Source organism: Balaenoptera physalus (genome assembly GCF_965194825.1).
Source record: "Balaenoptera physalus genome assembly, chromosome: 5".
Lineage (NCBI taxonomy): Eukaryota > Metazoa > Chordata > Mammalia > Artiodactyla > Balaenopteridae > Balaenoptera > Balaenoptera physalus.
The window spans coordinates 26,533,489-27,628,004 of NC_138884.1; the positions used below are offsets into that span (position 1 = coordinate 26,533,489).

A 1,094,516-nucleotide genomic window follows, 5' to 3' on the forward strand; every position below is an offset into this window, starting at 1 on the left:
ACCTGGGCCCAGCGTTCCGTACAATGATGGAATGTACATAAACGTGCCCAGCATGGTGCTTGACGAATGGTAAGTGCCTAAGAACTGTAGATCTCACTTCCATTCCATTCAGTTCAAAACAAATGTATCGTCTTATGATAAAATTCAGTGAAATCAGATCCAATATAACCACGCTTATAAAATTCTGATTTAACAGCATTAGCTGGTCATATCAGGATTATGGAAAGGACTTCACTGCACTTTATTGCATCTTGGGGAATTTTTAAAATAATATCATTAAATTTGCTCTCAGTGTGAGGGTTTTAAAAAGACTTGCTGCAGCGAATATAATTTGATTACATCTTAGGGCTAGAAAAATCTTCCAAAGGAGAACACCTGATTCAGTCACTCACTTACCCACTAACTCATTCATTCATTCACAAACATTTAATAAACTTCCACTCAAAAATATGCTCAATTTCGAGGACCTCAGATATTAATGAATTGATTGTGTTACTGGAGGCCTTGTTTTTCAATTCAGTGGGACGAACAGGCACTGGATTGCGATGGGGTCTGTCCGAAGGGTTTTTGCCTTCCAGGAGCTGCGGAGCAGCAGGAAGAGGGGAGGCTGTGTCAGCCCAGAGGAGCCCTCCCGGCTTGGGAAGCAGGGTGAGGAGTGAGCAAATGAATGCCTTCCTAGGAAATGGGAAGCTCCACAGGAACTTGGAGGGAGGGGCTTTGGTAACCAGGCTGCGCAGACTGATGCCTGTTGGTGTGGCTCTGCGCCACTAGGTGGCGGGCTGGAGTGAGGCAGGTGAGCATGAGGGGACAGGTGCATTCTGCGACAAGCCTGGGCTAGCTCACGAAGGGCATCCCAACCGAGCCAAGGAGCTTCAGCTTTCTTCTCTGGGTGATGCAGACTCAGGGAAAGGTTGCACACAGGAGAAGCCCCTGGCGGGGCGGGAAGGGTGCACCTAGAGGCGGGAGGCTGGGGAAGGGTCCCTGCAAGCCCCCATCTCCTCCCCGCTTGCTCAGTTTTGTGCATCCGGGAGCACCCGCTCTGCAGACGCCACCTATTCTCTCCCCGAATGAATCACCTACAGTTCAAAATAGGCAAATATTTTGCAAATCTCTGGTGAAAATAAATTAAATCAACACTAATTTTGAGGCATTCTAAAAATGTTCAAATGGGGTGTATAAATCGGGCCTCTTATATTTAGGAAGCTGAAGAATGCAAAAGCAGAGCCATGTTAATGAGCAGTGAATTAATTTTACGTAGGGAAAAAATAACTTACCTCCCTTTGACATTTTTTTCTTTTTAGAAAGTACAAAACCTGGTATAATTGAGTTATTCTTTTCCCATGTATCTAAATTGCAGGCGAAAATATTGTGCAATTAATCTTTTCAATTTTGTGAGCCTATGATATTAACAGAAATTTAATTTCATCTATTGAATGAACCGCCCCACTGGGGGTTTGTTATTGTATTCATTTCCATTCAAGAAACCTTTGTTGAGGACCAGGTAGAATCAGGTACTCTCCAGGTGTTTCCACATCTGTCCCACTTAGTCCTCACATCTCTCAAGGCAGTGCCATTGTGGCCACTTATATGGAAGAGGCGGCTTGAGGTGCTGCCTGGAGGGCCCAAGTTCTCAGCGCTGGTAAGTGACCGAGCTGAGCATTTAATCCGCTACTGGCTGACTCCAGAGCCCTTGATTTTTCTAGAACTGCACCGCCTTGCCCTGCATACACAGAGATGTAATGCACAGAGGGGAGAATGTTCATGTCATCTGAACTATTAAATTGGGGAAGTTCAGATCCCTGAGTTCTAGAATATGCTGGAAGAACGTGGGGTGGGGGTTAGAAAAGGAAGAGCACAGTCAGCTTGTGGCAAAGCTTGGGGTATGATTCATTTCCTGGGGCTGCTATAACAAAGTACCACGAACTGGGTGGCTTAAAACAAGAGAAATATGTCCTCTCTTAGTTCTAGAGGCCAGAAGTGTGAAATCAAGGTGCTCGCAGGGCTACACTCTCTCTGGAGGCCCAGGGAAGGTCTCTTCCAGGCCTCCCTCTAGCTCTGGTGCTGATTAGCAATCCTTGGCATTCCTTGGCTCTTAAATGCATCACTATAATCTCTGCTTCCTTCATCACATGGCATTTTCCTTGTATCTCTGTGCCTCTTCTTTTTTTTTTTGAATTTATTTTATTTATTTATTTATTTTGGCTGTATTGGGTCTTTGCTGCTGCGCGGGCTTTCTCTAGTTGCGGCGAGCGGGGGCTATTCTTTGTTGCAGTGCACGGGCTTCTCATTGCGGTGGCTTCTCTTGTTGCAGAGCACGGGCTCTAGGCGCCCGGGCTTCAGGGGTTGTGGCTCACAGGTTCTAGAGTGGAGGAAATAGGGTCTTTGCCGATGCAAGCAAATTAAGAAAAGGTCATGTTAGATTAGGGTGGGCCCTAATGTGACATGATGGGTGTCCTTATAAGAAGAGGCACAGAGGGTTTCCCTGGTGGCGCAGTGGTTAAGAATCCACCTGCCAATGCAGCGAACACGGGTTCGAGCCCTGGTCCGGAAAGATCCCACATGCCGCGGAGCAACTAAGCCCATGTGCCACAACTACTGAGCCTGCGCTCTAAAGCCTGTGAGCCACAACTACGGAGCCCGGGTGCCTAGAGCCCGTGCTCTGCAACAAGAGAAGCCACCGCAATGAGAAGCCCGTGCACCACAACGAAGAGTAGCCCCCGCTCGCCCAACTAGGGAAAGCCTGTGTGCAGCAACGAAGACCCAACACAGCCAATAAAGAAATAAATAAATAAAAATGAGGTCACATTCCAAGGCACCAGGGGTTAGGACTTCAACATATATTTTGAGGGGACTCCATTCAAATCATATCAGCGTTGGTAATTTCTTTTTCTGGCAGGCCTCCTTAGGACACACTTCTGCGTGCTCCCAGCTGCCCACTAACGCCAGTGCATCCCCAGAACGCTGACCCAGGCAACGCCAGGGGCCCCAGGACCACCCTAACTGTGCAACCCGCAGAGAGGATCGTGACAAGGACTTCCTGTCCGGACAGCAGAGCTACCGCAAATTCTCATCCATTGCCTTGTCTTACTTCAGTACCATCCTGCGAGGCGGGGGTCAGCATCCCTATCTGCAGATAAGCAAGCTGCATCTCAGAGAGGGGCTAGTTGTCCTCTTCACCCCACACCCATGGGACCCAGCATAATGCCCAGCCTCCCGATCTCGGGCCATGTGTCCATCTGTCCACCCATTCCCCCCTAGGTGTGGTCAGCACCTCAAAGCTTTAGGGTCTGGGACTCCCCACCACCAGGCCCCAGGGGCACATGTTGTCCATCACTGTTTTCATCAGATTCTGGAAGAATTAGAACAGCTAGGACCCTGCACTGAATTTTCCATTAAAAAATGTACTCAATTTACTGACCAGCCCTTCATTCTAAGATTATGCAATTTCTTCTTTTTTTGGCATTAACAGAGTGTTTCTTTTATGACACGATGGTGATAATAAGTGATCCTGTCAGTAGAAGTCCTTACTTGACAAAAGGAACAGCTGGTGACATTGCTGGCCCTTGAGTTTCCGTGGAAGATGTCTCTGGTTCACGAGATCCTGCCCCAGCTGGCCCCGGACTCCTTTCCACTGTACAATCACCCAACAGTTGTGGTGCGCAGTGCACAGGCCGGGCGCTACCTATCTCGCCATCCCAGAAGTGTCAGGAGCTCAGAACGAGTCAGGGGCTATTTATAGATGAGCACAGTTTTCTTTAAAAAGCTCTGCCGCAGCTGGCTCCTCCACAGTTCCCCACACGCCCGGAAAACGACCTGGTGGGCCTTCCCCTTCGCCAGGACCTGGTGGCCAGAAAGAGAGCACAATGTGGATACCCACCCTCCTCCCAAGCAAGGCCACCAGGTGGCTCACCTGGCAGAAGGTGGGCAGACCCTCTGGGTCGGGGGTGGGATTGGCCCTCCCTGATGACGCCCACCCCCAGGGACTACTGCCGGGCACCTGCCCTGTGTGCCTGCCGCAAACACAGCTTACCTGATCTGCACGCAGCAGGGTACCCTAGAAGCAGCCCATGTCACGTCGTCCAAAGCCAGGCTAGGCAACTTGGCAGCTGAGTGAGCCCAGGAAACTCACTTAACCTCTCTGAACCTTGCTGTCTCTTCCGTGAAATGGTAATGAGAGTGACTACTTCCCAGGGATCATATGAAGAGTACATGTGACAAGGGAAAACACTAGCACATAGAAAGCCCTGCTTACGTGTTAGGCACTGCTATGATGACCAGTCTCTGAGTACATATCATCCCCATTTTGCAGATGAGGAAACAGGTTCCGAGAGGTTCTGCATCACTAGGAAGTAGGAGAGAGAAGGTGCTACCTCGCAGGCTGTCTGGGAAGTCCTCCAGCAGAGACGCACCCCCTCCCTACGCCCCTCCTTCCCTTCGTTCACCATTTCAGCAGACATCCCTGGTTTGGGAAGGAGGGAAAGTACATGGGTTTGAAAACCAGGCAGACAGCGTTCGGATCACGGTTCCTGCGCTCCTGGCACGACTGAGCCTCTGCTCCTCCCTGCCCTGGGGGTCCCGGCACAGTGGGGAGGCCTGCGGTCCAGGGCTGCCTGGGCTTGGGGTGAGTCTGGCCCATTCTGGGGCTCAGTCTGGGGAGCCGCTTGTCCTCAGACATAAACCACATTTTCCATTGTCAGTTTCCTTGGTCACAAGGCTGCTATTTTGATGTCCCTTCTGCCCCTTTTTGTGTCTGCCATTTAATTGGTTCCAAACCTGGCAAACAGGTGATTTATTGGCCCCTGGTATTCCACTCCCTCCTAAACCTACAACCAACAGGCATGGACTTAACCTGCCCAGAACAAAACTGGGCCTCCGGAGCCTGTCCTCCCTCCCTGCCTGGAGGGCACCTCAGCTGCGAACCTCACCATGACCCTGGAATTCAGCCTTGCGTCATTCTCCCTCCGCTTCCCATCTCAGCTGCAGCCTCTCTCCCCCAGGCGGCTCCCCTCATCTGGAGCACCTGGATGGAAAGGGCTGATCAGCCCTCGCCCCTGCCCTCAGGCCGCAGACTGCCCAAGGCTTCCTGTCACTCCGGCCCTGCAGGCTGGGCTCTGGCACACCAACTGTCCCAGGCGCGGCCCTCCTCTGGGTGTTCCGGAGGCGCCTCCAGCTTTAGCTCAGCACAGATCCCCCTACAGACACCCTCCCACAGCCCTTTGCCCAGCTTCTTTCCCAGCACATCACACGCCCTTTCCTTAGGCTAAGGAGGTGGCTGATGGGAGTGGAAAAGAGCTTGGACTCCCAAATCTTCGAGACCTGGCTCAGCTCCCAGCTCTGAGCCAGCTGCACAGTTTTAAGCTGAATGGGGAGACTGGCAGCTGGTGTCAGATCCTGCTGCAGGGTAAGTGGTAGCCCTCCAAAAAGATACATTCGTGCCAAACCCTGAAACCTGTGAAGGAGGTCTGTGAGATGTAATTAAGTTATGGATCTTGGGGTGAGGTCGTTACAACAGGAAGGAGAGGGAGATCTGAGACCCGGGGAGAATGCCATGTGACGAGGAGGCAGAGACCCAGGTGATGGGCCTACAAGCCCCAGGGAAAGAGCAGTTGTGTCCGTGCGTGTCACCGTCCACCCCTCCTTTTGGATGAGATCTCTCTGTCCCACATTCGCGGCAGCCCTGCCATACCATCCTGGTGAAAAATGACCCGGCCACACACAGATGAGGGGCTGCCTGAAACAGATGATGACAAGGTCGTGCTGGAGTGCCAGGCACAGCCCCCAACAAATAAAACCTGGCAGCAAGACTCTGGCCTGATGCTCGGCTGAGCTTCGTGATTCACGTCTGACAGGTACACAGCAAGAGCCACCATCCACCCCCCACCAGGGCGCTCCTCACCCCACGTCAGGGCAGCGGGTGGGACGCAGGACGCGCTGGGCTTGGAGCCTGAAGACTTGCCATTTTAGGGAGGGCCATGATGTGGCCGGGTGTGTGCGGAGTATTCCCTACAATGAGGAGGCACACATCCTGCACCCCCCCACCCCGCAGCTGCACTGGACACATAGAGAAACTGAGGCATGGGAGGGAAAGTACATCTCTTAATGACCCACGGCTCGAAAGGGAAATCCAAGCATGCCCCGTTTCCACACTCTTTGTACAATGCTCTGTTGCCTCCCTCTGACAACCACGTTGATTTCACCCAGGCTCAGTTTCTTCATCTGTGAAATGGGGAGGCTGAGCCTGTGTTATAAGGTCATTCTGAGAAGAGCAAGTTTAAATGGAAAGAAACCCACAAGACCAGTTTGGAGGCTCAAAATCATTACACAAATGTTAGATGTTATTGCCATGTCTCTCACAGGAGGCAGAAGAGGGTGGGAGATTGCACGCTCTGGTCAAAATCCTGACCTCACCACATACTGGTGAAGACCGCGGGCAAGTTACATGTCCTCCCTGGGCCTCCATTTCCTCATCTGTAAAATGGGCCTAACGAGGGCACCTTCTGTGGCTTGTGGCTTGTGCCTTGGTGCAGACTGGCTGAGATGATACGAAGGTTTTCGAATTTACTTGACCCCTGGCGAGTCCTCCAGAAATGTCATTACAGTATTCTTACTGTCACCTTGGGGACCTCTGGGGTTTACAAACCTCCTTGTCCAAATGGAGCAAAACTCGGGTGAGGAACAAATTCAGCTCCCTCAATTTGCAGCGTCTGAAATGCACAAAGCTCAGAAAGTAAGGTTCAGAAAGGTTAAGTAACCAGTCTGAGGCCACACAGCATCAGCAGCAGAGCTGTGTTGACTCCAAGCCTGTCTGACTCAGAGCCCCGTGCCCAAATGCTTCTGATGTGTGCCAACAGAACATCCAGTTCCAAACCTTTGCGCCACAGGCCACTTTGCTGCACAGCTCCTGTGGGTGACTGACTGTCCGATGTGTATATCTCCGGACACATAGCAGGTTGCATTCCGCTAACAGGAAACTACGATTCACATTAGCTACTGTCAATTAGGCACCTACTCTGCCTAATTGATGGTAGTAGCTCCTTTACTTGCTTTAATACATATAACATCATGAAAAAACCCATGGCACAATTTTCTTTGTTCATCCAATATCCATCATCCCGTTCTTCTTTACTCACAGAACCCCAATTTTGTTTGGGGTGCCTGAAAAAACAACCTTCCCAGAATCCTTTACAGCTAGTGTGAGACAGAGGTAAAAATTGCTGAGGGGTTGGGAGGGGTCTTCCAGAAAGCTTTTTAAAAGGGACCAACTTCAGATCCTTTGTCCCTTCCTCCTTTCTCCTTGTGATATGAACAGGCACACAGAGTTGCAGCAGCCATTTTGTCACCATGAGGCAACAAGCAGGAGGACAAAGGTTGCCCACCCATCATGCAAAGTGGAAAAGTGGAAAGAGTAAGGGTGCCTGGTGGCATAGCTGAGCCTCCTCCCCAGCCCTAGACAGCACCCCGGGCCTCTTGTTGCTGGAATGAATAAACCTCTTTACGATTGGTTGGTAGGCAGTGGAAGGAAGGCCTTTGGCTATATGCTGTCCTCTGGAGTGGGTCCTTGTTAATCTCCATGTAGCCGTCCCTGTCCCTTACCCCCCTAAGTTTCCTCTACCTTAGCTGCCAGGTACTGCGTCTGCTGTGTGTGGCCAGACATTCCCTCATCTTTCAGGGCATCTGGTTGGCCAGTGGCCTTGCGTTGGTCCCCTCTGCCACTGCCCTTGGCAGGCTCCTAACCCCAAGCTTCTTGCTCTCCCTGGCCCACTCGGCATGTCCCTTGTCGAGGTGCAGAGAAACTTCTGGGTCCTACCGACCATGTAGTGAGGGGCCGTGCTTATGCCTCCCCTCTGAGGTTTCTGTCCGTGTGGAGGGAGCTCCCTAGTGAGGCGCACCTGGCCTCTCCCTGCCCTGCTACCCTCCCCCTGCCCCCAGGAAGGAGGAGGGGCCATCTCTTGGGTTACAGTGAGTACTAGCCCCTCCCCTGACCATCTCTGTCCGCCATAAGAGGCCCAGAGGAAGCCTGTGTTTGGCTCCGCTCCTCTGGGTGCGAGATTTTCAGTGGACGTGCCATGCGCGGCACTGTGCACGTCTGGGTAGGTAACGTTGATGCAGGATAGGTGACGCCATTGCGCCAGACACCTTCCAAGCCATGCCTTCCAATACCACATAGGTTAGGAAGGTGCTATTCAGTTCTTCACTCTTATAGGCTGAATTGTGTCCCCCAAATTCATAAGTCCAAGTCCTAACTCCTATCACCTCAGAATGTGACTGTATTTGGAGAGAGGATCTTTGAAGAGGTCATTAAGGTAATGAGGTCATTGGGGTAGGTCCTTATCCAATCTGACTGGGGTTTTTATAAGAGGAGATTAGGACACAGACACAGGCAGAGGGACAACCACATGAGGACACAAGGAGAAGACGGCTGGGCTCCAAGCCCTCACGCTTCCCCACGGCATCTGCCCCTGCAGCCCTTCCAGGAATGCCCGCCCCTGTGCTGTGTTCCTGGGCCCCGTGTTTGCCGAGGCATGACGGGGCACTGTGTGTAGGCAGGCTCGCTCGCGGATGCAGACCGGGCATTGAGTTCTGTGCAAGCGCAGGCCCAGCGGCCAGCTGGTGGGACGTGTCAGCAGTGGCTCTACCATGAATGGAGGCGCTAGGTGACCCCTGGGTGCACAGGTTTCTGATGCCAGAGGAGGGTCACTGATGAGTCAGTCATCACAGGGTGATGCTCTCGTGTGTATGTCATTGCCACCGTGGGTTCCTGTCCCACCTCTGGACTTAGATGTCGTGGACCGAACTCGGTTTGGAAAAGAATTTCCAGACACAAGGCAGAATGTAAAGAAGATAGAATTTATTAGAGGGAAGGGTCGCTGCCAGAACAGCAAGCTGACTTCCTAGTAGCCTGAGAGAGTTGAGCCCGAACATGGGCTATTGATCAGTTTCTATAGCCAGAAAACAAAGGAATGGTCCGAGGTGAAAATTTCGTTTACTGATTGGTCAAGGCACATATACCTTCCTTCTGTAGGGTGGGAGTGGGACAGGGCAGATGCCTTTCCTTATTTGGGACAGGTCCCGTTGCCCAGGTGGGCGTCACCCAGGTGGGTGTCACCCAGGTGGGCTCAGGAATTTCGTAACCATCGCAACATGGCGGGGAGGGCGATTAAGAGTCCGGTAGGGGGTGTAACGCTGAAAGTTTTTCAGGCAGGGTCGTCCTTTGTCCTTGAAGCACCATCGTCCTTGGAGCCCCACACTAGATGCCACCAAGGTGACACAGCACGGGCAAGAACAGCCAGGACTGCAGAGACTGGAGCAACTTATTTGTTCATCGAACTTTCACTGAGGAAGGACCGCGTGCCAAGCAGAGGTCCAGGAGCTGCGTGTCTGGAGCAGAGATGGACCCTCATTTCCCCTTTCACCTGCTGCGAGCATCTGCGGTGCACTGCACACAACCAGAGGGACGGACCTCAGCTGTAGAAGTACAGCCGGATCTCGGTCATGAGCTGCCCCTCCAAGATCTCCATTCCCAAGAAATCTCCAAGATCAGCCTTCCACGCTGGCTCTGCGGTAGCCTCGGGCATAAACATGTAGTTATCAGAATTGGGGGCCTGGTCCATATCACCATTCACGTGGTACTCCATGAACTCCTGGATCTCGTGTACTGTTCCATTACTCTGCAGAGGCAGGAATGAGAAAACAGTATTATTGTCGAGTACAATGTCTCCTGGACGTCATCTTCATGATGGCAAGCAGGCTCACAGTATAACAGAGAAGAGCTAGATCGGGACTCCATGTTCGATCTGTTTCTTTGACTTTAACCTTTGCGATTTGTTGCTTTTGTTATTGTAATCATACACAATGGCCTGCCTCAGGGAACCCAGCCCCTCTGCCTGAAGGTTAAACTAAAGTGCCTCTGTTCAGCTCGCAAGAAGACAATCTGACCCCGCCCACCTGTGGACGGCTGCAAGAAAGAAGAAATTAACACATCCCCTCATGGAGGCTGGCCATTCCAGAGGATATTTGCAAATCTTATGGCCGTTTTACTTCACTTCCTCATCTCCTCCCCCTGTCTGTGCTATAAAAGAAACTGGCATCCAAACCCTGATAAGATGGTTTTTCAGAGACACTAGTCTGTCATCTTCTCGGTCTGCCAGCTTTCCGGATAAAGTCGTCTTCCTTGCCTCAACACCTCGTCCCCGATTCACTGGCCTGTTGTGCTGCGAGCAGAGTGAGATTGGACTCAGTGACAAGGTGACAACAGCGCCTCTATTCGGACACCAATAGGCTTGGTTCCAACAGCCTGGAACCAAGAGGGAACAAAAGTAACCTCCTCAGAGCCTAAGTGACAGTTATGAGGTCACTCGATGAAGCTCAGGCACTTGGTTTGGAGAAAAGCCCTCTGGACCCACGCAGGGCCTGTGTGGCGTCAGATTCCTTCCCTGCCCAGGAGCAGACCCCAAAGGAGGAGGGGGACAGAGACTGCACAACAGGCTCCTGAGACCACAGCACGTATCACGGCTGCAAAAGGTCCTCACCGGCCACCCCCAGTCATCCTGGAGGCTGGCAGCGGCCAACCTCCTCCTTCCAGGCGGTCCCCCAGCCAGTACATCACGGACATTTGTCAGGCTGACTGGTGCTGTCCAGATGTCGCGTGCCAGGGCCTCGACTCACTCGCTCATCCAATTCTTCTGACCCCTGTGGGCAGGGATCATTGCCCCATCTCACAACCGAGACACACGAGACTTGGAGATACGACCTCACTTGCCCAAGATCCCACACCTAGGAAGGGCACAAGCCAGGACTCAGATTCAGTTCCAAATCCACATTCTTTACTCGCTTCATTATGTTAGGACTTTGGGTTAGGATACCATGGGATAGCCTAGGCTCGGAGCCTCGGACACACGGATTTGGATTATACACCTGGGTGTGGTCTAAGCTAAGACACAGCGATGCATTTGTATCCGGCCTGGCCCTGTCTGGCGGCAGAAGATGAAGAAGCGACACTTCTGTACCATTTTGGGGATTTCTGTAGGGCTGTTGTGAGGTCATGGAAGGAAGAGGAGGCATGGCAGGAGGGCCCTGCTCAGCTCCTTGGAGGTGGAGAGAAAAGAATCCTTTTCCTTAGTCCGTGTGCATTGGTCAGCTGATAACAATTTGTCCCATTACAGCTGATGCTAATTTTGTTCGCTTGACTCAGGGGCTATCTGCCAGATTCCTCGACTGAAAAGTTACTAATTTTCCAATTATCCTTAATAGGGTCTTGGAGGGATTTACTGAGAGATGTGCGTAAACCACCACATTTCGTGTGAATACTCCTCCTGTCTACTTCATTTCCCTTTACTTGTAGGTGACTTTGCAAAGTGAAGGTTCACCTTTGTTCAGGCTTTTGTGAGTGAATGTTCTGTAAATTTCCATTTCATTCCACAGTCATGTCACAGTTATTCTCTTGTTTATTGCTTTTTGCATCTCCAGGAAAAGAAAATAGGAGTCCTAGAGTGTATATGCAAGTATCCTCAAATGCTATAATATAATCAGTACAAATGAGAAATGAAATCATTTCAAGGAAATAGAGGTTTGCTGCTGCAAAAGAAAACCTTCACAGTCTTTCATCTTGTCCTTCTCACTTCTTGAGTTGATCTGCATCTTTCACTTTAGATCAGTAATCATTCTAGATATTTAAAATGAAATAAGATATTGTTGCCCATATCTTAAAATCAGATATCCATTCCTTATTTTTTTTTTTTTTTTTTTTTTAGTTTTTATTTATTTATTTATGGCTGTGTTGGGTCTTTGTTTCTGTGCGAGGGCTTTCTCTAGTTGCGGCAAGTCGGGGCCACTCTTCATCGCGGTGCACGGGCCTCTCACTGTCGCGGCCTCTCTAGTTGCGGAGCACAGGCTCCAGACGCGCAGGCTCAGTAGTTGTGGCTCACGGGCCCAGTTGCTCCGCGGCATGTGGGATCTTCCCAGACCAGGGCTCGAACCCATGTCCCCTGCATTGGCAGGCAGATTCTCAACCACTGCGCTACCAGGGAAGCCCCATTCCTTATTTTTGATTGAGTAGTAATTGGAAGTAGAATTAAGGATCTGCAAATTAGAAATGCTTCCTAAGTGTTTTAAAGGGTTTGTCAGGAAACACTATTTGGTGAAATAATTTTCTATAACTTACAATGTCCTATCTTCTCTACTGAACACAGGACTGAATGGGAAATTGTAGAATCCCTGGGATGAGTCATATTCATTTTTTTAATAAACAGGTCTTGCTGTCTCTAAGCTGAACCTGGTCACCTTTTTGGGACAAAGGAAAGAGCCCTGAGATGTGAAGAAAAGGAGACAACAGTCACACCCAGGTAGGTGGGAATGAATAAAGCAGATAGCACAGGGGTGATGTCCAAAGGTGAAGGAGGAAGCTAGGCTTTAAAATGTTGTTTGGGAAGCTCCGCTTCAATGGAAATTATTTTGAGAAGCCTAGGTTTGTCTCTTGCTGTCACAGGGGTACCTCTCCTGCTCCACTCGTACCATGCTCCGAAATCCTCTAAGGATTTTCCTTTTGCTCCAGTGACCTTCCATGGCAATCAGAGTGAGAGCAAAGGCCTCCCCATGGCCAGTGAGGGTCTGTATGTTCTGACGCTTCTTCCATTGCTTATGCGGGCCTGGGAAAATCTGTGCACATGCAGAGTTCTCTTATGGAATTTATGTGAGTTTCTCCTCCCTTATCTCTGGAGGCACTTGTCTCCTAGAGACACCTACACATTCCACTACAACACTGGGAACGTGAGATTCAAGTCTATGTAGAGCAGGTTTCCCCATGGACCAGACCCTGTACTAGGTCCTCAGAAATGAACCTGGGAGCCTCACAGCGTTTACCCTGGCCTCACGATAGAATAACCTGGGTCACTTCATTAAGATAGCATTGATCTTGGGCCCCGCGAAAGACTAATTGACAGACTCTGTGGGGGTGGGACACAGGGGATGGCAGTTCTAAAAAATCCATGAATGATCCCAAAGGGGAGTCAAGGCTGAAAATGACTTTGGTGAACATTGCTCATCAGAATTTCCTGTCTCTACAAATCACTCACGGATCCCTTTAAAAACAGACACTGGGGCCCCCACTCGGATATCATGACTCTCCAAGTCTGGGATGAAGGTCATGAATTTGCAGTTTGAGCGGCCACTGAAGTTGCTTCCCCCAGACCTCATTTCCAGCAGCATTAATCTAGAGAAATCAAGAATAGCGCCTGAGTGCCGTATACACAACCACCCTATCTGAACACAAACACTGCTTGTTCCCAGTGAAGACCACTGACAACTTCTGAAAAGATGACATTCTCTGCTCACCACTCGCAAATTGAGCGGAGACTAGAGGAAGCAGTGGGGTCTGAACAAGACTATTATGCGGAAACAACATTTATTCGTTCTTGAAAGGAATGTGTCATGAGGACCTACTGCACGCTCACAGGTATGAGAGGACACACTGTGTTCAAGACACTGTGCCAAGATCCTCACGTTATGAGAGGTGATTGTAATCTTCTGGGAACTGGTATTCTATGTTCATCTTTCCCAGGAGGATTTAGATGTCGGGCTTGCCTTCCTGGGAGTAGAGATTATCGTCTCTTCTCTTTCATTATCCAGATGATAAAGATAAAATCCTCCCACCAAATTTCATGTCCTTTGCTCTCCTTTTGTGAGTCTGAGCATCAGAAGTTGTGAATGCCAGATCCATTCACGAGTGTGGCAGAGTCTCCAGGAACTCTGGTCTCTGAGCTGCTCTGAAAAGGATGACAAGGGAATGCGGGCAGAGCCATGGCAGGACTTTGTTTTTTGGTTGTTTAAGTGGTCATTTTAAACGGAATCTGAATTGACATTTCCTATTCAGCTCTGCAAGTGTGATTTTGTACCAGGGCCTATATTCTGGATGGAAATTCTGGAGCGGCAGAGCTGTGTCCGCAATGTTAAGCCTGAAGTATGTGACGGGCATCTGCGGCATCAGATGGGCTGCTCGAGAGGTGGGACTGAGGGGTGCCTTTTGCGTTTATATTACTCAGGGCGATTCTGGGTGGCCAGTGCCTGATTCCAGACTGCTCTTGGGTCATATGCATTGTTAGAAGTACTAGATTCAAGTCCTTATGAGTTGCCCTGCGTTCCCTGTGTGTGCCTGTGTGAAAGTTTGGGTTAAAGAAAAGGCAAAAAAGGGAAGGGTGGTCAAAAACCCAGGGGTGGATGTCCCTGGTGGTCTAGTGGTTAAGACTCCTCGCTTCCACTGTAGGGGCCTGGGTTCGATCCCTGGTCGGGGAAGTTCCACGTGCCGTGCGGTGCGGCCAAAACAACAAACAGAACAACAACACACAACCCCCTGGGGATCACAGCACAGGGCAGAGGGAGAACTGGTCTGTGCTACACACTGTGGTACCAGCTTGCCTGGAATGCGAACTGAGGTGTGTGGGCTTCATCAAAATGGGATTCAAGACTGGTGACCTTGAGCCCCTGGCCGGTGAAGGCAGGAGCCTGTGACTGGGTGTTTTGGCCCTGGGAGGGGCTGGGGTGTGCCACAAGTCCTCTGTGCCCTGCTCAGCGCGTGGTGGCAGACTCTGACAGCGCAGGCACTGTGGTGTTGCTATCAGGGGGGAAGTCTGGTCAAGTGAGGGCCTAGCTGTGCTGGTGTGCTGCTGACATGAGTGAGTGTGGGCAGGGAGAGGTGGGGAGCGGCTTCACATCGAGCCCTCAGGCCGCGCTGCACCCGAGTGAGTTGTTTAGGGACTAGATGTGGAAAGTGCTCAAAATGAAATGGGGCGCTGGTGTTAAAATATTAATTTATGCACATTCCAGTTTTCCGGGGTTAATTTGAGCGTACCTCTATTCAGTTCCAGCAGCCTCAAATCAAAGGCGGTTAGCAGCAATTTATCTGCAGAAACTAGGGGAGAGGCTTTTCTAGAGAAGACACCCAATCAAAGCAAGGATAATAGTTGATGGTATCTTAACCAGTCATCTTGGTGTTGGAAAGCCTCATTGGCTTTGTGTGGCTGACTGTTCTTAATTTATTTTCTCAGATTAATGTGCCTTGACTCTGGATTAAGTTTTGCTTCAATAGGCCACCAAAGCATGAGAGTCACCTCAGCCTAATGGCCTCCTTGTTTAATTACTTTAACACTGGAGATGCAGTAGGTGGGGTATTATACTTTTCATCCATTTGCAAGGTAATTTAGCAACTGTCCACCTAATGTAGAAATGCACAGCCATGTTGGTGCAACAATTTCATGTCCCAGAACCACCCAGATAAGCCACATGTGTAGAAATCAAAGATCCACATTCTGTGATAGCAGGAGAAAAATACGTGCAACCATGTACATGCATAACTAGGGAGTGTTTCAGTAAAGCCATTTTATTCATAATTACCATGGAATATGATGATGTGTGTTTGGGAATGCGGGAAATCCATTTCTACTTGTGTGAAAGTATCACCTTCATATGTCATTGGTTAAGGAAAGCAATTTGATTGACAGAAAGTTTGATTTCACAATATGTATGTCAATATTGAACCATGTATGTAATATTTTACTGTTTGTATACATGAGGATGTGTATTATACAATCTCAAATGTAGTTTCTTACACTTGGAAATTGCATAGCAACGAGGATATACTTGGAACTGATGATTTTACATCTGGAGATAAAATTTTATTGCTTCTGGGGGGTGGTTAATGAATGGACATTTTTACTTGATTTTATTGTTTAAATATTTTATAATTTTGTATTTTATAATGTTTATTATTTCATAATTAGATTTGTTCCTATGCCTAGTAGTTTTCTATCACTGCTATAACATATGACCACACCATTAGTAGTTTCAAAAACACTCTACACTTCATAAGTTAGAAATCCAGTGGTCTTGGCTGGTCTTTCTGTTTAGGGTCTTACAAGGTCAAATATCAGGGTTTCATGAGGCATAGGATCTTGTCTGCAGCTTCCAGGGGAGAATCCACTTCCAGGACCATTCAGGTGCTAGGCAGAATACATTTCATTCTTGGTGGTTTCCATGTCACCCCTCTATGGTCACACTTACATCCGGTGTCCCTAAAGGAGAGAAGGAATATTGTGTCATTGCTTTACTCATTTGCTTCTCTAATCCTTTCCTGTGTGTTCAGTTGAAGGGATCTTCGCAAGTATTTTATGTAAGTAAGGTTATTACCTCAAGGTCTCAAACTAGAAACTGTTCACAATTAGGTTATGATTTGAATGCAAATCATAGAATTAGTGAATAGGAGAAAAAATTAGTGACCCTCAATCCACCCACTGCAACTACCATCACCTCACCTCCATCCCTTGACTCCATCATTCTCTATTCTTCATGTGACTTCAATCTCTCCACCTGTGTGACCTTTAGATATCTCTAGAACTAATTCTTCCCCTTCTAGGCTTCTTTATTGCCCTCCCACGTCCATCCTGTGCATTTTAGACCTCCATCCCCATGAAAACTCTCTCCCCCAGGATGCCAGGCTCTCAGCCCAACCTTCCTTCCCTTTATTGCTCCCAAGCCTTTTATCCTTCGTATCCTCCTTCTCCCTTGCCCTTTATCCCCCCCTCATTCCAATGACTTCAGCCCATATCTCGTGTCCTGTATGTCTAATGCCCTCAGATGATCCAGTCATCAGTTATCAAATGTCCTTAGTTTCCTCATGACCCTGCAGCCATTTCCCCCAACCCTATAATTCCCAACTCTGCAATTTCCTCTGCAATTTTCTGGAATAGTTTGAGAAGAATAGGTGTTAACTCTTCTCTAAATGTTTGGCAGATTCATTTGTGACACCGTCTGCTCCTGGACTTTCGTTTGTTGGAAGTTTTTCTTTTTTTTTAAAAATAACTCATTCAATTTCATTATTGGTAATTCGCCTAATTATATTTTCTATATTTCTTCCTCTTTCAGTCTTGGGAGATTGTACATTTCTAAGAATTTGTCCATTTCTTCGAGGGTGTCCATTTTATTAGCATATACTTGTTCATAGTAGTCTCATTCTCATTGGTACTTCTCGGTGTCAGTTGTAACTTCCCCTTTTTCGCATCTGATTTTATTGATTTGGGTCCTCTCTGTTTTTTGTTTTTTTTTAATGAGTCTGGCTAAATTTATTTACCTTTCCAAAGAACCAGCTCTTAGTTTCATTGATCTTTTCTACTGATTTTTAGTCTCTATTTTATTTATTTCTGTTCTAATATTTATGATTTTTTAAAAAAATATTTTTTACTAACTTTGAGCTTTGTTCTTTTTCTAGCTCCTTTGGGTGTAAGGTTAGGTTGTATAGTTGAGATTTTTCTTGTTTCCTATGATAAGTTTGTTTCACTGTAAACTTCCCCTTTAGAACTGCTTTTGCTGCATCCTGTAGATTTGGATTGTTGTGTTTTCATTTTCATTTGTCTCCAGGTACTTTTTTATTTCCTCTTTGTTTCTTCAGTGATCCATTTGTTGTTTAGTAGCATATTGTTTAGCCTCTACGAGTTTGTGGGGTTTTTTGCAATTATTTTCTTATAGTCAATTTGTAGTCTCATAGCACTGTGTTTGGAAAATATACTTGATATGATTCCAATTTTCTTAAATTTCCTGAGGGTTGTTTTGAGGCCTAGCATGTGATCTATCCTGGAGAAATTTCCATGTGCACTTGAAATGGAAGTGTATTCTGATGCTTTTGGATAGAATGTGCCCCCCCCCCATATATATATATCTCCATCCATCTGGTCTAATGTGTCATTTAAGGCCAGAGTTTCCTTATTGATTTTCTGTCTGGATGACCTGTTCATTGTTATAAGTGGGGTTTTAAAGTTCCCTACTTTTATTGTGTTACTGTCAATTTCTCCCTGTATGTCAATTAATATTTGCTTTATGTATTTATGTGCTCCTATGTTGGGTGTATAAATACTTACCATTGTTATATCTTCTTCTTGGATTGATCCCTTGATCATTATGTAGTGTCCTTCTTTTTCTCTTGTAACAGTCCTTATTTTAAACTCTAATTTGTCTGGGAGTTCCCTGGTGGTCCAGCGGTTAGGACTCGGCTTTCATTGCCAGCCCAGGTTCAGTCCCTGACTGGGGAACTAAGATCCCACAAACTGCACGGCCAAAAAAAAAAAGGCAATTTTAAAAATCACTAAAAGGTTAAAAACATTGGTATGTGGAGCATGAAACACTTATTGGGGTATACTAAAAGATTCGAAAAACTGAAAATGGAACTACTGTATGACCCAGTGATTCCACTCCTGGGTAGATATCCAAAAATACCCCAAACACTCTTGCAAAAAGATACACGCACCCCAGTGTTCATAGCAGCACTATTTACAATTGCCATGATATAAGAGCAGCCTCAGTGTCCAGCAACCGATGAATGGATAAAGAACAGGTGGTATGTGTATATATATATATAAAAAAAAATATTACTCAGCTATGAAAACATAAAATTTTGCCATTTGCAGCAACATGGATGGACTTGGAGGACATTATGCTAAGTGAAATAAGTCAGACAGAGAAAGGAAAATACTGTATGATATCACTTATATGTGGAATCTAAAAATGCAACAAACTAGTGAATATAACAACAACAAAGAAATCAGATTCACAGATACAGAGAACAAACTAGTGGTGACCAGTGGGGAGGTGGGAGGGGTACTATAGGGGTTGGGGAGGGGGAGGTAGAAACTCTTGGTTGTAGGACAGGCTCAAGGATGTATTGTACAACATGGGGGAAATAGCCAATATTTTATAATGAATGTAAATGGAAAGTAACCTTTAAAAATTGCATTAAAAATTTTTTTTAAATAAAATAAATAAAAATTTTAAAAGATTCAATATTCTCAAAGAATATTTGAAAAATGGATATGCATGTCTCTAATTTTTACCTCAGTGAATGCACTTTAAAGATGTGAGAAATTATAAATACGTGACGGTGGTGGGGGGAGAACAAACTGTGGCACCACAGTTCATAACACACACACATAGACACACATGCAATCAACAAAAGATTCTGATCTGTTGATTCAGTTATAAGGTGCTTTATTAACATAGATCATGACTTCCTTTGTGAATCATCAAATATGCATCCATGGCATCATTTTCAAAGGCTTCTGTCCATTCCCAACACAAAATGTTAATCCACCCTCCACTGCTGCCTTTGGTTTGTTTTCAGAGATTTGTTCTCAATCTGTGCTGAAAACAACTCCGTGCTCTGAATCTCTTGGGGTATGGAGTCTCAGCTCCCCTGAGGACAGGTGGTCACGCCCTGCTCCCGAGTACTCCTGCTGGGCAGGTGGGCCCTGAGAGGAGAGGGGGCTAAAGGACCTGAGGACTAAGGGTATCTTTGGGTAGATTTCTACGGGCCACCCCTCACACAACCCACCATGTGATTCCCACCAACCCAGCAGCATGTCCCCTAGGCAACAGCAAGGCCACACCTATGCCAGAAGGAGCTCAGCCCCTAGGAATCAGGCCCAGGGAACCTGCACTTCTGGAAGTTCTTACCCCAAACCTTCACGCTACTCAGTGGTCTCAGGTGTGCTATGCCAGAGAGCTCTAGCTCAGTGCTACTGAATACGGGTCTGACAGAGTAATATTGGCCCCAACAAAAAGCTTGTTAAAGATGTCATTTCATGAGCCTTACAGGAGAATCATAATTAAGAGTGGGGCCTGGGTTCCCCCCAAATTTGTAAGCACTTTAAAGCTTTGGAAGAAATGTTTGCTCCGTGGCTCCCATGCAGTTTCTCATTAGTATTACATGATGAGTATTTAGCAATAACCTCACCTGTGCCCTCCCACAGAGTCTGTTGATCTGGGTGGGAGCATCTGCGTTGTTTTAACTCCAGGTGATTCTAAGGTTAGGCCCGGTTTAAGCACGAGGGCTGCTTGGGTACCTTGATGAGAGTTGCTTCCAGTCTTTGGTCCTTTTGCCTTTGGGGAGGCATCGGTGTCTGCTCTACATGGGGTTGGAAGGAGTGGGGTCAGTGTAGCCCACTTGCTCTAGGCTGTAGCAGAGTTTCTGGGCATCTGTGTGAGGGGAGAGCACGTGTAGACAGGAAAGAAAAAGCTCACAGTTTGGTCTCCACGCAGGAGCTCATTGTTCCTGAATCTCTCTTTTCCTAAAGGTTGGCATTTCAGCGTTTCAAGGTCTTTTGCCTGCGGGTATGGTGGGAACAGGTGAAGGAGCTGTGCTGATGCCGTTGAAGGCATATTCTCAAGATGCTGATGTGATTCCTCAACGTGATATCAATGAGAAAATGACCAAGAGCAGGAGGAAGAAGAGGACGAAATGGCAGTTTCTCAGGTAAATGTCCTGTCCTGGGTCAGAGGCTGTGTCTGCTTTTCCTCCTGAAATGTCATGGATTGAGAACCTGCAAACCTTTCATTTTCTACTTCTGATGTTCCTCCCTAGCAAGGTTGTTTTCAACTACCTGTTTTTTCCTTCTTATGATAGTCATAGTCAGCTCTTCAGAATATTTCTCCCCTGTTTTCCAGAGCCTTTTCCCCATTGTCTGCATCCAGGCTCCCTATAGAGCACAGAGAATTCTCACCATGAATTAATGACCTTCAACTATCGAAATTCCTATTCCTTTTGTGAAAGATCAGCATGGGAAGGCATTAGTATCCAAAATTCCCTATGGGATAATTTCAGATGTTGAGATATTAGTGAAGAAGGGGAAATGGAATGATTAATGTACATCTGAACGCAACATCAACTTATCACAGCAGGATTAAGAAAATGCACTTTTAAGTAGGATGGCATTAGTGGTCCAGATAACTCAAAGTTCTGAAAAAAAAAGTAATTAGGAGAGATTTGCTCTGTATATTGATAAGAAAGACTATTTAAATACAATATTAGAGTCAGAGAACATGGTAGGTACATGTAGACTGAAATTTGCTTAAAACTGACATTTTTTTCATGACAGATTCAGATTATGATTTTCTTATGTATTTTGCCCAGAATACCACAGAGTGATAATGTTTTGTGTGCTTCAGTCACCTGATAATCATTTGTCCCATTACACCTGATGTTCACTGGTTCAGGTGCTTTCTGCAAGATTCCTCCTCTATGAAGTTTATATGTTTTATCTTTAGTAAGGGTTTTGGTGTGATTCGCTGAGAAATGTGCATAAACCATCATGGTAAACCTGCAAACTCCCATTTCTTTTTAGTTTTCCTCTGCTTGTAGTTTGCTTTAGAAAGTGAACATTGCCACCTTTGTTTATTAAAGATATTGGCTTTTCAAGTGGAGTCTGTAATCAGTCAAGGCTTGCTCTTGTAAGTTTCCATGATACTCCACACTCATGCAACAGACATACGGTTCACTTCTTTGCATTTTCCAAAAAGTTTACAAGGACCATATTATTAATGTATGCTCAGTTGTGTTAAATTTCTGAAATATAGCCCAACTCAAATGATAAATATTTTCAAAGACATCAAAGATTCAGAACCCCTCGCTCTAACTTCTTTTATATCATTGTGTCTCCCCTAGTGTATTTATAAAATGCAAATTGTATCATCCACAAATAGATTCATAAGATATATCCAGTTAAAAGTAATTCGTATTAATTCTTCTTTAAAAGTTTGGTAGAATTCACCAGTGAAGCTGTCTAGTCTTGGTACTTTTTTGTTGGCAGGTTTTTGAGAACTCCTTAACAATAGTCAGTCTCCTTAACAGTAATTTGGTCTGTTCAGATTGTTTTCTTTCTTCATTATTCAGTCTTTTTATTTAGTACTTTAAAATTTTTTCCTTGGCCCACTGATTCTTAATTTTGTTTAATTTCCATATATTTGTAAATTTTCCAGACTCTGTCCTGTTGTTCATTTCTGGTTTCTTACCATTGTGGTTGAAAAATACTATGTAAGTGAAGTAAGTCAGAAAGAGAAAGGCAAATACTGTATGATATTACTTCTATGTGGAATCTAAAATATGACACAAATGAACCTATCTGTGAAACAGAAACAGAATCACAGACATAGATGACTGACTGGTGGTTGCCAAGGGGGAGGGGTTTGTGGGACAGATGGAGTGGGAGGTTGGATTTAGCAGATGTAAGATTTTATATATAGAATAGATAAAACAACAAGGTCCTACTGTATAGCACAGAGAACTATATTCAGTATTGTATGATAAACCATAATGGAAAAGAATATTTAAAAATATAAAAATATTTTAAAAAGAATGTGTGTATATATATATATATATACATACATACATATATATATATATATATATATATATATATATATATAACTGAATCACTAAAAAAAAATGCTTAGTATGATATCAGCCTTCTTAAATTTGTTAAGACTTGTTTAGTGACCCATCACATGCTCTGTCCTGGAGAATGTTCAATGTGCAGTAGAGAAGAATATGTATTCTGCTGCTGTTGGATGGGCTGTTCTGTTTTTGTCTGTTAAGTCCATTTGGTCTAATGTATTATTCAAGTTCAATACTTCCTGATTGATTTTCTTTCTGGATGATCTATTCATTGTTGAATGGTGGGTATTAAGGATCCCTACACCTTTTTTGTATTGTCTGTTTCTCTCTTCAATCTGTTAGTATTTGCTTAATACATTAAGGTCCTCCACTGTTGGGTGCATATTTATTTGAGTGTTGTCTTCTTGATGAATTGACATCATTATATAATGACCTTAAATTTTTTATTGTTGCAGCTTTTGCCTTAAAGTCTATTTTGTCTGGTATTTTGTCTAGTATAACTCTAGCTTCCACTGCTTTCTTTTGGTTTCCACTTGTATGGAATATCTTGTTCTAAAGCTTCACTCTGAGCCTAATTTGTGTTTTTAACACTGAAGTGAATCTCTGATAGGCAGCATATAGTTTGATCTTGTAATTTTTTTTTCTAATTTTTATGGAGTATAGTTGATTTACAATGTTGTGTTAGTTTCAGGTATACAGCAAAGTGAATCATTTATTCATATACATATATCCACTTTTTTTTTAGATTCTTTTCCCATATAGGCTGATCTTGTATTTTTATCTATCTAGCCACTCTATGACTTTTGACCAGAGAATTTAATATATCTATGTTTATAATAATTATTGATAGGTAAGGACTTACCAAGGCCATCTTATTGTTTCCTGGATGCTTTGTTGTTTCTTGTTCCTTTTTTCCTCTTTCGTTGCCTTTCTTTGTGAATTAGTGATACTCTGTAGTGGTATGTGATGATTTCCTTCTCTTTATATTTTCTGAATCTACTATAGGTTTTTGCTTTGTGGTTCCATGAGGCTCACAGAAAATGTCTTATAGATACAACAGTCTATTTTATGTTGATAACAATTTAACTTCCATCAGACACAAAAAATCTACTCTTTTACTCCTGTCTGTGAATTTTTGTATATGGTATTACAATTTACCTCTTTGAATATTGTTTATGCATTAAAATTTTTATACCTGCAATTATTTTAATAATCTCATCCTTTAACCTTTATACTAAATTTAACTGGTTAACACACCACCATATCACACTATTAAAGTATTCTTACCTTAACTGTATACTTACATTTACAACTCTATGGTGTATTTTCATGTTTTCATGGTATTATTTAGTGTCCTTTTATTTTAGCTTGAGGAACTCTTTTAGAATTTCTCCTAAGACAGGTCTAGTGATGATGAACTCCCTCAGCTTTTGTTTTATGAAAATAGTTTTTTATCTCTTCATTTAAGGACAATTATGGTGGATAGGATATGCTTGGTTGGCAGTTTTTCTTTTCTTTTCTTTTTTATTGAGCAATTTGAATATATCATCCCACTCTCTCCTGGCCTGTGAGGTTTCTGCTGCGAAATCAACTTTTAATCTTATGAGGGTTCTCTTGTAAGTTATAAGCTTCTCTCCTCTAGCTGCGTTTAAGATTCCTTGTTTTTGAGAGTTGACAGTTTTACTCTAACATGTTTTGGAGAAGAATTTTTTTTTTTTTTTTTGAGTTAAGTTCGTCTGGTGCCCTATGAGCTTCATGAACTTGGATATCCAAATCTCTCCCGAGATTTGGAAAGGTCGCAGCCACTATTTATTTAAAAAAGCCTTCTGTCTCTGTCTTTTCCTTTTAAGACTCCATAATTCACAGAATGTTTCTTTTGTTGGTATCTATAGATCACATAGTCATTCTTCAACTCTTTTTATCTTTGCCCTCCTCTGAGTGTATATATTCAACTTACTGTCTTCTAACTCACAGAAAATTTCTTCTGCTTGATCTGTTTGTTTATTTTCAAATTTATCCATTTATCTTTGGCTGCATTGGGTCTTCGCTGCTGCGCGCGGGCTTTTCTCTAGTTGCGGCGAGCGGGGGCTACTCTTCATTGGGGTGTGCGGGCTTCTCATTGTGGTGGCTTCTCTTGCTGTGGAGCATGGGCTCCAGGTGCGCGGGCTTCAGTAGTTGTGGCTCGTGGGCTCTAGAGCACAGGCTCAGCAGTTGTGGCACACGGGCTTAGTTGCTCCGCGGCATGTGGGATCTTCCCGGACCAGGGCTTGAACCCGTGTCCCCTGCATTGGCAGGCGGATTCTTAACCACTGCACCACCAGGGAAGCCCTCTTGATCTGTTTAGATATTGATGATGCTTATTGTGTTTCTTTTATTTTTCTTGTAATATATTGAACATATAATATTATTTGAATTTAAGGTGTACAGCATGGTGATTTAATACATTTACATATTATACTATGATTGCCATTGTAGCAGTAATTATCACCGCTATCATGTCACATAATCATTATTTCTTTATTGTGTTTGGAAAAATTAAGATCTTGTCTATTAGCAAGTTTGATCATAATACGATACCATTGTTTATGTTCACTATACATCAGATCTTTAAGAATTATTTACTATTAGTTAATGTTTGTACCCTTAAACAACATCTCTCCTATTCCCCACACCTCAGGCCCTGGTAACCAACATTCTACTCTTTGTTTTTATGAGTTTGGCTTTTTTTTTAAATTTTATTTTACATATAAATGATATCACATAGTATTTGTCTTTCTCTTTTTGACTTATCTCAGCATAATTTACCCAAGGTACATCAATGTAAAAAATGGTAGAACTTCCTTCTTTCTAATGGCTGAATAATATTCATTGTGTGTATGTATATATAGGTATAGCTATCACATCTTTCTTATCCATTCATCTGTTGATTATAACCTAGGTTGATTCCATATCTTGGCTATTGTGGATAATGCTGCAGTAAATATGGGGGTGCATATATCTTTTCAAATTAGTGCTTTTATTTTCTTTGGATAAATACCAGAAAGTGGAATTGCTGAATCATATAATAGATCTATTTTTACTTTTTTGAGAAACCTTCATATTGTTTTCCATAGTGGCTGCAAAAATTATATCCCCACTAACATTTCACTTGTTCCCATTTGTCCACATCCTTGCCAATGCTTATCTCTTGCCTTTTTGACGATAGCCATTCTGACAGGTGTGAGAAAATAACTTATTGTGGTTTTGATTTGCATTATACTGATGATTAGTCATGTGGAGCACATTTTCATATGACTATTGGCCATCTGTATGCCTTTTTTGGAAAAAAAAATTATTTCCTTTACCCATCCGTACTTTGGATTATATGTTTTCTTGTGGCATTTTATGAGTTTTTTAAAATGTATTTTGATTGTATGCCCCTTATCAAATATATGGTTTGCATTTTTTCCCATTTAGTAGGTTGACTTTTCATTTTGTTGATTGTTTATTTTGTTGCACAGAAGCTTTTAAGTTTGATTCATTCTTGGTTGTTGTTTTTTGCATTTGTTTTTTGTACTTTTAGTGTCATATCCAAAAAACAATCATCAAAACCAATGTGGAGACGTTTCTTATGTTCTCTTTTAGAACTTTTATGGTATTAAGTCTTAGGTTCAAATCTTTGATCCATCTTGCGTTAATTCTTGGGAGTGGTTTAAGACAAGAGTCCAATTTTTTTGCTTGTGTTTATCTAGGTTTTCCAGATTTTCAAACACCATTTATTGAAGACACTATTATTTCCTTGTGGTTGTTCTTGGCTACCTTGTCAAAAATTAGTTAACCTTATATGTAGGGGTTTATTTCTGGGCTCTCTATTCTGTCCCATTGGTCTGGGTGTCTATTTTGATGCCAGCACCATACTGTTTTAATTAATATAGATTGTAGTAGGGTTTGAGTTAGGAACTGTGATGTCTCTGGTTTTGTTCTTCTTTCTCAGGATTGTTTTGGCTATTTACTTCTTTTCTGGTTCCATAGAAAGTTTAGAATTGATTTTTCTATTTCTGTGGAGAATGCCATTGGATTTTTTTTTAACATCTTTATTGGAGTATAATTGTTTTACAATGCTGTGTTAGTTTCTGCTTTATAACAAAGTGAATCAGCTATACATAAACATATATCCCCATATCTCCTCCCTCTGGCATCTCCCTCCCACCCTCCCTATCCCACCCGTCTAGGTGGACACAAAGCACTGAGCTGATCTCCCTGTGCTATGTGGCTGCTTCCCACTAGCTATCTATTTTACATTTGGTAGTGTATATATGTCCATGCCCCACTCTTACTTCTTCCCAACTTACCCTTCCCCTCCCCATATCCTCAAGTCCATTCTCTACGTCTGTGTCTTTATTCCTGTCCTGCCCCTAGGTTCTTCAGAACCATTTTTTTTTTTAAGATTCCATATATATATGTTAGCATATGGTATTTGTTTTTCTCTTTCTGACTGTAGCTCTATTTACAATAGCCAGGACATGGAAGCAATCTAAGTGTCCATCGACAGATGACTGGATAAAGAAGATGTGGCACATACATACAATGGAATATTACTCAGCCATAAAAAGAACGAAATTGAGTTATTTGTAGTGAGGTGGATGGGCCATTGGATTTTTGAGAGAGATTTCTTTGAATCTACCAATGGCGGGCATTGAGATAAATGCTTTTTAATCTTAGAAATTCTCTGATCAATGAACATAGGATATCTTCCCATTTGTTAGTATCTTCAGTTTATTTTATCAATGTCTTATAGTGTTCATAAGTAGAGACTTTTCACCAACTTCGTTAACTTTTTTCCTAAGTATCTTATTTTTGATGTTATTGTAAATTGGTTTATTTTTTCAGATGTTTTAGTACTTGTGTATAGAAATACAACTGATGATGTATGTTGATTTTATATACTGCAATTTTACCTACTTTGTTGATTAGTTACAACATTTTGGGATTCCTTGGGATTTCTTATATACAAAATCATACCATCTTCAAATAATGAGAATTTTTGTTCTTCCTTTCTGATTTGGGTGCCTTTCTTTGTCTTTCCTGATTGCCCCAGCTAATACTTCCAGTACTATATTGAATAAGAGTGATTAAGTGGGTATCACTGTCTTGTTCTTGATCTTGGCAGAATAGCTTTTACCTTTTTACCGTCAAGTATGGTGTTAGTTGTGGGCTTGTTTTGTATGGCCTTAATTATGTGGAGGTGTGTTCCCCCTATACTCAATCTATTCAGAGTTTTTCATCATAAAAGAATTGCATTTTGTCCAATGCTTTTTTGGCATCTATTGAAATGATTATGATTTTTATTTTTACTCTATTAATGTGGTGTACCCCACATATCTATTTGTGTATGTTGAACCATTCTTACCTCTCAGTGATAAATCCCACTTGGTCCCAGTGTATAATCCTTTTAATGTATTGTTGACTTTGCTAATATTTTGTTCAGAATTTTTGCATCTATATTAATCAGTTTTATTGGCCTCTAGTTTTCTTGTAGAGTCACTGTCTGGCTTTGGTGTCATGGAAATGCTGGCCTCATAGAACAAGTTTAGAAGTATTCCTTTCTCTTCAACTTTTTGGAAGAGCTTGAGAATCACTGGTGTTAATTCTTCTTCATAGGTTTGATAGAATTCACCAATAAAGTCATCTGGTCCTTGAGTTTTCTGTGTTGGGAATTTTTTGATTGCTGATTCAATCCCTTGTTATTGGTCTGTTCAGATTTTCTATTTCTTCCTGATTCAGTCTTTGTAGGTAGTGAGTTTCTAGGAAGTATCAGTTTCTTCCTGAGTATCTAATTTGTTGGCATACAATTGTTCATAGTAGTCTCTTGTGATCCTATGTATTTCTGTAGTATCAGTTGTAGTGTCTGCTCTTTCATTTCTAATTTTGTGTCTTCTCTCTGTTTTCCTAGTCTAGCTAAAAGTTTGTGAATTTTATATTTTTGAAAATCCAGCTTTTAGTTTGTTGATCCCTTCTATTGATTTTCTTGTATATGTTTTATTTATTTCCACTCTAGTCTTTATGATATCCTTCCATCTGCCAACTTGGGAATAAATTTCTTCTTTTTCTACTTCCTTGAGGTGTAGAGTTAGATTATTTGAGAGCTTTCTAATTTCTTGTTGTATGCACTTATCACTATAAACTTTCCTCGATGAACTGCTTTTGCAGCAACCAATAGGTTTTGGTATGTTGTTTCCATTTTTGTTGGTTTTGAGATTTTTAAAAAATTTCCTTTGGCTTTCTTTTTTGACCTACTTTAGTTTTTGGAAGTGTGCTGTTTAGTTTTCACATATTTGTAGATTTTCCAGATACCGTCTTGTTGATTTCTAGTTTTCTATTATTGTGTTCAGATATTTGGTATAATTTTGATCTTCTTAAATTTGCTAAGACATGTTTGTGTCCTATCATATGATCTATCCTGGAGTATGTTCCATGTGCACTTGAGCATAAGTTGTTGGATGTAATGTTCTATATATGCCTGTGAAGTCCATTTGATGTAGTATATAGACCAGTGTTTTCTTGTTGATTTACTATATGCATGATCTATCCATCGCTGAGAGTGGAGTATTGAAGTCCCCTACTATTAATGTATTGTCTATTTTTCCCTTCAGATCTATATTTGCTTAATATATTTAGGTACTCTGATGTTGGCTGTGTATATATATTTTCAATTGTTATATCTTCTTGATTTATTGACCCTTGTATCATTATATAATGACCTTCTTTGTGTCTTGTCATTGTTTTTGGCTTAAAGTCTGTTTTGTCTGATATGAGTGTGGCTACCTCCACATTATTTGGCTTCTACTTGCATGGAATATAATCGTCCATCTCTTTACCTTGAGCCTATGTGTGTCTTTAAAGCTGAAATTAATGTCTTATATAAAGAATATAATTGGGTCTTATACATTTTTATCCAGCCAGCCACTCTATAGCTTTGATTTGTGAATTCAATCCATTTACATTTAGAGTGAGTTTTGATATGTAAGGACTTATTACTGACATCTTATTAATTGCTTTCTGATTGTTTTGTAACTCCATTGTTTCTTTTTCCCCTCTGTGTCTACCTTTGTAAATTGGTGCTTTACCATGTTGCTGTGTTTCCTTTCTTAATGTTTGTGATTCTACTAAAGATTTTTGCTTTGTGATTACCATGAGGCATTCATAAAACATCTCATAGTTTAAAAAGTCCATTGTATGCTAACAGAAACTTATCTTTGTATGCCTATAAAAGTTCCATTCTTTTATTCTTCTCCTGTTATATTTTTTATGTTACAATATACTTCATTTTATTCTGCATATTTGTTAAAAAGCTATTGTAACTATAGATTTTTCTATTGCATTTTTCATTTCATTTATTTCAGCTCCAGGATGTTTTTTGTTTTTGTTTTTACAACTTTTGTCTGTTATATTTTTCTTTTCTTCATGTTTTTTCTGATTTCATTGAATTTTTTTTCTGTCTTTCCTTGTAGGTCAGTAAGGTTTCTTATAACAGTGTTTTAAAATTATTTATTAGGTAGATTGCAGATTTCTAGGTCTTTGGGATTGATAACTGGAAGATTTTTGTAATCCTTTAGTGGTGTTAGATTACTTTGACTTTTTTTCTTAATGTTCCTGCAGTTATGTGCTGCAATCTTCACTTCTGAAGTAGCAGCCAACTGCTCCAGCTTTTACTAATTGTCTGCAGGAGAGAAACACCTTCTGTCAGCCCTCTAGAATTAGAGATCCTGAGGCTTTCTCAAACCTTTATGGATAAACCTGTTTCATGCTTCTTATTACATCTTTTGGCAGAATTCTTTTTTTGTCTTTTTTTTTTGGCTGCTATTCACAACTCGGGGGATCTTAGTTCCCTGACCAGGGAATGAACCCACAGCCTTAGCAGTGAAAGCAGAGAGTCCTAAGCATTGGACTGCCAGGGAATTCACATGGCAGAATTCTTAAGCTTATACGCCATCTTTTGATCTTGCAACACAATAGTCTGGGTGCTGACAGCCCTCTTTTATTCTCCTAAGGGTGTTGCTAATACAGAAATTTATGGTCTGTCTCTGGCCTGCAGATGTGAGCCAGCTTCCTGTGTGTTTTCTCAAGCTGTGTGCCAAAGCTTGCCCTCAGTACTTTAGTTGGGAGCACACATGCTGAACTGACCACAGTGTGAGGATTTGTATTGGTACAATTTACAGAGCACCAAGGGTGCCCATTGGCCAGTTGGGAGGATCTATGGGTGAGGCATCCCTATTGGCTCATGGATGGGCTTCTTGATGGAGTCTGTAATACAGCTAACAGACTCTGCAGCACATTAATGCCTTACCAGAATCCTATCTGCTACGTCTTCCCCACCCCCAGTCATGCAACTCATGATTCAGCACTCTGGAAGGGGCAAGAAAACAACAGGCCTTTTTGGCAGCACCCCACACAGTTGGAGAAGTTTCATGCTCACTCACATGCTTTCACTTGCCCCTGCAGGAGAAACCATGGGCCAGGAAGATCTCTCTTGACCCTAAGTTGTGCAATCTTAGTGGAGGCATGATGTCAGTAAAGTGAAACTATTCCCTTTACTTTGTCCAATGCATCCAAACTCATACATTTTTTTTTTTTTCTCCAACATTGTGCTAGTACTTCTCTACTAGAAACCTGGATATCCACAAAGACTCCTTTACTCATGAGTGATAGATTAAAATAGTATTTTCCAGGTGCCCCTGGGCTTTATCCAAGAGGAGCCAGTTAACACATGACCGCCAAGTCCAGAGCTGGGACTGAGGTCTCTACGCCTATGACCCTGTGCACAGATGGGTGAGATTCCCCCTGGCCCCCCTGATGTATGGTGCTGTATTCCACACCTCCCACAAAGACACTTGTCTGTGAATGAAGCCAAGGTGCTGTTGAAGGGGGACATGATGAGGCACATCTTATTCAACCCTAATGCTGATGGAACTCCTCCCTGAAATATATACGAGACAAACTGAGTAACTCAACCTGAGCTTCCTTTACTTTGCTTTTATCTTTTCATTGGTCTTGAGGCCTCAACCAGGAGGGCATCTGGAGTCTCCCTCACTAAGAGAAGAAATCCGAGAGAGAGAGAGAGAGAGAGAGAGAGAGAGAGATAGAGAGAGAGAAAGCTTCCCTGAGACAGATTCTCACATGGAAAAATGATTCAGTTCTTTGCCCCTCCTAATGGCATCCCATTCTCTATAAAATGACCCACACTTTCTTGACCCAGGTCGGAGTTTCTTAGACTTTGCCTCGCATCATTATTACTTGGAAAACTTTTAAAAATTCCCATGCCTAGGACTTAAAAGGATTCAGTAAAGTAGTATTTCTGGGCATCAGTATTTTTTAAAGATCACCATGTTATTCAAATTTGCTGTCAAAGTGAGAATAAGGACACTTGCCCTACATAGTAAAAAAAAAAAAAAAAAAAGTGCATGTGAGTCACCTGAAAATATTGTTAAAATGTTGTTTCTGTTTCAGGAGGCCTGAGTTATGCCTAAAAGTCTGAAATCTAAACACAATTCAGGGACATAGACTACACTGAGACTACTAAGGTCCCTTTTATACTCAAGTAAATAAAACTTGGTGACAAAAAAAAAAAAAAACCTTACAAGAGATGACTGGAAGTGAAAATATCTGTACAATATATCACATTGGGAGGATCTCATTATCATGAAGAAACTACCTAAATATCATTTCCCATGATTTTTAATAACCAAAATTTACAAGATGAAGACAATATCCTCTATTATGGTTTTAAGTAGGACTCTCCCTCGTAGACAAAACTTCTAGTTTCAGGAAAGCCTCAGCTTAAAAAATGCAGACTTTGCATCCCTACATAGGTGTCTATTCTAACCAGTTTCCCAAATTCCAGTCACTTGCACACTGAAGACAAATCAATGTTAATTAATAGCTTCCTACTGACATTATAACTTGATGTTTTCCAATGTGTTGACTCAGTTTCTTATTAATTTACTAATATTTTCCTTTATTTTTCTTTCAGTTCTACTGAGATATAATTGACATACAGTACTGTAGAAATGGTGGGTGTACAGCATAATGACATATCTTGTAAAAGGATTAGCAAACAATTTAAATTTTTAAAAATTTACTAAATACTTCATATGACACTTTGGTAACCTCCATTTAACACATAAGTTAAATTTACACAATTCATAACATTACATGAAATGGGCTGTGCAAGTCTCAATATTATTTGGTGTTCTGAAATTTGTACATAAACCACAGCTGGGGAAGTGCTAATTCATGAGACAAATTCTGCTCCTTTCTTCTGTCTTTTACTCCAGTAGTTGCCTCTGAGCCGTGTTAACCTGGAGGCTGAATCTTCCGTGCCTTGGGGCAGGGCGGGTCACTCCCCTCAGAGGAGGAGACCAGAAGGTCCTCCTGGAGAACATGGATTGGGACATGGGTCAGTATCACCCAGGTTCCTCTAAGAGGTGGAACATCTGACTTGTAGGAGAAGGCTTCTTAGGAGGATGAAATGAAAGGTGTTCTGAACCTGGGGCCCTCCCCGCATCCCTTGTCCCATCATGAAGACAATTCTGAGGGGTTGGTCTGGAACATGCATAGATGGTGGAGGTTGGGGGACAGTGCAGGCCTGGATTGGGCTCAGGTGAGGTGAGTTGGGTAGAGGCTGGGAGTCAATGCTTAGCATTGGGGCAGGTGTCCTTATGGTCATTTGGTGTGCCTGTGTGAATCCAAGTCCAGTTGTACTGGGAAGAGGATAAAGGCTGTGGATAATTCCACAGATCAGGTCTCTGAGTATCCTCAGAGGATAAAAAGGACCTGAGTCTTACTTTTATGGTGGGAGAGGGGAGGTTGGAGGGGAGGTTCTAGCAAAATTGGATGGAGACCCAGGCAGATCTCTTACCTGCTGCCTGAGTCTGGAGTCCCGGTCTCATGTACGTTTGACATTCTCTGGTCTGCACATTGAGTCTACTTCAGGACATTTGAGTTGTGCTCTGTGGTTGGTGACATGGTCCAGACCAAATGTCTTGGTGGCAAGCTGGGGAACATCATAGGAGAGGCTCCCAGGCCTGTTGTTTGTCAGCTTGGCAATGATGTTTGAGCATTGACCGATGTGCTTCGGTGTAGGTTGTGAGGTTTAATGATATCCTCATCCTGTCCTTTAACTGGTCCACAAGTGGAGAGCAAAGAGCTCAGTACAGAGCTCTTGATGTAAGGCTGTGCATGGCAGATGGCCCTCATGTCAAGTGTCTTGAGTGATGGATGACCTGTGAAAACAAGTTCCTTGACAAATTTTTTAGTGACTGTGTGCAAAGTAATTGGCTTGGAAGGATGTGTAATTGGCTTGGAAGGATGTGGGAGAAGACACCACAAATGTAAAGTATATTTGAATTGCCTCTCAATCAAGAGAAAAAAATAGAAGCAAACAAAAATATTTGGAACCTATGAAATTAAATTTCACTGTAAAAGAAAAATGATCATTTTACATATGAAGAGGCACCCAACCTCAATGATGGTCAGGGGGAAATAAATTACAAAGCCAATGCAATAATTTTTCTTCTATTATATAGAAAACGTAAAGTGCCTTTGTAGCGTCTCTTGTCAACATCAGTGGAAACAAGCCCTTTGATGTACTCTTGCAGGGAGTATACATGACTAATATCCCTTTTGAGGCAGTTTGTCTCCTCTTTTGCTTCTACACTTTCTGGACTTTAGGGGTTCTGTGGTGCTGATGTCTGTGTGATGATCTGGAGATCTGCTATGTCCTTCCACCTCTGGTCAATCTCCTTCAGGCATTGATAACTTGATTTCCTGAAGTAGAAGAAAAAAGGCAAAAAACATCATATACACATTGAAACAAGACAGTGGAATAGAAGGACGTGGAGTTCAAAAAGAAAAAAAAAACAACAAAACCACCAAATAGTTCTGTCTCATTACTTCAACCTCACGCTTCACCCCCAGACAAATCCCAACTCCTGGAAAACCACTATGCAGAGGGAGCTGTCCTCTGGAGGTGGGGAGACTGTAAGGAAGGAGGCTAGAGGTGGGAACCTTACCAGCAGGAGACCTGGAGATCAGGTAACTTTTCAGAGCTCTTCCGGCCCAAAGAGTCCACCATCCTTTGGGGGGATGGGGCTTCGTTAGGGGTAGGAGTGCCCACCTGGATCTGAAGATGGTGGTCCCACGCAGATGGGACCAGGCACTACAGGTCCAAGGAGGGCTCAGTTGCTGCACCACCCTTCCCAGGTCCCTCTGTCCCAGGTCAGTCCAGCCTTGGGACCCAAGCCTGCTCATATTCTAGGGATGGCACAGCAGCCCGGGTCACTGAGGCCTGAGGGGAACATACGAGGCATTTTTTTAAATTTAATTTTTATTTTATATTGCAATTTAGTTGATTTACAATATTGTGTTGTTTCAGGTGTTCAGCAGGTTGATTCAGTTGCACATAGACATATATATATTCTTTTTTCCTATTCTTCTCAATATAGGTTATTAAAGAGTGTTGGGTAGAGTTCCCTGTGCTAAACAGTAGGTCCTTGTTGATTATCAATTTCATATATATTCCGGCATATATGCTAATCCCACCTTCTCTTTCTGCTACCTTTCCCCTTTGGTAAACACATGTTTGTTTTCTAAGTCTATGAGCCGGATATTGTTTTATAAATTGATTCCTTTGTATCAGTGTTTGAATTAGACCTATAAGTGATATCATGTGCTATTCCTCTTTCCTTTCTGACTTACTCCACTTAGTATGATCACTTCTAAGTCCATCCGTGTTGCTGCAAGTGGCATTATTTCAATTTTTATGGCTGAGCAATATGCCATTGTCTATACGTACTCCATCATCTTTGTCCATTCATTGGTCTGTGAACATTTGCTTTGCTTCCATGTCTTGGCCATTGAAAACGCGGATGCTATGGCCGTTGGGGTAGGTGGGTGTTTCCGAATGCTGGTTTTCTCTGGGTATCTCCAAAGGAGTGGGATTGCTGGATCATCTGGTCTCTTTATTATTACTTTTTTAAGGAACCTCCATACTGTTGTTTATCGTGGCAGCTACCAGTTTCCTTTTCCACCAGCAGCGTAGGCAGGTTCCCTTTTCTCCACGCTCTCTCCGGCTCTTACTGTTTGTAGACTTTTTGGTGATGGCCACTGTGACTGGTCCGAGGTGATACCTCCTTGTAGTTTTGATATCCAGTTCTCTCATAAGTAGGGATGGTAAGCACCTTGACTTGTGCTTTTTTTTTTTTTTTTCTTTTATTGGTGTGTGTAGAAGTTACCTCTTTAAATTGGCTTCTTCGTAGAAGTTACCTCTTTAAATTGGCTTCTTCACAGTCGTCAGAGTTCTAAATTCTTTTTCCATTTCCTACCCAAGGACATTTCTTGAGGGCAGGTGTCATTTACAGCCCCCCAGGCTTTGTGAACATGAAGTGCTCATAAGCACTGGTTTTAAAGCTGTCGTTGCGGTATCGGCCACAAGGTGGCAGGATTTCTTCATCCCCAAAGCTGGTTATTCTCGCAACAAGAACCTGAGAGAAAGTTGTGTTTCTGGGTGTAAATTCGAGTGGTATGGGGCTGAACAATCAACCAAGGAGACTTCCCTGGCGGTCCAGTGGTTAACACTCTGATCTTCCAGTATAGGGGCTCGGGTTCAATTTCTGGTCTGGAAAATTGGATTGCCCATGCCACGTGGCCAAAAAAAAAAAAAGAAAAAGAAAAAAAGAGAAAGAGAAACAACCTAAGGAGTTGCGTCTCATTAATTCTTTGCCCTTACACTTCACCCCCGGGCAAATTCCAACCCCTGGGACACCATACTGCAGAGGGAGCTGTCCTCTGGAGGTGGGGAGACTGTAAGGAAGGAGACTAGAGGTGGGAAACTCACCAGCAGGAGACCTGGAGACCAGCTGACTTTTCAGAGCTCTTCCAGCCCAGAGAGCCCACCGTCCTTTGGGTGCCCTGGGCTTGGTTTAGGGGTAGGAGTGCCCACCTGGATCTGGAGATTGTGGTCCCCTGCAGTCGGGACCAGGCACTACAGGTCCAAGGAGGGCTCAATTGCTGCACCATCCTTCCCAGCTCCCTCTGTCCCAGGTCAGTCCATCCTTGGGACCCATGCTGGCTGAGAGTCTAGAGATGCGACACAAGCGCAGGTCACCGAGGCCTGAGAGGGACGTAGGAGGCATTTTGTTTTTTAATTTGTTTTATTTTATATTGGAGTGGATTGATTAACAATGTTGTGTTGTTTTAGGTGTTCAGCAAGTTGATTCAGTTTTACATAGAAATATATCTGGTTTTTTTTCCGATTCTTTTCCTATATAGTTTATTAAAGAGTGTTGGGTAGAGTTTCCTGTGGCATACAGTAGGTCTTTGTTGATTATCGATTTCACGTATATTATGGGGAACATGCTAAACATGCTATACTTCATTTGTCCCTTTCCACCACCTTTCCACTTTGGTATCCATACGTTTGTTTTCTAAGTCTGTGAGGCCGTGTATGTTTTGTAAATTGGTTCCTTTGTATTAATGTCTGGTTTCCACCTTTAAGTCACATCATGTGATATTTCTCTTTCCTTTCTGACTTACTTCACTTAGTATGATCACCCCTAAGTCTGCCCGTGTTGCTTCAACTGGCATTATTTCATTTTTTTTTTTTAACGGCTGAGTAACATTCCATTGTCCCGCACCTGGGCGTATAAACAGCGAAAACCAGAATTTGAAAAACTTTCACCCCAACATTCACTGTAGCACTATTTACAATAGCCAAGACATGGAATCAACCAAAATGTCCATCAACAGATGAATGGATAGAGAAGAACTGGTACATAGACACAATAGAATATTATTCAGCCATAAAAATGAAGGAAATCATGCCACTTGCAGCAATATGGATGGATCTCAGACGATCATACTAAGTGAAGTAAGTCAGACAGAGCAGGACAAATATCATATGATATCCCTTATAGGTGGACTCTAAAAAGTGATACCAATGAACTAATGTCAAGAGAGAAACAGACTCAAAGACTTTGAAAATTAACTTATGGTTACTAAAGAGGAAAGGTGGGGGAATGGGATAAATTACTAGTTTGGGATTAAATATACATACTAAGACATATAAAATAGATAATCAACCAGAACCTATGGTATAGCACAGAGAACTGCTCTCAACTCTCTGTAATAACCTATGTGGGAAAAGAATTAGAAGTTGAATAGACATATGTATATGTAGAAGTAAAGAAGTTGATGTTCACCTACAACAAACACAACACTGTAAATAAATGTTACTCCAATGACAATAAAAATTAAATTAAAATTTAAAAAAGGAAGAGATGAGACACAAGCTTTTGGGTGTCTGTTTTGGCATATGCAACTCTAATTTACAACTCAGGAACACGAATTCCGATGAAGCTGTGTTTCCCGGAGTAACCAGAGTAATAAGTGATACCAGTGAACTAATTTCAAAAAGAGAAACAGATGCAGAGACTCAGAAAACAAACTTACGGTTATCAAAGGGGAATAGTGGGGTGAAGGGATAATTTAGGAGGCTGGGAATAACATATACACACTAAAACAAACCAAATAGATAACCAACAGGGACCAACAGTATAGCTCAAGAAACTCCACTCAACACTCTGTAATAACCTGTATGAGAACAGAACTGAAAAATAACAGATATATGTACACATATAACTGAGTCAACTACACCTACAAAACATGTCAATAAACTTTACTCCAGTAAGAAATAAAAAAAATTAATAAAAAATAAGAAGCAATGATCACAAGCATATGGGTGTCTGTTCTGGCTAATTCCGGTCTAGTTTACAATGCACAGAGGAGTGCAACTAAGGTTCTGGTTGCCCCAATAACCAGGGTTGGGCATGAAGAAATCCGGCCACCTTGTGGTCATTTTCTGCAACAGCAAGTTAAAAATCAGGTCATTTGGGCAGTTAATACTCTCAAGGATTCCAGGGCTGTAAATGCCACCTTCCCTCAAGAAATGTCCTGTGGTAGCTAATGGAAAAAGAAGTTAAAGAGGGCAGCCTTTGAAGATGCCAATTCAAAAGGTAAGTTTTACTCTCACCATTTGAAAAAAAAAAAAAACACATGAAAAGATGTTCAACATTGTTAGTTATTAGAGATGTGCAAATCAAAACTACAAAGAGGTATCACCTTGCACCAGTTAGAATGGCCATCACCAAAAAGTCTACAAACTGTAAATGCTAGCGAGGGAGTGGAGAAAAGGGAACCCTCCTACACTGTTGGTGGGAATGCAAACCGGTCACAGCCACTAGGGAGAACAGTATGGCGGTTCCTTAACAAGCTAAAAATAGAGCTACCGTATGATCCGGCAGTCCCACTCCTGGGTGTGTATCAGGAGAAAACCAGAATTTGAAAAACATGCACCCCAACGTTCACTGCCACACTAGTTACAACAGCCAAGGCATGGAATCAACCAAAATGTCCATCGACAGATGAATCAATAAAGAAGAAGTGGTACATAGAGACAAATGAATATTATTCGCCATGAAAAAGAATGAAATAATGCCATAGCAGCAACGTGGATAGACCTAGAGACGATCACACTAAGTGAAGTAAGTCACACAGAGACAAAAAAATGTCACATGATATCACTTAGTGGTAGAATCAAATAAGTGATACCAAGGAACTACTTTGTAAAAGAGAAACAGACACAGATTTAGAAAAACAACTTATGGTTGCCAAAGGAGAATGTTGGGGGGAAGGGATAAATTAGGACGTTGAGATGTACGTAAACACACTAATACAAACGAAATAGCTAATCAACAGGGACCAACTTTATAGTTCAGGGAACTCTACTCGACACTCTTTAATAACCTATTGGGAACAGAATCAGGAAAAGAATAGATAAATGTATATGTATAACTGAATCAACTTGCTGTACACCTACAAATCACAACATTGTAATTAAACTTTACTCCAGGAAAGAAACAAAAATTAAATTAAAAAAAAAAAACAAGAAGCGATTATCACAGGCATTTGGGTGTATGTTCTGGTTAATTCCCCTGTAATTTACAACACACAGAGGAGTGCAACTAAGGCTCTGGTTGCCCCAGTAACCAGTGTTGGGCATGAAGAAATCCTTCCACCACCCTGTAGTCATTTTCTTTAACAGCAAGTTAAAAACCAGGTCATTTAGGCACTTCATATTCACAAGCACTCCGGGGCTATAAATGACACCTGCCCTCAAGAAATGTCCTGGGGTAGGTAATTGAAAAAGAAGTCAAAGAGGGCAGCCTTTCAACATGCTAATTTCAATAGGTAAATTTTACTCTCACCATTTAAAAAAAAAAAAAAAGCACGTGAAAATTTGTTCAACATAGCTAATTATTAGAGACACGCAAATCGAAATCTCAATGAGGTATCACCTCGCACCAGCCAGAATGGCCATCAACAAAAAGTCTACGAACTGTAAATGCTGGCAAGGGTGTGGAGAAAAGGCAAGCCTCCTACACTGTTGGTGGGACTGTAAACTGGTCAGAGCCACTGTGGAGAACAGTATGAAGGTTCCTTAACAAGCTAAAAATAGACCTAGCATATGACCTGGCAGTCCCACTCCTGGGCATATACCTGGAGAAAACCAGAATTCAAAAAACATGCACCCCAACGTTCACTGCCACACTAGTTACAACAGCCAAGGCATGGAAGCAACCAAAATGTCCATCGACAGATGAATCAATAAAGAAGTGTACATAGAGACTATAGAATATTACTCAGCCATAAAATAGACTGAAATAATGCCATTTGCAGCAACATAGTATAATCATCCCTAGGTCCATCTGTGTGAAGTAAGTCAGATAGAGAAAGACAAATATCATATGATATCACTTATAGGTGGAATCTAAAAATTAATACCAATGAGCTGATTTACAAAAGACAGACTCACAGACTTTGAAAACATATTTATGTTTACCAAAGAGGAAAGGTGGGGTAAAGGGATAAATTAGGTGGTTGGGATTAAATATACATACTAAGACAAATAAAATAGGTAATCAAAAAGAACTACTGTATAGCACAGGGAACTCTGCTCAACATTCTGTAATAACCTATGTGGGATAAGAATTCAAAAATGAATAGACATATGTATATGTAGAACTGAAGAAGTTGATGTTCACCTACAAGGAACACAACATTGTAAATCAACATTACTCCAACAAAAAATAAAAATTAAATTAAATTAAAATTAAAAAATAAGTAATGAGACGCAAGCTTTTGGGTGTTTGTTCTGGTATAGTTGACTCTAATTTACAACCCAGGAACGTGAATCCCACGAAAGCTCTGGTTGCCTGCGTAACCAGAGTTGGTCATGAAGAAATGCTGCCGCCTTGTGGCCATTTTCCATAACAGCAAGTTAAAAACCAGTGCTTCTGGGCATATAGCACTCACAAGTACTGTGGGGCTGTAAATGAACTTGCCCAGAAGAAATGTCTTGGGGCAGGCAATCGAAAATCAATTCAAAAGAGGACAGACTTTGAAGAAGCCAATTTCAACAGGTAAATATTACTCACACTGTAAAAAAAAAAAAGCACGTGCAAAGACGTTAAACATCACTAATTATGAGAGACATGTAAGTCAAAACTACAAGGAGGTATCACATTGCACCTGTCAGAATGGCCATCATCAAAAAGTCTGCAAACAAACAAACAAAAAAGTCTGCAAACAATGCTGGATAGGGAACCTCCTATGCTGTTGGTGGGAATGTAAACTGGTCACAGCCACTATGGAGGTTCCTTAACAAGCTAAAAATCGAGCTATCTATGATCCGGCAGTCCCACGCCTGGGCATATAGCCAGAGAAAACCAGAATTTGAAAAGACACTTGCTCCTCGACTTTCACTGCAACACTATTTACAATAGCCAAGACATGGAAGCAACGAAAATGTTCATCAACAGATGAATGGCTAAAGAAGAAGTGGCACATGGGCACAACAGAATATTATTCAGCCATAAAAAAATAATGAAATACTGCCATTTGCAGCAACACGGGTCAACCTAGAGATGATCATACTAAGTGAAGTAAGTCAGAGAAAGACAAATATCATATGATATCACTTATAGGTGGAACCTAGTAAGTGATAAAAAGTGAACTAATTTGCAAAAGAGAAGCAGACTCAAAGACTTAGAAAACAAACTTATAGTTAACAAAGCGGACTGGTGGGGGGAAGGAATAAATTAGGAGGTTGGGATTAACATATACACACTAATACAAATCAAATAGATAATCACCAGGGACTAACTGTATAGATCAGGGAACTCTGCTCAACACTCTGTAATATCCTATATGGGTACACAATCTGAAAAAGAATGGATATATGTATATGTATAACTGAATCAACTTGCTGTACTCCTACAAAACACAGCATTGTAAATAAACTTTACTCCAATAAAAATAAAAATTAAATATAAAAAAAAATAAGAAGTAATGAGACAAGTTTTGGGGTGTTTTTTTCTGGCACATTCCACTCTATTTTATAACCCAGGAACTCAAGTTTCACTGTGGTTCTTGTGCCCCAGGAACCAGAGTTGGGTATGAAGAAATCCTTCCACCTTGTGGCCATTTACTGTAAAGGCAAGTTTAAAACCAGTGCTTTTGGGCCCTTTAATATTCACAAAGACTTCAGGGTTGTAAATGACAGGTGCCCCCAATAAATGTCCTGGGGTAGGTAATGGAAAAACAATTCAAAACAGGGCAGACTTTCAAGAGGCCAATTTCATGAGGTAAATTTTACTCACACTGTTTTTTTTTTTAAAAAAAAGCACATGAAAAGATGTTCAACATCACTAATTATTAGAGACATGCAAATCAAAACTACAACGAGTTATCACCTCCCACCAGTCAGAATGGCCATCATCAAAAAGTCTACAAACAATAAATGCTGCAGAGGACCTGGAGAAAAGGGTACCTTCCTATGCTGTTAGTGGAATGTAACCTGGTAACAGCCACTATCAAGAAGAGTATGGAGGTTCCTTAAAAAACTAAAAATAGAGCTAGTATATGATCTGGCAGTCCCACTCCTGGGCGTATATCAGGAGAAAACCAGTATTCGAAAGGACACATGGTCCCCAACGTTCACTGCAGCACTATTTACAATAGCCAAGACGTGGAATCAACCAAAATGTCCATTGACAGATGAATGGCTAAAGAAGTGGTACATACAGACAACTGAATATTACTCAGCCATAAAAAAAGAATGAAATAATGCCATTTGCAGTAACGTGGATGGAACTAGAGATGATAATACTAAGTAAGTCAGATAGAGAAAGACAAATATCATACAATATCACTTTTATGTGGCATCTAAAAAAAAGATAGAAATGAACTAATTTACAAAACAGAAAGAGACTCACAGACTTCAAATATCCTTTAGGGAGAAAATTTTAAAAATCTATTACAGGTCATTAAATGTCAACCTGAAAAAAATAAGCAATAATTAACATTGTAAAGGTATTTATTCTCCTCAAATTAATCTGTACCAGGCATTAGCAAACTAAACCTGCAGATCACATCCAGCCCACCATCTTCTTTTGTAAACAAAATTTTATTGAATGGCAAAAAAAGAAACCCACGAGACATCACGTCACACCTGTCAAAATGGCTATTATCCAAAAGTCTACAAATAACAAATGTTATTGAGGATATGGAGAAAAGGGAACCCTAGTACACTGTTGGTAGGATTGTAAATTGGTACACCCACTATGAAAACAATATGGAGGTCCTGAAAAAACTAAAAGTAGAACTATCATATTTGCCAACAATTACACTGCTGGGTATTTGCCCAAAGAAAATGAAAACACCAATTTGACAGGATACATGCACCCCAGTGTTCATAGTAGCATTATTTCCAATTGCCACAATATGGAAGCAAACTAAATGTCTATCAACAGATGAATGGGTAAAGAAGATGTATACACAATAGACCATTACTCAGCCATTAAATAGAATCAAATTCTGCCACTTGCAACAACTTGGATGGGCCTAGAATGTATTATATCTAGTGAAATAAGTTAGAGACAAATGCTCTAGGTTCTCCCTTGTATGTGGAATCTAAGAAATGCAAGAAAGGAATGTATACAACAAAATAGGAATAGACTCAGAGAATAAATTAATGGTTACTGGTGGGGAGAGTGAAGGGGGGAGGGAATGATAGTAGTTTGTTTCTCTTAATCCAATACCCCTATGTAGAATATAAACAAATTAGGATATATTGTACAACCCAGGGAAATATATAGCCATTATTTTGTAATATCTTTAAATGGAGCATAATCTATAAAAATATTAAATCAATATGTTGTACCCCTGAGACTAATGTAATATTGTAAATCAACTATACTTCGATTTAAAAAATGCATACAGTGGCTGAGTGGATTAAAAAAAGATCAATTATATACTGTGTACAAGAGATTCATGTGAACTTTAAGGCCATACGTAGGATAAAACTGAATGACTGGAAAAAAGATATTTCATGCAAATAATAATTACCTGACTAGTCTATTATCAGGCAAAAAAGACTTTAAGTCAAACCTCTCACAGAAACAAAGGTTATCATAAAATGATAAAGTGATTAATTCATCAAGAAATTATGACTATTATAAATATGTATGTATCCAGCATTGGAGCCTCTAAACATATAAAGAAAATATTAACACATATAAAGGGGAAAATGTGCAGAAATGAAATAATGGTAAGAAATGTCAATACCCAACTTTCAACACTGTATAGATCATCCGGACAGATTATCAATCAGAAAACATTGAACTTGAACACACACTTGATAAGTGAACCTGACAGACATATATAATACATGCCACTCAACAGCAGCAAAATTTCCATTCTTCTTAAGTACACATAGAACATTTCCTAGGATAGATCAAATGTTAAGCCACAAAAGAAGTCTTCAAAAATCCAAGAAGATTGAAATCGTATCAAGTAACTTTTCCAACCACAACGGTATGAAGCTGAAATTCAATATTAGGAAGAATAATTGAAAATTCAGGAACACTTAGAAATTGAACATCAAGCTTCTGAAGAGCCAATGTATACAAGAATAAATCAAAAGGGAAATAAAAAACATAAAGCAAACAAAATTGGAAACACGAAGTACATAAACTTATGGAATACAGAAAAAACAATTCAGTTCAAAGAGTTGTATTTACAGTTATAAATGTATATATTTTAAAAAAGTTCTTGAGAGGGGATCAAGATAATAGAGTAGGAAGATACTGAGCTCACCTCCTCCCACGGACACACCCAAATTACAACTTACACAGAAATTACCTCTGTAATGACCTGAAGACTAGCAGAGAAAATTTTCCACAACTGAAGATATAAAGAAGGAGAAACCACAAGGCGGGTAGGAGGATTGGCAACACAGTCTAGTTAGAACCCACATCTCCAGCACAGTGACCCACAGTTGAAGATATCACAACTGCATAGGTCCTCCACAAGGAGGGCAAGGTCTGAGCCCTCCATTAGGCTGCTCAGCCCAGGGTTCCTGCATTGGGAAGAAAAGAACACAGCGGGTCTGGCTTTGAAAACCTGCAGGGCTTACTTTCAGGAGAGCTGAAGGCTAAAGGAAACCGAGACTTTGCTCTCAAAGGGCGCCCACGAAATCTCACATGTTCTTAGTCCCTGTGCGGTGCTGGTGGTTTGAAAGACACCTGGGTCAGACCTACTTGCTCATCTCGGAGAGCTTCTTGGAAAGGCAAGAGGCAGATGGGACTCTTGCTAGGGACTGAGACATTGGCAGGCAACATTTTAGAGTCTTCCCTCTAACTGATTAGTATCAAAGGGCTGCCCCATCAACCACCATGCCTACAGCACTTCTGCACCACCAGGCCTCACAACCAGACACACTGGGGGCCTACCCTGTCTACTTGTGCACCTGGAGCGCCACACAGCCACCCCTGAGGGAGGTGTGCCTTTCCTACCAGCGCCCACGGCAATCACATCATGCTGGGCCTCACGTCAGTTTAGGTCAATGTCCAACCCCGCCTGCCAGCTTGTCCACAGTAGTTGGCTCTGCCAGAACAGAAGGGTGTATGAAGCCCAGAGAGGGGACACCCCTGGAACATCTGGCTCTGCTGGCCACAGGAGAATGTGCTGCTGGGCCCTTTAGGCCATCTCCTGTATAAGGCCACTTCTCCAAGACCAGGAAAGGTAATGAACTGGAGCTAATGAATAGAAAGGCACCGAGAATTAGGAAACATAAGGAAATAGAGGAATATGTTACAAATGAAGTAACAAGACACAACATCAGAAGAACTAGATAAAACAGAGATAAGCATTCTATCCCCCCCACCAAAAAAAGTGTTCAAGGTAGTGATTCCAAAGATGCTCACTCAAGTCAGGAGAAGAATAGATGGACATAGTGAAAACTTCAACAAAAAAAACCCAAACAGCTGAAAAATAAAATAACTGAGATTAAAACACACACACACACACACACACACACACACACACTCACTCTAGAGGGAAGCAACATTAGATTATATAATACAGAAGAACAGATCAGTGATCTGGAAGATAGAGTAGTGAAAATCACCCAAGCTGAGTAGCAAGAAGAAAAAAGAATTAAGACAATAGGTAATGGGACCTCTGAGGCAACATCAAGAATGTTAACATGAGTATCATAGGGGTCCCAGAAAGAGAAGAAGAGAGAAAGGGGCAGAGAACTTATTAGAGGATATAATAACTGATAACTTTCCTAACTGGGGGAAGGAAACAGACATCCAGGTCCAGGAAACACAGAGTCCCAAACAAGATGAAGATAAACAGGTCCACATCCAAACATGTTATAGTTAAAGTATTAAAAATTAAAGATAAAGAAAGATCATAGAAGCAGTGAAATAAAAGCAACTAGTTATGTGCAAGGTATTCCTGTAAGACTATCTGCTGACTTTTCAGCAGACTTTGCAGACCAGGAAGGAATGACAGGATATATTCAACGGGCTAAAAGGAAAAAAGCCTACAAAAAGAATACTCTACCAGCAAGATTACAGTTCAGAATTGAAGGAGAGATCACGAGTTTCCTATACTTGGGACTTCCCTGGTGGTGCAGTGGTTAAGAATCCACCTGCCAATGCAGGGGACACAGGTTTGATCCCTGGTCCGGGAAGATCCCACATGCCATGGAGCAACTAAGCCCATGCACCACAACTACTGAGCCTGTGCTCGAGAGCCCACGAGCCACAACTACTGAAGCCTGCGAGCCACAACTACTGAAACCTGCGTGCCACAACTACTGAAGCCCACATACCTAGGACCTGTACTCCACAACAAAAGAAGCCACCGCAATGAGAAGCCCATGCACCGCAACGAAGAGTAGCCCCACTCGCTGCAACTAGAGAAAGCCTGCACACAGCAACGAAGAACCAAGGCAGCCATAAATAAATAAATAAATAAATATATATATATATTTTAAAAAGGTTTCCCAGACTAGCAAAAGCTAAATGAGTTCATCACTAATAAAGCAGCCTTATAAGAAATGTTGAAGGAATTTACTTAAGCTTAAAAGAAGTGTCACTAATTAGTAACAAGAAAACACACAAAAGTAAAAATCTCACTGAAAAAGTATACATATAGTAAGGGTAGTAGATCAAACACTTATTAAGCTTCTGTAAAGAATAAAAGACAAAAGTAGTGTTTTTTTTTAAAGAGAGAGGGTCCAAATAAATCAGCAATGAAAGAGATGAAGTTACAAGAGACACCACAGAAATACAAAGTATCATGAGATTACTACAAACAATTATACACCAATAAATTGGACAACCTAGAAGAAGTGGATAAATTCCCAGAAACATCAATCTTCCAAGACTGAATCAGAAATAAATAAAAAATCTAAACATAGCAATTACTAGAAATGAAATTGATTCAGTAATCGAAAAACTCCCACTAAACAGAAGTGCAGCACCAGGTGGCTTCACTCATAAATTCTACCAAACATTCAAAGGAAAGTTAACATCTATCCTTCTCAAACTGTCCCCCATAATTGAAGACGTATTGTTTCCAGACTTATTTTCTGAGGCCAGCATCACCCATAGATGAAAACCAGATAAAGACACTATCAAAAAAAGTAAATTACAGGTGCAAAGCCCTGATAAACATAGATGCAAAAATCCTCAACAAAATATTAGTAAACTGAATTCAACAATATATTAAAAGAACCATACACTATGATCAAATGGGATTTATCTTGCCAATGCAGGAACGATTCAATACATGCAAATCATTTAAGTGACAGACCAGATTAGCAGAACAAAGGATAAAATCACATGACCATCTTCATACCTCCAGCAAAAAGCATATGGCAAAATTCAACAAAATTCAAATTTTGATTTATGATAAAAACTCTCAGCAAAGTGGGTATAAAGGCAACATACATTTCTATAATAAAGGGCATGTATGACAAAATCAGAGCTAACATCATACTCAACGGCTAAAAGCTGAGAGAATTTCCTCTAAGAACAGGAGCATGCCAAGGAGCCCTCCTCTCACCACTTTTATTCAACACAGTATTAATAGTCCTGCCACAGCAAGAAGACAAAAATAAAGATAAAAAATGGGATCTAATTTGTCAAGGACGTAAAACTGTCACTGTTCGCAAATGACGTGATAATATGTAAAGAAAACCCTAAAGGTTTCACCAACAAATTAGGATAAATAAATTCAGTAAATTTGAAGTATATACAATTAATATACAGAAGTCTGTTATTTTTCCCTGCACTAATAACAAACTATCAGAGAAATTAAGGCAAAAACATTTATAATTATATTAAAAATAATAAAATGCCTAGGAATAAATTTAACCATGGAGGTGAAAGATTTATATACTGAAAATTATAAGACATTGATGAAGGAAATTGAAGATGACATAAATAAATGAAAAGATATCCCATGCTCTTGGATTGGAAGAATTAATCTTTTTATTTTTTTATTTTTTTTAATGTCTGAAACATTTATATTAACATATTTCCATACATATTTCCATACAAATACAAATATAAGATTTTTAGAAATTTCATGTAATGTCTGAAACATTTATATTAACATATTTCCATACATATTTCCATACAAATACAAATAAAAGATTTTTAGGAATTTCATGTAATGTCTGAAACATTTATATTAACATATTTCCATACAAATAACCCAATGAAAGTTTAGTATTAGTTGTTTTGTTTGTTTTTTTATACTGCAGGTTCTTATTAGGCATCAATTTTATACATATCAGTGTATACATGTCAATCCCAATCGCCCAATTCAGCACACCACCATCCCCACCTCACCGCAGTTTTCCCCCCTTGGTGTCCATATGTCCATTCTCTACATCTGTGTCTCAACTTCTGCCCTGCAAACTGGCTCATCTGTACCATTTTTCTAGGTTCCACATACATGCATTAATATATGATATTTGTTTTTCTCTTTCTGACTTACTTCACTCTGTATGACAGTCTCTAGATCCATCCACGTCTCAACAAATGACTCAATTTCGTTCCTTTTTATGGCTGAGTAATATTCCATTGTATATATGTACCACAACTTCTTTATCCATTCGTCTGTTGATGGGCATTTAGGTTGCTTCCATGACCTGGCTATTGTATATAGTGCTGCAATGAACATTCGGGTGCATGTGTCTTTTTGAATTACGGTTTTCGCTGGGTATATGCCCAGTAGTGGGATTGCTGGGTCATATGGTAATTCTATACTTAGTTTTTTAAGGAACCTCCATATTGTTCTCCATAGTGGCTGTATCAATTTACATTCCCACCAACAGTGCAAGAGGGTTCCCTTTTCTCCACACCCTCTCCAGCATTTGTTGTTTGTAGATTTTCTGATGATGCCCATTCTAACAGGAGTGAGGTGATACCTCATTGTAGTTTTGATTTGCATTTCTCTAATAATTAGTGATGTTGAGCAGCTTTTCATGTGCTTTGTGGCCGTCTGTATGTCTTCTTTGGAGAAATGTCTATTTAGGTCTTCTGCCCATTTTTGGATTGGGGTGTTTGTTTCTTTGATATTGAGCTGAATGAGCTGTTTATATATTTTGGAGATTAATCCTTTGTCCGTTGATTCATTTGCAAATATTTTCTCCCATTCTGAGGGTTGTCTTTTCGTCTTGTTTATGGTTTCCTTTGCTGTGCAAAAGCTTTGAAGTTTCATTAGGTCCCACTTGTTTATTTTTGTTTTTATTTCCATTACTCTAGGAGGTGGATCAAAAAAGATCTTGCTGTGATTTATGTCAAAGAGTGTTCTTCCTATGTTTTCCTCTAAGAGTTTTATAGTGTCCAGTCTTATATTTAGGTCTCTAATCCATTTTGAGTTTATTTTTGTGTATGGTGTTAGGGAGTATTCTAATTTCATTCTTTTACATGTAGCTGTCCAGTTTTCCCAGCACCACTTACTGATGAGACTGTCTTTTCTCCATTGTATATCTTTGCCTCCTTTGTCATAGATTAGTTGACCATAGGTGCGTGGGTTAATCTCTGGGCTTTCTATCTTGTTCCATTGATCTATGTTTCTGTTTTTGTGCCAGTACCATATTGTCTTGATTACTGTAGCTTTGTAGTATAGTCTGAAGTCAGGGAGTCTGATTCCTCCAGCTCCATTTTTTTGCCTCAAGACTGCTTTGGCTATTCGGGGTCTTTTGTGTCTCCATACAAATTTTAAGATGATTTGTTCTAGCTCTGTAAAAAATGCCATTGGTAATTTGATAGGGATTGCATTGAATCTGTAGATTGCTTTGGGTAGTATACTCATTTTCACAATGTTGATTCTTCCAATCCAAGAACATGGTATATCTCTCCATCTGTTGGTATCATCTTTAATTTCTTTCATCAGTGTCTTATAGTTTTCTGCATACAGGTCTTTTGTCTCCCTAGGTAGGTTTATTCCTAGGTATTTTATTCTTTTTGTTGCAATGGTAAATGGGAGTGTTTCCATAATTTCTCTTTCAGATTTTTCATCATTAGTGTATAGGAATGCAAGAGATTTCTGTGCATTAATTTTGTATCCTGCAACTTTACCATATTCATTAATTAGCTCTAGCAGTTTTCTGGTGGCAGTTTTAGGATTCTCTATGTATAGTATCGTGTCATCCGCAAACAGTGACAGTTTTACTTCCTCTTTTCCAATTTGTATTCCTTTTATTTCTTTTTCTTCTCTGATTGCCGTGGCTAGGACTTCCAGAACTATGTTGAATAATAGTGGTGAGAGTGGACATCCTTGTCTCGTTCCTGATCTTAGAGGAAATGCTTTCAGTTTTTCACCATTGAGAATGATGTTTGCTGTGGGTTTGTCATATATGGCCTTTATTATGTTGAGGTAGGTTCCCTCTATGCCCACTTTCTGGAGAGTTTTTATCATAAATGGGTGTTGAATTTTGTCAAAAGCTTTTTCTGCATCTATTGAGATGATCATATGGTTTTTATTCTTCAGTTTGTTAATATGGTGTATCACATTGATTGATTTGCGTATATTGAAGAATCCTTGCATCCCTGGGATAAATCCCACTTGATCGTGGTGTATGATCCTTTTAATGTGTTGTTGGATTCTGTTTGCTAGTATTTTGTTGAGGATTTTTGCATCTATATTCATCAGTGATATTGGTCTGTAATTTTCTTTTTTTGTAGTGTCTTTGTCTGGTTTTGGTATCAGGGTGATGGTGGCCTCATAGAATGAGTTTGGGAGTGTTCCTTCCTCTGCAATTTTTTGGAAGAGTTTGAGAAGGATGGGTGTTAGCTCTTCTCTAAATGTTTGATAGAATTCACCTGTGAAGCCATCTGGTCCTGGACTTTTGTTTGTTGGAAGATTTTTAATCACAGTTTCAATTTCATTACTTGTGATTGGTCTGTTCATATTTTCTGTTTCTTCCTGATTCAGTCTTGGAAGGTTATACCTTTCTAAGAATTTGTCCATTTCTTCCAGGTTGTCCATTTTATTGGCATAAAGTTGCTTATAGTAGTCTCTTAGGATGTTTTGTATTTCTGCAGTGTCTGTTGTAACTTCTCCTTTTTCATTTCTGATTTTATTGATTTGAGTCCTCTCCCTCTTTTTCTTGATGAGTCTGGCTAATGGCTTATCAATTTTGTTTATCTTCTCAAAGAACCAACTTTTAGTTTTATTGATCTTTGCTATTGTTTTCTTTGTTTCTATCTCATTTATTTCTGCTCTGATCTTTATGATTTCTTTCCTTCTGCTAACTTTGGGTTTTGTTTGTTCTTCTTTCTCTAGTTTCTTTAGGTGTAAGGTTAGATTGTTTACTTGAGATTTTTCTTGTTTTTTTAGGTAGGCTTGTATAGCTATAAACTTCCCTCTTAGAACCGCTTTTGCTGCATCCCATAGGTTTTGGGTCGTCGTGTTTTCATTGTCATTTGTCTCTAGGTATTTTTTTATTTCCTCTTTGATTTCTTCAGTGATCTTTTGGTTATTTAGTAACGTATTGTTTAGCCTCCATGTGTTTGTCTTTTTTACGTTTTTTTCCCTGTAATTCATTTCTAATCTCATAGCGTTGTGGTCAGAAAAGATGCTTGGTATGATTTCAATTTTCTTAAATTTACTGAGGTTTGATTTGTGACCCAAGATGTGATCTATCCTGGAGAATGTTCCGTGCGCACTTGAGAAGAATGTGTAATCTGCTGTTTTTGGATGGAATGTCCTATATATATCAATTAAATCTATCTGGTCTATTGTGTCATTTAAAGCTTCTGTTTCCTTATTTATTTTCATTTTGGATGATCTGTCCATTGGTGTAAGTGAAGTGTTAAAGTCCCCCACTATTATTGTGTTACTGTCGATTTCCTCTTTTATAGCTGTTAGCAGTTGCCTTATGTATTGAGGTGCTCCTATGTTGGGTGCATATATATTTATAATTGTTATATCTTCTTCTTGGATTGATCCCTGGATCATTATGTAGTGTCCTTCCTTGTCTCTTGTAACATTCTTTATTTTAAAGTCTATTTTATCTGATATGAGTATAGCTACTCCAGCTTTCTTTTGATTTCCATTTGCATGGAATATCTTTTTCCATCCCCTAACTTTCAGTCTGTATGTGTCCCTAGGTCTAAAGTGGGTCTCTTGTAGACAGCATATATATGGGTCCTGTTTTTGTATCCATTCAGCCAGTCTATGTCTTTTGGTTGGAGCGTTTAATCCATTCACGTTTAAGGTAATTATCGATATGTATGTTCCTATGACCATTTTCTTAATTGTTTTGGGTTTGTTTTTGTAGGTCCTTTTCTTCTCTTGTGTTTCCCACTTAGAGAAGTTCCTTTAGCATTTGTTGTAGAGCTGGTTTGGTGGTGCTGAATTCTCTTAGCTTTTGCTTGTCTGTAAAGCTTTTGATTTCTCCATCAAATCTAAATGAGATCCTTGCCGGGTAGAGTAATCTTGGTTGTAGGTTCTTCCCTTTCATCACTTTAAGTATATCATGCCACTCCCTTCTGGCTTGCAGAGTTTCTGCTGAGAAATCAGCTGTTAACCTTATGGGAGTTCCCTTGTATGTTATTTGTCGTTTTTCCCTTGCTGCTTTCAATAATTTTTCTTTGTCTTTAATTTTTGCCACTTTGATTACTATGTGTCTCGGCGTGTTTCTCCTTGGGTTTATTCTGTATGGGACTCTCTGCGCTTCCTGGACTTGGGTGGCTATCTCCTTTCCCATGTTAGGGAAGTTTTCGACTATAATCTCTTCAAATATTTTCTCTGGTCCTTTCTCTCTCTCTTCTCCTTCTGGGACCCCTATAATGCGAATGTTGTTGCGTTTAATGTTGTCCCAGAGGTCTCTTAGGCTGTCTTCATTTCTTTTCATTCTTTTTTCTTTAGTCTGTTCCGCAGCAGTGAATTCCACCATTCTGTCTTCCAGGTCACTTATCCGTTCTTCTGCCTCAGTTATTCTGCTATTGATTCCTTCTAGTGTTGTTTTCATTTCAGTTATTGTATTGGTCATTTCTGTTTGTTTGTTCTTTAATTCTTCTAGGTCTTTGTTAATCATTTCTTGCATCTTCTCAATCTTTGCCTCCATTCTTATTCCGAGGTCCTGGATCATCTTCACTATCATTATTCTGAATTCTTTCTCTGGAAGGTTGCCTATCTCCACTTCATTTAGTTGTTTTTCTGGGGTTTTTTCTTGTTCCTTCATCTGGTATATAGCCCTCTGCCTTTTCATCTTCTCTATCTTTCTGTAACTGTGGTTTTTGGTCCACAGGCTGCAGGATTGTAGTTTTTCTTGCTTCTGCTCTCTGCCCTCTCGAATTAATCTTTTTAAAATAGCCATATGACTCAAAGCAACCTATAGAGTTAAAGCGATCCCCATCAAAATACCCATGACATTTTTCCACAGAACTAGAACAGATAAGCCTAAAATAAATACAGAACCACAAAATATCCACATTGTCAAAGGAATCCTGAGAAAAAAAAACCAAAGCTAGAGATAGCATGCTCCCTGACTACAAAGCTACAATAATAACAAAAACAGACACATAGACCAATGGAATAGAATAGAGAGCCCAGAAAGGAACCCACACACTTATGGTGAATAAATCTACTACAGAGGAGGCAAGAATACTCACTAGAGAAAAGACAGTCTCTTCAATAAATGGTAAAACTGGACAGCTACATGTAAAATCATGAAATTAGAACATTTCCTCACACCATACACAAATATAAATTCAAAATGGATTAAGGATCTAAATGTAATAAACCAAACCATAAAACTCCTAAGAGAGAACATAGGCAGAACACAGTTAAATTGTAGCAATATATTTTTGGATCTGGCCTCTAAGGCAAAAGGAATAAAAGCAAAAGTAAATAAATGGGACCTAAATAAACTTAAGAGCTTTTGCACAGCAATGAAAACCATCAACAATATAAAAATTCAAAGTGCACAATGGAAAAAAATATTTGCAAATGATATGACTGACAAAGGGTTAATATCCAAAATATATAACTGGCTCATACAACTCAATATCAAAAAACAAATAAACAACACAATCAGTAATGGGCAGAAGACATGAACAGACATCTTTCCAAAGAAGACACATGGATGGTTAAAAAGCACATGAAAAGATGCTCAGCATCATTAACTATTAGAGAAGTTGAATTCAAAACAACAATGAGATATCAACCTCACACCTGTCAAAATAGTTGTTATCAAAATGTCTACAAATAAATTTTGGAGAGGATGTGGAGAAAAGTGAACCCCTGTACACTGTTGGTAGGATTGTCAACTGTAGGCACTATGGAAAATAGTATGGAGGGTCCTCAAAAAGCTAAAAATAGAACTACCATATGATCCATCAGTAACTCTCCTGGACACATATCTAGGAAAAAATAAAAACACTAATTCAAAAAGATACATAGACCCCAATGTTCATAGCAGCACTCTTGACAATGGCCAAGATATGAAAGCAACCCAAATGCCCATGAATAGACAAATGGATAAAGAAGATATGGTATATATGTACAGTGGAATATTAGACAGCCATAAAAAGAATGAAATTCTGCCATTTGCAGCAATATGGATGGACCTAGAGAATATTATGCTTAATGAAGTAAGTCAGAGAAAGACAAATACTGTGTGATATCATTTATATGTGGAATCTAAAAATAATACGAATGAATGTATATGCAAAACAGAAACAGACTCACAGATATATAAACAAACTAGTGGTTACCAGTGGGGGCACGTAAGGGGAGGGGCAAAGTAGGAGTATAGGATTAAGAGGTACAAACTATTATGTATAAAGTAGATAAGCAACAAAGATATATTGTATAGGACAGGGAATTATAGCCATTATCTGTAACAACTTTTAATCAAGTATAATCTGTAAAAAAAATACTGTATCACTATGCTGTACACCTGAAACTAACATTGTAAATAAACAGTAATTTTAAAAAATAAATTAAATAAAAATAATTGGGTAGAGGAGCTGAATACACATTTTTCAAAAAAAAAAAAAAAAAAATACAGATGGCCAAAAGGCACATGGAAACATGCTCAACATCACTAATCATCAGGGTAACGCAAATCAAAACCACAACAAGATATCACCTTACAGTTGTCAGAATGGCTATCATCAATATGACAACAATTAAGTGTTGCTGAGGATATGGAGAAAAAACTCACTTGCATTGTTGCTAAGAATGTAAATCAGTGCAGCCACTATTGAAAACATTATGGAGGGCTCTGAAAACTTAAAAAAAAATAAAGCTACCATATGATTTAGGAATTCCACTTTTGGTTATTTAACCAAAGAAAACAAAACCAAGCAAAAAACTAATTTAAAGAGATATATGCACATTGTTCATATGTTTTATATATATATATATGCACTATGTTCATTGCAATATAACTTACAATAGCCAATATATGGTAGCAACCTAAATGTTCAATGATAAATTGATAAAAAAGTGATATACATATATATACACACATATACATATTTATGTACACCTATACACACATAGATACACATATACATACACATATATAGATACATATATTGTTATATATATTACTCAGTCATAAAAAGATGAAATCTTGCCATTTGTGACCACATGAATGGACCTAGAGAGTATTATGTTAAGTGAAGTAAGTCACATAGAAAAAGACAAATACCACATGATCTCACTTATATGTGTAATCTAAAAACAAAAACACAACAAAACCAGTCTTACAGACACAGTTAAAAAATTGGTGGTTGCAAGAGGGGAGGTGAGTGGGTGTTGGACAAGACAGGTGAAGGGGCATAAGAAGTACAAAATTCCAGTTATAAAATAAAAATTGACAAGAATTTAATATACAGAACAAAGAGTATGGTTCATGATATTGCAATAACTGTGGATGGGGACAGACGGTTACTAAACTCATCATGGTGATTATTTTGTAATAAACTTAAATGCTGAATCATTATGTTGTACATCCGAAACTAACATACTATTGTATGTCAACTATTCTTCAATTAAAAAAAAAAAAAGAAAAGGAATGCATGCCTGACAGCATTTTAACTGAGCCATTTCTTGGGAGTGTGTTTGTAACAAACAGCCTTGAGGAGTGAGGTAATGTGTCTCCCTCAGACAAGCAGTAAGCTTGCCAACCTCTCATTTTAAAAGCAATGGAGTCCTCAAACTCAGTGGAGTTCATCAATGTAACACAACTGAGTACAAATAACACCCAACTGGATCCCTCTGTGTCATCCCTGTTGGAACAGGTGGGAGAGGGAGAACCAATACAATATTATGCTCACGCTTGCTGTGCCATAAGTAATAAAATCTTTTGTCTCTGAAAAAAAATCTCAACTAAAGAACCTAACTTTACAACAAAAGGAACTATAAAAAGAACAAACTAAGACCAATATTGGCAGAATGAAATAAATAATAAGGATTAGCAGTTATAAAACTAATAGAAGGACCTGCTGCATAGCACAGGGAACTCCACTCATTATTCTGTAATGACCTATATGGGAAAAGAATATTAAAAAGAGTAGATATATATATGTGTATAACTGATTCACTTTACTGTACACATGAAATTAACACAACATTGTAAATCAACTATACTCCAATAAATTTTTTTTAAAAAGTAATAAAGACCACATATATAGTAGAAAGATAATAATATTAAGGAGTTTTTTTGGAAAAAGATAAAACTGACAAACTGTTAGAATAACTAAGAAAAAGAGAGTATATATACATACATAATATATATATAAAACCATTACACTGATGCCACAGAAATACAAAGGACAATAAGAGACTACTAAGTATTAACAATCATATGCAAACAACTTGAATTACATACAAAAAAAATGGACAAACTCCTAGAAACATACAACCTACCAAGACTAAGTAGTTAAGAAATAGAACATCTGAATAGACCAGTAATGAGTAAAAAGAATGAAACAGTACTGAAAAACCTCTCAATAAATAAAATCCCAGGACCAGGTGGTTTTACTGGTGAATTATGCCAAATATTTAAAGAGAAATTAAAGCTAAGACTTCTTAAATACTTCCAAAAATTTAAAGAGGAGGGAACACTTTCAAACCATCTTATGAGGCATTACTCCAATATCAAAACTAGATGAGGGAACTAAGAGAAAAGTACGGATCAATATCCCTGAAAAACATAGATGAAATATACTCAAAATACTGGCAAACTAAGTTCAACAGCACATTAAAAGGATCATTCACCATGATCAAGTGGGATTTATGCCTGGATGCAGGATGGCTCAATATATGCAAATCAATAAATGTGTTACATCACGTTAAGAAAATAAAGGGAAAATATGGTCATATTAATAGATACAGAAAAATTATTTGACAAAATCCAACTTCATTTCATGAAAATTACTGTCAAGAAATTAGTTATAGAAGGAATATACCTCAACACATTAAAAGTCATATGACAAGCCAAAGCTAACAGTATATTGAATTATGAATCATGAAAGCATTTCTTCTAAGTTTTGGACCAAGACATGGTTACCTATTCTTGCCTTTTCTATTCAGCATAGTACTGGAATTCCTAACAAGAACAAGTAGGCAAGAAAAATAAAGAAAATAAATCCTAATCATAAAACTAAAGCTAAATTTTCTCTGTTTGCAGATGACATGTTTTTATATCTACAAAACCCTAAACATGCCACCTCCAAAAAACTGTTCAAACTAATAAATAAATAAAGCTGCAGGATACAAAATCAACATACAAAAATCATTTGTGTCTTTATACACTAACAACAGAAACTATCAGAAAAGGTTAAACAAGTCCCATTTACAATAGCACCCAAAAGAATAAAATACTTATGAATAAAGTTAACCAAGAATGTGAAAGACCCGTACGCTGAAAACTATAAAATATTGATGAAAGAATTTGAAGAAGATGCAAATAAATGGAAAGATCGCCCATGTTAATGGATTGAATAAATTAATATTGTTAAAATGTCCATACTACCCAAAGCAATCTACAGAGTTAATGCAATTTATGTCAAAATTCTGAAGACACTTTCCCCAGAAAATAGAAAAAGAAATCTTAAAATTCATATGGAACCTTAAAAGACTCAAAATATCCAAAGCAATCTTAAGCACAAAGAGCAAAGCTGAAGGCATCATGCTTCATAATTTCAAACCATACTACAAAAGCATAGTAATCAAAGCAGTATGGTAGCAGTATAAAAACAGACATATAGAACAACAGAACGAAATACAGACCTCAGAAATAAATCCACATATTTACAATCCATTGATCTTTGACAAAAGCGCCGGGAATATACAATGAAGAAATGATCCTCTCTTCGTAATTTAGTGGGAAACTGAATATTCACAAGCATAGGGAAGAAATTAGACCCATATCTCACACTATATACAAAAATTAATTCAAAGTGGTTTAGAGAATTAAATATAAGATCTGAAACTGTAAAATTAATAGAAGAAGATAAAGGGGAAAAAAAAACTTCTTGACAGTGGTATGTATGGGCAATGTAGTTTTGGATATGACCCCAAAAGCACAGGCAACAAAAGCAAAAAATAAATAACTAAAATTGAAAAATAGATTTCATTAAACTATAAAGGTTTGGACTTCCCTGGTGGCTCAGTGGTTAAGAATCCGCCTGCCACAAGGAAGCAACCTAAGTGTCCATCGACAGATGACTGGATGAAGAAGATGTGGCACATATATACAATGGAATATTACTCAGCCATAAAAAGAAACAAAATTGAGTTATTTGCAGTGAGGTGGATGGACCTAGAGTCTGTCATACAGAGTGAAGGAAGTCAGAAAGAGAAAAACAAATACCGTATGCTAACACATATATATGGAATCTAAAAAAATAAAAAAAAAAGCATTCTGAAGAACCTAGGGGCAGGACAGGAGTAAAGATGCAGATGTAGAGAATGGACTTCAGGACACGGGGAGGGGGAAGGGTAAGCCGGGACTAAGTGAGAGAGTGGCATGGACATATATACACTACCAAATGTAAAATAGATAGCTAGTGGGAAGCAGCTGCATAGCACAGGGAGATCAGCTCGGTGCTTTGTGTCCACCTAGAGGGGTGGGATAGGGAGGGGGGGAGGGAGGGAGATGCAAGAGGGAGGAGATATGGGAACATATGTATATGTATAGCTGATTCACTTTGTTATAAAGCAGAAACTAACACACCACTGTAAAGCAATTATACTCCAATAAAGATGTTAAAAAAAAAAATCCGCATGCCAATGCAGGGGACACGGGTTTGAGCACTGGGCTGGGGAGATCCCACATGCTACAGAGCAACTAAGCCCGTGCACCACAACTACTGAGCCTGCACTCTAAAGCCCGCGAGCCACAACTACTGAGCCCACACACCGCAACTACTGAAGCCTGTGTGCCTACAGCCCATGCTCCGCAACAAGAGAAGCCACCTCAATGAGAAGGCCCTGCTCGCTGCAACTAGAGAAAGCCCGGGCCCAGCAATGAAGACCCAACACAGCTGAAAATAAATAAAATAAAATAAATTAATTTTTTAAAAAAAGATTGCATAGTTTCCAGGGAAATTATTTTAAAAAAAACTAAAAAGGTTTGAACAGCAAAGGAAACAATTTACAGAGAGAAGAGTGTACCTACAAAATGGGAAGAAATATTTGAAAAAACATATCTAATATATAAAATACATAATATACTCAAACAACTGAGTAGAAAAAAAACAACAAATAACCTGATTTTATTTTCAATGACACTTTGCTTTGCTTTAATATTTGTCTTTTGCTGCCTTTGAAGTGAGCTCTTGATTACAAAATATCAAATGACAGTCAAAAATGCCAGCCACTGGCACAGGATGGAGAAGCCCACAAGTAAGGACACACAGCAGCAGGTGGCAAGAGGTGGGAAGTGATTGAAGCAGTGGTTACAAATGTTCACAAGAAGCTAAAACTATCCAACAGATTGTGCCCTAATGTTAGTACAGGTTAGACTAGTCACTACCTTGGTGCATGACCTCAGTATTTTTGGCTTCAGATTGTACACGGCAATACAGTTTCTTCCAGTTAAGAGTTCTTGGCTTGCACCAATGACAGGGTGGCTGGAGGGCACCGGGCCAGTCTATTAGTTTTTCAAAACGCTGTTGTAGACCTGAAAGATGTACTGGGAGACGTCAGGAGCTCTGCACTTCAGCGACAGCGTGTAACTGGGGTTTCCTGGCTGGGCTACAGAGCTTGGCCAAAATCCAAATGCCATTAGTGAGCTTCAGGGATTGATACAGAATGTCCTGCCTTTCCACATTCGTCTTGGCAATAGTATCAACGTTGTTGTTTTGCAACTTGTTGAAAACAGTGTCAGCATTTAAATGACATCCCTTAATCTGAAACTGAAGTTCATTTTCATTGGGAATATCCTTCCATGTTGCAAGGAAGACCTGGCACTCCATTTTGCTGTCTTCTACAAAAAAAGCACGTTGAGTGGGATGAGGCAGCTGAAGTAGAAGACATCAGTGTTGTTTTTCACAGCCACCTGCAGGTTGTTCAGAGGTACTATCTTCATGAATGGGCCCAAGGTGTTGAGAAGCAGGGAGCCATCAATGCTCTGGTTTGGCACCAGTGGTGTAGGGATGGTCAGAGGAGTGCTGGGGATGACACCAAACCTATTATTGTTAAACTGAATTGCAAAGTCTGTCATGTGCTGCAGAGATTTGTTGGTGAAGGTCATTTCCATATAGATGTGCCCTTGGAGGTGAGTAAATATTCCCGAAATCTCCAAGCCTTTAGCCTTTACTGCAGGCAGCCAGATAGCCTTTGGAGCCACATATCCACCAGGCGCCAAGCCTATCCTCATGGAGAGGTCAAATAGGTCATTCAGACCACTGCTGACCACAGCAGGAGTAGGTGAAGGAGCAGAGGTTGCAGGCACTGATGATGGGATGGATTGTCCCACCAGACTATCTAGCCCTCCACCCAGGAGATCCATCTTTTTGAATTATAGTTTTCTCCAGATATATGCCCAGGAGAGGGATGGCTGGATCATATGGCAACTATATTTTTAGTTTTTTGAGGAACCTCTATACTGTTTTCCATAGTGGCTGCACCAATTTACATTCCCACCAACTGTAGAAGGGTTCCCTTTTCTCCACACCCTCTCCAGCATTTATTATTTGTAGACTTTTTTAATGATGGCCATTCTGACCAGTTTAAGGTGATACCTCATTGCAGTTTTGATTTGCATTTATCTAATACTTAGTGATGGTGAGCATCTTTTCATGTGCCTTTTGGCCATCTGTATGTCTTCTTTGGAGAAATGTCTATTTAGGTCTTCTGCCCATGTTTTTGATTTTTTTCTTTTTTTTGTGTGATTGAGTTGTATGAGCTGTTTGTATATTTTGGAAATTAAGCCCTTGTTGGTTACATCATCTGCAAATAGTTTCTCCCATTCAGTAGGTTGTCTTTTCATTTTTTTTACGGTTTCCTTTGCTGTGCAAAAACTTGTGAGTTTGAATAGGCCCCATTTGTTTACTTTTGCTTTTATTTCTATTGCCTTGGGAGACTGACATAAGAAAATGTTGGTACGATTTATGTCAGAGAATGTTTTGCCTATGTTCTTTTCTACAAGTTTTATGGTGTTATGTGTTATATTTAAGTCTTTAAGCCATTTTGAGTTTATTTTTGTGCATGGTGTGAGGATGTGTTCTAACTTCAATGATTTACATGCAGCTGTTCAACATTCCCAACACCACTTACTGAAGAGACTGTCTTTTCTCCATTGTATATTCTTGCCTCCTTTGTCGAAGATTAATTGACCATTGGTGTGTGGGTTTATTTCTGGTCTCTGTTTCACTGATTCATATGTCTGTTTTTGTGCCAATACCATGCTGTTTTGATTACTGTAGCTTTTGTAGTATTGTCTGAAGTCTGGAAGGGTTATGCCTCCTGCTTTGTTCTTTTTCCTCAGGATTGCTTTCACAGTTCTGGATCATTTGTAATTCCATATAAATTTTAGAATTATTCTAGTTCTGTGGAAAATGTCATGGGTGATTTGATAGGGTTGGCATTAAATCTGTAGATTGCTTTGGGTACTATGGCCATTTTATCAATATTAATAATTCCAGTCCAATGGGATATCTTTCCATTTCTTTGACTCATCTTCACTTTCCTTTATTAATGTTTTATAGTTCTCAGCATACAAGTCTTTCACTATCTTGGTCAGGTTTATTCCTAAGTATTTTAGTTTTTTGGATGCCATTTTAAAAGGGATTGTTTTTTTCCATTCCCTTTCTGATATTTCATTTTTAATGTAAACACATGCAACTGATTTCTGTATGTTAATCGTGTATCCTGCTACCTTGCTGAATCTGTTTATCAGTTCTTGTAGCTCGTGTGTGGAGTCTTTAGGGTGTTCTATATATAGTATCACGCCATCTGCACATAATGACAATTTTACCTCTTCCCTCCCAATTTGGATACATTTTCTTTTTCTTATCTGATTGGTATGGATAGACTTCCAATATTATGTTGACTTAAAGTGGTGAGAGTGGGCATCCTTGTCTTTGTTCCAGAAGGCTAAGTGCTTTTCACCATTATGTATCAAATAGGCTATAGGTTTGTCGTAAACAGCTTTTATTATGTTGAGATATGTTCCCTCAATAGCCACTTTCGTAAGAGTTGCTTGTGAGCTCCCAGAGCTCATAGACGTGGCATCAAGAAGGAGGCTGCTATGGCAGCTCTGCCCCTCCCTTCACCTGCCCCTCAACTATGGTGTTTTGCTTCTATGGCCAGCCTGTGCTTCTTCTGCATACACCCCAGGTTGGGCCGGTACCACACTCCAGCCCCTTCAGGCTGTCTCCATGCAGCCAACCCCAGTCCTCTCCCCTGGTTTTTCCTCTGAAGCCCCAGTTTTAGCACCCAGCCCCACCCCACATACCAGTAGGCACACTTCTTGGGCTGGGGACTGCAGGTCCTCTGTGCAGGTCTCTGTTTTGTCTGCTGCAAACTGGCTGCTGTGCTCTCCTCCAAGCCTCTGAAGCTCCTTTTCTGCCCCAGCCAGTCTCCTCACTGGTGAAGGGGCTTCCCAGGGTGAGGGAACCTTTCTTCTTTCACAGCTTCCTCCCAGGGGTGCAGGTCCTGTTCTGTTTTCTTCTTTTTTTTCTTTCATCCTATCTCATTACATGGAAACCTTTCTTGCACTTCTGGGTGTCTGAGATCTTCTGCTAGTGTTCGGTAGGTATTCTGTGAGGACTGTTCCACACGTAGATTTTTCCTGACATATTCACTGGAGGAGATGAACACCGTGTCCTTCTATTCCGCCATCTTGATTCAATCTCTATATGATTTTTTTGCCTTTTTTCTTCTACTTCAGGAAATCAAATGATCAATGCCTGAAGGAGACTGACCAGAGGCCCAAGGACACAGGAAATATCAAGGTCATCACACAAACTTCAGCCCCACAGCACCCCTAAAACCCAGAACCTGAGGAAGCAAAAGAGGGGACAAACTGACTTAAAAAGGACATTAGTCATGTATACCACCTGCAAGAGTATATCAAGGGGCTTGTTTCCACTGATGTTGACAAGAGACGCTACAAAGGCACTTTAAGTTTCCAGTATAATGGGGGGAAAAAAAACTATTACAACATTGGCATTGTAATGTATTTTCCCTTAACCATCATAGAGGTTGTGTCCTCTTCATATGTAAAATGATCGTTTTTATTTCTTTTACTGTGAAATTTAATTTCATAGGTTCCAAATATTTTTATTTGGTTGCTTCTATTTTTTCTCTTGATTGAGAGGCAATTCAAATATACTTTATATTTGTGGTGTTTTCTCCCACATCCTTCCAAGCCAATTACTGTGCACACAATCACTAAAAAATTTGTCAAGGAACTTGTTTTCACAGGTCATCCATCACTCAAGACACTTGATATGAGGGCCATCTGCCATGCACAGCCTTATATCAAGAGCTCTGTACTGAGCTCTTTGCTCTCCACTTGTGGACCAGTTAAAGTTGACAGGATGAGGATATCATTAAACCTCACAACCTACACCAAAGCACATTGGTCAATGCTCAAACATCATTGCCAAGCTGACAGACAACAGGCCTGGGAGCTTCTCCTATGATGTTCCCCAGCTCGCCACCAAGACATTTGGTCTGGACCATGTCACCAACCACAGAGCACAACTCAAATGTCCTGAAGTAGACTCAATGTGCAGACCAGAGAATGTCAAACGTAAATGTGACCGGGACTCCAGACTCAGGCAGCAGGCAAGAGATCTGCCTGGGTCTCCATCCTGTTTTGCTAGAACCTCCCCTCTACCCTCCCCTCTCCCTCCACAAAAGTAAGACTCAGGTCCTTTTTATCCTCTGGGGATACTCAGAGACCTGATCTGTGGAATTATCCACAGCCTTTATCCTCTTCCCAGTACAACTGGACTTGGATTCACACAGGCACACCAAATGACCATAAGGACACCTGCCCCAATGCTAAGCATTGACTCCCAGCCTCTACCCAACTCACCTCACCTGAGCCCAATCCAGGCCTGCACTGTCCCCCAACCTCCACCATCTATGCATGTTCCAGACCAACCCCTCAGAATTGTCTTCATGATGGGACAAGGGATGCGGGGAGGCCTCCAGGTTCAGAACACCTTTCATTTCATCCTCCTAAGAAGCCTCCTCCTACAAGTCAGATGTTTCACCTCTTAGAGGAACCTGGGTGATACCTGTGTCCCAATCCATGTTCTCCAGGAGGACCTTCTGGTCTCCTCCTCTGAGGGGAGTGACCCGCCCTGCCCCAAGGCACGGAAGATTCAGCCTCCAGGTTAACAAGGCTCAGAGGCAACTACTGGAGTAAAAGACAGAAGAAAGGAGCAGAATTTGTCTCATGAATTAGCACTTCCCCAGCTGTGGTTTATGTACAAATTTCAGAACACGAAATAATATTGAGACTTGCACAGCCCATTTCATGTAATGTTATGAATTGTGTAAATTTAACTTATGTGTTAAATGGAGGTTACCAAACTGTCATATGAAGTATTTAGTAAATTTTTTAAAATTTAAAATGTTTGCTGATCCTTTTACAATATATGTCGTTATGCTGTACACCCACCATTTCTACAGTACTATATGTCAATAATATCTCAATAGAAAAAATATTTTTCTTTAAGAAAAATAAAGGAAAATATTGGTAAATTAATAAGAAACCAAGTCAACACATAGGAAAATATTGTTATAATATCAGTAGGAAGCTATTAATTAATTAACATTTACTTGTCTTCAGTGTGCAAGTGACTGGAATTTGGGAAACAGGATAAAATAGACACCTATGGGGATGAAAATTTCTTTGTTTTTTAAGCTGAGCCTTTCCTGAACCTAGAATTTTTGTCTCTGAGAGAGAGTTCTACTGAAAACCATAATAGAGGATATTGTCTTCATCTTATAAATTTTGGTTATTAAAAATCACTAGAAATGGTATTTGGTTAGTTTCTTCATGATAATGAGGTCCTCTCAATGTTATATATTGTACAGATACTTTCACTTCCAGTCATCTCTTGTACAGTTTTTTGGTTTTGTTTTGTCACCAAGTTTTATTTACTTGAGTGTAAAAGAGGATGTGAGTAGTCTCAGTGTAGTCTATGTCCTTAAATTGTGTCAGATTCAGACTCTTAGGCACAACTCAGGCCTCCTGAAACAAAAACTGCATTTTAACAATATTTTCAGGTGACTCACATGCACAATTTTTACTAAGTAGGGAAAGTATACTTATTCTCACTTTGACAGCAAATTTGAATAACATGGTGATCTTTTAAAAGTACTGATGCCCAAAAATACTGTTTTACTGAATAATTTTTAGTCCTGGGCATGGGAATTTTTTAATGTTTTCCAAGTAATAATGATGTGAGGCAAAGTCTGAGAACTCCTATAGGTGAAGAGCAAGGGAAACAGTTCCCTGACTTGTTCTGGTCTTTATCCAACATGGGAAGAAACTCTGACCTGGGTCAAGAAAGTGTGGGTGGTTTTATTAGAGAATGGGATTGTATTAGGAGGGGCAAAGAACTGAATCATTTTTCCATGTGAGAATCTGTCTCAGGGAAGCTTCTCTCTCTCTCTCTCTCTCTCTCTCTCTCCCTCTCTAGGATTTCTTCCCTTAGTGAGGAAGACTCCAGATGGCCTCCTGGTTGAGGTCTCAAGACCAGTGAAAACATAAAAGCAAAGTAAAGGAAGCTCAGGTTGAGTTACTCAATTTGACTTGAATATATTTCAGGGAGGAGTTCCATCAGCATTAGGGTTGAATAAGATGTGCCTCATGTCCCCTTTCAACAATAACTTGGCTTCATTCACAGACAAGTGTCTTTGTGGAAGGTGTGGAATACAGCACCATACATCAAGGGGACCAGGAGGAATCTCACCCATCTGTGCACAGGGTCATAGGCATAGAGACCTCAGTCCCAGCTCTGGACTTGGCGGTCATGTGTTAACTGGCTCCTCTTGGATAAAGCCCAGGGGCACCTGGAAAATACTATTTTAATCCATCACTCCTGAATATAAGAGGCTTTGTGGATATCCAGGTTCCTAGTAGAGAAGTACTAGCACAGTGTTGGAGGGAAAAAAAAAAAAAAAAAAAAAAAAATATATATATATATATATATATATATGAGTTTGGATACATTGGACAAAGTAAAGGGAATAGTTTCACTTTACCAACATCACGCCTCCACCAAGATTGCACAATTTAGGGCCAAGAGAGATCTTCCTGTCCCATGTTCTCCCCTTCAGGGGCAAGTGAAAGCATGTGAGTGAGCATGAAGCTTCTCCAACTGTGTGGGATGCTGCCAAAAAGGCCTGTTGTTTTCTTGCCCCTTCCAGAGTGCTGAGTCATGAGCTGCATGACTGGGGGTGGGGAAGACGTAGCAGATAGGATTCTGGTAAGGCATTAATGTGTTGCAGAGTCTGCTAGCTGTATTACAGACTCCATCAAGAAGCCCATCCATGAGCCAATAGGGATGCCTCACCCATAGATCCTCCCAACTGGCCAATGGGCACTCTTGGTGCTCTGTAAATTGTACCAACACAAATCCTCACACTGTGGTCAGTTCAGCATGTGTGCTCCCAACCAAGGCACCGAGGGCAAGATTTGGCACACAGCTTGAGAACACACACAGGAAGCTGGCTCACATCTGCAGGCCAGAGACAGACCATAAATTTCTGCATTAGCACCACCCTTAGGAGAAGAAAAGAGGGGCTGTCAGTACCCAGCCTATTGTGTTGCAAGATCAAAAGACAGCATATAAGCTCAAGAATTCTGCCAAAGATGTGAAAGGAACCGTGAAACAGGTTTATCCATAAAGGTCTGAGAAAGCCTCAGAATCTCTAGAGGGCTGACAGAAGGTGTTTCTCTCCTGAAGACAATTAATAAATGCTGGAGGAGGTGGCTGCTACTTCAGAAGTGAAAATAGCAGCACAAAACCCCAAGAATATTAAAAAAAAATCAAAGTAATCTAATGACATTAAATGATTGCCAGTCTTCCAGTTATCAATCCCAAAGACTTAGAAATCTACAATCTACCTAATAAATAATGAAAAAACACTGTTATAAGAAAGCTCAGTGAGCTACAAGGAAAGACAATTCAATGGAATCAGAAAAAACATGAAGAAAAGAAAAATACAACAGACAAAAATTGTAAGAAAGAACCAAAAAAATTCTGGAGCTGAAATGAATGAAACGAAAAAATGTAATAGAAAAATTTATAGCTATGACAGTGTTTTAACAAATGCAGATAAAATGAAGAATATCATGACATAAAAATATGAAAGGAGAAGAATAAAAGAATGAAACACTTATAGGCATACAAAGATAAGTTGCTATCAGCATAAAATGTACTGTTTTAACTATGAGATGTTTTATGTATGCCTCATGGTAACCACAAAGCAAAGATCTTTAGTAGAATCACAAACATTAAAAAATTAAACACAGCATACTGACATGGTAAACCACCAATTTACAAAGGTAGACAGACACAGAGGGGAAAAAGAAACAATGGAGTTACAAAACAATCAGAAAGTAATTAATAAGATGGCAGTAATAAGTCCATACATATCAAAAATCACTTTAAATGTAAATGGATTGAATTCACAAATCAAAGCCATAGAGTGGTTGGCTGGATAAGAAAAATATAAGGCCCAATTATATTCTGCATATAAGACACTCATTTCAGCTTTTTAAAAAAAAATTATTTGTTTATTTTTTGGCTGCGTTGGGTCTTCGTTGCTGTGCGCAGGCTTTCTCTAGTTGTGGTGAGCGGGGGCTACTCTTCATTGTAGTGCTCGGGCTTCTCACTGCAGTGGCTTCTCTTGTTGTGGAGCACGGGCTCCAGGTGCACGGGCTTCAATAGTTGTGGCGTACGGGCTTAGTTGCTCTGAGGCATGTGGGATCTTCCCGGACCAGGGCTCGAACCCGTGTCCCCTGCATTGGCAGACAGATTCTTAACCACTGTGCCACCAGGGAAGTCCCCTCATTTCCAGGGGAAATCCCCTAAGCTTTAAAGAGACACTTAGGGTCAAGGTAAAGAGATGGATGATTATATTCCATGCAAGTGGAAGCCAAATAATGTGGAGGTAGCCATACTTATATCAGACAAAACAGACTTTAAGCCAAAAACCATAACAAGACACAAGGAAGGTCATTATATAATGACACAAGGGTCGATACATCAAGAAGATATAACAATTGTAAATATACACACACCCAACATCAAAGCACCTAAATATATTAAGCAAACACAGATCTGAAGAAAGAAATAGACAATACAATAATAGTAGGGGACTTCAATACTCCCCTCTCAGCAATGGATAGATCATCCATAGAGTAAATCAACAAGAAAACACTGGTCTATATCTTACATCAAATGGACTTAACAGGCATATACAGAACATTCTATCCAACAACTTGTTCTCAGGTGCACATGAAACATACTCCGGAAAAGATCATATGATAGGACACAAACATGTCTTAGCAAATTTAAGAAGATCAAAATTATACCAAATATCTGAACACAATGATATAAAACTAGAAATCAACAAGAGCATATATGGAAAATCTAAAAATATGTGGAAACTAAACAGTACACTTCTGAAAAATCAGTGGGTCAAAAAAGAAAGCCAAAGAGAATTTTAAAAAAAATCTCAAAACCAATGAAAATGGAAACACAACATACCAAAACCTATCGGATGCTGCAAAAGCAGATCAAAGAGGAAACTTTATAGTGATGAGTGCATACGACAAGAAATTAGAAAGCTCTCAAACAATCTAACTCTACACCTCAAGGAAGTAGAAAAAGAAATTTATTCCAAAGTTGGCAGAGGTTAGGATATCATAAAGACTAGAGTGGAAATAAATAAAACATATACAAGAAAATCAATAGAAAGAATCAATAAACTAAAGGCTGGATTTTCAAAAACATAATATTTTCAAACTTTTAGCTAGACTAGGAGAATAGAAGACTCAAAATTAGAAATGAGAGAGGAGACATTACAACTCATACTACAGAAATACATAGGATGATAAGAGACTACTATGAACAACTGTATGCCAACAAATTAGATACTCAGGAAGAAACTGATACTTCCTAGAAACTCACTACCTACAAAGACTGAATCAGGAAGAAATAGAAAATCTGAATAACAATGTAAAGCTATTATACTCCAGTAAAGATGTTTAAAAAAAAAAAAAAGAAAATCCGAACAGACCAATGATAAGGGATTGAATCAGTAATCAAAAAAACTCCCAACACAGAAAACTCAAGGAACAGATGAATTTATTCGTGAATTCTACAAACCTATGAAGAATTAACACCAGTAATTCTCAAACTCTTCCAAAAAATGAAAGACTAAGGAATACTTCCAAACTTGTTCTATGAGGCGAGGATTTCCAGGACACCAAAGCCAGATAAAGACTCTACAAGAAAAGAAAACTGGAGGCCAATAAAACTGATTAATATAGATGCAAAAATTCTGAACAAAATATGAGCAAATCAAATTCAACAATACCTGAAAGGGATTATCCACTGGCACCAAGTGGGATTTATCATTGGGATATAAGAATGGTTCAACATACAGAAACAAATATGTGGGATACACCACATTAATAGAGTAAAAATAAAAATCACATGATCATTTCAGTAGATGCTGAAAAAGCACTGGACAAAATGCAATTCTTTTATGATTAAAAACTCTGAACAGATTGAGTATAGGGGGAACATACCTCCACATAATTAAGGCCATACATAACAAGCCCACAGTTAACATCATACTTGATGGTAATAAGGTAAAAGCTATTCTGCCAAGAACAAGAACAAGACAGTGATGTCCACTGAATCACTCTTATTCAATATAGTACTGGAAGTATTAGCTGGGGCAATCAGGCAAGACAAAGAAAGGCACCCAAATCAGAAAGGAAGAACAAAAATTCTCATTATTTGAAGATGGTATGATTTTGTATATAAAAAATCCAAAGGAATCCCAAAATGTTGTAACTAATCAACAAAGTAGGTAAAATTGCAGTATATAAAATCAACATACATCATCAGTTGTATTTCTACACACAAGTAGTAAAACATCTGAAAAAATAAACTATCTAATTTATAATAGCATCAAAAATAATAAGATACTTAGGAATAAATTTAGTAAAGTTGGTGAAAAGTCTCTACATTGAACACTACTAACTAATTTTTGACAAGGTAACCAAGAACAACCATGGGGAAATAATAGTGTCTTCCATAGATGGTGTTGGAAAACCTGGATAAATGTAAGCAAAAATAAAATTGGACCCCTATATAAAACAACTCACAATAATTAACTCAGGATGGATCAAAGACTTGAACCTAAGACTTGATACCATAAAAGTCCTAAAAGAAAATGTAAGAAACTCCTCCACATTGGTTCTGATGATGATGACTTTTTTTTTTTTTTTTTGGATATGACACTAAAAGCACAAACAACAAAATCAGAAATCAACAACTGAGAATAAATCAAACTTAAAAGCTTCTGTGCAACAAAATAAACAATCAACAAAATGAAAAGTCAACCTACCAAATGGGAAAAAATGCAAACTATATATTCAATAAAGGGGCATACAATCAAAATACATTTAAAAAAACTCATAAAATGCCACAAGATACCAAATAATCCAATGTACAGATGGGTAAAGGAAATAGTTTTTTTTTTTCCTAAAAAGACATACAAATGGCCAACAGACATATGAAAATGTGCTCAACATGAGTAATCATCAGTACAATGCAAATCAAAACCACAATAAGACATTATCTTACACCTGTTAGAATGGCTATCATCAAAAAGACAAGAGATAAGCATTGGTGAGGATGTGGACAAAAGGGAACATGGGAACTGTTAGCGGGGATATAATTTTTGCAGCCACTATGGAAAACAATATGAAGGTTTCTCAAAAAAGTAAAAATAGATCTATTATATGATTCAGCAATTCCACTTTCTGGTATTTATTCAAAGAAAATAAAAGCACTAACTTGAAAAGATATATGCACTCCCATATTTACTGCAACATTACCTACAATAGCCAAGATATGGAATCAACCTAGGTTCTTATCAACAGATGAATGGATAAGAAAGATGTGATATCTATATCTATATATTTATCTACATATACATACACAATGAATATTATTCAGCCATTAGAAAGAAGGAAATTCTACCATTTTCAACACTGATGGCCTTGGGTACATTATGCTGAGATAAATCAAAAAGAGAAAGACAAATACTACCTGATATGACTTATATGTAAAATCAAAAAAAAAAAAAAAGCCATACTCATAAGAATGTTGGTTATCAGGGGGCTGAGATGTGGGGAATAAGAGAGATGTTTAAGGGTACAAACTTTTAACTAATAGTAAATAATTCCTAAAGATCGATGCACAGTATAGTGAATATAAACAATGGTATTGTATTATAATCAAACTTACTAATAGACTAGATATTAATTTTTCCAACCACAATAAAGAAATAATGATTAGAAAATTGAAACAGTATCAAGCATCTTTTGTGACCACAACACTATGAGATTCGAAATCTATTTCAGGAAAAAAAATAAACTATAAAAAACAAAACACGTGGAGGCTAAACAATATGCTACTAAATAACCAAGAGATCACTGAAGAAATCAAAGAGGAAATCAGAAAATACCTAGAAACAAATAACAACGAAAACATGATGACCCAAAACCTATGGGATGCAGCAAAAGCAGTTCTAAGAGGGAAGTTTATAGCAATTCAATCCTACCTCAAGAAACAAGATAAATCTCAAATAAACAGCCTAACCTTACACCAAAAGCAACTAGAGAAAGAAGAACAAACAAAACCCAAAGCTAGTAGAAGGAAAGAAATCATAAAAATCAGAGCAGAAATAAATGAAACAGAAACAAAGAAAACAATAGCAAAGATCAATGAAACTAAAAGCTGGTTCCTGAGAAGATAAACAAAATTGATAAACCTTTAGCCAGACTCATCAAGAAAAAATGGGAGAGGACTCAAATCAATAAAATTAGAAATGAAAAAGGAGAAGTTACAACTGACACTGCAGAAATACAAAGGATCACAAGAGACTACTATAAGCAACTATATGCCAATAAAATGGACAACCTGGAAGAAATGAACAAATTCTTAGAAAGGTACAACCTTCCAAGACTGAATCAGGAAGAACAGGAAATATGAACAGACCAATCACAAGTAATGAAATTCAAATTGCAATTTAAAATTTTCCAGCAAACAAAAGTCCAGGACCAGATGGCTTCACAGGCAAATTCTATCAAATATTAAGAGAAGAGCTAACATCCATCCTTCTCAAACTCATCCAAAAAATTGCAGAGGGAGGAACACTACCAAGCTCATTCTACTAGGCCACCATCACCCTGATACCAAAACCAGACAAAGATATCACAAAGAAAGAAAACTACAGGCCAATATCACTGATGAATATAGGTGCAAAAATCCTCAACAAAATACTAGCAGACAGAATCCAACAGCACATTCAAAGGATCATACACCATGATCAAGTGGGATTTATCCCAGGGATGCAAGGATTCTTCAATATATGCAAATCAATCAATCTATGTGATAAACCATATTAACAAACTGAAGAATAAAAACCATATGATCATCTCAATAGGTGCAGAAAAAGCTTTTGACAAAATTCAACACCCATTTATGATAAAAAAACTCTCCAGAAAGTGGGCACAGAGGGAACCTACCTCAACATAATATAGGCCATATATGACAAACCCACAGCAAACATCATTCTCAATGGTGAAACACTGAAAGCATTTCCTCTTAGATCAGGAATAAGACAAGGATGTCCACTCTCCGCTATTATTCAACATAGTTTTGGAGGTCCTAGCAATCAGAGAAGAAAAAGAAATAAAAGGAACCCAAATTGGAAAAGAAGAAGTAAAACTGTCACTGTTTGCAGATGACATGATACTATACATAGAAAATCCTAAAGATGCCACCAGAAAACTAGTAGAGCTCATCAATGAATTTGGTAAAGTTGCAGGATACAAAATCAATACACAGAAATCTCTTGCATTCCTATACACTAACAATGAAAGATCAGAAACAGAAATTAAGGAAACAATCCCATTTACCATTGCAACAAAAAGAATAAAATAGCTAGGAATAAACCTACCTGAGGAGGCAAAAGACCTGTACTCAGAAAACTATAATATACTGATGAAAGAAATCAAAGATGACAAAAATAGATGGAGAGATATACCATGTTCTTGGATTGGAAGAATCAATATTGTGAAAATGACTATACCACCCAAAGCAATCTACAGATTCAATGTAATCCTTACCAAATTACCAATGGCATTTTCCACAGAATCAGAACAAAAAATTTTACAATTTGTATGGAAACACAAAAGACCCCAAGTAGCCAAAGCAATCTTTTCTTTTAATTAATTAATTAATTTATTTTTGGCTGTGTTGGGTCTTCGTTGCTGCATGTGGGCTTTTTCTAGTTGTGGCGAGCGGGGGCTACTCTTCATTGTGGTGTGCGGGCTTCTCATTGCGGTGGCTTCTCCTGCTTTGGAGCACGGGTTCTATGCACTCAGGCTTCAGTAGTTGTGGCTCAGGGGCTCTAGAGAGCAGGCTCAGTAGTTGTGGCACATGGGCTTAGTTGCTCCGCAGCATGTGGGATCTTCCCAGACCAGGGCTCGAACCCATATCCCCTGCACTGGCAGGTGGATTCTTAACCACTGTGCCACCAGGGAAGTCCCCACTGAAGCAATCTTGAGAAAGAAAAATGGAGCTGAAGGAATCAGGCTCCCTGACTTCAGATTATACTACAAAGTTACAGTAATCAAGACAGTATGGTACAGGCGCAAAAACAGAAATACAAATCAATGGAACAGGATAGAAAGCCCAGAGATAAACCCACACACCTATGGCCACCTAATCTGTGACAAAGCAGGCAAGAATATACAATGGAGAAGATAGCCCCTTCAATAAGGAGTGCTAGGAAAACTGGACAGCTACATGTAAAATAATGAAATTAGAACACTCCCTAACACCATACACAAAAATAAACTCAAAATGGATTAAAGACCTAAATGTAAGGGACTTCCCTGGTGGTCCAGTGGTTAAGACCCTGCATTCCCAATACAGGGGCCCTGGGTTCGATTACTGGTCAGGGAACTAGATCCTACATGCTGCAACTAAGAGACCGAATGTCTCAACTAAAGATCCCACATGCCTCAATGAAGATCCCTCATGCCATAATGAAGATCCCGCATGCAGCAACTAAGACCCAGTGCAGCCAAATTTAAAAAAAAAAAGAAAAAACCTAAATGTAAGGTCAGACACTATAAAACTCTTAGAGGAAAACATTGGCAGAACACTCTTTGACATAAATTGCAGCAAGATCTTTTTTGACCCACCTCATAGAGTAATGAAAATAAAAACAAAAATTAAAAAATGGGACCTAATGAAACTTAAAAGCTTTTGCACAGCAAAGGAAACCATAAACAAGATGAAAAGACAACCCTCAGAATGGGAGAAAATATTTGCAAAAGAAGAAACTGACAAGGGATTAATCTCCAAAACATACAAACAGCTCATGCGGCTCAATAGCAAAAAGCTAACAACCCAATCAAAAAATGGACGGAAGACCTAAATAGACATTTCTCCAAAGAAGACATACAGATGGCCAAGAGGCACATGAAAAGATGCTCAACTTCACTAATTATTAGAGAAATGCAAATCAAAACTACAATGAGGTATCACCTCACACGGGTCAGAATAGCCATCATCAAAAAACCTACAAACAGGGACTTTCCTGGTGGTTCGGTGGTTAAGACTCCACGCTCCCAATGCAGGGGGCCGGGTTCAATCCCTGGTCAAGGAACTAAGATCCCACATACCACAACTAAGCCCACGCAGCACAACTACTGAGCGCTCGTGCTCTAGAGCAGTGGTCCCCAACCTTTTCGGCACAAGGGAGTGGTTTTGTGGAAGATAATTTTTCCATGGACGGGGGGAGGGGGGAATGGTTCAGGTGGTAATGCGAGTGATGGGGAACAATGGGGAGTGGCAGATGAAACTTCGCTTGCTTGCCCGCTGCTCACCTCCTGCTGTGCAGCCTGGCTCCTAACAGGCCACGGATCAGTGCAGCCTGGGGGTTGGGGACCCCTGCTCTAGAGCCAGCGTGCTACAACTAGAGAGCCCACTCGCCGCAAAGAAGAGCCTGCATGCCACAAGGAAGACCCAGCACAGCCAAAACAAACAAACAAAATCTACAAACAATAAACTCTGGAGAGGGTGTGGAGAAAAGAGAATCCTCTCACACTGTTGGTGGGAATGTAAATTGATACAGCCACTATGCAAAAGAGTATGGAGGTTCCTTAAAGAACTAAAAATAGAACTACCATATGACCCAGCAATCCCACTCCTGGGCATATACCCAGAGAAAACTACAATTAAAAAAGATACATGCACCCCAACGTTCATTGCAGTACTATTTAAAGTAGCCAGGACATGGAAGCAACCTAAATGTCCATCAACAGAGGAATAGATAAAGAAGGCCTGGTACGTATATACAATGGAATATTACTCAGCCATAAGAAGGAATGAAATTGTGCCATTTGCAGAGACGTGAATGGACCCAGAGACTGTCATACAGAGTGAAGTAAGTCAGAAAGAGAAAAACAAATATGGTATATTAATACATATATGTGGAACCTAGAAAAATGGTACAGATGAACCAATTTGCAAAGCAGAAATGGAGACACAGACTTGGAGAACAAATGTATGGACACTACGGGGGAAAAAGGGGGGGTGGGATGAATAGGGAGATTGGGATTGACATATATACACTACTATGTATAAAATAGATAACTAATGAGAACCTACTGTATAGCACAGGGAACTCTACTCAATGCTCTGTGGTGACCTAAATGGGAAGGAAACCCATAAAAGAGGGGATATATGTATACGTATAGCTGATTCACTTTGCTGTACAGCAGAAACACAACATTGTAAAGCAACTATACTCCAATAAAAATTTTAAAAAAAGAAATGATGATTATGTGACATGATAGAGGTGATAAATATTGCTACAATGGCAATCATAGGATAATATGTAAATGTATCAAATCACCATGCTGTATGCCTTAAATTCAAATAATATTATGTGTTCAATATATTACAAGAAAAAAATGCAATAAGCATAAACAATATCAAAACAGATCAAGCAGAAGAAATTTTCCATGAGTTAGCAGACAGTAAGTTGAAAATATACACTCAGAGGAGAGCAAAGATAAAAAGAGTGAAGAATGACTATGTGATCTATAGATACCATCAAAAGAAACATCCTGTAAATTATGGAGTCTTAGAAGGAAAAGATATAGACAGAAGGCTTATTTAAATAAATAGTGGCTGAGACCTTTCCAAGTCAGGGAATAGATTTGGATATCCAGGTTCATGAAGCTCATAGGGTACCAGACAAACTTAACTCAAAATAAAAAAAATTCTTCTCCAAAACACATTATAGTAAAACTGTCAACTATCAAGAACAAAGAACCTTAAAAGCATCAGGAGGAGAGAGGCTTATAACTTACAAGAGAACCTTCATAAGATTAAAATTTGATTTCTCAGCAGAAACCTCACAGGCCAGGAGAGAGTGGGATGATATTTTCAAATTGCTCAATTAAAAAAACAAACAAACAAACAAAACCCTGCCAACCAAGAATATTCTATCCATCATAATTATCTTTCTTAAATGAAGAGATTAAAAACTCTTTTCAAAAAACAAAAGCTGAGGGAGTTCATCATCACTAGATCTGTCTTAGAAGAAACTGTAAAAGAGTTCGTCAAGCTAAAATAGAAGGACACTAAATAGGACCATGAAAACATATGAGGATACACAATAGACTTGTAAGTATATAGTTAGGTAAGAATACTTTAATAGTGTGATATGGCGGCGTGTTAACCAGTTAAATTTAGTATATAAAGGTTAAAGAATTAGATTATTAAAAATAACTGCAGCTATAATAATTTTAATGTGTAAATAGTATACAAAGAGGTAAATTGTAACACCATATACAAAAATTCACAGACGGGAGTAAAAGAGTAGATTTTTTGTATCTGATGGAAGTTAAATTGTTATCAACATAAAATAGACTGTTGTATCTATAAGACGTTTTCCGTGAGCCTCATGGAACCACAAAGCAAAAACCTACAGTAGATTCAGAAAATATAAAGAGAAGGAAATCATCACATACCACTACAGAGTATCACTAATTCACAAAGAAAGGCAGCAAAAGAGGAAAAAAGGAACAAGAAACAACAAAACATCCAGGAAACAATAAGATGGCCTTGGTAAGTCCTTACCTATCAATAATTATTATAAACATAGATATATTAAATTCTCTGGTCAAAAGTCATAGAGTGGCTAGATAGTTAAAAATACAAGATCAAACTGTATGCTGCCTATCAGAGACTCACTTCAGTGTTAAAAACACAAATTGGCTCAAAGTGAAGCTTTAGAAGAAGATATTCCATACATGTGGAAACCAAAAGAAAGCAGGGGTAGCTAGAGCTATAACAGAAAACATAGATTTTAAGCCAAAAGCTGCAACAAGAAAAAAAATAAGGTCATTATATAATGATAATGTTGTCAACTCATCAAGAAGACAACAATCATAAATAAATATGCACCCAACATTGGAGGGCCTTAATGTATTAAGCAAATACTAACAGATTTGAAGAGAGAAACAGACGGTACAAAAAAAAGTGTAGGGATTCTTAATACCCAACTTTCAACAATGAACTGGTCATCCAGAAAGAATATCAGTAAGGAAGTACTGACCTTGAATTATACATTAGACAAAATGGACTTAACAGACAAAAACAGAGCAATCCATCTAACAGCAGCAGAATACATATTCTTCTCTACTGCACATTGAACATTCTCCAGGACAGAGCATGTGATGGGTCACTAAACAAGCCTTAGCAAATTTAAGAAGACTGATATCATACTAAGTATATTTTTAGTGATTCAGTTACATATATATATATACACACACATACACATTCCTATTATTTTTATATTTTTAATATTCTTTTCCATTATGGTTTACCATACAATATTGAATATAGTTCTCTGTGCTCTACAGTTGGACCTTGTTGTTTTATCTATTCTATATATAAAATCTTACATCTGCTAAATCCAACCTCCCACTCCCTCTGTCCCACAAACCCCTCCCCCTTGGCAACCACCAGTCAGTTCTCTATGTCCGTGATTCTGTTTCTGTTTCATAGATAGGTTCATTTGTGTCATATTTTAGATTCCACATAAGTGATAACATATGTCTTTCTCTTTCTGATTTACTTCACTTACTAAGTATTTTTTTAACTACAATGGTAAGAAACCAGAAATGAACAACAGGACAGAGTCTGGAAAATATACAAATATGTGGAAATTAAACAACACGATCCTAAGGAATCAATGGGCCAAACAAAAAGTTAAAAAATACAAAATAAAAAGACTGGATCATGAAGAAATAAAACAATCGCGAACAGACAAAATTACTATTAAGGAGATTGAATCAGTTCTCAAAAACCTCCCAACAAAAAAATACCAGGGCTAGATGGCTTCACTGGTGAATTCTACCAAACTTTTAAAGAAGAATTAATACTAATTATTTTTAACTCGATAAATCTTATGAATCTATTTGTGGATGATACACTTTGCATTTTATAAATTCACTTGGGGAGACATACACTCAACGATATACAATAAGTTAGAGCTATTGGTTCTGAATCTTTGATGTCTGAAAATATTTATCATATGAGTTGGGCTATATTTCAGAAATTTAACACAACTGAGCATACATTAATAATATGGTCCTTGTAAACTTTTCTGAAAATACAAAGAAGTGATAAAGAACCGGTTGCATGAGTGTGGAGTATCACAGAAACTTACAAGAGCAAGGCTTGACTGATTACAGACTCCACTTGAAAAGCCAATGTCTTTAATAAACAAAGGTGACAATGTTTATTTTTCAAAGCAAACTACAAGCAAAGGAAAACTAAGAAGAAATTACATTTTCCAGATCTACCATGATGGCTTATGCACATTTCTCAGCAAATCACACCAAATCCTTACTAAAGATACAAGAAATATATGAGCTTCATCGCAAAGGAATCTTTCAGAAAGCACCTGAACCAGTGAACATCAGGTGTAATGGGACAAATGATTATCAGGTGACTGAAGCACACAAGACACATTATCACTGCTGTGGTATTCTAGGTGAAATACATAAGAAAAACATAATCTGAAACTAACATGAAAAAATGTCAGTTTTATGCAAATTTCAGTCCACATATACCTCCCATGCTTTCGGACTCTAACGCCGTATTTAAATAGTCTTTCTTATCAATATACAGAGCAAATCTCTCCTAATTACTTTTTTTTCAGAACTTTGAGTTATCTGGACCACTAATGCCATCCCAGTTAAAAGTGCATTTTCTTAATCCTGTTGTGATAAGTTGATGTTGCATTCAGATGTACATTAATCATTCCATTTCCCCTTCTTCACTAATATCTCAACATCAGGGAATTTTGGATACTAATGCCTTCCCATGTTGATCTTTCACAAAAGGAATAGGAATTTCGATAGTTGAAGGTCATTAATTCATGGTGAGAATTCTCTGTGCTCTATAGGGAGCCTGGATGCAGACAATGGGGAAAAGGCTCTGGAAAACAGGGGAGAAATATTCTGAAGAGCTGACTATGACTATCATAAGAAGGAAAAAACAGGTAGTTGAAAACAACCTTGCTAGGGAGGAACATCAGAAGTAGAAAATGAAAGGTTTGCAGGTTCTCAATCCATGACATTTCAGGAGGAAAAGCAGACACAGCCTCTGACCCAGGACAGGACATTTACCTGAGAAACTGCCATTTCGTCCTCTTCTTCCTCCTGCTCTTGGTCATTTTCTCATTGATATCACGTTGAGGAATCACATCAGCATCTTGAGAATATGCCTTCAACGGCATCAGCACAGCTCCTTCACCTGTTCCCACCATACCCGCAGGCAAAAGACCTTGAAACGCTGAAATGCCAACCTTTAGGAAAAGAGAGATTCAGGAACAATGAGCTCCTGCGTGGAGACCAAACTGTGAGCTTTTTCTTTCCTGTCTACACGTGCTCTCCCCTCACACAGATGCCCAGAAACTCTGCTACAGCCTAGAGCAAGTGGGCTACACTGACCCCACTCCTTCCAACCCCATGTAGAGCAGACACCGATGCCTCCCCAAAGGCAAAAGTACCAAAGACTGGAAGCAGCTCTCATCAAGGTACCCAAGCAGCCCTCGTGCTTAAACCGGGACTAACCTTAGAATGACCTAGAGTTAATACAACACAGATGCTCCCACCCAGATCAACAGACTCTGTGGGAGGGCACAGGTGATGTTATTGCTAAATACTCATCATGTAATACTAATGAGAAACTGCATGGGAGCCACGGAGCAAACTTTTCTTCCAAAGATTTAAAGTGCTTACAAATTTGGGGGGAACCCAGGCCCCACTCTTAATTATGATTCTCCTGTGAGGCTTATGAAATGGCATCTTTAACAAGCTTTTTGTTGGTGCCGATGTTACTCTGTCAGACCCGTATTCAGTAGCACTGAGCTAGAGCTCTCTGGCATAGCACACCTGAGACCACTGAGTAGCGTGAAGGTTTGGGGTAAGAACTTCCAGAAGTGCAGGTTCCCTGGGCCTGATTCCTAGGGGCTGAGCCCCTCCTGGCATAGGTGTGGCCTTGCTGTTGCCTAGGGGACATGCTGCTGGGTTGGTGGGAATCACATGGTGGGTTTAGTGTGAGGGGTGGCCCGTAGAAATCTACCCAAAGATACCCTTAGTCCTCAGGTCCTTTAGCCCCCTCTCCTCTCAGGGCCCACCTGCCCAGCAGGAGTACTCGGGAGCAGGGCGTGACCACCTGTCCTCAGGGGAGCTGAGACTCCATACCCCAAGAGATTCAGAGCACGGAGTTGTTTTCAGCACAGATTGAGAACAAATCTCTGAAAACAAACCAAGGGCAGCAGTGGAGGGTGGATTAACATTTTGTGTTGGGAATGGACAGAAGCCTTTGAAAATGATGCCATGAATGCATATTTGATGATTCACAAAGGACGCTGTGATCTATGTTAATAAAGCACCTTATAACTGAATCAACAGATCAGAATCTTTTGTTGATTGCATGTGTGTCTATGTGTGTGTGTTATAAACTGTGGTGCCACAGTTTGTTCTCCCCCCACCCCCGTCACGTATTTATACTTTCTCACATCTTTAAAGTGCATTCATTAAGGTAAAAATTAGAGAAATGCATATCTACTTTTCGAATCTTCTTTGAGAATACTGAATCTTTTAAAAACTTTATTTTATTTTAAAAAATTTTTAAATTTTTAATATAATTTTTAAAGGTTACTTTCCATTTATATTCATTATAAAATACTGGCTATTTTCCCCATGTTGTACAATACATCCTTGAGCCTGTCCTACACCCAAGAGTTTCTACCTCCCTCTCCCCAACCTCTACAGTGCCCCTCTCACCTCCCCACTGGTCACCACTAGTTTGTTCTCCGTATCTGTGAGGTTACTTCTTTTTTGTTATATTCACTAGTTTGTTGTATTTTTTAGATTCCACATATAAATGATATTATACAGTATTTTCCTTTCTCTGACTTATTTCACTTAGCATAATGTCCTCCAAGTCCATCCATGTTGCTGCAAATGGCAAAATTTTATTTTTTCATAGATGAGTAGCATGGTGTTGTGTATATAGTAAGCCCCTACATACAAACAAATTCTGTTCTGAGAGCACATTCGTAAGTCCAATTTGTTTGTAAGTCCAGCAAAGTTAGCCTAGGTACACAACTAACACAATAGCTATATAGTACTGTACTGTAATAGGTTTATAATACTTTTCACACAAACACATAAAAAACAACCACAAAAAATAAAACGTTTTTAATCTTACAGTACAGTACCTTGAAAAGTACAGTAGTACAGTACAACAGCTGGCACACAGGGGTTGGCATCAAGTGAAGAGGCAAGAAGACTTATGGACTGGAGGAGGGAGAGGAGGTGGGAGATAGTAGAACTGAAAGATCGTCAGCAACAGGAGACGGAGGGCAAACTGCAATTTCACTCACTCCTGACGTTGATGGCACAGGTTCTGGTTCCTTTCTGAAACCAGATGCACGTTCGCATCTTTGAAACTTGAAGGTTTGTACGTAGGGGACTTACTGTGTGTATGTGTGTGTGTATATATATATATATATATATATATATATATATATATATATACACACACACATATACACCACATCTTCTTTATCCATTCATCTGTTCATTGACACTGAGGTTGCTCTTATATCATGGCAATTGTAAATAGTGCTGCTATGAACACTGGGGTACATCTTTTTGAAACAGTGTTTGGGGGTATTTTTGGATATACACCCAGGAGTGGAATCACTGGGTAATACGGTAGTTCCATTTTTAGTTTTTCAAATCTTTTAGTATACCCCAATAAGTGTTTCATGCTCCACATACCAATGTCTTCAAGATTTTAGTGATTGTTAAAAGAGCCTTTTTTTTTTGGCTGCGAAGCTTGTGGGATCTTAGTTCCCCGACCAGGGATTGAACCCAGGCCACGGCAGTGAAAGCCGAGTCCTAACCACTGGACCGCTAGGGAACATCCAGACAAATTAGATTTAAAATAAGGACTGTTACAAGAGACAAAGAAGGACACTACATAATGATCAAGTGATCAATCCAAGAAGAAGATATAACAACTGTAAGCATTTATGCACCCAATATAGGAGCACATAAACACATAAAGCAAATATTAACTGACATAAAGAGAGAAATTGACAGTAACACAATAAAAGTAGGGAATTTTAAAACCCCACTTATAACAAAGAACAGGTCATCCAGACAGAAAATCAATAAGGAAACTCTGGCCTTAAATGACACTTTAGATCAGATAGATGGATATATACGTATATGGCACATTCCTTCCAAAAGCATCAGAATACACTTCCTTTTCAAGTGCATATGGAACTTTCTCCAGGATAGATCACATACTAGGCCTCAAAACAACCCTCAGTAAGTTTAAGAAAATTGAAATCATATCAAGTATATTTTCCAAACACAGTGCTATGAAACTACAAACTGACTATAAGAAAATAATTGCAAAAAAACCACAAACACGTGGAGGTTAAACAATATGCTACTAAACAACCAATGGATCACCGAAGAAATCAAAGAGGAAGAAAAAAAATACCTAGAGACAAATGAAAGTGAAAACACAATCCGTATCTACAGGATGCAACAAAAGCAGTCCTAAAGGAGAAGTTTACAGTGATACAAACTTATCATAGGAAACAAGAAAAATCTCAACTGTACCACCTAATCTTACACCCAAAGGAGCTAGAAAAAGAAGAACAAAGCTCAGTTAGTAAAAATTTTTTTAAAAACCATAAAGATTAGAAGAGAAATAAGTAAAATAGAGACCAAAAATCAATAGAGGGCTTCCCTGGTGCCGCAGTGGTTAAGAATCTGCCTGCCAGTGCAGGAGACACAGATTCGAGCCCTGGTCCGGGAAGATCCCACATGCTGCAGAGCAACTAAGCCCGTGTGCCACAACTACTAAGCCTACGCTCTAGAGCACATGAACCACAGCTACTGAGCCTGTACACCTAAAGCCCGTGCTCCACAACAAGAAAAGCCACCACAATGAGAAGCCCGCACATCGCAATGAAGAATAGCCCCCGCTAGGCACAACTAAAGAAAGCCCACGTGCAGCAACGAAGACCCAACACAGCCAAAAATAAAAATTAATTAATTAATTTAAAAAAAATGTTCGTGTCTATTAAAAAAAAAAATCGATAGAAAACACCAATGAAACTAAGAGCTGGTTCTTTGAAAAGATAAACAAAATTTGGCCAGACTCATCAAAAAGAACAAAAAAAGAGAGGGCCCAAATCAATAAAATCAGATATGAAAAAGGGGAAGGTACAACTGACACCACAGAAGTACCAGTGAGAATGTGACTGCTATGAACAATTATATGCTAATAAAATGGACAACCTAGAAGAAATGGACAAATTCCTAGAAATGTACAATCTCCCAAGACCGAATGAGGAAGAAATAGAAAATATAATTACCAGTAATCAAATTGAATCAGTTATAAAAAAAAAAAAAAAAAAGAACTTCCAATGAACAAAAGTCCAGGAGCAGATGGTGTCACAAATGAATTCTGCCAAACATTTAGAGTAGAGTTAACACCTATTCTTCTCAAACTATTCCAGAAAATTGCAGAGGAAATTGCAGAGTCAGGAATTATAGGGTTGGGGGAAATGGCTGCAGGGTCATGAGGAAACTAAGGACATTTGATAACTGATGACTGGATCATCTGAGGGCATTAGACATACAGGACACGAGATATGGGCTGAAGTCATTGGAATGAGGAGAGGATAAAGGGCAAGGGAGAAGGAGGATACGAAGGATAAAAGGCTTGGGAGCAATAAAGGGAAGGAAGGTGGGGCTGAGAGCCTGGCATCCTGGGGGAGAGAGTTTTCATGGGGGTGGAGGTCTAAAATGCACAGGATGGACGTGGGAGGGCAATAAAGAAGCCTAGAAGGGGAAGAATTAGTTCTAGAGATATCTAAACGTCACACAGGTGGAGAGATCGAGGTCACAATGAGGAACAGAGAATGATGGAGTCAAGGGATGGAGGTGGGGTGATGGTAGTTGCAGTGGGTGGATTGAAGGTCACTAATTTTTTCTCCTATTCACTAATTCCATGATTTGCATTCAAATAATAACCTAATTGTGAACAGTTTCTAGTTTGAGACCTTGAGGTAATAACCTTACTTACATAAAATACTTGCGAAGATCCCTTCAACTGAACACACAGGAAAGGATTAGAGAAGCAAATGAGTAAAGCAATGACACAATATTCCTTCTCTCCTTTAGGGACACCAGATGCAAGTGTGACCATGGAGGGGTCACACGGACACCACCAGAATGAAATGTATTCTGCCTAGCACCTGAATGGTCCTGGAGGTGGATTCTCCCCTGGAAGCTGCAGACAAGATCCTATGCCTCATGAAACCCTGATATTTGACCTTGTAAGACCTTAAACAGAAAGACCAGCCAAGACCCCTGGATTTCTAACTTTTGAAGTGTAGAGTGTTTTTGAAACTACTAATTGTGTGGTCATATGTTATAGCAGTGATAGAAAACTACTAGGCATAGGAACAAATTTAATTATGAATAAACATTATAAAATACGAAATTATAAAATATTTAAACAATAAAATCAAGTAAAAATGCCAATTCATTAGCCACCCCCCAGAAGCAATAAAATTTTAGCTCCAGATGTAACATCATCAGTTCCAAGTATATCCTCCTTGCTATGCAATTTCCATGTGTAAAAAACTACATTTGAGATTGTATAATACACATCTGCATGTACACCAACAGTAAAATATTATGTACATGGTTCAATATTGACATACATATTGTCAAATCAAAGTTTCTGTCAATCAAATTGCTTTCCTTAACCAATGACATATGAAGGTGATATTCTCACACAAGTAGAAATGGATTTCCCTCATTCCCAAACACACATCATGTTCCATGGTAATTATGAATAAAATGGCTTTACTGAAACACTCCCTAGTTATGCATGTACATGGTTGCACGTATTTTTCTCCTGCTATCACAGAATGTGGATCTTTGATTTCTACACATGTGGCTTATCTGGATGGTTCTGGGACATGAAATTGTTGCACCAATATGGCTGTGCATTTCTACATTAGGTGGACAGTTGCTAAATTACCTTGCAAATGGATGAAAAGCATAATAGCCCACCTACTGCATCTCCAGTGTTAAAGTAATTAAACAAGGAGGCCATTAGGCTGAGGTGACTCTCATGCTTTGGTGGCCTATTGAAGCAAAACTTAATCCAGAGTCAAGGCACATTAATCTGAGAAAATAAATTAAGAACAATCAACCGCACAGCCAACGAGGCTTTCCAACACCAAGATGACTGGTTAAGATACAATCAACTATTATCCTTGCTTTGATTGGGTGTCTTCTCTAGAAAAGCCTCTCCCCTAGTTTCTGCAGATAAATTGCTGCTAACCATCTTTGATTTGAGGCTGCTGGAACTGAATAGAGGCACGCTCAAATTAACCCCGGAAAACTGGAATGTGCATAAATTAATATTTTAAGACACAGCGCCCCATTTCATTTTGAGCACTTTCCTCATCTAGTCCCTAAACAACTCACTCGGGTGCAGCGCGGCCTGAGGGCTCCGTGTGAAGCCGCTCCCCACCTCTCCCTGGCCGCACTCACTCATGTCGGAAGCACACCAGCACAGCTAGGCCCTCACTTGACCAGACTTCCCCCCTGATAGCAACACCACAGTGCCTGCGCTGTCAGAGTCTGCCACCACGTGCTGAGCAGGGCACAGAGGACTTCTGGCACACCCCAGCCCCTCCCAGGGCCAAAACTAGTCACAGGCTCCTGCCTTCACCGGCCAGCGGCTCAAGGTCACCAGTCTTGAATCCCATTTTGATGAAGCCCACACACCTCAGTTCGCATTCCAGGCAAGCTGGTACCACATGTATAGCACAGACCAGTTCTCCCTCTGCCCTGTGCTGTGACCCCCAGGGGGTTGTGCTGTTGTTGTTGTTCTGTTTGTTGTTTTGGCCGCACCGCACGGCACGCGGAACTTCCCCGACCAGGGATCGAACCCAGGCCCCTACAGTGGAAGCGAGGAGTCTTAACCACTAGACCTCCAGGGACATCCACCCCTGGGTTTTTGACAACCCTTCCCTTTTTTGCCTTTTCTTTAACCCAAACTTTCACGCAGGCACACACAGGGAACGCAGGGAAACTCATAAGGACTTGAATCTAGTACTTCTAACAATGCATATGACCCAAGAGCAGTCTAGAATCAGGCACTGGCCACCCAGAATCACCCTGAGTAATATAAATGCAAAAGGCACCCATCAGTCCCACCTCTCGAGCAGCCCATCTGATGCCGCAGATTCGCGTTACATACTTCAGGCTTAACATTGCGGACACAGCTCTGCCGCTCCAGAATTTCCATCCAGAATATAGTCCCTCTTCCAAAATCACACTTGCAGAGCTGAATAGGAAATGTCAATTGAGATTCCATTTAAAATGACCACTTAAACACCCAAAAAACAAAGTCCTGCCATGGCTCTGCCCGCATTCCCTTGTCATCCTTTTCAGAGCAGCTCAGAGACCAGAGTTCCTGGAGACTCTGCCACACTCGTGAATGGATCTGGCATTCACAACGTCTGATGCTCAGACTCAGAAAAGGAGAGCAAAGGACTTGAAATTTGGTGGGTGGATTTTATCTTTATCATCTGGATAATGAAAGAGAAGAGACAAAGATAATTTCTACTCCCAGGAAGGCAAGCCCGACATCTAAATCCTCCTGGGAAAGATGAGCATAGAATACCCAGTTCCCAGAAGATTACAATCACCTCTCATAACGTGAGGATCTTGGCACAGTGTCTTGAACACAGTGCGTCCTCTCATACCTGTGAGCGTGCAGTAGGTCCTCAGGACACATTCCTTTCAAGAACGAATAAATGTTGTTTCCGCATAATAGTCTTGTTCAGACCCCACTGCTTCCTCTAGTCTCCGCTCAATTTGCGAGTGGTGAGCAGAGAATGTCATCTTTTCAGAAGTTGTCAGTGGTCTTCACTGGGAACAAGCAGTATCTGTGTTCAGATAGGGGTGGTTGTGTATACGGCACTCAGGTGCTGTTCTTGTTTTCTCTAGATTAATGCTGCTGGAAATGAGGTCTGGGGGAAGCAACTTCAGTGGTCACTCAAACTGCAAATTCATGACCTTCATCCAGACTTGGAGAGTCATAATATCTGAGTGGGGGGGCCCCAGTGTCTGTTTTTAAAGGGATCCGTAAGTGATTTGTAGAGACAGGGAATTCTGATGAGCAATGTTCACCAAAGTCATTTTCAGCCTTGACTCCCCTTTGGGATCATTCATGGATTTTTTAGAACTGCCATCCCCTGTGTCCCACCCCCATAGATTCTGTCAATTAGTCTTTGGTGGGGCCCAAGATCAATGCTATCTTAATGAAGTGGCCCAGGTTATTCTATCGTGAGGCCAGGGTAAACGCTGTGAGGCTCCCAGGTTCGTTTCTGAGGACCTAGTACAGGGTCTGGTCCATGGGGAAACCTGCTCTACATAGACTTGAATCTCACATTCCCAGTGTTTTAGTGGAATATGTAGGTCTCTCTAGGAGACAAGTGCCTCCAGAGATAAGGGAGGAGAAACTCCCATAAACTCCATAAGAGAACTCTGCATGTGCACAGATTTTCCCAGGCCCCCATAAGCAATGGAAGAAGCGTCAGAACATACAGACCCTCACTGGCCATGGGGAGGCCTTTGCTCTCACTCTGATTGCCATGGAAGATCACTGGAGCAAAAGGAAAATCTTTAGAGGATTTCGGAGCATGATACGAGTGGAGCAGGAGAGGTATCCCTGTGACAGCAAGAGACATAACCTAGGCTTCTCAAAATAATTTCCATTGAAGCAGAGCTTCCCAAACAACATTTTAAAGCCTAGCTTCCTCCTTCACCTTTGGACATCACCCCTGTGCTATCCGCTTTATTCATTCCCACCTACCTGGGTGTGACTGTTGTCTCCTTTTCTTCACATCTCAGGGCTCTTTCCTTTGTCCCAAAAAGGTGACCAGGTTCAGCTTAGAGACAGCAAGACCTGTTTATTAAAAAAATGAATATGACTCATCCCAGGGATTCTACAATTTCCAATCCAGTCCTGTGTTCAGCATAGAAGAGAGGACACTATAAGTTATAGAAAATTATTTCACCAAATAGTTTCCTGACAGCCCCTTTAAAACACTTAGGAAGCATTTCTAATTTCAGATCCTTAACTCTACTTCCAAGTACTACTCAATCAAAAATAAGGAACAGATATCCAACTTTAAGATGTGGGCAACAATATCTTATTTCATTTTAAATATCTACTGATAAAATGATCACTGATCTAGAGTGAAAGATGCAGATCAACTCAAGAAATGAGGACAAGATGAAACATCATGAAGATTTTTTTTTTCATCAACAAACCCCTATTTCCTCAAAATGATTTCATTATTCATTTATGCTGATTATACTATAGCATTTGAGGAGACTTGAATATATACTATAGGACTCATTTTCTTTTCCTGGAGATACAAAATGTAATAAACAATAACTGTGAAATGACAAAGGAATTAAAAGGAAATTTATGGAACATATACTAACAAAAGCCTGAACAAAGGTGAGAGCCTTCATTTTCCAAAGCAATCTACATGTAAAGGGAAATGAAGTAGACAGGGAGAGTATTCACATGAAATGCGATGGTTTAGGCACATCTCTGGGTAAATCCCTCCAAGACCCTATTAAGGATAATTGGAAAATTATTAACTTTTCAGTGGAGGAATCTGGCAGATAGCCCCTGAATCAAGTGAACAAAATTAACATCAGATAGAATGGGACAAATTGATATCAGCTGACCAACGCACACAGGACCCATCATTGCTGGGAGAGTCTGGCAAAAAAGAAGACAAACCAAAAAGCAAACCAAAAAACATGAATCTAATCATACGAACAGGGTTAAGCAATTTAAAACTACATATAACTCTCATGTCCTATACTCTTGTGTATTTTTAAAAATTATTTTATTTTATTTATTTAGTTTTTAATTTATTTTTGGCTGTGTTGGGTCTTCCTTGCTGCGCGTGGGCTTTCTCTAGTTGCGGCGAGCAGGGGTTACTCTTTGTTGCGGTGCGTGGCCTTCTAATTGCAGTGGCTTCTCTTGTTGCGGAGCACAGGTTCTAGGCACGCAGGCTTCAGTAGTTGTGGCACACAGGCTCAGTAGTTGTGGCTCGCAGGCTCTAGAGTGCAGGCTCAGTAATTGTGGCTCACAGGCCTAGTTGCTCCACGGCATGTGGGATCTTCCCAGACCAGGGCTCGAACCCGTGTCCCCTGCATTGGCAGGCAGATTCTCAACCACTGCGCCACCAGGGAAGCCCTATTATTGATGTTTTAAAAAATGTTTGCCTACATTAGAAGCTACCTATAGATGGCTGGAGGAATATAGAAAGGAAGGGTATCTTAGAAGTTCAGAGAGTTTTCATTGTTTTATATATATTTTCACTTTTTTTTCAAATATGGTAAAGTTTTAAGTTTATAAGTAAAAGCCAATCAGTTTTCCTAACTGGATGTATTTTTTATACTCCCATCAGCAATACATGGTAATTTTAATTCCTCCCCATTCTCACTAAAATTTGATGTTACCAATTTTTGTTTTATTTTTGTATTTAATTTAGGCATCTGGAAATTTGAGGTACAGTCCTATTATTGTTTCCCTGGTGTGTAGCATAAATAGATAAAGAAAATGTGATATATACAAATGAATATTTTTCAGCCTTTTAAAAAAAGCACATCCTTCCATTTGGGACAACATGAATGAACCTGAAGGACATTATGCTAAGTGGAACAAGCCAACACAGAAAGGAAGATACTGTATTATCTCAATTATACGTGGAATCTACTAAAGACCAACTCATAAGACAGAGCCGAATCTTGACTTTCTGGAACTTGCTGTGGGGGAGATGGGAGATGTTGGTGAAATGGTACACAAATTCAGTTATGCAGGATGAAGGAAGTCTGGCGCTCTAAGTACAGCCTGGTGAAACAGTCAGGTATAGGGTACATTATACTTGAGATTTGCTAAGAGAGTGTATTTGAAGTGTTCTCACCAGAAAAAGATGCAAATAACGAGATGACAGGTATGTTAACTAGCTTGAATGTGGTAATCATTTCACAACATACATGTTTATTTACATTTTTGAACTTGACCAAATACTGGATCTACAGGAATGGAAAGCAGGGTGCTGGATGGGATGGCTCACGAAGTGCAGGATTTAATGAGAAATTAAGACTCCAAACAGAAATTAAGACGACATTGTAAATCAGCTACACTTCAATTTTTAAAAAAAAACTCTAAAACATACAGGTCTTTGCTCTCACATAGCTGCTTTTGGGTTTCAGCAAAATGTGAGCATCTTCCGCTGAGACGTGAGAGAAGCAGCCCACCCAACACTGATCTCCTGTAACCTGTGCAGTGAGGTGGGGGGGGACCCAGGTTGGGGACTGGCCTGGACTCCGCCTCCTGCGGGGGTGGGTCTGGGCGGGGCTGGGGAAGCAGCCGGCTCCCCGCACTGCTCTGCCTGTCTCTGGGGTATTTCCCTCACTGTCTGTCCTAAGCCCGCCCAACAGAAACTTCACTTCCAGAGTTCATGTTCTTTTAACCCATTTAGTCACTTCCCTGCCTATTTTATAAAATAAAACAAAAAGCACTTTAACATAAACACAGTTTTCTGGGACAATTATACTAGAAACTATTTTATTCTTAACAAGTTCAAAGAAATGCAAGTCATCGTCATCATCATCAATATCATCATAACTTCTCCTGTCAGTTGATGGCCCTTCAAGGGGTGACGTCAGGACTCACACACAACAGAGAAAGGGAATTGGCCCAAATGAAGCCAAAGTCCCCTACAAAGCCCTCCTTTGGGCACCAGCCACACAATCCTGAATTCAAACATTTTAGCCATTTGTAATTATCATTTGGGTCAGGCTCTGTGAAAGAGTTCAGGTAACATCAGCCATTCACAACTATCTTCTCACATGTTTGCTTGTGCATTTCCTTAGAGTGGCCATGGGATAGAATTCTGACCAATGATATGGAGAGAGAAGATCAGGGGAGGATTGTGTTCCCCAAATCAAAAAGGAGTGGCTTTGAATCAAAACCTCTATGTCGGGGCTTCCCTGGTGGCGCAGTGGTTCAGAATCTGCCTGCCAATGCAGGGGACATGGGTTCGGGCCCTGGTCTGGGAAGATCCCACATGCCGCGGAGCAACTGGGCCCGTGAGCCACAATTGCTGAGCCTGCGCGTCTGGAGCCTGTGCTCCGCAACAAGAGAGGCCGCGATAGTTAGAGGCCCGTGCACTGCGATGAAGAGTGGCCCCCACTTGCCGCAACTAGAGAAAGCCCTCGCACAGAAACGAAGACCCAACACAGCCATAAATAAATAAATAAATAAATAAAATTAAAAAAAAAAAAACCAAAAAAACCTCTATGTCCTATCATATTCACATGGAACATGCTTTGAAGCTTGATAGTTGCGCAACCATATTGGAATTATGAGAGAACAAAAATGTGCATAATGCCTGCATGTAGACAATGCCAGAAAGAAGTGAAAAATGAAAAGGTACCTTATAAGTTTTCACAGCCGTTTTATCAGCTATGAGCATCTACCTGTTCCCTGTGTACGTAGCACCAAACATACATCTTCTTTTCTGTACATATGCATTAGTCCATTCTTGGTATAGCTGAAAATAAACTACCAGCTACAGAAAATGACACATTACTATATTTCATTTATACCAGTGTTAAATGTGAGCATAACTTGCTACTCAACTCCATCGTATCAATTACCCCAACTGAAAAAAAATCCTCCTTCCACTTCAGTCAAGATGGGTAAAAAGACAATATGGGCTGTGAAAAACTTGGGAACTTCTAGCCTAGAAACTAAATAAACCATTTGAAAAAGAAATGCTCACTGCCTCTGACTGGTGAACTTCTCACACAACTAAGTGATGGCTGGTACAGAACCCAGAACTCTTGACAAGGCCATCACTCTGTTAAGAGAAAGTGAGAAAGGTCCCTGCCACCCGTGGGTTAGCTGCCCTGGAAGGTCACTCTTTTTTTTTTTTTTTTTTTAAGGAATTCCTTTATTTTTATTATTTATTTATTTATTTATTTATTTTTGGCTGTGTTGGGTCTTCGTTTCTGTGCAAGGGCTTTCTCTAGTTGTGGCAAGCGGGGCCACTCTTCGTCGCGGCGCGCGGGCCTCTCACTATCGCGGCCTCTCTTGCTGCGGAGCACAAGCTCTAGACGTGCAGGCTCAGCAGTTGTGGCTCACGGGCCTAGTTGCTCCGCGGCATGTGGGATCTTCCCAGACCAGGGCTCGAACCCGTGTCCCCTGCATTGGCAGGCAGATTCTCAACCATTGAGCCACCAGGGAAGCCCAAAGGTCACTCTTTTAATGTAGATATAATTTATGTTGCACTTGAATCTTATGTGACCTCAAATTTGTCACTTAAATTTCTCATTGTTTTAGAAAGAAATTGAAAGTACACATCAGAAACTACCAGGGCCTGCATGGGTGACTGTAGGTGAGGAGAGCAGTGAGAACCCTGTGTCCATAACAAAGGCAAAGAAGGACGATGACTGTGATTCATATGTAGCAAGGACGACGATGAGGTTAAATAAAAAAACTGGAAATAATTAGGAAATTAGATTTTTTCTCCTAAAATCAGAGTGTCAGTTGTGCAACCAGAGAACAGGTATCCTCTCTCCACATGCAGAATTTATGCAATTCTACATTTAATCCATTTTCTGTCTCTTACCTCATGCTACAGCATTACTCAATTGGAATATTTTTCTCCTAATTATACAGTATCTACTATACATCCATCACTGTCATGTGTGTTTGTTCACTCCATACAAACGCCTAAACAGCCCCTTGACTTAGGAATTCTCCAGGTTTTCATCTGCTCGAATTGTCACAGTAAAGTGGATAATTTTGATAATGTCACTTATAAGAATTGGAAGAAACAATAACTGAAGAAAAGTTGTCTTACCGTTTCTCTCTAATTAAGAAGAAAGTAATGAACTATTAATTAAACAAAATCAACATAATATTCTCCCTGTGGAATTACCCTCATCTTCAAATTAATTTCTGAACACTAGTACATTTAATGAAAAGCATTCTTAAAGTGCCTGAGAATATCATAAAAGCAATGGTTCATGAGTTTTGGACAAATAAACATAAACTGGGTTTTTCATGATTAACAGGCAACTAAACAAGATAGGATCTGCATGGGGAGCATCTCAAACCATGACTCAGGAGATATGAAATAAATCAATTCAATGTAATGTAGACAAAATAAATTCACATTACAAATCTGTAAGCTTCCTTAGTCAGTAATTCATCCACAATTTTGAAATGACCAGTTGTGATCCAATATTTCTAAAGTATTTCTAACGCTATGTATACACACACACATTCCTACTTCTTAGTTTTCTTACTCCTAAATATATCTCCATATATTTACATATTGCAATCCGTGTATATCAAAACCATGAGAATCAGTTTGTGTTTTGTCTGCCGAGTAAAGAACCTTGTGCAAAGAAAAATACAGGGTAGCATTTTTATAAATATCATCTCAGGATTGCAAATGTATGGATTTTTATTATACTTGTGACTTTACTAAATTAACATTTTAAAAATAGAACTGTAACAGGGAAGAGCAAAATCTGACCCCCTGTTGGATCTATTTCTTTGACTTTAACCTTTGCTTTTTGTTGCTTTTGTTATTATAATCATACACAATGGCTTGCCTCAGGGAACCCTGCCCCTCTGCCTGAATGTTAAACTAAAATGCCTTTGTTCAGCTCACAGGGAGACAATCTGACCCTGCCCACCTGTGAATGGCTGAAGAAAAGAAGAAATTAAGGGACTTCCCTGGTGGCGCAGGGGTTAAGAATCTGCCTTCCAATGTAGGGGACACGGGTTCGAGCCCTGGTCCAGGAAGATCCCACATGCCGCAGAGCAACTAAGCCCGTGCGCCACAACTACTGACCCTGTGCTCTAGTGCCCGCAAGCCACAACTACTGAGCCTGCGTGCCACAACTACTGAAGCCCACGTGCCTAGAGCCCCTGCTCTGCAAAAAGAGAAGCCACCACGATGAGAAGCCCATGCACCGCAATGAAGAGCCAACTCAGTTTCAAGAAGAGGCACCTGGGTTATCCTCAGTCGAAGGCTGGGAAGCTTTTGCTCAGTTTAGACCTTGAGCGGCTTATCCTCAGTGAAAGGCACTGGGAAGACTCAGTTTAGATACTGAGTGGTTTATCATCAGTTTAAAGACTGGGAAGACTTTGCTCAGTTAAACACTGAGTAAGGTGGGACTGGACTGAGTAATTAGGGAGAAGACTGGCCTGTCATTTTTCCTTGAATTGGCTACCTTAATAGAGCTTGTCGAAATAAAACTGAAATCTTATGAGAGCTTCTGAGCTCCAAAGAAAGGACTCTTTCCTCCTGGCCGGCAACAGCTTTCTCAGGCTGAGGCAGGAGGTAGATGGGTCCCCCCAGGGTAAGCAATTGGGATTCATTCCCTGTGGACCTATACTCCAAGATGAGAATAGCAGGACAATTAAGAGGAGGCTGGGCCCTGCCCAGATAGAAAATAAGACACCACATATTTCTCATTCCTGAAGTCAAGGAAACCTTCCCAACTAGAATGCTCCTTGGAGATCAAAAAGGGACGGGGTGCCACCGCACAGTAAGTGATGCCAGCTACCCATAGGCCTCTTCGGTGGAATTCATCTTGGCTAAGAGATGCCTGCACACGCATGGGAGGATCCTGAGATATACCAAATATGGACTCTGAACCAGGCAAATCAAAATGATTGGTCAAAGGAAACCCAGAAGAAATGTCCCATGTATGTGATTTAAACGACCACGCGGGCGTGACTCTCTGAGTCCGCCTGTGTGTCTATCCACATGTACTCTACTCTTTTTTTTCTCCGAATAAACACTTTGTTTCACTCCTTTACGTCTTTGTGGGAATTCTTTTCTGCAAAGCAGCAGGGCCAGGGCCTTGTCGCTGACCACTGGTCCCTGGTGGTCTGGTGGCTAGGATTCAGAGCTCTCACTGCCACGACCTGACCTCAATCTCTGGCTGGGAGCCGAAATCCTGCTTTAAGCCACTGCAGGCTGAGGCCGCCTGAGATCAAGGCGACTGAAAAAGTTGCAGGAGCGGTGGAGGCAAGACCTCGTGCCGTGCATTTGTCCCTATAGGGAAACCCACTCATTTAATTAACAACCTGCTCAACTGGGGACATGAATAAGAACTGGTCATTCCATGATCTCAGCACCCGCGGCAGTCTTATATGCCGCTGGGAGAACCCGAGACACCTAAGAGGGGGCTGAAACAGCTCTGGGGCAAAACCTAGAGGAGTTAAGCTCTCAAGCAGCACGTTGGCCCACCGCACGATCCTCACGAGCAATTTTATTTTGACAAATCGACCTCAGAATGGGAAATAAAGCTTTCAAAACAACAAAAGAGGAACAACAGGTTGCCAGCCTCCAACAAATACACCAGCCAGGTTTATGTATGTACAAAAATACAAGTACTTACTTCATTGGAAATTAAAGGAAATCTCGCCCTAAAAACGAGGGGGCTCTTTTATTGTGTACACAGTTAATTTAAATTAAGTTTAAAAAGCCAGCTTGGTAAAAATATCTTTTCAGAATTCTGATTTTAAACAAAGGCCATCTAGGGGGGAACTTGCATTTCTCTTCCTATGTCTTTGAGATGTAAATGTTCTACCTGATCTTCCTAGGATGTGTGTGTGTGTAAATGTGTATGTACTTGTTTTGAAAACTTGACCTCTGCTATGCTACTTTTAAGAGTAAACTCTCTGGATTTTACTAAGGTGACATCCTCCTCCACTCTTATGGGGAAGCCTCTTGTGTCGTATTGGTTTGAATCACTATTAATATATATGTTTTATTAATGGCCATGAGGTAGGAGACTGATGGGCTCCAGGCTAGGCATTTACAACTAGCCTCCTATTTACACTTCCTGAGGAAGGAGGTAGGTGAGCCCTAGGCTAGATATTTACAACCAGCCTCCTGTTTGCACTTTGAGATAGAAATTACAACAGGAACAGGGTAAATAGCTGGACTTTGTTTCCTGTGGACACTTTAAGATAACAGTCACAGCAGGGACAGAGAGGGGCTAAACCCTGTTTGAGTAAAAGATAAAGAGGTCACGAGTTTCCCGTCCTTGGGGCGAGGGAGACACTGCACCTTGGGGGCTTCTTGGGGGTCAGAAAGGAGGGGGCACCACCCCAAAATAGGTGATGCCAAGGCCCCCCATAGGCCTGTGGGCTGGGATCCATCTGTGAAAAAAGTTGTGCACACGTGTTGGGGAGGTCCTAGGGCAGGTCAGGCGTGGAAAAAGAAACCAGATAATTGGCCAAAGGTGAACAAAGACCCAGAAGAACTGCCCTATAGAAATGATTCAACCACCTCTATACTGCATTCCTCCTCATTAGGGGGGATGCCCACACCCTTTCTCTCCGGGTGTGTATCTCTGCCTCGCTTCTGTCTTAACTAAACAAACTGTTTCTCTGTGTGCTCTCCCACTTGTTGCACCATGTCTCTAATAGTAAACTTCGTACCTGTTTCTACAGTTTTTGCCTCCTTGAGAAATGCATTTCTCAATGAGGGGTAAGAGCCAGGGGAACCTTGTTTCTAGCCTCTAGCCCCCGGTGCACTAGCGGCTAGGATTCCTGGTTTCCATCCAGACTGCCCAGGTCCAATTCCTGGGTAGGGAACTAAGATCTCGCTTCACGCCACCACTCACTGCCGTCTCCCGGAGATCAGCCAAGTGATGGATTCTTTTACATTGGAGAAACTAATAAATTGGTGAACCTAGAGCTCTCTCATGGTAAACAGCTGTTTTATTGATACCTATAAAAACAAAAATCAAAGTAAAGGTGGAAAAAAGAAACATATCTACTGGCTAATCTAAGAACTTCTTTATTTTAAAACAAAGAAAAACCAGTTTGGGAAGCTTAATTTGTGGTCTTTGCTTCCCCTCAATGGGTCTTACAGAGGCTAACAAAAGCATTAGAATAATTAATGTTAAGAGATTTTAAAAATTTGTAAGGAAAGTCTAGATAGTTTTTCCAACAAGAAAGAAATTTTTAAAAAGGGCTTATCTTAAATGAATAAAGAAATCTTTAGATGGTTATTAAAAATGGGATAAAATGGACATTTATGTGATTAAAACATAAGGTTTTGATATTACACTACGGTTAAATGGGCCAAAAGGGACTCCCTACTCGTCCTCAACATTAAAAGCCAAAGAGGTCCACTCTATTTACCTCAGCTTAAAAAAAAAAAAAAAAAAAAAAAAAAAAAAAAAAATATATATATATAAAATATAGATTATATTTATTTAATATATATTATATATTTTTTTATATATTAAATATATATATATTTAAAGGGCTGAAAAGATTTTTTTGCACTGAGATACCTAACCAGCAATTATTTGGGGCAACAGTTTGGCCAAACAGCCTGAGTTCCCTGGCTCAACCCCCCTTCTGGGGATCCCAGAGCTTTTATATTAAAATAGATAAAATGGACAGGGAACAAAAAGAAGAAAAACTTCTAGAACTCCTCCTATAAGATCAAAACTTGTTGATTGGATCCTAATGAAAGCTAAAGTTCAAGGTAAAGCAGTTGACAGAATTGAGATGAAAGTGTATAAAATTGGTATATTTAAATGGGCTTTATATAAGATGGTTACATCTCTTTTAATTATATTGTGGGGTAGGCATGTTTCACTGGGGAATGCTTCCCCTGTGTGGTATAAGACAAGGCATATAAATATGCACCTTGGAAAATATTAATTGAACATACTAAAGGAAACCAATAGGGTTACCTGAGCCATACAAATAAGTAAAAACTGGGAACTAACATTCAAGGGCTAAAAAAACAAAAATAGTGATTTTTCTTTGGGTTTAAACTTGTAAACTCAGTAAGAAGGTGTGGTGGCCCCCAAGCTGTAAGCTTATTCAGCTTTCTGCTTTCCGGAGAACTGCTTGTCTCTTTCTTGGTATGCACTCCTGACGCTGCGGTATTGAGCGTAAAAAAGGAAAATGGCTTGCAGCCAGTTTCGTTCCAGGTGCCTGCTCTGAATCTAAGAGCCCCTGGTTGTTCCCCAGAAGAAGGACGTGCTGCCCTGAGGGGGAAGTCTGTATCTCCAAAGAATGGCCCATAAGGCATGCTGACGCATAGATAGTGGTGCATAGATAGTGGTGCATAGATAGTGGTGCATAGATAGTGGCGCATAGATAGTGGCGACAGAATTATGTGGAAATACAAGGTTTACTGATTTGTTGTTTAGTATTCGTTCCGTACTAAACCTATATATACATTCATGCTCTTTGAATAAACTTGCCTTGCAACCATCAGTTGTCTTGGCCCTTCTGACCCCATACTGGTGCTTTTCAGTTCCTTACCCCTCACCGCCAGGAACTTCTAGCTTTCTGCAGCCGGTCTGCGGCAAGAAGGTCTTTGCTGAATGCCATATACAAGCCTTTGAAGGCATGATAAATTAAACTCTAAAGTTCTAGAACACAGAACTCGTAAACTTCAGTTAGAAACCTTCTCTCTGATATAATATATAGTTGGACAAATCGATCTTTTAGTACCCTTTAGGTGACAGACCTGTTCTTTAGGGAACTAAAAGCGACTGTCTCTCTTGCAAATCTCTACAAACCTGAAATGTACATACAGGCCACAAGGACCTGAGACTGAGCCTAGTTAGCCCAATCAGGCAAGGCCTGAAACCAAGAAAGAAAAAAAAAATGGCAAAAGTGTTGTCGAAAACCCGGCCTCTGTTCGCCAGTGCTGAATAGAAACACGGAGACACAGTTTCGGAGGAGTAGAAGAGAGTAGCTTTCTTACTTTTCCAGGCAAAGGGGGCCACAGCAGGCTAACACCCTCAAGACTGTGCCCCCCTTCCTGGGAAATAGGAAGGAGTCTTATAGTTTCAGGGTGGAAAATAGGGCTGTACATAAGAATTGGGGCTGATCTAGTCTTGCATTCTTCTTTCCTACTGGAGACAGTGAGATCATTAGGGCTGGGGTCAGGTGGTTCTGGAACAGGTTCTGGTGGTACTCGGGGTTATCATTCTGTGACCTTCTTTCTGGAATGAAAAATGCTCACAAAGGAAAGGAGTGTTAGGGAGTGCTGTCTTGAAGAAGTAAACATCAGCTGCATAGTACAACTTTAGCTAGCGGGCAATCATTTTCAGAGTGCAATCAAGCAAGTAAGAGAACGGGGGAAAAAAAACATCTATAGGAGACCAGTTGAATGGGTGGAAATAATGAGGGCTGAATAAGGGCTAACATAATGGGGGTGCCGCAACTAGTTTCTGCTACAAAAGTGGCAGTTTTAAAATTCAAACTGCTAAGAATGCTCCCTCAGCCAAACTTTACAAATAGTAAAGCCTTAGTCATCTGAGCAAGCAACTTTAATGTATTCCAACTGTTCTTTGTAAACTCGTATGTTTACATTGTAATACCTGATTCACAACTAAGTTTTGAAGCGAAGCCATGAGATCTCTAGTTTTGCCTATTTATATTATATGTCTTCTGTATACATTATACATATGAGATATCTCTACCTCTGGAAAGTATTATCAAAATTGAATTTATAAAGAGCTCTATTTAATTTAAAAGAAAGCACTTACAAATTAAATATAAAGAAATCGGCCAAAATGACTTTCAGGTTCACATGAATTGGGAAATATTCAATATTAACTTGATACCTGGTATTAAAGTTTGTTTGTTGAACTAATTAATATAGACATGTCTTTAGAGTCATCAACATTAACTATGACACTATTGTACCTAGGTTTAACAGAAGTCAAATAAGACTTATTATATCTGTTGCAAGGAAAATAACTTGATATGACGAGACTTTAGATGTAAAAGATATAAAAGCTTTGGGTAAACTCTTGACAAATAATTATATTTTATAAACGTCTACTTAAAATGACCTTTCCAGATATTTGGTAAAGTTCTAGAGCTGTGCTAATTTAAGATGCAAGTTTATTGAATAGCTAGACAATTTCCAAAAAAATAAGATACTGAGACATCAATTACTAAATAGAAAAACTAAAGATATTTAGGACTATTAATAAAAGTGTTTGATGCCACCCTGAGATGTTCTCCATAAAAAAAACAAATGTTTTTAGAAATTACCACTGGTATTTATGTACACCGTAATGAATGCTAATGTAAAAGACCATCGTAATTGCTTACTTCTTAACTTTCACTAGATATTAAGGTTTTTAAGAGTGAAGGACTCTGGACTTCCCTCGTGGCACAGTGGTTAAGAATCCGCTTGCCAATGCAGGGGACACAGGTTCGATCCCTGGCCCGGGAAGATCCCACATGCCACAGAGCAACTAAGCCCGTGCAACACAACTACTGAGCCTGCGCTCTGGAGCCCATGAGCCACAACTACTGAAGCCCGCGCACTCTAGGGCCCGCGTGCCACAACTACTGAGCCCGTGCACCTAGAGCCCATGCTATGCAACAAGAGAAGCCACTGCAATGAGAAGCCCGCACACCACAATGAAGAGTAGCCCCTGCTCGCCACAACTAGAGAAAGCCCGCACGCAGCAACGAAGACCCACGGCAGCCAAAAAAAAAAAAAAAAAGAAAAAGAAAAAAGGACAATAGATTTGAAAGATCCTCTTTCACAAAAGAGGGTATCAAAATGGCCAATAAGTGTATAATATGCTTATTTAAGAGTCATAAGATGTTATTACTCACGAGGGGAATTTAAATTTAAAAAAAAGAGTTGCGGATTCTAATTTAAACTCGTAATTAAAGCTAATAGGAATAAAACAAACATTTCAGTACACAGTAGGAAAACAGAATGTGTGTTTTTAGTTATGAGGAATGGAATTACATTTTATTGAAGAAAAAAATTCTGTGCATGGTCAGGATTAACTAAATTTAGATTGGAGTTAATTAAGTAAATGGATTTTGTTAAGTAAGCTAGTACAAGAATGGAAGCTAAACAAAGTTTCTTAGAGTTTTCCTTTTTGATAACAGATTACGTGAGGTTCTGTGGCCTTCAGTGATCTGTATTTTTTTTAAATCTTTTTGTGACTTTGGTTAAATGAATAAGTATTGTTTCATAGAGACCTATGATCTTGTGTTTTAAAACCTTTTTGATATTTTTAACAAACTTCCCAAATATCAAAATCTAACTAAGTCTCTTTTAGCCTCCAACTGACTGGGGGATGCTTTAAGGAGCATCCTGAGACAGCTCAGAGATGAATGTTACACTAAGTTTATTTGCTATGTTAACTTACTTCAAAACATTGTCAAGTGATTGGAGATGAACCTTAGGTTACAGTGTATGGATAGATGTTATTAATATAGCTATTCCAAAATTTATATGAAATTCCTAACATCTAATATAATGTTATCAGCCATAATTCTAGTTATTCTAAAATGTTATATGTCACAGAAATATCCAAGTTTCCTGATAATTGCACTGTACTCAAATCTTTAACCATGCTCTTTTAAGTTTTGTCCTTCATAGACAATCATTATTTTACACTGATGCTTCTACAAAATGAAGATTTTCAAGAAGACTCATAAAAAGAACTTTTAAACAAATATAAGTTTCTGATAGCCTTTAGATAATACCACTGATCTGGGTAACAAATGACAAAACTCTAATGGAAAACCTGATTACTTCATCCAGATCAAGAGGAATTAATTACATGGGACTGAACGAACTTTGCTTTCCAGAAAAACCTTTTCTCTTATGCTATGACCTACAAGTTGATAAAGCATACCTTTGTGAACAAAGATGAAACATTTATCTTTTTCTCTCTACTTGATCCTTCCAGAATTTGGCTTCTCCAGCTGGCTCTCCTGTGGACTTGATGGTTTATTATTGGGTTGGCCAAAAAGTTCGTTCGGCTAGTGAATACGTTGTCCAGTAAAGTTCTTTGTGAAAATGAAAAACGTGTCTTGGGACTTTCCTGGTGGTCCAGTGGGTAAGACTCCGAGCTCCCAAAGCAGGGGGCCCAGGTTCGATCCCTGGTCGGGAAACTAGATCCCGCATGCATGCCGCAACTAAGAGTCTGCATGCCGCAACTAAGAAGTCCGCATGCTGCAACTAAAAGATCCCATATGCTGCAACTAAAGATCCCACATGCCTCAACGAAGACCCCGTGGGCCGCAACTAAGACATGGCCCAGCCAAAATAAATAAATTAACTAATAAATTAAAAAAAAAAAAGAGCCTGGCACAAAGTAAGTGCTCAATGTTAAAAAAAAAAAAAGAAAAAAGTCTTTAAACTTAAAACCGAACGAACTTTTTGGCCAGCCCAATACCACTGGATTACAACTAGTTATACTAATCATTGTTTTAATTTGTTCTTTGTTTCCAAATTGTTTATGATTTGTCTCCCTGCTGCACTATGACCTTGTCAGTGTTACTACCTACGTTACTTATGCCCTGTCTATTTTGCTGTCTCTTACAGTACTCAATGTGTAACCAGGCCTCCAACAAAACTGATGGCTAAACATCTTGAGGAAATAAATCACATTTGTAACTCTACATAGAATAATTGTAGTAGTGTGATTCTAGGTACAGGAACAAGCAACAAGGGAAAATATCTCCTGGATCATAATAGACTAGTAAGACAAAGGATCCAGAGAATCTTTATCAACAGGGCCTAACCCAGAAATTAGCCCCTGGAGTGGCGTATCAACACGAATTTTCGCCTGATCTGGGATGAGCCTCCTAGCGCCATGGGACAAAAATTGGTCATGAAATGTCTCCCAAATGTTGGTCGAATTTCAGACCAAGAGGAGGAACTGATAAATGGAATACTGCCTCCCATATCAATAAACAAAAGATGTCAGTCATCAGCCACCTCAAGGTGAGCTGGTGAACCCTGAGGGAACTCAGGAAGGAAAAGAATACCTGCCATCCAGCAGCCATCAGACTGCAGCCACTCACAAAGGTGAGCCCTGAGGAATCTCAGGATGTGAAAACACAGGATATTGGCCCAGATAGCTGAGGTGCACATCAAAGGAATGATTTCAGTGAGCCGCCCAGACTCTTGCACCTTCCCATACATACAAAAGCGCTAAATTCCTTAACTTGACATATCTGTCTTTCTTTAACTAACAACAATCTTTTGACATTCAGACTACCTGCCCTTTGTCGCAAAACTCCTGTATATGCTGGCTCACGGAGCAGTTCTCTCAGGGTTACTTGACGTGCTGCCTCCCAGCTTGAAGTCCTAAAAATTCCTGCCAAATAAAAACGTTCAACTTTCAGGCTGTAAAAATATTTTTGAGTCGACAGGTGTGATTTCCAGGGCAGAGATGCTCTCCTGCCCCCGCTGTCTGTAGTGCCCGGCAGCCGAGGGGACCAAAAGGACCACCGGGTGTGAGGCGGCCCTGGCGCCCCCAGCCCTGCTCCACCCTGGAGCCCAGCAGCCCCGCAGCACCCCTCCTCCACCCAGCCCCACCTGCCGGCCGCCACAGCCGTGCTCCAGCTCCACGTCACTGCCCAAGGCCAGCTTGGCGGAGGCGGCAGCCAAGGCCCCAAACGCATCGGCGCCGGCGCAAGGGCAGCTGAACATGCCCCAGAAGCGGCGCCGCATCGCGCCGGCCTGCAGGCGCAGGGGGAATCGGGGTGAGGCGTCGGGGAGGGCGGCGCACACACACCGCCGCCTGCGACCTGCGACCTAGCCGCCACGGTGCGCTCCGCCACACCTCCGTGTGTCCCCCGCGCCAGCCACCGGCCCGGCGGCGTGCGCTCCGCCATTGGACGGCGGCCTCACGTGACGCGAGGCTTACGTCAGTGGGTTGGCCAATGAAGGCTCCGCGAGGGCCTCGAGGGGCGGGGCCGCCGGCTGCGGTCTTGTCGCCCTTGTCCCCAAGGTGAGCCGCCTCCGCGTTAGGTTTTCGCTTTCCGGGGGGCCCTCCGGGACCGTTGTCCGAGCCTGACGGTGGTACTGTGCTAGCTGTTGTAGAATAACTCTTCGTGGTCTAGCAGTTTCAATCCTTGCCACTGGGGGAGGTCAAGCATCAGCTTCCCCAGGGATTTTTTAAAACGCCGAATCCCGGTCCTGCCCCACACCCGTTGAATCAGAATCTGCCTTTTAACAAGACTCCCAGGAGACTGACCTACACCTCGTTCCGGAAAGCACAAAACGTAGAGATGCTTCGGCAGAGGGCGCTAGAGACCTGCAGACTCAGCAAGAAAGCGGGCTGGGGGGTGGGGCGGGGGAGGTGGAGGTTAAGGCTTCTCACAAATCAAATGGCCCAGATGGATACACGCTCATTGTAGGAAATTTAGAAAGCATAATTAGAAGAAAATGTCATCCGTAATCACCCGACTCAGGTAATCAGGATTACCATTACTTCCAATTTCCAATGCACTTAAATACTTTTAAAATGTTTTCGTTTAAGAAGTAGTACATTTCTTTGAAAATAAACTGCTATTGAGGTGTATAAAGGCCTACTTCCGCCCTCCAGGAAAGTCGTTGTTATTACAGAACTCTTCCTCTATGTATAGCTTTATATATAGCACACGTTAAAAAATAGTATATGTATGGGACTTTTCTTCTAAACATGATTTCACAGTGCGCATACTGTCCAGCAGCATTCTTTTTTTCCATTCAGTAAATGTTCATGTTAGTCCTTACTTGCCCTTCTCTCTCACAAGGTGGCTTTGTGGCTCTAATAAAAGCCAGGAAGGTTAGGGACTTCCCTGGCCAGTCCAGTGGTTAAGACTCCATGTACAGGGGGCACTGGTTCAATCCCTAGTTGAGGAACTAAGATCCCACATGCCTGCAGTGCAGTGTGGCCAAAAACAAAAAACAAAACAAAACAAAAACATGGTACAAATTGTCTCATTTTGCAGCTGAGAAAATGGAGGCTCAGAGAGGCACGGTGCCCCTGAACAAAGAGCTGTGTGAGATGATCCCCTCGGAAAGCTCTTATGTTACTTGGAACCTACAGGAAATTGAGTGGTGTTGCACTGGATCAACTCTTCGTGCTTTATAAGGAGTTTTCTTAGAACAAATGATGCCTCCGCCTAGCACGAGAGCATCTCAGAGCCACCTCCTCTGTCGGAGGAGGTTGTGTGTTTGTGTGTCTGTTTCCCTGTTAGCCTGCAAGCTCCTTGAGGGCAAGGACACATTTCTTTCTTCTCTAGGTCCCCAGTGCCCAGCACAGGGCCTTGTTCTGGTGATGATGGTTGAGTTGTTACCGTTTTTGGACACCCTACTGGGAAGTGATTTCTGTCTCCTGGACAAAAGCTCCTGTGTGCGTACATATCACCTGCTAGCAACCTTGTTAAAATGAAGATTCTGATTTAGGTCTGGAGCCGGATTGAGGTTCTGCATTTCTACCAGGCTCCCAGATGGTGCTATGCAGGCGTGGTGGGGTGGCGAGACCACACTGAGTAGCAAGACTGTAATTGACCGTTGCCCTCAGCATACTCACACAACTTGCAGCATACTTGCCTCCCTAACTGGGCTCCATCAGGCAGATGCCATGCATGCTTTCTCTTTGTTTCTGCCACAGTGCCCAATACTGTGACCAGCTCCTGTCCTTGCTACAAGTGTTTGAGTGAACAGACTATGATTTGATTATAAAAGATAAATAAAATTTAGAACTTACTAACAGCATTGTAACCGAAAGTGGGGTCCGGCTGCTTGCCACTCAAAAGCCAATAAAGAGGCAAGATTGGCGGAAAGGAAAGTTTGCTTTATTGCGGATGCTGGCAACAGTGGGTTGGGGGTGCTGTCCTCTGGAGGTGGGGAGACTGTAAGGAAGGAGGCCAGAGGTGGGAACCTTACCAGCAGGAGACATGGAGACCAGCTGAGTTTTCAAAGCTCTTCCAGCCCAGAGAGTCTGCCTGGATCTGGAGATTGTGGTCCCATGCAGAGGGCACCAGGCACTACAGGTCCAAGGAGGGCTTACTTGCTGGCACATCTTTCCCAGTACCCTCAGTCCCAGGACAATCCAGCCTTGGAACCCAAGCCTGCTCAGGCTCCAGGGATGTGACTTCAGCCCAGGTCACCGAGGTCTGTTGGGAACATAGTAGGCATTTCTTTTTTTTTTTTTTTTTAATTTAATTAATTGTTATTTTATATTGGAGTATAGTTGATTTACGATGTTGTGTTGTTTTAGGTGTTCAGCAACTTGATTCAGTTCTACATAGATGTATATCTGTTCTTTTTTGGATTCTTTTCCCATATATGGTATTACGAGTTTTGAGTAGAGTTCCCTGCGCTAGACAGTAGATCCTTGTTGATTATCTATTTTATATATATATTAGGGTGTATGTGCTAATCCCAGCCTTTGCATTTACCCCTTTCCTCTACCTTTCCCCTTTAGTAATCTTAGGTTTGTTTTCTAAGTCTGTGAGCCTGTTTCTGCTTTGTAAATTGGTTCCTTTGTATCAATTTTTGGATTCCACCTATAAGTGATATCATATATTTGTCTTTCCTTTCTGACTTACTTCACTTAATATGATCATCCCTAGGTCCATCCATGTTGCTGCAAGTGGCATTATTTCATTCTTTTTTATGGCTGAATAGTATTTCATTGTCTATATGTACCACATCTTCTTTATCTTTTCACCTGTCTGTGAGCACTTTGGTTGCTTCCATGTCTTGGTTATCGTAAATCCGGCTGCAGTGGACGTTGGGATGTGTGGGTCAGAGGAGAGCACTGGGCAGAGGAATCAGCAGGTGTAAAGGCCTAGAGCCAGGAAAACACTTGGCAAGTTTGAGGAACAGAAGGTCTGGCTGGAGGACAGGGAAGGGGGGAGAATGGACTGAATGATACTGGGGAGGTAGAGGGAGCCAGGCCAGTGTACATAGTTTGGATTTTATTCTAACTGCAATGGAAAGGGATTCCATAGAGCAATGGCATGAGCTGAGTCACTATTTTTTTAAATTAATTAATTTATTTATTTATGGCTGTGTTGGGTCTTCGTTTCTGTGCGAGGGCTTTCTCCAGTTGTGGCAAGCGGGGGCCACTCTTCATCGCGGTGCGCGGGCCTCTCACTATCGCGGCCTCTCTTGTTGCAGAGCACTGGCTCTAGGCGCGCGGGCTCAGTAGTTGTGGCTCACGGGCTTAGTTGCTCTGTGGCATGTGGGATCTTCCCAGACCAGGGCTCGAACCCGTGTCCCCTGCATTGGCAGGTGTATTCTTAACGACTGCGCCACCAGGGAAGCCCAGAGGGATTCTTAAAATGTGGATATTTTAGGCACAGGAAGGCAAGGAGGAAAATGACTTGTAATTGGCTTTTGGGTAGCCAATCCAGTGTCTGTCATTGTGGTCATCTGCGTTCCTAAAACGAGCCTGTGAAATAGGTGGGGCAATTTTTATTGTACTCATTTATAAAAGGGAAACAGCATTAAAGAGCACAAAGTTCAGAAGGCTTGAGTCTCAGTCTTTTGACCTCAAAAGGATGTGTTCTTCTTACTTACCTTTTATTATTCTGGGCCCCGCAAAAGGCTGAACCCAGTCACACGTGTCCTGGTGTGTCTCAATGTCCAGTGTCCAGTTATCACAGCTGAATGGGCACTGGAGGGAGATCAGTTCATCAGAACAGACTTCGGAATGGAAAGAAACCTTCTAAAAAATAAGAAAAAAATAAAATAATAAATAACGTCTTCTGTTATAGTCGGAAATATTGTTCCACTGAACAGAACGATAAGGTGGAGAGAGCGTGCGCCCCAGGGGATATGGAAGACAGTCCACTGGAGTGTGGGAAGGACATTGAGAATTTTGTGTTTGCATGAATGTAGATGATACAGATATAGACATAGAAGTTCAGCATTGCTAATATTTAATATGTGAATTGACACTAGGTATCGGACAGGCACATGCCTTACACATACGGAATCCAAGTATCCTGATTCTACAGTCTACACCATGGAGAGCTTAACAGCAGCACCCTTACTGTTCATTCACTGTCAGTGGATTGTGGCAATATGGGTTTACAAGTACCTGGTTAAGTGGGTTCACTAGTAATATTATCTTAAATAATAAACTCTTTACAATTCTTTGTAATGAGATAGTTTCAGTGAAATTCTCCTTAGAAGAACAATGCTTAATAATCATTACGTATATATATTCACATGGCATTGTAGCCAGAATATTACATTATGGATTATATGCAGTAAGTATTCAACATAGGTATATCACGTACATGAGTATGTATGTAATTACATACCACAGTGTTTTCTACTGTGAAAACTGAGACAAGTAACAGAAAGTACCTAGTACAATGCTTGCTGTATATATTAGAATAAACATTCAATTAATCAAGAAAAGCAACCGCAAGCTGGATGGGGTGTTTATTCACCTGGCTGGCTTCTTCCTAGAGGTTACATCAGGAGACATTCATTGCCTTGGGAAATTTTCCTTGGCTTAATGCTTTTCCTGGTCTTTATAGACTCAGAACCTGGATATTTTGTCAGCACATTATGAATAGCTCCACGTTTTAGGACAGATTCTTTTATTTATTTATTTATTTATTTTTAATGTATTTTTTGGCTGCGTTGGATCTTTGTTGTTGTATGCGGGCTTTCTCTAGTTGCGGTGAGCGTGGGCTACTCTTCGTTGCGGTGCGTGGGCTTATTGTGGTGGCTTCTCTTGTTGCAGAGCACGGGCTCCAGGCATGCGGGCTTCAGTAGTTATGGCGCACGGGCTCAGTGGTTGTGGCTCGCGGGCTCTAGAGCGCGGGCTCAGTAGTTGTGGCGCACGGGCTTAGTTGCTCCACGGCATGTGGGATCTTCCCGAACCAGGGCTCGAACCCGTGTCCCCTGCATTGGCAGGCGGATTCTTAGCCACTGCACCACCAGGGAAGTCCTAGGACAGATTCTTTACCCAAACTTACAAGACCAGAATCAAAACCAGAATCCTAATTAACCACAGAGAATGAAGACTCTGACTGACACACGGATTGAGGAGTTGTGCTAGCACGATCAGCATATTTTCTCCCTGAAGGCGGACTGACAATCAGAGGATTTCTTGGTGAGCAAGGAATCAGAACAAGGGGAGTTTTCACGTACATACATGTAATGTTTAATGCTCTCTGATAGATCCATCTCACAATAGGGATTAGTTTGCTAATGCGCCCAGGTAATTCAAGAAAGGCAATTACTTGGGCAGAATTAGGACAGGTAATGTGTTTGCCTCTGTGACACTTGTTTTTTGATATTGTAGGGGAGCAGAATTTGCCACCCCCTAACATGTCTCTTTGGCATATTCATTATTTTAAGTTGGCTATTTTCTAAGAAACAGCATACATGGGAAAAACTCTGAAAACCAAGTAGGAGTTACCCTTTTGTAAGAAATGCTCACATTTATGAGAGAAACCTCCATTTGTAAGGGTGTCTCCCTGGCTGTACCAGGAAGAGGAGGATGATCAAATCTCTAGAAACTCTCATGAATGGAGAAGGCAATGACTTAAATCTGCGAAAGAAACTTACCCTTGTTGATTGCGCTTCTCCCGGCAGCTCCGGAACCGACTCTCCCCATCCTCAATGCCCTCTTCTGTCTTTAGCTGAGGATTGTCTTTGAGGTGAGGGTTTCAGCCATTTATTTTGGCCAGTTACTCAGTTCCCCTGGGGGTCTCCCGTGTATACACGTTATTAAATTAGTTTGATTGATTTTTCTCCTGTTACTGGCTCATACCAATTTTATTCTTTAGACCAGCCAGAAGAACCTAGAAGGATAGAGGAAAATTTCTTTCTCCTTGACAGTATGTTAATAGTTAATAACGTTCTCTTTTTTAGTTTCTTTTTTTCTTTAACTTTTTATTATGGAGGTTCTGAAACATAGAAAAATATACAGTGTAAGATAATGAGCCCCCATGTGCCCATCACCTGTTTCAATCATTATCCACACATGGTCAGTCAGTCTGGTTTTATTTACATCCTCATCCACACCCCTTGCCCTCCTGTATTGGAATTTGAAGAAAATTCTTTTTTCTTTGGCCGTACCATGCGGCATGCTGAATTCTGGTTCCCTGACCAGGGATCAAACCCCTGCCCCCTGCAGTGGAAGCATGGAGTCTTAGCCACTGGACTGCCAGGGAAGTCCCTTGAAGAAAATTCTAAACATCCTGATTTCTTTTTCTTTTTTAAAAAATTAATTATTTATTTTTGGCTGTGTTGGGTCTTCGTTGCTGCACACAGGTTTTCTCTAGTTGCAGCGAGCGGAGGCTACTTTTCGTTGCGGTGCATGGGATTCTCATTGCGGTGGCTTCCCTTGTTGTGGAGCACGGGCTCTAGGTGCGTGGGCTTCAGTAGTTGTGGCTCGCGGGCCCTAGAGCGCAGGTTCAGTAGTTGTGGCACATGGGTTTAGTTGTTCCGCAGCATGTGGGATCTTCCTGGACCAGGGCTCGAACCCGTGTCCCCTGCATTGGCAGGTGGATTCTTAACCACTGCACCACCAGGGAAGTCCATCCTGATCGCTTTTAAAGATATTTTATTAAATGAAGTCCCGCTGGTTTGAGCGCCATTTTTCTTCTTTTTCTGGTGACTTTAGATAGCTCTGCTCTGATCTTAAAACAGCTCCCAGAGGGCTTCCCTGGTGGCACAGTGGTTACGAATCCGCCTGCCAATGCAGGGGACACAGGTTTGAGCCCTGGTCTGGGAAGATCCTACATGCCGTGGAGCAACTAAGCCCATGTGCCACAACTACTGAGCCTGCGCTCTAGAGCCCGTGCTCTAGAACCCGTGCTCTAGAGCCCCCATGCTACAACTACTGAAGCCCGCGCGCCTAGGGCCCATGCTCCGCAACAAGAGAAGCCACCGCAATGAGAAGCCCGCACATCGCAATGAAGAGTAGCCCCCGCTTAGGCACCTAGGGAAAGCCTGCGCGCAGCAACGAAGACCCAATGCAGTCAAAAATAAATTAAAAAAACAAACAAAAATAAAACGGCTCCCAGAGAGTGATTTTTAAGTTCTTGAGGGAAGCCTATGGTTCTGAGAACAATTACCATTATCATTAGGCAGGGTACATTCCACTTACTTTTATCTTTCTTAATTACTCAGGAATATCACTCTGAGCATCACTTACTGGGCTACACCGCAAAGCCGAAATGCCGGGCTTCTGTGCTCTGCCCAGGCGACGTGATCCCTATGCAGGGTCTCTGGGAGTGGGGTCCAAGAATCTGCATAGGTAACAGTTTCCCAGGTGATTCTGCCCCTGAGGTTGGAGAAGCACTGGCCGAGAACATTGTCAGAGATTGCTAAGGTACATAGGTTTCAAGCCATGGTGCTGAAAACCTGGAAGAGATTTTTAGAAAACCAGCTGCATTTCTCTGATACTTCCCCCTTCCCTGTGTCGCTGGCTGTCACACCTCATGGTTCAGAGGCTCTGAGGCTGGAATCTCGTGCTCCTCACTGGCTGTGTCAAGGCAGTTCTGCAGGGCAGAGTGCATGAACTTTGAAATAGCTACTGGCTGCTCAGAAGTCCCTTACTTTCAAGTTTCTGCCTGTGTCCCACATAGCTGTGGGTGCTATAAGTCTTACCTAGGTAAGTGGTGTTCCTGTAGGCACACACACACACAGGCAGCGTGCTAGATTCGCTTTTTTTTTTTAATTGAAGTATAGTTGATTTAAAATGTTGTGTTAGTTTCAGGTGTCCAGCAAAGCGATTCAAGCGTATATGTGTGTGTGTATATAAATATATACACACATATATATTTTCTTTTTCAGATTATTTTCCATTATAGCTTACTATAAGATATTGAATATAGTTCCCTGTGCTATACAGTAGGTCCTTGTTGTTTATCTATTTTATATACAGTATTGTGTATCTGCTAATCCCATACTCCTAACTTATCTCTCCCCCCAGCCCCCTGCCTTTCCCCTTTGGTAACCATAAGTTTGTTTTCTATGTCTGTGAGTCTGTTTCTGTTTTGGAAATAAGTTCATTTGTATCATTTTTTTAAGATTCCACATATAAGTGATATCATAAAATATTTGTCTTCCTCTGTCTGACTTACTTCACTTAGTATGATCATCTCTAGGTCCATCCATGTTGCTACAAATGGCATTATTTCATTCTCTTTTATGGCTGAGTAATATTCCATTGTATATATATATGTACCACATCTTCTTTATCCATGCATCTGTCGATGGACATTTAGGTTGTTTCCACGTCTTGGCTATTGTAAATAGTACTGCTATGAACATTGGGGTGCATGTATCTTTTCAAATTAGAGTTTTCTCTGGATATATGCCCAGGAGTGGGATTGCTGGATCATATGCTACTAGAGTGCTATATTTGGAATGGTTCTACTATATAACAACATTTTGAGAAATTACTCTAATATCTCAATTCTACTGGGATAAATTATAGGGTTGGCCAAAAAGTGCATTCGGGTTTTTCCATTCAATGTTATGGGAAAAACCCAAACCAACTTTTTGGCCAGCCCAATATTTTCCTTTTAGGGACCAGTTTCATTAGTTATGAGATAAACATTCATACTCCCCCCCAGTGTACATTCCACTCACATGGTAAGCTTGAATACGACTCTTTTTATTTCAAGCTACTTAAGATTTCCTTATTTTGGAGAAACTATATTCCTCTGCCCCAGTCAGGAGCTAGATTCTAGAGTTTAGAATAAGTTCAGGAAGCTGGTTGTCAGCGAAGGTATCTACGCACTTCCATTTACCTCTGTATAGTTCATGCATGTGGTTAAGTAGGATTTAACTTCCCCTGGTGATCCGTGACCCCTTCACCACCCCATGGGTGACTCATTTAAAAAAATAATAATAAATAAATAAAATGATGATAGGTCAGGGAAGTACAAGATAAGATTGATTTAGCACTAGTGAACTCATAACCCATGTTTTGCAGAAAACTGTGCTTTTAAAGAGCTACATGACCTAAAAATGTTTTTTTTTTTTTTTTTTTGGTTTGTTTTAAAAGAAAAACAAGCTTTGTTCAACTTAGTTGATTGCAAGTTCCAAAAGTGCTATTAGACCTTTTGAAATTTGGGCTTATTTAAAAAATAAAAAAGCCCTGGAAATTGTGTCTTCATTTGTCTATACAAAGTTCAACCTGATAATGGGAATAAATAGACATCAGCCCAGTTTTCACGTCTGTTTTCAAAATGTATCAAATCATCCTTTTGCTAAAGTTCTTTCTGATTCCTGTCAGAAACAGTATGAGAATAAATGCTCACCACAAGAGGGAGCTGGACCACAAAGAAACTAATGGGTTGTTTTGGAAACAAATAAAAACTGGGAGAGCGCAGGTGATTCAGGGTAAAACCATCAGGATTGGCAGAAGTGATGTTCACAAGTGATTATTCCATTCCTTTAGTTGTTCAGACCAAAGATCAGAGTCGTCCTTGATTCCTTACTTCCCAATGAATTAAGCCTGCCTTTCTCTTCTGATGCTTTGACATCTGGGGCCTTGCTGACCCTGGGCCACCAATTCCTTGAGACAGCAAACAACTCTTCCTTTCATATGCAGACCAACCAATCCAGAGCCCATCTTGCAACCGGCTTCTTTCAGGGCTCTTAAAAGAAGAGCCCAGGCCTCTTATCACCCCAAGGCCAGGTACCAGGTGACTAAAAGCAGCCCCTATAACCACAGAGCCCGTTGAAATTATTCAAGCTAATTCTAAACCTTCCTGCCTGTTGCTTCCCCCAGAAACCACAATCAAGCCTCTTGTCCCTGTTTTCGCCTGTTCCCTCTGCCTCCTGACCGACCCTGGCGCTTCCCTGCGTGGCCCCTGTGGCTTGGTGTCCCCTCCCCTTGGGAACTGTGAGTAATGAGCTCTCTTTTCCTTCCAGGGCACTGATCTGTTGGCCTCACTGTACCTGAGTTAATAATAAGACCAACACCTTGAAATTGCTACCCCACATCTCAGCAAATCCTACTGTCTCTGCCTTTATGGTGTAGCCCCAGTTCAAGCACTCCTCATCGCCATCGCCCCTGTGTCCCACCCACCATCATCTTGTTCTTCCTGTTTCCACCTGCCCACCACCCCACTCCCCGCCTCATTCCAGGCTATTCTGCACCCTGTGAACAGTCAAGGTGAGCCTGTCACACAAGTAACACAGGTCTTATCACTCTTCCCTTCAGAGCCCTCCAATTGAAAGCCTAACGGCAATTACGGTTTCAACAGCGTTTTTGGAACCTTCAGGAAACTAAGTTGGATAAAGCTGGTTTGTTTTTAAAAACACACAAAAGTGGTTTATGTCATCGGTTGACTTTCCATCCACTCTGAGTTAAAAACCCAGTCCTTAAAATGGCTTTGGGGGCCCCTATAGAATTGGGTTCCTGCTTGCCCTCTGAGCACAGCACCCGGCCGGCCCCTTCTCTTCACAGCCCTGGCCTCCACCCACCCCAGACCCCCCGATTTGCACTCCCTCCCTCAGTGCAGTCCCCCATCTAACCACCACACCCCTTGCCTTGTTCCATAGCACTTACCTGGCACTTACAGCCATTCCTGGTTCATGATCAGTGTCGCCATGAAAACGTAAGCTCCACAAGGCAGGGACTTTGTTTTCGTTCACTGCTGATTTGTTAATGGCTTAGAATAGTGACTGCTAGATGGTAAGAAATATGCGTTGATTGAATGAGCAAACCGAGAAAATGATTTTTTTTAAAACGACACTCCAGCTCAGTCATTCTTACATCAAGTATTTGGAGAATGCTTTGTATGCATCCAGAAAGACACACTTGCTAGCCCCGAAGCCTGTCATCTAAGGCGGAGGCCAGCAAGATGTTTCACTCATTAAACAATCGAGAATACAGTGTGGCCCGTGATGTCCGTGGGTGCAGAAAAGGGGGGGGGCCGGTGAGGGCAGGTCATGAAGAGTCAGGCCAGCTTCCCCTCCCCCCTCCACCCCCCACCCCCCAAAGATGGCATTCCAAAGCAGAAAGGACACAGTTAGTGAGTCTGCTCCATGGGTCAAGCACTCAATCTTTTTTTTTTAAGGTATCATTATTAATGTAAATTTACAAGTAAGGAAACTGAAACATAAAGAGGTTTTATCATACAGTTGGGAAATGGCAGAGCTGGGATTTCAATCTAAGATGATTACCAAAGCTCTTAAACATTACAACCTGCGGACTCCCATTCATTCAGTTTATTGAGTGCTTACTATGTGCCTAACGTTAAGGATCCATCAGTGAATGAAACAGACTAAATCCATGCCCACCTGGAGCTGACAGTCTAGAGGGAGGAGAAGGATAGTGAACAAACATAATGGATGATGAAATTATATAGTAAGTTAGAAGGTGAAAGTGGTCTGGAGGAAAAGAAAGGAGGGTAACGTGGTTTGGAGATGCTGCGGGGAGGAGGGTGCTGCCATTTAAGTGGACGGTCAAGGAAGGCATTCCAGCAAAGACTTGTAGGAGGCGAGGGAGGGAGCCATGTGGATCTGGGAGAAAGACACGCACAGGTGAGAGGGGAGCTGGAGCGAGCCTGGCATTTCTAAAGACAAGAAGGCAGTGAGAGTGACTGGAGGGGAAGGAAGAAGGTCAGGGAGGGAGGAGGGCTTGCAAAAGCTCGATCTTTACAATCCCCAAGCAACCCTGTGCAGCAGGCGTCATCCGCGTTTGCTAGAGAGCAGTCTAAAGCCCGCTGTCCTTCGGACAGTGGCAGAGCTGATGCAAGCCAGTCTGACTCCAGAGCCCAGGTCCTGTCCATCACATGACCCTCGCCGGTGCCCCCACAGAGAGGCAGTGAAACCTCATCACTGAGGGAGCTGCAAGAGGCGGGGCTGAGGAATGAGAGATAAGACGGGATGGAGAAGCTACGACTGGAATCAAGGCAGAGGGGGTGGAAGTTCTGGATCAGGGCAGAGGGTGATGAGAGCAAAACCATAGGAAGTTGGTCTGGATATTGACGCCGAAAGCTCAGCTTCTCTGTATACCGGTGCCGAATCAAACCTCAGAAACAGAGTTTTGGGTGAAGCAGAAAAGGATAGCTTTATTGCTTTGCCAGGCAAAGCGGGACACAGCAGGCTGCTGCCTCAGAAAACCATACGTCCCAACCTGGGAGGATGTGATGGGGAGTTTTATGGTGGTAGTTCAGGGGCGGGGTTGCTGACAAGATGAGGGTGTGTGCAGGGTCTCAGGTGGTCCGTCTCCTAATCTTGATGGGCTTCTCTGGTCCCTGTAATCTGGCCTCAGGTGGTTTCACGGCTGCTCCTCCCTTGATTAGCAACTGTTTGAATCTGCCCTTTGGAACTCAGGGAAGGTCATGGAGGCTGGAGTCTTGCCTACAAGAAACGGGGGACAAAAAGGCCTCCAGGCTCGGGAGCCCCACAGGGCCCCGCTCGGTTTCAGTATCGCATGGATTGGACCGAGGAGGGATGGGGCCTGGGAGATCAGTTGATTAGCTGGCTAAGCAAATGATCAAGGAAAAGGAAGACTCAGACTAAGGATATTAAGAGTTGGTTTTACCTTGTGGAGAGCATGAAGAAGTGAAGGGCTGGAGGAGAGAGCAGCTCCCGTAAGTGTGGTTAGGAGAGCGGCCTGGAGCCCAGCTTCCTGGCTTCATGCTTTGCCTCTGCCACTGCCTTGTGAGTTCTGTGACCGGGTTACCTAACTGCAAGTCAAGTTACTTAACCTGGGTATGCCTCAGTTCTTCCCTCTCTAAGATGGGGTGATAGCAGTACCTATATCACATGGCTGTTTGTGAGATAAATGAATAACCTAAACATTTAGAACTGCCTTTAAACCTGACCTAAATGTACCTTTGTAGAACCTCTCCCACACCAGCCACTGGAGAATTCTCTGAGTTGATTTGATTAATTAGAAAATCCATTTATGTATCTGAAGAGACTATTTCCTTTCTTCTCTGAAGAAAATAAGACAAAACCTGTGATGTAGAAGAGGCAGACACTGTGAGTGGTCAGCCTAACTCTCTTTTCTCCTTTCTTCCTTGCTGGGAGAATCCCAGCTTCGTTCAGGCCCTCCACCCTTCCCCACACAGCAGTAACCTTTCCTCAGGTAATCGTGGTGCCCCCATGGCCCTGCAAGGGATTGGTCTAGGTTTCCTCCATGGTAGAGACCATACAAGAGATTTTCCTTTTCACCCACTAGATGTTGCCAAATCTGGCTGTGATGTCTGCAACTGTGACACCCATGTTGTGACTGTGAGGTCACCTGGCCCCTAAGGGCAAACCGGACCTGCTAAGAATTGCAAAGCAGAAAGATAGAAAGTTGGTTAGAATTAACCAACTCCAGGGTCACTCAACACTTCTTGTTATGTGAGATAGTCAATCTTTATTGCTTCAGCTATATTGAGGCAGGTTTTTAGGCTTCTTGAAGCTGGAAGCATTCTGATACTTGCAATATAAGAATGATACTGATACTTGCAAAATCTGATACTTGCCAATAAAAATTTGGTAGCAATCTAGATGGAGCCATTCACTTTTTTCTATGTACATTATAAGAAGTGAAGCTCTAAATGCAAAACCATGGCTTTTGGTTTTCACAAAGAAACAAAACTTTAAGAGAAACACACACCAGTGTGTTGCATCATCTTTTTATATAAAAGGCAACAGCCGTTTTCTAAAATACTTTTGGGGCAAAACTTTCTAGTGGAACAACCCCAAACCAGTCAGATGCAGAAAATCCTTCTGAATGATTGTTATCTAATTCTAATTCTAGAAATGAATAATTTCTGAAATAATTTTAAGTCTAGTGTGAATTAGCAGGCTAAATGGTCTGGAACATTAAAACCCAAAGGCAGATATTTAGTAAGAAGTATATGTGGGACGAGTATTGAGACTAAAACAATTTGGTTTCAATCTTCCTCACAATCCCTTATGCTACAACACTTGAGCCTACATCCATCTTAATCCACAAAAAGTTGCCTGTTCGAGAACAAACGTATGGACACCAAGAGGGGAAAGGGAGGGTAGGATGAACTGGGAGATTGGGATTGACATATACACAATCTTGATACTATGTATAAAATAGATAATTAATGCGAACCTACTGTATAGCACAGGGAACTCTACTCAGTGCCCTGTGGTGACCTAAATGGGAAGGAAACCCAAAAAAGAGGGGATATATGTATACATATAGCTGATTCACTTCTCTGTACAGCAGAAACTAACACAACATTGTAAAGCAACTGTACCCCAGTAAAAACAAACAAAAAATGTTGCCTGATCTTTCACTTTTGAGAGTTGAGCTTCTTAGACTTGCCCCAGTTTTATTCAATTTTTAATCTCACACCCCTCTCCCACACAAGGAGGAAGAATATTAATATTGTGGGTTAGTGGGTGAAACGCTGCCTTAAAGCTCCAGCGTATGGATGTGTGTCTTCATTCCAAGTGGGGAAACTGATCTAGCCCGGTTTGGATTGAGTCATCTCACTTGCTTCAGTGGAAGGAAGTGTGATTAAGATCAAAGAATGGGCAACCGAGGGAGGTAAGATAAAGCAGGCGGGCTCATGGGCTGCTTCAGTTTGACACCCAGCTTACTGGAATTCACTTCTTTGGGACCATGGGTAGATGTCCCGCCCAGCTGATAGCAAAGTACTATTTTTTTACCCCCTTTGTCACTGGCCTTTGTGCTTTGGGAATGTTGTAGGGGAGAGTTTGGGAACATTGACAATGATTGGGCAGAAATAAGGGGTTTCTGGCTTCCTTGGCTCAAAGCTGTCCTAAGATCACCAAGATCTACCACAACATCTAACAACGTTCCTGTATCTTCAACCACAAGTTGAAGTTTCCCATTCTTCAGATATTTTCCCTGATCTTCTGATGTACGGTCAATATGCTTAACATGTATGGAGTCCATCAGATACGTTTGGCTGATGTTGCTAATTTTTCTGGACTCATGGGTGGACAGGGTGCCATGCCAAATACACAACAGGGTCCTCACCTTTCCATACCCCTCCCTCAAGTCTTACTATGATGCTTTGAAAATGGCAAAAGGTTAATACAGTAAGTCCCCCACATACGAACCTTCAAGTTGCGAACTTTCAAAGATGCGAACGTGCGTTTCATCAGCGTCAGGCGTGAGTGAAATTGCAGCTTGCCCTCCATCTCTTATTGCTGACGATCCTTCAGCTCTACCATCTCCCACCTCCTCTCCCTCCTCCAGTCAGTAACTCTTCTTGCCTGTTCACTCAATGCCAGCCCCTGTATGCTAGCTGTTGTACTGTACTACTGTACTTTTCAAGGTACTGTAAGATTAAAAATGTTTTCTTTGTTGTTTGCATTTGTTTTTTATGTATTATTTGTGTGAAAGTATTATAAACCTATTACCCTATTACAGTAAAGTACTATGTAGCCGATTGTGTTAGCTGGGTACCTAGGCTAACTCTGTTGGACTTACGAACAAAGTGGACTTACGAACGCACTCTCAGAATGGAACTCGTTCGTATGTAGGGGACATACTGTAACATTTTTAAACAACTTCAGATGTAAAGTTTGCTTAGTAATTTAAATATACAGGAAGACATGGCAGAGAAATACGTTACTGCCTTCCTGCCCCAGGCAACCAAAGGACGACAACGACAGGCGATTGTATATTTTGTTTAATACTTGCATTGTTTCTATAGCGCGATTATAGCAATCTTTAAATTTACTTTTCATTACAAATATTTGTCAAGTTTTGTTTCAGAAACATTTTTCCTACTCTCTTGCACATGCACCCAGACACACTACAAAAAACTCATTCATAACACAGTAAGGGCAAACATTATTCATGTAAACATCTTTCATTAATTTCCCATAATTTAAAAAAATCATAGAATTATAGATATTGAATAAGGCTCATAGATTTAGTTCAAATTCCACAAAAGACCAATCAAAGATGCTCGTTAACTGTGATGAGGTTAACTTTTGGTTGCAATAAATGCCAAAAGCATTCCCCTGGCTTCCAATCCTTAAACATACCTCACAACCTAATCAATGCATTTCAGGATAAAAAGAGAACACAGAAAACCCAGGAGGAAAAACTTTTGAAGTAGGGAGCTCAGAACCATGAACCCGACTTTCCTCTATGATAAGCAGACATCACGTAGTCCTTGTAGTTTCCCAGTACATGACTTGAGATGAATGACAGTCATCCAAAATGTAACCAAGTTGTATGTTAAGATACATTGGTGTGTGTGTACATATTGCTAGTATACACAGTGAAAATTTGTCATCATATTTATCATTTCATTATATCCAGGACTAAAGCGGAAAAAAAAAACCCCACTCAAGTTGAATATCATTATAAAGGAGTGTTCTAGTCAGAGTCAGGGGAGTTGGGAGGTATGTCCTATAGGGAGGTGATTGGTCTTGATGTTAACACGACTTCTAACAACGGTGTGTAAAGTCACAGACAGAGGAAGCAAGGATCTGCGTTATCCGAGGATGTCTCTCTCTGGTTGGAAGTTTGGTGCTTGGGTGCATAGTTTCCCAGAGCTGAGACGGGAAGTGTACTGTGCTGAGAAATGGGCCCCTTGCCAGCAGGACCCTCCTCCGTCCTCTCTCGAGGTGGAGGCCCAGAGGCAGGGACTGCTGGCAAAACCGTGAGGTCCCACCCGGGGGTCTGAACCCCAGCTCCACTGAGGGCAGCCTCCCTGACGTGTGTGACTAGGCAGTAAGGGAAGCGGTGGATGGCGGCCAGAAAACCCGGTTCCGAGGTTCCCATGGCCACGTCTGGCTTCTGATTCTGCTGCCCTGCAAAGAAATTGTGCTCCGGATAACTGCACCGGTGTCTCTAATGCCTCTGAGTCACTCACGGGCCCCCAAAGGCCCGGAGTGATGTCACTAAGGGTGGACATACCTCCACGAGCACCTAACTTCCACCAGGAAGCGGCTGAGGCACTGGGGAAGCCTACGAGCTCTCTCCACGTCAGGTGCAACAACGCGGGGAAGTTGCCATGAGTCAGAGTTTTTTGTAGGCTTTTTGATTTTGTAAAAATCAAAACTGATCTGCATTATATCTCAATAGACTCAGAGAATTCTCACCAAAAATGTTTGCAATTTGTTTAAATAGCACTGGAATAATTCAACTTCACTTAAATATATTCATTCTACCATGAAAATAGTTCATACAAACATCTATTTACATACAAACACGTTAAAATTTGTGAAAAGGGTTTCCATCCCTGTGGTTGTATGGCTTGAAATAGTTTTCATTGCTTTGAGTATGTCTGCACCCATTTGGCAAAATAAAACGATTACAATTTAGTATTTTAAAAATCAAAATGGATACTGAGGCTCCAAATTCCTGAAGGGAAAGATCAAAGACAAAAAAAAAAAACCAGTCTATCAAGGTACCTCAAGTAGATGTAAATTCAATATATTTTGTGAACCTTTGATCTGCGGCAAATAAACATTACGACTATCAGTCTTGCAACATGGTTTTGCTTGTTTTTCTAAAACGAAAGATGTCTGGATTCTAAATCACTACTCTTAAGACAGAAACTTGAGGCAACTGTTTTAAAACAAAGCACAACAGAAAACAATACCTTCCTGGAAGATCTTAAATGCATTTTGCAGTGAGTGATTTAAAATTTCATATAGTAAAGGAAATTTACTAAAGTGCCACATACGACTCACTGAGAAGACAACCCTTGAACTCACTGTTCACAGTTACTGCAATTTTACCCTTACAATTAAATGTTGTCAATGGTTACACTTGGCCTTTGCTTTGGCCTTTTCAGGTTGTTGGTGATAAGGAAATTGTTTTTCAAGTGTGAAGAACCCCCAGAAGGCAAATAAGTTTAAGGACAGCCCCAGACAGGTTCAAAGGGGTCTTGAACAACAAATTTCCTTCTCAGTTTCTCAGGCAGACCAGGGATGAAGCAGGTTAAAATAAGAATAGGTACTGCAAAACTCAAGTCTTCCTTGCCTGTAGCTTTTAAATCTCATCATTCCTTTGTGTCAGAAATTCAGTCCTTACGGTGGTTTTTTGTGAGTCCATTCAAATGCCCATTTGGGGACATACTCCTACAGATTAGTTCCTATTCCTAACTCTAACACAAGATAATATTTTGTCATAGAAAAGCTGCTAAGGAAAGATCTAGTCATGCAGGAGGTGGACTGAGACGGCTCTGAGTGAATCTGATGGGGACCACGGCATCAGGCACCCTCCTCGGCACTGACCCTTTTGGAGGAGAGCAGAAAGTTACTCCTTTATCCCCACCACCTGGACTCTTCCACATTTCTGTTACGATGCTGATGAAACTACTTGCTTCCTGACGTATTTCCTTCCACAGCGGACGTCAAGATTCAGTAGAAAAATACATCCCAAGGCTTCCCCCTCAGCTTTGGCTCAAACAGGGAACAAACCCTATTCCCTCACCAGTTAATTCCTCATGGGACCCCAACCCCCTTGACTGTTTTATCTACCTACAGAACACAGTGAATCTCAAGGCCCCCTCTGACCCCACCCTGTGACAAAGCCTTACATTTGGTGGGGGGTGGGGTGGGGGTGTGTGTCAGGGGGACGACAGGAGTAGCAGAAGCAGACGTGGACACAGAGTGATGGAGAGAGGTACTCGCAGAGGGAAAGACAGACAGACAGGGTCCAATGGGCCAGAGAGACTGGCAGGAGAGGAGGGAGAGAGGGAGCGGCCGGAGGGGTCAGCTGGCACGTTGTTACGTACAAACACCAGCCATTCTCACAGACAACAGAGAGAGAGAGAGGGGAAAGGGTAGGGCAGGAGAAAGAAGAGACAGAGAACAAGGGAGACAGGAGAGAGGACGTGGAGAGGCTCAGCTTGGATGTACTGCTTCCTCTGATTTGTCTGAACGTCACAGACAGACACACTGCCGGGCTCGAAACTCAGAGAGTTATTCACTATTTTATTTGAAAAATGGATTTGCTGGTTAGTCACTATTTCCAACTCTTCAGCCACTTTCGTCAAAAGAAAAGAAAAATTCCATTTGAATGGGGTAGCCCATTGGGACAGACATTACACCCCATGGCAGCCGGCAGCCTGAAGTCCTTGCTTTGGAGTCCTGGCGCCATCCTCCCCCCCGACCGCACTCCCTGGTCTGGCTCCACAACCCAACTCACTGGGGTTGATTAAAGCCATCTTTCTCCTGAAGACAGTCACTTACTTTGGGACGCGTTTGAATGAAAGCACCTATCAGAATACAAGTCCCAAGACTCTGCGCATCTGCCAGTTTATGGAACGGTCTGGTCTCTTTCTACAGAATAGAAGCGATCCTATCCTGGTGCCTTTTAATCTAAAAACTCTATTCGGTTCACTTCGTGGAAGATCTTCCTGGCAGCCTCAGAACTTCTCACGAGTGAACCAGCAGCTGAGCTCCCTGAAACCGTGGCCACCTAGCTGCACTGCTGGGGACAGGGGAGCTCTGGGAAGCCTGGACTTACCAAGGGAAAGGGCCACTTCTGTCACTGTCTTGAAGGCTGAATCCTGTGCCCAGGAGCTGCCAGAACTGAAAGCTGTGAGCAGCCCTGATGAAGCACTTTTGTTAAATTCTTCCCAAGAGCAATGTGTAACTGACATGAAATAGCAAACTTCCTCCTGCCTGTTTCTTTTCTCTTCTCCTGCTCCCAGCAAGCCTTCCCTACTAGCCAGAGCTACAGTGTGGAAGGCTTCAGCTTTCAAGACCAAACTGACTCGGCGACAGGTGCCCCAGCTGACAGCTGCAACTTGTAGCAACTGCTGCTTTCCAGACCTCCCAGCTCCTCAGCTGGGCATCTGAAGAGGACACAGCTACGGCATGTGGTGAGGGCACTTACAAAAACCCCAAACTCCCAGAATTCCCCCAGAGTAATCCCAGTCAGGTTACATACCTAATTAGCTAAACTAAAAAACAGGGGCTTTTCTCCTTATTTCTGCAGTTGTGATTACACATGGCTAGCAAAAATGGCTGAAATGCTATTGATACCGTTGCTTCTAAGCTATACAGGTGTTAGTCTTAATTCACAAGGCTGTGAAGCAGGTAAGTGCTTTGAAATTACAATGATGAAGAGTTTTAGCATTAAGGTTTGATTTGTACCTAGTGATCAGTACGTCTCTCTTAACAGTAGCGATTTAAAAAAAAAAAACAAACAAACCAAAAAAACCTTTTGAATTCTGTGTTATAATTCAAGTTTGCTATTTGACTTTTGAATTCAATGCACTGTGCCACAAGCCAGACTGCTCTGTTATGTACATTTAATGTGTACCCAAGGAGAAAAAAAATTACTAGCACTATTGAAGATATTGCAAAATTGCCACGTCTACTGCTTAGAAATACTAATTTCCCCCTCTTCTTTCTTAAAGTATATGTTACAACTCTTCCATAACTTAATGCAAACAAAGTAAATTCATTTCTTCTCACATCTTAAAGCAAAGATATCTTTGTTTACATGCGAGAATAATAATTCTATAATAATAGCCCGGCCCTAGGAGCCAGGTCTTTATATTAGGACATAGTAATGAAACAGTGATATAGAGAGAGCCAGAGAGACCTACACACTGGCACTGAAACGAAATCCATTTGGAAGTTTTCTCTTGTGAAAGATACCTAAGATAGAGAAGAGGACTAAGGGGTGAAGTGACTCAAAAAGTGGGGTTCTGTTCGCTAGGGGAAAAACAAAGCCATTCTATTGCAAGAACAGATCAAAGGTTAAAAGGCAAATGATACTACATTTAGAGAATAAAAATGTAGTAATTCTCTGTCCTCCATATGGCGCATATGCAAGTGTGATAACGCAATTTGCACCGGCCATAGAAATAAACCTCATGGAAAAGCCACTGACTAAAAATGACTGAAAAACCCCCTTTTTTCAGTCTAATCGTTTGGCATCTCTGAATGTGGTACAGATTTAGTCTTGAACCACCCGAGAACATCACGTTGTCTTCTGTCAAGTGCTCAACAGTACCTCTCAGGAGGGCGTTGTTGCTAGCTAATTTTAAACCTGGTATGAGTAATACAGTCAGACCTAGTTAGTATTCGAGAAAGTTGTAGCGAACGCAGAGTGAGAGGATGTGATGTCACAGCATGAGCAGTCCCTGGTTGTCCCGTTGTCGGATAAACGTAGTGCATAGATCCAAGTTTCTATTCCAGGTCTCTGAAGCCCGGAGCCAGGCCTTTCACTTCTGCTGGGTGGCCTGGAAGGCCTTCAGCTCCACCTGGTACCACTCGGGGGCTTCAGGCCCACTCTTCCCCGGGGGGCTGTGGTCGTAGCCATAGGCAACAGTGAGTTCCTCGTCGGCCTCCACGGCTCGGAGCGTGCGAATGCATTTGATGGGTCCAAAACGGGGGTGGACAAACCTAGACATCAAGATGCACATGGTCATTCCCGGGCCGGACCGGGAGGTCAGATGCAAAGGCTAGAAGGGCTGAGGCAGGAATCACCCGTGTGCTTGCTGTGCCCTGGACACCACCGGCAGGTCCTCAGCGTGCGGGCCACAGAGGAGCCGGCATCAGCTTCCCCTGGGAGGCTGGTGCTCACGGGGAGACTCCGGGCTTCCCCACCCAGACCTGGTGGTGGGATCTGCATTCTAACACCCCGCCCCCCTCCCCCTCCCCGGTGATCCCTATGTACGTTAAGGTTTAAAAAGCACGGCCCTATCTTCCTTTCTGAGCCTATTTGCCACTCTGTATTTGTAAATCAACAATCAGGATCTTCAACAAAAATCTGTCTTTAATGAGAAATCAGATCCAATGCGGCCTGTCAGCATTCCAGCTCCTCTGGCCTGTCGCCTCACATTACCTGCCTGTACCTCGGGGAAAGGCTTTGCCAGGGCGCTTCTGGAGTTGTAAGAAAGAGCCCTGTGGATTTGCAAAAGCAAAAAAACTCTGTTTTCCATCCTGTACCTATAGAGGAAGAGTTATTTTCTAGCATAAAAGTAAATGAAGATTTTTTTCCCAAGAGGGAAGCCCAGACCGCTCTGCCGTCCTGCTTCTTTCAGATTTCCCTCTGATGCCCCCTGTGATGGGAGAGGCCGGGCTAAAGCTAGGGTTATGCTCCTCTGCCAGAGGCTCCCGGCCTGGCTCACCTGCACGGCTGCCTGCAGGGGAGCGGGAGCTAAGTAAGTATTAAGAGACTCATCTCCTCTAACAGCTGCTGAAACCCAACAGGGACACCTGGAAGGCAGGCCAGAAAGAAAGTAACTTTGTTTTCCTATGCATCTGGTCAAATCCATTCATTTATAGTTACATTTTGAACAAAGGGCTTTGAAACACCAAAGGCGGAGGTTCCAGGCCCGAAGTCAGAGGTACAGGGCGCACGATGGCAAGCGCTTGGTGGGAGACGAGCGTGTCTGCAGTGTATGGGCATATTGTGTGGGGGGTAAAAAGGAACCACCACACTCTCACTCCAAGGGGGCCTCTATGCCCACCCCCTTTGGCTGTCCTGTTTCTTGGAAAGCACACTTGATTTGGGCCCGAAGACTTTGGTGTGAGTCCTGGCGCCACACATTATGACTGCCTCCTTCTGGAAAGCTCACCTCTGTGTCTCTGAATCTCACTTTCCTCACCTGCCAAATCATGATAACACCAGTAATCCTTATCCTCCAAGAGTCCTTGTGGTGACAAAATAGGGTCACGTAAATAAAGCACCACACACAGTGCCTGGCACAGCTGAAGACTCGTATCAGTTGTGACATGTGTAAGCAAGCACGTGGGTGTATGAGAGCACGCACGTGCACAGAAGTCTCAGACTGTGCTCCAGCACAGAGGACATCCCTGGATCAGGGATTTGGGAATTCCTTATTAAAATCACAACTCTTTGTCTCTAAATTAAAATCTTTCATTAAAAAATAGAACTCCTTACAATGGAATATTACTCGGCCATAAAAAAGAATGAAATAATGCCATTTGCAGCAACATGGATGGACCTAGAGATTGTCATACCAAGAGAAGTCAGTCAGACAAAGACAAATATCATATGATATCACTTACATGTGGAATCTTAAAAAAATGATACAAATGAATTTATTTACAAAACAGAAACAGACTCGCAGACATAGAAAACAAACTTACGGTTACCAAAGGGGAAAGGCGGGGAGAGGGGGAGGGATAAATTAGGAGTATGGGGTTAACAGATACACAATACTATATATAAAATAGATAAACAACAAGGACCTACTGCATAGCACAGGGAACTATATTCAATATCTTGTAATAACCTATAACGGAAAAGCATCTGAAAATGAATATATGTATATCCAAATCACTTTGCTGTACACCTGAAACTAACACAGTATTGTAAATCAGTGATACTTCAATAAAAAAAATACTCCTGAAATGGAGCTCTAGTTAACCTTCTGGTACACTGAAAAAAATCGCACAAGAAGCCTAAGATTTCTCTTATCGTCCTCTTGTATTTTCATTTTCTTGCTCATTATCGTTATTCTCAGGGAGTAGAAAATGGACAGATCGAAAAGACAGAACTCAATCTCAGGTGCTGATTCTTCAAAGCAGCCCTAAGGCACAATGGTTAAGAGCACTTCTCCACTTTGACAAGAGCCCTGCGTTTCTTGTCGCTGATCTGGAATCAGCAGTAATACTAGGGGCCCCACGAAGTTACTGGGAGGATTGAATGACAATGTGCACAGAAGGCTTTAGCACAGCACTGACCTAGAGGAAGTGCTCAGGAAACACTGGCTGCACGATTAGCCCTCAGACCAAACCTCTGGGCCACACTCTTCGGTCCCTTGTCGACAAGTAACCTATATTTACAACGAGAAAAGTAGTTCCTGCCTATCTGTCCATTTGGCACGCCGTACCAGACTACAGTTAAAACAGCTTATAGAAGTGCTGTTCTGTTTAAGTTACAGTGTGCATAACAGTACCAATGATTTTAGAAACAAATGAATGCCATGGATTGGTATCTGAATGTTCTATTTGATGATTATTCAGCTAGTCTCCCCATGACCCCAAATAACTAATCATTCACATTGGGCTTGGGAAAAAAAAAAACTCTGAGGAGGGACTTGATTTTGCACAAATGGTTCCTTCTCTTGTCTCCTGTGCTGTCTCCTTTTTGATGAGAAAAATCATGTTCTTGCCATGAAATCACAGGACTCATTTGTTTTAAGGGGCAGCCTCAGTAGCATTTGTTATCCTTAGTTACCACTGCTTTAAAGGGTTGTTGTTCAGCTGTGTGCAGCCTGCAACGATGCTTTGGCCTAATTCACACTGGCCGTGAAAGCCTTGGAGTTAATAACAGTGTCAGTTTCATTTCACATGACACATGTCCTTTGCCATTTCTACCCGCCCTTTAAACAGAAGTTGTAGCTTCAGTACTTGGTACTGGCTGCCAAAGAGAGCAAGTCAGTGCCAGAACAATTTTAAAGCCATCTCAGGGATGCAAGAAGGGACATTCAAATCCTGGCAATTTTCCTACAGATTAAATGCACATGATCAGATCCTGCTTATGTTAACAAGCTAGAGGACTAAGTGACAGCAAACTACAGCTGAGCAGAAAAGGCTGTACACAGCTGCCTAACTCCTAGACTCCTAGCCTGTCCTCAGGCTGAGTTAAGAACAGCAACAACATGGAATCTCAGCTGTATCCTTTAAGGCAGAGTCGGATATGCTTGCCTTTTGGAAGAGAGGGTTCAGGGGGCACATGAAGACTACTAAGATATTTGTAGGACTACTATGTGGAAGAGAGATTGACACTGTACACAAGAAAAAAAGGGAGGTAATTAGGGCCAAGGGCTGGATATTACAGGGAAACCCATCTGGGCTCAACAGAAGGAACTTTCTAATCCTCAGAGCCCAACAGCTAATTCCATGATATGTATTTGTCCAGACAGCCGCCTGTGTGGATAATGGTAAGGTTCTCATCAATGGAGGTTTCCAAGAGGTTCAGTGCACCGCTGGAAGGGGAGGTAGGATTATTTGATTTTTTTAAATAATGGTTTTGTTGAGATATAATTCACGTCTCATAAAATTCATCCATTTAAAGTGTACAATTCAGTGGTTTTCAGTTGTGCAACCATCGCCACTAATTTTGGAAGCTTTCATCAGCCTCAAAAGGAACCTCCACGCTCATTAGCCATCAACTTCTACTCTGCCCACCCCCGCCCCCAGCTCTAGGCAACGACTGATCTGCATTCTGTCTCTGCGGTTATAGTGGACTGTTCATATACATGGAAATCATACACTACATGCTCTTGTGACTGGCTTCTTTTTTAATATTTATTTATTTATTTTGGCTACACTGGGTCTTCGTTGCAGCACGCGGGATCTTCGTGGCGGCATGTGGGATCTTTAGTTGCAGCATGTGGGATCTTTAGTTGTGGCATGTGGGGTCTTTAGTTGCGCCATGCAGGCTCTTAGTTGCGGCACGCATGCGGGATCTAGTTCTCCCACCAGGGATCGAACCCAGGCCCCCTGCATTGGGAGCGTGGAGTCTTACCCACTGGACCACCAGGGAAGTCCCCATGACTGGCTTCTTGCACTTAGCATGTCTTCAAGGCTCATCCATGTTGTAGCATGTGTTCAGTATTTCATTCCTCTTGATTGTTAAATGATAGGGACTCTGATTTTACACGTTTTTTTCCAATACTGAGAGCTCACGTCCTAGGCTTAGGATCTTTTGGTTCTCCTTCCTCTCACATAATAAAAGGATTCCCTAATCTCCACTGTGCAGAGTCATTTCAATTTGTACTATTACTTCAAATGACACTACCCTTAATTTGCCAGAATGAGACAACTAAAGGACAAAAAAGCCACAAATAAAACAGCAACCACTAAGTACAGCCTTTCCACAGCATTTCTACTCTTTGAAGCACTTTTCCATTTCTGAGTTTCAAGTTATAACCATGAGGCCCCTGGCCAGAGGACCCTCGAATATTCTGAGGAAGCCACCTTCCTCGAGGCAGGATGACACCTTTGAGGTGCCCTCCTCATTCTCGGGGCCCCGAGGCACAGAGCTGCCCCAGCCACTGGCCGCGTGGTCTCCTACTCACATGTCGTAGATGCAGTTCGGAGTGAAGGAGTGATTTGCCTTGTGTCCCAAGGAGGCACAGTACTTGGATACACGGTTGTAGGGCTCAGGCACATCAATGACCGTCTCTTCATCGAGGGAGAGGGTGTTCCCATTAAGAGCCCAGTCCCTGCTGTCGACCTGCAGAAAACAAGAAAGCGAACATCAGAAAGGCCCTTCCTCCCAGGAGCTCAGAGGACGCCGGAGATATTAACTCATTTATCCTTAAACTTCACGGTTTGAGTGCCACATACAGGGAAAGAGCCTAAGGCATCCCTTGCACCGCGATGGTGCGAACCCCGCACACCGATGGTGCAAAAGGCGTATGTGGGCAGCGCCGGGCAGCTCAACTTGGCATTTATTGATTTTCCCCTATCTTATATGAAAAAAAGGATTTAAAGTCCCTTTACAGAAACACAAAAAAATAACCAGATGTCTTTTTTTTTTTTAACATCTTTATTGGCGTATAATTGCTTTACAATGGTGTGTTAGTTTCTGCTGTATAACAAAGTGAATCAGCTATACGTATACATATGTTCCCATATCTCTTCCCTCTTGCATCTCCCTCCCACCCTCCCTATCCCACCCCTCTAGGTGGTGACAAAGCACCGAGCTGATCTCCCTGTCCTATGCGGCTGTTTCCCACTAGCTATCTATTTTACGTTTAGTAGTGTATATATGTCAATGTCACTCTCTCACTTCGTCCCGGCTTCCCCTTCCCCTTCCCCGTGTCCTCAGGTCCATTCTCTGCGTCTGCATCTTTATTCCTGTCCTGCCCGTAGGTTCTTCAGAACCTTTTTTTTTTTTTTTTTAGATATGTGTTAGCATACGGTATTTGTTTTTCTCTTTTTGACTTACTTCACTCTGTATGACAGACTCTAGGTCCATCCACCTCACTGCAAATAACTCAGTTTCGTTTCTTTTCATGGCCGAGTAATATCCCATTGTATATATGTGCCACATCTTCTTTATCCATTCATCTGTCGATAGACACTTAGGTTGCCTCCATGTCCTGGCTATTGTAAATAGAGCTCCAATGAACGTTGTGGTACATGACTCTTCTTGAATTATGGTTTTCTCTGGGTATATGCCCAGTAGTGGGATTGCTGGGTCATATGGTAGTTCTATGTTTAGTTTTTTAAGGAACCTCCATACTGTTCTCCATAGTGGCTGTATCAATTTACCTTCACACCAAGAGTGCAAGAGGGTTCCCTTTTCTCCACACCCTCTCCAGCATTTATTGTTTGTAGATTTTTTTGATGATGGCCATTCTGACCAGTGTGAAGTGATACCTCATTGTAGTTTTGATTTGCATTTCTCTAATGATTAGTGATGTTGCATCCTTTCACGTGTTTGTTGGTGATCTGTATATCTTCTTTGGAGAAATGTCTATTTAGGTCTTCTGCCCACTTTTGGATTGGGTTGTTTGTTTGTTTTTTGAATAAATTTATTTATTTATTTATTCATTTATTTATTTTTGGCTGTGTTGCGTCTTCGTTGCTGCGCGCAGGCTTTCTCTAGTTGCGGCGTGAGTGGGGGCTACTCCTCACTGCGGTGTGCAGGTTTCTCATTGCGGTGGCTTCTCTTGTTGCAGAGCATGAGCTCTAGGCACGGAGGCTTCAGTAGTTGTGGCGCATGGGCTTAGTTGCTCCGCGGCATGTGGGATCCTCCCAGACCAGGGCTCGAACTCGTGTCCCCTGCATTGGCAGGCGGATTCTTAACCACTGTGCCACCAGGTAAGTCCTGGGTTGTTTGTTTTTTTGATATTGAGTTGCATGAGCTGCTTGTAAACTTTGGAGATTAATCCTTTGTCAGCTGCTTCATTTGCAAATATTTTCTCCCATTCTAAGGGTTGTCTTTTCGTCTTGTTTATGGTTTCCTTTGCTGTGCAAAAGCTTTTAAGTTTCATTAGGTCCCATTTGTTTATTTTTGTTTTTATTTCCATTTCTCTAGGAGGTGGGTCAAAAAGGATCTTGCTGTGATTGACGTCATAAGGTGTTCTGCCTATGTTTTCCTCTAAGAGTTTGATAGTGTCGGGCCTTACATTTATAAACAGATGTCCTGAATTAAAAGCAGGTGAGTGTTATGTCAACGAGTCAAAGATGGCCTCTGTGTATGGGCCCCTAGGTTGTTTATTTCTTCACTGCTGGCTGAGACCTGTTACCTTGAAAGCCCATCACCACCAACCTTAAATTTTGACATACCCCACCGTTCTTTTAAATAGCCCAAACAGAGCAGAGTTTTAACCATTCAGAGTTTGCTTCATCCACAAAACCTCACCCCACATCTGCTAGGAGTAGATAGATAAACCCAGGACCATAAAGACGCCAGACTGTAGCTGTCCTTTGGAGTTCTTTGGCCCAGAGACCCCTCCCAGGCTACACATCACCTAGACATGTCAACCCCCTCTCCGGTCCCTCTCTTTCCCAGGAGTTCCCTTGCCCTGCTCCCCTCTGGACCTTGGCCCCTGCGCCATAGCCTCTGAATGGCCTCATGCTGGGAGGACACCCCCCTCTCATGCAGCCCCGCCCAATCACCACCCAATATCTGTAAAGCATGTGTGCTGCTGCCTCTTATGGTCTTTTTCTTTAATCAGCCCTCAAATCCCTTGAACCTCTGCAGAGAGAAGGATGAAGCCAAAGAAAAATGAAAGTAAGAACATCAAACGGAACCAGAAACCTAAGGAATGCAAAACTGAGCGCCAGGAAAGTCCTACACCTTTGCTGCAGGTGGGCAATCGGTGTGACCAGCAGAGTCACGGACAACCAGCGCGCTCTCTCACCCACAGCAGGACTCGCTATCCTCTGTGCAAGCAGCAGGCATCCTTTCTCCCAACCAGTCCTGACCAACATGCCCCAGCATCTGTGCATGCCAGCAAGGACGGCGTTTTGGAACCAAAAAGGATCACACTTTCATTCAAAAACTGTTGATGCTCAGAGATATACCATCTCTCCCGTCTGTAAGCTACAATTATGCTTTTATTTGTATCTGATATTCATTCAACAGATATTGACTGAGCACCTACCATATGCTAGGCACTGTTCTAGGTGCAGGGGATACAGCAGTGATGAAAGTGAAAAAACCTTCATCGATGTTAATAGTCCAGACCTGTTATGTGATTTGATATATGACACTCAGTACCATCTTCCTTATGTTGCCACTAGCTGTGTATTTTTCTCATCTAAACTTCATGAAGGCAAGGAGGCTCCCTCATTCATTTATATAGTGAGTTTCAGCACAGAGACAGATTCTGCTGTTAGAAACCTTGCTTGAATTCTGCCAGTTACTATAGTTGTGACCTTAGGCAAATTGCTTAACCTCTCTCGGCTTCAGTTTCCTTAGATGTAAAACGTTTGAATAAATTATGTATCAATATCCCGAGCCACCGTCCATAGGCTGAATTTCTTGGACTTTCTGGATTGACCATCACAAGGGGACACTGCGAGGCATATCACAGCTCGGTTTGTGCACTGACATCTTTGTCTGGGCGGCTGCTTTGAATGTACAGTGCCTTGATTATTTCTCGGCCTTTCGCTTTTTATCATTCCATAGGAACAAATGAAAAATGAAGACGTGAAGGTGGGATGTGAGTGATCGGCTTAAGTCCCACCCAACTTCACACAAGTGAGACCGGGATGGACAGAGCCCTACCTGTGCTCAAAGCATCAAGCTTTCGCCCTTAAGCAGACACTTAAGGAAGCTAGTTGTGAAGTGAAGAAACAAAAACAAAAAAACATATATGAAATCTGAGAAGTGTATCAAAGATTGTGTCTTAACGGCAAGAGGTGACTCAACTCTTTGACTTTTAATTTTTAATTTTTTTTGGCAATAGAACCCTTCCAGGTAAGATGTAGGCTATTGTATGGCTTTTGCACAAACAGAAGTAGGGGCCCTTCCTGTAAAGCACCCCAGCCAAGGTCATAAATTAATTATTGACAGAGTCCGATTGGATCTCAGTTTTTCAGATACTGAGTGTAGTCCAATACAAAGCAATTACTGTCTCCCTGATGGCACCAGCCCACTTTCTATAAAATAGCTGTGGAACGTAAACAAAACAAAACAAAACAAAACATACCAAGGCTCAAAATAAAGAGGAAAATTGGGACTTCCCTGGCGGTCCAGTGGTTAAGACTCCGCATTTCCACTGCAGGGGGCGCGGGTTCAATCCCTGGTCGGGGAACTAAGATCCCACATGCCGGGCAGTGTGGCCAAATAAATAAATAAAAATAAATTAAAAAAAAAAAGACGAATAGACTTGATTTCACAACAATTAAAAAAAACAAAGAGGAAAATATCTGCTATAGACTGAATGTTAATGTCCCCCCTCCAAACATATGTTGAAATCTCATCCCCAATGTCAGGGTATCCGGAGTTGGGGTCTTTGGGAGGTGTTTAGGTCATGACAGCAGGCAGAGCCCTCATGAATGGGATTAGTGTCTTATAAAAGAGGCCCCAGAGAGCTCCCTCATCCCTCCTGCCATGTGAAGTTACAGCAAAAAGAGTGACATCTATGAACCAGGAAGCAGGCTCTCACCAGACACTGAATCTGCTGGCACCTTGATCTTGGACTTCCCAGCCTCCAGAACTGTGAGAAATCAAATTCTGTTGTTCATAAGCTACATAATCTACAGTGTCTTCGCTAAAGCAGTCTGAGGCTGGCTATAAGACAATATCCAAGCATTTTACAAAAAACCCTAGCTTTTTGCTCCTTTATATTCCTAGTGAATATTAAAGTAAAAGGACTAATGAGAAAATTAATAAGCGTGTTTGAAACAAAACACTTTAACCAATCACGCTGATTTTCCACTTCTACCCCGCTCACCTCTTGGTGTGTAATTCGGACTCCATTATAAAAAGACATAACAGTATTGGGTCCCACTGCTACCTTTGAAAACAGTCCTTCTCCAGCACTGGAAATGAGAGATTCCGCAACATAAACCCTAAACAGAAAAAAGGGGCAAATAATGATTTTTTTTTAGTTTGATATGTCGTCCCTTACATCAACCACCAAAATATCCTTAGAGCTACGGAATCCAAAATGTCAGTTCATAATAATCCAATGAGGAAGCAAGAAACAGTGAAACCACATATTTTGGCATTAGAAACTGGAGAACTGTTACTTATTTCTCTCACTGCTCTCTAATAAAGGGATTATTAGTATATATTCACAAGGTAACTCAGTATATAAGGTTTTAAAAAATTTGCCTGTTTTAATTAATGACAATTTCCACTGTCTTCCTAGACAAGGCAAACATTTCCCAAAGCTAATTAAAGCTATACCTAAGTTTCTCAGTGCCAAATAGGAGGGAAAGACTGTTTTAATGGAGCCCCAAGATGAATCTTTTACATGAAAGAGTGATAAATACTTAATAAAATATATCCAATAAGCACTTCCCAACAAAGGAGTTTATAGCAGATCAGCTCAAGGACCAAATCTGGCTGTGTCCATTTTTGTAAATAAAGTTTTATTGGGACACAGCCACACCTATTTGTTCAATATTATCTATGACTGCTTTAGCGTTACAAAGGCAGACTTAAGTAGTGGCCGTAGAGACCCACAAAGCCTAAAATACTGACCACATGGCCCTTTATAGGACAAATTTGCCAACCACTGGTTTATAAGAAAACAGCACTCATGATTACGGAACTGGATTTAGTAAGTAAGTACATGCCCCATCCACAGGATTTCAGTTCTTCTGGCCCCTGTGATGTAATGACTCTGGTGGAACTGGTCATCTGGGATTTTTGTTATGTAGATCTTCTGCTTATTTGATGGGCTGGAAGGCTGAATTATTGCTTTTACCTCTTGACTCTCTCCCTGGGACAGAATTATATGTCCTGCTGCTTGGCCGCATGACTGCCCTTCAGCTTGGGCTGAGGATACATCCCTGCCTGACTGACTTTGGTCTTGGCCATGTGATCTGCTTTGCGACTAGGCAGAAGTGACTGCAAAGCTAGGTCTTGGGTATTAAGAAGCATGGCAAGTTTCTGCCAGCTTCCTTGAGTTTCCATTCATCTCCACAAGAAGAAGGTGCCCCGGGGGGCTGTTGCTCCCTTAGCCTGAGTCTTGGAATGAAGGCATGTGAGGCAGACTCGAACCCAACTTGAAACCTGGAGTGTAGCCTAGGCCAGCTGAGCCGAGTTGAGCCCAATCAAAAGTGGCTGAACGTCAGCCAATCTACAGAAGCAGGAGCGTAAAAGAAAATGTTTGCTTTCATAAATCACTGATAGTCTGAGGGTATTGTTATGTGGCATCATCACAATGACAGTAACAAAAAATGACTGATGCATACGGTTATGGTACTGTTGTGTTTTGGGGGCTAACAAGAGACCAAACCTTTCTCCCTGCAAACAGGCCAGAGCCTCGCGTCAAGGAAGAGGCCATTCATTCATTGTGACATGGTGGTGTCAGCCCTGTCAGTTAAACCAGGGAAGAGGCCTTTTCTCAGATGGGGACGGAACAGAAACTGAATAGAAGCCACGCTTACAGAGTGAGGCCAAGAGAAAGCCAACTGCAGATGGCACTCTTACCCAGAGACAGGCCAGTCGCTGGGGAATAAGAACCCCAGGCAGGGGACCAGAGAAAACCATACCAGGAATCAAGAGCTTAGAGTTTAGATAGGGTATGAAATGGAGCAGGGCTTGACACTCTGGGAGGGAGTTTATAGAATCAGAAACTTGTAATTTATAAGCTGGGATGTTTTTATGCTTCTTGTATTTTCTTTGTTTCACTTCTGTCTTCCCTTAGTGAATAAAGAAATTACCTCACATTCCAGACCCCCCTCAGCTGGGCTAAGTAGAAAAGGAGGCATTTGGTCCCTGCCTCGGCTAGAGCTTTCAAGAGTGTGAAATGCTCCCTAGGGGCCAGCAGGGGCTAAGGCACAAACTGTGGCACCAGAGCCCCAAGAAAGGGGAAACTTGAGCAGGGCATAGCTGGCTGCCTGGCCCAACTGCTGTCTTTGTAGAAGCTTCATTCTGGGACTGACACACAAGCTGTTCTGTGCTTTATGGGTGGAAAATCTTCCTTACAGGGACAGATTCTATATGACAATAAAAATACTCTTCCTCAGAATATATGAATATTTTTTTCTGCTCAAGAACTCGGCCTGAGCAGAGGGTCACCGAGGAGCAATAATTCCTACCACGAGGGTTATTTAATCTCACGTAAATGGTGCCGTTTAAACCACATGGAAAAAATTACCTCTCTGATTCATATGGATCTGGAAGAAGAGCACTGGTAGAAATGCAAGATGAAGTTGACTTATCAAAGTGGTACACCGAACCTAAAAAGCAAACAAAAATCTCAGTACAAGGCCCAAAGTTAGGGAAGAGCATTCTCTCTATCCACAGGACCAGAAAGAGTTAAATAATGAAAAATGTTATTCAAGTTAGACCAACTAGAATGAAATTCTTCAATATAAATGGATAGTTTTTTTTAATGATAATAGGTTTTTATGATAAAGTTTACTGGAGCGGGTTAGGGAAAAAAAAAAAGAAAGTTTACTTATGCTGAGTAAATGTGCAAACATAATCAATTTCTTAGCTTCATTCTCCTTCATATTCATCATGAATCTCTTGGTGATTAAAATAACATTCATTATATTTAAGAGAATTTACGATTGTGAATAGATAAACCCCAACTCCTCATTTTGTTACCTAGTAAAAGATACACATATGGGTTTTATTTATTTTCCTGAATATCTAAGTGGAAAAAATACATACAGATAATCAGGAAAAAGTTAATCTAAAGAAATAATTTTTATATTACTCCTGAAATGCTTTCAGTTTATTCAAGAATATAATAATGAAGATGGATACCATGCTATACAGCATAATGTACTGTCTCTCTTTCATTCTACAAATATCTGGAATTACCTGGGTGTTCTACATCTAAGCATGAGCCACATCATTTGGTACAACTGATGTTACACCTCTAAGATCATTTATGATTGGAGAATCATAAGTATAACACATATTGCCATAACATCAAACATTCTTATAAGAGGGGATTAAAATCTGCTGTTTTGTTTGTTGAACTTTGTGATGTTGAATTGAGTTGCTAAAAGATATTTTTAGGTTATTACTGAATACAGCAATTGGATGCTTAGTAAATGGGAACGGTAACATGTGGTAATATTAGTTCTAATTAAAATATGTGATAGAGGGACTTCCTTGGTGGCGCAGTGGTTAAGAATCCGCCTGCCAATGCAGGGGACACGGGTTTGATCCCTGGTCCGGGAAGATCCCACATGCCGCAGAGCAACGAAGCCCATGCACCACAACTGCTGAGCCTGCGTGCTGCAACTACTGAAGCCCATGCGCCTAGAGCCCGTGCTCTGCAACAAGAGAAGCCACTGCAATGAGAAGCCTGAGCACCGCAACGAAGAGTAGCCCCCGCTCGCTGCAACTTGAGAAAGTCTGCATGCAGCAACGAAGACCCAACGCAGCCACAAATAAAAAAAAATTTTAAAAAGTTCAATGCCAAGAGAATATTGTGTAAAAAAAAAATACGTGATAGAATGAAATAGTTGCTGACTGGCTAGATAACATGCTTCCTATAGGCAGGTTTACACCAGTAATTACAGATTGCTGTGCAAGATATAAATGGATAGTTTTTAGATTTGTTCTGGAGTTTCGTTCTCAGGTCTTAATAAACAGCCATCAGAAGTATCTCTTAAAATCCCATTTTTGCTTTTGAATTTTCTTTATTCATATGGTTTAAAAGCTGCTTGTGTAATTACAATTTTTAATCAAGAAAAAGCTTTGTCATGAAAATTTGAGATCTCTCTGGTCAGATCAGATTGGATAATAGTTTTAAATTTTTCTTGTGGTTTTCTTCATACTAGACACGGTCTATAGAATCCAACCACCCACCCTTGGCAATTGTCTCTTTCACTAAAAATAAATTCAGCCTCACCAGAATTAAGGAGAACAGACTGCTTTTGATAAAGCATTAACAAAGTCATCTTATTTCTATTAAAGTGGTTCAGAAGCCAATTAGTAATTTATTCCAGAAACGAAGGTACACAACCGTCCTAGAATTAATGTTCGTTCTCTGCAAAGAATTAGCTTCAGAGAATCCTCCCAGAGCACAAGGAAGACATACGGTGTTCCACAGGCTAATAAGTAAAGAAACAACTTCTGGAACTGGAGGGCTTACTCCAGCAAAGTCAATTATCTTAGGTACTAAGGCATCACAAATTATTCCATTAAGCAATTCCTAAGTGGTTACCCATGGCTACCAGGTCCTCTTTCTGTTTCCTTTTTTTATACAATCAAAACCCAAATTAAGGGGCTTCCATGGTGGCACAGTGGTTAAGAATCCACCTGTCAATGCAAGGGACACAGGTTCGAGCCCTGGTCTGGGAAGATCCCACATGCCACGGAGCAACTAAGCCCATGTGCCACAACTACTGAGCCTGCGCTCTAGGGCCCGCGAGCCACAACTACTGAGCCTGAGTGCCACAACTACTGAAGCCCACGTGCCTGGAGCCCCTCCTCCGCAACAAGAGAAGCCACCGCGATGAGAAGCCCCCGCACCGCAACAAAGAGTAGCCCCCGCTCACCGCAACTAGAGAAAGCCCATGTGCAGCAACGAAGACCCAACGCAGCCAAAACTAAAATAAATAAGTAAAATAAAACCCAAATTAATGTCTCAAACTAAAAGTCAGAAAACAATCCAGATCAGTCGGTGTCTAACCAGGAAACAGACCATTTGAGTATTTCAGAGAGAGAGAATTTAATACAGGGAATTGGTTACACAGAGGGTGGAAGAGCTGGGAAGCCAAACAGGGCAGTGGAGAGCCCAGAAACTGGCAAGAGCAGGAGGCCAAGACCCTGAGCCACAGGGACAGAGGCAGAGGCATTCCTGGAGCTCTAGCGCTGCGGGAGTCCAGGGAAGCTGGACCCGTGGGGGACCGTCCTGCTGGGAGACGGAATCAGGAGACAGGCCACTGCTGGGGACTCTGCTGGGCACAGAGAGGGCTTCTCCCTGCTCCTGTCCCTCTCCGTGTCCCCAGCCTGTGGCCAAACCCAGACAGAAGCCAGAGGCACAAGAGCCTGGGAAATGCAGCCTGCAAGGGGCAGAAGGCCCCTGCAGTAAAGCAGGGCAGGGAAAGGCTGAGGAATGCATCTGGACCAGCACACAACCCATTAAAGGAAGTTAGTTCAAAAAAAGAAGAAAAAACCACTTTCAAACCAAACGTTTCTGTGGAATACACATTCTATTGTGCAGAAATTCTCCTGTGAATTCCCATCTCCCTTCCTTAGACTCATACTTTCCTCACAAATGTACTAAGTGCCAACCACACGTAAAGCATTGTGTTAGGGGCTGTGCAGATACAAGTGGGAGTCACATCTCCTCCTGCCCTCAAGGAGCTGATGCACCTTCTTCAACGCATACCGTCCCTCCCTCTACTCCCTTAGACAGGCCTGTGCTCCAGGCAAACAGAAGGCACCCTTTCCTTTTCCTCCTTTCCCCTATCGTTGGTACTATGACCTGTGACTAGAATTCATCCATTCACTTGACAAACGTTACTTCTAAAAGGTGAGCCAAGCTGTAAAGATGGAATAGGTAGGGACTTCCCTGGCGGTCCAGTGGTTGGGACTCCTCACTTTCACTGCTAGGGCCCAGGTTCAATCCCTGGTTGGGGAACTAAGATCCCACAAGCTACGCAGCCAAAAAAATAAAAACCAATAAAGACCTACTGTATAGCACAAGGAACTCTACTCAGTCCTCTGTAATGGCCTATATGGGAAAAGAATCTAAAAAAGAGTAGATATATGTATATGTATAACTGATTCACTTTGCTGTACACCTGAAACTAACACATTGTAAATCAACTGTACTCCAATAAAAATTTTTTTAAAAATCAAATTTAAAAAAATGGGAATTCTGATTTAATAGTCCCAAAGTGGGCCTGACAGCCTGCATTTCTAAGAAACATCCAGGTGATGCTGATAATTGCGTTTAAAAAAAAAAAAAGATGGACTAGACATTAGCCAGGGAATGGAATTCCTACGTAAAGAGGCAAAGAGATGAGAAGAAAAGAAATTCCAGGCAGAGGCACAAGGAGAAACTCAGCAAGAAGTAAGTGGAGACAGAGAAGCAGTTTGTGGATCCAAAAGCACAGAGAAAAAGGAGGAGAAGGCAGTTGTAGGAGGATTTTAGGTGAGATACTCGATTTCTGTTTCCCTCTTCCCCTCCCTCAACCACTGGACCAGAGGCCACATGACCCGAAAGCCCTAATCGGTCAGCCAGTCAGTGGTTCAATCACTGTAACTGGAAGAGGAAGGAGAGAGAAACAAAAGCAGAACGCAGAGTAAAGACTGTGCCTGGTTCCTCCCAGTCACCCAGAGCAGCTATGGTTCCTGACCCTTTTGAGACCCAAATTGTTCAACCTATCCTTAAAAGAACTGAGGCCTGCTGGAATCTCGCCAGTAAATCCACCCCCCTCCTTTTTTTGGCCTTAAGTTAGTTTGAAGAGGGTGTTTGTTATTTGCAACCAGGAGTTCTAAGAAAAATCATCATTCCCCTGAGAAGGATCACTCTCACTTCCCAAAATGTGTTTCGTACTTATACTAAGAGGAAGGTAATAACCACGGTAACTTTCCTGATGGGGGCTTTATGGTAGGTGCCACTATCTGTATTTTATAATGAAAAAACGGGTTCTGAAAGGATAACTAACCTGCCCAAAACCATAATACAGTAAATGTTGGCACTGAGACTCAAACGAGGTGACTCTTAAGTCCAAGACTCTTGCCACTAAAAATGCTGCCACTTCCAAATGCTGCCACTTTTAAAATCTGCATTAGCAAGTGGGATCCTCCCCTAGCTGGAGTCTCCTCACTTCTAAACATTATAACACTGTCTCCTTGTGGAAGGGATGTGAAGAGTGCAGATATTAGAGTTTGAGGTTCAAAGATTACTGTTACACTTAAAAAACCCTTCATTTTGGAATGATTTTAAATTTACAGAAAAGTTGCAAACATAGTACAGAGAGTTCCCAATGCCCCTCACTGCTTCTCCTAATGTTAATTTCTTGTGTTACATGGCACATTTGTCCAAATTAAGAAACCAACATAGCTGCGTTAGTATTGACTGAACTCCAGACTTTATTCAGATTTCACGAGTTTTTCCACGAATGTCCTTTTTCTGTTCCAGGATCCAATCCAGAATCCCATATTGCATTTAAAATGCCTCAATTTTTAACTTAAAAAAACAAAACCAGAGACATTTATAACAACCCAAGTTGGACCTAAATGTAAAGTGCTAGGCTTCCTATTTTTGGACCACCACCCTTTGGAGAATCTCCTTCCAATCCAAACAGCTAAATATTATTTAGGCCTATCAATGCCTAGATATATTATCTTTTCTTTTTTAAAAAAAAGATTTATTTATTTATTTGGCTGCGCCAGGTCTTAGTTGCAGCATGCAGGATCTTTAGTTGAGGCACTCAGGATCTTTAGTTGTGGCTCTCGGAATCTTTAGCTGCGGCATGTGGGATCTAGTTCCCGGACCAGGGATTGAACCCAGGCGCCCTGCATTGACAGTGTGGAGTCTTAACCACTAGACCGCCGGGGAAGTTCCTGTATTATCTTTTCTACTTTATTCTCCTTATACCTTAACTTGGATTGGAAATACATATATGCATATTTCAAGGAATCAGACCGATTTAGCTTTCTTAATATTGTGCCACTGAAAATACAAAATCTTGATTTTTTTCTTTGTATATGTTCCAGATTTTCTACAAGAAATAATTTTATACTCAGAAAAAAAGTTTGGTGTGCCATCCTGTACTTCTAAAAGGAAACAGGATTTTTTCTATCATTGATTCCAATAGGCTCATTCATGTATGGAATATGTCCTCCAAGAAGATGCTAGACTTTGAAGAGGGCCTGGGTGCCAATGTGCATTTATCGTTCCAAGTCAGAGCTCAGGCTGAATCAGCATTACAATCTGTACCAACTTGGAGATCTACCTAATTTGATTCTTTATCAGTTAAATCATTAAACTGTAAGTTTTTTTCCCGAGATATAATATTTAAAACTGATTAAATTACTGCTGTCATTTCTTCACTCCTTCTGTGCGTTAAAATTATACAGCTATGCCCTCGTCAGATGACTTTTTAGCATCTGCCACTAAAGTGCACGGTGTATATTACCCTGTCTCACTGATGTCCGCCTTGGCCATGTGACTTGCTTTGACCAATGAAAAGTGGGTGAAAGGGACTTTGTGTCAGTTCCAAGCTGAGGCTTTAAGAGGCATCGTAGGTGTCTGCTCATGCTCTGGCTTCCTGTGACCACCTGAGAAAACTGGCCCAGGCCACCACCACTGTCCCTTTAGACTGGGCCCAGAATTAAGACATAGAACAGACTCAGAGCTGACTAGAAGCCTCAGGTCCAGCCTGGTCTGGCCACGCCCCCCCTGGACCAGTTGAGTACAGTTGCTTAGCAGACCTGTGTTTGCTGTTGTGAACCACTGAGCTGCTGAGGTACCTGTTATGCAGCCAAGCTAAATACACCAGGACTAGACAAAGAAATTAACTTCTCTTAAGCTGCAACAACCCGTTTTGGAATTAGAGCAACCCGTCTGAAGCAGATTCAACTTACTTCCAGGCATCAGTTCAAAGTGAGGCCTTCCTTCTTCGGTGGACAGAAGAGTAGCCAGTTTCCCTTCTATCATCTCTCCATCAATGAATTTTCCATACAGGGCAGTCCTCTCATCAGGGTACACATACGCTATCTTCTCTCCAGTCATCTCCCCATCTTCATTTACTTCTCCTACAAGGCTGCCTCCATCCTGATGGGAGAAACCCAAAACCAGAAAATATTATATATAGTATTTATCTATATGACATGAGTTCAAGACATTTCTCTTGTGCACGGCCATTGTTAACAGCACTAATACGGTCATAACAGTTTCAGAACTCAGAGCTTTTCACATGAGCATGAAAAACATGATGCATCTCTCCCCTCCCCATCCAGTCCCCTATAAGTTATATGCACAGGGGGCATATAGCCCGATTTAGAGAGTCAAAGACGGAGTTGTACTTTATAATCCTTGGACAAGCTACTGATACTCTAACTTGGTTTGTTATCTAAGAAACATGTTGTATTTGTGATGTAAGTTACAATCATCGAAAGGAAATGTAACTAAGGATTATTTTGGGCCAATATCAAATGTGACGAGGATCTGTAGCAGGACAGTCTTACTATTCCTATGACTTCACTTCTCACATATTGAATTCTGGATTTCTGGTCTATTAAGAAAATCTTTAGTTCAAAGGTACTTAAGAATTAGTTCAGTATACATGAGTAATGAGAGTTATCTGCACTTTCTAAGGGATAAACAAAAGGACTTCTGGACACTGCCTTTCTGAGAATTCTATACCATCATTTTTTTTTGGAGTTAGAAGGAAAAGTGAAAAAAGATCAACTAAATTCTACTCCCTTCCCCATCACTTCTTTCTTCCCACTCGTCTTTATTTACTTCTCCCTTCTCCCTCCTTCCAGGAGAGGAGTCAGCTGTGCTTCTTCTTTAACTGTCATTTGCTTCATTCCAAAGGGTCATTAAATGCTTTAGGGCAGAGGCTATCGGAGAATTCTGTACCCTGGTACCAGCGCTAGGGATACAGTAGGTGATATAAATATTTTTAAAACTGAATTGGGATACTAAAACCAATAAATAATTTTAAAAAATCTAATCTAGGGTGCAAGAGATGTTTCCCTTTTTTTTTTTTTTCCCCATCCAGAAGGTCCTTATGGTATAACTGAAAATCTAAGACCTTCGTGGGTTTGACACAAGACTAGTAAGCCCATGACATCTTCTAAAAGCTTGGCTATTCCCCCAACTGAAAGGTTCTAGAAGCAGCTACTCAAAGTCAGTGACGTGGGACGACTTTTAAGTGATTCCAAATGCTGTTTACAGAGAGACAGCAGGAAGAAATACCACCAGGTACAGGATTTCTACAGTTCATCGTACTCCAATTGCTCTTTGGAGAAAAAAGGTTATCAATTAAAAAACGAATCACAGCACTTCCATAGAAAGAAAAATACTTGGAAGCATTTTTCACGGATAGAAAGTGCATTAGGGACGTATTATTGCCCTTTCTCCTCCCCGAGTTAATTCTTAATAACCCAGCCTGAACGGGGATGATACTTTTTGCAAGATCTGCCTTCAGGCTTTCAGGGACTGAGCTGAATGGTGTTAGAGTATTTATGCTTCTTATATGCCGTAACTAATGTAAGCCATCAACATGACAATTTCTTCAGAACAGGATTCTGTCCTTCTAGGATCTCACGTTTTTCTTCCCCCTTATGTGCTTTTAAACTTCCAGTTCTGGGGGCAAATGATTTTATTTGTCTAGAATGATAAAGCAGAGATTCTTCTTTTTTTTCCAAAAGGAGTTATGAGTTTTTAATTAAAAACTTTCCATCACTGTTTCAAGGTCAAATTTTGAAAGAAATAAACTGTCCTTAGAGTGAGCTTACAAATCCTGTAGGAAGGATCATTATTTTTGCCTCCCCTTGTTCCTGCTTTGACTTCATGTCACAAATACTTCCTTGTTGGCTGTGTCAGGGGTGCTGGGGAAGAAACTGCTCCTTTTTCTCCTCTGCTCAGTGGCTCCCCCTCATGGGAGGAGAAATCGTTCACTTGATTAGTGAGAAGGCAGGATCTGACACCCACTGACACCCAACTCTACTGGGTAGGGGTTAACAGCATAAAGCCGCTGCTCTCATGTGCTCTGCATTTTCGCTCACCTGTCCTGGGAACTGGCGGTGCCCACAGGCTGCACCTGCTCCCCCCTCTCATTCCTCTCCTCTCCTTGGGGAAGCTCCCCCAGGCAGCCCTACTCCCCAAGGGAAACCTGCAGCTTTCTAGCTGCTCTGTGGGCAGCTGGCCCATCCGTTTAGTTCAGAGGGGCAAGAGTAGAAGCCCACGCCACGTCTCCAGTCCAACTCCGCCATAATGAAACCAACATCCTGATCCCTGACACCTATGTCTATTTCTTAATTGATTCCCAATCCAGAGAACAGAGCAGTGGGGTGTGATTACCAGCCTCCCCCAGCCCCGACCCCAAATGCCAACAGATACTATATACAAAGTGCTATCAACCAAGTTGATTTTTAAAGCTTGTAACTCCCTAGTGCTTCTTCCTTCCTAAGGCAGAGTCTTCTCTTGGTGCTTTAAAAGACAGTGATTAAGGCTGAAGGCTAAAATGCAGCTGCACATTTTAGGTTTCAAAATGCAGCTACACGGAGCCAATCGGATCCATTCACCTTAGTTCATCGTTGATCCCTAGGGACTTAAATTGATCATAACAAGTAAAATGACAGGTAGTGTGAGAATCTGGTAATCCATTACCTCTTTCCTAGACCCACCCTCATGAGGAATTCCACTTTCCCAGACTTCAAGATTCACTGTCATATCGGCAGCTCCCCAGCACTGGGCAGCAGGAAGTTTATCCTGCCTACTGATGAAGCAACAAAAGTTTCAGGCTTCCTAACTGGTAAGTACCTCCATCTCATCTCCCTCTGTAACTGAAAGGACTTGTGAGCTACTGCAGATCCTACCAAGAGAATGTGTAAATGCTTTAGTAATTATTTTTAAAAATATTTTACAATAGTTTTTCTTATGCCTAGAGTATAACTTATTTTTTAGGAACAATAATGTGTAAATAGATTTAGCTGGGACTACTTTTCTTGTTATACATGTTTTTATTAATACTTTTAAATCATAAGAGGATATGGTTAAGAGTAAGGAAAAAAAACATATTTTGACTTAAGCTCTGGACAAAATAAAATATTAGGTAAAATATTTCCTCAGGTTTATTTTCTGAAACATTTTCTGGAAATTCACTACAAACAGATGGGGTATTTGAAATGCAAACAAAAATTACAGCATTAATTTCCAGCCATGGGTTTTGCCACATTTTTTTGCTCTAGTCAGCTCCAGAAAGATCATAAAATGTTATCAAATACTCAAAGGCAAGTTAATTTTAATCACCTTGATTTAAGCAAGATAAACCAGAAAGCAGGGAGTAGGATTGTAAAATCAAGTAACAATAGTGTAGTAAGTTCAAAAAGATGGGAAATTGCTGGATTAGTTCTTACATATGAGAAAGAATAACATTAATTGCAACAATGAGACATTCCACCATCTTTTTCTATATCCCAAAGGGATATTTTTAAAAAGCAATATATTTTTGTCTTTATTAGTGGTACAATCAAACCAGTCTGTCCCAGTTTGTTTTCATCATGACTAATCATTCCTTTCCAAAGCCACCCTGAGGAGGAATTCATAGTAGATCGGAGGACAACAATCTAAGTCAATAGTGAAACAGTGAGAGGATATCCCCCTAAGCTGTTGGCTTCAGCTACTGACTCTCAAGTTTCACAGCCTCACATTTTCTCAGATAGAGAATACATTTTGTTATTCATTGGGAAGACTCGAAGCATTGTCTTAAAACTTGTTACTTTCCAGCAAAACGAACAGTCGTGAGGCTTACTGGGTAATATATCCAGCACACTCCATGCCGAATGTTATCTTTATATTGTCCCTTGAAGATCAGTCTTCCATCTGTGTCGTACTCCTGGGCGGGTCCGTTCAGCTCTCCGTCTACATATGTGCCCTGGAGAACTCCTCCATCCTCATAAGTGTAAACTCCCTGGCCCTGTAGGGCGTCATCCACATAATATCCCTCCAGGGTGCTGTGAGAGAAGGGAGAACAAAAGAGAAGAGTGACTCAACTCTCTTAAAAAGAAAGGATCACATCACGCCCAGCTCTGTTCCGATGCTGGCCTGTATTCAGGGCATCCTCCTGAATTCTCCGAGACTGCTAGGAAAAATACTCCCAAGATATGGGTAGGGTTAGAAACAGAAAGGGAGATTTAATTCCTAATCTCCTGGTTCCTATTAATCCAATTTCTCTACTGGAGGAAATACAGAAGAAAGAAGCCACAGGTGGAAAAGAACAAGCCTCATCTAAGTATGTTTCCAAGGCTAGATGCCACCCAACACCGGGCAATAGAAATTCTGGTGTTACCCTTTCCACACATAAACCACTCATGTTTAATTTCCCTCAAGAGTGGTCCAGAATTCACTGGGAGTTCTCAAGGGTCTTTCAGATGGCTTGTATACAGTGGTCTCTAATAATACAAATGTGGTTTAGAACGTGTAGATGTCTGCCTATCTGTCTTAAGCCATCAATGCATTATTTATCAGTGACAACCATAATGGGTATCCAATCAAAAGTATTCCCATCCATCTCTTTGGAAGATATATGGGGATTTACTTGTGTGTGCGTGTGATCGTGGGAAATAGGGGCAAGTAAGGAAGATGGCCCGCTAAACCTTGCTGGTATCGTTAGCAGCCTGATAAAGTTTGAGACCCATCGTCCTAGAACAGAAGAAAGCTCACAAGGGGGCTCATGGTGATTTTACAAGAACCTTTTTCTCTCCTCATAAAACACTTTTGGAATTTCAATACATGTTTTCAGTGTCAGCCTCGCAAAGGCCGTTATGCAATGAAACTGACTTTATCCAAAAATTCCCTTCATGAACCGAAATCTGGAATGAAGGGAAAGACCAGCTCAAATTATTTTTTACAATTAAAAAGTAAGATGTTTAGCAACACAGACAGTTTGATTATTTTAACATGTGCAGATAACACTCATTCATTAATTCAACTAACAGACATTTACAGGGTGCCTTCAAGTAGTGGCGTCGTGTGAGGCTCTAGAAAGCACGATGAACAAGACAAACACAAAACCAGGAGACAGGTACTGGGGACAGGTGGGACCCAAAGGGGTCCATGGGGACAGAGATGGCTGCACCTGAGTCTGCCTGGAAAAGTGTTGTCTTGCTCTAATGAATGACAGAATGATCTGTAATTATTAAATGAAAAGCACAGTCTAAATAACGATAGCCTCTGATTACATTGTAATTATACTATTTGTAGTCTCCCAAGGAGATAAATCGTTCTCTTTCAGTTTTGTTTGTACTATCAATGATAAACAGGCCTAGTAAATTCATGAAGAGAAAAAGGTGCACTTTAGCACAGCCCTTGCATCAATAATCAAAATTCTGTGTCAGTGAGGTCGGAATTAAGGGGATTCGACTGTCATTAGACTCCTGCCATGAAAAAAAAAGAAACTTGGTGAAGGATTACTAATCAACTGACACAATGATGCAACAGACAGGGCAAAAAACTATTTAATCATCTATCTTCAGTTTGGGGATTGCCAGATAAAACAGAATATGCTCAGTTAAGTTTGAATTTCAGATAAACAACAAATAATTTTTGAGCATAAGTATGTCCCAAATATTGAACTGGATACAGTTTTTTACTAAAATATTTTTCGTTGCTTATCTGAGTCATTTTAACTGGGTGCCCTGGATTTTTATTTGCTAAACCTGGTGACCCTATTGACTTTGAATTCTCAGCAGCATTCAAAATGTTACTGTGTATGTTTGGGCAGAATTATCCCCTGACAGACTAGTCTGCCAATGTTTCTTAGGTTTATGATGAAATCTACAAGGCATGGGTCTCACGAATCGGTTAACTAGTCATGTGGGTTTGCACGTATTTCCCCCGGGTCACGTCCAGTAGCTTGTCCCACCCCTCCCTCACAGCAGAACCTACCCTTATTAGTATCATAATCCTAAGAACAAACTGCTCTTTCCCTTAGCTCAAGGAACATAAGATTCCCAAATGCACATTCTTAGGTATTGGAGAGCAAAACTTACTGCACTGTTTTCCAGCCCCTGCCTGAGGAAACAGCTTAGCTTCCTTGGTACATTTTTTTGGTAGCTTGGTTGGAATCTGATAACAAAAAGGGGGCATGTTATCACATGAACTGAGGTCTCCAGGGCAATAAAAAATGATAAGGCTTTGAAATCCTTTTATTTCAAAGGAAATAAAAGCTTCTTAGTCTGGTGTTAAAGGCACCACCTTTCTTTCTAACTTTTTCCTCCAGAGGAGGTTGGCAAACCATGGCCGGCTGCCTGCTTTTGTAAATACAGTTTTACTGGAACACAGCCATGAACATTCCTTTCCGTATCCTCTGTGGCTGCTTTCATATGACAACAGCAGAGTTGAATAGTTGCAACAGAGGCCGAATGTGGCCCAAGAAGCCTAAACTATTTACTACCTCACCCCAGGCAGAAAAAGTTTGCCGACTCCCGTTCTAGAATCCTCTGCTCACGTTAGTTTATTCACTGGCCCCAAGCACACATCTATGGATCTTAGCTCCTATACTACGTTTTCCCTGCCACTTCCCTTAAAACATATGTAACCAAACTTTTAAAATCCCTGAGGACACATTCAGGAAAAAAAAGTTACAGGTCTTACAGGTCACATTTCCCTTTTTTGAAATTCAAAACAAAAATGACTTTGGGAAAAGAATGAATATTCTCCAACCCCTGGTCTTTTTCTATTTCAGAAAGAAATCGACTATGAGAAAATGGCGCTATTTTGTAGCAACTCCATCATTAATATCTGGTCATATCTGGGAAGTAGCTCTGGAGGAGTAACTTTCTAATCTTTCTTGCTGAAGCTGGATTGGGAGCTATGCTGCGGAGGAAGGCGTGCTCGTCACTCGCCTCCCCAGAGCCTGCCCATCCCCCATATGGAGCCCCACTTCCCACAGAGTCTACCTTGACCTCTGCAACCACAGTCACCGAAGCCTAGTCATGGACTAGTACAGGCTTTGCCGTGTCTTTATCCATGATCAGCTTACGGGTCCTATTTCTCTAAATAGATTGTAAGCCCTTTACAGGAACAAATTAGGCATTATGTATTCCTCCCTAACATATAAACACGGCCTACCTTCCAGTGATATTTCCTAAATGAAACAGTGGAACTGGGATAATCTTGCTTTGAGAAGAGAAAATTGAGAAGGAACATAAGGATGTTAAGAGTATTTCTTAACATCCTCAAGTGCAGGGAGGATTCTTTATATGAAGTGTATGTGCATACAGTCTGCAAGTTCGGAAAGTTTCTTAAACGCTATGCTTTATTTCTCCATTTGTAAACTGCAGCTACTAATAGGGTTATTAAAAAGTACATGGGTTAATACATATGAAGTGCTTAGACGATGATCTGGGACATAATGATTGCTCGAATAAATAACGGCTATTATTATTAAGCATGCACTTTCATGTACATGATGGTGAGCTTTCTACTGAGAAACTTGGCTTAAAACAGCAGCATCAGGGACACAGTTACAAGACACTGGAATAGACAGTCAAAGAAACTGACAACACTGCTCTAAATCTACTTTAAAAAAAAAAACAAGTAAGGCCTTCTGTGGTGGCGCAGTGGTTAAGAATCCGCCTGCCAATGCAGGGGACACGGGTTCGAGCCCTGGCCCGGGAAGATCCCACATGCCGTGGAGCAACTAAGCCCGTGTGCCACAACTACTGAGCCTGTGCTCTAGAGCCTGTGAGCCACAACTACTGAGCCCTTGTGCCACAACTATTGAAGCCCACGCGCCTAGAGCCCATGCTCCGCAACAAGAGAAGCTACCCCAATGAGAAGCCCACACACCGCAATGAAGAGTAGCCCCTGCTTGCCGCAACTAGAGAAAGCCTGCGCACGGCAACAAAGATCCAACGTAGCCAAAAGTAAATAAATTATATATATATATATATATATATATATATATATATATATATATATATATATATATATATTACTTTAAAAAAAAACACAAGTAAGAAAGATCCCTCTCTGTCTGAGGGAAGGATGGAATAAATGCTTCTTTAAGTGAAAAAAGTAATATGTATTCATTGTAAAATGAACAAACAAACAAATCAAACACTACAAAGATGTAGAAACTCCTCCAGTACTCTTACCCAATTTGGCATTTACCATTTAAGACTTTTTTCCATTTATATATTAAGCATTTTCCCACCTGTGTGGTGGTTTTTTTTTTTTTAACAAAAATGGGATCATACCATACACAATGTTCTTGACTTGTATTTTCTTAAAATTTCTTTCAACATCTTGGCAGATTTTTTAGTATGTTAAGAAGCTGCAAAAATGGTTTGATTTTTCTGGTACCAGCATCTGAATCAAATAACTCGAAAACATGGAGAAAATTTAAAAATCAATTTTAATTAGATTTCTTTCTTTCCATATACACAAACCATTTTCATCTGTTTTATCAAAGCTCTTGTACTTAAATTTCCAGTATTAAATTAAATGAGAAAATCTAACTTACAAAGAAATGAAAACTTTTTATAATTGTTTACCTAGACTGATACAGCTGCAATCTATTCAACTATTTTCATTTTAAAATTCTCTTTAATGTCTGAATACACAAAAGTGTTCTTAGGAGACTAAACAGCTTTGGCTTTTCCTTCATATTTTGGACTCTAGAAGGTTTGGGGCTTTCCAGCTCCTGAGGCATAAACTGTGTTCCCTCCCCCACTGTGTTCCCTTTCTTTTGTCTGGTATAGAATCAAGAGGGAAATTTTAAATGAATGATAATTTTACTTTAAATTCCTGTCTCTAACCAAATTAAATTGTGACCCTTAGTATTAAAACATTGTCTTGAGAACTAGTTATATGACAATATATATTATCTTTTTTTAAAATTGAGACATTACTGACATATAACATTATACTACATATTATCTCTTAAAATCTTGAAAACTAAGTAAAGAAGAACATCAATAACAAACCCAAATCATCTGCTGGGGCTATATGCAACGAGAAACTTCAACTTCTTCCAAGATGTGACAAGCAAACTGAATGGAGCTCTGTAGTGCTTCCATGTAATCCAGTGCACTATCTTCAAAGTTTCTTATCCTTTAATAGAAGATCTATGAGTTGGTAGGTTCTGATTGTTATAAAGGCTCAAGATAACAGTAAAATATTTGAAGAGCAATTAGTGAAATTTAGTTTTGTTCTCTAAAAATAAACCCTGAGAAAACCCTGCTGGCCATTGTTATCAACGGATAATAACAGTAACAGCAGTAATAAAATATAATAGTAATAATGATAACAGTAATAATCTATCCTTGATCTTGAGGACATTATGCTAAGTGAAATGTCAGGCAAAGACAAATACTGTATGTCCCCACTAATATGTGGAATCTAAAAAAGCCTAACTCATAGAAAGAGAGTAGAGCAGTGGTTGCCAGGGGCTGGAGGATGGGGAAATGGGGAGATGTTGGTCAAAGGGTACAAACTTCCAGTTCAACTTGGCTTGAATCTCAGCTCCAGCTCTTACCAACGAGGTCACCTGGGGCAAGTTATTTCATCTCTCTATGCCTTAGTTTCTTCATAAGTACAACAAAAAAGGATTATAAAATCTACTTCACAGATTGTTGTGAAGGCTACATGTCCAGCGTTTGAGCAGACGGTAGGTGTTCAAAGTTATCCATCTCATTCCCTCTCCCTTTCTAATACATCACAAAAATCTTTGCCTCGATCAGAACTGTTCCTTAGAATACAGATGAATGTATTTGTTGAGCCTGGTTCCAACAAAAGCGATACAGAAGGGACTTTTGCCTTGTGTGGGAGGTTGGGATACATGAGTTCCAGCTCCAATTTCTCTAAAATGTGACCAAGCGCTTTCTGAAAACCAAACAAAAGAACTCCTGCATGGACCTGTCACCTGGAAAACATCAGCCTTCTCAGTGGCTCATCAGATGGGCAGCTTCTCTTAGGTTACCTGGTCAACGATCAACTACAAGGAGCCCGCTTAGCTGGATTCATTAGTGGAGCAAATCAACATCAGAAGATGACTTGGGCAGAGAAGGATGAAGTCATGGAGTAGCAAATAATATCTTGAAATCTAATTGGCATGTCAGGAGGAAGCATCAATAATGTAAAAAAAAAAAAAAAAAAACCTGAATGAATTCACTTATCTCTATCTCATAATCAGGCTAAAAACCACATGATGCCCTAATATCTCACAGCCCAAAGCCAATCTGCATTGAAATACCTCTTTTTTGTTACCATTCTAAGATTTCGAGAAGTCCTGCTAAATTGTCTTTACAGCCACAAATCTTGTCTGAGATGAGAACAATTCAGGAAGAAAATACATTAACATGAACATCCAGAATCTGGGATTAGTATAAAAAGTAGAGATGTGTAAATCAAAGTATTCTGCATACTAAACATTTTATAATACCCCACAGGACTCCAGCATCTCACTGGTGCCACAGGACTCCAGGGACCACACCGACAAAGCCTCAAGATTCCTTTCTCCTCGCTGCATAAATGCCTTTATCTCAGGACCAGAGCAGATGTTAGGAAGTCCCATTACCTAACCTTAGGACAATCTTCTTCTTTCCTTTAAAAAGGGGGGGGGGGCCTTCCCTGGTGGCACAGCAGTTAAGAATCCACCTGCCAATGCAGGGGACACGGGTTCGAGCCCTAGTCCAGGAAGATCCCACATGCCGCGGAGCAACTAAGCCCGTGAGCCGCAACTACTGAAGCCCGTGCTCCGCAGCAAGAGGAGCCACCGCAATGAGAAGCCCGTGCACCGCAACAAAGAGTAGGCCCCGCTCGCCGCAACTAGAGAAAGCCCGCGCGCAGCAACGAAGACCCAACGCAGCCAAAAATAAATAAATAAATAAATAAATTTATAAAAAACAAACAAAAAATAGATCTCAAAACTAGCGAACATACTGAAGCTTCTGAAGCTGACACAGTAGTAAAAAGGTAAAAATGTACATTTTGGCTATTTAAACTGGTTTAGAAATAGATAGCTAGTTCCTTATTTTACCTCGAGTATTCTCTGCCAACAGTGGGGGCAGAGAATAAGATGCTTAAATTCTCTGCCAACAGTGGTTTACCTCTGTGATCTGAGGATGGGGGTAAAAAAAAAAGGGGGGAGCATGTTCACTTTTTACATTTCTGTATTTTCTTGAAGTTCTTTTTTCTACCAAGCATTTGCTACCTGTGTAATTAAAAAAAAAAAAAAAAAATTCTGCTTCTGTTTTTCCAGGCCATCTTTCCTGGTGATCTGAATATTTTAAATTCTTATTCAGCTTTATCATATTCTATGTAAAGGGGAAAATTGATTCCAGAACTTTCTTGATATAAATTTTTATTTGTTTGAAACCTTCTCATAAACCACACACCCAGTCTATGGCATAGATTGTGGTGATAGTTTCATGAACGTATACTTAACTCAAAATTCATGAAGTTGTATATGTTAAATATGTACAGCTTTTTGTGTATGAATCATGTGTCTAGTTAAAAAAAAAAATCACAATCAGGTTTTATATAAGATTAGACTGCATCAGGCCAAATCTTCTGTCACTACACTAGAATTTTCCAAACACAGCCTCCCGTAACTGCAAATAAAGCCTTCGATGGGAACATAAGCGAGTACTACAGGTTTGAACAACTTCCAAAAACTCTACCATAAACCTTTTGTTTCCTCAATTGTTATTTCAGAACCTTGATGTCACCCTTTTGGGAGGAATTTTTCCAGACTAAAGCCTCCTGACTGGCAGTAAAAGTACTGAGTGCCCACTTCGTTTTACCCAATACATCAGACCCTAAAAATTGGTAGCAGTAATAGGGAGAAAAATTAATAAAGCAGTGTAAACTAAGGTGCTGCTTCATTAGAGGTGACTGACTTCTCCATGACCACTTCCTGCATCCCCCTTAGAAAGATCTAGTAGATTCCACAGCCTTTATTTCAGTCATAAGACTCACTCACTAACTTTTCCGCCAATCCTTTTAGCAGATGTCTCATAACATGATCATCATTGGGCTTACGAACAAAGGTGACAGGACCTTTTGAGAAACTGTCACCACACTGCTTCATCCCATGTCATAAAAGCAGTGATACTGACCTTCTCCCCTCAAGGTATCACCCCCATCTATCCGCAGAAGGCTAACAAGGGTAAACTTTTCGGGTCCTTGCTAACACCACCACTCTTTGAGTCTACCATTGGACCCAAGTCTCTCCAGGTGTTTGAGTGCTAGGTATAAAAACCAGTGAATTCGTGCCTCTAAAAGAAAAAAGAAAGGCAATGAATTTCTTTCTCTTCCATAGATAGTTACTGGCCTAGTGCTTCAGCCTCAGCCAGGGTTCCAGCTTTCCCCGGTCATGACTCCCATGCAGATCACTGCATTTGTACAGCACGCTGGGGGAACTGGATGAAGCTGGTCAGAGCCACACGTGACTGGCTTGACACAGGGAGGGAGGGAGGCAGGTGCTTGGGAAGTCTCAGGCCCCACTCAGCCCCGCAGGGCTCATTCCTGACACACTGGTTGGGAAGCCCAGCCTAGCCCTTCAGCTCGCTGAGTCTCAGGTCTGTGAAGCAAGCCCGTAACCAATACTAAATTCAACGAAGCCTGCTGGACTGTTTTCCCAGAGTCAGTCAATTACCGGGTATGACCTTCAAACTACGAGATTTAAAACATCAGCGTGCGCACGTGCGTGTGCGTGTGCACGTGTGTGTGAATTCTACCCTCTTTTTTGTCTCCCATCCTCATTCAGCAAGAATTTTTTTTTTTTCATACCAAATTAACAGAAAGTGCTATGAAGCATAGAAGATGGAACAGATACAGATCGTGCCCTCAAGGAAACCTCTCTCCTGTAGGGGGAATAAGACATTTATATAAATATATATTTGCTGAATGAATAAAAGAATAATTGCATGAGGTAAACAGTGACACTTTCCAGAAAAGAGTTATAAATAAACTTCTATGGAAGTGAGGCAGGAAAAGTCTCCTTCTGGACAGGTTAAAGGAATCGTGAGAGAAGAAAGCACTGATAACCAAATCGAGTAAGAGGCTGCTACGGGACTCAGTTACCCACCAGGGCAGAAGAAAGGAAGCAGAATATTCGACCATTAAACATGAATAGTTTGGAAGCCAATTTCTGCTAAAAAGAGGTGGGGTGTGGGGTTGAGGACAATGGGAAAGAGAAGGTTGGAATTAAAATAAAAATTTACAGAAGTTCTCTGATGGGTTTTTATTGCTTTCTTCACCCCTCCTTATATCAGATAATTGAGAGCCTGAGGACCTGTTAATATTTTTTAAAAGCGGCTCACTCCACCTACAGAAAAGGGTTCTGGGTTACAAGCCAGTCCCTGCAATCACCCTTCAACTATCAGCTCAGACGTTTTCTTTCCTGAAGGAATTCCAAGGTGTAAGGAAGCTTCAGCTTATCACCAGTGTCAAGAGTTTACAGTTAAGCGGTGCTGTGTCCCACAGAATCCTATAACCTGCTTTAGCTAAATCCATTTCTGAATTACCCAGTCAAGTGGTATGAAAAGAGCTAGTCCTTCCGTGGCTCTGAATTCCTCTAAATGCTGGAGAAATTCACACGGCCACTCTTCATTTCTGAAGCTGACACGGCTTAAAAGTCACTGTTGGAAAGCTGAGCCCATGCAACCGTATCTCTTCTTGAAAGAGAAAAGTCCTAGTTATTTCCACCTGTCTCAAGAGGGTGAGGCGCTTCTGCCTCACAGCGTTCTCATACAGGGGGTGAAAGCGAGGTAAAAGAACCCTGCTGTGAAAAATATTCTAACTAGTGGTAGAACATAGGAAATACTAGTTACGACATCAGCATTAAGGTATCACACACAATGTCCAGTCATCCCAAAGACAAGCATTTAGAACACTGTGAGTCTGGACCTGTACCCCCCTCCTATATCTACCCATCTTACTGCTTGGACCATGATGATGTGGCTTTGAAGAACTTTGCTAAATAGTCTCTTGACTAATCTCAGGAGGAGGAAGGAGAATATGCTGAGAAAACTATGAAGCTGCAGAACCAATGAGGTGGCTGAATCTTCTTTCAAAAGGAGATCAAGAAACTGGACCATGATGTCTGAGAGTGTGCTGAACACACAGTGAGTGTGCGTTACACTTGGAAAAGAGCGTGAATCAGTCACTACTGGAACTACACACAGTGGTCCCTGACAAAAACGATCCCCACTATGTGTGACTTTATGGAGACTCATTATCTGAACGAGGAGGTGAAATCCATCAAAGACCTGGGTGACCACCTAACCAACCTCTGCAAGATGGGGGTCCCTGAATGTGGCACGGCAGAGGCTCTCTTTGACAAGCACACCCTTAGAGGCAATGATGGCAGAGCTGGGTCTTAGGCCATAGCCATGGGGGTGTAACTAAGCAGGACGCTATGGGACCTTCCCGGGACAGACCCCTGCCCCATATCCTCTGCTGGAGCTCCTCTCTGAAGTACCCAGATAACAGGAGCTGATGCACATTTCCGGAGTTGTTTTGCAGATGCTAAAACCACCACCAAATGGAAGAAATTAACTACTTGAGGTCATACATGGTCATGACTATGTAGCCCACAGACCTACTGGTAATGTTAACCCCTGTGACACCGCCCTGTTCCCTCACCATCAACCAAGCAGAGAAATGTGTGCACGCTGATCACATACTCTGGGACTCCCCTCCCTCACCTGGTGTTTAAAAATGCTTTCCCGAAACCCATCTGGGAGTTGGGGTGTTTTGAGCACTAATTGCCCTGGGTTCATTGCTTGGCGCCTGCACTAAACGCTGCACTTTCCTTCACCACAGCCAGATGTCAGACTGGCTTTACTGCACACGGGTGAGCAGACCCAACTTTGGTTCGGTAACAGGGGGTGACTGACTTCCCTGGTCCCCAAAGCAGTACATGCATGTTGGGGTTACTCTGACTTTTTCTATAAACTGTACTAAAATATTCACTTAAATTCTCTCATTCATATCATTCCTCCAAATAAAGTGATTTGGTACCTACTCCCCACCCCCCAAAAAACAAAATAAAACAAAACCGTGAGTGCTACCTGCCATCAAAGAAGAAGAACTTCCCCCGTCCGTTCTTTTCTCCGTGAATGAAGTTGCCCTCAAATCTGTCCGTGGAGGAGTAGGTGACCGTGCAGAAGCCGTGCGGTAATCCATCATCATCCAGGTGCCCTGGAGAAAGGGAACCACAAGGCAAACCTTACCATCTTCCACGCTCACCCACCGTCATCCGTGCCCAGACGCTGCCAGCAAGTGCCCCGTGCAGCTCAAGAGTCCCTTCCCTGCCTGAGGAGAGAGCGAACACCAAGCTTTCTCTGCCCGCATCAGCACCATCAACTCCGCTCTTAGGTACACTTTAGAAAGGACGGGTCCACCATAGAGGGCCTTAGACACGTGTAAGGTTATGAACCAAAACCACGCTCAGATTTCACTGGGGACTGAGAGTTATTCTCAGTAATAACACCTGCAGTGTGAGTTTCAGTTGACCCAGTACCTCCCCACACGGTACTGCGCACGTTTGGAATTAACGCCCTCGAACTCTCACGCTTAACCGAAACATGGTTGAGATGGCACACTGTCTCGGCAATAAGTTATCTGGTTCTAGAACTAAGTATACAATACGATGTCACACATCATTATATAGTATGATGTGGGGCAGTGCTAGCTAGGTGCCCTCTGAAAAGGATGGAGCCACGTCTTCAAGACTGCCCTAAAATCTACACCTCACTGTACGAACACACGAACTGCGAGTCCCTCTAAGCTTAAACTTAGGCTTAACATTGAACTTAACTGCTTTACTTTCCAAAATCTTTCAGCTTTGAATGTTCAGTAATCACCTTGTCATACACCCTCGACCCACTGTGTTCAGAGGGTTTGCGCTTTAAATGTAGCTAGAAGTATCCACATGGCCATTTAAGCAGTGGCTTTGAACACCAGCAGCAATTATTACACTGTGATCTTTAAACCGCTGGTTCTTCTTGGGTCACCGATGGGTGTACTGTTATATTTACGTTTACAGTCAATGTTTAGGTTTTTTATTATTATCTACATATTTCACAAAACCCAGGAGTCACCTCACTGGTGTCTCCCCAGTCATTCTGGTGAACTAATTTTGCAGAGGCGGGTGAAAATGAAGGCAGCAGTTAATCTACTGGCTTTCTTCTGGGTTAATGACCTGAGTCATGGATGACAAAGGTATAAAAGCATTAAATACTGTGTGCAATGCAGGGACATTAAACACTTAAATGTGGCTTCCAGATGGCTCACAGACACAAAAGAAAGCACAAACCATATCACCACAATGAATGCTTTACTCTCCTAAAAGAATTTCTTCTGAAGTGATAAAAGAATATCGTCCCTTAGAAGATAGTTAAGTAAGCTCTCTTACAAAGAACGAAAAAGCTCTTTATTTGTATTATTGATTACATAAACATAAAATAAAAATGAACAAATGCACTGTTTTATTGCTACAACTGATTCTGCATAGAATGAATTACCCAGAATATATTGCATTAAAACATGGCTACTTAAATAAATCACAATCAATAAGGTTCCTTTCCTCTTAACCCAAATTTTTTTCTAACAAGGGCCAGGAAATTAATGGTTAGGAGGGAAGTAGGCCACAATTGCTTCCTTCCTGCTCAAAAACCAAAAACTGTACCTGACATAATTCAATGACACTTGAGTCATATAAAGTAATTTGGACAATTATTTTCTAAATATCTACTGATGGCGTTTCTCTCATTGAAATCAATTATATCTACTTTTTCTCCTTTCATTAAAAAAAAACACTCAGTGTATAGTTAAAAGCTTTCTTTTATGAAATGTTGCTCAGATCAAATTAAATTTAGCTATTTGCATTCCTACAAATTTAGTATTCCACTTCTGATTTAGGTATAACTATCAGAATAATCATTTTAGCCTTATATTGAGGTACTTACTAATTTATTGAAAACGCTTTCCCCATAGAAAACAGTTCACATATTTCAGAGTTTATAAAGTTAATGTTTGATAAAATCAGTTATTCTACTTTAGATCAAGAGAAATATTATGATAAACATGAACACTAAGGGGAAAAAAAATCCAATGTTAATTCATTTCCACCTTTGCTCAGTTGCAATAGTCCTATCCTATTTCTGAATAAAACACTGCAGGTGCACCCTCAGCAATGGCATTTAGATATTAGAGAAACTTGGAAGCATCACAGAACACACTAAAAGCACCTGAGGGACAGTACTGAACCCCATTGAGATGAAAGCAAAAAAATCAGCCCTGCTCCATGAAGGATGCTTATGCCCATGCCTCCTTCCACAGGCCAGTGAACAGAAGTCCCATCACCTTGTTAGGCTCTAGGGAGGGAGAACAGAGAAGCTGCTGAATGATGGCTGTTTCTCTGGTGACACTGTGTGTTTAGAAAGAAGGCTCAGACTTGTGACGATTCCCAGCCTTTCTAAAGGTGTTTAGGCTGCTTGCTGTGAGAAATCTCCCTCTATCAGATCACAGCAGAATCCTCTGGTTGGCTCATTTGTTTTGTTTTCTTCTCATCCTTCCAAAAGGAGGACGATGTGATCAATGACCAGGATGTGATCAATGACCAGGATCAATGAAAAGGAACTAAAAGTTAAGGCTTGTGATCATTCAAGACTTCCACCCTGAATATGTAACAGCCGGGGGTGGTGTTCCTAGCAGTAGAACTTTATGTTTAAAACAACAGCCACAACCAAAACAATAACAACAACTAAGGGACCGTCCAAGGAAAGAAACGTCAGGAAGAAAAGACATTAGGCTGGGACTTCCCTGGTGGCGCAGTGGTTAAGAATCCGCCTGCCAGTGCAGTGGACACGGGTTCGAGCCCTGGTCCAGGAAGATCCCACATGCCGCAGAACAACTAAGCCTGTGCATCACAACTACTGAGCCTGTGCTCTAGAGCCCGTGAGCCACAACTACTAAAGCCTGCGTGCCTAGAACCCATGCTCCGCAACAAGAGAAGCCACCGCAATGAGAAGCCCGTGCACCGCAACGAAGAGTAGCCCCTGCTCGCTGCAGCTAGAGAAAGCCCCCGCGCAGCAACGAAGAACCAATGCAGCCAAAAATAAATTAATTAATTTAAAAAAAGAAAAAAAAGAGAAGAGATTAGGTTGCTGAGACCTCATATCTCCTATCAATGTTAGTGCTAGAGGAGCTTCTGGTACAACTCTTGTTCCACTGCCATTTGGACAATAAGATCATGTAATATTTGTCTTGCCAGCAATAGTCAATTTAATGGAGAGGGAGACTGATACACAGAGAAGAAAAAAATCTGTATACCTACTACGCATCAGGCACTGGGTTATGTAATTTCCTGTTATTTAAATTAAACCTCACCACCATCCCTCAAATTCCAATCTTATAGATGAGGAAGCCACCGCTATGTGCCCAAGAAACACATTAACTGCTACCCTGAATGCGTTCATGGATGCCGAAGGCCCCTTCCCCCAATCCTCCAATCCCTTTTCTCTCTGGTCAAGGGCAAACTGGCTGAACACCCTTTCTTCCCTGCTGATGGTGGAAGAAGCGACCTCTACAGAGGGAGGTGTTCTCAGGTCCCAGGCAGAGAAGCAGAAGACGCCTTCGTAGTTAAGATAGTTCTCACAGAACCACCGGGATCTTCACCAGCATATCCTGGTGGCAAATGCCTGTCTCTTCCAAGTGTTATCCGATGCAAAGAGCAACACTAGTCCAGCTTGCTCTGATTGAGATCAATCTGTGCAATGCGCCAAGTCAGCCAGCAGCCTTCCGGGCCAATTCCCACTCAACAGAGGTTGAACGCCAACCCAAACAACAAGGAAAACCCACTTGAATGACTGCTCTGTGTTGGGAATGCGGTCCCAGCTCGTGTGCCATATATCTGTCTGCAGCACGGTTTTAAATATTGACTGAAGTTAGAGGAAGAGGGAATAAAACATAACCGTCTCACAAGTCTAGTTTTTCACTTTGTTCTAAAGATCATTATCTACTGAACAGAGAGAAAGTTCAATTTTTTCCCCTCGGGTTCCCTCGGAGCTTCTTCCTGAACCTGATGAGAGCCAGGCCTGTATTCTATGCAGTGACGGTACCTCTCAGCACAGGAAATTCCCTCTGGATCGGACACCTGGTTGCTTACTGCCTCAGGCTTATTCACAGGAGATCTGAGTGTGTGTGTATATATGTGTGTGTTTCCCTCAGAACCAGAGGCCCTTACATGCATTGTTGGTTTTGTATAATAGAACTACTTTAAAAAAAAAAAAAAAGTAATAATAATAAAAAGGCAAACTTACTCTGTTTAGTGCAAAGAATGTGCCCTCATGATGATACACTTAACGCTGGTGGTTAAAAACATAATTTGAGTTTTGAGAGTAATCCCTTGCAAGAGCTCAATTATTAGTTGTGAGGGTCTTAATTTTAATGTGAGGCCTACACATAGAGGGTGCTACCAGGACACCTAGCCTGTATTTTTCCTAAGTACAGTCTTATTAGAGACAGGCAGGATGAGATATTAGGGGGACTGTTAGAAATGCTCTTAATATTTGAGGGGTTTGGACAGTGAAACACGGAGATGCTTGTTTTCATTCTGGCTCCTTAGTTCTGGAGACTCTGCTATTTCCCATTTTTGAGGATTCTTCCTCGATGTCTCCTTTATGTTTCGAGGCCTTTCTGTTTTTTCCAACCCTCATAACCGCTACTGCAAAGAGCCTTTTAGGCGATCGCCTCACCCGCTCCCCACTGCCTGTTCATCCCATCCTCCCGCCCTCCCAGAGCAGGGCCTTCATCCTCTATTCCCAGCTCTAAAGAGCCTTCACATGGCCCACGGCCTCCAGGACGGAGTCCACGATCTCGGCCTGTGACGAGCCTCCTTTCCCTGTCTCACCCTCCACTTTTCTCCTCCCAGGCCCTCTGTTACAGCAGAACCCAGGGATTCGTCTCTGAATGTGCCTGCGTAATTGCACTCCTCTCTCTCTTTTTTTTTTTCCCTTTCTTTTTAATGTCTTTGTGCTCCTGGGTTAGTATTCAATTAGCTGAAATTCCTTGATGAGATTAATGAACCACACATAAGGGTGTCCCTTTCCTTGTAGGATGATACCAGTCTCCTTGAATTTTGCCAATCTAATTAGAGAAAACTTTTATCTCAACATTTTCATTTGTATTTATTTAATGAAGTTGTGTCTTTTCAAATGCTTATTGGTCATCTGTGCTTTTCTTGTGAATTATTGTTTCATTCCACACCTCTCTTTACTCCCAAAGTTCCCCTCTGGACTGGACTCCACTCCATGCCACCTCTTCCGGGAAATCCTCCCCCATCTATTTCCCCAAGCGAGATGCAATTTTTACTTCCTCTCAACCACCATCATTCATCGGTTTAGATGTGATATATTTATTTCAAATTATATTAGGGACCACACTGTATTCATCTTTGTGTCTACGGGTAGACAAAGAAATAGACTTAATGACGATTTCTATTCCCAAAGCTAAACAGCACTCCCTGAAGAAACAATGAGCCTCAAAGAGTTTTTTTTTTTTTCCCTCTAAGAGTTTTTTAAAAACCACAGCAGGAGCTCAGGTGATGTTTGCAGGCCTGCTGATGCCCAGGACTACCTTCCCAAGGCAGCACAGCCAGCAATGTACACAGACACTCCCTCCACCCACCTGCCCTCGGGGATTCATCCATCCTGAGCTTAGAACGCCACCCAAGCTACAGTTCCACCCGACAGAGAATCAAAATGTACATGAGGTGACAAAAGACTCAAGTCCTGAAGAGACCAATTTCTCCCCCAGAGTATGTTTCTAAGGAGGAAGAAAAAGAAGAAAAAGGGTATCTGTTGCAGAGGCTGTAAGTTAAATTCTCTTTCCCCAAACACATATTTCTGAAAGTCACCAAACTCTTTCAGAACCAACCTCTAAAGAGTGACATTGATAAAGAACGACACTGACGCAACATTTAACTGTTGCTTCCAAACTCAGTTGCCAACTATTTCATATATTTGACTGACTCATTTAAAAAAAAGAAATTTGTAGAGAGACGGTTTGGTATGGCACAGTGGGGTTCTGGAGGTCCAAGCCTATCTCCTACCTGGCTGAGTGTCCTCAAATTAGTTCTTAACTTCTCTAAGCCTCAGTTCCCTCCTTCGTAAAATTAGGATAATATTAGTACGCACGTGATAAGACTGAATGGATAATGTGTGTGTGAAACACTTAGCACAGAGCCTGCACATAGTAAGGACTAAACAATTACAGCAATGATAATTTCAGCTAAGACAAATAAACTACTGAGAGCACAGGCTCTGTATGTAGAGAGAGGTAGGTTAGTTGGTACTTCAACACCAAGATATTCAGATGGGCCTTTTACCAGTCCCCCATGCATGTGTTAGGTGTTAAGTAAAGACTATTACAGACAGCACTTAAAAGTCCAAGAATGGCTAAAGAAAAGCCTACTTTTACACATGCATGCTCTAGACACTGTGGGAGTTTGAGCCTTGGGTGCGTCTAAGGATTTTTAAAATTTCTGTGTTACTCTAATTGTTTACTGTTAGGTACAACTGAGTCACCATGTGTCCCGGATTGCCCCAGACATTCAAGGTTTAAGCCAGTTGTCCCAGCATAAGTATTAAACAGTGACCCTTCTCAAGAATGTTCTGATTTTAGACAATAATGCATATGGTCACCCTATATAACAGAACCTTCCTTGCTTATATGAAGAAATTTCTCTGCTTTCACCCATTGAGCAACCTCAAAAACAACATCGATGCATTTCTAAAGCTGCTTGTTCACATTCTGCAAGGAGCCTGGGACCGTGGACAACTGGGCCTTGTGTTTCCAAACAGCTTCAAAGGGGAAGATGGGTTAACCTCGGGAGCACTGCCTGTGATCAAGAGTTTGCATTAAATTTTTATGAGTAAAAGTAAACTTTGAAGACTGCGAGCCAGTCCTAACAATCTGAGAAGAGCATTTTTCAATTATCTTTCATAATATGAAGGCACACGTAGTCAATAATTTACATTTAAAGAAGGCTTCCAACTAACATCTTGGGCCCCAGTTAAGTCCCAGCATTGGCTTTACTCATTGGAGATAAACAGTTCAAGACACTGTGAAATTAAAACACCACCATGAACACTCCTTGAAGCTGGATAAAGAAATAAGAAGTTTCACTAGTTACATTAAGACAGTTAGCTTTTATAGAATTCAGAAATATTATTCTACTTAATCTATCCTTAAGAACTCGGGAGCACTACAAAAGGAGTCAATTATGTTGACATAAAAACTGATTTTTTTTTCTCCCAAAGTAGCAGTAAGTATGCATCCTCATGCATCTGTAAGGGTCCCCACTTTGTCTTTCTTTACCATTTCTGAGAGCTTGTTTATACAAATTAGATAGAAACCATATTCAACCAAAAGCTTAAAAAATATTTATCTAGATATCTGGTTAAAATATTCCGGAATAATATCACGCAACACTGCAAAACATCACGACGTACTGTGTACGGTAGAATCAAATAAATAAATACGCTAAAGAGTATTTTCCAGTATTCACTGTTACAAAATCATAACATCTCCTGATACAAACAACTAGATTGTATAACGTCCCCACCTCGCTTTTTAGAACCAGCAAAAAAAAAAAAAAAAAAAAAAGGTGGAGAAACTCAGCAAAACAAAGTGGCGAGAAAAGTCGGGGGAGGGGCGCTGGAAGCGAAGGGGCGGAGAAACACGACACCAAGGCGGTGATATCACCCACAGCCAACTGCATGGAATTCAGAAAGTTAAGTGTCACCCAGCAATTTCAGTCCGGGCTTGCGGCGCGCCTGCACAGCGTGGCGGCGGCGGCACCCGCCTGGGAAGCAGGAAGGGGGAAGGGCGGTTTGACTGAGTTCGCTCGGGGGCAGCAGAGGCCAGGGCCACCCGCCTCCCCGCCGGCGTGCGTTCAAGCCCCGGGTCGGGAGCGTTGTCCATGGCTCTGCAATGATTTCGTCGTTTCGGAGAAGCGACCGCCCGGACCGCGGCTGCCACGTGCCTGGTCCGGCCCCGTGCGCTGCGCCGGGGGACGGACCCGGACGCGGCCGCGGTCACCGCGGGTCGCAGCGGCGAGCGGAAGGAAAGGGCTGGCGTCCGGAGAGGGGCTCGGGCTTGCCAAAACCGGGCGGGGGGATTGCTCTACGGAGACGGCCGGCCGCGGGGGGCTGAACTCCTGCGCACCGCCACCTCCCATCCCCAAAAGGGGGAAGGCCGGAGTGCCCGGCAGGTTTCGCAACTCCGAAGGCGGATGCAGGCGGTGACCGCGCGGGATGGAGCAGCAGCGCTCTCCCGGAGACCCCGGCCCAGCCGAGCCCCGTTCCCGGCCTGCGCCCCGCCGCGCAGTGCGCGCTCCCGGCGGCGTGGCCGTGGCGGTCCGGCCCCTGCCCAAGCAGCGGGCCACCCGCGTAGGGGGCAGTGGCGGCCGCGGGGCCCGGCGCCGCGCCGGTCGCAGCCCGCCACTCCTTCCGCGTTCCGTGCCCTCGGCGCCTCCTCCCCGGGCCCCAGAGAAATGCCTGTACCTTCCACAGCCTCCTCCACCATCTCGTCGTCGCTATCCATGGCGGCTGGGGACCCTGCCCAGCTCGGGGCCGCGCAGCTGCCTCCCGTCCCTCCGGGTGCTCCCGGCGGCTGAGCGAGCGCTGGGGCTGAACCCTGCGAGTTTGGAGGAGGAGGAAGAGGAGGAGCAGTCGGGGCTGGCTCGCACTGCCTCCCCCTAGAGCCCTTTCAATTCCTTGGCCTTAAGCTGCTCCCGCAGCAGCCGTCCCTCCTCCTTCGCCCACTTGCCCCTCGCTTCCGAGGCTCCGGGGTGCCGCCGTGGCCGCCGCCGCCGCTGCAACTTTCTCCTGTAATACCCCCTCTTTGTTATCGAGCAGCTGATCCGCTGACATCACCCAGCGCCGGTGCGCTCCCTCCCTCGCTGATTGACAGTTCCCCGTCCCTTCCCAGAAGTGAGGCTCCTTAAAACGAAAGACGCTCGGGGTCCGCGCTGACGCTACGCCCCAGCCCACCAGCCCCCGGGCCCATCAGGGTTTATCTTTTGCTTCTGCGAGGCTTGGTGCGCTCCGAGCGCCAAGCCCGGTCCTGGGCGCCGCGGGCTCCTCGCGGGCACTTGGGACCTCCGGGTATCCGCCCTCTGGGGCTCAGAACTCCGACCTCCAACTGTGCCGGGGACCACTTGGAAGTCTTCGTGCAATGCCCGCCAGTCCCCCCTCGGGACAGCCTCCAAAGAGCAAGGCGAGCTAAGGCAGCGTTCCTAAAGCTCCAGCGCCTCAACTTCCTCTCGCCCTCGCCCCCACTTCACCCCGTTTGCCACCCGGAGCTGCACGAGTGCGGCACGCACTGGAGAGCAGGTGTCTCCGCGTTGCCGCATCACATCCGCGAGCAGGTTTCCCAAACTCAAGGGGGTGACATCCAGCCCAGATGCGGGTCTGCGGCTCCCACCCGTGCGCGCTGCGTCCCCACCCTCCTCGGGACCGTCAGGCGTCTCGGGTGATTCAGAAATTCAGCAGATCCAAATGGCAGCGGGCTCTTTATCAGGCAGGAAACAAGCGGCGCGGAAGGCCTGGCAGTTCCCTCCTCGCGCTTGTGGTAACAGAAAAGGAGCCACCGAGCGGAGCAACTGAGGAGGGACCCTCCGTCTGGCGCGCCTCCCCCCCTGTACGTGTGATGTCCCCAGCCGTCTCCCTGTTTCTCCAAGTGCCAGCCTTCCACAGATTCGGGCTCTTTAAGTGGAGAACATCACGGGGCACCCGCTTCCCAGCCCCGCCACTTAGCGTCATTATGGCGTTGCCTCTTACAGGTGGCGGCAAAGGGCGGCTGTAAATAGCTGGTTAAATGTATGCAAATGTACACAATGTGCCGTGGAATTACCGGGTGCCGCTTTGGGTGTCTGCCAAGAACAGCTACCGCACGGAGGGGGCGGGGGGGAGGATAGGAGGGAGCCGAGAAAGTTGTTCCATTTTGTTTTCTGAACCACGAATGAGACTTTGTGGATTTCAAAGTACTTCCAGTACCCGGGAGACCACGCCTTGCTTTTGGCTTTGTGCTTAAATGCCAGGTATTTTTATCGAGTATTGTGAGTTTCTTATTAAATTCAGTTTTTCCTCTGCGAAAAAAGAGAACAATGCCAGGGACATTTGTCCCATACACTGCCAGAAATTCCAACCCCTTCTGACTGTTTCAGAAAGAGAGGGAAGGGGCCTGGACCAGGAGTTAGGAAACTTGGGTCCTGGTGCTGCTCACCTGCCTAAGGGCCCTGGGAAGCCACTCCTCCCAGCCTGGATTCCTCCCCTAGGAGATTACAGGCTTCGGCTACATTGGTATCAGGCCCTCCAGCTTAGGCTAAATTGATCAGAGGTCCTTCCGGCTTAGTCGATACCTTTCTGAAGTCTTCTGGCTTAAATTTAACCTCCTTAAAGTCCTCCAGAGCAGATACCTGGGCTCCAAAGCTGCAAAGAGAAGGGGTTCCTGCAGTGGAAGATGAAAGCTCCACTTTGGATTACATCATTTTCAAACATGGCCCACAGAAACAGGATTTTATTTCTGATTTAAAAAAAAAAAAAAAAAAAAAAGCTTATGTACTGAGCTTGGTCACTCACTGGTTTTGAGTTATATGATATTTTTTCTCATTTTCCTCTTTTAAACATATCTCCTCTCTTACATATTACACTGATGCACAAAAACCCGCCAGATAATCATCTCCTCCAGTTCCCAGTTTATTTTCCAGGGCAAAAAAAAGATGCCAAGGGACTTCCCTGCTGACACAGTGGTTAAGAATCCGCCTGCCAATGCAGGGGACGCTGGTTCGAGCCCTGGTCCGGGAAGATCCCGCATGCCGCGGAGCAACTAAGCCTGTGCGCCACAACTGCGGTCTAGAGCCTGTGAGCCACAACTACTGAGCCCACGTGCCACAACTACTGAAGCCCCCGCGCCTGGAGCCCGTGCTCCACAACAAGAGAAGCCACCGCAATGAGAAGCCCGCGCACCACAACGAAGAGTAGCCCCCGCTCGCCGCAACTAGAGAAAGCCCACGCACAGCAACGAAGACCCAACACAGCCAAAAATAAATAAATAAATAAATAAATAAATTTATTAAAAAAAAAAAAGATGCTGAAAGCTAAAGAAAACACAAATAATTTATTTCTTTACTCAAAGGGGGCTGAGGCAGGGGCAGGGTAGATTGGAAGAAATCTCCCCTCAAAACACACAGGTGGAGTCACAGAGACACGAGTTCACGGTGGGTGGGTAAGTGCGAGGAGGGGAGATAATCATGTTACAAGTGTCCTGCCCTAACTTTAGGCTTAGAGGACGATGTCCAACTCTCCCCTTGGTGCTGTGAGGTTTTCCCAGCGTGAACACCTGGAACCCTGCACACAGCCCCCATCACTTCAGCAGACTTCCTCTGGACATAAGGGGTGGGGTGGGAAGCGACCAGGGTCTTCCTGCCAGAACCTTCCTCAGATTTGCACATAAGGGGGCTTCCCTGGTGGCGCAGTGGTTGAGAATCCGCCTGCCAATGCAGGGGACACGGGTTCGAGGCCTGGTCCGGGAAGATCCCACAGGCCGCGGAGCAATTAAACCTGTGCGCCACAACTACTGAGCCCGCGTGCTGCAATTCCTGAAGCCCACGCACCTAGAGCCCATGCTCTGCAACAAGGGAAGCCACCGCAGTGAGAAGCCCGCGCAACACAACGAAGAGTAGCCCCCACTTGCCGCAACTAGAGAAAGCCCGGTCGCAGCAACGAAGACCCAACGCAGCCAAAAATAAATAAATAAAAGAAATAAATTTTTTTAAAAAAGGTTTGCACATGAGGCGGGCAGCACCCGGGACACAGTCCCAGCCCCCTCCCCCCACCACTCGTGCCTGCTGGCTCTGGGCCCAAAGTTTAGGCAAAATGTTTTGATGACTCTCTTAAGAGCCATTTGCATTTTTGCACATCATTTTGTGTGTTTTCAATCCCCCTCTCTAGACTGACTGACTGATTCTTCTTTATAGCCCCAGAACCCAGCACAGAGCCTGGTACAGAAGGAAGGTGAAGCTTTGTCAGCGATGATTGTGCAGAGAGGAATATTCTGTTTTATATAAACAGTGCTGAGTCTTTCTCACACACTGTATCCTCTTCCCGTGTTTGACAAAATGCTTTGTTTCAGTTCGAATCTGAAGAGCGTTTTTGAGTTCTATTTTCCCACATCTACTGGCCCCAAATCTGCTTCCATTGCATTCTTTCCCACAGTTTTCTTCATTGAGAGCTCATTTCATAAACCCTCTTTCCACTTGGCTTCCCGCCAGTCTCCTCTGTCGTACTCTGTCCCCACCAGTGTGGTCATGGGCTAGAAAATCAATCATTGAGCTCTTAATCACAGTGTGGGGCGGCAGCAGCAGAGCTCAGCTCCTAACTCAGCAGATCCCAATGCACCAGAACAAGCCCTACCAGGGAGGAAAGGGGTGGCTCAGGACATCCGACAGCCAGGCTCTGGGGTGGGACTTGCTTCCATGCTCGCACCAAGGAGTGGCTCTTCTAAGCTGCCCTGCCTTGCTTCCTCTGCATCCAAGGATAAATCCCTCTCTTCTCACTCAGCTTGGGAAACAGAAGTCCCTCTTCCACTGCAGGAAGCAGTCAAAATACTGAGTTATTTTATTCATTTTACCACCCATGTCTTTCCCCAGAGAGGGCTGGTGCTTACTTACAAGACTGATAAAACTTTTGCAATAAATATATTTTCATAGGCATCATGTATTTTATGCATCTTTTTACACTGAGGGGGAAAAAATTCTGTCAATTCACCACTATGTGTGCTGGCAAATAGTGAAAAGCCTAGTGGATGTGGGACTCGTGTGGAATTCATTAGTCTGGCTGTCACTGAGCCCTCATCCTGTCCTGCTGGGAGGGGCTGGAGGGGCCCAGGCGGTCTTCAGGGTCTTCATGCTCCTACGAGGCAGAGCCTCTCCAGGTGTCCTGGTGGATCTATGACTGGTGTGCCCGCTCTGCTTTGATCTTTTGCTAATACTGCTGGCAGGGAGATGAGGGCAGAATGAGTGAAGGAACTCTTAAATAATCATCAATACTCATTTTGGCACTGCTCACCCCTTAACAAGACTTTTTCCCACCAAATCTGCCACTGTGATTGAGTTTTCACCCTATTTGTTTTGGTTCCTCCAAGGGCTAGCCATGCAACTGGTCAATTAAGCTCTCTGGACCTTCGTTTTCCCATCTGTAAATGAGGAGGTTGGGCTACCAAAATGCTAAGCTCAAACCTTCTCTGTCCACCTTTCCTGGGGAAAAGCTGAATAGAGCGTGAAGAGCTCCAGGGACAGGCACAGAAAAAGAAAGGGGAAGAAGCAGGGGCAACCCTGGCAAATGGAATATTCAAGCCCCCGTGTCATCTCAACTTAAGGGCACTGAGATCTGGGGGTGAAGGAGGAACTTTTATCTTGCTCTAGGAAGAGAAGCATGGGCCTTTCAGAAGAACCAAGGTTCTTGGCTTCTGAATCACTGAGTTGCTAATCAAGTGGCTCTAACTGTGTTAGTGACAACTGCAGAAACTGGAGGGAGGGGCGGGGAGGGCAGCACTGAGGAGAAGGGTGTGGGGGAAGAGATGTGGATGAAAGGGAAGCATTTACAGCATGTGGAGCACTGCGAAGAGCAACTGGCAACATCAAGGGCACCAAATAAAGGTCCGGGAGCAAAGGAAGAGATGGAGAAAATTCATTCTGCTGGAAATAGACACGACTGCAGTCATGAAGAGGACTCACGAATCCAGGGTGACCTGATTTGATTACAGCAACAGGAAGTGCAGGGGAGAGAGGGCAGAATGACCTGACCCGAGGAAGTGAATTAAATAATAGAGAAGACATCATAGTTGCCATGGCATTTAAATATCTTGCACCACATTAAGCTTATTTTTCTCTCTTTGGCTTGATTCTTGTTCTTGCAACATGTTAATGTCATGGCAGTATATCCTGTAAACTAAATTTAGCCCTTTGGGGGCATGGAGGAAGGGAAGACACAGCCCAGGTCTCCCTATTTGGGTCCACTCTGGACAAATATTCTTCCTCCGCAGTGTGCCTGCTTCTTTTGGTCTTTCCATTATGGGATATGAAAACCCTTGTCAGGCTTGGGTCTGGTGAAGCTGCTGAATGACATGATTCGAAAAAAAAAAAAGAAGAAGAAAGAAAAATTGGAAACGATTTCAAAGAGGTGATTGCTTTAGAAAGTACTTAAGAAAAATCAATAGGATGCAGGAATTTGAAAAATACAATGACCATCAAAACCAAATGTGTTTTCTTAAGTGTCAGTTTATTTTATTGCTTTTTTAAAAAATTATTTTACTGGGCTATAATTAAAGTTATTGGGTCCTGTAATCAGTCATGGGCAAATGCTAATATTGCAGGGGTGGGTACATTGTGTATCTTTTAACATTACTGTCCACAGAGTGAATGGAAGGGCATTTCCAGCTGTCTTGTTTATCACAAATGTCACAACATTCATGACGGCCGAGATCCTGACCTTCCTCAAATAAACTCGCATTAACCAGACCCCAGAGACTGATGGACATACCCAAATTATGACCAACAGACCAGAATACTCACGTTGCCATGCAAGATCAGTTTCTATAGATAAATGTACTTGAGAAGACAAATTCCATCCAGATGTTTGCTTAGCCTGGAGTTAGAATAAATGAAATTTGTTGTATGGTCCACAGAGGAATGCCCCTGACACAATGCCCTGAAAGAATGAGGCACCCACCCCCACCACCCATCCTTGCTTAGATGGCCCTGCCAGCTTCTGAGAGTTTGGGCTTCTGTTCTGTAGGCACTAGTCTCTTCAAACCAGTTTCTCCACACAGCATCCTATACACCTAACTAGGCAGATTTACACTTTTAAAGTCATAATCACATTCCGTATCTACCTTTCTGATATTGCAGTCAAGTCACTTTAATGGGAATTTGGGGTATTTCCAAATTCTTCGGTCACAAATTCTGTCACTGTCTTGGTCTACTCCCGCTGAATTCTAGTCCAATCCATCATACGTGCAAATTTTAGTCTAACTTTCTGAGGGTGACCTGGTTTCCAAATTCTTGGAGGAGCAGCTCATTTTGCTTCATGGGCTACCAACAGTGACCTAACCTTCCTTTGGCCACCATGCACTTTGAATAAAGAGATCAGGCTTATTAAGGTCCATAGGTCCTGTGATGTGATAGAGTTGCCCATCTTTTCCTGGGCACCCAACTCAAGGATATTTTTCCTCTTCTCTGCGTGAGAAGAGAGGCTGGCCGTTTGCTATGATGACTTAGGTTGTGAAATTTCACCTTGAGGATGCAGGTACTATCTACTCCAACATAGATGGAGAGCAGACAGGACTCTGATTCTGAACTCAATCCAGAAATGAAAATATTCACATGGCCTTGTTAACTCAAGTTACCAACAAGGACAGATTGACAGAGTGTTTCTGGAACCCGTGACATTGAAATGACATTCTTGACACATAGGTAGCCCCCACCCAGAGGGGCTTGTTGCTAAGCCACCCCTTCCCCAGATGGACTTTGTTGGGGACCTGCAGTCTTTTAAACGTAGAGTGTCCTTTCAGGTCATTTAAGGTCCTATTGATCCTCCTTGCTGAGTCCATAGATCAGTTCCTGGGAAAAAATGCTGTGGCCAACTTTGGAAATCTTTCAGCCCAATTTACAGAACCCAGCTCAGATGTTCCTGTGCTCAAGATAGAGGAACACAAAGAAGCAGCCCCGTGGCAGGACAGTGCAGGGCCTTGGAGAACAATGCTAGTTGAGCAGCCGTGTTATGCGGGCAGGTCTTCTACAAGCCCTGAGCAGCCTTTCCCAACCTGGCATCTGGGCAGTTCCTCAAGCATGGGCTGAGCATGGGTTTCCTACGGGTGTGGGCAGCCTAGTTACTGCTCAGCTGGGAAGACAGGGCACGTTCTCCATGCTGCCTATGCTTCCCCTCTCTGGACTGGCCTCCCCTGGGATTCCCTACCCATTCAGGTGTGGCAAAAGATTGTGATTTGAAGCAGGCTAGGTTCATTCTAAGTTGTATATAAGAAAGAGGGGCAAGTCCATTTTCTCTTACCTCCCACCAATCCTGTGTAAGATTTGGGTATTTTGCAATTAACTTTCCTATTTCAAAACAGTCCTTCTGAAAATGCTTATTGAAAAATTTTGGGTTATACAGTGGATGTGTCTCATTTATAGATTCATTTTTTTCCAAGGGCCTATTTCTCTTGTTACCATACTCTTCTAGTATTTGGAGAGCTCTATCTTGAATAGAAAGCAATTTGGTATCTATTATCTCATTAGTATCTCAAAGTAATCCTCAAGACCATGATGGTTTAAAGACTTGCCCAGGATCCCACATCAAAAACATGGCTGGGGGCTTCCCTGGTGGCGCAGTGGTTGAGAATCTGCCTGCCAATGCAGGGGACACGGGTTCGAGCCCTGGTCTGGGAAGATCCCACATGCCGCGGAGCAACTGGGCCCGTGAGCCACAACTACTGAGCCTGCGCGTCTGGAGCCTGTGCTCCGCAACAAGAGAGGCCGCGATAGTGAGAGGCCCGCGCACCGCGATGAAGAGTGGCCCCCACTCGCCGCAACTGGAGAAAGCCCTCGCACAGAAACGAAGACCCAACACAGCCAAAAATAAACATAATAAATAAATAATAAATAAAAATTAAAAAAAAAAAAAACATGGCTGAATGGAGCTCAAATCAAGGCCCATTGGGCCTTCACATACCACACATCTCATGCAGAGTGATGAGATCCTTTAGATGGTGGGCATAGGAGGGCAGGAGACAAGTGAGAAGAAAATGGTGCTTAGAGACAGTCTACTGTATCCCAGGACCTTGGTCCATGTGATTTCATTTAATCCTGAAAATGACCTTATAGGGTATTATCTCCCTTTATAGATGAGGAAACCTGAGACTATAAATTTAAATAACTCATCTGCAGTCATATCAGTAGTGGTATTGGGATTGGAGCCATAGCTGTCCAAACCCTGAAAAGCCACATACAGAGGAAAGGGAAATGACAGGACAGTGGTGGAGAAACAATTCTAGAAGCTGGCTGGGTAAAGGAAAAGTACTTGAGGAAGCCCTACATCAATTTCCATGGTGTCATGCAAAATGGAATTATGGGGGATGGAACCACAAGAGCATATATATATACATGGCTGGCCTCAGATTGCAGAGGAAACTTTGACTTTATCTCTGAAGGTATGCTCACCCCTCCCCCTCCCAGTTTTATTGAGATATAATTGACATACATCACTCTGTAAGTTTAAGGTGTACAGGATAGTGGTGTGACTGAGATATATTGTGAAATGATTACCACAATATGGTTAGTTGGCATACATCATCTCATATAGACACAATAAAAAGAAAAAGCAAAAACAATTTTTTGTTCTTGTGATGAGAACTCAGGATTTACTCTCTTAACTATATTCCTATAGATCATACAGCAGTGTTAACTGTAGTCACCACGGTGTACATGACATCCTTAGTACTTATTTACATGGTAACTGGAAGTTTGTACCTTTTGACCACCTTTGAAGGTATGCTTTTATGGGGGTGTCCCAGGTGACCTTCTCTTGTTTGAGATGACATACTACTTGGCCGCACGTTGTCTGGCTTGTTTTTCTGGTGATGGTGGCTGAGGTAGCGGGCAGAAGTTACGTTTGCTGCTGCACTAGGCACTCGGGGTGCCTAGTACAGTCTGGACACGTAGGTGTCTAGGAGCTGTGTGGGAGCTTGTTGCCAGGAGGTGTTCTCTGCCATTGAGGGACCAATCCAAACAAGCCCACCAGGAGCAGGTTGCTGAGAATAGCCATCTTGGGAGCAATTTATGTCTGACAGATGACTTTTGAGCTATGGACATGGAATAGGACAGAAAAAATATTTTTTGAAGAACTGCATTAAATTAAAAACAATCCAGTCTTTTCCTCGGGGGACCGGTGGGGGCGGGCAGTGCCACACGGCTTGCGGGATCTTAATTCCCTGACCAGGGATGGAACCTGGGGCCCTGGAAGTGAAAGCACCGAGTCCTAACCACTGGACTGCCAGGGAATGCCCCAAAACAATCCAGTCTTTTTTTTTTTTTTTTTTTAATTTATTTATTTTTGGCTGCATTGGGTCTTCGTTGCTGTGTGCGGGCTTTCTCTAGTTATGGCAAGCGGGGGTTGCTCAGCAGTTGTGGCTCACGGGCTCTAGAGCACAGGCTCAGTAGTTGTGGCTCACGGGCTTAGCTGCTCCGCGGCATGTGGGATCTTCCCGGACCAGGGCTCGAACCTGCGTCCCCTGCATTGGCAGGCGGATTCTTAACCACTGCACCACCAGGGAAGTCCCAACAATCCACTCTTAATCTATAATTTTAAACCACCATTTACTTTATTACTTTTAGAAGAAAAACACTACTTGTAGAGATATTAGAAAAGTAGAATATCAAAAAGAAGAAAGTAAAACTCGAAACCCTAACAACCAATAGTAACCTCTATCAACAATGTTGTATGGGATTTCCCTGGTGGCACAGTGGTTAAGAATCCTCCGGCCAATGCAGGGGACACGGGTTTGAGCCCTGGTCCAGGAAGATCCCACATGCCATGGAGCAACTAAGCCCATGTGCCACAACTACTGAGCCTGCGCTCTAGAGCCCGCGAGCCACAACTACTGAGCCCGCGTGCCACAACTACTGAAGCCCGTGTGCCTAGAGCCCGTGCTCCGCAACAAGAGAAGCCACCACAATAAGAAGCCCGCATACCCCAACGAAGAGTATCCCCTGCTCGCCGCAACTAGAGAAAGCCCACACGCAGCAACAAAGACCCAACGCAGCCAAAAATAAATAAATTAAAAAAATTTTTTTCATATTAGTTAACTATCCAATAGTATACTTGATTCTGTCTATCACAATTTAACATTTTTTTCATACTGTCATTCAAAATGGATTTGTGGGCAGTATTCTTAAAAGTAATAATAAAAATGTAAACAAAAATCTGTAATCTAGGAATTATGTCATGTATAGAAGTAAGTGGTCCTATGCTTTTGAGAACAGTAGATAATGTATTTGCATAGCACAATGACTGGAAAAACATAAGCTAAAATGTTAACGTTGTCTCAGGACAATGTGATCTCAAGTGCTTTAGTTTTTTTCTTTTTGTTCATTTAAAACAGTTTTCTTGGGACTTCCCTGGTGGTCCAGTGGTTAAGACTCCGCGCTGTCAGTGCAGGGATCCTGGACTCAATCTCTGGTTGGAGAACTAAGATCCCACATGCCACACAGCGCAGCCAAAAGATTTTAAAAAAAACCAAAAAACAGTTTTCTTATAATGACTATTGTTAACTTATATAATTATAAAAGGATATTTAAAAAAAAAAACCTACTAGCTGGAGACACGTTTCTTTACTTTTTAGGCTTTATTTTCTTTATGTGTAATATGGAAATTCTAATAATTTCTACTCCATAGATCGGTCATGAGGAGTCATCAAAGTAATGCAGGTAAAGCACTTTAAAGAATCCCAGACACATGGTACGTACACAGTACCTGTTGGCCACAATCATCCCTGCTGTCGTTAATTAAAACTTCGGCTTCTACTCTTGCCTTCTCATGGAGTAGGAGAGAGGCCTTTCAAGTCAGTTCACTGAAGACATTGCCCTGCTTAAAACCTCCCAGCGTTGCCCATGTACTTAGGATCAGATCTAAACAGTTTACCCTGGTTGCAAGGCCCTGTAGGATGTGGTCCCTGACCAGCTCTGCAAGCAACTCTCACATTACCCTCCTTCCTTCTCAGTTGCTACACTCCAGACACAATGACCCTTCTGTTCTTGGGATAAAATCAAGTTCTCTCCTACCTCAGGGCCTTTGCACTTCCTGTTCCCCTTACCTGGAATTCTTTTCCCTATAGCTTCTCATAGCTGGGTTTTGGTGTTAGTGTAAAAGTCCCTCCTCAGGGAGGCCTTCCTGGCCACCCAATCAAAAGGAGCTACCTGGGCACACCTCTCGGGTTTAATTCTTCCTCTGTTTCATTTTCATCATAGCGTTTGCGACAACATGTTGTTGTTTATGTGTATTATTCTGTTACCTCGTGTCAGTCACCCCACAGACCTTGTTTGTTCAGTCAGAATTTCCGCTGGAACACCTAGAACGGTGACCAGCTGGTTGTAACACTCAGTATATAGTTGCTGGATGATTTAATTAATTAAGGAAATTATCTTTGTCAAGTGAATGAACAGTTCAATCACTTCCCATCACCTTCTCCTCAGAGGGCTGGTGTTTTCCTAAAGAGCAAGAAGGCAGTCATATCACCTTATTTCTAACCCTCTCTGCCAGTTAGAAAACGGATGATACAAACATCAAAACCGTTTATTTCTTAGGATTCTCCCACATGTGGCCAGATGCATAGCTTTCCAATCCAGATTGAGACATTAAAAAAAAAAAGGGGGGCTGACTAGATTTCAAAAGAGAACCCTTGGAGGCTTTCACTCAGATACATGAGGCTGGGCAGGCAGTCCCCACTCTACAAAGAGGTGGTGTTCACCACGTTTCTCTGTGTATGCTGTTTGTTTCCAACACAGAATGCATTTTTTACTGGAAACAATGTTCCCAGACTAGCCCACAAAAGCCTATTTAACCTACCATGCTCAGTAGGAAAAAAAAAACAAAAAACCTTGAAAATCTAGGAAACAAAACAGGGAAAATGAATAAGAAATACAATTGAAATGTTTATCTTGAATACTAGTGCTTGAGGAAAGGCAGCTTCCAACAGAGGAGGATGGGGCAGTAGGGTGAAGGGTGTGGAAGATTCAGAGAGCAGGGGGGTGCCCAGCTGTCACGGCCATGCCTCACTCCTGCATCTGATGGACCGAGGCCGTTGACAAAAGCCACATCTCCTAGGCGCGGGCATGTCTGAGCCTGTCTGAGGGAGCATTCCTGCAGATCTGTGTGCCAACAGAGGGCAGGCAGGGCTGACACCAACTCTTCCACACGCTTAATTCTAGAGGCTAGAATCAACATGTGAGAATTCTTCCATAAGATCAAGCTCCAAGTATGTCATACTGGTGACCCATGAGCTTTCTCAGGAAATTTCTGCTTGAGTTATCTGCGTATAAACATGACAACACAGCTTAAAAAAGAATAGGTTCAGTTTTGGTTTCATCCTTGAAAATACCACAAGGTAATGTCAGTCATGTTTTCCCTGTATCTGATCTTTGTGCTGCCACTTTGAGGCCAAAGCTTTTATTGCCTAAAAGTTAAGCTTCAGAAAGCAGGAGAGTTCCTTTGATGGGAGCTTCTAAAATTTCTTGTATTATATTGCATAAGAAAGTGTTCCGTTTGGGAAAGACCCATTATCCTGAAACAACTCCAATCAACCCTAATTCTGGAAGTTTGTACAGAGCATCTCTAAGATAAAAACTTCACTCTCTGAAGTGGCTCAGTTTCATCAACTGTAAGATAAAAACAGTCACACTTCTTATATCACTGTTTTTGTCACCTCTATTATAAATACATAGACTCAATCATTGATTAGTTTATATTAATAGAAGCAGGGTCTTATCCCTGCTTATTTGATTTAAATCTCAGATGACTTAACTTAAAACCATTTTACATTTTACTTAATGTGCTTTGGTATTTACCTAATCATAGGTATCTGGCCTGCAATTTTACTTTAAACAAAATAATGACACTAGGCCATAAATATTGGCATCAGTAGTTGAGGAATTGCTTAGGTTTACTTTTCTAGGTTAAGTTCTTCCACGGAGGCTACTCTAGGGTCAGCAGCAGTAAGGCTTTGGGGTCAGATAGCCCAAGATCAAGTTCAAGTCCCATTCCTTTTTAGAGCTGTCTAATCTTCAGCAAATTTCTTAACCTTACTTGGTCACACCCGCCTTTTTTAAAAAAATGGAGATGACAATAAAATAAAGCTAGGGATGATAAACCCATTTTATGGTTATCGAGAGGATTAAATGAGACCATGCATGTAAAACCAAGCAATAGATGGTGGCCATTATTGTTGCTGTTATTATTATTTTAAAGTCTAGGTTGGTAATTGTATTCGTTTCCTAGGGTTTCTGGAACAAAGTACCATAAACTGAGTGGCTTAAAACAACAGAAATGTATTGTCTCACAATTCTAGAGGCTAAGTCCAAAATCAGGGTGTCAGCAGGGCCCACGCTCCCTCTGAAACCAGTAGGGGAATCCTTTGTCTTTTCCCAGCTTCTCGTGCTTGCCAGCAATCCTAGGCTTATAGGTGTATGTATCACTCCAGGCACATGGCATTTTCTCCATGTGTGTCTTTACATGGTCTTCCCGGCGTGCATGTCTATCTCTGTGTATTATTTTCCGCCTTTTATAAGGACCCGGCCACACTGGGTTACGGCCCACACTCATGACCTCATTTTAACTTGACTTCTGCAAAGATCCTGTTTCCAAATGATGTCACATTCTAAGGTCCTGGAATCCAGACTTCAGCATATCTTTTTTTTTTTTTTTTTGGTGGGGTGGGGGGTTGGAGACACAATTCAACTCATAACAGTAATAGAAGTTTTTAAAAAAAGCCTCCAGGGACTTCCATGGTGGCCCAGCAGTTAAGACTCTGTGCTTCCAATGCAGGGGGCCTGGGTTCGATTCCTGGTCAGGGAACTAGATCCCGCATGCCACGACTAAGACCCTGTGCAGCCAAATACATTAAAAAAAAAAAAAAATTCTCCAAAGTAAGAACTAGCGTCTCACATTTTGCTGTCTAAAATCTCTTCCCCACCACATGTTATTATCACTGAAATTTTGCTCATCAAGGATATTTAGATACAAAACATAAACTCTTAAGTTGGCTGTGTTTGTCAATAAACTTGAAAGCAAGGAATTTGCTTTGTTTAAAGGAGTCACTCTTTCCAGCGGGATTCTGTCAAGTACATGTTACCAGTGCCCTATCCACTCCCTTCTATCCAGACAGGCAAGAGCCAAACCCCATTCTCTCCTGGGTGGCAGCCAAGCCCCTCCCTGGGTCTTGATTTCAAATGGTCATTCAAATCCATCCTCACGGTCTCTGTTCTGCAACAGAAACCAGTGTCCCTGTTTTATGTGACATTTGGGATGTACTTGGCAATACCAGCTATGTGGCGATGCTATCAAGTTGCCCTTAGTGGGGTAAGGTAAGGGAAACTGTCATAAGTTCTTAGAGTTGGAAGGTATCTTAGCTATCATCTCATTCAGTGGTTCCCAAATCTGGCCGTGGGTAGGGATCACTCAGGGAAATTTTAAACTATAGCAATTCCTAGGCTTCATCTGAGAGATATTCAATCAGAGTGGCAGGGGAGAGCTGGACCTTAAGAACGTTCTCCAAAAAAACCAAAACAAACAAACAAACAAACAAAAAGCTCTCCAGATGAGGCCCAGAGAGGCTGACTGACTCCTCATGCGTGCTCAGTGTTTAGTAGTTGACTGACTCCTAGTTAAAGGCTGGTTCCACGCTCCAACTTTCTTCTCCGATGGTGCCAGGGCTTTAGCCCTGGTGAGGTTTGCAAGGTAAGCACAAAGACTCTCACTGCTGCTTGTTCCAGAGAGCCTTTCCAGGGCACAGCAGCTGTTGGAGGCGTTTGTGATTTATTCGTCGTGTAGCTTTGCAACTGGTTGTGCAGGCTGATATGTCTCCTTCTAAGGGTTCTGTCTTTTATGTTCTTTGTTCTGACATAATTTTTTTACATCACTGAGCCATGCTTCCACGTTTTAAAATATGAATGTAGTTTTTTGTTTTTTTTTTTTTTTTAAGGAGAACTAAAAGGATAGTTATAAAGAGCTGTCAACACCTTTCCATCAGAAACCACCCATGAGAGGTAGAGAGGTTGAAGAGAGCGGGGGCAGGGCAGAAAGAAAAACCGCAGGAAATCAGGTTCTCACAGAGGTGAGAGTTTGGGATACAGAAGAAGAGGGCAAGGAGAATGATTCAGCTCCGCGTGTTAGGACGCTGCCTGGCTCTCGGTGCAGCTTGGAATGAGTCAGCCGTCTCAGAGTTAAGCTGAATGTAGAAGAAAGTTAGGAGCCCGGGTGTTGGAGTCAAGCAGACCTGGGTTCACATTCAAGCTCATACTAATGTCTCTGAGCCTCAGTTTTCTCATCTGTAACATGGGGGCAGTAGCACCTCATAGGATGGGGGTGAGACTTGGGGCGTCTGACACCTGGTAGACAGTATACAAATGGCGGTGCTATGATCATGAAAGAGTTATGTTTGGGGGACTTGTGGGGACCTTTTTGTGTCTTGCTTGAGGCCTTCTGCGTATATCCTTGCCAGAGAGAACATACCACTTTAGCAAATCATGTGGTATGAATTGAACATGGCCCTACTTTGTTATCAGAGGGAGGAGGCCGTCTCTGGCCATCTGTCCCCCTTTCTGGTCTCTTGTTGATGGATCTGAACTAGCAACCTTTTACATTGCAAAAATGTGTCAATGCAGGAGAAGCAAGTTATGTTGGGAGGGGAGATCAAGAGGGAGGCCTCGAGTAGAAAAGTGTAGTTGGCTTTCGAGAGGACCTGAGGTGAGACCAGAGAGGGTAAGCCCCAGACACTAGGGTGTTGGGCAGACATGAGATTGAGGAGGCAACATCTACAAAGAAAGTAAGACAATAAATAGGAGCAGAGAAAGCGGAGACGACAAAGACAGGACAGGCTTCTGAACCTTAGAACTCCACCCAGGCCTACCTTGCTGGGTGGACTTCATTTTAAGCTTCGAATTCCTTTCTGGATGATGACTGGTCCACCTGAGTAGGATGCTCCTCCCCAGGTCCCAAGTTTTTCATCTCTAAGATGGACAAAACCCAAGGCTTCCCTCGTACATTGATTAGAACAAGTGAGGAGAGCTCAGAACAGCTATAAAATTCTTGATTGTATTCCTTGAGGGATACATTAAGAGACCCTCCTACACTGTTGGTGGGAATGTAAATTGGTGCAGCCACTATGGAAAACAGTGTGGAGGTTCCTTAAAAAACTAAAAATAGGGCTTCCCTGGTGGCACAGTGGTTCAGAATCCACCTGCCAATGCAGGGGACACGGGTTCGATCCCTGGTCCGGGAAGATCCCACATGCCATGGAGCAACAAAACCCGTGCGCCACAACTACTGAGCCTGTGTTCTAGAGCCTACGAGCCACAACTACTGAAGCCCGTGTGTCACAACGACTGAAGCCCGCACGCCTAAAGCCCGTGCTCCGCAACAAGAGAAGCCACCGCAATGAGAAGCCCGCACACTGCAACGAAGAGTAGCCCCCGCTCGCTGCAACTAGAGAAAACCTGCACACAGCAATGAAGACCTAACATAGCCAAAAATAAATAAAATAAATAAATTTATTTAAAAAAACAACTAAAAATAGAATTGCCATATGATCCAGCAACCCCACTCTTGGGCATATATCCAGAGAAAGCTCTAATGTGAAATGATACACGCACCCCAATGTTCATAGCAGGACTATTTACAATAGCCAAGACACGGAAGCAGCCTAAGTGTCCATCGACAGATGAATGGATAAAGAAGATATGGTGTATATATAATGGAATACTACTCAGCCATAAAAAAGAATGAAAAAATGCCATTCGCAGCAACATGGATGGACCTAGAGATTATCCTACTAAGTGAAGTAAGTCAGACAGAGACAAACACCATATCATATCCCTTATATGTGGAATCTAAAATATGACACAAATGAACTTATATATAAAACAGAAACAGATTCAGAGACATAGAGAACAAACTTATGGTTGCCAAAGGGGAAAGGGGGTGGAGGAGGGATACATTAGGAGTTTGGGGTTAGCAGATACAAACTACTATATATAAAATAGATAAACAACAAGGACCTACTGTATAGCACAGGGAATTATATTCAGTATCTTATAATAAACCATAATGGAAAAGAATATGAAAAAGAATATATATATATAATATATCTGAATCACTTTGCTGTACCTCAGAAACTAACACAACACTGTACATCAACTATACTTCAATTAAAAAAAAAGAGACCCTTGAGGGCACATTCCCTCTCCCCTAGGGCTTTGGAAGGGGCAGTCTCTAACCCTTGAAAGGACTCAGGCAGGTCTGTGGGAGCCAAAATGCATCAACCCTATTTCTAAACTTTCGTTCTCTTTGACTGTGGCTGAATTAGTTGAGTTGTATTAACACAGGGGTAAATGCTGAATTCTGTGTGAGTCCGCTCTTCATGCCTCAAAGACAATGCCCAGATGTTATTTTTATCCCAGATCTATCCTTGGCTTCTGAAGGTTTCTAAGCCCTTTGATATAGTGATTATCACTCAATCACTTAATACCTTAACAACAAAGTTTCTAGACAAAACAGCTATCCAGGTCATATCTTCTCTCTGAGCCTCAGTTTAATATGTAAAAGAAGGTCGTCTGAACAACAACTAAGGCTCCTTATTGTGATAAAATCCTACATCTCAAGAAGCAATGGCCCCAGGCAGTCCTCGGTGGGGATAATGCAGGGCACGTGGTTGGCTGTAACAAGCAGGCGAAAGTAGGATAAAATGTGTGTCGAGCGTTCTCTCAAAGGGGAAGAATTAAGCCATTCACTCTTCTTTTACCTTTCGTTTAACACACATGTATCGAGCAGTCAGAATGTATAAAGGGGGACTTTCCTGGTGGTGCAGTGGTTAAGAATCCCCCTGCCAATGCAGGGGACATGGGCTCGAGCCCTGGTCCAGGAAGATCCTACAGGCCGCGGAGCAACTAAGCCCGGGCGCCACAACTACTGAGCCTGCGCTCTAGAGCCCACATGCCACAACTACTGAAGCCCACGCGCCTATAGCCCGTGCTCCGCAACAAGAGAAGCCACCGCAATGAGAAGCCTGCGCACCACAATGAAGAGTAGCCCCCGCTCGCCGCAACTAGAGAAAGTCCGCGCGCAGCAACGAAGACCCAACACAGACAATAAATAAATAAATAAATACATAAAAATTTATTTTAAAAAAAAGAATGCATGAAGAAAGAGTGCAGAAAAGACAAGTTCTGAGGAAGCTCCCGATGGAAGGAGGTGGGGCGGAGCACAGACCTCTTAGAAGGGCTTGTGCTGGGGGAGAGATTGTCCAGGCGGTGACATGGGATGTAATCTTTACCCTCTGATTTAGAAAAACCCACCTAGTTTCTCTATAGGTACCTTTCATTTGTGAGGCAGTTAACCCTATTTTGGGCTCAAAACATTTGATCAGGGGAGCCACGGGATAAGAGAGAATCCTGAAAAAGCACCCTCCACAAACATCATCTGATATCACTTATATGTGGGATCTAAAATAATGATACAAATGAACTTACAAAACAGAAATAGACTCACAGACATAGAAAACAAACTTATGGTTACCAAAAGGGAAAGGATGGGGAGGGATAAATTAGGAGTTTGGGATTAGGAGATACAAACTACTATATGCATAAAATCGATAAACAACAAGGACCTTCTGTATAGCACAGTGAACTATATTCAATACCTTGTAATAAACTGTAGTGGAAAAGAATCTGAAAAAGAATATATACATAAATTATAAATATATAAATATACATATATTATAAAAATATACATATTATAAAGAATATTTTATATATATATATATCTGAATCCCTTTGCTGTACACCTGAAACTAACACAACATTGTAAATCAACTATACTTCAATTAAGAAAAAGGCACCCTCGCAACCGGTGCTCAGTCGTCTGCAGGTCAGCACAGCCTCGAACTGGCAGATCCAGGATGAGAAAGCAGGTTCCATGATGTGTTCTAAGTTCCTAAACTGGCCCACCAGGGAAAGGGCTGCCCTCACCAGAGAAGAGACTGGCGGTGAGAATGATGTTCCACACCCAACACTGGCCTCTGATCTGCCAGTAGAAGCGGCTGGACATGTAGCTAGAGATGCAGCAAGTCAGGGCATACAGGATGGCTGCTGAGTTAATGGCCCCAGGATGGTGCACACTGAACATGCCCAGCAGTGCCATGACCATAATGCCTGCAGGGTGGTAGTGGAAAGCCTGTGTTAGGTTTCACCCGACCTTCTTCTGGCAATTTCAGAGGAATCAGCCAGCCCGCTTTCTCCCAGACCCAGGGCTTCCATCCAAACAATATCCCCCAGTTCTGTTGTCTAGAAAACCCACAGTAGAATAACAATAGAATATACACATCCTTGCTAGAGCCATCCACCCCTTAGGTCTGCCCCTCACCTTGGACAGAAGAGAAGATCTGCAGATCTTTTTCTGAACAAACCACCTACTTAGTTCTACCCCTTGAGAGAAAACCCTGATTAATTTTTTATCACCTCACCAGTGCCAAGGGCCCCACACCAAGCACAGCACAGAGCAGACCACGATATGGAGGGAAGTGGAAGACATCTGTGTGGACAATTTTCCAGCCATTGTCACCTTGGTCAAAGTCATCACCAGAACCTCCAGAGGTTGGCTCTTCATCCAAGTCGTACCGAGCCAGGTCCTTTAGAAGCACACGCATGAGAATGACAGTCACAAAACCCACCAGTAAAAGCACAAGCACCATAGAATTGATGATGGACTACCAATGGATTTCCAGTGTTCGGGGAAAGAAACCGCCATCATCACCATGCACCTGTCACTCCAACGCTCACCTGACGTCTCAGACCAGTGCACGCTGCAGGTGTGGATGAGGCCTAGGAACTCATCAGGTCATAACCCCTCTAAACTGTGGGGCTTGACATCCCGCACTGAGACTCTGGCACATGTAATCCAGTCTCTGTGGAATTCTAGGTGGAAGTCTAAATGGGTCCAGAGTCCTGCCTTGTGGCTGTGAGGCAGGAAGCCACTCTCCTCCATGTAGCCCACAAAGCCACAGATTGGCAACTTGTCCACCACAAATTCAAAATAGTATAGTTCCTTTATGGCCTGGCGCAGCTGTTCCACCTACAAAGAGCAAGTCAGGAGTCAGACAAGGCTTCCCCAGGCATTGGATTAGAGCAGGGTTTCACCCTCAGCACTAATGACATTTGGGGCTGGATAATTCTTTGTTGTGAGGCTGTCCTATGCCTTGTAAGATGCTCCATCCCTGGCTTCTTACTAGATATCAGTAGCGTCCCCCCGTAGTGACAATCAAAAATATCTCCAGACATATCTCCAAATGTCTCTGAGAGACAAAAGCCCCCTGTTGAGGGACTTCCCCTGTGGTCCAGTGGCTAAGACTCCTTGCTCCCAATGCACGTGGCCCACTTTCAATCCCTGGTCAGGGAACTAGATCCTGCATGCCACAATTTAAGATCCTGCGAGCCGCAACTAAGACCCGGTGCAGCCAAATAAATAGATAAATATTAAAAAAAAAAAAAGAAAAGAAAAAGCCCCCTGTTGAGAACCACAGGTTAGACCCTAGTATGTTGAGATTCTCCGAAATGAGCAAGTATGACTTGACAGGATGAGGGCCTAGAAGAAGAGGGATAAGGTGTAGGAAGGTCTGCAGTAGACTAAGGAAAAGTGCCCTAAGATAGAAATTGCTGAAGAAAAAAGCATGACAGGGAAAATTCGGTAGAGTGTACAGGAGCCAGTTAAAAAAGCTGAGAGGTAGGAATGGAAAAAAATGACTACGTAGGAGTGATAGTTGGGACCTTATTACCAACAGAGAAGCTTCGAGTCGGGAGCCCTGGGTTCTGATATCAACTCTGCAATCCACTATCCATGTAATCTTGAAGTTACTTCTGAGCAAGTATGTTTCTTCCTCAACCAAATGCAAATAGTACTACCTGTCCTGCCTGCCACATGAGGTTGTAGTTAGAAACAAATCAGATCATTTCCCATAAAGGTGCTTTGAAAACCAAAAAAAAAAAAAGACACCCTACACCTCTCCCCACCCTCCCAATCAGAGGGACAAACCAAGGGCTGAAGTGGCCCAGTCTGCCTTCTTGTGGGTGTCAGTGCTGGGTTAGAAGCTCAGGTTATTCATGTGCATGAGCTAGGGAGTCTTTAAAATCCTAGCTTTTTCCCAATTTCGTCCTGAGTTTGGGAGGAGGTGGGTGAGACTGGCCTGAGGTACCTTAGGGCCATCTCTGCCTGTGGCTCTTTTCTCTTAAAAACTTCTTTTCTGGAGGTTGAAATGAATCTCCCCATCAGTCTGTGATGGGGGGAGGAGGGGTTATTATCTCTCATATTTCACAGACAGGAATAGTAAAGAATTCAAAGCTTGAGTAATGTTCCCAAGGTCATGTGGTGAATTAGTAACCGAGACAGGGAAAGGATTCAGGTTTCTGGTTCTTTCAGTTTTTTTGCCTCAGCATTAGATCTTGCTGTCTCTTTAAATCTCACATGTAGTTAGGATTAGGGTCTGTAGCTGTGTATTAGTTCCATCTTAACTTTGCTCATTAAAAAAAAAAGTGGGGCAACTCTTCCTTTCCTAAACTTCTACTGCAAATCTGCTTTGTGACTTTATTGGGCAAGACCTAAATGGTGGTCTAATTTTCCCCCAGCACAGCTGAATATCCTTGTTCTTTCGGCTATTGGTATTCTGCAGCAGCTGTCTGATGGAGATGGAGAGCTCCAACAAGGATGGGCCGGAACTCCAGCTGCTGGTAAGCAAGTGTTCACTATTTATAGCGAGAGGGGGGCTGCAAAATTTTTTCCTTCTGAGTCGTTTTGATGCAACCAACAGGAAGTGGGCTCTGATAGATGCTAAACTTGATGACATGAACGAGGTCTATTACAGCACTTCTCAAACTTGTCTGTGCATCAGTCACCCAGAGGGGAGGGGCTTGTTGAAACACAGACTCCTGGGTACCACTCCCAGAGTTTGTGAATCAGTAGATCTGGGATGGGGCTTGAGAAAGTGCATTTCTAACAAGTTTTTGGATAATGCTGACGCTGCGGGTTGGAGAACCACTGCTTTATTGTAATGGGTGGAGTGTCCGGGCAAGGACCATCGTATATGGTGGCAGATTGAACCCAAGAAAGGCACTGACATGCACCAAAAGACTCTTTCTGGTGATCTCACTGTCCTTGTCCAATCAAAATCAGTCACTTTTGAGCCGGCATTTCCAGGGCAAAGGTATTATTTTATAAATAAAGAAAATGGCATAAGATTTAAAGGATAGGGTTCATAAGAAATATGTGTGTGTATTACTTAATCAAAATTATTCCCTCCCCCCCCCCACCTCCTTTCTCCAGTGAAAAAAGTGTGACTTGTTAGGTCATTTTATCACATCGTGATGTGTGGAGTCAAGACTGGCAGATTTCACCTCCACTTTCAACTCCAGCCAGAGACAAACACGGGCCTTGCCGGCTGAGGTATCCACCTTTTTTCTTTTTTTTTTTTTTTGTTTTTTTTTGAGGTATCCACCTTTGATCGATGGCCAGGAAAAAGCAAGCAGACAAGTCCTGGGAGAACATGGCTGATCTGCTAAGTAGACCAAGACTTTGGCGTTGGCCTCTCAATTTCTGGTATGAGACGAGCCTGTTTAAGTTTCCTGCTTCTTTTTGAATGAATTTTGATATTTTATATGTTCCTCAAAAAGATCCATTTCATTCAGACTTTGAAAATAGGAATACCTGTTTGTACAAATGATTCTTTACAAGAATTTTAATTTCTTATACACAAATATCAAGTCATTATTATCATTATTTTACACCTGAAACTAATATGATGTTATATGTCAAATACATCTCAATAAATAAAGTTTAAAAAAAAAAGAATTATAGTTTCCTATATATGTGTGTTAATCCAGTTTCTAATTCCTAACTTTATTTGTATTTTTCCCCTTTTTCCTTGATTAGTCTAACTTAGTGGATTATTTATTATTGTAGCTGTTTTTTCTGTGATGAACCAGCTCTGGATTTCTTTATCAATATGAAGACCTGCAAAGGGTCTGAGATTTTATCCTATTTGCAAGCTAACAGGTTAGTTAGTCTGTTGGTAGAGCATGCAAGCCTCCCAGGTCCAAGACAGCTAGAGTATCAGCATTTTTGCCACTTCCCACAGGTCCTTGCCATGGAGGCCGCGTGATGCTTTCTCACGTAGTAGGTTGGAGGAGAGGAATCCGAATCCTAAGCTTAGCAAACTCAACTCTTTCATAAGGAAAGTAAGAATGCCTGCCCTTGGCTCCAGGTAGGGGCACCCTCTCTAGCTTCCCAAGCTGTTTGCTACACAAACCTCCTTGAAAAGATAGTCTAGAACAAAAGTAGTCAGTGTGTCTGCTCCTGAGATGTGGAGAAATGCAAGCCACCCATGGGAGCACTGTCTCCCAACAATCAATTCCACTGACTTTGTTTTCAACATCATCATATTCTGCTTTCATTTTAAATTCTATTTTCCTTAGATTTTAAAAATTATTCTTTTTTTAGTCTTCTTGAATAGTCACTTCCTTCATATTCATTCTTAAGCTAAAAAGGTTTTAAGATTATGACTTTTCCTCTGAATAAATCTTTGACTACATCTCATAGATGTTAATAAGTAGTGTTCTCTTGATCATTATTTGCTAAATTATCTAGCTTTTCTTTCTTTTTTCTTTTTTTTTTAAAAATAAATTTATTTATTTATTTATTTATTTTTGGCTGTGTTGGGTCTTCGTTTCTGTGCGAGGGCTTTCTCCAGTTGCGGCGAGCGGGGGCCACTCTTCATCGTGATGCACGGGCCTCTCACTATCGCGGCCTCTCTTGTTGTGGAGCACAGGCTCCAGATGCGCAGGCTCAGTAGTTGTGGCTTACGGGCCTAGTTGCTCCACGGCATGTGGGATCTTCCCAGACCAGGGCTCGAACCCATGTCCCCTGCATTGGCAGGCAGATTCTTAACCACTGCGCCACCAGGGAAGCCCTAGCTTTTCTTTCTTATTTAGGAGGTTCCAAGGGTTTGAACAAAATGAATCAATCATCTTTGGCTCTGCTACTCTCTCAGTTTACTCTGGAAGCTGTTGTCTTTTCCTCAAACTTTGTAGATTAAAGCCATAAAGCCCTTTTTAATAGGATCTATGTGACTTGTGTGCTAAACAAGTTTGCATTGCACTTTATTGCAGTTTAAGAGGAAATGGGATTTGGAAGATGAAGGTTCAAGCCTGACTCTGCCACTTCATATTGGTAACCCAATAAATGCCCATTTTGACTCTCACTTTTGTCCACAAATGTCAGGTTGAATTATATTATCTCTCATGTCCTTTTCAATTTATGACTCTAAGAGATTTGGAATTAGTTTCAATTACACTCTGAATGATTTCTAGGCTGACTTGTTAGTGGAAGCAACACGGCCAAGTGGAAAGCTCTCTGGCCTTAGAAACTGGAAAAGCTGCGTTCAACCCTTGCCATGGGCAGGAAATGCTTGATTCCTCACATGTTTTCTTGTGTGATGCGTTCAGAGGAAAGAAAATCGCATGGCCCTGGCAGCTCATTTCCTCCCATTTTTGTAGCAAGAAGCCAGCTCAGTTAGTCAGAGTTAACTAAGGAAGAAAGAGCCTGGGACTTCCCTGGTTGTGCGGTGGTTAAGAATCTGCCTGCCAATGCAGGGGATATGGGTTTGAGCCCTGGTCCGGGAAGATCCCACATGCCATGGAGCAGCTAAGCCTGTGCACCACAACTACTGAGCCTGCGCTCTAGAGCCCGCGAGCCGCAACTACTGAGCCCACGAGCCACACTACTGAGCCCGTGTGCCACAACTACTGAAGCTTGCATGCCTAGAGCCCATACTCTGCAACAAGAGAAGCCACCGCAGTGAGAAGCCCACACACTGCAAGGAAGAGTAACCCCTGCTCCCTGCAACTAGAGAAAGTCCGCGCACAGCAATGAAGACCCAACACAGACAAAAATAAATAAATAAAATAAATAAATTTTTTTTAAAAAAAGGGAGGAAGAGCCTGATGCTGGAGGCTGAGCCCGGGAGCTTCCCCGTTCTAACAAGGCTGTCTGTTTCACGGCTCAGGAAGCTCCATTACTACAGAATTACCTAGATGTTCCCGTGCTTATTTCTCTAAATGCACGTAGAGCGCTAAAGGCATGGAGCACCTCTCCTGGGACCTTTCCATGATGTGTCTGCCTCCCATGCTAAGTCCCACACACCTCTCTGGGGCACGATGGGACCTCAGAGACTCACGAACACTCGTTACTTCTATGCTTTTAAGTTTCCCCCTGATAAATCCTATTTTTAATTAACACCATGTGTGCTGTTAATATGTGTGTTCCTGTCCTTTTCGTACAACCCATACTGTTTTTTCTTTTTAATACATTTATTTATTTATTTATTTATTTTTGGCTGCGTTGGGTCTTTGCTGCCGCGTGGGCTTTCTCTAGTTGCAGCGAGCTGGGGCTACTCTTCCTTGCGGCGCACGGGCTTCTCATTGCGGTGGCTTCTCTTGTTGTGGAGCACGGGCTCTAGGCCATGGGCTTCAGTAGTTGTGGCACACGGGCTCAGTAATTGTGGCACACGGGCTTAGTTGCTCCGCGGCATGTGGGATCTTCCCGGACCAGGGCCCGAACCCGTGTCCCCTGCATTGGCAGGCGGATTCTTAACCACTGCACCACCAGGGAAGTACCCAACCAATACTGTTTGGTGAGCATCATACACTAAGTGCTTTACACACAGCATTTCATTTAATCCCCATAATGAGCTTGGCTGTCGGGTATATTATCCCCATTTTACAAACAGGGAAGCCTAGTGCTCAGAAAAGTTCAGCAATTTGCTGGAAGAGGCAGAGCTAGAGTTTGAATCAAATTGTTTGGTTTTCAGGCCTGTGCTTTTAACTCTAAAAGGGCTCCATTCACATCCTAGACATCACAGATTATTTTCCTGCAGCTGGCGCAAAAGGGTCTTATTAAAAAAACAACAGGGCTTCCCGGGTGGTGCAGTGGTTGAGAGTCTGCCTGCCAATGCAGGGGACACGGGTTCGAGCCCTGGTCTGGGAGGATCCCACATGCCGCGGAGCAGCTGGGCCCGTGAGCCACAACTACTGAGCCTGCGCGTCTGGAGCCTGTGCTCCACAACAAGAGAGGCCGCGATAGTGAGAGGCCCGCGCACCGCGATGAGGAGTGGCCCCCGCTTGCCACAACTAGAGAAAGCCCTCGTACGGAAACGAAGACCCAACACAGCCATGAATAAATAAATAAATAAATAAATAAAAATAAAAACAACAACAACAACAACAAAAACAGTATGTTAAGACACCTTTTTTAATAGATGAAGATAAAGGGTAAGGGATGCCTTTTCCAATTTGTCTAAAAGCACCATGTGGGCAACCAGCAGCTCTGATGTACGTGACTATGTCGTAAGAGGCAATTAACACACGGTGACGAAAATGTTTTTAGGTTTTTTTTTTTTTTTAAGGAAAGGTTCAATTCAAGACGCATTCAGCACTCTTGAGAATGCAAAGCCCAGTCTCAGAGGGAGGAGGGAAGGAAGGGCAGGGCTGGCGGTGGTGTTTCAGGAAGCCCAATACCTTGACCTCTGAGGTCCTAAGGCCAGAACATTCAAGGTAACCGCAGCTTCTCATTCTTTCCTTGCTGCTCTGTTGACACGATTTCCCAGATCTCATAGGAAAAGTATTGGGAGCTCTAGTGTCTGTGAGAGTTCCACAGCACTGCTGCTTAAAGAAAATAATTTGTTGTCCTACTGGTGACACGGTAGACGGTGACTAGGAACACCCGTTTTACAAAGGCAGATGGGAAAATCTTCATTTTTAGGAAATTCACTTTATTATGTTTCCTGAGCTAAAAATGACGTTTTGGATCCACAGTGCTACAGACCCACATGGGTCTGTAGAGATTCCCTACCTTCCTAACAGCATTTTGTTACAAAATACTCTTTAATTCTTTTCCATGAGGCTCAAATGTCCTACTTCGACATGCTATTTTCAGTTTTTGTGAGCAAAATACTCTTCTGAGACTTGCCAGCACTCACATTAACTCATTCCTTTCTTTTCTCCCGGCTCAGCAAATAACAGATTCTCTGGGGTCCGAGCAGGGTCTAGTCTTCTAGATTCTCCCTTGACTCGCCTATCATCTGGTTTAAACAGATTCTCACTTCAGGGGAGCCAGCAGTCCTCCAAGTGTCCCCGGAGGACTTGTGATAGCAAATATGTGTATATACTCTCAACACCCAGATATGTATAAGTATGCATCCTCGCTGGGCGATGTGCTAAAACAGTGAGGTGAATGGCCTCACTGGGCTTGTGAAGTAAAGCACAAGACCTTGCTGGTATACCTAAACGCAGATGCATGGAGGGCCACACAGAAACACATGCACGTCCATACAGAAATAGATACATTACCCAGAGACAGCAGAGGGAGGCACGGAGGACTTCCTATAAGAGGTATATGTCAGGGAGGAAGAAATTTTCCTCTACCCTTCTAGGTTCTTTTGGCTGGTCTGAGAATTAAATTGACATGAGATGGATGAACAGGAGAAAATCAAACAAAAGTTTAATAACATGCATACAAGGGAGAGACCCAGAAGTGAGTAACTCGCCAAAACGGCCGAAACCCTCACCTTAAAGACCATCCTCAGTTAAAGACAAAAGAGGATGTTGGGAGTAGTGGTTTGGGATCTCAAAGGGGGAGGAAGGCAATTGACATGGAGATGGAAAAGCAAATGTTTGGTGAACAAATGTTTGCTGGGCCCTGCAGAGATAACAAGACATGGGGAGGAATTTTAACAAACAGACCTTGCCAGGTTCCTCCCTGTCTGCACACCTAGTTCATACTAGAGTTACCTATGGCAAAAGCTCCCTTCCTGGAACTGGTCCTCTATCTCCGTCCTTTAGGCAGTTAGGGGGAAGATCAAAGGTTCTCCCTGAGTCTTTTGGGCCTTGATTGTTTTCAGCTCAAAATAATCCACATGCCAAAGAGATATTTTTGGGGTGGTGAATTTTGCTCTCCTACACCAACAAATACCTTCAATAGACTTTTGATTTCAAAGGATGCCAGGAACTGGGAGGAAGGTAAAATTGGCACAAACTCAAGAAGACAGCTGCCTTGATGAGAATAGGTTCACAGACAGCTCAAAGCAAAAGAATAGGGCCCTGGAATTTCATGTAAGTCTAGTTCCTAGCTTGGAATCTAGGAAAAAGAATAATTCTAACAATGTGACTTGCTGTGATTCTTCAGCACCGCCAAGAGAGGGGAGAATTTGATCTACACAGGGGTGTGCCTAGTAGGAAAGTGGTTTTATGTAAGTTGTATGGGTGACTTGTGTGAATGTCCTTTAAACCTATGTAGTTTCCTTTTTACTGATTCCAGGTTCTTCTATATTAGCCTTCTGATAACTACTTTGGCTCCGCGAGAGGTCTCTAACTACTGCTCAACTCAGCAGAATTGTAGTAATATACCAAAGATAGTTTCCCTTGGAGTTTTTTGGGTGCTTCCTAGAGAAATACTAAATCAGGTATGTCTCCCACTACAAAAATAAAAAGTATATCCTGGTGCATAAATTAGTCTCTTGAGAGTTGGGGTAATACAAATTCATTCAGTAGAATTTGAGCTAAGAAAATGGAGTTTATCTTTAACATCAGCCAAAATAGCACTTCCTAAAAGAATTTACACTAACCCTTCAAGAAGTAATCTCATAGCTTTCATTCATCCATTCATTCATTCACTCACTCATTTGACAAATATTTATTTAACACTTTATATATGCCAGGCCACCTTCTAGGTGGTAGGGATACATCAGAGAACAAAATACTCAAAACTCTCGTGGAGCTTATATTCTGGTGGAGTTAGTGCCTTGGGCTGTCCTTTTACGGAGCTTCACACAGCGTATTGTTACTCATTTGTGTGATCGTTTGATTCGGTTTTTTCCTCTTCTGTAAGGTCCATGAGGACTGGGTGAATTTTGCTGAGCATTGCACATTTGGCACTCACACAGTGCCGACTCGTAAAAGACACTCAATAAATATTTGTTGAATGAGTAAATTAGTAAATTCTCAAAGTTTCACAGCTGGACTCTGGGCCTCAAGCAACCGCTCCTAAACCCTTAGACCTTTAAGGAGTATGCATGCTTGGTAATGGCTAATGGGCATTGCTCTCTTGGCAGGAAGTGACAGAGCCAGGATTCAAATCCAGTCTTTCTGACTCAAAAGCCGATGTTTTATTCACTGTACCAGTGGTCTCAAACTGAGAAACCTATCCCGAAGGTATTCAGAGACATCTCAAAGGGAATGTAGGTGCAGGAGCTTTTAAGGGTATGGTTGATTTTATTTTCCAAAAATAGCTTAAACAATATCTCCACCCACATCCTTTTCTGGAACATTGCCACACCCCCATCAGAAGGGGGAGTCTGTGTATCTTCCCCTTGAACCTGGGTGGGCCTTTATGAACATCTCAACTAAAAGAATGGGCAGAAGTGATGCTACGTGACTTCTGAGATGAGGTCCACCTGGCTCATTCTCTCGCGATACTTGTTTTTGGGACCCAGCCACCGTGCTGTGAGGAGGCCCAGACCTCATGGAGGGGCCCACATGAAGAGGAACTGTGTCGGGGGTCCCAAGGCCACCCCCAGGTTTGATGATTCACTATGAGGTCTCACAGGACTCAGCATACAGTTGTGCTTGCGACTAAGATTTATTATATGAGAGGATACAGTGCCAAATCAGCAAAGGGAAAAGGTGTGCGGGGCAAAGTCAGGAGAAACAGGCACAAGTCTCTGGAGTCCTCTCCCTGTGGAGTCACGCAGGACGCGCTGAATTCCTGCAGCAACGAGCTGTGACCACACGTGTGAAATGGCATCTACACAGGAGGGCTAAGAGACAATGTGCCCAAGGTTTTTATGGTGGGCTGGTCATGTAGACACCCTCTGCCTAGCATGTCCCAAGATTCTAGACCCCCAGAAGGAGGCTGGTATTTACATTGCTTGTATAAACAATTGAAGCACAGAGAGCCACTCTTATCAGTTAGGGCACCCTCCCCAAATCCAAATTCCCAAATACTAGTCAAGGACCAGCCTTGCCAGTAGGTCTTTCTAAGGAGAACAGTCAGGCCCGCTGCACAGGATATGAAGCCTGCAGCCTCCGCCCCCCTGAGCTCCCAGCTGACAGCCATGGACAACTTGACATCCATGTGTTGTCTTGGAAACCCATCCCCCAGGCCTTAGCTAAGTCACGTGGAGCAGAGGCGAGCTTTCCCCTGGCAGCCCTGCCCAAGTTACAGGTTTGTGAGCAAAGTAAATGACTGTTCTTGGTTTAAGCTACCAAGTTTTGGGTAGTTTGTTATGCAGCAATAGATAGGGAATCATTTGCAGATTCGAATGCTCCATTTGTCCTCTTCTAAAATTGATCATCTTAAGAATCCAGCATCACGATAGATCCTTTCACAAAGGCCAGTCTTCACTGTACAATTAAGGTGTGTAGTCACCTTCCTGACTCTTACCAGGCTGCTTTGTCCTAGATTTACCTGTAAAGGGCCAGATAGCAGATATTTCAGAATCTGTGGGCCACATACTGTCTCTTTGAATGTTCGTCTGTGTGTGTGTGTGTGTGTTTTACAATCCTTTAAAAATGTAAAAACCATTCTTAGCTTGAGGGTTGTACAGAAACAAGATGGGCAGAATTTGGTCAGCACCAGCTGGCCTTAGTTTGTCAACCCCTGTCCTAGATAATTAAAAAAGCAAAAAATCACAAACAAATAAAACAAAACCTCCAGTGCAGCAAAGAAAGGGACAATTTGAAATAATGGTGTCAATACTGAAAAAGAGAATGGTTCAAATATTTGGTAACAAACACTTTTGCAAGCCAGGTGGTTTCTAATTTTTTGCTTTCAACTGTATTGAAGGAGACCTAATCGCATTTTTAGCTGGTAGATCATAAAAAATAATTCTAGATGTTAGATCGCTATGAGATTGTTGGTCTATAACTTGGAAGGCATTCAGAGAATTAAGTAAAATTGCAGTTACATAATTCATTCCATTTTCATGTCAACAATATTCTTCGGTGCTGTGTCTATAAAAAATAAAAATTGGGGCTTCCCTGGTGGTGCAGTGGTTGGGAGTCTGCCTGCCAATGCAGGGGACACGGGTTCGAGCCCTGGTCTGGGAAGATCCCACATGCCGCGGAGCAACTGGGCCCGTGAGCCACAATTACTGAGCCTGCGCGTCTGGAGCCTGTGCTCCGCAACAAGAGAGGCCGCGACAGTGAGAGGCCTGCGCACCGCGATGAAGAGTGGCCCCCGCTTGCCACAACTAGAGAAAGCCGTCGCACAGAAACGAAGACCCAACACAGCCATAAATTAAAAAAAAAAAAAAAAATTTGAAAAATAAAAATTGGAATAGAGTTCATATAGAAGCCTGTGTCATTCTAGCAATAAGTAATGTTAATTAAAAAAAAAGAACTAATTTTGAAAAGTCCCATCTTATTAAGAGCTACATTTCCAATAAAATTTCACTTTTCATCTTTAATAAATATATATATGTTGTTCAATTGTATACTACTAATAATTGTAATACTAACTTAATCCAAAATAAAAATTTTTTAAACTCAGAGCCTGTTACAGGAAATTTAAATAAATTTCAATTTCAACTTCTATACCTACATTTATGACAGATATGCAAAAGAGTGATCAATAAAATACTTGTAAGGATAAAATATATTACATTAGCATAAAATTCAATGGAGGAAATAGGATGGAAATAAAAGCTTAAGGAGAAAAAGGAGCAACGTAAAATTTCCAATTGTCAAGAAGAGCTTATTCTTGTATTTTTAAGAATTGGATGATGGTGACTCTCAAATTGCTGCCACTTTTAGATTCCACTTGATGTATTTAAAGGCGTGATACGACGGTTTTATTTTAAGATGTCAATATTTACAATACAGCAGAACAGTAGTTCTCCAAGTGTGGTTCCTGAGCCTTAGCACCTGGGATCACCAGGTAACTTTACAGAAATGCAAATTCCCAGGCCCCACCTGAAACTTATTGAATCAGAAACTCTGAGGACGGGCCCCAGCAATCTGTGTTTTCACCTGCCCTCCAGGTGATTCTGATGCCTACACAAGTGTGAGGACCACTGTGCCAACAGTTGCTGCCTTTGCCATTACTTAAACTTATAATAGAAAAATTTTAGTGTCAACTTAAAATGTGTGAGGTACTTCCCTGGTGGTCCAGTGGGTAAGACTCCGCACTCCCAATGCAGGGGGCCCGGGTTCGATCCCTGGTCGGGGAACTAGATCCCACATTCATGCTGCAACTAAGAGCTCACGTGCTGCAACTAAGAAGTCAGTGTGCCACAACTAAGAGTCTGCATGCCGCAACTAAGGCACTGTGGTGTCCTAAATGGGAGAGAAATCCAAAAGGGAGGGGATATATGTATATGCATGGCTGATTCATTTTGCTGTGTAGTAGAAGCTAATACAACATTGTAAAGCAACTATACTCCAATAAAAGTTAATTGAAAAAAAAAAGAAGTCTGCATGCCACAACTAAGAGCCCGCATGCTTCAACTAAAAGATTCCGTGTGCCACAAATATAATCCGGTGCAGCCAAAATAAATAAATAAATAAATATTTTTAAAAATTAAAAGACATAAAATGTGTGAGGGGACACACCGTCTTATAAAAAATTATTTGACGCATACACAAGCAAAAATGTTTGAGGACTACTACACCAGACCCTGCACCTCTTATATCTTTCAGCTAAAGAAAGTTTTCTCCTGAAGAGGAATTAGCGTCTCAGACAAGTACTGAGGATGGTTTCACATAGAAACTGGATAGGATTTGGACAGGCACAAGAGAGGAGAGCATGGCAGGCAGAGGTATGGAAAAGGCTCAGAGGTGGTCGAGCACAGGTGTGGGTGAGGGAAGAGTTGGGCTAGGCTGGAGCATGGGGTGTGGGGAGAGAGCAGTTGGAAATAAACCTGGAAAGACAAGATTGCAGTGATGCCAGGACTTTATTTTGAGCAGGAGAAAGATATGGTCAGAGATGTGCTTTTATGGAATGAGTCTTGCATAGATCAGGTGGGAGAGACTGGAGGCAGTGAGATCAGATGCTAGGGTGTCACCTTGGAGCCCATCTGCACCCCAGGAGGGTCACCACCCTCTCTTAGCTGGAACGGTCCTTGTCTGCCATCACTGAAAAGTGCAGATGATGCCCACTGGGGTATAATAAGTATATCTGGACTTTCTCCCTGGTTCCTGGCACAGAACTCCTCAAACCCTTGGAATTTCCTGAGTGACAGGAGTGTCTTTTGTTCTTCATAAGGAGCCCCTTTTTGAGCACATCTGAGTTTACGCTAATGAGGTGAAAAGGTGGGATCCCTAGATCCCCTCAGATGGGGCTGGTCACCAGAAAGACCAAGTGATTAGAAGGTTGGAACTTTCATCCCCACTCACAGGCTGGGAAGGGGACCGGGGGAAGTCGCAGATAAGCTCTATTAAAACTCTCAAACAATGAAATTTGATGAGCTTCTGGATTGGTGAATGCATCCATGTGCCAGGAAGGTGGTGCACGCTGGTCCCCAGGGACAGAAGTTTCTGTATTCAGAACCCTTCTGGACCTCACCCTATGTACCTCTTCATGCGGCTGTTCATCTGTATCCTTCATAAATATCCACTACAATAAACTGACAAATGTAAGTTAATGTTTTCTGAGTTCTGTGAGCTGCACTAGCAAATTACTGGAACCTGAGGAGGGGGTCGGGGGAACTTCCTATTCACAGCGAGTTGGTCAGAAGCACAGGTGACAACCTGGACTTGGGACTGGTGTCTGAAATGGGGACTGTGGGACTTCAGCCCTGAGCCCCGTGGGATACGAGGCCACCTCCAGGTAAGGAGTGTCAGCACTGAGTTCAATTTGTAGGACAGTCAATCAGTGTCCACTGAGAACTGGAGAGTGGCTTGGTGGTGCTGGAAAACACCCTCGACCACCCAGCGCAGGACAATGTTCACCCAACCCAGGGAGACCAGCAAACCCTAGGGACAGAGAGAGTCACGTTGTTCTGAGGCAGCTATGTCCGTCTGTTGCTTTGGGCTCATTTGAAGTCTTGGCCGTTCCCTAAGTCGGGAGCCCACCTCCTGAGATCAGTGAGAGGTGTGCAGAATGCCAGGAGTTGTTCAGACAGAAGGAATTTACAAACTCCTGGAGTACATTATTGTTATCTTTGTTTCCATTAAACCAAGGACTCACCGGGGAGAAAAGATATTACATCATCAAAGCACTCTCTCATTGGCTGCCCATTCCCCAAGGGGCAGGTTCTCTTTCCAGTTGCTTAGTTCTCCTAAGTATTATATGCAGCACAGAGGCATGTCCTGTCACTTCAGTTTCCAGATTCAATGCCTCTGATGTCATTAGGTTATGGCAAGAGAGTGAGATAACACAATGATGGTAAATTTTAGTTGACAGTGAGATGCACCTTAGAGTAAGCTGCTCTGAGCCTCATGTTTTCCCCTTTAAGGTTGCTTTCAACTTCGCATCACTACATTAATTCATAATGCAATATGCATGAGGAACGGGGATAATGAAATTGTGACACTAGCTCTTCTACTTAGTGTCTTACAAAATGGGATGTAAATGAATTGGTTCTGTCCGTGCATTTTATCACAAAGCTTTGATCTACAGTTCCTGAAAGGACTGCTGTCCATATGCTGATGAGTTTCAGGTGCCATCTCAGTTTTCATTATCTGTCTCATTTTTTGCAGATTAATAATTGAACCGATTTTTTTAAAAGTCATATATAATTATGTTGAAGAAAAGGAGGAAATTGTCACAATTTCTTTTCTCCAGACCTGAATTTGATGTTCCTTTTGGATGAGAAGAGTTAAAACGAATACCTCATTTTGGGGGGCAGTTAAAAAGCAACATAATTCTAAAGTGAAATTTCACTTAATCTATCACACAGTCCTAATCAGTTGATGAAAAAAAAAATGTCAAGAATAAAATTTCAAAGGGATTCTATTTAAAAATAGCCACTGGACATGTACCGTAATAAAACTTGTAATGGCCATTTTATTTTTCATTTCTGTGCTCATCTTTAGTGAAATTGATTGGTGGTGAATAGAACCAGAGTGATGGCCTGGGAGACAAAACTCCTTGGTTTCTGAAATAATAACAAGTAGCATCCTCTGGTGACTTAAGACTCTTTCTCAGGAACTTACAGCTCCCTCGAAACAGGCTTGCCCCATCCCAGGCACATTCCATTCATTCCCTCTGGGCTGGAGGGGCTGGCGGGGCTGGAGGTGGAGAATACTACCACACCAGCCACATTTCTCCTGGTCTTCCAGATACGGCGGTGAGGAAACCCTGGGAGGTGCCATAACTTTTCTGAGGATCCACAGTCCCTGATCAAGTGAAACTGAGGCCTGGGGACGCCTGGGGTCTCCTGGGAAGAGCCTGCCCATATACGTATAGCTCTTCCAGAGTTACACGCCCAGCAACTTCATGGTTCCAGAGTTAGGGAGGCTGCAGGGGAGCCAGACCTCCTAAAGCCTCTCAGTATCACACAACTCGGGAGGATCTGACCCAGGGTGTGCTTTTTTGTTTTTTTTTTTCCCCTCTCTCACACTAGTCTTTCTGGAACACAAATCAAATTCACTGCAATGATGTCCAAAGGAAATCTTCAATAAAACTGTGTTTTGTGAAGGGCTTTTCTGATTTCAGAGGGTGTTTGGGGTGATTTTTTACATCTGAATGTTAAGAACCAATAGAGTATTGTGGTTCAAAGCTCAGGCTTTGGAGCTATACTGGGTTGTGCTCCTGGATTCTGTGGCCTTGTTAATGGAAACTTTTTGAGCCTCAATTTACTTTTCTGTAAAATGGGTATACAAAATCTACATCAGAAACTTGGGGTATGGATTAAGTAAGTTTATATGTGTGTGTATACATATAAATAATATTTTATAGTACATATATATAATGCTTAGCGCAATGCCTAGCACATAGTAAACACTCGAAGTAATTAGATTTCTTCTTATTACCACTAATATTATAAATCTGATCCTTTGTTCACAAGTTCCAGATTGCTGAATCCTTTTCTCTATGCAAGATAACCCAACAAACTCTGAGCGAACTGGGGTAGAGAAAGAAGCACTTTTTTTTTCCTTTTCTTTTTTCAATAAATTTATTTATTTTTGGCTGTGTTGGGTCTTTGTTGCTGCGCGCGGGCTTTCTCTAGTTTCCGCGAGCGGGGGCTACTCTTCGTTGCTGTGCGTGGGTTTCTCGTTGCGGTTGCGGAGCACGGGCTCTAGGTGTGCGGGCTTCAGTAGTTGCAGCACGCGGGCTCAGTAGTTGTGGCTCACGGATTCTAGAGCGCAGGCTCAGTAGTTGTGGCGCACGGACTTAGTTGCTCCGCGGCACGTGGGATCTTTCCGGACCAGGGCTCGAACCCGTGTCCCCTGCATTGGCAGGCGGATTCTTAACCACTGCGCCACCAGGGAAGTCCGAAAGAAGTACTTTTGATCTCCTATTAAGGAGTCCCTCTCTTTCCTTGGTTCTGGGAGACTGGGTCCAGGCTGGGACAATTCCCTGGTGTCCCCAGCCCCACCCTGAGCAAGCTGAGGATTTTCTGTCAGGTACAAGTGTACGGAGGTCTGCAGAGTAGCCGTGGGATGGATGTCTCTTCCAAAGGGCTCTAACTGTTCTTATTTCCCCCCAAATTTCTGTCTTTTGCTGGAAATGGAAACAGTCTACCAGGCTAATCATTTTAGAGGACAGAGCATTTCCAATCCTTAAAAAAAAATCTTTCTAAAGAAGTGTCTCGGCTGGGGACAGAGTGGAGACTCAGATGGTCCTGGTGAGGACGGTGAGCCAATAGCCTTTTCTCCCATCAGGCTGTTCACAATCTCTGACTCCCCGAGGGCTGAGGAGCCTTCTGGAGAACACACGTCCTTACTGACCTTGAGGACGACTCACTGTAAAGGGCTGAACTGCCTTTCCAGAACTGCTTCCCACCCAGGCAGCACGACTTCATCCCCTGGGGGAGAAAAGGGCTTTGTGCCTGAAGTGAAAGGGCTTGTGACTAAGGCTTATGACATTCTGAGGCTCAAGGACCCTTGTGTTGTCAACCCTGTAACTGAATGTAACCAGGGACTGTTCTGGCTTCACAAGCGAGAGGAGGCTAGTCGTCCGCTCGGAGTTTCAGAGCCGGTCCAGCCCCAAGGATGCCCAGTGTGGCAGTGGCTCTGAGCAGCCACTAGCATGGAGGGGCTCTTCTGGGGTCAGGGTTGAGATCCCCTCTCAGCCAAGCTTACAACTTTAGGGACGTTATAAATACACACCCTGGGGATTCCCTAATACACTCAAGGGAGGGGAATTTGGATGTCAAGCTGGTGGAGGCTGTGAGTCATGGAGATTTGGATATTAATATTGATGAAATCCCATTTGCGGTCACAGACCAGTGAAGCCTGAGATATTCTGGCTACAGAGACAGAGAAACAATTTCCACAAGATGTACTTTTCAGGATTTAGCACTCGATTCTCTAATTAAACCATTTATTATCATTCACAAAAAAGCCAAAATCTGCTCAAGGTTTAAGCTGTGTCTTTGGGATGACCACTTGGTGGAAAATCTAATCCATCGCCTCATGCTACTTCTCCCCTTTCCATCCCCCATGAATGACAAACAACTTGCTTAACTCCATTGATTGATTTCACCAGATGTTTGGCATCGTGTAACAGAAGTCAGTCAAAATGGTGGAATTTTTTCACTTGTCGAATTGCTGTCTTGGTTCCTGAGGTGACTACACTATTCTCTAGCAGTAGTTTAGAACCTTTTAAAACAGTTTCTCCAAGTGATTTCCCACACACTCCTATGAAGGATATAATAAGGCCTTTACCTCAGGAGCTTCAAATGAGGAAAATGGTGTGATTCTAGGCAGCGATAGCTCTTGACGGTTTCTCCTACCTTGTGTGGGGTTGAGACAGACGCCTTTCTTTCCCTTCTGAGTCAAATGCAGTAAACACTGACCCAGTGAGAAGGCTTTGCTGATCAAACTAATAACGCAACGCTTTGAAAACATACTTCATTATAAGGAACTTCAGGGTATCTGTTATGATTTCAATCAGATGCCACTGGCTTTCCCACATCATAAAAGAGGAGTTACATGAAAATTGCACAATTTTGTTATAGGAAACTGCAGAGAAATTTCACCTTTCACCTGAAGCCCTAGGTCTGAGAATTTGCAACTATGATGCCGTGGTCAGAATATGGAGTTGATCACTCCTTCCTCCTTCCAGCAATTTCTCCACTCAGCTTCTAGGACCTTACACGCTTCTGTTTCTCCTCATCCTTCCCGACTTCTCTTCTCAGCTCTTAGCTGCATCCTCTGAACGCTGGTATGGCTTCCCTCGTTTTTCTTTCTTTTTTCTTTGGCCGTGCAATGCAGCATGCAGAATCTTAGTTCCCCATCCCCAGCCAGGGATCGAACCCACACACCCTGCCTTGGAAGCGCAGAGTCTTAACCGCTGGACGCCAGGGAAGTCCCATGGCTTCCCTCTTCTGTCTCCATCCCTCCCGGGGTTACATCACAGGCCCCGTGGCTTGCCATGCTGCCGCATCCTGGTACCTCCGTACTTATGGCTCAAGTCCTGCACTGCCCTGAGCTCCAGGCTTGTTCATCCAGCTGCCCGCCCAACATCTCCACTGAATATCAAGTAAGCCTCTCAGACCTGACGTGTCCAACACTGAGGTCCTAGACTCCTCTCCCTACTCTGTTCAACCCATATCTTCACCATCTCACTTAATGGCGATTACATCCTTACGGTTGCTCGGGTTAAAAGCGTGGAGTCATTGCAGCGAATTCAATGGTGTCTCCCAAAAAGATACAGCCACGTTCTAACTCCCAGTACCTGTGAATGTGACCTTATCTGGGGGAAAGGTCTTGGCAGAGGTACTTAAGGATCTTGAGATGAGGTCATGCTGAATTATCTGGGTGGGTCCTAAATCCAGTGACAAGTGTTCTTATGAGAGACAAAAGAGATGACGTAGACAGAAGAGATGGCCAAGTGAGGGTGGAGGCAGAGACTGGAGTCCTGCAGCCTCCACCTAGGGAATGCCTGGATCCCCAGAAACTGGGAGAGGCAAGGAGCAGAATAGTCCCAGAGCTTCTGGACTCAGGGCAGCCCTGGCAACTCCTTTGTTTCAGCCTTCTGGCCTTTAGAATTGTGACAGAATAAACGTGTGTCGTTTTAAGCTGCCAAGCTTGTGGTGTTGTGTTCCAGCAGGCACAGGAAACTAGTAGAGTCTTCTTTAACCTTTCACTTCCTTCTTCCTCTTGAGCCAGCCTCCCAGAAAATCCTGTCGGCCCTTTCCTCAAAATACACCCAGAATCTGACCACCTCTTACCACCTCCATTGCTGTCTACCTGGTCTGAGCTCTTAACACCTCTTACCTGGAATATGGCAATCCTACTAGTCTCCCTGGTTCTGCCCTTGACCTCCCCAACCCCAACCTGAGATCTTTTTAACACAGAAGTCAGATCGCGTAATTCCTCTAGCTGCCATCTCAGAGTAAGAGCCAAAGTCTTACTAACAGTGGGCTACCATGGCCTTCGTGATCTGGGATGACCTCTTTGATGTCTCTAACCTCATCTTAGACTACTTCGCCCTTGCTTACTCTGTTTCAGCCACTATGGCCCCTTTGCTCTTCCCTGTATGTACCAGTCATGCGTCTGCCTCAGGGCCTTTGCACTGACTTTTCCTTTTGTCTGGAACATTCTTCCCCCAGATACCTCCATGGCTAACTTCCTTAATTCAAGTCTTACTCATATATTTCCTCAGTGAAGTCTCCTCTGACAATTCTATTTAAAATAACAACCCTTACACATGTTTTATCCACCCTCTCCATACTCATATTGCCATCTAAATACTGTATATCTTTTTCTTTTATTTAGTTTTTTTTTTGCTTTTTCTTCTTTTAAATTGAATGAAAGATTCTTTAAATTCTATAGTGCTTTACAATTTTCAAAACTTTCACACATGATTTCATATCATCCCATAATAACCATTCCCCCACCCCTAAGTTGCCCTGCCCCCTTCCCTCTCCCCAGTGATAATCACGTTTGTTCTCTATATCTGTGAGTCTGCTTCTTTTTTGTTTTATTCACTAGTTTGTTGTTAAATACTATGTATCTTACTTGTTTATTTTATTTATGGTTTTTCTCCACCTGCTGGAAGGTAAGATCCCTATGGATAGGAAATTTGGGGGACCTTTTTTATTTGCTGTCAGCCTCTACATAGTAAATCATCAGTAGCTATTTGTTTAATGAATAATTACATAGTACATAGTAAATCATCAGTAGCTATTTGTTTAATGAATAATTGAAAATCAGACCACCTCGATGCAGTGGACTACAGGAATAAATGCCACAAGATGGCACATCCTCCCTCTCATCTTCTGGAGACCAAGAAGAGGGAGAGAATTCTATGCCACCAAAAGCTGCACTCTTAAGAAATATATTTACTTAAAAATTTTAATTGTGGGAAAATACACAAGTTACCATCTTAACCATTTTAAGTATACAGTCGAGGGGTTTTAAGTACATACACATTGTTGTACAACCATCTCCGCCATCCGTCTCCAGAACTCTTTTCATCTTGCATTCCAGAGAGAAGTTCACAGTTCCATAACCTCGAGAACCACAGAAGCCAGTCATGGGACTGCCTGAAACCAGCCTTGAAGGTTCTGACATGATCCAGGGATGACAAGAATGCAAGCACTGCATGCACCCTGACTCTTTTTTTTTTTTTTTTGGAGGGACTGGTTCTTTATTTCAAAAAGACATTAACAGTTTTCAGTATCAAAACAGTTACAGTATTGGTTTTTCTTTCTCCCAATCAGCCCCCGAAGAGACCACAACAAAGGAGAGTATATTCCAGCCAAGTAAGCTGTAGGATGCCCACCTAACAGACCTCACTGAAACCTCACCAAAAAGGGGGGATTGGGTAGGGAAAGAAACTTTAAAATATCAGCACACTGACAGCCCACAGCCTGTAGACAGCTCTCACAGCCGGATGGTACACCCTGATTCTTATCTACAGCCTTGCTTCTTTGACCACTACTGTAAGATTCCGTGCTACCCTCCCCAAGGGAGGACACAGTTTTGGGGCCACTAGCCTGCTGTGTCCCCCTTTGCCTGGCAAAGCAATAAACCTATTCTTTTCTACTTCACCCAACAACTCTGTCTCTGAGATTTACTTTGGTGTCAGTGTAGAGAGGCCATGTTCAGCAAAAATGCCTCCAGTTTTGTTCTTCTTTTTCAAGATTGTTTTGGCTATTTGGGGTTCATAACAACTTATAACAGAGAGTTACTATCTTTACTATCATTTTACAAATAAGGAATATGAGGCACAGGAGATAAAATTACTTTTCCAAGGGCACAGAACTCATAAATGGCAATGCTTGTTTTCAAATACAGGCAGCCTGATTCTAGGATTTATACTCAACTATTATAGTCTACTGCCTCCCAAGTCTTTAAAACAATCTTCACCTCTCTACCCTATCCATATATATATATATATATATAAAATCTCACCATTTGAAGAATCATCTTGCAAGCAGTTGCATCTTCCAGAAAGCATTTGCATCATAATGCTTGGGTTCTGGCTCTTTTTAAGAAGAACCTTGGGGACATCAGTTTCTCCTCTGGTGGGTTTATACAGATATACAGTGCTTTAAGCAAATAGGAAAGTGAAACTAGGAATATTCAAAACAAACAAAGTCAGAGGGTGGTTGTTTACATTACCAAAGGACTCTTTAATTTAGAAAGGAAACCAGTGTTGAGTGCCTATAAATAGCAGCTCCCTTGTGCAAATCAGTGCTTGTTTATTTGACCAAATGGTTGAGGTCAGAAACACTTCAAACTCAAATGTTAACAGGTCAGCATGACCCTTGGAAAATCATCAGAAATGATGGTAAGTTATCGCTAAAATGATGATGTAATCGGTGAGAAAAAAAATGTATTTACTTTGTCCTCCCAAATTATCTTCAAATGGCACTTTGGAAAACACATCTTTGACGTGAAGCTAAGCATAGTCATACACGCGGTTGCTATGTGGAACTGTCTGGCATTGCAACTCACACAGAATTTAAAATTGGAAGACTGTGTAGCTGTCAGCATTTTTACAAGATCAGGAGATGAAAAGTAAGTCTGTTTACAGACAGGCAGGCAGACCCGTAACTTCTCATTTACAAACAGCACACAGGCATCTTTTTATGTATGTGGTTTGTAAAAAAATAGCAACTTGATTTTCAATCTCAATAAAGGTTTAAGGGCTGTGGAAAGCACTTAAGTCTTAGTTATCATAAGCAGCCACTTACAATACGGTGTCAGTTTTCCAAATAATATTAAAGTCGACCATAAACAACATGGCTATTTGAGGAGAAAATGTAAACGCAATCTGAAATTTTGTATTTCACAGGGAAATCTTAATATTCAAAACAAAACTCAAGGTGACACCTGCAAAGGCTTTGGAGGTTATGTGGTTTATGTAACTTTTATAGACTTCATGGTTAAATACATCATTCCAGTTGATTTCTTTTTTTTTTTCCAGTTGATTTAACGGTAAGGAGAAAATTCAATTTCTTCATGAGAAAATCGCATACAGCAGCAGGTAACTAGATTTGTGTCAATCTTGACAGACTTACAATGAGACAATTCACTTCTGTCACCAGAGGGCACCAAAGCTCAAGTTGCTAAGAAAATTGCAAACCACTGGGTCACAGCTGTCGAGGGGCTAGAAACTCCTGAAAGGTCATTCTGGGGTCTCTAGACAAGATGTTACCTAATTATTTCAGAGGACTGAGAATACCTCCTATAAGGAACCACTTCCCTAGCTTGTTTTCATAGCTCAGTCTATTACTTATCAACTCTCCCAGCCAAGAGATTCTCAATACCAGCTCATTGACTCATCCATCTCATAGATATTTATTGAGCATGTACTATGTACTATGCCCTGGGGAGCAGTGGTGGACAAGAAAGGCCATCTCTGCCCTCTTGAACCCGTAGCCTAGAAGAGAAGACTGACTCTAAACAAACACTTACAATTCAGTGTGATGTGGGTGATGAAAAGGGCAGACAGGAGCTGTGGGAGCAGGGAGCAGGCAACCCCACCTTGTCTCTGAGGTCACCGAAGTGTACTCCTTTCCTGTTGCTTCTGTAACAAATTATCACAAACTGAGTGGCTTAAAACAACAGAAAGTCATTCTCTCGCAGTTCAGGAAGCCAGAAGCAGAAACTAGGTGCTGGTAGGGCCGCCCTCCCTCCCAGGGCTCTTGGGGAGAATCTGCTCCTATCTGTACCTCTTCTTGGGGCTCCAGGCATCCCTTGGTTTGTGGCGGCATCACCCCAATCTCTGCCTCTTGGGGCACATTACCGTCTCCTCTTCTCTGTGTATCTTCTCCTCTGTGTGTCTACATTATAAGGATCCACGTGATTGCATTTAGGGCCTGTTGTGGACTGAATGGTGTGCCCCTCAAATCCACGTGTTGAAGCCCTAACCCCAATGTGACCATATTTCCGTACATGGAGATAGAGCCTTTAAGGGAACAAGGTTAAATGAGGTCATAATGGTGAGGCCAATTCAATAGGACTGGCAGCCTTAAAAGAAGAGAAGGAGACATCAGATCTCCCTCTCTCTCCCCGCCGCCCCCCGAGGAAAGACCATGCGATGACAGTGAGAATTCAGCCATCTGCAAGCCAGGTAGAGAGGTCTCACCGGAAACCAACCCGGCCAGAATCTTGATCTTGGACTTCTAGCCTCCAGGACCATGAGAAAATAAATTTCTGCTGTTTAAGCCCCCCAGTCTGTGGAATCTTGTTATGGTAGCCCAATGCCCCGTCCCACCCTGAATGATCTAGGAAAATCCTGAGATCCTTAGCTTAACCACATCTTTTGCCATATAGGGTAAGAGTTACAGGTTCCAGGAATTAGGATGGGGAATAGCTTTTTTTATGTTTGGGGAGGGAAGGCACTATTCAACCCATCATTGAAGGCCTCATCACCTCCTGAGAAAGTGCCGTTTAAGCTGAGACTCGAGGCTCAGTAAGAGCTAGACTCGTTGGGGGAAGGAGAGGAGTATTGGAGGGCTGTCTCTGGGGTGAGCTGTGGGGAGCAAGGGAACAGGCAGAGAAGTGAGGGCCCTGGGAGCCATGTCTGAGGGTCTGCTTTTTATCTCAGGGGCCGTGGGAAATCTTAGAGGAATTCAGAGGAGGGGGAGCAGGTGCGGGACACAATCTGATGAACATCTTAGGTCAGTCAAAGCTGTTTGCAAGAGTGAAGACAGGAACCTGGGGGCCCAGTCAGGAGGGTTTTACTATACCACCCTAAGTAAGGGCTGGTGCCTGGGCCAGAAATGGCAGTGAGGAAGGAGAGACGGAGCTAGATGGACAGCTTTTTGGAATGGACAACTGGAAGACTTGACTACTGATTGGATGTGAGGAGTCAAGAGAGGGAGACTTCAAGAATAACACCTGAGTTCCTGGCAGTGGAGCAACCTGCCAGAGCCGTGAGTTGGGAGGAAGGAAGGATAATAATGAGTCCAGCTTGGGACGTGATGAGCTTGAGGGATTTGTAAGAGATAGATCTGAGGGGAGGTGCCCACTGGTCAGTCGGCTACCCGGAGCTCAGAAGAAAGATCTAGACTAGATGAAAAATCTTGAGCATCTTTAGACTTTAGATAGTAAATGACGTCTTGAGAGTAAACAAGTTCATCCAGGGAGAGCTTGAAGAGTGAAAAGAGCAGAGCGCCTCGGACAGAACGCTAGGAGTAAACACAAAACAAAACACATCATTTGTGGAGGGGTCTCGAAAGGAGACTGGAAAGGAGGGGAGAGAGAGAGGGAAGATAGGAGACCAAGAGAGCACTGGTGTCACAGGAAGTGAGAGAGCAGGGCGTCGTCTGCAGGGGCAGACGTTGCCTGGAGGTCAAGAAAGAACCAAAGTTTACTGCAAAAGAGTTTTATCTGGGTCAGTGGGGGTGAAAGCTGTTTTGGTGCCTTGGGAGCCTGAGGCCAGCTGGGGTGGGGTGAGCAAGGCGTGTGGATACAGAAAGCAGACAGGTCTTTCACGGAGACTAAGGAGACAGATTAGAAGTGCCGACTGAGGGAGAGTTTTGATTTTATTTTTTAAGATGAGAGAAAATGAGTATATTTAAATGCTGATGGGAAGAGTCTGTAGAAAAGGAGAGACTGAATATTGAAAGCGGAGCCAATCTGTTCCTGAGAAGGTGGTAGAGGAGGGATTCAGGGTCCAGGAGGATAGGATGGATGAGGGTAACCTGTCCGCTGTAACAAGAGAAAAGGCGGAAGGTGGAAGAAGGCGGGTGTGACGATTTGGTGGCACACGTTATAGATGCTCTTTTCTGGCGGCATCTACTTTTTTTCTGGAGGAAGCAATGTGTGGTGATCTGCTGAGGGTGCAGAGGAAGAGACAGGATTGCAGGTGGAGGTTTGCAGCAGTCACCCTGGAGATCAGGAGAGTTGAGTCAAGAAGGGTGGGGAAAAAAAAAGAAGATAAACAAGGCGGGGCTGCAGAGGTCAAATAGATGTTACCTGGGCAGTAATTAAGGAAGCTAGTTAGAAGAGTAAGAAATTACTGTTTTAGGTATGATTTCCGAGGAGGCGTGGATCTGGTGTTACAAGGTCAAGGGTATAACCATGAAGTGAAGACTGCTGGTTATCATGGTGGATCTTGAGGTCACCCAAGATGCTGACAGGTTTCAGAGTGGAGAGAGGAGCTTAGATCAAGAGCCAAAATCTTCACTGGAAGACAGGAGCCTGCGTGGAGTAGGGTTTTGAAGGTGAGAAATCCTGGAGCCAGGACTTTAGAAACAGTGCTCCTCTGACTGACAAAGGTCTACGGACCAGTCCAAGGATGGCCTGGGTTTTTTTTTCGAACTGTGATGAAAGCTAATTAAGATGCCTTCGTGAAAAAAATTGCCAAAAATAATCTGTCAACTGGTCCAGTCAATTGTGCAATAAATGAATGCAGCAGGGGTAAAAGAAATCCGCAAAACAGTCAATGGTTGTCTTCATAAAGACATTCCCTTAATACGTGTCAATGACTTCACTTCGTAGACATTTTTTTTCCATTATAAACTGGTTTGCAGTATCCATTCCTTGATTCCTTTTTCTAAGTGTGTTTAATCCAGAGTTGGGTAAATCTCTACTTTAAATGCCACAGTTAAGCCTCATAATTCATTTCTGTCTTAGTGGCAATGGAACAGAGCTGACCACTATACTCATCATAGTAGCTTTTAATATCCTTATTGAAGACAGCTATTAATTTCACACACTCTGCCTTCCTTTTTTCCAAGTTAAATCCTGCCTCTATTATCTCTTTCACAGTGTACATTTCTCTACCCCTTAATAATTTTATATGTAAGCCTGAAAATCCCCCTTTTAAAAAGCAACAGATTTGATAGAACCATGTATTTTTATTAAGAGCGTCTGAAGACAGGTTGGTACATGGACATTGGAGAGATTATGTCTAGGAAAATTTCTACCATAACAAGGGATTATTTTTTTGCAGATGTAATTTTTGCCATCCTGTGGGTAAGCCAGGGTCTCTGTCTGATCTTCAGCAGAATGAAACCAGCCCCAGAGGAGTCTCTTTTTACAAACATCTCTACTGGTTAGGAAGCTGCCATAGGTACAGCTATTGTATGCCATTAAGTGAGAATTTACAGTGTGCCAGGTTCTGGGCTAAATATCTTATATGCACGCCAATTTTTTTTTTTTTTTGGCCGCCCCATGGGGCTTGTGGGATTTAAGTTCCCTGACCAGGGACTGAACCTGGGCCATGGCAGTGAAAGCCTGGAATCCTAACCACTGGGAACTCCCAGTACACTACATTTTAACGTCACAAAGCCCCTATGAGCCCCTTGTATTATCTCTCTTTTATGGACAAGGAAATGGGCTTAGAGTTTAGGTATATGCCTGATGGGCACAAGTCAATAAAAAGCAAAACTTGAATTCAAAACAGATCAGTCTAAATCTAAAATCCATGCAGTTAACGTACTGTTTGCTGCTGTGATAAGAATGCAGGATGAATGTGCATGCGTGTGTGTGTGTGTGCGTGTGAGAGAGAGAGAGTTTGGCGTGTGTGTGTGTGTGTGTGTGTGTGAGAAAGAGAGAGAGAGAGAGTTTGGCAGTAGTAAAGATGTTGGGGGAGAGACAGGGCATATAGAATAAAGAGTGTGGCAAAAGGTTTGGGAACAAGTGAAGCAGAGAAGCGCCAGAACTGAGAAAAAAAATGTAAAGAAGCCCAGATATATATTTAATGGTGAAACTCCAAAATGAGGTGTCTGGGAAACCCTCACCCCTTCAAGAATATCCTTTTTCACTCTTTTACTCCGTGGAAATCAATAGGAACAGCCTAGAATCTAGGGGCAGCCTAGAATAAATTTTCTTAACAGTATTCTGGTCTCCTTATCTGTAATCATCTTTTCTTCTTGGGTGGGAGGACTATAATTGGAAGCCCGGCCTTCCCTTAGCCTTGGAGCAGACAGGTGACTCCAGTTACGAGAGTCACATGTTCTTCTCACTTTGGAACTTGACTCTGAGTTGCACCATCTCATCCCAGTGGCTGGTCCTCATCAGAATTTTCCAACCCTGTGGTTGCTATTTAGACCTTGATTTTAAATCTGGACTCTCAATTCCATTCCCTTGATCTATATGACTTTCCTTATGCCAGTACCACAGTCCTGATGATTGTTTCTTTGTAATAAGTTTTAAAATTGAGAACTCTGACTCATCCAACTTTGTTCCTATTTTTCAGGATTGCTTTGGTTATTCTGGTTATTCTTGCATTTCCATATGAATTTTAGGACCAGCTTGTCCATTCATTTCTGTACAAGAAGGCAGCTGAGATTTTGATAAAAATTGTATTGAGTCCGTAGATCAGTTTGGGGAGTGTTTCCATCTTAACGACGTTATCTTCCAATCCATGAACTCAGGAAGTTTTTCCATTTATTTAGGTCTTTTAAAATGTCTTTCAGTGCTGCTCTGTAGCTTGCAGTGCTTATGTTTCTTTTATTAAATTTATTCCTCAATATTTCCTTCTTTTTAAAGCTATTGTAAATGGAATTGTTTTCTTAATTTCACCTTTGGATTGTTCATTGTTAGTATATAGAAATACAATTGATTTTTGTATATTGATATTGTATCCTGACATCTTACTGAATTTGTTTATTAACTCTAATAGCTTTTTTTTTTTTAAAGTTTGTGTTTTTGGGTTTTTTAAAAAATTTATTTATTTTATTTATCTTTGGCTGTGTTGGGTCTTCGTTTCTGTGCGAGGGCTTTCTCTAGTTGCGGCAAGCGGGGGCCACTCTTCATTGCAATGTGTGGGCTTCTCACTGTCGCGGCCTCTCTTGTTGCGGGGCACAGGCTCCAGACGCGCAGGCTCAGTAATTGTGGCTCAAGGGCCCAGTTGCTCCGCGGCATGTGGGATCTTCGCGGACCAGGGCTCGAACCCGTGTTCCCTGCATTGGCAGGCAGACTCTCAACCACTGCGCCACCAGGGAAGCCCTCTAATAGTTTTTTTGATGGATTATTTAGGATTTACTATATAAAAGATTATGTCATCTGCAAAGAGGGATAGTTTTACTTCTTTTCCAACTTTTATCGCATTTTCTTGCCTAATTGCCCTGGCTAGAACCTACAGTACAGTGTTGAATAGAAGTGGCAAGAAGAAACATCCTTGCCTTGTTCCTGATCTTAGAGGGAAAGCATTTAGCTTTTCACCACTAAGTATAATGTTAGCTGTGGGTTTTCCATAGATTCCTTTTATTAGATTGAGGAAGTTCCCTTCTATTTCTAGTTGGAGGTTTTGTGTGTGTGTGTGTGTGTGTTTTTTTACCATGAAGGGATGTTAGAATTAACCACATGAAAAAGACCTGTGTTCTATCCATCCTTTCCCCACCCCATATATGGAGTAGATCCACTCTCGTTAGAGCAGAGTGACGGAATAGCACACAGATAGACATCATGTTGCTGGAGCTTTGATATACATCATATCATGTTGTACTTGCTAGGATTATCTTTGCATGTAAAAAAGAATACTGACCACAGTGGCTAAGCCAAAGAGTGGCTCATTTTTCTGATGTAACCATCTGGAGGTGGTCAGTCCAGGGCTTGTGTAGCTGCTCATGGATGTTGCCAAGGACCCAGGACCCTTCCAGCTTCCTATTCTAGCATCTTCAGACCTGGTGCTTGTCTTCTTCATTGAATGGCTGTTCCGCCTCCATGACCACATCTGTGTTCTATGCTGAACATAGAAGAAAACAGTGAAGGGCTATAAGGATGAACTAGATGAGTCTGTGCTTTTTCTCTTTTCTTTTTTTTTTTTTTTAGTTGTGAAAACAGTAGTGTTCCCAAGAAGCTCCATTCAGCAGATTTCTGCTTTTATCTCATTGATCAAAATGAGTCACAGGGTAATCTCTAGTTGCAAGGGAGGCTGGAGCGATGGATATTTTTAACTGGGTACATTGCTGCCTGGTTAAAAATTGAGGTTCCATTGGTAAGAAAGAATGGGAGTCAGGGAGAAAAAATAGGTGTCAAAGTCAAAAAAAGAAAGTACCATATAGCCAAGAAAAGTTCCTTCTTTCTTGGAATTTTGGAAAAATAGATTTGGAAATTTAGATTTTCTTCTAATGCTCTGTGTATTTTTCAGGTTTTTCATGGATAATTGCAGTTGTGTTTCTAAAGAGGACTGAATCTGTAGGTCCCTCATCATAGAGCTGGCTTGAAGGGCAGCCCTCTTGCGGTCACGTGGCAGAGAAGTTGCTCCCTCAGGCCACAAGCTGCTGTTCTCATCCTCCAGTCCAATGGTCTAAAGCAGGGGTCAGCAAACATTTTCCTAAAGGACCAGAGAGTAAATGTTGAAGGCTTTGTGGGTTACATGGTGTGGTAGACTGAACACTGAGAGGTCCACATCCTAGTCACCAGAATCTGTGACTATGTTACTTTCTATGGCAAAAGAGATTTAGCAGTTGTGATTAAATTAAGGATCTTGAGATGGGAGATTATCCTGGATTATCTGGGTGGACTCAATGAAGGGCCCTTATAAGGGGGATACAGAAGGGTCAGAGTCAGAGAGAGAGATGATAAAATGCTACCCTGCTTGTTTTGAATATGGCAGAGGGAACCATGAACCAGGGAATACAGATGACCTCTAGAAGCTGGAAAAGGCAAGGAAACAGATTCTCCTCGAAGGCCTCCAGAAGGAATGCTGTCCTGCCGACACCTTGATTTTAGGACTTCTGATTTTCAGAACTGTAAGAGAATAAATTTGTATGGTTTAAGCCACTCGTTTGTGGTCATTTGTTACAGAAGCAACAGGAAATGAATGCATAACAGTTTCTACCACAACTACTCGACGCTGCTGTTGTAGTAAAAGCAGCCATAGATAATATATAAATGAGTGGGCGTGTCTGTGCTCCAGTAAAACCTTATTTACAAAAACAGGCAGGCTGGATTTGGTCCATGGGCAACAGTTTTCTGACCTCTGGAATAGCCTCAGATATATACCACTATTCTATGTAATCTCTAATTTTGAGACATAGTCTGTCTCCATTTTCAAATTACAATACGTAATGTTCCAGTGAACATTCTTGTGGGCAGTTCATTGCGCCTATCTCAGATTACACGTCCAGAATAAATTCTAGAAATGTGATTCCTGGGTCAAAGTGTGTGTATCCTTTTCCCTAGGCTGACCTTTTGCAAAGCCACAATAATCCACACTCCCGGGGAAACACAGGACGGTCTACCACACGCTCAGAGGAGCCAATTCTTGGTAAGTAGATGTAGGGACTGGAGTAAAACACCAGGATAATGGCTCACGTTCATATTTTATACACAAATTTTAAAGCACTGGGGCAGGTGATTTATCTGGTAACCCTGAATTTAGACTGTTTAATGTGCAATTTTAAATATGGGCAACAGAAAATAAAATATAAATTCTTACTTCTGACACTTAAGCATGCTAATAAATGATTATAATCTTTACATTTTATTTGCCCCTGGAACTCAGTATGTTCTTAGTTGGCAACAGTACTTGGATTTGGTACTCTACGTGTTGGCCCATTGGGAATGAAAATGGCTGGGTGCATGTGACTTTCTCATCAATTGTTTAAATAGAGACGTTCAAGGACAGTATTTCTGGAATGTGCTCCTTTTTTAATATATATATATATATATATATATATATATTTATTTATTTATTTATTTATCTGGCTGCGTTGGGTCTTCGTTGCTGCACGTGGGCTTTCTCTTTTTGTGGCGAGTGGGGGCTACTTTTCCTTACCATGCGTGGGCTTCTCATTGTGGTGGCTTCTCTTGTTGCAGAGCATGGGCTCTAGGCACACGGGCTTCAGTAGTTGTGGCATGCGGGCTCAGTAGTTTTGGCTCGCAGGCTCTGGAGTGCAGGCTCAGTTGTTGTGGCACACGGGCTTAGTTGCTCCACGACATGTGGGATCTTCCCGGACCAGGACTTCAACCCGTGTCCCCTGAATTGGCAGGCAGATTCTTAACTACTGCGCCACCAGGGAAGTCCTGGAATGTGCTCTTGATCAACTTTTTTTTTTTTTTTTAAAGGTGGGTGGTTTTTTGTTTTGTTTTTTTTTAATTAATTAATTAATTTATTTTTGGCTGTGTTGGGTCTTCGTTTCTGTGCGAGGGCTTTCTCTAGTTGTGGCGAGCGGGGGCCACTCTTCATCGCGGTGCGCTGGCCTCTCACTATCGCGGCCTCTCTTGTTGCGGAGCACAGGCTCCAGACGCGCAGGCCCAGTAGTTGTGGCTCACGGGCCCAGTTGCTCCGTGGCGTGTGGGATCTTCCCAGACCAGGGCTCGAACCTGTGTCCCCTGCACTGGCAGGCAGATTCTCAACCACTGCGGCACCAGGGAAGCCCCAAGTTATTTTTATTTTGAGAAAATTTATCCTTGTATTCACAATCTTATTTCTGTCAGTCTCTACAGGAATTTGGAACTCCTGATTTGGGGTGGTAGCATACAGGGAAAATGATTAGTTGATTCATTCGTTGCTATTTGGAGGGAAGAAAAATCAATACCTCCTATTTTCCAGCAAAATCCATTGTTTTTCTGAGACTGTTCTTTGACTCTTTGGGTTTTAGCAAGAATCCTCCAATTGGGGGTTATATTCAGATTGGCCAAGAGTTTTTGTATGATTCTTGGGGGAACTCCACAGGCACAGTGTCAGGATCCTGTATTAGAATGAGATACAGTGTGTGTAGATGCCAGGTGCACACTAATAACAACTAACATTTGTTGAGGATGTAGCACATTCTGGATAGGGAAAATCATCCTGATTAACTCCGACACCATCTTTGGGATCTAGGCATTTCTATTATCTTACCAGTATTATTGTTGAGGAAACCGGGAGTAATAAGTAACTTGCCCTAGGCTAACAGTTAATAAATAAAGTTGCTGGGAGCGAATTCCCTGGCAGTCCAGTGGTTAGGACTCAGTGCTCTTACTGCCAGGTGCCCAGGTTCGATCCCTGGTAGGGGAACTAAGATCCTGCAAGCTGCACGGTACACCCTAAAAAAAAATAGAGTTGCTGGGGGTTGAACACAGGCAATTTGATTCCAAAGCCCACACTTTGCATTATGGATTATAATAAATAATCAATAGGTGCATTCTTCCTTTAATTTATCCAATCAGTCGATCAGTAGGTGTTTGTTCATTTATTGGGCTTAGTGTATATCAATAAGCAAAACAGATAAACTTTCTGTCTTATTAGAGATTACCTTCCAGTGGGGGCCAAGACATAAAAAACCAACAATTAGCATACTAAACATATTAAATAAGTCAATCAATCATAAAGTACGTTGGAAGGTATTAAGTACAATGAAAAAAAAGGAAATAGAGCAAAGGTAATGGGGGCCAGGAGTGGGTGTATGGGCTTCACTGAGAGGGTGGCGTTGAGCACAGATTCAAGGAAATGAGGGAGTTCTTTGGATTCCTATCCAACCCTTTCTTTCTATACTTGTGAACATTTCTCAGTGAAATTTAAACCAGAATAATATCTGCCACCGCTTATCTAGAGGGTGATATTGTATTTACTATACCATCTGTAGGCTCCTTGGAATTTTCATCCAGCAGAGGACTCAAACTTAGATTATCAAGTTACTGGAAAGTGTAACTAATAATGTATAGCTCAGCCTCAATTATTTGGACATTAGATGAAAGCAGAATTCCCCCCCCCCCCATACCAGTGTATCTGATTTACGTACGTATGTTGACTCAATTGCAAGGACATCTATAAAACTCAGGGGCAAGATACACATCACAGGCAACTGACATAGAGAACCAGGAGAGAAGCTACTGAAAAATAAAACCAAACACCTGTTTCCTCTCTGGCTTTGGTTGTCAGGCAAACATTTTCCAGTGAAAACAGCACAATACATGAGAAGTACTGAGGGTTGTTTGTTTTCGTTTTCACTTGAGATGCCTGGTGTCTTAACATAAAATATTTATTGAACTGCATTTGAGAAATATTTCGGTAGGTCACTTATCACAAAAGAAGAAGGAATTAAACTGCATCCACATACACATGTCTGGGCTGAGTATCCAGTTTGTTTCAATCCTTCACGGGATTGTAAATTCCGTGAGGCCGGAGTGTGTGCCTTGTCTTGGTGATGCTCGATACTTGTGTGTTGAATTAAAGGATGAGAAAAGGAAAGAGGAAGGCAAGAAAGAAGAAAGGGAAGGGAGGGAGGGAGTGAGGAAGGAAGGAAGGAAAGAAACCAAGGGAAGAAAAGAAAGAGTGGATTCTCTTTATTCAGGAGCCTTAGATATATACTGGGCAGTATTCGAATAGAGGATAGTAATGTAAGATTAGGCTGCAGAGACAAATCGTTTAACTTTTGTGCTGTATGTGTGTGCACTAATTGTTTTTTGACTATAACAATTGTGAAAGAGGCGTTTGTGCTTGCAAAGAGTGACACTAATTCACTCTTTGGCTGGTAGGCTGATGCCTATCTTTGGGAGGTGAAAATCAAGGCAGTGGCAAGAATTTTCATAAAGATTTTTTTTTTTCTGTACATCCATGTCAATCAATATTTGACCATATATGGATTTGGGCTGAGAAAAGATCCTTTTATTAGTAATTTCCAAATTGCAGAAATCAATCTAGTTGTTTATGTTGAGCACTTTTCAAAAATAGTACAGAACAGAAAAGAATCGAACGGACCAGAGTGCCTTGTGTGCTGTGAGGGTGAGTGTTGCATCACATATGTGTGTACTGGATGAAGAGGTAAAATGCATTTCTTGCTCTGAAAAGTGTTTATTTTTTATTTTTTTAATTTTTTACTTTTTGGCCACGCTGTGTAGCATGCAGGATCTTAGTTCCTCCACCAGGGATTGAACCCGTGCCCCCTGCAGTGGAAGCACAGAGTCTTAACCACTGGATCTCCAGGGAAGTCCCTGAAAAGTGTTTTAAAGAAAAGTTTGAAGTTCAAACTTTGAATCAATGAAGTGATTGGATTGGTATAACTACGATCTCCAGGTCAGGAGTAAGCCACTGAAATCCTTCTGAAGCTCAAATCATATTGAGTTTAGTAGAGAAGTATTGAGTGAACTTCTATCCTGGTTCAAATCCAACTTCTACCACTTCCTAACAGCCTGACTCTGGGCCTTTGTTTCCTTATGTGTCAGATGGAATAATAGTAGTATCTACTTTAGAAAGTTGTTTTGTGTATTAAAAATGAATTAATATATGTAAAGTGCTTAGAAAAGTGCCTGGCACGTGGTAAGGACTATATGAGTATCAGTGATTGTTATTGTTATTTTTGTTGCTGTTGTTGTTATGTGATGAGCCCTGTGGGAGAAAATACCCAGACAATGTGATATTTAACCCAAGACCAAGTATTAGTTTCAGCACATGCAATACTTCGTACCTATTTGAAGTCGAGTCTGGCTATCTGGCTTTTAAGCAGAAACATCCGACACCTTAGAAACCAACCATCTCCCTGGATGTTCTTCTATTGATACATAAGATCATATGTAGTAACTGGGGGGCATGTTTTATTTGAATACGCAGTGTTTTTTGTGTGTTTCTGTTTAAAAAAAATTTTTTTTAATTTTTAAAATTTGAATGCCCTAACCTCTTGTGGTAGAAACCAAATTTCTTTTAATATATTACATATATATGTACACACTCATGTGAAATATATGTACCTTGAGGGGATCTATTTATGTTCCATTGAGAGTCATTCCTTCCTATCAGGAATCTCACCTGCTGTTTTGTGCATTTGGTCAGATTCCTGACATGTTTTGTCTCCTGTTGTTTAGTAAAGGTGCTCTTTCTGGGATGTACTAAACCTGATGACTTTTTTGGAAGATTTTTTTCCTTTTGATTTAATATACTGAGAAAGAAATGGGAAGGTTAAGATCAATTTTAGGAGTGCTTTGGGTTGTGTATTAAATAGCCATTCATTCTGGAACACAAGGGTAGGATTGTAATAAAAGGTGATGGAACAGTAAAAAAAAAAAAAATTTACCCCAGTTCTTATCACTTCCTATTGGCTAAAGCCACTTGACAATTTATGTTATCTGTCTGATCCCTCGATGCATTTGACTTTTAAATCCCTGCTAAAGACTGAAGTGCCTAAAGCTTCCTCACTCTGTACCCAGTTGCTCGTAGCTTCAGATCTTTAAACTGAATTAACACATTATTACTTAACTGGGCTGCCCACTTTCCTCCACGTCTCCTGGCATTTTACCTGGATGCAGAGGACAGCAGTTGCTCTGCTGTAAGCATCTTATCCAGCTATCTTATGGATGTCACTCTAAAATGGAGAGAAAGGCTTCTATGAAGCACATATTTTTCCAGGCACAAAGACACACACATCCATCTAGGGGCCACACCAGACTCCTGGACTGAATTCCAGAACTCTTACGATGGCAGGTAGAGGAGGTGTGGGAATGTTCTGTGTCTATATTGCAGCCTAGAGTACAATAAAGTATATGTAAGTTGGTATATTATGGGCTTTAGCTCATTTTTAACAAGGTCTTGAATTTATATGGCACCATTCTCTAAAAGGCTAGCAATGTACACAAACTGGATCTAATTCATCACCACACCGATTCCTTTAGAGTAGATAGGTGGGAGTAGATAGGTGGGTGGCATAGAGTTGGGAAAGATGTAGCCATCAAATGGCTGCTCACATTAAAAATATCTAAGGTTAGATAGCTGAAAATGCCATAGGTTTCAACTATTCCACAAAAAGAGTACAGAGGTCTGACTTTTCTGGTTAATCTGATGGATGTAGGTAGCTCAGAGCTATATCATCTGGCCATCCCTATTGATAACATTTGCCATTTCACATAGGGCTGCATAAAGACTCCCGAGGTCTACAGTTCCCTCAACGGCCACTAGAGTCACTGAGAAAAAAAAAAATACTTCAGAAAACACAGCATGAATAATGGCAGCAAGAGAAGTTCCTGGTTATAGCCCACTCATATATTTTTGAAATGTAGGTCAGATTTAGAGGAAGTGAAAGAAACTTCCTGTTGAATTTTCGTTTATAGCATGTGTCTGGAAATCTCTAAATGTAATTTCTTGGTGTAAAGTAAACTGCAGAAATCTGGAATGTGTCAGTCTGCTTTATGTTTATTGAAGCCATTCTATTTGAAGCTGAAATGTAAAATTATATAGTGGAGTGAAGAGCTACAATTAGTTTAACAGACATGACCGTATTCCTCAATTGAAAAGCTGTCAAGACCTCAACAATCAGATACAAAAAAGATCCAGGAATGCTATAAAATCTTGTCTCCTAGGAAAGATTACATTTCCCTTTGGCTGCTACACATCGCTTTGAATATTGTACTATCTTCTACCCTCTTTTTTAAATTTTAAATTTTTAAAAAATTGAAATATGGTTGATTTACAATGGCATGTTAGTTTCAAGTGAACAGCAAAGTGATTCAGTTATACATATATATATATCTATTCTTTTTCAGATTCTTTTCCATTATAGGTTATTACAAGATATTGAATATAGTTCCCTGTGCTATACAGTAGGTCCTTGCTGTTCTACCCTCTTTTTTGTGGTTTAAAAAAAAAAAAAGCACTTCCCTAAAAGTCACAAATAATGGGTTTCTTTTCTTTTTTTTTTTTTTTAATTTTTGGCTAGGTCTTTGTTGCTGTGCGCCGGCTTTCTCTAGTTGTGGCGAGCAGGGGCTACTCTTCCTTGTGGTGTGCGGGCTTCTCATTGCCGGGACTTCTCATTGCGGTGTCTTCTCTTGTTGCAGAGCACGGGCTCGAGGCGTGCGGGCTTCAGTAGTTGCAGCACATGGACTCAGTAGGTGTGGCGCACGGACTTAGTTGCTCCGTGGCATGTGGGATCTTCCCGGACCAGGGCTCGAAGCCATGTCCCCTGTATTGGCAGGCAGATTCCTAACCACTGCACCACCAGGGAAGTCCATAAATAATGTTTTTATAAATTTGAACTGGTTAGAACAACTTAGATGTTCTCATGACCACAACCAAGCTCTCAAAATATAAAGGGTTTTGGTAAAACTAAAATTCTCATCACTATGGCAGACACCCCCATTTAACTTATCTATAGTCTACTTTGATTTTGGATTTTCCTTCTAAATTGAGATGAGGACTCTATTAGTTGTAAAAGGAATGCTACTTGATGACACTTGGTGTCACTTGTAGCAGACACTGTTGACGGCCTAGGCAACCAACGGCAGAAGCTGATTCTGTGGCTGTGTCCACCCTAATATGCTCTGTGAAGGTCACCCTATTTCCTATATGGGGGGATAGATCATCATTTTGCTGAGCCAGCCATGGTCATCCTATTCTCCTTGACAGTGAGAGCAGAGAGATGGAGTGAACCTGGGTCCTTCATGATATCACGAAACCATCAAACCCTGAAGCAACCTACATTGAGGCTTTTAAAAATGTGAGATAATTAATTTTTTTTAATGTGTAAGCCAAATTCAGTCAGGACTTTCTGTTACTTGGTTCCCCAGACACCCTAATATTGCTGCAAAGAAAGTTATCTCTGTAATGCTATTGGGGGTAGAGCCTCTGCTTCATGGGCTGAGCTAAGACTTTGCCTCTGAAAGACTAGAAAGACAGCATACTATTGAGCAAAGAGCCCTGGATTTAGGGTCAGAATAACCAGTTCTAAATCACACCTGTCATTTATTATTTGTGTGCACTCAGGCAGGTAATTTAGTCTGCCTGAGTCTCAGATTAACGATACCAACTCATGGGCTGATTATGAAGGTTAAATGAAACAATGTGTTTCACAGGCCATCAGATGGAATACCCTTGAGGGCCAATATTGTGTTGTGTTTATCTTTGTTATTCCTATCGCACACTGGCCAGCATATAGCAGCAAATACTTATACATCATCCACTCTGTGCCTGTGTTTTTCATGTATTAAGTATTTTTCATGTATTTTAAAGCTCATTTAATTGTATTAACTCATGTAATTGTCACAACAACACTATTCTTTTATTCCACTTTACAGATGAAGAAAGAGGCTCAGAGAGATTAAATAATTTGCCCAGGGTCATCCCCATAGGAAGTAGTAGAGACAGGATTCGAATCCAGGCAGTCTTTAAAGTCTAGGATCTCAACTACACAATATTCTACATAGTGAGGGCTTAGTATTTATTTAATGGCTGAATGGTACCTATGAAGTTCAGTGAATATTTATTGAACAGGTGGGATGTAGCAGTTGAATAACAATTTCTTTTTCTTAAGAAGAAATGTTATACTTCGATTTTTTTTCTCTTGGAGAAAAAAGTAGTTCTTCCAAGTTTAATGAGATTCTGTGACCATGGATTACTTTGGGGGGCATTTTTCCATCCATGTTAATGAATGTGGCCCCCAAGGCAGCCACCAGTAGGATCAGGCCTGAATATAAGGATTATTCAGCACCCTTTTATCACGTGACTCCCATGTATTAAACAACCTCCAAATCACATGACTCTGATTAAATCAGGCCCATTAAACATCCCAACCCCCATTAAATCAATCATCCTCCTTAAATCTCCTGACACCCATTATTCCAATCAAACTCCTTAGGTTTCCTGACCCCCCAAATCAATCTGCCTTCTTAACTCTCTAGACACTCATTAAGTCATTCTGCCTTCTTAATTCTCCTGAACCCCATTAAATCAATCGCCCTTCTTAATCCCCCAACCGCCCTTAAAACAATAAGCCCCCTTAAATCACGTGATTGCTTTGATTCAATCAGTGCCCTTAAATGGTGGAGCTACCAATGATTCAATCAGGCACATTGTATCGCGTGACTCCCATTGATTAAATCAGCTCACTTAAATATTGTTAACCCCTTTAAATCAATTGTTCTTCTTAAATCTCCTGACTTTCATTAAACCAACCGAACACCTTAGGTTTCCTGAGTCCCATTAAATCAATCTGCCTTAGTAAGTCTCCTGACACCCATTAAAGAGGATGATTACTTTAATTAGGGTCACCATATTTAAGAAGGCAGATTGAATCAATGGGGGCCCAGCCCAGGAGAGGTGCTGTTCTCCGTGGGGGGTGGGGGCAGGGTATCCCCGAGGGGTGGCCCTGGCATCCCCCTGGGGTACTCAGTTGTGTATATGCATTGTGTACACTAAGTTCTTTTGGGGAAACATAGTATGTCCACTGTTGTGTATATGTATTGTGTACCCAAAGTTCCTCTGTGGAAATAGTATGTACACTGTTGTGTATAATCATTGTGTACTCAAATTTTTTGTGGACACATAGTATGTATACAGTTGTGTATATGCATTGTGTACACAAATTCCTTTGCGAACACACATTATATACACAGTTGTGTATATATATTGTGTACACAAAGTTGCTTTGTGTACCCATATTCCATACACAGTTGCATACATAGGTGCTGTCCCCCCTGGGGAGGTGGTGTTTGGGCTGATTCAATCAGCCCCTTGGATAACGTTACTCCTATTGTTAAATCAGTACCCATAAATCGGGGGGGGTGCTGTCCCCTCTGGGACAGTCTCTGAAATGCAGAATACACTTAGTTTTGTCTATCATCTCCTCTCCCAAATGGTTAGTTAGAGCACATGCTTGGAAAATTCTGGCCACTAGAACATCCTGGTCACACACCCATGAGTTGCTGTAGCTAAAGTTTGGTTAGGTAGGTAAGTGTCTCATTTCTCTGCTGTGTCCCCATTCCCTGGGGCACTCCCATGCCTCGCTCACATCTTCAGCACCAGTGGTGCTCTGCTCACCACCCCCAAAGCCCCCTTCCCCCATTAAAATCTGTGGTCAACAAACTGTCCAGAAGTAAAGAATTCTAACAATGAAATCAAACACATAAATGACAAAAATCATGAATTGCACACCAAGTTATGTAGATGACTCGTAGCTTAATGAATATGTTCTTCCTCTGAAGACAGTGGATAGAAAGACATTTCTCAACTCCAAGAGGTCAAGCTGACAGGCCCGCAGGAAAGAGCTGGTTTGGGAAGGAAGCCTTCTCCAAAATGACAAGTGACATCTTAGAAGGAGACCACCTACTTGTATTTCCAACATTTAGTTGTCTCAATGACCCTATCACCTCTGAAGTAGGTGGCCTTCCTCCTTTCCTCTCCAGGCCTCCTTCTATCCTCCCAGGGAAGTCACAATTTCCATTATCTGCCTAAAGTCTAGTGTAGAATGTAGAAAGCCAGCTGTAGAACTGTTCTTTGTGGAAATATTGCTTTCAAATTCCTTCTATCCAGACTTCATACACCTTATAAATATAAACAGAACAAGAAATTTAGCAATTTTATAGAAAGAGGACCTAATAAACAAACTCTAAACTTAACACTGTCCAATAGAAATATAATGCAAGCCACAAATGTGAGCCACATACGTAATTTAAAATTTTCTGGTAACCACATTAAGTAGAAAGAAACAAGTGGAATTCATTTTACTTTTTTTATTATTATTATTATTTTAATTTATTTATTTAAATTACTTTTGGCTGTGTTGGGTCTTTGTTGTTGCGCGCTGGCTTTCTCTAGTTGCGGTTGAGCGGGGGCTACTCTTCGTTGCGGTGTGCGGGCTTTTCATTGCGGTGGCTTCTCTTGTTGCATAGCATTGGCTCTAGGTGCGTGGGCTTCAGTAGTTGTGGCTCACGGGCTCTAGAGCGCAGGCTCAGTAGTTGTGGTGCACGGGCTTAGTTGCTCCACGGCATGTGGGATTTTCCCCGACCAGGGCTCGAACCGGTGTCCCCTGCGTTAGCAGGCGGATTCTGAAGCGCTGCGCCACCAGGGAAGCCCGGAATTGATTTTAATAATATGTTATTTAACCCAGTGTTTTAAAAATACAACCATTGCAACAGGTAATCAACATAAAATTTTTGATGAGCTATTTTATATAATTTTTCATATTAAGTCTTTGAATCCAGTTTTACACTTATGACACATGTCAGCTCACACTAGCCATTTGTACTACACTAGCCACTAGTACTACATTTCCAGTACTCCACCCCACTAGCTACATGTGGCTATTGGCTACGGAATTGGACTGTGCCTTCATATCTTTTCACATATTCGTCTAATTTTTCTGAAAAGTTACATGTGTTTTTGCATGTATCTAACCAGTTGTTCAAACTCTCTTGGATTCTTTTCCCCTGAATTACTGTGTATATGAACACATCACATATATTTAAATGTGGCATGCATTATGCATATTTAAATATGTAATATATATTTATCTCTAAGACTGGTAGGACCTATATAAATAGCCTACCATTTATAAATCAATCTAATAATCTTCTGTTGTGTTACTATACTGACTGTATGGGCGTTCATCTATTGGACATCTGGGTAATTTACCACTTTTCTCTGTTACAAGTATTACTGCTATGAATGTCTCTTTTTTTTTTTTAGAGTGGAATTTGTTTTTTCTCTTTCTATCTTTGTCCTTTTTTTCCCTATTCTACTGTCTTTTTCAGGATTACAGAAAGTGAGATTGAGAAACCCTCTTTCCTCAGTTGGTCCAGGATCAACCAACTTTCCACTCTACAAGCGCTACCTGGGGGCATCTCTGTCTTCTGTGATAAATTAAAATCAGTTACCAACCCTGGGCCCAAAGCGGTTAATTCATCAATGTGTAAAGAAGAAACAAAGATGATGGGGGCGGGGGCTTGAAGGGTATAGAACAAACAGCTTCTTTCATAAAGGCTTTTGCAGGAGAGAAGCAAAGCCCCTTTCATTCTGAAGTGTAAGGAGAGAGGATGTAGTAGCAATAGATAGGAAACACAGGCATGAATATGGATATAGTTTTCCACACGGCCCCACCGACTTGAAGACAACAATGAAAAGGCTATTATGGCTCCTATTACAAAGGTGATGGGCTGGATATAATTAGGGATTAAATCTGAAATTCCCAGTACCTACTCAGCATCTTGGGAACTTGACAAGCTGCCATCACTCCAGGATCCCTGAGAGGGGCAGTGCGGCTGGCTTAATCAAAGAGGGCATCAGTGGGGCCTGCTCATAGCAAGTCACTTATCACAGCGCTAATGAACAGGGAGGCCTTCGAAGAGGGGAAGTGGAGCAGTGGTGTCACGTTCCCTTTGTTGTGTGCACATCAGCTGGCTTCTCCGCAGGGGCGGTGACTTGTCAGAAAGGAGACAAGTTGCTAGGTAACCAGGGAGTATGAGGGAAGCCCCCTCCCCCATCCCCAGGGAAGCAAAGTGCCAAGGGGGCTCCAAGAAGGATTTGTTGGTTAAAAAACAACCAAAAACAACTATAGCCTCAAACGTGGAAAGATTAACAGCTATCCTAAGGAGCAACAGGCTACTTTTTTTTTTTTTCCAGAAGGGGAAGGCTAATTGGAAGAAAATTACTGTGACCTGGGAGTCAAAGGAGAGGGAAGGAAAGGGAGGGGAAAAAGCCAGAGAGCACAGGGGGAACAAGTATTAAAAAGAGAGAGAGGGAGAAGATTGTGGGAAAGAAAGCATCTCCATCAACTCTGGAAATGACCTTATTACAGGACAGTATACTGGGGCCACCATGAACTCCAGGGCCCTTAGAGGGTTAAGATAGTCTGTGCAAAAAACAAGCTAAAAAGTATGGTCTCTGTACCAGCCATGTCTTATTTGGAAACTTGTTGGAACATGTCAAGCCCCGACCCAGGCCTACTGCTTTAGCAACTGTGTTCTTTTTTTTAAATATTTATTTATTTATTTATTTATTTATTTATGGCTGCATTGGGTCTTAGTTGCGGCGGCACTAGGGATCTTTCGTTGTCGTGCACGGGCTCTTTGTTGCAGTGCGCGGGCTTCTCTCTCTAGTTGTGGTGTGTGGGCTCGGTAGTTGCAGTGCACAGGCTCTCTAGTCGTGGCACACAGGCTCCAGAGTGCATGGGCTCTGTAGTTGCAGTGTGCAGGCTCTCTAGTTGTGGTGCGTGGGCTCAGTAGTTGTGGCTCACGTGGCTTAGTTGCCCTGTGGCATGTGGGATGTTAGTTCCCCTACCAGGGATTGAATCCGCATCCCCTGCATTGGAAGGCGGATTCTTAACCACTGGACCACCAGGGAAGTCCCAGCAACTGTACTTCTAACAAGCCCTCCATGTGATTCAGAAACATACTAGTTTGAGAGCCACTGCTGCAATGGAATGAGAAGTTTTTGGAGGCATGAGCAGGGGCATGTCAAAGCAAAGATTGCACCCTGCAAAGTTAAACAGGCAAGGAAAACTTCATTCAAGGCTATTGCAATAAGGGAGAGAGGCCAGAACTCAGTCTGAACTTAACTCCCCTGGATCAGAGGGTGGAAGGGTTTTTAAATGCTGGGGTGAGCTAGTGAAAAACTACTGGGCGGTGTTAGGGCACTGTCAAAGACCATCTGTGTTTGCTCATAAACCTCTCCTGTCTTTTTTTTTAATATATATAAATTTATTTATTTAATTTATTTATTATTTCTGGCTGCATTGGGTCTTCATTACTGCACACGGGCTTTCTCTAGTTGCAGCGAGCAGGGGCTACTCTTCATTGTGGTGCGCGGGCTTCTCATTGCGGTGGTTTCTCTTGTTGCAGAGCACAGGCTCTAGGTGTGTGGGCTTCAGTAGTTGCAGCACGCAGGCTCAGTAGTTGTGGCTTTTGGGCTCTAGAGTGAAGGCTCAGTAGTTGTGGCACACGGGCTTAGTTGTTCTGTGGCCTGTGGGATCTTCCTGGACCAGGGTTCGAACCCGTGTCCACTGCATTGGCAGGTGGATTCTTAACCACTGTGCCACCAGGGAAGTCCCTCTCCTGTCTTTATGGCAGAAGTTAGCTTTACAACTGGGAGCAAGGTGTTCTCTAATGTTAGGCTTCTACCCTCCCTCAGAGGCTGAGAGATAGAGAAGTTGTCTCCTCTGGTGATTACCTTTCAAAGAGATGGTCCACGGGTCCTAGAGAAGGACATTCCTAGAGCCATATTGAAGGTGACAGGGATGAAAGGCAGTTTATTCCAGAAGGAGACTTCTTCAGGGTGATGCAGCGGGGAGAAGGATGGAGTGGCATGGGATGGAGAAAAGCAGGTCGTGCGGAGTCTTTCCTCTCCATGCTGTTGCTGGTTTCATTTCTTTCATGGGAAACCAGACAAGGGCACACAGAGAGGGAGGGCACACAGAGAGGGAGGGCACACAGAGAGGGAGGGCACACAGAAAGGGAGGGCACACACAGAGAGGGAGGGCACACAGAGAGGGAGGGCACACAGAGAGGGAGGGCAGCTTGGGCTTGATTCGCCTGATTCTCTCAAAAGGTTTTCTGAAGAGCTGATAACATTCGCTTGGAACAAAGTGTCTGTGGTTAAGATAACAAGCCCACGGCTGTCCTAGTCAGCTTAAGCCAGGTCTTTACTGCTGCACCAACAATTGTAACTTCCCATAGGCCTACCTTTCAGGGACTTGGCCAAGATGAATTGCCTTCCAAGATGGATTTACTGGAAGGCTTCAATGCCTCTAACCGTGGGGTTCCTGCAGGGGGCGGAGTATGGCCACTCTTGTCTTTGAGCATTAGAAGTCCTGCCAGAAGGGCTGGCTTTCTTCCCACCTCCATTGTCTGCCGTGGCTGTGCTTCTTCCACATAACTGGTGACCGAGCATGCAGCACTGATCAAGGCTGAACTGTTCCAAAGGACGAAGAGGCTTTTGCTAGTGACCTTTTAGATAATCTGCCTCACTCCTCCCCTTTTTTCTTTTTCTCAGAATGGTAAGGAGACAGCTGTTCCTGGAAGCCTAGCCAAGGCCAGGCATGAGAGTGTGGCTAAGGCACCGTGGGAGGCTGTGTAGCTCCTGTATACCCAGTCCTGGTCACCACACATCCTACAGCACCATGGCTCAGCGGACCTGCCTCCTGCTCTGAACAAGGGGTGAGGCCACCAGGACCAAGGGCTCTGGTGCTTAAGGTTGGCTCAGCTGAAAGACACATGCACCCCAATGTTCTTGGCAGCACTATTCACAATAGCCAAGACATGGAAGCAACCTAAATGTCCATCAACAGATGACTGGATAAAGAAGATGTGGTACCTATATACAATGCAGTAATTACTCAGCCTCAAAAAGAATGAAATAATGCCATTTGCAGCAACATGGATGGACCTAGAGATTATCATACTAAGTGAAGTAGGTCAGAAAGAGAAAGACAAATACCATATGATCTCACTTATATGTGGAATCTAAAATATGACACAAATGAACTTATTTACAAAACAGAAACAGACTCACAGACATAGAGAACAGACTTGTGGTTGCCAAGGGAGAGGGGTGTGGGAGAAGGATGGAGTGGGAGTTTGGGATTAGCAGATGCAAACTATTATATATAGAATGGATAAACAATAAGGTCCTACTGTACAGCACAAGAAACTATATCCAATATCCTGTAAAAAACCATAATGGAAAAGGGAAAAAAATTGGCTCAGCTGAGTACCAACCAATGTCTGCCACAGCCCATGTCATTTGTAAGATGCTCCTGGGCCAACCAGATGGTGACATTTAATAAATTAAAAAGGTGAGAATTCCCTGGCAGTCCAGTGGTTAGGACTCTGGGTTTTCACTGCCAAGGGCCTGGGTTCAATCCCTGGTTGGGGAACTAAGATCCTATAAGCCTCACGGCATGGCCAAAATAAATAAATAAGCTATGAAAACATCCATCATTATCACTTTACCCTGTAATCACTAGCTCACTTGTATCCCTAGACTGTGGGCTTCTTAAGGCAGGGCTGAATCCCAATAAATGCCTGTGTCGATGTATGAGTAAAAGAACGAAGGGGAGTCCCCAGGACTCCTTTTGTCCACTCTGTGTTGCCTCTTACCATTCCTTTATTTTTCTGGGTTTTTTTTAAGAATTATTTTTTACTGAGGTAGAGTTGATTACAACATTATGTAAGTTTTAGGCGTAAAACACAGTGATTCACAATTTTAAAGGTTATGTTCTATTTATAGTTATAAAATATTGGCTATTTCCCCTGTGCTGTACAGAGTATCCTTGTAGCTTGTTTATTTTATACATAGTAGTTTGTGCCTCTTAATCCCTTATCCCTATGTTGCCTCTCCCCTCCCTCTCCCCAGTGGTAACCATTAGTTTGGTCTCTATATCTGTGAGTCTGTTTCTTGTTTGTTATATTCACTAGTTTGTTTTATTTTTTAGATTCCACATAAAAGTGATATATGATATTTGTTTTTCTCTTTCTCACTTACTTCACTTAGTATGATAATCTCTGGGTCCATCCATGTTGTTGCAAATGGCATTATTTCATCCTTTTTTATGGCTGAGTAGTATTCCGTTGTGTATATGTACAACATTTTCTTTATCCATTCATCTGTTGATGGACAATTAGGTTCCTTCCATATCTTGGCTACTGTAAATAGGGCTGCTTACCATCTTCCATTTCAACCATAAAAATCTTTTTGAGCTCCAGAGACCAAAAAAAAAACCCAACAACAACAACAAAGCTGTGCTTTTTTCACCATTCTTTAGAGTTTGAGAATTGTTACCAGAAGAACTATATGTAGACTGGCAATCTTGGTAACATTCATGGATATTAAATTAATAAAAAAACTAAGTTAACCAGAGAAGAACGTCATCTAGCACGTGGTAACACTTTTTGGTTGAACTGCTAATAACCCAATGAATCCAGAGGAAACACCTATTTGTGAAAATGATTTACAAAAATGGCCAAACCAACATTTTAGAGTATGAATTAGTCTAAGATAAAAGATTAATGCGACCACACCATAAATAATTCACCAAGGAAATTATTTAATGAGTGCTTACCGTGTGCATGGCAGGTACCTGACCAGACACAGAAATGCTAAGACCACATTTACCTCCTGCAGGTCTCTGCAAGCAAGATACCCTGATGATGAAGAAAGAAGCCCAGGGAGCCTGGAATTGTGCACATAAACATAACATTTCCAAGGCAAACGGTTTTAAGAGACCCATTTAAAAGACACTATTCTAAATAAATTTAAAACAAGAACAACAAAATTAAATGGTTCCCAGGAATACCCTGGCAGTCCAGTTAAGACTCCACGCCCAGAAGCCTCCTCGAGGCCCAAAAAACCCCACCCAACCAACCAAACAAACAAACCGCCCCCCGCCCCAAAATAAATTAAATGGTTCCCATTTTAAACTGTTGGTCCTGAAGAACAAAGTTATTTTCCTTGTGATATAAACTCTCAACACAGCAAAACCAAAGCATGATCTGGAGAAACTAGTTTTAGCCATAAGAGGAAAGGATTGGAAACAAACCAAGCCATATCCCTCCAAAGTGTCTTTATTCCATCTAATTTTAAGGAACGAGCCGGGATGCTCTTGTAAGTATTTGCATGCAAAGTAGGCTTGAAATTGGCCTTGTTTAAACAAGTGCTCCTAGCAAGGCCTCCCTCCGTCGCCCACCCTTGGCATCAGGGACCTGCCGGCCATAAAAGAGGCAGCCACGTGAGCGTTGCAGCTGAAAAGAAGCCTCTGAGTCGCTCAACTGTTTAAGTAATTAATGCAGTTCTCCCGCTAAGGTTAGAAATGAAAGGAGGGGGGAACGAATTTGTGAGCGATCCACCACTTTGGGTTCATTATGTGCTTGCAAAGAGAGATGCAGCGTCCCCACGCCCGCGTGCAGCTCTTCAAGCCTCTTGCGGAATCCTCCCTAATCCCAGGCATTCCCTGGAGCACAGCGAGGCCTTTGGCTGCAGAGCGGCTCTCAATGGGTCGATAACCACAGGAAAGACTCTATACATTTATTTACTTATTTTTATTTTTGGCTGTGTTGGGTCTTCGTTGCTGCACGTGGGCTTTCTCTAGTTGAGGCGAGCGAGGGCCGCTCTTCGTTGCAGTGCGCGGGCTTCTCATTGCTGTGGCTTCTTTTGTTGCGGAGCACAGGCTCTAGGTGTGTGGGCTTCAGTAGCTGTGGCACGCAGGCTCAGCAGTTGTGGCTCGTGGGCTCTAGAGCGCAGGCTCAGTAGTTGTGGCGCACGGGCTTAGTTACTCCGCAGCATGTGGGATCTTCCCGGACCAGGGTTCGAACCCATGTCCCCTGCATTGGCAGGTGGATTCTAAACCACTGCGCCACCAGGGAAGTCCCAGGGAAGCTGCTTTTGATCCTGGCATAAATCAGAAGGAAAAAAACAAAACAAAACAAAACAAAACAAAAGAACAAAACCCACACCTCCCACCACAGAACTTTAGTTATCTGAACTGGGATGTTTAAAAACTAAGCAAACCTTTGAGAGGTCTATAAAGTGACCCAAGGTGAAGGCAGAGGGCTCCCAACTCAAACAATTGCTTTTGCTGGAGGCAGAGTATTTGCCATAGTCTGACAGCCAGCCCCAGAGATCCAGGGAATGGGGAACAGCAAACGGGGACTGGGGAGGTGCATGAGCTGGCCAGGTGAGAGCCAGTGTCTTGTTGTGTGACAAATCCACCACTGTCACGTTCCTCCCCTCTCCCTTTCCCTCTCCCTTTACACCACTAGAGCCAGACCTTTGCAAAATTATGAAGAGAAATCTAGGTTCAGCATCCTAAACAAACCTCCCCCCTTATTATTATTTATATTTATTATTATTAATTTTTTTTCCCTGTGTTAGTCTGCTTGGGCTGCCATAACAACCGTACCACAGGCTGGGTGACTTAAACAACTGAGATGAATTTTCTCATGAACCTGGAGGCTTGAAGTTCAAGATCAAGATGCTGGCAGGGTTGGTTTCTGGTGAGGCCTTTCTTCCTGGCTTGCAGACAGCCACCTGCTCTTGTGTCCTCACATGGCCTCACCTCTGTGCCTGTCAACTCCTCCTGCCTCTTCCTCTTCTTATGAGGACACAAGTCCTATTGGATTAGGGCCCCACCCTTATGACCTCACTTAACCTAGTTGCCTACTTAGAGGGCCTATCTCCAAATTTAGTCACACTGCGTGGTTAGTGCTTCCACATATGGATTTGGGGGACGTACAATTCAGTCCATAGCACATCTCTTTCCTCTTCTTTTCACTTTAGCAGGCCTGTCCTTTTTACTTCTCTCCCCAAGACTCTTATCAAAATATTCACTCAGGAAAGGGCATAGTTGGCACTGCCCTAGGCATACGTGGGGGGCATGTAAAGAACTGGATGCTTGGGAGGTGCCCTTTGTTAGAGTCTCCTCAAGATGCCATGAGTGTAAAATAACTAGACTGCAGAGCAGAGTATGGATCCTGAGGAGTGCTGGAACTAAGTGGCTGCTACACTGTCGTTCTCCTTTTCACATTTAGCTTCTAGAAAAAGAGAGTCACACTTGTTTTATCCATTTTCTTATTCCCCTTCATCCCCTTCTTATTCCCCGCTTGGGTTCCACCACAGTTCTGAAATGATTTTATTGAGATGGCTAAAAAGTGCCTACCAAGCACCTCCTTGCATTACACTGTAAAGGAAAACCTGTTCCTGTGGTTCTCTATTTTCACACTTCTGACACAAGATGTGGGCTTATTCCCATGCTGACCAATTCTGCAACACCAGCTGGGTGTCCTACAATTTAGTTCAGTTCTGACACTCCCTACCTAGAGCTGGTATCAGATTCCACAGGTAAGGGCTCAGTCCCACAAGACTGTCCCCATCCCCAGATGCCAATCGCAAGTCCAGATTGTCACCTGTGCTTTTGGCCTACCAACTGTAAGTCGGAGGTTCCCACGATCTCCTCCTCCAGTTCCATTAATTTGCTAGAGCAGCTCACAGAACTCAGGAAAACAGTTTACTTACTAGGTTACCAGTTTATTATAAAAAGATATGTCAGGAGCAGCCAGATGGAAAAGATGCATAGGGCAAAGTATATAGGAAGGGGCATGGAGCCATTCTCCCTGCACCGCCATATGTTCACCAGCCCAGAAGGTCACCAACCTCCAATAGGTCTCCAATAGGTCACCAATAGCTCCAATGGCTCTGGAGCTATTTCAGGAACCAAGGCCAAAGACTAAATATTATAACAAAAGATGCTCTCATTCTCTTATCGCTTAGGAAATTCCAAGGGTTTTAGGAGCCCTATGCCAGAAGACCAAACGTATATTTGTTATTATAAGTCATGATGTCATATACAACTATGCACATTTCATTCATTAATTTAAGCATGCATTCAACTGAGCACTGCATTTAGTCACAACCCACTTTCCCCAAGTCTGCATCCCTGGGGCCTTGCAGACAAATGGATCTTTGGTTCTTGGATCATCTCCTTATTAGACTGGGTTGTGCGATTGTACATACAATTTCTCTCCTCTTATATTTGAATTAGAAAAGTGCTTTTCAGATTTTAAACACTGTGGTTTGCATGATGTCATTTTAACTTGGGTAATAACAGGAAAGTGAAACATTTGCTTTATTAGAATAATGCCATGCCTGTTGCAATTTTGTATTTTGGGGAAGGGGCAGAATTCCTCTTAGAGGTTGATGGCTCTTTTCTTTAGGAAAATACCTTGACAGGCCTTTTGGAAATAAAAGGTGGGACACCCGTGGTGGCAAGAGTTGTGAAAGGACAGCACCACTGAATGTGCGTTCCCTGTATGTGAATTTAAGAGCATTATCCCGGACGCTTGCAATAAAGGGAGGTTGGGGGACCAGATGTCCCAAAGAGGAAGCAAGGTAGAGAAGGGTCTCTGTAGAGAGAGGTGACCTGAACAAAACTGGCAGAGTCAGGACCCAAGGGGAAAACTGGTCCTTGAGAAATTCCTATTAAGGACTCTAAGACTTCATAGGTGATGTTCAGTTTTAAGTTATTTCTAGCCTTATGCTCTGCTATGTCTCCTCTTTTATCTGCGAATAGTTGGTAAACGTCTGTTACACATAACAACTTTGTGCTAGTGGGGCTTGGGGAACGAGAGTAACCGTGGCCACCATCAAGGGTCATGGTGAGGGACAGGACAGTGGAGAGAGAAGAGGAGAGAACAAGCTGGAGCCCCGCTCTCCAAGGTTTAAGCAAGAGAGGAGAGACCCAGATCCTTTAGAGGTCTTAGGGTGGGTCTTCAGTATCCACGTTGATAATCTACTCAAGAGTAATCCCTCATCTCCTCATTTCCATTGATCTTGTCCTCCAGCCTGTCTCAGCCACTCACTCTCATGGTCTTATCAATTGCTGCATCTCTTCCAAAAGTTTGATTGCAAGCATCCTAATCCCTGATTAGCCTTGCATACCCTTTCGGCTCACTCCCTGTAGCACCTCTGCTCAAAAAATGATCAAGCACACATGGATTTTTAACCCACTGGCTTTCCCATCTTTGCATTGCTATTCACCCTTTCATAACCTCACTTATCTCTTAACCCAGCCGAGAGTCTTTGGGTCATTCTTAAAATCATCTTCAGCTCTTCCTTCCATCACTTTTTCTTGGCAAGACTCCAGTGCTACTTAGATCCAACTCTCTGCCTATTCTCTGTCTACACCTGAAGAAAGCTGAAGGCTACTGGGAACAATCGCACGCTCTGCTGGTTGGTCTCTCTTTAACTTTATGAACTCAAACTTCAAGTGGGCTGTTATCAGTCTGGGTCCAATCAGGCAAAAAGAAACTAAGTGTTTAAAAGAGTGGGAATCTGATACAGGGAATTGGTTCTGTAAGTGATGGTCAGACTGAGAAGTCCAGATCGCCGGAGAGGCAACCCGAAGATTAGCAGTAGCATGGAGCTCTACCAGCCTTAGGTTGGAGACAAAGATGGAGACAGCATCACCAGGGCCCAGGACCAAAGTCACTGGGTGACAGGTGACCACGGTAGGAATGTTCAGAGAGAGCCAAGATGAGATGATATAGCCCGTGTGGATCAGTCCCCTGCAATAGTTTGTTCTCACTAAAATAGACGCTTATCCTGGATACAGATTTGCCTTCCCTGCTTGAGATACATCTGCCCAAACCACATGGGGCCGGACTCACAACTATTGCACATATGCACTTGTGGCTCCAGCATCATATAACTCTACTGCACCATGATATAACACGTGAGTACAGAAATCTGAGGTCTTGAAGAAGGCAAGAAACCCTTAAGAGGGCTGAGTAGGGGCTGGGTTGAGAATTACTTAGGTTATCAAACTAGGGTTAGTTTTCCCTCTGAGGGGACAGAAGAGCAGTCTGAGGACACGAAGGTGCTGGAGATCCATCGTTGTCAACTGACCACACAATCATTCCCCAGCTGAGGGCAACCCAGCCCTCAGCCTCTGGTCATGTTGGCCACTGTCAAACGGGAGCTGCCGTCTTTATTTTCTAATTAGGCATTTCTCTTGCCTTTCCTCCACAATTCTCCCTTGGGGAAGAGACGACCTCTTTGGGATTTCTTAATTCTCTATGAATTTCTTCTAAATGAGGTTCCATGTAGCCTGGCTTGGGGGCATTCCCAGATTCAACAGACCCTCTGGCCTAATCTTTCAACCTGGGGATGACTATGCCATCCCTACAGCCCCACAGGGTGTGTCGGGTAGATCCAGGTTGCCATCCAAGAGCTGTCTCCCTGGTAGACAGACCCCAGGGAAGGAGAGAGTTCTGTGGGCTCCGGGAGCACGCTGCATTTGGGGGTGTTCAAAAGAGGGAGATGAGGGGAAACTGCTTTTCAAAGGGAAGTAGACACTTGCTGATGTTCTAGTTAGTTCATGGGTTAGAGACCCCAAACCAGATCCATCAGGGTTACCATGTGAGCCCCAGGATGGGCCATTTTGCAATTACTTGGATTATTTCAGCTATGTTTATCCTTAACATCACACACTTGATGAAGTTCATGAGGTGAACGTCATGAGCACATTGTGACCTATGACTTTTCCCGTGACCTCTTGGGGCTAAAATTAAGCACAAAATTCTGCCCTCTCCTCAGGATGTTTAAACATTAGTGATTGGATCCTGTTATGGACTGAATTATATCCTCCCGCAAAGACATATTATTGAAGCCCTAATCCCCAGTACTTCAGAATGTGACTGTATTTGGAGATAGGACCTTTAAAGAGGCAATTAAAATAAAATGAGGCTGACTGTGGAAAACAGCATGGAGTTTCCTTAGAAAACTAGAAAAAGAAAAGATGGAAACTCTAATTCAAAAAGACACATGCACCCCAATGTTCATTGCAGCACTATTTACAATAGCCGAGACATGGAAGCAACCTAAGTGTCCATCAACAGAGGAATGGATAAAGAAGATGTGGTATATATATATATATATAATGGAATATTACTCAGTCACAGAAAAGAATGAAATAATGCCATTTGCAGCAACATGGATGGACCTAGAGATCATCACACTTAGTGAAGTTAGTCAGTCAGAGAAAGAAATAGTATATGATATCACTTATGCGGAACCTAAAAAAACAATACAAACGAATCTATATACAAAACAGATACAGACTCAACAGACAGAAAACAAACTTGTGGTTGCAAAAGGAGAATGTGAGGGGAGGGATAAATTAGGAGTATGGAATTGACAGATACAAACTATTATACATCCAATAGACGAGCAACAGGATTTACTGTATGGCACAGGGAACTATATTCAGTATTTTGTAATAACTTATAATGGAAAATGAATCTGACAAAAAAAATGTACCCAAATCACTTCGCTGAACACCTGAAATGAACACAATAGTGTAAATCACTATACTTCAATAATAAAAAAAAAAAGAATAGTAATGCACACACAGAATAAAATGAGACCGCTTTATGTGCTCTAGTCCAATCTGGCTTGTCTCCTTATAAGAAGAGGAGAGTAGGACACACGGAGAGACCTGGGATGCTCACACAGGGAAATGGCCATGTGAGGACACAGCAAGCCACAGAGAGAGGCCTCGGAAGGAAGCAAACTGTCCTCACCTTGGCCTTGGCCTTCCAGCCCCCAGAACTGTGATACTTTGTTATGGCAGCCAAGCGGACTAAGATAGGTCCTTTAGATCTGGGGGGCGGGGGTGGGGTCGTGGGAACGCTGTGATGGTCCACGGGTGGGAAGGGTCTGTGTGGGAAATGGCCCACCAGTTGCTCTGGGGACCGGCTGCAGGCCCCGACTCTGCACCACCCAGCCTGCCTGCTGCCCTTTCTCTTCAGGACACACTATTCCCTGATGTGGGTGGGACTCGTGCCCTGGTGTCAGAGTTGGAGAGAAAATAGAATCGAGATGTGGGTTAGCAGTAGGATGGGGAAGGAAGAAAAAAGCAAATTCATTTATAGTCTGTGGAGAGCCAACCAAGGATCCCGGTGGGAAACAGGGCCGGGCAGAAAGCTCCGCTTTCCTAAATAGAACTCTGTTTTGACACTCTCCCTGCAGCTGTTCCACCCCACGCTTGTGTGTCTCGCCAAGGGCGCCGGTGAAAAGCAGCAGGACTTCAGCCTCTCACGGCGCCACCTGGTGGCGCGCAGGGAGAGGTACAGTGGTTCTTGCGCCCACAGCCCGGTCTCCCCACAACCAGAGAAATGCCTTCTGTTCTTTAAGAGTAATAGAGGGGTGGGAAGCAGCCTCGGGGCGCAGGGAGATCAGCTCGGTGCTTTGGGACCACCTAGAGGGGTGGGATGGGGAAGGTGGGAGGGAGATGCAAGAGGGAGGGGATATGGGGACATATGTATCTGTATGACTGATTCACTTTGTTATAGATCAGAAACTAACACACCATGGTAAAGCAATTATACTCCAATAAAGATGTTAAAAAAAAAAAAAGAGTAATAGAGTTGTGGATACAAAGACTAGGGAAGAAAAGGATGGTGCAAAGAGCACTGGACTGGAGTGGAAAATGGACTCTGGCTTTGAATCTTATTAGCTGCACAATCTTGGGCACGTTAATGAATCTCTTTGTGCCTCAGTTTCTTCATGTAAAAAATATGGGTGACTAATACCAACAGGATTTTGTACGGACTCATTGTGATAAAGCCCCCCAGAACAGGAAAGTGGTGCCTCAGTGAATGCTCCATCCCTCCTTTTCTTCATTCCTCCTTGTATTCTGCCCCCCACTCCCCGCCCCGACACGATTTTGTAAATAATCAAAAGTTATTACTGCTGCAGGCACGGCCTTTTTCATTTTAGGGGAGGGGTTGAGGGAAGCGGGTCTGGAAGAACCTGAAACTGTGTGTTGGGAGAGCAGCAGGGAGTGGGTCCCGGGAGTCCCAGCTGAGACTGGGAGACCCCCAGGCTCTGCCCTCACAGGGATCAGAGTAGCTCAGACCTGTCCTTAGACCTGACCTTGACTTCTTGTTTCGGAAGAGGATCCTGCCTACCTGTGATAGGGGACGGGAGGTGGCTGGCTCCCATCACCTCAGGCATCCAGGCACTGGGGATTGTTTTGCATTATTTCTTTGTGAGATCTCCTCCAGGCCTAGGAATATTATAAATCCGTGAACTAAAGCAACATTGACAAGAACATCAGTCAAAAGCACCAATTATCTAAACATGCAGTGCAAAACAGGCTAACATCTTGCATATACAGAACATTTGCAATTTGGGTTAAAAAGTGAGAGGGAGGAGAAAGAAGAGCACTGCATGCTGAGAAAGGATTCCAGCATATTAAAGGTAACTAAACTATTTTCCCCACACATTAAAAATAATGATAATAAGTAAACCTGATGGTATCTCTCCTGCCAGCACTGGGGTATAGGGCATGTGTTTATATATGGCAGCTCTTGCAGATGCCGTGTTCTTTCCTAGAGGCTCCCTTTGCCTTCTCTAACACACTAGCCCTGAAATACATAATTCAGCCGGACAAGGGTCCCAGCCAGAGACCTGGAAAATATTCATCGCACATGAAAGAAGATTCAGGGACAGGCTCTTAAGCACTCTTGGGGCCCCGGAGTCTTAAGATCAATGACTTTGAGCGTCTTTGGTGTTCTGGGCTCCTACTTCTTGCCTTATCCAATGCACACACAGGTACCTCGAACTGAGCCCCCTCCTTTTATCCAGTTCCTCTCTCAGTAAATTGCACTAATGATTTCAATTAAAATCGTTAATCTACCTGGTTGCTCAAGTCAGAAACCAGAATGTGAGAATCCTTAACTCCTGCCTTCCCGCTGCCTCACCCCTGTATCAGACATATCAGCACACCGTGCCTGATGCCTTGACCTTATGTCTCTCCTGAATCCTCTGCCACACGCTCTACCTAGGCTGCACTGTGGTTGGCTGACTCCCTGTGGGGTATCTGTAATCTGCCATCTGAGGACCCCCAGCCATACTGTTGGTGTCCCGGGCTCCTGTCTGAAGTGCCACATGGCAGGGTTTGGGGTGATGTCAGGGGGCCAAATGATGCAAATGAGAAGGCTGAGTCATTAACCTGTAACAAGGGTGTTCCAGTGACTCTGGGGGTGACAAATTACCCCAAAGTTCAGGGGCTTAAAACAATCATTTAATTAGGCTTGTGTATTATGAGGGTCAGTAGGGCACAGTAAGACTGGCCTGTCTCTGTTCCTTGATGTCTGAAGCCTGAGCTGGGTGACTCATGGCTATGAGTGACCCTATGCTCGTGCAATAGAATCATCTGAAAGTATCTTCACTCCCAGGGCCGGCAGTGCATGCTGGCTGTTGACAGGGTCTGTGGTTGGAGCTATGCAGCAGAGCCCCTCCACCTGGGCTCTCTGTGTGGCCTGGGCTCATCCCAGCACAGTGGCTTTAGGGTCGTCAACTCCTTACAGGACCGCCAAGGACTCCAAGCACAGGTGCTCCAGTGAGCAAGGCAGAACCCGCATGGCTTTGTATGACCTAGCCTTGGAAGTCCTACAGCATCACTTCTGCTGTGTCCTCCTGGATACGAGTGAGTAATTCAGGCCAGTCCAGATTCACGATAGAGGATACAGTTCCCACCTCATGATGGGAGAAACTTGCAGATGTGTTTTAATGGGAGAATTTGAAGATATGTTTTAAAACTGCCACGGGGGAAACTTTGACCAGTGAGAGATGGGAGATAGAAGCTATATCCTCCTTCCTCTCTCCAGTGGACTGTTCTAAGGTGTAGCTACTCCAGCACCCCATCCAAAGATATCCTGGGGGGCTGGCTGGGTGCCTGTGTCTCATCACAGCTCCTCTGAAGCAGCGGTCTGGGTGGAAACGCACTGCTTCCCGTCATTCTGCCTTACTTCCCTTTCCCTCACTCTTGCTGCCCTGGTACCGTGCCGTCCAAGTAAAGCATCAGCATTTAAGCCTTGCCTCGGGCTTTGTTGCTTTCAAGGGCATGGGCTAAGATACGCACCACAACCAATCTGTCACCCAATCCCACTGATTTATTCTTTTAAGTATCTTTCTCATCCATTCACTTTTCTCCATCCACACCGACATTCCCCAAGGCTGGGCCACATCTTCTCTTGCCCAGACCACAATAGATCTTCCCAACAGATCGCATTAGATCTACACTAATAGTTCTCCCCCATCAGTCCACACTGAAGTCAGAGTGATCTTTTTGAAACAAATCTCATCACCAGACCTCCCAGCCTAAAACCCCTGCGTGGACTGGCCCTGGCTCACCAGATGCCACCCTCTCCCAGGTCTTTATGTCACAGCCAAGGCTAGACTTCTCTCGGCATCCTCTGAACCATGCCAGGGCCTTTCCCTATTCAGGCCTCTTTACTGCTGTTCCTCAGCCTGGAACATGCCCTTTTCTCCTGCCTATCCGCCCTCGACACACACACACCTGCATAGCACTCATCTGGCTCACACGTCATTATCAGTCCTCAGCTAAAATGGCACTTTCGTGAAGGCGCCTCTGGCCTCCCAGACTAGGTTAGTCCCCTGAGGCATGCTCCCGTGGCATCAGCGACCACGCACTTACAGCATTCATCACAGTGATGGTGAATTAATTAGCCTTGGGAAGCCCTGTTAATGCTTCTCCTCAAGCCTCTGTAAACTCCACCAGAGTGTGATGCTGTCATCTTGCTCAGCCCCGTATCCCAGTACTTAGCACAGAGCTTGGCGGATGGTAGGTGCTCGGCGCATTTGGGAATGAATCAATGAATGAATGAATGAACGGACAAATACTACTTACGTGTATTCTTGAGAATCTTCACATTCCTTCCTTTCCTTGCTTTAGATTTCCCTCTGTCGCTATGAAGCGGCACTCTCACTGCATGTGTGGGTGAAAGCCCCGTTCTCTGATGTTTTATCAGCCAGACTCTCTGCCTGATCCTGAGAATCTTTCCAGACTCTGCTCAGTTCTTTGACCTGCTCCTCTACAAAGAATCTATGTAAAGTACTTTGCAGAGTACTTTTAAATTTTACTAAACTATTCTAGAAGCCAGAGGTACACTGAAGGATCAAAGTCCAAGATGTGGTATTTGATTGCTCAGAATATTTACCAAAAGATGGAATCTCCTCTCTTGGTTGCTTGTCCATCAAATGGGACTTCTTTTGTCTTTTCTCACCTCTCACTCCTGACTACCTCCTGCAGGGATGCCAAATGTGACGTGTTGCGTCCTGTTTTGGACCGTTTCTCAATGGAATGTAAGTCTTTAGGGCAGAGTCTGTGTTTGGCTTGTGTCTAGTTTTGCGTGGGTCAGGACTAAGGGTTAAATTCTGGTCATTTTACATTTAAGCACCGGTGGGTTTTGTTCCTATCACAAGCTCTTGCTGGAAAGTGTCAATATGTTGATTTCTGAAAACCTGACATTTTTTTAGGGCATCCTTTAGAAGTGATTCTGGCAAACAGTTTCTGTTAACTGACTTGTTCCAGTTTTGCTGATGTGCATTCTCAGGGCCTCTGGAAAGCTGGAGGAGGAAGTTTAACTGAGCCGGGAGGCTGGCCCATGGTGACACTCCAGCTTCCTCCCAAGGTTGCTGAATCCCTGATTTCTGGTATCCCTGGGATTTACTCCCCCTAGTGGTTTGACGAAATATAACTTCTCTCGATGGAAAGGACAAAGTTTCAGCTACAACACTCCCAGCTCTGAATGTGTGGCTGGTCAGAATCTTTCGAATGCAAATCAAGGATGAAAAGAGATGATAAGCCAATGGGTCCTCTGAGAAGAGGATGGGAAATCGGCTCATGGAGGTGGGAGACGCAGAGGGCGGAGGAAGCTGTTTTGTCTAAAATTCTGGTCCCAGAAACTGCCAGAGACGGAAATCCCGAGGATGCTTTGCTAACGAACTCCCAGAAACAAAGGCGAGAACCAGACACAATCTAAGGTAAAGCAGGAGGGATAAGAAAGAAGAAAGAAAGGAAGAGAAAAGGAAAGTGAAAACCAGGCATCCAATATTTGAAATTCCTTATCCTCTTGCTAAGGTGGCAGAACAAAGCAGTCATAGGCCTTCACGCCTGGGTTCGTGTCACGCTAGGGTTTTCCTGTTTGGGGCTGATCCCGAGGTGACTGGCCGCTAGCATGTGGGACCCTGTGGCAGCTGACTACCGTGAGAGATGTCTTCCTCTTCCATTAGAGCGATAATATCCTGTTAATCTCAGAGTCTCTTCTTTCCAGTTTAAGAGTAGCAACCCCATGCTTGTGGCTTATCTGACTGCATGGGGATGGCTGGTGAATACAGACAAAACACAAGACCTGGATTATCTACAAAATACAAGCGTATCCCTCACCCATCACTCCTAAACAATGATAGACACAGGCTTTAGGGATATTAACTCGGGGACAGGCTTGTGAATTGGACGTGGCCAGTTACCCAGAAATATGTATACCATGTGTATGTATGTAGGTATGTGTATATATATATATATATATATATTATTTTTCAGATTCTTTTCCATTATAGGTTATTACAAGGTATTCAATATAGTTCCCTGTGCTATACAGTAGGTCCTTGTCATTTATCTGTTTTATATATAGTAGTGTGTGTCTGTTAATCCCAAGCTCCTAATTTATTTTGTTATATTTCTTCTTCTGCAGGACCTGACTGGGCCTTCGATCTGATAGATGGGTATCTTGTGAGTCATGTTGGCCCAGGCTGGGCTGTGAGGCAATTACCACGGTTTGGCGTGTCAGCCCCGTGGCGGATTTAGTGTCACATTTCAAAGGCCGAGCTGCTTTTAACTGTTTGTTCTTAATCTGCGACCTTTTGTGTTTTGTCATCAAGAGGGGGAATAGCTGCCCTTTCCTTTGCTTTAACAAGCCCTGGAGAGACAGGAGGGGAAGCCACAGTCCCCCCTTTTTCTGAAGTAGCCCAATCACACTGCACCCTCTGTACGCTAGATTTCTGTCCCGCCTACATAGGATAGGATGCCTAGTGAAGGAACCGGGCAACGCACGAGAGACGAACTAACATTTACGCCTTAAGGCCAAGACAAAGAGAAACGTCGTGTTTTAGTTCAGAGGAGGCGAGCTCTCTTCCTCTCGTGTGTAGAAATCTCAGTAAGTTTTCGGAGGCAGTAGCTGGCCGTGCTGATGTCACAAAATCCAAGAGATTTCTCAGTTAAATTCGTGTCTATTTCAAAAGCGCCTTTGGTGATTCTAAAGTGAGAACTGCCAAGTCTCGATGGACATCAAAACCAGTTAGCGGGCCAGTACTGGTGGACCTGATGAGGAATTAGCTGAGACACCGGCTCCAGCCAGACTGCTCTCTACTGAGAACTCGGAGCACCTCTTCTCCCCCACCTCAGCCTCGAGTTCTCTCCTGTGTCTGTCTTTTCCTCCTTCCTCCACCCAGGCACCCCCCCAAAGTCCTGCCGTGGAAATCTCCCTCCATTTCTCCCGGGCTGCACCCTGAGGCCCCCAGGATCCCGTCCCTCCCACCCTCACCTCTTCCCTCCTGCCACTGCAGAACCTTCCATACCCGTTCCTCTTCCTTCCCGGGCTCCAAGGACACCCACTTTGGCTTCCACCAGCTGGTTCATTCCCCCAACCGCACCCCGAGATGGTGTGTGATCGTTCCTCTTCGAGAAGCAGTGAGATGGAGTGACTAGACCAGCTTCCCAAAGCTCTCTGGGTCTCAGTGTCCTTACCTGTAAACTGAGAATAATTTACAACTTTAGAGCAGTGTTGTGTGAGTTATGTGAGCCTGTGGGTGCTTCACCAACGTGAAAGTGATGTTCAAAAACGGATCCTGAATGAGGCCTAGAAATCTGCGTGTTTATATCACCTCAGGTGATGGTGGCAGGTGGTGAGGACCACGCTGAGAAACACTGATTAAGACGGTGCTTCTCTACCTTGGCCGTGTACTAGAATCATCTGGGGAGTTTTTAAAAAGTTCAGGTGCCTGGGTCGAACCCGAGATCAATTAAATCAGAATTGCTTTTGGTGGGGAAAGCTAAGCGCCAGTATTTTTAATGACCCCCAGGTGATTCCAGTGTACAGCCAACGTTAAGCACAAAGGCTTTGGGAGCAGCAGGGCTGGGCTGTACTGACCTTGGGCCAGTCACTAACCACCGAGCCTCAGTTTCTCCATCTGAACAATGGGAATAAAACACGTGCTTCATTGTTGATTAGGCAGATTAGTTGAGACATTTCTGCATGGGGCCTGGCACAGTGCTCGAAACTTCCCTTCTGTTGAGTGGAATTGGGAGCTGGGGTGGTGGATATCAGAGCCCCCGTCAGACTGAGGCCCGTCCAGGGTGTCTCAGCCCTCTGGGCCCAGGGTCCTCCTGCCTCTTGCTGCTGTGGTCCCAGCAAGTATATATGAATCCAGCTCTGAGCATGGCCCACAGGGAACCTGGCTTCTCTCCATGGGGGGGTGGGCAGGGAGTTTTTGCCAACAGCCCTCTTTTAAAAGTGCTTCATTTCAAATACTATTCGGTTTAAAAAAATTTACTAATGATTAAACAGAAGAGGCAAATGAAGTGTTAGTTCCTCTTGCTGTTGTTCAACTACCAATATGCAGCATGTTACCTCACTTATGGGTTACAATTTTCTTAACCGTGAAGCCACCTGAGAACATGGCCACCATTTATAATGTTATTTTTGTGAGAATATGTGCCTTGAGGTCCAAACATTCAGTTTACAAATCCCCTTTGGAGACATGAGGGTAGAATGTGTGTGTGTGTGTGTGTGTGTGTGTGTGTGTGAGTGTGCGTATTTATGAGAATGTGAGTGTGTAGGAATGTGTGTGAATCTGTACATGAGTGTGTTTATGTACGTGTGCACGTGTGTGTGTGTGTGTGTGTGTGTAGGGCTGCGTGTGCTGGGGTTTGTCAATGAGGATTTCTAATTCCCCTCCCCGGTCTCTAGATTCTGCTTTACTTTATCCTCTCCCAAGCCTTATGTACACTTAAGACAACTCAGGTTCAGACCTATTACTGTCAAAAGCCGTTCTGAAGCAATTCAAGTGCTCGGTTTCCATTCTTCTGGGAAATTATAACGGCATCCTGTGATCATCGCTTCTTTGTACCTGGCCCTTCCCGACAAATAGATCTTGTCTGTTCTGCGTCCACCAGGCCTGAGGGCATGGAGGGGGCGGCAGAGAGACCTCGTGGACGCCCTTCCACGTGCCACGTTCTGTGCTGTTTGCTTCCCGCGTGTTATTTCATTAAGTCATCAGAGGGACCCTGTGTGGTTGGTCCTATTACTTCCCTTTGAGAAAACAGGTCAGGGGATGTTTAGCGACTCGCCAACACCATCCAGGGACGTGAGCCTAGATCACTAGCTGAAAGCTTGTGCTCTTCTCACTGCACTATCCTGGGGACTGATCTTTAGTTTCCTCTCCTTTCTGCTCCCCTTTTGTCTCTGCCTTTGAGCCTGGATGGGACATTCCTGATGTTGGATGACTGTCAGTTTCTGCCTGAGGCTTGGTGTAACCTACTGTAATCCTCTGCCCTGTGCCCCGCCCATCCCAGGGCAAAGGGCTCCCCAATGTAGGAAATGCCTGAGCACTCTGTAGCTTGATTTCCACACCCAGCGTCACAGAGCAAAGTGCTCCAGCTTCTGAAGGGGGAGAAAATGTTCTGCAGGACCGCTGCAATTCCCTGAATTTTTGCAACATGTAGGCTGGGGCATAATTTCTCAAGTTCGGTTAATCTGAGCTTTGTTTAAACAATTGCTGCGTTGTTAAGGTGTTTTCAATTGGTCAGGACTTCCAGCAAGAGAATGAAATAAACGCTAGGCACATGGAAACCCTTTTCTGGGCTAGTTTCAATCAGGAGTATTATGGTCCTTGATAATTGTGATCACTGACGGTTTCTGGGCATCCTCGGGCAGGCGGTGTGTTTTCTGTCTCTCTGCGGCCAGGCCTGTTGGCAGCAGAGACGGCTTGCCATAGTGCCAGTGGAAACCAGGACAATAAGCTGTCATTTTTTGGAGGGACAGGGATAGAACACAGAGGGTGAAGTCAGGGAATAATTGGGGGGGATGCAATTGGTCTGAGAGAACATGTCTATAGTTATATATATATATCTTTTCATCTACCAGCAAAATTATTCAGAAATAGTTACATTTAGAGTTTACATTTCACAACAACAGTTCTTTCACGTGGTTCTGGGTTGTTTTTATATTACTAAACTTTTCTCTGGTTTGCCTTATCCAGAGTATAATTTTGGTAACAAACACTGATGAACTAATAAGCTGAACTCTCACAAACTCTTGTAGTTTTTTTGAGTTTATATAGGGAATATAAACCTTTTAAAAACATTTTACTATAATTACCGATATGTTGTTTCTCCTCTTGTTTTTCTTACTAAAATATAAGGACTAGGACCCCCATACTGGAAGGGGAGATATAGAGAGAAGCTCAGATTTTTGTTAGTTTGTTAAATGCTATGGCAGTGTTTCAACTGTGGAGTCATCTGGAAGTTTTATCACCACAGAAGGTGATGAACATTTTGTTATCCAAAGTTCCATTGTTTTGTATCTTCCTAGAGGCAGAAACTACACCAGCTTTCAAGATCTACTGAAGCAGGTTACACGTGAACGCACAGGGTTTCAAAGTACACGAGGCACTTTTTGTTGTATCAACCATCTCTAAGGTTGGGGGATTGACTGGGATTGGCTGAGAGAAGTCAGTAGGGAAACTCAGGATTTGTCCAGAAAGTGGGAAGAAAGCAATTCAGTGGGAACCAAAGGTCACTCGAGTTGTGGGGGGGGGTTTTTTGTTCTTTTTTTTTTTAATTTTAATTTTTTGGCTGTACTGCACGGCATGTGGGATCTTAGTTCCCCGACCAGGGATTGAAACCGTGCCCCCTTCAGTGGAAGCACAGAATCCTAACCACTGGTCCGCCAGTGAATTCCCAGGGAGTTGTGTTTTTAAAACTAGTTCCCTAGTATGGACGTACCCAAGATTCTCAAAACAGCAGCTCTAAACACCCAACGGTTGTGGCCATCAGCCAGGAGCCCCATTCCCTTGCTCGCCTCTTCCTCACGCTATTTCTCTTTCTCGGAGCAGGTTTCTTACTTGGAGAGCCTCTGCCTGCCCACAGGCCCAGCCCAGACTTCTCCTTCGAGGCCCGTCATTTGGGGAGGTTATTTTAGTAGGTGGTTGATGTGGTTCAGGGTGAATGCCTCACAGTTTAGAATCCCTGCCGTGTACTGAAGGCCAAAACCATTCAATCAAATACACAAGAACGTTTTGGTGCTGTCCTGGGCTTCTAGGATGTGTCTTCTTACAGAGTCTTAGTCTTCAGTGGTTTCAGGAACACATGAGAACAGAGGCAACATGGAGAGACCAACAGGGCACTGGGAGCAGACCTGGTTTGCAACTATTTGTAAATTAATCTCTGATTCCTTATTGTTAAAAACAAAGCAACAGGCCCCAAATGGAGTCACTTATGCTAAGCCCCATGTCACCAAACCAGACATAACTTACAGTTTTGGAATCTTCCAGAAATGGAATCTTAAATCAGTCAATCAGGAATTGCTTGATCAGCAACTCTTAGGTAAACTGCCTGAGAGACTCCTGCCATTCTCTAAAGGAAAATAACCTTGCAATAACTAATTCACTTTTCGCCAAGTATAACTTCCTTGTTCCTGCTCCCTTCTGCCTATAAGTGTGTTTCATTTTGTACCACTCCTCAGAGCTCCTTTTTGTCTGCTAGGTTGGATGCTGCTTGATTCATGAATCACTGAATAAAGACCTTTAAAATGAACTCAGCTGGATTTTGTTTTTTAACACCATACATGTGTGGTTCTTTGAATTCTCCCTAAAATGTGGTACTGGTTCCCTCATTAATGAATTCAATAAAATCTTTGATGTGTTTTCATTTTATATTTGTATAAGAGACATGACTTTTACCTTTTAAAAAATATCTTTTAACATTAGGTACCTAATATGCTAAGTAGTTTTCTAGATACTTTATGTGTTTATTTAACAAACACACAGAACACACTTTTAGATACCGTGTGCTGTTTTAAGTGCTTTATAAACGTTAACTAAGTCAATCCTCAAAGCAGCCCTATTTCATCTAAACTTCCCTTCACCCATCATTAGCCCATCTTATCAAACTGAGGTTCAACTTCTGCCCAAAGGTGTGTCATCCTTAAGTGTCTGGGTTGGGAGCCCAGGAGCGGGCTTGTGTGGGCCCACGGGAAAGACTCACCAGCTTTCCCATGGGCACTGGGGCTCCCTCTAAGTGAGTTGAAGGGTGGGACAATGAAGGGACCCCGACTTTGTTTGGTGGGAAGCTGAGTCTTTAAAGAACAAAACAATTGTGTTAGGGGGAGGGGCTGTGATGAAGAGGTTCTGCAGAAGAAGCCACCAGCTGTGGAAAGACAGATCTACCTGGGCGGTGTGGGGCGTTGCTCTGGAATGGAGAGGCCCTGGGCCGGCATGGAGACCATGTGTGCTGTGTTTACTGTATAAAAACACTGGCCTACTTCTTTCCTCAAGGGCTCTCTTCCTTCTCAGAACATATACCCTAGTGTATTTTTTTTTTTTTAATCTGTGGTACAAACTTCCAGTTATAAGATAAATAAGTCCTGGGGGAGGTAACATACAGAATGATGACCATAGGTAACAATTCTGTACTGTATACTTGAAAGTTGCTAAGAAAGTATATCATAAAAGTTCTCAGCACAAGAAAAAAACTGTAATTATGTGAGGTGACGGGTGTTAACCTAAACTTACTGTGGTGCTCGTTTTGCAATATATACATCAAGTCATTATGTTTTACACCTGAAATGAAGACAATGCTATATGTCAATTATATCTCAACTAAAAAAATGTATGGTCACCACGATGATGGGAGAGTTGGGGTGACAGTGGGAGGAAGCCTGGCGGGGGGCTTAGGGCACTGTTGGAATCTGCTGGACACGGGTTCAAATCCTAGGTCTTCCATTTACTAGGGAATAAAGTTAGAATCGGCTTAAATTAGCATGTTAATCTCAGTGGGGTTAAATAAAACCTTCCACCGCCTCTCTTTTCCCACGGGCGGTGGGAAAGGTCTCATCAAGGCCTTGGAGCCAGGCAGGGGACTAAGGAGCCCAGACTTTGGAAGAGAAGGAGAGGGAATTGTTTTCGAATTGGCTGAGGTGGGTCAGCAGCAGGTGCTGAGGCTGGAGGGCTAAGCCCGCAGGTCGGAGCTCGAGGAGATCTGATGCACGTCGGGGAAGCGGCGCCCCATCCAGGTGAAGATCTTTGACTGACAGCCTGGGCCCGCCTGCCTCTCTGATTCCTGTTCCAGGGCAAAGGTCACACAGCCGCTTGAACCTCCGCCTTATAAGGAAGGTCGGCCTTGCCAAGTCGAAAGTGCCTCTGTTATCTTCTCCTCGGTTTCTGCGGATGGTCCCGTGAACCAGAACTTTCCGCATGAAAGATGGCCGGGAATTCGATCTTGCTGGCTGCTCTCTCTGTCCTCTCTGCCTGTCAGCAAAGTAAGCGTCCCGGGCTGCGTGCGGGTGTGTGTGTGTGTGTGCGTGTGCGTGTGCGTGTGCGTGTGTGGCAGAGGGAGGGAGGGAGCGTTCTGGGGTTTCTGCTCGCTTGCTGGTGGTCCGTGGGCTCTGCAGAGCACGCTGTGCTCAGGGTCATCGGCGCCCCCTTCCCTGGGGACAGGCAGAGGTGTGGAACGTTCCAGGGATTAGTTCTTCCAGTGGGGATGCGGTGGGCCTTCGAGCCCAGAGATTCTGCATCATCTGTGGTTACAACCCACAGCCCAGTTCGAGGGAGCGTTAGAAATGCGGTAACCTGGGGGAAGTGGGCTAGAAATATTAATCTGGAGTGTTGCAAAGGTAACATTGTACCGGCTTATAAATCATGGCTGTGATTTCTTGAACCGCGATCTTTTAATTACTGTGTGTTTCTTAAATAAGCTGGGTATGGCAGGTATGATTATCAGGTTAAAAAAAATCTGCAAAAATATGAGCTTCAGATTAAGTAATTCATTCTAAATTTTTAAAAAAAATTTTTTTAAACTTATATTCTCTCTTATCTTTTTTTATTTTTAAAGATTGATTGATTGATTGATTGCTATGTTAGGTCTTCGTTTCTGTGCGAGGGCTTTCTCTAGTTGCAGCAAGCGGGGGCCACTCTTCATCGCGGTTCGCGGGCCTCTCACTATCGTGGCCTCTCTTGTTGCGGAGCACAGGCTCCAGACGCGCAGGCTCAGTAGTTGTGGCGCACGGGCCTAGTTGCTCTGCGGCATGTGGGATCTTCCCAGACCAGGGCTCGAACCCGTGTCCCCTGCTTTAGCAGGCAGACTCTCAACTACTGCGCCACCAGGGAAGCCCCCATTCTAACTTTTAAAGTGCCTTCCCACTAGGATTATTCAATATCCTGATTGCCTGGTTAAATAGAGGCTTCTTCTCCTCTGGGGTCACTTTTGCTCAATTCATATTATCTTAGGCACATGCTTCCTTAACATGCAAGATGGGGAAAAGGGTCTGAGCCCTGGTGAGCAAGACTTCTTATCAAGAACAGGTATTTCTTTATTTTCCCAGTGTGCTTGTACCAGGAAACGGGGCAGAGTCACGGACTTCTCAGCCCCAAGCACGGAGGCACCACGGTTTAGGATAGATAGAGTCTGCACGCACACTCAATGGCAGACTTGCTAGCCAGTCTGTTTTGTGAATTTATGAAAACATTATACCTTAAGACACGTGTTTTGTGGTTTGATTTACTGTCTTTTCTGGAGTAAAGCGGGATGCTTATAGCCAACTAAAGCAGCACTTAGGTCTGAAACGCCTTGTGTTGACCCTCAACATGTAGGCAGTGTCCACCCCGTGTGTGCCCACGTCCTGGCCCTGCAGAGAGCACAGGGGCAGGTCCACGGATGGCCCCAGGCTGGCATAGCCTCTGCCATCCCCGCAGAGAGGTTCTGTTTGCTGGTGGGTGCAAGGGATGGTGTGAATTGCAGTCTGAAGTTAAGGCAGCTGAGTTGGGAAGGGGAGACTGGGCCAATGGTGGTTGGTGATGGATAGGGAAGAGAGAGAGAGGGAGGGAAGGGGTTGGCATTAAGAACCAGAATTCGCTGCTTTAGCGAAAGAGATGAGACGCCCTGTGCTGTAGTAGAAGAAACTCAAGGCTTGAAAACAGACTTGTATCTTCTGGTCCAGCCACTTACAAGCTGGGTGCCCTTGGCCGGGAAAATCTGTCCTTCAGTGTCCTCATCAAAGAGGGTTAAACAGGACACTGGGTAGGAAGTGCCCACCATGGTGCCTGGCCCAGGGTTGGCGTTCAGCACAGTCACTTCCAGACCTTGGCTGCTTCCCCACAGAGAGAAGCTTCTGGTGGATTGAGAGGCAGCCTTGCGGTGAAGAAGCCCAGCTGTGGCTGGGCTGAGAGTAGGGGGCAGGATGAAGGGTCTTGATTCACTTTCCCCAGCACACGTGTCCCCCTGGAGAGAGCAAAGGGAGAGGAAAGACAGGCAAGGCAAAAGGAGCTTATTCTCAGGTAGGTTTTAATCAACTCATAAGAAGGGAAATAAAATGGGAGCTCTCCAGAAAACGTGGTGAAATAGCCTTTCCACCCTCATGATGTTGCCCCAGTGATAACCACGGTCTCTCTCAGGCCCCTGACCTGAGACTCCTTGGAACTGGAGCTGATGCAACTGAGTTCTCCTTCCTGGGGCTGGAGGTGGGCGGGGTCTTCGATTTACTGAAGCTCATTCCTCACATTTGCTGCTGCTTCAGACAGATGCCGACCAGGTGCAATGAACAACCAGAAAAAGACAGCCCTGCAAAGCTTTCACTTATTCACCTTCATTTTGAAGCTCTAGGTTCTGGCACCATTGCCGATAGAAAAATCTAGGAGCACACATCTTTCATCGTTTCCATTTTATCATGAAAACAAGAAGCCTTGCCTGGTGTGTTCTCTGAGGTTGTGGAGCACGTTAGAAGCGGTGGTGACAGCAGGGTCCAGAATGGCCAAGTCCCAATTTTCCCCTCCATAGATAGACCTCCTCTTTGGCTCCAGCTGAGGCCGTGAGCCATTGGCCTCTCCAGCTTTATGCTGCCTTGAAAAGACTTAGCCCAGGGTCGGAAACCGTCAGTGCCTAATCCCACACTTACCTTCACTCTACTCTCCCAGGCTTCAGTGTTATGACGACAGTTTGAACGAGAAAGAGGCCAGTCCTAAGTGCTTACACACTTAGATGTTCAGCTGTAGCTTCTAAATCAGGACCAACACTTTATTTGCAGCAGAGGGGAATGAAGGGGAAGGAAAGTAGCCAGCTGTGAGAGGCTTACTCGACCAGGTTCAGTATTTACTGACTTCTTGTTGGAGGGGAGATAGTACCATGTTTCAGGAGGAAACACATGGCCCCTAATACTGTCACACAGTGAGAGACTGAAGCTGCAAACTTGGTGTGGGAAAGGAAATTATTTTTAAAACATTAGCAAGTAGGAAATGGATATTGAGGTACTAAAATAAGGGAGACCAGAACAGTGTTGGAGAGAAACTGTGAGCAACTGAAACTGGAAGAAATAATCTGAAGGGAAATAATAGACCCCAGAAGTTAATTACGGGGTAAAACGAGGGAGATAAGGACAGGAGGTGAGAACTATTTACAAAGGAGGAAGTGTGGGTGTGAAAGTGAAAGAGGGTCACAGAACTGATGATCAGAGGCAGGTGATCCCAGGCATTGGGGTTTCATAATCTAATGTATTTTCCGTGCAGCAAATGAAGAAGAAAGTCATAATCATTTCATAATAGGGAAGCTGAGTCCTGCAGGGAGCCATCAACCCCAAGTTTTCTTGTGACCCACCCCTTCCTGGCCCTCCTCATCTCCAGGCAACTACTGATCTGCTTTATGTCACTGTAGATTCACTCGCATTTCTGAGAATTTTATACAAATAAACTTATACAGTAATACTTTTTGGGGGGTCTTGCCTCTTTCATTTAGCATAATTTTTTTGTATAAAACATTTAATTTATTGGTCTTTTGGGGGAATTCGATGCATCACCAGTGTATTACAACTGAGCCATTAATCTTGTAGCTTCATCAGCATTGACTGGTTCGTTTTCACTGCTGAGGAATCAGCTGTTTCTGCAGAGGTTCAAGAGAAAGGCCTTTTGAGAAGTGTGCGAGTTCCTTTCGTATATCTACGAGAGCTTTATTCTCTCAGTTATCTTTTTCATCATTCACAATGTTTATCTTAAGATTAGTGGTAACTGGTTTTGCTTTATTTTTAACCTTAAAGCTTTTTTGGCTGGCTGTGGGGAATACATTCCTGGACTTCTGCCCTCTGAGTTTGTCCTTGGCTGTTGTCAGACCTCTGATACCCCTCGTGCAGCTGCTCAAGTTCCAGGTGACACCATCTGCACACACCTCATTCTGCATAATTATTCTGAGATTCATCCACGTTGTTTCATTTACTAATAGCTCATTCCTTTTCACTGTTGAATAGTATCCTGTTGTATGGACAAAGCACAAATTATTTATCCACTCACTTGTTGATAGACATTTGTGTTAGTCGGCGTTCTCCAGAGAAACAGAACCAATAGGATACACATACACACACACACGTACACACTCTCACATATCTATTTTAAGAAATTGGCTCATATAATAGTTGGGGCTGGGGAGTCTGACATTTGCAGGGTGGGATGCAAGGCTGGAAATTCTAACAAGAATTGATGTTGCAGTCTTGGGTCCAAAGGGAGGCAAAAATCTCTTCCTCTTTGGGGAACCTCAGACTTTTTTCTTAAGGCCTTCAACTGATTGGGTGAGGCCCACCCACAATATGGAGGGTCGTCTGCTTTACTCAGAGTCTACTGATGTAAATGTTGATCACCTCTAAAAGATACCTTCACAGCAACATCTAGACTGCTGTTTGACCAAACAGCTGGGCACCATGGCTAGCCTAGTTGACATATAATCTTAACCATCAGGGAGTTGTTCCTAATTTTTGGCTATTACAAATAAAGCTGTTGTAAACATTTGTGGACGGGTGTTTTTATGGACATATGATTTAATTTCTCATGGAAAAATTCTAGTTGTGGAATGCCTGAATCATATGGTCAATGTATGTCTAACTAAAAAATTCCTTCCAAATGGTTTTCCAAAGCAGTTGTATCATTTTACATTCCCACCAGCAGTGTATGAGAATTCCAGTTGATTTTGTATCTTCACTTGTCTGTCTGTCTTTTCTAGTTGGTATGATCTGTCTTTTTAATTTTAGACATTTTAATAGGTATGTAGTGTATCTAACTGTGGTTTAAATTTGCATGTTACTAATGAATAGTGATGTGCCACATGTTTAACGTTCATTCCTCTTTACTTGCAGGTTATTTCGCTTTGCAGGTAGGAAAGGCGCGATCAAAATACAAAGTTACACCCCCAGCAGTCTCTGGGTCACCAGAATTTGAGAGAATACTTCGTGCACAGTGAGTAATGCTTTTCCCTTCAGGGGTATGGATCTACCACATACACACAATTCCTAATTAGGGGAAAGATACGCAGAGAAGATATGCCATTATAACAAACCACTCTTCGTGGCCAAGGATCTTCTCATGATCCTTGAGGTTTGAAGTAGGCAGTGCATGGAGTTTCTACCCACCTATATTACAAATTCAGAGGATACATTTACAGAAAAGGCTGGGATCTTAGGGGGGACTGCTATATGTCTCTAAGTGTGGCAGTTTGGTCCAAGAGCCTGGAAGGGGCTCCCTGAGAGTTCAGTAGCCTCATGTTGAAATAGTTATGCTATCAGTTTTCTATCTGAAATCTTTACTTCTTCCTCTCCACTTCAAAACAGAGGTAGGTCAGTGTTATCGTCTGCCAACAACCCATTTCCTAAAATCAGAAACCTATAATAATGAGAAAACTTTCTATTTCATGTGTATTCATAGTTTTTTTTTTTTTTTAACATCTTGTGCTCCTTGCCTTTTCAGATCCACACAGAATGTTCCACTATAAACACCATGAATTTGCCTGATGCAAGATGCTAGGGCTACCTTTACATTTAATCCCCCAAACCTGGTGCTTTTAAAAACATTGCACATATCACCATTTATACATTGCTTGGTTCTTTTGTCAATACTTTGGGATTTTTCATCTTTGTTCATGAGTGAGGTTGGACTATAATTTTTCTTTTTTGTATGGTCCTTGCTCGTTTTGGTATCAAGATTATATTAGCCTCACAGAATGAATTAGAGTATTATTTTCTCAGAGTTTTAATAAGATTGGAAGAGTGTGTTCCTTCAAAGTTGTTAGAATTTGCCTATAAAATGATCTAGACCAGATGTTTTTCTTGTGAAAAAAATTTAAACTATGAGATTTGATTTCTTTAATGATTATGGAATTATTCAGGCTTTTTATTATGTCTTGAATTAGTTTGGGTCAGACATGGCCCTTGAACTGTGAACATTGGTCTGTTGTCCATCTAATTGCTCCAAGGAGGATGGCACACACTATTCCCTAGGCTTGAAAGTGTGATGAATACCACTGGTAGTACAAGAGATAATTTTAAGAGGTGCATAGACATGTTTAAACATTTTTTAAAATGTGGTAAGAATGTGTAACTTGAGCTCTACCCTGTTAACAAAATGTTGAGGGTATAATATATTACTGTTGACTAGAGGTACAATGTTGTACAACAGATCTCTAGGGCTTATTCATCTAACTTGGCTGAAACTTTATGCCCAAGGTATGATTTTATTTTATTTCTTTAATTAAAAAAATTATTTATTTATTTATTTATTTATTTATTTTGGGCCGCATTTGGTCTTTGTTGCTGTGCGCGGGCTTTCTCTAGTTGTAGTGAGCAGGGGCTACTATTCTTTGCAGTGCGCGGGCTTCTCATTGCAGTGGCTTCTCTTGTTGTGGAGCACGAGCTCTAGGTGCGAGGGCTTCAGTAGTTGTGGCATGCGGGCTCAGCAGTTGTGGCTCGCGGGCTCTAGAGTGCAGGCTCAGTAGTTGCGGCGCATGGGCTTAGTTGCTCCACGGCATGTGGGATCTTCCTGGGCCAGGACTGAAACCCGTGTCCCCCTGCATTGGCAGGTGGATTCTTAACCACTGTGCCACCAGGGAAGTCCCCCAAGGTATGATTTTAAATAACATTGGACCACATGATGAGAAAGTCATTTCCACTGTCTTTGAATCTTTATGTTATATCAAGTGGAAAGTATTGATTTGGTGCTGGTATGTCCCACATCCCAAAATATTTATTTTTATCAGGGTAATACATGTATGTAGTCTGAAAATAAAGTGAGGTTACAAGCCTTATAACAACAAATAATTCTCCTTATCTCCAATCCATCCCCAGAGACAGCCATTGGCACTCCTTTTGACTACTACTTTTGGTATTTATTTCCATATTTCTAAATACTATGTGTTCACTGCTGTTTATTGATTCACAAATTTTAGACATTACCAATTGACTTCCTTTTATGGCAGAAAAAATTTCATGCTCCTCTGTTTACTCTTTTCCTCACTTCATCCTTCCAGAAAAGTTATATCACTTTGTTGAGTTAAATCAATGTTTATGTTGTTGTGATTAAGTAAATAATGTTCAAAGCTGAATCAAGTAGTATACTATGGTTACATTTCCTTCTTGTGTAGTTTTTTGTTTTACACGGGGTTAATAATTGCCTCTTTGTTTGTTTGCTTAGTTTCATCTCCAAATCTTCAGCAGAACTGAAAATTTCCTCTCAGTACATTTAAATACATTAAGTAAGCTAGTAATACCACTTGTTTTTTTCCTAGAGTCATTTGTGCTTTAGTCTTCCATATTTTGTCTCCAATCTGGAGGTTGCACTTTAGATCTGTTACATAGCTGTCATCCCACAACTTCCTGTCACTATCCTAGGAATTTCCCTTATACCCTACTGATTTGGATCACCTGTTTCCTGGATTTCATATTATCCTATGTACTGGTTTTTCTCTCTCGTTTTGGTGGAGCACATCCTCCAGACACTTCCTGAGAGGAGGGGAATGGTAGGTCTTGACACTTCTGAATATGCCTTTATTTCTCTGTTAAAAATCCTTACCCTCAGAATTTCGAAAACATTGTTTTCATTATTATCTAATTTCCGCTGCTATGGTTGAGGTGTTCTGTGCTGTTCTGATGCTTTGTTTGGAAACTGTAGAAGCTTTAGGGGCTTCCCCTGATCGCTGGCCTGAGGTGTTACAGTGCTGTGCTTGCTCAGAGGCATTTTTCTTCACTATGCTGAACCCTAGAGGAGGTTTTTTCACAGCCTGAAAACTCATGCCCTTCTGTTCTAGAATATTTTAAAATATTGTTTACCCCTAAATTTTGTCTTCTTATTTTCTCTGTTCTTTCATTCTTTTTAAAAATATTTATTTATTTGGCTGTACCGGATCTTAGTTGCAGCATGTGGGATCTTCGATGTGGGATCTTCGTTGTGGCCTGTAGGATCTTTTATTTATTTAAAAATATTTATTTATTTATTTATTTATTTATTTGGTTGTGCTGGGTCTTAGTTGCGGCAGGTGGGCTCCTTAGTTGCAGCATGCAGGCTCCTTAGTTGTGGCATTTGAACTCTTAGTTGCAGCATGCATATGGGATCTAGTTCCCTGACCAGGGATCGAACCAGGGCCCCCTGCACTGGGAGTGGGAGTCTTAATGACTGGACCACCAGGGAAGTCCCTCATTCTTTTTTTTTTAAATAAATTTATTTAGTTATTTATTTTTGGCTGCGTTGGATCTTCGTTGCTGCACACGGGCTTTCTCTAGTTGCGGTGAGCGAGGGCTACTGTTCATTGCGGTGTGTGGGCTTCTCATTGCGGTGGCTTCTCTTGTTGCGGAGCACGGGCCCTAGGCGTGCAGGCTTCAGTAGCTGCAGCATGCAGGCTCAGTAGTTGTGGCTTATGGGCTCTAGGGCGCAGGCTCAGTAGTTGTGGCACATGGGCTTTGTTGCTCCGTGGCATGTGGGATCTTCCCGGACCAGGGCTCAAACCCCTGTCCCCTGCACTGGCAGACAGATTCTTAACCACTGAGCCATCAGGGAAGCCCTGTCCCTCATTCTTAAAATATATATTAGTCGTAAGTTCACCTCCTGGACTGATCCTTTAGTTTTCTTTTATCCTGAGTTTTTCATCTTCTTGGACTTTTGTTCTTTCGGGGAATTTCTTGAACTTCCAACTTTTTACTGATATTTAAAAAAATTCAAATATGAATTTAATTCCTAAGAATTAATTTTTATCCTTTGATTGTTCTTTAGTTCTTCTTGTTGCTGCTGCTGTTATATCATTCCTTTCTTGTTTCATAGATGCAGTTTATTCTCTTGTATCTGAGGATTTTAATGATTTTTTTTAAAAAAAATCTTCCTTTATCATTTCTGTTTCTTCCAAGTTCCTTCTTATTTTTCTGTTTTGGCCTTTGCCCTTAATTTTTATTTGTTATTCACCCGTTACGTATTTTTTGAGCACCTCTGTGTATTAGTTAGGAGATAGTAGTGAAGAACTCCGACAAAGATCCTTGCCCTCTTGAAGTTTACCTTATAGCCAAGGAAGACAGAAAATACACAATAAGCAGATAATACCATAAGAAAATAAGATATCGTGTAAGAGGGTGATGTTAAGCTATACAAGAAAAACAAGAGCATTATATAGGGACGTGGGGGTGGGTTGCTGGGGGGTGAGCTAGAGTGGGTTGCAGTTTAAACAGAGTGGTCAGTGTAGGCCACACTGTGAAGGTGGCACTTGAACAAAGACTTGAAGCAGGTGAAGGAGTTAGCCATGTGGCCATGTAGGGAAGACGCTCTTGAGATAGAGGAAATAGCCAATGCAAGGACTTTAAGTGGAATGTGACTGGTGGGTTAGCAAAGAGGTTAGTGTAGCTGAGAGAGGAAGCTGACAGAGCGTGGTAGGAGGGAAAGTCAGAAAGGTAATGGATGGCCAGACCAGGCAGGGCCTTGAAGGCCATTGTAAGGACTTTAGCTTTTTCTCTAAGTGAAATGGAAAGTCGTTACAGGGTTTTAAGCAGAGGAGTAACATGATCTTGTATTTTAAAAGGATCACTTTGTTTTGCAGAGAATAGACTGTCTGGGTGCATTGGTAGAAGCAGAAAATTCAGTTAGGAAGCTACTGCAAAAATACGGGTGAGGGATGATGGCGACTTGAACCAGGAAGATAGCAGATGACATATGAGATATGGCAGATTCTGGCTGTATTTTCAGGGTAGAGCCAAAAGGATTTCAACAAATAAGGAGTGTGCGAAGAGTCAGGAACAGCTTTCAGATTTTTGGCCTGAGCATCCCGAAGGATGGAATTGTGATTAACTGAGTCAGAGAGGGCTGCAGGAGGAGCAGTTTTGGGGGGAAGACCAGGAGATGTGACTTAACGCTACAGCTAAGGAGAGGCTTTAGACACTGTGCTCTACTAAGCTATTTGGATCGTTTGTTATTGCATCATAAACTGGCTAATACATTGTTGCTTACGCATCCAAGCAGAGATAGAGAGTAGACAGTTGGATATACCAATCCTCATTTTAGCAGGGAGATCTGGACTGGAAATATAAATTCAGGAGTCATTGGCACATGAAGATGATTTAAAGCCAGGACACTGGATGACATCTTTAAGGGCATGGGTATAGGTCAAAAAGAGGAGAGGACCAAGGACTGAACCTAGAGCCCTCCAGCCTGATGAGGCCAAGAAAACAAGGGTCCAGCAAAGAGATCTGAGCAAAAGAGACCCTAGGGGCTTTACTCAAATGTCAGGTCATTCTTGATTGGCTATCTGTGCAATTTAAGAAAGAGGCACTAGGGAGTGAACTGGGGGCTCTGTGTGCACAGACGGGGCTTACAGAGTAGGCAGCTTCACTGAAGGGTGCTGGATCAGGAGGCAACTTTCTTCTGGGGGGACCCCAGATGATGGCATCTGTAGGTCATCTTTATGGGACCGTTGACTTCCTCTAGGAAAAAACCCCTTAACTCCCCTGTGAGGGAGGAGGGAGTGAAGGGTGAGGGAGGAGGGTGGGTATATTAGGCCTGCCTTCTAGTAGTCTGACAGTGTGGTGGGTGAAGGAAGGAAGCGTCTTACACTGTGCAGTATGTGAATTCGCACTATGGTCAGTACAGAATTTTACCCTCACGCTCCATTGTTCTTGGAGCCCCCAGAGATTCTCTGTTTCAGTTTCTCCAGACAATAATCCTCCCATCTCCTCTGATGAAGGAGTAGGGTGGGGCTCAGAGGTGGAGCGGAGCCAAAGCCCTCCTTCTACAGTCTTTCAACGAATTCTTCTGTTTCAGCCTTTGGCCTCCAAGGGACCTGGGCCCCAGTTGCTGAGCCTCTTGGGTTCTGGGATAAGGATTGTCTCAGTCTTTTTTTTTATTTGCTGTGCCGCGTGGCTTGCGGTATCTTAGTTCCCCCACACGGGACTGAACCCGGGCCCTCGGCAGTGACAGTGCGGAGCGCTAACCACTGCGCCGCCAGGGAATTCCTTGTCTCAGTCTTCACTGGTTCTTCCTCCTACAGGCACGTAGCTTCAGCTCTCTGCACTCTGCCAACTCAGCTATTGTTCCCCTTGTGCTGGTTTTCCTTCAGAAATTTGCTACCATCTCTCTTCCACTGCTGTGTCTGCTCCCGTTCTCTCTGTTCTTGAAGACTTTCTATCTATTTTTTATTCCTTTACTGGCATTTTAGTGAGGTTTCAGGAGGGAGGAGAAACAAACACGGGTTCAATCTGCCATGTTTAGCAGGAAGTCCTTGGGATGTGTTCTCGACACCATCTGGACACCCATTTCCCTCCATTCAGCAGAGGAAGGGTCTCATGCTCAGAGTCTCCAGCAATCAATAGCATCTAATAAGAATCTGACAACTTTCTGTTTTCATGGCATTTATTTTTATACTTATCTTTTATTTAGAAAGTTATACTCTTACCTCACTACCGCAAGTGGGAACAATTTCATTTTTCCGAATTTGTGTGAGTCAAAAAGAAGTTGATTCATAGAAAAATAATAAGAGGTATATGGAGAAGCTAAATTTTTGACAGTAATATATTAATGTTTGGAGTTTAGGAGATACCATACTATTTATACAAATGATCACAGGAGGAAATTCTGCATCTTCTCACTTTGTCTTTCATGTTCTGAGACTTTGTTGGGGAGTGTTGGATTTCCAGCAGGCTAAATTCTTGGGTCACTTCTGGTTCTATGTTCGTTCACATAGTTTTCACAGATTTGATTTTCTTTCGAGTTACTGCTCTCTCCTTCCTTTTCTGCATCTGGACTCCTCTTGTCCTAGGAATAAAGCTGGATACCATTTCCAAATATTTCTCTTAAGTTGCTGTTTATAAGTATCCAAATCCAATTTCCTTGTTAAATGTGTTTTGTTTGATTAATCATGGCAGAACAGAGAGGGGTTAAAAAATAATAAGCAATATTAGGGTGGGGTGGGGGATTTGGAGCCATAAAATACCTTTAAGGTCACAGTATAGTTGTCCTGGGTTCTCTCTGAAGGGTGGGTGGGAATGGTCCTACTCCCTTCTCTGAATTTCTTCTTGGATATTCCAGGGCACTAGCCCAGTTGTTGCCTTAGGTTCTAAGGTTTAGGAAGAACTTGGCCAGATCAGAGAAGATTCATGGCTTGTGAAGCCATTTCGACTTTATCTGAGGTAGTTAGGGCAGGAGCCCCTGGGATAACCAGTTTATTCCAAAGCCTACTTGGCTACCTATTCTCTTTTTCAGGGAAGGCTCCCTTGAGCTCTGCAAATCCCCAAGAGGGAATGCACTTTCTTTTCTGGCTCTCCTGGACCAAAGCATTGAGCCCCTTTAGCCTCCCTTGAAGATCTTATGGCCTCATGAGTAACAGAAATGCTGCCTCTTCCCCTACTCTTTCTCCTGCTGCTTTGCCCTAAGCGTAGCCAAGAAACCCGGTGTTATGACTAATTCTTTCTTTGAGCGGAATTTGACATCTCATAGCAACCATTTCAAGGTCCCTCTGACCACCCCTGAAGTACCTGTTTCCTGTCTGAGGGTCGCCTCAAGTTGGATACTTACTTGTCAAGCAGCGATGATTATTATGGGGCCAGCTTACCCGAGTTACTAGCCCAGGGCCCCTTCTCTAGAGGCCCCATTCATTTCCTCCTCCCTTCCTCTAGGGAGGGCATTAGAGGTGACTCTTTCTAGAGTTTTGCAGTCTTTTGCCAGAATACACTCTTTGAAATTATGAAAATAGCAGCTATAATTTCACGGAGGGCCATTTCTTCATGGTATTGCTAAGCTTAGAAAATTCTATCTAGTCTAATTTGAGCACCTTGATCCCTTTAGATTAAAGGCTTTTATAAATTTAAAAAGTAGATCCAAGTAACAAATTGATCTTGTTGTAATTTAAACATATTTCCTCTGATTCTATCCTCACCAGAAGAGAAGAATAGCTGCTGATGACCTCACTCTTTTTCAGACACTTGAGGACCATTATTAAATGTCTTTCATCTTCTGTATTTTGAGGCTAGGTAGCAGAAATTCAGCTTTTTTTTTTCAATCATTAAACAATTTGGTTGTTCTCTTTAGACTAAAATTTTTCATATTCTTTCTAAACCTGGAGCCTAGAAATGTACATAGTATCCCAACAATGGTTCCATCAGTTCTGGGTGAGGTAGAAGAATTGCCTCTTACTTCTTTCTTGTATGTACTCTATTTGCTTAATGCTGAATTTTTAAGTTCCTGTTCCAGAATTAACCTGCCACAAGGCACAAGTAAACCCAGTCATCATGAATCTGAGAACTCTTTAGAAATGTTAGCCTTTTCTTACTCTACTAGAGTTCTTCTTTTTCTTCTTCCTTTTTTTTTTTTTTTGCCATTTTACTAACTCCTTATAGTCACTTTGAATCCTGAAATTTAGAAATTAAAACTGTTGACCATAATGCATGCCTAAAACCCATGGAGAAAAGGAAAATTCACAAATAGAGTAATTTTTCAAGTGTTCTGCAACACCAGGATTATAGTAATATGAGTCACCTACTTTTGTAGTAGGTACAAAAATGATAAATAATAGAGAGACAATAAACACATCTCCATTCTTATTACAAGGTACTGATCTTAGACATTAGCTGAAATCCCAAAATGTACTTTTTCACTGAGTTATAAAGGGCTTGGGTTCTCCAAGATGAGAGAATGACTAAATGATGATTTCTTCAAACTCCATCCTCCTCTAAAACCCACCTTGTATTAGTCAGCTGGGGCCACTGTAACAAAATGCCATAGACTGGGTGGCTTCAATGACAGATATTTATTTTTCACAGTTTTGGAGGCTGCAAGTCTAAGATCAAGGTTCTGGCTGATTCTATTTCTGGTGAGAGCTTTCTTCTCTTGGCTTAATGTGTCCTCACATGGCCTTTCCTTGGTGGAGGGGTGAGAGAGGGAGGGAGGGAGAGAGAGAGAGAGGGGAGAGGGAGGGAGGGAGAGAGAGAGAGAGGGAGAGGGAGGGAGAGAGAGTCAGAGTCAGTCAATCTGGCAGGTGTCAGAGAGCTCTCTGGTGTTTCTTCTTATAAGGGCACTAATCCTATTGGATCAGGGCTCCACACTTCTGATCTCATGTAACCTTAATCACTTCCTTACTCCAAATACAGCCTCACTGAGGGGTTAGGGCTTCAGCATGTAAGTTTTGGAGAGACAAACATTTAGTCCACACCACCACCAAACAGCTTCTGTCACACAAGCTGGGTGATTCTCAGGTAGTCAGGGGACGAGAGGCAGCTAGAATTTGGATGAGCTGCCAGCCTCACTGCCTCATCTCCCCATCCTGTTCCTTATCAGCAGTACCACTGAAGTGCTAGTTAGATTTCATGCCCTCCTGCCATTAGCAGCAGCCTCCCTCCCGTGTCCCAGAGGGTTACTTGACAAGGAACAATTTAGATAGTTACAGATCTGTATAAAAAGATTAGCTCCAGCAACCTCTCATCCCCAAGCCTTTTCTGAGCATATTAACCTGTTGCTCTGACCCCCCAGCCAGTGTAATAATCCAGAACACTTCTTAGGGTCAAAAGCCAGCAGACCAAGGCTAGGTCATCTGTTAATAGTGCAAATAGCTCATGGAGGTGTGCAACCTATTGGTGGTATTTCAGAACAAGTCACCAAAACAAAAGAAGAAAGAAAAAGGAGCAGCAAAAATCTTGAACGAGGGAAACCTCCTTTAAGTTGCCTTGTCTGCTTTTTATTTATTTATTTATTTATTTTATTTATTTTATTTATTTTATTTATTTATTTATGGCTGTGTTGGGTCTTCGTTTCTGTGCGAGGGCTTTTTTCTCTAGTTGCGGCGAGCGGGGGCCACTCTTCATCGCGGTGCGCGGGCCTCTCACCATCACGGCCTCTCTTGTTGCGGAGCACAGGCTCCAGATGCGCAGGCTCAGTAATTGTGGCTCACGGGCCTAGTTGCTCCGCGGCATGTGGGATCTTCCCAGACCAGGGCTTGAACCCGTGTCCCCCGCATTGGCAGGCAGACTCCCAACCACTGCGCCACCAGGGAAGCCCTGCTTTCTATTTTTAAAAGATGTCACACTCTAAGCATGGCATTAGAAGTGTCCTCTGGCTGTTCAGGTTTTCCTCTATGGGAAATGGTTCAGATTTTCTGTGAACACGATTGTCAGAAGCAAAGTTTCATGTTGAGTGTTTACGAGAAATCTATCAAATAGCAGAAATATTCAGAAGTGTTTTAGGCCAAAGATTTCCCAAGTGATGTGTATACTAAGAACTCTGCTGTGGGAGTGAGGAAAACATTGGAGCTCCTATTTATATTTACTCTTAAAATGTCATCTTTTAATCTCTATTTTGTGTTTGTTTTATAATGTATATGATACTCTTTTCCAGTCGAATGTATTAGCTGTGCTAGTGGATCAACCCCATACTCCCAGTGGTTTAATGTAATGGAAGTTCGCCGTTTGTCTTGCGCATGTCAAGTCCTACGTGGGTGCTCCTGGTTGGGTGGCCTTCCACATGGTCATTTAGGGACCAAGGCTTCTCCCACCTAAGGGTTCTGTCCCCATCCGGGTCCTCAGCGTTCTCTCCGTGCAACCAGTGCGTGGGGTGAAGGGAGCTTGGCACACCAGCTGCTTAGTCATCTGGCTCAGAAGCGACGTATTTCGTTTCACTTACTTTCCATTAGCAAGAAGTAGCCCCACTAAGATCCCAGGAGGCTGGGAAGTGTATCCCTGACTGGGCAACTACTGCACAGCGCCAACTTCACACCCTCCCTGTTGTCGGCCAGCCGCCTCTGCTATAGTAGGACATGTGGATATTTCTTATTGGGGTTATGCAATTAAAAAAAGTCAGAGACTAGGGTTTTAGGAACTGCCAGAATGCAATATGATTCTTTCTTTTCCAGTATGGGGTGAGCTTTATAGTACATACACTTAATGACGGAGACAGGGCCCAAGCAGTACTTAGTTTAGGACTACCTTCACTGCTCCCAGCCTTCGGGTCCAGACAGGGTTCTGCAGTGGTCACATGTCCTGAGCCCCCAGGCCCAGGCTCCTTTGGAGTTGGGGACGGACGATGGGGGCTTTCAGTGGCGTTAAGTATTCAATCTCCATGGGCTCCATTGGTCCATCTTCTAGGGTGACCAACTCTTTCCAGTTTGCCTGGGACTTTCCCAGTTTTAGCACTCCGATTTCTGTGTCCCAGGAAATCCCTCCATTCCAGGCAAACCCCAGATTGTCCTGGTTTAAAAAATCAAAGTCCCACGTTCTGAAAACCTGTTCAGTCCAGGGCAAACCAGGATGGCTGGCCACCCCACTGTTCTTCCAGTAAAGACTCTTTCTGTTATTACCCCTGGGTGGAACTTGAGGCCCATGATGACATCTGCCTATAACAAAAGAGAAGCTTCTCCCTCATCTTTTCTTGTTTTTGTTTTTTTTAAATTTTATTTATTTATTTGTTTGTTTGTTTATTTTTGGCTGTGTTGGGTCTTCGTTTCTTTGCGAGGGCTTTCTCTAGTTGTGGCAAGCGGGGGCCACTCTTCATCGCGGTGCGCGGGCCTCTCACTGTCGTGGCCTCTCTTGTTGCGGAGCACAGGCTCCAGACGCGCAGGCTCAGTAGCTGTGGCTCACGGGCCTAGTTGCTCCGCGGCATGTGGGATCTTCCCAGACCAGGGCTCGAACCCGTGTCCCCTGCATTGGCAGGCAGATTCTCAACCACTGCGCCACCAGGGAAGCCCTCTCCCTCATCTTTTTATGGGAAGCTTAAATATCAAAGAGCACAGGATTATAGTGGCAAGAGGGCTCTCACCAGGGAATGAGTAGACAGACTCATTTCCCCTCAGCGTGGACACGCAGGAAATGGGGCGTCCAGCAGTGGTCAGAACCAACGTTACCCCCTGTTCCCACGCAAAGGGGAACTGACACAGCTGCTGCCAGCTGATTTCTGTCCCGTAGGAGATTTTTCCTGAGGATCTTCTGTAATATAATCTGCCTTCATTTCCAAAAAGAGATCATCAATTATTTTCACTTTGGTTTTCCTGTCAAAGTGACTGTAATTAGTCACTGATAGGATTGTGAAGGACACATTTTCAGTGTTTGGTCCCCGTGAGTTAAACAATGTCTGTGGACAGCTCACTGTGAACAAGCTGTTCTGGAGCACATCCGGGCATGGACCACCTAACGGTGCTGTGGGATCTGCAGGGACCCAAAAGTGCTGGTGGTGGAAGGACATGGTCACGTGGTGGAGGAGGTGCAGGGGGTCAGACCGAGCAGCCAGAATGGGATTCCAGTTATTTTAAGGCCAAGCAACACCCGGTGTCTTCAGCAGGCAGCAGCAGGGAAGACCGTTAGCAATAGCAGGGCCCCAGGCTGGCTGTCAGAGAATTATCTTCAATCTCTGAAAGATGATAGTGGGACACATCTTCAGGGCTTAAGGCGGGTCGGTAAACAAGGGGCCAGGAGAAAAGTACAACCAGCGCAGCTGGGGCATGAGGTCAGGGTGAGACCAACAGTGACTAACGGCTTATAGGGGACAAAGAGTCTCATTTCTTAGGAGAGGAAGGTGCAGAGATACGGTGCTAAACTGCCCACATACACCAGGCTGTGCCCTCTGGGAGCACAAATGCAGTTACACTCACATCCCTGCCTGAGTCTCCGTGACTTCTAACCGCCCCTGCTCCCCCGGGACCTCGGCACCCCTTTCCCCCATCTTCTCAGTTACTTCCTGGGGCCCTCAGGGACGTGGGCAGGGACAGCCCTGCTGCCTAGCAATTGAAGGGAGGGGCCATGCCACTGCCCTGCTCCAGTCCTCCGGTCCTGTGAGTTCGGGTCCCTCCACAGGTTCTGGAGTCTTCCATGACTGCTCTCCGGCTGCTCTTTGGTCTGTGGTAGAGGGAGGTGAGGGCTGTGGCTCTCTGCAGCTGTTTGGCACTTCTGTCTGAGGCATAGCACTGCAGGCATCTGTAGTTTCACCAGTCCCTTCATGAAGACCGTCCTTCAGCTTTCAGCCTGGTCTCCACTCAGGTGTGAAACCGGTCCCCTGGCTTGGGCAGGGGTGGGAAAGACCCCAGAACATCCCTCCGTTTTCCTCATTTCCTCTTTCCTCACTCTTTCTTGCCCAGAGGCCTTCTTCCTCTTGCAAATGAGAGACACAAAAGCGCACCTGCATCTCAGTGTGTATGGACGGATGCCCACAGGGGCCACAGACCCAAGGTTCTGCCTGTGCGGCTCAGTTTGGGCTTGGCTGGGATGCCTTTATATAATATCATCTGCCCCACGTGCCTAGCCAAGGCTGCTAGTACAGTGGGGAGAAAAAACCTTCTAAATAGTTAGACTTTATGAAGAATAATATGGACTGGTTTTGAGGGTGATTTTTAAAAAATTTTTTATTTATTCTTTTTGCTGCGTTGGGTCTTCGTTGCTGCGCGCGGGCTTTCTCTAGTTACAGTGGGAGGGGGCTACTCTTCGTTGAGGTGCGGTGGCTTCTCTTGTTGTGGAGCACAGGCTCTAGGCACGTGGGCTTCAGTAGTTGCAGCACGCGGGCTCAGTAGTTGCAGCAGGGGCTCTAGGGCACGCAGGCTTTGGTAGTTTTGGCATGCGGGCTCAGTAGTTGTGGCTCGCGGGCTCTGGAGCACAGGCTCAGTATAGTTGTGGCTCATGGGCTTAGTTGTTCTCTGGCATGTGGGATCCTCCTGGACCAGGGACCGTGTCCCCTGCATTGGCAGGCGGATTCCCAACCACTGCGCCACCAGGGAAGTCCGAGGGTGATTTTTAAAAAAAATCTCATCATGGCTAATTTTGTGTCGTGTTGTGGAAAAACTTACCCCTTAAATTTTGGGATAATTTAAGGTGTTTTACAAGACTAGATAGAAGATGGGACAATTGTGTTTTGTTTCCAAAAAGGATAAAACTCATAGAAGAAGACAAAGGGGATCATGCCCTTGACATTGGGTGTGGAAAATAGAGCATACTTCTGCTCTTTTACTTCATGGAAAACAGGTCCATGGATTTAGCCGAGGAAAAGGAAATGTTTTTTAACATAGCTGTAATTATTCTGACGATTCACATTTGTAAAGCATCTTTTCACTTAACCTACCATAGGAACTCACAAACTTTAAATGACGTTAGTTAGTAAAAAAGCAACCATCAGAAGCAAAATAATGCCAAGGATAGGAAATGGCAGAAAGACAAAGCTCAGTTATTTCCCTAAGAATGAGAAAGTTGTGGCTACGGTTTGTGAGGGTATCAGTGTCAGGCTCTGGACAAGATATTCCTTAGGTCATTCCAGTGGCCTTTCAGGCCTTAAAGGCAACAGTAGAAAAAAATGAAGAGGAAAGCATTTGGCGTTCGTATTCTGCATTTCTGATGTGCCAGGGGTCTGATGATCGCTCTTCTGGCTCTTAGAGAGCTGAGTGGGTGACTTTACTGTCGTCATTGCCGACTCAGGGTTAGAAAGGTCCACTCATGCTTCTGACTCTGCACCAGCTGTGGTCTTTATATGAGCGCTGAGTTATGCAGTTAGTTAGGAAGCTTTTTTACCCAGCTTTAAGAGATGGCTGAATGATTAGCAGGGAGTTTTTTCTCATGTAGTTGAGTCAGAAACTAATAAGGTTGAGTTGACCCATCCACAATTTCCCGTAGATTGATGGAGAATGAGGAAAGAATTATGCTTTGTAATTAGGCTTTCTTCTTCTTTTTTTTGAGTTAGAGATTTTTTTTCAGATTTATTGAGGTATAATTGACAAATAAAATTGTAAGATATTTAAAGTGTACAACATGATGATTTGATAAACGTATGATTTGTGAAAGGATTTCCCCCACTGAGTTAATTAATACATCCCTTACCTTACATATTTACCCTTTACATATTTACTCTTTTTTTTTTTTTTTTTTGGTGAGGGCACTTAAGTTCTACTCTCTTAGCATATTTCAATTATACGATAAAGTGTTGTCAACTATAGTCACCATGTTATATATTAGATTCTCAGACCTCATTCCTTTAATAACTGAAAGTTTGTACCCTTTTATTAGGCTCTCCCTATTTTGCTCACCCTCAGACCATGACACCTACCATTCTACTCTCTGTTTCTGTGAGTTCACCTTTTTTTTTTTTTTTTAAAGATTCTACATGAAAGTGATACCATGCACTATTTGTCTTTCTTTATCTGGCTGATTTCACTTAGCATAAGGCCCTGCTGGTTCATCCAGTTTGTCACAAATGGCAGGATTTCCTTCTCTTTAAATGTTGAATAATATTTCATTACATATATGTATATCACATTTTCTTTATCCATTCATCCACAGTTGGATACTTAGGTTGTTTCCATATCTTGCCTACGTGAAGAACAGTGTAATCAAGATGAGAGTACAGATATCCCTTCAAGATGGTGATTTCATTTCCTTTGGATATATACACAGGAGTGGGATTCCTGGATCATACGGTGGTTCTAGTTTTAATTTTTTGAGGAACCTCCATACTGTTTTCCATAGCGGTCGCATCAGTCTACACTTCCGTCAGTGGTGTATAAGGTTCCCTTTTCTCCAACTTATTGCCAGCACTTGTTCCTTGTCTTTTTGATAATAGCCATTTTAACAAGTGTGAGGTGATATCTCACTGTGGTTTTGATTTGCATTCCGCTGATGATTAGAGACGTTGAGCACCTTTTCAGGTACCTGTTGATCATTTATGTCTTTGGAAAAATGTCTATTCAGGTTCTCTGCCCGTTTTTTAATTGGGTTATTTGGTTTTCTCTGCTATTGAGTTGTATGTGTTCTTTGTGTATTTGGGGTAGTAACCCCTTATCGAATGTGTGGTTTGCAAATATTTTTTCCCATTCCATAGATTGCCTTTTCATTTTGTTGGCAGTTTCCTTTGCTGTGAAGAAGCTTTTTAGTTTGATGTAGTCCCACTTGTTTATTTTTCTTTTTGTTGCCTTTGCTTTTAGTGCCAAATCCAAAAAATCATTGCCAAGGCCAATGTCAAGAATATTTTCCCCTATGTCTTCTTTTATGAGTTTTATGGTTTCAGGTCTTATGTTCAAGTCTTTAATCCATTTAGAGTTGATTTTTGTGTATGGTGTAAGACAGGGGTACAGTTTCATTCTTTTGCATTTGGCTGTCCAGTGTTCTCAACACCATTTACTGAAGAGACTATCCTTTCCCCATTGTATATTCTTGGCTCCTTTGTAAAAACTAATTTACCACATATGCATGGGTTTATTTCTGGCTCTCTATTCTGTTCCATTAATCTATGTGTCTGTTTTTATGCCAGTACTATACCGTTTTAATTACTACAGCTTTGTAATATAACTTGAAATCAGGAAATGCAATGCCTCCAGCTTTGTTCTTCTCTCTCAAGACTCCTTTAGCTATTCATGTTCTTTTTTTGGTTCCATATGAAATTTAGGATTTTTTTCTATTTCTGTGAAAAATGCCACTGGAATTTTGATAGGAATTGCATTGATTCTGTAGATTGCTTTGAGTATTATGGACATTTTAACAATCTTTTTTTTTTTTTTTAAATGGAAGTTTTTTGTTTGTTTACTTAAAGCCTGGATTATGTGAGATGTCAGGAAGCTACTGTTTCACTAAATTTATCATTTCAGCTTTTTGGTGAGACTTGCAGTTCTTTTTTTAAATTTTATTTATTTATGGCTGTGTCGGGTCTTCGTTTCTGCATGAGGGCTTTCTCTAGTTGCGGCAAGCGGGGGCCACTCTTCATCACAGTGTGCGGGCCTCTGACTATCGCGGCCTCTCTTGTTGCGGAGCACAGGCTCCAGACACGCAGGCTCAGTAATTGTGGCTCACGGGCCCAGTTGCTCCGCGGCATGTGGGATCTTCCCAGACCAGGGCTCGAACCCGTGTTCCCTGCATTGGCAGGCAGATTCTCAACCACCGCACCACTAGGGAAGCCCCATTTTAACAATCTTAATGCTTCCAATTCATGAGCATGGAATACCTTTTCATTTTTTTGTGTCTTCTTCAGTTTCTTTCATCAATGTTTTATAGTTTTCAGTTTACAGGTCTTTACCTCCCTGATTAAATTTATTCCCAAATATTTTATTCATTTTGATGCAGTTGTAAATGGGATTGTTTTCTTAATTTATCTTTCTGATAGTTCATTGTTGGTGTATACATACACAAATGACTTTGTACGTTGATTTTTTTTTTTAAATAAATTTATTTATTTATTTATTTATTTTTGGCTGCGTTGGGTCTTTGTTGTTGGGTCTTCGTTGCAGACCCCGTTGGGTCTTCGTGCAGGCTTTCGCTAGTTGTGGTGAGCGGGGGCTTCTCTTCACTGTGCTACACAGGCTTCTCATTGTGGTGGCTTCTCTTGTTTCGGAGCTCGGGCTCTAGGCGCACAGGTTTCAGTAGTTGCAGCACATGGGCTCAGTAGTTGTGGCTCGCGGGTTCTAGAGCACAGGTTCAGTAGTTGTGGGACACGGGCTTAGTTGCTCTGTGGCATGTGGGATCTTCCCGGACCAGGGCTCGAACCCGTGTTTCCTGCATTAGCAGGAGGATTCTTAACCACTGCACCACCAGGGAAGTTCTGTATGTTGATTTTGTATCCTGCAACTTTACTGAACTTATTAGTTCTAACAGTTTTTTGGTGGAATCTTTAGGGGTTTTTATATATAATATCATGTCATCTGCATCGACAAATTTACTTTTTCCTTTCTGATTTGGTTGCCTTTTATTTCTTTTTCTTGCTTAATTGCTAAGATTTCCAGTACTATGTTGAATAGGAGTGATGAGAGTAGGCACTCTTGTCTTGTTCCTGATTTTAGAGGAAAAGTTTTCAGCTTTTTATTGTTGAGTATGATGTTAACTGTGGGCTAGTCATATATGGCCTTTATTATGTTGAAGTGTGTTCCTTTTATACGCAGTTTATTGAGAGTTTTTATCATAAAGGATGTTGAAATTTGTCAAATGCATTCTCTGTATCTATGGAGATGGTCATGTGATTTTTATCCTTCATTTTGTCAATGTGGTGTATCACATTGATTGATTTGTGTATGTTGAATCATCCTCGCATCCCTGGGATGAATCCCACTCCGTCGTGGTGTATGATCCTTTTAATATATTGTTGAATTCAGTTTGCTAAAATTTTGTTGAGAATTTTTGCATCTATGTTCATCAGGGATATTGAACTATAATTTTCTTTTCTTGTAATGTCCTTTGGTATCACAGTAATGCTGTGATATCACAGTAATGGCTTTGGTATCACAGTAATGCTGGCCTCACAAAATGAATTTGAAAGTGTTCTCTCCTCTTGTATTTTTTGGAAGGATTTGAGAAGGAATGGTATTAATTGTTGTTTCAGTATTTGGTAGAACTCACCAGTTGTGGTCCTGGTCTTTTCTTTGTCAGGATGTTTTTGATTACTGATTCAATCTCCTTACTAGTAATTGGTCAATTCAGATTTTCTATTTCTTCATGTTTCAGACTTTGTAGGTTGTATATTTCTAGGAATTTATCCATTTCTTTTAGGTTGTCTATTTTGTTGGTATATAATTGGTCATAATAGTTTCTTATGATCCTTAGTATTTCTGTGTGATCAATTGCAATGTCTCCTCTTTCATTTCTGATTTTATTTATTTGAGTCTTCTTTTCTTTCTTCTTGGTCTAGCTAAAGTTTTGTAAATTTTGCTTACCTTTTCAAAAAATCGGTTTTTAGTTTCATTGATCTTTTGCCTTTTTAGTCTCTATTTCATATTTTTTCTGTAACCTTTGCTTTTTCCTTTCTTCTACTAAGTTTGGGCTCAGTTTGTTCTTCTTTTCCTAGTTCCTTGAAATGTAAATTTAGGTTGTTTATTTGAGATCTTTCTTTTTTTCTTAATGTAGGTGTTTGTCACTATAAACTTCCCTCTAGAACTGCTTTTGCTGTACTCCATAAGTTTTTGTATATTGTGTCTCCATTTTCATTTGTCTCAAGATATTTTTTGATTTCCCTTTTGATTTTTTTCTTTGACTCGTGTTCAAGAGCATGTTTTTAAATCTCCACATATATATGAATTTTCCAGTTTTCTTCTTGTAATTAATTTCTAGTTTCATACCATTGTGGTCAGAAAAGATGCTTGATATGATTTCAGTATTCTTAATTTTATTTATTTTTTGATCTATCCTATTCCATATGCACTTGAGAAGAAATGTCTGTTTTGCTGTTGTTAAATGGAATGTTCTGAATATGTCTGTTAGGTCTATGGTCTAATGTGTAGTTTAAGCCCAATGTTTCCTTATTGATTTTCCATCTGGATGATCTATTCATTGTTGAAAGTGGGATATTGAAGTCTCCTACTCTTATTGTATTGCTGTCTGTTTCTCCCTTCAGATCTGTTAATATTTGCTTTATATATTTAGGTGCTCTAATGTTGGGTGCATAAATATTTACACTTGTCATATCTTCTTGATGAATTGATCCCTTTATCATTATGTAATGACCATCTCTCTCTCTTGTTAAAGTGTTTGGCTTAAAGTCTATTTTATCTGAATCTCTTGTAGGCAACATATAGTTGGGTCTTATATTTTTTTATCCATTCAGCCACTCTGTGTTTTTTGATTGGAGACTTTAGTTCATTTACATTTAAAGTCATTACTGATAGGTGTGAACTTACTATTGACATCTTGTTAATTGTTTTCTGGCTGTTTTGTAATTCCTTTGTTCCTTTCTTGCTCTCTTCCTTTGTGATATGATGATTTTCTATAGTGCTATGCTTTGATTCCTTTTTCATTATCTTTTGTATATCTACTATAGACTTTTTTTTTTAGTTTTACTATAGACTTTTGCTTTGTGGTTACCAAGAAGCTTACATAAAACATCTTATATTTATAACAGTCCATCTTAAGCAGATAGCAACTTAACTTTGAATGCATTCAAAAGCTCTATATTTTTACATTTCTTCCCCATTTTATGTTTTTGATGCACAAATTTGTATTTTTTAATATTGTGTAGCTATTAACAAATTATTATTGTTTTGTTTTTAATACTCTTGTCTTTTAACCTTTATACTAGAGTTGTAAGTGATTTACCCACCATCACTGCAATATGAGAGAATTCTGAATTAAATTATATATTTACCTTTACTGGTGAGTTTTATACTTTCATATATTTTCATATTAGTAATTAGCATCCTTTCATTTCAAGTTGAGGACCTATAGTTTTTACATATGTCAGGATTTTTATTAATTTTTAAATAAAAATTTCAAAGGTTACTTTCCATTTACAGTTGTTACAAAATATTGGCTGTATGCCCCATGTTGTACAATACATCCTTGAGCCTATCTTACACCCAGTAGTTTGTACTTCCCACTCCCCCACTCCTCTATTGCCCCCTCCCCCACTGGTAATGACTAATTTGTTCTCTATATCTCTGAGACTGCTTCTTTTTTGTTATACTCACTAGTTTGTTGTAAATTTTTAGATTCCACATGTAAGTGATATCATACGGTATTTGTTTTTCTCTGAAGACCTCGCTTTAACATTTCTTATATCAAGTCTAGTGGTGATGAACTCGTTCAGATTTTGTTTCTAAAATTCTTTATCTCTTCAATTTTGAAGGACAACTTTTCAGGGTAGAGTATTCTTCATTGGCAGTTTTTTCTTTCAGCACTTTGAGTATATCTTCCCACTCCCTTCTGGCTTACAAAGTTCAAAATTGCTTCTTTGTTTGCTATGGTCCTGTGAGACTTGTGAATGCAAGCCTCATTGGCTATCAGAGCTAGGTGATTTGGAGGCCGGTCCCTCAGAGAGAAGCTGCAAAAGCTGGGGTGCCAGATGTGTGTACAGACTCCTTCCAGACAGATGCTGGCAATCTGGTTTTATCAATGGAGCAAATTGAAGGAAGTAGGCAAGAGAAGTGCCCATGAGCTCCCCTGGGCTCCAGAGAGGATCTCAGCTAGCCCTTGGATACGTGCTAAACTAGAAGCTGGGTCTCCAGGCATCAGCTTGTAAAGTATGGAGTCAAACCCTTTCTAGAGAAAGACTGGAGACAGGAGTTTTTGCCTGCTCCCTCTGCACTGAGCCCTGGAGGCTTAGCTGTACTGAGTGTTCGTGTGCTCTGTTAAGAATTGCTTCTTTGTTTGCTGTAGTCCTGTGGGTCTCATGGATGCAAGCCCCATTGGCTTGCAGAACTAGGTGTTTTGGGGACCCAGCCCTCAGGTGGAAGTCTTAAAAGTTGGGGTGCTAGATATGCAATCTAAACCCTTTGCTCCTCAGGGAGAAGCTGGGGGTTGAGGATTTTCTCCTGAATGTATGGTGCTATGCTAGGGGTGGTGTTTATGATGAGAGTGTGTCTCAGCTTCTCCTACTTATTTCAGTGTGGCTACTTTTTTTTTTTTTTTGGCCATGCCACACGGCTTGCAGGATCTCAATTCCCTGATCAGAGATTGAACCTGGGCCACGACAGTGAAAGTCTGGAATCCTAACCACTAGGCCACCAGGGAACTGCCAGTGTGGCTATTTTCTTATTCGCCTGATGTGTAGGAGTCATTCAGCTGGTTTCTGGATTTCTTTCAGAGGGAATTGCTCTGTGTGTATCTGTACATTCAGTGCATCTGTGGGAGGAGGGAGGTTTAAGAGCCTCCCATGTCACCATCTTGGTCACAAAAGAAAAGAAAACAAAACACTTTTTTTTTCCATTAAGAAAGAAAAAAGAAAAAAAAAGCGAAAAAAAGAAGAAAAAAAAGGAAGAATCATTCATGGTGACCTGGGTTAGAAGACTCAGCCTTCAAGAACCAGAATCAACTGTTTCTGGGTCAATTGCCTCATAACCTTACATACTTAAGCTTTACAGCTTAAGGAAGGATGTAGGGTCATTTCTAATCCTGTAGACTATGACGCTTCCACCAGGATCAACTCAAGACCTCGTTGCGAATTACATTAAAGTTTTTTTTCTGGTTGTGATATTGTCAGGAAAGAGCTCAGCCAACCTAACCAAGATCACTTGGGGGTGTAGCACAGGAAGGAAGATGAATATAGTTCATCTTTTTTCCTTTTGCTAGGTGCAGATGAACTAATTATAGTTCCCAGAGAAGCATTCCCTTTCGCTTAAAATAGTGTCAAATTTTCCATCCAAGTCTTCTATGAATAGAAGCTATTTGACTTGACATTAGGACAGAGCTTTGGAATCTGGAGATGACACAGACTACCTCTGTTTCTCTGCAAGGCATCCATCAGCTTGGGTTCTCAGTCTTTAGTTTTTTTTTCCTCCATAAAATGGGAATGAAATACGCTCATTCATTTATTTCAGGAGGCTTTAGGGGAATTATTTAAAAACCATTTTTAATGTGCTGAGTAGCTCAAATGGAAGGCAATAGATGCAAGGGAATTCTGGGGAAGAAATCCATTTAATATGAATTGAGTTATTTTCTGGGTTATTTAGATAAGATACAGAATGATCTTTAAGCTCGGAATCAGGACCATCTCCGGGCCTGTCTTTTGGAAAAGAGCTACACTTCATTTCTATTGCTGGCAACTTACACGTAGGAGAGTGATTCTTAGCCCTGCTCTGAGGTTTAAAAAAATGTTTGAGTCCCACCTTGAAAGACTAATTTTACCTGTAAGGACATTTATGCTCTTTAGGTTAATTCTTATAATTATTTTTGTAAGAAGAGGGTGGACATTTACCTATAGATGAAAACTCACTGCTTTGGTGTATAGTTTTTTTCATAAAATAACCCACGTCTTTATTTTCTTCCTGCAGACAAAACTGTGTGGAGTTTTACCCAATATTTATGATTACATTGTGGATGGCGGGATGGTATTTCAACCAAGGTAAGTTTAATGATGACTATGGTCCTTACAACTATTAAACAGCAGATACACAACCAGACATCTACTGATCCTGGAAGTCGTTTTAAACAAAATAAGCACTGTCTGTTTGCATCAAAGAACACTGTGCTGCAGATAGGCTAACTTTGGCATCATTGTAATTTAATTCAGTGATTTTTTAAAAACTTGGAACAAACTGTACGTGGGGGAATCCAGAATGAATATGACATGCGATTTTGTCTTCAAATCTAATACGCTAAATTCTAATTTATTTGCAGGAACAGAACACAGAATTAACAGTTCACCCTAATAATTATAGCTAATATTTATTGAATACTTACTTTGTGCCAGGTACAGTTCTTAAGTGTCATGCACGTATTATCTCAGATGTAGGATTTATCTTCCTCTGTGGCAGGATCTGTAATTCATTCCTGCTTTACAGGTGAGGAAACTGAAGTACAGAGAGGTTAAGTCGTTTGTCCAACTTAACATTCCCCAATGTAGGAGAAAAGTAGCTTTTGAGTACAGAGCAGGGTTTATAGGTATTTGACCCAACAACCCATGTACTTTTTGTTAAGAGTTTCCAAGGATGTAGTGCTGCTGCTACTGTATGTAGAAACTCTATAAACATCTGCTTTCCATTTGAATGGAGTATCCTTGGTGAGCTGAGGGCTTTACCCAAACTCTGCCCGCCCCTTTCACGGGAGCTCAGACTAGCATCAGCTACCTTATTTGGAGAAATTCAATCCCTTTTTCTTTCTGATAACTCTCCGTGGCCTCATTTGGGTTTGACACTTGATTGCTACGATTTAAATAACCCCAAATCTAGCTGGTTTTTAAAGGCAACCCTATCACCTCCCCTCTTGTAATTTTTACTGTCAACTGAGAAATTTCAGCTAAAATGTCCTCTAGAGAATGATTTAACTTTGTTCCAACTTACATTTTTATCCCTTAAGGGCAAGAATGAAGGCGGCAGGTCCTTGTCAGGTGAGACCACATTCACAACTAATAACAAAAGTGCCTTTTGTTAATGGGACTCGGCCTCTGCCACTTGAACCTTTGGATTTCACTGTGATGGGCTGAATGAGGCCGACCGCCTATCAAGAAAGGATTTCTTGGGTATCTTGTAATTTGCACTCTTTCTCATCCAGAGTAGGTTGCCTATTAACTGCCTTGAACAGTTCCCATTGGATTTGTGGGAGTAATGGATTAGATAGGGAGTTTCTAAACCGCAGCGTGCTCAGGATCTCTCCCCTTCCTCAGAGGCCAGGTGGACCTTCCACCCTTTCTCCTCCTGCTGTTTGCTGGGCCCCCTCATTCTCACCCTTCGGGGCCCAGCACAAGCGTCATTCCCTCACAGGGGCCTTCCCTGACCCTTCCTAAAGGCGACCTCCTCCAGTTCCTGGCAGCCCATCCTCCTTCATTTCCTTCACAGCACGTTCAAGTCTCTTTTTCTTCTTGTTTTCCCCTTTGTTGTCTGTCTTTGATGATAAACTCCATAAGGGCAGGGAGCTTATATCTTTTTCACAGCTAACTCCAATCCTTAGAATAATACCTGGTATATACTAGAAGCCAAAAAAAATGTTTATGACCTAATAAAATAATGAATTTCATTTTATCCAGCATATCAGAGTCCCACAGACAGACTTCTTGTGTTTATAAGAGGGCTCTGGCAATTTACATCTGTGAAGTGTCGAGGAAGACAGAGGGTCCCTAGTGTAGGGAAGATATTGAGAGTTTTCATTGGACTGGATGGCAGAACATAACCCCACATTTTACATTTCTTTTAGGTAAAATTTGTATTTAGTGAAATGCACAAATCTTAAGTGTACCATCCGATGAGTTTTGACAAGTGTATACACCTGTGTCACTCAAAGCCCTATCAAGATATGGAACATGACAACCACTCAGAAAGTTTCCTCCGGTCCTTCCCAGTCCCTTTCAGAGGCAGACAATGCTCTGATTTTTTTAAATCATAGTTTAGTTTTGTCCATTCTAGAACTTTCTATAATTGGAATCATAGTATGTACTCTTGCATAATGCTTCATTCACTCAGCAGAATATTTCTGAGATTCACCATGCTGTTTGTTGCAAATGGGGCTCCATGGTATGGTTATCACAGTTTGTTTATCCATTCTCCTGTGGATAGATTTCCAGGCTGTTTTCAGTGTTTGGCTATTATGAATAAAGCTGCAATGACCATTCTGTACAAGTCTTTTTATGGACATTTGCTTTCATTTCTCTTGGGTAAATACACAGGAAAGGAAGGAATTGCTGGGTCAAAAAGTAATGTTTAGTTTTATAAGACACTACCAGAACTTTTCCCAAAGTGGCTGTAACATTTTGCATTCCCACAAATAATGTATGAGATTCCAACACCCCCAATATTTTATGCTTCAGTCTTTTTAATATTTCGCCATTCTGGTGGGTGTGCAAGTGGTGTCATCTCATTGTGGTTTTAAATTGCAGTTTTGCTGATATTGAATGATGTTGAATAATGTTGAAAAAATTTTCATGTGCATATTGGTACATTTGTTTATCTCACTATGTGAATTTTCTATTCAAATATTTTGCCCATTCAAAACACTAAGTTGTTTTTCTTTCATTATTGAATTGCCAGAGTTCTGCACACAAGTCTTTTGTCAGATACACGTTCTGTGAGTATCGTCAACTTTCACACTGCATTTTGAGAGGCTGCCATCATGTTCTGTGTCTTTTCTATTTTTTTTCTCTGTAGTTTTTGATACTTAGACAAGTACACCAGACAAGTCTGGTGTACATATATGTCCGTCACCAGTATTTCTGGGGATACTCAGAAGCTGCTAAAAAAAAGGTAAGGAACACCCAAGAATTGTGTGTGTAGACAAAAAGTAGCAGGATGGAGCCTATATTAGCTTCCTGTTCCTGAGAGTAATACAGCACTTATGGCTATGACGGCAGAAGTGATCTATGTTGCCTGAGGCCAAGTCTCACCAGGCCCTACACAATTAGGTGTGAGACAGGAAATTGCAAGGATAAAACTGTACACTAAGTGTGCACTCTTTTGACCGCCACACTTTAAATCCTTGCAAACATTTTGCAGTATCTCCCAAAAGTTACCAAGGAAATAATCCCTCCCGGCCTTGATAATCCTTTGAATGTTCGAAAGGAGCCGCTTGACCTCTGTGGCTAGGCGTCCTCTTTAATTTATCTGACGAATCAAAATTTTCAAATGGCGAAAACATGGAAGTTCTGGGCAGTGTCCACAGTGAGAGTTCTGCCCCAGGCTCCCCAGGTTCATCCCTGTAGCCCAGTTTATTTATCACCTCTCTCTCTCTCACATCCGCCCGCAGGATCACTGGTTTCCGGTTGAGTCTGGGGCTTTTGGCCTTGTTGACTGTTCTAGGCACCCTGGGGATTGCAAGCAGCTTTCTGGATGAATACCTGGACTTCAGTGTTGCCAAGAAACTGAGGCACTTCTAATGTTCCCCCCTCCCTTTGCTCAAATGCTTGCAGAAGATGTTTCCACTCTAAAGGTTAGATGGTGCCACTTGTTCAATTAAAAGAAGTAAGTCTCCTTTTTTTGAAATGGCTTTGGAGAAACATCCCCTTTAGATTTTCCTGTTAGTTTAACAACTGAAGTTTGCTCTGAGGCGGGGGATCCGTAGCGTCAGTGGAAGTGTGTTGAGCCCTGGTTTTAGAAGCACATGCCAAAGTCATGACTGCTGGTGTAGGGAGAAAGCAGCCTGACCTGTCTGTGTCTAGGGCTTTCCGTGGACCACTGCCATCACTCACCTCTAAGACTGCTTCCCTCTTGATGGAAGGTTCCAGATAGATGCTGATAAGGCAGCTGAGCCCACTTCATTAGTTGCAGGAATGCAACAGTTGGTGAGGGAAGTCAGGCAAACACATCAAGTAGCCAGAGAAGAGAGTCATTAACTAACAGCACAAAACACATCTGGCTGTGAAAATGGACTTTGTAACAAACAAAGGAAAAAGAAAAAAAAAAGGGGTGTCATTTTCAAGAAACCATCCAGAGAAGAGTGCTCAGGGAATATGTTGCCCCTGGGCAGGGGAAGGAGGGTCATGGTCGTGGCTGGAGAGCCTAGGCTGGGTTCCACTGCACTTCCCATGCCACGTGGGGCTGGGGGCCTGCTGCTGTTGGACCCTGATGTGCAGTCACTGTCTGGCAAAAGGCAAATGACCTTTCTTCACTTTCTTCATCTGTAAAATGGGAATGAGTCTTCAGGGACCTTAGGAGAATGGAATTATGAGCATATATAACTTTTTAGCATCAGGAAAAGAGCTTTCTGTAATTTTTCTAAAGAAAGTGTGACAGCCTTGAATCTGGTGTAGGCATCTCCAAGAAACTTTTTATTGGGCCTTTTTTGGTGTATGGGTACAAAGGCAGTTACAGAGGCTATGAATAACAGAGAAAAATAAAGGCATTAAAACACTAGCGTTTCCAAAATAGTAGGGGAGAAGACACGACAACCTCTTGCATCCCAAATACCTGGGCTAAATACCCCAGAGTACACTGAGAACGACCAGTCTGGGAATGGGGTATCTGGATATCAGCCCAGTTCCCCCACTAACTGGCTCTTTGACTCCGGATAAGGCAGCTCACCGCAGAGGTCGTGCAGCAAAAGAAGTGAAGACTCCAGGGCCAGTCACACTAATCCTGTTCTACCGCTCGCTGGCTATGCTACCACAGCCGTGTAGCTCTCTGCCTCAGTTTTTTTCTCAGGTAAAATGGGACTAATATTTTAAAATGCTATGGTTCTATGGTTTTTTTACTTTTTAGTATTTCAGTCAGTTATAGTGACTCGTATTGTGACATTTTAATTGTTTTACACATTGAAGACAATAAAGGAAGAGAAAGTGCAATTTTTTTTTTTTTTCATGGAGAACTTAAATTTAATGTGTCCCGCCAGGGGGTAAAGTGCAAATTGTTGACCAGAAAGCATAATTACTGCAAACTCATTGTCCTTTGGAAATGGGAAAAAAACCACAACTTTCCAAATCTTACACTTGAGGATTTTTAAACAATTTCTATCTTGCATTTAAATTGGAACTATTTAAAGACGTAAACTATAAACACATACACACACACACACAAAAAGACACACACACAGAGTTGGTTAAACAACATGTGGAAAAAAGAAGATGGTCCCACCGGTATATCAAAGCTTTTTATCTTTAAAAATATCTGAACTATAGAATTTATTTCCTTTGTTCCAATTCTGTTGTCACCAAGGCAACCTCTTGACGATTTTAATTCCTGTAATTTGGTTACAGGGAGCAAATGTGTTGGCCAGGGAGACGTGGGTTTCTGATCTGACATACATATTTTTTTATATATTAGTAAACTGACTGATTTTACAGGGAGCAAACATGTTGGCCAGGGAGATGTGAGTTTCTGATCTGACATACATATTTTTTACATATTAGTAAATTGACTGATTTTATTTTTAGAAATCAGATTCCTTGCCTCAAAAAGTCAATGTTATAAACAAAAGGATGGAGAAGAACTTTTCTGCATTAAAAGATACCCTTAAGGGGCATAAAACCCAAATGGCAACGTGGGATCCTTGATCAAATCCTGGTTAGAAAAAAACAGCTATGGGAGACATTTGGGACGATTTGAATAAGGAGTGAGAATTAGATATTAAGGAATTAATTGTGTTAGGTGTGATAATGATGTTGTGTCTAGGAAAGAAAATGCCCTCTTTGGCAAGGTATGCTGGGAGGTTGAGGGGTAAAGTGACTGCGCGTGTATAGCTTACTTTGAAATGGTTCCACAAAATATATATGTGAAGTATATATGGTGAAGTGTTAACAAGTATCAAATCAAGTTGGTAAGTGTATAGTTATTCATTGTACTGTTCTTTTTATTTTTCTGATTGTTTGAAAATGATTGTCATACAAGTTTAAATATCTGAAGCAAAGTTAAAAGCTGAAGTCAGGTTCTCAGTAGCTCTGAAGATTTTTATGTTGAGTGCTGCATCCTTGACTTGGGATCTGAGGTAGGGATAGAGCCATAGCATTAGCTCTGGCCCAGCAGCTGTCCTAGACGTGGCAGGGACACTTGGGCCCCAAGTGCGTGAATGTTGCCCTAATTACCTCCGCCTGTTATGAAATGAAACAGGTGTCTGTAGTAACTTGTCCAGAGAACACCAGCATGGAAATATAATGTCCTTAGAACTTAAAATGAAAAATAAGTTAGAAAGATAAAGGACTGGTTACACAAACAAGCAGCCCTGCTCTCTTCCAAGGTATTTTTCCTTTCACACTTTTCTTTGCAGGATTGGAAGTAGAGGAGGTGTGGCCAAAAAAGTCATTAATAAGGAAAAATATCAGGTCATTTGTTTTTTATCCTTTTTCTCTATATACACCCTTCCTTGAAAAGAATGGTTAAAGACAGAAATAGTTCCCTTAATGCTTTCGAATGTTCCTTAACTTTCGGCAATAAAATACCTCCTTCTTACGGGGGAAAGTGCCTAGTGACTTGGAAAGATGTTTATTGTCCTTCTTTCCCCATTATACACATGCTGCGCTGGGACTTTATAAAGGTCAACACGATTATAAATAAGAAATCATTTTAAAGGAGAATGGTATTCCATCCATCCAGTGCAGTAAATAAAAATATGTGGTTTTGACTCATCAGGACAAGGAGTAGTACTCAGCCCTTCTCAGACTCCATGTTTTTATTCTGTTGTCAGCTTTCCCATCCCCACCCGCGAATCAGTTCATTTTTGATCTCATGTTACTAAGCCCATATCGCTGGGACAAAGCCCAGTGTCACATTGTTTTCGACATGGTGTTATTTGTCAGCTGGTCTGGAACCACAGCCCACCATGGGTAGGGCTGGCCTCTTCTTCCAGAGTCAAGTTCATTCTTTCTCTTGGTTTGTACATATTAAAACTCACCTTTGCTTTGGATCTATTTTTGATGATGATCTTATTCTATTCTTGTGGCCCCTTTTTCTGCTTCACCCAGACAGTTTTGAAACATGTTGCTTTACCATGCTTTTTAAAGTTTGATGGGAAGACTTAGGTCAGGTCTTCTAGAAGTGGAGTGGATTCACATGTGTGTGATTTGTCACCAAAGGGCTCCCAGGAGGGAAAACTGAGGGAGTGGGGGAAACAGGGCAGAAAAAGGCAGGAAGCCAAGTAAGGGGGCACCTTCTGGCAAAGTCCCAGCCTCTGCCTGATCCTTCAGGGGACCTTGGAACAGAAATGCTATCTCAGGGTTTGTCCAGGTAAGTTAAATGGGCTCTCACGCTCCTGCACCAGCAGGTCATGGGCTAACATCAGTCTGGAGGGATGTAAACTTCTAAGCACATTCAACTCTCTGTGGGTGGTGCTGGCCAAGCCAGGCTGTTCTCCAAAGAGACGCAGCCACACACGGGTGTGCGTGTGTGAGTGTGTGTGTGTGTGTGTGTGTGTGTGTGTGTGGCGACAGTGTTCATTACAGTGGGGCAAGGCCCATCGTTACTTTCCCCCCAGTAGATTCCTTGAGTTTTCTTCCTTTTTAAATAAGAAGTTTACTATAAGTTTCCAAGTTCTCTGAGTGAACCAGGTGGAATTTGAATTGTTATGGTTCCCAGTCTACAAATGGATCCAGTATATTCCTTTCATAGATGACTCTCTTCTTTTACCTTTGCCACATCTCCTGGAGTGCAAATTTAGAACATTTTAATAGCGTGGTGGAATTAAAAAGGCTGGGAATGATTGATCTCCACTGTTACTTAAATGTTTAAATAATGATATAAAAATTTTGAGACAAGAACTGCAGTTAATCAATTAAAACCCAGGCATAATCCATCTGCTTAACTAAGGCTGGAGCTCCAGTGACAGTTCTAAAATAAACTCAACTTTGGATTGGTTCAGATAATGATCTTTTATTTGTTTTTTTCTTTAAAAGTGGTATGTCAACATCACTTCATTTCTACATTTCAGAGTTCTGTACATTTCTTAAAAGGAATTAAGCAATGCTCAATGTACAAAGTAAAAACAGAAAACTAGAAAAATCTGAATCAAATGGAGGAAGTTGCCATAGGTCATACAGTACAAATTAGTAATATGATGTCATCTGAAGTGCAATACCACTGCTGGGATGATGAGTTAAGGAATGAAATAAAAATACTCTATTTTAAACAAACAGTATATATATATTTATATGTATATTTTTTACAGATAGTAGACCCAGTGATATCTGTCATATTGTAAAAACTTATTTACAAATAACTTTTTTTAGACATTACATATACATCAGCACCGTAGTAAAAAGAAAAACAAAACAAAACCACCTTGTTAAAATCTACCTATGTCGTTGGTCCCAGTACTGAGCATTTGGAGGAAGCTTTAAAAAGAGCATGGAGAGCCCCTCCCCCTCCGTCAGCCACCTCCAGTTTCTCATCATTTCTTATACATTTACTTCCTGTACCTTTCAGAAAAAGGTAATTATATATTCTGTGTCTTCTCATGTGTTTACTTTCTTTGTTTGTTTTTGGTTTTCATCTGTTTCCACCCAAGAGTTTCCCTGGCAGTGTCCCTCCCCACACAGGGAGTTCACAGTCAGCCTGCCACCCAGCACCTCTTCCCAGGGGTGGCCCACTTGTTCTCCATCCTGCCCCTGGCTGAGTAGGGCTATGACCTTGGTACCTGGCGAGCAAGTCAAGGGCAGTGTTTGCCTGCCTGCCGCCTCTCTCCACCCTCTGCCCCAGCTCTTCATTCGAACCCCCTTCCTTCCCAGGACCCGCCCCCAGTACAGCCAGTCCGGCTCCCGTGGCTGGGCTGGGGCTCTGGTGTGGCGAGTTAACACGTGAGTGCGCAGAAGGGAGCCTGCCTTTTGGACGCGGAGGGAGGGGGTGGCGGGAGGAAAGCTCACGCCATTCTCACTCACTTAGGACAATGGTTATGCCACGCGGCCTCCAAAACATGACAGTGGGAGGGGAGGAAAGGACGGATGAGATCAGCTTTACGACAGTGGAGGTTGTGGATCCCTTCAGACAGACTTCAGTTAGGGCAGATTTGAGTGAATTACAAAGAGAACGGCTGTACAGAACGTCAGGAGTGGATCACTTTGCCCGCAGGAAAGGAACCATATCTGCTTCCTTTTCGTTATCAAAACGTGCGAAGTGGAGCAATTGATTTTTCAGTTCCTCAACTTTCAGGGTTTGAGGTTTGTCTTTCTGGTGAGTAGGGATGAAGGGCCAGGCTGATTTTAGAGCCTCACCCCTAGGATTTTCCCAAAGGGAGCCAGAGCCAGCGATGTCCAGGCCAGTCCTCCCTGGTGTCCCAGAAGCATCGAGTGGCCCGCTCAGTTCCAGGCAGAGAAAGAAAACTCCAGTGTCACCGTTGCATTTCAGGCATTGTCTAAGTTCTTCTTGCACCTATTTTCCCTCTGCCCGGGCTCCCTAAAGACAAAAGCTTCGTTTCTTCTTGGCTAGTCTGCAAGGAGGAGCAAGGGAAGGCTGGGGTAGAGGCGAGGAGGAATAAGGGCAGGGACCGGGGAGAAAGGCGGCCGTGCTAGCGGACACACAGCGTCCAGCCTGGGCCTCTCCATCCTCGGCCTCCGGGAGTAGATGGGAACTGCCAAGATGTATCGGGTCCTATCGGGTCCTCAGGAGGCGCCAGCCCAACTCCGCAAAGTGACGGCCACCCCGGTCACCAGCAGAGGGCTGCCCGCCCAGGACTGCCAGGACCCTTCTCCACGCTCACCCTGTGAGGCAATGGCTCTAAAATTCCTGAGGGTCATTACAGGCAGGAGACAGGCCTGTAGGATCCTGTGTCATCTCACTGGTCTCTGCACCTACCCTCCAGACCCAATAGCATGTCTTGAAGCCTGACATCTCTTTGCAGCCGGAGTTCGGCGCGCTTCTGACGTGTGCTCTTGGCTTGTGCCACCACCCAGCAGGCTCCGTGGGACTCTCAGTCCCAGACTCTCTCTCCTTTGTGTCTCCAAAGCTACAGACTCTGGACCAGGGCCAGGAGGGGCTGACGGCCACCTCACGTCGGGCAGCAGTCTGTCTTGGCCAGAGCGGCTCTTGCTGGGCCGGACGATCACAGGGAGGGCCAAGCAGAGGGGCTACAGAAGCATCTTCCCCACCTGTCTCTGGTGCGTCCCCCTCTCTCGCAGCGGGATTCGCAGGGCGTCTGTCTTGATTGCTGTGTGAAAATCAGGTGAAATGAGGCCCCAGCGGGGCTGTGGATTGGCACCTGGATCTTCCTCTGTCAGCCGGCTGCAGTTTTGCTCAGATTACGCAGGTCAAATAAACAAAAAAACAAGGATGAGGCAACATCCTGTTTCTTTTTCACGGTTGAAGCTTTAACCACTAGGGTTGTGGCTGCCGGGGCCCCTCTTGACTAGGGGCTTCCGAACAATTCATCGAGCTCCTGCATCCACTCCTCCCCCGGCCCACCTTTGATGATGGCGTCCACGAGATCGGCACTGTCCGAGAGGCTGGGGAAGGACGCCCCAGCGGCGTCGCCACCGTAATTGTATGACATGTCCTGAGGGGGGTTCCGCTCGTAGCCCTGGCTCTGGCTGCTTGAGGCAAAACCGCCACTGGACATCTGCTGCTGTGCCGGGGGCTGGCTGAATGCTGGCATGCCGGGAACGCCCTGGCTTAGGCCAGACATGACCATGGGCCTGGCCTGGCTGGTGCCTTGCTGCCCCGGGAGCGGTGGCATCATCTGCCGACCCAGGGCAGCTGGGCTGAGGGTTCTCACCGTGCCAGTGTTCGCGTCCACCACCTGGCTCAGTCCCTGCGGGAAGTGTTGCTTGGTCAGCCTCGGCTGGCCAGCCTGCAGTGGGTAGCTGGCGCCGTTGTTGAATGATGCTAATTCTCCACTAGTCCTCCCGGGCATCCCCTGCAGGCTCCTCTGTTGCCAGCTCTGTGCTCCCTGCTGGACCGTTCCCATAATGCTTTGCAGCCTCGGCGGGCCCTGGGGCCTGGGCAAGGCCTGGCCGACCGGCCCCTTCATTTGCTGGTGCTGCTGGGTAATGGCCGAGTTCACCAGCATGCTCTGACCAAAACCACTCACCATCCCAACCCCTTGCCCCGAGGTGGGCTGCCTCGGCCCCTGGGCTTGGCTGTGTGTGATACTCGTGCCGCTTTGGTTTGGGTGCTGCAACATCTGGGTCATTCCTGTGCTCATATTGTACATTCCCGGTTGGCTGGCAGGTGGGGTGCTGTAAGGGGCCAGGCCCATCTCCGACTGGGCTGCTGTGGCCATTGTCCCTGGGTTCTGGGAGGGTCCCATTCCCATCATGCCTGCGTTCTGTGCCATCAACCGTGAAGTTCGCATGCTCTGGAGGGCCGCCTGGCTTCTCACGGCTGCGACGTCCTGGGGAGACCCTGCAGGGAGAAAAGGACAGACCCGTTCACTCATCTCTACAAGCAATGCATGGTAACAGGTTGCTGGACTTTTCTTTGGGACTGACAAAATTCTTTTAGATGAAAGGAGCTACTCGTAATAAATCCTTAAAAAAAACAGAGTATTATTTTTCTGACTGTAACATATGCTGATTGCAAAAAATTTGGAAAATAGTGAAAAGCATAAAGATGAAAATTAAAGTCATTCCCATCATCCAGAGAAGACCACTGCCAACTTACACTAATACATAAATAGACACATGAAAATTGGGACCATGCAGTACACAGGCTTTTGTAGTTGACTTTTCTATTTGATATACCCTGATATTATTTTTGTTCACATTTCAGAAACAAATCGTTTCTCACCCGTCTTGATATGATGCCATCCTCAACCAATAAGATACCATCTTTTTGGAGGTGAGAGGAAATTCACCTCCTGGGCTAAATTAGGCAGAAATGGCTGATCACTTTGCATATCCTATTTGTGAAGTGGAATATGGTTCAGTAGAGAATACTATCGATAAAGACCATTAGGCTAATTTCCCTTAAGACTTGAGTAGGATTTGAGAGGTTAAAGGCTATCACTTCTGCTAAGAAGCTATTTCGACAGATGGGACATTTCTTGGATCCACTCTGTAGACTTCCACATGCTCCAGATTCTCTGAATCATAATATGTCAGTGCGAACTGGCCAGCTTCCTGAGTTAGAAAAAGAAATCATCCTCCTACTTGCTACTTGGCAATGAACTTTATGCATTTCTCCACCAAAGGCCACTTCTTCAAATCAGCAATGACCACTAAGGCAGTTTTAATGATGCTGCTTAAAAGTTGACCAGAATATCAATGCCAAGTCACTCAACTCTAATTAGACATTTGAGTTAGTCCTTCTTTACATGTTTCCGGGAAATTTCTAAACCAGTGAAGAGAATAGAAATGTCACCCTTAGAACCCGTCAGTGTTGTCAAGGGCTAGAAGGTGCACAGAAATGGATTTTTCTCTGTCCCTGCTAATGATTAAGTCTATGAAAAAAAGAAAAGTAGTTTTTTTCCTGGACATTTAAAAAAGGCACAGCATGGGAGCCAATAGATACTATAAGCAAATTTGATCCTACCTGGAACCTGGATGAGAAACCAGGTGAGAATAGTGTAACCTTGTTAAGCCTGGCACCTTGGCAGATAACTGAAGTGTGTTTTTGTCTTCCTGATGGGGTTATTGATTTCTGGGCAGCAAATATGTCTCCATATTTTCTTTCTTTCTTTAAGAAAGAAAATTATGGGAATTTTGATTATGACAAGTTTTTGTGGCTTGAGATCAATATCATGCTGCATTGAAAAATGAAACGGTTACTGTGGGGAAACCAGAAAGACCTGGGGGAGATCCCTAGAAGCGTTTCAGTTTTTTGTTTTGAGCTTAATTGTATCTAAGTGGAATTTAAAAAAAAAGTTCCTGATTAAACACTGGATGGTGGTATATATTGCAACTTGCAATCTTGTTATGAAGCTCTGTGACCTTAACAACTAAATTTGTATTGACTACATGGCCAATCTGATCAACTGTGGTGAAATGGGTTATTGAGTTGCTTATAAAAAAATTTAAGGGAAAAATATTGCTGACTCAGAGATTGATTGGATAGACCCAAATTACATAAACAGGCTGCTGGAAACAGATGAAAGGACTTTCATATTTCGGACATTTTTGTTCTAACTTAGAATAAATATGTTGCGGGATTAGATATTGACTGGACTAATTTTGTGAATGAGAAATAGTTTCCTTTCTTTAGAGGGCAAAAATGCTGCAGTGCCTCTTAAGAAGTATTGAACCATTAATCCAAGCCAACCTTTAGTTTTACTTGGTGTCAATGACTACACTATCCAGATGTAATTCTTATTAAAAAAAAAAAAAGGACCTTTTAATATCAGCAGTCAGCACCATATTTTCAACTAAGAAAAACAAAAAACCTCATATTAATCTGGTTTTATGAACTTGGGTAATTTTAAATATACAAAGGAAAAAAATTCAAATGCCTTCAAAGAATTAACTTGTCTTTATCTGACAACTACATATGTTAAACAACAGACTACTTTTTCTTCTTTATTTTTGTCTAAAACAGATATTACTGTGAGATACTGTAGTCAAATTAATTTTCTTGTCTGTTGGTTAACACCACAACGTCAAAGAAAATTTTCCATATTCAAACAGAGACAGTAACATGCAATTTTTTCCCTAAAAGGGTCTGTGTTCTATTTTCACTCACAAGAAGTCTATATTTATGTAAAATAAGCTTTTCCCCTAGGCATGTAACATTGCCCAGAGACACAGAACTCAGTAAGAGAAAGTTCGTCTTTAAAACCTTTGAAAACTGTAGTGGTCAGTGGACCTGTAGGTCTCAGACAAGTTATTCCTAACAGAACTTCTCTCCAAGGACAATATTTTTTTATCTATCAATTTGCTATTTTCCCAGATACATAACATTATGATATCTAGGATGTCAGTAAAGTACATGAAAATACAGAAGAAAATTTTAAAAATTATCATATCAACCAGCTTAGGAACCCTAAAATGTCACTGGTTGTTTAGCCTAAGTGTAGCTAAGTTTTTTAGGTTGATTACCTGTGATTTGGGGTTTTAGAAAAGTTCAAAGAGTAGAACTTTTAAATTGGACCCAAAGCACTCAGAATAACTCATAACATAGAGGAGTTATTAAATTTTGGTGGGTCCCTGTATTCCAAAAAATAATACATGAGTTATGAACCTAGAAAACTCAAGGGACACAATACCAGGTTTATCAGACTTAATGGTTTAAATTAGTTCATAATATAAAGCACCAGTTCCCGAAGTATGGCCCTGGGCCAGTAGCAACAGCAACTCTGGGGAACCTGTTAGAGATGCAAATTCTCAGGCCCTGCTCCAGACCTACTGAATCAGAGACTCTGGGGGTGAGGGCGGGCTTCTGTTTTGAATCAGCTGTGCTGGTGATCTGATGCAGGCTCAAGTCTGAGAACCACAGGTACAAAAGAGGGCTCCGAGTCTGCGACAAAAACTACACATGTAACATGACTATTTCCCACTCCTCCGCACCACTGACCAAGTGAGAAACAGAATTCTTCAAAGAATATTGGCACTAATTTAGTGCACAGAACAATTCCCTTTGTCCTTCCCTGTGTCGAGTCCAAAGGGATCTGAAGTGATATAAATGTCCCAGGGATGGGAGGGGGTGATAGCGGCTCAAGCCCCAGGGGGTCCACAGGCAATCTTCAGGGAGATCTGGCCGTGAACATCAGCGGCTTTCAGACTCTTTAAGCCACAACTCACAGTACATACACATGTGGGTTTAGGACAGAAACAAAAGCTGCCTTAATTATGATACACTCCAATCATTCCTATTATTTCGTTAAAAAATGTCGGTTGTGGCCAATTATCTTCTCAACCTACTTGAGTGTTGCAACCCAAAGACTGAAAAAGGCTACCCTAGATCACAAAATTTTCACCCACCGTCTATGGAAAAGGGTAACACTTGTGAAATGATCCACAAAATTTGTATTTATTTATATATATGGCTATTTCTGTGCAAGGGGCTTCATAGCTTTTGGCAGATTGTCAAAGCGATAGGTAACATTTGGGAAGTTAGGATGCATTGATCTAGGTCTTCAGAAAGGACAGAGGACAGGAATTAGGATTTCTGCTGCTTCATGACCCCTGTGGCCCCCTGAAAACTCCTGTGGATGAGATTGGGAAGGGTCTTCAGACTCGCCCTCCACCCCATACAAGACCCACAGGGGCTCTCTCTGTTAGAGATGGAAGGGATTGATATTTGAGTGGACCTTCTACTTTACAGAGGAATGGCAACGCCGGACAAACAGTGCACCCATTGCTCCTGGGGCCCTGATTCAGGATTGGTGCAAAGGGCGGCAGGATCAAGAAAGTCCAATCAAACTCAAGTCCCTATTTGTCTTCTATGTTCGGCAGAGATCAGTGGTTGCCGAAAGCCAGATCCTTTTACTTCGGTTGCTGGAAGTGAGGGCTTTGGTCAGCTGACCTGCTGGGATTAGCTAGAAAGATGTGACACGGGATTCCCCCCGCTCCTCGCCATGGCCACTGAGATGACGATCTGGACTTAAACAGGGCTGATATTAGGTCAGTCGGCGCCTGGATGCCTTTGCTGGTCGTTAAACCCCCGAAATACTTCCGTACCTTTGGTAAAGAACGGCTGCTCCAGTCCCACTCCCACCGCCCCCCCGCCCCCGCCCCCGCCCCGGGCCCACCAGGACCTCTCTGGGGCCCAGCGACCCAAAGGTTAACGCCTGGGATTCTGATTGGTTGGCACCATCAGTTCTTAAAGATTTTTAATGTTACCTGGACACAAACACAGCAGCCGTGGCATTGTCACTGGCTCTACATTCACTTACACTTGCCCACTGGAAGGGATACAATGGCAGAGGTGTGCACCGGCCTCACCTTGAAACTGGGCGACCTGCTGCACTGGGTACGGGTTGCGGGGCCGCTGGAGGTGCTGCCGGGGTAGCTGTGGCGGCTGCAGCTGCTGAAACGATAGGACAAGGAGGGCCGGGGGGCGGGGCGGGAGGAGGCGCACAGTTAGATCTCCTGGCTCTTCTGAGGAAGGCGGTTTTCAAAAACTGAATTCTATGCTGAAGAGTAACACGCATACAGGTCAGGGCACAAGCGTGTAGCATCTGTGCCCCGTGCGATGGATTTTCACAAAGGAACACGCTCGTGGGTCGAGACGCAGAATGCTGCTAGAAGCCCCTCCTGCCCCTTCCCAGCCACTGCCCTTCACCTGACCCGTGGGCGCACTATCCCAGCCTAGCAACAGGTTAGTTGTATCTGCTTCTGTGCTTCAGAGAAGCGGCCTGAGACAATGTACTTGAGCCTGTTTTTTGGGGTCTGGCTTCTTGCATTCATCGCGTTTGGGAGCTCCATCCACGGTGATGCCTGCGGTGGGGTCCATTCATTCTCACTGTCGAGTAGCATTCCCCCCATAAGAACATCCCACGATGTCTCTGCCCATGCTACTCGGGGTGGCTGTTTAGGGAGCTTCTGGTTTTCGGCTGTCAGAGCCCCCCCTGCTGCAAACGTCCTCGGTGAACATCTGCGGCATTTCTGCTGTGTGGACTTGCTGGCTTATGAGGGAGGTATAGCCAGGGAAGCAGTTCTGACTTTGCTTTTCCGACATCAGCCTGCGTGCTTTCCTCAGCATGGTGGGTACCGAGCTCAAACGGACAAGCAGCTAACTTTTAATGACCTAAGGTAGATGCTTCGGGTATAGAAAGATGGGATTCTCAGGGCCTATAAAAAAAAAGGCTCATTTTATTCCCAGGAAGCCACCCTGCCTGCAAAATACATCTCCACAAGTCAAACATACAGCATTTACTGCCTTGAGGAAACCGCGTGGGATTCCACGTACACCAGGAGCCAGGAGGCCTGCGTTTTAGTTTTTCTTCTTCCAGTCACGGGGCTTTTGCACTGCCGGCATTGTTACCAATATACAGGGAAGGCTATTATGGTCATTATCATGCTGTATGTGAAAAGGGAGAGAAAATAAGAGTGAGGTGGAAAGAGCAAAGAAAGGGGTTTTCGTTCTGGGTCTGCCGTCAAGTAGCTGTGTGACCTTCGGCCTGTCATCTAACCTCCTCTGCAGCTGTGGAATATGCATCAAGCACCTTTCATCTGCAAGGCCTAGGAAAACAGACAACGAGGGCCCAGATCTTTACAGTGTTCATTATAAAAATAACACACATTGACCACTTCTTAACACATGTGTTTATTTCTATTTTTTCTCTTGTTTTTGTTCCTGGGCAGCTCTATAATTTTCTTTCTCTTTCTTTTTCTTGACAAGGCCAGCCAGCACTGGCAACCAAAGAAAAGAATGGCCTCTGTTCACCCCATCCTGTGGTGTTTTGCACGAAACCGTTGAAATGTATTAATTGTATAGACACGGCGTAGACAAGAAACCATGCTAATCTTTTAGGCAGCAATCTAAGAACATTACTGAGAGTAAGGGGAGCATTTAAAAGCTTCTCAGAAGCCAAACTTCCCATATTACATAAGAATTTAACGGTCCCACTTACAACTGGGCATCAGCCCTGGGGTAGCCTGGGGTGGATTGGCAGTCAGGAGTCAGGGGGCCCAGGTGCCAGTCCTGGCTCTGCCCCTCTCTAGCTCTGCGATCTCTGAAAAAAATCATGTAAGCTCCCTGGTCTCAGTCTCCTCGTGTGTAAAATAAAGGGACTTCATGATCCTCAATGTTTCTTTCAGATCCAAAATTCCAGATTCCGTTGAACCTTTGTGAATGGGTGGGATTTGACACACTCTGTGCTCTTGAGAATAACGCATTAAATGTTAATTCACACCTGCTTTCAACTTGCTCTGTTCTAAGTCCACTGAGAACCATTTGAAAGTTCCCAAAGATATGCAAGATATCCCCAGTCTTTCTGTTTTCCCTCACATGTCCTTTCCGGAAACCCAAGTGTTCCCAGTACGCTGTTGGCAAAATTGAAAGTGTTAGGATGCTTTCACTGCTGCTGCAGGGACCAAGAAAATCAGCTTGGCGTTGATGTGGCCACATTCAACCTCAAAAGTGTAGGCATCAATAAGCACTTTCCCCAGGTGCAGGTGAGATGCTACATCCCTCTGACTTACTTCTGGGCTAGTCCCACAGGATGGCTGGCACGTGTGGCTGCAGCTCTTACACTGCCTTCTGTGACACCAGGGTCAAGTGGCAGATCCACACCTTGTGCAGTTTCCAAAGGGTTTTACACTCATTACTCATGTTGAGCATCAGGAGGAAGGCTGGGAGATTAGGAAAACCTCATTTGGCAGATGAGAGAGGTTAGGTGGTTTTTCCAAAATCACACCATAAGCAAAGGATGTGACCCAGAGTGAACCGTTCTTTCCTTGGTCCCTCTTCAGCTCCCGGAACACACAGTCGTTAAGGAATTATACTCATTTTTTTTGCAGTTTCCCATTTCCTCATCTCTTCTGAGGAGCCCTATGTCTGTCTTTCTGTGTCCCGGGTTCTGAGGGGTCCCGCACTCTCTCACCTCATGGTCTGTGGGCACCATCCTGTGAAATCCATGCTCCCGGTCTCCTGCCTTCCCCCTCATTCCCGGAGTTGGCTGACCTTGCCAAGTGGGGACACCCCTGGGCTGGCACAGCTGAGTTTGGCCTGGTTACCCCGACTCCCCTTTGTGTCTTGGTCGCAGCACAGGCATCAAAGACCATCCCTCCAAGTATCAGGCACACCTGAAATTTCCTGGGATTGGCTGAGGGGCGGATCTGCAAAGCCCAGCTTCCCCTCGGCAGCTCCATTTATCCCTGTCTGAGAGATATGAGCATGGCTCCTTGTCACACACCTTACGCAGGGTGAGAGGGACAGAGGTTTGTTTGTACAAGAGCTGCCAGGCAGCTGACTGACCTCGGTAAAAAGGGAGATAATTACACAGCTGTTCAAGAACAAAAGCGAACAAGGGAACATAAGTACTGTGCTCAACGGTGTACAATTTTTCTATTTGGGGGATAACTGGTGTTACTTTGAACTGCTGCCCTTGGTTACTAAGGACCTCGACGCGTCTTGTGTCCTACACAACATCTCCTATAGATATGGTGGAGGGTGCTTAATACATTTCCAAAATTCTGATCCTATTAGGAACATTCTAGAAGGGTAATTGTGGGCCTTGAGCCTTAGATGACAGCCTCACGTCTCCTATAACAGAAGGGTGAGACGCGCTGGATAGGCCCCCACGGGAGGCATCCAGGGACCTCCTGGGGAAGTCCTCAGGCCTTTCCCGAGATAACACGAAATCGGGCATGGGCATCTCGAAAAACAAAACACACTGAAACTGAGAGGAGTAGCCCGCATGGAAGGCTTTCTTTCAAAGCTGGAGGAATTATATATGTCAAGGGTTGTCAAAGATGCCTCAGGCAAAGCTTTCTCTGTGTTAGGCCTTTAACTCAAACATTTCCTGAGCTGTGTTCAAAGCTGCTGGGAATTTTCTCAAGTTTGCACCCTTTCTGTGACCCCGAGTTCAGGTTTCCAGGTAGTTCTGTGGGCCCTATTATTCATCTATTGTTCCTGTTCCATTGTTCATGACCAATTGTGTAAGAATTCTTCTCAATCCCTCCTTCTGACACTTTCCTCCAAGAAGCAAAGTTCTCTGAATTATTTTCTTTTTTCTTCATGCTGGATATATCAGACTCTACGAAGAATGTGAGCCAGCCCCCTTCCACCCTTGCCCCCCATGCTGATTCTACAGACCCCGGTACCAGAAGCCAGAAGAAAAGAGCCAGACTTGAACTGAAGAACGGTCTCTGGCAAATGGGTCTTCAAATGGATGGCTGAAGCCTGTCTTTTCAGAACACACTCATTCATTCTAAGCAAAAGCCTAACGAACGGAAAGGTCTAAATTCTGCAGGTTCCTCTGTGATCTCAGGAAATGCCGGCTTGTGAATTTCTTGATGAAGGACACGAACCGAGACTCCCTCACAGACACCAGGCACCGAGTGAGTGTCTGCCGCACGAACGGATCCCACCGCGGGCGTGACTTACCTGCTCCGCCAGCATCTGCTGCCTCTGCTGCTCTATCAGCTGCGCCCGCTGGTCCAGGAGCATCTGCTTCATGAGGGCTGCCTGGGGCTGGCCGCCCAGGAAGCTGGGCCCCGCTGGACCGGCTCCGGAGACCATGCCGCCGGAGCCCGGGGGCACGGAGGACTGCATGGGGCCCGCGGCCCGGGGAAGCCCGACCGGATGCTGCTCCTGGAAAGACAGGAAGAGAAGAGAATGCAGCCACTCCACATGGGAAGGAAAGCCCAGGGGATAGGGGGAGGGGATAGGTCCCGCCTCAGGGACCTACGGATCCCCAGAGGCACACATTACATTTCCATAAAAAAAGAACCCAGTGGTCCTCAAACCTGGCCTCACCACAGGTGGGATTGCAGAGGCTACAGGGCGACAGTAATAGAGCACGGCTCTGGGAAAACCTGAGACCAGGTCCAGTCTGCTTCTGATGGGACTGGCTAAGGAACAAGAACCGCATTTTCAGCTAACAATCTGTGCTCCTCCGAAGGAAAGGGAATAAGCCCTCAGGTGCGGCTCATTTTAAGTCGGGAATGAGACATCCTCACCTTAACCTCTTCATCCTTACTGCCTGCCTGGCCAAAATGGGCTTCTTGGCTAGTAGGAGAGACATTTACAGAAGACTGCTGGAATGGATTCATCAGCAGATTGCTATTTGATGAAATTCTAATTAATTGTGACATTCGAAAGCTTTGACATGTGTAAAAAAAAAAAAATCCTGCTAGTGAGAATTGTTGATGGTGAGAATTAGGAGTGTGTGACCCGGACCAAAGATATGAAATCTCCCAACATCTTTAAAGATAGAATTGGGTCTCAGGTGTCTGGGATAACTTCAACGTGGGGGGTTGAATTGGGTCTCTTGATTCTATAATTACGTGTCAGTCAGTCAAATCAAATGATGGCAACTTTTAAGGACTGGCCCTTAAGGAACAGGAGGTAAAGTGGTAGAGAACTCCTCACACACAGCCCAAGTCACTACTCGGAGACTGTACTCAGAGGGCAAGTAACAGCCCGACGGTGTAGACCATTGGGGAAAAACAGCTGATGGGAAAAGGAGGTGTGTGACCGTAAGATGTAGTTCCTCGATGCTTTCTTTCCTGTTCATTCTATCAAGCACAGCTGGTAATGGCAAAGCACTGTCTGAACACTTCACAGAAAGGTTTCTTTTAATTCACTGAAGTTTCAAGTAATTAATCTGAACAAAGAGAAGCTGCTGTCTGAGAGGTACACAAGTTAAATGGGCATACGTGTAAGGACATACACAGTCATATCATGAGGCACAATTATGAGACTTAGATCATGAGAAACGAATGTGAATAAATCTACAGTATTTAAATTTTTGTATCCAGTTAAACTGGATTAAAAAAAATTTCCTCATTATAAAATCTAGATATTCATTCTTTTTTTCCACACTGGTTATTATTTCCAGTTATATGGGGTGAAGGAAATTAAGACTACACAGATGTATACAGGCAAGTGACTACCTTAAATGGATGTTTAGTAGTTATCAAATGTTATTTGCAATGGTATTTCCATCGTTATTAATGCATTCCTTCATTAATGCACGCAACTAGCCTGCTTTGTGAACAACATGAATTTTATCTGCCTCTTCTGAGCCATCCTAAATGAAAAACAGGGTGCAGTCAAACTGGATTTTAATATTTGTCCTCTTTTTGCTTTGCTACCTCTTCAGTGTTGGTACAGTCAATCACGTGGGCAGTTTCCTCTCAAAACAGAGAGTTGTGTTTGACACAACTCCTAGAGACGCAGCCCTGCATGGGAGCCCCCGTAGCCTGGGCTTCTTGGACCCCCCTCCCCGCTACTGTGTGGAGATCAGCCATCCACGTTCTTCTTTTCAGGTACACCGAAACCGCATCTTCACGTACTCTTCGTCCCTCCCATCAGCACCCAAACAAAACAAGCAAAACAAACAGAAAACCAAAAAAAACCCCATTACTCCTCTCATCTGGGAAACAATAGCTCAAGAAGTTTTGGTTAGTCAGTGCGGTGGCCCAGGTCACACAGTTAGTAAATGGAAGAACCAGAACTTGCAGAACTGGAGCACTGATTTTGAGTCTAAATTCAGTATTCCTTCCACAAGCATAGGCCTTTCCCAGACGATGGGTCCATGGTGCCAAGTGTGTGCCTAAGAATTGCCTGTAGACTAAATATATAATATGTCTCCCATAAATACACTGTGTTCTATTTTTCAAATTTAAGTGTGGTGTTACTGAAATTAAAACTTTCTGTCTTTGTGTATTTTCTCTGTACATAGACAATTATTAGGTAGAGAGCTATGAGATATTAATGTTAATAAAAAGACCTTATACTCAGCAATGCCTGGAACTTTATGCCACCAAAAAGTTTACTTTATGACTGACCCCTGCAGAGGTCAAGATATTTCACTCTTTCCTTTCCCCCCACCCCAAACTTGCTACCTGTTTTCCAAACCCTTCCTTCCAATGGGATGAAGCTGTTTCTTGCCACCTTTGGAGACAAATGGCTGATTGACTTAATACTTAAACAAACAAATTCACATGGAAGTGCAGACAGTCGACCAATCAGCGAAAATACAGATACACAGTTTTTTCTGTGTATTTCAGAATATTTGATATTTTCCGATTTTGATAATGAGGAGGGAGTTGGAAAGAAAATGAGACCCAAGGGAAGATCAAGTTCTCTTCGGCTTGGTTTTATGAGAGGACTGGTCTGGGCTGGCCCCGTTTATCTTTGTACACTTTGAGATATTCTTGTCCTGTGAAACTAGCCCTCAAGTACCTGGTGAGTTTGCCCAGGAGCCGTAAGTAGTGATGTGTTGCTCTCCCAGCCTTCTCTCCACCCAGAAAGAAAGGGAGAGGCAAATGAGGTGAGGATGTAGATTCACCTAAGCACATCTAGTCCCTGTCTTCCTAGACCAAAAAGAAATACAGGTCCCCCACTTTTCAAGAGTTCAATTTACGCCACTCCCCTTTTATGAAACACCTACACTAGTATCTGTTTTTGCTAACTGGAAGAAATCTGAAGAGGATTTTCGCTTTTACAAAAGAAGGTGAAAATCTAAGATAGCATTCAGTGTTTGTTTTGCAGAGAGCGTAGAGACAGCAGGCGCCTCCAGCAACAAGAGTGGCGCCACCAAGCGCCTTCCCCAGGAACTACACTCAGCATCTCAGCATCAAGCTGCCATAGCTTGGAACTGTGTGAGCACCTGTGCTCTATCTCTATTTATTTCGCACATTCTTAGCAAGATGTGTCCTAAGGTGCTTGCTTCTTCACTGTAAGCCATTTCGGCTTAGGAAAGGTTTCCTAGGAATGCTCTACTTTCAGATGGGGCAGGGTGTTGCTGAACTTCAAAAAGCACAGTGTGTAAAACCCTTCCCAAAGGGATAGTCTGGTTATTACCTCCCAGGATTGTCTACTTTCCCCAATGATTCCTTCTCAAAGATTTTGCCTTCAGGTTTCTCACCGAAGACCTGAAGACCGAGAGGCAGGAGGGCTATGTGCACTTTTAAAGGACTGCCCTCCCTAGGAAACATTTGTGAGCCTAAGTTGCTACACCTTTCCCAACCAGCTCTGCTGCATTCAACAGCGGGTGACACCCAGAGCCCCAGACTCAGATGTGTATGCCAAGTGTGAAGACGCGCCGAGTGACTCACCTTACAAATTGGGCTGGCTGAGGCCATTAGCTGATGCACATGACATGGTGGCTTTTAATCCCCAGTCTAAGAGGGCTTAATGAGCATTAGTCTGTCGAGTTTCAGAATTTCAAGCCCCCGCTCTTGTGTCTAAGGAGGACACACACTGTACATGCAATCAGAGAAAACCAGGCTGGGCTTTCGTCACCAGAAATGTAATGCCTTGAAGCCAAATGATGCAGTATTTTTAGTTTTAATTACTAGCTTGTTCTCCACTCCACCCCTTGCCCAACGACCTCCCTTGCCTTCTACCCAGAATCTTGATTCAGCCTCTTCCTCTCAGAAATCCAATTGACTACATAGATCTTCATGACTCCCCAAAGCTCTCACTCTTCCGTAAAATAAAGGGAGGGGGAAAAAAATATCAAAACCAATATTTTACATATCTTCTCTTCCAGGGAAAAGATCTTAGCAATTTCCTAAGGGCTGGAGATAGGTAAGAGGTGTAAAAAAACACCCTACTTCCCCCAAAGAGGCAGTTTTCACTTCAAAAAGCAGCTGTGGTAAAAATCTCTCAAGAGTAGCCAGCTGTTTATTTATAAATCTGTGCGTAAGGAAGCTTCATTTTCTCTTGCGTGTTTTCAAGAATATGCCTCGTGTTTGGGTGAGAGGGGCCGGGGTTGCTGGCGGTGGACCAAAGACGGCTGGCTCCTTGGAGGGGGGATTGCAAGAGGCTCCCGGCGGTGACTGGGACTGGGGTGCCGGGGCTTAGTGGAGAACGGGCTGGAGGACGCTCAGGGCTTCGGCCTTTTTTCAGGTGCTCTCGTCGGGGGAAAACAAGGAACAGCTGCTGTTCCTCCGCGGCCCCAGCAGATGGTGGTGTCAGCCCAGTCCTCGCCGCCAGCCCGCCCGCTCCGCCCGCGCGGCGTGTCCCCCCCGCCCCCCTCCCAGCCTGCAGATGGCTTAATCAGGACTCGCCTTCCTCCCCCAGCCGGTCCCCCCGGCCCCGCGCGTCTGGGCTAACGCTACGAGCGTGGAGCCGGGCAGTCAAGTGTTACCGCGTATAGCAGGTAGCCTGGCAACTGAGAGCATAATACCGAACAGATGGTGCTCGCACGGCGTGATGGACATCACACACGACAGCCTGAGACAATCCAGGAATTCCCTGGTGACTCGAGGCCCTCTTTACACAAAATGAGTTCTCTCTCCACTGCCGTGTATCTCTGGGGTTATCTCCCTCCTCTCTCCGACTGACACCGAACTGGTTTCTTATTACCGACCTTGCTGCCAGCCCGAGCGGAGGGAGATTTCACGTGTGGGTGGGGGAGGCCGTGGAAGGAAACGGAAGGGCCGGGAGATGGAGGAGGTGATGGGGGCGTTGGCGACCCGAGAGGGGAGGGACAGTGGCGTACCCCAGACCCAGGGGCGGACTGTCCGAGAGGGTCAGTGTTCCCCGTAACCCGGGCTGCACGAAGCCGGCGCCGTTGAGGGCCGCGCCGGGGGCGAGCCTGGGCTTAGTGTCTTTGCCATCGCATGGCTTACGAACAGCCTAAATGAAATTTAGGATTTTACTTAAAAAACCCCCTGGGGCGTAATTTAGCCTCTCGACTCGAGCCTATATGCTTACAAGTCCTTAGGGGACTCTAAGAAGCCAGGAGTGAGGCCCGTGCGCCCCTGCCGGGGCCGAAGATGCGTCTCCGCGCAGGCGTCCTTAACAAAGAAACCGACTAGGCGGTCTGGGCGCGGGCAGGGGCGGCGGAGGGCGGACGTGCGGCGGACGAGCCGCCACGGGGCCCCGAGATCCTCGGCCTGCGCGCTGCTCCGCAAGCTGGGAGGCCGCTGCGCGCTCCCCGGGGCGCGTTTCACCTCCCTCTCCCCGCCACGTCGTGTGGGCCGGTCGCCGGGAAGGAAGTGGGAGCAGGAGGGCACTGGGGGAGACAGGAGGGTGGTTCACGGTAGGAAGAAGTAAAATTAATACATAAACAAAAAGCATGCCCCAGAAGACAAACCTGTGCTTTTCACACACACTGAAGTGGATCGAGTAATTAAAAAAAAAAAAATCCAGCACCAATGGAATTTTGCCTAGATTCTATACATCAAGCCACTTCTATGTCCAACCTCTCACCACTGTCAGGGGTCTTCTCCTGCAAAGGTACTGTTCAAGTTTTAAGTTTCAGAAGGAGGAAGTCTTTTCAAAGGTGGAAGCTGACGTTTCACGCAGAACCTCACACTCGTTGGGAAGTTCAGTACATTCATGTCAGAGAATCCGACACCCACTGCAGAGCTGGCTGGAGGCATCCGGCCGTGACTCCCTGGGGCTCAGGGTGGTGAACTGGCTTCCTGAGGCTCAGGGGGGTGAACTGGCTTCCTGAGGCTCAGGGGGGTGAACTGGCTTCCTGAGGCTCAGGGGGCCATCTGACCTCTGGGTCTCGGTCCCCACCTCTTCAAACGGAAATCCTATCCATAGGACTCCTCCCTCGACAATGGCAACTTTGGAGATGAATGAGCTATAGAGAGAAAATGGCTAAGAGGGTGCTAAAACTTCCTCCACTTTAAGTGTGGGCTGTTGGGGAACCGTGAGGGCTCCATCAGGGGTTCTCAAAGCGTGGTTCCGGGACCAGCACCATTAGCATCACCTGGGAGCTTGTTAGAAATGCAAATTCTCAGGCTCTGCTCCAAGCCTCCTGAACCAGAGTCTTTGGGAGCAATTTAACATGCCCTTCGATAATTACCATGCCCCACGTTTGAGACTCACTGGGCAAATAATCCTGGTTTATGGGCGCTGACTGCAACCTGGGGTATCAGCGCTCTCTGTGATTAGATTGCAAACCCTGCACTTTCAAAAGCAAGTCCGAGTGCTGAGTTACTTAAGTTTCTATTGCCAATTCTTCTGCATTTGGAGCAGAACTCTCTAATTTTCAGAGGGCTGTGCAGGCAATGTAAACTCATGAATTCCGAAAGGAGCCTATGCCATGATTCTTCCAGAAAGGTCGGTGCTCCTGCAGCTCTGCTCTGGAGGCGGAGGTGCAGCCAAGAGCAAGGAAGGGGTGAAGCCAGTTAAACTCCCTCCCTTCCTCCGGGAGGAAGCATCAAACATCACTAGACTTCCTGTCTCCTGGTCTGCTATAAGGCAGGAAAGCTATGATTTGAAAAAGTCCCCTCTTCAAACAAGAAGAAGACCAGAAGCGACAATGGAAGAAAACAATTAACACTTATGGGGCACCTACTGTATGCAAAGCACTCAGCTCAGTGTTTTCTTCTGTGTACTTAAAACTCATTTTGCTGATTAAAAAGGATCCGAGTCTCTGAGAGGTTAAATAACTTGCCTGATGTCCCACAGCTGATGGTGGTCTTTGGGATTCTGACTTTTCCACTGACCAGAACATGCATCTGGTCTAAATTGAGCAGACCACCCAAGAGGACTCTGGAGTAATGAGAAATGGGAAGGGGTGGGGGGGGAGAGGAATGGGCACAGAATAAAAAGGTAGACACTCTACTGGGATCAAAGGATGAAGCTGAAAGAGCACAGAAATATACATCATTTTTTATATGTTGCCTGATACCCCAAATTAGGATGCCTCTGTGGTATCAACTTTGACATTTAAAGAAAGGGCATAAGATTAGACCATTCAACCAGAAATGGAAGGAAGAAACAAAATAAAATAAAACCTTAGAATTCTCTTTGAAGTTGATCAAGTGTCAGGGCAGAAACTTGGTTTCAGGATGGTGGCTCCTTTTACAGACTTTCTTTGTGCTTGTCCAGGATAATTTTTCAATGTGGGTTTGGAGAGTTGCTTGTAATAAATTCACTGCAGAGCCCCAATAGGCTCACCCCAAGATAATCTGCTTCTTCAGCAGATTATTGAAGAAATTTGGATTAAAAAAAGTGTTATATGATGTGTAGTGGCTGTGTTGCCAAGACAGTTGAGGTTTGAGGCAGTTTACCAATTTAGGAAGCTTATCACAGACAGGGCAGTAACTTGGGGCCCAGTGCTAAGCCTGCTAAATGGGTTCAGGAAAGTTCTTTGTTCGGCTTCTAAGAAGGAGCAGTTTACATTGGGGGAACCCAACAGGCTTGGGTAGAAACTCAGCTCCATCGAGGGTCCAGTGACTGGCACATACCACATAGCTTGTTATCACTATTATTGCTGTGACCTCTTGATTATGCAGCTTAGAAAGTCAGGGTGAAGGAAGTGCTATGGCTCTGGTTCTAGCTTAATTCCTAAGATAATGAAGTCTAACACTTTAAACTTGGTTTTCTTTCTAGATTCTCAGTGAGCAGGATGGCATTCCTATCCAGACCTTTGACTCTTTAACAAATGCATGTTTTGCTGACTTTGCCCCCGATCACGGGGAAAATTTAAAAATATTGTCTAAAAGTATTTTAAAAAGGCAACATTCATTTTTAACACTCACAGGCAACCACGTTAATATTCTGATGTGTCTCTGTGTTTCTTCTCAGCTCCCCACCCAGTGCAGGAATATATTTTCCATGCTCATGATCATGGTATATACATGATTGTACCACTATTTCTTACTAAGTAACACGGGAGAGGTAGAAAGTTCCAACTTTCCAAATGCTTATAAGCAGTCATCTTCTGGTAGGATATTACCTTATGGCAACATTCCTGCAAGGTCTTTAGGTTTCGTTATGTGGCTCCCAGCATCAGCACAGAGCTAGGTCCACGGTTGCAACAGAATAAATATCTGCTGAACTGAACTAATTGTCTATGATGAATTGGAGCTTAGACCAAGATCAGGTATGACCAGAGAGGAGGAAAAAAGATAACCTTCATAATGGATTGCTTCTCCAGGCTACCGGAGCTTCCGCTGAAGATGAAATAAAGGGTTAAAGTTGCTGGTCCAGAGTAAGATGGGAGAGTGCCATCAGCCACAGGAAGGTCAGTGTTTCAAGGACTTACTTGGAGGTAAAAACAACAAAAATACCATTTGTCCTTATCAGTGCTTTGAACATAGTTACCATAGGTTCCCCCAGTGGAAACACAACTTTGAGAGTTATGCTTTTCCTCTGCCTTTGATGTAAATTATAGAGTCCTTCTCATCCCTTTGTTGTGATTAATTCCACCACCAAAGCAACTCTAAATTGGTTAAAAGTTCATTAGTGTGCAACAATAGGAGCTTGATTAAATAAATTATGGTACATCCATACCATGAATACTAGGCAGCCAATAAAAATCAGGCCTTTTCAGATTATCTGATCAAATAAATAAAAAAAAAAAAGCTTACAATATACAGTGAAGAGGGGAAGAAAAAGCAGTTATTAGAACAGTAGCCACAGAACAATCATGTTAGGGGAGGACTTTAAGTGATTTTTATTTTCATACTCTTTCAAATTTTCTATTATGAACATATTACTTCAAATAAATATTAAGTCTCATGCTCTAAAAACCTAAAGTCTTTAAATGGACAAAAAAAGAAAGAAAAGAAAAAGGACCTATTTGCTTGGTTTCAAGGAGTCCACAGTTCTGATGTGGAGTAAGGATCCTTTAGGTCCTGAGCAGCTCATGGCATCTTTGAAGGGGAGGTGGCGCAAGCCGCACCCCTGGGCCTTCCACCAGGAAGCACCTGACTGTGCCTGGGGAGGGGACTGAAGGCTTCCCAGAGGAAGCGATGTCTTGGAATGGCTCAGGTAACCAAGAGGGGAAGGGGTTCCAGGGTGGAGGGACAGAATGATCAAAGACTTGAATACATCATACCCTGAAATTCCATTTCTAAGGACTCGTCTCCTGGACATATTCATAGCTCTGTGCAAAGATTTATCTTGAAGAGCGCGAATGGTTTTGAGTAGCAAAAAAAGAAACAACCTAAATGGCCAACATTTAGAGGATTCATTACACTATAATACAACCTCCCTGCCTCCCCGAAAAAACCCCAACACCTCATTAAGATTATTTAGGCTCAACTAGGAATGGAACGTAGCGAGTTTGAGAGGGGCTCCGGTTGTATCTGGGATCTGGACTATTTCCACCAGAGCCCATCTCACACTGCGGAGTGTGCAGCAGACATCCTTAACGGGGGTAGTTCTCCTGTCAAGACCTGGACATGGCATGAATGTGAACAAACTGGGTTTGGCTACAGATTCAGTAACTAGGCTAGCTTTTCGTTGCTTCAACAAAGAGCCCCCAAGTGCCAGAGAAGGCTCCGAGGGGACTGACGTCTTCCAAGAATCCTCTGATGCACCTGGCCGAGCGTCCCTTTGGGCCTCACCCTGCTCTCTGGGGTTTTTCTCCATTCTAGGCTCGAAACCACAGAGCAGGGCCAGAAGCAGCCCAGCCTTTCAAGTTTAAGAACTTGCGAGATGAGTGAAAACCGTTGTTGACCTGTATAGGCAGTCTCCTCCACAGGGCTGTAAGAAAACTCAGCGCAGGGGCTTGAGACCCGCCCCACAGATGTGAACACCGCATCTGCCCGCATCCAAGTGACCGCTGTCCCGACACGACTGCAAGTGGTTTGTCAGTGGCTCCGGGAACTCGGCTTTTTACCCATACGCCTGCTGCCTTTGTTTCTCCCTTGATTTAAAAATCGAGAGGGGGAAGAAGGAGTCTCAACTGTCTTCAGCCGAGCCGCTGGGAAAACTTTCCTCCCGAGCTACTGTTCCCCCATGCTGTACCTTTCTCTTTCATTGCCCCTTCCCCCCCGCCCCTTTCTGATGAAGTCATCACAGCCAAGACTGCATAACTGCTGCAGAGACCTATCTTGTGTTATACTGGGAGTCAGGCCAATGTTTCCGTTTACAGCCAAGAGCACCACCATGCTGCCAAATGGCGCTCTCTGCTGCAGCCACTACAAGACAGGAAGAAGGGAAGGAAGGCTTGGAGCTGGAGGGCTTGCTGTGCAGGGAGGATTGGGCACATCCTCCATGCTCTCCATCAGCCTTGGGAGGGTGGCTCAGGGATGCTCCATCTGAACGCCTGGGAAGAGCCACTTCCACAAAGTGGTCCCCCTGTTCCCCCGGCTCCCAGGAGACGCTGCCGGAGGGAGGGTCCGTGTCAGCCTGCTCTGCTGGTTTTCTCACGGTTGAACCTGTCTGTGGGCAAACCAGGTGTGATCCCGGCAAGGCTCTGGGGGAGGACAGCCCTCGCCACAGCCCTGAGGGCAGAGCTAAGCCAGCCGTCGTGGTGGGGTTACAGGAGGCCACGAGAAAGGAGAAAAAAGAGGAGGAACATTTAGAAATCTGGGGGTGGTGCTTTACACACTTAGAGATTTGGGCTGAGAACCAGGTTCTTAGACTAAGCAAGTCTAGGACAAGGGCTCACACTGGGGCAGGGAGGGCCGATGGGCAGGTGGCAACGGGGGGCCACTGACCCCTAGGCCTTACATCCACGATGGTCTTCCAGTTCAGATCATCAGATATATTCTTTTTTTTTTTTTTTTCTTTTGGGTGCTGCGTGCAGCATGTGAGATCTTACTTCCCAGATCAGGGATCCAACCTGTGCCCCCTGCAGTGGAAGCATGGAGTCTTAACCACTGGACCACCAGGGAAGTGCCCAAGATCCTTAGATATATTCTTCACACAAGGTTTTACAGGGGATCACTGAGAAACTCTGATATGATTGAAAGGTACCTCCTATTTTATGGCTTAAGCTGTGTCCTGTAACTAGATCACACTGCTCTAAGTCCATTATGAATTAATATTCTTCGTAAGTCCTGTGTTTATCTTGTGAATGATATAATTACACCAGACTGCATTTTTTTAAAATAAACATTGCTTTCTTTTTTAAAAAAAAAATCTTTAAAAAAAAAAAAAAGATACAAAAGACCCTGAATAGCCAAAGCAGTCTTGAGGGAAAAAAACGGAGCTGGAGGAATCAGACTCCCTGACTTCAGACTATATTACAAAGCTACAGTAATCAAGACAACATGGTACTGGCAAAAAAACAGAAATATAGATCAATGGAACAGGATAGAAAGCCCAGAGATAAACCCACGCACCTACGGTCAACTAATCTATGACAAAGGAGGCAAGGATGTACAATGGAGAAAAGACAGTCTCTTCAATAAGTGGTGCTGGGAAAACTGAACAGCTACATGTAAAAGAATGAAATTAGAACACTCCCTAACACCATACACAAAAATAAACTCAAAATGGATTCGAGACCTAAATGTAAGACCGGACACTATAAAACTGTTAGAGGAAAACATAGGAAGAACACTCTTTGACATAAATCACAGCAAGATCTTTTTTGATCCACCTCCTAGAGTAATGGAAATAAAAACAAAAATAAACAAATGGGACCTAATTAAACTTCAAAGCTTTTGCAAAGCAAAGGAAACTACAAACAAGATGAAAAGACAATCCTCAGAATGGGAGAAAATATTTGCAAACGAATCAACGGACAAAGGATTAATCTCCAAAATATATAAACAGCTCATGCAGCTCAATATTAAAAAAACAAACAACCCAATCCAAAAATGGCCAGAAGACCTAAATAGACATTTCTCCAAAGAAGACATACAGATGGCCAAGAGGCACATGAAAAGCTGCTCAACATCACTAATTATTAGAGAAATGCAAATCAAAACTACAATGAGGTATCACCTCACACCAGTTAGAACGGGCATCATCAGAAAATCTACAAACAACAAATGCTGGAGAGGGTGTGGAGAAAAGGGAACCCTCTTGCACTGCTGGTGGGAATGTAAATTGATACAGCCACTATGGAGAACAGTATGGAGGTTCCTTAAAAAACTAAAAATAGAATTACCATATGACCCAGTAATCCCACTACTGGGCATATACCCAGAGAAAACCATAATTCAAAAAGACACAGGGCTTCCCTGGTGGCGCAGTGGTTGAGAATCTGCCTGCTAATGCAGGGGACACAGGTTCGAGCCCTCATCGGGGAAGATCCCACATGCCGCGGAGCAACTAGGCCCGTGAGCCACAACTACTGATCCTGCGCGTCTGGAGCCTGTGCTCTGCAAGAAGAGAGGCCGTGATAGTGAGAGGCCCGTGCACCGCAATGAAGAGTGGCCCCCACTTGCCGCAACTAGAGAAAGCCTCCACACAGAAACGAAGACCCAACACAGCCAAAAATTAATTAATTAATTAATTAATTAAAAAAAAAAGATTAACATTTAAAAAAAAAGAAAGAAAAAAAGACACATGCACCCCAATGTTCATTGCAGCACTATTTACAATAGCCAGGTCATGGAAGCAACCTAAATGCCCATCGACAGACAAATGGATAAAGAAGATGTGGTACATATATACAATGGAATATTACTCAGCCATAAAAAGGAATGAAATTGGGTCATTTGTAGAGACGTGGATGGACCTAGAGACTGTCATACAGAGTGAAGTAAGTCAGAAAGAGAAAAACAAATATCGTATATTAATGCATATACGTGGAACCTAGAAAAATGGTACAGATGAACCGGTTTGCAGGGCAGAAATTGAAACACAGATGTAGAGAACAAATGTATGGACACCAAGGGGGGAAAGTGGTGGTGGGATGAATTGGGAGATTGGGATTGACATGTATACACTGATGTGTATAAAATGGATGACTAATAAGAACCTGCTGTATAAAAAAATAAATACAATTCAAAAATTAAAAAAAAAAAGAAGAAAACATATGAGATGCCTCTGCTGCTGTAAAAAAAAAAAAAAAAACACTTTATTGGCATTTCTTCCATTTGTAAATACACCTGGTGACTCCAAAAAACAAAAGTGGTCCAGGTCTTTTGTTAACTTTGAGAAGAGTTGGGGACAAACTGGGATAAAAATAGCCTTAGAAGAAGTATGGGCCTCAAAGGGAGTTTCCTCCATCACAGTGAACACAGCTACACACACACACACACACACACACCCACACACACATACAGAGTAACCTAGATAAAGGAACCTGGAAGCAATTAGAAACCATCCTTTCCACAGATCTTAAACTTTTCACTCATTTTACCAAAACTTCTCTCAGGTAGCATGATTCAACAGTGCTTGGCATATAGTAAGTGCTCATAAATGTTTGCAATCATTATCATCAATATTAATAATAATGAGGAATTAGAAACTTTAGGCAGGGCCTATATGTTCAGCTCATATTTTGTTCTTTCTTAATGGTCAGATCAGTTCCTCAGCCTTCCGGAGAAAAAAAATCCCTGTTCACAAATGACCACCTTTCGCTTAGGATAAAAATTAAGTTGGTAACTAAATATGGAACTAGACCCTGGAATGAGGGTGAAGTTTATGTGAAACTTTCATTTTTGTGAAGAATAAATCCACTCGTGTTGGCAACAGCAATAGAGGCCTTCTAAGATGGGGGTTATGGGCCACATATCTTTTGCCCCACATCCCCTCTAAAAGCCTAAGTATTTTTGCTTAAACATCTGGAAGGTATCATCAGTTTCCTATTCCTTTCTATCAGAGGCTAAAGCCTGGTCTAACCCCCTTACCATAATGTCATCACAAATGCCCACCCCTCCCCACTTTTCCCCAAATTTTCTTGTGTTAATTCTTCCTCTAGTTTAGCCAGCTTAATACCCCCTCTGCTCTGCTTCCCAGATCCGGTCACCTCCTTTACAACGTACACGTGATTCACGTACACCCTTCACCTAAACCCGCACGGCTCCTTTAAGAGCTTTCACAACTGCATCTTCTCTCCAAGTTGACTGCTCCCAGGAGGTTAAAATCGGAACAGGAGGATCAGGCTGACTGATGCTGGAGTAGGACAAGCAGATCTAACCTGTTGCTCGGGGTATTTATCAACCTGGGAAAGCTTCCCCAGCATTGAGGAGCCTATTTCTGGACTCCCTTTTGACCATTTCTCTAATACACGCTTAGTTTCTTTTACGTTGGTCCAACTAATTTACTTTACTTCCTCCTCTTTATCCTCCCCCTATCTTCATAGAGAATTTCTCAATCAGAAATGATGAAATCCTTCCAAGTCAACCAAACCTTTTCTGGAAGCTGAGATGCAGTATAAATGGCTGGAAGCCTTTATATACAGGGGTGGGGATGACGGAACTCTGAATTCAACTTTAAGTCTGTCTCACGTCCCCATCATGTGACACACAGGAAAAGCCAGCGAGAGTAAGATTTCCTTCTTTATTTACCTTAGGTTCTCAAGGCTTGATTTTTACTGAAGTTTACTTTTTATGTAAGGCCCAGTGAACACTACCTCTTAATTCATATTTAGAAGCATGTAAAACAGGCTGACAGGACCAATCTTTCATTCCTTTTTGGATATAGTCGTAGAGAATTTCCCAGCAAAGAAGGAAGCCACTGAGTCCCCATTAGCCAGTAAACATAAGCCCTCAGGAGTGGATGTCCATGTACAGTCTTCCCTGTGTATCTTCAGGGGGTACCAGGACCCCCCTGCGGATACCCAAATCCACGGATGCTCAAGTCCCTTATATAAAATGGCGTATTTGCATATAACCTATGCACACCCTCCCATATACTTTAAATCATCTCTAGATGACTTATAATACCTAATACAATGTAAATGCTATGTAAATAGTTGTAAATACAATGTAAGTACTATGTCAATAGTTGTCAGGCGCAGCAAATTCAGTTTTTGCTTTTTGGAACTTTCTGGAAGTTTTTTTCTGAATATTTCTGATCTGTGGTTGGTTGAATCCGCAGATTCGGAACCCATGGATTTGGAGGGCTGACTAAACAGAATGCTGAAAGATATCTCACAACATGGAGGGGCCATCCCCTGCCACAGGGCCCAGCCACGTCACCACGGAAATATCTGGGGCTGTTGCCAGGTCCCCCTCGCTCTCAGCATGTCCCAGAGGCTCACTGGGGACAGAGCCCCAATACATCTCGTAGTCAGATGCACAAACACCCTGGGTAGGAAGCTAGAGAGGTCTGGAATACTCTGATTCACTTTCTGCTAAGGGACTCAGATACAGAAGGGTGAGGAGGTCAGTAAGATATATTGCCAAGGCTGCTAAACTAACGGAAGTTCAGGGATCTGGTTCAAGAACTTGGAGCCTTATGCCTGTCATTGGACAGCATGGCACAACCCGGAGTGCCATTTTCAGTTCAATTTCCAGGTCTCAGAATTGATTAGTCCTAGAGAATCCTCGGCCACAGGTAAAACCAACAAACCAACCAACAAACCAACCAACAAAACAAAAAAGCAAACAACTGACTTGTTTAATCAAATACCAAAAATCCATGGGCATGGGTTGTGTTTACAACTTCACTTTGATTTTATGTGCAGTAGAATACTACAGTTCCATGGCCAAAATGGAAACCCACCCAGAAAACAAGCATACGCCGCAAACCCTCCACCCGTAGTTGGAGCTCTAGAACATCATGTGCGGAATGTATAATTTGCCATTAAAGTTTTCTTTCAATTCAGATATAAGATCCCAGTTTTTAAAAAGTTTTGATTGCTCCAGGAGTCCCCAGGGCCCTCCAGCACCCCAGCACAATGGCAGGTGTTATGGGTGGAATCTAAGAGAAGGGCAGCCGTGGCCTCGGTTCTGGAGGGATACTAAAGTCCCAGAGGAGAGACAAAGTTCCCCTTCATTGAAAAGCTCAAGGATGATCCCAGCCTGTGAAGGGTTAGACCGTGGCATGTGCCCTGGTTCCACAGGATTTCCATAAAGCCCTCCTGGTCAGACCTGGGATGGTCAATTACACAGTGGAAAGGGGGTGGAAGGGGGGACACGGGACACAGGGGTTCTAGGGATTGTTTGACCCAGGGCAAGTCACTGCACATCTCTGAGCTTCATATGCTCCTTTATAAAATGAGGACACCTGCTCAGGTGAGTTCTCAGGGTCTACCTGCCCTAAAATTCTCTGCGAGGAGCGTTATGGATAAGGGGGGACTTGACTGGGAGCCTCGATGTTAGTGCAGATTTGGATTTGAGGGAGCAGAGAAGGAGGGAGGAGTAGCCACGGGCCAGGAGGGAGGCGGCCGTACTCAGCCCCCAGCCGAGGTGTGTGCTGGCGCGTGCGGGAGAAGAGCCTCGAGGGGCAGGGTGGGTCTGACCACGGACAGGCCTGAGTGCGGCACAGACGTGTGACCCAACCAACAGCCAGGTGCCACAGGAGGCTCTTAGAGGAACTAAAATGATAAAAGCAGGTAAGGCAGAGATTAGAATGGGGCTGGATCAGAAGGAAGAAAGTGGGGAGGCAGGGTTGGGAGAAATCCACCCAGGACCTGAAGGGGAGGTGGCCGAGAGAGACTTTGTTACTGACAGTGGGAACTGAAGAGTAAAGAGTCAGATTTAACTGCAAGGTCTATTTCGGCAAGAATAAGAGTTCACACGCTCTTTGCTGAATGCAGATGTCTGGGGTCACTCCCTGGTCCACTGGCTCTCACCTCCTCCCGTTCACTCCCAAACCTTTTTCTCACTTGGCCCTCACGTGGCTACTGGAAATCTGGCAGAGATAGAGATCCCTGCTTAAAATTTGAGTGGCTGTATCAATTTACATTCCCACCAACAATGCATGAGGATTCCCTTTTCAGCATTTATTGTTTGTAGATTTTTTGATGATGGCCATTCTGACCGGTGTGAGGGAAATTGATAACAGCCACTATGGAGAACAGTATGGAGATTCCTTAAAAAACTGAAAACAGAACTACCATATGACCCAGCAATCCCACTATTGAGCATATACCCAGAGAAAACCATAATCCAAAAAGACACATGCACCCCAATATTCACTGCAGCGCTATTTACGATAGCCAGGACATGGAAGCAACCTAAATGTCCATCAACAGAGGAATGGATAAAGAAGATGTGGTACATATATACTATGGAATATTACTCAGCCATAAAAAGGAACAAAATTGGGTCATTTGTAGAGACATGGATGGACCTAGAGATTGTCATACAGAGTGAAGTCAGAAAGAGAAAAACAAATATCATATATTAACGCCTATATGTGGAATCTGAAAAAATTGGTATGGACGGTCTTATTTACAAAGCAGAAATAGAGACACAGACATAAGAGAACAAACATATGGATACCAAGGGGGAAAGTGGGAGGTGGGATGAACTGGGAGATTGGGATTGATATATATATACTATTGATACTATGTATAAAATAGATAACTGATGAGAACCTACTGTATAGCACAGGGAACTCTACTCAGTGCTCCGTGGTGACCTAAATGGGAAGAAAATCCAAAAAAGAGGGGATATATGTATACCTATAGCTGATTCACTTTGCTGTACAGTATACACTAACACAACATTGTAAAGCAACTGTACTCCAATAAAAATTTTAAAAAAGTATACAGGAGGATGTGTGTAGGTTATATGCAAAAAAAAAAAAAAACAAAAAAAACTGATGCAGCTCAATATTAAAAAAACAAACAACCCAATCCAAACATGGGCAGAAGACCTAAATAGACATTTCTCCAAAGAAGACATACAGATTGCCAAGAAGCACATGAAAGGATGCTCAACATCACTAATTATTAGAGAAATGAAAATCAAAACTACAGTGAGGTATCACCTCACACCAGTTAGAATGGGCATCATCAGAAAATCTACAAACAACAAATGCTGGAGAGGGTGTGGAGAAAAGGGAACCCTCTTGCACTGTTGGTGGGAATGTAAATTGATACAGCCACTATGGAGAACAGTATGGAGGTTCCTTAAAAAGCTGAAAATAGAATTACCATATGACCCAGCAATCCCACTCCTGGTCATATACCCAGAGAAAACCATAATTCAAAAAGGCACATGCACCCCAATGTTCATTGCAGCACTATTTACAATAGCCAGGTCATGGAAGCAACCTAAATGCCCATCAACAGACAAATGGATAAAGAAGAAGTGGTACACATATACAATGGAATATTACTCAGCCATAAAAAGGAACAAAATTGGGTCACTTGGTGAGACGTGGATGGATCGAGAGACTGTCATACAGAGTGAAGTAAGTCAGAAAGAGAAAAACAAATATCGTATATTAACGCATATATGTGGAACCTAGAAAAATGGTACAGATGAACCGGTCTGCAGGGCAGAAATTGAGACACAGATGTAGAGAACAAACGTATGGACAGCAAGGGGGGTAAGTGGTAGGTGTCGGGGGGTGGTGGTGTGATGAATTGGGAGATTGGGATTGACATGTATACACTGATGTGTATAAAACTGATGACGAATAAGAACCTGCTGTATAAAGAAATAAAAAAATAAAAAAATAAAAATCTATTAAAAAAAAAACAACAAAACTGAATATAAATAATTCCACAAGGAACATTCATTTCCTTGTTCTCCCGACTTTTTAAAAACTGACTTTATTTACATCTGAATTCAGTACAGGGTATTTTAAACATAGCACCTGGCTTTTAACCGGGAGTAGGATGGTAGGTGTACACCTTGAATATTTTCAAAGCCCTGACAATATATCCTGGGGATGAAAATGCCAAACAATAACAGGAAATATGCCCAAAACTACTTGGAGAAGAAGAAACCTTTTCATTTTTGTGCTTCCTTACCTGGTTCCCCCAACTTTCTATTTCCTGCTAAGTGTTTCACTTAACTTTTTTAAGAAGGTCTGATGAAGAATAATGAAAGTTAGAATAATAATGAAATAATAATAATGAAACTCAATTTCATTAACCCAGTTGGGTTAATTTCATTAACCCAATTAAAGCGTTTTAAGAATACAAGTAGAATTCATAACAAATATGATAACTAAGTATTTCCACCAAGGCCGTTAGTGGGTTTATGTCCTGTAATGGATTTTTTATTTTTATTTATTTTTTATTTTTTTGGCTGTGCCACACAGCTTGAGGGATATTAGTTCCCCAACCAGGGATCGAAACCAGGCCCCGGCAGTGAAAGCACTGAGTCCTAACCACTGGACCGCCAGGGAAGTCCCTCTAATGGATTTTTTTAAAAGTCAGCAAATCACTCTGAGTCTTCACGCTAAACCTTGTTTGCAACAGAAGTGGTGTGATATATTTTCATAAGATAGTTCATGTTGCATTTATTCCACTGATCTTTTAAAATTTATTTATTTATGTATGTATTTTAGGCTGTGTTGTGTCCTCGTTTCTGTGCGAGGGCTTTCTCCAGTTGCGGAAAGTGGGGGCCACTCTTCATCGCGGTGCACGGGCCTCTCACTATCGCGGCCTCTCTTGTTGCGGAGCACAGGCTCCAGACGCGCAGGCTCAGTAATCGTGGCTCACGGGCCCAGCCGCTCCGCGGCACGTGGGATCTTCCCAGACCAGGGCTCGAACCCGAGTGCCCTGCATTGGCAGGCAGATTCTCAACCACTGCGCCACCAGGGAAGCCCCTCCACTGATCTTTTAAATCTCAACTGGAGATGGGAGTAAAAATAATTTCTAATAAAATAGTTAATCCCTAAGAAACCAGTCAGGCCATTGCAAATTTATGATTGAAGAATACGTTGGTGGTTCCAGGTAAAAACATGCTTTATTATCAGCAACTTGGAAACTAGGTGTCTCCTCTGAACAAATGAAAAATCTCTCCTTGAAGATCTTCCTACCCGGTATTGAGACAACGTTGAGGAGAAGCAGGCCCTCTGGTCTGCGGCGCTCTGAAATCTCCACGGGGCTCTGGAAAACGGCCTGCTTCTACCTATTTGTTCTGTCTTCTAATCTGAGGGAGGGGCCGCAGATCTCCCCATCTGCCTCTCTTGCTCGCTGTCGCTGGGCCCCTCGTTGCCATGGTCTTTCCCACAGTGTCTGAAGGAACAAGATTCCTCTGACGCCTGACACTGGACCTCTGCGTGCAGCCAATTTGTTTTCCTTTCGCCCGCCCCTCCCCCTGCCCTCTCCCTTTCTATTATAGCGGATTCTTTCTGTGCATCCACCAAAAGTAATGTGTCAAACTATGATTATGTTTTCTTTCATTAAACAACTAGAAGAGAGACAGATTGCTTTCCTTCCTTTGACCAAGTAAAGGTAATAAAAGGCCCAGGGAAAGCAGAGGTGGGAGGGGCTTGCTGCGGTCTGCGGTCCTGGGCTAGGCCAGCTCTTGTCGGGGGTTCATCTGAAGGAATTCTGGGCCACCCGCTCCCAATTTTACTCAGTGGCCAAAGGCCAGCTGCAGCAGGCTCTCACGGTGTCTGCATTCTGAACAGCTGAGTCTGTGCAGCCGGCAGCCCTTTTGGCTTGCGTTCTGGGGAGAAGCGAAAGGGGTGGAAATAGAGGGAGGCCCTGCCCTCCAGATGTGCAGGGAAATCAGTAATTAAATATCGTTTCTGTAGGATGGGCTGCTTTCAAAGGGAGTTAGTAGGTGGGGGAAAAAAAAAATCCATTGAAACCCTTAAAGCTTACTACCAAATCCATACTATCTACACTGCTGAGAAAGGAAATATAACTTGGGAATTTGTGTGTGGAGCAGAAGGGTAGAGAGCTTAGGGAAACTTTCTCTCCTTTTAGACAGGGATTTTTCCTTCAAGTGTCTCTATCCCTTCAGAGGTAGAGAATGAATTTGGGGCGGAAGAACTTTAAAGATTCTGGTAGGATAGTTATTCCCTGCAGACATGATTTTACCGTGATACCCGTTAGGAGTAGCAGGAATGCACGTGTAGAGCTTGGAGGGCCTCTGACGAGGACTGGGAAGAGAGACTCACAGTAACACCGGTCTGTGGTGCCTCAGTTTCCCTCCACTCATGGGCTCCTCTCTAAGAGTGCCTCCAGCCCTTTAAATTGTCAGGGGGCTCATTGAGAAGGGAGTCCTTGGGAATTGAGACTCAGATCACTTGGGCCAACTTCCTAGGTTGGGGTTCCTGGTGCTGGTCACCACGAGTCTCTTTGTCGATTACTTGATCACTTTCCTTTGAGGGGCTCCGGAGAAACAGGACCACCCCTCAAAACAGAGGCACTAAAGCCTTCAATACCAGGAGGAGGGGCTAGAAGCCGAGAGGAATGGAAGTCAGGTCAAAAGCCACTGGAGAAAAGGACATCTGGGACTGAACTGCAAAATCAGACAAAATGCATCAATGCAAATGATTGCAGTTGAGGGAGGAAGATGCAATCGGAGAAGAAATCAGGCTGAGAAAAGTCCAAGAACAGACCCTGGCTGACAGACAACTCCATCTCTGTCCCCAAAAGCAGGATGAGGTTTGGTTTGGAGAAATTCTTATCCAAAGCTGTGCTTTCTGGTGCCTATACCTTTGGGGGTTAAAGCCTGAAAGCGCTATTGGGGTGACATTTCTTATTTTTCTTTTACTCCCAATGCAAGTAGCTTTGGAGAGCCAAGCAATTACAAGTGAGTGCTTCTGAGATTTTAGACAGTGGAAGGGCAGGGGAAAAATCAGGAGGGTCTTAGCCTGACCAGATATTTTGTCGACAGCCGTTTTCAAGGCCTGCAAGCTCACCCCAGCTTTGTGTTGCTGGCCTCAGAAGACAGCTTGTCTAGGGGGCCTCCCTTTGTGTGAGCGCCATTCAGAAGATCGTGTGTCACTGGCCAGCAGAGTATGGGCGTGATTTGTGGCTGCTTAAGCCCTTGAAGCCCCAGAGGGTACCTCCTCCTTCCCATCTGAGCCCTCCAAACTGTCATCAAAAAACCCCAACAGTTCTCAACAGAGCTCAAATGGAACAAATAATTTCTTCTTCAGGAAAGGTTAGGAATTTCTTCATATTGGGGAAAAACAAAGAATGGTTTATAAATGTACAGGTACTATATTTACAATGATATGATACACCCTGATTATATAAAATGAAAGCAAAGTTCATATTTGACCTGACACTTCTGCTTTTTGGGTATCTTTGCCTTAATACCAATTTTTAAAATATGAAACATATATTCATGCTAGAATACTCAAAAAAGGTTTCCACTAAGACAAGTGGCTACTCAAGCACCATGGGGCCAGGGTATAGCTTTGGTGGCTTTAACATAGATATTTGCATGTATTCCCTTCCTAATCTGTTTTCTCACAGTGAAAATCTGAATTTTTTTTTTTTTTGAGGCAAAAGCCCAGCCGCAGGAGCAGCTCGTAAACCTCACCACAGACATAGTACTCGTGGCAACAGGAGCTGTTTCCTTTGGCTTCTGAGCTCTGGTAACTGTCAAGGGTGGGGGGCACCGATCAGAGAAATCTGGAAAGACACGAGTCTGTCAGAACACGTGAAAGCACTTGACACGGAGGCCACATTCGTGTTGCACAATTTGCATGAACACTTCTGGACAAATTCTGTTTTCACATGCAATTCACAGACCTGCAGCGGCAGGGCTAATTGGTGAGGTTGCCACTCAAGTGTGGTACCGAACAGGGGCTCTCACTACACGGATGAATAATACAGAGTTTTGAGCAACTCGGTAATTATTTTACAGTTATTTTGCATCACCAGCATTCCATTACCTCTTTGTCCCATTCCCCCCACCAGAGTGGAGTTGAATAAGAGAATCCACCCCCCTCCCCCCAAAAAGTGAGACTCATGTTATTTGAAATCAGCTTAAGAATAGGAAAAGACATGGCAAGGAACAGCTATCATTTCATTAATACGGATGGATTATTCACGTCACTAGAGTGACAGTGAATCTGATTTTACCCTGAAGTGCCAATAGGATGCCAACCACAGCCGTGAAAAAAAACACAAGGAACTCTGGATGGAAGCCTGCTTTGGAATTCATCTGCGAGAATTCCAGTCCTCCAAGATAAGGTAGCTCATGGCCCACGTGATATTTCAGTGCTAAGTGGGAAGGAAGAGAGGGTTAAGATTGCCTGGGTGCACCCCCCGCACCCCCGATACGAGAAAGAGAAGGGAAGGTAACAATTCCCCAGCCCCTTCCTAGGTGGCATTAGAAGCTTGAGAAACTTAACCCGGGCGGGCCCTCTCCTGCGGTTTACTCTCCACCTCCAATAAAATCAATGGATTCCGAGGGAAGGAGAGGCCGTCCTGCTGGAGGGTCACTAGTTCTCCTTCTGCAGACCATCCAGCATTTGCTGCTTCTGCACTAAATGCAAAGCAGGCTGCCTGTAGAAATGGCCTTGGGTGCAGTTTTGGGCTTTCTTTCCCTTTGTTCCTCGGAGATATTAAGCCTTATATCCTCTTTGACTCTGAGTTACCGATGGGGCTGTGTCTAAATCACGTTGCGTCACGTGGTGAAATCTGACACACTGGGTTCCCCCTCCTCCATTGTTCACTCTGCCTGACCTCAGTGCAGAGCCTACCCTGGTGCAGCTGAGAAAAACAGACATTTAAAGAGGCAGTTAGGCTCTCTTTAGGCTCAATTCGCTTCTTTTTCTTTTTCACCTAAAAATGGTCTCAGACTACTGTAGTTTTTTTTTTTTTTTAAGAGTGCACTGAATGAATAAACTTTTTTTTTTTAAGTTTATTTATTTTATTTATTTATTTTTGGCTGCGTTGGATCTTCGTTGCTGCACGTGGGCTTCCCCTAGTTGCAGCAAGCAGGGGCTGCTCTTCGTTGCGGTGCGGGTGCGCGGGCTTCTCATTGTGGTGGCTTCTCTTGTTACAGAGCACGGGCTCTAGGTGCATGGGCTTCAGTAGTTGTGGCATGTGGGCTCAGTAGTTGTGGCTCGCAGGCTCTAGGGCGCAGGCTCAGTACTTGTGGCTCACAGGCTCTAGAGTGCAGGCTCAGTAGTTGTGGCACATGGGCTTAGCTGCTCCGTGGCATGTGGGAATCTTCCCGGACCAGGGCTTGAACCCATGTCCCTTGCATTGGCAGGTGGATTCTTAACCACTGTGCCACCATGGAAGCCCTGCTGTAGTTTGAATTTCAAAAGTCAGTGATACATTTTCATCCTAGCATTTCCCATCAGCCAATCTCATCACTACCACCACTACCCCCTATCATTTTTTTTTTTTTTTTTTAATGGAGGTGAGAGGAGGTTTGGGAAGAAGGGTTTCCGTTTTGCTTTCACATTTCTGATTTCAGCCTTCGTTGAAAATGGTTATCCTTTTGTGGGCAGTAGGAACAGAAGTGTCGCCTCCTGGTTGGGACGGCTAGCAAGTTGTGTCCTGTGATCCAGTCATCCTTTTTGCCATGTTAAAGACTTTCAGACCTGAAAATCAGCCCAAGCTTCAGGCTCTAAGTCTGGATCTGGCATGCAGTGTAGGCAAAGGACGAGCCTTAAGTGGAGGTAGGGTGGGTAGTTACCTGTAGGTATGATTTGCCAGATAACAAAATGCCTCTTAAAAATCTCTCTCCCAGGTCTCAATGTCAGTGTAACATTTTCACCTATGTGTTTAGCTTTTCTAGAAGATTGCTATGATACTTAACATATTACTGAGAGCGATGTATATATAACCCACACAGCCCCTAACTCTAGAGAGTTAGGTTCTAAGGGGTAACACACAGGACTGTAGGTTCAATGAACCCCGGGGAGCCAGGGGACAGGACCTTGTGCCTGGCAGGAGGGAAGGAAAGGACACGGAAATAAACCCAGCCCAGTTAGCCGTTTTGCCCCCAGCAAGTCACAGAGTTACAATGACATCTGTGACCTCTAATCCACAAAGGATCCATTCTTACTTTTTGTAGTGTCTACATGCAAGGTTATAGCCCCTTTGTTAAAGAAAGGTACACATTCAAGCAGAGACTTCCACGGAGCCCGCACGAGAAAGGAGGCCTGTACTGCATTTATTACTACTGTGCTCTGGGTCCAGCAGTAGAAATCAGAGGCTCACAATGAGTAGCCTGACTCTAAAACACAGACTTGGCTTCTCCCTTGCCCATGACTCAGAGATTCAAATTCTAACTCTCCTTGCAGGTAGGGATTGCAGCGATTTCTACAAAATGGTGCAGATGCCCATCTTTAGGTTCTCCCTAATATGTCGTATTTCATCAACTCTAAGACTCATAAACTTTAAGGCACACGTTATGTACTGCTAGAAAGAAAGAAAAAGAGTTACGTACGAAACTATGGCAGGTCATCAAGTGTAAGGTGCATCCTGATTTCAGAGATGTAAAAATGTGTATCTCAGGCTCAAGGGGAGATGGTATTTAGGCCCACTGGTTACGTGGGCCCAGGCTTGGGCCTAGGCTCCTGTACAACCAGTAGGACCAGAGCGGTGGTCACTCCTCCACCCACAAGTGGCGTCCACCCTGGACTTGGCCATGCTCTCTCTGTGCTCATGGCCCCATCTCTGAAAAGGGGTGAATGACGACACCCACCCCCATCCTGGTCTGTGGGAACGAGGGGGGAAAGTGGCCGCGGGTCACCGGAGCTTCGGCGGCCGGTGTTTCCCTCTCACGGTTTCATTCAGAGCAAGGCTGGGAACAAACACCTTCTGTATTTTTCTAAATGATAGTTAAAAAAAAAAATCTTTACCACAATGCATTGCACATATTTCTTCCAAGAGAGCATGTGTATAGATAAAAGGTAGCACGGCCACTCAAATAAACCCAGGGCTAGCACCGAAATCATTTTAGTTCGATTCTAGAAGAAAAACGCTAGGGGAAGGTAATAATTTTAAAAGAAAAAAATGAGCCCCTACACTGATAACCATAGTTCTTCATCCTGCTAATGCTATGGTCATCAGTGGCTTCCTTGTGGTGACAGCGGGACGAGCTAAAAGGAAGAAAGAAAATGGAACAGCAAAGTTTTTGCAGGCTGGAGTGATTTTTTTTTTGGACCTATCTGCTAGGTCAAGATAATAGGGTACAAGACAAACCTGAGGAATTTATTCTTCCTGTCTTCAAAAAAGACTTACTGCGGTCTTGAATCTTATTCAGGAAAGGGCTCAACTAGTAAAAAACAGATTTATAGAAGGAGTGGGTGCCACACGACTCAATTTCTATTTTCCTTCCTTCCTTCCCTCTTCCTCCCTTCATTTATTAATTGTGGTAATACTCCTTCGTTTATCATTTCAATCATTTAAAAATGTACAATGCAGTGGCTTTAAGTACAGTCACAACACTTGTAACCATCACACTATCTATTTCCAGAATTTTTTTAATCATCCCAAGGAGACTCTCTGTACCCATTAAACAGCCTTCCTTTCTTTGTTCTTCTCTGTTTACTTTTGCTACGATCATTTTCACTGCTATTATGGGTATTGATACAAATTTGGAAAGGAATGTGACAAAGGCAAAATGGGAAAAGTCCCGATCAAAAAGTTAAAGATGAGTTTTAGAAGCTGGTAAGAGAACTGTTATAAACAGGCCTTTACCAGGGTCTAAAACTTACTGTGAAAATAAATGCCGATTTTACAAAATGACTAAAGGGGAAAAATCTGTATTGGGGCAATTGCAGGCCTTTTAGGCTACTGACCTACACACTTCCCTGAGGCTGAGGTCAGAATTAATTATGTTTGCATGGCTCCTCAAGCCGAACAGATACTAAACCATCAAATCCTAGCCCTGTTCACTTCTGTCCGTCCATCGTCCGTCTCTCCTTCGTTTCACGTGTCCAGCTTTAGTGAGCAGGTGTGATACATGTACCAGACCCAGCGCTAGGCATTGTGGCTACAGAGACACACAGGCACTGGCCCACCCCCAAGTAACTCCTACATCAGAAGGGAGATGAATATGGAAACAAAGAATTATGTAATGAGCAAAACACAGATGAGGGAATGAATAATTCTGTCCTTGGACTGGGGTGTGGGCAGGAGGTGGGACTGAAAATCCTCGTCACCCAAGGCAAACAATATACCTCCTGTGTGATTGTACATTAATATTTGATACTATTACAGAGTTATAAATATGGATGTATAGACTATGTATAATATGTTCAACTATAATGTTAGTTGAAAAGCAGACTATAAAATAGCATATGCCCAATGACTGCTACTGTGTTAAAACTTAAACAAGTGTATAATGTGAAAAATATAAATATGTCGTGTTAGGTTGATGAATTTTGGGTGTTTTTTTTTAAAATTTAGAAATGTAAACATGCTCTTATATTAATATAACATTCATTTCCTTAAAATTGTTTTTCTTTTTGATTATAAATTTATCCACCATAGAAAAACTGGACAACCCAGAAAAATATAAAACAAGAAAGCAAAAGCATTGGTAATCTTTATCAAAAAATGGTAATCACTTGGTAATTTTCCTTCCAAAGTATTCAGTCAAATAAAATAAGGATCATATTATTTCATTGTACGGCTGTGTTATCATTTATTTAACCAACTCTCTACTGTTGGACATTTAAATCATTTTCAATTTTTCACCATTTTAATTCATGCTGAAATGAACACTCTTGTCCATAAACATTTGTGCATATCTCTGATTATTTCCTTGGGATAGCTTCCTAGAAGTACAAGTTCTGTGTCAAAGAGCATGAATATTTTTAAGGCTCCTGTTTTGGAACATATTCCCAAATGGCTTTCTGGAAAGATTTAACCTATTTACACTCGCATCGGGAATACGCAAAGGGTCTCTGTATTACATGTTACATTCAATTTTTTTAAATGACCAATTGCTCCAGTGCAATTATGATTCTACGTGTTTCCTTCCTAAGGAATACAATGGAAGATGCTGCAAATGAGATTAATTTATAGCATGTTGTCATCTCAGCTTTTCCCTCAGTTTCTTTTCCTCTACCCAAAGCCTGGGGAGTAGGCCTGGTCAGGCTTTGCTTTCCTTAATCAGCATGCCGACAGCAGATGCCTTCTGCCTGGCCTCTTCAGGGTGGTAGATGCCTGGGGGCCACAAACACTATTCCTGGGGGGCTGTCACCTGAGATTCTTCAGCTGTCTGCTCGGAGCCAAGGCCCCCGTGTATCAGAGTGAAAAGGCACGTCTTTATTCCTAGAGTTGGCTCGGCCAGCTGGCCAGCACCAATTCTTATGAATGACAGCCGGTTTGCTGTTCCATATTTCAACAGCCCTAAGCCAGGATAACACCTGTAGGCTCTGAGAATGAAAAGTGCCTGGAATGACACTGGAGAAAGGCTGCTTTTGTTATCTGGCTTGGACATCACACTACTTTAGCATCTTGGATCAAAGATAACTATGCCAATAATGAGGGCAACCCGTCAAGTTAGAATCTACTGCTCTGTTACAATTGCAATTGATTTGATTCAGGGTTTCAAATAACTTTTTTGGTTCCCCATACGTGGTTCACTACAATAATGAAAAAAAGAAAGAGAGAGAGTAAAGTTTTGTCTGTCAGTATTAGATAAACATCGATGCACATAAGAAAGAGACACTGGGTACTTCTGATGAAACTATTAGAGGCTAGGAAGTTCTGCCGAAATTTCTGGTTGTCGGAAGTTTAGGCAGTGCATCAGGATATGACAATAATTAAAATAGAAAAAAAAAAAAAACCTAAAAACTCTTAACTCTGTAATTTCCAATTCAATGTATTTAATGGACGTTGTGGGGTCCAACGCTGGTTGAGAACAGTTTTTGCAAGTTTGAAATTAAATTTCTCTTTCTTTAGAACTTATGTGGGGATACTCTCGGTGGTCTGAGAATAGACATAAGTGTGAGAATGGGAAATGGAAAGTTAACTTAAAAGTTATTTGTTCATCTACATAATTCATTAGAAAAGCTGCACATAAAAGAAGAAAAAGAAGCAGCTTTCTGTAGACTATTGAAGCATGTGGGTTGTCTGCGGAAGAATGTTCTTTGAACTTTCTAATCCCAATTTATTAGCTGTTTTAGTATGTTTTAAAAGTAACACTCCCCCACGGTGAAAAAGTTGATGATTTTGAAAAATATGATGTGTGTTGATAAAGGGTTATTCACTTTAAAGTCTACCATGGTGTTGAATGAAATGGATCTCTAATTTTGAGAAGATTTTTATTATGCCCCTCAATACAAACTAAAGCCAGAAGTATGTGGGTCTATGTAACAGGATCACGTTTGGCTGAAGAGAGAAAGATGGCCTTAAAAAGTCATCCCTCAGCATTCTCGTAGAGTAGCCCACAAACTATACCTGGGAGTAAAGCACTCCAAGCCTAGACCTCAGATAGACCCAGACGTACCAGCTAAGTTTGACCTCAAAGGGAAGCTGCCTTGGAGAAGGTGGGGTGCAAATTCAAGCTACTGGTAATAAAATATTCCTGGAGATGACTTGGATGCGTCCAAGAGGTTAGGCTGTGCTAAGCCAGGTTAGGTTCCTGCCCGCATGGACCAGCTCTTTGCTCACTGTACACCCCGTCCCCACCTGCAACTTTTCGTCTGGACTCCGTCAGTGTCTGACAGCTTGGCACCCGTGAAACAGTTGTGACTAGGAATATCTGCACACAATATTCTTGAGAACCAAAGTAATTTTGAGAACCAGGTAACTGAGAACCAAACAATTCCCTCAGGAAACATCCAGGTTTTTGCAAAGCCCAAATCCCCTGCCCTTCTCCCCAAGGTTTTTTTTTTTCAGGGGCAGGCTTTCTAGCTTTGCAGGACCTGATATGAATGTGTGACTAAGTTTCCTGCCAGTACGGCTCTACCATCAGCAGCTTGGAAGCAAATTCTCACGGCAAAGAGATACTCACAGTGGGACCAGAATGAAATCAGCTCCCCTATGTCCCCCTGCCCCTTGCACTCTAGTCTTAGACTCATGCCCCTGAGGATGGTGCTGCTATCTTGCTAGCCTGATGTCTGGGCCAGGGGGTCATCCTAGACTCTTCCTTTCCCCTCTCATTCTCCAGGTCTACTCCATTAAAGAATCTCGTAGCTTCTATCTCCTTTATATCATTCCACCTGCTACTTATTTGGTCCAGGTCATCACACTTCCCTTGGGTCACTCTGTGAGTCTCCTCATTGGTTTTCCATTTTTCTCTCTTGTTGCCCTCCAGCATACCCTCCAGCCACCCAGCCACGAGGCTAATGTCTCTGATGATGCTTGTCCTACTCTTCATCCCGCCCCCGGCCCTTAACTGCATGCAGGGTAAAAATCATATTCTTCAGCAGGGTGTGCTTCGCGACCTAGCTCTCCAGCCCCATCTGTTGACTGCCCCCATCCTACCCCGCAAGGCTAACTCTGGCCTTACCAAATTACTTTTATTTGGCTGAACGTGTCTTGCGCTCCCCTATCTGTTTCCTCTGTGCCAACCCCCCTCCTTTCATTCTTCACCTGGCTAACTCCTTCTCCTCATCCTTGAACGCTGAATTCTAATATCACACGCGAGAAGCATTGCCTGTCATCAGCTGGGCTGGTTGCTTCCTCTCTGAGCATCCAAAGCACCCTCTGCTTTTCCTCCGTTGGCCTCCTCATTGCCTGGATTAGGATCACACACTTACCTTCCGTCTCCCCTGTTAGGCTCTGAGTCCCTTGCCAGCCTTCATCTGTGTACTCACCTGCCTCTTGCAGCGCCCGTCACACGGTAGGGACTCAATGAGTGAGTGAATGAATGCATGACAGAAAATAGGTCTGTGATTAGCTCCTTCATAGAACCTTCTAAATTCCCTCTCGACCCCTCCTCAGGTCAACTCAGGATAATAACCTTTTTCTTTCGTCTCGGGAGAGAGCCGTCTGTCCTATCTAAACTATAGTTCTCAGCATCTACGGCAGAGAAGGTGTTTTCCTACCTGGCAGATGCCTGTGTACACATTACTGTATAAAAGAAAAGAACTGAGGAGGCACTGTAGGACCTAAATACATCTTCTAAGGGTTTTTTTGACAATATTTTAAGACGTGGCTACTCCAGCTGATGGTTATCTATCTGTGTGTGCAGAAGTGGCCAGAAAGACTGATGTGTTCCCAACTGTTCATTTGCTACCAGACACATAATTTGATCTGTGTCTGAAACCTCTACTTGTATGACCTGCTGTTGCCTTTTGAGGTTAAGTTCTTGACATAATGGTTACTTCAATTCTCCTTTATCCTCTCCTGCCATGTATGATTGCAGGATTAGGCTGGGGTGTTGTCAAACACTTCTTCTGGCCCTTTCTTGTTTTCCTCCTTTATTTTCCATCAGCAACTTTCCCAGGACAGGCTTTTCCACATTCTTACCTATGCCATCTGATGACTAGCTTGTCTCTTCCCCAAGTTCCTCTAGACAACTCATATTTCCTCGAGGCTTTCCCTAGACCATACTTAATTTTCATGAAGATTGACAGCCACTGACAAATATACCAACTGATATCCCTGTTTCCAAAATATCAATCACACATTCAAAGAATCACTGAGCTGGAAGGGACCTCTAGGCAGCGCAGCACCTGAACTTCTCTTGATGAGAATCTATAAGACATTTTGTTAGATGTTTGTCCATCCATCCATCTGTGAAAAATCACGGTGATTGATCGAGAGATTGGTTCTAAACTGAACCTAATGTATTTGGAGACAGATGTCCAACATATCACAGTCACCCAGAGGGAACCTTCTCGCCCATATGATTCCTCTTCTAAACTCTGATGTTCAAACTGACGTTTGAGGGGAAGAGAGAAATGTGTCCAGATAGAACTCTCAAGCTGGATAGTAGGGGGCACTGCAGTTATGACAGAAAGAGGAAAACCACAGCTGGAGAGCAGCCAAGTAATTCCTCTGGGGAAACAGTATCAAGAGGCTTGGGGACTACCATGTGCTGCCTTGAACATCAGCAGAAACAGAACACACTTGGATGAACAGGGAGATGCCCTGGGGGTCCCACCATACCTCCCACTCAGGGAGGGCCCAGTCTTCTTCCTCACCTTGAACCAGCAGCATTTCTGCCTAATTCTCTTTCTTTTTTTTTTTTTTTTTAAGATTTATTATTTACTTATTTATTTTATTTATTTTTGGCTGTGTCGGGTCTTAGTTGTGGTACGCGGGATCTTCGTTGAGGCATGCGGGATCTTTTGTTGCGGCACGCGGGCTTCTCTCTACTCTAGTTGTGGTGCGTGGGATCCAGAGCACGTGGGCTCTGTAGTTTGCGGCACATGGGCTCTAGTTGAGGCGCGCGAGCTCAGTAGTTGTGGTGCACGGGCTTAGTTGCCCTGAGGCATGTGGGATCTTAGTTCTCTGACCAGGGATCAAACCCGAGTCCCCTCCATTGTTAGGCGGATTCTTTACCACTGGACCACCAGGGAAGTCCCTCCCTAATTTTCTAGCTGCTCTTAGGCTGTAGCTCCTGTTCTAGGTGTGGGAAATCAAGCCTAGGTCTTGCCATAAATTACATTAGCACATAGGCAAATTGCCTTCTAGATTATAAAATGAATTAGGCGATGTCAGAGGCTATCTCTAGGATTATTGGACCATTTTATTTTGTGTTTTCTTTACCTATATTTGTACTTCCCATATTTTCATAAGAAGTATGCATTATTTTAATATTTGGGGAAAAGAAAAATGATGAAAGATAAAACTTTTTTTTTTTTTGCTTCTGTGGTGGTAGAAACACTGCTGATGTTGAAATGAATGAATGCATAACGTGAGACTGAATGAATAATGAAGCCTAGAGTCAAGGCAATAGCTCACTTTCGCACGGGGAGTAAAGGTGAACATGCTATTGATTTCTGGCAAAATTTTTGGACAAAAGATTAAACACTTAATTTGTGAAAATAAATTAAACAAAGAATCCACCTTCTGCATTATTTCTTGCTGTTGTTAATCCGTTAGAGTGGAGGCATGCTACGTATATAACGTACCTCAAACCAATGTGATATTTAACGGTGTCTCTCATGATGACTTTTGGACAAAACAGAAAAAGGGGCAGAGAATTCAAAGGTAGGTTGCTTGGAAGCTGATGGAAATTCTGGGCCCTACTGGTGCCCAGATGGTGTCAACCCAGAAGGAGTTCTCTAATGGGGAGCTATTAGGCATTGTCGTTGAGCTGGAACACAGGTATGATGATACAAACCTGAGGAGATGAGCTCAAAACTCTACCCGTGGAGTTTCTGAGATGCTGGAAACTTGAGTAGAAACTCAGATCAAACTTAACAGAGCTAACTGTGGCAATTAGGTGAAAAAAATCAGCTACACAAGTTCAGGATGGGAGGTAGGGCAGTGGGTTAAATAGAATGTGAGCTTTGGACAGTCTGCTGAGTTCAAATCCCAGGACTGTGGATAAATGACTTAACCTCACTCAGCCTCAGTGTAGATGGGAGAATTAAGGAAAGCAGTGATGGTACAATGATCCACAAGGTGCCTGGCTCATGGGCACAGGATGTGCTCAATAACCGGTAGCTGCTATTAGCACAATTATTAAACGTGGTCTGCGGAGTCTGTCGTATGCAGAACACGAAGGAGTTTCACTGCCCACAAGAGTAGTGAGAACTGACAAAGTGACGAGGCTGTAAAACAAGGGAAGTCGAAGTCATACCACCATAGCCCATACCGATCAGAAGCCCTCTGGATCATACTGTTCAGCTCAGGACACCATGTCTTAAGAGAGACATCAGGAGGCTGTAGGGTGTCCAGTTGTGTGACATGATAGGGAGAAATAGCTGAAGGCACTAGAATGATTTCGTAAGGAAAAACGAATCTGACATGGGTCACGATAACGCTCTTCTGATACTTGAAGTGTTCTTTTTTTTTTAATAGTGTATTTCTATTTATTTATTTATTTATTTACTTATTCTTGGCTGTATTGGGTCTTCATTTCTGTGCGAGGGCTTTCTCTAGTTGCGGCGAGCGGGGGCCACTCTTCATCGCGGTGCGCGGGCCTCTCACTATCGTGGCCTCTCTTGTTGCGGAGCACAGGCTCCAGACGCGCAGGCTCAGCAGTTGTGGCTCACGGGCCTAGTCGCTCCGCGGCATGTGGGATCTTCCCAGACCAGGGCTCGAACCCGTGTCCCCTCCATTAGCAGGCAGATTCTCAACCACTGCACCACCAGGGAAGCCCTGGAAGTGTTCTTATATAGGAGAGTCAAGTTACTCTGCTGTTCTAGAAGACAAAGCTCTGAAAATCTTCAGCAGAGTTTGCTTAACAAAAGGGAGAACTTTTCAACAGATGTGACAGAGGAACAGATTGCTTGGTGAGGCAGCAAGTTCTCGGTCACTGCAACTGTTCAGAGAGAGTGTGGGTGGGCATCCCTTAAGGGAGATGGAGAGGGTTTCACAACTGCTCCCTTTCTTCCCCTGCTTTCCTCCAGCAGTAACTGCCTCTACTGCTTCCCCCACACGGCTCCCTTTTGTCCCATTAATTACTACCAGGTAAATGGAGAGTCTCCCGATTCCCAACCTTTTCCACTAGGGCAGAGAAGGGACGTTCTCATGTCCAGATGCATATTCACCCCACAAGTGTTCATTGGTAGCCGACTGCAGGTCAGGACCTGTGCTACTTGACAAAGGCAACAAAGAATGGAGCCAGCATGCGCCCAGGGAGCACGCAGGCTGGTGAGAAAACAGACCCCGCAACAGATGCCCGGGAAGGGGTGAGGCCAAGTGCAGTGCTACAGATCAGCACAAGGGGCCCCGGAGGCACAAAGGCAGTTCAACTAACCCAGCCGGACTGGGGCAAAAAGGGTCAAGGAGGGTTTTCTGGGGGAGTAGACTCTGGAAGCGGTGCAGAGATTGGTCAAGGAAAGTAACAGAGGCAGCGGGAACAAAAGGAGCAAAGGGATGGAGGTAAGATACAACATCTCCTGTGTCGCTGGACTGGGAAGTACAGAGCATGGGACAGGAGGAAACTGGGCTGGAGAGTTGAGCCCAGACAGTCCCCCATGGGTTTCTCTTTATTTTTTTAAAATTTTTATTTATTTTTGGCTGAGTTGGGTCTTTGTTGCTGCACGCAGGCTTTCTCTAGTTGCAGCGAGCGGGGCTACTCTTCGTTGTGGTGCGCGGGCTTCTCATTGCGGTGGCTTCTCTTGTTGCGGAACACAGGTTCTAGGCGTGTGGGCTTCAGTTGTTGCAGTACGCGGGCTCAGTAGTTGTGGCTCACGGGCTCTAGAGCGCAGGCTCAGTAGTTGTGGCGCACGGGCTTAGTTGCTCCACGGCATGTGGGATCTTCCCAGACCAGGGATCAAACCCGTGTCCCCTGCATTGGCAGGTGGATTCTTAACCACTATGCCACCAGGGAAGCCCCCCCTGTGGGTTTCTAAGGGATCGCAAGCCACATGCACAAACTTGCACCACACGGGACTCTTCCTAAAGCTGCAGAGTCCCAGCTGGTCCCTGCCCTCTAGGAATTACTGTGCAATTGTTTGTTTCACTCCCTTAGGTCTGCTCTGCTCCCTGTGGGCAAAAGCCTTGTTTATCTCCTTCACTGTTATATTCCCAGTGCCTAGCCCAGTACCTGGCACATAGTAGGTGCCCAATAAATATGTTTTCACTGAAAGATTGGGAGAAGAAAGGATGCAACCTCACAGGATTGTTGTGAGGTTTCTCTACATTACTATGTATATCTTGTTTTGAGCAGCACCTGGCCCTAGTAAGTACTAATAAGAGAGAGTTGTTGTTATTATTATTACTGTTACTCATTAGTGTTTCTTGTTTTCCTGTCTGGTTGGCTTTGCAAGCCCACTGCTTAGTACCTTTGCTTTTGTGGCCACCCTTGCTGAATACATTTTGATGAGTAATGGTGTTTGCCAAACGATAAGAGCCCAAAAAGAAATCTTCAAAGTACAGAGAGTTACGGAAATATTCAGCATCATAAACCAGAAAATGACATGTGAAGGAGACAGTTGAGAGATTGGTTTCCTCCATGGGATCTTCAGGTCTATCTTTGCATTTCTTGGAGAGAAGGTGCACGTGTCAGACAAGGCTCCCCTGCCAGACTGATGGCTAAAATGTGTGCCCCCAAAGTGGCCTCTGGGTCAGAGGCAGGCGGAACACTGTGGGAATAGACAGGCTCTGTAGACCCCACTGACTCTAACAAACGTCTGAAGGGAGTCTGATCTGGTGGGCTGAGGGCAGGCGCGACCCCATAGCCTCCATAAGGAGGGCAGGAGTTGGGGGGCGGTGCTTATTTGGTGGTCCAAAGCCAAAATCCAGGCTTCCTCACGTTCCTCTGGCTTCTCTGGATGTAGCATCTTCCTGGTCTGTGGATGGCCCGGGATTGGCCGATCTTAGTTATAGGGAAACTGAGCAAGGGTGTTTGGTGTACTCTACTGCTTCTGAAGATTCACGGGAAACATAACTTTCTCTGAGAATCCAAGGCCTTATCCAGGAACAACAATTTAACTGTTTAGGGTCTGGTAAAAAGGTCAGTGCATCCCCTGTGGACAAGAATTTAACTCCAGAGGGGAAATTTTTCCTTTCACAGGTCTCCTATGAGCCCGGGAAAGAATTTAACATTCTTCTCCTTTCTCAAGTCTCAAAAGGATATGTTCCTTAAAGAAAATCCTGGATCTCTCTCCTCCCCTCAATGACTAAGGCCCTAGGCAAGGTTGTAGAAGAGTCTGGATTCTGTGAGAACATGTACGGCGCTGCCCTGAGTTGGTGGCTGTGTGGCCGTCTGTTTAACCAGGTACAAGTATGGGGCAAAGAGGCGCACGGAATTAAAACATACCTGGTATAGGTCCCTGTATCTGAGCTTCTGGTCGGATGTTGAATCAGGAGAGAAAATGAAGCCTGGTGTTCAAAGCTCAGGTAGGTGGAATAACTTGGACTGCCCAAGTCACCAAAATTACTTAATTAATCTAACTGAAAAAACCTGTTCAGTACTGGATTTAAAAAACTCATGTTGATGCTGCCCCTGTTTATTTGGCGGAGTGCTGGACTGAGAGGGTATATTTAGCCTCAGTGTGCTTTTGCAGGATCGCATCTTGCAGCTCAACAGGAAATATCCGGAGTCACCGCTAAAGATATCGCTGCATGTTCAGAAATTTACGAGCAGCTGTAAAAGTGGAGCTGTGGTGGTCAGAGGGCTGGAACAGGCTCCCTTTCAAATGAGAGAGGCTGCTGAATTAAACACTTGAATATACCAAGTTCATGGCAGGCAGAGTGCACCTGACAGGCTACAAATAGACAAAGTGGCAGCACTTCTGTTGCTAAAATGATACTGAACTGATACACTCCTTTTCGAAACCTACAAAGAAATGGGTGAGGGGGGAGACGGTGGGCTCTGAGATTCCCAAAAGAGGGTGAGAAACCATGCCAAAGTGAAGGAAGTAATTTCCTACCTTTGCCACTTTCCAAAAACAAATAGCTTCCCTAAGTAAACTGAAGCGGCAGTAATCAATATGTTATTTTTTAATAACGCAGGACAGAAATGGTAGCACCAAAAAGACGTTGCATACCTGGATTTGTAGTCCTGATGACAAGACATCCTGCCGACAAGCAAACCCTTTCCATCTTGGTCAGAAACCATTTACTTTTAAACATCATTTTGCCGGACTCCCTCATCAGCAACCCTACGTCCTGCTCACTAATGCCCGGCTGGAAGGGTCCCAACTTACTCGTGTCACATGCCTGGCAGAGCCACTTGCTTGAGTATGGACAAGGGTGAGTGTGTGTGATTGCGTGTCGGTGGATAGAACAGGCCACTACCCCTTCCAGAATGGCCAGTGGATCCAAACACAATTCGAGAACTTCATTCCTAGGACGTGGCCTCACCTCCCCAAGTCTCAATTTCTTTTTTTTTTTTTAATTTATTTTTATTGGAGAATAGTTGTTCTACAATGTTGTGTTAGTTTCTGCTGTACAGCAGAGTGAATCAGCTATACGTATACATATATCCCCTCTTTTTTGGATTTCCTTCCCATTTAGGTCACTACAGAGCACTGAGTAGAGTTCCCTGTGCTACACAGCAGGTTCCCAAGTCTCAATTTCTCTTTCCTAGAATGTGGAGCTAAAAAAGAGCGCCCTGATGACCTTCTGAGGTTGTCGTGGAGCTAGAACAAGCTCATGCAAGCGAGAGCATTGTGTGAATCTGAAAAGCTGCAAGCTTGACGGAGGATGCGTTTGCTGTTGTGACTGGGCATTCTACTGGAAAGGCAGGGAAGGAACAGCCGTATCTCATGTGATTAGAAAGTGCTGTGAACACAGACTGTGTTCTCTTGTGGGATGGCGCCATCTCAAGCAGGTACAGCAATGCCCACATCCCAGATCAGAGCAGCAGAGGGTACAGGATATTTCCTGCTTGCTCTCAACCTCGACTTGGTTCCTTGTCATAATCGCTGGCTCAACTCTTGTTTCAGTAGCTGTTCCTCTTCTGGGTGGCTCGCAAAGCCAGGGTTGGGCCTGGAGTCATTGGGAAGCAGGGACCGAAGCAGATGTGGGCCCAGCCTTGATGTGAATGGAGCTAGGTTATCCCCAGGGCCTCCCCTGGGACGGGTCCCCCAGGCTGGTTAGCTCCAGCTAGGAGGACGAGAGATGCCCATCTTCTCTTAGGCAGCCCCACTAACAGCTGCCGTTTAGCCATCACTTAACCGAGGTGATTAAAAAATATGCAGGGGTGTTGTCTAAATCTGGGAGGGAACATTAAAAACTGAAATTACTTGTTGTGTTAGGATGGTGGGATTATTAATGCTTCCCTTGCCTCTTTCCCGCACTATCTTTTCTTTTTCTTGGCTGCACCAGACAGCATGTGGGATCTTAGTTCCCTGACCAGGGATCGAACCTGCACCCTCTGCACTGGGAGCACAGAGTCTTAACCACTGGACGGCCAGAGAAGTCCCTTTCTCACACTCTCTTAATGTTGTTAGTCTTTAAAATAAAGAAGGAAAGGAACTGTAATTGGAGTTGTAACATTTTATAAAATGGCATCCGGTTACCCTGATTTTGCCTTTACTGGGCTTGAAAGTGCAAAGTTAAAGAAATGTCACGTAGGCTAAAGTATTTCAATGTAATGATTATATTTTCACCCTCTAAAATATTTTAAGGGTGGCCTCCTTCGCTTCAAGGTATTTTTTGGAGTATGCAGTAAATGGCAAAGGGAGTGAGAGGTTTAAAAATTGGAAATCATATCATAGCTTTTTAATTTGGAAAATGCTTTGACATCTACAATCTTTTCAATTAATGAAGGATGAACTGTTTATTGAGAACCTACTATGGGCTGAACATCGGGCAGAGTATTGTGTATTTCCTCTTCGTTCATCTTCGTCCCTATTCCCCTACCAAAAGGGATCATCACTGTTTGCTTTGTAAGGCACTCAGCAGTGACCTTGCTTCATGCATGATTTTTTTTTTTTTTTAAGCTGTAGGTGCCAAAATAGCGGCAGTGAGGGGAACTTCTAATAACTTGGGGTTCCTCCAATGAACAACAATAAACCATTACAAAATAAAGCCTGGCACCTTAGGGCAGACCTTAGCTGTTTTTTCAGGGGAAAACAATAGAAGGGGCAACTTCTCAGTCCCTCTGATTTTTCTGCACACCATTTCCTCTTGCTTGATTTCAGAAATCATTCACTCTATTTGACAAGGAGGTACATGGAGATAAGGTGAGGTGAAGGTTCTGGTTGCAGGGCACCCAGCAGAGGAGGAGCAGAATGGAGGAAACAACCAAGGTTTGCTGGTACACTGTCTCCCTGGACCCTGGCTCTATAACCGGTGGAGCTGGTGAGCTTCACAAGATTTTATGTGTGAGGCTGAGCTAGTTACTTACTTTCTGTACTTCAGTACAGTAAGTCCCCTACGTACGAACCTTCAAATTGCGAACTTTCAAAGATGCGAACGTGCGTTCCATCAACGTCAGTCGTGAGTGAAACTGCAGCTTGCCTTGCATCTCCTGTTGTTGACGATCCTTTAGCTCTACCGTCTCCCACCTCCTCTCCCTCCTCCAGTCAGTAACTCTTCTTGCCTGTTCACTCGATGCCAGCCCCTGTATGCCAGCTGTGGAACTGTACTACTGTACTTTTCAAGGTACTGTACCATACGATTAAAAATGTTTTATTTATTTTTTGTGTTTTTTTAATGTATTATTTGTGCGAAAAGTATTATAAACCTATTACAGTACAGTACTATGTAGCTGATTGTGTTAGTTGGGTGGTACCTAGGCTAACTTTGTTGGACTTACGAACAAACTGGACTTACGAACGTGCTCTTGGAACGGAACTCATTTGTATGTAGGGGACTTACTTATATACATATGAAACACTGGACGTAATGATACACAGTCCTCCCTCCCTCACAAAAATGTCTTGGGTACACATAACTAGTGTACACATCACCATGATTGCCCATTTCATTAGCATACAAATTTGGTCACTTACATAAACCAATTTATATCTCTTTGCCTCCCAAAGAAACAAACAGACAAGCAATAAGACATCAGTACCACAACTTTCCAGTTGATGCAGGTGATTAATTCTAACCAAAAAATTCCACTCTGGGTCAGGCCTACCATCCATCCATTCAGCTCAGCACTGAATCTCTTTTGGTGGCACCAAGGGACAAGTTGAGGGACATGTGAAGGAAGATGGCTGTCAATGTTGATGTCAACCTCAGATGGTTAAGGCCACGCACCAAACCGTTGAGTTTTCTCTAACATCCCTCACCATAGACCCATCATCCATGAAATTGGTTTAAGCCATTTTAAAAGTTATTTGTAATTCTGGCCTTACCACATCTTAAGTTAATGAAATTAGGGACTTCCCTGGTGGCACAGTGGGTAAGAATCCGCCTGCCAATGCAGGGGACACGGGTTTGATCTCTGGTCCGGGAAGATCCCACATGCCGCAGAGCAACTAAGCCCGTGGTGCCACAACTACTGAGCCTGCGCTCTAGAGCCCGTGAGCCACAACTACTGAGCCCGCATGCTGCAACTACTGAAGCCCATGTGCCTAGAGCCCATGCTCTGCAACAAGAGAAGGCACCGCAACGAGAAGCCCGTGCACTGCAATGAAGAGTAGCCCCCGCTTGCCACAACTAGAGAAAGCCTGCGCGCAGCAACAAAGACCCAATGCAGCCAAAAATAAATAAATAAATTAAAAAAAAAGTGATGCTTAAAAAAAAAGTTAATGAAACTCCATAAGCTTATGAAACCTGCCATGTAAATCAGTGATGCTTTTTTTTTTTTTTTCTTTTTGAATTTGCCTCTTTCAAACTTCAGGGTGGTCCTCCTGATTTGTCTTACTACATCAGGATTTGGTGAAAATGTCCGTGTTGGCATTCATCACACACTTGGTAATTTAAAAAAAAAATCTGATTACATACAGCTTCTCTCAGTCTTTCTGTATTGAGACAGAAGAATCCAAACTTGAACATTTATTCTCACATAGTATTTTTTAAACCAGTTTCTTAACATTGGTCTGAGTACCACAAGTCAGTCACAGATGGGCACGAGATGGCATGCAAAGCTGTGTGTGCACACGCTTGCTGTTCTCTTTGAGGTTCTCAAAGGCTTCTGTGACTCCAAAAAGCTTATGGACCACCACCGTTGATCACTTGGTTCCTTCCTGGAGCTTCTTTAGTTCTGGTTAGCTATTTCTTGAGATATAGTAGCCAGAATGGCATGTAAGATTCTAGATGAGGACTGTCAAAATTCTGAACAAGATTATTCTGTTATATATTTGTAATCGTTCACCAGATAATGTCTGTTATTTTGGTGGATTTTTCTGGCCGTAGTAGCTGCCCCTGTATCCATGTCTTCAGACAATGGTACAGAAGGACTCTCATGTGTGTTTTCTGAACAGAATTCCATACCTTGGGATATTATCCTACCATTAGTGCAACCTAATTTGGATTATTTTCCCTAGATACACTGCTTTCCGTTTCTCCACACTGAGTTTCATCTGCTGCTTATCTACTTCTCAGCTGTAGAACCAACAGATCTTCTGGAATTTATATAATGTGGGTTTGATTTTTGGTTGTGATAAAGTGTCCTCTGCAAACTTGCATATTCTCCTGTGTACTAAATCACTTTAAAATAAGTAACCAAGTCCATGTGGCAGAAAGAACTTACTGCCCCCCAAACATTGTGCTCCTGTGTCCATAGTGAAGAGTCACAACTGGGAAGGGGGCAGCCTGGCAGAGACCACAGTTTCCAGAATGCCTTGCGTTTAGCTAGGGCCAAATAACTGGTTCTGGCCAGTGGGATGTAATTGGAAGTGAATGGTGTCCCTCTGGCCAGAGTTGTTTAAGAATGGGGGTGCCTTCTCCATCACCTCCCTCCCTCCACTTGCCAACGGGATACAGAGGACTCTGGGAACTTGCTGAGGACAGAGGCCCAAGAGGGAACAAACTTGGGTTCCCGTGTCACCATGTGAAGAAGTGCTACCCTGGTGACCAAGGACACCCACATCAGACTGTTAGGTGAGAAATGAACATCTGTTTCTCCACTGAAATGTAGGGGGCTTGTTTATGACAGCAGATAATATTCAGATAGACCACCACTCAGACTATTTCCATCCATAGAAAGTTCCATCTCTCTCTCTCCTGTATTCAGAGGTGTCTATGTCATTTCCCCAACCACAAGAAAAAGGTCCTCCTGTAAAATCCTAGTGTCTAAAACATTGTAATAGGTTTTGTAAGATACCTTATCAAAGGTATTTTTTTAAAATAAATTTATTTATTTATTTTTAATTTTGGCTGTGTTGGGTCTTTGTTGCTGCGTGCGGGCTTTCTCTAGTTGTGGCGAGCGGGGGCTACTCTTCGATGCAGTGCTCGGGCTTCTCATTGCGGTGGCTTCCCCTGTCACGGAGCATGGGCTCCAGGCACGCGGGCTCAGCAGTTGCGGCTCTCGGGCTCCAGAGCACAGGCTCAGCAGCTCCGCGGCATGTGGGATCCTCCCGGACCAGGGATAGAACCTGTGTCCCCTGTATTGGCAGGCGGACTCCCAACCACTGCGCCACCAGGGACGCCCCAAAGGTATTTTTTTTGATAGTCTTACGCCACAGGTTTAAGTGATTTGCCTGAATCCAGGTTCTAGTAAAAGGTAACATATCTGAAAAGTATTTTTGATTCTTTGAAAACAAGTTGCTTTATAATTCCCACATGTCAGTATTTATTATTGCTCAGATTAATCTGGCCTTAACAATATAACAGTGAGGGCTCTGCCAGTCAAGTATAAACACCCAGTTGTATTTATATGTGTAAGTACCTCCTTATGAATGGTAAATAACACCAGATCCTTAAACTGTCCTACCAATGTTTATGAAATACAGCAATATCAGTGTGAATTCTGGTCCTACTCTTAGTACCATTATGAGGGAGAGAAGTGGCCTTGGTGGCCAAGGTGGAAACCAGCTCTGCTGTGGTGTGACTTGGTCCTGGTAGATGGATGGGTTTGGGTCGAGAAAATCAAGGCTGGAGAGCTACTGTGGTGCTTTTGGACCACCAAGCTGGACGTTCTCCCTTCAACAACCTCTTTCCTCTCAGGTCAACAGTGTGTTTGCCCCCGCTTTTCTCCCAGGTGGTAATATAGGACAAGAGGGTTTACATTCACCTGGCCTCTGTCAGCACTGACACAAGTGTCCATGACTATGGGGGTGGAAGAATGGGAGCCCCGGGTTGTGGTTAGGTCCAGTCCCGGCGGTGGCTGCTTTGGTAAGAGTGTGGTTTCAGGAAGAATATTCCAGTCTTTTTCCGAAGCTCACCTCCTGGTGAATTCACTAAAGGAATTCCAAGTCCCAGCAGAAGCAGAGGCCCAACCATTAGCAAAGGCTTGGAGAACTCCAAGGTTGGCAAAGAACCCTTGGGTTCTGAGGACTCGGCCAGGAGCTGGGGGCAGGTGGGGGGGGGTGCTGCAGAGCTGCATGGGGGCAGCCCTTCTCTCACAGGAGGGTGGGCACCTCCCTCACACTGGAGGGGCTCTGAGGCCCCTGAATCCTGATGTAGCAGCAGGTGAGGTAAGTTGAAACACACTCTCCGGAGGACATATCTCAGGAACATGGAACACAAAAAATGCTGCTTTCATTAAGTGTACTTTCCTGTGCACATTGTGCTGTAATCCATGGGAGGAGGCCATCTGCACGACAGTGACACTCTCTAGTTGACTGAAACGAGACTTTTCTAGGAAACCCATTTTGAGTGGTGTATCTTACACGGGGTGAATATATTAACAGTATAATCACCAGGAAAATTTACATGTATATATGATGCTTATCAACGGTCAAGAAAATCTGAGTGACGCTAAAGACCTTCCACGTCAAGGCTCCTTTTCTCAGGAGGATTCAGAGACATCCTGAGAAATAGTTTCATTATCTCTGAATATGAAGAAAGTAAATAATGGTACTGGGGAAAAAACCTTTGGACCCTTCTGGCTTCAACGGGCTTAGGGTGGAAGCTCTCAGAATCTAGCAGTTATTCCCACGGATGAGGAAGGAAAAGACCGTCCCCACTTTAGTACTTAACTCACTAAGGACTATCTGTTTGTGTCCCTGGTAACAAGCCCCTCCCGAGGTCCTAAGGGACCTGATATAGAGGGTGGAGGAAGAGAGACTGGTCATGGTTGGGATGAAGGATGGGATAGGATCCTGATGTCAGAGGGCCAGGCAGGCACTCAGTTGGAAAGTTGCTCTTTGTTCCTAAAAATGAAACGTCTGAGCCTCCTTTTTGGATTCTTCCTTGGGATGAAGCCAGCCAACTGCTGGCCTCTTTTTAGGATTAGCTCAATTGCCATCAGCCCAAAGGTGTACTCCCAAGACCCTCAAGATCTTCTGGCTCCTGGCAAAATGCTCCACAATAAAGTAAATGATGTAAGACTAAGTCTCTCTTGAAAGGATATGGCTGCAAATTTTGCTTTTGTAAAGCAAAATAGGCTCAGCAAAAAAAAAAAAAAAAAAAAAAGGCTCAGCAGAAAGGGTGAGTGGGCAGCACTAGGGGGAGAAAACTGGGTCGGAAAGGCTGCCCAGAGGTGGTGAAAGGACTAATGACTGGATATGCAGTGTGCTTTAGAAAATTCTCTAGGAGGGCTGGTGGCAAGGATGCCTCATAGAAAGACCTCCCATGAAGGATCCCTACCACACCTTCCTTCTAGAGAGTTCTCCATTCATGAAGTCTTCACCCAAAGTTACAGCTTCAGTTAATAAAATGACAGTGATGTATTATGCTGCATATCTAACAAACAGAAGGGCCGCAGCCCCTCTCCTTTAAAGAGGCTCTGTTTGGGGAAGGTTTTGGGCAGCCGTCATCTAGGCCAATTACACGCTGTGATGGGTCCAAGAATCACAGCCGTTTCTCAGAGCTCTTCTAAGATTGAGCCTCCTGTGATGGGCTGATAGGCCTGTGTATAAAGAGCTCTCACAATCCAAAGGGACCCTTTTTGCAGTGTCCGTCTTAACTATTCCATTGTGCAGCCAATTGAAGACTAAATGCATAAACAGAATGTCAAATAGTGAAGAAGACCTTCCCTTCCCTGGAAGAGGAAAAAGATTCTGTGAGCATTGGTGCCCATGCTCCAATACATTTTGCCCATCAGCAGACACTGGGAAGAAGATTCACTCAAACCCAAATCATTATGTCCTATATCAGTAGTTGGGGCTTTAGGATGTAAAATAATGAGCAAAATCACTAGTTAATCTACATATTGTGCCTCCAGAGTTCAGCTGTTGGAAATAATTTTCTGGTTGAGGAAACAGAAGAGGTAAAAGATTTCTCAGGGACTCCTTAGTTTTATTGGAGTCCAAATTTCCCAGCCTAGGCCAGAGTTTCTTCATTAGGTGGTCCAGAGAGACCCTGTGTACCAGAATCAGCTGTAGGTGCTTTGGAGATTCCAGACTTGGATCACAGAAATTGGGGGGGCCTGAGAATCTTCATTTTGAACAAGCTCACTCACCTGGTGATTCTTTTGCACATTGAGGTTTAGGAATCATTGCTATGTCTTTAACCTCCCCTTACTCTTTAAAACAAGCAAACAAACAAACAAAAGGACATTACAGTTCTTCAGGTATAGTTCCTGCTCAGCCAATTCACAGACATTTTAAAGAAGTTATTGTAACATTATTGGCCCTCTATTAACTTTTACATGTATTATAGCAGGCCTTAAAGAATAAGCTGTCCCAAAATGGAATGGGTTAGTGAATTTTCCATCACTGGAGGTGTTCAAGTAGAGGTTGGAAAACTACTTAGCAAGGATACTGTAGAAAGGATTCAGGTGTCAGTAGAAAGTCCCAGCCCTGAAGTAATGTATTACATGTCCTCCAGCTCTATAATCCTATGATAATATTATAACAAAATCAGCTTTAATATATCAAATACTACATTTTCAAAAGTCTAAGCATACACTCAGAGATTTTATTGGTAGCTTGTAAAAGCAGCAAGAAAACCAGTCTATAAATCTGAAGTCCAGAAGCTGAGGACAGAACCAACAACGAACTTGGGGATTCTTAGCTTTAATTCCAGCTCTGAAACTTATTGGCTGGCAGGGTGCTCATGATGACAAACAGATAAAGGGCAAAGAGTCCGTCATCTTCACAGTGGTCTACACATCCCAAGCATCCTGATATCTGATGTCACGGAAATGACTGCTGAGCCTTTTCACCCTTCATCTTGGTGTTCATCAGATCATAGACCTTAAATCCCTCCCAGTGCTTTAGGTTCTTCAACCCTAGAGAAGGCTATCACTAAAGGACCAGGGAATCACAATCCTCAAGAGGATAAATGCCTGCCCGTGCTGGTGGATGCAGCTGTTTTCTACCACCCTAGAGTTTATTCTTCGCTGTTCAGGAATGTGTATGTGTGCGTGGATCATTGCTACTACAGAAGAAGAACGCCGGCAGAGGTGGGGTGGAGGGTGGGTTACAGTTAGCATATTACCCAAAGGCTCAGTGTAATGGGAACAGAAGGTAGGCTTGTGCCAAACAGAATAAGAGGGGGACCCTGAAGTTCCCCAATTAATAACACCAGCAATTCATATTAAGCGCAGAGTGCCTTGGTGGAGTCGGAATGATTTGCTAAAACCATTTACAGGTATCCTCTTGACAAAATGACTGCCAAATCGCCCACCCTTCAATCCACGTTGTATGGATTGTACACAAGCACCTTGACAGATTTGGACCTCAGACTTGAAAAGAGCACCTTGAGGTGATGGCTAAGAAGAGAAATGTTCAACTTGATGAGAAATTACGACGACAGGACCACTGTGAAGTCACATGCATGGATTCTTTCCAATTGTGCCCTTTACTTCTGAAACACTTTTCAAGCTTTGGAATTTAAAACAAACGGAATCCAAAACCACACCTGGCCATCCTAGCACTGTGGTTGGTACATAGTAGGCGTTCAATCCATAGTTGTCAAAAGGATGAAAAGAGCGAGTGAATGAATGAATAAGTGAATGAATGAATAAGTGAACGAATGAATGGAGAGACAACAGTAGATTCCAAAAGTAATTAGGGCTCAATCCTGTAGCCCACTTCTAAGAATGACAGCCTTTTAGAAGATGCTGGTATTTTAGCTTCAGAGATTGCTAAGTATAATTTTGTGACGTACGAACAGGATTTAAATTCTGCTTTGTTCCTGAATGATCAAGACAAAAAGACTCCTTAGAAGGGAAAAGAGGCAAGGGAGGGGAGGACGGCAGGAGGAAAGTCATGCTTAAGAGCTAATTGAAGATTTCTACTAGTAATTTTTAAATCTTAGAGATGAATTGCCTAAGCCATGATAACTGAATTCAGTGCACATGTCGGTTGTAGGATGGCTTGAACTGTTACATGATATTTTATTGAGTCTTCACACTGCAAATTTGGGGGAAATTAAGCTGTTTGTAACTTACTTTGGAGGAAAGAGAAATAATGTGCATGTATATGTTAGCCAGGTCGATGACCTGTCTTTTGGTGCAATTTGATAGCTCCACCTGGGATAGGAGCCAAACTCTCTTTGGGGAAAGACTTACTTTTAGAATACCAGCAATCTCCAAATCCATAATGGCAAATTACACGGGTCTGAGAATAAGAGGAAAAGCCACCATGACTAGAATGAAAGGATAATGCAGGGGGGACTTGGGCTTCTCTGGGCTTCATGGTAGATGATTCTCTGGGTTTTATACTGCTCCTTCCTCGGCCCTGAGAACTCTTAATCCTATTTTCATTGCCCTAGTAAACCGGTAAATATTTACTCCTCCTAGACTGCAGTTACTCACACAATAAACAGGTAATAAACATTTTACTGCCCTAAGCAACCTTCTGCTAGGCAGGCAGCCAGAATAGAAAAGCCTGTGCAGAGAGTAACCCCCTACAGGATAAACTGCGGGGGGCCAAAGGATGTGAGTAACCCTTTTAATGTCCTACACCCTCTCTGGGCTCCAGGAGAGTGACGAGGAGCTGCTGGGGTGCATTAGCCGGCCCCAGGGGTCTGGATTCTTCTCTGCTTGATGCTAGTAGGGAAGATCTGATTTCACCAAAAGGGAATTTAGTTGCCATTTCAAAGCTCTGTCTAGCTAAATTAAGGATGAGGAATGAAACTGGAGTTTACAATCTCCCAGGTGAAACCATGGGCTGTGAGGCTGGAAAACCAAAGAAGGGACAGTTAGCAGCTGACTGAAGTAGTTATGGGAAGAGAATGATTCTGTTCAATTTCTGCTTGATCTCCAGTTTGCATGTTATTTTCCAACACATCCTGGTTTCATTGTGACTGTTTACATCCTCCCCCGATATCAAATCAAATAGTTGTTATCATGTGTTGACTCTGTGAAAGTCACGGTGGACATCCTTTGGCATCCTGTTTTTCCACTGTACGTAGGGTTCCCTCAAAAGCCCGTTACCTTCAGCTTAGTGGAGAGCATCTTATAGTTCCAACTGCTTAGGAAATATTTCAGTTTCCTTTAACCTTGAAGGTACAGCTTGCAGCTACTAGAAGACTCGGCACCTTTCCCCATCTCAGGGAAATAAGGGCAGAGCCAAAGAGAATATGAGAAGCTCTGTTTCTTCCTCTGCCATTTAACTTATTTATGGGAGATGAAAATCTTACTTACATAAATATTTTCCACCAAATAGCATGCCAAATGTGAATGTATTAACCCAAGGCAAAATGATAAACGGATCTGCATAAACAATTTTCCAATTCATCTAGGTTGAAAGAATGATTATTTCGTAAATCAACAGTTCTTTGATATCATTTGCAGTTAATTTATGGTATTTTGCTCTAATTTTATTTGGGAATATTCATTTTTGTTGTATTTTATGGCAGAAGTGTTGCGATTTGTCTAGCAAGAACTAAAACATGCTGATATGTCTAAAGAGATCTATTTGAGGTCAGATCGCATCCAGAGTGGCTGCTGTCTTGCCTACAGGACCCTAGAAACCCCACCCCCACTTCTGCTTTTGTTTTTCTTTTGAACCTTTCTTGAGAGGGTCAAGGAAGTGACTCAGCAGATAACAGATTAGAAAGCACTTTGAAGATGCACATTGATAGATGAAAGAAAAATAAAGAAGCTACTGGCCACTATTGGAAGAAGTGCAGGGTGAAGCCAGGCTACCAGCCATTCTGGCAGAGGTTTTCAAGTAGAGTCTTTCCCTGAACTGTGTTTGGGTGACTCTTACAAAAGCAGGATGGAAATACACCCAAAGCAGATATCTGCAAAGTGGAGCCCTTAAATCCCCAAACAAAAGGCACAAACACTGGATGGCAAAGCATAGGTATAGACAGAAGCAAAGGGGGAGAGATCACAGGTGGACCAAGGATCCAAGTCAAGGGGTTTGTGGAAAAAAGGGGTGGGGTGGCTAAAAAAGTGACTAACAAAGAGCAGGAAACCATCCTTCTGCTTGACCGGCATTAGACTGATATTCTGTGTCCTACTTTGGTTCTGGTATTTGCAAAATGACATGGAGAAAACTGACCAGCAACAGCCATGAGAGCAGCCATGAGAGCAACAGCCAGAGACCAGCAACAGCCATGACTCAAAGGATAGAAAAAGGGCTCTCAGAGTGAGATGAAAGGGATTGGGTTGTTTGTCCTGGAGCAAAAAAGGTTAAGGGGTGACAGAAACAGTACTCAAGTACAGGAAGGGTTTTGGAGGGGGACTGACCAGCTTCTCCACGTGCAGGGAGACTGATGAGCGGTAACAAGGGGCTTAAACAGAAAGTTGGGATAGCCTCATCCACCAGAGGCCAGACAGCAGAAGCAAGAAGAACTACAATCCTGCAGCCTGTGGAACGAAAACCACATTCACAGAAAGACAGACAAGATGAAAAGGCAGAGGACTGTGCACCAGATGAAGGAACAAGATAAAACTCCAGAAAAACAACTAAATGAAGTGGAGATAGGCAACCTTCCAGAAACAGAATTCAGAATAATGCTAGTGAAGATGAGCCAGGCCCTCGGAAAAAGAATGGAGGCAAAGATCGAGAAGATGCAAGAAATGTTTAACAAAGACCTAGAAGAATTAAAGAACAAATACCTAGAAGAATTAAAGAACAAGCAAACAGAGATGAACAATACAATAAGTGAAATGAAAAAGACACTAGAAGGAATCAATAGCAGAATAACTGAGGCAGAAGAACAGATAAGTGACCTGGAAAAAAGAATGGTGGAATTCACTGCCATGGATCAGAATAAAGAGAAAAGAATGAAAAGAAATGAAGACAGACTAAGAGACCTCTGGCACAACATTAAATGCACCAACATTCGCATTATAGGGGTCCCAGAAGGAGAAGAGAGAGAAAAAGACCCGAGAAAATATTTGAAGAGATTATAGTTGAAAACTTCCCTAACACGGGAAAGGAAATAGCCACCCAAGTCCAGGAAGCACAGAGAGTCCGAGGCAGGATAAACCCAAGGAGAAACACGCCGAGACACACAGTAATCAAATTGACAAAAATTAAAGACAAAGAAAAATTATTAAAAGTAACAAGGGAAAAACGACAAATAACATACAAGGGAACTCCCATAAGGTTAACAGCTGACTTCTCAGCAGAAACTCTACAAGCCAGAAGGGAGGGGCATGATATATTTAGAGTGATGAAAGGGAAGAACCTACAACCAAGATTACTCTACCTGGCAAGGATCTCATTCAGATTCGACAGAGAAATCAAAAGTTTTACAGACAAGCAAAAGCTAAGAGAATTCAGCACCACCAAACCAGCTCTACAACAAATGCTAAAGGAACTTCTCTAAGTGGGAAACACAAGCAAAGAAAAGGACCTACAAAAATAAACCCAAAACAATTAAGAAAATTGTTACCATTGATACCATTGATACAATTGATACCATTGTATCCTATGGTAATAGGATCATACACATCGATAATTACCTTAAACATGGATGGATTAAATGCTCCAACCAAAAGACACAGGCTTGCTGAATGGACACAAAAACAAGACCCATATATATGCTGTCTACCAGAGACCCACTTCAGACCTAGGGACACATACAGACTGAAAGTGAGGGGATGGAAAAAGATATTCCATGCAAATGGAAATCAAAAGAAAGCTGGAGTAGCAATACTCATATCAGATAAAATAGACTTTAAAATAAAGACTGTAACAAGAGACAAGGAGGGACACTACATAATGATCAAGGGATCAATCCAAGAAGAAGATGTAACAATTATAAATATATATGCACCCAACATAGGAGCACCTCGATACATAAGACAACTGCTAGCAGCTATAAAAGAGGAAATCGACAGTGACACAATAGTAGTGGGGGACTTTAACGCCTCACTTACACCAATGGACAGATCATCCAGACAGAAAATTAATAAGGAAACACAAGCTTTAAATGACACAATAGACCAGATAGATTTAATTGATCTTTATAGGACATTCCATCCAAAAACAGCAGATTACACTTTCTTCTCAAGTGCGCACGGAACATTCTCCAGGATAGATCACATCTTGGGTCACAAATCAAGCCTCAGTAAATTTAAGAAAATTGAAATCGGGCTTCCCTGGTGGCGCAGTGGTTGAGAATCCGCCTGCCAATGCAGGGGACACGGGTTCGAGCCCTGGTCCGGGAGGATCCCACATGCTGCGGAGCAACTAGGCCCGTGTGCCACAACTACTGAGCCTGTGCTCTGGAGCCCGTGAGCCACAACTGCTGAGCCTGCATGCCACAACTACTGAAGCCCATGCGCCTGGGGCCTGTGCTCTGCAACAAGAGAGGCCACTGCAATGAGAATCCCATGCACTGCAATGAAGAGTAGCCCCCACTCGCCGCAACTAGAGAAAAGCCCTCGCACAGCAATGAAGACCCAACGCAGTCAAAAATAAATAAATAAATAAAATTAAGAAAATTGAAATCATATCAAGCATCTTTTCCAACCACAACGCTATGAGAATAGAAATAAATTACAGGGGAAAAAATGTAAAAAACACAAACACATACAGGCTAAACAATACATTACTATATAACCAAGAGATCACTGAAGAAATCAAAGAGGAAATCAAAAAATACCTAGAGACAAATGACAATGAAAACACGATGATCCAAAACCTATGGGATGCAGCAAAAGCAGTTCTAAGAGGGAAGTTTATAGCAATACAATCCTACCTCAAGATACAAGAAAAGTCTCAAATAAACAATCTAACGTTACACCTAAAGGAACTAGAGAAAGAAGAACAAACAAAAACACAAAGTTAGTAGAAGTAAAGAAATCATACAGATCAGAGCAGAAATAAATGAAATAGAAACAAAGAAAACAATAGCAAAGATCAATAAAACTAAAAGCTGGTTCTTTGAGAAGATAAACGAAATTGATAAACCTTTAGCCAGACTCATCAAAAAAATGAGGGAGAGGACTCAAGTCAATAAAATTAGAAATGAAAAAGAAAAAAAAAATAAGAAAGTTGGAGCACATTCAGTTGCCTAGAAGGAAGAATTCAGGGAAAGGCAGGATAGTAAGTACTATATGCAGGCTAATATGGATCTTGGACTTAACATGTCCAGAACAGAATTTCTGTTCTTTTTTCACCCCGACTCCTGACACTCATGAAGTCTCCTCTATTTCAGTAGACAATACCAACACCAGCCCTGTTGGCCAAGGAAAAGTCCTAGGAATCATTCACATGTCCTTCTTTCCCTACCCACCCCAATCCAGTCCTTCAGCAGATCTTGTCAGCTCAACCTCCAGAACAATGTCTGAATTGGGCCACTTTTCAATCTGCACCACTACCTTCCCCATCCAAGCCATCAGCATCACTTGCTTGGACTCAAGCCAGGAGGATCCTTGTATCCTCCTTCAATCCATTCTCCATAGGGCTGCTTTTTAGAGCATAAATCAGACCATGTTGCTCCCCTGCTCAGCACCATCCAAAGACTTCCCATCACGCTTAGAATATAACCCATGCTCTTTACCATGGCCTTCAAGGCTCTGCATCACCTGGCTCCTGTCTACTGCCGGGGCCTCATCACCTCCTCCATCCCTGTCTCCCTGCTCCTCACTTTAGCCACACTGACTTCCTTGATGTTCCTGAACAAGCCAGCCTCGTTACATCTTTGCACCCGCTGCTTCCTCGGCCTGGAACACTCTTGTCTGACCTCTTCACTCAGCTGGCTCCTTTTTGTCAATCAGGCCTCAGCTCAAGTGTCACCTCTGCAGGCCTCCTCCAGCCACTAGCCATGCACAGTCTGAGAGTGGGGACTTTATCTTTTTCCCAGTGGTGTCCTCAAGCCTCAAACAGGTACCTGACACGTTGCAGGTAATGCAATAAATATTGGTTGAATAAAGGATAGGTTGATTATAAAAGGAGGTTGTTATATCCCAAGAGAGCTGGAGATGAGAAAAAGAAACTGCTGTGAATGGACGAGATGATCTTTTGGGCAGAGATTCACAGGGCTGTGTGTCTTTGAAGTGGGGAGGGGGCCTAGCCTACTCCACTGAGGTCCTAGAGAAGAGTGAAACCAGTGGGGCATAATCCTTACTAGGGTCAGGGAATTTTAGGAGCGTTTCCCTGAGCAAAGGAAAAAGCACTGAGGGCTGACCTCGGGTCTTGGAGGACAGTCACGGTGGAAGGAGAGAAGGATGGGGATGTAAGATCCGCTACCCCACTCAAAAACCACTGAGCTGGATCACCCGTTAGGAGGAATTGAGATGTCTGTTTCCTTTTTACTTCATAAAGAGTCATGAGAGGCTCAGCTGCTCCCTTACTCTTCCTGAAAGTGAGTCCACAGCTCTGTTTCCATAACATTTATAAGGCCCTAGTGATTTTAAGTTACCATAGGAAATGCTGTGAGTCATCGTAAATCTACGTCACATCGTCTACTTTTTTTAAAAAATTTTTATTGGAGTAGAGTCAATTTACAATGTTGTGTTAGTTTCTGCTGTACAGCAAAGTGAATCAGCTATATATATATGTATATATATATATATGTAAATATATCCACTCCTTTTTAGATTTTTTTTCCCATATAGGTCATTACAGAGTATTGAGTAGAGTTCCCTGCGTGATACCGTAGGTCCTTATTAGTTATCTATTTTATATATAGTAGTGTATATATGTCAACCCCAATCTCCCAATTTATCCCTCCGCATCTCTGATTCAGAATTGGACTAAGGAGGGATGGGAAGGACCATTGGAAGACATGGCTGCAAGATTTCTGTAGGCCTTGCATGCAATGACTTTCCATTGCCCCAGCCAGTTAGCCAGGGCTTTAAGATCAGGGTCAATAGTTTCAATTTTATTTTTGCCCTTAATGTCCCCGAAGAGCCGAGGGCAGCCTTTGACGGGGGTGGGCGGGGGAGGGGGAGCTGTGTAAATGTTAATGATTGATTGACTCATAGACCTCACAGAATGCAGACTCTCGCAGGTTTCTAGTAGGCTTTGCTGCCCTTCAGTTCAAAATCTCAAAGTGTTAAAATCAGGTGGCTGATAATAATCGAAGATAAGTAGATTTAGAATTTAATTTAAAGAATACTTTATGACACCCCCCCAAAAAAAAACCCCTCTAAGTGGTCACAATTTTAATTGTGTTTTTTAAGGCTTATAGCCCTGATTGTTTATATTTAACATTGTTTCTAAAATGTTTAAGAAAGGCCAGTGAAATCTCCTTAAATTTAGAAACACAAGTTACTATCTGCTGTCTATTTCAAGAAGTATTTCTTGGGCTATATCTGTATCCTGGGATTTGCTAGCGATACATAAGCATAGGATATGATGACAGACTGGAACATGGGCTGGATTCTTTATAAATCAATAACTGGAGGAGGGACGAGGGACTGTCTGCTTTGGTGATTTCATTTTTAGCCACAGCTGGCCGGATTGCTTATTGGAAAATAAAAGTCCTGGTAGATTGAGCTTGACAATAACCAGGCTTGACTACATTGGCCCCGTCTCCACTCTCTGCAATTCGAATGAGTGGAGGAGGGGAGGCCGACAGGGGAAGACTTCTCCCCTCCTCTGTCACAGATCCGTCTTAGTTTATTTTGGAGGGCACAAGCCATATGTCGCCCATGTAAAGTGCTGTTCTCTGTCAGCTCGTGGACTCTGCTGTCCTTGTGCCTCCAGGCCAGCCGAGGTGCTGCTGTTTCCGACTTCCAAGCTTCTTAAGAATCACATGAAAATCGAGAGCCAGGCTATCCAATGCAGTGCCACTAACTGCATTTAAGCAAAATTAAATAAAAAATTCAGTTTCTCAGTGGTACTAGCCACTTTTCGAGTGTTCATAACCACATGTGGCTAGTGGCGACTGCATGGGACCATGCAGATAAAGGACATTTTTATATCCCAGAAAGTTGTATCACATGTCCCTGATCCAGAAAACTCACTTGGTGCCAGGAGGCCCTTCCTTACTCTGTTCACAGCTACTGAAATCTTCACACCTTCGTGGTGGTGAAGGGAATTGGGTCTCTTAGAATTTGAGAATTTTCTGGGTGCCATGCGTCTATGTAAAATGCGGATACCACAAATCTGTGACAAAGCTCAAGGAACCTCAAACCAAGGACTCTGAACGAACCTCAGATTTCTCAGTGGAAGCCTACCCTGTGCTTTTATTCTACCAAACTGCGAAGGCACGTGGAACGTTTTACCCTGTGTTTGCTACCTTTTCATTGTTCATCACCTGTGATCACTGACAGAGATGCATTTCATCCTCTATGGGGCTCTGCATGTGTCTCCCTTTTCTGATGACGAAGAACTACAGAGGCTCTGAGGATTAACCTTTGCTTCTAGGGCAGTCATTGAAATCATAATTTCGATGCTCAGCAATCACTACAACTGGTTCCACTAACTTCTTACCCATAATGCCTTAGTCTCTGAATGCTGCTTGCATTGCATATTATGAATTCTAAGTTCTTAATTTACTTACTGCCCTCAAAATGTGTTGTACATCATCATCAAAAAAATAAAGTTGCAGAAGAAAACCTAGAAACACCCTAGGACTTCCCTGGTGGTGCAGTGGTTAAGAATCCGCCTGCCAATGCAGGGGACACGGGTTCGAGCCCTGGTCTGGGAAGATCCCACATGCCGCGGAGCAAATGGGCCCGTGAGCCACAGCTACTGAGCCTGCGCGACTGGAGCCTGTGCTCCGCAACAAGAGAGGCCGCAATAGTGAGAGACCCGCACACCGCGATGAAGAGTGGCCCCCGCTCGCCGCAACTAGAGAAAGCCCTCGCACAGAAACAAAGACCCAACACAGCCAAAAATAAAAAATAAAAAATAAAAAATAAAAAATCAGCCAAAACATTTTTTGGAAGAATTTAAGTGACTTGTAGGCCAACCTGGCATAGTGAAATTTAGAGTTCACGTGGACACAGAAACACGTGTTGGCTCTCATACCTCTGTAGAAAAGACTTGGACGGCTCTCCCCATCTTAACAGGCTCTCAGGAAGGGCAGTACACACGCTAAGTGGAGGTGAGCCTTCCTCACACCTCTTTCAGTCGGTCTGTACTGAATGGCCCAGCCCAGCCCAGGAGCACCTGTGGGCTGCCCTCTTTCATTGTGGAGGAGGTGGCCAGGGCCCAGTGGTGTGTGTGCCTGGAACCCACAGCATCTGGGGGAGAGGCTTCACTTTAAACAGAGGTCTCTGCTGTCAACCCCTCAGCTGTTCGTGGCTGGAACATGCAATTCTGAATCATTTCTTACCTAAAAGCAGTCTTCCCCTCCATCTTTCAGATGGGGATTTGCGACATCCCAAGGGCCTTACGGTTTTATTTGCTGCTCTTTCCTAGGCTCCAAATTTGGCTGTAGGCTGCCTATTTCCAGTGTCTGGGAACCTCAAGAAGGGAGCAATGCATAAAACCTCCAGCTAATACGAATCCTTCCCCAGGGCTTGGCATTTAGCTGCAGCTCCATCCGGTGGGGGGGGGGGGGCCGGGGGATGGGGGAAGGCACATGCAGCCTCCCTGAGTCCAGGGGCCTTAAAGACAATGTGGTCCTTATAAGCCCGTGTGTGCTCCGACCAGCTGTGGCACAGGACAATGGACACGTGTAGTCTGTTGTTCCTATGTAAATGCCACGTCCAGGGCAGTCTGCATCCGGCAGATGGCTAATTTCTCTGCTCTAACCTCATTTCTCCAGTGTTCCTGTGTTGGTGTGATGTCCTGCCCCTGGAGTCAGGTCCTAATGGCTGTCAAACGTTCAGAGACAAAAGTGGCGTCTACACATCATTCCTGCAAAGGCCGCGACTGGCTGGGAACTGCGGTGGCGGCGGCGGCAGCGGAGGCAGTGGCCGTAGCCCAAGCTGCGTGGTGGGCGGCACCCGCCAGTGCCGGGCTGCTCAGGGCTGGCTTTTCTGCGTCTAAGTGTCAAGTGGAACACTTTCCTTTGTTATCGCCTGCAGCCCCTGGACCCCAGCGTGCTGAAAGCCCTGTGTCTTTCCGCTGGGATCAATGGCCACTTCCTTAACTGCTCCTGGCTAGATCACACTGTCTCTTGGCATCCGTCTGATCGTGCAGATTTGGGCAGGGCCAGGAGAGGGCTCACTGGCCTCGTCACGGACTGGGGGGTGGCAGTGTGAACCCGTGGCCCCTCGGAAGCCCCGCTGCAGCGAGCAGACAGGTAATCCTCCTAGCCGGGGACCCTGCCCGTCAGCGATGCATGCGCATTCATCTTCAAATTATGTTGTGTGACAGCCTGGGCTGCTAAACACCATTTTAACATGCAGATTGACTCCTCCGAGCCTCTTCATTATGCATTTAGCGGTCTGTTTTCAGACTAAGCAGCATGTCAGAGAGGCCCGCCATCCTTTTTCCACCTGGGTGGAGGAGACAGCTCGCTGACTGTGGGGGGAGCCGTGGATATTAAAATGCATATGTTTACATTCCTGAGCATCTGCACACAACCGCTTTCCCTGATGCAAGAGAAGCCGGAGAAGAAAAGACAGGACCCTTGGTTCTGCCATCCTAGGGCAAAGGCCATGCAGAACAAGGAGCCTCTGTTGCAGAGAGGAACCAGCTAGGCTAGGCCAACGCGATGCCCGCCCGGCTGCCCACCAGCCCGCCTGGGTACATCCACACAAGGCCTCCTCTTATCGACACACAGACCCCCCCTCCCCTTTCTCACACACACAGCCTGAAGTATTTTAAGCAGCACACTTGCAATTTCCTGTTTCTAAAACCGTCCTGCATCTCCAACGGCATTCCAAAGGATCCTGGCAAGTGACAGGATGAACCGACTCAGTGTGCGCGAGCACAGGGTCCGGTTAGGTGGCTCCGGGGTTACCTAGGAGGCTTGGGGACCCCCTTGCCACCCCTTCCCTCTACTCTTCCTGGTGCGATTTACTTCCACTTGCTAAGGATACTTCCCTATGGCCCTAGGCTGCTACTGCATGAACACTGATGTTTTCCTGTGTGTGTGTGTGTGTGTGTGTGTGTGTGTGTGTGTGTGTGTGTGTGTGTGTGTGTGTGTGTGTGTGTGTGTGTGCGTATATCCTTTCTCAAGGACCTCTTTCCCTTCCTTAAAAAGGAATCACGTTTGCATTGCTTTGTAAAATCCTACCTGTTCCTATTTAGTCCCCTGGTGTGGTATTCTGGCCATTTTTCTAGGGCCTTACGCCTTCACCCGGCTATGCCCTGGCCAAGGCAGCGGCCCCCCCTTCTTTCACCTCCGATCAGCAGGGGCTTCCAAAACTGGGGATTAAGGGGCTCCCCTGCTTCCTTTCTTTGTTGCCACCAGAGAGAGATCCTGGACAGGCTTAGAAGGCTAGCTTGGACACAAAAGCTTACGAGCCCAGGGCTGACACCTGGCTTCCTAAACGACAGCCACACTGCCACACGCCTTCTTGGGGGACGGCGGGGGGGGGGGGATGGAACCCATTGTCTGAACTCCATCCTGCCCCTCAGCTTCTGGGTCCTCCCAGGCATTGCCAGATCCTGATATCAAGAGCACGGATGAAGTTTTGCTATTTACATGTTTAAAATATTAAGCAGCAGAGTTCATTTTAGTAGGGCTCTGGGCAGAAAATAAAACTGACAGCAGAGCCGTATTCCGAATTCCCTTGGAAAGGCTGTGAGTAGGAAGAAAATGGTTACCGATGCTTGCTCTGGGATCAGAGTGTTCCTGATGAGTGCCCTGGGCAGTAAATGTGGCTTTTTATTTTTGTACGGAATACGGTGATCCCCACTGACAAGAACAGGTTGCATGTGGTTGCTGGGCTGTTGCTCGGCTGGCGTCACACTGTACAGCATTGTTTGGAAAGACATCACCCAGCAAGAACAATATGGCTACCCGGCGCCTGAGGTGATGTGTAGAGAGATCTGTCCCCTTGTTGACATACCACCTCCCTATTTTTTTTTTTTTTTCTGTGATAAAACAAATGGATTTCCTGAATTTAAAATGCTACTGAGGGTTTTTGGTCCTGGAACTACTCTGAGTTTTAAGAAAGCCCCTTGACTGACAAATGAGCAGGTGCCAACTTGTGCTTTGCAAGCTTCTAACACCTGTGAGAAGGAGGGCTGTGAATTTCAATTTCCATAGTTACTTGCCACGTGGACCAGGGAAAGTCACTAAATCTTGAATTTTAAGTTGGTGGTGGTGCAATGGGTAAAATGCATGGTGTCCCCCACCAAATTCATATGTTGAGGTCCTAACCCCTAGGACCTCAGAATGTGACTGTGTTTGACACAGGGCCTTTAAAGAGGTAATTAAGGTTACATGAGACCATTAGGGTATGACCGGTATTCTTGTAAGAAAAGGAGTTAGGACACAGACACACACAGAGGGAAGATCTTGTGAAGACAGTGGAAGAAGACAGCCATCTACAAGTCAAGGAGAATGTCTCTCAGAAGAAATGAACCCTGCCAACACCTTGGACTTCCAGCCTCCAGAACCATGAGGAAATAAATTGTTTTGTTTGAGCCACTCAGTCTGTGGTCCACTGTTACTGCACCCCAAGCAAACTAACACAGGGGCGATGAGTACTAATGTACCTCAAGGATGTGAGAAACGATAGAAGGGGAAAAGGGGCATTTCACAGTATTTTGGGGATTTCAAGCATCATTTTAGCTGATCTATTTTAAGAAGCCCCGTAAATCTCAGCCCAGATGCTAATTTCACAGAGATTAGGTGGAAATTGGGTTGTTTTCCGTTGGCAAAATACCTGTAAAAGAGTGGCCGCTCCTTGGCTTCCTGTTCTTAAGGCAGAACTGACATCTTGAACCGAGAAAATGCTGTGAAGGACCTCGCTGGCCCTTCAAATAAATCTCTAGATTTTTGTTTGAACCAATCAATCGGTTCTCCAAGGTGTCAGCTGGTAACAAACACATCTGTCAATACGACAGTCTTGCGGTCCCTGGGCAGGCTGTGTTCCCAGCAGGAAGCACGGCTCAGCAGTTACTTATATTTGGAAAATGGATAACCGAGGATTATGTGTTTCAGGAGGTGAGGCTGAAGTGGGGTCCAGGTTAATGCTAGCACAGTTTCCACTGGAGAAAAGAGAGCACCGTATATTGATTTCACGGAAGTGATACGTGTTCCCAGCCTTGCTTCCCAATCCTGCTTCTCATCTGTCCGGGGCCATCCCCCGGCAGAGTCTGAACACCCTCTGCCTTCCAGAAGCGCCCCTGCCAACTGTTGCTGGAGGAAGTGCTGAATCACGAGAGCACGGTCGGAGCAAAAATAAATATTCTATGTCTGAGAGAAACATGGACATGACTTACTTGGGCTTGCTGAGTTTTCTCTCCCGGGCTGCAGGCGGCACTCCGCCGAGCCCTCCTCCCCATTCTGCATCCCCACTCAGGCCAGTATCCCACAGGGAGTTTCCTTACACTTCACTTACTCATTCTCAGCCGAACAGACACAAATGTTAATGTAATTCTGTGTCCCTTAATCAAATACAAGTCCCCTCCTGGAACAGGGAGATCTACAATTTAAAGGAACACTGGTTAAAGATCATCTGATATCTTTGTTTAATATTCTTTTTTGTTGAATTCACTGAGTGTAGCCTTTTCATATCATAAGACACCAGAACCAAGGAGGAAGCATCCCTTTCTAAATTGTTTTTCCTCTTCTCTGTATTACACCTCCTCTTCTTTCTTCCAAAATGCCATTTTCCAAGTCAGTAAGCTTATATAAATCCCAAGTCACACTACTTTTCTAAACTATTTTCAAGTCCCTTTTCTGGGATTTAATATCTCCTATGATAACCAAAAGTGGACACAGAATAGTACTAATGTTTTCTATGTTATTTTAAGTTTTCTATATTGTTTTTTCTTTTAACCCCCCCAAGCATCCTATTGGCTTTTTAAATTGCTGCTGGATACCAGACAGATATTTTCCCCAAGTTATCAGCCATGACTCTTAAATTATTTTACTATGAGTTCAGAGCCTATCAGAGATTATGAGAAGTTGAGATTATTTTCCCCAAAGTGCATTATTTGACACTTAACCAAAATGAATTTCATCTGCTTTCACACTACCCAATCCCCTAGTTTGCTTAGCTTTGCCTGAAGTGTTTCATAGCAGTCCTTAATTTTTTATTAACTGTGCCAATCCAAAGCTTCCTACTTAACTCTCTGCTTCAGAGCTTTTGCCCTCCACTCTCTTCACACTTTTGGAAATCAGTGCCTTTTAAAAGGTGTGGAATGAAGCACTATTTGGGTAGATGCTACGCTAAGGGATGCATAAAAGATCCCAACAAATTAATGACAGCACACCTGAAGGTGAGGCTCCAGAGTAAAATTCAACCTCAGGAAGCACCTTCATTCCTACGCTGAGAAGAAATGACGCTAAAATGTTTCCCCTTTCATTGGGATATTACATTAAAAACTCAGATAGGGGGACTTCCCTGGTGGTCCAGTGGTAAAGGATCCACCTTACAATGCAGAGGATGCGCGTTCGATCCCTGGTCAGGGAACTGAGATCCCCACATGCCGCGGGGCAACTAAGCCCACGGGCCACAGCTACTGAGCTCGCGCACCTCAACTAGAGAGCCCACATGCCGCAAGTAAGACCCAACGCAGCCTAAAATAAATAAAAAATAAATCTTAAAAAAACCCCAAAAACCTCAGATAGGAATCCCAGCAGGGAGCTAATTTTCCTGTAGAGCCACCCTCTCTTCTGTCTTCCTTTGTGGTGGCAGCCGGGGGCCTGACGACCACTTGTCTTCCTGTCCCTCTTCTTCACAGTGCTTACTTCTTTTAACTGAATAGAAACTAGGATCAGTGAGTTCACTAGATGCTCTTCCATGGTTATTTCCTGGTTTCTTTTCTCAGATATTAAGAGAACGATAAATATGTTGCATCTTGTCACCAATTCTTTGCTCCAAGTTGTCTCTAATCCTTTCCCCTACACAGCCGGAAGAGGGACTAATAAAATGAAATCCTCCAACTTCAAAATGACCATTAAGAATATTGCTCTTATACGGGACTTCCCTAGCGGTCCAGTGGGTAAGACTTTGCCTTCCAATGCAGGGGGTGCAGGTTCGACCCCTGGTTGGAGAGCTAAGGTCCCACATGCCTCGCGGCCAAAAAACCAAAACATAAAACAGAAGCGATATTGTAACAAAATTCAACAAAGACTTTAAAAAATGGTCCACATCAAAAAAATCTTTGGAAAAAAAAAAAGAATATTTCTCTTATGGAAACAACCAGAGTGTCCATCAATGGACAAATGGATAAAGATGTGGTATATGGAATATTGTTCAGCCATGAGAAAGAAGGAAATCTGGCTGTTTGCAACAACTCAGACAAACCCAGAGGGCATTATGCTAAGTGAAAGAAGTCAGACAGAGAAAGACAAATATTGTATGATCTCACTTATATGTGGAATCTAAAAAAGCTCAACTTGGAGAAACAGAGTAGAATGGTGGGCAGTGAGGAAATGGGGAGTTATTTGGTCAAAGGGTACAAACTTCCAGTTATAAAATTAACAAGTTCTGTGGATCTAACGAATAGCTTGGTGATTATAGGTAATAATGCTGTATTATATACTTGAAAGTTGCTAAGAGAGTAGATCTTAAACGTCCTCACCATAAAAGAGAAATGGTAATTACCTGAGGTGACAGCAGTGTTAGCTAATACTATGGTGGTAACCATTGTGCAATATATAAATGGATCAAATCAACACGTTGTACACCTTCAACTTACACAATGTTATCTGTCAATTATATCTCAATAAAGCTGGAAAAAAAAGAATGCGGCTGAGACTACTAGTTGCCTGTCAAGTATCCATTTCCCCCATTTTTAACTGGGCCCACTGCTATCCAGCTAAAAGACTATAATCCCCAATCTTTCTTGCAGATAAAAAGTGTCCAAGAAACTAAGTGATGCAAGTAAGTAAGATGTAAGTGAGTTTGGGTAGATCTTCTTGGAGATTTCCTTCAAAGAGGGCATGCTTTCTTCTGTTCCTGGAAGTTCTGCCTGGAACTCTCATGTGATGGCTGGAGCTCTAGAAGCCATTATAGACCATGAGGGTCACAAGTTAGGAATGGCAGAGTAGAGAGTTGGAAGAAGCCTGAGTTTTTGATGGCTTTGTGGAGCTGCCATACTAGCCCTGGACTGCATACTCCTGTACTTCCTGTATAAGAAAGAAAAATAAACTTTGCTATTTTTTAAGCCACTATTTCGGGAGTGGGGAGGTGAGGGTGGGGGTGGGGAACCTCTGTTTTTGCAGCTGTATCTAATTTTTACCAATTCAGAAAGAGTTGGCTTAGGTTTATTTCATATAACCAAGACCTTTTAATGCTAGAGAGTGGTCTTAGAGATCATCATGTAAAATCCTTTTAAATACAGCCAATTTATTTCATTTGTTGAGTCTACTATGTGAAAGTCAGTAGACTAAGTGCCATAGAGGAGGCAAAATGCTGTGAAATATGGTTTTCCCTTAAAGGAGCTTTCATCACACAATTGAAAATAGTATAAGGCAGAATATGTCAAACATCGTAAGACAGGAACGCACAGTGTACTGCAGAAACATTGGGAGAATTACAATTGATGAGAGGGCAGGATGAGTGGTCCTGAACCAGGGAAGGCTTCACAAAAGGTGTTTGAACTGAGCCTTGAAGAGGGGTAGCATTTCACAGCAAGGGTGGACAGAGGGAAATACAATCTAGACAGAGGGAGCCTTGTGAGCTAAGAAAGGTGAAGAGCAGGTGAATCCAGTCTGGGTGGGAATTGTTGGTGTTCTGGTGTGAGCAGATACAGGGGGGTATAAAGATGCAACAGGGGTAAGGCCTGGATGGGAACTTGGAATCTGAGTCTTGAATATCATGTAAGTTTTTATTTTAGTCTGTAAGTACTGGGAAGCCATCAAAGTTTTCTGCCCAGAGAAGTGATATATAATCAGTTTTTTAAGGGAGTCTTGGAAACAGGAAATATTGGAAATGAGAGAGGAGGTTACTCCAAAGATATTTTACAACCTCAACGAGGGCAATGTTGTTCAGAGAGGAAGGGGGCGATGCAAAGGGCATGGAAGGATCTGGGCCTGGGGGTTGACGCTGACTGAACGTGGGTGACTGAAAGGCTTTGAAGCTATTAACTCGACTTTGAGTAGGCCAAGCTTGAGGTGCCAGAATGATATTCTCAGGAGAAGTCCAGCCGACTGCGGGAAGGCAGGCACATGGGACATTCAGACCTTGTTTGGAAGCTCAAGTAGAAAACTAATTATTCAGACTCTCTCAACTAACACTCCCTGAAGAGGCTGGAGGCGGGCAGGGCACAGTGTGGGATGAATGGCCACCCACCTGGCCTGAGCCATTAGTTGACTCTACTCTAGTGACCAGTGGAGAGAGAGAACGTCCCATCTGGAATGAAGCAGAGGGCTCGGGGTACAGAAGGACACCTAGAAGGCCCGAGTCCCAGAGTGATGACTGAATACACACGTCAGCAGGTGATGGAGCAAGTGAAGCATGGGAAGAAAAGCAAACGGCAGGAAGGCCTCTGGAGAACTCACCATTTCATTTATGGTTTATGGGGTAGGTAGAGCAGGAAGAGGTCAATGAGGAAGACAAGAGCAAGTGGCCGGAGAGGCAGGAAGGGAATGAGGAACGCAGTGAAGACGGCTTCCTTACAGAAACCGCGCGGGCCGTTAGAGAGGGTCTGGGCCACGGACTCAGGTGAGCTTGGTGTGGAGCCCGGCTCCACCGTTTCATGCCTGGGTGACCTCAGGAAATTTAGGTGAACTCTGCAAATCTCAGTTTTATCACGTGTAAAACCGGGGCACTGAAAATACTAACTTCTCAAGGTGTGGTGAGAATTATAAAAAGCTTAGTAAGAGAATTATGGTAACAAGTTGAGGAATACAAGTCAAGGAAAACAAACTAATAATAATAAAGAAAACCTCAGCAATATATTATTCTCCACCTCCTTTTAAAATTATCACGGTAATTGTTGTTTTCTTGATGTGTAGATAAAACCACTTTTTAAATTGTGGAAAATATACACAACAAAATTCATCATTTGAACCATTTTTAAGTGTACAGGTCAGATCAGTGGCATTAGCACATTGACAATGTTGTGCGACTATCACCACTTTCCATTTCTAGAACATTTTTGTCATCCCAAATGGAAACTCGGTACCCATTAAACTACTGCTTACTCTCCGCAGTCACTGGGAACCACTATTCTACTTTCTGGCTCATGAATTTGCCTATGCTGGGTACCTCATATAAATGGAATTGCACAATATTTGTTCTTTTGTGTCTAACTTATTTCATGTAGTATCATGTTTTCAAAGTTTTCATCCATGTTGTGGCATATATAAGAATTTCATTGTTTTTTAAGGCTGAGTAATAATTCCATCGTATACCATTTGGATTATCCACTCATCTGTTGATGGACATTTGGGTTGTTACCATCTTTCGGCTATTGTGAATAATGCTGTATTTGAGTATTTTTTTAAATACAGCAAGTTCTTATTAGTTATCTATTTTATACATATTAGTGTATATATGTCAATGTACCTGGGTAATCTTAAATTAAAATCTTCTTAATCGGGGCTTCCCCGGTGGCACAGTGGTTGAGAGTCTGCCTGCCGATGCAGGGGACACGGGTTCGAGCCCTGGTCTGGGAAGATCCCACATGCCATGGAGCAACTGGGCCCGTGAGCCACACATACTGAGCCTGCGCATCTGGAGCCTGTGCTCCGCAACAAGAGAGGCCGCGATAGTGAGAGGCCCGCGCACCGCGATGAAGAGTGGCCCCCGCTTGCCGCAACTAGAGAAAGCCCTCGCGCAGAAACGAAGACCCAGCACAGTCATAAATCAATAAATAAATAAATTTAAAAATGGTCCACATCAAAAAAATCTTTAAAAAAAAAATCTTCTTAATCAGCTTTTGACTAAGTGCCCACAGCAACAGGGAGAAACCTGAAAATTTTTCTAGTGTCCCTCTTTTTTTGTTCTGGGATTTTGGCAAAGGAGGTTATGTCATTTTAAATCACCATATTGATGAACATTAAACAGAATTTTTGAATAGAAAACAAAGCTGACATCAAGACATTAAATCAAGCTTAAAGACAGTTCTGCTAGAAATTTTGCTTAAATTTCTTCTTAACTCTTAATATGTACTGAATTTCAAAAGTTTTGCAATAGAACTATCCTTATTGTTACATAAATCTTTAGTCTTATCCATTGTCCTCAAAGATAAAGGTATCCTTTAACCCAAACAGACTATGTCATTGACTTACAAAGTTACAGATAAATTTTCTCTAAAGTTGCATGATATAAGTAAGTGTTTCCTTCAGTGCATTTATTTATCTTTTAACACTATTAATTTCAAGATGAGAGTCAAGGCAACTTGCTCATAATACAGGGAAATTCACCTCTTGAAGGTAACCATTGAGCTGTTTGGCCACAAGGCACATTATTCCAAAACCAGTATTATTCCCAGAACCCTGAGCATATTTTACAGCGTTTCTGGTGCATTGTGTTCTAGCCACATGTTCTGTATTGCTTCTTCACCAACTTAAGCTGCTGTTAACAGCCAGCTCCCTGGATTGTTACAGAAGATGTTCCTTCCCACAGCAGCCACTGGAGACAGATGGCCACAGCGATAACGGAGGCTCTCTCTGCTGGAGAGTGCTGGATATGCTCTGGAAAGCTCTGAACTTAGAGCTTTTCAGTATTTGGGCCAATGCATGTTTTGGGCTAGAGAAGCATTAATACAGACAGTGCTACATAAGCTTTTGCTGCTTTGAACAAATGAATTCAATTCAGTCATTTATTGAGCACTTGCTAAGTTTCAGGCACCGTGACAAAGGCCAAGCATGCAATTCTCATGGAGATAAGGAGAGAGTAGAACAAAAACTGTCACATACAAAAGGATGAGACTCAGGCTAATAGTATATGAAATCTGAAAGCGACCTAAGAGGTCATCGACTCCAAGTCCTCCCTTAACAAGGAGCAAATGGTATCCTTTACAAAGAGCATATTTAAAACAGTATAGATGATTTTGGAACAGAGATTTAAGCTGATGTCTTAACGCCAATTCAGGTTTAAAATATTTAAGAAAGAAATTTTGTTTGACATTGATTTATTTATATCCTTTATAAACTAATATGCTCTGAATTACAAACATTCTACAATAAATACTCTCTCACAACTCTACAGAGTTTAAGTGAATTAACCAAGATCATACAAGCCTTTCTGTTCTGGTCTGTATTTTCAGATAGAAAGCATTAAAAATGTCACGTACTTTGTATGTGTAAGTCACCCAGATAGCAGTAAGACTAATGCAATGTACTCAGTGCCAGACTATGCCAAAAACTCTTCTTTTTCTGTTTACAAGATTTTTAGAAGCTATGCACACTATTAACATTTCTTTGGATGGTGGAATTGTTGCTCTGGTAGAACAGTTTTCTTTAAGAATGCTAATAAGGATGAGTGGCATTACCTCACTGGTAGAATCCATTCTTATTTATCCAAAGAAAGGATATGCATTTATTCACATAAAAGCTACCTCTTATACTGTATGCTCTTGGGTCACCCCTTCCACCAGCCCATCTGACCTAAACTTAAGAGTTATAGATTCATGGAAAAAGCGCTAACCGCACCTGCTCGTATCAGAGATGTGAACATGAAGACTCGGAGTGGTTGTGGGACCTCTCAGAAGAGGACCCTTACTGATGCTAGTTTCCCTATTCTCCCTTTTGGTATCAGTACCCCAATTGCCTCTTGGGGAGCCATCTCCACTAATGCTTGTGGAACCACCAGGAGGTGCCCTGTTCTCCTCTTACCAAGGTGTCTGCATATGATCCACTGGCCATACAGACACTCTCTCCCAAGTCTTTGAGACTCAAGCAGATGGATACAAAGATGGAAAACACCTGGAGCTGACTCATTCTGGCAGTGGCATCCTAAAAGCCTAAATACCACTTCCTGTTAAAAGACCCCCAGAGTTGCCCTTCTTCTTATGCTTTTCCATGGTTCTCCAGCATTCTGGAATCTGTGAGCTACCTAACAGCTTTCCAATCTTTTTTTTGGCTCTGGTTCACATGAGTTAATTTCTACTGCCTTCTATACCGGAGAATCCAACTTACATACTGAGTTCAGAAATGCTGATCTTCAGCTCCAGAGGGTATTATATACATTCTTCTACAATTTATTTATGTCTTATCAGTAAGCATCTACAGGTGCGTGTTTGCATGTTCCACCTATAGTGTCCACTGGTGGTGTACAACCAGTAATAGAAGACTATTACTATAGTTGTGTAGTGAGAATACATTACTTTTCTAATTAGAATGAAGAAGAAAAAACAAATAGCGCTGCACATCTTGGCTACTCATCTTTTAACATTAGCCAGAACTTCTTGTCAGAAAGTACTCATGTACCTAAGGCACAGTCCTACCTGGGTAATTGATGTTTGTGCCTATGAGCCCTGGGCTCTGTTATGATCCCAAAGTAACATGTAAATCATTACCAATAAAGATTACATCGTACTTCCTTCATTTAATGTAATGTATTTTTTGGGAAAATTAACAGCATTCATGATCCGTATTCAAGTTACTTCAATAAGATTAACCAGAACACCATGTTTCCTTCAGATGCCAGGTAACAGACAAAGGCATCACATATCTTTGGCCGAAGAATGATGCTCTACCTGGGAAGGCTGTCCTTCTCTCTGACTTGGTGTGTAGAACCACACCAAGGGTCACATGCAGAATGGTGAGGGGGCTAGCGAGCTGGCCGGATCAGCAAAATCAACCCAGACAACAAATGGGGTGGCCGGTGCCCTCACACCCAAGTTGACTGTGCGCTGAATGCCCGGGTGCCCTACTCGCCTCTCTCTGTTCCTGACCCTGCCTATATATGTCTATTCACAAGGCTTTGTGTAAGCATCCTGTCATTTCTTTTTTTTTTTTTAATAAATTTATTCATTTATTTATTGGCTGTGTTTGGTCTTCCTTGCTGCGTGCGGGCTTTCTCTAGTTGCGGCGAGCGGGGGCTACTCTTCGTTGTGGTGCGTGGGCTTCTCACTGCGGTGGCTTCTCTTGTTGCAGAGCACGGGCTCTAGGTGCACAGGCTTCAGTAGTTGTGGCACGTGGGCTCAGTGGTTGTGGCTCACGGGCTCTAGAGCGCAGGCTCAGTAGTTGTGGCACACGGGCTTAGTTGCTCTGTGCGTGTGGGATCTTCCCGGACCAGGGCTTGAACCCGTGTCCCCTGCATTGGCAGGCGGGTTCTTAACTACTGCGCCACCAGGGAAGCCCTATCCTATCATTTCTAACCACTTCCATCTCCATGTTGGCAATTCCTTGGCTCTATAATGTGAACCCCAATGACTTACTGAGATGGCCTCCAAATTTGTGCTTCTACTTGGTCTGAAAAGCTCTCTTCCAGTTTTCCAAAGGACCTATTGGAAAAATGCTAGCCTCTCTGCTCCCAGTGTTGTGGCAAAAATGTAGCTTGAGGGGGCACATCTGGATTCTATGCGGAAGGAGTACATCTGTATTCCGACTCTTGCTGCTGGCACCGCCAACAGCCTTTACTCCTCAGTGGAGCTGGCCAAGATTTCCTGTCTTCACGCTGCTTAATAGACTGGGGTCAGGTGCCAAGAGGTTGCCTGCCCAGAAGGCTTCTTTTCTGAAAGAAGGTAAGAATTGGTGGCAATAGATGATCTTATTTGCAAAGCAGAAATAGAGACACAGATGTAGAGAACAAATGTATGGGTACCAAGGGGGAAAGGGGAGGGGGTGGGAGGAATTGGGAGATTGGGATTGACATATATACACTATTGATACAATGTATAAAATAGATAACTAATGAGAACCTACTGTATAGCACAGGGAACTCTACTTAATGCTCTGTGGTGACCTAAATGGGAAGGAAAGCCAAAAAAGAAGGGACATATATACACGTATAACTGATTCATTTTGCTGTACAGTAGAAACTAACACAACATTGTAAAGTGACTATACTCCAAGAAAAATTAATTTTAAAAAAGAAAAGAAATAAACAGCATAAGCTAAAAAAAAATTGGTGGCAATGACACCTAGAAACTTCCAAATAGCTGAATTTTTCGAGGGAAAAAATCACTCTGCCTTACCAATGTAGTTACCTCTCTTAGAAAGTGACTGAGACTGAAGTTATATTGCTTCTTCCCCAGGGTTTAGAAAGGGCAGCTCCACAAAGTTAGGTGAGAAAGCACAGGGGAATCAATGGAAGTTCTGCTTCATACCTGTCAGGTATGTCAGTAATCCATCCTGAAATTCAGGAGAGCCTGAAAAACTTGTCTCAATTGAAATTTCATTAATAGTAGTAATTAAAAAAAGACTAACCCAGCAACAACCCTATCACAATGCTGAGTTTCAGAGACATTTTACTGAAGAGGAAAACAAGCAAGTAAATTTGGATGCCCCTTAAAATGTAGACTTCTGGCTGTCGTTTTGTAAAAACAAAAATATATAAGGATGTTGACTAAATTTGAATTCAGTTGAATGGGTCATGCTTTGTGTGTCATGCATCTTATACATGAAATGTCTTTGAATGCATTTTAGTGAGTGTTAAGGGTGAAATTAGAATGGTTTACAAATCGGAGGCAATTTCCTGTTAAATTGTCAAAGCTATTTTGTTCTAGGAGCTTCTCGGGAATGTTTAAGGCACTACAGTTCTTGTGTTCTCAAGAAACCGAAAAGTGGAAGAAAGATTCAAAGTCACAGTTTCCAGGAAGGAATGGACTCTATTTTATTTTCTCCATGCTACAGACTTCTAGGCGTCAGGTTGACAAATCTTCCTACCACAAAGATGCAGTGTCTTGAAAGCTGCGGGCCAGGAAGGAACTTCTGTCTTTTTAGCAGACCCTTTTGAATGAAGTTTCAAGCTGATACCACTTATGACATGTGGTAGTGTTGCTGTCGGGATGTAAAACGCTTCTGGAGGATCCTAAGTTACTCTAGGAGAGAGTGGTCCACTGTGTCCCCACGTTTGTAAGTGCACAGAAAGGCCCCCACAAATACATTCTCTCCTTCTGTCTTTCACAGGCAGACACACCCACTTCACGCACCTACCTACCTGCCCCCATCGTAAGTATGACTGTATCTTCTTCAGCACAGGTGTATACAGTGCCGGCATTTGGTAGGGTAAGATTTAGGTACCACTGGAAATCTCTTCCCTGAGATTGGAAACTAGTTTCTTTTGGGCAGGCAGTTTGAGGTGAGAGTTCATCAGACGTGGAAATGTAGGGGCTTTAGTTTTTTGTTCTAGAATGCCTTTTCTATAATTTTTTTTACAAACAAAGGATAAGATCCGTCTCTGACATTCAGTCAGATTTGTTACACATTATAATCCTTGGCTTACAGACATGATGGACTATTATGAAGCTTTAGGAAGTGCTGATATCTGCTAGGGCTTTAGAGAGAGGAAAAACTTTGAAAAAAGAAGATATTTTACGCTTCACATGTCTGACAAGGGTGTGTGCGGCCAATTTACAGCAGGGGCTTAATATATTTTTGATGAAAATTGCTGCAATGTGGCACACAGATTAAAGAGAAAACAGCTATTTTGTAATGACAGCAGTAGATTCTGAAATGAAGCCCAGCTGGCACAAAGATCCTACATGGATTTTAAGAGACGCTACCGTCTTCTCAGGCTTTTCAGAGGCAGTTAAAAGTCCTCCAGGCTAGAGGACCCTATCAGAGTTTTCTGTGGGTGTGAACTCTCTGGCTCCAACCTCTAGAGGAATTAGTCCCTTATGATGGAAAACCTAGTTATATGAATGTGTTAAAAAACAAACAAACCATCATGGATTTACAGGCCATGGTTTAGCTCACCCTTCCAGAAACTACAGCAACACTTCATATTAGAATAATGAGACTTAAGGCAGCGGCTAGTTCTATAATTCTCTATAGCAATTATAAAAAGGTTACTATATATATGTTTTAAAGTGATCACACATCAAAAGAGGGAGATAAATTAAGAATATGAGATTAACAGATACACACTACTATATAGAAAATAGATAAGTAACAAGGATTTACTGTATAACACAGGGAACAATATTCAATACCTTGTAATAACCTATAGTGAAAAATAATCTTAAAAAAATAACTGAATCACTTAGATGTATACCTGAAACTAACACACCATTATGAATCAACTATACTTCAATAAAAAAGGGATTAAAACATTAAAAAAAAAACAAATCAAAAGAAGGGTATTCACCAAAGCCAAGCATAATGCCTGGGACATAGCAAGAATGAATGACTAAATGAATAAATCTGAATGAATGAACGAATGAATGAATGGCGATTAGCACAAAGACTCAGTAGTTAGGTTTCACAGGTCTTATTTTACACCTGAGCACTGGACTTGGACCCAGAAAACCTTAGGTAGATTATTTAATTTCCCTTACACTCAATTTCCTCATCTGTAAAATGAGGCTAATAATTCACAGGATTGTTGAGATGCCTAAAAGTGTCATGTCCAAGGGCCCGGCCCCTGCATGTGTTCCAGATGAGACTGCTTACTGAAACTGAAGCTTTCAATCTGTTCTTGTAATTGAAGAAAATAATATCTATGTCATGTGAAACTTTACAGTTTACTTCAACTAAAGTTTGTATTATTCTCAAATCATAAAACCCACGATAGATATACACACATAGACGTGCTGATGTTTATAATTAGAGCCCAGTTAAGGGGTGGTGCTGGCCCTCTGGGCTATGAACATGTCAGCAGGATCATGGTGTGGGATCGGTCTTGGGGTCAGGAAAGCTGGGTGAGGGGCCATGGCTAGGCTCACTTAAAGCTAACAACTTCCTGTGGCGGTGAAGAGATAAATCTAGAATGTGACACTGGACAACTGACCCAGTTTCTTCAACAAGTCAAGGGGGTATAATAAAAACGAGGCAAGGGGATGTACTGCTCCAGTTTTATAAAAAGGAGACTTAAACCAAATACCCCATTCTTGGTGGCAAGGGGCACCCTCCCATTCTTGGCAGCAAGGGCACTGCTGGCTGGCCAGAGACTATGCGGAGAGGTAGAGATTGAATTCAGGTGGATTTGGAATTTGCTTTAAAAATACTTCAGCAGGAGGAACAAAAGAATAAATGAAATAAATGTGCTCCCCACCACCCCCGCCCCCCGCCAAGAAAGAGACTTAAAGATTTAACACCCAAATCCAGCGGGTGGACTCTGGATCACGACCAACCATAATAAAATTCAAAAATTCAAACAAACACACAAAAAACAACCAACCATAAAAGACATTTTTGAGACCATGTTCATATAGACCAAGCAATGACTAATAATTTTAAGTGTGATAATGACATTGTGGTCACCTAAGAAAATATTCATATTTTAGACATGAATATGTATATATACAATGTAGTGGCAAAGTGACCTCAGGTCTAGAATTTACTTTAAAATACTTCAGCACAGGGGACCTCCCTGGTGGTCCAGTGGTTAAGACTCTGTGCTTCCAGTGCAGGGGCTGCGGGTTCGGTCCCTGGTCGGGGAACTAAGATCCCACATGCTGCGTGGTACAGCCAAAAATAAAATAAAATAAATAAAATACTTGAGCACAAAGAAAGTGTGCAGGGATTAGTGAAGGAAGTGTGGCAATTTCTTGACAATTGAATTGGGGTGGCATATATGTGGGACTTCATTGTGGTAGTCCCTCAACTCTTGTTTCATTTAAAACTTTTCATAATGAAATACGAAAAAAATAATTTACCCTTTTTGGGACTTGGTGCCAAATATTTAAAGTGAGTGGTATGCATTAGGTCGATTCATATGAAATTGCCAGTTTTGTAGATCAGAAACCGTTGAACATCAGCAGCTTTATATGGTCCAACCGAACCCAATCCACAGACCCCCAAAGCACCTTTCATCTCTGACAGTCTATCCCTAATCCTAGACAGATCGAAACTCTGCACACAGCTCAGTATCCAAAGGTGTTGGAAATTACAGGGATGGGCAAAAAAGTTAGATAGTTTGCTAACCACCTTCAATAACTGCTTCTATTACAGCTGTATTGCATTTGTTAGTATTGAAAGGCACGGGCCCAACTAGACCCGGGATGAAGCTTTGGAATTTTCCTTAGTTCCATTACATGGAAAGAACTTACCTGCCTGCAGGAGCCTCTGCATCTACCTTTAAAATGTGGATAACAATGCTACTTTGCTCACAAATTAATTCAAGCTATAATGATGTGTTTAAAGGGGCCAGTTAAAAATTTCTCTTTTAGGGCTTCCCTGGTGGCTCAGTGGAGAATCTGCCTGCCAATGCAGGGGACACGGGTTCGAGCCCTTGTCTGGAAAGATCCCACATGCCGCAGAGCAGCTGGGCCCGTGAGCCACAACTACTGAGCCTGCGCGTCTGGAGCCTGTGCTCCGCAACAAGAGAGGCCGCGATAGTGAGAGGCCCGCGCACCGCGATGAAGAGTGGACCCCGCTCTCCGCGACTAGAGAAAGCCCTCGCACAGAAACGAAGACCCAACACAGCCAAAAATAAATAAATAAATAAATAAATAAATAAATAAATAAATAAATAAATAAAAATTAAAAAAAAGATTGGACTTTCTGCTGTGACAAATATCTAAACACACTAAAAAAAAAAAATTTCTCTTTTAAACCTCTCAGAAATACTAAACACAGGGTATGAACTATAAGTAAAAAACCAAAAATTTCCTTGCCTTTTGTACCATACATCTTCTTATCGTAAAGTGGAAGGGAAAGATAAAGTCAGCACAAAGGCCATAGTTATTACCTGCCTTAGCTTTTTATGGTTGGGCCTGCCAACCACTGGTCATGGTGTGCTTTCCTGATGTTATTTACCCCAAGTATCCCCCTAGTACAAGTTATCACATCACTCATAGTCTATGAGGTAAGACAGATGAGGGTCAGTCCCACCAAAATATTGCTTCTTCCAAGTGTAGAAAGTAGAAGCCCTCAGAGACTGACATTCTGCCGATTTCTAAATTTAGTCCAGGTCTCACCTCCAAAATTAAAGAAAATAACAAAACTACTTTTGGAAATGTACTTTAAAATAGGGAAAGTTATCCAATTTAACTAGGGTGTGTAAGTATTTCGTTTAAATCCTGATCCTCTACCAGGCCCATTTGTGACTTTCACCCACTAAATTTTGTAATTTTTTAATATCTAATAAATTTATCTCTTTATCTGAACTGGGCAGATTAAAGATAGCTGAATCTCTTGGCCTATAAGTCATTAGCTTAGGCAGTTAAAGTTTTGAGTTTCTTTCCCTGGCTTTCTTCTCTGTACCATGGATAATAAGAGCATTCTGACCCCAGCCAGCCTTACTGCAACCCTGCTCTCCAAGGTTTAAGGATTGGGTGAGAACATTCAAAAGCATGACCTTTAGTGTTCGTAGGTGGTAGGGTCATTTTTTTGTGTGTGAAGTAATAATTAAATGACCCACTGCTTCTAAAGTGAATCACTTCCATGAGTGATAACCATTTCTATTTGTTTGGGATCAACAATTCATCAAGTGATCCTTGCAAGGAAACCGCCGCCCTGGATTCTATACATCAACCTAATGCTACAAATTGTCTAATGATCAAGGTGGCTCTTCTACTTTCAAGGTTAAAGCAACTCAACTCAGAAAATAACTGGACAAATTTTCACAGATAAAGTGCGTGTGTGCGTGCGTGTGTGTGTGTGTTAAGGAAATAGATGGTTAATTTAAACCCTGGGCAGTGGGAGGGAAACTCAAAAATCCAAGGAAGGCAGTTAACTGAACTCTTTTTGTCCTCATATGACAATGTATTATCAGGTTCATGTTAGGAAACTGGAAATGAAGCTTATAAACTAGAAGTAGGATGAGACTGGGGCGGGGGAAGGGAAGGAAGACAGGAAAGAGTTTGAGTCTCATCTCTTCTCCAGGTTGAAGGGATCCACGTCTTCTGTTCTCTAGAAACAAAAGACTGGACTTCTGAATCAGGCAGTCCCCTGCTGCATCAAGTGAGGACCAAGCACAGCTACAGCTGATATCAATTGTGGTACTTTACAATTATTTTTCCAGAGGGAGGGCTCCCAGTAAGCCCTGTGACTCATATTTAAACAGAAGCAAATGTACTTCAATATTTACCCTCTCAAGTTTCAGGAGGAATAAGGGAAACAGGAGAAAAGGGGGAATATGAGACCAAATATTTATACTACCAAGGAAAACGTGTAAATCTTTGTATAAAACATAACTGCACTGTAAAAGATTGTATTACTTCTTCCACCATATTAAAGAACATATATTATTCTAGTATTAAATCTATGCCAAACATTATTTTCATTTTGGAAAAGAGTAGCCGGGCTAGTTCTTTCAGACTTTTAACAGCTCGTACTTTCTTTTTAAAATGTTACATGCACCACCCACAGTAAATATTCTTAAATGTTCCCTGGTGCAGGTTGATGAGTGCAGTGTTTTAACAGTCGTTAGAACTGGAAGAAGGCCATTCCTATGTCTAGGTTTGCTTAATGATCATCCGTGCCATCTTCCTTGAAAAGGCAGAGTCCCAGAGTACCCAGAGAAGAGTCACACAGAAGCCGACATGTGTGTGGTCCCAGTAAAGGCAAATTTATAAAGATGTGGCTCTTCCAGGGTCTCAACTCTAGTAGACGGGAATACCTACGTACTTAGTATTCGATTTGATGATGAGAATAAATAAAGATGAAAAGGAGAGCGAGGTACATAACTCACTGAAAATTATAAGGCTTCTGTTCTCAAAGTTTTATGGATCAGAGAAATATTTTAAAAAGAGAAGGAAAAAAAAAGTGCTGCACCTCTTCAGTTGGACCTTAGTAACAAAGGAGGCCTCCTTCACTGAAGACTGCACACATAAGACAAAGCAGAAAGAATCCCAAAGGCCTCTGATTTGTTTTCATTTGAAAACTCAAAGTCTGCTTTAATTTTTGAAAGGAATGGAAGATAATGACCCAAAATATGGTAGACTAGTTTTACAAACAGGCATTTGCCCAAAATGAATAATAATTTTGCATGATGAGTTGTAAACAGCACTGATTTCATTTATTTTGCAACCAGTAATCCTGTTGAGGAGAGACAGGGCTGGCAAATTGTTTGAATTATGTGCAATGTTTCTGGCCCTTATTTGGAAAGTTGGAGGAAATCCTGGCTGAGAGAAAAAATGAAATGGCATTTGGATGCTTGTAAAGAGCTGCATCCAGGTGGGAAGATTTATTTTCAGGGATCTGGTTTGGTGCTTATGGGGCTTCGGATGTGCCTAGGCCTGACTGACAGATCAAGTGGAATCTGCTTAGTTCTTAGAAATAAGCAGGCTTCTAAGGGACCTAGGAGCCCGCTATGGGATAGGCCAGTTTCCATGGCAAAGTCCACCTTTAGCACACGGCTCTGACCATCACCAGACCTCTCCCTGGGAGGGCACTGAGCACTTTCCTGAGGAGAGCTGCCAGATAAAATACAGGACACCCAGTTAAATTTGAATTTCAGACAAACAACTTATACAACTTATACAACTTATTTGTGTTTCAGACTAACACAAATACATGCTAAAAAATTTTTGTTTATCTGAAATTCAGATTTAACCGGGTCTTCCTGCTTTTTATTTGTTTTCTAAATCTGGCAACCCTACTCCCCAAATAAGGTACTTTGCCACAGGGCAGGGTTCAACAGCACTGCTTCTGGGAGTGTTGAAGCCAGAGTCGGGGGCAGGGGCAGGGGAGGGGGTGGAGGAGGGGCAGACGCCACAGGCTCAGGAACAGTGGACTTTCTTCCTTGGAAAGGAAGGCCGTGATCTGGCAGAGTGAAGACGGTGAACGTGAGGATAGATTTTGACTTGGGTCAGCATCCAAAGGAGGCCCAAGTGTACGGGAGCAGGAACAGGGTGTGTGTGTACACAAGTGGGCACACATGTCTGCTCATGTCCACATCTTTGGAAACTCCAGGCAGCAGCGATGCTTGGTAACAGGAGCAGAGCAGATAACTAAAGCTGGAAAGTTGTTCAGTGAGAAGAAAAGATGTGAAATAGGAAGGAGTACAGTCTTGTAAAGAGTTAATTCCCAAGTATAGGCAGGTTGCAGCTGGTCTAGGCTCCCCAGATGCCCAAGTGACCTGGGCAGAAGGGGGCCAGATGAACAGACAGACTGCCCTCTTCAGGATGGCGCTGGGTGTGTGGTTCAGGGTGTTGTGGTCTGGCTATTTATTTATTTTTTATAAATTTATTTCTTTATTTGTTTTTGTTTTTGGCTGTGTTGGGTCTTTGTTGCTGCGCACGGGCTTTCTCTAGTTGCAGCGAGCGGGGGCTACTCTTCGTGTGGCGCACGGGCTTCTCATTGTTGTGGCTTCTCTTGCTGGGGAGCACGGGCTCTAGGCGCACGGGCTTCAGTAGTTGTGGCACGTGGGCTCAATAGTTGTGGCGCACAGGCTTAGTTGCTCCGCGGCATGTGGGGTCTTCCCGGACCAGGGATCAAACCCGTGTCCCCTGCATTGGCAGGTAGATTCTTAACCACTGTGCCACCAGGGAAGCCCGGTCTAGCTATTTCTAAACACCAAGGCTCTCTTTTGCTAAACGACAAGTTTCAATCTTAGGTGTCAGATCAGCATCACACTACTTCCAAATCCCAGCTACCAGTGACGGGGAGAGCTCTAACTCTAGCCCACTGGGATCCAGCTGGTCCTGGATGGGGTGGGTAGAGCACAGGACAGAGAAGCCTCAAGATATCCTATAACTGGGAACATTTGGAATGAGCTGGTTGGTTCTTAGCTGACTAGAACCTCCTACTGGAAGATCACACAGTTGGCTCTCTGTATCTGAGGGATCCACATCTGTGGATTCAACCACCTTTGGATCTCTGTGGTTGGTTGAATCTGCAGATGCAGAACCTGGGGAAACGGAGGGCCAACAGTACCATGCCATTTTATAGAAGGGACTTGAGCATCCGAGGGCTTTGGCATCCGTGGGGGGTCTTGGAACCAGTCCCCCGTGGATACCGAGGGATGACTGTATACATCTTCTTTGTGAATCTTTCCCCGTGCATCTTTCCCCAGAGTGCCTGGATACAGCTGGGTCCGTGTCTGTCATAGTGTTTCTTTCTCTCTCCTTGATTCCCTATCTCTCCTATCCAGAGTTTACTGTTGAGTTTGTTCACTATTTTCCCATGAACAACTCACTTCTTTTTGCCCTCTGCTATGCCTGTCTTCCTCTCATTACCTTAGCTTTGGCTTACTGGTTTTCCTTTTGTTCATTCATTCTCTGAATAGTTTTCTATATTTCCCCTGACTCAAAATATTGGGATAATACAAATTGCAAAAAAATATATATTCTTTTAAAAGATCAAATTGAGTATAATTGTTTGTTATAGGACCAGAGTCTTCCAGGTGGGGCTGTCTTATAACCTCTGAGAGATGGATGGAGGTCAGAAGAGTGGGGTCCAGTTCCAGGTCTGCTGATGGTTCAGTGTGGGTCTCCAGTCAGTCAACCTCCATTCCTTCATTTTAAAAATGAGGATAATCATTCCTTCTTAACAGGACTGTTGAGAGTATTAAATAAAATGCATGTTTATACATTAAATATAAGCACTTGTAAAAGTGCTTTGGAAACTGAATAGCACTTTTCAAATGTAACGTATTATTATCTAAATGACAAAAATGTCTTATGCCTCATTGTACTCCATAGTAAGCAGTGTTAAATGAATATATATTATAGTGCTTAGAAATTATACAACTACCCTTCATAAATATTCCCCTCTCAAGTAGCCAGATTTGTGACTTTTCCAAGATGCTTAATAATATGAACTGGTGAATGCTCCATGAAGTTTAGGGACCAATTTAAAATGCAGTGCTGCCAGATAGTTTCCAAAAAAAAGTTTCCAAAAGAAATATTTTTTTTTCTTAAACCGTAGTTTACCATACTCCTTCAAATGTTATATAGCTTACCTTTTTTTTTTTTTTTGGAAAAAAATAAAGATTTTATAAAGCAAAACAAAATAAAAACAGAAGCCCTATTATGAAGTTCTAAGAGTTGTATGTTCTTTTTCCTAGGCATATCATCATAAAGAGAATTGTTGTCAGCAGGTGTTTGGGAGATGTGTAAGTTAATGACTGTGTTTTGCTATCAAAGCAGTGGAGAGGGCTAATTAGTGCTGGGAGTCTGGCTCTGGTGGAGGTTGAGATGTTTGGTGTATACGAGGTGGCAGCTGAATGTTACCAACGCTGCCAATGTGTCCACTGTGCCTCCTTTACTGCAGTTCCCCCAGAGCCATGATGGAAATAATAACTAACCCTCTAAGCACTTTACAGGTTATAAAGTACTTAGGTACATATGAGCACACACATATCATCCCATTACATCCTCTCTAAATTCCATGAGTAGGTCTTACTCCTCACAATTTCACAGAAGAGGAAACAGAGGCCAGCACCGAATACCTTGCCCAGGGTCACACAACTGGTGAGTCCAGAGCCAAATCTCAACTTGGGGCCTGGGCTCCAAATTCGACACTGGTTCCACTGCACCCAGGTCACGTGACGTAGGTACACAGGGCTTGTGGGGTTATGATAGAATCTCCATACGCAGTGTGCAGAAAAGTGTCGCAGAAAAAGCTGGGGATCAGGATACCTGACTTCCTGCCTCGGCCCTGGCCCAGAAGACCTGTGTGCCCAAGGGTATGTTTCCTCAACAACTTGGGCCTTTGCTTTCTCTTCTGACGAATGAGAGGTTTAGAGCAGCGCAGTCATTCTCAACTGTTTGTAGGGTCTTGGAGAGTTGGCAAGGACATGAAATTCAGCTATAGACTCTCCCCTCAGAAAAATGCACACACACACAAACACAATCTCGCTAACAATTTCAGGGCATTCATGGATCCCAAGAAGACTAGATGGCTTTTGGCTAGTTGATTTTTAAGGTCTGTTTGTGCTCTAGAATTCTGTAACATATCCTCTTTCTACAAACATAGTAATTTAGGTATGCATTATAGTCTCGTCTGTGTGTGTAAGTTTAAATGGTGCTACACGAACATGTTTACTTTTGTCCTGGAAAAATGTGTGCTTTTGGAAATCAAGTTTTACTGAGGTAAGGCCTGAGATTTGACTTAGGAAGAAGTGTGACTTTAGAAGTAGGGAATAATGGGTCTAGAACATTGTTGTTTAGTAATGATAAACAGCAATGTGTTTAAAAACGAATTTATTATAGACGTGAAGTTCATTTATTTCTCACTTACTCATTGACTAAGAGTGGTGTATTATTAGGGATACTCATTGATGATAACATAAGAATAGCAGTTGGACATTTCTTGTCTGAGAAATAATACCTTAAAATGGGTTAATTTAATCCAATTAGTTTTTAGATGGAAATTATTTAATTACTAATGACTTCTAGCTTGTCAAGTTCTGTTGGGTGTTCTCATAGTCTAACCCCAATTTAGCTAATCAGGACCCTCCTTTTAAAAATGCCACTTTGCAGTGATTTCAGAAACAGAAATAATTAAACACTCGAGTTACCCAGGAATAAACTTAATAAGAAATGAATAGGAACTATATGAAGAAAATTAGAGAATCATAAAAGAAGACTTGAATGAATGGAGATAAATTTCATATTCCTGAATGGAAATACTGTATATTGTGAAGAAGTCAATTCTTCCCAAATTATTCTATAGATTGAATATAATTCAAATCAACATTCCAGAGGAATTAATTTACGAATCTAATGAAAAATTTTTTATAGTTATTCTGGAAAAATAAACTGGGAGGGAGAGCTAAAGCAGCTAAAGAAGAGCAATGTGTGATATTATAACCTACTATAAAGTTAGAGTAATTGAAAACTGTGCTATTGAGGTAGGAACTGATGGGTCAATGGAAGAGAAATGATAGTTCAAGAGGAGAGCTTAGGAACTTATATGTTAAAAATATGGGGAGGCACTTCCCTGGTGGCGCAGTGGTTAAGAATCTTCTTGCCAATGCAGAGGACACAGGTTCGAGCCCTGGTCCCTGGAAGATCCCACATGCCACAGAGGAACTAAGCCCGTGCGCCACAACTACTGAGTCTGCGCTCTAGAGCCCGAGACACAACTACTGAGCCCGCACAACACAACTACTGAAGCCCGAGTGCCTAGAGCCTGTGCTCCGCAACAAAGAAAAGCCACCACAATGAGAAGCCCGTGCACTGCAACAAAGAGTAGCCCCTGCTCGCCGCAGCTAGAGAAAGCCCACGCGCAGCAACGAAGACCCAATGCAGCCATAAATAAATAAATAAACAAATTCATTTTAAAAGAAGCATTAAAAAAAAATATGGGGAAAAGAAAGACTATTAAATAGATAAGAGTTGGGAGAAAAATTTGAAGGTAGATCTGGACTCACAACTACACCAAAATACATGTTCTGGAAAGCATATAATTAACTGTAAAAGATGAACTCTAAAAAATGTTTAAAAAGTCAATATTTAATGATTTTGGCATTAGTCTAGGTATAAAAATAACTAGAAGTTACAAAAGAATAAGTTAATAGTTTTCCTTACATAAAAATTTTAAAACTTTAAAAAATAAGAGGCAGATTAAAAACTGGGATAAAATATTTGCAAAAAATGCAAATTTTAATATGTAAGTTTTTAAAAACAAGAACTATCTCATTTTAAAAATGAGGAACAGGCATGAATTGAAGACAGTTTATGAATGAAAAATACAATTTAGCCAATAACTCTTAGCAAAGATGTTTAATGTCACTAATGATTATACAAATGTAAATAAAAATATCAAAATATATTTTTTACTATTAAATTGCCAAAAATTTTTAATATTCATAATTCTTAAAGCTGGAAAGAGTATGGAGAGAGAGCTCACTCAGATGGCTGGTATATATTGATAAAATCTTTCTGAAAACCAATTACGCAACACATGTCAAGATCCTAAAAAGTTGTTAATAACTTCCAACACAGCAATTCTTCTTCTAGGAATCTATACTATAAAAATAATCAGAAATTCCACTGAAGATTTGTTTACAAGGATGTTCGTAAACAAAAAAGGTAAATAAATAATATGTTCAACAATCGGAGACGGATTAAATTTTAAATAATTTATGGTATAGTCATACCAGGGGAAATTATACAGGCATTAAAAATCATGTTTTATAAATAATGTTTAATGACAAAGAAAAAAATTCTCAATAAAATAAGCGAAAAAAGTAAGATGTAAAACTGAATGCTGCTTGATTTAATGCTGAATATATCAAAGCCTTATATTAGTCTTATGTGTGTAGAAATGACTAGAATGAATCGATTCAAATGATGTCAGAGAGACCATCTTGGATGGTACAATTATGCATGATTTTTAAAACACTTCATGTGTATATTTTTTAAAAATTTCTAAAATAAACATCTTTTTAGCATTAAAATACAATGTAAAAAGTAATTTGCTAAAATTCCCCACAATAATTTAGAAAGACAATATATGCTCAATGACAAATGAAACTAGATGTTTCATCAGCTGCTTCCATAGCTGTTTCTGCCACTTATTTGCTGTATGACCCTAAATAAGTCACTGATCTCTCTCTAAGCCTTGGTTTCTTCAGGCTAAAAATAGCTACCGACAAGACCTGCCATATGGAAAACTGCCTTGCCAACTGTAAACCACCACACACGTAGAAGCTATTATTACTAGTTGTGTGTGTGTGTGTGTGTGTGTGTGTGTGTGTGTGTGTGTGACTGAATTTAGAACTCCAACCTAAACGGACCTTGCGGATTAAAGCAAAAATGTACTAACCTATATCTGAGAAGCCTCGGTCGAGAAAAATCTTAAAATGAAATGTATATACTTGTGTCCTCATACACAGGAGCCATCTTTGGTCCCATGTACAAGCACATGCTGACCTGTAACTACTGGCTTCGTAGCCAGGCGAGGAATGATTGATCACTTCAAGGGTTATGGGTGGAGAAGATAAGAGAAGGATCCAACCCAGGAAGGGCTGAGCTCAGACTCCACAGGATACATCACCCTAAAACACCTGGCGCCTTCATGGCAGAAGTGATTTGGGGCGGAGCACACCTAGTGTTCGTCCTGCGGTACAGCAGGTGGAACAGAGTTCGTGGCCCACACTCCGCTCTCCTTTCGAGGTGAGAAACTTGGTATCAAATAAATTGGGAAATATATACAGAGGGTTGATTTTATTATTAGCTTGACAAAGGTGAAAAGGGCTCTGGGCATGAAGGATGCATTCCAAGTTTGATATTTTTTCTTAACAAACAAAACACATGACCCTGAATTTTAGCTTAGCAGTTTCCATGTTCGTGGTGAGGGTAGACAGCTCTGATTCACAGCTTGGGTTAGGAGACAGTCGGGATTGAAGGGCAGTAGGGGGAAACGTATGCTTCTCCACTCACGTCCAGCAATTCCTTTCCCTCACTTTCTCCTCTGTCCACGGGCACAAAGCTGAGGATAGCTACAACGTACAGTGTGTGGAGAGGGGCAAGTCGTCCATCTGTCACAGAGGCTGTGCAATTTTCCTGGCTTTTCAAGCTGTGTTCATAACGCAACGCTGAACTCTACTCATCCATCATTCATTCATCCAACTATCCATTCATGTATTTATTTATCCATCCATTCATTCTTCAAACAGCTGTGTGTGCCTGCAGGCCCCTCCCCCCTCCAATCTCTGGTGGCCTCAATATTTTCAATGAACATACATCAGGGTACAAGGGAAGGGTGTATATCACCGGCCTGTGGCCAACCGCTGTAGGCACCACACCACTTCTAAGCCCTGTTATTTGATTATCACTATCTTTATTGGCCACAGAGGGGAAGGGATATTATAGCTCTGTGGCTTTTGAGAGTTCGGTCCTTAGTGAACTGCCAAGCCTCAGCAGCAGCTCCCAGATCACAGTGCGGAGGATTTTTATGACCGCATCTCAGTTCTCACCAGAAAAGGCAAAAAGGAGGAAGCAGGTGACACGTCACAGAATACCCAGCAACGGAGAAGCCCAACAAAGCCAAATCCTAACCACCCCCCTCTTACCTCTGTGTTCTCTCCCTCCCACTTTCCCTGTCTCAACCCTCCCAATATCCCCTCCCAAACTGTACTCCAGAAGAATTTAAATTGGCTCAAGCTCAAAGAGAAGGAAACATAAAACTGACTATTCACTATATTCCGTGCCATGCTTTTTTTTTTGTCAGTATGGATTGCTGAGCCCACCCTGGTGTGAGCAACTCCTGAGCAGAGGGGGCGTGCATATGGGCGAAAGAAAGTGCGTGTGTGTGGGATGAGCCAGAGGCAAAGGCACAATGTGTGTGTGTGTGTGTGTGTGTGTGTGCGTGCGCGTGCGAGAGAGAGAGAGAGAGAGAGAGAGAGAAATAGAATGTCGGTGTGCGATTCCCCCCCTTTCTAACCATGGAGCCTGAGAGGCACTCCTCTCTCAGAGCAATTACTACAAATGATTTATGTGGCCGGTCAAGAGGGCCTGCCAGGGTTCTTATTTCATCTCCAGAAAAAGGAACTCTGCTGGAATGTTATCAGGGAGCTTGGGATTAAACTGACAGCTGCCTTTTGTTTTCCCTGTGAAAGAGCTTCTCCTTTGGACTCTGGCATTTGGCTTCTACACTGACAGCCAGAACTCAATGGAGGCAAAGACCAGCTAGAGAAGGGCCTCGCGGGAAGGGCAACATTTTTAAATGGGAGAGGCTTCTCTCTCTCCCTTCTGTATTTATCTTGAGAGGATGTGTTTGTAGCTGCTGATTTTAGGAGGCAGTCTGGCTCATGTGGATTGGAATATGGTTTATTTTTCGCTGTACAGAAATATCCACAGCACCAAACCTCTCTCCTCTGTTTCCAGTGCTCATTTAGCTGGAGAGAGGAAAACAAAGGTCCCTTCCAATTTAAGTTATTAAATGTGACACTGGTCCCTGTCCTCTGCTGGGGTGGAGCACGGTGACAGGGCCTGGGGTGTGACAGGTGATAGGGCATGAGGTGTAAAACAAGGCAGGACTCAAAGCACTCAAAGTACGTACAGGCAGGAAGATTCTACGGACAAAAAAAGACAGAAGCCGTATGTCTTCTCACCCTCTGGCTCCCAAACTTGAACAGACCACTGCAGTTTTCATAAAGCCTCAGTTGTGGCTTGGTTGGCCACAGTCCTCCCTCCTCTCACATTAGCTTCCCCACCTCCTCGACTCAACCTGGTTTATAAGGTCTTCACACGGCTTTGCTGGGTGAAGGGAGCAAAGGTGCAGTCAGTCATCGGGGCTGATTAAAGAAACACAGACACACACACACACACACACACACACACACACACACACACACACAGTGATGGTCCAATGACTGCATAATAAAGCTTTGTAGATAAATAATAGTAAATACAAATTAAGGAACCTCTCAAGACATCAAGAGAAGAGTGTGGTAAAAAGAGGTTGATGGGGGGTGGGGGGTGAGAGCTATAAAGGGAAGGGATATAAAGGAAGATTAAGGATTATAATAAAAGACATGGACTGTAAAATCATCTTTATAATCTTATATTCGCTGTGTTTTATATGCAGCCATTCTATGCTAAAAATACGCTTTTTGACTTGTGATCCCTAGATCTCATTTTTACTAAATGCTCTGCCAACAGGTACTCTGTAATGCTCAAAACAAACTTAATTTTTATCAAATAATATACATCTGTAGAGGTCTTCACAGCATATGCTAACAGCGTGGCGTGTTCGGAGATCAGACTGATATTAGGGATCACAGGGAACTAACATTTATGGAGGGCATATTATGTGTCTGGTAATGGTGCTATGTTTTCTTCTAAATATTTCCTCCTTTATTTTTCACTGCAAGTCTGTGAGGTAGGTATTTTTATTCTCACTTTACAAATAAGGTTATAGGTGCCAAGGGAGATTAAATAACTTGCTCAAGGATATACACCTAGTGTGGCAGACACTATTAGCTGCCCAGCTAATATTCCTTTTACTTTCTTCGTTAAAATACTGATTGTATTTGAGGAGGGACTTCCAAGCTTCCCTTGCAGCTGGGGTGGTTATGTAATGCAGTTCTGGCCAATGAGATGCACGGAGAGTATGCTGGGAATTTGTGATTGCCCCCCCGCCCCTTGTCCCTTTCTTCTTTTTCCTCAGCTTCCGGAGTGCAGGCGTCAGGCTGGTGGTAGAGATACTATCTTGTGACTTGAAATGACAAGTATGAGGATAAAAGCCACAGACGTGGGGTGGGAAGAGAGAAGGAGGTGGGAAATACCTGACATCACGGATCAGTTGCATTTCCTCTCATCTGGCTTCTTATTACATGAGGAAAATGAAACATCTTTTTTTTTTTTTTTTTTTTAATATTAACCTAGTGCTTCTTGCACATAGACAACTGTGATCCAAGGGGCAAAGCTAGCATTAGAACCTAAATCAAATCTCCCTAAGGACACTGGTCATATTATGATACTATGATAACACTATCATACTATGATACACCGTGTTTCCAGAGTGCCCACAGTCTAGAAAAGCCTAGGACAAGGGGATGGCTGGATTTCTTCAGTTCGTAAGGAGTCTCATAGCTTAGGTACTTCTAGTTCCTTAGGCTGCTCTGGAGTTTGGGCCCGGATCTCCCTAATCTTCCGTAAACCAGGGAAATCTGATTTATGTTACCTGGGATAGCTCTAAATCTCATTGCATTTCTTAAGAGTATTCTGACGCACACCCACATCACTATGGCCCCAACTGGAAATATTCCAGGATGTGGGCCTTGCCAAGTAACCCCGACAGTTTTATTTTGATGCATATAGAAACAGTGTATTCCTCAGAAACAAAGGGTCGCTCATGAATTGCGGTTAAGCATGGCAGATTGAATACATGTTTATTTCCACTCCTTTTCTACCATACCTCCTTACACTCCATAAAAATGACAAAAAAAGAGATTTTTTTTAAAGAGCAAAACTCTGCATAGAGCGGATAGGGAAGGAGCCAAAAGCAGATATGAGATGTCAACATAATTTTGGAAACTGGAAAGCAGATGAATGAGTGGTAACTAATTTAGCAGAGCAGAAAAAGCCGTAATCTAAACTTTCAATGGGGGAAGCTAAGGAGAAGGAAGCCAATGTATGTTAAGAACCTTAAAAAGCTCAGGAATTGGAGGCACCAGATATTTCTGATGATGGGGTGTAAATGGCGCTAAAAACAGGAGGGTTGGTTGAAAGTCTGTATAAGAAGCATGAGACTCTGAGACCCTTTTCCTACTGCACATGGCCATGCGACTATTTCTTCTCCAGCCTGAAAGGGTTGGTGGCTTCCTCTTTGAAGAAGCAGAAGCAGAGGGATCAGGTACTTGGACACAAAGCACAGTTGAAGGTGGGGTTGCTGTACTGGAAACAAGGTAATTAAGTGGAAACTTCCATGTCACTGGTGAGATAAGCTTCCCCAACTCCAAACCCTTCCTCCACTTGCCTTCAAGAACCCTGGCAGCATCATTAAAGAGTCTACAAATAACAAATGCTGGAGAGGGTGTGAGAAAACGGAACCCTCCTACGCTGTTAGTGAGACTGTAAGTTGGTGCAGCCACTGTGAGGAACGGTATGGAGGCTCCTCAGAAAACTAAAAACAGAGCTACCGTATGATCCAGCAATCCCACTCCTGGGCATATACCCAGACAAAACTATAATTCAAAAAGATACCTGCACCCCTATGTTCATAGCAGAACTATTCACAATAGCCAAGACATGGAAGCAACCTAAATGTCCATCAACAGATGAATGGATAAAGAAGATGTGGTACATATATACACAGTGGAATACTACTCAGCCATGAAAAAGAACTAATGCCATTTGCAGCAACATGGATGCAACTAGAGATTATCATACTACGTGAAGTAAGTCAGAAAGAGAAAGACAAATACCGTATGATATCACTTAAATGTGAAATCTAAAATATGGCACAAATGAATCTACCTACAAAAGAGAAACAGACTCATAGACACAGAGAACAGACTTGTGGTTGCCAAAGGGGAGGAGGAGGGAGAGGGATGGACTGGGGGTTTGGGGTTGGTTGATGTAAACTGTTACATTTAGAATGGATAAACAACAAGGTCCTAATGTATAGCACAGGGAACTATATTCAATATCTTGTGATAAACCGTAAAGGGAAAGAATATAAAAAAAGAATGTATATATGTGTATAACTGAGTCCCTTTGCTGTACAGCAGAAATTAACACAACATTGTAAATCAACTATACTTCAATAAAAATAAATAAATAAAAAATTTTTTTAAAAAAAAGGAACCCTGGCAGCCAGTCTTACATCTCCTAGACAGAAGGTCAGCATACTCTTCTCTAGGGAAATGAACCAGCCTAGGAGAAATGACTGATAGATCTTGGATGCCCCATGGCTGGGTTCCAGGCCAATCATCACCACTTGAAAGTCTTCACATATAAACATAGGACTCCCAGTTAGATTGTTAATACTTTCCTCATAACAATGAATATACAGGCAAGAATAACCACACATTTGAGGAGAACCTCTAACACAAAATCCAGACTCCAAATAAACAAATGAAAAAGAGAAAATAAAGGCAAAAAAGAGAACATTTAAAAAATTATTAATATATTCTCGGGAAAAATGCATTGAACCTATGAATTAAGAACAGGATGGTATGAGTATAAACATTTAGGAAATTAAAACAGAATTTCTATAAATTAAAAACATGGTAGCAGAAATAATATCAAAGTAAAGTGTGGAGAGGTAAGTTAAAAAAACTTTTGAAAAGTAAAACAAAAGTCAAAGAGATGGAAAACAGAAGAAAAAAGATAAGAAAATAGGGGCTCAGTCCAGAAGGTACAACATCCAAATAATAAGTCCAGAAAGGAAGAGGAGAAAACAGAGTGGAGGAAATTATCAATGAAATCATACAAGAAAATTTCCCAGAACTGAAGAACATGAGTTTCCATATTAAAAGGGCCTAGAAAATTTCCTGAACAATGAATACAAAGAGAGCCATAGTAAGGTACATCACTGTGAAATTTCAGAAAGCCAAGAATTTTTTAAAATGCTATAAGTGTCCAAAGAGTGGGAATTAGAATGGCAATGGGCATTTTGACAGTGATCTTGGAAGCCAGGAAAAAATGCATTAAGTGCTTCAAAATTCTTCCTGAGAGTTATTTATAGCCTAGAATCCTATATCCGGTCAGATACGAGAGAAGAATAAAACTATTTTCATATATGCAAGGCCTCAAAAATTTACCTCTCATGTAAATTCGTGAGTTCTTAGGCAGTGATTAGAGGATACATTCCACTAAAATGAGGACAAAGCCAAGCTAGAGAAGACTTGGGATCTATGAACACCGGAGCCAACATAGGAGCAAGGTGAAACGAAGGCGGGAGATGCCAGCTCTGCAGCAGCCTCAGCACCAATCCAAGTGGGGGCAGAAGGATGCAGACCTCCAAGAGGAATGACTCCATGAAGAAGTGGATTGATTCCCTGATGTTTACAAATGTATCAAGAGGAGATCTACACTGCTGATGAAGATTCTGTGAATGATTTAAGGACAGGAACATAAAAGAACTAAGCAAGCAAATAAAGCAATAGAGCCAATAACTGCAGGAAAAACAAGAGATGTACGAGATAAAAAGGTGATCAAAGTCCACCATTTGGCTCAGCTGTGAATGACATTTATCGAGCCATAACACACACACACACACAATACTGATTTCACCAAAAGTTGTGATATAATGGTCGTTAGGAAGAGTGAGGAAGATGGAGCATGTGTGAGAGGTTGAAGGAGTAAGCGAGATAAATCCATATTTTCCATGGTAAGGCGTCAACAGGTAATAACTAAAACACAATAATCAAGAGATAACTGTAGAAACATGTCATTTAAAAACACAGAGGTTCAGGACTTCCCTGGTGTGGCACAACGGTTAAGAATCCGCCTGCCAATGCAGGGGACATGGTTCGAGCCCTGGTCCGGGAAGATCCCACATGCCGCAGAGCAACTAAGCCCATGCACCACAACTACTGAGCCTGCGAGCCACAACTACTGAGCCTCTGTGCCACAACTACTGAAGCCCGAGTGTCTAGAGCCCGTGCTCCGCAACAAGAGACGCCACCACAATGAGAAGCCCGCGCACCGCGGTGAAGAGTAGCCCCCGCTCGCCGCAACTAGAGAAAGCCCGGGCGCAGCAACAAAGGCCCAACGCAGCAAAATTAATTAACTAATTAATTTTTAAAAGCAACACAGAGGTTCATACCAGCAGAAACAGCTAGAATATGTTAAAACTTTGGGGAACAGCCATCAGGAAGGGAAGAGGGGTCGGGTAGGGCTACTGCTTTCCATCATATCAGCTGTACAGAGCTATGTGACCTCTCAAATTATGAATCCATGTTATTGCGATAAAAACACTATTGAAAAACAAAAGAGCTGACTAGGTATCACGGAACACTTAAACACAATGAAGGTGACTGAGTGTGTCTAATTCCCTCAGGCTCTGGAAGCCATCCTGAGGGTTTTTCTTGTCCCAGGGGAACATTTCAATGCTAGTAGCACTGCTTCCTACAAACTGGTGCCTAAGCTTCTCTGAGTCCTGACTTGTGGGTGCTGTGTAGATATGACCACACTGCAATGAACTGTGGTTCAGATCATTTTCGGTATGGCTCTGAAAGCTGAAAGGTGGGTGGTGCAGCTCCCCCCTAGATTTGGCAAGCCAGAGTAATAATGTAGTGCGTGGGGGGCTCTCAGATTTGCTGGGAGTTTCCTGAGGACCTTTTGGATCCCAGCTGATCTGAACTCCACGACCCTCCATTGGACTGTTGCCAAATGAGGCCAGCAGCTGGCCTTCCCTCCCCCTCCAGTCAAGGGGTCGGGCCGGAAGTGAGGGAGGGATCTAGGGACTGCAAGACAAAGGGAGAACTTCTACAGAGAGTCTTCTATGTGATTCCTGTGGCTCTGTTATTGAAATGAAAGAGTATCATTAGGGTTTAGAGTCTAATGAGGCAGCATTAGATAAGCCAAAGAAAAGTCATTGCATGTAAAATATGATTACTTGGAGAAGAAATGCACTTGGATTTGGACCACATGAGAGCCAAAACCTAATTCTGATGAAGTGAGAATAAAATTCTGGCTATAAGCAAGGCAGATTGGAAAGCTGGAAAGCTCTACTTTTCAATGAAAGACAACGAGGTCTATTCTATAACTTTGTGCCCACTTAAGTGTCCATAAAATGGGTGGCTTGTAAATTCAGAAGTAAGGGACGGTAAAATCCCAAGGTGTACTGTGCTTGCTGAAAGAAAACTCTTTAAGGACTCAATCATTTATCTTAAAACAGGTAAATACAGCCTGTTGAGTAATAATAGGCAACATAATTATTGAGAGCTTATAAGGTGCTAGACTCTGTTTTAAACACTTTAAAATATTTGCTTATTTAATTCTCAAGACAGTTCTATGAGATGTGTACTATGATGTATGTATGAGAGGAAAGAAGTCTCCATTTTATAGAAGGGAAAATTAAGATACAAAGAAATTAAGTAACTAGCCCAAGATTACAGGTAGTAAGTGGCAGAGTGGAATTCAAATCCAGACTCTTAATTTACATCATCTCTAGAAATGGTAACATTGAATGATAATGATAAATAAATGCTAAAATGGTAGGAAAAGATATTTTGCATTAATGGTGCCTTCTTTACAGGTAATTTTTTTTTACAGGTCACATTCTCTTTATATGAATCCCAGCTCAAGCTGCCAGAATTCAACCAGGATATAAAGTTAAGTTTCACTTCAAAACTGCACTTTTCTCTAAAGATGAGTTTCAGAAATCAGTTCTGGGCTCCCTCCCTTGCCTACAATTCATCTTAGACTTCAGAGATAAACAGTAGCTTGAGCAGCAATACTGCACCAGTAAGGATGACATAATAAACAATACTTACAACATTTGAACCCCTGGGTCACTAGAAAAAAAAAACCCACTCTTTATCGAATGGTAGAAATATCACATCTGTGCATATATTCACCTCAGCCCCAATATAATTCTTTTAAGGCTGCCAAGCTCTGAGACCTAGAAATGGTGAGTCAATCGGGAGGGAGGGAAGAAAGGCGGGGGAGGGAGCAAATATAAAAATAGAGATGTTGATTGCATTGTTCCTAATTCCCTTTAGCTCAAACAGCCCCAGCCTGGGGAGTCAAGAGGACGTGCAGGCGGATGCAGACGGCCACATCAGTAACTTCACGCCACAACCAGACCAACAGCATCGAGGCTGTGGTGTGAGTTCAAAAACAAACAAGTGGAAAGTGCCCAGGGATAAAATGGGCTCAAATCGATGAGCGGCCGTGTCGCTGACCCTCTGGTAAAAGGCTGCCTTTTGTAAGAAGCCCCTGATTGGGGGGAATGGGGCCTGCAGACCGGGAGCCTCAGAGGCCAACTTACAGCGTTCAAACAGAGTATTGTTTTCTCCGGGGTATAAGGCTTACTGTGATTCCAGACATGTCGCCATGGCAGCAGTGGGGGAGGGAGGGAGAGAGGAAGGAACAGATGGGGGTCACCAAGGTCCTAATTCTCATGCAAGGGCCCCATGCTCTCCCCTTTCCCCTTAGGGGGTCCAGTGTGGAGCTGCGTCTTCTCTCACTACTGCACGGACGTCAGTGCAATTCCATTTAAGAGATCTTTTTGAGTGCCTACTATGTGTAGGTCTTTCAATTCTAATTAATATTAGCTCCCGTAAAAACACCCTACCTCTACTTGGTTATGGAAAACTGAAACGGGAAAAAGACCTAGTTTCCACACTCTCAAAGTTTATCTTTTCCTATTCCCAAACTTATAAGGAGACATAGATTAAAGATACACAGTCATATACATGGAATATAATGAATAAATGTATATGAATTTGATTGTGGTCCCCAAATGCTAACCTTATATTTCAATCAGAAAGAATGAGGTAGTCCTTCAGCACCCTTAGAGTTACCATGATGGTCTTCCTCTAGTTTCTTGACTGCATGTGACACTGCTAGGTCCATCTTCTCAAAACATACCTACCTACGTGATGTAACCCTGCCTACATTCAATGGTGATCCAAAATTATTAGCTTGGAATTCAGGATCTGCTATAGCTGGTCTCCATCCTACCTACTAATTTTCCTCTATCTCAAATGTTTCCATGTTCTTGGAAGGGCATAATAGGTAGAATGAATAAATAGGTGAATGAATACATAAAAAATAATAAAATAGGGAAGCAAACCTCACAAAACTCATTTCCATCTCGATCCTTTGGCTCATGCAGTTACCAGAGCTCCCCATCAACGTTATGTTTTCCTGGCTTTCATCCATCCAATTTCCACCGAGGTCTAGTTCATATCTCAAAGGGTCCTTAAACTTAACATGATCCAAATAAAACACGTGATCTCCATCCTCTGTATCTCAGTGACTGGAACCTTCACGATCAATCTAGTTCATAAGCCAGAAACCTAGCCTCCATCTGAGAGAAGCATCTTTCTCTCTCAGTCCCCATTTCAAAATATTGCCAAATCCTTCCACTGTCACCTCCTGAATACATCTCAACCCCATTCACTTCCCTTTGTCTCAATATCCAATAACTCCATCACTTCTATCAGTCTTCAAATGAGAGAACTTAAGTCTACTTGCTCTATCAGTTCTCCCCGTTGTGGTCAGAGGGATGTTTTCAAAATGCAAGTGTGATCATACCACGCTCTTGCTTAGCGCTCCTCAGTGGCTTTTATGGCTCTTAGGACAGTGGGTCGAATCCTTACAACGGGCCCTGAAGCAACATGACCCCGGCATATCTCCCAGCCTCGTGCCACCCCACTATCCTCTCTGTGGGGCCTCCAGGCAGCTCCACTTCTCGTCTTCTTGCTCCCAGCTTGGACTTCACTACTCTATCTCTCCTAGCTGGAATGCTCTGCCCTCCGTCACACTCCGCCCCACCTCATCTGCTGGTGCAGTGGTTCTCAAACTTCAGGGCACATCACAATCACCTGGAGGGCTGACCAAAACCCAGAATGCTGGGCCCCACTCCCAGTCTTTGATTCAGTGGGTCTGGGGTGGGACCCTTTCATCTGCAATTCTAACAAGTCTCCAGGTAATGCTTTTGCTGCTGGTTCTGGAACTACACCTTGAGAATCACTGCCCTAGTTACCTTCTACTGGTTTTCTAGATCTCTGAGAAGTCTTCCTTGTCTGTTTTGCCCTTCGCGAGGCTATACATGTTCATGGCCATCTATACATTTCCTTCCCAGCGCTGGCCTTCCTCCTGGGCTTTAATTATGTATCTGTGTGATCATCGCACTAATGTCTACCTTGGTATTAGACTCCTGTGCATGGGATTAGGGACCGTGTCTGTGTTGTTCAGCATCCTGTCCCCAGCGGCTGCTGAGTACCTGGCACATAGTGTGTACTCCACAAGTATTTGCTAAATGTAGACTAATCTCTTCTATGACGTTCCCTTTAGTTAACTGAGGTCATACTGCCGTTCCTTCTCGTGCTGGTTAATTTTATGTGTTGACTTGACTGGCCTAAGGGACTCCCGGATAGCTGATAAAACATTATTTCTGGGTGTGTCTGTGAAGGTGTTTCTGGAAGAGATCAGCATTTGAAACAGACTAAGTAAAGAAGATCCCTCTTACCAATGTGGGTGGGCATTATCCAGTCCATTGATGGTCAGAATAGAACAAAAAAGTGGAGAAGGGGCCAATTCACTTTCTTTACATTAGCTGGGACGTCCCTCTCTCCTGCCCTTAGACTTTGACCCTCCTGGTTCTCAGGTCTTAGATTTCGACTGGGACTTAGACCATCAGCCCCCACTGATTCTCAGGCCTTCAGACAGGGACTAAATTATACCACCAGCTTTCCTGGGTCTCCAGTCTGCAGATGGTAGATTGTGGGGCTTCTCGGACTCCATGATCATGTGAGCCAACTCCTATAATAAGTCACCTCTTATATATGTATCAAAATCTATATCCTCTTGATTGTTTTCTCTGGAGAACCCTAATATACTTCCTATGCATGACTATTTTACTTATAAGAAGCCCACCTCACTTCAGAGTTGATACACTCTAGAGCTTCCCTAGAGTAGGAAAATCATCAAATACTGTCGAATGATACCTGATACCAATGTCAGAAGCAGAGAAGCTGCTTTCAAAACATACTAATGCCTGTTGTGAGGCCCACTTTGAGATTGAATTAGGCAGATACCCAGATATACTGCATGAATGACAGCCATCAACGCCCACCAGGGCCTCCTCCAAAGCCAGAGAGAGACACCCTGCAAAGAAAGAGGCAGACTTGGTGTTTATGCAGTGCCCTTTGGTTTCCTGGCTAAGAGGCTCCTCCGGTCTGGGTTTCTTATCAGCAAAATGGGGATAATAATAGTACTTAAGCCTCATAAAATTGTTGGAATGATCAAATGGGATGTTATATGGAAAGAACTTAGTGTAGGGCTTAGAATGTAGCAAATACCCAAAACTGTTAGCTGTTATTATGGGTTGGTATTACAGCAGCCTTGGCAATCTGGGTCTTTTAGGACTAGTCTAATTTCAAATATTCTGTCCCAAGGTCACATTTCTTGACATTTTTGGTCCGGAAAACATGGTTGCACATATCTTCATATTCATATACTCTCTTGTATTTGACTGAATTCAGCAAACATGTATTAAGCGACTACTGTATGAGGTCATCTGGCTTGGCATCCATCAGAGGTATTTACAGATGAGTAACAATCTGACGGGGGAGAGAAACATAAATCACCCGCTAAAATGTAAGGCAGAATGAAATAAACACGAGATGAAGGCACCTATACAAGCGTACAGGTACGGAAAGGAAGGTCAGATCATTGCTGACTGAGGTGGTATCTGATTGGACCTGAAAAGCAGACAGGGATCCTGATGAGTAAAGAAGCAGAGCGTTTCGGGCCATTCGGGGCCAATGGAACATCATTAGCTGAGGCTCCGACACCCTGAGGTGCACGGCTCACTCAGGGGAAACAGAAAAGAACAGTGTGCCTGCAGAGATGAGAGACACAGTGAGAGGGAGAGAAAGCTGGAAAGATATTTGCAGTCAGAACATATATAATGTTGTTGTTTTTTTTAACTTTATTGAAGTATAGTTGATTTATAATGTGTTAATTTCTGCTATACAGCAAAGTGATTCAGTTATACCTACATACATATATGTGTGTGTCTGTGTATATATACATACACACATATATTCTTTTCCATTATGGTTTATCACAGGATATTGAATATAGTCCCCTGTCAGATTATATATAATCTTGGACATAATGCTAAGAAGCTAGTATTTTGTTCCATGGGTGACCTGGTTCCAACTGCCTCGTCTATATGACTCTTCCTTCATGTGTTACGTTTTTTCTCAGGTTTGGCTTAGGGTAGACCGGTGTGATGTCTACAATCCTCTGATTGGCTAGATTTGTAAGGTTAACCCTCCATTTGCCTTCTGGGGCATGTGGGGTATTTTCTTTCAATTGGGCTATACTGCCAACTGGTAAGTGGTCACGGGTAGCGATTATGACTTTATTTTCTAAACGCCCAAAGGTTCTCAGAGATATAATAAATTGTGAAAGCCAGATGAGCCCAAATATCTAGATATAATCAGGCAGCTTTCTTACAAATTCTTGACTCGGATTTCTCTCCACTCTAACCCTACCAAGATGCAAAGGCTTTCTTCAACTGGTTCTGAGTGTTTTACATTTTACATTTTGTCAAAATTGGGGGACACACAGAGTCCTCCTCTAGAGCTGTCTCCTCACGTGTTGAAGAACCTGTTCATTTTCTTCTGCTCTGACATGTCTGGCAAGATAGGACTTTGATGCCTTGGGCTTTCTCACTTGGTCAGTGGTACTGTGCTCAGCACTCCAATACTCAAACTTTCTCCCTCTCCTTCACCCCTAGCATAACAGAGAAATTGCCTTCTTTCCATCCGTATGACTGCCACACGAGAGGAAGGCGGGTATGATGAGTGCTGCCATGTCAGCATTGCGAATCTCCCACCTGCCATTTTTCTGATCAGGAAAACGTTTGTCAGACACTTCACCAACTTTGAAGAACTTGGCAATAAAGCAACTGTTATACAAACGGCACAGAGAGCTCTGGTTTCTTTGAAGGAGACTGCTTTCGAAGGAACACGATATTGCAAAAATATCGGCTTTGATCAAATATAACTTAAGGTTAAATGTGTTTTAAAGAAAAGAAAAAAACTTAAGAGGAACAAAAAGTACTTTCAAGACTGATGTTTAGCTATCCTATCACTCATTTTACTGGGAATTTACAAGAGAAAGTATTTCTTCCAAAGTCACAATTTTCTCCAGGTTATTTCTTCAAACATTTCTCCAGGTTCTTCAAACATTTACTCCAGATTTAGTTACTGGGAAAAAATTCCTCATACTTATCCTCCATTGCATTAAACCAAAAATCCAATCTCAAGTTGTTCTCATTCTCACTCTTCTTAAAATATTGGGATCATAGGTAGTTTTATATTCTACCTTATTTCATTTATTATATCTGGGCCACTTCCCCATGTTATTAAACACTCTTCTAAAATAACAGTTTTGAAATATTCTTTCAGTTGAATGTATCATAATTTATTTAATTAACTCCCTACTTTTGGTCATACAGTGCTTTTTTCTCAACTTTCACCACTATAAATAATGCTGTAGTGAACATCCTTATATATATAGAAGTAGCATTGCTGGTTCAGGGGATAGGAATACTTCTGAGGACTTCTCTGCATACCGCTTAACTGTTCTATGCCCCCTTCCCATGTGGAAAATGTTTGGTGACACTGCTTGAAGGTTCCTATGAGAAAACCCATTGTCAAATCAACTGGCAGCGACAACTTCTATTATCAAAGTGAATCTACTGTTATCATGATAGGAATGCATTATTTTGTATGCTTGCCTGGAGCTGATCACTGAGTTTCAGTTTCATCAATTAGATGTACTATCTATTGCAAAGGTTGTCAGACACATGTATTAGGCAATAAGATAATCTAAGTAAGCAGGGCCCAGCTGCCGGGCATGTCTTTCTACCACCAATCAGAACCGAAGAGTCAGGGAACCTGGTCTGGCCGTTAGAACCCACCCTTTCTGAGTTCAAAGCCTGACTCTGTACCCTGGTAGCTGGATAACTAAACCAGGCTCATTTTCCTCCTCCATGTAAGGAGGATAATAGATAATCCAAAAGTAAAGGATTCATTAAATAAATTATGATACATTCAACTGAAAGAATGTTGCAAATAATAGTGCCTAAATTCAAAAGAATGCATGAGGATTAAGTGGGATAAAACACTTATCACAGTACCAGATGAAGGGTAAGCATCCAGGAAGTACTTATGTTTCAAAATTATTAATTCCACGCTCACAATTACCTATGGAACTTCAATATTTGGAGAGTAGATGAAACCAGAAAGAAACTGTCTATATGGGATCCGAAGTTTCTAAATTTCACACAGCTTTCTTGGTCCTGTGTGTGGCTAAGGCAACTGAAAGTCAGATCGTCATCACGGTGGCAAACGAGGGAGTTGGGGCCCTAGAGACAGACGGCAAGGGCTGCGGCTGGGCCATGCCTCCCACTCTGTGCTTATCGCTGAGTTTCTAGTGTGAGTTCTGGGCCTCAGGCCTCCTGCCAGTCCCACTCCGGCTCTCTGGGCAACAGGTTTACTGGAGGAAGAATCAGGCCTCATGCTTCTGAGTCTCAGGAGTCCCCTTATTGGCCCCAGGCATACATGCAGGCAGGGCGTTTCTGCCAGGGTAAATGTTCTCCACACTTAAGCACAGCACCTGCTCCGTCAGAGGTAGGGCTTCCTCTGAATCCATTCCTTCGTTTTGCTGACCACAAACAAAAAGGAAGCAGCTGCAAAAGTACACACAGACATCAGGATTTCGGCAGGATGGCTGCCTGCGCTGGGGAGTGTGGACCCACTTCAGTGATCTGCTCCGTAGTCCAAGCCCTAATCAGGCAGGAAGCCAGGAGCCCTAATTTCAGTCCCAGTGAAGGAGTGGAGAAGAATCAATCAGAACTCTATCTGCTTTGCTTTTGAACTAAATCGATGCCATCACACCATCTTTACAGTGATGCAGGAAGCATAGCACTGATTCTGAAGAACAGAAGAAATGATCGTCTATTACCTCTCCCTGAAGTGCTCTGAAATCAGGCAGGGTGATGGGTGTGGGCATATTTGCCTTGATCCTTCCTATGTAGCTGCAGGTGTAGAACACATGGCAGGGAGGGAAAGAAACCGTAGTTTTTAAATGAATAAAATGGACCAAACATAGGGGAACACTTGGACATTTTGTAGTTTTGTCTTTGGGTGTTAAGGAACTCTTAATGCTGGCTTAGTCCTTCTTAGAACCCCCATCAATAAATAATTCCTCATCATTCAAGTCAGCCACATTTTAATAACTGTACCTTGTGATTCTATGAACATGACAGTCGTCAGGAAAAGATTAAGTTTCACGCCGCAGGTTACGTAATGAACCACTGGCAAAAGCAGAAAAGGAACCCAGAACTCTAGCTGGGAATCCTGAGATGAACTGGGACTGCTAAGGCCAGCCCTCCACCCCAAAGGCAGGGCCTTAACCATTTCACCCACCTTCTAACCCTGAACTCTTTCATAGACACACACACACAGAGTACCACTGGCCAGGGCAGCCCTGGCAGGTACAATTAAGATACCCAACCATGGCTGCCGCCGCCGAAGTCACACCTCTCTTGGGTCTTCAGCCTCATGTGTCTGCGTGTGAGGGCTGGCCTCCCCTGTCCTTGGTGTTTGGTGTAGGCGGCTCGTAAACCCATTGCCCAGGCAGGACCTTCACTCTACCCTGTGTTCAATCAATTAAACAATGAGACCATTAGATTGAGGTGATCTGATACCTTAGCAGCCTCTGTAAGCAAGCAAACAGATACCTAAGCCTGTGATGCCTCAAGGTTAAGAAATCAAAACCTAAGTACAACCAATCACAGCCAACCGGGCTTTCCCAAATAAGACAGAAGTAGAAGCTATAGCTAGTCAAATAATTTCCTTCTTTTGCCTCCGCCTTTTCTGTATAAAAGTCTCTCCCCAGCTCCTGTCGGTGCAGCCCACCTCACCACTTCTGGTTTGATGGTCTTGATTCGAATCCATTTCTCCTCAAATAAACTCTTAGACATTTTAATGTGCCTCAGTTTTAACACCTCCTTCACCCTGCTCTACTTCTTATTTTTCCACAGCATTTACAACATTTACAACTAACATACTATATAATTTACACTCATTTATTATGTTTAATGTCTGCTAGAACATAAGCTGCATAAGGGCAGGAATCTTTATCTTTTTCATACCCAGATATGTTTTAAGCACCTAGAAGAGTGGTTGGTACACAGCAGGGACTCGATAAACATTTGTTTAATGAATGAATGTTTATTTGCCATTAGAATCTAATTAGAATTTAGATCCTAGTTAAGCAATTGCTAAGTTCGCAGCCCAAGACCTGTTCATCTATTTGAAATATTTACCCCCAGCCTCCATCCTTCAGGCTCAAAGCTGCTCCTGGCGTCCACAAAGCACTGAGCTCTGACACTGCCAAACAATCACTGTCACTCGGTAAAACTGAGGAGGAAGTAAAGTATTTACCGAAGCAGAAACTGGGGGGCGGGGGGGGGTGTAGGGCAGAAGTCTGGGTTGTTTTCACTTAACTAACAGTGCCTGTTGACTTCCCACCCCCATCTTGGTATTTATTTCAGAAGCAAAACAAGCCACTGTAGGACTTTGATCTGTGATTCAAGAATATTCTGGGTTTTTGTTAAATCCGCAAATTGCTTATATTGCTACTAACTCAAACGAGAAAAGATTCTTGCTTAAATGGCTTTCCATCCTCAGAAGGTCTCACACCTTTGTTTTCAGTAAATGTTTGAGAATGATCTTGAAAGTATGCAAGAGAACAGACGATAAAAAATAAACGCATACTGAAGCTGGGTATCTTTCAGGTTCTCCCAGTAGCTGAGAGTTATAATTAGGGCAAATAGACAATTTTTTGCCCGAACCAGGAGAAGTGGCATCAACAGGACTTCTTGGGCAGATTCTAAATATGGTTATCTTAGGTATAATCAGCTTCTGTCACTACAGAGGATGGGAAAGGGCCAACAAAGATTAGTGCCTCTGAAAAGGTCAAAAGCATCGTGGTTTGCAACCCTCTCCGTTTGAATTCAAGGGTCAGTTGATCAAAATATTCATATCGCCAATTTACGCTAATTTCACTAGTTTGTAAGTATTAGGCAAGACTGTTCAATCAATGACCTAGCAAATTAATCTATTTCCCCCCATTAGTTTCTGACTCTTTAGCATGACAATATCAGATACCCTGTTGAAGCAAAGGCCCTTCAAGCTGTGCAACTGACGCGTTCTGATTCCTCCTCCGAGGCCCATCTGTCTCCTTACCACCCCTCCCAGCACGAAGCCCCCTCCTCCGCTCCAACCAGGCCCCTATTTTTCCGTTCTTTCAGTACAATCAGAATAAGTGAAAGAGGACCCTGATTTTCCAGAGGGACCAGGCAGTCTGAAAAGGTACGTCTTCAACATCATTAGCAGTTCATCTTCTAAAACCTCAGGGCAGCCCTTAGGCAGCCCCTCCTGCAATCCCCCTCCCCCCTCTCCCCGCCACCCCTCTCTTTTGGTGTCGGCTTATCAAATTAATGAAGCCTATCTAGACGGGAGGAAGTTGGGGTAGAAGACAGTGGCTTAAGAGTAATTCAATGCAAGCCCCTCCCTCCCTTAAAAAGAAATAATGGGGAAAAAAATCAGAATATCTTTCTCTTAGAATGAAAAGAGGAAAGGGGAATGCAGCTGGGGGTGGGGTAGGAGGTTGCCCCGATTGTCTCCGAGTTCCCTGAAGGAGGAGATGTCTATTTACTCTCCCCGACTGAACATTTGCATGTTAAAAAAGCGCAGTTCCTTTGTGGGCAGGATTTATCTGGGCCGCGTTTCCTACGTGACAGAGTAGAGTGTAGGATGAGGACGCCAGGTAAAGGATAAAGCAACTTCCCTCGACCTTCCCTCTCACCTTTCAATGACAGTCCCCTCTCTCACACAGAGGATCAGGGAGGCCAGGGTGAGATTTCTGCGACCCTGGGCAGCGGCTTGGCGGGCGGCAGAGGGCAGATCCCACCCTCCGGTCGCGGGCAGCGTGGGCTGCGGGCTCCGGGCGCAGGCTGTGCCATCAGCGCCTCGCCTGCCCTCAGATCCGGGGAGGAAGCATCTTTCAGCGCGAGGTACAAAACACATCGACATCCCTCATCACGTCACTGACCTAAATATAGACAATGACTTCAAGGGGAAAAAAAAGTTGCACATTCTTCTATACCTGCAAACGCTGCAGAGCTCTTCAAACAAGCCCTGGCAATGAGGAACAATAGATAACCAGTCAGATGTGAAGGGAGAAGCGGAGAGATGGGTGTCCTAGAACGATTGCTGTGATAAGGCCGTTAGAGTTGCTCAGCTCAACATCAATCCTCATTTGTAACCCGGGGTCCCGATATCGCTCTGGGAGTGGTTCTGTGTCCCTGGCAGTTGCTCCACCGGGAGCCTGCCAGAGGAAGGGGGCATGTGCCATGGGTCTGCCTGGCTAAGCGAGGCCGGTCTTTCCACTGTGTAAGGCAGGTCTCTGATTCAAAGAAAGAGGCCACTGGAATGAGAAGTGTTTCCTTCCCACTGGAGAAGAGCACGTGGTGTCAGTTTCTTTGTTGTTCTTGAGCAGCCTTCCCCAGAAGCCACTTTTAGCCATCCCCAATCCCAGCCCTCCATCCCAAGTTAATGCCCTCTTACACATCATTTTTTTTTTTTTTTACTTTTGGCCGCACCGCGTGGCAAACGGAACTTCCCCGACCAGGGATCGAACCCGTGCCTTCTGCATTGGAAGCGCGGAGTTCCAACCACTGGAACACCAGGGAAGCCTTTCCACATCATTTTAGGCAAAACCTTACTAAGGACTTGGGAAAGCTGGCGTGGACTAACTCACTTTTTACACCAGGAGGGGTGTCAGGAAAGATTACTTTTCCCTCACAGTATGAACCTGCATTGGGTAGAGTCTTTTAATGCCATGTTGATAAATAGTGCTTGCCTTTTTATTAACTTGGGGATTATTCACTGGCTGGGTGAACAGAAGGGCCATAGTAGAAGCTTTTATGAACACAAATCCCATAACTAGGGACCTTGGGAAAGATATCTGAACAAATGTTAAGTATGGATGGAATGGTGTCATCAGCAATTAGGACACAACTGTGGGCAATCAATCGCTAAGGAGAAGTCACGTGCCTCTCACATATTTCTACTGCTCTTTCTGTTCCCTCAGTCAACTTTCTGCATAAGAACAGCCTGCGTGGAGGCTCCCCAAGTGTCACATAATTGCCTGCTGTTAGAGAACCAGCAAGCCACTTCAGGCTTAAGCCGTCCACAACTCCGGTACTTCTGCTGAAACACAAACTGCTGCTCTTTTGTGTTAGCAAAGTGTCCACACGTGCAGCCATCAGTTTGTTTCTTCAGAGAACACATCCACGTGTTCTTGATAGGAACATATTACACCATCATAAAAAGAGCCGTATCCCTTGGAAAAATAATCATGGGAAATAATAAAACACATCTCATACAAGATAATATAAGGATGCTAGAGACACCACTACAAATGAAAAAAAATAAAAAACAGTGGAAGAATCCTCACAAGAGTTGAGAACAAAAACAAAGTAAACCAGAAGCTCTAATTTAAAACAGCAACGATGAAGAAAAGGTCTTGGCAACAGCAGACCTGTATGTGCCCAAGGTTAGTACAATCTCTGTGCATGATAGTCTGGGTACCAACATCTCTGTGGTTTCCCTAGCACAGTGAATACTCCGGTGCTCACTGCTCTTGTAAAAAATGAGGCTGAACCAGAGCAAGGAAAATAGGGAGCTACACGTTCTCAGAATGAAAGGCACCCGGAGGGTGATGGAAAAAAATGGCTCTGGATTTCAAATACCAGTTTTAGGTCACCACAACCAGAACAGGAATCTAGCTGTTTTATGATGTGTAACAGATTCCCAGCAATGTCCTTCAGGAACAAAGACTGACCGCTGATGGTTTCTAAAAAGGAACTGGGGATGGGGTTCAGGTGAAGGTGCTGGGAGATCCTGACACAGTAACAGGGAAGTCTTCAGAAAATTTGCCTCTACTGGGTTTTGGCTTCCTTACATAGACCCTTGGAAATACACTCTCTCGGATAAGTGCATGCAATTAAAAATTACCAAGGACTAGAGGGAAAAAAATAGATAATAATTTGGTCAAGAAGAAATATGCCCAGAGTCATTTTTTTCCAATCCAATATCTTTGTTAATTAAGCATTTTCCAACCTCTGCTGAGAATACTAATAGTAATCTAATACTATACTACTCATTACTAATAAAACATATTTATGAAATGGAAATATAATGTGCCTATTTCCAAACTGTGGTTATAAATGACTTACTCTAAGCCACAATTTAAAATGGTTTGAGAAATGAGTCTTTAATAAAGAATTGATGAGGACGATGACTGCTGATAATAGTTCTATTTGGTGAGATTACGTGGTTTGCTATGGCAATCTGAGCTGAGGTGATTGCCTCAAAAATTACTGCAAGTAACTAATATAGGGAAATTTAATTGATGATAAATATAGTGGTGGTATGTCAACTCTTGAAAAAGTGAGCATGTAATTGAAGAATCCAGCATCATCTTGTCTGCTGATTACGCTGCCATTACAGTGCTGTCAGAATGTTATTTGTCTGACATATCTGCACATAGTAGGGATATAAGAGGTGAGTGAATAAGCACCTATAATTATTCCTCAGTGTGGGATCCTATATGCAATTATAGTTAATCATAAACCCATTAACATTTAGGAAAAAACAATTATAGTATGGCTCAAGATAGAGCCATAATGGTGTTTGTAATCATCAGTAAAGTGGAGGTTCAGCGTGGTTAGAAAGCCTTGACACTAGGGCATGAGCATCTAGCCTGAGCTTTTTAAAGGGAGGGAAGAAAACAAACCACTGAAGCTCACTTCTTCGTTAATGATATTACTCCACCAATAGGTCAGGGTGTCTTGGCTTGAGCAAAGCATTGGATGTAACTTCTTTCACCATCCTTTTGAACAAAGAGAGTAAAGTATAGGAGCAGACCTGTAGAATATTGTATTCACATATAATCTTACTAAACACCAGGCACCATCTGAGACAGTGGAAAGCCACAAAAAACAAAACACTGTCTATCAAGGAGTTGAAAGTCTAGAGGGGCCAAAAAATGAACAAGCAGTTAAAGGCAACATAATCAGTGATAAATGTTGCAGTAATTGTGTGGAGCAGGTGCTTCATGGAGATGAAAGGTTGAAAGTGGGCCAGAGAAGGATTTGCAGAAGAGGCAGTTCTCTTTTTTTAAAAAAAGTTTATCTTAATTGTTGATGAATTATGGTCTTTATTTATAATGTCAAAATAAAACAAAACAGATGTTGGCTTCAAGGGTTAGTTGTGGGGTGGAAACCTCTGGTGTGCCCCCAGCTCCATGATCCCAACAGAGCTTAAGAGGTGATTCTTTTTACTTTTTACCAGAAATACTTTTATTTTTGTTTTTACTCTTCTTAACTCTGTTCATTTGTGCATGCATTTTTCTTTTTTCTATTTTCCTTCCAGTTTTATTGAGATATAATTGGTATATAGCACTGTATGAGATTATTATATAGCAGAATGACTTACATATATTGTGGAAATGGTTACCATAAAAAGTTTAGTTAACATCTGTCATCTCATATGGATACAAAAAAAGAAAAAAGAAAAAAGTTTTTTTCCTTGTGATGAGAACTCTTGGGATCTACTCTCTTAACTTTCAAATTACCATACAGCAGTGTGAAGTATAAGTCCTCATAATAATGCTATTTGCAGCAACATGGATGGACCTAGAGATTGTCATACTGAGTGAAGTAAGTCAGAGAAAGACAAATATCATATGATATCGCTTATATGTGGAATCTGAAAAAATGGTACAAATGACCTATTTACAAAACAGAAATAGAGTCACAGATGTAGAAAACAAACTTGTGCCTACCCAGAGGGAAAGGGGGGGAGGGATAAATTGGGAGATTGGAATTGACACATACACACTACTATATATAAAATAGATAACTAATAAGAACTTACTGTATAGCACGGGGAACTATACTCAACACTCTGTAATGACCTATATGGGAATAGAATCTAAAAAAGAGTGGATATATGTGTATGTGTAACTGATTCACTTTGCTGTACAGCAGAAACCAACACAACATTGTAAATCAACTATACTCCAATAAAAATTAATTTAAAAAATTTAAAAAATAAAAAAGAAATCTTTCTAAAAAAATGTATAGCCATTACGTTGTACGTTACATCGCTAGTTCTCATGTATCTTATAACTGGAAGTCTGTACCTTTTGACCACCTTCATCCAGTCCTGACCCCTGAGACCTCACATCCACCTCTGGTAACCACAAGTCTGTTCTAAGAGGTGATTCTTGAGTTAAGCCTTAAAGGAGGAGTAGAAGTTTATGAGTCAGAGAAAACATGGCCAAAGCCTCCCAGGCAGAGAACTAGCGTATGTGAAGACAGGAAGAACATGTGTGTTTGAGGAACTACAGCAGCGGGTCTCAGAGGATGTTTGGGGGGATGGGGATATTTGGAGGTGAGGCTGCCAAGGTTGACAGGGGGCAGATGATGGAGTTGGAGGATGTACCCTGGGGGGTCTAGACTCTCCTGCGTGGTGATGGACAACCACCCCTGCAGGAATTTTGCTCTCTGGTTACATTAGTGATTTGTATACTGGCATAATAAGCAGGAAGAATGACAACTACAAGGAAAAAGAATAAATCTTACCAGGCCACAAAAAGTAAGTATTAATACTTGAACACACAGATTCACAAACACTAATTTCTCTTGTACTGCATTAGGAAAATCTTGTCTAAATGTGGTTTATATGAAAAGATTTGAAAGTTTTAATTGATGCACGCACCTTTAGGTTGCGGACAAGGTGTGATCATTTTTACTGAACTCTGCGTTGGTCAAATGACATCTGGGGTTTTGTATACAGATCTGGGAATCTCATTTTTAAAAAGATAGCACATCAGAAAGAGGACAGGCTTGGTGACAAAGGGTCAGATAATCATGCTAATATAAGGAATAGTGGAAGGAACTGGGAATCCAAGTTGGGAAAAAGAAGATAGAGAAAAATGAAAGCTTTTTGTTAGTTCTCTAAAGGCTGCATAGGAAAAGAAGGGTAGGTTTACCCTGTGTCAACAGAAAAACAAGGTGGTGGTTATGTGGAGATAGATTGCAGCTGAATGCAAGGAAGGACTTTCAGATCATTCCATATCCAAAAAATGAAAATGGATGACAAGCCAGGACTCCACAGTTATCCTGACAAAGGAGAGTTTTAGAGGAGGTTCCTGCTCTTGGCCAGAGGCTGAGCTGGATGACCTTGACCAAAATTTTGATGCATAGATTCTGTAAAATGGCAATACACCCTGGCTCTCTCAGATATCTGTAATTTCAAAATAACTAATGATCCCATGCAATTTACATCTCTGGAAATCTAGTTCATGTTAGAATAATTACCAACTGTTTTTGCACATTGTGCCAGTTTTTGAGGAGGGTAAAAAAAATAAGACATGATCCTATCACCTCTCCTGTCCTCAGGGAGGCAACATGATTCTATGCACAGCCACTGACCTTTTATGAAACTGGGGCTTGGTCCCAACTTGTCACTAATTTGGCAGCAGAAATCATTCAGAAATAGTTTTATTAGCAATGGAGCTTATAATGGCACCTTGAAGATATGAAGGGCTCCCCTGAGTTATAGAAAACAAAACAATAAAAGTGATATTGAAAGAGTGTTTAGAGCATATCAGGCACTCCACATTCTGGCTGCTACGCAATAAGGAGACTATCAAAAAACAGAGAAGTTTTCTTTTCCAAATTTGTGCTGAGGACACAATCATGATCACCCAGATCCCTCAGAGACTAGGGGGAGGTTTCAACTTTCATAAGCAAGGGGCCATCGATGAGGTCATGGTGAGAAGGTTTCCAATTACTTGCTGCTAAACCAGTAGAAGTATCAATTTCATACACCAGAGATCCATTTCCACCTATTATTTATTATAAACTCCTCAGGGTAAAAATTAACTTGAGACTGCTGTTTTAAATTTTTTAATGATTTTTAAAAGCCCAAATGAAGGTCTTTGATTCCGTTGGGGGAAAAATAATCAACATTTAAAATCTTAAAATGAAAAATTTGAATTAACCAAACATTTTAAGATTTAATGACACAAGATTCCAAACCCAAACCCAAGGTCCTGATTAGAGCGTTTAGAATTATTGGCTTCCGTCTCACTGTGGTCAGTTTACAGGTATGATAAATACACTACTCCCTGCTTATTAATAAAGGCATGTTACATAACTTCTTCTATCACAGACCAAGAGGCTGTGGCCTTCCTGATTCCAGTGACCAAGGTGGCAACCAGAATAGTACTTCTCACCTGACAAAGGTACCAGATACATGTACACACTGGAGAGTAGCAGCCTTAGACCCGAGCCCAGGATCGCCCTCTCCTGTGTGTGGCCAAAGCCGAGATTCTGAGCATGTGGCCAAGAGACAAAAATCAATCAAACCGAACATGATATCCTGAGGAACAAAGGCCAGCACCATCCCGGGGAGTTGATTTCCCCACATATTTTAATCAGGATTGTTTTCCTCCAAATGTGCAGGAGGCTTGAGGGAGGAGTTGCATGTAGTTTACTGTCTGTACCTCTCATCCTCCTAGAGAGAGAAGAGACAGTAAATACAGCAGGAATTTTGCCTGGTACCTTTTTATGAAATCTACAGCCTCAAAAGGAAGGATGTGCAAAAGTTATTACTTAAAAATAATTTTTTTTTTAAAAAGAGAAGACCTTCAGATTAAAGTGAAACACATAGAAAAGCAGAGGTCCACGGGATCCCATAGTCTGTGTAAACGAATGATCTTAAAGGTTATGTGGCAGTAAGTTTAAGTATCTGATATTTGGGTGTATCATCCTTCTGTGACCAGCATGGGCTCTTCCTCTTAAATTTTAAATAATAACCTTGGAAGAAAGGAGACGCATCTCCCTTATTTCTAGTTAAGAAAAACAACAACAGGTCAGAGAGTATAACAGTAATTTATGATTTTGCTGGTGTATTATCATCCAGTAATAAGTGCAACTTGAAACTGCCAATTATCTCATAAGAGGGGTATTACCTTCCCGTTCTCAATGACTCCATCAATAAACGTAGGTTCAGCGCACTCACTCTTCTTCACATCACCAGCAGCTTTTTAGCCGCAGAAATGTGCCAGGGCAGCACAGAGGGGGAAAACCCCCAAATAATCAAGACACAAACACTCAAGTCAGCCCAGCCTCTGGCTCGGGAAGCCAGAGAGGGGCCGGAGGAAGGCAGAGAAGGCCAGGGGGGAGGGGAGCAGCGTGGAATCGCCTGGAGCGGTCGGTGGGTCACACACATGCGGTGCTCGGCAGCAAACTCAGTTTACAAAGAGACATCTGTTCCATTACTCCAATGCATTGTGGCTAATTACATCCTGGCCCGTCTGTGAAATGACAGCCACTTATTCTCCAGTGAACCGTAAAATCTGTACATGTTCGATTTGGGGAGTGAGAGCGGCGAGTGGAGGCTGGAGTGGGAGGCAAGGGGAGCAGCCGGGGGAAAGAGAAAAGAGGAGGAAACCCAAGAAATAAGGTTTTCTGGCAAGACGATCCCGGTGGAAAGAAGGCGAGGAGAAACGAGAGTGTTTCGACGCCCCAGGTTTAAGAGGGAAGAATTTGTTTTCGCGGCTGTTGCTTTTCCTTCCTCTTCAAGGACGGCAGGACCCAGGGTTGGTCGGGAGAGTCCTCCATCACCGTTGCCCCGGGTTGCGGCTTGGGGACAAACCCACTTGCCCTTCTGCTTGTGTCCCCAGGGGCAGACCCAAGAGACGCAGCTGGTCGGAAGCAGGGTGAGGCTGCTGATGGGGTCGGGCTGGGGGTCCTTCTAGAAGCTCTTTAGCAAAGTGAAGACCTGTATGCATTCTCACTCAGGGAACCTCCACCTGCACCCCCTGAGAGGGAAGGGTCTTTGATACACTGTGGGTGGGGCTCGGTTCCCTGAAGAGTGGGAAGAAATCTACAGCGAGGATTTTTAAGAGGAAAAATCAGTGAAAGAAGCTGGGGTGGGGGGAAAAGATGCTCCCTCGTGCTTTTGGTTGACGTAAAAAACTTTACCCTAACAAAGATCCCAAATCACTTGGGTAACTTGGTGACAGGTACAAGGGAAACAGAAATGGAAAATACAGCACGCTGCCATTTTGGAATTAGACTTCAATCCACTGTGGGTTTTAATAGGAAATTTACCTCCACTCCCACACGAAAGCTTTCTGCCAGAGGATTTACACGCTTCTTTGGGAATCTGTATTCAACAACTGATGATATGAGGGGTTTCTAGTGTGGTTAAACATCGATCTTTGCTTCCGCTTGGAACAATGCTATCTTCTGTGGATCACAGAGGCCGGCTTGAAAGACCTGGCAGTTCTCTGGAGGGGAGGGTCGCCCTATAGCCTCTGCTTGCTGCCACCACTAGACGCAGCCTGGTCCTACTCTTGTAAACCCAAATTGCCGCCCTGCTGCGAGGCCTGGGGGTTCCCGTGTGCCATCTGTGAAACAGTGCTCTTCAAGCTTGGAGGTGCACAGCCATCATGGGACTGTGGGGAAATGCAGATTTAATTCAGTAGGTCCTCAGTGGGGCCTGAGCTTCTGCATTTCCAAGAAGTTCCAAAGTGAAGCTGATGCTGCCAGCTTTCTGCAGAGCAGCAAAGCCCTAAGATTACTACCCTGCGCCCCCAAATTCTGTCGCAAAGCCCTAAAATTACTACCCCGCGCCCCCAAATTCTGCCTTGTTATTCCCGCATCTGGGAACGGTGGAATAAAGGAGAATTGCTTGAACGTGAAGCACTGCATAGAATTGCTCTGGGAATTTTACTAATTTTGAGTCAAAGTAATTTCAACAACTCTAGACTGACTACAGAGATCATGAAAGGGTGACCACCCTTTCCCGGGACAGAGGGGAGGGGAGTTAAGAATAGTTAGAGAGAGGGTTTGAAACACGAAGTAGGCCCTGATTTTCTGCTTACCCCCAGAAGTGAATATTGTTCAGGTCTCAAGGGAAAGGTCAGCTTAAAGGAGTCCTGGGCTTTTATTCACTTTCCACCAATACATTTCCGGTTGGATGAGGAAGCAAACCGCTCTGGCAAAGATTCCAGTTACAGGGACAGGGGAATGGGACAAGGGGAGCTCCCTTCTTCTGATACGTGTTCTCGCATAGTGATTTGGATTTAACGAAAGTTAACTAAAGTAAATGTTTTCATTAAGAGCGGGGGGCTGAGGGAGAGCGGTGACCCCTTCATCCCAGCTCAGAGATGGGCCCGTGTGTCCACAGCCTGTACAGGTACCCTTGGCTGTGTGCATGTGTGTATTTCTGTCCTGTGTTGGTAGTGAATGAGTTTTAGCTCAGGTGCCTCCGGACACCTTATATTATGCTGCAGATCTAAGTGTTCAATGAAAGTTGCTGATCAATTAAGACGCGTGAGTTCAGCTTTCATTTATTATTTGAGGTATCCTAACACTGATTTCATTTTGGTTCTTGCCATATTCCTTCCAGACTCTGAGCCTATAGGTTTCCGTGAACCAGAAAGCCTGTGGTTGGGTTTACAAGTCCATCCAGCAGTGGGTAAAACATACAGATACCAACGATAATATTACACATTCCCAGACTGAAAAAATAGTTTTTTAAGGTTGAAAGGAGGCTAGAAATGATCTAATTCGACCTCCCCATTTTACCAGTGGGGACTGTCCCCATTTTCACTCGATGACCTGTAGTCACTAAGGGAAAATGAGTGACTGGGTCGTGTCAGCTCCTGGACTTGAACCCAACCTTCTTAATTCTCATTGGGAGTTTTTTCTATCACATCCTGATGCCTCTCGCCCAAAGTTTAAGATAACTTTTCCAAAGAGGTCCTTCATTTCCTTTGTACAATAACAGAAGAATCCAATATTATTTTCATGAAGAAGGAATTTACTGTGGCTCAAAAGAAGCACAGATTATAAGTGAAATTCCACTTATGTAATAAAAGGGAATAACTTTATAATTCAGGGAACTGATATTCAGGAACATGTTTTTATGCTTATCCTTAAAGGTAAAGGAGCCCCGAGTGAGGGGGTCTGGGGGCTGTGCCAGAGGGTGCAGATGACACAGAACCTTATCAGGGAAGCCAGTGAAGGTGGTGGCTCATGTGGCCCTCGGCTCTCTAGGCCTGAAATGCCAGTAAGAAGATGTTAAGACTCATCATTCTGTCTCTGTACGTCTGTAACAGCTTCTATACAGAAACCACATTATAAAGTGCACCAAAATAGAACATACATAAATAAACAGATAAATACTAATAGGAGCAGGAAAGTGTTACAGAGACCAGACAAACATCTGCATTTCAGCCACTCAGTCAATTTGTCTGCTTTACACGCCTACTGTCTGCCAACTCGTCAGTAAAAGAAAAGAATCTAGAAAGGGCAGTTGAGAGAAATGCATCAATAACAATAAAAATCACAGAGCTATACAGTATAAGATTCCATGAGCAGGAATTAGGTTGGTGATAGGAAATACCCTCAGAGGGTTGTTATGAGAACTATTTCCAATGTAAAACAACGAGGACGATCAACTTTATTCAATTATCAACTTCTGCTGTCTTAAAGCCATGTTTAGGGGTGGTCAGATTACCAATTAAAAATGGAATACCACAGTTCCAGCAAGCAAGCCCCAGGGGTTTAGCCAAGTGCTGGAGCCCTCCTTTGATAGGCGGCTGGGGCCCTTCTCAGCTGCCTGAACCCATGCATTTCTCCAAAGGCCAAGGAATGCTGCAAAGCATGGGCAACTGTACTCTTGATGGAATACATCATTACTCCCACTTACAAACCAATACTGTTTTTATTATGATTCGACTATTTTCCCAAGAAGGTATGGCAAGCTTACAGATCACCTTTAATTTGCTGGAGAGTTACTAACCCCAGTACTAACCCCAAAACCATCCCTTTCCCAATCTCTTTTCCCACAAGAGCACAGTTCAGTTCTCTCAGATCGGGTAAGAGAAGGTACTTTTCCCACCATTTTTTATAATACATTATTTTATATAATAGTCATGTATATTATATTAATTATATGTATACTCCAACAATTATTTTATAATACTATTAGTTGTAAGGATAATAAAAACTATTTTGGCTGAATAAATAAAAACCATACTGTACCGCCTGCATTAGATGAAAAGGATGGAAGATGAGCTGGCTAAGAGATCTGTCCGTGCTAGATTATACTCCCAATAAGTGAACAGTCTAGACCAGCAGAGGCTGGGTTTGGGATGCATTTTCCTAGGTCATCATTACTGGGATAACACAAGGTGTTAGAAGCTGCCCTGTACATGCCACTCTACCAAATCTCCCTCAGTTAATAAAGGATGTCTTCTTTTGGTTCCAAAGCTAAGAGTGGTATTAGCATGTATGTGAATCTACTATTAATTTTCAACCAGGCACTAGATTTTTAACTTTTTTGGGGGGTGGTTACTTCTGAAAAAAATACTCCATTTCAGCAGTATTTACCTACCCTATAGGTATTCCCTCCTGTCTAGTATCATTTCATGTCTAATTTTGGGGAGGAATAGTATCCTCTAGATACTGTCCAATCCATCTTTTTCTTCACCCCTGAGCACTCCTGCTTTGTCCATTGAACTAGTTTGGGGAAACCAAGATGTCTTTCTTAGAAACAGGAATCCTAAGGTTAGAAAATGCATTTCTGAGAAAAAGAAATTCTGGAAGTGTTGCTGTTGAGGTCCCTGAATCAAAAACTTTTATTCTTGGTTCTTCTATGCATTTGCTTTTTGCATTCTTTCTCTTGTAAAATGGGTGAACTGTGTACATTTCCCGTAGGAAAATTGTGTTGTTATGTTTAGGACAAGATGCGGCTTTGCACATTCTAGCCCCTTTCACCCTGGAGCAGAAAACCCATTATTATTATTATTCACTAATTGCCACTTTCAAAGCCTCCCTGTAGAATCAAGATATGGTATGCACCTCCCTTTCTCGGCCTGAAATGGTGAGGTTAATGATGGTGCAGTGGCCTGTCTGGCACTTGACACAGTGTCAGTGACATAGCTCTAGATTTCTGAGGTCTTCGCTTCTGACCCATTGCTGACGTCACTTGAAAACATTCACCCTAGAACATTCAGGTGGGCTAAGTGCAAGCCTTAGCCACGTTCTCAATAAAGCGGAAAAGCTGTTTCAGGGAGCAGATTTCTGGGAGCCAGGTGGCTTGCACATCCGCAAGTCTGGCTTGAGGACACCATTTGCCATCAAGAACCTGCTGGCATAGTTTCTCGTCAGAGCAGCTTACTACCCCCCCCCCGCCACGCCCCTCCCCACTCCTCGTGGGCACCGAGCCATCTGATGCTCAGTTGGCACTGAAAGTTCATTGCTGTCCACCGTCACACAAATCAGATCCTACAAGAGCAAGGGGTCGAGGGCTTAAGCACTCTTGGGACACCTGCTTTACCAGGATGGGGGCTAAGAGTCAATCGCTTTCGGCATGTTACCCACACTTTCCAAACACAAACCATGATGACCTAGCTCAGCTTCCGCTACAGGGTACCCCAACGTAGCAGACGGCTCTGTTCTTTTTTAAAACGGAGGGCACTTCTGTTGACATGCCTTTTACACCTCCCTCAAGAGGAACTGAGCTTGGGAGCAGAGATGCAGCCCATGTGTACACCCAGCATGTGTTTTCTCGTTCCCACCCTACATTGTTTGTTGAAATAAATATGGAAATAAGGCTGAGCAAGACAGCCAAGCCAGCCAAACTGAAATAAATTCATCACTCATGGGCTCTCAAGGGAAGGAAACCATGCATTTTTTTCTAAATGATTATTTCTGAAGCACTGAAGGAATGGCTGTATCACTAATGAGGCCTGTACGCCATGACTGCTGATTATAAATGACCCGCAAAGAGCCAAGGAGACGGTGGGGATGAAGGGGAGACCGTGGGAAGGGGTGGGGGGGAGGGGCTGCTGCTGCGGGGCAGGCGGTGGACATGGTACCTGGAATCAACTCCCCCTGCTTTTCTGACCCAGCACTCACCACCCCCCAGCAGAGCACGTGACTTACTCTGAGCCAGCACAGGTGAATGGGAAGGTATCAAAAACCCCCAAAGACAGAAAAGCATCTTGTGTAGAAGTACTTAGGCCACTGCGAACATCTCTCTCCTCCTGTACGTGGAAGTCCTTGGCAGCACCTGGGATGCAGACAGCAACGACATACGATCCATGCTAAGCCACTAAACGGCGCCAAGGCCCCTGGGATCCCACCTTGGTCGCTGTGTACTGGGCATATAGGAAAAGAAGGTGCAGATATAAGTACAGTTCAAGGGATGGGATCTCTCCCCAGAGCAGCTGGTGAATTCCAAGCCAGGCTGACAACAATGGTCTTGCAGACTAGGCATCATAATGTTTGGACAGAGAAAGCCACGACAGATCCTGATAACGCTTCTCACAGCTTCGTGATTCAGTGGCACTATGACGTCATACGATGCACTTTAGGAAAATGCCCAGACGTCTCCTGGCATGACCTAATAAGAATCATTCAGACAGAAGAACCCGCTGTGCTGTGTTAGCGGCAGCAGCTAGAAGAAAAGGCCTGGCAAGGGATATTCTTGATAGACGCAGTGATCCAGTCTCCGAGGGCAAGGGCAGAATGATACGGCAACTGCTTTTTAAAATGGGTGTATTATTTAACCCAAGGAAATGCATTAATTATCCTTATATCCTTACGGAAAGGTAGAGGTGGAAAGGAGCTTCTGCTGCCTGTCAAACAAAGAAGCTGTGACAGGGCATGAGATATGTTTGCAACGTGTAGTAACGCCAGAGGTTCCCGAACTCACAGAGGATGGTTGCTCTGCCTGCCCTTTGCAGCCAGCATGCTCTCACGCGACACTGATGGAGCTGCAAGGCAGCTTCTCGTGGGTCACGTGTATCCTTCTGCACGTGGATTCCTGGACTGAGACTCGTGTGGTGAGAGTGAAGGCCTGCTCTTCAGCTCCTGATGCGATGAGCGCTCTAGCTGCACCAGGTTACCAGCAGCTTGTCTGCTACCGGGATTGCAAAATGAACTGAGGATGCTGGAAGAGACCCTCCATTTCCTCTATGTCCAAAAGGACAACAAGACTAGAAGCAAAAGATAAATGGCTTCAAGCATTATAAAGGCAGTCTGGTCCCCAGATTTGTCCAGGGGATGCTCATAAATTTGAGAGGAAAAAGGAGGAAACAAAGGACGAAGGATAACGTTCCGCTCCATTTACTTCTGCTTTTCAGCCTTGTTTGCTGGGGTAAGAAAGACACGTGCATTTTACTCCCTCTCTGCGGCTCTCCTGGGCAACAAAAAGCCACATGTTGGCAAAGAGAAGAGAAACACACGGAGGGTCCCAGCGTTCCTCTGCTTCATCTCGGGGCGGGGGGTGGGGGGGCGGGCGCGGGTGGGGCGTGAGTGCTATTCCCAGCCCTTTCTTTCTCTCTCATCTTCTCCGTGGATGGTTACAGAATAAACAGGGGTTCTCAAACAATCATAACAAAGAAAAGAATGAAAAGCCACCCTTTCCAAGATTCGGTCTCCTTGCTTTGCTGCTCCCTACAGAGGAGCAGAGAGAATCCTACCGGCCTCCCAGGGCTGACGCTCTAATGAATCTGACCCCTGGCTGCAGCTCTAAAAGGGTGCAGCAGTGTGTCAATGTAAACAGCTAAACCTAGTGTCATGTCAAGTGGTAACAAGGCCACTGCTGGTTTTTTACAAGCGCTGTGCACTTAGCAGATAAAAATGAGCATGCTATCGCCGGCCTCCACAAGTCACACTTATCAACAGTGAGAAGAAACAATGCTTTGTTCGATAGGTGTTGCTTGGTGCCAGTGACAGGAAGTCAAATTTCTTACGGGCTACCCATTAGCATGATGAAAGGGCGAGTAACAGCCCGCATTAACAAAATCTTTTTGCGTGTGTCCACGGTGAACAGTCCGGAACTCCTGATGGTCCCTCCAATTAAGAGAACTAATTACCCTCCACAATGCCACCTGGGCTTGAGACAACCAATGTCGGGAAAGGGCTTTGACAAACACATTTACTTGTCCAGGACCAAGTCCAGGGCCAGCAACCTCCATTCTTCCTGGTATCACAGTGGAGCCAGATGTACGAAAGATCAATAAAAGGTCCTGGGTTCAGAGCGGTCTGGGGGCAGTACCTGCAGACAAGGGATCCCCTGGGAGGCTGTGGGCTTCCAGCCATGGCAGCGGCAATGCACGCACGCCCAGTGTGGAGAGCAGCCCTGCAAGTGTGCCTCGACTGGGCTCAGGGTGAAGTTCTCCTTTGAAGAAAGCCAAGAGGTTTGAAAGATGTCAAACAAGGAAGGGGAGTTGAAAAGAAGGGAGAGTTGTTTTACTGATGCTCAGGTAGTTACTCTTTAATAGAAGAATTTTAAGCAGATCCACATATGCTGACATTATTATCCCTCGTTTCATGTACAAGGAAACGAAGAGTACAGAAAAGGTCAGTGACTGCATCACACATCCAAAAAAAGGAAGAGAACTTGCATTTCCTGAGTACCTACTGGGTATCAGTCATTTTCAGATACATTTTCTAGTTGAATCACTTCCACCATCCTAGGAGGTAGGACTTCCAGACACACTCACACAGAGACACACACACACACCCCTGAGGAAACTGAAGCTGAAGGATATCCACCAACTTGCTCAAAATCACTCTCCTAGGGCTGATTCACACTTTGATCCTTCTGACTTTAAAGCCCTTCTCATCCCACTCCAAGCTGCTCAAGGTCGTTTTGGCTCTGAGCCCGTGTGCAAGAAGCCAGGTGATCTGATTTTTAGAGTTATTCGAGTACTTATGAAAGTCACAGGGGCCTCTAGGAAGCTTTCTGTCTGTCTGTGGTCCTGTTCCATCAACGAGGCTTTAAGACAGTAAACAAGGAAAACAAGCATGGTTCCTTTTGTTAGTTGCAGATACTTTCTTCAACTCCTTCTCCCTCTAAAGGAAAGGTAGGAGTAAAACTATAACTCACGACCTCTGTTCTTCCCCGAAGCTCTATGTGTATCCATTTGATAATGGGGCTCTGGGAATTACCTAGTTTCCCCAACCCAACTCCTCAATTTACTGTAGAACTTAGCATTCAACAGAAGGAACATGCCTATCTTTTGCCCAGAGGTGAGTGTGGTACTAAGACACATCACCTTTCTGGATCACGTGGGTCACATTTAAAAACACACCAGATAATAACTTGCTATGTCACAATTTTAGATTTACTACCCAGTCCCAAGTACACAGAAGTAGAGCGTATGAACTAAAATGCCAACTTACTGGCAGGTCTTAATTACCCATGTTTAAAGACAAAGCAAAAATAAAAACAAAAACCTGTTCGTTAACATTCATGATAATTTAATCTAGCCCATATTTTTGGATCTTCCTCAGCTCATCAAGTCTTTTGTTGGAAAAAAATTTATAGACTCCCTATTCATAGATATAGGTAATTACATACAGCTTGGGTTTTTCTAGAAATTACTCCTAAACTAAAGTACCTTAATTCATTTGCATCTTCTAATGAAGTGGCTACTATCGTCAGTTTAAGATCCAGAACTATCCTGCTTGGTCTGGTCCTATCCTAGTCCTGATCCTGACTGTTCATGGAAGGAACGTCCCCTCATTTTCAGAGCCCTCACTCAAAGGCCTGATGAGGTGACCTCCAATGGGCGCCATTATGGCCATGGCGAAAACCCCACCCACCCAAGGAAAGAGCTCTGCCCACAGGGCCCCTGGGAGGTGCCATTTTCGTCTTCTATTGCACTGCACTGACATTTTAAAAATTATAATGACTCCATATCCCAAATGAGTCCTAAGAACATTCCGCATCAGCTAATTAATAAATCAATTGCTCTTGAGGATGGCGTTTATCAAATTCACAACTAATATGTGAGGTGGGTTAGGAGCAGCTGCTACACCGCTGGCTCTAGCAGGCACCACTCACGTAGGACCCAGCTTGTTCCCAAACCTTCGCCACTCTCTGGCTATAAGCTGACGTGCACCTTCAAGCAGCTGTGCATACTATTTGAGTCCACTGGGGCACAATTTCATCGACGGAGACAGCAACTTACAGATTAATGAGTGGTCGCTTGAAAGAATGAAGAACATGGGCATCCCTACTAATCAGACACTTGGTGTCCCATATGGTGATAGTAATTGAAACATCCTTCGGGTCACACTGTTGACCTAAGATTAAAATCAATTAGGTGCCACCATTTAAACATTGGTGGCATTCTAGTGTCTTTATCTTGTTCATTAGGCACAGATTTGATGTGGGAGTAACAGTACCAAGCTGGGCATACTCCTTGGTAAAGAGTAGACCCTTGGTAAACTCTTCAACCTCTTAAGACTGGATACTATTTCTAGCAGGCTTCAGAATCACTGTCAACACATCTGAACTTGGTCATGACCATTAGGCTGTCAGAGCAGCTTGTAATGCTCTTAATCCTCTACTTGGTACCTTATGAAATCTCCATTTCTCCATCACAGGCTGTACCCTCCCCATCATCCAGCCGCTGCTTTGCTTCACACGTTGTTAAGGGGCTGGAATTGACAGTGTGTGTGAGAGAAAGGAACTATGGGGAAACTGCCCAAGTGTGCAGGCCACCAGTAGCGGAATAACATGGAGTCGGATTAGAAGACAAGGCAGCAGAGAGACTGGGGACTTGGTGAGCAGAGAGGCAGAGCACCACCGCTCAGAGGCCAGAGGGCTGGAAAAAGCCTATCACTGGTTTAGTCTGAATCTGGCCCATACTATTCACCCTCCTTTCCTTCTTTATAGTGTCAACGTGGTTTTTGCAAGGTTTTTCTCCTGGAGGGGACTTTTTTTTTTTAGAAGAGATAATGGGTGTTGACTTCTCAGTCAAATAGTCACTAAAGCTTAATGGCTCCCAGAATTGAATTCTGAGGGCAGACATCAAAGAGAGAGCTCGTGTGTGTGTGTGTGTGTGTGTGTGTGTGTGTGTATCAGAAATGGCACACTGTCCAACAGAGAGGACACACCAAAGAAGTAAGAAGATGGAAGTAATATCTTTTTTGATCCACCTTCTAGAATAATGAAAATGAAAAATAAACAAATGGGACCTAATTAAACTTAAAAGCTTCTGTACAGCAAAGGAAACCAACAACAAAACGAAAAGATAACCCACAGAATAGGAGAAATATTTGCAAATGAAGCGACCAACAAGGGATTAATCTCCAAAATATACAAACAGCTCATGCAGCTCTACACCAGAAAAACAAATAACCCAATCAAAAAATTGGGCAGAAGATCTAAACAGACATTTGTCCAAAGAAGACATACAGATGGCCAAAAAGCACATGAAAAGATGCTCAACATCACTAATTATCAGAGAAATGCAAATCAAAACTACAATGAGGGGACTTCCCTGGTGGTCCAGTGGTTAAGAATCTGCCTTCCAATGCAGGGGACGTGGGTTTGATCCCTGGTCAGGAAACTAAGATCCCACATGCCGCAGGGCAGCTAAGCCTTCACGCCACAACTACTGAGCCAGTGCTCTCTGGAGCCCGTGTCCCACAACTAGAGAGAAGTCCGTGTGCCACACCGAAAGATCCCTCATGCCGCAACTAAGGTCCCTTGTGCCTCAACTAAGACCCGACTCAGCCAAATAAATAAATAAATATTTAAAAAAAAAAAACCTACAATGAGGTGTCACCTCACACTGGTCAGAATGGCCGTCATCAAAAAGTCTACAAACGATAAATGCTGGAGAGTGTGTGGAGAAAAGGGAACCCTCCTACACTGTTGGTGGGAATGTAAATTGGTACAACCACTATGGAGAACAGTATGGAAGTTCCTTAAAAAATTTAAAATAGAACTACCATATGATCCATCCAGCAATCCCACTCCTGGTCATATATCTGGAGAAAACCATAATCCGAAAGGATACATGCACCCCAGTGTTCATTGCAGCACTATTTACAATAGCCAAGACATGGAAGCAACTTAAATGTCCATCGACAGAGGAATGGATAAAGATGTGGTACATATAGACAATGGAATACTATTAAGCCATAAAAAAGAATGAAATAATGCCATTTGTAGCAATATGGATGGACCTAGAGATTATCATACCAAGTGAAGTAAGTCAGACAAAGAAAGACAAATATCATATGATATCACTCATATGTGGAATCTAATTTTTTAAAAAAGATACAAATGAACTTATTTATAAAACAGAAACAGACTTATGGATATTGAAAACAAACTTACAGTTACCAAAGGGGAAACATGGCGGGGGAGGGGGTAAATCAGGAGCTTAGGATGAACATACACACACTACTATATATAAGACAGATAACCAACAAGGACCTACTGTATGGCAAAGGGAACTCTACTCAATATTCTGTGATAACCTACATGAGAAAAGAATCTAAAAAAGAATGAATATATGTATATGTAAAACTGAATCACTTTGCTGGACACCTGAAACTAACACAACTCTGTAAATCAACTATACTCCAATAAAATTAAAACATAAAAAACAAAGAGGTTAAGAAGACGGAAGGGGAGAAGTGGGGAGGGTGAGAAAGGGAGAAGGAATTGGACATACGGCTGTATGAGACAGAGTACATACAGGGGTACGCCAACACAGAAATGGGAAAAGACATAAATTAAGAATGAGTGTCTTCTTTTTGAAGTATAGTTGATTTACAATGTTGTGTTAGTTTCAGGTGTACAGCAAAGCGATTCAGTTATACATACATATATATATATATGTTCTTTTTCAGATTCTTTTCCCTTATATGTTATTACAAAATATTGAGTATAGTTCCCTGTGCTATACAGTAGGTCCTTGTTGTTTGTCTATTTTATATATAGTAGTGTGTATATATGAATCCCAAACTCCTAATTTATCCCTCCTGCCTAGAGTGAGTGTCTTTATCCAAGGTCGAGGTGTCTGAATCAGGTCACATTGGCAGAAATACCTAGGTAGGAACTGAAGTTAGAAAAACTAAATAAGAGCAAAGAAATCACATTTTGCTGCATGGCAATTTCATTTCTGAAGACAGAGATGTCAGAAAGTTTCAATTTATGTCTATATCGTCTTCATGACTGCACCAAGATCTCACAGAGTAAGTGATATCAGCAATTAGACTGGCTTGAGACTGAAAGGAAGCAGGAAACCACTTTGACTACAATTTTACTTAACTCGGTGTTTTTGGATTTGAAATAGATGCTTATCTGAACGAAAGCATTCGTGATGTGATTTCTTATTTTCACATATGCTGTGATTTCTTATTTTCTCTTTTGTAGTCCCATTTATAAAAATCTATGGTAAGTGGTATATAATAGTTTCATTGACACCACCATCTCCTATGCCCAACATTATCATTCTAAAATACAAACTGAATAAATACATAGGTAGGTCATTTTGAAAGTGATATTTATTTGCTCAACAGATTGAATCTGGGCAGTAGTAAAATTACAGTTGGTTAAGTAAATCTTGAGTCAGAGTAAGGTTTATCAGGGTAATGCTGATCTTTAACCCTTAAGTCTAGAATATATCTTTAGGAGTGGGAGGAAATCCTAACATCCTTATAAACAGAGAATTCAGAGTCTGAAGTGCCCCAAGCAGACTTTTTTGCAGTTATTTGTGACAGCTTGACAGTGACAAAAAAAAAAAAAAATCAGGAGCTGAACTGGGAGATTGGGATTGACATATATACACTAATATGTATAAAATGGATAACTAATAAGAACCTGCTGTATAAAAAAATAAATAAAATAAAATTCAGAAATTAAAAAAAAAAAATCAGGAGCTGGAATGCTTTCTCCCCAACTTTGTGGCTGAATTTGTATGCAGTCTTCCCTGGATTATTTTGTGCCTTAATTTCCCTTCCTGCAGATTGCTGGAAGCTATAGATTATAAACTATAGCTAAGCTATAGATTATAACAAGCTAGCACTGCACCTTATTTTTATTTTACTAGCCAGATTCTCTCACCAAACTAAGCATCTCTGTCTATGAGGGGAAGAGTTTAAGAAATAAATGATCTATGAATAATAGTTGAAGTATTATTTTATATTCAAAGATGTACTTTAAAAGAGTCATTCGTTGATGACTTTTGGTGGCAGACAGAGCTTTTCTCTGGAGTTACAGTCCTTAAAACAGCTCCATTTTAAACATTTTTGCTTCTTCCCTATACTTAAAAATACCTTTTGCGTGGCTTTCTCAGGATATCCTGTAATTTAGAAAATCAAGGTGATTCATTTTGATATTTTGGAGGAAAACTCTGTGGTTTCCCCGTGAAGCTAGTGACCCATGTAACAGCTCTTTGAGAGCAAAAAGGCAGTGCGGAGGGGGCCCAAGACAGTATCCTGAGACTGGATGGATCTGCTTTTTCTCACATTATTCAATAAGATTTTTCACAGTTCACGCCTAGTATTTTCTGAATCTCGGCAGGCCAGCCATAGGGAAATGGAACTTCCCTCTCTCTTCTCTTTCTCAGTCTCCTTTCTCTATTGTTCAGGTTGTGTAAAATTAGAACATTAAAAAACCACACATACTGCCCTTTTCTTCTGGGTTAGCACAGGTCACGGTTAGTCCGGGTGAGTGTGGGAAGTTGGGAAGCTGAGGGCAGTGTGGAAAGAACACGACCATTCATTGATTCAATCTGTGGAGCAAATCATAAAAACATTTTTAAAGTGGTTCCTGCAAGAGTCCTAAGGAATTTCAGAACGCTTGTTTTAAATGTGTTTCCATGCATACCTGATCCTGTCATTTTCTCTCAAGGACTTCTGACAGCTCAGGTTATAAGGAAGTGTTTGGTAAGCTAGAACACGTTTTCTGGGCCTCTCTACGAAGCTTTCTAAATCTGATTTAAAGAGTTGGGAATGATTAAAAAACAAAAAAGTGCTGTGGCTAGCGCTAGCACGTGGACAGTACTGGTGAACTGTTCAAATTAAGCACAGAAAATAGAATCTTCAAAAATACTTTCCAACCATGCCTAGTCGCCCATCACCAAGCCCCCGGTAATGAAAGAAAACAGACTTCACCTGATTATTGTAACAACAGAATACACTGCTGCTTCTATTGTTGTGAAAGACTTGCTTGAAAAGGAAAGTTAATCTGGAGGAATGAATGAGCAAAGTGCCAAACCTAGGTTACAAAGCCCAGGGGCCCTCATAAGCAGAAACTTCTGTCTACGTGGGACTCAGGAAGAAACAGAATTGGGAATATTTGTTTGTTTGTTTGTTTGTTTGTATTTTTGATTTGGACAGAAGACTATTTTAGGGATCTCCAGTCTCATCCATTTGAGCTATTTTTCTCTTAAGCATGTGCGCTTAGTGAATTATATATTGTTAGCGACCCTGGGGTGTGCAATCCCATCTCTTTTAATACACTTTTCCATTCTGACAAGGAGCTTCAGTGGCTTGGAATAATCTCCTTCAATTGACAAAAGCAGCCCCCAATTTCTAAGTTTTTAAACCATTAGTGGCTGATCAGTTGCAACAAATATGCTGCCGCCGCCGCTGCTGCACCTAATGATTAAATTTTAAATATTCATGATGGATGGATGTCTGTGTGTGTGCACAGAAATGACACGTCGACGGCTGCTTCTCACCAGGGCACCGTTAAAGCTAAGCAGAAGCTGCATATGTCAGACATTTTCTGGTTAAATATTCCAGTCATTAAAAAAATTATTCTATAGATCCAGCAGCATTAGTGTGTGAGATACACACGTCTGCAAATATACAGTGTTGAAATGGGTAGACTCATTCCCTCAAAAATAGCCCTTTAATCATTAAAAAACAAAACAACAACAACAAAAAAACCGCTGCACACACCAGCAATTTTGATAGTGGTTATTTTGGGTCATTGTGATTTTTCAGTGATTTAAATTTTCTTATTTCTGCTTGTCTCTATTTTTCGAAAACATTTTCTACAATAAACACAAATTATTTTTGCAATAAGACAAAAGATAACTTAAAAATCCCATGCTAAGAAACATAACAACATTATAATAAAATTTTGACCGATTAAAAAAATTCTTCATGGAGAAATATGCACTTATAGGTTACAAAAATAAACACAAAAGAAGAGAAGAGAGTAAGTTTTGTCTAAGTTTTAGCTATGAAATAAGTGGGAAATAAGACCTAATTTACCTCTAAGAATAGAGAAAATGCAAGTCAATTTTTAGAGGAAATTCAATAGAGAGGATACAGCGATCTGAAGAGGGACACATTTTCTGGGATGAAATTAAATCAAATGTATTCTTTGGCCATTGTTTGTGGCTGAGACTATAAACAACAGAAAAATTAGCTGAACTGAAAAATGCCCGTGGTTTCAATCTGCTAGGATGAACCCCTGTTTCCTTCTTATGTCTCTCTTCTTCCTGTTCAGCAATATCTCTGCTCCCTTTTTACTGTTTTCCTTTTCTGGAAATCTTCCTCACATACATATTTAAACACCATTAAATCTCATTGTTTCTTGCACTGTACATGCATACCATCTTTTTCCAAATGGACACCCATTTGATAGCATAGATGACTACCCTGATCACGGGAAAAGGGAAAAATAATGAACAAACACAGGAATCGGAGACGACAAAACCAGACACGCTTGACCTGCTCTGTGTATGCGAGCAAATACTCAGGCTTGTCATTCTGTAATAGGATTCCATTAGCTCTCAGACCAGTGACTAACTGGTTAAAAGGAAAACTGTATCAACCGCTTGGCTCTGATTGGTCCCTAGAAACTTCCTGTAGAAAAGAATTAGAGCAAATACATTGAAAGGAGGGCCCAGATTCTGCGCCTACAAGAAACATGGGGGAAAAAAAAAGACAAGGTCTGACCTCACTGCTGATAGGTGGGTTAAACTGTATACCTGTGTCTGGCTCCCCCTAGTTAAGAGGTTTAACAAGGATTTTAATCAGAAGAAGAAGGAGAACCAGCAGGGATGGGAAACGGTGAAGGCAAAACCAGCGTCACTGCAAAGAGTAGTTTAAAATTTTGAGCCTGAAAATGACTTGCGTCCTAACAATACTGAGCTTGGTGGCAACAAAATCATCAAGTACAGACTAGTTACCAACCCAAATGAGATCCACTGTCACTTAACCGCTCAGCTTTTAATGTGTCATGTTTGTTCCATCCTATCAAAATACCCCTTTACAGTCCATTTGCAGTTCAGTTCGTTTCTTTGAAATTTTACATAAAATTCTGAAAAGTTATTTTTCTATAACTGTTAACATTTTAAATAGTATTTGTTATTTAGAGAAGTTATAGAGAAAACCATCTCATAGGAAAACACGGTTCAGGATACTTACTAGAAACAAAATTACATATGGACATTTTCACTATATAAAAAACCTCGTGTTCCATGACTTCTATGAGGTTTACAGGGGAACAGAACTCCTGGTTTTGTAGACCATATCTTTTCAGTTTGCTTAAAATTCTCACTTGACTAAAATCTAATTTATTTAGAATCACTGTTTTTTTCGTTTTTGTTTTCCTTCTAGACCCTGTGTATTTGTAGCTAGTTGACCTGTAGCTTGTATCAGAACAAAAGAAACAAGAGCGAGTAGTATTTTATGAAATCTAAGCTTCTATATGATTGTATGTAAAAGAAAAGTAAACATTTAAACAATGGCAAGAAAAAATCCTAAAAGCTGGTTTCAAGCCGTTATTACTGTCTTAGCCCTCTCTCCTCATCCAATTAACCTGACCATGCAAAATTACGATGACGGTATTTCCTGATTTGCTCAGGACCTCTCTGGCTTACAGCATTGTCCTGGTGACCCGTTTGGTGAGTGCCCCTTTTCACTCTCAAAAGTGTCCTGGTTTGGACGAAAAATTAGATGGAATTGCCCAGGGTTTTCCATGAGCCCACAAGATAAGCTAGGTTGTGTTGTCAACATCTAGCTTTGGTGCAAACCTCAACCACATACATTTTCTTTGCTTCCAAAAGGACTGTTGAGAATAAAGCTCTGGCTGTACATATATACCCATGTTAAGATAGACAGGACTATTCGCAAGATGAAAGGAAGTAAAGAGAGAGCATTCTACCAAAATGTAGAAAATGGTCGACCCTAGAAGATTACTCATCTTTTGAGAACCTCTTGCCAGAAAAGTGGCAAATTATGGTGGTTTTAGATGAAATTTCTTTGGATTTTTAACATTCACTCTTTGAATGACTTAAGTTCCAGAACTTTCTCTAATTACATTCTCCTTTCAGATACCGTCCTCTTAGGTGCCTTCTTTCTGAAGGTACCAATGGCTCTATAACCTTGCAGACTCCCCAGTGGGGTTCTGCTAGCTAACCAGAACCAGAAACTGAAGACCAACCTCTTCTCAGATACAGGGCATCACAGTTATGGCAATCCAACTTTTTGGGATGCTGTTTATGTATGGTCCAGGTCTGCTATTGGCTGGCATGTTTGGTTTCACAGACTTAATATGGACTCCTTTCTTCTTCTCCAGACCTTTCTGAGACTCCTCAAAAGAAAGACAACTTCCTTTCACTCTGAAAATCCGATTTATATTGCCAGTGCCCAAGGCTGTAAATGCCGGAGCTTGGGGAGAAATATGGAAGAAAAAGAGCAAGAAAGGGCAACCACATTGTTTTAGAGTATAGAGTACCTTCAGGCTTTTTCTCTTCTCAACTGTTGACAGCCAATATATAAATAGTTCATTATTCCCTTTTTCCATATAGAGGGCCCATGTTCATTCTGGGCAATATGGGGCTGATAGAATAACTGAACTAAGTTGGGTGGGCAGACTGGCCCAGGCCCTTATGCAGAAAGTGGATTTTGAGTGTGTGGCTTCAGGACTTCTCTTGAGAGTGCAAAGGAAAATAGGAGAGCATGGTCATGTTTGTAGACTGTGATCATTTCGGTCATGTTTGTTGACTCTGATCGTTTCGGCTTTCTCACGTTAAAACAATGGCTACTTGTGAACAGCTGATCATGCAAGGCGGGTGAAGGGCCGCTCCTGTGTGAAACTGACCTTACGATTTCTTGAGTGAATAGCTGAGGGGTCACTAATAGGAAGCAGAGAAGTGAAAGGCACCCTTCTAAGTCTGTATCCGGTCTCTCTCTAACAAAGAAAGGGGTTCTAACGGCCTGATGACCTCAGGACTTGAATTTTGAGTCGGGCTGGCAACATAGCAATCTTCACCCTGGTTCTACCAGCTACATCACAGGCTATACTAACTATACCAAGTAAGAGATTCATAGATTCACCACCTATGGGAATCAGGCTCAAAGGAGGTACAAGTTTTGGAATTATTGAAAACACATTTTGGGACACTTGTTGTATACTGCTAAAGATCATTTAATCAAGTATTTCATCCCTGTGTTATTGAACAAAGCTTGATGAAAACTTTGTAAGGCATAATTAGTCTTAGGGGGAAGTTTCAAGCTTTTTTTTTAACTTCTCTGCAAATCAACCTGTGCCCATGTGATAGTCACAGAGTAAACCATAAAAGATATAGAAACCATCCCGGGTCTAAAGATGTGTGAAACCTATCATCAATAGCTTCATTTTATTCCCAGTGTTCACAGAGATTCAGAGGCTATGTGTCTTTAGTTGAATGGCTCTTTTCCCGGTTCTGGACTGGTGGTGATCCGTTCCCGGAACTTCACCTTTGCCAAAGTGCATGAGAAGCATTCTGGTTAATTGTCTCTGCCTTTCGTATAGACTCGGCTATTGTGAAATAGAAAGAGCACATGAGGTTTGCCTCCTGGCTCTGCTCTTTATGAGTTGGATGATCTTGGCCAAGTCTTGAACCCTCTATGGGCCTCAGTTTCCTTACTTAGAAAATACTTGTCCTTGCAGGTCAGAATTAAGAGAAATAACGTATGTGAAAATAACCTGTAAGTGGGAACGCACAGTACACACATTATCACTGTCTTCTTGTGTTACAGATGAAGAATTGACGGCACCAAAAGACTAGGACAAAAAACTGACCAGAAGCACGAAGCAATTCCATTAGAGCCCTGCACTCAGCCAGCACCTATGCATCCAGGGCACGGTGCGCCCTCTCATTTCTGCTTCTACCTACGCACACAGACGAAGGACAGGCTTCTAATCCACTTCAAGTTTCATCAATTTCAAATGGTACCATCAAAAAAGCTGCTTCTTTCTTTATAATAACACTATGTTCCCCCTTTGAAAATGGTAAAGAATAAACCAACTAACCGTGCCAAGGATGCCCATATATTCCAGATCCAGAATACATAGTCTTTACATTCTCGAATAAACAGAGTGAAAGAGGAGCAGGTGGGGGCCTGCAGGTGTATTTGCTGAGTGTGATGAGGGAGCAAAGCTGGAAGGACACTCTGAGGATTATGGGGAAGGCCTGGAGGTCCCCAGGGGGTAGGGTTTTAAAGACCGGGTGACAGGAACACAAAAGGCTCTTCAGGAGGCAAATGATCTCCGATCACCTCTGCGCCGAGGAGAGCAGCGAAGCTGGTGATAAACCAGCCCCTCAGTGTTAACTCCCTTGCTAAGGTCTTTAGACACCCTAGTCAGAAAATCGGAGGATGTGAAAGGGGGAAGAAACTACAGTACCCCCCAAGGTTAAGGGAGCTGGACGTGGTTCAAATACCATCTCTGCCTGTTACCAGCTATGAGACCTTGGGTAAGTTCCTTATCCCTTCCATGTCCTCACTTAAAAATGGAGGAAAATAATCTCATGGGTTGTTTGAGAATTAACTCTGTTGTCTATAAAGCGTTCACCTCAGTGCCTGGCAAATAGTAAGTGTTCTAAAAATGTCAACTGTTTTTGCTACGAATTCAGCTTCTTCAGTTCCCAGCAAGAAAAGTGAGGGCCGGAGAGGTATAGTGGCTTGCCCAAATTCACAAGGTTCAGACTAATGGTAAAATATGGACTACACACCAAATCCTTTCACTGATGTTCCAATACATTTTCCTCCACATCCTACGTTGATTCTGATGTCCACTGTGCCCCAGGGACGGTCATCTGTTGATGGGCTCTGAGGGCCCTTCTAGGTCTATAGAATCAATGATGTTAAATGGCGGAGTAGCACACACAGCCATTTCTCAGTGTTCTGTGTTTCGCGGATGACCCCAGGCCGCAGATGATCCACTCAGTGCTGATTCGGGTTTGGTGGCAACAGCAGAGAGCAAAGCCATGGTCTCCAGTGCGGGGGATCTCTTGATCCAGGCTCAAGATCATCTCTCAGAGCCGAGTGCTGTTTAGGGATTGAGGCCGGCCCTTTGCTGCGGGACACGATGTCGGGCACTCTGGTCATCTAGGGCTCTCAGCACGGTCAGACCAATTCCACTGGAGGGATGACCTCCTCTGTTGATGGCCTCAGCCTGGTTCTGGAATCTGAACCTTAGATACCCGTCTTAAGGCTCACTCTGATCCTTCTCAATCTCCCCTCCCAGCTTCCCTCTATTTTCTAAATCATCTATGTGCTCTCACCCTGGAGAAAGGGAAATCAAGCTTGTTTAATCACTAACCTCTGTCTACTTTCAACTCCCAGTCAATGGACTTGGTCCTGAGGGTTACTCTGTGTCTTAAACTCTGTCTCTTATCCCTAGAGTTGGATCTGTTTAGATGTCTGAGGTTTCTAGAAGATTCACCAGAGGATGAATGGGGTGTCAATGGAGCAGTTGTCATATGGTAAGCAATCCTGTTCTCACCCTATTTGAATGTGAACTTCATCTTGTGCTACATGCTGGTGGATCATAAATCTCGGGGTCTGACACTTTTGTAGGTCTGAGGGAATGAAGCCGCCGCAAGATAAAAAATGTTTCATGCAAAGAGAGGAACCAATATCAGAATAAAAAGTTTATCAACGTATATGTTAGAGAAAAAAGAAACTGTCCAAATAAAATGGCTTCAGGGATGTGTACGGTTGAAGCAACTGTAAAAAAGCACCAACCCCTCTATCTTTCTCCCTGTTTTTCAACACATGTACTAGATTTATCACCCTAGTGGCATATCTACATGCATTGCATAATGTTCTTTGCTTCCTATTTCCAAAGGATTTCAGTTCTTCCAATTTAAAATCACCAGGGAATGTATAAGGAGTGAAAAATATTCCAAAAAGGTTGCTTGATAATCCTAAATGGAAAACCTGACATTGTTATGGGTCCCTTTACTCTATGAAATGCTTTTCTATACATTACCTCATCTTTATTATGGGCATCAAAGGTTTGATACTGTTTGGAGAGCATGAGACTAGTTCAGGTCTGTGGAGACTCTATTACAAACCCCTTCTTTCTAAGTTTTAATTTTCACAGGGCAGCAAAACAATTCATGAGTCTACAGGAGAACAAAATAAACTCATTATGAGGAAACCATTACAGGCTTCCTCATAAAAATTCCTTAGAAAAATTGTTCTGTTCCAAATGTCGGCTCTGGAAAACTCCCACTCCCCTTGAAAACTGAGAAGGTCTCACTTCTTTCAGGGCACCCGCCTCACACACTGACTCCTTCGCCTTTGTCTGGATGTGCATCCTTCCTTCGACTACAGGCACCTGCCTTTGCCAGTATCCCAGCTCATTCACGCTACACTGCAACCATCTATCTCCCCTCCTATGGACCACAAGCTCCTTGAGGGCAATGCCAGTGTTTTTTATCTCCCCTGTTCTTACAGAGTGAGGCACTTGGGAGGGATTCAGTATATATGGAATGAATGGAGAGAAAAGCCCATAGGGAACAGATAGATACCTTATGGAAAGTGTGAGCGTGAACTGGGTACCTGCCTGTGTAGTCAAAGAATATTCTGAAGCAAAAGGATGAACATAGCTTTTACAACTTATGAAGTCAAATGCAAATGGGGCAGACGAGAGCAGTCAGGAGAAACGTTCCCCTGTTGGAAAAAGGACAATTACGAGGGCCTGCAATGTAGGGAACCTGGATGGATACAAGCAGTGACTGACCTTAACTCTCTCTTCCAGCTTCCAGAAGTTCTCTGGATAGAAAGATACGAGGGAAGCAGAATGAGTAGGCAGTGCTCAGGGTCAAATGCCAGGTATCAGAAAGCAAATGAATGGCTTCATCCTGATGTCTTTATACCCAGGCATTTGAGGCTGGAGTAAAGCCTCTTGTCTAAGTTCCACGAAGTGCTGGAGTCTGAACTAAGGCTACACATAAGCCAGGAGAAGCTTGTACCTTTAAGAAAAGTGGCCATCTTTCACCTTTAAACTTTGTGATTCTGGGAAGAGTACTGGGGAGCGCTGGTGGCCCATCCCCTTCACCAAAAGAAAGTAAATCAACTATTATAATCTTTGCTATTATTGAAGAACATTACTTGTAACTCTCAGGAGACCGTGACTCATAAACTGCATCTATATGCTATTTTGTAAGAGTAACAGGTCTTCAAGAGAATAATATATATACACCAAGGGGAGGCAAAACTGTCTACGAGTACCCACGTGGTTCCAAATTTTCAATTCGAGTAGTGGAAATATGAAGGAAAATCCAAATAAGAAAAAGTCATGAAAATACGACAGAAAAAAAGATAATTAATTAGCACAGGCGTAATGAAGTTTTGTAATTTTAAACAATAAAGAGAACCCAAAGCAAACGGGAAACACAAATATCAGTGACATTAAACACCAAAAAGAAAGAGGAGTGGGAGTCGACTTAACCTCTGTGAGGGGTTTACTGCTGGCTGAGGCAGGAAGAGGTTTAAAGGAGATTAAGAAAGATAAACAGTAAGCAGTCTGTCGTGCAACTTTTTATTTGGCTGCATGTGTCCAACCAAGGGGAAGGTCTGCTCTTGAGCTAGTGGGCTCATGTGCAGCCAACAAAGCCAGGAGGACAGGCGAGGAGGGAGTGCTCGCTCTAGAACACGATGGAGGTTCCAGACCTCACTGCCCCCAGCCCTCCCCCATCCAGTGAGCATGAAAGGAAAATGGCCACCATCAGATGCCGATCTGATGGTCTTGGATCTTCTCCTTTGGTGTACAAAAAAAATCAATACCTTGATAATAATTTTTCTGGTCTGTTGTCTTGACTAAAATAGCCCTGTTTATTCTCAAAATCACAGAATTTCAGAGATCGGACATTACAGGTCACCAAGCCCACCCACCAAGTGGCCATCTGGCCTATCATCACCTCTAGTAACAAGGACCTCATTTCTTCCTGAAGCAGTTGTTACCATCCTCGAGCAGCTCTGATTATTAGCAAATTCTTCCTTAGATTGAGCTAAAATTTGTCTTTCTGAAATATCTACCTTTGGCCCCTGGGAGAGAATAAATCTAAACCATCTACAATATGAGAACCTTTCAAATATTAGAAAATGCTATTATGTACTACTCAAATCTTCTCTGCTACAGGCTAAATATACTTTGTTCTTTTAACCTTTCGTCATATGATTTTAAACTTTCTCACTATTGTTGCTACTTTTCTCTGAACTCAATCCAGTTTTTCTATCTCCTTCTTAAAGTATTCACTGGACATGTGTCACATAATGTGGTTTGACAAGCACCAGTCACAGTGAACCATCCCCACCTTTTCTGGGGCTACCATACGCTTCCACCAGGCAGCTGCAGACCAAAAGGAGTATTCACTACATGTGCTGAGCATCTATGATGGGACAGGCACGGTAAGCACTTTACACGCATTGAGTTAAATTCTGAAAATGAGCCTATGTGTAGGGGCTGCCATACTTCCTATTTTACACCTAAGGGCCCAAAGACAGAGAGAGGTTGAGTAACTTGTTTAAAGTCACACAGTAACTGGCAAGCCTTCCATTGATTCCTGATATACTTTATTTTGATAGATTCTGTCCAACTTTCCAAATTGTGAAGCTCTTTTTAGACCTCCATTCTTTCCTTCAATGTCCTGTATTCATCATTTCTCCCAGCCCATGCCATGTCCAACTCGATAAACGTGCCCTTTATAACTTTATCCAAGTCATTCATAAAATTTTGACCAGGACAGAACAATGGCTGTGCTGCCTAATGACTCTTGGTTCTTTTTTTTTTTTTTTTTTTTGCAGTGCCAGTGGAAATTATTCCATTTGGTCAAATGAGATTTTATTTAAAAAATGAATTCATTGTAAGCTCCTTGAATGCTTGTCACATATTTCTTTGCATCCCACACAGCTAGTTTAATACTCAGTAAAAATCGTTGAAAGAAGTACTGTATTCTGAAATACGAAGCCCGAGGAAAGGTTCAAGGGGGTGGCATATGTACTGCCTGCAGTTCTAGAGTAATAGGCAAACAGTTTCTCTACCACTGACTATTCTGTCATCATTCCAGCCTTGTTCTGTTGGCTATTCTGTGCTTTTCACAAGCCAGTAACAGTGGTGAACAAATCCAGGATATAGTGCTTTGGAGACAGGGGATCTAACGGGACACTGAGAATTTTAGAAGATGAACCACATTTACGATTGAATTTATCACACTGGATCAGAAGTCAGGTCATCTGTAATAAAGTCGTAATGAGAAGTTATCTGTCCACTGTGACAAGACTGGAATCTAGGAGCTAGAGTAAAAATAAAGAGAAGTTTGAGGCATACCCCTCACCTCTGAGGATGCCATCATGCATTATTCTTACCCCAACTCTCAAAGCATAATAGCACCACGATATCAGAGGGCAGCCCAAGACCTTACAAACCACCATCCATCTCAGCGTGCCATGGATCTGCTAATACGGTAGGCCAAATCATGTCCCCAGATCTGCACTCACAGGAAGAACTGCTCTGATTTTATCTTGAAAAGTCTTGTCTCCTGACACCAATGTTATCAGAGTTTCTACTCTATATTATATAAACTACCTTGAAGCACATTGGAATAAAGAGCCCTGAGAATAGTGTTAACTTCAAAAATAATAACAAGCAATTGGTACTTAATAAGTGTCAGGAACAGTGTTAACTGATTGACATGCACTCTCTCATTTAATGGTCACGACAACTTTATGAAAAATATACTAAAATGATTCCCGATTTACAGATAAGTAAACTGAGACAGAGAGATGTTAATTACCTTGTTTGTAATTAGCAGAGCCCTAAAGCTTGACTCCAGCATTGTTGAACACTTATCCTCTTAAATACACTGTGTGTTGGTCCAGGTCTTCCAAGAAGTAGACACCAAGACGGTATTAAAGGTTCCAAGATCTCTCTCTTTTTTTTTTTTTAAAGGGAAAACACTCGTGTGAGAGAAAATGGGAAGAGAGGCTGTCAGATCGCGCTGCGAGGCTACCCCAAGGGAAGGCGAGAGGGGGACGGTCAGCGAGTGGGTCTTAGCCCCGCAGTCTGGGAGCCCCCGAGTCAAAGTCAGAGGAGCCCCGGGTCGCCCTGGGCGGGGCTGCCTTAGTCCCCGGTTGGCTGGGAGCGAGCGGCCATGGCAGCGCGGCCTCTGCAGACACGCAGCGGTGGAGCCCGGAGAGCAGCGCCCAGAGTTCAAGGTCAGCCAGGCACAGGTTCACGGCTGCACGCTGCCTCCACAAGGCCTCCGGAGAGAGGCCCTCAGTCTGTTCTTAAGGTGTAAAATGGACGTCTCATCAGGAGGATTTTCCTTTGTCATCGAAGACGTTTCAACGCCCACGGCCTGAGTTGCTGGAATCACTAATTCTCAGGCCCAGAAGCGGAGGGTCGTTGCCGGTGGGAGTCTGAGCGGGTCCCCGGCGCCTGAGAAAGGAGGATGGAATCATTTCCTACCAGCATCAGGAACAGACTCACTTCAGGTTAATCCCTCTGCTTCCAAAGAATGTTCTTCTGCAGATGGTTTCATGGATTCTCTGAAAAGCATCTGGGAGAGGGGTTTCTCGTGGCCATATTCCAGAAAGTTCCCAAAGAGGATTTCCTACGTGTGGATCTCATGGAAACAAGCAGGGAATTTCCAGGGATAGCTCCTGGTTCAGCAGTGCTAACACACGGTCCTTTCATCTTCCCTTTCTCATAGTTTTCTCTGGTCCTAATCAAACCAACCATTGCTCTCCCACAAAATAAAGTGTGACAGATCCACTGCCTTTATTTTGTTGAAACCCGAGGAGAGCAGGGGTCCTTTGCTCCCTCTGGCCGCTGTCCTGCGCCCACCCCATCAGGACTGGGTCAGGTACCACTTCCTCCATCTTCTGAGCTCTGGCTCCAGCTCAGGCTATGCGCACAGATCACACACACAGGGCCTCCAATTACGCCTTGTGAATGTGCCTACACGTATATACCTACCTACACATACAGAAACACACAGAATATACATATATGTGTAAAAAACGGCCAGAACTAAAGATGAAGCCCCACTTATCCCTGGCAGACTTGGGAGCACCATGCAATTCATCTGCAGTGTTCCGGTCCTTGACCCCTTGACCTCTCTGTAGTGTTGCCTAGCGGCCACCCTCAGACCCCAGGACATCACCCCCGCCTGGCTGTCCTCATAACTCCCAGACTCCCAGCTACTGCTTTCTCTTTTCCTCCTTTTGTTCCCTCCTTACTCGCCTAATCCTTAAATACTGGTGCTCCCAAAGGCTTATCCTCGCCTGGTTCTGCTGTCCCTGTGTACTCTCTCACTGTAGGATTTCATGCACTCTCCCGTGCTAGAAACCTTAGGCAGCCTTGGCTCCTTACAGATCTTCCTCCTGTCCCTTCAACTTTGTCCTACCATCAAAATTCCAACCAACCTATCACAAAATAGCCTCCCCATCACTATTCCACTGGGTTAAGGGTACTAATATGTATGAATGTCTGTCCAATGCCACACAATCTGTCAGGTGTTTTACATATATATTATTTCACAAGCCTTACAACAGTCAAGCAAAAAAGATCCTATAAATTCCTATTACAGATAGGGAAGCTGAACTCAAAGAGTTTTAGTTCATAGCCTAAAATTTAAAGTTGGTTAAGAAGGGTCTTTACGTTGAATCAAGGTCTTAAACTCCAAAGGGCAGGCTCCCCCTTCAGCCCACCATCAGGCCCTTGCACACTTGCTTCTCCTGCCGGATGGGGCACTCCCTGCTTGGGGCACTCTGGGTGTGGACAGAATTACTTTTTCCAGAAATGAGTATGATCATGTCTCTTCCACAAGCCCCTGTTGATTGTACTCCAGGATTAAGTCCTTCCTAGCTCGTTTGGCCAGTGGTTACCAGGCTTGTCTGAACATTGGAATCACCTGGGGAGCTTTGACAAATAACTGATGCCTGCATCCCACCCCCAGAAACTGTGAGTTCACTGGTCTGGAATGTGGCCTGGTTTTGACATTTCATAAAATCCCAGGTCATTCTAATGGACAAGCAAGTTTGGAAACCACTAAGTTAGGCACCAATGTCCCTCCCATTTTGACTCTTTCCTATCTCTTCAGCAGATATGATCTCCCCAGCTCCAAACCCTACTGTGGATTAAACCATCCACTTCCCTGTCCTGGAGTCCTTTCTCTCTTTGACCAACTTCTACATCCTTTGATATTCAGCTCAAATGTGCCTTTGAGTTTCTCTGCCCTGACCACCCCATGCTGCCCTTTGTGTTTACTTCCTAATATCTGTGCCTTCTTCCACCTTCTGTGATATTATCAGGGCAAGCATTTTTCTTGTACACTGTACCACAAACTCTTGACATGTAAGGGGAATACATCCAGAAACACCCTTACATCCAAATTTGCAAATACTACTAGAGCAGATACATTTCCCCAGAAAATACAACCAACTATAACTGAATATTTCATTAGGGTCACACCTTCAGATGCATAGTGATTTGACCAATATGGGACCAAAGGAATTTTTACAGCTTTTAAAATAATATCTGCCACAAAAAAATAACTGCCCACCATAGGTGTCAGTGACATCACTATTATCGTAATGCCAGACATGAACTTAACCAAATTTGTAAAAATCTAAACAGTAGTGATGGATAATAACAAATTCTCATTTCATGAGCAGTACTTGGAGGTAGATGACAGGCAGGAACACAGAGAGGGAAAGAAAATTCAGACCCTGGGCCAGCCTGGGCCACTGTGGGCTCGTTCACAAACTCTGACTTGCTTACTCCTTGTACTGGTGTCAAATTAATACTCCAGTATAATTATTAATTACCTATACCATGGTTCTTTGGCTTTACTTGTGATGAATAAAAATCTTGAATGATAAATTTCTGAATACTGGAAGTCAACCACGTTCAGTTACTTTTGCCCTACAATTGCCATCAACATGTTTTGGGGCCAAGGGACAATGCTAGGTGGGGTTAAAGGACCCAAGGCCTCTCAAATTCCCTGCCTGATTACAAATAAAGCTAAGTATGGATAAAAAATACTTCTAGGAAATAGTAATACAAAGTTGCATCTTGATTTTTTTTTTTGCTATAAAACTTAACTTGATACTCATTTTCTTCCCTCCTAAATCATTCAGATATTTTATTCATAGAACAAAAAAAGAATTTGTGATATGGAGATAAATGATAAGTATCATTAGAATTTTCTCCAATTCCACAAAATATGTTTCTGCAAAATTTAAAATATCTTTTCCTCTTTAATTCTGCAAATAGTGCAATTTCAAATACAGCAACTATCCTCTCTTTGTCTAGCTAAATCTTCAATATTTATACTCAATAATCTACATAAGTTATCTTTCAGTATTCTAAAAAGTAATTTTTTTCTCCTTGGGGAATCAAAATTAACCTTCAATTTCGTTCCCTTCTGGGGAGTACAATACAGTGGAATGCTTCGTTCTGAAAGGGTTCAGGGGCCAGTATACAGCACGCAGATGGCACAAGGTGCAGGAGCAAGATGGGGCCAGGTGACCTTGAGGAGAAATCATTCCCAGTCTCTGCTTTTAGCTCCAAAACCATCATTCTTTTTGCCTTTCATATCTCTTGTCACTGAATTATGGAGCCCTTTGGCTTCTGGAAAAGCAGTTTTTTTTCATTCTCTAACTAAACACAATAATAAATTGAGTCCCTATCTTTGTTAGAGGTGGTCCAGGTCCGGCCTTCTCCCTTCTTTTCATCAACCTCTCTTCCAGCTGTTTGGCTCCTCCCAACTTACCACTCACCCTGCCCCCAAATGAACTGAGCGGCCTTCGTGACTGTGACTTAAACCCACTCCCCCCTAAGTCTTCCTCCTTCTCTCCAGTTTTGCCCTTTGACACAGGCATTGAGGGGCCCCTGCCCTGACCCCCAGCTTTAGAGGGCCCGATCAGGTCTTCCTCCAGCCACCCCTCCCTACCAGGGCAGGCAGTCAGCAGGGCCAAGGCGAGAGGAGCCCATGTCTTCCCTTCTAGACTGTGTTCTGGACACCTGGAGTCCCCACATTCCCTGCCCAGAGAGCTTTCCTAGCTCTTTGCTCTGGAAGGTGGACACACAGCTGTGTGCACTTCCAGGCCCCAAAAGTCGACAGAGCGAGTGTGCATGGGGGTGTGGGCTCGAAGTTCCCAGAAGTGTGGGAGGCCCCCGTGGTACAGCACAGAGCCAAGGATGGGAAGAGAACGAGATGGTCCAGGGAACCCACGCTGCAGAACCGATTCTGCATTCAAACCTGGCCTTCCCCGTTGCTATGAAATTACAGTTGTCAAAGTCAGACGATAGAACATATTTTACTTAACCGTTAGCTAGAACGAATACATATGAAGCATATGGTATGTAGGTCTACCTCTGTACTCTTGTCTTGGGCCCATAAATGTTAGGGGCAGGCCTCTTTCTCCTCACCCAACAATTCTCTTGCAGATCTTCTCCCATGCCAAAGTCCCATGCCATCTCAGCTGTGACGACTAAACAAAGTCTGGAACTTCAACGTGTTTATTTCCCTTCCTGCCGGCCAGGCCTTCTTCTTTGCACTATTCCTCTCCTCTTCAGATTCAGTCCCTGACGGCAAGACCCTGCAGTTCATTTGTAAACAGGGAAGAGACACTGTCGTGTGTCCCACTGAGAGGTTTTCACGAAGCCTGGGTCCTCCTGGGTCAGCCCCTTTCCAACATGGAACCCGCGTGCGATGGTAACCACAGACAGACGGGTGACCCCTTTTTTCTTTACAGATCTTCCTCCCTTCCTCAGTGTGTTATTTCATCCCCTTATTTCTAAAACGTGTTTCAGACACAGAGGGAGCGGCTGTGATGGAAGTCGGCCAAGTAAAGATGCGGGGCGGGGGAGCAGTGAGCAACTCCAGTTTGACGCTAATGATTTGTGTACAATTCAAGGTCAGAGAATGATATGCGAGGCTTGTGCACCCACCCACACAAGCACACACAATTTAATGCTTGATTATATCAGCATATAGCGCTAATACATCTCATGCGGCCTTGTTCACTTGCCTCTCCAATTAGAAGGAAACGCTGAGGGCAGGGGACCACATGTTAAGCTGCCTTTGTTCCCCATAACACCCACCACCTTATTAGGCTCATAATAGGCATTTGATAAATACGTTTTGTTAAAAGAAGCTTGTCTCCGTTAATGAAATAAGTGTGTTCTTGAAATGTTCTGAATCAAGTGAGTTTTTTGGTAAACAATTCCATTTTAGCGATACTGGGAAAGTTGCAACGCGAATACTAGGATACTAAGCGGATCACTATTCCATTTGGATTGTCATACATTTTTAAACTCTTGGGTCTAAACTGGGGAATCTTATTCTGGGGGGAGGAGGTGAGTGCCTATGAATCCCCTGTAATTGTATCCACGTTTGTTTGGGGAATGTGTATTTTTCTGGTGATACTGCTGTAGCTTTCATTGTATGTGCTACTTAAAAAAGAAAAAAAAAAAGTTAAAATCCATGAGCCTGGAAGGTACTCAGGAAGTTGGGCTAAGCTTCTAGGAAAATAATTCAGCAGCTTTGGTGCGCAGGAAACACTAATCAGAGCCAACATCTGCTGAGCCTCTGCTTCACGCCAAACATTTGACATTCACCATAGTTAATTTTCCCTGCAAGGTAGGCATCATCATCTCATTTTGCAGATGAGGAAACTGAAGAGACCTGCCCCAGGCACACAGTTATTCAACATCCAATGTGAGATGTGAATCAGGATCTGTTGGATTCCAAATTAGGAAGCTTTTCATGAAAACTGTCTGTCTCTCTCTGATGCCCTACCTAAAATAATGATAATAATAAATAAATTAACTTTGGGTAGATTATTATTATCCCCACTTCACAGATGGGAAAACTGAAGTTAAGAAAGATATATGAAATTCAAATATAGATGATACCTTGAGGAAGACTCCACAGCTGGTAAGCGAAGGGGCCAGTGCTCAAACTAAGGTCCGTCCACTTCCTGGGCCCACTACTCCTCACTGCCTTTCACAGCCCCCTGTGGGGATGGCCTGGCCTCCCCGTGCCTCTTACACAAAAATCATGTATAAGAGCCCCCATGACTCTTATACCAAAAAAATGGTTCCTGGTTTCAATATACCAGAATACTTTTTAACCAGAATTCTGGATACTGTTTCTCATACATGATGGTAGTTAGGGCTGTTTAGGAAAACGGTGGCTGGGCCCTCAATGGAGCAGCTGTAATGGTCCCTCTTCAAATTTCAAGGAATACTACCTCCACATTTATCAGCACCTCAGAGATAGTACTGTTGATACTGGATATAGATGGAAGGTTGGCCATAGGATCATTCAAGATTCATCTGATATTATGAATTCATTCCATTTAGCTACTCAGTTTGATATGAGGAGAGTAGATTAATATGTGAAAGTGCTGTTAGCTCTTTGAGAGAAAATAATATTGAAATTCAGGTTTAACTGGAAGGCAGTTTTGCACAGTAGTTAAGCAAAGCCTGGGCCCTGAATTCAAAGAGATCTGAGTTCAAATCTCCACTCTCCCCTTGACTAGCTACATGCCCTTAGAAAAAAAAAATCACTTGACCTTTCTAAGCCTCAGTCTTCTCACATATAAATGGAGATAATAATACGGTTATGACAAGCTTCGTGAAGATTAAATGAAGACACATAGGTAGGCTGTGTAGAACAATGCTTGAAACATTGTATTCACTAAAAAAAAAAAAAAAAAAAAGGTAGTATTTTGGTTTTTTGACTTCATGTCTAAAGAAATTGGATAAGGAATTTGTAAGACTTCTCCCTCAAAATCAAAACAGGATAAAGGATACAAATAAATTCTCCTTCTCCTTGAGTGATAGCACTGGTATTAAAAAGAAACTCAATCCTGACCAAAAAAAAAAAAAAGTTCAGAGGAAAAGATTCTAAAATAAGTCTTTTCCTGTGCATAGGTTTATCCAAATTTCCTTCCTAATTATATTTATTACTGTTGACATTTTATTACTTAAAATAATCTTGTGTGATCCAGAGAGAGTCACAGAAATGGGTGGGGCACGCTGAACTGTGCTATGGTCTTTCTGTACATGTCACTGTTAGAACTAATTACAGTGTATCTGTGGGTTGGTTCCACATCTGTGGAGTCAACCAACTGTGGATCAAAAATATTTGAAAAAAAATTCCAGAAGTTTCCCCAAAGCAAAAGAATTTGCCACGCAGCAACTGTTTACATAGCATTTACATTGTAGTAGGTATTATAAGTAACCTAGTGTTGATTTAAAGTATAAGAGAGGATGTGGGTAGGTTACACACAGATACTATGCCATTTTATGTAAGGAACTTGAGACATCCTCAGATTTTGGTATCCATGGGGGATACTGGAAACATTCCCCTTGGATGCCAAGGGATGACTGTATTTCAATCCCATGTTGGTGTGGGAAACATGGCAAAGTGAAGATAGATTGAAGAGCCTGATTGATACTTTCCAATTCTTGTTTCTACAGTAATTTAGTATATGTAAGACTAAAGTCTTTAAGAATACAGATTTTCAATCAGAAAAGAAATGGTGAGTGCTGGTAGCAGAGTGGAGATATATGACTGCACACAACAGTGGGAACTCCACTCTTCCCTCCCAGCTGACACGCAAGCCAATTAGATCCACCTAGCTGTTGATGCATGTTTTCAAGGACCCACAGAAGGCAGCTTTCTAAAAGCAATGCAATTTTTGTTTTAAATATGCAGTGTCCTTCGGTGAAAGTAACAAGGAGGTTGAGGTAAGTTTAGAATGCTGGAGACAAGAATTCTTTACCCAGAGACAAAGATGAAAGAGACCCAGGAAGCTGGATGAGAATAACGTAAAAGTGTCTGCCTGCATTGTTGCCAGTGTGCTTAAATGATGCTATAAAGTAGGAATTCTCGGACATTTTCAGATTGCTGCTCCATGACCAAAAGGCCTGCAGACCAGAAATATAGCAGTTCCACACCCAACCAAACCAAAACCACACCGGCCAAAACCACCTCCCAACCCCAGCTCCAACGAGACGCACACAATACTCATACAAAAGAAACATCTATCTGGAAGATGGGGATGGGGGGAAGGGGGGAGGGGAAGGGACATAGAACTAAGTGTTAAATCCATTTTACCGGTTATTACATTCCAGGGCAATAAAAGCCACTGCCTTGGCAAGGGTAGGAAAAAATGAGACCAGAATGTCAGACATGATCTTCAGATGGCTTTCTTGTTCCCATTTCATTCTGTGAGTGTCAACCTGAAGGCAAAATTGCATAATGTTTAAGAGCTCAGGTTTGGGTTCAAACAGAGTTTCTTTTAGTTCCTAGTTCCAATGCCGACTGTGTGACCTTGAAGAGGTTACTTAACTTCGTATGTCTGAGTTTCCAGGATATCTGAAGATGACATGCAATGATTCATGTTAAGTGCTTAGCACAGCACAGATCTTGGCACACAAAGCATTGCACGGATGGTAGCTATTAATACGCACCACCCTTTAGATCGGAGTTTCTCAACTGCGGTATTATTGACATTTTGAACTGGAGAATTCTTTGCTGTGGGAGCCTGTCCTGTGCACTGTAGGATGTTTAGCAGTGCCCCTGGTCTCTACCTACTAGAGGCCAGTAGCAGCCTCCCCTCCCCTAGTTGTGACAACCAAAAACGTCTCCAGATGTTGTCAACTGGCCACCGGGGCACGCGGAAACAAAATTATCCCTAGTTGACAACCACTGCTTTGAATCAATCCAGGTTCTAGAAGAGAAGATAACTCAGTTCTTCTCCTTGACATGTATACATTTTAAGTCCCAGCTTTAAAAAATTCATACTCTTATTTTGAAAGCTTAGTAATAAATCACACAACTATTGGGGGTCTTAGTTTCCTCACCTTGAGACCATTATTTCAAGATTCCCTTTTATTCTGACCTTGAAAATTCTATTCCTATCTCTTTCATTTCCCCAAGGACTTAAAAATGATTTCTCCTTATGCGGAAAGTTATACAAGTGCTACATCTTCAACCGGAAAAATCAGGAAATACAGATAAGCAAAAAAGAAAGCAGGGAAAAAGAGAAGAAATGCCATTTATTTATAATTCCAGCAGTTAAAACTAACTAGGTTTAACATCAGGATGAATGTGTTTTCAGATATTTTTCGAGTAAATATATGTGTGTATATACACAAATACACATGTACATATACACTCATGCAATGCACACATACATGCAACAGGTATTTCTTGTATGCTTGTCATTTTTCCCCAGTCATTAATTCTAGCTATCTCTAGATCTAGTGCTAGACGTTATATAGTTTTTCTCTTGTACAACTTCCCTCAAGAAGTGGTTCATCAACTCATGGTTTCAACTACCACCTGGGTGTAAATAAACCTAAAATCCACAGTTTTAGTCCTTTATTCCTCCACTGAAAATGGAATGTCCAACTGACAAGTATGCTAAATAGCGTTCAAACTATTCCCTTTGGACAACTCTCCCTTTACCTGTAACTGATGGCTCTCCGAAGTGAAATTTCACTCCTGTTTTCCTTATTTGTCCCAGCTCATGCCCATGGTCACTTTCACACCTCTTACTTTTTCTTTGGATCTATTTCCCGGGTCCTATCAGTCAGGTCCTGATTATTTTGTTCCAGGTGTGCTGTTTCCCAGCATCTCTCCTGCCAATCACTTGGATCAAGATAGTACCCTCCTCTTTTCAGAAACCTACAATGACTACCCATTGCTTCTTGTATCACAGGTTAGATCTCAGTAACGAGCTCCAAAGGGCTTCCTCACTGCCTCAGCCCCCTCCCAAGGCCCCATCTTTTGCTGCTCCTCAACTTATACTTTTTATTCCTTATCAGCTCTTGGCAGCCCACAATTCCCTGATTCCCTTTTCCTGAACAGTCCGTTAAAAGTAACGTACATCAAAGCACAGGGCTGATGTCTTTCAAAACAGAAGAAAAACTAGAACATGAATAAGTTTTCCTTCTGCTTATATTTCAGTTACTAGTTGTAGCTAATTATATATTACATTAATAGGGTGTATCTTTTGTACAGATTATTCATAAATGCTTGCTTTATTTTCGTTTCAAAAACACATTTTTCACCAGATTGGGTGGAATGTATTTACAATACTAGGAAGTCAACCCCACTGAATGATTTTCTTGTAGCAGTATTTCTCATCAAGGCACATGCATTTACTTAATCCAAAAGACGGCTAGTTTTCTCTATTAAAAGGTATACAAAAGAATAACCTTTGAATTTCATCACTGTAACTTGGACAACATGTCACTCTATTGAATATAAATAGGAATCTGTATGCTGTTATTACTTAAATTTTTTTTTTTTTTAAATCCAGCTTTTACTAGAGGATAAACTTCTTAAGGGCAGGGACCATGCCTTTTACATCCTTTGTGATGCTCACAGTAACGGAAATATAGCTTCGTTCTTGTGCAGTTGGTCCTCAGGAAATGTTGCTAGGTGATTCATATTTGAAGGGGAAATGGAAAGCAAAGCCCGAAGGACTTAAAGGATTTGCATGCACGCATCTTGCTGTGAATAATACAAATGTGGAGAGAGATGACTGAGTGGACAGCATGGGGGCACTGTGGGCTTTGGCCCCTGTAATATGCAATAATAGGAAGCTACAACGTGACTAACGGCAGCACCCAGGTCATAAGATGGAAGACGGAGGAAACGAAGGATGTGCTGGAGGAACTCCGAGGTGCCGTGGAACTGCAGCGTCAGCACGAAATGGCTTTCAGGGAGAAATACTTCAGTGGGAAACACAGCACAGAGGACGAGGGCAAGGATAGAAGCCATAGGATAGAAGCCCCAGGACAGAAACAATAAATGCCTTCAAGTGAAAAGATGAGGGAAAGAATTCTTAAAGCAGAAGCAAAAAAATCACATAACTAACAAGGTTGGGTTTAGTGTCAACGAGATAATAGCTCAGATGCTAGGTCTTCTAAAATTATATTTCCTGCTTTAAGTAAAAGCAAAGGCTTCTTCGCACTGGACCTCAGAATTCTACATTAATTCTCTGCCACAAGGCATATTTGATATTAGGACCGGGGCTGCAAAATAAAAAGAAGCAAATTTCTGGCGTGTTGGAGCCTATGATTTCCCGCCTCCTCCCTCCCCTCCCCTCCCCAACTCTGGACACCACGCCGACCCACATACCCACCAGATGGGTCCGCTCGTCTTTGCCAGCTCAGTTTTCCCCACCCTCAGCATCTCTGTGCCGACACCACTTAAGCACCTTATGAAATGTCAAAAGCCTTTCATGGTAATTATGGTGTCCACAAATATGTCCACAAATTTGTGACACTCCATTCAGAGGGGAGAACTAATTCCACTCCTCTAGAAGGTGACTGGACTTAATGATCTGCCTCAAAGAAATAGAATAATGAAGAGGCAAAGGTGTGTGACTTCAGTACTATGTCATACAATGTATGGTGCCTTCCTCCTGGCTTTCTCCTGAATCACTCACTCTGGGGAAGCCAGCTGCCATGTTCTGAGAACACTCAAGAAGCCCTGTGGAGAGATCCATGTAGTGAGGAACTGAGGCGTCCGGCCAGCTGCCATGTGAGGGAGTCCCCGGGGGGCAGATCCTCCAGCCCTCGTCCAGCCTTCAGATGACTGCGGTCCAGCTGACAATGGGACTGCGACCTTATAAGAGATCTTGAGCCACAGCCACCCAGCTAAGCTGCTCCTGGATTTCCTCAGGACTGCTTGTTCTTTTAAGCTGCTAGATTTCGGGTGTAATGTGTTACATATCGATAGAGAACTAATATAGTAAAATTTCCAATAGAGCTCTTATTTATTTTGGAGTTAAGTTTTATTTTTATTTTTTTTTAATTTATTTATTTATTTTTTACACCAACCAGGGGTTTAATAGAAATACAACCAGCATAGAAAAACTCAAAACTACGCATACACCAAAACCAGAATGCCAAGAGGTGGGGTCAAAGGCAGATTTCTGACCCTTTGGCTCAGCCAGCCCCCAAATAAAAACATCAACAAAGACAAACCAAGAAAATAAGAAGCAAAGATTCATGCTAAGCTGGAGTTAAGTTTTAAAAGTTTTACTAAAATGCCTGTTTTACTCTAACCAACTCCCCAGAGAGAGAGAGAGAGAGAGAGAGAGAGAGAGAAAGAAAGAAAAAAGCAGTTTTAGAGTAATAATAGTTTTCATTATTTTGGGAATACTTGTTTACCTGCTCCTAATACACAAGAAGGTTAGATGTTCTAAGTGTTCATTTGAATTAAATCCCATCTCCTTTTAAGCTACTGATTTTGACAAAGACCAATGATTTTTGCCATATAGTAAGATTCTAGAAATAATCAGGCCTCAAATAGTCTAAGAGACCTCTAAGGTAAGGGATGGGGAAGTAGCAAGATTTTCTCTTGAGGTGTTTTTGCTCACTTAACAGAAATGAACAAAAAGTATACATATTCATATTGTATGTTAAAATATGACAAGTGATTTTAATTTCAAACAGAGGTAATTGCAGGAGGAACAATCTTGTCGTGGCCAGGATGAAAGAAAACTCTTTTTATCAGCACTTAAAGCTTGCTAATAGCGGGTTTTTAAAAGAGAATATTAATACACTTTTGCCATTTTGTTTGCAGTCCCTGTCTACATGATTTTCATATATATGATAATATGTTTCTCCCAGAATCTTTCCATCTTTGTATGCCCAATACCTAGATATTTCAGGTATATAATCAATGTCTACTGAATGAATGAATGAATGAATGAATGAAGTTAGCTTAGAGGAAAACTGAAACACAGTTATACTCTCCTAGAGGATTAACAAGGTATGGATAGCTTATGGTATGATTAATGTTTTACATTTTAAAAAATGCATATAGTACATATAATGGGTCTGATACTATTCTAAATGCTATACATAAATTAAGACACAGAATCGTCACAACAATCCTATTATTACAGTCCCCATTTTCTAGATGGAAAAACTAAAGCTCAGAGAGAGCTTATGTAATCTGCCCAAGATCCTACAGGTAACGAAGACGTGAAGGCAGGATGTGAATATCCCTCCTAGCTCCAGAGTCCACGCTTGACCTGCCAGGGCAGCTCCCTAACTAATCTCACACGAGCTCACACCAGCCGGTTCTCAAGTCCAGAGAAGGTGCAGGTGGCCGGGCAAGAGAACTGTACCTGCTTTGTGGCGTTCGGGGGAATTGTGTTTATTCACGAGTTTCTCTCACTAGACCGCCAATTTAACACTCTGTCAACTGTCCAATTATTCACGTTTGCGTGGAGCTAAGTGGGTTCTTCTCCAGCTGCACACCTTTTTTTCTCAACATAATTAATGAAGCTCATCAAAACCCTAGAAAACAAGCCCAGAGCACCAGCCACTCTCATTGACATGTTAATAGGAGGTCAGGCGCTCCTGACCCACCGCAGGATGTTTATATGGCCCCAAGGCTGCTGCTCACGAATGTTATATGTTGACAATAGGGTTTGAATGAATAAGGGAAGCCCCCGGTAACAAACGGCTGTGGAAGTATCTGAAGGCCGTGGGCCACGCAGAGCAGGTGAATTCTAATGACAAGGACACAGAGCCTGCTGTGTGTGGCTCTCGGGATGTCGGGAGGGCAATGGGAGGCACCGGTCTATTCTGTCCAGTCTATTCTGTCCGGTTTAGGGTCACAGAGCTGTTAAGAAGTGACATAAAGAATCAGCGGCTCTGAAACAGCCAAAACATTTTCATCCTGCTTCACCTCTGGTCCTGTCGATCGCCTTTCTGATCACAGAGCAGACTTTTGCTATTGTTGTTTTAGACCTGCCCCGTCCAACACCTGGCCACCAGCCACGTGTGGCTATTGAACACCCAAAACGTGGCCTGTGCAAATTGAGTTGTGCTGTAAGTGTAAAAGACACACCCGATTTCAAAGACTTGGTATGAAGAAAACAATGTCAAATATCTCATTAATAATTTTTATATTCTTTGACATCATATTTTCATATATTGGGCTAAATAAAAATAGATTAAGGGGATTCCCTGGCGGTCCAGTGGTTAGAGCTCCCCGCTTCCACTGTAGGGGGCACGGGTTCGATCCCTGGTTGGGGAACGAAGATCCCATATGCTGTGTGTCACGGACAAAAAATAAAAATAAAAGCCTGGCTTAAATAGTCAATTCATTCGCTTTTTAAAAAATACATATATATATTAAAATTAATTTTATCTGTTTCTTTGGGCCTTTTGTAACGTGGCCAATAGAAATTTTAAAATTCCATGGTTTGTATTTGTGGTTTGTATGCTATTTCTATTGGCAGTTCCGCTCTAGAGTTTGGTACATCTACACCTGTCACAGCTCTGAGAGGCCAAATGATTTTCTCTGGGCTTTTCTGCCACAGCAAGGAAAATCTTAGTAAGAAGTGATATTGAAACTAGCATTGTCTGTCATGAAGGCTGCTCTACAGTCAGATGTGAACCACCCTGCATTCCAGGGCCTTTGGTCACCCTTCAACCTGATGGTTTCACATTCCAGGCCCCCCGGGGACAGCACAGCATGGCACCGCGTGGCACACGGTACTTGGATTCTTACTGCACTGACCTGAGAAACTGACTCTCTGCTCTGCGCTTAGTGGCTTTTAGGGAATGAGCAGGTGTACCAGAGCCCCAACCTGTGGTTATGCGGTTCATGAATAGAACAACAGTGTCCAGTGGAGGGTGCAAGGGGGCTGTCTTCACACCTGGGATGCGTATGGGGCTGCAGCTGCAGCCCATCTGCTCAGAGGGGGTGACCATTTCCCAATTCTCACCCCGGCCCTAGAAACACTAGCAGTGGCCTCAGGTGCACTGCTCTCTCCACCCAGAGATGACCTTTTTCCTTGCACCACTGTCTACCTTCAGCTTGGCACCGCAAGCATTCGCGGCCTAGGAAGCTCATGAATGTCCTTTGTATGAACTGGCTGGAGCCCAGTGCAGAAAAGAAGCCCAAATAAACTTTCAAATGTGTCGGATGCAAAAGCAATTAGGGAATGCAGGTATGTTGATAAAACGTCTTCTAGGAAATCATAATATTAATAAATGAGAGTTATCAGTTTGGATACTATATGGAGTCAATACTTACTCTTTAGTAAATGAAAATGTATAGATAAGCTGCATAAGCTCATGAATCATATTAACTAATCATGACAATGTATTAGAAATGTAACTAACTCATAAAAGGTATTTTGATTCTTTACGCACTGGGTCAGATGCAAACCATTTGGTGTCATAAAAAAGATGAATTCCATAGAAACTTGCTCAGAAACCAAGATATAATAGAATATCTTTGTATCGGAAAACAGCATTTTGTTTTTCAAAGAAAAGTCCAGAGTTGCTATGAGTAGTTAATGAATGATGATGTACTATGTTTGAAAGCTTGGAATCCCGCTCCTCTCATATTCTCGCATAATGGCTATCTTTAGACAGGACTTTCGAGTCATAGGTAAGATGTGACCAAGTAAATCCTTATGATAGAAATATTAAGCAAAAGGAACATATAATAGTCTATTACTACTCTAATGAAAACAACTATTTTCATAATAATATGAATTTATTGAAAACTAAACCCTTGTAAAAACAAAAAGTCCAACTACAAAACACAGGAGAAGCTATTTGTGGCTCAATTTAACACAAACTTTTAAAAAAGTGCTATGTGCTTGCTTCACCCTATTGCAGAGCGTGGAACCTGTACCTTAGCAAATGAGAAATACAAATCAGCAGAATAAGATAAATGATAACAACTGTTTGAGTTGCTTTTAAATACAAATAAGTTTTGATATTTAGATGTATATATGACATGCTTATCATCTTTCAGAAACTGTTATACTACCCTAATATTTAACCTTATGGTCATAAATATTTGATTCATTTCCCTTTCATCTCATCATATATTCAATCACCAAGTTCTGTTATTCCTTTCCTCTAAATGCTGCTGTGTCTGTTTTTCCTTAAAATTTAAATGCCACATCCAGATCGAGATTCTTACTGTCTCCTACTTCAAATAGTAGAAGGTCCGCTAGCTGTTCTCCCATGCCTTTCGCTTCACTGTTCTCCAAGGGTAACCTTCGCTCCAGACTGGCCAGAATCTGTATCATCTCTCAAGGAACAACCCCTTGCCTGCACCAGAATGTCTTTCTACCACCTTCCACGCATCCAACTCCTACTTATTCTTGGTCTGCCTCAAGGCTTATCTCCCCCTTGGAGGCTTCTCCTTTCTACTCCCGGCAGCCCTGACCCTCGCCTTCTCTCTGCCCATGAGCCTTAATGTAGAATTTAGTAAGATGGAACTTAACCACTTGTTGCCTTGTATTTACTTATTTCATAAGTCTCCTCATCTCCCCAACTAGACTGCATACTGCCAGACACTGTAGATGATACTATTTTGATATATCTTCTTAGTCTATATTTAGAATTCTAAGAATTTTAGGAGTGAATACACTTGGGGAGGGTTTGCCTGGTCAGGTTTCACAATCTTATACACTTGCGATAGACCCTTAGGCTAGTAGGCTCCTGTCAGGGTGAAAATAAAGCCAGATCTACTCTCTTACGTGTGAATGTACTGGATACCCAGTGGGAGCATTGGGCCGGGGCTTAGGGTTCAGTGAATGACTTTGCAAGGAAGGGAATCTAAGACTCAGGAAGTAGAATTAAACTGAGCATGTGGCCAAGGCAACACCTCCGCAAAGCCCAGGAACATCTGGGAAAGGTGCTTGGATGCCATTCTTGATGTAACAGCATCAGAAAACAGAACCCCAAGTTGTGACCCTACTGATGTGCCTGCCAGCAGTCTTGCCCTGAGGAAGATGTCCTAAAAGAGGTCCTCAGTAAGCCTTGTGCTTCCTTTAATGTGTGCCTTTTCCATATCATGGCACTCTCTACAGATCCCGAGAAAGCAGCTCGGCACACACAAGGCTGGGCCCTCAGCAGGTCCTGAAACAGAGGACTGAATATCCGACCCTCTCTCTGGGAGACAAAGGGAAATTCCACCCTTCACCATGGTGGCGGGGGGCATAGAGGATGAACTGCTTTGTCCTATTAAGAGAATCAACAGGAGTAATTCTATGATTTACAAAACATAACCAGGATCCACAGGATTTGATCTCTTAAAAAAATCACTCTATCCTAAAAAAGAAAAGGAAATCCAGGAAGCACAGAGTACCCTAACTTTTCCATCTTACTTCAAACGATACAAGTCGGAGACCTTGCAGAATTTATAGTTCCACGGACAATAATTTAAGCACATGCAAATACTGAGCAATGAAATAAACAGAGGTTGCTTTAACTGTAGTTCCAGAGTTACCTTATGTACTATTTCTCCAATAGAAAATGCTGGTGGATTGCTTATTAACATCCACTTTCCCAAGCCTCACCGTAGACCTACTGATTGTGCACCTTTGGCAGTGGAATCTGATCCCCTGTATCTTGAACGATTTCCCCAGGTGATTCTTAGGCCCACAAAAGTTTCAGAACCACTGTCTGACGGGTTGTAAGCTCCCTCAGTAAATAAGAATGTTCTCATCCCACAAAACCTTTAAAGAGTATTCTCATAGGGGGCTAATTAAAACCTCTTTCTTCCACAGTACTATTATAAAATGAATTCCTTTCCTAAAACTTTTCTTTTTCTGCTGTTTACTCTTAGCCTCATATTTCTAAGACTCTGACAGAATATCAATCAGGATTTTCAAAATATGCCAGTATGTGGATGCAAATGACCTATTATACCCATGAATTGGAACATTTCATTTATTATCTGGAATTTGGTAGTGCTTCTGCCCACAGGTTTCCCCTCACCTGGGAGGCCCTGGATTAAGTCAGTGATGAGGGTTCTGTCAATATTTTACCTTGCATCTGAGTTGCCAGATGCTATTGGCTTAGTCAGGGTCATGGAACTTAAATTGTTTCTATAGTCCTTGAAGTAAGTCAATATTTTCAAGATTCTAAAAACCACTCAATGGTTATAACCACCAGATCTTATTCTAAAATAGCATGATGGTCATGTTGACACTGCTGTCTTTCTGAACACATGTATTTGACATGTAAATTTTATGTCAAGAGAGCACTTTAGCATTCATGAAATCAGCTCTATTAAAGCCCAAAATGTTAGAAGCAATAATGTGAAATATGCTGTAACATATAAATTTCAATATCGGACAGTATTCGATATTCAGATAGAAAGATGTTGAAAGTCGCCAAGGAAGCCTCTGGTAGACTAACATCCACATTTGTCTTGGATTTTCCAACTCCCTGGTATAGTGACAATAAAGGAATAAAAATGACATAAGCATCCAAAAACAAAGAGGGTGGGAGATGGAAATAGCCATCCAGGGTGTCAACAAAATTCTGGAAGATGAAAATCAGATGGCTGAGTGGTAAACGACTGAGCTGTTTAGGGAAAGCTAAATCTAATCCGGCAGTGGGGGAAGCCAGAAATAAAGCAAGATGGGTCAAGTTAAAGGAGTCTGTAAAATCTCAGGAGTCAGAAGCACCTCTGAATGCCAGGGTGGGAGGTGTGGGGTGCACACAAAAGGAAAATTGGCTGAAGTTCTGTTTAATGAAGAGGTGGACCAGATACACAGCCCCAGACTGGAAGAAGGAGTTGGGAGAGGTGAAGCCACAAAACTCTGGAATCCTGCATCCCAGCCCTGGCTGAGGGTGGGCTGAGGAGCCATACAAAACAGGGAAATTAAGTGAAAGTCTACAAAGTATTTAGTGAGATACCCCTCACCATCACCACCACCTGCCGATTCCCTTCCTCTGCTCAGCTCCTGAAACCCGGCCTCTAGAGTTACAACTCTCTGTAACGAGGTTGAGGCAGTCTTTTCTGACTGGCCCTGGGGGGAAAAATCTGTAGACACTGGCCCAGGGAAGTGGCTGGTTTCTAGCTCAATCCCCCTACACTGAAGCTCCACATTCGACAAGCCCTATCTAAGCGCACAGAGCAACTAGTTAGCTTTATCGTGCCTCACCCTTTAAATAAACAAACATGTGAGAAACGCTTTCAATGTGAAAGAAAGAAAAATAAAATGAGCATACGGAAAATGGTGCTTAGGAGAAACAGAGACAAAGCAGGGAGTACAAGAAAACTTAATTTTAAAATGATAATTAATAGCTTTAGATCGAAAAAGTGTAAATCAGAGAACAAGGAAGAACTTATGGAAATTAAAAATGTGATAAATAAAATAAAATGTTAAATTTTAGAGTTGGAGCATAAAGTTAAGAAAATCTCACAGAATGTAGAATGAAAGGACAAAGATATGGAAAATTGAAAAGATATGAAAATTAGAGAACAATCCAGGATGTCTGATACATGACGAATAAAAGTTCCAGAAAGTTAAAAAAAGAGAAAAGGGAAGGGAGAAATGATCAAAGAAATAATACAAGAACATATCTTAAGGACACAGTTCCAAATTTAAAAAAAAAAAAGTCACAGTACCAGACATAGTGAATGAAAAAGGGCTAATATTAAAGCATATCAAAAAGAAATTTCAGGGATAAAAGAAGATTTGAAAAGCTCTCAGAGTGAAAAAACAGGTTACACATGTAGAGTGGGGGATCCAGATGTCACTGGATTTCTCAGCAGTATGAAAGCCACAGGATGGTGAAGAAATGCCTTTACAATTCGGATGGAATATGTTTTCTTGACTATAACTCTACATCTGGCAAACTATGAATCAAATGTTAGGATACAGACATTTTCAAAAATCATTTTCATAAAAACAGTCTCCTGTGCACCATTTCTTAAGAAGCTCTGAGGATGTGCTCCACCAATTTAAGGGACTAAGCCAAGAAAGAAGAGGAGGAGGGATCAAGAAAAACAGATAATGCAACACAGAAGGGGGTGAAATATTCCAAGAATGATGGTGAAGGGCAGTTGTATGACTTCAGTTAAGCAGCAGACCAAGAAAATGTAGGACAGAAGAATACTGGCACAAGAGCATATAGCCTTCAGGAGAGACACCGAAGGAAAGAAAGAAAGAGAGTGAGAGGGAGAGAGAGAGAAACAGAAAGAGAAAGAGGGAAGTAGGAGGTGGGAGGAGAGGGAGGGAAGGAGAGAAAGAGGGAGAGAGAGAAAAAAAGAAAATAATAAAAAATAGATTATTTGATGTACTTGATCATATTGAAAGTTCTACGGGGTCAGAAAGGTTGAGGATAGACTGAAAGTAGGTGCAGAGATAACACCAATTAAAAAAAGAGGCAGTTATAAATTCCAGGGAAAACAAAAAGTTATACAAGAAAGGAAATATAACCATAGTATACTATGTCGCTAAACTGTGAGGCACTATGCAAAAGTCAGCCATGTAAGTATGCAAGACTTTCAAAATCATAATTTGTGGGCTTCCCTGGTGGCACAGTGGTTGAGAATCTGCCTGCCAATGCAGGGGACACAGGTTCGAGCCCTGGTCTGGGAAGATCCCACATGCCGCGGAGCAACTGGGCCTGTGAGCCACGACTACTGAGCCTGCGTATCTGGAGCCTGTGCTCCGCAACAAGAGAGGCCGCGATAGTGAGAGGCCCGCGCACCGCGATGAAGAGTGGCCCCCGCTTGCCGCAACTAGAGAAAGCCCTCGCAGAGAAACGAAGACCCAACACAGCCAAAAATAAATAAATAAATAAATAAATAAATAAATTTAAAATCATAATTTGTGATATATCGAGTTCTACTGCGAGTATGGGAAGAGAAAAAGAGAGGCGGTGTGTGGAGAGGGTTGTTTGTGAGGAGGGCAGTGTAAGTGAGTTAAATCCTCGTCTTTTATAGAATCGAATAATTGAAATATTGAGGAACAGCAGTTTATGGAGATAAGAGAAAACAACTTCATGAATTGAAGCAACGGCCTTTGGGAAGCAGAAATTAGAATGGAGCGGAGGAAGCAGGCGGCTGCTCTTGCTCATGATAAGCCTTATAGTGCTATTTGATTTTCTGAACTAGGTCGTGTATTATTTGGATAAAATAAACGATACATAATTTAAAAAAACTAAACAAAGAGCCACCAAGTTTTTAAAGTTAAGAAAAATGTATCTTCAAAGAGATTTCCATGATGTCTGTGACTATTGGAGCTCTGGTCCTTCTGTGGAGATTTTTATGGCTCCAAAGCTTATAATAATATACCTCACAGGAGACCCAACAGATTTTGGTAAAATAAAATTAAAAGGGGAAAACATTCTGTAAAATATAAGCATATATGTACTCATTATGATAGACCCAGCCACACACAGAAAACACACATATGAAGAATAAAGTAGCAAAGTGTCTATGATTAATCTAGTCCTATGATTGCAACTAGTAAAAATTAACATCACATTTTGGAAATCATTCACTTTCCACTCTTCCCCGTAGGAATTATTCTTGGGCTCTGAGTATCCCTGTACCCTTCCTTGACCAGCAAGTAGTCATTTGCTTTTGCTTTACTTCTTTCATAGTTGCTCCATTGTTTTTTCGCTTGTCGGACACAGAGACAGAGTTTGCCATCCCAGCAATCTCATTGTTGTTCCACTGGTTCAAGATAACCACCTCCTATCAAAGGATTCTTTTTAGACTTGCCTTTCCAGTTCTTCTATTTGATCTCAATGGCAGCTCTGTGTTATTTGTGCTAACACTCTCCCCGTTGGAGCTGATTATCAACTGTAAACATATTTTTGGTCCAAACTTTGATCATTGCCATCAAATGACTTATGAAACATCCTTATGTTTAAGACACAGCGTTCTGTACTATACAAAAATTAGTAAAAACAGAGAGAGAGAGATTGAGAGAGAGGTCCTGTCCTTGAGAAACAAGATCAGGAAAAGATAATAGACACAACCAAAGTAAGTTCTGGTTATTTCATCACAGAAACACATATTTTAAAAATTAGAGAGCAATCCAGAAGGTTCAATACATGATGAAGAGAAGTTCCAGAAAGTGGAAAAGGAGAAAAGGGAAGGGAGAAATGATCAAAGAAATAATAACAAGAGCATAACTCAGAGAAGAGTTGAAAGCTTATAATGGTGGAAATTTTATTAATATTTTCATTGTCACTATTTTAGCTGATTTTCATACGAATTAAGAGAAGATCATAAGGAACGACAGGGGATGTGGAGAGAGAAAGGAAAAGAGAGTGAAGTGTGGGGAGAAGGGGTTTGAACTATCTCTTAGAGCAGGGATTCACAACTCATATATGTAAATGAATAGAAAGTAATGGTATCACCTCAATCCTACTGGCAAATTGGATAACTAAGGATTTTTTGAAAAAAAATCAGTAGAATGTAAACATTTAAAAAATAGGGTATTTTCCTTCCTTAAAAACATTTTTTTCCTAGTGGTAGAATTAAACATACATGTATGATGGAACATTAAAAAAACTAAGTAAAGTATAAAGAGGATTTCTCAAAAAGATACATGTACCACAATGTTCATTGCAGCACAATTTACAATAGCCAGGACATGGAAGCAACCTAAATGTCCATCAACAGATGAATGGATAAAGAAGATGTGGCACATATATACAGTGGAATACTACTCAGCCATAGAAAGGAACGAAACTGAGTTATTTGTAATGAGGTGGATGGACCTAGAGTCTGTCATACAGAGTGAAGTGAGTCAGAAAGAGAAAAACAAATAGCGTTATGCTAAAGCATATATATAGAATCTTAAAAAACCGTACTGATGAACCTAGTGGCAGGACAGGAATAAAGACGCAGACATAGAGAACGGACTTGAGGACACAGAGCGGGGAAAGGGAAGCTGGGACGAAGTGAGAGAGTAGAACTGACATATATACACTACCAAATGTAAAATAGATAGCTAGTGGGAAGCAGCTGCATAGCACAGGGAGGTCAGCTTGGTGCTTTGTGACCACCTACAGGGGTGCGATAGGGAGGGTGGAAGGGAGGCTCAAGAGGGAGGGGATATGGGGATATACGTATGCATATAGCTGATTCACTTTGTTGTACAGCAGAAACTAACACAACATTGTAAAGTAATTATACTCCAATAAAGATGAAAAGAAAAACACAATAAATAATACTCAAATAATTGAAAGAAAAGTATAAAGAGGAAAATAATAATTGCTCATAATTTTACCAACCAGAAATACCATTCTTAATATTTTGGTTATTCAGTATTTTTCTATACCTATTAAAAAACACCATTTGGATTGTGACATACAAGCTGTTATTTGATCTGCTCATTTCACTCATACTTTGAGCATTTCCATGTGATTAATCATTCATTAATAGCATGATTTTCATGTACATTATTCATTTTTCCAAAATGCTTATTTTGGTCCTAATTTTCACAATCATAAGTAAAACCATGAGCATAACCTTTGTACATAAATCTTTGTTCAATTCTCTAATTATAAGGAATAATATGTAAATTCTGAGAAGTGGAACTACCAGATAAAACATATTCAAAATTTTGAAATAAGTGGTGTTGGTTTTTTTTCTCTATTTTTGGCTCCCTCTTTCTCAAAACCTCCAGGAACAAAGTGAATTTCTATTTGTTCCTGAGAGAAATGGCGTTTGCTGCAAATGTCCCAAATAAGTAAATGTCTGTATAAGAAAATTATCTTGAAATAAATGTTCTAGTGTTATATTGGCTTCAGTGCTCGAGTTACTCATTAAAACTAAGTGTTCATCATGGTCCTTGTGGCCAACAAAGAGTAAAGTGAATTTTCACTAGCAACAGCAGACAACAAATTTGAACTATACCTATGTATAATTATACTTTATATCTTGCCTGTAATTCATGCTTGTATTTGTGCAATGTACTCCCGTAGAGTGCAATTAGCTATTCTGAGAGCTGTGTCAATACTTCTCCACAATCAGATAAAAGCATGAAATAAATGGTATGTTTGCAGAAAGATAGTCACATGTTTTTATATATGTATGTCGAAGCTTGTTTCAAACAGTGGTGAGTTAATATTTCATTAAAAAGCATGCTTTTGCTTGATGGTTCTTTATGAGGTTAAGAAATGATTATTCTAATAAGGAAGATTCTGTCCGTCCTGAAAGCACCTCGTGAGATGGAAGGAGGAGAGGAGGAGCCCACAGATTTAATCCAGAAAACCATCACTTTTGTTTCTTCATCACTTGACCGATCCCTTTCTCAACATGACCTCTGCAGCTCAAGGCTTTGGTTACTCATAGCCAGGCAAGCATAAGGACCTGAAATAAGCATCTTTAAAATTCATGTTCCAGCAAAGACAGGAGCTTCGCCCCAAGCTGGCAAATTTCAAGACATTGAAGTGAGGGTGGGGAGCGAGGCTGCCTTACATTGCACCCACATGTCTGCAGAGTTGGCACCACTGGTCTGGTTTGGAGGAAGGACTCTACCGTAGCTGGTGTGAAAAACAGCGGATGTAGAAGCACAAGATGCATTAAGATTAAGAGCAGACCATTCTGACAGCCTGCCATCTCATAAACCTCGGGGCTACAATAAACATCCTTGTGTATTGCCTATATTTTTGCCTGCTTCAGAACTTAATATTGAAATGTATAAAATGCTGCATTTTCTAATGGTATATAGAGTTTTAATGAAACCAATATAAGACATAAAAGTTCCCATTTCAATGACGTTTTTCTACCAGCTACTGATTGCCATTGATGTCAACCAAGCTACATTTTTATTTCTCCAGGCAGAATTTCTCTAGAGCTGGTCAGCAATGTGCAGACAAGAAACCACTATGAGGTTTTGAGGTTGGAAGTGCTGTGAAGGACAAGCATCAAGCCACAGAGCTCAGGCCTGTCTCTGCAGGCCAGCACCATCTCCAGCCCTGCAGCCTCCATCAGGCTTGGGGAGGTGGGGCGGGGGGCTGGTGGGGGGGCGCACACCTGGAGATGCAGATGCAAACAGTGCCTGGTGATGCAAGATCTGCCTGCCTTTCTTCCCAGCGCTCCCAATGCATCCCACTGTGGATGCATATCCAAGCACTAGTCTGGACCTGTTTGCACGAGGGCCCCTAAAGCAAAGACTTTCCTGCAAAGTCTCCAACTGCAATGCAAATGTGGGCATCCAGAGAGGACGGAGGCGCAGAATTGTGCCTACACAACTGACAGCAGTTGGCAATAAAATGATGGATGGCTCATGAATGCACCCATGTCGGGGTAAGATCAGTAGAACCTCGGATTTCCCCCCGCGCCCTGCCAGGCAGATGACGTGTTAAATTAAAGGAGCGCTGTCCGCTTGCTACACTGGTCAGGGTGAGGAGAGCCGATGCTTGTCAATGAGGGTCCACTCTCCAATGGTTGCCATTCATTTTTACCATGGATCCCTGAGAGCCCTACACCCCGATACCAGGATGTCATGAAGAAAGACAGTGGGAAAGAGGAGACTTTAATAGAGCACTAAGAGACGGTCATCATCAAATTCTCCCGAACCAGAGCTGAACGAATTGGAGAGGTTTTATTACACTCTCAGGTCACGAGGTTGAAACAGCTTCTAATGGTGCTAATACATCAACAAATGTTAAAACGTTACACGGTCCTACAAAAATCTATCCTCCACTTCCCTTTGCAAACACAGAAAACTCTCCCACCTTTGAACATCAAGAATCCAAATTTCCACGATTCATAATTCAGTGAGACAGGCCAAGGTTGTTCAGAACCTTCTAAGACGGTTGTAGAGATCCCTAAACGCTCTGGCCTTCCCGCCATCCCCAGTCCTGGACCGCATGACCCGGGAGAGAAGCTACAGGAGGAGAACCACATCCTGTCATGGGACCTCGACAGCCTGCTTCCTTCCTAGTGAGCATGTTATGTCATTTTCGCTTTCTTATCTTTTACCATGTCCAGAATAAAAGAAGTTCGATTCCCAGGCATTCAAATACAGGAAAGTATACTGTGCCGCCTTTCCCCATCTCTTAGGAAAACGAGGAAAAAACCCTCAAACAAACGTGGTAACTACGTGAGGATATGTAGGAAGGATTTCCACAGGTGATTAACCCCCTACCACTGAAGCACGGGGAGCGTCGCACGTCGACGGTCTGCCACGCACGCCGAGGGCCCCTCCAAGCGCGTCCCGCTTGCACACTTACCTGACCGTGGGATGGAAGCGCCGGGTAAGCCACGGGCTGATTCATCACTCCCTTCTGCTTGATGAGAAGCATGCGTTTCTGGCCCTCACTCAGGTGTGCCCTGGGGGCCTGGAGCTGTGGCAGCGGCTGCGGCGGCGGGGGTTGCTGCGGGGGCTGCTGCTGGATGTAGGGCATCAGCTGGCTTTTGCCGGGGTTGGCCATCGGGGGCGTCATCCTCTGACTCAAGTCTGCATTAAAATGGGTCAGAGGCTTAGTGTTGCCGTAAGTAAGAATACTGTGCTGTTTGTTTGAGGAGTTTGTCCCCAGGTTATTTGGCTGCTGATTGATCATATTCAGGTGATTCTGAGGGAGGTAGTTATTCATTGTCGTCTTCTGCAGGTTGTTGGCCATCGGAGGCACTATAGGATTTTGGTTGTTAAAGGCTTGGGGGTACATCATTGGGCTATTTGGTTTTTCCGCAGAGAAAGCTGCTCCGTAGGGGCTGGATGGAGGCCCTAAAGGAGACCAACTTGCGGTCTGATTTGAGTGCTGCTGCTTCTGCTGCATGAGCTTGGCCCTTTGCTGTTGCTGGGCTGCCATCTGCTTGAGCTGCTCGGCCGGAGACAGCTCAGAGCCGGGCACGGCACCAGGCCCCGACCCCGAACCAGCCACTGGCACGGCGGCCGGATTAAGGAGATAACCATTTCCAGGCCGAGGTGGAGCCTGGCCTGGGGTATGGGCTTGGTTTGGAGTTTGAGGGGACTGGACAGCACAGTTTGCTGGCGAGCTGGCAGGGTTGGGGGCCGCGGGAGTGCTGGCCACGGAAGGTAAACTGGTGGCCGTGGAGACAGTAGAAAAGGGAGGACCAGAAGAAGGAGGCCGGGCCTGGGGAGAGCCCATGGAGACGTGTGCAAAAGGAGAGTGAGATGGGTCACTCTTCACGCTGGAGCTCTCCTGGGAGACGGGGGTCTCCGTGGCCGGCTGCGAGAATTCTGGTTCCTTCTTCTCTTCAAAGTCTTCGTTGAACAGGTCCTGTATGTCATCTTCAGGAACCGTGTTGGCCAGTTCATCTATTAATTCCTGCCACTCCTGGTCATTCAGGTTAATGTCTGAGAACAGCTTGTTCTGATTCGAAAGAGACGTTTCTGATGTGTCTATGCAAGTAGGGTCGTCTAGAGGTTCTTGTTTGAGGTCCTTGCTCTGCAAGATGGTGAAGCTGTCCTCCAGGTCACTGCAACCGTTCACATGAATTTTAAGTTCTGGGAGTCTCCCATTCTTACTCAGATCTTCCAGAAGCCCAGGAGTGTGAGCCCCACTATTCTGCAAGGGCAAAGAAGGCTTCAGGTCAAGTTGGTGAAGAGGAGAAGCTGAAGGCAGTGGCATATTGTTGGGCAAATTGTTGATGGCTTCCATCCCTGTAGGAATGTCCTTTCGTATTCGCTTGCTGGTTGGAGAAAAACTCCCATCACAAGCACCATTCTGCTGGTCTCCATTAAGTGGTGATCGGGCTCCTTCCAACTTCCTTTTCACAGTCTCTTGGAGCTGGAAAAGAAACAGGAAAGAGAATGACTCAATCTCCAAGTCATGGTTTACTTACTCATTAAGCATGGTGGTACGCATCGCTATGAACTCATTTTTAAATGGTTTAGAACACATCAGAAAGATGTTATACTTCTAATTTCAAAATTGGCCAGGCTTCAATTCAAATTCTATGGGAAAAGGTTTTACCCAAAAGCAGAGCTCACATGGCTAAGAGATAGAAAGCAAACTAAAGACTGGAGGGTGGAACAAAAGAAAAGAAAGAGTTAAGGCAATAATTCTCCTATCGGAAAGCATCGTCTTATTATTATTTTTCAAATGAATGCTACGAGTGAGACTTGGACCAAAATGTGTCATGCTCGAGAAAGGTGCTAATATCTATCTTAAGTTCTTGTCACATCTGACTTGAGAACGTTAAGGAATTAAATCAACAATACTTTAAAGAACACTGAAAATCCTCTAAGATTATGGAATTTAACACATTTACTGAATAACACAGAAATGAAGATTAATGGTTAACATAACCAGAAACTTCTTTTTGGTTCTTATTTTACTTGACCTCCCAGCACCTCGTGACATAGTAGCCTGCTCTGTTCTAAAAGTATGCTTCCAAGGGTTTCCATGATACCACACTTTTCTGGATTTCCTTCGTTCTTTCCATCTGTGCTTTCTCAGTCTCTTATGTATTCTTCTTTCGCTCTCCTAAGTGATGGGATCCTTCATTGTTTGGTCTTAAGCTTCCTTCTGCTTCCAGGGCACAGTACATGTTGTTTTCTTTTCTTGGAATATACTCCTCCCCCTCCTCCTCCCCTTCCCCTGGTAATAGCTACTCATCTTCTAGGTTGTAGCTTAGACTTCACTTCCTCTAGGAAATCTTCTCTCACATCCCTTCACCCCAACTACAATAGGTACCTCCTTTGACCCACCTGCACTGGGTTGGAAATCCTGGAATACGTTTTTCCAAGCAACCTCTACTTCCCCATCATAGCTTCTACCATACTTTGGGGCAACTGCTTAAGTGTCTGTTTAGTGAGCTCCAAGAAGAGGGGCTACGGCTGACTTGCTTACTGTGTATCTGTGGGGCTGCAGGTAGTGTTCAGTTCAAGTTCACAGCAGTGGTTAATAGACAGTGGCAAAAATGAATGATTCTATTGTTTAATTCACAGGGGATGAAGGAGGTGAGCTTGGATCAGAGCAGGAGGCAACTCCATTGACATTAAAGAATGCTTGACTTTGAGCTCCTACATTCCTGGTAATGGAATCTCTCAACCTGGAGAGTGTTGTGTCCATTTAACTGGACTCCTTTTAAAAGCCCGGGGGCAACGCTTGGTGGATGATGACAAAGGGAAGGCAAACTGGGTTGGACAGAGGTTTCAGCAACTTTGCAGAGCTGGAGGCACAAGGCAGAGTGACCCGGGGAAGGAGGGAAGAGGCAGAAGAGCCCCACTTGGGCACTCTCCTATCCTTGCCAGAGGGGCTGCGTATCACAGGAGCAAGGGGGGGAGAGGAGCAGGATCCCCTCTGACCCCACACTCATGGAACTGGGAAGGCTCCCCAGGCGCCCCCTGTAGAATAAAACCCTTCCGGAGACAATCTGGGGGATTCTAAGACGTGCTACTTTATTGCCTTTCTCTCATAAGTAGAGAATTCCATTTTAAAAGGAAACAAAAGAGGTCCTTAAGTAAAAATCCAGTCTAACCCTTGCTCCTAAACTTTCTATTTTTAATCACCAAACATTCTGTAGTGGCTTGGTAGGTGTTCCTGAATTTCTGAAAACAAGGCCCCAACTGGGACACACTGGGATTTGACTTCAAACAAGATCTGGCTCAATCCATCATCTTAGGTAGAACCTGCTAGAAAATTACGTTATTTATTGAACAAACCAGGAAACCGTGGTTCTGATCGTAGATATGGCAGATACTTGAATGTAGCTCCAACACACAGTAGCAAGTTCAGATATGACAGCTTCAGGGCCTAAAGGAAGTAAAGCTCAGGGCCCTCTGCACCTCCTGCAGGGATGTTAACTTTAAAAAAACAGACACTTGTCTTAAAAATGAACCTGACTTTATTTTTAAAACTACAGGTCCATGATTCTGTTCTAGGCCATGAAATGGATGGGGCAGGATGGAGAAATAAAGGCAAATGCTCTGTTTGTTCCACTGGAATATAGTGGTGGCCGAGACCATGGAGACAGACAGGTCTGGCCGGGAACCCCAAGCCTCACCTCTTATCAGCAGAGCAGGCCTAGGTGGGTGAGTCAGAATAGGGCAGTAGCACAGGGAGATCAGGTGGGTGCTTTGTGACCACCTAGAGGGGTGGGATAGGGAGGGTGGGAGGGAGACGCAAGAGGGAGGAGATATGGGGATATATGTATACGTATAGCTGATTCACTTTGTTATACAGCAGAAACTATAGCTGATTCACTTTGTTATACAGCAGAAACTAACATAGCATTGTAAAGCAATTATATTCCAATAAAGATGTTAAAAAAAAAAAAAGAATAGTAACATAGAATAGTAATAGTAACAGTAACACAGAAACAGCCCTACTGGCCCTGGAGTTAGAAAGCCTGGCTTCAAACCCAAGAACCCCTACCTAAGAGTTCATACATATAAATATTGTCTGGTACTTCATAAATGTTAGCTACGATACCCTCCATTAGAAAGTGAGTTACATGAAGGCAGGGATTTTTCTGCTTTATTCCACTACTGGGCCCCTAGTAGCTCAAAGTAGATAATAAATACATGTTGAATGAATGAATCCTGGAAAACTTATTTAAACTCTCCTAAGCTTTGGATGCCTTATCTGTAAAATGGGTTAATAATATCTAGCTCTTATAGTTACTGTGCGGATGAACTTAAATGAAATAATATGGAAAGCACTTAGCTTCATGTCTGGTATCGTGTAAGCACCCACTAAGCCTTAGCTATTACTATTTTAAAAACACAATACAAATTTTTAAAAATGCAGTGATATCAATAGTCACAACTGCAGCTGAGATAGATTAGTTTCTGGATCTCTAAATAGGTAAAATGATAATACTTCTGTTCCCTAGCCTGCAAAAGCCTCACGTTTTCCAAGCACCTTGTAGAGCTTTTTAAATACGAACAACAAAAGATCAAATTTGCGATTCAAGCCTGAGTCCAAGTGCTAATGCATTTGCGTCCTAGATTGTAGAACAGCAGTGGATGGTTGGGGCTCAAATCAAATACATTTCCAGGATGCAACCTGAATGGAGCTGCTGAGTATTTCCTTTTCCTTCAGGGCCTAGAGTTCTCCATTGCTGGCCCCTTTAACCCAAATCTTGACATGTATTTCCCGTGCCAGCGTTGGGAATATAAGAAAGACCTCACGGAAGATACACTGAAACCATGTTATAGTTTTTAGTTGTGTCCAAAATAGCAGAGCCATCTAAGCATCCCTCCCGCGTCTCACCATCCTTTGCTTGTCTAACTCTCTCCTCATTTCCCGCTCGGGAGATAGATGGAGAGCGGGCAGGAGGAGACAGGACCTGCGGGCTGAGGAACTTGCAAGCACTCTGCTCAGTGCGCATGAGAACAGGGAAACGTCCTGGGGACTCCCCGTCCCCGCAAGGATTCGGGTCAGGGTCTCATCCCGAATAGCCTCATCTCAGGAAGTCCCTGGCCCTTCTGCCTCCCACAGCTGGAAGCCTCCTTAGTACGATTTGTGCTCCTGTGGAAGAATCACAGGAACTCTTGACCGAGCTTCAGCTTCCTTGTTCCGGTATGCTTGTATGATTACATATACATGTTTTCTCCCATTAAGGGACGCTGCGGTGCCAGGAGCTGAAGTTGCTGTTCATCCCCCGTCTAGTACAATGGGGGCCGCTCTCATGTGTCAGTTACTCTAAGGGAAACCATTCCTCCTCCTCCACAGTGGCTCCAGCACGAGTCTCTCGCCTACAGTGCGGCTTGATGGCTTGTGTTTCTGTCAAACTGTGTGTGTGTGTGTGAGAGAGAGACAGAGAGACAGAGAGAGACAGAGAGAGAGACAGAGAGAGAGACAGAGAGAGAAACTTAGAGGCAGGGAGATACAGAATGGGTTTGGGAGTGGTGATATGACACCCAGACCAGTAGTAATAAGAACAGCTGTGCCTCTGGGGTTATAAAGCACTTTTACACAGGATCGTATATTATCCTCATAACAAATCTTTGGGGCAGGTCGTGTGCTGGTCTGATGGTTCAACAGAGAAAAGGGTAGTGTTTTGGAGGAGGGGGAATGGGGAGGCTGGGTGACACCCAGGACAAGGAGGGACGTGGCTAAGATAGCTGGGCCTCTGCTGGCATTCCCAGCAGATTCTAGCGGGTCCCCTGGGCCAGTGTGTCCATGATGAAGATATTCTTTCTTCCTTTAGACTCTTAGCAGTACTAGTAAGTTAAAACAAAACAAAACAAAAAAAAACTCTCATTGACTTGTCCCAGACTTTGAATGAAATTGAGGAGGATCAGGGAGCTTGGGAATAAACATGATGATCCTACTATTAAAATAATGAAGATTTTAGGATAGAAGATATTGGGGGTAACTATCAGATTCCTGTCTCTTACTCCTAATGATTCTAAAAGGTGGGTAGGATTTATTAGAACCACTTACAGAGGAGAAACTTTAGGTACGGTGAGATTAAGCACTGTGTCCCGGATTACAGAGCTGGGGGTTGGGGGGAAGGGCGGGTGCTCAACCCGGATTCAAGTTCAGACTCAGTTGTGACTGCATGGCCCCCACTCCTGATTCACGCAGGCGGTGACGCACAGTCGTGCCTTCATCAATGGCCCTGGGCTCCCATGCTAATCGTGATAAAGTTCTTTCAGACTGTTTTCAGGACTCATCCTTGCTTGATTCCACCCTCTCCCCACCACCCCAAACCAGTTACACCTTGAGGACTATCCGTTCTCATCCTTAACGATTTTTATTCTCATCTTCCACCCCCAACGCCACTACCTTGGTTCAGATCATCAACACTGCTCCCGTGATTTCTGTAGCAGCTCCTGACTAGCCTCTCTGCTCCGGTCTTGCCTCTTCTCTAACCGATTCTCTGTGTTGTGGCTGTGATTTTCTTTATAAAATGTGGACCCATTCTTCACTTGCAGCGCCTCTGGGGCTGTCCGCTGTCGTCAGCATCATCTAAGTCTCACACACCGGCCCTGCACAACTGGGTCCTCAGTCCCTGCTCACCTCTCCAGACTCAGCTATCACCTCCAACTTCTTCCCCGCCACTGGCCCTCCAACACCAAGCAACTCTAAACCTTCAGTTATACTTAATGATTTGCCATACTCAGGATGCATGGTGTTTATTCTCTGTCTCTATGAGTCTTTGCATATGTTATACTCTCAGCCAACTTCTTCACCCAACCACTTCTATTCGTCCATCACCATTCAGTTTAGACATTACATTCTATACGGTCTCTCTTGACAGCCCCTACCCACACCTTCAAATCTTGGAGACCCTCTATGTGCTCCCACGGCATCCTCGTACACATCATACCATAACGGCTTGCCTTTTCCTTCATAAGATTGTACGAATGAATGAAAACTAAAAAGGTTTCTCAAATAACCACACTCAGTTTGTGTAACAAGATCCCTAAAGCAGGCATTTGAAAATGTTGGCCTGTAGGGTGTTTTAATGACCATTGAATAAATGTACAATTTATTTTGGTTATTTTAAAATGCTGGAGATGGCTCATAGGTTGTCCCTTCCTTAAGATTTTTGAGGACTCTAAGGGTCCAGAAAACCTATGTTGAGAAACAACTCAAGAGCATATGAAGAGCACCATGGAAAGGAAAAGTGAACCTGAAACCCAGAGACTTTATATAACATTCCCAAGGTCAAGTGTTTTGACATGCATGTGAACTCAAAATGCTGGATGTTTTCATAGTTGAATTGTAAATTTCCTTTCAAAGGTTTCAAGTGGTTTTCACCTGCCAAAGCACCCCCTCCAACCAAAAGTGTGAGTGAACTTCCTTCACCAAATATTAGAGACACAAGGATTTCCCAAGAATTAAAGATGCATTGGAATCTCAGCCTGCAGATGCTATAACTAATTTAGAGGCTCCAAGAGAACATTTTGGTCATTCTGATCTGCTCTGGTCAAAACCAGAAGATGATTTGGTTTAACCATATCAATTTTCATATGGTTATTTTCTTCTCATTCTACCAGCAGATAATAAGCATATGAACACACGGATAAACTTGACTTGCTTATTTAATGTATTTGACGAGTGACCCAGAATATTCATGTGTTAGATATTTTAATTAGTAGAACATGAATAGTGTGCAAAACATTTCCCGAAGTGTCTTCTAGATTTAAGCGTCCTTAGAAAGGATCTTTGGAGGTTTATTTAGAGGTTCAATCTTCTAGACCAGTGATTATCTGACTTTAAAGTGTCTTGAGAAGCTGTTAAAAATGCAGGTGTCTTGGTGCCACTTCCTCAGTTTGATTTAGTCGCCCAAGGTAGGGACCACATTGGGACACAGGTTGGCAGCACAGGCATCTAAAGGAATATAATAAAAACCTCCGATTTCTCTAAGGTAGTTGGTCTAGCATCCCCAGTTTTTAGAAATTCTGATCTAGAAGAACAATTCTGTCGGAGTCCTGAAATTCTGAAGTTGTTTGTTTGATTAAAAAAAAACACACACACACAAACCCAATGTCAATATCAAATATTCCTGAGTTGATTGGTGATACTCTGGGACAGCTCATAAACAGGACTAAGAAACAAAGCTCTAGATGGAGATATTTCGAAGCACAGAGGATCTTGAATACTGCAGGAGCTTGCTGGATTTCTACAAGACTTTACATGAAAACGTTTATTTTTTATATTTTTATATTTTCATTCCTCATGAACTGAGGGTGTGCTGTATGCCTGTGTGCCAGGTGCAAAGGAATGGATTCATTCCCAAAAACAGAGACCACACCAGAAACTGAACACATGTCAGCTATATAGTGACAAAAGTTGAGTATGTTTGTTTAAAGGGGATCTACATGAAGGGTAGAACAACACACACAAAAAAGAGATCTCTTATCACAACTCCTGAAATGCACCTTGTCAGCCTTATATACTCCTAAGGTCATTTTAGAGAGAAAACAACTTTATTACATAATAAAAGTCATATGAATTTAAATACACACACACACACACACATACACACACACACAATTTCCCTGAGAGCCAAGAGTTTAAAACCTCTGCTTGTGACCATCCCAGGATAGATATAGCTTCTCTGGACCTAGTCAGTAGGAAATGATGGGTCTCTGGAGGGGAGGTCAGTTAAAAACCTCTGTTCTTGGGACTTCCCTGGTGGTCCAGTGGTTAGGACTCAGCACTTTCACTGCCGTGGCCCCAGGTTCAATCCCTGGTCAGGGAACTAAGATCCCGCAAGCCTCGCGGCAGGGCCAAAAAAAAAAAAATCTCTCCTCTGAAATGCTCCAGGAAGAAAAGGATCATTGCAGAAGGGGCCTCGCCCTCCTGTAAAACATCTGAAACCTCAGCTACAGAGGCCCAAGGGAATGCTGGGGCACTGCTGAACCCCCAGCCCAAGGGGACAGGACCATGAGTTTATTTTTATAAATGACCATGATCTTTTTCCTTTTTGCTATGAGCCAGATTTAAAACTCTATTCCTAAGCAGTTTTAGGTATGTACACACAAGAGCGGTCATACCTCTTCTCAGTGTTTGGAACGTGGATGCCCACCCAATTCCAGCTGCGAGCTGCCAAGATAAGAGATTCTTTAAAAGCATTTTAAATCTTTTGTGCGTGGCTGAATTTTTAGGTACGCTTTTATCCTTCAGTTTTGCCTAAATGGGACCAACTTTATCCACAACAACACATTGAGAATGGATCGTAAAACAACAGGAGCAGAGGCAATCAAGGCCCTTGACACTGAGAAACACTAAGTCCCAAGATCTCCTCAAATTTCCATATTTCCAAATACATGAATGTTCATAGAGGCTTTTGGCTTTCTCTCAGTTGAATGAATAAAGTATATTTTCATCACAAGTCACATGAATTCTGTGTACTCTTTATATCTGAAGTAATGAGGTTTTTCACAAGCTCCATACATGTAGTCCAAACTGGGGTTTCAATGAATTTATTAACTACTCATTAAAACCGAGACTGTTATCTCTGCAAATGCCAAGGTTATATGACTTTCAAATCTCCTCACATAGTTATCAGTAGAAAGCTCTAAACTTCGAAGTTTTTATTAGAGACTTTGGTTCACTGCTTACTAAATATTTCAAGATTGGCATTTAATATTGTAATTGGCTGAGAGCTTATAATGTACCAGACATCAAGCTAAATGCTTTACCTGTATTACCTTGGTTAATCCTCACAATACCCCTATGACGAATGAGGAATGGGCTCAGAGAGGGTGGTCATTTGTCCCAGGACACACATCAGAGCCTTACTTGGTTCCATCTGCCTCTCAAATCTGCGTTCTCACCTACTGTGCTATTCTGCATCAGATGACTCCTGTTCTGATCAAACACGAGCAAACCTTGCTTAGAAATTCTGGGAAAGTGTTTCAGACACCTGCGTCGTGACGGCCTTAGGAGGATGTGTTCAGGTTTTTGAGTCAGACCTGCCTGATTCACAGAAAAGTGTTGTGTTCCTCTACAAGGAAGGATGTTACTCTGTAGATTTAGCATGTGTTTGAGAAGTGATGATAGCTGAAAACTTCAGGAGGGAGCAGATGTGTGCATCCCGGTGGCAGCTTCCTTTATTCAGTAGCTTTCTGTATGAAAAACTCCGCTGAGATCTGCAGTTGCCAGTTGCCATCGGAATACAACAGTCTGAACACTGAACTGCTCTGTCTTTTCAGATACATAAACACACACACACGCACACACATTACACTACATTTATTTTGAAGGACAAGAAACAATTTCCTTAGGAATATCTCCTACTAGATGTCACGCATACTTTATCTACTCAAACACGCCTGTATGCGTGACCCTGTATTACAATCTGAAATTCCTAATGGCATTTTATTTAGCGCTGTAAAGAAATGACAGCGAAGGAGGTCAGGGAAGAAGAAGGGAAAACCATAGGGAGGAAGAGGGCAAATGAAAAGATCAGATCTTATCTACATCCTTCACAGCTGGAGACTTACACCACAGCACAGACCAAAGAACAGGCATATTGGAAGGAAGCATGAGGTTTCAGTCTGTTTATTTTCTGAGAGGAGGGAGGCCCAGTACTTTTCTCTCCCTTGGGTAGGAATCAAGAATATTTTTATTTCACTGTTTACTCAACATGTCCCTTCTTTTTCAAGGAGAAATTCTCCTTTTTGTTTTTAGCCCTTTCCAGGAGTGCCTCCATGGCACTGAAGTCCCACACCAGTTTAAGGGACGCAAATAGCCCACTGCGCCTGCTCCTGACACAGCTGTTGAATAAAATCCCAGCACTTGTTATCTCCCTTTGGAAACAAAAGTATCGAAATAAGATCTCCTAATCTATAAAAAGCCTCTTGTTTCCCTCAAAGAGGCAGGTACTGCTCTTCCTGGGGCAGTTGAAGTTCACAGAAAGCAAAGGTAAGAGCTACCGTCCTGGAAGAGAATTCTCCATCTCTCTCTCCCTTTCACACAGGCGCAAACACATGCACGCACACACACACACACCATCTTAGTGAGCAAACAGGACGTTTTTCGTATTTCTGGATGGCATCTGACTCCCACACCTCCATTTCTTAGCAGGTTTTTATCCCAAAGCTGAAAGCTAAGGGACTTGCCTTCATTTGCCAGCAAAGGGATCGCCATTATTTACGTCTTTGGAGTAACTGTTCACAAATAGGAAACAAGGCTGGAGGAGAGGATTTCTGTCTCTAGGATGAATCCTCCGTGGGTGACGAGGCCCACGTGTAGAGAGGCGCTTTCTCACATTCAGGCAAACATGGGTATGATATAACTGGCTCTGAGAATGTTCCAGTGGGCAGAGGCAGGTAGGGCACCACGCACTCAACCCATAAACAGCTGGGCTCCGAAGACTGTCGGCCGAGCTTTCATCTGTGGGGAGAAGCTGCTTGGCTTTATCCCACCAGCTGAAATTCATTTTTCAAAAGAAATTAGACGGAGGTACTGTTGTTATAGCAACAGTCAAAGTCACTTACACACAGCCTCTTCCTCACAGACTCACTCATGGCCAGCGATTTCAGTTACGCACAGGGCGTGACCGAGGCTGAGCCCGGGTGGACCCTTTCTTTGCCCTTTAAGGAGTTGAAGTCTAGATCTTCTATGTCCAATCTGAAGCTAAAAGACCAGATTCTCGTGCCCCACAGAGACTTTCCCAGTCCTGAAAGTCGACGAGCAGAGAAGCTCAGAGAAAAACCTTTGCCTCTGATGTTTTCATCTCTTGGGTAGGAACTGGACACGTGACCACTGAATTTCCTGGGGTTAACCAAGTACTAGCGGTTTCAGAACGGGAATTTCCAGTGAGTTTGGTAATGTTGGCCATCACCACCACATTCTCAACTGCTTCGTGACTTTCGTCCTCCAGGAGTTTATTCTTGGGGGTGTGGAACTCCCAAAATAATAGCCTAGTCCAAGCCCCAGAAACAACAGTCAACTCCAAAATGCCCCTTTCTTGACGAAAATACACACCTATTACCCAACCTTTATAGCAAATAACCTTCCCAGGCAGATGGCAACATAACAGTCTACATTCACCCCAGAGGTACCCCGAGGTGGTAAATATCTATGAAGCCAGTGCTCACGATGAACGTGAACTGTGTCCTCCCCAGATTTGTATGTTAAAGCTCTAACCCCAACAGCTCAGAACATGAGGGCATCTGGAGATAGGCTCTTTAATGAGGTCCTGTGGGGGGCCCTCATCCAGTCTGACGGGTGTCCTTATAAAAAGAGGAAATTAGGACACAGATACCCACGGAAAGAAGACCATGTGAAGACACAGGGAGAAGATGGCCGTGGACAAGCCAAAGAGAGAGGCCTCAGAAGAAACCAACCCTGCTGACACCTTGATCTTGGACTTCTATTCTCCGACCTGTAAAGAAATGCATTCCTGAAGTTTAAGCCACCTAGTCTGTGTGCTACTTTGTCATGGCAGCCCAAGCATACTAATGCAACTAATAATCTGATTTAGATGTATCTCTGTCTTCTCAGTATCTTACACAGGTTAAGCACTCCATAACTATTTTAAAGGAAAATCTTGCACGGATGGATTCATGCTTTGATTCAACTAACGGAACACCTACTGTGTGCCAACTTCTAGATCAGGCACTAGGGTCTCGAGAGTGAACAAGATTCAGTCTCTGACCTCAGGAGCCTTCAGAGTGGAGGGGAAAGAAGTGGATGAACAAGGACAAGATAATTTGACATAGATGCCTGTGCTGTGGAAGCACAAAAGAAGGGCGTGTTACTCAGTCCAGATGAGCTAAGGCTTCCTGGGGGGACTGGTATGTGAGCTGAGACTTGAAGGCTTCATAGTGAGGAAAAGAAAGCATGGTTTCTAAGTGAAACTCAAGTGGTAGCGTCTGGCTTGAGCCAGAGTGCAAGGGGGAGGCTGGGGAAGGGAGAGCTATACAAATCATGGAGGGCTTGTCTGCCATGTTAAGAAGTTTGGACTTTATCCAGAGGCTTTGAGAGACACTGGAGGAAAAGGAGTCACTTGCAATGCTAACTTCTGCTTTCATAGTGAGAGACACTGGTTGCAAAAGGTAAGGCATTTGAAGTGATCTGTATTAGTTTGCTAGGGCTGTCGTAACAAAATACCACAGACTGGGAGGCTTAAACAACAGAAATGTATTTTCTCACAGTTCTGGAGGTGGAGGTCCAAGATCAAGGAGTTGGCGAGCTGGGTTTCTCCTGAGGCCTCTCTCCTGGGCTTGCAGACGGCCACCTTCTCACTGTGTCCTCACATGGGCTTTCCTCCTGTGGGTGTGCGTCCCTGATGTCCTTTTGTGTGTCCAGATTTTCTCTTCTCAGAAGGACACCAGTCAGATTGGATGAAGGCCTACCCTAACAGCCTCATTTTAACTTCATCACCTCTTAAAAGGCCCTATCTCCAAATACAGTGCCATTCTGAGGGCTTCAACATATGAATTTTGGGAGAAGACACTATTTCAGCCCATAACATGATCCAACATCATTCCCTGCATGGCTGATTAAGCCAATGGCTAAAGTCATCCTTTTTTTTTTTTTTAATTTACTTATTTTATTTATTTTTGGCTGCGTTGGGTCTTTGTTGCTGCACGCGGGCTTTCTCTAGTTGAGGCGAGTAGGGGTTACTCTTCGTTGTGGTGAGCGGGCTTCTCATTGCGGTGGCTTCTCTTGTTGTGGAGCACGGGCTCTAGGTGCACGGGCTTCAGTAGTTGTGGCTCACGGGCTCTAGAGTGCAGGCTCAGTAGTTGTGGCGCACGGGCTTAGTTGCTCTGCGGCATGTGGGATCTTCCCAGACCAGGGCTCGAACCTATGTCCCCTGCACTGGCAGGCGGATTCTTAGCCATTGCACCACCAGGGAAGTCCCTAAAGTCATCCTTAACTTATAAATCAATACAGCACACATTTGGTCTTGAATCAAGTAGCTCAACAAATGCTATTTGGTACAGAGCTTAACAGCATATTTTTTAAAAAAGTGTTTGTCTCCCAATTTCAAACCCAAATTCAAAAAACACTTCATATTTGCCCCTGAACTATTAGCAAAGAAGTGTAGTCAGAGATGACGCCAAGCAAAGCCTCAGAAGTAGCCCGTCATGATTTAGAAGGCTCTGAAAAATGACCAGTTGTTCCCTGAAGTTTAGTAAATGTTACTTTACATTGATAATTCATGTGACCTCAGAGAGACAGAGGGAAAACCGAGGCACCGAGAGACTAGGGCTACAACCTGACTCAGAGAAAGGACAAGGAATGATAGAATTTCCGGCTCCAGCCCGATGACCCGTGCAATAAATCACTTTGCCTGTAACAGATTCAGAGTCTGTCAACTTTCTGTTCAAATTGTGGTGTATTGTAAATGTACTGTAACAGTGTAGAGTCACAAGTATGTATTTCAGTGGTTTTATCTTTCTTACCTAGCCATCCAGATATTATTTATGCGGTTTCCATTATAATGCTACAGTTAAGTTTGCATAATATTTTCTGTAACCACCTACTTTTGCATGGTTATGGCTCTCTAAAGTCCCCCTGGGACAGATTTTTTTTTTTCACCTCGGTCTCAGTTCTGAAGTAAATTTTTTTGGTAACAACAAATGATGACTTTGGGGATATTTTGAAGTTACATGAATGTAAAAAAAAGAAAGGAGGATTTTTTTACTGCAACGAATATTTTGTTACCTTTTGTCCAATCAAACACCACAAATCAAAAAGAGCTGAACATAATAAAGGCATCAAGCGAGGCAGTGTAATAGATTTCACTGAAGACTGCCCACACTGCCAGATTTAACTAAATGAGGTTTGCATTCACATGCTTATCAGTATTTAAAAATACCCTGAGTGCACACAACAGAAAACGTCAGGAAGTTGAAAAGCAAAACTATGCATGTGGTGTTTTCCAGCTCTCACTAAAGTACAGCAATTAAACAAACTTAATTATGTGATCCGGCAGCAGTGACTTAACCTCTCCGGACCTCCATTTCCTCAATTATAAAAGGAGAGGGCTGGACTACCAGATCTCCAGGGCTTGTTCCAGCTCTATTTAGACTCTGGATTCAAATCAGTGACTCACTTTCAAAATCACCCTGGAAGGCACTGTTAACTCAGAAGGGTAGCTGTATTTGGCAGGTAGTTACTGAGTAACTAAGAGCCTCATTTTAAGTCAGAGAGCAAGAATCCATTACACCCTTCTGCAAATGTTTCCTGGCTTTAGTAAATTAGAAACAAAAATTACACTAAATCTTAAATCACAGAGATCTTTTAAAAAACCAGAAACCCAAGTGTGTAAATCACATGGTCCATTTAAAAGAATTTCTCACTTTATGATGGTCTGCTTGGTATCAGGTGCTGAGCTGGGTGCAGAAACAGGAAAGATGCAGAGGATCGTTGCTTTTAAAGAAATTCAGAGCCTGTTGCACATTTTCCTTTTGCTCCTAAGTGTCTATTGGATACTTTCGGGAAATGCTCCTGTTGTGCTCGGCGTTTGTCCGGAGGTAGGCAACAGTGATGTTTCCATTCTGGTGACCAAAACTTGGTTAACTTTGCTAATTTACAGGATGATGCAAAACTGCTTCTTCATTTCCACCATGAGTGATTTTTGAATAAATGACCCTAAATGTGCCAGTTGGGTAACTGGATACTGCACCAGGTCACAGGGAGAAACTGTCCACCTTTTCTGGGCATGGATCATTGTGTATTTCACCTAGAAGATGCAGATGGGTGTGGGTCTAATCATAGGCTTAGGGTCACGGGCCCTGAGTCCTAGAATCACTTCTCTCATGACCAAGCTGTGTGTTCTGTGGAAATCAGGTGACTATTCTCTACCTCCATTCTCTCCTGGACAAATTACTCTCTAAAATCCCCTACAGATCTAACAGCCTAGAATTTTTAATCTTTCTAGGTCAATTTGGATATAGTTGGAAGATGAGCCAACTGACATTTTAGGTTTCCTCTTAACCTTGTGGTTCTTTTCTAAAATACGTAACTAATTCCTAAATTTGAAAGAATGAAAAAGTTTGTGACTATCGCTGTTTCTAAATACATTGTGTAGTAAAACCTAATTCAATTCCTGCTAACTTTGCCTTTAGCTGTAACTTGGCTAAGGGCCAACCTGATATTTATCCTTATGTGTAAAAAAAAAAAAAAAAAAGAGCTCACTATATAAAAGAATAGGTATAATTAAGATTATAAGGGGAATGCTTAAGCTACTTAAGACAGAAATGGGTTTCATGGACTCAAGGACTCAGGAGACTCAAATTTAAATAAATGATTGATACAGGTATTATGATTCCTTTTCATATATTAATTAAAGTAGTTCCCGGGGATGTTTGTTTACTAACAGTTTGATGGTCTAGTTTGAATTGCAGTTGTTACTTTTAAATATATCACAGGTAGTATATATTTACTACTATACTTCAATTCTTCTCAATTCAGGCAGCAGTTTGCCCAAATTAGTTTAAATTAGGGAGAGTCTATTGTATTCATAAACGCCTCATCTAAATGGCAGAAAGATGACTATAAAATTCATCTTAGATTTGTTGGAATTCTGAAGCTTACCATTTAGTCTGAGACTCGTAAAGAATGAACATGGAATGATTAATGGCCATTGTTGATTTCTTACAGCTTTAACTTATCAGAATATGTATACTCTTAATACTGTACCCATGGTAATTATCTCATTACTATGAAGTGTCACAGAAATGCATTATGCGAAGTACACGTTGAATCACATTTAGCAATTTCTTTTTATGTTTAAAACCCCGAAGCTTAGTGTTCGCTAATAGTTGGAGCTCTGTATGCAAGTTGGGGGCTTTGCAAGAGAGTTGGGGGCTTTACAGGGAATTGGGGGCTTAGCATGGGAGTCACGCACACGAGCTGCAGATCCCGGGCAGAACCATCACCAGCTTTGTGCCTCTGGTCTCTCTTTGAAACTTTTCTGCACCTTAATTTCTAATTTGAAAATGGGCATATTCATGCATGACCCCTACTATATACCTCATGGAAAGGATTAAGCAGATTAAGTCTATAAAACAGTTGGTCACTAGGAGGAAAGGCATTAATGAAATTACTCAGCACACTGCAGTGATGACTTCTCCAACTGCATGAATATTTAATCAGCAGGTACACACAACACTTGACATTTCTATGGAGCTTTTCGTGCAAGTATCTTAACATAACTTAAAGAAATGCATGGCAACAATTATCAGAGATCTGAGAAGCGTCAGCTCATTGGCCAGAGTGGGTAGAGACACAGAAGCTTTGTTTCTAACATCAGAGTGTTCAAGAGGAGTAGGGCATCCAGATCTAGTTATCACATAAACCTGAAGACAGAGCCTTAGAAATAAGGCGATGTTTATTTGAATCACCCATCCATACCTCTGAGGTGGCCTGAACAACGTGAGAGCAAAAATTCCCAAGGAAAGTGAACACATGGTTGGAGACGGGGCCTCTTTTTTTTTTTTTAATTAATTAATTAATTAATTAATTTTTGGGCTGTATTGGGTCTTTGTTGCTGAGTATGGGCTTTTCTCTGGTTGCGGCGAGCGGGGGCTACTCTTCATTGTGGCATGCGGGCTTCTCACTGTGGTGGCTTCTCTTGTTGCGGAGCACGGGCTCTAGGCACGCAGGCTCAGTAGTTGTGGCACACGGGCTTAGTTGCTCCGCGGCACATGGGATCTTCCCGGACCAGGGCTTGAACTTGTGTCCCCTGCATTGGCAGGCGGATTCTTAACACTGCGCCTCCAGGGAAGCCCCCGGCCCTCTTAATTAGATGAGAGCAGTCAGCAAAGAGACAAAGAAACAGTATCAGTGAGAGATTAAAATAAAACATCAGGAAAGTAGGACAAAGCAAAAAAGAACAATTTGTGGTCAGATCTGTCATATCAGTTGCAGCTTTGAAATGAGACCTAAGAGACCATTAAATTAGTACCAGAGTAATTCAGTGGGAATCTAAGAAAGGGTTCCTCCAGGACGCCCAGCAGCATCAATATCACCAGGGAACTTGATGGAGATGCAGATTCTCGGCTAGTTCCCCAGACTTCTGGATCAGAAACTCGGAAGGTGGGGCCCAGAATCTGTGTTTCAATCAGCCCTCCAAGTGATTCTCCTGAGCTGAGAATCCTTGTTCAAGAACAGTGCAGCCTGTCCAACAGAACTTGCTGAGAGGACGGAGATGTTCTGTATCTACGTTATCCAATACATTTGTCTCAAGCTGCGTGTGGCTGTTGTGTACTTGAAATGTGGCTACTGCTACTGAGGAACCAATTTTTGAATTTTGTTCATTTTAATTAAATTTAAAAGAGCTGGGCTTCCCTGGTGGCGCAGTGGTTGAGAATCCACCTGCCAATGCAGGGGACACGGGTTCGAGCCCTGGTCTGGGAAGATCCCACATGCCGCGGAGCAACTAAGCCCGTGCGTCACAACTACTGAGCCTGTGCTCTAGAGCCTGCGAGCCACAACTACTGAGCCTGCGAGCCACAACTACTGAAGCCCGCGCGCCTAGAGCCCATGCTCCGCAACAAGAGAAGCCACCACAGTGAGAAGCCCACGCGCCGCAACGAAGAGTAGCCCCCGCTTGCCACAACTAGAGGAAGCCCGTGTGTAGCAACGAAGACCCAACACAGCCAAAAATAAATTAATCAATTAAAAAAAAATAAGAGCTGCATGCAACTAGGGGCTACTCTATTGGATAGCAAAGTTCTAGAATGCTGCTGTGAATGAATGCCAGGTTTTTGGTCAGTAAGAGAAGCAAATGGTGAAGACTGGAGATGCTGTCTGTGACTCTTCTGCAGAAGAAATCTCATTTGGAAAAGTTGGAGGGAAAAAGGCACCATGGCTTGTACGTCAGGAGGTGAAGTCAAGGTTTTTCAGGAAAAGGAAATCCTGAGTGGGTTCAAAGGTGAAGGAAATCAGAGGGCAGGAGAGGTGGATATTAAGAAAGGAGGGACACGTGAAAAATTGTGTTGCAAATGTCTAATTGTGCTAAAATACCCATAATATAAAATTTACCATCTTAATCATTTTTAAGTGTACAGTTGAGTGGTATTAAGTCCTCTTACACTGTTGTACAACCATCTCCACCATCCATCTCCAGAACTCTTTTCTCTTGCAAAACTGAAACTCTATACCCATTAAACAATAACTCCTTATACCCCCCTCCTCAGGCTCTGGCAACCAGCATTCTGCTTTCTGTCTCTATGAATGTAACTACTCTAGATAGCTCATAAAAGTAGAATCATAGAGTATTTGTCTTTTTGTGACTGGACTATTTCACTTAGTATAATATTCTCAATGTTCATCCATGTTGTAGCATGTGTCAGAATTTCCTTCCTTTTTAAGGCTGAATAATATTCCATTATATGTATATACTTATCTGTCCATGGACGTTTGGGGTGCTTCCGCCTTTGGCTGTTGTGAATAGTGCCTCTACGGAGATGGGTTCATAAATATCTCGAGACCTTGCTTTCAATTCCTTTAGGTAAATACCCAGAAATGGAATTGTTGGATAATATGGTAGTTCTATTTTTAATTATTTTGAGGAACCACCATACTGTTTCCCATAGAGCTGTACTATTTTACATTCCCATAAAGATATTTGCTTTTGAACCAATGAAGAATGGCACATCGGAGCCATCAAAAGACGGCTCTAAAGACAAGTGTGGGGAAGAGGTATGTTGAGATGGAAGTGTGTGGGGGGGGGGGTGGCGTGTGGACAAGGCTGCTCGGCTCTAATGGTTTCAATTTTTTCACTGAAGTTGATGCAAGGACCTCACCTCCAAGGAAGAACACTGCTAAGAAGGAAAAACCAAGGGCTTGAGGAAAGAAGTGAATGAAGGTTTGTAGAGTTAGTCTTTCATAAGAGAATAACAGGATGAATGGGTAAAGAAGATGTTGTATGTGTGTGTGTATATATATATATACATACACACACATACATACACAACAGAATACTACTCAACCATAAAAGAGAATGAAAGAACGCCATTTGCAGCAACATGGATGAACCTAGAGATGATCATACTAAGTGAAGTAAGTCAGACAGAGAAAGACAAATATCATGTGATATCACTTATATGTGGAATCTAAAAAATGATACAAATGAACTTACTTACAAAACAGAAATGGACTCACAGACATAGAAAACAAACTAGTGGTTACGAAAGAGGAAGGGCGGGTAGGGATAAATTAGGAATTTGGGATTAACAGATACAAACTACTATACACAAAATAGATAAACAACAAGGACCTACTGTATAGCACACAGAATTATATTCAATAACTTGTAATAACCTATAATGGAAAAGAATCTGAAAAAGAATATATATATATACATATATATGTATATATATAAAACTGAATCACTTTGCTGTACACCTGAAACATTGTAAATCAACTAAACTTCAATTTAAAAAAAATGAAAAATGAAAAAGAGAACAGGGAAACTTTCCCAGGGCTCTGAAGCAGAGGTATAGCCAGGACTGTTACAGGACTGAATTGTGCTTCCAATCCAAAGATATGTTGAAGTCCTACCCACAGGACCTCAGAATGTGACTTCATTTGGAAACAGAGTCACTGCAGATGTAATTCGTTAAGACGAGGTCATACTGGAGTAGACTGGGTTCCTCGTCCAACATGAGTGGCATCATTCTTATAAGAAGATGAAAATGTGAAGGCATGGAGACACACAGGGAGAATGCGATGTGACGGCAGAGGCAGAGATTGGAATTATGTAGCTGCAAGCCAAGGAATGCTGAAGAATGCTAGCAAACCATAAGAAGCTAGGAAGAGGCAAGGAAAGATACCATGCAGAGTCTCAGAGGGAGCATGGCCCCGCTGACACCTTGATTCTGGACTTCCAGGCTCCAGGGCTGTGAGACAATAAATCTCTGGTGCTTTCAGCCACCTAGTCTGTAGTACTTCATTATGGCAGCCCTAGGAACTAATACAGCTGCAGAGTATGAATCTGCAATAGGCCAAGGTCATCCCAAGCCAAGGTCAAAATGAGTACTTCCAAATTACTTTGTGTCCCACCTACCAGCAATATGCTTCCTGATCTACTGCAATAATACAGGTAATCAGTCAATGTAACATATATTTTGAATTATAGTCCTTGCTAAAAGATTTTCTTTCTGTCAGGAACAAATGGTGCCTGCATATAAATTGTATGCTTCTAAGAACCAAGGGAGGAAAGAAATCTCACAAGCTTAGGGGAGAAGCATGTGGAGTAGATGTGTACAAGCAATACCTCGGGGCTGTCATTACCTGGAATCCTTCTTGAATAAATTCATTCAGACAAGCTTGTTAAAACCATTAGAGGCTTGCAAACTTTACAGGGAGGTGGGGAGATAAGGAAAGCATCCTTAGCTCTTGCTCAGTGGTATATACCATTACAACCGGCAATGGCCACATCAGCACAGTACACACATGGGCTTTGGGTTTAGACTAACAGGTGTCCTTCCAGCTCCCTCACTAACTGTCCAACTTTGCACAAATCGCTGAATCTCAGTGAGCTTGTCTCCTTATATAAAATGTAGATAACACATGGGACTGCTTTGAGATCATGTCTTTGAAAGTACCTAACAAAATGCCTGGCCCCCTAATAATAGGTTCTCATTCCCTTGCTGTCCCTAGTTATGCTGTCCAAGAAGGCAGCCCTGAGACACCTGTGGCTACTGAGCACTTGAAAGGCAGTTACTGCAACGATGAAATTGAAATTTTAATTAAATTTAATTTTAATTAATTTAGATTTAAATGTAAAAACTGAAGCAGTGTAAAATTTTTCTGGTAAATGCAACTTTAGCATAATGGTGGGAATACGCTTCACTTGAATTATTGCATCGCGTAAGATACAGTATTATTATTATGTGTGTGTATCAGGCGCCAGCATCATTTCTAATGCTGCACGTAAACGCTGTCACTGATCCAGCCAGTGGACATCCTGATTCATTTCCCCTGAACTTCTTTTTCTGGGCTATAAGTCTTAGTATGGCTCTTGCTTCATCTGTAAAAATCGAAGACTTTTATAATTTTTTAAATTCTTAAGTTTGTCTGCTTTTGCTGACTTTGGTCTTTAAGTGCCAATGATTTCGGGAAAACAGTAGTACAATTATTTTCCTACTTTTACACTCGAGTTTTATGGCAAAAGTCAGCATTAAGGTGACAAGTGCCTAGAGATTAAGCCATTTAAGAAAAAGTTGCCTGATATATCCAGACAAAACTATAATTCAAAAACATACATGCACCCCTATGTTCACAGCAGCACTATTCACAATAGCCAAGACATGGAAACAACCTAAATGTCCACTGACAGATGAATGGATAAAGAAGATGTGGTATATATACACAATGAACTACTACTCAGCCATAAAAAAGAATGAAATACTGCCATTTGCAGCAACATGGATGCAACTAGAATATTATCATACTAAGTGAAGTAAGTCAGAAAGAGACAGACAAGTACCATATGATATCATTTATATGTGGAATCTAAAATATGACACAAATGAACTTATCTACAAAGCAGAAACAGACTCACAGACATAGAGAACAGACTTGTGGTTGCCAAGGGGGAGGGGGGTGGGGAGGGATGGAGTGGGAGTTTGGGGTTAGTGGATGTAAGCCTTTATATATAGGATGGATAAACGAGGTCCTACTGTATAGCACAGGGAGCTATATTCAATATCCTGTGATAAACCATAATGGAAAAGAATATTTAAAAAAAGAATATATATGTGTATAACTGAATCACTTTGCTGTACAGCAGAAATTAGTGCAACGTTGTAAATCAACTATACTTCAATTCAAAAAAAAAAAGAAGCTGCTTGATTATGAATCCTGGGTGAGTCTATGCCAGAGACGGATGTACAGTGGCTGTGAGAGCTGACGGGTGTCGGGTCAGTGCTGCCACTGACTGCAGCACAAGACAAGGGTTGAAATCCTTCAAATGTCCCAACAGAAGAGTCTGTCTGGCGCACCTTGTAAGGGGAGCTCCGCCATGGCTGACGTGGAAGCGATGTGGCTTATTTGGTTGAGCAGGATAACCTTGAGTGTTTGCCAAGTCAAGACACAAGTCATAAAAACAAAGTCTTCCCCTTGCTGCCTACTTGTCCTCCTCCCTTGAGAACATACCTCTTGCTTTTGTTAAAATTCACCTACATCCTAGTAAAAGAGGAAGAAAAGAGCTGTTAACTGCAGTTATAAAGAAAAAAAATCCAGAGATACCTCAGGTTTTAAATTTCTTGACAAGAAATGTATCCAGTTAACAAACTCTTTCCCTCCTGTCTCGCTCCCTTCCACAGCCCCTTGCATTAAGAAAAAAAAAAAAAAAGCAATGAGACTCTGGCTTGTCATGAAATGCACACAGTAAAAGTATCACTGTTCCAAAATTCCAAAGCAATTTCACAATCCCAATGAAATGAGGGAGGAAATGGTTTTTTGTTGAAGTCTTGAAAACAATCACCCCGTTGCCATGTGGAGCATCTTTATAAACTGTAAAGGGATTTGCAAAAATTAGGTTGTTCCTTCAACACACACTCACTGAGCATCATTTATGTGCCAGGCGCCACACGAGAAGCTGGGGATACAAAGATGAATAGGACGTGAGCGGTCTGGAAGAGCTGACAACAGAGGGAGACAGTCATGATTATTATTCATTATAATATGGCCAGGCTTCCCATGCCCTGTTCCTGCCTCTAGCTCCAGGAACCTTGATTTTAATTCACAAAGAACCATACTGTGGAGAGAGGGAAAAAAAGAAAAAGAAAATGACCACAGTAAAGCCTGTAAAGGTGGCAGGTCTCTCTAGAAATACAGCTACTCTGCGAGCTTAGACCTCCTTTAAACGAAGGGCGGGGAAAAGAAAGAACACAGCAAAACGCCTAAGCAAACTGTACCAGGCCCAGCCACAACAAATACCTGGAGCTAGACGAGAGGAATTCAAAACAAATTGGGAAAGAAAATCATATACTGTGTAAAAATCAGTTAAAAAAGGAAAACGAAACAACCTGGAATAGAGTCAGAAACATCTTTCTCTCCTTGTCCTTTGCAGAATTGCCCCAGAGTAACATCCGAAGAAAGACATTACCTTCAGCTCCACTGGAAACGTGAGGTTTCACAAAGTAACCCAAGTTTGGAATTGATAACCCAATTTCTACATATTTTGGTTTTAACTCAGATGAAACAACTCAAATATCCAAACTCAGGCTTTCCTGATGTGATTTTATGCCTGCTTAGAATCAGAGGCTATGGAGAAAAGTATATACACAATAAATCTAAAATCATTCAATTACCTTAAGTCAATTGGGAGGCTTATATTTACTGAGAATAGGCATTTGACTCCCATAACACAAAGACAAGCAAATGACTCCCATGTTGCAAAATCATTCTAAGTAGTTTATTACTCTGTGTTCGGTTGTTCAAGGGGCAAGGAGAAAGGCTTGGGAGCTTGATCAGGAAAATACTACATCTGTCAGCTGGCAGCAACAGGACGCCAACACAGCCCCTTGAATTGACTGCCGAATGAGCATCAGCTCACAGGAAGGGAAGAATTCAGCCCCTCTTGGGAAACAGATTCATGCTGCAAAATGATTCAAGTTAATTTCCTTCAGTTAATTAAGCCGGTTTCCTTATTAGCAAAGGGAGATGACCAAGTCTAGTCCACATCTAATGACTCACAGAATGATGAGGTTAGCTAGCCGCATCTCTATATTTAAACTTGACTTTTAGATAGAGTCTCAGAGAATGTCTATAAGCAGTACTAGCCCTACCCAGTATTTAGTTCTGCTTTTACTACTGTGGAACCAAGGACTCGCTCAGAAACGTCCACGTGAACTACCACGGAGGTCTGCTGACTGTGAAAATTCACATACCGCTTCATCTCAGTCTATGTGTGTGCGTGCACGCACGTGTGCGTGTGCACACCCAAGGTACCACGGCATCCGGTATCCTTGAGAGGCTGGGGACTAAGTAGTATTGGGGAGTCCTCTAAACGCCCCTGTGACATGGCACTTCACGTGGAGGATGGGTTTATGGTGAACACTTCCTCTTTATCTTAAGCAAAATTTTGATGGTGATGAGGGGTGGGTACGGGGACAGGAATTCCTCTGGAATGGCTCAGGGATCCAGGTCCAAACCAGGGTAAGCCTGATGGTATTGCTGAACCAAATCTACTGTTACCCAGACAGGCCCCAACAATTTAAGCCCTCCTCCAAGTTACCAGCAAGTAGCAAACATTCATCGTGTATCCATTCTATGCCAGCCAAATCCCAAATCTTTTCTCTCAATTCCCACATCAACCCTGCAAGGTAATAAACATCATTTATACAAATGAGGAAACTAGGGGACATGAAATAGATTGCCCAGGGTCACACAGCTCATGTGAGGGAGTTGAGACTTGAATTCCAAAGCCTGTGCTTTCTGTTAGTTACACGCCTCTCCACTTGTGAATGGAATGTGTTTCTTATTTCCAAACTATTCTGAAATGAGCGTGGCTCTCAAATGAAATAGGGAAAGAGGGGAGGCATCTTAGAACTGCTCTTTCTATGCAGTGGGCGGCTGGCACACAAGGAAGTACTATCTGAAAGGGGATTTCCTGTAAGGGCTGCAGTTCTTTCGGATGTTCTCAGAACAGTTCTGCAGCTGCCTGAGTTGCTCAGGTAGAGATACATTCTGGCCACTAACCCAACCCCAGTCTGATCCTAAAGAGCATGGCATGCCGCCCATGCAGGCCACGGGAATGACCAATCACATTGACGACCACTCTCCAGGGAAATCTCAACAAAGGCACCAACACAAGAATGCATTTCCCAGGAAACCAAACCTGCTAATCAACCATGGTTCATCTCTGGAGCTGTAAAAACGCACGTTATACTGGCACTGCCTTCACCTGGATCTCTGTATTTCTCTTTATGTTTCTTTATTAATATCCTTCACTTCAATTTCACTTTCCTCATAGACAGGGCTAATATTCTCTAGTTCAGAAGATGACTGTATACACTAAATGAGGTAACATAAGCAACGTATCCAACAGTGCCACTTGAAGACTTCCTGTAACTTTCCTCTTCCATTAATGATTCAGTAGTGACCTGTAGGGATTTCCCAGTGGGTGTTCCTTATCCCCCTGGGCAATGTTGTTATCAGGTATAAAGATAATGCAAATATACAGTTTTAGATGACGGAACCAGGGTTCCACAACATGAATACTGCTGGTTTTTTAACTTGAGGTTTACATAAAAATGGATTTTAGGGTCTCTAAGAATCCCCAAGAATTGTATGCAGAATTTTGTGGTTATATGCCCTTTCTTTTCAGGAGAGAGGATCTAAAGCTTTCATCAGATTCTCAGTGTGGTTCATGATGCTCCGAAAGTGTGACAACAGCTCTCCTACGGGTTAGCAGTAACGGATCAGGTTGGGTGGCACCTGTTTTATAAGCAGCCCTGATTTCCTCGAAGTTCAAAGCTATGTGTTTTTGTAATTCCAGGTTACAGTAATGAATGTACATTCTCCAGATCCAAGGGGGACTGTGTATGTTCTACACTCATGGCAGCTGGAAGGCTGGGCTTGGTTCTGTGTCTTCATTCTCATCTGGCAGCAAGAGGGTATAACCAGGGCACAGAAGGCCCCAGAAACCGTATCACGTGAGAAACAGAGGAAGGAGCCAAGTATATTTTGCTGGAGAAAGAGAAGAACTGGGCAGTAGGAATGCCAGAGCTCCTCTTTAAATAGCTGACCATTGCTATGTAGGAAATGGATTAGATTTAACCTAATGTAGCTCCAGAATCTGGAACTAAGATCAAGGATTAGAAATTATGGGGAGAAAGAATCCAGCCTCTCTATAAGGAGGAACTTTTGAAAATAGAAAGGGCTTCACTGTGAGGCTATTGAGCTTCCTATCCCTTGAGTTTTCATACCAAGCTGCATGTTCATCTGCCCGGGATTTGTAAAAGGGATTCTTTATTGGGTGGAAGGTAGGGGAAAATGACCTCTACGATTCCTTCGAATTCCATGATCTGTCTATTAAGATTTTATATCTCTTATTAACATTTATAGTCAAAGACACATACACACGTTCCTTCCCTTACTTCATGTAATAGATCCTTGTGGTGAATCATTTTATAAAGGGGATAATTACTTCTTTAAAACTTTTGATTTCTATGTATTCTGTTGCCTTAAAATGGAGGAAACCTATTCCTGGATGCGGCATCTGTGTTTTCAGCTCACCCTCCGCCCATCTACCTCCTCGTCTGAGTCTCCCCCGCCCCCAACAGCCTTCACCCCACCCTCGCCTCTCCCCGGGCCTCTTGTGCTCTCCATCTAACCGGTTAACCTTGCTTCTCATCCTACGGTCTCTCCAATCTATTCTCCATAAGCAACCAGAGGAATCGCTTAAAACCATTCATCAGAGCATGTCTTGCTGCCTAAGGTCCTTCTATAGATTCCCATTCTCTTAAAGTCACCCTCATGGCCTGGAATCGCTGGATGACATGGTGTCTCCAAGCCCATGTCAGGCCAGCCTCCCTCCTCCACTGCGCTCTGGCCACACGGGCCTCTCCCCCTGCTCTTCTCCTCCTCTGCATCTGCACCAGCTTCCCCTCTGCCTTGAACCTGCTCGTCTGAGCTCCTGGTCATCCTTCAGGTCTCAGCGCAAGTATCAACTCCCCAGCCATGCTGTCTCAGTTAGCATAACCCCACCTATGCCCGAGCACATCGCTGTTTTATTTCCTTCACACCCCTTATCACAACTTATAACCATTATGCTTCTTACTTTTGACTTGGTATTCTTCCCCCATCCAAGGGTAGCTCACTGGTGATAAGGACCTAGTCCACACTGTTGACTGATGTGCCTGTGCCCCGTGTCTAGCACAGGGACTGGCCCATGGTTGAGGTCAGTAAGTATTTCCCAAATGAAAGAATGAATGAGTGAGTGAGTGAGTGCATGAACAAGACTGTCTGGTACAGATGGTCAGCTCTGCAGCTGTGCATGACCTTGTTCATCTCTTAGACTGAAATGAATACACTTCCTTGCTGCCCGTCCTCTTACCTAGGACAGGGCTGTGTAAACAGCAGGCCCTCTAGAGGATTTTCCATGGGCCCCCAAGAAGCTCACTAATATAAAGCTAAAGATTAGAGAAAAATAACCTTTTTTACTGAAGAAAGACATTACCCATGCCTCGGAGTGTCCACTGAGGGGTAAAATCCTAGAGAGGACTAGCCCAAGTCCCTCAACCTAGGATAGCATATCTCTTCTTCATCCTAGGGCTCTCAGAAAAAAAGTATTCTGGCTGAGAGGAACAAGAGATGCTGGAATGGGTTACTGAGGAGGTGGTAGAATCTCCTTTTCTGGAGATCTTTAAAAATAGAACAGCCATCTGGGATGATTTAGATATGGTCTCCATTGAAGAAGGGGAATGAAAAGGGAAGGAAGCATCTCTTTAGGTTCCATCTCATCCTTGATTTTCTGATATTTCACTTTAAGTTTTTATTCATGGCAAAAGCCTGAAAGGAGCTAGGAATTCACTTTTTCTTTTTAATGGAAATTGAAATCCCATTTTACTTTGAACTGTAGTTCTGCTATATCACTCTCCTTCTCTCCTCAAATGGGCAATTTGGATGTCATAATTTTTTGGTTAGGTAGAAAGTTTGGATGAAACTTAACTTCCATTCTCTTTCCTAGAAAGGAAAGCAGAAGAATCTAAGATGGAAAAGTTTAGATGCTGGGAAATGACAGGGTGAAGAACACAAATCTATGAGGGTCTTGTTCAGGCCACTGAAAAGGATCGAGGGACAGGAGCAGCCCAGGAAAAACAGGCAAAAAAATTTTTTAAGTGTTTAATGCTTATTCTACTTTTTTTTAATTTATTTTTTTCATGGAAAGGCATTTTATTTTAAATATAGCAGTGTGTACATGTCAATCCCAAACTCCCAGTCTATCCCTCCCCCCTCCCCTTCCCCCTGCCCCAGGTAACCATAAGTTCATTCTCTAAGTCTGTGAGTCTAAAACAGGCAAGATCTTGTGGGATGTCATACATCCCACAATAGGGACCTGCCGTGGTTACACACAGAAGTTAAGTCTAGAAGTAGTCTACTGTAGTCTTCATTTTTTGTCCTGCTTTATTTTTTAATGGAATCAAGCTTGGGAAAGTCAACATGTAAACAGCATAAGGCATATTTTTTCTTATATACGGCTATGAAAGTATAGCAATTGAACTATTTCCTAGCTCTGTTCTTATGACTCTTGCTTGATTTGTCAAAGCTGCATAGTCAAAAGAATAATAGATTTTAATACACAGAGTCTGAATTTGACTATTTTTACTATAGAGGCCACACTGTAAAAAGCCTTGTTTAATGTTCCTCAGAAGCATTTGTAGCCATAACTGTATTTCTAACCTAAATAAACCTGGCTGTGATGATCCAATACATTTATTTTTAGATGTTCATTACAGGCACCGTTGTACATAACAAGCTACTGGCCAACAGGACTCTAGTTTTGTTTCTTCTTTCTTCCAAAAGGAATACAAATGGCTTTCAATGATGAAATTACCTCTTCTGCCTTTCTGTAAGTTAATGGATAATCCATCTTTTTATGGAATATTGTGTTAAGTCAGAACGAAGTGTGACCATAAAGGTCTTCACAAACCATACTTGGAAGACGGCACTGTCACTTCCTAGGACATCCATCAAGGCTACGTACTCCTTCCTCTGGTCACTGCTTCCAGAACGTGGGCTGAATGTCCATGGGCCACGTCCCTGTGGACCTCTGGGTGTGTCCGTGTCCACTTATGCTAGAAACAGAACCCGAATGCTGGACGTTCACAGAAAGAAAATTCTAAGGTAGAAATAAGAACAAAACAAACAAAACGAAAAGGCAGAAATGGGATGTTCTCAAAGGACTGGAACATGAATTACCTTAAGGGGCCTTCATGATCCAAAATCCACACACCACTGTGTTTTGGTCCATTCTGTTGTGTAACTCTTTGCTAGAGTGGCTATCACCCACCTTTCACTTCTGGATAGAGGACACATAAGGGTTCAGGGAAGAGAGAAACACCTGATCCTTTAACAGAACAGGATTAAGTGTCTGCAGGAAAGTTGTAGTTTCTACAGAACATGGCTCCAACTTTTCCTCCCATGAGGCCGCTGTCTCAGTGCTGGAGCCCCTGGGGTTACTGCCGGGGGTGAGTGAGGTGCAGGGTCCAGCTCCGGCCAGAGCTACAGAGCTACGGCACACGGGGATTTAATCCCTGGGGTGAAGCCTGGAAGGGTTTGGACCCAGCCAGGTCGGATCTGAAGAAAGCAAAACCTCCCCTCCCCCCCCACCCCCCCCCACACGCACACACAGATCCTTCTTTCTATCTGCTTTATCACCTTCCCTTTGCTCCACCCACACCAGTAAGGGCAGGTGGCAGCAGCTGAGAATACAGCCTCCCACAACCCACAGGCTGAATCCCCCTGCCCTCTTTTCTTCTCATTACTCCTCATTTATCTCCTCTCTGCCTTATGCTACCTTGGTTGATCCCGGGGAGCCCTGGGCAAACTCAGGGGACAAGTGCCACACTCTCTGGGAGGCCTGGGTCTGAATCTGGAGCATGTCTATCTACCATTCCACACACCCAGGCTCTAGGATGGCTCATACTTGAGACCCACTGTCTCCCTTGCCTGGCTTCAGGTCAACACTCCTCCCTCTCCATCACTTGCCGGCACCTTGGAAAGCTGGTCACTTTGTTATTTACAAACTCTACAGTTTTCCGTCTCAGTTCACTGTACTGCATTGGTCCCTATCGCTCCTTAGTTTGCTCGCAGCCTTTCCTCACAAATTCAACACCACCACTCCCTCGGTGCAACACAAGTGTGTGGAGCTTGCCGGGGCTTGCAAAAAAAGGGGGGGGGCGGTCAGTGCTGCTTTCCCACAGCTCTTCCTCTGGCACCGCAAATGTTAACGCCTGTCTGCGGGGAGACTGCAGTTCTAACATAATGAGATATTAATGAGCTTTGCACATGTCCCCAGCCACATTTCCCTCCCCCTCCTCCGACCCCGCACCCCCCTCTTCCGCAGAGAAGCTGCTCCTTCTCTGACACTGCAATTCCTCCACCTCCCCGCCCCGGCTGCCCTGCGCACCTCAAGCTGCCAGCACTACAGAGCACCAAATGGGCTGGCACCGCCTTGTTCCCTGGCCTAATGGATGCTTGTTTAAACACTGGGGCTGTTTGCATTGCTGCGGCTCACTGCATGTTAAACGCAGTCCTCTGAAACCCTAGGCCAATCCAATAAAGGTATCAGCAGTTCAGTGTGGGGAGGCAATTACTAGATGGTCCCAAGTGTGCCTTCGAAGCTCTAGGAAGGAAAATTTGATCGAACAACTAAAAGGAAAATCTGATTCGGCTCGGCATCACGTGGAGGACACAAGGCTTAACTGCAGCCAGGTCTTTGGAGGGCAGAGGGAAATCAATGAGGGGCCGGGGGGAGCACGTGCGCAACGTTAAAGGGCCGTGAGCCAGCCTGCTAGGAACCCCGGCTCCTGCCTCCGCCGAGAGACACCTGCCTGTCCTCCCACTGCGGTTCCCTTTATCTTCCTTTCTTCTTTTTTTATTCCAAGGGGTATACTTATTTATTTTTTAATGACAAACTGCCATCCTTCTTAACACGCTGCACCTCTCACTCACCTTTAATTCCTTAAGCACTCATATTAAGGAGAAAAAAAAAAAGGCTTTTCTTGTGCAAGAGCATTACCATATCAAAGGCAATAGAGAGCACGCAAAAAATGATAGAGGGATAATATAGCAGCAGAGAGAAGGCAAGCCTGCTTCAGAGAGGACGGTGGGTCCCTAACCTCGGGCTGGTGAGCCCAGTCGATAAGGCAATGGATTGGTTTTCTGCCTCAGCTAAGTCGGAAAGATCAGGGGAATCAGACACAAGATTTAAATTTATTTCTCACTCAAGAAGCAAAAGTTTTGGGAAACCCTCTATTTTTAAGTTCTGGGCTTCGGTTTCTTTTACTTTTCTCTGTGTTTCATTGTAAAATCTGCCCCGCGATGGCCCTTGTTTCCCGAGGAAGCGGGAGAAGGCAGCGGTGGATGTCTGGCAACGCTAAGAAACGCTATGCACGGCGCTCACTGGGGCGCCGTCCATTTGCCAGGAGTTTTGCCAAATCCCTGTCTCTTCCCCGAGGTTCCTGGCACAAGGGATACAGCCAAGCTGGAGCGGAGCTGCCGTCAGCGTTAGAGTGCAGCAGCCCCGATCCAGTGGGCGTAAGGATAGAGCTCTCCCTTCAAGGCGGACGGCGCTGGAGTGCGACGGCGGTCTGCGGCCCATGTGAACTCTGTCCACGACAGGGTTCCGGAAAGGTAATTAACAGGCTGAAAAGTAGTCAATCTGCAAGCACGTTTGTGGAGCCTCCAGACCAGCATACACTGAGTCCCCAGAACAACAGAGGACCTGGCCTTGCACCCCTGACTTGCCTTTTTGTTACTCGCTGCACCTGCTGTAGAAAAAACTCCAGCTCCCACACCCCAGGCTCCAGGTGGTGGGGAACCGGGCAGTGAAGCTGCACCGGGCGAGCAGTTTGGCTGTACGGCCCCGCCTGCAGGGAGGCCCGCACTCCTGTACCTCCGCCTGTCTGGGAACAGTCACGGCAACTCACGAGGACAGGAGCTTTCAGTGTCCGTAACTGCTGACGTCAGGTCAAGTACTACTGTTTACATAAGCAAGGAATGGTGTATTTGGTTCTTTGTGTTCTCCTTGGTTTCCTGACTTAACATTCACGGAATTGCCTCATCATTTCAGGCCTGGAAATACGGGTGAGTGCACTATGGTAAAACCCTTCTGAAAATTAATAGTAAGTGCCTTGCTTATCCTGCACTTCGGGGAATGAAGTATTTCATTTAAGATACACACACACATGCACACTGAGGTTACATCTTTTAAGTGCCAAAATAATTTTTAAAGATTTGAAACATTTATGATGAAAAGCTTTCTAAAACTATTTAGATGCTTCCCTAGTTTATTAAAACGTAGGTAACTTTTTTGAAACTCATAGGGTCCTAAGTTACTGACCCTGTTGCTGGTTATAGGTCAGCTGCTTAGTTTCTTTGGCTTGGTAGTTGATTACTACCTCCCTTTATTAGGAAAGAAGAGCCCTGCAAAAGATGATAGACCAATATATTTAGGAGACTCGCTTATAACTCTGTCTTGAGACACCACCTTGCTATATTTCCAGAATCTAATGTCTCTAGGAATGCTAGATCTGTTTCTCAACAAGACATGAACTCTCTCCCATCTCCACTCTGCAGAAACATTACATTTTAATTTATTTTTTCTTCTTAGTGTTTGAATATCACCATGGAATCAAAAAAACGTGGTACTGACCCCAGACGACTTCAACGTACTCTCTTTATCTCTCCCCAGACACAGAAACTCACAAAATCTCTGGGCTCCCATAACGTCACTCTCATCCAGAGATAGCAGCGGAATTGTACTAAAATCTCAGAAAGAAATTCTACTGCAAAGATGGAGAAGTATGGTAAAAGAGAACATGCCGTTAATAGCAAGTCTGAGATGATCAAATTAGAGGCAACAGTCCAGGTGGACGAAGATATTCCTCTTCTCTTGATTGCTTCTTTGTGTGTACATAAAGAGGCTATTTTAACTTAAAATATATAAAGTTCCATCTCTGAGATCTCTACTTTTCATGTTATTTACATAAAAATGTTTCACTTTTTTTCTAATTTGTAACACATGAAATTTTCTCTCCATGTAAGCATCTTGAATTCTGTTATCCTGAACCAAGAAATGGCATTCCTTCTCACCACCATGAAATAAAAATCATACCCTATTGTAAAATTGTTAGATGACGATGAAAGTCACTGAAGTCAGTTATCGCAAAGTATACTTTCATCATCTGGCAGGTTTCACTCCCAAATACTACTTTTCTCAAAGAGGTGTGGCTTTCACGCTTTGGTATCCTACTTGGATACAGATGTGAAAATCTCTCTTACCCTCAGGAAATGAGCATCTTATTCATCTCATTTCAGTATCCATTTAGATCATCACTTTCTGATGACCAAAAATTGCTGGAATGCTTTGTTAGGAATAAAACCTGAGATTCCTAAACCTGAGTTACTGATGATGGAAAAACCCAGATTAACAACTCGAAGAACTCTGGTTTGGTGACCTTTCATTACCCTTTTTCCTTCAGGGTTTAGTCACACAATCAGCAAAACACGATTTCAGCTTCTGTTAGAAGGATCAGACTTTAGAGCAAAAAATGTCTTTAAGATTAGAGTAAAAGCATAAATTAAATTTGGGCCCCTAAGCAAACGTTTAAAGAGGTCCCTCTTTCATTAGCCACCCCAGAAATGACCTCAATCTGCATTGTGCAAACGGGTGGGAGAGAGGACTTTGGGGAACCCTCACTGGAGCAGTTGCTCCTACTGATAAGATAAAGTGGCAAGAAACAAGGCATTGTCCCTAAACTAAGAGTATAAAAATAAGTATGAATGAAGTGTAAGAACTGGGGCCAGTGCTGTCACCTTCATCCTCAGCATGCAGAATAGAGACCATTGATGACCCTTGGAAATGGTACCTGTCTGGTGAAGAACAAGTTCACAAAGGGTTTATTATAGTCTCTCTATTTTTCTGTGTGTTTGAACATTTCCAAAATAAAATGTTTTGAAAAAAAGTATGTCAACTGGTTCACTGGAAAAGGAGAATGCACAGAGGGCAAAGGAGGTGAATATTGTACCAGTCCAGTCATCTTAGGACTGGTGCCATCTTGAGCACTCCACCAAGTCACGATGCAAGAAGAAACAGGAGGATGGAGAAAGCAAGGAACAAAGAGGGCAGCCTCCGCCCTTGCTAAAGAACTTCCCAGGGTGACGGGAAGGTCCAGGCAAAGGAGAAAATGCTGCTGTTTGCATCACGTTGTCAGAAGAGATTTCAGACAGAGCCCCGGTCAGCTGGAAAACCCAAACATCCACATACAGAGATGGCATATGTTCTGTAGTTTCTGACCAGAAGGAAAGAGCATTTTTGCACAGGCTGTCAGACCCATATATCTAGAAACAAGTGGAAACGAGAGATGTAAGACATGGAAAAGAATGATGACTAGAAAGAATACAAAGGATGTTTGACTGCTTAACTTTCTTTAAAGGTAGTTTGGAGCCTCTCTGGATTAAAGAAATGTTTACAATATTAATCGCTAATAGCCTCCCTTTAAAAAGTATTTTTTTTAAAATTTTGAACTATTTTTTGACCTACAGAAAAGTTGCGAAAATAGTACAAAGCCCTTCTTATCCTTTACGTCGCTTTCCTTAATGTTCATGTCTTACTTAACCATAGTATAATTATCAGGAACAGGAAATTAACATCCATACCATATTGTTAATTAAACTACAGACCTTATTAGAATTTCACCATTTTTTACACTAATATCCTTTTGCTGTTGCAGGATTCTATCTAAGATGATCCCACATTGCATCCAGTTGTTATCTCTCCTTAGTCTTTCCAGTTTGTAACAATTCCTCCATCTTCCCATGTCTTTCTTGGCCTTGACACTTTTGAAGAGTACTGAACAGTTATCCTGTGGAAGGTCCCTCAGTTTGGGTTTGCCTAATGTATTTTCATGACTTGAATGAACTTATGCCTTTTTAGCAAGCATACTACAAAAATGACGTTGTGTTCTTCTCAGTGCATCGTATCAAGGGGTTCATGATGTCATTATGGCTTATCACTGGTGGTATTTGCCTTGATCACTTGGTTAGAACAGTGCCTGCTTGTTTTTCCACTGTAAAGTTTCACTATCTTTCCCTGTGTAGTAACAAAGTATCTTGAGGGGGATATGCTGACACTATACGAATCCTGTTTCTCCTCAAATGTTACCCACTAATTTTAGCATCCATCTGTGGTTCCTGCCTGAAATAATCATTACTGTGGTGTTTGCCTAAGGGTGATTCTGTTTCCCAATTTCCTTCCATATTTATTATCTGGAATTCTACTTAAGGAAGAGCTGTCACTTCTCCCATTTTTTTTTTTTTTTAATCAGTCTGGACTCCTGGATATTTATTTTATTCTATGGGTTAAAAGTCAGTACTATCTTTATTTTTTTGCCCAAGTTGTACCAGGTTTGGTCACTAGGAACACATTTACATCGACTCCTGTGTTCTTTTGACCAGCCCTTGTCTTTTGAGGGGAGTATTTCCTTATCTGCTGGCACTGTTAAGATGTTCCAGGTTCATTTTGTATTTCCCCTGCCTGAGGCCTGAAAAACAACTGCTTCTCCAAGGAGGCTTGGTTCCTTTTATTGGAGAATGGTGTCTAGAAACAAGATATGGGTGCTGAGTGAGCGTCTTGTTTCTAGGCCTTCTCAGCAGATAGAGCTAGGTAATATATGTATGCATATTAACCCATTTATATACATATATGTATATTTCTGTATCTCTCTGTGTACATAGATAGTAGTTTATGCTACTACTCTGATCCTGATCCAACACCATAGGGTTCATTTTAGCCTTCCTCTCTCCTTACTGATACCTTTTTTCTCCATCAGCGTGATGCCCATAATAACTTTCTTTTAACTTAAAACATAGTTTCATTTAATAATCAACTCCAAAGCCATTCGTTGATTAGACTGGAAATGGTGTTATTAATTTAGCAAATATTCATTGACAAGTACCGTATTTGTTTAAGGCCCCATACAAAGCTCTCTGGATGGAACAGAGATGACTCTTAGACACTGCCTTCAGGTAGTTTATGGGCTACTAGGAAATATATAAAAATAATACAGAAAGTAAGGAGTGTTAGGAGAAACAAATAAATGGCAATGGGCGTGAAGAGGAAGGAGAAATGCCTTCCTATTGGAGGGATAAGGGAAGGCTTCCTGAAGAACCTATGGATCTTTAAGGATGGGCAGGGTGGGATCTGTAAAGATTAGGGGAAGGCACTCCAGGAAGAGGAAACAGCTTGAACGAAAGCACTGGAAAGAGGCTGTGGAGGCAAGGTGTAGAAAAAGAACAGCCGTGTCTGGGGGGACCAGGCCAATGAAGGCAGCATGGCGGCTGGAGCTGGATCACAGAGCACCGTCGACAACTGGCTCTGGTGGAATCTGGGCTCTGTCCACGGGCGATGGAGAGCTCCTGAGAGTTTGCGAGCAAGCAGTGACCAGCTAGGAGTGACATAGTGGGACTCAGAAAGGAGGGGAGCATCTGTGGACCAGAGAAGACCAATGCAGGAGAGAAAGCAGTTTGGAAGCTACTGATACAGGTTAGGGGACCAGAGATGGTCTGAACTGCAGCAAGAATGACAGGTACGGAGAGGAGGCGACGTATGTGAGGAGCAATGGTGAGTACAATCAGCAACACTTGACAACAGATGAGGACAGTAAGGAAAGAGTCAGAGGTAACTTCCGGATTTCAAGGAGATATATTAAAAAACTATTCGAGTTAGAGACTACGACATAAGCAAGATAATGGGAAACTGTCCAACGGCCCCCAAAACGCAGGGTTGAGGTAGATCACTTCCCATGTGATCATTTTGGTGCTTTGTTATGAGTGGACAGGAAAGGAGAGAAAAATCAAATGTTATATCAAGTAGTGTTTTTCCTTTCTAGCAGCAACGCTAAAAGTCCAGTACAGTAAAAAACTGCATTAAGGGATTCCCTGGTGGTCCAGTGGTTGAGAGTCCGCCTTCCAATGCAGGGGACACGGGTTCGATCCCTGGTCAGGGAACTAAGATCCCACATGCTGCAGGGCAACTAAGCCCGTGCACTCCAGAGCCCTCATGCCACAACTAGAGAGCCTGCATGCTGCAACTACTGAGCCCATACGCCACAACTAGAGAGAAGCCCGCACGCGTCAACAAAGAGCCCACATGCCGCAGCTAAGACCCGATGCAGCCAAATAAATAAATAAATATTTTTTTAAAAAACTGCATTAAAAAGCAAAATGAAATTTCTAGATGATAATGAAATTTCATTTGCCCATGATGCTGGTTAGCCATTGGCATTGCTAATCACCACAAAGGGCTATTTTCTTTGAAGTTGGATAGTTAGCACTCTCTAGACTAGAAATTGCCCACATTTTATCCATCATGACTTGGAGGCTAGTAAAACAGAGCCATTATAACTCTAGTCACCAGGGAGTGTTCTAGAACACTGAAGTTAGAATCAAGCCATCACAGCTCCTCTATTAATGTTGTATCACTACTCAGATGTGATAGTTTATCTCAGGGAACAGCTGAAATGCAAATACACTAGCATCTATACAATCAGGACAGCACTTATTAGTACATAATATATAGGCATAGGCTGTGTTTGCTGGAGTATATTTGGCTTTCAGGCACAAGGAGCAACTACGAGTCAACTGTTGTTATGCCACAGTCTCGGTTGATTGTGTTCTTTTTAAGGAAGAAAGGAAAGAGCTAAATTTGTTCATTTGTTTTGCAAGATGCTAGACACTTAATCATGCTATAGGGCAACAGAGAAGACAGAAGTGGAGGAAGAGAGCACGTACTTTTTCTGCTGTTAGATCTGATGGAGTTTGGAACTGCAGACCCATTGGCTGTAAGGAAGTCTGGCGTGGATGCCCAGCCTGGCCCCAGCCAGGTGACCACGTGGGGATGGGCCAGCATCCACTATCCGCTATCGCCTGTTCCTCCTTCCCCTGGTTGTAGAGGTGAAAGGTCTTCAAGCCTTGTCTTAGACAAGGTGTCTCTCCTACACTAACGGCTCTCACAGAGTAAAGCTGCTGGAATGGTTTCTACAACAGACATTCTTCCGGTAGAAATGGAGATCCTTTTAATCAGGTGGAAGACAGAGGCCTACTATTCTTCTTAAGTGGAATCAAAGGAGTCACACCGAAGGAGAGAAGTCCATGTTACCCCGTCCCATGAAAAGCTCTGTGACCAAAAGAGTTGTCCCACCAGAACACATTTCCAGGCAGAGTCTGTGGACCCGAATTCATACCCTGAGTTGACAGAGGGGTTAAGGAAGACCCTGCGCTGGACCTTCACTAGTACAAAGACGGACTGAGGGTGCAAGGGAGGAGAGGCCAGTCTCGCCATCTTGAAGATACGAAACAGCCATTCCCGCAGGGATTAAGCTCCCTCCTTACGAGATTGCCATATTAAAAGACATGGTGATCAATTAAGGCAAGCAGGGTCGGCAGGAATGGAGGGTCAATTACAAGTACTCAAACACAGCAGCAAGGAAGAGGTAAAGGCAAAAACTGCGAAGCGGTGAAGACACGTCATTGTGTGCTGTCCCCGTCCCCCCCACCGTAACCTCCTCCCCTTCATGTCACTTTCCCTTTTCTCTGTCTTTCTAAGTCCCTTTTTCTGTTTAAATGGGGAGTAATGGGACACTAGACCTTTACACTGTTCATTGATTAACCACACGTTAGTATGTTCATCACTTAGGTTATCATATTACTAATTGATTCCATGATCTTTTTTTTTTTTGATTTCTAATTATGAAATTGAAGGCTTTGTCAGTGCTATAGGAATTTTCAAGGCTTGCCCAGTTGTAGGCTGTGTGAACGGAGCAGTCAGAAGGGCAACTACGGTCCCATTTTTAGTTCTCTAAAGAAGAAGTGAGGTGGCAGAGTTGGAAGATGAGTCCATGTTTTCCTTTGTTATCCTGGAATCACTTAGGTTATGGTTCTTGTGTCCCAAGATGCTGTGAAGGAGCCCCCAATTCCAGTGAGACCGACTATGCAACTTGTAGGACCCAGTGCTAAAGGAAAATGCAGGACCCCTTGATCAAAAAATGAAGAATCTCAAGCTGGTGATAGCAGAGCACTAACCCATGCCCCAAGTTCCAGGAGCCATGAAGCCCTGCTGTTCTGCCTTCAAGTTCCTCTTCCCTGAGCAAGCCTGTCATTCTTGGCACTAAAATTCACCAACAGGCTAAGACACTACTTGATCGTGACTGGGTTTCATCTGCCGTTTCTTCTTTGGACCTTGTACCACCTAGAACTGCGGAGACATATTAAAATGTTTTCCACTTTATGTTTTGCTATTTTATGCAATATTTAATTACGTTATCACTTTTGAATACGATGTTCTGGAGCATGTCCCCATACCTGCTCTAATTTTTTTCTACCTAACTGAAGTTCTGGATATTTGTGTAGGTCAATGGAAGGCATTCTCTTCATCAGGGGCCTTTACCTTCCTCCTACTTAAACATCTTCACAGTGTCAACAACCCTCCCATGTAGTCTCCTTCAGTAATCCCTGTTTCTGGAATCACTTTCTGAAGAGTGAAAAGAACTTTAAAAAAGTACTTTAGAAACAATTTCCTGATTTGCTTAATTCTTTGAATAGCGCTTTTTTGACTGCCTTCCTTTGACCAAGCTTAAGAAAAGTATCATGTAAATAAAAGGTATTCTGTTCTTATTTCTCTGATCATGACACTAATTTTCTCCTATGCTTGAATTTTTTTGTTTGATTAAAAAAAATTTTTTTTTAATTTTATTTTTTTAGAGCAGTTTAAGGTTCAGAGCAAAATTGAGGGGGGAGGTACAGAGATTTCCCATATACCCTCTGTCCCTATGGTTAAATTGTCATTGCTTAATTTATACAGTCATCCCTCAATATTCATGGGGGATTTGTCCAGAACTCCTGTGGATACCAAAATCTACAGATGCTCAAGTCCCTTAAATAAAATGGTGTAGTATTTGCATATAACTTACATACATCCTCCTGTATGCTTTTTTTTAAAGTTTATTTGTTTGATTTATTTATTTTTGGCTGCGTTGGGTCTTTGTTGCTGCGCGCGGGCTTTCTCTAGTTGCTGTGAGCAGGGGCTACTCTTCATTGCGGTGCGCAGGCTTCTCATTGCGGTGGCTTCTCTTGTTGCAGAGCATGGGCTCTAGGGCGCAAGGGCTTCAGTAGTTGTGGCGCACGGGCTTAGTTGCTCCACGGCATGTGGGATCCTCCCAGACCAGGGCTCGAACCCGTGTCCCCTGAATTGACAGGTGGATTCTTAACCTCTGCGTCACCAGGGAAGCCCCTCCTGTATGCTTTAAGTCATCTCTAGATTACTTATCATACCTAATAGGTAAGTGCTATGGAAATACAGTAGACCTTTGAACAATGGGTTTGAACTGCTGAACTGCAGGGGTCCACTTATATGTGGATTTTTTTCAATAAGTACTACAGGACTACAGGATCCACTGTTGATTGAATCCGCGGACGCTGAACCACGGATTCGGAGGGCCGAGACACTATTTTCCAAACAAGTCTCTGCTAGGCCAAAGAAATGTCAACCCAAAAAGCTAAAATCACCACAAATTCCAAATAAGTATCGTCAACTAATAATCTTTATTTCTAGAAAAATGTTACCCAAAGTCCCTTTAAAAGTAGGTTTGCATGAGTGACAAACCATTGGAAAAGATACTGTGATACTCATAGACCTAATCTACTGATAGTTTCAAATACTTTCACCAGCAGTGTTGATCTCCCATATCTCCATTTTAAGTGAAGCGACCAAATTCTACAAGAATTTGTAGCTTCATTGGTCATAGCTGATGGAACCAAGGAGGAACACCTGATCAAAGGAAAGCCTGCGGTCTCTATATGACATAGTCTGGCTTGAAAGATGAACTTGCTCCATCAGCTTCTGACTCTGGGAGATATATCGGGGAATGTAGAGAAAGAGATGCAGTTAGCAGTGGCAGCAGAACCAAAAGGACAGCAACACAGAGAGAGGCCAGGAGCTGGGGTGAGCCACGTGGGAAGATCGGGTTGCAAAGAAATTACTTTGAGGAAATAGAGAGGTTGAGAGAGGAAAGAAGGAAAGAAGGGAGGGAGGGAGGAAAACAAATGAGAGAAAGAGATGCGTACACAGACAGGACAGACGATAGACCACGTGACCCTTGAGAGGGCGTGGTTTGCCCCTAGAGGTTTCCTTGTTGGCTTTTTCCATTCAGGCCCAGCCCATAAGCCTCCTTAGAGTGAACCTCTTTATCTTCTGAGGTAAAATGAATGTATCACTGTTCCGTGTTCTGTAGCTTGCCGCCAGAGACTAACTAAAACACCCCAAAACATCTTCCTAGAAGGAGCAAAGTAAGGGGCCCTGGGGTGTGTGTTTGTGGCGGGGGGCAGGATGGAGAGACATTCAACACAGAACGCATTTTACACTGAAGAGCCTTCCTTCTTGTAACCGTGAACTTTTTGAAAATTTTTATTGTATATTGGAGTCTAGCTGATTAACAATGTTGTGTTAGTTCCAGGTGTACGGCAAAGTGATTCAGTTATACATATACATGTATCTATTCTTTTTCAAATTCTTTTCTCATTTAGGTTATTACAGAATACGTCATTATCTGTACAGAACCCCAAAGGGGTCTTTTTCTGGGATGGTTAAGGCCTGGGTCCTGCCTGTAAAAGGCAGCAGTAGCCGCTGTACTGTCAGGCCTGATGCCAGGGCCGGTGGCGGAGTCTATCACAGTCCTTTGATGTTCCCAGACAGGACAGCTTCTGCCTGCTAAATATTTATTTAATCCAATTTGGCCAATCAAACTTCAGGTCTAATAAACAATTACAGTAACAGGCAACTCTTAACCCAGAGTCCTTCTACTTCCTGAGGTCAGCCTGGGGCTTTGTTTGAAAACCAAGAGCTAGCAAAGTAGGGAGGGGGAAACCCAGAGAGAGAAAGTGCGAGAGACAGTGTGTTGTGAACATGTTTGTGTCTGTGTGAATGTGTTGAGTGGGGGAGGGAGAAGGAAGGGAAGAAATGGAGAAAAACCAAAAAAGGAAATGGGAGGCTGTGTGAAAAGGCATGTAGAAATCCTCCTCTCTCAACTGAACATACAGATTAACATGTAAAAAAGCCGACCGTGGGCTGGGTGTTCAGCCTCTCTTAATCAGAAGGCAGACACCCCTCGCCTTCATCCCCCTCGCCCATCATACTCTTGGAAAGGGGGGAGGAAGTCAGTGGGGGCTCTTCGGCTCCTATTTCTACCTCCATCCAAAGACAACTATGAACCACGTGGCTCTCCCTACCCCTCACTTAAGAGCATGTGGGGAGAAGGGACCTCACCTTCCAAAGGGCTGGGGAAAACACCCAACTCAACTCTTCCCGCGTGCTTTCCTCCGCGACAAGGAAATCTGGCGGGCTGCCGCCGTTGTTTTTCTAAACCTCTTTGCCCTAACACCACTTTGGAACATAACATGGAGTGCAAGATTCTTTATCTGCAGAGAGAAAATAAACCCTGAGGCCTATAGCAATTTTCTGCTTGTTGAATCTTGTGCCTGGTTTGTTTCAACAAAGCCCGGTTTCCTTGGCATCACCTGGCTCACTATAGAACGGGCACTTCCATGTGGGTGTAACCGTGTTCAGCAAAAGCTCTCCGCTTTGCCAGACACTTAATGTCCTGGTCAGTGTACTGCTGCCAATATCCACTCAATTAGAAGGTATTCATCATCCATTTTACTGCTCTCCCTACTGCCCATCACCCCCCTTCCTCAGCAAGACATGGGGCCCAGCAGTCCTCTCCTGTCATCCAACCTTCCCGGCAGATGCAGTTACATGGCAACCATACAGACACTTTTTTTTTTCCCCCAACTGATATTCTATGAATCCTTACAAGTTTATTAGTTCTGACTCATAACAATCCATCAGCCATAAGTGCAATAAATGATGCTTGTAAATTAATACCCACATTTCAGCAGAGGAGGTTTTACATATTAAATTATCTTTAAAGTTATAAATAAGTAACCTACGTGAAATAGATCAAAGCAATAGACATATCTCCACAAACAATACTCAGGAAGCTTCCTATTCACCAAGCAAAAGTGATTTCCGCAATGTCTTGTCAATAGACGCCCCCTCCCCACATTCCCTGCCTTTCCTCTCTTCTCCTGTAACATCATAGATCCATCACATCCAATATTGGGGTCGTTCCTTTCTTAGGAAGAATGGTGCTTCTTTTATCTAACACTCATTCTCAATGCTTCGGCTGGCTTATTGTTTTAAAAGAATAATTTAGAAATTTTCCAAGATATATTTACTTCCACGGCCTCCTCTTTATCTGTGCCCCCATCCCCCCAACAATGCCGCTTGAATAGCCTTTTTAAAATCGCTTTCTTCATTTTTATATAACACTTTTATTACATGTGTATAGATCTATAAAAAACATGGTGTTCAGTTTTTTTCCTGTCCTTTATAATCAATGTGTTGCAGGTAAGTAATAGTACACCAAATTTTATCTTTACTAAGTAATGAAGTTATGGCATGTGTGGTAATGAAGTATCGAGTCATGGAACACAGTTTCATTCAATAAATTGTTTTTGTGTAAACATGTAGGTTCTTATAGTTGAATGTTGGGTTTTGGATAGGACCTGAAAAGACCATCCCAGAAGGATCCTTAGGACCTCATTCCCTACTGAAAATTCTCCTTCCAGTATCTGTTTCAGCATTTAGATTGGGCTTCACCACTGACCTATAGGCTTCTTCTACCTTAAGAACAGATATACTGAATTTGAAGGTACCTTGTCTCTTTCTCTAAGTATCTATAAAGTTTTACTTATCTTTGCAATTTATCAAAAGAGTATTATACTTTAGGAGTTGATTTTTTTCACTCAATATTATATTTCTAAGATTGAATAGCTTTAAAAAAGTGACCTCCCGAAAGGAAGTTCTGTTGAAATCATGGTTTCGGTCGAGCTTTTCAAGAACCCAAAACATTAGAAACTCATCTTGTTTGGGAGAGCCAAGAGGCTGATTCAGGAGCCAATAGTCTATTCACTTATTTGATGAAAGCAAGGGAAGGTCAAGTTTCTACCAGGTATCAAACAACTGTATCCCATTAGCATCCAAAAATAAGTCAGAAAACACTTGTTCATTTTTATTTTTGTTTCTAAACAAGGGGGACAAGAAGGAAAGAGAGGCTGAAATGCTATTTGCCAACTTTTATTTCTAGCTACATTTTCTGAAAGATACACTCAGTAAAAAGTTTTGTAGAGATACTTTTCTTTCAGTACCGAATTAAAATCTGCATAATTTCATCAAATATTGCCCTTCCTGGAAATATAATGATTATTGCACTCTTGTTTCCTATAACTAAATATTTTATTCTTAACCTCAGTCATAGATTTAACCCACCACCACAAAACCCCACAGCACTCATGTCAGTGACAATTTAGAGTGAATTAAGGGTTAATGGCAAAAGTCTGGTCTAGACAATGCTATGTCAAGGGACATTTTTATTACTTAACCTCAAAGGCAACAACAGAAGAACTCGACTTTATGTCGGCCACTCCTGTAGCTTCACTGGCTCCTTTCTAAGGTGTCTTTTTACCCTTGCTTCTCTGTACACAGATGTGCTTTCTGCTGATGAATTTAGGAGAACTACCTCCGTAAATTACATTACACCGTTCCTGCCTTCATGCAATTTCCCCAGACTTCAAAATTTCACCAGCCAGACAGATCAAGATGCACGGACTTCAACTCAATATCCCTGCTGCATTCTGAGGCTAGACAGACAAACGCTGATTTAGCGGTTGTCTTCTAGGTAAAAGCGCTTCTTTGATACCACACACACAGTGCTCCGTGTTTTTCCTGTCTCCTGTGCCGGTGTGGACACTTACATCCCTACAGAATCTGGTCGCCAAGGGCTATGTGTGGTCTCTGAGGCCAGGAGATTTTAAAATACAGGCAATGACATATTCTGACACTATAACAGGGAACATTTTGAACTGCCCGTAGTCCTTGGGTAGGTACTTAGTACTAGAGATGGGGAGAGACAGGGCAGGGATACGTAGTCCTGGGCATCAAGGGCACAGAATAGCCTCCAGGTGGGGGGAGTCATAGGGACCGCCTAGTCCAACTCCATCCATTCACAGCAAAGGAAACGAAGACCCGGAATCATGAAGTGATTTGCTCAAGGTCACAGAGCCAGTCTGAGGCAAGCTAAGGCTAGAACCTGCATCTACTATCAGTTAGTAAGGCTTCTTACACTTCAAGCCACCTCTGGATTGGAAAATCAGAAAATATAACGACACTTTAATGCATACGCCATATTAACATTAGCACATTGCATATTATAATCATGCCTGGGTGACGAGATATGAGATGGTTGTGGGAGTGGAGTGATGGTGGTGGTGGTTATAAAAGGGGATGAGATATTTTAATAGCCTGCTGCCTTCTGAAACAATGGCACAATTTCCTTTTGCCTCCAGGGTTACACAAGGGATCAAGATAAAACTCTAACGCAAACTACTATATATAGGAGAGATGAACAACGCAGTCCTACTGCATAGCACAGGGAACTATATACAATACCCTGTGATAAACCATAATGGAAAAGAATATGAAAAAGAATATATACATGTATAACTGAATCATTTTGCTGTATAGCAGAAATTAACACATTATAAATCAACTATACTTTAATAATTTTTTTAAAAAAAGATGAAACTCTAAATTGAAACAAAAACAGTTCATTCAAGTCAATGGAGGCTATCTTTTCCTTGATAAAAGTGGTTTAAAGATATAGATGATGTATTTTATATATATCAAAGATATACTTATTGTATCTATATTAAATAATATATCTGTGTATATATGAATATATTTTAAAGGTATATATGTGTATTACATGTATTGTAATTTTAAAAATGAGACTAATTTTTTTAAATTAACTTATTTATTTTTGGCTGTGTTGTGTGTCTTCATTGCTGCACACAGGCTTTCTCTGGTTGTGGCCAGTGGGGGCTACTCTTCATTGCGGTGCAGGGGCTTCTCATTGTGGTGGCTTCTCTTGCTGTGGAGCACGGGCTCTAGGCACGTGGGCTTCAGTAGTTGTGGCTCGCGGGCTCTAGAGCGCAGCCTCAGTAGTTGTGGCGCAAGGGCTTAGTTGCTCTGAGGCATGTGGGATCCTCCCGGACCAGGGCTCGAACCAGTGTCCCCTGCATTGGCAGGCGGATTCTTAACCGCTGCGCCACCAGGGAAGTCCTGAGACTAATTTTAATGTATGGCCAATGGTACTCACAGTGCTATCCAGTGCACAAACACTTTCGGATATACACAAACCCAATTACTATAACGTGTGGTACAGCTATTGTCTTTGCCAGACACAATTTTCCTAGTCATCTTTTCTAACCTTGATGTACATATGACTAAAGAAGAGTCTGTCACTAGTAGTGCTTCCCACACTGCAGACCATGAAGGCTGGCTTCTAATTTAAGTCTCTATTCCATGAACAGCTTTACTTCCTCTCCCTCCTGGAACACAGGATACCTTTACTCAGAAAGACCCACGGCCACATCACTGATTCTTTGCTACTCTTCATTCTCCACATTCTGATGCTACCTCTTCAATGAGTGTCTCTTGTATGTGTTTCTTCCTCTCTCACTGCCACAGACTTGGCTGAGGTTCCCTTACCTTTTATATAAACTATTACTGTAAAAGTCTTGATTCTATCCTCATTTCTCTTCATTCTTGACAGAGGCATCAGAATGATCATCCTAAAGCACAACTCCAGACATCATTAAGTTACTCAGAAATCTTCCATGGCTCCCTACGGCTGAGTGAAGTCCAAACTTCTTGGCATGACCTCCCAGATACTCCAAAAGATGGCTCAGTCTGGCTTACGACACTGACTCTATCCTCTAGGCACCTCCTGGTATTCCTATCAAGTTCCTACCGACCTCTGTTTGGAATGCCCTTTTCCCACACTTTTATCCCCACCCCAGGCTCTGTCACCACCAGCCAGAGCACTATCTATCCTTCAAGGCCCATACTCAACAAATCCTTTCCCAAATCTCTCAGTTACAATTTAGTCTCTTCTCTCCTGGGCTTCCACAGCACTCTGTTAATATCTCTAATGATAGCTCTTAATACATTATTATATGTCTTTTTTCTCCATTCAACTATAAATTTCCTGAGGGCTTTGATACCTCCTATATGTCTGAACAAGGCACCAGTACAGGGCCTTCTGCATACTACTTGAATTTGAATGCACTTCTACACGCCAAATCATTTGTTACTGCTGTACTTTTCCGACCCGCTCTACCTCTTCTACATTGCTTAAATTGTTTTTTAGGCGTACCTTTACACTTTCCCTTCCTCGCCCTTCCATTGCCCCAACCACTAATACTGCATTTAATCTGCCAGCAACCACCTTCACTTGTATTTAGCAAACTTACTTTCTCCACATTTATTCCAATTAATCTATGTCATATCGGCACAATATCTTAGTCCATTTGGGCTGCTATAAGAAAAATATCATAGACTGGATGACATAGACAACAGAAATTTATTTGTCACTGTCCTGGAGGTTGGAAGTCTGATATCAGGGTGCCAGAATGGTCAGGTGAGAACCCTCTTCCAGGTCAAAGACTTCTCCTTGTGTCCTCACATGGTGGAAGGGGCAAGGGAGCTTTCTTGGCCACTTTTACAAGGGCACTAATCCCATTCCCACTAATCCCACCTAATCACCTCTCAAAGGTCCCACCTCCTACTACCATCACCTTGGGGGTTAGGTTTCAACATATGAATTTGGGGGACACAAACATTCAGCCTACAGAAATATCTCAAGGTTTACTAGGGCATCTAAAGTAAAGGATGATTGGAATCTGCACCCCTTACTTCCTGTCTATGTGACTTCAAGCAAGGTACTTAACTGCTCTGAGCCTTGGTTTCCTCACCTGTAGAAAAGGACAGTAATTCTTCAATTCCATGAGGATTACTGCAGCAGTAATATAGGTAAATCACCTGGCATAGAGGAGGCATTCAATAAATAGTACGTGGTAGATTTTAGACCTGGCCAAAGAAAGTCGGCTGAGAAAGGAAGCAAATTGTTCCCCTAAGCCTAAGTTAGCTGCTTCATGAATGAACCCAAAACTTAGGTCCCTCCTTGGGGGCCCACTTGGCTTCTCTCCAGCACACTGGCTTTCTGAATTCCTTCACATGGATGCCATTACTTATCTCTCTTCACATGTACAACACGATGCAATGCCCGGCACATGTCACCCTTCACTTTAAGAGCACAGTAGAGCTCAGTCTCCGTTTCTGCCGTGTCCCAGTACACAGAGATATAACACCAGGGGACTGCTGTTCATTAAGATTTACTTACATAACTCAGGAGTTGGCTCAATTCTCAGACTTTGTTATTAATGATATTGTCCCGTGATCTATGTTAAATATAGATCATGAGCGATGCTGATGAATGAGTTGGATGTCACATTTGTGTTAGTTCAATTACAGTCATACGTTTAAAATGCTCTCCACCCCTACTATGCAGATTTGGTCTAGGGTTTCATTATGATGACATAATATTCCTTTCATTTTCTTAAAGACATGTTGCCTTTTTTATTTTGTTTTCTATTTCTAGATTTAGCTGTACATTATTGGCACCTTATGCTGCCCACATTACAGAATTTGGTAATAACTTATACTATCTTTGAAAATTCTTTTCAGGGTATAAGATTTTCTAGTCTAAATTGTTATATGTGTTTAATCTTTGGTTTTCCTACCATATTGTAGATTCTGCGAAATAATCCATGGACTCATGAATTTATCACTGTAAGTTTCTGAAACAAAGCCATCAACACACAGAGGTAGGTTGATGAATTAGGTATAAAACTTTCAACTTGTACTATATTAAGAAGTTTTCTCCCCAAGTGTCATGCTGTAGTCTCCTTCCAATGCACAAAACTAGGGTAATCCTAATTTGCCGTCACTGCTGGTGGTGGTACTGGAGTCCTTTTTTCAGGGTTGGGGGAGAATTCTGGAGGCAGAAAGAATGATAATCATGACCAGACATCAACAAGGCATGTGCATGTATGTGTGATATGTGCATGTATGTGTGTCAGCACGTGTTGTGTGCATGTGTGTATGTTTAGAGAGTTGAGATACATGCTAAGCCTCACTAGTTGCAAGATATAGAGAGAAGGTTAGCTTCTGGGCCCTTTGATATAATATGCCTTCATATTTCAGGATGAAACATACAACTGAGTGAATTACTCAATCTCTCTTACTTCCCATTAGAAGCCTTTAACACCAAACAAGGAGGCATAGCATCAAGGAGGACACAACCCAGAGGATTTCATTACCTTCTTTAATAGCCAAGCTAAGAGATTCAGGAGTCCATGCCCACTTAACCGTGGGCTGATTAACACAAAGGGCTGCAGCTTTGTTCTTTCCCATCCTCTGCCCTGCTACAAACAAGCTGTGGCCTGGAACCACCGTGTGATTACTGAAGTCAGTTCTCTGTGATGAATCTGGTCATGACACTGACTGGAAGAAACGAACCAGACATCTCAGCTGAGAGCCACTACTTTATGACCATGACATGAGACCCTTGGGCTCCCATCATCTTAGGTTGTATCTTATTTAAATCACTCATCAGAAAGATGATTTAAAGCAAACTTCAAGAATGTACAATTTCATGACTCTTTTTTCTTACTGAGGTATGCCCCCCGTTGTATCTATTCCTACCATTGATGAGAAAAAACTTGGGTTTCTGGTTCTCGCATGTAAAAAAGACACACAGTATATGTGTAAACTACATAGAAACACATGTTTGAGTAGTTACATTGGAAAACTGACTTGTGATTTGGTTATTTTATTCCTCAGCGCTAAATAAAGCAGCTATCTATGAAGTTACAGTGAGACAAAGCATTTTCAGCTTGACAGGTTAATTTGGGCAACAGTTTTTGCTCTGCTATATTAGAATAATGACCATCATAATTCAAAACAACTGATATTAAGTTTTTGCCAAGGTAAAATGTTTATATAAATGTGTTTGTATTTTGATCTTTTTCTTCAACAAAACATATAATTTCATAACAAGAATATAAAATCAAAATTTATTTTACTGATACCTATGAAATGGGGTGCCGACAAAAATAAAAAAGAATGTTTCACTTAAATAAAAAGATTCTTCCAAAATGAAACATTTAAAATATAGGATTGTTTTGAATAGCACCTTGCCCCACCAATCATATAATATCAAAGAATAGAAAGCGTCTTCTATTAGAGGAAAAAAGTTTATAATCTTTACAGCATATGGAGGTAAAAGAAGATATTGGAGAAGCCAGGCATGATTGACAGGAAAAGAATAAAGAGGACCCACAATTGATGGGTCCTGGAAGGGCTCTAGAGAGGCCACAGATTGCCAGGGGCTAGAAAAGTAAAGTGTCCCTGCTTTGAAAATAGAGAAAAGAAGTAGAGAAGAAACAAACCGAACATTAGGGAAGAAGAAAAGGAAGCCAGTGGAATTTGAGCCCTGGGGTGGGAGGCGGGTTATGGGCGAATGGGCACAGGAGGATGTTTACAGTTTATTTAAGGAGATAAGCCCATTGCAGCAATCTTGGAATTCTAGGGAATGGTCAGCTGTGGATCCACGTGATTATGTAGAGTATCATTTGGGCTAAAATGCAAATAGAAAGAACCAGGACCAAGTGTGGATGTGTATCGAGTTAGATTTAATACCTACACTGAACGTATGTGATTTACTTGTTTAGAATATGTTCAATGGAGATCTTCTTGCAGTAGCAGATTTTATATGCTAAATAGCTCCCTTCTGTTGATTATCCACAATCTGTTGATTATTCACTACAAAAAGTCTGAAATACAACATGGTACTAAAGGTTAGGTTGCAGCCCAAAGGCAAAAGTTTAAAAAAACGGAGGATTCCCTCACCCCAAGTCCTAGGAAAGGATAAAGGCAAGTTCCAGGAACTTTTGATTTGAGGTCGGCTCTGGGCAGTTTCATTCACTCTCCCAGGCTTCCCTTTTTCCTTCTTATTTCCCTGGGCCATTAAGGGGAGTTTCGCTTCTCTGCTTTTTAAATTTTAGTTTCTCAATTAAGACTGAATTATTCCAAGGCAAGTAACTCTCCCTTTAGGGCACAGCATGGTGACTAAAGTTAATAATAGTCTATTGCATATCTGAAAGTTGCTCAGAGAGTAGACCTTAAAAATTCTCATCACAAGAAAAAGAAACTGTAATGTGTGGCAATGGATGTTAGTTAGACTTACTGTGGAGATCATTTCACAACATATACAAATATCGAATCATTATGTTGCACATCTGAAATTAATATAATGTTGTAGGTCAATTATACCTCAATAAAAACATCTTAAATAAGTATTTGCATATCATATCCGGAATTTATCAGAAGAATTTTTTTAAAGTTAAGTAAAAAATCATTTAACCTTAAATTTGAATTTAAAATATCAGTCTAAATCCATGACAGTTTTTCTTAAGAAATACACACACACAGTTCCTAGCTCTGTCAACTGAAAGGCCTAAGAGCGATGACGATCGCGTAGCAAGGGGCACCCCTCGGGCCCAGTTTGTGGCCTCCAAAGACTATCTTCCACTAAAATGAAGAAGGGGTCCTTGGAAGGATGGCTGATTCCAGACTTTTTTTTTTAAAGACTGAATTATTCCAAAGAACTCTTTCTATTCCTGCAGATTATTTGAATTATCATTTTACTTGCTTCTGAAGAATTCAGGCTTCCCTGGTGGCGCAGTGGTTGAGAATCCGCCTGCCAATGCAGGGGACACGGGTTCGAGCCCTGGTTTGGGAAAATCCCACATGCCGCGGAGCAACTGGGCCCGTGAGCCACAACTACTGAGCCTGCGCGTCTGGAGCCTGTGCTCCGCAACAAGAGAGGCCGCCATAGTGAGAGGCCCGCGCACCGCGATGAAGAGTGGCCCCCGCTTGCCGCAACTAGAGAAAGCCCTCGCACAGAAACGAAGACCCAACACAGCCAAAAATGAATAAATAAATAAATAAAATTTAAAAATTAAAAAAAAAAATGCTGTGGACCTGAGTGGGGAGAAAATATTTTTTAAAAAATTAAAAAAAAAGAATTCAGATGTTTGAATGACTTCCAGCAATACACTGATGTGACTTTGTCCAAAACCTTGTAAAGAAACACTTTTAAAAAGATGTATCCTTAAGCCCGGAAGTTTCATACTTGGTATTATGGATTGATGATTGCTGGATGCCAATTCCTCTTTTTTAATAGTCAAACATTTATCCTTAATACTAAAACTAAACCACAGACAAGACAGCATTTTCCACAACACTCTTTCAGATATAATTTGAAGTCAAAGTTTTAACTGCATGGAGGTACTTAAAGGTTAACAAATCATCATGTTAACTTTAGCTTCACCAACTTTGTTTCACCGAGTTTAGATAGCCTGATACTAGATAGATATTTAATAAATGTTTGTCCTAGGCAGATTTTCCCCTATATTTTATAAAACTAAAACAAAATTTTATTTCAATTGTTAGAATGTTTCAATTCCTCTAGGTCATGGTTTTACCAGCACAGCTTCATCTACCTACCCATGTACATCATACCAAAGCATTTCAAGCAGGCAGTGGTTTTTAATAAGCCACTGTATGAAACAAACAAAAAAAAGGGGGAAGGTGTTGCCTGGGAACTAACAGCTGTAATAAGGAGCCAGCGGATTGCTCCCTAATAAGTGTATGCACTGCACATCTCCTCAGTCCTGATTAACTACATTCTATTTTAGCATCAGACATCTTCTAATGAGAAAATGTTAAGTTTCCCCAAATGGTATGATGGTAGAATCAGAATGGAAAATACCAATAAAACTTTGTGAACACTATATAACCCCCAGATGTGGGCTGGTTTCATCCTTCTTAGTTCCATCTTGATGTGTTTTGAATTAATCATTCAGTATACACAATAGTGAAAACTTAACGATGTGCAAAGTGCGGCAAAATCTTAACGTTCAGAAGCTATAGATAATATATGCACCAGACTCACACTAAAGTCTTTAAAGGCAAGGTGGTATTTATTATTCTTCTAGATAAACCATCCAGGCTGATTCTTTCAGACTCAGGGAACGTGGGTTTCAGCAAATTTTCATGGTTGATAGGAAGGACTTGTGGCCAGAATCAAGTACTTTTCAGTCTGTGAAATGAGCCTGACAATGTGAAAAATCTCAATGCAGTAATTTTTTTTTTCTTTGACCCTAAACACACAGGTATGTACAAACACAGAAAGGTAATTCCTGAATAGTCAAGAAATAACTAGACCAAACACATAGCTGCTAGTTCAGGGGATAATATGATGAATAATTACAAATTTTTTTTTAAAAATGTAAGTTTCCGGGCTGGACAAAATTTATTTCCAGTAGAATAATTAGTGCATTACTTAAGTAAAAGTCAAAATGAAAGCCTTCCAAATAGCCTAAGTTGACATCCCTGGTTTTATTCAAGTAAACAAATATTAAGTACTACGGTAAGGGCTACAAAAAGAGGAATAAAACATGCTTCCTGCCCTCAGGGAGCTTATCAATTCACTGAGAGTCAAGAAATAGCATATTTCTTAAAATACCATATATCGACTCCTACTGATGCTTAAAGGAAAACAAAAAAGCACCTGAACTTCTCCAGACACACATACACACACACACACCCACCCACCCTTTACAAAGGCAAAGGTTGCAACATGCTATAATTAAGCTCACATCCTGGCAGTAAAAAACACAAAGTTTTATTCTAAATATAGAGGAAGACTCTCCACATTGCACAACCTCTCTGACTGTTGTTGTAAAACTTTCACCATTGACATGTCAGCACCACCGCTGCATAAAAGAATCACTCTTTCTGAAAATACACAGACAGTACACATGAAAATTGGACCACGTTAATTTTTCATTTGCAGTGGAGATTTTCTTAACATCTCGGGTCAATTTTATTCCTTCCTTGTCCCTCCTCTAGCTTTAAACTGCTATTTAAATGGCATTTTTCTTCTTGCTCCCAAGGTAGTGAAGTGCTGTTTGCCAAATGGACATGAGAGCTAGCCAGAGCCCAAGGCTTAGGTCTCAGTCCCCAGATCTCCTCCAGGGATGAAACTGGTCCACAGCAGAGAAGCTACATACACAGGCTGGCTGTCAGGCACCCAGGGAAAGTCCTGCTCAGTGAAACACCAACAATACTAGCATGAAAATGACCACTTCCTAACACACCAGATTGGACTCAGTACTATTTACTAAAACGATTACAAACCTGAGAGCAGTTGAGCGCACACCTTGCAAAACACCCCCAAGCCCCGAGCAGAAGGTAGGGCTGATGTGAATTTACGGAACTGAAAGAACATTAGAGGATTGTGGTAAGTGTTTGGGCTTTTGTATTCCTGCCACCTGGAATTCAGGTGAACCTGGAGCAAGGTAACCCCTCTAAACGTTACCCCTTAGAGTAACCGCTCAGTTTCTTCAATGGAAAATAGTGATAATAACGGTACCTTCTTTGTTGGATTATTGTGAACATTACATGTGATGATACACATAAAGCCTTCAGTATGGTGCTTGATGCACAGAAAATCTTAATAAAAGGTAACTAGTATTAGTTTGTAGGACAATAAAAGCCACTGCTCTACACCAGAAAGTTATACATGGAAGTATACAAAACAAAACCTATGTAGAAAACCCAACAATTTACAGCGATAAATTAGATGTAGAGGAAGAAAACACACTCCCAAGTGCTCTTTCTATTCTGTGCTACACTTGGGAATCTAAGAACAAGTGACAGGGCTTTCGGGGAAAATATTTCAGCTTTCAAATAACTGCTTGGAAAAGGACTAAAACTATATTTAACTGCCTCTCGGGCAATTAGACCATGGCCATTGCCACATCTGCTATTTGCTCATCAGGAAACTGCTTCCAAGACATTTAACATTCATAGCTGTATTAGCTCATTATTAATACCCCGGAAATTCACCATGACACTATTAACTACAGCGCAGAATTGGATACAAGGAGGCTCCACCTTGGTTTCAACTCATCTAAGGGGATTATGAACGGAATTCCCTAAAGGACAACACCAGAAAGTAGTCTCAAACATGGACTGAATTAGAGCAAAGTTCTAATGAATACTCTACTTCTAAAAACTTTTCTTCAACCATCTCCGTCTTCTACTCAGACTTTATCTCTTCATAGTCCCAGAAAGTAATCATTATAAGAGCAAACATTTATGTGGCACTAACTACGTGTCTGTAAGTGCAGACACTTACATATGTTAATACATTTAATCACCACAAGAGCCCTAAGAGGTAGAAACTATTAGTGTCATCCCCATTGCACATAGGAGGAAACTGAGGCACGGGTGGGTTAAACAACACACCGGTAGTGCCTGAGCTGGGATCTGAACCTGGGCAGTTTCATCCCAGGGTTCGCACTCTCCCCTCTAGCGATGCAGCCTCTGTGCCTTATCGACACGCTTCTCAACGTACAGAAGCGGTGGTAGAAATTACTTACTCTCAGGCTCTTATCATAAGACAGAGGCAGGATCAGAAATAGAACTCCCACTTTTTCAGTGCTCTGCGTTGGCCCATGTGCTATTCCTCTGACATCAGGGTAAAAAGAACTCTTTCCCATGAATGCCCATTAAGATCAGAGATTACACCAAGTACAGTTTGTCACAAGGAAACCAGCAAGCATGTCAATGAGACAGCCTGACTTATAACATGTTTTACTCTAAAGAAATTTCTATCATTTGACATATCATCTGAATATAACGTTCGACTCCCAATGTACAAATTCTCCACGTGATGGCTAATTTTATGTGTCAATTGACTAGGCTATGGTGCTCAGTTCTTTGGTTAAACACCAGTCTAGATGTGGCTGTGAAGGTTATTTCTTTAGATGTGATTAACATTTAAATCAGTAGACTTTGAGTAAAGCATTGCCCTCCTTAGTGTGACTGGGTATTATATATACATCCCTATATATGTATATGTACATATATACCCACACGTTATCGACATATAGGATATATGTGATATATATAATATATATGATGTGTATGTGTATACATATATCTATCTCATATGTAAGGTATATATATATATCTCTTATTTTCATATATATATATTTACACACACACAGCTATTGGCATATATACCCTATTGGATACATAGATATATGTATCTCTATATCCTCACATACATATCATAGACATATATTTGTCCTCTTGGTTCTTTTTCTCTGGGGAACTGACTCATCCACCCCAGAACCCAGCCTCTATCACTTTTACATACAAGGCTCTTGATATACAGTCACGAATTGTTCTAGGTAGAGCCTCCTTCCTGATTTCCCATTGTGGTTCTTACGAGAAAAGATGAAGCTGGCTATTTTAAGCACAAGCACACTGACTAACACACTTTTTGGAGCTGGGTAACACACTCTTTCTGGTTTGACCATGGAGGAGTCTAATCCACATGCCCTCTGTGAACGGTTGTGGTTTGACAGGCTACAAAGACACACACCCTGGCCTGTGGAAGTCCCCAGACAGGGCCCCAGAGACCCGCTGCCGCCCAGCTCAGAATCCCGCCAAGTCCCGCCCCGTGGGAAGGGCACCACCCACCATCGTGGCTTTTGGGTGCCACTCTGCGCCAGCCCCAGAGGCTTGAAGAGGTGATTTGGTTGACAGTGGTATTTTGGTAAGCATTTCCTCCCAAGATCTGGCGAAGTCCCTCGGGACTCCGATGGCTCCCAACTTCTATCTGCACGTGGGCTTGGTTGTCATCCTCTTATTTTGCTGGCTGGCAGTCCTCCCATTCCAGCTGTCCGAATTCCTCTCCTGTTCCAGCTCCCAAAGAAAGGACCCCACAGAAAACCAATATTTACTTCCTTAAGAAAAGATCTCAAAAGACCGATCTCCTTCTTTTTCCCCCTCCTTCTGTCTTTCTCTCCATCCCACCCAAACCACAGAGCCCTGGATCTGGTAAAGGGCCAGTGCTGGGAGCCGGGAAGAAGTCACACGGAGAACATCCACGGTTGCCCAGAGCTGTTTTCCTTGTGGCTTCTTCAGTAGCAGGCACACTGCCTTCAGTGTTTACAGTCAGCAATTTCGAATGTGCTGACATGGAGAACCGTGACCACAGAGGCCACGCAGACCAGCAAGGAAGAGAAAACCCAGGCGGAAATGCCCAGGGGGACGCGAGGCCTCTTTCCTCCCCTGCCTGCCGGAGCTCCACCGGTAAGGCCACCGGCTCATAGAGGCCGGGCTGGATGGTAGGGAAAGGATGCGGCTCACCTCCTTCTGCTTTTTCCTTCCATCACTGCTTCATCTCAAAGTTTCTATTCTGGGGGCTGACGCAGGCAGAGCTGTGGAGGAGGGAGCCATCCCTCCACCACTGACAGGAGGTGGCGGGAGGGAGGTTAGGCTGCGATGTTCCCAGCAGCTTCAGAATTTCTCCCTCTCCAACATTTAACTTACAAAAGTTCTTTATATTGTTGATTTGTTTTTGCTCATTTTTTTCCCCTCTAGTAGCAAAGAAAGTTTTGTAAGTAAAAAAAAATTGAAGATTGCTGTGTAGCAAGCCTAGCAAGAGAGGAGGGCGTGGGGAGGGACCATTAAATTAAATCTTGAAAAGGACAATAAGAATATTGCTAGACTGTTTTATAGGTAGACTACGATTTGGGGATTCTGGAATCCCTCTGTTCTTGGCTCTATCTGGGTTAGATAATAGGGATATCATTTAGTTTGAGGAGGTCAAATAGTGTTCAGGTGGGCAATGGATTTCCCTGTTCACAGACAGATGCAGTAGGGCAGTTCTGGGACCTGGGCTCACGTTACTAGCAGGGGCAAAAGCTGAACTTGCTCTTTGGCCTCCTGAATAAAGTGGTCATTCTCAAACTCTCACAGGTCACATCTGTGGTATAAAAATCCCTTACCAACCTCTCTACTGTCCTCCCACATGCCAAGAGTCAAAAACCCCACTCACTGTAATTACAAAAAAAGCCAGGTACATTTGGGGATGAAAACTATGGCAGAATGGCTAGCTGTCTACCAAAGATGTGTGCCCCCCTTCACCTGTATGGATTGGATACTGGTGATTGGTTGCCCAGTAAAGAACTACATTTCCCAGCTCTCCTTGCAGCTAGATGGAGATACTCGACTTAGTTCTTGCCAAAAGATTGTAGGCAGAAATGATGTGTGCCATTTCCAGGGGTGACCCATAAAAACCTCCAGCAAGATTCCCCATGATCTTCTAGGCTCTCTTTTTTCCCCATCAGCTGGAAGCAAAAGGTTCCAAAACCCATGGACAAACTTCAAGATGGAAGGAGCTCGTTGCTTGTCCACTGAATGCCCACATTGGCCTGTTGCACAAGACAGAAATGAACTTTCAGTGGTAAGCCACTGGGGATTTTAGCGTTCTCTATTACAAGAGCTACAGCACAAAATCAGTGCGTCATCAGAGGAAAAAGTATCAATTTAATTAGACACAGTGACATAGATGTTAAACATGGATACCATTTGGGTTAAAAAAAAAATATTCGCTCACATACGCTTATATATGCTTGGGATGTCACTAGAAGGAAACATAAGAAAATGGTAACAGTGGTTGCTTTTAGGAAAGGGAACTGGGAGACAGGAAAAAAAGGGGTAGAAAAGAGATTTATCTTCCACGATATACTGTTTTTCACATTTTGAATTTTGTACTTTGTGCATTTATTACCCAGTCAAAAGTTACATTTAAAAAACACAAATTCTGAAAGCACCCCATTTTCTGACCACCTGGAGAATGCTTACAGACACGACTATTAGTCCCCAGGGCCTTTTTTGAACACCAGTGGTACGAAGTGTTGACATTTAAAAATACATAAAACTGTACTTTTCTTGAAAATTCCAGGGATGGGCAGAAGTAGCTGCTATTCCCACAGTGCATCTGAATTCTTGGGGTTAACTTCCTCATCCCCTTAGAGACCTTCCTTTCCTTCCAGTGGTGACAGGAGGCTGAAATGAGAGAGGAGTTGTCCCTTCTGCTGGATCGGGTTACTGCTGTGTGTCGCACAAGTTATTCACAGTGCTCGGTAAAAAGAAGGATTCCCGGACCTCTTTCCTGAAAATCTGGATTCAGTAGTTCTGAGGTGCAGCCTGGGAACCATATTGTTAACAAGTGTCGGTGGACCCCCATGCCCAGGCACAGTTGGGAAACCCCATTCTCATTTGTCTGTGTGTCCTGCCTGTCACCTCGGATAAGTTGCTTCACTTTCACCTTTTATCTCCCTGGAATACAGAGAATGAAATTTCTGACCTGTGAAACTCAGAAGTGTCTGTTGAGACTAGGTGATGCCTGTGAAAAAGGCTGAACTCCCCACGTCATGAGATTTACATACAAATGCCAACGATGATGATAATTACTGATGATAATTACACATGTTGGCATGTGTGTTTTGGATTCCTATTTTATGTTTTAAAATTCACTTTATCAAAAAAATACTTCATTTTGAAAGAGAAGGGTGGGGGTGAAAAACACGTCTCTGTTTCTGTGGAAAAGCTTTTCTAAGAATTTCAGCTGTGCTGATAGGTGTTTAGTAGGGAGCTCACACTGGGCCGATCCTCCACGCATGACAAGTACGGACGCTTCCAGAATGCACAGAGCAGGGTAGGAGCCACAGGGAGGCTCCGTAGGTGAGCCCACTGGCTGGAGACGAGGCCAATTCAAACACAAGGATATTCAGGCAGCAACTGGTTCTGTGGCAGATTACCATATGGAACGGGGATGGATGCAAGAGATTCACTTTGCTTGAGAACTATCTCACGCCGTCCAGCTGGCCCTGGACCATTTTATTTTCTGTTCAGCTCACAGGTCCCATCCTTATCTCTGAATATTCTAAAATCTTTCACACCAAAAGGCCATCCACAGCCAAGCCCTCTATGTAGCTCAGAGTCAGACTGGTTCATATCCCTGATTGCAATTTTCCTATACATCAATTATCCAAACATAGAGAGGACAAACCATGGAGATGCTTATTTCCTGGGAAATAACCTGAGTGGTTAATAAAACTTGTTTGGAATGACACGATGCGTTTTCTAAAATATCTTAAGAGTAAACCTTGATATTTCCTAAGGAATAACTTGAAGAGTTTTTTTTAATTTAAAAGTTTCTCTATAAAACAGAGGGGAGAGGAGAGAGAGAATCAGTACATTTAGATCACAAGTTTTCTGTTTACTCTTTGGAGAACATTCTAATTTTTTAACTATCAGGTCCAAAAAGGGAACAATATTCACTAAAAAGAAAAAAAAAGAAGAGATAAAGATGTGAAGTGATGGATATTAATTAACTAGATGGGGGGAATCCTTTCACAATGTATATGTGTATCAAATCCTTTCACAATTTATACATATATCAAACACCTTACAATTTTATTTGTCACTTATACCTCAATAAGGCTAAAATTTAAAACAAACACAAAGGGAAATGTTAACATGACCTATTGTTAATACAAATTATTTCCCTTTTCTTTTTGGCAACTACCTCATACATCAGGTGCTGTTTAAATTTGTTTTATCTCTTTCCATCCTTCTCAAACAAATGAAAAAAATGTCCCTGTTACAATATTTATTATAAAGCATCCTTCATTCCAAATGGGCCCCCTGTACTGCAGAGTGTCTTTAAATGGACCACCTAAAAGCCTGCAGTAGAGATTTCTGGCCCTCATCAGAGCTGGCTCTCCTCCTTTTCTGAGTGTATGGGAGGATTTCCCAGGCTCCCATGTGGTTAATCTGGGGCCATGCAGATAGTCTGGCCAATAGGCTATGAGCAGAAAAAGAGCCCCCGTGAATTCTCCACCTTTTCTTCTGCTGCTGCAGCAAACCTTGAGGTCACATATCGAGATGGCAGTGTCAAAAGATGGTGGAGCCTCTGTCAGCCTGGATCCCTGAGTGACCAGGTGGAGCAGAGCCTCCGCACCCTTCTCCCACGAACTTCGAGTTGGAAATGTGGCAGGAGCAACATTTGTTGTGTTAAACCAGTGGGATGAGGGGGGCAGGTACAACTGGTTACTGCAAGATAATCTTGCCTTTTCTGATTCACCAAAGCTACTGGTCTAAAATCTCTGAGTTCCAGTCAGGACACTGGACTTCCTATCAATGTAATTAGTAGACAAGTCACCTAATCTTTCTGAGCTTAGGGTTTTTTGTTTGACTGTTCGCTTTGTTTCGGTTTTTTAACTGTACAATGGGAATAATGTATTCTGGCATGTTTACCAGCCAGGGATATGTGAGCATCAAATGAATTTTTCTGAAAGCATTTTGAAATCTGTAAATCATAACCCTAGGTGTGAAGTGCTAGCCTTGCTGCAGTGGGTATATCTGGAGAACTTAAGGGGCTAAATTTGACTGCTTTTGGGGGGATCAGTTATTGGAATTCACGGCTTCATCATTCTTAAAATGCCAAGCAATACATTCCACTTATAGATCAGGATCATGAAAAGTCACATTCTGATACCACTTGGAGAATAATTTGTTATCTTAAAAATGTCAGGGCTAGCTGAATGGTTTCAGAAGCCTCACTTCCAGCAAAAGCAAACTCAACTATTTTGCCTTTGGCATAAAAAGAAAGGAAAAATAGAGGCCCCAAGTGAAAGGTTTGGCACAAAGCCCTTCATTCCTCCCACAGCCTGTCAGAGGGGAGGCGGGAGGGAGAACACAGGGGAGGAACAGAGAGCTTGGGCATTCCAGACTCCACCCCTGCACAGGGAGGCAGGGAGAGCCATGTATATTCAGGAGGGGTAGTACAAATCTATGCTTGTGTTACTCTCACAAAGAAGACAGATTTCTCCATAGAGGAGAGGGGAAACGGAGGAGATGGCCTCCACACAGAGAAGATCTAGAAGCAGGGCCAGCGTCTGTGTGCCCTGCTGTCCCTGACAAAGGGCCGAGGCACTCTGCTTCTAACCCAGGAGAAGGGCTTCCTGACCCTGACAGCAGATGACACCGATCCACAAACAGATCTGCAGAGGGCTGTTGTCACCCAGCTGCTTGGATTCTCAGATAATAACAGCTGCCTTTTTTTGAGCACTTACTAAATGCCAAGCACTGACATTTTAAATACCGAGAAACTGAGTCACAGCAAGGCTAAGTAACTTGTCTGAGGTCCCAGAACAGAACTGGGATATAGCGGAACCAGGACATGTGTACACTGCTATATGTAAAATGGATAACCAACAAGGACCTACTGTATGGCACAGGGAACTCTGCTCAATATTCTGTAACAACCTGATTGAGAAAAGAATATGAAAAAGAATAGACACATGTATATGTATAACTGAATCACTTTGTTGTACACCAGAGACTAACACAACATTGTCAATCAACTGTACTCCAATACAAAATAAAAAGTTAAAAAATAAAATAAAATAAAAAGATAACCAAAAAAAAAAAAAAAAACCCACGAAAAACAACAACCCAGACAGTCTAGCTCTAGATGCTGCAGTATTAACCACTGCATTTATCAGGGAGGGATAGAAAAAGGGAGGGAAAACAGGGGCAATCCTATCACCTGCTACGTGCCTTGCAATGGGCTTCAGACACTTTAACTCGCTTCATTTTCATATCTTTTCTAACAACTGGTATTCATTCCCCATTTACAGGTGAAGAAACAGAGGCTCAGAGAGGTCAATTAAGTTGCCTAAAGTCACAGAGCCAAAAAGTGAAACGTCAGGAATCAAGTCCAACCTGACTATGCCAGATTAAAGTGGGAAGGTTTCTGGCTGAAAAATATGCCAGAGTTTGGGGAAGAAATCAAATACAATAATAAGGCAGAGAAAAGAAAGACTATGGAAGGTAGGTAGAAGCTGGCACTTCTGGGTTCTGAGAAATAGAACAGATCTAAATATAGGATAAAACCTATTGATAGAGTTCCCTTTATCACAGAGCCTTTTTGTCCTTAGGGTAAAAAAGATGGTGAATTGACTGTTTGGACCAAAGAAAGATAGTCCTGCACACCAAGCAAACCTTTTTTTTAACTCAGTAAATGGAGTTACTACGAAAGTAGCTGATCCCATTTTTTTTTTTTTTTTTGGGCTGTCTTTACATCTACTCACACTAAATTGTTATGATCATATACTTCCACATTCCCTAAACTTATGAATCACTGAATAATTTTTAGTTGTTTTGTTGTTATTTTGCATCATTTGCATAACCCACAGCTAAAATGTTCTCCCAACCTCAAGCTAGAGAGGTGCAATGCAATTATGACACAGGAGCAAAAGAAGCTCATTAACATACCCACGACTGACACGGAAGATCATTAATTAGGCATTCTGAGCATAAGTATATATGTATAAATTAGCATCTATTCACCATTTAAACTGTAAGAGATTTTTCATATCTGAATATTAACTATGTTGGAAAATTACGAAGTTTTCCTGAGTGAATTCCACAAACAATACCCAACCCCGATCCCAGAAACAAAATGAAGAGAAAAGCTTCTGTGAGGAGACCAGACACAGTGGAAGGAGTCAAATGATGTTACGACTCTTCATCTGTCAGTGTCTTCATTTGTCTGTTTCCTCTCGTTTGTATTTCTGACTACTCTGCCGGTTGGTAGCTGTGCCTGTGGACCCTTTTCTGTCGACAGAGCTTAGATATGCCTCTACCACTGATAGTCTAGAGATGCTCTGCCTATGTCTGTATTCTGTCATTGCTCAACCATTTATTCTTTCACTACATATTTATTGGGTGTGATCTCTGTACCAATGACAATGTGGAGAATACGTATGTGCATATGGCAGCATTTCTACTCTCAGGGACTTTCTAGCGTAGCAGGAAAGATGAGACATAAAGTGTACACACAGCTAAAATGTTAAGGGAGGGAATTGCACTGCCAAAGAGTACCAACCTGACTCAAAGGAAAAGCAGACTTCTTCAGGCAGGGGAAGGACTGAGGAATACTTCGTGGAAGAGATAGCACATAAGCAGGACAAACAGGAAGAGTAGAAGAAGTGGATCTGACAAAGTTTGGGCCACGTCAAGAGAGTCACCTGATGGCAGAACCATAGGTGAGTCAATGTCTATCATCACACTCAGGTCTGTGCTAGGTTTGTAGCCAATAGGGCTCCTCCTCCATTTTTCCAATGTGGCTAAAGTACCTATCCCCTTGGGGCTCTGGAAAACTATTAGGATCAGGAGTACAGTGATAATAACACTCTGTTGTCCTCCACGTATATGACAATGATACTAATTACTCTGTAGAGCTGTGCTTGCATTGTCTGTCTTGCAGTAGTGTTGGATTCATGCCAGCACATCCATCATCCTCTATTGATTTCTCTTGGGACCAGTGGCACACTTTTGTAAGATGGCTATCCTGCATGGGAGCTGGAAATCACCGTTCTTAAACCATTTTTTTCCCTAGGTGGAGCTAACAAGTCTCTGCGGGGACTGAACGAAAGAGCTTGGTCTTTTGGGCCCCAGAAGATAACCATCTGAGCGCACCAACCACATGTGTTTCACCGGTACGTCTTTTCCAGCAGAACAAAAGCATTTTAACAAAATCGCCTATATGAAGAGAGGCAGCCAACTGGGTAGACTGTAAATAGGGTAAAATCTCAGGGTCTCCACAGTTTCTGACATCCACCGGTACAAACCAGGTAGCCCAAAGATCGAGGATGCCCAGAGCATGGGCCTTTCCTAGCCCTCTTGAGACTGCATCCAAGGGGATTCAGGTTGTGGGGCTGCTTCCAGGTTGAAATCCTTCTTCTGAGGCCTCCATAGCAGGAATAGGATTCAAGACGTATCTCCTTCATATTGGGCACCACTCTACGGCAGAAAGGAAGGTGGCCATCATCAAGGTCGGAGTTCAAGTGTGCTCATGGAATTAAAAAACTAAGTGGCCAGCAGTAGTTTTCATTATTGTCTGAGCCTTTTTGGCCTGAGCTGTTGGCAGGGATTGAAGTTTCTAAGGCAATCTGGGTCCTGAAGGAAATGAACAGTTACTTGTAATGGACTAATCTGGCAAAACATTGACTGTCATTGAACAAAAAACTAGGATGATGACTGCTGATTTCTTCCATGCTCCTAGGTAAATAGAAATCTATCTTCTGTTTGTAGGGCAGATATATGTACAGAAAGTATAAATATTCCATCTTTCTAATGGAAGAACGTTTTAAGGCCATTAGTACCCCTGATTAAAATGCTAAGAAAATTCTTGACTCTTAGATCATTATAGTGGGTAATAATTACTTAATTGAAGCATCATTCACTGAGATTGTGTTATATGTCTCACCCCACACCTGACAGGTAATGGACACATACAAAATGGAAAACAGAGAGTATCATTTAGCTGGAGGGAACCACAGAGATCCAAGTTATGCTCGTCCTAGAAATTCAGAGGAAAAGAAAGCTCACAGTGGTCTGAGGTCACTTCAGGAGGCCTACGTGAGGGAAGGAAGATAAGGAGTTGGGTCCCACAGAAAATGAGAGTTACATGATCTTCTTGGTCAGAGTCACAGCTCTAATCTTGGAAGTACACGCACAAAGAATCTGAGTCAGATGATGGCAGTAAAAATTTTCTCACATTTCCTCATGTCAAAGAAGGAATATAAACATGTTGTCCTGTGGGCATCTGTTGAAATGCATCTGTCTTAAGAGATGACCGGCTGTAGCCAATGGGTATATTTACCCTCCTCGCCCACTACCTTCTAGAACTGGACAAAGCTCTTCCCAAGGTGGTCATCTGACAAAGACTGAATCCTGGATTTTTATGCTGAAATTCCTCTGCTCTACCAAGGGTAGTTTGTTAAAGCTTCACAGAAAGAGATGCTCTGAGCCCAGCCTACGGAGACATGTTCCAATTTAGGCTGTGGAATGAAAATTACAGGGCAGTCACAGAGGCAAGTTTAAAATTAGGACAGACTTCACTTTGGGCCTCTTCAGCCTCAAAGAGGTAGTAGAAGAGGCAAAGGCAAATGAAAAAAAAAAAAAATTAACAGCAGGAACTTGAAAAGCCAAACCCTCAGTCTTCTGCCCCTTCCTGTGGTCCTCCTGACACGCTAAGCTTTTTGCACACGTGAACATCAGCGCAAGCAGCTTGCTTAGTCCCTCAGCAGCTTCACGGGAGCCACAGCCTCTCAGGGCCTGTGAGGAAATGCTGGAGGCAAACAGATCAGGAAATCCTGGCTGGGGAAGAAGGAAGAGGAAAAGAAATGGGGGAGATTCCCCCCCAGCCCAAACCCTTTTACTCAAGTCCCCGCGGCTCAGTCCAGCAGTTACCTAGGAGTCACCCAGGAGACAGGTCTGTTGCAGACATGGAGACTTCTTAGAGAGCAGCTAAGTCACTAAGCACAGTCCAGCAACAGAGCTGGGGTTGCAAGGTAACAGACAGCAACTGTCACCTCTTCGTTGCCCTGCACCCTAACAACGGCCGTCCTCCCGAAAAAGGTCGTCTCTGGGACCAAAGTTACTGCGGGCCGCTAAGCTGCGTTTACTTCTTACTCTGCAATTTCATGTCTCTGTTTCTGAAAGTTAAGAAAACCACACTACCTACCTTTACCTTCTTTTGAGAATTTTGGCCGGGTCCTTTGTTGGTAAAGAGTTTGAATTCCTCTGAGGAATTCAATGATTACTAAATGGGAGAGGAATTATTTTTACTGTTCCACAAAAAGGGTTCTTTTCACTTGAACTTGATTTTCAGAAAGCTCAAGGGTATACATACTTAACAACCAACAGACAACCCTCCATTGGATTGTCCTGAAGCAGGTACTGAGTATTTGAACAGGGTAGGGAGGAACCAGTCAGATGTGATTGTCTTTGCAAGGTCCCCAGATGGGCCCATCCTGGGACCCCCTTTTTCAAAATCATTTGTTAGATTCACTTCCTGGTCTGGCTTCCTGGAAGTAGACTGTCTTTTTTTTTTTTTTTTTGGCTGCACCACATGGCTTGTGGGATCTTAGTTCCCTGACCAGGGATTGAACCCGGGCCCTCAGCAGTGAAAGCATGGATTCCTAACCACTGGACTGCCAGGGAATCCCCTAGACCGTCTTATACTTGCCTTAATTTCTGGTTCTACGTTCCTAAGAACAAGAAAGTAGAAGTCAATAAAATGTGGAAGAATGGTTGCTATGATATATGACTCTTACTGATGATCTGAAATATACTAACCAAGTCTGTTAAAGGAAATGCCCATTTTTGCTGTCTCTTTGGGAAAAAAGTTCTCAATAAATGGGAAACAGAATGAGTCTCCAAAGAAAGTGTAGATACACTCCTGACCTAATTCATCAAACTAAGAAGCCAGACATAGTATAGGGTTATTGCTCATCTAAGGCAGCCATGTTAAACCTACAACTTTCTTAGTTCAGAGAGTGTTAATAACTCAAATCATCATAACAGAGGGCCTCTCCCAACAGCTGTTGCCTTTTAGGCTACAAAGCTTACTTTGTCAGAGGGATTTCAGCTCGAGTTAGAGCACATCTAGTTATACAACTTGATCTCATTGAAATATTTGGTGCCTGCTGATATGTTCAAACAAATTCACCAGATCTTCATTATGTTCTGGCAATTAAAGCTATTAAGTCAGTAGATAGACAGCAGGTTATTTCATTGCTGGTGGAAAAAGCCAGCTTTCTTTTCTCCCCTTTTTATGTGACAGCACTGTAATTAGTCTTAATCAAATACTATTTGTGTTAGGTGCTGTAACTTTGCTTCCTTAGCCAGGAAACTCTGCCAATCAGGGAGAAGTAAATACAACTCTGGTCAAAAATCAAGAGAGATGGATGAGCATGAAGTAAATGGGAACTCTCTGTACTATCTTCCCAACTTTTCTGTAAATCTGAAACTGTTCTAAAATAAATGCTTTAATTTTAAAAATTAAGAAAGAGGGAAGAGGAAGGAATGAGAAAGAACTGTTATTTAATGTGAGGCTTCAACTTTAGCAGGTTACCATGTAAAATCAAGGTTTAGAAATAGTTAAATAGTCCAAAAAATATGGTTCCCTTTGGAAATTCCAGGTTATTCTCTCTCTATACTGGGGATACGGCTGTACTTCTTTTTTTTTTTAACCTCTGCAAATAAGTTTGTAATGGGAGACTAGAGGCAGGTGATGGGAAAGAAAATACCATGAATAAAATTGATTCTTCGGTCATTTATCCAAACTTCCAGTTTGTTTCTCTGTGTGTCTTAAACCTACCATTTCTTTCAAAGAGCAAAGAGCTCTTCAGATAGTGAACAGGTGAGGCAGTGTGTCCTAAAGTTTATGTTCATACAAATCACCTGGGGATCTTGCGAATCACATTCTGATTCGGTAGGTCTAGAATGGCTCCCATGATTCTGTGTTTGTAGCAAGCTCCTGATGGGTGCCAAAACTGCTGGTCCACGGACCACACTTTGAGTAGCAAGGGTGTAAGGAATAGTACTTGGGTGAGTAACTGCTCCCGGCCAGAAGAAATACCACAATATCTTGACTACATGACTGACAACGAGAAGTCTGCATGAAGCAGTTGCCAGCAAAACAGATATACATTTTCTATTTTCCTTGGCCAATCATCCCTTGTGTCAAAAATTTGAAATACATTAGTAGAATGGCATTATACCAGGGGTCAGATTGTCCATTAGCTCAAAGAATCCTGATAATAGAAGTAACTATTCTTGTTCAAAGTGCCCCAGCATCAGGGAAAATGGGCAAGTGGCAGGGTGGAGGGGTGGTGTGCACGGATCTGATTTTTATTATTTTGACTCTATGTCTCCTCATACTTCACATTCTACAATATATTTATAAAATACTAGCTATTAGAGCTATTAATATTTTGAGGTTAAGGAAAAAAATGTCATGTAACTGTTAGAGCTTCCCCAGAAGCACCATATTATTTTCAGAGCTAGATCTTAGCTGTCTTCCACAAGGGGGACTGTTGCAGGAGGAAAGACTCCCTGTCCTGTGGATGATATTCACTTGATGAAGATACGATTCATGTTATTCCATCCAAAATGGTAAGACGAGGCCAGCAGCTACTTTGAATAACAGAAAAACATATTTCTTACAACTTGTGGAAAATATTGTGGTAACTGCCACAAATGCCACATTTCTGGTTCTCATCCACTAGGTTGTTTACCCCCTTTAATACATTTTTGAATTCCAAACCATGGTTCTACTTACTTTGGATTTCTCCCATAACTTGATTTATGCAACTCAGGCTTTATATCCAGTGATATGCTGATAAATATTTAATAACCAGCTCTCCAGGAAAAAAAAAAAAAAAAGCCCTGGTATGTAGCTTTTGCCAATGTTTATGGTGTAAATACAACCACTGTGGCCGATTTCAAGTACCAACCTGACTTTACTGAACCAAAAAACTAGAAAGAAATGTGCATAATCACAAACCTGTAAGAATCAGCTCTGGTACACGATAACAAGTGACCCTGAAGACATAAAACACTGTTGTTTTCATAATTAAATGGTAATAATCTAAAAAGGACTAAAAATATTCCATCATTCCAAAATAGCTTGTTTATTAAAATGTTTTTACTTTGTTACCAAAGAAGTCCATAAGCCCTTGTGTCTCTATAAACCAAAAATAACTCCCTGCTAGTTTCTTTTTTTTTTTTAATGACAATCTCGCAATCTGTATAATCACCACAAAATCTTACAAAGTAAGCCATTTGGATTTTAATGACACAAACATGCTGAAAGTTCGGAATTCTTCTATATGACCTTGTGAGTTTTTGTTTCTGGATCATTCTAAGCTCTTCCTTTCATGAACTACAAGCCACAGCTCAGTGGGCCTCTGTGGCCTGTGGATCTGCAGAAAAGGCTGAAATCATCATCACTGTGGTTTTTATTGTTCCCTACCACTACTTCTGAGACTAAAGGCAGCTTAATGTCTTTATTTCCTCCCCTATATCCGAAATGATTTGCTTCAAATTAAAAAACTATTTTATATTAAAAGGATACTGGAATGAGAAAACTGCATTTTTAACAAAACGTTATAACATAGGTGTGTTTTTTACATATTTAACATGTAAAACTCTTTCTAACATATCATTCCTTCATTCCACTTTTAGTCTACCTGAGATTCTTTATTTAACTATTTCATATTTTTACCCATGTACACCTGCTTATTGCCACTGAGCTTCTTAGAAGAACACAAAAGCAAAGAAGGCTTCAGCTCACAGGATGGGGGAAGGGAGGATACTGGCGAAAAATATCTGGCCAAGTAATGTCATTAAGTTGAAGAAAAACATTTGCATCAGGACTACACTCGTGTCTTTATGCATCAACAAAAGCCAAAACCAAGCAAACAAAAAGCCGCCACCACTTGCCCACCACCCCAAGTGCAAACGATTTTGTCAGAGAAGCCGATGTGAAAAAATACTGCTTGAAACAAATCAGCGGAAAAACACTGCTTCAAATCAAGTCTTCCTTCTCGCTCCCATCCTGCTCACTTTGTGTCTTTGGAATTGTGTACCCTGTGTGCCTATTAACTCTTCGAAAATATATGTTGTCAAGTCTTCATAATTCTTGAACTTTTAAAATTCTCTCTTTACTGAGTACCCCGTTTAGGATGAACGCACTAGGTTATAACACATGCAAAACACAGCACAGTATACATACACCCTGCCGTTTGCCAGATGTTAGCAACTAGAAACATGCAAGGATTTTTCATGTTAGAAAAATGGTGGAAGTCAGCTCATCAAAGGTAAAACAGGCAGAATCTGTCCGTGCCTCTCCTTTTCCTAAGATGCATTTAAATTCACTAGGTTTGTCTCTAGCTTGACAGGATTATTAATGGGATGGGCTTACCACTCCTGTGGATGAATCTGTTAGCCATAGGAAAGCCTTTTACTATCCTGGATGTTTCTTACCAGTGCCTGATGACTGCCAGCTAATCTTCACATTAACTAGAGATTTCTGGCTGGTGATCAGTTTCTAACAGAGTCAGATGGGTAACCTTATTATCACTAAATTGGAGCCCTTTTTTTTTTTTTAAAAACAGACATTTTTACATTAACCAGAAGACTGGCTAAGGCTTTAACAGTGACAAAAATATTCATCATGAAAGACAAAGTATTCACAATATCCAGTTTTCTTGAAAGATTTTGACAGAGACCTCTTGACTCGCCACTCATCAAGTGCACTAGCTCTGCTGCATGAAGACATTAAAAAAGAGATGTGAAGAATACAAGTTCTATCTGAGGGCTATGTATAGAATGAACATGGACATGGAAATAGATGTAGACATAGATCTATCTGGTAAACAAATGACTATTCATGCCATTTTTAACAATTGGAAATAATTATACTTAATTTAAGAGCAAAACCAAAAAAAAAATCCTTATATTTTCCGTCAGAAATAAAACACAAATAGACAAAAATATACAGCAGCAATGGAAAAGAACTCTATTAGGGAACCTTCACAGATATTTGGGGATTCTTCACTAGTGAGTAAGAGGTGAAGGAGAGAAGGAGATGGACAGGAGACACTTAGAGGTCTCAGTGAAAGCAGTCACCCCTGTTAAATACACAGTTCTTTCCCTGAGGTCACCTTTCTGTCTCTGCGTTTGTGCCCTTCCTGTTGGTAGCATTTGGGAAACAAAAGAAGGAAAAGGGATTGAGAAATAAGCTGGCATTAAAATAGTACAATCTTACTCTATCTTCCTGCAGAGCCTAGAGTACATGCCTCTTTAAACATAACATGAAAAAATATCAAGTTGGTTTCCTTTATAAGGGACACACACACACACACACACACACACACACACACACACACACACACACACGGGCAATTCTTCATCCCCAGCAGTTTCCCAAATGAAATCTGCTGTCCTGAGGTTGCCTGCAGAAGACAGCAAGAGATAGGCTGTCCCTGCCAGGTCTGAAGAGTTCTGGAGGGCACCTAAAACTGAAAGCTTTTAGCAAAACACAGATGCAAGCAAATGGCAAAATCACAGTGTCTGCAGGACTGAATTCTGGTTGGCACAGGTTTGGAGAAGATTTTTTCAAACACCTGGGCAAAGGGGAATGCAGCCTCCCTGCCTCTTGGTCGGCCCTGAACTGCATTCAGGATTCACTGCTCTATTTATTTTCTTGCTATACTTTCATCTAAGCTCAACTTCTCTTTCCCAACGGACACACCCCCACGGCTCCATCTGATTTTAGAGTCACATTTGGGTGTCTATGTTTCCTTAAGAATACGCAGAGGGTGGGCAGAGGCCCATGACGAGTTTATACACATTTTAAGTCAAGCAATACTACGGACTCCACCTGACCTCCGTGAGCTAGCTGCTTCCGCTCAGTGCCTCAGTCTCCTCTGGTCAAGAACGCTGCTAATCCCTCTTAATAATTCATTTCAATTAGCATAAACTGAATTCTTGAGCACCAGGCAAAACCATTCTTACAGTAACAGTGGCTTGATATTTATATAGAGTTTATTATGGGCTAGACATTCTTCTAAGTGCTTTATCTATGTTAACTTGCTTAATCCTCACAAATTCCCTATGAAGTGGGGTTTATTACCCCCATTTCACAGATGAGGACACTAAGGCACATAGAGGTCAAAGACCTGCCCCCTTGAGAGACAAAGGGGCTTGAAATCCTACAGTGCCACTTCAGAGGCTGGTGCTTAACTACTACCTCTTGGTAGGAATTTTTCCACCAAAGATGACTGTTTAAATGCGCTCATTTTCAAATACTTTAGTGGTTGTGGGGATTACAGAAAACAAATCCTTTCTGTTGAAGAGTGGAGAACAAGAAGGCTACTGATGCTTTCATTTACCAGCATTTTCCTGTTCTGAGGAAGCAAGCCGACCAGTGTGTAGCCCCAGACCTGCCCAGTAGCATTCAGACTGTAAACCAGACCAGATGGCAAGAGAAACAGGTAAAGGACGCTGGGTGGCCCGAGCCAGGGTGAGGACGGAGGGGGAGGGAGCAGGGCCAGACAGCTGGTAAATGGAAGACCTCAGGTGAAAGCTCATGAACCTGCAGCACGGATCATGATAATATGATAACAACTCGGATCCCTCCCTGACCAGCAGAGGAAGTTTGCAGTGTTAAGGGAGGGACGGTCTGCAATCCCCTTCCTCTTTCCAGACCTCCCACTGTGTTGATAATGCTGGGTTGACCAGAAACTTGTACATGATTCCCACAACACAGTTTAGATAGATAGATGGATAGATAGATAGATAGATAGATAGATAGATAGACAGACAGATAGATGGATGAGAGAGAGAGGTTGGTTTAAAATACCAAAGACTAAGGCAGTCACCCCTCACTTCACCTCTACTCCCTTCTGCTGTCCCACATTTTTGCATCAGAAAATTATACTTGGAAAAATGAACACACACACACACACACACACACACACAGTATCTCCTTTCAGCACATTCTTTTGTCAAGGACCTTTATAAGGATGAAGAATTTCCACATTTCATAATTTATAACAAACTTTTCATTTGGGTATTAAAATGTAGACATACGAAAAGCTCCCTGACACCACTTCTCCCTACAATGGTAATATATTTATGTAAAAGAATTCACAATACAGATTTTATGTTAATATTCCTTAATCTTTACTTCTGGCATTTCAACTTAACTGCCCTCATAGGAAGCAGCTTTCAGACTCCCCTTCAAATATTCATAGGGCGTACAGTAGATGGGGAAATTATGCTCAACAGAAACACATCCATCCCGACTACCCCTCAACCTGGCTGCCCCTGAAATTTCAGGAGCCATGACAACACTGGCGATTCTGCACCACGGACTCACAAAGAAGTTTCTGCAAGATGAAACAACTGATGGAGTGGATACATGCCAGGTAATGTCTTGGAGTTCCTAAAATCTTGCTATAGATCAGACGAACCAGGTTTTTAGACTTGGATCTTCCGCTAACATCTGACCTTGGGCAATATTCAACAGCATGGGATGAGGGCTTATTTATTAACTCTGGGCTCTGAGGTCAACGGGTTTTGAGGGATGCAGTCCCTGCCAAAGTCTTCCAGAGATTTAGAATTTAATGAAAGACCTAGAACTATAAACGCTACGCATAATCAAAGCACAATGCGACCGTTGTCATAGAAGTTGTCTGCAAATGGGCATCGTGGAGACGCAAGGAATCAATAATTAAATTGAACCGGGAGAATCAGAGCAGGCTTCTTGGCCCAGGTAACATTTGAGCTGAGCTTTGAATGCACGCATTGTTTTTGATAGGTGGAAAGAAGCTGGGCAAGAAAGAAGAACATGAGCAAAAGCTGGAAGCAGGAAATGCTGGCTGCACGCTAAGGCAGGAGAGTGGGCAGGGTACTGAAGCTCAGTTTGTGGAGGAGCGTAGTGGGAAGAAAGGAAATCGTGGCTCTGAAGTCGTGGCAGGGGCTCTGGACTTACTCTGCAGGCAATAAAGATACCCTCAGAGTTTTAAAAGGAAAACGGAGCAGTGGTTTTAAGAATGGACCAGAGAATCAAGAGATTAGTAAGCAAAAGGGAGATTAGGATGCCCAAGCAGTTTAGATGACAGATGACGAGGAAAGTTATTTAATTGCTCAGGGCCTTAGTATCATTTTTTTTTTCTCCAAATGAGGGGAAAAGGTCAATCATGGGATAGATGAGTCTAAGTATTATTATCTTGCGGTAGACTTATGGGCTTGTTCTCCCGGGTTCTAATTGTGCCTGGTACCTATCTTCATTACAGCAAATTTCATGGAATTCTCGTGGTTCACATTCATGTCTGTCTTCTCACTATTAGAAGTGCCTTATGAGCAGAGCCTATGCCTTTTCATTCTATTTCTAGAGGCCTAGAAGGGTACCTCGCACATAGTAGGCAGTCCAACATCTGAATTACTCTATTATTTCCAGTTCCCAGATAAAGACGTGGAATTTCCCATGATCACTGAGAAAATAAGAATCTACATCTCGGGTTTACACTATTCACTAGAAACTGTCATACTAATGCTAAGGCAGCCTTAGAATCTATATCTATGTTTTAAGGACCTTGGGGTTAGTTTGCAATCTCTTCATATATCAGTTTTCCTCTCTAGTTCTCAAAAGGACAGCCATGAGCCTCCACCCCCTTTGAATGATCTCCCCCAGTTATAAACACTCTCCCACCCTCTGAGCGATTTAAATGGCACTGCAGCTCCAACTCACCACCAGCCTACTGGGCCTCTGTCGATCAACTACCAATCCAGTGATTGTACACTAATCTACTGAAAGTACCCAAAGGACTCTCTTCATCCCTAGTGCAATAGATTCTATTTCAAATGTCAACTTCCCCCATATTCTTGGACACACCAGATATAACTATATTTAATGATGCTGGTATCTAAACTAACACAACGGAGCCTACAGAAGAAAGCCTCAATCTTCATGAATCGCCAAATTCAGAAATACAATAGCATATAATTTGCCTTGTACTTCATACTAATATAAATATGACTGAAAATCTAAGGGGTCTCTTCGATCCCTATTGACTTGTTTCTCTCTTAAGGAATTATTTTTTGCATTACCCAATTATTCTCTGAAATTATTTAATTTTTTTTTTTCATAGAGTAAATTCATTAATGGCGGTCAACACCACCATTCTACTGGTTAAGAAAAACTACTTTCTAGCCCTCTTCACTTCCATCTCCAATACTACTTTTAACTTTCTTTGGGGAGCTGTTTCTCACAAAGACACCATGCTTCTATCACTCTATGAAAATTCCCTCATTCAGACTTGGAAGAGATCTTTACAATGGTCAGTTTTTTGCAGCTGGGGTGATTTGCAGGGGGCTTGGCTCACTCACTAGTGAACCCACTTACTCTTGTACCCATCCAGCTCATAAAGTCGAGACTCAAACTTGTGCCTTGGCAGAATTACAAATTTCTTCCTGTCTCAGATCTTTTGGGTTTTTCAAAATACACAAAATGTTCAGTCTATAAATACCAGGGGTCTATTAAGGAACCAAATAAGTGTTGTTCTTCATAATAGTGGCCACACTGGGAGACAATACCAGGGTTTATTACACAATATATCCAACCCATTGCTCAAAATGTTTGTGGAGCTCAACTTTGAAATGACCGTCAGAACCAGTTTACAAGCCTCATCAGAAAACAGATGCCACGATTTTATAGTCACATCTTGTTGATCTCCAACCACTTAGCCACTGGACTTAGTTCCCTATGTTTTTTTCAATTCCTACAAAAGTCAAATCCACTAAAGTAGTTATCACCAAACAAAAGTAATAGTCAAAAACGTGCTAAAATGAGAGAACTTTGGGGAAAGATGAAAACGTTCTATATCATAATTGTGGTGGCAGTTACACAAATGTATACATTATCTAAACTCATAGAAATGTACGCTAAAAAGTCATGCATTTTATTTTATGTAAATGATATCTCGATTTCAAAAACGGACCTAAGTATGAACTCTGAAGAAAATTTCCAAAGGGGAATTGCCCATATCCTAAGTATGAAGATAAATAGATGAAGCGTTTCACAACTCTAAAGGAATAACATTCAATTAGAGTATTTAGAGAACTACAGACACATATACATAAACATACAAGGAGATACCACCAAGGATATTTTCCATATAACATGCACAAAAATACCAGATATTTCATTTCATCTTCCATATGAATACATATCTGGATTCTTTTTCAGTAAGACTATTTCTGGTGCGTTCATCGAACCATTTACAATTTATCTTGGATTTGTGACCACCGATACTCATCTGTTAGACGGCTCCTTAGCGTAAGCGTCCACTGGGCAGCCATCACTCAAGCTGCTTGGCTCAATCGGGAATCTCCTCCTTCCTCTTAGCATTACTGTCATCAATGATATGGTCAGCTAAGTTAACTGACCTAGTCGTAAAGTCGGACCATGGGTCACTAATACCGGACTTGAAAAGCCAGAAGGATTTCTCCACAAGTTATTTCAAACCTCAGGAGCTTTGCTCTGGCTGCCATGCATGAAGAGCAATGGCAAATTGAGTTCGCTTTCCATACTTTTTCCAGTTGTTTTGAATTTACTGGCAAGGACTGAAACGCTCGAAAATCATTATTGACTTGTGTGGGTGGGTCTAAAGGTTAAGTGTAACGAGTCTATGTTCTGGACCACGGACTCTCGGAAACCACTTTGTTTTGTTGTGTACTTATTACTGGAACAGGGTCTTAGCATCACCCCCCACGTTGGCGCTATGTTTTCAAGAAAACCCTATGCTTCACAAGGACATGTCTGGGTCACAGGGTGAATTAGGTCTCCTGAAATAGTCCTGATAGGCCGTCAACATCTGTACACATCGAAAGATCATGTCTGCCATCAAAACCAATAATTCTCCAAAGAAACAGCTCGGAGGATGGGACTCAGCCATGACTGGTCTTTCCCTTTTGGACAAAGAATGATTAAAAAACATTTCAATTTCAATCCAAATTGCTTTGATAAATCTTATTGAAATATTGAAAATAGCTATATCACGTGGGGATGATAGAATTACCTTTTACCATTTCATCAGAACAAATACCTACAAGAAAGGCAACATTTTTCATTCTTTCACCTAACCACATTCACAAGCAAGTCCCTAAAATCCAAAGGCAAATCACACACAAGCATTTTACTTGGCTTTCTGCATCAGAATATCTGTGAATTCAAGGTGTGGTTGATGCATTAACGGGCTATAGTGTTCCTTTAAAAACAGACAAACCAAAAAAATCAATTTACTTTTATACTTAACTGAACTTAATAAGCATCTGTTATATAAGTACTACGTTAGCTACTAATATAGGGGACTTTGGAGAAGTATAAGGCATGGTATCATACATTAATGAGCTTATAACGTCATTATGAAAGGCTATTTACTACACATTAACCACTAGCTAAGTGGATTTGAGCAATGTCCTAAACTCTGCTGAGCCTCAGTTTCCTCATTTGTAAGGTGAAGGAGTCAGAACAGATGATTCCTGAGGCCCTTCCAGGTCTCAAATTCCACAGACCTTTTGGTATGATACCCATGAGACCTGCTTCCAAAACAGGGCAAGACAGTATATGATCAAGTCCAAATGCATGCTTTACGTAATCAATAAATACGATAAAAGCAGAGAGAAATCAATGTTGGGTGCACAGGTTTTCTGGAAAAGCAGAAATTTCACCTTGAACTTGAAGGATGGGTAGAATCTGAAGGGGATGGGGATTGTTCTTTTTACTGAGAGTGCAGAGGGCTTTTTCAGGATGAGTGGCAAAATTCTTGAGTAGGGGCCAAGAGGATGAGGAGCTTGTGGATAACGGGATTATATGCTGTCAAGTGGTGGGTTTAAGCAGGGGAAGTAATGACTTGAGGATATGATCCTATTAACCTGTAAGTCAGATCACACTACTTCTCAGGACCATCCAACAGCATCCCATCTCTCTAGATAAAGGCTGAAGTCCTTGCAATGGTCCTCAAGGCCCTGAATCATCTGTTTCTCCCCAGCCCCATTAACTCTCTCACCTTACCTCCACCTTCTCAGACCTTTCCTCAAACACCTGACATGCTTCAAGATTTTACAAACGCTTTTCCTCTGCCTGGACTGCTCTTTCCCTGGGGATCTACATGTTTGGCTACCTCTTCATGTATTTGCCTAAAAGTCGCTTTCTCAGTGAAGCCTTCCCTGTCACCATATTTTAAATCAAGCCCACTGTTTCCCTACACACACACACACACACACACACACACACACACACACACACAGACTCACTTACACACACACCACTCCCTGTTTCCCTTCCCCACTTTGTTTTTCCATAGCATCTACCATATTCTACCCTACTCTGTCATTTATTCATTTTGTAAAATGTCTGTCTCCATATGCAACCCTCCCCTCCTTGCCCTGAGTGGAATGTAAACTCCATGAGGGCAGGGATTTTTGTCTGCTTTATTCATGGCTGTATTTCCAGAGCCTAGAATGATGTCTGGCCCACGTGAATAAATGCACGAATATAATGAAAAAGGCTTGAGGCCAATGAATCTCACAGGTTGAACTGCAAGGGGGAGAGCCTCGAGGTTATTACCATCAGGGGAGTGTGAGGTTACGAAAGCTTGAACTAAAGAAGGGCCATGAGAAGAGGGAAAGGGCTGACTTAGAGATCACATCAAGAAGTAAGAACCAAAAAGGACTGTTCATGAATTCAACATCCAGGCATGGATTAAAGGAAAGATATTCACCATGGGAGTTAGGAGAATGTTCAAGGGCAAAAGAGGAACTGGAAATGCACTGAAAATAAAATGGGGCATAGTTTTATAAACAAATGTCAGTTGAATTTAACTTCAGTTGTTTCTCAACATAATTGATTGCAATTTTCTTCCTGCTTACATTTCTGAGAATGGCTGAAAGGAAACTAAAAGAAAAGGAAAGGGGAAATATACAGCATGCCATGTTTTCCTTTTAAGGCAACTTCAGCCTGAATGACAGGGCAAACCTCACCCTGATTTCACAATTTCTTCTCTAGCAGCTCTTAGGAACACAAAACAGAATACAGGAAAGACAGATCTGGTTCTTCTGGGGTTTGGTTCTTTTCCTTTCTTCTCTTCATTGGGTTTTCTCCTCACATAAAATAGTAATCAATGCAGATGATAATAAATCTTTCGAACATCAGTTTTCGTGTAATTAAACATATTGGAACTGGAAAAAGCAAGAGAGTTTGTGATATAGTCTTTATCAGTATGTGCAGGTTGGAAGATTTGACTAGAGTCACGGCAAGAAAATACTATATATGTGAGGTTGATGTCTTATTCATGCATTTCTTAAGAAACGATTAAAACATGGTATGTTAACATTCAGTCATCCAATATTATTTGGAATCATACGTGATACCTTCAGAAGGAAAAAAGGTGGATGGTCCTCTTTCTTTTAATGATATCTCAGGTGCAATTGAGAAGGTACAGACGGTTGGTATATATGTATAAAAGAGAGTCCTACACTTCTGCTAACTCAGATTTTACCATTACCTCTTCGGAAATTCAGTATTTTTTCCCAGAGGCATATGCATAATTAAGTTTGCTTCTATATTCATTTTTCTGCCTTTCAAATACATACAACAAATCAGCCTTCAATCAGTGGTTCTCAATTGGGGGTGATTGCTCCCCCCACCCCGGGGCCACATTTGGCAATGTTTAAAGACATGTTAGTTGTCACAAGTGCGGGAGGGTAGGAGCTGCTACTCGCATCTAGTAGATGGAGTCCAAGTATGCTGCTAAACGTCCTACAAATACACAGGACAAACACAACAAAGAATTATCTGACCCCAATGTCAACAGTGCTGGCGGTGAGAAACCCTGCCCTAAATCATCTCTCATAGAGATCACCAAATTATGAAAGAGTGATAACCTTTCCCGTCTAAGTGTGTCTTTCACATAAGACTAAGTAGAAAACGTCGAAACTCACAACTTGCATTGTTTAAAAAAATGCAGTCCGGCTCTGCTTTGGAACGTTCTGTCCCTATTGGTAATGCTAATTAAGAACATCTAGATTAAATCTCCAGATAAGCATTAAAAGGATATTCTATGCTCTCTTCTGTTCTTACACGGAAATTCAGGGAAATGTATCACCACGGAATCGGGAAACACCAAAACTGAAAGGGCCCTGAGAGGTTACCAGGCGGACCCTCTCATCTTACTACGGGGGTAGGAGGCGGGGCGGGGAGTGATGCCCAGCGAGTCCAGGGCACTTGCTTCCTGGCCCACGGCTGGTTAGTTTTACAGTTGGCACTGGAACTCACCTCATCCCCCATGTCTGTGCTCCTCCTACTTGAATGAGAAGCAGATGTGAAAAATGGAGCCCAAGGAGTCCCTGGGAGTGGTGAGCTGCCCGAGCAGAGGAGGATTCAGCACCACGTCTGGCTGCAGACCTCTCCCCAGGCCCAGCTAGCACTAGCCAGAACCTCTAGAGGGGGCTTGTTAACGTGAGGACAGAACAAGCCCAACAGGTGGCAAGGGCGGCATCTCAAGCACCACTTCTCTCTGACGGGAAAGTCCTACCAAAACAGGAAGATCTGGAAACACCTTAAAAACGAGCAGCCTCGGATGGCCTCTCTGCTCTTTCTCTTCCCGGATCGGGGGCAGAGGCACCCCCACCACACCCTCCAGGTGCCCCCCTTGACTTCCCAGCACAGCTGCATCCTAAGATGGGGAGAAGACACGAGCGCACTGGGCAGTGCGACCCTCTGTCTCTCCCAGGTCTCCAACCCCGGCCCTGGGGGGTTGGTTGTCAAAGAACCCGGGGTCCTCTCTGCCTCGCCACCCCCCATCTGCTCTCGGTGGCTCCCCCACCCTCCCACGGATGACACGCCTCCCGCAGACCTGGCAGGTCAGCCTGCCCCTTTCCAGCTGCCACCACCTGGCCTTTCCCTGCAGAACTGGCTGTAGAACAGGAAGCAGATTTGTCACTTCTCCATCTCCAGATGGCACTGAAACAAAGACACATTCTCCTTTCCCTTTCAAAGGGCTTTATAACTAGTTACTTTTAGAGAAACTGACAGAAACAAAAGCCACAACCCTTCCTGTGTGGTATCAGTAAATCATCAGCTCAGCCACTGTTTATTAGGCATCTTGTATGTGTCTGGCCCTGTGTTAGAAGTCACTCCGATATTATCTCCAAACCTTTCAGCAACCCTGTAACGCAGGTATTTTTACTTTCATTTTAAAGGTGAAGGAACTAAGGGTTAGAATGATGTAAGATCACAGAGTCAGTAAATAAAATTTTAAAACATTTTAGTCTAAGTTGCCTTTTGCTTCAACATGATGTAAACGAGTCTAGACTTGCCTGGCTCATAGCTCCCTCCTTAAATCTTTTTCTTTTAAATTTTTTTTGGCTGCGTTGGGTCTTCGTTGCTGCGTGCAGACTTTCTCTAGTTGCCGCAAGCGGGGGCTGCTCTTCGTTGCAGTGCGCGGGCTTCTCCTTGCGGTGGCTTCTCTTGTTGCAGAGCACGGGCTCTAGGTGCGCGGGCTTCAGTAGTTGGCGGCACATGGGCTCAGTAGTTGTGGCGCACGGGCTTAGTTGCTCCGTGGCATGTGGGATCTTCCCGGACCAGGGCTCGAACCCGTGTCCCCTGCATTGGCAGGCGGATTCTCAACCACTGCACCGCCAGGGAAGCCCTCTCCTTAAATCTTTTTCATCGTGTTCACTTAAACCTGCCTTCTGACATCTTGTGCCTGGAGGTCAAGCTCATCCATCCTCCCCTCTGTGGAGACCAGCATCTCCACCCGGCTGTCTGCCCATCTGCCGGGCCCCTGCCACACTACCCACAATGGTGCCCTCCATCTGCTGTCTCAGCTCTACCCAGGTCCAGCTGCTAACAGCTAGACTATCCACCATTAGCACATGGGGTCTGAGACTATCCTATTGTCCCACGCAGGGTCTAGGTGGGTATGGACAGAGTCTCAGGGCCTGACTGAGCATTGAGCTGTGTTTCCCTGGACCATCCTGCTACCTGCTTGGCTGGCCTGCCACAGAGCTTGTGACATATGGTTCCCCACCCATTCAGTTTCCTGCAGAGACTAAGCCCAGCCCTGGACCTAGCTAGCTGTCTGGAGGCTCTCGTTCCTACCAGCCTCTTTATCCTAGCACGGGAGCTTCATCCTGAAGGGCCTCTTTGGCTTTCAACACGTCTACACATAGATGACAAAGACTGTGTCTGCCCTTAGCATCAGATGCCACCCTCCATCCTGCTCCCTTTGAGACTCCCTCTCCCCTGCCCACATACACACCTCCCTTGGCTGTTGCCTTATTTTGACTTGATTCTGTCTCAGTCTCTGAGGCTTGATGAGGGCCTCTGGCCAAGTCAGCACCCCCTGCCCTCCATTCCTGGTTCGGACTCAGGCTGCTTCTCAGACGGGAGAACATATCAAAAATCAAACACCTTGGGCCACATGGTTTAGAGTCTGCCCACCCTCTAGATCCCAGCAACTTAGAAAGACATATGTATAGAAGTGCTTTTAGTCTAATAATAGAAGTGAATAAGTGGTCCACATCAAGAGTTCCCCTACTCCAGGGGGATTCATTATCCATTCAACAAATAATTATGGAGTGTCTACTATGCAGCCAGCACTGGTCCTGGTGTTTGGTGCTGGGGATTCAGCTGTGAAAGAGACAGCGAAGGTTCCTCCTCTCAAGGAAGTCATATTCTACCGCAGGAAGACTGGTGATAAATGAATTAACAAATGAGAAAAACAACCGTTGGTGGTAAGCTCCATGCAGGGAAGTAAAATAGGGTAATGTGATGGTGTGGTCAGAGAAGGCTCCTCTGTGGGTGATCTTGAGCTGAGATCTGAATGAACAAGAAAATCCAGGCAAACGTCCTGCGTTGGGTCTAGAAAGAATGCCAGTGTTTCTTTAAAAATAAATTTATTTACTTATTTATTTATTTTTGGCTGCTTTTGGTTCTTCGTTGCTGTGCACAGCTTTCTCTAGTTGCAGTGAGCGGGGGCTACTCTTCGTTGCGGTGCACGGGCTTCTCATTGCGGTGGCTTCTCTTGTTGTGGAGCACGGGCTCTAGCCGTGCGGGCTTCAGTAGTTGTGGCACCCGGGCTCAGTAGTTGTGGCTCTCGGGCTCTCGAGCGCAGGCTCAGTAGTTGTGGCTCACGGGCTTAGTTGCTCCGTGGCATGTGGGACCTTCCCAGACCAGAGCTCGAATCCGTGTCCCCTGCATTGGCAGGCAGATTCTTAACCACTGTGCCACCAGGGAAGCCCCAGTGTTTTTTTAAATAACCTTTAATTTAGAATAGTGTACTAGTTTGCTAGGGCTGCTCTAACAAAATACCACAGCCTGAGTGGCTTAAACAACACAAATTTTCTTCCAGTTCTAGAGGCTGGAGGTCCAAGATCAAGGTGTCAGCGCTTGGGTTTTTCTGAAGCCTCTCTCCTTTGGCTTGCAGATGGCCACCCTCTTACAGTCTTTTCATACAGTCATCCCTTTGTGCATGTGTATCCCTGGTAGTTCTTCCTTTTCGTAGATGGGCACCAGTCATACTAGGTTAGGGCCCCACCCTAATGGCCTCATTCTAACTCAATCGCTTCTTTAAAAACCTTGTCTCCAAATATGGTTATATTCTGAGGTACTGGGGGTTGGGACTTCGACACATGAATTTAGGGTGGGGGGGACACAATTTAGCCCATAACAAAGAGTTTTAAATTTATAGGATAGTTGCAAAGATAGTATAGAGAATTCCCATATACTCTATCCCCTATTATTAACATATTAGTATGGTACATCTGTCACAACTAATGAACCCATACTGACCCATTATCATTAACTGAAGTTCATACTTTATTCAGATTTCCTTAGTTTTTACCTAATGTCACTTTTCTGTTCCAGGAGCCCATCCAGGATACTACAGTATTTCTAGTCATTATGTCTTCTCAAGCTCCTTTTGGCTTGGCCTGGGGATCATTTCTCAGACTTTCCTTGTTTTTGATAACCAGTTTGGAGAGGACTGATCCGCTATTTGGGATTTGTCTGATGCTCTTCTCATGGCTACACGGGTGTTACAAGTTTTTGGGAGGGAGGCCACAGAGGTGAGGTGCCATTTTCATCACATCTCATCAAGGGTGCATGATATCAACATGACTTATCACTGTTGATGTGAATCTTCATCATCTGGCTGAGGCAGTGTTTGCCAGATTTCCTCACTGGAAAGTCACTCTTTTTTCCCTCTTTCTTCTTCAGGGGGAGGTCACTGTGTGACTCTGTGACCGCTTCAGGGGGAGTGGGAAATTATGTTCCACCTCCTTGTCAGTGGAGTAGTTCCATAAATGATTTGGAATTCTTCTGTGCAGGAGATCTGTCTTTCTCCCCATTTATTTACTTATTCAATCATTTATTTACTTATTCAATCATTTATTTACATCAGTATGAACTCATGAATGTTTATTTTATACTTTGGGTTATAATCCAATGCTATTTTATTTATTTTGTTGCTCTGATGTTTCCAGCGTTGGCCACTGGGAGCTCTTTCAGTTGGCTCCTGTGTCCCTTTGGCATACCCCTATTATTGTGGGGTTTTTTAAAAACACTTCCTTACTTCTTGATCTTACAAGATCTTCCAGGCTCATCTTCTTGCTCCAGCCCTACAATCAGCCATTTCTTCAGGAAGTCCTGGTTCCTTTTACTGGAGAATGGTATTAAAAACCAAGATCTGGGCACTAGATGGGTTTGTTGTTACGAGGGTGTCATTTCTAGGCCCTCTTAACTGGTGGAGCAAAGGAATGCATGTGTGTATAGTAACGTGTATATACACACATCTACAAATGTTTCTATTTGTATGCAAATGTACCTATATTAAGCCAAACACGAAATCATACTAATGTCTCCAACTCTATTTATGGCGCATTCTCGCCTCCTCTCCTTGCTTCACTGTAACCTTCCACCTCAACAGTGAGACCCCTGCCTCCCACAGTCCACCATTCATTTACTTAAGTGTTCAATTCCAACATGCGTTACAGTTGTTTCAGAACTATTAGTCTATACTTTCTATAGGGAAAAGCTATCAATTAGAGGACAGTGCTTATGTATAGCTCCTTTTGCCTTTAGTTTTGCGGGCTTCACTCATTTCTAAAGCTACTTATTAGGTCAGCACCTTTATCCTCCACTCCCTTCACTGAAGTTACATCATATAAATAGATTCTTTTGTCGCAATCTACATTCTATCCTGGGATCCTCTGACTCCCTAAATATATATATGTATATTTAATTTGTATACATTTAGCTTCACTTTTTGTGCTGAAAAGTTCAGTAGGTCTTCACAAAGTCAGTGTCATGTATTCATCATTACAGTATCAGAGAAAGAATAAATAGTTCACCACCCTAAAAAAAATCCCCTGTGCCTCACATAATCAATCATCCCTTCCCCTCAAATACATGCCAACTGCTATTCTGCTATCTGCTATTCTGTTTATCTCTATCATTTTGCTTTTACAGAACTGTCATAAAAATAAAATCATACAGCATGCAGCCTTTTCAATCCAGTTTGAACACCAATGTTTTTATAGCAGGGTGATGGTTCAGTGTGTTAACTGTTGCTGAGTGGTAAATAAGTACAGAAGAGTGACAAGTATTAGCATAGCACAGGCTTGATCTAGAAGTTTCCAGCAACAGAGCTGAAATGACTGATTGCTATTTTAGTTCTCAATGTCAGTGACTCAAGAATGAGAGGAGGACTGTATCCTCAGACTCCAGAGAAGGGAAATCTTGCCATGGAGCAGAGCTGTGGAGAAGGAAAGATCAAATCTCAAAGATCCTCAAATCGTCAAGGATCAATACATCACATATTAGATAATAAGCAGAAGGATGAGCCAATACTCTGCAATAATTTAAGTCTCACAGCAACAAAAAAATGTCAGCGCTTTTAGATGTGTTTCATCTATTTATTTGAGCTAAAATGAATTGTGATCAACAGTGAAACATGCCTGTCTAACCTGGGAATCACTTAAACCAGCTGTCCATGTCATTTAGCTAAGAGGCCCCGAATGAGGAATGACTATGTACAAGGATTAAGGTTCTGTCCTCTCTGGAAATGACCATGTGTAGGTAGGTGTCCTAAAAAGCCTCTCCAGGAGCACAGCATGCACAAATTTGCCCTAGCTTGTGGGGAATTAACTAGAATTCCACTGTGTGCTACAGATACCAAGGAGTGTTGAAAAAAACAAACAAAACACCGAAAGAGGCAACAAAGATCTCCACTGAGATCCTTACAACAGTTTCTATAAATTACAGAATACCAGCTCTTGAAGGGTCGCTATGGAAATAGACTGGAGGATCTCTTTGCTGTCTCTAAGGTGACACCTCCTCGTGTTCTTCCCAGTCTCATTCCTGATGGCCTCCCAAGTTCACTGGTGGACCTAGTAACACCTATCATGGTGTTTCTTCCAGCTCGACTGAAAGCAGTGTCAGGATGAGCAGAGAAGCAGACCAATGTGTGCTTTCTACCATCCGTGGCTCTCGGTTTTTTTTTCCTATAGATTGCTGAGTATAAACTGTGCTTTTTCTGATTTTGGTCATAGACGGTATTATCACTTGTCATCAGAGTACTATCGCACATAACAGTCATTTCTTTATTCTTCTCCTCCCAGCTGACCTCCTCCCCCTCCTATTGTGTTTCCTTGGGTTGAGTACCGAAGTTTCTTAGTATATATCAGGGACAGGCGTATTTGCCAAGATCCAAGGATAAAGCATCTTGGAAGGAAGCCAAGAAAATGGTGTAGCCACTGAATTTCTACTTCTTTTTATAACTACTTTTAGTCATTATCACTGGATTAAACACATGTGCACGCACAAAACTGATTAGTTCTGGTTGTTATTCATTATTCTCCCACTTCTTGTTTCTAAAAAATCTGCATTACAAACAACCCTCCAGGATCTTATTCCAATCAACCTATCTCCAGTCTTACAATTAATATGAATAATACAGCCACTACGCTGTTCGACTTTTTTTTTTTTTTAAGCAACAAAACAGAGGCCAATGAATCACAAATCTCCATGAAAAGGAGGCCAAAGAGGTTAACCAGAGAGTAAACTTGACACTGCAAAGCAAGAACCACTCCCACCCCGCCCGTGTTTCCCTGCTCACTAAAGCTAGTGGTTTTGGTTAACACAGGAGACATAGTAAATACACAGTAAATTGTACACACAAAGCAGCCATCAGCAATTTGCCTGGTGGGGTCAGATAGCATGTGGCTGATAGGTCTCAGGAGATGAGGAACAAACAGCCATGATGGATTAACTGATTGCTATTGGCTGTGTGCTTGCCCTGCATATTTCACCATGGACGGTAATCAATTGCTAGGGACCAGTCATGATACCCATCAAACGCACTAAGCACTTCTGCACTATCAACCTGAGGGTTGCCGACCTGCCAGTCTGAAAAGGCTTAAGGCTGTGTGAGAAGTGATGTGTGAGGTAGCCACTGCGAAGCCTTTAGATCAGCAGAAAGCAGGCTTCTTGCCCTTCACGTTAAAAAGATAAATGGATATAAATTAGCCCCTCACCTGCCCTACATTAAGGTTTTGTTGAAAACTTGCACTATACTCCCTTTCTCTCTCTCTCTCTCTCCCAAGGGGATGACTGTTTATAAACATTTGGGCATAATTTGAGGTATCCTGGTCAGCAGTTTCATGAGAGCCAACAGCCTCAAAGAAAATGACTGAACAGGAGCTGTGGTCAAGCAGGAAAGACAGCCATCCTACTGCTTCTGGACCCCACCAGTCACCAGAGAGCTCTGTGGCTATGATGTCACTCGCTGTTTGTTCTGTGATGGGAACGCTACGTAACATCACTGTATGCCCAGAAGGCTCCTTCTGTTCTCTACGTTGTCCGTGAGAAGCTGAAAAAGAAGCCAGCCTCTCTGTGTTCCTAGCATGTCAAAATATAAGTCAGTTCCATCTCTTCTTGGGCTTGGGCATCTTTTTTTCTCCCTTCACGGTCATCTTCATTTACAATATGGGAGTTCTCAGGAAGAAACCCAGAGTTGTAAGTTTACGGAGTCTTTCTTTTCCAACCCTCACCGGGCTTCTGGTGCCCCCTCTTCTGTGGCCTGTTTGTTTGGTGCCAGTCTTCTATGAAATAGTGGGCTGTCCCACAGTGACTACTTTGATGGACGTTTTGGCTTGACCACAGTGGTAACTAATCAAAAGGGCAGAGAGCCTCAGAAGAGTTGTCCCACACTTAATTCTTAAGGTTTATTTTTGCTGCGTTTTAACAGTTTTTCCAGACAAGGATAAATTCCCTTTTCATGAGCTGGAGAGAACAGCAAAGTCTAAGTCCATTAAAGGCTTCCAATAAACTGCCGTTTACAAATCACTTCAGTTCTTTAGCTGTCCCGGCTTAAACTTACACAAAACAAGGATGGGAAGGGGCAAGAGAGAGCATTTTAGGATGGTGGAAATGGTGTATATCTTCGGTACTGTGGTGGTTACACGAATGTATACATTTGTCAAAGCTCAAACTGTACACTTAAAATTGGCGCATTGGTTGTATGTAAATTTTGTCTGAAGAAAATTGAGTTTAAAAACTCTGGAAGGACAAGCAACTCCCAACTAAGGAGCCAGATCCTCGGATGGGGAAGTGAGATAAACATGTCCTTGTCTTACCCCCTATTCAACAAGGGGTTATCATTTTCAAATACTGCACATTCCTTGGAGAATCACCCAGCCCTGCTCTGCCCTCAGAGCAGCAGTGCAGAATCCAAGCTCTCAGAGCAGCAGTGCAGGATCCAAGGCAGTGCTCACTGCTAGAACCTGCCCCTTGTCTGGCTGCCGGCAGCTGCTGGGTACAGATGTACTAAGTTGCAAGTCGCCTCCACTGGCAGAACTCCCTCTTCCCGGGCATTTATGAACTCTGTCTATCCAAGAGCACAGCCCAGAGGAGGGCTCTGGCAGGGAGAGAAACAAGAATCGTGGCCAAGGACACAAATCTCCCAGGACCACCAAAGGCGTTGCCCTCCAACAAAAGAATGTTAGGAATGGATTCTTTGATATCCCATTACCAAGATTTTTCCTAATAGTATGCGCCACCTTACCTGTGCCACAAGGGCACTGTGAGAATTAATGAAATAACGAACCCTCTGGAGCACTTTCCCAGAGAGAACGCCAGGCGAATCAGAACCATCAGCCTCCCCCGAGCCAGTATTTAAGGACAAAATACTTCGATGGTTTTAACTGCCTTTTCCCTGTTCTTCATCCCTATTATGGTAATTCTATGATGCAAACCTGGACAAAGATTTTGTTGAACTTGTCACTGAATATGTATAAGTTTTCAGCTGAACTTTCTCTGGTTTGGGATGTTATTACATATCCATGAGTCATGGAGCTCACAGGACTCACTCTGAAACCCAGAGATTCTACCTACTTCCTATCCCACCAGCCTCACCAAATGATTTGTGCTAAGCTTCCTCCTGCTACAAAGGATACATAATCTGATTGTCTTTCCACCCAAGTGCTTTGGTTGTGCTACACTTTGTCTCTGAAAACTAATGTCCCAAGGCCTTTAGAGGGCTGGATCACAGCAGGGAACATGTGAACACGTTAATGCTATAACTGTGACCCTGGTGTTTTAATAATTTTGTTTATCTCGTTCCTGCACTTAGCATCACTGCTTCCGCCGTGCGCACACACACACACACACACACACACACACATACACACACAAAGTATTTACTTCAAGAATAATTTAACTACCCAAAGCAATCTACAAATTCAAAACAATCTCTTTCAAAATTCCAATGGCATCTTTTAGTGATATAGAATCCTAAAATTCTTATGGAACCACAACAGACGCTGAATAGCCATATCAATCTTGAGAAAGAAGAACAAAACTGGAGGCATCATACTTCCTCATTTCCAAATATATTACAAAGCTACAGTAATCAAAACAGTATGGTACTGGCATAAAGACAGACATACAGACTGATGGACAGAGAGCCTAGAAATAAATTCATGCATATACGGTCAACAACTGGTATTCAATGAGGGTGCCAAGAAAACACAATGGGGAAGGGATAGTCTCTTCCAACAAATGGTGTTGACAAAATTGGATATCCACGTGCAAAAGAATGGAATTGGGCCTTTCTCTTATACCATACACAAAAATCAACTCAAAATGGATTAAAGACTTAAAACCCTGAAACTATAAAACTCATAGAAGAAAACATAGGGGAAAATCTTCATGACGTTGGTCTTGGTAATGATTTCATGGATCTGACACCAAAAGAACAGGCAATGAAAGCAAACATAGACAAGTGGGACTACATGAAACTAAAGAAGCTTCTGCACAGCAAAAGAAACAATCAACAGAGTGAAAAGGCAACCTACAGATTATGAGAAAATATTTGCAAACCATATATCTCATAAGGGGTTAATTTCCAAAATATACAAGGAACTCCTACAACTCAATAGCAAAAATACTAATAACCCAATTAAAAAGTGGGTTAAACACCTGAACAGACTTTTCTCCATAGAAAACATACAAATAGCCAACAGATACATAAAAAGATGCTCAACGTCACTAATCATCTGGACAACACAAACTCAAACCATAGTTGAGCTATCACCTGCCTCCAACCAGGATGCCTCTTAACAAAGAACAAAAGACAACAAGTGTTGGCAATGATACGGAGCAATTGGAAACTTTGCACACTGTTGGTGGGATTAAAAATGGTGCAGCTGCTATGGAAAACAGTATGGAAGTTCCTCAGAAAATATAAAATGGAACTATTGTATGATCAGCAATCCCACTTCTGGATATTTATCCAAAAGAACTGAAATTAGGATCTTGGAGAGATATTAGCACTTTCATGTTCATGGCAGTACTATTCACAACAGCCAGGATGTGGAAACAACCTAAAGGTCCATCAGTGGATATGTATAAAGGAAATGTGGTATATACGTACAATAGATTATTATTCAGCCTTTGAAAAGGAGGAAATTCTGCAATATGTGACAGTATGGATAAACCTTGAGGACCTTATGCTAAGTGAAATAAGCCAGTCACAGAAGGACAAATACTTCATAATTTCACTTATATGAGGTACTTAAAATAGCCAAATTTATAGAATAAAGAGTGGAATGATGGTTGTTAGGAACTGGGAGTGGGGAGGGATATGGGTTATTAATTACTAATTAAAAGGGGTAAAGCTTCAGTTAAGTAAGACGAATAAGTTCTGCTATACAACAATAAGATCTGCTATACAACATTGTACTTATGGTTAACAATACTGCATGGTACACTTAAAACTTTTTAAGAGAGTAGATCTCATATTAAGTGTCCTTACCACAATAAAATAAAATTTTTTAAAAAGTCATAATGGTGGTTACTTTTTTGGGGCATGTAGTAAGTACTGGAAGAGGGCATAAGTAGAGCTTATGGGTTTCTTGATCTTGGTACTGGTAACAGTGATGTGTTCATTTTGTGAAAATTCATCAAGGTATAACTTAAGATCTGTGCACTTCTCTGTATGGATGCTTCAATAAAATGTTAAAAAAGAATAATTTAAATATTTTAAATACTAATTATTTTTAAAGTAAATTGGCAGGTAAAAGAAAAGAAAATAAGAACTGTAAGAAAATAAACAGGATAGAACTAGAAGATATTAATTATTTTGCTCTAACATGAAATAATTTAATTTTTTTTCCCTTTTTTCAAACTTTTCAGAGTCTGATGTACTATTGATTACAACTTCTATAATTATATGAGTAACTAATCCCACCACCCAGAAATCTTAGTATTTACTTACCTGGACAGACCTAAAAATCACATGTAATAAAATAAAATCTGGTCATGACACTACTTCTAATGATTATGAATCACATGTGCTAAAAAGATATGTGTAGAGTAAGAATAATATTTACTAGCTTTAAATGGCAATATTAACATCAATTAATATATTTACAATGTAAATCTTGTCTTTGAAAATAGTATTACTGGAGGTTTAAAATGTAAGCGTTTATTTCTGGATTCTCAATTCTGTTCCATATGCCTATCCTTGCACCAATAATGCATTTTCTTGAGTATTCTGACTTTACAGTACATTCTGAAATACTATATGGAGTAGAGTAAGTCCTCCAGCTTTGTTCATCTTTTTCAAAACAGTTTTAGCTATTACAGGTCCATTACATTTCCCTATAAATTTGAGAGCCAGCTTGTCAATTTCTACAAAAAAAAAAATCTAGCTGGGATTTTCATATAGGGGCTGCACTGAATTTATGGATCAATTTGGAAGAACTGTCATCTAGACAATATTTAGTCTCCCAGTGTATGAACTGGAATGTCTCTCCATTTATGAAGGTCTTTAATTTCTTTCAGCCATATTTTACAGTTTTCATTGTATAAGTTTTATACTTCTATTAGCTGTATTTCTAAGACTTTCATTTTTCGATACTATTGGGAATGGTGTCAATTAATTTAATTTTAAAATTGTTGCTTATAAGAGAAACTGAATGTTTTTTATATATGAATCTTGTATTCTGCAACCTTGTTAAACTCATTTATAAATTCTAATTGTTTTTTTTGTGTGTGTGGATTCCTTGTATTTTTGTAGATTTTCTACATACAGGATCAAGTCATCTGCAAATAAACCTTCCATTCGTGATGCTTTTATTTTATTTTTGCCTTGTTGCATTGTCTACAATTTCTAATATAATATTGAGTAGAAGTGTTAAGGGCAAACATCCTTGCCTTGTTCCCTATCTTAGTGGGAAAGCATCTCATCTTTCACTATTCTGTACGATGTTATTAGCTGTAGGGTTTTTGTAGGTGCCTTTCATCAGGTGAGGAAATTCTCTTCCATTCCTAGTTTGTTGAGAGTTCTTACCATGGCTGGGTTCTGGGTTTCGTTGCTTCTTCTGCATCTACTGAGATGAAAAGGTTTTTATCTTTTATTCTATTAATATGGTATATTACATTAATTAATTTTCAACTTTACATTAATGGAACACAGTCTCTATGAACTGCTTTTATTCCTGAGTATAGGTCACACTCTCTTCCTACGGTCTCCTCACCCCTACAACCTCCCCGGCAACTGGGATTGGGGAGGTTGGGTGCAAAAAGGGATGGGTGCAGCCGCAGGCAAGAATTCCACGAACTCCCACTATTCTGAACAGAAGTTCGGCACTTGTTCTAGTATGAACATTTCTCAGATTGCTTTTGTGCCTTTATTCAATTGCCAGAGCACTGAAATGATTGCTTTTGTTCATTTTGTCCAATTTTATATTTGCCTTTTTAAAGAGAGGATTTGTTGACCTCCTTACGGAGCCAGAAGTCCCGCCCCAGGATTTATTTTTAAATGCTGTGGAGACTACACGGAAACTTGGTACTCCAAATTATTTATATCCCATCCAATATGATTTTTACAGTGTCAAATGTTATGTAGTTCTTTGTAGGTCTGATAAAACATTTATCTTTTCAAGTAAAGAAGGTCCAACTTGAAACTGTGGAATAAAAACACGATTGATAAAGATTTAAGTCAAACCATTTGGGGTCCCAGTTCTGGATACACAGTAGAAACTCAGTAAATGACCCTTGCCTCATAGATGTCGATTACCACATATAGTTTGAGAAGAAATGTGCTATTTCCCCCCATTTTTAACAGTATTTCTGCCCACTATGTCTCATCAAGCAATTATAAGAAATGCCATATGAAGGATATAATTAAGGATTACTTAAAAAATACCTTCCCTAAAAACATCCAATCATAGCTACATTTTACTTTTTCATATGATCTTCCTCTTGAAAGTCACAGTGGGTTTTCCATTTAATCTCAAGGAAGCATCTGATTGAGATGTTGTTAAACAGCAATACCAGTTGATGAATGTATTAAAACTGTCATAGTCATCTTCATTTACCTCAATAAAGAAGGTTTATTACTTTCAATGGTGCTTTATTGCTCTAAGTCTGAAATTACGGGACGAAAAGAGCCAGCAAAGCAGCAGGATATCCAGAACCTCTAGTCCCTATCTCTGAAATTAAAAAACAACACAGCATTTCCCATGGCATGATTCAACCTGGGAATAAAAAGCGCTTTGCCAACATCAACTAAAACTCACCACAGCTGGTGAAGTTAAAATCAATACCAGCCCCTTAAAGGAACATAAGCGTATCTGCCTGAGATCATGTAATAAATTGGTACAACAACCAGAAAAGTAGACCAGAATGCTTGTCCTTTCATCACCATATCCCAGTCTCCCTCTGCTTACATCAAAACCAAACTATAGGGCCAGTTACCCAAACCTTTATCCCAGCACCACTTCTGCTTGAGAGTTTTCCTAAAAACAAAGAATGGTGGTGTGGAAGAGGACAGAGATTGGTTCAAGATCCAGCGTGTTAATGGCACCCTCAATAGAGAAAGAACCAAGAATTAAGAAAAGATGTGGTCTTCTTTCCCTTCAAATGGATTGCAAGTATGATCGCAAAACCAAATCTCAGATAAACTAACAAAACACAGGTGGATTTTGCTGTTTCAGCCCAGAATGGAATAGATGTCTATTAAATTTGCAACATTCTTCTCTAGTTTTCCCCATGAGCAGCTGCAGTTTTAGCCACCATCAGTTCTTACCAGGTTAAAACACATTTTCAGAGCTTCTTCTCTATAATGAAACCACTTTGAAGGTTCCAAATTGCTTTCTCATGGGGGGCGTTATCCCATATATCCTGATAACTATTATAATACTCATTTAAGAAAGGTAGGGAGCAGGTATTATAATTCCAGTGAAAGGAAAGCCAGAGCTTAAAAGATGCCAAGAGCTCTCGGACTTCATAAGTAGCAGAGTGACAAGTCAAAGTCGCTGAAGTTGGTACAGAGCTGTGTCTAAAAAACTGGGCTGACCCCTATCCTGAGTGCTTATAAGAAATGGGTCAAAATTACAGGTGAATACAAAAGCCAGATGAATACTCTCACCTGTTTGCACATCTATACACATGCACACCTTGATTTATCAAAGGTATCATTTTGAGTATTAATTAATCCAACAGTGTTTCCCAATTTATCCAGATGATTCTACAAAAACCACGATGAGTCTTTCCCCATATACTATAACTTATTTGGATAATGAAATCTATGTTTGCCTCACAAAAGTTTATCACTATTTAATCACATCCTTGGCTTAACAGATACTGTCCATCGACACTGGGGGACAGTTTTCCTTTTCAAAAAAAACCCAGCAAAACCAGATTCACACCTGGACTACCATGCCTTTTTCACAGCAACATGGAGAGATGAAAACCATTCAAATGAACACTATTGATTTTTCTCTACCTGAAATCTGTTCTGTTGAACTTCTAATTACATTTGGAATAAGTTTGAAAATCTGAAGAGTTATTCCAGTTGAGGCCCAAAATGGGAAAACTTACATAGAAGTAGAAGCAGAAAACACAAATCAGGATTTTTAATGTCACAGTGGGAAAGAGTAAGATTAGTCAACTTCCTATCAAATTAATTTTCATGATACATTCGTAAATATTCAGAGGACAATAATGACTTCAAATTCCATCACACTAGGGGTTCTAAATACTAGACTTAAAATCAGAAGACCTGGAACTTACTGTTATATCATTAATCACTTATGAAGCAGCAACCCAGCCCTAACACTGTGTCATTACATGGCTTCCATGGAGGCTTATACTCTGGCATCGAATCAGAATATCCACACAACACAGAAAATAGAAATTACATGAACACTGCTACCCCGTCCCTTGATTTGTTTACTAGATATACCCAAACCATTTGGCAGAGAAGAAACTTGTGTGTATTCGAATTCTTTTCCAATTACACAGCATCCCTTGCCATCCTCCTTCACCAGCAGCACCAGTCCCTTGAGCAAGCGCTGGCAGACCCACGTGGAAGTGCTCTGTGAAGGGCACCAGGAGAGCAGTGCGCAAGCGCTGGCAGACCCACGTGGAAGTGCTCTGTGAAGGGCACCAGGAGAGCAGTGCGGGGACAAGGCAGCCAGCTCCAGTGTGAGACTAAAGATCTGGGCGTCCAGGAACCTGAGCTTTTAAGAACACAGTTTGACTGGGTTGATGCTTCAGTTGACTGATTCTTTCTCAAAATTCCTCTCTGTAAACGTATATGAGGATTTAGGATTCTAGAGTCCACAGGAGTTAATACGTTTTCCTGAACTGGTGCTAGCCGGAACTTGATCTCCTGCCCCTGAGCCTGTCCTGTGTTGATCCTGCCACACCAGATTGGGGCACATTTGGAAATGGTGCTAGCATTGCTTCTTGGGAACATGGGTCAGGCCTGGGTTACCTAAGAGAAAAGTTTAGGAGGCGCTCTTGGAAGGAGTTCCAGATATACTGGGAGGGAAGTACCTAGTGAAAGAAAAATGCAGGACACACGTTGGATATAAGGAGAAAAGGGGCTAAGTGGTGTTGAGGGGAGGGGATAGGTCAGGGAGAAGTGCAGCAAAGAAAGGCAGCAACAAGAGCTCTGGCATGGCTGGGGCCAAGGGACTGATACCTGTAAGGCCAACACGATTAATCTCAGATAGCTCAGGAGGGCTGTGAGAAACACAGGGTCCTATCTCACTGGCTTTGCCATAGAGGGCTAACACCAGGCAATGCCCTTGTTCTGTGTTTAGGGATAATAACATTTTGCCAATGACATCTTTCAAAGGGGACTGAGATATTAGCATGTGCCTCTGAAGGAGTCTTGAAAGAGCACCAGATTCAAGCCCTCGTGTGGCCACACGTGGGCTCAGTGTCCTAGGAACCATCCTGAAGCATCCCATCCTCTAAGCTGTTTCCGTATCTCTAACAATGAGGCTCCTTGAATTAAGTCTGTCCCAGCTCTATGATTTCTTTACATGGAGCGCTTGACGTTCCCCCAAGGAAAGTTTCTGTGTCAATTACAAATGGCTTTCAGAGCCTTGTCAACCCCACCTTTCTCCCCTGCTGTCTTCCTCCTCAGCACAAGCAAGAGAATCACTTAAAAAGCATTGTAAACTACAGGTAACGGGCAGAAGAGAAGAGAGACTGTAAATGAGCTCTTCAGAGTGAAGCCACCAAGCCATTATTAATGCCTTACACCAGCCAGAATGTGGATGCACGTGTTTATTTCAGAAGCCGTTCTCAACATGTACCTGGCCATTTAAATTCACAAGGCATTTGTTGTCACATTTCGTTTCTTGTTAACAATGGCACAGAAGCCAGGGCACAGACAGTTCTCTCCATACCCCCGGAATACTGGGGGAGGGGGTGTTCCTCAGCTGCATACCCCTTTACCTATTATTGGTGTGCTACTTAAGGACGAGCCCCAGCCCCCCATTCACGCCCCCCCCCCAGTATATACTGTCACTATAAACTGTTACATCAAGAACATACAACTCCCAAATCCACACAGGCACACTGTCCATTTTAAAGGCATCATGTCTTGTGTCTTTGCTTCTTTGAAGCTCATTAGAAGCTGGACCTTTTGAGCATTTACTTCACTAAAATCCTCTCCGATCACTTGAATCACAGAACCAGTAAAGGCGGGTGGGGTGGGGGGGAACGGGGAGTAGTGGGAATAGAAAGAAAGAAAATGGAATGAACAGAGGCTGAGGGAGACTGGCTACGGAGTGCAGTGTGTGACACGAGCTACCCACCACAGACAAAGAACACCAGGCGACGGAAGGGAGACAATGAAGGCTCAGAGCAAACGCAGAGCACGCGGGGCGGGCAGGGTAGCCCCCCAGCAGCTCCCTCCCCAAATCCATGCTCGCTTGGTGCCAGCTGACGGGCTCACAGCAGCTGCTCCACTGCGAGAGGCTCACACAGTCATTTCCTGGCTAAAAGTATTTCTACCGTTTTAATTAGGTTTGCTTTTTTTTTTTTTAAGATAAGAACTAACACCTCCCCATCCCCACATTCCCCAAACACAGCTGTATTTTCAACCATCCAAAGAACAAACAATGATTTCGGTTTCTTGAAGAGTTGAGAATTGCTTGTGAAATAAATAATTAAGAGGAAAAAAGAAGTTCAGCAAAGTAGTTCAAATCCGGTGCTGGTTTGAAAAACACAGGTAGAAAAACTGGGGTCCTAAATGGAACGGGGGTTGGGAGACAGAGGCTGTTAATGTCGGTAAGTTAACCTTAACCTGCCGGTATCAGCACCCTTTGTCCTGTTTAGCTGTAGTGATAAGGCAATGCAGAAGAGTCGAATTTTTAATGTTTCATCTCTTCTTTCCCCAGAAAGATCTAGAACAGGTTAATTCACTCGTGAATCCTCGTCATCCTTGACAGAAAAAGAATTGGGGATTTCACAAGTAATATGTGTAAAATCTTCCTTAACCTAGAAAACATTCGGGAAAAAAATCAACTCAGAAGTGAGATCTAAAACTAAAACATGGAAAAGAGGCAAACTAACAGTTGCAGCTGCTAAGAAGCCACGCTAGGCTGCTGAAAACATGATCACCACACAACTAGATCTTTTAAAAACCACTGTCTGTTTACAAACAAAGCACTTACTAAATACTACCCCAGGTAATAGATGATGACAGGAATAGGGTTTGCTCTTCCAAATAACAACAGACTGGAAAAAAATATTTCAGTTCCATCAGACAACAAATTAAAATGAAACATCCCTTCTAAACTGGAAGAATGCAGATCTGGCTGGGAAAATTGATTTCCACCCACCCTCCATTCTCCTGAAAGGAGATTAGAAAGAGAAAAAACAGAAAAACATACGTCCTGGAGATGAATTTTGGTAATGAGCACTATAAACATTCATAGGGAGATAGGTTCCTATTTCACAGGTCTTTGAAAAAAAAATATTTCAACATGCACACGTTAGTCTGCAGTAAAATGCATTTAATGTTTGATTGTTTTTATACACTGCAAGAGGGAGTTAAAGTCTTGTCGCTCACCTGATGAAATCTGATCTCTCTCAAATCATCTCAGCCTAAGGTGTTAAAGATGTTACTGCTGTGACATAATTCAACCTCAAGACATCTTGTGGGAAACACAGGTCAGTTTTAAAGCACCAGGTGGGTAAACAGTCAGTATTTGAATATTCTCAAATTCAAGAATCCTGACCTCGAATTTAAGAGGTTGTATACTCATCTGTTGCTTAGAGGCTGCCTCTTGACATCATGTGCCTTGCAAGGGTTTTCCAAATTTAAGTGGGCTTTATAAAATAAGCTGATTCTTTTTTATCAGAACAAATGAGGCATCCAAAAAAAAAAAAAAAATACTCTTCTGCCTTGTCCTTAACTCTAAGATGCCAATAGAGAGAAGGAGAATGGAAGGAGGAGGGACCTGCGGCCCTCCCCTCCCCAACTCATATTAGTGTGAACAAGACGTTACGTTAGGGAACATTTCAAAAACCCCGAGCAAAATGGAGAAGAGGGTGGTTGGCATGTTTTCTCAGTCAACGGAAGTAGTTCTGTTGACCTCTAATGGGCAAACAATTTCCGTGCCAACTTTGCATCCAACCATAGCTGACGATGAACTGAAATTGACATTCTATATTCTTCCAACAAATTAAAACAATAAAACAGGTAGTAATAATAACAGCAAATACTTACATATATCTTACCCTGTGTCAGACACTGTTCTAAGTGCTTTGCATGTATTAACTCATTTAAGCCTCCCAACAACCCCCTGAGGTAGGTATGGTATACACGTGAATATAAACTTGGTTATACCTGAGAAATAAAAAGCTTCATGATATTGGTGGTATAATGGGATAGAGGTGGGTAATAATTTTGAAAAGAAATCTCTGAAGCCTACACATCCTATAACATAGGATATTGCCCTATATATTGCTGGGGGCAAATGTTACAAGAAGAAAACATATAGGGATCTCTTATTTGCATTTTGTTTAAATAGCTTTGCTCATAAATTTCCACTGAAGAGAAAACTAATCTCTGTCGAGAAAAATGTAAGATTTAAAAAAGATTAGAAAAAGAAGAGGATATGTAATAAAGGGTGAAAAGACTTCATAATAGCTAAAAATCTACCATCAACTTGAGGAAAATTGTCTACACTCATTTCAGGAGCAAAAGAAAATCTCAAAAGATGACTGGGCTGGTCCTTCTTAGAAATCATAATCAGCTTTTACTTCCTGGGATTCTTCCTAATACCAATTCCTAGTAGCTAAAATAATAACAAGGATATGGAAAATGAAGCAAAGGGAGAATAGGAAATGTTTCTGTATTCTATTACATTTATGGGCAGAGCGGGGAAGCCTCAGAGATCTAGAAAGAAAGAGGAAAAAGAAATAATTGAAAAAGGGTTCCTGTATCAGTTACTTTTGCCTTCTCACCCATTTTATTGTTTTATTTATTTTTATTTTTTATTTTTTTAATTAATTAATTAATTTTTGGCTGTGTTGGGTCTTCGTTTCTGTGTGAGGGCTTTCTCTAGTTGTGGCAAGCGGGGGCCACTCTTCATTGCGGTGCGCGGGCCTCTCACTATCGTGGCCTCTCTCGTTGCAGAGCACAGGCTCCAGACGCGCAGGCTCAGTAGTTGTGGCTCACGGGCCTAGCTGCTCCGCGGCATGTGGGATCTTCCCAGACCAGGGCTCGAACCCGTGTCCGCTGCATTAGCAGGCAGATTCTCAACCACTGTGCCACCAGGGAAGCCCCTCACCCATTTTAAATTCAGCTCTTTGGAACAAAAAAAAGGGAAGGGTGATCAGGTTATATTCCAAAGCCACCAGCCCAGGACAGCCTTGGAAGACCAGGTTTATCACACTCTTCCATCAACAGCTAACTGGGAAAGTTGGGGGAAAACACTAATCTTACCAGACTCCAATTCTTGACCCTCTGTCTTTCCCATACAACCCTGGAGAAGCCACTGGCTTCCATCCACTAACACTGCTTCCTCTTTGACTAAAATCTCTGGGAAAGCCTTTCAGTGACATGGCCCTTTAGGCCACATTAATCCAATAACTCACAGTCATTCATTTGGCCCTACTGTCAAAGAGAATTTTTCATCAGTAAGAAATGGCATTGTTGGGTGTTGTTAAGTCACTCTGGACTGCTGAGAAAAGAGATTCCAATGTCTAGGATTAATATTTGTGATATTTACCCTAGAGTTAGAATATTTTTTAAATGTTTTCACATGGTGTTTACAGGTTGCTGACCTTTTAGAATCATATCACATGGTGACGACCAAACATTTTCTGACCAAATATTTTCTCAAATAAAGTAGGTTTATTAGAAATACAGTTTACCACCTCTCATTCCCTTATGGCAGTGGTCCCTGAAGGAACTCCGAAGAGAAACTATGGGCCGATAAGAGATGAAAAGGCAAACGACAAATCTTACTCTTTTTTTTCCTCACAAGTTAAAAGCCTGCCTTTATATTGATTTTCAGATACTGAATATACATAGTTCATCTTTCAGATAATCTTAATGTGTCTTACTCTAATAAACAAATAAAATTTATGAGAATGAAAAACAGAGATGGATCTATATCTGTAAACAACCTTTACACACACACACACACACACACACGTTAACCTGATACGCAATGGACTCTTTGCCATAGAAACAAACTCTTTACCAATGGATTTGACAGAAAGGGGACAGTGAAATTGTTCATAAATTATGATTTGTATATTTGGCTTAATCTTGAGTTCCTTGAATATCTAAAACGGTCATCTTTCCTGAAAATTCTAACACCTTCCAAACTGTGACTTGATGGTAGTTATTCCTGTGAGTTTGAGTTCTTACTATAATGCCATGATCGATACCCAAAACACAGTCTGTGTGACACCACTGTACAGATACAGGCATCTACCTGCTCAGGTCTGACAACAGCTAACGCTGGACAGAACGTCAGCCCGAGCCTCTTGTTAACGTGTGATGTGCATTTCAGTCACTAGAATTTTGGTTTACTAACTGGGAATTGCCAGGAAGACACAGACAGGGGTCAAAGTCAGGAACCAACGAGCCCCTGGTTCCCAGGCCTCATTCTGCAGCTTGAACTCTCTCACTTTTCTTAGAATAAGCTTTCCCTCAGCCCTCCCATCACACGTGCTGCCGATCCTAACCCACTTCCCTAGTCCGTGCCACAGTTCAGTGCAGACAGAATGCATTCTCCCAGCCTCTTCCTTGGTCTCTTATTCTGGTTAACAAGACATCATTTCCTATAAAGTTTTTTGTCCTCAATCAACCATGCTGATCAATGTTTAAGAATCTTTACATGAGTCAATTCTCTTACTCAACTGTAACATGTATTATAATAATAATATATCTTAAACATCACTTCACTAAGAAGTTCTCCTTAAATCAAGGAAACTATTCTCGGTAATCCAGACACAAGGGTTGGTTGTTTATTTCACTCAACATAAATGTACTGAGTAGTTGGAAAGGTCTAAAATCACCGGAATTTTATCAGTTTAAGCTAAATTCATTCGAGACAGAATGTACCTTAGCAAAATACTGTTATTTAAACATCCTAAGGCTGGGCTTACCATTTGTTGAACAAACGGCTGGATACTATAGCAAATGAATGAACTTTTGGTTATTCAGAGAAATTGTTTTCAACTAAGATGGTGTGGAAGTAGGCACTGCCTTTAGTGGCTTCTTCCACATTCTAAAAATTTTGTTTCCCAGTGCAAAAGGTAACCTTACCCTCCTATGCATGGAAGTGGCATTGAGTATACTAACTCAAGGGAAAAGGAGCATCAGAGAAACTTCATCCTTTATTCTCCACCACGCTCCACTTTTAAAAAATCATTCGTTAGCTACAGATACGAGGACCCTGTTTAGAAGTTAGTTCTAGACCTCTCTAAAAATGGCTCATTTCACTTGATTCCAAACTGCGTATGTGGCATTCAGCAGGAGGAACAAATTTAAATCAGATGTTTTGACTGGGGTGATTGGAAATTTGTACCACTGATAAGTACACCTATATATATATACACACACACATCTATGTTTGTGCCATATGGTAGAAGTGTTTTCTAAATGTTAGCATTCATTCAAGCTGAATATATAAATATATACTTATTTGCGAGTATCGTTGTATATGCTCTTTAATTCATTCTCTTTGTAGGGGGAAGATCAGTCTGAACCATTTAAAAATTAGAACTGGGGCTTCCCTGGTGGCGCAGTGGTTAAGAATCTGCCTGCCAATGCAAGGGATACAGGTTCGAGCCCTGGTCCGGAAAGATCCCACATGCCGCGGAGCAACTAAGCCCGTGCGCCACAACTACTGAGCCTGTGCTCTAGAGCCCGTGAGCCTCAACTACTGAAGCCCACACACCTAGAGTCCGTGCTCCACAACAAGAGAAGTCACCAAGATGAGAAGCCCGCGCACTGCAATGAAGACCCAAAGTAGTCAAAAATAAATTAAAAAAAAAAAAAATTAGAACTAAGAATTTTTTATTTAAAGAAATGCTGTTTGTTTTCAAGCACATGACTAACTAGAACTAAATCAATAAAACATGTGTTGCCAAGCATTAAGTCCTTAAGGTACCTACTTGAATGCATTTTGTTGAGTATACTCACATATCCACAACAGCTTCATAAGATCGGCTCATGTTAGGAAAAAATCCTTTAGGATCAGTCGAAACAAAATAAGTGTCAAAATATTTTGAACGGGGAACACACTTGATAAAAAATACAAAGCTATTTCTGATTTGAAATAAGGGAAATAAATGAAATAATGATCCCATTAAATAATGTATAAGAGATATATAGGCCTTAAACACTTTATTCTGATGACTTTACAAAGCAGAGAAAGGATATTCATTAGTTATACTCCAAGGAGGGTTTTTTTCCCTTTTTGGGTCACGTACACTAAGGGCCCTAACGATTTTTCTTAGCGCTTAACATTTGGCTATATACATCTAACCTCTTGTCCATCTGTAGATTGGCAAGTTTCTACATATGTGGAGAAGAGATGCTTTCATTAGCATATTACTCACTTTTCCAAAGAGCTATAAACAATTTATTCTCTTAGTCAACCCATCTTAAACATTCTACCTCTGGAAAAAAAAAAGGGAAAAGGGAGGAAAACCTTTTTCATGGAGAATTACAGTGAAAATTTCTTCTTGCCTAAATTATCAAAACTTCTGAATTAGTAAGTCTAAATTGATTTTTACATATATTAGAGAAGTAACATAAACCTCAAAAAGTCTTACAGAGGTTTTACAGTCACCTATTATTTAATACCTCTTCAATCAGACAAGTTTTCTGGTAAGAAAGGGGCCTTAAAATGGAAAGTTTTGAAAAACAGAATTCCTGCAAGTTTGACAACCAAAAAAAAAATTTTACTTTGGAGCTAATTCAGTGAGGAAAAGAAGATGAAAGGAGTGCTGTTTAGATTCAAAAATGAGTTTTGCTTCTGAAATCTAAGCTTCCGTTCCCCTGATGTATGACAATCTATTATACTGTATTTGCCAGAAGACATAAATTGTGTTACAGGCTGTGGTGACAGACATACCTGGAAGGTCAATGTGATCTCTGTCGTCCCGCCTCACTCCCTCTTCCCAGCTTCCTCTGTATCATCAGCCATCCAGCACATCAGCTCTTTCTTTGTGTTGCATGCAGCTCTCAGTTTCCTTTCAGCTGCTGCACTCCCATCCAAAGTCAGCATTTATGACCTTATACCTGTATCTCTGAATTTACCACCAAGGGAGCTTTCTGCCTTCGTTCACCCATGCCCTTCACCACCAAAAAAATGTTCCTAAATTTCATCTGGGCACTTGTTTAACAGTCTTCCAAGAGACCTCTTTGATTAAAAAATAAAATCCATACCTTTTTAACCAGTGAGTCGAGTCTCCCCAGGGTCTGGCTCTAACCTACCTCTCCAGCTCTGGGTTCTATTGCCATCCTTCATCCTCATTGTCTAGTTACGTAGACACCCAATGAGACCGCTGCCCTGGCACCATCCCATAGGGGGCACTGAAACACCACTAATAAATCAGAAATCCAGTGCCAGTTAACTCGGGTTTCTACCCTCAAACTCCTTACTCACTAGTGAAATGTAAACCAGACCCACTCCCATCAAAGCAAACAATGCCTCGAGGAAAGAGACCATGTGTCTGTAACCACGTAGATTACCTCCATCCATGGTGGGTACAACTAACTGTATCCAATTTTGAGTGATTAAAGAAAACTAAAATGAAAGACAAGTCCAAATAAGTTAAAATGTCATGCTGCATTCAGACCATGTAATAGACATCTTAATTCTTTTTTTTAATTTTTATTTACTTAGTTATTTCTGCTGTGCCAGGTCTTAGTTGCGGCAGGCATGCGGGATCTAGTTCCCCGAACAGGGATCGAACCCAGGGCCCCTGCATTGGAGAGCACAGAGTCTTACCCACTGGACCACCAGGGAAGTCCCTAGACATCTTATTTTGAACATATAGAAACAGGAAGAGAAAAGTATACTGATCTTATTGATAGAAAATCATTTTCCCCTTACTCTCCCACTAGGAAATGTTCAACAAATATCCAAGGGGCTAGATGCTTAGCTTGCCAGGGGCACCCACATAGCTCTTCACCCTTGCCACCTGGTCTACCTACAACCCCATGAACACACCTTGCCATTCTTCCTCTTCCTGGATTCATGTCTTCCCTTTCTCTGGAATACCTCTCTTATATTTTTTTCTCAGCCATCTACAATTCCAACTGTCCTTTAAGCCTCTACTTCCTTCTGTGGCATCTTCCTTAATCTCACTAGCCATACGCAATCCCTTTGCCCTCTGAAATTCTATATTATCTCTGACACAATGCCATACAGCCTTCTGTGCCATTTTTCTTTTTTTTAGAAAAAATTTACACCTACCTCTTGCCAAGCCCTGTTCTAAGAGTCTTACATGCATTTTTCTATTTATTTTTCAAAATAACCTTAAATAGTATCTTTATTCCATTTTACACATGAATAAACTGAGGTTTATTGAAGTTAGATAACTTTCTCAAAGCCATATATCCAGGAAGGGGCATGGCTTAAACCCAGATGTATCTAATTCTGCAGCCTGAGCTCTTACCACAGCACTTCAGTGTTGCCTCCCCAGCCATGGTTTAAGTTATTTGAGGGCAAGCGTCATATTTTTGGTATCTATGTGCCTCTCCACAGTCCCCAAAAGAGATCCTCTCTTGACCATCGGGTATAGTCAATAAATATATGTTAACAATGGTGCTGGGACTCCTTGCCTCTTCTGACAGAAATGCTGTGTATATTCCACTACACCTTCAACTGTTCTGAAAACACTTCAGCATGTGAGGAGACTTCCTTTGGTTGTATGGGCAAAGCCAGTCTCTGCAGGAGCAGCACTGCAGAAGCTACACAATTTGGAACCACCTTTCCATGATCTTCTGCTAAATTAAATTAGTCTTACACATCTTAGTTACAGGTTTTAAATCTTTCCTGGTCAACCTCTTTCTCAATTCTTCTAAAGAGCTCACCATCCAACACTGTTCTGACTTCCCAACACTGTAGTAGAACAGTGAAGTAATGCCATATTCTCATTTGTTAAGAAGCTTGACATAAGTATCCAACCAAACAACCAGAGAGTGGAGTCATTAAAATGACAAGACGCTATACGGGATGTCTAAAAGTCTAATGAAGACATAACTTAATTTGAAATGAGATGGTTCATCAAAGCAGGAGGGAGTACAAAGATTTAGTTACATGTTTATCATTGCAAAAATTGGGAACAGCCTAAATGTCCAACATAAAGGGACTGCTTAAATAAACGATGGTGTATCCAAACAATGGAATACTACACAGCCATCAGAAATTATTCAGTCATTCAACAAATGCAAATGAATGCCTCATTTGAATGAGCTAAGTAAGAAAGAAATGACACCTGTCTTCATGGTGCTTAGAGTCTAGATGATGATATAGAAGAATATGTAAGGAAAAACATTTTTATATTGTTGAGTGACACAGTGGGTTACAATGGAATATAATTTATATGAATTAACTTTTTGTTGTTGCTTTTTTTTATAACTTGAAGATATACTTGTTCTGTGTTCATAGCCTGCCTTGAAGAAATAGACATCTTCAGGAGTAGGTCTGGCAATATTTAATTTTATAGGATGAAGTAAAGCTGCACATTCTAAAACAAAATTTCAAGTGAAAAGGAGGCAAGTATAAATCAAATAAAGATTAATTTGAATCTCAACGGAAACTAATTTTAGGATAGCTTTTTGAAATATTTTTATATACTCATTATAAATATATATTATTTTAAAGTGTGAACTAAAAGGCTTCCATTAGTCAATTATGATGCAAAGGTATTGTCTATTGATGTGTTAAAAAAAAACAGAAAGAGAAAGGAATCAAAGTCAAATATAAAAAGCAAAAAGAAATTTTAAATCTCTTATGAAATGGCAATAAAAAGGACATCTACCTCTCTGGGTTGTCCTGTTTTGTGTAAGTCCTGAAGATATATCCAACTAGCAAGAAGATAAACTCTATAAGACTATCTTAAGCTAAACAATAATAACCTATAAGATTTATAATATTCAAACCTCTTTACTCTTTCAAATTCTTAATTTTTAGGAATAGAGGGAAACTCCTTCAAATTGATAAAGAGCATCTATAAAATACCATATACTTAATGTTGAAAGACCGAGTACTTTCTCTCTTAAAATCAGGAACAAAGAAAGAATGTCTGCTCTCACCACTGTTAGTCAACAAACTATTAGAAGTGCTGGTCAGGGCAATAAGGCAGGAAAAAGAAATAGAAGGTATACAGATGAGAAAGGATCTGTTCCTGTTTGCAGAGGACATGATTGTCTAGGTAGAAAACTGTAAGGAAGGTACAAAAAAAGTTCCTAGAACTTGTATGTGAGACCAGCAAGGTAGCAAGATATAAGATTAACATACGAAAATACAGTTATATTTTTACATACCAGCAAAAAATGTGGGCACCAAAATTAAAACTATAATGCCATTTAGAATCACTAAAAATGAAAAAGATGTAAATCTAACAAAACATGTAAGGACGTATATGCTGAAAACTAAAAACACTGATAAATGAAATCAGTGAAGTTCTAAATAAATGGAGAGGCTTGCTGAATTCATGGATTGGAACATTCAACATAGTAAAAAATGTCAATTTCATCAAATTGATATAGAAGTTTAATACAATTTCTATCAAAATCTCAGCAAGATTTCTTGTAATGACAAGAATATTCTAAAATTTATATAAATACACAAAGAAACTTAAATAGCTAAAATTATTTCTAAAAAGAAGAATAAAGTGGAAGGAATCAGTCTACCTAATTCCAAGACTTAACAGTAATCAAGACTGCAGTACCAGTATGAGCGATAGACAGTAGATCAATGGAACAGAATAAAGGACCCCAAAGTACATCCATACAACATAAATATGTTCAAATGATTTTTTACAAAGGTTCAAAAGCAATTTCATGGAGGAAGGATAACTTTTTCAACAAATGGGCTGGAGCAACTAAACATTCATAGGTTGGGGGGGACAAAAATAACTTTGAACCAAACCTCACACCTTACACAAAAATTAACTCAAAATGAGTCATAGACTTAAACGTAAAATGTCAAACTAAATCTTAGAGCATAATGAATGAAAAAATCTTTGGGATCCAGAGCTAGGCAGAAAGTTGTTAAACTTTCTACCAAAAGTAGAATGAGTAAAAGAAAAATGAATAAATCAGACTTCATCAAACTAAAAGCTTTTGCCCTGCGAAAGACTCTTAAAAGAGAGGATGAAAAGACAAATTACAGATTGAGAGAAAATAATTGCAAACCACCTATCTGACAAAAGACTTGTATCTAGAATATATAAAATATTCTCAAACATAGCAGTAAGAATTCTCAAAACACAGCTAGCAAAGATACAGGAAAACTGGATCAATCACACATTGCTGGTGGGGAGGTGAAGTAATACAGCTGCCACAGAAAATAGTTTGGCAGTTTCTTTTAAAAAACTAAACATGCAACTTCCATACGATCAAGCGATTGTAATATCTTGGGCATTTATCCCAGAGAAATGAAAATTATGACAGCAGAAAAACCTGCACATGATTGTTCGTAGTACCTTTATTCACAATCTGGAAATAACTTGAATGTCCTTCAAGAAATAAGTGGTTAAAAAAATCTGTGGTATATCCATACCATGGAATACTACTCAGCAATAAAAAGGAATGAACTATTGATACATACAACAACTTGGACCAATCTCCAGAGATTTACACTGAGTAAAAAAAAGCCAGTCCCAAAAGATTACAGAGTGCATGAGTCCATTTATATAACATTCTTGAAGTGACAATATTATAGAAATGGGGAACAGGCCAGTGGTTGCCAGGGTTAAAAAAGGTGTAGCTATAAAAAGACAATGTGAGGGATGCTGGTGGTGATGGAAATGTTCCCTATCTTGACTGTATCAGTGTCAATATCTTGGTTGTGATATTATACTACAGGGCTAAGGATAGACGGGATCTCTCTGAATCATGTCTTATAACTACATGTGAATCTACAATTATCTCAAAATTAAAAGTTTAATTTGAAAAATCAAAACAGAAGTGAAGATCAGTGCTAGTCAGGGTCAGCTAACATTCTACCAAATCTAAGAGGCTGTCTACACACAAGTGCTGGTATAGATATCCCAAGTTCAAGTAACCTAAAATTTTAATTTAAGAACTAACCCTGATTCTAATTTAAAACCTCTAGGTGTCCCTTTCCCCATGTAGCTGCTTCTGCTGATATATATACTGAACAAAAACCAAACAAATGTATAAGACACCATAAAAAATTTAAAACTTTCCACACACAGTGTTAAAGTGGAAAATGAATTAATTCCACATATCTACTTGTGGAATATGATAAATAAGTCAAACAATATTGTTGTAGCAGTGATAGAGTAAATGTTCTAAATAAGGAAAATAATCTTGTTTCTCTTAATATATTAATTTCACTAAATGAAAAGGAATAGAAAAAAGCACAGGACAATTATTTGGCCCTGAATTACTAATTTCAAATATTACATTCATCAAAATAGTTTTGTCCAATTTCATGCAATTCTTTTTCTGCAGTTAATTTTTTTTGTGAAAGGGAATATCCAACAGCCTCTTGAGGCCATGCTTCCCCTTTCATTCGTTAATGTGTCCACAAGCATTTTTGAGAGTCTGTTATCAGGTACTGAGGGAGGCAAGAAGATGAATTAGAAGTGGTCTCTGCTACTCATGTTTTAATAGCTTTTAAAAATGGGTTGGAAAATTGAATAACTCCTCAAACCTTTCTTATACTTTTTTCCTCAGTGTAAATAGTGTTTTTTAGTTTGCTGCCAGTTTATGTAACTAATCCCCTAATGTTGGGCATTTATATGTTTTCTCAACTTTTCATGATTGTAATTAACAAAGAGCAGTAATAACCAACAATAAACTAAAAATTTTAAAAGACCAAAAAACTAAAGGATGAAAAATTATTTAAAGAAAGATGAAATCTTAACCTCTCAGCTTAAATTGTTAATATGAAAAATTATTAATTGGAGGATGATTTTTTTTTCTCTTCCAAATTGTTTAAACCTCAGCTTCTTGACCAACTTGGGTTCCAACTGGTTTCTGTTGACCCATTTTTAAGTTACCCTTGAACTCTATCCTCCAGCCATGCTGAACTACTTTCAGTTCCCCTAACCAGCTATGTTCTTTTCCAGGGATTTGGTGTGTTTTCTCAGTCTTGAAAACTACCCTACCCAACATTTTGACTATCTCCTACTAAATCTTTGGGTTTCACAGACACTTTTTTTGTGAAATCTTCCCAGATCGCTCAGAAGGCTGGAGGAAGCATACCTCATGTGTTCTGTAATTGTTTCACCATATTGTAATTACCCCTTTACTTGTCTGCCTGCCCCGATGGACCTAAAACTCTTTGAGGCAGGGATGATATTTTGTTTACTATTTTATCGCCAGCATTGAGAAAATGGCCTGATCCATAGCAGATGCTCAGTGAATATCTAAGAGTGATGAAAGAATGAGAATGAATGAATGAACGAACAAACAGATTCTTAAACTTCTGGCATAGGAAAATGGGCAACTCCCTGGTCACCCCGATAACTGATTCTCGCTTATGAACATGGTCAACAGGATGAGCAAGCTCCCTGGAGATGCCCCAAATCTATCTTAGAGCTTCATCTTTCCACTGCTATACAATCTAGAAGCTTAAGCATCTTTGCAGAAAACACCACCTATTCTAACAGGTGTCTCCCATGAGCTACTCTTGGAAGTACCAAAGTCCTTTACAGCAAACACTTCAAGGTCCTCGAAAAGATACATCACGTAGCTTCAGTGTGCAGTGGGCAGCTAGGAGTGTCCCCAGTGAGGCTGGCATAAAAGGCTGCCTGCAATGTAATATTTAGGTAGGTTAATCTGACTGCTTCATTTTCCTGGAGAAATATTAAGGACCCAGGTACTTTAAAGGGAGGATTTCCTGGTACTAAGAGTCTGCCTCTAAGTTTCCATCTTTCTCAGTATTGAGACTGCCTTAAACAGCAGTTCTGAGAGAGCTCGGCAGTACTCCCAGGGACAAAGGCCTTAAGACACAGGATGTATGCCAGCCTCTTGTTTTCTCACGTATCATTTCAGAGAGTTCTTCCCACTGCAAACAGCGGCGCTATTTTTTTTCCTCCTGACCTTTGTCAACTGTGTTGCTGTACTGCATTTGGAAGTATTAACAATGGTCATTACCTGCCCTGTTTATTCAGTGTTAAGTATTAACAAGGCCTGTGCTATCTTAGCTGCTGCCATATTTCTCCAGGAAAGACGTGCCTATGTAAATGCCCTAATGCAAACAGGAGCCTTGTCTTTTGCTAGGTAGGGGCAGGGAGGAGACGTGGAGACAACTGAAAGGCCAGAACAAAACAGTAGCTATGTTAAAAACATCGTTTTCAGATACACATAAAATAATTGCACCATGAAATCTTGTTCATGGCTGATTTTTGTCTGTGCATTTGGCCACTTCAGGTTTTTGCTAACATAGGAGATACAAAGCACCTATTTCTGGGTTGCTTATAATGGCTTCAAAGAGTTTGCTATTGAATAAACAGTGTATAAATATTTCACAGAATACAGAGAAAAGAAATAAGCCTTGGCACTGGACTCTCTTTGCTTAGAATTTGAGTGCTTGGTTTCTTGCGTGGAATAGCTATGTTGGAGTGGGCGGGAGCCTGTTTCTGAGGGGATGGAAGAAAACTGATCATATTTACTTGAGCACTTAGAAGGGTGAAGGGTTTGATTAAAACTCCTATCAGCTACTGCTTGTTAGACAGTGAAATTGCAAAACTTGCAAACAGGAGGGCCAAACACCACACAGACAAGATCAAATACAAATAAAAAACTGACTTGGGGGGGAAAACCTTTCACTGGAGTCAGCTTTTCTGTAAAAGTTGGCTCACTCTCATTAATTTACCTAAGTTTAGGCTTGGGTCAGGTGACAAGGCAAAATTCCATCTTCGGAGAATTTCTGGGAACATGACTGCCAGTGAAACAAACTGAAGCCAGATACGTATTTCCTGGACAAGATTTGATGCATGAAAAGCAAAGATGGGGGTCACCTTTTCATTTTTAAAGTGCCCAAGCAGTTACATAGAAATAAAACAGACAAGTACGGAAAACAGAATACTTTTTCTTTTCTGTGTGTAGAGCCTTAGGAAATGAAACAGTGATACTATTTCCCTTGGGGTTTACAAATGTGTGTGTTGTTTAAGAGCTACACTTGCAAGCTTCGAATCCCAATTTGACCAATCTGTAGCTGTGATCTTGGACAAATTAACTTTTTAATTTTCTATTTTTCAAAAGTGAGCATGGATTACTAATATAAGAGAGATGAAATGGGGATGAAAAAATAAAGAGTGATTGCCTGGAAGTACTTTAGCAACATAACCTTTACATAAGAATAATTGCTACCATTTATTGACGGTCTCCTATGAACCAGGCATTTCAGACACATCATTCTAAACTTTATACAGTCCTGCAAGGTTAATACTATTTTTCTCAGTTTATAAAATAAGAAAACTCATGTTCAAAGTAGCTAAGGAATTAGACTTGGTCTCAAAGCTGAAAAATGGCAAGACCATCTACCTACATCATTTTTTTTCTCATTTTTAAAAAATGACCCAAGAATTTTCCTTCCCTCTCTGAGTCCTTTTTTTCCTAATGCTATTCCAAGTCACAACTACTTTGAGAGTCTTTCTTCCTTCTTTCCCTTCTTTGGCCAGCTTAACTTTCCTAAAATCACGTACCTACTTCCTGGTACCACTGATCCTAGTACTTCTACTTAATTCGGTTTGGTTTGAGCCCCATCCTCAACCCCACTACTCCTATTAGATCCGTCTCCACCATCTGCACCATCATCATGAGGATAGCAGACACTTATTTAGCACTTTTCTATGTACTGGATACCTTATGAGATAGTTACCTTACCATCATTGTCCCCATTTTAGAGATGTGGAAACTGGGTCACTGAAAAGGCAAGTAGCCTCCTATCAGGGGCCCAGACTTCAGCAATCTGGCTCCAAAGTTCTTTGTCTAATCCTACACTACACTGCTTCCACAACCCTGGAGAAACCCAAAGTAAGTCACTGATTTCAGCAAGTAAGTCAGAGCAGGAGAGAGGAGTACCTGTTTAAAAAGTGGGTAAATACATTTCATGATGATTGAAATAAAATTGCTTCCTTTTTGTTGTAAATTTTTAAAAATCACCATGGGGACTTCCCTGGTGGTCCAGTCGTAAAGAATCTGCCTTCCAACGCAGGGGACGCGGGTTCCATCCCTGGTAGGGGAACTAAGATCCCACATGCCGCGGAGCAGCTAAGCCCATGCGCCACAACTACTGAGTTCACGCGCCTCAGTGAGAGAGCCCACATGCTGCAAACTACAGAGCCCACGCGCCCTGGACCCCGTGCACCACAACGAAGAGCCCACGCCGCAAGGAGAGATTCCGTATGCCTCAACGAAGATCCCACATACCGCAACTAAGACCCAACGCAGCCAAAAAAATAATAAACTAACAAAATAAATAGTTTTTTAAAAGGGAACAAGAAATTCTTGATAATTTTTTAAAAGTCACTATGGATAAAATTATTTTATACTGGGCTAGCCTAGGAACATTGTTTTCATGGGAACATAAGTTCTGAGTTTTCAAAAAAGAAAAAAACAAAACAAAAACAAAAACAAAAACTATTGGAACAGCCTGCTCATAAATTGAAGGCTTCCTTTATTTCCATTTGGGATAAAGTTAGGGAAACAGGAAAAAGAGGGGAAAGGATACACTTCAAATTCCTTGTAGATACAATTCAGAATGCGATCTGGATAATACATCCCAGCTTTCTGAGTGCGCTAAAAATAAACATAAATGGCTCGTTAGAGCTAATTTGGCAGCTAAAAGTGAATATTAATAACATAGAAGATCAATAAGATGCCTAGCAAAGAACAATGGATTAACTTGGTTCTAGAAATAGCAAAATTGGTGTAGGCCAGGGAGGAAGGCATGAGACAAGAGGCGTAGTCAGAAGAAAAATTCACCTCTTCCTTGTATGATTCAAGGAATTGAAAATAGACAATAAAATATGGCCATCTCTTTTTAGCTCTACCCACTAAATAAGCAGTTTAATCAATTTTTACCTTTCCCTCCCTATCTTCATCTGCCACTGCTAGCTCAACAGGAGAATGTATAACCCCTAGTTCAAATACAGGTCAGGATGACTATTACAAACACTACGAGCTTATGCTATTACTTTCTCCCTCTCTTCTTGTGTCATGTATTCTATTTAAGAAAAGGACTGCATGAGAGAGTTTTTATTAGCCAAAGCATATTCAGTACAATAGGGGTTCCATGTTCAAATAAATCTGAGAAATGCTGCATGTTTACCCCCCTTTTAAGATATTGAGGGCTCAGGGTCTTTCAGCAAAGACACTTGCTTAACATAGGTAACCCAGTGTTTCCCAAGCCTTTTGGCCATATCATCCTTTTTTCTTAACCCCTATTAACATCTCTGTGCAGAATGAAGGTGAGAACTCTGGACCAGGAAGAGGTCAAACTGAGTTCCCATCTTTCCTTCCTGTGAGACCTGAGTCACTTGACTTCCAGGACTTCAGTCTGTTTAGCCACGAGGTTCTAAGAGTATGTTCGACTCATCAGCTTAAGTGGCCTTGGTCAGCAGCATGGCAGCCGGGCTCTGAGGAGGCACTGTGGACCAGCTAGCTCCTCCTGCTGGGCCCACACCTCCAAGGTCCTCACATCACCCAGGAGCAGCCTAGACAATGGGTTCTTTTACACCCTTCACATTCGGCCCTTTATGCCCAGGCCTGAGCGCTAGCATTGCAAAGGCTGCTTTGGGGGGATAAGTGGCGGGAGGGAAATTTGTAGAGAATTGTTAAAACAAGCTTACGTTTGTTCTTTGAAACATTTGCTGGCATTCAGACATGACTGTTAAAATAGTTTCTTGTGCTTTTTCATTTAATTATGCAAGTTTAATAAACATTATTCATCCAAAACAGAGAAATGAGGCAAACTCTTACAACTGATTTTTAGGCCTACGTTCTTAGTCTCTATTCTCAGCTGATTTCACTTGAAATGCTGTTAACCCTGACATTTCAACTTTTCCGGGGAAAAAATGATCACGATCCAGAGAATGGTTCCTGATACTGAAAACAGAACTTTTATACAGTTTCACAACTTATTCACCTTTTCCTTTTATTTACATGTTTTTCTTCTTCAAAACCGTCTAAAGAAAACTAAGGGTTATCTATCTACAAATTGAGGTTGATTGACTTTCTTGTTTTTACAACAAGGACATATTAATGCTATAACAGCAAAAACTAACACATAAGTGCCTAGTATGTGACACACTTTATTCTAAGCAATGTGTGTATGTGTGCATTAATCTCAACAACAACCCTATAAGATGCGCACTATTGTTATCCCAATTTTACAGATGTGGAAACTGAGGTGCCAAGAGGGTAAGTGACTTTCTAAAGCCACATACCTCTAGGAAGTGGCAGAGTTGAGATTTGAACCCAGCAATCTCTGTTCTTAATCACCAGGCTATATGGACCTTAAATTTGTAAAATTTGTAAATTTGCTTAAATTTGTAAAACAATAGAACCATCACCATAAAAATAAATAAATCACTGAGGGATATAAGGTGGGGTTACATGAACTCCATAATATAACTAAAGACCTCTTTGTTCTATTGAAGTCAGATCAAGGGGGAAAGGCCTGACCTATATTAGGAAGGATACTGGTTAGATATAAGAAAACACGTCTGTCTTTTCAATGATATGAGACTGGCTTAGCTAAGGAGGCTGAGAAATCTCTTTCCAAAATGCTTAACAATAAAAGTGAGAGAACCATCTGAAATATTCTGGCAAAAGTCTCACAGAAACTGAAATGGGCCAAGTTAACTGTCCTCAACCTTGTTATTCCAAGTCCTTCCTGAGAGTACTCCATGATTATTTTTCCAAGTCATTAAAAGAATGTTCTTTAACATGTTAATGGGAATGGGAAGGTGATGAAGGAGGAGAGGAAGCAGGGACTGAGATTTAAAAGATTTAAGAGCCAGAACAACCAGTGTAATGTGTGGACTTTGTCTCCATCCTGATTGACATAAACCAACCAGGAAAAGGCTATTTTGAGATAATCAAGAAAATCTCGTTATGGACTGGGTATCAGATGATACCAAGGAGTTACTGTTCATTTCATTAGGTCTGATAAGAGCATTGTGATTATCTGAAAGATCTCCATAATTTGTAGAGGTGCATCCTGAAGTAAATAAGGGTGAAACAACACGATGGCTGAGATCTTTACTTTGACCAAAAAAAAAAAAAAAAAAAAGAGGGGGCTGGATGAAGCAAGTGTGGCAAATCTTGGTAACTGTTGAATCTGTTGGCATACAAAGGGTCATCGTACTGTTGCTCTGCTTCTGCGTGTTTGACAATTTTCAAGATAAAATATGTTGATAAAGAATATGGAAGGATTTTTCCCTCCTGATGGAAAATACTTTGAGAACAAATACACTGAAAACAAACTACTCTAGCAATGGCCAGATGTGCACCTAGGCCGGGAAAGGGAAGTAAGAATGGAAGGGAAGAGCATGGAGTGACTATGGAACAGAGAGAGACAGGAAGGAAAAAGAACAATTCCATTGTTTCAGGGAGATTTTAGAGGACTAGCCTGCCAGCTCTAGTTTTGCTGGTTCTGCTTAGACCTCCTTTAGAAATGTGCTTCTCACCCAGTATTCTCAACTACTTTGAAAAATAGTAAATAAAATGAGCCTGGTACCCCTGTTCACCTTGGGTCGTTGGTGTTTATAATCTCACCTGCCGACTGGCGCTCAGTCCTTAGGAGCAATTGGCGTAATCATTGGGGGTAGGTGGGTGTTTGTGTGTGTGAGAAGCCTCTCCATTATCATGGTGGTTATCATGTACATCCTTGTCTTTTACCCACTGAATTACAGCTTTATTATAAGACCAAAATAGACCAAAATATAAGGCCACGTTTCCATTTGGTATTCCAGGTGTGCTTACTAAACATCCATCTTCAGGAGAGCTGATACCTCTCAATAGTTAGGAAGTAAGTCTTTTTTTCCAAAGAAAAACCACACAGCTAAAACACTATACTTTCCCTAAGTCCCTTTACTAGAGGCTCATCAAAACATATTAAAATACAAATAAAAACCTTTAGAGACAGGAATAAACACACGGAACAAATTAGTTGGTCAGACTCAACAAACACTACATTTTATAGCATCCTCTTTCCCCCCTGATGAAAACAATCACTGATATATTTTGTTTCTAAGCATACACTAGCTTTTTGCTTTTAATTACACTCTATGGTAAATTTTCCATTCTAGTTTTCTCACCTAACATTAAAAGATGAATATTTTCCTCTTCTAATTCTTCATAAACACCCGTGAGTGGCTGGAGAATATCCATATTCTCACAAGGGAAGACAGGAAACTTAAATTTTTCCCAACTACTGGATGTCAGGGGGTTGCCATTGGTTCAATATTATAAATAATACTCTAATGTACATCTTTATGTGCAATACTTTCTTACATAATTATATGTATTTCCACAGAATTGATCCTCAGAGTAAAATTAAAAAATGAAACTAAGAATAGTATCTAGTAATTTACCTTAACACAAGAACGAAAAGAATCATTAAAAAAAGGTCCCACTGAGAAGTGAGTTTGCACTAGACGAGCCCTAACGTCCTGACTCCAAAATCTATGGCTCATACTATGTGCTTGAAGAAAAATGTCACTCTGTCTTGGTACTTTTTGGTTGCACAAAGGGTTAACCTTGACCTAACCCTAGTCACTTCCCCTAAATGCTTCTTGCTCCCTTGTTTTTCTTACAGTGTAACAACATGAATCTGCAGTCCTGGCTGTTCTGTTTAGAGTTTCATCACCCTTCTTTGCTCCCACAGCAGTTTGCTCCACCTCCAATGTTGCACTTCCTTCATTCTTCCACATCCTATAGTCTGTTGTTTGCATTATCTGTCTGCTGAGTCTCTTGAACTCATCCCTAAAGCCCCAACACTGCCTGGGACTGCCCTGCAGAGTCAACACTGCCGGAACATGAGTTGATTTCAATCCAATTATTAGCGTCATTCTGTTCCTGAGCAGGTTGGTTCCCTTTTTACTGTCCTCAGCCCCACCCAGTGTTTAGAATTCCTCTCTACTTAGCTTCTTCTATACGTTTAATGAATGGCTGTTTACATCCTTTCTCGGATAATTAATGAAGATGTTCAGTAAGATCTTGCTGAACATAGATTCCCACCCTCCCCTAGACTCGATGCATTGCCGTTTATCATTACCCTTTCAGTCCTTTAGGCAATTTTCAATCAATTTGACACATTCGAGTCAATTTGAATTCATTTTCCAAACCAGATTTTATAAGACCTGGTATCAATCCTTCCATTCACATCTGGATGTATGTAGAAATAATAATATATTCAGTGCATTCTTTTTTGTCCACTTGTTTTCAGATTTTCCAAAACAATAATCAGCTAAGTTGGTCTAACATAAAAAGCTTGATAAATCTATGCCAGTTGTGGCTCATGGCTCTAATATCCCCTAGATGTTCGTATATTTATCCGTTCAAATACTCTATTTGTTAGCAATGTAGTTTTCCTAATTCATTTATTTATTCCACAACTGCCTATGGAATACAGTTGACCCTTGACCCCTGAGCATCACGGGTTTGAACCGCATGGGTCCACTTACACATGGCGTTTTTTCAATAAATATACAGTACTACGGGATATGTGGTTGTGGAACTGCAGATACGGAGGGCCAACTATGGCACTTGAGCATCTGTGGATTTTGGTGTCCCTGGCGGGTCCTGGAACCAATGCCCCGTGGATACTGAGGGATGACCGTACTTAACCATGGGCAGGTACTGTGCTTGGAACAGGTTTAAAACTAATTCTATTTAGAAATGAATTATTCAGGGCCTCTTGTTCTGTGAAATATACAGGACAGTGCTCTCTTAAACTGTTATTTTTACTATACATTAGCAACACTGGATCATAGATGGGGCAGGGAGAAGAGAGAAAACTGAGTTTGGAGTCTTATTGGAAGGTATGATAAACAGGTTCCTGGGGTAAGAATTCTGAAAAAAAAAGAGGCTAAATTAAGATATGAGAATGGATCTGTGCTTTATCTATGCCATGTCTGCTGACAATTGAATATTCATTCTTGGACACTGGATAACCACGCATTGTCAGTCTCTCTCTCTCTCTCTCTCTCTCTCTCTCTCTCTCTCTCTCCCCACCCCTCATTATTCCTTCATGATTTCCAAAGGAGAGCATCCGTATTTTGATGAATTCATTATTACTTCCATTAACACTGGTTAACACATCATCCAAGACCTTGCCTATTTATTTGTTTTCTTCTTCTTCTTTTTTTTTTAATGAAACAGGTCTTCATTGCTGTTTAATTATCCTTATTTATCTTCTTAAAGGCCAGTCTTAAAAAGCAGTTCAGGAGCTCAGCCATTTTGCCATCAATAGCTCAGTCATTTGAGCATAATCATTACACTTATCTCCCCATTCATTTAACGTGAGGCCTCCTTTATCTCTGGCATGCCTTCCTTTCTCTTCTTTATTATGTTTGTATTATTACCCTTTGCACCACTGATTGCCATAAATGCTTCTTGGTTGTAACTCTGGAACCTCTTTGATGATTCGTGCTCTCCTCTGAGAGCCCTACAGACAGACTTCATCTACTCGCAGGTTTCTCCGTTTTCTTCCCCTATTTTTGCACAGTTGTCACTGTCACTTGGATGTTTCTTCTGGTTTTCCCAATGACCTCTGGCCTTTGTGGTGAAACCACTGACCTGAGTTGAAGCCTGTGTCCCAATGTTACAGGGTGAGAAGTGCCACAGAACCACGGGAGCAAGTTCACGGGTCAGAGACCACTTAGATATACACTCTCCTGCCCCCATGGGACAGATTCCATCTCCTCAGTAAAACCAAACTCCGCTCAGCACAGTGGAGCTGATTCAACTGGCGAAAAGGGAGATGATCCCTATTTGTGAATCTCCCACCTCAAAAGAGCAGACTGGGCCACTTCCAGCCACGGTCCCTTTCTTCAAAACCGGCACTGCCATTAGGATAATTTATCAATTATGCCTCAAAGACCACAAACTAAGAGAAATACTAAATTATCTTTCTTTTCTGGGTAATAGCCATGCTTATATTTGACTTTAGATATTCACTCTCTTTTTTATCCCTTTCTTATTCGTGTGCCACCTGAATTTGTGACTGTTAATTGCTAGGCTAGATTAATTTCCAACTGGTTTTCACCCTGTATTACAGCACAAAAAATATGTTTTTTAAAAATAGGGAAATTTTAAGAAAAAGATTCATTTTAATAAAGAGTCCAACTAGGAAGAAATCACAAACTAAAGAAAAAGAGGGTCTATAACTATATTAGTAAGTATAATACTATTTGCAAATATTACATCTATCACTTCAATTATATGCTTCTTTTTAAAAGACTGAAATAAGATACCCCTAATTATTACATAGATGCCAGCTCAGCAAATGTGTGCATTTTTGTTTCAAATCCGAAAAAAGTAAAGGTGTCAATTTATTATGTTCTTTAAAATTCACACCAAATTAATCAATCTAAATTTTTTGGTCCCAGACCTGTATTTTTAACTAAAGTTATCGTGGATAGTTTAAAGAGGGCTCTTTGCTTGGTTTGGTAAAATAAGACGATGGAGATAAAACGAGTTGATTTTTTTCCTCCTCTACCTGAGCGAGAGCTAGTCAAACATTCACACTCTTTTCGTTTGGGAGTGCATATAGCATGTCCATGAGGAAGAAAAAATGAATAAAGTGAAGTACGGATCTTTTTCTCCCACCACATCTTTCTCTTTGCCCATCCTGGTTTCTCTGTGTCCATCTGGCCCCCAACTTATTTCCCCCACAATTCTTTTCTCCTCCTTTAATTCTGGCACTGATCCCGTCCGCAGTTCACTCCACCCCTCCCCTCCCATTTTTAGGATAATTGCATTCTTCATCTTTAAATGCCACACCAACCACACAGCAGTAACCTTGTGGCAGCTTCTTTGGAGATAGCGGATTAAATTATTCTAAAACTACAACCATTTATTGATAAACTACCACACGTAAGACACTGGACAACAAAACACCAGCTTTGGCAACAGGTCCACCCTAAATTGTCTGCACACACGCAAGGGGAAAGACTGTCTCCCGGGGGGTGAAGATATGACACAGGAAGGTAAGATCCGCTTTTACTAACAGGTCAAATGAAAACAAGGGCCGGGCTTGGATCGGCTTATTCCAAGGCATGTCATCCTCATCCCATACACCTCCTCCCATCCTTTCCTTTTCTTCTAATTTTTTTTTCTTTGCTACCCATTTCTGCTTCTGTATTTCCTTAAAGCCATAGGTTCCTTTACCTCATCACAGCTTCTTCCCCTTCAACTCTCAGGCATCTAACCCCCCACCAACGCCCCCCCTCCGGCCCCTGCTGCTCCCCAATCCCTTTCTGGCTCTCCATCCTAGTCTCCCAGCTTGCTGAGACACAAATGCAGGCTTCCAACACTGCCAGCTAAGTGCTTCAGGAGGAGGGAGTTCTGAAGTTACCCGCTGCTACTGGGCCAGCCTCATAACAGAGAAGACAGTTTAAACCCCAGGGATGGTAAAAATCATCATCATTATTACGTCTCCAGGCACTGCAGCGCTAGACAGAGATTAAGGCTGCCACCTTTGATAATGAGAAACTCAAATTACATAGGTTGGTTACACAGCATCAGCATATAATACCATCTGAAAAACTCAAGCTCTAGTTATCTCACAATAGGCAACGACAGCAGAGATGAAAATCCAACCAGAAAACAGCTGCAAGAATCTAGCGATACTGAGCTCCTGCACTAAATTACCCTTTCCTTCAATATTGCCACTAGTTGGGATTCTTCTCTCTGGTCTGTTACATTAGAAAATTTAAAAATTGGGCATTTAAAACAAATTGGAGCACAAATAGATTAACAAAAGAGAAAACTTGTCCACTGTTCTTCCAAGGCTTACTCATTCTATGATTTAAATATTTATTCCTCAAATATAGCCAGTGAGTGTGTCCATGTGAAATCATCACAACACTGGACCTCCAGCTCTCCTCTGAGGGTCAAAGCTGAGGTCGTGTGTATGTAATATTATTATAGAAAGAATAAATATTTAACAGTGAACTAATTTTTTTTTCTTGTAGACTACCGTAGAGAACAAAAAGTTTCACATTGGTTCAAACTCTGAGGATGTTTGTGACTGTATGTGGGGAAACTGTAAAGTTATTAGGGGATAGACAACAAACCCGCTGAGCCTGTCCCAATGCTTTCACTGAAATTTTGTTATATTAAATTTTGATTCAAATAAGTAATCTATCAGCAAAGGCTTCGCAATATTGGTTATACAAATACTTTCAACAAATGGCAATGTTGAAGTGGAATTTAACTTTTAAATTTTATAATAATCCCGTAGTAGTGGCATGGAAACTTTTCTGCACAAATTTTAATCTTTCATAGAGTTAGTCATCATGATGTTTTGGAAATGACAACATTCGTTGAAACGGCCTTCCGCCATCTTTACTTGCCAAGATGCATCTGAAAAATTTCTTCTTTCACAAAGATTTTCCTTGTCTCCCAATTAGGTGATCTCTCCAACCTCTGAACTACACTCAAATTCTCTTACGGGTCTATTTCCAGCCTTGCTTTATCCCCAAGCCTGAATGGAAGCAATTGTATCAGTAACTGTAACTAACTTTGCAGTCTCTGCCTTGTCTGACTGGCCCAGTGTCTTCTGTAGCGAGTACTAAATAAATAAAAATTGTCCAGTGAAAATGTGGAATTTTGGATCCTAACTCTAGCTCAGTCTCAGATTTGCCTCAGCTTTTAACTAGACAGGTCTCATTTTCCCACACACCCAACAGTACTCCCATAACTCCAGGAGTTTCCATATCGATTTAGATCTATGGTTCTAACAGAATCATCAATGGAGATGGTTCTAGATATAATTTAGTTCAACCCACTCATTTTCAAAGATAAGGCAAGGGAATCTCAAAGAGGTTAAGTGCCCCTTTTATCAGAGTTGGTGGTAAAATTCAGACAAAACTGAAAGGGGCTGCTCTGCAGCAGATGACCTGGTCTTGGAACTGGTTAGACCTCTAGCAATGAATGCGGAGTGAGTTTAATCTGAATGAAAATTTCAGACTGGAAATTATTCTGTTCTCAAGGAGACTGAAATTGTTAATTAGTTATAGTTAAACCAGAGATTTAAAATCATCTTACTTCTCCATTCAGTTCCTCACCAAGCCTCAGCAGGCTCAAAGTCCTCTGACTATAAAAACTGTTAGTTATTTGAGAATAATGTCTATTGCACCTTGCATAAAAATAAAAGTACTAGACTCACACACACATTGCTGGTACGAGTAGGTAAATGGGCACAATCTTACTGAGGGGCATTTAGCCAGATGTTATAAAAGATTTTAACATGTGAATCCTCTTCAACCTGTCAAGGTCACCTCTAAAAATTTATTTTAAGGAAAACTCACTAGAGATCTAGGAATACGATCAACTTTTCTTCCTCTTTCTTTGCACTTTTGGAGACATTCCAAGGTTTCTTACAATGAATTTGTCAGTTCTGCCATTGGAAAAAACAAAAAACAAAAACCCTCTCGTTGTAAAGAATGAGGGGATGGAACAGGTTGCTGACCCTCCAAGGTCCCTTTTAGCTCTCCTGCTCTGCTTGATGTTTTCTTTTTTTTCTGGTCAAAGGTTATAGAAAGGGAAAAACTGTGTTTTCTGGAAGAGGTCACCAACTTGTAACTGTGAGAACAGCTGTTCAGAACATTAGCTGGTGTCTGAAGTTTTGAAAAGCTATAGAAGAACAAGGATCCAGCTGAACCTCTTCTGTGCATATGGATTTCACATAATCAATTGACCTAAAAACACTCATTGAACACAGCCTATGACCGGCATGGAACTGAGAGCTCTGTAGAAACACACCTCAGCAGCATTTCCTCGCCCTTCATGACTATTTCTGCCCTGTAGCAATGACATAAGCCCATGAAAAGATGACTGGGAATGAGAGGCATAATTAATTTCCAAATACAAAAGGTAGGCATTTAGAGAAGGGAGAAGCTCAGGCTTCATGATGCAGAAAGGTTTTGCAGAGCAGGAAGGATTCAAGACTCGAAAAAGAGATGGAGGCAGAGTCTGGGAAAGGGCTGACCTGGGAGGGGCAGTGGAGTAAATAAAGGTATACAGGAAACAAACATATGGGTACCAAAGGGGAGAGGGAGGGAAGGAGGGCCAAGTTAGGAATATGGGGTTAACAGATACACACTACTATATATAAAATAGATACGCAACAAGGATTTAATGTAGCACAGGGAATTATATTCAATATTTTGTAATAACCTATAATGGAATATATCTGAAAAAATATATATATAACTGAATCACTTTGCTGTATGCCTGAAACTAACGTGACATTGTAAATGACCTATACTTCAATTTAAAAAAAAAAGGTCTTCAGGGCCTCATGTTCATGAGGCATTTCAAATGTTTCACCTACAGGATGAAGTTAAAACCGATGGCACACGGAGCCCTTCCCAATCTCACCCAAACCTCTAGCTTCAGTTCTCCCTGCTGTTCTGAATTGCCTTCCATTTTCTCGTTCCTTGCCTTAGCATAGGCTGTTCCCTCTGTTCTTCCTTATTTCTTCCCCTGAAAATTCCTTCATATTTTAAAGTCCAGCCCAAATGTCACCCGCCCCATGAAGCCTTCCCCTAGGTGTCCACACAGCTTGTGACACCCTCATGCTTTGATTATTGCTTCTTTCTATAAAAAAACATAATTACCCTGCTTATGATTCTGCCCCCCCCCCTTCTAACCATGAACTCCACAGGCACAGGGGCCATGCAGCACTTTGTTTTATTTCCCAGACTTTGTACTATTAATCATGAGGAGCGTGTCAAAAAAATTGTTGCCAAAAGAATAAGTGAATGAATGAATGAATGTAAGGAAAAGTGAAAACTGGAGGACAGGGTGAAGGAAGGTTTTTCTGGTTTTGAGTGGGAGAATACTGAGAAATAAGTCACAGGGAAAGGCTGACTGGGCCCAGCCTGAAGGGCACCTTGAGTCTCTAACGACATTTTTTTTTAACTTTCTATTTTAAATCGGAGTATAGTTGATAATGTTGTGTAAGTTTCAGGTGTACAACAAAGTGATTCAGTTATACATATACGTGTATCTATTCTTTTTCAAATTCTTTTCCCATTTAGGTTATTACAAAAGATTGAGTAGAGTTCCCTGTAATATACAGTAGGTCCTTGTTGGTTATCCATTTTAAATATAGCGGTGTGTACATGTCAATCCCAAACTCCCTAACTATCCCTCCCTCTCCCCCTTCCCCCCTGGTAAGCATAAGTTCATTCTCTAAGTCTGTGAGTCTGTTTCTGTTTTGTAAATAAGTTCATTTGTATCATTTTTTTTTAGATTCTGCATATAAGCGGTATCATACAATATTTCTCTTTCTCTGTCTGACTTACTTCATTCAGTATGACAATCTCTAGGTCCATCCATGTTGTTGCAAATGGCATTATTTCATTCTTTTTAATGGCTGAGCAATATTCCATTGTATATATGTACCACATCTTCTTTATCCATTTTTCTGTCGATAGACATTTACGTTGCTAATGGCATTTGACCAAACACTCACTGGGGGTCTATTTTGGGCCAGATGCGACATGAGGCATACAGTGCAGTGGTGAAGAGCACTGAGGAGCTGGATTCAAAACAGCTCTGGGCTTCCCTGGTGGCGCAGTGGTTGAGAGTCTGCCTGCCAATGCAGGGGACATGGGTTCGAGCCCTGGTCTGGGAAGATCCCACATGCCGCGGAGCAACTAGACCCATGAGCCACAACTACTGAGCCTGCGCGTCTGGAGCCTGTGCTCTGCAGCAAGAGAGGCCATGACAGTGAGAGGCCCGCGCACCGCGATGAAGAGTGGCCCCCACTCGCCGCAACTAGAGAAAGCCCTTGCACAGAAACGAAGACCCAACACAGCCAAAAATAATAAATAAATAAATAAATAATCTTAAAAAAAAACAAAGCAGCTCTGATGCTTACCAGCTCTGTGATCTTGGACAAGTCACCTCATCTCTCTAGGTCTCAGTTTCCAGGTGTGTAAAATGGGTATCGAGACAGCTCCCATCACACAGGGCTGTCAGGAGGATTCAATCGTTTACGGGTGAGAACAGTGTAAATGGTGGCACATTGGCAAGGCACTGAGCATAAAATGGAATGACGTCTGCCTGTGCTAAGCAGCGGTATGAGACTTTGAAACTTTCTTCAATTCTTATTTTTAAATCTTCATAAGATATAGTAAATAATTTATCTGCTTTTGAAAATACAACTGCCTGCACATAGATTGTTTTTTGATGACTAATCATCTTGCAATGGGTCTCAGAGTCATCATTACACACAGCTCTTCTCACAGTGTAGACTAATAATAATAATAGTAACAATAACAACAACAACAACAACAGCTTTGTATAGCACCCAAGTGTTTACCAAAGGCTTCTATAGCTTTCACAAGAACCCTGTGAGGTAAGCCAGCCAAGTATCATGATGGAGGCCAGGCTAGGACCCAGAGTTTCCATGTACCTGGCAGGGGTCCTACTGCCTACCAAGTGACATCATGGAAGAGAGGGGGCTAAATACAACCTGATCCCTTGTCCCAACCTGGAAGTTGATTCCTTATAAATGAACATCTGATGTGTGGTAATTTGGTTGCGATTTGACTTTGACAGAAATTTTTGACCAAAAAAAGGAAACCCTTAATAATTTGTTGAGGTTTTACTGTCCAGTGTTCATATATCTATAAATTCAACTATTCAGTAACTGAGCAAAGCTTTGTTTTGCTTTGGACTTGAAGGGGGGTAATAAAGAAGACATTTCTATTATTTGATTGTATGTGACTCCCTGCTTGTCTAATTCCAGTAAATTCCACTTAATGATACATAACCAAATCAAATCATGCATTGGTGGGAGTTATATATGGGTAGAATCAGGCAGAGTAATGTTTACAAACCCCACCGGAAGGCAATTTACCAGACGCAGGTCAAAATGTCTTTAGTTGTCCAACAATATGAGTCTAGGAAGACCTAAGGTTAAACCCTCAAAGATAGAATGTCCGTGTTCCAAATGACTGAGATCAATACAGTCCTTTTCAGAACTGATGTTTGAACTCAAGACCAGGTTTTCCTCCCTGTTTTTATCCAATACCACAATCAATGGAATCATCACTTAATAAAATACAGGTTTTAAGAGACAAACCATGTCTTTACCTCTAGGGAATATATGGAAGTCTTTCCCCTAAAATGTTCATAGAACAATAAAGTTTAACACCAAATTGCTCCATCTAAGGTTGAGGGGTAAAGCTTTAGTTTATTTCCTTTCAGAACTTGCTGTTTACTTCGCCCCCCTCATCCTCCCCGCTTTTATTTTTAATTTTTAAAATTGAATTATAGTTGATTTGCAACGTTGTGTTAGTTTCAGGTGTACAGCTAAGTGATTCAGTTTTACATGTATATATATTCTTTTTCAGATTCTTTTCCATTATAGGTTATTACAAGATACTGAATATAGTTTCCTATGCTATACAGTAGGTCCTTGTTGTATCTCTTTTATATGTAAGAGTGTGTATTTGTTAATCCCAAACTGCTAACTTATCCCTCCATCCCTTTCCCCTTTGGTAACCATAATTTTGTTTTCTATGTCTAAGTTGTTTACTTTTTTGTTAGAGGTTTATCCCGCTGTATTTCTTATGGAGGAGCTCACAGAAGATGAAGCAGCAGAGCTGGGAATGGCTTGAGATGAGCTCAAACCAGAAACAAAGCCTATCTCCAACAGGGAATGGCTTGTATAGGAAAGTAAGGATCGGGACGTATTTCTTTTCTAAATGGCTTGTCATTGTATCACAGCCTTATGTTCTTCATAGTATTCCTGCTTACATACCCTGCCGGTCAAGGTTGTCACTAAATACCAAGCGCGTGTGTTTTTTCTAATGCATTTGAGGCCCGTTCTGACAAAGTATTGCTAATGTGAGGCAAGAGGAGAAGGCACCAATTGCCCAGGTCGCAGCCTGCACCGCTGCAGCCGGTGGACACGGCAGTTGGGGAGCGGGATGCAGAGACCTCAGTCACCCAACACGCAGGAACATGCGTATTTACCGACTGCATCTGCATTGTCAGGGAACACTACACGGAGGATGAAAGAGCTACAGTCATTTCAAACCCACCCCTCTTGAAACGGCCATGCCACTGCTGTGCTGCACAACGACCCTTTCAAGTCGGCACCTTGGCCTCGAGCCCTCTCACTGCTCAGCGCGGACGGCATGGTGCGGCCACAGCGCCCTGCACAGCTACAGCAGCAGGATCTGCTTAGGCAGAAGGAACAGAGGTGCTGAGAAGGAACAGGTCCCGTTTCCCGCCTCCAACACACTCCAGCCTTCCTTTTCCCACTCCAAGGGAAATGTCCTTTCTTCCTCTTTCTACTTAATAGTCACACAAGGATAATTTACTTAAAAGTTGTTAGGTCACAAAAACAATCATGCTCTCTTTCATTTCTTTTCCCAGCAGTTGGTCCCCTAGAGCTGATCTCAAGCATCAAACCCTTGGTGTGTATTTTAGAACATCTTGAAATGGGGAGAGGAACGTGGGGAGGGGCTGGCGAAAGGCTACAGAGTTTCAGGATGCAAGATAAGTAAGTTCTGGAGATCTCCTGTACAACATGGGGCCTATAATGAACTGAATTGTATACTTAGGTAAATTTGCAAGAGGGTAGATCTTATGTTAAGTGTTCTTACCACAGAAGGAAAAAAAAAATTAATCTTCTAAAAAATAAAATAGAGGGGGCAGAAGGAAACTTTTGGAGGTGATGGCTATGTTTAAGGTCTTGATTGTGGTGATGGTCTCACGGCTGTATTCTTATCTCCAAACTCAGCAAGTTGCATCACATTAAACATGGACAGCTTTCAGTATGTCGATCAGACCTCAATAAAGTGGTTTTAAAGAAAAAAAGCAAAGAAGAGCCCTTGAAGGTGACAACGCTCAGTAGCACACCATGCTACACGCTGCGATCGCAGCCCTTCTCCTGGGCTCCTTCGTCTCCCTTTCCAACATGGGCTGAAACTGGCTTCAGCCATAAGAATTTACGTCATACCGACATTGGCACAAGTTCCAAGGATCCCAAGCATAAGCTGACATCACTGTGGCCCTGCTTGGGGGTGACAGAAGTGACGGAAGTAGAAGACATCATATTACTTCACTGGCGTCTCTTACTCTGCTTCTGATTGTATAACACAATTCAGTAGATTACCGGGAAAGTGAGGCACTAAGAACCCTGATTTGTCTTTCCTGGAATATCCCCAAAATTAAGGCTGTTTACAGTGAAGCACTATAAATGCCTTCTGACCCTCTGCTTTAAAAAAAAAAAAAAAAAGACTAAGACGTGAACGAGAAGTTCCCTGACTTAGATTTTCACGTGAATCCTTACCACGTGAGGATCTTTCCACTCTAAAACAAGTTTGCACTTTAAACAGAGATTTCAATAAATTAATGCATTAGCTAAAAAGAAATGGCCTCGATTGAAATGACTAAGCAAGTGACCTCAATATTATTTCCTCTCAACAGCCTAAGCAACATAAAAAGGAAATGAATCCAAAAAGGAATCTGAGTAATGCCCTACGTCTACAAGATTGCATCTGAGGAAGAGCGCGTCTCCGTGTGGCATGACTTGTGGGAGGGCTTCAGTTCTGCAGCTTCAGTTCTGAACAAACTGGCATCTCTGTTTCACTCCGCACAAAGCTAACCAGGTACCCCAGCTATCCAGGTTTGAAACATAACCAGAAACATACCCTCCTCCTTCAGTAAGACGAGGCCCAGTGAGCTTAGGGGTGACCCAAGGCACATGTATTTCAAGGCATGTCAAACTGTACTTTTCAGAAAACCATTTCCTCTAACAAACTCTTGGCAGGCACCCCGACTAGACATCATCTATAAGGGCCTTTTGTCTCAGGCGGTGTTGCTCTGCTGTATGGGACTCTCTTTGCAGGCATAATTGGTTTGGCTGTCCATTCTACCCATCAGGTGATAGAAAACTATCAATCAGGCTAAATGCAATGTGAGAGAAGTCTCTTTAGCCAATTAGTCAGTAATGAGAACATTAGCCACGATATCTTCTGCAGAGGGCACCTTAGCCATTCCACCCGAGTCTGAGAAGAGGACAGTCTCTGTGTGATTAATAAAGATCCCAGGCTGCTTCAGAATTTCTACATGGGGGAAGAAGAAAATCAGAGAGCGATGCAATCGGAAGCGCTAGACGTTTTCAGTGTCATGAGTGCTCTACACAAAAACACAAAAAACACAGAACCAGAAGACTTCAGAGCTGGAAGCAACCTTGAAGATAATTTGATCCAGCTCCTTCATTTTGCAGATAAGGCAGGGAACAAAATGACTCGTCCAAGGTCACACAGCTGGCTGGCAGAGGTGCACCTCTCGTTACTCGAAGTAAAAAATTTAAAGCTGTTGAAAACAAAGAGACCAAAGGCAACACAGCCTACACAAGGCTTCTGATTTTTTTTTAATTTTAGCCGACCCTCCCCCAGGTCGCACGGAGGTGCAGGTGTGCTCTCCTTGCTGTCTTCCCCGTTCCATCTGGGTGATCCTGGTAGAGCGCACCTAGGTAAAGACATACCCCCCCCACCACCAACAAACATCCTCCCCAGTGTCGTAGGATGTCCTACCCCAGACAACACTGGTATTTTTAAATGCGTCTTTTGTCTCTTCTCAGGGCGAGGATCTTGCATCTTATTTCCCAGACCTCCTAGGGGAAGCACAATGACTGCATATGGTGTCTTGAGGAAGCGCTGTCTGTATTTAGAGCAATGACTTCTAAGCCGTACAATCTGAGTCCATAATGCCAGTTCCGCCACTGACTAGATGTGCGGCCTCCAGCAAACACTGCACTCCTTGTATCTCAGTTACGCCGTCCATAAAATGGGGATAATAATAATACCTACCCCTCAGGGTTGTTATCAGGATTAAAGGAATTAGTCTACACAAAACACAAAGGACAGGAGCTGACACGTGCAAGCTCAGCTGTTATTCGGAAGGGGCTCTTGCGATGACAGCTACAATGGCAGGGCTACCTCTGTGTGGACAGGAATAACGCGGTGGTAAGTTAGGGCGAAGTAAACAAATTCCATAACTTTCCTTAGGATGAGGCCTGAGGGAATGACGGAAAGAAGAGTTCAGTTTCAAAGGGAGAGGCCAAGGTGAGGCTGGTGTGGTAGAGACAGTTCCCTGTGAAAGCATCACTGAAGCTTTGGATGATGATGCCATAGCATCCTACCTGCCTGCTGGAAGGCTCCCCAGTAGGGTCACCTGGACACAGGAGGGGGAAATCTGTGTGCCCACTCACTCCTGCAGCCCACCAGCCAAGGGGCCCTGTTTCAGGTGCCTTCGCTTGGCCGCTCAGCTCGAGTGGTCTGAGAGCCCAACACACCTTGGTCAGAAACATCCCCATTCTTGGAGTCTCCACATGCTACAGATCCAGGTGATGTCACCTCTTCCATAAAGCTTCCCTCACCTGTTCCTCCCATTGGCCCATTGCCCTGTCACTGCTGGTTTACTTGTATGACTCCCCTACTCATTCCAGTTCTGAATGTCCTACTCCTCAGGAGTGCTTCCTGAATTCAAGGTCAGGCAAGAACTTGACAAAAGGGCCCCTTCAGTGGATTGTCCCTGTGTCACATGCACCAAACAACAAGAGCTACTCTGATACGGAGTGCTAACGCACTGGCAGAAAATGCCTCTGAGACTTTGCTCTTTTATCTTTTAAGAGCAAATATACTCCTCTATCACCTCTAGCAACCATCCCCCCGCAAAGAAAAAGAAGACACACATGAGAGCAGAGGCAAGCTCCTCTGCCACTGCTGGGGCAGGGGGACAAACACACTCAAACACTCACAGAAGCTAAACAAGAGGACGCAGGAAAGGGAGCACAGGGAGACACAGGTGGACACACGCGTGAGACCAAAAGGCGCTTGAGAACTGAACATTCAGTGTAGAAAAGGAAGAAGGGAGGGATGCTGCCTGACTTCTGGCTCTTTCCCTTTATATAGTATGAATACTGAGTCTCACGTGAGAAGAACAGAGGGAGAGGGAGAGGAAGGGAGACGGGAGGGAGGGAGGGAAAGAGGGAGAGGAAAAGGGGAGGAGAGAGGGGTGCCTTCTCATTCTCACTTCTGCTCCATCACAGTGTTGAGGGCATCTCCAATCATCTGAATGAATGAACTGATATTTGGATAGGAGACAAAGAAATGTATCTTGAACTTAGGAGATGCCTCTCAAAACTTGTCAAAACTCCCAGGAGCAAGGTGCTCGTGTGGTTCTCAACCACTATGTAGAATTCACAAAGGGAATCCATCTCTAGGCAGAAGACGATGAATGTGCACAATTAATGCGACCCTCTCTCTCCCATACAAGGTTGATACAGTTGCCATCCACTAATGTGTCCATCCCTCCTTCCTCTAACCCTTGGGTACCACATTACATCTAACATGATGTTAAACAGAAATTAGAAACTCCAACGCACACCACCTCAAAAAATAAAAAAAAAAATTCAACAATACACAGGGTAAAGTGCTTAACAAAAGGACATCCTAATTTTGTGAAAAATGCAAATGTTAAATTACACACAGAGTAATTGCCATATTTATGTCTTTCATGCTGACCTCATCTTGCCAAAGTATGGGAATCAGTGCCAGGAATGAACCTGTTACTGATTTAAATAGGACTCAAATATATATATTATGCATAATAATAGTCTTTTTCCAGTATTACATAAACATAAAATATTACCCTCCTTCCATTCTGGAGACTTTATGACAATCTGAGCTAATACGTTTAATTCAACTCAAGTCCCCGAGAGGACAGAACTACACTTACTATTTAGCCAAGTGCTGGATCCATTCTGCTTGTCTGTGAAATGCATTCTACGAAACTTTCATGGAATCATTGTGTTGTATGACACACCATGAATATATTTTAAACTTTCATATTCCTGACATTTAAAATAAGACTTTATTTTCTTTAGATAAGAGTTGTTTAACGTCCAATAATATGCAAGCATTTCTATACAGATGCATATTGAGCTATCTTAACTTTAGAGAGGCAAATTACACTGTTTTGGGAGAAAGTCCTGAAGCACCAACTATGAATGAGCGTGGTATACACCTACCACTGGATACTACACCTTCGCTAGCCCAGGCTCTGTGGAGTAGGGCAGAGGTAGAACGATGACAAAGAAAGGCAGGAAGAAGGAGAATAGAAGAAATAGAAGAGGAGAAGAGGGAGCAAGGCAGAAGCATAACTACTCAAAACTGGGGAAAGAGAATTAATTCCATCCCCCCCGTTCCCCGCAACAAACAATCGAAGGCGTGATCTCACCTCCAGCACTGTTTAAGATGGGAGAACATTTTTTTTTTTTAATGATTCAGACAAGGAGAAATGCAAAGAGAAACCAAACTAGGATTTAAAGGGGATGTTGCAATTCCATCATCCAGAGAAGGTATTTCATGAGAGGAGATCCTAGTGTGACTAGGTGGGTAGCCATCTCTCGTTCATGAGATAGAATAAAACAGTTAACCTTTACTAAGGTCTTACTAAGCGTAAGGTGCTGTTCGGAGCACATATTAACTCACCGAATCCTCACAAAGCTCTGGGGAAGTGGGAACTATTATTATCCACATTTTACTAGTAAAACATAAGGAGTGTACCCAAATCACACAGCTGGGAAATGGCAGAGCTGGGGAGTCAAACCCAGCTGTCTGACTACAGACCCAGCACCCTTAACCATTTCATTAGGGATTGAGTGAGTGAGTGAATGAATGAATGAATGCAAAAGTTATGCTGATTGTTTCTAACCTGTGGCTTTAAAGGCTGCTGGCAGAGCTTGTCCCTACCACAAAGAATTGCCTTATAAACGTGGGTCACCAAAACCATGCCTCACGCACACCCCTATCCGCACCGCACCCTCATCCCGACCTGGTCCTCCCTTTTCAAAGGGGCAGAGTCAGAAGTAAGGCTGATGTCTCCTTTGTCTGACCCTGTCACATCGGGACCCTGCAACAAGGCAGTGCTGTAAGCAAGAGTGACTGCGGGGCTTCCTCTGGGGCCCACGGCACTTCCTGCTGGAGGAGAGAGATGGGTCCTGGTGCCCTGGCAACGTTCCAAGTGGGCACACACTTTACATGAAGTTTGAAGTTTCAGTTAGTGGCAGGATCTCCACTTCCTGTTTCAAGCTGTTGAGTAACAGTCGTGCACCTCACAGCCCTGAGGTGTCTCCGCTTGCGGCGTAAAGACCTGAGAGGCTCATAAAGCAGGTCTCCCCTATGGGGCCAAAGAGATAAAGTCTTCAAATTCATCAGGACTGTCCCAAGATGCGCCACAGCACTAAGCGTATGACAATTTGAACATGACATGCATGTTTTACAATGTATTTTCCCCTTCCCCTCTGCTTCTCGCCCTTCTTCCCTTTATTTCTCGAGTCTTCATTTATGGAGGCAGAATAGGAGACATTTCTAGACTCATTTACCTCAAGTTCTGTTCCACTCTCAGAGCCCAAACAGCATGCTTTTCCTCACCCAGCTTCGATTTTGTTTCCCTACCTTTGAGAAATGTGCTGTTTCAAAAGCCCTGATTTTTAGCTTATAAGAATGCGGAGGAAGAGGCCCCCAGAAGGCAATACGGTAACATTTTCCAAGCAGTCATCTGGGGGATTCGTGACCTTACAAAAATTTCTGGTGGTTTTTGACATCCAACTTCCTTCCCTTCCCCAAACTCTCTCCCTCTCCCCACACTCTGCCACATGTTTTTGGGCAAGTATTTGGATGAGTGAAGAATTAAAAACTGAGAAAAGTGAAAACGTCCAACAGTCACAATGATTTTTTTTTTCTTTTAAAATTGCAGCATTGTAGCTGGAACAGCTTCACAAGTATGCACCATATATTTTAATCGTATCAACTGTGCCCACCTAGATTCAGCTCTTGGGAAAATTCTAACAAAGACAACACTCTCAATCAGTTTAAAATAGTCTATGGTGACAGGAAAGTCCCTTGAAAATTGGTGAAGACTCACACATAGAACCAATTTCCCCTGCAGGGAAAATCAGTGACTATAAATTCATTAGGGTAGTTAATTCCACCATGTAAGCCGTTCCTGACATCACTGTTAATACCTGGAAAAATAAGCAGCCTTTTCAAATGAACAGATTGTAAACCCTAAAGTGAAGATGGCTGAGTCCTAATTATGCTCCCTTATAAAAATGGAATCATAATACATGTTCTTTTTCCAGGGGGATGTCTTAAGAATAAATAAGACAAACAGGTAAAAATATTGGGTTGGCCCAAAAGGTCATTCGGGTTTTTCCGTAAGATGTTACAGAAAAACCCGAACGAACATATTGGCCAACCCAATACTTTTAGTTCTTGTGGGTAAGGCACTACCTAATCCCAAGATAGTTCTATAAGAAAAAAAAAAAGATTGGTGTGTTCTCTGAAGTTGTTCTCTGAAGTTTCAATGAGGGCTATGGGCCCAAAATGTTTTAAAAGCAGAAAACTGTTTACACTGGAGATACTGTCAAAATACATTTCCTTCTGGTTAAGAAAAGGAGAGAGGGAGGACTAAAAGGGTGGAGTGGAAAGGAATTGTCATCAAAGCACTGTTAATATGAACTGAATTATATTACAATGACGATACTTCAACATGGGGAGTGAAAATTGTCCCATATTATTGTGGATTGACAATATGACAATCGTTCATTGAGAGTGGATGACAGCTGTAGCATTAGAGCTCGGTGAACAACACAAGATGAATGAGTGTTACAAGTTCTTCCAGAATGGGCCCCTATTTCACAGGAGCTTGTATCAACCCAAAATAAATACATGCCAGTTTTTCACTATCTCAGCAAATTTAGCATCTCTTGACAAACCCCTGTGCTACCAGCGGCCTCAAAGTGCCAGTGGCATGTCCCTGCTTAGTGGATTTGCAACAGCTGTGAAATGTCAAGTCAAAATGCCACGAAAGATCTATACAGCGCCTCAGCAAAAGAAAGGGCAAGAAATGGTAACATGCCTACGCCCGGACAAGTGTGAACTGACGTCGAGCTGTCTCCTGATTCACGGGAACACTGCTTCTGCACCTCTGCCTTGGCACCAGCTTCGTTCCACCACGCACGAGAGTCATTTGCGTGCCTCTTATTCACATAAAAGAACGAACACCAGGTATGCTACTTGAAATTAACACAGTCAGACGCCAGAGATATTTACATTACCTCCTTATACGCTATACAAGTCATTCTTGCTTACTTAAGAAAAGAAAAGCAAGGGGAAAAGCACAAAAACCACTCATAATATTACCACAAAAAGATGAGCCCTGGTCACATTCACATTCTTCTTTCCAGTTATAATGCATTTTTATATTCGTATTTTTCTTTCCAGTTACATGCATTTTTAAAAAGCAGAATCTGCTCTTCGTTCTGTTCTAGTGCCTGCTTTTAAAAAATTTAGCAATCGATATATTGTGAACATTTTCCCAATCTCATTAAATATTCGTCTAAAATATAATTTGAATGGCGACACATGCTCCATTTTCTACATATACCAAAATTAACATAGTTAATCCGCTATCATTGGACATTAAGGCTGTTTCCAACTTTTTTACTATGAAATATAATGCAGCCAGTATGTAATATGTGTATACTCTCTAATCTCTTGGAATAAATTTATAAAAACTCGTACTGATTTTCTATGATCCTGACAACACTCCAAGTGAACCTGGGGGGCAGTCCTTGGATAGGTGTCTAGAGCATAATTTACCCATCATAAGAGCCTCTGAAGTATTGGTGAGAGTAGTTGAAGAGGTATAAACAATGGGCAAGTTCTTCACTTTATACTTCGAGAAAACAGAACCACTTATCCCTTAATTGCTGTGGCCAAGCCTTCTAGAGTCAAGCAAAGCAATCTGTCTTGGTGGGTGAGGGAAAGAAGACGGTATGTAAAGGGAGAGGAATTATGTGAATATTCTCTACACGTCCAAGCTCAATATTAAATAGAAACTTCCTCTAAAAGCCTCTGAGTGAATAATAAAATGTGGGAGTTATTTTATGCTATTTTCCGAATATTTCTAACTTGCTGTCTTCCAGGCACACAGCAGAACTGCACTTCCTGGCCCTCCTGTGGTCAGACGGGATCGTGTGACCAGTTCTGATGAGTAAACTGGGAGCAGAGTGCCAGGTACCATTTCTGGGCTGGAACATTAAATTGCTGACGTTAGACCCTCCCAAGAGCTCTCTCTCCTTTGGCTCAGCCACGGGTGTGAGATAGCGGCTGGTTTCATCAAGCATGGGTCCCTGAGTGGTGACGATAAGCAGAGTCCCTATTCCCCCCGGCCGACCCACAATAAACATGAGCAAGAATGAGAGTTTTGTTGCTTCGAACCACTAAGATTTGGGGGCTGTTTGTTACTGTATCATCACCTACCCTCTCTTGATGGATAAATATGATAATATTTCACGGACCTTTGCTGTCTCATGATCTGATTAAAATATTTACATAAAATTCCATCCTTCTCTACACATATAATTTGAAAACCTGAAGAGTTACAGACCTAATCTTTAAGGTCTCCTGGGCTTTATGATGTGATCATTCAGTGGGTATTTCCAGTGCCTTCTGGGTGCCAGGCACTTGCGTTACATGCTTCGGGAAATATGGAGACACAGCTGCGGTCCCGAGAAGCTTAAAATAAAGTGGGGAGGGTACAGTTTCACAATTTCTATAAAGGAGGAATTTAGGGTTAGCAATTGGGATGCAAAGGGCACTTGGGAGACTATCTTGAAGCTGTGTTTGCATAGCAAGCGCAGTCGGTATGTAATTATATATTTATTTGAAGTGGCTTTGCAGGGAGGTTGATGGGGAATATTGTAGTGTCGAATGCCCTCCTCTGAGCTGCCCTTAGCACCACCAAGGATACAACAAATACAACTCAAAGCAGATTGTGGAGAGCTTCTAAAGAAAGAGGCTGTGGTGTTCAGAAGACTGGAAGATGCAGTCTGAGTGGGAGAGACTGAGAGAAAACGTTCACCGAGGAAACCGTATCTGAGATGTGCTTTGGGGGGCCAGATTGCCACAGGGAGAGACTGGAGGAAGAGAAGCCGTCTGGAAGGAAGGCCCAGTTTAAGCAAAGGCACAGAGGAGAGAAAACAGAGGACATATCTAGAAAGGTATCCAGGGCAGAGAAGTCAGAACTAATGTCTAGGAAGTTCGTTAGACAAGTGCAAATTTGGGGAGAGAGTGCTGAGGGGCTTAGAGGGATTTGTGCTTGAATAGCTGAGTCAGGGAATTCAGGGCAGCAGAGGTAGGCAGGATCCAGGGGTTTGAAGGAAGAGAATGATCAACTCATTCTCTTCCTTCAGCAGGCAGAGCTGGTCCTGGCAGGTTGACGTGGCTGAAGCATGGCGCCTGTGTCTGAACAATGAAGGTGATAAAACCGAGAGGGCTGCAACCCAGTGAAGAAGGTACCAAGGTGGACCCGGCTTGCACTGTGTTTCCAGCTCAAAACTTTCAGCACAGGACTGAACATAAAATAGGCGAGTGGTAAATGAATAACTGCTAACGGTACTAACCCACTGACCGACTGAGGGGCAAGGCAGTTCTACAGGGCGAGCTGGCCAGTCCCCCCCACTCCTTTTCACTTCTTTGCCCACTTTCGGAGTTTTATTTTGTCATTGTGTCTCCCTTCCAAAAATGGGCACAGCAGAAGATGAAGGTATCACTCAGATCTGAGCAGTGGCCTACCTGTAAATAGTTCTGATTTAACCTGGAAGAGACTGAAAGTGAGTGAAATGATGTCTGTAGATTACCTAAGAATTGTAGCTTTAAATGGTATATGTGAGAACTGTACTGCCTAGTTTTTACCTCATGATAATAAGAGAAAGATAAACTCTTAAAAAGAAAAACATTCCAGGTACTCAGCATCTGCGAAGGTTTTTCACTGGTAATTCCCTTTTGGTTAATCTGATCCCCCATGCTTCCCTTTATGAAACCATTTTAGCTTTGGTTCAAAAAAAAAAAAAAAAAAAGAAAGAAAGAAAGACAAAAATTAGTCTAAAGGCTGGAAAACAGCAGGTGGAGTGGGAGAATATGATCACTTTTCTGTATGATACTGAGTAAGTAGACTGGACTTCTGGCCCAGGAGTACGATAGTATTTCAAGTATGAAAGGAACATTTCTTGAGGGAAACGGACAGTTTAACCACGAGTAGCGTCCTTTTGATATCCCACCAAAACACAGCAAATCCAAGAATAGGTTACAGGAAACCACAACTCTCTTGACTGAGAAATAAACACAGGTTATTTTTTCCAAAGGCACATGAGTGCCCAAATAATAAGCCACCTCCAAAAGGTCAGAAGAAATTTATTGGGAATCTATTAGCCACAGAACCAAAGAAAGCCTCCCTGTAATTGGACTTCACCTGGTTGCAAACGCAGTGGATGTCTTTGCTACTTTTATGGCCAAAGATAGCAAACATTTTCCGTGGAGAACTTAAGTGGAATGTTTTGTTCTAAGGTCAGATCTACAAAGCCGTAATCACCCAGGTAACTTGGGTCTGATGCTGCCCAAAATATCCCGCTAATTATAGGAGAAAGGTCATTTTCTCTGTATAATCGCAACTATACCACTGGCTGTCTACACTGGCACTTATCCAGTTAAGAACCGCCTTTCATTTCACTTTGTGCTTGCACAGACCTTGCCAAAGACAATGACATTCTTAACAGGGGATTTTTTTTTTTTAATTGCCTTTATAAATATTCCTCCTCTCTTGCTCGTTCCCTAGGATAACCTGATGACTTCCTCCACAGGACAAGATACAAAATATCTTCCGCTAACTTGTACATTCAAGGAAAGGCTTTCTGGACTGGGAGAATACTGTGAGACAGAAAGGAAATGGAGAGGTGAAGAGGAAGAATTAACAGAGGGTGCCAAGATCTGCAAAACTGGGGGGATGAAAAGATTCGTAGCTATGGAGAGAGAAGGAGAAAGAGAGAGAGAGAAGAAAGCAAAGCAGATGTGCAGATCGACAGACGTCTTATTCAGAGCAGTTTGAGCAGTTTGGGGGCAGAAAGCAGCACATCTGCCCGCCTGTGACTGCTCAAGAGAAGCGCCCATTCCTTTTCTTCACAAAGAAAAAATGGCATTTATCTCAAGTACAGCGAGGCATACGAGGCTTCACCTCCCCCACCCTCTTTCTTCGCTCTTCCTCCTGCCGGCTCCCTCCCCGCCTCCCCTTCCTGTTGGAAAAGAAAAGGTGGGAGGGGAGAGGGAGGGGGAGGAGGACCCACCGGCCACAGACAACGCGGTGGGAGTCTCTTTTCTTCGGCTTTTACCAGCCTATGGGGGTCAGGATGCGATTGGTTCAGCTTTATGTGTGATCTGGTGCCTCTCACTTAGCAACAGCGAGCAGGGAAGGCAGGAAGCGACGCCACCTGGCTCTGGCGAGGGTGCGGATGGCTTAAAACGCGCCACTCGCTCCGAGGGAGACAGAAGCGGGGCGGGGCGGGGCGGGGCCGGGGTTGCCGGGGGGCGGGGGGCAGTCTGAGCTTCACGTATTGTACCGCCGAGAGCAGGGCTGAATCAGGGTATTAACTACAGCCAAACCAGCAGGCTAGGGGAGGAAGAGCGGAGACTGGACAGGAGCTATTTTTAATGAGTATCTGGGTATAAACCATATACAGAAAGCCTTCATGTATTTGTTTTGTTTGTTTAAAGGACAGACGACCCCGTGCTGCCTGGGTGGTGCGTGGGGAGAGAGATGGGTTCTCTAGGCAAAAAAAAATAAGAGAGAAGAGGAATCTGAAACTGTCCAGTGGGTTTACTCCATTTTATTTTGTTTTCAAACCAGGGTGCTACTAGAAAAGGAAAAGTAAAATTGGGTGTACTTGAAAAAGCAGTTGGCTGTGTAATCCCAGGATAGGATTTCTTTTTTTTTTTTTTTTAATTAGTCAACACAGTAGCTGTTTCTAAATCCTAAATTCCATTTTAGCGTTTGAGAATTAACTTTCTGGAGTGGAAAGTGGCAAAAGAGAAGTACATCTCTGCGAGAGAGAGATGTTTTAATTTCTGAGAAGGATGCCGACAGAAGTTCTGATAGCTCACACCGCCTGAATATAACAGGGCCCAGGGCCAATAACAACAAGGAAATGTATTCCGCTATTCCATCTTCTTTCATTTCTCTTAATAGAATTTTCCCTTCCCCTCCATCCCAGGTCCCCCACCAGACTTTAGAAGGATTATCTCACCTATTTACCCACCTCAACTCAACCCACCCCATCACATCAAACAGCCTAGTCTCAGACTCTAAACTATAGATGGGAGAGTATCTTTCTTCCCTTCTTAGAGAAAAAGGGTGCCTTTCAGCGTGGACTGGAGCCTTTCATTGGTATCAACTGGGGCCCTAGAGACAAAGACAGGCAGCCCGGAGGGCACAGATGGACCTCTATCTGCCCAAATAAACCAGACTCAATTAACCCCTTCAACGCTGAGCAGTAAAAGCCACTGACTACAGTGACACCTACTGCTCGGGGCGCAGCTATACAATCTGGTATCATCTACCAGGTTCTCAAATTTGCTCCACTGGTGTGGGCTCCACTGAATACATTTCTCTCTACTAACAGCTGAGTGAGGACACTTTTAGCCTCTGACTGTTGGGCCAGCCTCATCACCTGTAACTCAGGACCTCCTCAGGGGCCAGGGGTCCTGGGGTACATGGGGTACAAAAACTCCCATGTATTGAATATAAACTGACTCCGTCTGGCAGTGATTCTACACACGAGGGAGAGAAAACATAGTTTCGTAAGAGCCCACACCCCGTTCAGAATCACTACTAAGGTGAAATCACTTTTATCAACAATCCTCTTTGACACCTGATTAAATTATCCTGATTTAATTATCCTGATTAAACTTCCACGGAAGTTTCCAGTATCCACAGAATGGTACTCTGCAGGGAAAAATATGACAGTGAAGGGCTAGTACAATGAAGATATTTAGAAACTCCACTTCCATAGTTTATATAACAGCATGTTAATCAATCCACATTTCTTTTACCCTATGTGTTTAGTCAGATCCCAGAAATTCCCTCCCGTTGAAAAAAGAAAATCCATGTCATTATGAAAGTTAAAGTTACACTTTTCTGAAAGCATAGCAAAAATGCCATGTTAATGACAAAAATATCCACAAGTCTTATGATTCTTTTTTACATTAAGGACAAGAAACAATGTTGCTAACAGAATCCATGATTTCTCCCAAAATAGGCACTAAGTTTAAAGCCATATTAAAGGTGCCAGGATGATAAAAGTAATGGGTCAGGAGGTACAGCTTGATTCATTTTTGGCAAAAAATATCTGATGAGTCTTCACCAAGATAGGTACACACTGAACAGAACACTAGCAATGCTGAAAATTCAAACGTCACTCATCTTTAAGGATGCTCAAAAGTGCTTGCAAATATTCTGCTTTTTATTCCCAACTTCCCACTTGGAATGTTAAGTTGTGATACTCTCATTTCCCAACTGGGAAACAGAGGAGTCTTGCAGCTTACCCAAGGTCACAGAGCGAGCCAGTGGAGGTGCTGAAATCAGAACAGGCTTCCTGATTTCAAGCTCAGGGCCTAGCCTTTGGGCCACTAGAACCAGGCCATTCTCTGAATCACAGTGAGGTCTCCCTCCTACACTTATGGATACCTCATCCCTGTGTGTTAAATTTCTGCTACTGTCTCAGAGTTGAGATGTCGTTCTACTTACATTCATTCTCCTTAACGTTTCTTATTTTGTGATGTCATTTATCAGGTGCTTTCACCAAATGGGTTAAGGTTGAGTAAAACCTACAAAAAAACCCAGAAATGATTCACACATATGCCAAATGAAAGGCTAAATTTACCCACCTCTAACTACCTAACTGTCTAGCATTTTAACATTAAAATGAGTATTAAGTGAGGATACTCTGAAAAGTAGTTGCAGGGACGCACCACTAAGATACAATCCACAAGGTGGAGCTGCTATGGGGCATCCGGCTACATGGTCTAATTATAGCACAACAGGGAAACTTTCATTCTTTTTCACGGAAGTTCACACCGACAGAACATACCTGGAACACAAACCCATATTGTGTGTGCGCAGTAAAGCTCTACCTACAACTGTGCCACAAATCACACAACCCTATGTGCAGAAATCTGGTCAGTGGGGTGAGGGTGGTAGAAATGGCATCCACAAATGTCCCTCAAAAATCTCACATACTTTTCTATAACGAGAGGCTCCTTCCCTCAAAATATTCTTAAACTTAAAACTATTTCCCCATGATAGGGAAGTAAATGGTGGTCCATCTGTCTTCACGATTCTTTTCCAGACGCCGTTTTAACACGAACCCAAACATCCAGCATTAACCTAATGGACATCACTTACGAGTTGTATACGAATAGCTATAAAACAGGCACCGAGAACTCCCCTCATTCAAAATGTGAAAGTTGTATCTTTTCAAATCAATCGTGCGAGATGCAATCGCACAGTTTTGAGGGGTTACGCATTCTTCAGACGGTAACGTGAGCTGTCGGCACCAACAACCAGTGCCCCTGGTTAGAGTTGGATGGACCGCTTCCGAGTCAGCAAGTCTGATGCTTGCCTCTCCAAAAAGTCCCCTTCAACAACATTCTTCACGTCTTCCACAGCACTGACCTGGAGGCGGGGGCACCTTTGACTGCTCCCCACCTCGTCTCCTTCAGTGACTTGCCCCTTGGACTATTCTTCTGGAACATCTCACATCTGGCTCCCATTCCCATCTGAATTCAGGTAACCCAGGTTGGGAGCACATCACTTTACACCTGTATCACTGCAGGGACCACACTCCCGGATCCTGGATCCTTGGGTTTCTCCTCTGGGCCATGTAGCTTCGAGACACTGTCTGCCCTTTGCCCTCACAACCAACAGTGGTTCTTATTTATTTAATTGTTTCAGATCTAAAGAGATTTGCTGTAAATGGCTCCTACATTTCCACTTTTATAAACAAAATAGAACACCATAAACATGCATGTGTGTGTATATCTATAAAAATTTTTTTGAAAGCATAAACCAGGGCCAACAAAGGGCCACTTAGTAAACAGTTTAGGTTTGGCGGACCAAAAGGCAAAATCGAGGCTCTTATGTAGATACATGACGAGAGAGAAAAATTCCCACAAACTTCTTATTGACAAAATTCAATACTTTATTGGTGGACACAGTTGAATTTCATACAATTTTCACATCTCGTGAAATATCCTTCTTGTGAATGCTTTTCAACCATTTAAATATGTAAAAATCATTCTTAGCCTGTGGGCCACCCAAAAACAGGTGGGGTGGGGACATTTTGGCTCACGGGCCATAGTTTCGCAAGTCCTAGAATATACACCAAGTGGTGAAAACTGTGGTCAGGTTGAGGGAATGGGCAGGAGAGCAAAGAGATAAGTCCTTTTTTTCGCTTTTTAATTAAGACATTTCTGTATTATTTACCTTTTCATTACAGGCATGGATTATTTTACTTTTACGATTTGAAAAACAGTCATGGAAGACGGGATGTGATTGATTAATTAAAGGCTTCTTCAGAACTTTCAAATTCCTCCATATCCTTCTTATTTAACTTAATTTCCATTACTATTCTCTGTGTCTCTTCATTATTTGCCTAAAACCCTATGCACCCCTCTTGTTTTCACACCTTTGCTGCCTGGGAACATCATACTCGTATTTCAAGGCTTACTTCCTGTCTTAACTTCCTTAAGACTCCCATACCCAAGAGAGTAAAGGGAAGGCTTCAGTTCTCCGATCATCACTTGTCAGTTAATTTAGTGTGTGTTTGTCTTGAGTTCCCCACAGGCAGGGACCACCTTGGAACCTTCGGCAGCACCAACCAGTAAGAAATCTCCACTTAGGTGTTCGACAAACACTTGACAGTTTTTGGTCACCCTATGCTAAAATACAATTGTAGAATAGCTAATAAATAGTCTAGGATCCATGGATGGAAGTTAGAAGGATAGAAATGTTGGCTTGATATATGAAAATATTATTTTCTAACTTTCAAAACTGTCCAACAATGAAATACGCTGCCTCTTGAAATAACACATTTCCTGACACTAAAAAGTATTCAAAACACAAGTGGATGACCATCTGTCAGGGATTCTATGGAAGGAATTCCTGTATTATTTAGGTCAGACTACATGGGCTCTCAAGTCCCTTCTCACTCAAGAATTTGTTATTCTTATCGATACTCTGCCCCTACCCCAAATATCTCATTTATTGTTAAAATTAAGTGATTTGAAGTAACAGGGGTGACACATTCACAACTCAGATCATCAAAAACTTTACTTTGCCATTTGTTGCAATTCTGTGGGTATGACAGGACAGTATTAATCGGCTTGTTCTAGGCAAGCTTAGTATATTTTTGATAAACCACCAATACTGACGTGAAAGATCCCAGAGCCGTGAGAATTTTTGCCTCTTGTTTAGACACCTCCCTGGGGATGGTTTTCTTATTGTTTTTGTTTATCCATTTGTTTGTTGATTCTTTTTTTTAAAAGGTTGTTGGGTTGCTGACACAATCAGTTGTCTGAATGACAATATGTAAATCATAACTACACCTATATTTTGCTTATCTTGCATCCAGCTTTCTTAGAGCCTTTAGAACTCTGGGAAAACCTCAGGTTCAAAAGGAACTTAGACACACATACCCCACAACCTCTTTGGAGGTAAAAAATATAACCTCTGAGCACTCCGCGACATGTAAACAAAGTTCCAAAATTACATGTCATGGGTTTTTTCATCATGTTGCTACTGAATACCCACCCTGGCCCAGGCAGTACGCTAAGTACCGGGGACAGACCCTAACTCGAGGACTTATACTGTCACCTAGAAGGGCCAGTCAGTTGTAAAAAAGGAAAGAAATACATCGACTGGCTTTCAGTGTCTATCAGAGACCAAACTTTTTATTGAAGAGCCTACAAATGGAGAGCTGGTGACAGGAGAGATAACAGGGGGGAAAGAAAGGCATAAAGGAGGAAAAAAAGGAGAAGAATGAGAATCAGTTGCAGCAACAAGGCCACGTGGCATTAGAAGTAAGGAGACGCTGACAGAGAGGAAACGGGGCCCCAGACGCTATTTGGAGCTTAATACTGAACCTTCCGGAAATCACCGGGGCACCTACTCCAGGTGTCCACAGCCTCCAATGCCACATGGTGCCTTCACTTTAGCAAACTAAGCGGTGTTCATAATCAGGAATCACTTCTCTATACTTGCGTGTCCCAAGGACTCTCTAAGGGTGTCCTGACATAAGTTCTAAAAAGCCTGGAACACACAGTACACCTTCAGCTGATGTTGGTTTTCTTTTCAAAGTCTCCTTGGGTCATTAAAGAAAATATTCAATCATGTTCTGGCCGTAAAAACAAATCAGGGAGTAATATTAAGAGCTTCTAATTATTGAGTGCTGCCTGTGTGCAGGCACTAAGCTAAGTGCTTTAAATGGATTTTCCCAGCAGCCCTATTACAAAAGACCCATTTTTTGGACGTAGAAACTGAGGATTAGAGAAGTTAGGAACTTGCCCAGCATCATAAGGCTAGTAAGTAACAGAGCCAGGACTTAAACCCAAGTGATCTAACTCCAAATCTAGGACTCTTAAGCACAGAGTTAGAACGCAGTAAAATGCCTAAAATACCACACTGACTTGCCTTTTCAACTTCAGAGGCCTTCTCACCTTCAGGCCATGCAGGAGCTGTTTAATGTTTGAACATCACAGAATGAGACGGTAACGGTTTACTCGTTAATAAAAGTTTAAAAGTTCTTCTCTTTAAAAAAGAAACCACAATTAATAAAAACTATATCCTAGGAATCCAAAACAAAATTTGCCCCAAAAGACTGATCCAGACTCCAGGGACTATTTGCCAGAAGCTATTTTTTTTCTGAAATTATGGGAAGAGGAAAAATCAATTTATTGGCATTAAAACAAGAAGTCTAGGGAATTCCCTGGCGGTCCAGCGGTTAGGACTCCACGCTCTCACTGCTGAGGGCCCAGGTTCAATCCCTGGTCAGGGAACTAAGATTCTGCAGGCCGCATGGCGCGGCCAAAAAAAAAAAACCCAAAAAGTCTAAGGAACAGCCTCTTGGTCAGCGAAAGAATGTTCTAAGGTGATGGCTAAGATAACACTTTATCTGGCTTTAAAAAAAATATGGCATTCCACATAGTTGAATTATCCAGAGAGCGAAGTTTAGTCATTGAAGTAAAAAGCTATTTTGATGGAAATCTTTCTAAAACATGACATATTTATATTCATATATTCTTAAACAGAAACCATTTTCTCGATGATTTATTACAGGATCATTATTATGAATATTATTAGTAATAATAGGCTGCTACTCAATTACTTCTGAGGGGGGTTGTTAAACCCAGTAGAGCTCTTTGCCCCTGCATTACATGACCTCACGACAGATGACCCCAAACTGCCATGCCTTCCAGGTCTCCAAGTCTGCCTTTTATATTTCTTTTTATCCTCCTCTCTGCACTTCTTTTTTGTGTGTGTGTGGGTTGTTGTTTTCTTTTTTTTTTTTTTTGAATTTTTGAATTTTATTTTATTTATTTTTTTATACAGCAGGTTCTTATTCGTCATCCATTTTATACACATCAGTGTATACATGTCAATCCCAATAGCCCAATTCATCACACCACCACCCCACCCCACTGCGGCTTTCCCCCCTTGGTGTCCATACGTTTGTTCTCTACATCTGTGTCTCAATTTCTGCCCTGCAAACTGGTTCATCTGTACCATTTTTCTAGGTTCCACATATATGCATTAATATACGATATTTGTTTTTCTCTTTCTGACTTACTTCACTCTGTATGACAGTCTCTAGATCCATCCACGTCTAAACAAATGACCCAATTTCATTCCTTTTTATGGCTGAGTAATATTCCATTGTATATAGGTACCACATCTTCTTTATCCATTTGTCTGTCGATGGGCATTTAGGTTGCTTCCATGATCTGGCTATTGTAAATAGTGCTGCAGTGAACATTGGGGTACATATGTCTTTTTGAATTATGGTTTTCTCTGGGTATATGCCCAGTAGTGGGATTGCTGGATCATATGGTAATTCTATTTTTAGTTTTTTAAGGAACCTCCATACTGTTCTCCATAGTGGCCGTATCAATTTACATTCCCACCAACAGCTCTCTGCACTTCTTGCTTTCATGCTGCTTCTAGACTGCTTTCTTATTTTCCACATGGTTGGTTTGCTGAGGATCTCAGGATGGCTCCATACCCTCTCCAGAGTTAACTGTAAAGGGTTTCCCCCTGCTACCTCTCTCTGAGTTTTTTGTTTGTAATGTTTATTTTGATTTTCTTTCAAACTCACTTCCCGGTTCCAGATGCTTGAGGTTGATGGAAGCCTAACCTCCAATCAAAGGTAGAGTTACTCTAATTTTTTTCTTTAAAAAAAAAAATGTGTTTCTTCAAAACCAGAGTGTGGATTTCTGGAGAAGCTTTATTTTATTCACCTGAGAAATCAGGACCATACTCTTTTAAAATTAAATATCATCATACAATGGAACAGGAAGGGGAAAAAAGTGTGATTCTTTTGAAAAGTAAAATAGAATTTTGTTTTCCCTTAAACACTTCATTTGTTTTTGGTGATAGTCCTTCAAGTTTAGAGTATTTTTTTTAATTACAGATTTTAGTTACATTGGTAAGAAAAAGAACCCAACATTTGATGTAATTCCTTCATTATTCCTGCTTGATTTTGGTCAATGAATGGATAGATAGATACTAGACATGAAATGGAAGGTTATATATGATGTATATAACCTTATATATATTATACATATACATATTTACAAACATATATATGGAATTATTGATACTACGTATGTTCACAGTATTTGTATTCTGCCTGTCTCTGTTATGTTAGTTCATGTTTCCATGTTTCAACAAAGTACCCAATCACTATGTTATAGCTTTCTGAAATTCCTATTATTTTAGTTTCGCTATTCCCCTATTACTGAGCATTTCATTTGTTTTTACAGTTTTGTTGTTGTTTAAAAAAACATGACAATGAATGTTTTCATAGAAATTACTTGTTCTTCTGAATTAATCCTTTCGGTTTAAACATGGATCTTCGTGCTATTGACCCAGTAAAAAAAAATCCAAGCACAGTTAGAAAAGAGAAACAGAAGAAAAAGCAAATGAGAACAGGTATGAGAGAAATGAAAGAAGAGTCTGGGGATGTGTTTTCTCCTGAGAAGGCTGCATCTTGTATGTAAAACGCTGGTTATTTCATCTGTTCTACTGTGAATGCTGAACAACACTACGATTCGGGTGAAGATTGTTTTTCTCGCTGTGATTTCACTTATGGCCTAGAAATTCTAAATGGAGAGCAGAAACAGGGTTCAGTGCTTTCTAGACCAACTGCCATTATTTCTACTTGAGGTTTACTTTCATTTGTAAAATTTGTCTAAATGGAGTTGGATACTACAAAGAAATAGTTATTATTGTATCAAAAGCTTTTAGGGTGACTTTAAGCTTGGAAGTGAAGAAAAACAACTTTCTTATTCGCTGTAGTATCCCTAGCACATTCACGGGAACACAGTAGATAGCTGATAAGCACAGTCAAGGGAATAAAGTTAGGAATGCAGTAAACACTTCCGGAAGGAATGATGGGTGGCAGAAAGTTGTTCCCTTCCCTGAAGGAAATCACTTTCCCCTACTCTACAGCATAGTTATGGATGGAAAAGTCTTTAAAATCTGATAATGCATAGTTCCGAAGGAATGTGTTTTAGGAGCATTTGCTGATGGGGATGCAGGTCAAAGGAAAAAAGAAATGCTCTTACATTCTCATGATCTGGTTATTAAGGAAATAAAGTAAATCCTTATTATAAAATAAACACATAAAGAAATGGGGTGAATAATCAATACAGGGAATACTGCGTCTGAACCAGAAGACAGTCTGATACAGGACAAATTTTATAAATTTGTGTTTGTATATTCCTCGCTGAAGGGAGTCAACTTTATAAAGAAGGCTGGGGTGAAAAACAGACCTTGGTGATTTTAATTATGTCTGTAAGAGTTAAAGATCAGGTTAAGAGATAGGAAAAAAATAAAAGGATTTGTTAGTTTTGCAGAAACTGTCAGGGTTTCTATGGCATTGCAATGGCAAAATCAAATATACATCTTTTTCAAATAGAAAGGTAAGAGGTGTTTAAAACATAGGTAAAAATGCTTTTCTCTGACAAAACAGTTACTATATTTAGAACTGAAAAGAGCCTTAATTTTTGATATATGATGTGATCTATGAAGCAATATCAATTTTTATTTATATTAATGAAATCTGGAAGAGTCTAGCTGGGATTTGCAAGGGCTTCAAAGAAAAGGGACAGGGAAGTTATTAGAAGTCACAGACATGATTAGCACAAGCTTGAAATCAAAGTAAAAACTGTGAACCAAGATGCGCTAACTTAACCCTCAGACCCTGCCTCTGATACAGCTTAATAACACAGATCCTAGAAAACATTATAAAGATTTCTTTGGACAGTGCATTAGATCAGTGCTAACATGGCCAGTCACAGTAAATGCACAGAAAGCCATTTCAAAGCCAGATACTAAATTAAAAGGAAAATTAAAGTCTTATTTTATGGATTTCCCCTACAGAGAGTGTCAGATCCTACATTAATGTTATAAAACACTTTTAAATAGCCATTGCCTGACTATCACTGTTATAAATGATATTCTGACGTTCTTAAATATCTAGAATCTATTTAAATACAGGTACTGAATATTTTGTACTGTTCATAACAGAAGTAAAGGGTTTGACCTATTCCTAATTACAGTATTAATCCAACGATCTGTGTGATCACATATAAATAGAAATCTAACTACACATGCCACTGGATTTCAGCCAGAGGGTCCAGGTTCTAGCTGAAATTCAATGACATCAGCAGAGAATAATCCGCTCAGCTAAACAAGCAGGGAGAATAAGCAACTGTGGTCCCAGAAATTTTTGTTTTTTATTCCAAGTTACCATCAAGAAATATGATGGCTCAGATTTTGTATCACCAGTAGTGACAATAAGGCATGTACATCTGATGTGGATTTCTACGTGGCACTCACATGCAGAGATGGATTTTTCAAAGCTCTACTCACCTCCCCCTTTTTCCCCTACTCCCTCAGCCATCAGCACCAAACTCTAGAGCCATATTTCATTTCTCAGTGAACACCCTGGGAACAGCCATCACTTTTTCCCAGAACTGGACTCAAAAGAAAACACCATCCCTAAGTAAGTTAAACAGTTCAATGCACCAAGGAGATTTATCATAGAGAGAGATCTGCCTAATGAAAGTAATCCCCTAACCATGACACGGAAGACTGCTTTCTCTCTCTCTAGTTAAAAAACACACTGCCTCTGACATAGAAGGAAGACAGCACTCAGGCACCTCTAATATTAGCAAGAAACAAAATGCTGCTCTTAGAAGGTCTGGTATTAGAAAATTCCGAACGATGTCTGTAATCGGAACAATGATAACGTACACAACGATGCAAGCGTTCCCATATGTCAATTCAAGGAAAGTAACAAGACTAAGTTTATACCCAGTTACTGAAATGTAACCATGGCCAATAATAATTTTTGCCAGTATAGATCTCTCTTCCTCCTACTTAATGAAAATTTTTAAAAATCCGAGGTTCAGAATGGAAAGGGGCCTCAGGAGGAAAACGGTTGCCTCTTTCACAAACGGTCACCTTAGTCCAAGACTTCTTACTTAGACTTTATTTGGTGTTGGCAGAAATTGCCACTAACTGGCAAAAGGAACTAAGAAGAGAATGACAATATGGTGCCTGTATATTGCAACTGCCACAGAGCCCAGTGTTTTGACATTGTTACCGAAACACACTCAACTATTTATGAGAGCTAAGTTGAATCAAACAGTTGGTGTGGCAGAAAAAACATCTGTGAGGTCTTTTTGTCTAGAAAGTCACTAAGAAAAGGATGAGGAAACACAGCAATCACACAAACACAAATACCTCTAAAAAAATCATAAATAGCACTATCAAGGGATACCTCCTACCCCCAACATTGTAACAATACCCTGCAGGCGTGGCCACCCAGGATTCTCAGGCAGTTCATTACTGTGGATGGCCAGCTCTTCTGGAGAGATGAAAGTTCCCTCTTTATCCACAAAAAGGACTTTTTAAAATTAATTGTTTTGAATATAATATCTTTCTGACTTAGAACGCCTTGGGGCCAAGCAATCTGTGTTTTAACAAGGTGAGTTTGACATAGGCTAGGGTTTAAGGACCAGTGTCATCCACTAAATGGCTCTGAATTTCTGTGCTCTTAAGAGTTTTGTCTGCTTTCATTGGGTTTTCCTTTTATTTGTTATGGAGTTATTTCTGCCCGCCATGGATCTGCCTCTATATTGGTCCTTCTCCCTTCCAATTTGCTCCTTTCCAATTTGCATCTAATCTGCTACAGACTTAGAAATCAGTTTTCACGGTAGTTAAAAATCATGTGTAAAATACAAATACATAGGATCAAATGAGTCAAGAACTGCATTAAAAACTGGGAAAGCACCCTAATGAGGGGAATGCATAGTTCTAGGACATAGATTTTTGAGTGTCTATTTTGGCTATTTAGAGGCTTTTCTGCTTACTTCCTTAATTGTACAATATTTACTTGCTTTTATTCAGTAGAGGAGGTTGCTGAATAACTGAGTTCCAGAAAATGAAAGGTTTCTGTGGTTTACAAGTGAGTCTCTGCAACATTCATCTTAATATTTTTAACAGGGCTGTAGTGACTACCATTCATTAAATATTTGCTATGTGCCAGACACTGTGCTACATGCATTTTATATACATTATTTAATCAGATCCTCACAACAAGAAGTAGGTATTATTATCATTCTAGATGAGGAAACAAGAGGCACAGAGCTATTCAGGAACCTGCCTAAGATCAAAGGGCTATTAAGAAAAATAACCCAAATTCAGGTTAGCTGGATTCTAAAGCCACCTATTTTCTTTTTTTTTTCTTCTCCTTCTTCCTTTCTTCTTCTCCTCCTTTTTTAAAAAAAATATCACTGGGCTATGTAGCAAAGAGGCAGCCAGGTATGAACTCAAAGCTTAGAAAAGGGGGTGGGAGCAGGGATGAATCTCAGGAGTAGGAAAGGACTGTGGTGAATGGCCAATATTCAGAAAAGGAATAGATGTGTTCTTCCTAGGGAGGAATCAAGGAAGACACAAGATTCAAGTCATGCCATCCTACCTAGGAAGTCAAAACCTGCCAGTGTCCACAGTAAGAGAGGCTCCTGATCTATTTTCCACAGGGGTCCATATTCCCTTTTATACCCTACTCCGGGGTCCTTACAGTTATTATTTAAGCTTGTTTAAAGCATACATGATCCTTATATTTGTAAACACCATGAGGTCAGAATCTTCTGCCACATGGCTGAGATACTATAACTGATAATAATTGACCATCCAGACTACTATAAATTGAAACATCTTCTTTACTTCTTACTTGGTTTGGAAAGGGATTTCCAGTTCTCTTTCTCTTAGCCTACGATTTTGCTAAACACACAGTAGCACTATATGCTATTCAGTACTCTCTAAAATAATTTAATGTACAAACAGGTGCTATGGGTGGATAATGGTAGAATAACACACATTGGGCATGTTGAAAAGAGAGCTCGCTTAAGAATGTGTGTCATGACCAGTCAGAATGACCATTATTAAAAATCCACAAACAATAAATGCTGGAGAGGGTGTGGAGAAAGGGGAACCCTCCTACATTGTTGGTGGGAATGTAAATTGGTGCAGCCACTATGGAGAATAGTATGGAGGTTCCTTAAAAAACTAAAAATAGAGTTACCATATGATCCAGCAATCCTAGTCTTGGGCATATATCCAGACAAAACTATAATTCAAAAAGATACATGCACCCCTATGTTCATAGCAGCACTATTCACAATAGCCAAGACATGGAAGCAACTTAAATGTCCATTGACAGATGAATAGACAAAGAACATGTGGTATATATACAATGCAATACTACTCATCCATAAAAAGAATGAAAAAACACCATTTGCAGCAACATGATGGACCTAGAGATTATCATACTAAGTGAAGTGAGTCAGAAAGAGAAAGACAAATATCATATGATACCCCTTACATGTGGAATCTAGAATATGACACAAATGAACTTATTTACAAAACAGACTCACAGACATAGGAATCAAATTTATGGTTACCAAAGGGAAAAGGTCGGGGAGAGACAAATTAGGAGTTTGGGATTAGCAGATACAAACTACTATATATAAAATAGTTAAACAACAAGGACCTCCTGTATAGCACGGGGGACTATATTCAATATCTTGTAATAACCTATAAAGAAAAAGAATATGAAAAAGAATATATCTATGTATGTATAACTGAATCACTTTGCTGTACACCAGAAATTAATACGACATTGTAAATCAACTATACTTCAATTAAAAAAAAAATTTTTTTTAAGAAAAAAAGAATGTGTGTCACACAGCATCAAGGCAGACCTTGTGCTCCCCTCTCCTCCCTCCTTAGAGCTGCTGGGAAAACTCCATTTCTTATTAAAGAAATCAGAAACAAACTCCTTATTTCACCAACTGGATTATAATGCATATTTAATCGCATAGATGGGTCTCTGCTTTCTAAACTACAAAGAATCCACTTTGATTCGAGTCCTCAAAGGATCTGATCTTTAAGGAGGTATTTCAGGAAAAAAATGCATCCAATAAAGTACCTATGGGGTGACCAAATTGAGGGGGAAATATCTAATTGTTTCACTAAGCGAGATATCTTAGCATTCTGATTTAACACTCATGCCAGAGGAAATGGAAGAAACACATTATAAGCCTTTTGTGTTTTGATGAGGAAGACATTACATAAGACAAAAGGCGGAGCACAGTCTTATCGAAAGTTTACCAAATTGGTGCCATCTAAGTGCTCTATCATAGGCTTCTACTAAACTCTACGTGTTTCTGTTGTTTATGGCTGGGCTAGAGGTGGCTTTTTGCCATTTCACACTTCAAGCATTAGTTTGTCCGGCTGACTCCTCAAGGACAGGTGGACGGTAGCCATCGAACTTGGGCCCTCTGGTTCCTGGCAGATCGACAACTGGAGCCCTTCTGACTCTGCTGTGGCCTGGTCTTTTTTGGAAGCCAATATGGTAAGTCCCCTACATACGAACGAGTTCCGTTCCGAGAGCGTGTTTGTAAGTCCAATTTGTTCGTTAAGTGCAACAAAGTTAGCCTAGGTACCCAACTAACACAATCGGCTATATAGTACTGTACTGTAATAGGTTTATAATACTTTTCACACAAATAATACATTAAAAAAACACAAAAAATAAAGAAAACATTTTTAATCTTACACTACAGTACCTTGAAAAGTACAGTAGTACAGTACAACAGCTGGCATACAGGGGCACGTTCGCATCTCTGAAAGTTCGCAACTTGAAGGTTCATATGTAGGGGACTTACTGTATTTCACAGTATCTTGTACTGATCAGCTCAGACTGTCCAGTGAGACCCACACACCTTCCTTCCTGTCTCCCTATCACAAAAACCATCACTTCCTTTCTCTCATGACCTTCATCCCTCCTCACCTTGCCCAAAACAACAGAACAGCTATGCCCTAATTATTACAGTGGGACTCTTTGATCTTATTCTTTAAAGTTCTCTTCTAATTACCAGAAGGTTTTCTCAAGGCTCTTTTCAAATTGCTGAAAGGTTCCAATCACTCCAAACTTCCCATCTCCTTAAACTGAAATTTTTTTCACCATTCCTTCTGAATTGAGGTTGTCTTTATCTTTTGTTGACATGTAAAGTTACTTACAGGGCAGAACTCCTATCCACGAAGGCACCTCCACCATTAAATGCCAAGACTTCATAAGGAAGTAGAAACAAAAACTTGTTTTTCTACAGAGGTTTTACAGCAAAATCCAAAAGCCACTTTGTGATGGGTACGTATATGGAAGTGAAAGTATGAACTGACATTAAATTCTCAGTTGTGTTTGGAGTTATGGTTTGCTTTGACTTTCCTTTGTAAAATTCCATTAAAGTAGAATCCCATCTCTCTTTTTAAGTTTTTTTTTTTCTGATACACATTGCTAGTATTTATTTTATTGAAGCAGAAGGAAAATAAATATAATAACTGCTCATATCAGTTGGCTCTACTGATGGTGCTATTTCTCATATAAAATGCAGCTGATTCCTTCTGCCTCCGGAAATCAGAAGCAGCCTTTCACCCACAGAGCTGTAACTTTTCAAAATCAATGGTTTTACCATCTTCGAGACCTTCTGGATTAAACTCAGTCCAGACAGTCTCTGCTGACCTTCACAAATCATAAGCCTTGCAAAGCTAACAGAGTTTGCTATGAGAGTGTGGGCCTTGACTCACCCATATTAAGATTTTTGAAACCTTTGGCAGAGAGCCCTGCCTTAAAAGTCTCTGGTAGCCCACAGAGGCGTTGTAAGTTTCACTCCCTCTTTAAAAAGTAATCTAACATGTGAAAATCCGAAACTGTAGATCAACTGGATCTCTGAGATTATTCTCATCATAAAAAGGGCCCTTCTTGGGGGCTTCCCTGGTGGCGCAGTGGTTGAGAGTCTGCCTGCTAATGCAGGGGACACAGGTTCGAGCCCTGGTCTGGGAAGATCCCACATGCCGCGGAGCAACTGGGCCCGTGAGCCGCAATTACTGAGCCTGCGCGTCTGGAGCTTGTGCTCCGCAACAAGAGAGGCCACGATAGTGAGTGGCCCGCACACTGCAAATGAAGAGTGGCCCCCGCTTGCCGCAACTGGAGAAAGCCCTCGCACAGAAACGAAGACCCAACACAGCCAAAAATAAATAAATAAATAAATTTTAAAAATTAAAAAAAAAAAAAAGGGCCCTCCTCTGCCCAGTCCCCTGGCACCATATTCCTGGCACCTCCACCAGACAGACGCTCCATGTGGAAGCATGCCACAGCTCAGCTCCTGGCATGGAGAAGCTGCTCGATCAGTGAATGGCATCCTAACTTCACAGAAGGATTTACTCAAGATCTTCCTCGTTGCGAGAGCTTAAAAGTCAGGCCTCTTAGTTAGCACACACTGTTAGCAATGATCGATTTACCACCAATTTTCCAGGACACACCCATGTGTCTCATGCACCAGGCAGTCCAAAAAAGATGGGTGAAGATACGTAAATCAGAGGTACGAAGCATCCCCGATTAGACCTTTGCTCTTCAAGACTGGTGGGTTAGAATCAGAATCCTGAAAGGGCACGGATTTGAGCAGCAAACAGACCTGAGTTTGAATCACAACTTTGTTATTGGGCAGGACTGTAAATACTCTGAGCTTTGATTTTCTAACAAGGGAAGTGGGCTTACTACCTTTGCAGTTGAGGTGAGGAGTAAATGAACTATGAAATAGCTAACACAGAAGACACGCAAGAAAGGCCAGCTCCTGACATGTGCTGGTTCCCTGAATAAAGTCTGCATCTCTCTGCTTCCTATCCAAAACAGAGGTTTTAGGAAGTATCATCCTTACACTTACAGAGTTCTCTCTCAAATATACACCTCTCAGACCACATAGATCGGTGGCTTGCCCAATGTGACATGTATGTGGATAGATGTGCCCTGGAATTAATCAAAGAGGAAGGAGTTCCACTTTAGTTCAGGATACAAGTATATCCATAAGAACAGGAGCAGGGGGAAAAAATCATATTGCTGGAAATGACTAACGTGAAGTTTGGGGATTCAAAGCTGAATAATTCCAAAATAATAAATGGTGTCAAGTGAATCCCAGCTGTATTCCCACTAAGGTCACCAGAGGCAGGGACTATATGTGACACCGGAGGCTACAGCCTGACCTGGTCTGGAATGGCCCAGCATTTGGCCAGCAGGGCCAGAACTGCCTCAGAGTCTCCCATCCTCCTAGCTGCCGCTTCCTTTCCTGGAGATCACATCCAATTTTTGATTAGTATCACTGTGAACCTAATAGCTTTAGATCAGTGTTGAGAGATGAACCACAAATCTTTTTATCAATCAATTATTCAGACATGGAAGGGGGTTTTATCCCACACAGGCTATTTTTAATCTCAAAGACTCCCAGTCTTTTATGTAAATGGGTTATAGGACCAGCACCCCTTCCACGAGCCGCTACAACAACGATGTGCACCTATGAATCCCTGAGTGACCCTGAGAGGCATCTGGCATGCTTATTCTGCAATCTCAAGGCTTTCTGGAATACTTTCACTAGTTTGGAAGCAGGGAGAGGGACTCAGGATAGTAACGGAGGAAATCATGAAATATTACAACCCCAGTGGATCACGGGAAGTGTATGTGCATGGGAGAGATTGAGAGAGAGAGAGAAGAGAATAAGAAAAAGGAGAAGAAAAAAAGAAGAAAAGGAACAGAGGAAAGGAGACCCAAGGCTCTCAGAAAGGGTTCAATTGCCTCTACTGCTCAGGTACATGACTTGAGTCCAGTTATTGAAATGGCCAAGAGTTTGCTAATCTCGTCACGGGAGGGAGAAAGCGTAAGTGGCATTTACTACAAAACTTGCTAACCATTTCTCTATGTTATTAAATTATAATGCCCCGGAATATAAAAGTCATTGGAGTGGGGAGGGGTGTGGTTGAAAGTATCAAATTCCTAAAACAGCACAGTTTTCTGTATTGTCTCTACTATTCTACAAAAAACATTCTCAGCTACCAAGACCACGCAGCTATTCTATTTGTGATAGTAAATATAATACAACACTGAATTTTTCCTTGTATTTAAAATGTATACTGCGGGTAATACGTAAATGTCAATCTTATCCTGATTTTATCTGCTTTTAGTGAACAGAAAAGGAAGGATAAATTGAGGAATAAAGATCATACAATAACTAGAGTAAATACCGGTAATTTTTAAATGACTACAGAAACCACTACATTTGGAATTCATGCCATCTCTAAATTAAGTGACCACTGTTAACACTGCAATATATTCAGATCATAAGCTACGATCCCTTCCAAGAAAATTAGTAAAAAATCATTAAACCACACAATATTTGGTATTAAAACTTGATTCATTTTTAAATTCTGTATGCGGAATTGATTCCTGTAGTTATAACAGCCATTCCTAAACCTCAGTGGCTTAGAACAACCACTTTTGTTTCAGTGAGTCAGGAATTTGGGAAGGGCTCATTGCATCATCAGATGGCTCCAACGGGCTGGCTACCCAACGTGGTGCATCGCATGGCAGGCAACTGACAGTAGCCGTTAGCTGGGAGTTCCACTGGAGCTGTCAAGCAGAGCATCTACCAGCGGCCTCTCCAGCATGGTAGCGCCAGGGTAGTCGGACTTCTTATGTTGCGCTGGCCTCTAGAGCAGAGGTCTCGGGAAGACTGGGTGAAAGCGACCATGGCCTTTTCTGGCCTAGACTTGGACACCTTGGAAATCACAAAGCATCACTTCCATGTATTGTATTGGTCCAAGTGGTCACCAGCCCACCCAGATGCAGACCTCACCTCTCAATGGGAAGAGTGTCAGAAAGTTTGGGTGTCATGTTTTACAACTGTCACAATGGTTCTGTCAGTCTTTGCGTTCTCTGTCATTCTTTGCAGATAGTTAAATCTATGCCCACGAACCTGAGCACACACAGGCTTTGTACATAGCATGTGTTCAATAGATGTTTGAAAGGCATATCAAGAGTACTTTTCTTAGAGGGAAAAGTAGGTCATGGCCATGAACTTGAAGTCAACTCACAAAGGAGTGTTCAAAAATCTGGGGTGTATCTGCGTGCTTAACCAAGGGTCTCTGCCTAGGCACTTTTCAGACTAATTGGGCCGGTTCTTAAATTTGTAAGAGAATGAAAACAAGCACGTTCAGTAAAGGGAACTCAACCGAGAGCTTACTCTGTCAGCTTTCAAGTGAGAAAAATGTGGCGCTGAATCCTGACCCTATCACTTATACACTGGACCTTAAAACGCATGACTTTACCCTTCTAAAACCTTTATCTCATTTTTAAAACAGTAACAAATAATACCACCTATCTCATAGTGCTGCTGTGAGGATTAAATGTGTAAATATCTATAAAAGGCTAAAACTACAGCCAGACACATAGTTGGCACTCAAAAAGTATGTGTGGTTTTTGTATCATTATTAGTATTCAGAAATTCTTAGGCCACTCCATAGTACAAGGTAAGAACTCCTTAAACGTTAACTTTTAATATAATTATAACCTCTAACCCTCATCTTGTCCAGTTTCTATCCCCCTCTCTACCTTCCCCCTACACCCAAACATTGAAGGGGTTGCTGACAAAATTCACAATTTGACAGATCAGACTTTCAGAACTTCTTACACTCCTTCTTTACGATCTGAAAAATGTGAAAAAGAACAATGGAAATGCCCAAAGATGGGTAACTTTAAGAAAGTTCAGGCTATGTAGGTTCCTTGAATATTCGGATAATCAATATGTGATTTTATCAGCTTGGACTTGACCTATGAAAAAAGATTTCCCCTTGAATGCTGCAACTTCAGAACGTTATTATCCTGTAGAAGGCGAAGTGTGGAGTCTTTTTCTTTTCACAAGGTTCCACTATAGCGTGGCTGCCTCTTTCTTCAGGAGACGAGAGAGGACCAAGCAGCAAAATTCAACTGCTAAGTCTAGAGGTATGATGCTAGGAAAAGAGGAGGAGGGATGACTTTTGTAGCACAGGGCCTACAGATTAGAATATATAGTTAAATCATTCTATAGAGAAAGATCACACTAGAGTTGGGTTTTTTTCTGTTTTGTAAATAAGTTCATTCGTGTCATTTTTTTTTTTTTAGATTCCACATACAAGTGATATCATATGGTATTTGTCTTTCTCTGTCTGACTTAATTCACTTAGTATGATAATCTCTAGGTCCATCCATGTTGCCGCAAGTGGCATTATTTCATTCTTCTTTATGGCTAAGTAGTATTCCATTGTGTATATATACCACATCTTCTTTAACCATTCATCTGTCGATGGACATTTAGGTTGCTTCCATGTCTTAGCTATTGCAAATAGTGCTGCTAGTTTTTTGTTTTTTGTTTTTTATAGCAAACTAAAGACAAGATAGGCTCTTAAGTTCTGTGATGTCTGTCCAGTTCACTGTTGCATTTCTGAGACCCACTTCAGTATTTGGCACTAAGCAAAGGCTTCAGAAGTATTTGCTGAATGAGCTGCATAAATTCATGTTAAAATCAATGCCTGGGAAAGGACCCCTCTAGATGTTTTAACCTAAGTAAGTACTTTGATTTTGAGGCCTATAGAGCATCTTATTTTAATCTGTTATAATCTTATTTTTCCATTATGAAAACATTTCTCCCTTTGAAAGGGAGCTGACTTTTTCAGTGCATTGATGAAGATAATCAGAATAAAGTAGGACACACTCCGGAGGGGGGGAAAAGGCAAGCAACAAAAGTGAAGGCAGCATCCCCCAAACAAGCAAACAAACTGCACAGCAGCTCTCAGTAGACACCCAGGAACCAAAATGAAATTGGCCTTTGCTTAGCAAAGCCTAAATTCGAATCTTGAAAAATAACTCCCTGAAATAAAAATGGCACCTCTGAGATGATGAACAATTTTTAAAGCCTCAACACAGAGGGGGCAAATGCCTTTAAATGAGCCCCTTGAGAGAGGAGGGCACCTACCAAAGGCAGTCAGGCTTTGACTCATCGTTATCTGTATTTGCACTTGATTGAGCCTTGTTGGTACACAAATGATTTTTCCCCTTGCATCTGGTCAAGGTGGTCATCGTTTAAAATCACTGGGAAGTACAAATGCCCCTTCCCTCTCCATGGGGGAACCTCCTTCATGCCAACAACCTCACAGCAGGGTCTGGCAGCCCAGCCTCCTTGCCAGCCCAGGGTCCTTGTGAGAACCGCCAAACTTCCCACAACAGACAACAGTGTGCCGTGGAAATATGAGGGCGGCGTTGTTCGGCCCCCAACTCCAGCTCCCGGGATCACTTGCCTAAGTCTCACTTTCTGTAGCCTCCTTTGTCTCTCAGTTCCTGGGGATTCGTACCATGCATTGTCATTGTTGGGGAGGGCAAATACAACCGGCAGTTCCTCAACAGCTGTCTGCAGGAGCTGCCGCAGAGGACACACATGTGCGCGGGCACATGCACACACACATGCACACACACACACATTCCCTCCCTCCCTCAGAAGCACCGTCCACACAGGCTGCAGGCTGCCCTGAACTTGCCCCACCCAGCTGACTCCGCCAGCCAGCTTTTTCCTGGACATACATTCCTGCGCCTCCAGGAAACCAGGTGGGAACCAACACTTGCTGGGCTTTCTCATTTTACAGCTTTTACACAGAGGTGAGACCCCCTCCCACATTCCCATTGCTCCCGTGAGCTTTAAACGTTAACAACAGAGGGGTGAGGATGCCCACTTTTTGAACACTGAGAAATCCGAAGTGGCAGACAATAAAGCTCAACACGTACACACTAGCCCAGGACTTTTTTTAAAAAATCACATCATTTCTTAGACTCACGGCCTCACAGTAACCATAATTTTTAAAAAAACCCGCAATGAAAATGGATCAGCAGACATCCTCTTTCAGATTCAATGATAGAAATTGTTACGTTTATAATTTTACAAGGACTGGGATTAACAAAAAGAAAAAAAAAAAGAGCATCTGCCTTATGGTCTCAGTGACCAGCTGGACAGATGGTGAAGAATATCATTAGTCAAGAAAGCTCTTATTCATTATCTGCAAGTCCCTTGGGCAGGCTGGGGTGGGGGGCAAGAATGTCCCAGAATGTGATATTTGAAGAATGTGTGTGTGTGTGAGATACGAGGCCAGGCAGTGGACGTGGGGGAGGGACACACAGCCCGTCGTGATCCAAAGAGCCACGAACACCTCAGCAGCGGTTCGGTGCCCAGACACTTCCAGCTCCCGTTCTACCTGCTCCCTCGACAGCATTAACACTGAAGAAAACCATGTAGAGGTCACCATAGCTGCCAACAATCCCTCCTTCTCTAGACATAAGTACCTCTCCATCGGAAAAACATAAAGGGGCACAGAAGAGGATATGCTGACTGAAACTGTCACTTCTCTGGCACCTCTTCTGGGTTCACATGGAAAATGACAAAGGAAACAGGGGGTCTGGTGTGTTCATCTCAACCACAGGGATTCCAGGGTAAAACGCCTCTAAATTTAAGTCACCACTCCACCTGGGTAACAGAAAGTGTGTGTGTGTGTGTGTGTGTGTGTGTTTGCCGGGGGGTGGGGGTGGGGGCAGAGGATGACAACAGGCCCCAGTGAAAGTGATGGAAGGACCAGAAATCAACAGATCTGTGACTGTCTGGTTTTCTGTACCGATTTATATCTACCTTTTCAGCTTAATCTCTTATAAACTTCCATCAGAGGGACTCTGGTACCACAAGGATAGATGAGTTCCTTGGCCCTCTGGATCTGTCTTCCCACCGGGCACTGAACACCTACTGGGTATGAGGTGCTCTGCTAGGAACCCACAGGAATACAAGAGAAGCAGAGGTATGGGGGTCCCCGGCCTGTCATTTTGGGGTAGAGGGTGCGTATGAGTGGCCAGCAATCAAAACTCACAGCTTCTGAAGCTGGAAAAACTAGTCTTCAAAACCACTCTTATATTGCTTTTTGCCAACAACTCACATTGGTACTTTGGAGAAATCTAAGAAATTGGTGAGAAACTTTAAGGGTTAGGTAGGAACCAGGATCACCGAAGCCAAATGGGAGGCCTGGTTCAAAGAAGGGAGCAAAGAAATCAGAAAAAGAAGGATGCTTACGATGAAGGAGAGGGTCACTATTCATACCCAGCTGGCCCCAGCTTCTCTCTGTTTTCCTTCTGTCTGCCAGCTCTCCCTGGTTCTTGGGAAACACCTCAGGCAGAATCCTTAGCTGCCACCACAATGACCTCTAAGGGGGAGAAAACTAATAGCAATGACAATAACAATAATTTTTTCCCATGTTGAGTGTTGACTATAGGCTCAGCATCTGTTCAGTGCTTGAGATCTAGCACTTTATTTAATGCTCATAACATCTCTCTGAGGTTGGTATTATTGCCACTGTACAGATGAGAAAACTGAGACTTGGAGAGGTTAAGTGATTTGCCCAAGGTCACACGGCTAGCAGGTGACAGTGGCAGGAACCAGACCCAGGTATGTCCCCTTCCAGTCTCAAGGCTCCTAACCACTTCACTATAGGGAGTCTTTCCTATATTCTGGCCAAGACACGGCTGGGATTTTCCAAAACTAACTTTACTGAAGAATTAAGAAAAAAACAAAATATAACTTCTTGGGGGAAAAAAAAAAACAAGTTAAAATGCAAGTCTCTTGTGCTCTTTTTTTTTTGGCTGTGTCGTGCAGCATGTGGGATCTTAGTTCCTCAACCAGGGATCGAACCCAGGCCCCCTGCATTGGGAGCACAGAGTCTTAACCACTGGACCACCAGGGAAGTCTCAGCCTCTTGTGCTCTTAACATCAAAATCTAAATGTTTGTCAGTGAATAAGTTTACTAGCCAATTTTCCTCCCAGGATGTTAGGAAGAATATATAACACATGTATACTTTAAATAGTTTAAACACAATATAAAAGCTATTTATTATTCATTCTTTCTAGGAATATTCCTTCTCTATCCCCCAACTCAAGGTCTGTGAGGATCAAATGAGATACTATGACTGAGGAGTCTGCTTTAGATCTTTCTGCACAATCTAAAAAATGGATATTTAACATTTAAACTTTGTATCTTTAAAATGAAAATGCAGGCCTATTGCATTTATAAAGCAAACAACAGAAATAAAGCAAACTAATCTCCTTGACTGGTGGAGATCTTAGGATGAAGGGTACACATGAAAATGGGACAAATGAGATTTCTGTGCTCAGATTCAGAAAAGTCTCCTGTCACTTCGTCTTGACTTTGCAGTTTTCTTCTCTGCCTCTTCAAGGTCTCGGGCTCCGGGCCCCTGGCAGTCCTGCCTTCACCTCCACCCTACTTCTCTCATTGCCCTTTGGTTCCTCCGACTTTGTTGAGGCTGTTTCAGAAGCTCTTTTCCTTTGCCGTTTATTCCAAGCTAGCATTTGGCCTCACTCATGGCCTCTGCACGGGGTCATCTTGACCTGAAACCTGCCTGCATCTTTTCTGTCCCTTCTGACCATCCACTGCAGAGTTTGTTCTTCCTGAAGATAAGCTGTCACACGCAAGTTGCTACTCCCTGACTGGGGCATGGCTCCCACTCATAGGCAGACACAGAGACCACATCTCATCCTCAGTAACTTCTTCAAGTACTTTCATTTGAAACATCCCAAAGAGTCTTCTGTTCACCTCTCCATGTCTAGAGCAGAAATCTTATCAATGTAGTTGTATAACACCAATGTTCCTAATTTATAGGAATCTGCCCAGTCGGTACTTCCCCAAAAGGTATTAGAACAGCATTAGAGGCTGTTCCCTCCACACCCAACAAGAGCTGGCGGCCCCATGTCAAAGGCAGCCCTGAAGCGTCCCTCCACCGTGGAGGCCAATGCTTTTAGGCATCATAACACCCCTTCCCAATACGCTCCTGGGACTTGGAGTCAAAGGGATTTGAATTCTTGGGCTTCCCTGGTGGTGCAGTGGTTGAGAGTCCGCCTGCCAATGCAGGGGACACGGGTTTGAGCCCTGGTCTGGGAAGATCCCACATGCCGCGGAGCAACTAGGCCCATGCGCCACAACTACTGAGCCTGCGTGTCTGGAGCCTGTGCTCCGCAACAAGAGAGGCCACGATAGTGAGAGGCCCGCGCACCGCGATGAAGAGTGGCCCCCGCTTGCCGCAACTAGAGAAAACCCTTGCACAGAAACGAAGACCCAACACAGCCAAAAATAAATAAATAAATTTATTTTAAAAAAGGGGGGGAGGATTTGAATTCAAATTCCAAATCTCACACAGGCCTGAGACATTTGGCAGGTCATTAAAACGCTCCGAGCCTCGGTTTACTCACCCTCAAAGTGGGGTTGATGATGAAGAGCTATCTTATGGTTGCCGTGGTACTTACGAGGGATGATGCGTATCACATCTTTGCACGGAGGACTAGTAGTATTTATCAGAGGAGCCGCTATCTCCTTCTGAGCAAAGCAGGGTTAAAAACAAGTCAGCTCCTTCTGTCCCCAAATACGTCTAGAAATGAATCAGCTGCAATCAACAGTCTTTCCTAGAAGTGAGGGCTGTCCCTCCTTCCCTCTCACTCTTTCCAAGAGGCCTGAAAACAACAGGGATAAAGAATGTAGGCTAAGGACACGAAGGCACCGTAGTGTCCACTCCAGCACCAAGGAACAGACCTAGGATGATGGGTTTTATACAATATCACCCACGCCCACACCAGTCATTTGCAGCTTGATCAAACTGCCAGCGCGAGCCTCGTGACCCCTAGTTTAGTTTAGAAATGGCAGAGGGACCCTAGAGCCAACGAGGACTCTTTTAATCATTACCGTTTTCATTACGCTTCTGTGCCTTGCACACGGTGCTCTGAGAAAAGCTACACGAGCCTGGGGCTGTTAACGGGACACCAGCTCTGCCATGGGGATGCCACTTAGAACTTTACTTTTAGAAGAATCCCACACTCTGCTCCTGAAGCCTGCCTGGACTTGATGAGCCATTTAGAAGAAAAGTTTAAAGATGGAAAGTGAAAGATTCAAGGAAAGAAGGGAGTAGGGCAAGAACAGACTAGAAGGGCATAAAAATGAAAAGGCAGCTATGGAGTCAAATACATTCAGCCTTGACTCCAGCACCCACTGCCCGAAGACAGGAGCTGCTTCGTGCTGGGCTCAAGGGTAGAGAAGCTCCCAACTCAGCACGGGTTCACCAGAGCCCATCCTGAAGACTGGAAAGGAAAAGAAACAGAGGGGGGCTCGCAGCCCCTCGGTCCTGAAGACCATCGTCACTAGGAGAAAGACAGGCAGGAGAGAGACAGAAAAGTCTGGGTGGGCGCCGTTACCAAACCATGTCCACGAGGGCACGTGAAAAACCCCAAGGGCTCTGCTCATCCAGACGTGGGAGCTCTGTCTTCTAAATCCCCTTCTGGGGTCACTAAGAGAACTGGGCAAAATCGGGACCAGGAGCTCAGGGCCCTCTCTTTTCTAGGGCTCACCACTGGCAAGGAAAGCCCTGCCTCACTTTGCAGAAAGGAGGGCAGCCTCTTCAGCAAAATGGGCTTTGGTTATTTTTTTTTTTTTGGCTGCACCACAAAGCTTGTGGGATCTTAGTTCCCCGACCAGGGATTGAACCGGGGCCCTCGCCAATGAGAGGGCAGAGTCCTAACCACTGGACCGCCAGGGAACTCCCAGGATGGGCTTTTAAAATAGAACAAACTGGGGGAAATTGAATTCACGAGTGAATGCAGTTCATGTAAGAAGCAAATGGTAGTTCTACATATCTGTATTTTTACTCCTCTCACTGGGAAACTAAAGAGTAAACAACTCCCATCTCCAAAAGAAAGTTTCCTCTAAATCCTAAAAAATGTTTAGTCAAGGTTAAGCCATATGTAAGAGTAACTGATATTTCCCAGATGTCCCGCAACCAAATACTGACTCTTCATTACTAATCCCAGGACTTTCTTATTTGCCGGCCTGTTTATAGGCATTCAAAGCCAAAGACATGAAGTTAGCAGAATATTCATTTTGTAATTGTTATGTAAAAGTCTCAGACTGACCTGTAAAATGTTTGGAATCACAGAAGGTGTAATTCACTCCGAAATACATGTTTACAAGATGCAAGACGGTTGTTTGGATTTATTTCAAAAGTATTTAAGAAAAAAAAAATACGCTACTCCCTTGCACAAAGAATACCAGAGTGTGTGGTAGTTAATTCAGGGGAAAAAGAAGTGCATGTAATCACGTAGATTTTTGAAGTAAAAGTTAATCTGCAGGAAGCAGGAAGTTAAGACGTGTAATTAACCCCAAGGTACACAATATAAAGAATGGAAGGTAAAGACTAACGAAGGAGCTAGAATGAGCTAGCACAGAAGTATGTGCAGAAATGACACACAGCCGAAATATCTCTTCTTTAGCTCCTTTCCTCCTTTAACCATCACAGACAGACGCTCTGGTCGTGGGTCAGAATGTGCCCGAAGACAGTGTTATTCAAAGTACAGTCTATGGACCCAGTACTCATTGCCAAACCGATAACGTTCCACACGCCCAAGATAAGTTCCAGCTTTGCTAGTGCGAAGATAGCAGCTGTTATAGAGATCTGTAACTGAAGGAACATTCCAAGCAGGTGATCGTTTTTCTAGCAATTCATTTTTACTGTGTTTTCTCAATGTATCGGTCCACCATGGATTGGAAATGGAAGGAGAAGAAACTGGTCTTTCACCAGAGGCAGTCTGCAGAGCGCTGCTAAAAACCTAAAACCTAAAATTGTAGATGGTAAGCTCTCAACATCGAGTTAAGAAAATACAAGAAATTTTCCATTGTTCAGTTTTTACCTTTGATTTATGTTTCCCCGATGCAGAAGGCTGCCTGGCTGGTGCAGAAAATGATGAGAGAAGCAAGATGTGATGGCTACTTTAGCTGAAGACACTGATTCCCCTCAACCCCACCCCTGGTTTTAAGCTGTTGATCTAGTCTACGTAAGGCAAAACCCCACGTAATCTTTCTGTTTGTTTGTATGTAAAAAAGAATTCTGAATGGAACAGTCTACTCCAGAGGAAAAGGAATTAAGAGTTTTAATGATTAAGCACAGCCAAATATTTATACATCATTAAACGCAAAATACATGAACGGCTAGATGGGTGCATTTCTCTCCCATGCCTTACTGTAAAGGAATGTGTTACAATACCTGGACCGCTTTACATTCTCGACCTCTTCTTTATTTTTTGTTTTACTCTCTGTAGTTATAGCAATACGATTTCTAAAAATATTTGAGGCTTCCTCTGCCTAGATATTTTTTTCCCCTAGCATTCTGTTTATGAGGAGGTGTGGGCATAAAAGATGTCCCTGTCATAACGCTAAGCACATCAAGAAAACCAAAATATACATTCACATTTGTACATGAGCAAAAGTGTAAACACACATCTACAACCCACTCCTGAAGTCCCAGCAGCACAGTCCTCCCTGACTCACTGTCTCATCACTGAGAAGAAAAACAGTATGCCTGGGGACCACACGAGACAACACTCCCATTATTTACCAACAGTGAGTGCTTACTGAAATAAAACCTTTCAGCTATTGCCTTGGTGATAGTAAGTCAGGTTCAAGTTCAATATGTAAATGCTAATTGCACTAAATATGCAGGCACTGGTTGGCTGAAGAAGGGAGGGGCTCTGAGACTGGGTGAGCCGGGGAGAAGTAGATGGGGAGGTGAAAACAAGCCAACAGGGACTCAATTGGAGAAATCCTGTTAGTAAACACTCAAGTCTCACTGGCATGATCTTATGAACAGCGTTAATATTCAGCCGCTCCCACAGATGCGGGGGGTCATCTACGGGGAAGGTAAGAAACAGACTTCACGCCCTACACCACTGAGGATGTGAACGGTGCAGACCTGCCCCTAGATCTTCATAAACAGGCCCCCTTTCCCATCAAAGGCCTTCGCGGAATGGAGCTGGAGTTGTTTATCCTGCTTTCTTTTTCTATGAGGTTTACTTTCCCGATGTTAAACCCTGTCAGCTTTACTGCCCAGAAACCTGTCTTCAGACTAGGACTTTCTGCTTTGAAGACTCCTTTTAAGAAATGTCAAGGGGCAGTAAACATAAAATAGGATCCACGGCCCCACCAATGACAACAAAAACCCGGGCTCAAGCTCATCAGTCTCATCCATAAAACACAGGCTCTATCTCTCTCTCTCACACACACACAGTAGCAGCCCAATAAGATCTGTTGAGTGAATGTAAGCAACAGAGTAGGAAGCAGCTGAAGAGAAAGAATTCCTGCTGTGTTTTCCCCTTGTGCCTCCTTCCCAGTCAAAAGGGTTCAAGAAAAGAATGTTTTATGGCACACTGCTATTCACCACTAGCAGTGCAAGTTTATTCTGCCCGGGGGGCCCAAGTGGGATGAGTTTGGTCATCTCCATATGTTCTCAAAGTGAAATTCTTCCCTTTCTTCCCTTTCCTTTTGCAGGCCTGGTCTAATTTAAAACAAGCTATACAAAGACACAACACACTACGTGGTAAAGCAGTGATGTTCACTCTGAGAGGAGAGTTAGGCCTGCAGGATGGAACGGCCGCAACAGACTGTGAGGAAGGGTTTCTTTCCATTGGTATCTCACGGCCTCCCTCCTTACCTGTAGCCTCTTGGGCCTCACATGGAGCTCTGCCCACAGTCAGTGCCGTTACCATGGCCAAAAGCCTGCATCAGCGGAAGACCATCAGAGTCCTCTGCATGTGACATCTAACGTCACAAGCCAAGTCCATCTCATCGACGGACGTCGGGAGGTGAAGGTTCAATGAGGCAGTCACTGAAGCACCCACCGGGCTTTCCCCAGATCAGAACCAAAACCACTTAGGGATTTTTTTCAAAAGAAACTGAACTGGGGACTTGTCAAAACTGCTACAAATATACCCTGAAGTTGGAGACCCGAGTGAGACTCTTGGGCCCCACTGGGACTCAGCTCGTACCAACAGCCCTAAAATCAAAAGGAACCAGAAAAGTTTCTGTTTACAAGTCAGCTGTGCTCCTGAAGCTCCATCCAGCAGGAAATCTCTGAAAACAGGTGAGGCCAGCCAACAACTCTAGAAAAAGGGGTATGTTGTTATTATTATTTTTTTAATAACAATCCTCTGACATGTATATATAGTGCTTAACAGTTTACTCTGCATTCTTTCTATGATCAGTTTCATTTCGTATTCACAACAAATCTAGGAGGGAGAAGGGTAGAAATGATTAGCCCCATCTTATGGAAAAGGAAACTAAGGCTCAGGATGGCAAAGTGATTTTCCCAAACAATCTGAGTAGTGAGTAAAAAACTGAAAAAAAACCCTCAGGTCTCAGCTCTTTCCCCTGCCTCACAGCTCACCTTCAGAAAAAAGCCTTGCCTTTTTAGAAGCAGTAAAGGATTTCTCTTATTTTTCCCCATATTGCCCGTTCTTCTTAGGTATGGGAAGAAAATACCTCCTACATTTATCCATACAGCTGATACTCAGCAAATCATGTCTGAATCAACGAACACTCCCACTCCATACCATTTCAATATACCTTCATCCTTCCTGCCCTGGGCCAGATTTAGAATATCTGTGTGTTGCATATGGAATCCTACTAGTCAGAAGAAAAAGAAGAAATACAGATGAATATGCTCCTTGTTTGCACATAAAGGTCATCTGGGCTCCTCAGACCTGACACTAAGACTTTCCTGAATTATGTTCTTTTTCTCATATGCAGATCCATCTGGAAAAGTTATGCCACTAGGTCGCCATCCACCTCTCTGGAAACTCCAGTTATTCTTTAGTTTTACCAGAAGGTTCCCCTAAGTCTTCCCTGTTTTAACGAAGCCAAATGATGTATTGTTCATGGCAGGATTTGGGGGTTTGCTTTTGTTTTAAAATCAACTAGCCAGTCCCCGTCTGTCCCAAGCTGTTAACAGGCATTTGGTCCCCTCCACGCCTCCTCCAGGCCCAAGTTCTCTCCCACACACGGGCTCCTGCAGCCTTCAAAGGAGTCAACTGGCAAAATAAAGACTCCAGGTTTTTTAAAAAACCAACCTGCTGATAGTGGACCTCAGCCCTAGGAATACCAGGTGCAATTTACTATCAACTCTGCTGCCAGCAGAGAATGGCCAAACCCATCTCCTCATTTCTGGAGATATGTCGCCAACCCTCAGCAATCAGTAAGAATGGATGAATGAATGAATGAATGAATGAATACCATTATTCTGTAATATGCACTTCAGAGAAACTTTTCCAAACTCTTAGCGAAAATATAAATTACTGGACAAGCTAAGGATCAATGATCACTCAGATATTTATCCCTTAGCGGCATACACAACTTTAAAGCTCTGTTTACTTGTCTTGTTACAATCATTTCAATGTTGTACTTGTTTACAAAACGTTTCTCAACTGTTTTTGATGATTTGCTGCCATATGAGCAACGTGATATGCGTGTATACGCCAGTAAAGTGCGTAAAGCTGGCACTCTCTCGTTCTAAAGATCAGACTCTTCAAAGACCACTGAAATATTGTGGATCTCATTATACATTTTTACTGGTAGATCAGCCATTTTGAAGTTTATTTCTTCCTAAATCCTCCAGCTTCCTGTATCAGAGTGTTTATGTCTCAGATTTCCCCCATCACCTCATTTCCCATCACTTTATTCCTAATATTCTGCTTTTCACTTCAAGTTACTATGAAACATGACCTCAAACCAGCATTTATTTCCTGACCTCCAAAATGAAAAAGACTCATAAAGAAGAAAAAAGAGGAAGTTTTTTAGCAACTATTTTTGGACCCCATAAACAAGCCTTATTTTTCCAGAGAGAGAGAATCCTTTAACCTACTTTGTGGACTAAATCATGCCTTGAACACATTAGGTTCAAGGTTTTATCAAAAATGGGGAAAATACAAAGGTCTAATATTTAAAATGCTAAGACTTTTTCCCCTACAATTAACCACCTAGCCCAATAGTAACCTTAGAAAATATTATTTTTAAAAGGACAGTTCACACAGTTTGGTGTTGTGTGATTGCTACCATTTCTGGGGCTGCAGTGGCTGAGAGATCATTTGGAAATGCTCCCTTTTTAAGTCCTCCCTAAAGCTTTCTGCATCTGAGGATCTGCTCCCAGGACCACAACCAAGCTGTTAGCAGGATGTGAACAAGTTCACAAAATCGAGCATTTGTTTACATTCCAGCCACAGTATAGAGAAACTGAAAGATCTAACTAGCTGTTGTCTAACCTGTTCTTGTCTTTGCTTATTTCTTCCCAAGCTCTTAACAAACAGGTAATGGGTAGTAGTTAAACATTTGGGACCAGTTATTCCTCTTGCTTTTCAGATCACAGGGCTGGTCCCAGCAGAGCATCCAGTAACTTCAAAGGACACCCCTAGTTTGGATCAGTTTCACAGGGGACAGAGCCCGGGCCCAAGGGTGCCCTCCTAAAACTCAGGACCATTACTTCATTCCCCGCCCCTGGTTACCTGAGCCACATGTACTCCCCAATCACAAGCCAGAAGGGTTCCCTACTCAGCCCTATTCGACTCTCTCTGGAAAAGGAAAACAGAAGATGGGTCTCTGCCCTGGTCCCTCCCACTTCTTAATGACTCCCACTCTCTGTGCCCCGACACAAGCTATTTAGAAAAGTCGTGTTTTTAGAGCTACTTGGTCAAAGCAGGCGACACACTGTATGGAACTGGGAATTCTGAAAATACTTCCAATTTCTTTTCTTATCTCTCACCGAAGAGCATGCTTAGCCAACATGTACCTTGTAGTTTTAATTTACAGTACAGTTTCAAAACGAAAAATGAGGCACCCAAGTTGTTTAGGAACACGCAAAATCCTACCTGTTGGGTACAACTACCTTCATTTAGAGTCACATTTTCCCAGAAACTCTAGCTCCAGGTGTACTGAAAACCATCATTTAAAATTATTTTACACCTGTGGCCATTTGTCCTACAGGCAGCTTCTTAGGCCTCTAATATTTTTGTCAATATTTATGCTTTCTCCTTTAACTACTATTGGTTTAAATTTACTTTACTAAAGGAAATTCTGGCCCTAACTAAACTCATATAAACTTTCCATTTCACCAGGATGCTTTCTCTTTTGGGATTCAGCATATCTTTTCTGAATCTAAGTAACAGCTCTTAAAGGCCATCCATGAATGTTTATTTTCCAATATAAGAGCATCTTTCTGTACATACATAAAACATTAAAAGCTTCATGGAGGTGTCCAAAGTCGCTCTAAGTTGGGACAAGCTGATCTTCACAGAGGGGTCTAATGTCCCCATGTGGGCTCTGCCTCATAAGTGTGGCCCTAAGACCTTGTCCCCTCAGTGTCCACTGCAACTTTTCTTTCTTTAATTCCACTTTGGTAAACATACATTTTCAGACTCAGACTCTCACCAGTTCATCTCTAGTATCCATTTCTTTTATCTTCTTTTGTCTCACAATAGAGTTAAACAATATATTATTTAATTGTCAAGATGCTTCAAGTGATTTTATCTGTTTTATTTCAATGGTCTTCTACATCAGAGTGAGACAGAGAAGATCAGGAAATTTAAACTATCAAAAATTATGTGACTAGCTCCAGATCATTCAGGTATGACAGAATCATAACTAAAGTACCAGCTTTCAGACTCTCACTGATAGGGTTAATTTGTCATACTACTCTGTCTCGTGAATATATAGTAAATATAAATGGAACTTGAACCACTTAAAAAGGGGAAGGAGGAGAGAGAGAGAGAGAGAAGAGAAAGGGGGAGGAGACAAAGTAATGAACAGTAAACTACTTCACTAGAAATTTTCTTCCTGTTTTTTGATTATGTCCCCATTTGACTCAAGAAAAAAATGAAAACACAAAACGGACTCTTCTACCAATCCCTTCCCTGTATTACAAACTTTCATTTTTTTGTGTGACTAGATTCCTTTAGCAATCATGTTCTCTTCTACTCAGCAGAGTGTCCATCTATCTTGTACATCTCGCCACTGAATATTATTTTATATACTCATCACTGTCATAACATCCTATTCTAAGCCAAATAAAATATCCTATTAAGCAATACTTGCCTTGACATTCTGTTATTTGGAGATTTGTACTGTTCTTAGTTCTTCACGGTTGTAAATAACGCTGCCACAAGAAACTCCATGCTTTACAAGTATTTGGGGTTTTCTAGAAGGCTATGAAAAGTCACATTTTAGCTCTTTTTTACTTAAAGCAAGATTTTTCTCTGCATATATCGTATTCATTTACAGAAACATCAACAAAGTGTAAGCGAAGATGGTTTCCCGCATTTTGATCGACACTGGGTTTAAAACTTCTATTTACTTTTTCAGTCTTCTAGGCATGCAACTTCATCCTAAAGTTGTCTTAACATGTGTTCCTTTAACTCCTCACTAAGGTGCACCCTTTTCAGAGTGACAATTTACAGTCTGTATTCCACCCTATGTAAAAACTGTCTTCTTCACTACTCACACTGCCTGTTTTTAAGCAATGAATCGTGCCATCAGTAGGAAAAGGGGTCAAAAATCATTGTCTAATCATAACTAACTATGCCATCAACTCTTGAGGACAAAAAACACAATTCTTAAGGAATTATGTTAAGGAAAATGGGAAATATTTAGACTTCTAGAAATGAGTAACAGTCAATCATAAATACTTATTAACAGGTTCCCCCATATGCAAAATCATTCCCACAAAATTTTGTTCGCACAAAATTGACCTAGGAACAAAGGGAGAAAGCCTTTTCCCTTCCCCGCCTTACTGTTCTCCACCATCCACTTACCACCCACCCCCTTCTCCCAGACACACCCTAATTTGTCCATCACATCAGGACGGCCCCTCCAGTCACCCAGGGCACAATCTCATAATCTTCTTTGAATGCTTCCTCTTTCAACCAGTTCTTCTACCTCCAAAACACCTTTTCCTTTCCAATCCCACTGCCCCAGTGGGTTGGCTTTCCTCACTTCTGTTCAGACCGATGCGTTTCCCAGCAAGCTTGCTTCCCAGCTTCCAGACTCTGGCCCTCCATCCATCCCATGAGCTGCTACCAGATAAATCTCCTATAGCACAGACCTGACCTGTCCATCCCTGGCACAAAATTCTGGGGGGCTTTATGCATCACTAAAATACATCGCAACTGGTTCCCAACCAAGAAACCACATTTCCAATAGCACTCTATTTGTACCTCTCTTTGGTATTTGTAAGCTTCTTGAGGAAAGGGAGTTTGCATTATCACCTTTATTTCTTCATAGTGCTTAGCAAGATTTTGAGTGTATTCAAAAGAACTAATTTGAATTAGAGTTTCTCGTGTACCTAGTTCTTAGTACCAATTCAAATGTAAGCTTCTTAAAAACAGTGTCTTAATTATATCTCCCGTGGTTCAGTTCTTCTATGTAGTAGAATTTCCACAAGTAATTGTTTAACAAATGAATTAAGGAACTGATAGCTCTTAATTCCAACCTGGATCCACTAGCTGCGTGCTCCAGAAAAAGCCACCTAGAAACATGTTGGTATTTAAAAGTTCAACTGAAAGGAAGATAGCAATATTCAGGATACTCCTATAAATTAGATATCAAAAAGAACATGCTGTAAACATAAAATAAATAATAGGCCTTCAGGCTAAGCTCTATTACCAAATCACAATTAACATACCGACATGCCACAGAAAGAAATGTGTTACTAAGAGACTAATCCATATACTTTCTAAAGAAATTACAACCCTTCAAAATCTACTTCTTCCAAAATTATCATAAATAAGGCTCAGTTTGCTTGATCAGATCTTCACCAAAAATAAGAATAAGAATGGAGCTCCCCCTTGACATCAGCTACCCATTTTTCTTAATCCCAGCATGATTTAGCAGATGCTGCCTGGACTAATTGTAGGAAATTCCAAATTCATGCTCTTTCTTTAATTAGCTTCATGACCTTGGGCAAGTCACTTCACCCTAGGGGTCTGTTTCTTCACCTGGGAAATAAGAGGGTTTGGCTCTGATCTTTAAGCTTGCATCCAGCTCTAAAATTCAATTCAATGATTTGTGAGTTAAAAATAAGCTTTTCGCTGATACCCACAACAGCATGAATGAATCTCAAATGCATTATGCTAAGTGAAGAAAGACTCAAAAGGCTACATACTCTGTGATTACCTTCACATGACATTCTGGAAAAGGCACAACTAGGAGTAGAGAACAGATCAGTGGTTGCTAGGGATTAAAGGTCGCGGGGAGGGTTTGACTACAAAAGGGTAGCATGAAGAAATTTTCTTTGGAGGTATAGTAATGTAATTGTTCTGTGTCTTAATCGTGGTGGTTATGTGACTCTGCATTTGTCAAAATTCACGGAACAGTACACCGAAACGAGTGAATTTTGCTGTACATGAATCACATGATTCAAGGTTTTAAAAAACACATTTCTCCATATCCAGTGCAATTTTCGACAACATAATGGACAGTTTCCCCCAAGAATAACATTGACCTTCTATATTTGCTGACACCATTTTGTTCCAAGACTGATGAACCAAGTTTGTATCCAAATAATTTGCTGCTTGTTTTTGTGGTGCTATTGTTGTTTTTAACCTTTAGACAAACAGTCTATGGAATCCTTTCTGTGAAGCTAATTTTCCAGTGTGGCACACCTAACAATGAAAAAGTAACATGAACCCAAGAGGGAATGATTCTTGGGCTGCCCAGGCCCCCCCTGGTGTTCACGGAATGTTAGAATGTTATTACTCTTGTGATTCATACCAAAGATATGAGGGACAGAACATGAATAATAACAACAACACAGCAGTAACAACAGCAGCTAACATTTAATTAGCACTTACTATGTTCCAGGCACTGTCGTAAGTGCTCACATACAGCCTTACTAAGTGCTACAGTAACTCATCTACTTTTCAGAACAATCCTGAAATGGGTTATGCTATCCTCATTTGACAGTCGAGAAACTGAGAGATTAAACAATTTCTCAAGGTCAAATGGCTAGCAGGTGACCGAGTCAGAAGGCAAATCTAGATAGTCAAATCTTACCACAATGCTAAGATCCTGTGTAGAAAAGTTTATTTAAAGGAGCAATCTATTCACCTTCTTGGACGGTCTTATTCATTAGCTACTACTAATGTGATTCCACAAATTCTTATCCAGGCTTTCTTCAGAAATTGAACAGAAAGCCTTTTCTAATTAGACAAGCCAGTATGTCTACCTCTGCCTGGTGAGTTCACGAAGAAGTGGGCATAGAAAAAAACCAGCTGTATCTTCCTAGTCTGCACTCAGGGCCTGCAACAAATCTGGCCTCAGCTGAGAGGCAAGCTTTTCTCGAGGCCTTCCAAGACTAGGCAAGAGAAGGACTGTGCTTCTACCTGCCACTAGAAAGGGTCTACTTTTTCCTGTAATCATTTTGCTGATTTTTGTAGGTTTGGGCCTCCAGGTAGAAACATGTCCCAAAGCAGACAAGTGCCTGTTCCTGAAATAACCAGTTCTCTGCACAAGGCAAAAGAAGCTTTCAACCAGAAGGGTATGGCTGGTAAAACCTAGGCTAGGCTGAAGGAAATCAACCCACCCAAAATGAGTCCATTAGACAGTACTTGTAAGGTATTTAGACCCTGAGAGCTCTGTTTGAATGTAGAAAGGCAGATTACACAGAGAAAGGCTTCTCAACTAGTTCCTGCGTTTGTTTAGTCTGCTTACCTCTAGTCCAAGCTAATCATCTTAATGGTTGTTTACGACCAGAACAGGGTTGAAATGGCCTTTCAAAGAAAGCAGGGCAGGCCTAGCCCAGCCTACACTAGTTTGCAACTTCCTCTTTCCCCACTCCTTCTGCAGGACCCCAAACTTCTCCTTATTATGGATCTCCACTCCAAGTAAAACAACACATCATAGTTTTTGTTTGTTTTTTTCCTTTTTGGCTGCACCACACAGCATGTGGGATCCTAGTTCCCCAACAAGGGATCGAACCCACAAACCATGCATTGGGAGCACAGAGTCTTAACCACTGGTCTGCCAGGGAAGTCCCAACAGACCATGGTTTTATTTATGTCTTATCCTTCTCTTCAAACCAGACTATAAGCTCCCAAAAGGGCAGGGACCTTCTTTGTTGTTCATTGCTGTATCTAGCTAATTGATCACTTTTGCAGTAAAACTTGAACAAAACAAACAAACAAATCAGAGGGTTCATGAACTTCTTGGAGGGAAAGAAGGCAACTTGGACTGATTTTAAGGCCCCGCGTTTCCCTGATGTAGACACCAGAATCTTGTGACCGAGAGTTAAACCTGTCCCTCCCGTAAGGGAGCTTTTCACAAAATCTTCACACTAAACCAACTACCGGTTTACCCGAATCCAGGGCAAAAATTTCCAAAATTCTAATCCTACTGGAGGTCGGGGTGGGGGTGGGGGGGGTGGGGAAAGGCAGTCAGCACAGCCACCTTTCTCAAGGCCACCTACTCCCCCTCCTCAAAGCAGAATCAGAGGAGAAACTGGGTGAGGCAATGTTAACCGGGACGCCCTCCTCCAATTAATGTGTTATTGCTCCTTTAAAACCGAGAACAAACGGCCGGCAGCTCGTGATCCCGGAGGCTGCAGTGCGGTAATTGTCACTTAGCCACTTAACTCCCCGCCGCACTGCTCGCTCTCTCGTCCTGGTTTCTCTCTCAGCCAATTACTGCTGTCATTTGCGTTTCAGTGTGTGCCGTCAGGGGCCCGGCCCAGGCGACGACCACGGAACAGGAAACCCGGGCCCGGACGTTGGCTGCCAGGCGCTGCTTTGTGGGAGCTGCAGGGGTATTCAGGAGAGGCCCACAGAGCCGCTCCAGGGGGACCCCAGGCCACCCCGCCACACCCCGGTTTTGTTCTGAGCCTGGTCTACCCCGAGGCCGCCAGAAGGAGGGATGTCTGACCCTTAAGAGCCCCAAGTTGATAATAATGATGGTGATATTAACCATCACTAGAATTTTAGCTGCTGAGCTTGACAGCAGACAAGAGACAAGCAGGGGAAGTAGCAGGGGCGACTGCAATATACTATTGTGAAATCAAGGCAGGCACAGTCGCCAAACGTGAAGACAGCAAGATCTTAATTCAGTTCTCACTGCTCTTTTTGCACTCAGATTTCCACACAGGGGGTTATTCATCTGTAATTTGACCCTATAGTGTAGGGAACGTGAATTTTCTCAGGCAACCCTGAGCTGAAATATCTAAAAATTCTATTTGTAGCCTGCTGTCATCTTACAGGTTTGTGGTAGATATGTAAATACTTTGTCCCAAAAAAATTGACGTAAAAAAAAAATCCTTAAAGGCATAACCAGATGTTAATTTTTATAATTAAATCAGGGGGGAAAAAAAGAAAGAGGCTTTGCCAGATGATGTGTCCAGATTTTCAATTTCTGAAAAAATGTCCTTTCTGGTTGCTCAGGAGGTCCTAACCACGAAAGTGAAGGCTAGTCTTTTCAAATATTTTATTTACTCTGCCTTCCTGGATCAAATCTATACCACCGTTCGCTGCGTTAAGGCTTTTATCCCAGAAGGTTTAAACCTCCCGCTTGCAGAGAAAGCATCTCAGTTGAAATGTATTCGCCTAGCTTGAGACATCCTTTGGAATACACTTGGTCTACTTGGGATACAGAAGCACGGGTTTTAAACCCTGACTACGGGAAGCAAAGGGGAAAGCATGAGAGGCTGAGGAACAGCCCGAGTCTTTCATAACCGGCTCCTGCCCGATGCACAACGGTTAGCAGCCCTAGGAAGGCGGCATGTGCCGATGTGGAGGGCAGAATATCGGCTAGCTGGGTGGTAAGCGATCTCTGCGTCGTCAGCATCTTCCTTTTCCCAGCTGAAGACCAGTGAGGTTGTCTTGATCACCCTGCATTTAGCAGCAAGCTCTCTCTTACAGTCCATCCTCTGAAGCCCCAGCAAGCGCGGGAGGAGGGCCGGCAGCTGAGGCTGGAAGAGACCTGTTCTAGCTGGATCCAGGGGGCCCAGTCTCTGGGTCTAAAATAAGACTCTTAACTTCTCTGCCAATGAGGTTCGCCGGGCCCGATGACGTCACAGGCGCCGGCCGTTCTATTTGCAGGCTAGGTCCGTGTACACCAGGATTTCATCCAGGTAAGCAGGAATTTGGGAGGGGGAGGGGGGCGAGGCGCGGGAGGATGAACCCGTCCTCCTGCTGTGTGTACAGCGAGGGGCTGAAAGGGCTGGTGAGCTGCCTTAGTAATTGTATACCTCCTCTTGGGCTGTGCAAAGACGAGCTGGCCAGGCTCTAGCGAATCGCCATCCTCAGGCTACATGCTCCCAACTGAATAACAGGGAAGGGAATCTGTTCAGTGCCCAACAAAGAAAAACCACAAGTCAGATAAAGCTAACCGGGAGGCCCCCCCACCCCGTGCTGACCGTGGCAGCCACACTGGGGGAGACTCGGATTGCCCTCGCTCATCTCCTCTCGGCTCTTCTAATTAAGAAAACTTTAAACCTCAACCAGTTTGCTCCTTTCTTGCTCCTTCAGTCATCACCCTGACCCATCTCTGATGAGAGAGAAAGCACTTCAAAAGATGGAGAGCGTGGTCCCTAAGAGACCTAGGGGCCAGAGTGTGAATTTCCTAATTAAGGACCAGCACTAGAGTAACTTTCTCTTCCTTTCCGCTGTGTTTCAAGCTGAACAAACTATTCAGGTATCTTCCCCCTCCCTTCCTCCCTCTTTCCTCTGTCTGTCTGTGTCTCTCTGTTTCTCAGCTGATCCATAGCTTCTGAGTTATGAAGTGTGCAATAAACTGTTCATTTTCTTTTGTCTCAAAGCCAGAAGTCTTTATAGAAAAACAAGTTCCTCTTCTCTGGCCCTCCCCCCCGGTGAGTAGCAGTCCCTTGGAGGTATGGATGGAAGCCTGCCACTGATGGCCCAGAACAAGACCCAGGCCAATCAGCAGGGCGGATCTGAGCCCGCGTCTGCAGAGGGGCTGCCTTGCCACAGGCTGGGCTGTGGCCACCCACCATTCCCAGAGCTGGGCCTGGGCTTGGGGGTGGGGCTCAGCCAGGAGCCCCGCCTTCCTCAAAGTGTCACAGAGTCCCCTGCCATCGGGGTGCAACATACATTTCCCTCTTTTGTCAGATTTAACTTTGGCTGAATGAGAAGAACCTTTGTTCCCACCTTATCTATTCCCAGCAATGCCAGCTGCTGTCTCCAACTTTCACAGAGCAAATCCGTGGGACCCTCCAACCCCAGATTTTCCAAGATCATACTGAGAACTCAGCCTGGACCACCAGTGCTTCCCTGGCCATCTTCACAAAGCTGAATCCATTATCTTCCTCTCCAACGTGACCCTTCCATTTGTGACAGCACCTGCACTCGGGACTAGGGCTCATGCTTTACTGCGCCCTCTCCTCACCGCCTACATCCATCAGCAAGCTTTTTTTTTTTTTTTAACATCTTTATTGGAGTATAATTGTTTTACAATGCTGTGTTAGTTTCTGCTGTATAACAAAGTGAATCAGTTATACATATACATATATCCCCATATCTCCTTCCTCTTGTGTCTCCCTCCCATCCTCCCTATCCCACCCCTCTAGGTGGTCACAAAGCACCCAGCTGACCTCCCTGTGCTATGCAGCTGCTTCCCACGAGCTATCTCTTTTACATTTGGTAGTGTATATATGTCCATGCCACTCTCTCACTTCGTCCCAGCTTACCCTTCCCCCTCCCCTTGTCCTCAAGTCCATTCTCTAGGTCTGTCTGCGTCTTTTTTCCTGTCCTGCCCCTAGGTTCTTCAGAACCTTTCTTTTTTTTTTTTAGGTTCCATACATATGTGTTAGCATACAGTATTTGTTTTTCTCTTTCTGACTTACTTCACTCTGTATGACAGACTCTAGATCCATCCACCTCACTACAAATAACTCAATTTCGTTTCTTTTTATGGCCATCAGCAAGCTTTTTGAATTTTATTTCACACACATTTCTCAAATCCAGCTCCCAGAATCTAGAGATGAGGTCACGACCCTAGTTCAAGCCCAAACCCCTCCTGCTCATAACTCCCATGCCCCCAACACACCCCCACAGGAAGGACCTAATCCATAACTCCCATGCCCCCAACACACCCCCACAGGAAGGACCTATTCCATAACTCCAGCGCCCCCAACACACCCCCACAGGAAGGACCTATTCCATAACTCCAGCGCCCCCAACACACCCCCACAGGAAGGACCTATTCCATAACTCCAGCGCCCCCAACACACACCCACAGGAAGGACCTATTCCATAACTACAGTGCCCCCAACACACACCCACAGGAAGGACCTAATCCATAACTACAGCGCCCCCAACACACCCGCACAGGAAGGACCTAATCCATAACTCCAGCGCCCCCAACACACCCTCACAGGAAGGACCTATTCCATAACTCCAGTGCCCCCAACACACCCCCACAGGAAGGACCTAATGCATAACTACAGCGCCCCCAACACACCCCCACAGGAAGGACCTATTCCATAACTCCAGTGCCCCCAACACACCCCCACAGGAAGGACCTAATCCATAACTACAGTGCCCCCAACACACACCCACAGGAAGGACCTAATCCATAACTCCAGCGCCCCCAACACACACCCACAGGAAGGACCTATTCCATAACTCCAGTGCCCCCAACACACACCCACATGAAGGACCTAATCCATAACTACAGTGCCCCCAACACACCCCCACAGGAAGGACCTATTCCATAACTACAGCGCCCCCAACACACCCCCACAGGAAGGACCTAATCCATAACTACAGCGCCCCCAACACACACCCAAAGGAAGGACCTAATCCATAACTACAGCGCCCCCAACACACCCCCACAGGAAGGACCTAATCCATAACTCCAGTGCCCCCAACACACCCTCACAGGAAGGACCTATTCCATAACTACAGTGCCCCCAACACACCCCCACAGGAAGGACCTATTCCATAACTCCAGCGCCCCCAACACACACCCACAGGAAGGACCTAATCCATAACTCCAGTGCCCCCAACACACCCTCACAGGAAGGACCTATTCCATAACTACAGTGCCCCCAACACACCCCCACAGGAAGGACCTATTCCATAACTCCAGTGCCCCCAACACACACCCACAGGAAGGACCTATTCCATAACTACAGCGCCCCCAACACACACCCACAGGAAGGACCTATTCCATAACTCCAGCGCCCCCAACACACACCCACAGGAAGGACCTATTCCATAACTCCAGCGTCCCCAACACACCCCCACAGGAAGGACCTATTCCATAACTCCAGCGCCCCCAACACACCCCACAGGAAGGACCTAATCCATAACTACAGCGCCCCCAACACACCCCTACAGGAAGGACCTATTCCATAACTCCAGTGCCCCCAACACACACCCACAGGAAGGACCTATTCCATAACTACAGTGCCCCCAACACACACCCACAGGAAGGACCTATTCCATAACTCCAGTGCCCCCAACACACACCCACAGGAAGGACCTATTCCATAACTACAGTGCCCCCAACACACACCCACAGGAAGGACCTAATCCATAACTACAGTGCCCCCAACACACACCCACAGGAAGGACCTAATCCATAACTCCAGTGCCCCCAACACACCCCCACAGGAAGGACCTATTCCATAACTACAGTGCCCCCAACACACACCCACAGGAAGGACCTAATCCATAACTACAGTGCCCCCAACACACACCCACAGGAAGGACCTAATGCATAACTACAGCGCCCCCAACACACCCCCACATGAAGGACCTAATCCATAACTCCAGCGCCCCCAACACACACCCACAGGAAGGACCTAATCCATAACTACAGCGCCCCCAACACACACCCACAGGAAGGACCTATTCCATAACTCCAGTGTCCCCAACACACCCCCACAGGAAGGGCCTATTCCATAACTCCAGCGCCCCCAACACACCCCCACAGGAAGGACCTAATCCATAACTACAGCGCCCCCAACACACCCCCACAGGAAGGACCTATTCCATAACTCCAGTGCCCCCAACACACACCCACAGGAAGGACCTATTCCATAACTACAGTGCCCCCAACACACCCCCACAGGAAGGACCTATTCCATAACTACAGTGCCCCCAACACACACCCACAGGAAGGACCTATTCCATAACTCCAGTGCCCCCAACACACACCCACAGGAAGGACCTATTCCATAACTACAGTGCCCCCAACACACACCCACAGGAAGGACCTAATCCATAACTCCAGTGCCCCCAACACACACCCACAGGAAGGACCTAATCCATAACTCCAGTGCCCCCAACACACCCCCACAGGAAGGACCTATTCCATAACTACAGTGCCCCCAACACACACCCACAGGAAGGACCTAATCCATAACTACAGCGCCCCCAACACACACCCACAGGAAGGACCTAATGCATAACTACAGCGCCCCCAACACACCCCCACATGAAGGACCTAATCCATAACTCCAGCGCCCCCAACACACACCCACAGGAAGGACCTAATCCATAACTACAGCGCCCCCAACACACCCCCACAGGAACGACCTAATCCATAACTACAGCGCCCCCAACACACACCCACAGGAAGGACCTATTCCATAACTACAGTGCCCCCAACACACCCTCACAGGAAGGACCTAATCCATAACTCCAGTGCCCCCAACACACCCTCACAGGAAGGACCTATTCCATAACTACAGTGCCCCCAACACACCCCCACAGGAAGGACCTATTCCATAACTCCAGTGCCCCCAACACACACCCACAGGAAGGACCTATTCCATAACTCCAGCGCCCCCAACACACACCCACAGGAAGGACCTATTCCATAACTCCAGCGCCCCCAACACACCCTCACAGGAAGGACCTATTCCATAACTACAGTGTCCCCAACACACACCCACAGGAAGGACCTATTCCATAACTCCAGCGCCCCCAACACACCCTCACAGGAAGGACCTATTCCATAACTCCAGTGCCCCCAACACACCCCCACAGGAAGGACCTATTCCTTAACTACAGTGCCCCCAACACACCCTCACAGGAAGGACCTATTCCATAACTCCAGCGCCCCCAACACACCCCCACAGGAAGGACCTATTCCATAACTACAGAGCCCCCAACACACACCCACAGGAAGGACCTAATCCATAACTACAGTTCCCCCAACACACCCCCACAGGAAGGACCTAATCCATAACTACAGTGCCCCCAACACACATCCACAGGAAGGACCTATTCCATAACTCCAGCGCCCCCAACACACACCCACAGGAAGGACCTATTCCATAACTACAGCACCCCCAACACACCCTCACAGGAAGGACCTAATCCATAACTCCAGCGCCCCCAACACACCCCCACAGGAAGGACCTAATCCATAACTCCAGCGCCCCCAACACACCCTCACAGGAAGGACCTATTCCATAACTACAGCACCCCCAACACACCCTCACAGGAAGGACCTAATCCATAACTCCAGCGCCCCCAACACACACCCACAGGAAGGACCTATTCCATAACTACAGTGCCCCCAACACACACCCACAGGAAGGACCTAATCCATAACTACAGTGCCCCCAACACACACCCACAGGAAGGACCTAATCCATAACTCCAGGGCCCCCAACACACCCTCACAGGAAGGACCTATTCCATAACTCCAGCGCCCCCAACACACACCCACAGGAAGGACCTGTTCCATAACTACAGCGCCCCTCTGCTCTGCCTGCTCGCCAAGCCCCTCATCGTGACATGCAGAACCTGTGCTCCTCTCCACTGTCACTGCAGTCACTCCCTGATGCACAAACTGCACTCAGCACTGCCCCCCCAGGGTTCTTCCTGCCCCTCCTTCTTGCTCAGGCTCTCCTGAGACCGGCCCCTCCCCCCCTTCACCCAGCTAATAACGATGACTTTGCCCAGGCTTCATCTTTCTTTGACTTCTCCACCTCCTGAGTAGGTTACATGCTGCTCCTCTGGGCCCCCATCATGTTCACACACATTTCTGTGTGTGTGTGTGTGTGTAACGTTTCTGCTTGTGGTCTCAGCAACCGCTTCACACAGTGGACACCTGCTACAGGCAGCAGATTGTCAGCAATTGGGACCCCTCACTTGTGCTTTCAGATGGCTGGTTGAAGCCCTCTATTACTGCAGGGCAATCAATACCTTGGTCCGAATTAGATCCATTTTCGTGTTATCTATTTAAAGAAGACAGACGCCAAGACACCAAGGATTGTGTCTACGTAACATGTTTTGTCTGGCAACTTATCCACTTCGGGTACTTAATAACGTGATGGACTTGAAGGTAATGACGATGACAGTGACGTCAACCGTGGCAGGAAACTGGAGATGATTAGACATCCTTTTATTCTCGGAGGCTGGGTCGTTGCTTAAAACAGTACACGATGAGTCACAGGATGACAGCTCACTTGTCTTGAAACCTTAACTAACCAGAATACAGGCTGGAACCTCAGTCAGACACACTCCAGAGAAGCCAAGTACCAGAAAGTGCACAGAGTAGAACTTAAAGAGATAACGTTCTAGGGGTCGTCTGGTCTGCATTCACAGCCTATTTGTTCTCGCTTTAACTCCACCCTCCAATAATCTGTGCCATCTCATTCCCCAGGCACGGCAAGTTAGATGTAAAATATGAGGTGAGGTGGGGTGGAGAGGGGCTCCCGGGGGCCGATGCAGTGGTAGCGGTACAAGGGGTAACACGTGCAAAAGAGGAGACAAACTTTAAAAGAACAAAGAGTACACAGCAGTCTGGGGACATTGCACGTTTGGGGACAATGAGTCCCACACGTATGAACAGACCCTAGTGACACCATCACACAACAGAGGTGCAATAGTTACCCTCATAATGATGACTGAGGTAGCAAGAGAGACTCGAATTCTGTCCAGTATTCTCTACTTGCAGAGAGAAGGAAATGTAAAATATTTTAAGAACGCTTTCTAGCAGTGTGTGCTTGGGTTTTTTTGTTTTGTTTGCTTGTTTTAAGTTTTAGCACTTACTGGGGTAGATTGTGTTTATCTGGAAATTTTACACTGAGATACCCGACAAATGAACCATTACTTACCTTCACCAGATTGGAACTGTTAAGCAACCGCGTCACAGGATTTGCCCACCAAGAGTGTACGACCTACAACTTAACACCCTAGAGAATTCATCTGCACAGGCAGCTTTATTTTAAAACACAGTGAAACAGGAAACCCTATCTGCAAAAAAACTACCAAATATAGCATGTCCCACACCTCCCCTTCCATGCAAAACACTCATGGACTTAGATTTAAATTCAGGTCAAGAGCACAAAAATGGATCTATCTCAAGGCAGGTCCCATTTCCAAAATAATTTTCTTTAGGTCTCGGTATCGAGGTCCCTCTCCTCTCGTGATCATGGTATCTCCCCTGCAGGTAAATATCTCTCCCCTCCTCCCCTCTCTCCGACGCCTTTCCCCACCTTTTCTCAGACCCTCAAATGTACAGCGGCAGCTCAGACGAGGGAAAAGGCGGATACTAGGTTTTGTTCGTTTCAAGCCAGTCATGTGGGCCTCGTTTCTTCAGTGGTTCAACCGGTACAACCCAGGTAAATCCAAAGAAGGGGAGGGCTGGGGATATCTGGTTATTTTTCCACAAAAGATAGGAGTTTGAAATGGGATTAAAAGAAAAGGCTGTCGGATTAAAAATATTAAAGGAGAAGCTCTTTTAGAAACAGGATATTGCAAGAAGGAATGTACCCCAGGGAAAGAGAGGATGGAGGGTGGCCAGAAAGAAGAAATGGGTTAATCCTACGAACAGCATCAAAGAGTTAAGGGAATGATGGGAAAGAAGATGAAGTTCGGCCCACTCATCTGACCATTCCTGAAAAACCAGAAACTTCACAACTGCATCTCCCAGCTCACTGTTTCTTCCCTTCCTGGTGACAAGAGGGAGGTGATCACTCTTAGCAAGATGGGAGAAATTACTACAGTAGTCCCTATATTGTGTTTCTACCAAATGTTTCCAAACCGGCATAGGATAGGAGGCATTGACCAGCTATCTCTGACTGGTTTGGCATTTTCTCACACCCCCCGTGTTAAGAAACTAGTCTTAAAAATAACTTTTTGGAAGCTAAAAGCCTTCAAGTCTTCCATATTTTTCTCCACAATAGTTAATGACAAAGTAGTAGACTAGAGAGAAAGACGCACTAGTGATTCATTTAGTCAACATTCATTGAGCACCTACTATGTGCTTGGTCCAGTGAGAGTTCTCACATTTTCAAACTGGGCTAACTTCTATTTTGCATGTGTGAAGTGTGTTGATTGATACCAAACAATATTCTGATAAAGAATATAATAGAGTACACTCAAATGGGCAAAGGTTGAAGGGCTATACAAATCCAGGTTCGAATTCCAGCCCTATTACATGCAAGGTGCTTGTCCTTGGGCAGGTAACTAATCTAGGCATCAGTCTCTGCATCTGTTTAAAGGACAACCAGGTTTCATTGTTTTGTGAAGATCAAATGAAACATGGGATGTCAAGCACCAAGCAGAACCTGGCACCTGGCATTTAAGCAATCAGTGAATTCAGTGAATATTCACTGAGCACCTACTACATGCAGGCTCTGATCCAGCCATGGAGTCTCAGCAACAAAAAGGAGAAGAAATATCCCTCTTCTCCCCTCACCCTTTATATATCACCACCTGGACTCATCAGGGTTCTGAAAACCTGTGAACGTGAAACCAAGTGGATGCCGTACCGTTACTCCAGATGTCTTGATTTTCAATATCTCATTTTGATGTGCATCAAGAATTGCATTTTTAGGTGAGATTCTGCCTGCAGCCCTGAGTCCTGAGCACTCGGGCACAAAGCCTCTGTGGTTACTGGTCTGTGTCAGGCCATTCACCCCTGGCCTTCAGGGTTTAGGCAGAAATAGAACTTTAGAGACATAGATTGTTGTCCCTTTTGCTCTTAAAATGAGCAAGGTGACTTATTTGGTGGGGGGGGGGCAGGTCTATACAGAGGAAGTTCCCAAATGAACTGCTACATTGTTTCCCTTACTCTCTGACTCATTTTTACTTTTCCTTCCCAGCTCTGTCTGTGGTACAATACATTCTTTGTGTACAAGATTCTAATATACAATAAAAACAGTTACTAGGCTCAGAATCACTTAGGCACAAAAAAGAGAGACAGTATCAGGTAAACTGACATGAACTGTGTCCTTTACTTTCTTATCTTACTTTTCTTTATTGATAGAATCGATAAATTGTTATCGCCCGTTATTGTCAGCGGGCAAGGCAATAAGGTTTCGTGGAGAGTCAGAGATGGTTGGCTTTGAAGCTCAACCCTCCTCATTTCTAGCTCTCGAATGTCAAGGAGGTCCTGAAATGTGTCTAAGCTTCAGTGACCTCATCTGAAAAATGGATTTTTGAGAGAAAGAAATTAGATAAGGGATATAAGCAGAGTGTCTGGACACGGTGAGGCCTTCAGAAAAAAAAAGATGTTCCACCACCCCAATCCCACCACACACCCATCTCAAAACCTTTCTCTTCCATTCAAATGCCCAGTGACCACTCCTGGACGACTGCCCTCTGACTGGCTTCTTGGCCTCCCGTCTGCAGTTCGTCCAATCCATCCCACACCTGCTGTGAGAAACAGCACTCAGGATCAGAGGTCGGATCATGGCACGCCCCTGCCACAAATCCCCGCGTGGCCATCACATTCAGAACGACTCTGCGCTCAGGGCCCAGCCTGCACGTTCCCCACCCATCTTCTCGGCCTCCCCACCCTCGCCAGCCCCACCTCCGCCCCCTGGGTGACGGCAGCCCAGGCTCCCAGCCCCTGTTTGCGGGTCACACCGTCTGCTCTGCGCGCTCACCTCCCTGCCCCTCCTCCGGGACGTCATCCCCACTCCGCCCCCTCCCATCTGTAGAGACCACTGTCCTTCTCAAGGCTCAGCTCAAATGCCAGCTCCCCTTTGCATTCCTCCCTGATTTCCTGGCTGACTCAGCACTCCACTCACACTGATGATATCTTTCCTAACTGTATTAAATTTTGTGTTCTAAATTTACCCACATCCATGACAGTCCTTCTCCACTGGATTGTTTGTTCTGCCATGCTAGAGACCACATTTTATACACTTAAAAAAAGAATCCTCAAGCTTTATCATTCCTTACATGAAGATTGAACCAAAAGGTAAAAACAGGGCAAGACGTTCCCAAGGTGCTTCAGATTCGGGCAAAAGAAAACTGAAAATGCACTAGAAGTGAAATCTTGAGTGTATTCAGGAAAAAAGAGAAAGATTTTAAAAAACCCAGCAAACCAAAGAGGTGTATGCCATCTATACTGGATTAAAGATGGCCACAAATTCTTTGATCCTTCTTCCACTGACAGGTGAGTCTATTTCCCTCCCATTGAATATGAACTGCCTGTAACCAGTTTGACCAATAAAGTGACATGATTTCAAAGCCTAGCATTTCCTACGACTAACAGCTTTGGCCTTGGTCCCTTGGAACCCTGAGGCTCCCTGTGAGAAATCTGATTACCCTAGTGGAGAAACCTCATGGAGAGGCCCAGAGTCTATATGGAGAGGCAGAGGGACCCAGGGGAGATCAGCCTTCCTGGAACCCTTGCCGAGGTGCCAGGCAGGTGAGTGAAGCCATATGGGACCCTCCAGACCAGACCACTGAGTAACCTGTGATCCACTACAGGGAACAGAAGGGTCACCTGGCTGATCCCTGCTCGAATTCATGATCAACAAAATCACAGATATAATTAAATGGTGGTTGTTTTAAGCCACCAAGTGTTGATGTGGTTTGCCAGCAGCAAGAGGTAACTGGAACTCCATCTTCATCAGTTTTGGCTCAGCGTCCCAGCCTAACTACTAGAGTACTTCTCCTCCAGAGGAAATACTTCTCTTATTTATCAATAGATAGAATAGCTGGGGGGAACTGAATTTATCTTAAAGAAATGTGCGTTACACATAACGCATGTGTATGATAAGCCCAACTGTCCTAGAGCCTGGTAGCGCTCTCATCTCCTCAACTAGACCATCAGCAACACGAGGGCAGCACCCATGTCTTACAGGACACCTTTATCCCACAGGATGAGTTACACAGCTAGTGCTCAATACTATTTGAGTCTGATGTATTGACTGCCAGCTTAGTAAAGAGCATTGTATTAGAAGCCCTGGAGGTACAGAGCCTAAGCTCTGCTATTTACTGTGAAAAGGGAAAAGACAGACGTGTCCACTCATATTTGAACAGATGCAGTTAATAGAGAAATTTAGGAACAACCCAGTGGATCACAGCACAGGAAGCCAGGAGACTCTGCATCCAGTCCCTAACCAGCCCCCCCTCTTATGCCTGTGAGGAAGAAAAGCTCTGTGCCTTCATCTGTCTTACTCTCTGATGGGGAGAACCATATCCGATAGCTCTTGGATCAGTATAAGTTAGAAGTGAAATGAGGTTAAGGATTGAAAACACCTTCAGTTCCTTGGCCAAACAACGGTGGGTAAACTCAAGCTCCTATCATTATTTTGCAGATACATGTGACTCTAGTATATAAAACAGCCTGAATTAATAGATGCAACTCCATGTGCTGGGTCGGCTGAGCATTTGTTTGACATTTACTACTTTTCCCTTTCATTGTCTTTAAAGTAAATAAAACAACACTCAAACGTACAGGGAGAACTCAATTAACTTTTGAAGGAGATATATAACATGTGTTGGAACCGAAAAGCATCATCTGTGCCCTAAGTCTGGGTCTTCTGTAAGACATCAGCCAGGCCAAAGGCGGTGAGAAACTCCAGACTTACATATGTAACGCTTTGTGTTGTTTTGTTGTAGCGGTCAGTGCTCAGCGAAAAGCCTGGGCCGTTAGAAAATGAACACTAGCCTGTGCTTGTGGGAATCACTCCCTCCATATATGAGATGGCACCCCCGAGGCACTGTATCGTTTATTCTCGTACCAAAACCCTGTAACATAAGAATGATTTCTGACTCCATCTTAAATTTAGATGGGGAAATTGAAGCCTAGAGATTTTGTAACTCTCCTGTATTAGTTTCTATTGCTGCCATAACAAAATACCAGACTGAGTAGCTTAAGCGACAGGAATTTATTTTCTCCTAGCTCTGGAGGCTGGAGGTCCAAGGTCAAGGTGCCGGCAGGGTTGGTTTCTCCAGAGGCCGCTCTCCTTGGCTTGCAGGTAGCTGCCCTCTCACTGTGTCCTCACGTGGTCTTTTCACTGTACACAGTCATTCCTGGTGTCTCGCTCTTCTTACAAGGACACCATTTATAGTGAATTAGGGGCCCCACCCTTTAACCTCATTTAACTTTAATTATCTCCCTAAAGGCACTGTCTCCAAATACAATCACATTGGGGGTTAGGGCTTCAACCTATGAATTTGCGGGGGGACATAACTGAGTCCATAACACCTCCCCAAAACACAAAGCTAGTCAGTTGTGGAGCCGAGGTGTACCTACTGGCTCCCTTCCTATGATCCACCCAATTGCTGTCTTTGCTGCTTTGCCATCCCACCAACGCCTCATTCTGTGTCCGGAATGAAAATGGCCCGTTACACAGTTAAGGGAATGAAAGCCAGAGTATGGCCATAAAGAGAGAAAAGAAGTTGAAATGCCGAAAATCCAGAAAAACTGACTCTTTGCAAAACAGGAAATGCAGCTCACACCCAAACTTATTCTTCCGTGGCCAAGTGTCTCCTCGCGCCCCCATGTTGCTGGCTTTGTTTTAACAGTACCAAATTCCCTCATCCTCTCAGATGGTGAGGAAGGTCTTAGGGACCAATGCTTGTTCTCCTACTAAAAGCCACTGGACTGATATGACCCAATAATGTGCTTTTTCCAAAATTACAAGATAATATACAGTTTAACTTTTTTCATCATGTTTTTTGTAACCAAAAAAATTTCAAAGACCCTCTTCCAGTGCTATAGAGCTCATAAATGTAATTAATAAAGATTTTCTGATTAGCTAGAATATGTTAAATTTGAAAAAGCCAGACATGCTTTTCTCCTTCTCTCAGATAATGCAAGGAAGCATCTTATATTTATAAAAGCACAGGCTTTCAACTATATTGGATTTTCCTTTTAAAAGAACAATAATTTAAAGTGGTTGCTAGCAGAGAATTAGGTACATTTAAATGGGTATTTGTGTTCTGAAAATCTTAATTGAAACTCTTTTATTGTTGTTGTTTATGCATGTGTTTGTTTTGGTTCTGAGGGACAGCTGAGGTTCTTTTGTGCATTAGGAAGCCTTTCAACTGAAACTGGTTTCATAAAAAATTAAACCGGCCTATTGGAGATACAGCTTTATATAAAGCATAAAGACATGCTAAAAATATTGTTTTAAAAAGATATGAAAAATCAAAATGGTTCTTCTGTGTGAATCATTCTATAACAAGTATGAGGCACAGCAGGACTGATGTAACTTTAAACGAGATGACATCTGTGTTGACCATTTACCTGTCCTCAGGATACCGCTTTCCTGGGCTCTGCAAGACGGTCCAGCCTTACCAGTTAACCCCAGGAATGGCTAGTAAGGTAAAAATTCCACCTCATCTTCAGTCTTGTTGGCTACTAGCACACTGACACCCAAGCGACATTGTCAGCTTCATCACGGCAGAGACCAAATTTTGGTTTATAGAGCAACCCATCCCATGGGTCAGGAAATGACTCAAACAATAATATTTCTCCACTATTTTTCTCCCAGTAAAGATACAGTATGTACTGTTGTACACATCATATCAGTAACCTCTGTTCCCGAGCAGAGATGCTCATTTGGTACTAAAAACCAGTAATACCACATCTTAAATAAAAGAATTAATAAGGCATCACGATAAAGGGGAGTGGGGGATTGGGAGTCTGAGATTAGCAGATGCAAACTATTATATATAGAATGGATAGACAACAAGGTCCTACTGTATAGCACAGGGAACTATATTCAATATCCTGTAATAAACCATAATGGAAAAGAATATGCAAAAGAATATATATGTATGTGTGTGTATAAATGAATCACTTTGCTGTACACCAGAAACTAACACAATGCTGTAAATCAACTATACTTCAATAAAATAAATTTTTTAAAAAAAGAATTAAGGCACCATTAGAAAACATTTTTTTACCAGCCAAAGGGATTTTAAATTACATATATATGTCATGTGTATATTTTAATAGTCTAATAGCGGCACTGCCCTTCATCTGAGATATTAATTCAACACCCTCTCAGCTTTTCTCTCTAAACTTCCTGAATGGGTGTAGAGAGTCCAGAGTGCTTCTGTAAGGAGTAAAAGATAATCCTATTATTTTTTTTTTTTACTGGGATCCTCTGCTTAGCAGGAATACATCCCAGGTTCCTTGTCCTGAAGCTCCTTGACTTGGCTGACCACAGAAAGCTTTCCACTCTCTTCAAAGCCACCACCACCAGCATGGAACTTCCTTAGGCCTTGTGTCCTATCACAAAAAAAGTCACCGCGTGGAATTCTCAGGCGGTCCAGTGGTTAGGACTCGTGCTTTCACTGCCGGGGAACCCTGGTCAAACCCTGGTCAGGAAACTAAGATACCGCAAGCCGTGCGGCCAAAAAGAAAGAAAAAAAAAGACATTGTGTACGATAAAGTCCTTTTTTGGGTACTTCATATTTTCGGATAAAGCATTTTATTCATAACTAGAGAAAAAGCCCTTTAAAATAGTGATCAAAGTAATCATGACACTAGATTTAACCAGTGGTGGATCCAGAGGTTTCATGTGAAACTAGATTATCATGGTCTTAGCCTGACACTCCATTTCAAATTCTCATCAAGTCTACAGCTCCTGTTCTACTTTTTCAGAGCTAACTTAGGTACAGTTTAGTGTCAAGGATCCCTACAGAACCTCTTAGTACTTTGTGCAATGAATAACAGGAATGAAACATGAAAAGACCCAAGAGGTCAGCCCAGCCTCTGTCTCACAAAACAGGGCATCTTCAAGTTAGAGCACATCTGTTTTTCTTGTTTACGAAGCCTAGTATTGATAAAGTATAACAAACAATTGCCTGTTTAAATAGCTTAATTGACAAATTAATAAGTGAGCATGTAACTCTAAGAAGCTGTTTGTGAGGAACATGGAGGAAAAAAAATGACACCCTCTTCCACAGTCTGGTCAATATATCCATGACATACCAGTCGAGTGATGGAGATACTGGCCCACTGATGCTGAAATCCTGAGATCCTGATGTGCAAACACCCAAAGGAATAACTAGGGAAACATTTCTGTCCTTGAAGAAATTATAACTGAATATGATTCCAAATTCAATAAAGATTTTAAATGAGCTAGCATGGTTTTTCCACCTCAATGCTCCTAATCCCATCACTCTGCATTATGTTATACCACTAGGGACAGTCATTCTAAAATGAACGAATCATTTGGCATCAATAGTTCAGGATATTTCTTTGTAAAAACTCACTTTTCTTAGAAAAAAAAAAAAAAGAACCACTCTAGAGACACGTGAAAAGACTGAGGGACAGGAGGCTTAAATTAATTTTCCATTTCCTGTTGTTTCCAAAAATCTCCCTCTTTGATTAGACATTCCCTGCTTGGAGGCAAGGGTGGACTGACTAATCCTTCTATTCAGCCCTGGGTATCACAAGAAAATTCTTTTCCTTCCAATTGCTCCTGACTATCATAAGTCTCAGCTCTGGTCAATGGATTTATAGCGCTGGGAGTAAATATCCTTACATAACACGCTGTTAAACTGCCATATGCATGAGTCTTAGGCGTACCAATCCAACAGAAGTATATATTCGTGTGCATGCCCCACAGATGAGTGAGCTGTAGAAGTCAAGAAGAATCTTCCTCATGTGACTGGGACCTTAGACTCTGGTTTCTTTGAACAAAACCAAAAAAAAAATCGGTATTCCCAAATACCTCTAAAGTAGCAGGATTTGAAATCTTATATTAACAAACTAGTTTAGTGTGGCATGGAGACTGATGTACACCAACACTCAAATTCCATCGTTTTTTATGGCTTTAATGTTCACCTTTTTCTTAATCATTGGTATCATAATTGCCTGGACTGCTTGGAAATCACTGACAATCACAACTTGAGAAAAATTCATTATTTTTCTCTTTTGATCTAAAATAGACAAGGCTTTGGGAATTCCCTGGTGGTCTAGTGGTTAGGACTCCGTGCTTTCACTGCCAAGGGTACGGGTTCAATCCCTAGTTGGGGAACTAAGATCCTGCAAGCCACGCATATAAAAATTTTTTTTAATTAAAAAAATGAAAAAATAAAAAAACAAATAAAACAGACAAGGCTTAACAAAATCATGAGATTAATTTCAGAATGAAATCTATTAATCAAGGAGTTAGGTTTAAAAGGAGCAGTGCCTTTATGAAAACAAGAACACAAAAAGCAGAGAATTTATGACCATTATTGAATGGAGGACTAAAATCTCCATTATGTATATAAACTACATGATGAAAATATATTGGCCAGCAGTTAGTACAGAGACTAAATCTGAGTCTAGTTTTCAATCAGCTACTTGGGGCTTAAAGCTGAAGAACCATCACCATTGAGTCCTTTGAATGTACAAATCTTCCTCATCTTAATTATTTAAATTATTTGTCTGGACTGATGGCTGACCAGACTGTTTACCTCTTCTGCCTACTAGCTCCTTCTATTTAGGTTTCTTTAGGGAAACAAGAGCGCTCTCAACCAGAATGATGGGGAAAAAAAAGTGGGGTAAGCAAAAAATATTCTGAAAAAAGAGAAGGCACAGAGGGAAAAATAGAAATTAAACAAAATCTAGAGGGAACTATCATGCAAGTCAACAACCTCCAGCTTGTAAAGACTTAAAACAGCAACCACAGTCTTTGGACCCCACGACACACACACACACACACACACACACACACACACACACACGTATATATACTATGCTAACTCTAGAGAATCACTTTATACACCTTTCCCCCGCACCCATCCGTCAACTAACTAACTCAACACACATGAGTACACACACACACACACACACACACACACACACACACTTGCCATTCCAGAATATGTCATGGTCTCATTCTTTTGTGTCTTTACTCATGATGTCCTCTTAGCCTGGAATTCCCTTTTCTCTTCATCTACCTTCAAATGATTTACTCTTCCTGTAATAACCAGCTACAGCATGAACTCCTCTTGGGAGTTAGATGCCCCCTGCTCTGTACTCCTCGGTACATATGTCTGTTATAGCACTTAACAATCTGTATTGTAATTACTAAATGTTTCCCTGCATCTCCAGTGAAACCATGAGCTCCTTGAAGGCAAAGCACATCTCTTGAAACCACACGATAAGGAAAAAAATACATGCAATCTGGAGTCAGACATTTCAATCTTCATTTTGCCAAGGCTCTTTTCTGCAAAATGATAATGACATATCAACTTTTTAAGAATACTGTGAGAATTAAATAATTTAATTACTTTGCACATAGTAGGCCCTCAACAAATGTTAGAGCTACTTCCTTCTGAAGCCCAGTACAAGCAAAATACCTACTATTAAGTACATGTCCAATACATGTGTGTGGATTAAACCGAATCCCTAGTACTCTGACTGGTTAGTTATATGCCAATGGCATACAAAGGTAATTCTACCTACTCTTGTTAACTTAGATTTCAATACTGAAGAATATACCAGAGAGTATATTCCAAATAAAATGTCAGAAGCTGGGGCCACACTGTCTAACTCAGGGGCCCATCAGGAATGATCGACTGCCTCGTCTGTTATGCCTGACTCACCAATGAACAGACTGACCCACCCAGGAATACTTCTTTTTAAACTCCACAGAACCTCTTTTTCCTCAAATATAACATGGAAATGGAAACATACATGATTTTCTTCTTCCTATTTACCAAGATAGCATTATTAAATGAGATCTACAAAGCTAGTTTCAACTTCTTGAGACAAGGCACCACACACTTACACACACACACACCCAAGTTATATTCATTGTTGCTTATCATTTGAGGGTTTCAGTTCAAAGCATTTATAAATGTTTAAGGAAAGACAGACAACACTGAGAACAGAAGAGATGAAGAGAGAAGAAGGAGGAAAAAATAGGTGTGGTAACAGTGCTTGACAAAGAGGAATCTCTCCACATTTGAATGTACCCTCCTACATTCAAACAGATTTAGTCCAGTATGCATGACTGAGTCTAACACTACACTCTACAGAATACTTGAAGTGCTGTATTAGAATTCCACAATAATGACTTCTTACTAACAAAAATTCAGTGAAGCTCTCTGGAAAAAGAAGGACGCAGACCTCTTGCAGTGTGCACAACTGGTTCCCCAGCCCCCCCAGCAAAGCTTCTAGACCACACGGTGTCTCCTTCTCCTCTTCTGAAGCCACTACATTATCACATTAGCTCAAGGGGGAAGAAGAAAGGCATTGTGTTAATTATGTGCATGCAGACAGCAGTGCAACATCCAGAAAACAAATTTTTTCTTTTGAGAGTTCACTTTCCTCTTATTAATAAAAAGTAAAAACTCTGATTTCTTCAGAACCATCTAGAGCTTTTAATGGAAATCTTCAACTCGGCTCACTTTTCTCCAGCTGATCCTATAAACACTGCTGGCAATTTTTTCCCCAATGCCTCTAACATATTTTCACTTAGCACCAGTTTGATGTATAAGATCTGACAGCGCGGCAGTTATAGGCCACCTGCATCACTGTTGCCATGACAACAGTGAAAGACAATCCATGATCCCATGCCCTGGTCACACGTTTCAATACAGCTTATCTGTCCAAAGCCACTGAGTCTAATGGAAGAGAGTAATTACCATCTTCCACTCATTGTCAAAATTCCCACCATATAATGCTCCTCAAAATTATTTTATTCCTCTCACACGGCTGCTTTGCAAAAACTAAAAGAAACCTTAAGTGGGAAGGGTGGTGTGGGTGGGAGAAAGGGAAGGCTGTGACTGGTATAAACGTAGCTGACCGTGTGTGAACTGTCCCTTTGCAGCGAAAGAAGGCACCAGCCAGCAAGAGGGATACGGAAACAGGTCGAGTTCGTTGGATACCATCTTAAGATGTTTAAAAATCTGAGTAAGGAAATTAGTAAAAATTCCCAATTTCGGCCTATGCTAAAGTCATTTCATTACTACCACTGCAACCCTTATACAGGTATCACGATCCCCCTACAGTACGTGGCAGTCATGGCAACAGTGAACAGCTCACAAGGGTGGAAATGAGGAAGAAGCAGAGGCCTTCAGTGTGGATCCTTCTCTTACAGTCGTTTTTTCCGGTACTCTTCAACCCCTCTCCTTCACACTCCAATAATAAAAATGAATGTGTGACTGTCCGATTTTTGAAGTCAGCACTGCACATTCTTAGTGGTGGGTACAACAGTGTCTTTAAGAAAAGTCTCATTCTTACAGTATTAAAAAGTGAACTTCGACCAGCAAACACTTTTGTGGAAAAACCTTGTGAAGAAAAGCACTTACAGGAAAGAGTCGTTAAACTGAAAGACAAAGTCAAAAGTCACATGGACTTGAAAAGCAAACTACGAAGAGCAAAAAATGGACAAAAGGGCAGAGAAAGCTAATCCCCAGATGCAGGCGCTCAGCTCTTGGTAAGACTGCTCCACCCTTCTTTAACTTCAGTCATTTTCACAGAAATAAAATCATGCCCATCAACTACTCATTAACTCCAAAGAAAAGTTATATGAAGCGGTACCTAGCTTCCTGGTTAACAAAAAATACTCCCATTAAGACAAAATAAGCAATTTCAAATGATGGAACAAATACCAATCCACAAAAGGACGAAAGTAATGTGATGTTTAAGTATAAAAAATTAATTCTTAGATTAGTATTGTACAACTGTCAGAATGAGCCTGAAATGTTTTATTTAGGCTAAATCCTAAAAACCACAGCCATAAAACATTTAACCAGCTGTCAAAACATTATACTTATGAACTAACATAACTTACACTATGTATTAAACATGGCATTATGAAAATTATACAACAAACATGGGAAAACTGACTAGCCAAAGGCCTCTGCGACACAGGCCTTCTTAACTTCCCTTGAGCGTCCTTTGGCTACATTGCTGTTCATTAGCAGTCCTCATTGGAGGCCAGAAAAAGATGGTCTGAGAGGAAACTGAGGCTGAGCCTCCTAATGGAAAAATTCAATAGTTTGTGTAATTTTCCATAGGACACCACAGATACAAATGCTAGCAAACACTGGGGTGTTGACTAAATCTCTAGTCAAAACAGCCAACCCATGACCAGAACATTCCAATCAAAGCAGCCAACTTAAAACACTTGGATAGAACTTTTTTTTTTGGGGCGGGGGGGGTGGGGAGGTTAGGGGGGTGGGGAGGGGATCAAGCCATTTTATTGAGGGACTTCGGGGGAGGGTCTTAGGGCTGGGAGGACAATGAGATCTGAGTCCTTCTCCCGGCCAGGATCCCCCCAGCTTCACAGTGGCTGAAAGGATGAAACATTTTTATATAATCGTCTGTGGATTTCACTTAGTCATCCTAGCTTTGTCCCCTCCTCCTTATGGTGGAATTTGAAAAACATCATTTAGATAACGAGAGCCAGATAAATATAAAGGTATTGACAGAGTAGAGCCTGTAAACTCAAGTCACCATCAGCAAAGAATTTCCTATCTGTTACCCCCAACTGTGGGAGGAGATCCAACTTGTAAACCTTTCTTCTCTGATGCCTTTTGTAATCCTCGTTTAAAGGACCTTCCCTCCCACACCACCTCATCTGAAGAGCAAAGTCTGAAAACTGGTTCAGAAACCTGTTCTTGAGCAAGCCAGTAGCTCCCACCACCAACCCAAAGAGTAGAAGTATTTGTTCTCCCCTTTCCAACCTGTCCATTCCTGTGGTCCCTGCCCTTGCCCTCCTCAGCAGTCCTTTGTCTTCTTGATCTTGACGTTTTTGAAGATTACAGGCCCATTCCTTTACAGAATGGAATGGGTATGTCTGATGTTTCCCCATGATTAGATTCAGGTAATTCTTTTTTAGAATAACACAGTGTATCCTCAGTGCATCATACCAAGAAGCACAAGATGTTGGTTTGTCTCTATATTGTCAATGTTAACTTGGATCATTTGGTTAAAGTGATATCCCCTAGGTTTCTCTACTATAAAGTTACTCTATTTGTCTTTGTAATTAACAAGCAATTTGTGGGGAGATACTCTGAGACTATGTAAATATCCTGTTCCTCATCAAACTTCCACCTACTAGCCTTACCATACATGGGCCATTTTGCAACTCCATCCTTCCTTTTGTATTTAGTGGTTGGCCTTCTAAGTAAGGGTTTTACTCTCTCTCTCCCCCCACTCTATTTATTTACTCAATTCCTGTATCAGTATGGACTTAGGGATTCTTATTTTACTCAGTTAGTTATAACCCATTGCCATATTTATTTTGACGTTCATTTCCTCCCAATCTGACCAGTGGGAGACCCTCAAGCAGGCTGTTCGACTCTTTTGATTCTCTGACCATCCCCCACTTCTTTCTGACTCAACAAGATGTTCCAGGTCCACGCTGTACTTTCCCTACCCCAGCCCAGGAAATGGCCTTTTCTCTGAGTCATGCTCCGTATTTTTAAAGGTACTATGTTGACTTGATGGTTTCTAAGACTATAATGCAAATACATTAAAAGGAGCAATGTAAAAATGAAGGTTAGTCTGTTCAATATAGAACAGAAACATCTCTGGTCATGGAAGTATCGCGGGTCCATCTAGAGATAGTAGCCTCATGCACCTTTTTCATGTCCTCCTTGCCAGCGATATCAGAACTGGCTTTGCATCTGGCTATACACAGCTGGGCTATGAAAGCCATGGGGCAGCTGTAGGTCAGAGAGGAGAAAAGTGAGAACACAGAGATCAGTGCAGGACAGTGGACACAAGGCACAGCACGTACGTAGTCTGCCCTGGGCAGGGCCAAACTCAGCAAAGATTCTTTGCTGGACCAGTAGCACCTACCCAGGGAGCCTACAAGGAGGAGACCCTTCCCTTCTCCCATCAGTACCAAATTAATTATCACATTTCACTTGCTCAGAAAATAGCTTCTGGTTCCATTTTACATACAATTGCTTAGTAATCTCAGACTGATTTGTGAGGGGGAAGATACTGTGATCTGTTCTTTTCAGAAAGGAGAAGTAAAGCAGAGAAGCTTCTACAAGATGCTCAGGAACAAGAGCTGTTTCAGGCTTTATGGGGCCTGAAGCCTGCAATATTTAACTCTTTAATAGTGAAATTAGGGGCTTCCCTGGTGGCGCAGTGGTTGAGAATCTGCCTGCTAATGCAGGGGACACGGGTGCGAGCCCTGGTCTGGGAAGATCCCACATGCCGCGGAGCAACTGGGCCCGTGAGCCACAACTACTGAGCCTGTGCGTCTGGAGCCTGTGCTCCGCAACAAGAGAGGCCGCGATAGTGAGAGGCCCGCGCACCGCGATGAAGAGTGGCCCCCGCTTGCCGCAACTAGAGAAAGCCCTCGCATGAAACGAAGACCCAACACAGCCATAAATAAATAAATAAATAAATAAATAAATAATAAATAAATAAATAAATAAATAAATAAATAAATAAATAAAGTAGCTATAAAAGTAGTGAAATTACTAATATAAAATAAAGCACGCCTATACGAAAATTTCTCCCAGAACTCTGTGAAGGGCGGAGCAAGGGAGGGGACCTGAAACTTAAGTTTCATTCACTTCATGGTAAAAATCCACCTCTGCTCAGAAGCAATTTCAGCTTCTTGCTGCGGACCCTAAGGTCTAGCAGTAGGAGAATAATTCTTCAAGGAGGCTGGTCAGACATCCCTCCTCTGGTCTGAGAGAGTCGGAGCCTCTAGGATCTACTCCAGGAAACAGTACATCTACGACTTGGGCTTCAAACCCCACCAGTATCTTTCAGCATAAAGTAGGAAAGCAACCGGAACTCCCACAAACGCAGAAGCAGTGGAGAGTCTTGTTGGCTGTTTGTTAGCCAACTTCATCTGTACACAGATGCCAGTCTGTCTCCCCAAGTGAAGTGACACCGCAGCTAGGCACCTAGAACCCCTTGATCAAACTCGGGTGACAAATCCTATCCAAAGTCATAGGTACAGCTTGAAACTGGACCTGGAAATTCAGGCTAACAGGTCTAAGGTATGCTACTCTTCAGGCCGTGGGGAGATCTCACATTTTGGATCTGACTTTCATGTTCTTGTATCTGCCTTCTCCTCCACTGCACTCACCCCATTTTACCTGGTACTTCATGTTCACTGAGCCTATTACCATTGGCTGAATTCATTCTCACAGCTCCGTGCTATTGATTGTGCTGCTTTCTATGCCTGCAAAAGCTTTCCCATCTTCTCTGACTAGAAAAACCCTACTCATCCCCCTTAAGGCCCAGATCAGAGGCCAGCTCCCTGCACAGTCTTGCCTGACATGCTCCTTACCTGCTCTCCTTGACCTACAAAAGCAGATTTAAATCATTCCAACCTTTGTGTTCCTATAATAGTTTTTTTATAAGTCTATTAGAGACCTTATCACGTTATACTGGGGAATGACATGTAAAATTCTTACCAACTACATTAGTACAAGGCCCATATCCATGTTCTTCTTTGAATTTCCAGCAACCTCTACAGTACCTGGTACAGTGGGGCTTTAAAAAAATGTTTGCTGAATTAAAGACTGTTGCCAAAACTGCAAATGTTCTTTTCTCTTTTAAGCCTTATCTTAATTAAAATAAAAGTACAATATTATTGGGTTTTAAAATCATGTATCTGTAGTTATATATATGTAGTTGTATATAATTGCAACATAATCAAACTGCTGATATTTTTTAGGCACCTCTTTCCCTTGAAACCCTCCTTAGTTACCTTTGACAAAATATCAGTGTATTTCTACTGCATGAGTTCTGTGTATGTGTGTGCCTTTTTCCATTTTTTAAACTTTTTATTATCAAAAATTTCAAACATACAAACACAGTCAGAATAATGTAATGAATCCCACTGTCCAGCTTCAACCCTTGGCCTCTCCTGTTTCATCTATTCCTCATACCCAATGCTCTGGTGTGAATGTTTGTGTCCCCCCTCAAAATTCATATTTTGAAAGCCTAACCCCCAGAAGTGATGGTATTCGTTGGTGGGACCTTTGGGAGATGCTTATGTCATGTGGGTGAAGCCCTCATGAATGGGATCAGTGCCTTATCAAAGAGGGTCCAGAGAGATTCCCTAGCCCTTTCTGCCACTTGAGGGTATAAGAAGAAGTCTGCAACCCAGAAGAGGGCCCTTACTAGACCATGCTGGGAGCCCGATTTCAAACTTCCAGGTTCCAAAACTTTGAGCAATAAGTTCCTACTGTTTATAAGTCACCTAGTCTGTGGTAATTTGTTATAGCAGCTCAAACAGACTGTGACACCTAGTTTCCTTTCCATATATATTAAAGCAAATCCCAGTCATCGTATCGTATCTGTAAATATTTCAGAATGTACCTATTGCCTCTTTTTTCAAAAGCATAGTCATAACACCCTTAACAAGTCTAAAAAGTACTCAATAATAATTCCTTAATATCATCAAATATTCAGTTAATGAATGTTCAACTGTCTCAATCTTTTACACTAGATTTTTAACAGGGAAAATATACTGTTACTTCATACAACTCATAAACAAGTTGCCCTGTTTAAATTAAGAAACCCCAAACTTGTATCCTAACATTCCGTAACATTCCACAGGACAAGACTCATGAAGCCATAACATTCCACAAGACAAGACTCATGAAGCCTCATTTCACTGCAATGTACTAATTGTGCTGCTGAGTTTTGTTAAACATTTGTCCTATATAGACATGTAAAATAATTTGTTTTCAGTTCATTACCTTTCTATCCAAAGATTTTACTCCACAAAGATTTCCACATGAGTTAGCACTAGTTTTGAGTTATACATGGCCCACAACAATACATTTTATTTTTAAGTCTTAAAGCACAAGTTCTTCCTCTTCCTGAAACTCAAGGGTTCACTCTTAATTAACACAAGTGCTTTCACTCTAAATTTTCACTTTTCAAATAAAACTATGGTCAGAAAAGAAATGCCCTCAAGAACAATTCAAAGGTAAAGTATGCAAACCTATAAACGATCTCATAATTTTTACTTGGGCATGAACATTAATACAAAAATGTTTACATCCATAATAACACAAATCAATGAGCACAAAAGACCAACACCAGGATAAATATGGGAAGCAATCGGTCTCTTCAGGCAGAACCTAGGACTACGGGGATATTCAGAAGCAAGAGGGAGATTTAAGAACAGTTTCTTAAATTCATTTCTTGATGACCCCAGACACATAGTATATATTCCTTGATTCGGAATCGGAAACTATGCACGAAGAGCACAATGTAAGCGCACTTAATTTATGCAACTGAAATGAAAAACTGAATACAAATAACCAAACATTTACATGCAAAAATCTTGCCATTAAATGAATACTAAGGCAGAGACTTCGAGAAATTAAGACTCTTTCCTATAATGCAAAAGTCATCCTTTTTAAATTTAGGGCTTACTATAGGAGGCTTCCCACCAAAATCACAAAGTCACTAGAAACGCAGATATCAATTTACATAGAGAAAAAATGTATTAATTCACACTAACAGATGTTAAGATGGTATGGACTAATAAAAAGTTAGGAATTACTTCAAAATAGATACAATGTTAGAGACTACGAATATGTGCTAAATACATGTCCCTTAAGATCCTCACTTTGGTGATTTTATTTGTAATTACTGTTTCCCCTGTTTAAAAAAATAGACGATTCTAAATAAAAGCAGTTTGTTTTATTTAATGGGTTAAATATCCTCCCCAATTTTTGTTTTATTTACTCAGTTAACTTGTTTACTGATACTCTTTTATATATGGTAAAAAGCCGTATTACCATCACCACACGTTCTGAACATCCGGGTTCAACTTAAGTCATACTGTATTCCTATAGTCTTAATGTTTACTTTTTTTCATGTGTGCCAAACAACTCCACCCTATATCCAGGGTCCCCAGAGAATGGGCCCTTTTGTACTTTAAGATTCAGGGAGCTCCTTACCCATCGCTGGCCCGTAAGTGTTTCTAGGAAAGACACTTACACACAGAACATTGCGCTGACGTGTTCAAGGCTATTGCCGGCCTTCGGAAATCAAGAGGGTGTCTATTCTACTTCAGTACAAGGACGGGGAGGCTGACAAAGAAACAAGTCACGTGGAGCCAGCTGCCTTTTGGATGCCTTGAAGGATTCAATTCCTTCAGAAAGTCACTTAGAAACTGCCACTCTCACCGCGGGCGCCAAACCCCTGCTTCCAAAGTTGCTGTTCCCTTCCATCCACCACAGCTTAGGCCACTTCCAGACCCACCGTGAGAGCTGGTTAATACCCTACAGGGCAGGAAGGGAATCATGCTTTAGTCAACTGAAAGTGCAGCAGATTTTCAGGAAGCTCAACACAGCCAACCAAATTGAATCAGTAACACTTATCTTGTAAAGCAGTGTCATGGGATTGTTATTGATGACAAAGGATTAGCACTTTGGATTTACATCTCCCCTGGTAGATGAGACTTTTAAAAAGCATGGGGCACTTCACCCACAGATACAGAGCCCAGCTCCTGAGACCACCTCTGCAGTATCAGCGCTCAGACTGCAATCGCTAACAACCGAGGCACCTTAACTTGCGCTGGAATCTCTCTACTCACAAAACAGGCCTAGTGCCTGCTGGGACTGTCTTTCCTCTTCCTCAGCAGAACAAAATAGTTCTACTTTTTGTTCTCAAAATGCAGGCTTACTTCTCTCTTTTTTTTTTTTAATTTATAGTTGATTTACAGATTTACAATGTCGGTGATTCAGCAAAGTGCTTCAGTTATACATACGTATGTTCTTTTTCATATTCTTTTCCACTATGGTTTATTACAGGATATTGAATATAGTTCCCTGTGCTATACAATAGGACCTTGTTGTTGTCTCCTCTTTTATCTTTAGTGTGATTTGTGGTGATTTTTAGGGTCTTAATACAAATAAAATCCTAATTATAGGGAAGGCCATTATCTTATATCTTTTTTTACTATAATCCCAAAGTAAATGTTTGGGGCTCCTAATTATATTGATCCAAATACTTCCCTCATGTTTTCTTAAACACTCGTTATTGTCTCTCAAATAAGACCTTTAAAAGGTGTTTCCAAAAAAGGGAACCTCTATAATTACACTTTTAACTTAGGGCTGGTGACCACATAAAAATCCAATCTCGAAAAATAAAGTTAAATTTGAATGCAACTTTATGTTTTTAATCATATCCTAAACATAAAATTTTAAAAGTATGATTTATAGAATACTTATTTCCTTAAGAAAATTTCAAATGATCCATCAGTGACAAAGCAAGGTACTGCAAATCAGAAATCCTTTGAAAGATATAGTTTTTTTTTAAATTCATGAAACACGTTAAAATAATAAGTAGAGAACAGAGAAATTGATCTAATCTGATGCCACCTTCTCAGGTTTCATTAAAATACAAATTAAAAGTTTCTAAATAACAGCTATATCCTTAATAAAGTTACAAAAGCCTGAGATCATCCAAGGAGCAAAACATGTTCTCTAAATATATCAGACAATGGGAGAGGTCCACAGTTCAGATTAAAGAGGATCATTTTATCTGGTAACTCTCTGAGCATTTTCTGTGTACATGTTTTTAAGGCTTCTCTGAGATAAACACACCCAGTAATATATGCAAATATACAAAAGAAGTCAAACCCTAAAAGAACACACTAAATTCATTTTTTTATAATGATCTAAAATAAGAATCATGACATCCACAGCAGGCGTTTCTTCAGAGTCTATAGCTAGACATTTGCCACAAAAGATTTTCTGTCTGACACCATCTACAAACCATAAGGCAAAATAAATACGGGCTTTTCCTGTGGGGGAAAAAAAAAAAGAAGAAGAAAAAAACCCCTGTGTTCAGTCTTTTAAAAAATAATAGTTATGAGCACGGACTCTAGAAGCCGCCTGCCTGAGTTCAAACCACAGCTATACCCTTACTAGTTGCCTGACCTTGGTCAAGTCTCTTAGCGTCTTTGTGCCTCAGCTTCTTCATGTGTAAATACCCATACTTCATTGGTTGCTTTGAAGATTAAATGAACTAGTAAGTGTAAAATCTTAATACAGTGTCTGGTACGGAGTAAGTACCATACAAGTATTATTAGTTAGTAAGAAAAATAATTATATATATATAAATATAACTATATATATATAAATATATAAAATATATTTTCATGTAAGGATCTGGTAGTAGAACCATAACTTTAACCTTGACTATCTTTGTAGGGCTTCTATACTCCAGTGTGAAAAAATATGAGTTCCTAACAAGACAGACGTACATAATGTTGAAAATATTTTGGACAGCCCTAATTTGCTCCTCTGGTCAATATTTATATCGCAGCCCACTGGAATTGAACAAGCTGCAGCAGCGGAAGAGAGCAGAACACTCTCTCCAACTGCAAAAATAACATACACAAGAGCCACTTCTGATCAAGTGATCCAGGTGGACTCGATTCTATCCCTCCTGCCAAGGCCTCTGATGGCACGAAGGGGGGCACAGGGGCCTACGCTCTAAATGCAGTCATCCAAACCAACCAAATTATTTTTTGACAAGGGATTTGGAAATGAGTGTCGGCTTGTTCGCTAGAGGAATGGCAGCTAGAAGCAGCTTCTGTTAAAGGCAGCTTCCACAGACATTCTAAAGTTGAAGTCTATATGACAGCATTTCCCCCAGAATTCAAGGCAAAAGTTCAGGGTGGTATAAGAGGGCTTGCAGAATTCACCCTGAGAAGGTCAACCTCAAGGTCTTGTCCTCAGCTCCAAGCTCATGTGATAGGAAAACCTACTCAGCTTTTCACTACATAACCCATTCTAGAAACCATTGGAAAAGATGTTACTGTAAAATGAACAATTTTTAACAGATATGCTTGAGATGGAATTGTACACATTTGTCTACTCATTTCAGACGACATGAAAAGAACCTACCTTCAGCCATTAAAGTCTTATCATCTATAGAAATCAATTTAATTCAACTAATTCAACGGATACACTTTTCTCACCTTCCTCACACCTCACAATCCACACTTGGGTATGAACTGTGTCAGTTCATTTAGGGCACAGCCATTACAGACTTCCTCAGTACTTTCCCCTAAACGGACTTGGGGACACACAGTATTTATGCATTTCAAGACAGGCACCCTTCTGTGGTCAAACATTTCTAAACCTCACCATTTAGTCCATTGCTATTAGCTCTACCAGAGAAGCAAATTAATAATTACTGTGGGCTGGAGAAAAAGACTTCCAATCACAATCCAGTTTGTCTCCTAAGGTTAAAAGCTAACCAAAGTGTGACGCCTGCCCTGTGAATCTAAGTGCCTCTCCGAATGAGTAAGGAGTAGGCGGAAATTACAGGTTACTACCGATACGTGATACAAAAAGCAGCACATTCAAGCTAGATGATGTCTTATAAAACTAGTTATTAACCAAAGAGTAATTAATGAAATCTTTGACTAAACTGATATTCTTGTTTCTCTATGTCCTTATTGATAACATGGAACTGTGTGAATATGTCTAATGTAGATTAATATTTTAAATGTATCTAATCCTTAGGCCTCATGCTTCCACATTAATCTTTTGCATTTTGTTGCATATAATCCTTTTCCCACAGTTCTAATTTTAGATATAGTTAGTCCACTCGAATTAATCTTTTCCCATATAAAGACTGGTCACAGCTAAGATCTAATAGTTTCTCCTTAATCTTTTTTTTTCCCCTCATGGAGAAACATATGGATTATGTTATTAACTCTTCCTTTTACTCTCACTTTTTATTTTGAAATTACCAACCAACACATAGGGAAAGGGTGTCCTTCACCTCTTGTTCCCAGAGCTAAAGAATCACAGTAACATCCAGTTTGCAACTCAACAGCATCCTTAGGAATGGGTTACATCGTGGTGATCTTTATTATTTTTTTTAAAACAGGGTGGTTTCAGGGAAAATGTATATTTCCAGTATCAAAGCAAATCTTTGAGGCTAAAAACTCTGAATCTAGACTAAGGGACAGACTTAACGTTAAGCTTTTTTTTCTTTTTTTAAATTAATTAATTTATTTATTTTGGCTGCACTGGGTCTTCGTTGCAGTGCGTGGGCTTTCTCTAGTTGTGGTAGCGGGGGCTACTCCTCTTTGCGGTGCACGGGCTTCTCATTGCAGTGGCTTCTCTTGTTGCAGAGCACGAGCTTCAGTAGTTGTGGCACGCGGGCTCAGTAGTTGTGGCTCGCAGGCTCTAGAACGCAGGCTCAGTAGTTGTGGCGCACGGGCTTAGTTGCTCCGCGGCATGTGGGATCTTCCCAGACCAGGGCTCGAACCCATGTCCCCTGCATTGGCAGGCGGATTCTTAACCACTGCACCACCTGGAAAGTCTATAAGCTTTTAAAATAGTCTGCATTTTTCTAAGTTTGCAGAAGAGCTATTTTACGGAAAATTCTGCCACTGGATGTGCTGTAGATAGAAACATCAAAAGGCAAAGTCATTTTCACTTGGGTGCATAAACTGTGATGAGCTCAGACTCAATTTCTTGGCTTCTTAAAGCTTTTGTTTGTTTTATTTTGCACGGTGGTCTCTGAAGCTAAGAAAGTTGTCTGTCTCTAGTTGTGTCAAATAGGCTCAAGTATTAATGGCTCAGTGGGACTTACCAGAGCCCAGGTACAATTTAAAATGTTAAAGACTCCTTATGTTTGCATAAATAATCCGACCTTTAATAAGCCTTAGAAACCTGGCTCGGCCACTTTACAACATAACATGTCTTTCCCTTGATTCTAATGGTAAGTAAGTTCCAATGTTCTTCTGAAATCAATCAGAAATATTCTTCAGCTGCCGATCATGACTAGTTTACCACTTCTAAAGGGAAAAAGAGGTGACAGGCTATGTAGACTCTGGAGGTGAAGGGAAAGCCTCTATTTTTATGTATTAGCCACTGATTTACTTATGTTGATAGAGACTCAATACGGCAAAGCAAAAAGTAGTTTTCCAGGTAGACTTTATGTAATGAATTGACTTTGCTTCCTCAAAGTGGCATCTAGACAAGTTTTATAAAACAAAACAAAATTTAGAAAATATACTAGAGGTATCTGTACTTAAAAGGTGCTGAGGGTGGGACTTCCCTGGTGGCGCAGTGGTTAAGAATCCACCTGCCAATGCAGGAGACACGGATTCAAGCCTTGGTCCGGGAAGATCCCACAGGCCGCGGAGCAACTAAGCCCGCGCGCCACAACTACTGAGCCTGTGCTCTAGAGCCCGTAAGCCACAACTACTGAAGCCCGAGTGCCTAGAGCCCATGCTCCACAACAAGAGAAGCCACCACAGTGAGAAGCCCGTGCACCGCAACGAAGAATAGCCCCCTCTCGCTGCAACTAGAGACAGCCCACGTGCAGCAATGAAGACCCAACGCAGCCAAAAATAAATAAATAAATAAATAAATAGATTTATTTTTTAAAAAGGTGCTGAAGCTAAAGATTTATCTAAAGCAAAACACTTTGGTGACAGGAATAATCAACCTTGAATCCATTTAGGAAAACCATTTGTAAAACTCAAAGTATCATCATTTCTTAAAGCACAGCAATATTTAACTAACTACTAAGTAAATATCTACAAAGTACTTCAAGTGCTTAGAGTTTTGATCCCACTGATAAGGTTTGAGCTTCCCTGAAATACTCTTCTTCCTATCTCATCCTCGCACATACTTTCGTATATTCTGTCTCTCATATGTAACTTTCATTCGGTCTTCTGTTTCCTAGTTCCTAAGTGTGATGGGTTCAGAGCACTCCCCTCTCTGGTCATGGACAAAAAAGCACAGCACATCCACCCCATCAGAAGACTCATGTTTGACAGCGGGTATTAGTCCTCGTAATTCAGATCTGAGTGAGATGAAGCATTTACAGAGTAAAAAAAATATAAATTTAATTTCGTGGAGCAACATTGTTAAAGGATGGCTGATTTCTTTTTGTGGAGCCAGGCACTGCATAGACCCTCTGAATAATGAAATGAAGATGGGGAGAGAACTCACTTATAAATAAAAAAAGGAAGAAATGGACAGGGGGGGGGAAGTCTTTGTAAGGTTTTTGGGATAGAGCAACGTGAGGTCTTTTTTATTCAGCCTCAAGACAAATAAACACTCGTTGTGTCACTTTTCACTGCAAACCCCAAAATGAATAAGGTTTGAGATGCAAATCCCTAAGGTTTACTCCAGTTTTTAGGAAAAACCCTGTCAGATTTTCCTCCAACATTTCTGAACATTTACCAATAACTATTTATTCATTTTCTCTCTTCTCAAACTTCTAACTTGAGCAGTCAAAATGCTTTTCCTTCCAACAGACCACACTTTATCCCCTTCTCTGAGGTTTTTAACCATCACACTTTCTGCCTTTTCTCTCCAGAGTTTCTATGAGGCTTCCTGTACATCTAATCTTCATCCACCACTGTGCACGCTGCCATGTACTGATACGTCAGCATCTTGAACAGAGAGCTAAAAAAATGACTCCTACTCTGAAACAATGCTCAAGATCCTACCTTCTTGATTAGCCCCTAAATGTACCCAAGACCAAGCCCATATAGATTTATTTTTACAGCTTCTCGCAGGTGCCGAGGGCAGCACTCTGTCCCTGATGTGTGATGCAGCCCCCTTCAACTGCACTGACCAGGTCTGGTGGGAAAGTCTCTAGGAAGGAAAAACACTCAGACGTTTCCAAGTCTCTCTTCATCTGGAGACAAATAATAACCATTAGGAAGTGCCCTCTCAAAAGTCTTGGGGACCCTGCACAAGTTATCCCTGAGAAACACAATAAAATCTAGATGAAAGAACAGAAGCCAACAGCCATCACAAAACAGAAGCCCAGGCACTTCTTTAAAAAGGAGAGCAACCAGGAAGGTGGATTTAATGTTTAGACTATCAAGGCTACCAGCCCTATTTCCAACTCTAATTAGTCTTGAGCTGACCCTTCTTCATAGTCCTCTAGCTGGTAAACTCCTAGAGCATATAGATTACACCTTGTCCTTACTATAGAAAAGCCCATGATGCAGGCGGCAGAGCCTTGAACAACCTGGAATTCCATGATTAGGGTCATGAACAGAGTAACTTTTGTCCGGCATCCGAAAATCCCACAAAAGCCAAGTCTCACCAGGCTGATATCCAGTCTACAAATTCCCTACATCCAATGCAAACAGTCAAGAGTCTATAATGCAGAAGAGGCAAATTCTTCCAAAAGAAATGATTCATAGAAATTAATCATTCTCTAATGTTCTTTAATTAAAGAAACTGGACAACGACTTTGGTTTTTTTAATTAAGCCCAACTTTGGCTTAATTTTTCAATATCCTGAAGTTTTGACGTTCAATTTGTATAGATTCTATTAAAAGACACTCCAACTCATATCAGAACAGAAATTAATATTAATATATATAAACTGATACATACTCAATAAAAGGAACTTTTTTTTTACAAAATAAAAGCTATTAAATGTGTATATTTAGAAACAATAAAGAATTCACCATGAAATATGTGTTGGTAATCACATGGCTTTATTTCCTCTTATTTGTCCTTCACAAGAATCCAAATTATATTATACACAGACACTTACTCATACACAAGGCAAACCAACTGATCATATCACTCCTATGTAGAGGAGAATGTATAAGTTTTAAAGCGACAACACCATAATTCAATTTAATGTACCCTTTTAAAAATAATAATAGTAATAATTAGACCATAATATGCATTGTAAAAACAACTACTACAAAATTACAAATACTAAAGAAACCCTAATCTCCAATAGACTTACCAACTACTTAAAGGGGCCCCTCTCTTTAATGCGAGACCTCGTAGCCATCTCCCTACCTCCCCACGCATGCTGTCTTTTCCTGTCCAGCCAGCCTCTCCTCTTCCACGCTTCTCATTCACCGCCTCTACACACACCATCCCACTGTAATGACTGACAAAAAGCCAGGAGCTTCCAGTTGCCAAATCCCAGGGCACTGCTTGGCCCTTATCCTGCTGCATGTGATACTACGCTCTCCTTAGTTTTCGATATACCACTCTCCTGGTCCTCCTCACCAACCGGACTATTCCTTCTTTATCTCTTTTTGAGGCTCTCCTCCTCTAAAAATACATTGAATGTTGTTTCCCAAGGTTCCTGACCTCCTTCTCTTTTTTCATGTTATACACCCTTTGCCAATTTCATCCACTCTGGAGTTTTAGCCATCTTCGATGTCTCTGCCTACAGCTCAGAACTCTGGGCTAAATTCTAAGGCCTGTATATCCAAATGACTGCTGGACATCCCTTCAGGATGGACCATAATCTCCTTAAACTCTGCAAGTCCAAAGATGAACTGATCATCTTCTCTCCAAAACCTAAGGCATTTCGTATATTGGGTGACGATGCCATTAGCCAAGCCAGAAACCTAGAAGTCATCTCTATTGCTCTCGATAATCCCTGTCTACTCAATGAATTACTTCCTCGATCTTTTTTGAAAATGGTTTCAGCTCTCCATCTCTACCTAACACTCTCCTACTTCAAGCTCTTCAACGTCTCCTGCTGGAGTATTCAATAATCTCCTAACTGACCTCCCTGCCTCCAATCCTTGTCTCAAACCCACCCTTCACATGGTGGACAGAATGCTTTATCTCAAGTTGGCTGGCCACGTCACTCCCTTGTTTACAACCCTTGAATGGTTTCTCTTCACCTACATCATCGGATTTAAGCTCTTGAGCATGGCATATAAGGCCCTCTGCCTCCTAATACCTGCCTATCTTACCAGCCTCCTCTCCCACCATTTTCTACCCTGAAACTTCTGTCTCAACAACACTAAGCAACTCGCAATTCTGTGCTGATGCCCTGTGTTTCACACCTCCATCCTTCATTCGCCCAAATACTCTTCAAGCTCCTCCAGGGCACAGGCGGTAGTTCAGCTGCAGTTATCACTTCAGTGCTTAGCCCAGCATCTGGCTCATTAAAGGTGCCCTGTGAATGGTCAGGGATAAATAATGGAAGACAGTATATGGCAAGTCCAAAATGAATGTCACTGATAGAAAGCGTTGAAGGAATTTGGACGCATGTTGAAAGTCACTGCAACGGGGTCTACACGTGCTGAATACGTTCCACACAAGAAGTACAAGAGAGCCTGCAAAAGCTCGACTCCTCCTTACGACACCTACCACACACCTAGAGCCATGCTCTATTTTTTTTTTTTTTAGAGAAAACATGTTGGCTACTCTCTGAGCCTGCCGTCACGAGGCACAAAAGTGGGCATCTTGGTGATGTGCTAATAATAACAGCTGACATTTATAGAATGTTTATCGTGTATCTCGAACTTTACTGAAAATTCTACATGAATTATACCTCTCAGTCTTCACACCCGCACTGCGAGGATGGAACTACTGTTATCCCCGCTTTACAGGTGGGGAAATTGAGGGCCAGATATTAAGTAACTTCATTCAAGACACAGAGATTTACTATTAAGGATACTGTTCAGCAGAACGCAAGCCAAGCCTCCATATATATTTCACTTAGTTTCCAAAATTATATGTGTGTATCGACAGCTGACCCTGAATGAAAAGTCAAAAGAATGTATTCTGTCATCAACCCTTTGAGCCACTGCTCTCACCAAATGAAGTCACTTCACTAAATTACAGAATCATGCTTTCATCCAGTGCTTCACAGACAGTGTCATCAGCACATCAAGACTTAAGTGACAAGAGAGACGGCTTTTCTCCCCTTTCCCTGTGCCCCGACTCTCTTTCGCCCCCTCATCTGTCCATATTCCTCTCTGGTTTGCTCCAAACTTCTCCTCCCACCTTTGATTATGGAAGCTGCTTTAGAACATGTAAGAGGCAAGACCTCTTCTCCATAAAAACAGAACGCTCATCACCCTCAGGAGGTACAGAAGGCAAAAATATTCATAAAGAAGGATTTAGATAAATTCATGGGCGAGAGAACTCTGGTGGTTTATAAAAAGGGAAAGATGGAGAGGGAAGTATGGAACTCACAGAGGAAACCTTATACCAAGGGACAGCCATGCTTGGCTCTGCAATTAATTAAGGGATATATGGAGCACCTACTCCGTCCAAAGCACTTATTCTGGGCCCAGAAGACAGCAGGGAATAAAAGAGACAAAAATCCCTGCCTTTCTGGAGCTTCAAGCTCTGACCACTAGTCGTTCCTGTTAGGAAGCATCTGTGCACCTCAGCAACCGGGTCCGTGGAGCAGAGGCTGACCCTAACCTTGAAGACCTGGTGCTCTTGGAAAACCCTCTCTCTCCATGTGCTGTCAAAAAAGGGGCATTTTATACCTAATAGTCTGTGCAACTATACTTCAATAATAATAATAGTAAGGTGCACACACACAGGCTCTCATCAGGCACTGCTCCAAAGGCAGCTATGCTAGTCCTCTAGATATGTGCTGAAGCCCAAATAAGATTTTGACTTTGGCAATCTGGTAGAGGAACAAATTGATAAAAGTAGACGGTACATTTTGAGAACAGCCATGGCTATCAGGACACACACAGGAGCAGCCCAGAGCTGACCCCTAGCAACCCAGAACCGGCACCCTGCCCTTACGGTCAGGCTGAGTGGAAAAAGCCAGTCAGGGAATAAATGGTGAAGAGTGGCATCTGGGTGCGGACCTTCAAGATTTCCCTTCAACCATGTTCCACAGCACAAGTAAATAGTCTTCCAAAGTCCTAAACCCATCATTCTCCTCCTAGGACCAACACTGAGAAGTAGTTAGACACAGCTGTTAGTCACACATACGCTGGAGGAATATTGTCTGGGTTTGAATTCCTGTCCTACCACTCATTAACCTTGGGAAGTAGTCAAAGCCTGGGACTCAATAGCCTCATCTTTTAAATGGAAACAATAATTACCACAGCCTCACAGGATGGTTGTGAAAATTAAGAGAGATGATAACATGTAAAGCATTTAAAACAGTGTCTGGCACTCAGGAAATGTGAGCTGTTACTATTATTACTCTTTCCATCAATAGGATCACGGAGGCCCCCTTCCAGGTCATGGCAAATTCTGGAAGCTATGTAGTTGTTATATAAATGAATAGCTTAGAAGCATGAGTTTTTCCATTCTGAGGTAAAACAAAAATCCAAACAAATTTCTAAACACACACACACAAACGCACATACACACACAATTCTTACGCATGCCTTCTTTCTCCAAGTGAGACAATTATTTTTTTTATCTTTCTTTCTTAATAACTGCCCCCGGCCCTCTGGAAGGACAGGCTGAGACTCTGTCTGCCAGAGAGCTGAAACAAATAAAAAAGAAAATGGGAACAAGAGCAGTTTTCAGGCTGATGGCCAATCAGTATAGCAAGTAAAACAGCCAAAGCATACGTGGTCATTTACAATCAACACACCTTAATATTTGTTACTATTCTAATGAATATGCAATGATGGAAAGGTCACCAGTAATACGTCTAAGCCGATGTTAGCTGAAGCACAGACACAAGAAATAGGTGAGAAAAAATTAACTTAGGAAAAAACCTGTCTGCAAACTTAAAACCAAGAAGGTTAAGGTTTTTGGTTTGCTTTAGGGATTTTTGTTTTGTAGTGTTTTGTTGCTTAATTGTGGCATGGGATAAGACGTTTATCAGTGTATCACAGCAGTAGAATCACCCGTATAAATCCCAAGCCTAAAACAAACATTAGACTCAACCAAGTTCATTTCTTGCCCTTTTAATTTGATTGGAGTGACTTTTATCTTTCACCTTGGAATTATAAAACAATATGAGTTGTTAGCAAAACAATCTGAATGTGACTTAATTCTGGGGCCTTCTCCTGGTTTTTTTCATATGCTTGTCAAAACTACTCAGACAGAACCAGAGAGAAAATAGGCTTGCCCAAAGAAGAAGATGCAGAGGACAGAAAAATGACTTTGTACCCAAGAATCTGCTAGATAGTGTATTCCACCTAAAAAGGTTTTTGTTATTTTTCTTGCTTTGTTGAGATGATCCAAGCACTCTAATTTATGAAATTCTTTACTTAGAAAATGTGCTGGTAAACCTACTACAAAGTAAACATCTTTAGAACTGAAGAAACAATATCTACATTTACAGACTGTGTCCTCCTTGTTTGCATAGTTTGAGTCATATAAATTGGCCCACTGCTCATCCTCATAATTTTATCTGCCCAAATGCATATTTCTAAAGGAAAATCAGCTAAAATACTGTAATACAGTATTACATTGTTTGAGATAGTCTACCAGTAAGAAATTAAGAGTCTAAAAGAATCACCCTGAGGGTCACCTACACATACCTGCTACAAAGGCCTGTAAACTGAAGTTTGTACAATGACTTTCAAAAACTGATTAAGATCCCCGGGATATTATTTGGCCTTAGTAAAGGAAGGATAATGATTTGTAAATTCACAAATCATTAAGAAATGGTACAAAAAAGGACACGTTAGTTTCGCTATTAGATGGCAGATGGATACGTGCTGATTGAAAGACGAGAGAAAAATGGCTTCAACCAACTAGAAAAACAAAGTTGGGTTTTCCAGCCACATTTTAAGACTCCAGCCCTGAAGTTTAGCACTCATGCCATAATTAATAAGGACGTGATGAAATATCTCAGCCAATATTACAGTTCAGGTCCATTCAAGAAACAGCTGTGGAGTTCCTCCTACACAACAGGTTCAATCTCTGCTTTAAAGAAGGTCGTCACACAGTGTTGGCCACTCACCTATAAAAGCTATACAGGACAAGGACCACTCATATATATGGTGCTAGGAGAGCATGATGAGGGAAGGAGGGGCCCAGGGTTCTAAACAGAGAGGACCAGCTGAATTAGGAAACAATTCTTCACATCCTGCTGACTTGCCGAATTTTACACACCCTATTTCTAAGCAGGGCACGTGCACATACGCATTAAATTTATAAACTACCATCTGTTAGACAAAACCCTTCAGTCAGTTCAGTGAACGTTGAGATCTCTTTTGTTTCTGTTTCTACCTGGTGGGAACCTCTAGGTAGCCTGAAAGAAGGACGCAGATACTCCTAGGCTTTCAGGTAGTACCAGCATGGCTACACAAAGTTACTAAGCACTTGAATTTTAGAAATATTTCCTTCCTACTGTAAAGTGTCCTTACAAATCAATGGAATCAAACCATGAGTGTTGTGGTCCTAGGAGACTCAGTGATTTGCTCAAGGTTATATAGTTTGTTGGGGAAAAGCCTGAACTAGACCTGATTTCCTGGCTCTCCATGTAATGTTCTTTTAGTTAGAACAAACTGCACCCCAATCATGGGGATGGGAGCCAGAGACAGAGGATAGTGGGAGCATTTGTTATATTTGATAGTCAGAAATTCTGTCTGTATTATACACAGAAGAGAGATTATACAGTCACCCAGAGGAAGTTACCGGCTTGGTGCTGGTTGAACCTGGGAACCCTCCAGGGCAGGTCAGGAGAAAAACAGGGAAAACCCTGACAGCTACAGACCTCCGCCGCTGAGACCAAAGGCTGGCGTGTTCACTTGCGCCCAGCACCCACCACCCAGACAGCACGGGGCAGAGCCCTCGTCAGGGGAAGGATGGGACTCCCTGGGTAAGGGGTTAGAGGGAGGAGACCCTCTCAAGAGGTGGCCTCGCTTCCCCCCCTGCAGGACCACAAGCTGCGAGAAGGACCCAGGGCAGAGACAGAAGGTGCCTGGGAATTTGTGCAGAACCAAAAAGATGTGTCCGTAGGGAACAAGCCACGAAGGAAAGTCAGAATGGGATTTCCACGAGGCTTTCCATGTATCTCCAAGACACGTGCAGAAACATTCCCTCTCACTATTGCAAAAAGCAATGAAGGGCCCACGTCCAAACGTCTCCCGGCGGTCCATGCCCTTCTTTACCTCATTTCCCCCCTTTCCGTCTAGCTCTCTTCCCAGAGCCCCTCTCCTCCATCTCCACTGGTGGTGACAGTGGGGCAGAAACATCTGCAGTCGCCCGCTGCTCCCAGCACCAGGCCAGAGGCTGAGAAGCAGCAAAGGAGAAGATTCTTTGGGTCATCTGCCTCCAGCCTCCTCTCAGGAACGAGACCTCTGGGTGTCCCCCAGTCTCCTGAATTCATGAATGCTCTCTCCGATTTCTATGACATCAGAGATGTCACCACTTCCATATGCTTCTCTTAATAAGAAAGGTTCAGGACTTCCCTGGCGGTCCAGAGGTTAAGACTCCGTGCTTCCACTGCAGGGGTCACCGGTTCGACCTCTGGTCAGGGAACTAAGATCCTGCAAGCTGTGTGGGGCGGCGAAAGAAAACAAACAAAAATCTACTTAAAAAAAAAAGGGGGGGACTTCCCTGGTGGTGCATTGGTTGAGAATCTGCCTGCCAATGCAGGGGACACGGGTTCGAGCCCTGGTCTGGGAAGATCCCACATGCCGCGGAGCAACTGGGCCCGTGAGCCGCACATACTGAACCTGCGCGTCTGGAGCCTGTGCTCCGCAACAAGAGAGGCCGCGATAGTGAGAGGCCTTCGCACTGCGATGAAGAGTGGTCCCCACTTGCCACAACTAGAGAAAGCCCTCGCACAGAAACGAAGACCCAACACAGCCAAAAATAAATAAATAAATAATTTTTTTTAAAAAAAGGACCATCCTTCTAAAGGCACAGCGGTCATGAGACTGTTCAGCACTTGGGCAAAAGGGTTTTGTTTACCTACCGTAAGGAGCGGCCAAGGTGGGTCCCACGCCAGTGTAACCATCGCCCCTGTTCTCGGGCTTGTCCCCACCCTGCAGCTTGTCCCTGACCTCTTAGCATCACGCATGCGTCACTAATAACAAGCTTAGGAAAGGGAAAAGGAGGAGAGCCGCATTCTCTACGAATGCCTGTGTTCCCTGGTCCTTCTCTCCCAGAAGAATAGAGTTAATCAAGCAAGAGACTCAGTAAAAATAAGAAAAAGAGACGTCCTTATTCATGTATTGACACTCGCCACAAAGTCTGGCCTATCTCAACGCGTCGCTTTCCTTTCGCATCTACCTGGTCCCCTCACAGGACCAAAAAAAAAGGAAAAACAAAGGTGACTTCCAGTTAACGATGTTCCTCACAGCTGTGCAGTCAAGAGGAGGAAAAACACCTTTTCTAACTTCCTCTGGCACTAACTGAAAACTCTGGACTTTGGGGAGGCTATTAGAAAAAGGTTAAATATGAGACTCGATAATGACATACCAGGGGACTCATGTCAGGGTTGTTTGAACACTACTCAGAAGCAATTGCTGTCGAGAGCTGGCGACCACTTTAAAGAGCTCTGGAAGAGAGGCGACGTCTGCAAGTAGATGCCTCCGTGGTGCCCTGGGAAGAGTAGGCTAAAGACTTCTTATTTTGCACAAACATCCTTGAAAATATTCATTCTCCGTTCTTTAATTCAAAGATTACTAGATACTCATATCCGGTAATTCTTTCCCACACGTGGCGTATTTTCTTGTATTGTTGTTTAATTTTCGTTTTACAAAGACACAGCTTTATGTACGCACCAGTACCCTCCCCTTTCTTTCACTGCTATAGCGTTTCTGGTCCACATCTTTAGACTTCATATTTCATTTACGCTAAACAAATTTGTCAATTATTTAATATCATCAGCAAGCATTTACTTCAAAAGTCATATTGGTATAACTTAAAAACGAGTATGCAACCCTTTCTTGCCCCTAAAGCTAGATCATTCTCCCTTATAAAATTTGTAGTTTTACCCAAAGCACTTTGTACTATCAATTACAGGGTTATGAACAGCCAGCCACTAACGCTACCTGATTGGCTTACCGTCCCCTGGTGCTTTATAAGGATAACTAGGTAGTATATAATTACACAGTCCCCAGAAGATACTTATAATTGAATCACAGGGCATTTTGTGAATGTTTGGGGCAACAATTAGAGGACCACAAAGTGACAGTATTTCTAACTCTCGCCAGCTAGAATGTAAATGAAGCACCCTAAAATTCAATTAGAAGAGTCCTTTAGGTATTAAATAATTATAATACAAATCACATTGGGGGGGGCAAGTTTTTTTTTTAATTGAACTGTCCCCATAACCCCTGAAGACTTTTATTTCCTAAGTGTAAAACAACACAGCTGGATTTTCAGATTCACGGTTCTTCATCCAACCGGAAAAGCTGTACCAAATGTAGAAGGTCAATAGCCTGTTTCTACTTTTGCTTTGCCACCCACTCATTTGGTGAGTGAGCTGAGTCTCACTGTAGCTCTACTTATCCCATAAGTGCACTGCATAAGTAGAATATCTAATATTATTGTGCAAATATAAAATGGCCAAAAAGATATTTACAAACTTAATTCAATGGAAACAAGGATACTTCGTCTAGCCAAATGTTCACCTATTCTTAACATCCCAAAATGTCTTATCATTTCTTACCCTACCTTCTTCCTCTTGTCTCCTGCTTTCCTTTCTAGCTCTTTCTTTTTCCCCTATTCGTCCCTGCCAACTTCTCTACCAGCTGTCCCTTGAGGGAGGCTGTGATAGTTGTAGCAAAACCTCCAGAGTAGCTGTGGGTAGCTCCACGGAGCTCAGGACAAGGAAGAGGAAGAGTCAAGTGTAGGTCTTTTTTAGTCATTATCTTCTTGCTTCCATATCTTAAAGGGAGAGAAGGTTAAGACTGCTCCCCTGACTCAGGAAACTCAGGAAGGTAAAAGCCGAAATACCTCTCCCTTGACTATGACTTGCGAAAACACCCCATCAAGGGAAGGTTGACAGGATGTTCACACCATCAAGGAGCTCCTACAACCAACCCAGCAAGTAAACAGCAAACAGCACCCCACTCATTCCTCGGGATGTTCTGCACCACATCCAGGGCACAGGCATCCACTCTTCCAGGCCCCGAATGCTACGGCAAGTGCCTCCCCACTTACACCAGATTTATAGCAGATCGATTTTCCTCCATTTAGAAACATTTTTTTCAAGGCCAGTGAACACAAATGTAAAACTAAAGGCCTGAAAAAATATCAGTTCCCCCAGAAGAGCGTTCAGATGTAATCTCTGATTAGTCATTAGTAGAACATCACAGAAATAAATAAATATACATACACATACATATGTATATTTTTTCCCAGTAGATTCGGCCTTGGAATGACATTTGTTCATGAGAAAAAGAAATTCACTTATTCCAGCTTCATAATACAAGCTTTATGGGTGTTCTGCAAAAAAAAAAAAAAAAAAAAATCCCATAGAGATCAAGAATATGGTGACATTTGGTGCTCCTCAATCGTCGTATCACCCCCCCCCACCCCCGTTTTCTCCTTTCAGCTTCTGAAATAAAAATATTCTCAGGCAGGCAGCACAATAGCACAGGCTACCGCCCTTCCTCATGGAGTGCGATTCTGTCTGAGACTCGCCTTCTGCTATGTTTGCAGGAACCACTCTCCCAGGACCGTGCGGCCCTTCTGGGTCTTCCCTTGCGCTTTGGAGTCAAGAAGAGAGGAACCAGAATGAGTGACCCTGACTCCGTAGAGGCTGGCGTCATAAAGGCTTCAAGGATGATGGCACAACTCCGGCCGACGTGGGGCACATTTGCGGGGCGGCCAAGGAGACCTCTCCGAGGAAAGTGAAGTTAATTAGTCTTTTTATGCACACACACATGCCAGCTTCACACATTTAAAAAAAAGACCCATGCTAAATAAGCAAAGGGCCTATTTTAGCAACGTCTTTTAAAAACTAGATAGACGGGCACACGCGCTCCCTGGGAGCAGCAACCACTAGCCCTAAGGTACTTGCTGGCTTTAGCTATTCTCGCCTTAAGAATGAAGAGGGAATGTGCAAAGTGCATCTGAAAAGCATTAAACACAAAACAAAACAATGGTTATCGCGAGAAGAAGTGAGCCCCCGGTGAAGTAATGCATCCCTAATAATTCACTGGCATTCCTGCAGAAAATTTTCCTTTGGTAATGGAGCCACTGGGCTGCCATGGAGAAAAAAGATCCCAGTTTCTCCTTGCGGAACAAATGATCTGATTAGTGACCAAAGGAAGGAGGCGTGAACGCTCCCCAAGCCTGAGCTTTTCCGCGTGGCCTGAGTCAGCCACCGTACAGCACGGCTGGCCTGGAGCCAAGAGCCCTCCTGCCAAGGAGACTAGAAGTTTCTGAAGAGCCACCACAGGCCCGGTGCTGGGAGAGTCACCCAGACAAAAGCGAGCCACCGAGTTCAACAACTGGCTTGCAAGGCACCATATGCTCCGCAATATTGTCCTGCTGCAGCACGGGGGCCTGTGCGCGGGGTTCCCGCGTGCTGCACAGCTGTCAGCCCGGGAGCTGTTTTATCATTATTTTCACTGTTTTATTACTTTTCTGGGAATTCAAATCAGTGTAACCGCGCTTGATGCACCGGGTGAAAAATGGTGTCTCCCTCCCCCTCCTCCTTCAACCTAATGAATTGCCTTTTTTCATATCAAAGAGTAATGAGCACCAAACCACATAATATTTATTCATGGAACAAAAGACAGAGGAATGGAGCGGGTGGGGGAAGCAGAAGCAGCTCCTGGGTGTGGAGAGGAGAAAAGCTGCACATTTTAAAGGAGCTCTTCACGCTGATCCCCAGTGAAGATTCCCTGTGCAGGGAAATGCACACCTTTCCACTCTCCCCACTCCCTCCTAGCCCACCTTCAAGCTAGTCCGGGGTCAATGCTTAGAGATCCTGCAGCTGAGAGCTGACAGTGACCTAACGGAACTCATCCCATAGACTGGACCCTGAACTGTCTCAACATTTTCTTTCTCAGTGAAACTCCCCTACAAAGCCATCTCTCCGCTCCTATGAGCATTAAACCAGTATATCTCAGAACGTTCTAGGTAGATCCCTTTTTTCCGTATCATCATGACCTCCATTGTGGATGAGGGCATGACTTGGCCCAGGGAGGAAGCTCTGTAGGAATAAAGGCTACACGGGAGCCTTATTTGCGCATTTCTCTTATTTAGATGTTGCGAATTTTACCCCGCCCCCTTCCCTTTTTGACATAGTCAACCTCTCACACTCTGTTCCACACATTTTCTTTTTAATCCAGAAAAGAGAAAATAATGTACGATAGTCGGAATAATTTAATCCAACCAATGAAAAAGAATACATATATTATTATATGCATATATATAACTGAATCACTGAAACTAACACAACATTGTAAATTAACTATACTTCAATTTAAAAATGGTTAAAAAAATGCTATGCTGGGATCACTAATCATTAGAGAAATGCAAATCAAAACTACAATGAACTATCACCTCACACCGGTCAGAATGGCCATCATCAAAAAATCTACAAACAATAAATGTTGGAGAGGGTGTGGAGAAAAGGGAACTCTCTTGCACTGTTGGTGGGAATGTAAATTGATACAGCCACTACGGAGAACAGTATGGAGGTTCCTTAAAAAACTGAAAATAGAATTACCATATGACCCAGCAATCCCACTACTGGGCATGTACCCTGAGAATACCATAATTCAAAAAGAGTCATGTACCACAATGTTCATTGCAGCTCTATTTACAATAGCCAGGACATGCAAGCAACCTAAGTGTCCGTCGACAGATGAATGGATACAGAAGATGTGGCACATATATACAATGGAATATTACTCAGCCGTAAAAAGAAACGAAATTGAGTTATTTGCAGTGAGGTGGATGCACCTAGAGACTGTCATACAGAGTGAAGTAAATCAGAAAGAGAGAAACAAATGCCATATGTTAACACATATATACAGAATCTAAAAAAAAAAAAAAAATGGTTCTGAAGAACCTAGGGGCAGGACAGGAATAAAGACGCAGATGTAGAGAATGGACTTGAGGACACGGGGAGGGGGAAGGGTAAGCTGGGATGAAGTGAGAGAGTGGCAGTGACATATACACACTACCAAATATAAAATAGATAGCTAGTGGGAAGCAGCCGCATAGCACAGGGAGATCAGCTCGGTGCTTTGTGACCACCTAGAGGGGTGGGATAGGGAGGGTGGGAGGGAGAGGCAAGAGGGAGCAGATATGGGGATATATGTTTATGTATAGCTGATTCACTTTGTTACACAGCAGAAACTAACACACCATTGTAAAGCAATTATACTCCAATAAAGATGTTAAAAAAAATTTATGTTGGGAATAAAAAAGTATTTTTTTAAACTATGAAAAATATTTAAATTCTTAAAAATCACACAATAATCCACTTCTTCTTATAACCCGGGCCACCCAGATGGTTATGAATTTTAACACTGAAGAATTTATCTGGATAATTTCCCTCAAACCCAGTAATGGAATCCTTTGCTTAAGCAACCCTCTTGCTTCCTCCTCTTACAGTCTCAGTTCTGTAAGTCTGTCAAAGCTAATTATCTCTCTTCTCAAATTTATTGCTCTTCAGTGTATCACGAACACACAGATTACGAAAAGTTGAAGAAAACAAGTGAAGTGTGCATTACACTGTGAAGGAAAAGACAGACATAAATAATTACTCAGCATATCTACTCTCTCTTAATAGAGTAATGAAAATGGCATTAGGAAGAAAGGATGAGAATACCAAAGCCGGCCAATCCCCCTTCCCTCTTCCATATATGGTCGTCCCCACCCCCATGAGCCAATACGAGAAACTCCAACACCATCACTTTAGGGTAGAGAGGGAAGCAAAATTCTTAGGTTGGCAGTCCTTTGACATTCCAGACCACAGATAAACACGGAGCCTACCAAACCAGTAACACAGACAACCTGCACCTCAGCAGAGGGAACAAAGACACGATTCTCCCAGGCACACACTATCATTAAGCTCCCTTCCTTGAAACTATTGTTACATATATCCAAGTGTTCCAACTGGAATCTCAGACCACAAACTTCAGGTTAAGAAAAGGCCCTTGAAAGATTCATATCAGTCCTTTCAATCTAAGAACAGGATCAAACACTGAAGAAAAAAAAAAAAAAAGGGCAACAGTCCATTTGAATTTCAGTAGCCGGGGTGCCAGATTTCCCAGATCCCCAAAGTACCAGTTTATCCTACTTTGTCACCCTCCAAGTTACCATGACATGGTCCAAGTTCATCGTGGGCTCCAGACCTATTCCACTCTAACATATACAAACAACCTCCCCCAAAATATTTTTTTTGATATGGTTATCCAATGTTATGACAAACAGCTTTTTCAAATAGTCCTTCAATAGGTTCCGAGCAGTCAGCAGCATGAAATCCAAATCTCAAGTCATTGTTTCCGTGCTTCATGGAAGAAAACGAACGTGTTTTGAACATGTTTTTAAAAATCCAATAGCAGCTGCAAACCATTTAGGAATTCCCAGTTAAACTGCAAAAGACATTTTCAACCGTTTTAGCTGCAACAACTTCTAAACTGAGAAAGTTGCTTCTTTATATAAACCACCTCTGTTTACCCAACACCAGAGGATCTCCCAGGAAAGGGCTACTGCAGGATGTGAACATAAGAGAATGTTACAACCAGGGAGGTGCTGATCTGCACACACCACTGTGAGGAAATACCTTAAGTGATTAAAGATAAACACCACCTGCATACTCTGCAAAGGCAGCCACTGCTGCAGACACATCTCTTGTCAAGGCGGCGGGAGGAAGGACGGACTGAAATGTCACCGTGGATTAGAACTGGGGACGAAAGGAGCCCAGAATAGAGGATGGGAGTGGGCCTAGGGGATGTATGTTTTACCCCCGCTGGGAACTCACTTAGCCATTCTGAAGCCAAAACTCAAGGACCAACCATTAAAGCAGTTTTATTTCTTTTACTTAGTATCCAGAAAATTTGGTCCAGCTCTGACAAAATGTCCGATTTCTTTGCATAAATGCTAACATTAACCTCCAGATATACCTCTGAATGAATTTATGTCCATCGTTATTGAACTCTCTTCAAAAAAACAGGTCTGAAACACTTCCTTTTTGTAAGATATGTTTTTTAAAAACTCCATAATGAGGAAAACTTGATTCTAAGCATGTATTACCTATTCCAAATCATCTCTGGACTCTTTCAAAGAGAAATAAGAAAATGCTTTTCAAAGGAATTAGCAATTAGAAGTTTACTGCAGCATAGCTATAATCTCACCAGCCTTTGGACAGCAGTTTTTATCTAATAACTATAATCAGATAGCTATGAAACAAGTAATATTCAAAACAGAGAACCATTTATCTGTCTACAATCATGTAAAGGTAAAATGTTATACTTGGGGCAAAATGCAAGGCAGCTGTCCGCCTTATACATATGTGGAAGTCATCCTTCAAAGAAGACATTCTAGTGCTAGAAATTGAAAGAAACAGATCCAGGAAAAATCAGAAGCAAGCACAAAAAAAGTCAGATGACACTCCTCAGTAGACTAGCAAAAACTAAACTTCACTGTTTAAACTTGGCTGTCAGCAAAAGAGTCAAAGGTTGAAGTTGTATTGCGTGACCAGAGCAGCAACTTGAGGAACGTCTTCGTTGATCGTACTGGCTGACCTAGTTGCAAGGTTCTTATTTTATGTGCCCAACCAACTCTTGCTATGTAAGCTACTGAAGTAGAAGCTATCCAGCTGCCTTTAAACTGAAGCCCCCTCCCCTAAAGGCTGCAGTGAGCACACAGCTGCATTTGCTTAGCAGGCCAAAGGGGTTTTTCCCACTAAGACGCTCGGCAGTGCAGCTAAATGGCAGAAAATGGCTCCCACTACTCAGTATCTAGGTCATCAGTTGAAGCAGAGCGCTTGGTTTATTGGAATCACTTGGGAGAGAATGACGTCTAAAGTCGACACCAATCACCTACATCTCCACCCTCGGTTTACTTCTGTTGTTCACATCACTGCCACCTACATTTTGTACAAGTTTCCAGGTCCTACTGTCACTTGACAAAGGTAGAACATGAGATGGCGGTAAAGGAGACGAGGAAAGAGGGACACACGAGGCCAGAGGTATGTGAGGCCGAGAGACAGCAAAGGGGGGGATCCTCGTTAGAAAACAGCAGGGCCAGCCAAGGACCAGCACTACCACGGATCTTCATGTGGGCTCCTGTTCAAACCGACCTTAAAACCTAAAGGAAGTTCAAATAAGTGAGGACTGCTCCTTGGGAGGTCATGGTTAGTTAGAAAAGGCAGCTGCTCACTCAACCTTTTCAAGAGAGAACCCTTCAGTCAGGTGAAGGCAGAATAATATTGTAGCCAAGAGCGTAGATCCTAGAGCCAAACTCCTCCGGCTCCGTAAAAATATAGACTATAGTTCTTAGTATCTCGCCGTAGGGCAGCTGCCAGGCCAGAGGTAAATCAAAATGACCAAGAAGCCTGAAGGAGGTCGGTCTTGAGACCACTTCAGCACCTGTGTGTAATGAAAACTGATAGGACTCACTGTGGAAACAAATGCTATAAGGCAACTGTGGAGGCAAGTCCATTTTGATGCATTTTCTACAGCTGGCTAGGTCAGCAGGTTGTTATTACCATGTTACACAGATGACTGGATTAGTCAGGGTAACTGAACCTGTAGGAAGTGGCAACTCACGGACCTGCGATTTTTATTACCACTCAAAGGCGCACCCGCTGCCACCCCAGGTACTGTATCACCAATGGATGCACATTTGACACATAAAGCCATGCAGGCCTGGGGAACACAAAGCTCAGGAAAGGTAAAGAGAACTACAAACTTGTTCAAGACAGTGAAGTTCCCACTTTCACAGCATGAACAGGAGCTGTTAACTAGACTCCTACTCACTTGGTCATTGGGACCAGATGAAAAGAAAGTCATTCGTGTAAGATGTGTGGCCAGATATACAGCCTTTAAAAATTAACAGTGTTCACACAGACTGCAAAGACACACACCAGTCGCTAGAGTTGATACTTTTTTTTTTTAAGCCATATTTTTCAGGAGACACAATTATCATTTGCCCTAAAATAGGTTGTAATAAGATTCGAGGTCTATGTTAAACAATATTAGATTAAGAGATTTTTTTTGGCCGACTTCTGTTTATACATATTACATATATGGAAAAAAGTCAATCTGTGCTACAGAAATGCTCACATATACAAGGATATATGGATAAGGATGTTCATTGCAATTAAGTAAGGCTTAATTGGTAGAAAATGAGGAACTACCAGAGTCTCTCGAAATAGGGGATCATTCAATAAATTATGGAACATTTTATTACGAAATGCTATATAACAGTTTAAAAAATGAGTTGAAGATCTGTGTGGATCGAATTGGACAGGTCTCCAAAACATATTATGTGGAAAAAGTAAATCTCAGAACCACATTTATAATATGATTCCATTCAAGTAGGAAAAAACTAACGTGTGGTGTGTGGTGATGTACACTCTATAGTATATATGTGAGTAAAAAGAAGAAGGTCTGGAGAGAGAGATTCTAAACCGTGATAACTTCTGGGGGCACAGGGGAGACACTGAGGAAGAGGAATCAAGTCACTTAATCTACTCATTTTCATTGAGCAATTTCTTCCACAAATATTTAGAGTTCCTCCCATGTATAGATAGGTCTTTTTTTGTCATTGCTTTTTTTTTCTTTTTTTTTTTTCTGGCCGCACCACGTGGCTTGTGGGATCTTAGTTCCCTGACCAGGGATCGAACCCCGGCACTGGACCACCAGGGAATTCCCAGTTAGATCTTTTTCTATCATGAGGATATAAAGAGGATTAAAGAGACAAAGGCCCTATCCTCTTTTCACTGGTATTTTATTTTTATATTGTTTTAAAGTTTTATAATTTAAAAAAGATGTCGTCTATTCTCCAACATTTCAGCTAATTGAACAACTTTTGCTGGCACATTTTTGCTCATCAACACAGCCCATTTCATCTGTGAACAGCTTCCACTTTCATATAATTGTTTTTTTAATATATTAAACCAAACCTTACTCCTAATAACCGCCAACCACTGATCCTAACTTTATCCCCTTGAGGCCATAAGAGCACATCTAATCCTTTTTTCACATGACAGCCCTTCAAATATTTTAAGAAAGCAATCATATCATCCCTGAAATCAGACTAAACACCTCCAGGTCTCCCAACTGTTCTTCATGTGACATGGTTTCAAGCCCCTGCACCTTTCTGCTTGTTTCTTTCTAAATGCTCCCTATCTTTGTCTAATTTCCTCTAAAAGCTTGATGTCAAGCGATGATTATGGTGCTACAAGTGTTACCTAGTCCAAAAAAGGGAAAGAAAGATGATCATCAGCCTCGTTTTTAACAACCATCCTTTAATCTTATTCTCCACCACACCAACTAACCCTCTCCCCTCCACAAAGTGATTTTATTTGAAAGACAGTGAAATAAATGTTGCTTTAGAAAGCAATGCAAGAAAGCTATAGAAAGCTTGCAAGAAGATACAAAGCATTTAGTATCCTTGGGATTTTCCTATATGTTGGGTTATTAATGACTTCCATTAACACGTTCTCATAAAACCACAAAGACCATTTTATACAGCTGATCTGAAACATGAATGATGCTCTGCTGTGAGTCCAACGAGAGCAAGGACCCTGGTTCACTACTGTATCCCCAATGCCTAGAAACTGTGTCCAATATGTAGCAGTTGCTCAAGCCCTCACCATGAGACCTTGGCTTATGCCTGAGTGAAATAAGCCCCAAATCACTCTAAGTCTGCACTTGGGTGGGAGGCACGCAAATAAGTGATGGGACAGAAATTCATAAAAATAAGCCTAGCCTTTGTGTAGCACCATCAAGTCTTCGGGACTCTTACATATATGAATTCATTTGAGCCGAACAATCGCTCCGGGAGGTAAAAAGAATGACTACTGTTCACCTTCCCAACATGAAGTGAAAAGCCAGACTGTCCCATGGCCAGAGCTGAGATGCAACAGGGCGGCCGGCGCTTTGACTTCTTCCCAGGGACTCCCTACCTCCTAACGGCAGCCCCACCCTTCTCCACCTGGTTAAGTAGTAAGAGTGTTTTTGAAAAGCTGTGAGGAAAGCCACACTCTGTACTTTCAACATTCTAGGGGAGCTCCTTGTTTAAGGCAGGGTTTCTCAATAGCAGCAACACTGGTATTTTGGACAGGGTGACTCTTTGTTGTGGGTGCATTGTAGGATGTTTAACAGCATCCCTGGCTTCTACCCACTAGACAGCAGTAGCACCCCCTTCAGTTGTGACAACTGAAAAATGTGTCCCAACGTTGCCAAATGTTCAGGGCGGGGGCAAAATCTCCACCGATTGAGAATTTCTGATTTAAAGGAATCCTATGGTAAATCCATTTCAGTGGCAGAGGTAGTCATTTAAAGGAGCATGGAAATATTTTAGGAAATGATTTTTTTTCCCAGATATTGGAATACAAACAGTAATGCCATTAGCTCTGAAAAATACATATTTGAGTTTTAGTAAGGTCTGCAGGTTCAGAATAGACTACTAAAAGCATATGTTATCACCATAAACTCCCAAGGCAACAGGATACTATCTGTTTACCCCAAATGAGCAAAACCAATCACCTCTTTTGCCACCCATTCCAGGAGTTGCCTCCAAAATCTTCACCCCCTCTTGCCTCTCTTACCTTACCACTAGAGCTCCTAAAGTCCCTTACTGGGTACTCTCAATCACTGAGTTACTTTCAGCATCTACCAAACAATCAAAGAAAGAAAAATAACCCACCACTGTGAGAATGAAGGGCACTAGCAGAGCTTGTCTTAGAGCTGTGCAATCCTTCTGAGTCACAGTTACGACCCAGGTTGAATCTGCACGAATAGACTCAGCACTTCAGCCTTTTCTTTTGAAGGGATAGAAGCCCCGGCCCTGCCATGGGTTTTCTGGAGGTGGAGAAAGATCTTGCGAGAGGGAAGGAGAGAAATGATACAGTAACGTATCCTAAAAATCGTCTTCGCACACATAAGCACAAGTGAAATATGTTGAGGACTGAGAGTCCATAACGTGAGACATTACAAAACCAGATTCTACACAACAGAATGGAGACTCCAGGAGTTAGAAATTCTGGAGGTTGTTAGTTTAAATATAGTTCGCTCAAGTTTTCTATGGTTGTTAAGCCACTGCTTAAGGAGGATGAATGTTAGTTATTCTTACTTTAAAAGATTCTACTTCAGGGGTCTTCCCTGGTGGCGCAGTGGTTGAGAGTCTGCCTGCCAATGCAGGGGACACGGGTTCGAGCCCTGCTCTGGGAAGATCCCACATGCCGCGGAGCAACTAGGCCCATGTGCCACAACTACTGAGCCTGCGCGTCTGGAGCCTGTGCTCCGCAACAAGAGAGGCCGCGATAGTGAGAGGCCTGCGCACCGTGATGAAGAGTGGCCCCCACTTGCCGCAACTAGAGAAAGCCCTCGCACAGAAACGAAGACCCAACACAGCCAAAAATAAATAAATTAATTAATTAAAAAAAAAAATTTATCCTTCTATTAAAAAAAAAAAAAAAGATTCTACTTCAGCATAAAGGTCATTCCAACCAATGGAAGGTCCAATACGATTAAAAGAGGTGTCTAAATTATTCTTAGGAAATCACTTTCCTTATGTCAGAGGAAGTGCTGAAGGCCTTTTGAGATTTTTATTAAATTCCCCCAAGAACAGAATGCACAGCTTGCCATTAAAAAAAAAAAAAAAAGCACTGAGCCATAGTAGTAATGGCTTTTTCTATGCACGTGTGTATGGTGGCCCTAAGGGAACACCGTGTTTCTTTCCCAAATGGAGTTGCTTATCCACAGCTCAAAAGCCCTTCAACTGTTTAACAGATGGAATAGCCAGGTATACTTTTAAAACGAAGTCTGCGCCTTCTCTGATCCACGGAATAGAACCCTATGATCTTTAAGTATTCATTATACGTCAGGCCCTCAACTCCATCTTCTGAGTGATTTTATCCAGTCTTATTCCTTTAGTTCTTTAAACTTTGTTAGATTTAAACAACAAAAAAAGGTTGTTTTTTTTTTTCTAAGTTTTTGGTGATAGCTGATTTTCCAAAAGCTCCATTTCTATCTCACAAACATGAATAGTGAATTTTTGAATGTGTCTGTCTGAAAAGCATGCTGTATTTTTTAAATGAAAATTTGATTTGGGGGATCCAATAACTTTGGCGCAGATATCTGTAAATCAGCTTCTTTTGCAATGTCAAATTAGTTTGAAACAACACGAAAGTAAGCATACTATTTTACTGAAAATGTCACAGGAAAGGGGAATAACTCAGCCTGAAACTGTTGAGAAGTCACTGGCATCAAGTCTAATGCTGATTAAAAAACCAACACCTGTTATTCCCTTAAACCTAGCTTAAATAATACTGAAAATCTAAAAAGAACATACTACGCTGTCAAAGTCTTGGATGCAAGAGTGTGATTTAGCTTTTTCACTTCCATGAAGCACTACGGACTATGTACCAGAATCACTGAATGAATGAATGACATTTAAAAATCCAGTCTATTCTCTATGATTTTCACTAATGAAGAGTAAATGGTATACTGAATCAAACCCAAAATTATTCCAAAATAATTGGTATCTTATCCAATTGTTTCATTAGTTATAGAGGAGGAAGCACCAAAATTAAATTTCTCTTCTTATTGCTTCTTCCCACTCTTTGGTAAAAGTGCTAAAGATCAGTGAAAAGACCAAAAGGTTGGCAGCAGGAGGCTGAAAGAAAAACAAGGCAAACAGCTGGATCTGAAAACTCAATCATCAGCCTCTGAATAATAGAGTGAAAAATGCAAAGCTATTTGGGAGAATTAAAAGGCAGATATTATGAAAATCTTGGGACTGAGTTTTAAATATGTTCCTTTTTATGAGACTTTGATGTCTGATTGATTTCACAGTTCTCTATGACGGGTAATGTGGAAAGAGATGACAGAATTTAGCCATCTTAAGCTCAAGAATGTAGTACAGAAGTGTTAATTAATACACATGGAGCACTGATTGCAAGTAAAACTCTGTAAGCGACACTAAATAAGCCCTAAGTACTTCAGACATATCCAAGAACTACTACGTAGTGTGCAGAATGGCTTATCCTACTAGGTTCTTCCTATAGTAGCAGCACGAATGAGAGAGAGGGAGAGATTCCCCCATTCTTATCTCAACCAAATGGAAAAACCTTGTCAGGAAACCTTTTTAACAACAGTTGGCTATATTGGTCTCAGAGACGTATTTAGAAAATAACTCTATGTAACTCCATTTTAAGGTTTAAAATCCTCCTCCTTCTTACAGAAATGTCAGTACACCTTGTCCGGGGACTGTTCATTTTCCTCATACCAAGTGGCAGAAAACCTCCAAAGAGTCTAAATCTTGCCCTTATGATTCTAATGCGACTGGATAGAAAGTAGCAAACATGCCATCTGCCTGAAAACTCAGCTTTCCCTGGGAAAGGAACTCAGCCTGAAGAGCATTTTGTAGATTATGAATGATTAACTAACTATGCCTCTACTTTTCTGATCGTTGGCTGCCCAGGACTAAATAAAATGTACCACAACTAAAGTACATGCATAACACAATTAAACATGTATTGTAGCTTTTTTTTTGTTCCATGCTTCTTGAGAATTAAAAGACAAACACTTGTGAAGCACAGGGAAATGAAATTTCAAAAAGTTTTTTTCACAAACTTAAGGCACACCCTGGGTGGGCTATGGAAGGTTTTTCAAGGGACACTACCAATCCTATCACCCAGGAAAGCAGAACAGGATAAGCCAAAGAAAAGGTTCATAGGAAAGATTTAGAAATGGTTTGACATTATAAGCTTGCCAAAAAACCTAGATACAAAGCCAGTAATTTACCTTCAACAGGATAAGAAATGGGAAACTGGATTCATTTATACGGAGTTTTAGCCCTGGACTAGTAAGTATCTTGACATTTCCTGGATCTCTTCCAGAAATAGATGAGAACATTTTGGATAGGTTGCAGTTTTCTCTAATACTCAGCGTTTAATATGCTTATTATCAAATGAATTTTATGTGATAAACTCTTCAGAGCAGGAATCACATGGATTTATACAGTCTTTAAGCTGTGTATAAATTAAGCACACTCAGAAAGTTATGATGGCACTATGAAGTAGAAAGGTTATGAAAACACGGAATTTATCCAGGTCAAGTAAGACTACCACCATTTTGAAATTCTGAAGACTGCACTGTCATGCTTTTTGGTATGCCTGAATGATTACACCTTTGTCAAGCCACTCTATCTTTGGCTTGAGAATGAACCTGTCAGTTGGAATTTATCTTAAAATTTTAACCAGGACTTCAGGTTTAAGTACAGAAAATGAACAATGTCTCATCCTGCTACCACAAATTAAAACTATTTTAGGAAAAGACACCTTTTCAATGAGATTCTCTAATAGGTGAAATCAATAGTTTTCACCAACAACTCTTGTGGAGCGGAGGAGGAGGAGACCCTTCTGAATAAAGCAAGTGTGTGTGGGGAGAGTCATTTGACTACGTGTCCAGAAACTACCTTTCAGCTGAAGCAATGTAGCTTCCAACCCAGGCCTGGGCTATCCACTCTCTAACAGGGCTATTACCGACCCACACAAAACCGAGGCCCCTCCCAGCAGCCTGGAGCCAAAGGAAGATTTCTATTTCACCTCACCCACCCTGCTTCTGGTTTGCTTGTTTGCTTTTCATGCCTGTGCTTGTAAATGTATAAGAAAACAAATCAAAAGAGGTAAAGCCTTGATTAGACTGCCTTCTTAATCCAAGCCAAGCAGAAAGAGAACTAATCAATATTTAGTACTTTGGACATACTGGCCCTCAGAAGGTAAACAATAGCAATAAAACAGAAAATAATCCTATTCATCTTTATTTTTATCATCACCATCATTATTATTTGCCTCTGGTTGATTATGGCTTTTCTTTAGGGGTTTCCAAATAGCTCAATCTGAGAACTAATTATAATTGCTCTGTGCCCCGCCCCCCTCCCAGAGCCCAACTAAAATCCAGCAGCTAATTCAAAAAAAGGAAGATTAACGTGGTTTTTTGCAACCTGTTCTCAAGATTTTATCTCACACACAGGCTAAGTTAAAATACTGTTTCATTTCAGGGGCCAATGTACAATTTTAAACTATTTTTAAAGGAAAAATAACTTGTAGAGGAGGATGTTAACTTTTTCCCTTTCTTTTTTGTGGTACCTAGAATTTACATGCAACTCTTTGCTTAAGGTTTAAGGCTGTTTATTTTCATTACACTCATCACACATACTCGGACCACTTATATCAATGGGAGATGCATATGTGAAATACAGTTAAAGCTAGAACATACTCCTGTACATCGGTCTAACAGATAGGCTAAATTATTGTCACAAAATTGATAGAAAAATGTTATTTTCAGGCAATCATTTTTCAAGTCTGTTAACCTGCTGAACTGGGATTCACCATGAAATGTACTGCTTCGGTCTCATCCACTCAAGTAAGCACTATCTTTTTTCATTTTCAAAAGTAAGCTCTGGCTTGGGCTTGCTACCTCCTTCCAGGTAACTTCAGGACCCTGGGTTTGCTCCCACCTGCGGGTGTATCATAACCCAGGCGCGCGCACCCGGAGTGCCCCCACTACCCCTCCCAGGGCGGATATGGCACCCTCGAGAGAACACAACCCAAACGCTAAACTTTTCGGCCGCAAACTCTACTGCTCTCGCCCGCGATCAAAAGCGACCGGGCACCGGCTTTTTGTTCCAGCGCTGCTCAGCTGGCGAGGTAACGCCACAACAGTCCTCCATCCCCAAAGGTCGGGAGAGAGGCCGTGGGACTGAGATTTTTGGAGCCTCCCGAAAAGAAGCCCATTCCTACGCAATCCGAGCGTGTGGGGCGTACAAACACAGGAAAAGAGGGCGTGGAGCAGGCAACGACGATATTCTCAGCGCCTTTCAAATACCACTTGAGTCTTAGGTTCACGAAGTGGGTCTCCCCATCGGTGGCAGAGCGCGAAGGGGGGGCGGGGAATGGGAGACGGCGCGGACCCGGAGAGAAATAGGTACCAGCAGGGCATGCGAGATAGTCAAGATGCAGGTCCGACCCCGCCTCCGGGTACAATCAGAAAAGCTACAGTGTGTCAGTGGTTTTCGGCTTCCTGTTTGTAAAGCGAGAACCTCCCTCCCTGACTCTGTGACCGTCGTTCTTCCTCCCCACCGAGTCCGCCTCTTCTTCGCGCTCCGGACAAGCTCGGCGGCGGGGGCGGGGGGGGAGCGCGGGCCCGCGGGGCGGGGGCGGCCGCGGGGGAGGGGCAGGGCCTCGGGGCGCAGCGCCCCTCCCAGCCGGGCGGCCTCCCGGGCGAGCCGTGCCGCCAGGCGGACAAAGCGCCTCCCGCTCCCTCCCCCACGGCCGCGTTCCAGAAGGGAGGGGGAAGGCGGGCTCGAGGAAGGTGGGAGGAGGAAAAGGAGTACCGGGGTGGTGGGGCGAGGAAGGGGAGGAGGGAAGGTGCTGCCGGCGGGACTGGGCAGGATCGCGCCGAGGAGGGAGGGGAGGGAGGGAAGGGAGGAGGGGCTGGGCGGCCTCGGAGAGCAGGGAGGAGGGAAGGATTCTTGAAGCCCAAGATAAACAAATTGTTCCTCTTCACGTGCGGGGTGGGGGGAGGTGGGGAGGGTGAGGAGTGAGCGCGGCGGCCTCTCCTCTTCCCCTCCCCCAAGCCGGCTCTTTGTCACGGAACGCCCAGCGAAAGCCCGCACCCGCACCACCTCCGACGCCGACGACCCCCAGACCGGGGACGTGCGCGATTTATAAGCCGCACAGCGAGAGGGCCTCCCGCGCCGCCGATCGAGGTGCGGTCTGCCGGGGAAACGCGAGAAGGCGCGCGGCCCCGCTACGCTCCCGGATTTCCACCGCCCGCCCCACTCCGCACACGCGCGCAGCCCAAATCCGGGCCGTGCGGTGGCGGAGGGGGCTGCAGACACCTTTCTCAAGCTTCCGGCTCCCCCCCCCCCCCCAACGAAAGGAAAGCAAAAGAACCGGAGAGTGGAGATAGGAGAAAGGATTCTACCCTCAGGGTTAGGGGGTGGGAACTGCCCCTTCCTCCCGGAGAAGTTAAGCCATTGGCTGCTCCTCCTACCTCCAACCCACCCACCCAGCCATTTAAGCCTCTTTCACCTCCCCGCTACCTTCCACTCCTCCGGGCTTATCAGACTGGCCCGGAAAGTTGGCGGGGAGCGGGGCGGGAGAGCAGCGGAGAGAGCTCTGTGCAAACAAGTTTAAGAGGAGGAAGGGAGAGAATCCCCGGCGAAGTTGCGTGGCGGGGACTCTGCGCGCAAGCCCAGGGCGTCGCTCTCCCCTCCCGCCCCGGCGAGTGCCGCGACCCTCGGAGCCGCTCCACCTGCCGGGCCAGCCCGGGGTCTCGAGCTGCGAGGGAGCGCATCCGCGCGCGCTCTCGTGGACGCGCGCGCGCAGCCACCTTCGCTTGCTTCTCACCCACCTCAAAGTTCATTCACAAAACTCTCAGACTTTCTCAGCCCAAAGAGGGTGAGCTGGGGAGAGGAGGCGAGAGCATCTCCTTTCCTCCTCCTCCTCCCCCCAGGTTCGAGGGCCTGGTGCCCGCCCAGAATCTGCGACAGCATCAATTTCTCCCTGCACTCGGCGGACGTGCTGAGAGGGGTGGGCGAAGGGGGACCGGTCTGGGGAGCCCAGGCGGCCAGGCGAGGGGTGGGGTGGGGAGCGGTGAAGAGGAGGAGCGAGGTCTCAACTCTGGGTTCACTCTTTCAAATCGGTATCTAAGAAAGGGAGAGGGGGGTAAAACTTTTCCAGTGCCTCACTCCGACGCTCCTCCAGGCTCCCTCCGCCCCTCGCAGTCGTGACTGGCTTCTCCCCCTCTCGCCCCCTCTTCCCCAAATCTGACAACCCTGACAGATTAACAGGTAGCGGCGACGGCAGCTTTTACCTCACAAAAGTTGACGTTAACCCTTCGGCTTCAGCCCGCTTCGCCCGCGGTGCAAATCAGATCCCCGTGCCCCCCGTGGAAGAAGCTCCACGCCCCCCCCCACGCGCGCGCCCCGTGCCCGCTGCCAGCGCGCCCTCACCATGATCAGCGTGTGGTTCCTCTGCTCCGCCGAGGCAGCCTCCGCATCTTGCTGGGGTTTGCTCTGGTGCTGTTGCTTGCCCGTGCCGGCGCCCGATTTCTTGGCCCTCTGCTCCAGGGTCCGCTGGTAGAGGCTCACGGTGTCCCGGCGCTCCAGCTCCAGCTGCTCCACCTGAGCCTGCTGGTACCTGTTCTCGCAGTTGACGTGGTGCCGCCGGCAGCCCTCGATGCGCTGGCGGAGCCGCTCCACCACCGTGCTGTGCTTGGGGACGGCCGCCGATCCGCCGCCGGGGCCCCCGGAGCCGCCGCCGCCGCCGCCGCAGCCGGCAGCGGGGTGATTGCTACTCGGAGCAGCGGGAGTACTATTGGGAGTATTATTCACACCGATCCCGGCCCCGCCGAGGCTGCTGTTCAGGCTACTGTTGATGCAAATACTACTGCCATTCGCGGCAGCAGCGGGGGCTGCGAAATCCCCCATCCTGCTCCCCGGGCACACTATTTTGGAAGAACTTTTTTTATCCACCCCCTATCAGCCTCCTCCTTGGGTCCAAGGATTAAAATAGTTTAAGTGGAACGCGGGGGAGACGCAAGCACATGGATGGAAACAGCGATCCCGACCGGGCGAAAAAAAGGGGGAGAGATTTTGGGGTGGTTTTTTTGTTGTTGTTTCCTTTTTTTGAACTGTAAAGCTCGAGGGGAAAAAAGGGGGGTGTTATCAGAATAGCAACAGACACCTATCAACAAAAAGAATCACAACAAACTGAGCCAGCAGCAAATCGGGTTGCAACTCAAGGGAAGATCCGTTCTTCGCCTGCCTTCTTTTTATAATCCATTATTTTCTAATAAATTCCAGGAGATTTCCGGTGGTTGGCAAGCATTTTCTCCCTACGTACCGAAAAACACACCCCATGTACACACACAAGCATATGCCTCCAGTGCGGACACGCGCGACACACACTCACTCCACACCGCATCGGAAAACGGCAAGCTTGCTTATTGCATTTTCCTTCCACAAAAAAAGTTTTGGTGTTTATGCCGCCCCGTGTTCTCAAAGTACTTTGGCTGCTCAGTTGCATTTCACAGGAACCTAGATATCGAATCCTCGGGCTGGGGGAAGTAAACACATGGACAGTCCGAGGCGACTGCAAAAGTAGATCGGTGAAGTCCTTTGCAAAACGCCGCGCGGAGAGCAGCCCCTAACGCTCGGCTGGGCTGCCGCTGCCGCCGCTGCTCCTGCCACCATCACAATGATCAACTGCTCGCCGCCGCCGCCGCCTCCTCCTCCTCCTCTCGCTCCTCCACCTCCTCCTCCTCCTCCATGCCAGCGGAGTGATATCAGGACGCGCGAGCTCAGTAAACACGGCAGCGGCGGCGGCTGGAGGCCGTGAGACAAGCCCGGGGACACGGCGCAAAACCCGGCGCGGACTCTCCGCCGGCAGGAGCGGGCGCGGCGCGCACCGGCACCCGGCTCCCGCCTCCCTCTGCTCGTCCTCCCCGCCCCTCCCACGCCCCCAACCTCACTGCCACCCGGACTGGGAAGCCGGCGCTGCCAGAAAAGAGAAAAAGAAAGATTCTGGGGGATCTCGGGAATGAATCAACTTTTGACGCGCGCGCGCGTGTGTGTGTGCGCGCGCGCGCGCGCGCGCCTGTGTATATGTGTGTATGTGTGTGCGCGCGGACGACCGTGGGGACGCGCCTGGCTGGATTTAATTTCCTTATTCCAAACGAGGTATCAAGTGATCCCAAGTTGTTGTTATACATTTATACATTATATTGCAGAACTGTGCATGACCAGGCGGAAACATTGAAGCTTCGCAGTTGTCTGTCATCCCTATCCATGTAGAAAGAAAAAGGCAAATGAGTGGCTTGTTTTTAAAACCCAGGTAATAAGTCCTCGCTAGTAGTAACCCTGCTTGTGGACACTTGTTCAAACTCTAGGCCAGTCTTAACACACAAATGCCAAATTATGAACAAAAAGAAATAGGCAACAAAAAACTTGGAATATTATTTAATTCGCTGTACGTAATGATTGTTGCTATTAGGGCAATTATTGTTTTACTTACCCTTGGAAAAAAATTAAAATAAAGCAAGCAGAGACTTGGAGGTGAGACTAACAGTACATTTTAACATACTGTTTTGAACACTAGGTGCTAATGACAGCAGTAATTAAGGGTCCTTCGTAAATCAAGTGGAAAGATTGCAGATTTCATGGATTAGAGCTATAGGAAAAACACAGTATTTCAGTTTGTCATAACCAAAACAAAAACAAGCAAATATGCCAGGCATACTTTATAGCTAGATATATTTCTTTCTGTTTAAATGAGTTCACAATAAGTACAATTAAAATGGAAGAACAACCACAGAAAGTAATCTAAACTTTCTGTCATCTCCCCAGATATTGAGTATCAAAAAAAAAACAACCCCCCACTAACAACAACTAAGGATCAAATATAATATCCTTGAATCTGGACTTAACCCATTGCAAATACATAATTTCGAAAAAATTAAAATGGAGAAACTGTTTCTGTGATCATTAGTAGGACAAAAATCTTGATTGTGAGCTGTTAATAATAAGGCATTTTGTATTACCTCAATAAATCTTATAGAATTAGTTTTTTGGGTAAAAATACACCTCAGTTTTCTAAAATAGCCAGGAATAAAAGAACTTCGGATCTCATGCATTAGTCATGAGATCTGATTTAAACCATCTTCATTTCTTGGCATTGCAGATTAGCATAGGATGCTATTTCTAACCTCATAGTGTCAGCAATAAGAAGCTATATTTTTCTTCAATTAATCAGGTCTATATGGTGAACTATATCTTTAACATCCATTGGATTATCTGGTAAAATGGGCAGCAAAATCTTGACTGGCATGGTGTGAGGTTACCTCTAAGCAGTGAAACCAATGTGAAAGAGTATCTTTCACTGAAGTTGCCATACTTCTTCAGAGGGCTAGTTAGTTAACATACAACTTTGTGTATCATAACTAACTGCCCCTCCTTCAAGTCTGTTAGGAAATTAAACTGAGTTCTATAGCAAAAAGTCAGTTCTGATTCTAAAAACATAGAGAAAATTAGAAGAAATTTTAAGAAAAAGACATCACGAAGTGGCCTTTGTCTATTGCACATGTTCACTAAATAATATCTCTATTAATTCAGGAAACATATGGTTTCACTGCAGAGAGGAAGCTATGACTCTGCATTCACTCTCCTCTCTCTGCACTAGAGTCTAATTCTTACCCCTCCTCCTACCCCGTGGCACCTACATCACCCATACAAGACTGCAATTTGATTTACAGAGGCAGCAAGTTTGAGGGTCTTGAGCATTTCTGGAGACTTGGGTTCTAATTCTAGCTTTTTTCCTATGCCTCAGAATTTAACTTTTCACTGAGAGTTGGTCATTCTGAAAAAAAAAAATTCCAACGATAGCAGCAACATGCATTCCCGTTGAGCTGTTTACCTCTCCTATGATGAAAGGAAGCCAAAAATACACAAGAATTTGCATCCTTCCCTTTGGGGGATGAGCAGGTGGAGGGGCACATTTTGTGGCTTTACCCCAGAGCTCCCCGAAGACAAGTGGAGCTACTCTTGCACAACCACAGTATAGTTTGCTGCCTGAGTTTAGTGCATGAGTGGACTACAGCACACAAAGAAAAGCTGGCTGACTGTTCATGGGTATATGTACATACACACACACACAAGGCACCAATCTTGTATCTCGTCAAGACAGTGGGAGTGGCAGCCATGAGCTCCAAGACCGAAATGTGGGGAAAAGAAGGACGGTGAAGCTGTGTGATGGCGAATGGGGGCGGGGGGAAGGGGGGGCGAGTCTTTGAGGAAATTGACCTGTGCAGTAAGTCTTCCACTGTGACACACTTGAGGTCGGAAACCCCATCCTAACTGTGCAGGACGATTAGAAGAGAAAAGCAGGAAGTGAACAAGACTTAAGTCTTGAGCAACATAGGCAAGTTACCCTGAGTTAGAGATGTTCATCTACTCCAGTGACTTTAGAAGAAGCCAAGGCTTTTATACTGGTTACTTCTAGATTCTCATGATATCTCCTTATAAGGTTGCCAGCTTTGCTGGTCACCATCGTAAAGTACTCCTTGAAAGTCTTAGAGAAGTCCATGTTCTGGGGAAGCGATTTTAGTCCCTTCTGCCTACCAAGCACTCTGGTATCATGACCATCTTTATTTTTTACGTGAGCCTGCTACAAAGCCAAACTTCCGGATGGGAGCAATGGACACATCATGAGTGCTATTGCTCTAGAATGGCGAAGAAATCTGAGATGCCATAGCAGTGACGAGAAAGAAATTACGTGGTTGTATCCCGAGACTTTGATGATATCTCCCTGGATGCCAAGGAGAAGAAGGGCTGGATGAAGAAGTACCTGTGCCAGGTGGTCCTGAGGCTCTGCCTCTAAGCCAAAGCTGGCAGTTCTAAGAAGTTGAACCCGATTCCCTGTTCTTTAGGTCAATTCTGCGACATCCTCCCATGTCCATCTGATAGGGCTCAGTGTCTCAGAGTCAAGAAAGAGGTCTCTGTGTAGAAACTCCAGTGTATGTGCCACTTCTGCAGCCCTATTAATGTGGATCAGTAAATAGCACTGGCTTCCTAATTGTCCCCTAAAGAATACTTGGTGACCAAGGGAGACTAGGAATCCCCTGCTGCCCACCTACGGGTAAGCAAACCTTTATATGTGCCCACAGAGTGGGCCCAGGCAGTCCTGAATTACTGGCAGCAGTGGGGTGTGCCCTCAACCGTCTAACGAGAGCTATCACTTCAGTAATTCCACGAATATAGTTATGGCCTGCTTTGTGCCAGGCACTGTGGTAGACACTGGGAGTGCAGCATGACAGTGTATAGAACCCGGTCCCTATGGACCTGGAGATGATCCCACCAAGTGAAGTAAGTCAGACAGAGAAAGACAAATATCATATGATATCACTTTTATGTGGAATCTAAAAAATAGTACAAATGCACTTATTTACAATACAGAGACAGACTCACAGACAGAAAACAAACGTATTGTAGAAAGCAAACTTATGGTTACCAAAGGGGCAGGAGAGGGGAAGGATAAATTGGGAGTATGAGATTAACAGATGCACAGTACCACATATAAAATAGGCAAACACAGGACCTCTTGTATATAGCACAGGGACTACATTCAATATCTTGTAATAAACTATAATGAAAAGAATTGAAAAAAAAGAATATAGATATATACATATATATGTATAACTGAATCACTTTGCTGTACACTTGAAACTAACACAACATTGTAAATCAACTATACTTCAATAAAGAGAAAAAAAACGAAGAACACAGTCCCAACCTCAATGATGGCCAACTAGACTCAGGGCGGTAGATGCAGGGACTAATACGGGACTAACATGAAGTGGGTATGGGAACATGTAAAAGAGGCCTCAAGTGCATGCTTGGAGGTCTAAGCAGGCTTCTCCAGAACTCATGCTCAAAACTGGGTAGATGTGAGCCAAGCTAAGGTTGGTCGGGGGTACGAAGTGGGGAGCTAGGAAAGAGTGGAGCGAGGCTCTGAGACCTATTGTTTCAGCAAATCCACACTCGTTTCCTCTCACAGGAGCGTGAGTGTGAGAGGGTGTGATGAGAAATGAGTCCGAGGCTGGGAGAAAAGCAAGAGCCAGACCGTGCAAGGCCATCCAGAAGTCTAGACTCTATCCTCGGGACCAGGCTACCATTGAAAGGATTCAAGCTGATTACACTTTTTACTTTGGCAATGCAGCAGATGTATTAGTACACTGTTTTCTAGAGCGTGTTCTGAAGAACCTGGTCCTATAAGATGTTTCACCAGAAAGGTTTCTGAGTCAAGTAAGTTTAGGAGATGATCTGTACTGCATCTCTCTCTCAAAGATTCATTACCATGGGGAAGGCCGCAAGAAATCTGTCAACAAAGCATGTTTAACTTTGTTTAGCCTAGCGGTGCCAAAGTCCTGTTATCTCCCACAGAATGAAACACACTCTAGAAAGCTCTGTGTAGGAGAGAGTAAATATCGAAGGCAGTTGTAAATCTACTTAAGTTCACAATTGCCTGGGCAGGTAGTCTGTGACAAAGACCACACTCCCCTTACCATCTGCTTTGCCAGAATCACTAGCACCCAGGGTTCAAGACCCTTCCCTAACCTTAACTGGATATGTTGAATTCTGACCTTTAAGCAGTAGGGAAGCAGCAACACAAAGGCAAAAATCCCAGAAGGGGGCATTTGACTAGACTTTTTCAGCATTAGTACTTTGAGTGTCATGTTAATGTCTATCTCTGTATAATAAAACCTCCTTATTAGGGGGAAAGGTCAGTAGTTATTTAACTGAAAATCCTAACTATGTAACATCTTTAAAGATTTAGAGTTTTTTAACTTTTGAAGCATGCACTCTGTCTAGTCTAACAATTACTGGCCTCTTAGAGCTACTTTAATGAGCTCCTTCTACCTAGTAAACCAATTGTATGTAGGTGACATCCCCAAGGACAAAGGGTGTTTCAAAAGTTTGTTTCCTTAAGTATTTAAATATTCCTAACAAGACGCTGTTTACACGGACTTCCCTGGTGGCGCAGTGGTTAAGAATCCACCTGCCAATGCAAGGGACACGGGTTCAATACCTGGTCCGGGAAGATCCCACATGCCGCAGAGCAACTAAACCCATACACCACAACTACTGAGCCCGCATGCTGCAACTACTGAAGCCTGTGTTCCTAGAGCCCGTGCTCCGCAACAAGAGAAGCCACCACAGTGAGAAGCCTGTGCACCGCAATGAAGAGTAGCCCCCGCTCACCGCAACTAGAGAAAGCCCGCGCGCAGCAACAAAGACCCAACTCAGCCAAAAAAAAAAAAAAAAAAGACCCTGTTTATGTGATTAATTTTCACTTTTTAATTACAAAAGGGTTTACTTAGCTCTAGACCAGGTCATAAATTTGAGAGGAATGCGAATTAATGGGGTTTATTTTCTTGTTCATGTATTTTAATATGTATATAAGAGTTTTATGGTTATTAGGAGAAAGTTATCTAAAGTCCATGGCAGACAAATTTTTTAAAAGCCTTTCGTTCTGTTTCACATGTACCTCTATTCCCAGTGCTAAGTAGTTTGAGATAACAAGGCATCTGCCTTGAACAAGGTCTGGCTTCCATGTAAGACATTGAAGACCTCTGAAATTTGGGGAAAATATTTATAAAATCTCTTATTTATTGAGGCCTATCAGCAGCCAAATTGTTAACTTCAAAAACAATTATTTAACAAATAAAGAACTGAAAAATTGTACTTTTTTGTAGTAAACATTTACTGGTGATCAGCAATAGCCTAGGATATAATTTTAATGGTCAACAGTCACTGAAAACTTGCTCTATTGCAGGTTCTGTTATTAGGCCCCCACTTCACTGGTGAAGAAACTGAGGCACAGAAAGCTTAAGGAACTTTCCCCAAACCAGAGATGAACAGTGGCAGAGTCTGAACTTGAACCCAGGCTGTCTGACCCCCAGAGCACACACACTATTGAAGAAACACGACATTAGAAGAAGGTCCCTAAGGTTCCTTCTAATTTTAAGGGTCTACGCTTCTACGAAATTAAGATCACTGACTTTTACCCAGATCTCACTTTAACAGAAGGCTCTTGCTACAATGCTTAGGAGGGTTTCAGCTAAGAAGAAATTCTTCCAGAAGGCTGTCTTTGGCCAGGCTTCCCTCAGCCCCAGCTCTGGGTTAGTCACCTTCTTGGTGCTCTGAAAATTGTGTGCGGTTCTCTGTCTTGGCACTTACACTATCACATTATATTATAATTGTCTATCTACTTGTCTATCTCTCGCTTGTGTTCTGTTAGTCTTTGGACTTGACACAGGGCCTGGCCATGACAGAGCTCCGTAACTGCGTTAGGGAGCATGAGTAAATGAAAGAGTGAACGGTTCAGTTTACCAAAATTACAAAATGGGAAAGGGAGTTGTGACCAGTCCTGAACAGTAGTCCCGAGGAGAGGAAGACTGCACTACCATTCTGTAGAAACGATCTGAATGCAATATAAGAAAATCACAGTCAGGTGTGGCTTGTTTTTTCAAAATGTTGTTTCTCAGGGGTTTGAGGTATTCTGTAAATTGGCTTAGAGAGGTGCAGGGGTGGAAGAAAGGCAAATGGAGTAGAGCCAGCCTCTTACAGATTCTCTCAGAGCATCAGCTGTCTGTCAGCAAGGGGAATGGCTCATGTTTATTGTACACCCATGGCCATGGTCAGATATTAGGCAAGGCTTTTCCTGTGTTAACCAACTTAATAATCCCAACAACCCTAGGAGGTATGTAAACTAGAATTGTCCCAAATGTGCTCTAACATGAATTCAACTACATGCTCTCAGTTTTGTGTGTATATGTATATTCCATCTCTTTCTTCTGTGCTCAGAAATGAAAAAGGGAGGGAGGGAAGTTGCTCAGAATCAGTAGAGGAATGTAATACACCATGCATATTTATTTCACTTCATGGATGGTGTAAGGGTTTTAAGGTGATTACAACTACACACTTGAGAGAGATGTAACTCCACCATCTTATTATCCCCATTTTACAGATGAGAAAATGGAGGCTTAAAGAGCTTACATAACTCATATCCAAATCAACTCCAAAGCCTCTGTCTTATGCACCTGTCTGAATTCAACTTTGTGTTTTGTTGTTGGTGGTGGTGGTTGTGTCTTGGAGCCCTTCTGTTGCTGCTATTGTCACCCATCCAGCAAATATTTATTGACTATTGACAAGTCCTACGTTAGGCGCAAGGGATGCATACTTGAACAGAAACATTTTCCTCCCCGGAGGAGCTTAATAATCTAGTGGAGAGAAGGAAAGATAAATCATACAACAGGCTAACATAATTGTAGTCAGCTCTTGACTGACCAGAGTTTGAGGGAGTCATAGGAATGGGTTTGTCACAGTTAAGACAAAACCTGTGAGAAGGGGATTGGAAAAAAACATTAGATTAACCTAAGCTTAGTTAGAATGACAGCCAATATTAAGGGAAGGTTTACCGTTCTACTCATGCCATTCAAAAGGTAAAAAAATAATAAGATACAACAGTTTAAGTATACAAAACATCACTTTCATTGTCTGATGAAAAATCGCCCAAAGCTATCTGCTTAATGGTTTAATATTGCCTGTTCCTCAGCTGAACGCTCCCTTTTTAACACTGGAACAAAGCCTAAGCAACATCAGTTTGTCTTTGAGCAAACTGCATTCTTCACTGTCACTCTAGTAGACAGTCTAGGTCAGCAGTTTTTAAGCCACGTTGAGCCCTAAGAATTCCCTGGGAGGGGCCTCAGGGGCTGGGCATGGTGGGGAGAGGAGTTGGTTGGTTCTTGGCCGCTCTTCAACTCAACTCAAATTGGAGTAAGATTGCCTTTGAAGAAAAGGTTCCACAGCTAAAAAGTGTTTGAAAATAGTTTTATGTTTCATCTTGTTTTGCTGGCAAACTCTCCTTCTCTCCCCAACCCAATCTTCGTCCTCCATCACACACATACTATCATTTCACTCTTCTTGATGTCACCAAATTCTGGTTCACATTGGCTCGGAATTGGTTAACTTTGGCTCCGAAATTTAGTGATCCGCTTGTTAATGTCAGCTTCCTCAAATTTCTCTTCTTTTCTCTGAGCTGGGCAGGTATAAGGATGACCTAACTAAGTGTGCGACGAGGTGGAGAAAACCGTATTGTCTAGAAATACATTGGGGGAGCACTGTGCATGTTTAGAAGGCATGCTAGCATCATTTGCCTGGTGTAGTGGTGGGGTGGGGTTTGCGAGACCCTAGAGTCACGCAAAGGTAGACGGTGGATAATCTGCCTGCTAAGAAGCGTATGTCCTGGTACCACAAGGGTTTTGTCTTACTGATTGGGGTACACAAGTTTGGGACTACGGAGGGGGAACAGCTACTAAGGATGGAACCTCTTTTGCTACCCCCAGTTTCTTCTTCGAGTAAATGCCAAACAAAGTGATTTCAAGGTCCACCAAATGATTAACCTATCCAGGCATCCACATACCTTGGTCCAGTCATGACTCTGGTTATACGTTGGCTTTTGGAGAGGCCAGAAAATCATCGAATGTGAAATGTGACCATTTTAGGATCAGTGTATTAGTTAGCGCCTGTGAGATTTAAAACAAAGGTCTCAGCTTTGGCTGCCACGCTTTTCATTTCTTCTGCATCCCCTCCTGCCAATTCTCTGTTAAAGAAAAATCTTCAGCATGGGAGAAGGAAAAAGCCTGTAATACCTCAGGTGCCATAAGGAACAGACGAGGCATAGGGCTGAAGTGATGGCCGCTCAGACAGGGGAAGTTTATTGATCCAGTTCTGCTCACCAGCCGTGGATTAGTCACTGACAGATGTTGCAAAAAGACAAGAAGGAAAGGCTGATTGGCAAGGGTCAGGGTCACCCAACCTTAAAGTAGAAGCAACATGGCATCTGTTGGTTAAAATAAAGTTCCAGCCATGGACATTATACAGATCTGTAGTCATTAAAAACTTTTGGGTTTTTTTTGACACAAGCACTGTTGTTTTTTTTAAACTATGTTAATCTCCTTAAGTACTGTTGCTTTTGGCTTCTCAATTACCATGCACATGTCATCTGGTAACAGAACACCTTTATAGCTTTTCAAACCCTCCTACCTACATTCTCAGCCCATGAAGTTAGCAGTGGGGCAGGGAGACGGAACGTTCCCTGGTTGCAGGGGCATGTTGGTCACCCAGATCACCTTCCTCTTGACCACAGTGATTGATGCAAAGATGGACGTGTGACTCGGACTGGTCCAATTAAAGCTCTCTCTGGGAATTTTGCTGGAAATGCCAGAAAAGGAACATTTTTCTCCTCCAGGAATCATGGAAGTTAAGGACCGTAAATGCCTGGAGCTGCCTGGGGCCAGCTTTGATATAGCAAAGACAAAGCCTATTTGAAAATAAAGCCAACTCAGAGGAAAACAGAGCCAAGAAATGGAGAGTCCTCGTGACACCATTTCTGTCCTGAATCCAGGTGGGCCTACGGCCAAGATGCCCTAGAAGTTTCAATTATATAAGCCAATAATTCTCCCTTTTCTTACATTTTCCTCCCTCCCTTCCTTCCTTCCTTCCTTCCATTCTTTCAACTGTGTGTGTGTGTGTGTTATAATTGAAATATCTATCAATTAGGGACTGGCTAAATAAATTATATAATATCCAAACAATGAATTATATGCAATAATTTAAAGGATTCATATATTATTGCACACATGAATTATCGCATTACTTATCATAGCAAAAAAAAAGTGAAAACCACTATTGGGGGATGGGAAAACTATATTATATCCATATACTCAAATAAGCAACTGTTAAAAATGAGTCATATTCAGCTATATTGATTGACATTTAAAAATCTTTATGACATATAATTGATTTTCAAAAGCAGTTTATAAAAATGCTCTTATTTTATAAAGTTATGTAATTTTGTGTATATAAATCTAGCAAACTCTAGAAAGCTAGTTATTCATCATTATTTTGGGATTTTAGGTGCTTCCTACTATCATTTATTCTTTTCTTTATTGCTTTAATTGTATGCTTATATAATAAAGAGAGAAAATGAAAACTTTCTATTTTCTAGAAAGAAAGAACAATAGAGAAAGGAAAGGAAGGAGAATCTGAAGAGAAGGAAGAATGGGAGTGTCTGTAGTCTGAAGTTTGCCTAAATGATTTCGGAAAAGATTCAAGGAATAGGTGATATCATCTCATGAATCTTTAAAAAATATTTTCCAGATGGACAGATGAGGAAAGGGCATCCAGAAAGATGAAACAGCAAAGGTGAAGGGGTTCAGAAAAATGAGAAACCATGATGTCTTAAGAAATACGTTTTCTGATATAGCTAAATCAGTGTTGGTAAATTAGCATTTAATCTTAAAAACTAGGGCAGGATCAATTAAAGTCGATGTTAATACAAGGAATTTCATATCAGGATTGCATATGGGATGCACAGGGAAAAGAAAAGTACTGCATCTCAAGGACACAGGTCTATGCACCCAGTTGCTTGAGTACATCTCTCCTTTGAGGTCTAATAATACCTCCAACTTAACATGTCCAAAGCAAAACTCTTGATTTCCTCTCCAAATCTGCTTCTCCTCCATAGTAGTAAATTTCATGTGTCAACTTGATAGGGCCACGGGGTACCTGGATATTTGGTCAAACATTATTCTGGGTGTTTCTGTGAGACTGTTTTTGGATGAGATTAACATTTAAATCAATAGACAGTGAAGCAGATTGCCCTCCCTAATGTGGGTGGGCCTCGTTCAATCAGTTGAAGGCCTGAGCAGAACAAAAAGGCTGACCCTACTGCAAATAATAGAGAATTCCTCTTGCCTGACTGCCTTCAAACTGGGACATTGGATTTCTCCTGCCTTCACACTGGAACTGAAACACATTGGCTTTTCCTAGGTCGTGAGCCTGCTGGCCTTGGGACTGGAACTGCACCATTAGCTCTCCTGGACCTGCAGCTTGCCGACTCACCCTGCAGATCTTGGGAACTGTCAGCCTCCATAATCACATGGACCAGCTCCTAATAATAAATCTCTCTCTCTCTCTCTCTCTATATATATATATATATACATGTATATATATGTATATATGTGTGTGTATATATATATACACACACATATATACACACGTGCTATTGGTTCTGTTTCTCTGGAGAGTCCTAATATATTCTTCCTTTCCAGTGTCCCAGTAACAGAAGAAATGGCAAAATCAATCTACCAGTGCCTTGGTAATAAAAACCTTGGGGTCATCCTTGACCGTCCTCCTCTCACACCTAAGATTCAGCCCAAAGCAAACCATGTCAGCGCCACATTTAAAATATATCCAGAATCTGACCACTACTTATTTTCCTCCTGTTACCATCATGGGCTAAACCTCTGTCTTCCCTCACCTGGACAAATGCAACAGTGTCCTAACTGGTCTTCCTGCTTCTGCCCCTGCCCCTTTACAGACAAGTATCCACACAGCAGCCTGACTGTTCCTTTTCAAATATGTCAGTCAAATCTTCTCATTTGGGGTGAAATCCAAAGTCCTCACCGTGGCCTGCAAGCTCCTGCAGGGTCTGGCTGCTCCTTCTACCTCACTGGCTCTGTCTCCTGCCACTCCTTGTTCACTCTGCTTTCTGGCCTCCTTGCCTCTTTTCCTTCTTCTTCTTTGTTTTAATAAGCCAGAAATTCCCTCTCTTGAAATGCTCTATTCCCAGGTATCCATAGCGTCTTGCTAACTCCCCTCAGGTGTGTCCCTCAGAGACCTTCCTTGCCAACCTGTGTGAAATAATCCTCCCCCACCATCTTATCCTTTTTTGAGTCATGTTTTGCCACCAGGCACACAGTACATCTTATTTTATTTATCTTCCGTGTCCCCTTCTGGGATGTGAGGCCCATGAAAGCAGACAATTACTTTGTTTCTCTATCTTCTGCACGCGGAGCAGAGGCTGGCACCTGGGAGGTACTCAATACCTGTTTGTTGATGAATGAATGAGGTTTCCTTCCATACACTGAAGGAAACAAGATACTTTTGATGTAGTAACAGCTAACATTTATAGATTGCATACTATATATTGGGCACTAGGCCACGCTTCTGATATAAATTAACTCATTTTTCCCCACAACTCTAGCATTTTCTGAATGAGGAAGCTGAGGCAGAGGTAAATCTACCAAAGTCACACAGCTGATAAGGGATGGAGCCTGGCTTCCAGCCCAGGCCAACTCAAGAGGCCATGCTTAACCATTCAAAATATACTTCTTGCAAATTCATTAAGAGACACTGAAGAACAGCAAGGATTGAAAAAAGGCGTATTCCCTAAATTTATTTTCCAGGGATAAAAATATTTCCTGCTACATAGTATCTTCACCAGTTTACAACTAAACAGCACAGCATGCTGAGAGTAAACAGACAGTAGAAAGCTTTGGACGCTCGCAGTTTACACTGTGACACCTCTGAAGCAATTTGGGAGAGACTAACAAAGTAACAGCAAAGACTTGTTTGAAAACCTTTCTTGGGTCAAGCATACCTTGTAAATTTGGTAGGAGCTTTACAAACCCACTTGAAGATGCTGGCAGTCCTTTTTACCCTCGTGAATTTATCCTTTTGTGTATCCGGCCAATATTTACTAAGTACCATTAGGTGTCAGGCACAGTTCTAGGCACAGGGGGTATAGAAATACCTTCTTTCATAAACTCTCATTTCCACCTGTAACAAAATTGAGCTTATAGTGATTTGGAGCTAAACTCTGTAGTCAGAGACACATGGGTACAAATCCCAGCCCTGCTGTTACTGGCTACGTGATCTCTGACCAGTCATATAACTTGTCTAAATCTCAGTTTCTTTGTTTATAAAATGGAGGCAATATCGATTATGAGATCTACCACACCAGTTTACTAGATGGATTAAATAAGATTGCTTGGGGACTTCCCTGGTGGCACAGTGGTTAAGAATCTACCCGTTAATGCAAGGGACACGGGTTCGAGCCCTGATCCGAGAAGATCCCACATGCCGCGGAGCAACTAACCCCTTGTGCCGCAACTACTGAGCCCGCGTGTTGCAACTACTGAAGCCCGCAAGCCTCGAGCCCATTCTCTGCAACAAAGAGTAGCCCCCACTCACCATAGCTAGAGAAAGCCCATGCGTAGCAACAAAGACCCAATGCAGCCAAAATAAAAAAAAAGATTGCTTGATACACACTAAATATTTGGCAATATACTACCTGTAATGGTGATCTCTGTGATTCTGAGTATGGTTTTGCACGAATGATGACCTCAGAGTGTTGTAGGTGTCTCTTCATTTAAGGGACAAGAGTTTGATGGAATTTTAGTGTCTTGAAAGAGTGCAGGTTTAGTCAAGATTGTCAACCAGAGTGCTAAACTTTGTGATGAAGTCCACTCACAATTAGACATCATAATAGAACTATTAAAAGAACTCTGATTCACTAATTTGTTCGTTCTTTTTTCCTTCTGGGGCTATCTGGGAAAGCTGCCCATTTGCAGAGAGCTCCTTTGGCTATCTTCCTTTGCCTTTCAAAGCCCTCAAAAAAAGTTCTTAAGTACCCCATAATGGGTCCAGGAGATTGTTGATTTTGTTTGTAACATGTCAGAAGTAACAATTTTTATACTATTAATAGAGTCACTATGAAGTGTAAGGGATATCTCAGGTGGTTTCTGAATGGACCAAATATTTGTATGTATTTATAGACCCTTCTGCCTTCATGGGCATTAGACCAGGAGTTAGGAACCATAAGTTCTAATCCTAGACCTGATACTAGTTAACTGCTTGATTTGGACTTCACTGGTGCTTTGTTACCCTATCTATCTGTATCAGAACGTTAGTGTCTACATCATCTTCCAAATCTAAAATTCTACAATCACCCATAAATAAAACTCATCAGCAAGAAATCTACCCTACTTGGTACTTGGAACTGAATATGAGAATATAAGGACTTACAAAGGAAAGGATAAGCACAGGGGCTCTTGCATTTCATGTTGTAAACACTGCTACAGCCATAAAACAGGATAGTAATAAGGGTTAAAGTAATAATATACATCTTTTTTGTTTTAAGTATAAAGATATGCAATAGTTACATTCATTTCCTTAAAAAAAAACAGACGTTAAAAACTTATTTGAAAGCACAAATGCTAACATAGCTAATACCATGTACAAAAAGTTGAAAACGAAAGCTTTCCTTGCCCATTGTTCAGTGACTCTAACCAACCCCACAGCATATTTAGTTAGAATCGATATTAGATTTGAGATTCAGTCCAGACCAGCACTTCAGAGGAGGCTGATCTTCACGAGGAGCTATCATCCAGCACAGAACTTTTTGAAGGCTTTAGAGTCCTTTGAGATAAAAGGGACACTTTCAGGCTGAACTCCTGAAGAAACAGAATTAATAAAGTGTCCTAGCTTAAAACCATTTTACCCTTGGGAGACAGTAAAGCTCATCCAGGACAACTGGCTGTATTTTGCAGACTGAAAGGGACCAGTGAGTAAATGCTTCGGTGCTAGTATCCTCTTGGCAAGGAAAATGTTTCCTAACATTCCTTCTGATTCTCTGAAAAGTTGGATGCCTTTGCATAGAAGAATGAGTTTGCTGGGCTTTCCAAAGGGAGTTCGGAGACAGGTTGTCAAAATCGTGCCTAAGCCAGTAATGTTCTGAATCCGTTGGGCTCCTAATTACTGTCCTCTGTGAGCCAGGCAAATTAACCTGGGCCCATTGCACTGCCTGAGAAGAAATAAGGAATCCGTTAAAAAAAAAAAGGGAGGGGGTACTGTATTTTTGCATGCCTGTTACCCTTCAGTTTGATTTTCCTGGGAATTTGTGTGCAGTGTGAGTATTTTTGTTGCAGACACATTTTTGATTCCCTGAGCTTGATGAAATAGGGAGCTAAGTAGAAAATAAGACATTTTAAGAATCCTTGTCATTGCAGTGGAGTAATTTTTACATAAAATAGGCACTTGGTTCATGAAAATTATAGCTAAATAAAATAGAATGAATTTAAGGCATTCACCCTCCTGAAGATTTAGCTGGTCAAGGTCCTGAATTTTCCTTACCTCACTGCATGGCTACGGATATTTACACAACTGAGTAGTTATTTATAGAAACTACCACCACCAGCAATAATGAACATCCTCAAGAACACGTAGATATGAAAAAGAACTGATTAGGAATTTTGGAAAAAGGCACTCTTTGAAATTAAAAATCTCAATAGATGGGATAGTCTAGATTGAAATCAGCCAAAGGGAGAGTTGGAAAAAAGTGCCGAGAAATTCACACAAAATGCAGCACCTGGAGACAAAAACTACTTAAGAGAAGTTAAAGAGTCATGAATAATAGATGGAGAAGCTCCAAAACAAATATTTAGGAGTTCCAGGGGGAAAATAGATGAAAGACAAAGACAGGAACAACATTTGAAAAGATGAGACTGCGAAATTTCCAGGATTGAAGACATGTCCTCAGGCTGAAAGTTCACAGCATAAATAAAAATAAATCCATATTGTAGGAAAACTGTAAAAACATCAAGGGCAAATAGAACAATCCTAAAAGCTACCAGAGAAAAAAGACAGGTTGCCTACAGAAGAATAACAGCTGGGCTGGCAGCCCACTTCTCATCAGCATTGATAGATGAAATAATTATCCAGACTGCTGAAGGAAAATAATTTCCCATCTAGCTAGATTCTCATGCCAAAACTAAACTAGCATTCAAAAGAGAGACAAAATAAAGATATTTCACCCATGGGAAGTTTACCCCTCGTAGATCCATTAAAGGATTAACTTGAATTTAAAGAAAAGAGCCTTGGGCTTCCCTGGTGGTGCAGTGGTTGAGAATCCGCCTGCCAATGCAGGAGACACGGGTTCGAGCCCTGGTCTGGGAGGATCCCACATGCCGCGGAGCAACTAGGCCCGTGAGCCACAACTACTGAGCCTGCGCGTCTGGAGCCTGTGCTCCGCAACAAGAGAGGCCGCAGTAGTGAGAGGCCCGCGCACCGCGATGAAGAGAGGCCCCCGCTTGCCACAACTAGAGAAAGCCCTCGCACAGAAACGAAGACCCAACACAGCCAAAAATAAATAAATAAATAAGTAAATTTAAAAAAAAAAAAAAAAGAAAAGAGCCTCATAATAATAATTATAACAATAGCTAACACTTTACATGTATCAACTATTTTTAATCCTCACAATAATACTATGAGGTAGATAAATTTTTAACCTCATTTTAAAGTGAGGAAACTGAGGTACAGAAATATTAATGCCTCCCAGCTAGTAAGAATGAGGTTTGAACTAGGTGGGCTGGGAAGATATTGGATGAAAGAAATAATAATAAGCAAAGAAATTGACAAAATAAGTGGATATATCTTAATTAACCACTGACTGCAATAATTAACTTTTTTACTTAAAAAAAAGAGGAGAAACTAAAACTCTATATAATAATAATTTCAGGAGTTGTTCTGTAAGTGGCTAAATCTTGCCAAGACCCTCAGTGTGTTTAGGAGAATGGTGGTAAAGAATAACTTAAAATTTTTAATGAAAATTTATTGTTACATAGTTAAAAATATAGGGGTAACAACAGCAAAGATAGAAATGTAATTTATAGTTTCAAAATAAGCAGAAGAATATTTAATGGAGTAAAGGCATTTACCAATTCAGCAGAAAACAAGAAGAAAAATTATAAAAAGGGAAAGAAAACAAAATAAAGACAGTAGTAAAGATATGTTCAAATATATCACTAATCACAATAAACAATTGTGAAATGAAATTTAATTGTTAAAAGAATTTACTAATGTATTGTATTTTTTTAATTAGCCAAAAATTCTATTATCCAAGTTTTGCATCTGCCTCCTACAGATTAGTATCATTTTAATCGATGATATATTGAGAACATTCAAGAGGTGTATCCTGCATTATTTATTTAAAAAACCCATATTTAAAAACCGAGATGTGTGTTTACATACCCATTATGATAAGGGAAATTATAAACCAAACAGATGGATATTTATAAAAACTGATATTTCAGGAAAGGACTTGAAGTAAGAAGTCCTTTCCAACTCCTTCTTTAATTGGAGAACAATTATTTCAGAACTACATGTTTCCTAATGGTAGTCCAGAGTAAGTCAAAGGGAAAACATTTAGCAATCTTAAATCTTTTACCTCCTAAAATTTTAGAAGGATAGCTATCAGAATGATTTTCCAATCAACATTATAGGAAATCTTCTAGTTGATAAAAGGCCACACGTCTACATACTTCTTAAAAGTTGAATGACTTTTTAATGTATCCAGATGAGATCCAACATTTAACATATTGAATCAGAAGGAATAATTTTTATTGTCCATATACTGTATGAATATGAAATTAAACTGTAATTCTCCTTGATCAATACTGTAGATTCCATGTCATGATTAATTCCAAGAAAACAAATTTCTGCATCTTCTGTGAAAACTACTTTTCAATTGTAACAATGTTCTCAGAAAGTTTTCAGGTTGTCATTATCTTTCCTTTTGGATGGCAAAGTGCAAAAGATTCCTGAACAAATAGCCTGCACAGAGAGAGCTTCCTGTAACTACCGCCACAATCAGGAGAGAAAACTGTACCATCACCACAAGGCTCCCTCCTGCTACCCACCCTTCCCTAACCCCTGGCAACCACTAATCTTTTCTCTATCTCTATAATTTTGTTATTTCAAGAGTGTTACGTAAATGGCAATCATTCAGTATGTAACCTTTTTTTCTTACTCATCATTATTCCCCTGAGTTTCATCCAAGTTGTTGCGTTTATCGATATTTCATTCCTTCTATTGCTGAGTACTTGCTTTGGCATGGATATACCAGTTTGCTTATCCATTCACCCATTGAAGGAAAATTGGATAGATTCCAGGTTTGGGCTATTATGAATAAAGCTGCTATGAACATTCATGTACAAGTTTCTGCATGAACATAAGTTTTCATTTCTCTGTGGTAAATGCTCAGGAGTACAGCTGCTGAGTCATATGGTAAGTACATGTTTACTTTTAAAAGAAACTGCCAAACTATTTTCCAGAGTGGCTATACCATTTAACATTCCTACCAGCATTGTATGAGTGAACCAGTTTTTCTGCATTCTTGTCAGCATTTGGTGTAGTCACCATTTTTAATTTTAGCCATACAGGTAGGTGTTAGTGACAACTCAATTGCGGTTTTAATTTACATTTCCTTAAGGGCTGATGAAGTTGAACATCATTTAACGGGCTTACTTGCCATCTCTGTATGTTCTCTTTGAGTGTTGGTTCATGTCTTTGGCCCATTTTTCTAACTTGATTGTTTACTTACTATTGTGCTTTAAGAATTCTTTATATTTTCTAGATACAAATCATTTGGCCAGTATGCGTTCTGCAAATATTTTCTCCCAAGTTGTAATTTTTCTTTTCAGCCTTTTAAGAGAGTCTTTCCCAGAAATACAGTTTTTACTTTTAATGGAGTCCAAATTATTAGCTTTTCCTTTAGGGATTTGTGCTTTTGGTATCAAATTTAAGAACTCTGCCTAACTGTACATCACAAAGATTTTCTCTTATGTTTTTTCTAAATATTTATAGTTTCGCATTTTACATTTAAGTCTATCATTCACTTTGAGTCCATTTAGTTAATTTTTGTATACAGTGTTAGGTTTAGGTGGGTTTTGCTTTTTTGTTTGTTTTGTTTTGTTTGCTTATGGATCTCCAGTTGGTTCAGCCCATTTGTTGGAAAGGCTATCCTTCCTTCGCTGAATTGTTTTTGCACCTTTGTCAAAAATAAGTTGAGCATATTTGTGTGGGTCCCTTTCTGGGTTCTCTATTCTGTTCCACTGATCAGTGTGTCTGTTCCTCTATATATGCCACAATAGTCTTGATTACTGTAGCTACATATGTCTTGAAATCAGGTACACTGACTCTGCCTACTTTATTCTTTTTCAAAATTGTTTTAGCTATTCTAGTTCCTTTGCCATTTCACATAAATTTTAGAATAATCTTAACTATGTCTACAAAAAAATCTTATAGATATTTTCATAGGAATCGCATTAAATTTATTTATCGATTTGGAAAATTGACATCTTTATTATGTTGAGTCTTCCAATCCATGAACACAGGAATGTTTCTTCATTTATTTAGATCACCTTTGATTTCTTTCATCAGCATCTTGTAATTTTCATCATACAGATTCCATACATTTTTGTTAGATTTATACTTGAATATTTAATATTCTTTGGAGCAACTGTAAATGGTTTGCATTTAAAAAAATTTTTGTTTCCACTTGTTTACTGTTAGTATGTAAAAATGCAGTTGATTTTAGCTTGTTGATCTTATGTCCTGTGAACCTGTTGAACTCACTTATGAGTTCTCGGAGGGTTTTTGTTGTTGATGGTGGTAGAAACCTCCAAATTTTCTAGGTATACAATCCTGTTACCTGAAAATAGAGGCAATTTTATCTCTTTTAAAAGTTGTATTTTTTAAAAGTTAAGTTCTTTGCTTCTTTCAAGATACATGGCTTAAAAAGATTCTGAAAATTTGAAAACAAAGAATGAAACAAGATACACCAGGCAAATACACACACAAACACACACACACACATATACACAACAGATGGTAGAGAGTTAATAACACCAGAAAAATTAGAATATAAGCATTAATAAAGATAAAAATGGGACACTACATAATATAAGTATCAATCCACCAAGAATACATAATTATCATGAACTTCTGTGCAGCTAACAACATGGTCTCGACATTAGTTAAGCAAAAACTGACAATTATAAGGACAATTCTGCAAAATATAGTGGGTAATTTGAACACACTTACATTAAAAATGAATTGATCAACCAGAACAAGATTACAAGAAAATAAAAATTTGAAAAATAAAGTTATCAAGTTTGAGTTAATATATGTGCATAAACATACACACATCTTATATCCAACTAATAGAATAAAGCTTTTAATTTCAAGTACTAGTGGAACTTGTAAAAAATGGACCATCCAAATGAGGTTCCAGATTTCAAAGTAAAGTGTCCATATAAACCACAATCTCTTGTCATGGTACACTTAAATTAGAAACCAACAATAAAAAGGAAACCTAAAAGGCACATATGTTTGAAATATTAAAGATACACTTCAGTAATCCAATGATTAAGTAGGAAATCACAATGGAAATAATAAAATATTTAGAAATAAAAACTATGAAATTACCACCTGTCAAAAACTGAGATAGGCTAAAATGGTATTTTAAAGATGAATTGTAGCCTTAAAATTCCTTTATTAAAAAGATATGAAAACTGAAAATAAGTGAGCTAGAGGAATACAGCAAACCTGGATAGAGTAAAAAGGTAGGAAATAATAACAATAAAGCAGAAGTTAATAAAATATCAATAGAAAACAGAAATAAGAGAAAGGCAAGCAAATTCAAAATCTGCTCTTTTGCTATTTTATTTATTTATTTATTTTTGGCTGCGTTGGGTCTTCATCGCTGCGTGAGGGCTTTTCTCTAGTTGCGGCGCGCAGGCTTCTCATTGCGGTGGCTTCTCTTGTTGTGGAGCACGGGCTCTAGGAGCATGATCTTCAGTAGTTGTGGCACGCGGGCTTCAGTAGTTGTGGCTCACGGGCTCTAGAGCACAGGCTCAGTAGTTGTGGCCCACGGGCTTAGTTGCTCCGCAGCATGTGGGATCTTCCTGGACCAGGGCTCGAATCCGTGTCCCCTGCATTGGCAGGCGGATTCTTAACCACTGCACCACTGGGGAAGCCCTCTTTTGCTATTTTAAATCTAATTTTTGGATTAGATATATCATTCATATTGTTCAAAATTTTAAATGTATGAACTAGTATGTAATTAAAACCTTACTTTCCATTTCTTTTACTTTGCCATCCAATTTCCCTCCCACAGACAACAAGTATTATCTTCTTTCTTATCTTTCCAGTGATAACTTGTACATGAAGCCAGTATACATAGATAGTAGCCCCTTCCTTTTTTTAGCTCTGGTAAACAGGATGTATTTTTCAGATCTTTAGCAAGACTAACATAAGAGAGAGAGAGAAGACACAAACAATATTGGGAATGAAAAAGAGGACATAACTATGTATATGGTAGAGATTCTAAACATCCTAATTAAATAATATGCCAATCACTTTTCATATGTATGCCAATAAAGTAGAAAACTCAAATGAAATAGATGATTTTTCAGAAAAATATAAGCTACCTGGATCAGTCAGTGTTCAGTCAGGAAAACAGAGACTCTCCAGGTAGTCCAATAAAAGGGATATATTACAGGAGATTCGCTTCAAAAGGAAAACTTCAAAGTGAAACAGCAGGTGGTGAGCCAACACTGAAATTAGTCCCATCAGGAAGTTATTACTACCGCTAAGGCTGGAGGGACCAAGTGGGGCAGTTGGCATTACTGGGGGGTAAGACCCAGAATCACCAGTGGGAGCTGGATTTGTGACAGGGGGCTGGGAGGGAGCTGGACCATGGGGAAAAAGTGGGAGCTGGAACCCCAGGAGAGACAGACACTGCCGGAGGCGGAGAGAGAAAGGAAAAACATCTGGGCTTCCCTCTTCCTCCTGCCCGATAGTCCTCTGCTAGGGCTCACCATTGACCAAAACTAGCTAATTGCATAGGAAATCTCAGTCATGTGGTTTGCAGCAGGAAGACAGAGAAATGATCTGAGAGCAAATAGGAAAGAAATTACAGTCTTAAAATTGACTCAAGAAGAAAAAACCCCCCAGCAACAGTAAACCTGCAACCATCTGCAAGTAAAATATTCTCTCTACCCTACCTAATCTCCTAACCTCCAAAGACCTTGGACCCAGACAGTTTGATAGGAATGAAAACAGATAATCCTAATATAATAGAAATATTTTGAAAAACTGAAGGAGTGGAAAAGCTACCCAAGTCATTTTATGAAGCTAGTATAAGTTTGAAATTACAACTAGAAAGGGAGAGCATAAGAAAAGATAATCATAAAAACAACTGTATCTCATGTATAAACATAGGAAAATCCTACGTAAAATAAGAACAAAAATTGAATTTTACATATATATGATATATCATAATTAAATGGAATTTCCCCATCATGCAAGGATGTTTCAACATCATAAAATATATGAATGTAATCAGCATTGTCAGATTGAAAAAGCAAAGTCATTCTCAACAGGTGCAAAAAAAATGTTGGGGATGAAATTAAACATTTAAGATTTTTAAAATCTTAGTAAATTATAAATAGAAGGGAATTCCCTTCATCTTATTTCTAGAGTCACTGTTTCCACTCTATCACCTAATATTTTCTCCTCAACCCAACTAAATCAGTCTATAACTATCACCATTTTCACCACCAAGTTTAATGGAAAATTATTATTTTGGTCTCTCGGCAGCTTTTGACACAAAGGATCTCTCCCTCCTTCTTGCAATACTCTCCTCCCTTGGCTACTATGACCCTATGGTCCTGATTTTCCTCCTGGATCAGTGGTCATCCATTCTCATTCTTATTCACTGGTGCCATCGTATCTTTCTGGTACGTAAATTTTGAAGTTCCCTGGAGTTCAGCCCTCCATCCTCTTTGTTTTCCCTCCTCTCTTTACACTTGCCATCCTGATGATCTAATTCATTCCTGTGACTTTATATACCATGTGTTCACTGATATGCCCAAAGGCATATCCAGCCCCAACTCCCTGGTTGACATTCATTGAATGTAACATAAGTATCTCAAACCTAACTTGTCCAAAGCAGAACTCTTGGTTTCCCTTTTTCTTTTGCCAACGCACAACCTTTTCCTCTCCAGGGACTTCTTCACTCTGTAAAGGCAACTTCATTTACTGTTGCTCAGGCCAGATCTGTAGGGTCATTCTTGACTGCTCTCCTTCCATCTACCAGACATCCAACTTCTCATTACACCTTGTTGGCTCCATCTTCAAATAAACCCTTAATCCAAGCAGTTCTTACTACCTTCACAGCTATCCACACGGTGAAAGCCAGCATAATCTCTTACACAATTGATTGTAACTGTCTGCTGCCAACTGGCCTCTCAGCTTCCACTCTTATTCCCTGTAGTCACTTCTGCCAACAGCAGCCAGAGAGAACTTCTTAAAATGTAATCCCATTCAAATTGTGTCCCTTCTTGTGACTTCTCAAAGCCTCCTGTTGGTACTCAGAGTAAGTTCCAGTCTTCTTGCCATCAGCTACGTGGCCTGACAATGCTACCTCAGTGACTCATCTCCCACTGCTATTCTCCCTGTGTGTTTCCTTCTGTTTACACTGCTTCTCATCTGCTTCTTAGACATACTAGGCTCATGCCTAACTCAGGCATTTCTTTCATTGCCCACTGCATGGACTGCCTTTCTTCCAGATCATCACATGGCTTTTGATGCTCAGCCAGATTCCCTTCAGAGGGTTTCGCTACATCAACTTGTAGACTCTCAGTGGACAGCCTGCAGTGGATGGCCTCTTCCACCTTAGCTGAAGAAAGCCACCCTGTTGATGGCCATACCACTTCCCGGGATAGCTGCATCTAACATCTGATCCTTGCAAGGTTGTAAAGGCAAAGTTCCCTTGCCCCTACTTACTCTACCCCTTGGATGGGGTCATGGTAGCTTAGAGGCCCCTATTGAAATGGGCAAGGCTGTTGCTGGACCTGCACTGCAGCTCCGCTTCTCCTTCTGCCCACTCTTCTCTCCTTCTCCTCCCTTCCTAATATACGCTCCGTGCGCTGAATTCCACCTCAGAGCCTGCAACACACAGCCCAACTCACTTATTCAGTTCTCTGCTCACGTGTTAATTTCTCAGAGAGGCCTTCTCTGAATACCCTATCTAAAATAACCATTCCCTTATAACTCTTTATTTTTCTACATATCGTGTATCAATTCCTGAATGTGTGTGTGTGTGTGTGTGTGTGTGTGTGTGTGTGTGTTTCCCTCTGTATCTTGTAAGCTGCATGAAGGACTTTTTGTCATATTCACCACTCTGTCCCCATCACTTAGAAAAGTTCCTGGCACAGAGGAAGCTCTGAATAAAAATGTGCTGAATGAAAGTCTCAGTAAACCTGATGATAGACATCAAATATAAAAAACAATAGAAGCCATTTTCTTAACTGTGCAATTTTAGAACTTTAAAGTAAGGAGAAAAACACGGATACCTGATACTACCCCACTCTTCAACAATAAGATGAAAATAATGATTAGAGGAACAAGAACTGGAAAGAAAGAGACAAAATTATCTTTATAGGTAAACTATATGATTGTCAACCAAAGAAATACAAAAAAATGTGCTCAGACAATTGGTTAGAACTAATAGGAGAATTTGGCTTACGCCAGTAAGATCAAAGTACAGCTCTATGGCATTTCTATAAACAAGTAATAATTAATCTGAAAACATAATAAATGAAAGAATTTATAAGGGTAATAAAAACTATAACTACTTAAGAATAAGTCTAATAAAAGTGTATAAGACTTTTTGAAAAAGTTTTCAAAAAATTTATCGATGAACACGCAAGAAGACTTGGAAAAAATGGAGTGAAATGCTATGATCATGGATAAGAAGACTTAATAGATTAAGAAGAAGTCGACTGACTCTAAATTAATCTAAAAGGTAAATACAACTCCAGTGAAAACCACACTGGAGTTTTTCACAGAACTTGACAAGCTAATCCTAAAATTCATTTGGTAAAGGGCAAAAATTAGCCAAAAATTTTTGAAACAGAAAAAATTGGTATAATCCTGACCTAATATCAGATGGGAATATTTAAGACAGTGTGACTTTAGAGCAAGGAGAAACAAATCAATGAAACAAAACATGAAAACACAGAAACTGGACTATGGAAAACTTGGGGTAAGACAGAGGTCACATTACAAATCAATATCGATATTAGTAAGTAGTGCTAAAATAATTTGTATGGAAAAGAAATGAGCCCTACCTCACACCACACCAAAAAGTTCAGATGGATTACAGAATCAAATGTGAAAAACAAAATTTTTAAAAGAAAATATAATTTTAATCATAACAAATCAGTGTAGGGAAGAATTTATTAGATAAGATATGATATCCCAAACCATAAAGAAATAGTGATAAATGTGATGACATCATAATCTTAAAATTCAGTATCAAGAGCAAGATCAACCACACGACAATAACAACCAAACCCCCAAACATGTAAAAAGATAAGCTGCAGACTAGAAGACATTTTGCTATGTGTTGAACTCACAAAGGATTAGTAAGAAAAACAATCTAATAGCCAAATGAACAGAAGATATAGACAATTTATAGAAGGAAACTGAATGGTCAATAAGCATGCTAAGATGGTCAGACTTACTAATAATCAGGGAAGTAAAAATAAAAATGAGATATCACTTCATACCTATTGGATTGGAAAGACTAAAAAGCCTGACTCTCACAGGGACTTTGGTGTGCTAACGTTGGGGATACAAATTGGTAGAACAGCTTTTTCCCATCTTGCAAGATGGCGGGTGAAAAGGCTGAGAAGCCAGATACTAAGGAGAAAAAACCTGAAGCCAAGAAGGCTGATGCTGGTGGCAAGGCTAAAAAGGTGAAGCAGGTTAAGAAGGGGAAGCCCCACTGCAGCCAAAACCCTGTTCTGGTCAGAGGAATTGGCAGATATTCCCGATCGGCTATGTATTCCAGGAAGGCCTTGTACAAGAGGAAGTATTCAGCAGCTAAATCCAAGGTTGAAAAGAAAAAGAAGGTGAAGGTTCTTGCTACTGTCACAAACCAGTTGGTGGTGACAAGAATGGTGGTACCCGGGTGGTTAAACTTTGCAAAATGCCTAGGTATTATCCTACTGAAGATGTGCCTCGAAAGCTGTTGAGTCACGGCAAAAAAAACCCTTCAGTAAGCATGTGAGAAAACTGCGTGCTAGCATCACTCCTGGGACCATTCTGATTATCCTCACTGGGCGCCACAGAGGCAAGAGGGTCATTTTCCTGAAGCAGCTGAGCAGTGGCTTGCTACTTGTGACTGGGCCTCTGTCCCTCAATCGAGTTCCTTTGCGGAGAACACACCAGAAATTTGTCATTGCCACTTCCACCAAAATTGATATCAGTGGTGTGAAAATCCCAGAACATCTCACTGATGGTTATTTCAAGAAGAAGAAACTGCGTAAGCCCAGGCACCAGGAAGGTGAGATCTTCGACACAGAGAGAGAGAAATACGAGATTACAGAGCAGCGGAAGGTTGATCAGAAAGCTGTGGACTAAAAAATTCTGCGAAGAATCAAAGCTGTTCCTCAGCTCCAGGGCTACCTCCGCTCTGTGTTTGCTCTTACAAACGGAATTTATCCTCACAAAGTACTGTTCTAAACTTCTTACAAAGAACCTAATTAAATAATTCCGGTCCAAAAAACAAACAAACAAACAAACAAAAAAATTGGTAGAACAACTTTGGAGGACAATTCAAATAGCAAAATTAAGATGTTTATACCTTTTACCATCCAGTTATCCCATTTCTAGGAAATATTCTCTACTCAAGATAAACTCTTACACAAGGAGTAGAATATTCACAGCTGTGTAATTTGTAGTAGCAAAATATTAGAAATTACCTAAACGCCCTTCAATATAGAGGAATGACTGTATGAATTGTCAAAAACAGTCATATAGTGAAATACTGTGCAGCTGTGAAAATGAATGACCTAAAGCTACGTTTCCATGTGAATAAAGCTTAAAAAAATATAATGCTGAAAAAAGTAAGTTGGAGACTATATAGAGTATAATAATATTTATTTACAGTTTAAAAACAAAAATACAATGCTATCTGTTGTTTATGGATATATTATGCACTTACAGATACAATCCATATAAAACCATTCATGGGAATGCTATGCAACAATTTCACTTTAGGGAAGGAATGGAGGGAATATGATTGGGAAGGGGTACACAGGAGGCTTTAGTGATATGTATGTTGTTTTATTTCTTTTAAAAAAAGATTTGACCTAACTATGACAAATTGCTGGGATTTGTTAAAACTCAGTGCTAGGCATAGAAGTGTTTATTAGATTATTATTTGCACTGCATGTATGTTTGAAATATTTTATCTAAAACATTTAAAATTTAAGGTATTTTATTTTAAAATCAAGAAAAATTATCAAAATGTCCAGTTTCTTCAAAATCACCTAGATGCCCATGAATAGGGAACTAGTTAAACAAATGTTAGTACATAATGAATTACTATGCAAATATTTTAAATGATGCTTTATATTTATACAATAGGGAAAGATATCGAAACATTCTGCTGAATGAAAAAGGTTATAAAATATTACACACGGTATAATTTTATATGGACATAATGTCCATATATATATCAGAAATGTTAAATAAAAATTTCTAAATGATTGTCTCGGGTTATATCTAGAGAGTAGATATTTTTTGCTGTTGTTCTCTATTCCTTAATGATCATGTGTATTTTTATAAACATAATAAAACTACTGAAATAGTTCTTCAGAAGTCACCTACCATAGAACTGTAAATTAAAATGGAAAAGAATGACAGGAAAGTGGCAGGGCCCAGTGGGAAAAGGTTTGGGAGCCAGCAGACCTGGGTTTTAGGCCCAGCTCTGCCCTTACTTGCTGTGTGAGCCCAGACAAGTTCTTCTCCCTCTCTGGGCTTCAGGAGCCCCATAAATAAGTTAAGGAGGCTAAAATGAAAAAGAAATGCCTATTTTCACTTAATTAAATTTTCACTGATTTTTTTTCAATTTATCATATTGAGTGCTGGCAAGGCTGCAAGTAAATTTCACCCTCAATCTCTGATGTTACCTGTGTGAATCAGTATCACATTTTCTGAAAAGTAATTTGGTAATATGGAATAAGACAATAGGGAATTATCCCAAGGAAATAATCAACCATGCACACAAGAATGTACAAGCAAGGATGTTTTAGTTAACAACATTACTCAGAGCATTAACGAACTGGAAACAACATAGTTGTCCAACAACAGGGGATGGCTCAATAGATGACAGCACAAACAGGAAAATACTATGTTACCAATCAAAAGCATAGTTTTGAGGAATACCTAATAAGATGAAATATGCCCACACAAAAAAGATATACTTCAAATTTTGTCGTATATATATTTTAAACGACCAGGAAGTAACACACCAAAATTTACCAGTGTTTATCTCTGAAAGGTTAGATGATTAGTGATTTTTACTTTTTAATCTGTTTCTGTATTTTCTAAATCATATAACAAACAGAAATTTTCTGAGCTGAAAAAGCTACTTTTTAATAAAGAAAATAACCCTCATCTCTGCCCCTTCCTGTCTCAGCACTTCATCTCCCTCCCCAGTCCAACTGGCACTAGACCACAGAGCACATAGATATCCCTGGGTTACAATCCGCTGCGGGGAATTACAAGTCACCATTATAAATTGTCCCCTTGTTCAGACTCTCTTTTCAAAAATGTAAGCAGGATTAGATGCCTGTGCAGGTCAGCAAAGGAGAAAAGTGAGTGAAGGTTCAACATTTTATTCCCCAATCTTGCCCAAGTATATAAATATTCCTTATTATCTATTGCTCCTGGTTTAATAGCCATTCCATCGCCCTGAACTGGTTTGTGACATGACCTGATAGCATTCGTTGCCCCAGGGGAAGTGTTAAACTATGAGAAAAGAGGGGTGGATTAAACGAGGAAGAAAAACTATCTCTACATCATAAAACATACGTGCTATTTCTAATTTATTCCCGTTCAGTTGAAGCAACATACCTAATGTGTTACTAACATTTCTGGTAATACAGTATCATTGTTCCCTTTAATAACGTGGAAGTGTCTGTAACTCTCATTTGGACTTGGTGAATTACTGTTTTATTTAATGAAAAAAAAAAGATAAATTGTACTTGATTTGTAATTATTAATTTCTATGAATTTGGTATATGACATTTATGAAAGCTTAGGCACATAATTTCTCCTTTCTTTAATTTAAAGCTGGGGAACTGTTTAAATATAATTTTAAATGGTGCATAAAATGCTTCCTGACATGTTTGTCTTCTGAATTTCCAACACCCTTATTTGCCATTTCTATATGATGAACAAACATTTTCTCAAATAGTGGTGAAAGAAAAATGTTACCTGTTTAGAATTCCTTTATTAAATCTGAGCTCTTGTATTTTGAGTTTTCTTGAGGTTGATAAGATGAGTTGCAATTGCAATCTGGTTCATGCTTAACTCAATTTGATAGGTAAGGCTTTGCAGGTGTAGCAATCATCAATTTGTTGCAAAACCTCAGAACAAAATCTAAAAATAGATGTCATTTTGATAGTCTTTTGGGGGGCTAGGAGAAGTTAAGTAATAGACAAAGTACATTTCTTAAAGAAAATTATTATTTCTCTAATTATTTCCTAAGCATAAAATAGTTTTTCCAGCAAAAGAGGTATTTTTCTTCATATTTAATTTCTTTAAAATGATTCTATTTTTCCTATTCTGTATTTTGGTCAAGTTAATTTGTAACTCCTCTGAAAAGCTATATAGGTATTGTTCAGATAGGGTTCACTTATTCTAAAATTTCAATTTTTGAATTTTCAAATACATGCAAGCTTTACATAGTATTTTTTTTCCTTCAGAATAAGAATCAAGTATTTATTTGGCCTTATTTTTAATCAGAACATACTTGAAAAGAAAAATCACTGACTCTTTTATGAGAAATCCATGAATAAAAAAATGGAGAGGCTCAAAGTACTGCTGTTCTACTGACTTCTGTCATCAAAACAGATGTTCTCTATAACCTTGACCAAACCACTCCATCCTCTAATCAGAAAGGAGCAGACTTGTTTGTGGATTTACGATAGATGTCTGTGCCAGAGCTGGGAAGACTGTCTAGGACTGTGGGCTCTTTATAGACTGGTTTTTGTGCTGAAGTTTGGCTTGTAATTCTTATTTTAATTCATCTTATATACTTTCACCCAAACATGGTTTGCTTTATTTTTTTTAAAAAAGATCTTATTAATTGGATAGTTCAGATGTATTCATCGCAATTATGAGTCGCTATGGCTTTAAATATGTGAATGACTTGCTGATGTCAGCAGCTAAAAACTAATGCTGCTGATATCAGCTGACAGGACACTAATTACTAGTTATGTGGCTATTGCCTGCTCAAGGAGCTATTCAGTGAGTTATGAGTTAGAAAAGCTGGAGAGTACAGGGCTGATTTGTGAAGAGATATCTAATAGGAAAATACCACCGAAGTTCTCAGATGGATCTTCATGACAGAGATCTATCTAATTAGCAAGCGTCTATTTTAATACAGGACCGCAGAGAAAGCCCAGCTGGAGAAGAAGAATTTACAGGAAGACACAGAGCCATCACTGGTCCAGCTGACAGCACGTGCAATCTAAGCATGTTTCTCAGCGTTTAATCAATAGTGGCTCTAGGACAATTACTCGCTCACAGACGATCCACCTCGTCATCTCGAGAGGGAGGGTCTTCACAGGGGATCTGGATGGAGAGCCCCTGTTCAACCCCGCTTGTCTTACCTTCAGAACTGAGGCCTGTCCAGGAGCTAGACACTCACTAAATTATCACTGAGAAGGTAGCAGAACTGGCAATGTTCTGTGGTTGGGTGACTAAGAATGTCACTCTAGCTCTGAGATGCAGGTATCCAGGGGAGGCATGACAATGGGGAGAGTGCAGACTTCGAGTTCCATGGAAGGATTAGGTTGGTCAATTCTGCTAAGAGACCCTAACGTTTCTGAGGACAAGAAGTTGTTGCTAAATTCATATTCTATGTGTGTTCAATAAAGACTGATGGACTGACCATAGGGAGATCTTTGGGCAAAACAAAAACAAAAACAAAACCTATAGCTTTCCTCTGAGGCTAAAGAAAAAAAACAACAAAAAATCTGATCTTATTTGCCAAATATGAGAAGACACCAAACCTTCAGAGAGCTGTCTCTCTCTGTGGAGTTCTTCAGGCTATGTCCACGCAACAGCTTAAGAACATGTTTGCGGGAGTGAAGCCAGGCACAGAGATGCAGGCATTGGCCTTTACACCCTAGCCGGCTTCCGTCTTCTCTCGCCTCTCTGTCTGTGCTGTCAGTTGTCTTCGGAGAGTTTTACAAACGTCTGCCGAGCAGGCTGTTAATGAGTCATGCCCGCTCCCTGTCTTAACTTTGGCACGGCCTCAGTCTCTACAAAGGGAGACAGGACAGAGGAGGAAAAAGTGTTTTGAAAACACTTGCTTATGTTGATACATGTTTTATCGTTGCTGATCTATCCATGGAATAGGTAGTAGGAAATCATCAGAGGTTATTCCAGAAAGATCAACAAATTGATTCCACATATTCTAGAGTCTTTAATCCAGAATATGAAACCCTGGCCTGGGCCACAGGGTAGGATGGAAACAGGAAGGCTGTGAGGCCAAAGAGAACAGTGAGTATTCAGCATCCAGCCTACCTGCTGAGCAGCTACGCAAGTTATACATCATCCTGTGCTTCAGACTATCATCAGTGAAGTAACTCCTTATATCCTATGGCTGCGGAGAGGATGAAATAAGATCACGCCTATAACAATCTTAATATGATGCCAGGCACTGTAGGCATTCTGTCACCAATACTTGCCTTCGTCCTTTGTCTTATTTGGGGTTCCCCCCACAGCAGACCCTGAGACGAGGTGTCCAGAGCAGTGGAGAAGTGAGACAGGGACCAGGAAGCAGCCAACAGGATATGTTATTAAGATGGATACCCACGTGGGTGACTGGAACTTAATCCCGCGGAGAAACAGTGCAACACAGAACCTCCGTGTACCCCACCGGAGGGAGGAGAGTGCTGGGGTATTTATACACCTAGTCCCAAGACTCATTGGTTGAAGACTGCTGGGAGGGGAGTAGATTATGTGCCAGGCAATTCCAGTTTGCTCTGTGCCTTCTGCTGTTCTGGGGGGAAAGCTCTCAGCACAGACATGCAATTCTGGCAGCTGGAAGTCAGCTGAAGCACCCTGCAATTTCTTAGGGATGCGGGTGAGGCAATGACAGACCCAATGGGGGAATACCTAGACATCTAACGCACAGTAGTTTCCATCAAGAAGCCACCAATCAAATAAGGAAGATAGGACCATTGAAACTTCAAAGGAGAAGGTTTGTGATGCCAAGATGTCTGTGGATTGCAGGTGAGATCAGCACCTGGATCTCCCCAGGGCAGCGCTCACTACATCGGGGCCTCTGGCTCTTAGCCCAGCATCTGATCTGTCAGCATCCAGAGAGTGAATTCAGAGGAGCTATCAGACTCACGTTAACCAAGACCCACAGAGTCTGAGCAAAAAACTCGAATGCCATGTGTCGATCTGCATTTGCTCTCTGTATGCTGAGCTCCATGAAAGACCACATTATAATCTTAAAGTGGATTTTAAAATGGAGATTCAGAAAAATGGATGCTGTTAGGAATGGCTCCTTAATTGAGATAGTTGGAGGAACTCTTCTCCACCAAAGGGATGGCTTTGCCCATAGGGATAGAGGCAAACAGTTTATCCTCAAGTGCCCAGCTGGCTCTGCCAAGGATGGACCTTAGCTCTCCTATTTGTGGCTTCCAGACAAACAAGGTACACCGTGGTTAAGAGCAAAGAGTCTGGAGTCAGGACCTGGTTCAAATCGTGTCCTACTATTGTATTAGCTGGGTGACCTTGGCAGCTATTTCATCTCTCTGTGCCTTGGGTTTCTCATCTATAACAATACCTATTTTATAGAGTTGTGAGGATTATATGTAATACATCTAATATAATACATATAAAGAGTCCAGAATAGTTTTTGATACCAAGTGAAGTGTTAGTTATCATGACAGCTGCTATTCAGACCACCCCTCTCCCCCAACCTTTAAGTTGACACAGTCTTTCTTTAGGTATGGTAATAGCTTTCAGCAAGTTTGACTCTGTTCTTAGAACCAGTTTATCTCACTAAGGTGTCCTTGCTTATTGTCCTAAAAGGTCTGTCATTTGTGGGTTGGGGAGGGGGATGGCTTTGTTTTCCTCCCATTTTCCTTGCTATCCATATAAATACAGAAACAACTCAACTGCAGAACAACTTGGGCAGAGCTCAGGAGACTGTCACAAAGTGCACGGAGGTTCAGAGGCCAGAGGGCTCCCTGAGGTATGGAACAGGAGCAACGCAACCGCATTGGGCTGATGGCTGAACAAGCAGCGAGTCTAGAATTTTAGGTTAGGACAGTGTTTTCAAATGTTGCACAATGGAGAACATCTTTAAGTATTTGGCCTTGGAATGCACTCTGGGATCCTGCCAAGCGTGTCTCTCTTACAACTTGGGGCCAAAGCAACAAATCAAAGCCACTGTCAGATTTAGCCCTGATAAGTGAAGTATGTTCCTTGATGGAACCAAAGACTTCAAACCATCCAGGAGGACAACAGGACTCCTTGAAAAGGGAATGGAAGGCCTCAGTAAAGAATGCATGCAAGTCAAGCAAGTCAGACAGAGAAAGACAAGTAGCATATGATATCACTTATCTGTGGAATCTAAAAAAAATGATACAAATGAACTTATTTACAAAACAGAAATAGACTCACAGTCATAGAAAACAAACTCTTGGTTACCAAAAGGGAAAGGGAGGGGGAGAAATTAGGAGTTTGGGATTAACCTGTACACATTACTGTATATAAAATAAACAACCAGGACCTACTGTACAGCACAGGGAGCTATACTCAATGTCTTGTAATAACCTATATGAGAAAAGAATCTAATGAAGAATGAATATATGTATATGTATAACTGAATCACTTTGCTGTACACCTGAAACTAACACAACATTGTAAGTCAACTATACTACAATAAAATTAAAATATTTTTTAAAAATAACCTATAATGGAAAAGAATGTGGAAAATATATATGTGTATATATGTGTATAACTGAATCACTTTGCTGTACACTTGAAACTAACACAACATTGTAAATTAATTATACTTAAATTTTAAAAAAGAATGCATGCATTGAAAAAACTGTTAGAAAACCTATCAGCTACAAGTGTGTTGGAAAAGATGCTGGACTTACAGGCCCTGCACAGTCCAGGAGAAAAAAAGGATTCCTTGAAAAGTGAATTGAAAGTATCACTGCAGAATGTGGACATTGAAAGAACTGTAAGGAAGCAGAGCAGGAGCAAGTGTGTAGAGAGGATATTAGACTCAGAGTGAGAAGCTCAGGTTCTATTTCAAATGGGTCACTAATTGGCTGTGAGACTGTGGGAAGGTCATTCAGCCTTTCTGGACTTTATCAAATGAAAGGTTTGGTTAGTTGTTCTGTAAGATGCATTCCAAGTCTAACACTACTCTGTGATTCAAAATATTGAGAGAGATGGAAGAGTGGTTGAGCTGTTTCAGTTGGAAAACAAAAATTACAGTGTTCCTTCAAACTTTCCCCCCATCAATCCACAGTCCCTGGCAAGAAACCTAAGTGTACTAAAATGAAGCCAATTAACATTCCTTACTACTGCTCTGTCATCAATCATCGTTAGCTCAGAGAAGGCAGATGGGTAAGTAGCTATAAGACATATTCTTGTAGATTGGTTTGTTCATATCCCACACATTTAATTTCATCAAACCAGAACCCCATTCCATTCTTCAGAAGCACAGTGTAGTGTGGACTCTCCAGGCATACACAGAGAGAAAAGGTGCTGATAGAGGCATTAGATGAGGACCATGCACTGCCCACTGGAGCTGAGCTACGTGGAGTCATTGGTGACTTGAACAGTTTTGGTGGAGTGGTGGTGGTGAGAGCCTGATCAGCATGGGCTTCAGGGAGAATGGGAGAAGAGAAACTGCAAACAGTGGGAACAGACAGTTCTTAAGTTCTGCTGTCAAGGGAAAGAGATAAATGGGATGCAGTAGAGTCAAGAGGGTTTTTTTTTCAAATGGGAAAATAACAACATGCTTGTTGATAATGAGACTTCTCCAGTAGAGAAGCAACCCTCGATGATACTGGAGGAGAAAGGGGACACTTGCTGAGGCAACATCCTTGAGGAAGTCAGAGAGGATGGGACCCGAAGGTAGAGTATATGGGCACAGGGAGGTAGTGGTTGGATGTGGGTATTGGGAGAATCGCTTCTGTTTTCTCAGTGAAATTGGAAGCAACACCATCAGCTGAGAGCAAAGATGGGGGAGGAGGTGTTGGAGGTTTTGAAGAGACAGCAGACATGAACTGGTCACCTAGGAACATGACAAAGGGATGGAACCAGGATGAGTTCCAGGCAATATCTAGGACCACCTGAGGTTAGTGACCATGAATTGAAAGTGAAATCACTCAGCATGTTTGGGTGTTTATCTGGCCATGCTGGGAGGGTAGAAGCAGGCAGAGGTGAAATTTAACTAGGGTTTTGGTTTAGTCAAGCCAGTACAAGGGAGAGAGGGGCAAGGGAGTCAAGTCTGTATGCAAAGGGATGATTAGAAAGATAGACTGTGGAATTTAAACTGTGTGGGGAGGAGAGAGGGGATGGCAAGGGGTGGAACAGTGAGAAGGTGATAGGAGCATTGGATTAAAGTCCTGGTACAGAAGAATTGTCTATGTTGGGGTATGAGCTCGAAAGATAATAGGCAGTGGTAAGAGAGTAGGATGCCTGAAATTAGGATTTTAAGTGTGTTGAATGTATTAAGAATGAAAAGGTCAAAGGTATGGCCATAGAAGTGAGTAACAGAGATTGAAGAGAGAATGAGGCCATTGGAGAAAGGAGATGAAAAACTGAAAGGCCATTGTATTAGAAAGAATATCTGGTTATTGAAATTACTTGAGTAATAATCAGACTGATTTTGAAGACAGTGACAGCGTGTCGGTTGCTAAAATCTTCAAGGAGTGAGGGGTGGTGGCCTAGGGATCAGTAAAAAGCTGAAACTAGTGGATGGGAACATCTGATGAGTGAGATTCAAAGCTGAGTGTTTTTAGGAAGGAGAGAGGGGGCACGGTCTCAAAGCAACACAGTAGAACCTGGAGAACACCTGTTCCACCCGGGCTCCATCTTATGAAGACGAAATAACGACCAGACCACCTGAGAGGGTTACAGGGAAGACATGTCCTCAGCCAGAGGAAGGTCAAGAAACATTCTTCTTCAAAGAAGCTGAGAATATAGGGCAGGTGTCAGCAAACTAGAGCCTGTGGGCCCCCTGTTTTTGTTGACAGTCCTACGGAGAGGTGTGGAGGGCAGCAAGTGAGTGAGGGGGACACTCCCTGGGCCCCTGCTGCTGTCACGTGCAGGGTGAGGCTACCTCTGAGTGCACACTCTTTCTCTTCGCCTGTACTGACAAGTCTCCAGGCCAGCACAGGGGCTGATGACCCTAGTTAGAACACATCATTACCGAATGTAGCCTTAGCCTTGATTCGTTCCTCTTCCTAGACTGGGCATTGCTTGCCAGAGTCTCCAACACAAAATGTACTCATTCCAGTTTAATATTAATGCTTCATTAAATTGGAGGACTTTCAGCCTGACCTTCAGTAAGGTTAGCTTGATTCTGCTGTATGACCAATGGTACTAAACACCATTCGTGTGCAATAACGTTAAAGAGTTAAGTTAAACATTCAAAGCAGATGACTTAGAATACACTTGGCTTTCTTTTTCATTTTCCTGCTGCACACCCCAAAACTAGTGATCCGACTTAGACCCTTGCACAAGTGATCAGACCAGAGAAGAAACTGTGACACACACAGATTTGCTTTCTTTCTTGTTGTATTGACAAAGGAATAAAATAAAAGCCCTCTCTAACAGCTGCAAATTGGAGTTGAAGCCACACGTCTGTAAACATTTCCCAGCCTGAGTCACATCTTGCTCAAATGACCTAAACTTGAGGATTGCCACGTTGACCAGGAAGTGCTTTGCCCTGATGGCAGGGATTAGCTCGTTGGTTTGCCTCTCTGTGAATCCCTTCCAATGCAGTGAGCATTTTCCAGCTGCCTCTACATCACACCCGGAAGGAGCACAGAACAGAGGTGATCCGTTGGCGTGCATTCCCCAACATTACCTGTTTATTTGGATAATTTCATTTAAGCTGTCTAGAAGGTTTAGGTGGATAATAGTTTTCATTTTTTTTTTCATTTGTTTATTTGTGCATTCGTTCATTAAATGTTTATTAAGCAACTACTTTTTATTTTTCAGAATACTGCTCAGCAAAGACGAAACCAAGCCAAATTAAGATATGGTCCCTACTCTCGTTTTCAAAAAGGGGTGAGGGCAAGGTGAGAACGGATTCTGGAAATTAAGAGGCTTACTGATGGCTTCTGACAAGGTTTTAGAAGAGACTACTGAGCAGATGTTTTGTGAGCACTTAGACCAGAGGGCAGTGGTGATTGGGAGTCAGTGTGCGTCCACTAGAGATGCACTGTACCTAACATAATTTTCTCTTTTGGTAGGGTTACGAGACTACTGGATCCAGGAAATAATATAAACCAGGTGGCTTAAATAGCATTTCAGGGTCTTCACTTTTTCCTTGTGAACTTACAGGAAGAGGAATATTAAAACAGTGGATGGATTCCATTCATTCTTTTATTTATTCATTCATTCAGCAAATGTTTATGGTGCCAGATAAACAGAGTGTAAGGTACTCTGTTAGGTAATGGGATGATTAGATGATCCCTGCTTTTATGGAATTTACCATCTATGGCAGGATGAGACAACTACCATGCAAAATATACACACTGAAACGGGTAATCCACAGGGGACTCGCCAAGAATATTGATTAATACATTAGTGTAAGCCCAAAAGGAAGCTTCTAGTGGTTTGGGTGGCAGCCTTGGCTCTGGACTTTCCCCAAGTTTTATCGGTAAATTGGATGATAATACAGAAAATATTAAAATATTTGGGAGGAGAATTAATGTATGCCCATATGTTAAAGAACATGCAAAATCATTCTCAAATAGATTAAAAGTGCTAAGTAATTCAAAATTATATGAAAGTCTGGTAGAAAATAGACTAAGATGTTTGTAGATCTGTAGAGAAATGGTAATATTCTCAGCTCTAAAGAAACATAAACCATGTAAACAGAAAAGACTGACAAACGACAGGTTTAAATAAGCAGACTTTTAAAATATCTATACAATGCAGAATAACATCACTAATATTAAAAGGAAGAAAAACCTAGCCTGTTAAAAAGATCTCCATCAAGTATGACAGAATAATATCTATAATACCAAAAAAACTGGATTTAAATTTATAAGAAAAAAACACGATGATTAGAAATAATAATTCACCAAAGAGGAAATACACAACATATTTAAAAGACACATTCACAGGAAGAAAGTTCACACTTTGCAGAGCAACAGAGTCTCAGAGTCTCTGGGTATCACCATCTAACTGAAGGTCTGTCTTAATGATGGACATAGGGGTCTCAGCAGAGAAACCCCACCAACAGAAGAGGTGATCACCTCCCTGACATCCTTTGTGCTCCCATAGTATCCTTTGTGTATTTCTCTCGCTGTGCTTGTTACTTTCTGTTCTAAATACTACATGCCTATGGGCTAAATCTCCTTGAGTGAAAGAACCACAACATATATCTTTGTATTCCCAGCACCATGATAGGGGCCAATACTTGCTAATTATGAAATAAGTAGCATGTACATTCTTGATCAAGAGACAATGGGTCATGGAAGGACATGGGGCAACTGGACGCAGCAAATTAAAGAGTGGGTAACAATATGACCAGGCCCCTACACCTCCATGCTGTGAGTCTAAGAATAGCTCTTGGATCTCCTGTACTCAGGAAAACACTGGCTCTCCCTGGATATATCCTCACCGTTAGGAAGAGTCAAGAGGTGGCACAAGAACTTTGCCCACTCCTGGCAAGACCCTCACCCTTCTTTCTAACCCCTCTAAACACTGGCTGCCTCAGTATTTGCCTTGAGACCATCTGGACCAACCCCATCATAGTGTTTATTCCTGTCTTCTTCAGTCATCATAGGATGCTCAGGATACCCTTCATCCCCAGGAGTCTTACTCACATGGGCAGTAATGCTGCCACTGTGTCTCCAACTCCTGCCTCCATAAGGAGGATCTTTTGCTCTATGGCCTCTGATTGGATTCAGCCAATGGAGGCTGGGGCAGGATACCAGGGGCAGGAGGAAAGTGAGCTTAGGTATGTATTCTCCTGACGTCCTCTTGGTTGGGTTACGAGGGATTGCCTGCATCCCTCTTCCCAAGGTCCTAGATTCTGCCAGGCAGCCCTCTCTATCAAGCTACCCTCTCTGAGTTTCTGTAACCACTCTCTTCCTGTCCTTTTAGGTGGCAATAGCTCCTGTTTGTTGCTAGCCCCTGGGCACTACATCAGCCTTGGTTGGCTTCCTTAACCCCTGCCCATATTTGCAAATAATCCCTTTATTAAACTCTTTTCAGTTGCCCAGTTCGAGTGTGCCATCTGTTTCCTGCTGGGATTTCAACGAATACACCGCTGAATAATTAGTTGTTGGATGTACGCATGGCTTTGAATCTCTGTAAGAAAACTGAGATCACCGGGAAGCATTCTTTGCAGCAAGGGTAAGTGGCTGTGGGGATGGTGGGAAGTTTCCTCATTTCGGTAGGTGACCTGACGCTGGAAGCACAGAAGGGAGGAGTGGCTACTTAGCCACCAAGGCAGAGGATGGAGGAGGAGGGGCATGGAGCGGGAGGAAGGCACAAAGACCCCGGCCCTGGGACACAGAGCCGACCGGAAGCAGCCATCAGCAGGAGCCACAGCAAAGGAGACGCTACTGGGGGAACTCCGCAGGAGTCCCAAGGAGGGGGCAGAGCAGTATGTCAGGCTGGGGTTTCACAATCCTAGACATGGAGGCTGGGCCAGAGAAATAATGCCTCCCCTCTCACTTCTTCCTACTGCCCCACCCACTGCTTCCTTATAGCCTCAGTGGGCACGAGCGAGCGGCAGTTATCAAAGGCATGAAAATGAGAACAACCTGGGTCATATTACCTCTGCAGAGTCAGCACTTACATAACTGGTGAAACTAATATGCTTATGGACTTTGGTAACATTATAAGTCAAGGCAACTCTTTCAGAAAGCTCTATGGCAATATGCATTGCATTTTAAATAAAACGTTGTATCTTGTGACTCTGTAAGCCCATTCCTAAATGGGCACCCTAAAGAAAATTTGTAAAGACAAATTTGCGATGTGGCATTATCCCTAGTGTCAAACACTGTGTAATATACAATATTCAGTGAAAAGAATCAAATGTAAAAGTATATGAGGCAAGAATATACAATGGAGAAAAGACAATCTCTTCAGCAAGTGGTGCTGGGAAAGTTGGACAGCTGCATGTAAATCAATGAAGTTAGAACACACCCTCACACCATACACAAAAATAAACTCGAAATGCCTTAAAGACTTAAATATAAGACATGACATCATAAGACTCCTAGAGGAGGGCATAGGCAAAACATTCTCTGACATAAATCATACCAATGTTTTCTTAGGTCAGTCTCCCAAGGCAATAGAAATAAAAGCAAAAATAAACAAATGGGACCTTATCAAACTTACAAGCTTTTGTACAGCAAAGGAAACCATAAACAAAATGAAAAGACAACCTAGAGGCTGGGAGAAAATATTTGCTGATGATGTGACTGACAAGGGCTTAATTTCCAAAATATACAAACAGCTCAGACACCTCAACAACAAAAAAACAAACTACCCAACAGAAAAATGGGCAGAAGACCTAAACAGACATTTCTCCAAAGAAGACATACATGGCCAACAGGCACATGAAAAGACTCTCAGCATCACTAATTATTAGAGAAATGCAAATCAAAACTACAAGGAGGTACCAGCTCACACCAGTCATAATGGCCATCATTCAGAAGTCTACAAATAATAAATGCTGGAGAGGGTGTGGAGAAAAGGTAGCCCCCTACACTGTGGGTGGGAATGTAAATCGATGCAGCCACTATGGAAAACAGTATGGAGGTTCCGCAAATAACTAAAAATAGAGTTGCCATATGATCCAGCAATCCCACTCCTGGGCATATATCCGGACAAAACTATAATCAAAAAGATACATGCACTCCTATGTTCATTGCAGCACTATTCACAATAGCCAAGACGTGGAAATAACCTAAATGTCCATTAACAGATGAATGGATAAAGACGTGATATATATCGGGTTCGATCCCTGATCGGGGAAGATCCCACATGCTGCAGAGCAACTAAGCCCATACACCACACCTACTGAGCCCGCGCGACACAACCACTGAAGTCCGTGTGCTCTAGGGCCCGCGTGCTGCAACTACTGAGCCTATGTGCTGCAACTACTGAGCCTACGTGCTGCAACTACTGAAGCCCATGCACCTAGGGCCCGTGCTCTGCAACAAGAGAAGCCACCACAATGAGAAGCCCGCACATTGCAATGAAGAGTAGCCCCGGCTCACTGCAGCTAGAGACTCCCGCACGCAGCAACGAAGACCCAACACAGCCAAAAAAAAAAAAAAAAGTAAATGTACAATGGGCAGAGATATAAAGGTAGGTATGCATAAAGGCAAAATGTGAAGAAAATAGGCAGCAATGAAAATAGTATCAACAGAATAAAATTTTTCTTTTTATTTTGGCTGTGCCACACAGCTTGCAGGATCTCAGTTCTCCGACCAGGGATTGAACCCGGGCCTCTGTAGTGAAAGTGCCAAATCGTAACCACTGGACCACTAGGGAATTCCCCCAGAATGAAATTTTAAATTATTTTTTCCTGAAATTCTTCAATGTTGCTGTAACATTTTTACAATCTAATGTAAAAAAATGCTTTCTAAATTTTAAGTGAACACCACCAGGAGGGGTCACAACACTTCCCTTTCTATAACCCTCCAATATTCCAATGATTTCCTTGTGCAATCAAAATACCATGCAAATCCCCTTTTGTGGTGTTTAAGGTTGTATCTGTCAGGCCTCTGCCACCTCCTGGATCTCATCTGTTGACTCTCCTTCCCGTGTCCACTATGTTCCAGCCCTCCAGGGACGTTATGTGCCTTGGAAACACCGACCTTATTCTTGTCTTAATCTCTGCTCCTCCTGTTTTCTTGGTCTAGAACGCATTTTCTTCAGGTCTTCACACGGCTGCCTTTTCCCATCCTTCAGCTATCACTTCAAATGTCACCTTTTTAGAGAGGCTGTGGAGACACTATTATCTACCCAACAACTGCACATCTCTAGCTCCCACCAGGAAACTCCTAAGGGTCGGGTCTTCTTCTTCCCTACCTGAGGAAGCTAAGACCTGGGCACATGGCTCAAATGCAGCCAATCATTTCCTGTTCCTACGTTTCAAAGTTGAAGAGCGTGATGATGTGTAGGGACAGGGATAGCTGCAGTTTCCTTGGTGGCTCTGGTGCCATGGAGAGTCCAGTAGAACCCTCATAATAGCTAAAGTTGGTGGTGTTCATCACAGTGATGGTTCAGTCCAGCGGTGGCGCTCTTAGCAGTGGCCACGGCTGGCTGGTGTCGAGCTGATGTGCAGACTACCAGGTGATTTCTTCTTGGCTGTGTCTTGCCTCCCTTGGGTCCTACTGAAGCTGGGTTCTGAAGTCTATGTATCAGTGCTATTAGCTACCTGAAACTCTTCCCCACAATGTCTTTTCTGCTTAAGTTAAGCAGGGCTGTTTTCTACTGTTTGCAACCAAGAACCTGTACAAAGAACTTCCCTGAAAGCCTAAGAAGCTAAAGCAGCCAGTTGCCTATCCTGGTTGTTCTCTGTGACAGTATTCAGTTTTTCACCACATGTACCACTATCTGAAGTAATTATTTCGTGTATCTGTTTTTATTTGTTTAGTTCTTTTAATTAATTAATTAATTTATTTATTTATTTATTTATTTATTTTATTGTATATTTCCTCCACTCTCAAAATGTCAACTCCATAAGAACAAGAACTGTGTTTGTATCCCCTGTATCAACTAAAATAATGCCAGGCACATACATGGCGCTGATAAATATTCATTTAATAAATGAGATAGAGAGTAGAATGGATGCTAGAAACAGGATTCCAAGAGACGTAAGGACCAAAATTAATATGAAGAAATCTAATAGAATAAATATGAGAGCTGACTTTAGGTTGATCAATCAATCGCACAAGTACAAGATGGGGGAGACCCTACTTTTTAGGAATTTGAGTGCTAAAAATGAAAAACCTATAGGTTGTGATAGACTTTAAGCTCAGTAAGACTTGACTTCTAAAAAGGGTGCAAGCAATCTTAGGGTATTCTAACAGGAATACATAAGGGATTTCTGCTTCTGGCCAAGGTGAATTAACAAGGACCAGATTTACCTTCTCGCCTTAAATAACTAAAAACATGGGACAAAACATGTGAAACAATGTTTTTTTCAGACACTGGACCACAAGCAGCCAGGAAAGTGATTATTGAGAGAGGGGATATGAACAGATGATCTTTACAATCGCCCAGTGTACTTCCTGGATAATGTTTTCAGGCCCCAGCACAGGGAGGGAGAACCCAGGCAGAGCCAGGCAATCCCCCTAAATTGAGGAGATGGAGCTGAGATTTCAAGGACGTCAAGATAGCTAAACTTCAATGGTCAGTGTATCAGAAAAAAGAGAGCTGCACAGGGAGAGAATCCCAGAGAACGGCAGAGTGTGTCCCTTAGTCATCAGCTAAATACTGATTGGCACATGTGAGTGAGAAAATAACCCATTCCACTCCTAGATATTTACTCAATAGAAATGAAAGATTTGTATGCGAATGCTTATAGCAGCTTTATCTGTAATAGCCAAAACCTGGAAACAAACAACTTGTCCATCAACAGATGAATAGATACACAAAAAGTCCTATATCCATATAATGGAATATCATTTCAGCAGTAAAAAGAACAAAATACTGATACACGCAATAACATGGATGAATCTCAAAATAATTATACTGAATTTACAAAGTCAGACCAAAAAATGCATACATTTGATTCCATCTGTGTAAAATTCTAGAAGAGGCAAACTGACCTATGGTGATAGAAAGTAGATCAGTGGTTTCCTAGGGACGGGATGGAGGATGGGGGGCGGATAAGGAGGGAGGGGATACGTATCAAGGGGCATGAGGGAACTTTCGGGAATGATGAATACGTTCATTATTTTGATTGTGAACATTTCATAGATTTATACATATGTAAAAGCTAATCAAATTATACAATTAAAACTGTGCAGTGCATTGTACACTAATTATACCTCAATAGAACAGAAAAAAAAAAAAAAGAAAGAAATACAGCATGCAAGCAAGATATTTGATAGTGTCATGGTACCCCTCACCTAGAATCCTCACCCAATTCTCCTCACGTGTGCTTTAGCATAGAGAACAGTAAGGCTGGTCTCCTACGCAGATGATTGAAAATCAGCTAGACTCACTCAGGAATGATTCCTGCACAAACGTCAACTAAATATTTGTTGAATGAATGTATAGATGGATAAATGAATGTATTCCTCCACCGAAGCCTATAGGATTCAAATTTGTGCCTCCAGAAAAAATTTGGCCACACAAAATTTCACACAAATGAAACGTCACACAAATTCTTAAAACTGCAAATTTGAATTCCTCACAGGACAAGGGCCTACGCCATCTATTCTGGGGACCGTAATTTAAGAGGTTGATGTCTATAAGAGAAAAGAAATGGATGAGAAGTCTGATGTTTAGCTGGGAGAAGTTTTAAAAGAGACCTGAAAATTTTCTTCAACACACAGGAGGAAGATAAATTAAACACATTTTGTGTAACTAAAACCGAGGAGTTGATGACTGAGAGATGGATTTTATTTTACTTTTTATTATTAATTTTTGGCTGTGCCACGCAACTTGGGGGATCTTAGTGCCCCAACCAGGGATCAAACCCAGGCCCCAGCAGTGGAAGCACAGAGTCCTAACCACTGGACCACCAGGGAATTCCCTGGGAGGTGGATTTTAATCCAGAAGTCAATCCTGAAGCTGGACGAGGTGCCCCTCCTCTCCTTTCCCACACGTCCATAACACACTGTACATGGGCCACTCTAACACTACTACATCCTATTGTGATTATTACATTTAAAAAATGTTTTCCTGGAATAAAGACACAGACCTACTAGAGAATGGACTTGAGGATATGGGGAGGGGGTGGGGTGAGATGTGACAGGGTAAGAGAGTGTCATGGACATATATACACTACCAAATGTAAAATAGATAACTAGTGGGAAGCAGCCGCATAGCACAGGGAGATCAGCTCGGTGCTTTGTGACCACCTAGAGGGATGGGATGGGGAGGGTGGGAGGGAGGGAGATGCAAGAGGGAAGAGAAATGGGAACATATTGTATATGTATAACTGATTCACTTTGTTATAAAGCAGAAGCTAACACACCATTGTAAGGCAATTATACTTCAATAAAGATGTTAAAAAAAAAAAAATGTTTTCCTGGCTAAATTGTGCACGTTTTGGTTTTAGATAGCAAGACAAAATAGGATAAAGATGTCAACTATTTCTAAATTCATCTACAATCTCACTACAATCCCATTTAAAATGTAAATATGTTTTCCTCTTCCATCCTCGTATTGTTTTGAACTTGAAAAAAGAAATGTGTCTGAAATCAATTTGGAAGAAAAGATGTGAAAATTGTCAAGAAAATTCTAAAAATAAAGGGGAAGAATAATGCTATCACATTGAACTGTATCTACAGTAACTAAAATACTTTGATTCTGATGCCCAAATAGGCAGATCAATGGAAAATAGTGGTGTCTAGATGAATCAATGTAAAAGAATAAAATGCATCAATAAGTAGTGAAGTGGGAAAATGTTTGAGATACCCAGTTACACACAGCATTTATATTTGCGGGGAAAACTACACAAATAAAAAAATGTGTGTGTGTGCATGTGTGTAGACTAGGGTGGGATTTATTCAAGAAAACTTTGTGATTTACTTTCATTTAGAATCAGGGTGGGGCAGACCTGGGGTTAGGAAGTGAAAATGGACGAGATGGGCACTGTTATTTTCACTTTATTCACTTCTGTATTTTTGGAAATATTTTTATATATTGCACATATGGTTTTTAATAAATTACAGAGGAAAAAGAGGAAAGGGGAGAAAGGAGAGAAAAAGGCACAGAAATCACAGAGAATGGAAGAAACTAAGGATAGGCTTTGAAGTCATAATGACAGGTAACTTCTCTAAGCCTCACTTTTTTCCCTATAAGATAGGTATCATGACGTCTCCTGCACAGAGTAGTTTTAAGCATTGAATGAAATAACTTATGTAAAGGGCTTAGCCCATCATAATCAAGCATTATACAACATCTATAATAATTATAATTTGCTACTACTAGTTACTATTATTTATAGTCCAAGAAATGTGCAGTTGGAAAGTTATAAGAACACCCCAAATTCCTTCACAATAACCTGGAGGTTAAGCTCAGGCAAGAAGGGGGTAGAGATTATAGCCAGGAAAGCTTTAATCTAATCAACTGCATTGCGCTCTGTCTGAAGAACGAATGTGTTAATTGAAGTAGCAATATGATCCCTATGGAAACTACAAAAGGATCTATTAGGAGAAATGAGAGAGGGTTTCGTCTGTTGGGAGATGGCTGCCGATTAAAACAACCCTGGGATTAAATCTTAACTCCCTGGATAGATTTTGCTTTAGAGCAAGACTACTACTCTGACTAATCAACACATTGGCTTTTACATGGATTATTTTGGTGTAGACATCAGCCTCTCTTGAGTTCAGTTTGTGTGAGGATCTTTGACAGTCTGATCTCATCTAGGCAGACAGAAGACAATTTTTGGATCTAAAAGCTGAGGTCCAAACCCTAGAACTTTATGATCTCCTACAAACAAGCTTTTGTGCTATGGGCCTGATATGAATGAAGGGAAAGCAGTTTTCTGTTTTGGAGAATTAAAACTTCAGCATGAATGAACAAGTGGATGGATGAATGAATACATTAGTACTGGAAGGAGTTGTCATATAGAACTGTAAACTCTGCATCATTGTGTTATTTTTACACATGGGATTGCTTCTCCCTTGTTTCTAGTTGACCGTGCTATCCGGATGATCAACAACCCCTGCAGGAGCTGATCGCTGTCAACCTCTTCATCTCCTTCTTGCCACTTTCCCTCACCCACTGCACTCCAGCCTTCCTGGCCTTCCCCATTCCAGAATGCAATGCCGCTGGCTCTCTGCCTGGCTCTTGCCTTCCCCTTACTTTACATCCCAACTCAGCAGTCACTTCCTTAGAGCCTGGGATCAGTCTCCCCAGTGCCTCTTCCAATTTCTCTATGTGAAGTAATCACCTTCCCACCCCCAGCACCACCACATTATTTTCCATCACAGCATTCAGCATCCTATATATTTTATGGAATATTTTAGTTCGTATCTGATGAGAAGCAGATGTCTAGATGGGATTAAACATCCAAGAGATTTACTGGGAGAATTGCCTGTGATGGATAAAGGGAGAAGGAGAGAGAGGAAGTGAGAAGAGCCACCAGCTACAGGTCTGACAGCCCTGAAAGGAAGAGTGAAGGAAGGAGAGATGGGTAGGAAGAGTCATGAAGCACAGCACAGTTCAGAGAAAGTTTTAGCCAGGACTATGGGAACTCTTCCACCCAAAGTCACCTGTTGGGGGAATCCTAGCTCTTGAAGGAACAGGCTTTCATCAGCACCCGCCACCATGCTCAGTTATGGGTTGGGAGCCCACAGGTTAGGCCTTGGTGCAAGCCCAATGGCGGGTCCAGAATGGCAGCAGCTGGGACCACCAGTCACTTACACTCCCTGTGGTTAATCATTTGAGAAGTGCATTTTCATGGTTGTCAGATTCTCTGAACTGAATGCTTGTGTCCCTCCCAAACTCATATGTTAAAGTCCTAACCCCCATTATGATGAAATTCGGAGGTAGGACCTTTGGGAAGTATTAGGTTTAGATGATGTCTTGAGAGTAGAACCCCATGATGGGATTAACCCTTATAAGAAGAGGAAGAGACCAGAGCACTCTCTGTCTCTCTCCCTCTCTCCCTCTTTCTCTCCGTCTCTCCATTATGTGAGGATACAGCAAGAAGTCTACCCTCTGTAAACTAAGAAGTGGGCTCTCACGAGACCCTGAATCTCCTGGCACCTTGATGTTGGACTTCCTAGCCTCCAGAACTGTGAGAAATAAATGTTTGTTGTTGAAGCCGCCCAGGCTCTTCTTGGATACGGGGGTCCCAATGTAGCTGACATGCCACCAAATGGCCAGATGTTCGCCTCGAGGAATATTCCATATTGGGGATCAGCATTGGTCTCTATTGCTGACAGGTTGGACATTCACAGGCAACAAAAGCTAGTTTGGCCTTGATAAACAGTGAGTCCTCTGGGCCCTCCAACCCAACATATATAACATATCCATCCATTCCATCATGCCCACTTCCCTCAGTCTTCTTATTCCTTCCTCGACCACCTGCCAGGGTAACTCAGGCATTGCACTTTGCTTGGCTTTGTCCAGCAATTTCTCCAGGCTTCTAAGAAACCATCTTGTTCCCCAGGGCCCTTGCTAAGGTGTTAAAGCAGTGTCCTGAGAAAATGTCTCTAAAGCAATAAATTCCTGTTTATCCTGCCTTTCATTTGACCCTATTGATCAAGCACCATCAACATTCAATTCCAGGGGTACTCCCCTGGCTTCTGCTGGTACATGCTGGCTAATTCTTGCAACACCTTTAGTAAATAATCTCTTTCTTCCCTTGTCAGGCACAGCACATCCCTAGCCAGGTCTGCTAGGGAAGTAACCCTAGTTATGGGCTTGGCAACCAGAGAGGAGGTGGGGCAGCTCCTGAGGAGGGCACTTGTGGCCCCTGAGAATGAGGCACTGCAGGAAAAGTGCTGGCCCTTCTTAGATATATTAGTTTTTTATCACTGCCTAAGAAATTGTCACACCCTGGTAGCTTAAAACAGCACACATGTATTATCTCACAGTTCCCGTGGGTAGGGAGTCTTTGCACCCCTTAGCTGGGTCCTCTACTCAGTGATTCACCAGGCGCAATCAAGGTGTTGGCTGGGCTGTGTTCTTTTCTGGAGCTCAGGATCCTCTTCTAAGCTCACGTGGTTTTTGGCAGAATTCGGTTCCTTGTGGCTGTAGGACAGAGGTACTCATTTTCATGCTGGCCTTAAAAATGTCAGCCAGGGGCCATTCTCAGCTCCTAGAGGTGCCCCCAAGTTCTGGGCCACACGTGCCTCTCATGAGCCCTTTCGCAACCAGGCAGCTTCCTTCTTCAGACCCTCCAGAGAACTCTCTTATCTCCAGGAGGATCCAAGGCCCTCTTTTAAGGGTTTTCACCTGCTTAAATCAGGCCTAACCAGGATAATCTCCCTCTTGATTAAGTCAAAGTCAATGGATTTGGGAAATGAATTACATCTGCAAAATCCCTTCACCTTTGCTATATTCTATTGCCTGCAAGCTAGCCACAAGTTCTGCCTGCACTCAAGAGAGGAAATATCCACAAGGGCATGACTCACTGGGGTCACGTTAAGGTGTGTCTGCACATTAGGGAGGTGAGGGTCACCACAGGAGCACGGTGGTGGATCCAGAGGAGCAGCAGCTTTTGTCAATTATGGTCCCTGCAGCGGGAGACCTGAGCAGCACATTTTCATGGCTATTATCACAATAATCATTATGGTATTAACTCAATCTGAAACTCATGAATTTGATAATGGATTATATGTTTATTTTCTTCTCTACTGGACTATTAGTTCTTGCAGGGGTAAGGACTAAATCTATCCTTTACTCTTATATCATTGCCTAGCCCTCTCATGGCCTAGCACACTGCTTTTGTACATAGCAGATGCTCAAGATATTTGTTAAATGAATAAATACCTTCAGTAGCAGCAGCCATTTTATTCTGACACTGTCCCCTGACCAGATTTAACTCATCTAAGGGTGACATCCTGACCCAAGCTAAGCCAATGGGTCTCTTCCCTAAAGTTTTGAGTTGAGGCTGACAGATGATTGGGCTAGCCGCGCTCTGGGTGGCTGAACAGTAACATAATATTCTCCAGAATGTCTTCTGCCTTGTGGACCAAGGAGCAGTCAGTCTGAGGCATGGAGGACATGCTGCAGATGCGCCAACAGAAATAGAGAGAAAGGAACCCTGCAGATACATGTTTCTCCTAGGACCTCTTCCCTGACTATCAAGAGGTTCCACAGTGTTCTTCTCCCAAATTTCCCTGTTTTGCTTAAAGTAGTTGGAGTTGGATTTGGGGTCCTATGTAATATACTCTGGAGGTTAGAACATAGGCCAGCTAGCAACTCCCCACAGCCTTAGTTCGTGAAGCTGTGATATGGGGAAAGGGGGTGGTGTTAAGGAATGAGAGGAGCCTTTTATTTTGGTATATGAACAGTTCCTTAATCAAATTTTAAATATGCTGATGGCCTATTCAACGGTAAGAACTTTTATACAGCGAATAACAACACCTCATGGCCCGCCCCCGCCCCCAGGGATTTGTTCTGGAAATTTAAAGTTTCTGCTATACTGTGTGCTGGAGTAGAAGTTGCATTCTAATGGGGCTGCATGGGCTTTCTGATGAGAATATCTCTTCTTTGGTAACACTCTACTGAATTTGGGGGTTCAGAGCCTTCGGCATCTGGCTTTGTTTAATGTCTTCTTCCTGCTGTAGTGCCTATTTGGAGGCCCTGTATTTCTTGGCAGCTGTGCTGTTCTGACATCATTTTAAGTCAATTAAAATTATTAGTGTAGTTTTATTTTTTTTTAATTTTTTTAAACATCTTTACTGGAGTATAATTGCTTCACAATGTTGCGTTAGTTTCTGCTGTATAACAAAGTGAATCAGCTGTACATATACATATATCCCCATATCCCCTCCCTCTTGCATCTCCCTCCTACCCTCCCTATCCCACCCCTCTAGGTGGGCACAAAGCACCGAGCTGATCTCCCTGTGCTATGGGGCTGCTTCCCACTAGCTATCTATTTTATACATTTGGTAGTGTATATATGTCCATGCCACTCTCTCACTTTGTCCCAGCTTACCCTTCCCCTTCCTGTGTCCTCAAGTCCATTCTCTACAACTGCGTCTTTATTTCTGTCCTGCCCCTAGGTTCTTCAGAACCTTTTTTTCTTTTTTTTAGATTCCATATATATGTGTTAGCATACAGTATTTGTTTTTCTCTTTGTGATTTACTTCACTCTGTATGACAGACTCTAGGTCCATCCACCTCACTACAAATAACTCAATTTCATTTCTTTTTATGGCTGAGTAATATTCCATTGTATATATGTGCCACATCTTCTTTAACCATTCATCTGTCGATGGACACTTAGGTTGCTTCCATGTCCTGGCTATTGTAAATAGTGCTGCAATGAACATTGGGGTACATGACTCTTTTTGAATTATGGTTTTCTCAGGGTATATGCCCAGTAGTGGGATTGCTGGGTCATATGGTAGTTCTATATTTAGTTTTTTAAGGAACCTCCATACTGTTCTCCATAGTGGCTGTATCAATTTACATTCCCACCAACAGTGCAAGAGAGTTCCCTTTTCTCCACACCCTCTCCAGCATTTATTGTTTGTAGATTTTTTGATGATGGCCATCCTGACCGGTGTGAGGTGATACCTCATTGCAGTTTTGATTTACATTTCTCTAATGATTAGTGATGTTGAGCATCCTTTCATGTATTTGTTGGCAATCTGTATATCTTCTTTGGAGAAATGTCTATTTAGGTCTTTTGTCCATTTTTGGATTGGGTTGTTTGTTTTTTTTGATATTGAGCTGCATGAGCTGCTTGTATATTTTGGAGATTAATCCTCTGTCAGTTTCTTTGTTTGCAAATATTTTCTCCCATTCTGAGGGTTGTCTTTTCGTCTTGTTTATGGTTTCCTTTGCTGTGCAACAGCTTTTAAGTTTCATTAGGTCCCATTTGTTTATTTTTGTTTTTAGTTCCATTTCTCTAGGAGGTGGGTCAAAAAGGATCTTGCTGTGATTTATGTCATAGAGTGTTCTGCCTATGTTTGAGAGGAGCCTTTTAGAAACAGCTAAACCTTGCTCTCCAGCAATGAGGCTGGTTACAAAGGACAGAGGCTGGGGATTCTGCCCCAAAGAGGAGCTGGCTGGAGCCCCTCAGCAGCCCCTCAGGAGCCCCTCAGCAGCAGGAGCTAATGTATAGAGTGTGAAGCAGCTGCTTTGGGGAAACCGGAAGTATTGTTACCACTCTAAGTTGCGTGGCTCAACCCGTGCCATCCAGTCAGGCAGAGAGATTAGCCGGTCATGGGAGGGGTCAAGTACTCTTTCCACTGAAGTCTCCTTGGGACACCACTTAAGTCAATGGATGCAAATGGACATTTGCTGGTTATTCTGTAATAAATTCATTTATACTTTAGTAATCACTGTTAATGTGAAATAAAGGTGGTTCCAATGCAAGGAAGAGGGTCTGGATGCTGATGAGCATAAAAACGGACTGAGGGTTGTTGCAGAGGACAGGAGACGAGAGGAGTAGAATGGGGCAGAAACAGGAGAATTCTGTAGAATAGAATGATGAATGCGAGAATAGAAAGTTTTGGCAACATTTTAGGAGGTGTAAGTGGGTATCCAACGATAGGAGGAAAGATGAAAGGGATAGAAAGATATTCTATTTATTCCCCTGGGAAAGAGGATAGAGAAACAGGTATTTATTTAATCATTCATATTTTTTCAGCAAGAATCCATGGGCACCTACTCTGTGCCAGCCACTTTTCAGATACTGATGACACAGTGGCAAATAAGAGCAGCAGAGTCCTTCCCTTCACAGAGTTAACTTTCTTGTGGCTCTACTTGGACAGAGCATCACTCGTCACCACTCTTTCTCCATGGTTAGGGAAGGACTGACTTCATTAGCACTCGGGTGGGCACACAGATCTCTCCCCCAACCCCTGATGCCATCCTTAGAAAAGCACTGAGTGTGGAGCGAGGGCTGGGATGAGGAGACCCTGCAGCATACTAAAGGCTCAATCATGAGGAGACAAGCAAGAGAAGGAAGGAGAACGGCCCTTACATTGGGATCAGGCCCACTGTGGCAGACATGGCGGGCTGACCACTGCAATTCACACTTCCCTCAAAGCAGAGATGCAGCTGCTCAGCCAGAGACTACGGTTCCCTTTGTATCTAAATGTGGCCATTGGAATGGTTGCCACAGGAATAGGAAGACCAGTGATGTATGTTACTTCCAGGCCAGGACTTTCTAAAATATCATAGACTCAACTTTCATATTTTAACATTCTACATACTCTTATTTGATTATCCCCAACTATATGACACCAGGTTCATTCCATTATTATTTATATGATGATTTAATAAAAAATTTCAAATAATTTTTCATACCTTTACTATATTAAATTTTATTATGAAATATAGCATGTGTATATTTTTAAATTACTACTAATAACTTTCAAAAAGAATATGTATATACTCATTCCTTAACCAACAAAGATGCATGGGAATCCAACAAAAAGCAAGCAACAATCTCCACTGAAGATAAACTCACACACAAAAATTACAAATCACACGCAGGCAGCAATCTGCTGTGAAAAGAGAGTCAGCAGAAACATCAAACAGGGACATGAGATAATGCAACATATTGAAAGAGATAATAAATCAGCTACATTTAAAATTATGAAAGAGATAAGATATGGAATAAAAACCATGAGGGAAAAAAAAAGAATCTGTGGGGGGAGGGAACACAAAGAATTAGTAGGAGGGAGGACATGGAGAGAGGAGGGGACCATTTTAGTTAGGTAATTAACTAATTCTAAAAGGACCAGTTTCGGTGCAGATAGAAAAGTAAACAAGACCTAAGAAGACAGGAAGAATCAACAAGTAAAGAGGGTGAAGGGATGAGGAAGATGGGAAGAGAAAACTTAGCACCGAGTTTCTCAGCAGCGAAGGCAAAGCGGCAAACACATTGTACGTATTGCCCAAAAGTCAACAAATATAACAGTTCACCCAGGTAGATGAAGTGTTTCTGGCCCTGAGATGTTAGAAAAATGTATTCTGAAAGCATCTTTACATAAAGTGAATTGAGTACCACTGTGAACTCTGTCTTTAACAGTAGATTTACCAAAAATGCAGAGTGTTCACATCTGGCTTTTCATTGGTCAGCCCTTAATGAAAGGGGAGGACATAACTTAAATCATAAAAGAACTTCTCCAGAAAGTAAGAATGATCATCGTTTGGTGTTGGGATGACAAAACTTACCAAAGGAAAAAAAAAAGAAAACCTAAACACAATGACATTATGTAATCATGTATATACAGGTTTATCACATTTTGGTAATTCTCGACATATCTGAAACTTTTTCATTATTATTATATTTGTTATGGTGATCTGTGATCAACAATCCTTGACGTTACTACCATGACTCTCTGAAGGCTCAGACGATGGTTAGCATATTTTAGCAATAAAGTATTTTTAATTAAGGTATAAACATTGTTTTTTAGACATAATGCTATGGCACGCTTAATAGGTTGCAGTATAGTGTAAACGTAACTTTTATATGCACTGGGAAACCAAAAAATTTGTGTCACTCACTTTATTGTGATACTCATTTTATCATGGTGGTCTGGAACTGAGCCCGCAATATCTCTGAGCTATGCCTGTATTAAAAAATGTCATAGAATTTTGGAACAATAGAGAAAATATTACTCTAATCCTGAGTTTCTCAACCTTGGCACTATTGACATTTTGTACTGGACAATTATTTGTTATAGGGAGCCACCCTGAGCGCTGTAGCAGGATGAGCAGCGTCTCTGGCCTCTGCCCAGTAGATGCAGTAGCGTCCCCTCCCCCCCACCCCATACACTCCCTCTGGCCAGTTGCAACAACCAAAAATATCTCTAAGTATTGCCAAAAGTCCCCAGGGGAAAAAAGCAACTCTAGCTGGGAACCACTGTTCTAATTATACCAAGTAAATACCACTACTTTCATATATGCAATCTTTTTCATATGTTATACATATATGTATACGTATATTGAAAGTTTCATTCAAAGAATGTTACAGATGGCTAGTGCAGACTCCTGGCATTTGAGAAGGACACCCAAGACCTCTGCAAAGCCCCAAGTCGGCAAATAGCACTTTAGCACATAACATCTCCCGTAATTGTGCTTGAGAATGGAAAGAAAACAGTGAAACTGCTCCCAGACTCAGATCACGAGCAGCTGACCAGCTTCATTCAGTAGCCAAAGTATCTGGGTGTCCACTCTCCAACGTTGCAGCTCATTTTAATCAAATTTGCATCAGCTAAACTACAAATCAGTACAGGTCAAGGGTCTCCTGGGTCTCTCTGGAGTAATTCAAGCAGTGAATCTAAACTCTTTAAATGCCAAGGGACCACGTGGACCTCAGGGCCTGTGCTGCAGATGCGTGACAGTCCTTGGACGTAGGCTGGAGGTCCAGGAGCTATTGCAGTGTTAAAGCCTAGCAGGGCATTCATTTATGCAAGATAAGACCACGAGACCTAAGTGTTTTAAAAGTGGTTTGTATTGTGGATAAACATATTTCAAAACATAGGTAATGGTAGAAGGGTGATGATTAAAAAAATAATACAGATGAAAATTTAGAGTTTGGTGTACAAGCTGGACGCCAATACCTGATGTTTCACATCATCTCCAAGGCCCGAAAAGCTTGTCTTGTGATGACCCAGCCCTGGGACTACAGAACCAGCCTGGGAAATTCACCTTCTGCACAGAGGAGCCCATGGCAAATAGTTTCTGCGCAAGGATGAGCTCGGTGGTCTGCTTAGATTCAGGACCTCAGAGACAATCTGAACATAACCTCAGGCAGTGCCACAACTGAAAGTCCTCTCGGGTATAGACAGAGCATTCGAGAGTGGAGAAGAAAACTGGATCAGGAGTGAGAAGATCTTTGCTCCTCATCACCTTGCCTCCCTGAACATGGCCAAGTGCAAGTTTGCCATGCAGCCAATACCATTTGTGAGGGCTACTGGGTTATGAGAAATTAATGAAAATAAACTTTGAAAGCTTTAGAAGGCAAGGCATTTGTGGCAAATTCGTCTCATCACTAAACACTGCAATGCACCCCAGAGTTACAGAGAGTACAGAGAGTAGGTTCTGAACGTAGGTTTTCACGTGGTCAATTCTTGGTCAATGTAGGCTGTGATGTTGCTTTTCTCTAAAATCTTAGAAGGCCAGGAGCAAGGGTGAGTTTAAGACTTGGGAATTAAATCAGAATGGATTTGTCTTTGTACTCACACCTAGAGGTTAAAATGAGATGACGAGCTATCAGGAAAAATGGTTCACAAAGTTTTCAAATCATTCAAGTCTTTAGTCCTGCCTTGTTCCCACTTCCCATGGCCCAGTTTGGTGGTGCAGAGGAGAGAGGAAAATACTGGATTTTGTACCTCACTGCCACATAAAGGGGCCACTCACCAAGTCAACTAATCTCTCTAGACCTCAGTTCCCTCACTTGTCAAACTGGAAATTTGGGGCATGCCTACCTCCTACGGTTGTGGTGAGGTTTAAATGCAATGATGTGTTTGCACAGCGTAATGTACAAAGCCTTTTGAAAATATCAGGTAATCTCCGGCAAATGTATTGCTCATTATCAGCTTCATTGTTACTTAGTATCGACATATATACACTACCGAATGTGAAATAGTTAGCTAGTGGGAAGCAGCCGCATAGCACAGGGAGATCACCTCAGTGCTTTGTGACCACCTAGAGGGGTGCGTTAGGGAAAGTGGGAGGGAGGCTCAAGAGGAAGGGGATATGGGGATATATGTATGCATATGTCTGATTCACTTTGTTGTACAACAGAAACTAACACAGTATTGTGAAGCAATTATACTCCAATAAAGATCTATTAAAAGAAAAAAGATGGGTGAGGAAGGTCAGAGATACTGATGAATAAAAAGAAATCTGAGAACTGCCTGTAGATTTTCAAAATTCGTACTATTTTCCTCTCTCACCATGTTAGCTACAAATGAAGTTCTATTCTACTGCCATGAAAAGGAAATGTTTACACATTAACATGGTTGACTCTCAACATAGCTTGTACAAGAAAGAAAGTCTCGAAATAATACATAGAATATAATTGCATTTATATAAAATTCAGGGAAACACGCACACCAATAAGGTGCTTCGTGATATGCACTTATGTGGTAAAATTATAAACAAAAATGAAGGAAAGGGAATACGTTGGAGAGGGTTTAAAGGGTGTCTTAAAAGTTACAGGGATGTGGGACTTCCCTGGCGGTCCAGTGGTTAGGACTTGGCGCTTTCCCTGCCAGGGCCCGAGTTCAATCCCTGTTCGGGGAACTAAGATCCCGCAAGCCACTCGGCCAGAAAAAAAAAAAAAAGTTACAGAGATGCATTTCTTAATCTGGGTGGTGGAGACAAGTATGATCATTTTATTATTTTCATTTAAACTATAGTTTAATAGTCATAGTTTAAGAATAGTTTAATAAGAATATATGTATCAGTGCCTATATGTATATATACACAGACACCGTATAGTATATATACACATATTTTATATACATACATACACTCAGTGTATATGATATACATAATAAAATATTAAGATTCTCCATGCCTCTAAAATCATATTCTAATAAAATCTTATTGACATAAGATTTTTTCCCTCAGTTTGTTGTTCATGGGTCCACATGGACCATCAGTAAGCCTCATCTGGAACCAATTTCCCCTGTCCTATTCATGTCCCACCCATTATGGACATAGCAGTTTTGCCAGTTTCTCAAGGTTGCCCTGCATTTCTTGCCTGCCTCAGGCACTTTGCACCTGCTGTTCCTCTGCCAAAGGGGGTTCCTCCCCAGTCTCGCATCCTTTAGGTCTCAGTTTAAGCATCATTTCTTTTAGAAAGTCTTTCTGTCTCCTCTGACAAGGTTAGGTTCTCCTGTGACATGCTTCTAGAGTATCCTGCATATGTCCTTCCCAATACTCATCACACTTGTATATACTTAATTTCTGTCTTCCCAATAGACAATAAACCCTAGAAGAGCAACGCCTATCGGTTTGGCTTCCTGTTGAATCACTAGTGCCTAGCTAGGGCATCCCGTGAGCATACCACAATATGTGTTGAATGAATGGTGAATGAATGGAGGGAGGATGGATGGGTGGATGGATGGACAGATGAAGGGATAAATGGCAAAACCCATGGATTCCCTGGCACGTATGAATATGAGATTATAAAATAAATTTTATCGGCTACATTTTGGGCATTGCTTCATCTACTATTTTCTAAGAGCTTGATGAACAATTAGCACCAGCTCTAAACAGCTGAAAGAGTTGTCACTGAGATTTACCTTTACTATATTAATCTGGCCCAGCAATTGCTTCTTACTGACTGTAAGAAGTTGGGATTGGCATGGTGATGTCACTTTAAATGCCTCGATGAGGTCTTTCTTTCACTGCTCTGTGAGAAAAAAGGACAGGTTCCTCTCCGAGAGAGGCACGGGATAATGCACTATCTGAGTTATCACTGCTCAGTCAAAAAGTGCATGAAGGAGCCACGTAATTCATCTAGACAGCAATCACCATGGAGTTATGCAGGTCTCCCATGGAGGTGATGAAACAGCCAAATCCCCTGACAGTGGTGAATTACTCCTGTGTCGCTAATAGCGATGCCAAAAGAGGTGTCAAGGCCACAGACGTGCAGGATGGGGGGGCTCTTCGAACTGCACGAGTAAAACTTTGATATGTTTTATTGCTTTCTTTTCATCTTGATCGTTGAGGTTTTAAAATGAAATTACAGGGATGCTAAGCCTAGCCAATGGGCAGGGTGATTCATTTCTACTTGGCAGTGGTGTGAATACGGTGGCTTCAGGCCAGGCCAGGCCTGGGCGGGGGCCCCTGTGGCTCAGCTGGCACCTCAAACCCTAACAAAGGGTCCATGGCATATGGTAGTTTTTCCTTTTTCATCTATAGTCAAACAATTCAGCAAATACATCTTTTTTTCTTGTGGTTAAAATACTGACCTGATGTAATAAACCTCTGATTTTTAAAAGCCTTGCAGTATGAGAGACAGGCTACCATCTGAATTTGAAATCTGGTGATCAGGAAGTGTTTTGAATGGCCTTGAGAACTGCAGGTAAAACATTAAATTAGACTAATATTCTTGTTTAGTTAAACTTTTTAATATTTTAAAAAGCCCTTCACAATATTGTGGATAAGTAAATTCTTGGGCCCAATTTCAATTTGAGCCAAATTCCAACTAATAATGTTACACCCATAAACCTTCTCCTTAACAGCCCATAACATTAAACTGAAAACAGGATTCTTAAAACACACTCTTATGCTGCCTATGCATGAAATAAGCATTACAGACTTTTACCAGATGTCTTTAATAGACATTGTTATTGAAAAGAATATTACATAAAATAAATTTAGACCGTTAGTCTAGCACAATTACCAAGGGAATATTGCTGCATGTTCAGGTAATCACATCTACACTTAATTGAGGGGGGAAAAAAAAATCTGTGGCCATGATGATCTTTTGGTGGTGGTCAGGGACTCATTTATCCATCCAGCTCATTATCCCAGATTAGCACTTGTTAGTGCCTTCTCCATATCATAAGCCCCAACTTTCAGAAAATTAAAAGTTGGTCAGAAAAAAGAGCTTCAGTTAAGAAGCGTCAGCCTAAGAGCAAATCCCTTATAAAAATCTTAGGGGAAAAAATTCAGCTCTTTTTCAGTTATGAGTGCCAAAAAAAAAAAAAAGTTTTGTGGTTTCAGGCACTTTTAAGTTTCATAATTTGAAAATAAGTTAGAATTGAAGCAGAAAAAAGAAAGCTCTAAGTCCATAACATGGACTTAATGCCTGTGGTATGTTTTGAAGACAACACAAAGCTAGCAAAAACAACCGAACTGGGCAGGGGAGGGGGCAGATGAATTGGGAGATTGGGATTGACATATATACAGTAATATGTATAAAACAGATAACTAATTAAAAAAAAAAGAAAAAGAAATATGCAAAAAAAAAAAAAAAAGTGGAGAGAGGAAAAAAAAAAAAAAAACAACAACCGAACTATTTGTTGGGAAATATGTTGTCTTGTGCCTGAATATTTCAAAAAATACCACAACTTGTGACAGAATTGAATTTTGTTGTCTGCCTTCAGGCCTGCAATATAAAAAATATTATGCACTGTTGCCAATTAGGTAATAACTGGAATATATCTGACATTTCTTATTCTAGGGTATTGAACCAAGTAAGGGGGGAAAGACCCACTTTTCTGGTCAATGGTCTGTCCTTGTGATAGCAAGCTCTGATGGAGATAAATCAGGGGCAAATGGCCATTAAGACAGGCCTGATATTTTCATTTCCTGTTAACAGAGAAAGAATGTGGAGGAGGGTCTTAACCAAGATGACTCAGCAAATCAAAGCTGAAGTTCACGTCTTTCCCAGGTGAAGCTATATTTGCAGCGTGTTGGGCTGCGGCTTCGTCCTCTTTATTTAGATGCTCTGTACTTGGGCGGGTCTGGGAGACCAGGAGGGATCAGCATTTATTACTGGGGCGGTCCTGCCCGTAGCTGAGTCTGCACAGAAGAGCAGGGGCCGGCATGGGTTTTGGATCAGACAAACCTCCATCTGATCCTTGTTCTGTAACTTACTGGTTAAGTGACTTTGGAAAGTTATCTGAGCCTCTGTCTATTCATCTGTAAAATGACGCTAAAAGAAATATATACCTCTTGGGTAGTTTCAGGCGTTGCATAAGGAAGAGATTTTGGCAAGTAGTAGCAGTAAATGTTAGCTATTATTATTCTTCTCAAATTCCAAAACTTGCTTCCCAGTTACCAGTAAGTTACATTCTGTAGATGTGGTACTATCTAATAGGATAGATCTTACTACTTTATATATGTAGGAAATAGCAGGCTATGATCATCTCCTTTTATACATATTTTGGAAATCTGACCAGAGAGTTAGTTAAAGAAGCAGCAATGATAAGACAGCTGACGCAGGATTCAGAAAACCTGGTTTGTGACCCAGCTCCACAATTTACCACTTAAGCAAGTTGCTTAAGCCTCTCTGAGCCTCAGTTGTTTTTTTTCGTTTTTTCAATCTAAAATTGAATGATAAATCTTACCTACCTCATATAGTTCCTGTGAGGATTGAATGGGAAGATAGATGTGAAAGCGTTTTGGAAACTATAAAGCACTTAGTTGAAATACATTAGAGTATTTTTTACAGTTTTTATTAGGCTCAAAGTCACTTATGACGACAGATTTCTTTCTCCATAATTTTTTTTCCTTGAAAGTGTATTCTTATTGGGAATGATTGTTATTTATGACTCATTTATTAATAGGCATAAAATTAGTTTTTATGACAGCCTTTTGCTAACAGTAAACCAAAAATGGATTCATGATTTTGTAGTGCTGTCTGGCTTTTCTCCTTTTTTGAAGTGGAGCCTTCACAATTTGTTGGAGCGAAGAAGAGGGCTGTATTGCTTAATAACTGTTCTACTAAAGTTCACCAAATTGTACTTGATGTTCTGACATTTATTGCTTACACAGAATATGTGTTTTCTACCTGGCCTTGTTAAGCGCATATACACACACACACACACAAAACTTGCTTTGACCAAAGGAGTCATACTAGTATGGTTAGAATAACTATAGAAATTCAATTTGTCTGAAAGTTCAGGGCTTCAAGAGCTAATCTCAAGTGACAGAGTTAATGAGAAATTTTGACCAAGAGAAGACGCTTACATTCGGAAAAGGACAAACATTTTGTATAAACACACTGACTCCTTCCTCTGGCAAGGTTGTTTATGCTTAGTCATCGGGAAAGTTTCAGCTGATCTTTGATCCATAAGGGCTCAGTAATTACCAAGACATTGACTACCTACAGCCTAGAGAGAAAAGGGAAAGCCTGGCTTACTTGTAGCGTGGATACCTGAAAGAATAACTCAAGTTAAAGAAATGCTTTCCTTGGAGATGCCATCTCTCTATTTTACGGTCACACCTGGTATAGTCCGTCTGATACCAGGTCTGCTCTGCCCAAGGAAGAAGGAACTTTGAAGTAGGAGAGAATCATGATTCATATCTCCAAGCGTTATTCAACGCCATTCAGACTTCCATGTCTTTAGTACACTTACTGTCTGCTCGTCTTTAAGGAAGCAAACACTGCACACTAAAGTGTGATGACCTCTCGGTTAGGCGGTCATTGTCCCTCAGCTCCACACCCACCCTTGTATACTTGGCTTTCCGAGGCTAGAGCTGGAGTCTGCAAACCATGATTCCCCTTTGCCAGCAGCTCCAATCTGAGAACTGTGGTTATTAGAGGAAGCCTGCAAAGCTGGAGGAGGAGAAGGGACTAACTCCTTCCCATGTGCTCACTATTGTCTCGATGCCTGTGAGCAGCCCCCCCAGCCAGACTTCTTCACTCAGCAGAAGCAGTTCTTTCCCACAGCAGCGAGTGAATCCAGTGTTTAGTTCGCCCAGCATCTGCAGAACCGGCCACGTTGTGCATCCCTAGTCACCAGCGCCAGCCAACCATCACCCCCTCCCCAGGGGTCTGAGTTTTAGCTCCATACGGCATCTCCAAGCTCCTAGATTTTGATAATTCCATCTTTTTCCCTTTTCCTCCCAACCCTAGTAGTACCTTAATATCCTCTTTCTACACTTTTAGTTACCTTGTTAACAATGTTGTACCTAGTTATGAATTCCTTATATTAAATTCTCTCTATTAAAATAACTAGGGCAGTTTCTGTCTCCTGACTGGACCCTGACTGATACACAGCTGACAACCTGGATGCATGTGTTGACACTCCCACAGTATTGTCTGTTCTACAGTAGCATGTAGTCAGCATCTATTGCATTTGTCTGCCCAGAAAGCAATCTTTTTATTTTGGCAAGCCTCCCTCAACTCACTCTCTGTCCCTGTAGTTTAGGTAGGACTGTCTCTACCGCTCGCTCCATGGGAAGTCTTGTGACTCAAGTCCAACAAATGAAATTTTGTGTGTCACAGCCAGAGTGATTGGTTTAGTGGGTGGACCTGTGCTCCAGATGGACTTGAAGTCAACGTCACCTCCTTAAACTTCCAAGTTACATAAGCCAAGAAGTTCCCATGCCTTAAAAAAGCTAGCTTGAGTTGTGTGTTTGCCACTGACAAGCTCTTAAACAAAAGGGATGAACCTTTAACAGTAGTACTTAAGTAGAAATTTGGTGGATGTGTGGGTGACAGGTAATTCTCCATGGCCTTCAACACATATCTCCCCAGTGGAGCTGGTAGTGGCAGGTAGGTGTACACCTCACTTGGTCCTCCTCCAGCCTGGAGCCTGGCTTGGACTCGTTGCCCACTTCCCCGCAGGGCTGACTCCACGTGACCAGGGCTGGCAAGTAGAGAAAAGCGTCTTGAGGGCAGTGGCTTGGTGCTCTAGCGTCCGCAATGTGAGATGAATATAACTTCGTAGATGCACATTCCAATTGACGATTTAGCTTAATTACCTTACACGGTGATGGAGACGGGACAGAAATACTTCCTCATATTATCTTCTAAACATGACCTCTCTGAAACTGATATCTAAGCTAAGGTCGGAATAGGAAGAAAATTGGCACTTCCTGAATACCCTTTTAGATAGAGATTGGGCTAAGCATTTTCTTTTCACAACCAACCCAGGAAATATATATCATCACCCACTTTTTAAAGCTGAGAAAAGTGAGGCTTAGAAAGGACCCTAACCCTAACCCTAAGCAACTTGTTCAAGGTCACAAGCTACTAGATTCAAATCCAGTCCCCTTTGACATTGAAATCCATTCTCTCTCACCACGTCAGGTGATGGCTTCCCTGAGGAAGTCAGCGGATAGTTCAAAGAGAAAAGATGATCACCGAAAACACCTTGTCTCTTACTTTTCTCCTTGTTTTTCCACATCTAAAGCCCCAAAGCGGAAACGTGGCTGGAAATCTGTCCTAAAGGCAGGAATTTATCCTGTATATGGGGGAAGCAAATCCAAAAGCAACAGTATTTGGAATGTTAGAAAAGTCTTAGGCTGTTTCTAGTCCAGCCACAAATAAACAGAGGTTTATATGTGTGAAGTGATTTACTATCATTCATTAGTGTATTTTATACTTCGCTGAACTTAGATAGGCAAATTATATAAACACTTTATATATAAGCTGAACATGTCAGATGTCAGGACTCAAAATATGTGTTCAATTAAAAAAATACATCTCTTAAAACCAAAGCCCTAAATACATATTAAGTGATGCCCTAATCTGAAGGTAAATGAGATATGCCACCTAACAGATATTAAGTGACCTACATTCAGTACAACCTCCATTAATGAGGCAAATGCATTCCAATGGCACACTTTAGTGTCAGAAACTTCATTATTCAATGAGGCAATAACACAGAAATCATAAGGACCCCTCCAAGGAGGACAGAGAAGAAGTGGGTACAGTTTAAAATTATTAAATATGAACCAAAAGAATATAAATAGGTTGCCCGAAAACAAGACTCTGGAAGCTCTAAATTAGTGAGAGGCGATTAAGAGAGAATGGGACCCTCAGGGCTAATCTGTGCTCCTCCAGAGAAGTGGGGAAAAGGTTTGGAGGAGAAGCCTGCGGGAGTGGCCTGGATTGGAGCAGAATGGACCCCACCTGACTTGGTCACTCCAGCAACCCCAGACCAGGCCTGGAGGGGCTGGAACTGAGCCTGGCCAGACAAGCCTCTGAAAGGACACGGCTATGCAGAGCAGAGAGACAGCACCTCTGACGCCACAGGGGCCCCCAAACCCACCAAGGGCGTGCTCAGCGTTGGAGTTACACGATTTCATTGCATCCCATGTCATCCCATCATCTGCAAGTCCTTTCACAAGGGGGACGTCTGTCATTATTCCATCAGAATGAAAAGACCGAGTCCGTTTACCGGGTGGAGGTTCCACATTGACTAAGACTCTCTTACACTAGAGTGTTGCTCGCTGACCAATCTGACAATCAATCAGTACATGGCAGTGACCCCGATGACACCCTTCTCTTCCTGAACAAAAGCAAGGAAGTGGGGAAGTGGGTTGACACAGGGCAGCAGAAGGAACAGAGGAGGCAGCCAAAGGGTTATGAGACTCAAGAGGCCGGGGAACCCCTGCATTTTTGCTGATTTCGTATTTATACGTAAACCATGCAGGACAAACATGCTCTATTCACCGAGGTATTTTTGTCCCGTGCAGCTGTGTGGCTTAGCAGGAGCTTTGCTGCCGAGCCATATGACTCATGCCAACGCTGGCGCATATGATTTATGAAGACTTAAAGAAAAAGGAAACAGCCAGCTTCACTATGGAGGAGCTTCGCTTTCAGAGGATTTGTTCATCGAGGATTAAGGTGCCATTTCTTGCTCTCTGGGTGAAACAGTGGGGCTGCCTCTGTCAGCAACGGGCTGGAGGACAGCTTCCAGCTTCACCCCTCCCCCGCCCCCCGCCCTAGCCCCAGCTAAATGAGGATGGCTCTAGTGTAAGAAGAGAACAGAGTTGTAGCCTGAGGATGTGTGGCCAAACCGCCCTATCAGAGGTGTTGCTTACACCTGGAGCTGCTTCCCTCCCAGACAGGGTCTGCAGCCCAGGACATGGGAGAAGGTTGAAACGGGACCAGGTTTTACTGGTACCCAGGCTGGCAGCATCTGTCAGACTGTCTCCCTGCCTCACTGATCGGGAGAGAGAAGCTTCAACAGGACTCCCTTCCCCAGTCCTACCCACAATCCCAGAAAGAAAGGGCTGCGATCTCTTGCTCGAATACATTTCTAACTCCTACCCTCTAGAACTTTCCAAACTGGATTGACAAGCCTTGGCTCTTTCCTACTCTCCCTCCCTGTTTCAGCTTTCACTTTCAATCAAGGCCAGGTCCACAGTTACTCCTTGAAAAATGGGAAAATCAGGCCAGTTGGTAGCCCAGGTTTGTGGCTATAATACCTCACAGCTGCTTTGTGACAAAGTAGCTTGGACTAAGAAAGCGACTTTGGTAATATCCTGTTTATCTGCTTCCGGGAACGCGCTGTCACCCACCCATACCCTCACCACAATGGAGCAGAATAAAAGTTCATGAGGATTTGTGAATAATAACATGGTCATGGAGCCTGCACCTTGGACACTTCTACCTTCAATTAAATTGGGGGAGACTCAGGATAAAGTCTGTATTCATGCTGTCTGACTTGTTCATCAGATGCTACGTGTATCATTCCTATGCAAGATGAGAAGAAAACAGACTGGGAAATTTTGCAAAACAAGAACTGAAATGACAGATTTTTAAATATTAAAAGGATTTACCAGTTGCCAACAAGGTTCTATTCTAAGTCAGAAAATAAATAAATAAAAGTTTGGGTGGAATTTTTAATCTTCCAGCAAAAGTGTTCAATTAAATAGCTTATCCTTTGTTTCCTTTGGTTGCAGTTAGTTTGGGGAGAGTGCTTCCAGTGTAGCTTTCGGTTTATTTGTTTACTTTTTGTGTGGTCCAGTCCCTACCCCCACCTACACACACACAAAGGACCTGAACAACCAGTTACAGGTAGTTGCCATAATCTCTCCCCCTGGAAGCTTTGAAGGTGCTTCCAGCTGCATCAAAGTGCTTCATTGCTCTGTGAATCTCCGCCCACTACAAAGCCCGGCTGCCAGGAGCTTGTCGTGTGGTCTACCCTGTAGTTCTAAAGGAGCTATACTCTCTATTTATTGTGCAAATTTTTATGGAGATGCCCTGGTATCTTTCTTGACTCACAGCTTAGCCTCGTAGTAGCTTCTTCTAGCTGGGATTAGGACTGTCTAGGAAAATTATCTACAGGAATACGTAAGGGTCAGGACTGCCTGAGACTAATCCTGCTGACTTGAGGTCCTTTCAATGTCTACAATGCCACACCCTGTTCAACTATTTGACAAGGTTCTATCAGCACAGTAGTTGGGGAACTTTCCCTCAGGAACCTAAAGGGAGTTCATTAGTTTTGATTTAAGTTGTCGTTAAAGAAAAAAAAAACAGTTTCACCTTTGTAAAAATTATTGGTAGAGGATTGTGAAAGGAACAGGAGTCCTAAGATACAAGAGAAAATAGATGCTCCAGGACAGGCTGCCTGATAGAACTTTCTGCATTGATGGAAATGTTTTGTAACTCCGTGCTGTCCTATACAGTAGCTCCCAGCCCCATGTGGCTGCAGAGCACTTGAAATATTCCTAGAATGACTGAAAAACTGAATTTTCTATTTAATTTTAATTAATTTAAATTGCCATCAATGGCTAGAGGCTACTGAATTGACCGGCATGGCTCTAGGAATTAACAGTGTGTGTGTGTGTGTGTGTGTGTGTGTGTGTGTGTTTAGAAAATGTAGAACCTCATGTGGAAGAAAGAGAAGGAAAAGGAAGAAAAAATATTGCCTACTTGGATTCTACTAGAAAAATTCTTTCCACCCGTCACCATAATACCTCCACCCAGGCAATAAGGAGATTCTAGCAATCAGGCCCAAAGAGAATAGTGTCATCGTGCATTTCCATTACTCATGTGGGAACAAGACCGCAATGCCCACACACAGGCTGGCACTTCTCTGCATTCATACCTCCTGATTGATAGCATTTCCAGCCATCGTGTGCAAGGCAACGGACAAGGGAGAAAGGTAATGAAATGGCCTCCTCATTGACCAGCCCAAGCCAATCATGTGTCATTGCGTGGTGCTGTCACTTTTATACATCAAGGGTGCCCATTACCAGGTAAGACACCTGCCCTTTTAAAGCGACTTAAATCAGGAGCTGTACGAGCGGAGAGGGGTCATCAAGAGGCCACAGGAATCTCAGGCCTGTCCGCTGGTCTGATGTGGGCCTTGAAATTGTTCCCTGAGCTGGCAAAAACAGGATTCTGAGTACTTTGCTGGGGACTCCAAGCCGTGTGGATGCTGTAGGCAACCTCCCAACGGAGGAAGGACGCGCAGAGAGACACGGGTGGGAGTGTCTGTATGTGTGACGGGAGGTCCTTGCTGATGTGAGCCTGGGCTCCAGACACAGCGGCAGGAAGGCAGTCCTCCACCCCTGTGTCCCACCCCGTCCCCTATGTTCATTTTCCAGCTACGTTCTAATTAGGAAACACTGAAGAAATCTTGGAAAGTAGAAAGAACCACACATTAGCAAGTTTTTCTCCATCCAGGAGGGAAAAAAGAAAAACCAACTTGTTCATTAACCCACATTTCACTTCTGTAACGTTGTCCTTTTTTCTTTCCCGCCTGATTTCCACATCTGGGCACAGCGTTTAGCCTGGTACTGAAAGGTTTTAACTGCTGCTGTGGCTGCCGTACTTTCTAGCCAGGAGAGATTTGCCTTCTTCATCATGAATTCTTTGGTTTTTCCCTGTGGCCAGCTGCTACAAAGATGCAGTCGGTTTAGCTTAAACAGGCTGAGGAGTGCTATCTGACATGTCAGCCAGGCACACTTCTCGAAATCCAGTGCTCAGCAGGTACAGCTTTCAAAAAAAAAAAAAAGTCTGGGGGCTGCTTCCAGAGGGGCACAGACTTTGGTTGCAAGTCTGGGAATAAGAGCAGGGCTCCTCGGAGCACAGACACGGGTTTCTCCAGATTCAGCCCCGGCAGCGGAGGGAACAGCTTGCGCCATTTCTTTCTGCCTGTCTTCGCCCTCGTCCTGCTCCTCCCCTTCCCTTGCTGCCACCGGCCTGTATCTCTATTGTTCCCTTAAGCCCAGCAGCCAGTGTGCGGCCAGGCCCAACACGCGCTCCCGCTCCCGCAGCCAGCAACTTCCTCTGAAGCTGCAATGCATAATTACAACCAGCTGCTACGGGCTGCTGGCCGGCCAGCTCTGCAAACAAGCATCCTGATACCCCGAGTTCCAGGGAGGCAACAGCCCGCTCTTGGCAGCAGCAAATCCTCCAGAGGAAGTGCCCACACCCTTGGAAGACGAGAGAGAGCAGCCCTTGTCCCTCTTGTCGCTCCCGGAGGCCAGCTGTATCCTCTCTCCTCCATGTCCAGAGAGGGTCGTTTTTACTGGTCGTAGGAAGGTAAGCACCTTCCTTCTGTCACCTGAGGCTGCCCTTGCCCTGATGGCCTATTGTCTGTGCCGGTGTCACCTCGAAGCAAGATGTTGTGTCCTAGGCCTAACTCAGGGGGGGAAGTTGCACGAGGCACCCTGGCTTCCAATGAGCATGTCAGCCGAGGAGAACATGGACCGCGAGATGGGGGTGGGAAGTGCGCACTGCCCTCAGCTAGCAAGAGGCAAAGAGACAACTGATGTTGCTTTAAAAAAAACATTAAGTTAAAACACATCAAAAATGTTTTTCATTTAAAGTGAAAATCCAAACAAGCCTGACTCAGCCTCTCGAACTAAGGAGAGCAGCAAGTGGGCACGAGAGCTGAGGATTCGCCCAGGACCCGCCTCAGAGCTGTGGGTTCATTTGGGGGCCTCGGCGATCTTTCAGGCTTGGCTACAAGTATGACTCTGATCCAAAATTAGGTTTTGAATGTGTAACACGAGGCTCCCTGCCCCACCACCGCCTCTCTCTGCCCTCCGCCCACCCGTTTCTTCAGAGCCTGGCTCCGGGCCAGATCTGGCCCTCTGGCTCCTGGGGGATGGGCCGGCCGCAGTATTCTGTTTTGTTCTGTTTCCAGGCAGGGTTTCAGGATGGGTGAAGGTGCACAGGCTATTCAGGAAGAAGAGGGGAAACTGATAACGCTTGGGAAGGGCATCCAACCCTCAAATCACTCACCCCATCAACCCAAAGCTGGAGGAGACCGTGCAGGTAGGAGGGCAGGCGTGCCACCCGGGGCTGCCCACGTGGCTTCTGCCCACCTGGCTTCTGCCCACCTGTGCTTTCCAGCTTGGGCTCCCAATAGGTCTTCAGCAGCGAAAGGCGAGCCGGGCTGGGCCGGCTGCTCTGTCACGTCCAATGGCAGCCGCGGAGGTGGGGAGCCGCTGGGAGGCTGCTGTGGAAAAGGAGCTGCTCACTTTACAGGGCAGTTTCCCGGGGATGCTGGCCCTGGCAGGAGCCGCTCACTTTATAGGGCAGTTTCCCGGGGGTGCGGCCCTGGCAGGAGCAGCTCAAGCGGGGCAGACAGGAGCATCTTCAAGAGGGCCCGTCCTCTCTGTCTGCGCTTCGGCAGCCGGACCATGGGCGGCCACAGCGGGCTAGCTGGCTGTCATGTTGGGGTTCCCGTTCGCAGCCTTCTTTGTCTCACTGTTTAAAACCCTCAGTGGAACTTTTTTGCAGAGTGGTACCGGGCAGGGGGTGCTTCCTTGGAAGGAATTTCAAAGCAACCTGGATTGGCAAAGGGCATGCAGAGAGCTAGTCACTCTTGAATGTGAGTAAACAGTGGGGTTAGTGCCTCATCCGCTGTGGCTTTTCTGTGTTTCTTCATCAGTCTCTGATCATCTTTGCAATTGAATTCCCCACAGGAAGAAAAAAATACCATTTGAAGTGATCTTTTGGTGTTTAACCCACGCTTTCCCTTCGGATTTTTAAGTCAGGATACACTTTAGAAGCACATACAAAGCAAACGCCTGTCTGTGAGAGCATCCCGATGCGGCTATTTCAGCCTGATTATGACTTGATGCAGCTTGACTGGCTCCCCCACTGAGAGCAGCTGAGAGGTCCCAGGGACTGGGTAATGTGATTTGGGGCAGGTTTTTCTTCGGGCTGGCGATGAGGAACAAGCTTAACAAGCAGTCATGTCTGAGCTCTCACTTTACCGCAAACCTTGCTTGAGGACATCAGGCTTTAAAGGGCTCCGTTCCCAGAGAAGAAGCATGAGAAGGCACCTACAGCCCTGTTATATCAATGAGTGGAGAACAAAAGATGTGCAAGAACAGGAAGAGAAAAAAGTTCAGTCTTCAGAATGATCAAAAATGAGATTGAGAGGGATAAGCGCCAGATTTTGAGACAGGAGACTTAGATTATTTTCCTAACTTTGCCCCCTTATCCGTGTGGACTTGGCCATCTATTTACTTCTCCTGGTTTAAGTTTTCTCATCTATAAAATGGGGGTGATGATACCATCTCGCTGCTAATCTACCACGGTTGTGTGTGTGTGTGTGTGTGTGTGTGTGTATGGCGAAAACAAGCACACTAAGAATGTTAAAAGTAGTTGAAATGCATTTTGTAGTAGGAAAGTAAACTAGTATAAATATTAGCAGCCGTATGTGCATCTTGTACATGCTTAGGCTTATTTGTTTATTATTTAAACAAACATTTAGGCCCTGTCATTGAAGTGGGTTTCATGGTACGCCACCCACTGATAAAGAAATGCAAGTACTTTTTCAGGTATAAGATCATCTGCTTATTTAAAAAATACACGTGGTCTGTAATTTTTCGCCCATCAGATGGGATTTTACTTGACCAAGTAAAGGGAAGCATGAAGTCTTTCAGGGCCCTTAGAGCATCTCCCAGTGCTTTACAAAGATGTTCCTGACACTCTGAGAGCCAGGTATCGTGTATCACTCTTTCCACCAACAGATGGAGAAACTGAAGCATGAAGAGGTGAAGCGAGGTCATCGAGGGAGCAGGTGATGGACTGGCTTCTGGTCTCTTGCTCCAAGCCCTCCTCCACTTCGTCTCTCTCATAAACATCCATCAACAACTTCATCTCCAGGCCCAACACTGCAAACCAGGACCCACAGTGTACAAAGCATCTAAGTGCAAACGGGATCTCCACCAACCTGGGCAGAGCCAGGGTCTGAGCAGAAACGAAGGAAAGGCAAGTGTTACCCCTGGGGGCAGAAACTCACAGTGATGTGCCAGGAACAAGGAAGTGATGAGTGAAAGCTCCACCTGATTGGTCCATCCAGCACTAACAGATCAAGATCATATCAACCTAATGGCAAGACCTCCTCAATGTTTACTTTATTTAATAACCGATTTTTGACACTATACTTAGAGATTTTCCTTCCTTAATATCATAACTGTGCAGAAAAATAGGCTGATGACAAAATAATTAAAATTTCATGTGAGTGTTCATATGTTGTGATAATACATATCATGTATAAGTCAACCAAATCTTAGGCTGACTGAACATTTCTACTTAAAAATTAAGGTTGTGACCCATTTTCCTTTTACATATTGTGTACCCAAATACATACCTTATCTCTGTAGAGGTTTTCAGCCTGGCTCCACCACTTTGTGACCTCAGAGCAAAAGCTCTGAGCCTCAAATTTCTCCCCTATAAATGGGGTAATCAGGCCTATCTCAGATTTTTTTTTTGCTAAGACTAATTGACTTCATGTTTGTAAAAGTATCAAACACAACCCTTGGTACATAGATAGTGCTTAGTAAATGCTATTTCCTTCTTCCCCATCTTTGAATATATTCTTCATGAAGCGCTTTAATTGTTGGAAGTACTTTCATGTATACTGTGTGCAATTCAATAAGGTAGCTAAGGGGCGTGTAATTATCCCTTCCAAATATATGAGAAAACTCTGTCTCTGAGAGGTTAAGTAATGTGCTCAGAGTCACGCAGCAAATTGGTGCAAAACTGGAAGCCTGGCACCTAGTCCTGTGAGTCTCTGGACCTGTGATCCTTTCAGAAACTTCCATCCATGGCCACCATTGCCTCTACCTGAATAGAAGCCCCTCATTTGCCATCTACCCCAAACCAATTCCAATCCTCAGGAGACGGCTCCTTGGAGCCTCTTTCTGGTCTTCCCTGCACTGCCCCAGCTTCAGTCCCATCCCATTCCTCAGGAAATTCCCTCTACCTCCACCCGGAGCTGGATGGTCAGGGACTAATCCACGTGGCATATAAATCAAAACGAATTGGGAAGGAATGTTCTTTTAAACAAAAGAAGTTGAATTAGATACCACCATACACATTATGTTGTTCAATATCTACAGCGTGATAAAATCATCCCAAATGTCACCAATCCCTGGGGTACTTTATGAATAATTAAGTATTTTTAGTTCACTTAGGAATTCAGATTCCATTTAACAAGAGAATATACACCAAATACGTCCGTTATACTGCAGCTTGCAACAGAATACGTCAGAGATCTCAGCTGGGTTTCTCCAGGACAGATGACAAAGTTAATGCAGGTGTCAGTCTTTCCTAAAGGCAGCATAGGAGCCAAAAGTAGCATCCTGGATTTGTGTTTATTAGGAGTGTTTATTAGAATGGCTAATAATGGAAGACAGACAACTTGGCAAGAGAGCTGAGAGAAGCCGAAAGGAAATGGGATGATCTCGCAGTATATAGGGCAGAGCAGAGACCCAGTGTCTGAGGTAGAGTAAATCATTTGTCCTCACACTAATTTTTAAGGTTTTTAAAGACTGAAATAGGTAAAGAAGGCCATGTTCTATGTTTCTCTTAATGCAAAGGCCCCTCACATTTTTAATTAGCTTACTCCAAAATGATACATGGCCCTGGACACACACACACACACACACACACACACACACACACACACACACCACATACTTTTCTTTAAAAAAGCAGTTTTCTTTATTTGCTTTGTTTTGTTTAAAATGTTTTCTGATTCTCTTTTCTTCTTCTCCATTTCCTGGGCAAAGTCAGAATACTGAATATCTTGAAAGAAAGAAAGGGAAGCTAGCAGACAGATTGCCGATCTTCTTTATGTCTTTCAGAGATTTACTGTTTTTTCCTAGGCCCACCAAAGAAGGTTCCTTTTGAAGATGATCAAGGAGAGAGAGAGAGAGAAAGAGAGAGAGAGAGGGGTAAGACCTGGGGAAATCAGTTGACCCCATCCTGGGCCCTGGGGCTCTCCTAACTAGCTTTGTAATGTGTGATCTTTTGGGCCTGTTATTTAACCTCTCTCTCTCTAGGCCCCCTCCCCTACCAGTAGAAGTTTTCATGATCTAGAAATCCCTTCTAGCCTTAAGGTACCAGAAATCTAGGCTTGAAGCTGGGAGAAGTTTTCTTCTCAATGGTGGCTGAAGAATTTTGCAAGCTTTTAGCAGAAAATGACCGTGGATAAATTCTTCCACTTCCTTGTTTCCTGAACTATGTGCAAATCAGGCCACTTCTTTCCTCCCTCACTTAAACCACCTGCCAACCTAATAAAAGAGCCATAAATTTGGTCATAATGGCCCCAACAAAGGAGAAGGATCCTCTCCTAACCAGGGAGGTTGGTGGGACAAGCTGTCACCAGGAAGCAGAAACGCAGGGAAGATTGTTCTTGTGTCTACTGTAACCAACCTGGGTGCCAGAGGACTCTGCAAAGCCATGAAGCAGCAGGACTTACTGCGGAAAGTGGACTTGCTTTGCTTTATAGCCTATTCACTTTCATCCTGATATTATCAGGGGTCAAGGTCCAGCTAGTACTGCCTCCAGGGACTTCTGGTCTGAGAAAGGTGTGTGTGTGTGTGTGTTGGTGTGTGTGTGTGTGTGTGTGTAGGAATCACTCCCTAAGTGTCTCTAAAACCAGTACTTCTTGCTGTTAGACACAGGGTCCAGACAAGTGGACTTGAGTAGAGATTCCCACCCTTCTCTCAGGAAAGAATCGACATGGCTAGAGAGGAATGTGAGAAGAAATGGTGGACGGGGGAGGGGGAGAGAGCAGGGAGAGCTATTTATCACATAGCAGCCTTGGGAGAGGAGCAGAGGAGGAGGGGCCGAGTTTCAAAACAACCTGTGGACTTAGAGACTATAAGTATGATGGAGGAAAGATGATATAAAGTCACATAGATTAATAAACCCAATTATCCTGGATGGCTTTCTTTAACCTCTGGTTTTCCTGTTCTGAATGTCACTGTTGTTTTTTTCCTGCTAATACCAGCTCATCCAGGGTGACAATTGTGTGTATTCTATTTCACCATTTTTGGAAGCAGGTGGTGAGGTTTCTCACTTTGCCTTCACAGACAGATACACAACCACCACTGCCCTGAAAGTTTGAGGAATTACTGTCTCTTAAAAAAAAAAAATCTAGACCACTCTTTGGGTATTGTCAAGGCTAATCAGTTGGAACTATGCTTATAACCAAGTGGGATCCTATCACCTATTGTTCACAAGTAGATGCTTCAGATAGACACTGAGAAGTTATGCCACAGGGCATGGCCTTGATCTTCAGCAGATTAAAATTATGTGTATGTGTGTGAGTTGGGGGAAGGGGTTGTTATCTGGCTTAGCTGCTGTAATTTCTCATGCTTTTGGCTCCTGGTAAAGAAAAGCATCTCTGAGATTTCTAGGGCTCTGAGCATAAACATAGATTTTCCCCACTTGTAGGAGTAGGGTGCAACCAATTCACTGCACCGATGATTAAATTGTGGCCCAGAGAAGTGAGCCAGATTAAGTGTGGCCACCCAGCTGGTTAGCCACAGAGCCAGAGAAGGAAAATGGGTCTCCAGGTTCCTTGTTCTGAGCTCCTTCTGCCCAGGTGGATTCTAGGAAATCTGTTTCGCAGAACTTCCTTTCCAGTTTGTATTCAGCTGGAGACAAGAAATCATATTATGGGTTTATATATCCAAAGTGTTTACCAGTCAGACATTCCCCAGCACTCTCCACTCTCACCCACACTGTTGGAAGGCTGTGTATCTGCAAAAAGATATGGCAGGAGCACATATAGGCTCAGGACAAATGTTCTTTTTTAATCAAAGTCCTTCTTCTTTGCCCCAAGGTTAATTTCCCTTTGGCCTCGACTTCTTTTTTATCTCTGTCTATTCACTTATATTAGTTTGTATGCTAACACTTAAATACACCACCTTTAAATCTGAGAGACACTAAACACAGCTAAATGCGACCCATAGCACCTAAAAAATAATCTAAGTTTCTGTGATATTTCTTACAGTCACCCCTTGGTGATCACATGATGGGTGGGAGCTTTGAAGTCATGTCAGTATCAACTCTCTCCTTCTGAAGATGAGGTTAAGTGACTTGCCCAAGAATAACAGGCAGAGCTGGAATGAGATGGTCCCCATAGACCCACTGACTTTTCTTCTTTCTATTATGCCACACTACCGACCTGCCAAAGTCAGGTTTTGTATCCTCTCTTCATTCTTGTCCAACCCTGGTACAGATAGATACTGATGGGCAACAAGACGGACATGATATGGGCACAGACAGGAGGAGCATATGGGGAGGACAGAATGAGGCCTGAACCACCCAGCCTGCACTGCTCAATACACTAGCCACAAGCCATATGTGGATATTTAAAAAATTAATTACAATTAAATAAAATTAGAAGTTTAGTTCTTCAGTTTTTCACCTTTCAAGTGCTCAACAGCCGCAAGTGGCTCGTGGCTGCCATATTGGGCAACACGCACATGGAGCACTTCTCCCATCACAGAAGCTTCTACAGCACAGCTCTGCTCTACCAGACCATCAGGACCTAATAAAAATAGCTATCATTTATTGAACCTCAACAGCATACAGGCCTTACTGTTGGTGTTTTATGCCTATTATTTCATTTATCTTCATAAAACCCATGAAGTAGTATTATTTGCATTTGACAGAGCAAGGAACTGATATTAAAAATTCTTAGTAATTTGACCTTTAGGTTTAGTAGTAAATGGCAGAAACACGAATAGCAAACTATAATATGAGCTCTAGTTTCCTGTGAGGAGCCATAAAGATTGATAATGTAACTAACATTTACTGAGCACAGACTGTGTGCCAGGCACTGTTCTAACAGGTAACACATACAATCATTGAATCCTCTATAAGGTAGGCATGATCATTATTCCCATAAAGAAATGAACTTAGAGAGGTTAAGAAACTGTCTTAATGTCAACCAGCTAGTAAATGATGGAGTGAGGATTTAAACTCAGGCAGTCTGAGTCTCGAAGCTGGGTGCCAACCCACTACACCATACTGATGACCAACTGGTTGCTGCTTCCATGTTTGTTGTATAAAAGGCAAGGACCAACCTTGGCTTATGAGTCCAATTCTTGTTCACAAGGGTCAGTCGCTCTTTCCAGATGGCCTCTTTCATGGAGCCAGCTGTCATATGCCTCTGCTCAGAAGGATCGGCTCCATTTCTCCTTGCTTCTGGCCAGCAAGGTCTGTTGCTCTCTCTGCCACGGCTAGAAGTCATCACAGAAGTCACGCTTGAGTGGGTCTTGAAAGCAGTCCTTTGGCTTACTCCTGGGAGGTGTCCCACCTTAGCTCAGCACAGGACATCTTCACGAGCATCCTGTTGACATTCCTTCTTGACATTTGGTTGGCCCAGCTGACATCCCTTCAGTCCTGGTGGACTGGCTGTGTTCCAGGCACGTTGGTGAATCTGTCTTACAGTTTAAATTAAATTTCTAGTAGTAGACAGTCCTCATGAGCTGACTCAAGAAGTTGGCTGTGATAGTTATGGCACTGGTCTGTAGATTTTTATTTACTCTGGTCTAGAACCAGGTGCCAAATGGGTACCATACTCCACCTGCCAGTCTCATCAAGATATCCTGATTGCTTTTCGCTTAATTTTTCTATTGCTTTGATACTTTTAGAGCATTACTGCTATCTGAGAAGAAAAATTCAATGGAGGATTTTTTCTTGTATTTCGGTAGTGAACTTCTTTTGGCTACTAATGGGATTTTCATTGCATGGGTTAGCATTTAATCATGGTCAACTTTTTGACTTCTCACACCTTTAGCAGAATTATAACTTTGCAAGATGGTCCAAAATCGTTTGGAGGCTGTTTCAAGTAGGGTGGCTTAGTAGTCACCATATAACAGCTCATAAATGGCTTTAACAGAGAATGGCCTGTGGGTTGTGAACTTGGAAGCACCTCCCTAAGACCTTGGAACTTAGGTTTCTTGATGTACTTTGGAACAAATAAATACTCAAGCCAGTCTCAAACTGTCAGTGGTGTGAACTGGCTGTGGGGAACACCAGTAAATACCTGGCAGAATCTTCACGGAATCCCATTGAGCTTCTTTAGTCAAGTCAATAACAGATCTTGTGTAAGTCAACTTGCATTATCAAAGAGCTTTGTAAAATTGGTGGATACACTGCACTTCCTCTACTTGATGTACCACAAATACCACAGGAAAGTCACTCCCACCTCACCACTGCAGCCCAAATACACGGCTGTCTTTCAAGGGTACAACTGACCTTATTGTGCAATCATTGGTTTGCCAGGATGCTGACATGAATTTTGCTACAATAGAAAAACTGTTGGAAGTTTGTGAGAGCTATTTGAACATTCTCATATATTTTTCTTCTCAAAAAAGTGATGAGCATGAAATCCTGCTGTGTGTTCTTGGCACTCTACATAACAAAGAATGGTAAATACAGTGATCTAAGTAGCTTCTTCCATTTCAACTTGAAAATTTCCTCAGATGCACGTCCGTGATCATAATTCATGATTCCAGCTTCCTGGTTGGAACAAATTCATATTTTTAAACTAAACCAGCATGGGTGCTTCAAGAGGTAGAACATTCCTTCTTGTGAAGAGACTCAAGCACAAGGTGATTGGGACATCCTTGGCGGTCCAGTGGTTAAGACTCTTCCAATGCAGGGGACACAGGTTTGATCCCTGGTCAGGGAACTAAGATCCTAAGATCCCACGTGCCACGTGGTGTGGCCAAAAAGTAAAAAAAAAAAAAAAAAAAAAAAGGCAATTGGCTATTTAGAGGGTGAATTGTGAAGGGGATTTAAGAACTGGTCGGGCGGCCAGACTAAATTACCCAATCAAACCCTGACAGGCTATGATTTAGCATGTTTTCTAGTCTGCAAAGTTCTATATTCACAACGTTCTACTCTTTGAACACATCACACTTTTTTCTTCTTAGGGTCATTGCCCACCTGGTATTTTTTCCCTGGAATGTCAACACATGGCTAAGGTTGACCTTTTCTATTGTTCAGATGTTGATTTAAATTTTTTCTTCTTAGGCCATTTCTAATGCCTCTATCTGTAGAAGTAGAGTATGTTATTTTCTATCGCTGAATCCATTTAATTTTCCCCCCAGATGTATGCAGTCTGTGGGAATATCTACATTTGTTTGTGGGTTGGTTGTCTGTAGACTGTAAGGGGGGATACATTTCTGTTTTATCCATTAATGTTACATCTATACTCAGCACATAACAGGCATTAAGTAATTATTGAGGGACTTCCCTGGTGGTCTAGTGGTAAAGAATCTGCCTTCCAATGTAGGGGACAAGGGTTCGATCCCTGGTTGGGGAACTAAGATCCCACATGCCGTGGGGCAACTAAGCCCATCTGCCACAACTACTGAGCCCTAGTGCCTCAACTATAGAGCCCGCGTGCAGCAAACCACAGAGCCCACGTACCACAACTACAGAGCCCACGCGCTCTGGAGCCTGCACGACACAACTAGAGAGAGAAAACCTGCACGCCAAAACTAGACAGAAGCCCACGCGCTGCAATGAAGAGCCCACGCGCCTCAACCAAAAGATCCCACGTGCCACAACGAAGACCCGACGCAACCAAAAATGAAAACAAATAAATAATTGTTGAATGACTGAATGAATGAATATTAAAATCAGATTAAAGGCATTTATAGAATCCAAGCTGTAGGACTTTTGAGATGGAAGACATGTTCAGAGACAATCTATGCCATTGTTTACCAGTGACGTATAAATATCCTCAGTTTCTTCTTTTCTACAAGGTTCATGGTTGAGCTATGAAAATTTCTAAGCACTATATAGCTATCTTTGATTAGATTGCACGTTGGAACTTGTGTACTGTACCATCAGAAATCCCAGCAATAGAAAAAAAAAAAAGGGGGTTTTGTTCTGTTTGTTTTTTAAACAATATCCTGGGCTTGGATATATCTGGATAGTCCATCAGTTCCTTCCCAGATGGTTTGGAATCACCCGATCGTCCTTCAGCCTCCACATATCTGCAGCTTGTCTGAATGCAGTGGGGGTGTCCTTGAGGTCTTCCTCTGGTCCCGTGGGTGGGCAGTAACCCTGCCCGTGGGACTCGTGGTCACCATGGTGAACTCTCCAGGTGGGGACAGGTCACACTGACTATGATAGGACCAAAGTAGAAGGCACCAATGACCAGATGCATTAGGAACAAAGAGGGAGGGAAGCAGGGTCCTGAAAATAGAAATCACATCAAAAAATGGATGACGAGTTGATAATGCCTTGAGGCCTTTGTTCAGGAACACTCTGGTACTATAGAGGGAAAAACGACAGTGTCATATTCTTCTGTGAAGTGTGAGTCGGTTTTTCTTCAAGAGTTCTTCCCAAAGAAGGCCTTGTGGGTTGTGGCTAACTCCATTTTCCATTTTTATCGAGATTTGTTCTTTAATGCAAAATGTTATTCTCTTGCCAAGGATTGCTGTATCATCGCATTAACAATAAGATAAACAAACTTGACAAAAATTCACTGAAAACAATTAAGTGTGGTAATTGCATATTCTTGTCCTAGGTATTCCCTTTTTGTTCTCAGTTAAAAAGCAGGCCCAACAGTTGCGTATGCTGTATCATTTGTTCACCTTAAATAAATACTTTTGAATCTAAAAATATAGCAGAAATAAAACTTTCTGAAAAAAATAAAAAACTGAAAGTCAGAATCACATCAAAAATAAGAAATGGATTTTTAGGGGATCAGGATGGTCTTTAAAAGGTTGAGGTTTCCTGACAAGCCAACTCTGTTATGACCCTAGATCCATGGGGATCTAAGGGTCTATACAAAACAGGCAGCCCCAGACATCTAGCTGAATGGTACAGACGCCCAGGAGAATATTTTGGATTTGCTTAGACTTAATAGAACTATGAGTTTACTACACTCATTGGCAGATATTTCAGGAAAGAACAGGATTTCAAGTAGCATTTAGTCAGTTCAAGACTATTATCTACTAATTCATTTTAATTAACTCTGCTTGAATTCAACACATGATTCTTGCTTGTGACTAGCAGTGAACACGTGTGAGAACCCTACTAGAGGTGGTGTACAAGTGTGAGTTTGCTACTTTTAGGGGCATGGGCTCAGCTGCCTGCTTTTCTCTCCAGATCACCGATGAAAATGACCAGGAAAACTTCGGGAAGAAGCAAAGAGACTGACCACTCTAGCTTCCACATCTGATCCGTGGAGTAGCCCGGCTCTGAGCCCTTCAGGACATGGTAACCTGTCTCCACCCACCTGACCTACAGGCTTTTCAGCAGCCAGCTCCTAACATGAAGAGGGAAAGATCTGACACAGCCTCCTTTGCTGTGCTCACACTTCCACCATGACGTGCTCAAACCAGCACATCAGAACAGACACACTCATAATAAGACCAAAAAGCAGTGACAGCGCTGGCAATTTTATACCTGGGCCAAGTGCCAGAACTGGCTCAGGGGGGGAGGTACAGGGAGGGGAGGAATGCCCTGCTCTCAACCCTTGGCGAAAACAAAGGTTAGGGCTACTATTAACTCAGTGCTGCTGGCGGACTGTAGCTTAAAGTTTTTTCCCAGAACCTTTGGAGGTGGGGCCTTCAACTGAGGTCAAAAGGGGGGCTTTCAGACCCCAGACATGTACTGGTATATGGAGCCAGCAGAGCTGACCAGGGGAAGGGGCAGGACCCTCACTACCAGCCCCACTTTGGCCAGTGGAAGCCCCTGGCTCTTTTGAGTGCTGCTAAATTAGTCATCTACACAACATCTGTACACCTAAAACAGGCCTGAATGTTTTTTATCTCACAGTTTTTCTGTGAGTCAGGAATTCAGGGATGGCTTAAGGGTGTGTTTCTGGTTCAGGGTCTCTCGTGAGGTCAAGATGTCAGGCTGGGCTGCAGTCATCTGAAGGTATGACTGGGGTTAGAGGGCCCATTTCATCCACGATGGCTCACACACAGGGCTGGGAAGTCGGTGCTGGCTGATGGCAGAGGCCTCAGTTCCTTGATATGTGGACCACTCCATACAGCTGCTTGAGTGTTTTCACAGCATTGGTGGCCAGCATTCTCCATGGTGAGTGATAGGGGAGACAGCAAAATGGAAGTCACAATGTCTTTTATGTACTGGCCTTGGAAGTCACGCACTGTGATTCTGTAATATACACTTGGTTACACAGGTCATCCCTGCTTACCAGGGAGGGGACTACACTAGGACATGAATATCGGGAGGCAAGGGTCATTGGGGGCCATCTTGGAGGCTGGCTACCAAGACTGTCTAGTGGCCCAACTGCTGCCCAAGGGACATGGTCTTCTCCCAAGAGCTATACAAATCCCTGAGCTCCTCCCAAGAGCTATACAAATCTGACGCTCGTGGAAATGCCCAAGTGTCCTTCTGGAGAAGGGGCAACAGTTCCTGACCTCCTGCCTGCCTCAGGTAGGGGGTGGGTCAGTGTCACTCCCCAGCCGCACCTCTGCTGGGGCAGCAGCACACGTGATGAGTGCTGAGCGTCACCAAGTCACTGACTATCCAGGCACACACCATGGCTTAGAATGCAATTTAAAGCAAGGCTCACCCCCAGAGAAACCTCCAGATGGAGTACTGCTCTAAAATGGGCATTTGGTGGCCCATTTTAATAAGCCTATTTAAGTGTCTGAGTTATACCCGTGAGGCTCTGGGGAGAATGTGTCCTCACTGGATTTCTGCTCTTTTCCTGGAGGGGAAATAAAGCTTGCCAACTCAGAAGGGAGTAGAGAAACTCACTGTCAGTAGTTTTTGGGGTTCAGCTTTGGTGGACGTCTGCAGAAACTCCAGTGATTGTTCATTATCTTTTGCAAGATTATCTAACCTAATTTCAACCGTAAACTTAAAAATGTACTGAACAGATAGTATTGGGTTGGCCACAAAGTTCGTTGGGGTTTTTCTGTAACATCGTCAGAAAGACCCAAATGAATTTTTTGGCCAACCCAACACATGCCTAGCAGCTTAGAAACATTATCTCCTTTAATCTTCACAGGAACTCTTAGGTAGGTATCGTGACCACCATTTCATAAAGCAGCAAACTGAAGCTCCACCCAGCTAGCAAATGCGGAAGTCAGAATTCCAACCTGAGTGTGTCTGACTCCAAAGCCCATGTCGTACACTGACTGTCTCAGAACTTTCCACCTGAGGAGGGAGAATGTATATCCAAGGGAGAGGAAGGAGAGGAGCAGGGCCTAACACAGCCACAGACCAGCCTCGGGGCAGGAAGAGGGACAGCATATGAGGGCTGCAGAGTGACAGACAGATAGCATCTTCTGTTGGGAGTGACCAGGCTGAGGATGTGCCTCGGCTCTCCTCTTGGCCCCCTTCTCCTCAGTCTAGGCAACAGTGATGCCAGATCTGTTTCAAGGGCAGCAAACTGTGTATCTCCCTCCCCCTCCGAGGAGAGTCAGGTCGTTAATACTAACAGTTACTCTAGCCTGGCCTCCTGCTAAGTTAAGCACCGCTTTTGAAAAATCCTCACAACATTCTCATGAGGTATTACTGCCGCTTTTAATAGCTGGGGAGATGGAGGATTGGGGAGTTCAGGAACATCCCCAAGGTTACAAAGCCCCAGGTGTCAATGCTCACGTTTCAACTCAGGCTTCTGACTTTAGGGCCATCAAGCATCGTTAACACCATGTTCTACTAGACAAGAGGTTGGGGGTCGGACGACCGCGTGGCCCGTTCATCGTCAACTGACAGCGCCAGCCCGCGACACGGAAGGGGCAGGATCGGTCAGACTCCTCCTGGAAGGAGGCTTGCTGATGGCGCCAGCCGGGCCCAGGCAGCCACATGGGACCCTGCTGCTCTGGGGCTCACCGGACCCTGCTGCTTGCGGACCTGAACCGCTGCCGATCCTGTCCCTGGCCTTGGCCTTGCCCGAGTCGGAAGGCAGCCCTGCACTCGGCTGGACAGCATTTGGGGTGGCCTTGGGCTCCGATGCCTGGGATGGGTGAGCTGGGGAGGGAGGGAGGTGTCCGGGCTTAGGCGGGCGCCAAGGACCGGGGCGTGGGGCTCTGCACCCAGATCACCAACCCCACCGGGCCCCCCACCCCCCATTCCCGCTGCCAGTGGCCTGTGTGCTCCTCTGGCCGGAGCCCTGGCCGGGCGCGGCAAGGCGGTGAAGGGTGACGGGGGGAAGTGGGGGGGGGCGCCCTGCTCCCGGGCCGCCGAGACCCCGGAGGCTTTGTGCGTTCGGAACCGGATTCCCCACCTCCCTTCCCCGCCTCCCATTCCCGCTTTCTTTCCCCCTAACCGAAGTCCCAGTAGAGTATCCAGCAATTAGCACGCGAGGGGGGGGGGTGGTGGAAGGCGGCGGCGGGCGGGCGTGTGGGCGACGAGAACCACCCCCCGCGCCGGGACCGGTCCCGCGCTCCCGCCTGCGCTGCCTTCGTGCGCCACCTACCGGCTGCTCGCGGCCGCTGCGAGCCTGCCAGCGCTGTTCCTAGGCAGATCTTGATCTCCGTGGACAATAGACAATGGGTTTTGTTTTTTTTTTAACAATGATTTATTTTGGGGGGTGGGGATAAGGAGAAAGGAGGGAGGGAGGAAGCGGCAGTGTGTTTGTCATCGCTTTAGAAAAAAATCTCTGTTCTATCATTGTTTCTGCATATCCATTATATTGAGGACAAAAGAATCCCGTTCTGGAACAACAAAGCCAAGGGAAATGTTTTCTGTGGCTGACATTTCATTGTGTGCACAAGGTGCTATATTATCATGGGGAGAGACTGTAAAGAGGATAGGGCAGAGCTTCGGTTCAAAAGCCTGACTCTTCTGCGTTAAGGTGTGGGCTTTCTTGTATGAGCCCCGTTTTATACGGCCTCATAGATCTCCAGAACACACAATTCCATGTTTCTGTAGAGTTGCCCAGCCCACCACAAGGATTCCTTGTGGATTATTTTCGCACCACCTCCAAGGTCTATTCTCTCACAGCCAACAGGGATAATTACGCTTCAGTTTCACAACCTCCCTACACATCCCTTACCAAAAGTGTCCTAATTTTCAGGAGCTGTTAGAGCCCTGGAGAACACTTAGTCCAACACCACCACCTACACACGCCCCCTGCCGGCTGTACACGTGAAGGAGGTAGAACGCCTTGTCCAAACTCACACAAATAATTAGAGATGGAGCCGGGACCAGACCCTTGTGTCCCGAGAGCCCTGGTTTCTATTAATGACCTGCTGTTTGAGGTCCTGATGCCCAGCACCCCATGACTCACCCACCCTCATGGCCTCCTTTCTGGCTGGAGAAACCCCTGCACGGTGAGCTGTGTGCACAAAGATGGGCCGTAACTCTAGATGGGGGTGGGCTGACATGTAAGCTGCCTTGATTGGCGGCAGCCCTTCCACTCCCTTTTCACCCCTTCCCCTCTGTACAGAGCGAGAAGCAGGGGGCTGGTGGGGGGCTACAATATGGACATCATCTTCATTAATTTTTATTATTTTGCTGTGATACGTTAATATGTGAAACCTATGCAGTTATCCACAACTCTCCAGAAAATGCTTCTCCTGAGATGCAGGGCTTGAGCAACCCCCCATCCTGCCCCCCACCCCCCCCCAGTGCTAACTCAGCTGCTGGGAACACAGAAGGCGTGTCCTCCATCTTTGGAAATTGTTTTCAGTGGTCTCTTGACAAAGATGGTTTGCCCTTGGGAACTTGACTAAGATTTCCTACTTAGGTTCATGAAAAATCCTTGGGGAGATGCAGATAGCTGATCATATTGTAGAACAGAGACATTTTTCTTCTGCCACCTTCCAAAACATGCTACAACAGACGATGCTCCCCTTTCAACTCTTAACTGTGTCATAATAACTGAGACAGAAGGATTTTCAAGTCTTAGATGAGAAATTCAGTGAGCATCTTTGCACATCCAAAATAAGTCAACCCGTCATAGAAGTCTGCTTATTTTAAAGGTTGTTCAGTCTGTTTAAAGCAAATAGACCAATCTCACAATCTGCAGACAAATAGACAACAAGCCAAGGAGGTTTCAAAACAAAAGGCCAGAACATTCCCTAACTCTCTTTAAACTGTCTTCTAAAAGCATAGAGAAGAAGAAAACACACTTGGATTACAAACAATTCCTAAACCTTTCTGCTGAGTTTCGGCACTTTATGAGCTTTGGTTTATACAGGGGCCATGTGACATGTTAACAGGGAGTTTAGATCTCTAAATCTAGTTTTCATCCGTGCCTTTTTTCCTACCCGGCAGTGATTCATCCTGTCTCTACAGAAAGACCCCCAGTTCAATGATATTTTGATATGACAACCACACACCTACAAACAGCTTGCTTCAAGGATTTTATGAGAATCAAATGTGATCAAATGAGATGATGTAGGTGAAAGTGCTTATAAAAACCTAAAGTACTCTTCCGATGTGAGGAATTATTCCCATGTATCTGAAATTTTGAAAGTACTGAAATCATTCATTGGAGCTGTGCCATAACTCTTCTGTAAAGTTGTGATTCAACCCATTTTTCAGACAGGAGCTTAAGGTTACACGTCAGGGGTAAGGTTTAATGTAAATTTTAGAATATCCAAATCTCATCTTAAAGAATACCCTCACATCATCTTGGAATCTGGTAGATGCTAGAACAGTGGTGACTCACTGCTTCCCCAATGTCCTTATTTGGTCGTATGCAAATAAAAATGATTATTTTCAGATTTAGGTTTTCTCAAATCGTGGTGCAAGCAGCTATTTTTGCTTTTGCTTTAGTCACCATTCTCTGTAGTAGAAAGTGTACTTAGAGTTGTAAAAACTGTTTTTTCATTTGCAGCCTAAATTTAGATATGGAATGCAGCAATTAAAGTACTCTCTTGGTCAGATACAGGAGTCACCATAATTCAATCCAGTATCTCTGGCACATGGCCCTCATTTCTACACACGGAAGGACTCCACATCGCTAACTTCACAAGCTCATGCTTCATAACACTATCTACATAGTGCCTATTCACATAGTATCTCTCTTCAGGACACCTCAAGTGACCGGCAGATGTTCTGCAGCTGTTTCCCTTAATATCCGTATTGGAGAGATACGGATCCACTGAGATGACACTCAATTTGCGGAAAGTGAAAGCTCCCCCAGTCGGCTGGCTTCTGTATGACAGGCCCGTGAGGTGTAGGGCCCTGTACTGGTTCCTCAAGAAGCAATGACTGATGTTACCAAAGGACGAACGAATCTCAGAACCCCAATTTCCCCAGTAGTTGTTGTCCTAGCTTCCTAAGACCGATCCTGCTATCAAGTTTCTCCAGAGGTCAATGCCTAAATACCTCTTGCACATGAGGTTGGCTGCTGGGTCAGGGAAGTTTTGGACCCATTACCTGATTTAACCCCAGGCCTTTACAAAACCTGCATCCCGGACCTGACTCAGCAGACTCAGCCGTGACTAACTTCCTGTGACTGGACCTTCTGATGTGAATGTTGACGATGTCCCTTCCAGGATAACCAGTCTAGACTGGCCAGCTGCAAGAATGATTCCAAAGTGGTTTCAGTTAAACCACATTCTGGTGTCTATTTCCTTTCTCTTTTGTAAAGCTTCCCATGGTTCCTTGGGGCCAAGTTGGTGGCTCTAACTTCTCGGAAGCTTCTGTTTATGGGGCTTTATGTTTATGAGGCAGGCAGATGAGTGTCAGCTGGCTGTCTTTGTGCCCCCTTGACTGTCTTGTCCTTTCAGGATCGAGAGTTTGTGGTAGATCTGAATCTGACACCAAATCCTGATGAAACATGGGACAGGGTATTGCCACTGCAGCTGCCCTAAGAGCAGGTGGCTGGACCAGGAGATAAAGAGGATGCTGGCAGGTGTGGTGCCTTAAGTGACCGGCTGTGCCCTCCATGCCTAAAGCCACCTGCCCTACATCCACCTCAGACCGGGGCTTGGTCGGTGCAGCTTCTCTCTCCCCTCCAGCTCTACCATCTGTACCGTGGACTTCTGCCCCTATACATTCTTGCCGTGTAGAGAATGCCCAGCGGAAATGCAAAAATAATAATGTCATCCTTCACACATTTATGGTATTTTGGCAATGTTTCTAATAGCCACTAAGGGGCAAGAGTTTATCTTTCTATCTTACCTCTCATAAATCTTTTCCTTTTTTGTTCATCACTAGCGTAAATTGTGCTTAGTCCAATAACAAGGTTAAAATTATAGTGTTCTTCATCATTACACAGATGCTCTTGCCTCTGACGGGGACGATGGCTACATTGGAAGCTTAGCAAATTTACTTTTTCCCTTTGCCTGCATCAGGGGGTCATCTGGAAGATAAGCAAAGGTTTTCACTTAGCTGCGCACAGGCATTGTTCAAGGCCTCTGTGAGTGTAAACATTTACGGGAGAGGTCTGTAGCCTAGGGGACAGTCAGTTAATTGTGCCTCTGCTATTCCTTTGAGTTTGTTTTTCAGACAAATAAAGGGAGAGTTGTCTGAGGTATCTCGCAGTGTTGAGGAGCCCAGGCTGTGTAAATACAGACAAGTTATTAAACCTCTCTGTGCCTCAGTCTCCTCATTTGGGTATAATAATAAGGTCTCATCTTATTGGGAGGGTTTAAAGCAATAGAAAGTGTAAAGAGCTTCTTAGTATAGTGGCTGGCACATAACAATCTCTCAGTGTCTGCCGGCATCATCACCCTCACTGTTTCCATCCTCCTGTTTCCATGTGAGAGCTTTCTGCCCTGGCAGGTCCCTAGAGCTGCCAGAAGAATCCATGTACCTCTGGCTATGGTGCTGGGACTCCCCATATTAACCTCTGCTCCTTGGGCAGGGGACATGCCCAGGCAGAAGTGGTGACAAGCTGGTGAAAACTCGCACCGCAGGTGGGAATGGCGTCCCGGGGTCCTGGGACAGTACTGCCTCTCCTTTCTACTGCTGGTGGCCACTGGTCCTCCCGCAGGTGGTCATGGGGCTCTCAGCCTTCCAGACCCACACCACACGGGGGCTTTCACCCAGGCAGTCTGCGGAGACGCTCTTTCTCTACCCTCTGCCGAGCACTCCGCCAGCTCTGTAGATTCTTTCCCGCTGCCCACACAGCTCCGGAAGGCCCAGATGTGGAAATTACCCCCATTTTCTGGCTGCGATGTTTATTAACAATTTCTCCCCAGCCTCTACTCATATCTGAACTGAGGTTTCATCTTGTCCGTTTTTCCGGAGTTACACCCTCATTGACCACTTTTTGCGGTATTCTGTGCAAATTCCTCCATCCCCATGTCCATCAAACATCTAGTTTTTGATTAAGGGTTAGGTTAGGACATTTTCTGCCTCTCTCCGGATAAGACACAGTCCATATAATCAGGCTGTTCTCACCTGAGGCATTGGCCCTTCTCTCTGGAATAGCAGTCCTGTGCCATGCAAGCCTCTCTCATTTACTCTCATTATTTCAAGTTCCTTATTTACAGACTTGGTCAGACACTCATTCATTGTAGAAGCAGAAGATCCCCTTTCGATGGTTTGTGAGTTGGAGCACAGCTCTCCCTCTGGGGATTCCGGGTCTGCTTTCTCTTCTCTTTCTGAGCTATTAAGTAAGCCCCAAGAATAGCTTGCACCTTCTTCTCTTAGGAGCCAAACCCACTGTGGAAACTAGAGTTCAGCTTCAGTTTTTTGAAATGCTGGCACATCATATGGGCTGACCATTTCCTCCTAATGATAATTCTTTTGTCGATCATTTATCTATCTATCTATCTATCTATCTATCTATCTATCTATCTATCTATCATCTATCATCTATCATCGTCTATGGTTTTTTGCTAGTTACTTCCGTATATCTGACCCAGTGTACTTTCACTGAAAGGCAGATATGCCAAGATATGACTGATCACTGATACAATGGCCTGGTTTTTGTCAGACTCTCAGTTTGCTCTCAACAGGTGGAACTGGTAACATCTCACATTGGAATGCAATAGAGAAATGCCTGGAAATGCACACAGACAGGATTATTATTGAAGCTGATATAAGTCAATGGAAAAACGCATTGGCAAGGCTCAGACACGAGGAAACATCTTTGCCTACGAAAGGTTGACCTGTGACCAATACTTATCCAATGAAAAAGGATGCCCATTTTGATTCCTCTTTCTCCTATGCAGCCCCACCTCCCATTGGTCACTGAGTTCTGTTGTCCTTTCTTACTTCACAATATCTCTCAAAATCATTTCTTTCTTTTCATTCCTACCACACTCTAATCTTTGTTAAAGTCTTCTGACCTTGTGTCTGGTCCATTACAACAGCATTCCAGCTGGTCTATCTACTTCACATCTTTTCTCTTTAAATATCATCTTAAAACTGCCATCTGATTAATCTTTGTAAAATACTACTTTCTCCAAACTGCATGACCCACAATCCTTCAGTTTCCCTACAGAAAAATGTCCAAAATACTGATGCTATGGCATTAGAAACCCCCATACACACAAAGCCACTCTCCAACCTAGTCATCTATTTCCAACTTTATTAAACCTCCACCCTTATCAAATGATTTTTACCCCTTCTCATCCAAAATGTGCTCATGTCATTCCAGTTCCTGGATACACCCTTCCCTTTTCCTTCCTGCCCTTCCAAATCTTCTCCCACTCATAGAGATTGGGATCAAAAGCACTTTCAGCTTGAAATGATTGCTCTCCTCGGAACCCTCTGAGGCGTTATCATTTACAGTACATGATTAATTTCACGTACTCAACAAACACTAACTCATGACCTTTCTTAATAGTGTTTTGAGTTGCTCTCTAACTTTCATATGCTTATCTCTTCTCTCATGTCCTGGGTGGTGAGTTCCTTACAGATGGTTGATCATATTCTAAGTTTCATTGGAAGTATCTTGCCCAAACCTTGCACTAAGTAGTCACTGAGGAACGTTGGATCGAGTTAGCCCACGAAAAAGCAACTGAAAAAGAAAACGAACCAGTCAAGCCATTTTCATCACAACGCAGAATGACAGGTCCAGAGTTTTGTTCCTGTGCGTGTTAAATTTGGGGGGATGATAGAGAATGTGTTTTTCAGAGTGTTACATATCTAGGAAGGATCCTGTGAGGCCATCTTGTCCAATTTCCTGGCTCTAAGCCATCTAAGACAAAATGAGATCTGTCATATGCTTAAAGAACTCAGAAATAGAATTCCTTGGATCTTTTGGATAACTGAGTTTCAGAGTTGCGTCAACTTTCCGCTTAAACCCATGACAGTTCTCTCACTGGTCACTCTAGGTCAATGTCCTGAAATTTTAGTTTACCTTGGGAACTCCTATAGTGCGTGTTTAAAATGTAAGTTCCCAGGCTCACCCCAAAGAATAACATTCAGTCATTCTGGGGTGCGGGCACATGAATCTAATATATATATATATATATATATATATATATAGTATATGTACATATAATACATCACCAGTAATTATGATACAAGTGGTCTAGAGGACACACTGTGAGAGTAAAAACTGTTCTGACTTAATATTTTAAAAAATGTTAGTTCAGGCATATTGATCTAGGACCAATTTTTGTGAATATTAACAAACAGCTGATTAATAGTTTTTCTTAGTAATTATGTGTCCTTGCATGAGCATTTTTAACCCATCTTTATGAAGCTCTAAGAAACATTTGGTCTTCCACACATACTTGTTGAGCACCAATGTGCCGGGGGTCAGAGTTATAAAGATGAATGAATTAAATACTAAGGTAGATAGATCCTCATTTTTAGGAAGCTCACAACAGAGCAGGAAAATGAAAAACTATGATGATGATGGTGCTGACCTATAACCTTTCATCTGAAGTTTGTAGACATTATGTAAGTTCGTGGCAGTCCAGCAGGGGCAGGGACTCGGGGTCCATGGCTCATGACACTAGGTAGAAAGCGGGTATAACGTGTCCCCCTAACTTTGTGCCTGTGGGGATAGTGAAAAGAAAATGCCATCTCCCCATCGCTCCAACAGCCTTGCAGAAGAGATGAGCGTAGTCAGTCGGTCAATCGTGCCTCACTGAACATTTGGGATGACTAGTAGTCGGTAAGGCATTTGGAGAGGACATTGTGCCCCCTTCCCCCTGCCCTAGACTTTGCCATAACAGTGTTACATTCCTTCCCCATTCGTCTGGGTCCCTTTGATTTCACTGCAACCAGTGCTCAAGGCTGAGTACCCTCTTCATTCATGAAATAAACAGTGAGTAGTCCAATGCGCAAGGCACTTGCTAAATGATGTGATGAATCTAAAGATGAATCAGGTACAGGTCCTACTCTTAGGGAACTTACATCTAGTGTAGAGATACATCTTGTATATAAATACCTTGTCACAAAGTCAAATATACACAAATACACAGTGGCCTTACTTTCAGCCAGGGTTGGGGTCAAGGGGGCTGGAAGTATGGGAGGGGTGAGGAGTGAGAGAGTGGTGCCTATGGGGGGGCAAGTTCAGATGCCTATGGGGGGGCAAGTTCAGATGTGTCAAGGTGAAGGTGTTGAGGACCTCCTGGTGAAGACGGCCAAGCAGCAGTTAGAAAATGTGTGACCAGAGCTTGGAAAGCGGTAAAGGCAAGAGACACCAGTGGCATATGAAGCTGCAAGACTAGGTTTTATTGTCAAAAGAATCTAGCTGGCAGGAAAAGGGAAACTGACACTCAGGAAAGGTGACTCAGACATACAAGATTTTCTTCTTCGGCAGCACTGTAGTGACTGAGAGATGGAACTGGTAAAGTCTGAAAGATGAGTTAAAATATTTTATTTACTAATATAACTAATACAGTACATTTTATTTGTTCCCTTTGCTTTTTTTTAGGAGAGGAGCTTAAAATGTTTCCATGTAGCCTGACCAATGTCTCTCTAGACCTGTGAGAGAGAGACGTTTTAGTATCAGATGAATCCCTCTGTGTTTGTTTCATTCAGGAGGAAGTGGAGGAAGGAGAGACAGAAGAAAGGAAAGAAGAGAAAGAGAACAGGATCTCTTTTTCATGGTGCCTACATTTGTTGACACTGAGGAAAACACATAGTCCGACTGTGACTTGATTGGGATGATACTCATTTTGGAAGGCTGGCTTATTGTTAGGGTCTCAAATGGTTCCAAGTTGAAGACCCCCCTCACTTTCGCCTTTTGGGTTAAAGCCGTAATCTCCAAAACTCAGCCCCACAGTCCTCTTGTGCTTTGCTTTCTCTCTCTTCTTGTCTTTTTATATCCTCCTCTCGCCTCGTTTCTGAAAGAGTGTTGGATTCAATGATTTGGGCTGCTTGCATAGGAGCGGAGAAAGCGGGGAAGAAGAAATAGCCGTAAGAGAATAACATCAAAGTGTTGATTTGAAAACTCCCTTAGAGTAACTGTTAGAGGCACGTGCAAATTAAAATCATGGGCATAATCCTGTTCCAATGCATTTATGTCTCTTGAAAAGAAAATGCCGTCTCCCCATTGCTCCAACAGCCTTGCAGAAGAGATGAGCGTAGTCAGTCGGTCAATCATGCCTCATTGAACATTTGGGATGACTAGTAGTCGGATGACATGCAGCTGGATGCTGTCCTTGGAGGAGGGCCTAGTGGAGATTCCTGCCGGAGTAACTACAGTTGACCCTTGAACATGGGGTTCAGAAGTGCCAAAGGCTGCACCGTCGAAAATCCCCATGTAACTTTTGACTCCCCCAAAACGTAACTATTGATACTAATAGCCTACAGTTGACTGGTGGCCTTACTGATAACATAAATTGTTGAGTGACACATATTTTGTGTGCTATATGTTTATATTATATACTGTATTCTTACAGTAAATTAAGCTAGAGAGGGACTTCTCTGGCGGTCCAGTGGTTGAGACTGCGCTTCCACAGCTGGTGGGCCTGGGTTCCGTCCCTGGTCGGGGAACTAGGATTTCCCATGCCACACAGCGTGGCCAAAAAAAAAAAAAAAAGTAAGCTAGAGAAAAGAAAAACTGATTAAGAAAATCATAAGAGAAAATATATTTACAGTACATATATAGGATGTATGTACTGTAAATATATTTTGTACATATATACATATAAACATTTATTGAAAAAAATCCATGTATAAGTGGACCCGCACAGTTCAAACCTGTGTTGTTCAAAGGTCAAGTGAAGTAGATTTTCGAAGACCTAGTGACTTACGTTTACTTACTTGACATCTAGTTCCCTGGAGGAAATTGAGACCTTGCCTTCCACGACTTCATTCTGGACCATCAGTGTTGCAGAGCCTATAACCCACCTGCACAGAGGCCAACGAGAACGTGCTAACAGACAGCTGACGGAGGGGCTGGCAGGGAGCAGGCCCTCTGCCTTCTAGAGCTGCTCTCAGAAGCTCTTGCTGAGCCGCCCTGGGTGAGAGGTGAGCTAATTGCCTCTGAAACAGCCCATTTGGGAAGCGGCCTTTGTTTGAGTGTCTCCGGGAATAAGAGCAGGTTATCATTGCTATACCCAGTGGTCTGACAGAGCAAACGGAAGAGCTCTGTGAGGTGAGGCGAGGTGAGGAGAAGATTAGTGAGGCTCAAATGGGATCGCTGGAAAAGCAGAGGGAAGGCAGCAAATTAGGCCTCTTCTTTTTCTTGGGTTGGTTATCATATCGCAAGAATGGATGAAATAGGTCAGCGACCCAGGGCTGAAAAGCAAGATGAGGGGGGTCCGGGGGGTGAGCTGAGGACCGAGGCATGTCTGAGAGCGAGCTGAGATGCTGCTGCGAGGGTCCCGCTTAGAAAGAGAAACAGGACGGAGTAAGTAAACAGCTCCCTGTGATTATCTGGAGGTCATACTATCAGAGCCTAGACCTGGCAGCAGGCAACCGGTTGGGGAAAAAAAGTCTCATGAATGGAGATGCAAATAAAGAAAGACACAGACCTACTAGAGATTAGACTTGAGGACACGGGGAGGGGGAAGGGTAAGCTGGGAGGAAGTGAGAGAGTGGCATGGACATATATACACTACCAAATATAAAATAGATAGCTAGTGGGAAGCAGCCTCATAGCACAGGGAGATCAGCTCGGTGCTTTGTGACCACCTAGAGGGGTGGGATAGGGAGGGTGGGAGGGAGACGCAAGAGGGAGGAGATATGGGGATATATGTATATGTATAGCTGATTCACTTTGTTATACAGCAGCAACTAACACAACATTGTAAAGCAATTATACTCCAATAAAGATGTTAAAAAATAAATAAATAAATAAATAAATAAATGGAGTGGTAATGGTTCCTGCGGTTCTGGATTGCTTAATGTCTGACTTCCACGCTGACTGCCTTCTAGTTCTGTGACCTTGGGAAGTTACTTAGCCTTTGTGTGCCTCTGTTTCCTCACGTGTGAGAAGGAAATAATAATTGTACTAATAATTTCATACATGTAAAGCTCTTAGAACTGTTGCTAACACTTAGAAAACACTCATAAAGGCTAGCTTTAACAATTTAGAACATACTTTTCAACACCCCTGCAATTTCTCTGTAGTATGCAGTGCCATTTGAGAGCATTTTACTCACGGTAGAGCTTCTTACAAAACTGGAGTCAGTCCTGGACCTTCCCTGGCGGTCCAGAGGTTAGGACTACGCATTTCCACTGCAGGGGGCACGGGTTCGATCCCTGATTGGAACTAAGATCCCAACCGCCTGCCGCGTGGTGTTGCCAAAAAAGAAAAAAACAAAAAAATGGAGACAGTCCTCTCAAACCCTACCATTGCTTTAGCAACTAAGTTTATGTCATATTCTAAATCTTGTGTTGTCGTCCCAATGATCTTCATAGCATCTCCACCCAGAGTAGGTTCCATCTCAAAAAAACAATTCCTCATTTGTTAAAATTGTCTCATGAGATTGCAGCAATTCAGGCATCTGCAGGCTCCACCTCTAATTCTACTTCTCTTGCTATTTCCACCATGTCTGCAGTTCCTTCCTTCACTGACACCTTGAACCCCTCAAAGTCATCCACGAGGGGTAGAATCAACTTCTTCCAAACTCCTGTTACTACTGATATTTTGACCTCTTCCCATGAATCACAAAAGTTCTTAATGGCATCTAGAATGGTGAATTCTTTCCAGAAGCTTTTCAACTTACTTTGTCCAGATCCATCAGAGGGATCACTGTCTATGGCAGCTATAGCCTTACAAAATGTACTTCTTAAATAATAAAACTTGCAAATTGAAATGACTCCTTGATCCATGGGCTGCAGAATAGATGCTGTGTTAGCAGGCATGAAAACATTAATCTTGCTGTAAATACATCTTCATGAGAGCTCTTGGGTGACCAGGTGCACCATCAGTGAGCAGTAATATTTTGAAAGGAATCTTTTTTTTTTTCTGAGCTGTAGGTCTCAACAGTGGGCTTAAAATATTCAGTAAACCATGCTGTAAACAGACGTGCTGTCATCCAGGCTTTGTTGTTCCATTTATAGAGCACAGACATATTTCTTAAGAGCCCTAGGATTTTTGGTAAATGAGTACTGGCTTTAATTTAAAGTCACCAGCTACATTAGCACCTAATGAGAGAGTCAGTCTGTCTTTTGGAGTTCTGAAGCCAGGTACTGACTTCTCCTCTCTAGCTATGAAAATCCTAGATGACATCATCTTCCAATAGGAGGCTTTTTGTCTATATTGAAAATCTGTTGTTTAGTGTAGCCACCTTCATTAATTATCTCAGCTAGATCTTCTGGATAACTTGCTGCAGCTTCTACATCAGCACTTGCTGCTTCACCTTGCACTTGGATGTTATGCAGGTGGCTTCATTCCTTAGACCTCATGAACCAACCTCTGCCAGCTTCAGACTTTTCTTCTGCAGCTTCCTCTCCACTCTTGCCTTCATAGAATTGAAGAGAGTTAGGACCTTGCTCTGGATTAGGCTTTGGCTTAAGGGAATATTGTGGCTGGTTTGATCTTCTATCCAGACCACTAAAATTTTCTCCATTTCAGCAATAGGGCTGTTTCACTTTCTTATCATTTGTATGTTCAGTGGAGTAGCACTTTTAATTTCTTTCAAGAACTTTTCCTTTGCATTCACAATTTGGCTAACTGTCTGGTGCAAGAGGCCTAGCTTTCAGCCTATCTCAGCTTTCACCATACCTTCCTCACTAAGCTTAATCATTTCTAGCTTTTGATTTAAAGTGAGAGACATGTGATGCTTCCTATCATTTGAACACTTGGAGGCCACTGGGTTATTAATTGGCCTAATTTCAATACTGTTGTGTCCCAGGGAATAGGGCAGCCCAAAGAGAGGGAGAGAAATGGGGCAACGGCTGGTCAGTGGAACAGTCAGAACACACACATTTATCGATTTAGTTCCCTGTCTTATATGGGCACAATTCATGGCACCCCAAAACAATCACAATAGTAACATCAAAGATCACTGGTCACAGATCACCATGACAAATATAATAATAATGAAAAAGTCTGAAATATTGCGAGAATTACCAAAATGCGGCACAGAGACATGAAGTGAGCAAATGCTATTGGAAAAATGGCCCTGTTAGACTTTCTTGATGCAGGGTTGCTACAAGCCTTCAATTTGTGAAAAATGCAATATCCGCAAAGCACAATGAAGCAAAGTGCAATAAAACAAGGTGTCCTGTATTGTCAAGAGTCAGTCACCGTTTCAGAAAATCACATCACGGATGGCAAAACAACAACCTGTATGGGCTGCATTGTGACTATTATGTTCCTGGGGTCTCTCCACAGCGGGGAAACCTCAGGACGTCACTGTGAATTCTAGGGTCACAATGCACAGTCCCTGAGCATTTACATATTGAAATGACAATTATTTTATTATAAATAATGTGTCTTTATATCAGTCAAGGTATGGTGTTGATTTCTGTTTGAAATGTGTGATGTTACATTTATTAATTTCATCAGGAGATTAAAGGGATGTTGCAAAACACTTGTTATAACAGCTTAGTTAGCTCTCATAGGTTTGAAAACCACAGGTTTTTAGAGCCAAGCTCAGCACAATCATAACCATTGTAGTTCCCAGATATTGCCCCTGAGACAGGGGAATCAGAACCCAAAGAGTGTTTCACTTGGTCTAAATTAGCTTCTGTCCTCTCTTTGTTAGGTATTTAAATGCTTGTTTGCTGGTCAGGGCATTTTGGTGTATAGCCTGCACCTGCCCTCAAGGATCTTGACGTCTAGTTCATGATTAAGACAGAGTGATCTGACAAGTTTCTATAGAATACTTAACTTCAAGAGGAAAGACCATCTTTTCTTTTCCTCATGTGATTGCTTCTCTCTCTCCCCGTGGGAGCTAGATCACCCCAGGAAAACCTCTTCCTATCCTCCTTCCCTGTGAAAAGACCAAGGCACGCAGGCAGGAAGGACTGGAGGACCTCCTTTCACTGGTGGAGAGCTATCTCCTCACCAGAACTGCAGTCTGGGTGCACCCACTACCAGCCGGGTAGATATGGCAGAATTAATTCTGAGGCCCCATCTCCAGCTTGATCGCTGTAAGTCCTTTCATAAGGGGATCTGTTTACCCCCTGACATGGGTAAAGAAAAAATAGGAACAGTTGCAGAGAAATGCTGTGGTTGAGAAGGTCTTATACACCTAGACAACGGCTATGTCGCCTGACAGTCGTGGGGAAGTTAGCAAGCGGAGTCAGTTTTCTGGGGGTAGGTCCTGATTTCAGTTCCTTCCTATTAGTATATTAGAATAAGTTAATAGTGAAGATGTTAGAGCCTAGTCTGGCAAAATCAAGAAACAGTAAGGAACCATTAAATCTTAATCTAGGATTAAGCTGTATGCAGAGATGTACTGTTTCCCAAAGATTAAGTCTTACTGTCTCCAGGAATTATAAGAAAATAAAAAGGAAGAGAGGGAGGGAGGGAGAGACAGAAGGTGGGAGAATAGTTGGAGAAAAACTACTCATTAAGATTGAGGAGATCTACAAAGTTTCTGCCAGGGACTCATTGTATTTTCAGACTTAGTCACAACAATATTTCCCATCCCACAAGCTCTCCTGCAAAGAAGTGGGGTCCAACTCCCTCCCCCCTTGAAGGAGACCCATCATGAGAGCAGAACACCACCTTCTGCTGGACAAGAGAAAACGTGAGGATATTGCTATGGGTGATTTGATACCAAACCCAGGCCATGTCTGTCGGAGCTGAGGATCAGCTTACAAAAATGGATCACTGACAAAGCCACGTTGGTAAAGAACTGGCGAGTCAGTGAGAGTCAGTGAGCTAGAAAGCAGCGAGGGCTTCCCTGGTGGTGCAGTGGTTGAGAATCTGCCTGCCAATGCAGGGCACACGGGTTCGAGCCCTAGTCTGGGAAGATCCCACATACCGCGGAGCAACTAGGCCCGTGAGCCACAACTACTGAGCCTGCGCGTCTGGAGCCTGTGCTCCGCAACAAGTGAGGCCGCGATAGTGAGAGGCCCGCGCACCGCGATGAAGAGTGGCCCCCCGCTTGCCGCAACTAGAGAAAGCCCTCGCACAGAAACGAAGACGCAACACAGCCATAAATAAATAAATAAATAAATAAATAAATAAATAAATAAATAAAAAGTGTAAAATTTAAAAAAAATAGAAAGCAGCGAGCAGAGAAGAGGCAGGAAGAACAGGTCCCGGCTGGGAGGCGGGAGGAGCAGGTTGGCCAAAGCTGGAGATGCGACCAGGGTGGAGCCTTGACGAGAAAGACTGCTATTGGACAAGGTTACATCAGTGTAGTCAGAATAAATGCCATTGGCTGAGACCTTTGAGCAGCTGACAGTGACCTTGGGCTGAAGTATAGATGTGTGCAGGATCCTGGCTGAGTGAGAACGGCTTCATGGGGTTACTGCAGTGCGTGCCCTGGCTGTTGCCCCTGGGTCTGTTTCTCGCCCTTTCTCTACCCTGTTCTGAATCAAAGGGTCTGACCCTTGTCGGTTGTTTTTCCCAGACTGGAGGATGGGAGGCACTGATGAGTGAATGGAGGGCGGGGTAGGGAGGGAGAAGCAGGTACTTCTTTCCCTCTTCTGCAGCTGCAAAAGCTCCCTGGCTCCAGTGGTTGCCAGGCAGGTCTGTCCACTGTGGCTCCAGCCTGCATCTGGTGACAAGGCCCCCCGAGCTCTGGAATCCCCTCCCCTCTGTCCTCTGCCCTGCAGCAGTGTCAGCTTCCGACATTTGCAGTCTCTGGACGCCTCCCTGCCCCCTGGCTGGACTCTGGGCTCTTCCATCCCCTGTGTAATCAATCCCTGTAGTCAAGATCTCTGTTTCAAATTATCTGGTGGTTTCTTGTTTCCTGGTTAGATCCTGACTGATATCCTGCTCTGGTCTCAGGAGCGGGTCAGCTCTGATGCAGGGGGAAAGCTGCTAAGGACCAGCATGGGAACACCTTGCGGGGACAGATTTATTGGAAAGCACAAGGTCTTTGGGACAGCTGGGTGTGTGCTTGCCTACTCCCATTCTCTCCAGAACCACAGCAGCTGCGGCCTTAATGGAGGGACTTTAACAGAGAAATAAGCAGAAGAGGACACTAGCTAAAGAATTCACTAAAACAGTGCCACCAAGGGCCCCAGACACAGGATACAGCCTACATCAACTCGGTTTAGAAATAACCAAGGTACTCTGGTCGGGGTTCATGAGTCACTGAATTATCACGGCATTCTTGGTCCCATGGAATATTTGTAGCCTGTGCCTGGTTTCGAATAGAACAGAGAATAGTGTTGAGTGCCTCTAATTTAATATTCCAATAATATTTCTACCACATCAAATTCCCACTGGGGCAAATGTATACAAATGGATCATTATCATTTTTCCCTTTACCCAGCCAAGCCGCTCGGGCCTCCGCTAAGAAATGTTGATAAAAGTGATGAAAACAAAACAAAGCGTGCATTATAATGTCATTTTAAAAAATAAAAGATTTCCAGGAGATCCTTTGTTGTACTGGAGCACAAGCTTCATGCTTAAATGACTTTTTGTTTTCCCTTTTGGATAATCACAGAGAGTAATGCAACCAGAGTAATCCTTGGCCGCTGGTGAGCTCGTCGTTGAGCTCCTGCTGGCGTGTGGGATCGGTCAGAAAGTCCAGGATCTCAGAGGGAGCACCGCCCTGGAGACATGAGAGGGGGCGTCACTCAGGCCTCCCGTGCTTCCATTCAGAGACAACGGGAGCATCACGTTTGAACTGGCTGAACACGACCCCATCGCCTCGCTTGGGGACAGCAGACCTGTCTCACGGGCACTGTAGACTACAATGGGAGAGAGAAATACCATCTGGGATTGTGTCCTTGGGGGATGTGATTTTTCATGCTGGGTAATGAACCTGCAACAGGGAAGGGCATTTCACTGTGGGTTGTACTGCACGAGGCGATTCTGACAGGTATATGGACACTTATTCCCACTCCCAGTCATAAGATGAAAACAATAGTGGGGAAGCTGCTTGGCTTGCAATGATATATTTGGGGGAGGATTTGACATCAGAAATTCAGAACAGAGAATAAGAGAATAAAATTAGAAAGTCTGAGGGTCGTCTGCCTATTTGTTCCACTCCCTTCACTAGCAAAAGAGCTGCAACCAAACATGTGGTAGTTTAAAAACACAGCCAACAAGTTATGTGACACTCCTCCCCTTAAAATGCGGGATGCTTATCTCCTACCCTTGAGTCAGGGAGGCCGCTTGTAAGTGCTTTGACCAATTGTGTACAGCAGAAGCCACAAAATGCGACTTCTGGGGCTGGGTCATAAAAGGCCATGTAACTTTCACCCTGTTAGCTGGAACGCTTTCTTAGAGCCTTAAGTTGCCATGCAAGGAGTCTGTTTACCCTGAGGTGGCCACATGAAGAGGCCACATAAAGGAATTCTAGTGCACAGTTCCAGTGGCACCTAGCCTTCAAGCCATCCGCAAGGTACCAGAAATGTGAAGGAATCAGCCTGTCAGCCAGGTAAATATCTTTGAGTGGCTTCCGTCAATGCCTCATGAAACAGAAGATCAGCCAGCCAAGCCCTGCCCAAACTCCTGACCCACAAAATCATGAGATATAGTAAAATGATTGTTATTTTAAGCCACTACATTTGGGGGTAACTTGTTATGCAGCAATAGCTAACTAGAAGATATTCCTAACTAGACAAATCTTTAAATCTACTCCCAAGTGTATCTTAGTAAGTAGAGCTTGCCACATAGTAATGTTTCAATGTCAAATAGCCATCAGCATCTTTTCCTGAATGCCTGTTTGTAAACCCCAGTGCTGTGTGGGATTCGAGGTATATGGTTCAGTCTCTGACCTAAAGGATCTGATACAATAATAATTATGGGATATCGTTTATTAAATGATGGCTGTGAATTAGGCTAATGGCTCTCAAAGTTGGTGCTGAAACAGCCGTGTCAGCTTCACCTTGGAATTTGTTAGAAATGCAAATCCTCAGGTTAACTTACTGAATTAAAAACCTGAGGGTGGCCCCAGCAATATGCACTTTAGTAAGCCCAACAGGTAATGCTAACACGCTCTGTAGTCTGAGGATGACAAGCGCTTTACTTACTTCACCTCACTGAATCCTCCCTGTAACCCGGGGTTTCTTGATTGACATTTTGGGTGAGATAATTCTTGCGGCGGGTGACTGTCCTGTGCATTGTAGGACGTTTAGTAGCATCCCTGGTCTCTACCCGCTAGATGCCAGTAGCACCTCTTTCCCCAGCTGTGACAACTAAAAATGTCACCAGACATTGCCAAATGTTTCCTGGGAGTTAAAAATCATCTCCTGTCGAGAACCACTACATTAACCATATGAGGTAGTGTTTTAAAATATACCCAGGATTAGTTTTAATCAGGTATGGAAAGATGCAGACATGGAAATGACTGTCATAAAGGAAGAAGCTTTTACTCACGTTTCCCTAGAAACAGTAGTGGCATGCCAAGGGGAGGCCATTTGGGTAAGCACCAGGGTCAGTCAGGAGGCAGAGGGAGCAGGGGAAATCGTGGGCAAGAACATTTATCATGGCTTCTGTGGGAAGAAATGGGCAAAGTAGGGTAAACAGGCATAGGATTGGCTGGTTTGAATAATTTTAGTGGGTTCTGGGGCCTATGGCCTGTCTCTAGTTGCCCTGGGGTAATTAGGGCAGGGTATTCATGGTCCAAATAAATGTGAGGGTCCATAAAGGAGGTTGTTGGAGCTATGGAATCTGGATTGGTATAGGAAAGGCATGTCTGCAGGCCCAGTCCCTTGCCAATTTTAGGAACTGGCTAGCCCTGGGAGGGACATTCTCTCCAGAGTCAGCAAGGCCCCAGATGTCAAAGCATCAGAATAAAAAAAAACATGCTTAATGCAGGTAGACAGAATCACCTCTTTACAGATGGCAAAGCTGAAGTCCAGAGAGGTAACCTGCTGTAAGTCACATCTCCACCAAGGGGAGGACCCAGATTGAAACCTAGGTCTACTGGACCCCTCCAGCCATGCTCTGACCCACTTGCCATACTGCTATTCATCTAGCTAATTAAGTGTGGGAGCATCTATAACTATGTAAAAAGATAATTGACAGACAAAGGAGGAAGATGATTTCTATATAAAATAGTTACACTAAGCGATGGGGAGATCAATTGTAGTGGTCAAAAAACGCTCTGTGGAAAAAAAAAAATTATTCAGATTTCTGTTATCTCCACTCAGAGACGACAGGGCCATCAAGCTTGCTGGGTGGGTCTTGAAAGTTGGACAGAATGAGACCAGGCAAAATGGAGGAGGGAGGCTATTCTGAAAAGATGGGAAGTGATGTGATCACAAGGCTCAAAGGCAGTAATGTGCCAGGTCTGATGAAAACCCCAAGTGTTAATAGGCTGCTTTGGTTACTTGAAAGTCAATTAGAAGGAAAGAGAAAAGGGAGCTGCAGCTGGATGCCACGCACTTTAATAAGCTAAATCCATCAGAAGCAGTGCCTGGATGTACAAAACATTCAGCGTGATGGACGAAACAGCAACAGTACATCCCCCATCTGAAAGGAGTGCCATCATTTAAATGCCTGGGCAACATGAAATGGAGAGTCAGAATCAAGCTGGAAATTTCCACTTTGACATCTCGCAAGACAGTAAGTTAGGCTGGGAATCTCTGACCAACAGGGAGAACACAGACAAAGAAAGTTCTTTCTACTTGGACTGAACAGAGTGCTGAAGTTTTGGCAAGCGGAAGTGACAGCCGTTCGTTCACGTGGATGTTTCTGGGTGCTCATGCTGGGCCAGGCACTGCGCTAGGTGATAGGGAGTTATAAATCGTTAGCCATGTTCATAAAACAGGATCTCTGCTGTTGAGGGACTAACAAAGCACTGGCCTCACAGTCTCCCCAACACCAGACAGAGCAGAGAAGGATTCTGTGCAGCCCAGCCTTGGAAAGGTGTAATGAATGGGCACCTGTCCACGTGCTGAAATTCCAAGAGGCACCTGCAGAGATGTGGGCAGCACAAGTCTCTCACCATCTCTGGGCGGGGAGTCTCACCTTGCGTCATCACCGATGGGTCCAAATCACGGGGGGCGGGCGGACGCCAGTTAACAATGCACACTCTCACTGGGTCCCACCCCCAGAGATGCTGATTCCCTGGGTGATAAAAGAAGCACTACCATAAACCCTTGATAACTCTGTCAATCCCTTTGTTAACAGTTAATATTTCAGCAGCTGGAATTGGCAAGCATTTAACTAGAAAGTAAGCTCCAGAAGGGCAGAGATGTCTGTTTTGTTCACTGCTCTATCCACACTGTACTTACTAGGTCTTTCTTGAATGAAGCAATTGGATACATAGGCTTGGCAGAGGCCGGGGAAGGGAAGAAGTCACATCAAGAAAGAACAAGAAAAACGGGGTGGGGGGAGGGATAGTCAGGGAGTCTGGGATCGACATGTACACACCGCTATATTTAAGATGGATAGCCAACGAGGACCTACTGTATAGCACAGGGAACTCTGCTCAATGTTATGTGGCAGCCTGGATGGGAGGGGAGTTTGGGGAGAATGGATACATGCATATGTATGGCTGAGTCGCTTTGCCGTGCACCTGAAACTATCACAACATTGTTAATCGGCTATACCCCAATATAAAATTAAAAGTTTTTAAAAAAAGAAAAAACAAGAAGAAAGGGTACCTCTGAATAAGGGAGGTGGAAGGGGATTGTGTGAACTTGGCTTTTACCAAAGTTCTGCTGTCAGGGGAGAAAGGCACAGGTCTTCACTCCGCGGAACTATTGATAGAATTACAAGTTAAATGGCACCTCTTAAACCATTGTTCTAAGAAACTCTGTGCTTAGGGAACAATAAATGTTCAGTACCTTTCCAACCCTGTAAAGGCTCCTCTATCTTACTGTTTCTAACCCTCAGCCCAGGCCATGTTCAGAGAGCACAAATACCAACATTTCCAAGCTACAGGAGTTCTCTCTCAGGGCCCCATGTGCTTATACGGTTCAGTGTGAACTCCGGTCCTGCAGTGGCCCCGGAATGCCCTGCCTCTTCCCACCTTCTCCCTGGGGAGAAGGGCATGCCCCCCTGAAAGTGCAGTGTGACAGGAACAGTCTTGGAAAGGATGGAAGAGAAAAGTCAGGACATCTCACCAAGTTAGGCAAACACCTAATCAAACGTCTGGACTGAACGATTGTGTTTCAGGTTTTTAAAAAATTCTTTTCAAAGGGAAACGCTGTTTTAGTCAATATCTATCAGGCGTGAGGTTTTCAACCCTATTTTTTCCCCCCTGAAATCCTTATGTCCTTGAAAGAATTCTCAGTTCTGGTTTTGAATCTAATTCACTCTTCTATTGACACATCTTCTTGGGAAAGATATACTCTTTTTTAATCCATTTTCCCCCTTCATTTCTTGCTCATCATTTCTGTATATTTTGGCCTAGCTCTCCTTTTGCTTTGGGCCAGCAATGGGTGAGCCTCCAGAGGTAGGCAGGAAGGTAGCTGGTCTTTTGAACAGAACGAAGCAGATCACAAAATGTCTGTCAAATGAACATGTCGGCCTCAAGCTTCCCACTCTGATGGGTCTCAGTGCTGAGCTCTGATTTGCTCTAGTTAAAAAAAAAATTCCCCTAATTTGACTGTCAGGATTTTGAGAAGCATTCTCATGGTTTTAAAGACGTTATTGCATAATTTGTTCATGTTTAAAGAATTATATTGTTAAATAAATTTAGCTCTCCAGATTCTAAATGACAAAAACAAGTGAAGTTACATCATTTGAATTATGAAGTGATAATGTCTTCCAATTCTGCCCCAATCAAAAGTGTAACAGTTTAAAGCTTATAATAATCATGTTCAAACATATTCAGATTATAATTACTTTTCTTCTGATAATGATAGCCCGTCTGATTGGATGATTACCTATTTGACTTTGATAAGTCTCAGAGGTCAAAAAAGGGATAATTGCAGACATCTGTTTTCTATGGAAAATATAATCTCAGAAAATAGTGTTTAAAGTGACATCTGCAAATATGTGTTTTAGAAAGAAACTGGCTGCACGTTTAGAATCATAGGGAAAAGAAGCAATTCCTAAGCTACTCTGTATCACTCTGTCTTTGTAAATAGAAGAACAAGTTTAACGTACTAGTATTCATGTATGCATAAGTAATTACAAGCAGGCATGATTATATTTTGTACAGGTAGAATTAGAAATGGAAATAGACTGTGAGAAAGGAATTTGAAGGAGTCTGTGATAGAAAATGACACAGAGGCTTTTTCTCTTTACTTTTGCTTAATTCAGTCTGGACTTACATAGGTGTAACCATTTTCCTGGTTAGTTTTTATTTTGAAATTGGAGCTGGAAGATCTTGTGCCCTTGATTTCTCCTTGTAGGTGACCTTCTCCACTTGTGAGATGGCTCTTAGTGGAGAAAGAGGCTCCCTCCTGGCTGCCATGATTCTTTCTGTACAGGAGGGGCCAGTTCCTCTCTCCGCAGGTGCATCAACATCCCAGCCCCCTTAAGGAGATGCCAAGAACCCCTCCCTCCCTCCAGCCAGCAGCTGCATTCTGCAGTAAAAATGGAGAACTTTTAAAAATATTCCCTTCCACACATAGTAAAACTCCCTTGGTTTTAATTCATTAATTCAGTCTTTTTTAATTCATGCAAGACCTGGGTTATCACTTTTTCCAGATAAAGTTTCTTAAAATATAACTTTCACCAAGCACTTTCCTTTTCAAAAGGCTTCAATGGCTCTCCAGTGTCTATAGAAGGAATTCCAAACTTCTCAGCAATTCTTGATCCTTCATCATCTGACCTTAGCAGGACTTTAGTTCCCTGACCAGGGATCGAACCTGCACCCCCTGCAGTGGGAGCACAGAGCCTTAACCACTGGACCTCCAGGGAAGTCACTTTATACAATTTTAAAGGTTATTTTCCATTTATAGTTATTACAAAATATTGGCTATATTCCCCGTGTCGTGCAATAAATCTTTGAGCCTTAATTACACACAATAGTTTGTACCTCCCACTCCCCCGCCCCTGTATTCCCCCTGCCACTGGTAACCGCTAGTTTGTTCTCTATATCTGTGAGTCTGCTTCTTTTATGTTATATTCACTAGTTTGTTGTATTTTTTAGATTACACATGTGAGTGATATCATATAGTATTTATCTTTCTCCATCTGACTTATTTCACTTAGCATAATGCCCTCCAAGTCCATCCATGCTGCTGCAAATGGCAAATTTTCATTCTTTTTTATGGCAGAGTAGTATTCCACATATTACAATGTACAACTATGATACATATAAGTACATATTAAAATTTGACCCAAGTCTACCTTAAATCCTATCTTTTCAATAAGCTCTTCGTCTGAACACGTAGGGGTGATGACCTCGCTAAGAGGGCTCTTTCTCTCCTTTGAACTATTATAGTATTTATTAGCTAGAGTCTAGACCACCGCGGGCATGAAACATACCGCATGCTGCCTGGTGTCATGGTTGTGTCTGCACACGTCTGCAGCCACAGTTAGCTGTATCCTATGCTATGGAGTGCATGCCCAGGCCTTCGTCCCAGCTCTGTAATTACACAGTAATTGTAAACTTACTGTGTCTGTTTTCCCCAAAAAAGAGTAAGTTCCTTGAGGCCAGACTCCGTATCTCATCCATCTTTGCATCCCAAGTGCCAACCACAGTGCCTGACAAATAATGTTTAGCAAGCAGTCATTGAGTATTTCAGGGAAATTAGATTATAAATTCCTGGGAAACAGTGAAGGAGCCACAGAATTTCAGGCAAGGGATGGACCATGACTTATTTTCTCACAGTGCCTAGCAAAGTTCTGAGCAGATATAAGTACTCAATACTTACTGATTGATTGATGCTTAAACTTTTTCAGAAGAGGAATAAACCACATATATTAGGGACGGTGGCCAACTTATCTCAATTTTCTCCTAACTGTCCCAGTTTTAAAACAAAAACTTCTGTGTCTAGGAGTTACCCTGGGTCCCTGGCAAACCAGAATGGTCAGTCCACCTAGAGTTCTCATGCACATACCAACAACATAAATGCTAATATTATTCTCCCTCCTAGTTAAAGGTTTTTAAGGACCTCTTTTGCAATCTTCACTTGAGTTTCTGTATTTTTTTTTGCAAGTCTATATGATTTTATTAGAACTTGACCTGTACTTTGCATTTATATAGCATTATTTTATCAATTTTTCAACCTAATCTCATTGACTTGATTGTTGATAAGCGGTAGAATTATTCTCACATTTAGCTGAATGAAGTGATGCAGAAAAGTTTGAAAATTTGGATGACATTAAATTTTAAACATCACAAAAGATGTTTAAACATCAGAAAAGAAATAAGGATTTTTGACAGTATGGTGACCTCATGAAATCTAAAGGCTCCCTTCTTTTTTTTTTGAATTTTTGAACTTTATTTTATTTATTTTTATACAGCAGGTTCTTATTAGTCATCCATTTTATCCACATCAGTGTGTACATGGCAATCCCAATCTCCCAATTCATCCCACCACCACCCCTCCTGCCACTTTCCCCCCTTGGTGTCCATATGTTTGTTCTCTACATCTGTGTCTCTATTTCTGCCCTGCAAACCGGTTCATCTGTACCATTTTTCTAGGTTCCACATATATGCGTTAATATGCGATATTCGTTTTTCTCACTTGAGTTTCTGTATTTTTGAAAGTGACTTTTAAAAAAGTTTCTTGAAGATTAGTCTAAAATCCAGGACAAATTTTATAATTTTAAACTCTAAAAATGTATTGTTATCCCCCTAGTTTAAATTAGTAAGATTTGGAAAGGCAACTAGGAGACTTCCTTTCTCAGAGTCGGTTTTCTCTTTTAGGAGCTGAAAGAGACAGAGCTCAACACAGACTCCAGCCTGTGACTTTTTGACCACTCAGTAATTGGTGCTCCTTCCTTCCAGTGGAGGCCACACCCCTCCAGGCTGAAAGCCCCTCCCACTGGGGGGAGGCAGCTGCTGTGAGTCACCAAGTCCCTTTTGTGTAAGACCAGCCTCCTTGGATCCTCTCGGAAATCTTTTATTAAATCTAAGAATTTTCATATTCTCCACACTGTTCCATTTTTATTCCATTCCACATCCACTGTTATTGAGGGAATATTTACTTGCTATTGAAGGGAATCTTATGGGATGTACAGTCAATAATTTCATCAAGGAATAACTTATCTTTGCACTTTTGGTGAAAGGGAGGGGAATAGTTTCACTCAAGGAGCTTATGAGCTTTTGAAGAATATTTACAAGGAGATATTTTTAGACAGACAAAGAGATTATTATTTTCCCATTTTAGTAGAAAAGCAGCATAAAAACATACAGGGGCTGAAACAAAACAAAACAGTAGAGACATATCCAGAGGATGTGATGGCCATTGATTTCTGTATTAGTCACTTAACAAATTTCCACAGGGGATGTGTGTTTATTTCTAGTGAAAGGCTCAAATCATTATACTGGATGTAACTTACATGACTGAGATTTGTTGGCTCTCTAAGGAGAGGAAGAAGGTAAAACAAACACAAAAATTTACCACAAAACTTTTTATTTTGTCAAAGGTGACAAAACTTCTAGCAAAAGCAAATTTTTACTATAGTGGATTCTGGAACTTTGGCACACTTGCAATTCATACCATTTACGTAATTTTGTGGTTTCATTTTTTGCCTCTTTTGAGATATCTATGTGAACTACATCTGATTGGCTAAGGATGTGATTCCCTTTTATGCCAGGAAATTAACTTCCAGCTAACAACCATCTCCACTCCCTGACACAACTCTGGTCCTAATGGTCCTCATTTCGTACCTAGGCAACTGTAATATTTTCCCTGCATTCACTCTGCACCCCACCCCATCTGTTTGTCACAATACACAGAGTCAGTGTTCAGTTTGTGTATATAAGCATATCATCCTCCTCTCTCTCCCCATTCTCTGCTTAAATCCTTCCTTGGGTATGAAGTACTCTGAGGTTGAAGACCAAGCTCCTTAACATGGTCCTCAAGATCCTTCGCAATTTGGCTCCACTATTTTTCTGTCTCACCATGTACCGCTCTCTCCCTGTCTCTCTGCACTTCAGCCAAGCCTTCATCCAGTTCCTCACACCGGCCATGCTTCCTCTCACCACAGGGCCTTTGCACACACTGTTGCTTCCACCTGGAACATTCTCTCTCTCCCATTCTCCACTTGGTTAAATCCTTTTATACCTCTGAGTGCAGCTCAAGCACATGTCCATAGGAAAGCCTTCCCAGAAACTCTTACTTAGGTCAGATTCCTTTGTGATATGTTCCCTGAAGTCCATGTTCCTTCCCTTAAGCAAACTAGTGTGAGTACATAATTACCCACTCATTTTTGTGATAAAGTAACCTCTATCACCAACTATATGGACCATGAAAGCAAGTACCTTGTTTTTGCTTGATATTCCATCCCCAGTGCTCAACAAAGTGATTGGCACATGGCAGCCGCTGGTCAACTGCTTGGAATTCCTTGGGAGGATTTGCTTTAAGGACTATCCCTGTATACCTGACACGCTAAGTAAAGCAAGTACTGGACTTGGAAATGTCAGAGGAAAATTCTAGCTTGGATTCTATTCTTCTGGCTTGCTAGAAGATATAATTGATTTGCCTTGCTTTCATGCCTATAACATCAGAATAAAAATTCCTGCTGCCACTGGGCTTATCACATCAAAAGTGCCATTTTCTAATGAGTCAGTATCTCTGCATATTGTATTAGCTCAAACTTTAGATGCTGGTTTGGCTGCTGTAACAAAGAGTCCTAAAAGTACAGAGCTTAAACAAGATAGAAGTCTATTTCTCTCCCACAGAAAAACCCAGGTAAGCTTCCAGGGCTGGTGTGTTGGCACGTGGTGTCAGCCGCCCAGCCTTCTTTTTTTAGGCCGTGACACTCAAGGCTTGTGGGATCTTAGCTCACCGACCAGGGGTTGAACCTGGGCCACGGCAGTGACAGCGCCAAGTCCTAACCACTGGACCGCCAGGGAAGTCCCCCCCACCCCCAGGCTTCTTACATCTTCTTGCTCTGTCAGCTCAACTTATAGCTTCCATCCTGAAGTACAAGATGGAGGCTCCAGCTTTCCCCATCACAACCACATTCTAAAAAAGGGAGAAAATGGAAGGGGGGGCTCTTCTTTCTTCCTTTTAGGGGCATGAACTGAAGGTTGCACATACCACTTCCAATTTCACTCCCTTGCCAAGAGCTGAATGATATGGCCACACCAAATTGAAGGTACATTGTACTGTGAAATTTTACATAGCGTTGTGTTTTTCCCATTAGACTTTGGGTTTGTTGAGGCTAAGAATATTATCTTGTCCTTCTTCGTGTCCCTCCTTAGTGCCTAAGTGAGAGCCTGCCATATAACAGTTCCTCAGTAATTGCTTATTTAATTGGTGAAATAAGTCAGACTTGATGTGGGTCCAGAATAGCTGAATGTTGGTATGGCAGACGTTTGCCAAATACCAGTGCTTTTATACACTCCTAGAAAGAGTGTATTCAATCTTTCTGGCTTGCTCATACATCAACTTTTATAATTCATCATGAAGATGAATCAGCGTTGTTTCAACTGGTGTTTAAGCCTACATATTGGCTTCGTAGAACTCATTTTTCTGGGGAGAGGGTCCATGAGATTTTCAAACTGGATGTAACCTGAGAATGTTTGAGAACCCCTGGTGTGAATGTGGGATTTGAGGGGTCCCAATACATCTGCTGGAATTCAGAACCAATTGAGAAATAAGGCAAAAGACTAAGGCAGATGGAGGCCAAACTTTTCACCTGTATTACTACAAAAGCTGATATTCAAGAATGTGGCATAGTTATTTACAATAGCCAAGACATGGAAGTAACCTAAATGTCCATCGACAGATGAATGGATAAAGAAGATGTGGTACATATGTACAATGGAATACTACTCGGCCATAAAAAAGAACAAAATAATGCCCATTTGTGGCAATATGGGTGGACCTAGAGATTATCATACTAAGTGAAGTAAGTCAGATGGAGAAAGGCAAATATCATATGATATCACTTATATGTGGAATCTAAAAAAATGATACAAATGAACTTATTACAAGACAGAAACAGACTCACTGACATAGAAAACAAACTTATGGTTACCAAAGGGGAAGGGGGGGAAGGTTAAATTAGGAGTTTGGAATTGACAGATACACACTACTGTATAAGAAATAGATAAACAGCAAGGATCTACTGTATAGCACAGGAAACTATATTCAATATCTTGTAATAACCTACAATAGAAAAGAATCTGAAAAATTATATATTACATGTATAGTATACGAGTCACTTTACTGTATACCTGAAACTAGCACGATATTGTAAATCAACTATACTTCAATTAAAAAAAAAGAATGTGGCATATCTGTTTTGGAAGACAAGTGGTCTTCCAAATACTGAACACTAGACTTAAGCAAACTTACTCTACAGCCCTGTACCTGAGCAGACCATCTTTTCCTCTCCCTACCAAGTGAGCACATTCCCTGAAAGAGGCAAGGAGAACAGGCTTCCAGTGTACAACTTATTCCCAAGAAAGACAGAGGAAGAAGAGGCCAGGTGGAACAATCTCTTCCAAAATTCCCCATCCTATTAAGGCACCCTTTCTTCCCTGGGGTAAGGAGTGGGGGGAAGGCCAGGGGTTTTATGCTAACGAGTCTCCTTCCATGGGTATGGGGAAGAAGTGTTCTCCCATATCAACCATGGTTGAAAAAATATTTCTGGTCATGAGTCCCTCTTTCTTCACTGGTTAAATGAACCGGTTAGACTAGGTAGGCTCCAAAGCCTTTCCCAGCCCCCAAAATATGTGAAACAATTCCAACTATATATTCATGGCTTCAATTTTTGGTGATTTGGGTTATGTGGGAAGCTTCCACAGGCAGTGATGTATTTTCCGCCTTTTAGCCCCAGTCTTTGTCACTTGGGTCCCAGAGAACTTACCTCTACCTTGCAAGTCCCTCATCCAGCTACAGGGCTGGGAAGAGGGTGGTCCTCCTTTATCTCCAGTTTATAGGACCACTTAAGGCACAGGGGATATGCGGAGCTTTGTTTGAACACTCTCCCTACTCCCCTAATCAGCTTACTTAGGAAAAGCAGAAGAAATGGGAACTGGAAGTGTTGGAAATGAAGCCCCTTGAGCCACTGGAGAGTCTGGGAAATTGGGGGTCTTGGCATCTTGGTCTCTGACCTTGATTATCCCAGTTTATAGCTGAACAATGCATTTTCCTATTTCAGGTGCTCTCTAGAATGAATCCCTTGCAAGTGGTAAGGAAATTGAGTGTCCTATATGCATGTAAATAGCATCCTTAATCATCATCAACCAACGCGCTACACTTTCCTTGTAATGTTTCAAGAAAGCAACCCAGGTGTTCCCATGGCCTTTAGAGGGATTTTCCTTGATTCTGTAAAGCCTTGAGCAACATTGAAGCTCTGTAATAATACCGAGCTACTTTTGCATTTATTCTAGTCTTAGATTTGAACATTATAATATTAGTTGTTTAAATTTTCATAGATTCCAAGGTTCAGAAGAGTCCTGGGGAAGTCATTTAAATTCATCCCCCTGCAGGTCTCTAGGTAGGTATGCAACTTGGCTAACAAAGACAAATGGTTTTCTCTCTGATTCGGAAAGGTCTCCAGGGGAAAGATTCTGTAGCCAACCACAGTAATCACAAGTTAATAACGTGAGTGTGTCCCCACTTTAAGAAAGCCTGACTTGTGAGTCTTAGGAGGCAGGATAATTTATTGAGATTCTAACCTGTGCTTTGTTTTCCTTAATTTGCGTCCCCTCCCTCTGCCTCCCCCCATCCCTTCCCTATGAAGGTGGCCAGTCCTCCTTCCCTTCTCTGGGAGGTGATAGGATTTACTTGTGCTGTGTTCTTATTGCTTTAGTAGACAGAGGCACAGGGAAACAGAGTGCATGTGCCCGTGTGCTAACTCTAAAGTCAGAATCCTTTTATTTTTAATTTTTAAAAAACTTTTTGTTGGAGTATAGTTGCTTTACAATGTTGTGTTAGTTTCTACTGTACAGCAAAGTGAATCAGCTATACGTATACATGTATACATATATCCCCTCTTTTTTGGATTTCCTTCCCATTTAGATCACCAAAGAGCATTGAGTAGAGTTCCCTGTTCTATACAGTAGGTTCTCATTAGTTATCTGTTTTATACATCGTAGCAATGGTGTATATATGTCAATCCCCATCTCCCAATTCATCTCACCACCACCCTTTCCCCCTTGGTGTCCATACGTTTGTTCTCTATGTCTGTGTCTTTATTTCTGCTTTGCAAAATAAAATAAAATAAAATAAAGTCAGAAGCCAACTCCTCAAGGAACTGTGGAAGGAGACAGGCTCCTCAGAGGGCCCAGCACTGCCCTGGGAGACAGGAGCTGGAGCTACGTGTTCTTAGAAATGGTCTTTATCTCTTCGACCTCTGTTTGATCATCTGTAAAATGAAAAGTTGATTTAGTGACATTTAGGTACCACCCCGCTTTTGATTCTGTGGGATTATCCATCTCTTTAGCTCTGACTCCTCAGGACAGCTCTGGAGAATTTGCTCAAAGGCTTTTGGTGTAGGGTGGCCAGCTTGAGCAAAGGAAAAAGGATACGCAATACTTGGAACAAACTTATACTAAAAATTATTTGTTGTTTATCTGAAGTTCGCATTTAACTGGGCATCCTATGTTTTATCTGATAATCCTATCTGGGGGCACCTGTGTTTTGGGAGGCGGGAGGCTGGGGGTGGAAGAAGTTGGCTTCTGTTCACGCCCGTTGAGACTGCACCCACTGTTAAGGAAGCAGACTCGTCTATTTCCTTTCCCAGTAAGTATATGCCTATTTTATTTTTAAGCTTAGAGAATGGGCATCTTGGAATGAAAGCTCTGCCAGGACACTTTTCTTAAAATCTTCAAAATAAATATTTAACAGGAAAAATAAAAATGGAGTCTACCCACTTTATTCAAGGTCAAAAATTCTAAACTTTATAGAAATTAGAGACCAGACCAATGAATCCTACGACAAGGAGAAACCAGCTGTTCAACTGATCAAAATGATAGAAGTTCTTCTATATCAGCTCTCCCAGGAAGGACGTGACAGGCGTTATCAGCGGGGGTTATATTTTTCTCCTGTCCTCAAAGTTTCTATGACACAGGAAAGCAAATGGAGTCAAGGTTCCCATCACCTTTTCTATAACACTATAGGCTTTTTTTTTTTTTTATAAATGTCCCTTTGAACTTTACATTCCTTATTTTGGAATTGCATTTAATATCACTCTATGATTTAAGGAGATCATCTGCAAATCAAGTCAACCAGATGACACAAGTTGGGCTCCCTGTGATTTCTTGACACAAAACAGGTCAGGATCTACAACTGAACGTGGAAAGAAAAACGATTTATATTTTGTCCAATTAGTGCATATATGACCTTCATGTAAAAGGAACATGGCTTTGGATGAAAGGACTCTCACTGATTTATCCCATTTTTAATCCAAGTAAGGTACCAACACATGTAGGACGCAGTAACTCACAGTCTCAAGATTGAATGCTGTTAAAATTTGCAACAAATTTAGTGTCAAATATGTCTTCACCCATAACAAGGAGGTCACTCTATTAGTGAGTAGGTCTGGGCTCCAAATTGGAAGTTCACTGTCCAGTTTGAATACTTTTGTGGAATCTAAAGCTTTGTGAATGTGAATGACTGACTCAGTGCTGTCAGCGCATCTGTGTTTGAATTGAGATTAACATAAGGATGCTGTGCAAGAAATAGGTACCCTTTAAGGATGAGTGAGTGTGTGTGTGTGTGAGCAAGAGAGAAAGAATCTGAGAGACTGAGTGAAAGCAATTCATTTATCAATGTTCAATTTTCCTCAGTGTTCACCTGATTGCTCTCTCCTTTCGTACTTTATGATCTAGAAATAGGTTTGCTTTGAGTGGCAGGAAGTGCCAAAAATCCATCTATTACTCTGAATTTGTTGTGTCAAGAGATTTTTCTTGCCTTGCATTTATAGGAAGGGTAAGTGGAAAGCATTTTGGGGCCATGAGAGAATGCCAGTGCGATTCGGTTGGGAAATACCAGCCAGGGAGGGGCGTGGCCTGGATTCGGGACCCTGCTTCTGAAGTGCATTTGAAATAACTTAACGTGCTCAAGCATTTTCTGAGGGGCAGGACTGTCCTGCAGAAGAGATAAAATGGTCCAACTTCAAGTAGATAGGCAACTGTTTCAAAGAAAAATTGGGGGATGATTAGCCTTGGTAGTGTTCTGATGCTAAGCAGGGGTGGAGAGTCTAGTGCAGGGCTGAGCCCAGAGAGCACGGGCTGGGTTGAAGGGGAGAATTGCATCAGATGTGATGTTGCTTAATCAAGGTTAAAGCCTTAGCCTGTTACCAGGGTGAGCAAGAGCCAGTGAATCTGACAACAAAATTGCTATTTATCTCTCTCTAAAAAAGAAGGGCTGGGAAAGGTGGGAGGAAGGAGGGAGGGACGAGCTTGGACTCTCTGTAGGTTATTTCTGAATAATGGAAATATTTTAAATTCTTGTTGTAATTAATCAAATCTATGTTCTTTCAGAGAAGAAAACTAAATGGCTGCATCATTAATGGCTTACTGTAAAAGTACAATCATGCAAATTTCACCTAGTCTCCTATTCATTCCAACTGAAAACTCTAATGATAATAGTGAACATCCTGAACTTTTCCCGGGGGCCAGACATCACGCTCAGAGCTTTGCACACATTACTCTCCTCACACCACAGATGAGGAAACTGAGGCTTAGAGGATCCAAGCGAATCACCACATCTCAAAGTTTGTACGCTCTGTAAATGGGATTTGAATCTCTGAGGTCTAACTCTAAAAGTTGTGTTCATAGCCATTACATTATACGTCTTCTCCTGCCTCTGTGCAACAGACACACCCTTGCAATCAGGAGCAGGTTTTCTTAAGGAACCAAAGGAGAGAAGAGCCAATTTAGCGGATAGGAGGAAAATTCTTTGTTCTTCAAAGAAACAGGTCTTTGAAGATCCCAGGTGGCTGAACAGCATAAACGGAGAGAGTGAGCTTATTTGATGCGGGGCCTGGTTTCCTGACCTAGCGGATCAGCAGTGGGCCAGGGGCCAGTCCCTCGAAGACACAGACTGAGGACAGAGCCCACAAGAAAGGAGCTCTTGGTCATTGCATTCTTAGTTGGGGTCATGAAAAGCTGGGGCATTTGTAGGTGTCTCTAGATTTTAATGTTTGTCTTTGGGCAGATTGGGGATGCCAAGAGAAATAATATGGAAATAGGGCTTTTCCAAATTTCTGGAGAAATTTGATGAGAATGCAGTATTCCCCTTGTAACAAAGGTTAGGTAGAGAAAAACCTTCTTCCTTTTTCCAGTGGACCCAGATAACGCAGAGCACTCACTACCGTGTGGGTGGGCCCACCTGTAAGTGGGAAGGGCCAGACAGACTGGCTTCCCACCCATGCTCCTCCACGCAGGCAGGCCCCTTAAGCCCCCAGACTCAATTCCCTTATTGATTCCGCGGGATGAGAATGCTGACCTTCCCGGGTTGCCGTGAGGATCGGAGATCATGTAAGATTGTACCTGGCACAGAGTAGGTACTTGATAAATGGTAGTTACTACAGGTGCAAAGTTTTTACTGGGTGGGTAGGAGAAGGCTAAACCAAGAGAGGAAAACATTTTAAAAGGCTGAAAAAAAAAAAAAAAGAGGGAGGGATGGGACCGTGGCATCTGGTCCGTGAGTCCTGCTGCCGCCCCTCCCTAACTCTGTCCTTTCAACAAGCCATGTGTAGCTTGCGATGGATGAGACCGGTGTCTGCAAAGACAAACCCGAGCCAGGAGGTGATGTAACACGGAATTACAGCCCGCATCTCCCTCTAATGAGCCAGCCTGCTCGTTAAGGACGCACTGATGTCAGGGGCCCAGATGGGGTGGTGCGTGCAGTTGTGCCCCTCGCCCCCCTCACATGCAGGCGGGTGGTTGGAGCACACAAGCATGACTGCCAATATCACGGCTGGTTAGTCCCCGGCCCAGCACTGGGCGGGGCGGTGTGATGTATGCAGGAGGAGGTTGTCAAGGACGACCACGGGAGTCACGCAGCCTTCACGCTACCTGGGAAATGGACTCTTGCCAGCCAAGAATGCTCTCGAGAGTTCTCTGAGTGGAGGTGCTCTGGGAGTAAGAGCGGCTGGTCCCCCAAAGGGCTTGCGGCTCAGCTGGAAGACCACACACATACGCAAATACATGCATGCACTCTGCACACATGGCACACGTATGCATGCCACACGCAGACCACACATACATATCATGCATCACACGTGTGTACACACACCACACACACCTAACACACACACCCTCTACGTATACCACACACATGTACACAATCACATGTACACAATCACACATGTACCTACCACAGACAGGCCACAGACACATATACACATGTATCACACAAATTTACATGTGCCATGTGTACCACACATCACACATGTTTATATACCACATGCACCAGACTCATGAACACACACTACACATACCACATGCATGCAGCACACACACATATCCATATATATCACACACGTATACACACATCAACCCCACAGTCCTCACGCATCTATACCACACAGACACTGCACATGTACACAAACTGCCCCGCATCATACCCCCAACATGTACACATCTGTGCTACTCCCCACAATTCCCTACATACTACATACACACCACATCAATACATATCACACATATACACACGCATATATACTCCATATCATACACACACTCCACACTCACAGTACAGACTTGAATACACGTACACACACCACATAAACACCCCCCACAAAATGCACAGATGTATTCATACCACACACATGAAAACACATTTCCACACACTACACATATACCCACACACTGTACACACACACCATGCATACATGTCTTCCAAACTTACCTCACACATGTACAGAGATCCTCCCACACCCCACATACATCACACACACATTCACATACAAACATGAACACATATGCACCATCCAATCCACCCACACATCACTCACACATACACATACCACACGTGTGTATATACATACATAACACATCCAGCCGTACACAGCACACACATCCATACACACACTCAAACAACTCCACTCCACATCACACACAGCCCTACCACATACACACACCACACAAAATACACATGCTGCATACTACGCGGTAGAAAAATTAGGGTGAGGGTCCCCAGAAACCAACTCTTAACTTAGATTTCTCTTATTCAGTCATAACTTTCTACCACTCTGGTTAAGTTGGGGAGAAGTTAAAGAAGACCCTTAAAGGTCCAAAGAACCTAAAAATAGAGACAGCTGTAACTAGAGCCTAAAACCCACACTGGCCAGTGTGGTAACTACCATGGCTTCCAAAGCACCACGTAATGCTGAGGTTGGCCATCTCAGACACATATTCCAGATGTGTCAGGCCAGGTCACCCCGCTTGGAATGCCCATCTCCCTCAAACTTGCAAGTGCCTCTTTCCATCTATGAGTAGGAAAATAAGGCAGTGTCAATACCAAGGAAAGGTATTGAGGAGGCGGCAGTAACCTGCCAAACAAGTCTCAGTTTACCTCCCATGGAAGCCCTTGATGCCACCATGAAGACGAAGCGATCCCTGATTTAAGATATTATTGCTTCCGTGTGGGCTTAAGCATAAAATTTCCCTGCCCGCGTGAATGCAATTCTCTGTTTAATACCCAATTATCCTGCCCATTGCCAGGCAGGAACTTGGACCCTGGGGAGTTCATCTGGGTGCATGTTAATTGGCTGACCAACTGACTGAACTCTCTTGTTCAAAAACTTGGAAGAAATGACTCCAAATTCTAAAAGCAGGACATTTCAGTGGCTATGTTCTGTTTCTGGGGCTAGTGGAGACTTTATTAAGAGTCACTCTCATTTCTAGACCCACGTCTGACCACTGGGTTTGCGGTTCTAAGTTCACGGAATTTCAAAGTTAGAAGGGACCATACATACCGTCCCAATGCAAACCCCGCCCATGACGTGAAAGGTTGGCGAGACTCTGATGTAGATGTACAGGCCTCGTGATGTCATCCATGTCAACTCTGCTGTCACATTTGCCTCCCTTTCTGCTGTTGTGGACACAGCTAGAAGTAGCTCCTGGCCCACGTTCTGGCTCTCACAGTTATTTGTTGTCCAGGGTTTTCTGTGTCCAAATGTCTGGGCCCTGTGACTTGAGAGCTTGAGCGCTTCCATACTGTGCATAAATGTAGTTATCATAATAAATCTGAAGTCAAATCCCATACTAACTTCCCCTAGCCACGCCACATACTCCCATCTCACCATGCAATCAGCTGGCATATGGCTTAGGAAATATCAGCCACATACTAGTAAAAACAAGGCACAGTTAGGAAGCATATCTGCTGTCAAGAAACCATGCAATTAATTTCAAAGTAAAAAAGAATTGGAGGGCTTCCCTGGTGGCGCAGTGGTTGAGAATCTGCCTGCCAATGCAGGGGACACGGGTTCGAGCCCTGGTCTGGGAAGATCCCACATGCCGCGGAGCAACTGGACCCGTGCACCACAATTACTGAGCCTGCGCGTCTGGAGCCTGTGCTCCGCAACAAGAGAGGCCGCGATAATGAGAGGTCCGTGCACCGCGATGAAGAGTGGCCCCCACTTGCCACAACTAGAGAAAGCCCTCGCAAAGAAACGAAGACCCAACACAGCCATAAGTAAATAAATAAATAAATAAAATTTAAAAAAAAAAAGAATTGGATTATCTGTGCCATGGCTTTCTTCATTAGCACAGACAATTGGGAGAGTTTAGTAGTATATTTCCTTCCTTCTTGAAGAAAGTGCTCATAAGGTAATGATGGGGATCCCTCCCCTTGACATTTACCCCGGGTGGAAGTTTGTAGGAGCTTATGTCTGGTACCTTTAGTTGACAGGTAAGGAGCAAAGTACTAGAAAAAAGTAAACTTGGTGGCCTAGACCATGCACAAAAAATCGCTGAAGCCCTAACTATTGCCGCTCACCACCACCCCATGTGAACATGACATCTGCCACTCACAGCCACACTGGGGTTGAAGTCACACAGACGCTGGCTCTCCAGGAGTCAGTGGTCAGAGTCGGGCTGGCCAAGTGCAATCTGGCAGTGGAGTTAACAGAATCAAGCCAGGCAGGAAGGAAACTGCAGGCAAGGGCTGAGAGTCAGCAAGAACAGCACGGAGGGGAGGTGATACCCAAGATGAAAAGAGACACTGCCCTGTCCTCCAAGTTGTCCTGCCTGCTGGCTGGGCTTGGCTCAAACTGGGGTCATAAGACCACCCGAAGGGAAATCACCCAAGGAGCTTACAAAGATGAAGATTCCAGGGTCCCTGCCACAGATCTGTTTAATCAGCATCTTTGGGATCCAGGCCCAGGAATATATATATATATATATTTTAACAAGTTCTCTGTGTGATTCTTATACAATGAAATTCCAGACTCGCTGCTCTGGGCACATTGGGCAAACTCTGGCAGGGGACGTGCACCTGCCTATGAGGTGTGAATCCGCATCTGATGGCGGCAGGTTCCTAGTGGTGGGGGGATGGGCATGTCTTCACAAGCCCCACTGGCCCCCATATTCACCAGGATCAAATCCAAAATGGGTGTTAATGAGCATGTGCTTTTTGAGAAATGCCGTTTCAAAATCCCAAGCAGGTGATGGGCAATCTCTTACGGCCGGAAATAAGCAACAATTTATTTCCTCAGAACTGGTAAGGGTGGAGTGGCTGTCTTTTCTAGCTGGATGTGCTGAATTAGAACCTTGCAAAGCAAATGCAGTTCCCCGGGGGCCCTGCGCATGATTTATTTCCGGATTTAATGAACGGCCACGTGCCTGGGTTAGTGGAAAATAACCCGCAGACCGGCTCCTCCCTGAAGTGCAGCGGAAAAGCCTCTCTCGCTGAGGCCACTGAAGGATGCTGACCCATTTCCACAGCCTAATCTCCCCGCAAAGCAGGTGACACGGCCGTGGACCAGGTACACAGGCTGCCGCCTTTGCCTCTGAGAACACAGTTTCTCGACATCCTACGAAATGTCTATCGATCGGAGCGTGTAGCCGATGTCAACACTGATTGTCGGAAGGGACGCTACTCAATATCACAAGGTCACGATGAGGAAAAAACCTTATAATTCACTATCCTGGTACACAAAGCACCGGGCATTGCTTTCTTCCTTCTTAATAGTATCTCTCCGCGGCTGCCCAGCGACTCTCTCTCCCTGTCACTGGCCTTGCCGTGGGATTTAGGTCTTACATTCGCTGTTATTTACCTGCTTCTCCCCTGGCTTAACTTTTCAGATTCATGTCACAGCCAACACCTGCTTTATATGCTCTGGCCCTGCTGCAGCCTCGTCGCACAAAAGACTGATTTAACTCCTCAAGAGAAAGCCACTATTTTATCAGCCCTGGGACTTCTCTGAATCGTCTTTTCTGCCTGTTCGGAGCACCATCTCTATACTGAAATAATGTTTATCGGTGCTTAATTGATTTAATAGGCACCTGCCTTGCAGATGTCCTGTCGGGCTTAATGAATTCATTAGTCTGTAAGGTTCTGTGAGATTCAAGGAGGGAATGAGGTCTGGTGGGCGCTGCTGCCCTAGCCCACACAGCACTTAGAGACAAATCACACAAAGCGCCCCACCTCCCCCTCCTCCCCCCAGATCCCCCACCCCCCTCCAGGAAGGGCAGCCACCTTGATGGGAAGCAGGACAATTTTTAACAACACAGAATTATCTCCATCCATATGGCTGCTCCTACCCCAAATTACAACATAGGCAAAATTCATATCCAGAGGTACCACTCTCTTATTCTTTTTGCATATATTCGCCCCTTGATTCATTCATTCTCTCCTGTCCTCCCACGTCCCTCCTTTCTCCCCATCCCTCACCCTCTGTCTCCCTCCTTCTCTAGGGAACGTTCCTTGCTTGCACCCTGATGTCAGAGAAACATCGGATAAACTGATTCACATTAAGGAATAAGCGACTAATAAGGTTAACATCCCTCAACAGCATGTGTCTTTTAAGAGGAAAATCTTAAATCAAAGGGCAAAACAGATGATAATGGTGGAAATTCACACACCAGCACAGAGGTCAGGGAAAGTGGGGTTTTCATTGTTCTGAAGTCACAACACTAGTTAACATCCTTCTGCCTTTTCATTAAGGTTAATAGAAACCCCTGTTTCTTGGATCACACCTAACAGGTATCAATTTCATTCCATATATTCAGGAGTGTCAGAGATGCAATTCTTTGCTTTCCTTTTTTCTTTTTGAGCCTCCATTCCTCTGAGGATTGCAGAAATTGAATTTCAATTAATTTGGCTTTTCTGCTCCCAGCGTTCCCTGGGTTGCATCTAAATTTTGGAGCCTTCCATAGTGCCAGGTATTGGGAGGGGACATCTGGTCCTCAGGATCATTCTCCATCCATGCTGGCCTCCCCCGAGGTGTCTAACTCGCCATCTGGTCTTCAGTTATTGGTTCACCAGGGGGCTGCTGAGTCATCCCTTGTTCCTGACCACGGGACACCTTCACATCCAGCCCTCTCTCAGCTCTTTCCAGGACCTCTTGGGCACGTAGGTGTTAACTGCTTCTGCCACCCAAGTCTGGGCCTCAGAAGAGGCTGTCCAAAACCTTGCCCCATTTCTTTGCCACTCACATGAATCCGAGCAGTGCCCCACACCACGGAGGGGCATGAGAATAGCATTATCTTGTGGGATCACGTTGATTCCCGGGCTTTAGTTGGGAACCTGGATGCAGGTCCCTTCCTTCTCTAGGCAGAACCAACCAAGGTGTGTTAGGAGGGCGTCTGTCTTTCCTCCTCGATCCTGCATGGCTGGACCCCTGGAATGTTTCTCAGGGACCCACCAGCCTTTAAGTGCTTGGAGCTTTCTTCCGACTCCCTTCCTCCCCATGGCTAATTAGTTACTCCTCTTTCCTCTAATTTTTGCTGTGTCATCCTTTTCTTTAGGTTAAAAATGCAAAATGGGGCTTCCCTGGTGGCGCAGTGGTTGAGAATCTGCCTGCCAATGCAGGGGACACGGGTTCGAGCCATGGTCTGGGAAGATCCCACATGCCGCGGAGCAGCTGGGCCCGTGAGCCACAATTACTGAGCTTGCGCATCTGGAGCCTGTACAAGAGAGGCCGCGATAGTGAGAGGCCCGTGCACCGCGATGAAGAGTGGCCCCCACTTGCCGCAACTGGAGAAAGCCCTCGCACAGAAACGAAGACCCAACACAGCCATAAATAAATAAATAAATAAATAATTAAAAAAAAAATAACCCATTCATTAAAAAAAAAAAATGCAAAATGACTGAAAAGAGGGACGATCCAACGGATGCAAGTAAAAGGTAGACAAAGAAGGATTTTATTCTAAACTATCCAGCAAACTATAAAATGCTGTGCTAGCCATTGGGAGGGTTATAAAGTATAACAGAGCATAGGTCTATCTGCAAGAAGCCTATACAGATAAATGTAATGCTAAATACCAATTCAGGAGTCAAATGAATTGATAAGGAAAAAAGAAGTCAGTTCGTAATTGCCCCCTCTCCTTTTCCTTTTATTTTCCTTTTCTTCATTTTTCCCTTTCAAGGAATTAGGACTCTTCAGCTGCCAGTGGCAATTTCTTAAAGTTAGAAGCCAAATAGAATACGGGTCAGACTCTATATCAACAAAGATGACTATAGCTCAAATTTGTGATTATACTCGATATAACAAAGCTTTACCATGCAATTTACTTACTTCGAGCCGTACTGGATACAAATGACTTCTAAGACTAAAGGACTTGAACAGCCCCCTTTAGAATTGTAATGTCATTTGCCTCTTTAAAGATCTATGAGTTTGGAGCCTTTATTGTTAATATTTTAAAAATTTAGAGCAGCAGCCACACAATTTGGGGACTGGGGTGAAAGGAGATGGTTGTATTAGTCAGGGTAAGTAAGCCTAGCTCCTATAACAAAAACCCCAAAGTCTCTGTGCCTGAACCCAGTGAAGGTTACTTTCCACCCACCTTTGCAGTCCATTGTTCCCCAGAGTCATCTGGGGACCTAACCTCTGCCTTTAATGCGTGGCTCCCAAGTTCACCCTGGGTGTCGACATTGAGCCAAATAATGGGGTTGAGAGAGCGCGCAAGTCATGACGGATGTCCTATGGGCCTGCCTCAGAGGTAATGACGTCACTTCTGCTCATCTTTCACTGGCCAGAACTGTCACATGGCTCCATCTAATCAAAGAAGGCTGGGAAATGTCATCTAGCTGTGGACCCAGGAGAGAAAGCAACAGGTTTGGTGAGCACATTGCAGCTTCTCTGCCATATTTGTAAGCAAAATTCTCTGACGGCACAAAGCTCCCAGTGACTAATGCTTTGTTAGCAAAGAAGCAGAATTGTTTCATACATGAAGAGAGCTGGAGTGTCAGAGAAGCATGATGCTTCCGTGTGACCTCCCTTCCTTCTTCCCGCTCCCCCTTCCTCATCTCAGTCCGCCCTCCTTGGGAGCATAGATAGGCAAGGCTAGAGCCTGCATCTTTACATTTGCTGGCACCTTATAGGTTTCTTTAGAAGGCAGAGGCGCTAGCAGTCAGAGCCCAGCGTCTCCTGCAGATGCTCCTCAGTGCCTGACCCCAGATCAGAAAGCACGGCATATGAATCATCAGCACTAATGAATGTCAGCCTCATCACTGGATGTTGGCAGAAGCTCAGAATAGCCCTGGAGAGAAAGCCGGGTAGCTATGCTGGGCAAGAGGGGTGGGGAAGGACCTAAAACCTACTGAGCATGTGGATGGAAGCCAGCCTGTGTCAGGAGGGTTCTCAGGGGAGGTATTTTGGTCTTTCTTGTGGTGTTCAAGCCAAGCTCAGACTCCGTAAAGCGCTCATTTTGTTGATTGAAAGGGAGTCGTTCTGAGGCAGGAAATGTCAACAGCGCTAGTAGGAATTCTGCTTTTGCTCTTTAGCATCTAAGTGGCTTTAAGGAAATGGATTAACTTGGTGTTTCCAGATGAAATAGTCTTCAGCTCCTGTCCTCAAACACGTCATGTGTACAGGCAAGGCAGCCTTCTTCTGGAATGAGCCACCACCTCAGGACAGAGGGCTGGCACCTCCTTAATGGCAGTGACATTTTGATCAATAGATCAAGCTTGACGAGCTGGCGGGCTTGGGCAGCCATCTTCTTACATTACACACGCCTCAAAAAACCGGGGCCCGAGGAAAGGGACATTTGCCGCTGTGAGCTAAGCTTACAAAAAAGCAGAGAGGATATTTAGGTCATGGTCCAGGGAGAAAGGCAGTCGTCACCCTAGAGTGGGCACTGCGGACGGAAAATGGTGGAGAACTAACCTGGGCTTTTCTCCCAGCTTCAAGATGGGGGCATATTTGAAGTTGTAGGTGAGGAGCATACGTATATCTGATGGGGAACTTATAGCAGAAAAGGCTCTGTTGTTCTTTCCTCCATACTTCTAGTAAGTTCTAAAAGAGTAAGGTTTTGAATGTTCCTTCCTAGGGCCTTTTAGCTAAAAAATAATTCATCTTCAATTCATCTCTGCAGAATCAGGAGGGGTGGAGTATACAAAATTTGAAAGTATCTTCCTTCTGATACTTCTGTACTCGTGGGCTTCACAAATATTCAGTCCAGCGAACTCTTTGGTGCTACATACAATCTCATACCTTTTGTTTACTACCGAGGGTCAAGCTCTTAATCACAGCTTTCCTCAGAGATGGCAATTGTACCGGCTGTTGGCTCCACAGTTTCATGCTAAGCCTCTCCTAGAACTCTGTCACCAACACCGTTTTCTACTGGAGTGAGGTCAGGGTCCTGAGGGCTCTTTTTCTGGTAGGATGGATCCTTGCCCAATCCTGCCTAGCTAAGAAAATAAAATGAGAGCCTGGGTCTCAGTTGTGAAGTTACAGACAGTTACAGTTGAACGTTGATAAACGCAAAGTACACATTTTCCCGTAACAGTCAACCTGCCATGGAATTACATAATCACTCTTTTCCTGAGAATTTATGTTTCTATAAAGAATCCTAACTGTCAAAAGCACATGGAACATGCTTTTGATTTCTCTAGTCATGGATTGGATCAGCCAGGTTTTGTTTTTTTTGGGTTTTTTTTCAGATTACAAAACTAGAGACAAGGTCCCGTAACCACAGAAGGTCAAGGGGTTCTTTGTCATTTTGTTTTTTTCATTCCTTCTATCATGCCCTCATTAATAACTTATTGTTAGAGACTTGCTATGGACCAGGGGGTAAGTTATACAGGAGAGGAGAACCTAGTTGACAAAAGGTATTAAAGAGATATGGTGCTTTGAGATTCTTGCCTTTAAAGAATTAGAGGAATTGAAGGAATAATCAGGAATCATGGATTTGATTTCTGGCATGGGCCCTGAACGAATCAATGTAAGACTGTGCAGTCACTCACCTATCTAAAGGTTTTCATTTCCCTATTCATATGAAAAATCCTTAGATGAAATGCACTAAAAATATGGCAGATAGTATTTCTTGTCCTGAAGTCATCCTAACTGGTCTCTCCAGAATGGATATCGTCCTCAATGATAATCAGGTGATTTGCTAAGATTAGAAGGGGAAATAAATCAGCTAAGTAATGCTTATGTCATTCACAAGAAACCAAAGTGAATATCAAGAGACATTATCAAGGTAGGTGTTCCTATACATGTATAGTGTTGGAAGCCAGTAATGAAAGTAGATTGTAGATGCAGTTACCCACTAGAATATTTAAATGTGTCCTTATTTGACTGTGCAATCACATAGCCAAATATATTCACGGGTGGTTTCCTTTATAAGAAAAAGAAAGTAAATGAAATGCTCAAAGATGACATTAGCTCACTTTTATGTTTGAAAACTTAATTGCACCCAAGTGAGAAAATACAAAATTAAAGTTCTCACTGCAACAATTGAGCCTTACAGCACCTTGTAACAAGGAGAGATTTTGCTACACATGTTGGAACTCAGTGTGACGTGGGCACTAAAACCTGGACTGGGGAACTGCCTGCAAATCTATTATTGCACCTTTCCTAGAGCTTGAAGGAAAGCTTTCTTTAGAGATTATGCAAAGAGCCTTTATCTTGAGAGTTACACCCAGGAGTGCATCTTGGATTGCACCGACTGCAGGGGGTGACAGAAAGAAATCACCGTTTATTGAGTGTCCTACTCCTGGTTAGACATGTGTATGAATTTTATCTAAAAATAATTTTGTCTTTCTCTGTCCCCTACACCTCGTCTACCAAGACAACCCCATCGATTCAGAAAGATGAGACAAAGCCCATGGGAGTGTGTGGAAGTGAAGCCTCAGGCCCCGTGGTCCTGCCATCAGCCTTGTTAGGTTATTGGAGCCCATGAAGGACTAGAAAGGCACTTTCCAGTGCCGTAGTTGGGGTCCTGATCTGGTTCTTTCCTTTGCAGCCTCCTGGAGTCTTGAGGATGTCTGGTATAACTTCTCCACACTCAAACCAGCCCAGAAGAGCCCAGGTTCCTCTCCCCTTTCTCCAGGATTGTCTCCTGAGCTCCTCAGTTCAGCTGGGGCTATGGACCAACACCTTGGACTCTTAAATCTTTGTGAAACACCTACAAGAATCCGGAGAAGAGGAAGTAGAACTCAGTCTAGTGAAAGTGTTCAGAGATTTTTCACTTAAATTCCTCTTAATTCCTTTCCACTCTCCTCTAGGGCACACTTTAGGGGTAGAAGCAATAAAGAAAACAAACATGGCCTGTGCCACCTCCACTGCCTGCTTGAAGATCATTCACTCATTTATTCAACAAATGCTAATTGAAAGTCTGCTAGCGTGTTTTGCTAGTCTCTTTGGGATATTCCAAGATGATCGGACATGGTCCACACCCTAAACTCATTGTGTAGTTTGAGAGATGACACACGCACAAACATCCGTAACATCAGCGTGAATGCGATGAGTGCAGTGGGAGAGACCCAAGTACCATGGGGGCTCGGACTCGAGCGGAGGCTTCAGGGAGGGAAAGACATGTGAGCTGGGCCTTGAAAGGGAAGAGCATGATGCTCTGGCATGGCGAACCACAAGATGTCAGTGCCACTGACAGGATGACAGTAGATAAAGAGGGAAAACAGGGATTCATTTTTGACGGGAGGGCGATGGACAGTAAGGTAGCAGGTAGGAGGTGGGGAGAGAGAGGGAGATAATGCGACTGACTCTGGACATGTTGAGTGTGAAATTCCATTTGGACCTCCCAGTGGAGCTTTCCAGCAGACAAAAAGAGCAGAGTCTTGAGAAAGTTCAGACTTGGGATCATATGTGCACACAGAGGCCTGTTGAGCTATTGGATGTTGCCTAGAAACTGGAGCTAAGCGATACAGAGAAGCAATTAACACTCCAAGCAACAGATACTAATGTCTTCATTACTTGCAGGCAGGCCCTATACCAACACGCAGGGAGAAATTCAGCTTTCTGTCTGTGGAGCTTCTGGAAAAGCTTAGAAACACGGGGAGACTCTTTGCTAGATCAGTGCAGTAAGGTTGGTCTTGGTAAGTGGCCACTGTTGGGGGCATTTTGGTGCAGTGATCCCTGTGACTAAAAACTGACTTGTCTCTTTAAACGAAAAAAAAAAAAAGGGCTGCACTTTCCTCCTCATTTAAGCTGTTTTGAGGTTGACGTCATGAGTACTCCCTTTCTTTCCCTCTTGATATCTGGTAGACCCTGTCTTCTCAGAATGATGTAGACATGCGTTCAAGCCCTTCTGTGATTTGACCAGTGCTGTACTATTATAAGCATTATTGATCACACCATCCATTAGGGCACCATTCACCATAAATAATTTATCTCTTCAGGCATGAGCTTGTCTCTGCCGCAGATGCCATCAGCAAGAATCCCCTTCAGGAGGTCTGTGCTGGGGGAAAAAACAAACAAACAAACAAAAAACCAACGACTGCATTGCAAATGTAGTGTGAACACACAAGGCCCAGGGAGGGTTAAAAATAATGACTGAGCAAACCTCATGCCTGGAGACTGCATTCTACTGGGGGTGATCTGTCAGAGAAAGAACAGATCTGAGGTTTTTCAGACCAGCGTTGCTCCCACAGAAAGCATGCCGTCCTGACAAATAGATATAAGCCTATCTTCCTAGCTGAGGGAATCCGTTTAGGCAGTATATCAGTATTTGTTGAACACACTAGAGCAGTGCTAGATGTTATAATTGCCGGGACTGGAGGGGCCAAGGGAGGGGTAGGAACGGGGAGCAAAAGAAATCATAGACATGCTCGCATTGCTGTATAGACCTTAGAATTCTATTGGTCAAATAGGAAAGTATGTACGATTAAAACTGTAAGATCTCTGGCAAAAACCAACAAAAGAGTGCAAGAGCATTGGAGCTCAGATTGCATCTATAACTTGCTAAGGCCATACACCCATATGGAATGCTCAGGTTTTAGGTTTTAAGTAGGGTTGCAAAGGAGGAAGAGTCATACAGACAGAGAGGTGAGTAGGAAAGATACTGTCGAAGGGGAGGAGGATGGGTGTGCAAAAGTCTGCAGTTGGGAGCTCACAAATCATGGGTACCAGCAAACAGATGTCAGCAGGGGCAAAGATTCCACGGTGTAAAGCCAGAGAGTGACAAGTCAGGATGCTGGCAGGGGGCTGCTGGGTTATGGCCTTCCTACACAACATTAGAGTCAGAGGGGCCTGTTGTAGGGTAGACAAGACCTGGGGGGAAATATTCATCGTTTTCCCTTTTGGGTCCTTATTTCTTGAGCTTCCCAAGCCTTCCCTGATACTGTAGGTCTTGCTGAGAAAAAATTATCATTAGGCTTACTTATAATATGTTTATGCATAACCCTTTGAATAAGCCAGAGTTGAGACAAGAAAACAGAGCTCAGGTCACATAGTTCAATGAAGGGAATGAACAGGGGACCTAGATACAAATAGATGGAAGAGCTGAAGAGCTAATAGGAGATGGTGAGGCAGAGACGCATAACAGCTAGAGCTGGAGGCGTCAAGGAAGAGGAGCCTGGACTGTCCAGAGGACACTGGAGCCATGGCCAAGCTGCCTGGTGAGAGCCTGGACCTCAAGGAAACACGGACACCGCGAGAGACGCCGCCCAGGCAGAGAGAGAGGGATGGAAATACCCCAACTTCTCCCCTTCCTGTTAGGGCCTCCCTTTGGCCTCACCTGACTGGAAGCCACTTGGTACAGAAACCTAGGAAATGCAGTTTGTACATTTGTAGGTATCTGTAGGGAAAGTGTGGGAAATGACTGGCATTCCCTTGTTCAGTATCTGCAGATGACTCTCAAAGAAAAGCAGTTCCTGTCTCTTGCAAATGGATTTATAATTGGTGGAATCAGGCATCAAGGGAGGCACTGTCTGCGGGCAAGATGTTCTTAGTGACTCTGCAATGAACACTACTCAGTCCACTGCCTGTCCTACAGCAGAGTAGCTGAAATCAGAATTGTTGTGTAGGTCTCTCCCAAGGGGTCTGAGATTCCTTCCACCATGACTGCCCTAAGGTTTGCTCTGGAGTGTCTGACCCAGGAAGGAAAGGGCTGCAGGCTCAGTGAAAGCAGAGTAGGAACTGATCAAAGTCTGTGGTTTCTGCTTCTCTGACTCAATCCCAGAGGCGAAGTCTGTGGTCCAGAAGTGTCTGCAGTCTCTCTTTCCTTGAAAAGCTCCTCTGCTATCATTTCTGAGCCTCTCCTGCTCCCCAGAGACCTCACGCACCCCAGAAGGGCACTCCTGACCTGTCTGAGTCTCCTAGGCTTGACTTGAGTAACAGATTAAACCATATACAAGTTCTGCCAAACATTCCAAGGCCCTATGGACACTCCTGGACACAGGGTCTCCCATAGAAATCCTGTCCCCAAGGAGATGTTACTTAGTAACCTGTAGGGGTTGTATGCCTTTACATTAAATAGCTCGAACTTATTTCCAGTGATGGCCATCACTAGGGATGCCAATAAGAGGACAGAGGGGCTCTGTTGTGTTTTATCCTGAGGAGTTAACGTTGATGTGGATATCACACTGATTTAATACAGTTCACTTAATGTGGAGTGATCAACCACAGGGCAGATGGCCCTATAGAGACATGATCCCTGCCCTTATGCCAATTTAGTCGGGGCCAAGAAGAGGGTGTCAGGTACTTGCTGGTGGCAGGAGCTACTACAAGCCCAGGACTCTGTAGGCAGAGCACTGATTTTTCGAGAGTAGGATGTGATCACTGAGCTGTTCATCTGTTTGGTGCTAACGCTGCAATTTGCTGGTTCTTAAACAGAGCTTGACAAAATAGGCTTGTTGTGAAGCCAGGCAGCTAATTGTGCTGGTAATTAAAAATTGGCAGTACTGAGTTTGGCCCACGTTCCCTACCTCAAAACCTTCCAAATCAGCGTTTGCCTTTCATGAGGAGAAAAAACACCTGCTCTGTTTCCCCCACTCATTTCTTAGGACTTTCAAATGCCACTTAGCTGCTGCTTTCACAGAGCCTGGAAGGATTTCTGGTATTTCATTCAGAAAGATCGCATGTGCACTGCAGTCAGCAGGGCTATATATAGGCAGGGCGGAGCAGAGGGTGACCTCCGAGAATGCTCGGAGGAGCCAAGGGCAGGACCGCGCCCGCGGCCTCGTCTCACCCTCCTGCCAGGCTTCTTTGATGAAGGCACATTACGTTCAGATTTTCTGGCTCTGGGAAGCTCGAGTGTCGATTCCTGGAGGTTGGGGACCACGTGGCAGTCTGCAGCTCCCGGGCTTGTTAGCACACGCACACGCACACGCACCCAGTGATGGTGTCATCCTCCTATATTTATCCAGTTGCTGTTTCAGTGGCTCTGAGAAGTGTCTGGAAAACAACAAAGCTGCCTTCTCCTGCTAGGCAAGCTGTCTGAACTCCAGAGACAGGCTCTAACGTCTTGTTTGCGTGTATGTGTCTGTGTGTGTGTGCGCGCGCGTGCGCTCTCACACTCCCATGGGTGCACGCAGGCAGGGGCCGTGCTTCCCAGAGCTCCTGGGTCACTGGGCGATGCCCTCCCTCTCCCCCAGCCAGCCTAGCGTTTACTATTCAGAAGCCTGCTGCTTTCATGCTCTAGCCAGGGCCCCCCTGTCCTTGCTCACTCCCGGGTAGGTCTGACTGGGAAGGGCACCACGTGCGCAGTGGGGAAGGGGAGTTGGCCAAGCCTCTGGAGCAGGACCAGTTGGCGCCAATAGCTACAGAAAAAAGGAGAACCTGGAAAGGTATCAGTGAGTGTTAGAGCTGAAAGCCATCCTTAATGTCATCTTCCCAAGACTGTTGTTTGGGAGGTGAGGAAGCTGAGGCTGAGATAAGCAGCACTAGCTCTGGTCTTGAAGGCCTGCAGTACTGAATCCCAGAGCAGTGACTTTCCACCACCCTGTACCCAGCAGCTGGAACCTTGCTTCACCAGTGGGCCATTCTTCATCAAACATTCTTCAGAATGGAAGGCCCAAAGACAACGTCCTAAAGACTGTTCACAAGTCTTAGTCAGGGAAGCCCACTGATAGGTGACCTGAAGTGTGTTGGTGAGGAGTGCCTGGAGAGGTGATTGTACCTCAGGTCTCTGGCTTCTGCGGAGGGCCACCTTCTAACATACCCTGTCACCGCGCTGTGCTTGAGCCACCGTCACACCCTGCTGTGCCCTCTGGCCACCTCCTGGGCACACCCTTTTACAATCACCACTTTACACGGTGTGGACAAGCTCGGCACCTGTACCCACAGGGTGGTTCATTCTAGAAAGGTCCAAATAGATAGCTGCAAATAAATCTGGGCTTCTTTGCCATTCCTTAAAGCCTAACCCCTCATAATAACTTATCCAAGAGAAAAATAAATCCCATCCCCAAATCTTGAAGAGTGATGAAGATCTTTATTAAAGCTTTCCTTGATAGCAGTAAGAGTGACTCAGAAGTACCCGTGACAAGCTTGCTGCAAACCCCCTTCTCCATCCCTCTCCCCCCCAAGTCCCACAGCGCATGGCAGCTACTCAAATTTCTCTCTTCCAAAATCTCCAGCCCAGGTTGCCTCTCCTGTCACTCTCGCTTTCCCTCTCTCTTGCTATCCTTCTTGGGTCCTGAACATTTTTGGTTTTGGTTTTGGTTTTTGCTTCCTTTGGTGGGTCTATGTCTTTTCCTGTGTAGATCAAACTACTTCTCTTCGTTTTCTCCAATTGCCCTTTCTACCCATTTTCCTGACCAACACACCAGAGACATAGGAACTGAGCAACTGAGATAACAATCATCCTTCAAATGTGGGGAGAGGAATGGTTGTAAATTCTCATACATGGCTTTTTTTTTTTTATCTTTGCCACATGGAAAATCAAGTCAAATTGATCTTCAACTAGTTATTCTTGGTTGGGTTGCTCCATTATTGAATTCCTAAACTGCTGGAAGTAATACAGTATTAATTAAATAAATCTAAATCTAAATCTGATGCTTCATTATTTCAAATAGTCTGCTCCTGCCTCTCAGACACAGAAAATAGCCAGTTTCTCCCCTTGACAACCATGTTCTTAGGATGCCAGGGTGGGTGTGTTCCCAGCTACCTAACTGCTGCCAGCTGGATTCATATCTCCTTTTTCATAGGTTATGGTCAAATCTTAAATAAATTGCCAAGAACAATAGACTTTTCCGTTACCTTCACTCCATGTGCAATGGATCTGCGTCCCTGTTTTATACGAATAAGAACTCATCAGAGAAGCAGCAACCAACATGCTCAGAGCACGCGACACAACTCCTGGCATTTGAGGGACTCTTTCTTCTCCCTCATAGGGTTCTGGTCTTGGACTATATGTTAGGAACTTTTGCCCTTTTGAAAGCATTGGGAAGCAGCTTCAGCCCCTCTCTCACCCTGTTTACTCTTCCCTGGGGGCCAAGTCATACCTTGTCTGCTTGGTGACTTTGGAAGGACTGAGCATGAGAAACTCAGCCCTTTCTTCCCCTTTCTTTTTAAATCTCCCCATCTGAGGACGGGTGTGCTTTGCTCACCTCCTGCCTCATGAATGGCAGTCATGAGGGGTGCAGGGCCATCTGCTGCTACGGCCAGGTCTAAAGACCTAGCTCTCACTTTGTTTCAGTGGAGGGACACAGGAGAGGCAGCTGATGCAGCTGTTTTGCTCTGTATGTATGTTCTGCAGGGCCAACCCTTCTTTGGGTGAGTTGTACCAATTTCAGGTTTGGGGAAAAAGCATTAGGGAGTCTGACTATGGCCACAATGAAGACTTACTTTTCAATCCAGCTTTATCATTAGTAAAACATATTTTACAAATCATCTGATTTCTGCAACTGTTTCTCAGTAGCACTTGGGAAACCATAATATCTGCATTCAGTTCAATTAAACTACCAATTCTGTAAATACCCCAAGGGAGGGAGCACGATAACTCACATCCTTATAATGAGTGAATCTGTATCAGGCAATTAACATTTCCCAAGTGTCCACCATGGGAGAGTGTAAAGCCAAGAGAAACCGTAGGGCCATCTTAGATTAAGTTCCTAGAATGATATCAAGGGTGATGGTGGAGACCTCAAGCCCACCATCCAACTTACAGTAGATTTTTATCTCAATGGCTGGTAGACTATGAAACTGCCCCTCTCCTCCTGGTGAGCCTGGGGTGCTTTGGTAGCAACACAGTGGTGTGGTAAGGTGGACCTCAGGACCAGTGCTTGAGTTCATCCTTTCTTCACCCCAACAATAAGACCTTGGGCTGGTCAATTACACGCTTTTTCCCTTAGATTCCTTATTTGGGAAATTGGGACAATACCTCTTAGGATCATTGTGGAGAACCAAATGAGAGAATTATGTAAAGATCTTAGAACAACACCTGGCAGGTAGTAAGAGCTCAATAAATGTTAGTGATTATTAGTCGCAGCAATAAAATATTTTTCTGTCACCAAAAATATCCCAGGAGGATGCATCTTTAGAATATGTCAATGGGAAAATGTGCTTTGCATTTAAAATAATTTTGTTTTGCAAATATTTTAGGAGGAACACTGTTAAGTGAGAAAGAGCTACACAGCTTTCTAGCAAATACAAATTGGAGTATACTTGTTAAAAAATAGAAATCCCATTTTTATTGCTTTCTCCACCCACACCATCTCAAGGAACATTTCTTAGCTGCTTTTACCCAAAGACATATGTCAGACCTAAGATCTAGTGACAACTGCCTCCTGAAAGTCTTGACGTGGGGTCCTAAGTCGGGGCATTTCTAATTTTGAAATGAGCTGTGTGGTTCAAAAGCTCCACGCTTTCCAACAAGTAGATGATTGATAAGACTTTCTCGTTCACTGATCAAGCTTGGTAAAAAAGGAAAAACAGTAACTAAAAATACCCTTTGTGCTTGAACCAGGGGCACTGAAAGTAAAAAGAGACCCAGATTTACATATGTGATTACATAATTATATATTTAATTTGTAGTTTAGAGTAAAATTATCTTTTCAATCTAGGGATTTCTGTTGTCTCATCTCATAAACATGTAGCTGTTACTGCAACAGAGCAGAATGCCTCTTTGCCACTTTTTTTTTAAAAAGTACTGTTCACTATATCAGCTAGGAATTTTACAACCTATAGAACTACCAAGAAAAAAAAAATTATTTGAAGGTCACATCCGCCTTCACATGAGTTTTCTGTAAAATTGAGATGACACTTTACAGGTTAACTAAATAAAGGTGACGTAATAAATGACGGTTGATTAGGTTCTATTCCTAGCCTCCAACTGGAATGTCCAGGTGAGAGGCTCCTCAGGTTACCTCTCCCTGAGTCACGCTCCATCTTTTCATGCCAGGGGATCTTCAGGTCATTTGATGCATTGCCATTCATTGTTGTACTTCTACTTGAACAAATTAAACAGTCGCTAAGCTGAAGTTTATTCCGCAAGCAAAAAGTATCAAACTGGAAAAGTGGATTTTAAACTGAGCATATGAGCTAGCATGGAGGGTAATAAGAGCAAAACATTTCTCTCTTTTTCGCAAATCTTCCACTGGCACCTAAGAGATAGGAGTCTCAGATCTGAGAGCCTAAGCTAGTATCCTGGGGGAGGCGGCCATTAAATTCAAGACTCTCTTGCTAATATACAAATTAAAGCCAAGGGTAAAGGCAGGAAGTCATCATTTCATGAAAGAATGGGGTCCTGATCTTTATGTCCTTTTGGGATTTCAGGGCTTCCTGTGAGTGAGAACTCAGCGCCATATCAGGCGTCCTACACATTGGAGGAAAAAAAATACGCCAGGCCAATTCTTTCTCCTGCGTACGAATCTCAAGGAGGCAGGGAAGCGAGAGCAGCAGATGCAGAAGTTGGCAGAGAAGCTGGCTAGGTGTTTGGTGGAGACACTAATCTCAGGAGCAGTGAGAAGCTGGTCTCTGAGGGCAATGAGATAACCAGGGCTACAGGAGCCACTGGGACCTGAGAGTGTGTATAGCCATGGGTGCCCCTCCAGGTCTCCAGGAGTCATGGCTATATGGTTGCTGATGGTTCCCTGCCTTTTTTTTTTTTACTTTCCTGTCTATTCTTACAATAAGCTCCTACCACCAAATGGGTCTGAGTCCCCTGAACCCAGGAGAATCAAGCACCGGACCACACTTTCTATCAAGAACCTGAGGGCTAGGTGGCAAGTCAGTGTCCCCATAATATGTCAAGACTCCTACATAAAGAACCTGGTTCTTGACCCCAACAAATCCCCTGAACAGAATGTAGTATTCTTTCTTCGCAGTGAGTGGAATAATAAAAATGCAAATCTCTATTCTTCCCCTGGATGTCAACAGACATTCCTTTTCTAGGGGGACATGACCTTTGAGTAATGATACAAAGTAGTATACTGTAGCTTAAATATTTTCAAAGGGAAGAATGTGGCTAATAATACCTAACATTTACTGTGTTAGCTCCACAGGCTCTGTACTGCATGCCGTGATCGAATCCTCACAATAGGCCTGTGAGATAGGTGTTAGCTTGTCCCCTTTTTATACTTTAGTGACTAACCTGAAGCCACACAACTAGTAAGTGGTAGAATTGGGATTCAATCTCTTTTTTTTTGGTGTATAGTTGCTTTACAATGTTGTCTTAGTTTCTGCTGTACAACGAAGTGAATCAGCTATATGTATACATATATCCCCTCCCTCTTGGGCCTCCCTCCCACCCCCTTCTCATCCCACCCATCTAGGTCATCAGAGAGCACCGAGCTGAGCTCCCTGTGCTATACAGCAGGTTCCCACTAGCTAGCTATTTTACACATGGTAGTGTATATATGCCAATCCTAATCTCCCAATTTGTCCCACTCTCCCCTTCTCCGCCGTGTCAAACTCTTTTTTTTTATTGAAGTATAGTTGGTCTACAATGTTGTGTTAGTTTCAGGTGTACAGCACAGTGATTCAGTTATATATAATATATATATTGTATATATAATATATATATATTCTTTTTCAGATTCTTTTCCCTTATAGGATATTGAGTATAGTCCCTGTGCTATACAGTAGGTCTTTGTTGTTTACCTATTTTATATATAGTAGTGTATGTATGTTAACCCCAACTCCTAGTTGATCTCTCTCCCCCTTTCCCCTCAAACTCATTTTTAACTCCAGAGCCTGAGGTCCTAACCAGAGTCCTGTCACAGGAGCAAACTCTCAAAAACACACTTCATCCAGTCTCTGGATGGCATTTTCTGTTCCCAGGACATCTTCCATTAGCAGGTCCAAGGAGAGCCCACACCTCGCCTCTTTGGGAAGCAACTGGTTCCCCTCAGTGTGTCTCCAGTGATACCCACACTGTCTGGTGTAATCAAAAGGAATAACCTTCCTCTCTCAGCATGCTTTTGAACATTTTAACCTAGATTTTTAGAAGTCTCTGCTTTACCTGATTCTTGCCTCCCCGCCCCCAGAGGAGAGGAGTGCTATAATATGATTTTATTAGATCAGAGAGATAAACCCAACATGTAGAGCAGCTGTAAGAGATCAGGTTGCTGTGGCCTTTTGTGGTGGTGAAACATTTCCAAAAATAAGAAAGTGAGTCCCATAACCAGGTCCCTAACTGTGTTTTTCCACAATGGCATCAGACAGAAGCTCTGGAAAATGGGATACAAAATGCGTTATCTGCCAACGCTTATTCCCATTGACAGAAACACTAGCAAAAATCACACATCTCTGCTATGGTCAAATCAAGGAGCTCTCATCGATAAACCAGGGCCGGGGGCCTCAGTCAACAGAACTGAATGGGAGAAGTCCGGTAACTCTCTTGATTGGGCACTTTGGGGACATTTTCATTCAGATGCTTATGTGTGTTTTACAGGATCCTTCTTACAACCTCGGTGGGAGGCTGGTCAGAAGGAGGACAGTTTCCCAAGTCAATAACCACTTCCCAAGAAGGAAATACAGGGATTTTTTTTTTCTCTTCTAGCCACAGATTCGCAAATACACGTTTTTTTCCAGTTGTTTGTAATGCATAAAGGTCATCATTTCAACTTATGTATATAGCACTATATGTTTTCACAGCAATATGTTTGCTTTACTTACACCTTTATAGGAACACACCTCCTGCTTAAAAGAGTCAAACTGTGTCTTTGTTTCAGGATCCTAAGTGAAAAATAGCACATAGAACAAGAGAGAAGAGGGAATCTCAGAGAAGGGGTGCCGCAAGGAATCGGTTTCAGAATCCCCTGGGGGATTTATTCAAAGTGCCTTTCCCCTGCTGTCTCTATCACCCCACACCCCAGGAGGAATCCTTACAGTTGAGGGCACATCCAACCCCTCAGATGTATCTAAGTGGGGAAAAATTTTGAGTCGCTAGAATCTAAAACATATTCAACAGAAAAATAACTAGGTCCCTGAGAATGAAATCCTTTAGTAGCAGGTATGATTCTCAGTCCACAAATTAAGGAGTGCAAGCAATATTAAATCTGTAGTTCTAGAAATCAGCTAAATTCGAATTTGAGCTCCGATATTGCTGGACTTATGAGAAAATATAATCTCCATCACTCTGGTGAGCTCCCCTCCCTCCCTCAAGGTCACATCAGGTGTCCAGCACATTCTGCAGTGTGAAGGTGTCTGTGGAGGTAAAGTACTCTGGTATTTTCCACCTGTCCCACAGGTTTCCACGAAGACTTCATTGTCTTTGGTTGCAAGGGCTTTTCAGTACTCGTGGCACTTTGATGTTTCTGTTGACCTAAATCAAATAGATTGCCAGATACTTCTCCAGCAAAGATGGGTTTATTCGGGATCAACAGAGAATTGCAATTTGGGGTGTGCAACCATGATTCCCCAGCAAAAATGGAGAGAACTCTTATAGCGGAAAAGGAAGTTGGGAGGGATAGTACACAAAGAGTCCATGGCTTTTCATTGGCTGAGGCCTTGCCAGGAAAGAAGAATCATCTTTCTTCTTCCTGTCGGGCTCTGCTGTGGTCACAGAGCATGAGAGCTCCCTCTTCTGGTCTCTCAACTATTTCTTTTTTAAATTGAAGCGTAGTTGGTTTACAATGTTGTGCCAGTCTCTGCTGTACAGCAAAGTGACTCAGTTATACACACAGAGACATTCTTTTTCGTATTCTTTTCCATTATGGTTTATCACAGGATATTGAATATAGTTTCCTGTGCTATGCAGTAGGACCTTGCTGTTTATCCACTCCTGTTGTTTATCCTTGTTGTTTATTACAAATGTAATAGTTTGCATCTACCAACCCCAAATTCCCAGTCCCTCCCTCTCCCTTCCCCCCTCCCCCTTGGTAAGCACAAGTCTGTTCTCTATGTCTAGGAGTCTGTTTCTGTTTTGTAGATAGGTTTATTTGTGCCATATTTTAGATTCCACATTTAAGTGATATCATATGGCATTTGTCTTTCTTTCTCTGACTTACTTCACTTAATATGATAATCTCTAGTTGCATCCATGTTGCTGCAAATGGCATTATTTCATTCTTTTCTGTGCCCAAGTAGTGTTCCATTGTATATATGTACCACATCTTCTTTATCCATTCATCTGTTGATGGACATTTAGGTTGCTTCCATGTCTTGGCTATTGTGAATAGTGTTGCTATGAACATAGGGGTGCATGTATCTTTTTGAATTATAGTTTTGTCCGGGTATGTTCCCAGTAGTGGGATTGCTGGATCATATGGTAATTCTATTTTTAGTTTTCTGGGGAACCGCCATACTGTTTTCCATAGTGGCTGCACCAACTTACATTCCCACCAACAGTGCAAGAGGGTTCTCTTTTCTCCACACCCTCTCCAGCATTTGTTGTTTGTAGACTTTTTGATGATGGCCATTCTGACTGGTGTGAGGTGGTACCTCACTGTAGTTTTGATCTGCTTTTCTCTAATAATTAGTGATGTGGAGCGTCTTTTCATGTGCCTACTGGCCATCTGTATGTCTTCTTTGGAGAAATGTCTATTGAGGTCTTCTGGCCATTTTTTGATTGGGTTATTTGTTTTTTCATTGTTGAGTCGTATGAGCTGTTTGTATATTTTGTGGTCTCCCAACTATTTTAATTGATGTTTCTGTTTATTATTTGTTTTTACACTTTCAACTCATACCTAAGACAGGAGAATCTCTTTGTGGCTTAGGGGTCCTGTCTGCCCAGGTAGCGTATGCGGTGCCTCCTTTATGGCTTCTTGCAGCCTTCTCCTGCTCTAGTCCAAGGCCTCCCTCGATCTCACATTGATACAGGGTTTTTTTTTCCAGTCTGGGAAAGGCTCCTTTTCCTTGTGTTATCCTCTTTGCCTCTTCTCACAAACCCCTATGTGCTCTTTCTCAGCCAATCTTCTAAGTTATACTGCAGGCTCAGGCTTCAGGAAACAACACCCAGAAATTCTTGGAAGTTACTTCTTCCTGTCCTACTACATACCTCCCTTGAGGCACTGAAACACAGAATCAGCTCCAAGTTTGAGAGAAACATACAGAAAAGAAAAATCTATATAAGTTAGTGACACAGAATATTATTCCATCATATTAGTATACCCTCTTCATTGGTGACTCCCAGCTGTAGTTTCCAAATATACCCGGAGAGAGATTTTGGGGCTGTTGCGAAAATCCTCCAAAACTTTCAAAATCACATTAATGCTGATGAAATTTAAATTTGAAAACATAACTAATGGTTCTGGTGAAAGAGCGAAGACTTAAGAGCTGGAAAAAGCATTTCTCCCATCCTTCCAATAAGAAAAAAGCTGGATCAACATAAAACTAACAACTTTTCCTGAACCTATCAGAGAACTGATATTGCAGGCAAACAACTAACTTAAAACCAAGAAAAAGACAAAGGCCTGCAGGGAGAAATAAGATTCAAGTGTTTTCTCACCTGAGACAGATGCTGCCAAATGCCCTAAAAGCTGGTAAGAAGATTAAACTAGAAATGCTTAAAGAACTGCTAAAGGCCGAGTGTGGGCCAGCTCGAGAGTGTGAAGTCCCAGGGGGCTGCAGACATAGGAGGGTTCACACCATCTTTAGGTTTTTCTTCCAGGAACGTCAGGTACTCACCAAGAAGATGGGGAGAACCCTAAGAAAATGTCCTCAAAGATGTTAGCTAGGTAAGGAGAATAGCGGCTACTGCCCAAACCTGCTACCCTGATACATCTCCTTCATCTTCCCTAGGAATTACAGCAGACTTCTTGTGAGAAACTGTAAAATAGAAGCTATCTTCAATATGCTGAAAGGGGGGGGGGGGGGAAATGTCAATCCAGAATTCTACATCCAGAAAAAAATGTCCTTCTAGAGTATAGAAACAACAAAGACTTTCTCAGACAAACAAAAATGCAGCGGCCTATCTACCAGCAGTAGACCTACGTTACAAGAAATGCTAAAGGACGTTCTTCAAGGTAGGAATATGTCACAGCATTGGACCTGCACCGAGAAATGAAGCGTGTCAGAAATAGAGTAAATAAAAGGCTTATAAAATAATTTTTGTCTTATTTTAACTGCTCTAAAAATAACTGACTATTTAGAGTAACAAGATTAACAATGTATTATCGTAGTTCTAACATTTGTAAAAGTGAAATGTATGAGAACAATGGCACATCAGAGGGAGAGAGAAATTGGGAATATATTGTTATAAGGTTCTGGAACTACATGTGTAACAGAATAATATTATTTGAAGGTAGATTCAGATTTTTTAAAATGTATATTGTAAACCCTATGGCAACCAATAAAAATGTTTTTAAATGTTGAATTAAACCCAGGGAAGGAAGAAAAGGAGGCAAAAAGAAATAAATACGTGAAAAAAACAGAAAGTAGCTAGTAAGATGACAGATTTTAATTCAACCATACCAATAACTATGTTTAATGTGAACAATGTAAACACACCAGTTAAAAGACAGAAGTGATCAGAACTGACTAAAAATAAAACAAGATCCAAGTATATGCAGTCCATGAGAAATCCACTTGAAATACAGAGGCATATTTAGGTTAAAAATAAAAGAATGGAGAAAGATATATCATGGAAACACAAAGTATTTACATTAATTTTAGACAAGGTAGACTTCATAACTGGAAATACTTTCAGAGGTAAAGAGGATATTACATTATGAAAAAGGTCAATTCTCCAACAAAATATAACAATCTTAAATGTGTATGCACCCAACAATAGAGCTTTAAAATACATGAGGCAAAAATCAGTAGATTATCTTAAAGGAGAAATAGGCAAACCTACAATTTTAGGTGGAGACTTCAACAGTCCTCTCTCAGAAACTGTTAGAACAAATAGGCAGAAAGTCCGTGACGATATAGATGACCTAAATAACGTCATCAACCAACTTGTCCCATTTGCCATTTACAGAGCACTGAATCTAATGCCTTCTCAAGTGCACAGAGAGTATTCTCAACCATATCCTTTTAACACTTTAAAAGACTAGGAAATATATAAAGTATATTCTCAAACTATAAAGGAATTAAACTAGAAATCAATAATAGAAAGGTATCTGGTAAAAACCCAAATATTTGGAAATTAGGCAACACATTTCTAAGTAATCCATGGGTCAAAGAGTAAGCCTCCAAGGAAATTTTAAAATAATCTGAATTAAGTGAAAATAAAAATAAAACATATCAAATTTTGTAGGCTGCAGCTAACGTGTCTTTAGACAGAAATTTATAGCATTAAATACTGATATCAGAAAAGAGCTACAGAAAGATCTGAATTTAGTAACCTAAGCTTCCAATTTAAGAAATTAGAGAGGAACAAATTAAGTTTAAAGCAAGCAGATGAAAGGAAATAATAGAAAACAGAAATCAGTGAAATTGAAAAAAACCCCAAAAATCCATACATTAAATCAACAAAACCAAAAGCTGATTCTTTGATAAAGTCATGAAACTGATAAGCCCCTCATCAGGCTGACCAAGAAAAAGAGAAAGACATAATCTACCTATATCAGGAATGAAAAAGGACATCACTACTGACCTCACAGGCACTAAAAGCATAATAAGGGAATACTACAAACAGCTTTATGTTCATAAATTCAACTTAGATAAAATGGAACAATTTCTTGAAAAACCGAAACCACTAAAACTCACTTAAAAAGAAATACTTAACTTGAATAGTCCTATATCTATTAAAGAAATTGAATTTGTAGCTTCAAAAATTCCAAAAAGAAAACCCAGGTGGTTTCACTAGTGGATTCCACAAAACATTTAAGGAAGAAATAATGTCAATTATACACAGTATATTCCAGAATATAGAAGAGAAGGTAATATTTCCCAACTCATTTTATGAGATCAGCATTATCCTAAGGCCTGAACCAAACTGTATATTGCAAGAAAATAAAACTACAGACCAAGATACTTCATAAATATAAGGGGAAGCTTCTCAACGAAATATTAGCAAATTGAATCTAGCAATACATTAAAAAGATAATACATTAACAATTGGGATTTATCCCAGATCCCAAGGCTAGCTCAAATTCAAAATTCAATCAGCATAATTCACTGTATTAACAGCCTAAAAAATACAAACACACACACACACACACACACACACACACACACACCCTTATCTCAATAGGAGTAAAAACAAAATTCTACATCCATTCATTATAAAATTCTAGAAAAACTAGGAATAGAAGAGAACTTAATCTTATATAGGGAATTTATGAAAAACCTACAGCTAACGTCATATTTAAGAGTAAGATACTGAATGCTTACCCCCTAGTTTAGGAATAAGGCAAAAATATTCAATCTCACTATACCTATTCAACATCATGCTGGAAGTCATAGCCCATGAAACAAGCTAAGAAAAATAAATAAAAGGCATACAGACTTGAAAGGAAAGAGACAAGACTGTCATTATTTGAAGACAACATGATTGTTAATGTAGAGAATTCCAAAGATCTACAAAAACACTCCTGAAACAAATAAGTAAGTTTTAAAAGGTCAATATACAAAAGCCAATCATATTCCTATATTCTGGCAATGAATAATTGGAATTTGATATTAAGAAACAATACCACTTACAATTATACCAAAAAAGTTAAGAAGTTAGGTATAAATCTAACAAAATATGTGCAAGATCTGTAAGCTGAAAACCATACCGATGAAAGATAGTAAAGAAAATCTAAATATATTGAGATACACTATGTTCATGGTTTAGAAGCTTCACGATTATTAAGGTGTCATTTCTCCCAAAATTAAAATATAGATTCAATGCAATCGCAAGCAAAATCCCAGTAAGCATTTTACAGATGATAAGCCAATTCTAAAATTGATATGGAAAGGTAAAGGACGTAGAATAGCCAAAACAATTGTGAAAAAGAAAAGAAAAAGAAGTTGGAGGACTCACACTGTAGGATTTCAAGACATACTATAAAGCTACAGTAATCAAGACTGTGTTGTATTGGCTAAAGGATCGACGCAGAGAAGAATGGAAGTGAAAGGTGATTCATAAATAGACCCATAGAAATATAGTCTACTGATTTTTGACAAAGGTGCCAAGGCAATGCAATGGATATAGGAGAGTCTTTTCAAAAAAATGATGCTGGAACAACTGGACACCCATTGGCAAAAAAATAAACCTCTACTTACTGAACAAAAAAGTTAGCTCAAGATGGATCATAAACCTAAGTGAAAAACTTAAGTGTAAAATGATAAAACACCTAACACAAAGCATAGCAGAAAGTTTGTAGGACCTTGGGTTTGGCAATGAGTTCTTAGATTTGACAGCAAAAGCACAATCCATAAAAGAAAAAAAATAATGAATTGGACTTTATTAAAGCTTAAATCTTTGCTCTGCCAAAGATACAGTTAAGAAAATGAAAAGACAAGGTAGTCTGGGAAAAAATTTTTACAAATCACATATCTCACAAACACTTGTATCCAGAATTGGTTAAAACTCAACAATAAGAAAAGAAACAACCCAATTTGTAAAATGGGCAAAAGACCTGAGCAGACATTTCACCAAAGAAAATATCAATGGCAAATAAGCATATGAAAGATGTTCAACATCATTTGTTACCAGGAAAATGCAAATGATAACCATGATGTGATAGCACCGCATACCTATTAGAATTGCTAAAATCAAAAAACCTGACAGTACCAAATACTGGTGAAGATGCAGATCAACAGGAACTTTCATTCCTTGTGGTTGAACATGCAAAATAGCACAACTATGCTGGAAGACAGTTTGGTCATTTCTTATAAAGTTAAACATATACTTGCAACATGATCCAGAAATCTCATTCCTAAGTATTTTGACTCCAAATGAGTTTAAAAGCTTATGTACACACACAAAAATTATATAAGAATGTTTATAATAACTTTATTCAAAGTCACCCATACTGAAAACAACCAAGATGTTCTTCAAACGAGTAATGGATAAATGAATTTGATATATCCACACAATGGACTATTACTCAGCCATAGGAATGAATGTGCTTTTAACTCACACAATAATGAGGATGAATCTTAAATGCATTCTGTAAGTGAAAGAAGTCAGACTCAAAAGGCTACATATTGTATGATTACATCTTTATGAAATTACTGAAAAGGCACATCTATAAGGATAGAAAACAGCTCAGTGGTTGCCAGGAGTTGGGGGAAAACGGAGAGGTTTTCTACAAAGGGGCTGTACTGGGTAATTTTTAGGGTGATGGGATGCTCTACATGGTACTGGGGTGGTAGAAACATGACTCTATGCATTTGTCAAACTCCATATAACTGTGTACTACAAAGTATGAACTTTACTACATGCACGCTGAAAAACAGGATGTCCAGGAGATCCTTATTGGGATAAGGATTGCAGAAAAATACTATTTGCTGAGTAACAACTATTAAAGTATGTCGAAGAGTAGAAAAAAAAAAAAAAAACAGCAAGAAATATAGTGTCATGACTTCAAAAATGTTGGTGCACAATCTCTTCACTTTTGTCCGCTGCCAGCGATGCATGAATGCTGTGTTAAAGGAAGCTCCTAGGAGCAAGGCCTGTGTTTGTTTGTCTCCCTCTACAGGTGGGTGGGTTGCAGTACAGTGTTCCTCCAACACGAGTAATCTACACATACCCCTTTTAAGAGTAAAACTTCTTATGGGTTGTCAACTCATAATGTTGATGTCTTTTACCATCTTGTCTTTTTTTTTTTAACGTTTTTATTGGAGTATAATTGTTTTACAATGGTGTGTTAGTTTCTGCTTTATAACAAAGTGAATCAGTTATACATATACATATATCCCCATATCTCTTCCCTCTTGCCTCTCCCTCCCTCCCACCCTCCCTATCCCACCCGTCTAGCTGGTCACAAAGCACCGAGCTGATCTCCCTGTGCTATGTGGCTACTTCCCACTAGCTATCTATTTTACGTTTGGTAGTGTATATATGTCCATGCCACTCTTTCACTTTGTCCCAGCTTACCCTTCCCCCTCCCCGTGTCCTCAAGTCCATTCTCTAGTAGGTCTGCATCTTTATTCCCATCTTGCCCCTAGGTTCTTCATGACCTTTTTTTTTTTTTTTTAAGCTTCCATATATATGTGTTAGCATACGGTATTTTGTTTTTCTCTTTCTGACTTACTTCACTCTGTATGACAGACTCTAGGTCTATCCACCTCACTACAAATAACTCAATTTCATTTCTTTTTATGGTTGAGTAATATTCCATTGTATATCTATGCCACATCTTCTTTATCCATTCATCTGTCGTACCATCTTGTTTTAAGAATATGTATCAACATACAAATATATACATTTTTGCTTACAATTCATATACAGCTATGAAACCATAACAAAATTATAAATCAGACACAAAGAAAACTGTAGCCCCAATAAAGCTCAATCTAATAATATTAAATTGGTGAAACCAAATCACTGCTCACAATGTGGCTGGGTCTTTTGAGGTAAGCATCCCTGACTACCGTTAGGACTACTCAGTGTTCCTGCCATTACTTTCTCTGCAAATGATTACACAAACCTCCTTTTTTTACAGCCTACCTGACATCATGTAAGATGGCTTGAAGAGGCTGGAATCACTTCCCACAAGAACACCATCATAACTACTACTAGACTCTGTGTAATTATCCTATTTCCATCTGTCCCTAATCTGTGATAAATGAAATTTAATTAGAAATTTTAACTTGGTCCTCGTCCTCTGAGGAGCTTAAGTGCGACGACATCACGAGGATGCAGATGGACATAATTTGCCTGTGTTTGAGGAGAAAAGACTATTGGCGATCATGAGGGAAGGCTCTGCTCTCTTTGCCCCGAGTCTCTGCCTGCTCTAGAAGGTCCTGACGAGAGGAAGGTGCAAACACCACCCTTAGGTGGGATTTCAAAATCTGGTACCACTACACTGATCTGCTGTGAACGATTTGCAGCTCCCTAAGATTACAGTAATGTTTTCTACTGTGCTTTCAAGATCGAAAAAAATCACTCATAAGCGAGCAGCACTCATAACTCAACAATTTGAACAGAAAATTTTTAAAAATTGACACCTGATTCTATTGATTACCTGTGATTTGGAGAAATTCATGCCACAACAACGAATAGTCAAGTGTTAATTCTGGAGCAATTTTTGCTATGTCATACGAAAATAAAACATGTCTTTTAATTTTTGCAATGGTGTGGCCAGCTTTTAATTGAGTCTGTCAGATAGCAAGTTAGGGGCTGGACTAGGGCTGCGTCAGAGAAAGACGCTGACGGGCGTATTTTTCTGTAGTGCTGAATGTGGCTCCTGGTTGGGCAGCTCAACAGACAAAAGAGTCAGCGACCTCCCTTCTCCCTTCCTGCCCTGCATGTGCTCCCAACACCACGCTTGAGAAACAGCTGCAGGAAAGTGGATACATGTGTGGGTGACGGAGCCAGAGCCTGGCAGCCATGCGCACCAGCCTTATTGTCCTTGGGCAAATCACCAGCATCTCTGGGCTTTCATCCTCTCATCAGGAAAGCAATTGTAATAGTTATGAGGTTCAAGTGAGGAGACGCATGTAACATCCTGAGAGAAAAGCTTGATACTAGGGCATACTCTATAAACGTTAGCTGTTATTATTGTCACAGTTAACACTTTGGGTTGGAATCACCCATTTCCACCCTTTGCTTTAAACTTAACTGGTCTATGAGTTCTGGGAGGGCAGGGACCATAACTCCTTCCCCTTTGTACCTACGGCCCCACGCACACAGCACTCAATCAAGGTGTTTTGAACTGAAGAGAGGGAACAGGACTGGAAAATTGTTTGAGAAAGCAAAGAGATTGCAACCAAGCAAGGGAGAGAAATGAGTAATTTTCACTTTGGAGTGGAGGATAGTAATGGCTGTGTGCTACCTTAGAGTCAACCTCTGTACCAACATAACTTCATCTCAATGCATTTAACACAATTTTTCTCACCGTGCCTTTCGGTAGACTACTGGAAGGGGTTCTGTAACTAAAGGTTGTTTTGTTTTCTCTGCTGCAAAATAGACCTGAATGCTAATAAGCAAACCAGTTTTCAAAAAGTCTTATCCTAAGGTGCTGGAAATGATCTTGATTTGGGTGTTGGTTATATATTACATATCTATAATCTTACAATTTGCACACTTTACTACATATGTTATATCTCCAAACAAAATCTTGAAAGGCCCTTTGCCTATCAATAGCAATTCCATCTGACACATGTTTACAAGATCACCGTTGCTACCCTGACAGCCCTTTCCTTGATACCTCCCAAAGGCATCCTGTGTATACATGGCATATACAATTACGGGAAATCTCCTGTCACTCACTATGAATAGGCATAGTCCTCAAGGATTCAAAACACTGAAGCCAACACAGCCCAAATACTAGGAACATACTGACGTTAGCAAGCCAACCGATTAAGCTTTTCAGACAAGGACTGCAGTTTCCACACACAAGCAAGTATCAATTTCTTGGTTCCTAGGAGGGCATGGGAAATTTTATTAAAGTCAGATTTAATTCATGGGTTTATTTTTTCTCCTCAACAGTAAACATGTTTTAATAATAAGAGGCAACTGATCTTGACGGCATTAATACTAATAAATGCCTAAGCAGGATTTGGATACGAAAATAAGGATAGTTCACCTTTGAAAAACATAGATTAGGAAGAGTTTTCAGGTGGAGAAGTGAGCTCTGGCAATTTTTCTCCTTAATACGTGAGTTTAATTTATAAACAAAGTTTGCACCTGTTAGAGATGAAAGAACAGTTTTGATTGCATCCATGTAGGACCACTGCTAGCACATATGCAAATTAGAAAAAGGCACACATGTGAAGTCTGGGGCACAGCTTGGTGAACAGGAATAAGGGATGGATTTCAAGCCCTACCTTCCTCTACCAGGCAGCTCTGCACGGGAATAATTGCACGACATTTTCAGCAGCCCCAGAGTCTGGGCAGTGGTGGCTCCAAGGGGATGCTTGAGGGTAGTTTTTAATCCTCTCTCTCCGCAATTATTTGATAAGAACAATAATCTTTTTATCTCATGTAAAATGTGGCTCCAAGTTGCCCACCTTCCCCCTTCCAATCAGAACGCTGACCTTAAGTTCTTCCTAAAGAGAAATTCTGGACCCACTACTAAACTGTGGAAATGAAACATTTTCCACCCTGTTCTCTGTTTTCAATCTACCCTGCTGGAAAGGTCTTGTTGATATTTTCCAAGTTGCCTTTTTCTTTGTACGTTCCATTTCCTGATCACGCCCTAGCCCCTTATTTTTGTAACCGTGGATTTTTCTCATGGCTTAAAATTTTTTGTAGGGGGAAACTGAAACCAGGCATGCATTTAAACATCTTACAGTCGATCGTGTCTCACTTCGTACCTTAACTGACCTGACAACAGCTCTTAACCCCGCTGATCACTCTGTCCTTTGGAAACAGTTTCTTCATTTGGCTTCTAGGACACAGCTCTTTGGACTCTCCTTCTCCCATGCTGGTTGCTCCTTCTCAGTCTCCTGCACTGATTCCTCTTCATATTCCTGATTTCCAAGTGTTGACTGACATCCACAAACCATCCTCTCCTCCGTTCTGTCTACAACATTGTCTCAGAGATCTCACCTGGCCTGTGGCTTTACACGCCATCTATCCCGGCCAACTCCTAAGTTTATATTTTCCTCGACCTCTGCCCTGAACTCCAGACTCACATTTAACTGCTTCCTCAACGTCTCCATCTGGATGTTTAAAGGCATCTCAAACTTGGCATACCCCAAAACAAACTCTTTATTTTCTCCCTCACCCCCAGGGGCACTTCCCACAGTCTTTTTCACCGGGGCAAATGGTACCTCCTTTTTTAGTTGCTCATATGGAACACCCTGGACTCATCCTTGGCTCATTTTTCCTCTCACTCCCCACATCAGCAATATCAGCTGGCTCCAGATTTGAATATGTCTGGAATTGGACTACTTTGCACCACCAGATACCACTCAGGTGGAAGTCAGCATCACCTCTTGGCCCGGATTATTGCAACAGTCTTCACTTCCCTGCCTCTGCCCTTCCTCTCCTCCCCACTCTCCAACCAGAGTCAGTTTTCTTCAGTACAGTCAGAATGATCCTAAGTGAACCTAAGTGAGATCGTGTCTCTCCTCTGCATGACGTGTCCCACCTCCCAGAGTGAAACCCAAAGAGCTTGAAAGGGGCTGGAAGGCTCTATATGGGTAGGCCTCTGCTGTATTTCTGGGTATCTCTCAAGCCTCATTGTCCTTTGGGACCTTCTTTGAACATGCCAGACTTGCTTCCACCTCCAGGTCTTTGTACCTGCTGTTCTTTCATCCTTCAGATGTCCTCACACGTGCTTTCTCAACTCCTTGAGTCTCTGCTCCTGTGTCATCTTATCAGATAGGCCTTCTCTCACACACTATATTAAATAACACCACACTCCTATAACCCTCTCTGTCCCCTTTACCCTGCGTTATTTTCCTTCATAGAACTTCACAGTACTTCTCTCCATTGTATGTGCATGTGTTTGGATATATACATTTGTATATACTGTACCTATAGTATATTTATATTTCTCTCTATATTTGTGTATGTATATGTGTGTGTGTGTTTGATCATTGTCTTCACCACCAAGAATGAGGTAAGCTCTATGATAGAAAGCATTTTGTTTCATTCATTGTTACAGCTCCAGTACCTAGCACGTAGCAGGTGTTCAATACATATTTGTTGAATGAATGTTGAATCAATCTAGTTAGTTTATACACTGACTAAAACTTACACACAATATATAAAATAAAATGTATTAAAATTTACCTAAAATTTTCCAGAACTGGACATCTTGAAAGGCATTGAAAGAAATATAGTATTTACCCTTGAAGCACATTGAAGCCATATAATGTTTGATGAATAGTGGACTGAAATCCACCATCTTTGTGCTCTGTGAGTAGATTGCCTAAAGGTCATTGGGCAGAACAGAGCTACTAACTAACATTACTTAACCCTTTGTTGGCCTTGTGCTGAATCACAAAACGTTAAATTTACTATATGTTTTTCATTTTTACCAATGCTATTAAATTTTATTACTAAATACATGTTATATACCCATCTAAATGAGTATATTATGAATGTTGTGGTTCGCTATTGCAAATGCTGAAGAATCCAGAATGATGCCTTATGAAGGAATATCCATCACTGAAGTCAGGAATTGTGTTCTATTTATCATCCTATTGCCAAAGCTAATTGTGTATGTTAAAGATTTCTTGATGTGAGCTGTTAGCATATTAAAGTATATTTACTGAAATTCAATACCTGATTCAAATGACATATAATTTAAATATACTTATGAAAACCATAAGATAAATTTATTTAAAACAGGGCAAAACTAAGGAAAAAATTTTACTTGAAATACCACACTAATAGCTAACCTAGTTCCTAGTAGATCAGAGAAGAGTGCAAATCTAAAATTTCCTATTTCCTTTCTTACATATTTTACTGTTTGATCTTTATCTTTAAGATCAACCTAGAGTAGTAAAAATACAATATTAATCAGATTGTATATTTTAATGCCTGTGATTATAGAGGCCATGCACCAGGGTGGTTGGTGTATGGGCTTTGGACTTTCATTGCCTGGATATGAATCTGGCTCTGCCACCTCCTGGCTGTGAGTCTTGGGCAAACTATCTCATCCAAGTGTGTCTGTTTCCTTTTAAGGTTGTGGTGAGGAATAATAAGATGGTTACAGGTAAAACACTCAGAATAGTGTTAAGCATAGAGTAATCACTCAACAAATACTAGCTATTATTATTAGCTACATATAATGTAAATAAAGTTCTGCCATCACATTCCCCCTTTGTAGCTAATGTGCTGAATTAATCCAATTTGCACTAATTTGTCGAAAATATCCAAATAGTCTCACGTGAAATTACTCCTAAAGAAAGAATCTTTTATACAGCAGAGGAATGCTTAGCAGCTTCTTTAGAGATGCCAGGTTCTCTCCAGGAATCTCCTGATCACATGCACTTCAGATGTCATAATTGGTACTCAGAGCCCTTAGAGATGTTTCCTGGGTTATTGCTTAGAAAAACCTCTGAGAAAGCCATAGTAAACACTAGCTTCCAATGTGCTTCTTTTTTTTTTTTTTTTTGGCTGAGCTGCATGGCTTGCAGGATCTTAGTTCCCCGACCAGGGATCGAACCCTGGCCCCAGGCAGTGGAAGGGCAGAGTCCTAACCACTGGACCGCCAGGGAATCCCCAATGTGCTTCATTATTGCAACCGAATTTTGAGATCATGACAGAGTGTGATAATCCTGATTAGTGTACTAATTCCTTTCATTTTAGACTTTCTTCAGCTCTGTTACCCCCAACACCCATTACCACGCGTGCACACACACACACACACACACACACACACACACACACACACTCTTACATCTCACACACCACACTTAAAAATGAGCGAAAATGATTTGTTATATAAGTATATTTGCCTTAATGTTTATGCTTTTGAATCCTGTTTTAGGGAAGATTGTATTTTAGTAAAGATTTCTATCCTTACCTTAACCTCCTTCCTAGCCTTATTAATTCTATGAGACATGGTAGACTAGTCTTATGCTGAATTTGAAATCGTTGGGTATGTTATGATTTAACGTACTTCACTCATTCATTCATATTATGGATAGACAGGTAAAACATAGATAATTTTTTTCCTGATTGGATTTTCTTAATCTTTTTTAAAAAATTGAGGTGAAACGGACATAACGAGCAATTAACCGTTATAAAGTATACTATTCAGGGGCATTTAGTGTATTCCTAATCTGGTCAACCACCACCTCTCTCTAGTTTCAAACTTTCTTAATACCCCAGAATAATACCCCATACCCGTTAAGTAATCACTCCACATTCCGTCCTTCCCTCATCCCCTGTTTTATGACTCTATGGTCTTGCCTAGTCTAGTTATATCATATAAAAGGGATCATACAATATGTGACATTTTGTGTCTGGCTTCTTTTACTTAACATAATGTTTTTAAGGTTCACCTAACTGTACCATGTGTCAGTACTTTGCTCCTGTTTATTGTTGAACAAAATCCCACTGTATTTATATATCACAATTTATTTTTTCCATTCATCCATTGACGGGCATTTGGGTGTTTCCACCTTTTGGCTTCTATGAATAATGCTGCTATAAACATTCATATACAAGCTTCTGTGTGGATATATGCTTTCATTTCTCTTGGGTGGAGTGGAATTGCTGGGTCATATGGCAACACTATGTTTGACTTTTTGAGGAACTGCCAAAATGTTTTCCACAGTGGCTGCATCATTATACATTCCCACCGGCAACATACAAAGGTACTTATTTCTCCATATCCTTGCCAATACTTATTTTCCATTTTTGTTGTTGTTGTTTTTATTAAAGCCACACTACTGGGTGTGAAGTAATATCTCATTGTGGTTTTGATTTGCATTTTCTAATGACCAATGATATTGAACATCTTTTCATGTGCTTATTGACCATTTGTATATCTTCTTTGGAGAAACGTCTGTTCATGGTCTTTGCCCATTTTTATTTTTACTTATTTACTTATTTATTTTGAGAAGAAAAGAAAGAATTTTATTTGAGCCAAACTGAGGATTATAACACAGGCAGCAGACTCTCAGAAAGCTCTGAGAACTGTTTGTCTGTTAGAAGGCATAGTCATACACATTTTTCTTTTTAACATCTTTATTGGAGTATAATTGCTTTACAATGGTGTGTTAGTTTCTGCTTTATAACAAAGTGAATCAGTTATACATATACTTATATCCCCATATCTCTTCCCTCTTGCGTCTCCCTCCCTCACACCCTCCCTATACCACCCCTCTAGGTGGTCACAAAGCACCGAGCTGGTCTCCCTGTGCTATGCGGCTGCTTCCCACTAACTATTTATTTTACATTTGGTAGTGTGTATATGTCCATGCCACTCTCTCACCTTATCCCAGCTTACCCTTCCCCCTCCCCATGTCCTCAAGTCCATTCTCTAGTAGGTCTGTGTCTTTATTCCCGTCTTGCCCCTAGGTTCTTCAGAACTATTTTTTTTCTTCTTATTTTCCATATATGTGTGTTAGCATATGGTATTTATTTTTCTCTTTCTGACTTACTTCACTATGTATGACAGGATCTAGGTCCATCCACCTCACTACAAATAACTCAAATTCCTTTCTTTTTATGGCTGAGTAATATTCCATTGTATATATGTGCCACATCTTCTTTATCCATTCATCCGATGATGGACACTTAGGTTGCTTCCATGTCCTGGCTATTGTAAATAGAGCTGCAATGAACATTTTGGTACATGACTCTTTTTGAATTATGGTTTTCTCAGGGTATAGGCCCAGTAGTGGGATTGCTGGGTCATATGGTAGTTCTATTTTTAGTTTTTTAAGGAACCTCCATACTGTTCTCCATAGTGGTTGTATCAATTTACATTCCCACCAACAGTGCAAGAGGGTTCCCTTTTCTCCACACCCTCTCCAGCATTTACTGTTTGTAGATTTTTTGATGATGGCCATTCTGACCGGTGTGAGATGATATCTCATTGTAGTTTTGATTTGCATTTCTCTAATGATAAATGATGTTGAGCATTCTTTCATGTGTTTGTTGGCAATCTGTCTATCTTCTTTGGAGAAATGTCTATTTAGGTCTTCTGCCCATTTTTGGATTGGGTTGTTTGTTGTTTTGATATTGAGCTGCATGAGCTACTTATAAATTTTGGAGATCAATCCTTTGTCAGTTGCTTCATTTACAAATATTTTCTCCCATTCTGAGGGTTGTCTTTTCATCTTGTTTATGGTTTCCTTTGCTGTGCAAAAGCTTTTAAGTTTCATTAGGTCCCATTTGTTTATTTTTGTTTTTGTTTCCATTTCTGTAGGAGGTGTGTCAAAAAGGATCTTGCTGTGACTTATGTCATAGACTGTTCTGCCTATGTTTTCCTCAAAGAGTTTGATAGTGTCTGGCCTTACATTTAGGTCTTTAATCCATTTTGAGTTTATTTTTGTGTATGGTGTTAGGGAGTGTTCTAATTTCATTCTTTTACATGTAGCTGTCCAGTTTTCCCAGCACCACTTATTGAAGAGGCTGTCTTTTCTCCATTGTATATTCTTGCCTCCTTTATCAAAGATAAGGTGACCATACGTGTGTGGGTTTATCTCTGGGCTTTCTCTCCTGTTCCATTGATCTATATTTCTGTTTTTGTGCCAGTACCATACTGTCTTGATTACTGTAGCTTTGTACTATAGTCTGAAGTCAGGGAGCCTGATTCCTCCAGCTCAGTTTTTCTTTCTCAAGATTGCTTTGGCTATTCGGGGTCTTTTGTGTTTCCATACAAATTGTGAAATTTTTTGTTCTAGTTCTGTGAAAAATGCCAGTGGTAGTTTGATAGGGATTGCATTGAACCTGTAGATTGCTTTGGGTAGTAGAGTCATTTTCACAATGTTGATTCTTCCAATCCAAGAACATGGTATCTCTCTCCATCTATTTGTACTATCTTTAATTTCTTTCATCAGTGTCTTATAATTTTCTGCATACAGGTCTTTTGTCTCCTCAGGTAGGTTTATTCCTAGATATTTTATTCTTTTTGTTGCAATGGTAAATGAGAGTGTTTTCTTAATTTCATTTTCAGATTTTTCATCATTAGTGTATAGGAATGCTAGAGATTTCTGTGCATTAATTTTGTATCCTGCTACTTTACCAAATTGATTGATTAGCTCTAGCAGTTTTCTGGTAGCATCTTTAGGATTCTCTATGTATAGTATCATGTCATCTGCAAACAGTGACAGCTTTACTTCTTCTTTTCCGATTTGGATTCCTTTTATTTCTTTTTCTTCTCTGATTGTTGTGGCTAAAACTTCCAAAACTATGTTGAATAATAGTGGTGACAGTGGGCAATGTTGTCTTGTTCCTGATCTTAGTGGAAATGGTTTCAGTTTTTCACCATTGAGGACAATGTTGGCTGTGGGTTTGTCATTTATGGCCTTTATTATGTTGAGGTAAGTTCCCTCTATGCCTACTTTCTGGAGGGTTTTTATCATAAATGGGTGTTGAATTTTGTCCAAAGGTTTTTCTGCATCTATTGAGATGATCATATGGTTTTTCTCCTTCAATTCGTTAATATGGTGTATCACATTGATTGATTTGCATATATTGAAGAATCCTTGCATTCCTGGGATAAACCCCACTTGATCATGGTGTATGATCCTTTTAATGTGCTGTTGGATTCTGTTTGCTAGTATTTTGTTGAGGATTTTTGCATCTATGTTCATCAGTGATATTGGTCTGTAATTTTCTTTCTCTGTGACATCTTTGTCTGGTTTTGGTATCAGGGTGATGGTGGCCTCGTAGAATGAGTTTGGGAGTGTTCCTCCCTCTGCTATATTTTGGAAGAGTTTGAGAAGGATAGGTGTTAGCTCTTCTCTAAATGTTTGATAGAATTCGCCAGTGAAGCCATCTGGTCCTGGGCTTTTGTTTGTTGGAAGATTTTTAATCACAGTTTCAATTTCAGGGCTTGTGATTGGTCTGTTCATATTTTCTATTTCTTCCTGGTTCAGTCTCGGAAGGTTGTACATTTCTAAGAATTTGTCCATTTCTTCCAGGTTGTCCATTTTATTGGCATAGAGTTGCTTGTAGTAATCTCTCACGATCCTTTGTATTTCTGCAGTGTCAGTTGTTACCTCTCCTTTTTCATTTCTAATTCTATTGATTTGAGTCTTCTCCCTTTTTTCTTGATGAGTCTGGCTGATGGTTTATCAATTTTCTTTGTCTTCTCAAAGAACCAGCTTTTAGTTTTATTGATCTTTGCTATCGTTTCCTTCATTTCTTTTTCATTTATTTCTGATCTGATCTTTATGATTTCTTTCCTTCTGCTAACTTTGGGGGTTTTTTGCTCTCCTTTCTCTAATTGCTTTAGGTGTAAGGTTCGGTTATTTATTTGAGATGTTTCTTGTTTCTTAAGGTAGGATTGTATTGCTATAAACGTCCCTCTTAGAACTGCTTTTGCTGCATCCCATAGGTTTTGGGTCGTCGTGTTTTCATTGTCATTTGCTTCTAGGTATTTGTTGATTTCCTCTTTGATTTCTTCAGTGATCTCTTGGTTATTTAGTAGTGTATTGTTTATCCTCCATGTGTTTGTATTTTTTACAGATTTTTTCCTGTAATTGATATCTAGTCTCATAGCATTGTGGTCCGAAAAGATACTTGATACGTTTTCAATTTTCTTAAACTTACTGAGGCTTGATTTGTGCCCAAGATATGATCTATCCTGGAGAACATTCCATGAACACTTGAGAAGAAAGTGTATTCTCTTGTTTTTGGATGGAATGCCCTATAAATATCAATTAAGTCCATCTTGTTTAATGTATCATTTAAAGCTTGTGTTTCCTTATTTATTTTCATTTTGGATGATCTGTCCATTGGTGAAAGTGGGGTGTTAAAGTCCCCTACTATGATTGTGTTAATGTCGATTTCTCCTTTTATGGCTGTTAGTATTTGCCTTATGTATTGAGGTGCTCCTATGTTGGGTGCATAAATATTTACAATTGTTATATCTTCTTCTTGGATTGATCCCCTGATCATTATGTAGTGTCCTTCTTTGTCTCTTGTAATAGTCTTTGTTTTAAAGTCTGTTTTGTCTGATATGAGAATTGCTACTCCAACTTTCTTTTCATTTCCATTTGCATGGAATATCTTTTTCCATCCCCTCACTTTCAGCCTGTATGTGTCCCTAGGTCTAAAGTGGGTCTCTTGTAAACAGCATATATACAGGTCTTCTTTTTGTATCCATTCAGCCAGTCTATGTCTTTTGGTTGGAGCATTTAATCCATTTACATTTAAGGTAATTATCGATATGTATGCTCCTATTACCATTTTCCTAATTGTTTTGGGTTTTTCATTGTAGGGCTTTTCTTTCTCTTGTGTTTCCTGCCTAGAGAAGTTCTTATAGCATTTGTTGTAATGCTGGTTTGGTGGTGCTGAATTCTCTTAGCTTTTGCTTGTCTGTAAGGGTTTTAATTTCTCCCTCAAATCTGAGTGAGATCCTTGCTGGATAGAGTAATCTTGGTTGTAGGTTCTTCCCTTTCATCACTTTATATATGTCCTGCCACTCCCTTCTGGCTTGCAGAGTTTCTGCTGAAAGATCAGCTGTTAACCTTATGGGGATTCCCTTGTATGTTATTTGTTGTTTTTCCCTTGCTGCTTTTAATATTTTTTCTTTGTATTTAATTTTTGATAGTTTGATTAATATGTGTCTTGGCGTGTTTCTCCTTGGATTTATGCTGTATGGGATTCTCTGTGCTTCCTGGACTTGATTAACTATTTCCTTTCCCATATTAGGGAAGTTTTCAACTATAAACTCTTCAAATATTTTCTCAGTCCCTTTCTTTTCCTCTTCTTCTGGGACCCCTATAATTCGAATGTTGGTGTGTTTAATGTTGTCCCAGAGGTCTCTGAGACTGTCCTCAATTCTTTTCATTCTTTTTTCTTTATTCTGCTCTGCAGTAGTTATTTCTACTATTTTATCTTCGAGGTCACTTATCCGTTCTTCTGCCTCAGTTATTCTGCTATTGATCCCTTCTAGAGAATTTTTAATTTCATTTACTGTGTTGTTCATGATTGTTTGTTTGCTCTTTAGTTCTTCTAGGTCCTTGTTAAACATTTCTTGTATTTTCTCCATTGTATTTCCAAGATTTTGGATCATCTTTACTATCATCATTCTGAATTCTTTTTCAGGTAGACTGCCTATTTCCTATTCATTTGTTAGGTCTGGTGGGTTTTTACCTTGCTCCTGTTTCTCTGTCTTCTCATTTTGCTTAACTTACTGTGTTTGGGGTCTCCTTTTCGCAGGCTGCAGGTTCATAGTTCCCGTTGTTTTTGGTGTCTTCCCCCAGTGGCTAAGGTTGGTTCAGTGGGTTGTGTAGGCTTCCTGGTGGAGGGGACTAGTGCCTATGTTCTGGTAGATGAGGCTGGATCTTGTCTTTCTGGTGGGCAGGTCCACGTCTGGTGGTGTGTTTTGGGGTGTCTGTGACCTTATTATGATTTTAGGCAGCCTGTCTGCTAATGGGTGGTGTTGTGTTCCTGTCTTGCTAGTTGTTTGGCATAGGGTGTCCAGCACTGTAGCTTGCTGGTCGTTGAGTGGAGCTGGGTCTTGGCATTGAGATGAAGATCTCTGGGAGATTTTCGCCCTTTGATATTACGTGGAGCTGGGAGGTCTCTGGTGCACCAATGTCCTGAACTTGGCTCTCCCACCTCAGAGGCACAGCCCTGAGGCCTTAAACGTAGGGAGTAAACCACCGGGGGAGCATCCAGAAAAGCAAGGCTCTGTGCTATTTAGGAAAAAACCATCCTGGACAAGCGCCCCAGAGCCTCTCCTCAGACGTTGGGGCTCAGACAGGCAGCGCTTGTCTCCGGCAGATGTGACCACACGCAGGCACTTGTCTGCCCATTTTTAAAACTGGGTTGTCTGTCTCTTTGTGTTGAGTTGTTAAGAGTTCTTTATATATTCTGGACATTAAAACCTTATCAGCTATGTGGTTTGCAAATATTTTCTTCCATTCTGTAGGTTGCCTTTTCACATTTTTTATAATGTCCTTTGACTTTATCAAAATGCACAAATGTTTTTAATTTTCATGAAATCCAATTTATCTATTAATTCTTTTGTTGCTTGTGTTTTTGGTGTCAAATCTAAGAATTCATTACCAAATTCATGCAATCTTCAAATTCATACGGAACTGCAAGGGACCCCAAATAGTCAAAACATTATTTAAAGAAGAAAATGTTCAAGTACTCACACTTTCTGACTACAAAACTAACCACAAAGCTACAGTAATCAAAACAGTGTGGTACTGACATAAGTACCAATGGAATAGAACTGAGATTCCAGAAATAACCCCCCCCAACCCCACAATCTATGGTCAATTGATTTTTGACAAGGATGCCAAGACCATTCAATAGGGGAAAGAACAGTCTCTTCAACAATAGTGTTGGGACAACTGGATATCTAAATTCAAAAGAATGAAGCTGCACCCCTACCTCACTCCATATACAAAAATTAACTCAGAATGGATCAACAACCTAACTTTAAGAGCTAAAACAGTAAAACTAGTAGAAGAAAACATAGGAGTAAATATTTGACATAATTTAGATCCACAGATAATTCTCCACTACAGTTAAAAGTGAACATCTCCATTATAACTTTGCTCAAAGACTATGCGAAGAGTGGCAAAGCTGACTGACTTGAGTTTTATCTCTTTTCACTCCCTTGTCCATTAACATAGATACTTCATGAGAAATGTCCTTGAAGGTAATCAGAAAGAAGGCAAAAAAACAAACAAAAAAAAGCAAGTGCCTAGGCTAATCCTAACAAAAAGTACAATTGGCCATAAGTAATAAAAATAAAACCCAAATACATAGGTTAAACCAAATGCACACTTTGGTTTCTAAATTCTTTGCCAGGAAAAATGGTATAAATATAGTGATTAAGAGCACAGACCCTGGATCCAGAGGGCCTGGATTCCAATCCCAGCCTTACTTAGCTGCTTGTCTTTTATTTAATCTCTCTCCATGCCTCAGCTCCCTCGTCTTTAAAATGGAAATAATATTAGTGCCTACTTCATGGGGTTGTTGCTTAGCACTAGTAACTACTTAAGTGTGTGCTATTATTTCTAGGACTGACAGAGGACGGATCAGGCAAGAGAGGTATTTCTATGCTTCCATGATTATATATAGAGTTGCTAGGAAAAGCAGCTCATATGGTAGCCATGAGCATATGCCTTGTAGACCTCCAACTTTGGTGTAACTGACTAAGAGCTCCAGCTGCTGTGCTCTGAAATCCATCACCATATTTGCACAGAGGTCTCACTTCCCACCAGCTGCTCCCATCCAGTAACTAAGCACTGCAGGAGTGCTAAGGGAGACCATTCCTGGGAGGAACAGGACGCCTCTTATGGTCAACTTTGGCTTGAGTACTCTTTGACAACCTTGTCGAAATTTCCCTAGTCTGAAGGACAAGCTAGACTTTCCATCCTGCTTTGTCAGCTCTGCATCATGTTCTGATGGCTCTCCCAGCCTTTCCTGGTTCCCTCCCTGTATTCTCTCACCCTTTTAATCCCACTTTAGTGTCCGATTCTTAGAGGACTAACACAGTCTGGAATTCAAAACTCTCTTAGCTCTGAACTTAACCTATATGCCACCTTATCTACTATCTCTTAGCTGCATGTACCTTCCACTCTTGGTTCCCAAATGTGCCTAATGCTTACTCATCTCTGAGCCTTTGCCCATGTCCCTTCACTGAGAAAGCACTCACCACCCAGCCATTTTTGCCTACTGGATGCCACTTGTCACTGATCATGCATCTCAGATGTCACTTTCTCTAAGTCTTTCAAGATCTGCCAACCAGGTATACTCTTCACCTTCTCTAAACCTCAATGACTCTTGCCTTTGCGCTTTTTAATAAGCTTGTTAACAGCAATAGCTATTTCTTACTTTGAGCCCTCCAAAGTCCCCAGCTTGTATCAAATAGGCACATAATATGTGTAGGATGGAATTGGAAAATTAGGAGGAATTCTAGTGAAATTTAATTTTTAACATTAGGATTTCCAGCAGCTTACAACCATTTTGCTTGATATAGCAACAATGAACTCAGATGAATAAAAAAAATCCTATGTATCAAAGCACTTAGGGCAAAATATAGCATGTAGTAACTCAATTTTAATACCTGCTTAAAATTCTTCATCAAATTTGGCTGATTTTTTTCCCCCAAAGAGTGATGATGTAAAATTTTTAAAAAGTTTTGGGTTTGTTTATGTATATCGAGGGGGACTAGGGGACAAAGAAAAACAGCTGTACAAGAAAATTTCCTCCTCTAGCAAAGGGCCTTTGGCCTAAGGGTTGGGAAGGCCAACATCTCTCCTCTTTGGCTCCTCCAGAAATAGAGAAGGGAGATCCTGTCATTTTAATGAGCTTTCACAGAGTAACATACAGTAATATGAGAGGGCATTGATGAGCTTAATACATAGAGAATCTTATTCCCTCACATATGCCTGATTGTTTGGAGTCATTATTGTAGTTGACACTGAACAAGTGCATTTTATTCATGTTTAATCCTTACAGAAGACATTGTGATACAGGATAGGAAATTGAGGCTCTGTGACCAAGTCATGCTGCTAGGTCACTGACCCAAATCCCTTAGAATTTTATTGTAGGTGTCCAAAAGATATGTTAATCACATAAAACTCAATTTGTCCTCCCAACCTCATTCCAGGGCTTTTGGGGCAATGTTCTTGGACAATTCAGTCTAAGGAAACTGACATTGGATTGAAGGCAAGGTTTGACATCTAGCCAGAGTACAGCAGGAGTGCCAACTCAACAGCTTCAGGTAAAGGTTTGTAACTCTTTAACTTGGGTCTCTAATCATTTCCGGTTAGGTGCACAACACACAGTAAGAAGTCCTCAGGTGGAAAGCAGGAAGAGGGTGGCTTGTGCAAGGATCAGATAGCACCTACGTGGGTGTTCATTTATTAATTATTTAACAAGGGCGATCACATGAGAGAACTGCCGTTTCCCCTGCCCCCATTTTTCTCACTAACAGGCCTGAAAAGTGAACAAGATGGACGGGTCCAGCCAAGAGGAAGAGGAGGATCGTACTTTCACCAACATTTCTCTTGCAGATGACACAGGTAAGGAAGAACCTGATGAATTCTGAAACATAAAATTCAGCAACTGCTCAGCAGTTTTTTAAAACTATAGTTTTTATTGTTTTTATGATAATGGTAAAACATAGTCATTGTAGAAAACTTGAAAAAATATAGCTACAAAAATAAAACCAAAAAAATGTTTAATTAAGAGCTATTTTTCTTTTTCCTTTAAAATTGTGATTATTTTAAAAGTTCCTGTGGTTGAATTATACATACTTTAAAAACTCAATCAACAAATAAAAATATAAAACGTTTATTTCCTAAGAGCTCAGGAAACATGACCTCAACATATGTAAAGTATATGTTATATATATAAAGTACAGATGCCCCATTTATATTACTTAGCACCAGTTTGCCAATATGAAGTCAGTGATGAGAGAAGACCTAAAACAACCTAGGATATTATTACCCTAATCTGTTCAATTATAGTCCACTACTTCTCTATTTTGTGAAATAATTTTATCATTTCTGAAAAATGAACTAGAATACGCTGCAATTCGCTTTAAAAATTATTGCAGAAAATGTCCGGTTTTTAAGCAAGGACGAAGTTTGCTGAGTTCCACAGGAGAGAAGGAAAAAGAGGGGAGCAGTAGTTCTAAAACGCTGAAGGAAGGGATAACTATGGCTCATTCAACATCGGAAGAAAACAGACACTGCTGAGTGGCACAATGTTAACTGGAAACACTTCAAACCTATAAGCAACTACGTCTTGTGTGTGTGTGTGTGTGTGGGTGTGGGGGGGGTTGGTGGCATTGTTTTGTATCCAAGTTCCCTTAGCAGAGTCATAGAAGCCAGCAAGACTGCAGCTAAGCAATGGGGGTTACTGATTCTGATTAACAGAGCAGAGCATGAATATTTAACATCAATTGCTTTCATACAGCCACGCTTCTCCACTTTCTCCCTAAATGCTCAGATTCAAAAAGCCTCTTTCTAAAGTGTGGCCAATTAGCCGAACTGCCAGCCAGCCAGAGTTAAGCTTGGCCTCCTGGCACCGCGTAAACATGCTGGGGGATTTGAAAATCAAAGAGGAGCATTTTCAGCCTTTACGACGCGAGGAAAAGTACAAGGTCCCCGGGCTGTTGAAGAAGTGGGATACCGCTGGCCTTCACATGCTCCCATCAGGGCGTTTTAGAAAAACGACAGAGCTGCAGACAGCAGCAAAGGAAACGAAGACCCGGGGAAACCTCCTCTGCTTGTGGAAGGCACGATGAGCTCTGAGCGTGCGCGTGGGGCGTCCTATATGCCGTGGGCGGGTGCGGTTCATACGGGGCGCTGGCTTGCTCCGAAGACGCCCCCGCCCAGGATTCTTTCTGCCTTGTGACGTGGGCTGGACCTGAAAGCTGATGGTCGCTGAGGCTGAGAAGGAGCCTTTGTGAAACAGATGTCTTTCATCCAGTCCTGAGCACCGCCTCAACTCTGCCCTCCGCGTCTCATCTTCTGCCACCCTCGCGCTTCCAGGGCCCACAAAAGCAGAGGAGGGCGGGGATTTGAATTCAGGTGTCTAATCCAAGGTTGGCAATGGTTTGGAGAGGGACACCGTCGAGGTTGTTAGCTAACCGAGTCTGAGGCCGGCAGTAGGCGTAGGCGCGGAATAAAGTGATAAACTGGGACGGGGTAAGCAGGATCCCCGGGCTGGTGGTGAGCTCTCGCAGCCGAGGGAGGGCTTTGAAGGCTCCTTGCTCGCCCTCAAGACCTCCTCATCCCTGGTCAGACGAGTCACAGAATCCTGGGGCACCAGGGGCCTTGAGCGATGGTCCAGCGTGGTAACCAGCAGTGGGCTGAGGCACTAGCTCTGTTTCGTGCTGCTTCAGCTTTCCAAGATGGCAAATGGAAATTGCTCATGTACTTGTAGCAGGAAAGAACTGAAACCCCATTTTCTTTGGCTTTTGGAGATAAGTGTATCAATTTGATGTGGCAGTACTGGTTCGCTCTTGTTAATAAGAGGTTCTTGGTCTTTGATAAATAAAAATAGGTAGACAAATTATTATGAAACAAATGCAGCTTGTTCACAATTTCACATTAGATTGAACTACATTTCTTTCAATAACATCTATTTTCATGCTGAGTTTCCTGCTGTTAAGAAGGAAAACTTAAGAATGAAGTTTTAAAGAAATTGAAATTTCTTTCAGCTTAGGTGTAGTATTTTTTTTCCAAATGATTACTAAGTTTTAAGGCCACAAATACTTATTAAGATGTTTGGACCTGAATACTTAATTTGTGGAACTGTTTGGTATTTCTCTTGGCCTTGGAGAACTGTAAAAAAATTACTTAAAATGAAGGGCACTGTGAACCAAGGTAGTCTGAGACTCTCTGGTCTAAGCTGTACGGTTGTTGCACTGGCCTCCCTTCTGGGTGACAGACACACAGCGCAGGACAAAGACATTTGATAGTATTGATCTGTCCTTCCTTCCTGTGTTTCTGATCCCCTTGCTTTGATGCTACCACACTTCTCAGGTTCTCCTTTAACCTCTCCTCATCCTTCTCAGGCTCCTTTGGGAACCCTTTCCCACAAGTCTTTCCCCAAGATTCTGCCCTTGGCCTGCTTTCCTTCTCTCTCTGGTTCCATGCTATATACCAGTGACTCTAAAACAGCTTGTAAATTCAAACACATTTAGGGCCAAGCACTGTACTTGTGGGAAAGAGACAATGGTATATCACTGTTTATTTCATTCAGTTTCCAAAACAAACTATTGAAATTTCTATGCTCATTTCAGTTTATTAGGTTTGCCCATCATGTATCTTTTCTTTTTGTTTTTAAAAATTTTATTTTCACGTGGTAAAAACACTTAACATGAGATCTACCTCCTCAACAGATTTTTAAGTGTATAATAGACTATCATTAACCATAGGCACAATGCTGTACATCAAATCTCTAGAACTTAATCATCTTACATTCCTGAAATTTTAAACCCGTTGATAAGCAACTGCCCCTTTCCCCCTCACCCCAGCCCCTGCAGTCATCATTCTATTCTTTGCTTCCATGAGTCTGACTACTTTTTAATTTAATTTAATTTTAATTTAATTTAATTTAATTTAATTTTTTTTGGCCACACAGCATGCAGGATCTTAGTTGCCCTATCAGGGACTGAACCTACGCCCCCTGCAGTGGAAGCACGGAGTCCTAACCACTGGACCGCCAGGGAATTTCTGAGTCTATTTTAGATACCTCATATAAGTGGACTCATACAGTGTTTGTCCTTCTGTGACTGACTTGTTTTACTTAGTATAATGTTCACAGGGTTCTTCCATGTTGTGGCATATTGCAGGACTTTTCTTTTTTAAGGCTGAATAATATTCTATTGTATGTATATATCACATTTTTGTTTAGCCATTCATCCATTGATGGACGTTTGATTCCACATCTTAGCTATTGTGAATAGTGCCGCAGTGAATATCAGAGTGCTAATATCCCCTCAGGATCCTGATTTCAATTCTTTGGGATAAATATCCAGAAGTGGGATTATTGATCATATGGTAGCTCCGTTTATAAATTTTTGAGGAACCTCAAGAGCGTTTTCCATAGTGGCTGCACCATTTTACATTCCCTTCTATAGTGTAAAAGGGTTCCATTTTCTCCACATCCTCACCAACACCTGTTGTCCTTTGGGTTTCTTTCTTTGATTGCCATCATAACAGGTGTTAGGTGGTATCTCATTGTGATTTTGATTTGCATTTCCCTGATGACCAGTCACATTGAGCATCTTTTCACTTACCTGTTGGCCATTTGTACGTCTTCTTTGATGAAATGTCTATTGAAGTCTTTTGCCCATTTTTAATTGGGTTATTAATGTCTTTTGTTATTGAGGAGTTCATTATATATTTAATTGTAAATTAACCCCTTATCAGATATATCATTTGCAAATATTTTCTCCCATTCTGTACGTTTCCTTTCTATTCTATTGTTTCCTTTACTGTGCAGAAATGTTTTTGTTGATGTAGTATTCCTTGCCTATTTTTGCATTTGTTACCTGTGCTTTTGGTGTCATATCTATGAAATTATTGCCAAGACCAATGTCACAAAGATTTTCCTCTATATTTTCTTCTAGAAGTTTTATAGCTTTGGTCTTACATTTAAGGCTTTAATCCATTTTGGGTTTTTGTGAATGGTGTTAGATAAAGGTCCAAATTCACTCTTTTGCATGCAGATATTCAGTTTTCCCAACACCATTTATTAAAGAGACTATCCTTTCTCCATTGTGTGTTCTTGGCACCCTTGCTGAAGATCAATTGACATATATATGGATTTATTTCTGGACTCCATATGCTATTCCAGGGGTCTGTATGTCTTTATGTCATTACCATACTGTTTTAATTACTATGACTTAGTAATATACATATATATATATATATTTTTTTTAATATTATCACCTATTTCTTTAACATCTTTATTGGAGTATAATTGCTTTAAAATGTTGTGTTTGTTTCTGTTGCATAATGAAGTGAATCAGCTATATGTACACATATATCCCCATATCCCCTTCCTCTTGTGTCTCCCTCCCACCCCCTCCTTATCCCAACCCTCTAGGTTGTCACAAAGCACTGAGCTGATCTCCCTGTGCTATGCGGCTGCTTCCCACTAGCTATCTACTTTACATTTGGTAGTGTATATATGTCAATGCCACTCTCTCACTTTGTCCCAGCTTACACTTCCCTCTCCCCATGTCCTCAAGTCCATTCTCTATGTCTGTGTCTTTATTCCTGTCCTGCCCCTAGGTTCTTCAGAACCATTTTTTTTTTTTTTTAGATTCCATATATATGTGTTAGCATAAGGTATTCGTTGTTCTCTTTCTGACTTACTTCACTCTGTATGACAGACTCTAGGTCCATCCACCTCACTACAAATAACTCAATTTCGTTTCTTTTTACAGCTGAGTAAGATTCCATTGTATATTTGTGCCACATCTTTATCCATTCATCTGTCTATGGACACTTAGGTTGCTTCCATGTCCTGGCTATTGTAAATAGAGCTGCAATGAACATTGTGGTACATGACTCTTTTTGAATTATGGTTTTCTCAGGGTATATGCCCAGTACTGGGATTGCTGGGTCATATGGTAGTTCTCTTTTTAGTTTTTTAAGGAACCTCCATACTGTTCTCCATAGTGGCTGTATCAATTTACATTCCCACCAGCGGTGCAAGAGGGTTCCATTTTCTCCACACCCATTCCAGCATTTATTGTTTGTAGATTTTTTGATGATGGCCATTCTGACCGGTGTGAAGTGATACCTCATTGTAGTTTTGATTGGCATTTCTCTAATGATTAGTGATGTTGCGCATCCTTTCATGTGTTTGTTGGCAATCTGTCTATCTTCTTTGGAGAAATGTCTATTTAGGTCTTCTGCCCATTTTTGGATTGGGTTGTTCGTTTTTTTGATATTGAGCTACATGAGCTGCTTGTATATTTTGGATATTAATCCTTTGTCAGTTGCTTCGTTTACAAATATTTTCTCCCATTCTGAGGGTTGTCTTTTCATCTTGTTTATGGTTTTCTTTGCTGTGCAAAAGCTTTTAAGTTTCATTAGGTCCCATTTGTTTATTTTTGTTTTTAGTTCCATTTCTCTAGGAGGTGGGTCAAAAAGGATCTCGCTGTGATTTATGTCATAGAGTGTTCTGCCTATGTTTTCCTCTAAGAGTTTGATACTGTCTGGCCTTACATTTAGGTCTTTAATCCATTTTGAGTTTATTTTTGTGTATGGTGTCAGGGAGTGTTCTAATTTCATTCTTTTACATGTAGCTGTCCAGTTTTCCCAGCACCATTTATTGAAGAGGCTGTCTTTTCTCCACTGTATATTTTTGCCTCCCTTATCAAAGATAAGGAGACCATATGTGCATGGGTTTATCTCTGGGCTTTCTCTCCTGTTCCATTGATCTATATTTCTGTTTTTGTGCCAGTACCATACTGTCTTGATTACTGTAGCTTTGTAGTATAGTCTGAAGTCAGGGAGCCTGATTCCTCCAGCTCCGTTTTTCGTTCTCAAGATTGCTTTGGTTATTCAGGTTCATCTGTGTTTCCATACAAATGGTGAAAATTTTTTTTCTAGTTCTATGAAAAATGTCATTGGTTGTTTGATAGGGATTGCATTGGATCTGTAGATTGCTTTGGGTAGTATAGTCATTTTCACAGTGTTGATTCTTCCAATCCAAGAACATGGTATATCTGTCCGTTTGTGTCGTCTTTAATTTCTTTCATCAGTGTCTTACAGTTTTCTGCATACAGGTCTTTTGTCTCCTTAGGTAGGTTTATTCCTAGGTATTTTATTCTTTTTGGTTGCAATGGTAAATGGGAGTGTTTCCTTAATTTCTCTTTCAGATTTTTCATCATTAGTGTATAGAAATGCAAGAGATTTCTGTGCATTAATTTTGTATGCTGCTACTTTAGCAAATTCATTGATTAAATCTAGTAGTTTTCTTGTAGCCTCTTTAGGATTCTCTATGTATAGTATCATGTCATCTGCAAACAGTGACAGTTTTACTTCTTCTTTTCTGATTCAGATTCCTTTTATTTCTTTTTCTTCTCTGATTGTTGTGGCTAAAACTTCCAAAACTACGTTGAATAATAGTGGTGAGAGTGGGCAACCTTGTCTTGCTCCTGATCTTAGAGGAAACGGTTTCAGTTTTTCACCATTGAGAACGATGTTGGCTGTGGGTCTGTCATTTATCCCTTTATTATGTTGAGGTAAGTTCCCTCTATGCCTACTTTCTGGAGGGTTTTTATCATAAATGGGTGTTGAATTTTGTTGAAAGGTTTTTCTGCATCTGTTGAGATGATCATATGGTTTTTCTCCTTCAATTCGTTAATAGGGTGTATCACATTGATTGATTTGCATATATTGAAGAATCCTTGCATTCCTGGGATAAACCACACTTGATCATGGTGTATGATCCTTTTAATGTGCTGTTGGATTCTGTTTGCTAATATTTTGTTGAGCATTTTTGCATCTATGTTCATCAGTGATATTGGCCTGTAGTGTTCTTTTTATGTGACATCTTTGTCTGGTTTTGGTATCAGGGTGATGGTGGCCTCATAGAATGAGTTTGGGAGTGGTCCTCCCTCTGCTATATTTTGGAGGAGTTTGAGAAGGATAGGTGTTTGCTCTTTTCTAAATGTTTGATAGAATTCACCTGTGAAGCCATCTGGTCCTGGGCTTTTGTTTGCTGGAAGATTTTTAATCACAGTTTCAATTTCACGGCTTGTGGTTGGTCTGTTCATATTTTCTATTTCTTCCTGGTTCAGTCTCTGAAAGTTATGCTTTTCTAAGAATTTGTCCATTTCTTCCAGGTTGTCCATTTTATTGGCATATAGTAGCTTGTAGTAATCTCTCATGATCCTTTGTATTTCTGCAGTGTCAGTTGTTACTTCTCCTTTTTCATTTCTAATTCTATTGATTTGAGTCTTCTCCCTTTTTTTTCTTGATGAGTCTGGCTAATGGTTTATCAATTTTGTTTATCTTCTCAAAGAACCAGCTTTTAGTTTTATTGATCTTTGCTATCATTTCCTTCATTTATTTCTGATCTGATCTTTATGATTTCTTTCCTTCTGCTAACTTTGGGGGTTTTTTTTGTTCTTCTTTCTCTAATTGCTTTAGGTGTAAGGTTAGGTTGTTTATTTGAGATATTTCTTGTTTCTTAAGGTAGGATTGTATTGCTATAAACTTCCCTCTTTGAACTGCTTTGTCTGCATCCCATAGGCTTTGGGTCGTTGTGTTTTCGTTGTCATTTGTTTCTAGGTATTTGTTGATTTCCTCTTTGATTTCTTCAGTGATCTCTTGGTTATTTAGTAGTGTATTGTTTATCCTCCATGTGTTTGTATTTTTTACAGATTTTTTCTGGTAATTGATACCTAGTCTCATAGCATTGGTTGGTTTTTACCTTGCTCCTTCATCTCTGTGTATTTCTCTGTCTTCTCATTTTGCTTAACTAGCTGTGTTTGGGGTCTCCTTTCCACAGGCTGCAGGTTTGTAGTACCCATTGTTTTTGGTGTGTGTCCCCAGTGGGTAAGGTTGGTTCAGTAGGTTGTGTAGGCTTCCTGGTGGAGGGCACTGGTGCCTCTGTTCTGGTGGATGAGACTGGATCTTGTCTTTCTGGTGGGCAGGTCCACATCTGGCGGTGTGTTTTGGGGTGTCTTTGAACTTAGTATGATTTTAGGCAGCCTTTCTGCTAATGGGTGGGATTGTGTTCCTGTCTTACTAGTTGTTTGGCATGGGGCGTCTAGCACTGGAGCTTGCTGGCCATTGGGTGGAGCTGGGTCTTAGCGTTTAGACCGAGATCTCTGGGAGGGGTTTGCCGATTGATATTACGTGGGGCTGGGAGGTCTCTGGTGGTCCAATGTCCGGAACTCGGCCCTCCCACCTCAGAGGCTCAGGCCTGACACCAGGCCAGAGCACCAAACCCTGTCAGCCACACAGCTTAGAAGAAACGGGAGAAAAGAAAGAAAGAAAGAAAAAATTTTAATAAATAAATAAATAAATGAAATAAAATAAAATAATTAAAATTTAAAAATTATTAAAATAAAAAAGTAATAAAAAAAAAGAAGAGAGCAACCAAACCAATAAACAAATCCCCCAATGATAACAAGCAGTAAAAACTATACTAAGATAAACATAAAAGTCAGAAACAAGTCAGTCGCAGACAGCAAACCCCAAGTCTACAGTTGCTCCCAAAATCCACTGCCTCAATTTTGGGTTGATTCGTTGTCTATTCAGGTATTCCACAGATGCAGGGTACCTCAAGTTGATTGTGGGGATTTAATCCACTGCTCCTGAGGCTGCTGGGAGAGATTTCCCTTTCTCTTCTTTGTTCCCACAGCTCCTGGGGTTCAGCTTTGGAGTTGGCCCCACCTCTGCGTGCACGTCGCCCTCACGCTTCTGTTCCCACCCAAACAGTATGGGTTTAAAGCAGCGGCTGATTAGGGGGCTCTGGCTCACTCATGCCGGGGGCAGGGAGGGGTACAGTAGTTATAATATGAATGTGCGGTGAGCCTGTGGTGGCAGAGGCCGGCGTGACATTGCAGCAGCCTGAGGCGCGCCGTGTGTTCTCCTGGAGAAGTTGTCCCTGGATCACGGGACCCTGGCAGTGGCGGGCTGCACAGGCTCCTGGGAGGGGAGGTGTGGACAGTGACCTGTGCATGCACACAGGATTCTTGGTGGCGGCAGCAGCAGCCTTAGCATCTCATGTCCATCTCTGGGGTCCTCACTGATAGCCGCGGCTCGTGCCCATCTCTGGAGCTCGTTTAGGTGGTGCTCTGAATCCCCTCTCCTCGCACACCCCAAAACAATGGACTCTTGCTTCTTAGGCAAGTCCAGACTTTTTTCTGGACTCCCTCCCACTAGCTGTGGTGCACTAGCCCCTTCAGGCTGTGTTCACACTGCCAACCCGAGTCCTCTCCCTGGGATCCAACCTCCGAAGTCCGAGCCTCAGCTCCCAGCCCCCGCCCGCCCCGGCGGGTGAGCAGACAAGCCTCTCGGGCTGGTGAGTGCTGGTCAGCACCGATCCTCTGTGCGGGAATCTCTCCGCTTTGCCCTCCGCACCCCTGTGGCTGCGCTCTCCTCCGTGGCTCCGAAGCTTCCCCCCTCCGCCACCCGCAGTCTCCACCCGCGAAGGGGCTTCCTAGTGTGTGGAAACCTTTCCTCCTTCACAGCTCCCTCCAACTGGTGCAGGTCCCATCCCTATTCTTTTGTCTCTGTTTTTTCTTCTTTCTTTTGCCCTACCCAGGTACGTGGGGCGTTTCTTGCCTTTTGGGAAGTCTGAGTTCTTCTGCCAGCGTTCAGTAGGTGTTCTGTAGGAGTTGTTCCACATGTAGATGTATTTCTGATGTATTTGTGGGGAGGAAGGTGATCTCCATATCTTACTCCTCTGCCATCTTGAAGGTCCACCTCTATAATATATTTTTATTACTCTGAAATCAGGAAGTGTGATGCCTCTACCTTTGTTCTTTTTTTCTCTCAAGTTTTTTTGGTTATTTGGGGGCTTTTGTGGTTTCATATTACTTTTAGAATTGTTTTTTCTATTTCTGTAAAAAAATGCTATTGGGATTTTGATAGGAACTGCGCTGAGTGTGTAGATTGCTTTGGGTGGTATGGACAATTTAACAATAGTAAAGACTTGTACCCTGAAAATTACAAAACAATGATGAAAGAAATTAAAGAAGATAACAAATGGAAAGTCATCATGTATCTTTTAAATCTTTTAAATATAGCAGATATTACTCTTAATATGGTTTATTTCACAGTGATGTTTCAAGTTTAATTCTTTCAACAAGGACATGGTTTGTTTGCAAATCAAATATATGGGAACATTATTAATTTCACAACATCATTTTCTTTGAAACACACAGCCCTCTTGGACTAGATTTCTTTTGCTACTTTTGATTAAGAGAACAAGAAAAGTTTACTTTTCTCTTAACTCTACTGTAAGCAAGGCAACAGCAATTGTGATGATGAGATAGCAACCAACGTTGAGCCTCTGGGCCAGGGGCCCAGCCAGGTGAGGACTGAGGCTCCCGAAGACCATGTGCCCTGCTCAGAGAGCCAAGCTGCTTCCCACTTCTAGCTGACTGCTGTCATGAAAGAATGGAAATGCAAAAAAGCAGAGTTTTCAAGAGACACCAAAAATACAGGGGTTTTTTTGGTGCAACCTCCTGATTCTTCCCTGTTTTCCACCTAATCCTAATTTTAAAAACAGTATCATGGAAGTCCAAACAAAACACATCTGCAGGCCAGATATGACTGCAGAAGAATCTATTTTCAGACTTCTGTTCTCAAATCTTTATCATTTGTCTTTATCTCTCTTCTTAGTTTCTGATTCATAATCCAACTGCTTGCTAGAACCTAGATATGTCCCAGGTGTCAAATGAACTCATCTTACCCCTTGGGCACCCCATAATCTGCTCCCACGTATGATTCATAATTTTAATGAATGGCTGCATCATCTACCCAGTTCCTTAAGCGAGAAATTCACATGTCGTTGTCCCATTATCATTTCTCACAACCCAATCAAATCACTGATTCCTGCTGACTTGACCTTGAAAATGTTTCTCAAATTAATCTGGCCTTCTCCAACCCTATCACCACTTCCCTGATCAGGCCCTCATCATCTCCCACATAAACCACAGCATCAACTGCCCAACTGTTCTTCCTATTTCAATTTCTATCCCTTCACATCTCTCCTCCACACTGCCTATATCACTCCCTCTCCCTGCAGAGACCGATCAATGCCTTGCATCCCCTGCTGGCTGAAGTCCAAGACACTTAACGTGGCATTTAAAGTCTCCCTCTTCCTGGCTCTACCTATCTCTTCAGTGTCATTTCCTGCCGCACAGTCTGGGCTCAGTAGGAAACACTTAACGTTCTATGCACATGCTGTCTATTTCATGCCTCTGGACTTTGCTCGTACTGCTCTGTTTGTCTGGAATAACACAACTCACCCTTTCTTGCCTGGCTAATTCCTATTCATCCTTTAAGAACCCACCCAGGGGGCTTCCTTGGTGGCGCGGTGGTTGAGAGTCTGCCTGCCAATGCAGGGGACACGGGTTCGAGCCCTGGTCTGGGAGGATCCCACATGCCGCGGAGCAACTGGGCCCGTGAGCCACAATTACTGAGCCTGCGTGTCTGGAGCCTGTGCTCCGCAACAAGAGAGCCCGCCATAGTGAGAGGCCCGCGCACCGCGATGAAGAGTGGCCCCCGCTTGCCACAACTGGGGAAAGCCCTCGCACAGAAGCGAAGACCCAACACAGCCATAAATAAATAAATTAATTAATTAAAAACAACAAAAAAAACTTTAAAAAAAAAGAACTCACCCAGGCATCACCTCCTCCAGGAAGCCTTCCTTGACTTTCCCAGGCTGAGTAAGGTTTCCTTTCTCCTTCCTGAGAATGCCAAGCTTATCTCTACCTATATTTTTTCACAGCATATTATACTTGTATGTATATGGGTCCCCTCCACCAACAGACTGTGAGCTGCTGGAAGATGGAACCTGGGTTTTAAAATGTCTGTACTTCTGGCACCTAACCCAATGTCTGGCACCTAATAGACACTCAAAACATTTTGGCCAAATAATTCTGATTGAGTTTGTGTGTACACTGGGATGAGGGCCCCTAGCTGAGAATAGACTCCTAGGGTCAGCTTTCCTAAATCATTTCTAGTTTTAAGAGTTTCTTTCCTATCTCCACTTCTGGGTCATTTAGTTCTGCTTTCAGAAAACATTTATTGAGCACCTACTATCACTTGCCAGGTAGTGGACAGGACCTGGCTATTTGGAGAATTGGCTCAGAGTAGTGTGGCAGAAAGGGCTTGAACTTTGGAGTCAGAAATGCCTGGACTTGAGTCTGTTGGACTTTTAGTTATGTAACATCCCTGAGCCTCCGTTTCCTCGGTCGTGAAATGATTATAAGAGTATGTCTCTGAATTGTTTTGAAGATTAAATGAAATAATAAAGGAAGCTTCCTGAACCAGCCTGGCCTACAGTAAGTATTCAGTACGTTTTAGTTCCTCCTTTGCCCACTTCAAGGAGATCACACACAAGTTTCTTAAAAGGCTCCAAGATTTGTCCACGTTGGTTGTCATGGTAACGGCAGCGCCCTGTGGATGCTGCTCTGTAAGCCGGACTGTTGACGTCTTCCTCATAAAGAGGCTTGTGGTAGAAGGGGGCGGGGGGTGGATACGAACAAACCCTTTAAACAAGAGCATGATTCTTTTCTGATACAAATGAGACAGCTCCTCTTTTTCCTCTTCATCCTGGCCCTCACCTCTTCCCTGCCAATATTCTTCCCACCACTGTCCTCCTTTATGCCTCAGCCTCCTTCCTGACTCTGCTCTCTAAAATCTCTCCTGAATAATAGTCAAAGCTGTTTCTGTGTCTGTTTTTGGCATCCCAATTAGCCCTCATTGTAAGGTGGTAATAAGCTTCCTGGAGAAGTGGCACAATTGTCGTGTGCTTTTATTTGGTACCTCTTCCTACCACCGTTCGGAAAATGTAACAATACCCCCCTCGTGCCCCGCTGAAAGCAGTCTGGGTTTGAAAAGCTTTCAGAAGGCCATCTGCCATCCCCTCAGCCAAGCAGCAGATCAGACACGACGCCCTGCATTAGTTAGCACTCCAAGTAGAAGGTATCAAGGGCCTGTATTCCTTTTCATCTCACCCTCCATTATAATACGGGCTAAAGAAGGAAACATACTCATGGCTACCCAGCTGGGAGACACACTGAGTCATAGCAGGAGTCTTGTCCGAGAAAAGGGAGCAGGCTTTTCTTTTCTGATGGTGAATGGAGCCAGTGTTTGCAGCCAGCACCACGCTCCAGCGTCCCCTGCACTGCTGGTAATGGCTTGACCACGTTACCCTGGACCTCATGGGATGATACGGTGCTGATGACTCCTGGAGTGGAGGCACCCTTCAATAAGTACACAAGGATGAGGCGAGGGTTGATCGCATGTGCTGGTCAGGAACAGTGAAGCGCTCCCTGCGTCACCTCAGTTTACACCCTCCAGTGAATTTGGCCATGAATATTAATTTAAAAGATCATTCAGACATACTTAGAGATGCCAAAAGAGATCACCTCTAGAATGGTACAAGTGTTTTTGTTTTTAGTGGCTTGAACAAGGGTGTTCATTGCACCAGCAATGGCAGAAAGTTTCAGCAAATCTTAACTGGCATTTGGGACCCGTATAAGTATACATAATGACACTGGCCGAGTGAAATATCTCTTCCTGTAAGCTGAAGATCATATGGACAGTGGCGTTAGGAATACCTCCCCTGGCCCAGCGAAATGCCTTTGAGACTCAGCAGAAGAGATTCAATAAGAAAAAGGAGATTAACTCTGCTTCTCAGTAGCTTCTGAGAGTGCTATGACTCTGGGGTCACTAATGTATCGCTAGAAATTGTAAGTGCTCTTTCTGCGAAAAAAAATCTTCCATCAGAAGGTATCCACTTAACTGAAATAAAACAATCTAGCATAATGCAAAAACTAGTTTTAATAAACAAGCTTAAGAAACAGAATGTTAGGGCAGCATCTAAATATTTTCAGTAATCTAGATTGTTCTCTAATTTTCTCATCAAAACATAAGTATTAATATTTTGACTCTTCCTTTAAAAGAGAAAACCATCCATCAATCGCCTTGTATCAGCAATGTGTTTTTTCTTTATTAGATTAACAACAACAAAAAAGGGAGTAAGAATGTTTTATGTTAAATTTATATGAAAGCCTTCATAATTGTGCTAATTTTTTTTTCCTAGAGAAAAATCCAGAGGAGATTCAAAAGATCAAGGGTGAACTTGATTTACCTGAGCTCATGAGCTAATGAGATGCTGACCTTCCCCACGTCTTTTTCCTGTCAAGAAGGGAGCCAGAGGGCTATTTTCCATCATGGGGACCTTCATTTCAAAAAGGCCCCAATTGGGTTGGATCCACTTTGGACACATTTCCCCTCACAGGCCTCCAGCCTGCCTGACTTGTTCCGAATTTGAGGGTCAGAGCCTGGTTTCCTTAGAGACTCTTGGGGTTCCCCTGAGAGACCCTTTGAAGGTTCTCTCTGAGCCTTCAAAGAGAATCTGGAGCGTAGAGAGAAGGAGGATGATGCTAAAAGAGCAGGGCAGACTGGAGGAACCAGCTTCAGCTGTGCTCCTCAACCCTAGGAATAATTTTTAAGTGATTCAAAAGCTCTCAGTGAGGGCTTCCCTGGTGGCGCAGTGGTTGATAGTCTGCCTGCCAATGCAGGGGACGCGGGTTCGAGCCCTGGTCTGGGAAGATCCCACATGCCGCAGAGCGGCTGGGCCCGTGAGCCACAATTACTGAGCCTGCGCGTCTGGAGCCTGTGCTCCGCAACAAGAGAGGCCGCGACAGTGAGAGGCCCGCGCACCGTGATGAAAAGTGGACCCCGCTTGCCACAACTAGAGAAAGCCCTCGCACAGAAATGAAGACCCAACACAGCCAGAAATAAATAAATAAATAAATAAAAATTAAAAAAAAAAAAAAAGCTCTCAGTGACCCTACAGGAAACAATATGTACTCCAATCACAGAATCAGAGTTGTTGTAAAAGCTGTTTCAGAAAGACATGTTTTGCTTTCACGGATAGGCTTTAACCTTCATTTTCAATCCTTGAATTTGACATTGGAAATGGAAGGGACTCAGTGGCAGCCCCCATGAATGGTCCAGGAGAATAGCTTGCCAGCTTTTTTTTACATCTTCATTGGAGTAAAACTGCTTTACAACGTTGTGTTAGTTTCTGCTGCACAACCAAGTGAATCAGCTGTATGTACACATATATCCCCATATCCCCTCACTCTTGAGCCTCCTCCCACCCCTCTAGGTCATCACAAAGCACCGAGCTGATCTCCCTGTGCTATGCAGTATCTTCCCACTAGCTATCTATTTTACATTTGGTAGTGTATATATGTCAGTACTACTCTCTCACTTCGTCCCAACTTCCTCTTCCCCCACTGTGTCCTCAAGTCCGTTCTCTACATCTGCATCTTTATTCCTGCCCTGCCACTAGGTTCATCAATACCATTTTTTTTAGATTCCATATATATGTGTTAGCATACAGTATTTGTTTTTCTCTTTCTGACTTACTTCACTCTGTATGACAGACTCTAGGTCCATCCACCTCATTACAAATAACTCAATTCATTCCTTTTTATGGCTGAGTAATATTCCATTGTATGTATGTGCCACATCTTCTTTATCCATTCATCTGTCGATGGACACTTAGGTTGCTTGCATGTCCTGGCTATTGTAAATAGAGCTGCAATGAACATTGTGGTACATGACTCTTTTTGAATTATGGTTTTCTCAGGGTATATGCCCAGCACTGGGATTGCTTGGTCGTATGGTAGTTCTCTTTTTAGTTTTTTAAGGAACCTCTATATTGTTCTCCATAGTGGCTGTATCAATTTACATTCCCACCAACAGTGCAAGAGGGTTCCCTTTCCTCCACACTCTCTCCCGCATTTATTGTTTGTAGATTTTTTGATGATGGCCATTCTGACTGGTGTGAGGTGATACCTCATTGTAGTTTTGATTTGCATTTCTCTAATGATTAGTGATGTTGAGCATCTTTTCATGTGTTTGTTCCTTGCCAACTTTATGTTAGAGCGACCTGGGTCTTCCCTCCACCAGCCTCCCTGGGATGCACACAGCCAACAGTCACCTCTTTTCAGCCCTTACTGGCTTTCTTCCCCATTTAATCATTGCTCCCTTGTTTCTCCACACACACGTTTCATTGTCAGCTTAATGACTTTGGCTCAGACTACTTGGCTGTGCACATGCTTGGTTCTCTCCTCGCTGGTAGCATGACACTAGTAGAAGTGGAAAAAAGCTTGCATTTTAAAATACATTCGTCCTTTCTTATCCCTCCTGAGAATCTTCACTACCTATTCCAAGCAGACAAAAGACAACTATTATTCTTTCATCTATGTGAATATTTTGCTTTCATTTGCATTCTTGGTGGAAAGGTTAGTGGGTTTTTCTAAGGTCATGATAACTATTTAGAAAGCTTTGTTTATAAAAGTATTTAGAAGATTTTTTTTCAACACTTTCTTATCCTTTTTAATTTTAGAATTTTAAATGGCTTGAGCTTCTTTGTGCTATGACAGTGTTCCTCAATGTACAGTGGATTCCTGTCCCTTCTGCTTTAAAATAGTGTAAAAACAGAATTTCTGTAAATACATCCTAGTTGAGAATGGACTTGAGGACATGGGGAGGGGGAAGGGTAAGCTGGGACGAAGTGAGAGAGTGGCATGGACATATATACACTACCAAATGTAAAACAGATAGCTAGTGGAAAGCAGCCGCATAGCACAGGGAGATCAGCTGGGTGCTTTGTGACCACCTAGAGGGGTGGGATAGGGAGGGTGGGAGGGAGATGCAAGAGGGAGGAGATATGGGGATATACGTATATGTATAGCTGATTCACTTTGTCATAAAGCAGAAACTAACACACCATTGTAAAGCAGTTATACTCCAATAAAGATGTTAAAAAAAAACCCCAAAAAACATAGTTGATATATAATTTGAGCAAGTCACAGTTGGCAATGATGGTTGGCCCCTAAACACTAAAATTTTCAGCCAGTGCCTCTCTGTGAAATACTCAGTGATCATCAAACACACAATTGCTCAGGGAGAGCCTATGTTTCAAGGAATTTCTCAAAGAATAGTACTTGTAGAATATTTCCTGCTAACACAAACAGTAACTCCTTTATTGGTCCATTTTGTAAGTTGGGACATTATCCGTTTTCCATAGTATGTAATCATTTGACTGTAAAAGGAATTAGGCAAATTCACAGCTAACTGGTCATTTTTAAAAAGCAAACTGTATGTTTAATATTTCTGTCATGTTCCAATGATTACATTTTTAAGGGGTTCTTTTTTTTCAACCTTTTGTTTTGGGGTGTGGGAGACAGATAATCTAAAGCAGACATTGGAGAAAGATGATTAGTCAGCTGTCACTCTAATTTTCCTATAGGTTCTCAATTCTGGAGACAATTAGGAAAATCAGTTGGTTTCTTTAGAAATCCTGGTGAACTCTTTGGATATTTGATACCATCTAAAAAATAACCCACATTCATCACAAATAAAACTAAGAGAGTCACAAAATTAAGTATTTGGAGTAAGCCCACATTCTGTTAACTAGTCATGTATCTCTTAGATGAATTTTAATAACATTTATTGATAACTTAATACGTCCCAGATGCTGTGCTCAGAACTTCACATTCATTATCTCATTTAATCCTCACAAATAGCATGTGACAGACATTATTATCCCTGTTTTTGAGATTGAAGACTGGGGCTCAGAAAGGTTTAGGAACTTGTATGAAGCAGAGCTGGGATAGCAGCCCAGGTCTGAGTGACTTCAAAGCCTTCATCAAATGACAGTGCATCAGGACAGCAATTACCAGATTGCATAACTGCATTATACTGACAAGGTGGAAGCAATAAGGTGCCCAGTTTGCAGGCATTGAACAATGAAATATGGTCCCTTAGTTATGTTATGAGGTCACTGTTTCAGAAATGTAATCATAGATTCAGAGGGCAAGAAGATCCCCAGAGGATCTCTAACAATATTGGAGTACGCTCAGACAAGAAAGGTAGAGTATAAAATTGTACCTATGCTGTGATTACAACCATGTAAAAGTAATTTATGTATATGGACTAGGATGGGACGAGAACTTGGGAAAATGTATTTACTAATGTGTAGGGATTATGTTATCACATTTTCATGTTCTATTTATACAATAATTTTTTTCTTAAAGATAAGATTAACAGAGGTTTTTCTGATATATAGAAGAAAGATATTAATCCTAACATGAGTGCTGATTTTGAGAAGCATGTGAAAATACCAGTGCTAGGATTAAGGACATCTATCAAAACATCACTACTGCCTTTTGCATTTTTAGTGATGCATGCAAAAAGTTGTATTAGAAAAATAAAATGTAGAAAGTGGTAGATTTGGCTATAGGACACACCAGGCACAGAGGGTGGGGAGCAGGGGAGATAAGACATTAAATTGTAAATGCCACCCTTCAGCATAGTCGTATCTTATTTGTTTAAGTTTTATTTTTATTTTGAAACAATCTCAAGTGCCAAAAACTTGCAAGCACGTGAAGAAGGATCTTTTTTCCTGAATTATTTGAGAGTAAGTTGCCAACTCAATGCCCCATCACCCCTGGACACTTTAGTGCGCATTTCCTACAAACAAGGACTATCTCCTTCATAATCATGATACAACCAACAAAGTCAGGAAACTGACATTCATACATTACTGTCACCTCATCTTCAAAGTGCATTTAAGTCTCACCAGTTGTCTTGATAATATCTGTGACAGCAAAAGCATCCAGCTAGAATCATACATTGCATTTAGTTGTCATGTCGATTTAGCCTCTTTCAATCTGGAACAATTTCTCAATCTTTACTTTTGTAACCTTGATACTTTTAAAGATTATAGAGCAGTTAGTTTATAAAAGGGTCCTCAATATTGATACACTTGGCAAGAATATCGGAAGTGATGCTGTGTTCTTCTCATTGCACCCTATCAGGTGGTACATAATTTCTATTTATCCCTTTACTAGTGAGGTTCACTTTGCCCCCTTGGTTATGGTGGTGACTTACTCCTTTTTCTTTTAATAATAAGCAAGTATTTGGGGGGTGGGAGATATTTTGAAACTATGTAAATATTCCATTTCACATCAGACTATTATGTATGCATGTATGTAAATCAGAATAGACTCATGGTTTCCTAATTCATTGAGTAGGTTAAAAATCCTGAGCGTGCCCTTAAAGAAGGAGAAGAGGAAGAGCTACCTACTCTCTTGAAATCTTTTATATGTAGTATTTTAATCAAGCGTATATGGATTCTCTTCCTACTGCCTTGAGTTATTAAAATTCTCACTTACACTCACTTGATTTCTTCTTCTCTTATAAATTAGTCTCCATAAGAGAGACAGGGAAGAATGACCAACAAGGAAAAGCTGCACATTCTTTTGTCCATACATCCACTCAACAAATATTTAATGAGAAACTACTATGTACCAGGCTCTCAGTTCAGGCTGTCACTTCAGTGTGTCTGGTTTGAGCCTCAAGCGGTGCTTCCCCTGCAATGAATGGCCACCACGTGGACGGTGGGTGTAGACAGCACGTGTTCCTATTACCATGTGTCTGGGCTCCCCAAAGTTGTTAACCTTAATTCCTCTCAGAAGATGGGATGTTTATAAGCCAAACACTGGTATTTCCACATGGACCTCAAATTCAGGATTCATGTTAGGGTTATGATCTTAACTTCCACATACCAGATGGGCCATGTTGACAAAATGGTCAAGATACAGAGCAGAGCTGTCTTTGTCATTTCACTAGACTACTTATTGTAACTCTTCCTCCTACGTTTGTTTTAAGGAAAACACCATCACATTCGGTCTCATTTTCAACATTCTAATAGAGGTCGATTCATCGTAGCATCTTTAATTTGTTGTACCTCATGCCTTCTCTTTTTTCTCACATCTTCCTTATTCCCTCCACAAATTTTAAAATCCACTCTGTTCTTTGTATTTACCTTGACTTTTCTCCCTCTCAACTGACATCTCTGGTCTTGTTTCTCCCTTCCCTGCCTTGTTCTACCTCCCTCTTTTCCACCTTCCCTCCTTCCCATCTATGCTGTCCTCACATCTATGCTGTCCAAGGTCCTCTTCCTATTTCCTTCTTCCTAATCTCATGGCCTGACCTTTGCACTTTTTGCTCCTCTGGTCCAGGAGATGAAACAATACTTCACTAGTCTGAATTGAATGATTTTGGGGAAAAGTTTTAGTTTTATAATTTTAGTACATGGAGAGGAAGTCTTTAGCTCGGATAAATTTAGGTTGAAGCACATGTAATTTGCACATTACAATTAATGCTGCTAAGTCTATTAACTATTCACACGTAAATATTGCTTCACAGGCTAGTTATTTCCCTTATTATTCATTTATGGAGGATGCCTTTTCCTTAGGCAACAGTGAGTAATAATTAAGTTTCCAAGCTCTGCAGCTGAAGTCCCTGAAATCAAGTCCTGGCTCAGCAAACTGTGGTAACACTGGACAAGTTATTTAACCTCTCTAAGCTTTAGTTTCCTCTTCCATAGCATGGGGATACCAAGTACCTACCTTCTAAACATTTTGTAAGAATTAAATAAAATAGTTCTTGTAAAACTGTGGGGCACCTGGTAAGTGGGGAATAAATGTTACATATATTATAAATATAGTAAAAATACTTGTGATGTACAAGGGAAAATTCTCTACAACTAATACCCTTGACTAAACAAATGATTTTTGAAGTTTGTAAAATTGTCACTGCTAATATGCAAAAACTAAGCTCAAAATATGAACTTTGGGTTGTAGTTAGCTAAAATCCACCACAGTTCTTTATTGTTCCACCTGAAATAGCAATTCATTTTCTTTTTCTGTCACCACCTCAGTCCTAATAATCCCTTCCCAAAAATTCCATAAGCTTTATGTATTTAAAGATATAAAAGGTGAAGGACTTATGGTTAGGAGGCTTTAGAAACCTTTTTCCATCAGCTTGGTGACTGACCTAAAGGGGTTTACAGGTGTTCTGGTCAACACATAGGACTCTTCCAGTGAAATGTCACCATGAGGTAAGCCCTTCCCAACCTCAGTGGATTACAAGGCAGGGAAACCACATCAAACCCAAGTGGTGAGAGAAGCACTTAGTGCTTCAGGAAAGACCTATAGAGTCTGGGAGATTCTGGGCTCTCTACACAGAGGTATAGTGTCACCAACCTACAAAGTCTAGGTCCTGAAGTCACCATTTTAAGAAGGCAAAGTTACTGATGGAAGGGGAAAATCTTTCCAAGAAAATTCTTTGTAAGGAAAACATACAGAAAAACCAAGGCAAAACAACTAACAGTTCAAGCTACTGAGTTCAAGAAGAATTAAATTCAGTGGATTTGGCCATCAAATGGGCTGCAGCTCAGAGCTAGGAATTTGCTCAAAGTTAGAACTTTGGAACCAGTACTTCCTTAGTCAAAGTTATACAGTTTGAGGTTGTTTTTTGAGGGAAGGACAAGGGTGAATAGGCTAAATAATACAGTTTTCAAAAGTAAGTCTTCTGCTAAACAATGATAGCCTTTCTCAACCAGGATTCCTCAAAAGAACCTTGGAACGTGGGAAAGGATCTGAGTGACTACTTTCTCAGTTCTCCCAGGGATGACACATAAGAAGTACCTTTCTAGATGCAAGGGGAGAACTGATTTTATTTCATGCAATGAATACCTTAGGTGGGCTTAGTTCTCTCTCAGAACCCTGGGTGAAAAAGGGCTGGAGTCTGATAGGGTAACCCACCCAGGTGGCAGAGTTGCAACATGGTACTATCATTTTCCTAGAACTCGAGACTAAAAATCATGGTCATCTTGGACCCTTCCTTCACTTTTATCTTCCATAGTTGATTAATCTGTTAACACATCCTGCTTCTACTTTCTTTAAAATGTTTATGGTAATATCCCTTCGTCTCCTTTTTCACTGCCTCTACCACTCACGACTGAATTTTATAACAGTCATAGAGTCGTATAACCTAGCCTCTAGGAATATCAGTTTTCTCATGTGCAAAGTAAAGATAATCATAGTACCTACCTTATAGGATTATGGTAAGGACTGAATGAATTATTTTATGTTCAGTGCTCAGTACAGCACCTTACAGATAGTTAGAACTCAGTAATGTTAGCTATTACTGTTGTTATTATATACTCCTCCTCCTGTAGTTTCTTCCTACCGATTCACTCTGGATACTTAGCTCTCCATATATCTTTCTAGAAAACATGTCACTCACCACCTTGGGAATCCATTGGATCAAATTCCTGCTTGGCTTTCCATGTCCTCCTCAGCTGATTCATTCATTCACTCTTTCATTTATTAATTTTTTCCAACTTACTTCCTACTACTTCCAAACATGTATCATTCAGCCATTCATTCACTATGCTTATATTGCATCCCCATTATGGGCCAGGTATTAGAGATACAGAAAGAAATTAAGGGAGAAGCACTGCCAACTCTCATAATAATTGCAGTTGGGAAAATATCAAGTCTACTAGTCAGAAGGTCCCTCCATCATGTCCCTACCCCCAGATGTGTTCCTAATCCAGCCCCACTCTCTCTCTTCTCTGCAAAGTTCTGTCATACTTAGCACCACCCTGCTTTACAGTTGTTCTAGCTAATGTGGGTTCGATATGTCTTACCAACTAGATTATAAATTCTTTGAGAGATTTCTGTATTCTCTTAAGTGAGCAACACATTAGGAGTTCCAATGATACTTTTTGACTGAGACTGACTCATTGATTTTTATAGGTGCAGAACACATATATCCTCTTCTGGGTCCATAGTTTCAAAATGTAAATATCTTTAAAATGTATAGTTTAGTGGAAGAAGGAGAACTTATATTTCTATCAGTTAGAATATGTATTCACTTGGGCTGAGAGCTCTTTGATTTATTATAGCTGATGTTTTTGACTATTAATAGAAGATTAACTAGTACCTGAGAGGTGCATATTATTTTGTATTTTTCATTATTATGTATAGAATCAGAGAAATTTCCTAAATAAATTCTTTGTTTTGATTATTCTTGCTGTATAACATACCCCAAAACTTAGCGTTGTAAGGCAACAATCATTTTGTTTGCTCACTGTCCTGTGGCTCAGAGATTCAGGGGGTTTAGCTGGGCAGTTTTCCCTTGGGAATCCCTGATGCCGTTGCAGTGAGATGTCAGCTGGGCTGCAGTCATCTGAAGTTTGAAAAGAGCCTTAGACTTATTAGACTTTTAGTTCCACCCCTGAAGTGATACTTCAGGCAAGTCGTTTTATTTCTCTGGGTCTCATTTTCCACACATAATGAAATAAAACCAACAAATCCTTTCGAGAGCTCTTTCAGCTCAAAAGTTGATTCTATGAAATGAGAAAATAATGTTTGGATATGAACAGCTACAAGTAAGTCATTGTGCATGACTAAGGTCATTCTACAAGTAGAAAATGTTACTACATGAATGGAAAACACAGGATTGATATAAGAAAAATCTTTTGTGGTAAATTATCAATAGAAACTGATCTTGAATCAATTTTGCCACTAGAGGTCACTAGCGTACCATCTCAGAGAATATATGCCATCAAGTCACTAGCCGTTCCCTCTTTCTGGCCCTTAAATGTTGTTCATGGTGTCTTTTAGTGTATTCTGAGTATCTCCTGACAGCTGCCAGAGATGTAAGTTATGATGAGGTGACATCAGGTGTCACTCTAGGTGATGGTTCATGTGTGCCTCATGTTCTGTAAGTGTGAAGAACCACCACTTGGACCATAAGGAAAATGACTTCTTTGGCTTTGCTGCCCTCTCACTGGGATGTGTTAAGGGGCAGTGAGATAATTTAATAGAAAGTCATGTGAGCTCTGAAGTGAAAAGACACTGTGGAAATACTGTGTCATCCTCTAACGCAGCACAGACATGTCTGCTTTTCATGAGACAGAAAAAGGAAGGACCCAAAGCAGAAAATTCATTCACTCATTCAACCAGTATTTACAGACACATATGTAGACACTGTACTGGCAATTGGGCTGCATTCATGAAGATCAGCTGGTTCTTCTTCAAGGGATTTAAGGAATTGGGTATAGGAGGGTTTCTATTCCGATATTCTTAGTACTCACAGACCACCAAGCACTCTAATTCCCATGTCTGCAGGTGGTCACTTGCAGCATGGCAAAACCAGTGGCTTTTTTAAGCTGATGATACTTTTCTGAGGTGACATTAAGAGTAGACTATACACCTTTGACATCAAATCCAAAACTAAACCACAGAGATACGTACCAGAAAATGTTAAAATGCTGAGTTGGGTTGTGGCCAATGATGCTTATTAGAAAATATACTAAAACGTATTTTGACATAAAACTTTTTTAAGTGGGAGAAACAATGCTCTAAGTGAAATTAATGCCCTGAAACATAAAGATCTATAGAGATCACCTCTGAAGAAACTTCTGTGAGAAGGATGGACTCCAGGATGCCTCTGAAGGGCATATCAATTTTCTCCCCAAATGAAAATTACATCCTATTTACTTATAACTTGCTTCATGTTGTGCATAAAGGAAACCTACTTCAAACTCCAGAACTCACAATTCTACCATCAAGGATGAGTAGCAAGGAGTCCTGGGCTCTTTCCATAACTTGAGGAGTTATTTCTTCTACAGCTTTAAGGGGACTTGAACTGTTTAACTTAGTTGTCATCAGCGTTTAGACCAGACACAGAGGCCATATCTGAGCAGGATGGGCAAAGCCCCCACTCCTTAGCAGCAAGGTGTTCTCTCTCGTTTTCTGCCCTCATTAGCAAAGAAGAAGAAAGGGAGCCTGGCCGGATCTCTGCTTCAAGTTGGGGAAGCCTTGATCTGCTTTTGCTGTGATGAGTGTTACTAATTATCCTGGCAATTATTAATTTTAACCGTTTGTTTTCAAAGAAACTACAGACAGGTTTGTCCTTCCTTCTGATTGTTGCAAAGTCTGCTGAAATGGTGAAAAAAGTGTAGGGGGAATGTTACAAAATATGACTTGATTTATTTAAAAATTTATTTACTATGATTATGCCATTGACTTCTATCAATACTAATGTTTCTTCAATGCCACCTAGTATAGTTTTCATCCTTTTTGACTGACAGGCATCCCACCAACACTTTATGAGACACTTTGTCCTATTTCCCTTGAGATAATTGTATAAAGAAGGAGGAAGGAAAATAGGAATTTGTCACAAACTAAAGAGGTTAGAGGTTTGGGGGAGGGGCAGTTGGCCAGGGGCCCTGAGCGTCACTGCATGTTCTTGCTGGTTTGCCAAGAGCACAAGGACCTGCCCGGCCTTTATTCAGGCCGTTTCTGAGGGTGTGTTTGCAGACAGCAACTCTAAGGGATGAAGTAATGCCTTCCCCTGGTTGAAGAGCGAGCATGCTTCCACTTGCCGTAAAAGCAATAGCTTCCCTGAGCTCAGCGTCCCTCCCTGTACAATAACCCTCTGCGTGTGCAGGCATCTATGGGGGACTTGGGAGAAATGGGAAACAGAAGCAAACCAGCATGAAGCTCACGCTGCTGTGAGCTGTGAGGAACAGAGGCCTTGGCCTCTGACGCAGGCATCCAATGTCCTCTCCCAGCATTCACGAACTCATAGCAGGCTAACTTGTAAGCTTGCGAGTTGTGTAAAATCCCAGATCCTGACACAGCCTGACAGAGGAACTCTCCCAAGTTGATTATTTAGTGTAAACAGTTACCAGGGAAACAGAAAACTATGAGGATTACGTTTGTGCATCGAAAGTAAGAAAATCCATCCGCAGCCGAGCATTTTAGAGACTTGCTAGCAACTCATGTGCATTCTTTTTGTGAAATGTTATTTTCTTGCAACCCTGACTCCTAGGCCCTTCAAAGAATCACTTTGTCTTATTAAAACAGAATCCAAAAAAAAAAAACCAAAAGAAAACCAGAATCCCCTTTATGCTCCAAGAGCCCAACGATTAGTCTTGATTTTAAAGCAGATTATTTTATAAAAATTTAGTGGAACAGGTTCTCAGCTGAAATGATTGATAGTGGTAGATTCATGTGTACAGAATCACAGAAACCCCAAATCATAAAAGCTAAAATGGAGCGGCTCAAAGATAACTTAACTCAGGAAAGCTCTCAGATCTTATGGCAGGTACGGTGCTAAGGGCTGGACTGTCAGACACAACCAAAGCATCAAAGGTTGACTCTTAAATATGGGGAACCAACTGCTGTAACTCACTGGTAGTGTTACTTGATAAATTCCTCAGTTATTTTATACAATATTAGAGAAGCAGAATTAACTTTATCCCAATCCCTCATTTGAGGAAACAGGGGTCTATGGTAAAGTGATTCATCCCCCATAACCTTACTGTCAATTTCAAATATCTGAATATGCTATGGCATCTAGCTCTAAGGAACACTAAAGTAAACTTTTAAACTAGTAAATATATGAAGAATTGAATGAACACATACAGGTTGAGTCAGAACTGGAACCCAGGTTTCCTCTTCTTCAAACCAATGTTTACTGCACTGTTGACAGACCAGGGTTTTCCAAACCAGACATTTGCATACCAACGTTGTAATTTTTGCCATATTAAATTAACAATTTAATTAACATCACTTTTGAACTTAGCTTTGTTCTAAACAACAACATCTGCAAACTGAGGGTTAGTTGTATTATTCATATTTTTCTATTATTGATAAAATATGTAACTATTCGTCATGTTCAACCAGAGCTATAAGCATCAATCTTTGGGAAACACTGATTAGACAATACTTCGTCTAGAGAAAAATAAGCATCAAGACTGCACAGAATCATTCCTTACTATTTTCATTTTTGTCAACAAGTTCAAAGCTTGATTCCATGGAGACCCTGAAATCCTTCTGAATTTTCATCTGAGAAACACTAAAACTACACTGGTAACTTCCTACATTTTCTCTATTGAACAGATGAATGAAAATGATTCTGTTCAAATTAGCCAACTATTGGTTATTATCAGGGAATTATAATCTTGAGAAAAGTAAACAAAAACAACTTAATTTCCAAATAGCAGTAGAGCATACTATTAAGTCTAGTCTTGAAATCAAGTTTCCACAAGCAGAAAATATTCTTTACTCACCAAATTCAGGACAACACTCATTCTCCAATGAATTCAATAACCTTTCAAGGGAAAAAAAAAATAAGTAAAAAGGAAAATGTGAGTTCTTTTTTAGGAATGAGATGAAACACATTTTGCAAATTAATGAGTGTAAAGTAGGCGGGAACACACCTGGTTACACTTGAAAGTTATCAAAGTGCCTCCATTTAGCATATTTCACTTTACAATATCCACAGTATGTTTAGATCCCTCTAATTACTGAAAACAAGTTCAAAGTTTTTATGTGCTTGATGAGAGTATGTCAGACTAGAACATCAAAACAACCTTGGAGGTTCTCTATTTTATTATTTATTATTTCTTCCTCACATAATACTTTGTCTTGTAACAGTAGTTTTCCATTTGGAGTTCCCCATTCTCTATGAAGAATATTTTAATTTGTGCTTTTATTTAGAGGGTTTATAATATATGCACCTTCCAGATCACATGAATGCCCATCTTATAATCAAATATTTCTATGCAATTTCAGTGGTTCCTATTTGTACTTGAATCTTTTCCTTATTCAGAAGGGAATTTTGTGGCTATTTTTAAACGATTTTTTGTTGAGAAATATAATGCAAATATGAAACACCATGTAAGTAAATAATTTAATGAATGTTCACTTCATGGCTAGTTTGCCAAGGTTTCTACTCCCTTTTTATATTCACTTGGGTGTACTGTTCTTTTTTGTCACCTTTTTGCCATTTCAAGAATTTCTTTCTATTCATTGAAGGACATAACTATCAGCAACACTGTTTTATCCAATTTGCAACATTTTGTGAATGATATGCTTCTTCTAATATTATGGTTACCTTTTTGTGTGTTATTTTCTTCAGATAGCTTGTCTAAAGACTTCCTTTAAGTTTAAATTCTCTAGCAAGATATATGTTTGTTTCTGAAATTTTAAAAAGTTGAATGCTCTAGAATTACCGTATCCTACTTATAGTAATCATTTTCTTGCATTTTAAAAATAGTTTTATCATCCAAGGGTGCATTCAAAATAAACCATAGGTTTTTTGGGTCTGTTTTTTAAAATGTATTTTAAGTGTCTTTTTATCTACTAGTCTTCCTTCCATTCTTTTTTCTTCCAGTGCGATATATTTGTTAAAGAAAAGGGCTTTGTTTCTTGTTATTTGTTCTTGTCCTGTTGTTTTGTTCCATTGTCAGATTTCGCTAAGTTTATCCAGATGGTAGACTTAACGTATTTCTCTGTCCTCTGTATTTCCTGTTAAATTTCTAGTTTATGGACTTGATTGGGTCAGGCTGCATTAAAAAAAAACTTTCTTTGCAAGACTATTTCATAGGTGGTTTTCTCATATAAGCATTTAATGGTAAAGAAATTTCTCTAAGCACTGCTTCATTACATCCCACAAATTTTGACATGTTTATATTTATTGAAAATATTTTCTAATTTCTCTTGTGACTTCTCTTGCGACCCATAGTGTCTTTAGGAGCATGTAGTTTAATTTCCAACTACTTGGTTTTCTACAAATATCTTTTTGTTATTGATTTCTAGTTTAATTCCTTTGTGGGCAGAGAAAATATTTTGTTATGACTACAATCATTTAAAATTTGTTGAGGTTGTTTTATGATAGAATATGGTCCATTTTGGTGAATATTCCATGTGCATTTGAAAAGAAGACAAGTTCTCTAGTTATTGGGTGGAATGTTCTATAAATGTCAAATAGGTCAAATATGTTGATAGAAGTTTTTATTCTGGTCTTCTATATCAACAGTTCCCAAATTTGCCTGCACACTGTTGAAATCACCTTTGTAAATTCCAAAAATATTCATGTCAGTATCCCACCCTAGAGACCATAATTTAATAAGTCTGGGATGTAGGCTGTTCTTTGGAGTTATTAGGAGATTCCTAGGTGATTCGAATGTGAAGGCAAGCTTGGGTCCTGGGTTCTTTATCCTTACAGATTTTCTATATACTTGTTTTACAAATTACAGAGAGGGGAGTGATGAACTTTCCGACTATTGTTGTAGGCTAGCTTCTTATTTCAGTTCTATCAGTTTTTGCTTCAGTGCCACTTTGTAGCACTGTTAGGATTTTGCATCTTCTTAATGAACTGACCCCTTTATCTTGTTTTAATATCAATCCCCCTGATTACTAGTGAAGGTAAACATTAAAAAAAAATCTTTCTGACCACTCAGTTTTCCTCTTTTGTGAGTTGCCTGTTTATGTTATTTGAATATTTTTTTTTATTTTTGTCAGAATTCTTTATATTTTCAGAGCTTTACTATATTATTTCAGTCTGTGGCTTGCTTTTAACTTGATTTAAAATGTCTTCTCATCTGTGTATAAAACAATCAAAATTTAAAATCTTTTCCTAATGAATGGCACTGTTTTGTCTGGTTTAACAAATCCTTCTCTACGGTGGTGTCATAAAGACATCTGTGTTTTCCTAAAAGTTCAGAGTTTTGTTTTTCACATTTCACATTTACTTCATTTGGAATTTAATTTTATTTTTGGTGTGAGATCAGGATCTAATTTCATATTTTTATATGAATAGCCAATTTCACTAAAACCACCATAATTTGTCTTTTATATAGCCAATTAACAAAGTTTCTGTGCCAATTTTACTACCAAGAATAATGAGTAATAGTTTTTCCCACAACCTTACCAACATTTCTTCCTTACCAGACACCTTTATTTTATACCAACTTCCAGGTACAGGTACTTGCCTTTCTAACTTTCTTTTTGTCTATTCTTGTGTTAATATCACATTTTTAAAAGTTGCTTTTAAAATAGAATTACCATATGATCTAGCAATTCCAATTCTGGATATATACCCAAAAGAACTGAAAGCAGTCTCACAGAGATATCTGCACATACCACGTTCATAGCTGCATTCATAATAGCTAAACACAACTCAAGTGTCCACTGAAGGATGAATAGATAAACCAAATGTGGTATATACTTACAATGGAATAATATTCAGCCTTAAATAAGAAGAAATTCTAACACATGCTACAACACGGATGAACCTTGAGGATGTTATGCTAAGTTAGTCACAAAAGACAAATACTGTATGATTCCACTTACATGAGGTGCCTCAAATAGTCAAATTGATAGAGCAGAAAAAGTTGTGGTTGACAGGGGCTGGCAGTAGAGGTGAATGGGGAGTTGTTTAATGGGTATAAAATTTCAGTTCTGCAAGATGAAAAGAGTTCTGGGGATTGGCTGCACAACAATGAGAATATACCTAACACTACTGAACTGCACACTTTAAAATGGTTATTTAAATGGTAAGTCTTTTATGTATATTTTACCCTATTTAAAACTAAAAGGGGGCTTCCCTGGTGGCGCAGTGGTTGAGAATCTGCCTGCTAATGCAGGGGACACGGGTTCGAGCCCTGGTCTGGGAAGATCCCACATGCCACGGAGCAACTAGGCCCGTGAGCCACAACTACTGAGCCTGCGCGTCTGGAGCCTGTGCTCCGCAACAGGAGAGGCCGCGACAGTGAGAGGCCCGCGCACCGCGATGAAGAGTGGCCCCCGCTCGCCGCAACTGGAGAAAGCCCTCGCACAGAAACGAAGACCCAACACAGCCAAAAATAAAAATAATAAATAAATAAAACTAAAAGGAAAAAACAACCCCCAAAAAACCTGTTCTTCTAGGAAAAGAAAAAAAATCTGCATTTAATAGTTCTCTTAGTCTTTGGTGTTCTGCAGTTTCACCACGATGCGTCCAGGTACAGAATTCCTTATTTTAATCCTGCTCAAGAATAAATGCTTCTTGAATCTAATTCAAATATTCCACAACCCTGAAAAATTCTTAGTTATTACTCTTTAAATACTGACCACACCCATTCTGTCTAGTCTCTCTTTTTGACACTCCTGTTAGAGTTATGTTCAATCTTTCTTATTTCTCATGTATTTAGCTCCTGCATTGCATTCTAGTAAATTTTCCTCATAGTGTGTATCTTAGTTCTAGTCAAATGTATAGTTGTCAAACACTGAACGGAAAAATTTTTTTATATATTCCTTAAAAAAAGTAAGGCTCTATGTCAGCAAACTGTGCTAGAAGTAAAAAGTCAAGAAACAGGTAGAGATATGACTCACCTCTACAACTCAGGAGAATGTGCCAAAGCCAAAACAATAACAAATATTCAAAGCCAGCAGGATGCTGCTTTGTGTCAAGTGCTAGGTACCTGTGAATGGTACCCAGCCTGATTACATTACATCCCAAAGCCTGAAACACAGCATTTCACACTGCGTCTATGACCTTGAGCAGGAAATTTATCTACTCTGAAGCTTCTTTCTGTGGGCTGCTGTGAGAATCAAATGGGATAAAGTGAGCAAAAGTGCTATGTACCAAAGTAGTATTAAGGTATTTTCTCAATTCTAAAATATTATTAAATGGTCCGGCGCACTATGCATTTTATGATAGTTTGGGGAAGATGCGGAGAGGAACAGTCCGTTAGACGTACACTTAAGGGATTTCCGATTTGGGAAATTAAAAATATGGAAAAGTCTGCTTTTAGAACTGAAGAACCAGGGTACTTTCTCTATTATGTCCACACACGTCCTTTTCTTGAACTTGAATGATTTCTCTCTCGCCCAGTGTTAAGTTTTACCAACCTCCTTCCTGACAGCTGTCAGAATTTTCCACACTGGATTTCTTGACCCCATTTTCACGGACCGGCTGAGACTGAGGAGCTGCCTCGCTCGGACTGCCTTTCGCACGCTCAGTTTAGCTTCTGTACTGTCATTGGCTGTTGCTCTTCCCGGACCCGCCCACAACGACCTCAACCCTGATTGGATGACAGTGCCCTTTTGTTATGGCAAAAGGTGGATCCCGAGGGTTTGAGGTAGGATGATTGGGGCGTCGTGTAGCTAATGCGCAAGCGTGCCTTCTTGAGTGGGGATTGGCTGGCGACGGGCCGGGACGGGGCGGGACTCCAGCCTCGGCGCACGCTCTGTGGGCGGAGAGGGCGGGGTTGCCGGTGCCAGTTGGTCCGAGTGTCCAGGCCTGAGGTATCCTCCCGATCCCTCCCCCTGCCGGCGCCTCAAACGGCAGGTGAGGGCCGTCGTGGGCCGCGGAGGGCTTGGCCCCGAGCGACTGGAGTTGCGGCCTCGGTACTGACGAGAGCCTGGAGGGCGGGGCGGGATGTACGCGGCCCGGCGCACGGGGACCCGGGAAGAGCGTCCTACGGCCTGGGCGTTAGGTGGGCGGCCGAGGCCTGGCTCCCTGCAGAACCCCTGCGCAGCCTCTTTTTCTCATCCTCTCGTTGTTGGGCGCAGACGTTCCTTTGTGGAGGGCCCCCCGCGGTCCGTGGCGCGGACCTCCTGCCGCCTTTTCCCCGCGGATCCTGAGTCTAAGGCCTCTGTCGGCCCGGCCAGCCCCCCCCCCGCCCTGAAGTGGGACTGCGGGAGGGGCGTTCGGTTGGGTTGGGACCTGGCATGCCTGGACTAGCCCGCGGCTTCTCGGCCGAGAACTCGGAGACGGGGGCGGGGGAGAGGACGCGGGGGCGGGGAGGGAGCCGAGTGAGAGGTGAAGCCAGGGCTGGCGACATCTTTTCAGGCTCTGAAAGTAGCTCCCGAGTTCGTTTCTCAATAGGCATCTTTCAAGGGTCCTGCTGGACAAGTTTAGGGACTTAGGATTGTTGGAAAGGAGAAACAGGAGACATTCCTGAAAGACAGGATTTTCGTTGTGTATCGATTCCAGTACTGTGACGTAATAATATTAAGGGCAGATGGTGTGCTCTGTTCCCAGCACTCCGTACCTGAGAATCCAAAGCTGTGCCTATATATTCCGTGCCTGTACTCATTCATTGATTAAACTCAATATAGCTAGCCACTCTGGGGATCTCGTTTCTGATCAAATATTTGGCCAAACAGTCCCTTAATTTTGTGGAATTTAAAATTGGACTTAACCAGAACAAGTCAGAATTTGGAGGGACTTGAACAAGCCATGTTCAAAGTCGTTGCAGCTTGCAGTGGATGAAATTTACCTTCAGTTTTTTAGATAGTAGAAATAGCAAAGAAATTTGACATCAGGGGTTGCAAAATGTTTTGCAAATTTAGATTAGGGTCATATTAAAGTGTCTTCCATTGCATAATGGAAAAAGCAGGGACTTTTTAGTTAGATCTGAGTTCAGATTATTGGTACAGACTTCGGCTATGAACTCTAAGGCAAGATATGTAGCCTTTCTGAGATACAGGGTCCACGTTTGTAAAGTACCATGTCCTGTTGATTTGATGAGCTAATATATGTAAAGAATTTAGTATATTAATGCACAGTGACGTTTAGTAATCTTGCTAGTTCCATTAGTAAGTTGATGACGGATGATGAAAATCAGTTTTAGATGCAGAAAAGTTGAGTGGTTTAGGTTGGGTGGATATCGGAAAAGTCTCAAAATCTCAGGTCTCCGATGTGAGCATACCTGTGGTGGAGTGGTGGATAAAACTAGACTGAGACATTGACTGTATGTAGTCTTGGCTCTGTCTATGTAAGTATTACTGTGATCTTAGGTAGGCCATTATCATCTTGGCCTTGGCTTAGTTGTAAAAATGAGGCAAGTGGACCAGGTAATTTTTTAAAATTCTTCTTGTGGCCTGAAGTAGAGCTAAAAGGTAGAAAAGATAATAGCTAACATTATTGAATAACTACTGTGTATTGTTGCAATCACATTATATATATCAACTCATAATATTCTCACAACAAAACTATGAGGTACATACTGTTATTAACCTCATTTTACAGATGAGGAAACTGAGGCTGAGATGTTACTCTTACCTAAGGTCCAGAGCTTAAAAATAGGAGAGCTAGCATTTGAATCCAGGTAATCTAAATCCATGTTCTTAATCACTGTGCTAAACTGCCTCTTATGAAGAGCATGTCATGGTACTGTTGGGCACACTAGAAAAGAAGGTAGAGGTGTGCTTGGTAAGATGATAGCCGTTGGTCACAGCTGACTGTGAGGGCATGGAAAATGGGTCTGTACTAATGCTTGCCACGTTTCTGGATCCTTGTTCTTTCCATACCTTTGCTCCCTGGGCTTAAATTATCAAAATAACTCTAGATTCTCTTCCACTGACCAAGGCTAGATGAAGATAGGCACTAAAATTTACTGTGATTTTTGAGAAAAGTTTTATGAGATCTGACCTCGGCTTAGGTCAGAGTTGAGGAATCCCAGACAGTCATATCCATTGCGGAGAGCTAAGGCAGATTTTGGATACGCTAAGGCAGATTTTGGATAAACAGATCAGCGTTAGCACCCCACATTTATTTCAATGTTCCCACACTTGAGATACTTTGGTCTGGATTCTCTCTCTTTTAATGTCAGGTTTGGATTTATGTGTAGGGGCAGAAGGAGTTGAAAATGAACTCCTAAGAGCACATCTGACACAGAATTGGATTGATATGATAGCAACTATAGATTGAGAAAAAGAATTTTATAGTTGAAAAATTTAATCTTGTGTCGAGTGCATATTATGATGTAGTACTGTGCTAATGTAGGCATTGCAAAGTTTGGGGATTGACCCTATTTTGAAGGAAGTAAAATCCATGGCTAAGATACTTTGACTTAAAGAGCTCAACAAACCTTTTGATCCCATATATAAAATAAATCTGTTTATGACTCTGGATGTCCTGACAGACTTAGAATATATACAGGAGTAGCGTTTTGAGACTGGTCTATTTGATCACATCACAGTAAGAAAAAATGGCTACTTGTGTTTTTTTGTTGTTGTCATGCAGAGGCAGCCCGTGATACTCTGGCGTTGCACACGGCTGCCACGTACAGTTGGGCAGGTTTTGCACTGTTCAGCCCTCAGGGCAGTCTTACATGGACTATGATGTGAGTAGTGCTGTCTTGGGTTATGTGGTATATCCTATAGCACTGTCCTTGAGCCCTGCTTTTGTGCTCTTGCTTCCACCCCAATCTGGACGTGTTTTTCTAAGAGTAATTTTCTATTGTTTGGGTTATATGTGGCCAAAATTTCAGAAACTGGCTTCTTTTTCCTTACCTACTGCATTGGTCAGCCTGGAGCACTTTGCATTTATGGAAGACTTCTGGGTTTAATTTTAGTATTAGACTAAAATACGGGCAAAAGAAGTATAACCCATCCCTACACTAGATCTGATTTCAAAGTTGAGTGCATTGAATTTGTGATCATCTGTTGCTTTTTTTTTTTTTAGGTAATTTTTTTTTTTTAACTTTGGGTTTATTTATTTATTTATTTATTTATTTTTGGCTGTGTTGGGTCTTCGTTTCTGCACGAGGGCTTTCTCTAGTTGCGGCAAGTGGGGGCCACTCTTCATCGCGGTGCGCAGGCCTCTCATTAGCGCAGGCCTCTCATTATCGCAGAGCACAGGCTCCAGACGCGCAGGCTCAGTAATTGTGGCTCACGGGCCTAGTGGGATCTTCCCAGACCAGGGCTCGAACCCATGTCCCCGGCATTGGCAGGCAGATTCTCAACCACTGCGCCACCAGGGAAGCCCTATCTGTTGCTTTGACTTGTGTATCATATCACTCTTCTCAGCTGTCGTGAAAATTCTGTTTCAGGTGTATTCTTAAAAAGACTGGATATTAGAAATCTGGAGCATTTAATATACAGGTTTCCCCCTACTACCTTAAAGTAGAGCATTCCTACCTTTTGTAAGCTGAAATGGCGTAAAGTGGTGAAGCAATTATCTTAGGACACATCTTGCTAACAGATGCACAAAATAAATAAAACACGGATGCTCACAGACACAGGTCAGAGCTGTGGCGGCTTGCGGCTGAGACGCTGAGTGTAGTTCTCAGGGAAGGAGCTTGGTGTCACTGCTCAGAGTGAGTGCTGCCTCTGACACCTCGCTGCAAAACAAACGCTGAATGCTATTTTTGTTTTTTGCCTTTTTTCACGAAAGTGAAAATCCTGGTCAGATTTCTTTTGTTTAGCAAAACAGGTGCTAATGTAGGTCTTTTATACAAGTGAAGTGGCGTAAAGCAAACTTTTAAAAAATGGGGAATACTTCTCTCATGTAGCAGGGAAGATAGCCAAGTTGAAGTCTGCTGTTGCTGAGTATTCCCAAGATCATTTACTTTTGCTTTTGGCTGTTACCTCTGTCATCCCTCCCAGACAAATATCAATAGTTGAAGTGGTATGAAAGTGCTCTTCTCTTGGGGAAGGGCCAAATAAAGTTTTCACTGCTAGCACTCTTCCTCTTCAATTATAAAGACACATTGATTGAATGGAGAAGAATAATTTTTAAAGTGTGGTCTTCGAATACTATTATACAAAGCATTTAATGACTTAAAGAATTTTTGGAAAAAAATATCGTAATCAGTCTATTTGGATTTATGTGTGTGTGTGTGTATAGATATATATACACACATATTTAAACAGTTGACCCTTGAACAATGAGGGTTAGGGGTGCCGACCCTCTGCACGATTGAAAATCCACATACAACTTTACGGTCGGCCTGCCATATACGCAATTCCGCATCTGCAGATTGAACCAACTGTAGGTCATGTAGTTCTGTAGTAGTAGTTACTGAAAAAAATTTGAGTGTAAGTGGACCCGCATAGTTCAAACCCTTGTTCAAGGGTCAGTGTGTGTGTGTGTGTGTGTGTGTGTGTGTGTGTGTGTGTGCGCAACTATATCTACCTATCTATCTAAAACTTTTTCTGAAGTACAAAGAACCTGAGAGTTAAAACCAGTGAGGGAGAGTAGCGCTAATGCTGGATAAGTGAGAATACTTGGGGTAGATTTATTAAGCATTATTTTTAGTGTTACTTCTTTAATAATGCTACGTGTAAAGGAGGTTTAATATCTTTCTTTTTTAGACTGAATGATATCTTACTTGAGAGGTAGTTTATACATGTGTACACTGAGCATTCTATTGCCATGTTCATGCCAGCATCTGAAGTGTCATGAGGGAATATACAATACACTGTTCACTGTTTTGATTGTGATTCTAGTTCTGGTACGTAGACATCCTTGTTCAATAGGTTTGGGTTCTACTGTTCAGCATATGGAGGCATAGCAATGCCTTGGGTATAGTAGGTGCTCAATAAATACTTGTTGAAAGAGTAACAACACTGACTAAGATCTAAGTTGTTTCAGTGAGTAAATTAGATTGGTTAACAAATCTGTTTTCAGTAATAATCTGGTACATTATTTAATAAATTTTGAGCTCATTGCATGTGAAATGAATGTTAGCAATAGAGCAGAACATGTTTCACAAGGATTTGGTGCTTTAATATTTTGGAGCCTTTTATGGACAGAAGAAAATATTAATATTTATTTACTCATTTACATCCTAATTAAACTATTTTAACTATAACCAGGAGGTGACAAGTACATATTTTTCGTTTAACCCATATTAGTGTTTCAGATAACTAGTATTTTTCTTTCGAATTTTATATTTAAAAAGTGTTAATTGGTATATATGAAACAATGTTTTAATAATGAAGAATATTTTTAGAGAGATTTGTCTTCCTTGCTGCCATTATCCTTAATGTAAGAGCTTTTTCAATTTGCTGTTTTCTTTATCCATACTAAAGATTTTTCACATAATTTACATCAGTGAATATACAATGGCATAAACATTCTTTCATGTTATTATAGTCATAATTATTTTTAGTAGCCACTCCATTAGAAATGGCAACTATAATCAACCAGACTCTGAATGGACAGTTTATGTCGTTTCCAATTTACTGGGTTATAAATAAGGTTGAAGTAAAGATTTTTATGGATGTAATTTTTTTCCTTCTTAATTTTCCTTAGGCTAAATTTCCAAGAGTAAAATTACTTTGTAAAAAATATTTAAATGTTTTTATGAATCTTGTTTATTACTGTACTGCTTTCCAAAAATATTACGTTTAAAATTTGTGTCCAATATTTTGTGTTTGTTTTTCCATAACTTTGCTAGCATTGATCATTATCTTCTTTTAGAAAAATATTTTACGAAATATACAGTGGTATTTTATTATGCATTTCTTTGACTACCAAGAAACTCAACATTTTCTCTTATTTACTTAATACTTCTCTTTGTAAACTGTAAATATTCTTTGCTTATTTCCACACTGGGTATTTATTCTTAGTAAAGCATGTGAAAAGGGTCCTACTGGGTCACTTAATTTTCTTTTGAAAAACAAGCTTATATTTCATTACTCTATGTGTCTATGTTTCTAACTTTTTCTTATTGCAGACCATTCATCAAGAATTTTGCATCCAAGGCCCAAAAGTTTGTTACCGAAGATGATGAATGCTGACATGGATGGTATGTTCTTCATTTTCCTTTTTGTATGTTCCTGGTTTTGTGGCACATACATTGCTTTATTAAGCAGTAGAAAGAGCAGAGAATCAATACTTAGAAGGCTTTGATCTTGGCCAGTGTACTTATTTACAATCCCATCTAGTTCTAGAAAAGATTTAAGGCAATTTCCATTCTTTAACTACGAGATGTTGGCAAAACATTTTACCTTCACCTTGGTGTCCTCATCTGCCATGTGGGATTTAACCTTTTATTTTACAGGGCTCTTGTTTAAGTCAAGTAAGAATGAATATAAACTATTTTGCAGATCTTTTAAGTGCTATGCTACACAAATGGTAGTTAATATTAATAGTAAATCTGAACCTTTTCATTACAGCAGTCGATGCTGAAAATCAGGTGGAACTGGAGGAGAAAACACGACTTATTAATCAAGTGTTGGAACTCCAACACACCCTTGAAGGTTAGCTTGCGTTTTGTATTTTTCTTGACTAACGTCCAGGTAATTGAAATTGTAATTGTAAGCAGATTGCTAAATTTTGTTTGTTACTGTGCACAGTTTTTAAAAGTATAAATTTCAAAGTCTACTTCGGTAGTTTTTCTCCTCTCCTGGCCTGTAGCTTTGGCTGGTGATTTCAAAGAACAGATACGTTTCAATAAGGAAGTCAAATAGTGTTCTTATGCTTCCCTCTTTAAGGTCTAACATAATGAGCCCCGTTTAAGTCCCTACACTGTGTTACTAAGTCCACTTTAATAAAGCTTATATGAGAGTAAAATCAGTGTATTAGCCTCAGGGATTATAAGGGAACTGATCTGAGTTTTTTCATTTTCTAAATGTCTTGCATAAAATTAATTCCACCAGTGAAACATCTTTTGGTTTTCAACGAAATTAAGAGGTGGTGGTGTTTTTTTTTGAAATCAGATTGAGCAGATCATGTCATTCCAGTGGCTTCCCATCTCACAGTTAATGGAAGCCAGGTTCCTCTCTGGAAGTCTCTCACTTCCCTTTTACCTTTCAGAGTCCTGTCACACTCCCTGACTGGGACACTTCAACCTCCTTGCTGTTCTTTCAGCAAGCTTCTCCTCAGGGTCTTAGCAGTTGCTGTTCCCCTGTGCTTGAATCTTTTCCCTTAGTCATTTGCATATCTGTGTGGCTCATTCTCTTACTTCCTTTAGGTCTCTAGTGAAATTTCCTTAATCAAAATAGCTATCCCTGACTATACTGTATCACAGGACAACTGCCCTTTGCTTCCTGTGACCCTTACCCTTCTTGCTTTTTCTCCTGACCCCCACCCACCCTAAGCCCCATTAGAATGTCAGCTTGTTAAGGGCAGGGACCTTTTTTGTTACTGTTGCCTCTAGAACAGTGCCTGTCTCTTAGAAGGCACCCCAGTAACTTAGTTGCTAAATGACTGAGGTGTGGTATCTTCTTTTTTTAATCATCAAGACCTGTTCTTTTGAATTTCTTGCTAATGTAAAAATATAAAACGATCAATTGCTTGGAAACGGACTGCCTATATCCAGTGTGTGAATTCAGTTATGTTCACCTACTGCACTGTCTTAAATATTACTAGTAAAGACATTATGGGTTTATGATGATATGAACCAAAATTCACATTTTAAAAACAGTATTTTTTTAAATAACCATTTTAAGAGTTAACTACTTAACAAAAATGCTGTTTACAAAGAATAACATTTAGTCTAATGTGAAGTCTCTTTTTAGGAATTTTGGCTATTGATTTGTACTCAGTTTACTTTCTTTACCTTAACTTCTAAAGTAGTCTGAGTTTAAAAACAAAATTTAAGGATTGTGGTATTTCTTTTACGAATGAATCTTAATAAGCATTTTATAACATGGAGTCATTGCCATCATTTTGTTGACAGTGCACTTTTTTATTTTTCATATAGATCTCTCTGCAAGAGTAGATGCAGTTAAGGAAGAAAATCTGAAGCTAAAATCAGAAAACCAAGTTCTTGGACAATATATAGAAAACCTCATGTCAGCTTCTAGTGTTTTTCAAACAACTGACACAAAAAGCAAAAGAAAATAAGGGATTGATATCCCTTATGTCTTATGGAATTGCTGCTGATCTTTTTTTCTTTAAAACTTGGATAGATTCCAAAAGTTATAGTACTTTTGTTTGTGGCTTCACTGAGTATTTATGAAGATAGTGTCAGATCTAAGCAAAATTAAGAGCATAACAGAAGACTTCCATGAGTTTGTGTATTATGTTAGTCTATGAAAATGTGCAAAGGTATTGTAGAGACTTTATAATTAGAAATGCATATATTTATGAAACTTGAAAATGAATGTTATATCAAATTTGCTTTTATAGGTTTAGCATTGTCTTTTATTATAGGCATAGTTAGAGATACAAGAAAATAACCACCGTGTTGTGAAAAAGTGACCAAAATCACGTACTGAATGCACAGCTTTATATACCCTTGTCCACCATCGTGTGCCTCTTCTCCATTTGCTTTCTTCCCATTTTCTTTCCCCTAAGGAAAAAATTGGTTTCACATTTGTAAAAAGTAATTTCAGTAGTTAATCATCTAAGAGAGTAGCCCGAACTCTGTTGAAACTTAACCAAAATAAGATACTTTCTCAGCTTAGGGCTTATTTGTTATATTTAGTAATAAGATAGGATAGTTGGTTTCTGTTTAATCAATTGAAAACGGGGGCTATAAAGATGAAGATTTTTCTTTGAAACTGAATTATCATATTGGGAAGATTTGTTGTTAAAAACTTCCTTTGCACAGAATAATCCACTTGATACCTGAAAAGATGAGCTCTGGTTGTGTGTGTGTTTGAAACAGAAAATTTTGAGGAAAAATAGAAATAGGGTAGGAGAAGTATTCAATACTTGGTAAGTACTTGTAACCAACTCCAAATGTTTTTACTCCAGATTTGTGTTATCTCTGGCACAGATTAGATTTGAGGGGGGAATATATAAGAAAATGGATTAAGTTTGGCTAACCTTATGTAAACCACACCTAGAAGGGAATAAAGTTTGGTCTCAGGTTTATTTGCAGTACCCAGATGATCAACTTTGCAAAGTCCCTTAAAAAGTGTATTAGTATCAGAATCATGAATAAAATGGGAGAGTTTTACATGTATACTAATTGATGCTTTCTCAGTATTTTATCTCACTACTACTCCCAGAATTTTCTGTAAACCCAACTACTGGTTTGCAGAGTTTTAGTCATTTAACAGTTTTTTAAAATTTAGTTTGTACATTCCATTTGGTAAAGAAATCAGTATCACAAGTAATGTTAAAATATTAAATAGGAAAAGAGATCCACTAATACAGTTTATGGTTATTAAATTTAGGCTAATCATGGAAGAATCTTAATGTTTGTATTGGTGTTAAGATTTGATGACTTTAGCTGTATGAATATATAATAGTCATACTGCAAACATTTTGCATCCCTTTGTGACCTAATTTTTAAACATTTAAAACTGTGTTGCTATTATGCTTTGCTGTTTAATAAAAAGCTGTTTCAAAAATTGCATGTGTTTTGATATTGTTGCGTAAGTAACGGATATATACAGTGGTGCAGTGGTGTATCAGGGTTGTTCAAAGCCACAGGATAAGTAGCATATCTTATTTAAGTACCAGTTACTGGATGTTTAAGGGAATACTAATTTTTTAAAAATTAATTTATTTGTATTATTTTTGGCTGCATTGGGTCTTTGTTGCTGCATGTGGGCTTTCTCTAGTTGCGGCGAGTGGGGGCTAGTCTTCATTGCGGTGCGCGGGCTTATTGCAGTGGCTTCTCTTGTTGCGGAGCACGGGCTCTAGGCACGCAGGCTCAGTAGTTGTGGCTCACGGGCTCTAGAGTGCAGGCTCAGTAGTTGTGGCGCATGGGCTTAGTTGCTCCTCAGCATGTGGGATCTTCCCGGACCAGGGCTCGAACCCATGTCCCCTGCATTGGCAGGTGGATTCTCAACCACTGCGCCACCAGGGAAATCCGGGAATACTATTCTTATTAAAACAAATATAGGATATTATACCTTAATTTAAAAAATAAAAGCAAAGAATTCAAAGAAAAGGATCCAAGATTGCCAGGGGAAAGGTGGTTGTATGTTTTAGGTTAGGCTAAGCTCTTGTAATGAGATGCAATGGTAAAAAAAACACAGAAGTTTCTCTTCCAACTAATGGTTCTGAGGTGAGCATTGTAAACTAACAAACAGGCTTTGTGAGCTGGGGATTTCTCTGCCATTTTCAACCGTGGCTTCCAAGTCACACTAGTTACCACCATTCTGATTTGCAGAAAAATGCATGGGGTACACATGCAGGGTTTATGGGTTGGGCCTGCTGGAAATGGCTCATGTCCTCTCACATTCCCAAGGCCGTGGGGTTTAGGTGCAAGAGTGGCTGAGAAATGTAGTCGCTGGCTGGAAGCCGTATTCCCGCTACGACTTTATTATGGAAGCCGACGGAGGATGAGGGTGGCAGCAGCTTCAGCCACAGCCCTCTTTTCTTGCTAGTAAGTATCTGTGCCCAGCCTTCTTCCCGTACACAGAACGTACTCAGCCTCTCCTCATCCAGTTACTGACTCAGCTCAAAATCCAGGATCTCTATCAAGCTCTGTCAGCTGTAGATGTGACTCTTAATAGTCTGACCACCTCTAAACTGACGACAGATTATTTGCTCTGCCCATTTATAATGGTCTAGTGGGGATAGGATACCTAAATAAAAACTCTAAATTTGGACAACGGAATAAAGGGAAACACATCAAAGCAGTTGTGGAATACTCCTGGGAGAGAGACCCTGTGAAGATCCTGTCTCTGATAGTGGACGAAGTTCCTTGATTAGACCCTGACTGTAATCTCTGGCCAGGGACTGCCCTTTCCCATTGCTCTCCATGGCTTCCCCCAACTGGAAAGTTACTCCTTGTCCATTCCCCCGCCCCCCCCCCCCAGGACTCTGAAGTAGAGTTTGGAGTATTCCCCTCGTGGGAGTTGTGAAAGCAGTCCACTTGCGCTGGTGTGAGTCTGCTGCCCATCGTCTGTAGGCCAAGCTCACGTTTCTTGGTCTGTACAGTTCCCTCAAGAACAACCTTGTTGTCGATATGCTTCAGTTCCATAGGCTAGGAATCACAATCAAGCTCTTCCCTAGACCAAATTCTCAAAGTTTGCTTGCTTTCCATCCTCTCAGGACGCTGCCTCTCTTTCATGGAGGCTACTTTGAAACCAACTGAAAATAAGACTGCGCTGGGACTGCGACACCCAGGTATCACTGCAGGGCTGGGTCCCTTTGACTGCCTTAACGCTTGGAAGAGAGGTCTTAACCGGCCTTCCCCTTCTACCTCCCACATCTCAAAAATAAAACCATTTTGAACTTTTTCTGCTATTCAGGGTCCAGAAGCAATTAGCTTTCCTAATCTTGTGACGTACCTAACATGCGTGATCCTTCTCTATTCCCTTCCATCTCTGCTTGGACACTGGTAAGTTCCTTCTTGTGATAACCTTGCTAAAAGCATCAAGGACCAGCCAATTCATTTCACATTTTGGCTTTTCCAACTGCTGTCCTACAGCTGTTAACTCAGAAGGTGACAAAATGTTACCTGAAATACATGCCCCGCCTGCTCGTCATATGAACGGTAAACCAGTGCTATATATTTTGTTTTCATTATGGCAATATCTTCAGGATGTCATTTCCGTATTAGAAATACAGGTGGTAAACAGTGTGCGCAGGGACTGTGCCTAGCTTCTGATCAAGACTCTCCTTGACCAAACTTTACCCAGGTTCTTCTGAGCCCTCTTTGTCTAGGCCTCATCTTAGGCCCTGTCTTCAGCCTGCCTAGTCCAGCTTTAGTAAAAATCCTGCTAGGTGAATCTGATCACCCTGCCTGCCTTCAGCAAGAATCCTGTTAAATCAGCATGGCAAGCACCCTTCTACCCTCGATGTCTCCTCTTAGGAATTTTCCATCCACCAACCCTCCCCTGACCCACTCTACTCAACGACTATAAATCCCCAGCTGTCTTCACTGTATCTGGAGTTAAGCCCATTCTCTCTCCCCTCTGGCGATAGTGTTGGCCCTATTGCAATAGTCCTGAATAAAGTCTTCCTTATTGTTTTAACCAGTGTCAGAATACATTTTTAATAGTGATACTTCCTAGCTCTAAATGCTGGTGGAATGATGACTGGCAGGGACCGCTTTTCCTCAGGGTCTCCCAGTAGAACTTCCCTCAATACTAACACTAGTATTCCATCCAAAATTTGTCCTCTTTATATTCACTTTGGACTTTACTTATAGCAAGTTAATACAGCTCACAATCCCTTATCTGGAACTCTTGGGACCAGATATTTCAGAATTTGGAATTTTTCATTTCATAAAGTATTATGACTCATACACCAGTACAGCTTGGGGCAGCACTTGGAATCAAATACATTAACATTTTTGTAGCGAAATATATGAATTTAATACTAAGTTACGTAAGTAAAGACTACATGTAGCCTGTCAGGGAGGTCAGGTTTGGCTGCCAAATGACTTTTGATGTCAAACATGAAAAACTTCAGATTTACAGAGATTTTTGGAATTTGGAATTGTATGTGTAACAATAAAACCATTTGTGGAGAAATAACCAAAATCATCCAAGCATGCAGTTCCAACCAGTTTATGATGTCACATTTATATTCCTGATCAAGTCCTTTCTCCAAACGAGAAGTGAAAGGTGAATTATATATTCTAGAATTACTTTCATGGTCCAAAACAAAGCAAAATTGATCTTAATTCTTTAGAATGCAGTCTTTCTTTACTTTCCGCAATAATTTTGTTTTTCCCTATCTTAACACCCTCTAGTGGTTGTCATCAGATATTTCTTCAATGCTGATATAATCAAAATTGCCAGCAAAGACCAGATATTACTTCAGTTGGTGAGACCACTTGTATATCATGAAAGAATAGAGAATGTGAATAAATGGAAGCTTAACAATTGGAAGAATGCCTTAATTGCCTCTTAGCTACTCTATCCTAAAAACAAGCTACAGTCTATTTCACTTAAATCATAGAGATTAATGGTATTTGAAGATATTTACTATAACAAGGACTTTATGTTGGCTTTAGGACCTAATTTACCATACAATGGAAGGGGTATTGAGGAGTGATGACAGAAGCTAAAGTAATATATTGTAATCGATTGTATAATGTATTTGCCTTGTTTTAAATTTTCTATTATTATCTATAGATGGCTTATCAAATGTTTAGTCTAAGTAATTAAAACTTGAAATTACTCCAAAATTTTACAAAAGACGTAAAACTCTATTCATTTAAGAAACACAAAATATGTGGTAAGATACTGTGTTTGTTAGGTGTTAAAAGATCATTTTAAAAAAATTATCCTGTTGCCCATTTTCCCTAAAATTATCATTGCTTTTCCATGTATTTGGATCTCTACAAACTTCAGATGCATTCAAAAATACATTTTCTCTCCCATCAACCTGCTTCATCTGACCTGTCAGATGAGGGATAATTTTATTTCCTTAACTCCTCACAGCTGTCATGCTATGGAAATGGGAGCTATAATTTCGAAAGAGATTATTAGAATTTATGTAGAAAATGCTACTATTATGTTTAAATAAATCCTTTACATGAGATTTAAGTAGTTATCCAATATTAACCATATGATATTTCATCTCTAAATCCTGCTGAAGTTAAAAACAGAACCACAATTGAAAAGAGAACAAAAAAGCTCCATAGGTACCTAGAGTGTAATATATTTATGTTTTAACTATTCTGAATAGTTTCCACTGAAAACTATTAGTTTTCTAAATTAGTATTGTAAATTTCTAAGGTACATTATATTCATTGCTAGTGGTTAATTTTCACACGTAAGCAGGTTCATCCTGTGTGTCTTGCAAATGTAGACTGACGCTTGAAAAAAGCTCCTAGTTCCAGTAGTATGTATCTTCCTAGAGGAATGACCAGTGGAAGCAAGGTTACCTTAAAAAAATGTGCAAGAAAAAGGAAGTTACTTTAGCCTGGTCAAGTTAAAAAGCCTCTAAAAAGGCCAACTGAAATAAAGAGCAAAATCCATTTATTTTTCTCCTTTATTAGAGGAAAGGATAAAACTTAAATCGTTTTAAACAATAAAGTCACATTACGGTGGTAAAAGGAAAAAGCCATTTCGTTATTGAAGAAGACTCTATGCTTTGTCTACTGCATGGATCTAATACACAAATTTAAACCTATCAGGCATGGTACATCCACAGAGGGTACATCCACAGGAAGGAGCTGTGAACTGGCAAAAACTGGTTGCTCAGATTTTACCACTACAAGCTCATGGAGTTTAACCAAATGTGAAAGTTAAAATTAATCTGCAACCACGAAAGTAAAAAAAGCTTTAATAATCTTTAGAAAAAAATGATCATATATAAGACACTTGTCGGCAAGAAGTTTTCCATAAAGTTAAGAAAGGATTTATCTCATGAAGTAGTAGTTTACTTTCAGAAACATTCTCATCTAGAATCATTCAATATGTCTAGTTCACCTGGACATTCCCAATACAAAGCAAGAAAGGGAGTCCCTGCAAGATGTGTTAAGTTTAGTCAGCATTAAATAAATACAAAGTATGGTTAACTACATATTAAGATTGTCCACCACCAATTTATGGAAAGTTCAGAACACAGCAATGGAATAAAGCACTTATTTTCATTTTCAGTTCACTCCCTGAAATAAGGAGTGATAAGTGGCTATACTGGCTGTGTTTGGCTTCCTTTATGTCAGAGAAGCTAGAGGCTCCTTTTCCTTATACATAAGCTTTAAATGTACTACTGGGGAGGGAGATGTACGGGAGGCGGGCTTACCCAAGGATGGGATGTATATGTCCATGAAGGAATCCAAAATATTACCCAACTAGTATAGAGTTCTCTAGATAGTTGGTATTAAAGTAGTTCCATGGTCTCAAAGATTTAGATCACCTTCCAAAGGGTCTGTCACCCAAACATGAAAAATTCTTAAATATGTTAAATGGAATAATACAGCTCTACTATAATGTACTTCTGTGACTTTTGGTACCTACAGTCGTTCCTTGGTATCCATGGGGGATTGGTTCCAGGACGCCTGGCAGATACCAAAATCCACAGATGCTCAAGTCCCATAGTTGACCATCCTTATCTGCAGATTCTGCATCAGAGGATTCAACATACCGTGTAGTACTGTAGTACTGTAGAAATAATTGAAAACAAAATCTGTGTATAAGTGGACCCACGCAGTTCAAACCTCTGTTGCTCAAACCTCTGTTGTTCCAGGGTCAACTGTGTTTTAAAAAGAGGAGCAACAGTCTACCATAGAGGCAGCTTTGAAGCTAGATGAGACAATAGATTTGAATTTGTCGGAAAAAAGATAAAAATACAAAGCATGATGATTGAGATTAGCCATTACAGTCTCTTAATGATCAGATAAAAGAAAGACTCCCCAATCATAATTTACCTATTAAAGAGGGTATCATTTAAAGAAGAAAAAATATTTAAATTTTATTTTCAAGAGCAATGTAGGCATAAGCAATCTCGTAAACAGAGTAAGCCATTCTGGCATAAAACAACTGTAACAGCTTCAAAAAAATCTGTACACCATTTCGTTTTGATAAACCTCTGATCTCTGTATTCAAATGCAAGTATGCTGCACTACTGACCAGTGATTCTATGAATGACACATAGACATTTCAGTTTTGTTGATTTGTCTGTCAACAAAGCACCTCTTGAAAGGACTCTATAATTTACGTGAACGATGGACCGTAACTATAGTTTGACACAAAGTAGGTAAATGTGGGTCACATGCAACACTTCCAACTGTTGACAGAAACAAACAACCATACAGAAACTTTACTGCATTTAGCTCTGTACAACAGAACGCACTCTTATTTATACTATGGAACTACCAGTTATACTGTAGTATAGCCGTTTAAGGGGAAATTCCAATAACTGATTCTTCCAATAGCAGTGAGGTTGCTGCATATTATTTTGCTCTGTAGAAACCAAAACTTTCTCCAAACTATTAAAACTGTGTAACTTCTAATGCTATTAATCTCTTAAAATTTGACATGGAATGTGCCACTTTTCTTTTATTCTAAATTCAAAGACCAGGTTAACTTCAAAGTTTTTTATTTCTGAAAAATAAGATTAAAATAAACGTCTGAAAGAATAACATTGCTAGATAGTAGAAACAGGATGTGCAGATTGACTCAAGTTCAGTTCTGGCACACCGACTTGAGAATGCCAACTCTCTCTCTTAGGAATTAAAAATACTTGAATACAGGTTACTCCTTTCGTACTCTTCTTTTGCGTACTGACTTTACTGGCCCATCTCCAGATCCTGTGCTCTCATCTGCTTCTCTCATCTAGGGAAAAAAATATGAAAACGTTTATTTTCATACAGTGGGCAACTAGTAGAGAGTAGTAAATAATGTATTTCTTATTCTCTAAAATACATGTTTCTAACAAAACATCTTTATGTTTATATATATATATCTTTATCTTTGTTCCTTTACTTAATAACTGATCAAAAACGTGTATATAAATTGATGTGTTTCAATTTGTTCATCTTTTGCCATGATTACATTTTTAGAATAACTGTTTGTCAAATATGCATCTGACAAGGAATAATGCTAATACCTCAATTCATGATTTTATTTCATGATTTACAACTTAATCTAATGTTGGTTAATTAAAGGTTATATGATATTTTCATTGTGGGATATTAAGCATTAACTATACATCACAATGTTTCTGTAAGTAATGAATTGCTGAGCTGGTTTTACAGAGACTTTTTCAGAACTTCTGGTACCTAATACTTTGAGAAAAATTAACAGAGAGGAAAGGGAAACATCAAACTTATGATTTGGGCTTTTTCTCTCCTTTAATTCTTATCCTTCCAGAATAATCATTTATATATAAATTAAACTTGTATAACAATAAAATAATGCAGGTATTATACAAAACAGTTATAATTATTTCTAAAGGTTATATTATATAAAAATTGATTTATTTTAGCTCACTGACAAACATATAAGAAGATTAAAAGACTGAAAAGATGGAATTTAGATACTTTTAAAGGTACACAAAATATTTTACAAAGCAAAATATAACTAGAATACACATTCAGTGAATGATTCCAAGTATTATTATTAAAAGAGTGACGGCGGGAAACAAGGACTGTTTAAAAACTCTGTTCTGGAAGAAATTATCTTCACCCAACTCCCTCTAAATAAATATGTTCATACTAAATAATGAGCCCCAAAACCCATTTAAAAAAACCTCACTAGGCAGTTAAGACCAGTAAGCAGGTATATGTACTGAATGAGCTTTAGAAAACAACTAAAACAATAACAACAGAAGTTTATCTGGGAGATTTCTTCAAATAAACAAAATAGCAAGTTTATCTCATCACATGCAACAGTCCAGGCATAACGGACCTTTACCCTACCTAACTCTAAGCTCTGAGAGTGCTGGGGACGGTGACTGGCAGGTGGGGCTGTGCAGCTCTTAGAGGGCTAGAGAAGCAGAGAAAACAGGCTTGGGGGGTATATACTAGGTGAAAGAAGAAAGCTCGGGTTCTGAATTATACCTGGATGGTTTCTTATTCCATAATAACTGACTATAAAAAAAGGCACTGTGGAAAGTTCTATCATACATCAGGATGGAAAAGGGGGCAGACATATCAAGTTAATGAAAAACTAGTTTATTAAAGATTTGAGAAAAACACCATTACCAGGCATAGTACTCAACTACCCAATGAATGAAATCTTTCAAAATGTTACAGTAAATAACTGTGACAGAATGTTTTCACAATGGCTAAAAGAAAATTGTCTTGTAATAAACAGAATTACTTTTTAAATATTCAGATGGTCTGCTTATTACACCTTTCAACAAAACACTTTAATGAAGTCATTTTTTACAGACGTAGCTCTCTCTTTATATTTTGTAAACCAAAGGCTTACTTTATACTGTTTCATTAGGCATTAAGACGACATAAATTACAGTACTTTCATGCTTTCCTTATGGATACATTTTAAAGCAATATATATGCTCTTAAGAAAGCTGGGAGAAATATGGCAAAAAATTCTTCAAAAACCATACTGCTTTTATTAAATATTTTTTTGTGGATTAACAGTCATACATAGAAACTAGTTTATTTTCTGTTAAAGAGTTGCTTACCTCATCCTCTGATCCAGACTTATTTGATTTATTACCTTCTTCTTGTCCTTCTATGATTTCAATTTCTTCTTCACTCTTTTCCTCAGGTTCACCTTCCTCTTCTAGAATTTTTTATTAAACAGATTTTATTAAAGGCAAAAACTCGAATTAGAATTTTGCTATTTAAAAGTATTAAATAAAAGTGGAAGGATGTATTTAAATTCCAATATTTAAAAGCAATTTCTTCCATTAGACATTTTTTTAAAATTTAAATAGAAATATTTATTTTACCACATTTTATAAATAAATCATCATATTTGAGGAAAGGGGCAGGTTTAAAGAATTTTAAAGCACTCAGTCTGTCTGTAAAATGAAAACCAAAGAATTGTGTGTGTGTGTGTGTGTGTGTACACACATATATGTAAATATATGTGTGTGCATGTGTGTTTTGAGAGAGTATGTTTTTTAAGTCAACTGTTTCATCAACTATTAAGTTAAAAACAGTGCTCAAGATATAATTTAGGTTATAAAGCGCTCATTCTGGAGCCTGGCTTGGGACGCCTGACAACTATCAATAGTTTTATTGCTATCTAGATGTGCATAAGGAAGTCTCACTGGAGAGGCACCAAAAAGCCTCATCTGTCTTCAGTTCTAACATCTTCTGGAGTTTAGAAGAGGGTGGAAAGGGGACGTATGATTTAGCAATCCTTTCAAGAGATTAAACTATTGGTTCCACATGATAAATTATCCGATAAACAACAGCCCTTGGGAGACTTGGTGTGGATTTTGTTGCTGCAATCACCTGCCTTAAACCGATTACTCTTCTACAGAAGCCACGGTCTGTACCTCCCATGTCATCCTTGGAGGGGAGAAAAATCTTTGCAAAAAGCTATGGCATATGGGATTCATAGCTGCTAGGTTCTGAAGCAACTGAACACTTTTTACAACTCTTTCTTCCTAGAAAACAAAAGTCATACATTGGATGTCTGCTCAGGTACAACCCAGGCAAGGATGTTACTCCTCTTCGCCAGTCACGCCTTCTTGGGGATTCAAATGGTATAAATCTGACAATAAACAAGTGCAACAGCTAGTGTTTACCACTTAATCTACTATTTTAAGTGAGCTTTGCCCAGCTTTGTCCCCATTATAAATCACCATCATCATCTTACCTTTTTCAAGAATTTCACCATCACTTTGCTGTTTTTCCTCTTCCAAGTCCACTGGTTTCTCCAGGGCTGCTTTCTCTCCCTTCACTTCTTGCTCTAGTGCTCCCTTTGTTTGTGGTTTACATATGTCTGGTTTTTTGAACTCTGCATCTTCATATCTTTTCTGTTGCAGTTTAACACAAGCTATTTTTACTAAAAGCAAAGCACTATTTACAAAAAGATTTTTTGCAATAAGTGATATCATAGTGAACTATCAGTAAAAACTTATAGGCAATTTAGTTTATTACTTTTAAGAGCCACTTGCTCCAATACAGAACTCCTAAACACTAAGAGATTTTTTTTTTTTTTTTTTTACTGTTGACGAAAATTCATTTTCTTTACCTTTACTTTTCTTGGCCAACAAAATGAAGTAATTAATGCTATTGGAAGCACTGCTGTCACAAGATAAATGAACCAAAGCCATGGGCGCTCTTCAGTAGCTGCCATCAACTGTTTGAATATACTAGGCTAGAGAAGAAATAAGCATAAAAAGGCAATTAAGATTTTATAAACCTTCATTCAGAAATACAGCCTACAAAAACAAAAAACTTATTTCACCTAGGTGGTTTTATATTAAGGAATCATGAATTTGCAAGATAAAAAATATTTTATTTTCTCATTTTATACTTCGTAAAGTTTAAACAATTATTCGCATGCATTGCTGTTTGACACTTTGTAGTAGAAGGTACATTATACTATATAGGTGAATATTGCTAACCTACCAGCAAGAATTAGGACAGTTTTCTTTTTTGGTAAGTTTTAGGATAGAACTACTCTTTGTGGATGTATTATCTGCTTCATTTAGAAGTACACAACTCTCTGATAACATCCTGTACTTTTAAAAAACTTACTAAAAAAAAAAAAAACAAACAAAAAAAACCCTGATAATCATTGTGTTTTCTTTTGCTTGTTTATTAACAAATTTTACACACAACCTTCAGGAAGGAAATTGTTTCTCTTACTAAAATAAAATCTAAAATTATCAAATGTTTTAGTTAAAAGAGTTTCCAAATGAGAATCCCTTTACCTTTACTTACTCTTCTGATGGTTTTTGCTAATATCCAAAAAGACCTAATGTGACGTACACATTTTTCTTTACAGTAATTGGTTTTAAAGATAGATTCTCCAAGATACATTGTGTTGAAATATTTAGCTTATTTTCTAAGTAGTGTTAAGATTTGGGGAAAAAAAACTGGAACATAATAATATTAAATTTTAAAAGTTTCTATACTCCTCTAAGTGAAAAGTAGTTAAAATGAATAAAGAATATTTAGATTACTGTTCCCACTTAGGCCTTAAATTGATAGGTGACAAAGATATTAAGTCTCATTTCTAGTAGTAGTAGTGGTCTCATTTCTATAACCATCAAAAGGCACCCAATCCCATTATGCTATCATAATTTAATAAATGAAATGAAGGCTTACATATATATAATTCATTATTAGTTTATAATGAAGCTGTATCATAATTTGGTAAAGCTAAATATTCTGTCTACATAAATTTATTTAAATATGTTTCTTTAGCATTTAGTAATTATTGCACATTTATTTACCTTTTTAAAGGCCATTTGTACAACCTATAACCAGGACCACATCCTATTATTACCATATGGTAAATACTGTACCTCATTATCATTTTCTATCATTATTTTCACTCCCCAGCCATCTGCAGCCCAGCGATCTGCTACTTCCTTTTCCGAACAAATAATAAAATTATCAAAGTAGATATCAGAGGTCATGGACCAAAGCTCTAAACCAAGAGCACGGAAGGAAGTCAGAAGAAATGGGTGATTGTCTTCAAAATAATCTGGATTAGGAATTTTTCGAGGACTCCAGATACCCTGCGAGAAAAAATAATTTAAAGACATTTTCAAATAAAATAATTTCATTATAAATGTTACTCAAGAAGTAGTTGCTGTTGAATGAAATTAGCAATACTAACTGGAAAAAAGAAAACTTTAACTGATAATTAATTCATTAGTAATTCACTAGAAATAAAATCTTCTTTCTTCTTATCCGGAACACGATGTTCCCTATGAAATATATCCTGTACATGATGTTCCCTATGAACAATGACTTTAAACTCTGCAAAAGGGGACTTCCCTGGTTGTCCAGTGATTAAGACTCTGTGCTCCCAATGCAGGGGCCCTGGGTTCAATCCCTGGTTGGGGAACTAAGATCCCACATACCACAACTAAGCCCACGCGCTGCAACTACTGAGCCCGTGCGCTCTAGAGCTGGCGCGCTGCAACTAGAGAAGCCTGAGCGCCACAACGAAGACCCAGCACAGCCAAAATAAGTAAAACTAAATAAATAAATACATAAATAAATAAGTAAACTGCAAAAAAAAAAAAAAAAGAGGCAGAGTGAAAATCCAATACAGAAACTTGAGTAATTAAATTTCACAACTGACACTATATTAGACAAGTTTTTTTTTTTTTTACATTTAGTAAAGATATTCAAGACAAGATATCATTAAAATTGTTCAAATCAGAGAGATCACTGTATGGCAAAAACGGAACCGCACCTTTCAACATATACTCGTGATAGGCATCAATAATCAACCATGGTTGAATCTCAGAACAATTATTCAACACAGAAGTTCCATTAGATCTTGAATGATTAAACTCAACCAAATCAAATAAATTGGACAATATGATCACTCACTGACTTATTCCACCATCACATATGTCTATTGTGTGCCAGGCACTATGCCAGATGCTAGGATACAGTGGTAATCAAGGCAGACATGGTCCCTGCATTATGGTGTTTAAAGTCTAATGAAGGAGATAGACATTAAACAAAAAAGTTACCAAAACAGACATTTTGTGATAAATACTATAAAGAAAAACTACAGTGAGCAAAAAGAATATATAACTGTATATATAAAATAAATGTTAGAAAATGTCAATGAATAATTAGATGAAACTAGAGGGTTCAATGGATAACATAAGGACTTCCACCCCCAAAACTAGGTATACTCAAAAAATATCTGATTCATATTAGGGAAAAAAATTCAATTTTAATAATACCAGAGAGTAAGGAGCACGTTAATTAAGCACAGACTTTAATTACTAAAATGTACAACCTGAGTCTTCTTGATCAGAACTCACTTCTTATATTTAATTCTAAAATAAAATTTTATTCCAAAGTGATCATCAGTTGATTACTAAGGAAAAATATAGTATAAAGTAACTTATCTTTAGTTCTTAATTTTATTCCCTCAGAAAATTAAATAAGGAATGTTTCACTTTTTAAACATAAATTAGTTGGAGTCTATGTTCTTTGACTTCTTAAGATAGCTAAGGCACACTATTATACAAATCAAATTTCCTGAAGTTAACATAACATTATCAATAACTAGATAAATAGCACAACATTTTAAAGTTTACTATGGGACTGGAACAAGTGGTTATTACCTGGTAGTTAGGGTTATCTATCATTGGAGGTCTCCATATTCCTTTGTATTTTGGGTTATCTATCATGGGAGGGCTCCACTCACCACACCCAATCCGACATTCTGGATTAGAAATCTGAGGTGCCTCCCATTCTCCATCCATGTCTTCATTCCTTAGGATATTAGAACAAAGCAAATGGAGTAACCTCAAGTCTCTCCTATCAGTCATATAAACTAGTAACAAAAAAGCAAGTAAGAAACATATGAAATTGACATTTGAAGATGAAGAATGCTTACCAGTCAATGGGTTTTTCAGCATTAGGATCTGGAATAAATTTCGGTTCATTATCAAGCCAGCCATCAGGTTTAACAACACTTGAATCTTCTATTTGGGCAGGTTCACTTTCATCCCTGTAAATACAGTATTTTACGCTAATTATTAATTATTCAAGTAGTTTAAAAATGCACGTTACAAAATTCATAAGGTACCAAAAGGCATTTCCTACCCTGTCTTTGTACCTACTACCTCCCCTCTCTCTCATCCACCTAAATCTTCTGCTATACACTTTTTTATATATATTACTTGTTATGTTCTATACACACATGCACATATGTATGTGTGTGTGTGTGTGTGTGTGTGTATATATATACACACACATACTTTTTTTACACAAATGATAGCATTCTATACAGAGTATGTTAGACCTTGCTTTTGTTCACTTAAAAACTCATTCATCAACAAACATATATGGGATGACTACTACATGTCAAGACTGTTCTAGGAGCTCTGTTGTATATAAATATATATCTGCTTCATTCTTCTTAACAGTTGCATAGTTTTCTACTTTGTGAATATATCATAATTTATTTAATCTATCTATTGTTGAGAATAGTGTTTTCAAAAACTTACTATGATGAATAATGCTATAATTAATATCCTGGAATATATTAGAAATTAATAAGAAATTAGTTGTCAGCTATATGAAGTAAAATTTTTTTCCAGTTTCTCATGCATTTTTTAATGTCGCTCATGGTGAGGTTGTTTTTTTTTTTTTGCCATGTAAAACTCATTTATTTTCATGTAGTTGAAATTTATTAACATATTCCTTTATGATTCTTCAATTTTATGTCATATTTGGAAAGGTCTTCCCTACTCCAATATTATTTTTTAAAAAATCTCCGTATTTAATTCTAGTAATTTTTATATTTTCCTTAAAAAATAACACTTAGAAAGTAAATTCTAAAGTATATAAACATAGTCACAGTAAGTAGTGAATAGAATTACTAACATAATTTTCGTCTTTACAGAAAAGTAACAATTTTAAATAAGAAGCTACATTATGATTTTCCAAACAAAACTTGAATAACAAACTGAAATAATCAACAATATATATGTAAAGACTGAGTAACAAACTGAAATAATCAAATCTATGTATGTAAAGACTTGTACTTGCCTGTTATCAATGTTATCTTAGGGTCTCTGAGGGCTCAGAGTAACCGGGGTTTAAAATTTAAGGGTGCATCTCTTTTAGCACTTTATAAAAAAAATTCTCACACATTTCACCAATCAGAATGAGGTTCGTATATACAGTTTCTCTCATTTAAGGGCAAACGTATGTCCCAGCCCTACTCTTTATGGGCAAACAAATATGAAGCAATGTTAGAAAGCCCACATGGAGGGATGCGGTCCTACCTTTTCTGAAAGCATGAATTCATGGAAGTGATACACTAATAAGTGACTTATTAATTTTTTTTTAAAAGTACTATTCTTCCTACCTTGCACAAGTTACTTCCCTATTATACTATTTCCCTTAAGGCAAAGACATTTTCACTGCTAACCAGTACCCCTATTTATCTAAAAGAGAGTTAACAAGTTAACACTTTTGGTTTTCCAGGAGCAACATTCTATGTTCTGCATAGGTGGTAAGTCCCAATGTTTACAAACAAGAACTTGAAGAAATAGTAATAGACACTTTCCAAAATGAAGTACACAGAGAAAAACTGGTTTTAAAAAATGAATAGATCCTCAGTGACTTGTGTAACAAATGTAAAGCAGTCTAACACACATTTAAGTGGCATCCCAAAAAAGAGATGGGGAGGCATATATAAATATTTAAGGAAATAATGGCCAAATGTTACCTAAATTTGATACAAACTATAAACCCACATTTCAAAAAACTCAAAGAATCCAAAGCAAGGCAAATATACACACACACAAAAATGACATCAAGGCACAACAAAAATCAAACTATTGAAAACCAGTAACAGTGAAAATAAATCTTAAAACCAAACAGAAAAAAATGACATATTAGGTAAAGGAGAACAAGAATGAGAATAACAACTGACTTCTCATCAGAATCAGTGTGAGCCTCAATGATAAGGAATGGCTGTTGCAAAATAACTATCAACCTATAATCCCATAGTGAAAAATCCTTCAAAAATGAAGGGAGAATAAAGAGATTTTCAGACAAATAATTTGAGAATGCAATGACAACAGGTATGTACTACAACGTATTAAGACAAGTTTATCAAGCAGAAGGAAAACAATAACAGATGGGAATTTCTATCTACACAACAGAAGGAGAGTACCAGAAATGGTAAATATGTGGGTAAATAAAAGAACTTTTCCCCTCATAACTGTCCAATAAAAAGAGACTGACTGAAGAATAAATATGCATGGCCTTCACAGTATATAAAGAAGGAAATGTATGATAATACCATGAAGTATGTACGGGAGAAAATGTAAGACTCTTATATGATTAACTTAGACATGAAGTGGTATAACACTATTTGAGAGTAGACTGAAATAGGTTTAAGATGCATATTGCAAACCCTAGAGCAACCAGCAAAACAATAAACTACAGATGAAAAGCCAAAAAGCCAATAGAGAAGAAAAAGATAGAAGACTCAAATAAAATATAACTCAATCCGTAAAAAGCCAGGAAAAACATTTTATAAAAAGCCACAGAATATATGGGACAAAGAAAAAACAGGTAGTGAGATGGTAGGTTTACACCCAACCATAGCAATTAAGTGCATTAAATGTAGATGGTTTAAAACACTCAAATTAAAAGGCAAGACCCAAATGTAGCTGCCTACAAGAAAATCTCCTGAAAAATAAAGGCATATACAGGTTACAGGTAAATAATGGAAAATAATATTCAATGGAAACATGATTTAAAAGAAAATTGGAGTGTTGATTTAATATCAGACCAAGTAGACTTCAAGACAGAGAGTATTATAAGAGTTTATAAAGAAGGACATTTTATAATAATAAAAAGGTCAGTTCCTCAAGAGGTCATGAAATACTGTGAATTGATCTAGTAACAGATCTTCAAAATACTTGAAGCAAAAACTAATAGAACTCAAAGGAGATAAAGACAAATCCACAATCATAGTTGAAGATTTTAGTTCTCTTCTCTCAGTAAGAGAACAGACTGAAAACCATTAAGAATATAAAAGCTTTTGAACAATGCTATCAACCAACCTGATGTAACTGATATTTGTGAATGTTTTCTGACCACAACAGAATTAACTTGGGAGTTAAAATGAAAATCATACCTGGAAAATCCATAAATAATTGACAACAAAGCAACACATTTAAAAATACATGAATCAAAGAAGAAATCACTAGGGAAATTATAAAACAGTATGAACTGAATGTTCTCATAAATAATATATATTTGTGGAACTTAGTTAAAACAGTGCTTTAAAACAGTTAAAACAGAGAAATTTTACAGCTGCTTCTATCGGAAATTATTTTCTACCTTACTAAGGTAGAAAAGAGAAGCAAATTAAGTTCAAAGTAAGAAGAGGAAGGAAATAACGAAATACAAAAAAGGCCGATGGAAGGGAAAAACTAAAACAAAAGCTGGTCCTCCAAAAAGCTCAATAAAATTGATAAACCCTCAGCTAGACACATCAAGAAAAAACACTAATTGCCATATCAGAAAAGAAAGAGGGGACATCAGTACAGATCATTACAGACATTAAATGGATGATAAGAGATGATGGAACAATTAGACACCCATATTTTTGAAAATTAATCTTGATTTATACCTCACACTACATACAACAATTAACTCAGAACAGAGTTTTAGTCAAAACTATTTGTCTAGAAAACAAAAGAAAATCTTTGTCACATTTAGGCAAAGACATCTTATCTTAGTAAGATGCAAAAAGCATGAATCATCAAAGACAAATATTGACAAACCAGACTTCATAAAAATTTAAGACTTCTGCTCTCTGTTAGGAAAATTAAGACAAGTCCCAGAGTGAAAGGAAATACTGCATACTGCATATCTATATTAATTGACTATTGCTGCATAACAAATTACCCCAAAACTTAGGAGCTTGAAGTAACATTTATTACTGCAGTGTCTGTACAGAGAAATCTGGGTGCCACCTAACAGGGTTCTTGCCTCAGGGGCTCTGGCACTGGCAATCTCAGACTGAGGTAGGCAGCTTCTGAAATGGTTTCCAATGATCCTGCCTCCTGGTATTCATGTCCATGTGAAGTCCCCTCTCCTTGAGTGTGGGTGGGACCTAATAACGTGCTGTTAATGAACAGAAGTTAGTAATGGTATGTTACTTCCAAGATTAAGTTATAAAAGACTGTATATTAGTTTCCCTAGGCTGCTGTGACAAAACACCACAATCTGGGTGGCTTAAAATGACAGAAATTTATTATCTCACAATTCTGGAGACTAGAAATTTGAAATCAAAGTTTTGGGCAGGACCATGCTCCCTCTGGAGGCTCCAGGACAGGATATTTCCTTGTTTCTTCCTTGCTTCTGGTGGCCACTGACGACCCTTGGCATTCCCTGGCTTGTAGATGCATCACTGCAATTTCTGCCTCGGTTGTCACATCGTGTTCTCCCTGTATGTCTGTGTCCAAATTTCCCTCTTCTTACAAGGACACCGGTAGTACTAGATTTAGGGCCCACCTTAATCCAGTATTACTTCATCTTAACTTGATTACAGATGCAAAGGTCCTAATTCCAAATAAAGTCACACTTACAGGCTCTGGGTAGACACGGCATTTTGGAGGACAGTGTTAACCCAGTACAGACTGTAACCTCCATCTTCTTCGCACTCTCTTCTCCCCTCCCTTCCCCTCTCCCTTGCTTCCGTTGAAGATAGCTACCATGTTGTGAGATACTCTGTGGTGAGGCCTAGATTGCAAGGAACCAAGGGATGACTCGGGCCAACACCCAGCCAGGAACTGAGGCCCTCAGTCCAACAACAATTCAGTCCCTTGAGAGACTGAATCCTGCCAATGCCCACTTGAGTGAAACTGAAACTGGATCCGCTCCTTGCTGAGCCTTTAGATGACTACAGCCCCAGCTGACATCTTAATTGCAGCTGAAAGACCCAGGGCCAAAGGACCCACTAAGCTGCAGTCAGAATCCTGAATCACAAGAATCTGAGAAACAAATGTTGTTTTAAGCCACTAAATTTTGGGGTAATTTGTTATACAGAACTAGATAACTGACGCAACACCTGTATCCAGAATATAAAGAACTCTCATAACTGAATATAAAAAAATAACCCAAATAAAGCAGGGGAAAAAATTGAAAAGATACTTCTCCAAAGAAACTGATATGAACGGCAAGTAAATGAAAATTGGGGAAATTAAGGATTAGTCATTAGGGAAATGTAAATCAAAACTACAATTAGGTATCACTACAAACCTTTTAGAATATCCAAAGAAAAACAGAAAAACAAAAACAGATAATACCAAAAGGTCAAAAGGTACAAACTTCCAGTTATAAGACAAGTAAGTCCTGGGGATGTAAGGTACAGCATGGTGACTACAGTTCACCACACTATATCATATATTTGAAAGTTAAGAAGAGTGAATCTTAAAAGTTCTCAAAACAAGAAAAAAAGCTGTTAACTATGTGAAGTGATGGATGTTAACTGAACTTACTGTAGTGATCATTTTGCAATAGGTACATATATCAAATCATTATGTTGTACACGTAAACTATTACAATATTATACGTCAATTATATCTCAGTTAAAAAAACATAATACCAAATGCTGTTAATGTATAACATCTGGAACTATTACATAATGGTGGGAATGCAAAATGGTATAGCCCTTTGGAAAAGTTTGGCAGTTTCTTATAAATTTAAACATACACTTATTGCACAATCACACTCCTAGGTATTTACCGAAGAAAAAGGAAAAATTATGTCTATACAAAGCCCTGACCACAAATGTTTGTAACAGCTCTATTCATAATTGCCCCAAACTGGAAACAACCAAAACTTCCATCAATATGTGAATGGATAAACAAATTATGATACATCCCTACAATGGTACACTACTCAGCAATAAAACAAAACTAATTACTGATACAAGCAAAAAATACAGATAAATCTCAGAAAGTATCATTCTGAGTGAAAGAAATCAGAAACAAAAGTTATATACTGTATAATTCCATCTTATATGATATTCTGGAAAAGGCAAAGCTATAATGGACAGAAATCACATCAGTAGTTTCCAGAGGTTAAAGGTGGAAGGAGGGAATTCATTACACAAGGATATAAAGGCCTTTGGGTAATGATGGAAATATTCTACATCACGACTGCAGTAGTGGTTAGATCACTGTATATATTTTTCCAAACTCATAGAACTGTATATCTAAAATAAATGGATTTAACTGTATGAAAATTATACTTCAATAAATCTGACAGAAAAAAACCATGCAATCAGAATCCAGCAAACATCAAAAGGACAATACTTGTTGACCAAGGAGATTGCAAGGTTAGTCAACATTAGAAAATCAATCAATATAATTCACCACACTAAGAAAATAAAGGAGAAAAACCACGTCGTCATCTCAATAGATGCACAAAAAGTGTTTTACAAAATACAACACCCAATCATGGGGAAGAAAAACTCTCAGTAAACTAAGAATAAAACTTTTTTTACTCATACTTAGTACATCTACCTCTATGTAGTCCCCTCCCAACTGTCCTAGGGTTGGTCTGATGACAAACAGAATACAGCTGAAGTGATGGCATGTCACTTTTGAGATTAGGTTATAAAAGGCACTGCAATTTCTGTGGTTGTGCTCTCTCCCTCTTGGATCACTCCCTCTAGGGGAGCCACCTGCCGTGTCATGAGCTGACCTAAGGAGAGGCCTAGGTGGCAGGGAACTGAAACTTCCTGACAAAGGCTACAGAAGCCAGTGGGAAGCGGATCCTCCAGCTGCCCAAGTCAAGCCTTCAGATGCAGGCAGCTCTTACTGGCAGCTCGACTGCAGCCTCAGGAGAGTCTGAGCCAGAACTGGGGAGCTAGCCACTCCCAGATTCCTGCCTCTCAGGAACTGGGTGAGTTCACGTTTGTTGTCTTCAGTTGCTAAGTTTTTTGGTAATTTGTTACACAGCAATAGATAACCAATAGGGTGGGTTAAATACATAAAGACAGATAATCTACTTAGCAAAACCATAATTAAGAGTTAAGTGTCAGCAGGAAAAAAGAAAAAACCTTCTTAGGAATAAAGCTAACAAGATTTTAGGGAGAAATTACAAAACATATTTGAAGGACAAAGAATATCTCAGTTAAATGGAGAGATATAAAAGTATCCCTCACCATCTGAATTCAAGCTATAGGTAATCTGGAACTGAATACATTTCTTTCAAGGAAAATATTCATAATCCTGTAGAATGGAAACCACACAAATTCTCAGCTAGTGAACATTTTATGGGTAAGCAAACTGGTATGAGTAAATCCTATATAAGATGCTGAGAATATGGCTTTTTAAGCCAACTAATCATTAACTGAAAATACCGCAACTATGTAAAGTACGCACACACATACATGATAAAGATCAAACTGGGAACTGAAATTAAAGTGTCGGTGTTTTAGATTCAGGGAATTTTTTCCCCCACAGCATTGAAAACATACAAAATACAAATAGGATATTGAAAAGGGCAACAAAATTAAAATATTAATTAAAATGAAAATTAAGATAATTAAGAGGTAGGGGAGTGCAAAATCCGTCTTAGAGAAGTATTTCACCCCAAACAGTCAAAATAAGTAGTACTGATGTTTAAAAGAACAAGCTTCATTGGTTGTAAACTTCACTTACACGTTACTTTATGCCAAAGAACGCTTTGCTACTGAATTCTTTGCTTACCAGTCTTCTGGTTTGACAGCAGAAGGATCAGGGATTTTCGCTCTTTCATCCCAATCATCAGGTTTTTTATCACTGGGATCTTCAATTTCTTTGGGAGGATTGATAGGAGGAACCACATCTTCTAGCAGGTTTCCTTTGTTCACAACTATCTGATCAATTAATACTTCAAATGTGTCATCTGGAGTCATCACTAAAGACCAATTTAAACATATAACACTTATCATATTGACAGACATGTTAAAGATAACCTTCTACCCTAAACTTCATGGGTAAAATTTTCTCTCAACCAGAATAGAGGAATTACCGATGTATTAAATCAAAATACACTGAAATCACTAGATATAATGCTTTCTAAAACCAAAGATAAAATTTTAAGTAATAATAATAATTTAATAAAACGCTCCTTAACTTCTCAAATAAAAAATACCCAATAGCTAACTCAGCTTAGGACTCACATGACCAGTCAGCTTCACTCTTTCATAGTTACAGAATACAACCCAATCTTCACTATTTTAAAATAATCTTTTGGAACGACCTCAAACTTTAAAAGTTGCAAGTATGCTATAACGAACTTTATTTTTTCTTGAATTACTTGAGAGTAAATTACTGACCTCATCCGTATCATCCCTGAATGTTTTAATGTATCTTTCCTATAAACAAGGACATTCTCCTATATAACCCAAATCTAGGCACCAAAATCAGGAATTTAACACTGATACATTCGTATGATTTCCTAGAAATCTATAAAGCTCATTGGCATTTCAAATTTATTGATTCATACACTGTACTGAAAAATGTCTTAAGGATGATTGAAAATATTCAAGCTCACACTCTAGTACGTTTGTTTTGAGGTAAAATCTAGCTCTTTAAAAGTCCCTAAGCCAAAAGTTTCATAAAGGACTCCCTTATCATTGTAATGACAAAATAAAAGCTTTCTCCCTTCTGTAAACATGGGGTGGGGAGTCACTGAGTATAATTTATATCTTTGTAAAGAATGGTAGATGAAAGGAGCTGCCTAACATTTGCTTTTAGTAAGTTAAGGAAGTAGGAGCTGTCAATAAATGTCAGGATGATCCTGACTTAACTAGGTAAATGGGCTACCACTTCCTGTAAAAGCAATTCTGAAATAATAACAATCTCCAAAGGTTTCAGTCACAACAATGCCAAATTATATCAAAATCAAATATTGCAATTTATATACAAACTCAAATAAACGAACACTCAGTATTTTCTCCCTTCTCTTTTTTCTCCACTATTTCCTCTTCTATTACAGCTGAGATTATAAAACTATATTACTACACAAAGGAAAAAAGTCAAGATTGAAGCACAACTGAGAATAAGATCTTAAATGCAAAAATGTGCTAGACCCTTTCTAATTAAAAAAAAAACATTTCTCAAGAAAAATCCCGAAAAGACTATTTTCTGAATAAATTTTGCATTTGAAATGTTTTAAAATTATAGTAAATCAAAAAAGCACAGGACAATTACACATATGTGAAAAGACATCTTTGCCCAAAATCTTTAGCCAAAAAACCTTTCCGTTTAGAAAATTGTATTCAATGTTCTAAATGAATCTACAACAAAAGGCATTGGATTATAAAGTCTTTTAAGGGACCCTGTAAGGTTCTTAGAACAACTACAGAATAATGTTATAAAAATATAGTAGTATTACAGAAAGTTTTTTTTAAAAAGAAAATAGCCACTCGATAATCCTAGCACAACAAAGTTTTTGTGTATAGTAGTAAGAAAAGCAAATGTTTAAGAGTCAGACTTGAGTTTTAATTCCAGTCTTACCAATTACTTTTGTTTCCTAGGGCAAGTTACTTAACCTTAATTAAGGCAAAATAAGAGAGAAACTGCTCACCTCACAGGACGGTTGTAAACAAAGTGTCTAGCATAGAGCATGGTACCTATCAGGTGATTAACAAAAATTAGTTTTTTCTAGTCTTTTTCTTTTTGTTTGCATAATATGTCTAGTGGCCATCAGGATGTGCCTCCAATTTGAATCTCGTTTTCTTTCCCAATTTTAATATTATAAACGTCTCTTCCTTGTTGCCAAACATTTTCATAGTTATCATTTTGTATTGTATAGAAAGAAAACCACTACTGTAACATTTGGGTTGCTTCCAATTTACAGTATATTTTTACACATAGGTCATTTTCTTTCTTCTGGATTATTTTCTTTGGATAAATTCCTGAAAGTGGAATTGTAGCCTTTGATTACACTACCAAAGTGCTTTTGACCAGGTTTATACAAAGTCTAATTAAAATTCATTTTTTCTAGTTATCATTTCTCATTATCTGTACATTTCTGCAGTTTACTTTATGCTCCCCAAAATGTCTAGTACTATTTTCCAATTTCAGAAAAAGGTCTTTGATATCAATACTGATATTAAAAATAAAATTGGTCCCTGTGTTGGCAGACAAAATGAATGTTTCTGTAACTGCAGTTTTTGGAAAGAAAACTGAAATATCTTAGTCTTGGATGGAGTTGTCCTGTTAGGTTCTGACATGCTGTGATTTTAAGTAATCATGGGCAGAACAAACCTCCATAATTGTATGTTCTTGGGAAGAGGAGAAACAATCCCATGTAGTGTTCGTCCTAGTCAACATATACGCAAACTCCTAGTTACAAAAGTAAAGCTAAGTATGTTAATAGATGGTTGCTCAATGCTTTCCCTTTCAAAGTTTTTCCACAACTACCACAAGGCAGGACCCAACAATGACAACTGCCTATAGAATAAAGTCTAATATTAAGGGCTTCCTCCTCTTTAACCTTTTTCTCCAGTTTTCTATTCTTTCAGCACCACTAATGTCAGGGTGCCTAAAATATCCCTTTCCTCTCCTATCTTCCACATTGTATCTACACTTCAAGACTAGGTCAAATATAACCACCTTCACTAGGTTTTCTCCAAGTTTCCAAACTGAAAGTAATATTGTTTTTGAGCTCTTAACTGTACCTCATACGACACTTTACTTTCTACCTGTGCTATAAGTATGTGTGTCTTATTCTCCTAAAAAGATAAGCCCTTAACAGAAGGACCTGTGTTTCTCCCAAAGCACTTGCCACGAAAACACTGGTAGTCAGCAAATATCTTTGAATTAATGAATGAATTAAAAGGACATACCAAGGGTATAAAGATGAGTCTTCCTGTCTGTAAAGAACGGTTTAAGGTCTACATCTGGAGGTTTGGCATGTTTCTCTTCAAAAACTCCAGTTTGGGGATGTTTATGTCTGAAGATAAAATGAAGTTTATAATCTTCTCCACATTTATCTGGTCCAAACATAATGGTATAGGATGTTTTATCATAAAAGTTATCCTTCAAAGAGAGATGAGTATTGGGATTAGTCCAGAATTAGAGTATTTAATGGATTTCTCTATTCTACCCCATTGGGTAGAGTTCACAGAAATGTATCAAATGCTAATTCACCAAAGAATTAGTTGACACAATTGACAATAAATGATGTGGAAAACACAACAAATTTTATTTCAAAATAGTTTTTTAAGTGCACACACTACTTCCATCCTCAAGATGTAGGAGAGAAGCTGGAACCACCCTAGCAACATCATAATGTTTTAGTTACTCTATATAGATCTGTATTATTAATATTTTATTAAGAAAATTAAGCACAGAGAAAAGCATTCTGTGACTTAAGACTACAGTGCTTAGCCATTACTACTATTCAGTATGACACCAGAAAATGGCGCCCCTTAGCACAACGTGAAGAAGAGATTCAGACTCAAAAACAGACACAGCAACATGCTCCCCGTTTTATTACTGGTCATTTCTCTTCATTTGGCATGGACGCTGGTTAAGAGCATGGGATCTGGAGTTCAAATCCTACCGTTGCCTTTAAACCAGCTGTGTGTGGCCCTGGGCAAATTTCTTAACCTCCCTGTGGTTCTATTTCATTACCTCTGATGAAGATAATAATAGTACGTACCTTATAAGGTTTCTCTGAGGATTAACTGAATTAATTAGATAAAGTGCTTAGAAAAATACTTGGTATTTGACTTTATTATTGCCATTGTACCTTCAGGTGATCATTACCTCACAATACCTAAGTGTTTCACCATCTACTACAAATGGCTTCCCCTTTACCCGATCCTAATAATAGTAAATGAATCCTTTAATCTGTTTCATAGCCACGCATTCTGACAAATATCTCATTAATGTCTCATTTATCTTATTTTTGTTTTATGCAGAAATCCTGACATAGCCTCCTGTAGGAGGATGCTATAAGAAATGTCTCCAAACCTCAAATGGTCCTAATGTAACCTGCTTCACTATGAAAACATTTTTCACTTCGTAAATTTTTGCAGACTGCCAATTCCTGAACTGGCCCGCCTTTTTAATTTGGTTCTTTGGCCATTTTGTTTTACTGCTTTGCTCCGTTATCTTACTTCTCCTGTGATTATTATTTTGTAAAGAAAATAACTGTAAGCTGATCTTTTAGTGACATTTATAAGCACCAGGTTATTTTTTATTTATAGACATAGCAAACTTTTTTATGTGGCTAATGATTACAAAACTGATGCCATCAAGTAACAACAGCTGTGTATGAAACTTGAAGGCGCACTGTAAAAGCTATATAAACTCACAGTGGATAAAAATTTTCAGTTATTTTCGATTTCAGTTGAAAATGAAAATTTCAGTTGTGTCAATTGCTCCTTAAAAATACTTATTAACTTTAATAAGGTTTTCTTAAACATTAAAATATCATACCAGATTCAAACCATCAGTGTCTGCTAGGAGTTTAATGTATGCACCTCCACAATCAATACCATCTTGAAAATTTACTTCATATCTAAATGAAGGGAAAAAGAATCATACTGCTGATAAATAAAAATTACTAACTGTTCTTCAAAATCTAATGTATTACTCTCAATTCATTTAAACACAAACATTTTACATTACCAGAAAGCTCATACAAAGCATATCCACAACCTATACGGAACAAGCAGAAATGACTTTTCTGTGCACATCCTTAAAATATTAAAAATAGAATGATTATAATCAACTATACAAAAGCCAACCAATTTGTCAAAATAATTTTTTCATCAAAACTGTTGAATTAAGAATAAAATACTTTGACTAAAACTTTTAACAGGAAACTTCAAATTAAAATAAGGTACGTACTATACATAGTCTTTATAAACTAAAAACAAAGACTATGGGGGTCATGGCTACAGCATAAATTTCTAAGAAATTGCTAATGATCCTAGATATCCAGTCTGCTACTAATCTGTCTTTTAGTTCAGCTACACTGAAACCATGTTAAATAAGTTGTACATTTAATTAAATACCACCAGCAAAGAGATTTCATAATCTCAGTCAATAACCTGGAATATTTCAGATCTTAACAGCCAGGAGATAGGGGAAACACAGTGTAACAGCTAAAAGAGTGAACTGACATGGCAGTCTCTTCATAGATTTACAACACTCTAATTCTCAGCAGAAGTTCTGTTGTTGTTTTGTCTTGTTTAGGCAATGACAGTCTTACGGAACATTATTTAGAAGAGATTTTCAGTAAATTGATGAATTACATGTGACAAACCGGTTATCAAACTGAAAAACAGTGAAAACCAAAAAAGTTATGATTTGGTTTAATGAATTAAAGCAAAAAGAGATGAAAACTAGAGGAGCAACAGGACACAGTGATAATTTTAATGAAGGACTACAGTTTAAAATGTTTCTGAAGAAAGTTTAGAGACAAAGTAAAAAAAAAAAGTATACAAAACTTTGACAGTTTGAACCCAATTAGTATATGTATTTTGTATAGAAAAGAAATAGAGAAAATACAGTAAACTTTTAAGTGATCATCTCTGAGTTGCTGGAGATTATGGTGATTTCCCCTCCCTACTTTCTACTCTGCTTTATTTCTCAAGATATCTGCAACAGTGGTTACAAGCAAGTACTTTTGAGTCAGGAAGACCTGAGATTTTTTTCTGGATGCCGGTAATACCTCGGCTAAACGCACATTACTGAAGCTCTAGTCTCTATTTGCTCATCTGTAACGTGGGAATATTGCCCATACTTACACCTCAGAGGACTGTTATGATGATTAGAAGTTGTCATGCACAGTGATGGGCCAATAAATGCTCAAAAATGTTAGCTTCTGTTATGATCAGAAGAAAAGTTCTGTTTTGTTCTTTTTCATTTTTTAAATAGTTTGTTTCCTCAAAGCCTTATCAATACTTTTAAGCATTAGCTGATAAACTTTTTTTTCATGGAACATGTCTTTGAAGAGTACAAAGTAAAAGAAATGGTGCATAATGTGAACTAAAGGTAAATATCTGCTATTCTAAGTAAAATAAAATGAGATATAATTTTAGTATAGGTGATCCAAGGAGAAAGGGTTCTGTGAAAAGAACTAGAGAGAACAACTGTGTAAATTGTCTCTATAAATGTAAGACAGCTCTGCTGTCTTAATATGCCTAGACTCGATCACTATGTCTATTTCATACGCTGCAAACTTCCAGCTTTTTCAAATCATTAACTTGTGCCTAGTATAAACAGTTCACAATGGATTCGAGGATCAGTGAAATGTATGTCATAGAGCTTCACTGCTGCTAATCTTAAATCATAGGAAAAATGAGGACAAATGCAGAATATATGTTAACCCTATTTTCTTTAGAGTAGCATTTTCTAAACTGTCCCATGAAATAGTAATTATTGCTAGGGGGGAAAAAAACTTCTGTGGTCAATTATGTTTGGGAAACACAATATTCAAGTTAAAAACAGGTTTTCATACAGAGAACTTCTCAAAGTCTTTAATGGGCAAATATGCTTCCTTATCTTTAAGGTTCAGATATTCTTAGTTTCTAAAACTTATATGACCACGTAATGCATATTAATATGTACACAATTTGGAAAAAGCAGCTTTAGAGTAAAGTTATGTCATAAATCTATAGCATTTATAGTAGTTAATATAAAATTTCTTTTTATTTATCTCATTTCATCAAAATTAAGAATAACAAATATTCACTATCCTTCTTTGAACTGTTTTCAAGCATATCAAACACCGCTATTCCATTCTTCTTGATTCTCCTTTTCTTTTTTCAGAATAATAATTTCACAACTGCTTTAATAATTTTTTTAGACTCATTATCTTTGCTTCTAATCTTGCAAGCTATCTTTCACTTACTTGCCTAGCAGTGATTTATACTTTCTGAAAATACCAAATTTGATTCATTTTACTCTGGAGAAGTTAAAACTTTATATTATTTTCCGTTACCCTTTCATTTAAGCCACAAAGGATTAAAATAGAAAATGATATTATATTCACCTAACTTCAACAGAATAAGAAGATTACTTTCAAATTGTCAAGAAAAAAGAAACCCCAAACTCTGAATAATGACATATATCAAGCTCAAATATTAATCCCAATAAGTACTTATAACAATATTTTTCATTTGTTTAAATGGTTGTATACTCTTTGACATTATTTGATATTTTAAATTTATTGAAATAACAGTGCAACTAAGCCAAAGCATCACAGCTGAAAAATTAGGCCAATTATACCACATGCCATATTGTTTTAAATTTCTAAAATACAAAATGGCATTTTAGTTACACCACATAGGAATATATTTAACACGTTAACAAAAAACTGAAGGGGTTCTGGAGTGTTAAGTTTACAGTTAATGGTATTTCCTTACACTGTAATTAACTTCGGACAGCCCAATCTTCTGATATAAGGTAGAAAGTAACATTTCTACATTTCCTTTTCTTTGTTTTTAATATGAATTTCATTGGTTTTGTAATTGTATTTGTACACATCTATTTTGGTTTTATACCAGTATAGGTGAAACAAGCTTGAGGAATTTACACTTGATTTTATAACAGTTACACATGCAAACAACATGACAATAAAACTAGTTTATGTCATATTGCAGGGGAGGGAAGGGGTGACTGTCTGTGAGAACATGTGCCCTTTAAAAGGGCACTTCCTCTTTAAAATGAATTTGCTGCCTTTGAATCTTATCACTGGTTTACCAGCAATATTTATGGTTCCATTCTGAATATACCGAGGTTAATATATCTTAATAGCAAGTCATTTTAAGTAAAGAGTTAAAATAAAAATGGTGATTTTAGTATGCACTATATAGTTTATGGTGGTGGAATGTTGCATATTACAGCATATATTATATAATTTTTCAACTAACCTGCTTTTCACTCGAAACCTCAGGGTGTCTGTGTGTATACATGCATTGTGTATTTAAGCAAATGAAATGGAAAAGGAAAATCTGTTTTTTTATGCCCATTTTATACCCATTATACCTATATTCAGAAGCCAAGTAATACAAAACGAATATAAATGTCAGAAAAAGTATTAAAAACATAATAAAACTTACTGTACTATCAGAGGTTTATCAGCAAAGATGAAAGGTTTTGCTAATACAGCAGATATTGCATGATGCTTTGCTCTAGATTTCAACACCAGTCCTCGGTCACCAGGTATTGGATTTTCTTTCAATTCTTCTATTTCCCATCTTCCTAAAATACAAAACAAAGCAAGTTAAACTAAAATCAAAAACACTGACTTAAGAATTATTTATCAGAAGTGGTGACCAATAAGATTCTTCCATGAAGGCTACTTTGGGAAAAATAAAATCACATTTTAAATCAGAAAATAATATCTGCACCTGTATGTATGTATGTTCTCTTTTTCTCTTAAAATTGTGGAAACTAATAAATAACAGACCCTACATTATTTAATTAAAGCACCTCTAAAGCTGGCTTAGTTTGGATTTCTCTGAAAGACTGTAATCAATGAAATTACAAAATGTGGTTTGTCTCATACGGTCTATCAACATTGTATTTTTAAATTACACAGGAGACAAAGTACATCCTTAACACAAAATGAGTTTGCCTCAGTCTATTTTTTTGAAATTTATGGTATCATCAGCTACTTTTCTTACTTTGCAGAAGTTATTGTAGGGATTTACATTTTAATTTGAAAATTGTTATGCCCAAAGAACACAAACTAAAGTTAACACTTCCTAAGCTAAGCCAATCAGTTCTCAGAACTTTTGGCCAAGGAAGTCATACATACTAGATAAGCACTAGGCTGTAGCACAGCAAAGCTGAGTTAGGTCCTCTCTGGGCTGGGATTTCCCACGTTTAAGATCAGGAAGCTCCTGCAATTAGATCACAGGCAGCATATAATGCAAAGCTAGACGGGTCAGCTGCAGCCCCAAAGTTATGGATTGGACTTTCCTCCTTTACTCTTTTTAAAACAGAAAATAACTAATTTATATTAATTTGTATAAAATGTTCTAGTTTTGAAAATTAGAGGTATCGCCTATTCCAAGAAAACTCAATTTAGCGAAAACTGGCTATTTTCTAGTATTGTGCCAACTTGAAATATTAATGGGCACTTTTGAATTACTAATGTACTTTATATACGTTCTTTTCTTTCTAAAAAAACAACAGTGCAAGAACCTGACAGTCTCATGAACCAGAGAGGGGTATATTTTGGTCTATCATTGTACACACACTGTTGGGTTTTTAAGAATTCATTTTTTAAAGTTTTCAAGTTTCTTTTCCTTTTTGTCCCCTAATTTGGCTATAGTATACTTTTCTAAAAAAAGTGAATTCATTTGGTTTTTCTTCTCTCACACTGATGAGCAACTGTATTATCACTACTAACCTGTGGCTTGACCAAATCACAAAGGTCTTCTTTTAAGAAGTAACAACTTTATCTTAGGGATTTTAGGATACTGATAGTAAAGGATTTTTTAAACTACGTTGCCTTCTTTTGTAATTACATGCATACATTTATCCGCTATGAAAAGGTACTATCTAAAAGTACTACTTTAATTTTAGAAAAACTGTGACAAGGTGATTATTTTTCGAGGACAAGAGGTTTTTCCCAACTTCAAATCAACAATAACTTTTCATTAACCAATCATTTATTCAAATTCTATACAGTGCCAGGTAATATGAACTCTGATGTAACTATAATTTCAAAAAGAATTCACAAAATTTTACAAGATATCCTGAAAGTTGGTCACTTAAGGAATTGGTGATTTTTTAAACAGCTATACTTTTATTAATAACTTAATCTGAAAAATTTAAATAAGTCTTCTCCAAATGCAAACCCTGTTACCCAGCACATAATGTTTCACACAGATTTGCTTACTCCTGAAAATATAGGAATTAGTTTTACTCAAGTGGCACTTGACAGAAGCTGTGATTAACGACTAGAAATACTAAATATTCCTGCAAAGAAACTGATATTGGTCTCAACTAACCACTATATAAACAACATTGCTAATATTTATATATAAAATGCCATTTTCAGGACCTGGAACTTTAAGAGATTCTGTATTTTTCAAAGTTGCTTTCAAGAAATTGAAAAAAGTCAACCAAACATACCAAATCTAATATGCTAAAAAATTATTTTCGTGGATAATTTTCTTTAATAAGACTATAGACCAAACTTAGGTGTTAAGAAGCTTGTTTTCTGCTTGCTTGAGTTCTAATTTTAAGCTGGGGGGAAAAAAACTCATTTAAACACTAAGTCACTTTTGTCCAGCAAGAAATAGAGACAAACTCACTCCTAAAATAGACCATATCCTAATTTTAGGAAAACTCCATCAACAGATACTTCTAAAACACAAACATAAAGCAAATATCTACCCAATGCTGTTCTAAAAAAACTGTAAAGTAAGCTAAACATAGATGTTTTAAGTCAAGCATTCTGTTCGATGGCGGGTATTTCCATGGGTATTATTTTAGGTAGCATTCTGTCTCTGCAGACTTGCTGCTTCTTCGAGGGAAATTATTCTTTTCTCTAAACGGATTTAGACTGAATGCAGTATTGCTTGTTCGGGGCATATGGTAGAGTTCTTTTTGGAGTACATAAGCATATACACTGGGATGGTGAACACTACAAAGGAAGACATGCAGGCATGATCTTTATCTCACACTAAAACAGACACTATGAAACGGAAGTAGACAGCTGCCATCCTATACATGCTGTTAGTTGTTCTGTTGTTATTCTCGTGTAACGCCTGTTGGAGTCTCAGTGTGAGGTCACATCCTTATGGGTCTGAGGTCCTCTGAGAGAGAGGAAATTCCCACTATCTGTCACCTTGACTGAGGCTGATCCTGCTTTAGGATGTAACAACTGAGGAGGCTGGTTTTAGACTAAGAGGAGGAAGAAATTCTTCCGTCACACTCCAGGAGAGTCTTGTTGGGGAAGAAAAGATGACCCTTGCATATAGGACTTTTCCTTCACGGTGATGCCTGAAGATAACCTATCAGAGACCCGGTGATAATGGTTGTGGGCTTGGAGGTGTGAGCTCCAGGAGCAGCCACATTTCCCATAGCTCTCATAAATGTCCTCTAGGAGGACCCTGCCGAAAGTTATACCTCGATCTAGGCGGCCCATGCTTGAGATAAAACGGTAGAGAACAGCAGTAGCCTGGGAAATCCTGCAAGAGACTAACTGCACTGGAGTGAAAATTTAACTGTTCAGAGTTAGAAAACTGGATGGTGGCTTAAGTATGGATTACCTGGACTTCCAGAAATATTGGAAAGGAGACAAAAGACTCTATTTGTCTTTTGACAAGATTCTGTTGTGAAGCAGGATGGGGCCTCAGGTACATTTAATAAAAATATAATCTCAAAAGCTAGTGAACTCTGGGTCATACTGGTTATGCTGAATATTTAAATAAATATTTTACCATCATATATAGAAATCTCCGCATCTGTATCATCTTTTTTTGCTTTTGATAAGACCCACCTATAAATAAAGTTGAAAGAAATGTATATCATTAAAAATAAAACTAACAATTTATAGATACAATGCATATCAGAAATACAACAGAAGATTACCCAATAGTCGCTTTTCCTTCTAAGATAAATGAATACTTAGAGGCTAAAGAAGGCTGTCTACACATACTCCTGTAAAGCTGGAGTTAAATTAAATTTAGAATCTGCAGTTTACTAGCTGTATGATCATAGCTAAGGTACACTAAGCCTCAGTTTCCTCACTGGTAAAAGGCAGATAAAGATAGTTCTTACCCACCTACTTAGGACAGTATTTGGCATATAATGATCAATAAATAATAACTTTTATTGTTTTTTTACCATTATTTAGGATAAAACATTAACTTGAATTTGTCATCTGAAATTACATTATTAATATCTGTCCTAAGGAATGAAGAAATATTGTAAGTTTTCACTGTACATTCATGATTCATTTGTATATTTTCTTTGTATAAATTATAACAATTCAAATTAAACACTTCTATCAATAATAAAAATGTGTTAAGGTATTGGTTTACACCGTGAAATAAAGTATTTTAACCCTTTTTTAAGGTACTGTGGTAGAGGCAATTTTCATAGGCTAACAACCAATAACTCTCAAAAAGCTAATCAAATCAAGGAAGAAATTCTCCTGAATGAATACTCACCCAGCCAACCTTTCACTATCAAAAGTTTCCGTAAAATATACTTCTCCTATAGGTTGAGGTGTCTTATATTTAATCTAGAAAACAGATTTTAAAAATCTAAAGTTATTCACCTTCACAAATATTTTAATTAAATAATCTCACTAATTAAGAACTTAGTATGGAATGCACATATAGGTAATATAGATAGATGGTAGGTGACATGGTCTCTGGCCTCAAAACTTTGTATTCTACTGGTAAGAAAATACAGAAGAATATAAGAGATACATGATGGAAAAAAACTCTATGTGCAAACAGAATACACTGACTCCTTCTAACACAGGAGGGATGGGAGGAAGTAATTAGCAAAGGTCTCATGATGCAGTGGACGTGGCTTTGAAAGGATTCTAACAGGTGACAATATTTGAGGATAAAAAATCATTAGAAGCAAAAGATGTAAGATGAAAAATATATAAGATGAAAAACTCAGTAAGCACATAGGTTAGTTTAAAATTAACTCTTAAATTTCACTGTTATGTGACTAGAGGATGATGACAACATTCTGAGAAATCAGAAACCCAGAGGAAAAATAAGATTCAAAAGAGAAAGGACTGAAAAGCAATTATCTCAAAGCATTGTTTCAAGTGCCATGTAAGTGTTAGCTGCTATGATGATAATGATGGTGGGGGCGGGGGTGTGATTTGATGGCTCTTTTAATCCTCATAATATTTCTACGCGGGAAGTACTTTATTGTTCCCATTTTACGTATGATGAAACTGTGGGAGACAGGTAAAATAATTTGCCCACTGTCATACAGTTAGACACTTGCAGGACTTAAAAGATATGAGCCTAGGTTCTAAAGGTTATACACGTAACCACTACACTATACCGAATGCACCAATAAAATAATTTAAATTAAATTTATTGACAAATTGTCAAAAGATAATTTGAACTGATGATGAATAAATAAAACTTTGCTTACAGTAATAGATAAATCTTGGTCCTTAATCAGCCTTTATGATTTTACCTATACGATTAATTATGAGATTTCTTCTCTCAGCCTTAAGAGAAAAGGATGCAGAAGTACTTTTACTGTTTTCACTGTCCCTACCCTTCCCTAATAGTACATTTCCTGTCTAAGGGAGGAAAATCAGTAATTAAACAAAATCCCACACACTTACTAACAGGTCAATATTCTGCTACCCAAACTGCCAATCTCCTATGAAGTTTTCTGAATTACAACTTACAACTTTACTGTTCTCTATATTTTTATGGATTGGCAAAAATGGGCAATGGTGTTACAAGAGGCTTCCTTCTGTTAGACGACCCTTTAAATCACCAGCAATTTATTTTGCTCTTTATTTATACTTTACTTGTACTTTACCATACCTAGATTACTCATGCTATAAAATTAGAAGCATCAAAAATTGTTCCTCCCATTTCTTATCATCTTCTCAAATTATCATCAAATATAGTTAAGAGTCATAGGTATCTGAAATTTCTTTGAAGTATTAACCTCCAAAACCCTCGTAGTAGCTGTATCTAAGTCAGCCATAAACACTTTGATTACTACTTAGTTTCTGTGGATCACAGAACCAGGTTTTAAAAGAAATGTCCTTGTGGAGCTTAAAACTTAACAGGAGAAAGAATATTCACCTTAAGCAGCTAAATAACACTTGCATTTGCAAATAAAAAACTCTAAAAGGAAGTCTGTAACAACTATATATTATCCTCCTTGGCCCTTTAAACAGTGGCTAGCACAATATAATTGATATTTCCTCACCAAAAATATTTCTGAAAAAATTTTCTGATTGTCTCAATATTAGATATGAATATTCTCAATGTGAAAGCTCTTATGGATTGTCAAAGTGTACAAAAACCTCCAGACTCCTGTTTTCCAGACTCCTATCAGTCACTACCTCAAGACACACATCTTAATGCTGAGACAAAAACACTGTGAGCCTTACTAAATGCCTACCTCATCATCACTCCCCTTTCTAATTCATCTTATTTAGCATTTTCTTTCCTCAGAGAAATAAAGAAACACTACTTTCCTTACTTCTAGGAGAAAATTATACTACCTTTTCTTATCTGAAAAGGGCTGGCAGTGTCAGAAATAAGACTAAAAATCTTTCCCTTAGCTGAAGTATTTAGTCCTCTTTAGCCAGTGATGAACTCCTAGTTTGATAGTAAAGATCTTCCCCATATTTATTTGGTAATAAACCTGTGCTAGGAGCCATGCACAAATTAAAAACACAGCAACAAATAGTTGGAAAAAGGCAATGTTTTTTCTATTTATATTGAAACTAAAGACTATTTGAATAGAAATGAATCTTAAGAAATTAGTCACCCCTATGTATCATGTAAAAGAATATTTTATTACTTTTTTTAAAGATTTTTTTTGATGTGGACCTAATTTTTAAGTCCTTATTGAATTTGTTACAATATTGCTGCTGTTTTATGTTTTGGTTTTTTGGCTGCGAGGCATGTGGGATCTTAGCAGCTCCCGCCAGCCAGGGATGGAACCCGCACCCCCTCCACTGGAAGGTGAAGTCTTAACCACTGGACCGCCAGGGAAGTCCCTAAAAGAATAATTTATAGCTTGTTTCTCAATAACCTTACCTCTGAGGAGAATTCATTTTCATTAGCATCAGTCTCTTCTGAATTTTCATCAAAGTCTTCCATCTCAACACTATCATCCATAAATTCTGCATTAACTGAGATGAAAAGAAGACCCAAACATAGCCAAAAGCCTTGGGAACGCATATTGATTCTCTGTGAAATTGACAGTAATCAGTAAAAACAAAACAAAGTCGTGAAAAATATGTGTAAGTATATTTACAAAGAAAGAATTTCTCCTTAATACCTCTTTTTTTCTCGGATGGCTTTTAAAACAAATCATTACCAAACTTACTTAAATTATGCTTTGTACAAGTGATAACACAAACTTCAAAATCTCACAGGAGTCTACAGCTGAAGGCCTGCCTCTAAAAGCAAACAGCCAAAGGCACGAACCTAAAGATATAGATAACAGTGACCAATGAACTCATAATATGTGGACCCCTCTAAAAAAAAGAAAAAAGGATCGTGATTCCTAAATGTTCGCTCGAGTTACTTTTTTATTATAATGTTGCTGAAGTGTATATAACCATACAAGTGGAAATTTTACAATTATAAAAACAAAATATATTTATATGTAAACACCAAAAAAAGAAAAATAATTTTATCACAATTGAATGTGATAGTATTTTACTGAAATCAAATCACAGCTGGAAATTCAAACAAATACAGGATTTATTGCAACCAGGTTGAGTGCTATGAATAAAGTTCTTTTGCATTTATCATCCCCATAATACTATGATGAGTCAATTGTATAATCATTTCTCTATTCAAATACTGCAAAACCTCTGTTCCTTATAGCATTAATTGAGATGAGTAGAAGCCAATATTATTTGGCTGCCTCTTGGCAAAAATACATAATTTATATAATTACAGCCCCCTCTATTCCCATTAGCATGTTAAAAATGAAAGTTTTATTTCTTGGTGCCAGTGGACTTTTAAACAAGTAAATATGAATACTGAAATAGTGTGGCAGTCTTGGTTATCAGGTGGTCAGTCATTCAGATGATCCAGAGTATAGTTATATTACCATCAACATGAAAATTTTTTTTAAAAAAGTATATTCTTAGAACTCTTAGATTCTGCAGAACATATCTACAGTCCTATATGGGTCTGCCTAAGAAACACTGAATTTATGAGATAGCACTCTACACTCACCAGAATGGCTATAATCAAAGAGAGATAATAATAACAAGTTTTGGGAGGTTGTGGAGAAACTGGAATCCTCATACATTGCTGGCAGGAATACAAAATGAGCTTTGGAAAACAGTGTGGCAGTTTTTCAAAATGTTAAAAATAGAACTACCTTATGATTCAGCAATTCCACTCCTAAGTATCTACCCAAGAGAAATGAAAACAGATGTCCAAACAAAAACTTGGAATGTAAATGTTTAAAAAAAATTGTTAATAATAGCCAAAAAAGTGTGAACAACCCAAATGTTCATCAACTGATGAATGGATAAACAAAATGTGGAATATTCATACACTGGAATATTGTTTAGCAATAAAATAGAACGGAGTACTGATGTGTTACAAGACAGATGAATCTCAAAAACATTATGCTGAGTGAAAAAAGGCAGTCATAAAAAGACCACATATTGTATGACCCCATTTAAATAGGCAAGTCCATAGAATCGGAAAATAGATAAGTGATTGCCTAAGGAAAGGAAAGAAGTGGGAAGAAAGGGTTAATGTGCACAGGGTTTCTTTTGAGGGTAATGAAAATATTCTAAAATGGGAATATGGTAATGGTTGCATAACTGTAAATATGTTAAATATGTTAAAACCCACTGAACTACCCTCATTAAACAGGTCAACTTGTAGGTATGCAAAAAATATATCAATTAAGCTGTTTTCAAAAAAGAAGCATCAGACTATAAAAAGCATTTTTCCATTTGGTTAGCTCAACTAACCCTTTTTAATGAGATCAAAACTCTACATGAATGTATGGGCCAGTTAGCTTTAATTTCTTCTAAAGGCCACTGGGTACAACTTTAAAGTTTACTTTGAAAATGCAGGTTTAAAAAAATCAACACTATTCTACCATAATATGAACATTCTATATTAAAAGGTGTGTTAATACCACCATTTTTACAAAGACAACACAAAAAATGATGCATACTAATCATAATTTAACTAGAAGAGTTTGATCTCTCTTGAGTCATGAAAAAGAGGTTAACTGGGATAGAAAGTAAATATAAAGGGATCACTTTGACTTAATAACAGTAAGGTAGGTGTTTTTAAAATTTTCACTTATTGGCACAAATATGAGTACATTTACACATTGCTTATTAACTGTTAACGACCCTAAAAGCTTCATTATTCTAAAAGTTTAAGAGCCTTCCATGACATATAACAAAGCAAAAGGTGTTTTTCTTGACTTGCTATCAATAACATTTGAGTAAAATAGAAATGCATAAAATAATAATAGCAGTAATAATGTACATTAATATCACTTTAGCCCCATATCTTCTCCTTCAAAATGAACGCACATTTTGGCCACACCACATAGCATGTGGGATCTTACTTCCCCGACCAGGGATCACACTTGCGCCCTCTGCAGTAGGAGCGCAGAGCCTTAACCACTGGACTGTCAGGGAAGTCCCAATCTTTTAATGTGCTTTTGATTTTTGTTTGCTAATATTTTGGTAAGGATTTTTGCAACAAGTCATCAGGGATATTGGTTTGTAGTTCTCTTGTCATTTCTTTGTCTGGTTTTGGTATCAGGGTAATACTGCCCTCACAGAATGAGTTTGGAAGGGTTCCCTTCTCTTCAGTGCTTTGGATGAGCTTGAGGAGAGTTGGTATTCTTCTTTCAGTGTTTGGTAGAACTCACCAGTTAAGCCATCTACTCCTGGGCTTTTATTTGTTGAGAGGTTTTTGATTACTGATTCAATTCCCTTACTAGTTACAGGTCTGTTCAGATTTCCTACAACATCATGATTTAGTCTTAATAGGTTGTATGTTTCTAGGAATTTGTCCATTTCATCTAGGTTATCCATTTTGTTGGCATATGATTGTTTATAGCATTCCCTTATAATATTTTTATATCTATAGAATCAGTTGTAATGTCCCCTCATTCGTTTCTGATTTTAATTATTTTAGTCTTCTTTTTTTAATTCAATCTAGTTAAAGGTTTATCAATTTTATTGATCTTTTCAAAGAACCAACTCTTGGTTTCACTGACATTTTCTGTTGTTTATCTATTCTCTATTTCATTTATCTCTTATCTAATCTTTATTATTTCCTTCCTTCTTCTAGCTTTGGGTTTTTCTAGTTCCTTAAGTTGTAAAGTTAGGTTGTTCATTTAAGATCTTTCTTTTTTACTGTAAGTGTTTACAGCCATAAATTTCCCTCTTAGCAGTGCTTTCACTCTATACCATAAGTTTTGGTCTCTTGTGGGATTTTTTTTTCATTTATCTCAAGATATTTTCTAATTTCCTTGTGATTTCTTTTTTGACCCATTTGGTTGTTTAAAAGTGTGTTTTTTAATTTTCACATATTTGTGGATTTTCCTGCTTTCCTTCTGCTACTGATTTCTAGTTTTATTACACTGTAACTGGAAAAGATACTTTGAATGATTTCAACTTTTAAAAATTTGTTAAGACTTGTTTTGTGGCCTAACATATGGTCTATCCTAGAGAATATTCCATGTGCACTTAAGAAAAATATGTATTTTCATCAATATTCATCAGGGATATTGGTCTGTAGTTTTCTTACAGTGTCTTTGTCTGGCTTTCCTATCAGGGTAATGCTGCCCTCATAGACTGAGTTTGTAAGTATTCCCTCCTCTTCAACTTGTTGGAAGAGTTTGAGGAAGACTGGCATTAATTTTTCTTTCCGCTATTGTTAGGTGAAGTGTTCTGTGTATGTGTATTAAGTCCAATTGCTTTATAGTGTTGTTCAAGTCCTCTAATTCCTTACTGAGCTATATGGTTGTCCTAAGTTATACAGTTTTAGTGCAGCAAGAATTTGTTTATATGGTATAATACAGAACTTTTAGTGCTGACACCACCTCCTTGCCTCCTTACAAATGTATAAAAGATAGCAAGCCCATGGTTCTAAGCGTCCTGTGTATTCCTCACTCCATACAGGTTGCTGAAATCACAAAATATTTGTGCCTTCATGAAGAAGAAAGGAGGCACTGGAGAAGCACATCCATTTGCATATATCTTTGATCTCATGTATGTTCTCTGCACTGCCTCTGGGCTGGTTCAATAACAAATTGAAATATAAGTAACTTTGGCCAAGTATGAGATATTTGGGAGAGATTGCTGGCTGATCACCAAGCTATTTTCTCTTTTGTCAGGAGACATGACTAGACTATATTTTTCTTGGAGTTAAGCATGACTCAGGTGAATGGAGTTAAATGAGACCCAGGAAAGCCAATGATGTAATGCTAGTCTGAGTTTAAAGGCCTGGAAGCCAGGAGAGCCAATGCTATAAGCTCCAGTCTGAAAGCCAGCAGGCTCAAGACCCAAGAAGAGCCAATGTTTCAGTTCAAATCCAAGGGCAGGAAAAAAACTGAAGTCCCAGCTCAGCCAGTCAGGCAGGAAGAGTTCCCTCTTCCTCACTGGAATATCAGCTTTATTGTTCTATTCAGGCCTCCAACTGTTTGGACGAAGGCCACCCACCTAGGGGAGGGCAATCTGCTTTACTCAGCCTACCATTCAAATGTTAATCTCATCCAAAAACACCCTCACAGACACACCCAAGATAATGTCTGACCAAATATCTGGGCACCCTGTGGTTCCATCAGGTAGACAGACACAATTAACCATCACAGCTATCTACTCCTCAGGACACCAGCAACCAGAAATTATGTTAGGCATCTGGGATTTTTAAATTTTCTATGTGAGCATTATCTTATCTAATATATACTGTTAACTAAAACTGGGTATTTTTTTCCTAAATCAGAAGGACTTAGAAACAATGAAAATATCTCAAGAAATACAGTAAAAAGTGTGGAAAAAACCATAACAGCAGAAATAATAGTTGAAAATACAACTTTCTGGTGATTTAGGCAAAGACCTACAAAGTGTTGCAAAGATTCTGGATCTGATCCTATAAAATTCAGAAACTACTGAAGGTCTGAGATTAGTGAAGTGATCAGAGCTGAAATCCAGGATATGGGGATAGTATTTGGTCATAGTAATTACAGAAAGAATGAACTAACTCTGCACTGGGTTTTAAAAACATAGCTACACACTCAAGTTAAAATGGACCAAATAGCATCATTTTCAAAATAATGGTTATATAAACATTATAATGATACATTTATTTATTTAGGATTTATACTACTTCTACATAGTTCCAGAAGAATTGCTTGAGGAACCTTGCAGCAGAAAACAGACAAAAATATAAGCCCACCGAGAGCCAGAATTCTCACTTCTGTATTCACAGTGCTAGCCAAAGAGTGCTAATACATGATAAATAGAGAAAGATATATGTTCACAGAATGAATGAACGCATAAATGACAAGAATAAAAGGTTATGGGTGGACAGAAATAGATGTTACTAAGCAACAAACTAGAATGACTTTATTGTTGTGGCAGCACTGCAATAATAAATTTGGCAAAAGGGTTTCCAGGCAATTAGGGGAAGGCCAGAAATAAAATGAAGGAGTTTTCACTGTCTATAAAAGTCTACAAGATCCTTGGAGGAAAAAATCCTTTTTTAGAATTTAACTCCTAGAAAAATTCATGGACTGAATCCTTATATAATAGATGTCTTTAACTATGGTTTTATGACAGAGAAATGGGTATGTCAATGCTTCCAACAATGGCCCTCTAAAGTTTTTTAGAACATTGTTAAAACTTAACATAGTTAAAGCTTTCCTATAGATAAGGAGATAATAATCTAGAAAGTTTGCAGTTTTATGTTCTAATTTAATATGGGGGAATTAAACATATTTTTCATTTTTACTCTACATCTATGAAGAAACATCTCATTGTGAGTTATTTCAGAATCTTGCTGTAGACATGCTGCATTTTAACAACTCAATTCATAATTTACTAGAAAAGACAGTAAACAAAAAAATTAGATGAAAAAATTTTGGGTTACCACATCAGAAAAATAAAACTGGACAAATTTTCACCAAAATTAAAGGGTATTCTTGGAATTATCTGGCTATGTAGGCTATGCAGCACATAGAAAGTTCACTTTGAAGGATCAGAAATAAGGTGGAGAGGCAGGTAATAGTGGCATCTTAAAGAGGCAGCCTTCTTCCAAAGAAGCTACAAGACTCCATTCGAAATGCAGGTACTTTCTCACAGAAGAAACGAGCATCCTTCAGAATAAGCTGCACCAGGGATTTATTAATTTTGTGGTGGCTAATGTTTCCAGAAATTCAAGAGAGGTTAGCCAGTAGATAATAAAATTCATCATTCACAAATTCATTTGACAAATACCTATGGTTGTCAATTATGTGCCAGGCATGATGATAGACACTGAATTTACAGTAATTAGCAAAACACACATGGCCCCTGATCGCAAAGAGCTTACAGTCTGGGATGGAAAGCAGACATTAAACAAATAACCCAGGTATATCACGTAAACTGTAACAAGTGACAGACTAGTAAAGAAGTTGTAAGAGTTGGTAATTAGGGAACTGAATTTACAGGGTAGGGGAAGGGGCAGAGAAAGCCTCCTTGAGAAAGTTACATTCAAAATGAGGTGTAAAGGATACAAAGGACTGATTCCTCTAGGCCAAGGGCAAAGGAAGCTGCACTTGAGAAAGGAACTGAAAAGGGAGGAATGGAACAAGGAGAACAGGAAGTGCTGTTTCAAGTATTTACTGTGTTTCAGACATGTTAATTCCAATCCTTACAGCTACTCTGCAGTGAAGGTATTAGTACCCCATTATACATAAGGAAAGCAAGGCTCAGGGAGGTTAAGTAACTTACTCAAGAATACAGAATGCTACTAAACAACAAAGGCAAGACTCAAAGTTAGGTCTATTCAAACTCTACATTCCTTTCATTAAGGCTCTAAGGTTAGAAGGTTTAACAATTTAACTCACTAAATGGCAGTGAGGTTCTAGGCCTATAAAATACAAGGTTAAATATTTTGTTAGTATGTTCCATCCTTTAGACATCCATTCCAGTTTCTGTGGGCTTTATATTTTAAAAGCCATATTTTGATGTGTATCCAAATTATATTTTATGCACATATATCTAGTTAGCTGGTTAAATGGACTTTAAAATCTTTCCAGCAAAGATTTTAAAGCAGCTTAAGGCTACGTAAAAATATAAAAACTAACAACTTCATATTATTACCTTACATTCCTATGAGACTTTAAAATTTTATAGTGTTCACACAAATTTCAGGGTATTTAAGAAGATACTTGCATTTCTTAGTTACAAAACTCAAGGATAAACAGTAAGGCTTACTATTGACTATAATTATCACATGCTAGATAATGTAAATGTTTCTAGGTGTCACCTTTCCTTAACAAAAGCATCTAGAAAGAATGTATCCATGAACTGTTAGTACTTTTAACTTCCTATGGTAGCTACAACAATGACCCCCCAAAGATGTCCATACCCTATTCATTGGGTCCTGTAAGCGTGACCTCACAGAGTAAAGGGGGCTTTTTAGTGGAATTAAGGTTGTTAATTAGCTGACCCTAAAATAGGGACAGTATTCTGGATTATGCAAGTGGGCCCAACATAATCACATGGGCCCTTAAAAGTGGAAGAGGAAGTCAGTGAGAGAGGGCAGAAGAGATTTGAAGAGTGAGAGGGACTCCGCCCACCATAGAGATCTTGAAGATGGAGGAAGGGGGGGCATGAGCCAAGGAATGTAGGTGGTCTCTAGAAGCTGAAAACAACTCTCAGCTGACAGTCAACAAGGAAACAGGAACCTCAGTCCTACAACCAAAAGGAATTGAATTCTGCAACCAACCTGAACGAGTAAGGAAGCAGACTCTCCCCAGAGCTTCTAGTGAGGAATGATGCCTTGCCAACACCTTGATGTTAGCTCGGTGAGACCTGTGTCAGACTTCTGACCTATAGAACTGTGAGAAAATAAATTTGTGCTGCATTTAGCTGCTAAGTTTGGTATGGCAACAATGAAAAACTAATACTTTTATCATTCTTGTACTTGATTCTATCTTCTTTGAAACAGTTCTACCAACCACGTCTCAGCTGGTAAATGCAATAGCATTTTTCATTCCTATTGCCTACTGCTCTCTCTTGACCTTGCTACTGCCTCCTTGAAGCCCTCTCCTCCCGTCGTTTCTATGATGCTCTTCCTGATTCTTGATTCTCTTCATTTGCTCTGCCACCTTCACGGGCTCTTTCTCTAATCTCCTGTAAATGTTGCTGTTCGTTAGGGTTCTGTCCCCAGGCTTTCTCCTTACATTTCATATACTCTTGACTTCTACCTATAAAAGCTAGCTAAAAACTCCCAAATGTTATCTCCACAGCACAGAGGCCACTCTTTAGTTTCAAATCACTATCCATCTTCAAGGATGTACCAAAGCCTCCATTAATTTGAGGCTGGTCTTTCCTCCCAAACCCATTCTCTATCTCCTCAATTCCCTTCTCCCATTAACTTCACCTCCAGTCAACCAAATTAGCCAAGTTGCTTTGCCACTGTCTTAAGACTATTCTTTCTCATTAATATCCTGTATCATTGGTAACTAAGTGCATTTGGATATTTCTTGAATGTATCTTTCTATATCCATGCCACAGCCTTAATGTGGGAATCCACGGTTTCCGAAAAGGATCTGTAAACTTCCACTTTGCTTCTTCACTTCCAGCCTTCCCAGTCAATCTATCTGCCACCTTCTCTCCAGCATGAATTTTCTAAAAAAGAACAAGTCTTACTTTACTACCTATTTATAAAAATGTTCAATAGTTGTCTGTAGTTCTCAGTATAAATTCTGCCCTTTTAAGACTCATTTCTTACTCTTAACACTCACCTACTAACACATTCATGCTTTCTATATACTATTTCTTATAACTGAAATGCCTTTCTGCTATTCGGTTTTAATGGCTGACTGAGTACTCACCAACACCACTATGCCTCAAAAGTAGTGTTTGAAAAAATCACTATTTAAAGTTTTAGTTGTCATGCAGCTTCAGGAGCTCAACTACAAAATAACATAATAGAAAGTACACTGAGCTTTGCACCATGGCACCAAGTTTACTGTTCTGTTATTAAAAAGGGAAGGGCTTCAAACTGTTCTAAACCTTTTTTTCATTCGTCAAGTTTAAGGGTTAATCTGGATGATCTAAAGGTCCATTAAGTTAGCAATTCTAGCTTTGTAGTTAAGAGCACTAAAACTTATTAGGTACTGAAAACAAGCAATAAGGTTAATTTATAGCACTGTTCAGCTTCTACGGATCCATTAACATACATCATTCACACACAATAATTAACTTTATTAACTAGATAAAGACTATCTTCGAAGGATTTAGAGATAAGGTCTAAATGTGACTGGAAGATCAAACCAATTAGATATAAAGACAAAACTGTAAACTGAAAAGAAGTCAAACAATTACCAAAAGGAGGGCTACCGAGAGTGATTAAAAGACCTAGAGTGACGTAAAAATTTTAAAGCAAGCAAATTCAGAAGGCTAGATCAGGGTTTTGATGGCTTTTATGCATCAAAAAGCTTCAGTATAAAATAACTCTCTTCTAATTAGAGAGGTCTTCCCATGGCCACTCGATTTACTTTCTCCCTTCTGAGCTTTGTTGTCATTTGCTTTTTTTTTTTTTTTTTTTTAAATTCTACAGTGATTTTTTAAACATTTTATTGGAGTATAATTGCTTTACAATGGTGTTAGTTTCTGCTTTATAACGAAGTGAATCAGTTATACATATACAAATATCCCCATATCTCTTGCGTCTCCCTCCGTCTCCCACCCCTCTAGGTGGACACAAAGCACCGAGCTGATCTCCCTGTGCTATGCGGCTGCTTCCCACTAGCTATCGGTTTTACATTTGGTAGTGTATATATGTCCATATATACACTACCACTCTCTCACTTTGTCCCAGCTTACCCTTCCGCCTCCCCTCCCCGTGTCCTCAAGTCCATTCTCTAGTAGGTCTGCGTCTTTATTCCCGTCTTGCCCCTAGGTTCTTCACGACCTTTTTTTTTTTTTTTTTTTTTAAGATTCCATCCTCTTTGTCTCTCAGGCAGATGCTATAAATAAAATCAGCTCAAGTGTCTGATCATTGTAAACAGGCTTTCGGCGATAATGAGTCTCGAGTCATTAGGGCTTCGTGGGATTCAACACAACCCTCTAGGTCCCTCCCCATCCGCGCGCACCGGGCTCCAGGCAGCGCCTCGAGGGAGCGGCCGGGAGTCACCGGACACGCCGCTGTGAGGGTTAGGTCCCTTCGCCTTTACAGAGGCGGGGAGGGCGTAAGCTGAGCCTATTTTGGTTTGGTTCGCGTTTCTGTGAGAAGTAGCGGGCAGAGGGAGCAGCGCCGAGAGGCTACCGGGGCCCCTCTCCATCCCTCGGGAGCGCGCACCGGGGACCGAGCGTGGAACGGGGCTGAAATGGCAACCGCTGCAATAACGGACTCGGCTCCCTGGGGCCCCTTAACCGTCGGGGACAGGCCGGGCTGAGAGGGACACCTGGCCTTCCCCGCGCCAGCCCCAGCGAGGCGGTGGACACAGCAGTTCCGGAGGACCCAACGGACGCGGAGGTGGCCTCAGCGCCCGCCGCCCGGGACGGCCTTCCCACTCCCGAGGCCGGGAGAGCCCGCCCAAGAACCTCGCTGGCTGCATCCCCATCCCCGAACTCAACACCCACCCCCTCACCGGCCCCTACCGGTTCCTTCTGGCGGCTCGCCAGAGAAAGGGGTGCGGCCCAGGAAACCCCGCCCCGAGGGAAGAAGCCAGGACGCGGATTCCTCACCCCAGCCCGTGGGCAAAGGGACGCGGGAAAGTGGCTTACTGCCCACGCACCTGTCTTGCGGGCCCGTTTTCGGCAGTAGCAGCTCAGATGTCCGAGTCGCTGCCACTTGGTCCCCGCGTCTCCCTAGAGCAATCCCGCCGGCGGCCGCCCAGTAGCGACTGCTAACTGCGCATGCGCATGCGGCCGTGGGCGGGGAGAAGGCGGCGGCCCGAGGCGAGTGCCGCGCGCACCTGCACCGAGGGGCTCAACGGCCGCAGAGGGGCGCCGCTGGGCGAGGCAGGCGCGGTCGGACGCACCCTCCCGACCACGCCCCGCGCCGCCGCAGCCGGCCAGTCGTTCCGTGGATCCGGCTCCGGAGCTGGCCTGGAATTCCTCCTTATCCTTACCGTTACCCCTCCGAAGACTTTTCCCTCCCGCAGAGCGCCTGCCCTCTGCAAACTGTGAGGTTCTGCTTCCTAATGCACATAATTAGGTCTTGAATTTTGAGTAAATCACATTTGAGCAGCGTCCAGTTAGTACCCCAGGCCTTTCGTAGAGTTCTAGATGTTCTGATGAGACGTCATTGTGACGGGCAGGGAGGCTTACTATTTCGTGACAGTGTATGATATAGATATGTTAAATGTTAACGTAATAAATGTACTATATGGTTTCTTTTCGAAATGCTACTGGTAAGAATTGCTCATCTTCTACTGTGCTCACTCTGCTCTAAGGGCTTTACGTTCCTTATCTCATCGAACTGTCCCAACAACCCAGGTGAAGAAACTGAAGGTAATTACTTGCCTTTGACTAGTAAATGGTGGAAATAGAGTTCAAATCCAGGTCTGTCTCTCTCAGAGCCTGTCATTTTAATTCACACTAAAAATAAAAATAACAGCATAAACGTAGTATTGAATCACGTTTCTTTGCCCCACAGGTGTTGGTCATGCAGCTCTTACTACTTATATTTGATAGTAAATCTTGACTTTGATTTTGGTATTACCACACTTTAAATTTTATTGGTAAAATAAAATATTTGACTTGTGATACCTCCGTTAAAGAGCCTCAGTTTAAGGGAATTGATGGTGCTCCATGCATAAGATGTGATTGTTGGCTAGATGTCAAGATCATTGAACATTTTTCACATTGCATCCGTGATAAGGCCACCATTTCTAGACTTTTGACGCTGTCATCTTCTGGAGCGTGTTTGGATAGCATTTAATTTATGGGTTAAAAAGGACAAAGTTATTTGAGGTACTTTGTAACAGTATTATCCTCTTAATTTCTTTTTTTAGGCTTTCCAACTTCTGTTATTCAACATAATTCTGTGGCTCAAAACAAATACATTTGACTTGTTAGAAAAAAACTTCTGAAGGATCCACTCAAAGTTTGCAATGAGGAAGCTGAAAGCCAAAAATTTGGGAACAGAGAATCTAAGCTAAATGGGCCATTAACCTGACCCACTGATGTGAAGATTTGTTAAAACTCCAAGATTCTGATACATGCTTAATTCTTATTCTCAGCTTAGAATGTTGTTTGAGGGACTACCTATTTATCTATTTTGATATTTTCACAGGAATTCAGAATGGAAAGCTCAAGTGTTTTCATGTATTTCTTACTGAGAGTCTTATGAAACATTTATTGAGCAATTTATCTTCTGTATGCTGTGTGTGAAAATATTGGGAATGCAAAGATGACAACTACATGAGCCCTGCTTTCAAATAGCTAATAATATAGTTAGTTAGAAAAACAGACATATAATCTGCCAACCAACATTTTAGAAACAGAGACCTGACTGAAATAAAAAGGTGTTTATTTGGGGTTTGTTAGGACTCCTAACAAACTAAACATTTGAATTGTGTTTTGCTGGACTACAGAATGAGGGAGGCTTATAAAGGCAAAGACCGAAAGGTTATAATTAGTTACATGAGTTGTTATCAAGAATTATAATTGGACCTGGCAAGAAGTGAGGGTGCTTGTTAAGTAAGGATTGGTTGGGATCCCAAATGGTTGCATAGTGACAAGGGGAGAACTTGAGACCATAAGGTTGCAGCTGGCAGGTGTCATTTTGAATACAGCCGGTGGTGTTCTTGGGTCTGGTACAGCTCAAAGGAAGTTCAGGTTCTCAGTGGTGCAGAGACTTGTCTGAGACCAGGTCCTCAATGGCCGCCCAACTCCATTTTTGTATGCCTGAACCATGATTACTCTCTTATAATTGTAATTTGTCATCAAATCAAATATCCAATAATATACGTTACGTAATAGAATGGACAAAATGCTGTGACAGACTATGTTGCCAGTCATTCTTCCTAAATGAAAGAAATCTTCATCAAAGAAGTATTTAATACTATTGGCTCCATGCTATGGGCATTCTTGGTTTCATGGTTTAAGCTTTGTCTCTACTTGTATCAATTTTGGTAAACTGTATTTTCCTAAGAAATCACTCATTTTATCTAAGGTTTCAAAAAGAAAATTAATATCAGTAAAAAAGAAATCTTTCAGCTCATGATTCATTGCCTATCAGTGGCTATTAATATCAACACAGCATCTAAAAATACATGCTAAGGTAAGTAAGGAAAAAAAGTAAGATGATGGTCTCCATGGGAAAATGCCTGCCCAGATTTAGCTCCCATTATCTGTTCATAATTGTTGCAATTCTGCCACAGGGTGGAAGATCCATATAGTACACAACGAATCCCCAGGTACTTTACACACCTATGTTAGAAGAGGTTCTCTCTTTCCCTTCTACCAGGAGTATAGCCACATTTACTGTTACTACTACTATTAGTAGTATCACCATCTTACCACTTACTTCAATAGTAAATGGTACGGATGATGGTGGCTAATTTCAATACTTGAGAGATACTTTGGCAACAGAGAATTTCACCTTCAGTGTTTGCAGAGCTATTCACTTTAAAAGTAATGTTTAAGAAAAAAAGAGTCTGGTCTGCATGTGTTTTCTACAAACTTATCTGATATATTGTGTCAGGCACTTAAATACATCGTTTGCCTTCATATATATGTTTGAAGAAAAGTGATTTTTAAAAAGCACAATCAGTATGAATGCTATAAAATAAATGCCCAAACCAACCAATGAGCCCTATTTGCTCTGCTGTACCTCAGATAGGTGTCTGGGGTTCTCCAAATCTCCCCTTCCTCATACATCTCAGACTAGAGGCCATGGGTGGTAAGTGAGACCCTCCAAACATCTACCATTTGGGAGCAGTGGGGATGGGAATGGAAGCTGGGGGCATCTCTCCTGGCTACATTAGAAACATTTTCTAGAAATGCTTTGTGCTGACCACCGAAACTCTCTTGTTCTACGATCATTTCATTAAGGACAGCAGTCATTGGGTTGAATCGTTAAGGCTGTCTTTCAACTTCCTTCTCTTTATCCTTCTAGCATCTGCCACTCCCAGGGTATTTCAGTCAGTGTTCAAATGCCTCTTTCTGAGTGCCACCGCAGGGTTCCCTTGGAATCTTCTGGAACCATCTGAGCTTCTCAACAACTGTCAGTCGTATGTTGGACAGCCTCCTTTAGCATTATTCCAGTTTACGGTTCCAACCCTTCAGGTATTTTGTTCCAGTCTTGGATGGTGGGCTAAGAAGTCCTAGTAAGTACCTTTTCAAGGAATCTTGCCTTATTTTTGAGGAATGCTCTACCTGGAATTAGTTTTAATTTTTCATATTAGCCTGGAATATGATCTGGCAGATTTAATTTTAAAAGCTCAAAACTGAAGTCAAATTAAAAATTTTTGTAACACAGATGTGTCTTTTTTCTTATTTTTCTCCCCAGCTTTATTGAGATATAGTTGACATACAGCTTCTTTCTCTAAAAGGAAAAAGTGAAATGGACACATATGAACAGGTCATCTATCATATTCTCTTTATACTTTGGTATGTGATACAGTTCATATTGAGGTAAATGGGCAAAGTTTGGCAGTCAAGGATAATACAGCAGTATGAATCAAGATTTTCATATTTTATGAAAGATAAGAAAGAAAGAATATCTCTTATTATTTCTCAAAATAAAGTATAACTCAACAGAATAACAAGAGGAAGAATTGTAGATTTTAATAGATTCCTATAAGAAACTGATGAATTAGTAAAGATTTAAAAGAGTTTAACAAATAAAAAGCCTGATATAAGAGAACCCTGCACCCAATGAAAAAGGAATATTTAAAGAAGACATTTTTAATGTCTTCTTTAAATATTCCTTTTTCATTTTAAAACAAATGACAAAAAGTAAATCAACTATATACTTCAATAAAAAAAAGCAAATGAATGACTCATATTTTAAAGGGAGCATACAAAGACTATACATTCTTCTCAAATTCATATGAAACATAAGAATTCATAACAATTCTCAAATTTCATCACACAAAGTTCTCTAACAACAATGTAATTAAATTATAAATCAACAATAAAAGATGGCAAAACCAATATATCAAAAAAATACACACTCCCAAATAACCCAAGAGTTAAGAAGGCAATACTAAGAGAAAATATGAAATCTTTAGAACTGAATGACTATCAGAATACACACACATCAAGAGGTTTGGTAATCAGCTCAAATGGCACTTAACGAGTAAGTTTAGAGTTTTAAATGCATATATTAAAAAGACAAGAAGATACTGTGGCACTGCCACCCCCAGAGTTGCTTAAACTTGTGCTTTCTATTTTAGATGTCTTAACAAAATGGATAAGAGCATATGGCAGTTCACACAGAACCTGTCCATGACAATAGCAAGTTTCTGAACTTTTAGCTATTTATTGAGAGAATTTGATAACATCACTAAGTCAACAAAATACAGTTCTTAATTTTTAAAAACTTCCCTGTCTTTACTTTTATAATAAATTGTAATAGCAAAAGTACAAGCATCATAAATAAATGTTCTAATTTTCCTTGACATAAGAGGTAGTTTAATACTTCCAAGTTTACTAGTTTGTTCACTGTTTTCTCCTCTTCTATATAACTGTGTTTTTATTATTACAATTTCTGAAAGATGCCATTAGAAATCATGGTGATTTAAGGTTCCAAGGTTTACAGAGGTTTTCTTTCCAAGGTTTTCTTCTATTGTTATGCTTTATTTCTTCATATTTCCTGTAATAAAAATAAGAAATCTGTAACATCTAGAAATAACATATTATTAATTCATAAGGATATAATTATTTTCATGACAACTTCTTGACAATACTCTTTCCTTATTCTGTCCTTTTGATACCACCTCCCTCTGAGGTCTCTTCACATAAAAGAGACACATAAAACTTTATGTAATAATTTTGAAGAAAATACAAACATGCTGTGTATCATTCTTTAATAAAAGTATTTAATAAAATAATTCAGTTAATGCATTTTGATGCGAAGTATTCTTCCATCACCTCCAACCAGGCTTACCAGATTTAGCAAAAACAACAAAACAAATGGGTCATACACACACACAAAGTCATTGTTTAACTGAAATTCAAAGTTAATTGGACGTCCTGTGTCCTGTCGTTTATCTGGCAACCCTCCCTCCAACACATTGAGACACTGCCCTATGCCCAGTGCACTGCAGTAAAAGGAAGATGACTTTTCATGTAGGATTAAGCACTAGCAAATTATAAAACACACTATTCTCTGGCTTATCAACTAACAGAAAATCTTTAAGTATTTTATTTGAGTTTTCAGAAGTTATTAATGTTTTAATTGAAATTCTTCATCTTTATTATAGATTTAGAACATGAAATGATAAAGAACATTTAAATTGAAGACATAGGTAAAATTGTAAAATTTGCAAAACTAAGCCAATTCATCACTAAGATGAATTTTTTATTTTATTAAATTATTATTTTGGAACTATAAGCTAGATGAATAGAGATAAGCTAAATTATTTTTCTGCTTAATAAACTATAGATAATTTATCTTATAAAAAAAAGAAAGTTTTATGAGAAGTGTAAGAAATTATTTAACTGGTTAAGGAACAAATTTTACATAAAGGTATTTTAAAGGACTTAAAGGAGTGACTATTAAGGAAAACACAGCAATGAAAAGTGTTGCTATGTTGGTCCTGATTAAAGAAAAGAGGGTGACATTTATCTCTCTGGGGCCACATACGTAAATCTTATTTTACTTAATAAAATTAAAAGTTGAAAAGAATTGACATAAAATATCCAAAGTCTCGGTTTAAGGTGGTGGACGGCTAGACTCTACTGAAATGAGAGTAAATGAACAGAAAAGACAGTAACTCCAAACAATATAAGAATGGAGGGGGGCTTTCAGCCTAGGAGACATTAATGACATGAGACATAGAAATCTGATGGGGGAGTGGGGACTGCCAGAGCAGAGGTGAGGAATCTGTGACGCAGACACACAGGACCAGGGCTACAACGGAGATGGACGATTTGATGGAAGATGGGAGCTGAACGGGGGCGAAACCTGGAGATTGAAGTAAGAGTGTGTGTCAGGAGCATCCACAGTGCACACTTGAGCAGCCAGGACTTATGTCCCAGGCAACGCTGGCAACGTGCACACACAGTCTTCTTAACAAAAGCTGAATGCACCATCTGGATATAACTAGCATAAGCAGTGTGTGTACCGGTGCCCCAGAACAAAGCTCACTATATTCTGGCATATTGGCGCCCTTCTCTCCAACCACTAGGAAAACACACACACACACACACACGCAGACACAGAACCAACCCTCCAACACAAAACAATCACAATCTAGCCTTTCATATACTCTAAAACATAGTTTGCAAACCAACAAATTCTTCCCGTGTACCAAAAACTCCCAGGAAGCATCATCCCTTTCAATTTTACAAAGGAAGATGAAGAAAAATGCAGGGCCAGGGTGGGGGTGAGGGAGAGGAAATAAAATTTACCCACGTCGCCACCAGACAGCCAGGAATCACCAAATATTTGAGAAAGCATGCAGCATAATAGAAAAAGATCAAAATAAGCAGACAGATTGATCTGATCACAGAAAAAAAACAGCTCATTTAGAATGCAGAAGAGAACCTTAAAAATGTGTACTGAAAAGATCTAACTAATAAACTCAGAGATTTGAGAAAAATTGTATCCTCAAAACAAGTAGGTGCTAGGAAAAAAGGAACAAAATTTTTTAAAAATTCAATAGAAAAGTTAGTCAAGGAACCCACCTAGCACATAGGAAAACAAGGGACATAAAATAGTAAGTAGAAGCTATGACATATTAAGGATGGGCTCAGTAAGTTTAATGCCTGATTATTAAGACTTTCAGAAAAGAAACTTAGAAAAAAGAGGGGCAAAACAAAGTGATAATATGCCTTGGACTAAATATTTGTGTCACCCTGACTCAAATTCGTATGTTTGAAGTTTAAATCCCCAATGTATTTGGAAGTGGGGCCTTTAGGAGATAATTAGGTCATGAGGGTGGAATGCTCATGAATGGGATGAGCGCCTTTTTAAGGGGATAACGAGACCAGAGTTTTCTCTGCTCTTGGCCATGTGACAATCTAACCGGAAGACGGCTGCCTGCAAACCAGGAAGAGGGCCCTCACCATAATTTTCTATGCTGGCACCCTGATCCTGGACTTCCCAGCTTCCAAAATGGTGAGAAATAAATTGCTGTTGTTTAAGCCACTCAGTCTGTGGTATTTTTGTTATAGCAGCCCCAAAAGAGTAAGACAAAAAAAATGAATAAGAATCTGAGCTAAATATTCATCTATCCTGCAGGAAAAATAATAATGTGGAGAAATAAAAATTAGCACCATAGGCATATTATTTAGCGGTATAAAGGTAACTACTAGAAGAATTTAAACCAGGAATGATTAAATGTTGTTGCCTCTGGTGAGTCAGATAGGGCTGGGGAAATGCAGGGGGTTGATGCCTTTTATTATGAGTTCTTCTTTTTCTTAACTTTTAACTATATGTGTGTGTGTATTACTTGATAAATATAAACAAAGCTAAGAATCTTATATAACTGAATTTTATTCCATTTTGAAATGCCCTGTTTGGAAAATGGAAGGGATAATCCGTTCTGCAACCCTTTTATCAGTTTGGAAACATCTAATTTTAAATATTTAAAGTCTTAGCAAATGGACAGTTCATTATTTCCCTGAAGTTGTTTTTGATAGGGAAATGTGGTTTCATTAAAGGATGCTGAAAGTACTTCAAATTCCTAAGTTGGGAGGGAAAAAGGGGTAGTAGTGGTCTGCTTTTTGTCCTTGTACGAAAGAAGGGAAACATTACGAAAAGAGCTGTGGAAAGAGACACTTGACTGACAGGATAATGGATGAAGGTGCCTGGGCAATTTGATACCTGAGCTACTTTATTTCCACAGAGCAGCTGGGCATCGATCATATTTTGAGCTACAGTATGTTTGGATATCTTTGAACATTACAATCTTGAAAACTCAACACATGCTTTGCCATATCTCCTCTTTGCTTCAAGCTTTTGCTGATCTCAGTTCCACTAAAAGAACTGAAAAACCCTTCATCATGATGCAAGTCTGACTGAAACTCAGAGTGCAGGTGGAAATGCACCTTTTCCATGGTGAAGTGGTATGTGTATAAATAAAGCATACTTTTGGTTGTATATTATGTGCCTTTTTTACTGTTAAAATGTGAAAAGGTAATTTTGTACGAACACAGTTCCACCCACAGATATCATTCGGAGGGCAGTATTAGGTGGAAAGTGAATGAGACTGGATTAGAAGGGAAGAAATTCACGTTTCAAAACACACAGGAGCCAGCTACTAAGCAGATGGGAGCGGCTCTAAGGATGACCTAAGCTCAATGAGTGGGAACAGGCAGGGGCTTTGGGGTTGACTGCAGAGCCGCAGTTGGAATATCCATGCTTGTGCCAAGCAGCAGACATCAGAAATGACTGTTTCCCGGCAGAAGTAGTGAGTGTGGGTGCAATGTGGAGAAGAAAAGCAATACCCAAGAAGAATGTGGTCTTCCCTACGCCGAAGAAGAGCTACCATACACTGAGCAGTAGAATGCCCCATCCCTTGCCCTCTCCCTTCCTTCTTCTGCAGGAAGGCTACAAAAAACAGATTCAGCAATCACAGACTAAATAGCAGACAGTCTCAAAGACAAGTAAGAAACAAGTTTTCACTTTGGGGAGCTTGAAACACAAGAAGCAAATCAAACTGAGGTGAGTCAAGGAAACAGAAGCCACTTGAGGTAATTTGAATAAAGAAATAGATTTACTGCAGAAAGAATAAAGTAGAGGTGATCTCAACTCTCAGAAGGATCGGGGAGCAAGGGACAGGAAGCCAATTTCAGGAAATCTGGAAGTACAGGGGTCACAAAGAAGCCACGGCAGATGATCTCAGCTGTCTCAGCAGAACGGTAGGCCATTTGGGGAAGAACTCTGGAGGCCAGAGGCCACCAGTAATCTCAGCTGCCTGGCAGCTAGTGTGACCTCAATTCCTGTCCTTCTCAGCCTTCCTCTGTGTCTATGAGAGTATCTCACGCTCACAGAATCTAAAGTGTAACTTTTTCGGTAAAGACATTCTATGAGCTGTACTTGCCTGTTTTTCCCCTGAGAAGCTGAGGAGAATGGAGAGGAGGATGGCAATGATGCCGAATTTACAACAGACAGTACGTATAGGAAGCAGTTCAAATAACGAATTACACTTATACTAAGGTACTAATGTTTAAGTGTAATTAATTTTCTCACAGAGAGAGGATACTGTGTACATGAAAAGAATCAACTAGAAGTCCTGGAAATTAAAATTTTGCTTTCTGAAGTTTAAAAACAAGTAGACTGAAAAGTAAAAGTTCAAGGATGAACTAGTAGTCTGCCTAATAAGATGGTGAATGAGATGCAAGTATCTACCTTCACTGTTTCTTGAACTCACACTGAACATAACATTGAGGGCCATTTAAAAACACATGATCTTACAAACAGAATGGGAAAGAAGACAAAGGTAACAAAATGAAGGATGTCTGAGACAGCTGTATCTCAAGCTGCCAGTGAGGAACGCAGAAGCAATCTGCAGGGCAAAAACACCCCAGTACTGCTAGAAATGGAGGTGAAGGTGGGGCAAAGCTATGAGGATGGCTTGTAAGTCTGTCTTAAAGCTCTAGAGACCCTCTCTGGCCCCATGAATCCAGGTGACTATCTTTTCTCCACTCCGGAAGGATAATTCTCTGAAAAGGAAAACAGAGGGTATCTAGACTCAAACCAGGGTAGGGATAATAATGAAAAACAGGACAAATAAGTGAATATTGACAAAGTGAACATTGAAAGCTCCATCTATCTTTGCCCACTCGGCTCCCAGATTCTCTAGCAATTTAAGCAAGACTTAAAGATACTAACATAGGGGACTCCCTAAGGGAGGAACCTAGCCACTCCTCCCCATACGGTGAAAGGGACAGATCCAGCCATGTGCTGCGGCCTCTAATCAGCTTTCTCTCCATTTGAACAGACAACCTACCATCACTACATATATGAGGAAACCCTTTAACGTGAAAAACAGGGACCAATTAAAAAAAAAAAAAACTTAGAGGAAAGAGAAACTATGCAGGAAGAAGAAATCTTTTTAGAAACTATTAAAATCATTAGAGGGTAAGTGGAATTATTTCAATCATAAAATAACAACCAAATGTTATAAAAAGAGGCAGTGACATTAGGAGAACAGAAAGGGTTCTTAGAAATTAAAACTAAGCAAAACAAACAAAAAAAACAACCAAATCAACCAGACAATGAAAACTGCCCTCCCCTGCAAAAAAAACAAAAACAAAGAAGAAGCACTAATACAAAGAATGTAAGACAAAATTTAGAAAAATTCCCAGAAAGTAATGCAAATAGATAGATAATAGGAAGGAGAGAGCAAGAAAGAGAGAACATCAATCCAAGAAATCTAGCATTTGAGAAAGGGTTCCTTAAAAAGAGCATAGAAAAGGGAAAAATTCATCAACAAAGTAATTTTTGAATATTTTCCAGAATCGAAGCATGAGTTTAAAGATTAAAAAGCCCCACCAAATATCAAGCACCATAGATAAAAATAGATCCATACCATCATCATGACACTGTAGAACCCAGTCACAAGAACATTTTTAAAGGTTTAGAGATGGGAAAATTGGTCTTATACAAAGAAACAGGAATTAGAATGGCTTTAACTACTTTTCAACAGCTGCACTCTTGAATACCTTCAAAAATGGGGGGAATCATTTCCAATTCAGAGTTGTTTGCTCAGCCAATTTAACAATTAAGTGTAATAGACTGAAGTCATTTTAAGATGTTTTATTTCTCCAAGACTTTACATCTCACACCATCTTTCTCAAGAAATTACTGGTGGGTGCATTTCACAAAAGCAAACAAGGAAACGAATGATGTAAATGATGTATTTAGATCAGGATCCAGAAAATAGGGGAATCAACTCAAGAGACAAAGGAAACCCCAGGAGGTTCCTGAGATATCTGCCAGAACTGGTCAGAAGGCTGCAGGAGAGAGATCTGTCAAGATTAGAAGGTGACATAAATGCAGAAAAGCATTTGATAATATTCAATATTCGTTCATGATTTTTTTAATGTTTGAATATATCAAGAAAAGATTTAGGTAATTCACTGAGAATCTGAGGCTGAATTAGTGATAAGTACATTGAAATAAAGCAAACTGAAAACTCGAAAGAAAAGAAGTTGTGTATAAAGGATGAGTAGATTACACTATGTAGTTTTAGTGTAAATAATATTCATAGTCTCATAATTATAAAATCATTGAATACTGAGCTAACCAATGATATAACTATATTGAGGGAGTAAAGGTTTGAGTGGAGTGAACTCTATCAAAATTAAAATTGTTCCTTGAAATTTTGTTCACTGAAAGACACTGTTAAGAAAATGAAAGGGCAAGGCATAGCTGAGACCTGTGGTCAGACTATATAGAGAATTATTACAATTCAAAAATAAAAAGGCAAACAACCCAATTTTTTAAATGGGCAAATATTTGAATAGACTTTTCATAAAAATATATATATTTCATAAAAAATATATACCCTAAAAATATATTTCATTATACATGTATATATGTATACAAATATATAAAAAACACATAAAGCACATGAAAAGATGCTCAACATCACTGGTCATTAAAGAAATGTAAATTAAAATCATAATGAGCTATCAGAATCTGCCGATTTTAGAATTTTAGATAAATAAAATTGTACGGTACGTAGTCTTCTGCACCTGGCTTTTTTCATTTAGCATAGTGTTTTAGCAATTTATCCATATTGTTGCATCTATGGATAAGAATGAGGCTTCAAATTCAGATCTGTTGTCTCCAAATTCATTGTACATCCACAGTACATGATAAAAAGGGAAAAGGAAATTGGTCCTTCTGAAACAGTATTAGCGAATGTATCAGAAAGTTAACATGCATAAAATTTTAAAAATACACAAATAATATAAAATAACAATATTAATATCTGATAATTTTCTATATATTTATATCAATTTTTACACTTACTGCTTTATTATTGAAGTTTAACTTTGTTTAATATGACATAATCTCTTATCCACTCTGAAGAAAGTTGAGAAATAGTCTAATCCTTGATATGCCATTTTTTTTAAAATTATTAGTATATTTGTTATGGTGGTCTGTGATCAGTGATCTTTTTTTTTAATATATAAATTTATTTATTTATTTATTTATTTATTTATTTTTGGCTGTGTTGGGTCTTCGTTTCTGTGTGAGGGCTTTCTCTAGTTGCGGCAAGCAGGGGCCACTCTTCATCGCGGTGCGAGGGCCTCTCACTGTCGCGGCCTCTCTTGTTGTGGAGTACAGGCTCCAGACGCGCAGGTTCAGTAGTTGTGGCTCACGGGCCTAGTTGCTCCGCAGCATGTGGGATCTTCCCAGACCAGGGCACGAACCCGTGTCCCCTGCATTGGCAGGCAGATTCTCAACCACTGCGCCACCAGGGAAGCCCTTGATATGCCATTTTTTCCAAAGAATGATTCTGATCATTTTTAAAGAAGGTGTTAAAATTATGGAATTCCTAATAATAGATATCCTGTTAGAAATTTTAAAAATAATTTAATATAATCACATTTGACACATCATTAGATTACTATTTCTTTCCGTTTTATGTTGTATGAAGAATAAAAAAAATGCTAAGATTATAACATCAAAGTATGAGTGATTAGATGTACATTCTCCTTAATCTGTCTCAAATTTACAATGATAAGGTTAAAATATCTTATCTGGCAAAAAAATATAATGGAAAAAAAGAATCCCTAGTAGAATGGTATAGACCAATTTCTTTCTGCATCACCTGTGGCTACATTTTATGTATTTTGATGGTATTACTTTTTGCATAAAGATTCATAACAGTTAAGTTTTCATTATTCCAGACACTTCTTTGTCTTGTTCGACAACCACTTTTAATCTTGAATTCCACCTTGCCTGATAGCTAACAGCTAATGTTTACTGAGTTCACACTCTGAGGCACTGTCCCAAAGAGTGAAATACAATAAATACACAGAGATAGAGTAGAAAAAGTAGAAAGAGGGCAGGTGATACACAATGGATGAAATCATGGGAGGATGTTTATGTGCATTTCTCTCATTTCAACTGACAGGATTAAAGAGTCATTTGCTTTGTTGTGTGAGGAAACTAAGAAGGATAGAGAGGTCAATAGTATTTCAAAGGTGGAAGAAATCTTAAGGCTCATTTAACTTAAACTCCTCATTTTATAGATGAAGAAAGCTCCGAAGAGTGTGGTAGGGCTTGCCCAGTATCATGTACATAGGTCACCACAACTAAAAACTAGGTGTTTTGACTCTGAATCCTTGCTTTTTCTACCCCACCAAGATGCTAGATCAATTATAAATAACATTGTTTTCAAAAATGATGAAAAACTTAGAAATGATTAAAAACCAAATAATGCTGAATTTTTGTTCATTTGGTAAACAGCAGTCTGAAATAAGAATGTTGATACATTTAAATTCAATAATAGAGGCATTTTATTTTTGAAATATTCTTTTATAATTTTGAATATTAGACTAAAATAGTGAATTTTATTATAATTTTCAAAACTCTTTTTTTAGTCTCATTATTTGAATTGTACAGCTGAGAACAATAAGGCATAGAAATTTACATAGGCTGGATTTTTCTAACCATGTCAGGTAACTTGGGTCTTGTAAAGATGATTGCTCTTCATAACAAATAGTTCTGTCATGAGATGAACTGTGTTCAAACAATTTTCTCTCATATTCTCATCACTCCTTTTCTAAATATTTTATAAGTTCATGAAACATTGTACATTACTCAACTACATTTCAAATTACTTACTTTGAAATATTGTTCTCTTCCAGGGAATGATGACTGTATACCCACATGCTGGAAAAGAGAAGGTTTATATCGAATGCGAATATGTTTATTTCGTTCTGTACATTTCTCCTGGAGGAAAAGTAAGAGAAACAACCATCTTATGTAAAAACCCAAATACTCCTTTTTATTGCATTTACTGATGGCAGAACTTTTTATTATATTAGTTTTTGCCTAATTAGTTTTTTTTGGCCTAAGTAGTTCTATATTACTATTTTAAAATTTAAACAAAACATTTAATTCTTAGCTTTTTCTTCATAAGAATAATGGAACAAAAAAGTTAAGATATAAATACATGTATTTTCATGAACTCTGTTAGTTCATTAGGAAATCAGGCTACTGTTGTACGAACTATAATTTTCCTCTCCTTTCTCTTTATTCCAATAACATAAAGTTTTTTGGTATTTTCCTGTCTATCCATTTCTCTCAGACTACATTATTCTCTCCCCAATCATTGATTAATTCCTAACCCTCCTCAATTTCTTCTTAAAAAGTGTATGGGGCTTCCCTGGTGGCGCAGTGGTTGAGAATCTGCCTGCTAATGCAGGGAACACGGGTTCGAGCCCTGGTCTGGGAAGATCCCACATGCCGCGGAGCGGCTGGGCCCGTGAGCCACAATTACTGAGCCTGCGCGTCTGGAGCCTGTGCTCCGCAACAAGAAGAGGCCGCGATAGTGCGAGGCCCGCGCACAGCGATGAAGAGTGACCCCCACTTGCCACAACTAGTGAAAGCCCTCGCACAGAAACGAAGACCCAACATAGCCATAAATTAAAAATAAATAAATAAATAAAAATTAAAAAAAAAAAAAAAAGTGTATGATTAAAACAAAGAGCCAATATTATAATGCATGGAAAAAGGCTTGGATAATCTCCTTAAAAATAAAAATAAGAAAGTGACCTGTGAAATCACTCCTGTTAAAAACAAACATTTGAAATGATTATGATTGCTATCTGAGAATTATTTTAGGTAATGTATACATAGAAAATTCATAAAAATACATCTCAAATTTATGTACACAATAATTTTTAAATAGCAAGTTTATTTAAATTCATTTCTACTCAATATTAATGTAGGAAATATTAAAGAATTGTGTTTATAACTGTAAAGTAATTAAAGAATCTAGAGTTAATGTGAAACTAAATTAAGGTCAGATAAAATTAGTTGAGGAGTTAAAATTTAGCAAATATGGTAATATTTTCAGATCTTTTAATAGAAGTTCCAGTGGGAGGGTATTATCAAATGCTGGCTCCCCCAAAATACCCACCAAATAACCTGTTGACAAGGCAAAGCTGAGTTCATTGCTTATGGTAATAAGGGAGAAACCACCTTGACAGAGTCTGTTCAAGTCTCGTGCCTATTTTTCAATTGGGTTGTTACCCTGCTGTTGAATTTTGAAAATTTTCTGTATATTCTGGACACAAATCCTTGCTGTATATGGAATTTACAAATATCTTTTCTTAGTCTGTGGCATCTTCTTAACAGTAACTTTTGCAACACAAAAGGTTTTAATTTTGATGAAGTCCAACTTACCAACTTTTAAAAAAGTTTTATATTTAGATAGATGATCTATTTTGAAATAATGTTTGTATCAGGTGTGATGTTTAGGTTGAGGTTCTTTTTCTAAATAGATTGATAGATAGACAGATATCTAACAGATCCAATACACATTTGTTGAAAAGTCTTTCTCCATTGAATTGGGTATGCTCCTTTGTCAAATATCAGTTGGCCATATTTTTGTGGACCTATTTCTGGACTATTCTGTTCCATGGGTCTATATGTTTATCCCTTTGCCTCTGAAGACTCATCATGATTACTGTAGCTTTATAGTAAGATTTAAAATCAAGTAGTGTGATGATGCCTCCAATTTCATTCTTCTTTCTCAAAATCATTTTAGCTAATCTTTGCCTTTGCTTTTTCTTAAAAAGGTTAAATGTTAAAATCAGCTTGTCTGTATCCACCAAAGAAAATCCTGCTGGGATTTTGATTGGAATTATGTTAAATCCATCGATCAATTGGGGGGGCATTCGCATATTTACTATGTTGGGTCTCCCAATCCATGATCATGATATGTCTATTTCTTTCATCAGCATTTTGAAGTTTTTAACATATAAAGTACATATTTTATTAGAATTATGTACATACAAACATATATATGGAATTTAGAAATATTTTTTTCCTAGTTTGTGGCATCTCACGCTCTTAACAGTAAATTGTGCAGCACGAAAGGTTTTAATTTTGATGAAGTCTAATTTATCAATACATTGTATATCATGATATTCTTTCATCTTAATATTGGTAATTTATGTCTTTGGGTTTTCCTTGTTGGTCTTGTTAGAGATTTGTCAGTTTTATCGCTCTTTTGAAAGAACCAGCATTTGGTTTCATTCATTTTTCTCTACCACTTTCACATTTTCGATTTGTTGCTTTCTGCTCTTATAGTTATTATTTTCTCCCTCTGTTTGATTTGGGTTTATTCTGCTCTTCTTTTTCTAGTTTCTTAAAGTGGAAGCTGAGATTATTAACGTGAGATCTTTCTTCTCTTCTAAGATAAAGATTTCATGTTACAAATTTCTCTTTAAGCGGTGCTTTAGCTGCATCCCACAAATTTTGATACCTTGTATTTTCATTTTCATTCAGTTCAAAGTATTTTCTAATTTCCCTTGAGACTCCCTCTTTCACCATGGTTTATTTAAAAATGTGTTGTTTAAAAAAAAGTGTTGTTTAATTTCCAAGTATTTGTAGATGTTTCAGTTATCTTTCTGATATTAATTTCTATCTTGATTCCACTGTTGTCAGAGAATATAATTTTCACAATTTCAATTTAAATTTGTTAAGCTTTGTTTTATGATACATGTCTATTTTGGTGACTCTTCTAAGTGTATTTTAAAAGAATGTCTTTTCTACTGTTGTTGGATGTACTGTAGTGTTTTTTCAAATATCAGTTAAATCCAGATGGTAGATGGTGTTGTTCAGTTCTTTTATCACCTTGTTGTTTTCTGCCTACTAGTTCTGTGGCTTACTGAGAGAGGAGTGCTGAAGTCTCCAACTATCATTGTAGACTCATCTATTTCTCTTTTCAGTTCTGTCATATTTTGTTTCATGTATTGTGAGGCTCTGTTGTTACATGCATGTACTTTCAGGACTGTTATATGTTTCTTGGTGATTTGACTCTCTTATCAGCATATAGTATCTTTCTTGATCCCTTGTCAACTTTTTTTTCCTCTGAAGTCTACTATGATATTAATGTAGCTACCACAAGCAATATAATAATCAAGCTACCTTTGATTAGTGTCTGCATGGTATATCTTTTTCGATATTTTACTTTTAACCTATCTATAGTATTATATTTGAACTGAGTATAGACAGCAATTAATTGCACAGTGTTATTCAATCCATTCTGATGAACTGTCTCTTAATTGGTGTATTTTGGCCATTTATATTTGATGTAAATATCGACTTGTTTGGATTTATGTCTATCATTTTTTTCTATTTGTTCACTTTTTGTCCCTTTGTTTCCACTTTTCACTGCATTTTTGACCTCTCATTACTTCATTTAGTAGGTGTGTCCGTAAAAATTTAGGATATGGGAAGTTAAAAAATTGATGCACTAAATTTGTAAACAAAATTTATGTAACTACATTAGACAGATAGTATTTTCCTAAAAATACAAAGTAAAGAAATACTCACAAGAGTTTCTCCTGGGTTACACATCTTTACCTGAAAAATGTCCCCCAAGAGCAAGTCTATGGGTTTATCTTTGTAGAACATTAAAAAGAAATGTACGAAGTCAATTAAGTCCTCAGATTTAAATAGCTTCCCTATGGAGGAAAAGTAAACAAATCCCAATAACCCTTGAGTGTTTATACTATGTATCATAACATAACCCTTATATAGAGTTGTTCATTCCATTAACATGGGAAAAGAGCACAAATTAGTAAAAATTAAATATATCCTATTCCTTACAAATAAAGTATAAAGCATTAATGAAGTTGGAGGATAATGAAGTAAAATAATATATCTGCTTCAGTGTTAAGAACTACCACTTCTGGGGGGAAAAGTATGAAACAAGCTTAGAATAGTGAATACTCTTAGGAAATTGATAACTCATGAGGATCAACTGTCTAAATCACGTGTAAGATATATAAATTAAATGGAAAGTATAGGACTTGTACTCTTAATTTCACTTAATTTTTCAGAAACTGTGATTTGTAAACTGACTTATGTAGAACTTTATCAATCTACAACAGTTTTTACTTTTAATACTTAATTTTGATTAAAATACAGTATTATTTCAATATTTGAGCATTATTTTATAAGAACGTTATTTTTCTTTTGTATTTATGACTCAAAGATTTACTATATTTTAAAGTATGATTTCATTACATCCAATTATTTCTAATACACTGCATCTTTAATTTTAAAATAAAGTTGAAGGTATAAGAGTCAGGTAAATGTTCACTTTAAACAGTGTAAGACACATTTAGCCATTTAATAAACATGATAGTAGGATGTAGGAATGTTTCAGTTTTTCACTAAGACTTGCGTCTATATGGGTCACCTGATTAAGTATATGGTTGTATTTGAATTTTTTGGCACCTATTTATACAGTAGCCAAAACAAGTGATTTAATGATAGAAACAGTTGATTTAATATTTATGTTTTCCTTATCTGCTGTCAGCATTCTGAAAATTCTATTTAGCAAGCTCATGTTTTTGGAAAATACTAATAATGGAACTGTTATTATGGTAACAAAAAAATAAAGCCTTTGTAGATTTAAGCTTAAATAAGAATTCAGTATCACATATACAGTGTTCCTTGTTCAGTGTGCTCTTGTGATGATCAGAATGTGAATATTCTCTATCCTTCTGGTACCTGACTTTACTGAGAAAGACAAAAAAGAATTTAAAATTCTCAAAGTAATAAACCAACAAAATTATTACCTCTACAAGCTTTTCAGCAGGTATTACTGTTACCTACAGTTTTTCTTCTTACTGTAACCGAAGCTGAGAAAAAAACCTTCAGGGCCTTAAAATTGGATTCCACACCACTTTACAGAAAGTTTGGGAAGAAAGTGGTCAAGTAAGTGTATGAAGAACAGATGGATTTTACTAGCAATCAGAGAAATGCTTTATCCTCCTCCCGTTGGCAAATAAAAATTTTAATGGATAAAATCAAGTGTTATCAAGCATACTGGGAAGCAGGAACTCAGATGCACTGCTTATGGGAGTATAAACTGTACAGCCAACCTGCAAAGCAATCTGGCAGTACTTAAGAGACCCAGCTATGTTTGCCCTCAGTGATCCCATCCCAGGGGACATATATGTCACTCCATTTCTCTGTGGTAGCAGACAGTTGGAAGCAGCCAAGGTCCACTGATCTGGGAATGGGTAAGTCAAACGGATTATTATGTAGCACTTAGGCAGCAGTAAGAAAAATGAACTGAACATAAAAGCAATATATTGACAGTTATAAAATCTAGTTTGAGGACAAAAATGTAAGGTACAGGAATAGGCTTATCACATCACCATTTATGTAACTTTTAAACAGGTACAAACATGATAAACACCAAATATTTTACATGGTATGTGATATATATATATATATTCTGAATGAAATATACCGAGTGCAAAACCTATCATGGGCGTGGGAAGAAGTGGAGGTAGGGGTCGGGCATTAAAAAAAAGAATAAAATAAGACAGGGATCCTGCTTGAAACAACGACGACATGTGATATGAAACGAATTAGGTAACTTGGCTTGCTGCCGTGAGGGTCAAATCAAAGAAAAAGGGCTACAAGAAAGAGAGGAACGAAGGGAAGGAAGCAAAAGGGAAGTCTACAGAAGAACTGTAAAAACAATCACATCATGGGCACAATTTTAGGAACTTTTCTGTGGTGGGTATAATTCGTATGTTTTTATATTTTTTAAGCATGTCAGCTTCGGCATACTGGAAATTGAAAGGACTTCAGAGTGCAATAGTTCTGTTAAAATTTCATCCTCTACAACTTTAATTCTTTGAAGTTCAGTATTTTTCTACGTAGAATAGAGAGAAGTACATCTTAGTTACTGCGCTAACAAGTGTGCCAGACTCACAGTAGCTAGCATTAATTAAGTGGTAGCTGCCTTATGTTTTTATAAAATGTGAATACGTCAAATCTGTTTCTTTATACTGTCATCTACAAAAAAATTTGGTTTAAAAATACATTTTCTGAAATTCAGATCCTTGAATCTGATTTTACTATTAAACTCATAGTATCTTTATAGAAATCATGCCATTCCTTTCCATTTAGTAACAGACTCTTTGATAAGTTCTTAAAAACTTTTCAGATTATTGTGTACTAAAAATCTTGATCCCACAAAATAGATCCATTGCTTACCTATAAATCCAAGTACGGAAAACTCAATATAAAACCAATTATTTGAAGTGATGTTATGTATAAAATCTGTGATTTTTGTAAGGTACATCTTGTTAGCTAAGATATCATCTTCCAGCTAAAAAAAAAAAAAAAGGCATTAGTACCTTTGATGCTTCCATGGAACAAATTATATTAGCTTGAAAACTGAAAATACTTATAATACACTGAAAAAATGTTTTTAGGAGGTAGTAGATTGATTTTTAGTTCAATTCATTGAGGGTATTTCCTGTTAGTCAATTTTCATTTTCTGATTCTGAGACCAGATATTATCAGTTTCTTTCCTAAATACTAAAAGGAACATTCAATCTAAATCCTCTTTGGAAGCATCTACTTATCTGAATCCATTTTCACTCTGACAACTACTTCAGTTTCTAGGTTAAGACTAACTGGCTTTTTGTTTAGGTGATAGGTCTCATGTTCTAGCTCCAGATAATTGTGTTTGGCAAAGAGATAACAAAAGGGAGCTGGCCCTCCCATCCCCAACTAGCTGGTTAGGATGGTGCCAGTAAGCCTAGAAATAGTTCTCCATAAGAGCGGGGAAGGGGTCGAAAGGAAACTAGAATTTTCTTTTTAAGTTTAATACATATTATGTGGAATCTATAGATGAAGAGAACCTCCTAAATGGTTCGGAAGATGTGCAAGTCCTCAGGCACAATACCAGGGCACAAAACAGAATCGTGTTGTTCCAAAATGGGACGAGTACATTGGCTGGATCTCATATTTCTATTATATTACCACTGACTAGGGATCGAAAGGGATTTTGGTTTTTCCAGTAAAAGAGAAGAACTGGCTTCAGGCCTTTTTCTAATTCCCTCTCTCTATTCTCCAATGACATTCTGTAAACTCCTCTCACAACTGAACACTGTCTCATATAGTGAGGTATATACTTACTGTTGGGAAATGTGGTATTATTATTTAACGATATGCAGGAACTTAGGAGGTACAAATTATATATAACTGATTTATTTCACAAACACAGTAAGGCACTGTAGAACTGTGTTACTCATAAAATGTGGCAATGTAGGGTAGCAATGATAAGCATATACACTAACATAAGTGCTCAAAATATGTTTGTTTAATCTAATGTATCTGTGGGCAGAAACATGTAAGCTGTACAATTTCTGTTTTTTTTCTAATTTGAGAATTTCTTTTCAGTTTGCTTCAGGTAACTATAATTTCCTCTGTTAATAGTGACCCAGCGAGAAGACTAATATAGAACCAATTTTAAGCTTCCTTTTGGCATTTTAATATAATGGATATTTTCTACTTTCTAAGTACAGAGTAAAGTGGAGGGATACAGTGAGGAAGGAAGGAATCGAAGGAAAGAAGAAGAATATAATACTTCCACTTTAAATTATATGTTTATAACAAGGACTTACCTGTAAGTAATACATAGCTTTGGGTTGGGCATACAGCATCAAAAAACAAAAATCTAATACTTGTTTGATTCGCCAACTAGAGATAAGTAATAAAATCTGTTAATATTTTTCAATATTGTTTAGTTTTTATTTATAAGCACATTTTAGTAATTAAAAACAAACTTTTTTTTACATTTTACTCACAGAAAGTACTATCTACATTGAGCGAAACTGAATACCTTATAAGTTATACTAAAAGGTTTCCCAATTGTATTCAGTGGACAGTGTCTGCCATTGCTAAACTAGGATAAGCATAGCCTATTTATTTTATGTTTTGGTTAGTCAACTTATCATCTATATAATAAAGTTAATATTCTTCCTGATCTTAGGTCTTGTTCAAATAAAAGTATAAAGAACTGTCATTCTAATTTAATACTAAGCTAGATACTAGGCCAGGTCCTGAAGATTCAAAGAGCAACACACAGTGCAGTTCGTGTCCTTCTGGGTCTCATAATCTAGCATGAAAGACAGAAAAACCATAAAATTACAGCAATTAGACAAGTGCTATATAAAGATATTGACAATGATGACTTATAATAAGATGGGGAGGGCAGAGCAGAAGGAAGTAGGGCATTCAGTGTAGAAGAGCAGTATTGCAAAGGCACAAACGTGGGAAGGAGCGCGTCACCTCAGAGTTAGCGCACCGAGAGCTGATGGAAAGGAAGCTGAGGACGGTAAGGTTGGCAGAAACCAGGTCATGAAGGGCCTTTGATGACTTGCAGGAAACTGTGGACTTGATCTCATATGAGAAAGGATTCTTCTGGCTACAGTATGGAGAATGAACTGGAGGAGAGGCTACGTTAGGATTAAGGAAAGCCAATAGACCTCTAATGGTCTGAACTAAGTCCAAGGCAGAGGACTGGGGATGAGAGGGATGATGTAGAGAGAGATTCTAAAAATGAAATGATGATGGAGACATAAAGGGCAGAAGGAAAAAGGAGGATCTAGAATGTCTCCCAGCTTTATGACTCTAAAAATTGGGTAAAATGTAGGCCATTCATTAAAAGCAAAACAAAATCCTTCAAAGATTTCTAGATTCTGATGTACCATTTATTATTTTTTTTAAAAAGCCAGTGCCAATAAACTTATTGGGATAAGACCTTTTTCTGAAACTTGACATCTTTTGCCCTACTGAGTTTTGCGGAACCAAATTATTATACTTCTTGTAATACATACCACATTTATAACTGAACAACAGCAATCCTTTATCTATGTATAGAGCTTTTAATTTTTCAGACTTCTTTCATAAAAACTACCATACTTTATTTTCACAGTGACTCTTCCATATATGTAATGTGGATTTTATTATACACGCTACAAAGCTGAGGAAGCTAAAAAAAAAAAAGGCTAACTTACCTGCCTAGGGTGATCAGCAAACAGAGAAGCTGGGAGCGGAATCTAGGTGCCAGCCAACAGGAACTGGCTCCAGGACACCACCGTGCTTGAAACACTAACTACTAGATGCTGATTCCAGCATCTCATCAGATGAAGTTAGTTATTTAAGGATACTATTTTCTAATCTATCATACCTCTCTAATTTTTCTGAGTCGTCAGTTGATTGCTTGGCATGTGATATGTTTGGATAAAAATAAGCAGGTATTGAAATGACTTCTAAGGACCCAGACATCAGTTGCCTTTTGAATCTATAAACAGAAGTGGAAGCTTATAATTGAATATTCGACTTACCAAAATAACATAAATGCTTAAAAAGAATTTCCTTATGTATGTCCACATATTTTGATTTGAATGACTTCGGGATATACCTGATATCAACATCATAAAGCTAATACTTTTTAGCCAAAATATTTCTTTTGTTAGTGACCCTTATAAAAAATTAAAATGTACAATATAAAATTAATTTCCTCATAAAAATTATAGGTACTTTGACTTTTTCAAGTTTTCAGTCAGATATGCACTCTGACAGATTGAAGTTAATGGACTAGTTAGCATAATACAGTAACTGTAAAAGAGCAAGAACATTAGAATATTTAAGTGTGACTCTTGTCCATAACTATTTGGAGGAGTGTGTGTGTGTGTGTGTGTGTGTGTGTGTGTGTGTGTGTATACACCTCAAAGCTTGTGGGATCCTAGTTCCCCAACCAGGGACCGAACCCGGACCCTCTGCAGTGAAAGTACGGAGTCCCAACCACTATTCCCAAGGAGTATGTATATTTTTTAGACTCTTTATTTTAGAGTTAATATTTTAAAAGTTTTAAAAGTTAATATTTATAGACCAACAAGGACATCATTTAAATGCATAAAGTATTGCTCACAAAAGCTGTAATATAAATCTCGTACCATCAAGGTAAAGAATGAGAGACCAGGTACAGCATTTTAAGTGGTTTTCCTTTAGAGAAAAATGACTTTAAACGAGATTTAAATTTAGGCTTTATATTATTTATTTATATGGAAACAAGACAGAGCTTATATGCATGATTTCAATTATGTGCGTCTGTTATTCAGTTCACTGACAGGCAGCAAAACATGCAATTGTGTTGCCTCCTTGTCTGTCAGTGATAAACAGTCCCACGTGACACTGAACAAAAATAATCAAAAGAGGGAATTGGCCAATAGATGCAAGTGCAGGAGGTGATAATGCTGGAACCAACTCTGGATGTGACTCGAAGACTGCTGCCCCTGGGAACGTTGCCACCTCCCTCTCCAGAGACTCTAGACGTGCGGCCACAGGCGCTTAGTGAGGGTGAACTTACCTGACATAAATGAGGAAAATGGCTGTAAGGAAAAGGATGTCCCGTAGGATGTGATGCTGGCAAAGAACATCGCATTAAAGGAACCCTCAGAGATGTTTCATGACATTGAAAATGCAGATGATAAAATGTAGGAGCCTGATCTAAACTCAGAAAGGAGTATGACAATTTGCCAAAGCATAAAAAAAATGTTCCCTCTGAATTTTAAGTTATACGACAAGAAGAAGGCAAATACTGCTTAAACTACTCTTGATAAATTTTCTAAAAGAAATAAAATACTTTGTTCTCAATGATTTCCATGTTTTATTGATTTATTTTTTAATTGAAGTACAGTTGGTTTACAATATTATACTAGTTTCAAGTATACAATGTAATGATTCAATATTTTTATAGATTATACTCCATTTAAAGTTATTACAAAATAACGGCTATATTTCCCTGTGCTGTACCATATATCCTTGTTGCTTATTTATTTTATACACAGTTGTCTGCGTCTCTATCTTGCCCCTCCCCCTCTTCCTCTTCCCACTGTATCTGTGAGTTTGTTTGTTTTGTTATCTGCATGTTTGTTTTTTTAGATTCCACATATAAGTGATAACATAGAGCATTTGTCTTTCTCTGACTTACTTCACTGAGCGTAATACTCTCTAATCCAGCGGTCCCCAACCTTTTTGGCACCAGGGACCGGTTTCGTGAAAGACAATTTTTCCATGGACATGGGGTGATGGTTCAGGCGGTGATGGGAGTGATGGGGAGCGATGCGGAGCAACAGATGAAGCTTCGCTTTCTCACCACTCACCTCCCGCTGTGCGGCCCGGCTCCTAACAGGCTGCGGACCAGCACCGGTCCTCGGCCCCGGGGTTGGGAACCCCTGCTCTAATCCATCCATGTTGTTGCAAATGGCAGAATTTCATTCTTTTTTACAGCTGAGTAATATTCCATTATGTACATATATCTCACATCTTCTTCATCCATTCATCTGTTAATGGGCACTTAGGTTGCTTCCATATCTTGGCGATTGTAAATAATGAACACTGGGGTGCATGTATCTCTTTGAATTAGTGTTTTCATTTTCTTTAGATATATACCCAGCAGTGGAATTGCTGGATCATACAGTAGTTCTATTTTTAGTTTTTTGAGGAACCTCCATACTGTTTTCCATAGTGGCTGCACCAACTTACATTCCCACCAATAGTGCACAAGGGTTCCCTTTTCTCCACACCTTCACTAACATTTATTATTTGTAGACTTTTTGATGATAGCCATTTTGACAGGTGTGAGGTGATATCTCACTGTGGTTCTGGTTTGCATTATCTCTGATGATTAGAAGTTTTTAGCATTTTTTCATGTGCCTCCATGTTTTACATTACAGTGTACTAAATGAATATTAGCTTTACTATATTTTTCATTTTTCTATACATTTATAGTTGACAGAGAGTAGTAAATGTTTTGACGAATGTTTAAAGGTCATGAAACAACTGCCTGCAATTATGTAGTCATATCCACAGGAATTGTTTGTAAACCTCTGCCTTCCTTTTAACTGATTCTGTCAAGAATCCCTTATAAGGATACGAAACTAGCATAGACTGAAGTCACTTCAGGCTAATGTGTCTTCCTCAAACAGTGGGTTATTATTCAGAATAAAGAACTGAGATGATAGCATGGAATACGAGAACACTTTAAGGATTCGAGCATAAGGCAACTTTGCTCCTGGGGAATCCTCTTTGGGGAGAACTAGACATCCATGGTGTTTTACTTAATCTTGCTCAACTCCATCTCCTTTATACACATCAGCTATTTCAAGCCTTCAATACTGTTCTCAAGTTCATATACTGCCAATCAATCCCTCATTCTCAACGAATGATCTTTATCTCCTTCACAGAGAAACGAGAGACCTTTAAGGAGGGAATTCTTTCATCTCACCTTCCTTCTCCAAACTACTTTTTTTCTACTCTTTCACACATTCTCATCCCTTTTTTTCTTCAGTCTTAGTCCTGCCTGAATCTCCTTGCATCCAGTCCCCCATAGCCCTGGCTTTATCAGCTTCCTCCCTCTTCACCTGAACACACAGAAAAACACTCAAGATGCTCCCATCTCAAAAATCCCCAAACATGTCTCTCTTCGAGCTAGTGTGTTTTAACTTTTCTCCCCATCAGTTAAGCTCATTGAGAATAGTCTAATTCCTTCCATTTTTATTATGAAATTACCCAAAATACACGAAGGTAGAAATACAATGAGTCCCAAATCGCCTGATTTCAACAACCATTAATTTTTTACTTGTTCATCTATGCAGCCCACATTTTTTGCTGAAGTAATATTTTAAAACAAATCCTGGATGTCGTATTTCACCCTTAAATTCTTCAGTGTGAAAATTTAAAAAGGACATTTATTTACAAAATGACCTGACAGTATCACATCTCACAAAATTAAGAATAATTACTTAACATCACATAATACTCAGTTGATATTCACACGTCCCTAGTAGTCTAACTACAGGATCTAATGGCGGGGGCCGGGGGTAGGATGTTCAAAATGAGTATCCACTTAAGATCCTCTCATTGTAATAGGTCATCTGATATTTTTTTTTAAGCTTATTATCTAGACCAGTCACTTTAGTTTTTCTTTCTTTTTCCCTATGCAACTGTCTTTTTGAAAGAAGTGGGTCAGTTGTCCTAAAGAATGTCCCACATCTTGGGGATTCGCTCCAGATTGCTTCCTCTATTCACTGTATATACTTTAAACTGGAGTTTAGCTTTAAAGGCTTGGTTCAATTTGGTGAGATAAAATTTATATTTTAAGGCAGGACAAGGACAAATTTAAGCATAAAATTGCCTTTGTCCCAACACTCCCCCGCAGTGTACCATGTGCATTTGCATCACACATTAACCTCCTCAAAGATGGGAATGCCACCTAGTCCGTAAAGGTCAATTTTTTCCCCTTTCTTCTGATGTAACTTCTTAAAAGATTAGCATTCTTTCCCAACTCTGTAGGGGGCTGTAGTGACTTACTGCTCACTTTGTGTGTGCTTACCTGGACTAGGTATCTTTGGTGAATTTTATGTAGAATATCAGTACGTCATTTTGATATACGATCCTTTGTCTCAAGCATGTATCTGACTGTGCCTTTGACTTCTACCAGGGGGAACAGTCCTCAGAGCTTCTGAGAGTCTGTCTCCAGGGTTATAATCCTCAATTTGGCTTGACTCAAATTCCTTTTTTTCTTAACTCGATTGTTAATTGAATTTTCGTTGACAGATTCAAGGTCGTTTTGTTTTATTTTTGGAGGGTGGTAGGCAATAACTCCCTACAGGTACTTCTTGGTGTATTTCATGTGCATCACAACAGGAGTCAAACCCCCTGACTCTCTACGTTGCAGTGATACTGAGACTGGCCAGAGGTTCAGGTGGGGGAACTCAATCCCTTTTTGCTAATTACCCGTCTGCTCTCAGCCCACATTCTTGCACTTCTGCTGTGCCGTGTATTACAGGGCAGGGGTCTGCAGGCCCCTTGCTAGCTCCTTCAGGTAGGCCCTCCTGGCAGTAAGTAACAAGAGACTGGAAAGCAGTAGAAAAGGCGGACATTCTCCCTAAGGTCGGTTTCTGGTGAAGTCTCCCACGGCGGCATGGAGCACGGTGACAGCACTGCAGGAGCGACACGGTCCGTGGGGGCACCAGCTCTGATGGAGGCTGCCCGGCTAGGACCTTCTGTCCCGGCACTGACCACGGTGCAGCAGACCGTGCGCCCAACCTCAGACCTCGGGGTACAATCTCATCTCCTCTTATGCTTCTCCTGTTTCCTTCTCCTTTTTCTTCTCTCAGCTCTTGTAAACTTTTTTGGCCAATGTTTTGTATTAAATTTTCTCTATTCCCTCTCAACTACCAAGAGTTTCCTGCTTGGATGCTGACTGGTACACCTTCCTTGCAAAGCTCCCCATCCACCTGTCACTTCATGATATGCCTGAATCAGTTACTTTTCAAAATGGTGATCTTCTAATTCTATTTATTCTACAGTCACTGGCTGGAATTCTTTTGACTAGAATAACTTTGCTTCATCTGCTAGAGCTATTTGGTGAGGAAAAACAAAACAAAGCAAAACACTGCTGGCTGAAGCAAACAAGCCTGTTAGCCAGATTCTGCTTGAAGGCCGTGTGTGCAACCCTAGCCTGTAGCACAAACAGCACACATCCTGGGCTTCCCTGGTGGCGCAGTGGTTAAGAATCCGCCTGCCAAAAACACAAAAAGAATCCACCTGCCAATGCAGGGGACACGAGGTCGAGCCCTGGTCCGGGAAGATCCCACATGCCGCGGAGCAACTAAGCCCGTGCGCCACAACTACTGAGCCTGCGCTCTAGAGCCCACGAGCCACAACTACTGAGCCTGTGCGCCACAACTACTGAGCCCGCGTGCCTAGAGCCCATGCTCTGCAACGAGAAGCCACTGCAAGGAGAAGCCCACGCACCATAACGAAGAGTAGCCCCCGCTCACCACAACTACAGAAAGCCCACACGCAGCAACGAAGACCCAATGCAGCCAAAACTAAATAAATAAAATAAATTTATAAAAAAAAAAAGCACACATCTTTAGCGTCATACATAAGGCCTTTCATGATCTCATCATGACCTGCCTTATCTCCCACCAATCTTTCCTCAATTCCAAACACCTACTACATTCAGGATATACTTATATTTCCCATAAAGTAGCATGCTCCTTTCTGGCCCTTCTGCCTTCTCAAGCAATTCTATTTGCCAGGCATTCCCTCCTCCTTCTATCTGCCCGAAGCATGTCTACTTACACGTGGACTCAGTTCAGTTATTATCTTCTCAGGAAAGTCCCTGGTATCGGCAGGTAAAGTGAAGTACTTCCTCCTCTATATGTTCTCACAATGCCTTCCCCATGCCACTATAACACTAGCTTCCTGGCTGTGATTTGCTTTTTACCAGTTGTATCGCCCGCTTAAGCATAAGGATTTGGGAGGCTGGGTCCATTCCACAGCACCTTGCTTGATAAATAACTTCATATTGATTCATCGGCATGTGCTTGCATCTCCCGGGCTGCATACAGCAGGAGGTTGTAAGCAGAAGCAGTGAAACTAACCTCATACAGTAAGAAACGCAAGAATATTTTAAAAATAATCTAGTAGGTTTCTCTCAGAGGCCATGGATTTCATGGGGAATAGCTATTATAACAATAATAACATGACAAATATGGATTTTAATAGGTACAAAATTAGGGGGAAATTATAAGCTACACTTCATCACAGCATTGATAGAACTGCAGGTTTTTTTCTGCACAGCTACACTTATTAAAAAGAATATGATCACTAATAAAATCATGTAATTGGACAGAAAAAAACAGGATAGAAAAATGAAAACAGTTATTTTTAAATTTATCACAAAGTACTTACTTTTTTGTAATCATGTCAACCACAGATTTTAAATAATCTTCGTTACTCTAAAAATGAGAGAAATATTTTACTGAAACTAAGCATGACCTATAGTTCTACTAATACATGCTAATCTAGTTTATTGTGAAATGTTATTATGTCTTAATAATTTCTAGCATTTTTACTTTCTATGAAAGGATTTAAAATATCCATGCGTCTAAAAGATCTGACTGGAATACTGAAAATACTTTATTTTCTCTTTGTCACAATATGAAATATCACTACACATTATTTACACTTAAAAATTAGTATATAAAGCTTATGTATCTAAAACAGTTTTGTCCTAAAAATAGGATGGCTTATTTCAAAGAACTGCTCTTCTTTGAAAGTGTCTTCATTTTATGAGTATTATATAACAGCAAGCTTACTTCACAATTATACCACATTTTTCCAGGCAGTATTTCTCGGCTTGATTCCCCAATTTTCCTCCATCAACAAACTTTGTGTATCTACTCTGCTAGATTAGATGACAGACTCATTTGTAAGTAGCTTTCGGTGGTTTATACTTTCAGGTAATGTTTTTTTTTACATAATCTATGGCATTTACAAGATGCAGCCTCAGGGCCCACAAGAATTCCCAGTACAAAATTCTGAAAATATTTTGAATACTTATAGTTCTACTGTCAAATCTGAGTAGTCTGAAAGGCTATTTTGAATGTATATAGTTAGACTGCTTGTATAAAAATATCAGCCATGATGCAGGCAACTCTATTACAGTACTTAAGTTTCTTAAGATAGCCAAAAATTGAATCACCAGCTATTTCTGAAACATATTTTAGAAGCACTAAACACTAAGCACACTGAAACATATTTTAAACATAGTACTGTAATATGCAACACATGGTAATGTCATAAAACATTCTGGAGATTATGTATATGCTTCCAATATTAAGAAAATAAACTTGGGGACAATGTTTAACCTCTTATTTCTATTTTTCTATTAATTCTTCTATTGCTTGCTTTGTTTAGAGTTTTTCTGCATTCTAAGATATGTTTTTTCTAGAAAATTCAAACAACAGAGAAAAAAATTTTATAGGACAGCAAAGATCCCTTTAACTCCCAGTATCAAGAAACAACCATATTTATATTTTGGAGACCATCATTCTAAGGTTTGCCCACTCTCTTTTTTTCTTTATATATTCTATCATCTGTCTATTTTTTCCTCTTTCTTTCCTTCCTTCCTTTTTTCTATCACATTTTCCATAGACAACATAATGTTAAACATGATACTTCACAACTTTTTTCAGTCAACAGTATGATATGGACATCGTTCTATATCAGTGAATGTGGATGTTCATTCTCCTTTCAGTGGTTACAGATTATTGCAACGTAGACATAAGTACTTAGTCTCTTATTGGTAGATATTTTGGTTGTTTCTAATATTACGCTATTATAAAACAATAGAGCACTGAACAGCTTTGAACTTATCACTTATTGAACACTTAGGATGTGTCATGCATCATACTGAACACTTAGTATGTGTCACTGTAAATACTCTAACTATATCAGCTAATTTAATGGCCCAAACAACCCTATACTATAGGCAATATCACCATTATTTTACAAATAAGGAAAGTGAAGCATAGAGAAGTAACTTGCTCAAGCTTACAAGCCAGGAAGTGGAAGAGCTGGCCTTTGAACCTTGGCAGTCTAGATCCAGTCTGCGTTCTCAACTACTGTACTATACTGTCGTATTTTTATTATTTTTAAATTCTGACCTGATCATCTCTTCAGGATAACTCCCAAGAATTGAGATTTCTGATTCAAAGGATATACGCATTTAAAATCTGACACATTTTGCCAAATTCCCCTCTGAAAGGTCTTATGGTGTTAATATTTATACCATACTTTATAATTTTATGTGGCATTAGAGGCAAGACAGAAAACTTTGGGACCATTAGAGAGACACAGATTTGAATCTGCTCTATTAATTGCTGGGCAAACTATTTACTTTCTTTAAGCTACAGGTTCTTCATATGGATACCTACTTTACAGGGATGTAATGCAGGTTATAAATAATGTATACAAAAATTGTCCACAGTCCTTCAGATATACAAAGGAGTCCCTCAATTAATGATGGCTATTGTGACTTAATATAAATTATCTCTTGATTCATATACCAACCTTTTATTAGGCTGGGCGGGTTTTATTACTACAGCATCAATTTTAATGTCCTGTTTGTAAATATAATTTCTGTACCATAGAGTATACAGGGCTCCTGGTAACATATTTAACAATACAACCACATTTCTCCACATGGAACTATTTCCTTTTCTTTTCAGATTGACATATTTAATTCCTTCTTGGTGGTATCAAACAAGTATTAAATACACTGTTATTCAAAAAAGGCATCTAAGAATTGCTTTTTTAAATTTAAGAAAAAATTCAAAATGATACAGTGATTACCATGGAGGAAGGGTGTTTAGAGACCACAGGTCGGGAGTGAGGGGAGCTACTTATTTTTCATACGTACATCTGCAATAGAGACAATCACGACAGAGTCCTTCTCTTCGGAAAGAGTCATCCTGGAGATGATAGAGGTCAGCGTTTGCTTCAGGTAACTATGATTTCCTCTGTTAACAGTGGAAATACCCAGTGCAAAAGAAACTGCAGACACAGGAGTATGGCATCATCATTTCAAAGCACAGAGAAAAACATAATTTAGCATTAATATCTATGCTTCTTTCTATGTTTGGGTTGTGTGGTCATCAAAAAAGTGTTTGAAACTCTACTGCAAAAATAATCCAAACTGCTGTTAACTTTTATCACATATTTCATTTTCTGTTTGAGGAAATTCCAATTTGCCGTGGATTGTTAGTAAATGCATTAGACTCCAAGATGTTCTCATTTTGGAGAGTTTCAATGTACTGAAAAATAAAACTAGCCACTCTCCATTTACTATAGCTTTCATCTAACTGGGTACAAAACATCACACATTGGCTGACTTTCTACTCTTCTTCCTAAGGAGATGCTGGAACCTAAAATAGGAAAAATACTGTGAAATATTTTCACCTGTGAAAAAACTGTATGAAGTAATTTCCAAATGACTGATGGAATGAATCCACGCCTCTAAGTAACTTTTACTGCGTATTAATGACTGAAGCACTGGGAGAACAGACCCCAAGTTATTCCAGTAGCTATTAAGCTTCTATCAGTGAAGTCTACCCAGACTCAATCTTGGCTGTACCAGTGCTTGGCTGTTTGAGTTTGGTCAGATATACAGCCTCTCCAGTCTTAATTTCCCCACTTTAAGATGGGGATAAGTACTTCCAGAATGGCTAAGTGAGGAACTCAGAAAAATCCTCTCCCTAAAAAAGCAATAATAAAACTGGAAAAAAAACTTGTTGAAACCATTGGAGCCCTGGTATACAAAAAAATGAGAGGCATTTATTTAAGAAAAATTACTGAACTTCAGTGAGAGCAGTAAGAATCAGTATTTCCCTGATTACTATTGTGTTTGAACATACTTTCATATGTATGCTGACCTTTGGATATTCTTTTGTGAAATCCTGTTTAAGATCTCGTCCATTTCTCTATTAAGTTGTCTCTAGTTTTCTTACTGATTTACTGATGCTCTTTATACCTTCTGAATATGAACCCTTTGTCAGTTATATATATATATTACAAATACCATCTCCCACCATGGGTTCGCTTTTCAATGTTTTACCTCTTAAAATTAAGAAGAGACATTCTTAATTTTAATATTGTGCCATTTATCGATCATCTCCTTTATAGTCAGTGCTTTTTGACTCCTGTTGAGAAATCTTTGCTTATCTGCAAGTCATAAGGATGCCTTCCTGATTATCTTCTAGATCATTTATTGTTTGCCTGTTATATTTAGAGCTACACTCCACCTGGAATTGATTTTTACAAATGGAGTTAAGGTAAGCAGGAGTTAGGTTGCAAGCTTGGGGATCCACTTTCAAATGTAATTCCTGGAATTGCTTCCCATGACTTAGGATAAGGCATACATTGACAAAAGTTTGCAGGGCCCTTCCCTTAGTGACCCGGTCTGACCTACCTCTTCTGTTTCAACTACCCTCCCTCCAAACCAGTCTCCCTTCGTGTCTTTCAGCTTCTCAAACTGAGCAGACAGGCCCCGCCCCTCTGCAGGAGTCTGCGCGTGCCGGCGTGCCGTTCCTTGGTGCCGAGAACACTCTTCTCCAGCTCCTTGGGCCAGTTCTCCTCACGCTCTGTAAATTAGGCTGGGAGCACCAGCTCTGTATTCTCACCTCATCTCTCATGAGACTTATCGCCCTTTTTGCTGTTACCCATTTGCCTTCCAGGTGAGAATGCAAGCTGAGTGAGGGGAGACTCTGCTTCTCTTGCTCACCATTACTGTGAACCCGGCACTAATATAACGACTGCCACATAATAATGTCCAAAACTCTGGAGTGGATAAACAAATGGCCAAACTCCTTTACTATGTGGCCTCTGCCCCGTGTTTTACTGCCGATAGGCTCCAGCCCCAATTGTGCACACAAGCCCCATCTTTTTTTCCAGGCCCTCTTGCCGTTAGACCTTTCACACTTCTTTCCGCTCCCTTTCCACTCTCCACCATCTGCCTTTTCCCTGCTTACCCTATTCCGATTCTTTTCACCCTCCATGTCTCAGTTTAGATGTCACTTCCTCCAGAAAGCGTTCCCTACTTCCCTGAGTACAGAGTACTCGCTCCACCCTTGTACTTCCCTTATCGGAGCACTGATTACTTTCTACTGTAATTGTTTGCCCATTTGTCTCTATGAGGACGAGGTCCGCATCTGTTCACCACTAGTTCCCCAGAGCCTAGCAAGCAGCTGGTACTGGGTGGAAGTCTGTTAAGTGAGGGGACGTGGAAGACTTTACACGGAAGCTGTCAGTCAAGCTGAAAAGTCACAGTGGACCAGAGACTCACGTGGCAAGTTAGCTGTGGGTTGTGGGAGGCGGCGTGCTCCTTACAGGCAGCGGTCAGCGCACACTGACCGCTTGGTCTATTCTGGGGGGACGTTAAGTGGTTTGGGGTTGCTGGGAAAAAAAGGAAGCGGTGGAAACTGAGATTTGAAAAATACAGCTTGTTGTGCATATACCATGTCAAGGAGCTAACTTCACCCTTCACGCACTGAGGCTCCACTGAAGGATCTTAAGGAAGAGCTGAGCATGTATTTGAGTATGTATCTCTGAGGAAAGTGCACAGAGTGAACTGACTTCGACAAGACGAAAGCCATGAGAAAAATTACAAGTCTATTTCAATAGACCAGACAAGAAATGAGGGCTCAATAAAAAATAGTTATAGAGGGGCTATAGAGAGTAGAAATTATCTGAGATGTATCAGAAAGTAGAACATACAAGACTGATGACAGGTTCCCCAGTAGGCCATGCTCCAGGCTTCAATACTTTAGCAAATGTTTTATGTCACCTTTAAAGTAACTAAAATCTCCCTTTAAATTACCTCTGCCGATGAAGGTTTATATGGAAGCCTGTCCTCCCAACACAGCGCTCATAACTGGGTTATTTCAACACCCCAAGCTCCCACACAAGGAATTCCATTGCTCTTCCCGATTACCCATCCCTCTGTCTCTCCTTCCTTTCACTCTGTATCATGGGCTTCTGCTTATCTTTGCTGATGCTTATCCAAGCCTGTGCTTCTCCCTGGCATCTAGCAGCTTAGAGTTTCCATGTACTGACTTTGTTGTTCCTGTGTCTTTCGACTCCACCTCTTCTGTACGCTGTAGCTTTGTGTGGCATGCACTCTCTCACACATTCACACGCGTGTGTATGCATGTATATGTACATATTTACATGACACAATCAAAATACTCCTAAGAAGGAATCTGATGCAGGTAAAAACTTTTACAAGCGTGATCTCAAAGAGTTCCATCACCTCTCCAAGCCTCATTTTCTCAGGTTTAAAATAGAGGTAATCACAGGCCTACTGCATTGGGTTGTGAGAATTATTAAATGAGATAATGAAAGAAAACATCTAACTTAGTATATGAAACACAGTGAGAATTCAGTAGATGGTAAACAATGTCATCTGGCACCCCCATCTCAACACAATAGGCTTGTCAGAGGCATGTGACATAGACCAACACTACTTATTCCCAAGGAACTGCCTAGAGCAGAGGTCAGCACACTTTTTCGATGAAGGGCCAGATAGTAAACATTTTCAGTGCTTGGGCCATATCATCTCTGTTGCAACGACTCATCTCTCCTGATGTAGCATGAAAGCAGCCACAGACAACAACGAGTATGGCTATGGTCCAATAAAACTATTTAAAAACAGGCAGATTTGGCCTGCAGGCTCTGGTTTGCTGACCTCTGGCCTAGGGTGACTCACCCATTGGAATGAACGAGGTTGGTGGCAATGGCAGATGTTTTGAGACTTAGCCTAGTATCCCTGCTTCTAATGCAAATGCTTTTCCTTTTCTCCTATACCCGGTGAACTTGAACTCATTCTTCAAGGCTTAGCTCAAACATTGTCTCTTCTGTAAAGCTTTTGTTGACTTTGGTCCCCAGAAAGATGGGGAAACAGGAAGATAACCAGACAAGAAACAGATTTATCAAAACCAAGGGAGAAAAGAGTTGCCAAGCACTTAGCATATGCTTAATGATGTTTGGCTTATATTGACTTATTTTCAAAGCATCTGTATTAAAATTGAATTTGAATTCAAGTCTCCAAATATTTGTTGAACAATTTTTTCTGTCAGACAATACACTGATTTCCGGTAATCCAAATGAATGCCAGATAGGCTGGTGGTCTATATATCAATCTGAGTATCATATTAATGGATTACATTTTAAAACTTAAAAGGATGTCCCCAACGAGCAAAATGTATTTGATTTTCCAATTCTAAGTTTTCTTACCGCCTGTTTTCTCTTTGCCAATGATTACATCAGGATAAATTCTGTCTACTTTCCTTAGATGGGGGAAAAAGAACCTTAAGACTTCAAATGCATTAGATACTGTTTCATTCTTACTCAATGCATTCACTTTCTTCTTAACTGAAAGAGAGAAAAGATAGGGTTTCTGAGTTCATGACTTATAGGGATTCTTCTCCTTCCAGTACAATTTTTTTAAATGAGCCTTAATAAGTTAATTCACAGATTAATTTAGTATTCAGTATATATGATACATACTATTAAATGTGAATTATCAAATCATAAGGCTATAAAATATAGCTCAAAGATTACTGATTCATGTTTATTTTAAAGGTAGTATTTAATTTAAGTCTAACACTATGAGTGACACAACCAGAGGCTAACAGAACTGACAGTTCCAAATGCAGGAAGCAGAACTAAAACATGCTCTAATTGGCCTGCTCTGCTACTTTGATTAATATCACATCATTAAAGCTTGTATCTTTATACCTTTGTTTTCTAGGCTCTCAGCATTTAATGACTCCATCTGCACCATTCATCTGAATTTGCCCCCATAATTTTGAAAAAGAAGAACAAAGTTGGAGGACTCCCACTACCCAATTTAACTCATAATACATAATATAGTAATCAAGACAGTGGGGTCAACTGATTTTTGAAAAAGGTGCAAAGGTAATTCAGTGCAGAAAGGATGACCTTTTTGACAAATGGTGCTAAAACACTTGGGCATCCACATGAAAAAGACTGAAACTTGACCTATACTTCATGCCATTTATAAAAATAAACTCAAAAGTTTCATAGACTTAAATGTAAAACCTAAAACTATAAAATTAAAAGAAAATCTTTATGACCCTGAGCTAGGTAAAGTGTTCTTAGGTACAATGTCAAAAGCATAATACATAAAAAGGAAAACTGGTAAACTGAACCTCATCAAAATTTAAAACGTCTGCTTTTTGACGGACACCATAAGGAGAATGAGAAGAAAAGCCACAGACTTGGAGAACATATTTCCAAATCACACATCCATCTGATATGTATCCAGGATATATACAGAACTCTCAAAACTTAACAACAAGAAAAAAAACCCACCCAATTAAAAAATGTGTAAAATATTTGAACAGGCATCTCACCAAAGAAGATATATGGAGGGCAAATAAGCACATTAAAAAATGTTCAACATCATTAGTCACCAGAGAAATACAACTTAAAACTAGGAGAGACCATGGCATTGGAATGGCTATAATTAAACGGAGTGACTGTAACTCTCATACATTGCTGCAAGAGGTACAGCCACTCTGGAAAACATCTTGGCAGTTTCTTATAATGTTAAACATACACCTACCATATGCTCATCAATCCTAGATATTTATCCTAAAGAAATTAAAATTCCCTTCATGTAAAAAAAATCTGTACACGAATGCTTATGGCAACAGGTATTTGTAATCACCAAAAAACACACAAACCTGAAAACAATCCAAATGTCTCTCAATTAGTGAAACAAACTCTCCATTGCACATCCATACAGCGGAACGCTATTCGGCAACAAACAATTGGTCACATGACAACCTGGATGAATCTATACTAAGTGAGAGAAGCCAGCCTCAAAGGGTTACACACACTGTGTGCTCCCATTTGTATGGCATACTGGAAAATGGAAAACTATAGGAACAGAGAATTGATCAGTGGTTGCCAGGGGTTAAGAGTTCCGAGGAGGTATCTGAATACAGAGGGGGAAGCAGGAGGCAGGACTTTTTACCCTGGAGAAGTGGGGAGCCACTGAAGGTTGATATACAGGACAGTGTAGCCTTCACTTTGGCTGAAGTGAGAATAAATAGGTGGGGCAAGACTGGAGAGAGAGAGAAAAAAAAAGAAGTATGTTAGCCGTCCTTCAGATGAAGCATGAAGGTGGCCTGACTAGGGTAGTAGAGATGGTGATAGAAAAATGTGGACATATTTGTGAGCTATATAGGATTATGAATCAACAGGACTGCTTACTAACTGCCATGGAAGAAGTATGCTAGAGGGAGAGAAAGGATTCAGAGAGGATGTTCAGGTTACTGGCTGCTTCTCTCAGGTGGATCACGGATGGTGGTGCAATTCACAGAGACAGAAAACAGAGGAAGACCATTTTCGAGGTAGAGATGAGAGGAAGTCTATCAGTGATGTCTCTTACCTGATTTTTGCATGTCTCACAATAAAAGAATGAATACTGATTTAGTTATAGTTATTGGGAAGAAATGCCCTAAAGTCAGAAAGCATAAAATCTAAATTTCTAAACACAAAACATTAAAAAACCAACCACCATACACAAAAACAAAAACCACCCAAACCTGAGTTTAGCGATGCATCTTCTCTCTCTGCAAGTTTATACTTCATTTGATTGAAGGCTTTAATCAGCTCTTGGCGATTTATTTCCGTTTTGTTTTTTAAACGTAGTATAGTTTCCTTAAACTCCGAAATTTGGTTTCTACAATTAGTTAATTGATTACCTACAAAGAAAACATATGTGTATATGTGTATATATATATACATGTAGCAATGGTATCATACAATTTTCTATAATATATAACAAGATATAAAGTATATGCTTCAATATAGCTATATAAAACACTACACTTATATGTGTATATAGTGCTATATACATATAATATGTATATACATAAAGGACTGAAAAAAAGAACGAAATGTTAAAAATAGTAATATTTGGAAGGTGAGATGATCAATGGTTTTTGCTTTATTATTTTGTGCTTTTCTATGTTTTCCAAATTCTCCATTTTGTGCATGTATTAGATTTGTAATTAGAGGGAAAAAGCAGTTGAGCCAAAAAATTCACTTCTAAGAATTTTTCTGAAGAAAATGACTAGAAATATGTACACAGATTTGGCTCTAAGGATGTTCAACACAGGCAGCATTATTTATCATTGTAAGGAAGTTGAAAACAACCATAATGCCCAGGGATGGAACTATCCTAAATAAATTACAGTATATCCTTTTAAGAGTTCTGGTGGCTCTCATGTCAAATCACATAGAACTGACTCCCAGTTTTGCCGCTTAATATTTGTGTGACCTCGGGCAAGCTACTTAATTTCTGTTAGCCTCTGTTCCTTTAGGTGTAAATGGATATATAAAAATCCCTGCTGCAGAGCTGTTGAGAAGTCGTAATGCTATTATGCACGTAAAGCATGTAGCAAAGCATACACAAAAAAAATGCTTTGACAAATGTCTAATAAATATTATTTATCAATGGGCTACTTTCTTCATTTATCAATTAAATACTATGTAGCTATGAAAATCACCTTTTAGAAGAATATTTAATATTGTAAAAACACTTGTTTTTTAAAAACAAAACCATATAATTTCTTTTTTTGCAAAGAAAGTACATTAATATAGGAAAAAAGAGTAAGTGTACAAGTTTATATTTTGTTAATATATAATCTTTGGTTTGTTGAATCACTTTTTATTTCCTATTTTCACAAAATTCTTTTGTTCCTAAAATCATGTTGCATTGCTTCTGTAATCAGAAAAAAATTAATAAATAAAAAATTAAACATCTTTTATTTGCCAAGTACTCTGTGTCAATGGAAATACAAAAATAAAAAAGATATGCTCAGTTCTTGCCTTCAGGAAGTTTACTGGCTAACTGGTAGAACTAAATGGATGACTGAAATCAGTGTGATATTTCTGATGTTATAGATTCCCTTCTCCTCGGGTTTTAACTAATTAAGCACACACATTGATAACACCAGCCCCAAATAGGGACTATCGACCTTATTTGGGGCTTTCTGACAGTGGGCATATTGCAGAGTGTACTGGGATGTCCTACTTCTCTACCCAAGTTAATTTACCCCTACTCCCACCCCATTATTGAAAGAGGAGCTGGACAACAGCAGGGCCACCCACAAAGGAGGTGACTTGCCGCCTATGCTTACTACTTAGGAGGAAAAAGTAGAGAGGGAGCCCAGCCCTTCTTTCAGAGAGTACATAAGACAGTTATTATACGAGGAAAAGCCAGAGATGGCCTAAGTTGCCTTTTTAAGGAAGCAATTCTGCCGCCTTGTTAATTTGGACCATAGAAGTCAGGTCTGACCAATCTCACCATTCAGATGAATCCCTCGGTCTTGTGAGAAAGGTAATGAGCTACTGGGAGAAGTTCCAAGTGTTCACTTTGAAATGTCCTCTCTAGGAGGGTGAAATGAAAGATATCCCCTTGAAGGAAATATGGGCACCGCAGAACAAGGTTTCAACCCCTGGCGAGTAGTGGTAACAGTACTCACATAGGGCAGAATTGAGACAGTTTGGGAGGGGAGGGGAGAGAAAGCTAGAGAAGGATTCTAGAGGATGTGAGGCCTGCACGGACTCTTGAAGGAGCTCGAGTTATTTGTCGAGGGAAACAAGGAAAGGCATTCTCTTGGAATGCAGTGTGGAAAGGCAAAGAGGCATTCAAAAACATGGTCTCTAAAGACCCAGAAGCTGTTCATTATTTCAGGGCAACGTGGGAAAAATTCAGTGTGAGGTTAAAAGAGGCATCTGGTTATGCTGATCTTTTTGATAAGCTACGATAAGGAGCTTGAACTTTTTCGTATAAACTAGTGTTTCTCAAACCTTTCTTATAAAAACCTCTAATGGCAGTGAATCTGAACAAAAGGGACACGGGCAGAGGCATAACTTGAAGTAGCCCACCACATTCATGGAATTTCTGTAAAGTTTCTATAAAATGTGGACAAATTTTGTAGCCTTTTCCACAGTACATATTTGTTTTAGTATAAAGATAATGGAGTCACTCTTATTTTTTGCAGGTGACTTTAAACATCTTGGAACACCACTACAGACTATCAAGGGAACAACTATCTCAACTGAGAAGCATAGCTGAAGACTATTAGGTAGAACACATGTTCTAGAAAGATCATTCTGGTGACCACATAGAAGATTTTTTCAGGAAGGCAAAACTAAAGCCAGAGAAAACACCAGTTAGGAATCTACAGTGGTATTAGTTTCAAGTGAGAGATGATAAAGAACAAACCAGGGCAGAAAGGATTAGGAAGTAGGAGATGAATATGAGAAATATTTGAGACCTTTTATTGGCAAGACTTAACTGACTGAGAGAGAGAAAAGAATCCCTCTTAGGTTTCCAACATGACTCTAGATTTCTAACCTGGTATTCATTCTGGACTGGGAAACAGGAAAAGAAGCAGGGCCAGAGGTAGTCATAATGCTTATGAGGCATCCAAATGCGTGGCAAAACACACGGCCCAGAGAAAATGAGGGCGCAAAGCAGTTTCCGACCTTGGTTACTTTGTTAAAATATGGAAACATCTGATTAGAGAAGCAATATACAAGCTAAAATTTTAGAAAAAGGCACAGAAAAGAACAAAATCCATTGTAATCCCACTGCTTAAAGAGAACCACTATTATTGTTTAGCTTTACATAGTTCTAGACCTGTGCTTACTTTTTTCCCCTCGCTTCAGTATATAAATGTCAAATACAATCATGGGGGGAAAATGCATTAAGTTAGATAAAGTGGTTCATTTTACACTGAAAAAGGCATACTCTATCGATGAAAACAAATTAATTCTTTATATGTTACATAGCTAAATATCAAAATATACAGAGAAAACTATTAGCGCCATGAGAATATGGAAAAATATATTTCAATTAGCAAGAAAAGCATAGAGATTTGCTGTCAATTTGGGATGGAATAAAAGATAAATTCACCACTTGGAAGACAATACATTCCAGACGGATTTTTTTTAATTAAGGTAAAATACAAAAATGTAAAAATAATGGTGATCCTTCTGGGTTGAAACATCTAATATCTTTTCACTCCTCTGCCTTTTATGAACACGAGCACACGTATGTGTAGCCTGTGGCAAAGATTGGATAATGCCATTCCCGGGCTCTAACCCTTCAGAGATTCCTCATCCCACAGAAAAGGGGCCAAAGCCCTCACCAGGACAGAGCCCTACCTGACCGGGCCTTGGCTCCCTCTCTGGCCTCATTCCCACCCCTCTTCCCTCATTCTGGGGAGCAGCTCCAGACACACTTGCCTCTGTGCTATTCCTCACGCCAACCACTCTCCCACCTTAGCACTTTGGCTCTTGAAATTTTCTCAGCTCGTCCCCCAGACACTGATGTGGCCAGAGCTCCCTAGTTTCATTTGGTTTTCTGCTAAAACGTTACCTCCTCAGAGAAGCTTACCTTACCATCCTTTATGAAATAGCACACCCCCTCTCTCCCCCAGCCTTTTTTTTTTCAAATCCCTTATCACTACCCAACTTCCTATTACTGTTTATTATCCCTATTACTGTTGTTATTCACTGTTTTTATGTCTCTCTCCAGAGCTCTCTAGAATGTAAGCTTGAGAGTAGCAAGAACTTTGGTTTTTTTAGTATTAAATTCCCTATGCCTGAAACAGTGACTGCCATATAGCTCCTACACAAATATATGCTGAATGAATGAATAAACAAATTAATGGATAAATGGCTTCATCAGCGTAGGAACTGATTTGAGTGATTCTAAAACTGAATCATGCTTTAATCAAAAGAACTGCAACTATCCAGATAAGTCTTGAGTATTCATACAGTGGATACTATTTGAGGATGCTTAAAATTTTCACAGTGGGTGTGGTTTAACCAGTATAACCCTGTTAATGGGGTTTCCAGGGTAATATTCTCTTTGCAAAATGGATCATGTGTTTGGAGTCCATATATCATGGACGATGCAACATTTCTGGACTTCCACAATGTAAGTCAGTCCTTGAGGGATCAATTTGGTAAACATGAAAAGAGTTTTCTCTAGAGGAAGTAATATTTTCAGAAACAATCATACAGAAATATTAAAGGACATAATCTCTACTCTTGGATCTGCTTCTTGTATATTTTTACCTGATAATTCAGTTCATCAATGTTCTATTTAAAATATTTATATTACTTGCCTTTTCACTCAGGTATTTTAGAGGATGAAATGTTACAAAATTATTTTGCAAAAGTTTGAATAATTTAATGTTTTGAGTCAACTGAGGTGAAATTGTGAAAACAAACACCAGTCCCTGTGTACAATGTGACTTCCACCCATAAAAAAGGGTCCAGGTAAGATCCTAAGTAAAACTGACTTTGCTTTCTCACAGCAGAGGTCCAACGCACTGCTCCCCAGTATAAGTAAAATGCAAGTCACATTTGTAATTTAAAATTTTCTAATAGCCACATTAAAAACAAATAAAAAGAAACAAGTAAAAGTAATTGTAAACAGTATAGATGATGTAATCCAATATATCTAAAATACTTTTCAGCATGTAATCAACATGAAAATAATTAATGGAATAGTTTGCATTTTTTTGTGCTAAGTATTCTAAACCCTGTGTATATTTTATACTTTTACAGTACATCTTAACTCAGATGCTAACTTTTGATAAGTTACAGTAAAATGCAGTCTCACCAAAACAACAAAATTTTGCTTAATGGAGAAATATTTTGCACTGTTTCCATTTTTAAATTTAAATTTAAATTACTTAAAATAAAATAAAATATTCAGTTCCTCAGTCGCACTAACTACATTTCAAGTGCTTGACAGCCACCTGGCTGAGGGCTACCATATTGGACAGCATGGGTCTACAGCACCAGCTATGAGCTTATTAGAAACGCAGGATCCCAGGACTCACCCCAGACCTACTGAGTCAGAATCTGTACTTTAATAAGATTCACAGGTGATTGGTATGCATGTTAAAATATGAGACGCACCATCATAGACCCTTTTAATTGTTTTATCTTTCTCAGCATTGACTTTACTATAGTTCAAGTCTTTATTGCCTCTAGATGCACTGTTATAATTGTCTCTTAAATAGTCCCTCACCTCCAATCTATGTTTAATCGTCTGGAAACACTGCTCAAAGACTTTAAATGATTCCCGGGATGCTCACTGAATAAAGTCTAAACACTTGCCTTAATATAGGAGATCCGATACAATATGGCCGCGGCCTGACTTTTCCACCTTATTTCATTCACTAAACACCTCTGGTAATGAGAAGCAAGCTGAGATAGTCATACTTTCTTACATTTAATACTTACCATGTGTCACTCACTGTGCTGTGTGATAGGTAAACAAACACAGATAAAGCCAGATCCCTGCTCTAAATAACTGACAATCAGGATGCAAGGTATAGGGGAAAGGAGCATATATTTAAACAACTAGGGGCTTCCCTGGTGGCGCAGTGGTTAAGAATCCGCCTGCCAATGCAGGGGACATGGGTTCCAGCCCTGGTCTGGGAAGATCCCACATGCTGCGGAGCAACTAAGCCCGTGCACCACAACTATTGAGCCTGTGCTCTAGAGCCCGTGAGTCACAACTACTGAAGCCCGCATGCCACAACTATTGAGCCCACACGCCTAGAGCCCGTGCTCCACAACAGGAGAAGCCACCGCAATGGGAAGCCCGCGCACCACAACGAAGAGTAGCCCCCGCTCGCCGCAACTAGAGAAAGTCCGCACGCAGCAACGAAGACCCAACGCAGCCAAAAATAAATAAATAAAATAAATAAATTTATGTAAAAAAATCAGTTAAAAAAACAACTAATTATAAAATAATTGTTAAACTGGAATTATCCTTAAGTGCCACAGGCAAAGGGAGGAAGGAATGATTCTTTTTTTTTGAATTATTAATTCTTACGGAAGATTGAAGTGTGGGAGAGGGAAGTAGGAAAGGTTTCAGAGAAGAGGGAATATTTGAAAACTTGAAGAAGGTATAGAATTTTGCATACAGCAGAGGGCAGGGAAGGGTATTCCAGACTAAGAAAACTACAGCATAAATGCATAAGTATAAACTGGTATGGCGTAGTGAGGGGAAAGCAAGTGATTCACTCAGGGGGTAGAAAGAAGGGGAAAAAGCATTGCGTTTAAGTACTGGCCCACTTTAAACGTATTATTCACTTATTTGTATACCCAGTGTGGTTCCAAAGAAAGAATATTTGAAGCAGTTGGTAGGAGATGAAGCTAAAAAGGTAAGTACATTTCAGATTACACCCCTCCATGTATGCTTTGCAATAATCAAATTACACTATGTACCATGCCCTTTAAACTCCCTATGAGTGGTTCCTCTATTGTAAATATTTCAACATTACAAAGAGTATTGATGACCTAAAACAAATAGACTGTCAGTTATTTCTCCACAAAAAAAAAGAGTTTATTTGGTATCAGCAGAGAACTGCAATTCGGAGTCCATAACCATGGCAAGTCACTGCAGGTCACTGCACAGCAAAGGAAGGAGCTCTCTTTTACAGAGGGGAACAGGAAGCTGGGAGGGCTACAGTAAACAAAGAGTCCCTGGCTTTTCATTGGCTGAGTGCTTGACATTAAAGAAGAGGAGTCTTTCTTTTTCCTGTTGGGCTCTGCCAGCATCTCAGGGCATGAGAGCTCCCCCTTCTGGTCACTTCTGTTTGATTGAGGTTTCTGTTTATTAAATTTTTTTAAAAGTATGTAAAAGTTTGAAAGACAATAATAAAAACGAACATCCATGAACCCGCTACTACCTTAGCCTTAGATATGCTGTTTCCTTCCAAGATCAAATTCCCCTCCCTCCCGTTTTGAATTTTGTATTAATTGTTGCTTTTCTTGAAGGTTTTACCACTTTTGCAAGCTGATGCACATTTGGTTATTAGACATTAATAAATAAAATATGTCTTTTCCTGTACTTGCTTCTTTTGCTCAATTTATGTTTTGAAATTCATCCATATCAGTAAGTCAAGCTCTAGTTCATTATTATTACTGTAAAATGTCCCACTCTTTTGAATATACAACAACATTTTTACCTCTTCTACTGTTGAAAAATTATTTTTAAATGCTATCAAGGATATATTCTGGTACATGTTTCCTAGTAAACATGTTCAAAAGTTTCCCTAGGATATAGATGGTGGTAGGGATGTTATTTTACATATTTAACAAGCTCTAAGGCATGGGTATTCATCAGTGAGAAGAGAAGCTGGCCGTAAGCCGTTGATAAGGCTGCACACCAGTTTCAGCCCTGACTAGTAGGAGAGCTGCTAGGAGGTAGGAAAGGCGTAGGTTTCATCATGAAAGTGACTGAATGTATACTTCACGTCCCCCCAAAGGGAAGTGTGTGTTAATTCCTACAGCTCCACATCCTCACCAAATGTCTGATTTCCTAATTTAAAATATCTGAATGGTATGAAACGGTATCTTGTGTTTTTAATTTGCATTTCCTTGATTGCTCATGAAGTTCTTCTATGCTTGTTCAACACTTATGCTGTGCTTGGCTTTAGAGTCTACTTTGCTGATATTTATATAGCTACACCAACTTTCTTTTGGTTTGGGCTGCTGGTATATATTTTTCCATCCTTTTCCTTCCAACGTTTCTATGTCTTTAAAAAATTTTAAGTGTGTCTCTTGTAAACATCCTCAAACAGGGTTTTGTTTTTATATCCAGTCAGGAAATATTTTAATCTCTTTTTTGGAGCATTTACTATAATTAGTGATATCGTTATGCATTATTTGACTATTATTTTAGTAGTTAGAGATTTCAACATGAATCCTTGACTTATTACAGCTTAATACAAATTCTTACATCCTCACTTCTCAATAGTGCTACAAGTTGAGTACCACTTAACTCCATTTACCCCCTCTCCTACCTTATCTTGTAATTGTTGTCATGCGTTTTGTTCTACATATTTTAAATTCCACAAGACATTTCAATTATTGTCTTGAACAGCCCACACTTGGATCCTGGACTCTGCTGACTTAGAGGCTCCATGCTCTTTTGCAGGCATACTCCCACAAGGCTTTCTATGCATATATGCACACATACACTCTCTCACTTGGTTGGGGATAAGGGTGCTTTCCTTCCAACAAGATTAGAAAGAGAGACCCCAAGAAATTCACTCACAAAATCTGGGTGCTCCACAACGATCCCTCTCTCCACTAAGTCAACGGCTGGGGAGCGTCTCTACCTGAAAATTGCTGAAGTGCTGGACCAACAAAATGTCTGTAAAAGATTACACATCTTTTTTGGAAATAAATTACACATCTTTTTGTAAATAGCTTGCCAATTTTTAATTTCATATTTGGAAAGAGAATAGTTAAGTTGAAGTTAATGGAAGTATCAAAAGTACCAAATAATGTTGGCTCAGTCATTTTTTATATCATAGGTTATTATTTTGTAAGATGATACATTTAATGTAGACTTTTATGAACTTACAATTAAAATAACTTATGCGGCTAAAAAAAAATATCCTGCCAGATGAAAAGGGGCAGGAGAGAGAGAGAGAAATTGCTAAGCGAAGAGGGAACATCTGTGAAGTAGCCTGAAGGCACACAGCTAGAAGTGGCAAAGACACCTGAGCCTGCTGTGGCTGGAGTGAATACTGAAGGTCACGTGAAGAGGGTCACCTGCAAGGCAAGAGAATCCTAGCAACTAGAGGCTGTGTCGAGGGCAGAGGCGGGGTGGGGGAGAGGCTCAGGTAGCAGGGAATGGGAAGTAGGGAGATCCCAACAGACCCTCAGAAGCAGCCATGAAAGACCCAGCCTTGGATGTCTGCCACACAGAAGCATCTTCCAGAGAAACTGAAACCATCATGCTGCCATCACACAAGGAAACCTCTGCCTCTCCAACTCCTTCTCATCCCAGTACCATAGGGGTATAGACCAAGGACCGAGGAGGGGTGCAGCAGATTTTCCAAAGATGACTTCAGCAGCATCTCCCACAGCAAATGCTCTTCTACAACACGACCCTGCCAGTCACTCGTCAAGCGGGAAAGTCAATTTCTCCACTCCCCGGCGTCTGGGTGAGCCCTGTGACTGCTGTGACCAGTAGGCTACAGCAGAAGTAATGCAGTAGCAGTTTGGGCTGGAGTCTTAAGTGGCCTGGCAGCTTCCACTTTCTGCCTTTTGAAAGGCAGTTGCCTTGTAACAAAGCACACCTTTGCTAAGTTCACGATGCTGTGAGAAGCCCAAACCACCTGGGGAGGCCTCGGAGGATGAGCCACCGCGTGGGAGACGAGAGAGACGCCAGGGTACCTGGCGGTCATAGGACCTCTCGGGAGCCCCTCCAGCCCCGAGCGCACCCGCTGACACCACGCAGATCACAAACTGCCCGGCAGAGCCCTGTCCGAATTTGATTCCTAAACTGACAGTTAAACAAAGTGATTTTTTAAGCCACTAAGGTTGAGGAAGTTTTACACCAAACAAGGGGAAAAAATGTCTGAAAACAGACCATTTTCTTCTCCTGCCTTTGCATTTCCTAGAACCACAAGTCTAGTCTGTCCCTGTCCAGCAGGGAAATGATGAGAAAGCTTTTAATTCACTATGAGATTAAATTTTTTTAGAAGAACTGAATAGGTATTTAAAAACAGGAATAAGACTTGTTGAATAACCAAAAGTCACCAAAAGATACTTAGAGTAAGTCTTCAATATTACTATGAACCTCTGTGGTTATCAGAAAAGGGTTCCGATAGAACACGTATGGGCAATAATTGGAAAAATAAAAAGTTGTTCATATTTACATCCCAGCAAGTTGAACTGCTTCAGTAAATCAGTTACACGTGTGTATAAGAAAGTATTCGTCTTTAAAACTTTTTTGAAAAAGGAATTGATCGTTTCTATATTCTCAACTGAATTGAGTACTGTATGCTTCCTACCATTTCAGTTTTCTTACTTTTGTATTCCCACGGTACAAATTCTTTCAATTTTTAAAAATGTTATACATACAAAAGAAAAACATGTAGTACATAGGTAAGCTCTGCAGCATAATGTGAAATGCATACAATGGAGAAATGGAGTTGCCACGTCCTGGAATGGTGAAGAGGAGAGGAGCAGATTAGGGGGTGGGGAATCAATGTTTCTGTTAAGAGTAATACTGACATCCCAGTGAAAGTGTTGACTAGGCGGTTGAATATATCATTCTGGGTCAGGACTAGAGATATAAATTTGAGAGCTGTCAGAACTTAGTATTTAAAGCCATGTGATTGGATGGGATCACGTTGGGAGTGGGTGTAGACAGTGAAAAGTTCCAAGGAGTGAGCCCTAGGGAATTCCAATATTTCAAACTCAAGGAGAAACTAGGAAACCGAGAGAGCTAAGCTAAGAACATATTTCAAGAAGGAGAGTGTGACAGTGACAGAAAAGGCAGATAGATACAGCTCTTCAGCGTAGTAATAAAAAGCCATCGCACCCATAATCCTTGAAGTCATCATTCACACAGTATTGGTGAAAGCAGCAGCCGCTTGATCTCCAGGGCCTTGATTCCAGTAGGTACTTCATCCCAGTCAACAACAGGTGATAACTGAGAGAACTTCTGCCAATGCCTATCAGCTGGAGACTTCCAGTATTCCCACCCCCCCTCACCGAGAAGGTATCCCACCGGCAGTGTGGTAGGTTATCACTGTGTTTAACCGCAATTAGGGCAAATAAGCAATTCCAGATTCTCTTCCCCGAGAATGTTTCCTGGGTGATGCAGCCACCCCAGGGGCTCCTAGCCATCTGCTAGCTGCCTCCCACACCTGCCACCACTGACAATACCAGACCTGCTGCTGCTGCCTGAACACCTGACACTCCAGTGAGGGCTAGTAGTTTGGTGGAAGAACCACCGAAAGCAGAATAACTACTACCTTTTTGCACCCTCTCATCTGGCACAATTGCCTCCCACTGGCAAAACGTAATGAGAGCACAGCCGGCCAGGGCATCTGGGACAAGTAACAGACTTCTGGTTTTGATCACGACAAAGAGAATTTAGAAGGGCATATAAAGACTGTCAGCAGCATTTTAGAAAGTCCAGGAACAAGGCAAACTAAGCAGCGTATTACAAGGGACATATATAAATTGATAAAAACTGTATTCTAATAAGCACATAATTCAGGAGAGCAGTAACATCAATGAGATAGGGTAGGAAAGGAATCCACTGTTGGAAGCAAAGGCATTGAGTAACGTTCTAGTTTTTCTTTCCTTCAGATAAGTACCCAGAAGTGGAATTACTGCATCACATGGTAGTTCTATTTTCAATATTTTGAAGACCTTCCATACTGTTTTCCATAGCGGCTGCACCAACTTACATTCCCACCAATAGTGCACAAGGGTTGCCTTTTCTCCACATCCTCACCAGCACTTGTTTAGATGGCTTCCTATCTTACTCAGAATAAAAGTCATAACTCTTACTATGGTCTCCATGATCTCATTCTCCTACAACTCCCTTCCTGTTCGTGTTGTCCTCCTGGCTTTTTCTCAAACATATCAAGATGATCCCACCACAGGGCCTTTGCACTTGCTTTTCTTGTTGCCTGGAAAACTCTTCCCGCAGCTATCCACATAAAATGCTTCCTCACTTCATTCAGGAATCTACTCGAACATGCTTTTCTCAGAGAATCCTTCTCTGACAACCCTATCAAAAATAGCACTTTCTCTCTCCTGCCCCTGCCAACACCTGACATCATACAGCAATTACATCACTCATGTTTGTTGTTTATTTCCCCTAACCAGAATGTAAGCCCCATGAAAGCAAGGGTTTAAAAAAAATTTATTTGCATAGTTCCTACAACATGAATAGGTACTTTTTAAATTCATTCACTCAACAAATATTTAGCATACGTATTATATGTCAGACATTTTTCAAGATTCTGAGGACACAGTAGTGAATCAAACAGGAAAAAACAGGAAAAAAAATTCCTCACCTCATGAAGCTTACATATTTGTTGAACAAATTATTAATACTATTGAGCTTACAAAAAGAAATTAAAAGATTAAAAATTATTTATCTACACGTAAAAATTAATTTTAAAGTAGGAAAAGAATAAAGCACTAGGTGGTGGCTATCTTTCTAATAAACATTCCCAAATTTTCATTGATAAGAATTATAACTAGAGATCAAATTTTTAAAACATTGGGATTATTTTGGTGTTTTATAAAAATCACTACTTCATAAGTCAGAAAGAGAAAAACAAATATCGTAGGCTAATACATATATATGGAATCTAAAAAAAAAAAATGGTTCTGAAGAACGTAGGGGCAGGACAGGAATAAAGACGCAGATGTAGAGAATGGACTGGAGGACACGGGAAGGGGGAAGGGTAAGCTGGGATGAAGTGAGAGTGGCATGGACATATATACACTACCAAATGTAAAATAGATAGTGGGAAGCAGCTGCATAGCACAGGGAGATCAGCTCGGTGCTTTGTGACCACCTAGAGGGGTGGGATAGGGAGGGTGGGAGGGAAATGCAAGAGGGAGGAGATATGGGGATATATGTATATGTATAGCTGATTCACTTTGTTATACAGCAGAAACTAACACACCATTGTAAAGCAATTATACTCCAATAAAGATGTTAAAGAATAAAAAAAAATCACTACTTCAGAAACTCAATGAAATCTGTGTTTTGTTGATTTAAGAACATCTCATTACAGTACTAAAATTGATTTCCTAATTATTTTAGAACTAGTTTCCACAGAAACACATACATAGAAAATGAAAAACCTGTTTTATCTGCTCTTTTAAGAGTAGTGTATTTTAAGGAACAATATCTCATTTTCTGAACTTGAACATACAAATAATGGGAATATAAACACTGGGAAGAACCAAACTTCTTTATCCTGGTCATAACTGAAAAACACATCAAAATGACTGTATGTATCGCAAAGTCTACCCTTTCATTATAAGAATACAAACTGTTAAAATGCCTTCTGAGGTTACCAATCTAAATTGCCTTCCAAAATTACTGTAAGAAGAAGTTTCCATTTTTGCTTTCTAAATACGAGTAACGGTTTATTTTTTGTTATAAGAGTGCACGTTGTTAATTGTTCTAAAATAAATAAAAACACATTTGGATAATATTCTTTATAGAAAATGAAGAAGAATAAAAGTGTATAAATTATTGAAGATTAGTAGTATAAATCAGATAAATTAATATACATTTCTGATCTTTCAAGCAAATGGGGTAAAATGTTGATATTGTGTGTACATGACAAAATTTAGTAGTAGGGGACTAAAACAATTTTAACATTAATAAGAGGGACGACATAAACATTAGAGGATTAAAGCCACTTCTAAACTTGACCATCCACGCTACTACCAAGATTACTCTGTGTGCACCCTGAGTCATACATAAATGTGTTTAATAAGAAGAATGAAAATTTAACCTAAGAATAATCTTGGAAGGCTGAGTTAATATATTTGCAGGGTTCCTACGTCTTAAATTAAAAATTCAACCATATGAACGCTAAAATGTTCACTACGGACTAGAGTTGAAAGAGAAAATACAGGAAACTTAGTTAACTTTGAATTTCAGAGAAACAATAATGTTTTCAGTATAAATATATCCCATGCAGTTTTTATACTTCAAACTTATGCACTGTTCATCTGAAATTCAAACTTAACTGGTCAACCTCTCTTTTTATTTGCTAAATTGGCAACCCTACGGACAGCAATAAACTAAAAACCTCGGTGCGTTTCAAAGTGGTAACGCGCACGGTCCATTGGAGAAAGTTCAGGGGCTAAACCAGCGCTCTAAATTGTTGATCACGTCTCCGTCATCTCATCCCTTTTCAGCTTCGCAAAACAAATATTTTAGGTAGCCTTCCAGGTGTGGCTCAAAACTATAACGTAGGACGCGAAAGAGGAGAGATTTGCTGGCTGTGTAAGAGGAGTTCCTGAAGTCAGACATTCACATTTCCCTGAAAACGATGGGGAAGAAAACGACGAAGTGTGGGGAAAGCTGGGCACAGAAAGGGCCCCTGAACCCCGCAGAGGCAAGAGAGGACCGGGCAGCCGCGCACACCAACCGTTAGCGCGCGCGCCCGGCGCGGGTCACGGCCACCCGGTGGACCAGGGACGCCCGGTACAGTTTAACCGCCGGCGGATAAGGGCGTGGTGTGTGTTGGGGGGGTCGCCCTACATCTGAAAGCTCCTAGTGCGTCTCTCCCCTTCTCTCCGACCCGGCCTCCCCAGTCATCCCGGAGCCCCGAAGCCCGGGAGGCGAGAAGGAAGCGAGAGAAGCCCGCCGCCGCTTACCGGTGTGAGTCATCCTGGAGATGCAGAAGCAGGAGAAACTGAAGAGCAAGACGGCGACGAGCGCGACCAGCAAGTTCACATGCCTGGTCCTCATGGAGCTGACTCGACGGGCTGCAACCGACAGCGCGACGCGAAGAGCAGAGCGGCTGCGCCCACGCTGCCCGCCGAGGATGGACACGCACGGCGCCTGCGCCCCGCTCCCCGGCGTCGCGGGGGAGGACCCCCTCCCTCCCCGCTCCCTCCCCGCCGCCCTGCACACACGCCCTCTGGGAGCTCGCTTCACCGAACTGCACCCTTTGCCTCCTACCCTACTGTTCGGCCCTTCCGAGTCCTGAACCGCTTGCCAGGGCTGCTGGTTATTAAAAGAGAGAAACTATGGGAAAGCTCCCCACTGCCGGGCTCGAGGTGAGTGCTCAATAACTTTATTGTCCTGTAGTAGGAAGTGACATTTGTGCCAGACTCTGGGCTAAACAGTTTGCATATATGATCTCGTTAAGTCCTCACAACATCTCAGTCTTTTTTTAAAAAATTTATTTATTATTATTATTTATTTATGGCTGTGTTGGGTCTTCGTTTCTGTGCGAGGGCTTTCTCTAGCTGCGGCAAGCGGGGGCCACTCTTCATCGCGGTGCGCGGGCCTCTCACTATCGCGGTCTCTCTTTTTGCGGCGCACAGGCTCCAGACGCGCAGGCTCAGCAACTGTGGCTCACGGGCCCAGTTGCTCCGCGGCATGTGGGATCTTCCCAGAGCAGGACTCGAACCCGTATCCCCTGCATTGGCAGGCGGATTCTCAACCACTGCACCACCAGGGAAGCCCTCAGTCTTTTTTTAAAGGTATAAAATGAAGATACCAATAATAACATCTACCTAATATGCCACGATTATCTTCATTTTATACTTTAAAAAAAATGGAGCCACAGTAACATTGAGCAACTTGCTGCAGGTTGCACGGCTGGACGTGTTTCCTGTACAAACCTTGTACATGGATAAGAAGTTCCGACCGAAAATATGTGTCTTTACTTAGAGTTTACTAGCCTTAAATAGTAGCTATCAAGTGCCCAAATGACTTAGGAGGCTTAGATGCCTGTGTGGAGAGTGACCAAGCCCAGACCTTCAGCTTAATCTCCTTACCTTTATTTTCTAATTTTTGTACCCCTCCCTCAAGAAAGAAGCAAGGAGTGAACTTTTGTGAAAGAAAAAACTTGTAAATATAGAGAGCAGCAGCTCAAGGGAGATTGGCTGGGCTCTGCCAAGTTCAAGGTGTCAATTTCTCAGACCTTTACCCGCGACTGGGAAACACTAGGAGAACGTCAGTAGGGCGATACTCTCTGGGCAGCTTGAAGGTTTGCTATTTGGGTTCTCCGCTCTGATCACTCTTCTTATTTGGGATTCCCTGGCAGTGTCTGGTAGCAAGCATTCTACTTCACAGCAGCACTGCGCCACTGGCTGGGCTAGTTTCTGGCCCCATGAGAGCAGAAAGATTTGACACATGCCAGCCTGAGGATGCAGTTATAATAAGCTGTGTTTTCTCATGAGTGAATGGCTAAGAGCTGTGGCCTTCAGTTAAGCAGTGATTCAACCAGATCCCAAAGGAGGAAGACACTTTATTCTCCTCCATCCCTTCAACCTCTTGCCAGTGCTTCCTATTGGCTAAGCTCTACCGGAAGCCAGAAGAAAAGGAATTTCAGCTTGATGTACTAAATGCTAAATTATACGAACCTTCCTCCTGGCCATTTGAAGCAGGGTGGAGAAAGATGTAGAGTAGATTGAAGTGAGAGAAGGAAGATATCCAGCACAAAGGTATCTCCAAATCAGTATTTCATTGTTCTCTTACTTGAACTCCAGTTTCTCATTTTCAGCTGCCTTCTCAGCACTTCTTGGATGTCCCACAAGAAGATGTTCAGACTTCCTCACCAAGCTAGCTATCTTCCCAGAGTCCTTCGGCTTTTATCAATGGTGCCACAGTTCTTCTGAGCAATTTACTTTTTTTCATTATATCCCACCATTGATAAATCTTTAGAGCCCTCCTCTGAAATGTCTCATTTTCCAGACTTGCGTTTCTATTGCTATCTACCACCCCAATACCCATAGTCTTACAATGATACTCAAACTGGCCGCACTGTCTATAGTATCTGCCCTCTGCAGTCCACTCTTTACTCCAGTAGATGACCAGGTAATCTTCCCAGTTCACTAGTGTCAGCTGTTGCTCTTGTTTAAGTAGCTCCACTCTTCCTTGGTGGTAAAGTTCAGTCCCTCAGGCTGCCCTCTGTTTTCTCAAGATTATTTCCCAATATTCCCTTACATGCCTCAAGGACCTGCCAGGCTCTTCTTTATTCTACCCTGAACATGTCACGTTCACTCTTCTCTTTCTGTGCCTTTTCTCTTGATGTTTACCCTCTGCCCAGGATGCCCAGCCTCCTCCCTGACCATTCAATTCTTTTCTGCCTCTCAAGGTCTCACTCAAGTTTTATCTGTTTCATGAATCAAAACCTGACCACAGCAGACCACTTCTCTGAATTCCTTTAGTATGTCAGGTATCTACCTTTCATTTTGCTCTATATCCTTATGTGCTTAGGGGTAGAGGTCCCCAAGATGAGCCTAAGTTACATCCACAGTTGAGAGAGAAATATGTTCAAAGCAGATTGAGTAATTGGTGATTGTCCTAAGAAATGTTAATTCCAGGATTTGTGTCAATGGTTAAGGAGGTAAATGGTCTAGAGAAGAGATTTGTGCATGGATGCCTGGGGAAAAAAAAGTCTCCCTACTTCACCATGCCACGTAGACAAGCTCTGGGGAAAAAACAGCTGGCTGTGGGCAGAAGCTGGAGGCCTGTTTCCACAGGGATCATGGGAAACAGAGGAGGAAAAACTGCTTAAGAGCCTAACTACCCCCCCCCAAATAAACAATAAATTTATTGAAACAAGTCTGTATACATAAACCTTGTGCATAAGGGTCAGTGCAATGAGAGCCAAACAAAATTTTGGTAGGCTTAGTTACGTTGATAATTTACAAGGCCAACTCTGTATATATAAAGAAAAACCTCAGTGTAAACAGGTCTAATAGAAAAAATATATTTGCCCAGAAAAAAGTCCTGGGATGATTTTCCATACTGCTAAAGTGAAGGAAAGTAATTTAATGACCAAGAGTTTCCAATTGTTAAATCTTTCTAAATTTGTCTCTAACTGCTTCTGAATATCACTAGATTTTCATTGGTATCAGAGGGAGAAAACCAGGAGGTCTAATGGAAGAACAGCTAGTGCTTTAGTTTATCCACATAGTTGATCTCTGTTGGAAAACCCAAGGAGGCCATGATGCTAAGCACAGAAGAATGATTAATTTATTCATAACACCCAGGCTTTTTGTGACAAACTCCTTGGTCGTAGAAACACTTTGTAATTGCATCAAGAGTCTTAGATCCAAATGGTGAAAAGGCAAGCTTACTGCTTTTCTTATTTCTGTACATTTTACTATAAACTGTATGCCATTATAAGTCAAATCTTTATGTAATCCAAGTCACAAATCCAAAGAAACACATTTTCTTCATATTCACTATTTATTTACTTCATAGTGATGATTTAAACATATTAACAACTGATTAATTAAAATATGACCAGCTCCAGGAACAAATGAACTCCTAACCCCCAGGGCTTAATACAATAGAGATTTTGTTCTTGCTCAAGTCACGTCCGATTGACCAACAACTTTCCACATGATCCCTCAGAGTCTCAGGCCCTTCCATTGTGTGGCTCCCCTCTCCTCTAGGGTTTTGGAACCCTTTCCATTCCACTGGGGGGTTGAGGGAAAGTATATGGAGAAGAAACTCAGACCATAATTCACCCCCCTTTTTTTTTTTAATTGAAGTACAGTTGATGTACAGTATTATATAACTTACAGTTGTACAATATAGTGAGTCACAATTTTTAAAGGTTATACTCTATTTATAGTTATTATAAAATATTGACTATATTCCCCATGTTGTACAATATTATCTTTCTAGCTTATTTTATACCTAATAGTTTGTACCTCTTAATCTCCTACGCCTATTTTGCCCCTCTCCCCACTGGTAACCACTTGTTTGGTCTCTATATCTCTGCGTCTGCTTCTTTTTTGTTATATTCACTAGTTTGTTGTATTTTTTAAATTTTGCTCAAATTTTATTGGTGAGAACTAGATACAAAAGAACTGGGTAAGGTAGTCGCTGGCTGGGCAGCTGCTTCCCATCAACACTTTTGCCTGCAAAGAGATTACAAGTCTTCAGTGGCCCGCTATCCATCTCTGCCACATCAGTTTCCCCAAAATCAAAATTAAATGTTTCTCATAACATTGAAACCCCCCAAATAAGTCAAGTACTAGTTTCTGGGTTCAAGAAATCAGTATAACTAAGAAGGAGTATGGTATTATTAGAAAGGAAAATAGACTATCCATGTTAAATATGGAACTTTTTACAGTGTTGGCAAGTAAACAATGCCCATTCACCAGCAATATCATGTTGGGATAGTTTTTTAATCCTCTCTAAGCTTGGGTTCCTCTATAGGAAGATGGGATGAATAGTATCTGTACAAGATTGCTGAGTTAAATAGAATAGCATTCAAAAGCAGTTTGCGTATTTCCTGTCATAATGTAAGTGCTTACTGCATTTTAGTTCTCTATTGGCATTCACCAGAAGCAGTGCTAATTTTCTCACTGACTCCAATTATTACTTTTTCCACAGCAGACTATGCTCAAGAATCCTTCAGCGACTCCCTGTTAAAAGTCAAAAGTGTTAGCCTGGAATCCAGGGCCTTATGCAGTCTGGGTCCATCTACCTATTCCAGCTACGTATATGCCTCTGATATCGTACTCAAAAGGTCACTCCACTCAAATTCACCAAACACCATGTTTTCAAGATTCAGAAAAGCACTTTGCTCTCCCATCTTAATGTTTTTGAAATCAGCATGTGCTTTCCAGTCGATCTTTACATCTTGTATAGTTATTTCTTCTTTTGTCCTTTTCCAAAGAAAAGAAAAAATGAAAACCTACTAGTCACTCGATGGTTTGTCAGTGAGTCAGAACATGGGATATTTGTTGGGCACCTACTCTGTGCCAGTCACTGATCCAGGTGCTGGAGATACAAGTAGTCACCAGAAGGTTCTTGGCTCCACCTTCTTCGTGAGCAAACATGGGCTACACCCCACACACACATTCATATTCCTACCCATCAAAAGTATTCAAGACTCAGCTGAAATGCCACTTCCTCCATGAAGCCTTCATTGATCACCTGTATAAAGGAATCTCTATCGTCTTTGAACTCTTGCAGCACTTGTCTCCTCTCTCAGGACCCAATCTGCATCCTGTTTAATTGTAATGCACATACAGTTGATCCCTGAACAACATGGGGTTTAGGGGCATCAACCGTTTGGGCAGTTGGAGATAACTTCACAGTTGGCCCTGTGTAGCCTGCATTCCTCTGTAGCCTCAGTCCCACATCTGTGGATTCAACAAATCTTGGATGATGTACTACTGTAGTACATATTTATTGAAAAAAATCCACATGTAAGTGGATCTGTGCAGTTCAAACCCATGTTGTTTGAGGGTCAGCTGCATTTTATTTTAAATGTGACTGCTACTTACTTTTTATTAAAAACTTTTTCTTGAAGTACAGTTGATTTACAATGTTGTGTTAGTTTCTGGTGTACAGCAAAGTGATTCAGTTATATGTATATATATTTTTTTCATTTTCACTATAGGTTATTATAAGATATTGAATATAGTTCCCTATGCTACAGAGTAGGTCCTTGTTGTTTATCTATTTTATATATAGTAGTTTGTATCTGCTAATCCCAAATTCCTAATTTATCCCTCCCCCCTCCCCCATCCTCTTTGGTAACCATAAGTTTGTTTTCTATGTCTGTGAGTCCGTTTCTTTTTTGTAAATAAGTTCATTTGTATCATGTTTTAGATTCCACATTATAAGTGATATCATATGATATTTGTCTTTCTCTCTTTGACTTACTTCACTTAGTATGATAATCTCTATGTCCATCCATGTTGCTGCAAATGGCATTACTTCATTTTTTTTATGGCTGAGTAATATTCCATTTCATATATATATATATATATATATATATATATATATATATATATATACCACATCTTCTTTATCTATTCATCTGTTGATGGACATTTAGGTTGCTTCCATGTCTTGGCTGTTGAAAATAGTGCTGCTGTGAACATTGGGGTGCATATACCTTTTCGAATTAGAGTTTTCTCTGGATATATGCCCAGGAGTGGGATTGCTGGATCATATGGTAGCTCAATTTTTAGTTTTTTGAGGAACCTCCATGCTGTTTTCCATAGCAGCTGCACCAATTTACATTCCCACCAACAGTGTAGGAGGGTTCCCTTTTCTCCACACCCTGTCTAGCATTTCTTGTTTGTGGACTTTAATGATCATGTCTTACACATTTTCATATCATTTTCCCCACTGTGCATTTCAGGGTGGTTTACAGATCAAAGGTATTGATTGAAACACAACCCTGTGGTACAACTGAGCTATAATCACAACTAACCACTACCTGCTACCATTTAAGCCAACAATACACACCACTCCAGGAAATCCAGTAGATAAAGAATGCAGGAGCATTCAGACTTCCCTTTTATGGTTTGTTTTCTAAAATTAGTGTCACACTCAGGCCATGGGAAGTAGAGGATTGCCAGGCTAAAGAGGAATATGTGCTACAATAATAGGAGTGGGAAGAGTATCCTCTAGGGGTACTACCAGCATTACAGCCATCAAGGCCTCTTTAGTTAACCTCAGTCTAAATGGTGGTCTCACGACTGCTATTAGCACAGAAAAGTAAACTTAGTAGGGACAGATGTTTCTAGTCTCATATCTGTGTAAGATCCTGAAGGTGGAAACAATCTGGAAGATAATGGCTGTCGGTAAAATGCCGGTTGTCCTGGCCCCTATTTTCTGTTTCAGGTTACTTAGGAATAAGTCATATGAACCCAGGGTGAGTGTCATCTGTTCAGCACAATTTGGGAAAATGACAGTACTGTAAGGCAGGGGTCCCCAACCCCTGGGCCGCGGACCACTACCGGTCTGTGGCCTGTTAGGAACCAGGCCGCATGGCAGGAGGTGAGCGGCGGGCAAGTGAGCGAAGCTTCATCTGCCGCTCCCCACCGCTCCCCATCGCTCCCCACCGCTCACATTACCACCTGAACCATCCCCGCCCCGACCCCGACCCCGTCTGTGGAAAAACTGTCTTCCACGAAACAGGTCCCTGGTGCCCAAAAGGTTGGGGACCGCTGCAGTAAGGGACTTTAATGGGCCATCTATGACAGACGTTCTTCTCAAAGAGTAGCATGCACAAGAATCACCTGGAACCCCTGTAAATACAGATTGCTGGGCCCACTTTCAGAGTTTCTGATTCAGTAGGTTAAGGGTAGGATCCCAAAATTTGCGTTTCTAACAAGTCCCAGGTGATACTCCCGCTGCTGCTGCAAGGACCTATACTTTGGGAATCACTATGTGATAGCATTCCACAGAATCATGGGTTAGACTTAGAAAAACATATAGATGACCTAGTTTATCCTCTTTGCTTAAACCATCCCAAGACCCCTATTTAATAAAGACACCACATCCTCTGCCACCAGTGAGGGGGATTCCATTATGTCCCTTGGCCATTATATTCTAGAAGTTAACAGTATTTACAAAAGTTTGTCTCTTATATCCCTGAATATACCAAGACTAGCCTGATTAGGGGAAAAAGAGCTATCAAGCTTCTAGGATTGTTCCCTAAATTGAGAGGCCCAGCTGCAGGCAAATGGGGTTTGTCACTTCCAGCAAGCAAAGCTCGTGATCCAACAAGATGAACACAATCAGGTATATGGTACAGAGAAGTAGTAAGCATCAGATGGCCCAACATGGGCCAACAAGGACTGAGGTGGTCTTTTTTTAAAAAACTGCCCCTCCCATGGTAACAGTGCTTTGATTTTCCTTAGGGGAACATTTATCTATGCTTGCAGCTCCTCTCACGCAGAGTGGAGCTTCTGGGCCCACCTTATAACTCCTTCTCATCAATAGAAATTAGCACAAGGGATGTTCTGGGGCACATGAGCCAGGCTTTATGAGGACTGGTGACTTTTGTCTTCTCCCTCTTGGAGCCCAACTGCCATGCTGTAAGGAAGCCCAAGCCAGATTACTGAATGCTTAGAGGCTCTGTGGAGAGGAGCTTGAGGATGAGAGGGCTGGCCACGCTCCAACAGAATGCATCTGGTTGGGGGACCCCACAGGAAACCAGCAGAACTTACCAGCTGAAGGGAGCCGACACCCAGAATCATAAGATATAAAAAATTATTGTTTTAAGCCACAAAATTAGGAATGGCTTGTGTTCCAGCCATTGACAACATGTGCCCCAATCATCATATTTTGTGACTCTGCACACAGAGTTTAGTTCAGCACTTGGCTCAAGATGGTCAATGAGACTCAATTATGAGACTTTCTAATATAGGTCTAGAGCTTCTAGGGCCATCTTGCCATTAGGAAGGCAACTGCCTGAGAATAAAGCCAATGCAAATGAGAGCAGAGCTAAGAGAATTTCATCTGATTTTCTGTCTGATCCAGTCATGCCTAGATCTATGTTTATCTCTGGTCATTTTAGTTGCATGAGCCAATTCATTTCTTTCATTAAGTTAGTTTGTGCTGGGGTTCCTATCACTTGTAACTGAAAGAGTTTTAACTAATACAGGGATGCTAGCAGACGAGTAGAGAACGGTAATAGGGGGTCTAGAAATAGACAACCTGAAGGTTCAGACAGGTGCAGTCAGCTCCAGAAAATAACTACCAGCAAGGCTGGTATTCTGAAATCAGATTCCAGGCCCCAGGATCGCTGAGTATGGGCATGCCGGCTGTGTCCTATAAGAGAGGCCCTGCCGAGGTGAGGGCTGAAATCAGCACTTGCCCCAGGTGCACTCTGGTGCAGGACTGTGTCTGTTCAGAGCAAGGAAGCCATCTTATACTAAATCAGACAAAAGCATCATGTAGGCTGGCTGAGTCTCACCAGCCCTGGAAGCAGTGGGACCAGGACAAGTCCCATTGAAAACTAGGAAGCAACGTAGGTGACCACAGAGGGTACCTAGAAAAGAAGCAGAAAAATTAACCTAGGTACCTGGAGTTAGCATCAGATCCTTTCCGCACCCTCTAATCTGGCACAGCTGCCTCCCACTAGCAAAATGTAATGAGAACACAGCTGGCCAGGGTGTCTGGGACAAGTAACAGACTTCTGGCTTTGATCACACCAAAGAGAGTTCAGAAGGGCATATAAAGACTGAGTGTCAGCAGATAGGAATTTTAGAAAGTCCAGGAACAAGGCAAACTAAACAGCATATTGTAAGGGACATATATAAACTGATAAAAAACTGTATTCTAAAAAGCAAAGGAACAATAAGCACATAATTCAGGGGAGTAGTAAAATCAGCAAGATGGGGTGGGAAAGGAATCCGCTTTTGGAAGCAAAGGAATTGGGTAATGTTCCAATTATTGGCAGGTTGTCAGAGGACCCAACCATGTGATTAGAGGGTTGGAACTTTCAGTCCCACCCCTCAACCTCCAGGGACGGGAGAGGGGCTGAAGATTGAGTTCAGTCACCAATGGACAATTACTTAATCAACTGTGCCTATGCAATCAAACCTCCATAAAACCCAAAAAGGACAGGGTAGGCAGAGCTTCCAGGCTGGTGAACAGGTAGAGATTCAGGAGAGTGGTGTGCCCAGGGAGGGGCGTGGAAGCTCCCAGCCCTTTCCCCATGCCTTGACCTATGCATCTCTCCCATCTGGCTGTTCCTGAGTTATATCCTTTTATTACAAACTGGTAATCTAGAAAGTAAAATTTTTCTCTGAATTCTGTGAGCCGCTCTAGCAAATTAATCAAACCCAGGGAGGGGGTCGTTAGAACCTCCGATCAATGCTGGTGGGTAAGAAGCACAGGTGACAACCTGGACTTGTGATTGGGACTTGTGAAGTGTGTGTGTGTGGTGGGAGGGTGTCAGTCTTTTAGGATCTGACGCTACCTCCAGGTGGACAGTGTCAGAAATGAGTTGAATTAGAGGTCACCCAGCTGTGTCTGAGAATTGCTTGGTGGAATTGATGGCCAGAACCGTACACATCTCCAGCACCCAAACCCTTTTTAACTGTTTCCCCTTTACAATTCCTCCTATTTGGACAAAGCACCCATTCACCTAACTGATCCAGCCAGCCCTCCACATCTTTACACTGTACTTTCAATAATGTTTCAATTACCAGTTCTGGTATCACTTTAACAACTACTTTATAGATGGTGAGGAATATGATATATCCATATTATGTTAGGATGTGAGGGGCCATTTTTGCACACTGGAATGTAGAATGCATTCTTTGGTCCAAAAAGTTATATGATAGGGAACCAAATAGCCTTTGACAGTGTTTGGGCTTTAGCCCAAGAGAGAATAAATGTCAAACTCAATCCCCTAGGGGCTGTGAATAGTAATCCTACACAGCTCACTGGCTTATATGCTTGGATCCCTGTTCCTAGGAGATTTTCCCGAATGCCATCTTTTTTTTCAAATTTAATTTAATTTATTTTTTTATACAGCAGGTTCTTATTAGTTATCTATTTTATACACATCAGTGTGTACATGTCAATCCCAATCTCCCAATTTGGCACACCCCCACTCCCACCCCCCCGCCACTTTCCCCCCTTGGTGTCCATACGTTTGTTCTCTACATCTGTGTCTCTATTTCTGCTCTGCAAACCGATTCATCTGTACCATTTTTCTAGGTTCCACATATATGCGTTAATATATGATGTTTGTTTCTCTCTTTCTGACTTACTTCACTCTGTATGACAGTCTCTAGATCCATCCACGTCTCTACAAATGACCCAATTTCTTTCCTTTTTATGGCTGAGTAATATTCCATTGTATATATATGTACCACATCTTCTTTATCCATTCGTCTGTCGATGGACATTTAGGTTGCTTCCATGTCCTGGCTATTGTAAATAGTGCTGCAATGAACATTGGGGTGCATGTGTCTTTTTGAATTATGGCTTTCTCTGGGTATATGCCCAGTAGTGGGATTGCTGGGTCATATGGTAGTTCTATTTTTACTTTTTTAAGGAACCTCCATACTGTTCTCCATAGTGGCTGTATCAATTTATGTTCCCACCAACAGTGCAAGAGGGTTCCCTTTTCTCCACACCCTCTCCAGCATTTGTTGTTTGTAGATTTTCTGATGATGCCCTTTCTAACTGGTGTGAAGTGATACCTCATTGTAGTTTTCATTTGCATTTCTCTAATAATTAGTGATGTTGAGCAGCTTTTCATGTGCTTCTTGGCCATCTGTATGTCTTCTTTGGAGAAATGTCTATTTAGGTCTTCTGCCCATTTTTGGATTGGCTTGTTTGTTTTTTTAATATTGAGCTGCATGAGCTGTTTATATATTTTGGATATTAATCCTTTGTCCGTTGATTCGTCTGCAAATATTTTCTCCCACTCGGAGGGTTGTCTTTTCGTCTTGTTTGTAGTTTCCTTTGCTGTGCAAAGGCTTTGAAGTTTCATTAGGTCCCATTTGTTTATTTTTGTTTTTATTTCCATTACTCTAGGAGGTGGATCAAAAAAGATCTTGCTGTGATTTATGTCAAAGAGTGTTCTTCCTGTGTTTTCCTCTAAGAGTTTTATAGTGTCCAGTCTTACATTTAGGTCTCGAATCCATTTTGAGTTTATTTTTGTGTATGGTGTTAAGGAGTGTTCTAATTTCATTCTTTTACATGTAGCTGTCCAGTTTTCCCAGCACCACTTATTGAAGAGACTGTCTTTTCTCCTTTGTATATCCTTGCCTCCTTTGTCATAGATTAGCTGACCATAGGTGCCTGGGTTTATCTCTGGGCTTTCTATCCTGTTCCATTGATCTATATTTCTGTTTTTGTGCCAGTACCATATTGTCTTGATTACTGTAGCTTTGTAGTATAGTCTGAAGTCAGGGAGTCTGATTCCTCCAGCTCCATTTTTTTCCTTCAAGACTGCTTTGTCTATTTGGGGTCTTTTGTGTCTCCATACAAATTTTAAGATTTTTTTGTTCTAGTTCTGTAAAAAATGCCATTGTTAATTTGATAGGGATTACATTGAATCTGTAGATTGCTTTGGGTAGTATAGTCATTTTCACAGTATTGATTCTTCCAATCCAAGAACATGGTATATCTCTCCATCTGTTGATATCATCTTTAATTTCTTTCATCAGTGTCTTATAGTTTCCTGCATACAGGTCTTTTGTCTCCCTAGGTAGGTTTATTCCTAGGTATTTTATTCTTTTGTTGCAATGGTAAATGGGAGTGTTTCCTTAATTTCTCTTTCAGATTTTTCATCATTAGTGTATAGGAATGCAAGAGATTTCTGTGCATTAATTTTGTATCCCGCAACTTTACCAAATTCATTGATTAGCTCTAGTAGTTTTCTGGTGGCATCTTTAGGATTCTCTATGTATAGTATCATGTCACCTGCAAACAGTGACAGTTTTACTTCTTCTTTTCCAATTTGGATTCCTTTTATTTCTTTTTCTTCTCTGATTGCCATGGCTAGGACTTCCAAAACTATGTTGAATAATAGTGGTGAGAGTGGACATCCTTGTCTTGTTCCTGATCTTAGAGGAAATGCTTTCAGTTTTCCACCATTGAGAATGATGTTTGCTGTGGGTTTGTCGTATATGGCCTTTATTATTATGTCATATATGGCCCAGTTTCTGGAGAGTTTTTATCATAAATGGGTGTTGAATTTTGTCGAAAGCTTTTTCTGCATCTATTGAGATGATCATATGGTTTTTATTCTTCAATTTGTTAATATGGTGTATCACATTGATTGATTTGCGTATATTGAAGAATCCTTGCATCCCTGGAGTAAATCCAACTTGATCATAGTGTATGATCCATTTAATGTGTTGTTGGATTCTGTTTGCTAGTATTTTGTTGAGGATTTTTCCCCCTATATTCATGAGTGATATTGGTCTGTAATTTTCTTTTTTGTAGTATCTTTGTCTGGTTTTGGTATCAGGGTGATGGTGGCCTCATAGAATGAGTTTGGGAGTGTTCCTTCCTCTGCAATTTTTTGGAAGAGTTTGAGAAGGATGGGTGTTAGCTCTTCTCTAAATGTTTGATAGAATTCACCTGTGAAGCCATCTGGTCCTGGACTTTTGTTTGTTGGAAGATTTTAAATCACAGTTTCAATTTCATTACTTGTGATTGGTCTGTTCATACTTTCTATTTCTTCCTGGTTCTGTCTCAGTTATACCTTTCTAAGAATTTGTCCATTTCTTCCAGGTTGTCCATTTTATTGGCATAGAGTTGCTTGTAGTAGTCTCTTAGGCTGCTTTGTATTTCTGCAGTGTCTGTTGTAACTTCTCCTTTTTCATTTCTGATTTTATTGATTTGAGTCCTCTCCCTCTTGATGAGTCTGGCTAATGGTTTATCAATTTTGTTTATCTTCTCAAAGAACCAGCTTTTAGTTTTATTGATCTTTGCTATTGTTTTCTTTGTTTCTGTTTATTTCTGCTCTGATCTTTATGATTTCTTTCCTTCTACTAACTTTAGGTTTTGTTTATTCTTCTTTCTCTAGTTCCTTTAGGTGTAAGGTTAGATTGTTTATTTGACATGTTTGTTGTTTCTTGAGGTAGGCTTGTATAGCTATAAACTTCCCTCTTAGAACTGCTTTTGCTGCATCCCATAGGTTTTGGATAGTCGTGTTTTCATTGTCATTTGTCTCTAGGTATTTTTTTATTTCCTCTTTGATTTCCTTAGTGATCTCTTGGTTATTTAGTAACGTATTGTCTAGCCTCCATGTGTTTGTGTTTTTTATGTTTTTTTCCCTGTAATTGATTTCTAATCTCATAGCACTGTGGTCAGAAAAGATGCTTGATATGATTTCAATTTTCTTAAATTTACTGAGGCTTGATTTGTGACCCAAGATGTGATCTATCCTGGAGAATGTTCTGTGTGCACTTGAGAAGAAAGTGTAATCTGCTGGTTTTGGATGGAATGTCCTATAAATATCAATTAAATCTATCTGGTCTATTGTGTCATTTAAAGCTTGTGTTTCCTTAGTAATTTTCTGTTTGGATGATCTGTCCATTGGTGTAAGTGAGGTGTTAAAGTCCCCCACTATGATTGTGTTACTGTCGATTTCCTCTTTTATAGCTGTTAGCAGTTGCCTTGTGTATTGAGGTGCTCCTATGTTGGATGCGTATGTTTATAATTGTTACATCTTCTTCTTGGATTGATCCGTTGATCATTATGTAGTGTCCTTCCTTGTCTCTTGTAACATTCTTTATTTTAAAGTCTATTTTATCTGATATGAGTATTGCTACTCCAGCTTTCTTTTGATTTCCATTTGCATGGAATATCTTTTTCCATCCCCTCACTTCCAGTCTGTATGTGTCCCTAGGCCTGAAGTGGGTCTCTTGTAGACAGCATATATATGGGTCTTGTTTCTTTGTCTATTCAGCCAGTCTGTGTGTTTTGGTTGGGGCATTTAATCCATTTACATTCAAGGTTATTATTGATATGTATGTTCCCATTACCATTTTCTTAATTGTTTTGGGTTTGTTTTGTGGGTCTTTTTCTTCTCTTGTGTTTCCCACTTAGAGAAGTTTCTTTAGCATTTGTTGTAAAGCTGGTTTGGTGGTGCTGAATTCTCTTAGCTTTTGCTTGTCTGAAAAGCTTTTGACTTCTCCATTGAATGAGATCCTTGCTGGGTAGAGTAATCTTGGTTGTAGGTTTATCTCTTTCATCACTTTAAGTATATCCTGCCACTCCCTTCTGGCCTGCAGAGTTTCCGCTACAAAATCAGCTGATAACTTTATGGGTAATCCTTTGTATGTTATTTTTTGTTTTTCCCTTCCTGATTTTAATATTTTTTCTTTGAATTTAATTTTTGTTAGTTTGATTAATATGTGTCTTGCTGTGTTTTTCCTAGGGTTTATCCGGTATGGGACTCTCTGTGCTTCCTGGACTTGGGTGACTATTTCCGTTCCCATTTTAAGGAAGTTTTCAACTATAATCTCTTCAAATATTTTCTCAGACCCTTTCTTTTTGTCTTCTTTTTCTGGGACCCCTATAATTCGAATGTTGGTGCATTTAGTGTTGTCCCAGTGGTCTCTGAGATTGTCTTCAATTCTTTTCACTTTATTCTGCTCCTCCGCAGTTATTTCCACCATTTTGTCTTCCAGCTCACTTATTTGTTCTTCTGCCTCAGTTATTCTGCTATTGATTCCTTCTAGTGTATTTTTTATTTCATTTATTGTGTTGTTCATCTGTTTCTTCTTTTGTTCTTCTAGATCTTTGTTAAACATTTCTTGTATTTTCTCAATCCATGCCTCCACTTTATTTCCGAGATTCTGGATCATCTTTACTATTGTTACTCTGAATTCTTTTTCAGGTAGATTGCCTATTTCCTCTTCATTTATTTGGTCTTGTAGGTTTTTACCTTTCTCCTTCATCTGTGACATATTTTTTTGCTGTCTCATTTTTTTTTTTCTTTTAATGAGTGGGATTGTGTTCCTGTCTTACCAGTTGTTTGGCCTGAGGCTTCCAACACTGGGGTTTGTAGGCTATTGGGTAGAGCTGGGTTTTGGTGCTGAGATGAGGAACTCTGTGAGACCTCACTCCAATGAATATTCCCTGGGGTCTGAGGTTCTCTGTTAATCCAGTGGTTTGGACTCAGAGCTCCCACCGCAGGATCTTCGGCCCGACCCTGGGTTCGTGAACCAAGGTCCCGCAAGCCGCCGGTTCACTTTGGGGTTCCTCCCCTCTCCTTGGGCTTCAGAGTCTCCCACCAGCGGCCATCAGCCACCCTAGTTGTGGGGAGATGCTAACTCCATGTCTTTCCACACAGCCATCTTGACTTCGCCTCTCATCAGGAACCTTTTGAGTCCCAAAATCCCAGTGGTCGCCACGAGGTGGCAGTGTTATATTTCATTCAAAGCCTCCAATTTGCATGTATTGTGGTGTCAGAAACTTGTAAAATTATGTATGAATGTGTGAGAATCGTAGGGTCTCAGCAGCGTCCTTGGGCCACTACCCATTACATATTTTTCATAGCTTGACAAATATTCCTGTAAGGTGTTGTGTCTCCTTTTTATTGACAGAGTCCTGGAGGGAGAGTAATTTATTGTTTACCATTTATAAAACACCTCTGGTGGCCCAAAGTTATTTTTAGAAATTTCACTGATTTCACTAAGCTCTAAATCTTTTTTATTTAATCTACCATCTTCTTTATTTTCCAAGCATTGTTTTGCTTACCAATGTGTGTGTGTCCTATTTTTTTATTAATTTTTATTGGAGTATAATTGCTTTACAATGTTGTGTTAGTTCGTGCTGTACAGCATAGTGAATCAGTTATACGTATACAGATATCCCTTCATATATACACTACTATGTATAAAATAGGTAACTAATGGGAACCTACTCTATAGCACAGGGAACTCTACTCAATGCTCTGTGGTGACCTAAATGGGAAGGAGGCCTAAAAAATAAGCTTTAAATCTTAACTAGATTGATTCAGCTAGTCATACGTGCCATGACAGCTCTCAAATCTCCTGAGTTTCTCCTTCCAAGGTGGGGAATGATCATAAGGTAATCAGTATAATGAATTAATTTTGATGGTGATCATGTCTAAGTCCACTCTCACCAAATTGTAGCAGTGAGCTGGAGAGGTCAGATGTCCTTGGAGAAGGACCATAAATATATTACACATTCCTTCTCATGCACAAGCAAACCAATCTCACTCTGAGAGTGAGATCAAGAAGATAGCATAGCTGAAAAGGGAACCCTCCCACACTGTTGGTGGAAATGTTAATTGGTGCAGCCACTATGCAAAACAGTCTGGAAGTACCTTAAAAAACTAAAAATAGTACCATATGATCCAGCAATTCCACTCCTGGACATATATCCAGAAAAGTCAGGAAAAAAAAGTTACACGCACCCCAATGTTCATAGCAGCACTATTTACAATTATCAAGACATGGAAGTAACCTAATGTCCAATGACAGATGAATGGATAAAGAAGATATGGCACATATAGACAATGGAATATGACTCAGCCATAAAAAAGAATGAACTAATGCCATCTGCAGCAACATGGATGGACCTAGAGATGATCACACTAAGTGAAGTAAATCAGACAGAGAAAGACAAATATCATATGATATCACTTATATGTGGAATCTAAAAAAAAAATACAAATCAACTTAGTTGCAAAACAGAAACAAACTCACAGACATAGAAGACAAATTTATGTTTACCAAAGGGAAAAGGGGAGGGGGAATAAATGAGGAGTCAGGGATTAATAGATACATACCACTATATATAAAATAGATAAACAACAAGGATTTACTGTATAGCCCATGGAACCATATTGAATAATAACCTATAATGGAAAAGACTCTGAAGCTGTACACCTGAAACTAACACCATATTGTAAATCAACTATAGTTAAGTAAATTTTAAAAAAAGAAGAAGGTAGCATAGGTGAATCTATCACAAAAGCAGCTTGTTTAGCTTGTTGAACGTTAGCTTGTTGAACGTCTTAGGCAGTTTCTACAGTGCTTGGCAGAACAGACACTAATTTAAGTCATGGTAACTACCTTGTTCAAATCATGATGGCTAACACTTACTCCCATGGGTCTTTTCTCCTGGGCCACAGAGGATTAATAGAAAGCATTAGTGGAGATTCTGCTCCCATTGTTTCCTAATGCGAGGTGAGATTTCCTGTGTCCTTCCCCAATCTGACACTGCCTGATATTTACTCCAAAGGAAGGTCTGAGCAATTTTCAGGGCTCCCATTTTGCGTGTCTAATTAAAAATCCATAAAGGGCAGACTTCTCTGTCTCTTAAAAGATATTTGGCTTTAAGCTGGTAGTGACAAGGAACTTCATCACATCCACTGTAATTACAGATTCAGATAGAAGGAGGCACTGGGTAATTCCTACTTTCTTATTTCTCCAGCTTCAGCTTCTTCATGATTCTGGTGCTGCCTACCATAACATTTTCATTTGCTCCAAACTTCAATTTTCATACCTTAATATTGCCCTTCCATCCCCCTGATGATATTATGGTACATTTTGCATCATCGTTAGATAATCCCCCAGAGGTTTTCCACTGTCCTCTGCCGCTCAACATAAACTATATCATACAATCTTGGACCTCCTAACGGGTCAATTGACGATTTCTTGACCCTCAAGTTAGTTGTCCTTTTCTACCACAACCCTAATGATGAATTTAAATAACTCCCCTGTGCTAAATCCACCTTATTACCCTATTTCAGCATCCTTAGCCCTAAACTCATCCAGGCTGGGATAATTGGAACAGATCTGATAGATTAACTTAGGTGAGGCCGACACAGGAGCCTGAATAGTTTTCCCTGCTCCCAACTATTGTTTATGTGCCACCAAACCCTCTGTAGGGAATCTGTCAAAATTCTTGCTTCTTTACTCCCCCTCACCCTTTGTTTTTTAAAAACAATCATATAAATAGTTCTACCTGATTCAATGGTTATTTCCTTTGTTCTGGTTAATATCTTCCCACCAGCCCATTAGCTTAATTTTGCATAGCTTAAATTTTCTTTTCATTGGTAAACCACATTACTAGTAGCTGTGAGAACAAATTTGCCTTGGCATTCTGTGTATTTCCTTGTCCTTCCATTAAAAAAAATTATATGGGGAATCCATACACGAGGGGTTCCCCCTAAGCACAGTGTCTAACTTAGTTTCAGGAAAGTGCAACACAAATCATCATAAAACCAGTCAGGGTTGCCACTGCCCATAACATTTTTAATGCTTCCGCAGAAGTAATCCATTTCACTGTTAGTGAAAGGAGTATACAGTTTTCCTTCTCAGTATAAACTCGCTGCATTCCAGACTTCACACACTCCAAAAGAGGGCTTGATATTTTACTTGGGTCCTCCATGGATCAAACCCCAAACACTGTAACAAATTGTTGATTAACAGTCATACCAAACAACTCTTTCCATTAAGCAGTTTCTAAAATCAACAGAGCCTTTGTTGTTTAGTCTGAGAATCCAAGAAAAGCAGAGATTCCTCAGTACTACATAAAAATATAACTAAACTCCATTACACCATAGCCTCTTTCTTCCATGTAGGTGTAACTGATAAGGCCTGGTAGAAGCACACAATTTAGTTCAGAGACCTAAGTAGGTCCCACTTTTTCCTTGAAGCCAGAATTCTAATCTTAGGATCTAACCACCATTTAGCCAGCCACAAAGAAGAAAGCCAATAAAATGAGAAAGATAGAAGGCCAATCTTCCCTGAGGCACAGGACTGGTTTATTGTATCTGCTAGTTATATGCAAATGAATTCGTGGAAGAGAGGAGAGGAAATCATATGCACATGGCATTTTAATAGACAGTGATCCTGCTTCCAGTAAATGCAGTTCAACCAACTTCTCAGGTTCTGACCAAACAGGTGAGCATTCTCCTCTCTTGGAGAGAAACACGGATAGAAGTGGGCCAACAGGCAGCATGGAGACCAGCAGAAGGGTTCCTCTCTGCACCACCCCCCCCCAGCTGTCAGTGTAGCACATTGAAAAGGTAAAAGGATTTTATAATTGTACTACAGAATTATCTCACTTTCTATTCTATGAAGGTTTTGTGTAATAATAGACACCTGAAATATAGGTTTGTTTCTAGTTCTTAATTTGCCAATTTGGCTGTGTAATTTGCCTTTCTGAATCTTTTTATGTACAACAAAAAATATTCATTGAGATGATCTTTAAGTTCCTTTCAAGATCCGAGTCTGTTTTATTATTATAGTATATGTCCAGATTTCATTACCAAGTTAGTTGCTTCTGTGGGACAGGGATGATGGCTTACGCACCCTTCACATGTCTAGCGTTTTACAATTAGCACCTTTTAAAAAAATGTTGGTTGAGGTGTGGAAAAGTGTGTACTGCTTCTTCAGTTTGTGCTAACAAGGGGATGGAGGGGGTATATATATATATTTGCATAGAATGTCCCTGAAGGTACAAACAAGCAACTAATACTAGTTGCTTTCGAGAAACGGGGCTGAGGGACCAGGAGTTGTGCATGGGTGGGTGGAAGTTATTTTTCAGTGTAAATTGTCCTTTGTACTTGTATTTTACTCTCCCCTTGTTCTTTCTCCTCCAGGCCTACTGCCCTTCTTGCTATTCCTCCACCTTATGAAGTATGTCTTTGCACTTGCCTTTCTAGTGTCTGGAATACTCTTCCTCCAGATACTCTCACTCCCTTACTTCATTCCGAACACTGGTCAAATGTCACCTTAACACGGAGACTCCCCTGTCTACACTGTATGTAGAAACTCTCCCTCCCTTCCCTAATACCCCTTTAGTACCACTTGACATACTAAATATTTGCATTTATTTAATGTATGACTCCCTCTTAGAACACTGCCTGGTGCATCAACGGCCAATCAACAGATACTTGAATTAATGAATGTACTGTTTGAGGTTGGATTTTTTTTAAAAAATCATGTGCATAAGTTACTTTTTCAAGAAAAAACCAGCTAAGGAATAAATGTTCCATGTACTATTAGATGTTTATCATTACAGGACAAAGTCTAAACTTCTTTACTCAACGTACAGGGCTCTCCGTATCTGCCACGTAGTAGCCATGGGCAAGTCATTCAACATAAATTCTGTTTCCTCATCCATAAAGTGGGACTGTTACTAATTACTTCACAGAATTAAGATTAAATGCAGGTGAAAGCGCTTTTGTAACCTTGGCGGTATGATAGTTACACAAAGCACATCGCTTCTCCCGTGCTTGGAATCTAGGAGTAGTACACCGTTTCAGCTTGCGCAAAAGACCTGAAATTTAAGGCGAGAAAAATCTACGGAGCCGCTCCGCCAAAGACCGATCTTTGGCGCGGGGCGTGCCTCAAGGTAGTGGTTGCCAGGGAAACCGTCGGGCGTCCCTAGAATCCGAGCACGCGCGGCGGGGCAGCCCAGCTCGACATCCTTTCAGAGATAGCGATTGGTGGAGCTCGGGCCAATCGGAGAGGGCGGCGGGGCGGGGCCGGGCAGTGTGCCGGGGAAGGCGTTCCCGCCGCTTCGCTCCCCGACTTCCGGGTCGCGGTGTTTGCAGGGAGCGTACCGCGAGTAGCGTCGTTTCCGTTGCCGGCAGTTTGCAGTCGGGGAAACCGAGGCAGCTCCTGCTCCTCCTAGTTCTTCCCGTTCCCGTGAGGTGGCTGCTGTTTCTTTTCCTCTCGCCTGGTGCAGCTTGGGTGCGGCTGCGCTGAAGGCGCGCGAGCCCCGCGGTGTCCTACAGAAAGTCCCGCGGGGCTGCCGGGCCGGCGGGGCTTTGTGCGAGCGGTTCCCTCCCACTCGCGGGCAGGGCGCGAGCTGGGCTCAGCCAGGCTCCGGGAGGGGGGCTCGGCGGCGCAGCGGCTCCCCGAGGGCTGGGGAGCTCAGGCGCCGTGAGGCTGGCGGTCCCTCCGCTTGGCAGTTCGGCTTCTTTTGTCCTGATGAGCGCGGACCAGATGGATTCCTTTTTAAATCACAGTTCAGCCCGTCTCTGTGCACTGATTCTGCACTGACCTGCGGGGATCTCGAATTTGACAGTCCCTCGGGAGATGATCTATCTGTGGGAATGTTTAAGGCAGGAAAGAGATGAGCATTTTTGTTTTTAAGTAACTCCTCCTGACTTTCATTTCCCCGACCCCGCTTCATTTAGGAGCCGAAGATTTTTCTTATGGCATAAAGATTCAGTTTTATCGAGGGTGTAGTCTATTACTCTTCTTAGTATTTCTGCCCTTCACCTGTTGAATGGAAAATCAACAATTAGCCAGGGTGTGATCTACTCCGTGTTCAGTTTGTGTACTTCATTTGTAAGCCATATGTAGTGTTTTTATTTGCTGCCATCACCTGACTGGGGGACAGCTGTAACTGAGATTATCCACAGGGGTTAAGAAGACATTCCTTATACAGACAATTCTGATATATGGTATATTTGATTTAATTGTTGCTTTAGGTGGGGTCCTTTTGTTCTTGAACTGTTGAGCCCTGTTCTCAAAGAATAAGAAATTAAATAGTGAACTGAGAGCTTGAATCTAAGTAAGTAGTTTGATTTTTACAGTTAATTGTTTAAAATGATAAATTAACCATTTGGCCAGCATCATTTAGTTAATCTAAGTGGTATATATTACACCTGGCATTGTTTTCTTAGATGCCTAAACACTACTACAAAATAGACACAATGGAACAACATTATATCTATTAATACAATTTGGGATTTGATGAGTTGGGTAAACTAATTTTTTCTCTTTTTCTAAATCCAATTTAAGGCCGTTAAACCTGTCATATATTTCCTTCTCCAGGAAAAAATGTTTATTTCTTTGTGGGAGTTCTTCTATGGGCACTTCTTTCGATTTTGGATGAAATGGCTCTTACGACAGATGACTGGAAAATGTGAATTGCAGCGAATTTTTGATACCTATGTAGGTGCACAAAGGACACACAGGATAGGTAATGTTTTTCGGAAAAGGGTAATTAAAAACGAATAAAAATTTAACTCTGCATGAATATTTTTCTCAGTACCGATAGTGACAATAGCGCTTGCGTATCACGATCAAGTCACTTAATCTCAGTTTCATGATCTTTGAAATCTCACTTTGAATCCTTCCAGCGCTAAAACTGATTCTATAGAAAAATAAACTATTATTTAATTCTGCATCTGTGCAAAGAATTACCTTCTCTGGCTCCTGAAATTCATCAGTTTTATCTTAGATTATGGTTGCAGCCTACTTTCTAGAGAAAAATCTCTATTCTATAAGCCCTTTGAAATTTTCACTTCAGTGAAGGAGATCCATTTTTATATTCAGCATCCTTCAATCTTTTAATCTCTTATGCAGTTCATGAAAGAATAATAACAGGCATCTAGTGATCCCTAGGAAAGATTATTAGATTAAAAATCTGCACTGTCCCATACTGTAGCCAATAGCCACATGTGGCTATTGAACACTTGAAATATGATTAGTCTGAATTGAATGTGCAGAACTAGAAAATATACTCTGGATTTCAAAGGCTTTATATGAATGTAAAGGTATCTCATTAATAATTGTTTATATTCATTGTAGAAATGATAATATTTTGGATCTATTGGGTTAAAATATATTAACATTACTTTTATCTGTTTCTTTTACTCTAATATGGCTACTAGAAAATGTTAAGGTACATGTGTGGTTTGCATTTGGGCTTGCATTATATTTCTATTGAACAGTGCTGCTCTAGTACCTTCTAAAATTGATCAGCTTTCAATACTTACTTGAAAATATGGCTTTAAATTAGAACGCAGATGAGTGAGAAATACGATCGAGGTCATTTCTCTTTGGCCAGAGTGAGGCAGACCAGGGATGGGCTGCAATTCATGTTCACTGTGTCAGATGGAAAATCATGACTTAACCACAACGTCTTTTGTGTTGAACAAGTGTGCTTCAACCAAGAAATCCACCCCTGTAAGATTTGAGGAGTGGGTGTTAGTAGCCAAGACAACAGGGGAAGAATGGCAGAGTAAGGAGAGAGTGAGCCTCAGGGCAGCTAGATGATTGAAGTTTAATTACTTCCCTAGATTTTTCACAACTTTGTAGCTGACTTAAATTATTGCCTGCTCTTTTGATTTGCCCTTTTGACTGCTCTGAGAAGAGCAAAGTACCTCTTGATAAGAACTCTTAGTAGTATTGATTGGTTTTTTATATTATGGGGGAAGAACATTTTAAGACTTTATTTTGCAGCAAGAACATTTTTCTTGAAGTTTTCAAATTGCTGAGAAAAGGAGACTGTTTACTATTTGCCAGAAAAATTTGTAAATAGACCAGTAAAAAACGTTCTTGTGATTCTTGAAGCAGAAAGCAAGAACGAAAAAGCTGTTTTGCTTTTCGTCTGGTTAGAGAATGGTTGTCCAGATAATCTAAAGTCTTCCTTTTTGCCCCTTTGTTGTATGTTTTGTTTGCTAGCTCTTCAAATCTAAACGCTTACTTCATAAGGCTAACACATGAAAAGGTAGTTTAGAGCACTCGCACTGTATTCTTAAGATGAGTCTCACTGTATTCTTAAGATGAGTTTCTGGAACCCAAGCTATTCTGAGGCAGCTGTGGATGAATTTGCAGCAGTTAGTAGACACTTGGGGGTCCGCACAGAAACAGATGATTCTGGGGAAATTAGGTTGGTCTTAACCTCTTTGGCTCTGGTATGTGTGTTGGGTTGAGAATTTTGGAATCATACTGTAAGGATAAAATTTTTAAATGTTTGCTATGTTATTCATGTAGAAATTATATCTTCTGGAACTATTAAAGTAATTTATTACTGGCTTGATATTTATACTATTTGTGTGCGGAGTAATTCACAAACAGCATTTAAGTAATAATATTCTTTTTTTTTTTTTTTTCATTTTAGAAAATTCCTTGACATACTCCAAGAATAAGGTAGGATCATATCAAGGTGATAATTCTAGACAACTTAACTTGGAGATACTTTTTCTTTAAAAGAATGCCTCAATTTTAGAGTGAATTATTTTTAATGTCCTACTAGAAGAGTCTTTGCTGTAAAGAGTATTGAGTGAAATTTTCCCACCTTAGAAGAAATATTCTATTTTTTAAAACCTTTTTTCTCTGTGTGTGTGTATGTTTGTGTGCACTACTCGTGCACAAAGAAGGTATTTGAATAATTTTTTCTGTTCTGAGGTTTTGCTTGTTTATTTTACCTCAAAACTTGATAGCTTTTGGGAAAGCAGGGTCTTAGGGGGAAAACTTTCTCATAGACTGTGCCCTTAGGATAGGTTTGGATAGTTATAGAAAATCTGGGTCATGTACATTTTGATCCAAAATAAGTCATACCTCATACTGTTTATTAGTCAGCTGCTGCTGTGTAACAAACTTATAAAATCTCTGGGCATAGGTTTATTATATAAATGCATTATAAGTAAATGCATTATTTATTTCTTGCTCATGTGTCTGTGGGCCAACTGGAAAGGCTTTTCTTCAAGCTGGTGCCAAGTTCAGGTCTGTTGCAGTTGTCTTATTGTGGGACCTAGGTTGAAAAGGTACCTGGGAAATATTCTTCTCACAGTTGATCATTGAACGTCCTGTCACAGAGACGTATTTTAAGTTTTCTTGTGTCATGTCCATTAATATCCTTAAAGTAAGTTACATGGCCAAGCCCAAGTCAAGGGGTGGAAAAATACATTATGCCCACCATGAGGCCATGTTAGGCATGTGGGTATATAATTCAATTACACAGGAGTGAAAAACAGGGACCAATAATATAGTCTACATATGCTTCCCTATAGTGTTTCGCAATTTTTTTTCTATATATATAGATTATTTGGTGTGGCAAAGTTAGAGTATGGAACATGTAGACCATTGTTTGAAATCCCGTGGTAGATCACAGCCAACATTAAACAACAACAACAAAAGGAATGGAATAGAAAATAATTAGAAAACAGTGGTTGTAGTAAGGTTAAATATGGTTTCATGAAAATTTACTTTTAGTTATCTGTGTGTGCATCTATATCTGTTTTAGATATCCGTATATATGTTTGTATTTGGTCATGATGTACAATGTGGATCGAGAATATAGGGTCAAAAATTGTTGATTTGCTACTGTCTAGTGATATTGATATGAGTTACTGATTCATGCTGGAAAGAAAATGGGCACTGCTGAATATTGCAAGCATATCTGTTAACTTTTGGAGAGTGACCTATAAAATAGGTGCTTTACTGATTTAGTTAGTCTTTTATTTATGAGTGGTCAATATGGGAATAACTCATATACGTGAATGAATACCGGGGAGGGGAGAAGAGTCTAGAGTCCTACCCCTTTGTTTAGAATACTATAAAGTGATTAATTTTCTTTTTTTTTAAATGAGACTGTAGGGATCTAGAAAGTTAACAAGTTGCTTGTTCTAAAAATTTGTTTATACCTATCCACCCGTATAGTTCCATTAATTGAAACTTAGGATGCAATTTCACAAAGTAGCAATATCATAAATTGTAGATGAACCTCTGGAGGGGTTCTGGAACTGGTAACTCACTTTCACATCTATCTGTGTAACCATCATTACCAAAATGGATTGTAATGACATTTTTGGTTGTAAAATTTACTAATGGGATTTTATATGTGGTAAAATTACCCCAAACTTAAGTGGGACTGCACACAAGATGATACTTTTTAAGAACTCTAGTGCCTTGGTCAAATCCTTGAGCGAAGATTTGAATGATTGCCATATGTTCAACATTCCACCAGGGTCTTTGGGATATAAAAAAAAAAAAAAAGACTGAAATCTAATGTAATTAAAAACAGGCATTTAGAGACGGAAGAGGTAAATGTGGGCTGAAGTGTTTGGAGGCTTTAAGGTAGTGGTTACAAGTTAAAGAAAATTAAATGTTCATTCTTTTATCTCATTTACTGGCAAAGTTCACTTGAAAAGTAAACATTAAAATTGTATTCTTATAATTTTATTATTTAACAATATAAATTGCTAATTGTGTTTTGGAGGGCATACTAAAAAGGAATAGTCAACAAATGGGTAGTTAAATACTTACTGAATTAAATCACAGGAGCTTTGCTTTCTTGCAGTTTTAAATCTAAGGTAAACTTGTCAATAAGCTAATGGAGGAAGTCTCATCAGTTTAAATATACAATTTATGGTGTGTATTGTGTCTCATTTGTATATTTCATTTACTTTGTAGAGTAAAATTGAATTCTGATTGTGATATTTCTATTAACCCGCTCTACTTTTATATTCCTATGAAAAAAATCTGAGTTCAGATTCTGATTGTATCACTTCCTAGTTGTTTGTGCAAGTTACTCATTTTCTCATTGTAAAAGGAGGTATTAATATCCACATGGTTGTTTCAGGATTAGAAATATTATTATTATGAAAGCAGCCTAAGAGAATACCCCGTACCTGATAGGTATCACTAATATTATGTTAGTGATGATGGGATTAAACCAACATACACTACAAAATTTTTAGAAGTTTAAAATATGCATGAAAACCTCTTAGTTATTTAAATACTTAACATTACCAATGATTGCTGTGAATAAAAGTGATTTTAATCTATTAAGGCCAGTTCCCTAAAGCAGTGATAGTGTGGTCCTATTGGGTTGTGAACTGTTCTGTAGTGGAAATTCTTTCTTTCCTCCTTAAAAATTGAGTCTCATTTGCTTGTATTTTAGATTAGGACCAACCAGTTATCAATTATATATTAAGGATTACTAAAACTTTGGGATTTATAAATGAAAATGAAAACCTTTTTAGAACTTGAGTCTAGTTCAGTATTCTGCTAAGAGGTCTGGCTGCTATTCAATGCATGGTAATGTTGCAGAGCTCCACTGTACTTATGCATATATGGGTATTTGAAAAATTTGAAATTTAGGGAAAGAACACTTTGTCAGTCTAATCGTGTTTTTGATTGGCTGTTGTTTGGTTAGAGCTGCTGTCTTAGCTCTTAAATAGTAATGATAACATTCTAGCTATTGAATGATAAATTAGTTTTATAGCATCAGTTTACTTGTCTGTGCATTGATGGTATAGTAATGCACATTTGCATATTTTTTGGTCTCTAATTTTCCAAAATTAGACTTTAAGTACCTAACCTTTAAGTATATAACCACATAGGCATTGTGGTTCAAAAATGAAACATTCACACTCTGTGGTTACACTAACACAAATGTATATATAATTTCCCCAGATTTGCTTGCATGGTGAAACTCACTGTTGATGTTTGTTGGCTATAAATATAATTTGGCTAGTCATATAATTTGTAACTTACCATCAAGGTAGGTGTAATAAAAAAGACTAGATTACTTTTATGTTTATTGAATGTTATTTTGTAATAAAATCATATGCATAAGCATATATTATTTTCTTACAAAATATATGGTAAGTGATTTGTATATGTTGCTTTCTTGTTGTTTAGTATCACCGCTACTTTTTCTTTAGCTCTAAAGTAAACATCATTGGGAAAAGGGTCTTTGGATATACGTAGTTTTAGGTTGAAAGAGAAAGTTTTAGAGTTGCTGACTTAAGAAATTCTTTAAGTCCTGTATATTCCAGTATTGAGTAAACCTTCATGAGCTCCATGAGAGCTTAGATAATGTTGGGATACATGAGAACTTAGAAAATGTAATGGGTTACATTTCTCCTCCATCCAGCTGTTATTTTGTTTTTGATTAGGAACCGAAGACCTACCAAAAGGTTAGAGAAATAAGCCAGAGATTGACAGATGGATAAAAAATCAAGACCCAACAAACTGAATGTTATTTCAAGAAGCATACTCTAAACATAAAGTCACAAACAAATAGAAAGTAAAAGCGTATACCTTGCAAACAGTAAGCATAAAAAAGCTTTTGTGGCTTTCTTTTAGAAAATATAAACCTGGAGTGTTACTGGAGACTAAATCTTTTTTTTTTTGGTAATTATAAAAGGGCTAATTTATCAAGAAAACATAACAGTATTAAACGTGTATACATTTACTAACAAAGCTGCCAAATACTTGAAGCCAAAATAGACACAGCTAGATGGAGAAATATATGAACCCACAATTGTAGCTGGAAACTTTACTGCATTCTCTCAATAAATGATAGTACAACAAGAAGAAAAAATTCAGAAGGCTCTATACAATTTGAACAATACGATTAACCATCTTGACCTAATTGGCATTTATAGAGTGCTACACCCAACAAGTGCAAAATACATATTCCCAAGTACACATGGAACAGTCATATAGATATATCATATACTGGGCCTTTTAAGTCTCAGTAAGTTTCAGAGGACTGAATGCATACAGAGTATGTTTTCTGTCTCCAACAGCATTAAGTTAGAAATAAGGGGAGTTCCTTGGTGGTGCAGTGGTTAAGAATCCGCCCACCAATGCAGGCGACACAGGTTCGGTCCCTGGTCTGGGAAGATCTCACATGCCACGGAGCAGCTAAGCCTGTGTGCCACAACTACTGAGCCCACGTGCCACAACCACTGGAGCCCACATGCCACAACTACTGAATCCCATGCACCTAGAGTCTGTGCTATGCAACAAGAGAAGCCACTGCAACGAGAAGCCCATGCACCACAACGAAGAGTAGCCCCCGCTCGCTGCAACTAGAGAAAGCCCATGAGCAGCAACGAAGACCCAACACAGCCAAAAAAATAAATTAATTAATTTAAATAAAAGAAATAAGTAAAATATAACATCTAGAAAATCCCCAAATATCTGGAAATTAAGAATCTGAGTAACCCATGGATCACAGAAGTACTCACAAGGGAGATTTAAAAAGAGAATTGAAGTGAATGGTAATGAAAACACAACATATCAGAATTTGTGGAGTACACCCAAAGCAGTGTTTAAAGGCCTGAAATCAGTGAGCTATGCTTATACCTTAAGAAACTAGAAGAGAGAAAATTAAACCCAAAGTAAATAAAAGAAAGGATATAATGAAAATAAGAAAAAATTAACAAAATAGTAAACAGATAAAAATAGGAAATATCACCAAGCTCAAAAGTTGATTCTTTGAAAAAATTAGTAATATTAATAGCCCTCTAGCAACACTGATCAAGAAAGAGAGAAAACCCAAATTGCCCATATCAGGAATGATAGAGGGGGCATCACCACAGCCTGTAGTCACTTAAGTATAAGGAGGTGCTATGGACAACTTGATGCCAATGAAGTCTATAGCTTAGATGAAAGACAAAGTGCTTGAAAAACACAGTTTAGCAAAACTAACACAAAGAAATAATTGAAATAGCCATATACCTAATAAATGGAATCTGTAATTTAAACATTTTGCACAAAAAAATCTTCCAATATTAGCTTCACTAGTGAACTCTTATCAAACATTTAAGAAGAAAAAATAATACTGCTATTATATAAGCTCCTAGAAAATCGAGTAGAAAGAAACACATTTTATGAGGCCAGTATAATCCTGATATTAAAACCAGACAAGGACACTGTAATAAATGAAAATTACAAATCAATATCCTTCCTGAATATAGATATAAAAATTCTTCATTAGCAAATTGATCCCAGTAATATATAAAAAAAAATATGTCATGACTACATTTTCAAAATCAATGAGTGTAACTTACCACATTAACAAAGTAAATTAGAAAAATAAGATCATTTGAGTAGATACTGAAAAACTGTTTTGGCAGAACTCAATACCCATTCATGGTCAAAAACACTCAACTAACTAGGAGTAAAAGGAACTTCCTCCTCCTATTAAAGGCCATCTATGAAAACCCTGCAGCTAGCATGACAGGTATACACCACTGAAATATTGAATGCTCTCCACACTCAGTTCGGAACAAGGCAAGGATGTTTACTCTCCTTTTATTCGGCATTGTGCTAAAGGTCCTAGGCAGTGTAGTAAGGGAAGGAAAAGAAATGTAAGACATAATGATTGAAAAGAAAGAAATAAACTGTCTTTATTAACAGATGACATAGTTTGTGAGTATAGAAAATCCTAAGAAATCTATAAAAATTACCAGCATTATTGATAAATGAATTTAGCAATGTCGTAGGACACAGTATGTCCCCGTATGTTAAGAGCAAACTTTTGGAAAACAAAAAAAAACAGTTCCACTTACAGTAGCATCCAGAAACGTAAAATACTCAGGGATAAATGTAACGAAAGCTATGCGAGACGTCTGCATTACAACTCCTTTTCCTGAGAAAACTTAAAATGGAAAGATACACTGTGTTCATCACTTGGGAGAGTCAGTATTCTTAAGATGCTGATCCCCACAGCGACCTATGGATTCAATGCAATTCCAGTCAAAATCCCAGCAAGCTATTTTTGAAGGGAGTGGCAAGCTCATTTAAAGTTTATACAGAATTTTAAGGAAACTAGTATAGCCCAAATAATCTTCTAAAAGAACAAAGAAGATTTATACTGACTTCAGGACTTTCTAGGCAAATAGATAAATATAACAGATGAGAGAACAGAAATAGACCATATATAATTTTTAACAAGGATGCTAAAGCAATTCAGTGAGGACAGGCAAGCATTGGAAAACCAATAAAGAGTGCTGGAACAACTGGATATCCAAATTGGGGGAGGGGAGGCTCCTATCTCCCTCTACACGTGAAAATTAATTTGATATGGACTTTAGACCTATGTTTAAACCAAAACTTTAAGGCTTCTCAAAGATAGCATAGGAGAATATACATCTACCATGGGTTAAGCAAAAATGTCTTTTAGAGAAGACACAGCGTTACCATTTAAATAAAAAATAGAAAAATTGGACTGCATCAAAATAAAAACTACTTATCAGAGACACCTTTAAGAAATGAATTGGCAAGACAAAATATTTGCAGCACATATATCTGATTAGGGACTTATATCTCGCAAAGAACTTTTAGAACTCAGTAATAAAAAGACAACACAATTTTTAAAAGGACAAGAGCCTCGAATAGTCACTTCACAAAGACAAAAAATATTCATAGTAGTCTAAAATTGGAAGCAATGCAAATACCCATCACCGGGAGAATGAGTAAGCAAATTGAGGTGTATTCATACAATGGAATACTACTCAACAATTGGAAGGAACAAATTACTGATGAAAGCAAGAATGTGGATGAATTCTAGAAACGTTATGTTGAGCAAAAGAAGGCAGACACAGAAGAGTACATACTTTATGATTCCATTTATATGCACACCACAAAGTTATGGTGATAGAAAGCAGAACAGTGGGTGCTTGTTGGGGGAGGGATTGATTGGGAAGGGGCATGAGGGAACTTTATGCAGTGATGGAAATGTTCTATATTTTGATAAGGACGTGGATTATTTGGGTATGTGCATTTGTCAAAACTGGTCAAACTGAATATGTAACACCCATTCCTTTCATTGTATTTAAATTAACCTCAATTTAAAGAAAAGTAATGGAATAGCTGTACATGACTTTTACTGAAACAGTTGCCTTTCTTAAGGTTTTCATCTGTCAAATATCTCCGTTCGATAATTATATGTCTGTTATCTCTTCTATACAGGATATGAAAAAATGAGTTAGATACAGTCTCTGTCCTCAGAGAATTTTCCACTTAATATATAAAAATAACTATACTATAGAAAGTGATAAGAGTCACAGAAAGGTTACAGGTACATTATTATGCAGATTCCAAGAGAGGAGAGGTTACTTCCACTTGAATAGAATCAGGGAAAGCTTCCTGGATCTGGTATGTGAGCTAGCTTAGCAATGGGAAGAATTGATAGGTCTAGAGATTGGGAAAAGGATCATTCCAGAAGAAAGGCCCAGGATATGCAGAAGCATAAGTCCAAGTATGATTAGATTATTTTGTCTGGAGTATAGGGAATATCAGATGGAATTTTGATAGTAGCTTAAAGAGGGATAAGAGTTAAAGAAACCTTTTAAGGGTAAAGAAGGCCTGAACTTGCTTATTTCTTGAGAGGAAGGATCCAGTGGACATTTATAAGACATATTATTTAAGAAATCTGTTTTATATGCATAGAAAAAAAGACTGGAAGGATATCTGCTCATCTGTTACCAGTGGCTATCTCTGGTGGTAGGATTGACAAGATTATTTGACTTTTCTTCTGTTTGCTCTTCTGCATTTAAAATTTAAATTTTTTTCCTTCTGCATTAAAATTTTTGTACATATATTATGTAATTTTAGAATTTTATAAAAAGTATTTGCTTCATAAGCATACTATGGTGGGAGCTTATTTGCTAAGAACTCATTGTCTTAGAACCTCTTGATTCTCAGTTAAGGAAGACTTCATCTAATACATCATGCTGCTTCTCTTCTATTTTATGTATGTATGATTTTAGCCCTACTGAAAATTTGAAACAAATTCGGTTTCGTTTGGTTTTGCATTTTAATACACGCATTATGAAGTTGACTAAATACCTCAAAACATACTGTTCTTTTTCAGCAATAGGGGATTTTTCTCATTCAGCTTTGTTTCACACAAATAGGTCTTACAGAAAGCGACACTTGTTGTTCAGAGTGAAGTGGACAGATGTGTAGTAGATATAATGAAGGAAAAGAATATTAACCCTGAGAAGGATGCCAGGTATGTGTTCTTACGGTGTTCTCATTTATCGTATGCTTACATCCTGTGAGGCTGGAGATCTCACACAGTTGTGAAACGTTAGAGCTGAAGGGTTTGTGGAGATCATCTAATTCAGCCCTTTCACTTCACTAGATGAGGAAGTGAGGTCCAGAGAGGTGAGTGATGGAAGCAGGACTAAAACCTATATCTCTGGGTTCCCAGTCCAGTACTATTGCCAGTTTATCATCTGCCTTCTCGAAGGTAACTTACCATTACTTTCCCAAGCTTAAATAATGACTCCTGTGTCCTTCTTGTCCTTCAAAATTCAGTTCCTCTGTCCTCCAGGAAGGTCCTGTATCATACATTTAACCCATTGTACTGTAGTCATTGATTCGCTCTTGTTCTTCCCCAAATAAATTCTGAGTTCCATAAGAGGACTTGACTTATTACATTTCTGTGTTCCCAGCACAAGTATATTGAGATAGTAAATATTTAGCAATCTTTTCTGCATTTGGTATTTTCTTTGTAAATATTGAGGAAGGAGTAATTTATTTGGGCTGAAACAGGGGAGGGTACAGGAGAGAAGTGTGACGATAATTCCACAAAAGAGGTGACGTTTGAGCTGGACCTTGTTGAATGGGTAGGGGAGGACATTCCGTGCAGAGGAAGGTGCCAACAAGACACAGAGTCCTTGAGTATCTGGGAATGACAGGGAGTCCTTTGTAGCCGGAGCGTTGAATAGGCACAGAGCAGAGGTTGGAGAAGTGAGTGGAGTGCAAGATCAGAGATATATTGCAAGGAGGCTCGCATGCCACACTGAGAGATTTAGATGTTGTCCTCTGATTCTTTTTTATTTTAAGCAAACAAGCTACATTGTCAGGTATGTATTTTAGGAAGATGAAGGGTAAATTTGAAGAAGTGGGAGGCTGGTAGAAGGAATAAAGACAGAACAGTCAGGAAACTGAGTCATTCAGGCAAGAGATGATGAAGCCATAAATACACCAGGGTAAATGGATATATATGATGAGGGCTTTGAGGGACATTTCAGAGCTAGAAAGGATAAGGGCTCAGGGACCTTTTGATGTATTGTTGATGGAGAGGAAGGTCAGAACTCGGAGCATTCTAGCTTGGGGAACTAGTGCTTAGTGATTCCATTAATGGATTTAGAGCTGAGAAAGAGCATGCTTCTTCAGGGAAGGTAAGCTGTTGTGTTTGGAAGAACTGGGAGAACCTGTCATGGCATTGTGTGTTGCTATACCCTTGGAAAATTAGGTCTGCTGGTAGTGTCTCATAATAAAGATTTGGGAACACATGAGATTGCCCAGAGAAAACATGAAAAGTAGTGAACGAATCAAGGATTTACAAAGTTTGCAGTTTTGGAAGTTTGCCTTTCCTAGGTGTCTTGCCCTCTGTGTAGGCCCTGTTCTATCACATCTTGCATGATACTTTGTATAATGTTTTGTGTTTACAGAGGCTCTTGATGCTTATTGTATTAAACCAAAAGCTAGGGAATGCTTTCTAAATAGACATGTGAACCACAAGCTATGGAAGGCATTACTTTATTGTGATAAGAAGGTACGATTTTTTTAAAATAATAACTTTTATCATTTTCAGTTTTAAAATCTGTATGAAGGCATGCTTACTACAGATATCTGGTTATAAACAGCTCTATTTGGATGTAGAAAGTGTGAGAAAAAAACCATATGATTCTGATAACCTGCAACATGAAAAGCTGCTTCTCAAGGTAAGTTTTGGTGTTCTGTATTTGGAGTTACACTGGAAAATAAATCAGGCTTGAGCTAGTAAGGCCTGTGTGGAGAATCTGGAGGCTTACACAGCCATCTGATTTCTTTGCCTCTCAGAGAATTTTATTATATTGGTGAAAGATTTTTAGTTAACTATTTTTATAATTTCTTGATAAGCATCAATGAGATAGAGTCAAATTTTATTTTAATGCTTTTAATTCTGAAATAAATTATAAACTTATAAAGGGAGATCTTTTCAATGGAGAAGTATGAGTCCACAAGCTTCAGATTTTTCCCCCTACTTTTTATGTAAATCCTCACATAAATTAGGCCTTTTTTCAGCTCACTCTTGAATTATGAACATAGATGTCCCTTTTCAGATTATTATGTCAGATCTTTTGGGATTTATGAAATGTGCCAAATATTGCCACAATAGATTTAAAAATTAAGAGAGTAAAGAAATTTACTTAGAACCTTCCTATTTCTTATTTCTGAAGTAAAAATGCATGAGGCCAGTGAGATGCTGAAATTTGAGAATATCAGGCCTGGAGTAAGCTTTCCAGATCATCCGATCTAGTACCTTTATTGTAGGGATGAGGTTAGTTCTGAGGCCTAGAGGAGATGAAGTCATTTGCTTTAGAAAGGTCAGTTCTGAAATAGAGCTGAATCAGCTTGCCCATCCACTTCCCCTATTCTAATTATATTTTTAAATGGTTATAGTTAGGGAAAATAGCACATGGCACCTGGTGTTAGGATTTTGTTATAAACTAAAAGTGCTGTGGAAAGAAACAAACATTGAGAGTATTCAAGTAACAGTAAGAGACAAGTTTAAAAACAACAGAACTTGTTTTCAGGAGGAGATAAATATACACTTCACCTAATTTTAAAATTAAAAATAAAAACTTGATTTTGTCAGTGAGGATAATAAAACTACTCAAAGGACTGTTGCTGCGGATTGAGTTTTTATGTTTCAAGTGCTAGCATAGTGCCTGCCACTCACTAAGGTTTGTGCTCTTTATAGCCTCCTCGTCATCATTGTTCCCTTAACTTCAGACCCTCTCCACACAATACCTTCCCTTTAGAGAAGGGGTAAGACCCAAGTCCTAGCATTTGAGTCAAGGGAATTTTCATCTTGGTGATTCATCATGAATCTCATTCAGAGGTGAAGAGCCAGTTGCTGGCAGTGAATCGCCCAGCCTCACGCATGCTCAGCAGGGTAAGGGGCTAAGGAGATCTGTGTTTCTTTAAGTACAGTCTAAGAGCTACCTTCACTAAAGTTAACCGGTGTTTAATATTCAGAATCCAAGCTTCCACCTTTGCCTACGAAATCAGAATCTTCAGGGCTGGAACCCTGAAATTTGACATTTACGCACGCTGAATTTTGAGTTTTAGTGGTCTTACCTTGTCTCTCACCACGTCACTGAGGCCTCATCCTTGGCATAATCAAACCCTTGCTGAGCTCATGGAGGGACACTAAGGTGAGCAGGTGCATGTGTGAGTAATGAGAGGAGGGACCAGATAAAACCCAGTGTGATGATTGGATTAGCTTCAGGGCCAGAGTGCTGACCCTGTCTTACAGTAAGGTCGCAAAGTCTTCACATTTCATTTGAGGTGACAGGATACTCCTTTCATTAGGAGTCCTTTACTCAGCAGTGCCTGAAATGGTAGTGAAATGGGAAAAAAAAAAAAAATGCAAGTATTTCTGTTTTGCAAGTTTTCACATACTTTCTTATCAACTTTTGTAAGTCTCTTTTGTCTGATGACTTGTGGTGTTGAATTTAGAAAATGAGTGATTACATTTTTTAAACTTTATTTTGCACTAATTGGTTTGTTGCTATCCAATATTTGATAGCTGTTCTTAAATCCTCAGTCTTAAGGAATATATTTACTTACAACCAAGTCATATTCTTTTTCTTTTAAAACTATGAAAATTTGTAAAATAATGATCATACAGGTTTTAATACTATCAGTGTTATTTCTCCATGATCCCCTCCCTACCTCAGACTTACTTTCCTTCTGATTAAGGATAATCACCCGCCATTAGAATAGAGCCTACTTAAGTATATAGTGTTTGAGGCAAGGGCCAAGTGCCTGGCACTGTGTTCTTCTCAAGGAAGCAGTTACTAATTCTGGTATATATGTATTACTTAGTAAGTAAAGACATCTCATTGTTTTCGATTTCTGTGTATTTGTTACCTTTTCAAAGTCTACTGTTCTTTGTATAAGTCTTTTAAATTGGAATAAGTATGCTACATTTTTTAGGCTAATTGAAAAGTTCTCTAAATATAGTCTTTGTTGAGCCTATGATTTGTCTACAAAAGTTGTTTAATTAAAAGCATTCGACTTACCAGTATGTCAGCTATGAGAAGGAAAATGTCTTGGTAAATTAAGAGCATCACTATTATTTGTAATATGGAAGCATGTTTGTACAGCTTTGGAATCTTCTAATGCCCACGAAAAAACTGAAGGCTAGAATCTCCAAGCAGTGGGCTGACATTGGTTTCCAGGGTGATGATCCCAAAACAGACTTCAGAGGCATGGGAGTACTTGGATTAATCAATCTTGTGTAAGTGAAAATAAACTTTCTTTAATTCTCTAAATGAAATTACATGTAATCTCTAATCTTGTTAAATTTTAGTAAGAATCAATCTAGTTTTATACTATCTCTGAATTTTAATAACTGCTGTGCTAAAGGTATTTACTAATGTGCTGGCAACAATATGAATACATAAGCCATATACTGTGTGTGTGTGTGTGCGCACGCGTGCGTGTGTGTGATTTCTTTACTTACCAATACTTGCCTCTTTCTTTCTCTTCCTGACTGCCTTTCTGCTACCTTTTAAGGAATTGTGTGTACTCTTTTCTTACTCTCTTTATCCTCTTGCCTCTTCTCTCTTGGCTCTCTGACTTCATTTTAGGAGGTATAACCAGATAAGATAATAATAAAGCCTCTTCACACTTCTTTGCCATCTGTGACAAGTAATTTAAATCCCTGACTTTTCAGAGCCTATATGAACTGTCTCTTGTTTTTCTTCTTTAATATTTATGCTTGGGCACATGTATGAAATCTCAAAATATGTAACTAAAATCAGAATTGATAGCCAAAACTATTTTAGAAAGTAAACTGGAAGATTAATATGGATATGAATATGCAAATGAAGATAGTCTAGTGTTTGGGTCTGTCCTTGAATTGTGATTTATAGACTATAAAATGCCTAGAATGGGAACGCTAACCATTAACAAAGTTTGGATAATTGTTACTGGGAAAAATTAGTCCTGAAACTGAGCTAATTTATGTTAATATTCAGAAAAGATATCTAGGTCAATATGGATAAGGCCGTTTGGGGGGAAAATAGAAGATAACAGTAGGGCTTCAATATCTACAATTTTTTCCAGTTACAAAAGTATTTCATTTTCTGTAATACCTAAATTCTATGAGCATGAAAGTTTTCCATGCATCTACTTTTCAAAGATAAAACACAGTTGTCTGAATAATAATAATTACAGAAAATGAGATTGTCAGTTTTCCACTTTGATAAACAGAAACTTCCATTTGGGGAATTTAATTAGAATAAATGCAGTTTGTTTTCACTTGGAAAAATTATGAAATATTTTAAAATTCATTATTGTTCAGAACGCATGGATCTTTTGTTTTTAGCGTTTAAAGACCATCTTTTTTCTTGGTACTTGTAAACTACACAGATAACTGAAACTCAGTTAGACACACACACGTTCTTCTGATGTTTCCTTTCTTAACATTTGCTGAGTAACCTTTCTTTTGGTTCATTTCCTCAGAAATCAAGATTTTTCAGCATTTGCCAGAAGATAATTTAATTTAGCTTAAAATTTAAATAATTTAATAGAATTTGATTCAAGACTGTGGTAAGGAGTTCTGATAGACCTTTAAATGATTTGCAGATATTTTTACTCTATTTAGAGCTAGTATCTACTAATTTGAAAAATGACCAAGATTCAGATATATTAATTATTTGATTGCCATTGATGTACTAGAGATGCTTGAAAACATAAAATTAGCTCTAATTTCTCCATAATTATATTTGTTGTCCTGTGTATGGAGCTATAACTCTTCAGGATCAAAATAAAGATACAGTCAAGAAGCAGGCAAGCTGTTCAAATACCTTTATGTAATGAATTTTAAAAATTTCTTGGCCTTTGTCATCAAATCTCTTGAAATATTTTGTTGCTTTGAAGGACAGCTGGTAGTTTGATAGATAACGATGTTTTAGGTAAATGAATGCTCAGGCAGGTATAAAATAAAAAGGATATTTTACAGAAAATGAATTGAAGAGAGACTGAAAAAATCTGAATAAATGAGGAAATAGAAGCAGAAAGGTAAAATATACAAGCTAAGGCCAAAAATGTATGTAGGAAGGGAGAGGAGGCAGGAAGGAAGAAAGGAGAAGGAAGGAAGGAAAGAAGGGAAGTTAGTGCAGATTATTGTAAGGAATAGGTCTCCTTATTACATAGATGCTTATTTTCCTTAGATACTGTTTACATAGGGGTTTCCTAGGTAAGTTCAGCAAGGAAATTTAAAGTTTCTCTGTGTTACAGATTGAATATTTTAAAAGTAGCTTGATTATTGAAATACTAATATAATACTGAACTGTATTGAGTATCATGCAAAAAAAATGAAATATAAATAGTCTACTAAGGGCATTTTAGAGCCAGCCTCCAGATAAAGTAGAAAATTAGAACATGTAAAGAAAGCATTGCACTAAAACAGGACTTTTTTCTGTTTGGGGATTTACAGATCCCTTTGAGAATCAAATGAAAGTTTTGTATATTCTCTCCCCAGAAAAGGTACACACAGAAAATGTATGAATAATTTAAAGTGATTCATGGATCCCCCTTCATTCATGAATGATCATTCATTCATGAACTTCTAAGTTAACAATCCCTGTTTAAATGGTTGAAAATTAGAGCCAATGAAGAAAAATGGAAGTCTGTAGTATTAATTTACAGAAGGAAAAACAGAGGGACATTTAGTTAGAAATTTCTATGCTTTATGAAAATGTCAATGACTGTGCCTTCTAAAATTTAAATAAACCATGGAAATCCATTTTTTCTTCTACTTCTTATCCTTACATAAACATCCAGCCAGTCATCATATGTGTATGAGTATCAGTGCATTATGGGGTGATCCAGAGTTTGAATAGATTTGGTCCCTATCTTTAAGAACTCGAAGAGGTTGCATTAGTGTAAGCCAACAGTATGTATGAACCTTTATATATTTCTCTGTTGTACCTGCTAATACTTCTGTTTTGTGGCCAGTATTTTAGTTATACCACTGATCAAGGAGTGGTTTTTTTTTAGTGCAAAAGGAAGGCTATTGACTTTCTTCTGATTGCATTGACAGTGGCATTAAGCAATATAGACTCAAGTTGCAACAGAAGGAATGAGCTCAGGTGAAAGGAAGTGTCCTAACAGGTACACAACGACTACTTTATAGAAAATTTAGAACAAACAAATAAACAGAACTCTAGATTTTCTTTTAAAATAGATAAAAGTCTCTTGTTAAATCATTTATTTGTCAAAATACTTCAAAGTCTAGCGAAGGGCCCATGTCCTGTACTAGATAGGCCTGATAGCTCAGCATTAAGTTTTGATTCAGAAGCATCTCGGAGTCACTGAAGTGACTTGAGATGGAGATTGGGATGCTTTTGGCAGTAAGACTGTCACTTTGACAGTAGCTTTTAAAATTGCTTCTGGATATCTTCAATTTGAATGACATGTTAATTTCATTATTTTTCTTAAACTTTTTCAGGTATTTCAGTGAACATTATACCAGTGAAGCTCATCAGATTCTTTCCCGTTCAAATCATCCAAAGTTAGGGTAAGCTGGATATGTTAAAGAAACCATAAGCTCTTGAATTGAAAGTATTTCCGGGTATTTTTAAAAATTAGACTATTCTAGTTAATAAGAACTTCATAAAGAATATTGCATGATATATTATTTTATGGCTAAATGAGATCATAAACCAATTTTGTATGTAATTCAATATATTTTTATCACAAGGTATAGTTTATCTATAAAATGGAGATAAGGACCTTATAAAAATTTTCTGAGAGATAGATTTGAAAATAGGAATAGGAAGTGGCTTTGAAATGGGAATAAGAAAATGAGAAATAGCTTTGAAACTTGTGAAGTGAAATGCAAATTGACATCATATTATTAGCTTTATCATTATTTTTATATTCCAATGATACCTATCTTTGAAAAAGCATTATAACACTATTACATCATAAAAATAAATACCCTGATAATGGAGGAGAAAATATCAGATTACTCAGTATATTTTAGAAATCAATGAGGGTGTATGTAGTACTCTTTCTAATTTTTTTTAAAATGATTTTGGTTTTAGATATTCATGTGGCCAGAGCTTTGTTTTCATATCTTAGATAATATCCAGAAAATCAATAGCCTCTAAAGAACAAAAATTAATATGTAGAAATTTTTGTAAAATCAATACAGTGTTAGAAATGGATCAAAGTTACTTTTTACTAATTCCTTGCATAATTTAAAATTTACTTTATGAGCTATTTTGGCTAGCTGGGATAACTGGTAATGTTTCTGACATAGGTATTCTTATGCAATAGTTGGAATCAATCTTACAGAGATGGCTTATAGCTTGCTGAAGAGTGAAGCTTTGAAGTTTCACCTCTACAACTTTGTTCCTGGTATACCAACAATGGAACACTTTCACCAGTTTTATTGTGAGTACTGAAATGAGTTAAAAGTAGAAATATCTAAGAGAATTTTTTAATCCTTAGGAAAGTATTATATGTAATACCTTTATCAAATATATAACTTATACTTGTCATTTTACTATTTAGGATCTTTCAAAAACAGGAAGATAATGGAAGATGGGTATCCGAGAGTATCTTGCACTTCAGTTTATATATTTGCTGATTTAAAAAATTCAGTGAGGCAATTTTTGACATGTATGCAAATGTAGGATTTATACAGTTTTTCTGTAGACATTTGTTTTCCAGTCAACTATAAAATGAATTTTTCTTCTTGTATGCTGGTTAATGAATGCTGTTGAGTCAAGGACAGATCATTTGGTTGCTCTTGTAAGGAAATTTAAAGGAACCTTTCACACACACCCCTTTTATTTCAAGGCCAGGTTTTCTTGTGTTAGGTTGGGGGTATTTAATAACTGTTCCTAAAGCAGTCATATCACCGCTGTTCCATTAACTTTTATTGTGATGGTAGTTGAACCCTGAAGGTTTAATTGAATGAACCCATCTTCTGAAGATATTGCTCAGAAGCAAAGAATTCAACTCTAGCTTGGCTTCATACTCTATTTTTTCTTGATCTTTTTGTGTCTTTAGATAGGACATAGGAAACTAGCATATAGGAAACTACTTAGATAATAAGTGTCCAAATCATAACTTCTTCAACTCCATTCTTGAAGGAGTCATCCAGGTCTCTCTTTCCCACAACCTCCCCTGTGTTTACTTAATCCCTAATTCCAGGTTTGTCTACTTCTTAAATTTCTCTTGCACTTGTCTACTTTTTCCTATCCCATTGTAACTGCATGACATCAGTCCTTTGTTACTACGTTACTGTAATAGCCTTTTCCCTAGTTTTTCAGTGGTGACCCTCTTCCAAATCTCCACATTGAAGGTATAATTATTTAAAATGAAAATCTAGTCATTTTCTTTCATTTTGTTGCTGGGGAACTGTTTTTCCCCCCCACCAATCTTATTTGATTTCCTCTCCTAAATCTCTCATTGACTTTGAGCATAGTGCCTAAACTCCTGGGACTTTGCTAACTGCCTCCAGATATTTGTTTTCTGTATGAAATAGATGCTTGTATAGTGCTGCCTGTTGAACATAAAACAAATATAAAAAGAAACAACCAAAAAACTCCCTCCCCCCCAGTCAAGCATTTTACCATATTTAAATAAAAACAGGAGAGTGACAGGTAGGAAAGCAGTACGAAATGACCTCTGTGCAGTACTGTTTTCCCCTGCAGAGGGGTAACTGGAGCATCTGTGGATACTGTTGCTTCCAGTGCCCTCAACACCAGCATCTTGATTGGCTCCTGACCAGGAAGAGCATCACAGTAATATGTGAGGTGGAAAAGTCGTTATAGGACCTTCTTAGTTGCCTTGTTTCTATCAGTCATATCCATAAGAGCTGTGGATTATCAGGAAAACAATGAAGCTTATGTTTTTCAAATTTCTTGAAACATTTAAAGCAAACACACACACACGTACGTACATCCATCTTTTACGCAGAAGTTTCCCTCTCAAAATTGATTTTCATACCCTTTACCAATAAAGTTTCATGTCTTAATTAAGGTTCTGCTTTTCTAGGAAGGGGCGTATTCTGACTAGAAAATAACGTGAAACCTTATCTTTTAAACATACTTACCTTTTTTGGTTGAGGGACTGAGCCCAATTCATTCTTACGAATCAGTTCCAAGATAGTAGTTTCTATCTAAGAGAAAGAACTATATAAAGAGACTAGGTTTCACATTTTTTATTTCCCTGTGATCTGTGTCCATCTCCCCTTTCCCCCTTGTCTCTCCTGCTGTTCTGTTGTTGTTGTTCTCCGTGGGCAAGGCTGGAAGCAGTGAGTGGTAATTGAGCTCCTTAGCTCTGTTGTCACCTTTTGTGCGTCTAACGTGTAAGCACATAGTCACTGTCATCCTGGGAAGTCACTGACCACTGGCTTGGTGGTTCCAAAAAATAACTCCTCAAATTTACAACCAAAAAGTTATGACTAGTAACAGCTTCATTGAGGTATAATTTATATACCATAAAATTCACCTATTTTAAGTGTACAATGCAATGAGTTTTAGTAAATTTACTGAGTTGTACAACCATCACCATAATCCAGTTGTAGAACATTTTTGTCACCCCAGTAAGATCCCTCATACCAGTTTACAGTCAACCCCTGTTCCTGTGGTTCTCCTGTTTTTAATCCCTGTGGGAAAACCTCAAGCGTCCCTGCAGCTTTGGTTAGGGGCGGTAGAAGCATACAGGGAATTGTAAGTTTAGAAATTTTTTATGGTGTTTCTCTTGAGTCTGGTGTTTTAAACTCCTAGAGTCAAAAGGGCAATAGGGGTGCTTTATGGAAACAACTCTTTTCCATCGCTTCATGGCAAGCTTTAGGAGTCTTATGCCATGTATGGCCCTGCCAGCATCCTAGAATTTTGGTATCTTGCAGTTTCCTCATGTCTCATTAAATCAACTTAGCCATTACAGTCTCAGTTTTTTGAGTCAGTCTTTTTCTGACACCAGTTTACATTATAACAACCTCACTCTGAAGCAAGAAATTTCTAGTATTTTACTCTTGAGCAGTTTGTTCTAGACTATATAGTCATTTGAATAGGTAATGAAAGCAATTTAAAGGAATGGTAAACAGCTAAAACCTGATAGCCAGAAATACTAAAACAAGTTGTAGTCTATAAAATTTAGATGGATGTCTGACTTTTCGTACTACCTAGAACATTAATCTCCAAAGTTTTTGATTGCACACCCCTATCAGGATACTGGGGGTAGGGTGCTGGAGGACACAGACTCAGTTTATATATGGATGAGTAATTTCTGTAGATGTACTATTGTGCTAATGTATACACAAAATAAATTTTGAATGAAAGAAAGACAAAATATTAGTTAAAAATAGTTACAAGATTACCATTCTCAGCTTGTCTTTTGGGAACAGGAAGCAGATGGTGTCTGTCTGCTCAAAGAGGCCTTATTCTTTGATTTTGTCACATATCCTGGTTGACAAAAATCTGTTTTATCATATATGAAGGGATTAATCTGAAATCTTTCTTCAGTGGACCTTCTTACGAAGTGCTGTTTCAATGTTGAAATGTCATGGTTCTTACCTGTTAATGTTTGCTTTATGACTAATGTTTTAAAGTTGAATTTACGTTTATTTCACACTAGGCAATTATGATAGCCTAGCCACCCTTTTATGTAAAGTCACTGGCTTTATCCCCCCCATTTATCTAAGTCACTTCTGTCCCTTCTTGAATAGCTTTTCAGAAGGGGAAATGAGATTCTGGTGGAAACGAAGTCTAATTTACAACATAATAGAGACCACCTGCAAACTATGTGATTTGGGCAAGTCATTTAACTTCTCTGCACTTCTATTTCCTCTACAGAAAAATGGGAATAACAGTACTGCATCATAGGATTGCTATGAGAGTGAATGAGCACATGGCGAGGGCTATAGAAGCATTTGTTAAATAATTAAATAGATACATTTGGTTGAATCCAAATAGGGTTTAGGAGCGGTTTTAAATTCGCATTTTTTTGTTGTTGTAAATATGTCTGTTTACATATTTATCTGAAATACTTTTAACATTTTGAGAGTTAATTTGGCTACTGTAATAAGGATATTGAAAAACAAAAATATTAAGCCTATTTCGAGTTCATGTATTCTTTTCTAAAAGGGAAGGTGCTGATATGATAGTTCATTGAAAAAAGCAGAAATAACTTAGATTTATAAATCAAGTAGAAAACAGCTTTTCTATACTTTATCCATTTTCTTGTACTTTCATTTTTCTGTTTCAGGGGTCTCTGGGGATAACCTTTTTTTCCTATTCTCAAGGTATCTTTTGACAGTCTTTCTTAAATTTGAGGCATTTTGTTGATTTTTTTTGAGACAAAGAGTATATGTACTCTAAATATCTTATTGAAATTGATATTTATTTTGAACATACAAAAATATTTCTTATAAAGTTCCTCAGGTTTCTAGTAGTTTAAGATGGTTTCTGATCATTGAATCCTAATATGGATTAGGATATACTTTTAAAATGAGACGGTTGGATGTGATTTCACTATTGAGCACTGTATTTATGGTTTCTTTTTAACTGCAGGTTATCTTGTGTATGAATTTGACAAGTTTTGGTTTGAAGAAAAGCCAGAAAGTATTATGTATTTCAACGTGTACAGAGAGAAGTTTCATGAAAAGATTAAAGGACTCTTACTGGATTGTAATGTATCACTTACTTTACAAATATGAATCATCTGTAGTACCTTCTATTTCTACCACATTTTGCACACACAACAGAATTTATAAGTTGTAATAGAAATTATCTGATCAATTACACTCCTTATATATAATTTCCTACAAAAATGTTTCAGAAATTCTATTTAAGAAAGCTAGTAGACAATCAGTGTATGTTTACACTTGTTTATACACTGTCCTCCAAAGGTACCTTATCCTTCCAAAGATCCCCTCTGTAGAGTCATGTGAACTACAGTTTGGAACTTGGGACTTAACCCATTTAGTGTAAAAGTACAAATCAGGTATTTTTATTAAATTGATTGATTAAAATGTGTAAAAATCAGTTTTCATGTTTATGTATTGTAGCTATCAAGTTGGTATCTTTTCAGAGCTCCTAAGATTTTTTTGTGTTTTAGTCTGGAAATGATTGTTTTTTAATTTTCTTTGCCTTATTTTATTTGTAGGTTAATTAACAGAGAGGTTAGTTCTTCATGGTTTTCTTTGTTTGCATTTCAATCACACGTCATACCGTTGCCTCATAGGAGCAAAAGGAGCATATAGATAAGTCAGAGAAGACAAAGAATTATCGCCTTCTTTTCGGTTTCTCTGATTATGTCATGTAATAGGTAATGAGGGAATGACAGTATTAGTGATTAGCTTTTTGGTTTTTAAATACCACACTGAAATATCACAGTGGAATTTTAAATCTTAAAGACATTTTCTCATCTTCAGTATTTGCTTTTTATCAGTTAGAAGAACTTTTAGTTAGTGCTTGGTATGAGGGCCTTTCATGAAGCTTCTCTATGGATGTATGTTTATGAAAAGAGATGCATTTGCTAAGAAAATCTTGATTATACTCAAAGAGCAGGTGCTATTTCAATAAAGCTGTCTTTGAGTTTTAACAAGAGGAAAACAAAGCTTTTAAACATCTCAGTTAAACATCATTGGTTTATTTTACTTGCTGTTAAGTCTTGCTTGTCTTTGCTTTGACTCCACTGTGTTTCTAGATAACGATGTATGGACTTCGTGTGTGTTCTTTGAGTTAACAGTCTGTGGGCTTCTAAAGTAGCCTAAGCATGATGACTGTGCTTTTTGTATAGCTTTATTCTCCGAAAATCTCAGGAGAGCAGCAAGTGCTGTCAAGGATTACATAGTGATGAGATTCTAACAGGAACGATTTCTTCTTTGTCTGTTTTAGACATTTGTACTCATGGCAAAACTAAAAGTTTAAAGATAGGTTCATCTGATTACCAAATTCTCCCTAAATCCTACGGAATGCAGCCTATTAAACACATAATTTAATCTAAAACATGAGGATAGTTAGCACACCTTTAAAATGGTATGTATCAAGTGTTTAAGGACTGGCTTTTATGTGATATAGCAAGACCTGAAACTTTCGAGTATTTGTTTATGCCTATTGACAAACCTCTCTCTTTAAACTTGCCAAAGAGAAGAGTGGTTAAAAAAAATATCCAATTGGAAAATAACAGATGCAGTGTTGTCTAGCACATACATTAAAAGTGCATGCATTAAAATTCTTTTCTCAACAAGATGAAACTTAAAAATTGGGCTCATTTTATTATAATAGTGGCGAAACGCTTTTCAGTATTATAGGAATTTTAAAACTGGTTTCTTATAGGAGACTTCTCAACCTTGGGACCATCTTAACTTCTTTAAATGTTTTCTATGCTTTATGATCAGGCCAGAGTTCTATGAGATAAGGATCAGGTATTAACCATTAAAGTTCATTTTATCAAGGTGTTTACCATTACATGGAAAGCAATTGTTAGTCTTTTAGTTTTAGAAAATGTTTACCTTTCTATTTTAATCTTTTAACAGATGAGGTCTTGAACTGATTGAAACCTTTGTCTGTATGCTTAATAAAAGAATGATTCAAGTATGGAAGAGGAAACTTTTCAAGTAATTAAGTTTTTCCCCTTCTAGGGAGTAAAAAAAACTTTTTAATAATGTTTTTAAAATGTTATTAGAAATTTTGTTCAATAATATATTATTTAAGTCCGCCTCTGTTTGTATAATGTGTTGTTCTGTTTTTGCTTAAAATAATCTGTAACCATTTCAGATAATTCTATAGCAAATTGGTCTAAAAGCCACCAACAGATTCTGAGGTTTGATAGTTTGTAAGCCAAGCTAAGTGTCACCAGTTGTACATTAGAATGTAACATGAGCCTTCTGACTTTCATGTGATAATGACATACATGAAAAGAAAAATATGATAATTGTTTCTGCCTTCCTACTTTTCCTTGCTTTCAACTTATGTATGTTAGAATTTTTGGTAGTCTGAAAATCCATATTTAGAATCTTACCTGTTTCTATAATAATAAAATACCAAAGTAGTGATAGAATTGAAATAGCAGGAAAATTGTTTGTTTTAGCGTCAAAAAAGTGAATCAGTGCTGAAATGAATTTTTGTATGTGCCAGATTGAAGAGTGAACCAGTGATTAAGAATAGTCTAAAAATATAATTACAATGGTTGCAGTTTAAATATGTTCTTGAAAGACAATCTTTAAAGAATTGAGAGAAAGAAATCAGGGGATATCAGTGAACCTAGACCAACCCCTTTTTATATATAAATATGGTGATATAGTTAGATATAAAAATCAGTGTCTTACTGGCACCATTTACAATTTAGAAAGTAGAATCTTTTTCTTAAAAATGCCCGTCCTGATTTTTTTCTATTTTAAGAGCAACTTGGATTTGTATGTATTTTTCTATGCGAAATACATGTACTCTTCATTTTTATTCCAGTGTTCATAATTGTTTATGTGCTGTTTCTCCCCTTTGCATTCAGTGAAATAGAACTTGGTCAAAGATTTGCTAAGGAGAGAAGCATAAGATGAGTGTGAAAGTGGAGTGCTCATTGCCAGAGCAGAAGAGATTACATGTTATCTTGGCACAGAAGAGAAGAAATTTGGCTTGGAGGGCAATAATGTTTATTATCCTTCTTGAATTAATGATTGGGGACCAGCAGCTGTTTTCTCAGGATAAATAGTCCACCCAGCTTCTGGGGAGGCTTAATTTCCATTTCATATTTATGAACCTCTCCACAGAGTAATTTTTTTTTAATGAAGATTAAGGGAATTGGTAAAAATCTGAGAAAAATCATGAGAGTTGTTTTTGTTTTTTTTTCCTGGCTTCAGCTTTCGTTAAGAGAAATGTTAAATGTAGTGCAGGTAAGACCCAACTACTGCATTACTGTTATAGGGCGAGTCTATGTTTTTGTTAAACAAAGTATTCAAAAAATATTTAAGCAGTAGCTTTCCCTGGGGGAAAGAGCGCTGGTTGGCAACTTAAAGAAATAGATTTTTGTCTACTTTGGATAAAGCAATTAACTTCTTATGTAAAAGCAATAGTTGAAATGTGATGTCATTTTGTTTGGAATGTTGTGAGCAAATAAAAACGTGTTGAAATTGTTACAAGCTTTTCTGTTAATACTTCTGCTCGCTTCCCATCTTCCTTATCCCTTATTTAAGTCATTTATGTTCATGAAATAATACTTTTCTTATTTAATCATCATGTTCCTATAGAGTAAATCAGAATATACAGAAATTTTTTTTATTTTTGTGACTTTAACTCATCCACTAATTACCTATTTAAGATGTTATTGGCTAAGAACAATTGATTATGAGGCCAGAAAAGAAGCTACCATCCCCATCCCACCCCTGTTCTTAGAAAGGATAGGAATAATTCATACTGTACTGTAATGTTTTTCTTAACTTCACAATGTATCATAGATCTATTTTTATATTAATACATAGCTTCCATATTTTTTTTACAGCTGCAAATCATTCCTCTGTGTGTGTTTGTGTGTGTGTGTGTGTGTGCGTGCTCATTAAAGTTAGTACTAATTATAGCTTTAAATGTATATATTAGAAAAGAAGTGCTTAAAAATTAAAGACAAGACAATCATCTCAAGGAGTTTGATGAAGAAGTACAAAACAAACCTAAAGAAAATAGAGAAGGAAATATTAAAGACAAGAGCTTAGATGCATAGAAAAGAAAACATGCATGCGATAGGATCAACAAAAATAAAATGTTTGAAAAGAACAATATTGATAAACCTTGGTGAGGCAAATAAACAATAAAAAAGAAAGCAAATAATAAATGCTGTCAAGAATGAAATATGAAACATCACTACAGATCCTACAGATACTGAAAAGAAAATATATTGAGTAACCTTGTCAAAATTATGAAAATTAGATGAAATATAACAATTTCTAGAAATATACAACTTACCAAAACAAAACTATCCAAGAAGAAATAGGGAAGCAAAAATCCTAGAGCTATTAAATGGATTCAGCAGCTAAAAACCTTTCCACTAAAAAACCTGCAGTTTTATATGGCTTTCACCAGTGAGTTAACACATTAAAAATAAAATAATGTTAGTTTTCACAAACTCATCCAGATAATTTAAAGTGTACACTCTGCAATTCATCAGACTATCATGTGATGATCTTAATAGATGTAGAAAAAGCATTTGATAAAAATTCAACATCCATTCATGTTAAAAACTTTTACCAAATGAGAAACAGAAAGGGATTACCTTAATTTTATAAAATGCATCTTTATAAAATAAACTATAGCAAGTATACTTAATTGTAAAACATTGGGATCAGAATTAAGAAGGGATGTCCTCTGTCACCACTTGTATCGGTTAGTTATTGCCACAATAACAACGTACAACAACTAACCACAAAAAAAATCTCAGTGGCATACAAAAAAACCATTTCCTCCTCACACATGGGTAGGCTAGCCAGGCAGTGTTGCTAATCTCAGCTGGATTCAGCTGGCCTTAAATTGGGGCCATGGTTTCAGTTCCGGTCAGCTCCATGTGACTGATTCATCTGAGGTCAGTGGGCTACCTGAGGCATGCTCTTTTCATGGTGTGGCAGAAACACAAGAATAAACCCAATTGCTCAAACACATTCAAGCCTTTGCTCACATCATGTATACTAGCATTCCCTTAGTTGTGGCAGGTCACATGGTCAAGTCCAACATCAATAGAGCAGGGAAATGTACTCTATTAAGAAGGGATAAGGAGCAAATCATTCAAGTTGTTACAGCAAATAAATTCAAAACTGTGCTAGAGGTCCCACCTACTGCAGGAAAACAAGTGGATGGAAAGAAAAGTTATTGCTTATAAATGATATGAGTGTACATAGAACATCTAAAAGAATTGGTGGTTGGGTATTAAGGGCAGGGATGAGGAATTTGGTGTCAATAGTGGTCACATGTTGAGGGTGAGGGATTCTGGCTAAACCAATTTAGCAGGATTCTGGCTAAAACTGGGCTCTTGAAATGCCCAAGGACAGGACCTAGTAAAAAAAAAACTCAGAGGAGCCTGACTAAAGTTTGGTAGTGACTTGTCACTACTGCCCATCGCCTGACCAGATCCCAGCAAGTGAAGTTTTATGTTTTCTTCCTTTTTCTTGAAAGAAACATGCTACTCTAAGGTCGTGCTTTGACTTAGTTTGGATTCTCCCAGAGTCAGGCCTTGAGACAAAGATTTGTAATTCATTCAGGAAGTGATCCCAGGAAATATGGGTAAGAGAGTGGGGAACAGAGAGAGGGACTTGACGTCATCCCATAAATGGTTTTAGAGGTAAGAAAAATAGCTCTGTGTGTAACTGGATTTTGACTGCTCAGAGGTATTCCACCTGACGATGAGGGGCCTGAGATATTCACTGCCAACTCCCATCAGTTATTGGTCCAGGGCTGCTCTCGGGGGTGTGTTATTTTCCCTGTTCTTCTAGTGTGCCATGCACAGGTGGGCAGATATGTCTCTGGTGGCCAGAAGAAGACCCTAAGAAGTACAGGTGCTGACATGACGATAGGAAGTCAGGCCAGCATCACTAAAGTGGTCAGGGCCGAGTGAGCCGTGCTGGATATTAGGGCATCTGCTACAAGACACTTTACAGTTAACAACTGGGGGGAAATAAGCAGGAGGGAAACCTCAGAAGTCAACGGGGGGAGAAACACAACAGTAAATGTAATGTGGAGCTGATTATGATGCCTGTGGGCTTGTTGGCCCTTTTGCGGCCACTCCTTGTTTTTGGCTTAAGACAAGGCTGAGCCTTGTCTTGACACTTCTTTTAAGTCCTTGTTTATTCTTTCCCTATTTCTTCTGCACTCAGTTTGTAGACATGACAAAAGTTACTACGGATGGGAATGATGAATATGGCTTTGCTAGAAAGATGCTGTGAAGATTAGTTTTCATCTCAGTTTGTTCCTCTGTCTTATCAGAGGTACCTTCTAGCTCTAAAATTCTGTGATTCTAGAATAGATACTACGATTCTAACAATGCCCAAATGAATATTGTATCTTAGAAGTTGTTATAGATGCCATAAAATATGGACTCTAAAAATGAAAAATCTCTACTAATACTATTTAAAGTGAGTTAATTGATTCTAAAGACCTCCCCTTGCTATTTGGGCAATGTTGTAATCTAGGTGAACTTCAACTCTTACATTAGATATAGATCCAAAAAGGCAAACTTTAAAAGGTATTAGCAATTCTTTACTGAATGTATTAACTGACAACTGGGTTAATAAATAAAAAGGAAACAGTAGTATTTTCTTTGATAACTTCATTTTTAAGTATTTATAAAGTGCATTTCACTCAGTTTTCCTTTTCCATCAGTTTGAATTAATAATTGAAACCTGTTAAAGATCTTCAAACTCAATCATAAACTCCCTCTCCCATTAAATCGTCAATCAAATGAAGTAACTTATCTGGACATTACATTTGCCAGGGTGTACACTGAATGTTTTGCTTTCCCTTCCTTAAAACACTGAGAATAAAAGTCACAAGAAATAGGTATTAGTTTTCCTTTGAAAAAAATAGTCTGGAGTTTCTTATCTTTTTAGTGTGAAATAAAGTGAATAGGTTTGTTTGCTTTTTAAAAATTATCCAGTTAGCAAAGATTCCCACTGGTCTGTTCCATCCTTTCCCTGAAGATGATTAGGTAGCACGGTCCATGGTCTGCCTCGACTTCAATTCTCGCTTCAGCTGTTCAAAGCACACACACGATGATGTTCCAGGATCCCAGTCACAAGAAGGAAGGTACAAATCTAGAAAAATGCATGTCACCATTCTGTTAGTTTGCTCGAAATTCTTAAAGCTATTATAGCACAGGCAAGTTTATGCTTCTCATGGTGCCACTCTCCTCAAATGCAGATGCTTGAAAGTACCTAGTCTTCATCTTTCCCTCCTCTGCCTAAAGTTTCATCCAGGTGCCCTATCCTTCTTCAAAACAACAAAACCCAAATGATCACACCTATACAAATATGATCCCACCAAACCAAACCAAAGCTTGTCTCCTCCTTATCATCTTTTCTTTTTTTGAAGGGAGAGGAACTTTTGTTTTGCTTTGCTTTCTGAATGGGAAGTAGGAAACTAATAGTTAAAACTAATAGTTTAAAAGAGGAAGTAAGTGGAGAAAGCAAAGTGATGAGTAATTAGACCATTTTCCAGGGTCAAGAAATGAGTGCTATCTAGATCTTGGCAACTCTTGTCCTAAGAGGGATTGTCAAGGATCTAATTGCATTTTGCTGTTGCTGTTGCTCTTGTTATTTTTAAGAATTCTGCCAAACTGTGCAGACCAAATAACTGATTTTTTAAAAAATTAATTAATTTATTTATAGCTGTGTTGGGTCTTTGTTTCTGTGCGAGGGCACTTTCTCTAGTTGCGGCGAGCGGGGGCCGCTCTTCATCGCGGTGCGCGGGCCTCTCACTATCGCGGCCTCTCTTGTTGCGGAGCACAGGCTCCAGACGCGCAGGCTCAGCAGTTGTGGCTCACAGGCCTAGTTGCTCCGCGGCATGTGGGATCTTCCCAGACCAGGGCTCGAACCCGTGTGCCCTGCATTGGCAGGCAGACTCTCAACCACTGAGCCACCAGGGAAGCCCCCAAATAATTGCTTTTTGAATGCCTATCTGCAGCAATGAAATGTTCCCAGAGAAAAAGATGTCATAGCGAAATCTGCCTTGGATAGATATTTTAGAGATCTGGCCTATAAAAGTCACCCTCAAATATTTTGTGGGGTCTCTTAACATATTTCTCCTGACTCCTGGATATGTGTGTGTTGTGTGTTTTTACTGTGGTAAAATATACATCAATTTATCATTTTAGCCATATATATGTATATGTTTATATATTTGTTTAAATAGTATAATTCAGTAGCATTAAATATGTTCTCATTGTGAGCAATCATCACCACCCTCCATGTCCAGAAGCTTTGGTCATCCCAAACTGAATCTCTGTACCTATTAAAAAATAACTCCCCACTCCCCCCCTCCCCTCAGCCCTTGGTAACCACCATTACACTTTCTGTTTCTATGATTCTGACTACTATAGGTACCTCATATAAGCAGAGTCATACAATATTTGTCCTTCTGTAGCTGGCTCATTTTATTTAGCATAATGTTTTCAGGGTTCATCTTTGTTGTAGCATGTATCCCCCCAAAAGGTTTTAAATTTGAAAAAAGTAAAATTGTTAAATATTTACTGGTTGATAACTGATATATCTATGTTAAGTTAATTTTACAATATATTCCATTTGTATTAATATGTCATAAATACAGATTATAGTGAATTAGAACCTTTTGTATAATGTGTATGGTGCATTTATGCTTATTTCATAAGGTTTGAGGCATTGCTTTACAACTTTTAAAGGTTGTGGAATCTTGTTATTTTACCACTAGTATAATCCTTATTGAGTATATCCATAAATTAGTTCATACTATATTTTCTTAAGAAGGTAATTTATAATACAATATAATATAATATAAAAGATAGCTTTATGGGAAAATATGATTCACTAGAAACAATACTAGTTTCTAGGTGAGTGTAATCATTAAACTACATCATTTTCTACATCATTTTTCTTGATCAATGAGAATGATTTTTCTCTAGTTTTGCTTTAATACAATCTAAAAAAATGGAGTCCACTAAATTAAAATAGTAAAAATCAAATCTTGCTTTCTCATAGCCCTCTATTATGCTTTCCCTCCATTTTATAGTTCTTCTGCCCAGAGAAGGCAAAATACTGTCTACATTTCCAATAGATTGAGACCAAGGGAGAGGTTGCTGGTTTTGAATGAGCCTCTGATCAAGCTTGAGAAAATTTTACTATCACAGATTTAAATTTTCTGGCACAGTGGAATTGGTGGATTGGAGACATTTATGGCAAAGAAAAGTAGACACTAAGTATACTGCACATTCTAAGGCTGGTCAGCTGTCAATCGTTTAGATGAGATAGCGTTCCATAGCACACAGATACCCTGAACACAACATTACAGGTACAGAAGACCACATCCTACCCTTTGAAAAAAGCCGATGGTCCTTCCTTAGTGAGCATCAACATTGCGCAGTCGGACACACTTGTGTACCGTCCTGGTAGACAGTTAACAAATCTGGTTTTCACCACATCCACTAGAGAGGACAGAACCGTTGTGCAAAATCCAGCGATAACAGCGGACACAAAGTGACAGGGCACATCATCTGAAATGGGTCAGTGAGACAGGTCAACCCCAGACTTTTAGTTATCTATCAGATCCTTGTAAACCTGTTGATAGCAGGAGGTCAATGTGGATTTCTTATAAATAAATAAAAAACAGTGGACTTCCCTGGTGGGGCAGTGCTTAAGAATCCGCCTGCCAAGGCAGGGGACACAGGTTCAAGCCCTGGTCCAGGAAGATCCCACATGCTACGGAGCAACTAAGCCCATGAGCCACAACTACTGATCCCACATGCCAGGACTACTGAAGTCCGCGCGCCTAGAGCCCATGCTCTGCAACAAGAGAAGCCACCGCAGTGAGAAGCCTGCACACCGCAATGAAGAATAGCCCCCGATCGCTGCAACTAGAGAAAGCCCGCGTGCAGCAACGAAGACCCAACGCAGCCAAAAATAAATAAATAAATTAATTAATTAATTAATTTAAAAAAGAGAGAGAGAGCATTAAAAATAAATAAAATACAGTAAAGAAGGTTATACTCACATTAGAAAAAGTTGGCAAATAGTAAATGGCATAGTGGATTGTAAGTGCTTTAGGAAAATAACCTGCCACCTTTCTCTGTGTCCTTAAGGTATGGCGTAATGCCTGATATATAGACATCTAGTACTTTTTTATTGAATTAAAGTCATTGTCCAAGGAGGATTTCAATGTCTCCAGAACCTGTTAGAATAAAATTTTTAGGAACCTATCCAATGGTTCTACTTTTTGGATGAAACCACCAAGAAGCTCCTTATTTCACTAGCTCATCTGGATATAGCGGAGGATGCCTCACTTCCTGAATTCTGCTTTATAAGAATAAGATGCTAACAGAAGTCCATATATTAGTATTAAATAAGAATAATGCCGATGTAAGAATACAGTTGCATCTTAGTTTTGTTGCAAAAAAAAAAAAAATGTTGCAACAAAACTTCTAAAACTTAGGGTTTTGGTTATAGTATATCTATTGTTCAAAAGTGCTTATTTTTTTTAGAGAGAAAATTATTACAATTAAGGGATTCAGTATAATATGGCTGGAGAAGCTCCAAGATGAAATTATAAATGTGCAGACCTGCCATGTAAAAAAGAAAGTTACCTGTTAATTGTTTTTCACAAGGGCCTCCTTCATTAGGTCATACGTTACTAGCTCTGTACAGCTGATGATGACAATTCTTGTCAGATTCGGAGTAGAACCTGGAGGAAAAGAAAGTATTGAATAGCTCCATTATATGATAAGGTGCTAATTGAATATATATGTTTTAATGATGACAAAATCCATCTTGAAGTGAGTTACCTTTCCAAAGCCCCGTCAAGCCTTCTGTTGTTGCTATAATTCTGTAAGCATTGTAAGTCCCAGTGTAGCGAGGTTTGGGACCATGTAGACGGCTTGGCGCTTGAAGTCTGACCTTCACTACCTCTGTGGGTTGCCCAATGAACACAGCCACGCCGCCAGTCGTTAGGCCCGCTGAGACCCTGCTTCCTAAACTAGCCGTTGTTATCCAGAGAAAAAAAAAGATGTGTCAAGAAAGAAAGAAAAAAAATCAAGACCCAGAATGCACCTATATGTTTTTTTAATTTTTAGTGGTTAATACTATTGTGTCATTATATCTTTTGTACTTCCCTAATGCTTGTGCATGTGTTGATCATGTACTAAGTATGTACTAAATCATAGTAGGGCTAGAAGACTTCAAAGTTGACTGAAAGTTTTTTAAAATTTCAAGGAAAAAGAATACAATGCCTATTTAAACAGTAGCTTAGTTCCTTCCTATATTTTGCTTAGTTCTTTCCTATATTTAGCTCTAGTTTTCAGTATTTCCCAACTGGGTGGGGGGACCAGTCACCAGTGATGCTTAGTCTTCCTTCCATCAATGAGAATGTTAATTATTGGACTTAGGGATCTTAGGGAAAGCCCAGTGGACAAACTGCCCCAGTTTGGGACATCAAGTGGTGTCAGGCTACAACAGACTACAAAAGGGACAAAGATAAGAAGAAAGAAGCTGATAAAGTGATTTTTAATTGGAAATTTTGAAAAATTAGGTTACTCAAGACAGATATCATTTAATAAAACTACAAATAGTCTTAGAGCCTCATGCCTATTCCTATAATTAAATATAAAGTATGCATCAATCACATTTATTCATCAAGGACTTTCTCAGTCTCTAATTTTGTTTCCTAATCTGTATAGAGGTAATAGTATCTACCTCAAAGAGTCATTGTGTGAGATAAAATAATATCAATACAGCACTTAACCCAGTGTCTTGCATATGGAAAATACAGCAATTCTTTTCATTACTGTATGGTTGTACTCCTTTTTCATTATGCTTGGCTAGGAGCTGAGCATTTACTAATAACCATCTTTTAAGTGGCAAGATCATATGATTACAATTCCCTTCACTTTTGGCCCACATTTATAATCTTATTTTAATGCACTCATCCTATGCTCCTAACCCCTTTTCATTTCCCCATCAAGCTCCTTGGGAGAGGCCATATTCTTTGTCTTCCCTTACGGCCCATCTTCTCAGTCCTCTGCAATCTAGCTGCCACCTCCACTACTCTGCTCATGATGGTTTTGCCAAGGAAACCCATGAGCTTCTATTGTTAGGTACATTGATCACTCCTTTCCACACTAGATCTCTCTGCTCTGTTTGGCCCTACTGATACTTTCTCCCGTGACTCTGTGAAATGTAACCCAGGTGTGTCTCCTAAGCTCTTGTGCAGACTGGCCATTACCTGTCGACACATCCTAACCTGAATTTCTTACCTTCCCCCTTAAGGCGGTTTCTATATTCCCTCCTTCAATGAATGGTATCTTTAGCTGGAAACTTGGAAGTCATCTTACATTCCCTCCTTTCCTTTGCACCTTACTTCCAGTTTTCCACCAAGTTGTCAATTACACTTCCAAAATCTTTCTGATTGACCTCTCTTCTGATTGACTGTTGCTTTATCATACCCCTATTATTTCTTACTTTCTAATTTACCCCTTTCTTCCCCTTTTTCTATATATCTTTTATACTGCTGCCAAAGTGATCTTTTGAAAATATAAATTGTTTGTGTTACTCCCTTGCTTATCATTTTTCAATGACTTCCCATCACTTTAAAGATAAAATCCAAGCTCCTTAGCATGGCCTGCAAGGTCTCTTGTGATCTGGCCCTTTCCTGCCTTTCTGGCTTCACCTCTTCCTCCTCACCAACATGTCTTCCCTCTCTGCCCCGTGTGTTCACACCTTGATGTTTGCTTGCCAATGTGTTATGAAGACCACCACCCTGTGTGTAACCTTTTTTTGGCCAGAGCTGGGCCCAGGACATGTCTCTCTGGCTTCTTCCCCTCCCAGGAACGCTACCTACTTACTTTCTTTCCCTGTGGTGAAGAACTCCTGGATGCTTTCATAGAGGCTGATCCTAAGAGAGGCAAAGCTTATTTGTCTCTGGAGGCCAGCTGGCAGCCCACTGTAGAGTTTCATTGGCCCTCTTGTTTTTGCCAGAGTGGTGATTGTTCCCAGGACACTTTTATACCTAACAGCACTGGAGGTCTGGCATTCGCATTGGATCTGGAAATGAGAAAGGTACAGGTCAGAGGGAAGTAAAAATTGAGTAGGGGAGTCCTACCTAGTGAGGAAAAAACAAAGATTGGCCTCAGGCTATGGAGAAATCTTAAGCCAAGATTTTTTTCGCATCGTGTTCTATTTTCAATTCCTTTTCCCTTCTCAGCAACATCTCTCCTTATCTATCTATCTATGTACAGAAAGAGGGAGGGGAGAGAATCTGGCTGCTATGCCTACTTTGAACATTTCCCTGCATCCCCACCCCACTGTCCCACCCTCATGAACTCTTCAGAACCCCTAAGGCAGTAGGACGGGAAGAGGCGCCTGTGTAAGCAGAGGAGCAAGGAGAAAGAGCCCGGCTTGGAAACTCGGGAGAAGCTGATATTCTTAGCTCTTAGAACACCGAGTGCTCCCTAACTACGGCAGGGTTTGGCAATAGTCCTGGTCAATCCAGCCTCCATGACCCCCCTGCTTCTTTAGTTAATCCCGGAAAAGTTCCAGTTTCCTACCCTTAAGCATCCGTCCTGTGACAGGTCAAACTTTTCTAACGTGGCCACCTGCTCTACCTAAAGTGAGAAAGAATGGTTAAACCAAAGCCGGAATCAAAGGGGCGCACCCAATAGGGGTCCCTTCTCTGCCCCAGACACCTCCCCTTCCCCATCGCGCTCCCTACCTGTAGCCGGACTTTGGCCGTGTCCAGCGGGAAGGTGATCACATCCGCCACGCCGGCCGCCACTCCAGCCGAGAAGATCGTGACCGCCATGGTCGGGGGCGCGTCTGAGGCTGTGAGTCCCAGCATCCTGACTCAGCGCGGAGCCAGGCGCCTGCAAGGGGAGCAGGGCTCCGACCCCGAGGCTGGAAGCTCTCCCTGGCTCCTCGCTCCTGCGCCGCCCGGGCAGCAAACCCGCCCTCTCCGACGTCCGGGCCATGGGGGCAGTGGGCTGCCGCGGGCGGGGGTGCGGAATCCAATCGGCGGCGTCTGCCTGCCCTCCCCCCGCGCCTGGCCGGCCACGCGGTGCCCTCTGCCCTCCGCGGGTGACTTGACGTCGCCGGCGATCGGGGGCTGAGCCGCTCCAGGTCTCCTGGCACTGGCAGGGGTGTGCCCTGGGGAGCCAGGTCCCTCCCACCGCCCCATCCTGGCTCGGCCCCTGGGGAGCCGCCCTCCACCCCAAAAGTCCTGGCCGCGCACCTGGCCGTCTGAGCCCTGCCCTGGACGCGTAGGGAAGGGCGCACAACAGCGCCCCACCCGCGCTCAGCTGGCGCGCATCTCCCCAGGCCTGTGGCGTCTTCAGGTGCGCGCCTTGGGCGGGCTTGCGGGGGTGGGGGTGGGGGGGCGGGTCCCGAAACAAGTGCCATCTCAGTGATCCTGGTAGAAAGTCCCGCCCAGCCGGAGCTCTCCAAGGCAAGAGTGAGGCTCCCTTTATTCCTCTGACTCCCCAGGAGCCTTGCAGGTACCTTCTTTGCTTGGCTTCCCTTTCCTCTCTTTTTAACTTCTCATCCTCTCGACTCCTTTCCAACCACCAAATGCAGCCTCGAAAAAATCCCAGGCAGAAACCAAGAAGACCCTGAACTTTTAAAGTGTTTCATTTGAACACTTTTTGTAGGAGGATGTCAAATGAGATAATAGACATACTAGAAAGCAAATCGGTAGTAAATTGCTAAAGCACTATATAAAGTGAGATATCACTGGCTCCTTTTACTTTCATGCTTAGTGGAGTGCAGTGGAAAGGGCAATGGCAGGTCGCTTGGCTCGAGGTGCAGCTCTTACCTTCTCTGTGACCCTGGTCAAGTCATCTGAACGTGAACGCATGTTATCACCTCATGCCTGTGTACTATTTTACAGATTGTAACGTGTCCTCACGTAAATGTCACATGTCATCTGGTAGACAATACAGCTTTATGAATGACTGGGTATGAAGTCAAAGGTTTTTTGGAGATGATTAAGAACATGGGTAGTAGGCTCAGTGATGGTGCCAGCTGATTGTCATGAGGCAGTTGGTAAGGGGAGGTGAATTTAGGGGAAAGGAAACAAGATCAGCTTTTAAAAGTCGTGGAATTATTTGAAGAGAAGGGTATTTCTCATAGTTGAGAGCTACGGCAGGAAACTGTATACAACATACAAAGAGAGTGAGAAATCAGAGCTGGGAGGTATTTGAGAGTCAGCAATATGAGTGTGATAAAGGAGGGTCCACACTTTACATGGGAGTAAGTATAATGGGACTAGGGAAAGGGGTCAAGGGCCAAGTCATAGGGGTCCCCAGAGTTACGGCCGAGGAAGAATGGCCTTGTCAAAGGTAAAGTTAGGAAAGAAATAGTGAACCCAGTCACAGAACTATGGCATTTGAGAATATAATTAACAAAGTGTTGGGTCTCGACTAGTGTAATGTTTAGAAAAAAATGTCAAAAGAGAATAAAAACAAAGAAAAGACTATTGGATTTGCCTCTAACATAACTGGTCATCTTAGGGGGTGCAACTGCAGTGGAGTTATTAGGTTGAGAGACTGATGGCTAAGCAGATGGAGAACGTTCGGTATAATGTGACTAAATGTATAAGAGGGGGCATTACTCCTTACTAACTCTAGTGAACTGCTATCAACTGGTCAATCCCCAACCCACAACCCAACTCTACCAACCCTACCCACTGTCCTTCACAGTGGTTCCGTCGGTAGTGGTCTTAAAGCATAACTGCAAATTCCTCCCATCAAAAGGCGATAGATAGTCCATGTCCCTTCCCCTTGCATCTGGGCAGGCTTGTGCGTGCTTTACCAGTAGAATAAGACATAACTGGTGCTCTGTGGTTTCTGAGGCTGGATCGTAAAGTCTTTTCAGCTCCCGTCTTATTCACTGGCACATTTGGAGTCCTGGGTCATTATGTAAGAAATTCAACCTCTCTGAGACCGTTATGCTGGAGAGGTCCCAGGCAGGCGCTTCTCGCCCTCCCCACCAGGCACCGGATGTGAGAATGCAGCCGTCTTGGACTCTTCAGATAAACCCACCTGTCAGCTAAATACACCAAGTGATCTCCATCAATGGAGTAGGACAGAAGAATCATCCAGCTGAGCCCTGCCCAAATTCCCGACCCATGAAATTGTGAGATACAACGCAGTGGTTGTGATTTTAAGCTGGAACCGCCTTTTCTTTTTTGAGAAATTGGGAGTGACATAGACTCTTTGCCCTTTCCTCCAACACTACCTTCATGATGAGGAGTTGGATGCAGTGGGTGGGTGTAGAATTTTTGGATTTGGACTATAAAAAGAAGTCACAGTAACTTTTTGAAGGAGAAGCAGGGTAAACTAAAAGATGTTTTGTTTCCTTTAGGCACATGTTTTATTTTTATTTTTTTGCCCCATAACTGATGATGTTCTTTTTTTTTTTTTTTTTTGGCCGCACCTCGAGGCATGCAGAACTTCCCTGACCAGGGATCGAACCTGTGCCCCCTGCAGTGGAAGCACGGAGTCTTAACCATTGGACCACCAGTGAAGTCCAAGGCACATGTTTTAAAAGGGCAGAGTATGACAACTAGAGGAGAGGGTGAAATGAGAGCTATTAGAAGGGAAGGGAAAGTGAGAAAAGGATCTGTTAGAAAACAGGAAATGTTGTAGTCCCAATGAGGTAAGGACAGGTAGTGAGAGGGGGCTTGTGACAGGATAAAGAGGCTGATTGATCTGAGACTGTGAGCTGAATGACAGCTTGAGCTCTGGGATATTAACATCTGGCTGGGTAGGCGTGGTCAGTTAAGAGTCTTCTCCAGGAGGTAGTATGGTTTATTCAATCGCAGCTGAGCATCTGAGGTGGGCTAGGCACGATGCCAGTACTAAGGGTGCAGAAGAAGCAGGGGACCCTTGAACAGGTCACGGGAGTTCAAGATTCAGAAAACGGTTCTGGATTCCAAGGACCAGCTACCTCACCCCTTCTGGGAGGCTCTGGGAAGTAGGAGAAAGTTTGCCTCAGGTTGGAGAGAACAGTAGGGGAGAGGGTGGTGTCCCCAAAGGGTCAGACGTCTGCTCTTCCGGAATAAAGAAGTAAAGAGGTAAAGAATAGGTCAGTGTGAGTAAGGGCAGCAGACCTTTTATGATGTAGCTAAGGGGTGGCAGCAGGTTCCTACTGTACTAAATTCCTATTTCCCTCTTTTAAAATTTAGAACAACAAACTGTGGTCAACCAGGAATCTCTGAACAAAACGTCTTTGTGTTAAAAAAAATAAGGATAACAATGCTGTGCATTTGAAAAATATTCTACAGTTTCCGTAATTTTCTCATTAACTACCAGTAGGAAATATCGTGTTGTAGTTATATAGATAAACGTGCAAATGACAGAAGAGACAATTTATAAAAGAAGAAATACAACCTTTAAAATGGGCAATATATTTACTATCACTAATAAAAAATGTACTTCTTTCACCTAGTAAATTAGTACCTCGTCTCTACCAAAATTATTATTTTAACATTTACATGTACATTTTTGATTTACTTTTATAAATATAAATTATGAATTATAAATTATGAATATTTAAAATATGGTAATTAGGGCTTCCCTGGTGGCTCAGTGGTTGAGAATCTGCCTGCTAATGCAGGGGACACGGGTTCGAGCCCTGGTCTGGGAAGATCCCACATGCCACGGAGCGACTAGGCCCGTGAGCCACAACTACTGAGCCTGCGCATCTGGAGCCTGTGCTCCGCAACAAGAGAGGCCGCGACAAAGAGAGGCCCGTGCACTGCGATGAAGAGTGGCCCCCGCTTGCCGCAACTAGAGAAAGCCCTCACAGAAACGAAGACCCAACACAGCCAAAAATAAATAAATAAATTAATTAATAAAAAAAAATATGGTAATTATAATATCACATGATATAAATGATGGCATTATATATTTGCATGATTCTTTTGGAAAACAACTTGACAGTATGCATTGAGCCAAGAAAATGTCCATATCCTTTGCTCCAATAATTCTACTTCTGGGTATCTACCCTAAAATCATTAGACAAAATATGAAAAAGTCATATGTAGGATGATTATTTCAGTCTAATATTTATCACAGCAAATTAGTGGCAGTACCAGCCTCAGTTGGGATCCAGGTCTGCATGTCTGGCTTTGTCTGAAGGGCCGTGTATGTTAGTGTCTGTAAGTGTCTACTGGTGTGCACTGATATGTGAGTGGGGAAAGAATCTTCCCTTAGGAACAGGGAGACAGTAGGGAGAGGATAGGAAAGGAAACAAGTAAAGCATCTCCTTTACATACATGATATATGATCATCTCTAGCTGCATCCATGCTGGAAGCATTCTTTGTGATGTCTGAGGCCGTTGCTTCAAACACAGTTTGCCAGTTTCCAGCATGGCAGTGGCTCGGGAATCAGACACGGGCCAGGAAGCCCCTCAGCCTTGCGCTGCCTGTGAACAGAGCCACTGCAGGCCTGTGTGACGAGCTGTGACAAGTTGCTGATCCCGAGTATCTGGGAAAGACACTAAGAAGAAGGTGGATTTTATTTCATCCACAGCATGATGCAGAAGGGCAAAATAAAGTACTGCCTCTAAGTATTCTCACCTTGTTGTGTAAGTGTGGAACGTAAAATGCTAAGGGGGCAGGTAATGAGGAACCTCCCCAGGGGAATTCAGTATCTCTTTCCTCTGAAGGTGCTGTGTCTGAAGGGAAAAGACAGGGTACATGCACTGTTTATAACGTGCACATATATTTGTGCGCTCAAAATTCCATACAAGCACTCTCTTTTACATTTTATCTGTGTGGTTAAAATGATTATTTGGAAACACATATGTGACTAATTTTAAGATGCCCAAATCTCACAGACAAGAGACTAAAGCTTCCTTTCCACTGTTTTCCAGTGGTTTCTAGAATGACCTTTTGATGGCTTTCCAGGGGAGCTTTCTTTGCCCTGCTTGATTTCATAATGAAATAGCTCACGTGGAGGTTAGTTTACTCAGAAGCTGTCCTTTCTATGCTCTACTCCATGTTTCTGGTTCTTTGCCCTTTTGAGATGTGCCCTCTGTTTAAATCCTTTGCTAAGCTCTCTTGTTCAGCATTGCTTTTTTTTTTTTTTTTAACTGAAGTATAGTTGATTTATAATGTTTCAGGTGTACAGCAAAAGTGACTCAGTTATATATATACAAAATCTTTTTCAGATTCCTTTCCATTATAGGTTATTACAAGATATTGAATATAGTTCCCTGCACTATATAGTAGGTCTTTGTTTAACCATTTTATATGTAGTAGCGTGTATCTGTTCATCCCAAACTCCTAATTTATCCTTCCCTCCCCCCCTCTACCTTTCGCCTTTGGTAACCATAGGTTAGTTTTCTATGTCTGTGAGTCTATTTCTGTTTTGTAAATAAGTTCATTTTTATCATTTTTTTTAGATTCAACATATAAGTGATATCATATGATATTTATCCTTCTCCGTCTGAATTACCTTACCCACTTGCTGCTTGGGAATCAGAAGAAGCCTTGAAGGGAAAGGAGCACCCAGGGTTGAGTTTACTTCTCTTTGCTGATACCCTCTCCGGGATCCGGGCTCCTCAAGGCCTTGCTGCCCTGTCATTCCTGCACTCCAATTTTTGCCTCTCCAGCCTGAGAGGTTACTAAAAGCTCTGCTCAGCGCTTTGCCTCTTTACCACCAGTTTTTGCTCAGCTTCTCACCCTCTTGACCCTGCACTGATAAATAATTGACAGATTCTAAGGAGAAAAGCTAAGCAGCTCCATGCATATAGGGATCACCTCCACGCATATTTCTTCTTTCCAGGACCTTAGTCCCTGAAGTCTTAGCTGCCTCGATAGCTTCCTCATGTCTTATTTCAAATAGGTTCTTTGTTTTGTTTTGTTTTTATTTTTGTTTTTGGTATTTTATGCAGCTTTTCTAGTTGTTCTTGTAGTAGCGTCAGTCTGACACAGGTAGTCTATCGTACCTAGAAGCCGAAGTACTCAGCAACATATATATATTTTTTAATAGTAATCTTTTATTTATTTATTTATTTTTATAATTTTTAAATTTTTGGCTGTGTTGGGTCTTCGTTTCTGTGCGAGGGCTTCCTCTAGTTGCGGCAAGCGGGGGCCACTCTTCATCGCGGTGCGCGGGCCTCTCACTATCGCGGCCTCTCTTGTTGCGGAGCACAGGCTCCAGACGCGCAGGCTCAGTAGTTGTGGCGCACGGGGCCTAGTTGCTCCACGGCATGTGGGATCTTCCCCGAGCAGGGCTCGAACCCGTGTCCCCTGCATTGGCAGGCAGATTCTCAACCACTGCGCCACCAGGGAAGCCCCTCAGCAACATCTTTTTTAAGGAGATTAATAAAGGTGAGCAGATGCTTGATCTTTATGGTATTAGAAGTTATTATTTAACTAGAAAAATTAAAATAGACTCATACCTTTAAACATAAATTAGTTTATCTGGATTATGAAAATTGATTTGTACTAGAAATCCTTAAGAATACCAAATGATCTGAAACAAGTAAAGCATCTCCTTTACATACATTCTCTGAGTTTTTGGTTTGCATATATGAGGCATTCTAAATCAAAATCTATATGAAACCAATTAGTCTGTACTGTACTCTGCAGCCATAGCTTATATTTCAATGCCATTGGTACAAATTGAGCCATTTTTACTGCCAGTTAAAAACAAAAGGGATTCTTCTTACTGTAAATAGTGAGAAGCAGCAGAGAAGTTTAAATTTCCATTTTTAAAATTTGTCTCTATTTTGAGCAGCTTTAATGAGTGTAAGAGGGTAAAGGTGCATATTGCTATTTATATTTTACAATTTGATCATTGAGAAACTTTACTGTTTTTGATTATGGTGTTGATATTTTTCCCTCATCTTTAAGGATTAATTGCTTGCTTTATAAAATTTCATTTTTATTTGTATTTTGTTTTTTGATTTTGTTAGTAAGGGCATATTTATTTTACTTTTAAATGTTTAACTTTCTGGGTATTAGCATTGTTTTAAAATATTATATTCAAGTTTATGGTTTTTAATGGTTTCACATTCTTGTTCTACTTAACGTTCACTTTTCCATTAGTTTTTTGCTACTTATTAATTTTATGTTTTAAAAATTTTCATAGCTTTAGTATGATAATCTCTAGATTGGGGGGTGGGGGAGGGATGGATTGGGAGTTTGGGATTAGCTGATGCAACAAAGTCCTACTGTATAGCACAGGGAACTATATTCAATAGCCTGTAATAAACCATAATGGAAAAGAATATGAAAAAGAATATGTATATACATATGTATAATTGAATCACTTTGCTGTACACCAGAAGCTAACACAACATTGTAAATCAACTATACTTCAATAAAATAAATTAAAAAAAATACATTTCCATTTTTAAATGAACTCTGATGTTTCTTGGGGGTGAAACGGCCTGTGGTCACAGAGAGGATAATAGGAGGATACTCACCCCCCATCTGTCGAGTGTGTACTAAGGAAAAATACTCAGGACATAAGCAGCTCGGGGGGAAGGCTGCCTGGGGGATGTAGAGAAAAGCACTGTGAAATACTAGCAATTCTCAAAGGGAAAACTTGACTATTAATATTTATGCCAAACACATGTTTTGACATATCACAAAAGGTCCAAAACTCTCAGAGTTTCTTGTCTGGAAATCAGATAAGCTTGAAACTGAAGATGGCCAGATCCATTTTTATAACATCAAATTGAGTAAAGGGAATTGGGGAGTTTGAACTGGATAATCTTTACGATCCTTTTAAATATTAAAATATTATTCCATCCCTATGGATTTTGCTGGACTGTGGGTAGAAGAAAGTGGGTAGAAGAAGTTTTTGCCGCTGTTACTACATAAACCATTGAGAGCTTGGCACCCTGGCCATTTTGATCTTATTCCAGCCATTTGGGCTGAAGTAGGATAGTCTGGAATTTGGAGAACGCTTTGTCATCTGCTGTATTTCTCAAGAGCCTGAGGCCACTCATACAGGAAAAATGGCATGATTGTGGCAGCAAGAGGTGCCATGTGAATGGCACACGATGAGGACAGAGAGGCAGGCTTCTACTAGTATAAGGAGGGGTTCAGGATAAGACAATGAATGCATGATCAAAATCTGCTCAACTTTGGGTTAGTAGAAGGGAAGTGTCTCTGGTTTCCAGAAAATAAAACCCAAATGCCCCAGATGGGAGTCCAGTCTTCAACTATTCTAGGCTCCTTAGGCTGTTTCCAGTCTAAAATAAGATTAAGTCTAAAGAGCACATCCTCAGTAAGTTTTAAAATGTTTCCTCTTTGACTAGTGGTAGCAAATACTTGACACGTGTGCTGCTATTTCGCCATCCTGCGCCGATGGTGGAGCTGGTGAACTGATCATGGCACTCTTTTTCGTGAGTCTAGAGAATGTCTCAGAATCCTTACACATGTAATACACAAGCCAGGACCTGGCTTACAGGATAAAACCTGTCAACCATGCCCGTCTTAGGCATTAGGCTTGAAATCCGGTCACCACTTTCCACAAGGTGAATAATACCCAGAAGGGTTTCACCCCAGAGGTTAGAATCATTAGACATTGGATGGTGAACAGCATTAGTGCAGGATCCAGTCTTACAGCTGGATTGCCCTCCATCCTTGCCCTGACCCTACTTATGCATCGTGTTATGGTCTAACGAATCCTTTATAAACTGATTTTTTTTAACATCTTTATTGGAGTATAATTGCTTTACAATGTTGTGTTAGTTGCTGCTGTATAACAAAGTGAATCAGCTATACGTATACATATATCCCCATATCTCCTCCCTCTTGAGTCTCCCTCCCACCCTCCCTATCCCATCCCCTCTAGGTGGTCACAAAGCACCGAGCTGATCTCCCTGTGCTATGCGGCTGCTTCCCACTAGCTATCTGTTTTACATTTCGTAGTGTATATATGTCCATGCCACTCTCTCACTTCGTCCCAGCTTACCCTTCCCCCTCCCCGTGTCCTCAAGTCCATTCTCTGTGTCTGCATCTTGATTCCTGTCCTGCCCCTAGGCTCTTCAGAAACATTTTTTTTTTTAGATTCCATATATATGTGTTAGCATACGGTATTCGTTTTTCTCTTTCTGACTTACTTCACTCTGTATGACAGACTCTAGGTCCATCCACCTCACTACAAATAACTCAGTTTCGTTCCTTTTTATGGCTGAGTAATATTCCATTGTATATATGTGCCACATCTTCTTTATCCAATATAAACTGATTTCATACTAATGCGTACCTGTGGTCTTCTTTTGAAGAAAGATTGTTAACCCAAGCAGGCCCACTCCAAAGCATTTTTGGGTGGGAGAAGAGCACACATGGAGACCTTAGGCCCGCCCCCTTCTCTTATCACCCCCTCCATATCTCCCTGGGAGGGGCCTTGTGTCTATGGTGCGACACCCCAGCTCCTACATCGTAGCTCTGTAAACAGTCTTCCCAACAGGCAGCTCGCAGGCACCTTTGTGCCCTAGGGTGCCCACATCTCAGCAGGATGGGAAGAGGACTCGGCAGGGAATAATGGGGTCCGGGGTCTGGAGTGTGGTCTAGATGGTGAGGATGACGCAGCTCCCCACACCACAGTCTCCGTGGTCCTTCCGGTGTGGTGTGTAGGGAGCTGTATGACCCAACTGGGTGGACAAGGCAGGGCCCACTAAAGGATGGGGCCCAAGACAGGACACCAAGTGCTCATGTCTGAGGACAGGACTGAACCCAAGTGGCTCGCTGATTCATGGCATTTCGGGTTGTATTATATTAAATATGTAATACATATTTTAAAATACAGGCAAAGGGAAGGACAGATATCTGGGGTCAAGTCTGCCCACAAGCTTAGCTTCATGGAGCAGTTTTACTGAATTTCCTCCTTTCCTCGTCTTAGGAGGAGGGGGGTCACTAAACTCTCCAGGTTTGTTTTCTTCCCACAGGAGTTTCCATGGCAGCTGCAGTCAGAGGGGAGGAGGAAGAGAATATAGAAAAGGGAGTCAGTTGGAAAGGGCAGAAGTTTGTGTGCAGAAAGGATGCTTCTTCCCATAAGAGGTGGCTCCAGTGATCTGCCCTCTGCTTTGTTGACTCTTTCTTTTTTCCTCCAAGTTCTCAGGTTAAAGACTTTAAACTGGTGTAGGGTATCCCTTCCCGTTTCAAAGGCTCGATCTGTAGATGGGGGAGGGAAAGCCGTAGAAAACATATGAGGGAGGGTAAGCACGTGGCTGTCTCACCTGCTGGTCCTGACTCAGCGCTGCCCCATCCCTGCCCATCACAGCCAGAGGTGCCAATCAGAAATAGGACGTGGACATTTCAAGGGGACTAAACCGAACGATTTTGAATCTTGGCCTAGCTGTTTCACACAGTGAGCACATATGTCCTTCTCTCCTGTGTTCTTTCTCTCCCCCGGGCCCCCTCACCTCCCACCCTGTTTCCCCTTTGCCAAACTGAGAAAGAACATTACCCAGCTTTGTCTGCTGGTGTTGCTGTCTGGGAGCTTTCCTGGTGGACGGCCCACTCAGCATTGAGCCCTCTGTCAAAGTTAAGGCTTTATTATTTTAAAAGTAGCACCCTTGAATTTTTAGATGGTTGTCTCATTGCATGTGGATCATTGTGACCTTTGTTTCTTCATTCAGACCTCTCATGTTTTTAAAGGAGCTTTTGAAAGAGCAACTGAGGTTGCCTCTTTTGCGGAGAAAATACTAAGTGCAGTAGATTGAAGTGCCTTTGGAGAGGAGGAGGACCTTTCGGAGGATGAAGGGGTCTGACCTAGACCCGTGCTTTTGGACGTGATTTTTGTACATGCTTTCCCTGAGCTTATGACTGTCAGGGGAGGCCACCAGAAGTTATCTGTGATCCAGGCACCTGATGGGAGGTGCCAGCTGAGGGCTGGGGACCGCCTGGCCCTGGCATGGCCTATAAGGAAATGTTGCCAGTTTAAGGCCATGAACCCAAGAGGAAATTACATTTTAAACAGAAAGAAGATCCTGTGGAAATATTGCACATTAGGTAATGTTTGCGTCATGGAGGACATCATCTCTCCTCCTTGTAATCTTTTTGTCCTTTGATCCTTTGGCTTCCTGTGTTCAAAATAGAATAAAGTGCACCGTCTCTGCTCTGTGTGACCTGAAGCAGATGCTTCTGTCAAGTTCTTCCTGATACCCTTTGAGTTACACTTGAATTCACAGCTCTGCCCTCCTTTTCTGCCCGATTTGTATTGAGCATTAAGGGGCAACGTGTCCTTTTATTTTTTACTAGAGATGTAAAACTGTAACCGGAATATATTGAATGTGGGCCTCAAATTTAGTCACAGAGAATGGTCTTTAGCCCAACATTACCCTCTAGTGGGATACAATAGAATGGATATTAATTAGGTTGTAAGATGCAGCTGAACAGGTATAACTGGAGATTTTGTGTCAGGTCGGCTCTGTGACAAATACAAGTGGCTATTAAGACTAAAGAAAGAAGCAGACGAGAAAGAAGAAAATTTTAAAATACATCTCATGTTTGGAAAGTCACTAGCCTTTGGTGAGGGTGGAGCAATTCATCATGCTTAATAACCTCCTTATTTTCTTTCATTTTATTCTCTCTTTGTTGCCACAGTGTATGGCATTTAGAACTAGAGAAACAAAAACCAGAAGCCAGATTTAAAACGGGTAACAGATTGGCTCTTATGAAAATTTACACACTACTGTAGAACACGTGACATCCAATGGTAGAAGACAAATCCGAAAGAAGCTGGAAGGACCAGTAAACATTTCAAAGAATATTCAACCTCCCTACTATGAGAGAAATTCAAACTGAGATGAAATATCATCTTTTACCTATCAGATTAGTTTATATCGAAAGATGGTTAACTTCAAATGTCGGTGAACGCATATGGCTGTTGTTGGGAATGTGAACAAAGTGAATTATTTTGAAAGCCCATTAGGCGGGGTGCGCGACCGTGTTAACGGGTGTATGCGTTGATCCCATAATTTTACTCCTTCAATTTTGTCCCAGAGAAATATTCTTACATATGACCCAAATCTCTTTACAGTGATATTCAGTGCCACAAGGTTTATAATTAGAAGAGTCTACCATAGCGAAAGTCCATCACCTGGGAGGGGGGATTGGTGTGTGGTTAAATAAAACATGGAACATTCCCTTTCTACGGCAAACTGTGCTGCCATTAAAACAAATGAGGTGGATCTATCTATACTGACATGGAACGATCTCTCTGACACTTAGGTGAAAAAGTGAAATCAGAGAATACTTTTAGTTTGATCTATTTTTTAAAATGTGTGTATGTAATAGATAATCAACCAAGACCTACCATATAGCACAAGGAACTCTGCTCAATAGTCTGTAATAACTTAAGTGGGAAAATAATTTGAAAGAGAAAAAAACACCTATGTGTGTATGTACATAGATGTGTATATAAATTTGTGGAACCAATGAGCTTCAATCTCTCAATAATATTACCATGAGGGAAATAGGAGTTCGTTAATAAAGGAAGACTTTCTAGATAATTTTCTAGTGTTCGATATGGGTATTCTTTTTTGATTGTTGCATCTGTGTATTTCTTGTGCGTAAAAAGTAAACAAAAATAATTAGATATAATTATGTGGTGTTTTTGTGGATATACTGATGTTGATTGGAGACTTCACTACTGTGGGGTGTAGAAAGTATAAATTTAGCATAGTAGCAAGGCTAAACCCAGTGACGTCTTTCTACCAAGTGTCATTTTTCAAGAAATCCCAGCACATTGGGTAAACATTTTGCCGGAGAAATGAGTGGATCTGTAATCTTCCAGATAGTCCAAATCTTTTCCTGGCTTCATCACTGCCCGAGTCAGCACTGTTTACTTGGGGCTCTGGAGTGGGCTAGGATGGACGAGGTGGCAGCAGAGCTGGGGGAGTGATGAGGGCCACCTTGGAGACTCCAACCATCATGTCTCTTCCCAGCAAACACCCCTGAACCTGGTCAAGCCACCGAGGAGACAATTTGCTCTAAAATTGTCCTTTCCCCCTCCCATTTAGAAAGAAAATGGAATTCCAAAGGAGATTCTGAAAACTCCATGTCAACTTGTGTGTATTATTAAAGCTACTCCATCTTACATTTCATTTTCAAAGGCGTTTCATATGTTGCTGAAGTCTTTTAGGAAGTCAGTATGCCCGGGTTAACTTCACCTCAGCAGGCATTCACAAATTCCCTTATTGCATGCTGCATCTTCTTCTTTATGAGAGCAGCTCTTGAAGAAATAACCCAGGGCCTCACCCCAAAATATTTTGTGCTTTTATTTTTTTCATGGACTCTCTCACAGGTCTTCTCAGCTTATATGAGCATCTCTTTGATTGATTTCTCCAAGAAGGACCCAGTGAATTCAAATGTTACTCCCTTATTTTTTTCCTTGTTCTGACATACAGTTCTTTCTCACAGTGAGAAGAGATATTGTATTGCATTACATTGGAAATAGCTGATATTTCAATACAAATTACAGAGGAATATTGTCCAAATATGTGATGCTAAACCCTCCTTTTTGGCTTTTGATGAAATGTCATATTGATCATATATCATTTCATACCAAGATTTCGTTCACTTCCAAAACTTCAAATGTCAACACTGTCCTCTATTTCTCACTCTTAGGTCTAAATTTGGGACAGGAGTTGTTGGAGGGATTGAAATATTGCACGTGGTTCATAGATTTTGACAGTATGACAAAGGATGCTGTAAATTATGTACCAAAACCAGCAAGTGGGAAAAATAAATAAACTGTAAAACCTCATACATTTTAGGTTCCTTGGCCCTTAGAATACCAATAAGTGAAGATAAATTTCTATGGAGAAACAAGCAGTAACTGATTATAAACATTCTTATATGCTTGTTTATTATCCTGTAGGAAACTGAAGAGGTTTGAAGCAGAGGAAAACATGATTACACTGAAGTTTTAGAAAGATCCTGTAAGCAGCAGCTCAAAAGAGTAACTGGAGGGTGTGAGGGTGTTGCCTAGGGGCAGACAAAGTGGCTACAATCCAGCAATCTTTGCTGTAATCAAATCTTTGTTCTTTTCAAACACTTGCTGCAAACATTTACACACACATAGGAAAGCGTGGCATCATGCAGTGGCAAAATTGACCATTTCTTTCTTGCTTGCCAGTGGATGGAAGAGTAACTATATCCCACTCAGACTAACCGATAGCCAGAGGGCTATTCTGAATGAGTGCCTTCCTATTGTTAAAAAACAGACCCAATTAAGGAAAGTTGCCTTGGAGTCGCCAGATTCAGGGACTATAAATCTACATATAATCTTCCATCAGAGCATAAACTTATGAGTCTCATTTTGGGTCACACTTTGGGGCATAAGGGTTGGACCATCAGATATTACGCAGAGGTGTCAAGAAGAGACAAACTGCTGAGAACCTGCTTGATCCACCCAAGGTTGAGGCATGCTTTGTTCTTTTAAGTAAAAGGCAATTGATCTCCTGTTATGTGGCAGGTAGTTGAGATTGCTACTTTTGTTTAAGGATAACCTATTTTTTTTTATTTAAGTACAGTCTGCAGTGAAGAGGATAGAACAAATATTAATATATGAGTCTAATAAAACCCTCTTGGACATACAGACAAATACAAGGCTGGAGTAAGACAGTATAATTGAGAATAGACAGAGGAACGGAGATTAAGAGGCACTCAAGAAATAATGGATTGGTCTCAGTAACTGGAGGTGGGACATAGGCAAGCAGGAGGAATCAAGGGTGACTCTCACATTTCTGGCGTCAGGTACTGGATGGATATTGGTATTGTTAATCAAGTTAAGGAATAACAAACTGAAACAGGTTATGGGGACAAAATCATTCAGTTTTTGAAGTGCATGACAGTATCTGAAACACGGTAGGTGGTGGATAGTCATGAAATAAGGGAATTCACTAGACAATAGATTATCTCCAACCTAGTCCTTAGGATGTGGCATCCGTCTAGCTGATATTTTGCCCTTGAGGTATTCTAAGAACAGCTACAGGATTTATGTCTGCAGAGTCCTGGCGTCTCCTGTGAGGGTGAGGGGAAGTAGCTGTGAATCCAGGAAGTCCAAATAATCCACAGCTTGGCCCTCAGCCGTCTACTCTGAGCCCATGTGCAGACCCGTCTCCCGGCAGACAGTCCTATTACCAAAGCCCACAGGGAGGGCATCCCAGGCCCTGCCTTTTCTCCTCACTCTGTGTCTCTCTATAAATTCCTTTGTCTGGCTGCCTAAGATTTCTTTTTAAAGAATTAGACTGTCACGAATATGTTAAACAAAAGGCACAGGGCCCTAAACATTAAGTAAAAGAGTTATTTTAAAACAGAAAACAGCGTGAAATGTTGTACTCACCACATCAGTTGCTGTTCTTTTCAGGTTAGAAGCTGATGCTGTAAAAAAAGAGCCGCCTTACAGGACGAGTCGTGAAGAATACACAGAGGAGCCCGTAACCGGATGTACAGGAGAATGAGGCATCGGCCAGGACACCCCATGGGTTTCACTGTTAGATTCATGAACTAAGTAGCTGAGTTGAGGTCCCCTCTACAAAGCTTCCATCGGAGACCAGGTCAAGGTCACTCTACCAGGACTGGAAAGCTACTCTATCTCTGGGGACAGGAAAGGGCTCCCCTCTGCCTGGCCGCCAAGGTTCCCAGCCTGCATCCTTGGTGGGGGATGAAGACGCTGTTGGCAGTGAACCTTCTCATTGTCCGTGGCTCCCTTGGTGACACTTGCACAAAGCTTATCCCCCTTCTACCCAGAATCAGACTTGAAGTAACGCAGGATGGATGATGTGGCTAGATCCGTGTTTTCTCTGGAGCACTCACTTCCCAAGCATCCAGGCTCCAAATGGTTTCTCCCTTTTCCCCCAGCAGTAGCTTTCTCTTTTGAGTTTTCATATATGAAAGCTCCACTGAGGCCAGTGCCCAGGGCTCTGGAGCTAGAAGCTCCCTGGGATGCCAGATCAAGTCTATTAGGATATAGACATTGAGCCCATCATCTGTGCTGGTGTAATGATTATTAGCATCACAGAAC

The 1,094,516-nt window shown here is 41.5% G+C and overlaps 9 protein-coding genes, 7 long non-coding RNA genes and 3 pseudogenes across 49 annotated transcripts; 9 read left to right on the forward strand and 10 right to left on the reverse strand.

Moving 5' to 3' along the window:
• Nucleotides 1-3,727: 3,727 nt before the first annotated feature.
• Nucleotides 3,728-5,876, reverse strand: LOC309661640. The gene is made up of 3 exons (XR_014264128.1): nucleotides 4,921-5,876; nucleotides 4,253-4,342; nucleotides 3,728-3,840 (listed from the first exon to the last, which is right to left on the reverse strand). It is a non-coding gene; the product is annotated as an uncharacterized lncRNA (long non-coding RNA).
• Nucleotides 5,877-12,036: 6,160 nt separating this feature from the next.
• Nucleotides 12,037-24,930, forward strand: LOC309661630. Its single transcript, XR_014264118.1, has 2 exons — nucleotides 12,037-12,341; nucleotides 20,109-24,930. It is a non-coding gene; the product is annotated as an uncharacterized lncRNA (long non-coding RNA).
• An 8,609-nt stretch (nucleotides 24,931-33,539) lies between these two features.
• Nucleotides 33,540-108,485, reverse strand: LOC309661606 (uncharacterized protein). Of its 7 annotated transcripts, none has more exons than XR_014264089.1 (5): nucleotides 105,047-108,485; nucleotides 104,727-104,825; nucleotides 89,446-89,538; nucleotides 80,634-80,812; nucleotides 33,540-34,009 (listed from the first exon to the last, which is right to left on the reverse strand). XR_014264089.1 is itself a non-coding variant. In XM_082463484.1 (5 exons), the coding sequence occupies exons 3-5, from the start codon at nucleotides 87,837-87,839 to the stop codon at nucleotides 33,910-33,912; spliced, it is 336 nt and encodes a 111-aa protein (XP_082319610.1). In that variant the 5' UTR covers nucleotides 87,840-88,516; nucleotides 89,446-89,538; nucleotides 105,047-108,485; the 3' UTR covers nucleotides 33,540-33,909. The 7 variants fall into 7 exon arrangements, 4 of the variants coding, with proteins under 4 accessions (XP_082319610.1, XP_082319609.1, XP_082319608.1 ...); XR_014264090.1 differs by having other exon boundaries at nucleotides 88,334-89,538; XM_082463484.1 differs by lacking the exon at nucleotides 104,727-104,825 and adding an exon at nucleotides 87,783-88,516.
• Nucleotides 108,486-121,065: 12,580 nt separating this feature from the next.
• On the reverse strand, nucleotides 121,066-169,673 carry SETD7 (SET domain containing 7, histone lysine methyltransferase). The gene is made up of 9 exons (XM_082463431.1): nucleotides 169,547-169,673; nucleotides 168,726-168,858; nucleotides 160,227-160,356; nucleotides 148,955-149,156; nucleotides 145,056-145,245; nucleotides 138,646-138,727; nucleotides 136,267-136,384; nucleotides 131,428-131,585; nucleotides 121,066-126,775 (listed from the first exon to the last, which is right to left on the reverse strand). The coding sequence occupies exons 1-9, from the start codon at nucleotides 169,574-169,576 to the stop codon at nucleotides 126,595-126,597; spliced, it is 1,224 nt and encodes a 407-aa protein (XP_082319557.1). The 5' UTR covers nucleotides 169,577-169,673; the 3' UTR covers nucleotides 121,066-126,594.
• Nucleotides 169,674-179,064: 9,391 nt separating this feature from the next.
• Nucleotides 179,065-189,961, reverse strand: LOC309661488 (transmembrane 9 superfamily member 1 pseudogene; annotated as a pseudogene). Its single transcript has 2 exons — nucleotides 189,944-189,961; nucleotides 179,065-189,116 (listed from the first exon to the last, which is right to left on the reverse strand). The product of its transcript is annotated as a transmembrane 9 superfamily member 1 pseudogene (transcript).
• A 467-nt stretch (nucleotides 189,962-190,428) lies between these two features.
• Nucleotides 190,429-192,554, forward strand: LOC309661616. The gene is made up of 3 exons (XR_014264099.1): nucleotides 190,429-190,765; nucleotides 191,358-191,477; nucleotides 191,522-192,554. It is a non-coding gene; the product is annotated as an uncharacterized lncRNA (long non-coding RNA).
• Nucleotides 192,555-198,703: 6,149 nt separating this feature from the next.
• LOC309661609 lies at nucleotides 198,704-210,715 on the reverse strand. 4 transcript variants are annotated; one of them, XR_014264096.1, is made up of 4 exons: nucleotides 210,611-210,709; nucleotides 209,623-209,706; nucleotides 199,527-199,550; nucleotides 198,704-198,887 (listed from the first exon to the last, which is right to left on the reverse strand). It is a non-coding gene; the product is annotated as an uncharacterized lncRNA (long non-coding RNA). The 4 variants fall into 4 exon arrangements; XR_014264095.1 differs by lacking the exon at nucleotides 199,527-199,550 and having other exon boundaries at nucleotides 210,611-210,715; XR_014264097.1 differs by lacking the exon at nucleotides 209,623-209,706 and having other exon boundaries at nucleotides 210,611-210,698.
• A 185-nt stretch (nucleotides 210,716-210,900) lies between these two features.
• On the forward strand, nucleotides 210,901-243,447 carry LOC309661620. Of its 3 annotated transcripts, none has more exons than XR_014264104.1 (6): nucleotides 210,915-210,989; nucleotides 211,629-216,175; nucleotides 216,219-219,354; nucleotides 219,788-219,872; nucleotides 231,041-231,434; nucleotides 238,152-243,447. It is a non-coding gene; the product is annotated as an uncharacterized lncRNA (long non-coding RNA). The 3 variants fall into 3 exon arrangements; XR_014264105.1 differs by having other exon boundaries at nucleotides 211,629-211,688; nucleotides 219,219-219,354; XR_014264103.1 differs by lacking the exon at nucleotides 216,219-219,354 and having other exon boundaries at nucleotides 210,901-210,989; nucleotides 211,629-211,688.
• Nucleotides 243,448-253,091: 9,644 nt separating this feature from the next.
• On the forward strand, nucleotides 253,092-287,292 carry MGST2 (microsomal glutathione S-transferase 2). 2 transcript variants are annotated; one of them, XM_082463488.1, is made up of 4 exons: nucleotides 253,092-256,180; nucleotides 261,029-261,128; nucleotides 283,825-283,895; nucleotides 286,513-287,292. In XM_082463488.1, exons 1-4 carry the CDS (start codon nucleotides 256,123-256,125, stop codon nucleotides 286,551-286,553), a joined length of 270 nt encoding a protein of 89 aa, XP_082319614.1. In that variant the 5' UTR covers nucleotides 253,092-256,122; the 3' UTR covers nucleotides 286,554-287,292. The 2 variants fall into 2 exon arrangements, with proteins under 2 accessions (XP_082319614.1, XP_082319615.1); XM_082463489.1 differs by having other exon boundaries at nucleotides 286,630-287,292.
• LOC309661607 (ribosomal biogenesis factor pseudogene) lies at nucleotides 256,704-260,647 on the reverse strand (annotated as a pseudogene). The gene has a single exon. The product of its transcript is annotated as a ribosomal biogenesis factor pseudogene (transcript).
• Nucleotides 287,293-287,361: 69 nt separating the features above from the next.
• LOC309661642 lies at nucleotides 287,362-290,367 on the forward strand. Its single transcript, XR_014264130.1, has 2 exons — nucleotides 287,362-289,199; nucleotides 289,288-290,367. It is a non-coding gene; the product is annotated as an uncharacterized lncRNA (long non-coding RNA).
• A 1,387-nt stretch (nucleotides 290,368-291,754) lies between these two features.
• On the reverse strand, nucleotides 291,755-907,368 carry MAML3 (mastermind like transcriptional coactivator 3). 5 transcript variants are annotated; one of them, XM_082463303.1, is made up of 6 exons: nucleotides 907,184-907,368; nucleotides 902,578-902,618; nucleotides 467,079-468,599; nucleotides 303,817-304,023; nucleotides 299,709-299,793; nucleotides 291,755-295,236 (listed from the first exon to the last, which is right to left on the reverse strand). In XM_082463303.1, the coding sequence occupies exons 2-6, from the start codon at nucleotides 902,596-902,598 to the stop codon at nucleotides 294,242-294,244; spliced, it is 2,829 nt and encodes a 942-aa protein (XP_082319429.1). In that variant the 5' UTR covers nucleotides 902,599-902,618; nucleotides 907,184-907,368; the 3' UTR covers nucleotides 291,755-294,241. The 5 variants fall into 5 exon arrangements, with proteins under 5 accessions (XP_082319429.1, XP_082319428.1, XP_082319427.1 ...); XM_082463302.1 differs by having other exon boundaries at nucleotides 902,578-907,332; XM_082463301.1 differs by lacking the exons at nucleotides 902,578-902,618; nucleotides 907,184-907,368 and adding an exon at nucleotides 709,552-720,686 and having other exon boundaries at nucleotides 299,709-299,790.
• On the forward strand, nucleotides 736,483-737,414 carry LOC309661602 (large ribosomal subunit protein eL6 pseudogene; annotated as a pseudogene). The gene has a single exon. The product of its transcript is annotated as a large ribosomal subunit protein eL6 pseudogene (transcript).
• Nucleotides 765,746-784,271, forward strand: LOC309661625. The gene is made up of 3 exons (XR_014264112.1): nucleotides 765,746-779,908; nucleotides 780,516-780,646; nucleotides 781,115-784,271. It is a non-coding gene; the product is annotated as an uncharacterized lncRNA (long non-coding RNA).
• SCOC (short coiled-coil protein) lies at nucleotides 871,677-927,106 on the forward strand. Of its 6 annotated transcripts, XR_014264087.1 has the most exons (6): nucleotides 907,427-907,622; nucleotides 913,744-913,815; nucleotides 914,186-914,269; nucleotides 918,969-919,043; nucleotides 919,169-919,257; nucleotides 919,559-920,551. XR_014264087.1 is itself a non-coding variant. In XM_082463479.1 (5 exons), the coding sequence occupies exons 1-5, from the start codon at nucleotides 875,345-875,347 to the stop codon at nucleotides 927,006-927,008; spliced, it is 402 nt and encodes a 133-aa protein (XP_082319605.1). In that variant the 5' UTR covers nucleotides 871,677-875,344; the 3' UTR covers nucleotides 927,009-927,104. The 6 variants fall into 6 exon arrangements, 5 of the variants coding, with proteins under 5 accessions (XP_082319605.1, XP_082319607.1, XP_082319603.1 ...); XM_082463479.1 differs by lacking the exons at nucleotides 907,427-907,622; nucleotides 919,169-919,257; nucleotides 919,559-920,551 and adding exons at nucleotides 871,677-875,414; nucleotides 926,908-927,104; XM_082463477.1 differs by lacking the exons at nucleotides 919,169-919,257; nucleotides 919,559-920,551 and adding an exon at nucleotides 926,908-927,083.
• Nucleotides 921,850-964,765, reverse strand: CLGN (calmegin). Of its 4 annotated transcripts, XR_014264080.1 has the most exons (16): nucleotides 964,650-964,765; nucleotides 953,729-953,881; nucleotides 951,131-951,204; nucleotides 950,399-950,457; nucleotides 947,060-947,201; nucleotides 943,428-943,509; nucleotides 941,828-942,020; nucleotides 938,700-938,889; nucleotides 930,845-930,958; nucleotides 930,570-930,720; nucleotides 928,776-928,991; nucleotides 927,494-927,619; nucleotides 927,116-927,275; nucleotides 925,968-926,068; nucleotides 922,066-924,151; nucleotides 921,850-922,001 (listed from the first exon to the last, which is right to left on the reverse strand). XR_014264080.1 is itself a non-coding variant. In XM_082463391.1 (15 exons), exons 2-15 carry the CDS (start codon nucleotides 953,870-953,872, stop codon nucleotides 924,071-924,073), a joined length of 1,833 nt encoding a protein of 610 aa, XP_082319517.1. In that variant the 5' UTR covers nucleotides 953,873-953,881; nucleotides 964,650-964,765; the 3' UTR covers nucleotides 921,850-924,070. The 4 variants fall into 4 exon arrangements, 3 of the variants coding, with proteins under 3 accessions (XP_082319517.1, XP_082319518.1, XP_082319519.1); XM_082463391.1 differs by having other exon boundaries at nucleotides 921,850-924,151; XM_082463392.1 differs by lacking the exons at nucleotides 950,399-950,457; nucleotides 951,131-951,204; nucleotides 953,729-953,881 and having other exon boundaries at nucleotides 921,850-924,151; nucleotides 964,650-964,757.
• A 4,561-nt stretch (nucleotides 964,766-969,326) lies between these two features.
• MGAT4D (MGAT4 family member D) lies at nucleotides 969,327-1,018,893 on the reverse strand. Of its 3 annotated transcripts, XM_082463434.1 has the most exons (11): nucleotides 1,018,709-1,018,893; nucleotides 1,004,041-1,004,199; nucleotides 1,001,699-1,001,836; nucleotides 997,329-997,462; nucleotides 994,817-994,863; nucleotides 988,236-988,349; nucleotides 986,668-986,743; nucleotides 985,250-985,364; nucleotides 982,562-982,692; nucleotides 978,839-978,946; nucleotides 969,327-969,679 (listed from the first exon to the last, which is right to left on the reverse strand). In XM_082463434.1, the coding sequence occupies exons 1-11, from the start codon at nucleotides 1,018,800-1,018,802 to the stop codon at nucleotides 969,671-969,673; spliced, it is 1,125 nt and encodes a 374-aa protein (XP_082319560.1). In that variant the 5' UTR covers nucleotides 1,018,803-1,018,893; the 3' UTR covers nucleotides 969,327-969,670. The 3 variants fall into 3 exon arrangements, with proteins under 3 accessions (XP_082319560.1, XP_082319559.1, XP_082319561.1); XM_082463433.1 differs by lacking the exon at nucleotides 969,327-969,679 and having other exon boundaries at nucleotides 978,211-978,946; XM_082463435.1 differs by lacking the exons at nucleotides 969,327-969,679; nucleotides 988,236-988,349 and having other exon boundaries at nucleotides 978,211-978,946.
• Nucleotides 1,018,894-1,039,621: 20,728 nt separating this feature from the next.
• ELMOD2 (ELMO domain containing 2) lies at nucleotides 1,039,622-1,067,948 on the forward strand. Of its 5 annotated transcripts, XM_082463468.1 has the most exons (10): nucleotides 1,039,817-1,039,947; nucleotides 1,040,734-1,040,816; nucleotides 1,041,080-1,041,227; nucleotides 1,043,154-1,043,182; nucleotides 1,051,693-1,051,790; nucleotides 1,053,384-1,053,513; nucleotides 1,055,947-1,056,080; nucleotides 1,059,300-1,059,368; nucleotides 1,060,116-1,060,249; nucleotides 1,064,380-1,067,948. In XM_082463468.1, the coding sequence occupies exons 3-10, from the start codon at nucleotides 1,041,086-1,041,088 to the stop codon at nucleotides 1,064,523-1,064,525; spliced, it is 882 nt and encodes a 293-aa protein (XP_082319594.1). In that variant the 5' UTR covers nucleotides 1,039,817-1,039,947; nucleotides 1,040,734-1,040,816; nucleotides 1,041,080-1,041,085; the 3' UTR covers nucleotides 1,064,526-1,067,948. The 5 variants fall into 5 exon arrangements, with proteins under 5 accessions (XP_082319597.1, XP_082319594.1, XP_082319596.1 ...); XM_082463471.1 differs by lacking the exon at nucleotides 1,040,734-1,040,816 and having other exon boundaries at nucleotides 1,039,622-1,039,987; XM_082463470.1 differs by lacking the exon at nucleotides 1,040,734-1,040,816 and having other exon boundaries at nucleotides 1,039,824-1,039,947; nucleotides 1,066,350-1,067,948.
• On the reverse strand, nucleotides 1,067,758-1,078,773 carry UCP1 (uncoupling protein 1). Its single transcript, XM_082463466.1, is given in 9 exon segments — nucleotides 1,067,758-1,071,553; nucleotides 1,071,555-1,071,577; nucleotides 1,071,581-1,071,599; nucleotides 1,073,848-1,074,028; nucleotides 1,075,115-1,075,120; nucleotides 1,075,123-1,075,212; nucleotides 1,075,313-1,075,498; nucleotides 1,077,368-1,077,566; nucleotides 1,078,234-1,078,773. Coding segments are annotated over 9 exon segments (894 nt in total). The 5' UTR covers nucleotides 1,078,360-1,078,773; the 3' UTR covers nucleotides 1,067,758-1,071,489.
• Between the last annotated feature and the right edge of the window lie 15,743 nt (nucleotides 1,078,774-1,094,516).

What these genes read in the sequence shown, in the direction of transcription:
- LOC309661606 (XM_082463482.1), bottom strand. Translation starts at nt 105,181, where the DNA reads ATGCGGCGCCGCTTCTGGGGCATGTTCAGCTGCCCTTGCGCCGGCGCC. An exon ending in ACGGCTGTGGCGGCCGGCAG is followed by an intron (nt 80,813 to 105,046) that starts GTGGGGCTGGGT and finishes CTTTTCCTAAAG; the next exon opens with GTTGGCATTTCAGCGTTTCA. An exon ending in ACGAAATGGCAGTTTCTCAG is followed by an intron (nt 34,010 to 80,633) that starts GTAAATGTCCTG and finishes CTTCTACTTCAG; the next exon opens with GAAATCAAGTTATCAATGCC.
- SETD7 (XM_082463431.1), bottom strand. Translation starts at nt 169,576, where the DNA reads ATGCGGCAACGCGGAGACACCTGCTCTCCA. An exon ending in GATCCATATGAATCAGAGAG is followed by an intron (nt 136,385 to 138,645) that starts GTAATTTTTTCC and finishes TTTTCTGTTTAG; the next exon opens with GGTTTATGTTGCGGAATCTC. An exon ending in CCGAACTGCATCTACGACAT is followed by an intron (nt 126,776 to 131,427) that starts GTGAGTAGGAGA and finishes CTTGATGTCTAG; the next exon opens with GTTTGTCCACCCCCGTTTTG.
- MGST2 (XM_082463488.1), top strand. Translation starts at nt 256,123, where the DNA reads ATGGCCGGGAATTCGATCTTGCTGGCTGCTCTCTCTGTCCTCTCTGCC. An exon ending in GAGAGAATACTTCGTGCACA is followed by an intron (nt 261,129 to 283,824) that starts GTGAGTAATGCT and finishes TTCTTCCTGCAG; the next exon opens with ACAAAACTGTGTGGAGTTTT. An exon ending in GGGATGGTATTTCAACCAAG is followed by an intron (nt 283,896 to 286,512) that starts GTAAGTTTAATG and finishes TTGAATTGCCAG; the next exon opens with AGTTCTGCACACAAGTCTTT.
- MAML3 (XM_082463300.1), bottom strand. Translation starts at nt 710,028, where the DNA reads ATGGGGGATTTCGCAGCCCCCGCTGCTGCCGCGAATGGCAGTAGTATT. An exon ending in AGCAGATGCTGGCGGAGCAG is followed by an intron (nt 299,794 to 303,816) that starts GTAAGTCACGCC and finishes CTATCGTTTCAG; the next exon opens with CAGCTGCAGCCGCCACAGCT. An exon ending in GCAGGTCGCCCAGTTTCAAG is followed by an intron (nt 295,237 to 299,708) that starts GTGAGGCCGGTG and finishes TTCTCCCTGCAG; the next exon opens with GGTCTCCCCAGGACGTCGCA.
- SCOC (XM_082463477.1), top strand. Translation starts at nt 907,442, where the DNA reads ATGCGCAAGCGTGCCTTCTTGAGTGGGGATTGGCTGGCGACGGGCCGG. An exon ending in GATGAATGCTGACATGGATG is followed by an intron (nt 913,816 to 914,185) that starts GTATGTTCTTCA and finishes TTTTCATTACAG; the next exon opens with CAGTCGATGCTGAAAATCAG. An exon ending in ACTCCAACACACCCTTGAAG is followed by an intron (nt 914,270 to 918,968) that starts GTTAGCTTGCGT and finishes CCATCCTCTCAG; the next exon opens with GACGCTGCCTCTCTTTCATG.
- CLGN (XM_082463391.1), bottom strand. Translation starts at nt 953,872, where the DNA reads ATGCGTTCCCAAGGCTTTTGGCTATGTTTGGGTCTTCTTTTCATCTCA. An exon ending in GACTCATCTTTATACCCTTG is followed by an intron (nt 938,890 to 941,827) that starts GTATGTCCTTTT and finishes ATTGGTCTTTAG; the next exon opens with TGATGACTCCAGATGACACA. An exon ending in GTTGGCCAAGAAAAGTAAAG is followed by an intron (nt 927,276 to 927,493) that starts GTAAAGAAAATG and finishes AAACTGCAACAG; the next exon opens with AAAAGATATGAAGATGCAGA.
- MGAT4D (XM_082463433.1), bottom strand. Translation starts at nt 1,018,802, where the DNA reads ATGAGGACCAGGCATGTGAACTTGCTGGTCGCGCTCGTCGCCGTCTTG. An exon ending in CTCCAGGATGACTCACACCG is followed by an intron (nt 1,004,200 to 1,018,708) that starts GTAAGCGGCGGC and finishes TTTTCTTTGTAG; the next exon opens with GTAATCAATTAACTAATTGT. An exon ending in AGATGCATCGCTAAACTCAG is followed by an intron (nt 1,001,837 to 1,004,040) that starts GTTTGGGTGGTT and finishes TCTCTCTTTCAG; the next exon opens with TTAAGAAGAAAGTGAATGCA.
- ELMOD2 (XM_082463471.1), top strand. Translation starts at nt 1,041,086, where the DNA reads ATGTTTATTTCTTTGTGGGAGTTCTTCTATGGGCACTTCTTTCGATTT. An exon ending in AACCCTGAGAAGGATGCCAG is followed by an intron (nt 1,051,791 to 1,053,383) that starts GTATGTGTTCTT and finishes TATCATTTTCAG; the next exon opens with TTTTAAAATCTGTATGAAGG. An exon ending in CTTGGATTAATCAATCTTGT is followed by an intron (nt 1,056,081 to 1,059,299) that starts GTAAGTGAAAAT and finishes AAACTTTTTCAG; the next exon opens with GTATTTCAGTGAACATTATA.